The sequence below is a fragment of the Rhinatrema bivittatum genome, chromosome 15 (assembly GCF_901001135.1).
Source record: "Rhinatrema bivittatum chromosome 15, aRhiBiv1.1, whole genome shotgun sequence".
NCBI lineage: Eukaryota > Metazoa > Chordata > Amphibia > Gymnophiona > Rhinatrematidae > Rhinatrema > Rhinatrema bivittatum.
In genome coordinates, this window is record NC_042629.1 from 64,109,544 (window position 1) to 65,099,658 (window position 990,115).

Here is a 990,115-nt window from a genome sequence, read left to right on the forward strand (position 1 = left end):
TTATGCCAAGGTTGTAACTAAAGGTGGGTAAGAGGTGCAGCTGCCCAGGGCACAAAGCCCCTTGGGATGGGGAAAACCGTCTGAAATGCAAGCATGGGCTGGCAGTGGATGAAAGGTCAGGGAGGGGAGGAAGGGAAAGCAGAATGGAGGGGCGAGGGGCAGGAATTAGAAGGGGAGGCACAAATGCACTTGCCTGCCCCAGGCACTAACAGACCTAGTTATGCCTCTCTCCTAGAAAACGGCCAGTGGGGCATCTACGAAGACTCGGCCGTCTTCCTTGCACACTAACATGACGCATGGAGTAAGCGCTGGTATTTTAGGTTCCCGTATCACAGCAACAGAGAACATTTTGCTGGTTATTTTTTGGGAACAGTTCACTCAAATGGGTGCTTTTCAATCCTGTGCATCATGATGAAGCATCAGCCAATCGGAAAATGTCATTGTTCTTACAGATCCTGAGAGGCAAACTACTTTCAGCGCAGTGCTTATTAAGTTGTCAGGAGAAATGGTTCCATCTTCTGAGGATTTTACTTTTTCCCCCCAATCAGGAACAGTCAGGCCAATACAGTAAAGCACGTCCGCGGTTACCCTGCTTCTAACCCGCTTTGTACCCACAATTTGGCCGCATAAGTCCAACCCACGATTCACTATCCCTTTTAACCCATCCTTACCGCTTCTTGAAATCAACGGGTAACCCTTTCCGCCCGCGGCAGAACTCTCGGAACGATCGGATTAGCTATTCCCTCCCATACAGTAACGTGCGCCCCGATTATCGCTTTTTTAACCTGCAGTTTTGCCGCGTGTTTAACCTGCTAATTTACCGCCTACCCTTACCCAGGCGTTAGTGTGGAGCGTCAGGCAAGCCCCAACAGAGAGAGACGAAATTTCTCGGGCAAACTTTCCTGTGGGGCTTCAGCAGCCCGGGGCGGATCGGGCGCTCCCCATGCGAGGCGGCTTCCAGCAGCCCCCGCCAGCGAAGGTGCATGAGCGCATGCAAATGATTGCTTCACTGCCTGACCCCCTCACCCCCCCCGGGACAAGACCTTTAGAGGAGCCAGGATCGGGCAAACTTTCCCCCAGCCCCCGCTCACCTGCCCTGGCCGCGTCCATGGGTGCCGGTCTCCCGTGCGGGCGCGCTGGTAGCTCCGGAGCAGCCCCAGTCCTCTCTCCCCTCCTCCCGAGCGGCTTCAGCAGCAGCCCGGGGCGGATCGGGCGCTCCCCATGCGAGGCGCGGCTTCCAACAGCCCCCGCCGGTGAAGGTGCGTGAGCGCATGCCGTGACCTCAGCGCCGTGACCTCAGCGCCCGGCTGGACGTCCGAGGTCACGGCGTGCACTCATGCACGTACAGGCGGGCGCTGAGGTCACGGCGTGCGCTCATGCACGTACAGGCGGGCGTTCATGCGCCTTCGCCGGCGGGGGCTGCTGGAAGCCGCGCCTCGCATGGGGAGCGCCCGATCCGCCCCGGGCTGCTGCTGAAGCCGCTCGGGAGGAGGGGAGAGAGGACTGGGGCTGCTCCGGAGTTGCCCGCACGGGAGACCGGCACCCATGGACGCGGCCAGGGCAGGTGAGCGGGGGCTGGGGGAAAGTTTGCCCGATCCTGGCTCCTCTAAAGGTCTTGTCCCGGGGGGGGGGGGGGGTGAGGGGGTCAGGCAGTGAAGCAATCATTTTGCACAGGACAACAAAACAAACTGCACCAGCCCTTCTCCTGTATCCACTTCCTGCTACCTGTCATTTCAAATATCATTTGAAGTGACAGGTACCAGCGCACCCAGGATACTGTATAGGCACTGTATAGCCACTGTATAGCTCTCTATACAGTAAAATGGGTTGCACTTCATGGACGCAGCTTGCATTTGCATGCCATTTAAATACTGTATCGAGCGGTATGTGATCCGGACTGTGCGTGCGGCAAACGAGAGTGCGCCCGGCACTACCGCACTCTTTCTTCCGCGTCCTTACTGTATCGGCCTGAATGTTCCATATGACCCTCTTGTATGATCATAGGAGTGTTCTCCATTTCAGAATGGCCGAGCTTCACTGCGTGATTCTGCAGAGACCGGCACCGGGCAAGAGCAATCTTGTAATCCAGAAGAGAGAGGTGGGGATGTCTGACAGAATTCCAGTGATCACCTGCCGGCATTCTCCTCAAGTCTGGTCATACAACCTGAGGCCCTTTTCCATGCTCCCTTTGCACTACATGGAAGTTCTGACCAGCACAATACGTGGTGGCTGTTTCCTTCATGTGGCAGGTAGGCATTATAAAAGGGATTATCTGACACATGTATTGCAGGAGTGGATGGAATAAGGTACCTAGGCCAAATGCACATTTCCTGTCTTATCCATGATGAACTGATAAGAAACCAGCTAGGTTGCAACTCAAAGTGAACTTAAGTTAGCTGGCTACCTGGATTTTGGAAATAACTTGCTCTTCCAAATCAAAGCCCAAGGTGAGGGCGTAGAAGCTTTCTACCTGAGGCAATGGAGGGTGAAGCAACTTGCCCCAGGTCCCAAGGAGCAGCAGTGGGATTTGATCCCTGGCTTCCCTGGTTCTCAGCCTGCTGCTCTAACCACGAGGCCACTCTTGCACTCTGCCGGGTGCTGAATATCAGCCCCATTATTATTTTCCCCTGGTCCTTTTTGGAAACCCAGATTCATGCTGTCAGACCATGAATATTTATTTTAGAAGTGTTGAATGATAAAATACACTGGATGAAAAGAAAGAACATAAGAAATTACATGCTAGGTCAGACCAAGGTCCATCGAGCCCAACATCCTGTCTCCAATAGTGGCCAATTTTGGGAACAAGAACCTGGCAGATATCAAAAAAGTAGATCTATTTTGTGTTGCTCACACTCAAGGATAGCAGTAGCTTTCTCCAATCTATCTGGCTAATAATGTTTTATAGACTTTTTCTCCAGGAACTTGTCCAAATCGCTTTAAAACCACGATGCTAACTGCTTGACCAAGTTCTCTGGCAACAGATTCCACAGCTTGATTGTGCGCTGAGTAAAAAAGTACTTTCTATGATTTGTTTTGAATCTGCTGGTTATTAGTTTCATGTAGTATCCCTTGTTTTAGTATTAAATGAAAGGGTAAATAAGTCTTATTTACTCATTCCACCCCACCCACTCATGATTTTATAAACTTCTATCATGTTCCCTCTCAGCCATCTTTTTTACAAGCTGAAGTGTCCTAGCCTGCTGTAATAGCCAGGGAGAGGTTAAAGTTGCTAGGTGGGTCTTTCTTAATTCCCACAGAAAAACATAAAATATCTTCACACTATACTTAGCTGATTTTCACATTTATTGTTCCAGTAAATTATTATATATACTCAATCTAGGACTAATAAAAATTGCAGTGCACATAAGAATAAAATATGTAAACAAGGAAAAATACTAATAATCAATAGATAAAATATATGCATAGAATAAGTAAATCAAAACCAGGGAATGAATCTATATATATTGCACTGCAATTTTTATTAGTCCTAGATTATTATATATACTCAATTTACTGGGACAATAAATGTGAATATATGTGTATATACTTAGCAGATATAGATAAGAGATAGATAGATAGAAATTGGGCAAAAGTTTAAAGTGCTTAATTGTTAAATACAAATTAAACAGAAAAAAAGCACTTGAGCTTATCTAAAAAGCTTTTTTATTTTATTTAAATATGCAAAAGTTGTGGTTCCTGACCGGATGTTCAGGACAGGAGGAAGGATAAATTAGTGCTTTGATATGTAATTACAGTGAGTCAACACCTTCTCAAGCAGTTAAGCCCAAGCGTAGCTTGAAGCCAGCACAGCCCATCCGGGACTTAAAAACAATTCTGGTAGTAAATACAGGTCGCAAGAGTTTTTTTTTTTCTCTCCTATATATAAAGCACAGAGAATACCATGTTAATGGGGCCAATCTTAGAACTATTCCCCCATGTAACAGGACTTCTTTCTCTTCTTTGAATTATTATAAAAGCTCGATGATTTGAACGGTGGCGAGTTTCCTCAAGCAACAAGATAGATGTAATTCCAACATACTATATTGCCAGATCACGCATAGTGGGGTAGATTTTCAAAGTGTTACGGGCGTATGTCCCGGGGCTTTAAAAAATGGACAGAGGTTCCTGAGCTGGCAGGCGTAACTTTGACAACAAAAGGTAGGGGGGGGGATTTAGGTAGGGCTGGGGGGGAACGTTAGATAGGGGAAGGGAGGGGGTGGTGTTGGGGGGGGGGGGGGGGGAGCAGAAAAAAAGTTCCTTCCGAGGCCGCTCCGATTTCGGTCCACATTTACGGGCAGCAACCATTTTATCATTCATCCCATTTAATTGATAGCAAACATAGGGGGTTCTTTTCCAAGCTGCGTTATGGGCTTTTCACATGCGTTAAGGCATTTTCTCTCAACCTAGCTTGATGTTACCCAGGTAGAGAGTCCATCAAGCTAGGTTGAGAGAACACTGTACAAATCTCATCTTTGTGTGAGTTTCCTCACTCCGCAAGTCATCAAATCTTCACAAGAGTGCACTGTTCTGTTCATACCTCGCACTCTGGATGTCAAAGTGGCCCCCAACCCCTACACTACTACCTAAACCTCACCTCGAGTAACTAGGTGGGCCTCATATAGAGGTATAAATACCTCTATATGAGGCCCACCTAGTTACTCGAGAGACTAGCTATAAGGGCCTTATAGCTAGTCTCTCTCTCTCTCTCTTCTCCCCCCCCCCCCCCCCCCCCCAGTAGTTGTAGGTAGGAACTGCAACAATTGTGGCACTTACCGCAAAGTGCGAAAAAGTAATCGCACTCTGCGGTAATACCTATGCTAAGAGCCTATTTATTGCAAAGTGCGCTATTACCATAAAACATGCCCCTCGTCCTATCGCATGCGATAGTTTGATGAATCCTGGCCATAGCATGGAGACTGGGGCAGGTTTTATCAGAGTTATGCTCTACTGTAGTCATTGTTCCAGTTGAAAAGATAAGAATATTTTCTTCGACAAATCTGGAGCAGTGTTTTCACACATTCATCCAAAACTATGCAGCTGATGGCAAATTGCATAAACAGAAGTGTGAGGTATGAGCTTTTCATTCCATGCAAACAAAAAAGATAACTGTAAACAAGATGTTAAAAAAAATCACATTGAACTCTACAATATTTTAAAATAAGCTTTATTTAGATTTTTTATATATTTTTTTTTTTTTAAATCTGCATCCATGCCTTCAGGATTCTTTTCCCGGTCTTCCGGGGAAGTTAAAACTAAACGTTACCAATAATTTTATGCTATTTCGTGTAGTTCACTTAAATAAATCATTTTCTTAGTAACTTTTAGATTTGCTAATTTACAAAACATGAAATGAAAAGGAATTACTAAATAACCATGTTTTTTTTTTCCTTTAAAAAATAAGCACAAAAAAAAAAAGACATTAAAATCTTTGTCTGCAGGGAAAGGCATCATTTGCCTCATGACAGACAGATCCCTTTATAATGCAGCGCAGGCAGACAAGTGTCCCTCCAGAGAGAGAGAGAGCACACTGATGAGACCTTTGGATGACCTTACCATGCTGGCCCCCTGTAAAGCTGCAGGTGGCCGCAGGGAGTCTTTGGGATGTCCATAACTGGCTGCAAGTTACTTCACACACTGCTCCACCGATTCTGGCGAAGCTGTCGTTTTTCTTTCCCCCCAGGTGGCCAAGATCAACCCAAGGATTCCCCCCTTGACTGTTTGCAGCTTTTCAGCACACATGCACTATGGGGCCGATGCAATATTTATGCGCAGAAAGCGGGCGCTGGACGGTCAGCGCCCGCTTTCCTAATGCGCCCCTCGAACAATTTCCAGGTCATACCTGCCAAGGTTTCTGGATAAAATATCGATTATATCTATTTTTTTTATTTTTTTTTACATTTCTTTACTTCACAGTGGATATGGAATTCCAACATCTCTTCTGAACCAATGTACAGTCATTATCTATTGATCCAGTTGTCAGATGACACCGGCTCAGAAGAGAAACACATCCTGAGCTTTTTGTACTCCACTTTCACTATGCAGGAAATGAGTGCAGAAAAAGTAACTAGGTTTGAAACTAAGCAAACACTGTACTAACAGTCACAGAAAAGCCACGTACTGTAGAGCCACCAAAAGATTTCATTTCTGCAAAAGTAAACTTCCCTTACTGATCAGATACAATCATTTTCTGGATACTCCCAGCTACTAAACATCGTGACCTTTGATGGAAATTTACCAGCTTTTTAGTTTTACAATTTAAGACAACATATCCCTTCGAACAGGGTGCACGTAATTAAAAATACCTTCTATTATCATCAAATTAATTACTAAATTCAGAGAGCTCAGCATTTTTTATTCTACATATGAAACATACTGCACTGATATTTGTGATGTAGAGGTTATCCATACTGGTTAGCTGAAAGGGAAAATCACAGTAAAAAACGTTAACATGAATTCTAAGTAACACAAACACCCCTGGTACCAGCTGCCTGCAAATTTCATGCATGCCTTCCACTTTTCGCTTAGCTCCAGGATAGATTTTTCAGGAGATCTGCTATTTTTTTGCTGGAAGACCCTGTGCACTTTGAACAGAGCCTCAAGAGCTGAAAATGCTGGAGGACTCCAGCAAGACATCAGAACCCAAGGGGGGGGGGGGAAAGAATTGGGAGAGTCCAGGCAAGTGTCTGAGACTTGGGGGGGGGGAGGGAGGGTATTAATGTAACTCATAGGAAAACAAGGAAACAACTATATACCCAAAAGAGTGAAAGTGATGCCCCTGCATGCTTTGCTTACCTGAAGCTGCCAATACATATGGGACTAATGCCCTGTGAAGGACAGGATCAGGTCACGCAACACAGGACAGTTTGGGCGGGGGGAGGTGGGGGTTTTCAGCCATTAAACACCAGCCATCAGCCAGCATGGTGGGATCAGCATGGTGTCAAAAACACAGCAGACTACCAGTAATTTAGGCCGGCTTGCACCATGCTCCTGGCTAGAGAGGAAGATCGCGGGACCCTGGTTCAGTTTCCTGCTGGTGCCATCTCCCTGGGATGAAGGGGACTGCCTACTGGAATACAACGGGGCTGGTCTGACATTTCAGAACTGAGAACCCTTTCAAAACCAGAGATGTAAAAAGTAAGCAGCTTTCAAATCTCTCTCGGGCATGCAGAAATCAGACTCCCCTCCCCCGCCTTAATTTTGACTTCTGGGAAAGTATGTACATGCTTCCGGGGTGGGTGCACACAAGACATATTTTTTTGACTGCTGACCATGGAAGTTTAATTGGACCCTGTGGGGGGGGGGGGGGGGGGGGACCGGACCCAAGTCGCTGTTCCAGGCTGGCAGCTCGCAAAGCACAAAACTCCGGTTCCCTGCTCCCCACCTCGCTGCCAGCTAATCTCCCCAAATATTTCTCTCCCCATCACTTTACAATTAAGGCTAAAGTCAGACAGCATTTCCTAAATTTTATTAAGATATTTTAAGGAAAAACAAAATCAACCACATGTTTAGGATTTGGTGGGAAGGTTAAATGGCTCAGTCAATTTTTTCTTTTCTTCCCTCACCTCTTTCTTTTTAGGAGCTAAATGGTTTCAGCCACAATGCTGCTTAGGAGTGGAGAATACAAGAATATGTTTCTTCTGGTCTTACTTATAATTGGATGTGTAGATGAGAAAAGTTTTGTATTTATTTTTTACAGTGAATTAAACCCTAGCCTGTAGGAGGATACAATTTCTGCTGGGAAACCTGAACAAATGAGGAGGGAGATAGATTTGTCCAAGTTTTCCTTGCCCTCTGTGCCCTTGAGAAGCAGCTGTGATAAATCATGCTCGAAACTGTATATATACCACATCCACGAGCTATGGAATAACCAGTGAAAGCTGATCAATGAAACCTGGGTAGTTATTTGATCACTCTCCTCACTCACACACACACACACACACTCCTCCTACACTTCTCCCGAAGAAAAGTATTAGATTAGCCTATCAGATAAAACATTAAAAATATATTCCCATTAAATCCTGGAAAATCTAGTCAATGGTTCCACTGATTTTTCAGGTCCTTTGTATCTGTACACAACTCACTTCTTTGCATATCTTTATTTAGAAATACTATACATCACCACAGACCCAGATAAACAGTGAAACCTGTTAATTAAGATCACCATGAGGTGATGGCTGGTGGCCATATTACATAGGTTTCACAAGGTACATATCCACTAATAAATATTTTGGAAGTTGATCTTGGATAGATATTCTATTGATAAGTTTTAAAATGTGATCTGCAAACAATTCATTTAAAAAGTCATGAGCACATGTGATATTTTACATATAATATTCTGTAAAAGGGTGCTCAGGTCCTATGCATTTTGGGGGTGGGAAGGTCCTCAGCTTTAGTGGATTAATAGCTGGGGACTCTGCTGCTGTGCAGTGACCCTGCTGCTGCTCCATTGTTTTTTCCCAGACAAGCATCCTTAGACTGAGAGTGGAGCATGAACCCTGCTAGATTAATTCAATTCCCTTTCTAATTTGAGATGGGACCAGCGTAATTTTTTTTTTTGTTTACTAAAAATGATTTGCAGATCAGCTTTAAAGTATGGGCTACCTTGTACTTTAGATGTGGAAGTACAGGCGTGCTAATATGGATTAAATGAAAGCAAAACAAAAAAATATATATACGGTAAGCTGGGGCACAGCGAGCAGCAAAAACAGTGGTGTCCTCTTGGCTTCACTGAGCTTGTGCTGGCCCTGTTGAATTTCGGCAGCAGCCTAACAGAACGTACAATATAAACATCCCCCACCCCTTGTGGAAAAATATAACTTCAAAATGTACTTTTATAATTTAGATATATCATCTTTCCTCATCTCTGCAAATAAATTAACAAGCAATTAAAACAAAAACCCTTTCAAACTGGCAGGCGTTAAAAAGAGCCTATGCAGCCTCCTATGACTGTGGCTCTAAAGGCGGTTTTGACATTTTTTTGTGTCTTTCTGGATCCTATATTTTTACCCAAATCAGGTGCTCCCTGTGAACAGAATACTGTCCCTCAAACCACCTTGAAAATATACAGATACAGAACGCACCACACCATGGGCCAAGAAAACAGCGTTTGGACAACAGACATTACAAGCACAAATTGTACAATATTTGTTATTTACAAAAACACAGCAGTCCTTCAAGTTTCAAGTTTCATAGAAGAAAAATAAAAACAAAAAAAAAAAAATTCAATAAGTGACAAGATTACAACACAACTGCATCTCTCCAAGGACAACAGTAAACACGTTCGCACACGCGCCAGAGTCTTGTAAGTATGTACAGCAGTTACAGAGGTGGCGATGCAGAGAAAGGAGCTTGCTCAGGGCTTTCTTGGTTGCACACACTCACGCACGCACACAGTGGCAGAAGAAGCAGGTCACCAGTCTGCATCCTCCTCTATGTAATAATCAGGAGTAGTACCATCAAAGAGTCCTGGGTCTAGAGATTTCCGCTGCTTCCCTCTGGCAAAGACCCTGGAGATGGAGCCAAATCCCATCTTCTCTTTCTTCTTTTTCCTCTTTTGGTCTTCAAGATCCTCTAGGGACTACAGAAGGGGGGGGCGAAGGTAAAGAGAAGGAAATAGATATGACCAGATGCAGCAACATAAGCCCAAGAACACAACTGAAACGAATGTATACGAATTAACTATCATTACACATGGGAATCTAAACAGGTGATGTACATGCAATGTAATTTTCTGTGGCAAAAAAAAAGATACTGGGTTGGGACCAATTGTGATTTCCACCTTCCCATTTTTCCCACTGGGGAAAAGGAAGCAAGTTGAGAGAGGTTCTGGGTCAGCAACTTGACATGGCCTGACAGAAAAATCACCATTGCACATGGGGGGAAAAAAAAAGGACTATAAAAATGGAGGACATTTAACCAAGCATTCTATGACCTCACCTCATTTCATATTCCAGAGAAAAGCAAAACCTGAACACTTCGCCCTTAAACTTATACTGTGGGGTTATAAGCACAAGTAAAGCTTTAAAAGCAAACCAACAGGTGAAGGCAATACGGGCTAGGTACTGCCATATGCAACCTGCTATAGCCTTAACTAGGGTAACGTGTTCTAGTAAGCACTAAGCTGAGCTGCCACGTGGTACTTTATAATACCTGCTCACTAATGCAGCTGTTATGTACGTCACTGCAACAAACATTTTAAGAATGATACCCTACAACAAAGACCTTCTGTTTCAGCTCTTTGATCAGGAGGACATTTAAAGGAGATGGACAGTGCAGGCAGCTAAAATACTGCACACTCCTATCTACTTAACCATTCTGGTTACAAAGTCAGCCATCACATGACCTTCCAGTAAGGACAAGCATATTTTAAATTAATTTGGAGGGGAGACCATTTAAATATGGCCACCACTGCACCTCTCTATCTGTTCACGATTTGTAGCTTATTCTGTTGCTTGTAACTAAAGGAATACAAAATTATGAGTGGCTGAAGAAGAGATCCCAGGAGCTGCCTAAGAGCGTCACTGCTCAAATAAAAGGTCACCGCAGCCAATCTGATCTTTCAAGATGGCGGCTTACTTCCCTTCAGGGAGTTCAGTGCTGCAGAGGCCCATCATGTGGGCTGGGAAAAGCAGGATTTGTAAGGTGGGAAGGTTAAGACTCAAACTTATTCCTGCACTCTCAGGAATTTTTTTTTTTTTTAAGTAGGGAAACAATTTTCTGCAAGTTATAAATGTTGGTAGTCTGTATAAATACCAATTTTTTTTTATTTTGTTTTTAATGAAGATGGCCCATTGTTCACGACTACTTTTTCTCTTTCGATTCTGATCTAGCACAATTTGTTTTTTTTTTCTTTGTACATCTGAGACATTTAAACTCTGTGGAGCTCTGTTAATTGGTTTCTGAAAACAAAGTACAATATGCCTGAGATGTGCAAAGGTCTGCTATAATTCTAGAAAATTAGTATACTTGTCTGAGACCATAATAGATGCTTTAACAAATGCACAGTCCTATTATAGATATCCCTCACTTTCTTTCAACTGACTTCACTAATTTTTCCCAGCATGTCTCCAAATTCAACTTCATTACTGATTAGGGGTTTCTACTTTTTCTCCAGAGTATTTCCCAAATTTAAGAAAACTTGTTAAAACGTCTGTAATATTAAACTTCATAATGTGCTGTCCCAGACTGAATGAACATGGCTGAAAGTTTTGACCGAAGCCCAGATGGTGCTGAAAAGATTATTAGAAAGCTTGGTGGCATTAAATGGGAGTGGAGAGGTACGGGTGTTGGATTATGTTTCAGAACTTGTATACTTATCTATCCAGAATGGCAGAAAATCACGGAGGAAAAACAAGATTACCCCATGGAGCGCTCATTCCCAAAGGCAGTCTTTACACTGAGCACAAATTTCTAAAATAAATTTGTAGGAGAAATGGGGAGGCTGTGGTTGTTTGTAAGCAAAGTGCATTTTCTAAAACTCTTTATTTATACATTTCAAACATACAAGTGCCAAGCAAAAAGAGCTTGACACAAAATAGGGTGTTACACAGAAGATAAAGAATAAAAACCATCAGGTAGAAAAAAAAACAAACCCACCACTACAAGACTGCTATATCAGGTCCCCATTTGAAGAGGATCATATAAGAAAACTAAAAGGGCACCAAATCAAGAGAAATATATATTAATAGGCTAGGGAGAGAAAAAAAACCCCACAATCAGTCACAAAAAAAAAAAAAAAAAAAAAGCAGCTCTGGAGTAGAGGCAGGAACCTCAACAATCCTACTCTCTAAAAAGGCCTTCAATTGACTAGGCTCAAAAAAAGAAAGCCTGACGGACAGGCCTGGATTTAGGAATAGCCAGATTTTAATAGGTGCCAGAGCACTGCCACTGCTATCCAGGCCTGTTTACGAACTGCTCATCTATAGTGGCGCTGGCAGCGGCCTAAAACATTAAATTCAGCAGGGGGCCTGCAGCCGGCCGCTGCACGCTCAAGGCTCTTGCCTCTCTCACAGGTTTCCACAGTAACAGGAAGCCCGGTGGGAATAGGATAAGCAGCTGGGAGTGGGTTATCCCCTTCCACCCTGCAACTCTAGGGGGTGCCCCCCACCCAGTCCCCACCCCCCCTTCTTCCCTGCGCTTAACCTGTGGGCGCTAGCAACACAAATCCGGCCCTGCTCCCAGATAACGAGATATTTCAGCAGGATATCTTAAGAAAAATCCCTCCTCCCCAAAACCTAACAGTTTCACGCAAGCGAAGAGAGGATTTCCTGCTAATCTGAGTTTGCCTGCACACATCTGGGAAAATGCAGACCTCCTGACCCATAAAGGACAAATCTTTATTACCAAAAAATAAAAAAAAGTCTCATTATAAGATTTTTATCTAACTCAAAAGTACATGTAATCAGCAGTGCGGCACGATCTTTCACATCTTCAGTTGACCGTTCAAGAAAGCCAGTTAAATTCAAACTTTTAGACAATACAGGAGAAGATTCCAAAATTCTGCCTTTTTCTGAAAGGGTAGGTAAAAAAAAACCCCCCGAAAAAAAAAAAAAAATGGTTAGGAAGGGCAATAAAAAAAAAAAAAAAATGAAAAGTTGTGTGTAAGAAACTCTGATCCAATTAATGGAGATTTAGGAAAGTTAAGGATATGAAAATTAAGAGCCCTTCTTCTCAGAAATTTCCAACCTTCAGTAAATTGCAGCACTGTCTACTATGGTGCCATGCTACTGTATTACAAGATAAGAAAGAGCTTCATTTGGTTTGTTTAAGCGTTTTGGGGTTTTGTTTTTTTTTGCTTCCTGTGATTTCTATCTTCACCTGCTGCACATTTACCTCTACCTATCCAGAAGCACTACAGAACCCACCATTGGCTCACCCTTGACAGGAAACCATACTAGGGAAAGGGGCTCTGAGGATAAAGCAGCAATTTGCTGGAAAGAAGCCCGATATGAATTTAGTGAGGTGGAAGGGGGACCTGGGGGACACAAACTTCAGACATGATCATATTACATTGCCCCCTCTCCCTTGCTCCGTAGTCTGACTTTTAACACCGAGGCCATCAAAGTGTCCTGCACAGAAAAGCAAGCAATGCTGGAGGGGAGAATCATAGAGTTAGAAGTAATGGAAAGATTTCTTTACACAAGAGTGCAGGATGCATGAAGGGGATGACGAGTGATAATGGAACTTAGAGTGGCTGTCAGTGGAGCCCTAGCATTGAGGTCCTAAGGGTAAAGATGGGCACGAAGTAGGGTATGAAGCATTGATGAAGATAGAAACAACGAGAGGCTAGATGGGCCCCTTCAGTCCTTATGATTCTAAAATATAGTCAGTCACAAAGCTGTGATAATACCAGTCTGAGAAGACTCTCCCTGAGCTTTCCTTTTCCCCTTTAAGAACAAAATGTTAACCGGTGATGCACTTAGGAGGGTCTAGGAATATAGTTTTATAAATAAGCGCTTGGTCAGAGACGGGAGAATAATAGTCACTGAGAGATCAGTAGCACAGACATTCTTTTTCAACAAGTGAGCTTTAAAGATGGCATCAAGGCAAAAAGGAAGACTCTTTTACTACCGTCTTACATTGCAGAGAGAGTGCGTTCGATGTCTTGGAGAGTTGATGTCACTTGGCGTTGATGACCTATCTCCTTCTGCCGCTGATGCATCGGAAATTATAGAAGGCTGTCGCGAATGACAAGGGCTCACTCTGACAGCTGGAAAATGAGGAACACCAGAAAACAGTTAGCTCAACATTCAATATCTCCCACTTGACTTCCACTGGCTTGCAAATGCTAGCAAAGGCAGCTTTCTGGGTCTGGTCTCCACCCTCTATTTCCTTAGCTGTCTCCTTAGTATATTAACTTACAATTTACCCAAAGTCAGAAAAACATTTCTACAATCACCAGAGAGCATCGTGGGGGAAATTTTCAAAAGGATTTACACGTGTAAATGTAACTACTATTGTAGCAATTTTCAAAAGCCCACTTAATCAAGTAAAGCGCATTTAAGGAGTAAAACCCGGTTTTACACATGTAAATGTTTTTGGTTTTTTTTAAATCAGGCCCTGAATGTTTATTTTCTAAGCAGCGAGTCAGATTCTCAAAGCAGATGATTTGGCTTGCATAGAAGAAAAAAAAATAAAAAGAGCAGCCCTGTTTTCAGCATCAGGGTGTGCTGACCTCAGAGCAAGCACCAATGGGCAAAGGACTGCACACGGCACCTTCCTATTCCTCACAGCAAAATCCAGCTGAAAGTAAAGACCTGTGTCAGATTCACAGGAAGTGGAAGCAAAGAGCCCATCCTAATGGAGGAAAAAGCAGGGAATTTGCACCCATGCAAATTATGTCTGCGTTCAGCTTTTCCTATCATATTTTCAGTATATTCAAGGATCAGCTTACAATGTGCCTAGCCGTAGTTTCAAAACAATTGAAATGAAATGTGGAAACAAAAAAAAAAAAAGTTAAAGACAAACTATACCGTGTGTGTAGGGAGAGGGTTTTTCTGAGTTCACTTATGGACATAATGTCGGGCATGTTGCCTTTAAAAATTGATAAATAAATAAAAGGCAGAGTGGACACAGTGCAAAATAAATGCACTGCACCAACAGGGATGTAAAGTACATGACCCTTGCATTAAATGCCCTCTATCCATTCTTGGGACCATAATCTGGAGAGAGGGAGCCCCGCAAGGGACTCTGGACTGTGAAGACAAGACTGCACATGAGTGATCATTTATAAGTTAGACTTTCTCCTTATCTTCAAATCAGTAGGAAAGTTCAAGCTTCTGAGCCCCACAAATGCAGTGAAAAGCAGCTAACAATACCTGGAACTGGTGCGGCACTCCTGTCCATGTTTACACTTTTTTTTTGTTTACACGTAAAGTTACAATACTTTATTCCCTGGTCAACGCTGACAAAAAAAAGATCCATTGCTTGAGAAGAGAATATTTGGTTTTCTGAAGTGTGTGAGTGAGTGTGTGAGTGTGTGTGTTTAGGATAGAAACCCGACCTGGTAGCTCACCTTGTCGGTCTGCCGAGTGCTGCGGGTGCCCGTGATAAAGCGTTTGCTGGCTCTGCCGGATTGCTGCGGTAAGCGGGAGGTCTGGGTGCATCACCCACTCCTGGTTCCCGTTTAAGACTGTCTCCCCCGGCATGGCTAATGAGTGACGCTTGGGAACATCCTTGGTTAGGGTGGCTAAGGACTGCTTTGCCTGGAAAGACAAAAAAACATTAAAAAAAAAAAAAAAAAAAAAGAGAGAGAGACAATAAGGTGGCACCTTCCTGAATGCCTGGCACGTTATTTTACTCATGCAGACGCAGAGCAGCTGCAGCAGGGTTAAGGGAACGTCTTCTGGAGTGCAGCTACGTGTCTAGTCTAGAATCACTAAACTGTGCCAATTGTTCAGTACCTAAGCTTTGCAGGAACTAAAGGTGAGCCCCCAAAGCACCAGTAAAAACATCGAAAATCCCTTCAGTCCTATTTAATGCACAGACTGCTATTCACAGCTGAACCCTGGAGTGTCAGTTGTTATAGTGCACAACAGAACACCTGACTTTTTTTTTTTTTTTTTTACTAAATCTGGCAGGGACATCTTATGACATTTGCGTTACTATGGGGTTTGCAATGTCACCATCAGGAATCATGACTGCCACCACCCCAGGCCTGATCCGCAAAGGCCCAGGTTATTAAAGCGAACTGTGAACGGATGCCGAGCAGTGGCTGCAAAATTTTACCAGTGCTTACTTTCCCTTTCAATTCCCGTGTCTTATTCAACAAAACTTTCTGTAACGAAGCCCCTGTGGACGAGCTTCTGATGTCACAATTATGCCTGAGCCTCCTTACAGGCCCCAACTGGACCAAGCCAGCGTCTGGGCTTTCAACGGGCTCCCCCACAAAGGGAAGTCTAATTTAGGGGAGATAATATAATATTGAAAACTCCAAAAGAATCAATCACGCTCAAAAATACTCATTTCTGTCAAAACCGACATATGGAATATTAACCACTGCTTTAGAAAGGGAACCTAATTACAGGTGCACCAGGTTCTCTTATTTTCAATGAGAACCTACGCTTAAAGGTGTAAAGCTAACATCTGGAATTTAAAAAGGTTAAAAGTCGGCGCCTCCAGGAGCTCGGTTGGAGAATAAGTGGCGATTTTACTATTTCTTACTTAGAATGAAACCGGATAGTATTTTTTTTTTTAATTGTTTCCAAGTGTTGTATATCTTATCTCACAAAAAAAAAAGAAATGGTATAGAAAAGCCATGGAGAAAGGTGTAAGTCTGGGAAGAGATGATCACTCTTTTTTTTTTTCTTTCTTCCTATTTGTGCCAAGTGTGACAGACCCGCTAGTTAAAAATTAGACTTGTGAAAAACAAACAAAAGGGAACAGCTCAGTTTTTCCTTAGCGCAACATGCTACAATGGAGCTGCTGACGAGGAAATCGGGCAGAGAAAGAAATCAAGTTACTATAAATACAGAGAGGGAAAAAGTACCCTGAACTGCCACAGGAAAAAAAAAATCAGTATTCAGCCCCGATAAGTCCTATAAGATTAGCATGCCAGCTGTCCCCGTGATATGCCCATCATCAGGGCAGGCGCGCCTGGCACACAATTCCCAAAAGAGTGAAGGACGAAGGATGGAGCACTGTGCTGTAGAAAATACTCAAAAGGCATTTCTGTTTACCACAATTATTTTTATTGGGGGGGGGGGGGAATGTGGTTTTTAGTTATCTTTAGGCATAAGCACAGGGCTAGGTAGCATGCAGCACACATTTTTGGCACCATACTGGCATGGAGCAGTACACAGGGCTGGCATCCTAACCGCTCTGTAGCTGGTTCACTAAGGTCATCTTTAATTTACTGTTTAAAATTTCTCATGTGAGCTTTCGGTCTGTGAGTGAGCAATATGAGGGTTGTTGTATGCGAAACCCCTCCACGTCCCAACTCCCCCCACCCAATAAAATGTGTATTAAAAAAAAAAATGTTCTGCAGGAGATATGGTTGTTGGTTACTCCTAATCCATTATTGCGTGTTTAGGCTCATTTCTATTTGGGAAGAGATCTGAGATGACTCTGACTCCGGCATATAAAATGTCCCCCTTTTGCACGTCACGCTCCTTTCCACAGACCCTGAGGAAGATTGTGCCGCTCTATGTGGTCAGCTCAAGGAAAAAAAAAAACCCCTGCCATCTCACGCAGCCTGACTCTCCTTTACTAAGTCTGAAATGAAACCGTCCTTGAGAGCTCAACAGGGAACCAGCATGAGGCTCTTTCTGCAATAAGTGTGACATGAAAATGTAAGGGTCCTTGAATCACACACTACAGCCAGCACCCAGATCAAGAGGGAAGAAAGAGACAGCCTTTCACCTGGGTGAACATTATTTTTTTTTTTGCACTCCTTGTCCAGGACTGACAGATTTTAGTTAATTAAAAAAAAAAAAAGGCTAACCGACTGCAGGTTGAATTACTTATTTTAAAGAGCAGCACGTTTTTTTAAATGCTTCTGTGAAATGATTTTTTCTTTGAGCTCTCCATACTCACTTGGTGCAGCTACAATTTTCCTTTTTTTTTTTTTTGACTGGATGTCTAAAGGAGAAAAAAATTGTTGGGACATGCTACTTGTATTTGCTAACCTTTAATAAAATGAGTAGTGCAAAGTATATATGGGGAAATAAAAGTCTGAAAATAGACAATATAGTCCAGTTATATTTAGCACAGAGAGAAAAATATTTTTTTTAAAAATCACCTACCATTTATGTAAAAAATTTAAAAGGCCATCTTAAATCTTCCTTCCGAGTTTCACGTCAAGTGGGATTTAACATCTTTGGGTCAGGGAAATTTCCTCTATCCACTAAGCCTGCCTTTCTGAGATGGTTTGCTTACAATTTTTTCTCTGCATCCAGGGCTAAATATATTTGACCCCCCATATGTGTATTAATATCAATAGGCATTAATATATATGTATACATATTTACCTCTATATCATATATATGTATATTTGATCATGAAGAGGAGGAGCAGCATTTTGAAATGGATTTCACGATGGGCAAAGGCAACAGCATGGAAGAAATTATTTTCGAAACAGGAGACACAAAAGTCATTGAAATCAGACGGTGCTTTCATGAAACTCATTTTAGCCTTGGAGCAAATTCGTACACTCACAGTTTCTCAGCATGGGGGACGGGAGCCATGAACCAGGGCACCCTCTAGCACCCTGCAATCACGGGTCCTGAATTCAGCCACCAGGTGTGGCCGCTGCACAAGGACTATGGATCCCTTCCAGGCTAAATGCGCTCCCCCCCCTCCCCCCGGAAGACTGAAGGCAAGAAGCAGAGCCGGGTCCGTGGCACTGCAGCTGAGCTGGCCCCATTTTTAACTCTATAGTTCTTTTCTTGGTAGGAAACAGTTTTAAGGCTGAGTGCTTAGCCCCTTCTAATGAAAACAAATCTGGAGGGGGGGGGGGGGGGGGGGAGACAGCAAAGGTGGTGCAGGCCAGCACTAATCCATAATTTGTACATGCTTGGGATGGAAAATGGAAGAGAATGGTAAAAAGGTTGGGAGCCTGGTAAGAGACATGGATCTGGTTTAAAATAAGGGAATTTATACGCTAGAGAACCACAGAGAAAGGCAACTGGGCAGACTGAATGGGCCAACTGGTATTATCTGCTGTCACTATGTTTCTGTGCTCTGACCTCCTCTTTCACTGTGCTCAGTTTAACAGCATGAGTGGCTTCTCAATGCTACTGGGGTGCTCTCATTGCAGGAATAAACCACAAGTGGTAAAGAGATGTGCTTGACTAACTGAAGGCGTACAGTAATGCCACTGTGTGCAGAAAGACAAGACCATACATAATCTGTTGACGCATAATGAAGAAGGGACTCTGCTACAAATCATTCACAGTCTATGCAAGTGAAACATGGCTATAGGTGTGCAAAACCAACCACATTCCTCTTTAAACCAATATGATCATATGCACCCAGCATGAGACCCAAGAAGCATGCATAAATGCCAACAGTTGACGAGATTAGTCGGCTTCTGTAACATCTACGTCCAGAAACGCTCTCATTCTCCAACACTTCCCCCAACCCCAAGCTCATTCTGTCTACCATAGATTTGAGAAACAGCTAGGCCTGGTAACATTTTGGTTATCAGGCCACTTCCATCAGACTCTATCTAACAGTACAATTAGCAAGCAAACAAAATCGTTGCAGCCGGGTCGGAGCCAGGTCTTCAAATGCACACTAATCATATCTGTGTGAGGTGAATAATAGAGAAGCAGCCAGTGCAGCTATGACTTTGTTATGCATGCGAGTACTTCTGTCAAACTGCAGAAAACACTTGATGAAAACATTCAGGACTGCTCCCTATTAACTCCAGCTCCTGATGAATGTTCCTGTTGGCAGCTATGAATGCCCCTATGTACAGCAAATCTTTTAGCTCCCAATGCCATTATCAGCGGTGTTACAAGCCTGATTACCACCCAGATGTTAGGAAATCATTGGCATTATTTCTTTAGAGTGAGTTACTGTGTTAGCAGTAAAGATGTGCATTCCAGCCCAAGATTGCTTCTACCAAGATAATTTTTAAAAAATGCGAATCAACCAACAACAACAACAAAAAAAAAAGTGTCAGGACAGCACTTGTTCCTTGAGATCTTCAATCTTACCGCCATCCCTCTTGAGGAGGGCTCCTTCTCAGTTAGATGTTCAAAAATACGATATTCCTTTCTCTGGCCAACACATTTTGTTATCTGGAGAGACAGGTCACAAGCATGATAGTCTAACTAGGGTGTTCCCAGACCTGACCCCCACCTAAGGAATCTGTAGCTTTTAACCACTAGATCGCCATTGCAAGGCACTGATAATGTAAAAAGCATGTGATATCTGCATAAACCCCATCCTAATTAATGCTGTACACTAGCTATTAAGATATAGAATTCAGTATTAGCAGGAACAAAAATTCAACATAAAATAAAAAAAAGCATTCATCAAAAACAGAGAAAAGGTAAATAAAGCAAAAATGTGATATTTTATCATGTTATACAGCTGAGGTGAAACAATGCAAAGCAGAAATTTATATACATCTATTTAAAGACTATAGAAAAAAGGTTAAGTATACCTCTCTCCTTTAACGGGTCATCTTTTTTTCTATTAGGATAAAGGAAGGGCTGAGGTATCCCTAAGCATGGGTCACATTTTTTTAAAATGTCTCTTTTTTTAAAAAATGTTAAGAGTTTGTGCTGATGCATTCCAAAATGCTCTTATTCAGTCGATGGATGCACGAAGCTGAGCCGGACTATTAAATTATGGAGTAATATTCAACCAAAAAAAAAAAAATGCATTTACAGGCTCCCTGGGACTCTGGGCAAGTCCACAGTACAGGCGGAGGCCTGCAGAGCTCTTATGCCAGCATGGGGATTTTTTTTTTTTTTTTTCAGTTTCCCTTTCCTAGCAATTTGAAACCACAGCAAACCTAAAAACCAGCTAAATAAAAATGGCTTTGTGTGTCCAGAGGATTGTAAACACCAGACAGAGAAATAATGTAAAGCAATGACAGCACAACTTAACCTGCCTCCGAAGAACCTCCTTTTCTGGTAATCATCTGTCTCAGAGGTGCAAGGGGAAATGGTAACGTTTACTAACCCAGGGACCAGATGATCTCTGGTCTGTGAAATCACCAGCAAGCCAGTGCTGGGCATTTCGGCTAGTCTGGTGTCCAGCAGTTATCTTCTATCCCACTGCTTTCCGTTTTAAGATAGTTTCCTTTTTTGTAAGTTATGGTGTTTTGGGGTTTATCTGTCTACTTGTATGGATATTGTTTATGCTGAGTTTCTATTCTGGTTCCACCCTGTTTAGAGACTATTTGCATACATGTAATGATAATTCCATGACAGGCCTCTTCTTCAGCCCCATTTACTTTGCATACAGAAATCTGGTTCAAGCACTAATTGAAAACCCCAGTAGCTTTTCATGTCCTCCTCGGATAAGTGCAATTAATTAATTGGTCCCCGTGGAGCTCCATACTTCCATCGCCGTTACACTTTTTTGCACATCTGTTACCTCCAGCATATGGCTCCTATTTTAAATGGTTGCCTCGATAGGTTTCCAGTCAGCATACATCTGAAACCATCTATTTGACTGAATTTGTTTCACTGGCAGACACGCCCAGCAGAAGGCACCATCAGCCCAGGAGCCAGTGGCCACTCACACTGTGGGAGGCTGAAAGGAGTGGGGGGTGCAGCTAGTCATCGGCTGTGATCAATTAGAAGAAGAATAAAATGGTATAAAAATAATTCAGGGCTATTGGAAGGGCCTTGGAAAACCTGGCAAGAAGTCAGAGGAACTATTTTAATGCACTGAACTTCTGTCCTTAAATATAAGCTGCATACCAGATGGCTAAGTGTTTCATGACCTTTACAGGTTCTGCAAAAGGATGAAGTTATGAGTGAAACCTACAGCAGATGAAATTAAACAGGTAATGGCCAAGCAGTCATGGGCACCCAAAGAGATGATTTACAACTATAGGAAACGTTGCACTTACAGGACATGCCCTAAAACCAAACACTGAGAGCTTTCCCACCCTCTGCTCCTTAATGCACTTTTCCGGAGCCGAAGGCTAGCGACCATGCTGTTTTCTAGGGCAGGCTGAACTTCTGCTTTGAACAGTCCCCTCAGAATGAAGCTTAAGAGGTTAAAACATAAAAGAGAAGGAGGGGGTAAGTTAGTTCCCGTGTCTCACCATGGCCAGCTCAGCTTCCAGCTCCTTGATCCGGTTGTCTTTCAGGTCCAGTTGAGACCGCAGAGAACTGGCATGGTCTGTTGCCTCTTTGGCTTGATGGCGCAACTCCCATTTTTCTCGCTCTAGAAGGTCCTTTTCCTTTGCCAGAGCCTTGACTGCGTCTTCACTCTCCTACAGAGAGATCACATAAAGAAAGATATTTGTTTGGGGCAGGCAATCAAAAAACACTTTTGCTCATTCTCTCTCTCCCCCCCCCCCCCCCCTCCAGATGGCTCCTTTGGAGGGGGCAGGACCTATAAGGAGCAGCTTCTCTGAGGCACATCCTCAACACTGCTCTTTTGGTTAGACGGGACTTGCCCACATCTCCTCTCACACCTGAGCACCCCCCACCTCCGTGCTGTATTCTTACAGAATCTCTCTCGCACATCACAAGTCTCTCTGTATCCAATGTATTGTTTTCCCGGCAGACTGTGAGATGTCTTGTGATTATAACCCATAATGAATGGGAAGCATAATGAATGTCAGATCTGCATGTAGGCTAAGAACTGCAGAGACCTCCAGAGCTGAGGAAACAGAATATTTGCCCTCATGATAATTAGGACAGAATTTGGCTTGGATTCACCTGGAGCTGTAATTGCTATTTCAGCAGGACTAAGAGCTCCTTGCGTAGGCTTTTCCCACAGACAATATCTGAAGGCAAGCTTGGCCATTCAGTGTTTATAAAAGGTCACTGAAGGCATTTGAAGGACTGTGCAAGGAGTAACCCCACACACACACACCTCCTGCTGTTAGGGAAGCAGATATCAATGCTCACATTTTTCACACATTTAGTGCCTTTTATTTAATTCATATGTGAAAGCGCTTTACGACCATGTTTCCATCTTTGGGGGTCGTGGGGACTGGATGATGGTGCAGGAGCTATGAACAGGATGTCACAGAGCCTCTCACCTCTAGGGCCACTGCTTCAAATCCCAGCTCAGGCGGCCTGCGTGAAACAGGGCAGGGGACTCAATCCAGCACCAGAGGCTGTAGCAGAATATATATGAATCTAAACTCTGCTGCACACCTTGTCGCTGACTTGAAGCAAGGAGACGAGGAGAGAGACCTCCAGGAGTGGAACATGTGGGGGTACCAATTCTGCTGGCAGTCCACACGAGAGCTTTGAATTGTGGGGGCACTGACAAAAGCTATTTAACACCCAATCGCTGCCAATTAAAGGTGCACATTTGGAGACAGCATGGCTTGGCCAAGCGCACAGGTAAATTCATAGACAGGAACTGAACAACCATGAAAGATGAATATAAGAAATATGAATCAGACTTGATGTATACAAATAGACAAGCTGCACCTTGTATCTGTGTAAAAACACTGTGCATAAATTGGTGATGTAGATAAATTGTATATCTGCACTTCTGCATACAATACAAACACAGAAATATAGCCAGAAAGAGAGAGATCCCCTGCAGTACAACTAATTTTGACTTTGGTATGACAGGTTCGATATCAAGCACTTAAAGATTCATGGATCTAGCGCCAGATGAAATCAAGAAAAACTGAATCTTACTGTCACTTCAGAGCGCCATTAAGACTGAGTACTGGGGGTCTAAGGTGCCTTCTCCAAGTGCTAATTATCCAGGCACTAAGACAGCTTCCAAATGAAGGATTCCTGGCAGCAGCAGCAGCAGCCAAAATAAGTGGCAAGTCAGCCAATGCTGCAGCTTTCGGAAGTAATTACAAAGTTCAAGAGAAAAAACAGGGCCGTGATACGACACACCCAATAAATGGGAAGGGGAATGTTAACAGCTGCCTCCTCTCTAATGGCAAAATGAAGCTCGAGAGCGCAGTCTCTTAAGTTGTTACAGTTTAGTGCTTCCGAGAGTGGCTGCAAAGCTATTACGAAAAAGGAACAGGCACTGCAGGACAACGTTATTTCTCACTGTTGCATTTAGGGGCGCTCCTCCTTAGCAGCACGACATTTTAAAATAACACTGAGGCAGCAAGCTAATTCTCATGATTCCCATGCTCCATCCCCAAAATGGCTATAACATAAAATTTCAACTCGGGGAGATTACACGTCCTGCCTATGGTCACATAGGAGGAGGAGGATTGGCTGAACTAAGGTTTTCATGTGCCAATACCACTAAACATGGGCGAAATGTTTTGCAGCAAAAGCATTTGCCAAAACTGCAGTGCCCACTCCTTGCAAATTATTTTCAAAAATACCCCTTTTTTTTTTACCCCAAACTCAAACATATGATAAATAACTGGTCTCACATTATTTTTCTTCCTTATTTCTTTGTTTTCCAATTTCTCCTACACAGAAATAAAGGTCAACACCCAAGCTGTAATTCAACCTACAACTTACTCGTGTAGTCGTCACTCATTCTGCATTGTACTCAAGTATAACTTCTGAAAGCTAGTCATAATTGAATCAAGTTAGTCCACTAAAAAGCTACCACCTACAACTTGTTTGTTGACCTTTATTTTGAAGTACCTGCCCTCCATCTTTTCCCATGATGCTCTTCACTTCATGTTTAATTCAACTACTCTATTAAACCATCTACTATGTGACCCAATGTGATAAGGTAAGTGATACTGTATAGCCGTTAGCATAAAGGGATGTCTTCTCGCAGATACTACTAAAATCTGCAACAGAGTGGGCGATTCTGATGGAGCAGTCAAAATGAGGAGTGAGCTAGAAAGGGTGGGAAGTAGTGAAGCGCTTGGCAGCTACGACCCAGTGGAATAAATTGTATAGTTGGGATACATTAATTCATGGGAATAGTACACAACTGGATCTACTGATGTGCGAACGAAAGATATTTCAGGGTGATCATATTTGATTATCTCAAAGTTGCAAATGAGTGCAACAAGGTAGTGACCAGAGCCAGAGGAATACCAGGTTGCATAAGGAGAAGTATTACCTGTAGAAAAAAGGTGGCACAATACTTCTGTAAAAATCATTAGTGACTCTTCACCTGGAGAATTGTGTCCAATTCCCGGTGGCCATATATCAAAAAGGACAGAAACAGTAGAGGCAGTCCAGAGACAAGCTCTCCAGGAAAAGGTCTATGAAATGAGACTTAAGGATCTAAATAAATATAACTTAGTAGAAAAGGAGAGAGAGGAGGGGGGCTATGAGACATTCAAATACCCTAAAAAGGTATAAATGATATTCAAGAGGCAAGCATTTTTCAGCTAAAAGGATCTTCTAGAATAACAGAGATCGTGCTATGAGGCTCAAAAATGGGCACACTCAGGAGTGACATTAAGAAATATTTCTTCACGGAAAGGGTGGTGGATGCATGGATCACCCTCCCAGTGAAGGTGGTAGAAGATAAAAACAAAATGATAAACTCAAGAAAGTCTGGGATAAGCAGAATGGATCCTTAGTTGCCAGGAAGCAAATGGGATCTATGGTATTGCAACTGGATGGAAATTGGGCAGAATGGACGGGCTTCACAGTCCTTATCTGCCATCACGGTCCATGCTTTTATGTTCAGTTCTGACAAAACCCCAAAAGGGCTGTGCAAGCTGCTGTTAAGAAAGTTTAAATCACTTTAAAGTGCTAACCTTAGAAAGTACTTTAATCTGGTTTATACTCAGAGGAAAGAAGGGAAAGGGGGTTATGGATAGGAACATTCAAACATGTGACAGGGATTAATAAATGATAGGAAGGAAAAGGTTTCTATAGAAAAATAATTTCAAGGATACAGGGGGTCGTGATATGAAGCTGAGAGAGGGGAGGACAATTCAGAGAAACATGAGAAGGTACTTGAGGATGCTAGATGCCTGGATTTACCTAACCTAAGAAGTAGTGGAAACTAGTAGTGACAGAATTTAAGCAATTTTTGGGACAGAGAGAGAAGAGAGGGAGGTTGCAGTATTTCAAACACCGCACCTTTCATTCCCTCAAAAGCAGAGGCAAGGGGAAGAGGTGGGCAGAGAACAAGCAGCACATAAAGGAAGCATGACCTAGCGATACCGTGGGTTATGGGGTAGCCAGGTTGAAAACAGCAGCCTACAACTCTTAAGAAACCAATTGGGTCAACAGTGGCAGGCTGGTGGTGGGGTCAGGTACCATCAAGCAAGGCCAAAGCAACCCAGCTGACCAAAGGTTCAGGCAACAGGCTCACTAGTTTTGGTAGCTGTTTACCTTATTACAAGGTTTCGTGGGAAGACATGGGGCATGCTCATCTACCCAGGTGAATCCATGAAGAAAACAAACTAACTTGAATTAGGATCCCACAAGCAATCAAGTTTCTATAGCTGGCAGCTGGATGTATCCTTAGCAGCGTGGCCTGGAATAACTTGGCAAACTGGATGGGTTACTTGGTCTTTATCTGCTGTCATCTACTATAGTACTCAAAACAGATTAAAAGATTATTTGAAATGTTCTCCAATAGAATGCAAAACAATTTTTGACATGTTTAAACTGGTGAGTATGGGAGTCTTAGTAAGTGAGGCTGCTAACTCTTATGCATATTTAATCCTAACAGTCCAGGCACAACAGATCCTGCTGTGCACTCAACATTAAATGTAACATGTATAGTAAACGTTTCTTTTGAACCTCAGGAGATTATCCATTTATAATGTGAAGGGTCATGGGAGGAGAGGCATTTTTCCCCAACACTAATTGAGGCTTTTATATAAATCCCATTCAAATTCCAGTTCAGGGGTCACTAGGGCATCAAATTTTTCTACTGAAACAGCAGCAAAATGTGCATGCAGCCTGTCCATTCAATGAATCAATACCCCAGGGGTAAATACGGTACACTCAGCATTTAAATAATATATCTCTGGCAAGTGTGCAGGCTTTCTTAAAAAAAAAAAAAAAATCCATATGCTTTGTAGCAGACTGTAAAGCATATATTTACAGCATAAATCCCTCTCTATAATGGTATGTGATTCAGAAACCTTTTATGCCTGGAATATATGTGCCCCCTTAACCCACCGACAAAACTAATACTGGTGATTTCTACTCAATACTCGTCAAAACTAGCTTGAGAGTTTTCAGTTTGAACAAACATAGTAACATAGTAATGATGGCAGAAAAAGGGCCAAATGGTCCATCCAGTCTGCCCAGCAAGCTTAAGGTAGTAAGTGCCACTGTGTGCAGGTTACTCCCATGTTTTTCTTAAGGGCAGTAACTGTTACTCTGTGCAGTTATCCCCAAACCTTATGATACCATAAAAATTTCAGCTAGTAACATTTCTTTACTGAGTGTTGAGCTTTCTTGAAAATTCAGACGGTGCTGCTTGACGTGCTTTGCTTATGGACTTGGCCGTAGAAGCAGTCCTGTGCTTTTTCCCTTATGTCTGTGTATCAGTACCACAGACCATAGAAGTCAAGGCCCTCGGTTGTTGTCTGAATCCAATTCCTCTTCCCCCCTCCCCCCCCCCCCCCGCCATCTAAGCGGGGAGTATCTACACCAGCAAGTTACCCCCCTGCACGCTTTTCTCATGTCTGTCCTCTTGCTATCTAAGTGGGGAGCAATGTTGCATTTGCATTAAAAGCATCAAGGCTTATTGGTTAAGGTTAGCAATCTCCATGCCTTCTGCTAAGAGTAGAAACTTCCACAGCAGCGAGTTACCTCCCTGCACGCTTGTCTCATTTCTGTCCTCTAGCCTTTACAGATCCACAGTGTTTCTCCCATGCCCCTTTGAATTCTTTGACTGCGTTTGTCTTCACCACCTCCTCCAGAAAACATTCCAGTCATCCACCACCCTTTCTGTGAAGAAATATTTCCTGATCTTGGTTCCGAGTCGTACTCCCCTGGAGTTTTATTTCTTGACCCCTAGTTCTATTGTTTTCTTTCTAACGGAAAAGGTTCGAAGTTCGAGTATCATTAAAACCTTTTCAGGTATCTCACGATACAGACCCTACACCATTTTGGTTGCCCTTCTCTGGACCGCCTCCAGCACTGAACGCAGTACAGGTGAGGCCTCACCAAGGATCTGTACAAGGACATCATCACCTCTTTTTTTTTTTTTCCTGCTGGTTATTCCTCTCTCTATGCAGCCCAGCGTTCTTCTGGCTTTAGCTATCACCTTGTCACATTGTTTCTCCGTCTTCAGATCTCCAGACACCATCACCCCAAGATCCCTCTCTTGGTCCGTGCACATCAGTCTTTCACCCCCCATCACAAACAGCTCTTTTGGATTGCCGCACCCCAGATGCACGACTCTGCACTTGGCATTGAAGCCCAGCTGCCAAATCTTCGACCGAGCTTTCTTAAATCCCTTTTCATTCTCTCTAGTCTTTCAGGCATGTCCGCTCTGTTGCAGATTTTAGTATCATCTGCAAACAGACAAACCCTTACCTTCTATCCCCCTTCCACAATGTTGCTCACAAGATTCTGTTTGCATGGAAGAAAGCCCAGAATCCACAGGAAATGCTACAGATACTGCAGATCTTAGACATTCTGTTGCTATTTAAACAAAACAGGAAACTGCTGAAACTTTGCAAATGTGAAGCATTCCAAATGTTCATGAGGCCTAAGACCTTCTTTTTGTTATTTCTGGAAGGTGAGCCCTGGGCATAGCAGAATGTGCCTTTTTCTGCCCTCTCAGACTTCTGTCTGCATACTTATTTCACCATGGTAGGTCTTCATGATCTCAATACCAAATAATGTCTATGAGAAGGAAATCAAAATTCAATAAATGAAAATATTTCCCTCAGTGAAATAGTTATCTTATGTCATACAGATTTAATTATAGAATTGTGATCATCATAATAGGCACTGCAAGTTTAAAAACCTTCATTGCCTTTACTAATAATCATAGGTCATAGAGCATTGTCCATATTATAAATACAGGTTGTGACCCCAAAGTTTTAGGTTCATTGTAGAGGGGAGGAATAGAGCGAGGACTCAAACTTTCAAGTATCATTTTGCCATGTAATCCTGTATAACTTTGTACCAAAATTAAACTGCCTCTCCTCTGGTTTGCTCTATGTGCGTTGAAGAAGGTAAAGAGAATGGGCAGGTTAACAAGGGCAGAAGGTTATAATACACTTGGCACTTGACAGACGGAAGGTATTTTCCAATTAAAATTAGTTTGCCTACATCTCAAATACCACACGGTCAGCACAGAGAGGCATTAGTGAAGATGTGCAGGGTCCTGGTAGTGGAATCACAAGGGGGTCATGCAGTGCAGGATTGGTGTGTGCTGGTAAAGCGATGCTGGGTCTCAAAACTAGAACGGGAGAGCAATGCAAATCAGGAATGAACCTTAGAAAATGACGATAAGGATAATAAGGCCAATCTAGTGTATCCAATTCCTGACGCAATATTACAAAGCCTACCCAATCTTAGACTTTAACGTCCCATCCCCATATCTAAGGATCTTCTGTGCTATGCCAGGCTTTCTTGAATTCATTTTCTGGTCGGCTCTTCAATGTATCCTTCACCACTGTGAAGAAATATTTCCAAATACTACTTTTGAGTCTACCACCTTTGAGCTGCACAGCATGACCCCTTGCTCTAGAATTTCCTTTCCACTGGAAAATGTACATTCATACCTTTGAGGTATGTGAATGTCTCTATCATAATGAGGTGCATTAGCATAGTTGTGGAATCAGTACTGGGCTTGGCGGAAGACTTGCACGTCAGATGCACTGGCAGCAGAGTACGTACAGATCAGGCCTGATCAGGGGCCCAATATTCGAAAAGCAAGGGAACTGCAGGTTACAACTATAAACGGTGCAGGCAGTCTGAGCTGGGCACCATTATCAATTTTCTTCCAAACAAGAAAAGGGTGCTGGCCTGGCTCAGGCGTGAAGAAAGAAAACTCGGGAGTAAGAAGAGCCAGGGAGCCTGGGAAATCGAGGGAGTGCCTGGTGGTTTGTTTGGTTTTTTTTTTGCAGCGGAAATGACCCAACATTTTTTTTTTCCATTTATTTATTTATTTATTTTTTGTTTTGCTTCAAACAAAACAAACAACGAAATGGGAAGAAAAACAAAAAAAAAGTGCATGTGCAGACCCATAGCAAGGTGATTTTCTTCTCTAAATTCTACCCCTGTCCTTTCCCAAGCCATTCTCTGGAGCTTGCTGCTTGGGAATTACAGTACAGTGTACAACAAACTGCATGAGCATTCAGGGCCCTTTACTAGATGGCCAGAGAAGGAACAATCTCAGCTTATGTGTGGGCGAAGTGCACATGGACTGAATCTCATTTGCTACCGCGTCTGTCTGGGTCTCCAGAATTCCTGATCCCTTTTTGTAAGCCAACTGTTACCCTGAATAGTGTTTGCAACTTGGCTGACCTTATTGTTATTCAGGAAAGTGGCATAGGTGTTTTTTTACTCTTTAATTTTTTTTTTGGGGGGGGGGGGGGGCAAGTGGTAGGGCAACCGGATTGGCAGGGGAGGGGAAGAGTGCACAAACTTCCACGCCTCTCTTCCCCCCCACCTGCCTTGAAATCCTGTCTCACTCTTCTCCACATCCCATGGCCACCATCTCTAGACACTGCACCCCCTCCCCTCCAGCATCTCTGGGGTGGGCTTGGAATATTCACTGGAACCTGCCACTGTGGTCAGTTTATCATGCAATGAGAAATGAATAAACCTTTGTATGAGAGAGGTTTCCATGGGGCACTGCAGGAAAGATCTAGGCAAAGTGCAAATACATTATAAATGTGCCTGGTCTCTCTTGTCTACGAATTTGCTCATAAAGTTAAAGAAATTTCCGAGGTTGACTTGACATGATGCATTATTGCTCTTGAATCTATGTTGCCTGTTGATCACTATCTCCAGGCACATAATCATCTCTTTCTCTTACGTCTTTCCTGAAACAGAAATTAAACTTGCTAGTCTATAGTTACATAGGGGTGTGGAACAAAAAGATCTATTTTCAGTTTCTTCTGAATGGCCTGAACATTATTTGATATTTTCAGTTCATGTCTGAAAAAATATAAAATAAAAAGGGCCCCCCCCAGGCCCTTTCCTCAGGTCCCAGGGAGCTCCCCCCCCCCCAATCCCCTCACTATTAAGCCAGGGCCTCCCCGGGCACCCCCACTTAGGGGCACCACCCTGGACCCTCTTAATCACCTTCTCATCCTCCACAGCCCCCATTTAACTTTTCCATGGGGGGGGAGGGGGGTGGCTTGGTCTGCAGTAAAGACAAGAGCAGGAACGATCCCCCCCCCAGCTCTTCCTGCCCCCGCGACAGGGTCTCTCTGAAAACGATACCAGCCAGGCCCAAGGTCGGCACCATTGTGTAACATCAAAATCTAGTGCTGTCCCTGTGACCGGGGATCGCTCCTGCGCCTTTCCTTTCTGCAGACCAGACCCCTACAGAAAGGGTAAGTGGGGGCCAGGGAGGTCCCTAGCCCCGACTTCTTTGTGGGAAAGTCCTGGCTGAGCTTGGCTCCGGCTTATTGGGATAGGGGAGCCCTCGGGACCTGAGGAAGCAGCAGAGAAGGCCTGGGGAAGCTCCTTTTTCTATATTTTTTTTTTTCAGATCAGCAAATGAACCAAAAGAAACATTAAACAAACCAAAACATGAAAAACACCACTTCCGAAATGAAAAAGTGAACCGAAACATTTTTTTTTTCGCCTGCACATCCCTTATCGTCACCCAATTCTGTTTTAGAATCACCTTTATAAATATGTCCCATGTGACCTTTATGTCAATCTTCCACTAGCTTACTTACAGTTACTCTATTTCACCTCCAAGCATCTTAAGCAAAACCCTATGGAAAAAAACCTCAGACCATTCTGAAGTTAACAGCTTCCAGGAAGTTATACCTGCGAGTCAGATGCTTTACGTTGCACTAAACTGCAGCATAACTCATGCCATGGTGGTACACTTTCAAGAGGCTTGACCTCGTTCTCTGCAGCCTGCCAGCGATTCCTAGCAGCCAGCACTGTCTTTTGGTTTTCTGCACTGGTTTTTTTTAGAAAGTTAATCACACAGGGAGTCATCAGTAACATATAATTAGCTTGCCTGTACCGCGAGGGAACTGATGTTTGATGCTGGAATGTTAAGGCTCCTTTCAAACTTAATATATTAATTTTACATATTTGATTTTAGTGGGAAATACACAGAGCAGATTTTTTTCCCCCATACGCAGGCCACCTCTGGCGTATGACAGAAGCACAATATCTTAGAGAGTACAGTATCTCGCTAAGATGATGCTTATTAAGCAAGGTAATCTGGACATAGCTTTTTTCTCCAGCATCATTCAAGGTGGTTTCAGAGTCAGAAGAGCATATTTTTGCTTAGGTTCTGTTTCACAGTCTAAGCAGCTCAGCATTTGCTTCCTTAAGGCTCTTTATACTCAAACATAAAACTGTTCACTGTCTAAATTGTTATCTAAAAATGGAGAAATGATTCAACGTCAGTAGAGCTTAAAGTCTAAATGATTCTTTTCTTCCCTCTCACTGGTATCTGGCTTTCTACAAATGTTTACCAGATTTTGTCTGACAGCACAGACCACATCCTTTCCACCACACAGGTCACCATCCCTTTTGTGTAAGGCCGATGGCCAAAGTATTCTATACAGCAGTGCACGTCTTTCTGTCTAGGAGGAAGGACTATGTAAGGGTAACTCAAGTCATCATACTGCAAAGCAGTAGGCAATATTTATGTTTGTTTCTTAACTACTGTGCAGATTTGAATAGTTTTTCTGCTGGACTACTGACCAATGCAATTCAGACCCTTCTTAAGGGTCCAAGCCCTTCAGTAATCTCTTATTCCAAAACTGGGTCACCCTTGTGGTGTATGATCTGTCCTAAAAGGGAAGGGGGGGGTAAGTGCATCTGTGATGTCTTAGAACCTATCAAACTTAGGTGAGCGTAAAAAAATGCTACAAATCTCCGGGCAACTTACACAATTAATGTCTTAGAATCTTTACAGAAATTTGCAGACCGGAAACATGCCTTATAAAATATATCACTACAGGGCAATATGAAGACAGTAAAAGGAGAACAGAGAACAAAATACACTGTAAAACATTGTTTCAAGAATATAAAATAAATGCCTGGGTGAACAATGTATGTGGACAAATTAATACACTGTATCAGTATAAGGCTTTAAAAACCCTGTCTGCAAATAAACATTGCAAAGTATTTGCTGATACAGTATGTTACATTGACCTGCAGTTGGCATCCAATACAAGCAAGACCCTGCAGCCTATTAACTGAAATCGGAAGCACATTTACAATTTTTTTCTTTTGATCGGAAACATGCCGCTGATACAGATAGTAAACTTTAAAGTATCTTCTAACCCACGGTTTATGTTTTCAACAGACTGGATAATTACACAACTTGCACAGCTTCCACGAACAGGGTGACAGCTCAAGTTTTCCAACACGTACGACAAAGTAATCTTTAAGACCACAAGTGAAATTGTAAAATGGGATTATATGCTAGAAATTCTGCCAGTCCCACAAATCTGTTAAAATGTTTTGAGAAAAATTACAAATCTTAAGACAATGGGAAGTAATGCTGGTGAAGCGCGCTTACAGTTTCCCCAAAGCATCTGATTCTGTTCCCTTAGGAAGCTGCTGAAAAATCCTATCATCATAGGATTGTGGCAAAATACGCCAAGAGCTGAATTTTGCCTGTATGGGCAGGCAGCGAGTGACTACTGCAAGCAGTAATTGACTAGGTAGATGAAACAAATGACCGAACACTGGATCCATCACTATTAACATTACTGAGGAATGATTTCAGAATACATATGGAGAGTAACCCTGCTACATTTACAAATGATACAAAAATAAGCTGCAGGTCCATGGATGAGGAGGGTATGAAAAGTCAGGGCACAGGAAGGTCTTTGGAAAAGTTAGCCCAATGACAAATATTTGCATGAAAAGGCTGCAATTACCCAGCTGATTAGACATTGAGGGTAGGGTGGGGGAAGGGCTGGGAGGACAGAGAACTAAGGGGTGTGTGTTGGCATGGCATAGGGTATGGAGGAGGGAGAGAGAGCTGGGTTGAGAGGGGAGGAAACTGAGGGGTGGGCTTTTGAGCCTGGGATGGGGGATAATGGGGGGGGAGGGAAATTGCTGGGGGGGGGGAAGGGTTGAATATGGGGTGAGGGAGGGAGCAGGAGGGCTTAGCCTGGTGGGAGAGATCGCGGGGTAAAGGGCTAAATCTTATGATGTACTTTTATAGCACTCCAGGGAAATTCTAATAAAAAAAATGTAAAATTCTGTATCTGAGTAGTATCATTTTTTTCCATATGGCATTTTAAATCAATACTCACAGTGATTATATTGTGTTTTTCTAAACAAATGCACACAGAAATTTTAAATATTGTGCAAAATATTTTAAAATACTCAATGCAGAATTCCCCAGGAGTAAGACTGAAAGAAGCACCTTTATTTCTGACCATTATGTTCGAGGGATATTATGCACCATTAAAGTTAAGTGAAATTTCACCTTTAAGGCAAAATTCTTTCCTTCCCTAAAGACCTCCAAGCATCCTGCATTAAGAGACAAATGTTTAGAAATAAAAGATTGTAATATCCTTATATTGACAAATTCCCAGCCTCTTCTGTGATAGCAAAGCACTGACCTTCCTTAAGATTTCTAGGTCATTTAGGGGGCTCACTCTGCAGTGCTACAGACATTAGTCAAACCTCACTGTCACGCAATCTGAGCAAGTGTCTGGACGGTGCGATGAAGCCCATAAATCATTTTAGCTGTTTTCCCTGGGAATGCAGAGGAAAGCTGATCAGTAAAATCGGAGTGTCACATGCTGCCTTCCCTAAATTCCATGTCTGTGCCCAAATTCAAAGGCATTTATTTGGATAGCCTTGGAGCTGTCCGGATAAATGCTGAGGTTTGAATAATCGTCATCGCCACTTATCCGGATAAATGAGAGGTGTTTCATGGTGGAGGTGGCCAACAGTAGGGTTGCGGATCCCCCGATAACTTTAACCTTAACTGGCTATGTTCAAAGAATAAAGCTGATTAAATACAGATTCTAACAAAAAAAAAAAAAAAAAGAAGGAGGTGGCCTGCCAGCCTAATCCTCCTACCCCAGTGAAATAAAGGTTTTGTTTATTATTTATTTAAAGCATTGATATTCTGCTTATAATGAGGCAATGCTAGGCAGATTACAGATTATGTTTGCCCTTTGCACACATTGCATGCCTATAAGCCCTAAGTGTCTTCCGTCCCTTCCCCCCCTTTCCGTCCCTTTCCCCCCAAATTGGCCAAATATGATTACAACAAGGGCCTCCCCCCCCCCCCCAACAATTTACCCAACCTGACCTTTCTGTCCCATCCGGAACCCTCTCAAACGCCTCCCATGGCAGGGAACCTGGGTTTAGGAGGTTCCAGATGGGACGGGAGGGGGGGTCTTGTTGGGTCGATGGGGGAGGGGGCTTTCATTACGATTCTGTTTGGCCAATTCAGCAGGGTGGGGGGGGGAGGGAGTCTTTTCAGGCCTATACGCCAACAACCTGTTGTAAGTATTTTGAAGGTCTCAGGAGGGGCTGACATTTGTTACACTGGGGTGGGATGGGGTACGGTGCATGGACCCAGATAACTTTGAAACCCACATGGTAATAATCAAACACAGCCAGTTAAGTTTCAAAGCTATCTAGGTAGGATTACCAGGATAATTTTATTCCAGGATATTCAGCGGGGCATTTTATCCTGCTGAATATTCACACTAACTTATCCAGCTAACTTTAATCAGGTAAGTTATATCCATTTTAGGTTTTCTTTTCTTTATATTGATCTCCTTATTTTTCAAACTGCTTATGTATATGCATATGAAATATATCCAGTCAACTGAGAAATCATGTACAAATCTCTTTACAGAGTTTAAAGACATTATTTTATAGTTCTGAAGTCACATTGATGCATTGCAGATTGCCCAGCATCACTGAAGCCTCTCCGCTTCCCCAGCCTCCAGCATTATTTGAAAAGAGGGAGGTTGTTTTTGTTTTTGACTTCCCCTTCTCTTGATTCTGAAAGGGTGGGGGGAGCTTCAAGGCTGGGAGAGTTCCTGGAGGATTTGAAACTAAATTTCTCTACCTTAGAGCCTCTGAAAAGGTCTGTAAAGAAGGACCTCTGAGGCCTCTTTTATGATCTTTAACTAGATGCCAGCCAACCAAAGGCTTATCTTCAAAAGATAATCCGCCCTGCCTTAGCTGACATTGTATTGGAGGAATATGCCCAAAAAAGAAAGGGGGGAGGCAGGCGGGAGGGCTGCCTGGTGCTCTGGACGGATCGATGACCCGGGGCGGGGAAAACGCCAGACGGGCGCCCCGCCTTCCTCTCCGCTCTGTCACACACAGGACATAGAGCCGTACGATCAAGCACCGTTCCTTCTCTGAGTCCCAGGTACTTAATGTGTCTTCTCCACCTCCCAAGCCAGGGGAGAGAAGGTGGAGGCCTGAATACTCGAGCGGCTCGACGCAGCTGGGGCGAGGGGCGATGAAGAGCCCAGGCGCCGTAGGTGCCCGCGAGAGAGAGGCCTGCCTCTCCCGCCTCTGTGACCTGACCCAGCATGCCAGACGTGCCATGTTAGTTCAAACCCAAGGTCCATCAAGCCCAGCATTTTGTCCATGACAGCAGCCAGTCTTGGTCAGATCCCAAAAAAAAAAGAGTGGATCCATTCCTTATTGCTCATTTCCAGGGCTCCCCGGTGGCTCTCTCCATGTCACTGAATGCAGCACAGAGAAAGACAAGGCAGGACTCAGCAGCAAACGAAATCCCTGTTTGCACTGAGCAGCAATTTGCGTCATCCCCCATGAAGAAGAATCTACGGAAACGTGGTCTGCGTCAAGTGGTTTGGGATTATATTCATTACAAAGGCAAGTCAAGTTGAATTTCATTCGTTAGCGTTGATGAAACAGCTAAAACCAAGGCTTTGTTCTAAAGTGACCAGAGGTGAAAGAGAGAGATTGGAAAGCGTGGGAGAGTGCCCTGCGGAACCCCACAGGCGAGGAGCCGAGGTTGAGGAATTCCAAGCTGCTTGATAGGATCTCGTCTCTAGGAATGATCCGAATCAGTTTTGCGGGGAAGTGCGAATCCCAGTGTCAATCAGGTGATGGTCTACGGTATCAAAGGCTGCGCTCATGTCAGGAAAGATACTGAGAATGTCCAGACCTTTCCGGTTGAATGAAATACATAACATTTACGCAGCTGAGGAGTCGTTAATGTGGAAAAGGCACAAAAACAAAGCTGAGGATCCAGAGTAGGCACAGGAGGGGGTGAGAAAATACCAGGGGAAGTGTTTTTCCAGTGTTTGTCTCATAAACACCTTTTTTTTTGCACCGGGGTGTTTTATTGGAGTTTATCAGTTAAAACCTGAAATCAGAAGTCCTCCGCATAAAGCTTCCCAGTTCCTAGGAAATCTAAAATCCTCTTCCCTGCACTGTCTCATGCAAACACATGCAAAGGACTCGGGTTCTGTGCATGGAACGGGGAGCATTTCTGAGGTTCTAAATTCAAATCGCCTACCTAAAAGCCTAAATTTTGTTTCTAGAAATTGTCCCTGCACCTATGTCGTTGGTACCCATATACCATGACAGCTGGCAACTCTCCACCGCTCTCTAAAATCCTATTTAGGTGACCTGTGAGGTTTGCTACCTTTGCACCAGGCGAGTCAAGTTTCCAAGTGATGCTCATAGTTACCGACCGGCTAACTACATTCCTAATGATCGAATCGCCAACTACAACAGCGGTCCTAATATTACACTCCTGACACACGACACATTCTCGGTGTATGATCCCTTAACCCAAATCCTCCTATTTGTGTTCGTTGTGTCTTGTCTGTCTTGAGTGCATTATAAACGCCAAGGAGCGTTTATAATGCACTTCTGTACAGCGCTGAGTACATTTGCAAAATGTTATGCAAATCATAATCAGTTCCTCTCTTTCCAGCTGCTCAGCCTATTTCACAATAGCTCTAGGCATACATAACAAGGACACTACAATCTGTAACATAGCTCCATTAAGCTCACAAGTCCTTTTTATAGGCAGTTTCTCTGTGCTTGTCCATGCTGTTTTACAGGGCTAGTGCTCTTTCTGCAAGAACAGTTGTACCCTTTGACAGACCAAGTCCCACTAGACTATTGGGTAGTCTAATCTGCCTTACTACAGACTGAAAAGCAAAACATCACTAGAAAGAGCTGCCTGCTTCTCCTCTCCCAGCTTTAGTGCCTTCTAGCACTAGGACTGATGTCCCCCATCTAGTTAACAGCTTTAGCTTTGCTCTTCCTCATCTTCTGAGTCACAGGCCAGCTCTTCCAAGGATACTGGAGAACCCTCCCTGAATGGAGTCTGGGTTTTGAGGACTAGAGAAGAGGGCTAAGAGGCCTGGCAACCCCACCCTCCTCTTCTTGTGGGGGGAAGGCACCTTACGACCTGCAGCATTTTTTTTTATTTTCAAAGTTCTGAATTGGTTTTTAAATGCTCATTAACCCAGTCCACAGAAAAGAGGTCCAAGATCTCTCTCAATATCGCTCCTGTGGTCTAACTCTCGCCCTCTGGCATCTGAGGGTCACTCTTCAAGTCTACAGAGCGGGGGATACATGCTCCCTTCTGCCCCCTAGACAGGAGAGAGACACCCCAGGGTGACCCAGCCAGCCAATCAGCCCGTCAACATTTCCACTTGGTAACATAACTGCGACAGACCTGAAGGCTGAAGTGACTATGGGTCAGACTCTTGGTTCTGGACCTCAGTCCAGTATGGCTCTCTGTTGCAGTCCCCTCTTTCAGACACTCATCGCACAGTCGGCATAGCTCTTCAGACCGCTACAGCACAGGGAGCACTCGCCTTCCAAGTGCAGAAGAGAGGACCACGGCACGGGGATCCTGCTTCTGCACAGCAGCAAAGCAGCGCAAAGACTGCAGAAGGAGCAGCAGAACGGGTCCTAGCAGGAAGAAGGTGTCACGAGAACTCTTCCTGAAAAGACCGGGAAACTCCTACCAAGCCGGCACGTGCAGTACCTCACCTGCTCCAGACTGCTGGCGGCCTTAACAGAATAAGGGACTGTCCGGCCAGTCTTCTCCCATTTATTACCTATCCTGTGGTGCATCGCCCAATCAAGTAATGCTCTGCAAGTGGCAGGGAGCTGAGGCACGGCCTGAATTCTTTGCAGACGGGTTCTGCTCGGCTTACTTTTCTGTGTTGCTCATAGTTCCTGATGAAGTCCCGCAGCTGCTCCTCGCGGCTCTCCAACGTGGCATAGAGCTGTTGCATTTGGCTTACCAAGTCAGTCTTCTCTGCCTTTAAACGCTTTCGATCTGCCTTCATGGCTGCATAAAAGAATAAAACAATACATATATTTATATATAGATACATATCTTACGTTAAAGCCAAACGCAGTGGATATTATATTTCATATTTTGTTCAGCTTCATACTCATCTTAAACTATTTACTTTAGGATTCCTTTTAGCCCCGCTCCTCCCCCCTTGCTGACCTTCCCTAATGATGGCACACCTCCTTTACTGTTGGGGAAAGCAAGGGCTTCCGTCTGCAATTGTAAATGTCTTTTCTCTCCCTTGGACTCCAAAACAATCTTAACTACCCAGTTCTACAAGATTCTTCATCTTGTGAGCTATCTCTAGCACAACCACAAACAAAAAAAAAAATCTCAGCGCGCATTTTTTTCATAGATAAAACTCTCTCATCTTACTAAAAACAGAATAACTACATTCATCATTCATGGGACAGTTTTTCCACACAAACCAAAGTTTCAGGGGCCATGCCTTGACATAAGGGGTCCCCCTCCTGCTGAAATGCTGCTCCCTATGGAAGATCTGACTATTGATCAATGAGCTAGGGGGTTGGCACTGAATAATATTTTATCACAAGAGTCTCATACAAGGCAAGTGGCTTGCTAAGATACTGCACTGGTCATTTTTTCCATGTTATTTATCCTGGTGTACTATAGTAAGTGTGTTTTACTTTTCATATTACATCTAAATAGGATTACAGCTTTTATCATTATTCATTTTGGCTTTAAAAACAGTGCAAATTTAATAGCCCATTTTTTTATGGATGTAAAACTATAAGGAATTGTAGATAAGTGGGCTATATGTATTTTAAATGAATAAACAAAAAAACATAACTAACCTATGAAAGCTGGGATTATGATATTAAATACTGAAGCCTTTGCTTCAAAATAAATATATAGCATAAACCAAAGGTTTGGGTGCTTAACCTCCAAGAGGATAGAAAACATATCTTTTTCCCTTTTAAAGATCAGAGTATTTTATTTTGACTAATAAACACATTCAAATGCATATAAAAAGTCATGCATGCCATTGTTTTTCTTCCAAATGTGAAAATCTAGTTACACTATAAACATGAAAGATCAGAACTAATTTGGTACAACCTACACAAGACTGTACTGTACTTCCAGCTGCAGACAGCAGGGGGCCCTATTTCATTTTCTAGCCTGGACAATTCAATATTCCTCTCTCTTTGAAGTTAGTTTCTTATCCTTGAAAGGACTACAGTACCATAACAAATTTTATTAATTCCGCATATCCCATCAGCATGCAATCCACAGCAAAGTGAAACAAAATAAGTTTTGAGTCCCCTTTCATCTGTGCATATGGTTTACAGTTAAATGCTCCAGGCCTGTCATAAAACTTTTCAGTCACTTTACATTCCTAACGGGGCTATGGAAGAACTAGTAGGAGAACATTTTATTATTTATGAGAATTAAGACACTGGTAAATTTCAGTGCCGCTTAAACCCATTCTGAAAAGCGATTAAAAATTGACGAACCTCTGATTACTTTCGTACTGCAATTTTCTAGCTCGCAGAAGATGAGAGGTTACACATGGCGTGCAGCTATTTAAAAACATGAGAAAATAATAGAGTGAAATGGATATGGCACGCAGATTGCTGAGCAGGGTGTGATGAATGCTGGGCCCGGTACATAGTACCCGCCGGCACACACGAGTTAACGCCTCGGGTCACCAACATGACCCACAGAGGTCACCTTATTAGACTAACAGATTTATAGAGGCTTAGGTATTCCATTTACATAAACCAAACGTAACGCATGTTTCAGGGACTGGGCTGCTATTTGAACACACACAGAGGACCCTACTGCTTATGAAAATTATTTTTATCCCACTGTAGAAAGCACCATTTAAGGGCCCAGAACTTATGAGATGTTATTTGAAAGTAGCAGTAATATTTGATTTTTTTTTGGGGGGTGGGGAACGAGGAGGCAGCAGTCAAGGCTACGGGCAACAGGCATACACATGCCAGCTACTGAAAGCTGCTAGCCCTTTCCTTTCTGCCCTGAATATCTAGCTTAATTAGGAAGAGGGGATTCTAAAATAAAACCAAACTAAATATCTTGAGTTCATGAACACTAAGATAAACGTTGCACAACTTTGTTTACACTTTAAAGTCATTTGTGTGGGTGAATTCCTGTAATCTTAACAAGGGGGCCTTAAACTTGAAGTAGGCAACTCCAGCCCAGAGTGGTTTTTTTTTTGGCCAATCAAAACATACTGCTTCCAGAGGAGTGGCTGGATTCCTCTGCAGAAGCGAAAACAACACAGAGGCTGGTGGCATCTCTTATAAACTTAACAGATTTATAGGGTCATAAGCTTTTGAAGACAGGGGTCCCTTTCTTCTGGTGCACTTCAAAGCATCTGATAAAGTGAGCTCTTGTTCTGGAAAGCCTATTGCCTCTATAAATCTGTTAGTCTAATAAGGTGCCACCAGCCTCTATGTCCTCAAAACATAGGCATTAACCAGGTTCTTAGATTAGATGTATGCTAATGCATCTGATGAATGAGGGATATCCTACCAAACCAACCAGTTTGTGGCTCCCTAAGACTAGAGTTGCTTATCCTTACTGTAGACGTCCATTTTTTCATCCAAGTTCTTGAAACAACCTACAGCCTAATCTCTTAACTTAAATCACAAGAGAGGAAACTTAAGAGCCTCTAACTAGGGATGTGCATTTCTTTAAATCAGATATGTAAAATGCATATGAGCCCCATTTTTGGTTTGTTCTGAATGAAACAAACTGAAAACAGTATTTTCATTTTCGTACATTTTTAAAAAAAATGGGACTCCAGAGGGATCAGGCCTCAACCCCCCACCCCCACCCCAAAAAAAAAAAAAGAAACTAAGGAACCTCTGTGCTCGCCCAAGTCTTTACCTTTTACTCATCCCCCAGCTAAGGATCCTCTGTGTCTCTTTAATTTAGTTTATTACGTCTTTCTTCTTGGATCACCAAAAACCTGATTGCTATCCCCTGGAAGGACAGACCACAGTGACACCTTCCTCCCGAGCGGATGAATTCATATTGATTACGGTCTCTGTGATGGGCCATGGTGAGTACATGGAAAAGCCTCACAGTGAATGTGGTGGAGGCCAAAGCACTTACAATTCAAGAAAGCCTGGGATATGCACAGAGGATCCTTAGCTGTGGGGCAGTGAGAGGTAAAGCCTGGGATAAGCACAGAGGATCCTTAGCTGTGGGGGAGTGAGGGGTAAAGCCTGGGATAAGCACAGAGGATCCTTAGCTGTGAGGGAGTGAGGGGTAAAGCCTGGGATAAGCACAGAGGATCCTTAGCTGTGGGGGAGTGAGGGGTAAAGCCTGGGGATAAGCACAGAGGATCCTTAGCTGTGGGGGAGTGAGGGGTAAAGCCTGGGGATAAGCACAGAGGATCCTTAGCTGTGAGGGAGTGAGGGGTAAAGCCTGGGATAAGCACAGAGGATCCTTAGCTGTGGGGGAGTGAGAGGTAAAGCCTGGGATAAGCACAGAGGATCCTTAGCTGTGGGGGAGTGAGAGGTAAAGCCTGGGATAAGCACAGAGGATCCTTAGCTGTGGGGGAGTGAGAGGTAAAGCCTGGGATAAGCACAGAGGATCCTTAGCTGTGGGGGAGGGGTAAAGCCTGGGATAAGCACAGAGGATCCTTAGCTGTGAGGGAGTGAGGGGTAAAGCCTGGGATAAGCACAGAGGATCCTTAGCTGTGAGGGAGTGAGGGGTAAAGCCTGGGATAAGCACAGAGGATCCTTAGCTGTGGGGGAGTGAGGGGTAAAGCCTGGGATAAGCACAGAGGATCCTTAGCTGTGGGGGAGTGAGAGGTAAAGCCTGGGATAAGCACAGAGGATCCTTAGCTGTGGGGGAGTGAGAGGTAAAGCCTGGGATAAGCACAGAGGATCCTTAGCTGTGGGGGAATGAGAGGTAAAGCCTGGGATAAGCACAGAGGATCCTTAGCTGTGGGGGAGTGAGGGGTAGAGCCTGCGATAAGCACAGAGGATCCTTAGCTGTGGGGGAGTGAGGGGTAAAGCCTGGGATAAGCACAGAGGATCCTTAGCTGTGGGGGAGTGAGGGGTAAAGCCTGGGATAAGCACAGAGGATCCTTAGCTGTGGGGGAGTGAGAGGTAAAGCCTGGGATAAGCACAGAGGATCCTTAGCTGTGGGGGAGTGAGAGGTAAAGCCTGGGATAAGCACAGAGGATCCTTAGCTGTGGGGGAGTGAGAGGTAAAGCCTGGGATAAGCACAGAGGATCCTTAGCTGTGGGGGAGTGAGAGGTAAAGCCTGGGATAAGCACAGAGGATCCTTAGCTGTGGGGGAGTGAGGGGTAAAGCCTGGGATAAGCACAGAGGATCCTTAGCTGTGAGGGAGTGAGAGGTAAAGCCTGGGATAAGCACAGAGGATCCTTAGCTGTGGGGGAGGGGTAAAGCCTGGGATAAGCACAGAGGATCCTTAGCTGTGAGGGAGTGAGGGGTAAAGCCTGGGATAAGCACAGAGGATCCTTAGCTGTGAGGGAGTGAGGGGTAAAGCCTGGGATAAGCACAGAGGATCCTTAGCTGTGGGGGAGTGAGGGGTAAAGCCTGGGATAAGCACAGAGGATCCTTAGCTGTGGGGGAGTGAGAGGTAAAGCCTGGGATAAGCACAGAGGATCCTTAGCTGTGGGGGAGTGAGGGGTAAAGCCTGGGATAAGCACAGAGGATCCTTAGCTGTGAGGGAGTGAGAGGTAAAGCCTGGGATAAGCACAGAGGATCCTTAGCTGTGGGGGAGGGGTAAAGCCTGGGATAAGCACAGAGGATCCTTAGCTGTGAGGGAGTGAGGGGTAAAGCCTGGGATAAGCACAGAGGATCCTTAGCTGTGAGGGAGTGAGGGGTAAAGCCTGGGATAAGCACAGAGGATCCTTAGCTGTGGGGGAGTGAGGGGTAAAGCCTGGGATAAGCACAGAGGATCCTTAGCTGTGAGGGAGTGAGGGGTAAAGCCTGGGATAAGCACAGAGGATCCTTAGCTGTGGGGGAGGGGTAAAGCCTGGGATAAGCACAGAGGATCCTTAGCTGTGGGGGAGTGAGAGGTAAAGCCTGGGATAAGCACAGAGGATCCTTAGCTGTGAGGGAGTGAGAGGTAAAGCCTGGGATAAGCACAGAGGATCCTTAGCTGTGGGGGAGTGAGGGGTAAAGCCTGGGATAAGCACAGAGGATCCTAAGCTATGAGGGAGTGAGGGGTAAAGCCTGGGATAAGCACAGAGGATCCTTAGCTGTGGGGGAGTGAGAGGTAAAGCCTGGGATAAGCACAGAGGATCCTTAGCTGTGAGGGAGTGAGAGGTAAAGCCTGGGATAAGCACAGAGGATCCTTAGCTGTGGGGGAGTGAGGGGTAAAGCCTGGGATAAGCACAGAGGATCCTTAGCTGTGGGGGGAGTGAGAGGTAAAGCCTGGGATAAGCACAGAGGATCCTTAGCTGTGAGGGAGTGAGGGATAAAGCCTGGGATAAGCACAGAGGATCCTTAGCTGTGAGGGAGTGAGGGGTAAAGCCTGGGATAAGCACAGAGGATCCTTAGCTGTGAGGGAGTGAGAGGTAAAGCCTGGGATAAGCACAGAGGATCCTTAGCTGTGGGGGAGTGAGAGGTAAAGCCTGGGATAAGCACAGAGGATCCTTAGCTGTGGGGGAGTGAGGGGTAAAGCCTGGGATAAGCACAGAGGATCCTTAGCTGTGGGGGAGTGAGGGGTAAAGCCTGGGATAAGCACAGAGGATCCTTAGCTGTGGGGGAGTGAGGGGTAAAGCCTGGGATAAGCACAGAGGATCCTTAGCTGTGGGGGGAGTGAGGGGTAAAGCCTGGGATAAGCACAGAGGATCCTTAGCTGTGGGGGAGTGAGAGGTAAAGCCTGCGATAAGCACAGAGGATCCTTAGCTGTGAGGGAGTGAGGGGTAGAGCCTGGGATAAGCACAGAGGATCCTTAGCTGTGGGGGAGTGAGAGGTAAAGCCTGGGATAAGCACAGAGGATCCTTAGCTGTGGGGGAGTGAGGGGTAAAGCCTGGAATAAGCACAGAGGATCCTTAGCTGTGGGGGAGTGAGGGGTAAAACCTGGGATAAGCTCTAGGGAAGTGCATCATTTTTCTGATGGATGAAAATATCGTATGATATTTTCTAATCCGTTAAGTATCGGGGGGGGGGGGGGGGGGGGGGGGGGGTCCCCGAAAGCAATAGGAAAACCCCACGAAATGTTTGTGTGGTTTTCTTATCATTTTTTTGGGGGGGGGGGGGGGGGGAGAAAGGCACACAGAAAAAAAAAAACACCCCGACCCTTTAAATCTAATTATTTAGAATCCCCCACCCTCCCGACCCCCCCCAAAACTTTCCTAAAGTACCTGGTGGTCCAGCGGGGGTCCCAGGAGCGATCTCCCACTCTCAGGCTGTCGGCTGCTACTAATCAAAATGGCGCCGATGGCCCTTTGCTCTTACCATGTGACGGGGCTATCGGTGCCATTGGCCGGCCCCTATCACATCGTAGGAGCAATGGATGGCCTGCGCCATTTTTTAAGATGGCAAGACTTGCCAAAAGTCCCTGGTGGTCCAGCGGGGGGTCCTGGAGCGATCTCCTGCACTAGGGCTGTCAGCTGCCAGTAATCAAAATGGCGCAGATAGCCTTTGCCCTTACTATGTCACAGGGGCTACTGGTGCCATTGGTCGGCCCTTATCACATGGTAGGAGCACAAGATGGCGCCGGCCGTCCATTGCTCCTACCATGTGACAGGAGCCGACCAATGGCACTGGTAGCCCCGTGACATCGTAAGGGCAAAGGGCCATCGGCGCCATTTTGATTCGTAGCAGGCCCCACAGGCCGGAGGGAGAGATCGCTCGCAGGACCCCGCTGGACCACCAGGGCTTTTAGTAAGTCTTGGAGAGGGATCGGGATGGTGGGGGGTTGTAAGAAAGTATAATTGAAGGGTTGGGGTGTTTTGGTTTTTTTTTAATGTGCCCCTTCCCGCACTAACTCGAAAAACAAATTTTCCCCGAAGTTCGGGAAAATCCGTTTCATGGTTCAGGTTCCCCAAACCACTATGAATTAGGCAATTTCATTGAAATTGCCTAGTTCGTGATAAACGAATGCACATCTCTAATAATTACACCAATAATCAAAATAAAACAAGTATTTCCCTCACATAGGAAAAGCGGGGGGAGTAGATACAAAGTTAAAGCATTACTTCAAATTTAGTATTAAACAAATGAGACAATTTTTTTCTGACCGAAACTCTTCACTTAACCACCATATTAACCTGGAGAACCAGCACCGGTACTCTTATCAGAAATAAAAGTTTCTAAATGCACAGGATCCATGAAAATAAATTTCTTTTGATACTCGACTAAGCATTTACATGGGAACTTGAGGTAGAAGGCTCCTCCCAAGTCAAGATTCTTCTGTTTAACAAAAGAAAAGGTTTTCTTCTCAACTGTGTAGACCTAGCTACATCCGAGAAAATCTGGATCCACTGACCGCAAAGGGAAAATTTCTGCAAGAAAAATATTTTTGAAACACCAGATCTCTATCCTTCTCAGAACAGAATGAGACTAAGAGAAGCCCTAGTAGGAACATCATCCATGGAGGCCTTTAGAAAGGTAGATAAATTTGGGCTAACAAGAAACAAAACATCCACTCCTCTCTCAACACTAGTATCTTTATTATATTTAGATACGTATAGGCATTGCTTTATCTGAGGGATAACAAAATATCATGTATTTTTTTTAACAATTCAATCAGTGACAACTTTGTAACCAGAACATTTTTAGGAAACCTACGTTTTCTGCCCTCTGAGCATTATCTAAACAACCTCAATCTGATTATGAAGTGAAAGATTTATCTTTGATGAAGGAAACACTGGGTATTTGCAATGAAGAAACCTGATTAGATAAGAGTATTGGAATTAGCCTCCAGGGAATTTAGTCGCACCTCACAGTTTTCAATTTTCCCATAAATTTAGAAAACTGCTGGACTGAGTTTGATAAGGTCTTGTCTATTCAGTCCTGCCCTCCAGAGATCCATTAATGTCATTTGAGGGGGTTCATCTAAGTTTTCCAAAGAGGGTAGTACAGACTGTTATAAAACGTATGTTTTTATTTCAGTCATATGTAATTCAGGGGCTGGAATAGGCTGCCCCATTGGCTGAGGAATTACTATTTATAAAAAGGTTAAACAATTGTTTTTGTAATGTACCTCACAATTAAAACTAGATCCATTTTACATTTGTCGGGGAACCAGCCGGCAAACTGCTATAGATATAACATCTGGCTGATGTACAGTTCCATAGGCTGAAATGCCTTCAGTTTTTTTTTGAGAACCTTGACCAATCACAAACCACAGATTGAAATAGCTAACACAATACCAGAGTGGGTACACTCACTGACTGCTCCTGACAGCAGGCTTCTGATTGGTTTTACAGTTGTACCACCAGGGGGTAATTTTGTAACAGCCTGTATAATTATTAAAGCCAATTAGCTGTGGACCTTACATCAATTATAAAAGGGAATGTACGTACATACTTTCACACTGAAAATTATCCCACAAAGATTACCCACACTATTTACAACTGCTCATTTGTGGTGAGAGTTTTTTTTTCAAGAAAAAATATAAGCATACTTTTGAAAATGCAAAAAAGCATTCATGTAAGTGTAAATCTCTCCTCAACTTGCCCCAGGAATGCCTCCATTCAGTCCGGGTATACTTGTGCGTCTACAGGACTTGCGTGCATAAATTTAGCCACGCACCGAACAGGCAATTTTGTTAAAGTCCATTTCTGTGAGTAAGGCACTGTTTTATCGCAGAAATGCCTTTGAAAAATTACCCTCTTAATGTTCAAATATCAATGCCATGTCAGTAGCAGCCGATTTCAGAAAGCAATAGCAGAACTTTTACACTTAGTAGATCTCCTACATAAGAAGAAGCTCGGGGTTGGTATCTGGAAAATACTTACACTACAGTTTTAACCAGACAGACTTATGCTAGAAAGATAGACCCTCTACTTCCATCAAATCCAGCGTACGTCATGATACCCCAAATCCACACAAGGGTTGAAATCTTACCTACATTTTCCCATACAGTGAAATTAGAGCTCATTAGGGATATTTTCCCTATCCTAATGTGTAGCACTTTTCTTACAAATGTCTTTGGTTATAAAATCAACACACAAAACAAAAATCTGAAATTATGGTTTTGAATGAAGTTAAAAATCAGGTCAACATTGATTTTGTTGATCCTTGTACAAAATTAAAGCTCTAGATCCTGAAAGTCGCCTTTTTTTTTTTTTTTTTTAAAGAACCAGTTAATGCTGCTGCTGGGGAGAATTGGAGAACTTACTATTGATCCCTATTTAGGAGGAGTCATAAAGCTGCCCATTTACCTCTAACCTGGATAAAGTCGACTGCATAAGGAAGAATCCCAACCCTGCAACATACATTTAGAAAATAAAATGGGAATTTATTGCCCAAAACCCCATCCACACCAAACATATTGTATATCATCACCTAGTGTATAGTCATGGTGGTCAATTGTATATCATCACCTAGTGTATAGTCATGGTGGTCAATTGTATATCATCACCTAGTGTATAGTCATGGTGGTCAATATCAAAATGAACTTAGAAAATTAGACAGAAGAACAAACTGATCATTTACTTCCTAAGGATGAAATTAGGCTTCCTGCTTTCAAAGGCATATTTTAGGTGAGCAATTTATGATGGGGGCATAACAATGTATCTTTAACATAAAGAAAAATAGAGTAAGTCATATTGCAGACAATTTCCTTTAAATCTCTATTCTGGGCAGAGGCTCCACAGAAGCTAATTTTAATATGGTGTGGGGTTTTTTTTTTAAATTCTTTATGAAAGTTCCCAGTACCTAAAGGATTTGTCATGTTGGTGACTTGACGTGATGTTTTATAATTAAACCGGTGCGATATGTATTCTTTACAGGAACATCGGTATATAAAAATAAAAAATAAATAAATAATTAATGCAAGGAGAACATCAGTCAACTGATGAACCTTTCCATAAACTAAGTGAAGTTTTCTTTCAAAACGGTAGTTTATTTCACAATTTCTATACCACACATACAGCAAGCTGATCAAGGTGGTTTACAACATAGGTTTAAAATACAATAAAAACAACACAAACACTTTTTAAAATAAACAACATTACTCCAGAACTAACCTTCACTAATTATAATGTGAAAACAACCATGCCTTTACTTACTTTCTAAAAGTTAAATAATTAGCCTCCAATCTAATATCCAAATTAGCTGAATTCCAAAGCACCGGGCCATATACTGAAAACATTCTCTTTTGAAACACCTCTCTTGTAACCCCCTTCACACCAGGCATCTCAAACAGCGGTCCCTCAGTCTAACACAAATTCTGTCATGGTAGTTGACGAGAGTACTACATAGCACTGCATGGTCCAGACCCACTGCAAGGGGCTTTACTAGTGAAATGCTGGAGTACAGGGCAACTCTTGTCCTAGAGTGCCACAAGATGGTCAGGTTTTCAAAGTATTCACATTGAATATGCATGAAATGCATTTGCATGCACTGCCTCCACTGCATACAAATGTATTTCATGCTTATTTACTGTGGATATTCTGAAAACCCAACCAGCTTGAGGCACTTGAAGACCAGAATTGCTTCCCCCCAAGTTAAATGGGAATACCTCTGAAGGTAAATGCATGACTTGCAAATTACATATTGATCAGTTCATAGTAAAGTTATAGAATACTATGTATCTGTTTGGACTCTTCAACAACCATGCCAATTCCCCTTGAGTCAAAGATAGTTCATGGTAAATCAAAACAAGTTTGCACATCCTTGATGTGTCTAATTTAACTAAGATAGATAAATGTCCATTTATTCATTACATCTGTTAACCAATTCCAATCTCACTCACAGGGATCATTTTAAGACTCTTCCAATCATGTTTTCCTCTCCCTTCCTATTCAATCCCATCATCCTTCCTAATTCTCCTCAATCTTTGCTCTCTCCTGCAGGAGAGCAGTGCTTCACACAGCATCTGCCTCTTCCTGTTGCCCAGGGCAGACATGTGGTTTGAACGTAGGACGCTGTGTGCTTCAAACTGCAATTTGGAAGCAGGAGGCAGAAGAGGCTGCATCGAGCCCCACTTTCGTCCTCCTGCCAGCAATAGCAAGGGTCCGATCTGACAGCACGGATACTGCAAGATGAGGACTGACCAGCAAGTGGGAGAAGGGGCAGTATAGAGGAGCGGCACAGCTTGAAATAATGAGTTATGGGCAGGGGGAGGAGGAAAGAGGTGACTTGTGTTTACTCCCACAGCCCAGTTTGGACAGCTCCCTGATTAAATGGTTTTCTACCAGTTTTGTGAGAAATGTCGAATCCTGCGGCAAGGGCCAGATTTTGTGGCCCTTGCCACAGCATCATGGGAAAACGGGTTCTGTAATTATACATCAGTAGATTTTTGTCATCCATAGAAATCTTCAGTAATAAAAAGAGATTAAAAATTAAGTAAAGTGTCAAAACAATGCATTATGGGCGGGAAAGAGATCTCACATTGGACTTGTTCAAGTTCTCAGAGCTGTGAAAGTTAGGTTGCCCACCACTAAAGAAATCATAGGTAAGAACATAAGAACATGCCATACTGGGTCAGAGCAAGGGTCCATCAAGTCCAGCATTCTGTTTCCAACAGAGGCCAATCCAGGCCATAAGAACCTGGTAAGTACCCAAAAACCTAAGTCTATTAACCCAAAAACTAACAGAATATAACTGGCGCTGCAGCAAGAAACCCTCCAACAACAAAACAAGGGCCTTGCACTACAACAAGAGCCACCAAAGGTCAAGCACAGCGTTCTGCAGCACGCCCACGCCAATACAACACATATCAAATGAAATCGCAAGCAGATTTCTCTTTCTGTATGGAAAATAGTTCCAAGCCATACCAGGAAAGCTGGAAGTGATGAAGTTTGTTAATTAGTATCCAGCGGTTAGCTGTATAAGAAGCTTGAAGGTCAAACAAAATTGCTTCACACATTTCCCTTCATTTAAAAAAGCAGTGAGCAATGTCAGAGAATTCTAGGACTGTAGCAACTGCGGAATTTAATGGCCTAAGGCTCTGGCAGCTTAGAGTTTAATAGCCTGTTGTGTTGTATATAGTTGGAGATACAAATGTGACCTGCAAATCCTACAGTTGTGCAAAGGACAAGGGGGGCTGTAGTCATCTGCTTTATTAGTTTTTGCACATCTGTGGACTGGAATAACGTGACAGAGGCTTTGGGATGAAGACCAGCTGATGAGATGCGACTGTTTAAGAAGAGTTTGTTTCTGTACAGTAAAAGCTAACCGAAATAAGGTTATGGGTTGTTTTGTGTTTTTTTTAAAGATATTTTGAAAAGAGCTGACTCAGTTTTTCAGCAGAGGCATGAATGCTGTTTCATGAGCGTACACAGTGCTTTCCTGCGCTATTACTGTAAGATTACGCTGCACAGCTCGTTCTTCTAACAATCTGTGCATGTGGACTTGCCGGGATTGCCCACGAACACCTCAAGTCTGGACACAAAGGATTAGAGGCTGAAGTAAGTAATGTCTGGCAGCAGAATCGCTGCTGCCAGACATTCCTTCTGCAAAGCAAACTCATTTATGGTCTAACAAATGGGTCAGGTTAGTTTGCCCTTGAGCTGGAGTTGTCAATGATATATGTGTGTGTGTGTGTGTATATGTGAGAAAGTGAGAGAAAGTGAATGAATGAGAGAGTGTGAGTATGTGAGAGTGTTTGAGAGAGAGATTGTGTGTGAGAGAGAGATTGTGAGAGAGAGATTGTGTGTGAGAGTGTATGTGAGAGAGAGTGAGTGTGTGCGAGAATGTGAGAGTGAGAATGTGTGTGACACAGAATGTGAGTGTGAGGGAGAGTGGGACAGGGTATGTGAGAGAGAGTGTGAGTGTGTAAGGAGAAGGTTGGGAATAGAAGCAGAGGAACTGTGCTTTTGTTTCTAAAGGTAATGGGATTGGGGATGACCTCAAGGCTGGGCTTCGTTCTAACAAGTATTCATTGTATTTATTTATATTTAGTCCCAGCCTTTTCATTGGTAGCTCAAGGCGAATCACATTCAGGAACAGTAAGCATTTTCCCTGTTCCCAGGGGGGGGGGCTCAAAATCTAAGAAGCCTATTTACTAAATATTTTCTCCCATTCTGTGTTTATGAGAAAAATGCTTAGTAAACAGGGCCCTAAAAGTTTGTACCTCAAGCAATAGAGGGTGAAATGACTTGCCCAAGGAGGGCAGCAGGATATGAACCATGGCTTCCCTGGTTCTTAGTCCACAGCCCTGACACTGGGCCAGGTGTTCTCATCCCAGTCCTTGGGACACACCTAAGCCAGTCAGGGTTGCAATGAATATACATGAGATAGATCTGCATACAGTGGAAGCAATGCAGGCAAGTTCTATCTCCTGCAAATTCATGGTGGATTTCCTGAAATCCTGACTGGCCAGGAATGTCCCAAGGACTGGGTTGAGAGCAACTGCACTAGGCTCCTCCTCCACTCCCCTCTTTTAAAAAGACTTAGCACGACTAAGATTCCTTCTTCTGAGATCCCTTCCCCTCCTTCCCTCTCAGCCTCAATCACTAAGATCCCTTTGCCTCGAATAAAGAACCACCAAATAAATTAATCTGACATAGAAAGGTTAGAAAACTATTTAATTTTTCTAAAGTGAAAAAAAACATTTCAATTGCAAATATATTCAAAATTATGGAAACTCACCATATAATGGTCACAGAATTTTGTAAAATCTGCCACATAATCTTGAAAAATCTGCCGCAGGAAACCAGGAGCTCTGACTATAACCTAATTATAAATTAATATATTCAGTAAAAACTATCTCATAGCATAAATGACATTCTGTGCAGTTTTGATGAGAGGAGGGCAATAAATAAGCACATTATTTGGCTCCCTTAATCAATGCATTACATTGCAAATCTTCCCTATTTTTTATTTTTTGTAATTTGGTTAGGAAATGCCAATTTCAGCGAAGCATTCTGAGTAACTAGTCAGCCACAGACCTCGCTTAGTCATTCACTTCTCACACTTGCCCAATTGTTTGTCCACCTGGTTTTGACGCATCGTGGCATCTCTGGACTGCGTCAAATTGCTTTTGGACAGGAATAGTATCATTGTGCAGCTCATCTTTTTAAATGGGGCCAGGTTAATGATCCAAATTGTAGTTGTGGGTAACTCCAAATGATATCTCACATTGCAAACTATGTCCAATATTTCATTTTAACGGTGCAATGCCTTGTTGATTACAATGCTATTAAATGGCTCAGCACATTTTGCACATGCTAGAAGACTTATTATTTGTGTATACACAGCAGAGTTGTTTATAGGAAATCGATCAAAAGGTTTGATTTACAACTTACGTGGCCAAACAAAAAGCCACTATGTCGAAAAAGACAGGATCAGGTAACCTGACTGGCAGATTTAAGCTTTTCTGGAGCACGAAACATAGCTTTTAAATTTTGGGCTTATACAGCTGCAAACGGATCTGTTTTACAGGGTAACCAACTATGCAAACTGACCTAGCTCTTCCAACAAATATAGTACATGTAAAGATCTCTCATGAATATTGCCAGTGAATAACATGAAAACCACATCATTTTAGTCCTCAAGAACCATAGCTGAAGGGCCCTAGTGTAAATCCTTTTCAAGTCAGTAGTACTCTGGGCTGAATTTAAGATTTTAGTGCCCATAGGCAGGAGGGGTCAGAGTGCCATGCTGGCACTCTGACCCCTGGCACGTGGCCTTAAAAAGCAAGCAGAAGATGGCACCTCTTCGACCCAGGTGTTTGGCACCTCCAAAATTTGCCACCCTAGGCAATTGCCTATGTCTAATTCCAGGCCTAGTTGATTGGATTGTTGCTCTGATTTTCAAAGAATCCCTAAAGAATATGCATGGATATACATCTGAATGGTGTTTATAAACCATACTGAAGCATCAACTATATCTCGTGTATATTTGTTAAGGATAGCCTGAAAAACAGCCCTGTGAGGAGAGCCAAAGGAATGCTGATGCTCTATGGAGGTGCTGTATCAACCGAGCCCAATGTTCCCCATAAACATAGTGTGTTCTGTGATTATAATTTACAGATTTATAATTAATGGACTTAAGAGTTAAATTTAGCTGCCTGCCTCCCTCGTGTAGCAGTTAATTGGAAATATAAATTGTGTTCTTACACTCCTGAAACTCCGAGGAAGATCAAAGTCACCTTTAGATTCCAATCAGTGCTTTGCTGGTATAAAGAGAATACACAAAACAGCAAACACTCAAAAGCACCGATGGGGGATATTTTAAAGGGAAATGAAGGGTAAGTCACAGAGATGTATTTGACGGGAGAAACTGTAACACGAGACAGGGCTGAAAGCTGATGGACAGTTGTCCACCCTGAATGCACTCATAGCCTCCCATGCACCACCAGATCTTGCTAACACTTCAACAAGTGTTAAGTCCGCCCAAGACCTCACTTGCCAAGGGGTTTATCATCTGTTTTGGGTGTATGTGAAACACCTTTGATAAACCAGGTCCCTTATCAGCATTCTGACTGGCAGATTTACGGGGCTGAAGCGGTGGCAGAAGCTTAACGATGGAGTGGTGGGTAATGAGGGGAGAGCTGGGTTTGATTACTGCTGAAGGACTGCATCCATTGATTCTCGCTTGGCTGGACACCACCAGTGGGGGAACTGCACTGATGTAACCGGATGTTCGGAAACTGATGTTCCATTTTCCACCGGCAGTATTACCTCAGGACTTTGGCATCTCCTGTAATTAGTAACCAGCAACAGGGTAGAACCTAATGCTTTGAACCCACCCTTGATCACTAGTTACACGAATAATGTCCGACTGGTAGCTGGAAGAAAAATTGTGAACAGATTGAAAAGCTGGTTTGAGCAAGAAGACCTAATGGGTTAGAGCAGCAAGCCAGGATTCAAATCCTCCTGACCCTCCTTGTGACCTCGGGCAGGTCACTTCGCCCTCTCTCTACTGCCTCAAGTATAAAGTTAGGGCCTCATTTGCTAAGTGTTTTTCCCTTAAGACTGAAAGCCTTCTGGGGACATTGAAGCAGCTACAGTGCTACCAATGAAAAGGCATGAGCTAAATCTAAACAGTAAATAAAAGGCCGGTAGTGAGTGGGAGCCCGCCTGCTGACAGAAAAGTGACCAGCAAGGCGCCACAAGCATCCATGCTAGGTTCAGTCCTCTTCAGTGCCGTTAAAGGTCACATTGGGGAAGAGCTGAAAGGGAACATATGCCTGCTTGCAGTTAATATGAAAATGTGCAATTAAAGTAGAGACATACCAGACATACAAAGATGTAAAAAAAAACCCAACTGGAATTTGGTTAAAGTATGGAATCTATGCTTCAATTAAAAAAAAAAAAAGCAACAAAATCATTCATATACTGGGGGCCTCCTCTTCTATATTCATTTCTTTCTTGCATGTTTATTGTGATTATCCTGATTACCCGACTGGCTGTGGGATCATCAGGATAGGTTTGTAAACCCCTGACCTATGTTTTCTAAATTGGCCTCCCACTATGCCAGTATCACCCAACTCAGTCCTGTGCCTCACTTACATCTCATCTGGGTCCCCAAATTATGCAAGTGTAATCTCATGCGTATTCATTGTGACTACTCTGAAAATGAGCTCTGTTGGCTGAGGCTCCTGAATAGGTGAGGAAATATCCAGGGAGGAGCAGCATCTCAGGTGGGCATGCATGCAGCAGATTTTCAATGGAGGTAGGATTTTGTTGGCAGGAAGGTAGGTTTCCCCCTGCTGCAGGACATTATTGGCAACATGGCATGTTTTGTTTTTTTTTGGAGGGGGGGCGGGGGGGGGGGGGTTGGTCGTGGGGGAATGTTGGATTAAGTAGGAGGAACTGAAAGCTGAACTACCCAGGATGACAGAGAACTAATGAAGAAGTCAACAAGAATTTGGAGAAGGAAGAGCGATATCCTACAAGTACTCAAGTGTCCATGGTTGGCAGCTGGGGTATATCTAACTGCATGGACTGGAATAACTAGATAAGTCAGTGTTGTGTCCGTCGGTGCCCGACACCCTCTCTCTGCCCTCCTTACCTCTCTGGCGCCTCCCTCTCCGTCCGCGGGAAGACTGGCTACAGCGGCGTTCTCCTGCCACTTGTCCTCAGGCGTTCCCGGACCTGCTCGATGCTGTAATCACCATGTTTCCTGGAGGCCTAGGGGCACGTACGCGCGGCGCGGTCCCGATTTGAAGTACCGGCATTGGCGTGAACCTCGGGGGCGTCCCCCGAAGATGACGTCACCCGCGACGGATATTTAAGGTCTTGGATTTTGCTAACACAGCGAGTTAGCAAAGGGTTTCGCTACCTAAGCAATTCTGCCTCTTCGGACTTACCAGAGGTACCCGCTCTTCGGGGGCCTCGCTCTCTCTTTGTTTTTTCAGGTGACAGTCTGGAACCGGTACTCGCTCCTCGAGGGCCCTGATCCCAGACTCGCTTCGTATACTCTTCTGCCTGGAAGTCTTCACTACCAACTATATCAGTTACATCAGTGAGTTACCATCATTCTCTCTGAGCTTTCCCTGGAACCAGGTACTCGCTCCTCGAGGGCCTATACTTTCCAGCTCCTGGGCTTCATTGGGACATTGTGTGAGTGTTACCATCTGCATACCCTGCCTACTCACTATATCTCAGTCTCTCTTCAGCTCAGCCTCCAGGGATCGCTGTTCCAGTATCTGAGGGACTACAGCCCAGCCAGGCTTTCCAGCTCACTACTGCCACCTCTGGTGGTTCCATATACTGTTTAATAAAAGAACTAGTGTGTGTCTGTCTCCTAACTCTGAGCCTAACCGGTGGTCCCTCTCAGGATCATTCCCCGGGGGCGGGGTCATCTGCCACTGGTCCAAGAATCCATCCTCAACTCTCATATATAACAACAGATTGCTAACACTATCTGATTGCTCCTCCCATCAGGCATCAGATCAATAACAGTCAGTTGGTCTTCCCCTACCAGCATCTACATGGTGCCTAACATCTACTGCAATACTATGTTTAAAGCCTACAAGATGAATATTGTGTGCAGTGACATTCTTAAATAGTAAACCACATTATCAGCAACACCTACTAACTTATTATAAAACAGCTATAAATTTTATATTAGGAGTTGGTCAGTCGAATTTGATTAGCTTCCTGGTGGCTTTATAATTAAAAAAAAAAAAAAATGGGTGTTCCATTAAATCACTCCCAGACTTTTCTTCTATAAAGAAATAGCAGAGGTTCATTTCTGGGAGAAGCAAACTTTAAATATACTAAGATACTGAAAATGAAACTCAATTAGATTGCGCTCTTTTTTTTAGTTGGTGTGAGAAACGCCTATTTAAGATATGGCATTATGGAATTTGCAGTCAGTTCAGTTCACAAATTCTTTATAAAAGAGCCATATGCTGGGACAGGTCTGTACTGACCTGTACGCTTTTCTATCTTGAAGTTGTTTCTTTTGACACCTTTCAGAGTACACAGTGTTAAGCACAGCTATACGCTTTACCACCAAAATGAGCAAGCTTGCTTCGGCTGCCATGTGCAGTCAATGGTAAAGGTATTCTGAGTGACAGATCCCAGCTACCACCAGTCAACAGACTGCATTATGAGCTTTCAGCAGTCTGCACTCAGCCAGCAGTGAAGTGCATGCTGTTTATTACCTGCCATCCAGTGCACCAATCACTTGTGATGTTGCTGCTAAGAATGAAAATCCACTTGATTTTAAAAATAAAAAGTTAAAATATAGGTTGTTTTTTTTCCTTCAGGCATTTAAGCATTAGTGCCTAGCTGGCATGTACTAATAGAAACAGAAATGTAATAGTAGCAAATATGGTATGAACAGGTGCAGAATTCAACAGCTCAATAAAAATGAGGGGGAAAAATGATTATCAGTCCTATGCTTGTAAATGTTCCCACACCATAAAGAAATACATTTGACATTTATGGCATATGTGAGCACTTTCTTATAACAACTATGTTGCTCTACTATCAACTTCAGTCCTGAATGGTTTTTAACTTTCTTTAGGTGGAGAAGGCTAGAAACTTAACTTCAGGTCTCACTAGCAATGTACTCTACTGCCACAGAGGTTGAAAATACTGAAGTAGTATCTTTTTTTGTTATTGCTCACTGTGGTTGAAAGAAGACAGCATAGTAGATATCCACAAAGCACCAGAAATGAATGGGCTGTATACGTACAGCAGGTCTCCAACACATCAACCTACTATGGAAGCTGTGGCCCTTTCATTAGCACAAATACCCTTCTGCATGAGGTGTTTGCAGCAGATGGTGGGGACTCACTGGGAGTCAAAAGCACTGCACCTTTCCCTATGAAGGTCCTGTAACATTGGTAATAACTGAGAAGCAAATCAGGTTGAAGAGGAGATCAATTGAAATTCCAACAATCCTAATGCTGCTGGCAGGAATCTTGATATAGCTAAGAAAGTCTGCAGTATATTGGCGCCTGAATAAACTCCAGGGCACGATAACAATGCAAGAGTATAAGATACTCAAAGAGCTCACATTACAGACTGCTGTAAATATTATAGATCTTTGTCCTTGGAACCTCTCTTTCTTCATTCTAGCTGTATAAGTTAGCAATATATGAGCTTAGCGTCATCGTCTCCGATTCTACTATGGTTCTCTTGATGCTCATGGTTGGGAGCATTCCAGTTTGACCCAAAGCTTCCTGCCTCAACGTCTGATCACTGGCAGGAGGTGCCAGCATTTCCGAGGAGGCAGATAAAAGTGCTGAAGTAAAGCAGCAGACACCTCTGGTATCTATAGGACGCATTCTACTTGATCCCCTGCTTGCATGCCTTTTCAAATGAGCGAAGTCCAAGAAGGTTGCAGGCGGTCTTATGAAGGAGGTGACATTCCACGAATATGTCCTCTATGCTATAATCATGCTAACCCTGACCTGTAAAGGCTGGTGGATGCCTGCAGCCAATGATTGGTCTTCCAGGACACAAATCCTTTTATTTCATTTGAGGGTTGGTTGGGGAGGCAGAGGAGAGAGAAAAAGAAAAAGGAGCAGATGATGGCACAAAATGATAAAATAATAAAATGAAAAATTAGCCGAGTAAAAGAAGGAAGGAAAGAAGAACAGAGAGAAGGGAAGGATGAAAGAAGGGAACAGAGGGAATAAAGAGGAGACTGGAAAGGCTGCATACTAGATGAAAGGAAAAAAGTAGAAGTTGAGGGAGAGAAAGTTAAGTGGGAAGATAAAGACTAAAAGAAAGGAAGAAAACAGAAGAAAAGAGACATGAAGAGAAGAAATATAGGAAATAAGAGAATCCTGCTCCCTTCTGAAAACAAGTCTTTTGTGAGCTACAAATGTTTTTTAATAAATAAAAATAAAAGGGAAGAGAAAAATGGGAGGAGATGGTAAAATGGTGTCAAAGAAAAAAACTCAAGGAAAGGAGAGAGGCAGCTCGTGGAAAAGAGCTAATAAATAAACTGGAGACAATAATAAAAGTTAGGAAACTTTACTTAATGAAAACAAGGTTGAGTTACTATTATAGAAATATAGAAACGTGACAGCAGAAGTAGACCATAGGGCTGATCTAGGCTGCCCATCCACACCAACTATTCAGCTCTACAATTCCTACCACTCCCTCACATCCCTTGTGCTTATACCATACTTTCTTGAATTCAGATTTGATTCCTTGTCTCCACTTCCTCCAAGGGGAGGTTGCTCCATTTATCCAACACCCTCTCTCTCCTTAGATTACTCTTCAGCCTACATCCTTTCACCTCATCCCATGATCCCACATTACAAGCCTCCTTTCCTTTGAAAAAGACTTACTGCATGGAAACTTTGGCAGTATTTAAATGTCTATCATATCTCCCCTGTCTTGCCTTTCCTGTAGGACATTCATGTTTAGATCTTCATGTCCCTAATATGATTTAGAACAAATACCCCCGACTATTTAAGTAGCCACTCTCAAATATTCAAGTTTGTTTGGGATTCACAATAATCTCCCTAGACTGTAGAAAACCACATGATATGTAAAAAAAACCAAAACCACCTGCCTCTCTTTAAAGCTGCTTGACTTTAGGAGCAGCCAAAATCTAAAGTCCCCAGATATAGTGCTCTTCTTGGAAGCCCCATGTCTCAGGCTGGTGAGGAACTATTGCCAAACAGACTGATGACAAACTGTCTGGTCTGACTTGACTGATGCTAGTTTCACCCAAAAGGCAGGCCCTTCTCTTCTGAGCCGCCAGCTAGGTTCCTCCCTGGCACCACAGGACCTCAAAAACGCCTCAACCTAATAACCAAGAGTTACATCGTTCTGTGTTTAAGGGTGTGTTAGAGGACAGGGTGAGGACAGCATCTCGACAGTCACAGGCAGTCATTAAATACAGCTGTACAAAATGGGGTTTTAGCAGGAGATGTCTGGGAAGGCGAGGGAGGTATCCATCTCCCAATGAGAATGCATTAGAGTGTTCTGGAGTGAAAAAGTGGTAAATTATTATTTTTTGGACAAATGAGAGGAAATCTCCTGCCTAGAGAGGGGGCGACAGCACATCTTGGCTGGCAAGGGAGGTTCAGCCCTTGATAGCTGGGAAGTCAGAAGCTACTGTATATAGCATATCTGACTCTCTTAATTGATGTCTTGCGTTGTAATCCTTTCCCATTCATTATCCTGCTCTTTATATGCATAGCATAATTATAGGATAAACCACAGGAGACTGACACTTTGAAACCTTACTGAACTAACCGGCATTTCCGCCAAGGGAAAGGCCAGGTGATAAGATAGTGAAGAAAGAATAATGAACGGTCTTGCTGCAGTTCATTACTGCCACTGCTAAGAGCAACAGCTGGAACACTTAAATGAATTGGGTTGTCAGTGCAGGAGAAGTTCCTGGTTCCCTGCTGGAGCTTTAGCTGCAGCGATATCACTGTCCGGCTGAAGAATTCATAAAACTGGGAGATGTCTTAGGAAAAAAAACCTCCAAAAAAAAAACAGTTCAAAGGCTAATTAAAGGAGATCTATCTTTCACCTAGGTTGCAATCAACTGTGTTATTGCAAACTAACAAAGAAACACAGAAATGATGGCAGAAAAGGACCATCCAGTCTGCCTAGCAAGCTTATGGTAGTCTCTGCTGCGCCGTATAAGTCACCTCCATACTTTTCAGTTTCCCAAACCATCAAAGTCAGGGCCATTGTTGGTTGCTGTTTGAGTCCAATTCCCCTTTACCTCCTATTGCTGAAGCAGAGAGCAATGCTGGAGTTGCATCAAGAGTTTCAGGCTTTTTGGTTAAGGGTAATTTTACATTTTAAAGATTTGATGTTACATTTTAACATCACATCTGGCTCACAAAGAATCAATAGCTTACTTGCAGTATATATCGTAACTCGTTTCATACCAACATTTTTCTTTCTTGCTCACATTGATCTCTTTGAAATGTAAACATGCATTAAACGTGCACCAAAATAAACAGGGAGTTGAATCAAGGCAGAATGTCAGTGACATTCAACAAAATGACTCTCCGTGACAATCAGAACCAGGAGGTAAAACCAGAATATACTCATTGCAGAAAGGACAGGTTAGGGGAAGGAGCAGCAGCAGCTTTATTTGCCAAGGACAAAATAAAAGCCATTCTGAGCAAGAAGCAGATGAGTTTCTGTGGGCTGTCTTGAAGAAACATAAGGAGTCTAATATTTACGAGCATCTATATTCCTAACCCACGCACAGCCACGAGTTAGGAATTCCTTACCTGACCACCGTCAAGACTTATTTTTCTTGATGCTGCTTTCTGTGGTTCCTCCTACTTAGTATCGCGATGATATTAAGTCGGAGGTACCCCAGAAAAGCAGTATTTTTTGCTGTTTTGTTGAGGCTTGGGGCACATCAAGACTTAACGCCAGCTGCGGGGATGGCAATAATTTTTGTGGGTTGAAACGTGCGTACCCGGTGCACAGTGATGTTTTGCATCGGGGTAATAGCCTCATCAACATGGCATTTATATATGATGAGTGCTATTAGCTCTGGTTTGGACACGTATTTTGGATGTGCTAATCCCATTATTGCATCAGGAGTTATTCTAGAGCATCCAAAATGCACGTCCAACCGCATTACAAGCTGTGCACTAGGCTGAGTGCACTAAATTGCATCGGCCTAAAAGGCAGTAAGGAAGGGCAATTAGAAAGACAAAGGCTCAGACAAAAGTACTTTTACCAGTCTGTAAAGGCAAGGGATAACACTCTCGTTTTGTTATATATTTATTTAAAAACAATTTATATTCTGCTGATCCACAAATCTCAGCAGATTACAAGTAACATTCAAAAATATTTAATGACAGCAATCAATTACCAAAACAAGTAAGAGAAAAAAGGAATATCAAAACAGGGATAGTAAGAATTAGATGGGGAATATGGATTTAGTAAAGAAGAGGATCAGAAGAAAGACGACACCTTAAACACATAATTTTGCTATATCTTTATAAGAGAAGAAAACGTGATGGATTAGAAGGCAGGTACATAAGGCATAAGGATCAATAGAGTGAACGCATTACTGCCGACCAAGGAGGAAGTATTCAAGGTACTGGGCACAATTGAAGGTAGACAAAATCACAAATAACTGTGAACCTAAATATAGATAATCTCTAAAACGTGATTCATCCTCAACCAACACGGTATCGTATTTCGAGCAATTCTTTTGTCTCAAGGGAACTCACCATTATATAGGTCCGTCATCTACTGAAAGCAGACAAGAAGAGCTGCCTTGGGTCCATTTAGGAGAGGGCAACATCTAAATTGAAAAATGAAATTAAACAAGGCTGAGGGACTTAATGGAAGGCCATGCCAGAATACTGAAGGAACTAAAGGTAATGCTGACTGTACCCTTTACAATTCTGTTTAACTTAGCACTTGAAAGGTTTCAAGAAACCGGAGAAGAGCAGGGGTACTAAGCCTCCACAAAGACGGGAACGGAGGAGGGAGTGATGCAGTAGATGTGGCCTCTGTGGATTTCAGTGCAGCCTTTGACCCTGCTCCACATAGAATAGCTTGGTCAGCAAGATAGACGGCTTGGGAGTTGGAGGAAAAATGATAAAACTGGAGTCCATGCTGGCTGAAGGGAAAACGTGACCAGTAGAGTGCTGCATGGATCAATTCTAGGCTCAGTCCTCCCTGATGTCTTGTTACGTGACACTGAACCTTTCCCTAAAGGGAAAATGTGCCTGGTTTGCAGACGATATGAAAATCTGCAACATACTAGAAATGCCAAAGCAGTAAAACAAGGTGAAAGATGACTTTAAAAAAATAGAGAAAATAGCCAAAGATATGACATTGTATTTTGATTTAAAAAAAATACAAAGTCATGCAATTGGGCTGCAGAAATTCCAGTGCCAAATACGTTTTGGAAGGGAAGGACTAGCAATTACCAAAGAAGAGTGAATGGTGATGCAAGGAGCAAAGGCGAGGGTCATCATCTCTGTTGATCTTTAAGAAGCCATTCAGCGTGACAGAGCAGCTGGGACAGCCAATGGTGTACCTGGGTGTACAAACTCCGCCTTGAGTACCGTGCTCTGTTCTAGAGAACACATCTACACAAAGACATTCACAAGTTACAGGCAATTCAAAGGAGGGTCACCAAAAGCACTGTACCCTCTAAGCTGCGCGCGTGTGCACGCACACTCATGAAAACATAGTATGCGCAAGAAATCCCAATATTAATTACATTATATACTGGCTCGTGGTGCACAAATTTGAACTCAGCTCATAAAAAGTTACACAAAAGAAAATGTTTGCACACATAGTCTTTAAAAAAATTAGAAGGAACACTGACCAATAGGAGCCAAAGATGTACTCTTTCTGGAGCAGGGGTTCTCTACCTTTCTAAGATCTCCCTTGGCCTCCTCGTATTAATGGCACAGGCATTTTTCTGCATAAAAATTAGCTCAGCGTGTACACTGCAGGCCTTCATTAGTTTTTGCTCAGCTTGGCAGACCTCTGGAAACCCTCTCAAAGGCCCAGACCCCTGGTTAAGAATCCGGTTCTAAAGCAAAGGAAAGGGGAGATACAAATACAAGCATTCAAATAATTTATTTAGCAGACTTTTAAGTACCAGGAGGCAGCACGAATGAAAAGTTATGGGATAAGGGGGCCGTCGTATGAAGCTGAGGGGGGGACGTCAGAGAGAATGGAATGTGAAAAATACTTTTTCACTGAAAGGGTGATGGACACCTGGAATACATTTCCAGTGGAGGCTACAGGAGTCAAAAATGTCAGAACTGAAGCCTGCCTGAGACAAGAGAGGAAGGCGCTCTGGTGGGAGAGGAGAACAAGAACGTAAGAAATGCTGGGTCAGATCAGGGTCCATCAATGTCAACATCCTCTCTCTCAGACAGTGCCCGGTCCCGGTCACAAGCAGCCGTCAGATCCCAAATCTACCTGGCTAAAAACCGTTTATGGACTTTTCCTTCGGGAACTTGGTCCAATCCTCTTTTGAACTCCCCACTGTGTTAGCTGTCTTAATCTCATCCTCCAGCAACTAACTCCATCGCCTGACTGTACTCTGAGTGACAAAATACTTCCTATGATTTCTTGTAAGTAAGACTTGTGACAGAAAGCAGAAATGGGAAGATTGCTGGGTAGATGGAGCCCACCCAATCTACCACCACCCTGCTCATCTCCAAACCCCCCCCCCCCCCCAACTGCTCTGCCCCCAACTTCCCGAGGCCAAAAAATACCTGGGAGTGGGATTCAGCACTTACCTGCTCCCGGCGCGGGCCTAGTGCATCTTCTGTCAAAGCTGCACTAGAAGTTTAAACAATTCCAGGTTTACGCTTCCAGCGCTAGAGGTACCCACCCTTCTAGCTGGACCTTGCTCTATTCAAACATAGCTACATGTAGCCGGATAACTTTAAGCAAGCAAGTATATTTAGCGGGATATTTATTCTGCTGTATATGCAGGGCAAGTTATCCTGATAACCGTAGCAAGATAACTTGTCCACTAATCGGCCTACTGAATATTGGCCTCATAGTGCTAGCTATTCCTTATTAACCTTAGCCTCAATGCTGCATAATTCCAGAGCTGCATAAACAGTCGAATATCTAGAGCTATTTGGTTTGAAGCACATTCTGTCACGCTGCAAAAAAAAATCCATTTTCAGGCCACCTGGAAGGAGGCTGTCCAGTGTATGATATTTTGCACACATCTGAATCTTATAGGATGGAGATAACTGTTTTCTAGCAACATAACATATTCTAAAGTTGTTTTCCTTCCAAAGATTAAAAAAAAAAAAAAAAAGGGGATGGAACAGCTCCCCTATGAGGAAAGGCTGAAGAGGTTAGGGCTGTTCAGCTTGGGGAAGAGACAGTTGAGAGGGGGGGGGGGAATATGATGGAGGTCTTTAAGATCATGAATGAGTAGATGTGAATCAGTTATTTACTCTTTCAAATAATAGAAAGACTAGGGGGTATTGTATAAAGTTAGCAAGTAGCATATTTAAGACTAATCGGAGAAAATTCTTTTTCACTCAACGTACAATTAAGCTCTGGAATTTGTTGCCAGAGGATGTGGTTAGTGCAGTTAGTGTAGCTGGGTTCAAAAAAGGTTTGGATAAGTTCTTGGAGGAGAAGTCCATTAACGGCTATTAATCAAGTTTACTTAGGGAATAGCCATTGCTATTAATTGCATCAGTAGCATGGGCTCTTCTTAGTGTTGGGTAATTGCCAGGTTCTTGTGGCCTGGTTTGGCCTCTGTTGGAAACAGGATGCTGGGCTTGATGGACCCTTGGTCTGACCCAGCATGGCAATTTCTTATGTTCTTAACAAAAAACACAATAATATAAAGTAAGACCTTTTCATTGGACCAATATATTTCTTGACTAGTTTTTTGGAGCTAACACACCCTTTCCTATGCCTAAAACAGAAAGAGCAGGTCAGAGCAGGTCAGAGCAAGAGACGATACTGCCAGAAAATACAAGTGAATCAAACAGAATGCTGTTCCTGGAAATTGCTGTAGGCTTTTGGAAAGTCAAGCTCACTACTTCTTTACATTTTAACAACTGTGTCAGGAGATGTTGTCGCTAACATAAAAGGAGAATCATGAAGCACATTTTGCACCTAATGGAGGCAGCATTCACAGCCTCTGGCTGGGATTGACTGATCTGAAAACTGGAATTTCACTGTGCTGACGCAGCTACCGACAGCAGAGGAAGCAGTCCGAAGCCTCACGCACGCTCCAAAGCCTTGCAAAATAAAAACTGATGAAAATCCTAAGCCCTGGCAGTAAGTCGCCTAGGAGGGAAGAATGAAGAATCTAAGAAAAGCTGCAGCATTCAAGAGCCTCCGCCTAAAACAATTTTTAAAAAAAATTCTAGCCAAACTCTCGCAGAGCTGGCAGTATTGTTTGTTTTCAATAGATAATTAAAAAAACTCCTCTGACATCTCAGATGTAATCATCTCTATAATTATTGGCTCCACTATTTGGAACCAAATTTTAATAGTGCAGTTTTATTTTCCAAATACAAGTACAGGAGACCATGCCAGCACAGAGAGCTCGGAAGGGCACGGATAAGGAAATACAGATCATTAGAGAAAGAGCGAACTAAACTGAGGGCTGGAAAATGCAAGCTCAAATAGACAAGGAACTGTAGCAGTTCCACTAGGTAGGTCTCCAGAATTACCTCTATACGACAAGCAGAATAAGGCTCCTGAGCATACCCCGATTTCTGGATAATCGCTATGAAGAGGATTTTATACCCCCAGCTATTCAACCTCTGTGAGACTTTGGTTGATGGTGGTCCATCCAACCCACCGAGTTTAACCGTCTTCAAACTGTCGAGGTTTTTCTATAATCTTTTGAAAATAAAAGTCAACCAAAAGGATGAGGCTTTCTTTGACCTGATAATGAAGCATAGGTCTTGTTAGATGTGTGTATATAGTCCAATAAGGAGATATCACCTACAACTCCAATAAATTATTCTACATATCCAAGCAAGACTAATTTTATTCAAAACATTACTTATTTGCACGTATTCAGGAAGAAAGCATGACAAGTTTTGCTGAACTTCAGTCAATTAAGTTTCTCCGAGAGTTTATTAAAAAAAATGTAATCTTCCTACTTCCGGGTGTGTGATTAGAAAACCCATCTGGCCTCTTGCCAACCAGAATTCCAACAAGTCTCTGCATCCCATGACACCATTAATATTCGGCAATGCATCAACTTTAATTCAAAAACTAACTTACTGCTCTGCCATGCTTTCTTCTAGTCATCCTGGAGTTTAATCTTTATTACCTATATTACTGTGTGCACATGATTAAACACCACAGGACCAGAAAATTACTTGCCATTTAGAAATTTTAAAATTGGATCTAAAACGCCCAATGAGTTTTATGTAAGCAATGGTTCATCACCCTCAGAAGCAATACTGTATAGCAACATAGTTCTCTTTTTCAGACAGCTCCTTCAAGGTTGTAGCTACTAGCTAAGGCTATGGAAAACCTCAGTATGGCTTTTTATTTTAACTCTTTTGGTCATCCTCAGATCATTTTCAGTACTAAAAGATCTTATTTGTCCATACCTTTTGGAATAAAGAGGATAAACTGCTCCCATCCCTAACCTCAAATTCTAAAACCTGTACCCTGTGTGCACTGTTCAGCGGTTTGTGCTATCATCATACCTATGCACTGTGTGTATTACATGATGTGGCCATGAAATTCTAATAACGAGCAGCTCTCTGACTTTCTGAGATTGGCTAAGGACGATGAGCTTTCCAACTTTTATACATTAAAGTCTCTAAAATAATTAAAAACAAGTTAGAATCAAGCTAAATTATCTGGAAAAAAAAAAGATGTTTCAACCATTGCAGCCTTAATTTAAATTTATGACTGATGAAAGGGACTTGGCAAATATCCCACATATATATTTATTTTACTGCAAACCCCCCTTCCCACTGAAAATGCCAATGAACTGAAAAGTCAAAGACAGAAAAACAAACAAACAGCAAATCTGGGCAAAGTGAAGATTGAGGAGAAGAAGAAATTAAGTTCCTCAGAGTATTACTTAAAACTAAGTTTTTGAAAAACTTGTACAAGAAAATGGGTCCCTCCTTGTAGTAAGAACCGTTTATCGGAAGCCCTCCAGAATCTAGAGATGAGGAGCTGAGCACAGAGGGTTTGTTTTGTGCTGGGGGGAGGAGGAGGAACACGTAACAATGAAATGAAATTTTAAACTTAAATCCAATGTTCCCAGCTGGCTTGAAATTGTAGCAATGCATGTTAATGTCCTTTTTACTAGGTAAAGCCTTTGATGCATGTGCCTGGAAAAACTATGTCAAAGTTTCTAGAACTTTGACTGAGCATCTCTGGGGTCCCCCCTTCAGTCTCTTATGGAGAAACCACAGCCACGGGGAGGTGGGCCGGTTTCGTAAAGACTGCCATCCTGATGTCCTCAGAGAACACCTGATGAAGGTAAGCAACTCTTCTTTCTCCCAGGACAAGCAGGCTGGCAGTCGTCCCACATGGGGAATCCCTAGCTACAGGCTGCCCCTAATGAAGAAAAGGGGCAACAAACAGGCACACCAACGTTTTTGTGGGCAATGAGCCTTTTTTTGTATTTTATACTGAACGTATGAGGGGCAGCCTGGGACAAAAGCAACAGGCCCTAGGAGGGAGAAGAATTGGGTTCTACACCTCAAATTCAGAAGGACAGGCTGGCTAATCCTACTGTTGTGTCAGCCATCCCTATCCAAAGAGTAGTGAGATGTGAATGCATGGAGAGAAGGGGATTAAGATGCCCAGGGAAACCATCTTGAATGTTTCTGTTGATAAAGTCTAGGATGGGACGGAGTCCCCCTGTTTTCTTTGGAATCAGGAAATTCTTGGAGTAGAATTCCTGACCTCTTTGCCTTGGTGGAACAGGCTTGACCGCTTTGGCCAGTAAGAGGGAGGACAGCTCCTTTAGAAGCATTTTCTGAAGCAGCAACTGACCCCAGATGGGGGCAGGAGACCCAACAGGTTTAATTCTATGCCCTCACCTGAAGATGAGGATCCACACAGCCAAGGTCACACGGGGCCACCGGTTTACATGAAACTAGCATTCCCCTGACCAGAAGATGTTCTGGCACAGGTACCGGGATCCTGGCTATTTTCTCTGTGATCCAGTCAAAACCCCATTCCAGGTGTTGACTGGGTTGCTATCTGAGGCTTAGGTGCCCTCTACTGCCTCAGACGGGCATGAGTAGTATGCTGTGGACAGGAGCAAGGGAGAATAAGTGCCTTCTCTGCCCTGGCTTAGAATACCTCCTGGAAGAGGAGGCCGGGTGTGGAGCGCCAGCAGAGAGTTGCTGGAGCACAGCACAATGATCTTGGATCTGTGCGACTGCATCCTTGACTATCTCCGAAGAGATTCTCTCCTGAGCATGGCATGCCGGCAAGCCTTTCCTACGCTTCCGAACAGAGATCCAAGGCATGCAGCCAGGTGAGTCTGTGCCCCTGTCCCACTAGAAGACTGTCAATGCCATCTCACAATCATCAAAGGGCAAACGGACCACGTTTTCCATGCGCCAACCTTTTATCCAACAGTGACTGGAAGGAGTTTGGTCTCCACTTCCTCACCCCCCCCCCCCCCCACATTCTCAACAGATTGATCCTACTGTTTATCTCCCTCCCCCCCCCCCCCCCCCGGTTCAATGATCACCCCTGAACTCCTATGAGAGCTACAGGAGGTGATCACTGGGCTGCTTTTGGAGATGGAAAAACCATGACCGACTGGGGAAAGTAGAGGTGGCTGATTTCATTGAGGCCACTGGCGTTCAAGAGTAATAGCTGTGCTGGTGAGGAGGGCTGAAGGAAGGGTTTCTTCCAGGCAGATCTTTTATTTTTTTATAATGATCTACCCTACCTAAATTAAGGAGTTAGGTGGGAACTCTTCTGTAACAACTCAAAAGTCTACTCTGAAAAATCACTGAGCACTTGACTTAATTGGCTAAAATCTCTCTGGTTAAATGAAATCCAGGTGGATTTACAGCCATCATCTAGCTAAAAATTATCTTAAATTTAGCTGACTAAAATGAATCTGATTAAGTCGAGCCCTCAGGGGATTTTGAAAACAATCCCTTACGTATTATCTTTGAAATTCATTATTGCGTTCAAACACAGGGCCTTAAACTGACGCACAACCAATCAGGACAGCGAAGTTTCCTCCTGATAAGAACAAAAAAATCCCCAAGACATGGAGAGGATCTTGAGTATTTTTAATCCACTCACATTTCTCGTTTGCCAACACTACCAATGAGAGTCTGACCTTTCCAAGGAACAAAAAGCAGGGTGCACGTCACTGCTGACTTAGCAAAAGGAAAGGCTGTAACTACGCAGAGAGTTACAGGCAGAATAAAAGTAATGTGCATATATTTATACCTTATATGTTATGTTTTGTAAATAAATAAATATTATTGCAATGTCTGCATTTAGTGCCATGTGGTGGGGGAAGGTTTTTTTTTTTAAGTGGTGTGAGCACCTGTCCATTGGGAACTGGACTGAGACCCCCAGCTCATGTCACCTACACCACCAGACATCTTTCAGAGAGCAAAGAAAATCTGGCCACTACTGACCTGAATGGGATGTGAGCCTGGTGGTGTTAAACTGAGAAGCGAAAGGCTCCAGAAACGTCTGTGAATCCCTGGAGCCCCTTAAGCCTCCTCCAGCGTATGTTTCTGTTTTGTTTGCTCACAGTGGGGCAGATGTAATAAGCTGAGCATTCAGACAATGTGCTGAAATTCAGCACGCAGCGTAACGCACACGCTAAAAAATGTTTTTAACTCCTGACGCAGTAAGCTAATAGCATGCTAATAATGCAAATGCACTGGAGGTTATATCACACAAACCAGAAAATGCTTCGGGGGGAAGGCTAAATGCAGCTAAACCACATTTTCTGAGCATAAAGCATGACTTGTGAGCACAAAAAATGTTTTCAGCACAGAAGATCCCGATTACAGTTCGCAGCACCAGCACTCCAGCTTCCGCCCATGGACTAACATTAGCCCTGGAAACTTTACTCCATCTCGGACCGGCGCTAAGAAACCATGGGGTAAGCTACGCGCCTCTCTGCATTGGGGAGGCAACAGCTGATGCCTTCATTAGCATGGGATTTACATTGTTGCTCGCATAATTCTTTTTTTTTCACGAAACACCTTGCTGTGTGACAAAGTTTGCGCACAAAGATTGTGCACCCAAAGGCAGGTTAAACCGTGCTCTTTGCAGAGCGCAACTTATTGCATAGTCCCCACTGAAAGCTAATGATAATTGGGGTGCTTGTCTCATGACCTCCTACTTCATTCCTCGCCACCGTCACCTCAATTTTCTCAGCTTGTGGTCCCCACCACCCCTTAACAAGATTTAATGTCTGCATGCTGTAAATCAAAGGTCAGATATCAGAGATTTGTCTGAATGCAGTTGTGTAGTTTTCTGAAGCTGGAATTTTCACGTACTGTATGACCAGGGCCGGTGCTTCCATCAGGCAAACTAGGCAGCTGACTAGAGCGTCAACATTTTCAGGGCAGCAAAATCCTGCCAGTGCGAGGCCCAGAGGGGTGCTGTGCCAGGGCCATTGCCTTTGGTAGAAGGAAGCGCTGTGCTGGAGCTGCCATCAGTAGATGTTAGGGAAGGGCGATGCATGACTGAAGGTTCACCTAGGGCATTGAATACTCTTGCACCAGCCCTGACTATGCAATTCTTGAAAAATAAAATATACTTCAAAGCAGGAGTTAAATCCTGAGGGTCATCTCTTTCAGGCCTGTAAAATAAAGCCAAAGTAGCACAAAGCCTCCAGTCACAAAGCCAGCTAGCAAAGAAAAATTGACACTCTGCTACCACAGAGAACTAGAATTAGCTGGCTGCTTCCTAGCCCACCAGAAGCAGCATTGCTTCATTTACTTACAGCATCACAATTTGTAAAACCTCATTTTATTTCCTCTCAGGACTATGCTCAAGACGACAGCAGTTGCACAAACACCTAAAGCAAAGGCTGGTGACAGAGGCAGATAGAAAGTCTATCCAGACTGCTTAGATAAACAGCTACTGGCAGTGTCAGTTTGCAATTAGTGTGATTCTGAGATCACAGACAAACCTGGCATGCCAAGAAAACTGCAAAGCAAACAGGCACGGAGGCCAAGCAAAGCTGTAGCAGAGTGAGCAGCAGCATCTTCCTCTGTTATTTTGTGCCGGCTCAGTTAAATTGTCAGCTGAATAAACGGGTGCCATTTAAAAGTATGTGTGCCTGTGTTTAACAGCCTAACAATTGCCTGGGAAGAAAACAGCCAGAGAAAGGTCACTACACTTTGGTGTAAAATTACCACCTCCTTGACCCAAACATTTAGTCTTGTGCATTGTGCACTTTGTCAAAAGCAGGCCCTGAATGACAGTGATGGCTTGCAGGTGTCTTGTCTCAATTCCTTTATTTTACTGTCCACCATTAAACATGCCGGCTTCAAGAAATTGCTGTCACAAACACCCCTGACCAGGGCTGTGCCGCTCTGAAGTCTTCGAGAGGCTGCGGAAACAGCTGGCTATCCACTTGTGCTCTCACTCCAGGATCTGTGGATTCACACTAGTTAGTCCTCATGGGAATAATGCAAGCTTTGAATGCCCAGTGAGCACACACTTCGTTCACCCTCAGTGGCGGTGCTGATTTAACAGATGCACTGACTTTGTACAGTGAATGAAAATGTGCCATTCATTAAAAAAAAAAAAAAAATAAACACATCAGGAGGGTAGGAAGAACCAAAATCTAATACAGCGATAGCGGGATATAAATTCACAAAAGACCCAACAGTGCACATTAATTTATTTGTAGGGAATTTAATTAAGTGCAGATAGTCTTAATGCAAGCGCATCAACCTCAGGCTCATAGCAATGCCTCTGTTCTTAACGTAGCAGGGTCCTAACTGGACATGACACTACTGACCTTCAGGAAGTTCTGGGGGTGGGTGGGAGGGAGGGGGGTATTTCCTGGGCCTTTCCTGGGGGGTTTTGGTGATGGTTGTTGAGTATTGGGGGGAGGGTAGAGTGCCTCAACGTGAGAAATGCCTTGTAGAGAATTCCTGTAGATATTTCTGAGAGTCTGACTGAAGAGGTTTGGCTTTAAGTGTGATTTTGATAAATAAAATGAGGAATTTTGCAAAATTGTTAAATATTGTGTGCAGAAATTTTTAAAAATGTTTTTGCTGCAAAATTCCTCCAGCAGTATCTAAACAAAGATTATCTTGAAATGCACTTGTGTATAATAGCTCATCGTTAACACAGCATTGCACCCACAGGAGCTGAAATCTTAAAACTATTAGCTCTGTAGACAGCTAGGCATCCTGCTCCAAGAACTTATTTTTGTTTTACCTGACCCTGCTCGAACCTCATCAGGGAGCCCAGTTTCTCTTAACAGCTCCCTGACTAGGGGTACAGGAGGCCAACTGGGAGACTACAATATCCAGAGCTTGGTAAAACTTTGAGGAGCAAGCACCTGATATTAGTAATATGCACTCAAAATGAAATGTTTTAGCATTGGTTGGCTCTGCTGAACTGCTGCTTTGAGAAGAGGATTTAACCATACTGGACAAATAACAACAAGCAGTTCCTTAATCAGCTGAGGTAGTTCACCAGTGCCAAGTAGGACTTCAGGTTCATATAAGGCTGAAACTTTAAGAGCAGTGCAACTCAAGAGCGCATCTACATTAAGAAGCATAGTGTCACTGTAACACAAACATAGAATCCAACATCAGATAAGGACCACAAGGGCCCATCTGCTGTATTGTGCTCAATTTCATTGCTAGTGCAATGCCATAAACCCCTGCTGATCTCTGGTTTTCCTCTCACTTCCCTGCAATTAAGGGATCCTCTGTGCTTCTCCCAGGCTTTCCTGAATTCCGTTACTGCTATAGACTCCACCATCTCTTTTGAGAGGCTGTTCCATGCATCCACCACCCTTTCAGTAAAGGAATATTTTCAATGTTTCTTCTGAGCCTACACTCTCCCCCCAGAACCTCAAACCATGACCTCTTGGTTCTGGAGCATTCAAAAGGTTGAAAGATTCACAGAAAGAGCGCTGGGAAGAATATCTGAAAGAGACAAAGAATATCTGAAAGAGACAAAGAAATCAGGAAGGCACAGCATAAGCAAAAAAAAAAAAAAAAAAAAGAAGATGGCTTAAGAAGAAAAGCGAGGTGACGCCATGTTTCTGGTATGTTGGAGAAAGGAGGAAGGCCAAAGGTGGAACAGTAAGGTTGAAACGTGACAAGCAGCAATGCGGGGAGAAAAGGACAAAGCAGAAATGGCAAACAGATATTTCTATTCAATAGTCACTGCAGACGATTCTGGAGGAGGCCCACGGATACGATACAATTTACGGAAGAGTGCAACTAGCAAATTAAGTGGACAAAGCCATGGAGCCTGATAGGGTGCATCACAGAGGTCCTGGTGGCTCCATAGAAAGGCCTAGTCAATACATCTTTGGAGATGGAAGTGGTTCCACAGGACTGGAGGACAACTGATATAGACCCTCTTCAAAAAAAAACAAAACCAAAAAACAAAAAAACAGTGGTAGCGGAGAGGAGGTTGGAAACTACAGGCTGGTTAGCCTTAACTCAGTGCTGGGAAAATTAATGGAGACTCTCTCCTGGTGGAAAGGGTACTGAATTATCTACCAGACTCCACTCCCCCCTGTGAAGCAGGCACTGTAAACCCAACTTGTTTCCACAGTGTTAGATGCAAGTGGTGACACGGAGTGCAAATATGCACAAAGTGACAAGCACAGATATTTAAATTCCGCATAAACACGGTTCACCTAACTCTATGCAAGAAAACCGCAAGCTATATTTTTGCTCTGAGGAACAGCCGAACAAAATGTTCAGAAAACAAGCCAATTATGAGCTTCTGCACATCCATACTCTTTGAAAACAATATATACTGTTAAAAAAAAAAAAAAAGCAAAAAAAAAAAAAAAACCTGACACCTTAAGAGGCTGCAATTTCAGATACTAAGTGGAAGCATCTTCCTGTCAATGAAATTGCCCCGACAATGACCCCAGGAGATCTTGAAGGGCAGCAAATGCATGCTGAAATGGAAGAAAGGAGTCTAAGACAATTTACTCACAGGAAGACACTTCAGAAAAATGACAAAGTATGCTTCAGATGATACAAACTGGACTGCAGGGAAAGGGTTGTCAGGGAAAAAAAAAATCACTCTAGTAGCAACACACACACACACACACACACACACTCAGAGCACTATTTAAACCTTTTTCAGACCCATACTGTGTACAGAGAAAGCTGTGTGCGACAGGAAATATTGAACTAACTAATCACATTCCAGAAGCATGCACTGGGCGATGGTGTTTGTATCCACAGAATTATGGTTCTATCTGGTAAAAAAAAAAAAAAAGGATAAAATGAAGAGTCAAAAGAGAAACACTAAAAAAACAAACAAACACCACCACACAGTTTTCAGGAAAAATAGTTACGGAACATCTCTAGCTAACCAGTCCCATAAACGTAAATGCTGTAAAGTACTCATCCGTTTCTGCAGTCACCTTGCTTAAGTAAGCACCCCGTGGTTGTTTAATAAAACTATATTCAAAACCATTTCAAAAAATCAGAGCTGGCGCATTCTTGTCCCTCACACTCCTGGAGTTTGGTGGACATACTGCTATGTTTCGGCCAGGGGGTATTTTGAGCTCAGGAGAGAGCCACAGGGTTTGCCCTCTATGTTCGGAAGGAGAAAGGCGTGCCCTCCGGGAGCGCTGAGACAGTGGAAACCGAAGAAGTTGGCCTTCACAGGGGGAGACTCTTAATTCAACACAAAACGCAATTGCTCTAAATGTGCCTACTTAGCAAGAGGCAGGGAAGAGCCTAACAAGCTTGCCCTCCTGAGCATCCCAACAGCAAAATCTCTCTGCACTCCCTGTCCACCCTTTGGGAATTTCACCTGCAGGCAGTGCGGGATCTGCTGAAATCACGATCCTGTCTTGGCGCAGACGGAACGGGATGCGTTTTCATGCAACTTTTGGACGTGAGGATTATGAAGACCTCAGCCTTCCCCGATTTATTCTGAATCAATTATATAAAGCAGCTTGGCTGATATACTTTTGCTATATCTGCACCAAGCATTCTGTTTTATGAGGACCATCTATGAACTTTGGGCCACGGATGCTGTCATCGACGTTTGTGCATACTGTCAGAGAGTCATCGTACAACTGATACGAGAATAAAAATCCTTGGGAAGAAACTGCTGGTCTGATGTGAATGCAGAGGATTAGCAGAGAGTAGTACTAACACCGGCCACCTTCCCCCCCCACCTCACATTGAGCTCCAAGGGACAAACTGAGCTAAAAATTTAAAAATGTGAATATTTTTTTAAAAATTGCAAAAATCTCCTAATGCAGTTGATTGTCAACAGCAAAATGTCGACTCACTGGAAGTTTAATGAAAATAAAATCTATAGTGAGCATAAGAGTAATAGCATTTATATATTCACCGGATCACAAATGGGAACAACTGTGTCCTTACATCAAGCCTGGTCTAAAGGCAGATACACTGAGGTGGGGGAGGGGAGAGGGGGAGGGGTTCACAATTATTTTGTTTTTTTCTTTTTTTTCCACACTCTGATCATCAACTTCTCTTTGTCTTGTACTCTGAGACAATTATCCTATTGGGGAGTGGTAAAGCCAGGAAGGTAGGACGACTTCTTCTAAAAACTGGTTGTAGGGCATTTTCCTTTGGTCATTTCTCCCTTTGTTCGATTCCTCCTCCCTGGATGGCGCAGCCACGGTGGTCGCGGGAACCTTCACCGGGCTGATACTCAGCTGAAAGGTATGACTTGGGTTTTCAGAGGAAAGGCAAGACACCAGGGAGAAGGATGTGAGGCTCGTGATATGCACACTCACACATACCAAGCTCTGAACTGCAGTTGCTCTACACGCTTCCAGCCCCAAATATCTTCCACAGTGTACAAATAGTTACTTTTTCCCAGTGCTGACAACAATGCCTCAAATTATATTATAAGCGTTGGTGCCTTGAGTACCGTGTGCATAGTTCTGGTCACCACATCTCAAGAAAGATATAGCAGAATTAGAAAAGGTACGGAGAAGGGGGACCAAGATGATAAAAGGGGATGGAACAATTCTCCTATGAGGAAATTCTAAAGAGGTTAGGCCTGAAGAAGAGACTGCTGAAGGGAGATATGATAGAGGTCTACAAAATAATGAGTAGAGTGGCATGATTAAATGTTAATTGGTTGTTTACTCTTTCAAAGAGTACAAAGACCAGGGGACAAACAAAGTTACTACGTGATATATTTAAAGGTAATAAGAGAAAAAATATATATTTTTTTTACTCAATGCATAATTAAGCTCTGGAATTCGTTGCCAGAGGATGTGGTGAAAGCTATTAGTGTAGCTGCATTTAAAAAAGTTTTGGACAAGTTCCTGGAGGAAAACTCCATAAACAATTATTAAGGTGGACTTGGGGAAATCCACTGCTTATTCTTAGGATAAGCAGCTTGGAATCTGTCTACACCTTGGGATCCTGCCAGGTACTTGTGATCTGGATTGGCCACTGTTGGAAACAGGATACTGGGCTTGATGGACATACCTGGGAACGCTCCAGATTTGAGTCCTGCTGCAGAAGCAGAGCCTGGAAAAATAAAGGTCACCAGGCTTGCGGCCGGAGGTAGATCTATCCCGGCTGCACAGTCAGGAGGAGGAGTGTGGGCCCCGTGCCGGAAGGAAGAGACCAGTCAAGCCATGTGCACAAGGAGGAGAAGCAGGGGCTGCACGCCAGAATGAAGACGGGCTGCGAGTGCGCACGTGCAGAAGAAAAAGGAGCATCTCGCCTCCCCCCACCCCTGAAAAAGGAAGAGATCCATTGCCCGTGCAGGTGCAAGGGGGCGGCGTGTAGGAAAGAGGAGGAGCTATACTGGGCCCATGCAAGGGAAGTCGCTTGAAGGAGATCTGCCCACCCTGGAAGAGGAGGCTGCTGTCATTGTTAAGTTTGGGGTGAAGACTGTGTGTGGAAGGAGGAGAGAAGTTAGTGTGCATGTGTGTGTGGAAGGAGGAGAGAAGTTAGTGTGCATGTGTGTGTGGAAGAAGAGAGAAGTTAGTGTGCATGTGTTTGAGAGTGCATGTGTATGAGAGAGTGCATGTGTGTGAGAGTGCATGTGTATGAGAAAGTGCATGTGTGTGAGAGTGCATGTGTATGAGAAAGTGCATATGTGTGTGTGTGTGTGTGGATGAGCGAGAGAAGCGAGTGTGTGAAAATGAGCATGTATGTTGAAGTGAACATGTGAGTGTGCTATTGTGAGATAGTTTGTGCGCATGCTGCTACCGTGCCCCACCCCCCGACAATCTTAGGGTGACAAGAAATCAAAAGTTCCCAGGTATGTCGATGGACCTTCGGTCTGACCCAGTATGGCAAGTCTTATAAAATTGTTAGGACTATTTTTAAACTGCTTACTGATCAATCTTGTCCACAGGCGAATGCTCTCTTGAAATTTTACCAACCCTCAAGAAATCTATAGTCTTTGCAGTGGGGCTTATTAGATGTTCCATCCTTTAAAGTTGTGTGCTTTCATATCATCTGAGAATGCTCTTTTTCAATTGCTGGCCCATCCCTCTGGAATTCTCTACCAATGGAGTTAAGTCAGTGAGATTCGGTTAAAAGCTTTAGAGAGCGTTTAAAAACCTTTCTGTTTAAGGCAGCGTATTTTTAATGTATTATGATTTTTTTTTAATCTAATTTTTTTAATTTGATTGTTTTTTAATATAATGTGTTTATTGTGAATTTATTTATATTGTTTTTGGGTTTTTTTTGCTATTTTTATTATGTTTTATGTACATATTGTTGTTCATCACTTAGACCTAATTTTTGGCGTTAGGCGATTCATAAATTTTAATAAATGTAAATGTTAATGTTCTTATGCCTGCTTGATAATTACTGTGCATTTCTCTATCTATAATACAAATATATATTTCATAGGTGCTGTATCTCAAATAGGTGTTGCTGTTAATCTTTCCTGATGCTCAAGCCCATCACACCAAGCAAATTTGGTTCATGCAGTTAACACAGTAAAATGGCAGCCAGAAATTGCTCTCCCAGGATGTCAGTGGTAGGTGTGTGAAATTCTGTCTCCCCGATGGCCACACTGCCATGCTACCCAGAGAGGCATAACCGTGTATATGGCTTCTGTGCTCACATGGGTAACACAATACATGAAAGTACTGTGTAGATATACAGGTACAACTTACGCAATGCAATGATAACTTGCACTCTAACTATTGATTTCTCTTTGTTTCTCTCCATAATAAATTATACTGCAGGTAATTATTTGACGCATGCCCCACTCTGATGGATTCTGTGCCGGCCTCTGTCGCTGGCAGTTTATGTTTTCCGGGGATTGGATTCCTCTGCCAGACAGACTATTTACCTTGAACACGCTGGTAACATTTGTACTTTTCTGTCCCCATTTCTGTGGGTTTGAGCGGGACTTTTGTTGTTTTGTATTTTTCATGCTAGCTACCAGCACATTTACAGCTGGGAAATCAAGGTCACCAGGTAGTAAATCTCTTCTGTATGCGTGCCAACATCTGAAAGCTCACAAAAAGGAGATCTGGGAAGAGAGACTGCAATCTCAGTCTCCTGCTGAAATACGCAGAGGGAGAGCATGTAAGAGCTAGCATTGCCTTCCTGAAGGCAGTGAGCTGGGGGCTATCATTTATTCCCAGGCTTCTTACTATTGCTATCTGTGGTCTATTGGTTGCAATTATTTTTTGGCTGTGCTCTGCTTCCATTCCTCTTTTGCAGTGTGCCATTGTATTTATGTATCCCATGACACAATTGGAGAGAGTGCTATGCCCTCTCCAAAGCTCTTAGTGGTCCGAAGGAAAAAAAAAAAAAAAGGTAGCACTGGAATTAGTAAATGGTAAAGGAATGCCACACAGATAACCCAAAAGTTGAACAGCATGAAATCTGGTGTCCGCAGAGCTAAAATGAACATCTGACTTTAATGCAGGCGTCTTGAATTGTACCTACAGCATACATTTCGTAATGCAACTTTCTGAAGCAATAACCTCAAAATAATATCCTGTGCTGTGAATTGAAAAGGCCTGGAGCACTTTCCTGCAATATTTGAGAGGCCGGGTAAAATTATTATGGAGCACACTAGTGAGCCAGATACCATGCCTACACAGAGCAGTTAAGAAAGGGAACTCATTAAACAGGAGTGCGTCTGCTGCTCATGAAAGAGGACTATAAATTATAAGAGAATGGTGAAAAAGTACTGAAAATGGAAGTATATTTTAGCACAAGATCTACCTTGCATTTAAATCTGGTTTGTAAAGCTGCTTTCGACAATAAAAGTTAACAGCTAAGACATTGCTTCTGAGTCAAAACAATTTTGAAGCAATTTGGGTATCTCTCAACAGTAACAAGTCACTGCTACCATACATGTTGAGAGTTGATTGAACACTTTCAAGGGTTTCCAAGCTTTTACAATGAACTTTGGATGTTGAGAGAAGGCAGCACTGCCTCTAAGCAAAGGGGCTCGCTGCATTATTATCTCCCTTAGATTAACACTGGTATTCCATGATGAATCAAAGGGTTAGCTAGAGCAAAAGGCTCCTTCTCCTGGTGTGGTGTGCAGTGTCCCTTCAAAGCAGCAAATATTCTAAGACTAAAAAAGATATAGTATAATTACTTAATGGCATGTTTCGGGGACGGGCTTTCCCTAACTAGCAGCTTTCTGATCTCTAGCCAATCACGCCCTTGTGCCTTGGAAGAAGCTTCCTGACTTAACCCGACCCAGAAACACTAAACCCAGACGTGACCTGCACATTATGGAGTTAATTTGTAAAAGATTTTTTACCTTTAAAGAGCATATACCAGGTGTGGCCAACTGCAGGCCTCAAGAGCCACAAACAGGCCGGGTTTTCAGGATCTCCACCATGAATATGCATGAGATAGATTTGTATACAATGGAGATGATGCATGCAGATCTATCTCATGCATATTTCATGGTGGTGATCTGAAAAACCTGGTCCGTTTGTGGCTCTTGAGGACTGGCGTTGGCCACCCCTGGTATATACAATTATATTTCTGGGCTATGCACCCACAAAGCAGAATTTCAATCTACCCTGACACCTGCCATATTTGAGATCTAAAAGTGATTTAGCTATTTTCTCCATCAAGCTAGTCTACACTAAGAACATACTGAGATTCATGAAGCTAGTCTGTGCCAAGAAAGGGAAAATGCGTAAAAGTGTTTTTATGATTATTTATGTCACAGAGCTGACAAGCAACAGATTGCTCTAGTTAGAACATGACATGCAAATTAGAAACAACCCACAGAGACCTACCCAGGAACTGGATGGCTGAAGGGAACTGTCAGGGTTACACAGCCACTCGCCACTAAGTCAACCAGTTCACAGGCAGCTCAGGTCGACAAGGACCTTGGCAAGGTGCCTCCTGTCCAATGAATTGGTGCTTCTCAGGCTAATTCCAGGGGTCACAGCAGAAGCATTCACATCACAGGCCCTGTCAGAAAGCCATGAATCTGTGAATTCTGCTGCAGCACACCTCATCACTCATCTGTGACAAGGACGGGAGAGCAAGGAACTTAGCTCTGCTAAAATACCTATAAACGTTTTACAAGTCGGCCTTCAAGAAAGGCGAATGCTCTGCTTGTAGTATGCACAGAGGCCTCTGAATTTCTGAAGCACCATGCATGCTGTAAATGCAGAGGAGAGATGAAGGCTTACTCATTGCTAATAACTGCAATATATTCAGTGGTGCAAAACACACGTGCAAGAAATACACAAACTCTGGCATTTTAATTCAACAGCCTCCACCTAAAATAACAAACCCCTGACACAGTCAACGAATGCATCAGTTCAGGGGACAATGCACGCTCTGTGTACTCCCATAGCTCCCTGACTGAATCACATACTCTTCTGTGAGAGAGAGAATTAGAAAGGTCTTCATGAGAGAGCTGCACAGAAAAACAATAAAGATTAACGATGGGAAAAAAATGTGGTACACGTAAAATTCAAGAACGGTGAACCAACCATCTCGGAACCAACTTCCTCACCTACAGGCCGATGCAGTATCTGCGGGGGAAAAACGGACGCTCGCGACTGCGCGCCCATCCACCTCTTCTGGGCCCACAATGCAATAGGCTAATGCGCTGCGGCGTTGAAAAGGAAGCACATGGGGAAGCTGTGCGTCCCTAGCAGCTCCTCGGCATTGGGCGCTCAGAAGAGGTGGCCATGCGTGGGTTAGGAAAAACAAACACTCGTAAATTGAGCATTTTTTCCTAACATGACCACTGGCAAGACTTTATTTATTTATATATTTCACGTTGCTGCTTTCCGTGGCTCCTTCACCTTAACATCGCCACAATATTAAGTTGGAGGAACCACAGAAAAGCAGCATTATCTGCTTCTCTTAAACTTTTGGGGCTCCTCAAGGCTTAACGCCAGCTCCGGGGGTCTGGCATTAATTTTTGAGGGTAGATATGTGCACGTCGGGCGCGCATTTATTTTCTTTTTTTTTTTTTGCATCGGGGGAACTAGCTAATAGCCTCATCCACATGGCATTCACCTGTGATGAGCGCTATTAGCTACGAGCTGGTTTGGACACGCTAATCCCCTTATTGCATAAGGGGTTTCAGACGCGTGTCCAACCGCGGGTTAACCTGTGCGCTAGCCTGAGCGCAAGGTCTTGCATTGGCCTGCTAATGTCTGATCTAAGGAGGGGGAGCTTACAGATGAGAGTTTATGGCAAATAAAAGCACAAAGCTGATCATCCTGGAGCTCCAGATTCTAATTCCACCCCTCCCCTCAGATAGTTCTTCTTGTATATGCAGTATAAACTGCTTGCCCATGGATCATTTGACCCATTTACACCATTTTTGGCCTCAAGCATTTCAACTGCACATCACTTTTATTTATTTATTTATTTGTAGAGTTTTATATACAGTTATTCGGTAGAGCCATCATAACGGTTTACAGAGTATGCAATTATCATACAATAAAATGCAATTATCATAGTAGTTGGGAACAGTAGAGCTTTGTGAACAATATACATTTTTCTTAGTAGATGAATAACAGTAGAGTGAGGAGAACATTTTCATAAAATTTAACGTATCAAGTCAGAGAGCAGGGAGGGGTGAAAAGGGGGGCTACATCAGGAGAGCAGGAAGAAAGAGGATTATGTATACGAGTTCGGTTGAGAGCTGGGATGATCAGGTGTCTGATAGTTAGAATAGAATTTGCGGAATAAAAATGTTTTTAGGTCTTTTTTTAAATGTTTTCAGGTTGGGCTGGGCTCTCTTTTGATTGGGTAGTTTCCTCCTGCTCCTTTATACATCTAGTTCACTTGGAACCAGGGCTGCCATCTGGCTCCAAGAGCTGGCAACCACCTGGGGATTTTTCTCCTAATTCTGTATCCCCTCCCAGCTTGCATTCAGTGCAGTCGTGGACCGGGGCTCTTTGGAGGAAGCCTGCAGTCACGAACCCTGAGATTTAGCCACTTAAAGAATGGCCATGGCGTCCCCACCCTCTGATGGTTGTGAACGCTGCCACGGCTGCATCCCCAGCCAACCCGGGAAGAGGAAGACCCACCCGGGGGGATCGAAATGGGGACCCTTCTGCCCACAATCTTTCCTGCTCCATCATTTACTTCAGCACCGGGCGCTATTGCGTAACATATACTGCTGTTTCCTGCGCTTTTATAGCTGTCTTCAAATGTGCACAAACAGTGCCGTTTTATAAAGATCCTTTCTGTTCCTGTGCTCATAGGGGAGTTAAAAAGTACCAATGGGACAACATCAAAGTAGTGCACTTCAAAAAAACTGCCTAAAAAAACTCGTGTTATTCTAGCAAAAAGTAATCAAATATAGTCAAAGGCAAGATTTTTTTCCAAATTTTTTTTTTTTTTGGAAAATATCAGAGTCCCACAGCAAATATTCACAAACAAAACAGAGCAATAAAAAACCCTTTTCTTTTTTTTTTTGCAATGATCTGAAAAGGGATGGAGAATATGAGCTTTGGGACTGCAGGGCTATTACCACACTGTTTCTTAATATATCTTTTTTCTTTTCTCCCCCTTCAGTTTGATGTATTTTACTTCATTCACGTTTCTGGAATTATTACATGCTACTTTGTTTGTGTTACCATATAAAGTTTTGTGCTTTGTTTAAACGTTTAATTGCATAAAAATAAAAGTTTAAAAATAAAAGGGATGAGAATAAAACGGAAAGTATTATATTGCCTCTGTTATCGAGCCACAGTACGACTGCACCTGGAGTACCGAGTGCACTTCAGGTCACCCCCCCCCCATCTTAAAAAAAAAAAAGGCAGAGCAGAACTAGAAAAGGTTCAGAGGAGGGTGATAAAAACGATAAAGGGGATGGAGCATCTCTCCTGTGACGAGACTATGCGCAGGCGAGGGCTCTTCAGCTTGGAAAAGAGACGGCTGAGAGGGGACGTGTTAGAAGTTTATAAAATCACGAGCGGGGTGGGACAGGTGAATAAAGGATAATTATTTACCCTTTCAAACAATACTAAAACAAGGGGACACTCCATGAACCTAACCACCAGCAGATTCAAAACTGTCCACACTCAGCGCACTGTCCAGCTTGTGGAATCCGCTGCCAGAGGACGTGGTCAGGGTGACGAGCACCGCGGGGTTTAAAAGAGGTTTGGACAGGTTCCCGGAGGAAACATCTACAAGACGTTATTAGCCAGGCAGGCTAAAGAAAGCTACTGCTCTCCCTGGGAGCGAGTAACAAGAAATAGATCTATTTTGTGGAATCTGCTGGGCACCCGTGGCCCAGACTGGCCACCGACGGATGCAGGGGCTCCATGGCCCTTGCTATGACCTGCCATGGCATTTCTTATGTTCTAGAGTAACCCGCAGAGCTGGGTGATCTGTCAAATTCTTTAACCTGAAAATAGAAAACCCCGCAAAGCTGTCCTAGAAATACAAAATCAACACCACAAAGAAAGGCAGGGTACCAAACAGAGAAGCGATCAGTGCATACACCAGCCTTCTGTGATTATTAGAATCAAGAGGTGGTACGTCAACAAGTGTAAGACCTCCCTTAGAAAGGAAATTACCCGGACAACCCAATCACCCACCCCCGGCCCACAGAGGGAGCCACAGATCAAACAGAGTTGTATTAAAATTTTTTAAGCATGGATTTTAACTGCAAATAAAAGACGCTTATAGACACAGTTAAACACATTGGTTCTCTCATATTAATGTGCTTAACTGTGCCTATAGGAATTTTATTTGCAGTTAAAAAAAAACATTAATACTTAAAAAAAATATTAATGTGACTGTTTTCAATCTACGGCACCCTCTGTGGGCCGGGGGTGTATGACTGAGTAGCCCGGGTAACCTCCTTTTTAAGGGATATTCTTTAACCATACAAGCTGGCCACATGGTTGGTATGGTCCTTCCCACACGGCCAACGGGGCAGCGGCACTGGTGGTTGGTGCTCCTGCCCCCCCCCCCCTCGCCTAACCACCACCCAGGGGTGCCATTTAGGCCTGCGCTGATCTTGGATCTGGTTAAGATATCCCTAAAACGGTGCTCAGTTGCCAATGGCCTTTTTTGGTGGTACGAGTTCTAGGGACGGCCAAAAATTCATCAGCATTAAGATTAACATAATCAAATTATCACAACAAAAGTGACATTCACTTACCAGCTCAAAGAAAGAAAACTGATTATTTTTCTTAAATAAAGCTGCATATTTACACTGTTGAGTTTAGACTCCCACACTCTGTAACAACAGTGGTGGGCTGTTTAGACAAAATAATCATTCACTGAAGGGGGGAAAAAAAAAAGGCGAGAGAGACAAAAGAATGATTTGTCTTGCTTAGCAAATAAATTATTTTTTCCACATCATGAGACATTGATCGCTCAGCACAAGGCTTTATAGTACTTGCTGGCAAGGGAACGCTGATCTTTCCAGAAACTTGATGTGGTTTGCTCTTTGGAATTCAGATGGTGGAATCTGGATTTTTGTGCTTTCAGCTCTGCGGCAGCTGACTCACGATAAAGCACGAGTCCTAGCTGAGATCCTGAAAACATCAGCGTGTCCTGCCTAACTCTTTCTTCCTATGCCGACTGCATTCTTAAGCTGCCTTTTTTTCTTTTCTTTTTACTTTTATCCAATGACATTTTGTTTCCTAAACGTTTACATTAAAAGGTGTGCGCCTTTTATTATTGCCATACGCTGCCTTTAAAAGTCACTCCCAGGCTTCCGGAAGCCGTATCTATACTCTGCATGTACACGCGTGCGCACGCGCCGGTTTCATACACAGACCGGAATTATTCAGGACACGCGAGTCACTAAAATGAATCTTACTACCCTAAGAGGCATCAGAAGTTGGCATCTCCTCTCCGACCCCCTCCAGATCACCACCACCACTGCCTCTTGTCTCCTAAAGCAGTAGGGGCAGCCGCTTTTCCTGGAGAGCCACATCAGTCCTTCCCCGCGCCCTGTGAGGGCACTCACCATCCCAGTGGCACCCCTACCTCCTCCTGTGCAGTTTCTTTTTCAAACAGCAAGCCCACGTGGGAGGAGGGGGGGGGGGGACGGACTGCGAGAGCTCACAGGCCCCACAACTCACCCCCCCACCACAGGCTGCTGGCGCCTGGGCGTTGCCCCGTTATTTTGGAAGACAGGCGGCATGGGGTGTGGAAGAATTCTTGGGGGGGGGGGGGGGCTAGGAGAGGCAGGAATGCGAGGCAGGGTACCGCCGGTGGAGGCCCGGGGAGGTGTTTTTATAGCCTCCTACACTGCCATCCCGGTCAGTCACACGCGCTGCTTAGTAGGCAGGGCCGGCCCTGGACGACAGGCACCAACCATGCCGCTCTGACTGGTTAGGAACCCCGTGCATGGCTATTATGAGTCATAAAAGAACCGTAAAACATGACACAGGTAGGGACAAATATGCATTCACTTTCGGATAGTACCATTATCAAAACAGATGTAAAAAAGAATTTTAGAATGTGAAGTACTTTTCTTTTTTTTTTTTCCCTCAAGAATGAAATAAAAATCCCGGTATAAAAAGGTCAATCTTAATATCATTCTATGAACTCAGTCTTTTAAAAAAGTTATTTACTGCTTTTGAGTAGTTATAATGATATATTTTAATGCTGTCGGAGAACATTTCAATCAAATTAGATTTTGCAGCTGACTAAACCGAAATGCCTGGTTAACGTCTTTTCACGGTAAGCACTTTCACAGTTCTTTCTACAGTTGCATTACCTTTCCCCGTCAGTCGTCAGAATTACAGAACACGACTGCAGGTAAAGAGCAAAAGGCTAATCTCGTCTGCAAAGCTAAAGCCCCTGCTTGATCTCCTTCGGGTACACATCCTCTCTGCTTTATCCCGCGCACAGGTGTACTAGTCCCGTGTCCGGGGCAGCAGATGGTGGCATATACAGGGCCAAAGATGTGCCGGGTCCTGCGGCCCCCACAGGGGCTGAAGAGCTCAGCCACCTGTGCTGCCCATATCCCCCCCTCCAGCCAGATGTGGCCCTGGTGGCTGAGGATCTTAAATAGGGCCACACCCTCCACAATACTGTATTTGTGATAATTTGATTATGTTAATCCAACAAGCCTACCCCATGACACCTCCCCCTACATAAAAATTCCCCTGTGAATCTTCCACCGATTTCTGACTAAGAATGCTTTATGACCGATGATTCTTGTACATTGTTATTTATGTTATAGTTGTTGTATTTATTTATTGATTTCGTTATGCCTTTTCAGTATTATCCACTCTTCCTCTTAATTGTATTCTTCGGTTACTTGTAAGGGCTCCGCCCAAAAGTTTTTGTTTTTTGTGAACCGATACGATGTGCGAACGGCTATCGGTATAGAAGAGACTTTAAATAAATAAATAAATACATAAATTCTCCCACTGATAACTTCCTCACTGCTGCCTATTTGGGCCGGCAGGAATAGGATGGCGGCAGTGGGGGGGATAGGGGAGGACTCAAAAGTAGTTATGAAGGAAGGTTCATGGCATTGTGTGTCTGAACACATTCCGGTTCCCAATGAGTTGGAAACCCAAAGGAGCTGGAAGAAACTGCAGGGCCAGATTTAAAAAAAATAAAAAATAAAAATATATATATATACCATGTTTATACAGTCATAGATCAGCATCTTCTAAAACAGCCATTAAACCGAAGAATGTGCATCCCTGTCTGACATAGTAATGTAGCACAGTAAATAATGGCAGGAAAAAAAAACAAAACACATCCAACCCCACCCTATCCGCCCAGTTATTCTATCTACAGTGCTATCTATTCTATCTATCCCAGCCCTGGGCCACAGAGCGTGACAGCCTGCGAGATTTCTTCTTATCCAGGACAGTCTGGTTTTTTTTTTTTTTTGTCCTTCTGATGGGGGCACTACTATACTCAGAAAAATATCTTTATAAAAATAAGAAAAACTTCCAGCCCCTACCCGCCACCCCCAAATGGATCAGAGTAAAAAGCTCTACAATTTCAAAATTCATTAAATATTTTTTTTTTAAAGCAAGCTTCTTTGATCGCAGTTTCAGGCGTGGCATCACAAACACTGCACGAACAAATCAAGACTGCAGCGTTTGTGAGGTAATGCGCGAGACCAGAAACTGCTTTATAGATTTAAGAAAACGACTTTTCAGTACTTCTTGCTTTCGAGTGAAAAGTCCTATGCACCTCTGAAATGCACGATGCGTCATGTCCAGTTTCCCTTATATAAAGGCTCATTAAGACTGCATTGCTGATCTATTCGGTACAGCTTGGTCACAGCTTGTACAGTCTGAAGTCCTGGCCTCAGGGCTTGAATGCACTTTAAAACTTGAGAGGCCACTTCTGGATAGTGCAGCAAGTTTATGACGTCACCAGGAAGTGATGTGCGAGCATGAGAATTCCTCCTGCCTTGTGGGGAAAGTTTCCCACCCGTCTAATATTTATGTATACTGTCTATATACACAATCCAATGCTAACGCTTTCCAGCAAATGATCAGAAGCTGGGATCTTTCATAAGCATAAATATTTGTCTTTAAAAGAATGTTCTTCTTCTTTTCAGTCTTTAGATATTAATCTTCTTTCTTGACATGGCCTCTCTCTCTCTCTCACACTTCTCAGCAGTTGGTTAACATGTTGCTACAGAGTCTTCTGGTAAGAGATCTCACACCGAGATGGTGCTGAACTTCAAAACTATTTCCCTGTAAACAATTCTCTTCACTGCCGCATTTCATTCCTCTACCACTCCATCCTGAGAGCCAGGGATTTTCCCAGCATGAAACCCATCATCAGTGGGGACTTAACCATGACCACTAGCAACAAAGCAAATGAACAACCTTGTGTGTGTAAGCAAAAGCAGATGGCAGGGCTGTTGTGTTTAACGCTGGAGGGACTCTAAACCCACAGACTCCACAAAAACAAGACGGTGGGACAGACCTGCACAACTTGATGAAAACTAGGGGTCATGAAATGAAACTCCAGGGGGCACAACTCAGAACCAATGTCAGGAAATATTTCTTCAAAGAGAGGAATGCCTGGAATGCCCTTCTGGAGGTGGTGAAGACGAAAACAGTCAACAAATTCAAAGGGACATGGGATAAACATTGTGGATCCCTAAAGGGTACAGGACAGAAATGAAGAAAAAAGGTGCATGGGGGTAACTTGCTGGTGCAGCGCTTACTACCCTTAACAGAAGGCATGGGGTTTACTTCAAAAGAACATAAGAACATGCTATACAGGGTCAGACCAAGGGTCCATCAAGCCCAGCATCCTGTTTCCAACAGTGGCCAATCCAGGCTATAAGTACCTGGCAAGGACCCAAACATTAAGTAGATCCCATGCTACTGATGCTAGTAAAGGCAGTGGCTATTCCCCAAGTCAACTTGATTAATAGCAGTTGATGGACTTCTCCTCCAAGAACTTATCCAAACCATTTTTAAACCCAACTATACTAACTTCCCTAACCACATCCCCTGGCAACAAATTCCAGAGTTTAAGTGTGCATTAAGAGAAAAATAATTTTCTCAGATTAGTTTTAAATGTGCTGCATGCTAACTTCATGGAGTGCTCCCTAGTCCTATTGTCCGAAAGAGTAAATAACCAATTCACATCTACTCATTCTAGCCCTCTCATGATTTTAAACACCTCTATCATATTCCCCCTCAGACGTCTCTTCTCCAAGCTTAACAGCCCTAACCTCTTCAGCCTTTCCTCATAGGGGAGCTGTTCCATCCCCTTTATCATTTTGGTAGCCCTTCTCTGTACCTTCTCCATCGCAATTATTATCTTTTTTGAGATGCAGCGACCAGAATTGTACACAGTACTCAAAGTGTGGTCTCACCATGGGAACAATACAGAGGTATTATGACATTTTCTGTTTTATTCACCATTCCCTTCCTAATAATTCCTAACATTCTGTTTGCCTCCCTCAATCAATAGCCTTGATGCTTTTGACGGCGGGTAGGGGGAGGAAGGGGAACTGAATACAAACATGGGCCTTGACTTTTATGGTCTGGGATACTACACGCAAACACAAGGGGAAAAGCACAGGATGGCTTTTCCCCAAAGCAAAGAACTTCAAGCAGCATTATCTGCATTATCAAGGCAGTTTCTCACACAGTAAAAATGTTGCTAGCAGTAATGTATGGCTTTGACAGTTGCTTGGTTTTATTTATTTATTTAGGCAATTTTACATACCAACATTCATATTGATTTCATGTCGGTTTACAATACAATGCAATTAAACATGAATACAGCATATAAAATCATAATTCTTCAATTTAAAACATGATAAAATAGTTAACTAATCGAGATGAAATAAATAGTACCTTAAAATCCAATAAAACAAATTACAGATAAAAACTGATAGTTAAAATAACCACTAATTTAGTTTAACTAAAGCCACACCAGACTGGTTTAAGGTGAATATTAATAATGAATTAGTAATAATTAATGACAATTTAGTAAACGTTAGTAAAGTTAGTAAAGTTTCTTATTATTTTTGATGTTGAATTGGGAAATGTTCTACCATGTTACTCTCTGCAGTTATTCACATTGTTAATTGTAAACCGGGTTGATGTGATTCATATCATGAAACTCGGTATAATAAAAATAATAAATTAAATAAATAATAAATAAATAAATAAATAAAGGTTAGACTAGGGAGGGACCTGGACCTAGGGATTAATTTGCTTGAATAAAAGCCTTTTCAAATAATCAAGTCTTTAAAAGTTTCTTAAATCTATGTATGTTCTGGTTGTAAATATTACTACCCTTATCATAAGGCTTGGGGGTAACTGCACGGAGTGGCAGATATTACCACAGGAAGCTTTCTAGGCAGACTGGATGGGCCATCTGGTCCATTCCTGCCCTCATTACTAGGTTACTAGCGGGCCGATACAGTAAAGTCCGTGGGAGAGCGGGTGAACGCTCGCTCTCCCAGCGCGCGCGATACAGTATGCAAATTAGGTCCGGCGGTAGAAACAGGTAAAAAGAGGCACTAGGGACACTAGTGCGTCCCTAGCGTCTCTTTAGGGACAGGAGCAGCAGCTGTCAGCGGGTTTGACAGCCGATGCTCAATTTTGCCAGCGTCGGTTCTCGAGCCTGCTGACAGCCACGGGTTCGGAAACCGGATGCCGGCAAAATTGACCATCCGGTTTTCGAGCCGCGGGCCTACTTCGAAATTTTTTTTTCACCCTTCGGGACCTCCGACTTAATATCGCCATGATATTAAGTCGGAGGGTGCACAGAAAAGCAATTTTTACTGCTTTTCTGTGCACTTCCCCGGCACCGGCAGAAATTAGCGCCTACCTTAGGCGCTAATTTCTTAAAGTAAAATGTGCGGCTTGGAATCGCGCGGGAATACCTAATAGGGCCATCAACATGCATTTGCATGTTGCGGGTGCTATTAGGTTCGGGGGGGAGTTGGACGCGCGTTTTCGACCCCTTACTGAATAAGGGGTAACGCTAGTGCATCGAAAACGCGCGTCCAATCAAGGGTTAACAGTGCGCACTGTACTGTATCGGCCCCTATGTTAGCGACTCTAGATCTGCAGCATCTTCCTGGCTGGCCGTTATTTTAGAAAAACCTAACAAGGGCCAGTGGAAGTGCTCTGCATTGCCTTGTGCTGGGATGGGTTTTGATTTATTATGGGTCAGGCTTCCCATTCTCTGGGATGCTGCAAAGGCAGCATTCACACACCCTGGGCCAAGGGTAAAGGGGAGGGAGAAACCTAGTCTCTGTCGACATGCAACGGCAACACCTAACAGCCAGCCTTAGGGCTGGATGCGTACCGGGGCTGCAGAGGGAGGCCAGGTCTATGGCCACTGGCCCAAGAGAGGGGAAGGGAGCGGGATCATAAAAATTGGGGGAAAACCTTGGGTGGCTATAAAAGCTCGATCCAACTTTACTGAAAGCCCAACGGAGCAAGAGGAAACCACAAAGGTTTAAAAAAAACAAAGAAAAAATGTTTGCCTTTACACTGATTTAAATGTAATATTTCTATTCCGCCTTTCACAGCCGGTCACAGTCACTTCAAGGCAGTTTAATGTGAAGTAGATTAGGACAACAATCCTCATCCTCGTGTCCCGTGAGTGTAGCAGTGATGGCTCACGCTTCTCCCTTCGGTAGAAGAATGAGGATCAATGATGCTGCAGCTGAATGCAAAGAGTCACAGCCAGCAGTCATGGGATAAATGGCTTTTTAAAGTCAGTTTATCGGAAAATTTCTTTAAACACACTTCGAAATCAGAGAGTATGGATGTTTTCTTCCTCAGGCTTCTGGAAGCCAAAATGTAAAGCCGAGCTCTAATGCTGACGTTAACACAAACAAAATGCATTCTGTGCTTGAAGACAGTTTACACTTCTGCACTGGGATGTCATCAGCCTTTTGATTGTGTTTTATTACTACTATTATTTACAAAATCACCATAGGATTTCAAACCGTGAGGAAGAAACAACCAGATGATCCATATTTCAGGGAAAAGCAACAACCCATATTCTGTAGGATCTTCATTCGTAAAACAATTTAAGTGTAGTCACATGGCCGAGGCTATCAATACTTAACTTTATTGCAGGATGAACCCTGGGTGTAGGCTGTTATGTTGTATCCCGCCAGCAGACATCAGATACCAGCCAAAAAAATCTAATACACTGTCCACACCTCGTGAAATTATGCAAGGCATACGCTCTGGCAGAGTATTTTGTCACTTCAGGAAAATAATTATTTAAACTGAGAACTAAGGAGTTTTGGATACATTTATTCTTGTATCATCACGATTCAGATTTTTTTTGGCACATATTTTTGTTTTGCTCGGCACATAGTCTGTCAAAGGAAACAGATAATCTCTCATTTAAACTATACCACACAAACTCTCAACCCAACCTTACTCGGAGAAGGGCATTCCGAGAGCAAGACAACCAGCCTCTCCCGGTCGTGCCTTCTACCTCTTATAACTTACTCCACTGTATATACGGAAATATAAATATCACAGCAAAAGGAATGCAAACTGCCCCACAAAAGTTTCAATTAACATATTCTCCCAAACTTGATCAGGTGGCTTCATTAGCACTAGGACCTCATTGTCCATTTTTGTTTTTTTGTTTGTTTTTTTTGTTTTTTTTAATGTGCATCATAAAATACTTTGTCTGGTCAAGTCCTGTTAGGATAAACAGGGCCCTACATCATAAAGAGGATTTTGAAAAATGCTTCCTAATGATGCCGGTTTTACATCAGACAAGGAAGGACCTGCACTGCCACAAAGAAAGGTAACCTTAAAAACCTCTTCCATTATATAACAGCGTTCGATCGCTTTTTAAGATTTTGCTGTTGACCTTATGGTGAAACATTCACCAGTGCAAAGTGCCAGCATCAGAAGGAATTTAAAACACACAACCTTTGTCCATCCATACTGCAGACACTGTACAAAGAATGCCGCTGCAGGTTTTGCCCCATACTTCTCCAACAACTGGATTGAAAAATGAGATGGGCTGAAACTGTGTGAGCAAATCTACTTAATAAACAAATGGAAAGCAAACAATGGATTGTCCACAGCTCTCAAAGTTTCCATATGCTGTTCCAATGCTTTGCATTTCTGTGGTTTTCAGGGATTTGGGGTTTTCCCAACAATAAATACAGTAAGTATCCCAAAGGAAATTATTAAATATCATGCCCATATATAAACAATGAGCTAATGTGTCATCATATTTAGGAGTACTACTCCCACAATGTTGTCATTCTCTAAATACACTGGCAATGCTGGATTAGAATCATCTGATTTTCCAGGATTACTAAATATTGTTAAACATACACCAGAATCATTATGCCACGTACATCTGTCCAGAGGTTTAAGCATTTACCAAAATTTGCTCACTGACTGCATGCATATACTTATACTGTACGATAGCTGAACCTCAACGGCAGGCTTTTCAATTCTCCAGGTATTAGTTATTCAATTATTATCAGCTAGAACAGCACACACTATTTACTCCCAGTTCTGGAGAGACATAAATGGATCAGGTTTTCCCTAATGGATATACAAGATAGATTTGCATACAAGTGAGGCAGTGTGCATGCAAATCCTTCATATATATTTATTAGGGACATCCTATAAATTCGTTTGGAAGGGAATATCGCTGAACTACACAGTCAAAATTCTGCTTCGAGAGACAGGCTTTGTAGAGAGCAGCATTCTCCAAAAACATGCCTCAATGATACTCTATTTTATAGTTCAACAAAGCCACAATCCTTGTGTATCAAAGGCAACTAACCATAACTTGGTGAGCACAAACCTTCTCAAAATGGTTAGTCAATAGGCCAACATGCTAGTTTTTGCCAAACACCAAAAAAAGGTTTGCTGTTACATAGACATGAGCATGATTCATTTCTAATAAAAATGTATTTTTCATAGATGAGAACATAGATTAGGTAGGTGCTTCGAAAACCTGATTATTCTTAAATGTATGATGGGAACCTTTAAGCATTATGGAATTATGTATAATGAAATTCTGTATTCACTCCACAAAGCTTTTAAGTTCTCGTCATGACTTATAGTCCTAACCTTAAAGGAATATATGAAGATGGACTTCCTGTGGGTGTACATCACTAGAATAAAACAATGCCCTTACGTAGGACAAAAAAAAAGCCCTTTATAATAAAGAAAAGCAATTTGTTCTGGAATATTAAGGCTCTCTCAACAGTGTTAAATACCAAATTTTTCTCCAAAGACTTGATTCACTTTTTGGCTTCTGGAAATCAAGAATAAAAAACTTGAATTTCAATTATTTTAAAAGCAAACCAGCAAAAGAAGAAAACATTTCTCATGACCTGAACAAAAATACTTAGCATATGCAGGAGGAGAAACCATCATAGATGATCTATTAATGTCCTCTGCTCTGCCCACAAATATCGATTTACCAAAATAAAAACACACATTTTATTAATCACTGGCAGTCCCTGAATCCAAATATATTTACTTGTGACTTGTAGCTGGCATGTCTGAGCTGGAGCACTGCAGCTGTCACACACAGCTCTCATTACTTCCGATAGAAGTCATTATAATTCTTTGGAAAAATACAAGGCAACAAGCCGAAACAAACCCTCTCTTTAATTCTGTCAATTAACACTTCTAAAAAGTCATTACCACCTTTCCACTGGCTTAATTTTCTCAAGCAAAAGTAGCTTTTGAAAGATGGGCACCACTTTTGGCATAGGCTAATCAGAGACTTTCAAAAGATTTGCCCACCTCTGCCCTAATGGCTGGAATCTTATAACATAAATACCATCCTGCCCATCCTAATCTAGGTCCACTTTTTCTCTCTCTCATATATACTTGCATTCTACCTACTTTATAAATGTCTGCTCATCCTTTTGCGACATATCAAAATGTGCTCAATTGAAACACATGGGCATAGATCGATGGTACGATGAATCCACTGGACGTCTGGGATGCAGCACGTTCACATGATCACTCGTGACATAGCCACAAGGAAAACTCATAGCACACTGTGGCATACAGTAATTTTTCTCTTACACAAGATACTGTAGGAATGGATCACTCACACTTCTCCAAGTCACATATACAAAACCTGGCGACATGTTTTCCATGAGCATTAGCATACTGTCAGACTGATACAGTAAAGTCCGCGGGAGAGTGCACAGGCCACTCTCCTGTGTGCGTGATTCTGTATGCAAATTAGGCCTGGCGGTAAAAACAGGTAAAAGGAGGCGCTAGAGACACTAGTGCGTCCCTAGCGCCTCCTTCTGGACTGGAGCGGCAGCTGTCGGCGGGTTTGACAGCAGACGCTCAATTTTGCCGGCGTCGGTTCTCGAGCCCGCTGACAGCCACGGGTTCGGAAACCGGACGCCGGCAAAATTGAGCGTCCGGTTTTCGACCCACGGGCCGACTTCAAATTTTTTTTTTTTTTTTTACTTTTTTAAACTTTTGGGACCTTCGACTTAATATCGCCATGATATTAAGTCGGAGGGTGCACAGAAAAGTAGTTTTTACTGCTTTTCTGTGCACTTTCCCGGTGCCCGAAGAAATGAGCGCCTACCTTTGGGTAGGCGCTAATTTCTGAAAGTAAAATGTGCGGCTTGGCTGCACATTTTACTTTCTGAATCGCGCGGGAATACCTAATAGGTTGGGGGGGGGGGGGGGGGGTTGGACATGCATTTTCGGCCCCTTACCCCTTATTCAGTAATGCTAGCGCGTCAAAAACGTGAGTCCAATGGAGGGTTAACAGTGCGCTCCATCGTAGCGCACTGTACTGTATCGGCCCGTGTGTTATTATAATGCCCCTACAAACTGTGTATTTTCAAGTGCTTTATAATAAATTAGATTATCTTAAAATAATGCTGGAAAGAAAAGTTCCTTGAAATGGCTTAATTGTCAGCATGAAAATCACAAGCAGGGGTTAAGTCAATCAAGAAACCTGATTAACTGAATGCCCTCCATTTCTTTATAGTAAAGCATGCAGTTCATTAAATGCTGAGCTTACCAGCAAAAGACATGGAAATACAGAAAGGAGCCAGAATCAGCAGAGGCCACCAGGCTATGTTGAATTCCTGGCAAACGCACAGACGCTTTTGCCTCTTTCCACCCATAAAAAAAAAAAAAAAAAGCGACCCTGTCTGCAGAAAAAAAACATGGTTTATCTAAAAAGATCATGCAGCAATTTTGTAAAACAAGAACAGAACCCTCCAGGAAGGTGAATCACTGGTGCATCCTGGCTGCAGACTACAGCAGGGGCTTCTGAAGGGCTTCAGATTATCAGCAGGCTTCAGTCTCCCTTATAACAGTGCCTGAGATAGAAGGCAAATTTCAAATAAAACTCTTAACAGCCGCACAAAGCGATGAAGCATCCCTTGCTATACCTACCAAATAACAATTACTCAAAAGATAAACACTGGACTTATTTATATTACAAAAGCTTCAGCAAGGCTAAGGAAATGTTCGCTGAGCATAGGAAGCACCACTAATTTTGTCAACAGGAAGAGAATGAGAGGCTGAAGATGATGACCATTTGTTTCAGTAGCAAATGGTAGGTAAAATCCAGCATCTTGCCCCAGCTCTGTACCCGGCGTGTTTAAATCACTGCCACACAATTGTTTTAGTCCAATCAGAATGGTGACCCTACAGTCACCTTCTTCCTCTCTGGCCAATGTAATCCCAACTGATCCATCCTCTCCCATCATTCTCAATATTAATAAAAATACTTTTAAGAATAATTTAAAAGGACCCCATTTAAATAAAGGCTGCCAGCGCACTTCTTGGGATTTTGGCAATTTGCGATCAAACCTCTCCTCCTATATTGAGTGCGGGTAGCTGAACAGTAAAGGATGGCGAGAAAGTTCCCGGGGTTTTTTCCAGAAAGCAGCTTAGCAGCCCCAGAGCTTGGTGAATAGTGGAAACGTGAAACAGCTGATATGCAAATGGTTTGCTGATCAAGAGCAGTCTAGCACACAATGCAACCTTCTTGGGAGCTATTTCAACCCACCCCCTACCTCTCTCCCCCTCCCAAAAAAAACCTAAAACAAAAAATGCAACCAAAAATCATGTTTAGAAAATTAAACATCCCCACCCATGAAAGAGCTTTAGATTACAGGCATGGGGGGGGGGGTGGGGGGAGGGGGGCCAGGGGTCTGACTCTGAGAAACACCAAACAGCCCCACGCGACATGGCCTGCGCACTCTGCAGAGCCAACATTTTGCCCACGCAGCCAGGAGTTTCACGTTCATAAAACGTGTGATCTGCTTAGCGCCCGCACAGGGAAAGCCCGTGCAAATGAGGGCATTAAGCAGCACTTCCCCGGCGCAGAGAGCTGCGCAGGCTTAACCCGCATTTCCTTGGCGCTGGAAATTTTATTCCTGGTCAGGGAGATCTGGGTAAGAAGTGGCTGGAACGCAGTGTCGGTAACCCGGAGATGAGCCTGCGGGCTGCCATTTAAGAGGTTTTGGGGAGTCGTTCCCAACTGCTTCACTTACAAAGCGTCCTTCACAGCGCCGGCCCCATCTCGCTTAGCCTTAGTGGCGCTGAGGTTTTTTTTCGGGGTTTTTTTTTTAGGGACCTGCCCCCCCCCCACACCCCTGCAGTTCTCGCCTCCTCCTCCAGATCTGGGATCATACTTTTGCCGAAGCTCCTCCCACCCGTCCCCACTCTGCTGCTAAATGCAGGGGCCACAGAAAGCAAGCAGTAAGAGGCCAGCGGCATGTTTACTGAAGGCTCCCGACCCAGTGACAGCCAACTACTACCTTAGCGTGCGCAGAGGGCACTTTTTTTCAGTCTGCGCACTATTTTTTCTTTTTGGTTTTTTTTTAAACTCCTGATGCATTAGCTTACTGCATCCGGGGTTTAAAAAACAAAACAAAACATGTTTAACCTGTGTTACGAAACGGTGCGCTGAATTCCAGGACGGCGTTTTAAAGCGCAGCTTACTGCATCAGCCTGAAAACATGGCTTGCCTTCTGTGCAAATGTTCTTGGCAAAGGCAACAATTGGGAAACCTAAGACTGGCTGCCTAATTAAGATTCTTTTTATTTAATGTATTTATGGAACAAAACCACATTTAATTCTATCTGTTTTATGCACCATTCTGATTAGATTTCAACTGAATTTTCTGTTGATTTGTGATCCGCTTTCAGCCCAAGTCTTTGCAGGCAAAAAAAAAAAAAAAAAATCAAATATGAAGGAAGTCGCATCATCCTCTCTGTATGGCCAACTGCCATGGGGACAAACTGCTGAGGCCAGCAATGCTCTATAGAGCAGCAGTGCCTCCTACCTGCTCAACATTGAAGCTGGACATGAAAACAAATAGCATGAATATTTGTTACGGTTGGAATTACATTTCCTCCCAATCAATATTTATCAGTAATGATGCCTTTTATTGGACCTCCATAAAAATTATCCACAGACGATGATACACATGAGCATCCAAGGCCTCAAAGACCTCTTTCTCCAGATGTGATCACCAATTTTTTATTTTTATTTTTTAAAGGTAGTCCGGCAATTAAAACTAGATATACGGTTAGATTCCCCCAGAAAGCTGGGTAGAGACATTCTGCATCCTCTCCTCTCCCCCTCAGGTTGGTTTATGAGCTTGGTCTTTTCTCGAAAGCCAGTTAATTCTAATAGCTGGAGCTCTGATTTTAACTTTGCTAAAATAATAATAATAATAATAATAATAATAAAATTAGCAGACAACTTGCTTTCCTCAGCTGCTGGGCTTAATCCATCTTGTACCCAAAAAGAAGAGGGCAGAAAATTAGAAGGTGTCAAACTGAAGTCAAAGGTTGCCACTTGCTGCTGAGTGCAAGACGGATGAACCCATCCACTAAGGAACAAGAAAATTTGTCAATACCCATTTCAAGCTGCCTTTTCATTTTTTCGCTTTTGCAAGTCAGGAAGGAGCAAGGGACACACTCATTTGGCCACATTCTAGGGCTACGTGCCAAAAGCTGCCATGCATCTTAGCTGATGCTGATAGCTGCCTTTTAATTACACCGGGGCCCAAAACAGACAAGCTCCACCGTACTTCTTTTGCAACACATGGGATGACACAAAGCAGCTCTGAAAGGGTCATTGTGCACTTAACCCCTCTAGTGTACCCAGTTCCTGAAGAGAATACATGAAGAGTGGGTTAATTATCTACCAGGATGCTATCTCCTGAATGCTCTGACACCACTTGGTAAGCAGCACAGAAGGCTCACTGTGAGAGAGACAGATCACACATCCAGCAGGTGAGTGTGCTGGGATTTACTGACTATGAAGTTAGAGTACAATTTAGTGGCTATGACTGTGATGCACCAGGAATAGTAAGAGAAACGGCTGCGAGACATCAGACTGTATAAAAACACCAGCACTAAAAGGTTTCTTGTTCATGGAAGCACAGCTATACTGAAAGAGCCTGGAGCAGTTCAGTGCTTCTGGCTGCTAAAGCTACTGCTTTGCATGCAATTATGATGAGTACTGTCTCAAAAGTTGGCAAATTTATGTGATCCTTTTTATTCCTGCCTAATGCAAGAAGCAGAAAGCTTCTCGTTAGGCCAGAGAACAGCTTACTGCATTACACACAGCCTGGAAAAAGCAGTTTTCCTGTTACTGAAGGTTAGGATTTTTCATAATCAGTAAAGCATATTTTTCTTCCATTGAAGCCCACCTCCTATGTCCTCCCCCCCCCCCCCCCCAAAACCCAGACAGCATGACTAAGAAGCTCGGCGAATTCTCCCCAGCCCAAGGACTACAGAGGTGCCGCCAATGAGGTGCACCTTCAGAGTTGCTCATTGGCAGGCAGTGACCACGCCAGAAGCAGCGCATTCACTGTGGATGTTATGAAAACTAGGACCCGTCTGTGGAATTCAGGACTGGTGTTGACTACCCCAGGTGAGGAGGACGTTTACTGCTGTGAGCTTGGAGAGAGACAGCAAAAGGTGTAGTGGGGGGGTGAGCGCATGGCTAAGTTTCACTTAGGATATCTTGTACCAGCCCTGTCTATTCTAAGGGAGAGCTGGACTTTAAAAAAAAAAAAAATACAAGAAGTTAAGCCTGACCCTGTATTACATTTAGCCGCTTGGCATTATGTATTAACACTTTGGAAATTCAGCAGGAAGCCAAACGAACAGGGTAAGGAGTTATATACCTCCTTGTGACTGCTAAGGCTCATCTTCCCCTGCTGCTTGGTAAAATATTACAGGTCCTGTTATTACCAAGGTAGATGAAAAAAACCTGAGTTTTTCCAACGATGACATGTTTTTAATAATGCTATCAAAGAAGAATTACATTATTTAATTAGACTGTACCGTGTTACTGTCTGACCAGCTTCTGCTGCTGTGTAATTAATGGATTCATATATGCGTTGTCATTACTCATTTGTCAGCAGACAGACTGAAATCTGATGTGGTTTCTGCTTGAGGTGTGGCTAGGTGCAAAAAGCAATCTCCCCTTACTATTTCGGGAAAAAAAAAACTGCAAATTGGGTTATTTTAGGTTTTTTGTTTTTTTTTCGGTGGTGGGGTGGAGGAAAGCAGAGAAGAAACTTAATGAATTTTGTTCATCAAGGCTCATACATGGAGGAAAGCAATAGAACATGGGTGTGCAATCAAATTAAAATGATTTTCTCTTTCACAGATTGTGACAACTGAATATGCAAACGAGTCGGCATAGACAGAGCTATTAAATTTAATACAGATTCAAGCAATGGTGCACATTGTCACATTTTTTCAGTTCAAATGCAGCAAAATGAAGAGTGAAGAGCAGAGCAGCACCTGAATGAGCTCCTCATCACTGATGACATCACTAGGAAGACATGTCTTCCTCCATATCAGCCGGATTATATATGATTAAAATAATTGGGTTTGACTGCTTGGTTAGGTTCAAATCGTGCTCCCCAATCGAGCCTGAGCAGCTGGCTAAGGGAAATCGCTAGCATCCTATTCAAAAGCAGGCAGATGCGAGGACGGATTTACATTTGGGGAACGCAGCAGAAAGCCCGAAATCTTACCGAATGAAAAAGTTTTCAATTAATCCGTCTCAGAACAAAGTTTTTCCAAAAATCATCCATTAAGTAAATTGTCATCCTAGCGAATCATCTTAATGAGTGAAGTAACTGAAGAGCTTTATTCCTCTGCTGTGACCATCAGCATCTTGGCATAATAAGCTGTCCGTAGGGTTTCATTTGCCCTTACACAGCAAGTGCCTTAACTGAAAAAAAAAAATACTCTACCAGGAAGATATCCAGTTAACCTAAAATGAGTTCCACTTTTTTTTTTTTATGCTCTTTATTACTGATGAATTCATCACTCATTTAATTCCTCTCTTGCGAATTTAACATAGCGGCAGTGCTGCACTTGGTTGGTATTTAACACGAACAGGCCGCAGATCCCTACCTCCCCCTTAGCTTGATCTCCCTCTCCCCACAAAATAAATTCAACACCATATTTATAGCAAACAAGGCTGCGGCGCATTAAAATGATGATTAATACTAGCATTTGGCGCTGTAAGATCGTAATCTAGGCTTTATCCGGGGGGGGGGGGGGGGGGGGGGGAGAGATAGGCTGTAATTCTTTTGCTTTAGCAGCCGCAAAGAATGTAGCACCGTCGTCAGCATTCGGAAAGACTGCTGAATGTGGCAGATCTTCCGTCACGCGCTGAATTCCATCCTTATTTTGGGACAACACAGCACTGTTTACCCGCTCCGAGCTAATCAGGCTCTCTCTCATTATTCTAGGAAGGCCGTCAAGAGTCGGCTGCTGCTCCCCTGCTTCCTCTGTCAGTCCTTCAGGGCCCGAGCCATCCTCCTTAAGCTGGCACGGTGTGAAATCACGCCTATGCTACGACCATTATATATTAAGGAGCAGCTGTGGCAGGATCACATAACCCATTCACTTCACTGGATGCCTTTTCATCCACGCCTCTTGTGTTTGCATCGTCTTAATATTTGCTGCATACCCAGCGGTGGAAGGCGGCAGAGGAGGAAGGGGAAGGGGGGGGCAGAAGGACGGGTACTTGTCTACCAGCCACTCTGCATCCTTGCCACCCTTCCCATTGCCTCCTAGGTCCACCTGCTACTCTTGATCAATACCAACCATCTTGTCTTTTTTTTTTTTTTTTCCTGTTCCAACAGGCTCCAGATACAGCACACCTTTCTTCCCGGCTCTACGTAGTGAGGGGAATTATATAGCTCCATGTTCGGTGGGGCAAGCCCGAGCCTCTCCGGGTTGTATTCCCATTGCCTGCAGGGAGAAGCAGTCCGGCTTTTCTTAGGGAACTCAGAACTACATCCACCTGCATGCAACAGAGAAACCGGGATGGGCTTCGCTTATGCCCCTTGGCATGGAGTTATATGGCCACCCTAGATATATAATACAAGACGTACTGCAGAACGCTTCAGCATTGCTGAACAAACGCACAATATTTATTTCATTTATTTTGATTTATATTCCGCCTTTCAGCCACTTCACAGTGGATTACATTCAGGTACTGTGAGTGCAAACTGGACAAAAGTCTAGTCTACAGGCTTTTCGATTTCTTCTCATCAAAGCAATAAAGAAGGTTCTCTTGGATTAACAGTTTTCAGAATCCATTACATACAGGAGGAAGAACGTGTAAGGGCCCCCATTCTCAGGCATCTGGCTGGGGATCTACCTTTGAGCTACTGAGTGGCTTTGATATGGAAAAACTCCCCTATGAGGAAAGACTAAAGAGGTTAGGACTTTTCAGCTTGGAGAAGAGACGACTGAGGGGGGATATGATAGAGGTGTTTAAAATCATGAGAGGTCTAGAACGGGTAGATGTGAATCGGTTATTTACTCTTTCGGATAGTAGAAAGACTAGGGGACACTCCATGAAGTTAGCATGGGGCACATTTAAAACTAATCGGAGAAAGTTCTTTTTTACTCAACGCACAATTAAACTCTGGAATTTGTTGCCAGAGAATGTGGTTCGTGCAGTTAGTATAGCTGTGTTTAAAAAAGGATTGGATAAGTTCTTGGAGGAGAAGTCCATTACCTGCTATTAAGTTCACTTAGAGAATAGCCACTGCCATTAGCAATGGTTACATGGAATAGACTTAGTTTTTGGGTACTTGCCAGGTTCTTATGGCCTGGATTGGCCACTGTTGGAAACAGGATGCTGGGCTTGATGGACCCTTGGTCTGACCCAGTATGGCATGTTCTTATGTTCTTATGTTCTTATGATAGGTAGAAGCTGATCAAACCAAAATGGGTTTGTAGATGGCCTGAGGGCAAGACTGGTAAAGTTAAGTCACTAGCAGATTCCTTAAATAAGTCAGCCGGCAGTTAAGATCATTACGATTTTGAGCACATTCCTGATGAAGTTGCCGATAGCTCCGTTTTTCTAGCCTCGCCCACCACTCTAAATCAAATAAAACTGGATTATTATTATTTTTTTACACTAGTCTTTACCTGAAATCTCCTGTGGGCATTATGCTGATATCCGGACAGCTGAAGAACAAACTCAGGGAAGACGAAAGTAGGAGGGGAGGGCTGGCCCGGTGGCGCTGCCATGAGGAAGGATTGGAGTTTAATTCCTGATTCAGTTCCTTCCACTTCCCGGGCCAGGCAGAGCTGCAAAAGCCACTGGCGGGGGCAGGGAGGGAGGGGCCAGGTCATGGTTACTGCGCAGTGGTGACACCGGGTTTAGGGCCCACGATTGCAGGGGGTTCTGCAAAGATGACCCAGTGCGCGGCTCCTAGCCGCGGTCATGGCTGGCAAGGGACGCAAAACAGAGGAGAAAACTCCCCTGGACATTTGTGAATGAAGGCTCATCAGGGTATCAGATCCTGAGGAGGAGGAGGAGGAAACTGCTGGGTAAAAAAAACCCCCCAACATCATATGAGAAGAGCACAGGATCGTGACCACAAGAGGAAGCAACAGTCAAGTGACAGCCAAGCTGGTGATTAGAACAAGGCAGAGAACACGCTTACTTTACATTAAAGTCACTTCACGCCGAGACCAAACGTAGACCGATCAATACAGGTTTGGTTTTCCACGTCATTTTAAGAACCCTATACTCTTGGCCGGCGTCTGACCTGCCTTCCATTCCTGCTGCGCCCTTTCAGAAGGCACGGACGCCTTGATGAAGCTCAGCAGGGAACCACTAGGGAGGCAGGTTGCTCCCACCTCCAAGGCAAAGTACGGCGCTATTCACCGCAGCCACCTACTCGTGATCACAGCTAACCTTCTGGCTGGTCGCTTTGCAACGCGGGCCGAAATGCGCTGGATCTCGATTTGGCAAGTTCCGCTGCAGTTGCGTTCCCAAATTTATTAGGCCTCCGGGGAGAAAGCTGTTCCACGAGATGGCATCTCTGAACAAGTAATATGCCACCTCAGTAAGCAAACATTTAGCATGTAAGGAAAACAAGCGAAAAGAAACCACTAATGACATGATCTGTTTTGCTCTGCCACATGGAATCAGGTCTGTATGTTTACAATTATTACTCAAAATTTAGTGGTCTAAGTCTTTGTTTACCTGCAATGGGAATATTCCGCATGAACCCTCAGCTCCCACCACAGGCATATGTTGTTAGTGTGATTCATGCACGCCGGATGTAACCACTGCAAGGGCTGTCATTAATCCAAGAGGCAGAAAATGGAATGCACCGATATTGATATTCATTCATCTTTCAGAACAAAACATAACCTTTAGACTCCAATTTAAAACATCAATATTTTGGGGGGAGATTTAAACACCACAATAGTAACTAAAGGAAAAAAAAGTCCCATACTGTTTATCTTAATTATGGCCCATGCTGACTAAAGCACAGCAAATGACCAGGACATTCTATTGCAGTTTTCAGTGCATTTTTTAGCCTTGATTAGGAGTTGCCTTAAGTGCTTTGGGGACACATTAGGCAACTCTCTCCCTCCACCAGAGCTGACCTTGACTTCTCTGCCACCCCCACCCTCAAGGCAGCTCCCTCCGTGCCACCTGCCTTCCTTTCCCACAACTAGGGGAGCGCAGCAGTGGCGGCGATCATGACATAAAAGTCAGCACAGTGCACTCACAGGCACCACCCCCCCCCCCCAACAGCTCTGCCCCCTCCTCCTTGCATGGATTTAACTGCATGAAACGAGGGCAGAGCTACTGTGAGGCCTCTCTGCACACACTGGGTTCACAGGGCCTGTGCCGAATAAAGATCCCAAGCCTGATGGGGGTGGGACCTGGGCACGGGTGATGCTGGAGCAGTGTCTGCCGCCTTTAGGGAGGCCCCTGGCTGACAGATTGGGGGTTCCAAGGTCCCGCTGCCATCCTCCCTTAAGCAAACTTGGTCAAATGCTAACAGGCTGACAACCCTGCTTTTACTATGCTAAGGGAAGAGAGCCACACAGAACCACTTCTTATGATCCAATACTACGTTATGGCTAAAATATCATGAAGCAGTCCAGAAAATGGCCACCGGGGTCTCCGCCTTCTTAGGCTATTATTAAGCTCTTGATCACAAATTAGGTTCTTTTAAAGAGGTGCCTAACTTGGTGCTAGAGTCATGACATCTAAAAGAAGAGACGCAGGAAGAAGTGAGCAAAATGAGGTTACCCCAGATATTTGCTCTTCTCTCAGGTCACTGAATTTTAACATAAGAAGCGCCATACTGAGTCAGACAAAAGATCCATCAAGCCCAGCAGCTTATCTCTGACAGTGGTCAATCCAGGTGACTGCCCAGCAGATCCCACCAAGCAGATCGGCTTCTTGTTGCTCTTTGCTAGGAATCAGTGATGGCTTTCCCAAGTCTACCTGGTTAATGATGGTTTATGGACTTTTCCTCCAGGAGCTTATCCAAACCCCTTTTAAACCCCACTATGATAGATGCCTTGACCACATCCTTCAATTTGTTTTAAATCTGTTAATTATCACTACTCAAAAGGGTAAATAATCATTCCCTATTTAGCTGTTCCATCCCACTCATTTTTATAAATCTGCAACATATCCCCAATAAAAGCAGGATTCGGGGGGGGGGGGGGGGGGGGGGGGAGGCTTGATCATACCTGATAATCTTAAAGTGCCCACACTGGTAGATAAGGTGGCAGCAAAAGCCAAAAGGGTGCTTGGTTGCACAGTGAGAGTTACAGTCAGCAGGAAGAAGTGCCTCTGTATAAGTCTCTGGTGAGACCTCATTTAGAATACTGTGTAAAATTTTGGAGAATGCAGCTTCAAAAGGATATAAACTCAGAAGATATTAATAAAAAGATTGCTGACTATTTTACACACCCCACTGGGTCTGGAAGAGCCAGTCATAGAAGATTTTTTTAAAATTTTTTTTGCAGTCCTTGGGTTTACCTCATCTGGCTCCGGAGGATGCAGATATTTTAACTGCCCCTATTGGGGAAGATGAGGTATGCCGGGCAATGAAAAAACTGGCTGGGGGGAAAAGCCCAGGACCCGATGGGTTTCATATAGAATTTTATAAAAAATTTGCAGATCTGTTGGCTCCTCAATTGAGCATGTGGTTAGTGCAGTTAGTGTAGCTGGGTTCAAAAAAGGTTTGGATAAGTTCTTGGAGGAGAAGTCCATTAATGGCTATTAATCAAGTTTACTTAGGGAATAGCCACTGCTATTAATTGCATCAGTAGCATGGGATCTTCTTAGTGTTTGGGTAATTGCCAGGTTCTTGTGGCCTGGTTTTGGCCTCTGTTGGAAACAGGATGCTGGGCTTGATGGACCCTTGGTTTGACCCAGCATGGCAATTTCTTATGTTCTTATGTGTGGGCGTGGAGAGGATGGTATATTGTACTTCCAGGCCCCGCCATATGATTTCAGTACTTTACATCTCTCTTAGAAAAACCTGGGGGGGGGGGTTCAGGGACCTCTCCCTCTTCTGATGGTACAATGGAATGTAGATTTGAATGAAGCCTGAGATGGTAGGGATTGGAAGTCTATTTGGAAACACTCTCGTTGAATTACAATTGATTGTAAAGGCCAAGAGTTGCTTTATAAGTTGACCTGCAGACTGTATTGCACGCCTGTTTTTCTTTTTTCTAAATTCAGTGAGTGAGACAGAGTGTTGGAGGGGGTGTGGGCAAGAAGGAACATATTTCAACATGTGGTGGGGGTGTCGGAAGCTACAGGCTTTCTGGGCAGGCGTTACAAACTTCATATCAACCATATGTTCTCAGTCGTTGATTCCTGATCCAGCATTATATTTACTGGGCCGTTGGCCGAACCGGTTCAGCATGCGAGGTCATTGAAAAGTGGTGGGACATCTCCTCCAAGCGGCACGTTTGACGGTGGCTCAGATGTAGAAGCCGAGGCAAGGTTACGGAAATTGCTTGGATGGAAAAGCTGACGTTCCAGTTAAAAGACAAAGCGGACCTTTATAAAAGAGACTGGGAGCCTTACTGGGAATGAAGAGAGCTCAAGGAGAGTTCGTAAGTATAATGAGTTGGGGATGCACAGTCTATCCTTATATAATAGGGGAGTTTTGCTGCGTTTTGGGATGCTGGTCTTTACTGCGAAGCAGGTAACAATGTTAAGAGGTATGTTGTATTGATCACATTTTGTTCTGTGTGGTTTAAAATAAACAGTTAAAAAAAAAGGATATAAACTGAATAGAGTCGGCCCAGATGGCAGCCCATAAAAGGGTCAACAGTCTTTCTAGCAAACATGCATACCCTGGAAATATGATAAAGACATTTAAATACCTCTTTTCAATGGAAAGGAAGTTCTGGAACAAGAATGAAATGGGGTAGACTCAGGAATATTCTAAGGAAATATTTCTTTACAGAAAGGGTAGTGGATGCATGGAACGGCCTCCATGTGTTGGTGGAGGAGATGAGGACCAGATCAGGTTTCAAGAAAATATAGGAGAAGCACAGATGATCTGTGAGGCAGAGGGGATTATAAAGCTGAGCAGGGGACCAGACAGGCTTTATTCTCTTCATCTGCCTTAGGTTTCTATAAAGAGGGACTTCATGAGAGAAGCTTTTGAAGAACAAGAGGAGAAATCCTAATAGAGCAAATGTAAAAACATAAAGATCAAAAAGAACAGAGATAGCAAAAATTACCCACAGAAGGAAAGTACAGAGCTACAAGCTAAGTAGATAATGTAGAAAATATAATAACAAGGTAGATGAAGTCAGAAAAACTGACTCACCCATCATGTCCATACAACCAAGGATAAACTCCAGCTACCACAGTAGGTGATATCTCTTCTTATTCAATATGAATCTAGGTCAAGACAGTTATTCAATGAAGCAAAAGGCCAGTGTGCAAATACAAAATGGGGAAAAAATTTTGCTTTACTTGTATCTAACAATCAAACATCACAAGTCAAACATTTTGCATTAACTCAAATCTCCAATTAGTGAGGCCAAACCACACCTGTGGATGATTTCGGAGCACTTTTCAACTTTGACCCTACTGAAAATAGCTCTATTGATTCAAGGTCATTTTCATAAGGGTAGAATCCAGGCCCATGGTTCACCTTCCCTCACCCTCACCCCCTATCCCCAAACTGCAGCCCAGTCGTTCCATTGGCAGGCAAGTTACATTGCCTGCAGACAAATTCCACCAGCGCATTAGCACTCTCTAGCCTTAGTTGAAAAGCGATAAAAACCAGTTAATAAACATAGCAGTCAAACAGGTTCGAAATGTATTTCAAATGAGATACATAATTAAGTATGACAGGGAAGAGAGAATTCACCCATGCAAAGCCTTTACTCTATTACAGGAGTGATCGCCAACATCTGGCCCAGTAAATGGGAGAATTCACTGGTCTCACTGCTAACATCTGTTCCAAGACTAATGCACACATTTCACAGCAGACATTATTCCACAATGGAACACTTAAAATCTAGTGATCATGTCTCTGCAAGGCATGAGCTGGTGTTAACAACTTGCGTCCCCATTAGCAGAATGGTCTTCTTACTACCCAACTCTTTGTTAATGCAAAACTCTAAAAACACTTATTTATGCTGAAAAAAATAAGCTTGTTCACTGCTCAGCAAAAATGTGCTTGCAGTTTGTTAAACTTAATTTTAAATTACAGTAAACCTAGGACCAGAGTGCAAAGTTAATTTTATTGCATGAGCACAACAAAAAGCATACACATTTTTTTTCAAATAGCTTACGCATTTATTTCTTATCAAATCGAAGTATAACACATTTCTTACTCACAATCCCTCCCCCCCCCCCCAATGTACACAGAACTATAAATGATCATTCCCAGGGTTGCATGGCCCTGTCCTAAATAGCTGACCATCTAAACTGGAGTTCAGGGAGGTTACATGAGTTCCTCTATGTCACACAGTGAGTGTTGGATAGAGGAAATGAACCAAGATCTTCAGGTTCACAGCTCAGTGCCCTATCCACCATGCTCCGCTAGAAGTTTTAAGGTACAAGGGAGAAAAAATACCCTTTCAATAGCCTTAGAAACTGTTTCACCAACATCTCTTCAACTGAATATTAAATTGTGCGCTACTGAAAAGATCTCTCACCTTTATTATGTGCAGCACATTCTTATCTCAGTGAATTGGCTTGTGATCCAGTGATGCCATTCAGACAGGTTTGTACTGCTTTTTAACTTTTGTTAGCTCAAATACATACAGTAATTCAGTAAATTCTACAGGGTTTGACAGTGCTGCTGGCACAACACTGCAGGGGATGGACGGCAGCAACAGAGACTGTTCCATGGCATATCCAGTGCTGCTGGCATAACACTGCAGGGGACGGACGGGCAACAGCAGAGACTGTTCCATGGCATATCCAGTGCTGCTGGCATAACACTGCAGGGGACGGACGGCAGCAACAGAGACTGTTCCATGGCATATCCAGTGCTGCTGGCATAACAGTGCAGGGGACGGACGGGCAACAGCAGAGACTGTTCCATGGCATATCCAGTGCTGCTGGCATAACACTGCAGGGGACGGACGGCAGCAACAGAGACTGTTCCATGGCATATCCAGTGCTGCTGGCATAACACTGCAGGGGACGGACGGGCAACAGCAGAGACTGTTCCATGGCATATCCAGTGCTGCTGGCATAACACTGCAGGGGACGGACGGCAGCAACAGAGACTGTTCCATGGCATATCCAGTGCTGCTGGCATAACACTGCAGGGGACGGACGGCAGCAACAGAGACTGTTCCATGGCATATCCAGTGCTGCTGGCATAACAGTGCAGGGGACGGACGGCAGCAACAGAGACTGTTCCATGGCATATCCAGTGCTGCTGGCATAACACTGCAGGGGACGGACGGCAGCAACAGAGACTGTTCCATGGCATATCCAGTGCTGCTGGCATAACAGTGCAGGGGACGGACGGCAGCAACAGAGACTGTTCCATGGCATATCCAGTGCTGCTGGCATAACACTGCAGGGGACGGACGGGCAACAGCAGAGACTGTTCCATGGCATATCCAGTGCTGCTGGCATAACACTGCAGGGGACGGACGGCAGCAACAGAGACTGTTCCATGGCATATCCAGTGCTGCTGGCATAACACTGCAGGGGACGGACGGCAGCAACAGAGACTGTTCCATGGCATATCCAGTGCTGCTGGCATAACAGTGCAGGGGACGGACGGCAGCAACAGAGACTGTTCCATGGCATATCCAGTGCTGCTGGCATAACACTGCAGGGGACGGACGGCAGCAACAGAGACTGTTCCATGGCATATCCAGTGCTGCTGGCACAAGCAGCTGTGGAAGTGCGGCTCTCAATCCCAGTTACTTACTGGGCCGCTTCTGCAGCCAATCAGGACTGGACCACCAACATTCAAATGCCAATCTAAATAAATCTAAGCTCAAGTACCAGTTCTGCTGTCCTGAAAATTCTGCGCTTTGTGTGCGGCACACTGAGGGCCCTGGAAAGGCACGCCTGGGTTTGTAGCAGAGGGTCACTGCAGCCCATATATTAACCCTACCTATGGAAAGGGAAAGTGAGAAACAGGATGAAAACACCGGAGATTTTCTGGTAATAGCTTCTATTCGAGAACCAGATAAAAAGGATGCACGAAGAGAAGGGCTTAGCGGGGGGGGGGGGAGGGGGGGAACTCAGACGACTTCTGCCTAGCAAAGCATGGAGTTAGCAAGTAGCACATTTAAGACTAATCGGAGAAAATTCTTTTTCACTCAACGCACAATTAAGCTCTGGAATTTGTTGCCAGAGGATGTGGTTAGTGCAGTTAGTGTAGCTGGGTTCAAAAAAGGTTTGGATAAGTTCTTGGAGGAGAAGTCCATTAACTGCTATTAATCAAGTTGACTTAGGGAATAGCCACTGCTATTAATTGCATCAGTAGCATGGGATCTTCTTAGTGTTTGGGTAATTGCCAGGTTCTTGTGGCCTGGTTTGGCCTCTGTTGGAAACAGGATGCTGGGCTTGATGGACCCTTGGTCTGACCCAGAGTGGCAATTTCTTATGTTCTTATGAGATATTTCTCACTGAACACTTTCCTAGAAAGTTACATGAAACGTACAGTCCTGAGAGAAAGTTTATTACAAACAGCAGCAGCAGCAGCTCCTTGCTAATTTGATGGCTAAACTCATTCCTGGGACCCAGCTGATATTCGTAAGCCATGAGAGCACTTACGATTTTACAAATTCAATTAACACAAGCTCTTGATATAATTTAGCTCAATAATATTGGATTTTCCAATACAACGTAAGACAGATCGCAGGACTAATTGCAAATGTTTTCTATACGCTTGTGCTAAATGTGCAGTCCAGTATTTAATTAGAATTCCCTCTGCCAGTGCAATACTGCCAGGAGGCAATGAATTCGCTAGATATAGTAAATTTCACAAGGCAAAGCAGTTTCCCTAATAAAACACATTTCATATTAAAGGTGGATCTAAATGTACAATAGCTGGGGGGCAAGGATAGGTGGGGGATTTAATTTTCAAGGGGAAACTACCCCAGATGGGAGGGGGTGGAGAGAGTTGGCGAATAGGGTGTGTGCAGATGTGGGCGAGGAACGTGCAAGGGGGCTGTGTGGGTGGGGAGGGGGTGCCGGCGCCTTCCATAGAAAAATCAATGGAGAGTTTTTTTGGGGAGGGTCCAAATATACTGAGCAGTTTTCAAATGTGTTTGAGATGTTCCTGCAGGCCATTCCCCCCCCCCCCCCGGGTATTATTCACATTTCCACATAATTCTTCCCAACATTCCATATGTTGGGAAGCATAAAATCGAAGAACTGGAGCACAGTTTAAAAAAAACAGACAAGAAAAGTGAAAAAAAAAATAAAAAAAGCAACAGCAAGAGACACCGAATCTGCCAGATTCCTGCCACCAGAACTCAGATGCAATTCTAAAGGAGGAAAAAAAATATAACATTCAAAGCCAATTTATGCTAAGGGAGGAGAGGAGGGGGCAGGTAAACAGAGGCCACAGTAATCAGGAGAGAAGTCCCGAAACCGGGGCCAAACTAACATCTCCCTCCAGCTCTGCTACCAGTTTTCTTATAAGAGAGCCTCCCGCCCTTACGCCTCTCCCTAACATAAGAGGTACAATATTCGCAAAGGCGTAGGTGTGCGGGTGCTAGCACAGTCACTCTGATTGCCAGGGCCCGGTGCAAGCATATTTGGAGCCCATATTTGGAAATTCACTCCCCTTCCCCCCCCCCCCCCCACTTAACTACCAGCGACAGTGGCTCCCACATAACACTTCCTTCTTTGACAGTACTGGCTGTAGTATAACACCCCTAGTCATTACACTGGCAGGATTCTGCCGCCCCCGTAATCTTGACACTCTAGGTGACTGCCTAGTTTGCTTAATGGAAGCACCGGCCCCAATAACTCTATGCCTTCCAAGACAGCTAAGTGCACAGCATCTGCTTTGCATGCTCATAGATTAATCAGGTCCTGCATTAATCGGTGTAAACCGATTCTCACCCTGATTTCAAAAACATAACCGCAGGGCCGTGACGCCTTCCAGCATGTCCTCCCCCAGGTCCTGCGCATGCTCCCCCAGAAAACAGACAGTGGAGCATGCGCAGGAACTGGGGCCCAAGTCATATATGCAGCAGCAACAACAAAAAAAAAAAAAGTGTCTGAACGCATATCAGGAGAAAGAAAGAAGTCGCTAGTGGAGGAGGGGGAGTGGATCCATGCACTAGAGGAGGGAGGCCAGCTGCCACTGGAGGGGCCGCTGAGGAGGGGGAAGCACAAGGAACTGCGTCCTGCTCAGAGGAGGGGAGAAGACAGAAGGGGACACGGGGAGGGAAGTGAAAGGGGAAGGCTTAAGAGGAGATGGGAGCGTGGAGGAAGAGAGAAGATCTGCTAGGGGAAGAGGTCATTAAAATGTTCCTCGAGCCCTGTCAATGATTTAGATTAGAAAACCTAGTTTAGACATCCCTGCTCTAGAGATCCTAATCTTATATATATATATATACACATACTGTATATAGCATGTGCCTTTTCCATTGTTAGCTCAATGCAAGTAACTTTCAGGAACTGAAGGCATTTTTCCTGTCCCTAGAGGGTTTACAATCCAAGTTTGTACTTGAGGAAATGGAAGGCGCTGCTCTAACCACTATGGGACTCTTCCACTATGGATGGCTTCTGTCCAGCAAAATAAACTATTTATCTAAAAAAAAAAACAAAAAACGATGAGTCATTTACTCCACCGATTTTTCTGTTCTTGTTATAATAAACTATCATACATTTCCAGGAAAAATAAAATAAAAACTGAAAACGAAATCACTATAGATAAAACGCTCAGAGAATTGGTAAATTAAAGCTCTTATTTTGAGCTCTATTATTCTTCAGAAGCCTTTAATTTAGTAACATGTACAGTGGGTAGCCAGACCTCACAAAATTCATTTTCTGTTGCTTATGGGATCAAGTTCAAACATTTCTGAAAATTCCGCTTTAGCAATGTAAAAAACGTTCTATGCCACAGCTATGTCCCTGCCAGCTCCCTTTCTGCAACATTTTGTGGGCTGCGGCGAGATCACAAGCCTCCATGCTTCCTCCACACGTGGGAGGCCCTCCTTGAGTTCTTTCACCTGCCAATCACTGAGAAACCTCAAACAAGTCACTTAACCTCCCTTTTGCTGAAAATGAGCACCGATGACCTAGCCACTGTAACCATGTGGATAATCTTGCAGAATACTGTGTATGCAGACAGGCTAATGCACGGTTATTACATCTCAGCCTATGTGTTTCTACATGTCCCCAAAAAATGGTCACTTGCAATTACTGCTAAAATTCATTCTTGCACGAGTGTGGCAGAAGGGTTAAGGGTCAGCCATATCTGGCCTGTTTAATATCCCCGAACTGGTCCCAGATTTGGCAAATATGGGGAAGCCTGCATGCGTGCTATAAGGGACTACGTGAAATCTGAAAAGGTTGCAGGGTCTCCTGGTTTGGAAGTGTGCTCTGTGTATGATCCATACTCCCGCATCCTAAATGATCTCTCTCCCGGTCACTCTGTTAAAGCTCATGGCACTCTGCACCCACTTCTGGGAACTGCAGCACAGCCCACCAAAATCTATTCTTTACTGGCATCGTCTTATAGTGAAATCCATTATAGTAAAGCCACTGGATAATTAACATTTTCTAAAGTCTCCTTTGTTTTAAAGGCATTTTACTGGAAAAACACACCTCGTTATAGCGAGCTGACCTGCTACAAGGACCATCCACTGGGAAGAACTGATTTACAGAAGCATTATTTTTATATGCACAGTTCTAGTTGTCTTTTCTGTTCTTAGCTTAAAATGCAAAAAAAACCCTCAAAAAAAAACCCCCTAAGCCACCACTGGATTTCAGAAAGAGAGACTTGATATAAACAAACGAACAGATAATATTTTTTCCATAACAGGTGTGTGCAAAATGTTTTCCTCATGTTTCAGTCAAAATTTAGGGAGAAACCCCACCTCGTCTATTACAACCATTTGAGTTTACAAACACGATTTTTGTGCGCACTGAATTCCAACATTTACAGCCGTATCTGGAGTGGAAAGACAGACCATCCATGTTGATGTCTGAGCAGTACAACCAGCCTCCAAAGGGGTGAAGAAACATTACCACCACACAGGCACAGTTAGGTCGTTTGGAGGGGGGGGGGGGGCTAGGGAGACGAGATTTGCCAAAATTCGGTTAGCCAAAAAATCAAAACCGAAAGTATCAGAGCTCTCCATCACACCACAGCTCTGCCTGATATACTGAATCTCCATCAGAAATGCACTTGTTAATATAAAGGGTTTCACACCAGGACTAGAGAGAGCCTTAAACCTTCAGCATTCACATTTACAAAACGTTCTGCTGTTTGGTTTTATTTTACATCAGTTTACTGTGTAATCGTATTTTTCCATCACCGAGCATCAAACAAAGCTGTAAGAATTCTTAACAGAGCAGGCGCTGGGGGACGCTGAGCTGGGGGTCAGGTAATGTTCAGAGCCTGTGCACGTTTCCTCTCCCTTCCTGCTACCAGGAGGGAACATTTCTATACATAGATTTCCTCCTGCGCCTGTTTGTGCTCCTGCTAAGTATCTTCCAAAGACATGAAAACAGGTCATCACGGGGCTGGACACGGGAAACAGAGGTATTCAGGCTTGGAAGGGAAGGATTTCGGGAAGGCCGGCTCCCTGAGAGAGGAAGGGAAGGGGTTAGGCAGTAACACAGAAATAAAGCTAAGGAGAAAGATTTAAACCTACAAATCTCAGGCACGCTCGTGAGAGGACTTAGAGCTCTGACTCTTGAGGCCTCACATTCTCCTGTGCACGTAGTGCTCCCGTGCTAGGAGCTTTCCTCTCGGTATATCCTCGCATGTGCTATCTTGTTATGTATGTGCAGACTTTGATGCTCTTCTCTATCTCATAATGGAAACTCTGCCAGAGCAGACTTAATTAAAAATCTTTTTTTTTTTTTTTTTCTTAAGTCTCAGGCTTTTATGTTTCTCTTCATGGCATTACATTCTTCTCTTAGGTGTAGGTGCTGCTTTCCGCATTTCTTTTTCATATTTACTGAACTCCGGAAATCCCTTTTATTCTCCGGTTGGAGGGGTGGTCTAAGTCCGTGAGAGTGTTCAAACCCCCGCTTTTTTCAGTGACACTTCTAACCCTAAGGTACCCCACTTAGATTGTTAAACTCTTTTAGAGGCAGGAAATTACCACATCTGCTAGAACAATCATTCCAGGAGCACTGTACAATATATATAAGAGGCAGTCCCTGCTCAAGGCAAATAAGCTCTTCTGGGGGGATTTGTTTACTTTGAAAATGGTTAAAACAAGGCGTCCATGGTTAGAAAGAACCAGAGCTCAAGGTTCAAAAGCAGCCTCAAAAAGGTGAGTTTTTCGGCAGGATTTGAATCTGACAGAAGAGGGAGCACGAAGCACCAGTTTTGGAAAGCTATTCCAGGAATTTGGTGCAGCAAGGTGGAAAATGCAGAAAGAAAATGTGTTGGAGAGGGTCTCACCATTGTACAGTACTATGAACATCTGGAGGCGCTGTAAAAATGACATTTCCACCTGATATTACTAACTCCCCGTTCCTATGATCTCCCCTATGTTTGTATTAATCTGCGAATACATCTGTTCTCCCTTTACGCCTTCTCCCCTATGTGCAACATTTATGACTTGACATTAACTCGACATTGGAATAGGCCTTTAACAGGTTAATTACATATTTGCTCTCCTGCTTCGTTATTGAATTAGAATATACATTTGTTATTTATAGTTAAGGAGTTATATTATGTTCTTCTGAAAACAGTTATTTATGTAAAGCATGTTGCTTTCATTTGTTTACACTCTGTAAATCCTGTTATATGTAAAGCCTTTTGCTAATTTATTGTTTTACTGTAAACCGAGGTGATGTATATCTATACGTGCCACGGTATATAAAAATCACTAAATAAATAAATAAGGCACAAAGCGGATTATAAAGAAAGATGTGAATTGCAGTTCATTTGCTGGGGCGAGGTGGGAGGAGACAAAGATCATATAAACTGGAGAATGCTAAACTCTACAGGTAGCAATACACAGTGTACACCGATTTCATAGCGTAGGGAGCATACCCAACAAGAAAAAAAGCAAACATTATTATCCTGTTACATTCTATTTATATTTATCCTAAGCCTGATCAACAGAACAGAAAAAAAAGCAAAAACATCTAACTGATCTTGGACAAAAGTCACTTCTACCAGCAAGCAAAATAACAAATTTGAGTAAAAATAACTATAATAAGAGCCACCTGTGGCCAAAATATGCACTGAGGACACATTACCGGGAAATCTAAGATTTCCATGCACAAGGGAAAATTTAAAGATTTATCAATGGATGTCAGCAGGACTGAACATTTTGGCCCTGGTCTAGGATTCTGATGAAAGTCCCTTCCAAACGGGGTTACCAACTCTCGATTTTTTTTTCTTTTTTTAAGCACGCAGATGTCTTGCCGTCACCATTTTGTGCACATTTGGCCCTATTATGCTGAGATTCGCACCCCTGTGTGTACCCAGATGTAGTCGCCGACTCTAGAGCCTGAGCCCAGCACCTGAAGCAGGCTCAGTCAATTATAATACATTAAACAATATGAAATTATTCTTACAGACATTTTTTTTTTTAAACCGACAGTTGGAAAGCCTGCTTCCAAAACCACAACATTCTTCATTATGTTGCACCAACAGAATATTAATATGCATTATTTATACAGCATAATCAGCGTGCGCCGATACCCCATGCGTATTACAATCTCTATGCCCTAAAACAGCTTGCGATTTACATTGGATCACAGGGACTTTACAGTGCTGCAGAGAAATGGAGGGGGGCACGGGACGTGGGATTGAATCCTACTCATTATATAACCACAACACCTACTGGCCTGACTCAAGAATTCAAAGTCTTTGAGCTTTACAAAGAGTTGCAGTTAAGTGGCCCCTGGCCAAGAAGAATTGGTGCTGAGGTGACTAGGCTAGACGTGTGTGGCTGGGGAAGAGAGAACGTCGCCGCAGCGGCTGGATTAGACGTGCGTCTGTCTGCGTAGGCCGGGGAGAGGAGGGGCAGGAAATGGGAGAAAAAAAAAAACCAAAACAAAACACCGGGTAGTTGTGAAGGAGGGGCGCATGTCACCACAGCTTCAACAGGGGACCAACGCTCTCCATACAACTGCTATCAGCACTAATTAGGAGAAAGGACAAGCTTGATTTTACTCAGCACCGTATCATTGCAGGCTCCGTCACAAATAAATACAGATTTCTGAGCAGCCCTTAAACTTGGGAAAATAAACCTCTGCCGCCCTTAGGAGACTGAAATGAAATGATTCTATGTTTGTGGAGGACCACAAAACCATCTGGTCCTTCAGGTTATCCGCATTAAATATTCATCAGATAATATCTGCTCACATTTGGTCTGTGAACAAGGTAACTCTTAGGAGAGAAGGACGGTGACTTCAGGGGCTGGTTCTAGTCAATAGCATTCAAGTGATATTGCAGAGGAGTTAATAAAGAAAAGTTTGGTACAGATCTCGTCAACCAAAAAAAGGCAGAGAGGGTGCTCCTGAGAGAGTCAAGAAAATGAAAAGTAATCTATGAGAATCTGTGGTGGTCAAGTGATTGGCAGTTAAGATTCAATGCAAAAAAAAAATAAAATGTAGCAGTGGTACCCGGATTGTACGGTAATCCAAGGAGGCGCTACATGCTGAAAGGTGAAAAACTGATGTGCACAGGCCGGAGGGCATAGTATGATGATTTCAACACAGTGGGACAATGTGAAAAGGTAGTGGCCCGAGCAGAGGTAAGCCACGTGTAGGGCAAAGCATTACCAGCAGAAAAAGGTGGCAGCGATGCCTTTGCACATGTTGTAGGCAAGGCCTCACCTAGAATATTGTGATCATTTCCGGACCTGCCAAAGGATATATAGACAAGCTGGAGCCGGTCCAGAGAAAGGTATCTTACTTCATTTTCCAAGTTGTACGGTTCAGCCAATCAATATTGATTGAATATCCAGTTTTACAGCAAACACAGGAACTGCTTATAGTGACAGTGATCCCTACGATGCCATGTTAAATTAGCTTCTTTTGGTGAAAATGACTGCCCTGCCATTGCCCATCAGAAATGTGAACTTCAATGATTAGAGGCAATCAGTTTTCTGCCTAATGGGTTTTTTCAGCAAACTTTATGCAACTGGCATTTTCACCACCAAAAGTGTAATATCCTGTGAATTGAAAAGAAAATAAGGCAAGAATGTGTAATGACTTAACAGGGATTCTGAAGAACAGAGGTCCTTTTCCTGCCCATTCCATGGGCTCAGAGTAGGCAACAGGAGATTAAAGGAAAACCCTTGCAGACTGCACTTAGACTCCACAAGGGTTTAAATAATACTACTAATATAATATCTAGCTGTACTCTAACCAGAGAGTCATAAACCACGGCAGCAAGGAAGTCTGAAGACAACTAACTATGACAGTGATACCACATGAAGACTTTCCATGGGCACAGCGTGGGAGAAAACCCATGGTAAGTTAGAGCAAACATCCACCCATGGATGGTAGCAGCATGGGTGACGGTAATGGTGGAGTCGCTGCAGTACCACCCACACGTTCACTTACAGGGGCTCCTGGAATCTGTCACTACCTCAGTTCCTGGACCACCACTGCAGCATGTTGGACCTCAGCAGGGGCAGGAGACAATCACTGGTTTCTCTTTTTACTAATGCTGTTCGATGTGCCTACCATGGAGACTCCTGCAGGAGCTTGCAGCTCTTCTTGAAGCATATCTATGTCTGCTGTGTGGCAGAAGGTACTGTGCAGGAAAGCAAAAAAAAAAAAATCATCTTGTCCTGCACCTTAATGTGATCGTTTCCCCTTCCCTCCTGACCAGTGATCACGGCAGATCATTTTGAGAAAAGGTGTGGCAGAGGTGGGAACTATAGTTGAAAGAAACCCCTTTCTATCTCTCATCCTCCTGCTGGCTGGTGACAGATCATGGAACAACATTACCACAGGTTATGAACAACATTACCACAGGTTATGAGCGATGATGCTCTGGGTCCAGGGACAGACCCAGGCCAGGGAACGCCTTCTGAAGGTGCAGGCTTCCCCTCCCCTACCTTCCCCCATCTTCAGCCTCCTCTTCATCTCTTGGGATTACCGGGTCCCCAGGGGCCCAGCGGAGATCTTCAGGCAGTGGCAGCAACAAAAGGGCAAGATGGGACACACGGGCCACTTGCAAGACCCTGTGGTGGCTCCACCCCCATCCTCTCTCGGCGTGGGCTCCCTCTTAAGCAAGGGAATGCACGCGAGGGGCAGGGCCCGCGGGCAGGGGGTCTGCGAGAGCACCTGCCGTCTCACAAAGCCCCGTGCGGATTTTTCCTTTTATTGCCGCCACCGCCCGCTAGCTCCAATTTCGGCGGCGCCGGTCCTGCCGGCGCCCCGTGGCGGGTGCACAGGTCGAACACCCTAAATGCCAGCCTGCCTGGGCCTATTCTCTGTTTTCAAGTAAAGGGAAACATTAGAAAAGGGATGTCAATCACTCAGCACCAATGAAGCAACCCAATCAAGGCACTTAGATCTTAACGGAGAGGTAGTGGAATGAAAGAGAAGAGAGAGAGAAAAAAAAAAAAGACTCTAAAAGCAGAAAAAAAGTGGAGATGATAAAAAAAAATCTTAAGAAATACAGAATTAATAAATAAAAGTGGAAAAAATCTTGAATGTTTAACAAAAGAAGAAAAATGAATTTCTAGCTAACTTCACCTAATAAAACCTATGTTAAAAAGTAAAATTACTGTGTACATATAAAACACACATGTATGCATTCAAACACATGAGCTGAATGGGGGTTTGTAAGGAAGACACGAATGCCTTTCCCTGGGCCTTTCTGAAGTGTCTCCGGTTGCGTGAGCAGGTAGGGGGTTCGGCGATAAGCAGAGCTGACGGGGAGAGCCGTCGAGTATAAAATGAAACTTGCAGGACGAGGGGGGCACAGGTTAAAATTAAGAAGGGATAAAAGCCCAACTTGAAATCCAGGGAAACATCTTTACAGCCCCGCCTGGTAAGCCTCTGGCACAGGCTGCCATTAGAAATAATTGAAGCATTTCTGGACATATTCTCAGCGGCTAATGAGCGCCCAACGCTGGGGTTGTCTAGAGCGCCTCAGGAGGAAGGCTGGACCTGCCTGCAAACTGCCTCTCGAAGATTAAGTGCAACATTTCCGTGTTAAGCCAGCACGTCCTTATGTAGTGCTCTAAGCTTAGCAAGGTTTGGGGTTTTTTTTAAATTTTTTAATATTCTTTTCGCTAGCCTGCGATCCCATTCTAATCTCCCACTCACCCTGCAGTGCTTCTTTGGCCCGTGCCAGGTCTTCCTCCTTCTGTGCCAGTTCGACTTTCAATTCGGTGACGGTGAGGACCTCAGCTGACTTGCAACCGTGTGACTCTTCCAGGTCCTTGGTTAACATTTCCTTCATTTGCCGGAGCAGGTGAACCTCCTCTTGTAACTGACACACTTCATCTCGTAGTAACACTGCAGGAAAAAGGTGGCACAATGTAAGGAAACTATTTGCTTTTTCTCTCTCTGGCAGATTTTCAGCAGTATGTGAGATTACATGCAAGATGTTCAAACAGCAAACCCTATTCTAAAATGTAGTAGACACTATTTTAAACTTCTGAACCAAGCATCCTTTTTGTAAAACTGAACTTTATGTCACAGCAGAAGAAAAAAATGGCACCAAAAATCCCAGTAAACAAGAATGGGTTTTTTGGGGGGTTTTTTGTAAGTGGTCATAAGAACTATTTATTTATTTATTTATTTAACACTTTTTTTATACCGACCTTCATAGTAATAACCATATCGGATCGGTTTACATTTAACAAGGGTATAACTGAAAGCGTAACTAGAGTAAATTAAACAATAGAGGTGAATAAGGCAAAAAGTTACATTCAACAAGGAGTAAGAACTTGGAAGCTTACGTAACTAGAAAGAAAGTAAAGGCAGGTAACTAGGTACAAAATAGACAGCAGACTACACAGAAGATAGGATGGACATATACCAACTTTGAAAACTAAGAGGGAGCCAGCCATGACCCAAACAAGGCCACACACACTCTCAGTTTCAGCATCATGGAGGCACTGTTATGAGTTTTTCTGTTTTTTTAAATCTTCTAACACAACATACAGTTTGAGCGGAAGGAGGTGAGAGAAGCAGGTGGAAGAGAGTTGTTAATTCTGCAACTTCTGGAATGAAAAACGCTGCTAACAATAAATCATGCAAGCTAACGACTGTGCCAATAGCCCTCTGTGGCTTTTGCCCAAGAGGACTGAATGTAAGAATCAGCCAAAAGCCCCACCGTGCTACTGCCCCATGTATTTGCTTGTGTGTATTTTTGCCAACGGAATCCCCTCTAGTTCTGCGGGAAATTAAGTTATTGTGCAAAAGATGCACGGTTTCAAAATTATGCAAGGAAACTGACTTGGAGATTTTCAATTTTATCCCAAATTTAAACCTGGCCTTAAAGCACTTCCATATATTTCTCTGTTTCCAGCTCACCCCAGCTATCAGCCAGAGAAACCCATCAGCTCACAAACTGGACCCTCGAGAGCCACTACAAAAAGTTCAGCTTTAGCTCAAACAAAGATCATTCCCCCCCCCCCTTTCAAGGTTTGTTTTTTTTTAGTCATTCGTACATTTTGCACAACAGTAGCTCACCATAGCTGTAAATCAGAGATGTAAACTTAAATGTGTCCCAACTGCCAAAAGGGACAAGCCCCTCTTACATAGTCACAATCTTAAGAACATAAGACGTGCCCTACTGGGTCAGACCAAGGTGCATCGGGCCCAGCGTTCTGTCTCTGACAGCGGCCAGTCCGGCTCACAAGTACCCAGCAGATAATCTGCCAGCAACATATCTCGCTCACATGGATATGTGCTGGCTTTCCCAAGTCTATCTGGCTAATAGTTTGTGGATTTATCCTTCAGGAACCTGTCCAGCTCTCTTTTGAACCCTACAATGTTAATTACCTTGACCAAATCCTATAACAGATTCCATAGCTTGAGTGCACACTGAGTGGAAAGAACACTTCCTTTGATTTGTTTGAAATCTGCCAGTTGCTAGTTTCATGGAGTGTCCATTAGTCTTGATCAAGTTCTACTTTTTCACACTTTTAAAAGTCTTTTAGACTCACTGCATTTCAGTGGGAAATGACTACGTTTCTCAATTTCTAGACTACTCCTCTCCAGAGAGAGTTTTCAGATGGTTAGTACGTGTATAAACTATGGTTTCAAATTACTGCATGTTCTGGAAATTTGGAAATAGATTTATGTGAACTTCGAACCAACAAAAACAAATGCTAATTACTTTTCTGCATTAAATTCTATTTTTAAAAAATCATGAAGTATTTCCTTCTGCTGTATATTTTTATAAACACAGCGAGGGCAATCAAATGTACAGGAAGTGTTTTCAACATAGCAAACACAAGAAATCTTTAGAATGAAAAAGCCATTTGACAGTGCAAAAAAAAATCAGCAGCTAAAAGCTTTCTAACAAGGCTCTTAATTAGTGAAGAAGAGATGTGAAATACCTGCTGCAGCCATTCACTCACTTAACTCAAACAGATAAATGATATTGCGCTTTCACCAACAGCTGTTAAGTGATGTGCTTTGGATCTTGCAGTACAACAATAACAAATACGCCTCTAATAGTGCCACCCACCAACATACATACGTCAAGTTGACTAACCTGCTTTTAAAACTTAACACTTACACATACATAAACACACACACACACACACTGTAGGTGAAGCACATCAGTAAGAGCAGAACACACGTCCTCATTTAGGACCCCTAAGTTTTAAGTCAATCACTGTCCTCATTCCATCAACTGTCTCCAGAGTGTTTAATATCATTCTTGTCATCTTGATCATTCTATTAAAACTCAGCAATTGCATTATTAAATCTACTTTTCAGCTGCAAAAGAAAAGGCCAATATGATTTAATCATCTGTTAGATAATGGATATGCCTTATCCCCATTGTACAGGCCTCAGTTGGAGTAGCAGCCTGGTTGTTAGAGGAACAGGCTTTGTAACCTTGGCCGAGTCACTTCACCCTCCATTGCCTCAAGTACAATTTTGCATTGTAAGCCCTCTGGGAACAGGGATACATCTACAGTGCCTGAATGCAACTCACCTTCGGCTACCATTATAAACATATTTAAACAAATTTCATGAATTGCAAGCACCATGCTGGAAAGTCTAAAGATCATTAAACATACCAGTTATATAGAAAGCAAACACACATTTTTGTAATCTCTATATTTATATACTAATTCATGAGGTTAAAATATTGGGATGGGTCCTGTTCCTTACAAAGATGATTGAGGTGTTGACTAAAAAATGTAAATGCTGTAGTTTTATCAAAAACTGTTTTTCACAAAACAGTTTACTCTTAAAAATACAAAATAAAACTAGGTATGTGTGGTGACTTTTGCAGCCACTACTTGCAAAATGGCCATTATAGTCGGTAATGAGGGTTTCTGCCACAGGGCTGAGATGGGGAAGAATTCAACATAGGGATCTCTCTGCTCCTGGGCTCATGAGGAAAAGGTCAGCAGGTTAGGGCCCAGTTATTCCATCCCCAAAAGGAACAAGAAGACTTGATCTGGACCCGTGAAGCTCTTCCATTAGACCCAGAAGAGCAGACGTGAGCATACCCTCTATAATTATTGGCAGGTATCAGAGCAAGCAGTGTGTTTCAGCCGGTCTTCTTCCAGGGCTTGCTCGACTTGGAGCTGGTCCGCTGTATGTAAGAGCCATAGAACTGGCTTTGAAGATTACTGGTAGCCTGGGTGTATGGACCTGCACCTGAGGATCCGGACGGGTCTTCAGAAGGTGCAAAAGGTATGCTGGGATGCCAGGAGGGCGTCCCAGCATACCTTTTGCACCTCTCCTCTCTGCGGAGTACCCATAAACTCTTAATCTTGTGTACACTGATGTAATATGATGTGAAAGTACTGAAATTCTGCCTTAATCTTGTAAGATGTTATGTCTCAAGCATTTACTGTCTGTGTCCATGGAAAGGAATTGCTATGGAAACTAATCTGGATTGGATAAGCAGACTGGATTTGAGCTTTGCCCCAGTCATATTTATCTATTTATTTATTTCCTAGTTTTATAGACCACATTTACTTCCAAAGTTCATTCATAATAAAACATAAGAACACAAAAGATCAAAACATTAAACAAATACTCTAATAGAGCTTCTAGGACTGAGCCTGTTCTTCATTTGGGCTAGATCCAAAAAGTTAAAGAACAGGACAAGACCTGAGCGAATGCTTGCTGAAACAAATAGGCCTTACGCAGTTTCTTAAATGTTTTTGTGCACATGATCAAGTGAAGCTGTTCCGGCAAAGAGTTCCAAAGGACTGGACCCGCAACAGAAAAAGCTCTTTCGTGTGTTTGCAACCTTCACTAAAGTAACCTATCTATTCATGCCTGCAGTACACAGTAAGTCAGGGAATGTTTATGCTTTCATCTTGTTTATTAATAAACCAGCATTGAGCCACCATCCTCAGTGTGGTTTGTACCGCAGGGTCTTCCAACCTAACAATAGGCTGTTATGTGTATCTATATCTACAAAAGGACCTCAAGAGGTCATCTAATACATCTTATTGCCTCCAGGTGGAACTCAATGTACCTAAATACATTCCAGACAGACAGTCTAATTTGTTCTTAAAAACCTTCAATGATTGAGATCCCACTACCTCCCTAGGCAACTTGTTCCAGTGCTCAACTCTCTTTACAGTTAAAAAGTTCTTCCTGACATCTAACCTATATCGCTCCCCAATTCAGTCTGTGGTCATTAATTCATGTCCTATATCCAGTGAAGACGTGGCGTCACTAATCACCATCCTTCTTTATAACTCCTCTCTATGTATTTGAAGGATTTTGCAATCATATCTCAGTCCTCTTCTTTTCTCTAGGGTAAATAAAACCAACTCCTTCAATCATTACTAATAGCATATCTTATCCAGACCTCATTATTTTTGTTTCTTCTCTCTGCATGGCTTTTCTCCAATTTATCCACGTCACTCTTAGTGTATGGGATCCAAAACAGGCTACAGTATTACAACAAAAGCCTTACCAACAGCGAATAGTGAGGGAATTAGTTCATTTGTCTTACATATGATATTTCCCATAATACATCCCTCCTATGATAATAATGTCGTATTCTGAAAAAAGTTAGCTTGTTCCATTTATGACATGTTTTAAACTCTAGATCCTCTTTTGCAATACCAGTGCCCTAATTAATTTATATACTTGTTTTTTCCTTCTTTTGTATAATACCTTATCTATATACTGGTTGAATTTTATCTTATTACGTTTTTGTTTTTTTTTTAATCTTAATCATTTTGAAGTCTTGTCCTGTCTTCCAAGGTGCTTACAACTCCTTCCAGCTTAATATCATCTGTGAATTTTATATCTATTTTCTAGACCATCATTTGAGTTACTAATGAAAACTAAAACATGCTAATCCCAGGACTAAGTGCCTGTGTCGCCCCACTATGACAATATACTTAATTATTAAATCCAAACATTATACATATTCATACAATATGAATACATCTATAGTAAAGATACTGGTAACTCCATATTATCCTCTTAGTACTAGTATTTTTCAGGTGCAGTCTTTCATAAGATTAACACTAGAAATGATTTCACTATTTCTCAGTTTATTCTTATTTGCAGATTTCATGCTGCTCTCAAGACTACTCCAGAACCCCTCAGAGTTCCACACCAACTGGGGATCCTTTCCTGGCTAGCATCCAGTATGATAAAGCATCATTCACTAAAACTGTTCTAGCATTTCCTGCATTTCATGGAAGCCTTTTGAACCACAGCACAAAAGCTCAGATGGCAAGGTAAAGGGCAAACCTTCCATCAGCCAACAGTACCGATACTAGGGAAGGGTTTCATGACAAGTAAAATGAAGTGCAGGAGGGCACTGATAGAGGGCAAGTTAAAAATATTAAAAGACTTGTCACTGAGCAGCAAGTCCCTTGGATAAACATGTGACAGCCTGAACCTCTTCATGCACTACTACTCTTCTTAGACTCCTTCAGTTTTGAGAAACCATGAATGGGATGTTTTTAAAAATCCTGCATGCTCTCTCTTCTTGCTGGATCCATGCCAGTCTTCTCATATTTTCGAAGACCTTATGTGAAGTTCATGTTTCCAACAACTGCAGTCCTGAGCAGATGTTTCCCCATGTACTAATTTCAAGGTAAAGAGCTTGTAGACACCCTTGAATTGCAGGAGAGGACAGTAACTGGTCTTTTGCCGGAGTCTAGCTCTCCACATCACATGAGATATCTTTAGGAATTCTGTCATTGTCCATATGATGAATGTGTCCAAGCCATTGGAGACATCTGTTTGAGCCAGGATCTCAGGACTTGAGTTTCAAGGAAATGTTAAGGATGTGTCATAGGCTGCCCATATGTAGGGACCTTCATTTTCAGTTTTTATTTTAGCCCAGAAATTTCAATATTATAACAAAAAAAAAAAATTTGTAGAAACAGCACAGGGGAAAAATCAATAGAAAAGTCAGTTTTCCAGTGATTTTCTTTTTGCTCTAGCATTGAAATTCCAAGGCAAAATAAAATAAAAATTGAAAACAAAGATCCCGCCCCATATGGAAACTGTTCAGCTTTTTCCCCATGTGAGTACAGTGTCCATGTGCATTACCAGAGAGGAGAGTACCACCACCATGTTTTATATATACTGATTTTAGTGTGATCCATAAATTTGCTGTTCTTCCAGATTCTTTTTTGACGGAGTCATAACAGCTTTTCCAATTTGCAGATTTAACTCAGCGTTGGTGGATCCCAAGTATGTGAACTTATTGAAGACCTCTAGTACGTCGTTATTGATATGGATGGAGGGAGGCTTGTCAACATCTTGTCCCATCACATTTATCTTCTTCAGACTAATGGTGAGCCAGAAGTTCTGGCATGATTGGGAGAAGTGGTCCATGACGCATTGGGGATGTTTTTCAGTGCGAGTAGTCACATCATCAGCAAATAGCAGTTCTCAAATGAGAACTTTTATGCTCCTTGGGATTTTGCTCTGAGTAGAGATAGACTGAATAGTTTGTCTAAAACATAAACCTATAAACTGCAAATGCTTCTAATTCAAAACCCGTTATACAATTCAGAGACATGGAAAAGATGAAGTACACTTAGCCCAGACATCCCCTCTCCAAAAATCACCTAGAAACATCACAATAAGTGGAAAATCATAGCGACTATGATGAATAATATTTTGATCTAGCTCCAAACCCCAGAGCCCTTACATTTTACCTCTGTCTAAGTGCTCAGAAGAGGGGGGGGGAAAAGAATGTCAGTGGCTAGCTGTTTGTATTATAAAAACATTGTAGAAATGTCTCAGAATTTTACTGAATGCTTGCTCTCTGATAGCTGGGAGTGATGACCTCTCCAAGGCACAACTCCATTTTCCTTTGTGAAATTCAGTATGGAATGTAGGCGATGCTACACGAGAAACTGCATTGGTTTAAAAGCTTCTGCTCCAAAGAAGTTATAATCTAAGACTGAGCCCAGGAAAATTACGTGATTTGCTGCTTAAAGTTCCACAAACGAGTGATGGAAGTGGAGGAGGAAGCTAGGACTCCAGGTTTCATCGCCCCTTTATTGTTCTAATGCTAGCCCTGTCTCGCACTCTGCCAGTCCTATGTAGAGAAACAGGAATTATTGCACTGAACACCATCAAATTCTCTGGCTCCCCCTGCTATGCTTTCAGTGGAGAGTCAAGAATTTTCAAAAATAATGTGTGAGAGAGAGAGAGAAATGGATTTAGTACCTAACCGAAATCTTCATAGGCTCCAGCTGGGAATTAAAACTATGGCATGCGTCCAAAAAAAGGTTCCCTTCCCTGGCAGGTTCTCACAAAGACATTTCTTAATCTAATTAAAGGTCAATTATAAAGAGGCAAGTTGTAAACTGAGAAACACCACACATCCTGCCAGGAATTACCCTGGCAGTTAACAAAGGGTCCTTCTCATCCCTGTAGGTAGAGTCAGGGATCCAGTGCTCGCAGAAGTACTCCATCAATAAACAGGGGACTCTCTTCTAAGCTATTAAAAACACTTTCAAGCAATCTGGTTTATAAAAGGGTTTTCTGACAGGTATACAACAGAGCACAAGTCTTTTATACATCAAGCTCCTGTTCCTATTACAGTCTGCAATAGTACACGACATTAAATTCAGCTATTATCCAAAAGTGATAATAACCCCACCTAGAACACACAACATTCTATCTCCACCAACTGCTAATCAATCAAGACAATTTCAAAAGGAAAAGCGATATATCAAGATAGCACAGAAGAAGTGAAGTGGCTGCTAAATCTTTATTTTGTATTAATACCAAAGTGAGGATTTCAGACTAAGAAGTTTCTAGAACCAGTCATGGAACTATGGGCATTTCTCTTTATTGATTCTAGACTATCCAATAAATTGGTTAAGTCTATAAGGTGCTAGCTGCCTCTTGACTTGGAAATTGGAGGACCTTCCGCATGTTACTGGCCTAATAATAGTCATCTTATTCCCCAAATCTGTTAAAACCCTCTTAAGCATTCTCAGATTTTGTATTTCTCTGATGTGCTTGCTCTTCAGTGGCCTATGTCCCCTTTCATCTGTTTAGATCTGCCTCATAGCAATTAGTCTACCTCCCCCTAACTGCATTTAAGACTCTTACTGTTTTCCAAAGTAATGCCGATGACTATCAGTTCTCACTCATAAGTAAAGCGGGGTCACTATAAATTCAGCATGTGAATATTTTTCTGTAGGTTCTGGGAATGACAGAACTCCGATAACAAATGTTCTCACACACAAGCGTGACTTTCCCTGCTTCAGACAGAGCTGTCCACAGTTTTTACCACCTCACAAAATTTTCAACTTAGAAAATTTTCAACCCACCAAAGTATACTGAAGAGTATCTAGAGTCAAATGCACATAGAATGAAAAGTGTTCTTATAAACACATACAGCTTGATCAACTGTAATAGCAGTAATATAGGAAGTATTATAAAACAAACATATTGGTTTGTTTTGATTCATCCTAACCCAGTCAGTTGATTAAGACTGCGCTACAAGCCCAATAAAATGAGATTTAAAGACCTATTAGTATACCCTAGAGGAGAAGAGAAGGGAGAGATATGATAGAGACATTAAAATACTTCAAGCAATTTTCAGTGGAAAGATAGTCCTAGATTGAGAGATCATGATATGAGGCTAAAAGGGGTTACAGACTAACAAGGAAACATTTATTCACAGAAAGGAGGGTGGACGCATAGAAAAGCCTTCCAGGAAAGGCATCAGAATTCAAGAAAGCATGGGATAAGTTCAAGAGATCCTTCACTGTGAGAAAGAGAAGGGAAAAGCTGGAGATCAAGTGGCATCTACAGTATCACAAGAGGAAAGGAAACCAGGCCGACCAGGGTCTGCATCTGTTGTCACATTGTAAAATGGTCAGAGGTCTTCAGGGAATGCGCATTGTCCAGGAGTCTCAATGGCAGCAGCATTCTGTAGGCAATTAACAAAGCTTCATGACATCACAAAAGGTGCCATACATCATCCGGAGAGCAGCCAAACGTGAAACAGACTTGGTTTAAACAGGAAAGCATTGTTATGGTCTTTTTTTGCTGCTGTTTCATTTTTATGACAGTAACATAGGTCACAACTATTTACATACCCAAATGTGTGTTCAATACCGAACTTACAAGTACATTTTCAAAGGCCCGCGAGCACAAATACCGGGGTTTATGCGTGTGGCTAGGCCTTGTGTGCGCAGCACGCATTTTACAACAGGCCCAGTCACGCACATAGACCCTGACATGTGCCGAGGTGCCGGGCCTCTCCAAAGGGATGGGCCGGGACAGCACCATTTGATGCTGTCCCAGGGAAGCACGCGCCATGCGCAGATTACTTCTACTCCAGAGGAGCAGTAAGTACTGAAATAAAAGATTTGGGGTTAGGTTAGGTTTAGAGAGCGGGGAGGAAAGGGGGAGGAAGGTTAGGTAGGGGGTAGGGAACTGGGAGAGGCTCAATTGCATCATCCCGCCTACTTAGCGAAAATCCCCCCCACCCCCGCGATCGCCGCCCACACGTGCACACAGATTTTAAAATCCAGCAAGCATATGCGCGCGACCATCGGATTTTATAACAGGTGTATGCATGTTATAAAATCTGCACGGCCATGAGCGCACGCCGGGAGCCACGCTCACATGGATGGACGCGCGTTGCTTTTAAAATCGACCCCTTAATACAGCCTCAACAATTACACAGATAAGTGTGTTACTGCAGTTCACTGGACCTGTCTAGTTAATATGAACAGATATGGTGTGCAGAGTGCTTATGATAAAGTTTATCTGGTAAGCTCAGGTAAAAAAAAGGTGGTGTCAGTATCAAGCTGCCACAAACTAGGGAGCAATCCTTGAAATCAATCTACAGCAATTAATGTGACATGGAGTAATTTCATTTTTGCCTTAATATGCCTTCCCCATTTAGACTATAGCTAATGTGCCTGTGGAACCAAGAGGAGACAGCATGCATCCCTTATACGTCAGTGTCAAGAACCAAGACAGCGTTACAGAGCCGGTTCAGATCTCATTCAGATTGGCTCCGTCTGCAAGGAGAGAGACAGTGATGGACAAGATAGTGTAATGGAGGAAGAGGAGGGCTCACAGGTTGAGATGGAGGGTGAAGAGGCTGAAATGGGGAGAAGTTTGAATGGGAAAGATGTAAGGGTGAGAGGAGAAATAAAAGGGAACTGGAGGAGTGAAAGATGATGAAACAGCCAAAGAAAGCGATAGCTGGGTGAAAGATGGGAGGCGGGATATGAAGGAAACCAAGGCACATTGCAAAAACCTCACTCACTGGTGATTCAGTACCTTGAGAGCTTTGCTCTTCACTAGCTGTGAGATCTGTGGAAGAGGAGAGCACCGAATACTGCAAGCCCCGTGCCTGCTCTGTGGATAAATGGAAGACTTCAGTTTTTAGCGCTATCAGCACAGTCTTTTTCTCACGCACTAAATTCATGAGACTTTTTTTTTTTTAAACAAACAGATCCTGCAGAAAACCTAATTCCCCAAGATTGATTACATATTTATAAACTGACACTAATGCCTGAGCATTTCTAGAGTGTTTTCAGATTAAGGGAAGGGACGATAGACATAGTTGCCAGATCTGATTAAGACCCATCATATTCTTAACTACCAACAGCACTGAAGGACAGAAAATTGGCAACAAAATCAGTGAATGTATAGAATATTCAAAAGGAGCCTGAGCATGATGGATTTATAGCCAATCTAGAAGCTCCCATACAACATAAGAAATGCCAGGCTGGGTCAGACGAAAGGTCCATTGAGCTTTTAACATCCTGTCTCCAACAATGGCCCATCCAAACCATTAGTAATTACACTCCCAGGCAGAAGCGGTGACCTTCTCCAAGTCCACTTGGCTAATAATTGTTTATAGACTTTTCCTCCAAGATCTTGATCGAACCTCTTAAACCCAGCTATGCTAGATGCCTTGACCACATTCTCTGGCGACAAATTCCACAGCTTAATTGTACATACAAAATACTTTCTCCAATTTGTTTTATATCCAGTACCTGCCAATTTTATGGCATGTCCCCTAGTCCTGTCTGAAAGGATAGATAACTGTTCCCTATTTACCTGTTCCACACCACTCATGATTTTATAAACTTCTATCAAATGCCTTCTCTCAGTCGTCTCTTCTCTGAGTTGACCAGTTTCCATCCCCTTTATCATTTTTTGTTGCACTTCTCTATACTTTTTCTAGTTCTGCTTAATCTTTCTTGAGATAAGGCAACTGGAACTGCATACAATGCTCAAGGTGCAGTGGCATCATAGATTTACACAGAGACATCATGATATTCACAGTTGTATTCTCTTTTCCTCTCCAAATAATTCCTAACATTCGACTGACCACACAATGAGCTGAGGATATCAGTGTGTTGACTCCAAGATCCCTTTCATGGCTGGTGACTCCAAATATAGAACTCAGTACTGAATAACTAAAGTTTTGATTATTTTACCCTATACGCATCATTTTACACGTATCCACATTAAAGATAATCTGCTTGCAAGGTCCTTCTGCAGTTCCACAGTCTCCTTGTGTTTGAACTGCTTTGAATATTTTTGAGTCACCTGCAAATCTGATTACTTCATTCATTGCTCCCTTTACCAGATCATTTATCAATAAGTTAAACAACACCAGTCACAGAATCCTGGGGCACTCTACTATTTTGCCTATCTCCACTTGGAAACCGACCAGTTAGTCCTACTCTGTGTTTCTTATCGTTTAAGCAGTTGCCAATCCACAGCAAGATATCACCTCCTATTCTATGACTGTTTAGTTTTCTGAGGGATTTTATCAAACACTTTCTGAAGATCCAAAAACACTAAATGATTGGTTTACCTTTATCCATGTCTTTATTCATCCCTTTAAAGAAATTTAACAGGTGGGTATTGCATGAAGTCCCTTTCCCAAGTGCATTTTTTTTTTTTTGTATTTTATCTACACCTAATTACTGCACATTTTAACAAAAGCCATCAAGATGCAGCATAATTACTACAAGAATAATCCAAATACATAAAATAAATGCATCATCCTCATCCCCCATCCTATCATCAGCTCCAATCCAATGCAATCCTACCTGGTAAACCACACTATCCCCTACTGGCTCCTCACACTGCTCCTCAGATGGGAAATGCCAGGCTATAAAGCCATGCTTTCAACAACTTTCAGAATCTCCGCATTAAATCAGGTTTATCCAGCAATTCTGTTCTTTACGGTTTTCATCATTTTACCTGGTACCGACATCAGGCTCACTGGTTTGTAATTACCTGGGTCTCCCCTGGAGCTTTTTTTTTTTTTTAAACTGGTGTTACATTTGCTACCCCTCCAGTCCTGTATTTTTATAATGCATAACTGACATGGGTGGGCTGCATCGGTCAAGCTTCCCATTAAATCTCCTGTTCCCCAGCTTTAAATAAATATACCAAAAGAACCTGACCAGCTAGGCAAGATTTACATTAATCGCCAGGTTTTACAACGGATGCTCATTCACCCCGAAAACCTATCGGCAATTATGAAATGCAGCACAAAGAGTTTGAAGACGGGATGAAAACCTCAGTGAAAAACTGTGAACCCCACCCTCTCCTTTCAGACAAGCACAGACGGCTTAGTTCTTCTGAATTCTAGCAGCTTCCTTTCTTCTCGGTTTTCAAAAGGGTCATGAGACTCTGTAGACAAAGACGCTATAAGCTACACCGTGCTGAGCTCCTGGACTGCTTCCTTCCCTCCCCCAACCTCTGAGAGCATACAAGGAAAATTAGAATTAAAAAAACAACCAAAAAACCCAACAACCCTAAACCACCGCACGAAGGAGCAACCAGGAATAGCCAGGCAAAGCCCACGTGCGTCTCTCCGCTCCAGGTCAGACCACCCCTTGGGCCAGAACTTGGCAGACGAGCCCACGAAGGAGAGAACCAAGATGTTTTCCTTTTGAATTTCTAAACCAGGATCAACTCGGCGCTGGCCCTCTTGCTCGCGAGCCACTTGAGAGCTGACATGGGTGCAAAGTGTCCGCAGGCAGGGCCATTCCGAGGAGACCTTTCCCAGGGTAGGTCCTCCTGTGAGAAGTCACCTCAGAATGCCAGAGAGTCAAACTGCTCCACCTGCTGGAGTGCGGCCGACTGGGGTTGGAATTAGAATGGAAGGTCGCAGAAGAAAGCTCAGTGTCTTAACTCCGTATAGCCTGCAACAGCCATTTGCCGCCTCTTTTAAAGCCTCTTTTAAATGGCTAACACCTAGGCAAAGAGCGGCACCTCAAATGCACATTCAGTCAAACAGTACAAACCAAACTATGACGAAATGGCCCAGGAAATCATTCATTTCCCCCCCTTTGCCTCTGTAGCTGAAAAGCATCCAAATAAGAGCTAAATTAAAAAAGCAAAAGACTCCATCCAAAGTAGAATAACTGACCCCTTGGCAGTGGCACAAAAACAATCAGTGACGGCAGTAATCTGAACTAACCAGTTGCTCAATTTTATCTTATTTTATGAGAATAATTTGATCTGTGACCTGCCCATTACCCAGCATGCATTTCCCTGCCCTTCAGACAGACTTTGATCTTGGCAGGATTAAATTTAAATGTCAGCATGGGTAAACAATGCATACGGTTCAAAATGATATGGAACGTGGTTCACGCAGGCAAAAATCGTTCTGGTTTAAGGAGAAGAGCCAATAAATTAAGAGTTTAGTTCCCAGGACTGGCCCGAGACATGGCCCCTGAAAGAGAAAGGGTGTTTTATCTTGCCAAATAAAGTTTAAGGCAGATCCATATTCTCAGACATTATTATGGATATAAAAATAAGATAAAAAATAAAAATGCACTTTTACAAGCGTCATGCTGCTTTTCCTATTTCTTCACCACCAGCCTCTGAGTCTAGTAGGTCCTTTGAGGAGATGACAACAGAGCACAAGCACCCTGTAATGGCCCAGCATGGATCAGAGATACTGAGAGCGAATATCTTTCTGGGACATATATCATAAAGTAATCTTTATTATTATTACCACCAAGTTATTTTAACCTCCAAACTAGCTCACAAAACCTAGGCTGCGAGACTCTTGTTTAAATCTCTTGTTTTATCCCTCAAAATGTTTTTCCCTCACTTGGCCCAAATATTTATCTGTTTTAGAACACTCTTTAGCGTATATGGTTACCCGATCTCTGTAAATCTGAAGGGCTGAAGCCAGTTGAAACGCTTGGAGGCTCTCAAATACATTTTGTAACCAGAGATCCAAGCAGGAAATATTTAGTTATGTGCATATGCCCACTGTTGAGCATTTTCACCATGCTGTACCTTACTGCTCAGGCAGCTGTGCTGCAGTGCTGCCGTGAATACAAAACTATTTGTGCTTATAATCACTTCACAAAATCATGTAGCTATGGAAACACTCTATGCCGATGCCGAAAGCAGAGAAGTATTCAGAGCAAAACCTTCATTCTGCATATAGCATGGTGCTAATACTCATTTTAAACATTAACTTTCACACAGAATGCAACCTCCCAAATGACCCAATGTTCCTGGAAGAAATAAAATTACATGTTTTGCATGCTTTACGTTTTTCAGATCAAAACTGGCAAGTGTGTGCGTGTGTGTGTTTGTAAACAGTTTAGCAATAAATTGACTAACCAGAACCGTTTGGTTTAAGCTGAGAAATTCCCAGAAGCCCGAGATACTCTCGGAAGGCCCAGGCCCGTTGTTATGGAGTCTTCTAACCCCCAACAGCTGGAGCTTTCCAGTCCCACAGACTCTTAGCGTGGTGGAAATCGGAGATCAAATCATTTTAGACCTTTCCATCCGGCTCTCCCCGAGTCGCTCTGAATGCTTTACTCAGGGACTTTCATTTTCAATTTTTATTTTAATTTCCCTGGGAATTTATCAGTGCTTATAACCACCATAAAAAAAAAAAGTCAACAGAAGTCAGTGGGGGTTCCTAGGGAAGATGAAACAAACTAAAAACCAAGGTCCCTTGCTATACACTCCTGGACAGGCCATGTGATGATGTGGCCCAGGCCAGCAAACATTTCAGCATGAAGACAAACCCCTCCCACTCAGGAGACTCTGGCTGAGCAGGGGATGGCCTTCGGGAAGTTGTCATACATACGTTAGTAAAGTCAAAAACCTTGCAAGCTCTTAGGAGGAATGTTTCCCTGAAGTGAAAAAGGAATGTTAGGAGGGGAAAAAAAAAGAGAAGTTTTTTTTGTTTTTTTTTGCCAAATAAGGAAACTTAGTAAGAGAGAGAGGCTGGCAACATTGAATTTATTCTTTTCTGTTCAAACTTTCTATTAATAAAGCAAGAATATTTAAACAGGAAAAGAAGACGAGTCAGATAGGGTATAACACTGCCAAATCTATTTAGAAAGAAAACAGAAAATATAATTTTCAACATCACTTAACACAATAACTCACAGGTTCCTAACAGCCTGAGCCAATCTATGCCTATCAAACCTCTCTGCCACAGTCGAAACTCGCATACGTTTAGCACATCATGTTCCAGCGCACATTCCCCCTCTGCCGCTGATACATTTTTCCAATTGCTAATGACTAACTGGGTAACCAGGAATGGCAGTCCATCTTGCAGATTTTGCTCATTTACAGAAACTGCTAAAGCAAGTGACTTCGCCACAGCTAAACCGAAAGAAATGTGTCCCTCAACTCTCCCTACAGCTTTTATTTTTAAGCCAACATCTTCCCAGGAGTTTGGCACACAGGAACAATGAAACATGTGAGAGGCAATTCTAACATCAGACAAACAGTACCAGCATTTCTAATCTTCTGTGGCTGAACTTATTATTTAAAAGTGGTTCCTGAGTGAATCAGAACAGTTTGCGGAAAGATTTGTTATTTCCATCAAAGCAGAATAATGCCTGAGCCTGAGCAATATTTGGTTAAACAGTGATGACGGTCCCAAGAGTCTGAGAACACTTGGGGTTCCTTTCTTCAGACTTGCACAACAGGCAACCCTACATGGTCACAAAAGGTCATGGGTACCAGTGCCATAGGGGGTAATAATGCTGGTCCAATACAAGGTATTGCCATCAAAATCCGCAACAAATCCTGGAACAAGGAGAGAATTTTTAGGTGTAAATTGAAGGGAAATTGTAATATTTCTGGCCAAAAATGAGGCCATCACAAAGACGAAGAGGGAGAATTGATGGCGCTGCGTATCGCTTACTTTCTACACCTCGGAGGACAAACCGCTACGGAGAGTGGAAGAAGAGCATAAGAAGTGCCATACTGGATCAGACCGATGGGCCATCGAGCAAAGCATCCTACCTCTGACTTGCTGACGACAGTCCAGGTCAACAGTAAGTATTTGGCAGATGCTAACTGAGAAGTCCATTTCTTATTGCTCATTTCCAAAATTAAGAGATAGCAATTTCCAAGTCTCCCTAACTGATTACTGTTAACGGATATGTCCTCCCCAGAAATTTGGCCAAACTTTTTCTTTTTTTTTTTTTTATTTAAACCCAACTGTGCTATTAACCTCAACCACATCTACGGGCAACAAATTCCACAGCTTGATTACGTGTCAACTGAAAAAATACTCTTTATCTGTATTCTAAATCTGCTACCAGCTGGTTTCACGCAATGTCCCCCAGCCTACTGCCATTTCAAAAGGTAACAAACCATTTCCTATTAACTTGTTCCACACCACCGATGATTTTAAAACCCTGGATCCCATCCCCTCCAAGCTGGAGAGCCCTAGCATGGAGCTTCCATCCCCTGTTTCATTTTTATTCCTCTTCTCTGTACTTAGCTCTGTTATTTCTTTTTGGACGGGAGCGACCAAACCTTCACGCAATACTCAGTAATCAGGATGCGATCGCACTACAGATCTGTACAGAGGCATTATGATATTCTCGGTTTTATTCTCCATTCCTTTCTGGATAACTCCTTAGGTTGGATTTACTTTATTGACTCTGCTGCACACTCAGCAGAGGATTTCAGCGTATTGTCCATAAAATATATATTTTTACTGTCAGGCTACAGCTAAAGAGGATTCTTTACACAATCACATTGCTTGTGGCTGTTTAGCACAAGTAAACTTAATTTTGTTAATAAAAACCACAGCGATCTGAGCCAATCAGCCTCTGTTACAAGGTACAAAACTGGCCCAGAGGACACCATATTATACACAGTAAAAGTGACATAAGTTAAGTTACATCATACAGGGGGGCAAGGAGACCCTGTTCCCTCTCCCAGACAGCCATATTAAATGAAAGCCGCTACAGTGAACTCTGAATTGCATAAAACATATCCATTATCTGATTGGCCTCAAGGTGTAGATGTAAGATTTCTTGTCTGGAGATCTACCGGACTGAAAATTAAGTATATAAATCTAGCTTGCCATTCAAGCAGAGAGCACAAACTTCCTTCGCCTGAGTGCTCACTCCTAACGTGATGCACACAGTTAGGACTACGGGTGCCACTTTGCACCTGTCCACGCTGAATCTCATCTGCCATTTAGATGCCCAATTCTCCAGTTTGCTCCAGGAAATGATGGTAAAAATGCACATTAAGGAATAGAGTTTGAAGGGGCCCCGTGCATTTTACAATATAATGTGGATGCAACTTTTTTTTTAATCATGACATTTAGATTTTGGAAATGACATCTGCGTAGTTATGCACAGTGTGCAACCCCCCACCCCCTTTATGTGCGAAAGCATGTGCATGTTGTGAGGGGAGGGGGTGGGGTGTGACATCACGTGACAAACGCAGAATGCAAGGGAAAGGCCTTGCACACCCATATTCTTTACCACCTGCAGTGATAAGCAGCTGCAGCCAGTTTGAGTTGGGACTTGTTGGTCAGTCTCCAGAAGACTATTGATCAGCACACGCACAGGAGAGCCCCGGGAGAGGAGCAGCAGCTTTCACTCCATCAATAACACAACTCCAGACTGTGCCTTGGATAGGAAGGAATTAATACCGGCAGCGTGCAAGATCCGGATTCACGTTCCCTTTCCCACCACTCGGCTGGAGTAAGACGTTTAACTTCCCTGAGCACGATGATGGAGCTAAAGCTTTTTTTAGGGGGGGGGGGGGGGGGGGGGGGAAACCACCTTACAGCCATGAGAATGATATTGGTCCCGGACAGCATTATGCAAAGGTTTTGCTTTCTTCGGGATTGCAGGGCACCTTGCAGTCATTTCTCTTTTACAGCAAGATCCACATGTTATAAGGGCAGTTTTTCAAGGAGAACTACCCAGGGTAAATCCCTGGGGGTGAAAACTGCCCTCAGCAGCTAAATCTAGCCATCAAGTTCTAGCCCTGGGGAAAAGGTTTCTTCTGGGGGATGGGGGTAAAGTCAGGGGAGGCTAAATACATGCAGAGGTTTTACTTTAAAATCCCTGTGCAGACTTTGCCTGCAGCAGAGTCAGGTGCAAAGTCCACCAGTACAAAAATTACCTTGCAGAAGTGACTTTTCAAATGGAAATTATCTGAAACGTTTCCCTTTAAAAATTAGCTTCAAGGTTTGCAGGCATAAAAGTAGCCAGAGATCTTCAAACTACTTGCCCTTGCTAAAAATTGCCCCCATATGGAAAATATGCATGACGTGGCTCCCCCTAGGCAACTTATAAATGCAACCCCCAGATAGGGCACATAAAAGAGGTCTGAAGCTCTGTTTTTGGGGTCCTGGCATCAGCTTCTGTAAGTTTAAAAATATAATCAAAACAGCTAACACACAGATACCAATATTTATCATTTCATAATTTTTTATTTTTAATATTTTGTGGTTTTTTATTTTTATTAAATGTTAAATTGCAATATCGCACACTGTGTAGGTTTGACTGGTGTTGTTTAAACATATTCACATGGGTTGGGCAGATATTGGACTGGACCTGGCTCGAGAATAGGGACAATATTTCTTCATGCTGCAGTGGGAAAATACCAAATATCAGCCTTTTTCTCTCTGTGACCATCCTACTTCTACACTGGAAATCTTCAAAGCTTTTCCTTAAGTTGGCAGACTTGCAAATGGAGCCTCACTCAATGGATTATATTTCAAAATCAAAAACCTTTTTATTTTTTCTAGGGTACTAACATTCAATTTGGAATAAAAGCACTAAAAAGGACAAGTCACAGGTTGCAGAGCAGAGATGAGCAGCATCACAAAAAATGCAACACTTTATAGTTCCTCTTCCTCTGGCATTTTAGATCTTAAATTTCCTTCTTCAAACAATCCTATTACATCAATCTGAATTCTTCCATACTATCTTCGTCAGTACTCATATCCCATCCATGAAATCTTTTCCAGAATCGCCCATGATGTGGTTGTAATCCACAGCCTCCCTAGGTGCCTTAATGCCTAGGAGCCAATAATGCACGTATACGGGTTTTGGTAACTGTCCAGTATCCATGATGGCACAGTCCTGTTGGACTGGATAAACCAGCAGGGCCCATGGGATTCCCTCAGACTCTCTCATACAACCCCTGCAGAATCCCAATGCTGAATACACTCAGATCTCATATATAGCAGCTTCACTCCCACTCAGCGCTCTGACACAGGGCACACTGGCTCTAGAGATCCTGCTTAAACCCATTCTTAAAGAGATAAGCAAACAAAAAAACAGTGTTATACTCTTTTGTAGCAGCACAACTCACCAGTAACAAAAGCAGAGGTCAAGCGGCAATGCGGAACCAGGTCAAAGGCATATTAGTGGCATAGGACTAGAATGTGGGGCCTGAATCTCATAAACAGAGGTAAGGGCCATAAAGTAACTGACCTAGTTAGAAACTGACTGAGTCGGAGGTGACAAAGGGCAGGGGTAAACAGAACGCACACAGAGGAGACAGGGGTTACCAGTGCTGTACCACAGGGAACTGGTCATCGGTCTGGTTCCGTTCAATATTTCTGCCAGTGATATTGGGGAAAGTCTCCTTTATTTTTTCTTCTTTTAAATATTTATAGTCCACCTAAAATGAGACTACGCGAAGTAGAGTACAGAATATCATATAGTCCAGGGCTAAAACAAAACCATTCTATCATATTTATTTATTTATTTATTTATTTTTGGGTTTTATATACCGGAAGTTCCTGTATACAATACATATCACTCCGGTTCACATTTAACAGAAATAACTATCGCCGGGGAGGCGGTTTACATGGAACATATCGAATATAATGAACGGATAATAATCATATCATGATAATAATCATATCACACTGAAGGTAAAATAAAATAAATAAAACAAAATAAAACCAGTCAGTTTCTCTCAAAAAAATTTCAAATGAGTTTCTGTTTTTAGGTCCTCTGTCAATAAGTTTCACAGAGTAGGGCCACTGATGGAAAAAGCACAATTATAAGTTTCTTTAAAATAGGCCTGTGTTTCAAGTAAATATTGTGACGCAGATCGCAATGATCGAGCAGGGAGATTTTTTTTTTACAAGCCTAGATAGGTATTCCGGCACATTTTTTTGTAAAGCCTTAAATACCAGGATTATGGTTTTTAATTTTATGTGCTGAGTGACAAGTAACCAGTGCAGAGTTTGCAGAACTGGGGCAATATGTTCATGTTTTGATGTGTTCATGATTAATCTTGCAGAAAAATTTAGTAAAAGTTGTAATGCACGTATACGGATTTGGGGCAATCCCGTATACAAAAAATTGCAATAATCAATCGCAAACCCCTGAGCAATCGTGTGAAATGTATTTTCTTCTAAGAGTGGTTTAAGGAGATGCAACTGTTTTAGTATAAAACATCCAAAAGAGAGAACTGATCTGATTTGAGGTATATAACTCAAATTAGAATCAAAGTGAATCCTTAAATTATGAACTTGCTTAGAACATTTAATTTGAACACCTTGGAATGATAGTTCTGCATAGTCTGACACTCTTTGTTTTCTTGATATCCATAAAAACTGTTTTAGTTAAATTTAATACCATAGCATTTACAGACATCCATTCACTGACTTCTGTTAAACAAGAAGATATCAATTGTTTGGTGGTTTGGGAGTCAGCAGTAACTGGGAAATATAATTGAATATCGTCAGCATAGAACTTAAACTGAATATTGTAAGTACCCAGTATCAAACATAACAGCAGATTTCCTGTTTACAATTTCGGATGCTGTAATTTTTCTGGAAAATGAAAATAAAGAATGTAAAAAAAAAAATAGATTAAACAGACCCTTGAGGTACTCTAAATTCAAGTGGAAGCCATCTAGAGAACTGACCTCCAACTCTGACCTCCTATGTCGATTGGTGACATAGGATTCAAACCATACTACTTTTCCCCCAAGCACTGTCTGTCTTAGTCTGGTGAGTAAAATAGAACGGCTGATAAAATCAAATGCTGAGGCTTCACTGAGATAGATGACAATCAGAGAGTGACCTTCATCCAAGGTATGCGAGACCAATAAGGTGCCTGTGCTATTAAGAGACTGAAATCCACATTGCTTGAATTGTAAGAGTTTCTGTTTTTGCAAAACTTCTTTTAACTGTACATGGGCTGCTTTTTCAATTTACCCAACATCAATAAATTAGAAACTGGCCTGAAGTTTTAATATAGGTAATCTAGCTCCAGAACTTTCTTTTTTATTGGTCTCACTGAGGAGTTTTTAAGAATGTCAGGAAGGCAACCTTCCGTGAAAGACAGGTTGATTAAGTCTCTGAGAATGGTAATAAAGTTTTCTTGCAGTGTAGAAAATATCCAAAAGGGACATGGCTCAAGATGGCAATGAAAATTTGTTTTTAAATCTGACACTTAAGACTCAATATCTGCAGTGGATTCAGGATCAAAGAAGTTGAGAGACCTACAGCTGGGTTTTCACATAACTTACGTGCTAGAATAATGAGTCAAAGTTATTTGATAACAACGCATCAATTTTATCTTGAAAAACATCTGTAAAATCTTGGGAAGATGGATTTATAGTCCCAAGTTCTTGTTGTGCAGGCCTTACAATTCTATTTATGATATTAAAAAGCTCATAGGGACAATTCAAAGAATTCTTTAGACAAAATATGAAGATTTTCTAGTGGTAATCCTTTGTTGTCGATACCAAAATCCTCAACAGGGTAGACATCCTCCCTGGAAAGTTAGGAAAACAAGGATGGACCTAGAGTTTGGCAGCTCACACTTGATGCTAAAAGAATGAGGGTTATGCATTTGGGTTAGAAAAATCCAAGGAATAGTATAGAGGAAGGGTAGGCAAATGCAGTCCACGAGTACCACAACAGGTCTGGTTTTCAGGATATCCACAATGAATATGCATGAGATACTGGCATGCAATGAGTACAGTGCATGCATAGATATTCATTGTGGATATCCTGAAAACCAGACATATTTATGGCACTCCGGAACCAGAGTGGCCTTCCCCTGATATAAGCGATGAAGGTCTTCTATGCACAAAACAAGAGCAGGATCTAAAGAGGACTATATATGATGATCTCAAGGTGGTCAAATAGGAAGATAAAGCAACAACAAAAGTCAGGAGGATACTTGGGTGCACAGAGAAAGAACAGCCAGCAGGAAAAGGGAGGTCATAATACCTCTAAGACTCTGCTGAAGCCTCATTCTTATGATACAAACCAAATAGAGTCAGTTCAGAAAGCAGCTTCTAAAAGAGTTAATGGTCTTCATCATCAACTCTAACCTCTGAACTATGAAATCCATCCTCAGGAAGATGGAAAAAGAATGGCATAAAGCCAAATGCCCAGCCACCCTACAAAGATACCGCACGCAACTCGCCGACTATAAGAAAATGATTCTGAACTCCAAACGTGACTATTATAGTCAAAAGATAAAAAACTCCACAAATAAATCCAACTCCCTCTTCAACATTGTGAGAAACCTCATAGACGAGAATAACAACAACATCCCCACAGCCGAAACACATAATCTAAGCCAAGACCTTGCCATGTTCTTTAAGAACAAAATAAGCAAAATAACTGACACCATCAACAAACCCTCAATCACTGAAGCGCAATTTGACACAGCAACTATAACACCTTGGTCGAACTTCGACCCAATCTCAAATACAGAAACGGAAAAGATGCTAAGGAGAATAAACCCAGCCCGGCACGATCTCGATATAATCCCAACCCGCGAGTTAAAGGAAATGGCACATATTATTGCTCCAACCATAGCAGCTATAATAAACAAATCTCTCGAAGAAGGTGAACTACCATCTAAACTAAAAATCGCAACTATCACTCCAATATTGAAAAAAAGAATCTGGATCCAAAAGACTTGAATAATTACCGTCCTATCTCTAACCTTCCCTTACTCGCAAAGATGACCGAGAAAGCAGCTCTGATTCAACTCAATGAACACCTAGAGAACAACAATATTCTTCATCCCTCACAACACAGTTTCAGAAAGAACCACAGCACAGAAACCTTGCTACTCAACCTATCCTCTCCCTTCATCACACACCAAACCATTGCAAATGGTCCAAAATGCCTCCGCCCGCATACTCACTAACACCAGGAGAAGAGAACACATAACATCTATCCTGATGGGCCTCCACTGGCTGCCTATCCACTTCAGAATAATCTACAAGGCCATTCTCACCATTTTCAAAAACATCCATCAATTAGCCCCAATCGATCTCCATATCCCCCTCCGATTACACTACTCAACAAGACCGACAAGAGATGCTTACAAAGGATCACTTCAAGTACCTCCAGCCAAAACTACCAGACACATCACGCTTAGAGATCGGGCCTTCTCCACAGCTGGTCCAACTTTATGGAACTCCATTCCCCCAGATCTTAGAATGGAACCCAGCATCTCAACATTCAAGAAAAGACTCAAGACGTGGCTGTTCACGCAGGCCTTTGCTACCTCCAACATTACTTAACTCCCTTTAATCAACATACTTCGCTAGTAATAGCATTAATAGCCACCCCTTATAATGTTATTATATATATTTATAATTATCTGATCTTCATTTTCCTTCTTACTCCAAGTTATTGATGATTCCCTGTTACATGTAACTGCTTTTCTGCACTATTGTTCAAATTGTAAAGTTTATTTTAATTGCACCCCTGTTTCTTGTGAACCAGCATGATGGGACTATCGTCTTGAATGTTGGTATATAAAAAAAACAAATTAAAAAAAAAAAAAAAATCCAATAAAATAATAAGAGGTTTCGACAACAAATTAAGCCACTTACTAATCTTACTCGATCTCTCTGCGGCTTTCGACACCATAGACCACAAAAGCCTGATATCAAGACTTACAAGCATAGGCCTATCAAGCAAAACTCTGGAATGGTTCACCTCATTCCTTAATGACAGGTTCTTCAAAGTCACCATTAATAACAAATCCTCTGATCCCTTCCCCCTTGAAACAGGTGTACCACAAGGGTCCGCCCTCTTGGCTACCCTCTTCAATATCTACCTACTCCCACTCTGCCAACTCATCTCAAGTCTAGGCGTCACATACTTTATGTACGCTGATGACATACAACTCCTCATCCCAATAACCTCAACAATCGAAGATGCACTCTGCCTTACAGCAAAACACCTTATCTCAATTAGAAACATGCTGAACCACCTAAAGTTATGCCTCAACATGAACAAAACAGAATGCATCCTCATTGAAAGAAACAACTCAGTTCAATCAACCCCAATGCTGTCCTTAAAAATTGGCAGCACGAACATCCAACTGAAGAACAATGCAAAGGACCTCGGTATTTGGATTGACAACGAACTGAACTACAAAAGAACATCGCAGCAAAAATGAAAGAAGGATTTCTCAAACTTCACATACTCAAACACCTTAAACCGTTTCTACACCAACAAGAATTCAGAACCGTCCTGCAATCACTCATTTTCTCCAGCCTCGATTACTGCAACTCGCTCCTGATTGGCCTTCCTAAATCTACCTTAAAACCACTCCAATTGTTACAGAATGCCGCAGCCAGAGTACTTACCGGCAAGAAGAAATCAGACCACATCACCCCTGTTCTGAAGAGTCTCCACTGGCTACCAGTCGAACAAAGAATCGAATACAAAACTTTAACAATCCTACACAATGCAATCTACAAAGCAGATAACATCGCCCTCGATAACATGATTCAAAAACACAAATCTCAACGCACGACAAGAACCACCAGCAAACTGCACCTAGTCATACCCTCTCTTCCCTCAGCTAAACTGTCCAACACTAGGAATAGAGCCTTCTCAATTGCAGGACCAAAGGTATGGAACTCATTACCATACTATCTAAGCATGATCAGAGACACCAACTCATTCAAAAAGGAACTCAAAACATGGATATTTAGACAAACATTCACAGATGGCGTTGGATAAACTAAACGCATCTTCTCCAACACATTTTCCCCCCGGCTCTGCTTGAACTAATTCCTTGTATGATCTCCTCACTTACCTCACTTACTCACCATCTATTAACTTATGTTCTCCTTGATTAATTTTAGTGTGTTTCTCACCGACTACCGAGAATCCATCCTCCCCCTCAACCCCTATGTTACATACTCAAGAGAATTATAAACTTTCCAGTTGCTCTTTAATTCATTTAAATTACTACGTTATATGTTTATCTTGACCTGTCTTTTCACTGCTTATACACAGTTAATCCCGCTTTTGGTTGTACACTATAATACCCACTTGTACACTATTGCCTTATGCTCTAACTGTAATAAGATGTTAAACTGCAATAAGTTGCTTAAACTGTAATAAGTTGTTCGTTCTCGTTCACATTATGCTTTACCTGTAACAAGTTGTTAAAACTGTAAACCGGAGTGAAGGCAACTTGCTATACTTCGGTATACAAAAGAGTCCAAATAAATAAATAAATAAATAAATAAAGCATATGTGGACAGACTTAAAGGTCTAAATATGCATACCCTGGAGGAAAGAAAAGATATAAGACAGACATTAAAATACCTCCAAGGATTAAATGCACAGGAAGTAGGCCTCTCTAGAATGAAGGGTTATGGGATGAGGGTGAAAAGGAGTAGACTCAGGAATAAATCTGAGGAAATACATGGGACAACCTCCCTGTAGAGGTGGTGAAGACAGTATCAGAATTTAAGAAAATACAAGACAATGATCACTAAAAAGAAGAAACTAAAAAACAGAAACTAAAAAACATAGGAGGAGATGTGGATGAGCCATATGTTCTGTATCTCAGTGGCAGAAATATGCGGTCACATTCAGTACAGTTTCCACGTTGTTTCTTGAAAAGCTGATATATTTATAAAAAATGAGTGTATCTAACAAATGCCTTTTTTTTCTTAAAGCAACAGCTCAGTTTTACTGGAATAGCATACAGCAGGGGTGGCCAACTCCAGTCCTCAAGAACCACGGACATGCCGGGTTTTCAGGATATTGACAGTGAATATGTATGAGATTGTTGATATCTTGAAAACCTGGTCTGTTTGTGGCTCTTGAGGACCAGAGTTGGCCATCCCTGGCATAAAGTCTACAACTGGGTTCACTAAATAACCTATGACATATATATATCTCCATGAACACAGAATTTTATTTTTTTTTAAGGAAGAGATTATCATAGCTAAATGATGTCATGGATCAACATGTTTTTCTCCTCTCTTTCCCATATCTTACAACATAGAAACAGAGCGTAATGAGGCAGAATATCCTACATGAACTGTTCTCACCTACTTTCATTTTCTTCCATATTTCATCCCATGTAGAGGGAATGGGAACTGTTTTAGCACAGAACCACTCACCATGCTCCTTTCCTTCCTAACTTATACCCACACCCTTCTGTAAAGCACACATAATTCAGTGGCACCCGATATTATCTCTGACTTGGCTTCCACCTGGAAATCCATGTCTAGGCTATATTCAAAGCAATTCCTATGTGACTTGGACTTCCACCATGGATGGCTCGATCTGCATTCAGGAACTAAGGAAATTTTGTACAGTGTGCAGATACGGCTCTACCATAGGATTTAACTAAGTCACACTTGACAGAGATACAAAAGGAGGAACAAATCCATCTTAGGTTCTTGCAGTGCTAATGGGTATTGGTACAAGAGAATATTAACCATAGAAGCCATAGTAGTCCAGAACACTTGACAGAAGACTGAACCCAATGAATACAAGTTTGGGGTTTTTTTTCAGTCTTTGGATGTTAGAGCACTAAAAATTTTCATGTTGACTGGCACTGTCCACCACCAACTGAAAGTTTTAGCATGTCACTCCATCATCTAAATGTATTTTATGGTTGTTTCCTGCTTAGAATGATTTCTTCTTATAGAATGAACACAGCAACCTGCATGAAGGGTTCTTCACAGACCAGCTTTCCAACACTGCTTTTCTATGACACTCGATCGGCTGAAATCTGTAGCATGATGTTCTTATTTATTTCAGTCAAGGCCACTGAGAGTCACTTAGGCTCATATTGTTACAGTACAAAACAAGGAGCTTTAGTAAACAGGTTTGTATCTGACCAGCTGTGTTTTACAGTAAAGCAGCTGCCAGCAGTAAATATAATTTATTTTTAAAAAAAATTACAGCCTGCACTCATACAAGTCATATTTCAGGTGGATTACAGTTCTGTTACATACATAAAATAACTGCAACGAGTAAAAAATCTCTCACAGGACAGAAGATAAATGACAGAATTTGCATAAGATATTAAGCACTGTTTCAGTTAGAGACACAAACTCCAAAGGCTTGTGGAAAAAAAGGCAAGTCTTTAACACCTTCTTGAATGATTTGGGGCATGAAATTGTGCAAAGCTGCTCCAGCAGGGAATTCCAGAATCTAAGCCAAGCCACACCCCTGAAAAAACCCTTTGCCTGGTTACATCAAGCACGCAAATCTAGGATAAGGAATTTTCAATAAATTCTTATTGCAATACTGCACTGAACCAGGGTATGGAACTTGTTCTGAAGAGGTCTATGTATTAGTGATAATACTTTGTATTGAATCCGCCACTGGACTGGTGGCAAGTGCAAGTAGAGTAAGACATGTGATATGGTTGTGCACCCTTGCACCAGTTAGCAGTCATTCTGTACAATTTGTATTGCTCGAATGGTGTTAACCAGAAACCCAAGATACAGGGTGTTGCAGTAGTCAAGACCTGTCAAAATAATTGCCTGCAAAACCATTTGAAAGTCTTGGGTCAAGAAGTGGAGGAAGCCACCTTAACATGCCTAGCTTGAAAAAAAGTTTCCTGCCCATATTCTTGATATGTGGCTTCATGGATAAATTGGTATCAATAGTAACTCCCAAATTCTTAACATGGTACCTGATTTGGGATGCTCTGAACATTGAAGGTAAATACCAAAGGAGCATCAGATGGAAAATCTTTTTAAGGTAGTAAGCATAATCACTTCAGTTTTGTCAATATTCAACATTACTTTATTGTGAAAAAGCCATCTAGTCACACAGCTCGAGCACAATGTAATGTGACCAAATTTGTAAGACCAAGATGAAGGAAACAGAACAAAGAAATGAATGTCAATAACGTACGTTCTGTAATTCACACCGAGATATGCCGGAACTTTGCATGAAGGAATAAGATAAATATTGAATAGTGTCTTAAGATGGAGGTATAAAGGGTACTTGGTCAAAGATGGCATATAAGAGTGTGTGCTTTTGCGTTATAATGCAAGTTAATATAACATCATTAGATTGGGGTGGGGATATTTGCACATGACATGTGATTGGTACTGGAGCCTAGCAACCAGCATAATAAAATGATTCAAATGAAATGCGTAATCAAGATAGAAGCTGCTTACTGGATCTGTATCCTCACAATGTTTAATGAAGAAAGATATTGATGACTAACTATGCTGATGACAAGCAGAACAGCTTCAATCAAGGATGATTCCAGATATTCCAAGAGACTGTAAACACAGTAGAAGGATCTTATGGTCAAGTGTATTGAATGCTGTAGATATATCTAAAAGGACTCCTTTATTAAAGCCTCTGAGAATAGTATCAATATTATATATGAGCAAGGTCTCAGTACTGAAGCACTTTCTAAATCTTTCCAAATTCTACAGCAGGGGGAAAAAGGGAATTGGATTCAGACACAGACCAATGAGGGCCCCCGATTTTTGTGATCTGGGGAACTGATGTGCAGACATGGGAGGGAAAAAACCCCACAGGATTGCTTTTGTGGCCAAGTCCATAAGTAAAGCATGTGAAACAACAATGTCTGAATTTTCAGGAAGGCTCATCACCTAGCTAGCAGTAAATTTGTATTGGTTATCATAAGGCTCAGGGATAACTGAAGAGAGCAGCAGTTGCTTTCCTTAAGAGAAACATGGGTAACCTGCACAGTGCGGCAGATACTACCGTGGAAGGCTTGCTGGGCAGACTGGATGGACCATTTTGGTCTTTTTCTGCCGTCATTTCTATGTTCCTATGTAGAATGGATCAACGAGGGCATTATCTTCCAGGAAATCATACAATTGAGATAATACTGCAGATTCAATTATCTTCACTAAGAATGGTAAGGAAGATATATGATAATTAGTCAGCAAGGAAGGATCAACATTGGCTTTTTTAAAGATCAGTTGCACAGATGCCTGTTTAAGGGATAAGGGTAACACATAAGATTACAATGAAAGATTAATATCAGTAACAGATTTGGTGACATCATACCTAATTACCTGCAATAAAGCTGCTGAGCAGGGGTTAAAGGGGACATGAGGAGGAGTTCATTTTTGCAATTATTCAAGAGAGGGTATATTCATTCAGTAATAATTGCAAAAGAGTTCCAAATTAGCAAATCCACAGACTGTGCCAATTTTATTGCTGATTCTATATCCAGTGTTGGTGATCAAAAATTGGAAATTTTAATTGAAAAATAAGTTGCAAACTGGTTGCATCTAGATACGTCATTTGCAGCCACCGTTAAGACTTTCACGGTACGGAGAAGTTCTTATTAACCTGACTTCTATAAGATGCCAGTTTGGCTGAATAGATCTGTTTATTGATTACAGAGTTATTTATGCCATTTGTGTTCATACTTATGTAACTTCTGCTTTCTTATCCTTACAGTGGGAGTATATCACTTTGCAGCCTTAGAGTATCTGATTCTTACTAGTTTTAATGAGGCAACTTTGTCAGAAACTTCTAAGATAGTTGAATGTCATTAATAAATTGCATGATCAAGATCTCTAGGTTAAACTCTACAAGTCTTGAAAAAGTCAACATTGATTTAGCCACATTTCAAAACATATTGAGAAGGGTTAATAGACAAATGGCATTGTTTCAGTTAACAATGGCAGGAGATTAAATAATGATCTGACCATGGAACTTTCAAAGTCATAATCACTGGAGATTAATTAGTTAAGAAACCAGGACAGATGAAAATTAAATCTAGGGCAAGGCCTTACCTGTATGTGGGAATATGAACAAATCGCTCCCAGTCAAGCTCGTATATTGCTGTAAGTACCACTCCACCAGCTGGGGGCAAAGAATCTTGATCAAGATGGAAATTAAAATCTCCAAGGACTATTGTCGCCTTTAGTTAAAAGCTTAAGGCAGACAACATTTCAAACAGGAGGGGGGAGGGGGCAATATACCAAGTAAATATTTACAAGTGTGGATGTAATTTCATAAAAGGGAATAACATCTAGCTTTAATTGTATAGATTTAAATTTATTTTGTATGATTACCATCAGGCCACCATTATATGCCTGTTTGGTCTAGGTTGTGAAAATAAAAAACAGAATAACCTGGTGGGGAGATCTGGTTTACCAGAGCCGAGTCAGTATCCAGTAACCAAGTCTCAGTGAAGAGCTAGAATTTAAAAGATCATATAAAACAGGGATCTTCTTTTTAACAGCCTGCACACTGACAAGCATGAATGTTAAATAGGTAATAATAATCCTTCCCTATCATAGCATATACCTAGGCTGTGACTCCTAGAGGAATTTTGCACTGATTATTACTCTGAGTTGTTTTGCTAAGATCACAAATTCATGCCAAGGCTCAGTGCACTCACGAGGAACAAACCTGCACATCTGTGGTTACCTGAAAACTCTCGAGAGGGAGATTCTTTACCCTGAAATGCATGGGAACAAAGGAATTTTTGTAGGGAGAAAATAGAAAAATTGGCTATTTATTTTTAGACAAGAGGAAGTAGTCTTCCTGTAGAACAAAAGACAACAACTTAAGGAGCTGGAAAAATTACAGTTAGAAAGAAAGCATTATTTGAAAGCATTCTTATAAAGAGCACATTGTTGCTTTTAAGACATCTGTGGGCCAACAACTTTCAAAGTACTGTTTACTTTCTCTATTTGAGCTCATGACGATTAGAAAAGTTTGACATAACAATCACCTCCAAGCCCTATACCAGGAGGCCCAGTCCCTCCTCCCTGTCTCCACCCACCTTTTGCGACACTAGGCCAATGCCCACTGCTCCCCACCCGCTTTACAGCAGAGTGATGCGGATGTCAACACGGCAATGGCCGAGGAAGTGGAGGCGCTGCCGGTGGAGAACTTCTGCTGGGAAGATGGACCTGGCAGAAGCTCTGGAGACAGGAGGCTGTGACCTTCATAAGAACATAAGAAAATGCCATACTGGGTCAGACCAAGGGTCCATCAAGCCCAGCATCCTGTTTCCAACAGTGGCCAATCCAGGCCATAAGAACCTGGCAAGTACCCAAAAACTTCAAACAATAAGAAACACAATTCAAGGGCAAGAACTGCCTGCTGACCTCCGTCTGAATGGTGTTGGGAAAGGGGACAGCTCAGCAGTTTGGGACAGTTGCTTGGGTCTGCCAGAATAGACCGCAATTCACAAGGACAGCCAAAATCTGACTGATCTGCTCTCAGACCCAAAATATATTTTTTAAATGATCAACAGTCTTCATCATAAAGCAAATGGGCCAGACGTAAACATGTATATACTCTAGAGGAAAGGAGAGATATGATGGACACACGTGAATACTTCCAAGGAATAAATACTCAGGAGGTAGGCTTCTTTCAACAGAAAGGAGGCTCTGAAACAAGGGGTCATGGGAGGAGGGTGAATAGGCGTAGACTGAGGAGTAATCGAAGGAAATATTTCTTTGCAGAAAGGGTGGTGAAGCATGAACCAGTCTCCCTGTGAAGGGTAGTGTAGATGAGGAGCTCTGAGGGATAGGAAGGGTCTATATAAAGCTGAACAGGATGTGTGGCTGGGCAGAATGGATGGACCTATGGTCTTCTGTTTCTGTTTAGCTATTGAAACATTTCCTTTCTTTGCTCTCTAGGTAAATGTCTAATCGGTCTCAAAATCAGCCTATGGCCCACGCACACACACACACTTCCAGGTATTCAAATCCTCAAATGATGAAAAAGCATTGTGCGTAAACAGCAAGTCTCCCCCGTGAAGGTCTTTATATTATTTTTTTTCTCCTCCTCTTACCAGAAATAAATCTGGATACAAAATGCTACTGATGAGGAAAGCGACAAAAATATAATCATCAAAAATCAGTCCCACGTAATTAACATGACAAGGCTGATAGCTTTAGTTTTGTAATTCATACACTACATGCGAACAATTACATTGTTGACAGTTAACCATGCAGCCACGAACTATATTAAACCTGGCGTGCTGGGACAGAGTTGATGCACACCTCCGGGATGGCGCTGTTATGCCTCGAAAGGAGGCAGCAGTAGCCAGATTAAATGTGGGATGAATACCAGGACAGCATTACGAGATTAGGCCATTAGGTTTCACACTGAAGTTATTTTATTCAAAGAACCCATCTGTACAGGTACCTTTGTTATGACCATGTATTCATTTTCACTGTCTATGCTTTCCCTCTGCTATATCTACGTCCATCGTGCTGAGACTCACACATGTAAACATATTGAAAATTCAAAAACCATGTAATACAAATGCAAGCCATTGTGATTTTTTATAGCACATATTTGTTTATTCATTTAGTGATGTTTGCAAATTTAGTCATCTATTCACATTTGTTTGTACGTTTCAGTCTATATGTTGTCAAATTATGTGCACACAATTGAGTGTATTTAATTTCCATACACGTAAGTTACAGTTTTTACATACATTTATCTTAATTTGTCTCATATATATGTGTGTTCTGATTTTAATTTTATTTTGTCCGTAGTAGCCCCTGAGGCAGCTCTTACATGAGCGAAACTCGGCCAGAGTTGGGCAAGTTCGAATAAAGAATCCCTTGTTACACCGATCTTTTTTTCGTTTCTAGCACTGGATTATCCACAGCGGAATTGAATTGACTTATTTTCATGGGAATCCAACTATGTTTTAAAAACCTTCTTTATGGAGTAATATTTGAAATTAACCATTAAAGTGAACATCGCACCATTTTCATTTGCTGTTCATTTCCAGAAACTGAGTAGATTTATCAGCAGTCCTGTCCTAATATTTCACAAGTACAGAGAAAGGAACCAAAATAAGGGTATGGAACAGTTCCCCCTATGAGGAAAGGCTATAGAGGTTAGGGCCCTTCATGAAGGAGATATGATAGAGGACTATAAAATAATTAGTGGAGTGGAATGGGTAAATGCAAATCTGTTTACTCTTCAAAAGAGTACAAAGACTAGGGGACATTCAATGAAGTTACTAGGTGATACAATTAAGACAAATACTGTAGGAGAAAACAAATTGTACTTGCCAGGTTCTTGTGGTCTGGTTTGGCCTCTGTTGGAAACAGGATGCTGGGCTTGATGGACCCTTGGCCTGACCCAGCATGGTAAATCCTTATTTCCTAGCGTGATACGTATATGAATGAAGGAGGTGGTGGAGCCAGCAGCCTCATGAGGTAATGCCTCCAAGTAAGGTGGTTTGTGGTGACATCATTACGTCCATCTAAGCAAGGGAGGAGACTACGAAGGGCTCACGGAGTTCAACTATAAAGGCGACGCACTGCACCATTCAGTTCATGTTGATGAACTTTCCAGTTTAGAGGCTGAAACATCTGTGAAAGTTATTTATATGTTTCATTAAAAAGCGGTTTTGCTGTTTCTTTTGGAGATCCTTATTGATTTTTATTTTGTCATCTGCTCTGTGACAGTTTTCCCCACTTTAATTAGGATTGTCTGTACACGATAAGCCTCCTTTTCTGCCACACACTCGGTTTACTTTATGTGACTTTGCAGCATTTATGCTGTAGCAGTCATCAGCCACCTGTTCACTTTAGGGAGAACTTGTACATTTTTTTCTCAGTATATTTCTGACTATGCATACACATTCACATCTATCTAGATCAGCATTTCCCTACCCTGTCCTGCAGGCACACCTAACCGGTTTGGTTTCCTGGATAGCCACAATGAATATTCATAACATATTTGAATATATCCAGTGTATGCAGATATCATTCCTATTTTCATGTATATCCTGGCAACCAGGCCGGTTGGGCGTGCCTCTAGGGTAGGGCTGGGAAAAACTGATTTAGACAGATGTGCATGTATCATTTTAGTAGATTTGGGAAGGCTGCATTTAGATAAAACATAGATTTAAAAGGCAAACTCTCATGCTATCATAATGAACCAACCAAACTGTCCTTTTCAAACGTTTTCTAAAGATGTTCTGAGAACACAATTTATAAAAAGCTTTATTTTTCTAGACATATTTTAGTCTTCATATTCACATGAATTGTTTTACAGTGCTGATGGCACTTTACAAATGACTGCGTACTGTTGTATGATTATCCATCTTTAAGTATCTATTACAACCTTTTCAATAGATTAGAGGTTGAAAGCTCATACCAGCATTTTGTGAAGTCAGATTAGGCCGAAATGTTTGCCTGATCAAGCACAGTCTATGCAAGGAAGCTGTAAAAGAACACACGTGACTTACCACCTCTTTGAACTCCTACAACTACAAGTCTATTACACTGAGTCTCTTTCTCATCGTGTCCTTGTCACAAGTTAGTAATGAAGTCCCCGCATGTTAATTGCTAGATTCTTCACTTGAAACCATGTTATCATTCACGTTAATTAGCACTATGTTTATAGTTATTAGTTATTACTATGTTTATAGTTACTACTATGCTTATAGTTATGTACCATATCTTATCATATTATGCAACCAATTATTCCATATAACTGTTCTCATTATTATTTAACTACACTGTTCCATGTAAACTGACACGATGTGCAAACGGCTATCGGTATATAAAAACCTTTAAATAAAATAAAAATAAGTGTGCAACAGAAATGACATGCTGATAGCAGTCTGACAGGAGCCATGGTGTGAACACTTCTGCTATGGCCCCTATAACTGGATGAGACCACCATCTCATTTTACTTAGCTGCGACCCCCTCCAGACCCATCCAGTACCTACATACCCTGGGATATGATAGTGAAGCTGAATAAGCGGTGGCCTAATCACTATACAAGTGGCTTCACTAACATTCTCCAGCTTGCCATTTCAAGTATTACACAGCATTTAAAAGCATTAGATCCACGTTCCGAGAATGAACTTCAGTCTTTTCCAAAGGATAACAAATGAAACGATCAGTTTTAATTCTAAGGAATGGAAAAACCTAAGAAAATGTTTCTCTGTTAGTACACAGGATCCCATACAAGGATTCCCCTCTCACTTCTCCACCTCTGCTCCCACCTGGAAGCGGGGACTTGTCAGTCACAATCCGGACAATAACTCACACCCCAATCTGGCAGGCCTCATGAAAGTTTTTTTTTTTTGATAAGTGGCTGGGCAAGCAAATTCAGAAGAAGCAGAGAAAGACTCTCAACCTTTTTTTTTCTTTTTTTTCATCCAGTAGTTTCTTCCCCTATCTCTGAGCTTCTGGCTCAATCGGACTTGATCTCCCTTTGGCTACGGCACCATGAACCTTCATTTGCAACTAAGTCAGGGATTTCCTCTTATTTATAGTCCTCAACTGAGGGTCATTCATTAGGGCTTCCTCCTAAGGCTGGCCACTCCGTGACACCAGGTAAGGACTGCGACTTCCTCCCTCCACTAGGGTTCTATGAGCACTGCCTGCCTATGCAACTGGCCCAGGAATCGAACCCGGATCCACTGCACAGCAGTACTTGCCAGCGGGCTACTAGACAAGTACGGCTCAGCTCCCAACATCCTATTCACTCCGGATCCAGATAACTAGATTAGGAAATTCTAAAACATCTTTCTCATCTAGAAAATTAAAAATGGATAATATGATTTGCTAGTAATCACCAACACCCACAACATATCCAGCGCAAATTTGACCTCGGTGTAGCTACTGCTTTCATGAGTAAATTAAAGGCAACATTGTACACTAAGATAGTTGTATTTCTTTATTTGTAACAGATTTAACTCTGCTTTGGTAATAGTCCTAAAGTAGTTATGGTCCTACTAGGGGGTCAGGTGGCAGAGCACTAACTCCTAATCTCAGCGAAAAGGCCAAAAAGACACTGACCACTGCTTATGGCTCCAGACTTGTACTTGATATTAGAGAAAAAGCAGTCAAGTTACGCCATCAGATAATTGTAGGTGTAGTTTTCAACTCTTTTCTATTCATCAGTTACCAGCTTAATTAATGAAAGATGTACTTTGAGAACAGAAAATAGAAAATGTTGCATTTAACATCGCTTCTGCTGCTCTCAGTAGTAACAATCACTTTGCTTAATTAAAAATAATCTTTTCAGTTTTAATTGCAGATAAATGCATCAATTTCTTTTTTTTTTGGTGGCTGTGGTGGGGGTGTTAGGGAGGATTAATAGGAAAAAATGTGTTCAAAATGCAGTACTATACAGCTTCAACAAAAAAAAAAAACTCAGAGCAAGAAAATTATTGCATTCTTCAAACCGAACCCTGCAAAATCCATTACGGAGATAATGGAAATTTGCATTTAAATAACACCTTCCATTACCCAGGACTGCAGAGAACTATGCAAACAGCAAAATCACTGGACACCTAAACCATGCAGCCACTGCTGAGGTAGAATGGGAACTATTTCATGCATCAGCATGTTGGCTCGAGAGGACATTTTAATTACATGACTGAGGGTTTGGACAGGACAGCATGTCTATACCGCATTGGAATTATTTCCCTTGAGAAGACCCCCAAACATTGAGTTCATTACCCAAGATTTCAGCCATTCTTGCTAACGAGTGGTAATCCAGTAAACTGCATAAAAACCAAACCTTGTATCAATTACGTTCCATAGGTAAAAAGATTACATTTTCCACCCCAAGAAACTGATCAAAGAAACCAGACTAAATCAGAAGAAACACAGTTACCCATTATACAAGGTGGAAAAATAAAATATTGAGAACTACTATTAATGCAGCTGTGCAGCTCTATACTTCAGGTCGGTGCGTAAGACAATCATTCCATCTCATGGTGCACTGTGCCCCTCTCATTTGATGCTACACTGGAAGGAACACACCATACCATTCCATCCCCTGGTGCGCTCTCTCTCTCTCATCTGATACCACTATAAACAGCACATCATTCTATCACCTGATGCATTTTGCCTTCTCAACTAATACTTAGTAAACAGTTAACATGGTAGATGACAGCAGAAAAAGACCAACTGTCTCATCAAATCTGCCCAATTATTTTTGTCCACACTCCCAAGGATATATACCAGCTGCCAGACATAGTACATAACCACTGAGATATCTCGCCATCTCCAAGACAGTTTCTACCATCTTCCTTCAACACATTTTATGCTTTTGGATAGGTGAGCATGCAAGATCTGTTATTTAGTTCTTACTCAGCACCCCTTCCCATGCCTAAATATAAAGCCCTACAAGAATCTAAACAGCTACCATGGCCCAAACGTTCAGCCTCCTAGGTCCCCCGAGCAGTTTCCTATACAGACTTGGCTATATGAGCACTTGCATTTCCATTCAAACTTCTAGTTATTATTTTACTTGCAGCCTGCAAGACAGATGCAGCTGAAAATACTTTTGTCAGAGAGAACACCAGAAAAACATTTATTGAAAAAATCTGTGAACTTGCGCAGTTTTCACAAAGCTAGAACTTTACAAAGTATAGCTTGGATCAATTTTCACAACTCATATTTTAGAGTAATCCCATTTGTGGATCCTGAAATAAGGCTGGGACACTGGACAATTTGGTACCGTCTGTCCACAATGAATGTAAATCAATGGTTTCACAATTCCAAGTTACGCAAGTCAGTGTGACAAAGTTTCTGCTTCAGCTTATTCATGGCAGCTGGAGAAGTTTCAGCAGTGCTCACCTATTAAAAGCAGCAGTACTAGGAAAGCCTTTTAGGATAGTTCAGTTGGCAAATGCCATAGTGGATGAAACAGCCAGGCCCAAAAATAAGTAAACCAATAAAACCCCACACTCACAGTACAGTGCCTGAGTGATCAATCCAGGGGCCACTATTTCATCTTTTGGGCACAGGTAGATTTCTTCCCCAAAGCACAAGACGCACAGGTTTCCTCTGGGTCCTTATGGCTTGGCCTTCAGCCCTTGAATGGCCGGAACACTGTGGTGTTCCCAGCCATCTCTTAAGTCCCTGAGGGACCTATCCAGATCCTCAGGGGCTGGGTTACAGATCTCGGCTAGGAGAGCAGGGTAGCCCTGTTTGCTCTCACCCTAGCAAGACTCCGATGTGAAACCAGCTCAAGCTCTTTCGCCTTGATAATATCCCGGGGCTAAACCTAAAGCTCCGCAACTAATTTCTTCCTTCTGGATGGCGGATGAGCTTCTGAAACCACATGGATCTCTGACGAAGGGCCTATGCGGCCTCAAAAGCTCACATACCACAACACCTTTATATCGTTAGTCCAACAAAAGGTATCACAACCTACAAAGATTTTAAATTTTCTCCAGGACCCGCACAAGTAAGAGAATTCCCCTCTGGATGCCATTATTGTCCCTCTCTGGATAATATCCTGCCTCGTGTCAACCTTTACTAGCAAACAGCAGCACAGGCCACCATCATTATTTATTACTTTTTTTCTCTATTAAAAGGTCTTCAAGTCTGTCAAGTTAGGAACAATGCCTGTATTTAAGTCACTTGCTTGTTTTCTTCTAGTGCTTGTGAATTACAAGTTAGATTAGTGTTATGTCTGTTTCTGAAAGTGCGTTCTGATTGTACAGATCTGCCTCTTCAACTCAGATATTTAATGTTTCATAGCATGCCCACTCAACGAGTAAACATTAAAGATGGATAAATAGGTCAAGATCAGACCTATATGGTGTAAAACATCTGAATGCATAGTAAATTCCATTCACAGCACAACATCTACACACACGACACACCATATTAAATATGTTGAGTACAGAAAAACAAATCTTCTAAAACAAGTGAGTCTCTTCAACTAACAGTTCCAAACTATTGAGAGATTTCTCAGATCGAAGGCCAGCTAATAGCTTCTAATAAGCAAAATACTTTGAGAATCAACCACAGAAGAGCCTATAAAATGAAGGAGGCTTCTGTGGGCAACAAGCAATGCCCCAAAATACAAAAAAAAAAAAATATATTAAAAGAACTAATAAACCTATTTCCCAGTTTACAAACGAGTTCCATGTGGATGGAAACGGGCCCTAGCGACAGCAGCTACTCTGCCTGGTGCCAATTCCTCGCCAGATGGGATTTCTTGCTTTTCAAAGCCTTTTGCTGATTTCCGTTTCTGTCTGTCGTGTTGTGCTGGACATATAATCTTTTCTCACAGGATCTTTCTCCCTGCCCTCCTTCCCATGCTGTTCTATGCACGCTACTCATTGTTTAACCAGAGAAAAGCAGCGCAGGTGAACCATTGTAAACACAGCAAGCATCATGGTAAAAGTACAAGATGGTGTGTGCTCAGTTTTCCAGTCTACCTCCAAGGAAACATGACCCCAGTATGTGGGAAATCCTGTTTTGAGACTGAGAATGTGCGGAGGATTTCAACAGCGATATACGGAGGTGGGAAAAGCAGGACAGGTGTAAAAAAAAAAAAAAAGAAAATAGATGGAAGGGAGGTAAGCATGACTTCTGAGGAGACTGACCCTTCTTCTCTCTCCCCTCGCTGCTCGGGTCTTATCAGCATCATCAGCCTTTTACCCTCCCTCCCCCTCACACACAGTGATGGCATTAGTACTTGGGTTGAATTTTCTAACAGATACACCGAATTATGATGTCTCGACATTGCACTCTGGCAGTTTTCGGAATAAACTGGTCAAATTTTCAAACACTTAAAGAGTTGCGCTTCTAAGCATTCTCAAGGTTTAACTCGATCCAGTGGCACACATTTCCTTTACATTTATTTATTTATTTATAATTTTTATATACCGACATTCTTGATAAAAAATATCAAATCAAATCGGTTTACATTGAAACAGAACAGTCGCAGCTGTGGCGTTACATTGAAACAAGTCGTCTAATCATTAAATAACAGGTGAATATAGAAAAAAATAATTATAAATAAGCACTTATAAATAAGCATTTATAAATAAAACCATTATAGATAACAGCTGAATATAAATAAACAGGTCATCAAAAAAAAACGAATGACAAATATAATGGGGCAGCATAAACAGTGGAAAGCGATAGATAAAGTAAGGCATCTAATAAATAAATATTGCTATGGGTAAGCGGAATAGAAAGGGCGTGGTGGGGCCCAGAGGAATCGGGTGGCCATGAGGAAGGAGAGGGTTGAGAAGCTCAGGCTTAAAGATGGATTGAGAAGATCTGGTTGAAGGATGGTGGAGAGGAAGAGCGAGGAGGGGGTGGGATGAGTGGCATTAAATCAGGATCGGGGAATCCTGATTTAATGTCCAGATATACATCTTGTCCAGATGTAATCCTGATTTAATGTCCAGATATAAATGTCCAGATATAATCTTTAAACTGTGGAATACCTGAAGAAAATGCTATTTCTGTGTCTAATCCGGCACCAAATATTAAGGCTTCTAAGCAGAAAGGTGTTTTGGCTAGAGGGGCTTTTCAAACAAAATTTCTAACAAATTTCTAACTCATATTAGATAAAGTACATTGATGTTGCTTGACTGTGCAGTCTATGTTACTGCTGGCATTATGCTGACAAATCAGAACCAGGAACTAAAATATTCCCTCCTTTTTGCTAAGGTGTGAAGATGGATTTAGGCCCGAGTAAGGTGAGAAATATTGCAAGTCAAAGGGCAGGCTAAGCAACTGGAGGATAAGAGACAAATTAAACATGAGAACACAATGATGATGATAATGATACCTGGGAATTTTTGAGCTGTGGTCATCCAGAGGTTTAATGTGATGGATTAGCAGTGGTGGAGGGGAGGGGTACACATTAACTTTCTTTCTTCTACTACCCCCCCCCCCCCCCACCACACACTGAAACCTACACACACTCTCTCTCTCCCCCCTCCCCCCCCCCCCCCCCTGCTTCTAGGGATAGACCTAGAACTCTCCCCTCTATCCCTAAGTCCCACCCCACATTGTCCCTCTTCCTGATCCCAGTACTCGCCCTCGCTAACATGGGCACAAAGGGCTCACGGCCAGCTCTAACGGCCGGTTTTCTGGAAACTCATTAAAGAAGAGCACAGTCCTTTGCTTCCTGTTCCAGCTCCTTTCCTCCCAGGCATCATGCAGTGAGAACAGGAGGAAAAGGGGCAAGGCTAGAGCAGACAACGCAGAACAAGGAGGAATCGCTCTGTTCTCTAAATCCGGCTCCTCCCCTCCTGCTGTTTCTGCCCCCTCCAAAGCAGACAAGAAAAAGGAGGACCAGCGTTCAGAGAGTCCTCTGGTGTCTCCAGAGGCTTCGCTGAAATCCCTGAGTCTCTGGGCCAAACGCAGAGAGCTGCCAAGTATGATAGTGGTAGCATCACTGAAACAACAGGCTAATGGATGTGAAAATGTCATTAAAAAAGCTTTTCCTTTGCTTGTTCTTAATTCAAGAACATCGAGTCAATCCAATGCCAAGCAATCACTTCGAGCCCTAGTTTTAGGTACATGGTGTTAGGAAACGAACCTGTACTCCCGCACTATCGCTGGGCAATTACCGCGATCGGGGCCGTCCCCGGCGTGGTCCTGCGCCACGAGCCGACGCAGCCTTGCTCCTCCCTCTTTCACTGGCGTCCCTCCCGGCAGCCCCCGCGTGGGAAACTACGGTATTTAATCTGACAGTCCAGCACAAGTTCCTTGCCCAGCTACCGGCTTGCTTGTGCTGCCTTCGGAGTTCGTGCCTTGCCACTGTTTGATTGTGTTTTGCTTTACCCTTGTCTGCTGCCTGCCTACTACGTGGACTGTCTTTGGATTACTCTTGTCTGCTGCCTGCCTTCTGGGTGCAACCACCCTAGGGTGTTTTACCCGTGCCTCTTCCTCTGAGCACATCGACTTGTAGCCGGGTACGCCAGCGCTACCTTCCCTCCCAGGCCACTGCAGGTAAGGCTGTTGCACTATCATTAGCTCACAAAATCGTAACTCATGGTAACAGAGAAAACAGGCTAATTCTACCATTATTCAGCTTTCAGAAATGCATATTCTTGACACCAGATTTCACCTAAGCAATCTTCCAGATATATATGTAGAGACCTCATCAAAAGAAGCAAATCATCCAATCCACAAAAAAAGCCCAAGATACCACATAAATACTTAGTGGTTTCATACACTGTATTAGAGCATTGTCAAACATTCCTGTCATAAAATCGGGAGCATGTGGGTCTGATTTCCTACAGACTGCGAGACAGATATCCAGCTGCAATTATGGTATGACCGCATGAGATGGTGGCAACGTCAACGTTTGAGCATTTGGTTTGATAAACTTTCTAGATATTTCTATTGATTTATATTTTAGAGCTACACCCAGTGAAGATCCCTGAAGCAGACAATCTATGTCGAAACATCAATGTTGGGTTGATCTGTGGGAGTTTATGAATATCCGCGCTGGAGCATTTTCAAGATTGTGTTCCCATAAACACCATTTCAGAGCTAAGTGCACTTTAACAAACTGTTGCGAGTTGGAAGAAGATCTTGGAGTTCAATTTTTTGAAGTGATATATATATTGAAAGAAATTGAAAAGCAAAAAGAAACTGAACATTGCAGAGGACTTTTAGTGAACGATTAAAGAGTGCTTTGAATAAAAAGATGAGTCAAGATTGACAATGCTTTAGCACATGTATGATAGTAGAAAATATTTAATCCATCCTGTTTATATGCTATGTTGTCTATAACACCATGGGGATCTCCATCAGAGATGTGGCCCGGTGTTAGCAGCCCCAGTGGAAGCTGTTGTAGTGGAAGGCTCCTCCCTTTTCAAGAGCAGTCAACGCCTGGGTTGGGTTGGCATTTCTGTGCTGGATTCGGGAGGAGAAGATATGATTTTGTAGTTCCCCTATTACTTTTCAGTATTGGCTAAAAATACCATTGCTGAGAAGTATAGGAAACAACTGCATCAACATGCTGGACAATATTATTCAGTGGGTGCTGGCTGTGGTCAGATTGATTTTTGAGTATTTGGAGGGATTGTGATTTTTACTTTGGGAAGAAATTTTGTTGCCCATCCTTCCTGCCCAAGAGAGAAATGAGGAAGGAGGATTTTTCCCATGTTTCTGTTATTTTGGATTCTTATTGCTGAAAGATCCCAGTAACATCTGAGCAGATATTTGGGAGAATAAAGGATACATCTGAAGAAAGGGAAAGAGAAACCAAGGGACATGGCCTCAGACCAATTTTTGGATTTAAACTATTGGAAGATTATGGACGTAATCAGAAAAAAAGTGTGTATCGTGCCAACTGATTACCACTGACCAATTTGCATAGCAAAACTTACTTTGGAACGCTCAGACAGGCTGAAGAAGTAAGACGCGCGTTAAAATGGGCACTCGCATTGAGCGTCCATGCCCCACCTCCCCTGGGTGCCTGATGCAATATGTAAATGAGGGGCTGCGTGAAAAAGGACGCGCTAGGGGAGAATTGTGCATCCCTAGCACTCAAACGCATCAGGCCCCACATTTGCAATGGGCGCTCAATACGAGCGCCCGTTTTTATCCCAATTCTTCTGGCCGAATTGGCTGAGGTTGCTGGATGTCCACAGAGGACTGTATTTTTTAAATTTCTTATGAGCCCTTGACTCACAGATTGACTTAACACCACCTCTGGGGCTGGAGTTAAATTCTCCATGTTAAGAAGCGTGCATTGGGAGCCCAGCGATGTTTGGCACCAGGCAGTAGTAGCTGATAGCCTCATCTCCCTGGAATTTACATGTGATGAGCGCTATCACAGCTACATATTTGTCTGAGTGCACATTTTGAACAAGATAATCTCCTTATTGCATCAGGTGCTAGTCTATCACGTTCAAAATGTGCATCCAACTGCGCGTAAACCAGTGTGCTAGGCTGAGCGCACTTTATTGCATTGGCCCCTGGGTGTCCAGTCTGTCCATTTGGCACAGGTAATCTTTAGAAAATGAAAGACTGAACGTACACCTCTAGAGGGGCCTGTTCCTCAATGCCTTAGGACCTAGAGGCATAGCCTCCCCCCACATTCGGAGAATCCACCCCAAGGCTGGGAGAGACTGCCTTGGTAGTGAATATGGACCCCTTCCTTCATAACCACAAGAACTGGTGGGTTGGAGCAAGACCAAATAGGGAGGAAGATGGAGAAAGAAGGCCTTGTAGGTCTTTTTTCTTAGTCACAGTTCATAAAATGTTGTTAACAGCAGTTTTCTTTGAATGGGGACCAGCTTAGGAAAAACGGTCTTTGCAGTTCTGCCTCTCTGGCAGTGTCGTCCTGCTTCTAGCACATTTTTATCTTGCTTTGAACAGAAGGCATGTTGCTTTAACCTCCCTATACTGAAATGCAACCATAAGCACCTGATTTATCCTAAAGACCAAAAGTATGCGAATCACAACTGATTGTTCAGCAGCAAGACCAGCAAATAAAATCTCTATGTCAATGTCCATTTAAACCAAGTCACTGATCACTCCCCCTTTTAGTAATATTTTTTTAAGAAGTCACAGTGATTAGGTTTTTTGAAAGCTTTAGAACAGCTACTTCCACCCTTATACATCCGGATGCTGCTGCTGCGCTGTGTGCTGACCTTTAGCCGAATGCCACGCAGAAAACACGCTAACTACATGAGAAGCATGGGCATAGTTTGAAGAAGAATACTGGCACACAGAATGCAATGCCTGCCAACATGATAAAATATAACAAGATCAATGTGTTACAATATTAAAAGAGCTTCATGCTAAGATTTAAAAGAGAAGTTGCATTTTCCAGTGCTGTCTTGTTTGATGGGATTGTTGTATCATCATCAGAGCATAAAATATAATTAAAATCTAATTATGAACAATCCCTCTTCCCTCAGTGTGAATAACTGAAGAGTGAGCTCCAAAAATGAGATTTTCTTAAATGGTGTGTGGCCATGACAGAAATGTGCATACCTTTTGTTCCAAACAAAAAAAGTAAAAAAAAACACAAGAAATAAAATATATATAAAATATATTAGGACAAAATCACTCAACAGGTCTATAAAATAAGACAAAAAATACACAAGCAGAAGGTGCAGCATTCGAGTTAGGCTCAGTTCAACCCCCGTGCGTTTATGGCAAAATTGTCAATCTGGCCGCCCTCCCAAACCCTGCCTCTACCCCCCAAACTAATAACCAGCTCTGAAAACCCCAAGTCTGGTAACCCTACATCCAGCCATTCCCAAGTTATAAGGGGGTGGAAGGGGCGTAGAAACATACAAACATAGAAATCGCATCACTCAGACATACAAGACGTCTCTTCATATGAACCAAGGAGGAATGACAGGCGAGCACCAAAGGCAGAGCTGGATGGCTCTGCGCTGCTGCGCTTCCTTGCACGTTTCTGGAACTCTGAAACTTGCAAAAAAAAAAAACCCACAGCAAGTTTCTGTTTCCAGCATCGGACTGTCAAGAATCACTTTTTGGCTTCTCCACCCTTGTAGTGATATCCCCAACTGTTTTTCACAAGCTACCAAGATTGCCAACTGTCATGAAATTTAATGACCAGTCCATAAAAAATAATTTTATGTCGGCAAAAAGATCATGAGGTATTGGGGGGAGGCCCTGCCTCGGGTGCTGAGCACTCAGGTTACGTGAGATTGCGCTACTCGGAATTTTGGGACCACTCAGTGTGCAGAGGGATGAACCTCAGTCTAGTAAGTCCAGCTGTGCACAAAATGGCTTACGGTAAAACATATCCATCAAAAAAGGTTAGGGTATCAGTAGAAAAGTCTGGTAGAGCTGCAGGTGTAAAAAAAAAAAAAGTCAAGCATTGGCAATCCTGCTAATTACTGAGCTGCTGAACCAAAAATGCAGGCAGGTACTGAGATGTTTCAAAATTTAGAGAGGTTTAGCCCTTACTGTAAAGTGTCCAGTTTCTAACTATTTATATACAACTTTCCTGATATGAAAATATATGCCTGAAAAACACAGGTTTCCCCACGATTCACAAGGAGCTGCCATACTGCTAAATGTGAGTAAAACAGGCATGAGCCATGCACTAAACATTTAATACTTGGATTTGAAAGGCTGCCGCTGCTATTGCACTGTACTCTGACAGACTATGTAACAGAGGTCCCCAAGTGCAGCTCAGAACCAGCTGTGGCACTTCAGGCCACTTCACGCACCTCTTTTTACAATATAGAATTATGTTTTGGGGTTTGGGTTTTTTTTTTAAACTTGCAAAAGATAAACTAGAACCAAAAATTGTAAAGGAAATTTAATAAAGCGAAAAATGCTGTAATTTGAAACAGTAACATCTGAACATGGCCCTTTAAGATCTGATGTGCTCAAGACAGCTAACAAGTCTCAAAAAATGATAACGCCAGCACCACAACACAAGGCAGGCTAGTAGGTAAAATGGACCACTGAACAGCAAAGACTGCTTGTTACTGGTTTAGTTTTGGAAATCATTGAAGTTTAGCACAACTTTTATCAATGTTGCATTGTTTGGAGACATACATTTCTAACATTAAAGCATTTTGTGTTCTTTAGCGTATAAATTACTTTCCTTCACTCATCACCTTGTTTAACTTGTGTCATTTAATTACTCATTAATGCAAAATATGACAAAAGCAAAAATACAAATGGTTAAGGTTTTCAGTACATGCTATGGAAGTGTAAAGGTCATCTCCATGGCTCACAAACAGTTAACACACTATTTGCTTTTTTTGCAATGAAGGTAAAAAATAAATAAATTTCCACTACAGCTCCCACAGACCATCAGCTTGCTCCTGCTTGCCTTTGGCAGAGGCCACTGTCGCAGACTTCACTCAGAAAGCACCACAGCACCGAGGAGGATTACACACTGGGCAGAAATTTAGAGGATTTGTTTCAATCAACCTAACAACCAGCTTTGCCAAGCTCCGAGTGTAGTGACCCACACGATAAGGCAAGGCCTGAACAGAGCACTCCCCGAATCATTTAGTTTCCTGCCTAGTGATCAAACCTCTTCCTATGTACCTTTCAGTTTCTCAATCCATGCCCCCCCCCCCCGGGGGCAACTTAACCAAGGAAAGGAGAACATTACCAGGTTTACTCTCCTCTCTGTCCGATTTCATGTTGAAGGCTCTGGCTGGAGACTGCTCTGTCACGGTCTATCTCCGGCCTCCTCCCAGCAATGCAGGAAGTACTGTTTGTTTTACCTGTGCTGCCAGGAATGTGACCCTTTCACAGGTTTGCTGAGTCTGCCAGCGTGATGTCACAAGGAAGAGGCAACCAGGCGGGGCTTGGCTGCAGAGGCAAGGCTGAGTGCTAGAGAGATCCAGGAGCCACCTTCAGCTGCAACAGCCCCGTGGAAGTTTCTTTCCAATCTCTTCCATCGGTGTCGGGTGTCTCAAACCCTCCATTAACAAAAAAAAAAAAAAAAAAAGGAGGGAGTCACTTTCTGAATTGTTTGATTTACTAAACTGTTTCCTTTGTTTCTCTCTCATAATGCTGAGGAAACTTAGACAAACAAAACATAAAGGCAAAGTGTTGTGAGAAGACAATTATAAGCAAGAGTCCTTGTAAAAGCTCACAGAGTGGTGCAAAAAGGAAATTGGCCTTAGGTTTTGTACTTGGAAAGGGGTTTCTTCCTTTTCCGACAGCATAAAAAAAAAATAAATCTCAGTAATAAAAAAAATAAAGCATGTCTACTTGATGTGAGTCTCCCTCCAGCACTCTTATGTACACCTAACTCGATTTTAGTGGCACCTAACTTGATTTTAGTATCAGCAGACGCATAAACTTAGGTATCACAACTGGAATTAAGAACATAAGAAGGGTTATGTTGAGTTGGATCAAAGGTCCGTCAAGCCCAGCATCCTGCCTTGGACAGTGGCCAGTCTGGGTCACTAGAAAGTACCTGGCAGATCCCAAAGAGCAGAACCATTTCTTGTTGCTCGCTCCCAAGAATAAGCAACAGCTTTCCTCAAGTCTACCTGGCTAATAATTGTTTGTGGACTTTTCTTTCTAAGAACCTGCCCAAACCCTTTATAAACCCATTTATAGTAGATGCCTTGATCACTTCCTCCAGCAACAAATTCCACAGCTTGACTGTGCTCAATTCACTGACCCATCAGGTTATTTAATACTTAATTTGAAACCCTCTAGTAGCTCCGATGGGAATAAATGACCCTTATATTAGTGAATGAAGAGGTGCAGCTGATGTGAATATGGAGGAAACATTCCACTCTGAAGTATGGTGTTTAATAGTAAACACTTCACCTTTGCCAGCCACTACAGACTTTTTTATTCACTGTCAAATTAGATCCTTGTGCCTGGACTGCTGTCAAAGTAGCGTGCTTGCCATGTTAGTCAACTTAAATGCACAGAAAAAAAAGATTGAAGAAAAAAAAAAAAAAAAAGTAAGGGGATACCTTTTTCTTGGACTGATTGTTTTGACTAGTTTTTGGGAGCAAATATTCCCGTCCTCGGGTCAGAATAGAATGCGCAAGAGACGGCATTATCAGTAAATATATGTGAAACACAAAAGGCATGCCAATGACAGTGTAAAGAAGAAGAAGGGGTTAGAAGACAGCTTCGATGAGGGATTGGTTAGGGCGGCAGGCTAAGAACCAGGGAAGCCAGAGTTCAAATCCTACCGATACTCACCGTGGCTTTGGGCAAGACACAATCAACCCTTCATTGCCTCGGGTACAAAATTAGGACCTGATTTACGAGGGCTTTTCACCTATTCGGTCTCTGTGGGAAAAATGCTTAGTAAATGAGGCCTTTAGATCGTAAGCTCTCTAATGACAGGAAAACACCTACTATACTTGAATGTAACTTGCCTTAAGCTGCCAATGAAAAGGCATGAGCTACATTCAAACAAAACTTTGTGACAGGCAGTATAATTTTAGGGCTCATAATGGGTTAAGAAACCTGGGTCTTTGTTGAGTCCTTTTTGGTCGGTTGCTACATTGGTGAGGCAGGGCCAGATCTTAAGACACTCAGACATTACAAAGGTGACTAAAACGGCACCTCCATGGGGCAACACGTTTCAAAACCAGACCACTGCATCAGTGGCTTTAGGATCAGGTAAATTTAAATACATCCAGGAATCTAAAACTTTTGAAGTTAGAATTGTCAGTCACTTCAGAACTAATGCAAAAAGAACTCAAAGTCCCAGGTGTCTTAGCCTATAACGAGCCATAAAATTATGGTGCCTACCCCCTTCTGATCACACATCAAACCCTTCCACCTCCAATCCTCCTCACACACTATAACTGGAATGCCTTTAGATTTTCTGGCAATTGGTGGTTCAATTCTGACCCAAGAAAGGGAGTAATAGCTCCTGAAAGCTAGTCAAGAAATGTATTAAGTTAGTTGTTTGAAAGGTAACCCCTTATTATTTTTACTTTTTTGTTAACTTTTATTTCCTTGGTAAGCACAGTAAAATGGCTCTAACCAATCCGTAAGGACCAACATTTAGAAAGTATAAGCAATTCTCATAATCTCATACTGAACACAGCTAGTAAACTTCCATCACTATCAGTTGGTCTAGGCTCTCTAATTACAACAAATAATTCTTAATACTCTGATTTCTGTAGGGACCGCAAGTTTAATATCAGTTCCTAGAAAGCCAAACAATGCTAACGCTGCCATAGACTTCCAAGTTTTGTTTTAGCATTTGAAAGAAAGAAAAACAAATGCAAACCAGGATAATATGTCGAACACCAACATTTCCAATGCCTTAGGGAGTCTGTCCCACGCAAGCACATTCCATTGAATCATCAGGTGCTTTCTGCATGGTTTTTCCCATCATTTATGAAAAACTGCACATGTTACAGGGTCCCTTTCCCACACACTGGGCTGTCATCATGCCCAGTTCAAATCCCTAGTGATAAAACAGCCTTTTTTTCCATTTTAAGTGGAAGGACAGCAAAGAGAAAAACATTTATTTATTTACAACATATTCTCCCTCTTCTGATACAATCATTCAGTGTGGATTACAGGATAAAGCACACATAAACTAACAGAATTATACAATGCAAGTGCAAAGTATGCCATGAGGTTTTACGTAATTGTGCTCTATGCATGCACAAAAATGACCATATTTATTTGTCTTCAAACTATCAGAACTTACAAGCACTGAATTATAATATGCATGAGGTGGTTTGAAGCTTCATTTTAATAATGTAACTCATTAACAGAAATTAACAAGATAAGATTTATTAGTGGAGACAGTTTTTGATAACCAGTATCCTTTGTACATCAAACGTCCTACACACCTTTAATATCGAATTGTTGATCCATTCCATCCAGTTTCAGTATAACAGTGCTGGCTTTAAAGGATTTTATGCTGTACAGACAATGCTATGGGGCTACTTTAATGAAAACTGTTGAAATTGGGATATATGCAATGGATTTAAGACCATTTGTGAACATGTGCAATAAACTGCATCAAAGATCATAGGATGTTTTTTTGAGATCTCTTGTTGCCTATAGATCCATGAAAGATGCAAGTAAGCCTGGAGTTAAAGCCATTTGTTTAAAAAATATTTTCATATTACATATTGCTTTATTATTGGAAGATGAATCTCAATTTTATTTGTTAATTGCTGTGTACTAGTGGAGAAGTAGCCTGGTGGTTGACAGTATTGGGCTATGAACCAGTGAAACCAGGGTTCAAATCCCACAAGTCACTTCACCCTCCATTGCCTTGGGTAAAAAATGTAGATTGTGAGCCATTTGGAGGCTAAGGGAAATATCTACAGTATCTGAACATAATCTGCTTCCCAGTTTTTCACTTCAGCTGGTTCTTTAAATCCAGCATTCTAAATTTTTATTCCAAGCCTCCTATGTGGGACCGCATCAAAGGTTTGCTGAAATACAAGTGGATCACACATTGAGGGCAACTTCATTGATCCAATTCTCTAGTCACCCCTGGTGAATCCATGCCGCCTCAGGTCCAGCAACCCGCTGAATTGTAGTTAATTCACTGTCTCCATTAATTTTCCCACCACTGAGGTGAGGCTAACCGGCCTGTAGTTTCTGGTCTCCTCTCTGCTACCATCTTTGTTCTAGCAGAAACACCACTGCTCTTCTCCAATTCCACACCACCACTCGCCTGTTTCCAGGGATCTACTGAACAGGTCCTTCAGCGGACCCACCAGCACATCTCCGAGCTCCCTCAGTATCCTAAGGTGTGCATCTCATCCGACCCCCATGACCTTGTCCACTTTCCGTTTGCCTAGCTCCTCCCATACATTCTCTTCTCTAAACAGAGTTTCTTCTACTCCATCCCCCTTATGATAGCAGACGGCAAACCCTCCCCATGCCTCCACTAAGCTCCTGCTTTTGCCGCTGCCAGGGATAAGATGTTGGGCTACATGAACCTTTGCTCTGACCCAGTCTGGTTCCTCATATGTTCGTGCGTATCTCTGATTATGAACTGTATATGCACGTATGCAAATGTGGCCGCATGTGCTTGTGCCTGACTGAGGGTATGCAAATTTTGTACTAGGTATGCTCCTCACATCACATTTCTAGTTTTGTTCGTGACTGGGGAAAAATAATGAGCCAAATGCAATGCACATATTTATTGTGAGGGAAAAAAAAATCCAAAGCCCTAATGCAATTTATTAATTCCCATGGAAACTATGCTCTGCTTATTACATATGAAAATGATCTGTAAACAACCAAAACATAAAACAACTATTATAATCGCATTGAGGATTAGTAAAAGCAGCTAAGGCACTAACAGTTCACGTGCAACCTTTTCACATTCTATTTAAAAGCCATCCTAGTGCAGAAAATCTCTCCTCCCATCACATAGGAATAGGGACCTTCATATTCAGCTTTTACTGTTCTTAATTTTTCCAGGAATTTATCAGGGTTAGTTATGTCAAGAACAAAGACAGGAGAAAAATCAGTTGAAAAAATGGACTAATTTTCCCGAGTAAATATATGAGTTTTCTTTTGTGGACAGAAGTCAGCACAATACAATATTATTAAGTAGATTCTCCCACTCACCCAACTCAGTAGCATCCCTATCTCTTTCTCTACCCCCATCCACAGCATGTCATAACATAAGAACATGCCTTACTGGGTCAGACCAAGGGTCCATCAAGCCCAGCATCCTGTTTCCAATAGTGGCCAATCCAGGCCATAAGAACCTGGCAAGTACCCAAAAACTAAGCCTATTCCATGTTACTGTTGCTAGTAATAGCAGTGGCTATTTTCTAAGTCAACTTAATTAATAGCAGGTAATGGACTTCTCCTCCAAGAACTTATTCAATCCTTTTTTAAACACACTAACTGCACTAACCACATCCTCTGGCAACAAATTCCAGACTTTAATTGTGCGTTGAGTGAAGAGGAACTTTCTCCGATTAGTTTTAAATGTGCCCCATGCTAACTTCATGGAGTGCCCCCTAGTCTTTCTATTATCTGAAAGAGTAAATAACAGATTCACATTAACCCGTCCCTCTCTCTGTCTCCCCCATGCCCTCTTTAGTGCTGGTAGCTCTAGGCTTCTCCTCTCTCCTTTAGCAGCATGCTTACTGACGTTCCCGTGCTCTGCAGCACTGCACATCAGCTTTTGTGCAGGGCCAGGGAACCTGCCGAACCTTGATCACACTGACTTCCAGAAGTGATTGGAGGCCTTGAAACGCTGAATCTATAGTTCTGAGGCAGTTTTTTTTTGTTTTTGTTTTTTTAAATCAGCCTAAAATTAGGGTGAATATCAGTTTAAACCGACAGTCACCTTTGGAAAAATCCAGGAATTTATGGGTGAAAATCGATTTAAACTGAAAACGAAGAACCCCACATATGAAAAAATCTTGCTTTGGAGAAATGTGCTTCCAAAGGCCTTAGTGTGAACTTGCTATGAAGCTGACATGTTTCTGGTAGCTCCAGGTCATGAGGAAAAAAAACTATGACCGGTAAATCACAATGGATCACAGGCTGGAGCATTACTTTGAAATTAATACAGAAGTGGGAGCAGAGCAAGATGGCCACTCTTGACCATTCACAGTTTGTAGCAGCTGCCACAAATGATCTATCTACAGACTCAAATCTGGGAAAAACCTTCCCAGCTGTTTTGGATGCCGACTCCGTTCTCCATCAGATGTTCTCTGGCGAAGGAGCATTTGGGAAGCTGTAGTGTCAGCAGTCCTAGACCTTCTTCATATGGGCTTCTTGCAGACAAGTCTGGATGTATAGGACACCTACCCTTTTGCTGGTAAGAGGGACAGTGATCCACGCAGTACCATGTGGCGCGAAGTATGGAGCTGATCCTGTTTGGCTTGGCTCAGTGGGAATGGAGGACGGCCTTGAAATCTGTGCCAGTGTGTTTAGCTATATGGCGGGCATCACTTATAGATTTGCCTCTTCTTTTGAAATAGGAGGCGTATAGCATATTTCTTGGCATTGGGATACATTTGGTGAGATTAATCTGCACACACTGCTGAGGCCTATACAAACTTAAGAGAGAAAAAGGAAAGATCTACATGAGATTAAACTGAAAGATGTTTTAGACTCCTTTGAAACCTAGCAGTTATCTTGGGTTTTTATCCCATCATACTAAATGATGCTCAAGGCAGCTTGGAGCATTATTAAAATTCAGGTACAATATCATCTGTTAAGGCTCATCAAGTGACATCCATGACAACTTCAGAGGTTCATGTGAGGGCCGCTTTCATTGAAGACATATGTCTTCAACAGAAGCGGCGCTTCAAAGTCTTCAGAGCTGCTATTTGGTAGTCAATTATTCTGTTTATTTAAAGATTTTATAAACCGTAAATTACTAAATATTGATCTAAGCAGTGTACAATTAAAACATAAATCATTATAATATCAAGTAAATGTAAAGAAACATAAAACAAATTATTTGCTGATAAAGCTTCATTAAATAAAAATGCTTTCAATTGCTTATGGAAACATAACTTAGCACTTAAATGAATAAATTATTATGGGGCCGATATTCAAAAACCATTTAGACTGATAACTCAAAAGTTATTCATCTAAATGGCAAAACAGGCATATTCAGCCATTTATCTGTCTGATAGCAGCACTGCCCATAGAGCAGCACCTCCAGCACATGGAGTGAAACAGAGGGCCCCTCGCTCCTGGCGTTAAAAACTAGAGATGTGAATCGGTTCCGAAATCTTTCCAGTATCGTGTTCGTAGAACCACGGGAAATCTTTGTTTCCTGTGGTTCTGACCGCTTTTCTTTTTGGCTGTCCTGAGCCGAAAAAAAAACAACCACCGACCTCGACCCTTTAAATCTAATTATTTAGAATCCCCTACCCTCCCGACCCCCCCCCCAAAACTTTCTAAAGTACCTGGTGGTCCAGCGGGGGTCCCGGGAGCGATCTCCTGCTCTCGGGCCGTCGGCTGCCAGTAAACAAAATGGCGCTGATGGCCCTTTGCCCTTATCATGTGACAGGGGCTATCGGTGCCATTGGCCGGCCCCTGTCACATGGTAGGAGCAATGGACAGCTGGCGCTATCTTAAAAAATTGCGCAGGCCATCCATTGCTCCCTCCATGTAACAGGGGCCGGCCAATGGCACCGATAGCCCCTGTCACATGGTAAGGGCAAAGGGCCATCGGCGCCATTTTGATTAATGGCAGCCGACAGCGGGAGATCGCTCCCAGGACCCCCGTTGGACCACCAGGTACTTCAGCAAAGTTTTTTTTGGGGGGGGGGGGGTCGGGAGGGTGGGGGATTCTAAATAATTAGATTTAAAGGGTCAGGGTGGGTTTGGGGTTTTTTTTTCTGTGTGCCCTTTCTTCCTCCCCCAAAATAAGAAAACCACATGAAACTTTTGTGGGGTTTTCCTATCGCTTTCGAGGACCCCCCCCGATACTTGACAGATTAGAAAATATCATACGATATTGTCATCAGTCAGAAAAACGATGCACATCCCTATTAAAAATGAAGATATCGGGGAGGATCAGGAAAGGGGGGAGGTCTGTATGATTTATAACCCTCGTGGGCGGGTGGGTGGGAGGGAGGAAAAGTAGGAGGCAGGCCGCTCTTTTCATTTATTAAAACAAAAACGGGACAGGGGGCCTCTCTTTTGATTAAGAGAGGTTTAGGGGGGTAAGGTGAACATGGTCTATGGAAAATATTCTGAGAGGTGGGAGGGAATTGGACCATTGGCCCCTGTTATTTACTTGATTTTGCTTCCTAATGGCAGCACTACATAGCTGGGTATCTTTTAAAGAAATCCAATTAAGTAGCACTTTATCCAGCCACACAAGGCTGGACAGCTAAAAAGTCTACCCAGATATTTTCAAATATAGCCAGTTACAACATAAGAAAATGCCATACTGGGTCAGACCAAGGGTCCATCAAGCCCAGCATCCTGTCTCCAATCCAGGCCATAAGAACCTGGCAAATACCTAAAAACTAAGTCTATTCCATGTTACCATTGCTAGTAATAGCAGTGGCTATTTTCAAAGTCAACTTAATTAATAGCAGGTAATGGGACTTCTCCTCCAATAACTTAACCAATCCTTTTTTAAACACAGCTATACTAACTGCACTAACCACATCCTCTGGCAACAAATTCCAGAGTTTAATTGTGCATTGAGTAAAAAAGAACTTTCTCCGATTAGTTTTAAATGTGCCACATGCTAACTTCATGGAGTGCCCCCTAGCCCTTCTATTATCCAAAAGAATAAATAACTGATTCACATTTCCCCGTTCTAGACCTCTCATGATCTTAAAGACCTCTATCATATCCCCCCTCAGCAGTCTCTTCTCCAAGCTGAACAGCCCTAATCTCTTTAGTCTTTCCTCATAGGGGAGCTGTTCCATCCCCTTTATCATTTTGTTTTATAGTTGGCTGCTTAGATATAGCTGGATAACTTTAAGATAGAATATTCAGCGGAATGTTTATCACACTGAATATAAGGGACAAGTTTTCTGGCTAACTTAGCTGGATAACTTGTCCACTAAACGCCTACTGAATATTGGCCTCTAAGTTTAGTTATTACTGTTAATTTCAAGTTTTAACCCTTATTTCCACCTTATTCAGACCAGAATTGTAGGCTGCTACTGACCTTTGATTGTATGTTACCATTCTAATATGCTGCATCCCATGTTGGGTGAATCTACTATTCAACAAATACAAATATAAAAAGTCTCTATTGAAAATGCAATGGAACACTAATAATGTTTTGACGTCCTGCTTAATTTGAGATATTACGAAGACAGAATGATTTTTTAAGTAAACAAGTTTAAGAGTAAAAAATGTTAAAAGCTTAACTGGGTGGATTGATCAGCTTTATGGATTCTAGGAAATTTGTACAGTACATCACAGGGATTCTAGGTTTATTCACAGGCAAAAATATTAAACTCCTGAGGATTCCATGATTAAAACAGTTCTAACAAATAATTCTGAGTGATCCACATGGTTTGCATGTAAAATCTGATCTGTGATATATCATTTTAACAAGGGGTTAATAGATCACCTTTAAAGAAGCTTTACGGATGACAGGGAGACTGAAATTAAATCTGCAGATAGAAAGGAACTATTGTATATTAAATCAGGCCACCCGTGTGGCTGCAGTTCACAGACCATTGTTTTCCAACCCCCTTTTATTGTAAGTTTGCCCCAAAATTCCACTTTGCTATTACAACGTGAGATCAGATCTGCTCTTCTGGGTCTTAGGCACAAGGTTTTCATAACCGAGAAAGAATTTGTTTACCCCCAAAAGTTTTCCAGAAAAAAAGTTTATATAGAACCAATTATTATTATTATTTTTTTTACATAAATTAAGGGTGGCTTCAGAATTATGGGTGTGATGGTTCACCAGAGTATCTGTAGCACTTTAAAGCGTTCGCATGATACCTTATTAAATTATTAGCTGCTATTATTTTTTTTGTAAGCTATTTGGTCGCTCTTTATGATTCAACGTTTTTCTGAGCAGCAATCGGCTTTCTCTTTTGATCATCTCAAACCTAAAATCGCTACATATAAAGGGGAGGGCAAAAAGTAGAACAAAGTTAAGCATAAATAATATTTTATAACTGATCCATTTTCCAGTGCGCCATTCAAAAACTAAATCCAGGCAACTTAAGTCATTAAAACTCAGTTTTTCTTAGCAAGGGAACATGACTATATCAACCTCTCCGACCCGTTTCACAGATATTAGAAGCTTCCTCAGAGGCGAGCGCATGAGAAACAGGTTGAGGAAGTTGTCATAGTCTTAAGGCAATACTTTAGTTTTAATGCTGGCAATAAAAGTTACATTTTTAATGACTACTCCACAGCATCTGGTTTCTGTGTGCCTCTGCCCCAGGGGAGTTCAGGAGTACTGGAGCTTGTGCTCCCTTTTTGTGGTGAGCAGGCTAGTTTGCAGACACAAAACAAAATTAAATTATATGGCGTAAGGTAGTTAATTATACATATCAATAATCAAAAGCTCTTAACAGGCAACTCTGATTTAGAAAGTAAAGTATTTGTTTCACACTGGTACTGTCTTACCAATGATGAAAATGAACGCTTTGTCGATTCATTACTGCTTGTTATTTTAAATCAAAAGACTGGCTTGATGGTTTGGCTGTGTTGACCGGAGGTATTCAACAGGCGGGGCCATCTTCCTGCCTTGAGGCCACCCCTCTGTCCTCATCTTCCTCTCCCCACCCCACCCCACCCCCCAAGAGATGCTGGGCTTTGCAACAGCAGTAGCAAGCTGTTCATGTAGACAGGAAAACCCAGACAGAACCGTGGTGAGAAGCAGTACTTAGGGCTGGGCTGTGACAGTCGTGAAGGCAACGCAATTTAAAGTGCTGATGCCTCTGAGTTTGCGTGGTTGCCCAGACCTGTTGTGCCCTACACTGACTCCCCCCCCCTCCCCCGAAATCCCTGCCCTGTGCAAATGTGCATTTTGTACCTCATGGGTCAAAACCTAAAGTGCAGAGGGGAGATGTAATGGGGGAAAAGTAAGAGTTGAATGTACATCAATTCCAGCTCTGTTCCCAAGATATTCGGGTTAGTTAAGCTGTACTCCTGCAACCAAACGTTCCATAAAAGCAAGTCTGTGACTATGTCTAATCCCCAGTTACATATCTTATGATTAATATTTTGACTATTCTAGTTAGATCTGAAAATCATCAGCTTGCTGTGCTACAGCGAGGAGGCGCGTGTCTGTACTAGCGCTGAGCAGGGGCAACAGTAAACAACGCGCTGGCCTGTCTCAGCCCACATAACACATGATTGTTTTAGTCTGCTAAAGGAGATGAAATACGGAAGAAAGCAAATTCAATACAAACATGATAATGTCTCCATTAAATAAACCATTCTTCAGCTTGAAACTTGGCTTAAAAACAGAAAGCTACTCTCAAAAGGTTTGATATTGACGGGCTCTGTGCTGTACACTATTGGCTTATTTGCTTTGGTCTTTCAGCATCCCCCCCCCCCCCCCCAACAATAACATTTGATAAAATAATCGCTGTATAATAAATTGATGGCACAGAGTAAGGACAGGAGCATTAGTTTCAAACTGAATCTGGTTTCCTTCCTCCCAGCTCGATGGATTCAGTCTGGTGCGGTTCCAGAGCTGACACTTAGCTGTAAACTCATCTGCCAGTTTTCACAGTCTGACCATGCGATCATCTGGTTTCTGTGCTGATTACAGGGCCACAGGAGTACAAACGCTAAGCTTGAAGCCTCATTTTTCTAAATGTTTCCGAGACTCGTTGGGGCTGAGTGGGGGGGGGGGGGGGGGGGGGGAACAAGCAGGCAGATTTCACCACGATCCTCTCGACCTAAAAGCTCCAGCATCCAGATTCATTCAGTTTTACATTTTTCTTTCCACCCCATCCCCTCCCCCTTGACACTTGTGAAAATGTTTCTCATTCCAGCCGGGGGCCTATCACTACATCTGCATCCTGGTCTCTGCTGGTGGACCATTGTGGGCTTGCTGTATTCCGAGGCCTAGCCAGGCCCTTTTCGTCTCTTTAAGAGTTGGCCAAGCTGCACATGCACTGGAAGTTCTGTCTCCTAATGTCAAACTTCCATCTGCGCACAAAACAGCAGGAGAATGATTTCCAACACAGGAGAATCCGGTGACGTGTAAGAGTCTTGCCCTCTATATTTAAGGGGATCCCAAAATCTGCCCCTCGTCGGCAGTGTTGCCATTTATTTTTTTTATGGCAGAAGAGGCCTCAATAGGTCCTACTTGCCAGCAGTACATTTCAGAGAGCTGAAAAGATCTTGCCACTGTGTGTGATGCCAGGGAAATGTCCTGGCACACTGAGGTTTACCACTTCCCACTGGGCAGAGGGATTTTTGGACAGCTAACCTTAGCATAGGACAGAGAGAGTGTGCCTCTCCGTGTGGAGGATATTTGTTGGGTCTATAGGGTTATTTAGGACCAGGAGACATGAGCGCTCCTGCGGGCAAAGCGGTGCCTAAAGACAGAAATATATTTAGGAGTCCAGGAGGGTAGAGTCCTGGGTCTCCAGAGAAGAGCTCCTGGGAAAGAAATTCAGAGTGAAGAGTCCAACAAAGCAAGGGATTTTACAGAAACTGCTGGGATGAGCGTATCAAGTAGAATTCAGCCTACCTGAGAAAATCCACAGAACTGAAGACTGGTAAGTAATTCAGCCAAAAGCTCTGGAAAGAAACAGATCATCATCTTCTACCAACAAGGGTGGAGGGGTGCCTGCCCATAAGAGGGAAAGATTTGTGGCGGGTTTTGTTTCACTGCACTGGATCACGGCTCCTGGTGGCTCCAGACCTTTGGATTGCGTTTTCCTGCTACTAGCTTCATTTTGAAGAACAGTTTTGGAGTGGAATGTAATTTTTGGGTGTGACAAGGGTGCAGAAGAGCCCCCAAAGCCTGAAGAACGTCTCTTCAAGGCCCTTAGGGTTCTTCTTACCGTCCCCTGCCCTCTCCCCCATGTGGGAACCCCAGGAGGTCATGGGGCTCTGCATGGCTCATGACCCTCTCTGTGTGTCCCCGTGCTCAAGAGCTGACAGGGATGGGGGGCTACATATGCATAAGACACTGGCCGCCTTTCCTTGCCTGCAGCCCAGAGATGTAGACTGGGGATCCTGAAGTTGTATTCTGGATTTACAGATGGAAAAAAAAAAATGTCATACTGACATGCAATGACATTATACACAATTCATTATTGCAGGTGATGTTATCTGCTGACATTTTGCACAAAATGTCCTTACATTGTACTAATACCATGACATTACAATTATTACTGAAGCAGAAGCAGAGAGAGAGAGATATCTATTTCTCTTCAGGACAAATACCATCCCCATTTCTATGGCATATATTGGATATACACAGCGCTGTACAGAGACACATGGGGGTATGTATAGTCAGACACTGGCCAGCTTGCAAAGATAGCTAGATATTTAGTGACACAGCCTCACCACTGAATATACCCGACTATCTTAAAGCTAATTGAATAACCTTATCCGGCTTAACTACCAGAGTTAGCTGGATAATTTATCTGGCTAATTTAACTCTGCCGTGGAACATCCATAAGTTATCTGACTAAATTGTAGCTGGATAAGCAGTGGAAATATTCAAAACTCGGCATTTAGCTGGATAACTTGCTAGTTATCTGAATATGGATGCCATAATGGAGAGAGCCTACCCCTTGGAGCAGACAATCTGGTCAAGACTGAGAGAAAGGATACACAATGAAAAACAAAGAGAAAACTCTTTCCAGATAGCAAGGCCATGACTGAGAAGAATTAAGATGGGGGTGGGGGGTTAACTGAGGAGAGGCATCTTTTAGGGTCTGGAAATGTTTTAAGGAGAACTCTGGTAATGCAAGTTATTGTTAACCATTCTTTTCTTGTATAGGCTGAAGTAGAGATGGAATATCAGCTCCAGTTCTGTCTAAAAAAACAAAAAAACCAGAGAAATGCACTCACAGTCTACAGCCTGGCTTGGTAAATCTGTTACATGAACAGGAAGAATTGGGGTTCAGTTAGTAATCAAGCCTTGAAGAAGTGAGTTTTCCACCTTGATTTGAATCTGCTAAGGCAAAGGGCCCGGTGCACGCGTTCAGGAAGGCTATTCCAGGCATTTGATGCCGCCAGGTGGAAAGCGCAGAGACTAAATTTGGCAACAGAGGAAAAAGGGTACAGCTAAGACCTCTTACTTAGCTACTGAAGTTTGCAAAGAGAGGAGCATGGGAAAACAAGAAGAGAGGTCCTGAGAAGCGGCAGAGCGAATGCACTTATAGGCAAGTACAAGAAGCCTGGATTTAATGCAGAAGCAGAAAAGAGGGGGTTACGTGACCCTAATGGCATTAACGGTAGAAAAGTTGTGCTGCTGAATTTCGTACAGACTAATGGAGAAAGATAATTCAGCGGCAGACTGGTGAGGAGCAGGCTGAAACAGCCTAGGTGGGAGGTGATGAGAGAGTGAATAAGAGTTCTGGCAGTGTGCTCAGAAAGGAAGGGAAGGATTTTGCAGATATCACATAGAAAGGAAAAGGAGGAGCCCGAGGTTATGGGGGGTGTTGGGACGGGGAGGATCAAGAAGGGGAGGTGATTTTAGCAGGGGGGAGATTAAGAAGTTCTGCTTTGGTTCTGTTGGTGGAAGACCCAAGCAGCAATGCTGGATACGCAGGCTGAGATTTGCGACTGAATTCTCAACGAGAGTTCTGGTACAGAAAGGTAGATCACCTGCCTAAAGATGGGGCATCTGCCTCAGTCATGCAACAGCTTTAACATTTTGGCTGGCACAAAGCTCTGGTCTGCATTTCATTTCAGGTTAGGGTTTAGCGAGACCATTCTGCTGTATTCTGCTCTCTCTTCCATTTTATTATAATTAATGATTACTGTGGTAACGTGGCCAACCGATGTGTAGGAATCAGCCACGAGAAATAAGGAGGCAGATTCTGGCTGTTCCTTAGGTGGAGTTTATTTACAGTGCACAAACCAAAAACAAACAGTGCAGCTCACCTGAACTTCAGGTAATTCGCAGTCCTAAAATGTAGCAGGTCTTAGCATAAGATCTCTGCCTGCTCCCCGGGGCCTGTTTAACCCTTCCAGGCCCTGAGTACTTGAACTCTGGAGAGGGGCTCCTCCCTTCACCCAGGATTCCCTATGGATCTGGATCTTAAGGAGGACCGGGTGAGACAGCTATGCCCAGTCCCTTAAGGTAGTCTGAGGGAGTTTTCCATAGACTCCCTCACAATTGCCTCTTGGGGTTCAGACTGTCCACGCTGTACTGTGTTGATGTCTCAGTTCTAGAAGACCTAATTTGGATTGCAGCCTGCACTTCTCTCACTGGACACCTGTGGCTTGGAAGTCAAGGCTTCTTTTGGCTACCAGATCCCCTTCTTTGTGAGAAATGCACAAAAATGTGAAATGGGAGTTTCTGAGTGTAGACCAGATTTCTATACAGCTGGAAGAAGAAATGCAATTACTTTGAATACTATACTTAATGCAATTATCTTTAAACAAGAACGTATGGTATATCCCCAATGTATTATTTCTTTTAAAGAATGGTAATGTAGTACACCTGTAACATGTCTTTCCTATTATGCTGAACATGTCTACTAGTATTTTGAAGTATTCATCTGTTTCAGATTTATACTGTTACTATCAGCTTAAAGAGGATACATGAAAGCTAAAAGCTGAAAGCTGCCAGAAGTGGTCCACAAATATACGCTTCATCTCAGCACATTGAGTCTTATTCAAATCATTTGGCTGACATGTTGGTGCAGAACAGGAACAGAGGATCATTAAAGGGTGGGAAAGCAAAAGCAAAGCTGGCTTGCAGTTTTAACTTGAATTTGTTGTACTACGGAGAATAAAAAAAGCTATCAAGCTATGCTGCCAGTCCTAGTAACAAGTTACAAATATAGCATCTGCTAGAACCTACAACATGTCGTATCGGGAGTGCAATGCAAAGCCAAGTACTAGACCTGAGATGCAATGTGTTCACTGCATTTTGGGACTGCTCATCTCATTAAAGCTATTGGCAAAAAAACTGAGCCGCTATTCCATGGACTGATTAGCAGGAAGGGACAACATGAAAGCCAACTGCTTTACAAAGCCATTATACCAATGGACATGACTAATTTTTTTGGTAACACAGACTGCTAATTTCTACCGTATCATGCGTTACTGCTGCTCAAGAATTTTCATTCAAAAAAAGTATTAGAGATTCATCCCAAGTGAAAGAGAAGACACGCTTCAGAAATATTAAATCATAAAAATGTGTTGCAATAATCCTGTCTGTGGCTGGTGTTCACACCTGTTCCCCTCCCCATGGACCGTGCAATCCCTTTTCTTGGATACAGAAAATGAGGACTATCTGAACAGTCTGCAATCGGAATATTAGATCTGCAACGCTACATGTTAAAAACTGCAGAAAATGATAATCACGGAATATCTCCAACACTACAATTGTACACACAGATCATCATCATCATCATCTTTTATTTATGACGTGCCCTTCCAGCCAGGGAGTGCAAAGAGCTTTACATATAGTGGTGTTCTATATATATAATGCAACTTTCCCCTTTACGATCCAGGGTCCTCTGAGATGGCAACTCCTGTGTAAATGGAAAGGATGTGGTTAAAAGAGTGGTGAATGGTACACATGGTACTGATCCCCTGGAATCTATAGCTATTGTCATTCCTGTCGGCAATCTGTTCAATGATCATAGCAGGCGTTTGGAGACTCCAGGATAAACAGATATCAGGACATCTATGGCTTCTTTCAGCTCACCGGTTCTTGAAATTCTTAAGGTTTGTGTACATAACTCTTTCCATACAGGTTTGAAGCCTCACAGATTGTGACGTTGTGCCTTTGCTGCCCCAGCACTACAGGGTGCATTGATGGAGGTTGCTGGATTGATACTTTCCCCAAATCAGGGCTGTCAGATTCCTCACAGATGTCACTGGAACAGATCTAACTGAGGCTTTTTCCACACTCTCCAGACTGGATGTCCTCAGAGAGAATGGATTTGGCATCCACGATGTGCATGGCTCCTGGATGAAGCCCTGCTCTGATTCCTTTCTCTCAGCAGCAGCAGCTGTGGGCCAGTGAAGCCCATTCGGGAATTTGGCAAGCTTTTGGCAAAGCCACTGGACCTCAAAGAGACAGAGATGAATATTTTGTGTACTGCTAGTGCACACGCATCCCTTTTGTTGCTAGCAGAAAAATGAAGCTCCTCTAAGCAAGGCCATTTCCTTGCAATTCCCCCAGGCCTGTAATCTGCAAGTGATTCACCATGGCCCCCAACTTTTCTAAAATATCCAGGCCTAGTTTTCTATCACCCCTCCCAAAGGAACTCAAGCCAGCCCAAAGCTCATTCACCTGCTCGGCTCATATCCTCCTACGGCACCCACAGACAGGTTAGGGCCAGGACGACAACCACAAAGGAATATTAAAGGCCTGCTGTGTTCCATGGACTCTGGGAGGCAGATGACGACATCCAAACCCAACCTTTTAGCAAGGCATTGCTCCAGGATCATGAAGCAAATGGGATAGACATGGCCAACTCTAGTCTTCTTCTGATGGTCACAGAAGCCACCTTTAACGTTCTGATAGTCCTGGGAGCAATTTCTTCCCAGATGCGATCCTTTGTCACTAGGAGATTTCCTTGTGGAGTCTCTGCCATCGAACATCCTGAAGTTCTCAAAGACCAGCTCCAAAATGTGATTGTTTTCTTTCTGAGTGAAGCACCACATCTGTTTGCGTGGCTGTACCCCTGCTTCTGAAATCTGTGATGCAGCCTGCTGCACGTCCTCCTCTCCTGCCATCTAATCTCTTACGTGCTCTACCTCCTTGACAGACTTAGGAGATGAATGCTTTGTGAAGTGCATAACCTTGTTTACAGCCCTCTCCTTTCTTTTCTCCAGTATCTGTCTCCCTGTTCTGTACTGTTGTGTGTTTTTCCACATCATGTATTATAGGGCTGATCTGTAGGCTCTCTACTGGACCCCTTCTGGTCTAAGTGTTCTGGCTACTTTGTTGCCCTGGCATTCCTTCCTCCCTCTCCCTGCACTGTTGTAGGCCTCCTTCCTGTGACCAACACTCAAATCCTGATACTCCCACCCATCTCTCTCTTTCCTGGCTAGACCTTCCAAAATGTTCATCTCTCTAATGCACCTTCTATCCATGCACAATCGCTTGACCCATTTCACATGTCTATCTTCCCAACTACATACTCTCACTCTTACTTTTCCAAAACTCAAAACTTACACAGAAGGCAGTCAGATAGAAACATGTATCTACTCCCTCACCCACTATCTATAATAGTAGGGTATGACACAAAAGGTGTAACAAGCCATTCAATATTTTTTTGCCTTTTCAACTCCTTTCCTGAGGTCCTCTCCTGCTTCACCAAGCTACACTGACAACCAGCCCCATGTGATAGGCTTCCTTTTATACTGTTTTAAAATAAGGAGGAGCAACATGGAAAAGGGGACTGAGCATGCTCCATTTAGTGGTTAGCACACTTCCACATGCTATTTAGCACTTAAGCAGTTAAAGCGCTACGATGACCTCTTTTATTGGGTTTACATGTATGTTTTAAAGGTAATTTGTAAGTAGATGCTAACATTTAGTGCATGGTCCTTTAAGGCCATTTTAGCCTGTTAAATTTGTAGCAACGTGGAGGCTAAAACATTTTTAGTGCAAGTTTTAGTGCATAGACCCCTAAGTGGCCAGACTCAAGACACACATGTGCTGGGTTCTGGAGGGATCCATGGTCCATGTTCCTTGGCAGCTGACACTGCGATGACTGAGCTAAACGGGGAGAGGTGAGAAGCCTTGAAAATGGAAAGAAACTCCAGGTGTTTGCAAACTATAATCCCAGTAACAAGCAAGTTCTGTTTGAGCTGAAAGTCCAAAAGGAGAAGGAAAACTATTAATGCAAAATAAGTGTCAGAGGCGTGCAATATTTTTGAAAATTTCAGTAGTTCTTTTCTAGCAACAAAGGGCATGCTTGTGTTACATGTCATGACACTGGCTTTCACTTGAGACAAGTGTAGACTTAAAAGCATGGGAAAACTGCTAATGCATCTCTCTGGTTGGTAATTTGTGTCTGCCAATCAATGGCACAGGACCAAAAATGGTCTCAGGCAAGGCTATACAACCCATCCTCCTAAATGGGGGCCAGAGCTGCTGTGACAGAGGTCATTATAAATGGAAGGCAGGTCAACAGCTATGCGGAGAATAATGAGTTTTTGCAAGCTAAAAAAAAGCATCCTGTCTCCGGTTTTGTTTCCTTTTTCTAATGATTTTTCTCATTTCATCATTTGACTGTAAAGCTTCTTCAAACTTGATGGCCATTTCTAATATACTGTACATGAGAGCTACAAGACTACCCAGAGAAAAAGTCGTTTAATGCCGTCTGCAGCATACCATGGCTTTATAAGCAGGTTTCCAAATGAGTATCAAAATAATTGTGAGAACACGGCTATTAGCAATGCCACTTATTCCACTCTAATACTTATGGTGAAGTATTGAATTTAAGGATGTATGAAAGAGTATAGCTTACGCACATAGAAATGTACTAAAGATTAACACTATAAAAGCACCCAACATGTGTCTTCCAGGACAAAATAAAGGAGTGATCATACACATTTTAAAAACCCAACAAAACTTTAGCTAATTTATGTAATTAAACAATGGTATGCACTGTACATCTCATAATACAATTAAGGAATTTAAATCAAAGACCTTTTTTGTTCACCTAACTACTAGGGTTTTTAACACCTTTACAAAAGCCTGCTAGCTCGGGTTCCCAGGTGGCAGGCTGCAGAGTACTTTCACTTGGCGCACACATCAACTACAGATCATCATCCTACACTGGGGAGAGCGATATTTCTGAGAGAGACGAGGGCTAGTACCTGAAGATAAATGATAATTGCAAACCATGACGCATTGGTGGCAGGGGAAGAGGTTCTGCAACACTAGAGAAGCGCTGGTCATAATATGATTATCTCCGGAATAAAAATGCAATCGCATTAGGAAACAGGGTTATATGACAAATATATTTCATTTTACGGAAGCAGACTTCAAAACAGCAGTCTATTTACATGGAAGTATCCCTGGTTAGCAGAGTTTGATGATGATGATGATAATTTCAAGGGCAACACTTATATTTTGAAGGACCGTAACATAACTTTATTTTCTTACTCCAAATAGCAACTACTCATGCATACAACACCATCCAGGAACTCTCAAAATGTCTCCAACTAACACACAACACCAGAAATGAATCCAAACCCACAGCAAGTGTCCTTCCTTATTTTTAGTTTAAGCACCAGTGGAAGGCAAGCGGCAATCATTCACAGAACTACAAGAATACAAAGACATCTGTATGTAAACAACGTCAAAAATACACTAAGTCACGGTACTGGAATGCCCTTTTCAGACAAGCTGTTAGGGGACTAGTATTCAATTGTAATCTTGAATCTGATCAAGGTAGAGGAAAACCAAATTCATAGGAATTTGATAGGAAAGCCAAATTCACAGTGGCCCACTCTCTAGGTGCTTGGGCATCTCCAGTATTTGCTCCTGCACTTAGCGGAGAGCTGAAAGCTATCCTGTTGCACGGCTGGGCAGACAGGACTCTACTGAACATTACCAGTTACTATTACTATTTATTTTTAAATTGGTACTTGACATACACAGCGTGCACAAATACACATAAAAGACAGTCTCTACCCCATGGAGCTTACAATCCAGTCAAGACAAATATACATGACAAACTGGAGTCTGTGGGAAGTATATATCGTGGAGAAATGTTTAGGATTCAAAAACTGTCTCGAAAAGGTGAGTTTATAGACTAGACAGAAAGGGAGTATATAATGCGACAGGAAGCCTATTCCATGCACACGGTGTTAGCAAGGTAGAAAGCATGGAGTCTGGAGCTGGCGGTGGAGCATGTTTTATTCAGCACGTTTAAGCAGGTGCTGCCACAGTCCAGTACAAATTAAGAGCTGCATTGCAAGAGGCAAACTACTCATCAAAAGCTAGTTTTTAGAAATGTATTGGAGAAAGAAAGCTCCTGGTGTACAACTCTCTCCGTGATCTTAGTACCTTCGGTTTAGCCACCTACAGTTTGCTTTAAAAAAAAACAAAAAAAACCTGCAGCATACCTTTTACAATGTTTTCTGCAAACCACCCTGCACGTTACCTTCCAAACTTTGTTGCCAAGCTATTCGCCTTATACGTGTTTCTGAAGGTGATTCACACCGTCACAAGTTAAGATTCTGATTTGCTAAAAAGGTAGTAAAAAGGCCTAATTATGGTTTCTCTCTCTGTCTTAGCACAATCCTATTCAACATGTTGACCCTCTTTTAATTTAAAAATTCTGAATGATTTTAGTAACTCAAAGACACCAGTGACCAGTAGCGATCCTCACTTTAAACGCATTGCATCCGCAGATCATCATTACAGGGAGAAGGGACAGGACGTTCTGTTCTTACGGTGAGTGCCCCTGAGAACTTTAGTCATTGTGTGTCTGTCTGCCTTTAAGCTGTAGGTTATAGGAACACATTAAGTGACAGTATTTGTCAGTTCATACTGTGTATGTCATGACGTAAATCGTTGTGATCTTCATTTCGAGCGACGGTATATAAAAATGGCTAAATTAATTAAATAAATACATTGCAGGTTCAGCGCAGTTTAATTGACTGCTCCGGCAAATCACAAGGCATCCTGAAGCCCACTGTCACTTTCCTTATTGCACCACACGGTTAACAAGAAGCCCAGGAGCCTCTGACCTCCTATTAAAACAGCTGATAAATATCGGAATTAGCTGCTCTAATTGATCACAGCAGTGAGAATGATAAATTGCTCTAGAGCCTTTAGACATATCAGGAAGCTCTCATTACAGCTGCCACTGGGCCAGATGCACTTAGCATTTTTGTTCCTCGACACAAACAGGAGAGTTTTCCCAAGTCTTTCTTTTTTAAAGTAGTCTCTCTGTATATGCAGCAAACAAGTCACGTCGCGGTGAAAGGAAGCAGGGGTTAGATAGCCAGGCACCTGCCTCGGGAAGATTCCCTTTGAAAATGAGCTTGCAGGTAAGCGGCACTCATCACGGGCCTGCGAGCTACCCAGGGACTTTAAAGATTGCCTCAAAAGACGAGAGAAACCCTTTAGTACATCTGGAGCATTCAGGGGCGGATTGGCCTATCGGGGGATCGGGCATCCTCCGGTGGGCCAGTCGCTCTGGTCACGTGGTCTGCCGAGCGCGGCCGTGACAGAGCCGCGCTCGGCAGACCACATGGTATCTCCTGGGCTGGCCAGGGCAGCGAATCCACGGGCCGGTCGTCATCGGGAATCCGCCCCTGGGAGCATTGTGAGTTTTCCATTGTTTTCTTCCCAAGTTGACTCTCAAGGAAAGGGTCAAGGTCAGAAGTTTCGTCGTCGCGATTTCAATTTTCTGTGGTGTGTTATGTGCACCACCCTGAGCCCTGCTGAACTGGCGGGTTAATAAGTTTGATTAAATTAATAATAAAATAAGAACTGCTTCGGCAGAGAGATGGGGAGGGAATCAGCTGAGTTGCCAGGGAGGATTAACACAAGAAACCCTCTGGAAGCTAAAGTTTCAAAATACTGAGGAAAACGACTCTTTCAAAGGCTTACTTTTACTTGGATATATAGCACCTAGGTTAACGTGTTCCCTTCTCTGACAGGAGTACAGTAATACCTTTCTCTTGGAAAAATAACACTGTCAGGGCAAAAAACAGCAAAGTGGACTTTGAACTAGGGTCTGCTGATCAGAACTGTGAGCCTCAAGTGTGACTTAAATTGAGGCAGCCTGAGACCATTATTAGCCTGGGACACGGCCCCAGCTCTGAGGATCCATATTCGTCTTCAGGGGTATGCTGGGAAAGGCTAAGCATCCTGGAAGCTTAATGGTTGATGGCTGCACTTCAGAAGCTGCGCTGCTGCAAGGAATATCTGGATTCTGGACTGAAATACTGGCTAAGTAACCTGTTATATGTCTAGGCCTGGACTAATGTCGCCGAGCATGAAGGAATGCTGACCCTGGTTTCAGCACTGTTCTTATGGAAATCTCTGAGTCTTGTGAATAAATCTGCAGATGACACAAAATTATGCAGAGTAGTTAAATCTCAAGCGGATTGTGATAAACTGCAGGAAGACCTTGTGAGGCTGGAAGATTGGGCGTCCAAATGGCAGATGAAATTTAATGTGCACAAGCGCAAAGTGATGCATATAGGGAAAAATAACCCATGCTATAATTTCACGATGTTAGGTTCCATATTGAATTACCATCCAGGAAAGATCCAGGCGTCATAGTGGATAATCTTTTTAAATTGTCGGCTCAGTGTGCTGTGGCAGTCAAAAAAGCAAACAGAATGTTGGGAATTATTAGAAAGAGAATGGTGAATAAAATGGAAAATGTCATAATGCCTCTATCGCTCCATGGTGAGAGCGCATCTTGAATACTGTGTGCAGTTCTAGTTGCTGCACCTCAAAAAAAAAAAAAAAAGAAATAGTTGCACTGGAGAAGGTACAGAGAAGGGCGACCAAAATGAGAAAGGGGATGGAACAGATCCCCTATGAGGAAAGGCTAAAGAGGCTAGGGTTGTTCAGCTTGGAGAAGAGATGGCTGAGGAGGATATGATAGAGGTCTACAAATTCATGAAAACAGGTAAATGTAAATTGGTTATTTATTTTCTCAGACAATAAAAGGCCTAGGGCGCTCTCCATGAAGTTAAAAAGTAGCTCATTTAAAACAAATTGGGGCAAATTATTTTTCACTCAATGTATAATTAAGTTCTGCAAATTCATTGCCAGAGGATGTGGTTACAGCAGTTAGTATAACTGGGTTTAAAAATAGTTTGGATAGGTTCCTAGAGGAGAAGTGCATAAACTGTTATTAATGAATAAGCAATAGTAGCTTGTGAATTATTTAATGTTTGGGTACTTGCCAGGTACTTGTGACTTGGATTGGTCACTGTTGGAAACAGGATGCTGGGCTTGATGGACCCTTGGTCTGACCCAGTATGGCAATTTTTTATGTTCTTATGATCTTACAGCTTAAAGGAGAACTGTGTCGTATGTCTGGGAATGGCCATAACCCAAAAGTATCTCTTGAATCTAAGAATTGACAGAAGCCTCCATCCTCCTCTCAATCTTAAAGCAAAAGAAGTAGAAAGTTCAACCTTCTAAATAGCCTCAGTTCAATGCCCCATGGGTCTATTTTGAAAGGCGACAATTTTGCCCCGCTCCTGTGTCCCCCCCAGAATCAGTCACAGGCTTGGAAAAATGGAAATGTCTGATGCCCGCCCCACCTCAAGGACTTACTCAGTCAGACCATTGATTTCGAAGTTAGGGGGGAAGGCCCCCATCCAAACTGCATGCATTTCTTATGAGAAAACTGCCAATTTGCTTCCCCCTTCGTATATCCATTCAAATCATTCACCATCTCTGTAGTGGAAAAGTAAGCTTCCCCCCCCAGCGATCACAAGGACCCTAAGCTGCACCAATGTTATAGGGGGGGGGGGGGCCACCTACATAAAAATGCACACAGTCACTTTGTCATCTGATAAGTCGCTCAGTGGTTCTATTGAACCAAGGCTGTACCAGCTGACATTTCATTTTAATTACAAAACTTTTTTTTTTTTTGGCATTGGGTGTTGTTTAGTAAGCGGTTTCTTTTTCCTAATTGTACATGATGGAAAACAACTTTAAAGAGTTTTGTTTTCCATTCTTTTGACGGGAGGAATCCTTTTTCTACCAAGTTCCTACCCACTTAGGGAAGAAGAGGATTTTGACTTTTCCTGTTACTAGGAAGGCTCGAGGCACTTGGATTTTTTTCTTCTTCTTCCTGTATCAAGACATTGTTGCACTTCTTTTGTGATTTGGACTTTGATCAAGTTTTTCCTGAGTTGCAGTATATATTTATTTTTGAACCCCCACCTCCAAGTGTCCAGCCTGCTTCTTCCAAGTCTACTGACGAAGTTCCTAGCAAGACGTCAACAAGCGAGTACAGTTGTGAGAATGACTGAGCAGAACTGGCGACACTGTTCAAAGGTTTTCCACCTGGAGAGCCCAGGGCCTTGGAAAAACTGCAGAATCCAAGTGGCCCACTGCTGGCCCAGAGGCCCTGGGGACTGCTGTGTGCCCCTGCAGTCTGTGAGTCACCTGAAGAGGGGGTGATAGCTACATTATAAACGGGGGTTACACAAAACCATGACGGCATTCTTTACCCAAAGCTCTGGGTTGTAGCGGAAGACTCACTTTATATTCTGAGAGCATACTGCTACTCCCGCCCTCTGCTGCCTCCTTTACTGTTCTGTCTGATGAATCCAGAGGTGCTTCCTGATTTGAAATCAATTTTAGCTCTATATGAATTTCAATCTTTTAATGTTCATGTGTCAAAATGTTTCTGTTCTCGAAATGATAAATGTGTATATGCTGGATCTAAACAGAAGCAGACTGAGTTGCATGAAAATTTCCCAATGTAGCAACACCGCTTGGGACTGGTCAACAGTATATTTGACATCTTCAAGAACTACCATTGTTTGAAAGAAGCAAATGCATAGAAGTCTTTCTGTCATATTTACCTGCACTGGGTCTGCAGATACCACTGTCCCTATGTAGAAGAAAGTCCATCTATTTGTTAAAACATTTTTTTAAAAATCTTTTTCTAATGCTGTAAAAAGCCTTTATTCTACTGTATTTCACTGAAAGGTCAAACATGTTGACCCTGTCTTTCTCTCTCAAGAGCTTTGAAATATGTATACATAACTATGTTGTGATTATAAATGTAATTGGTTTGAACCTCGTTTTAAAACAAAATACTAATGGCTTACTAGTCTTGAAGAGCCTCAACACAGCAGCATCGCCCATGTTAAATCCGTCTGTTTAACAATTAACACCATTCTTGCTTTTTTAAGGCACACAAATTTGACCATACTTTATGTTACAGATGACTTTAACCTCCTTCCTTAGGACTTTAGCTCTCAAGTAATTGCTCTTCAGTAGCCTGCAAGTCAGCATCAGCAAATTCTGATCAGTAATGTATCTTTTTAGGATATGCCTCTCCGTTCTCTATATACAGCAATTCACTAGTAAAATGATAGTAATGCTTCTTTATATCATGTTGGGAACAGTGAGATCACCAGTAACCAGAACAAGAATACAAAGTTGAATCCCGTTAATACACCCAGGTACGTCAGCCTCCAGGACTATTCAATTCTTGGCCGCTTTGCTGAGATGGCCCGGAGTGTTACTTAAGAACATAAGAACATGCCTTACTGGGTCAGACCAAGGGTCCATCAAGCCCAGCATCCTGTCTCCAACAGTGGCCAAACTTAAGCAGCATCTTTGAACATGGCTACATGCTGCTTAAGTTAAATATATCCCCTGAAGAAGGAATTTGTTTCTGAAATGCAGCCATGTTGGGATTTTGATGTCATTTATCTGTTGGATGCCGATATTGGGGCTGATGCAATACAGTGCGCTCAGCCAAGCGCACTGTATAATCCACAGTCTGACGCGGGTTAAATTGGTGCTAATCCACCTCCTAATGCAATAGGGGGATTAGCGCCTATTTAACATGCATCCGACGCAGAGTGAATGAGATAGCGCTCATCACATAAGGCTCATTCACTCCAAATGCCTGCCTGGAGCATTTAAGATTGCATCGACCCCATTGTTAGGCTGTGTCTTCTTAAGCTATGTGTGATAGGTCGACATAAAATCAATACAGTAATATAACTGAATGGATTACTTTTAAATGCAATATAAAAAAAATTTACTTTAAAAAAAAATTAGTTAGGACATTATAGGTGGGTGGAGGGTTGGTGGCAGTTAATGATTAAATGAATGCCACAGTAACCTGCTATATATGAAATTTCCAACTTCCATTTAAAAACATTTTCTTTTCAGCAGTTAATATTTTGAAATACAATAGTATCTTGATACATAGCAGCAGACATATAGTTCATTAAAGGAGCATTTGATTGGTTAGGGTGATTTTGGATCATTTCCTGTCTAGAAAAGATGGCAACAGAAGACAGACATAGCCTACATACAATCTGACTGTGACTAGTAAATAGATGAAGAAAATTGGCCATCTCTCTGAGGGTCTTTCTAAGGTAAAGGAATGGTTAGTTGTAAATGCATGAAACAAATATTCATTAAAACACTTGATATGTATGTATAACTTAAGAGAAAAAATAAGCACCCCCTTTTTAAAATGCAAAAGTATGCGCATAAGTGCAAGTCCCACCCTGCCCCCCAGGAATGCCTCCACTCACTACAGGTAAGAGTACACATATACAGGCAATGAATGTTTTGGTATTATAATGATATGAAGGTCTTTTTATTTTTGTTTTATCTGTATATTTGTATGTTTATATTTTATTGCTATTTGTTTTATATGTTTTTTGTGTTATTTGTTTGATTTGGAATCCAGTTAGCATAACAGAGTCACTATAGGCAGAATACAAATGTTTTAAATAAATAAATAAAATACAGGCCCCATGCATGCACTTTTACCTGCATATAGGGTGGGTGGTTTTGTAAAAGCCAGTTTCTGCAGATAAAGCACTATTTTACCTGTGATAATGGCTTTGAAAATTGCCCTCCATGGGTTTTGTACATTTATTTGTTTTACTTTCTACAATACCCCAAATTTCTCAATGCATATGGAGAATGCTGCAGACTAGAAGTCTTTATGATTTTATATATTTTGCCTTCCTCTTCATACAGAAGGTGAAGGAAGACTTGTATAGCATTTAAATAACAAATGAGACACTATGAGTGTAACTTTCAAACAACTCCACGAGGCAGAGATCTACGATAGAATTTTATAATCAATATTTATTTATTTAAAAGTTTTTTATATACCGCACAATAAGGCATTTATATGTCCGTCTAGGCGCTTTACAAGAATACAAACATAATTTAAAATAAAAAGCAAGATTAACACAATTAAAATTAAAATACATATATTATGATTTATCTCGTGTGGCTGAACGCCACTTGTACCTCTAAGAAGTTGGACGCTGACCACTGGGGATCGCGTAACTAGCTAGTTAGATACGTGTGTTTTATAAAATCCCTGTATCTCTACTTTGAATATATGCACATATGTATGCTTATGCGCAAATATATGCAAATATATGCAATGCATTGAAAACAAGTATTTCAATGCACTGAATGCACACACTTTTCCTACCAATTTAAAAAATATATGTGCTTGTATTAGATGTGCAAAAATAAAGTAGGATTTAGGTATATAAGTTGGTATATTTTCAAACATGCAGGTGGAATTGAAATTATCAGTTTTCCCAATTCTTCCACCAGTTCACACCCAGACCCACCTGGTACTTCAGCCTGAACACCCTCCAGTTCACCCAGTAGACAAGTCTGATATCAATTACTCAAGTTACCAAATGTATACATACTGTAACAACTGGTCCTGCCTAGATTGCCTCTTTTTGCACATATAAGTGCACACAAAACCTAAAGTACATGTGTACTTTCAAAGGTTATAAAACAGCGATTACATGAGTACAAGCTACTTATGTGTGTATATGCTAATTTTATGAGTGCGAGTGCTTTGAAAAGTCACCTTTAAGTTCATAATTACTTTAAAACTCGATAAAGAGCATTCCAATAGGGCTGTCAAAAGATTTTCCCATTCTCCCTGCATCCGTAACAAAAGAATAAATGTTTATTTTCTAGTCTCCTGAGAGCCTAGAAATTGTTAGGTTCAGTGCCTTTGCATATTCTTCTCACATTTTTTCTCAGGAATACGGTGCATTATTGAAATATTTTATGCATGATGAGTTTCTGTTCTCATTATATACTCTCATCCACAAGGTAAAAGATTGTAATGAGAGAAGAAAATGGCACAAAATTAATTCCGTCTAATGATATAGATTATAATGAGGACAGGAAATTTGGTTAAATCAATCACTGGTAATTACAATCTTAAACAGCACGGACAGGAGACAGTGAAAACGGATGCATTCTTAGGTCAATTCTGAGAAGCTTATCTCCAAATATAAAAGGAACAGCAAACTGCAGCTAAAACAAAATAGGTATATAAAAAAAGCATAATTTCTCATGTCATTTAAAGGCTTGATCTGTCATATGATTTCCTTTACTAGGCACCGGTCTCCTGCATATTTACCATGCTTCTCACAGATGAAAATGCAGCAGTTTGCTACTGGATAAAAGCTGAACTGTAATTTGATTAAGCTGAAGCAACTGTTGTACTATGCCATATCTGCTCTAACACATTTTCTGAATTGTTTTGCAATAAATATTTGCATTGACTTTTGCCCGCTCCAGGTAAAATTGCAATGCACTATCCATTAGGTTAATCTTTCATACATTATTCTCCCATAGTTTAGGCTATGGTGGACAAAGACTGTAATCAGAACTGAATATTCCCCCATAGTTTAGGCTATGATGAACAAAGACTGTAATGAGAACTGAAAAAGTTTCCCAATTTTATTACACAGCAATAAAGATTAGCAAATAAATACTTAACTGGATTAACAGGAAGACCTTGTGAGACTGGAAAATTGGGCATCCAAATGGCAGATGAAATTTAATGTGGATAAGTGCAAGGTGATGCATATAGGGAAAAATAACCCATGCTATAATTACACAATGTTGGGTTCCATATTAGGTGCTACAACCCAAGAAAGAGATCTAGGTGTCATAGTGGATAACACACTGAAATCGTCGGTGCAGTGTGCTGCGGCAGTCAAAAAAGCAAACAGAATGTTGGGAATTATTAGAAAAGGAATGGTGAATAAAACGGAAAATGTCATAATGCCTCTGTATCGCTCCATGGTGAGACCGCACCTTGAATACTGTGTACAATTCTGGTCGCCGCATCTCAAAAAAGATATAATTGCGATGGAGAAGGTACAGAGAAGGGCTACCAAAATGATAAGGGGAATGGAACAACTCCCCTATGAGGAAAGACTAAAGAGGTTAGGACTTTTCAGCTTGGAGAAGAGACGACTGAGGGGGGATATGATAGAGGTGTTTAAAATCATGAGAGGTCTAGAACGGGTAGATGTGAATCGGTTATTTACTCTTTCGGATAGTAGAAAGACTAGGGGGCACTCCATGAAGTTAGCATGGGGCACATTTAAAACTAATCGGAGAAAGTTCTTTTTTACTCAACGCACAATTAAACTCTGGAATTTGTTGCCAGAGAATGTGGTTAGTGCAGTTAGTATAGCTGTGTTTAAAAAAGGACTGGATAAGTTCTTGGAGGAGAAATCCATTACCTGCTATTAAGTTCACTTAGAGAATAGCCACTGCCATTAGCAATGGTTACATGGAATAGACTTAGTTTTTGGGTACTTGCCAGGTTCTTATGGCCTGGATTGGCCACTGTTGGAAACAGGATGCTGGGCTTGATGGACCCTTGGTCTGACCCAGTATGGCATTTTCTTATGTTCTTATGTTCAGTCAGTCACTGACTTTATTGAACCAAATTTTTTTTAAGTTATCTGAAACCAGATCATATGGACTGCTACACAACTCAAAAAGGCCTATGTGACTTTGTGCTTCTTCAGAGCGCATAACATTGGCCTTTAGAGAATACGACAGCTACAGTGACCTCATAACAGACGGATCTGTCCCTAGGATCATTGACAGCAGTTGCTGTAGTGAAGCATAGGGTACAGTTTTACTGTTGACCTTCAACTATAACCAACCATGAGGAGTGCATTTGTGGAAAAAATGTTAAAAATAGGGGAGGGGGGTTACCATAATTTATGCAACAGATTATACAAAAAATACAGTTCTATAAACATCTTGAAAAAAGTGCCACACTTTTCGATTTACAACTCCTCTCTTCTCCTCCCCCAATCTTTCATGAAGTGCCACGGCTGAAGCATTAAGCCACTCCATCAGCATCAATCAATATTCAATCAACTGTAACATTCCCAGCAGATTCTATCAAAGAATAGCATCAGACTAGCAGTGTACAGAAAAGGCAGAGATAAGAGAAAAATATTTCACAGGAATTATGTACAAAAGACAAAGCAGAATCAAACTCCCCATCAAAAAAGATAAAAATCAGAGCTTGGCTGCGTAAGTAGAGGTATCACCTGCAGGAAAAGAGGAGGAAATATTGTCCCTGTGCAGGTTACTAGTAACGAGACCCCACCACGAGCACCGTGTTTAATTCTGGAAGAGGTTCAGAGGTGGGCTACAAGAATGATACTGGGCCTGGAAAACATTTGACACACCTAAAACGTACTTGCTGGATGAAGGGAGGGACAGGAAGAATTCGATGGAGACATTCAAATGTTGGACCAGCTTTGATAAATAAGAGGAAGGGGGCATTCGACAGAAAAGGAATTTCAAGGACAAGGGGCCATGGCATGGCGTTGGGGGCAGGAAAGCTCAGAAGCAATGCTCCTTTGCTGAAAGGATGGTACATGCGGGAAATAACCTAACAGAGGTAGCAGGAACCGGTAATGTGACAGAATTCAAGCAGACTTGGGACAGCATTAGGAGGCTGCAATATTGCAAACAACCCAAACTTAACTTTCCTTCAAGGGCAGAAGCACGGGGAGAGGAAATAAGGAATAAATAAGAAGCAGATAAATGAAGCATGGCCTCATGATGCTGCAGACCAGGAGTTACCTGGACTATAGATGACCAGCTCCTTAGAAACCAAACGGATCAATAAGGGCAGGTTGACTGACAGGCTGCTGGCAGTTGGATATTGTCCAGCAAAGTGATGAGAAAATAAGGGGCAGACAAATAAAACATAACCAAGCGATACAGCAGGCCATGAGGAGGCCTGGCAGATACCAGCAACTACAAACCAACCAGGTTAGTGTTGACCTGGTAGGATTCAGCAAGGCCACGAGGACCTAGGAGAGAGGATGTTTAGGGAACAACCATGCTAGTTCTGGTAGCTGCCTAGATGGGCCTTTTTCTACCACCGAGGATAGAGATCTCAGTTCGCGCTTTTCCCCCTTACATTCCCAAGTAGAGTGTGCTTAGTTGTTGAACACTGTAGGCCTCACTGCTATCAAAAGTTTTGGGGTTTTTTTGTTGTTGATTTTAATTTTCGATTTGGTGTTCTCATCCTGGGAAGATAAGCCTACAAGATCCCATACTTTAATCCAACCTTTTAACCCTACCCCCCCCCATTCCCCCCCCACATCCCTAAAACTTCCCAGGATGAGAACACCAATAAGGAAGAAAACAGACTTTAGATACTGAGCGATATCCCACACGCAATCAAACTACTATGGCCTGCTATCTGGGATATATCCCAGTAGTGCAGATGAGAATTACTCAGCAAACTGGATGGGCCAATTGTTTTTTTTCCTGTTGTCATCTATAGTAGTATTTTTGCTTTAGCAGGCTACCGTTATGATGTGACCTTGTGCTGGGCTGGACTCTAACACAACAGACAGATTATAAATATATTAAAATACATAAAACCTAGCATATTTATGTCTTTTCTGAGCACTCAGCTATTATTTCATAGCTTTTGTGTCCCAGGGCATTTATAGATAGTGGGTGACTCCACAATGGCATTCTGATTCAAGGTATCCAGTGTCTCACTAGGCAGTAAATCTAAAGTTAAAATCAACAAAAAAAAAACCAAACAAAAACCTTTTGATGGCAGTGAGGCCTACAGTTCAACAACTAAGCACACTCTACTTGGGGATATAAGGGGAAAAAGCGTGAACTGAGATCTCTATCCTCAGTGGTAGAAAAAGGCCCATGGTCAAGTTTGCTTGCCTGCGAAATATTGTGTCTCCCATGCCGCCTCCATCAGCAGAAATATCTGTTGGTCTACTGAAGAAAAGTCTTACATTGTTACAGTGAGTTACAAGGACCCCATTTCATTTTGTACATACCATAATCCACAGTACACAGCAGGATTTCCAACAGAGGAAAGAATTTCAACAAATTTCCTGATTTTTACTGATAATCCTTTTTTTTTTATATCCAACACGTTTTACTATCGCTGTTTTGTACACATCTGGACTTACTATAGTGAGATTCACTCCTTTATGGACCAAGACAATCCCCAACTCCTGAAAACTACAACTTTGCAGAGTCTGAGCTCTGTTCATGAAGTTTTAACTGAAATTAATTTTTTTTTTAAAACACAAGTTGCCAATCCTGGTGCAGTCACAGTATTTTAAATAAAAATATACATACATTGAAACCATATAGTGCAACATGACCCAGGCCAATGTATGCTGACTTTGAAAGAATCCCTTCACCGTGAATACTAATTCTACAGTCTTGTCTGTGGGGTGATAGGCTTTTGCCTGAGCTATTTCTAGCACAGCTCCAATGAAATAAAGTTGAAGTTATGGGCTGCATTTAATTTATAATTGCCCAGTGCTCAGGTTCTAAGCAACATACAATAAAAATATTCTTACAATATCCATAAAAATAATAAAGACTAATAAAACAGAGCAATACCACAAAGCATATCAGATTTAATAAACCACAACAAAAACAAAAAAAAGATTGGCTAGTCATCCAATTAGGAAAATACACAAACTCATTTGCATAGAAATGCTGCAATGACCAATCATTTCATAAACACACATGGAACCCACGCCAGACAAAAGATAATACATGATAGTGGACGTATTGGAGGTAAGGCTCTCTATTATAAATCTAATATACTTCTTATAACTGGGATGTATCTCTAAATAGGTATAAGTAGAGCCCCTTAGCTCCCATGATCCTGCTGCCAGTGGGAAAAGCCACATAATTTAGTTGCTGCATAATTGATAGCCCAGATACACATTCAACAAACTTCTAATATCCTCTGCTGTGTGAATTAATTACCTAAACAAAGCCCAACAATGCCTATAGAGTTGCTTCAAGGTCCTTCCTTTTCAGAATGCAAGATAGAACTACAAGGTAATTGGCTCTCTCTAACAGCCAATCGGCCTAGCCAGCAAGCTGTTCAAGGTCCCTAGAGCCCAAGCTGGTTACAGGCCTAGGATTCATATGATGCTGCCATCTTCTGATGATGGTATAGAATTGCCTGCTCTCACTGCTATACTTACTACTGCTGTTGCCCTGAATCCAACTGAGAGGTTATCTATTACAGTTTGAAAATTCTTTTTGCTTTATTTTTTATTTATATAAATAAATGTAATTTTATTTGGAGTATTTTTATCCCATGTCCCTTTTTATTTTTTTTATCTATTTATAAATGTATAGCAATAGCAATTTTATTTCTATGTACCAGTTTTCAAGAACAATTCAAACTGTATACCATAAAAAAATATACACAGCAATAAAAATACATAATTATGTAGCATGATGAATTCTACTAATTCTAAGCATAGCTTCAGCATATAGAAGCTTATATAGTCAGAAAGATGATGAGGTCTTTTCTCAGGAAAATATAAAAAGAATGGTTGCATATATTTCAGTTCAATACAAAAGTTAACTTTGAAACATGTTTACTTCATGAATAGTTAATTTTTGTAAATGAGTTTTGTATTTGTATAGCAAATACTGTTTAAAAATGTGAACGTTTTTAAAAAATCTATTTTTCCATAGTCAGAGCTATGAAGCTTTATGCAAAATTATGCAAATTTGTGACAATTTTGAAAAACCTGCTGCAGAATTTGCTAACCTTTGCCACAGAATCTTGAAAAATCTGCCACAGGAGACCAGGGTAAAAGTAGTCAACTAAGAACAGATCATGAAGAGGTCAAATGTCCTCATTGTGTGAAGCGCCCTGCAGAAATGTGTCCCACTACCTACTGGAATGGAGGAGTAGCCTATGGTTAAAGCATTGGAACTAGGGAAGCCAGGGTTTAAATCCCACTTTTCCCCACTGATGCTCCTTGTGATCTTGGGCAAGTCATCCTCCATTATCTTGAGTACAAACTTAGCCTGTAAGCCCTCTGGAGCAAAGAAATACCTGTGGAACCTAAACCGTAATTCACCCTGAGCTTGGGTTTTGAAAGGTGATAATTAAATTAAAATCCAAACTACGGTCAAAAAATAAATGAGGGGCTCTGAGAGTGCATTCTGTGCATGGGAATTCCTGTGCATGCCAGGGAAAGCCTCATTAACTTCTTACGAAATTCTCTGGGAGACCATTCGTGTTGGCCTCATCGGATGATGTCATCCACGTTTGTGGTTGACTCATTCTGCTGGACTTCTGAGAAGAGGCAGGCCAGGATATTCCCATGTCCAGATTGATGCTATGAATAAGCAGCTCAGGGGACTGTCGTGGGGTGGAGGGTCAGCTCAGACTCCACTGGCTGGAGCCAGCAGACTCTAATTGTTGACGATGGCTTTTTATGAACACTTAACTTTTATTCTATTACAGATTAAATTAACAAGCAATATAGAGAGTAAACAGGTTAAACATTCATGGCAATTCATAAAAGCTCTTTCTAATGGCTTCATCGGATGTAGTCTAGTTAAAGAAATTACGCTGAGATATGATTTCATGGGCACAGGATAAATGCAATAAAGAGGCACATCTTTGCAGAGCAGATGTTTCTTACGACCTAAACATGAAATAATTCCCAAACTGTTTGCTTCACACGAGTTTATATGCAATACCATACAAAACTGAACTCTCATATCATCACAGAGGAACATTATCCAAAACCCTTTGTTTGTCTGCATTAATTTTCATAAAGCAGATAATCATCAGTGTGGGATGTTTTGTTGTGTTTGGGTTGGGGAACAGAGATGGCTTAATAGGACAGTTTTATTATTTTCAAGATTGAAACAGCACTTTAAAACTGCGAGACATAAGCGGACAGAATTGCGCTCAGTGAAAAGGATATTTTCCTTTAAACAGCTATTGCCAAATTTAAAAAAAATTGTCTTTTAGAAACCCTAATGGATATTTAATGGAAATAATATTGGAATGTTATAAACAATTTCAGTACTCAACAATCTGGATTATGAAAACACACTGGGGTAGATTTTATAAATTTTTGCTTCGCACATCAGGCGCGAACAAAAGTACGCTGGATTTTATAAGATACGCGCGTAAATCCAGCCGGATTTACGCGCGCAGGGCTTTTAAAATCCAGCCCACTGTGTAATAGTAGCTCCCTATTTTTAAAAAGTATAGGTACTCTAGTAATATCCGGCCTTCGTAACAGAGTCCTCGCCATGGCTGAAATGAGTTAATGTAACATTAGCAGTGCAATCAAAGAGACCACAGCTAATGGAACACCAGATGTGTCTGAATAGCTCAATGGACATCATCTTGTGCCAAGCCAAGTCTAATCAAGTTGGGATTTCTTATGTGTACTGATGATAAAATACAAAGGTTTCTGCATTTTTCTCCTATGTTTTCCAATTGTGCCACTGACAACCTGAACAGTTACGGCCTCATGCAGAAAGAAAGCTTCCCTCAAGCAAATTAGCAGTGCAAAAAGGGGGCACAAAGGGAGGATAACTTTCAAACAGCTGCACATGCCCCCATCTCCGCATGCATATGGGCGTGCAAAAATCTACTCTGTTTTATAACCTGCACGTATTTAAGCAGGTTTTAAAATATGCAAAAATGTTAAAAAAAAAAAAAAAAAGGAGTGAATACATATTGCACTTATCCAGATAAGTTCCAATGTATCCAGCTAAGTAGCAGCAAAGCCACTATTTAGATAGATAAATCTCAAATAGAGATAATTATCCAGCTAAGTAACATAACCAGATAATCCTTAAATAGAGCTACTTATCCAGATAAGTAGCTCTATTTGAAACTATCTTTCTTATCTGGAGAAGTAGCTCCATTTGAGTCTTATTTGGATACCAGACTTATCGTATAAGAAGTGCTTTAATGACTTATCTGGCTATGTAGCAGCTTAGCCAGATAATTCTCAGAGATACTTATCCAGCTAACGGGCCGATTCAGTAAAAGTTGCGGGAGAGCGGGTGAGCGCACAGGCCACTCTCCTGTGCGCGCGATTCAGGGGGGAAGAGGACGCAAATTAGGGCCCGCGGTAAAAGGAGGCGCTAGGGACACTAGCGCGTCCCTAGTGCCTTCTTTTTGACAGAAGCGACGGCTATCAGCGGGTTTGACAGCCGACGCTCAATTTTTCCCGGCATCAGTCTCAAACCCGCTGACAGCCACAGGTTCAGAAAATGGACACCGGCTAAATTGAGCATCCATCTTCCGACCCACGGGCAGATTAAAAATTTATTTTTTTTAAATTTTGGGGCCTCCGACTTATTATCGCTATGATATTAAGTCGGAGGGTGTACAGAAAAGCAGTTTTTTCTGCTTTTCTGTGCACTTTCCCGGTGCTGGCAGAAATTAATGCCAGCCTTTGGCAGGCGTTAATTTCCGAAAGTAAAATGTGCGGCTTGGCTGCACATTTTGCTTTCTGTAGCGCATGGGAATAACTAATAGGGCCATCAACATGCATTTGCATGTTGCTGGCGTTATTAGTTTCGGGGGAGTTGGATGCGCGTTTTCGACGCGCTATTTACCCCTTACTGTATACGGGGTAAAGCTAGTGTGTCGAAAACGTGCATCCAAACCAGAGCGCACTGTACTGTATCAGCCCATAACAAAGATAGGCAGATAATTCTTAAATAGTGCTACTTATCCGGATAAGTAGCTCTATTTGAGACTTTCTTATCTGGATAAGTAGCTACTTTCAAGTCTTATTCGACTAACTGACTTATCTGGCTAAGTACTTTCATGACTTATCTGGCTATGTAGCAGCTTTGCTGATGTTTAGTCAGATAAATCAGAAATTATCCAGATAAGTGTCATGCAATTACTATGCCTGTGATTTTTACATATAACTTTAAAAATAAATGCATGAAGATTTTATCTGCGTAATTTACATTCATTTAATCCCTATAAGACTGATTTTATGCTTGTAAATTGGGAAGTTTCCTAACATTTATTTATTTATTTAGCATTTTTCTATACCGAACTTCATGGTTAAATACCATATCAGATCGGTTTACATCGAACGGGGGATAGAGAAACTTGTAACAGAAATGGAACAGTACAAAATAATCAGAAGAGAGCAGTAAGTTACATTAAACAAGGACTATAAACTTGGAGGCTTTACAGCTTAGAAGTAAGAAGAATAAAAGGCCCAAGAAGGGCAATAACTTAAACACAAAAGTTGTAATGGATTCAGATTAAACAGGAAAAAATATTATCTGAGGAGTTAGGAGTTTCATTGCCATACACATTGCATGTGTATGGCAATGAAATTGCCAGTTTTGCCAATTAGTCTACCAGTTTGCTCAGTCCATCACAGATCATGAAGACTTTCTTGGTGGTTCAGCCTCAACTCCATCCCATTTCATCTAGACCCCTCCACTCCATCAGTAATTCACTTTTTAAGACGTTTACTATCTCTTACTCCAGATATACTCAGATCCAATCCCTCATACTATCGAAGCTTGACTACTGTAATTCACTCTTCCTCGGTCTTCCCACCTCCACCACCAAACCACTTCAGCTACTCCAAAACGCCGCAGCCAGATCACTCACAAACACCAACCGAACATCACACATCACCCCCACTCTAAAAGCCCTACACTGGCTCCCCATTTCACACAGATCTCAATACAAAACCCTCACCATATTACACAAAACCATCAACAACCAAAAAACCAAATGGACAAAACACCCTCCCCAACTACATTATAGTCAAAAATGCCTACGTTCCCAAAACACAGGTCTCCTGGTCATCCCACACACAAAACTTGCTCACCTGACTTCCACTAGGCAACGCTCCTTCTCAGTAGCCGGTCCAACCCTCTGGAACCAACTACCCTCTCACCTCAGACTGGAACCCTCTATCCCAACTTTCAAAAAACATCTAAAAACATGGCTGTTCCAGAAAGCCTACCAACTAGCGACCTAACACCTTCAAAGGTTGCGATGTATACAAGTAAGGCATAATAAGCCACTATATATAAACCTCCCCTCAATTGATTATCTGTTACTATGTATAAATCCTATCTCTTTGTTCCACTGAATCTCACTGTTAAACTGTTCCTACGCATGTATTAAAGTTACAATCCCCTAATGTTTTAATGTTACTATGTTCCTAATGTTACAATGTAAAAACAGCGTGACCTCGTCACGCTTTTAACCTGTTATTATGTGAACCGATGTGATGTACCCCAACGAATGTTGGTATAAAAAAAAGCAAATAAATAAATAAATAAATATAGAGCAGGAGTAATTATATGCGAGCAAGCTGCCAATTCTGCAGACTTATAAAATAGAAACTTTCACGCGTGTTGGCCCCACCCAGGAATGCCCCTAGCCCACCCGCCCGCTTTTATTTTTTACATGCGCAAATTTATTCATAAACCCTCACTTATACGTGTATGTTAGAGGTTTCTAAAATAGTAAATATGTGAGTACATGCTATTTACATGCATATATCCTGATTTTTATGCATGCAAGTTTTGTAAATTCACCTTATAAGCAAAATGAGTTGGCTGGAAGAGTTACTGTTGTGGCTATGATAGCGTTTCTTTGAAGCAATTCAAGCTACAGTGTAAATTATCAAATGTATTTCTTTTTTTTTTTCTTTTTTTTAATTATTCCTCTAACGCAGCCAGTTCACACATTAATGAAGACAAGGTGGCTATCCACAAAGTCTTCTAAAGTGCCCATCTGCATTTGTATTTTTTTTTTTTTTTAGAAGAATTAACATCTGTATCAGAAGAACCACAGGGAGGAAAATGTGTCTGGCAAACAAATCTATTCCACCAAGCAATCTCAAACTATTATTTGGTATTTTTACATAGAGTCACAACAGCAGCATCCTAATGAGATAACATCTGCTAAAATTACATTCTGTATTTCCGCTCACAATTTTTATCACCCAGAAAACATTTAACTGTGCCAGCCAAACAGAAACAATTTTAATGTGCTTGTCTTAGGGATGCTGGATAATCAATATTCTTTGTAACTGTTCATTTTAAAGATGGAGCATCTCTCAATGAACTTGAAGGACTTTTCTTCTGCAGCTTTTTAACAAAGGGAAAACGTAAGTGCTATTTCCTTTGTGAAACTGCAAAACTGAGATGGACAACTTGTAGATTTTTTGGGGCGTCTCTTGAGGCTTGGAAGTGTCAGGTTTCTCTCCTCTGTACCTAGACCCAAGTCTGCTCTTAAAAGAACAAGTAAAGGAGTGTGCCCAGGGAGCAAGGAGCTGGGAGTTATTTTTTTGTATCCTTTTAATAGATATTTTTTTTGTTTTTAATGAGCCCCAGGATGCGTCACTTTGCTGAAGGCAATTAGCAAGAAATCCAACAAGCGGAACAGCAGGCGTAGTCACTTGGGCAATGCTTCTGGGGGGGGGACGGGGACGGACGGGTGCACTGATCTGTGTGTGATTCAGAGCTCTCTCGGTGCTTCTGGAGACAAGCTGGTGGCAGCAGTGCAGAAGCAGACCCCAAACGTGGGGGAAGGGGAGAAGAGTTCAATCCCCATTCCTGTTACCTGGTCTCTTCATAGGAACCTTCATTTTCAGTTATTTTATTTTTCCTGGGAATTTCGATATTATAACGAAACAAAATCAGGGGGAATGATGACTTTTTCACAGATTTTTCTTCTGTTATTTTTTTTAAACTCTTTATTCATTTTCCAAAAATATATAACAGAAATATATGCTTTACAGAACTTAATAGGTTAATTGCCATCAGATTGTTACATAAGACAAAAAAAAATTTAATAGCAAATAAACCAACATATCACCAGAGAGGAGAGAGAGTTGGAGATATCACCTGGGGAAATGGTAAACAAAAAAAAAAGTACTGATCAAATGGTACAGAAAACTAATTATTGTCTAATCAAGTACTTCAGAAGTAGAAGTCAAAGACTGGACATCCCCACTAGTATCTAAATAAGCTTCAATTGATGAGGTTCAAAGAAAGCACAACTGTGACCGAGATCTTAACCATACATTTTGCGGGGTATTTAAGAGAAAAAGTATCCCCTTTTGCCATCACAGTATCCCTTAGCTGCAGGAAAGCCTTCCATCTAACCTGGGTCTGCTTACAGATATCCGGGAAAACCAAGACTTGCTGACCCATAAAAGAATAATTCCTATTACAGAAGAAAAGCCTCATAATAAAATTGTTTCTCCCTCTCTGAAGCACAAGTAATAAGTAATGTGGCTCTATCTGGAAAAACATCAGAGGACTGTTCAATAAAATTTGTAAGGTTTAAACTATCTGACCTGGGAGAAGAAATAGCTTGTGCTGTAACATCTTGTTTAACCTTAAACGCCAAACTGCGCCTACTACACAGACTGAAACCATTGCCGACTCACTCAGATTTCCGCACGGTCCTGCAGACTACTCTTACTCACTTCTAGTTCCCCAACTACTCTTACTCACTCTGAGTTCCCAACTGTCTTCTAAAAAAAAACCTTTCAACTATTATAAACTGCTGCAGCTAGACTCTTAACTGGTTCAAGGAAATTCGATCACACATCACATTCACTGATAGCTCTTCATTGGCTACCTGTACAATCCCGCATCAACTGCAAAGTCCTAATATTAATACACTCCACCATCCATTCTAATAACTCTGATTTGGTAGATGTAGCTCTACAATCATACAGAGCTCATTAAGATCTCAAAGGACTACTAGCTGTGCCATCATTACAGAAAAATACTCACCTAACAAAAATAAGAGGCTGCATGTTCTCAATAGCTGGCCCAATGCTATGGAACTCTCTACTTGAGTATCTAAGACTGACCCCCGAAACAAAGAAATTCAAACATGACCTAAAAACATGGTTATTTCAAAATGCCTATAACCTAACTTAAAATCACCTGAACACAGAGCATTCACCCTCAAAGACAAAGTCATTAAGAACCTATCTTCTGAACTAAATACCTTATCCCAAGTATGTGTCAATTTTTAATATGTATATTGTTTGACCTCATTAAGTCAATATAATTGTTGATGTATATTCTGTACATCATGTTGTAAACTGTTGTGATCTTTATTTGGAACAACAGTATATAAAATGTCTAAATAAATAAATACATGGTAATTAATAAACCTTAATCAGAGAAGGAAGAGATTCCTCAGCAATTCCTAAACACCCTTTCATATATTTTTGGATGAACTCAAAAGGCGAAAGAGGCCGCATTTTATGAAAATTAAGAACGCATAAATAAAAAAATAAAATAAAATAAAGGAAATGAGATTTATTCCCACAGATCTCCAAACATCTATGGATCACAGCACAATCTTTAAACGTTGCGATTTTAAATTCTTGAAGACGAGAAGTAATCTGCTTAGTAAGGGTTCCTGTATAGGCAGAATAGAAATTGTTAAAACTAATAAGTGAGATTCAAGAGTTTGAATTTTTTCACCATTTTCAATAGTCCCAGTCTGCACAGCAAGTTGACCTTTACCAAATCCAATGAGGAATTAGTATCGTACAATCTTTTATTCACAATTTTTTCCAAACATTTGTTGCAAGTCTATCGAAATCTGACTTCCACACGTCTCCTGGTGGACAAATATTAAAAGGTTGTGGGGAAGCAATAACAGGCAGTGAAGAAACCGAAGCTGCTACTCATATTTGTCAACAAAGGAGGTGGAGGACCATCATCGGGGCAAAGTGTGGTCTCAAACTCTGGCAGGCGCACAGCTATCTCCTTAGCAGGGTCTGCAGCGAGCAATGCTCCTGACTAAAGCTGCTCCATATCTCCAAAAAACCTGAGGCAGAGAGAGCTGAGAAGACTGAGAGGGAGGGTCAGAAGAACAAAGCCGCCCCCTTCTTTTGACCATAATGATGGAAAAAGGAGCAAGTACCCTAAATCAACAAAAACGCTCCCAAAAAAATAAATAAATAAATAAAAAGCACCTAGGGGCATGTCCCTTAGGCGCCCGGCTCTGGCGTGCCGCAGGGCGACTCCTTATGATCCTCCCATTGGCATCTTGCCACGGACAGGGCCTCTGGCTGCAGAGATGGACCGGGCAACACACAGAGAGCAAGATGGATGCAACTCCTCCTCCACCCGGGTAAGCAGAGCGCTTCCTTAATGAGCCAGGAGTTGGCTCCTCCCACTGGCATTGTGCCATGACCAGGGCCTCTGGCTGCACAGCTGGACCAGGGAATGCACTGAGAGCAAGATGGACACTCTCCTCCCTCCCCTCCTGTGTGTTATAACAGTCATTTTTCCACGGATTTTCTTTTGTTATATTGAAACTTCCAGGAAAAATACAATAGGGAGCTTGTTTTTCAGTCTTTATCTATTAAACACAGAGGGTAAGCCTGCTTATAGTGCAAGGATAGAAACCCTTGTCTTTTCAGCAGTGTTTTCCCTCAGTGGTGTCTTGCTGCTCTCACTGCCGCCGCCCCCTACCTCACTGTGCTTGTAAAGGGAGATGCTTTGGGGGGGGGGGGGCCAGCCTGAGGCCTGGCAGAGGCACAGTATGGTCTGAGGACGTGGAGTCCAGGCCCTCCCATGTCACCTCCTCACACAGGCTCTTTTCCTTTCCACCGGAAAGGGGGAAGGCAGGGCCTGCAATGCATGCAAGATTCAGGTCCTGCGTTCAGATTATTAAGCGTCACGGGGGCCCAGACAAGGCAGACCAAAACCGCATGACCTGCTTCGAAAACTAGGAGGTGAGGGAATGTGGCAGGAAAGGAGGGCAGGACCGCGATAGAAGGGAGAAAAGAAATTATGAGGACCCATGAGGGGGAGAGGAATGAGCGAGCAGGGTCGCGGGTACAAGATCATCCAGTTATGCCACTGGTTTCACTTGAAGTAAAGTAGGCGACACGGTCTAGTTCTTAGATTATGGTTCAGTTGGTGTTTTCCTTTACTTCTCTTCACATTCAGACAACGCTGCACACCTTCAGTCTCTATACATAGCTCAGCTGGGTAAGACCCGAAAAACAGAGTTTTGCCAAAAGTTTACTAAAAAATTAGTTTTAATGTAGCTGGTTTGGCCTCTGTTGGAAACAGGATGCTGGGCTTGATGGACCCTTGGTCTGACCCACCATGGCAATTTCTTACATTCTTAGCTACTGTAAGCACTGTTGAATAATTTTGGGATATAAAACTTCTGTTACACCCAAAATAAAGGGGATTTGTAATAAAGAAGTATTTATTTTATTTATCCATAGGTCATTACTCGCCATATCAGAATATTCATCATAGTGAGATACAATAAAAATTTACAGTATTCATGAACTAAAAACACTTAAAAGAAATGAAATATCCTGAATATGTTAGATTGATGTTATTATGGTAGAATCAGCACCAGTTCATTAAGTAAGATATGGCATATGGCACACCTTCTGCTACTGCTTATATATTAGCTGATTTAATTTGGATTTGGATGTAATTATTCACTTTTCCTAACATGTATTCAAAACAAATTACAATTAAGGTACAGTGAGATGGTTCCTTCCCCAGAGGGTTTACATTCTTGGTTGATACCTGAAGCAGTGGAGGGTGAAGCGGCACGCTGTCAGGCTACGCCTGGTTGCTGGTAAATGGTACATTAGGACAAGATGTACCTGAAGAAGCTGGATGGCCAGATGATGGCGGCGGGATGAGCAGGGAGTCATCCAGCGGGGCAGACAAGGCCAGTAAAACTAGGCCTAGCTTGGAAGGCGTCGAGGCACGCAGCAGGGCTGGATGTGGAACAGGAACCAGCCCAGATAAGCAGAAGTACCAGAGGCTGGATATCCCAGGAAAGGTGCGCACAAGCGAAAAGGTGAGCTTCCGAGGCTCTCCCCTGTGTACCTGCAGCTGGAGTTTGGTTAGACTGGCCAGACGAGAAATTCTCATCAGTCTGACATGGAAGGGTTTTTAGGAATTAGGATGCTGATAGGTAGTGGGGGTGAGTGGGCAATAGAGCTAGGGGAAAATTGTCGGGTGGTAGCTGGAGGGTAGAGCAGCAAGTGAAGGAAGAGAAATGGGTTGGTGAGAATGATGGATTTTTTTTTAAGGATCTTTGCAAAGGGGATGGGTGGGGTGTGGGGGAGTGAAGCAGGCTTTTCTTTTGTCATGTATGGGCTTTTAGGGGTGGATTACAGAGTATTATTGGTGGCTATTGTTTAAATTGTTCACTCGCTGTTTAAATCAATATCTGCCTTGAGGTTTCCTGTGCGAAATGGGAAGTCATGTTTTAGTTTTAGGAAGTAAATAAATACAAGCAACTTGCCCTGTGCTGAACCCATATGACCTTCTGAGCGTGCGTCTAACTGGCTGGCAAAGCAGAGGATAAATATCCCCTGGCCTTTTCCTCCTCGCTCTATGCAGCCTCCTGGCCTCTGCTCTCCATTTGCACACCAACGCTTGCCCAAGATCACAGAGAGCCCATCTTTAATGGGGAACGGAGGGTCTGAACCCTGGCTTCCCTGGTTCTCAGTCCACTACTCTGATCACTAGACCATAAGTCCAACTCAATGTTTTGTAATTCGGGAGGTACAGATATGAGGAAAAGAAAAAGATCAAACAAGATGCAGGTGATACCTTTTTATTGGACTAGCTGAATTCAATAAGGTAGAAATTCAATTTAAGAAAATACACTAATTAGTCAGGTCTGATTAGCATAACCTGGTGTGTGTGTGTGTGTGTGTGTGTGAGCATATTCTGAAGACTCTGAAGTCAATATTCAAAACTTAGCCAGATATAATTTATTCAACTAAGTTTCGAGGTCTATTCAGTGGCACGGTGAAGCTGCTGAATATATGCGTATATGTAGGCACTTAGCTGGATAAGGCAACCCTGCGAAGTTTAGAGCTGCTCTATGGGGCGTCTAAACAGACGTATATTTATACGGCTAACTCCAAATATCAGTAATGATGAGTATAAGATATACATCCAACTCACTCCACCCCTGATCCACCCAGTACACGCCTACTTATCATGCACGTACATTTTTGAGCCATATAAGGGACTCATACGGATAAGTGGCAGCCGCTGAGCATAAGCGCATAATCAGAAGCTGCTACTTAGCCACATAAGTCCTGCTTAACCAGCTAAATAGCGCTGAATGTGCTTTGAATATTGACCTCTCTAGGTCTGAGCTCTCTCTCTCTCTGGCTTCTTCTGCCCGAGTCAGTCTCTGTTCTGGGGCTCAGGCAGCCGGCAGAGATTTTACAGCAGGAGGATGCCTTCTCTCTGCAGAAGCTGATAATCAAACATTCTCCAGCAGCATTTGCTAATTATGGTGCTCTTTGAGTCAATAAAAAAAAAAAAGGTTACAGTACCTTAAAGCCTGCAAATTGCACACTTACAGGGGATTAACAAATGAGGCTCAAACATTACTAGAAAGTGGTAAGTTCAGACATCGATTAGGTGCTCGGAGAACGTAGAGAGGTAGAACAAACCATGGTACAACAGGATCAGTCAATATTTTCTTAAAAGAGCTTCCCTCCCCAGGGCTGGCTTTACCACCACCTCATCTCCCCTTTCCTTCCTGCATGGGGGAGGAAGGCACTGAAGATCCTGAGCTACATCTGGCCCTCCCCCCTCCGCTTTAGTTTTCTTTGGACTTCGCGTTATTTAGGGTTACACAAGGAACTCTATCATATAACGGTGGTGGTGGTGTGTACTGCTATTGACTTTGCTAATGTGATTTCTGGCAGCAATGTATTCTCTCATGATACGGACATTTTAACAAATAAGGCGCTCGTCTTTGGTCTTCAGGTTTTGTGCAAACATTAACAGCAACTGAAAGAGAAATATGAAGGGTGAGGCCCAGGGGCCAGAGAGCTGACCTGGGCTCAATCAGCAGGCCATGCCACTGCTCTCCGGGCTGGCTGGATTCATAGACCCCTCACAGCCATCGCAAGACGACATCTAGTGGCCAGACCGAGGGCACAAATTAGCCACAATACCAAAGATTTGTGGGGCCCGCCCCCGGCTGAGACTGTTGCTGTGATGGACAAGTTGGGAAGAGGATATAAACAACACCTGGGAACATTTCAGTTCTGCTCCTCTTGAGATTAGAGTGGATTAATAGGGGAGGGGGAAGGAATAAACTGTGGATTTCTTTTCCTCATAAATCATTCCCACTCTCTTTGATCTGATCAGCCCCAGTTCTCTCCCTCCCTGCTCAAGTTCCAGTATTTCCCCTTCTCCCCTCTCCCACCTCAAGGGCCTTCACCCAGCCCACCTCCCTCTTGGCCGCCATTATGTGCTGCCGTCTTCTCTCCCTCCCCCAATAAATTATGAGATTCCTACTTCTCCTGCTCCTAGCCCACCGATTCTCTCCTCTCTTTCATCTGCACCTGGAGGCCTGGGCTGTGTGTTGTTGCCTCCCTTACCCCATGTGGTGCCTATCGGAAATACAACGGCCCACGCTGCCCAGGCTTCCTCTCCCACGGCTCCAGCACGCGACGCACCTGTGCAGAATCACTGCAGGCCTGACGCCTGCTGCTGCTGCTGTTTCTACTCTTCCTAGCGGCCATTCCAGTGCATGCCCCACATGCGACATCAGAGAGCCTGGCAAGAGAGGCACCAGGAGATTGCAGGCCCAGCAATTTGCTACATAACTCGGAGTCTCTGGACCAAATCTGGACCACTTCCCAAGTAAGGATATATAAAACAGTGGATTAACAACACCCCCTCCTCCTGATCACTACAAACGAAGGACCATGGCACCACAGTCCAGAGGTAGCCAGTTCTGATTGAGCTGGAAGCCCGCCAGAGGAAACCGATGAGGTAAAAAAAACCCAAAATTACATTTTTAGCAAAGACTCTGAAGGAAGAAGTTCTTAAGACCTCAGTTTTTCCAAGGTGTAGTGTCTGCTAATGATTTCATTTTGCTAACAGAGAGGACATTAGGGCAGTAACTTTACAACTTATTGGAAGCATAATTGTAATTTTCTAGATATCTCATTTGCCTTTTAAGCTCTGCTGAAGTTCATCTGAAATGCAGATTCATCATTAGAATCACTGGTCAACCATTAAATATTCACATAACTGTTCTTAAACACCACAGCCACTTACAATGGAATAAATGGTCGTAAAAGTATTACTTTTCTTAGCGTGCACTGAGAAAAACAATCCAAGGTTCACCGAGTATTAGAGCACCAAGAAGAGTGTTTCTGCCAAAAACAAATATGGCAATCTCTACCAGATTTGGTTGAACACAAAACTGAAGCAAGCTTGTACAAAAGAGTTTCCTTTCCCCTATTTTACAAACTCACTATTGCTGCAAATTACTATTGTAACAACAGATGGCACTAGAGGTCAGAGGAAGTACACAGAATCACATGATCACAAATTCAATATTTGGTGGCAACTTAAAGTTACCAAGGTCTTCTGAAAATACTATAACATTTTAATGCATCCTTGGATTTCAAAATTCCTAAGAGAAAATACCTTCCAATTCCCAACTGTGGCCCCGATGTGCATTTCGCTTATGCTTTTTTTGAGGGCTCATCAAGTTCAAATCAAGCATGCATCACAAATCAACTTAGGAACTTTCAACAATCCATTTTCCCTCCATGAGTGTTTGGATGCTGTTTTTTCTACAGTGCAAATGGGGTTTTTTAATGCTATACTGAACACCTTTAGTCTTCTCATGAAACATAGCAACATAGTAATGACTGAAGAAAAGGACCAAATAGTCCATCCAGTCTGCCCAACAAGCTTCATATGGCAGTATCTGCTGCACTGTGCAGGTTACCCCATGTTTCTCTTAAGGGTAGCAATTGCCACTCCCGTGCAGTTGATAACTCATAAAAATGTACTGCTAGCAACATTTTTACTGAGTGACAAGTCTTCTTGAAAATTCAGACGGTGCTGCTTGACATGCTTTGCTTATGGACTTGGCCTTAGAAGCAGTCCTGTGCTTTTCCCCTTAGGTCTGCATATAATTTATTATTATTTATTTGTGGTTTTTATATACCGCTCATCGTTTGGAACATCTGATCGGTTTACATTATAACAGTCAAATTCAGCAACAAGCTTTACATGTAACTTTGTGGAAACATAGAAGGGAGAAGGTAGGATAAACAACATTAACAAAACAATATAAGCCCCTCTCCCCCAGACTGTAAAGGTCAGGGCCTGTGTTGGCTGTTGTTGTCTGAAACCAATTCCTCTTCCACCCCCCTCCCCCATCAAAATGGACAGCAATGTTGCAGCTGCATAAAAACCATCAAGGCTTTTTGGTTAAGAGTAGTAATCCCATGCCTTCTGTTAAGGGTAGTAGCTGCCGTTCCGTGCAGGGTACCCCCATGCTTAGCAATTCCCCAGACCGTAAAAGATGGGGCCCTCCCCCTGCCCATTGAAGCAGAGAGCAATATTTCAGTTGCATCAAAAGCATCAAGGCTTACTGGTTAGGGGGAGCTAGTAACCTCTACGCTAGCAAGTTACCCCCATGCACTCTTTTCTTCATTTCCATCCTCTAGCCTGTAGGGATCCACAGTGTTTATTCCATGCCCCTTTGAATCCTTTGACTGTTTTCATCTTCACCACCTCCTTCAGAAGGACATTCAAGGCATCCACTACTCTCTTCATAAAGGAATAATTCCTGATGTTGATTCTGAATCATCTCTCCTGGGGATCTACTGATTTCTTTCCAACGGAAAAGGTTCAAAGTTTGTGCATCATTAAAACCTTTCAGGTAGATAAAATATGTATCCTATCTCCCCTGCACTTCCTCTCTTCCAGGGTATACATATTTAGATCCTTCAGCCTCTCCTCATAAGCCTTCCGATACTGACCCCACACCATTTTGTTCACCCTTCTCTGGACTACCTCCATCCTTTATGAGATACGGGCTCCAGAACTGAACACAGTACTCCAGGACTCACCAAGGACCTGTACAAGGGCATTATGATCTTTTTCTTACTGGTTATTCCTCTTTTTATGCAGCCCAGCATTCTTATGGCTTTAGCTATCGCCTTGTCAAATTGCTTTGCCATCTTCAGGTTGCCAGACGCTTATCTCAAGATCCCTCTTTTGGTCTGTGCACATCAGTCTTTCGCCCCACGTCATATACAGCTCTTTTGGATTATTGCACCCCAGATGCAGGACTCTGCACTCCTTTGTATTTAATCCCAGCTGCCAAATCTTCAACCATTCTTCAAGCTTTCTTAAATCACTTTTCATTCTCTTTACTTGTTCAGGCTTGTCCATTCTGTTGCAGATCTTAGAATTATCCGCAAATAGACAAACAACCTTCTATCCTTTCCGCAATATCTCTCACAAAGATATTGAACAGAGCCGGTCCCAAAACTGAACACTGTGGCGCTGGGTTTACAAAAGGCTTGGATAAGTTCCTAGAGGATAAATCCATAAACTGCTATTAATGAATATGCAATAGTAGCTTGAGATTTATTTAATGTCTGAGTACTTGTGACTTGGATTGGCCACTGTTGATGGACCCTTGGTCTGACCCAGTATGGCATTTCTTATGTTCAGAGTAGGTTACATTTACCATTACACTCCGCCTCCTGTTTGTAATGTACTCCATTGTCTTGGTGCCCACTGCCATGAAGGTTGTAGTTTCCTGGAGTTCTGACTTGCTGTGGCTTGCTTTGACAGAACAGCTGAATATTTTTTTCCAATCTTGGTACGTATGAACAGACATTTATCGCCTGTCAGCATTCAGCTGTTGGCAACAGATAACATCCAGTTCTTGAAATTCACAGCCTTAGATATTTTATATTTTTGCTCTTGGTTGTAATATTGCAAAACATTATTAAAAGATACCTCTTCTTGTAATTCAGAATATGGATAATTTCACTAATGCCTAGTGTAAAGATTTATTTAAGGAATAAAATGAACAAATATCTATTTAAAAACAAAAAAATTATGTATTGCGCAACACACAAAAGCAATCTGCATTGTTTCTATGAAAGTGTAAACACTTCAAGTCTGCTACTGTATATTGCTTTCAGGCCACAGTTGAAACCACTGGTATTCATTTATCAAATGTAGAAGCAACTGTAGCATTTTGAAACGAAGCAGTGTTGCAGTTTATAGCATTTGCTCTCTTGGCAAACATTGCTTATAAGATTTTTTTTGTTACACTGTTTGAATACAGCACTTGGCAAAGTATATAAAAGGTGGAGTGAATGTATGAATGATCTTGAATAGTAATGGAGTTATAAATATTTATTGAGAATAACTGAATACTACAAATACCATAGTTGAAGCCTTGATGACTGACTGGTTGTGGCTGCAAGTCACAGGTTTCAAACATCTCCTAATGTAACCATTTTTCCATGTGTACTACCATATGCCCAATGTGTGTGTGGGTGTGGATATGGGTGGGTGGGTGTTTAATTTTCTGAGCAATATAGCACTTGCAAAATAGTTCTGTAAATGTGGTGATCAAACCACAGTCCTTGGCACCCTCCCCCTCAGTCAGGTTTTCAGGATATCCCTGAATATGCATGAGATGTGTTTGCATACATTAGAGTTAGTGAATGCAAATCTCTCTTAAGTATATTCATCAGGGATATCCTGAAAATCCAAATGGCTGGGACGGGGAGGGGGGGGGAGGGGAATGAGGCAGGGTAAAGACCAGTTTGAGCACCAGTACTCTAGAAATGTAGAAATGGCTAAAAATATTGAAGCTAGATTATATAAAAATATACAGCGTTAGATGTAGAATGTATTCTGCCAAGTAATTTCCACATATACTACACGTCTGTCCCCACTTAAGTCTCATATTCGTTAATGTAAAGCATTGATGTGATGCGAGATGGTCTCTTTTTCCAAGCTACTGTCACCTGACAATCTTGCACAGGTCTATATGGAAAATGCATTTGACACATACCAAACATTTGACTCAGCTTACTCTAGACACGTTAGCAGGCGAGTAAGACCACTTTGTGCAACTCCTAATGAAAGGCATGACACGCACACACACAAAAAAAAGGAATTTTATAGAAGTGGTAAACTTGTAGCCCATATTAGCTGGAAATAGCTTTTTTTCATCTAAACAGAGCAATGTGGCCATTTATTAGTTCACTTTAACACACAAAAATGCAAAGGTCAACAATCAAAATGCAGGCAATACCATTCCACTGGACTAAATTAATACATTTGTGTCTAAGTTTCAAGAGATTTTACCCTCTTCATCAAGCCTTGCAAAGATCAGATGAAGGGACTATCATCCTTGAAAGCTAATCACAGATCTTTAACCCAATAAAAATGCATAACCTGCACCATTTTCTGATTATTATTTTACTTCAAATAAAATGATCTGTCTGTGTGCCCAACAGTAAACAGTGAGATCCGCTTTTGTATTGAAAACTAATACTGAAACATTTCTCAGTGGGGAGATTGTAAAGCCGTTTTCCTTATTGCTTCCAGCTATATGTTTCAATTTTAAATCAACCAATCAGAAATTGCAGCTGGGCTCAACCACTTGGAAAGCGACTTCCTCTGGCATCAGTTTCTGAGTTGGTTGCCAACATTGCTCAAAAAAGGAACAGAGGGAATCCGAAAGTGAATTTTTTTTTTCCTTTTCCATAGCTTATTTTCTGTGCTTGGCATGCTGGGTAATGCAGCAAAACAGACAATCAGGTTCTTAAAAACATAAGATCCACTGGGCCAAGCATCCTGTCTCTAATGGTGTTGAGTCTGGGTCACAAATAGCTGGCAGATCCCAAAAAGAAGATCTTTTTCACATTACTCACGGCTTTCCCTAATCTACTTGGTTAAGTTTTACGGACTTTTCCACCTCTCCAAATCTCTTCTGAATCCAGCTATGACAGCTGCCCTGATCTCATCCTCTGGAAACAGATTCCACAGCTTGATCGTACGCAGAGTGAAAGTGCTTTCTACAATTTGTTTTATAACGGCTGATTGTTAGCTTCATGGAGCGTCCCCTTGTTTTAGTATTATTTGAAAGGGTAAACAACCGTCCATTGGTTACGCGTTTCACGCCACTGATGTCCCCTTTTCCAAGCTGAAGAGCTTGAAGCTGCATAGCTGCATCACATGGCAACCGTTCCAGTCCTTTTATCATTTCGGTTGCCCTCCTCTGCCCATTTTCTACGGGTTTCCTGTCTGATTTTCTGTCAAAGTCCCCGCACATTTCTACTTTTAAAGATTACCGTAAATGTAATCAGTTACCATAGGCAGCCGTGATTTTGGAAAATTCCTCTCCCTCTACACATACGCATATAAGCATGATACAGAAACAGTGGAAATGGTGCCTAGAGCCTATAGGAATGCTCTTATGAAACACCACCGATGTCACTGTACAACTTCAAGCCACTGCAGTAATTACATTAAAATGCAATAAATGATTTTATATTATTGTATATTATATATATATTGTATATTATTGTAAACCGCTTTGGTCAGTATCGATACTGGTAAAACAGTATATAAATATGCTAAATAAATAAATCCAGTGCTGTTTGCAGTGTTCATGTCAGTGTCCTCTCAAGAGCTCAATTTCCAGGTTAAAAATACTTTCTGGCGTTTGGTGATTGGCATACAGGCTGATTCTGTAAAGTGCGCTCGGCCGTGTGCACTGTAACACAGGTTTGGCTGCGTGTTTTTGAGAGGCATCTATTACCCCTTATACTGTACAGGATTTAGCGCCTCGAAAATGCACAGCCAAACCCCCAGAAAACTAACAGCGCACATCATATGCAAAAGCATGTTGATGAGGTTATTAGTCACCCGGGATTCAGAAAGTAAAATATGCGGCCAATCCGCACAATCCAGCCCGGAAAAGCGTACAGAAAATCAGAAAATACTGGTTTTCTGTACACCTTCCGACTTAATATCCTAGTGATATTAAGTCGGATTTTATACCTTTTTTTTTATACCTTCAAAAAGGTATAAAAACTTGGCTTTTCAGAAAGGCCTATCCTGAAACCAACCAAACCTAGATGCACCCCTAGTACCCCTCTCCTTGTCTACTCCCCCCCTCCCCCCTTATCCTAAGGCAATATCTCATTGCCATCCCCCCTCCGCCCCTCCCTTTATCGTACTGCAATTTACAAAATTATACACTTAAACTGAGGTAAACAATCTTACTTTAGTTGCAACCACTGTAAATAGATCCTTCTGTAAATAAGTTCCTGCTATTTTAACAGTTGTTCTTTTATTCTCCATTCCATGCTACCTATCTTTTCCCTCCTCTCCTGTCTCCCTCACCCCTCTCCTCTTTCTCGCCTGCTCCCACCCCCCTTCCCCTGTTCATTGTAATTTCCTCCTTTTGAGTTAATTGTAAACCGGCGTGATGTGCCATACGAACGTCGGTATATTAATAAGTTGTTAAATAAATAAATAAATAAATTATTTCATTTTTCATGAACTGAAAGTTTAGGGCTATAATTTCTTGTGGGCAGAACTATTTTGCTTCCACCTCACTGTGTTTGCAAGACTTCGTGGAACACCAAGCTACTGAGTTGTGATATTATATGATACCTTAAGTGATTGTAATTTTGGCTTACTTAAAGAACTCATATAACTTACCTAGCTCACATAAAATATTTTTATTCTAATTTTCACATAATTATATTATGTGAAATATATTTACTCACATTTATTTGTACAAGATTAGTTTAATCACATGATATTTTTTAAATATATTCATCTATAGTTATTACATTTAACTGGTCATATTACATTGAAACTTAATCAATAGAAATAGTCTCGCTACTCTATTGTTTTTCACTGACCATTTTATCACTCTCCAGTTATCGTTTAAAATCTTTCCTGTCTTCCAACTCCCATGTTTTCGCTCCCTGTTTAATGTAACTTTACCTTCTATATAGTTGTTAATTGGTTTCCCCCTGTTCTATTGTAAACCGGTACGATAAGACCTCGTCTTGAGTATCGGTATAGTAAAAGAATTTAAATAAATAAATAAATAAATAAATAAATAAATAAAGTCGGAGGAACCAAAAAATGTAAAAAAAAAAAAAAAAGTGTTGGCCGGTCCGGTTAGGACAACAGATGCTCAATTTTACCAGTGTCTGTTTTCCTAACCAATCGCTGTCAGCGGGTGCTGAACACGGAGCTTGTTATTGCAATGTGGCTTTTAGCAGAGGGGCAGATTAAAACACAGTCAACAAGGAAAAGAATGTGAGAATACAGCAAACATTCAACAACTAGAAAGCACAGCCATAAGTTCACATGCAAGAGCCTGAAAAAAAAAGCAGACTGAAGACTCATTAAAAGTGGTGCGACTGTAATACGACAGCCAGTTTTTCTGTCCGTCTCATAGATAGAACCACACGCTACTTGAGAGGTAGGACTTGAGAGCCTTAATGAGTACTTGGGGCACAATGGAATAAAGCAAAGTCAACTTTTTCAAAAACTCACCTAATTAGAAACAAGAAAGCCCAGCGACACAGACATGATTGGATCAATTTGTAGAACATTAAAATGTCTAAAAATGAGGCTGACTCGAGATCTACAGCTTCAAGTGCTCCTGATAAGTGGGCAGCTAATTTCAGCACTTTCTGAGAATCACAATGGTATGAAATAAAGACATTCCATTTAACAAAACCTCATCTGTAACAGCAAAGCACTTTATAGGGCAATCTTACACAGAAATGTAGAAAGTTAACTGTTAATGCACTATTTTATTCTGATATCATCAGGCCATTTTTTTTTTTTTTTTGCAGTGGGGGCAGGGTGGGGTGCGCCTGGCAGTTCCCTCCTGATCCTGTAGGTTTCCAGGTCAATCAGAAATAGCCTTCGTTGGCCTGGGCACTATGAACGTTCATTCGCAGCTAACTGCACCCATATCTCCCTTTTAACTCAGCAGGTCATTGCAGCAAGTCATGGACCAATGGCCATAAACTGTGGAATCTGGCCAATCTGGCCACTGAACATGGCTGACTCCAATCCCCCTAGGGGATGGGGGGGGCGGGAGAGGGGAGAATGGCATCTGGAGTACTTTTTACTTCCAAATATATTAAAATTACAAATTTGCTAAGATGGGATTTGTTCTAATAATTACATTTAACTGAAACACAAGTTACAATACAAGGAGTGGCAGAGCAATTACTGTTTGGGCCCTAGCATAGATCTCTTCTTTATCAAAGAGAGTTCCAGGAAGCGAAATCCTCACTCCAATCTCAGATGACGACTGCTGAGGCAGGGGGAACCCTAGGAACTCCAACTGGAGACTGGAGGGGTGAATATTAAACGGGGGGAAAAAAATCTCCAGCTAATTATGAATGAAGGCTCATGGTGTCAGAATCCAGATCTTGAGCTGGAAGAAGCAGGAGGAAACTGCCAAGTCAAGAAAGAAAAATTGCTTGCATTGGAATACTTCAGGGATGGAAAAAAAAACCTGGGTACCAGATTGCCATCTGCTGCTGGGCCTTGATCAAGGAACCTCTAATGGGGATCAGGCCCGGGCTGAGAAGCCGTTGTTAGGGGACAGAGTGGAGAAGTCATCATTTGAGAATAGGGCCTGGAAGGAAGAGCTGCTGTTGGGAATCAGGCCTGGACCATTTGAGGACAGTTTTGTGTACCTATCACAAGGTCTATCACAATATACCTAGGAGTGTCCAATTTCTTGGTGGTGGTTAGAGCTGTGGCACCACTAGAGGGAAAAGAGGGGCCCTGACATATCTGACCAGGTACGTCAAGCCATTAAAGACTAAAACCTACCTGCCTGTCACTGTGCGACAAAGCAAAACCGTGACAAAATTTAAATATGCTTGGGACAGACACAGAGCGCTATGTAACAGGTAGAAGAAATGAAGAAAGGAGCTTGTTTGTTCAGTCACAGGGAACTTTGGAGGGGCAATGAGGGAAAGCAACAAGTCAATAATGCTTGACTGTATCAAGCTTCCAAAAAGGCTGAGAAACCCTGCACAGAACCACCAAGGTTTTTATTTATTTGATTTATATTCCACCTTTCAGCACATCAAAGTGGATTCTATTCAGGTAATCTAGGTATTTAGTCCAGTACTGTTTTTTTCTAACTTCTATCCAAAAGCAGCTTAATGCAAAAAGGTGGCTGGTAAAAGAAAAATAAATATTAGTTGAGATTTATATTTCTGCAATGAAACAATGATTAGTTAATATGAAATTGGTTTTGAACCTGAATAAAACTGAGATCATATTATTAAATAGAAAGCTGAGTTTAAATAACTTACTTTTCAAATGGACTCTACTGAAATTGAATTAGTCACCCACACATGAGACCTGGGAATAATAATAGATAGCGATCCGAATATGAGAAAGCATATCAGTAGATAAATTAGAGATAATATAATAAACTTCTTACATTAAGACGATTAAAACCTTTTCTCACTCTTGATAATTTGTGTACTGTACTTCTGTCCTCATTTTCAAACTTGGATTATTTTAACTCCCTTTTACTCGGTCTTCCGGGAAATACCATAAGACCATTGCAATATTTGCAGAATACTACAGCTAGAGTCTTAACTGGAAGGAAAAGGTTCGATCACATCACACCAATTTTGATTTCCCTGCATTGGTTACCAGTTACATTTAGAATTGATTTTAAAGTTCCCTGTCTTTTACATAAATTTATTCATGGTGAAAAAACAGAATGGTTTAATGCTGCATTGTATCTTTATACCCCACAAAGAAATCTAAGATCATCTAATAAAGGTCTTCTGGTGGTACCCTCCATGCGTTCAGCCCATCTTAGTGAAGTTAGGGAGACAGCTATATCAATTGCAGGTCCCAAATTATGGAATTCCTTGCCAATAGACTTGAGGCTGCAGGCAGATTTTATGATTTTTAAAAAACATTTAAAAGCATGGTTATTTAAAAAAGCTTTTGAAGCTAATGAATAATCTGATAATGTGGCATGAATGGGGTTTTTTTTAAATTGAATCTGACAAAAGGAATAATCTGATTTCAAGGTGGCATGGTTGCTTTTCATTGAATTTGACAAATGAAGCATTTTTTTTTTTTTTATAATACTTTCATGTCTTTTAGTTTTACCTATTACTCCAATAATTGTTTTATGATGATATTTTATTGTATTTTTTTATTTTAGAATTACTTGATTTTTTTCTATTTATTGTAAAGTTGTGATAGAATATGGAACAATGGTATATAAAAAGTTTTAAATAAATAAATATATTGGACTAGACTAATAATAATTCTCACTCAAGTACCATGAACCAAAATAGCCACCAAAACCTAGCAGCATTCAAAATATTATACACAGTGGGACATTCTATAAACTGCCAAACTAAAAAAAAAAAAAAAGCTCTGTAAACAAGGGAGATAAAGTTGGCTTACTCTGATCTTTAATACATAAAAAAAATCAATATGATTTCTGGGAATTTATCCTTGATGTTTAACAAACCAATTGCAAAAATCCCTAAATACTTTACACTGCATATTGCTTTTCACCTTTTCAGATTACACTCTTCTGAAATGTTCTATGAGAAACAAAAAAAAATCAAATAATAAAAATTAAGTTATAAGCAAAAGGAGATGGTTCAAAATATGTTTATGAAGCAAACGAGAAGGCTGGCAGATCTAATATATTTACTGTTTTATAAATCTGTATGGTTTCAAGCTATCTACAGAATACATATTTAGTTCATCTCTTCAGTATTAAAATGGGCTTTCAAGCAATATATATCTGAAGAATAGAGTATCTCTACAGGTTGTCAAAAGGTCCATTCTCTCAAACTTCTGTGCACACAACAGATGAAGTATAGTATCTTGCAAAGAGTACATCTTAAGTACCATTTTACCTTACACATTTCAGTTTAGTTTGTCTTTTTCTAACTGTGAATACATAATATAGAACCTCCCCAAAACAATCTAATATATTCTATACTATACATCATGGCAGTATGTTATTTCATTAAACTTCCAATCAGAAAAAAAAAATTTCAATAAAAATGATTTCTCTGGAATTTTTTTTCTAACTTTTTAATTCCTGTATGAAGGCAAGTGAAAGTGGATCCACCCTTTGCAGCTTCATCCTGAAACGTTCAGCAGAGTAAATGGCGGCCTCTTCCAAACCACTGTCAGTGGAGGAAGTTTTGCCCTTCCCCTTGATGACTTCATTCTCCTATTTGGGAAAGGTGGGGACCTCTCAGACATCATTAACAGTAGTGGTGAGGAAAGTTAAGTTGGGGGTCATCCAACTCTACAGCTGTTCAGCTGGCAGACGTATCATTTGTAGAGGCAGCGAGGGGCGAAGATCCTTCAATCTGTCCCTTATTGATCTTCTAAAAGCAAGGACTGTGCATGGTATTAAAGACTCGTTCATTGTCAAGGTTTGGCTCCAGTGTCCCTGGAGGGAAAAACCTGCCACAAGAGATCACTTGCAGACTTTGTGGGTGGTTATAGCTAAAGTTGAAGATATATTGCTTGAGAGCCCTTGGCACTTAAAGGTAGGCTGCAAAGTCATGAGGTATATTCTCATGATCTTTTGGTCAGAGTCTCTGGGACTGAAAGATCTTTGGAAGAAATTGATTCCTGAAAGAAAAAAATCTAACTAAGCAACATGATATTGTTAGATGTGGCCATGTTGATAGTGACAAATGCCTTGAACATCTCCAACCTCTCCTGTCTCATTCGGATTCAGGTGATTTGCAAACAAAACATGATAAATGAAATGCATCAGTAATCTCAGCTATTGACATGACAGCACCTTTACAAACGTAAGATTCACCACTCAAAATCTGTTCCCTGGTTTAATGCTAGTCTAGCTGCTGTCAAACAAAAACTTCACAGAATGGAAAGCTCATGGAAGCACTCACCCTCCGTTGCCAACCATGATGCCTTTAAAAACCAGTTAAACATATATCGTTCCTTAATCAGTAATACAAAGAAAATTTATATCACCTTACGTATTTAGTCCTCTCTGAGTAATACATGAGAATGATTTTTTTTTTTTACAGTGCGTCAATTAACTGTCTTGCTCCCTCAGGCTTTACTGCTGACATGCAGCCGAGTGGTCTAGTATGTGATAAATTTGCTACTTTCTCTAAAGAGAAGGTCAAAACAATTTGTGATCATCTAGGACAGACTACTAATGTTAACCTTCTAACTTGTACCGAGATACTAAAATGGAATGACTTTTTCAACGTATCTGTGTACGAGTCTATTGAAATTATTGGCAAAACTAATCCCTCATTTTGCCCACTAAATATTTGTTCTGGTTCCTCTGCTTAAAGAAGTAAGAAATGACATTGGGTCCACCATTTCAAATCTCATCTGTCATTTCCCTGAAACAGGCTTCTATTTGTCCCTTATTTAAAAAAAACAACCCCAAAAATTAGACAAATGTATTTTTAAAGTACAATTTCCTCACTTTCATTCATCGTTAAGATTGAGACCGCTGTTTTCAAGCAACTATCCAATTTTAGTGACGAAAGTGCTATTCTCGACAACCAGCACTCTGGTTTCAGAACAAATTACAGCACTGAAACTTTATGATACCATGCTATGTAGTTTTGATATAGGCACGAAATATCTCATGGTCTTACTTGATTTCAGTGTTGCATTCGACACTGTTAACGCACCTTGTGGAAACAAGGGTAAGAGGAACAGTGCTAGGTTGGTTCAAATCACACTTACCGATATAACTCAGCAGATAGGCATTGGCAATTTCACTTCAAGTTGGTACTCAGTTTCAGGGATCTGCCCTTTTGGCTATTCTTCAATTTACAACTTCTTCTGTTATGCAAACTTTTGGCAACCTTGGGTGTTAGCTATAAATTGATATCCAATGACATACAATTGTTTTTCCCATTAAGATCATACTGGAAATATACTTTTGATTTTCTAACCATCTGCTTTACACCTATCAAATGCTGACTTTCCCATAATAAATTTTCATTTAACATTAGTAAAACTGAACTGTTCCTTCTCTCAAGACAAATCCACGGGACTACCCTTTAACATTTGTGTTGATTGACCCTCTCTACCAATAAAAAAACATAGTATATAATCTAGGTGTTGATTCCTCATTTTCTATGGAGATCACATTAAAACTGTTGTAAAGTCTTCCTTCTTTAAACTATGACTTCTACACAGGTTAAAGTCATGTGGCATGACAGCATAACACAATCCAACAGGTGTGTAGCAAAATCAATTGCAAAGGTCCATGTAAAACAAACCAGAAAAAACAATTTAAACAGGAAAAATTCAATAATTCCAAAATGCCAAATCTTTACTGAAATGTCAGTCCCCCGACACGGACCGTGTTTCGCAAAGGCTGCATCGGGAGGGACCAATTACATGTGGTAAAATAAAGCAGCATTATGTTCTTGTTGTCTGCGAAAACAAAATCGATTGAACAATTGTTAGGATCACCTGTTGGATTGTGTTCATATTAGTGTGTTTGCCCATCGTTCCATACTTCATTGTGGGTTTATGACAGTATATAAAACATTTAAATAAATCATAAGTCATTATTAGAGCATAATATTTTTCACACCACAGTACAAGCACTAATATTTCCCTCAATTGATTACTGTAACACTCTGTTCATTGGTATTCCTAATAGCTTACTCAGATTGGTACAGATTATCCAGAATTCAGCAGCACATATTCTGACCAGTGTTAGTTACTCCCATCCTCCAATCTTTACATTTGGTTACCGAGTCATTGGCGCAGGAAATATAAGACAGCTTAAGTGATACATATGCTCCTATACAATGCAGAGAACCTATGGCGAAGCTCTCTTTTACACATTTATCAACCATCCCACTGAGGTCAGCAAATAAAGGTTTACTCGAAATTCCATCAGTAAAGCTAGTGCACTTAGCTGAGACCCTCAATCGGGTGTACTTGGTCACTAGGCCACTGCTGTGGAACTCACTCCCTGAGGAAATCAGACTAACACTGGACAAACCAAGATTTTAAAAACTATTAAAACCTTCTTATTTAAAGAAGCATTTAATTTCCGGTCAGACTCTGCTTGATGAAATCTGGACTGTGCTGGCCAGGTACTACTCCATACTCTGTTAAATGACACTGAAGCTATGAGCTGTGTCACTCCCATCCAAGTTTTATGTTTTTGGTTTAATTTTTGGTTTAACTGTGAATTTTATGAATGTAAATTTGTAACCTACTTCGAACTTTGTAGAAGCAGGATATAAATCTTTCGAACCATTTACCTAAGATATGTTTTCACATAATCACCTTGAAAATTTGCAAAATAAAATGGAGAAAGGAATTCGAGACAGAAACTTTCCCAAGTTATCATCTACGGAATGAGATTTTTTCCATCATTACTTATTAGAAGTATTTAAATTTTCTAAGAGTTCTTCACCCCCTCTGTCAAAACCATTTTATGTTCCCTTTCTGGGAAATAAACCATCTCCTCAAGACAGAGAGACCAATGAAACAATTAGTCACAAATAAGAACATAAGAAATTGCCATGGTGGGTCAGACCAAGGGTCCATCAAGCCCAGCATCCTGTTTCCAACAGAGGCCAAAACCAGGCCACAAGAACCTGGCAATTACCCAAACACTAAGAAGATCCCATGCTACTGATGCGATTAATAGCAGTGGCTATTCCCTAAGTAAACTTGATTAATAGCCGTTAATGGACTTCTCCTCCAAGAACTTATCCAAACCTTTTTTGAACCCAACTACACTAACTGCACTAACCATATCCTCTGGCAACAAATTCCAGAGCTTTATTGTGCATTGAGTGAAAAAGAATTTTCTCAGATTAATCTTAAATGTGCTTCTTGTTAACTTCATGGAATGCCCCCTAGTCCTTCTATTATTTGAAAGTGTAAATAACCGATTCACATCTACTCATTCAAGACCTCTCATGTTCTTAAAGCCCTCTATCTTATCCCCCCTCAGCCGTCTCTTCTCCAAGCTGAACAGCCCTAACCTCTTTCCTCATAAGGGAGCTGTTCCATCCCCTTTATCATTTTGGTTGCCCTTCTCAGTACCTTCTCCATTGCAACTATATCTTTTTTGAGTTAAGGCCAATTTGGTTGTTGGGTTTGTATTCTCCTTAGATAGAGATCTGGTGTTAAGAACCTTTTTTTTTTTTTTTTTTAAAGGAGGATAACATCTTTCTTCCTTTAAAAATTAGTATTTTTCCTGACATCTTCAGGCCCCCACAACTGTGTGCGAAGAATTTTTTTTCATTACGCTCTACTGTGCAAAAATTAAGTGCTAGTGTTACTTTACATTTTCCTGCTAAATGCAAGATGACCTTCAAGGGTACAGTCTATGTACTATATGAGCCTGAAAAGTTATCTACTTTGGTTAAGTCTCATGAGGGTGAAGTGGTTAAGGAGTTATGAACCTAGAACCAAGCGATATTATTAACTTGGAAGTGGGGATGAAGGACGTTACTGCTAAAGGGCATGAGGAGGATAAGTCTGCTACAGATGTGATTATATCTTCTAATGTATCTGAGGTTACTAAGGATGTTATTTGGGCTGCTATAAAGTCTCTTGAAAATGCTATACTAAAGTTAACAAAAACCCATACTGATAGTCAGCATAAGGTTATAGCAATAGAAAAGGATGTTATCAGATAGTCTCAATGAAAAAAGATTTGAATATATGGAGAATAACTTAAGATACTCAAATTTAAGAATATTAAATTTCCCTTTTCAAAGAGCTATTGCCCCAAAGGAAATGTTTAAGGAATATTTAAAGCAAATATTAAAGATGCCAGAACAGGCTATACCTGCTCTTGCAAAAATCTATTATATTCCAAGTAAAATAATTAAAAGAGATAAGCAGCCAGAAAAATCTATGAATTTAACAGAAAATTTAGAAATGTCAATTGACACAGATATTAGAGAGGGAAACTTTATTTGTCTCCTTCATATTTCCAACAGAAAGGGATACAGTACTGCGTTTATTTTTACGCAACAGAAATCAGAAATATCACGGTCAGCAAATTTGGATGTATCCTGATCTAGCAAGAACAACACAATTGAGGCGTAGAGAGTTTCTTAAATTGAAAAGTGATTGTTTGTCAAGAGGAGCAAAGTATTTTTTGCGCTACCCATGTAAATGTGAAATATGGTATGAAGACAAAAAATTCCTTTTTTATGAAGTTGCATCGTTGCAAACATTTCTAGATACACACCCTTTAAGAAGCAGTTAAATGTTTGAGAGCAATTAGTATAAACTGTTGCATTGATTTCCTAATGTGAGTGTGATGCTCTATTTCTTTTGTAATATTCGCTCAAAAATTAACTCAATGTCTTACGATTTCTTATGGAATGAGTTACTATATACTGATTGTAACGATAATATTTCAGTATGTTATATGTATTGTTATTTAAATCAGTAAAAATTGATAAATAAAGAATTATAAAAAAAAGGAGTTATGGACCAAGAAAATTCTCTCCCTTCCTTGGAGCCCATTGCTAGCTTTCTTTGACTCCTCCCAGTTTCCTTTTTAACATAGTGATATAATAATTATATTTTACCTAAACTTGTTAATTTATTTTTCCTGTATTGGCTTCTTATTGCCGCTCTCTTGGACTCTTTTGGAACTAAAAATGCATCCATTACTCTTTCTGTGAAGAAATATTTCCTGTTGTTGGTTCTGAGTTGTCCCCCCCTGGAGTTTCATTTCTTGACCCTAGATGTTCTTACCATAGATCTCTATGGCAGGAAAGCTGTACATTAACATTAATTCTGCAGTGCTTCATACATGGAAATTTGAGTTGGAGGCTGACTTATGATAAACCTACGCTTCTCCCCATCAGTTTAATTTCAGCCCAATAGCAGAGTTAAAAATGGAAGTCTGGTTATAGAAACATTTGGGGGCTGTGTCAAAAACACTGGTTAATAACTCACCTTTCCTCTTGTAAGTTCCTTGTGGCTGGTCACTGGCCATGATTCCAACTGGATGATGATGATTATATCAATCTTCAAAAGTGAATTTTGCAATAACATTTTTTTCTTCTTAAAAGCTTTCTCTCTCAGTATTTGGCATGTTATAAGATATATTATCTCTGTTAATTTTGTTAAATTTAATGTAATTAAAAAATGATTTGCCCTGTAATTTTCAGGGCCCATTTTAGGTTCTTCCAGCCTTCTGATTGTTGCCTATCTCCCCCCACTGTTTTCCATCAAAGACTTCTTGGGCACAACAGCTATGAGTGTGCCCTCCCTCCTCTCCACCCAAGGGGGAAATAGAGCATAGCCAAGCAAGAAACAAATTCTGAGCACATTCAAGCCCCAAAGTTACTAAGAAATTCTCTTTCTTTCAAGAATATTTTTCTCTTTGATAAAGATAGAAAGCAGTCATGCATCACATTGCTATACACCCTCAGGGAAGCATTTGAACAGAGCCAATTTTCACCTAGTTGAAAAGATGTTTTAAAACAAAAATTTCTCCAGTTTCATTTTGCTTCTGGTTCACAAAAGTCCAATGAAAAACCACCATGAGGCCACGTCGAATCCGTTTTGAGAAGGCAGGGATACAAATGTAAACAGTATTGCATTATGGTTCTTGGTGACCTGGAGATCAGGGAGGGGCACGTGCTTTCCTAACCTTCATAGACCTCTGTACTTGGACAGTTACATTGCTGGCAATTAGTGTCTCTATTTTCAATAAGGAAATCAGAATGATCTAAGTCATACTTTTGAAATATGATATAATCATCATCCAGTTGGAATCATGGCCAGTGACCAGCCACAAGGAACTTACAAGAGGAAAGGTGAGTTATTAACCAGTGTTTTTGACACAGCCCCCAAATGTTTATAAAACCAGACTTCCATTTTTAACTCTGCTAGTGGGCTGAAAGTAAACTGATGGGGAGAAGCGTAGGTTTATCATAAGCCAGCCTCCCTCTCAAATTTCCATGTATAAAGCACTGCAGTATTAATGTTAATGTGCAGCTTTCCTGCCATAGAGGTCTATGGTAAGAACAACTAGGGTCAAGAAATGAAACTCCAGGGGGGACAACTCAGAACCAACAACAGGAAATATTTCTTCACAGAAGGCATAGTGGATGCATGGAACGATCTCCCAGAAATGGTGACGAGAACAAAATCAGTAAATGACTTCAAAAGGGCATGGGAGAGATATTGTGGATTGCTAAATACTAAACATTGGAAAAGACGAAAAGGGGAGATTGGGGGTAACCTGTACAGAGTTGCAGTTACCACCCTTAACAGAAGGCAAGGGGTAACCTGCATGGAGCAGCAGTTACTCCCAATAGCAGCTTGCTGGGCAGACTGGATGGACCATTTGGTCTTTATCTGTGGTCTTTACTATGTTATGTTTGAAATTTCTAACAATTCCAGAATTTGAGTGTTTTCATAGCGCAGAGAGGATGCATATGCAAAACAAGATAAGCTGTTTATTAATCAAAAGCACTGGTATTTTCATAACACTGCAACCCTAGAAGGATATAGCTCATTTATAATTTGGATTTAAGTATGGTTTTCAGATGTCATTTACAAGTCTATAAGAACATTTTGAGACTTTAAAATGAGAAATAAATGATGTGTTTGGAAGACATTTATTTATTTATTTTTATATACAGATGTTTAGAACATGTTCATACTGTAAACCAAAAGCAGAAACACTGGAAGAAAAAAAGCCAACGCATTCACATTTTAGCTATAAATGTAAACATCTTCCAGTACAAGAACATCAAGATGTCCATCATCAAGAAAAACTTCATCTCAACTAAAGGGTGGCCAACTTTCATTATCCAATAAAGTGAAACAAGAATAAGGTGCGCCACCCTGTACACAGAAATGCACTACATACACAAGCAGACAAAAACAAAGAATGAAAACGTGTTAAGTGTTCCAGCTCTGAATGCCTGTGGATACTCCGCTATGTCATCTTCAGCTTCTGAGGTTTGTAGGGTATTTTATATGCCTTATCCTTCCTCTATTACAGTTACATAGGAATAATTTGTAGGTAATGCCATTTTGTGGGACTAACTTAGTAGATTTGTAACAAGTCTTCAAGAGCTAGGCTGCCTTCTTCATTTCGGTACATGAGCAATGGATGCCGTTGCCAGAATACACAAGTAAATTACATTGCATGACAGACTGCATTACAATGGTGGTGTTTGTTTTCAAAACTGTAAAGTTCTGTAAAGTAAAATGATTGTGGGTGAGGGAGAGAGGTTGCGATGTGTTTGAAAAGGGGCACCATCCTCAGCTGATTTTGTACTGATCTAATGAAGTATAATTCTCAAAAGCTAGTTACACATATATTGAATTAGTTCAATAAAGGGGTATCAACTGTAACTTGTTTGTATACCTCTTTTTTCCCCCCTTTAAAACTCAGCAGGGTCCTTGTGTTCCTTCTTTCAGTTATAAACACCAGAGGCCTTTCCCCCCTATTTTTTCTCCCCTTCTGATGAACTTTAACCCAGCCGTGGCAAAGATCGCCCTTGTAGCAGAGTTCCTCACAGAGCTCTGCAACCACGGAACCTAAATGTGGCCACTGGGTGCCGCATTCCCTCCCCAGTCCCAGGGCTGCAAGCGCTACGTCTGCAGCATCCACAGCCAACCCAGGGATGGGAAGACCCTGAGCTGGGAATGAAATAAGTACTACTTATACTACTTCCTCCAAAGCCAATTTCTAATAATATCCCTTCAAGTTTGATATTTGTTAAATCCCTGTTCACATTTAAATGAGTGAAAACCAGAAAAGGTCTTGGATAAGTCCAGCTCTGGAATGATTAAAAAAAAGCATAGGCAACAGGGACAGAGGACAATGAGCAGAGTATTCTTAGCTACTAAGAACATGGAAAGCTATCAGTATATAATTGATGCTGCTGCAATTTCTTATGAGCAGTAAAAGATAAAGAGTGTAGAAGGTGATTAAGAACTTAAGAGGTGCCATGCTGGGTCACACCAAAAGTCCATCAAGTCCAACATCCTTTCTCTGACGGCGGTCAAGCCATGACATTAGGAATTACCCAGCAGATCCCAAACAGGAGTAATAAAAAATATATATATATTTAGCTTCAACTCCTTGTTGCTCTCTCCCAGGGATAAATGGTGGATTTCCCCAAAGTCCACCTTCTAATAATTGTTTATGGATTTTTCCTCCAGGAACTTAACCAAACTCCTTTTAAACTTAGCTATGCTAGATGCCTTGACCACATCCTCTGGCAGCAAATTCCACAGCTTGATTGTGTGCCAAGTGAAAAAGTACTTTCTCCATTTCGTTTTAAATCTGCAACCTACCCTAATCCTACCAGAAAGGATAAATAACTAATCCTTATTTACCTGTTCCACACCACTCATGTGTAGAGGGGGCTTAGTTTTTTCTCTTTTGATTTTACTGAGAAATACCCCAGTAACGGAAGATTCATAGGACTGTAGTGGGTTTGGTGATCGATAGGAAGGTCCATCCCCAAAGGATGGGTCAGTGGTCCAAAGTTATAAAAGGGGTGGCTCATCAATAAGGAAGCTGGACAAAGGTAGCAAGAGGCTGCTTGCTCTCTAGGATCCAGGGTTGGAGAGTGGCCTGCACTCCTGTCTACTGAAAGCTTGCCTTGCTGTCTAAAGCTGGTTGGAGGAGAATTCCAAGAGAAAGTCAACCAAAAGGATGAAGGGAGGCAACAAGAGACTTGTCCGGTTGACTTAGTACACACCAGATATTTTCCACTGTTTCTAATGGAAAGAGGATTCCAAAATTCTGAGAGGATACCTGAGGAGGAGACTCTTAGAAGTCACTGGGAGACATACCTTCCAGTTATTTTTGCTTTTTGTGCTGTATTTTCTGTCTTTTCACAAGTTACCAAGCCACAGTAAGACAACTTGAAAAAGAAAGGATTTATCAAAGTGCTTGAAGGGAAGCAACAGTTATGTCTCATGAGAAACATCAGCAGCAACTGAAGGTAAAATATTTTTAAAAGTATCCTCGGCGACCATCTTTTGTTTTCAGGGTTTTGTGTTTCTTCACAAAGTGTCTGATAACAGAAGAGGTTTGTCACTGTTACTGAGGTGACAACAGACTTTGACATTTCCTGTTATGGTGAATAGTAAGGGGAAACATCCTAGACTGGTCCAGCCAGTCACTTCGGAGAATATCTTTAGCCAAAGTAGTATGGATTCCTTGATTTTATTTGCAGTCTAACCAAAAATCATAGATGTTGCATTCAGCAGTCGATGTGTAGATTCCCACACACAGAACATAAATGTTTCAAAAACCATGTCACCCCCACACACAAAAGTCAGCGCATTTTCCCGAGGCAGGGCTGATCTAGTGGAACCCCCTGCTCAAGCAATTACTTCTATATCATATCCGAAAGCATTAAAAATTTAAAAAAGCAATGAAGACCTACCTTTTTCATTTATACCTTGGGAGGCGGGGGGAGGGGGTTCCTAGGACCCTGACAATTAATTGGGGGAGAAAGGAATGCTGAAGATTTGCCTGGGGTGCCTAATACCATTGCAATGGCTCTGTTCCTTTTAGTTTCTAACTAGTTTCCTCGTCTTATTATAGTCTCCCTTTTTAACAATGTTATTGCAGTATTTTTTTCTCACATTTGACTGCATAATGATCATCACTTCTGCCAAGCACCTTCACCAGTGTTATCCCTTGTACCAGATCCTGCATTCCACTAAAATCTATTCTCGTTAGTTCTAGGACCAGTTGTTCCATGAAGCAGTAATCGATGGTGTCTAGAAACTTAAAATCCCTGACATGCTCCAATGAGACATTTACCCAATCAATATTGGGGAATCTAAATCTCCCATTATTATTGTTTCCATTTCACATGGTGTTTCACCACCCTTGTCAGGTGGACAGTAGTAAACCCCCACTGCTATACTCTTCCCTATCATGCATGGAGTTTCTATCCAGAGAGATTCTAGAATGCAATTAGTTTCCTGTAGAATCTGTATCCTGGCTCGATTCTATAGAATCAACATAGTACCAGGCCACCACCACTTCTATCTGCTTTGTCATTTCAATATATTTTGTACCCCATATCACTGTGCCGCATAGGTTTTCCTTTTTCCACCATACGCTAACTCTCCCATCTTATTTATTTATTTTTTTTACTTTTGGGCATTTGCATACAGGCATCTAAATGTATTCCTTTTATTCTTTTTCAGAACTTGCTTACTAGCAGTTGATTCAGGTAATTTGGAATCAGCTTTTTCCACATTCCCCACTGTCAGGATAATCTAATTTCCCTTTTTTTAATGGTATCCTTTGTGGCTACCCTGCTCCAAAGCACTGAATAATTCATAAACAAAATGACTCATCATAAAATGGACATCTAATGTATTAGAATAATGACTTCTATATATTTATGTACATATTTAAAAAATATGCTCTCAAATGACAAATGCCTTTTCCGATTATTTTCCTCATTTTTTAAACTAGGTTTTGTTTTCCAGCAAAAAGGCCTCAAACATGAACTTAATACATTTTTTTTTTAATTTGCTGAAATTAAGAGGAAGGCTTACTAATTGCCAATTTATGTACATTTTATTATTTATTTATTTATTTATTTATTTAAAGTCTCTTTTATACCGACGTCCGTTCACACATCGCATCGGTTTACAATTAAACAGGAACAGTTGGGCAGAGCCCTTACATATAACATAGAAATACAAGTTAACTTTTGGGCAGGGCCCTTACATGTAACTGAGAGCAATGAGGCTAAAACAGGGATACGGGAAAGAACTGACTATGCCGGGCAAAGTCCATAAAATCAATAAATAGATATAGCAAATCACTATATACGTACAATCAAACTATATACATAGCTAACAACATTAATAGCAGAGTCAAAGTACGAAATCGATAGGCGTAAGGCGACTTCTGAGAAATAGATTCTTAGGCATATAGGCGATTCTTAGTCAAGCAGTGGGGAGTTATGTAATGGAAGGTGACATGGGGTAAGCTTGCTGGAAGAGCCATGTTTACATCAAGCCAAATTAATGTTTCAAAAGGTTTAAAAGCAGGGACAGACTGTTGAAGCTTGGAAACCTGGCCTTGGTGGTTCTACGACTTGAAATAATGCATTACTTGAGAGAAAGAGAAAAAAAAAAAGATTTTAAAATCAGGAAGTGTTTAAAAGTGAGGTTATTTCTTGATGGTGTTCTTCCTACATGCATCTCATGCTTTTTCACACTGTATTTTAGCACCTCAGAACTATCCCTGCCATGTGTTATTGCTTATTCATTCAGTATCACTGCTTGCCAGGTGTCAGCACATCTGCAAAAGCCAACTACTGTTATTACTTGTCCTGTTCATTATGCAAGTTGTAACAGGGGAAAATTATCTCACCCAAAACAGCAGACATTTATTCCAACCTCATGTTTCTAAAACAAAGGGTTATGCAGTGATTAGAATATGACCTTAAACATTATTATCTGCCCCTGGAGTGCCCTGCAGTATCAAGCTAGAGGACACGCATATCCCCCACCAGATGTGCTCTGTACATCATTTAACGCTGATAAAAACTGACAATGCCTGGATAGTGTGGGGCCCCCCTCATCTGGGAATGGATGGGGAGGGAGGATTGTAATAATTACCTAATCACATTTTCACACTGCAGCTCAGAGTTCATCTAGCAGCTTTCATATAAAGAATTCTATTCTGTGCCCCAAAATTTCTTCCATCAAACAGCCTTTGACGTGACATTTACTCATGCTACAAGTCTGTATAAAAACACAGGCAGTACCAGTGAGGCATGCAAGCCCTTGTCCGAAAACAGATCGGAGAAACACTATTTTTATTCAGATCTTGATTAAGTGCCAACTGAATGATCTGATGTATGAGGAGTGGTATAGATACAGACATTCCAATCACTCAAACTGACAGAGGACTGCCGGTTAATGGAAGCGTCAATCTTACTCTCAGCCAACATCCATACACCAAGACTCTAAAGGGGCGAACTCAGCATTGCCCCTCAACAAAACTCCAGCACAACCCCCAAAACAAAGACTGCTCTATCATGTATACCTAGGTATGAATCGTCTGTTGGTTTCTGCGGCAGTAAAGGAAAAAGGAGTTTCCTTAACAAAGATACAGTATTGGAGGTGAAATTCTTCTAAACACAAAGAAAGACTAGGATCTGGGGATAATTGTGTCTGATGATCTTAAGGTGGATAAACAGGTGGATAAAGCGATAGGAAAAGCCAGAAAGATGCTTGGCTGCATTGTGAGAGGAATGGCCAGCAGAAAAAGGTTGGTGATATTGCTTCTGTGTAGGTCCCTGGTGAGACCCCACTTGGAATACTGTGCACAGTTCTGGAGACTGAACATTCAAAGGATATAAACAGGGTGGATTCGGTCCAGAGGGTCACTACTGTGAGTATGGTGAATGGTCAGTGGTCATCATTCTAAAGCATTTGGGGATAGATAAAGATCTAAACATGTATACCCTAGAGAAAAGACGACATAAGATAGATATGATAGAGATATTCAAATATCTCCAAGATTTCCATGCACAGGAGGTGAGCCTTTTGCAATTGAAAGGAGGCTCTAGAATGATGGGTCATGAGATGAGGGTGACAGGGAGCAAAATCTTAGGAAAATTTCTTTAAAGTGAAGGTGGTGGATGCATGGAACAGCCTCCAAGTGGACGTGGTGGAGACAAAAATAGTATCTGAATTCAAGGCGGCATGGGATAAATACAGTAGATCTCTAAGGAAATGATGCTAAATTAATTGGACGGATGGGCAGACTGGATGGGCCATATGGTCTTATTCTGCCATGTTTCTATGTAAATATGCATGCGCCAATATTTGGTTTGACACATAAGAACTTAAGAACATGCTATACTGGGTCAGACCAAGGGTCCATCAAGCCCAGCATCCTGTTTCCAACAGTGGCCAATCCAGGCCATAAGAACCTGGCAAGTACCCAAAAACTAAGTCTATTCCATGTTACCGTTGCTAGTAATAGCAGTGGCTATTTTCTAAGTCAACTTAATTAATAGCAGGTAATGGACTTCTCCTCCAAGAACTTATCCAATCCTTTTTTAAACACAGCTATACTAACTGCACTAACCACATCCTCTGGCAACAAATTCCAGAGTTTAATTGTGCGTTGAGTAAGAAAGAACTTTCTCCAATTAGTTTTAAATGTGCCACATGCTAACTTCATGGAGTGCCCCCTAGTCCTTCTATTATCCGAAAGAGTAAATAACCGATTCACATCTACCCGTTCTAGACCTCTCATGATTTATTTACAGGTGGGAAGAGCAGTATTAAATGAACACATTCCCAAGTGCACTGGTACATTTGAAAGTTCAGTCAGCTTATCAGCAAGATAGTCCATTCCTTTTCCCCATGCTACTCCCATGTTAGAAAAAGAAAGAAAATCTTAAAAAAAAAAAAAAATCAAGACGGTTCCTGCGCAGATGTATATGCCTGAGCTCCCCTGAATTTCTTCTATTTTATCTTCAATATACCCTTATCTTTAATTATGGGGAAGAGGACGGGAGCTGTTAGGAGGTTCCCCGCCATCAGAAGAAGACAACTATGCCAAAGTATTCACAAAGCCTACGTGCTTCGACTCCAGAGTCTGATTTGGCTAGCGTTGGGGCAGCCAGCCCGTCAGCAGCTGAAGTGTCACTCAGCCACGAGGATTGTTTGACAATGCGGCCCCCGGGTAGCGCTGCCTGTGTGATGGAGGAAACGCTGGTGTGAGTGGAGAGCTCCAGTGTCCCCATCACATCATCAGTCAGCATCGCTTCAGGCTGTAGGAAGACTGCAGCCGGTTGATGTGGAGAGATTTCTATTCTCCCATGGATCAGAAGGAAATGCTGCTGTTGCTGAGATCTCAGCATCTGGTGACAGTTCTTCAATGGCGGGGAGATCAGTGGTCGGCTCATAGGAGGTCCAGGAATCAATTTCAGGACTCCAAGAAAGTTTATGGTTAGCTGCAGAAGCCATTAAAAATTCTGTTGCTTCCCTCGCTGTTGTAACTTTGGATATTCACACTAAATTTCAAAATCAAAATGTTCATAAGAACTGCCACACTGGGTCAAGACCAAGGGTCCATCAAGCCCTGTATCCTGTTTCCAACAGGGCCCAATCCAAGTCACAAGTAACTGGCAAGTACCCAAACATTAAATAAATCTCAAGCTACTATTGTTTATTAATTAACAGCAGTTTATGGATTTTTCCTCTAGGCACTTATCCAAACCTTTTTTAAACCCAGTTACACTAACTGCTGTAACCACATCCTCTGGCAATGAATTCCAGAGCTTAAATATGTACTGAGTGAAAATGAATTTTCCCAATTTATTTAATGTGAAAAGAAAATATTAAACTTGGAGGTATCAATGACTCGGGCCAAAGATACCCACATTCAACAAATTAAGGATTTAACTTTATCATCATGAAGGACTGAACATTTGGTGAACTTCTCAGAGGCTTTGAATCTGCACATTCTTAATTTTCCTCAAATTTCACTTATTTCTCCTGAGCTTTTCAAATCCTATATGGAACAGGTTCTACAGATTCCAGATGCAGCTCTTCCTCCAATTGCAAACATTTTTTATTTGCCAAAGAAACAACTGGATAGAGACATTTCCCCCAATTTGCTTGATTTCCTGGTAGATTCTGGAGAGACTATTTCTACCAGAGTTACTTTGTTAGTTACATTTGTGTTTTTGCAAGATCGTAATCATATTCTATGTTTGTTTTTTCATCATCCAGATGCTTTATTCAAAGGACAAAAACTTTGGATTTTTTTCCTGATTTAGCTAAGTCGACGCAAGATCGTAGGAGGAAGTTCTTGTCCATGAGACCCAAGGTACTGTCTCTGAGTACCAGCTGCGTAGTTTGACACTCATGAAAACATCTGGTTATTTTGCATGCTGTTAAATATTTGTTTTATGATCCTGCCCAGCTGGAGAGATTTTACAGATACCAGATGCGATCATGCTCCTAATTTGTAACAATTCCATGGCATTATTATTACTTTGGATGACAATATATTTCTGATCAGTAGCATTGTCTTTTTGCTTTTCTTTTTTGGGTTGGTCCATGCTCAAGGGCCTTTTCTTCCTTCATCGCTGTATAACCGCAGTTAGCATTTTGGAGTGTGTTAACACTAGCATCTCCTGTATTTAACAGGTAAATAGTGGGATCCAGGACTTAGCGTGGACCAAGAACCTCAGGTGCAAGTTCAATCCCCCACCCCCCCTCCAACACACAAGCTCTCTTGTGATCGTGGATGAGGCACTTAATGTCTCACCTTGCCTCAGGTTATCTAATGGAAGCTAATAGTTACTAATTTTTCCTCCTTGCCTTCGGCCGCTTGCATGTAGCCCAGGTACCACAAAATGTACTGCCGGGACATTTACTCCGGATGCGGCTACAGGCATGTTTCCAAAACCTCGTGAAGCATACAGCCATCGATTTGGATGGCAGGCATGATTAGCAGCCCTTGTTATACTGTGGGCTCCGGATGAAATTCAGCATTCACCCCTCCCCCCCAGTGTTCAGAAAATCCACTTTTTGTAGCCTCCGCTGCAGAGATCGCGACTGAACTCTTTCAATAGCTAGTTATGAAATGAACAAAACAACAAACTCAAAGCCAGTATCAAAAATTTCAAAATGCTGTCTCCATAGTAACTGCCAGTTCAGCTACCAGTGCTGCAGATCTAGAAGAAGATATTAAAACCTTTAAATGAGGCAGCCAACATGACATCAGAAACGGGAAGGACTAAAAGCCAAACCTCTGCAGCGTGAGCCTGAATGATTTTACCTGGGATAAACCTGCTAAAATTAAAATCTGCAGCAGGGAGCACGTTTACCACAAATGTACTTATGGACTACTGGGGTCATTTTACCAGCAGGCTCCTGGAAAAAAAAGGAGCCCTTACATTAATGTCATCTAGAAAGGGACCTGGGACAAGAGACCAGCAGCTACGCTCCCCCCTTCTCCATTTCCTGCAACTTTAGACGTGGTAAAGATTCCCCCAAAAACAGCCTTACAGGTGCTGAAAACTTCAACTGCCCAACCAGCAGGAAAGTCCTGTTGCTCAAAGCCTGAAAACTGCTTGCCTTTTGGTTTCTTTTTTAAACTGGGTCAAAAGCACATTGGATCCTAAACGGGTAAAAAATGGGAAAAGCTTTTTGAACACATGACCTTGCTGATTAAATTACTAATCTCAAAAGAGCGGGTAAAGGAACACAGAAGCGACACAGAGATATCTCCTCGCCCGCTTTTGGAAAGCGGGCGAGGAGATATCAAATGCAACTCCAGTCATTTGCCTCTTCATGAGAGATTTTTCTATTGAGCAGTAAACACCCAGTCTGTAATATCAAAGCAAACTGCAAAGCTAAGTCCATCATCTGTACAGACCAGGGTGGCCAACCAGCCCTCCAGAACCACAGACAGACCTGATTTTCAGGATATCCACAATGAATACGTAGGAGAGATACTTTCACACAGCGGAGGCAGGGCATACAAATCTCTCTCATGCATCTTCATTGTGGATATCCTGAAAACCAGACGTGTTTGTGGCTCTTGAGGACCGGAGTTGGACACCCCTGTTATAGGTACAGCGGACATAACATTTACAAGGTTCTGTTACCTGCAGCTGTTAATGAACATAGTAAGATATGTTTAAGTGAACATGTACCTAAGTCAAGTGTTGTGCGAAACCCACTTTATTATTCATAGGGGCTGATATTGCACTATAATACAGATACCAAATCTAATGATTTTTTGGAGATTCTTTGGAATTTAGAATTTATAACATTCATGTACAGCTATCAATCATGTGAAGACTGCACATATATCACCTCCATACATTGAATCTTTCATTACTTTATGTGCATAATTTATGTAAAATCGTATTTACATGCATAAAATTGATTTATGAATGCACACAAATGCGTACATGCATAACAATCATTTTACACAAGAAACGAAAGCAAAACAAACAAACAAAAAAAGTGAAATGAGCACAATTTTTCCTGAGCACCCTCCTAGAAATTAATATAGGAAGTGGCAGATCAGTTCACTCCCTCCTCCCAACAATGAACCTCCTTCATTTGCATTTCATACCTCTTCCCCACTTTCCAGCTCACAGGCAAAAAAACCCTCTACAAGCTAAGATGGAAATATTAGGACAGGAGCTTTCTTACAATAAATAACAATGGAACATGGCTAGTAATTAAATAATTTGCTAGTTCTACAGAAAGACACACACAGTAAAGAAACATTTATACTAGTAGTCACGTGTATGCTCTTATAGCTCCTTAAGAAAAGTAGTGATGGGGGGAGGGGGACTTATTCGTCTTCTCCATCCATTCTGCAATGCTGGCCAGGCATCTGACCAGACATGCACAGAGGTGGATTTAGCTGCTGCCAACACAGCTAACCCGGGGGAAGTCATCCAGGACGCCTTATCAGCCAGCCACACAACTAATGATGCAGCTGTTGGAGGGAATTCTAGTCTGCCCGTAGGCAGCTGTCAAAGTCTGCTTATTTGGAAATCTACCCCTGGCCATGCTGGACTTGTTCCTTCTAGCAACCTGCCATGCTCTGTCTGTTCGCGGTGGCCTGAAAAGATCCTAGCTCCAGGAATAAAACTCCACTGGATAGACTTGTGGGCCACAGCTTGCAATTTTAGGCCAAAGGAGTCAAATACATCCCCCACTATGCCTATGATTAAGCGAGCTCTGCTCACAGTGTGCACGCACAACCCCGACAACCTGCAACCTGTCTGTAGATTTATTAATCCAAGGGAGGGAGGGGATGATTCCAATTTTAGAACACATCCCTATAAACAACCGTGTTACATAAAAATATAAGAACATAAGATATGCCATATTGGGTCAGGCCAAGGGTCCATCAAGCCCAGTATCCTGTTTCCAATAGTAACCAATCCAAGTCACAAGTACCTGGCAAGCACGTAAACATTAAATAGATTCCCCATGCTACTAATGCTAGCAACAAGCAGTGGCTAGTCCCTATTGATTAATAGCAATTTATGGACTTCTCCTCCAAGAACTTATCCAATCCTTTTTTTAAACCCAGCTACACTAACTGCTTTAACCACGTCCTCTGGCAATGAATTCCAGAATTTAATTGTGCGCTGAGTGAAAACATTTCTCCAATTTGTTTTAAATGTGCTACTTGCTAACTTCATAGAGTGCCTCTTAGTCCTTGTATTATCCAAAAAAGTAAATAACATTCACTTTTATCCACTGTGTGCCCACCATCCTCTCGCCCTCATTTCCTGCATTGCCTTTCTCCTTTAAGTGGGCATTTCCTTAAATGGAGAAAGTAAAGTTAAGAAGAGATACACAACATGGCGATTGCCTGTGTGACCCCGGTCCCGTGGTGACTGCTGGGAGCACATTCTTTATTGCCTTTGCTAAACCTTCAGAGATACTTTGACCACCTATTTTGTGAGTGTAAGAAGAAAATTGGAGGATCCTAAAAAACTAAGAGCTATAAAATGCCTATTATAGAATCTGGATATGAATACCGATAAATTAGTCCCAAAAGTATCCTTGTGAAACAAAAAGTCCTAATTATGATTCATTTTATTTGATGTACACTTATACAATGTCCATATTTGAACCTATAATTCATATAAAAGCATAGATACGGGACCAGAAAAATCCTAGAAGCCAGGGCACCCATATGCCTAAAATTAAGCAACTGGTTCCTAAAATTCAGAAAAGGAAAACATTTTAAAAACAGCAAAATAAGTTTAAAAGATGTCAAATAAAACAAGTAAAATGGTCACCAGCACAAAATAATGAAAACGGGAAAAAAAGTGTCTCTAGCTCTAAAAATTTCACGAATGCCTAAGTTTTCTAAATATACAGTATTTCCACCCAGCTATAAAAAATAATTTTTGCACAAAGTTTAGAGGCCAAGAAAGTTTCTTCTGCAATAGAATGCTATACTGAAGAGACCAGTATATGGAGAATATAATGCTCCAAAGTACTACTTGCACGTTTATCTGAAATTTCATTAACTCCTCCTTACTCTATTTGTTCTGTACTCTGAATGTTAAATAATTCCTTTGCATTGCCCACCTATTTTTATGACATTTTCCTAGCTGGCATTCAAATCAGTACTCACTTTCGCAGACCTCGACATACCTCGAGCACATTCAGCCTGGGGAAGCTTGAAAATCAATTTAACATTATCTTCTCTAATCTCGCTTCTACAGAAAGGATTACTTTTTTTTTTTTTTTTATAGTACATTACTGATGAAATTAAAATTCACACATTTTTCCATCTGGCGGAATTCTTATCCCAAGCTACAAAAGAGGAAATTACAGAGAGAATTGAACCCAGTAGTTCAACCGGTCATTCCACATTCAATGTGGCCAGTACTTCTGCATACTAATTGCTTCCTGATCAGGGTGACCGGGAGTGAAGGCGAGGGACAAAAGGCGGCTTCCTTCCAGACACGTCTGGAAGATGCCATTCAGTTTTTGGCAGAAATCCACAAAATGTATTTTATTATTTGGTTTACTCACTGTTTTGAAAAAAAATCCACCCAAGGTGTGTGTGTGGGGGGAGGGGTGGGCAGTGCAATACAATAAAGTGCCCACATGTAATCCAGGATTATTAGCAGTTTGACACAGAACAGGGTGCACATTACTACTAGATTTTAAACCAGTATATTAATTCCTCTAACACAATAAACAATTTGAATTAAATACCCAAGCATATCAATCAAAAACTGAGGCCAATATTGAAAGGATATTTAAATATTAGGAAAAAAATACAAGAAGGGCCAAGAAGCTAGAAAGGGATATGCCGGGGCAATTATTTTAAAAACAAAAAACTTGGGGGTGGAATGAAATTACATGTATGTATTTAATTAAGAAATATGGTTTGAATTATTTACAATGTTTTAATTGGAGGCTTTGATTTGTACAATGTGATTTACATTGTTTACACCAAAATCACTTTTGAAAATGATTATAGTTGCTCGCCACGTAGAACAGACTGCTAAAATGACATTTACGTTTACCTGATGATTTCCTTTCCTTGCATCCTGCTAAACCAATATTACTTGTGGAAACTCCCTCCTCCAAGGCTACCAAGACCCTCCAAATCTCCCTGTCCCTGGTCTGTCAGGAACGGGGATAATTGCTTGAAGGTCTTGCAATCTTGTCAGTTTGGCCTCTCTTTTGCCCGGTGAAAGACATGGAGAGACCATAAAGGCCTGCGGGATTGGGGGACAGTGTCTCAGGAACAGACCCTTAGAATGGTGTCCAGTACCTGTTGATCTGATGTGCTGTGGGTTCCTTCCAGGTTGAACTGCTTGAAACGCCCGCCTACTGGCACTGCCGAGAAAGGGATGGCCTCTGTATCATTGGGATAAGCAAAGCATAACCTGTGGCTGCTGCCGCATCTCCCTTGGCCTTTTTGGCCCCTTGAAAGAGCTGGGCCTTGGAGTTTTTGATCTGCTGGGGTAGGGATTTAACCGAACAGAACCTCTGGCAATCCTTGAGGCGCTAGTGCCTTGGGCCCCATGGGCTTACTCAAGGCTTATCCTCAGGGAGCCTCTGTGGTTTGAACTCTTCAAGGTCCTTAGCCAGCTTCTCCAATTCTTCACAAAAAAAGCAAACCTCATTTAAAGAGCAGCTTTGAGAGATGAGCCTTGGACATGGCATCAGCCGCCCTGTTGCGGAATGACAACAGTCTCCTTGCTGCCACACCTGAAGCTGTTACTTACGAGGCCATCCTGATGAGATCATAAAGGGTGTCAGCCAAGGTGGCTACCCCCAACTCAATTGTTCTCTTTGGATTCTGGTAGTTGCTGAACCCAGCAGACTTTCACGCATGCATATATCCACCACAGACTGCTGCCTGTAAGGCCAAGGTATTGGTGAAGAATGCCTGTTTAAGCATGGCCTCAAATCTTCTGTCCTGAGAGTCCCTTAATGCTGTCCCACCTTCAACTGGAATAATTGTTTTCCCGGTCGCAGTGGAAACTAGAGCATTTACCCTGCGAACTCTCAAGAGTATATTTTCTCTCCTTAAGCTTAGTCAAATCTAGCCCCCCTTCAATCCCTCTCCGATAAGACTATACTGCAAGGGGAAGGCCTAGGGGGCTTCCGGACTCCTAGCAGGATTGGGTCTCCCTCTATTTGTTCTACCCTATAGCACAGGAGATCTTGAAGGTGGCCATAACATTAGATATTAATGCTGGTAATTCCCCTATATGGAAGAGGCAAACCACCGAGGAAACCTCCTTCTCTGATGAACATTCCCCTTCTTCTAAGTCTGCCAGTCCAGAGGGGTCAGAGTCCAACTCTGACAAGCATTCTTCTCTGGACCCTTGTGTTAGGGTCTGACCAGTGGAAGCTGAATCCTTGCCCACTGTCCTACCTCGCTTCAGCGATAGGCCTACAACGCATGAGAGGGCTGGGGTAGAGATGAAGTGTGCCTTTACCGATTTCTGCATTGTGGAGAAGGCTAGTACAAGGGGACAACGTACTCTGGTGAGAAAGATTCCAGTGGCCTCCCTCGAAGGGAGGCCACTGGAATCTTTCTTGTGGGTCCAAAACCCCCACTGCTCAAGCCTTTATGTCCACCTTCCAATAGAGGAAGCCTGAGAGGAAGAACCTTCTATCTGCAAGCCCAGCAGAACTTGCAGGGCCCTCGGAGTCAGTCCCAGTCAGCCCCATGGGTCCTGGGGTTTCCACCCCTGTAAGCATTGCAGCCTGAAAGGTTATTAGATCCCCCTGCTCTCCCCGGGGTGAAGGAGGGGAAGATATAGGGTCCACCATTCCCTGGGAAGCTTGCTCTATGCCCTTGACACAGACCAGGCACAAGGAGCCAGCAACAGTGGACACATTGCACACCTGTGGTTGCTATTCTCCCTTTATTATTTTATATATATATATATAATATATGTATGTATGTGATATATTTTATCAAAAAGGGCAGCCGCAGCTCCCTTCTCAGTTTCCCAGCAAACATAGAACAACTGCAGCCTTCCTCAGTGTGCATTAGTGCTTGGATTATCTGCCAGTAACACAGCCATCCTCCATGTTGCCACGGCTGTTCAGTTATGGCCACTGGGATCCTTCAGTAATGATGCAGCTTTCCTGAGCCTGCTTTTGTTGTGTCTGTGAGCTGCTGCTGATGCCGCGATACACCCCCACAATCCGTCCCCAGATCTCTAGGTACTCCTTAGGCTTGTCTTGCCTACCACAACACTACTTTCTCCTGCCAATGAGGTGAGGCCAATACTGCCGGTGCTGCAATTGTGATGCTCATTCTTATAGAAAAAAAAATGCAGATGCAATGGATCTGCTGAAGAATAAAGCACAACTTTGCACCTCCATAGAAATCTGCTTTTTCATATTAAACATGGAATCGATCCAGACTCACATGAAGTGGACTGAATCAGATACTAATAAGACTGCATCCTAAATGTAAAGAACAAAGACCTTAATGAAAGGAAACAGTCTCCTGACCCACAGCAATTTACATTTGCTGAGGTTTAACTTTAGACCATTTTTGGGTAAATCTAAATGAATATCAAGTCAGCAATCACTGCCAGAAAGCAATTTAAATGATCTACAGCCTTTTCTCTCTCTTCCCCAGTTGGAACACCCAAGTTGAATGTCATCAGCATAGAGCATAACCTTGATACCCAGCTTCCATACTAACTTTGCTAGAGGAAGACGGTAAAAATTGAATAAAGGAGAAAGAAGGGAATCCTAAGCAACAGCACAGGGAACGATTCTTCAAAAAACACCCTCTCTTTCCTATTCTCCAAGTATGACACAAACCACTTGAGACAATCGTCAAGAAAATCAACATTCTGAAGTCGCTCCCTAAAGAGCAGATGGTCTGCGGTATCAAATTCAGTAGAGGTATATGAACATACAGATGTTATAACACTACTGTACATACATAGTAACATAGTACAAAAACAAATAAAATTTAAAAAAGCCCTACATCTCTAAAGGGGCATGCATCGCCTCTACTGATGGAACAAAATGTCAGGAACAGCATCAAATATTCCCTTAAGAGAAATATGTTTTTGTAAACATAAGATTAAACAAATTACATACATTGCATAGAAAACCTAGGATGACAGATTTTTCTACCCTGCAACAGCAGACATCTTCCGTCTGAAACACAGCATACTCTAACAATGCCCCAGGAAAGCCTCAATCCAAAGTAGCAAACTGGAGAATAAACTGGGGAAAGTTAAATCCAGAATCTCAGTTTAAAAGCTCTTAAAGGCAGGGACTAGCAACCAAGGATTATTTGACAGCCCACATTCAGAAATGTGTCCTTTAGTAATAACCAAAGGATAGTATGTGGGTTCTGTAAGATTAGGCTTCTCATTGGACATTTATATAAACCACTTGGTGAGGATGAAGCAACTTCCTCTGCAGTCTGATTTAAGAGTGAGAACTTTGGCAGACTGTTAGAGCTTTCATTTATACAAGAAACAGAAGGGTATTACTCACAATCTTAAGACTCTTTCTCTTGCTTCAATACCACTCATCAGGCAGTTAATTAAAGATTCAGAGTGCATTTCATACATAATAAAGACATAACAATTCAGTCAGAAGAGCATCTAAGCCTTCTGATTTCCCTCTGTACAAGATTTTATTGGTTATAATGACTTCCCTCCAGCACATAAATAATTTAATCTTGTATTTTTCTACAACTTCCACCATTTAAAAGAAGAGGCAAAAGTATTTCAGCAGTGGCTTCTTTCCACTGTACCAGCTGACAAAATACAGGATATGAAAAGTCCCCAATTAATCTGCTCAAGCAAATCTGCTAGAAAACAACTTATTCTATTTTGTAAGCTTAAAATTGCATTAATTTATAATTAGATAAGGATTCCCCCCCATTCAGTCACCATGTTCACAGGTATTTGTTTGTTTCTAAATGACAATATAACATTTTCACTTGCTTCGTATTTATTGTCATGAGTGGGACAGACGGAGCAGGGACCTTGGTTGGCCCGGATAGTATGAGCGCTAGGCCCTGTCTCATCTGTACTGGCTGGATCGTGGGGGTGGCTTGATCTCCCATTGCTCTTCTGTGGGTTTGAACCTAACAGTTTCATGTGGATTCTGCTTGATCTGGGGATCGCAAGGGAATGGCAGGAGCCACTGGGATTAAAAGCGGGTGTTTGTTATTTCTTGCCACTCTTTTCCCGCTCTCTGGAAGGTTGCATCCCACTCACCTTTGCTCTACTGCTGCAAATTCTCGTTTGTTTTTGTGGCTATCGCAGCTGTTGTGGGGGAAAGGGGATGGGGGGCCGGGTTATCCTGGTTTGGTAAATTTTATTGGGTCATGTTGAAGGGCCAGTCATGCTGGCAGGATGGTCAGCAATGGGAACCCTGATTTGCTGGGAGTGATTAGGTGCAGTCGCTCTGGAGGTGGGCTCCTAGCTGGGCTGTGGCAGGGGCTGAGGTGGCATGCTACTCCCGGACGCCTGCAGGCTGAGGGCCTGGGGGGTGGGCACATCTTGCTGGAGCATGGCAGATGTCCACTGGGTAATGATGGCTATGTTGTATGTTAATAAAGCTGTAGCCAGTCAATTCCCCAAGAATGGTGCTGGTCTGTTATTGGGTTTGGACTGATCTGTGGTATTACAGGAACGAAAATTAGCAGGTAAGAACCAATTTTCCTTTATTTAAAGATATTAATGAATCTTAATTCATCTATGTTCTGTTTTGGGGGTTTTTTTTTGTCTATTTTATGCCTTATTAGTTATGAATGTGCTTTGTAAACTGCGGTATATAAGAAATTTTAAATAAAATAAATAAATACATTTGTAAAGAGGGCAGCTAAGGAGAGAGGCTAAGGTCCTTGTTGTTCACGTTACATTTAAGATTGGGCTTGAAACAATTTCCAGTCTGACAAAATCTACTCAAAGTATTCAGTCACTTTAGCCTACATTATCTATTTTTTGAAATTATACTTCACATTTTTTTGTATGGTTTTTCAAGTCAAAGAATAATTGATACAGATATCCATGTAAAAAATGTTAGTCTATAATTAATACAGATATCCATGTAAAAAATCCATAGACTAACATTCTAACATTATTTAAGTTCCGGAATGTCACACCACTGCCCTTTCTCCCATTATCTCCTAAAAAAAAAAAATACCTGTAACATAATACTCAATAAAGCCCTCTGTCAATATTTCAACTTAACCCCATGAAGGGGTGAATGGATTGAAGTAAAATTACAAACAGCAACTCACTTGGAAAAGTTCTGTGAATCTGTCTATGAAATGATTGCAGGTAACTTATGTAACTTTAGCATAAATGTAATTCTTTCTGCTTTCACGATAAAAATCTAGATTCTGTCTGAACAGACAATGCCCAACAAGACGATACCAAAAATCTCATCGGGTTTTAGGTTTGGTGAATGGAGCATGTCTGCTTCTGCTGCCTTGAGCCAGGGATGCGGTGGAAGGCAGCATTCACAGCCCTTGGGGGATGGTGGGCGTAACGGACTCCAAGTCATCAGACAATGGTGACAATTAATGGCCGGACCTAGAACCCACTGCAGCGTTCTGGAGGGAGCCCTGGTCTGTGGGCCCAGCTAAGGACGGTCACAACAATGACTCCGACTGGTGAGTGGGGAAGCGTATAGAAAATAGGGTTAAATGAAAATCCGGGTAGCTGCCAATGAAGGCTGGAAATCCATAAAGAGCAGGAGGAAGCTGCCAAGCCGCCCCCCCTCCCCCACCATACATGGAAATAGATAATTTCTCGAGCTACTGCATTATCTGCATAGTATAACTTGCTGAAAAAATTCAGATATATTTCTGCTAATAAAAGCATTATAAAAATAATGTGCTAGGACTCAATGATGCCAGAAATTCATACAAAATTGACTTTTTTATATTCATAGGTTAATGTACTACCCACACAACAGGACTGTTATCAAAATATTCCAGTGTGGCTAGATTAAAATATCTGATCAACCCAAGGGCTTCTGAAACTATAATAAATACATAAATCTTTAATAGAATTCATTGCTGTCCTTAGCTGATTAATATAAACTTGTTATATTTTTGAACAGGGAGAAGAAGAGGGGGAAGTTGTGTTAATGAGAAGGGGAGACTGAAGGTTGTAGGGTAGATTTTAAAAGCCCTGCGCGCCGGCAGCCTATTTTGCATAGGCTGCCGGCGCGCGCAAAGCCCCGGGACGCGCGCAAGTCCCGGGGCTTGCGCGCGTCCCGGGGCTTTGCTCCCTGCCCCGGCACAGCAGCCTGTGCCGGGGCAGGGAGCCGGCGAGGCGTAACTCAACGAAATAAGGTAGGGGAGGGGGATTTAGATAGGGCTGGGGAGGTGGGTTAGATAGGGGAAGGGAGGGAACGGAGGCAGGCTGCGCGGCTCGGCGTGCACAGGCTGCCGATTTTGCGCAGCCTTGCGCGCGCCAACCCCGGATTTTAAAAGACACGCGCGGCTACGTGCGTATCTTTTAAAATCCAGCGTACTTTTGTTTGTGCCTCGTGCGGGTACTTTTTAAAAATCTGCCCCTGTGTGTTTCAACAGGTAAAATTTCAGTTATTACTTCATTCTCTTTCGTAAACCATCTGTACAAAACATCCAATGGATATTGCTAGCAGAGAAGACTACGTATGATAATTGATGAATCTGATAATAATGTAACAGGTACCACTCTGCAAAAAGGAGGAGGTATATAAGCTTCTGAAACCCATGTCACACGAGGTAGATTTCTGGGATCAAATTTGTTGATGATACAAAATTATTCAAAGTTGTTAAATCAAAAGAGGACTGTGAGAAATTGCAGGAGGACCTTGCGAGACTGGGCATTCAAATGGCAAATGACATTTAAAGTGGTCAAGTGCCAAAAGTGATTCATGTAGGGAAAAGCAACCCAAATTATGGCTTCACAATTCAAGGTTGCACACTGGGAGTCACCACTCTGGAAAAGGATCTCGGCATCGTCATGGATAATATGTTGAAGTTCTCTTCTCAGTGTGCTGCGGCGGCCAAGAAAGCAAACAGAATGCTAGGAATTCTTAGAAAAGGAATGGAGAATAAGACAGAGAATATCATAATGCCCCTGTATCGCTCCATGAGATCGCACACAGGGCTGGTGCTTCCATTAGGCGAACTAGGCAGTTGCCTAGAGCACCAAAAGTTTGGGAGTGGCAAAATCCCACCCGCATGAGGCCAAGAGAGGGAAAGCCAATACTGCCAAAAAAGGAAGTGCTGAGCTGGAGCTGCTGCCAGGGGGTAAGTTGTGGTGAGGGGTGCCTGACTGAAGGCTTGCCTAGGGCACCAAATATTCTTGGCACCAGCCCTGACCGCACCTCGAGTATTGTGTGCAACTCTCGTCATCGCATCTCAAAAAAGATACAGCAGAATTAGAAACGTTACAGAGAAGGGTGACCAAAATGGTTATGGGGTTGGAAAAGCTCCCTTATGAGAAAAGGCTAAAATATTTAGGGCTCTTCAGCTTGGAGAAGTGACGGCTGAGGGGAGATATGATAGCCTATAAAATAACTGAAGTGGAACGGTAAATGCAAATTGGTTGTTTATGCTTTCAAAATATACAAAAACTAGAGGACAAACAAAGTTACTAGGTATTACATTTAAGATAAATAAGAGAAAATATTTTTTTACACAATGCATAATTAAACTCTGAAATTCATTGCCGGAGGATATGATAAAAGCTGTCGGTGAGGCTCGGTTTAAAAAAGGTTTGGACAAGTTCCTGGAGAAAATGCGCATAAACTATTATTAAGGTGGACTTGGGGAAACTCACTTCTTATCCCTGGGATAAGCAACACAGAGAATCAACCTGTTGGGATCCTGCTAGATACTTGTGACCTGGATTAGCCACTGTTGGAAACAGGATACTGGGCTTGATGGCCCTTTGGTCTGACTCATTATAGCAAATCTTATGTTCTTATATTCTTGGATCCTAACCATCAGGGACTTTTTTTTTTTTTTTTTTTTAACTTTCTGTAAGATAGTTTGAGTCATTTCCGCTTTTTATCTGTAAAAGCAAGAAGCTCCCTCTATGCTGGCACCGGCAAGAAGCCTTTGTATGCTTAATTAAGCTTAATCACAAAGATGGAACAGTAGAAACTGTTCACAGTGGGGGTCAGACCCTTTTCCCCTTGGCTTGTCATTCTGATTGCGACCAACTTGTAGCACATGAAATCTTCACAAGGTTACCCTAACACTATGAAAACTGCTGTACGTATTAAGTATTTATAAACTGCGACTGATCTAACTGCTCTGATTTTATTTTTACTGTATAGTTTACTCATGAACCCATTTTCAATTTTTCTTTCAACAATAAAGTCAGCTTAAATGATCAGTATGATGAAATAATTCACATCTCAGCTTGAGCTCTATTAATTTTTTTTAAGCCTCCAAAAAATTCAAGTTCTACAAATATGATACAAACTTCCCTCTATTATATCACATTGTGACCCAACCTGAATACGAGACCAAATCGTAAACTCACAAGAACCCTACAGGTGACAGACAGCCTCTCAATCACAGAACTATATTTATTTGCAATTGTTTAATGTCTTATTAATGGGAGACTTCCATAACATGGCAATGAGCAGAGAATATATGCAAGGAGAAAAAAGTCTAAATTCAATACTCCTGATCACTTTCTTTTTGACATGTTTAGTCCTCATGCTGGCAAATATCAGATGTTCAAATGAATGAGATATTTCATGTTTTCAGGTCAATTATCCAGTTTAGCCATATCACTCACCCTAAGTTCAGTTCGAAGTGACCAGATAAAGGTAAGGTGGAACCTGCAACTTGTGTGTTCATCTTTAAATTTTTGGTCCAACAGTTTCCTCCTTCTCTTTATTTTGTATTCCGGGTTGACCAAACCCAGCCTCTTTGAGGCTATGGTGCAATAAGCCTTCATTCACAAATTTCTGGTGGCTTTCTCCTATTTTTGTATCCTTCTCCCAATGTGAGGATCCATTGCCATAACCACCTCCGGCCTGCAGGTGGTGCTGTAAGCAGCTTAGGCTATTATATACAGTCCTCCAGTGCCATTCACCTGCCCTCAGCTACCATCTTGTTTCCTTTCTAAATCTGTATTTAGGCTTTTTGTCAGTCAGTTGCCAGAGCTTAGTCCTATTTCCTAGTTCTCATACTCCAGCTCTGTCCCTTGTTGCTTTGGCTCAACAGCTAGAACAAATACTCCCATGTGTCAACATAAGATGTTTGAAAGCTTTTCACATAAAAAGACATGGCTTATGGCATCATGTGACTCACCCCCCCCCCCCCCCCCCCGGGACTGACAAACACACCTTGCCCATGCAAGCATTTTGCTTTTAGACATGGTTTATTGATGAAAATAAGCACATGAAATATTACACACACGCAATCAAATTTAGCAAAGCCAGCATGAACAAGTAGGATAAATAATGACCACGATTAACCCTAGCTCAGATACTTAATACTGTCAAGGGTTTATTGCATGCATGAAAATTGGAAATTTTTATGACTGTTACGGTGTATTTGAACACTATTTCCCTTTACAAAGGCGAAGAGCTTTGCCTGCAAACAGACTTTTCTTTTTTTTTTTTTATAAACCCTACTCCGACCTCAAGAATACTGAGACTAGTCAAATGAGCTCAAAATGAATTTTTACAAAATGTTAGCAGACTTCATACATAATACCTCTGTTAAACATTCCAACTAGTGCCCTCGAATATCATCGGTCTCATGCAGAAAGGTTCATAATCTCTTTAATAATTTTTTTAATGCAATATAAAATCTAAATCTGCCAAGCAGTACTTATCTCAGTCACTACAAAAACAACCTGACACAGCTCCGTGTTTCGAACAATCCTTCTCGCATGCTGCTCGCATACCTTTAGCTACGCTTAAACCTTTTTTTTAAAGGTGCATGCAAGGAGAGATAGATTTGCTTGATTTAATGTTAGTGCTGTCGTGCGGGGAAGTGTTTTTTAAACCAGTCCTGGAGTACTCTCCTCCATGACCGGCAGTGAAGTCAGATTATTGGCAGCACTGTATTCTGATCATGAGGTTCTTCAATACAAGGTTTCCAACACTGCATAGGGGAACACCTGTGTCCAACATACTAACCAGTCATGACCGCATCCCTGATTTATAACAACTGGATTAAGCCTTTTCAAGAGGTCTTTAAAGAACCTCTGTTAATAGCATTTATGCATGGGCAAAACATCAAGGACTGTCTGGTGATCTATATTAAAAGATGAGAATGATGGGCAACAAGACCTTATGGGGATATGAAAGTCGCTGCCTGTATCAGTTATGTTTTCAGACACTAACGGGGACAAATTGGAGCCATCCAGTCAAACAATATTCTGCAAGGTTTCAATATTGTATGAAATGCTTCAGTTACAGTATTTGTGCCTGTTGATGTATGTGGGCCGCACTAAGCATATGATTCAGACTAGGTTAACTGAACATTAAGTTGCCTTTTCACAAAAAAAGGCACAAGCTCCTATAGACCATTGTGTGAACGTACATTCCAACAACTGAGATGACCTATAACAGACCAAGTATCCACCCTCCTGGCATGGCTTAATAAGCAGGAACACATTTTGGATTTTCACTCTTTAATCAATATCACCTAATGGCTTAAACAAAGCAATAGCATGTCACACTTTATATTAAGAGCATGCTTATTATAGTGGTTTGTAGTCTGCTTACTTGTTGATAGGCTTTTAAATTGCCTACAGTTTTCTTTTTTTTTTTAATGAATGGTCCATGTTTTATACAAAGAGGACTTTTTTTTTTCACTTTGTCGGAGATATTGTAACAGCAGCATGCCAGTGGAAAACAGAACCCCGGAAGCAGGCGGCTTGTTTGAAGCACAGAGCTGTGTTGGATTGTTATTGTAGTGATTGAGGTAAGTACCGCTTGACAGATTTAGTTTAAATTGCATTGAAAAATTATTTAAAATATAAGATTATGGTCTTTTCTGCATAAGACCAATGATTTTATTGGAGGGCACTAAGTGTCATACGTTGGAATATTTCACAGTGACTCTTATGTAACATGTCGTCTAACATTTTGCCTAAAGTTGTTTTAAGCCAGCTTGACTAGTCTCAGCATTATTCAATGTCGTCATATCCTCAATGAAACATCCTATACATCATAATAAAGTTTATTGAGTAGTAAGTGAACACACATCAAATGACCTTAGCAATTAAGCAAGCAGATATGACCAGATTATTATAAATTAGTCACAGGCATGAAGTTTACAGTTCTTTTTGAGAAATGACATCATTGGAAGGCTGGTTATTTTTATTTTTTTTTATTTTGACCCTGCAGCTTCTTCCTGCTCCTTTGGGCTACCAGCTCAATCACAGCCTGACCTGAATGAGCTAAGGCACCATGAACCTTCGTTTGCAGCTACCAGAGGCCTTCCCTCATTTTAATCCCTGCCCAGACACAGCAGCAGTCCTCTGGGTGAATGGCAGACGGTGTAGTTCCCTCCAGAACCCAGCACAAGGGTGCTCTTAAGCTAGCCAGGAGGTCTGCTGCCGCACGCACGACAGCTGGGACTCGTTTCCTGCCAGGGGGTCGTGAATGTTACCTCCACAGCATGCTTTGCCCTGGCTGGCTGAACGAGCAGGAAAATAGGAACGGATCCTGGATCTCCTGCATGACGGCGCACAGCACTGCCACTGGACCATTAAGCTGTCATGTAGCATCAAACGTTTACTTTCTTTCTTAAAGTGACTAAAAGGTTTTCCCCAAGGCATTGCTTTTTTCAATTTGTATTAACTGTAAACCAAAAGGAGCTCATGTTTTACCCTTTCCTTCAGTAGCGGGCTCGCAACAACATAGCAGGATGAGCCTCTTTTCCCCGAGTGGCTTCTCAGATTTTATCATACAGTCACGGTTAGAATAGAATGCAACATTCTCCTCTAATCTATCATAACCATTTGCTTTTACTTCCATGACAAGCCAGAGTGGTCTCCCTGAGGATCTACACTTTTCCTCATTTTAAGTGTTATTTAGAAATGCACCTTAACTAGGTCTACCTTTGACTAAAAGGTACATTTGCATATCAAACCAGAGTATTAAGGAATTTAGCTGGGGATTTTAAGTTTGGTGCATACGAAGTTTTACATTTGCTCTAAGCCTTAACAACAAGTTGGTGAACGATGTGTACTATATTAAAGTTTCTAATTTAATCGCCATTTTTTTTTTAAAGCAGGTTTCCAATAATGCATAAGGAACCAGCACTTTTCAGTAGCCACACCTACCACTCTAGTGAAAATACCATGAAGCTTTCCAAAATGCGTACCCCGCCCTGGGCAGGTAATAAATCCAAATAAAAGGAATTTCTAGAATAAAGGTATTAAGTCATGATGTGTAATGTGCATTTATTTTTATGAATGTTTTTATATTGTTCGCCACCTACAGCTGGAGATGTAGGTGGCATATAAATTTGTTACACAAATAATATTATTGGGATCCAGGGTTAATTGATCACTCATGTTTTCCTAAAATGCTACACATCTTACAAATTCTGCCAGGGGTTATGTAAAATTATGAGCACAACTACATAATGGCAACATATGAGATGTGCTTAGGTGCTCCTTTTAATCAGGCTAATGGCATGTAAGGCAACAGAGACTTTGTTGGCATCGTGCTCTCTGTCCCATCGTCGCTACAAACACAATCGCAAACTAATAGCAATATCTGTCAGCAAAGACTGAATCAGTATGGAATCTCCAATAATCTCCCAAAACCCAAAAGAGGGTGGAGGCACATTAGGACAGCCCGGGTAAACCTTGGGAGGACTTTGATTTTTCAGTGCCATTAAAATCTGACTTTTCAATAACATTCACTAAAAGATTTCCCCCTGCCATACAAGGAGACACAAATGTAATGGTAGGTTCAGGAAGAAACTTAAGACATTCCTTTCTAATCAAGTTTTTATTAATTGAGCTGTATCTATCTGTATCTGATTATGTAAAATGTTTAAGTAGCAGTATGTTTTTTAAATGTTTATGGCTGGTGTATGTTATATTGTTTATGCCTGATTATGTACATTAGTTGAAATCCACATAGAAAAGAGATCGTGGAGAGCGCAGAACAGCCTAGTGAGTAAAGCAGAGAGCTACGAACCAGGGTTCAAATGCCACTGCTGCTCCTTGTGACCTTGGGCAAGTCACTTTACCCTCCATTGCCTCAGATACAAACTTAAGCTCAATTACTGAGCATTTTTCCCATAGGAAGAGAATGGGAGAAAAGCCTTAGTAAATCAGGCCCTTGGGACTGTAAGGCCTCTGGGGACCGTACCTGAACGTAATCCGCTCTGAAGTGCTGAAAAGCGGAATATAAATAAATAAATAAAGATTCGCAGAACACAAACAAAAATAAAGAAACCAATACTTTTTTTTTAAAGTTAGTAACAGGATTTAAATGAAGGATTCAATTTAAGTCAGTCTGTCAAGAATAAGAGATCTGTATAATGAGAAACAAGGACAGCGGGTCACTTCTTTCAGTTTCCATAAACAGAATATTTGTTACCTACTACTGCATTTTACTTCTAGAACAAGTAGGTCAGGAACTCGTGTAGGCTCTATACGGCAAGCCATATGAGATGAGACTGAAGGAGCTCAATATGTACGCCCTGGAAGACAGGAGACAGGGGAGATACGATGCAGACTTTCAAATACCTGGGCAAAAAATCAAACCTTTCTCAACGGAAAGGAAACTGCAAAACTAGGGGTCACGATATGAAACTCCAAGGGGCAAGACTCAGGAGCAAGTTCAGGAAATATCATGGAAAGGGTGGAACGCCCTCCTGGAAGAGGTGGTGAAGATGAGAACAGTAATGGAATTCAAAAGGGTGTGAGACAGAGAGAGGACCCCTGCTGGCTAGAGACTGGAACTGAAGAAATGGGGTAACTTCTATTATACCTTGGGTGTTGCCTGCACAGAGCGGCAGTTACTACCACCCTTAACAGAAGACTTGAGGGAAGCCTGCACTGAACGAAATTGCTACTTTGCTTAACAAAATAATGTCGTTCAGTGCAGGCTACCCCCAAGTCTTCTGTTAAGGGTAGTAGTAAATATATATATATATATATATATATATATATTCATTCTTGCTGGACAGACTTGCTGGACCGTATTGGTCTTTATCTGCTGTCTTTCACTATGTAACTGCCTCTCCCTACTTCCACATAGCTCCCCAAACTGCTATAGTGCTTATAAAATAGTCCTTAATTGCCTATGGGAAGGAACTATCTCATAGTTTTGTATCTGCATATTTGCTGTAGGTCAAGTAGACTCATTAGATGTGCAATATGAGGCAAATCGTCAGAGAAACAACAAAACAAGGGAAATTGGAATGATTTTCCAAGCATGTTTTATCAACAATTATTTTTCTCCTCTGGCTTTAATTTTACAACAGTCTTAATAGTTTTGATGGCTCCAAGTGCAACAAACAGTGGAACAACTGACTTCTGCAACAAAATATGCTGTGGTTAAAAATAATAATACAAAAAAAAAAATCCATAATCACTGTGCTTCTGCTCTTCTGGATGTGGTCAAGACTCAAAAGCAAAATTACTTTTTCAGCCCTAGACAATCACAGAAACAAAAATTTAAAACCAATTAGATTTAGGAGGTAAGAGGTTTTAAATTAGGTTATTTGATACAGAATAGGAGTTTCAGCAATTGAAAACGAAAAAGGGACAATTGACAGCCCCATTGGAGTCTTAACCTGTTATAGTCATCTTGCTGGCAAAGAGTGTCATTAAGGATCAATGAATAGGGAAATGTAGTCAGGAGGTTAGGACCTACGCTAATGTACTGAAGAAAAAGCAATTTCATTCCTTCAACATATCAGACAACATTTACAGTAATTACATGCTGACTCCAATTCCATCAACCCTAATTTGGCCATATTTAAGATCTCTCTCTCACTTGCACCCACAGACATCATACTTTTGAATGGCTCACCCTTCAGTCAAGCGCAGGTAATTTCTCCCATATCTACATTCTTTTGAGCAGATAACTTGTATCGTACGTTAAAAGAACACAGCCTGCCCAGATGAAAAGCAGAAATAAAAATGATTTAATATATCTGGAGCCCACTTAATAAGCACTTAAAAAGGAACTATTTCTTCATGGAAAGGGTGGAGAACAGTAATAAATTCGAAAGGGTGTGGGATAAACAAGGAGGATCCCTAGGTAGAGAAATGGAAATGAAGAAATGGGGTAACCTGTGTTAACTGCTGCAAGTCATATATTGTGGTGTGTTGCAGAATTAGTGCTACTAAGCTGTTGAGATGGACCATTTACTGATCGCCATGCTGTGAATGTCATACTGTGATTGCTTTACAATATAAACTTTCTTACAATTTAAGAGTGCCATTGAATGCGATATTATACTATTGATAGTGATGAATGGATAGTAAATGTTGGGTGTAATTGGTCTATTTTGACACACCTCTCTCCAATCGGTCCTAAGAATTTAAGGAGGGACTTAAAAGGTTGCCTGCTCTGTGAGCAGCCGGTAAGACCTACTAAGGAATTTGGATGAAGCCGTGCGGCACGAAAGTAATTTGCCCTGAAGCAGCATTAGCAAACTGTAGCCTACGTTGGCATCTTTTCTTCAGATAGGTACTGCATATAGTGCTTTTAGTTTAATATTATTGTTCTCACAGACTCTCTGCTTTGATTTAGCTTTAGGTGTAACATTTCTGCATGGGGGTAACCTGTACAGAGTAGCAGTTACAATCTTTAACAGAAGGCAAGGGAGTAACCTTCATGGAGCATCAGTTACTACCCTAACAACTTGCCAGGCAGAGTGGACGGACTATTTGGGTCTTTATCTGTCATCTATGTTACCCTCAGGCCCAGAATGGGAGAAAACCTTGACAACATGAAAAGGCCCTTTGTTCTCTGATGGGGCTGTTTATTGCCAATTACAATTTACAGATTACAACTGTACGAGGGTTTTTGGGGATGCATGGAAAAAGAAAGGCCAAAGAAATAACTCACATAAATCATGTATGTCTTAAGAACTGGCCGTTCTATTTCTCCATATTCTACAATGAATGTCAATGCAAATAAGTGAAAAAGATCCCACACAGGAAACTGGGCCAATCCTTGTAATCATCAGGTGGTACAACAAGAACCTTACTGGAACTAAGGAAAGTCTCTAGAAACAAAAGTGTCTATGTTGTAGAAACCCCCTCACATTAAATGTTCCTCTATTCCTTTAGGTAATACTTGTAGAAAAGTCCCACACTTATGTTAAATCATATGCTCCAAGTAACGTTCAGAAGAAAACTTCCGTCTAAGTGTAATTCTTCAAAAGTACAACCCTGCTACATGGTCCATGCTTCGTCTTCATCAGGGGAAGGGTCAGCGTAACTACTAAGGCTGAACAAGCAAGAACGCTGGCGGATATCCCATGCGAATTCGAAAGATCTTCTTAACAAACAGTATCAAAATTGTGGGTCCTGAATTGACAAACCCTCACCGTTAGTAGGGGGAATCAAAACATGCAGTCATAAAACAACAGTAAATCTTTAAATAATACGCTACACAACAAACATCTAATGAATAAATGCATTAAATAAACTGGATGGTCCCACTTAGGACAGTGGCACAGGAGAAAAAGTGCTACATACACACATCACAGAATGCAGTACCTACATCTAAACATCACTATAGTATTTTTGCCCATTTAATATTTGTGTATACTGTGGAAAGATAAAGGAATAAACCTACTGAAGAATTTCTTGATATCATGCCTATGGGAACAGATACAAAGTATAATCTGCTGCGAATGGCTGGGCCGAGCTGGAAGATGGATAACAAAACAGGGACAAGTCTTTGGGTAACTGTGACTGAAGGCACATGGTGCCATAGCCCAGTAGAAGCCCTAAGGTGCAGAAGGAAAATACCAGGCCCCAAAACAAAATGGCCATTGCTGTCAACACTTTGGGAATTCCAGTAAACTCTGTTTATCATCCCTGGTGGATAAAGGAATCAATCCTTAGAGAATTCATAGTGGATTTATCATGTGTACAAAAGGTTGGCTCAGGATGAGAGAAGCATTCAAAGTCACAAGGGCTTCATAAGTCAGATCCACCGCAGTACAAGCAGCACGTGATTTTTAGAAAACATAAATGCCTTAGCCTAGGCTTTGGGATACTGGCAAGCATCTCAAAAAATGTATCACGTTTGCCTTGGAGGTGAAGATGGCGGCATATGTGTATGGAGAGCGACAACTCCCAAGAAACCCTAAACATTCAGAAAACTGATTGAGATGCCGGTGTAAAAACATAAGAATAAAAGAATCCAGAAAATAAGAGGGGTCTTCTGTGCATACCTTGCTGATTCGTATTTGGCAGAAAATGTCTGCAAAATTAAAAAAAAAAAAAAAACTACTTGCACGGCTTCATTTTTGGTATTCTTGCATTTCCAGCAGCACAGGACGAGAAGCAGCAAATCTCTCGACTAAGGTCAGCCCGAAAACGACCGTGTACGGAACCTTTACTTCGTAAGCTCTGCCATTTCTTTTGACGGTGACATCTGTGCTCCGAGAGACATGCGGGAAATCGCTCGTTTCCTCCTCAAACACAAGCCAGAGCTGGTCACTGCATGGCACCCCTGGTGCAAGGCTGCAGACCAGCTGCTCTGCCTTCTACCTTCTCCACCAGCTGCTGAAGAGTCGCCAATGACACCTGTAAAGAGGCGGCTGCAAGTTCTCAAATCATAAAATAGTATTGCTGTGTCATGCTTTTTGTTCATCAATATACGGCTCTATATTTATTTTATTAACCTTTGATTATCATTGTGGCATATCAATGGTATACTTAAGTTACTATATAATTTTATTGTATACCAGTTCAGATATTTATTTATTTTTATCGGCCGCTGGGAGTGTCTCTTCATCAAAGAGGATAAAAACTGAATTAATAAAAACGTAGAAAATGATCCTCACCCATCTCCACCACTAACCATTACCAGCAGAAGAAAATTCTAGGATGGGGGGGGGGGGCAAAATATATTTATTGGCCCACGTGTTCCAATGTATTTGCTATTTAAGGATAAGTGCTCGACATTTTTTACACACACATATTTCGGGCTATGATTTTCACCCCAACATTCCAAAAGATAATCTATGGCAACTGATATCTAACACACAACGGCCATACAATTACTGCCATAATTTATCTTTTGGAACAGGTAAGATTTTCTTGGGAGCAGAACATTCTCCTGATGTCGGGGAATGCAAAAGTGGCACCGTGAGACTCAGAGGTAAATACAGAGAGGTCGATGAGGAAAAAGAGGAATTGCTATTCAGTATTCATGGAGGAAGGACCAGGAGTAGGACCACAGAAAACTGACACATGGAAGAGAGGTAAACCCCCAATAATTTTCAGGAGGAACGGCAATGGGGGACAGACAGATTACATCTGAGGGTATTAAGGGAAGTGCTGGCAGGTCCGCTGGCTCACCTTTCTAATGCTTCTTTCAAGTCGGAAGTAGTTGTGGAGACAGGGAGAGTTGTGACTCCTCTTCACAAAGGCAGGAGTAAGGAGGAGGCTGGGAACTTCAGGCCAGTTAGTCTGACCTCCCTGGTGAACACATTAATGGAAATGCTGCTAATAGTGCAGTTTCTGGAATCCCTAAGGATTGCAAGATCCGAGGCAGCATGGTTTTACAAGGGGTAGGCCTTGTCAGACGAATCTGATCCATTTTTTTTTTCCCACTGGATGACCAGAGAGTTGGATCAAGGGAGGAAGATAGCTGTAGCGTATTTGGATTTCAGTAAGGCCTGTGATGATAAAGCTTCTAAAAAAAAGGCAACTTATAAATAAACTGAGCACCTTTGATAGGGTCCCTAAAGTGATGACTGGGTTAGAAACTGGGAGGCGATGATGGGAAGCGGTAAATGGAGCTCACTCTGAGGAGGTGGCAATTACTAGTGGTGTGCTGCAGGGATCTATCCTTGGACTGGTTCTTTTAAACTTTTTTGTACATGATACTGCAGGAGGACTATCGAGAAAGATTTGTCTTTTTGCAGATACCAAAATCTGCAACAGGGTAGAGACCCAGGAAGGTGTGGCTAACATGAGAAGGGATCTAGTGAAGCTTGAGGAATGGTCTAGAATTGGCAGCTAAGATTGAATGCTAAAAATGCAGAGTCATGCATTTGGGCTGCAGAATCTCAAGGAAGCAGTGCAAATATAGGAGGTGAAATTCTTCTACTATGCACAATGCATAGTAGAAGGGGTGATCATAGGGTGATCAGTGCATAGGGTGATCATATCCGATGAACTCAAGGTGGCCAAACAGATGGAGAAGGCAACAGCAAAATGCTTACATGCACAGGGAGAGGAATCATCAGCAGAAACAAAAGAGAGGCAATAATGCTCCTGCATTAGACCTTGGAGAAACCTCATTTGGAGTACAATGTATAATTCTGGAGACCGCATCTTCAAAAGGATATAAACCAGATGAAGTTGGTCCAGAGGGTGCCTACAAAAATTGTCAGTGGACTTCATTGTAACCATCTGGGGGACAGACTTAAAGACCTAAACACCTACACCCTAGAGAAAAGGCAGGATAAGAGGGATATAAGGGAGACACTTAAATACCTTTGAGTTATTAATCCACAGGAGGTGGGTCTCTTTCAATGAAAAGGTGGCTCTGGAACAAAGGGTCATCGGTTAAGGCTATTAATCAAGTTTACTTAGGGAATAGCCACTGCTATTAATTGCATCAGTAGCATGGGATCTTCTTAGTGTTTGGGTACTTGCCAGGTTCTTATGGCCTGGTTTGGCCTCTGTTGGAAACAGGATGCTGGGCTTGATGGACCCTTGGTCTGACCCAGCATGGCAGTTTCTTATGTTCTTAAGGATGAAAGGGTGGTGGATGCATGGAACGGCCTCCTAGCGAAGGTGGTAAAGACAAAGACAGTGTCTGAATCCAAGGAAGCATAGGGCAATCACAGGGGATCTCCGCGGGAGTGGTAGGGATCATAGAGCTGTGCAGTTCTAAGGGTGGACAGACTACATAGGCCATATGGTCCTCCTCTGCTGTCATTTTTCTGTGTTTCTAAAAAATTAAGAACTATGCTTCAAGATCAAATTTCCTGTAGCAATATCTTACCACTACCGCTGTTCCCTACCCCATGTGAAAGAATTGCAGCACTTGATCTATATATTTTCAGAAAGGTATTCAAGCAAAAAAAAACAAAAACCCAACCTAAATATATATTTTATCTATATATATGTGCGCACACACACACATATATATGGTCAATGAACTAAAATAAAATTAATTAATATAGGAATATAAGGAATTACTCTGATGAGAAAGAGTGCCCTACAAGTTAGAGAGGATACTGCCACAAGAATAGTGCAAGAAATGGAGTTCATTATATTGAATATACACAGTTCTATCACTGCGGCAAAAACAAACTACACAGAGACATGTGGCCTAAGCTAGATACATTTCCAAAGGGAATTTCATACAATGACACAAACTGTGTGTCATATTTAATCACCGCATGGTTGCACTTACACAACAGCAGCTGGCATCAGGCACCTAGGGGACAGAAAAATACGAGCTGTAAAGAATGACATGGAAGACACAGAAGTGCCAACGAGAAATGACTGATTCGTTCCTTGTCATTCATGCCTGTCAGTGAAATCACAGTGAAATAAGAGAATAAATAAAATATTTTCAAAAAAAAACCGGGAATACTGTCAGAAAAAATCTGCGGCACCAACCATGTATATCTGTGCAAAGTTTGTACCTTATTTACACTTTTGCAATTTCATAACTATTAATATTGAAAATAAGCCATCCCCTTAAATACCTACCAACAGGCTTCCAATAAGCAGATCAAATGGTGGGAAACATTTTTCTGGTTTACAACAGAGCATGGTGATATATATTTTTCTAAATTTTTCAATAGCTAAAAGGCAATGAGGGCTGAGACGGGTGCTGAAATGTGACCATAAGATCAAGGTTTACATTTCCATAGACCTGTGGGGGGAATGTATATGAGCAAACTTTTTTTTTTTTTTTTTAGGGAATCTGTGCCTGCATAGTACTTTTCACATAAAATTTTGCTATTGCTTGCGTTTCAAACTTAGGCTAATTCAACCCCCTTTTTGCGACTGTTACATTTCCAACGTATGTGCATGGATTTTAAAACATAAAATTTTGGAAATATACTCTTCATTTTTTAGAGTGCAAAACTGATTAAGGCTACACCAGCATGCTCGGGTGCATTTCTGTGCATGACAGTACATAAATAATCGACTCCCTCTGGGGCTCTGTATACTTGTACATATTGATGTCAATGTCAAATTTTATCAAGATGATGCATATTTTTTTATGAGATACAGAGCATGTATACTTCAAGCTTGAAATTTTAGAGTTTCATTTAATTTGAGTGTGTATGAATGAAACTGAACACAAAATTCAAGACAATTTTAGAACTTCACTGGGTCAAAACAGGTTTTGAAACCCTTTGTTCTCATTCTGCATTGAAGAAAAATATTTAGAAAACAAAATGTCAAGGTCGTCTTTAGTGGTATTTATCTTTTGGGTATTTTTGACTGTTTTAGTGATGTTTCTTGGCTTGTTTCTCTAAGGCCAAACCTTTGATTACAAACTGAAAAAGACATTCAGACACTGGTATGAGGCTGCTTAAGCTTGCCTGACACAGGAACCCCAATACCAGATTTGTGGCATCAGTACAGTCAAAACCTCTGCATTCCACACGCTCACTGACACCAAAGCGAGACGAGCTCAGTGGCTTTGGTTACATCTTACTGTGGCTAATCATGCATGTTATCACTATGATAGCACTACACAGCAAGGCCTTGACAAATTTTCTTTCAAACTAGGAGTCAGCCCAAGAAACTTAGGAGTCATCAGTTGAGACCTCTCTCAGATGAGACCACCCCCATCTCACTGTCCCCACCAAATCTGAAGGGTGGGGGAGATTGAGGAAGGATACCCCGCTCACAAGGTCTGCCGCAGCTTTTTTTTTTAGAGCCTGATTTACTTAAGGGCTGTTTTCCCATTCTATGTCAATGGGAAAAGAAAGCTTTGTAATGTAAACCAGGCCTTTGGTGTGCGCCATCGCACACAGTCAGCAGCCTCCCTGCCAACATGCTGTCAGCAGCAATGTAATCAGCAGAGTGTGAGCATCCCCCCTCACTTAAGGCTACTGCCTCACTAATCAGTGTGGCATGGGTCTCCCTCTCCCTCACCCTGTCCTCCTCCCTCAATCCCCCCCCCCCCCCCCCAATTCCTGTCTAAAATTTCTCTCCCTCAAAATCCCCCCCCTGCCAACCCACCATCTAGTCAGCCACTTTTCACCCCATAAAATGCCATCATCAATTATTCCTGCGTCTACTTCATATCCCTCCCCTCCCCACCCCCACTCATCTGAAGGTTAGCTATACTAAAAAGCTTCTTTACAGACCTACAAATCAAAACGATTTGGTTCTGTATACTGGGTGTGTAGCATGTACTGGAAACTCCGTTTTCCTTTTTCAGGCAGTGCTGGTGTCATAATTAGAGCTCAGATGTAGAATTACATATAAGATTAGTGATAAGAAGTTAGGATAAGCTCCTGAAGGCGGCCATATTTGTCTCTAGAAAGTCTCTCATATAAACATTGTTTATTTTAAGTCTACCATACAAGCCTCTTAGAATACAAGGAATAAAGGACATTTAAACTCAGTTTACTTTTCTGCATGGGCATACTATGAACATTTTAAAATGATGGACATTTAAATATCTAACCAGAGAAACTGGGCCTAGAGGCCTTTTCCAGCATTTGGGCTTTTTGCTAAAAGAAATATTTTGCAACGTTTAAAAGTAAGAACTGTAACTAACAGCCAGTTGAAGAGCAAGTGGACCCTGCACCAGCAAGAAGTCTTTTTGGAACCTGGCAAGTATTGACGAAAATGAAGACCCGATTGGAGGTGAGCCTGAATGGCTCACCTTGCCAGATATCGATCAACTGATGAGTGTTGCAGAATAAGAAGTAACATATAAGCATCATATGTATTTTGAGAGAAGAAACAACCAATGAGGAAAGGCCTCATATTCCGAAGCTTCTTCCACCCTTGTTCATATGGGAGAAGAGGTAAGCAGCATGTGATGTTGCAATGAACCATTTTGGCCTCTTTTGACCCAAATAACCCAGACGTCCTGACTTTTAAGGGGCTGTAGATTTGTTTTCAGGCTCCAACCAATGAAACAAGACACACATATTCCTTGCTGATCATTGCATGAAAGCCATGTAATCAGATCCAACCAATGAGATGAAAGATTGAGACTGGAGACCTGATTTTTGGCAAACGCTCAGCCTCACTGTATCCAGGCAACGCGTACGACCAGATAGCCAGATCCAGCCCAAAGCAGATGTAAGCAGCCCAGCTGCAGATGTGACCAGAGGGAGACAGACCAAAACATGCTGAGGTGGGCCAAAGACCAGCATGAGACATGCAGAGGCGATATGGACTCCTGGGCTATGTTACAAGGAGGGACACCGGGTAATTAGAAGCACCATTTGCATATCATATAGCATAGAGAATTGAAAAATAAACAATGAAATATAAATTTACCTGTGCATATTTATCATCAATAAATTAAATTAAAAAAAATGTATCTCAGAGTCTTAGAATCTGTGCCAGACAGAGTCAGAACGGATGTATGTAGCACGGCTACTGACATACATTGCCTGTCATTCCATTTTCCAATTGGGCTTAAATCACACGGGTACATGATCTATACATTAAGTACTCAAACATGCCATCATTAAAACTTCCTTAACAATGGGACCTATCAAGAGGAGAAAATTGTTGTGCTTAATCAGAGTGGAGGAGACTTATGTGCATTTAAGGCCAAATTTTCAAGGGTTTATGTGCGTGGCCGGGCCTTGCACGCGCAGCGCACATTTTATAACAGGCCCGGCCTCGCGCCTAATGCCCAGTACGTGCACGAGTGTCAGGCCCTGAAAAAGGGCCAGGCCGGGAAGCGTGATCTGGGCGGGACGGGGGTCGGCCGGGGCAGCAGCCATTAACCACTGTAACGGGGCAGTGTGTGCCAGCAGCTGGTTTATGGTCCGGAGGAGCAATAAGTAATAAAATAAAAAATTTAGGGAAAGGCAGGTTAGGGTTTAGGGGGTGGAGAGGAGAGGGGAAGGGGGAGGAAGTGTAGGTAGGGGGGGGGTAGGGAATTTCCCTCCCAGTCTGCTTCTTAATTGGAGCGGACTGGGAGGGAACTGGGGAAGGCATGATTGAGTCGCCGTGCGTACTTTACAAAAATTTGTCTGTCCCCTCCCCCCCCCCCCGCATGAGCCCCCCACACATTCGTGCGGCCATTCAATTTTATAACTTGCATGTGGATGTTATAAAAAAATCGGCGCGTCCAGGAACCGCGTGTCCTGCTTTGGAAATCTACCCCTTAATGTTGCTACAGTGCAGGATTAAACAGGTACTCACTATAAGCTAGAATCCTAAATACTGTGTTATTAGATCCCCTCCTCCACCCTTAGCTTATCCTTCTCTGTCCCTCCCCCCCCCCCCCCCCCCTTCTATCCCTTTCGCTGACATCAATGGTCTGGTACCTACCAGCCCACCTGTACATAAATTGTCTATTGTTAATGTATATTTTTTCAAATATCCACCTGTACATACATTGTTTATTGTTAACGTATATTTCGAATGTTCCTATAAAATCTCTCTCTTTCTCTATCCTTCCTACTGCTGTCCTCTCTCCTCTCCTTCATTGCTGCTCCCCCCTTCCCCGTTTATTGTATTTCACTCTCTTGTTAGTTTGTTACAATGTAAACCGGCAGGATGTTCCGACCAATGTCGGTATATAAAAATCAACAAATAATAATAATAATAATAGAATCTCTTCAGTCTAGACAGCTAAATTATGCCTCCTGAATTTCTCCAAGTCAGCTTCTTTCTCTCCTGTAGATATCTAGAAATTATCAGTGAAGGCATTGAAGATTCTAGTGGAAGCAGTCAATAAATTGTACTATTGCCTGTGTGGGGGGAGGGGGGATGCAAGTATAAGCAAGGGGAATTTTCAGAGGAAGCCTTAGTTTGGGGGAAGGACATAGAATAGGGAGCAGAGTGGGGGTGGGGAGCTGAGGGCGCCCTATTCGGCAGGAGCACAGGCTAATATTTGGAGGAGTCGTCACCTCCATTCCCTCCCCCAAACCCAAACCCATGCATATGCTGGAAACCCAGCAGTTTAGATGTTACCAGATTAGAAAAATTCCCCTCAAGGACAGTCACAGCGGGTACTTTTTTTTGATAGCCTTTGGGGTCCATGCAATATCAAGTGGGGGAAAAAACGTGCATCCAACCCGGGCGCAGATTTCTTCAATCCGCGCACATCCCTTTCTCCTGGCTGCCCAGTGCAATAGGCAAATGAACTGCTGTGCTAAAAAGGATGTGCTAGGGGTAACCTGACCGCTGTCAACGCTTTTTTCCCCCCCATGCTGCTTCCTATGGTTTTGGGGCGATATTTAAGTAGGAGGAACCAAATAAAAGCAGTAATTTTTGCTTTTTTTTTTTTAAGCCCTTGATGCGCGTCAAGACTCGATGCCAGCTCTGGGGCTGGCGTTAATTCTTGCGTGTAAAAAAATGTGTGCGTCAGGTGCACAGTTTTTTGTTTTGTTTTTTTTTACATCAGGGGCAATAACTAGTAGCCTCATCTATATGGTATTGACATGTGATGAGCGTTATTAGCTTCGAGCATGTTTGGATGCGCTAATCCCCTTTTTTTGCATCAGGTGTAGGCCTAGGGTGTTCAAAACGCGCATCCAATCACGGCTAACCTGTGCGCTAGCCTGAGCGCAAGATATTGCATCAACCCCTTTGTCTTCACACAAGATTGCAACACTGGTTTGCACCTGTTCTTTCACAGCGAGCCTCGCAGGAGAGAAAAGAAATACATTTTCTTGCTATGCCCCAAGAGGTGATCACCCCTGCACGCAGAAATGTATTTGTTGTCTTAAGTTGGAAAACAGATTTGCTTTCTTTGATTCCTCGACTCTAGAAAGACAGTAGGGTCTAGGGTAGGCAATGTGAGGTAACATATGATCCCTAATTTGTTTTGAATGTTGTTCTTGCTGTAACTGGTTAATTAACTACTGTATATGCTGGCTGCATGCTAATTATTTTGGATAGTTTTCTCTTTGTTTTGCCTTAAAACTCCTGGCTCTTCTTACGTGGATTCTCCTGTAGTTTTGTGGACTAAATGTTGCTTGACATATATAAATTCTTTTTTTTTTAAATTTAACTAGTTTATCTCTTAAATTTGATAAAAGAAGCCAAGTAATCTTGCTGTTTCAATTTATAAATGTAGCATAACTGAAAAGTAAAAAAATGAACTGTGCAGCTCAAAATGTTACATTTTGAATGCATTAGCTTCTTCCTTAACTTTAGAAGAAAATATGGCAAACAATGTCCATTATTACTATTTCAGAGTGTTAAATTAGTCCATATTGCACCATTCTATTGAAGTAAGAATAAGGTTATAGCACTGCTCCAGTCATATTTGCTACCATTTAGAAATGGGATAATGATCCTCAAATCCATTAAAAGAATAAAAACAGCAAAATGAAAATAAAGCTGCCCCATCTAAACTCTACATCTCCTCTAGAGGACAGATCAAGCCATTATTGACGATTTCATTTTGCAGAGAAGACCAAAAGCCGTTAAGATGCAAGATATACAGAATTTCTTTGGGTTTTCTCCAGAATATTCCTTTGGTAACTGAGGCACTAAACACCACCATCTCATCCGACATGCCAGAAAGATCTGCAAGCCTGGAAGGCATTTTGTAGGAGAATGATTGGCATTCAGCATAATTCTTTATTCTGTCAAGCGTTTGGCATGACAGTCGATGGAAAAAAAAAAAAAAGATAATTAACATCAACAAAGTATACATGGGCTCACATTGACTGATGTGTCAGATTACTCACAGAATAATGCCTTGAACTCCGTGAAGTTGCTGCTTTTGCTGTCACTCTACCGTGCATTATTAGTTTACAGCACTACATTTGGAAGAGAGCAGCAAGGAATTAAACCATAGAAGCACAGTGGAAGAGGAATGTTTGGATTCTGTTCCATTTCAGAAATTTGATACTTAGCTCTCAGATATAGGGGATTTCCAAAATGCAATGAAATGAATTAGGAAAATCTGACTGGCTGATTCAGTCTTTTCCAGCATGTTGGTTTCTGCTATGGAACAGCTTAAGGGTACCCTGGCCATGAAATATCCCCCCTCCCCCCACCTCAGCAATACACATACATATATATAGCCATTTATACCCATTGTCCTTAAATCTGATCCTGCATGGGACCCCCCTCTCGGCTTAGGCCCCAGACGACTCCCCATCTGACCTCCCTTAATTCATCACTGATTTTAGCCAGTGAATGGCACACCAATAGCAAAGGTTAGAATTGCATTCCTAATGACTACAGTCTTTTGAGCAGCAATTCTGCAGACGAAGAAATCAGACAAGTTACTTTGGACTGTACTCTGTTGGGTTTATGTAGTGCCACCACAGCAAGGACATGCATAATTAATCACAGTATGATGTTACTGGTGCCAATTCATTGCATTAAATGCCAAACGTTGTGATAATGGGTACTGGATGCTGTAATAATCTAATTTTAAGCCAGTAATGAGTAACACAGCATCATGTACACTGCAGGAAAAAGAACAGAATATTTAAAATTGTGATTGGTTTAGAAAAAGGCAGTTTGAATTTCTGCAGTGATTATGTGGATATGCAGTTATAAACAAGTGGCAAACTGTTTAAAAAAAAAAATTTGCAAAGGGAAATCCATGCTGACTATGTGACACTTCATCTTACATGCACCATGCAGCTGCCACTGTAAGCCATCACCAAAGACTTTAGGCGAGTGTCATAATGAATGAAAATACCTATAGGCTTCAAAACTTTGTCCATCTACAGCCATGTTATGCCACTCTCTGCTTCCACAGATCTGCATCGATTTGTGTAAGATAAACCATTAGGGAACTGGGAAACCAAACTGAGACTAATTTATATCCTATAAAGGGGGTGGCCTGAGGAAGAGGTCCAGCGATGAACACTCACCTGAGTGATTATATCTTAATATTAGATATTTGTAAATCGCCTTGAGATTATTTTAGAGAGGTGACCTATAAATTGTAATAAACAAAAATAAAGCAATGATAACCAGTGTCTGTTATTACTGAAAATCTTTGCAGTAAAAGTCACATGATCATCTTTCTTCTCCTTGATCGCATTTGCATAACAGGCATGTGCTGACCGGCCATTTAATAACTTTTTGGAAACCATGGAGAAAGCATCTAACAAATAGCAGGAACACTTATTAGCTTCCCGTACTAAACAATCGCACCATGACAACTTAGTTTGTCTATGGCAGTGTTAAAGACTAAAAGTTTTAGCATCTAAATGTCAGTTTAAAAAAAAAAAAAGAGTCTTTTCTGCTTTATACAATACAACAAAGGTTTGTTCTGATCTTTCTGCAGAGTAAATAACAGCTTAACCATGGATTCAGATTCATTTTTACCCGTTTTAGCAAATGTCACCGTTTAATCACAGTGGAGCAAAGGTTAAGTTCCCTAGTGCTACTTCTGATTAAGCTCAAAACCAATCTGGTATTTTCTCCTGAAAATACAGTCTAGCTTTTATCCTCTAAAATGTCATCTTCAGAATCATGCTTGGTTTCTCTTTTTTTTTTTTCAGCATCTTGTCTTCATAAGAAACTGCACAACTATAAATCTTCATTTGTCTTGACGTTCCGCCATTTATAATAAAACAGATTCTAACAGCACCCATGGATTTGTCATAACAGTCAAATGGTTTAGTTATCATTCAAGATGTTTGAAAGAAACACAAACACAGAGAAAACATTACATTAAATCTGCTTTTTATCTTACCATTCTTTTATATCTTGAAGCAACCATGTTGGCAAGCACAAGGGCTCACTCTATCACACATTGGATCAGACCAATCCATGCAAAACACATAAAGCTATTGGTAATATCACTAGTGGTAGGCCCCAGTTGGGAACTTGGTGCACATGAGGTCATTCGTGATATTCTGGCCAAATTGGCTGCTCATGGGCATTCAGAAAAATTCCTTAAGAAAATTAAAATAAATCACTTAAAAAGTTACATTTTCAATTTTATGTAGGGTGGCTATAGTATTTGTCAAAATTGGGTACTCTATTTACTTCTTATCCATCAAGTGCTATCTTTGATAAGGCTGACACCTTTGCTCTGCTCAGATTTTCTCTTTGCCTTGCCCGTTTCCAGATCTTTGTTGATGTTATTGCCCCAAACTGCTCTTTTGTCTTCTATTATGCACGCTGGAAGTAAATTAGCTAATTCACCACTAGAACCTGATTACATGGCCAGCAAATCTCATTTTCTTTTTGGCCAGGGTCCTTTCTGCTAATCTCAAGCTAACAAAGTTCTGTGGCCAGAGCTAGAGGTGAGCTAGGGTACAAAAGCAGAGGCATAACCAGTGAGAAAAAGCATTAGGTGATTGTGCCTCCACACAGGTGTTTAGGGAGACCTCATCCGGAATATTGGGGCAGATTTTATAAAACTACGCGTGCGCGTACTTTTGTTCGCACACCAGGAACAAACAAAAGTACGCCGGATTTCAATAGATTCGCGCGTAGCCGCGCGTATCTGTTAAAATCCGGGGTCGGCGTGCGCAAGGCTGCCCAAATTTGGCAGCCTTGCGCGCGCCGAGCCGCGCAGCCTGCCTCCGTTCCCTCCAAGGCCGCTCCGAAATCGGAGTGGCCTCGGAGGGAACTTTCCTACCACCCCCCCGGTTCCTTCCCCTCGGCCCTATCTAAACCCCCCCCCTACCTTTGTTGCGCAAGTTACGCCTGCCTTGGGCAGGCGTAACTTGCGCACGTCGGGCCAGCCATGGTCCGGTCCAGGGGGGTTGGTCCGGAGGCCGCGGCCACGCCCCCGGAATGCCGCCCCGGGACTTAGGCTTGTGCACAGGGGGGGTTTGGGGTAGGTTTTCGGGGGTTACGCGCATAACCCTTTGAAATTCTACCCCATTGTGTCCAATTCTGAAGGCTGTACCTCTAGATATAGACAGTTGGAGGCAGTCTTGGGAAATGTTACCAAAATGGTGCAGGGTCTACACCACAAGCTACATGAGATGAGCGTTAAGGACCTAAAAATGTATAACCTGGAGAAAAGAAGAGAGGCAGGGAGTTATGCTAGAGATATTCAAAATACATTGACAGAGATATTCAAATACATCAAAGGTATAGGTAACGCACAAGAAGCAAACCTTTTTCAAAAGAAAGAATGATCTAGAACAAAAGGTTACAATATGGAGGCTCCAAGGGGGGTAACACTCAGAAGCAATATAAGGAAATATTTCTTGGCAGAAAGGATGGTGGGTGAATGCATGGGATGGCAACCCCAGTGGAGGGGGTGGAGTCAAAAATGGTAAAGTTTAAGAAAGCAAGGGAAAAATTACAAAGTCCTGTTTCTTTCATCTCATGCACTCTTTCAGTTTAGATCGTGTCATTCTAGCTAAATTTTCTGATTTTTTTTCCATCATGCCACATTTCAATTGCACATAGCTCTGATCAGAAAATGGGATTTTAGAACTGATCGTTGACTGGGTAGCCATTAGCTTTAGTCATGCATCTGTAGTACTATGATTATGTAGCAATCACATGATAAGCCTGCCATCCCTTTAGCATTACCATCAAATGCAGAATACAGACACAAAAATGGCACTTTAATACCAATCACTTTATTTAACAAGAAAGCACGGTTATTTTACAGAGATACTTCACATGTGGTTAAAATAAATCATCCCTTTTCTTCAAACCACAACACAATGGAGCAGGAGTGGGAAAGAAGAGGTGGTAGTAATTGCTGGAGATCACAATGTACCTTGAACTGTTTAATAAAATACAAAACAATGTCAAACTGAATGCATTATGCAATAACTAATCTGTGATTTGGAGAATGAAAAGGTTGCAAACCACAGATTATTCTATCCTAATAGTGTCCTCATGTAGTCTTTTTTTTGTGAAAACCAGGCTTACCTGCATTTAAGCGCCCAAACAATGCAAATAAAGATGTTTTTAGCTAATAAAATGAGCACAGTGCAGTCACACAAACTGTATCATTTTAACCATGTGACCTTTGCCAATAGAGATTTTAATGAAAACATACATCAATAATACATAGTACATCTTTATATAAAAAAAATAGTTAAATAATAGATCTGCCCAATACCTCAGTGGCAAGCTGCACATTGCCACGTGCAGGACCTGGGTTTGATTCCTGGGCCAACCAAGAATGACAATGCTAGAGGATGTGTTCACAGCCCCTCTGGGGGTAGATGAAGGTCCTCAGCTATTGCTCAACTGTGATACCTGGTGGCGAAATTTAGGGTCCATATTAGCCAGGTTCCAGAGGGAACTGCTAAAGTCAATTATCTACAATCCAAAGGATTATAGGATTTGAGACAACATGGTTTTACAAGAGGAAAGTTGTGTCAGATGACTCTGGTTCACTAGAAAATTATATCAAGCACAAGCACTCAATGCGATTTATCTGGATTTCAGCAAAGTTTCTGACACTGTCCCGGCACAGGAGGCTCATGAACAAAATGAAAAGCCTGGGAATGGGTCCCAAGCAGATAAATGGATTACAAACTGGTTGACTGAAAGAATGGTGGTAAATGGATCCTACTCTGGGGAGAGGAGCGTCTCAAGGATTGGTTCTGGGGCTGATTCCGTTCAATATCTTGGCAAGCGACATAGCATAAAGATTAGCAGGGAAAAGTTTGTCTTTTGCGGATGACACTAAAATCTGCAGCAGAGTGGCCTCACCTGAAGGTGTACAGAGAATGAAAAGTGATCTAAGAAAGCGAAAGTCGTCAAAGATTTGGCAGCTGAGACTCCACGCCAAGAAGTACAGAGACATGCATTTGGGATGCAGAAACAAAAAGGCACTCTAAGCGATGGGAAGGTGACAAGCTTTGCGTGCATGGCCTGGTAAAGAGACCTCGGAGTGACCGTCTCTGGTGATCTGAAGGCGGCAAAGCAAAGTGACAAGGCAGTGGCTAAGGCCAGAAGGATGCTGGGTTGCATAAAAGGAGGCACAACCAGCAGGAAAAGGAGGTGATAATGTCCTTGCAGAGATCTTTTCTGAGGCCTCATCTGGAATACTGTGCTCAGTTCTGGAGACCGTATCTTAAAAAGGATAGAGACAGGACGGAAGCGGTCCAGAGAAAACTAACTAAAATGGTATGGGGGCTGCACCAGAAGACATGAGATGATACTGAAGGACCCTGGAGGAGAGGAGGGGCAGGGGAGATAGGATGCATTCTTTTAAACACCTACAGGGTATTAATGATGCATGGGAATCAAGCCTCTTCCAGTGGAAAGAAAGTTGTAGAACTAGGGGTCATAATATGAAACTCCAAGAGAGTAGACTCCGGAACATCTTAAGAAATATTTCTTCACGGAAAGGGTGGTGGATGCATGAAATGCCCTCCTGGAAGAGGTAGAGAAGGCAAGAACGGTAATGGAATTCAAAAGAGAGAGGGATAAACTCAGAGGATCCCAAATGGCTAAAGGATGGAAATGAAAAAAAAGGGGGCAACCTGTGTTAATGGGGGTAAAACAAATCTTGCTGGGCAGACTGGATGGGCCATTTGGGTCTTTTTCTGCCATCATTTACCTTGTTACTATGCAGCCACAGTTTGTGGTCCCTAGCTGAGAGCTGTGGCTGCCGTGGCTGGGCTGAGTTGGGAGGGAGATACAAAAACAGGGGAGAAAACACCAGGTAGTTGTGACTGAAGACTCATCATACTGTACCCCAATAGAAATGTGTTCCAATTGAACCAGAAGCCCAAAGGAACAGGAGCAAGTGTTGGGCCAAAAAAAACCAAAAAAAACCCACAACAGTAAAAAAAAAAAAAATATATAAAGCAATAAATATTATTAGTAACCAAGGAATATAGCAAAAATGAAAAACAATGAAGAGCTCATCATAATAATGATTTGAGTAATCTAGATATGACTATAAATGTGAGCATACTACATCTTAATGAAGATGACAATGTGCAAGCTGTAAAGTATGCTTTTATTAATAAGCAGAAAAACAAATAAGTGCCAGTTTTTCTTCTGTTACAAACCGTGAAACCAATATTTTATCATGATGCAAAAAAAGTTTTGCAGCTTGATTCGAGCAGTTATGCTAATGGATAAAAAGCTTTACTACTTCAGTAGGTCAAGAATTTTTGACATTTCACTCTTAAAACATGCATGGACTGTTTCACAAGGTAAACACCAGCAGGAAAGCAGGACCCCTTCCCCCGCCTTCTCCTCAAAGGAGGAGGAAACCCTCCTTGCTCGAATTTGACTGTGCAAATGTTTTGCTCAGCTCCTGCACAGAAGAGGAGCCATGACTTCAGAACCCTTTAAGATGTTCTTAGGCTCAATTCTACATTAGAATTTAGAATTTCTATATCTTTGTACTGTTATTCTTTTATGGATTTCATTTTACATGGAGTAAATTTTTATCTGTATAATTTATTACTGCTTTTTTTATTTTGTTGAAAATGTGTTTAAGTTTACTGCTATGTTATTATGTTATTTTTAACATTACTAGCTGTACCTTGCTTTGAGCAATATGGTAGAAAGGAGAGTAAAACTGAAAAATTAAAAAATTAAAAAGAGTGAAAACATGCTCATTTCCACATAGGTCAATATTTTATTTCTAGGCAATGTGAAATAGACTTATTTGAGCTAAGAGCAGTGTTATTTTTAGCCATTTGCAGACATTTGTTAATATTATAGCTTACAAATGAAGTGATTATACGTAAAGTTGTAAGAGCCAATGAGAGCCTCTTGTGTCATTGAATAATAAGAGAACACAAGGCTACAGGTTCCTGTCGTCCCATAAAACTGTTTCTTCCTGTCTCCACCAACTGCATAAGTATTACGGGGTTGGAAGTATCAGCACTTATTCTGGTTCCGATGCAATAAGGAACGTTCAGCAGAGGACACAAGCTTTACCCGCAGCTATACACACATTTTTGGTAAGCAAATGTTACTTCCAACGCAGCAAGGAGGTTTGCGCATAAAAGAAAAATGTACATGGTGCTCTACTTAGCGCCCTCACCTGCCAATGAAGGCATTAACTATTACTCCCCAATTCAGAGAGGTGCGCTGGCTTAACTCAGGCTCTCTTAGCACTGGAAATGTTACTCCTGGTCAAGGATGGAGAATATTTTCCAGCGCTTGTGTCAGTCTACCGCAGAAGACAAAATTCTGACTCCGGGACGCGTAATCGGGATTTATGTGCAGAAAACCTGCTTCGCACACACAAAGCTTGTTCTCTGCGCATAAATATGATTTATGCACACAAAAAAAAATCCTGTGATGAAAGCATTTTTGCGCGCATAAATATTTTATGCGCACAAACTGTGTTTTGCAAGCAAAAAAAAAAGACTTTCCTATGCAGAACAGATGAGTTTTGTGCCCATAAATCAGTTATGAGAGACTTCCCCTGCTTCCAAGTTTAAAATGTGCGCTCAGTCTGTGCTGAATGCACATTTTAACCAGGGTCTGTGCACTCATGCTTTAGCATACCATTAGCTTGCTGCAACAGGTGTTTAAAAAAAAAAATTCTAACCTGTGCATTAAGAAACTGTGCGCCGAGTTTCAATGCACAATTCTAGCCCACGGGTTATTGCATCAGCCCCCTCTGTTTGCGCTCCATCTGCCACTAGCTCTGGTCTCTCTTTCACCAACACTGACATCACTGCCAAAACTGAATTAATTACAGTGTCCAGTACTTAGGGATCAACGTAATTCTCTTAAGAAGTAGTCTCAATGGATTCACACAGAGAGGGTGACGCAACCTGGTGCCAACTGAAGCTGCCCCCCCTAACCTGACAGATCTGGAAAAATGTGATACTTTTCAGCACGTTGCCAAGCAGCCAGGCAACTACGGTGCTTGCTAGCCATCCAACGCCCCAGTTTCCTCTTTTCTGAAGCTCAAAAAACGAGTATGAAAGCAAGCGGATGTGGAAAGATTTGGAGAATCGTTTATAGTGGCTCTTATCGACAGGTACATAATATCTCTTTGCTGGTCAAAACCGTCCCAATGTGCTGTCACATTACTACTGAACTGTAATAATGCTCCAGTTTTCTACTCTTTGCATGATCTACATTTAAAATAAAAATAAACAATTTATAGTGGCTTCTGAACTTCCCTTACCCTATTAGACATCATGTCATCTACTACTAATGGTACTATTTCTAGTGGCTGTCACATCTCTGGAGGAGAAGTCACAGATTATTACCAACAAAATACTCTTTTTACTTTCCATGTTACAAAAACAAAAAATAAATAATCTCTTAACTAGATAGTTTTAGAAGCCCAGCATCATTACAGATTTAATTATTTTTTTAAAAATAGCGTGCAGAGTTCTGAGTTCATGGCCAACGGTACAAAACAAAAACAAGTCTTTTGCAATCAGCGACTGTGAAGTTGCCATTTAAATGAAGGTGCAAGACTAGGTTTGGATAACAACATCTGGGCTGTTTTCACTATATCTGCGCAATCTGGGCTTGATGTAATAAGATAGGAGTAAAACAAATAACTTGCTCACTAAAAACAAGATAATTCCAGATACTGTAAGCTAACAGCATACAAATACATTGGGAGGTTTTTATTTTTATTTTTTTTAAAAGCTATTAAACCTACACATATGCACAAAAAAAACTAAATAGCACATAAATCACATTTAATACATACAAACAATGATTCAGGGGCACAAACATGGTTTCTGCACATAAACCATGATTTGCGCACATAAATCATGGTTAAATGCGTACAAAAAATGTTTCAGAATCATAAGCACAAGCAGTTCTGACTCATCTACAGATAGCCTTAGACTTGTTTTGGTCTTTGGCCAGGGAAGGTAGCTGCTATGCCTGATGCATGATAAGCAGGGACACGCTTTCATTTGAAACAAAAATTTCCTATTTCATTCTGAAAACAAAAGAAAAAAAAAAAAAAAGACAACAAAATTTCTTTCACATTCATTTACAAAATCCCAGGTTGCCAACCCCTGCTCCCTAACCTCCCCCCCCCCCTGAAAAATCCTGTGCTGTAAAATTTTACGAAAAAAATAATAATAAAGCCCCATGCCCTCTGGGCTTCAGACAATCCCCTCCCCCCCCCCCCCAATCTCCAGGGGCTCCTGCCCTGCTGCAGCCATACTGACGCCAGCGGACACTAAAAAATATAATAATATGGATTCCATAAGGGTGCCAGTGTGCAGTGGTATAGCCCCGGCAGGGCAGCCACCTCTGGGGATCACTCCTGCTCGCTTTTCACCCACAGACGGGCTAAGACTTGGGGAGGGAGCTAAAAAGGAGGGGAAAGCTTATTTTTCAGGGGAGGTAAGCGATGCCCAAGTTTTTAAACTTTCATTTTGGGGTTTTTTGTTTTTTTTTACTTCATTTTAAACAAACATAACTGGGGGAGAAAAAAAAAAAAAGAGACAGGACAAAATGTTCCCCTAATTAAGAGGGGAATGCATAATGAAAACATTTTAAACCTAAGCAGTAAATGCAATCAATGACTTTGCAGAGTCAATTCATAGCCCAATTTAAATCTCGAGAACTGAACAGGAACACTGACCACGTATGCAGTAGCTGTAAATTTCTTTTCTTGGAGGAAAGGAGCTCAAACCTCAACTTTCTATAAATGTGAGAATGTGAAGCTGGCATTTTGCTGGCAGTAATGTGCAAATCTTTCTACCTGCTGGTATTCTGCTATGGCTTCTACCGTTAACCTTTACAACTAAAGGCTCTGAACCCTTTCACACCAGCATAACTATCTGTTGTCTTTGCTGCCAAGTTACAGGAAGGGTTACCCCCTACGTCAGACCCTTAATAAGTAAGAGAAAGGGAATGTGTACGAGTAAATCCCTTGTCCCCCAAGGATCACAGATCCTGGATAGGAAGGAAAAACAAATTCACTTTCTTCACTGGCACAATTAGATGCGCCTCCAATTTTAATTCAGAGGCCATAATGAAAGGAAATGCATTGCTGTCATTTTCAGTGGTGGATCACAAAAGGTCAGTTTTAGCTGCATGAAACTGGTACAAAATTAAAAGAGGGCAAAGCAGTTAAATTAAATAGTGCAAAACACATTATCCTGCCCTCAGATCACTTGATGAAAGATGGACTTGCAGCTGACCATTGTAACTTGTACAAAGTCCTCTAGCAAGCTAATTAAACGTCATAGTTAAGACTTCAGCAACCATTATGCCTCCTCTCCACATGATCTCTCTTCTCCTCTTAAAAATAAGAAAATAAATATCTTATGTTGATCATGTTTCTATCCATAAAACCTTCAGGAAACATTTATCTCCCATTGATACATTGCAAGTATATTGCACACATTATTTAAGGGCAGCAAATTTAAATCCATACATGAGCAAAATCCTGGCTTTTGAATGTCAAGCAGGAAAATAATTGCAAACCTCTCCCCCATGAGGCAGTAAGAAATATTAAGCTTTCTGTTATGCAATCAAATGTGTGGCATTAGCCTTTAAAATGACTGACAATGTTTACTGTAAATGCAACCAAATTAACAGAGGAAGCTTTAATCGCAAGATGTCTATTTTTTTCCTGCATGGATGAACAGAATCCGTATTTACAGATTCACCCCCCGTGCTCTCACGGGAGATTCGTTTATTTAACAGGCGTTAAAATTAAAATGCTTACACTTTTAAGGAGGTTATCTGTTGAGTTAGAAAGGCTTCATCTACAGTGCAGGACCCCACAGATCTTCCTCTGTCTGTGGCACCCAGCGGTTTTAGCACACATCACCGTGGCAACATGCGATTAAGCACCACTGAAGTCGAACGGTGCTGCAGCAGTCTGTCGCGGCGTTGCACAGAAGCTCAGGAGCTTGCTGGAGTGCTGCAGAGGCTGGCACTGTGGTTTGCCCGCTCGACATACTCGGGAGTCTGATAACAATCCCGGTCCTAGGTTTGCGGACTATGAAAGAAACCACTCATCGCCCTCTCATAGCACAAGAAGCTGGACAGACGTGGTTTGTGTTTCACATATGGTAAGCCACAGAAGTGGAGAATAATCCACGAAACGCAGTTCAAGAAAAAGGTGCATCATGCCACATAACATCCTTCTTAAATGAGGCATTTAGTTTTTTCCCACCCATTTTCTTAAACTCTCAAATGCCCCCCCCCCCCCCACCAAAAAAAAATTATTGATAATAAAAGCTAGAACTGTAGCAACTGGGGTAGGCCCGGTGGCTGACGGGCAGCCTTGCACACACTGCCATGAGGACCACTCGGGCATGATTTCTAGGTCAGATCTTCCATTTCCTGGGTCAATGGGGGCTGGGAATGCTTCAAGGACCGTGCTCACAGTCCCACAGGGCGCGGGAATCCCAGGCATCCTGCAACGGCTCCGCCCAACAGCTGGACAGGGCCCATGGTGTCAAGGAGGCCTCTCATGAAGGACTCGTGCTGCAATGACTGGGCTATTGGGAGGGGGTTACAAAACGGGGGAGAAATCCCCAAGTGATTGCAAATTAAGGCTCATGGCACCAGATTTTTGCCTTAGTTTAAAACGAAGAAGCTATCACTTTTCATGATCTGCAGGAAACCAAGCAGCTGATACAATGCCATCTTGCTAAAATAAAAACAAGATATATTTTTATTAGGGGACATGATACAGACTCTAATTTAGTTGTTATATCTGTGGAGACAGCCTGGCTGTAGCAAGAAAAATCTCTATGATATTAGAGAATAAGACTAAAATGCATAGCAGATCAGGTTAAATTGTCAACACCACACAAGTAAACATTAAGGAGGATTGCATTAGAGAGCTTGTTTATTAATTCCTGGACTAAACTGATAAATACTAGGTTATGTAAGCATGAGCTGGCCAGGCGGCTCAGTGCATCGCTGTGCACAAGACCCAGCTTTGATTCCTGGGTTGACAGGGCTGCTGCAGAAGCAGAATCCACAGCCCCTCTGAAGGGGGCGGAGGAGAGAGACTCAGCCACTGCTAAATATCGATACCTACGGGTCAGACATAGGGCTCCAGAGGGGGCCCTGCTCTTTGACTCCTGGCAAAGGACTATTACTTCTGGGCTAGTGGGCGGGGACAGACAAAGAGTTATAAAAATAAGAGAAAAATCAAGCGCAGCTGTGAAGAAAGGCTCTTGGTGCCATAGCGCAATGGAGCCCAGTTTGACTGACTGAACGCCCGAAAGGAGCAGGAATCCACTACCAAGCCAAAAAAAAAAATGCATGTAATGTATTAAATACCAGCATAATTTAAGGAGTCAATTGACTGGATTGTCCGACTTGCACGCCAGCTTACAAGTCTGGTAAAAGTGTAGCAAGCACAGTAGGAATAAAAGTGTTTGCACCATAGGCTGCGGAGCGGCTTTTGCCTTCCGTGCAATGTACAGTTCCGTAGGTGCTCCACAGCAACAGAACACAGGCAGGTGACACAGTGACCCTACACAAGAGAGCTGCACACATGGCCTCACAGAAATACCGCCGACTGCATGCACTTGTTTGTGCAATAACATCCTGCTTGGCAGCAGTCACGCCGGGTGAGGAAGGAAGCAGAAAATTACAGTATCATTGGCATCAAACGAGAGAACAAACTCAAGCGGAAAGCCGAGATCTCAAATGCAAAAAATTGCAGATGGTAAATTGAATAAGATATTTGTTATTTTTTTTTTCCCTTACCCCAAATCACATAACATTGTTTTGCTAAATTATTTGTGTGTTAAACTTCTCTCTGTGTGTGATGAGTCAGCCCTACCTTATGAACGTAAAACTCACCGGTAATCTGTCACGCACTGAGCAAGACGATTTGGGCTGCCTAATACGGGTGTTTAAACACTACTGGCCACAACCTCATGAAGAGGCACAGTTTGACAATATGCAGTCATTCCAGAGCAAAATGTCTGAAGATTTCTATTCCATGTGTTTCGCATGGTAAATTGACTTCACAGCACCAGTGAGAATGTAACGTACTTCAAGCAGCACTAATGTGGGTGGTTATCTGGTGGCAGTGAAGGAGTGAGCAAGGCCGTGCCAATTCCTGGTAGGCCGAGGGGGGAAAGTACTCTTCCAGTCGAGAATCCTTTTATGACAGCAACAAACTTTTAAAAGATCCTGTTCATTACTAAGTGCATCGCTTCATGTTCCAGCTGTTGTAAATGAATGGTCCCCCAGGTGCTGCTAAGAATACCAGCTTTGCATAACCTTCATTTGGAGACTCCAAAACCCTTCAAAAAATAAATGGGCAGAAGTACTCATTTGTTAGAAACCAATTTTCTAAGTCTTATTACATCTATCCACTTATTCCTGAAGGTTTTTGGACATAGACACCATGAACTTGCACTTTCTGACCAGATGTGCTAATACGTTCCGTGAAAGGATAAACAACACAAGGATGTCGTCTTAATGTCTGCCCTCGGGTCTATCACGGGGGGATGGAAGTATTTAAGTAGAACAGATAGCTCTCTGCAAGAACCCCCCCTCCCCCCCAAAATGTTCCATGACAGGGCCCTGATGCCCCCCTCCCCCCCTTTACCAGAACTCCTCCATCCTTCACAACGTGCTTCTCACACCCACAGTCCACTTCCAGTCAGCTGGGCATAGAAACAAAGATTTTAAAAGTCCTTCGTGCAATTTTAGGATTTATTTTTAAAACCACTAACGTATCCTGGCACTGCTGCTCGTTTCTCGACTTGGCAAATATTTGGCACATGGCTGGAGAAGCCATTTGAGAGAGTAATAAGCCCCTAAGTCAGTAATGTGGTCAAGCAAGCATACTAGAGATGTTTGCATAAGGATTACACCAGGATACCAGATGAGGTGAGTGCTCTCCTCCAACACAAACACCTTGTGCATCTGGTTAAAAGCTGCCTTACTCGACTGTCACAGGGTTGGAAAGGCATTTCACCGTGATTGGATCACATTGACTCAAGACAGCAGTGGCCCAATGTTATTGCCATCTGAAAGTCATTTGGTAGCCTATAACCGAGGATTTGGAGGTCTCTGTTCCTCTGTCATTTACACGAGTATCCACATCACATAAAACACCCCACAATTTAGCAGATTATTGTTGGCAGACATGAAGACCGTCACCCTGCCACCCCTAGAGGTGGTCCCTCCAGCACTGGGCAGAGGTATCTCGGGGAACTTTAAAGCTGCCATTGCCCACCCTTACTGTATCTCTTCTGTGGATAAGCAGAGGACTTTGTTTTCTCCAGTGCCATTAATCTGGCACCTTTCACAAGCACTAGATTCAGTACAAAAAAGAATTATAAAAAGTAAAGCAATATGCCTCATACAACTTTTTAAATCATAGCACCATGGCTATTAAATTTATTTGATTTCTTTCTTTCACTGCAGCGATAACTTGTAGAGAGAGATAAATGCAGAATCCATTAAACAGACCTGGAAACTGTCATGCACCTCACTGCTGAGCGTGACACGCTGATGTCAGAAGGCCCGCATTCAGAAAGGCATTCGCTAGCACTGCTCATCCACTAGAAAGGGTACAAGCACTAAACATCGCCGTGCCAGGAAAGCACCTGGAATAAAGTTACGATTACCTATGGCAGGGCTTCCCAAACCTGTCCTGGGGACCACACAGCCAGGCAGGTTTTCAGGATATCCCCAATGAATAGGCAGGAAATAAATCTGCACATGCTAAGTCTCCACGATACGCAAATTCATCTCCTGCGTATTCATTGGGGATATCCTAAAAACCCAACTGGCTGTGGGGGTCCCCCAGGACAGGTTTGGGAAGCCCTGCCCTAGGACAGTCCCATCCTAAGCAATAAAAAAACAAAAAAAAAACTTGATGCAAGAAAACCAGACATTGGGGTAAAGGAGAAAAATACAAAAATAGCATCGCGAATAGAAGCGTCAGTACCAAATGACTATTCTGTACTACATACGAAAAGAGAAGAACCTCAGGTATCAAAAGATGCAATCAGAGACCAAGAAAATGTGGCAGAAAGACACAGAGATAGTCCATTGTATTGGGCTTCGCTGGCCTGATGAAAGGAAGCTGTTTTTGGCACAATGCAAGGTGAGCATTAGCAGTAAACTTGAGATGGAGCACATAGCATAGCCAGACTCATCAGTGAGGGTTGTTCTTGGCATGGTATGCACAAAGCAAACCCATTTGGATGCACTACCCCCTGCGAGCTTCAATAAAAACCTAAAAATAATATAAATTAGCACAATTACACAGCAAACAAACATTCACAGAATGCAAAGCATACAATACTAAACTATAAAACACCACCACAATAAAACAAGTGAAATACAGCAAATTCTCACTTTAAATAAAGGTACCAAACTTCAAGGGACAGCACTTACAGACATGAAATTCAAACATTAAAACATCTGGCAACTAAAATACAATAAACACATGTTGGGGTATGATACCGTACCCTCCAGACTATTAAAAAGAATGTCTCAAAGCACAAAGCTTTAAAACCAAAAATTAAATTAGGTTTCGGTTCTTTCTGGTATTTAGTCATTTTCTAGAGCCATATATGATAAAACTTTTAATATATTCAAGAACAGTGAAATAATGCACACGAATGTCCGCTCCCACGATGCACTGAATGCGATTACTTCATTCTGTACAAAGTTGGAAGAGGCTTCCATGAATGTCAAGTGGAAAAGTGTGTATTGGAGAGCCTGAACTTTCTGGTATTAAATCCAAGCTACAGAAAGTATAAAGTAAATGATTTACTTCCCTACAGAGAAAGGACGTGGTCTGCAAAGCTGAGAAAAGCTGGGATTTTGTACAAGATTATTCACCACGGCATCATTAAAAGGGAGTCTAACTACCAGCGATGCCCTAGGGGAGACAAAAGTTGCTCTGTATCAAACAGTCCGGTGTAGTCACAACAAAGCAGGAAAAAAAAAGGGGGATGAATGCAGAAAAAAAAAAACCAACCCAAAGATCCTATTTAGATACAAGCTAGAAAAAAAAAAAAAGAAAGATCTCCTTGTTGACATTATGGTCCCACACGTATTATATATTAAAGCAACCCAGAAACAACATTGCATTTTCTTATGCCCCTACAGTGGAGCCGAACTGCTGCGCAAAATTCAAATCGGCAAACTTGCAGTCCATAGCCATAATTACAAAAAACCACTGCCCCCATCTATTTTGCTGTCATTTTCTAATATTTATATATTAATGCCAGGGATGTCACATCCGGTTGAAGAGCGTAACTGCTGGAAACTTGGAAGGCTAAGACAGGGGGATGGAGCACCCTGCCTATGTCCTGTCCATGCACTTCCTCTAAGGACCCTCTACTTGCTACTGCTGGAGACAAAATGCTGAGAGGGATGGACCTCTGGCCCAAGTTTGGAAACTCTTTAATGTTCGTACTGCTGAGCTGACAAGGGTCAGGTCTTACGACTCTAAAAAGTACTTCAATTATGCAGAATATAAATCAAAAAATAAAAATAAACACACACTTGGGTGATCAAGTCCTGTCATAAAATAGTTTAATCTAAAAAAGTTCTTGTAATAATCAAATGAAAGTGTATGCAGCAGACAGGCAAAGATTAATTATCTATTGTGTTCTGTTTCCAGAATTCCTCTGAGGAGGAAATTATTTATATAACTAATAAATGCAAATCTAATTCTAGCTTGATGCCATAAATACAAAAGTACAGTACAGAGTACCCAGTGCACTTATTTCTATTTCACATAGCAATCCCTTCATTCCTTTGATTCATGGTCTTAACTTCTTCTGTATTGGCTATGCAGTTCTTAGTAGTTTTATTATAAAGCAACAGAAAATGCTGCAGAGCCAGGATCAGACATTCAGAAAAAAATCTACTGACGCCCATTAGTGCACAGTTCAGCACAACCAAGAATCTGCAGATTTCTGAGGAAATCTATGGACAGCTCCACATAAAAGGCAAGGTCAGCCTGCGGGAAACATGCAGGTTTGACCATGAGAATATGAAACTTTTTTTAAACGGTCTGAATCTTGTTTCAGCCTGCTTTCAACGAACATACCTGAAAACACAACAAGAAAAAGGTGAGCGATTGCAACACTTAATCATTCTCTGCTTTCTTAAGCCCCCATCTAAATATGTAAAGGCTAATGTGATTCCAAGGAAGCTGGGATAAAGGTCTCCTTTCCCATCACACAGAGGAGTCTGGAAACCAGGAAGTGTGCCGGAAGCTGGAACTGCATTTGAAGCACAGGAAATCTTAAAATCGCATGTGCGTTATTCACATACATGAGAAACAAGCAGAAAACTGGTAGTTCATCATGAGAACTGTACAATTAAAAACATGTAGCTTCAGGAAGAGAAATATATTAGAAGGACAGAAGAAAAACTGAATCAGCTTCTGCCTTCCTTTATATTCTGCCTTCATTTATACCCATTATCATTTTTTATTTTAATAACTTGGCACTTAAATTTCCATGGACATAAATCTGATGAAGCACTGATCCATAAACGGATTCTGATCTCTTGCCTGAGAGGATGAAGATTTTTTTTTTTTTTAGCCTGAGAAATATCTGGCTAACATTGCACAAGGTTATATTTTGCCTTCCTCCGGATAATCCTAAATCAGATACAAGTACAGTAACTGTCCATGTATACAATTGTTTGAAAAATGATGACTCCAATGGAGTGATGCCTTCTTTCAATCAAACTAATTTAACTACAATTAGGGCTCCACTGAAAACTGTGGGATGAACTTCAAATTGTTGTGGCTGACAGGTAGACAAGTCCGACAAAATTGGGTCAAACAGCCGACTGGCGACTTGCCGCCAGAAAACTAATAAAATCATGGTCTTGCAAAAATTGTGAATCCCGTAAATATTAACCCTCTACCCCAATTTATGTTAAAATATATTTTATTTTTCAACTCAGAAAATACAAACAGATTTTCCTTACCCCCAATTTAAGGAGGGGCCTCAGCTATGATGCTATTAAGTGTTAAATACCATCTCTTCATTTTATTTATTTATTTATTTATTTATTGTTTTTGTTATACCGAGTTTCATGATAGGCATCACATCAACCCGGTTTACAAATAACAAGGAGTGTAAAGCGTAACGTAAAAAAACAATATTTTCAATAAGAACCTTGAACTTTAAATACAGTGAATCAGAAAAAGGGAGAGGGAAAGTTACAATAAAACCAGGAAAATAAACTTGGGATGGAAGGGAAGAAATTGAACAGCACAATATTTACATTTCAGCCTATTGATACATTAGAATAGCAAATGAAAAAATAAGACTATGAAACGGTACATAGGTAATCGGTACATAGGTAATCAAATGAATAAATATGACACAGTTGTGAATGGTAATAGTATGATATATATTCAGCAGGAATTAGTGAGAGAGGGTTTGAGGTTGGTTGATTCGTGTTTACATTCCGTTATTTTAAAGGCTACCCACGATACGTGCTACTGCTGAAAACGTGTATATACGCCTCTCATTAATCAGGTTGACTGTATATGCAACCTGGTGGAATGTGTCACGGTTAGTTAAGCTACATCCTCTGCAAATAAATTCAAAAGGCACCGATGATACATATCAGGCTGTCCAGAGTACAACAATGCCATGTAAAAATGAACTGGCTGAATTTATACTGATGATGTGTGTATACTGTATCCCTTACCTGTCTGAGAAAAGCTGCTTTATTTTCACTTGGCAGAATGCACATCAAAAGGAAGAGATGAGTTTTCCTTTATTTCTCTCCCTGCCCCCCATCTTCAAATTGAACCTGGAGGGGGAGGACAGGCGCGCCCAGAGGAGCTGCAAGGCCCCCGTCCTACTACTCCTGTTTTATGATCGGAGCGGGTGAGTGAAGGGATTGAGGGGGGGAGATAGGGCAGAGGGGAAAGATTGTACTATATATATACACCGTGACGTCAGCTTGCTCTGTCTCCATCTGCTGGTAGAGGTGCATAACCCACCGGTCATGAATCCGTCTATCCACGTTAGGAACGGGCCAAATTTTGTGGCCCTTACAAGCAGCATCGCAGGAGACCAGGGCCCCAGCTCTTAAATGCCAGTTTTTAGGTATTCCACAGACAAGCTGCCCAAGTATTTTTCAATCCTAGGTACAACTACTAAGTCCCTAGTCCACAATGGGTGAAAAAAAAAATGCAGAACCAATGCAATTCCTCAGCCGGGTAGCTCAAGTGGCATGCGCTGCACATTGCCAGGCAGAAGACTTGAACTTGATTCTCTGACCGGGCCATCTGCACCCCATGCTGCCGAGTCAGCATTCACCGCCCCTAGAGGGAGGGAGTCACAGACATCGCACAACGGCGACACCACGTTAGCCAGATTCTGGAGAAAGGCATGGGTCGTGACCCCTGGTCAAAGACTTTTCAAGCAACGGCTGAGCCGAGTTGGAAGGCAAATATAAAACATGAACCGGGGGGGGGGGGGGAATCCCTGGTATTTATGGAGATTAATGGTTAATAATGAATTCTGGCTCTCTGATTGCAGGGGAAATCCAAAGGAGACGGCCATTGCTGGGCCAAAAGAAAAAAAAAACACACAACCCCCCCCCACACACACACTATGCCAGCAGAGTCTGACAGTTTACAGTTCACAATGACACTCCCCTTTCACTCCCTCACGCCAGTCTAACAGAACCATTCCCTTCCTAACGACAAGCAACTGTACGTTCCAACCTTACAATTACCCCCAACTTCTGCGATACCAATACTAATATGTGAAATTCTCCATGCTCAACCAATTTGCCACACCATTGTTATTTCATGAACTGCACCGTGGTTACACCTATTTTTATTATATGCCTATATTTCATGTTATATGTTTATACCCTATGTTATATTTGAGAGTTTACATTTATATTTTATGTTCTACTAACCTTATTATAGGAACCGCATTCTCTTACACATTTCACACCACACCATTCGTATCACATGAACTAACCCATTTCCTCAATATGACCACATTACCTGTACAAAATCTTTAAGCATGTTAACCAAATGAAAAAAAAAAAAAATAAAAAAATTTGTGAACAGTTGTGATGGCAAAACCGGACGGTATATAAAACTACAAATAAATAAATAAAAAAAAAAATTAAAAAAATAAAAAAAAAAAGCCAAACTTGATGCCAAACTATTGCCTCTTGGTTTTTCTTCCCTCCTGGCAGTTTTCTTGTGATCATTAAGTTGAGGTAATAAAGGTCAGACTGGGTCATATTTTTGCCTATTGGCTATTTCTCTGGCTGATTCCTCATTAGTTTTTTATTATCTGGATTTAGCTCACGCCTTTTCATTGGTGGTTCAAGGTAGTATTTGGGTAGAATTTTTTTTTTTTGACCCAGCAGTTTCCTCCTGCCCTTTTGGGTTTTCATCTTAATTGGAACCAGGGCTGGGATTCTGACACCACGAGCCTTTATTCTCAAAAACCCAAGGCGTTTCCCATTTTGTATTGCCTCTTCCAATTCACTTAGCCTACTTGTTACTTGGCTGGAGGCCATGCACAAGGGCTCCCTCCGGAATCCTGCAATCTGACCACTAGGTGTCATCCATGAGCGACGATCACTAGGTGTCATCCATGAGCGACGATCACTACCCCCCCCCCCCCCCCCCCCTACTGGGAGCTATGAGCGCTGCCTCTGCAGCATCCCAAACCGAAGCAAGGCGCACAGCCACCAGGCCAGCCCAAAAACAGGTTATGCTGGGCTAACTGGGGAATGAAGGGGCACTATTTTTCCCTTAATTGGCTGACGGGGGAAGCCCGATTAAGATAAATACCTTGTTTTCAAATGGATCCCGGAGACAGTGGCTCGTGAAGTGACCTGCCCAAGCCTACACTGTCCGTTAAAGAGGCAGTCTTGAACTATTGCCCCAGGAATTCTCCCGACTCAACACTGCAATCACTAGACCACTCCTCCTCCCAATCCGAGTGGCATCAGTTACTCTGGGAGGGAAAGGAAGAAAATCCTCAAGAGAAGTTAAAACTCATTATGCAAAGATCAGAGGGAGGGAGAGGAGTATAGAAGCATTTTTTTTTTTTTTTTTTAAAGAGGGGATATATTTCCTTCCTATTCCCAGAAATACAATTGTCTGGCTCAGCCATGTAGTGAGCTTTGTCTGCTTGTACTCTTTCACAGAGAGAATACATCTGTATAAACTTGAGGTTCACAGGTTGGAATCTCAGCATGCACGATTCAGCCATTTATCCTTTCAAGGCAGATGCAATGAGCACAAATTGTACTTGGACATTGTGCACTGTAATTATAGTGTACTTTTGATAAAGACGTATAAGTATGGTGATTTTTCCCGACCACACACACACTCACACACCAAGTATCATATACATTTTAAGATCAAATGTCTGAGTCTGATCCAGGTTTTAATAATCAAAAGAAAAGCTTACACTACACTTGTAAACTGTGCAGTGGTCCCAAATGCTGTCCTATTTAAATAAATCCCAGTAATTCAAAAGGAGATTTTAAACAAAATGTGCAAACTTCAGTTCCTTCATTTAAAATAATGAACAATGCCATAGTACTGGCTGTGAACCCAGTAAACTACACAGATTTTAAACAAGTCTAGCAGGCTCACCTGCATGATAGAGATGAGAAATTTACAGGCTATGGCATAGCCTTGCAAGAAAAGGAAGGCTACCTTCCACCAGTCACCATTACAGAAGGATAGTATGATAAAATATTTCAGTTACCTATAAGCCTTATGACCTGAAGCGAGCTGGGTAGGAGAATCTAGGGAAGACCTGACTAAATACTATAAAATAGAGAAGCTGGACACCCATCCATTTTCAGACCAAAATTAGCCTTATCATTTGCATAAATGAAATTAATATGATCTTCCCAAAACAGTCTGCCAAATGAGACAGATGTCAATCTTTTATTCTTTTTAATGGCGGGCATCTGCCCTTCTGTTTACCAATAACCAGCTTGATGTTCCATTTTCAAACGTTAATTGGAAAACAGCGCTGCGCCGTAGCTGACCGGCATTTGTTAACATTTTTAACCTTGGTCTATGTGCTCTGTACATGTACGGCACTAAATTAAATTCCAGAATTAAACTACGTAGGAACAGGCGGAAGAGCAAGGGGTGCAACCTAAAGATATAATTATACTTTCTTTCCAAGAAGAGCATTCACTCCAGATGTTAAGAAACTGCCGAGTCCCACTTTAATTAAATTTCTAATCTCCAGCCAACCTTCAGAATGCTGAACTAGATTTCTGCAGCCATCTGAACAGCAATAACCTATTGTGATCCCACTGTATGATAAAAAGATTAGTTTGAATATAGAAGCATCTGAAAGGAGTACCTTTTGACCAAGGAAGGGGGGGGGGGGTGTGATTATTAGCACCCCTGCATCGTGCATCTCTCGATACCTTTTCAAACTCTAATGAACTTACTACTGTCGCTTACTATGTTTCAATTACTATGTAGTCACAGGATAATCCGAATACAGATTCAACGGGCTCAAAGTGAAACACTTACAATGAGACATATACAACATCTGTTGGAATATCATCATATGGACAAAAAAAAACCCAAAAAAACTAAAAAGGTCTGTGAATTGGATGACCAAGAATAGTAAAGGCCAAGGAGCCTTTAACCTCTAGGTAACAGGTTCATGTTTGGTTCAGATCGGTAATGCCTGATAACTACCGTCTAAAATGCTACGGTATTTGGTGCCCTACGTCAAATTAGTGTTCTCTAGGGATTTGTATTTGTTCAACATGAAATGGTAAATTAATGACATTTCCTAGTTCATTCAATTTGGTTTTAAGAAGAAAGTTCATTTGTTTTAATTCCTTTCATTTTTTTTTTTTTAATTAAACACCGTCACCACCGCCCCAAAGAAAAGAACAAGCACCCAGAGTCCCACCCTCAGCCTGACCGATGCCATTCTGTATGCTATAAAAAAGATGGCACCAGTGGCAGGCCAGGAGTGATTGAGGATTGTTCTTACCCTGTGAAAACATTTTCAATTATAAGGTAAGAGGATCTGGGAGTGGAGTTTTATTTTTTTTGGCTGCAGACTCAGATTTTTTTTTTTTTTTGTATTGGGTTTTTTGTATTTTTAGTTTAGTTTTTCATTTTTTAATTTTTTTTCCAGTTTAAAGAAAAAAAAAAAAGTCCGTGCATGTCCCTGCATACTACTAGTATTCTCAGTTCCAAATCAATGTGTCCAGAACTCTTCAAACCATCACTAGTTGGCAGTCTTAATAGGACTAAGTGACCAATGACAACAAATGGTCATATTACCTCTACATTTGGATCCATCTGTTGAAGGATTTAAAGCTTTAGTACAGGGGGGTCACAAATGTGGCAGGTTTTCAGGATATCCCTAATAGAGGAGTAGGCAACTCTGATCCTGGGGTGCCACAAACAGGTCTGGTTGTCAGGATATACACAATAATTTATGCATGAGATATATTTGCATACATTGTGGATATCCTGAAAACCAGAGCTATTTAAGGAACTCCAGAACAAAGTTGCCTACCCCTGCTCTAATGAATAGGTATTAAAGATCTGCGTGCACATTGCCATGATTATATGCCAATATCATGCATATTCATTAGGAATACCCTGAAAACCCAATCTGTTTTTGGTTCCCCACTCCTGCTTCAGCAGGACAGCACAGAGGAAGGTTTGTAATGATAGCAATTGTAATTACTTGTAATGATAGCAATTGTAACTGACAAGGGATTAACTGAGGTTTGTGATTGGGTGACTAGAAAATTAGATCACGGATGAGCACTTGATGTGATTTCAGCAAAACATTTAATACAGTCCCATATAAGAGGCTCATGAACAAAATGAAAAGCCTTGGATTGGGTCCCAAGCTGGTGGAATGGATTACAAATTAATTGGCAGACAGACAACAGCAAGTGGTGGAAAATCGAACCTACTCTGTGGAGAGCAGAATGATAAATGGAGCGCCTCAGGGACTGGTTCTGGGGCTAGTTCTGTTCAATGTCTTTTTGAGCAATACTACGGAAGAGGTAGAAGGAAAAAAAGTTTGCCTTTTTTGTGAATGACACTAAGATCTGCAACACAGTAGATACTTGAAGGAGTATAGAGAATGGGAAGCAATTTAAGAAAAACTCGAGGAGTGGTCGAGGGTTTAGCAGCTGGGATTCAATGCCAAGATATGCAGTCATGCGTTTGGGGTGCAGGCATCTAAAGGAGCTGCATGTGATGGAGGTGAAAGACTGATCTGCACAGACAAGGAAAGGGACCTTAGCGAAATAGTGTCTGATGATCTGAAGGAGGTGAAGCAATGTGACAAGGCGGTGGCTAAGGCCAGAGGGATGCTGTGTTGATTAAGAGAGGCATAACCAGGATGGAAGTGGTCCAGATAAAGGTGACCAAAATAGTATGGAGTCTGCATCAAAAGCCGTATGAGATGAGACAAATACCAGCATATATACCCTGGAGGAGATAAGAGACAGGGGAGATACGATACAGACATTTAAATACCTGAAAAGAATTAATGATGCATAAGAACCAAATATTTTCCACTGGAAAGAAAGTTGTAGAACTAAGGGACATAAATAACATGAAGCTCCAAGGGATAGACTCAGGAACAACAGGAAATATTTCTTCATGGAAAGGTTGGTGGATGCATGGAATGCCCTTCTGGAAGAAGTAGTAAAGACAAGAACGGTGATGGTATTGAAAAGGGCATGAGATAAACAAGATCCCTTGTGGCTAAAGTATGGACATGAAAAAAAGGGGTAACCTATGTTAACTAATCTGCATGGAGTGGCAGTTACAATCCATCAGGTTTTCAGGATATTTAGGGTCAATGTGCCTGAGAAACTAGCATACATTGGATCTCATTGATCTCACAGATATGGAGAACATGATGGAAGATAAATATTGTACAGCTCATTCAATCTGCCCATCCATACCTCCTATTCAGCTTTATAGCCCCTTCCTCTCCCTCAGAGATCCTCTGTGCTTGTCCATTGCCTCAAAAGTGAGGTGAAAAATCAAACATTTGGGGATAGGCAAGCTCTTTGAGCCTGGTTTGGACCATGGAATTGTTTCTAACTTATAGCAGCACTTCCTAACTTCTCCAGTTAGAAACCATCCAATAGTCCAAAACAGGATTTATTTATTTTTTTTATGGATAGTACAGATGGTGGCAATTTGAAAAAAAAGTCAGCAACTCTACCAGAGAGAGAAGCAGAGTTGAAAATAGGATAAAGAGGTATAACTCTATAATTGGGAGCCACCAGATTTAACAGGTAATAAAGTTCCGATGTTTTTTCACCACTGACTTTTATTGCAGAATATAAAATGTTTAATGAGTATCAAATTGATACTAAATGCATTACTAGGAAGAAGCATGTTCTGATAATGTGAAGACTGCATTATCAAGTATTACAGTGTATAATGGAAACAATTCAAAGGACAAAAGCTTGTAGTAAATGATAAACTTGGTCAAATGACTGAAAAACCGAAATCCTAAACTCCACCCTTAATGAAGGCATTTTCCATTTCCTTGTGGGCGTGGTCTATTGGCTCACAGTAACATAGCATGAGCCCAGGTCATCAGAACGCAAACACTGGAATCTGAGGGTGGGGGGGGGGGGGGAAGAGGAGGGGACAAATGGACAATCAAATATTTACTTCTCCTCATAGGGTTTGTTTATTCAAACCAGATTCATTTTTGTATACTTTGGAGTGCAATTCCACCCTATATGCTGTTGCTCGAGCTACTCTCACCACCCTTTCCTTCTCACCCTTCAGTAGTTACCTGAATTCCCTGATGGGTCAAATAACAACCTGAAGGTATTCCATGGGGTTCAAGTAGATCCATTATTTATACCCCAACACGAATGCTACTCAACTTAGTCTTCATACCTGTGATCCCTATTATTGACTCAACCTAAGAATTATCCAGCAATGTTGCTAAACATGAACATTTGAAACCACAGTTTCTCATTCAGAACCTTGTTCAGGTCTCCAAAATTCAGGTACAAAATGAATCTTTCATTAATTTTTAAGATGGGCCAACAAAATATAGGAGGAAGTGTTAACAGTTTATTTTCATCCTTTCACATTACCTTAATATGCAACTGGGCATGAACATATACTGCTCTCTGTCCAGTAGAATCTAGAAACTAGTGACAATTACTACTAACATACATAATTATTTAGTTTTCAATAACTAACTATACAGCAAGTTATTAATGTCCAAAGATAGTTTTAACCAATTAAATAGTCAAAATAAAATACTCATTTTCCCTTGAGCTTAAAATTACTTTTAAATTACCTTCAGGCCTTTATAGTGATAGGTGCTGAACAGAAAATATAAATAAAACAGTTGTACCAAAAAAATTACAAGCCATCCAGTACTGCAGAGATGGGTAAATAAATCTTTCGCTTCAGTTTCTTTTGATGGAAAAGTTGTTCCAGTAACACTTGCTAATGTTCTAATCCTTTTCCTTTGCACACACCGTGGAACTGAATAAAGCAATAACAACTGTTAAGGACTGTCCAAATCATATCCAGCAGGGCACTGAAGTGATAGGGTCAAACTGGATTTGGGATCATCAACTGGGCCCTGAACTGGCTAAAATCTAAGATTTGATAAGGCAATTTAAAGTATCCTTTTTTTTTTTTCCCAAAAGAAATCTGGTTAAGGTCCATAGATCTAGGATGAGACTGTAGCCTCCAATTTTCTTGGGTACCAGAAAATACTTGGGAAGAGAATCCCCGTCCTCTCTTCTGTGGTGGGACTGGTTCAGTTGTTCTGGTCAGCAAGAAGATGGAGAGCTCCTACTGTAGCATTTTCTGTTGAAAAGGGATATAAGAAACTCTTCCGAAGGGAATTTGGTTGGATACTCGAATATGTGGCCCATCTTTTATGATCCAAAAAAGCACAACAGTCTCAAGAGTGCATGGACCAACAAAAGTGAAAAATCTCTGGCTTCTCCAAACAAATCCTCCAACAGAGAGACTCGGATTCTGGCTATGCGCTCTGGAACCAATCAAAAATCTGTCCCCAGTTTTGACTGCGATCCTTTATGGGTGTTAGAGTTTCTATGATCATGTGGGCAAGACCTCAAGCTTTGCTGCAGATGGAGGAAGCGTATAGAAGAAAATGTTATTTCAGAAAAAATGTGTTCCCTTGCTAATTCACTCATGTAACTTCTGAATGTGTAGGGTGGATTGCAGGTGGGAGGACAGAAGGTATGAAGCATTAAGCAGTGATCTTTCCTCAGATCTACCACTTCCTTAACTTCATCGCCAAAGAGATTCTCTCCACTGCTTAGCAAGTCAGCGATCCTGTCATGCCATCTTTTCTGAGGCTCATAACCATGAGTGTCTGCAGGCTCCAAAAGCCATAGCAGAGACTCTCCATGTAATATCACACACATCATAGGTTGAATGGATCAAACACTTTCCACACTCCTCCCCCTAGGATTCACTGAGCTAGTAAAGTCATCTTGATTCTCTGGAGGAAGAAACTCGGCAGACTTCAATATCCATTACAGAATGTTATATATACACCTGATCAAGAAGATCTGGTAGGGTGCAATGTGGGAGCAAAACATAACATTCTAGAAGAAGTTTTCAAATGAAGGTCTAAGGTCCTTGCCTTATGCCCTGGGAGGACAAAGATTTAACTGCCACAGATTGGTTGGTAACTAAACTTTGTTGCATCTGGGAACCTCCTGGAGATGGCTGGAAGAGTAGCTTAGTGGTTAGAGCAGTGGGTTACGACCCAGGGAAACCAGGGTTCAAATCACGCTATCGCTCCATGTGACCTTGGGCAAGTCACTTTACCCTCCGTTGCCTCAGGTACAAAATTAGATTGTAAGTTCTGTTGGGATAGCAAAATACCTATAATACCAGAATGTAAATAAATACTTAACGTCTGGAAGTGCAGGAAGGACAATGTCCCATATCCTTTTCTGTAGATCCCAATACCAGCTTCTTAGGATCAAGGTAGTTAAGAAAACCAAAAAGAGGTGACCCGTGATGGAAGAACTACCAGCAATCAGTGCAAATACTAGGTCCTTCAATACCAATGGCTTTGGCATTGATGAAAGTGCATTGGGATTCAAGACTGGAGCTACTCACCATCTTTGGTTCAATCTTTGAAGAGATGTCACACTTGAGGACATCACACTCTAAGCCCAAACTGTATGTGAAGTCCTGTGATGGTCAGTTATGAACATCTTTTGACTAAGTTGGACACCATTTGAAGCTGTTAGCTTTTCTTTTCTGCCACTGTGAGGAATATAGATACAGTGAAATAAGAAGATGGAATTGCTCCAAAAAATGGAGCTGACAAAAGGAGCAGAATAGCCTCATCGGCAGAAAAAGCTCTAGAGACTAGCAGCGGTCATGAAAAATAAAGTAAATTTACTCATTGAGTCAACTTTTCAAAATCATTGGGGGTACTAACCACAGTGAAGGAGCTGCGAGTTTCCACTGCACCAACAGAGCTAGCACCTATGAATTTACTTAAAGGTGGAAAGGACAAGAGGTGACTGAGGAGGCCCAGAATCACAAGAGAAATTCTTTTTATCATAGAATGAAAAGAAATGCACCTAACAAGATTAATGGGTGAACAAAACAAGATTAATGGGTGTGCCACGGAGTGTCAGGGGAAGGTGGAAAGTACAATATTTCACTATTTTTAAACAGCTGTTGAAGCTGTTGGTGCCGAAGAACGACATCATCCACTTGTGTGATCAATTCAATCTACTTCTCCACAGAGCTAGTGACTTGTCCAAGGCAACAGCAAGTGCCAGTGGCAGAATTTTAACTTGGGTCTCCTACTTCTTAACCTGCTACTCAAGCTACTCGGTCATTTTTCCCCTCAATATAGTAAGTGAAAATTCATAACCAGCTATTGATCTTAGACAAAGATTAAATCTGGCTAAACAAGATATATAAAGATTGTATTATGCTGCTTCAAGTTATCACTAATTGTATTTTCACTTATGATTACAGTAAATGAAGAAAAATTATTTAGAAGCACACAAAGGATGGTCAAGCATTCTTTCTAAAGGAAAGCACTCAATTTGAAAGACTTATAAAACAGGCTCTTCTGTGCATTTCAAGTGGTATTAAACTGTACGTAAATGTAGGAAAATGTTCTGGAGAATAAATTAGGAATCAAACTGTTCCACAAAACTGTCTGATTCTTGTCACAGAAATAAAGAGAACACAGGGACGATAACTTTGAAAATTGGCACGCGGGTACACACGTGCACTCATTCAGAGGCCCGCGTCCAGGGACAAGTTCAGTTTTATAACATATGCACGAAAATGCACGCATGTTATAAAACAGCTCAATTTTAAACGGATATGCACATGAGCACGCAAATTTGTCTATGTAGGGAAGTTTTACAAAGGATGCGCGCTGCCATTCATCCACTTAAGGGATAGGGTTTCCAAACCTCCCCTCTCCTGTTAGCCACGACCCTTAAAACCCCACTGACTTGCCTACATTTTTTTTTTTTAATGTAAAACGTGCACATCATCCATAGTAAAAGTAAAATTACCCGGCAGGGAACCCCGATGTGCGCACAAGTATTTACACGTACATCTCTCTTGGCCAGGCCCAGACATGGCCACATCCTGCCCCTTTTTTTAGTATTTGTGAGCACAACTGGAGATACTTAGGCAGCTTTTAAAAATCCGCTCGGTGCTCGCGCCAAGCTTTTAAAATTCACTTAGAAACGTATGATAGCATGAGACATCTGGGGTAGAGAGTTTCCATGCAGGCACCTCTTTACTTGGGATGCAGTAAATTGCCACCTGAAAAAAATGCTGCTGCATATTGTGTGAACAGAATCCCTTTCGACACATGAATGCTTCGTTGCCATGTATAAAAGACCCGCATTCCCACTAACTGAAAATCACTGCACATTTTCAATCACCAGCTCTAAGGGAAGGCAAACGACAGGTTAAAGCTTTTCAACCATTTGGCTAGTGATATAACCCCAGATTCGTTCAAAAGCAGGATTTGCCAGTAGTTCTGGGTCCCAATAAACAGATTTCACTAAGCCCCTAGACAGATGCATTGATTTTAAGTTCATTTAGTTCAGCTTGAAGGTGGTGCAATGGCTCAGCAGCAGTTCATGCAAGTCAGTTCCTAAGTCCAACTCCTGCTCCTCAGATTGGCTATTTTGGGATGCTGCAGAGGCAACCCCGGGAGAGTGTCCCGGTGGTCATTCAACAGCAAGAACTACTAGCTGACTTAAGAAATACAGTTATGCCAAGATCTGGAGAGAACTGCAGATTACTGTTTCTATTGATGGGAGCAGAATTAAAAATGGAGGAATAGAAACCCTGAACAGATGAAAATAAAGGTTTATGACACCACAGATCTACATACGGGCCATTTCAACCGAGTTTAAAGCTCAAAAGGAAGAAAATGAAAGATGTTGGCTTCTACTTGTCCCCACCCCTCCTCTGCCCACCCCAAAAAACCCAAATGTTTGCTCTGCTTGATCATGAAGTTCATATGGTTTGGATTCCTTGATCCCAGAGAAAAAGACAATCGACCAGTGAAGCCCCTATGAAAGAACAAGCCAGAGATTTGTGAAATACCTCACTGTAACAGCTTTGTCCCGTGATAGAACATTTTTGGCCCTGAAAGGTGTGGGCATATGGTGTGTTGATGAGTAGGGAAAAACAACCTCATTTAAATACATGCGAGTCTGTATTTGTCTGTATTTGTTTGAAGTATGCAGATTTGTAAAAAAAATAAAAAAGAAAAGCGTATGTCTATTGTTGCTTGGTATGCTGAAGGAACAACTGTATTTGTTGAGTATTTTATTCAATAAAAAAAAGATAAAATATTAAATGCATAACAAGTCTGATGTACTAATATAACAAAATATGAAAAAATGCTCAAGGGGGTGTAGACTTTTCTATTTAAAGAAAGCTGCTAAAATGTATTCAGCACACATTGCACAACAGCAAGAATATGCATACTAATCAGAATGCAGACAAAGACATCAAACATAGTATTTAACTTTAATTAGGAAATGCAGCTTCAGTTCAAGCCAACATACTTGAACTGAAGCTGCATTTCAGTTCAACGAGTCTTCCACTGTCGAGGACAACTTGTCTGGGGCTCAGTTTTGGGTTTTTTTAATCTAAATTCTGATGCAACTGTAAAAGACCTCCCATCGCATATATTAGTGCAGAAACCATTTTTCATATTTAACTTAAATGGTAATTCAGTGTTACCTGCAGAGATGTCACAGGCAGTTCCGTGCATTTTAATTTCATTCCAATGCGGCTACCTGCACATGGCAACAGATGCAAGTCACTGACAATCGCCATCAACCATTTTTATTAGTTAGACCTTCAGACCATAAAGAGTTCTGCAACTGTTACATGGCACACCAACATCTGGCCACTGCTGGAGAGTACAGTAAAGTGTTGAAAGGATAGGATCTTTATCTTCTTTTTATGACAATATATTCCTTGTAGTCTGTCTGTTGCACTAAGGAGTCATGCTTCAAGGTATCAGTCTGACTCATGCTCGAAAACAAAAAATGTAAACCCATTTGCCTTTATTGGATGCTGCATAGATTTCAAAATGTCCTATCATATGTTATTGAGTCAAGTTATGGATACAAAAGCCATAATATTATTTTTTGTTAACACAAACCCGTGCCCTTCACACAGCATTATCAGACACCTTTTCCAGAAAAATACATTATACTAATAGTGAATCAATCTTCCTTCCATCAGACACAACAAACAAACAGAAATCAAGATTTGCAACAATATCTGGGACTACTTATGGAATTTACTGAGGCAGAATGTCACCATTTGACAGTTTAACAGCACAGCGACTGGAATAATGCTGAATCAAACTGCGGCAAACTGGATTTCTCAGCTGGGTCAACCATGACTGAGGATCCGAGCCAGGTCACCATGGATTCTACCCCCTCATATACCATACCAATAGCTTCCAGGTGTAAACAGTACATTCAATTAACTGAATGCGGAAAAATTGCAGATACTGGTAGTATCACAATGGTACTATACTTTAATTTTTATGAAGCTTCAGTATCCATTAGATAAGTAGTCATGACATTCAAACTGAAAACAGTGAAACAAATTGGGTTTATTTTTTCTTAGGATGAAACAGGACACTTTTTTAGAAACAAACCACGATGGAGAAATTACAAGAGCTTCACATGCATTTCTGCCCAAAAATGATTAACTGTATAATGGGAAGATGTTTCTGAATGCAGCTCACAAATGAAACTAGATAAAACAAAAGGAGATAAAAGAAAAATAAGATATATAGTTTGACACAATTCATAACAAAAAATGCCTGATTTTAAGCCCTGCACAGTTCATAAATCATGCTGCTACAGAAAGAACCGTTACAATCTGAAGAAAGGAGCTGCCTTAATTACAAATGAATAATTTACAATTCCACCATCAGAAAAAACCTTTACTGAAAACTATGCGCTGATATAGAATTCCTAATATAAGGAGCCATGACTTCCAGCTTTCAACAACTTGCATGTCCATTTTCCTGAGCTTTGGGTAATGCTTATAAAAGGTACGTAAAGTGCTGATAAATAGAGCCTTTAAAATGATGGTCCAGTGTATTACGGATATTATGTTAATTTAATGGCTAAAAGTGTAATGCATGGGGTAAAGCAGCTGTGACAATGACAATAAAATAAGGCACTAGGCTGAGTGATGGGTGATGCTGAGGACATTAGGCCTCAGGGCTGAGAAAGAGCAACGGATGCAACTGGCAGCAATTTAAATCCTTCTACCAGAGCCTCCATCCAAGTTGAAAGAATAGTTCAGTCGAAGCCACTCTCCTTTTTCAATTTCAAATATCCCAAAATATACTTCTAACTGTAAGAGAGACTGTTACTAGCGGCTGTTAGACCGTTATCTAAGCAATGACAGAACGAAACCCTTTTGTAAAGATATATGGTAATTAAAAAAAAACAAACCAATCCCGCACAGAACTCACTGGTGCATTCTATTTCCTGAAACTCTACAATCAGTAAATACTAATTTAGATAAACTCTGTTCCATGCTACGGGAACACCAAAGGTTCTTCATTTCTTTCTACCTAGTCTAATCTGGATCTTGCACAAAATTTCTTTCTTCAACACGTACCGGGGGGTCAGAGTGACAAAGGGGCAACCTTTCGCAATCTGATTTTTCTGTTGTTGGCAGATAAAGATCAATATTTTTCCATACTTGTATAAATATAACCCCTTTCCCATCCACAGGCCTCCAAATTTCATGCCACTGGCAAATATGCTATTGTTTCTTTCCTTGGTCTTTTGGTTAAGATCAAACGAAACCCACTGGGGACATAAAACCGTTTGGACCCTGGCCAAACCAGGTGGATTAAATATCTGTTTAAAAAAAAAAAGAAATAAATAATTGCTCCCTTTTACCCTTTTCTGTCTTTTGGCTAAGGTCATAGTGACCTAAGTAGAGGATGGTCCCTTCTTGTCTTTTTGGCTGAAATTCAGAACTAGTGGTAATAGGAAATGTTAGAACCCAGCCCACCACAACTCCTCTGGGAATATTTGTAAACATTTGATTTCTGCTTTTTCCGAAAAAATAGGCACAATTTAAGAAGACTTACCTGGGTATAGAAAATGCATATATATAGTTAAGTGGTAAGTTAAGAACTGGAGGTGCAAGAGATATTAAAAAGTAGTTGGGTGAAAATGGCCTAGAAGTAGGTGAATATCAAGACTTGTAATGAGAAAATGTTTGGGTAGGTAGGTAGGTAATAAAGAGATGAGTCTTCACTGTGGAGCTTAAGGAGAAGGCTTGCCTAAGCATAACCAATAGGAAAACTGGCTGGATGCTGCTCAAACTAGGAGGTTGAACCTTCCACAAAAATAATTGTTCTCTAGCCAATATCAAAATAAAATTTAACCCAGCATTTAATTTTCAGATACTGTAATTGTCAAACTAGAAAATCTATTCCATGCTACCAACTAGCTCAGGGGTAGGCAACTCCCAACCCCGAGTGATGGAAACAGGTCTGGTTTTTAAGAATATCTATCATTAATATGAATGCGACATCTGCATGCAATGGGCAAAGTTGCCTACCCTGATCTAGTTTTTAACAAATCTGACAGCATCTTATTTAACAGACAATATTAAATCCTATGTCTACATTTCTGAGGTTTTGAAGCAACTTGTTATTGGTGCACTTTTAAAAGACCTTGGCAAAACCTAGTTATATTAGATACGCTATGTCATTCTTATCACCCCATTGAGACATCTTATTAAAAACTAATCAGATTTGTCTGACAAGCTCTATGTGCACCCATGTAGACCTTTTATTTACTGTATAAAGCTTGCCTTTTTCAAGGTGACCCAGAGTATAGTTCCAAATTATGCCCTTTCATAGTTTTCATGTTACTGATGTTAAGATTAGCATACAATTTGTTTTACAGAATTTTCTTTCCTGAGCATTAATCTCGGCCTTACTTCCTTTCATGTATTACATGAGTACTATCCCAAGGAACTGGAAATTTTATTTATTTGATTGATATTTCGTTTTTCAGGCACTTCAAAGGGGATTGGACTCACAGTCTAAGTCTGTACCTGAGGCATGAAAGGTAAAGTTGGCAGACTGAACTATTTTTGCATAGGTATGTTTTATAGTCTTTGGATCAGCTTGTTTTTTGGTTTGTTTGGGGTTTGTTTGTTTTTTTGCTTCCTATCATCCTATATTGGACTGTATTTTGAGCCTGTATGAAGTCTACCTCATTTATTCTCTGATTTTTGTTTTTTCTTTATGCCAACCAGGTTAGTTGATTCTCTGGTCAATACACTTGCATCCCATACACTCTGCAGACAGGCTACTATCCTAACTTCTCTAGTTTCTACTGCAGCTGCTAGGCTGCTGATATCAAGACCAATTCCCATTAATCGCCAACAAATACTTCTCTCTCTTTAGAGGTGAAAGCGTGTGAAGAGATGCCTGAAAATTGCTGTTTGATTGCATCAACATATTTCCACAAGCTCTAAACAACAAAATGTATTTTGGTCAAAACATTTTTCCCTCCTTTAAGTGAAATTACAGTTTGCAGATAGGGCTAATTCTGACAAATGTGCTCTGCTTGAAAGTACCAATCAATACAATATTAAATAAAATGTAAAGTAAGTGATACATATATTCACAGACAACAAGTGGCATTTTCTTTTCATAAAGTGACATCTTTATGACCTCTATTTACACTGGGCAATGAAAGCAATGAGTCAGTTCAATCAGCCAGAACATATTGTACAACAAGGCCTTAAATTACATGCATATATGAAAATACACACTAACATAGTAAAAAGACAACAAAGAGCAAAAAGGCCCATTTAGTCTACCCAGAGTTGATTTTATGCACACCTACCCAAATTAGGTCAAATTCCTACCTGGAACCCAAATCTCAATCCCACTCTCTCCCCTTTGGCAACTGCCGCTCTGTGCTGGTTACCCCATGCCTTCCCGGAAGTAAGTACACCTAGCTTGTTTGCATAGCAGAAACCTAGAAAGTCCCAGTAAAACAAGGTGTGGTATTTCTCACTTTACGGAGCTCTTGGAGAATAGGAAGAACCAAAAGTTAGATGTTAAGATGTTAAAAGATTTACTTAAAAAAAAAAACTTTAAAAATCATCAAAATGAAAGAAAAAAACATTAAATGAAGGGAGAAAACTGTATCTGCAAACCCTGATGTACATGTTCAGTAGCAGGTTTCTCAAAGATAAAGAAAAAATATATAGTTCTCATAACTATAATAATATTTGGTAAGGACAAGTCATTTTCTCACACTGTATCTCACTGTACATATGATTATATTCAACAGACTTTTAGGGAGCAAGTGAGATCCATTGGGCTATATGTTATCGTAAATGAGAGAAAATAGCAAAAGTGTAGCTTTTGTCCTTTTGAAGAAGGAACTGTCCTTCTCAAACTGATATGCTGTAATAAATGTTACTGCACGGCCCTAGGATAAAAAGGAGAGCACAAAAGGACTCCAGGTCTACTGTGCTGAAGCCTCAGGAATAAAGCTCATGGCACTAATTTTAACTTAAATACGAGCCCTTATCCCAAAGAAGCTTACAATTAAAATATTTCAGAAACACACATATACCAAAGCAGGCTCTGAAGAACATTGTTTTTAATTCATATATACCTAGCATGGTATATTACAAATCATTTCAGCATTCTGCTTTGCTCAAGATTACAGCCTATGCCCGATAAATGCAATCTGACAAAATGTTGATTTACAGTAAACTATACTATATTTGTATTAATTACAGTATGCACTAAAGCTGGCAGCTTGATGAGTCAAGCTTGTTACTTTGTTTCTCTTAATTAGAGTAGCAGGTTTTATTCACCATTGTATTCAACAGTTATAATCTAGGCCTGGGTTTTCAACACTGCACACGCATGCAGCACAATTAAACTCTGGAATTTGTGTCAGAGGATGTGGTTAGTGCAGTTGGTGTAGCTGTGTTTAAAAAAGGATTGGATAAGTTCTTGGAGGAGAAGTCCATTACCTGCTAATAATTAAGTTGACTTAGAAAATAGCCACTGCTATTACTAGCAACGGTAACATGGAATTGGCTTGGTTTTTGGGTACTTGCCAGGTTCTTATGGCCTGGATTGGCCACTGTTGGAAACAGGATGCTGGGCTTGATGGACCCTCGGTCTGACCCAGTATGGCATGTTCTTATGTTCTAACCTGCTGGATTTTGTGTCAGGCAGCACAGTCCTAGCACCTGGACTTGCGCGAAAGTTTCCAAAAGAAATAAAGTTATTAGCTCCAGCTGTTACAATATGGCGATGGTAGGATAACGAAACTTTATATGAGGACTGGTTCAGTGGCCATGCTGCTTACTGCCCTGCAGAATGACCTCAGCTAGGGGTCAAACACCAGGGCTCCTTCTGGAATCCATCAATCACAGGACACAATCTGGCCTTTAAGCATGCCATGACTGGGATTCCTTCCCTCCTCAATGGATGTGAAACTGCCAACGTAGCATCCCTAGATGCAGCCAACCCAGGTAAAAGGTACTGCAAGTATTTCCCCAGACAGGGGGCCTATTTACTAACAGTGTTCTCCCACTCTGTCTCTTTGGGGAAAATGCTTAGTAAACAGGGCCCTAGGCTTGTATCTGAGGCAATGGAGAATGAGGTGATTTGCCCAAGGTCACTAAGAAACATCAGCGAAACATCAGGGATTTGAATCCTGGCTTCCTTGGTTCTCAGGGCAACAAAACAGGATTAGCAGCCAGATGTCCAAAATGGATTTCTTTATTGAGCAGAAACATGAATATGTGAACAAGCCCGACTCTGGCCGAGTTTCGCCCACTTTCAATGGGGCTACATCAGGGGCTCAATTTATGTCGTGTTTTGATTAATAAATATCCAGGTCTTAAACAAGACTCTATAACAGCTGATTATTGAACAGACTTTGGAAATCATGTACAGGCAGTGGTGCCCTTGTCTCTCACTCATTCACAAACGTTCAAAGTGCTGATATTATTGGAGTGCTTGCGATATCAAGCTTTTCATCAAAAAGTATGTCTTATTTTACAAAAATAACTCTTACATATTTTTGTAAAGACAAACATGAACCTCATTTTTAAATATTTAAACACAAACATTTATATATATTATTTACAAAAAATTCAAATGAGAATTATTTTGCAAATAGGAGTGGAGGTCCCTATAACCTACAGAACTTAGCCATAACATAGTACATGCTGCATCTTATATCCTATAAAATCATTTGATTTGTCTTTAAATAACTGATTTATTTATTTATTTATTTATTTATTTAACAACTTTTAATATACCGACGTTCGTGAGGCACATCACGCCGGTTTACAAGTAACTCAGTTAAAGGAGGAAATTACAATGAACAGGGGGCCGGGGGATGGGAGCAGGCCATATATAATATATATATATAATTATATATATATATATATATAATAATATAATATATTATAATAATATATAATAATATATAATAATAGTATAAAATAATATAATATAATATAAAATAATTTTATAGTATAAAATAATATAATATAAAATAATATAGTATAAAAATATTATAGTATAAAATAGTATAAAAATAAACTGATATTTTGGTGATAATGATCATCTTGCAGCTTAACCTAAAAAATTAGCTATTTGTTAGAGAGAGAATGTTATGATTAAACGTGATATTATACCAGTTTCCTCCGATTTGCCAGCTCTCCTCCCTTTAGGAAGTACAGAGTTCCAGAGAAAACCGGATTATTTGCAGGTTACTGGACCTATTTAAGAATAATCCAAAGATGTCTGATGCAGGGCATTAAAGCTTTCTCAACCACACAGGTCCCTTCTTCAGATGTTTGATCAGTGTGGACCTGAAATCGCTACAAGATATTTTTTCTTAATCCTATAATAAATATCACAATCTCCAAAGACTATCTTTTAGGCAGGAGACCCTATTCTTATTCTTCTAGGTTTCATGCCCTTTAAGAGCATTGGTGATCATGATCTTGTAGGGAATAGCCAGTCATTCTGAAAAGGAGTGTGTGCAATTTTGAACCCAACTAAAATGGAAGCCAAGTAACACATGATGGTCCCTGCCATTTTAAAATGAATGTCAATGAGACTTCACCGAGATGAAATCTGCTACTGTTCTGGTCCGCTTCTATGGAACTCTCTACCCTCCAGTCTAAGACTTCAAAGCAATGCCAAAGTATTCAAAAAACTCCTCAAAACCTGGTTCTTCAAACAAGCCTATAAGGATGGAATAGGCTAAACCAAACCAATAAAAGGACAGCACCCCTTTCGCACACTCCCTCCTACCCACTTCCCACCTTCCCCCCCCCCCCCCACCTTTTAACTCTATCTAATCTCTCCTAGCCTCACCCTCCAAACATTCCTCATCCAATTACCCTCATACAAACATCGGAACACATGTCGCAGGAGCATCCCACTTCAACTGTTATACTAATGCACTATATCATATCATATGGTTATCCTAAAGTTCGTATGTTATTCCCTGTTAAATCTGCACCTTGTTTAATGTTTTTAATGTATTGACCTCTGTTTTAATGTATCAAGTTGTTTTTAATTGTAAACAGGAGTGAAGGCCAACACTAATACTTCGGTATAAAAAAAAACCAATAAATAAAAAAAATAATAAACATGCAGAACAATCTGTCTTCACTTTACAATTCAGCTGTCGCAGCTGGACAAAAGACTTGCTGAGTTCTGTTGTTCTGACAAACTTTATATCTGGTTGAGATGTCCATTTCAGCTGACCAGTTATCTTTCCGCACGTCATGAACCACGTAAAATCTGCAAGAATACACCAGATAGGGAGCAGCAGCTTTGGATACCCACCAATCGTACACCAGTGGATTGTAGTTTTATCCAATTACAATATCTATATCCTGGCAAGTTGCCTCTCTGACAACCATCCCATTCCTCTCACTCAATTCTTTGTTAAATAGAGAGAGACGTAAGGACGAGATGGCACCTCAATCTCCCTATTCTCAAAACTCCTGCTTTTCAGAGAGTTTATTTTCTGAAACTAAACTTTCATCATTCAAACACAGAGTGTGGCCCCCTTGCTTAGACGGGAGACCTTGAAGATGGTACTGATAGGTCATATCATTTCTTATACAAGCCATCTGAAAAGGACAAGATATCAAAGACAGCAACATTTAATTTTAAAAATTTGGAAACTGGAATTAAAAAAACAAAATACTGGTTCTCCGAAAGCTCTCCAAGCATTAACCTTGGCCCAAGAAGAACTTCACACTTTATAGATAGGTTGATCAGATTGAAAAATCTATGCAGTTTGCCAGACAACGAAAAGGGCAATAAATCTGGGTCCCTGTTGGTGAAAATGACCAGACAACAAATCTGTCATTAATAGGGTGCAGGATACCACAAGGTTTATGCATTATATTCCATCTGAGATTGCTTGCTTGTTTTGGGCACATTTTCAATATTTGTATATAGAACCTGGGATAGGGAATGGTATAAGTATAGACAAATTTCTGAATTCGCTTGTCCTTCCTTCAATTCCCCTGGAAACTCAGGAAACCTTAACAGTCCCTATTAAAGAGGTAGAAATCTTGCAAGCTATCAGGGAATTGGCATCAGGAAAGAACACAGGGCCAGATGGCTCTTTTATATAATCACTTTATTTTCTGAGCTATTTAATTTGGTTAAAGTGGATAGTACTGCCTCAGGCTCTCTTTTAGACATTCTCCTAACTTTGATCCATAAAAAAGGGAAAGAGCCCACGGACTACAATTCATATAGGCCAATATTTCTTGTAAAGTCTTGATGTTAAAATTCTAGCGAAGTTCCTGCAATTGTGATTGGGTAATCTGATGCTGACTCTGTTCCAGAAGGTTTTATCAGTGAACAGCAATATCTACTTTTGGATCCTACGCATATTTATGCAGTCCTGATGAGAGCCTTAAAAATGGTTCAATATAAAGGACTGCTCAGCCCTACTCTACTAACTTTGGCGATTCTGTTTGAAGCTCCTGCTTGCAACCTTCTGAATCACTCTTGCCTATTGCCTTTGCAGGCCAAACATTCCTGTTTCCTGCCTACCTAGAATTTGCAGAGCCATCTACAAATGCTCCAGGATTGCTACCTTGGGACTGTAATAACGTGTCATCATATCATTTGTTAGCTGGGGTTATATAGCCAGCTGCCCCTTCGTGCTGGATGGGACCCTGACCAGACCTTTGGGACAAATGACTGGACATGCAACAGAGAGAGGCCATCCAGAGGCCTTCAACATTCCAGGTTATATAAGAATGGCTACTTACTACTCTTATACAGGGTACTGAGCTTCCAAATATATTTGAGAAGTTCAAATTGGGATTAAACAGACACTGGAGAAAGTGCAGAGAAGGTACGACCAAAATGATAAGGGGCATTGAACAGCTGCCCTATGAAGTCAGGCTAAGGAAGTTAGGGCTGTTCAGATTGGAGAAGAGATGACTTAGGGGGGGATATGATAGAGGTCTACACAATCATGAAAGGACTTGAAAGAGTTAATGTAAATCCATTATTTACTCTCTCAGATAATAGAAGGACTAGGGGGCACTCCATGAAGTTAGCAAGTAGCTCATTTAAAACAAATCAAAGAAAATTATTTTTCACTCAGTGCACAGTTTAGGTCTGGAATTCATTGCCAGAGGATGTGGTTACAGCAGTTAGTGTAACTGGGTTTAAAAAAGGTTTGGATAAGTTCCTAGAGGAAAAATCCATAAACTGCTACTAATTAATAAGCAATAGTAGCTTGTGATTTATCTAATGTTTTGGTACTTGCCAGGTACTTGTGACTTTGATTGGCCACTGTTGGAAACAGGATACTGGGCTTGTTGGACCCTTGGTCTGACCCAGTATGGCGAGTCTTAGGTTCTTAATGTTTTAAGTCTTCCTGCTATGTCCAGTTTTGTTTTATACTTGCATTTCACACCATGTCTTCCCCTGTGGACAGTCTGTTCAATTGCAAACCGGCTCACTTTCATTACAATTACTGCACCCTATTTTGACTCTTTCATCTAGTTTTGTTTTATCTGCCAGCTTAAGAAACTAGTAGTTTGAGTCATTTGATTACTTAAAGCAGCAAACATCTCTGTCAAATTACAATACTGCACTCACATATAAAAACACCACCTGGGCTCTTAGTACTCAATCACGGCAGGTCCACACTAATGCCGTTACTTATTTGGCATCACTTCTCTTATGATGTTGCTTTATGTTGTTTTTTTATTACACTTTTATTGAACTGTTATTTCATTCCATTTACATAATTTAGTGGACAGAAGTCAAGACTCAAATATAGCACATGAATAATTTCCAATCTACCAACAAAATATTAAATATTTACTAAGTTGAGCATGAACTTCTATACTTTAGCGAGGGCTTCTTGGTCCAGATACAGAATAAAATATGCATTGCTGCCATTAAACGTCTACTGTAACTTTCCTCAACAAAGTCATGTAGGATTTTTTACATTAGGTTGGAATTCTCCCGCAATAAGATCTGTTGAGTCAGAGAAACTAAGAACATAAGGTTTTCTAACTCTTTATCTTTATGCATTCTGAGGCATGTAACCCTGCTTTTATCAATGTGAAATACAGGACTATAAATCTTAGGGTACTTACAAATGGAAGTTACAGAATAGGTCAGGATCAAAGTGTCTGTAATTCCTTGAAGTTACAGGAGTAGAACAAGTGGATTTTTTTTTTTTGTGGCCCAGCAGTTTCCTTCTGTTCTTTTAGGTTTCTCATGCAAACCAGACATGGCTTCTGTTGATCTACAATGTCATGAGCCTTCATTCACAAGTGTCCAGAGGTTTATCTCCTTATCCCCCTTTCTCCCAGCTCAGCCCGGCCATCGCAGCACTAGCTCTTGGCCAGGGACCACAAATTTGTAGCTCCCTACAGAACCCGGGTAACAGACTACCAATATAGCCATTAGGTGTCGCTGTCGGACAATGGCTAAGGCTCCCCATCTCACGAACGCTGTGAGCATTACATCTGTGGCATCCCCAGCCGACCCGGGAAACAGAAGCCCAGCCTACAAACCCTGTTCTTCCACGCTGTAACGTGCAGCATTTGCCACCGAGCCACCAGGTCAGTCCTGCGAACTGATCCTGCACACTACTCGACGTAATCACCTTAAAATTGGAAGTTATTATTCTCGCAATCCTGTTGCGTGCTAGTGCAGAACCCTGTCAGAGAACATAAGCTGTAATTAATCTGTGTCAACTACGTAGCTGTCAGATCTGCTCTACATCTTTGGCAATCCAATTTGCTTCTCTCTCAAACCACTACTTTAAAACACCTGTATTTAACATTAAAAATGTTAGTGACAAACTATCCTACACGAGGACTGCTAAGAAACTTACGCCGTTTCTCCGACATTTAAAAAAAAAACCAAAAAAAACACAAACAGGATGGGTTTATTTTAGTCAGTATGCCATGGTATCAAAATTCCGATGCCTTACATAGGAAAACCACTTGATTGGCAGATGTCTTTTAATATTAAATGGGCATAAACAGATTTCTATGCAGCATGTTCATGTTTTTACTTCACTTACATTAAAACAGTAGCTGTGGGCTAAAATAATAGAGGAAATAATAGAATCCAGGGATCAGCATAACATGCTTACTGCCAACTCAGACCTATAGACAGAAGGATGCATTATTACTTCATCTTGTACGGCATGACTTTCACCAGGCACACGCATTACTATTTCTGCTTACCATGCTGTCACTCTCCGTCAGGTAAAAGGCACTTAAGTAACACACTATCAAACTGTGGTTAGATCAAAATGAAACTGCCGGCACTGCTGTTCATGGCCTCTAGTTACCTGCTCTACCAATGACTCACCACGCGATCTTGCACAAATTTTATCTGCACTTACTTCACTTTAACCACTTGTAATTTGCTTGAATGATACATTAATAACAAGTTAATTTTCAGAGTCATTCCTGCCATAAAATAAAAGCTGTACATAGAGAGGCTTGCAAAACTCAAAATGCAATCTTTGGATGAAGCAAACGAAAGGGGAGGGGAGGTGGATGGGCGGGTAAATATGGCAGGAACCTTCAGATATCTAGCACAGCGTTTCCCAACCTTTTCAAGCCCATTAACAAAAATGTTGTGTGGAACATTAACCTCCATGGAGCAGGCAATGTGGACAGAGAAAAGACTCAGATGGTCAAAAGAAGAGGTACTGAAAGCCCCAAATATGCCTGCTTACCCCAGAATGTTAGAGGGCCAAAAGGGAGACCTGACAAAGCCTACTTGAGCTGAGCAGAAATATGGCTGTCGTGCTCAAAGGAAGAGGTGGGCAAGGTTAACCTGCACAGAGCAGCAGTAGGGTTTTGGTACGCTCTCAAACTAAAAATGGGGGAAGTGGCAGGTTGCTTAGTATAGGCAACTAACAGCAAACAAAAATAAAGAGCAGCCTCCTGCAAGTGGTCAACCTTGTAGAGAGGATAGATCTCATTAGCACAGAGGGTGATGGAAGGGCAAAGGTGGGTAAAAACAACAGCAGCAAAGGCAAATTGACAAAGTAAAGAATAGCAAATCACTTGGACCAGACAGTATACATCCCAGGGTGCTGAAAGAACTGAAAATGAAATTACAGACCCATTTTTAGTAATTTGTAATCCTTCAATAAAATCAGCTATTGTACCTGAAGATTGGAGAGTGGCCAACATAAAGCCAATTTTTTAGGAAGAGTTCCAGGGGTGATCCAGGAATCCACAGACCAGTAGGCCTGCTGTCGGTGCCAGGAAAATGGTTGAAACTATTCTAAAAACAAAATTACTGAGCATATAGATAAGACCTAGTTTAATGGGACAAATCCAACATGGATTCGACCAAGAGAAGTATTGTTTCACCAATCTGCTACATTTTTTGAAGGGATGAATAAACATGTGGATAAAGGTGAGCCAGCTGATAAGTATACCTGAATTTTCAGAAAGCATTTGACAAAGTACCTCATGAGAGACTCTTGTGGAAATTAAAAAGTCATGGGATAGGGGGCAATGCTCTACTGTGGATTGAGAACTAATTAAAAGATAAAAAACAGAGTAGGGCTAAATAGTCAATTTTCTCAATGGAAATAGGTGAATAATGGCGTGCCCCAGGGATCTGTACTGGGACCAATGCTTTTTAACATCTTTAAATGACCTGGAAATGGAAACAAGTCAGGTGTTTAAATTTGCTAATAATACTAAATTATTCAAAATTGTTAAATCACAAGAGTATTGGGAGAAATTGCAAGAGGACCTTGAGAATCTAGGAGATGGCAAATGACATTTAATGTAGACCAGAGGTTCCCAAACCTGTACTGGGGGTCTCCCAGCCAGTCAAGTTTTCAGGATATCCATAATGAATATGCATGAGATAAAATTTGCATGTTTTGGAGGCAGTACATGCAAATTTATCTCATGCATATTCAGTGTGGATATTTTGAAAACCTGACTGGCTGGGGGTCCCATGCACACAGAGAAGCACAAGCCAAATTATAGCTATTGCAATGCAAGGTTCCACATTGGGAGTTACCACCCATGGAAAGGATGGAGGCATCAATATAGATAATATGTTGAATTCCTCTGCTCAGTGTGCGGCGGCAAACAAGAAAGCAACTAGAATGCACAGAATGGAGAAAAAAACATTCAATATCATAATGCCTCTATCACTCTATGATGCAACTGTACCTTGAAATATAGCGCAATTAGAAAAGATACAGAGAAGGGAGACCAAATTGATAAAGGTGATATACTGATTCCTCAGGAAAGGCTAAAGAGGTTAGATCTCTTCAGCTCAGAGAAGAGATGGCCGAGAGAAGATATGATAGAGATCTACAAAATGAGTGGAATGGAACAAGTAAATGAAAATTGGTTGTTTGCTTTTTCAAAAAGTATAAAGACTAGGGAATATCACTAGGTAATATATTTTAAAAATGTAGGAGAAAATGGTTTTTTTTTTACTTAACACATTAAGCTCTGGAAATCATTGCCTGAGGATGTGGTAAAAGCTGTTACTGCAGCCGATTTAAAAAAGATTTAGCCAAGTTAATGGAAGAAAAAAAAAGAATCAAACCATTATTAAGGTGGACTTGGAGAAATCCATTGCTTATTCCTAGGATAAACAGCATGGAATCTACTGACCTTTGGAATCCTGCCAGGTTTATAAAAATGTGGATAAAGGTGAACCGGTAGATGTAGTGTATTTGGATTTTCAAAAGGTGTTTGACAAAGTTCCTCATGAGAGGCTTCTAAGAAAATTAAAAAGTCACGGGATAGGAGGCAATGTCCTTTCATGGATTACAAACTGGTTAAAAGACACGAACCAGAGAGTAGGATTAAATGGACAATTTTCTCAGTGGAAAAGGGTACACAGTGGAGTGCCTCAGGGATCTGTACTTGGACCAGTGCTGCTTTTCAATATATATATAAATGATATGGAAAGGAATATGACGAGTGAGGTTATCAAATTTGCGGATGATACAAAATTATTCAGAGTTAAGTCGCAAGCGGATTGTGATATATTACAGGAGAACCTTGCAAGACTGGAAGATTGGGCATCCTAATGGCAGATGAAATCTAATGTGGACAAGTGCAAAGTGTTGCATATAAGGAAAAATAACCCTTGCTGTAGTTACACGATGTTAGCTTCCATATTAGGAGCTATCACCCAGGAAAAAGATCTAGGCATCATTGGATAATACTTTAAAATCGTCAGCTCAGTGTGCTGCAGCAATCAAAAAAGCAAACATAATGTTAGGAATTATTAGGTCGGGAATGGTTAATAAAATTGAAAGTGTCATAATGCCTCTATATTGCTCCATGGTGAGACCGCACCTTGAATACTGTGTACAATTCTTGTCACCACATCTCAAAAAAGATATAGTTGCGATGGAGAAGGTACAGAGAAGGGCAAACAAAATGATAAAGGGGATGGAACAGCTCCCCTATGAGGAAAGGCTGAGAGGGGATATGATAGAGGTATTTAAGATCATGAGAGATCTTGAACGAGTAGATGTGAATCGGTTATTTACACTTTCGAATAATAGAAGGACTAGGGGGCATTCCATGAAGTTAGCAAGTAACACATTTAAGACTAATCGGAGAAAATTCTTTTTCACTCAATGTACAATAAAGCTCTGGAAGTTGTTGCCAGAGGATGTGGTTGGTGCAGTTAGTGTAGCTGGGTTCAAAAAAGGTTTGGATGAGTTCTTGGAGGAGAAGTCCATTAACGGCTATTAATCAAGTTTACTTAGGGAATAGCCACTGCTATTAATTGCATCAGTAGCATGGGATCTTCTTAGTGTTTGGGTAATTGCCAGGTTCTTGTGGCCTGGTTTGGCCTCTGTTGGAAACAGGATGTTGGACTTGATGGACCCTTGGTCTGACCCAGCACGGCAATTTCTTATGTTCTTACTTGTGATCTGGATTGGTCACTGTTGGAAACAGGATACTGGGCTTGATGGACCTTTGGCCTGACCCAGTATGGCAAGTCTTAGGTTATGTCGATAAGGGCTACTGGGAAAACTGATTGGCCAAAATAGTCTCTTCCTTGTCAGCATCCACTATACCACCATATTATAAACCTTATATTCAAATCTGTTGTGCTTAGATATTCCAGAAAAGATACAACTATAAACTTAAGTGGGGTCTTATTTGGATATCATGTGCTGTACTACAGAAAAAAAGAAAACGGAATTACAGGTAGATTAAACTGTGAAATGACAAAAATACATGAGTATTAACCTTGCAAACACATACAGTAGACATCAGAAAGACAAATTGGCCCATCGTGTTTGCCTAGTTATTCCTACAGCTTAAATAGCTTCATGAGCGTGTACAGTGCTATGCTCAGAAGCAGAAAATTACTTTTAAAATTAGAAACGGTTATCTCAATGATCCTCTGATAATATTAACTGGCCCACATTGTCCATACCTCTCAGTGACTCAGGAATGTATAAGAGTGTAGCTGGGTGATGGGCTCTCTGAAGAAAGCACCAAACCACAGAAAATAAAATACTTTGGAGGTATAGCCTATAAGCACATTACCAAAGGCAAACTTCCCACTGAATTTCTTTTTAGAAAATGCAAGCCTGCCCTGCACCAAGGGCCATTCAATGGAGCTGGACTTTGCATCTGCTCTATAGAAGATTGAAAAATCTACATAACAACTCATTCCCCCTTTTCCAAAAGGACGGGCTCTACCTTACCCAGAGTGGAACCAGGCTGCTGGCACTAACCTTAAGAAAGAGAGGAAAGCCGAGAGTCGCTCAGCAGCGCATGGTTCAGAAGGTAGCAGCTTTGAAGGATACCAACGAAGCAGGAGAGTTACTTGTAGCCTGATGCTGGGCTTGATGGATCCCCAGTATGGCAACTTATGTTCTTATTTCAAAATGAAATCCAGATGTATTGCCTTTGGCTCCACCCTCCTCCCACCTCATTTACTGTAGTGGGGGAGGGAAATTTTCAGTCCCCAATTTTACATGGATAACTACTTAGTTACCTGGGTAAAAACATTTTAAAACTTCCCTCTTAAGAGCTAAGCTACTGAAAAGATCTGTGCAATGAAGCCTTGGGCTCCATATTTTTACAACAATTTACCTATTGACTCTTCATGAAATCCTGTTATTGAAATCATCCCCTCATCGGAACTAAGGCACATAGTTAAACTGTTTTTTGTTTTTTTTTTCATTTAAAAAAACCCCTCTTGTTTTATCACTCTCCCACAGAAATCGATATAAACCGTGTTTAATCATTTATATTAACCATTGTTATACTTGCCATACCAAGTGAAGGCATGCGCCATTACACTCTGTTACCAAATTATTAATCAGTTACCAATGTTACCATGTATAGCTTGTATCTATATTATCTAACAGTTTTCAATGTTACCTAGCAGTTATCTCTGTTATCAATGTATTTATATTTTGATTTTTCATGTAAACCATTGTTATACCTGTAAACCGAAGTGAAGGCCAGCACCAAACTTCGGTATATAAAAACATACAAATAGATAAACATAAAAAAAAAAAATATTTTTAAGATAGTTCATCCCAAATCCATTTTTAAACAGAAAGTATTTCTGAGTGATCTAACTTATTCCTGACAAACTGTTACTAACCAATTGTGTCTTTATTATGCATGCAGTCCGAGATCACTTAGAATAGCACATCATCACTTTTAAAGTGTCAGGGCACTGTGCATAGGAGAGTGGAAGGTTTGATGGGTGAGTAGAAGGCGACAGGGCAGTGTAATTGATGCATAGTAATGGCGCGTAATTGGTTGAGAGACCAGCGTCTTTGTTGAGTCCTTTCTTGTCAGATCCAAAGTATCCGATCATTTTAACTATATTAAGTTCCTGGATTGATTGTTTCCCTTTAAATTATCCTGATCATAAAGATCAATGATCCCTCGCTCGTCTCCGTTACCCGCCCCAAGTCAGGTATTCAAGTGGACAAAGGACATCAACCACACCACTTTAAAGCCTCAAGGTCAGGCTTAAGTATTGCTGCTACTAAATTTGTTGACATCTCCATACTAGAAGGAATTTTTCCTTCTAAGCTGAAGTCTGTGCCTATTCGCCCTTTATTGAAGGCAGCAAATTTGAATCCTCAGTTTAGTAATTACAATCTGTTGGCAACTGTTTGCTATTCGGATAAACTGACTGAGAAAGATGTAGCTTCCTAAATGTTGCACTCTCTCAAGGATGGAGATTCCTTTTGACCCATTTAAATCAGGATTTAGAGGAGGTTATGGTATGGAAACTATATTAATAGGTTTATTTGATGACCTGCATAGAGACAGAGGAAATGACAACCTACTACTTCTATTTGACCTTTCCTCAGCCTTTGCCATGCTTGATCAGAGGTGGGCAAACTTCTTTTATGCAGGGGACCATTTGGGACTCTCACTGGCACAAGGGGACAGGGTCCCTCAAGGAACTTCAGAGAGGAAGGATGAGGGGTTACCTTTCAGAGCTCCGGTCAGGGAGCCGGGGAAGGTCTCTTTCACCCCTTAAGAAAAGCACAACATATGCTTACATTCCTAGGAAAGCACAACTCCCAGGTTACATAAGCAAAAATGCAAAGCTGTAGTAGCATTTGTTTTGTTTTTTTTTATTAAGTAGCCTGGGAGTATCATAAACATTAAAAAGCCAGGACCGCCATTCTCCGCAGCCAAACCCCCAGCATCCCCCTTCCTACCAGTGAGGCTCTCTTCCTCCCTCCTCCAGCCCATGCAGTTCCTCTGCAGCGGTGCCTCCTCTGCCTTCACCTCCTTTGCTCGCCATCGTAGGCGGTGATGAACGGCTCCCCACTTTGGTCGCACATTATGGCAGCAGTGGAGTCTCCTCCTTCTTCCACCCAAGCATAGTGGCAGTGTCCGTTGGCTCCTCTTTTGCCAAGTAGCGGCAAACGTCTCCTTCGCTGCACGATGGTGGCTGCTTCTTCTACTGGAGCAGCGTAGCGACGGCTCATCCTGTTTGGTGGCGTCATTAGCAAAGGCACGCTTTGTTCGCACAGAGTGCATTCCCTTAAACCTTTGATGAAGATGTCTCCAGGGATACATGCAGCACGTCAGCAGTGGCAGGCTGCTAAATAAGCATTTTCTTTTTTTTTTCAAACAGTCCTGTGGGCCAGTTTTGGCAAACAGGCTGTAGTCTATCCACTCCTGAGCTTGATTACTAAGTTTTGCTTTGCCATTTGTCTTCTTTGGGAATTGGTGGAAAACAGACATCAGCTTGTGGTGGCAGGCAGGTATCTAAATCTCATCCTGTTAGTTATGGAGTTCCTCAAAGATCTATTATTTCTCTCCTTTCCTTGCTAAGTTCCTACAATCATTTGGCATACACTATCTGTTTTACACTGATGATCTCCAGTCTTACTTCCCTTTGGGAAAAGCACGTGTTCCTGTTCTGGAGAGATTAGAAAATTGCATGTCAACCATATATCACTGGTTTTCGAAGAATATGTTTCAGCTGAACTCTTCAAAACCTGAAGTGATTTGGATTAGCTGGGGTAAATCACAGATGCCAGAACAATTTCTCAGACTGTTAATGGCCAGATTAGGGATTTTGGTGTCCTCACTGGGATCCACGATGCCACAGATTAAATCTGTAAAACAATATGTATCTCCTTCTGGTTAGACAGGCTTGGCAATTTCTGATAAGAAGTCAAGCTGTTGCTACAACCCAGGCTCTTATTTAACACACCTGCATTATTGCAATAATATATTAATTGGACTTCAAAAAATATATCTCCATTGCTTACAGTTAGTCCATCATACAGCAGTGCATTATCACTGCTACTAAGACAGCAGCACTGGCTTCCAGTTAGCTACTGCATTCATTTTAAAATGAGGTAAGGAGCCTGATATCTTAAAAGCTATCTGCATCCTTATTGTCCTAGTAGAGTGCTGCTTTCCTTCTAAAAGTGCTCTCGACAATATTTTCTCTATGAAAAAGTACATTTATGATGCACCCGTGAGCATGCTTTCTTTCCATTACATCAATCCACAGTTGGGGAACAGACTTGCAAGACATCAGGGAGACATGAGATTATTTGGCCTGTCTCAAATCAGTGAAAGCTTTTTATTCTCTTTAGCATTTGAGGAGATATGACCCTCACTTTTTTATTTTGAATTTCTTTTGGGAGCATTTTGTCCCATGGAATAGTTTTGATTTCATAAATTGGTTGATAGGGGTTGGGGTGTATTTTGATGATGACAATTTTATACTTATTTTTTTCTAGGGTTGTAATTATGCTCTTGGGTTTTATTTCTCTATTTTTAGGTTGTGTCTTCTGTGGGTTAAGTTTTATGTTAAATTAACATAACAAATAAATGTATCTTTTGCTGTACTGTAATACATTGTACTATGTATTTCTATATCTGTTGTCCCTTACTTAGGGTGATTTTGCAAATAAGCAGATTTCAAGTTTAACAAATAAATACTATTATTTTTGAGTACCTTAGTGAAGTCTGTTAGATATTTGAATTCTGAATTCTCCTATTATATCTGCTTACTCCTGCCTTCCTTCTGTACGATGCATTCCTGACCAGCTAAACCATAACATTCAATTTTCTACATGTACATCTGAAGATGGGATTTGTGTGGTCTTGAAAATTCATGTACTTAACTTTTTATAGGACAGAAGTAAAAAGATATCTATAAAGAACCCAGTGTATGAACGTGCAGTTCTAACAACCATATGGATCCTGTATGCACCTCTCAAATTTATTTTTTTACATAATGGATACTGTATCCTTCTAAATCAATTAGGAAAAAATGATGAAAAATGTTAGCCCATCTCTGCCATTTGAGAGTTATCACCACCACTACTGCTGGCCAGCAGCACGTGATGTTAACAGGACTCCACTCTAACATTCCCATTTTGACAACTCTACTTCGTAAATCTGTAGTCTTGTTTGCAACCTGATTTTAATCCGTCGTCCAATTACTTTTTTTGCATTGCAAGGCAAAAAAATGATAGTTGGCAGCCTGTTTCCTCTCAAATTTCTTCATGTTCAACAGAGCATAACATTTCTACCAACTCTACAATATATCAAACATATTCTTTCCATTCGGATGTAATTTTATACTTTGAACACAAAGACAAGGTCTGTAACGCACAAATCTTTAGCAGAACTGAAATGTATCGCATTTGCTTACATCATTGGTATTAGAAAATCATCACGATAATGCTTCTGTATGTAACATAACAGGCCATTCCAGTGTTAGCAATTTTAAAAAAAAGTATATATATATACATACACACACACACACAGAAGCACAGGTACTATTTTGCACAATCTGGTCCATTTTTTAACCAGTTCACAAATCAAGGATGGGTAACATGCTCAATTTCTATAGAATTAAATTTTCACTCCTGGTTTTGAAAGATAAAAATGTAAAAAATACGTTTTTTTAATAAATGTAGAGCCAATATATCCGCTGCATTCCCACATTACCATATGCACTTGCGCCCTGATGGAAAAATCTTTTTCTTTTAACTTTGGTTTTATTTGAACCTTGTTAAAAAAAACAACTCAGTGTGTATGGGCTCAGTAACAATAGACATATCACTAAGGTGATAAAATATATTTATAAACGAGCATATCATAGTTACATTAAAAATCATCACATGTGCTTTTAAATTCTGAGAACCCTAAAGAAGAGAAAATAGGAGAAAAAAAAAAATTAAGATCCAGTGTCTGCGATGATGTGGTACTCCATGTTATCTATAAATATAATACAAAAGGTATATACTTTGGTTCAGACAATTCTAACACAAATCAGCTCAGTAGCAGCATCCCTTTTATCCATTCTGATGGACATTTTTGCAAGCCATATTGCAGTAAAGGTAATATTTTGCAGTCTGTTCTACACTTACTATATAGTCAACCAGCCCCATACTATGAAGAACCAGTTGTAGCAAGGAGGAGACCAAACCTTTAAAAAGAAATCATTATTTAGCCTTTGTTAAAGTAGTGAGTTTTTCTAAGGACGCCATTTTTCCTACCTTATCATGGCAGCCAGGTCTGCTTATCAGTAACAATTGTAATAAAAAAGTCTTGCGTGGCCTGGAAAGAGGTTGCTCATTCAGGGATCCCGATTAAGATACAGCAAAAGATCTGAATATATATTCCCCTTATATTTCTAATCATTAGCAAAAAGTTCCTTACTTCTTGGCAGTCCCACTACATTTGGAAAATATTATCCTCTTCAACACAGTTCCTTCAAAATAGTGGAGAAGTATGACTTAGCCATGTGAAATATTTTAAAGCAATTAGATATAATCTACACAAGATTTTATATTGTGATGTTTTATAAGTGAAAACTGATGAGCATTTGTAAACATCGTAAATTAACTTTATTCCCTGTAAGGATATCCAAGGGAGAACACAACACAACACAACTATTCCATGCTTTCACGTGAGGAGAAATATTTATACACCACCCTCACACGGTAACATTCTATATATCCTGGACAGGAGACCCTTATATTATGAGATTTTTGAACATCGCTAACTCAATAGGTATCTTTCTGTGCTCATCCATTAACTCTATGAGCTAGTATAAGTTGGTATTTGCAAATGTTAAGAATTGGCCAGTCAGTATCTAAACGAGAGAAAACGGTTCTCAGAGTGTTCATCCTGAACCTTCCTTTCTTCAGGTTTTGTTGAAATCTCTGATGTTTTAGATAAAATGGAGACTACTCATTTTTTTTTATTTTTCCAGAATGAGGAAATGCTTGGATTAGAAACCTGCATTTCTTAGTGGTACCGGGACTGGTTCCGTTGCCATAACTACTGTGGTTTATAATTACACTGCTCCAACCACAATAACTTCTTATAATCATTTGTATTTCAAATTTTCATCCATTCAGACAGGTCTTATGTTCAAAGAATACCCTTACATTTTGCACTGGTACGACAATGTCAATCATTTGTTACAGTCATGGGCTGATCTGTTTATTTAGCATACCAAGATGCGCATAGTCAAACAGAATGCAGAAAAATATTAATATATAAGATCAGCAATGAGCCCATGATATCAAGCTCCTGAGGTTTCCAGTTTCATGTCTCTGAACTAATGGGTATCTCGTGAGCTATTTAGGTCTGGGATGTAGAATGCAAAAGCAAAGCAAAGTTGTTCTGTGTGAATAATTAACAATATAATTAATAATCCAATTTAAAGGAAACCCGGTGGAACTTTATGAAAAGAGTATAAACATTAAAAAAAAAAAAAAAAAATTTTCCTCCATGTAACAGTTCTATTGTTGGAATTGAGTTCTACAAAATCTTGAGCTCTAGATGCAGAGGAAAGACGTTATTGATACTGTTCCTATAGCTCCATTTGGAGACTTGGAAAGGAGAGGTAGAGGACAAAATATACACAAACTCACATGTTGGCATTAACAATCCCCCCCCCACCTTACTTCCTGCAGCTGATTCCCTTATCAGTACCCTCTCATTTCTCTAAGAAGTACATACAACAGTTCTTCAGGTGGAAGAGGTACACCATTTACATTCTGCTCTGCTATAAATAACTGGTAGTGCCTGTTCCCCTATTGGACCATATTGCTTAATTAGAAAACAGAGAATACTTAAACGTGCTGGCCTAATAGCTCAGTGGCAATGCTGACATACAGAGGAGCTGCATTTGATTCCCGAATTAGCTCTTCTATTTGCCAGGCAGTCCCATAGATTCTGCAGATGCAGTGTTCACAGGCCCTGGGTGTGGGATTTGGGGGAGGGGGGGCACGGCCACTGTGAAATGGTGACACTTGGTGGCTGGATGTAAGGCCCACAGTTCTAAGATTGTAGAAGGCACCATGGTGCATAGTATCCTGTTGAGGACTGCACTGCAACGTCTAGAGTTTAAGTGTCTTGGGGGGGGAAGGGAAAAATGAAAAAAAAAAAAAAAGATTTACTAGAAAATGGCAAATAAATATTCATGGCATCATCACTCAACAGAGATTGGTTCTAACTAACCTGGAGACCCAAAGGAGCAGGAATAAACTGCTGTTAAAAAAAAAAAATATATATATATATCCTCCAAATTTACCTAATGCCACTCAAACTGCTAAACTCAAACTGTGCTCAAAATATCAAAGCTATAAACTCATACACAACACTGTGACCCACCCTGCAACCATAAGCTTGCAGCAGAAATCAAACAAATAGTTTCAATAGGATTTTGGCAAAACTCCCTTTTCCTCTAATGCCTGAACCCCAGGAAAGCCAAATCAATACCATATAATAGCAATAATCTTCCAACACTCGCCCACTCTCTGGTCAGAGGTGATTACTGCTTAAATTCAAAAATACACACCAACCCTTTACACACCACAGGCAGTAATAGAAAGAAGCTGAACTCAGCGACAGTGCCACTCCTGCGAACTGACACTCATTAATACAACTGTCACCCCACAAGACGTCAGCGTTGGCACAAAATGACAATATGATTGGAAGACAAATTACTTTTTCAGCATGATTGACCATCTAAGCAAATGAAACGCAGTGGGTAGTCCTCCAATATCCCAAGATAATTATATTCCTCTTGAGAGCTCATTCTCAGAGACATTTACAAAAATTACCTCCATGAACAGGTCCACTACTACAACTAAATGTAAGAGGCTATTGTAATTAAAAATATCAACTTGCCCGATGATAGCCATCATTTCAAAAATAGCACCATATCATCAGTTTTATGCTTTTGCCCCATCACATGACAGGGGCAAGAAAACCGTATGTGGTCAGCAGCCTTTTAATAACGGCAGTACTGGACCTGGAGCCCTAAGGGGAGCTCCAGGCCCCACTAGACTATGAGGAAGATGAAATAAGGGTCAGGGAGAAGAGTCAGGGTGAGAAAACGGTCTGAGCATTGTTAACTTTATGACTAACGCAAAGGGGGGTTGAGGGATGGGGCAAGGGTGAGGCCCAGAATGGGATGCTGATCTCTTAAGATATCGTAACCACTGGGGCCACCTCAAGGAGAGGTGGAGTAGAAGGGGTTCTCACTAGTCCCCCAGGGATTTTAATGCACCAGAGTAAGCAATAAATTGAGCCATTCAGGCCCTTTAAAAAGATGGTGGCCCCAAGGCTACCATCACACTGTACACACGTGGGGCACCTAAGCCACAGTATTTTTCTCAGGGCTATTTTGCTAGGAAAAATACCACATTTTATCAAATGATTCCCTAAATTTGCTACAAAAGATAAATTTACTGTTAGAAGTAAAGTAGATTAAGTGCCAAAATATACAGCTAGAAAAGAATGTGAACACCCTTGGATTCAAAATAAGAAATGTTTACAAGCTGTTGTATGCTAGAGCAGTCCTTCCAGCACAAAGCATATGGCAAAGTGAGTATGAAACAATTAAAACAAAACAAATCATAGACATTACTAAATGATAATCTCATAAAATGTCACTTAAAACATACTGAATAATGGAGTTAATTACAAAGAGCTCTTATCAGAAAATAAAACCATTGATAGCCTTCAGGAGCAGCAGGAGGATGGAGAAAACAGTTTAACCAGAGTCCGGTGTATTTTACATTCCCGGATAAGAAAAACCATAGGAGTGTCAGAGGATCCAACACCTTAAAAGACTCGCAGGTCAAACAAAACTTGTATATTGAGAGTCCCAACAGCCAACAAGTCCCTGGCAGAGGCTGAACTGCCCCAATTTCCAATCATTTTAAAGCAGAGCAGAAGTTGGTTGGCATTTCGTGTTTACTGTAGAGATTGGTTTATCTATCTTTGACTTTCTATTGTGCCATTGCAATATTAGCTCAAAGCAGATTTCAACATCCATAATCTAAACAAAAAAAAATGAAAATAAACACAAACAAAATATATGGTACTAAATTACAACCTAGAAATAAATACTACAGGAAAAATGTGAAATATGACTGAGTATGAGAAGCATATTGGAAGTTCCTGGAGACCAGAGCGCTCGAGCTGTCTCATTATTGTAGGGGAGAAACATGTACTGGTCACTCAGTTTATGGTACGTTTGAAGGGGTTTGAGATGGAATTTTGATATCTGGTATAGATATTTGTGCTATGAAGCACATTGGATGCCTGCCTGTTTTAAAAAGAGTTTTAAAAAAATAATAAAAATTAAAGAATTAAAAAAAAAAATCAAGCCTTGATAGAATTTACAAAAAAACAAAGTACATCATTGAAATTTAAAAATGTCATTAAAACTAACCAAACCCACAATCAATAATGAAATGTGTAAAAAAAATAACCAATTAAATATACATAAAAGCATCAGGCAGAGGGGCCAGGAGGTTCAGATGACATAAAAACAAAACCTAAAATCAAAGGAAAGCCCAGGCAAAGAAAACAGTCTCTACACTTGTCCTAAATTTTAGTAAATCGGTTGTAAAACAAATCTCTGGAATTCTAGAGAATGGGACCAAACATACAAAAAGACTTATTTCTAGTTGAAACCAATCTCATATTTATAGGAAGGAGAAGGGCCACTTGCGAAGAGCGCAGATATCTGGTCGGAATGTATACCAAACGTCTGGCATGAAGATAAGCTGGTCAAAGATTATGCAGCACTTTAAACACAATGTACAAGCACTGAGTAGGTCAATCAATACACATTGGCTATACAACTTCCAGGTATGCCACAGATAGATAGATATACACACACACACACACATATATATACACACCACACAGTCAGACATATATATACACACACTTTTCAGGAGCTATACTGAAAAAACAATCAGTCTAGGATAAAATCCCAAAATAGAAGAAGATCTACTGAGGAAACTTAACATATTTGGTCTTCAAATTAAAAATCTGTTTCATTCTACCTCTGAATAGGACTTTAGACTTAACACTTAGGAGTGCCAACTGCATATTATATATTAGAGCACCTCTGTATGACAAACTAATATTGATAATGCCAATTATCTTTTCATAGCCATGGAGGGAAGCCTATTCCTCAACTTCTCCCTCTTAAAAGGTACTGGGACATAGCAGAATGTTTAGCGAAGTCTCATGTTTGTGCCTTTGAAATTTCGTCCCATCAACATGAAGATTTTCCATCTACCTCGCACGTCAACCAGGAATGGCCGTATAACATCAATAACTAAAACTCACCCTGACATTAACCCCACTACTGTCCTCGTATACTGTATTGCATGGGGAGGTGGATGAGTCAGTAACAGGACGCCTTAGCTAACGCACCACAAACAATGACAAAGGTGACCTTCTGAGCTTGAGAAGTCCATGGATCTAGATCTCTGCCCATTATACACAAAAAAAACCACACCAATTCTCACTGAATTTCTGCTGCTGTAGGGGTAAGCAGTCCAAAGTGACACAAGGGCGGCAGTGTTCCTCATCAGAAGACAGAAATGAACAGCAGCATTTTTCTCCGAACCCTACATGCTCTGGCTGTAGACCTGTTTCTTTTTCCTCCTCACTCAAGGATCCTAACAATTTCTAAATTAGACTGGAGCCTACACCCAAATCTTCTTTTAGCTATTTAGTGCTTTTATTTCAGAATGAAATTCCATTAGAGCTCTGATTGGAGCAAAACTTTCTAAAATTTCAGAAAGTTTTAAAAACCTGGTTATTTAAACAAGGCTTCTAATTACTGAAAACCTGCAAATGATTGCTTTCTATTGATCCCTGAGGTATGATCAATCAATCAAATACTTCAATTTGGTGGTTTTATTGTTATTGTGTTATGTTTATTGTTATAATGCTCTTGCAAAACTGCTATTTAAAATTTTCAAAATCACAGCACTTTGATATAATCACGAACTGCGCCATATTAAATAAATTACCATAGCCTCCCAAACTGACTTCCTTTTACGAAAATTACACAAATGCTGTAGCTCTGTAACTTGATGCTCGACACTGCGTGGCTGCTTTACATGAGATTCAGCCTTTAAAAATATTGCATTTCTTCCGACAGGTTTTCTACAAAGTCACATTAAAGAGCAGAGCTTGAATGCTTTGGCCTCCAAACTGAGTCGCTGCTGACAACATCCGAGCAGAAGAGTCTTCAGAGGATGAGAAGCAAGTGGAATAAAACCATAATTTCGAATATGATCTCAAGAGGCAAAGGTGTCCCTTTTATGCATCTTCCTTTAAGCCTATGTCTTGTAGCGACGTAAAAACTATTACGAGCCCTTCCCATACAGTACATCTCGTACATGGATTTCATGAAAGGCCACTCTCCCTTATTAAAATGCATGCATTATAAATCACAGTAATCAATGGCCGTGCGTTTATCGTGCAGTGCTTTACTTCAGAATACGACACTTCTGTGGTAAATCCAGAGTAAATTAAATTTTGTAACAGATGCTTAGCATTACATACAAGCCAATTACCTTGACCCAAGAGGAATTACTTTTTTAAAAGAGCAAAATGATTTACATAAAACCCTCAACTCTTATGGTTTGAAATTTATTCTTTGGTTTTCCTCCCGCTTCACCATTTTTGAGAACATGAAGTTTGTTGGGGGGGAGGGGGAAGAGGGGGGGTTTATGCCATCCAAACACCCATGATGACTTTCATACAGCATCTCTCCTGTGGCTAGGAAAAGAGGCAGTGACAAGGGGCATCTGAAAACATCTCTTTAGGTAATTAACCTGGACAGTAAGTCACATTTTTCTTTTTTTTTTTTGGGGGGGGGGGGGGGAGAAGAGATTATTTTCTACAACGTCTCTTCAGAGTGGTTTGAGTAACAACTATTTTGCATGAACAAGTCATCCCAATAATAGGTGCATTTTCCCTGCCACGCAGGTTCAGGCATAAGGATCTATTGCCATGCTGGGTCAGACCAAGGGTCCCATCAAGCCCAGCATCCTGTTTCCAACAGAAGCCAATCCAGGCTACAAGAACCTGGCAATTACCCAAACACTAAGAAGATCCCATGCTACTGATGCAATTAATAGCAGTGGCTATTCCCTAAGTAAAATTGATTAATAGCAGTTAATAGACTTCTCCTCCAAGAACTTATCCACACCTTTTTTGAACTCAGCTACACTAACTGCACTAACCACATCCTCTGGCAACAAATTCCAGAGCTTCATTGTGCATTGAGTGAAAAAGAATTTTCTCCGATTAGTCTTAAATGTGCTATTTGCTAACTTCATGGATGCCCCCTAGTCCTTCTATTATCCGAAAGTGTAAATAAACAATTCACATCTACTCATGCAAAACCTCTCATTATTTTAAATACCTCTACTCAAAGTATCAGAATGAAGCGCACTGTACTGAGCTGCAGTTTTCTACTTGCACCTTAAGAATTCTGCAGGAGGCTGTGAGAAAACCGTGGTGTATTACGTAAACAATTCTGAGCTCTTGGAATTTCCACCATTAAAACAGCTTGCAGTGTGAGAAGGATCTTTAATTCAAATAATGACTCAAGTCATAAGCTCCTGATTGATTGGTGCTGGTATAGTCAGGGAGTAATCAGATCTTAGTTTAGTTTACTGAGTTTGATTAATCGCCTTTCTTAATAACAAATCATAGCTATTTACAATAAAATAATAAAAGGATAAATTAAAAATAAAGCAATACAAGAAAATATTAAATAAAAGGAAAAAAACAGGTAAATCAAAATAATAGCAGCAGACAGACAATTAAAATGTCAATACATCACTCTTTAAGGCATAACGTGTAACAAAATACTGGAAAAATGTTTGGGAGAAGTACAGTCAAGTATATTAATAGGCAGAAGTCTTGCAAAAAGAATTATAGAGGCAGCGTTAGTCACTTTTAAAAGCTTTTGAAAATAGCCAGGATTAAAGACCCTTCCTGAATTTACGAAAGTCCTTTTCTAACCAGAAGGAAAGTAGAAGGGGATTCCACAAGCTAGGGGCCAAATAGGAAAAGCTAGTTTCATAAGTATATTCCAAGCAGATTTCCTTGGGAGATGGTAGCTTAAGTAATTCAAGATGTGAAGAGTCCAACACTCATGCTGGTTGAAATGGGATGAGAAGATTAGCAAGATACTGGGGAATACCCCAGCACAGTGCCTTTAAAAGGTAAGGCAAGCAATCAAACTGAAGGCAATATGAAACAGGTAGCCAGTGAATATCCTGTAAAAAGAAGCATAACAAGGTCAAATTTCTTTTTACCAAAAATCAGCTTAACAGTGGTATTCTGTACAATCTGAAATCTATGAATTAAGCTAGATGGAAGACCATGATACAAGGCATTACAGTAATCGAAATGACTCAGAATTAAAGCATGTGTTAAAGATTTGATATCATGTAGGTCCAAGAATGGCTTAAGCCACTAAGTAAGCCTCAAAAAGTAATGGAATTGTTTAACAAGAAAGAAAAGCATGAAGAAACACTGAGCACAGAATCCAATTTCACTCCTAAGTAGTTACCATCCTTAACTGGGATAGAACCAGCCATGATAGGCAGAGGAAGGGTCATAGAATCAATGTTCCTAGAAAAGCACATGGCTTTATATTTATCTGGGTTGACTTTCAGTTTAAAGGTATGAAGCCACTCAGCAACCTTAGTTAGAAAGCAGTCAAACAGATCTAGAGAGTTAGGAAACATTAGATCTATGCTGGCAACAACCTGAATATTGTCAGTGAAGAAAAAAAAGAGCCAACGCCAAGACATTGAATTAAGGTACCAAGAGGTGAGAGGTACAGATTAAGTGTTGAAGGCAAAACAGAGCTCTAAGGGTCACAAAGCAAGAGAACAAGATTGAGAGGAACCGGAGTTACAGTCAACCTACAAAATCCGATTTACAAGAAAAGATTTGAACCAGTCCAGAGGAGAACCAAAAATACCAATGTTGATCAAATGTGTGATCAGTAAATGATGGTCAACAGAATGAAAAGCAGAGCTCATGACAAGTAGCACCACCTTTCCTTTGTCAAGGTTTAAAATGATCTCTGAGAAAGGTGTGACCAATGCAGTTTCAGTATTAAAACCTCTTCTGTTGTGAGACAATTTTGGGTGAAGAACCAGGGTTTGCTCTAAAAAATAAACAAATAAATAAATAATAATATGCTAAGAGTTGTGTGAAAATCATTCTCTTGATTTTAGAGAGGGAAGGTAACATTAGAAACTGGCCTATAATTCTTGGGAATGATTGAGTCAAGATGAGGTTTTTATGGAACTCAGTGGATCTTGGCTGCCTTCAGCTCAGCTGGTAGAAAGCCTCCTGGTCAAGCAAGGATTGATGATGATGATGGTTACAAATGGACAGAGGTCCAAAGATGGATGTTTAAAGAGCAGATGATCCTTCATGGAAGAAGAGGATTTAATTTGTTTCAGTATAAAGGAAGAAGCCGATAGATGATACTTTGTTAAAAGCCGAGAGTTTGCTAACAGAGATACAAGTATTAGGGAAAGAAAGTTTTTCAGGAAGCTCCAAAATGGTCAGAGTCAAATTCTGCTTGAATATCCTTAACTTTCTTCTCAAATGCTAATGCAAAATCCTGTGCTTTAAGGTTTTAGAGTCATCGAGAATTCGGTCCCTGAAATTTGAGACACTAGTTTGAAAAGCGATTTATGTAGATTATATTCTATTTAATTCATTTATATACCGTTGTTCTGTTATATTCAATCATAGCGGTTCACAACAAACAATAGGAAACGCCATCAATTATTACATATTTAACTCATACAAAATATAAATAAAATCAGACCAAATGTATGTTGAACAGAACAAAATTTGCATATTCCCCTTCTCTTTAGATTAATTACTTCACTCTCAAATGCTTGTGTAAAAAGCCATGTTCTTAGATCCGTTTTGAAAGTTTTAAAATCTGTTTTGTGTCCTCAACTTTGATGACATGGTGTTCCACAGTTTTGGACCTCCTATCAGTGCCCTGTCTCTTACCTCACTTAAATGAGCGCTCTGAAGGGAGGGTACATGCAATAAAACGTTGTTAGCAGATCTCAGGTTACATTGCGGGGTATGAAAGTGCTCTGAAGCACTCAGCCACTCTGTACCTTTTGGTTTATGATTTTATGAATAATGTTATTTAGTGAATTTGAAATTTTATGGGTAGTCAATGTAAAGATTTCAAAACTGGAGTTATGTGATTGTATTTCTTACTTCCTGTAAGCACCCTTGCGGTAGCATTTTGTAACATCTGTAGAGATCTGATAGTGGATGCTGGAAGTCTGAGCAAGAGAGAATTACAGTAATTGAGATTTGAGAATATTAGTGTTTGTAAAATCGTATGAAAGACTTCTTGGGATAAAGGTTTTAAGCGTTTTAGCAACCGGAGTTTATTGTAACCTGCTCTGATCACACTGTTAATATGCTTTTTCATTGTTGGAATCATTTCTCCTAAATCGAGTAAATTCAACAATCTTAATATTCTGTGCTTGTATAGGAAAAGACAATGAGGTATTTATTGTCTTCTTCCTATCTAACCACAGAATCTCTGTTTTTCATACGTTAAGAACCAGTCTTGTATGCAACAATAGTTTTTCTATGGCTGCAAGATAAATTTTTAATGTATTGAGAGTATGCTTGTTTGAGGTATCAACTGGAATTAAAAATTGAATGTCATGAGCATAAACATAAAAGTTTATCTGCACAGTGGAAGTAGATATATGTTAAATAATGTTGCCAATAGTGAAGACCCTATGGAACACCAGCTTTCATGGGAATGTTATTTGATACACTGTTACTAATCTTCTCTTTGAAGGTTCTATTTTCAAGAAAAAAGGTAAACCAGTTTAGTGCACAAGCCAATTTCAAATCGCTGAGAGAGAATAAGATGGTTTACAGTGTCAAATGCAGCCAACAGATCTAATAAGATTAGCAGATAAGCTTGACCTGAATCAAATCCTCACAGGATAAAATCTGTCACAGATAAAAATAAAGTTTCCGTGTTATGATTTTTTTGAAATCCAAATTGATTTCGGAATAGAATATTATCCTCTAAGAAATCTGACAGTTGCGTATGTACCACTTTTTCTATAATTTTTGTAATTAATGGTAAGGTGGATATTGGCCTATAACTATTTAAATTATGCATGTCATTGCTGTTTGCTTTTAAAATAGGTTTAACTGATGCACAATTGAGAGGGGGGGGGGGAGTTCTCCCACAGATAGCGATAGATTCACAATGTTTGTGATGTAAAGGAGTGAGGGGTCTCAGACTGATTTTATTGTTTGGGTGGGGATAGCATCATCTGGATGCTTTGCTGGATTCATTTTATCTATAATTTGTTGAATTTCCAGATGTGATACTAATTCAAATTCTGACCATTCAGTGGTGCCAAATGTGTGTGAAGGGTTATTCATTAGACAGGGAGGTAGAAAACTCTGTTAGTTTCACGATCTTTTCTTAAAGAAGTTTGCAAAATCATTGCAAGTTAATGGAGGTGTAGAAATGTTTATTTCATGAGATATCGAGTGATCTTTAGTTAGAGGAGTCACCTTAAATAGTAATTTCAGACTGAATTTGATAGTGTATTTTTTTGGTAAAATAGTCTTTTTTGGCTTTGTTCATAGTCATTCTGTATTTACTAAGATGTGCTCTATTTGATCCTAGCGTAATAGGAGATGATGTTTTTCTCCATAGTTTTCCTTTATTTCTTAATATGCTTTTTAATTCTTTTAAAAATTATACTAGGGATTACTGTTTTTATTGTTACATACATTTTTGGTAATAACAGGACTAATTTTGTTTGCCACCAATGTGGTTATTTGCTTCCAAGAATCAACTACAATATGAATGTTATCATATGAAATATTTATATCAATTGCTCAGATAGTTTCTTGTTTTGATAATCTATATTCTTGGGTTTGCGGTATAAAAAAGGATGTGTGTTCATCTTTTACTGGGCTGATTTTTACTATGAATAGATAGGTTAGCAATAATTCTATGATCTGACCATGGGCTAGATTATCAGCCTTAAGGATTTTGCTATAAAAGGTAGGTAGTATCTAATACTGCTTTTTAGGGTCAGTTCAAATTCTGTGGATTATTTTTGCGCCATTCTCATTCTAAATGTTTGTTTTGCCATTAAAAGGTTTGGAGACCAGAATGAAACCAAGCAGAGCCTGGTGAGACTCTCTAGGTGCGGAAAGAGAGGGAAAGCCACTTTGTCATATGCCACTTTCAATGTTTTATTCCAAAATGAATTCTGGCCATCAGGAGAAAGATCATTGAAATCAACTGGGAAATTCGGGCATTCAGCCAGTTTAGAATTCTCTGCCTCCTCTCCAAAAGGGTCAGGCTCTCACTTTCCATCGGCTAATTAAAATGAGGATGGAAAAACAGACTCTGTTACAAAGGTCAAGAGTGGTTATGGTCATGTCTTCAGACTTTTTTTTTTGTTTTGTTTTCATTATTTTTCTACTAAACAGAATTCTTGTAAAAAGATTGTCACTCAGAAAACACTGAAAGAGTCCATTTATCCAGAAATCAGGTGCAGCATGGGCGTGGGCAGTGTAAGCTTCCTCACATCAGCCTGTTAAACACGCCTCAGCCCTGTTCTGAAGGAAATGCCTTCGATGGGCAAAAGGTTAGCGTCCATGCCTGCACAAACTTTGCTGAGACAGCCAGCGAGGGTGCCAATCAGTGCCACATGGCAACATGGACACCTGTCTACTGGACTCAAGATTAAACAGTTTTCAGATGGTAATGACTTTTAGCCACTCCCAGTCTCAGTGAGAAGTGAACCTCTGACCTAGAGGTCAAAGGCTCTGAAATCTGGGCCAGTTCCCTTGAGCCATTCATACCCTTCTGTTTTTCAATTTTATTTTTAGATTGAACTTTGAAACACAAAATACTGGACGCAAGAAAGAAAACTACACTGACAATTCAGTATGTGAAGTTAAAGCCAGCCTATGTTATGTACCACTACTACTTATCACTTCTATAAATGCTGCTCGACGTACGCAGTGTGGTACAAAAATAAATGAGACAACCCCTGCTCAGTAGAGCTTACAGTCTAATCAAGACAAACATACAGTGCAAAAAAGACTTTGGGATTTTTTTATATTTTTTTACTAAAAATAAATGGTGAAAAATGAATAAGGCTGTAAAGAATAATCAGGGCTAAGATTTAAAAGCAGCCTCAAAAAAGGTGAGTGTTTAAGACTGTATTTCAATAAGAAAGAGAGGGAAGCATGACGCAACAACTCAGGAAGTCTATTCCAAGCATACGGTGCAGACAGGTCTAGCTCGAACAGCTACAGTGATTTCTCTTCTTCATCGGAGTACCTGCTTACCCTTACCATCAAGCAAAAACGTAAAGAAAATATTTGACTGTCTACATCAGAGTAGGTTTAAGCTTTAGGTTGCTGCTCCTGATAAAATGATTTGAGGGTAAGGCCAATATTTTCTAAAAGTTTTGAAATAAACTTTGCAGCCTCAGCATAGTTCTTGCTTCCACTGTGAAGCCAATAAACAAAGACCCAATAGCCTAACAAGATTGAAATATGAAGGTATTCAAAGAGTGTCAGAAGGATTAATAGCCCATCTCCTTCCAGCTCAATGCTAAAGCCATACTATTGCCTAGAGTTAAAATCCTTCTTAGCCTGCATGTTACATTTTCAATCTTCTCCATTAAGTGCAAGCTATCAGCATCTCTGCGTGTGGCAAACTTTCTCTGCCTCTTGCATGATAGTGAAATTTTGCTGCTTTGACTTTAGTCGGTATTAGGATGGGCTGCAGTTTATTTCATTAGCATGTAAAGTCAGTAAACCCAAAACCATGCTGTGTGCTCTTGCTGTTCTAGGTCTTACCTTGCAACACCCAAGAAATGTATGAGCTGTGATCATGAAGATAAAAATGTTAAGCATAATTCAAATGTCAATGAAAAACTGAAGACAAATAAAAAATAAAATACAATCAGTTTTGATCATAATACAACAGAAAAAGTCAACAACAACAAAAAAACAGAGTGTCATCAAGTGGCTTAAATTTAAATCAAGGGTTCACCCCCCCCCCCCCCCCCACACGCAACATTTTCAGAAAGAGCCTCCAGAGTGATGGAAGGGGGAAGAGAGTTCAAGTGAGACGATCCAGAAGCAATAGGGTAAAATCTATACCACCGATGACACCTTTTTATTAACCCAATACATTTCTCCACTAGTTTTCAGAAACTAAACTCTTTTCATCAAGTCAAAACACATATACACATACATACACACACACACACACACATATATATATACATATATATATATATATATATATATATATATATATATATATATATATATATAGTAGCCCACCTAACAAGCACAGGGCTCAGTACAAAACACCAGCACTGCAAGCATTTTTCACAGCTGGCAGACAAGCTCTGGAATGCTCGAGAGAAGCCTAGCCAGGCTGCAAATTCTGAAAATGCTCATAGTGCTGGTAGCTTTTGGTTTGTTTGTTGTTTTTTTTTGTAAAACGAGCAACCACACTTAGGGTGCAACGGAAACTGAGAGTACAGGAGGAAGACCCTCACAGCAGCGAAGAATGGAGGGTCCCCATCCAGCACTAAAGTTTGGAAAAGGAATCCCATCTCATCTCAGTAGGATTTTATGCAATGATCTGCTGAATGGCTGTGGTTGGTCCAATAGTCAAGCTTTGGAGTACATCAAGCTTCAATCTCAGAACAAGTTCAACATTAGCCATCAGAAATGCATAGTTAATTTTCAAGAACTGATTCACCTTAGAAAAGGTCAAAGTTACAGAGAATAACAGCACTTCAAGGTTAGGGGATAATTTAATGCCAAAACAAGGGGGAATTTATGAGTATTTGGAATGGAATATTCAACACAAGAGTTGCTAAAATAGATGAAAGCTTAAAAACTCTGTAAAGATACAGCTAAAAAATGTAATGATTACTCTGCCAACCGAAATGATACAAAACATATTTAGCACTACTTGTACACTGCTGCAAACAATGAATTATTTACATATACAACAGTCAATAAGGGATATTTCTGACCCTGAGGGAAAATGGAGCGAAATCAAATCTTAATCAAAAGAGCCTCTCAGTTATTTGGAGCATGCTAGGCAAATAAAGAATACATACAATTATCTGGCCTTATATAATGCCTTTCATCCAAAAAGATCCTATTGCACTTTATCACTGCAATGTTTCAGACACAGATATGCCAATGCCTCCGGGGGCAGTACATCACTGGAACACTTTGACTAGGAGAAATACAGGAAACCAAGCCAAGAAACCGGCCTGCTTAGAGTAAAATGAGTCAGAGATGGAAGTTATCTAAACTTACATTCTAACATTTCTCCTGACTGGCAGCTCAGTGCTTTGGGGCACTGAAAAATAAAAACCCATTTTCCTATGGTACTATAGCCTCGAAATTCCATTTATGAAGTGTCTGGGACAAGCACAGACTTGTTTTCAAAACCTTGGAGTAAGGCAAAAAAAAAAAAAAAAAAAAAAATATATATATATATGCCTAGCGCATTTTATTTTGTCAAGTAGTTGTACGTTGTTATTCTACAAATGTAGCCTCATATGCAGAGAATCTCATAGTTAAAATAAATTTAGAACTAAGAGCAGAAAAGGCAGAGCAATTAGCCTTGACGTGATGCAGCATGAGAAGAAAAGCATTTGGTATTATTTATTAGCTGTCAAGCAGAATTAATGGCATCTTTCACATTATAGCCCAGCAGATTCTAAGCACACTTCCAAAACATTTAGGCATACATCTGCCACAAAAAGGGGGGGTGTTAAATAAGAAAAAAAACATAGTCAAACATTAGCAAATTAAACAGAATGCTTCCATATACGGATGAGTAGATATTTTGAATATGTAGCTTAAATAACTGGAAAGAAAAATACCAGATCCAAACCGCAATGAACTAGTGGGGGTCTCCTAATATTGCAGAGTATGTTCACCAATGATATGGGAGGTAATGGATTTTAGTCTAAAATGAAATGTCTCCTTCGCTTGTTTTTGTATCCAGTGAAAAACTATTTTCTATACTGTCACTGGGCAGCAACGAATGACTATAGTTTTCTGCAGTTACATATTTTTTTTGAAAGGCTTCCACAAAACAAACTGATCCAAGCAGGTGCAAGGGGAATAGACCGTTCCTCCCTGAAATCGGTATTTATTCCTCACCTTCATGCACTCAATCATACTGAAGATTGCCACTTAAAAAAAAAAAAAAAGCGTTTTCCAACATCTGTGACTGATTATAATTCTAAATACTTTAAAACCTACACCAATACCCTAATTCTTTTAAATAAGAGTCCTGATTGCACAAAATGGCCAACTTCATTGGACTCTGGCAAGGAAACTGTGCCCAGTGTTGCATGAGTAAAGGATTGTTATTTATATTTGTGTAATATGCTGCAATTCTCTATTTTGGCTGTTGTATTTTGCTTTGAGTGATTTTTATCTGGAAAGCGATTGATAAATATCAATAAATGGAATGAAATAAATGAAAGTTTCTAAACATGACATATGAAGGAGCTGATCTAGCAAGAACACTGCACTTTTTTTTTTTTTTTTAATCTCCTCTCATTTTTATTTACCTATTTGATCTATATTCCACCTTTCAGGCACTTCAAAGCAGATTACATTCCCTTATCCTCAGAGGGCTTGAAATCACAATATTTTATTAAATAGTTCACAGGTTGTGATACTTTTTACTATGTCAATATAAGAATTATTTTAAAGTTCTAGATATGGATTTTTCAGATCACATCCAGAATACTGTGTCCAATACTGAAGACTATATCTCAGAAAGGATACAGACAGAGGTGGTGAGGAGAAAGGCTGCTACCAAAAAGCCCTATGTGATTAGACTTAAAACACCTACGTATGTATATCCTAGAAAACTGGGCCAGAGGGGGTAATAACAGAGGGATTCAAATACCCCAAGGTACAAGCAATGCACAAGAAGTAAACCTTTTTTCAGTGGACAGACGTTCTACAAGAGGTCATATGAGACAGCCCCAAGGTGGTAGGACTCAAAAGTACCATCAGAAAAGATATCTTCATAGAGAGGGTGGTGAATGCATGAGCAATAGTGGAATATAAGAAAGGAGGGAATAAGCACAAGCGGTCCCTAGTCACAAAGAAGTGAAGGAATTCCAAAATCAACCAGTGTCTACGGCATGCAAAAGGAGATTGTTTGAACAAATTAGATGGGTCCTACAGCCCTATGTTTCTACGGCCTCTTCAAGTCACCTGTGGAGTCTTATCTATGGATAATTCTTAGGCTGGCCCAATATAAAAAAAAAGAAAAAAAAAAGAGACCAACAGCAAATAATCCAGTTTTCTCCAGAAATAACAATGTTAAATGATACAAGCCACAAAATTTTGCATTTATAGTTTTATTTCTTCCGAGACGCGAATAGCTGGTACCCTGCTGTTTGTGGTCATTCTGTATGTGCTCTTTGCTGCCTAACATCTACTTCTTTCTCAGGTTAAAGCTTCTGGACATCACCGACAGATAAGGCCTGCTCGCTCCTGCCTCCCCCTCCTCCAAATCCCTAGAGGAACAGGCTTCAGTACTTGCCAACTGCTTAGCAGGAAAGGTTAGAGATGAATTTTACAGGTCTGATGCGCACATTCATTCAGAGGATGTGCGAAGAAGTTGGGCCTGCGCACGCCGAGCGGATTTTAAAAGAAGCAGAGATATGTGCTAATCTCGAAAGTTTAAAAAAAAATTGCTTCATCAAATTGCTAATATTTTTATTGTATTCATATTACCAAGTTGGGGAAGGGGGGTGGGTCAATATTCAAAAGATGCTCAGGTAGTCTAATTTTGGCCACGGTAATCTGACTTGTTTAAATTAGATAAGACAAGAGCCCAATTAATAAGGGATCAGAGAATGTTACAGCTTTTGAGGTATTTAGACTGCAATGTGTCTTTAAAAAGCAAGTTGAACAAAGGGCAAACACGTGATGGGTCTCTAAAGCATTGCAACAAAGGTGACTTATTATTCTGCTAAATTACAAAGTTAAAAGAGCTACCGTATCTAAAACTACCACGTATTTAAAGCTGCTATAATAAAATGATCTAAAGAAATATATATACACATATATATTGCCCCATCTTTCAGGCACTGCAAAGCAGATTATACTCAGGCATTTTCCCCAGAGGGTTCACGATCTAAGTCTGTACCTGAGGCAATGGAGGCTGAAGTGACTTGCCCAAGGTCACAAGGGGCAGCAATGGGATTTGAACCCTGGCTTCCCTGGATCGCAGCCCGCTGATCTAACCACGAGCCTACTCCTCCGCGTGGTGGAACTAGGCATGGCCCAGTTCATGTTTTGAAATGTGCCAGTTTAGCTGCCTAAGTTAAGAGGTTAAACCCTTTGAAAATGAACGCCTTAATCATTTTTCTTGTATTATATATCTTGTGGCAAGTTTAGGGCCTGTGAAGAATTTTAGATGGGCAGCACTGAATATCCAGGTTTCCTCATGTCTGCACAGAAAAGGTATGCTGGAAGCAACATCTGTGCAAGCTGCCCAGTCACTGCCTCACCAGCCATGTCCTAGCTAAGTGTGGGCAAGGAGTGCCCTAAGCAATCAGAGGGCAGATTGGTTTCTGTGCATATGGGCTCTCTGCAGAGACTGAGAATATGGGGGGTGCCAATTACTGAACCATCCAGACATGTGTCCCACTTCGAATTAAATTAAGATTGCTAATTCAATTCCCATAGGCAGCTAAAACAAGGTTGGTCTCATCTGTAAGGCATGTCAGGTTTTGTAATTTTGTTTTCTTTTGCCATAAAACAAAAAGGATACACAGTGCAGCGCAGTTAAAGTGAACTTGCTACTATAGTAAGCCTGCCCCCGAGTCTTATTTCAGTTCAATATATTTCAGCAGAGGGGGGAAAAAAACAAACCTACGAGACAAGACAATGCTTTAAAAGTATTAAAACAAAACAACAACAAAAGTGTCTATCGTATTTGGAGTGATTCGAAAATATAAATATTCATAACAAAAAAAAAAATTCCCTATAGGTGGCTAATGGCTCTGTCAAGAACTGGAAAGTGGTCTTTTTTCAAGCCTCTCTTATAGAATTCAACCCGTTCAGCTGAATGTTGGCTAGTTTTACCCTTGTTATCCCATCCTTGGCTCCTGTACAGTCCCTGCCACCGTAAACTGCGCTGCCATTATTCTGGAATGTAATTTTGTATGGACGAGGCTTCACCTGACTGCAGACTGAATTTGAACCTGGCTCTAGGGGGTTATGGCCACGGAGTAGTCCCCACTCATTTCATGCAAAAAAACTTTTCATGCAACAAATTTTTGTTACGGCCTTCACATTAAAAAAAAAAAAAAAGCAAAAGCTAAACACTTTTTGTAATCTTGGCAAACCACTGCTGTAATATATGATATGCTCATTTCGAATTTTAATTTGAAATAGCTGTGGAGGCAGGAGGAAAGCTTGAAGGGTAAAATTGTTATTGCGCTATGTCATAGATTAATAAACAGACACACCCAGGGCATACATAACTTAGAGCCTTTCCAGAGAACTGGGGATAACAAAATTAATAGAAAGTAAAAACATTAACACATTGCTCTAGCCATTAATGATGTGAATAGAATCCCTCGACTGGAATTCAGAACTTGCCATGCAAAACTCTGCACACACAGACATATTACATAGCAGAAGATTAAATCTTATTATTTAGCATTTTAAAGGTTTGGGGCAGGGTCCACCCTGAGGGATTTAGATTTGAATCTTTAATGCCTTCTCCCATCAACGTTTTGGGGGGGAGAGAGGGAATCATGGAGGAGGTCAATGGAGCAGCCCTTGCTGCCACGAGTCCTGGGCCAGCCAGTAACGGAACCAGAGTCTCACTGGGTCAGCTATCTGGGAAGGAGGTTATATTCAGGGGAGGGAAGATTTTTCGGACAATTACAGAGAGTCTCAGTGCTGCAGGGAGTGACAGCTGGTCTAGGCAGGTGCAGTGCAAGCTTTCACAGACCCACTGAATTTCTGCCCTGGCTTTTTACCACTCCCCTTCACAGGCAGGATTTCATTTTAGGCAACACATCAGGCATGCGTAACAACTGCCTTAAAAAAAACAAACCACACACATGCACACAAAAGTAATCAGGGAACTGCTCCCTCTGGAGACTCATCCGGCACTCCTAAGGGCGGTGGATTACATGGATGGCAGAGTGCTCAAGAAACTACTGCAAAAACTAGTGCTGCCCTTCTTGTGTGCTTTAAGGTGGTCTGGCACAGAGGTTTGCTGTTAGCATGTAGCCACACCCTGTAGCTCCTACATTTCTGGGTCGCTCAATACGCGGTTTCCACAGTAGCTTCGGACCGCTGTAAATCCTACAGCTACACATTTAGTAATTTGCTTAGGACCATGAACAAATATATTAAACAGTTTTAGACCTAAGAACCAGCTAGGATCTATTCAATAATGGGATAGGGGGGGGGGGGGGGTTCTGACCCTGCAGTTTTTTTCCCCGTTCCTGTGCACTTCCAGCTGAGATCTGGCATCACAATGCCTTCATTCACAACTGCACGGGCAATCCTCTTCTATTTTGCATCTCGCCCACCCCTCTTGTCATTGCAGCAATGGTTTTGGACCCAGAGGCCACGCGCCATGGCTGCTTCTGGAACCCTGCAATCATGGGCTCTGAATCTGGCCAGTAAGTAAAGATCACGACCATCTCCCCCTCCCCCCCTCCGGGGGCTGTGAACGCTGCATGCCCAGACCCTTGCTGACCTAGGGAGTGGAAGAGACAATTTGGGGACTGGGCCAGGGACCTGGCGCATGGCAGTGCACAGAAGTGACACCAAGCCACCGGGATGGCCAGATATTAAAACATCGGGCAGCGTGCAGACTGTTTATCTGTTATCACCCACATGTGCAATGAAATCAAGTTCAGAAAACCTACATTGCCCTTTTCTTCAGTTTTAGCTTTTATATGCTTATGCAACAGTATGCTAGCAACAGACTTCCTCAGTACTGAGGTTGGGTTCACTGGTTTTCCATTTCACATTAGCAGAACAGCCTTTATCCTTTCTGCTGTTTTATTCTTCAGCCCATACTGGTAACTCATCAAGTTCCCTTCCTGCTCTTTTACAAATCTTAGCTGGATATCATCTGACCACTGTATCCAACACAATGAAAGGGAGCACGATGCCAGAGCCTTTGTAATTGAAGAGTAAGTGAACAGAGGGCTGTGGTGAGCACCTGCCAAATTTTTCTGCTTCAGAAACAAGTATAGTTTTACTTTAACCACTTTCTCAGCAACTGTCAGGGCTCTGGACGGTACGTGCATTTACAGACCAAGGCTGGGAGTACTGACACAAACGAAGTTTCCCCACTGCATCATGGGGTGATGTTTTCTGTTGGCTCCCAGAAGAATCTAGGAGGTAGACACCTTTCACAACCTGCGGCATCTCTAAAGATTTCAGCTTTTATCAGTTACTCCTTAGCGCTGATTCTGTGACAGCTTACATGAGGTGTCTGTATAACATCACTGTAACTAGATTGAAAAATAAACAAAACAAAAAAAACCCAAAAACATTCATTCATTTCTGTTCTGCGATATTTGGTAAAGGCCCCGATTTAAATGGAAGTTCCTGATCATGTTCTTGGCATAAATCAGTAAAAAAAAAAAAAAAAAAAAGGTGTGCAGTAGGATCTTGCAGATTTGAAAGACTATGAAAGAGGCAGCAATGTGACCACTTCTGCTGTAGTCCCTGGAACTAGGCTGAGCACCACTACCTCATTTCCCAAGTCCCTACTGACTTGAGCTGGATTGGAACCGGTGAGACAAGAGGACAAATGGGTCAAGAAACTTGCCACAGGATTACAACTTATCTGTTGAACAAGAAAACAAAATCTTCACCTTTTAAAAGTACATATTATTGTTCCATTTTTTCACAACCTTGAGCAATATTTTTGTAAAGTGGTATAAAATGTAATACGATAAATTCTTTTGTCATATCTCACCTGAAGGCTCTGTAAGGTCCCAAAAATTCATGCCAAATCAGGTATATACACATTGTTTTTTTGTGCATCTAATAAAAGATATCACACCTCCACAGTAAAATAATTTTTCTGGGACCATTACAACAACAGAAACCCAGTATAAAATATAACATTCAATTATTCTTCCCTGATAATTTTCTTACATTGACTACTGCTAGACCAGTTTTCACTATTGGGTATTCCCTTTCCGTTTCCAGTGGAGACAGAGACCACACCTCCTCAAACTTGCGGGCGCTGTCATGTCTACCACAAGAGGGGTGTGGCTGTAGACAGAATCCAGTAGCCTAATGCCAGAACTGACCCCCACCGGCTGCTCTGGAAACTGCAGACTCAAAACAAAGAAATAAGCATATCGACGCAAGAGGACTTACTCAAATCTCCAAACTGACTCAGGATTTCTCCTGGTTGAGTTTAACTAGTGTTATGATAAATCATTTGTTGTTTGTTTGTTTTAGAAAGACAAAAAGAAATAAAGAAGCTTATGGTCTTACCTACCCCCTCGGGAATAAGACAGGTAAAGGAAATATTTCCATGAAAGTACACACATGCTCGGCCTGTGGAGTGGGAACTAGACTGCTCTAGCAGTAGTCAAGGAAAGAAAATTATCACAAAAGAATAATTTAACGTTTCCTATCCTACTGCTAGACCAGTCTTCCCTACTGAGACGTAACAAAGCTCTTAATCTGATGGGTGGGAGACTGCGAGTGCTGCTTTCGATACCCCGACTCCAAAAGACATGTCCACATTAGCTAGCACGTCTGGTCCATAGCGCCTTGTAAAAGAGTGCAAAGATAACCAAGTGGCAGCCCTGCAGATTTCCTCTGGGGAGACTTGACACTTCTGCCCAGGTGGCTGCGTGGGCTCTCGTAGAGTGTGCCCATAGCCCTGGCGAAACAGGTTTACCTTCTAGCAGGTATGCTGACCCAATGGCCTCTTTGATCCATCTTGCTATAGTTGCTTTAGTGGCTGCTTCTCCTTTCTGTGGGCCAGCAAACAGAAGAGTCTCTCTGACGTCCTAAAGGTATTTGTGCTCTTCAGGTATCTTAAAGTTCACCTGACATCCAGGCAATGTAGGTTGCAAACCTTCCTTTCCTGACCCGTCTTTTCCTAATGCTGGTAAGGTAATAGTCTGTAAATGTAGATACTACTTTTGGTAGGAAGGAGGGAACAGGTCTAATGTTGACTGCATTTTCTGAAATAACCAAGAAAGGATCTCTACAAGAAAGAGCCTGAAGTTCAGGGATTCACCTTGCTGAACACATTAATTTATACTAGATGATTTTGTTGTGTATTTTTATTCCTTTTTCAATGTTTTTATTCCAAGTGTTACTTTGTAAACCGTGGAGATAGAATTTTTTTATGTGCGCAATGGTATAAAAAAACTGTATAAATGAATGAATGGCCACTAGAAATGCAGCCTTTAGGGACAGGTCCTTAATAGAAGCCCACCTCAAGGGCTCAAAAGGTGGTTTTGTTAATGCTCTAAGGACTAAATTAAGATCCCATAAAGGAACCAGAGGGCAAAAGGGTGGCCTGGATTCCATCTACAGCCACACCCCCTCTTTTAGTAGACCTGCCGGCGCACACAAGTTTGAGGAGGTGTGGTTTGTCTCCAGCGGAAATGAAAAGAGAATACCCAATAGTGAAGACTAGTCTAGCAGTAGGAGAAGGAACATTCTAGTTCACCTCTGGACAATCCCCATCAGTAGCTTATGGAAAAATTAGCAACTTGGCCATCCTCCACCCAGTTTTACAAGGCAAGAGACGTCTGTGCATTTGGATATCTTTTGTCCAGAAATTAATTCAAAAAGGGCTATATCTTCCCTTACTGGTGATGATGTCAAAGTCCACTTATTAAACCTCTTCAAGCTGCATTGGAGGCTCTGCCTCATAGTTAGAAATTCTCACATATCCTGAAGCTTATATTGGGACTCATGAAGGGGTTCACTAAAAAGTGCAACCTTCAGCACTGAACCACCATCCCGGGGGTAGGCCACTTCTTCAACCCTACTCTGGCAGATTATGTCACCAGTGGAGGGGGTCATCAGCACTGAACCACAGCTGGGGCTGAGCGGGTTACTTGGGCCTTCCAGGAACAGCAGGCAAGTCTCCAAGCTGGAAAGCCTGTGCCTACTTATGTGTCTTGCTGGATTGCAAGTTTATCTCTCTATGCCCGTCCTCCTCAAGCCTGCTCCAATAGATGGCACTATGGATAAGCAGGATTCATTAGTGCTGGACTAATAAGTCTCTTTTCATATCAGCCAAGGCTAAAAACGAATCCAACTTTGATGCTGCTAAATTATTTTCCTCTTCGTTGCAGGTTGAGGGGGCCTGTCCTGGCTAAACGGAAACACTCTTAGCACTTAAACATTTTTTTTGCAACACTCTCTGGGATCACGATGCAAGTCAGCTGCACAACGACAACAAAAGACACAAAACAGGAACAAACAACGTTTGTCTCTTGTATTATGCCAGTGGCAAATCACACGACTGGAAAACCCTGAAACGTTCACATAAAATTAGGAACAGTAGAATGGAGATAAAGCATGGATGCCCTCCTAAGGAACAGCTTTATATTTCTTGAAAACTAAAATGGTGATAACTAATCTAATGATAAATTAAAAGAAGTCTAACCATTAACAAAGGCAAAGCAAGTGTCCCTTGCCATTATAATGTGCAATCACTGGCAAAAGCAGAAGCTGCCTGCTTTTTCAAGCTGAAATATTTGAACATTCCTGGCATTCACAGTAAATATCATCCAAGAATCTGTCATGGCATTCAGATGTCCAAACAAAACCCAGTAACAAAAAGATTCCAATAGTTTCAAATGCTATTAAGCACAATGGATGGAAGCAGTCAAACAATTAGAGGCTTAACCGACCACAGAACTCTATTTTTCACCTACACTCACAAACAGACCTGCTGTCTTACTGGTCAGTTCCCTTTTCCATTAACCCAACACCAGTGTGGACTGACAGGGTAGCTCTACTTCAGTCAAGCTCAAAACCGATAACATTAAAGTCTACACTCTCCATATTTCAATAGCTTTACCTCCATTTATCAAAATTCACCTCTAGCAAATTGACTGTCTGCTTTCTCCATTCTGGCTTGTTGCAACAGCTGTAATTAATATAAATGTTTTAAAAAGCTTATAAAATGTTATTTCCTTTCACAATTTATACAAGCCCAAATAATATCAAGAATTAAAAACCAAGAATATAATTTAATACTTTGGTTGTATTACAAGTCCTAAAAATGACTGCAGACTGCTAAAATGGAAGAGTAACAGTAATAAAATTGGAATTTTACAAAAATGGACTATGAAATGTTTCCAGTTGTTTAACAATCACAGCTCGGTGCAGCATAAATTTACTAGAAAAAATTGACTAATATGACAAAGTTCCTCTTCAGTTATACCCAGTTTGTAGCAATAGCGGAGGGAGTAGAACACACAACCTAGCAGCACTTGTTTAAGCGTTCAAAGCAACGTACCAACCAGATTCAACAACGAGTGCTGGGGCTCCTGGAATATATGGCAAATCATTTTATATGAGATATCCAAAGTCCTAGCGGTAATACAAGCAACCACATGGCCAGGTTTGTCTACGTAGGCTGTGATGGTACAGTCAACTAGCAGCTGGGTTCGTCTGACAGACCGCATGTTCCTTAACTAGAAGACCTAGTATAAACACAGGTTCTCACATAGCTGAGTCTAGTCAAGCATGCCATACAGGAGGCCTCGGAGGCTATTGCTGGCTATTTAAAATACAGAGCTTTGAGGTTAGGCACAGGAAAGGTAGGCGCTGGAAGGAACAAAATGAGGAGATTGAAAGCTAACCAAGATGGAGGAGTAGAAAGGAGGAAGGACTATAAAGAATTTTGTGGATGGTCATATTCAGACTGGCAGCTGGGTTGTATCCTTAGCAGCATGGGTCAGCTTAACTATACAGACAGGATGGGCAAGATGACCTTTTTCTGCCGTCATTTACTTTGTTATAATGCATTACACAAAGCAGCATATTATAGCGGGTTGCAGAATTCTTCTCCCAAAAGCCACATCAGTTGATGGCCACTTAGCAATTCAGTAGCATTTTGTAAAAAGTACAATGAAAACTCCATGAAGTTGTTTCACAAAATATACAAAGCTATAACTTGAGCTTTTCACACAAATGTAGATACTGCTCTGGCTGAATGTGCTTTTGTAGACAGAGGAACAGATTTGCTTAGTGATTGTGTATAGTTTAATACAGGTCTTTAGCTGATATCTTAACTGTACTATCACAGTTTACCCTTTCTTTAAAAAAAAAGAAAAAAAAAGCTTTTCTGATTTATGAAAACTTTTTATCTTCCCCAAATAACAACTGTAATGTTCTCTTAACACACAGAGAGCAGCCATTCTTCTCTTCATCATTCTTAGGATATGGACACAGGAAGGGTCATTTATTTTCAAACGGGACCTCTGAAGGTGAACGAGTGCTTTACCAGCAGAAATGGCCCTTTATAAAATTGCATGGCTGATACACATATAAAATTGGGTGCATATATACCATATGTGCTTACTGTTACGTGCATAGGCTAGAGGGGCATTTCAGGAAATGGAGTCTGGGCTGGGCTGGGATGGGATATAGGCACACACTTTGGATTTTAAAAATTATGCACATAAATTCTCTCTGAAAAACTTTGTACATCGAATAGCAGGTATAATTGTGTGTGTGTGTATTTTTGCCCGAATAATTTTCAAAACAGACTTGTGCTTTGAAAACTGGTCTAATTTACAGGGCTTATTTGCTGGCTAATTTATAAACAATGCTATAAAGTTACCCCCAAAATAAATAAAATGATCTCTTTACATAAAAAAGTTAACTTTAGGAATGAAACTATGAACACTTTCTAAAACCAATTTATTAAAAAAAAAAAATGAAAAAAGTAACCACTGCTAATGCTGAAAATTTGCCCCCTAAGAAAAGCAATTTATACCAACCCATAAGTTCAAAAGGAAAATTCCTGAGTACCTTTACAACTAAGTTAAGACTCCAGCTCTCTGACGGGCTGATACAGTAAGGAGCGGTAGGAAGAGCTGCGTTAGTGCCGGGCGCACCCGCGTTTGCCGCACGCACAGTCCGGCTCACCTACCGCTCGATACTGTATTTAAATAGCTTGCAAATGCAAGCCGCATCCAAGAAGCGTCCGTGAAGCGTTAGGCCCGCGTAACCCATTTTACTGTATAGGCGCTTTATACAGCGCCTATACAGTATCCTGGGTGCACTGGTACATGTCATTTCAAATGACAGGTACCAGGAAGTGGATGGTCCTCTCTCCCTCCCTCCCGAAGCAAGGCGCAGGGCAAAAGTTAAAACAAAAGGGAATAAAGAGTAATAAAAGTAAAATTACTGGCGGGAGCACATTCATCGAGGGAGGTGGGAGCCGGCGGGTGCGCGTTCATCGAGCCGGAGGGAGCCGGCGACGAAAGCAGCCTCCAACAGCCCCAGCCGGCGGCAAATGAATGCACGCCTGTATACGCCTGTGCAATTTGGGTGCTCAAGGCGTGACGTCACACATGACGCCAAACGTCGTGACGTCACGCCTTGAGCGCCCAAATTGCACAGGCGTATACAGGCGTGCATTCATTCGCCGCCGGCGGGGGCTGTTGGAGGCCGCTTTTGCCGCCAGCTCCCGCCGGCTCCCGCCTCCCTCAATGAACGCGCGCCCGCCGGCTCCCGCCAGTAAGTTTACTTTTATTTTAACTTTTGCCCTGCGCCTTGCCTCCTTTTTCGCTTTCGTTGCTTCGGGAGGAGGGTAGAGAGGACTGGGCTGCCCCTTTTTCGCTCACCAGCCAGGGTAAGTGAGCGAGGGCTGGGGGAAAGTTTGCTGCCTACCCTTACCTCTGCCTCTAACGCAGGGGTAAGGGTAGGCGGTAAGTTAGCAGGTTAAACGCGCGGCTAAACTGCAGGTTAAAAAGGTGATAGTCGGGACGCGCGTTCCTGAATGGGGGGGAATAGCTAATCCGATCGTTTACATCTCATATACATGCCGCGGGCGGAAAGGGTACCCAGTGATTTAAAGAGGCGGTAAGAATGGGTTAAAGGGGATAGTGGATCGCGGGTTGGGCTAACGTGGCCAAATTGTGAGTAAAAGGCAGGTTAGAAACAGGGTAACCGCGGCTGCACTTTACCTTATTGACCTGTGAATATCCCCCTATGCCTTTCACATTCTCCTCCAATTACGTTGATCAGACTGAAGCAGCTTGAGCAACCTCCCCGTGTCTTCAGGGGTTTGAACTCTCTGCCAGTCTCTTGAGAGAAGCAATCATCTCTAGTCCCCAAACAAAAGGTTGGTTACTGATTTCCCTCATTTTGACTACCTTCTCTCCCTAGATCTAGGGGGCAATGTCCCATTCTTGAGGGGTTTTTTCTATAAGAATTCTATTTGAATCAGCTGCTGTGAACTCAGAAGAATGCGCTTGCTATGAACTCAGAAGTCTTATTGCTTGAGAAAGTACAGCTTAGAAAGAGCTTTTGGGGGGAAAAAACACAAAACTTTTTATCATTTCTTTGCTGGTTTTTGTGTACAAAGCTCTTTTACCTATGAGGCAAACAAAAAAAAATCCCTCAAATCTGGAACCAAAAAAGTTGCCTTCCTAACATAAGATAGAGATTTAAAAAAAAAAAAAAAAAAGATGAAGAGAAGTTCACAAGCTATTGTTTGAGCCAAAGAAGACCTGATGCCCTTAATACAAAAAAAAAAAAAAAAAAAGAGAGAGAGAGAGAAATGATTCTATAGAGAAGTACACAATAAGCATTAGAAACATTTAGAAAATTTACAGGGGTTTCAGCATGGTGTGTGTTCAAGATAAAAGATGGGATGTGAGCCGTAAGGTTGATCCTGCCACATTCTGAGCAGTTTTCCCATTGCTAAATACAATTTTCCCTGCTAAATACAATGTGGAGAGATTGTATGTTATGCTTTCTGATCCCATGAGTGTGGGGAAACATTCCCATAGTGAGAGCAAATTTAAGCAACAAACAAATCGACAAAAAAAAAAAAATAATAATAATCTGAATTTGGTATTAAAATTGTGCTACTGTATTAAAAAGAGCCAGAGAGAAAAACTTCCGTTCCTTTCCCCATTTTAAAGCAGCTCAAAATATGTTCCACTTATTACCGTAAAAGCTTAGCCAGCGAGACACATCTAACATAGGTAAAGAAGTCCTTGGCTATATGTGCACAAGGCAGAAAAACCAAATGTGTCTAACAGAACAGAAGAGGGGGAAAGCTAGCTTTGTTCAAATGGCTATGTTGAGGAAGCTTGATGGTGTTCACACATACGGATTCTCCCATATAAATGGGAGAGAGAAGAATCTGACTGCCTATCAGAGCCAGGACAGAAAACACAAAAGGAGCTCCATAAGAAAAAAAAAAAGTTAAGTTTGTAGAACACCTGTAAAGAAAAATAGATTTAAAAAATAAAAAAAAATATGACTATGGTGGAAAACAGTATGTTTTTTCGTCTCTCTCCACACATTGATCTTTGTCACCTATCAATTACACTATACCACTTCGGACCTTTTTCCTTTCTCTGATGTATCTGAAAAAATGTTTTGTCATCTTGCTTTACTTCGTCGGCAATCCTTTCTTCCACCTGACTTTTTGCTTTCTTGATTTCTTTCTTCATCTCCCTCAGTTTCACCAGATATTCTTCCCTGTGGTCCTCTTTTTGGGATCCTTTATAAATTCTTGAACACTGTTTTGTTTTTTGCTTTTACTTTATAAGAACATAAGAACATAAATTGCTATGCTGGGTCAGACCAAGGGTCCATCAAGCCCAGCATCCTGTTTCCAACAGAGGCCAAACCAGGCCACAAGAACCTGGCAATTACCCAAACACTAAGAAGATCCCATACTACTTATGCAATTAATAGCAGTGGCTATTCCCTAAGTAAACTTGATTAACAGCAGTTAATGGACTTCTCCTCCAAGAACTTATCCAAACCTTTTTTGAACCCAGCTACACTAACTGCACTAACCACATCCTCTGGTAACAAATTCCAGAGCTTTATTGTGCATTGAGTGAAAAAGAATTTTCTCTGATTAGTCTTAAATGTGCTACTTGCTAACTTCATGGAATGCCCCCTAGTCCTTCTATTATTCGAAAGTGTAAATAACAGATTCACATCTACTCATTCAAGACCTCTCATGATCTTACAGACCTCTATCATATCCCCCCCCCCCCTCCCCTCAGCCGTCTCTTCTCTAAGCTGAACAGCCCTAACCTCTTCAGCCTTTCCTCATAGGGGAGCTGTTCCATCCCCTTTATCATATAATCTGCCACCTCCTTTGAGAACCAGATCAGTTTCTTATTTCTCATACTTTTGTTTACTTTTCTAACATATAGATTTGTTGTCTTTCCAATTGCTCCTTGTAGTTTGGCCCACTGTTCTTCCACCTCTCTCATTTTTTTCCAGTCTTCTAATTCTACCTCCAGGTAGTCCCCATTTCGACAAAGTCCATATTTTTGAAATTCAAGACTCAAGATCTTAGTCAAGAAGAGGTAGAAAGGATGCTAGCATATGGCACTATGCATTTACTTGATGGTGCTCCAACTGTTGTGGAAAAGATAAACCAGCAACAGTAGTCAGAAGAGAAGAATTAGGTAGACTATCTTCCTGCAGAATGCTTAAGTACAGATATCATACAAGATTAAATCTTCAAAAGAGGGTTACTAACAAGATTGTCCTCTAGAGAAGATACCCAACAAACAAGATTATCCACAATGAGATTATCCTTGATCAAAATGTTCTCCTGTATGAGAAGAGAGTTCTGGATGCCAATGAAACAGAGTCTGGATGATGAGTCATTTTTAGAGTTCTTCATATTGAATGCTTAGATCAATTAGTAATGTAATCTGAATATACTTGCCTGCAGCCTAATGTAAATTTGCATGGTAACCTCTACAAGGATTTAATCATTTTCTGTTATTCTTCTAATGTATCTTAATCATGTACTTGTGTTTTCATAGAATTTTTGTAGAAGACTGAATACAGTAAAATATGACTTTATAAAAGTTTTTAAAAATTCAATATGGTAGATCAATATAAAAATATACTTTACATTTATAAAATGGAAATTAGAGATTTTTTTTCTAGGCAGACCCGCCCCTCCTTATTACACTGCTCACATCTTTAGTTCTTCTGTCTGCTCATATCTATACTGCTACTAGATGTAGACAAAGCTCTACAGATACACAGAAAAGATGGTCTCTGCGCTGTGGACCTTGCAAACTAGTTAACCTGTATCCTTCAAAATTTAAAAGAAACGATAAAAAAAGCATGCACACTAGTTAGAGTACGCTCTGCTACACAGCCCTTCCATTTCAATGAGGCTTTCAATGTGGAGACAGCTGTGCAATATTCCACTGTTCACAGGCACCACACAATTATACCATAAAGACCACTAGAGAAGTAAAATTTCAACCTTAATTTAAAAAAAAGAAAGTTTTTACATGGCTGTCAACCTATCCAACCACATTAAAATAGAAAATAAAAGGGTGCCAGGACACGTGCAAAATCCAAACTAAGCACTGGTTTGTGCTAATTTATTCTTTTTCTACAATAAATATGAGAAATCAAACTGCATGATTGGTAATCCAAACAGGACCATGCTTGCTACATTTCTGATCTTGAAAGCACTTTTTAACATGCAATGACACGCAGCCCTATATCGTGCATTAAGCTAAATATAAACACATTTCCCAGGCAACGTACAGCCAAGTGCAGTAATTTAATTTAATGGGATAGCTCCGCCATGATTTACTGCGCATAAAATGATTTGCTTCTCGCAGCTGCAATTCAACTTACATTACTCAATCATCAACCTGCCTGTTTCTTGACGCCATACTTTACTCTACTGTTTTCTTTATTGGTCAAAAGATAGCAAATTTTATGTACAGTTTCATTTTTGCTCTGAATGAAAGTGTTATGTCATGACACCTGTTTTTGTTTTGATATCTTCTTCCCTAAAGGTTACCGTACATCCCATACATTGTATTTGTTCTTTGAATGCACCAGGGTAAAGACGCTAACACTGGTCTTTAATCATGGCCAGTGCCTTAGCAACCCTGCCAACTCATATCCTTAATTGTAGGGTATATTAAGTCTAATGAGCTTTGAGAAAAACTTAGCACATTCTCACATTAGGGACACAGGTGACGGCTGTTATCACCCACTGATAAGGGGGAACTCTTGGCTCAGCCACTTGGAAACAGAAAATAAAAAGGAATACGATTATGAAGATTGTAAAGAATCAGATAATAAGGCTAGATAGGTAAACCGTTAAGGTAGAGGCAGCTATTTCACTAATTGTACCACTTACTATGCTAACACCCAGGGTTGTTTTATTTCTATGTGAAGAGGTGTATAACAAAAATTAACTGACCGACATAAAGAGGTCGCCACAATTATGGGACATCCATAGCTGCATTACTGTCAGACGAGAATTATAAAACAATGTGGAACGACTGCTGGATTTCAGAATTCAGTTTTATATGCATCAATTGGAACTTCAGAATGGCAGTGAATTTTGACTAGTCATATAATAAGTATTAAAATACAAATGACCACAGCAACATTCAACATAGTAAATTAATTGTACTAAATGGTGTTTTCCATTTTGTGTGTCTATGGGAAAAATTCTTAGTACACAGGCCCCTAAAGAACATTTAAAAAAAAAAAAAAAAGAAACCCCTTCCTGTAACTAAGAGGGTTTATGTTAAGACTGAATTTGTTACTGCAAACACAGATTAAAACAGTTGCTGACAAACCTCTTCTCCGGACCCCCACACCAGTCAGGTTTTCAGGATATCTACAATGAATATTTTTGCATCTGATAAAGCAAAGTTGTCCACAAAAGCTTATGCTTCAATAAATCTGTTAAGTCTATAAAAGTGCTAGCAATCTGTGTGACATTTTTGCTACTGTAGACTAACACAGCTACACTTTGGAAGTTTTATCAGAATGATTATGCCTAAGATAAAGTTCCATATATGCCAGTATCTCTCCTATGCCTATTTATTGTGGATACTGTGAAAATCTTGGTTAGGGAGCCACTGATTTAGGAACAGAATAGTAAGACAGATTTTTAAATAACCAAGGTTTGCTAGAGCAGGAGCAACTTATTATATATTTAAATTCACTCAGTGATAAGAGTACCGGGAATTATTTCTGGTATCCCTATCATCCCAAACACTAACTTCTGTGCACTTACAAGTCAGGTTAAAAAAAATGCTCTGACTTTATTCTACCTGACATTTTAACTACCACCGAGGGCTTTATAAGTAATGAAACTGCAGGTGCATTTTTGGCAGAGAATACATGTTTTAATTTTGAATAATTGATATAATTTATTTTGATGGTAATTAAATCATTGCATAACTTATCCATCAACCATTGATTTCAGCAGAGAGAGAGAGTGAGAGAGAGAGAGAGAAATAGAAGTGGGCTCTGACATTCAAAGGACATCAAGCTGACATAAGAGGTAACTGAAAGGCCAAACGTAGTAACATTTTCAAAAGGTATAAAAAGAAATGCCCAAAATATTTTTCAACATTTGCCATGTGTTATTTTGAATGTAAATCTTATTTTATGGATGTTGTTGGGTTATAACTGCCCAGAAGTTGTCGATGGTACAGTTTATAAATTTTATAAAATGAACAAAACAAACTGATTAACTGGGATGAAACGTTCAACGTAATCTTGGCCGTCGATGAATAGGCTACAATGTCATGTTTGCAAACTCTAGAGACACACTGCAGCAAGCGCATTATCTCCAGCGGAAGAAGGGAGTAGCAGATTTGTGGAGCATGCTTCCAGACAAGAGGAGGTTAGTTAATCTGGCTACATATCTGATTATATATCCAGAGAACAGACAGCAGTAGGTACGACATGCTGAGAAATTATCCTGCTGGTCCAGGAGGGGAGGGAAGTCACAGAAGGCTTCTTAAAATTATTATTTATATTCTTCTTCAAAGCAGATTACATGCAGGTATTGTACTTACACACCGCATTTGTACCCGAGGCAATGAAGGGTAAAGTGACTTGCCAAAGACCACAAGGAGTGTCAGCGGGATTTGAACTAGGCTGCTACTGCTCCACTCCATTTTTTTTTCTCAAAATCTGGCTGTGAAGGTCTTTGCTTGCTTGCTTGCCTGTGGATCATTTATTAATCACTGCCAGGGATGCAGCAGAAAAGATGATTCTCTGCCTAAGACTTCAATCTCCATCTACCATACAGGGTATAAATTTATTTCAGAATCTATGCTGCATGTTTAGCCAAAAAAAGCGCAGTATAGCACAAAGCAAGGAATTGAGAGTGCCCCTAGAAAGAGCAAAAAGACTTGCCGAACCGTTTAACACAAAGCAGCCCAAGGTGTTCAACTCAAACCAGACTCGAAAAATCGTTCCCCCGATTATGAGAGTGACAATAACTAAATAATTTAAAAAAAAATAGAAAATCTTTTGAAAATAACAAATCTATGACCACAAAAAAACAAATGGGAGACTAATCATTCTCTGCAGTTTTTCCATAAGAACATGCCATACTGGGTCAGACCAAGGGTCCATCAAGCCCAGCATCCTGTTTCCAACAGTGGCCAATCTAGGCCATAAGAACCTGGCAAGTACCCAAAAACTAAGTCTATTTCATGTTATCGTTGCTAGTAATATAGCAGTGGCTATTTTCTAAGTCAACTTAATTAATAGCAGGTAATGGACTTCTCCTCCAAGAAGTTATCCAATCCTTTTTTAAACACAGCTATACTAATTGAACCAACCACGTCCTCTGGCAACAAATTCCAGAGTTTAATTGTGCGTTGAGTGAAAAAGAACTTTCTCCGATTAGTTTTAAATGTGCCACATGCTAACTTCATGAAGTGCCCCCTAGTCTTTCTATTATCCGAAAGAGTAAATAACCGATTCACATCTACCCGTTCTAGACCTCTCATGATTTTAAACATCTCTATCATATCCCCCCTCAGCCGTCTCTTCTCCAAGCTGAAAAGTCCTAACCTCTTTAGTCTTTCCTGATAGGGGAGCTGTTCCATTCCCCTTATCATTTTGGTAGCCCTTCTCTGTACCTTCTCCATCGCAATTATATCTTTTTTGAGATGCGGCGACCAGAATTGTACACAGTATTCAAGGTGCGGTCTTCACCATGGAGCGATACAAAGGCATTATGATATGTTCCGTTTCATTCACCATTCCCTTTCTAATAATGCCCAACATTCTGTTTGCTTTTTTGACTGCCGCAGCACACTGAACCGATGATTTCAATGTGTTATCCACTATGACGCCTAGATCTCTTTCTTGGGTTGTAGCACCTAATATGGAACCCAATATTGTGTAATTATAGCATGGGTTATTTTTCCCTATATGCATCACCTTGCACTTATCCACATTAAATTTTATCTGCCATTTGGATGCCCAATTTTCCAGTCTCACAAGGTCTTCCTGCAATTTATCACAATCTGCTTGTGATTTAACTACTCTGAACAATTTTGTGTCATCTGCAAATTTGATTATCTCACTCGTCGTATTTCTTTCCAGATCATTTATAAATATATTGTAAAATAAGGGTCCCAATACAGATCCCTGAGGCGCTCCACTGTCCACTCCCTTCCACTGAGAAAATTGTCCTTTCGTGGATTGCAAACTGGCTAAAAGACAGGAAACAGAGAGTAGGATTAAATGGACATCGCCACCTATTCCATGACTTTTTCCTTTTCCTAGAAGCCTCTCATGCCATGCCAGCAAGCTGCTTTTTTGTGAAAAACCCAAATTTTGAATCACTTTGGGCTTTCATTATTGGGGAAAGTGAAGGCCAAGCACATTCCAGAGACAATCGCAAGTACCCTGGCAGGAAGGGAGCTGGCTGGCTCTGTCCTTAGTCAGCCAATAAGAGAGCAGCCGAGCAGCTTCCTCTAAGCCTGCATGATTGTCTATCAAAGAAACAGACAGGATAATTTATGAAAGGGCTGAAACAGTCATCTGAATGAAAATGGAAAGACAGGCATGCAAGAAGGACTGGACAGACCAGAGAGCCACTTCTTCCTAGACAAGTACCTCCTAGTCACATCTTTAAAAGAGGAGGTGCACCAACAAGAGAATATCCAAAAGTCCAAAAAAGGAAAGTAACGGGAAACATCATAAACCAATGCAGATGAGAACAGGAAATCCTGGACATTATAACAGATTAATTTACCAATTTGTAAAAAATAATATCATTAACTGAGAAAGTCCTTGTATAATACACGCACCATCCTTCACTGTAGCTTCCTAGTGAAACTATGGCAAAATAAGACTCCCTTGTCATAAATGAGAAAAGCCACCAACAGCAATGATCTCACAAATAAAGAATCCAGAAGTCAACTAGATGGGACTCTTCACCATACCCAAAACTTCAACTAACCTGAGACTGGAAGATTTCCACTTCCAAAAGCATCCAGCAATGAAGGCAACAACAGATGGACCTCCCAAGAGGTAAAAGAAAAATTTCGGGGAGGATCCTATTTATAAATCTGAATTTTTAAAATTTCAGAATTTTTAAAATTTTGGGTGAATGGAATTTATTTTGATTTAGTGGACTCAAGAGCTAAATGGTGCCCTGTTGGAATCACTCCCTGTCCAAAACTAAAAACATTTAAAATGCCTTTCAAAGAACCAAGAGAGCTCTGCCTTCTGGACTCCACAAGCAACACCTTCAACAAAATTACACTACACAGAGTATCCAGCTATTTAGAAAATAAATATTGTTCGTAGAATACCTTTAGACAAGGGACCATATTCTGATTTTTCTAAGTTATTTTCTCCATAATTTAGGGCTTGACACACCAAGAATTATAATCTTTCTTCCCAGAAGCATCCCAAGCTCTGCGTATCCCTTCAGGCAGCGCAAAGGATTATAGGAAAGTCAGGTGTTGGAAGAAAGCCAGAAAGTTACAGAGAAAATAACTTTTTACTCAAAAGCTATTGTCTTGTGATAGTGTATAGATCAGTATTTTATTGCTATACGCACCCCTTGGGTAGCATTTCAACTAAGATGACTTTCTGAGTCCGCTAGGCTGAAGTGCCTCTTTAAATAATGAATATTATAGCAATAAAAATTCCTCTTCAGGGGATGGACCGATGGCTCAGCGGCAGAGGCTCAGAAAATATAGGTTTATTCACAAGCTCAGCCTGCTCAGAGAGCAGGGCCAGGGATACTGCAAATGCAACATTCACATCCCCAAGTGGTCAGGGGACAGACCCAGGCATCTCATAACAGAGACACCCACTGGCTGGCCGAAGGGAATACATCAGCCGGAATCCAGAAGAAACTGCAGCTATGTCTCCGAACAAGAGGATAGTTACTATGGTGGCTGAATTCAACACAAGAGGGCTTGGGGGAAGAGGCAAGCTAAAAAATGAAGACTAAAGACGTTAGGGCTGTTTAGTTTGGAGAAGAGAAGACTGAGGGGGGACATGATAGAGGTCTACAAAATCATGAAAGGACTTGAACAAGAATGTAAATTGGTTATTTACTCTCTCAGATAATAGAAGGACCAGGGGGCACTCCATGAAGTTAGCAAGTAGCTCATTTAAAACAAATTGAAGAAAATTCTTTTTCACTCAGCGAATAGTTAAGTTTTAGAATTCATAGCCAGGGGATGTGGTTTTGGCAGATAGTGTAACAAAGGTTTGGAAAAGTTCCTAGAGAATAAATCCATAAACTACTATTAATTAATAAGCAATAGTAGCTTGAGATCTCTCTAATGTTTGGGTACTTGCCGGGTACTTGTGACTTGGAGACAGGATGCTGGGCTTGATGGACCCTTGGGCTGACCCAGATTAGCATATCTTATGTACTAAGTCAGAGGCAGGGAGAAGATGCTGCGTTATATGAAAGGAAAAGTCTCGCCTCTCGGTTTTGTACCTGTCTCCTTACGTATTGAATTCTACATAAGAGATCTCCTTAATATTCATTAACCTTTATTATAGCTCAAATATCCATTGTGACAGTGCTTCTAAAACCCAGTTTATGAAATCCTGAAATTCATAATTCCTGTACCCAATAAATAAGTGGCTTGCATCTAACCAGCTAAACAAAGTCCAAAATCATCCTACTCACCCATTTTCCTGTTCCCGAGGTGCCTTCAACGATATCGTTCAACAACATGCAGATTCCGATTACCTATCAGTGTAGAAATTTGGGTATTTTTTTCTGACTTGGCATTGACGTTTTGCTCCCACATGAAGAATGTAATTTAAAAAAATATATATGTATATATATTCCTTTTGGAAAGTTTGACAAATCGTAAATTTGAAAACTTTTCTAGAGAAGTCAAACCTCAGAACTGTCGTTCAGGCCCTAAATTCCTGACACCGATGGATTTTTGCAATGCCTTATTGCCTGGCCTGCCACAAGCCACATACTACGATACTCTTTTCATAATCCGTTGGATGTTCCAATTGTAAAGCTGATTAGATTGGGGGGGGGGGGGGGGGAGTCCCACAAGCACATGTTTGGGGAGGTGGGCCTTGCGCTCTGGAATTACCGGAGGAGCTTAAAAAACGAGGCCTCGCTAACTCGCTTCAGGAAAAGGTCAAGCAGGTGTTCAAGTCACTAACAGCGCGGTATTGTGAATGCCGCCAATAAGTACAACTCTAGCAGCTTCTTGATGTCTGATAAAGCTGGGGTTTCTTGCAGAGCTTTAAGTCTAATTCTAACATTACAGCGGATGCTGTGGGTCAATCAAGCGGGTGGAAACCATGTCATGAACGTGAATGTGTCTGTTTTACGTACTGGAACGTTATGAATGCAATTTGTAAACGGGTATACATTTAAAAAAAAAAAAAAAAAAAAGCAATTAAACTTTACAATTTAACCTTTACACTACCAAATGTATTGTTCTCCTGTTTTGATACAGTAAAGCAAACACAGAGCTTGGATATCCTGACAATGTAACGAGCTAGCTGTGCCTCCAGAAGAAGGCTGGGAAACACTGTTCTCGGAAATAGTAAGGAAAGCCTGCAGCGGTGATTAATTAAAACAAAAAAAAATCACTAAGGGACCGACAGTCAAAGAAAGCTCTAAGCCTGACCTAGAGGCCTAAAGTTTGGTGAAATTTTACCTCAACCTAGGAACCTAACCTTTCGGCTGAAAATTCACCCAGCTTTAGGCTCCTACATTTTAGGACTTTTTTCTTTTCTGCCTACGTTTGGCACTTAAATTAGGTACCTAGCACTGAAAATCAGCAATAGGCACCCAAATTACTTCCCCTTGACCTGCCCTCACCCCCATGCCCAGCCCACTTTTTAGGAGGCTATTGACAGGTGAGTAAAATTAAGGTGCTCAGTGGGGTAGATTTTCAGTTAGGGAGATCTGTGCATCTAGCTCCTTAGACGCCTAGATCTTCTGAATAAATCTGCCACCGAGCATACCTTGAGTTTATTCTCTCCTTCGATAAATAGAATGCAAGACATTTCTTACAACGAGCCACCGGGTCATCTGCCACGGATGCGGCTGCTTTAGTACTGTAATTTGTAAAAAGAACACCAGAAATCTATAAATCTTATGTTATAACGAAGGCTCCATATATCTCCAAATTACTATGAATAATCAACCCTCCATTACAAAAAATAAAAGAATAAATTAAAAATGAGCTTTAAACTGACCCTGGAAAACTTGCATCATAAGACGACATTGCAGCATTTAATTCAGACACCTTTTACAGGACCATAAAAGTTGGTAACACCAAACAATTTCTTTGTCGGCATTTGTGCAGGGCACTCCAGTTGCTCTCATGATACCCTCACTTGGAGTATTGATTGACTCAAAGTTGTCTGTAGTTCTTTTTATTTCCAATACTATTCAAAAATCATTTTACTATCTTCAATACATTCGTCTTCATGCACTCCTCGATATTTGTGATCTGAAGATGCTTGTACACACTTTTATCCCTTCACAGCTTGATTATTTTAGTTTTCTGCTTTTGGGCTTGCCACCTCTTCAAGTCCTTCAGACTACATCAGCACCAAACATTGTTTACGGTCTGAAGTCTGCCCGTGTCACACCAATATGTCAGTCTCTCCACTGGCTTCCTATATCCTGTCGAATAAAGTTAAAAACTCTTCTTCTTAACATTCCACTCTTTATGGTCTGGATTTCCGCTTTCCCACTCAAAGCTTCTGGCTCCGTATCATCCCTCGGGGTCTCTGCATTCCTCTTAAAAGGGCCTCCCTCCAGCTCCCCTCTGCTATTGGACTACTAGTTGCTGATATTCCCTTGCGCTTTATTGTATGCAGATGGCTTCTAATGTTTTATTTTAACTTTTGCTCATATTATGTAGGTTTTATTGTGTAAACTGCCTGCATAACTTGTTTCACAAGTAGTATATAAAGTCCAATTAATGCTAATATTTTCACAATGTTTACAGAGACAGGATAGAGAATTACCAAACCTGGGATCAGTTCTATAGGTAATAGCAAAAAAAGATACGATGCACACCATGAGAACTGATCATCAACAGGCCGTATATGCTTTTACATTGCTTGCTTTTTTTTTTTAAAGTGAGAAAAGAACGAATGAAGCCTGAATTCAACACTGTCTGTCAAAATTGTTCTCTTTGCTGAAGATGACATGAATAAGAGGCGAGAAATTAGATTCACAGACTGAATTAAATCACTGAAGAAAAAAAAAAACATGTAACAATAAGCTGTTACAAATAAATGAGAATAATGCAGAAGGAAAACAGTGCAAAATGTGTCAGTCACTTCCTAGAGTAAACAATGAACCGTGTGGCTGATCGCATATGGTGCTTACTAAAAATTCTGTAATAAGGAGGCGCAGACAATTTGCACTGAAAGGGCATTTTAAAATCAAATCGTTAACACAGTTAATAGGCCCACCCTAGTTAGCTAAATAACCACCACCCACGAGATCATTTGAACAAAATGTGGAGCTGCAAATTATGCAAGCAGAGACAAAAAAAAAACAACAACAAAACACAGCCTGTGTTTCATAATCCATGTCCACTAAGCAGTTTTGAGAATTTCAAGAGAACTGTAGATCAGTGGAATATAAATGTATTAAATAAAGAGCTATTGCAAGGAGTAGGTACAAACAAACAGTTATTCCTCATAAAGATGCCATGATCTCCATCTCATTACGATTATTGTAGGAATAAAAATGTGCAGAAATAAGAGTCAAACAAGTCGTAGGTGATAGTCCATTAAAAAGTAAGTCCATACATCTGTGATGAGCTTTCAAGTGCAGAGCCCTCAAAAGTTAGTCGCAGATGTACTGAGTTAGTCTAATAATAAAAAGGTCTCACCTAACATTTTTTGGCCCTTATTTCTTCATATTCAAGTGAACTAACCTTGCAACCTCAATACTTTTATTAGAAGGCAACGAAACGTTAACTGCCTCAGATAAATTCCATAAAGTAAAATCAGCATATCATTACCATAACAAATATGGCCAAGATAACAGACTGCTATGAACTGCTGCAAATGCTCTGTTTTACAAAGGTTATTTTGATGGAAGACAGATGTCCTTGTTTAATTTTTCTAAACATATAAGTATGTTTAGAGAAATCAAATAATGGTATCAAAGTATACTGTTTTAATAATTCAGAAAATGACAGGAAAATGGCTCAACTACACTATTTTACACCGATCTTAAAAGGGCAATAATTAATGTAATAAATAAGTCACTTTATCTTCTATTCCACAAGAGCTACAAGACTCGATGGAAAAAAGATCCACCAAATACAAGTTTCACTGCTTTATTTCCTTAAAGTTAAGGATTTTCAACTCTAGTCCTTGAAAGGCTGCAAAAATAAGCCTGGTTTTCAGAGTAACCCAGTTCTGGGAACAAGTAACCTCATCTGAGGACGACTCATTGTCAATGACCTAAAAAACAGGCCCATTTACAGCTCTCAAGGACTGGAGCGGAGAATCCCTGCCTTAAGCTCTGGGCAATACGTCTTCAACATGCCCCTTTTCTACCCATTATGGTCTGTGCTGGGAGCAAAGAGATGGTGAAAATCAGATTCCACAAGCCACATTCACATTTTAAGGTAAACAAACCAACAAAAAAAAAGTTTATATAAAACGTGATACCTTTTCTTTTTACTAAACTAATATAATAGATCTGACTCTCAAAGCTAGTCAAGAAATGTATTTAATCCAAGAAAACGTTATCACCTTACGTAAGATTTTGTTTGTTGACTTATTTACATACAGTCAAGTGTACTAACATGACAACCAAGACATTTAAAAAAAAATGGAGAAAGATAAATTAATTTATAGATGAGTCAGACTTCTGCATAAAAGTATGTGAAACTGAGCATGAAAACTAAAGGAAGGCTTGTGTAGGGATGGGAAATAATTGTCTCCTTGGGTTTTGTTTTGTTTTTTAACTTGTGTCATTTGATGTTTATTTCATTCCAAATAAACATGAAATGAAAAACACCAAGGTGAAAAAAAAAACAAAAAACAAAACAAAGATCAGGCTCCCCCTTCCCCAACCAGCCCCACCCAAAAAAAAAAAAAATTATCCCTCTCAGCTTTCTCCTATTCCCCCACCCTCTCTGGACCCATTTTACCCCAATCCATGGGTCACAAGAACATGAAACTGGGCAGGAGTGATACCCAGTCACTCCCGCCCCACTGGGTCCCATTTCCAAAATGGCGCCAGCCAGCCCTGAGAGCCCCAGACGGGCAGAAGCTGTTGTGACGCACAGACGGGGTTAATTTAACTCTAAGGCGCTGGGGGGAGGAAAGAGGTTCGGGAAGCAGTGGGAAACCAGACAAGGGCTGCATTGCAAAAATAAAATAATGTTTTAAAAACCCCTAACTCAGTTTTTGGGGGTTTTTTTGACTTGACATGTAAATGAAAGTTTTGGTTTTTTTAATTCAAAATGAACGCACACCCCTACACTTTTCCCTTTGTCGTACACACTGATGGGCACAATTTGTTAAGATGATGTGTATCTCAGATGCTTGTGACATGGTGTCGGTGGCTGTTTGGATTATTGTGCGACCTTTGTGGTTGGAAATGAGAGGGAAGGGTGCTGGTGTTGGAGGAAGAATCCTGCATGCTCACATATCCAAGCTGACAAAATATCCAATAGGCAGTCATGTTCTACAGCTGGCAGATATTCTTGTTTATACTGACAAGGCTAACTAGGAAGACTGAACGGGCAGTTGGCCTTTTTCTGTCATTATTTACCCATTACTTCCGTATCATACTCTTTAAGGAGACACTCGATCCTTAAGGATCTTTAAAGAGACACTTGATCACCCATTACTTCCGTATTATATCCCTCCAATCTTGATTCAACGCCTCACATCCTTCCCTTCTACATACTCCTCCTTCCCTCCACCACTCAGCCAGATTCTCATTGCTACCCTATGCCTTGTGCCCCCGCTACAACTTATCCATTATGCAGCCGCATAATGATACTCCATTAAACGTATTTTGATGTTACGCCCACAGCCGCCCCAGTTGTTATTGCTCTATATATTATGTTATTCACTGATGAATCATTTCACTACTTGTTATTGTTGAATTGTTGACTTGTTCTATGTTTCAATGCTCAATGTTCTATGTTACGCCATAACCGCGACTGTTCTGTTTAATTGTAAACCGATATGATTTGATATTTTTGTTCAAGAATGTCGGTATAGAAAAATTCTAAATAAATACATTTACTACATTAGAGGTAGATAACTGCAATCCTCGAGTGCCAGAAGCTAGTCCGGTTTTCAAGGTATCCACACTGAATGTTCATGAGATACATTCGCATGCACTGCCTTTATTGTATGCAAAAGCCTACACGCATATTCTTTATGGATATCCTGAAAACACAAACTGCTTGCACTCAAGGACTGGAATTGCCTAGTCCTGTACAATGTCATATGTGTCACTATATTTATAAATAGGTACCTTGTGGAAATGACTCACATGGTTTAAAAAGGATAAGGAATAATCCTACCATAAAGAGAATTTGATTCCAAGATCAGATTAAAAATTGGAATTCATTGATGGATGTGGAGAAAGCTGAAAGCTGTTAGTGCAGCTGGATTTAAAAAGGGCTTGGACAAGTTTCTGGAAGAAAAGTCTATAAACCATTATTACAATGGACTTGGGGAAATCCTTGGGATAAGCAACATGGAATCTACTGACCTTTTGGGATCCTGCCAGGTACTTGTGACCTAGACTACCCAGTGTTAGAAATAGGATACTGGGTTTGATGGACCTCTGGTCTCACCCAGTATGGCAAATCTTATGTTTTTAGGTAATGGCATGATCACAACAAATGGCTTTGACTATCGGCACACTTGTAAAGTGAGATCCTTTAAGCCTACCTCATTACCAGAGCAACCATGCACATGGATCAACAATTTGATGAGATTTGTGCTGCTGATCTTGCATTGAAATACAAAACACTTGCACCACGTGTATCTCCAAAGACTATACCTTGGACAGGTGTGCAAAAGGAAACCCACCTACGGCGCTAGCCAGGGGCTCAACCATAGTGCTGCCACTGCTATGCAGAAGATCTCCAAGTCAAGCCTTGTGCACCCTGGGCCAGCTGTGGAGGCAGCGTTCACAACTCCCCAAGGAGAACATCTCATAGCCACATTCAGGGCCCAGGACCATCATTACAATGACCAGGCTAGGTACGTTGACAGGGGCCGAAAAGCGGAATATAAATCAAATAAAAAAATTCTTTGGGTAGTTACGAATGAAAGATCTTGGTAACAGGATCTCAGCCCTGGTTCCAAACCGAGTGGAATGTGCAAAGGAGCAGGAGGTAAGCACCAGGTGAGGAAAAAAAGGTGATTATATGGTAAATGGCTAAAAGTGTCCTCCACTTGAACAGATTTAGTAATGAACTTGACTTCGCAGATGCTACATATTGGGCTTCAAAAGACGTCATAAAAACGCTAAGAAAAATATTTTTTAAAACCCATCCTTATATCTGCCAGGCCAACATGGGATATTATATAATGGACAAAATGGTGCAAATTAACAAAACTTCACTCATTACAGAATAAAGTCTAGAAAAATAATTATTTCTATTGTCCCAGCAAGAGTCACCTTTTCTCCCTGGTTTTTATTTCACATCTTTTATATACTGAGACAGAAAAGGACTGAGCATCTGTGATTTTTTTATTTTGCAAGTTCAGTGTCTCACAAAAATCAATTTACCTCCAAACCGGTAGACCAAACTCAAACTCTTAAATAAAAAAAATACAAATATCCTTCAAATTGATTGAAAATAATTTGCTAAGAGTTTGGAAACTGCAGTTCTGGATTCTGATTCAAATCAGACACCATCAATAGTGACAGAGGTAAATGCTTTTTGGTTGCTGGTGTGTCTCTCAGTTTAGTTCACACTGGTCAGGTTTCCACATTACAAATAGTACCACAACCAGCAGTCTTAGCAGAAAAGCCAAGGATACTCCTTATCTAGAACTTCTTCCATTGCCCACACTGTACATGTCCCTCAAATCAATGAAGGATTTTAATGTAATCCATTTAGAAGCATTAACTAAACTAGAATGCTTGTTTTTTTAGGGGCAATAAAGTAGATTTTTAGTGACTATGCAATTAGTATAATTCATACTGTTTGTCACACTGTCTAGTCATGTTACCAAAAGCTATATTTTCTTGTTGGTGTTTACCAATATTAACTGTTAGCAAACTGGTTGATTTGGGGGTACTTTATGTACGCTAAACCCTGAGCTGGTTAATTTAAGATTGGCCAATGTAAGATCTTCAATATCCAACAGAACAAGGGCTTCCAATTCCAGTCCATCCAAGCTCTGGCTGCCCTGAAACATCAGTCTGGTTTTCATGGTAAGCCAGCTATGTGCTGTTCTTTATACCATATTTCACAAATACATCTGATGACTATTTAGCGTGGACATCCTGAAAGTCAGGCTGTCATTAAGAATCCCTGCCAGAGGGCATGGCTGAAGGCTGCTGCCAGGGTTAGGATATAATCGCCAAAAAATTCCATTTTCTCAAAATGAAGGACCTTCCTTTCTCTTAAGCAAGGGGAAAATGCACTTCTATTGCCTGTTACTGTATTCTGGCTTTCAATATGTTGCAGCCTTTTGTGCAAAACCAATTCCCTATTGTCTGCAGGATCTACACTCGCCTTGCTCTGCCCTTTTTCATAGCACTCAGGTTCTGTAAGGCCTCGGTTGCTCTGAACTCTGCATTCAGAGAAGGCCCTGCTGTATCCCGTTGTATAGGGGAGTTCAGAACCATGCACACTACAACAAAGGCCGACAAGGAGAAAAGAACACAAAAGTACAAGCTGGGAAGAAGAGACATTCAGTTGTTGATGTGAAGAAAAAACATATTTCTATTTATTTCCCCTCAAGGATACTAGCAGCAAAAAAATAAAAATTAAAAAAAAAATTATCTGTAATTTTGCTGTACAGGAAGTATCAAGACATGGCTATGCACTAGTTGCCAGATGTGATTTCTTCTATGATGAACTGATTTAGGAAAATGTGCACTGAGTATCTAAGCACAGTATATCATAAAAAAAAGAACAGAGATTTTGTGTGAACTTTAAGATTTGATAATGATAGTCAAATTCCTATTAACACCTGAATTCTTTTCACTGAGAAATAAACATCAAAACATTCTAAAGGATTTTATTTATTTATTTAAAAATATTTCTATACCGGACTTCATGAATGGTATTCATATCAGGCCGGTTTACATGGAACATGGGGATAAACCAAAGTAACCAAAATAAGAAGGTTGAAATAGCAAAGTTACAATATAACAGGTTAATTCATGCTCAAATAGGAGAGTGCTTAATTCAGGGGTGGCCAACTCCGGTCCTCGAGAGCCACAAACAGGCTTGGTTTTCAGGATATCCACAAGGAATATGCATGCGAGGGATTTGCATACAGTGGAGGCGGGGCATGCAAGCCTCTCTCATGCATATTCCTTGTGGATAACCTGACAACCCTGGTGGCCTGTGCGTGGCTCTCGAGGACTGGAGTTGGCCACCCCTGGCCTAATTCATTCCACTGATCTTGTTACTCCGTAAGGCTCTGTTTCCCAAAGGGGATAAGTGAAACCTAATGGTCAATCTAAGAAGAAAAGGCCAAGGTAACAAAAACAGCGTTGGAGCTTTGCTGTTCTTTGGGGTTTAATCTAGTAGAAGAGCAGAGGAGAGCACGCAGATCAGAAAAGGTGGCTGAGGAATTTCCCTGTTGATTAAAGACAGTTTCTCAAGATTTTCCCTGACAAACCTATATTAATCAAAACAGAGAAGAAGTTGGAAGCCGAAGCTTCATGAATAACTAATATCATGCGTCTTAGTTCTGGACCATGAATATGCTCTGTGATTCTATCTTGGAAATCTCAATAGTGTAAAATGTTTATGCGAGTCCAATAAAAGCTATCAAAAAGACGTTGTAGCATATTGAGTTTTGTAGACCACATAGGTCCATCCCTCACATGTATTGTAATAATCATTTGATTAACCTTATTTTGGTCCACCAGATGTTATCACAGCCTATTAAGGTTTCATTTTTCTCCAAGGTCAACAACATTACCAGGATTCTGCAGTACAAGATGCTGCTTCTTAGGCTCAGCTTGGTCCAAGATGATATTTTTAGAAAAAGTTGGAGTCAATTCTCAACCAAATCAACTTTCTACCTTAGAAAACATTCACCTCTATAATATACTTCCCTAGGACTCCAACAGATTCTTTAGCGATTATAGGGGTAGATCTTAAAAAAATACGCGATCGCCTACTTTTGTTCGCGCACCAGGCACGAACAAAAGTACGCTGAATTCTATAAGATATGCGTGTAGCCGCGTGTATCTTATAAAATCCGGGGTCGGCGCGCGCAAGGGGGTGCACATTTGTGCAACCTGCGCGCACGGAGCCCAGCACATGCTGCCTGTTCTCTCCAAGGCCGCTCCAATTTCGGAGTGGCCTCGGAGGGAACTTTCCTTCACCCTCCCCCCACCTTCCCCTCCCTTCCCCTACCTAACCCCCCCCCCCCATCTAAACCCCCCCCCCCTACCTGTGTTGGCAAAGTTACGCCTGCTTTCAGCAGGCGTAACTTTGCACGCGTCGGCCGGCAGCCCCGCTCTGGGTTCCGGGGGCTGGTCCGGAAGCCTCGACCACACCCCCGGGCCGGCGCCATGCCCCCGAAACGCAGCGGCACGCCCCCGAAACGCCGCATCGTTTCGGGAACGCCCCCGACATGCCCCCTCCCCTTTTCCAAAGCCCCGGGACTTATGCGCATCCCGGGGCTTTACGCGCGCCGGCGGCCTATGCAAAATAGGCGCGCGAGGGCCCTGCGCGCGTAAATCCAGAAGGATTTACGCGAGCAGGCCTTATAAAATCCGCCCCATAGTGTTCACTTATAGTAATAATCACTTACCACATGAAGTTTAAAAAAGTTCCAATTTAATTATTTTATATAAATGTAATACTACAAAAGTATAAATTGGGTTTTTGATGTTACTACAAGGCTAGCCCACTAAACAGCACACCCTTTAAAGCAATAATACTCTCATTCTTTAACCAATCTCCTCTCTGTATTCCCCATCAAGTCTACTTAATCGATCACAGATATTTTAATTCTCTACATTTTTATAATCCAAATGAGGGGGTGCACAAGATATAATAGCGCCAAACACTCTATGATGAAATAGCTCCATCTCTGAAGCCTCTTTAGTTCTGTATGCCGTATTCATAGTCTGGCTGCAACAGAACACCATCAGTACACGTTTCTGATACTGATCACCCCAATGTATCTGCAGCTGTGGAAGCACCAGAATAAAAAGGACTTAAAAAAAACAAAACACTTCACACACATTTCTCTTAAGAAATTAAATAAAATGTTCATGAAGATAAACCCCCTTCTGAATCTGGTTGCATAATATAAATGTAAGAAAATCACAAACTGGTCATACTTAATATCTAAGCCACTACCCCAGAAATAGTACAGTATTAATACAAATAAAGGTAGACTCATTCAAAAGCATCTCTACACATACTAAAATTAACTCTGCAAATATTAAAATTTCCCTTTCATGTCTCTTCCTACCAGGTAGCAAAAAGATGAGATCACTTTTATATTCCCTCACTTAACCGACCAGCAAAGACAGTAGGAAGCTTAGTTTACATTTTTCTTTTCTCTGCTCATGTCGTCATTGGATGATTCATTACCAACCCACAGTTCTGTGTGATAAGTGGACAAAACGCAGCATGACCTTCTGCATTCTTTCATTAAGTTTTCCAACCAATGAAATAAAAGTGTTGATTCTAATCCAGAGTATCTAAGCCCTGAAAAGTCACACAGAGGACAAGCAAAAAATCTAAACATACCATTTTTCAATAACTGACTTTTACCAATGATATAGAGATGCTTTAAGCAAGACATTCTTTGATACCTTAACAACTAAAAGTTTTCAAGACTTGAAATGGAAAATCCTGAGGTAAATGAAATGAGGGTTTGCTTCTTTTGACAGACAGATGCATAACTGCTTAATTAAAAAGGTAATATTGAGATAACTTAGTTTATTTGAATTTCTTGACCGCTTTATCACGCAGTATGAGTGGAAAGCAAATGGCTTTTTTTCAACAAAAGCCAATGGAATTCTGTGTGTATGCCAGGGGTTGACAGTTCCTGGGTGCTGGGTCACCCAAGCACCTAAAAATTGGTGCCCAGCACTTGCCATTGGTCTGAGAGCAGCTACTGCAGTTGTATCCAAGGAGGAGCCAGACCAGAACATCGACTTCCACAGGCTCAGGGGAGGAGATACTGCTGCTATGGTTGGGCCTCAACACCCAGGAGGAGCCACCACTGCTGACAGAACCAAAAGAGAAACTAGAAGACAAAAAAAAAAAAAATACAACAAAAAAAATATAAAAATTGAAAAAAATAAAAATTTAAACTACAGATAAGAAAGACCAAAAGGCAATAAAACATCCAAACCTGAAAAAACGAGCATAAAAAAAATAAAATAAAAATTTTGCCCTAGCTCCTAAAAACATTTTGGCTGGTGCACAAGTTTAAAGTATCCATACTCTGAGATCACTGAAGGTATGTTGACTTTGAGTACAGTGAGATGTAAGAGGAGCTGTCATTCGACCTGTGGAAATGCATGATCGATGTTCGATCAAACGGGTCTTAAGTGCCCGTTGTGTTTTGCCAATGTATAGGAGATTACAAGGACATTGTATGATGTAAATTACCCCTGTAGAGGTAGAGTATGCATACTTGAACAACTTTCTCCCAATTGGAGAGGTGGGGATTTCAACACTCGATTATTGCGTGCAGAACAGCGGTGGATTCATCGCCTTGGCACAGTGGAACCTCAAGGATTGAATTCATCTTTAGAACTTCAAGTGTTTCTGTGAGCAGATGGCTATTTAACACCTTAAATCAATTTTGTATATAAGTTCATCGAGGTAACGTTTGTTCATTGACACAAGCGTCAAAATGATGTGGATCTGTAACCATGGTAACATCTTGACAGTGATGCACACAACGTTGTGACGTCATTACGCGCACAAAGCGCGGGCTTTTTTAAAGGTAAAGAGTTTGACGGCGTCCTCTGTCCCGTTTTCATTGAAACAGCGCTTGAGACATGCGGGTCCAGTATGAAGGTTTGCATTGCTGTGTCACTTTAAGTTAAGTACATTAACACGCTGAATTTTTGGTTAAAATATTGAATTTATGTTTTTTGATTTATCAGCACCTTCTTTAACCATTTACCTATAAATCACTCCTGAAGAAGCGATAAACTTATCGCGAAACTCCGGCCGTTGTCAGGGGATCTAGTCTTCAATTTGATCTTCGGGGAACAGATGCTATTGAACATTCTTATAACCTGCTAAATTTGAGAACTTTAAATCTGAATACCCTTGATATACAACAACGAACAACTCACCGCAAATGACGAGTGGTCCGGACGGCAAGTGATTACCACTGCCGTTGTCTGGCTTGCTGATGCGGTATCAACATTTTTTTGAATACATTAGTGAACATCACAGCATTGAAATTTGGTCTACTTTGTCTTTTTGTTGCGTGGCTTTTTGATTCACAAGACTAGAGCTTGGGTTCTTTGTTTTGCTTGTCTATAATAATCCATGCCATGGCTGGGGCGGGGAGTTATACAACAGTGATGAGAACCTTCAGTTACAAAGATGTGACCTATCAGGGCATCCACAAACCCTGTGGGGTACACTACAGCTTAAAATGAAGGTGCAAACAACAAAACATAAAAACAAACAAACAAAAAAAAACCCAGCAATTGGAATGAGCAAGTGAAAAGGCTAGAATAGTGCAGCCCTAGGACCAGGGATCTGCCCAGGACTATTTGTCCTTGCCCTCTTATAATTCCCATGAAATATGGGCAATTGACAGCTTTCAAAAGTTACTGCAGGCTTCAATATTAAAAAGAAAAAATAAATAGAAAATAAAATTGCCGGATCCCTTTTTTCAAAAGCTAGTAAAAAAAAGTACATTACTTACCACAGGGCACAGCGCACTGCTGGCAATTATGAATGAAGTGCCCAGTGTTTCCTGCTCTGGCAGCGGTGTATCGTATCGTCACTGGTGGCGGCAGCAGCAGCTGTGCCTGCTGCTATAATGTTTTCATGGACCCCATCCAAGGCTCGAGAAGGAAAAAAAAGGCTGGCAGTTGCCAAATATGAGAAACAGAGAACTCAAGAAACTCTGCTATAAGCTGTGAAGACTAAATCAATACAACTTGTGTCGCGCTGTGCTCTTTTTTTTTTGCCTATAATGATATGGAATTTCCATCCGGTGCAGGCAAAACCAGGTAAGCACACCTGTCTTTTTAGAAGTGAAAGAAGCTCTGTGTGTATTTCTTTGCCGTGGTATATTTGATGCCGGCATTGCTATGAAAGGATTTCTTAGGCCCCGGGAAAGAGCAATACCCCTGGAAATCAACGTGGAAAGGAATGGCGGCGGAATAAGGAAAAGCAAGAGAGAGAGTTTGCCTGGTTCACAGTTCCCAGCCCTCCTGAAGGACTTGCAACTCCTTCCTTGCAAACAAATGGGCCGTTCCTTCCTTTTCTTCCTTCCAAGTGTTCCCCCTTTGTTTCAGTGCACTTCAACGGGAGATAAAAAACTGGCTCCCAAAACTTTCTATCAAAAGCATTGGGGGTCGATTTTAAAAGAAGCGCGCGGTTCCTGGCACACACACGCGGCTATTTTATCACACGCGAGCGTCGGCGCGTGCACGTTATAAAATATGGTTCCCGCGAGCACGTGCGTGCCGGATTTTAAAATCCGCGTGTGCTGGGGGGGGGGGGGGGGATTTTATAAACCAACGCGCAGAGACGCGAGTAGGCCTTCCCAGTTCCCCTATCTAATCTTCCTACCTTTTTCCCTCTCCTCTCCGACCCCTACCTATCCTAGAATTTTTTTTTTTTAAACTTACCTGCTCCTCCAAGCTGGTTTAACTTACGCGCGCTGGCCGGCTGCCGGCATGCGCTTCCCAAAGACAGGGCCTGCCCAGACCCCCACCCTTTTTTGATGGCCCGGCACTTCTGGGTGTATCATGGGGGGTCACGCGTGTGGCCGGGCCCTTTCGAAAATGTGCTCGGCGCACGTAACCCCCGGATTTTACACGCACAGGCCATCGAAAAGTCGGGCTATTATGCGTAATATGCTCCTCTCCAACACACAAGCCTGGAGCCACCCTTTCATGGTCTGCTCCACTAATCTGCTTTTCAAGAATTTACTTCCCCCATCCGTTTGTACTTTCAACCACTTTTCAAAAATAAAATTTTGGGGAAAACGTTTACCACGACATTGCAAATTCAAAGTTCTACTGGGATTTAATCACCCGCCTTTCCAAATACACAATTCACTCAAAGCAGGTTTACAACAACTTAGAACAGCAGCACGTAAAGGGAGGTCAGAGTCAGCTTTACAATAAGAAAGCGTATCACAGTACTCGAACAGGGTACCCATGATGAAGCAACAGTTATATCTCATGAGACATCAAGTAGAAACTGAATAAAAAAAACAAGTACAATTTGTCAAATATATCTTCAGTGACCATGTATTGTAAGGGGTGCATATCTGTTTCCGCATTTTCAAACATTTTTCAGGATTAGGTAGTTCTGGGGTGACCACCAGAACAGGACGCTTATGCTGGGGGAATCAAGTTAGGCACAGAGAGCCTTTTGCTTTTGCAGGATGCAGCAAGGAAATACTTTAGTTAAGGAAGAACATAAAAGCCTTAGGTGCTTTCCTGCTGTTCTGCAGGTTTATTGCCTCTGAAAACAGAATTAGATCATGAAATATGGTGAAAGGATTTTTCTGCCTAAATGTGCCTTTAGGTTTCCGCAGTTTACCCTAAATTGGAAGTGTCTCATGGAATATGAAATTATGTATTGCTGTACGCCTTGGCAGATCAACTCTGGCATTCACTGTGACAAAAAGGGGAATTTTTTAAGGATTCTTGAAAATGGGCTTTGCAATGACAGAAGAATCAAGATATCAAAAGATGAAAATAACTGTAGTTAAATCTATAAATGCAAAACAGAAATGTTCTGAATTTTTAAGGTCAGAACTCTAATAAGCAACTCGGAAGTTTTGATGCACGTTATACATTCCAATATTTATTTATTTATTTATTTTTCTATACCGATCTTCTTGCATGGGATACAAATCAAACCGGTTTACAGTGAAACTATAACCTCGCATGAAAGCGTTACATAGAACATGAAACATTGAATAAACTTTGAATAAAACATTAGGAATATAGAACATTAGATAACATTAAATTAAATTAAGCATAATATAGTATTAGACAATGGATAGCATTGAGCAGTTGGGGCTAGATTGGGCCAAATAAAGCAGATGCAGAAAGAACGAAATACATAGTACTTGCTAAGTGAGGTGCAGTAATATAGAGCAGGACTTGAAGAGATGTGTGAAACTGATCAAGAAAGGTTGATGAGAGCCTTGCTTAAAAACTTAAGAACTGAATATACTACTTGCTGGATACCATAAAAGCTGTACTTGCTGAATGGCATAAAAGTTATATATACTACCATGTCAAACAGTAATGATTAACCTTTTGCTATATAGGGCTCTATTTGTTATGGAATTTGGCCAACATCAGAGCACTTCAACCATGCTATGTGAATAATTTTGCAGCAACTAACGGCAGGAAAAAAAAAAAAGTTGTTCATGTTACTGTGCCCTAATATACTGAATAGGGAACAGGAAGGATTTTCTCTTTACAATGCTTCTCAGCATTAAATGTTTAAAAGGTTTGAGCCTATGAATAATGTCTTTTTAAGCTTTCTACTGTTAACTCTACAGTTTCACCCAAAACAGTCTGTATACTTTCTACTCACAGACAGCAACCAATAGTATTGGCCTATGCTACTGTACTGTTTTTAACAGTTAAAAACCTCTCCACGACCAAAAACATTGTCAACTACAGGGTTTCCTGGTAATAAGGTTAATTCTCCTCTCTAATTTCCATAAGCATACATTTTAAGAGTCATTAATTTTCCCAAATGAACTACAGTAAAATAATTCTAATCATTTTTTCCTATAAAACAGGGAATCTATTAAATCTTCCACTGCGCTGCATTTTGAACCACGCCAGTTTTCACTATGAGCTCATGGGTTATACCTTTATAGCAAGAATGGAAAACCTTACTGGTCCCCCTTCAGGATATCCCTAATGAAAATGTATGTACAGTCATCGGGGATATCCTAGCAACCCAACCGGTGTGCGGTACTCAAAGATCTGAGCAGATCCATCTCCACCCCCACTCCCAGTTTAACATATTTAAAAAAAAATTTAAAAAAATTGATGGCATAAGACCGTAGGTCTGGCTGAAGTGCACAGCAACTGCAGTTATTTTAATAGTTATTTCAGAACACTGGAGGAGGAGTGGAACCTTAAGTTTTCCATTAAAACAAGAGGGCAGTAAAATTGGTTTCCTCACAAATTAAAAAAATATGCCAAGCAGTTAAAATGTGCATGTTTTCAATTTAGATTTTTTTTTTCCACTGAACTCACAAGGAGTGTTTAAAGGCTCACAGTGCAAGGCAACTTGACCCATGGCAGCCTTTTCTCCAAAATCACTTAGGCACACCTGTAAAAGTGGGAAGTTTATAGCTATACTTTTACAGGCATGTATAGCAATACAGCCCAACAGGGCTTAAAAAAAAAACCATTGGAATTAGTTCAAACTGCTGTCAACTGAAGCCTTAAAATATCATCTAAGCTCAACACCATCAGCTGCTTTTCCAGAGAATATTCAAGGTAATTACAGATCAAGCCAAACAATGCAACCAGAAATATTTCCAATCCACGCTGAAACCGAGCACCACATTTACTACAGATCACAGTTATAAAAAGGCATAAAGAATAACGTAATGCTTGTCTGACTAGTACTGACTGTACTCCAAACTGTTATGCAACACTGAGGATGCATCACAAAGTGATTTCCCACTGCAGCATTACACAGCAAACATTTGAAAAGCAAAGGGAATTTCACAGAAGAAAAAAAACAAAACAAAACATGAAACTAGGTTCTTTTGTAATACAACAGCACAGATGTCCAGCTTATTGGAAAACTATAATATTATAGTTTTTTTGTCTGGTACCACATTGCTTTCTCTAAATATAAAATGTATAAGTATATAGTAATAATTGTCTATTTTATTTTAAGAGCTTCCACTTTGGAATCAACACAAACTCAAAGCCATTTTAAAAAATTGATATTCAGAGGTTAAACATACGATGTCATTGCAATTAAACTATATCATATAGTTCTATTAATCTTAGCCATTATTTGTCCCCTGTGGAATCTGCAGAGTGTTCTCCGAATTCCAAAATGGATTATTTATTCACTGCCTCTTGTCCCAGTCTAGTCGAGTTCACTTTAATTGCACGGCCAACCGCTTTACTTCAGCGATGAGATTTCATATGCTATGAAATAATTTCATGTGCTCTATTTGATATTTACTTTTTGCCCTGGGCACCACTGAGCCCAAACTCCAACCATCACCTTTGTCCCTCCTCTTCCCAAGATATCAGAATACACTTCATGGCCTAGTAGATGAAGAATGCAGGTCTCTATAGACACCTGTAGGTGCAAATCCAGAACACGTGAGTTTTACAGCAACTGCTCTCCAGAATTTATTCACCGTCAGCTCAATTTTGTAAATGATGCTACACCATTTTATTATATTTGCTTCATCTACTGTTTGTAAGTCTTGTCATTTTATACGGCTTTTCGGTGGTGTACTACTACACTCTGTGAATTAAGCAACATTTGTTTACCGTAAACTGTGTTTTCCATAGACAGCAGGGGAAAAAAAAAAAAAAAGAGTATTGAATTCTGAAGACAGCCAACTCTAGGCTCCAACGTTTATGGTCTGGGGTATTGATACACTGACATTAGGGATAAAGCTTCTGTCGAAAAGCAAAGAACGTTAAAGCAGTAATGTCAGAATTATCAGGAAGGCTGCTCACCAAGTGAAAATATTGCAATAATATTGCTATGGGTTTGACAGCTGCTTGGTCTTGCTTTTAAGTATACTATCCTTAATATAAGACATGGGGGGTAACCTGTACAGAGCAGCAGTTACTGCTCTTGGCGGACACTTGGGGGTAACCTGCATGGCGCAACAGTTGATGCCATGGGCAGCTTGCTGGGCAGACTGGATGGACCACTTGATCTTTTTCTGCAGACAATACTATGTTACTTTGAATTAGCCACGACATGTGGGCAATTGTCATCTAGTGGCACCAATCAGACCTCTCAGCTAGCAGGAGCTTTTGCTTTACTGAGCATGTACAGAAATTCCTGCTCAGGCGTTTCCTTGTGAGTTTCCTCAGTCAATCTGAGAGCTAATTCTAGCTAGGTAGTTGACTCTCCAGGGCGGCGGGCAGGTATTTAGCATGGCTAACTCCTCCCATCTATAGAAAAAAAACCCACATTTACTGTAAGCAAACTTGGTTTTTCCATTGATAAGCAGGGCTGAATTAGCCATGAGATACGGGGGAAGTACTAGCCAATTAGGCAATGTCCATTTGGCCACTGCTATGCCTAATTGGTTAGGATCATAAGAGACAAAGAGCTGGGAAGCTTGGCTATGTGGCAGAGTTCTTCTGTAATAAGCCAAGGCCCTCCTTCAGTCTAAGCCAAGGTGTGGAAAGCTTTTTCATTTTCATGTGCATGCAGCCTTGGAAAGAATGTAGGGGGTACAATGGCTTGATGAACATAGAAAGCCAATACTGCTTTTGGTAAGAATTGAGTGGGTGCAGAGCGCCACCCTATTTGTGGAAGGACAGCACAAAGGGAGAGTAATGAACCAGAGCTTGTTCAAGGACCCTCCCTGGTTGATGTTACTGCCACCAAGAACAGTACTTTCATGTCAGGAATTTGAGAAGCTGGTTTCAATGGCTCAAACAGCAGTTTCATGAGTTCTACAAGGACCACATTTAGATCCTAAGGTACAGGAGGTTTTGCCTGAAAGTTGGACACTAACGGACGAACGGAGATAGCTGCTTATCATACTCAAATGGAGAGCAAGTTCATTGCCACTGACATGTACTCTCATTGATAAAGTGCAGAGTCCCAAAGCAGGCAGAAAAAAAACAAGCAGTTAAGCAAGTTTTTTGAGACCGCATGAGAATGGGTGCAAGGAATTTTGTTGATAGCAGGTGGAACATCTCCTAGTTGATGGCAAACAATCAGCAGGCAGGTTTGAAGAGTCCTCAATGAAGCCCTGCTTAACTCCAGACAGATACTGCACTGTAGAGTGCACCACTTGCTCACTATTTTTAGAACGCCTAGTATTATAGCGCACCCTCCAGAGACTACTGCTAAAAATCATGCCCTTTCTATCCATTTATTTAAACTGAAAATTTAGGTTCCTCACAAAAACTAATGCATTATGCAAGAAAGGTCGGGGCAGGCAACTTCCACTGCCCGTGGATACCAATCCACTTGGGATTTCAGGATATCCCTAATAGAATACAGAAAGGTATGTTCTAAGACAGAAACTATACAAGTCTAGAAGCTAGGAGTTCTCCTTTATCGTATGGCCTCTTTAATGTCCCCTGACTTATTCCTGGAACTCTGCACCACCATTAAAATTTAGAGAGCGATGAGTATAGTAATTTTTAAAAAGCTCTCTTGTAACAAAATATTGGTAGTTTCCGCACCGACCTGAAAGCACAACACAAAATCTAGCTAACGGTATCGTTACAATCTGATTAAAAAAGGAAATGCTGCACAGTTGTCATCACAACTGGAGATTTTCTGACGTGTGCAAGTTCCTTCTATTTGCTGCACTGTGTATCTTGCTGTTGCTCTCTCTGTGGTTGTTTTAACGACATGGTAAGTTTTCATTAATTTACGGAAATGTGTGTAAAAGACCTTGGCAATTGCTTGACGCAACAGGTGCATGATGAACTGTATTCAAGGTTGCCTACCTGTCCACACTGCCCGAGGTAACTGAAGGACTACTGTCTGTACCCCATTTCACAGCTGAAAAATTTTCAGTGACAATTGAAAAGAAGGTTATTATGCGTCCAGCACAGCCAGGGGAACCAAGCTAGGGACTTCTCATGCTCCCTCCAGTTCTTGTTGGAGCAGCTGAAGATTATGTATGAACATTGGATGTGCTTCTGGAACATTGGTTTATACTGTCACCAGGCTTTATAACAGACTGCAAACCCAGGAGCATTGCTTAAAATCCACAATCCAATTTTTCAGCCCATTCTGAAGATATAGCAGCATGACATGAGACAGAATGTTTCCCTGGACAGACTTCACCTCTTTGCTCTATTTTGTGACCGAGTGCCATGCATGCATTCACCAATGATAAAGTAGCAGCATCGTTTCACTGGTCCATCTAACGCATGTTCCATCAATATCACATGCCCAAACGTACCATCTACTTACCAGCCCTATGCCATGAGAACTGCAAATGAAAACTATTTATATCCCTGAAAAAAATACACATTGAAAACTTTTTCCCAGAGATTTGTTTACTCTGGCACTTTACAATCAAGTGATTTCTTCCTTGCTTTACAAGACAACATAAAACAGAACAGGCTAAAATTGCCTGCAAAAAAAGCATTTACAAGCTCGTAAGTCTCCAACTGGAGATGCTTTACATGCCCCGCAGCCCAAAGGGCACATATCAATCCACTTGAACTGCAGTATCTGAAACCAATGGTCTTCTACAGCATGTGTCAACCTTCCCAGTGCTGGTCCACTTGGGCTCAGTGGCTGAAAAATGGAGCACACGCTGCTTCCTTCCACCCTCACCCCCCACCACCAGTATTCAAGATATGCGCCAGCTAACTCAGGACACATAGCTCAACGCCGCTGGTATCACAACAGCTACACACAACAGCACCATGAAGATTTTCTGACAGGTAAAAGAGAGAGATTTATGACAAATCACTTGCTGCCAAAACAAGATCATTGCAGCTTTTATTTGTGGGGGAGGGGGGGGGGAGCATACCCCGCTAAGATCCTATGTTAAGAAGCCACATGATTCAGTCTGTCCCCTCCAGGTTCTCGATGGTGTTATAACCCAAATCAATACCAAGAAATTAATCATGGGGGGTAATGATGCTCAAGGAAGGAATACAATAAAGACCTTTCCCCTCGCTATTAAATACAAAAAAACAAATCCATCCACCACCAAGTTCAGTGCTTCATTCACATCCGAAGGACAGAAAATGAGACAGTTTCCCCAGTGGAAGTGGGGGAGACCGAAACAGTGTTTAAATTCAGGAAAACATGGGATAAATACAGGGAATCTCTAAGGAAGCGATGAGAATTATAAGGTAATGCTAAATTAACTGGATGCATGGGTAGACTGGATGGGCCATACAGTCTTTTTCTGCCCTCATGCTTCTATGTTTCTAAATGCATACATATGAAGGATATAAGAATGCATTTAGAAAAGTTTTCAGAGCACTAAAAAGCTTCCAATAGCAAAAAATGACAGCTAATGAATCATTTTTAAACCTCATGCTAACAAGAGAAAAACACTGACAGTTAAACACACACACACACAAAAAAGACCCAAACAAAAACCTCACAGATGCCTGTTGTTATTTCAAAACAAATGAAGCAATTTGCAGACTGTTTGTAAACCTCTCTCACAGGGCTCCAACACTTATATTCTACCTGAAAAATGTAATGCTAGGTTTCTCACCAATATTTATAATCAGTGAACAGCTATTTCCACAGTAACATCAATGACCACTGCTGGAGCATATGCTATAACCTAGACCAGATTTACAAAAAACAAAAAGGCTGCTATTGATGATGTACAAGGTAGTAACATCAGTAGTCCATCAGTAGCAGAAAAGGCATTACAGGGGTATTTTAAAGTTAGTTAAAAGAAACAAAAAAAGCAGCAGGAAAGTGCCTGCACTAATGAAAATGAATGCCTAGCCATAGAAACTTTCAGAAATTAAAAAAAAAAAGTTTCCTCATGCATTTCTTTAACATTACTTTATTTCTATTTTAAATCACATTCTTTTAAGTCAAACAAAACCTTTTTTTTTTAGTATTTGCTTCCAAACACCTGTGTATTACCCATGTAAAAGTATCTAACACAGGACTGCTATTGGCCTGTAAATTTGAAACAAGGGTTCTAAGCAGAATGCTCTCAACAAGGAAAATGATAAGATTAGCATTCTTTGAATCCCATCATAAATACTTTTGTAAGAGGAGTATGTGGTACTACAATCTTTGATATTTTAAATGAATGAAACAAAGCTGTAGTCCAGCTACCTACAATTCCTATGGTTATCAGCAATTTAAGATAAATTTCTATTAAAAAACAGCAAACCAAACAGTATAGTCACTGATCAGTCTGTGAGACTAAAGAATTAAAACAATTTATCAGAACAAATATTAGCAACACTATAATTCAGGACAAAATTATGCTATCTGCCAAAACCCAGCATTAAGAAAGTATGCATTAAACAGCAGGACTATAAACGCATTAATTACAATTGTAGCATGGCTGCTTTGTTACCAAATTACAGAGCTGTGTCTTAGACCCTTGTGATACTGTCAGCACAATGGGACGATTCTGCAACCCATTTCAACCTGAAACTGCTAATGTTTAGGTTAGGTTAAGCATTTGTTTATTCTTCTCAACAGAAAGCTGAATTAAGAAATTAGAAAAAAAAGATGGCAATGGTAAACACTAGCTAAGAATGTTTTATAATCAGAAAAGACTACAATTGAATTTGATACTAATGTGTGCTCTGTTTGCAAATACAGTCCTTGTTTTTAGTTTCGGTAGCTTTAGCAAGCAGAAACGACAGTCTACATGTTAACTACAAGCTTCCTAGTAGAGGTGTTATGTTTGCAACTCATTGAGACCCAACACAATTTTCAGGATTAGGTCCCCCATCCACTGCAAAACTTAAGATTTCTATTTTCGGTTCTCGCCACTGTGACTGTAACGCAGCTGCCCACTTCAAATCCATGTGAAAAATGCCATTTCACGGCAAGGCTTCATTTGCTCTCTGACACTGCCATTAAGACATTTATACCAGCACAATATCTCAGTCCTGGTGCACAATTCACCATTTTCCCCTCAAAACACAAACACACAAAATCCTCTGTGCGTTTTAAGAAGTGAAAGGAATGTAAAGCTCAGGGCTATGCAGCAGCATTGCATAAGCTTACAAATCGTTGTTAGTCAACATTAAATCAGCAAGTGCAGCCAGCTGGTCCGAGACAGGGCTGCCGGTACGTGTTTACTCATACTGGGAGCGGGGAAAGGCAGCTCGGCGCAGGGCGAAGACGTGTCCGATCGTTTGCATTTGAAAGAGAATATTGGATCGCAGCTTAGCGTTACAAGGAAAGGCTGAAAACTGTTGCACTTCCCATGTTCTTAGCATGATAAGGAACCGTATGCAGGGCAGGCTGCGCAGGGACTCAAACTTTGCAGAAGGACTGATTCGGATAAACATAACCCCCGCCCCCCCCCCCAAAAAAGAGAGATTCGCTAATACAACTATCCAACTTTTTTTTTTATATGTATATATTAAGGCTTATTCTGTATTGAGCATGCGATGGAAACAGATTGCAGGTTCACTTAAGTCTAAAGGCAGAAACGCAAATATAAACTTTTAAACTACTGTATTGTGATATTGTGAATGGTCAACATCACCACCACCCCCTCCCCCCCTGTTTTCAAAGCCCACGGCAATTAGTCTAATACCTTAATTATGACAATCACCATTTCTGGGGAGGACTTTGTACACGTTTGCTCTATGCATTTTTTTTTCTTATTACTTCTCACCCTTTAATGGGGGGGGGGGTCAGGGTCTTATAAATAAATCGCCCCTCCCTTTCCTTTAAGATAAATGAAACCCTAGTAACGCTATAGATAGGTCTATAAACAGCATCGAGTCCCGAATGGGTTAAAGCCATCGCACCCGCAGCAGAACAAGCGAATTTGGAGCGATCACTAATTAACCCCGGCAGCCTGCAGTTGTAATTCGGTTTGACGCCGGTTTCGTGAGCACCCACCCCCCCAGCCTTTTTTTTTTTGTGTGTGGTGGAGAGAGGGGGGGGGTTACGGTACCTTGGGTGTTGTGCTGGTTGTTCTCCATGATGGTGGGGTTGGTGTTGGCGGTGCCGCTCAGCTCGGCCAGTCTGCGGTTGGTGGCCGTCAGCTCGGAGCGCAGGTTGCTCACCTCCTGGCCGGCGGACTGGAGCGCCCCATCGATCCTCAGGGCCAGCTGCTTGTTGTCCTCCATCATCCCGAGGATTTTGGCCTGAGGAGAGAGGCAAGAGAGAGCCGCATGATGCCCAGGTGCCGGCTGTGCTTCCAGGGAGGGGGGAGAGAAGGAGGAGGAGGAGGAGAGGTCCCGTCCTCGCTCCCCTCCCCTAACCTGTTGTAGCGCCCCCACCCGCACGCGCTTTCCTCTCTCTCTCACACGCGCGCGCGCTCGCTCTCCCTAGCTCGCTCGCCGGATCCCTCGCGGCGGCCGCCCGCGTGAAGGAATGACGGGACGGGCACGGCGCGCGCCGCGAGCGGGGCCGGCACTCTTTAAATGGAACGTACCACCGCGCGCGGCCGAGGTAGGGGGGTGATGCGCTGAGCTTCGCAGAAAGCTCCCCACACGCGCACCCTTTTCTCTTCCTTCCAAAACGCAGCGCGTTTGAATAAGGCACCGTTATGATTTCTCTGCAGCATGCGCGACAAGTTATTCTTTTCATTCCGAAACACACATCCCTCCCCCCCCCCCCCCCCACCGCCTTTAGCTCGTCCCAACAGTTCTCTCCTCCTCCGAGGGAGTAAGTAGCGGTCCCCCCGGCTTTGGCTCAGCTGTTTGCTAAGGAAGGAACTTTTTTTCTGTCCGCCTTTCTTTTTTGCTTTTTAGTTCGCACGGTGAAGTCCGAGGCGGTTAGTATTCGGGTCTCCGGCAGGAGGGCTAGAACACTTCCCCCCCCAGCACAAATGTTTCAACACACGGCGGGCTCTAGGACGGGCGCGGAGCACGTAAGCGGGGTGGCGGGCAGGAGGAGATGCTTGAAACTTTAAAGGGGCAGCAAGCAGGGCTGGGCTGCTGCTCTTTCGGGTAGAGGGGCTCCTCGGGTGTCTGCAGGGAGGTAGTAGACTGGCTACCATGTTGCTTCACTCAAATGCACGGCTTTATTTGTTTTATAGTCCGCTTTTTGGCTCTTCAATGCGGATTACATTCAGGTGTTGGAGGTATTGCCCTGTCCCAGGGTTCACAATCAACTTGAGGCAACGGAGGGTAACGTGAGCTGCCCAAAATAACAGGGTGTGGCAGGGGGATTTGAACCCTGGTTTGTAGCCCACTGCTCTAACCACTAGGTTACTCCTCACTGAGCCGAAGTTTGCAAAGAAAAACAAACTATATATAAGGTAACACCTTTTTGGTAGACTAATTTAATACTTGACTATCTTTCCAGGATAAATGCTGACCTGAAGAAGCGAATCTCAGGGAGTAGGACTGCCAGTTAACTTGAAGAGGCTGATCTAGTCCTGTTTTTTTTGTTTGCCCCATAGTATATATGAAGTTGTAATTCTGTTTTTTCCCATTGCTTTTCCTAAGAAAAGCAGAAATATGTATTTTTATTTATTACTTTGATTTATTACCTGATTTTTTAAATAAAGAATTCACTCAGTAACAGCATGCTAGATAGATTATTACCTTACAAACAGGTGATTTGCGGTTTCACATTAAAAAGACCTAAACAAACATGAACAGCAGGAAAATCACAATACAAAATAAGGTGTGCCTCAAGGTTTAACTCTAAATCAATCAACAATCATGTGAAAGTGGTTTAATTCCAAAAATAAATAGCTCCATGACAAAACGCCATGTGTGCAACGAAGCAAAACCAGGGCTAGATGTGCCTGTTATGTTTACATGGAGTAAAGTGGCAACTCTTGAAGGTATATCCACCAAAATTGCAATGCAACCCTTTCCAATTACCACCACCACTACTTCATGTTGCTTTGTCTCCCATAATTCTGGTCAAGTATGTCTGTAAATCTGAACTTATCCTTCTTCCCAGACCCTTTTCTCCTTACACACTGGTTCTGTACTTGCTACTACCTCCCACAGCTCCTGTTCTGCAGCCACCTATTTTCTCTCATCCTCATCTCTTATCTTTAACTAATTTCCTCCCATTTGTGTTCTGTTCTTCTTTCCCCTTTCTCTCCCATTCATTCTTCATCTTCTCTCCATGTCCTGATTCTTTCCCTATTAGCTTTATAGATTCTATGGTTCCAGTAGGTGGTCTTCGTCATTCTGTATCTTGTTGCCAGTTTAGTCTAATGACTGAATCTCTGGCGGAATGCCTACGAGTGTATCTTGAAACCATTTGGAGAACTATTTTTAATGCCACAAAATCACTGTGTCCTTGACTTTCACTAGATGTAAAAAGGAGAGATATTTAGAAATTAAAGACTTGGAAAATAATGGCTGAAGCATACGACATACTTTAAACTCTTAGGTACTAGTGCATAGTTGATTTGCACTCACAAAGACGGGAGTAGCTGGCTTGTTACGGCGGTTACTACCCCAAACCAAATATCCAAATTACTACCTCCACCTTCCTCTATTCCTGATGCCTTTCAACTAGCTTGATCACTCCATTCTTATACTTCACTTTCAATGCATATCCAGCATAGTTCTCTGCTTCAACAGCAGGGGAAAAGAAAAACTGTTACTTCACACATCCAGCAGAGCTCTCTGCTTAAACGGCAGGGGAGAAGAAAAAAGGGTTCGCACTCACAAAGCGGGGAGTAGCTGGCTTGTTACGGCGGTTACTACCCCAAACCAAATGTACCTGATACTTCACTCTCGACGCATATCCAGCATGGCTCTCTGCTTCAACGGCATGGGAGAAAGACTGATACATCACGAATTTCCAGCATAGCTCTCTGCTTCAACGGCAGGGGAAAAGAAAAACTGATACTTCACGCATATCCAGCATAACTTCAACGGCAGGGGAGAAGAAAAAAGGATTCACACTTACAAAGCGGGGAGTAACTGGCTTGTTACGGCGGTTACTACCCCAAACCAAATGTGCCTGATACTTCACTTTCGATGCATATCCAGCATAGCTCTCTGCTTCAACGGCAGGGGAGAAGAAAAAAACTGATACCTCACGCATATCCAGCATAGCTCCCTGCTTCAACGGCAGGGGAGAAGATAAACAACCAATAAGGGCTGTATAACATAATCTGGGTAAAAACAAATAAGCATGGGTGTGGCTTGCTTATTGCGGCGGTTACTACCCCTACTACCTCTAACTAATCAAGCTAGATATTTCACTTGGATGCAGCTCCATCACCGCTCTCTACATTAATGGCGGGGGTGGAAGGGAATTAGAACCAAGAGCTAAGAGAAACAGATAAGTATGGGAGAGGAGGTGGGGGAAGCTTGCTGGGCAGACTGGATGGGCCATTTGGTCGTCTTCTGCCGTCATTTCTATGTTTCTATGTTTCTATATCTGCTTTTACGTCTTTGACCACTAAACTAAATGCAGTTATTTATTTATTTATTTTTATATACCGACGTTTGATCTCAGTCGAGATATCACACCAGTTTACAGTAATAGGAAACAATTCCAGCAAGTTCTCTTAGAGATGTACATATTTTACATATGACGGTGTTTCACATTTCTTCATGCTCTTATGCTAATGCACAAGGGAATGGCAATGGGGCTCATTCTGCTGATGGTCAGCTGGGATGGCATTCCCCAAATTTATTTGTAAATAAATAACCTGTATTAATAGGCTCCCGATTGAACTAAAAACAGTAGCAGAATTCCAGAAATCATGGAATGAGCACAGGATCCTTGGATGCAAGGAAGTGAGGGTAAAACCTGAGAAGTTTCTGCGGTCTTGCACTGGGAATGTGCAGACTAGAAGGTACTTATCCAAGGTCATTTTCTATCTTCCTAGAGTGTGTAATATAAAGCACCAACAATTTTTATACATTTTCCCTCTGCTTTTAATACGTCTCCTTAGATTGTTTTTTGCAATCCTTTACATTTATAAACCTAGGCAGTATTTTAATGTCTGCAGATTTTTTTTTTCTTAAGTTTTATCTTCAGAGATGGGCTGACTGAATGGACTTTATGGCCTTTATCTGCTGCTATATTCTGTTTCTATATGTTATAAATAGTTGTACTTACCTATTTTATGGTTTTATGGCAACCTTGGATTTACACTTACTATGATTACTATTTTAGGATAATTTGTTTTGGACTGCTATTCTGTGATTCAGTTGTCTGTTACTTTGAGGACTATATTAGAATTTCATGTGGATTTATTGAATGTTCTCTTGTGTTTTCATTATTTTAAATCATCTTATTGTACTGTATTTATTTTTGTTAAACTGGCTTGAACATCCCTGGAAAGGCATGTTATTTATCAAAATAAACATTTCCTGTATTTACCATGGCTAAAGTATAATCTTATGCTGGTAGAGAGAACTACAGAAGAGTCCCTTTATCTAGATTGGCTGAGAACAAGACCATTCTGGATAACGAATATTTCCACAAAATGCAAGTTCTACCCCCAATCCGCTCCTGCCCAATCCAGCCTTTCTGCGGCCTGACCTGGTGCTTTGTTAACCTGCTTCTCCTGTTGCCTCACTCACATGAGATTCAGCCTTAGCTTGACTAAATGAAGCACATGGTGCTTTTTAATTGAGCTGAGTTTATGAACCCCCCCCAGGAAGAGAAAGGTGGCAAATGCAATGGGTTGGCAAAGTGGGACAGGCCTCAGAGCAGGGTGTCAAGTTGGGCTGCTTTATTATTTGATTTGACCGACAGCTAATAAATATAAAACAAAGCGGTTTACAGTATCAAAACACTACATAAAACAGGTCAGAGTACAGGTGGTTTAGGTGGCATTGAGCCATGATGTGGGGCTTGATTGGGCTATAGAGGTGCCCCTCATTCCAAATGAAAAGTTGTTTGTTTTTTTTCAGATAATGGAACACAGCCTGGGGTCCAAATTGATTTATGTATTTATTATACTAGATAATGACTCTTCAGCTAAGTTGACCTATAGTAAGAACATAACATAAGAAATTGCCATACTGGGTCAGACCAAGGGGATTTGGAGGACCTATCCCTTAACGGGGTGAACTGGGAACAAACTGGTAAAACTGGAAACAGCGTCAGCACACGCCCTTTTAAAATCCACCGATTTACATGGAAGAAGCGGGATTTGCGTGCCTGCTTAAAAGTTGGCGCACATGTACATGCAGCCAGGTTATCTTATAATGTGTACATATACACATGCAAGCTATAAAATAGCTGCATCCCTGGGTGTGGGCCGACGCAGGCATGTGTGCCTGTGCAGTGGTTTGAAAGTAACCATCCCTACATCCAGTTTTATGAATGGAAATGATTTTGGAAAGTTATCCCATTGAATACAGAGTAGCTAGCAAAGTGCAAACTGTATTGCATAACTGCAGGTGAGGATCAGAAGCTAACCTGCAGCTGGAGGACTAAAATCAGGACATTTCCAAACATTTTAGCTGTTGCTCTTTTTTCCATACAGTACCCCAAAAATTTGTATAGCCAAGGAAAAATCAGGACAGTTGGCCAACCCCATTTGAGTGATAAAATCAATGCTTCTTTTTTGGCAATTTGTTTATTTTATGTTATGTTGGTGATTGTAATTTTGCATTGTAATGTACAGCTAATGTGATTCAATTTTATTATCCTTTGAGAGCATTTGTTATGATCCAGCAGGCTAAAATCAAAATAAATAAAATAAATTGACCACTGACATATAAAACCCTTGACCTTCTGTTTGTTTCTTAGCCAATGCAAGATAACATTGAGGCCAATCTACTAACTTATGAATTTATTTTTCAAACAGGGCTTTATGCAAAAAAATGCACACAACACTCCCAAACATATAAAAATGCCAAAATTTGTGTGTGTGTGTGGGGGGGTTTGCACGTTTTTTCTTACAATTGCAGAAAAATTTAGAAGTTGCTGCACTGCAAAGTAAAATTTCACACACAGTCTACTATGCGTGCAATTTTATGTTCAAAATTAATGAACTACTTTGTTACTATATCATGCACAGTAGCTCATTTTTTTTACTTTTGTGAAAACATCTTTGAGGTCCATGTTTTGTCAAAATTATAATTACACCTAAATTAAGTTTGCTATGGATGTAAATAAGCTACATAAGGAAACTTGAATGAGAACTTAGCCAAGTAGCCCAGCAGAAAAAGATAACTACACCTCACTGAGCAGCCATAGCAAACTTACCCCTAGATTTTTTAAAATGCTATAAATAAAGAGGAAATAGTGCCCGCGCATAGGTTGCGGATACATTTATTGCACCTGCTCAATTTTTTGCTTCTTGTGTTACTGATTTTTATGGTATATGACTGAGAGCGAGAGCCTTTGCATAGGTTTCAATATGTCGCACTCTATTTATACCACTGTAAGAGGGGGCACTTTTCACTCGGATGGGGTAGTTTTGGGGATGATTTTACATTCACAGTAGGAGGTACAAACAGGAAAGTACACATCACTGAAGATTTTCTGCCATTTCAATTCATGAAAGGTTCAAGGGGAGTTGATTTGTACAATGCATTGTCTACCTTGTACCTTTCATGAATTGAAATGGCAGAAAATCTTCAGTGATGTGTACTTTCCTGTCCGTACCTCCTACTGTGTATGTAAAACCATCTCCAAAACTACCCCATCCGGAGTGAAAAGTGCCCCCTCTTACAGTGGTACAAATAGAGTGCGATACATTGACCCCTATGCAAAGGCGCTCTCTCTCGCTCTCCAGCCCTAATTAATTGAGCTCAAATCCCACAGGTTAGTACATTAGTGTCATTGTATGTAACTGGTGCAAAACTGCAATTTTCTGGACATATTATTCTCCTCCACGTGCTGGCCCGTTAAGAGTGTTCTGGAGATTAAAAGGAGGCTATCACTGGCACTTACAGCAATAAGTTCAACTGTGAACTGGCCGTCTCCAGTTAAAGTAAAAAAGAGTGAAAGGAAAATTGAATTAATGTCCATTTAAGGAGGCCCATGATAAAGTTTTGGATCCCACTATTTAGTCCTTACTGTTCAGCAGCCCCCAAATCTGTTTCTACTTTTCTGGCTCTATAGTAGGGCCTCAACTACAGCACTGTCCATACAATTATTGGAAAGACTGTATCCATCATTTCAGATCCAATACATTTTTCCTTTCCAGCAATCTCTCAAACCCTGCTTTGACCAGTCAGGGTGCTTGTGCTTTATCTGCTGTTTTCTGATTGACAGTTCTGTTCATGTTAAAATAGAAAGTATCCAGCTGTTAACTTGCCTTTTATTTTAGATGTCTATTAAAAGCTAGCTCAACTACATTAAAGGCAATGAGCAGACCAGCAAAACAGCTGCACTTTATAAATATGTTTTCAAACTGCATTCTTCGTATATATTCATCACAGAATTTATCTATCATCTGGATTTATATAACAAAAATCCTGGTTTCTTGCCAAAAACAGATGGGGTTCCAATGGTGTTTCGATTATTTTTGTTTAGTCTGTCACAATGATGCATGTTTTTCTATGCTGGACTTGTGAACATAATAAATTGCCTTAGGACCACGGTGATATGTCAGGTCAGTGGGGGCAGGGGGATTTGACCCAGCGGTTTTCTCCTGCTCCTTTGAACCTTCAGCTCAGTCAGAACCAAGGATGGGATCCTGGTGCCATGAGCCTTCCTTTGCACTTACCTGGGGATTTTTCCTCTCTTTTATTAAACAACCTTCCCCCTCCCCATATACTAAATCTGGTCACTACAGTGAGGGTCCTGGGCCAGGGGACATTTCACAAGAATTCCTTCTGGAATTCTTTAATCCTTGGCTCTGAATCCAGTCACTAGGTGGCACCCTTGAGCGATGTTGGTAACTTCCTCTCACACTTCCCTCCTCCCCCATCATGAGCTGTGCTACCTCCGCAGCATACTATAACCTCCTGTTGACCAGGACAAGGAAGACCCAGTTAGGGATGAAAACATGGCAATGCAAAGCTATTTTTGATAGTGAGTAGCTAATGAAAAGTTAATCTGGTAAATGTTTAACTTTTTTTAAAACTCCCTTTGAGATATATTGAAAGGCATTACATTTAAATCGATGAGAACATTATTTTTTTCGTTCTACTCTATTATTTGCAAATTGTGATTACATTTTATTGGGACAGTCACAATATCAGACTTTTGCTATGATGATAGAACACTTAAGTGTTAAAGATCATAGAAGTCTCTTGTTTAGATGCCACAGTAAGCTCATGTACTACATCATCTTTGGATGTCCGCTGTTAGCCTAATAAAAGGTATCAAAGCCAGCAAAGAATCCTGTTTGCTTCAGGACAAATATGGTTATGACAGCTATTATTTTCATTATGTTTTAACACAGCATAAAACGTGCTATGCTGAAACAGCAACCTATTAATCATTTTATTTTATTAGAAAGTTGATATTTATTAATCCTTTCATTTATTTCAGTTTAACTGTAAATGCAGAAATATAATTCATAGTTGCAAGATGCAAAGAAAGACAGGAACTGTAGAAATTTTAAAAGGTTTGTAACCTTCCAAGGTTTGTAACCTTCCTATGTTTGTAAACCGTTATGATGGCTTTATATTGAAGCCGAATGACGGTATATAAAACCTGATAAATAAATAAATAAAATGCACGTAAGTGCTTTGCTATTCAGTGGGGTTTTTTTTTTGGTTTTTTTAATGTTTGACAGTAGCAGAGAGGTTCTTTTGTTGTATGTAATACATTTCCTGAGATGATACATTCCCCCGTCTCCCCCATGAAATAGTTCGCTGTGTAGTTTTACAATAAATGGATAATGTGCTGTACTCCTACACTTCATAGGAAATTAATTTACAACCAGTACAGCAGGTTTCACTCCCTGTAGCACTCAAAAGTGCTGCAGCCTAATTTTCCAAATGGGAATCCTCGAATCTGAGCTACCTCCCTGAGCTAAAGAGCAATTGTCTTATCTTGGCTAACAGCACATCTCTCTCTAGTCTCATTTTTCATTTTCCTCCCCTTTTACGATACCAGCAATTGGAAGACATCCCCTTCTCTTCACCAAATTTCAGTAAACTTTCAGGAAAAAAGTGTTTTCACTCAGTCCATATTCAAGAATTGGTTCAGCTTTATTTTAGTTCACTCTTGTATAAATCTGTTGCATTTGTAATGCATCAGCTGCTTCATAAGAATTCTTCTTGCTGTAAGTTCAAAGGTCCTTGTGCTGACATACCAACTGAGTAGAGTTGTTCAGTCCAGCTCTAATCCTACTCTGTATGCCATCATTTAAAAATCTGGATAGTTTATTTCTAAAGAAACACATATTTTTAGATTGAATTCCACATATCTGCAAGTCATTTTTACCCCATTTTTCTTATCCAGTATGCTCATTCCAGACTCACTGAAACAGTCTTATTTTATAGAAAGCGAGATGGCAATGTCCACTTAAAGGTGGCAGAAACCATTTTTCATAACTTGAAATGTTTTTCTGCCTGTTACCCTCCTAATCTATCCAAAGAGGTAAATTTTAAGACCTATGCACGCGTTTGCCAACTCGCGCACATGGACACGGTGATTTAAAAACATTCACGCTTAGATGCAGGTATATGTGCGTGTGTTTTAAAATCAGCAATTCGTATATCTGTGCAGGATTTCTTATTGACATGTGCGTGCAAATGCCGCCTTGCTCGCATAAGTGGAGGGAGCTTATTAGACAAGTTCTCCCCAGTAAAGGAAAGGACTTTCTAACCCTCCTAGCTAACTCACCTCCCTTTTACTCTATTAGCCCCAACCCTTAAAACCCTGCTGACTACCCTATTTTTTTTTTTTTATTTCACAACTTACATGCCATCCATAGCAGAAGTAAAGTTACACAGTAGGGGATCCCGGCACATGCTTGTGTGCATAAAGACTTACACTCAGAATTCATGGTACAGACATGGCTCGCCCATTACCCACCCAGACCATGCCCACACCCTGCTCCTTTTAGCGAAAAAAATGTTGTGTGCGTACTGGGAGATGTGAGTACTCGCGCTTTTTAAAAAATAATCCGTATATGCCAGGCCAAGTCACGCGCATATCTCCTGGCTTTGGTGTGCGTAGGGCTTTTCTATTCGACCAGTAAGTGCACAAACCTCAACCTGCAAGATTTTGTATGCATAGAGGCAAATGTACTAAAATACGCTAATGCTTTTGCAAGAATTAACATGTGTTAAAAGCACTGTTAGTATTCACAATCTAGTTTACATGTGTTAGCAGCACTTTTAATATCTGTTAATTAGTTCTCAAGAGTTTTAATGCAAAAACCTATGCTAATGAGGTACTGAGATGCAAAACAACTTATTCCCTAATAGTGCATAGAAGAGAAAAATAACACATATTAAAAGGCACAAACGTGAACACAGACACGTTAATGCAAAAAACGTAACTACACCTACGGCAGGTGTAGTTAAGTTTTTGCAATAATGTCCACATTAATGTGCCATTTTTAACACTAGAATATTAATGCAGAACTCATTTGCTTTTCATTAACATGGGTTGTTAACGTGAGCTGATTACCATGTGTTAACAGACAATGTTAACAGACTTTAGTACATTGGCCGCCTCACTGAATGGAAAAAAAGAAACAAGTTTAAAAATAAAAAATTCACACTAAGATTGTAATCTGTTGCTGGAAGACATGGTCAAGGCATCTAGCATAACTTTAACAGGAATTTGGACAAATTCCTGGAGGAAACGTCCATAAACCATTACTAGGCAGGTAGACTTGGGGAAAAACACTGCTCATCCCTGGGCATGAGCATCAAGGAATTAATCTTCTCTTTTTGGGATCTGCAGAGTAGTTGCAGATGATCTGGATTGGCCACTCTCATGGGCAGAAGGCTGAGCTCGATGGACCTTTGGTCTGACTTAGAGTGGCACAACTTATATTCGTATTGTAGGCCCCATCCAGGTACACCTTTTTAAGCAGGGGGCACCCTAAATACCAGAGCTTAGTCCGACTCAGTCCTATAAAACTCTGGTGTGGATCCTCTGAAGGGGAAAGGGTTATCTTTTAAATGGCAATGGTACTCAACATATAGTTAAGCTCTGGAATTCATTGCCAGTGGATGTGGTTAAGGCAGTTAGTGTAGCTAGGTATAAAAAAGATTTGGATAAGTTCCTGAAGGAGAAGTCCATAAATTAATAGGGAATAGCCACCTCTTGTTGCTGGCATTAGTAGCATGGAATCTATATAATGTTTGGGTATTTGCCAGGTACTTATGATTTGGATTGGCCACTGTTGCAAATTATACTGGGCTCGATGCACCCTTGATCCAACCTAGTATGGCATATTATGTAGATAAGAACTGCATTTGATAAAGCTGTCACAGCAGCTACTAACCACTTTTAAGTGATGCAACTTATCAGCTCATTTGTAGCAAGAACTTCAGTTATCTTAATTTTGAAATTCTCTCCTTTCTCCACCACACATACTTCCAGAACTGCAAAGTCCTCCTCAAATTATCTAGGTGCAAATAGTTAACTTCCTTTATTTTTTGGTAGATCAGGTACAGTACATATTTTAAATTGAGGATTGATTATTTTACCTTTCAAAATCATGAAAACTTTAAAATTTGAACATATGGATTTTGTTTTTGAGATCTTAATTTTATATTGATTCTCTGCACAGAGAACACAAGACATTTAAATAACGGTTGAGTATTTTTAAGAACAAAGTTGATGGAAATGAGCCTGCTCAAACATGCAGCTTGCCCTTGTGGCCTTTGTGCTGGACTTGGTATTGTATGGGTTTATGTGGGTTTGCATACCTTGATAAATCAGGTATGTTATATGTATATTTATTGCATACAGTATATTGCAAGTTAATATGTAAATTACTATTATGTTGGCATTGATTTAACATTTGATTTCATCTACTTTAACTTGCATTAACATAATTTAATTTTGCTAGAACCATTAACATTCTAACCTTGTCCCCATAGATTTGCTTGGTGTTGGCTGTCTTTCTTCATACACTAATATCATCTAAACAGACATGTAATTATACCAATTGTTTTGACATTTTATCAACGCCACCTTAGACATGCACTGATATTTTGTCACAACATTAAGGCTTAAGAATTTTTTAAAGATGAAAAGGCATCACCAATAAGATTTAGAAACAGTAAATGATTAATGTAATGCTCAGTAACTAAGTCCCATGATCTTTCTGTATAGACTAAAAAACAGTACTGATTTTTATACTAAACATTTTTTCTCATGTGTTCTATTTAAATAAATTCAGGAGCTTTTTCCACCATGTTGGTATTTAATCAAGTTTTAGGACATTAAGATTCCAGAAGAGAACACATAGGCCGACAGAATCCCATCCAACAAGGCTGGTTTCCTTGCGCAGTATCATCACTGACTATATTGACATCACTTCAGAGACGAGCAGACTCTGACAAACAGCATGGATAGTTTTAAGTGCTCTCTGCACTGAAACAAAATAAAATAAACTGACGGAGAGTACTATGTGCCTAGGATTTATCTATACCGCTCACACAGGCTTCTGTCTTACAAAATTTCTGAACTAAACCATGGTTGAATATCAAGAGATACTGCCTGCAGCATATTTTTATATGCTATGAAACAAAAAACCCATACAGGCTCACTCAGAGTATTCAACTCTGTCTGTTGGAGATATACTCCTCTGCCTAGTTTATTAGAACACCTACAAATTTTGTAGAATGCAGACTGTAGGGCTTGGAGCTTTAGTTGCACCTACTAACACTTTGGTTCTTCTTAGCTTTATAAAAAATAATCATGACCATGATTTTGTCATATCCAGTATATCTAAGAGACAAGGAGGAGGAGCATGATAACTTCCTATGACCTACTACACTTTTTTTCCTTTCGTCTTTCTGAGAAACAAGTAGTAGGATTCACCTTTTACTAGCCTTTCACCACTAGGGCCTGACTTCCTAAGACTTGTCTCCCATTCTGTGTCTATGAGGAAAAAACGTTTAGCAAATCAGGCCGTAAATCTATGAATTTCCTTTTATCTTATAGTCATCTAGATCAAGGACGTTTTGAGCAAATGAGGTAGCCTTTCCCACTAACCATTCTAATCGACAGTCAAAATGCTAGATTCTTTGTATTTATCCCATGCCCTTCATGGCATAGGATCAACACCAAGGATCTCTAGTGGCTAGAGGATGACAATGAAGAAACGGGGTAACATGCAGTAAATTAAGTGCAACATTTCTGTAAGGAGTGGCAGTTAAAACCCTAAATATTTTGCTGGGCAGACTGGATGGACCATTAGGTCTTTATCTGCCATCATTTAATACGTTACTATGTTGATACTATATGTAAATTATCTATACAATATTTTTTCATAGATACAAGATGTGTAAAATCTATATATTTATTTTTTTTTTAATAAAATCAGGAATTTATTTTACAGTCCTGTCTGGTCTGAATCGCCATCTTGGAAGTTCTTGGAACTTGCAGAAGGTTGCCAGTTGGCTTCATTTTTTTTTTTTTTTTTTTTGAGCAGGTTGATCCAATCTTGCTTTTTCTCCATTGTATGCATATACTGGAAGTCCTGCTTAACTTTGGGATATCAATAGGGGAAATAAAAAGTACAAGTCCATGCTTGCAGGGGGATAAAACCAGAGTGGATCAATCCATTCTTAAAAACAGGAGCCAGTTGACAAACCTAGACTTAGACTGCTGGCGCCTTTATCCAGATATCTGGATATGCATCATATCCCTCTCTAATCTCTTCCCATTAAAGGACTACTATGAGAAATAAATCCAGTACAAAAGTACACAGTAAAGTCTCTACAGCTCCTCCTTGGCACCAAGTATCGCTGCCAAGGACCCCTTTAGGTCATTTTCAATCTTTCTATAAGAGAACTACTTAAAAACTTCAGGTTATTCTAACAACCCACAAGAGAACTATATAAGAACGAGACAAGTTCAACTCTAAACATTACTCGAACCCCAAAGAATACCCCAATGAATAACACAAATAATACCCCAAAGAACTCATCAATTCAACTTCAAATCCTTGGCAGTTCAAAAATCATTACCCAAGCCTACTGACAGTCCTAAATTCGATACCCAACCCCACGCCTATGTTTTATGCCTACATTAGGCTTTATATATTGTATTTATATGTTATAAACCCCATATATTATTTCCAAGTTATTTCTACCTGTTCATTGTAAGACAATTACTTGTCACTGTTAAAGTTCAAAATGTAAACCGAATTGATCAGTAATTCTGTTATTGGAAAGTCGGTATAGAAAAGCTATAAATAAATAAATAAGTAAGCAGGCTAAGCACTGCATTCTTTCTCACTGGCACTGCTCATGATGCTGTGATGCACTTCAGAGAGTTCCTGTTTTCTCTACTTTTCTGGTAATATTCTGAGTACAAATCACCCATCCTTGGTCACTAACACACCTAGATATCAGACTATTGCAAGACTTCTCTCATGGACCAAAGTTCTGTTTTAATTTCCAGGCCCACCTCAATTTCTGCTAACCAGCATGAGGTGCAGGGAAGGGCTGGGGTGTAGCAGAATCTAATACTCTGAAGCCAAATTTCAAAACTGAATTTATCTTGGAAGGACATGGATAGCAAATGAAGGAAATCAAAGAGAAAAAAGGGCTGAAATAAACGACTGCTTCATGGAGCAGCTGATATAAAAACCAACAAAAGGGGAAACTATTTCAGACCAAGTAGAACACAGGATTTGGTGCAAGAAGTAATAGTTTTAGAGCCACTTGGCAATAGTGATCATAACATAATCAAATTTGATTTAATAATTGGAGAGAGGACATTAAAGAAATATACCACGACAGCATTTAACTTTCAGAAGGGTGATTATGATAAGTTGAGAGAATTGATTAGGAAAAAAACTTAAAGGAGCAGCTGCAAAAGTTAAGAGTTTACATCAGGCATGGACACTGTTCAAAAATATCATCTTGGAAGCCCAGACCAAATGTATTCCATGCATTAGAAAAGGTGGAAGGATGGCTAAATGATTATTGGCAAGATTAAAAGGTGAGATGAGAGAGGTAATAATAGCTAAAAGAACATTTCCTAGCATGTAGACAGATGGACTCGGGACCCTGCCAGCAGATGGAGACAGAACAAACTGACATTACAGTATATATACTCCTTTAGTGACCCCAGCCTGCCAGTATTCTCAGTCTCCAGCAGATGGTGGATGTACATCTCCCTATGGGGATTGCTTCAGATTTTGGAAGGAGAATTAAAAAAAAAAAAAAAAAAAAAGCCCCGCTCTCCTGTGGTGATACCAGATGGTCCCTGCCCCAGTTGAGAATTCCTGAGTGATTTTCTTGGTCCCTCAGATGTGTGTCTTGGTCTGGTAGCTGGTTTTTCCAGTGTGGGCTTAGCTGATTGTACAGTTTAAAGGCAGTGGGTGCAGGAGGCTGAGTGCAGCGGTGAGGGCACATGCCCCCCCCCCCCCCCCTGCAGCCAGAAACCGTCTCTGTACTTACCGGTAAGGGCTGAGCTTCTCGGGCTGTGGTTCCAGTACCTACATCTCAGGAAAGTACGGGACGATATTCCATTTATTTTTTGTGCCAAAGAAGGGAGGACTCCTTTCGTCCTATCTTGGATCTCAAGGGAGTCGACCATCATTTGTGGGTGACTCATTTTCACATGGAAACCTTGCACTCAGTGACAATGGCCATACAGTGGGGGAAATTTCTGACCTCCTTGGATCTGACTGAGGCCTACCTTCATATTCCTATCTGCTTGCAGCACCAATATTTTCTGCATTTTGCAGTGTTGGGGCACCATTATCATTTTCAGGCGCTGCCTTTTAGTCTAGCTCCAGCTCCCAGAACCTTTTCCAAGGTTATGATAGTGTAGCAGCAGAGTTGAGAAGAGATGGAATCCTAGAACACCTGTATTTCGACAACTGGCTGATTTGAGCCAAGTGTCTGGAAGAGAGTTGTCTGGTGATGACCCACAAGGTGATTTCCTTATTGCAGGGGCTCAGTTGAATGGTGAACCTGGCCAAGAGCAGTCTTCAGCCATCTCAGTCACTGGAGTATCTAGGTGTGTGGTTCGACATGAGGCAGGCCAAAGTTTTCCTGCCAGAGGTTCAGATTCAGAAATTGATGTCACATGTACATCTTTTGGTGAACACTGCACCCGTCATTGTGGTCCTATCTGTTTAATGGCAGCAACCCTGGAAGTGGTGCCAATGGTGAGGGGGGCACATATGCATCCTCTTCAATGCTCCCTGCTGTCTTGTTGGAGCCCGCAGTCTTGGGATTATTTGGGTCAGCTCCACTTGTCAATGGAAATCTGCTCTCACCTCCAGTGGAGGTTGCAGGAAGATCATCTGAGAGAGGGTGTTTCCTTGATCTCACTGAACTGGTTGATTCTCATGACAGATACAAGTCTCTCCAGGTTTGGGGAGCTCACTGTTAGGAGCTAATGGTGCAAGGACACTGGAATGCCGAAGACTCCCTCTGGAGCATCAATCACCTGGAAGTCAGAGTGGCCCAGTTGGCATGCTTGCAGTTCGGCCACAGACTGCAGACTGAAGTGGTCCGAGTGATATCAGACAATGCAACAACGGTGGCTTATATCAATCAGACGGGATGAAAAAAGAGCCAGCAAGTGTCACAAGAAATAGACCATCTTATGGTATGGGCGGAAGGACATCTCCAGATCTTGGCCTCTCACATTTCAGGAAAAGACAATATAAGAGCTGACTTTCTCAAAAGGGAAAGTCTGGATCCAGGAGAATAGATATTTTTGAATGAGGTTTTTCAGCTGATAGTGGATTGCTGGGGCCTTCCGTTCTTAGACCTGCTAGTAACTTCTCGCAATGTGAAGGTTCCTTGATTCTTCAGTTGCAGAAAAGGCCTGTGGTTCCTGGTTATAGACACTCTCATTCAGTTTTGCTGGAAGACAAGTTGCTGTATGCCTTTCCCCCATGGCCCTTGCTGAGCAGAATGGGTTGCAGGATCGAAGACCACAGGGGGATGGAACTCCTGGTGGCACTGGATTGGTCCAGATGACCATGGTATGCAGATCTACGAAGTCTCCTGGTGGAGACCCCCCAACGACTTCCACCACACAAGAATCTGTTGCATCAGGGACCTGTTCTTCATGAAGATCCAACTCAGTTTTGTCTTATAGTTTGGTCCTTGAGAGGGCTGTTTTGAAGCATGGATATTCTTTTGCAGTGATTTTACCTTGCTCCATGCTAGAAAGTTTCTACTTCTTAGCCTATGTGTGGGTTTGGAGAGTATTTGAGGCCTGGTGTGAGGATCATGGTATTCTTCCTTATTTGGTTAGGATCCCGCTCATTTTGAAATTTTTGCAGGATGGGTTAAATAAAGGCTTGGCCTTTAATTCCTTGAAAGTACAGGTTGTGGTTCCTGCCTGTTTCAGAGGGCAGGTGAATCCTTATTGTCTCATCCTGATGTGGCCTGTTTCTTGAAGGGAGTGAAGCATCTTTGACCTCCCTTGAGGTTGCTGGTTCCATTGTGGAGTCTTAACCTGGTGTTGGAATTCTTGGTGGACCCTACGTACCGACTGCTGAATAGCCTTTCCTTGCGGTTATTGACCTTGAAAATAGTGTTCCTGGTGGCTGTATGTTCTGTGTCAAATTTCCAAGCTGCAGGCCTTGTCTTGTTGGTAGCCATTCCTTTGGGTGACTCCCGGGCATTACAACTGCATACTGTTCCACCCTTCTTACGTAAGGTGGTCTCGGAATTTCATTTGAATCAGTCCATTTCCTTGCTGTCCTTGGATAAGGTCAGAGATGCGGAGGATATGTCAAGAGACATGTTGTGTGGTATCTAGAGGTTTCTGAAACTTTCCAAAAGATCACTTGTTTGTCCTTCATGGTGGAAGGAAGCAGGGCAAACCAGCTTCGCACGCTACTATAGCTCACTGGATTAAGGAGGTAGTCACGGCTGCACATGTTAATGCTGAAAAAGCCGTTGCCTACTCAGGTTAAGGCTCATTCCACTAGGTCTCAGGCAGTCTAAAGCAGTCTAAACATTTTTTTTTATATGTATCATTTCTAACTTGTTTGTAATCACACCTGTCTCTAGTTCTGGATGCCATTTGGATTAACATGATTACCAGCCACTGTACTGCATAACTTTAGGCATTCTTACTTTGCATGCATTTTCTTCAGCACATTCTTCAACAGGCACAATGCATTGTAAATCTACAAGATCTCTAGTATAAAGCAGAGCATCCTTGGGCTTACAGTGAAAGGCAGAAACAAGACGGGGTCATTTTCTAGCAGTTTTCTACCTTCACATTTTCCTTCCTCAGAAACCCCTAGGTATTGGACTAAGAAAATAGGAGATGGCTCTTTTCAAAGTAGAGATATGACTTAGATTTGCATCCTTTGCAGTTCATGCTTATTCCTAGGCAGGAGGGAAGGAAAGTTGATGGCAAAATACTGAATCTAAGTGGTGCAGAAGAGAAGGTTTTGTGAGGACAATAGCATTATTATGAGGATGGGCATCTGGCTTTATTCTTGATGTGGCCCTTCACTAGTCAGTACATCCAGTCTTTCTGATAAGCTGCCTGGTAACCCCTCCCTTCTCAGCCTTAGTTTATACTGAGCTTTGTGGTTGGGACCGAGTGCCTTCAGGATCCCAAACTGGTTCCCTTCCTTGGCAGCGTACAGCTGTGACTTGTAGGCTCATTCCTCCTTGTTTTTAAATGTGCCAATATAATAATCACTCGATGCTTTAAAAATAGCAGTTCCAGAATGGTTTGCTTTTTGCTACTGACCTATTCTATAGGCATTTCACATTTAAAACAGAGCTTGTATGGCAAGTAAAGCCTAGGCCTATACAGTATTTAAATGCGATATTGAAAGCCATACAAGAAATACATCTTACTCCTGTGATTAGGTCAAAAAACTAGTTTAACCAAAGGAAACTCTGTTTTGCTTTAAGATTAATCATATTCTAATGTGCCTCCTGGACTTCATCTAATTAAATTCTTTGTTCCTCAATTGGAAAAAAAAATCACCCAGAATTTAATGTGATGAGTTTCAATACCTCCTCTCGCAAGCTGATGACCTTTCAGATCAGGAAGGCTTATGCAAATGCTTTTGATTGCTTTTTATCAGCCTGCTTGTCACCTTTGTAAAATTTGCTGTCAGTATATTCTAGCATCTTTTTTTTTTTTCTCATCATGTCATTGCATCACTGTTTGTATTAATAATTCCTAGCTGAAAGGACTTGAAATCTCACCAGCTTCTTTTGACATCTGCCAACATTGATTCTTTATGATTAGACGATCATCAAAATCAGCAGACTACATGGCGGGGTCACTTTTTCTACTTCTTCATTGCTGATCACTTCTAAACCATTGCAAACAATGGAAGAATATTCCACAGTCCTGCATGCTTAAAATTAATTGAAGCCAATAAGTCAAGCAACACAGTCAGAATATTTAAATCAAATTATACATGGAACACCTAAAAAAGAAAAAAATGTACTGCTTCCCCATGTAAATGTATTGATCTTATGACATAGTCTGTGATCATTGTTTTAGGAATATAGTCTTTTATAGATGTCTAAAATCTGCCATAGAGTATGAAAACCATCCCTTTCTCAATTATCAGTTCTTCTGGCCCTTCTTTCCTTGCCAGGTATAGTAACAAACACCTTATTTTTAGCAGTTCATAATGTAGCCAAATTGAAACTCGTAGGAGGGTAACCTTGTACAATTTATTTGAAAAAGATGGAACAAAAGGACTTCCAAAACCTGTACAAGTGAGCACACAGCCAGTCAAGTTTCTAGGATACCCACGATGAATTCACATGAGATAAATTTTGCATTCATTGAAGACCCACTGTATGCAAATTTGTATCATGCATATTCATTGTGGATATCCCGATTTGCTATGGGGGTTACCAGGACAGGTTTCGGAAGCCAAAGTCTCTGCAACTCCAGACTTTACAGAATATAAGGACAAAACTGAATTAAAACCAGCTTATGGCAACCTACTAAGGACTCAAAGATATGCGTTTTAGTGTTTGGTCATGCCTCTAGAAATAGTCATTGTGAAAATATCAAGCAGCATTCTCCTATTAACTTACTTTTATCATCCTTGGGAAGACATGAAATCTACAGTAAAGAACCACTAACTCTCTATTTCTGCAGAATAAAACCCTCCATCAGAATGTGTATTCTCAAATAGCCTGGCCCTCTTAGAGGTGTAATAGATTCCTAATATATCCCTACGCTTACCATCATGGCCACATAGATCAGGGGGGAGCAAACGTTTTGAGCCGTGCCCCTCCTTCCAACCATACAATTTGTTCCCCCCCCCCCCCCCACCAAAGTTGGGTTACATCATATACACATATGTATGTAGATATATATGTATGTATGTGTGTGTATTACACACACAAAGGTGTCCTGGATTCCTGGCCTGATGTCAGTCTCTCACCAACCAATCAGCTGTTGAACCATTTGCCAAATAGCAGGCAATTTTCATTCTCTTCAGGTTGCTGAAAGGAGCAAATAGATACACACAAAGAGAGGGCAGATACCACACCAAATCCAGACAGACACTGGAGAGAGATACAGGCATACTATGCTCAGAGATAGGTAGAGACACACCAGGCACACCCAGACAAATAGAGAGACACATACATCCCACATCCATGCACAGATACTGCACACCCAGAGGCAGAGAGAGAGACAGAAAAAACACCACACCCAAACAGAGACAGATACTCCATACCTACTCATAGACAGATAAGCCATATCTATCCACACAAACACACAACAGAGATACAGACACTGCACAACCAAATAAAAATACACACCACGCCCAAATAGACCACACTTTACACAGAGAAATACACATTACAACTACGCCATACCCAGATAAGACACACACCAAGTGGCAGATACACAAAACCATGCCTACACAGAGAGACTGCCACATAACGTCACAGCCACACATATTCAGAGACACAGGCAAACAGATCACTCTACAGTCAGACATCCCAGACCCAGACAGCCCTAAGAGAAACACTCCGTACCACCAAACACAGAGCAAACCTTCTATAACAAGATTACACATACAGAACAAAGAGAGACCATAAAGTATAAATAGAAACGCAGGATAAAAACAGAAGTGGAGCCCACAGCAAGCCAAACTCTGTATGCAGTGCAACAATGGAAAAGCAAAAATCAAAAACCATTCTTCAAAAAACAATACAATCAAGAAACATAAAACACCAATCAGAACAGTAAATCCATACCGTATACAATGTTTCTTACTAGTCTAAGTGAAATTTTCATGCTTTAATTTATGGCATATTTGAACGTGGACTGCTTTCTGCCATGGAATTTTTGTCCATGCAATATCAAATTAATGAATTGCAGCAAACAAATGAGGTTACTTTCTATGCTCCTATTTAACTTTAATCTGGTAACTCTGACAGATCTAAGAAATAAGTTTGAAAAAAATAAAAATATAATGTATTATATTCAAAGGATTAATTTGGTTTTTGTTTTGCATCCTTTGTACTATACTGAGATGTCAGTATTTTCATGAAAACAACTTTATAAACACTAATGAGATAGTGACAAATCTTTGTGAAATGCCATAATATTGGTTCCATTTATTCTACTTCTCCATCTGGCTTGTTTGAATCTTGGTAGTCAATTTCAATTCACTAACGATGATGCCATTGGTTAGTTTTTTCTTTTCATTTGCCATTATGCCCACTGTGGGCAGGCAATTTTCGTGGGTTTTTTTTTTTTTTCAATTCTGTTTATTCATTGTTAGAAATTATTGCCAAGACCCAAAGTCTTGACAAGGAAAATATTAAAAGAAAGCATTTGCATAAGGGAACAAAATAATTAAAAGGAAAAAAAAAGAAATAAAATACTGTTAGCGATCCTAGTCTCTAAGAAGGGAAGTTAAGAAGGAAAATAGATAAAGTAATTCCAATAATCAAACAGCATTGCCTAATTGGAAAACAAATCATAGAGTAAAAAGTTTTATATTAACATCCCATAGGTGCATGTCAACCTCAAGTAGAGGATTTACCAACAGATGATCTGACAGTACCTATGACTCATTCTTCCACAAATCACTCCAACTGCACAGCGTCAAAAAAGGAAAAATGTACTTCCTTGTACTTATATATTTTGCTGGAAACTTTAGAAAGAAATTATGCTGTTGTGGCATAGCCAGAAAAGCCTTACACTTATTCTGACAATAGGGAACAACAACAAAAAATATCTATTTAATTAAAAAAAAACAAAAAACATCAAACTAGTAACTACCTCAATACCCACTCGCCCAGGTCCTGTCAGGTTCTAGAGCCAATTCCGATCCTCGAGGGCAGCAAAGAAGTCTGTTTTTCAGGATATAGCAAATGAAGATGCTTGAGATACGATTTGCATGTAACTGAGGCTGTGTGTATGTACATTTGCATCATGCATATATTCATTAGGGTTATCCTGAAACCCTGACTGGTGCATTACCCTTGAGCTTGAATAGGAGTTGGACCCCCCCCCCCCCCCCCCCCCCCTTGTTCTAGAGGAAGTATTATTAGGAGAACAGCTCTTGTAATCCTCATCTCTTGAGAAGGTACCGGCCAAACTCTTCATGGAAAGTAAAATAGCACAAGGACCTCCCTCCACAGTCACTCTTCATCTGAAGAGGGATAAATAATGTTTGAAAATGTTGCATTGTCCCAGGAGGATATTTAAATATTTCAGTAAGATAAGTTTTTTTTTTAGACATATCAGTTAAAGATTCAGTTTAAATATTAAAGATCAGTTAAATATTCCTCAAAGCTGGACTACTGTAATGCCCTCTTCCTTGGCCTACCCTCCTCCACCACCAAGCCCTTACAAATGCTCCAGAATGCCATCGCCAGGGTCATCACCAACTCAAGGAAAGCTGATCACATTACCCCAATACTCAAAGAACTCCACTGGCTCCCCATCGCATCCCGAATTCTCTTCAAAATTCTAACCATAGTGCACAAGTCCATCCACTCGCACAATTCCAATTGGTTGGATGAACCCTTTCGTCCTATACGCACTGAACGACCCACTCGCACTGTCAACAAAGGCACCCTCTCCATTCCCCCTTTGAAAAAAGCCCACCTCTCCTCTACTAGGGACCGTGCACTATCCATTGCAGGCCCTAAACAATGGAACACCCTCCCTACCACTCTCAGGCTAGAGCCATGTTACGCCAAGTTCAGAAAAAAACTTAAAACATGGCTCTTCCGACAAGCCTACCCTGATTAAGTACACAGACTTCTGCAAGTATCTTGCCTACGCCTTGTATATTCCTGTAAATAGTCCGTTGCAGTTTTTATTTATTGCTTTAATTCCTCCACCTCCTGCTCTTTGTATACTCCTCCTTGTTCGCCCTCCCTGTTCATTGTAATTTCTACCTTTAAAGTTACATTGTAAACCGGTATGATGTATGCATACTAATACCGGTATATAAAAGTTTTTAAATAAATAAATAAATAAAGAAATAAAAAAAAAAAGTCCTAGGAAAATTTACAAATTTTTTTCTCCTACTTGTATTCTCACGGATCTGAAGCTTATTTCCTAGTGAAAGGTGGTATTTAATGAGAACATTATTAATTGCTTACCAGGTGGAAATCTTACTTTCGGAACTCTGCAGGCAAATGTTATGACCCTCGCAATGCTGCATCTTGATGAACCAACTTAGTAACAGTTTCAGCAGAAAAAAGCACATGGTTGACTTGCACACTCTTGTCAGGGAGGATTCTGTGAGAGAGACTGCTACCCAAAATCTCTCCGAAAGAGACAGTTTGAGGCACAACAGGCAGTGAGGAAAGAACAAACTTCACTGGTGTTGGCATCAAACCTGTGATACGGGGAACCAGAATTATCCCTGGTTCTCCCAAAGGGACGGCAATTCCCCCCCCCCCCCCCCCCCCATGGCTCACCTTCATCGACTCTCCTCCCTCTGGCCCCCGGCATAGTCTGAGGCCTGCACATCCCATTGCACTTTATCGGGGAGGACCTGCAGCCTGCTCTGTAATTGGGCCACTACTCCGTTCTCCAGGTGTTGCAGCAATACCACTTTCTATGCAGACTGACCTGGGAGAATCTCTGCAGCACACAATATGGGCAGCTTCTGGGATGGGGGCTGAATTAAAAACCCTTCCACCTGTGACTCCTACCACCATCACTGTCAGAGGATCCAGACAATGCTGCCTACTGCTCAAAAGTATCCACAGGGCCCAAATGCAGTGCTGATGATTTATTAGAGCAAGTTTGTGTTTTCTCTTTCTTCTTCACTACTTCCAAGTCTGCCCACAAACGGAACTCCTGCAGTGTGTGGTTATCTTGTCTCGCTGAACAAGTAATTTTCTTAACAAGTAAACATAATTTGGGGGAAGGCTGTACAATGCATTAGAACGTCACTATCATTTCCATTGATGTATCTCCATATGTTGATTAGATCATCTGAAGTAAGTCTGAAGCATGGACATAAGCATGCATAGAAGCACAGCCTCCGGTTTCTTGTGGCACTTTTTCAAGATTTGGCAGCCAGAGTTAGCAAATTCTGTAGCAATTATGTGGGAAAATTGAATAATTTTGCATAAAATTTCACATCTTTCACTATGCAAAAAACCTCAAATTTTTATTGAAACTGTCTACATTGAGGGAGGGCGTAATATTAAAAAGCGTTTATGTGCATAAATAAGATGTTTGGAAATTTCCCCAGGGTTGTACACGGAGAAATGTGCGTGGAAGCAGTCTTACGTGTTCTTTTATGTGTTCTGCAAAGAGGCTCAGTCGTGGCGGGGGGAAATAATTAACATGCGTAAGTTTTTATTTTGGAAGGTATGCGCATCCACCTTTACGTTTACATATGCACCCGCTCTCTAGCAGGGTGTAAATAAGCACACGAAGATTCGCATGTACCCACTAATTTTCTAAGCGCCAGTGTCCACATGAAAAATTAGGGCTGAGGTCCATGCATACCTTGTATATGCAGACTTCAGCTCTATGCAGTCGGCTATGAAATTGCCTCCATGTTTTAAAGCCGATTTAGTATTAGTAGTTATATTGGACTTCTACCATGGCAATAGTGTGGTAAGGGTGCATGTAAGGGACAATACAATCCATGGTAGCTACCTCACCTGCCATATGATGACAAACAACTGTACAATGGAAATGTGCACGGAGCTGTCGTACACGACTTCATGGGAGTCCTATCCATTGTTATACCAGTGAGGGGAGGAAAAACAATACTGGAAGAAACCCTAATAATTCACGGCTCCCAATCTATTTATTATTAATTTTTTGTATGCTACCAGGCTTTTGTTGTGGTCTACATTAAATTATATAATCTTTCAGCTTTCACTTTGTTGTTCTTGAATAATTTGTCCAAACTAGTTAATGTATGTGCACTGTACTTGAGGTTTGAATCCTTTTATTTCTTGATTAATAAGAATGTAACAAAGATTCAAGGACATTGGAGGGGGGGGGGAGGATATGCCTTATTTCTTTATATTCTGTATAAAATCTCTATTTTGTTTAACTCTAAACCAAGTGTTAATCTACAATACTTTGTCAGGTATTATTTATTACTGTCTAAATATTGGCATTTTTCCTTTTTGTACATTTTTGCTGGGCTGAGCTAGGCTGGGCTGCCTCCCTCACCAATAGAGGAGGTCTCAAATAGATAAATATAAATTAATTGCATATACTTTCACTGTTCTTCAAGAAATCCTATTTTGTAAGAAGGTGCTTTCTACCCATGTGGTATAAAACATGTTTTTAACTTGTTACTTTTTGTTGAAACTACTTACCATTATTATTAATACTGTAAAGCACCAGGAAGGAAAGGTTCAAATATTGAAAAAAAAAAACACCTTTATTTGCTGAACTTGACTCCATTTTGAACTTCTATTAAATTCCTGTATTGAACTCATATCTGACCGCAGTACTAACATCATCCATTAGGGGACAGATAAGTTCATTTCTAGTTATTGAAAAGCTTATCTAAAAATTAATATTTTTTCACGTACCCCTAGCAGATGATGTCTGCTATTAAGTTGACTTAGAGAATAGCCACTGCTATTACCAGTAACAGTAGCATGGGATCTTCTTAGTTTTTGAGTAATTGCCAGGTTCTTATGTCCGGGATTAGCCACTGTTGGAAACAGGATGCTGGGCTTGATGGACACTTGGTCTGACCCAGTATGGCATTTTCTTATGTTCTTAAGGGTTTTTATAAATTTATATTTTCAAAGCATTTTTCTTTCCTTAATCAGTCCTGCTTAAATCTGGAGCTGCCATGCTTATTTTTGTGTTTATACCCAGTGCACCTACAATATTCCTAGCCATTTCTACTCCTCTTTTTGTAGCCAATAAGAACTCACATTACAAACTACAGAAGGAAGGGAATGGGTATAAAGCAGAGGAAGGGAAGGCTTGCCCCAGTGCAAATAAAAAAAAAAAAAAAAAAAAAAAATGTACATATGTATATAATCCACGTATTATCTCCACCACCCCCTGTTTACCGACTCCTTGTTAAAAAATTTATATTATTGTAAAGCTTGTTGCTAGGTTATGTTACATTGTGAACCGAGGTGATGTTTTGCAAACGTGCCTCGGTATATAAAAAACCCTTAAATAAATAAATAAATAAATATGAATGCTGTGCCTTCTCAGTTCAGATGTTTGGTTGGACATTGTCATGGAATAACATGCAAGAACATCAACCAAGAATATCCACAGTATGATAAGTAAATATATTGGCTTGGTGAATTTGCCAGTCAGCAGCATTGGCCTGGGAGCACCTGTAGTTGTTGGAAGCTAAGCAGCTTTGGGTCCTGCTCAATACTTGAATAGGGCCGGGGGAGATCAGGTGCTGTGAGGTGCAGAAGGCAATAGCAAACCTCTGCAATAATATTCTACCAAGAAAAGGTCGCATCCACCATGGTAAGGTTGTGATCATCCAATCTTCAGCCACTATAAATGTGTAGAAAGAAGATAGGAAAAAATAACCCAATAAATAAGGATTGTTATGATACTAAGTGATAATCTATGTGATAGCTACTCTATTGATTTATAATTAACATTGGTGTCCTAAAGTGAAGTTGCTCACAAAGGTGTTCTTGATATCAGTGTTTTGTTTTGTTTTTTTTAACTGCAACCTCATTGTTTGGTTTTTGACGATTTCAGGTTTTGTTGTCTCAGACCCATCACATCTGGAAACAGCATTCAGCTATCGATGGCTGCTGAAGGAGACAGCTGCAGGTTGGGGGCCCTGATTTGCTGCTGTCGGCATTAATCTTTTGTTCACTCATGGTCCATCTTCATCTGGCTTGAAGAGACTGCAGTTAATCAAGTTTCTTTTTAGGACTAATCTTCCAAGTGAAGAAGTAAGTTAATTTCTGTGCCATTATCTTTTTTTTTTTGTACTCCCTACCCATTAAAAACAGTTATGCTAGAATATCTCTGCTGGAGGGACTCGTTTCCATCCTGCTACTGGAACCTCTGACATTGTATCACTTGATTTACTTTCTTTTGTACGGAGTCTGCCATTGATTTTTTCTGGCACTGTTTTGTCTTGACTTAGGGCCTGAATCAGATTATATTTAATTGAAGGCAGGCATATTTGCAGCTTTACCTTGTTATTCTCAGTGCCCCTCAAGACCTTGGATCCTAGTTTAATTGTTTTTTTTTGTTTTTTTTCTTAATTTCTTTAGAGAGTTTATTCCCTCTTTGGGTTTGCAGGATCATATGCACAAATCAGGAAACAGTCAATTTTGGGGGTCTCTGTAGACCTCATGAAGAACCTTGATGTCCCATTGCATACACAATTCTGACACATTCATCAGACATGACATCGTGGTGTTTACGTAACACAAAATCCATTAGCTAAAAAAGGAACAGACCAAGGGCAGGCAGAGCACGATTGATACACTGGCATCATGTGTCAAACGTGTTCATTTTTTTCCCCCATTGTAGAACTATTGTTGTTCAGCACTTTTACCGCCCATTTTGTATCGGCTACAAATAACCATAAACAAGGCCCACAGTATCTTCTGGCAACTCGGGAGTAGGTTCTGAAGCAAGGGTTGGAAAATTCAGCCGCAGTTCTGCAGTAGATCTTCATAAACTTGCCTATATTTGTAGAAGCAAAAATAAATTAAATAAATACATCGCTGTGATGAAATTGTCTTGTTCTTAAATTTGCTCCAATTCGATGTGTCCTGCTTGGATTGCCTGAGTTTGAGGGTGGGATCCACCAAATGGGATGGACAAAAAAACTCTGATAGCAAACAGCCTCAGCTTATAATTCCAACTGCACCTTTCTCCTACTGTTCACCTGCACATTAGGTGGCGTTGATAGACATATAGAGGAAAAGATGTTAGCATGGGTGAATCAAACAGGACCGTATCGTAATGAGGATTTGTAATGTATTACTTTCATCATAGCCACATTCTCTTAGTCATATAAGCTAACACAGTCTTTTGAAAATTTCTCATAAAATTGCATATTAATTAAGGGAAGAATTTGATAAACAATCTCCATGCCTTATCTACGTTAACATTAATGAGTTTTTGCTATGAGCCTCATTTGAAGGAGATAGTGTGATCAAAGGGAGAGCTATACATAGTGTCTTATAAATTGAGACACGCAAACGGGAGGGAAGTTGTTGGGGTGGAGAGGCACTCGGCAATGTGATGAGCAAAATCTAAAACATCCAGCAAGGGCCTTTTACTTGCTGCAGGCATTCGGTTCTGACATATGATGTGACATGTAATCATGTGTTAATCTTTGTTTAGTGGCACGTTCAGACCATGCCTTCTGAGTGGTTTAGTTTATTATATCTGTTTATTTATGTGTGCTTACTGGAGGTTTTCTTATTTTGTTTTTATTTGATTTGGAATTGGTTTGGACGTACTTTTTTATGTTTTGACATATTTCATTTTGTGTAGACTTCTATTATATGAACAGATAATCATTATTAGAGTTCATAGTAATAGATTAGAAGATTTGCGCTATGATAGTTTGGATAACATCTTAGATAAAGGGGAGCTCCCTTGTAGGATTTTAGGCGGTACTATTAATTTCTGATTGTATTACAAAACTGTACAGGGGACTATTAAGATGTTATCCTTTGATTTTTGTGTAAATTGTTTTGATTTAACTTGGAAACGGCAGTCTGATAAGATAATAAACTATTACTGTGCTCTGCCAAAAAATGTTGGATTTGTGGGATATAAATTTTTAAATAAATAAATTCTACTCAGGTGATATCAAGGAGATGACAGAGACCACTGACTGGGTTTAGGATATGAAGGCTCTCTCTTTTAGTCATACAAAATCGTAAGGCATATAACTGCAATCAGGGAGCCAATGTAGAGGACTGGAAAAAAAAAATGCTCCCCTTAACCCTGCCTCCTACATATATTTCTCCAGATGCTTCCTCTGGGAACCCATAATGTTTGTTTTGGATCATGTTCCTGTTATTTTGAAAATCTGTTAAAAGCAGGGGATGTACACCGCGTGTGAGCATCCCTCTCGGCGACCTTTGCTGAGAAGGGTTTAGGGCAGTTTAAAGAGGCCTGGCTGTCGCTGCAGTAACACAGCGCATGTAATGAAGTTTTTGCCTAAGCCCCTAGTGGCTATTTTGTCCAATCACACCCTTATTTACAGCTCAGTGCAGATGGATGGTCAGGGAAACTCAGCTGCATGCAGCTACTCCTAGTTGTTTCCTGCATTGCTAGAAGCAGATACAAACTGATTACCTGGCTACAAAATCATTTGCTTCTCTGGGCTACTGTACTACTAGCCAAATGTGAAACTAAAATACTATTCCTACAGTATCTCTTTTAATAGAATTTTTATGGATTATGATGTAACCCTGTAAGTTGCCTAGAGTTTGTCACAGGCAACTAATAAATAATTCTAATAAATGATAGATGACCTTGAGGTGGTCTAGGTGAGCGATCCCTCTAGTTGTATAAGTGTCTTGAAGTCTGTTGGTCGTAGTGGTTGTAGAAAAGGGTGCAGTTCTTCACCAAGCAGAGGTGCCAGAAGGCTTTTATTTTTGTTACTTATGATATTTGGTTGATTAAAGTCAAGGCAGTGACCAGGATGAATCCTAAGCTTTTAATATTGAGGCTGGGGGATGATGTCCCGAATAGGTCTGAGAGGTAGGAAAAACTGTATATCATCAGTATAGATGAACACTTTGAGTGCAGAGCTTCTAATGATAGCGGCAAGGGGTTGGGAGGTAGACGTTGAAGATAAGAATTGTGCACCTGAATGGGAATTTAGAAGTATAAGCTTTTGCAAGCACAAACACAAGGAATATTTTCAATCAGTGTTAAACACAGAAAATAATTTCATCTGAAAATTGGATTGACATCTTAATAGGGTGAACAGTTAGTTATCTGAATATCCCGTACAGTAGTGATTTAGGTAATTTATACCCCTAACATACTGATTATTAGCTTAGTGCAACCAGCTTTTATGGATGCCTGACTTTTTTTTTTTTTTTTTGTAAATTTACCAAACATTTATGGCTCGATTTTTAAAAGGGCCAGGTGCTTACATTTCGGGAGTTATGCACATGCACTGGCCTTGCGTGCGCTGCATGCCTTTTATAACAGGCCCGGCCACACATATAACCCCTGTTTATGCACCGAAGTGCCGGGGGTAGGGGTGGGCCGGGACAGTGCAATTAGCCATCATCCTGGGGAAGCGCGCGCCGGCAGCCAGCCGGCGTGTGGAAGATACTTTTGCTCCCGAGGAGCAGTAAGTATTAAAATAAAAAAATTAGGGGCTAGGTAGGGTTAGGTTAGGGGTCGAGGAGGAGAGGGGAAAATGTAGGAAGGGCAGGCTTAGGGAAATTCCCTCCCAGTCCGCTCCTTAACTGTATTTTAAAATCTGGCGCGCATGTGTGTGCCGCCATCGGATTTTGTAACATGCGCGTGTTATAAAATTGGTGTGTCCATGTGAGTGCGCCGGAAACTGTGTGCACATGAGCGTGCATGCATGGGTCTTAAAATAGACCCCTTAATTTGCCTTAATTTGGTAATCTGTCTTGCAATTTTAGATATTTAATTGTGGTACAAGCTCTTGAAAATATAGCTCATGGTGCCCAATTCAAATCGTTTTGGATGGCCTGTATCTTCCATACAGAGCTGATAGACTGATTAGAAAAGATCAAACCATGTAGCCTTTCTGAACACGAAAAGTTCTTAATGTGCATGGCAGGAAACGTCTAAGCAGTACTGGGCCCATAGTCCTTAGACTGAAAAGTGCCTTGCTTCTTCAGAGTGAGCTTTCTTTTGTTTGTCCTGGCCTTGGCTAGTTAATGCTTGCAACTTGGTATCCATGCAAGCTGTCTTGTCCCTGAGCTTGTGCTTTGAGTTTGTATGAGAATCCAATGGATTCTAATGTCGGTCTAAGGCCTCAGTGAATTCTACTGCCTGCTGAAACTAAAGCTAAGTAGAGCAGTAAAATCAGAGCAATTTAGCAGGCCTAACCTTGATAGTGTAGGAAATGTAAACAAACAATAAAACACTCAAGGGCATTTCTCACTTGCTTGTTTTTTGGGTTTTTTTAGTATCATATCAAAGGCCCTGTTGAAAAAACAAAACAACTTATTCCCTTTCATGTCTACAGCAAACTTCTTTTGAAAGTTGCCCAGGTCTTTCTTCTGTTAGGTCTCTATGGTTTTAAGCATTTTCCTCATAGAAACAAAATAGAAAAACTGTAGTGTGCTGGCTGTTTAACATTAAAACAACCAGAACCTGTTGAGCACAGCAGAATTAAGGGGCCTGTGCACTAAAAGATTACTTGTTCTACCAGTAACTACTGTGGTAATAAAATGCAAATACTTGGGAAACAGCTGGCAAAAAAAAAAGAGAATAGTTTGTGTGCCTTAGAAAAAGCTGCTATAAGATCTTTTTTATTTTAATCCCACAAAGAATTCAACAAAATCTATTTATTTATTTAATTCATCTTTTTGTAAACTGGCTCAGCAGCCAATTAAGCTGCCCAAAGCAGTGTACAATAACATTTCATAATATCAACAACATATAAATAATATAAACATATATTCCTTTTATTAGCCTCCTGCAGCACTGAGACACAAATATATTTACTCCTGCTCCAAACTGATGTAAGTCATTGCAGGGTGCTACTGCAACCACATAACTCGCCTCCCATTACTTTGTGGGAGTAGTTTTGACACGGTTATAAAGTTATGTTCTTTCCTCAGTCTTTCCTGTTGACACACTGCGTTCTTCCAGAGAGGAAAAGTAGCTTTAAAAAAACAAACAAAAAAAAAAACTTCACTGGCACTTTACCCAAGTGAGCTCTTGGCATCCCCTTATTATTAAAAGTGATAAATCTGCAACAGAAAGCTGCTTCAGATTTATTTATTTTTTAAATAAAAATACAAATTGGAAGATATTTTACTGTGGGTGATGTGTTTCTGAAATTTGTCACCATGTAAAATAGATGCACTTATAATCCCTGAACCTGATGGGAACGTAACCAGAAGGCAGACATAAATCCATAAAATAATGTGACTAAGACTGCTATAGAGTGTAACTATTACTTTAGAAAAGAAAAACCCATTTACGTATATTATTGGCTGTCACTTTGTAGAAAAAGTTTAGCTGCTTGTTAATGTTGGGGACAACTTTCAAAGCCACTTCTGTGAATAGCTAAGATATTTCACGCATAAAATCAGCTGTCAGAAATGTCCTCCCTCGGCAAGGCTAAAAGTAGGCGGGAGTCCTAACAACGCATGCACATTTAACTGCATTTGGCACAGGCATTCCTGGGTGTGGCGTGTGTCAGGCGGGATTGGAAAATAACGTGCAAAATTGTCACTTTCAACTTTACACATCTTTTTTTTTTTTTCTATGAAAATCAAAAAGTACCCATGCATAAAGTAGCTCCAAACATCTGGAAGGTACTCTGTTCCTGTGGCGTGTTTCAAAGCGAAAATATATACACTATTCCGCTTTGAAGACGGGGAGAAAATTCCTGTGTGTAAAATGGAGCCACAAACATTGTTCCAAAACACATAGCTTTAAAATTGCTCCCATTATGCTAAATGTTTTACTTAAAAAAAGAAATACGCTTGTTTTCTAAATTATAATGCTGCACACGACATAAAGTAGATCTGCATAGAACATTATAGCACACTCAGCTTTATTCTGTGCCACACTGCACACCGACCATTAGTGGCCACACACACACACACACACACACACACACACACACACACACACACACACACATGATCTCGCACATTCACACACACTCTCACTCTCTCTCATGGTGAATCTGCAGTTCATTGCCACAGAGCCAATGTGCATATTTGTTCTTGAGATTGTTTTTATGTGCTCCTGTGAGCCAATATCGCAAGCAAAAACCCTCTGTCACTATAGTATGATTTGGAGGTAGGATATGCTTAGGAACTTCAGCTGAACAAGTTGCCAATAGCATTTTCCCTACCCCATCCCTTTTGGTGTTTTTATAGTAGCCCAAATAAGAACTCCAGATATTGCAGACAGATGCACTGTTCCAACGTTCTCTGTTATCTAGGTCTGTGTCCACGTTGCCATACAGGATTATGATGATCTTCCTTAGTTTCTGTGATATATCCAATAGAGAGCTTACTGACCTTATACGTTTTTGCATGAGAGTGAAATTTTTATCAGTCATTTATGGACTTGGGACAGTAATGTCATTGGACAGGCAGGCTGGGATGGGATCTCCCCTAGCAGGAGTAGGGCCAGACTAGGTCTTCTGCCTATACCAGTCTCCTCCCTCTCAGGTTGAGCCCTTGGGTTCTGGTGGGACCCAGGACTTATCTGGGACAAGACAGGCTGAGTCTAGGAGCATGGCTGGCAGCTTGGACATATCACAGGCTGGGAGCCGGAAACAAGGTAAGGGCTGGGGCTGAGGACAGGCAGGAGTGTATTCAGACAGGGCTTGAAGCCATAGACTGCAAATCGAGGACAAGGGTAAAGCCTGGGAAACAGATAAGGGACTGGACTGGGCTGGGCAGGACAAGGACAGGACTAGACCAAGCAACAATAAACAAGACGGCTCAAACAGGCCCCCCAGGGTAGGCCACAAGGCAAGGAAGCATGTCAAGGGTGGCCAGGTCATGGAGCTGAGACGACTCGAAGAGGCAAGGAGAGAATGGACAGGCTGGGTTAAGTAGGGCTGGAACTGCATTGTCATGTGATCAGCGAGGAGGTAACCAAGAGCGGCTGCGAACAAGGCTCATTGATGACCTCTGCTGGCAGAGAGGCTGCGTAGCAGGTGGAGCCGTGACCTTTAGGAAGTCTTTTGTATTGAAGTTTTGTCCATGTTTGTTGTTTGTATACTGTTTTATATTATAAGATTGCATGTGAATATAACTCCTGATACAGATGATTTGCCGAAACACGGTTTATTGGGCATGTAATACTAGTTTTGAAGCTTGTCTTGTAACTACGGTCTTTTGCTTTGTTTTGAGTATCCTTTTTAGTGAATTGGTTATTTTTAATATTTCTTTACTTGCCTTTACTTTTAGTCTATCATTCCCTTCCTCCCCCCCTTTTTTTCTCTTCCCCCTTTACTATATCACACTACAATCTCCTTCCTCCAGTTGAAACATAGCAAATCAAATTTCTAAATTTTTACTGTTAAAAAGTTTTTTTTATAAATTAAGTTTATTGATCTTATAGTTTCTTATAATTAATTTTGTTTAAACTGTTGTACTGTATTTTGTCTTTAAAAAGCTTGCCTTGAGACTTTACCTTTATGTAAACCAATGTGATATTCTGAATCTGTCGGTATAGAAAAACAAATAAACAGTTTGTGGTATACCCTCTTATGTTCTGAAGGGTTTTAGACTGTGCCTTTTGGCACCCCCAACATCGCTGTGCTTTTTTTTTTTCCCCCATCTGGTTTTTCTGCAAGTGCTTTGCCTCTGGTGGATTTTAGGTGAGCCTTTTTTTTTTAAACCCAGCTGTACTACGGGCCTTGCCTATATCCTCCGGCAACAAATTTAAGAGCTTGATTGTGTGCTGTGAAAACCACTTTCTCCAATTACTTTTAAATCTGCTACTGTTAGTTTCACGCAGCGTCCCCCAGTCCTAGTCCTGTTTGAAAGGAAAAATAAACTGAACCCTATTCACCTGTTCCACCCCACTCATTGTTTTATAAGACCTCTATCATATCCCCTCTGCCATCTCTTCTCCAGGCTGAAGAGCCCTAATCTGCTTAGCCTTTCTTCTTAAAAGAGCCCTTCCATCTCTACCTTCTCTAGTTCTGCTGTGTCTTTTTATTTTATTTTATTTTTTTTTAGATGGGGCAACCAGAATTGCACACACAACTCAAAGTGTGGTCACACTGTGGATTGATACAGAGGCATTATAATGATATCTGTTTTATTCTCCATTCTTTTCAAATAATTACTAATACTCTATCTGCTTTTTTGACATCCACCGCACACTGAGCCGAGGATTTCAATGTATTGTCCACAATGGCTCTAAGATCTTTTCCTGGCTAGTGGCTCCTGAAGTAGAGCCCAGCTTTGTATACCTGTGGTGCCACATTAAAGTTTATCTGGCGTTTAGATTCCCGGTCCCTGCATAGAAATGTAGAACATGACAGCAGATCTGGACTGCAAAGCCCATCCAATCTGCAGTTCCCTGCAGTTTCTCACAATCTGCTTGTGATTTAACTACTTTCAAAAACTTTCTCATCTGCAGATTTGATCATCTCTCTTTACTTCCTTTTCCAAATCATTAGGAGCAAATTTCCAAAGAGGTTTTGTGGGTAAAATTAGTATATATGCGCGTAAGTAGTATGTGCGTGTGTGTATATGCTATTTTTATAAATCTTGAGCATGTGCACGTACTTGCAGTATGGTACAATCGGTACATTTTACTGTGGGTGGGGGGGAGGGGTGGTCTAGAAGCGTGCCTAGCTGGGGTTCAGAAGTTTGCACGTAAGTTGCTATTTTGTAAGAGATAATATGTGCCTATATTACTGAATTTGTTTGAATATTTATGCACCTGCTAATGGACTTGCACAACTGAAATTGGACTGATCTTTTGGGTGGGATGTCTAGCTGAACTGGAGAAGGACTGGGTGAACTAGTGGAGGTATCGGCAAACCAGTGAGTCCAAGCACACAATAAGTCAGTATTCTCATGAGCATGATTTATAAATTACCTGACTCTGCATTTAAATCAGTGTTATTGGGCAAACATGTTATATATATTTTTATGCACATAGGGGTAGATTTTATAAATTTGCGCGAACAAAAGTACGCTGGATTTTATAAGATACGCTCGGCTACGCGCGTATCTTATAAAATCCGGGGTCGGTGCGTGCAAGGGGGTGCACATTTGTGCAACTTGCGCGCGCCAAGCCCTGCGAGCTGCCTGTTCCCTCCAAGGCCGCTCCAAAATCGGAGCGGCCTCGGAGGGAACTTTCCTTCCACCTCCCCTCACCTTCCCCTCCCTTCCCCTACCTAACCGACACCCCCCCCCCCTACCTTTGGCAGATTTACGCCTGCCGAAAGCAGGCGTAAATCTGCGCACCAGCAGGCTGCTGGCGCACCATCACCTGACCCGGGGGCTGGTCCAGAGGCCTCGACCAAGCCCCCGGGCTGGAGCCACGCCCCCATACACGCCCCATACATGCCCCCTCCCCACCCCTTTTATGAAGCCCCGGGACTTGCGCGTGTCCCGGGGCTGTGCACGCGCCGGCGGCCTATGCAAAATAGGCGCGCTGGCACGCGAGTGCCCTGCGCGCATAAATCCGGCTGGATTTATGCGCGCAGGGCTTTTAAAATCCGGCCCATACATAGGTACACCAAGTAAACCTTTTCTGGCTTTGTGTGTGTTACAATATGTGCATACTGTCAGAGCAGAATTAAGCTGCAGGTGCCACACAGTTTTATATAAAATACTTACATAAATCTTCATGGAGCAATTGTGCACCGTAGACAGTTTTTAAAATTGGGCTTCCCATGAATGTAAAATTCTGGTCCATGTACAGATTCCTAGAGTACTCCACTATTCACCTCTGCCTATTGAGAAAACTGACCAGTTTGTCCTACTTCTTTGTTTCCTATCTTAAACCAGTTACCAGTCCACAGTAGGACATTAAGTCCTTTTCTATGGCTTTTTTTAATTTCCTGTGGAGTCTCTCAGGAGGGACTCTATCAAAATGCTCTACTTAACCTTTTGCAATCACAGTAAAAGACAAGATAGTCCTACAAACTACAGAATAATGCAATATTAAGATTTCACTGTAGTACCATCATTCACTGAATATTTTATGCATATAAATGTTGTGATTATTCCTTTAGGGTACAGACATTATAAAAATGAAGGCAAATGAGAGAAACTTAAGCTTTTTATGATTATATGCAACAAGAAAAGGTGATAATATTCCAATTAACCTATTGGTAGAGCCTAAGCCAGTAATCTGATGGTCTGTGCTAGGAAGAATTTTCAGGGTTGGATGAGCAGAGTTATTTTTTAATGCATTTTAAAAGTGTATTATTCTCGCTCCTCCCCTCCCTGTGATTAGCGCAAATCAAAGCATTGGGGATATGCTGCTTTCTACAGGGGCATTTTCTACAGTTGGCATGCAGTGTGTGATGAATGTCTAGAGACAAAGGGGAAATACTTATGTGATAGTATTCCATTAGCTACTGCTTCCCACGCCTGTGTCTCTAGGCAAAACTGATCAATGCCAAGTCTATGGACAGAGACCATTTTTCAATATAACCGCTTGTGGCTGAGACTACACAAGCAGTGTTATCTTTTAAACAGTGCATGGTGCAGAAAGAGAAAATGGTGGGGAATATACATTATTTGCTTCTTTGTAGGTTAGCAAAAAAAAGCTACAAAAATTAAGGGAGAAATTTTAAAACTTCCCTCCTACATGCAAATTAAGTCCTTGAAAACTGCCAGTAGTGTAAAGCACTCATGGGCGTTGGCACCTGCTCTTCTTGTGGGTAGAATTTCTCTGGAAAACATTGCACCTAAAATTGAAAATACAATCTTAGGAGGTAATTTTCAAAGGAGTTAAATACATAAATGTAATATACTATCGTAGCAATTTTAAAAAGCCATTTATGTGTGTAAAGTGCACTTACATGGGTAAATCCTATGGACAGTTCAATGGCATATATTATCAATTTTAAAAAGCCCATTTACATGGGTAAAACACAATTTTAAGCATGTAAATGCTTTTGTAAAATTACCCGCTGAATGTGCTTAAAACCTACTGACAATTCAATAGCATATATCATAGCAATTTTTAAAAGCCCACTCGTGTACACACTATCCAGATTTAAGCCCATAAATTCTTTTGAAAATTATCTCTTAAGCATGTTTGTTTTCCCACTGTCTGGGACATCCCATGTGGCCCGAGGCGGGAACTTCTCTTAGAATGTTCAGAGCTGTGCGGCCGTTCCCGGGTGCCTGCCTGTATCGCCTCAGTTCTGTTTTTTCCGGCACAGTTACTGGATGCAGGTCTTCTCTCTATCTCACGCCTCTCGAGTTTTATTCGAAATTTTTCTCTGCTTTCTCTCTTGTCATCTTGGTGAACCCCCAAAAAGCACTTTTTTCAGTGCCACCATGGCTCCAAAAACCCCAGGCTTCAAATTTTGTCAATGTGGCAAAATTGTTAATCACCGACAGGCATAATTGCTGCTACTTATGCCTGGGGCTGGACCATGACCAGGCATCCTGCCGTGACTGTAGCAGGATGTTTCAACGGGCCCAGTGACAGTGGGCCACCAAGATAGCCAGGCTCCAGGAGATGGAGGGAGCCTCATCAGGCTCTTATGCCCCTGATCACTGTTCCACGTAGTCTTCTCTGGGCAGGGAATCCAAAAAACCGGAAGAGCAAAGACTAGCATCATCGTTGGAGCTGTCCTCCAAAAAGACCCAGGGAGTGAACCCCCCCCCCCCCAAGGAGTCGGGAGGTAAGGGCACGGGTGACAAACCCAGACCAAGACCCTAATGTGTTGCTTGCCATGGTGCAGTCAAAAGACCCATTCATCTAAGCAGAAGCAGCAGGATGACTGGCTCAAAGACTGTGCACGGCGTGGACCTGTTCACGATTTCTGACGCAGAGCATCTATCGCATCATGAGAAGCACCCGAAGCAGGCATCGACTGATGCAACATCAACACAGTCGACATTGAAGCATGCGTCGCTGGAAAAGCCCACACAGGGATGCAAGGCTAAAGATATAATTTATATAATTATAAATTATACTTATAATTTATATAAGGTTATCCACAGTGGATAAGTTTACCATTGTCCCTATTTGAGTATATAATTTGCAATGCTACTTATTATGTTTCCTCTGTTTTCCATTAGATACTGTTCCTTTTCTCTTCTTCCTGTTTTTCCCTCTCTTCTCTCACCCCTTCTCTCTTCCTATCTGCTCCCTTCCCCCCCCCCCCCACCCTGGTTTTTTGTAATTTCCTCCATCAGATATATTCTAAACCGGCATGATGTACCCACAAATGTCGATATATAAAAGCAAATAAATAAATAAATAAATAAACAATAAAATAAAGACAAATCCCACCATGTTCAATCAATGTGCTCGACTCAAAAGTGCAAGGCATCACAAGTCTCAGGCACTGGGGGCTCCCAGGACATCCCAAGTGACTTGGAGGACTCAGGGGCTTCAACGATAGATGTTCTTCACATCTCTGGACATTCCTCTTCCTCCTTGAATAGGATCAGTGTTCACATGGGACTCTCCGCCGTCTCAAGACAGAAGGGGTTTGCCGATGTTCCAAGAGCTGTTAGTAAAACCTTGCAAATCCCATGATGGGGATATGAAGCACCTGAACCCTTTCATCCTCCAACCAGTGGTTCCTACCTCTAGGGCTAAGAGGATCGGCATTCTGGAGACAGTCCGGGTCCGGGGTGTCTCACTACTGGCACAGAAGAAGAAGAGAATTTTGTGCCCCCCCCCCCCCCCCAATCACATGAAGGGTGTGACCTCACAGACCATGTCACAAATAACAGGAATCCTCCAAACTTTCTTCAACACTTGGAAGTTAGATCAACAGCTGGGATAGCCCTCTAGCCCATCAGAAGAGGCCTCGGCCCATTCCATTCCTTCTTCCCCCTCCCCGGGAGGTATCTGGAAATGACAATGCCACTGGTGAGCTGAGTCCAGTAGGCTCCAGACTGGACTGTGAACAGGCATACTCCTCTCCGCCATTTCTGGGTTCATCTATGGGTATAACATCGGACCCCCCCAGAGGCCCCACCAGAACCATCTTCCCCTGCCGAGGACCTTTCTTATTCTAGGTTCATTGAAAAGATGGGAACCTTCTTGTAAACTGAGACTAAAAAATTGCCAGATCCTAGATCGGAGGTGCATGGGATCCTAAACATTTTTAATGTCCTTCCGAGCCAACTGCACTCCCTTTGCACTCTGTCCTAGATGTGGTCATGGACAAGGCGTGGGAGGGACCTTTTTCTGCACCCTCCATGTCTAGAAAATCAGACCAGAAGTTTAGAATGATAAAGTCCCTGCATTATGGACCAGTCCAGTTAACCCTGCAAGTCTGTGGTAGTGGAATCTGCCATGAAACAGGTCAAAAGGACCAGGCTGTACTCCAACATGGGTCCAGGCAAAGATGGCTGGTACCTTGATGATTTTGGTAAGAAGGTATTTCAAGGTATGATGCTTAATGCAAAAGTTCAGTAGCATCAATTTTTTATATTATAATATGCAGTACCTTTATGAATGCCTTCAGGGACTGGAAGGGGACCAGGCCACAGGTGATCAGCCATGAAATCAAGTAATAGCAGACATGGGCCTATGTCATTTTCTCCGCACCATCTATGAGGCCTTCGAGATGCCTGCTCAGACATTGGTGGCATCCTTTGTGGCCAGGAGAATAGCCTGGCTGAGAGTGAGTGCAATTCATGATGATGTACACGAGAAGCTAGCAGATCTCCCGTGCAAAGGTGACAACCTATTCGGGGACAAGCTTCGTTAAACTATTTCCCAACTCAAGGAGCAAAGTGCCACAGTTTCCTCACTCACGTCATTCTCGGAGCAAGCGTCCGCCAGACATTTCTATCCAACATACAAAAAGCCCTTCTATCTAAGATGTATGTACAGACCTTTCTCTTCCTACTGGTCTTCCCTCTACCAACAGTAGTAGAGGCAGCAACCTTAGCAGACTCAATCACATGGATGTGGCAGAACCAGGCGCACTCCAAAGCTGGCTCAAAATATCAATCAGAAATCACAGCAGCCTTTTTGAACTTGACTCGGCCACAGCTGCAAGAGATGGATGGTGGCTGCCTTGCTTCTTTTTCACAAGCTTAGCCCCCCCCCCCCCCCCCCAACAAAAGATTATTGGGACCAGAAGGCTCATCTGCATACTGCTCCCAGCATCTCCCGGGAGAGGACTTTAGAGGTCATAGCCAGTGATCCAGGGTTTGAACTCCAGCCCCAGCTGACACACCCCCAGAGACACGAGATAGGGGGGCATCTCCATCTCTTTTATCAGAAGTGGATCGAAATCACTTCGGATGTGTGGGTCCTGGAGGTGATACGAGAAGGATATGCGTTGGAATTTCACAGCGTTCCTCGGGACATGTTCATAGTGTCCTTCTTGCCAGTCTCAACAGAAGAAGCAGGCAGTGGAATCTACCCTGTCAAGGCTCCTCAGTCTGAGGGCTGTGGTTCCAGTGCCTAAGTCTCTGGAAAGAATGGGACGATATTCCATTAATTTTGTTGTGCCCTTCAGATTGCATTCAGTTAATTCCCAATTTAACATCTTTTAACAATGTGGTGTTAGCATAGATGAACAACTAAGTCATGAAACACACGAGAGTTTTGGTGGTTTCTAACATTTCTTTTTACTGATAGTGTGTAATAGATGAGAGAAAGTTCTTTATAGCTGATGGTACAAGTGTTTCCAAATAACTTTCTGTTCATCATATAGTCTTTTATAAAGCCTATGATGTTAAAGCGAATTGATTTCAGTTCTTTGCTATTGATTTCTCCCCTCCCGATGGATACAGGGCAAGTTAATGACTTTCCTTCCCAATGCTGGTGAAGTATTAAAGATGGAAATCATTTTATGCAGTCATGTATCTCTTACCACCTCCATGTTCTCTTTTTCCCTCTTTACGTTCCTCACTGCACCTGAATGGGACAAGTCGTCCTCCTCCTCCTTTCCTTTTCAGTTTCAGGGTGATAACCTTATTGCTCTTCTTCAGATTCCCAGTACATGGGTCCAGGATGGCTGGAAGTCGTCCTTCTCCTTGGATCTCGATGATCTCAGATTCCTCTTGCATTTAGGGAACCTCTCCCATTGGACTGTAGAGCAGAAATTAAATTAGCTTAGCAGAGTGCCAAGTTACTGGGTACTCCCATCTTAAATAAAATAAATAAAAGTGTAAAGAATGGATTAGGAGGGTGGAAGGAAACCTCCATCCAAATAAAAAGTTCCATGGAGACATAAAGTCAAACAATTCAGAGGACAGCCAAGGCAGCTACCTCAATAACTGAAAACCCAGGAATCCACAAGGTAAAATGGGGTTCTGGCTTTATAAACCAGAGAGAGGCAGCCATTGGGAGCTGCAAACCCCCAAGGTTACCGTTATGCCTCTGCCCTCATTAATGGTATTTCCTGACTACACTCTAGAAGGAAGTTGACAAGATCCCTACATATGTGCATCTTTCCCCCTGCCTAGTCCCCTCTGCAGGTAAAGCACGGGCGAAGTGCACAGCTACTTTTGTGGCCGCTTAAGAATGTAGCTTTTTTTTTGAAAAGGAAAATGACGCGGTTGGATTTCCCTTTTGAGAATTCGCTAAAAGTTACATGTGTTACTTCTGTAGCTGCAACTTTCGCCGCTAAGCAGTTTAGGGAAAACTTTTTCCCGGCTGGCATTGCTAGATTAGTAAATAAATAAAGGGGCAAATGGCAGGCTGAACAATTAACGCAGATATCCTTATTGGTGGTGCAACCCGACTTCTTCCCAGACCACAGAGAAATGAACCCGGGCACACACTGGTGGGGGGATGTACTGCATGCTGTTTTATTTTGCTGAGAACATTCCAGGGTATATTTAAGCTAGTTTCTATAACCCTGAAAAGTTTTGTTTTTTTAAATGAACATTATTTTTGTATATCTTTTTTTTTTCCCTATGTAACCGTCTTAAAATTTTAATTCATTCTGCACTGTATATTTATTGACTCACGCTGTGCCATTGTGCTTATTCCACAAATGTTAATGACTTCATAACTCAGTGAACACTGCCACGGGCAAGTTTTGTATTACTAAGCCTTCCATGATGCATGCAAATGTGAAAGCCGTAAGGTAATAAGCCACAATTAAAATACTTAATTCTTATACTTCCTAAGATGGTTCGGCTGGAATTTTATTTTTTTACTTTCCCATAACTTTTTAACTGGAGAAAATGTTTTAAGGCCTTAGAGTAGAAACATCAAACGGTGTGATACCACACTTACTGAAGTCTGTAGGAGTCATTCTCATCTTTGCATTTCTTCTGGCCTCTGTGAGCCGTCCGATTCCTTGCTTCTTTTTCATTCTGCTCTGCTATTTCTCTGTCTACCAATCCCTTTAGTATTTCTGCTTCCTTCCTTCATTGGGAACGCAGTAGTGTCCGGTATGCGTTGCACAAGGTGAACAGTGAAGAGTCTGGGCAAAGATTGCCCAGGAAGAAGAGAAGAAAAAATGGCCTGGATAAAGGAGTGATATCTTTCAGGCAGCTGTGCGGCAGGATGAATAAGCCGATAGTTTGTTGTTGGTTTTTTTTTCTCTGTTGTCATCTACTATGTTCATCCTATTATTGCTTAGGAGCCCCTTAAAATATCAATTTGCCACAAGGGTTATAACAGAATATAATATGAGAGTTTCCCTACACTGGTTACCAATTCCGTTTAAGATTTACATCTCCATCCATAAGTCCAGATATGCGGAGGATGTCTGTTGTCTCTCAAGTTTATTCACCAGATGCAAGTTTATTTACTGTTACAACTGTATGAGAAGTGAAATTGCAGGGAGTACGATCAAGGGCCTCTGGCTTTGGGGAACCTTTGAATTGAGAATGATCATTTAGCATTTCAAAAGCTGATAAAAATCATACTTCTTAAAGAAGCATTTGATAATATATAGTGGATTCACTTCATACTGGGTTTTATTTAGACAGAGATGAACTGCATAGTGTAAATGTCATTATTATTTAATCATATGTACAGTATGTTATCTGTATTGTACATTTTTTAATTTTGAGTGCATCTCTGTGATCCATATTGAACATGAATGTGAATTTTGCAGAATATAAAAACAATTAACATGTCCTGGTTTTCCCTGCCGTGCAGCCTCACCGTGCCCTGATCCTGTCCGCTATGAAACTCGCCACCAGCAGAGGCCTCCAAAGAACTCTGTTCCTAGCTACGCGAGCCATCTCACTGGCCAGCTGGTTCCTCTCCTGCAGGGGTCCTCAGTGAGCTTCACCCTCCTGCCTTGCCAAGCTCTGTCTCACTGCTCACACCACACCAAAGCTCCAGCCCCATTTAACCCTGCCTTGCCAGAATCTAGATGCCTGTTCATGGAGTCACTCTTAGCTCTCTGGCCTGGCCGCTCTTACCTTGCTCCATGCCTTGTGTGGCCCCTGGGCCTTCTGTCTCCTGTACCTTGCTCTGTGGCCTCTGGGTCTGCTCTTACCTCAGACCTTGCTCTGTGGCTTGCTCAGGCCTCTCGTCACCTAGTGACCTCCGTGCTTTATGCTTACCAGCATAAGGGCTTCAGTGTTCTTTGTGCTATGTTATCTTGTCTAGCTCTGCCCATGTCTGTTTTTTTTCTAGGCCTGCCCAGTCCAGTTCCTAGTATCCATTCCCTACCTTGCTATTGCCTTGCCTTTCCCCAGTCTATATCCAGTCCCAGTCTCTACTCAGTATCCTGCCCAAACCCGTGTCTGTATCCAGTTTCAGTCCCTGCTCAGTGTCCTGTCCAACCTGTTCTAGTATCCAATCCCCAGCTCCGTGCCTGTTCCATACACAGATCTCTGCTTCCAGTCTGTCTTTGCCCACAACGTCCAGCCTGTGCCAGACCTCAGTTCCAGCCTGTGCCTGCCCTGCCTTGCCCAGCCTCGTCCAGCAAGGCTCTACCAGTCCTCAGAACCCTGGGCCTCAACCTGCACGGGAGGGGGCTGTCTGGGCAGAAGACCAGCTCTTGTTCAGCCCTGCAGTCCCTGTACCACACCTGTGGGAGTGTATCTTAATCCCAGCCAAGCACCCCCATGACATAATAAAATAATGTTATTGTTGCACTGCTTCCACTGTTACAGTACAAAACCGTGGTTGTGCAGTTCTGTTGCAATGCTTAAATGCTCCGGCCTGGGTTGTGAACATGGAACGCACGCATGTGATTTTCCACATGCCTCCAGTTTGACAGAACTCTGTACATAAATTTAAAAAAATGTATAAACAGAACACAAAATGACGTTCTAAGATTTAAAAAAAAAAAAAATAAGGATTTCAGTGGCTTACTCCTTTAAGACTCGCTACCATTTAATATTTACATTTAAGTATATAATAGCCGGAGTTAGCTGTGCTTTCTAACCAAAAGTTCAAACACTGATGACCCCTGAACGTGATGATAACGTTTCGGACCTTTCAAGGATCTCATGGTTTAAAAGGGTCATTTTGTGGTGGTAGGTTTCAGTGCATAATTAATTGGATTAATCGCCTTGGAGCTGCACCGTTTCGGCATTTTAGTAACCCTGTCTATCAGCTGCATGCTTGTGCTCAAACCTTTAGAGCGGCAGCAACAGATCTGAAGACAATAATCAGCCTGTCCCTTGTGTCAAATTAAACCAGCAATTGTTCTATTTACAGATGTCTTAGCATGTAAAACATACAATTTTGTGGTTTGTGAGTACTGTATTCAGATGCGATGCCTCCAACAGGGCATTAATCAGTTGCCGAGTCCAATCATAGTCGGAATTAAATAATTAAGGATATAACTCTGGAAGTCCCTTTCTATAAGAATCAATGCCAATGATTTGGTGCGTTATAAAGAGAGCCTGCTATGGCAGAATTTTGTTAGAAGAAGTAAATTACAGCAAATTACAGTACTCGGAGGGATATGGTTACAGCCTATTACAGGCTAAATTTGTTAGAAGTGGATTTATTTCAGGTTTTACAGAAATTGCTTTAATATTATACGATGAGGGTTCATCAACATTTCGCTGAAGGTGATATGTCCTGCCAGATGAGTCTGGCATCAAGGCAAGGATGGACTGAAGATTCTAGGGTTGGGATATTTGGAGTAGAGTTTTTGTATATTTTTCTCGTAGGGATGCACATTTATTTGAAATAAATAAGGAATCTGAACGAAAAAGCCCTTTTTTCAGTATGGTTTGTTTCAAACAAAATGAATGCCTGGTGGCTCAGAAAACCCCAAAACTGTCAGTGATTTTCCATTTTGAATAGTGTCTATTTGCAGATGCTAATTAGGTTTTAAAAGTTTGAACATTGGTAGCGATAGGTGCATCACTCAGGGAAGGATGAATAAAGATATAATTGACGGTTGTGGCACGGTGAAGCTTTTGGTGAGCTTCTAGTGAGCTACCCAGTGCTTCAGCATTAGAAGAAATGTGACCCAGAGGGCATCATTATAAAACAGATACAAGCATTAGAACCCAGGGAAACTTGGTATATTTTATTGTGGCTTCTGACATAAAATGTGATGTGACGGGATAACGTGGTAGGGCACTGACGACCCAAGGAGGTTAAGACAGAATGTCTTTGTTACTTTCAGACTGTGCATAATGGATTATTAGGAAAATACACTTAACCCCAAGACCGTTCTCAACAGAAATACCCTAAGGGTTTCATTGCGCCCTAAGCAAAACTCTGGAACTGAAGGGAAATACAATCTTACATCTGGGGAATTATGGTAGTTTAGTCACATCTGGGGAAAGATAGCTAAATTCAATAGAGCTAACCCCTCCAGCAGTGACTGCCTGCTCAGACAGGCTCCTTCCAGTGGTGAGGGTCTTGAGTAAGTAATGGATTATGATCCAAGATGACCCTGGTATAACATAATTACCGGGTACTGAAAGAGGATGTAGCATGGGCTGATTCAATTAAAACCATCTACTCTGAAGCAGTTTGACATTTAGCCTACACTACAACATCCTGGTTCAAATATCTATGTTGAGATTTCCCAACCAGCTGGCATTTTCACATATACAACTGAATCATAAAAAAAATACTGCTTGACTGAAAGGTACTTCATAAATTCGCACATAATTTTTATGAGGATGCTTTTTTTTCTAATTTGCAAAGATCTTTTTTTTGTTTTGTTTTAATGACTGAGTAGACTAGTGGTTTTCAACCCAGCCCTTGGGGACCACCTGGCCACTCCATTTTTTTTTTTTTTTTTTTTGCAGCATGTCCGCAATGAATATGCATGAGAGATAGTTGCATCTATTGCCGTCATTCTCCTATGTGGTTTTTTTTTTTGTTTTGGTTTTTTTTTAAGATTGGCGCACAGTACTGTAGATGCAGTCTCACCAAGGTTCAGTACAGAGGCATTAGGATAGCCTCAGGTTTATTTTCCATGCCTTTCCTAATCATATCTAACATTCTGTTTGCTTTTTTGACTGCTGCTGCACACTGGGCTGAGGACTTCAAAGTGTTAGCCACAAAGAGGCCGATGCAATATTTGTGCACAGAAAATGGGTGAACTCAAGCCACCTCTCCTGGGCACGTGAGCGATAATTTAAATTAGGGGCTGAGCAAAAAAGGAGGCCCTTGGGGAAAATGTGTGTGTCAGGCACCCAGGAGAGAGTTGGCTGTCAAGCGGTTTGGGAAATCAGAAGCTCAATCTACAAGCATCCATTTTCTCCACTACCGGCATAGACACAAGATACACAGACCAGGCCATGTATCTTGTGTGTGTCCATTTGGTATCCAAAAACTTTTTTTTTTTTTTTTCAAAAACTTTTTTTTTTTTCAACTAAATCTGCTTTATTTGATTCCTCCTACTTAGTATCGCTATGATACTATTAGAACTCACAGAAAGCAGGACTTTTCTTTTTCAATGCCAGCACTGAGCTGGCATAAAACTTTCTGCATTGCAATGGGCGCATTGGCCGCACGGGAAATGTTTTTTGCATTGTGGGGATTAGCTAATAGCCTCATCTGCATGGAATTTGCATGTGATGAGCGCTATTAGCTGCATGGTGATTTGGACAGGCTAATCCCTGTATTGCATCGGGAGTTATGGACTCGCGTCCACAACACGCGTCAAACCATCCACTAGCTGCTGTGCATGGTATTGCATTGGCCATAATGACCTCACAGTCCTTTTGATGGGTGATGCTTAATATGGAAGCCAGTGGCGTGTACTTATAATTTTGGATTTTGTAAATCAAGCCCATAGTTTCGATTGGAAAAAGATATGCAGAAAAAAAGAAGATGCAGATTTCAGCAGGTAGTTTTCTCTAGGACGGTTTTCAAAATATAAGTATTTACGTATTTTTATTGTGAAAATTGGTGCAAATACCATGGGCAAAAAGTAGCAGTGGACTGTGCAGCTGTGCACGTAGTAAGATGATTTCTCCCTATACTTTTACTTTGTATTGTATATTGCTGCATCTCTGCCCTGAGCCGTGAGGGAAGGCAGTGTCTAAATGTAATAAATACCACAAGGGTCCATTCTTCAGATCAGCTTCCAGTTTGTTCTAGCTAATTACACATTTTTAAAAAATTACTATTATTTCTTAAGGTGGGGGGTAGAAGAGTAGGGGAGGGGTAGCTATGAAGAATGAAGGCTGTACTTGAAGCTATTGGCTTTCCTTGATCTTGTTTTATTGTTCTGGAGACTGCCTAAAATCAAGATAGCAACAAATGTGTGTGTTTTATAATATTCCACATGGACTGTAGAAGAATGAAATTTGCTTAAATTCCATTCTCACTCCAACTTCACAGTACCCCTTGACATGTGTTTTGTGTCAAATGAATGTACATTACTCTCCTGTCCCTATATAAGCCATAACATTCCAGTAATATAGTTGTGAAAGGGGATAGAAACATAGGGCCTTATTTACTAAGCGTTTTTCCCATAGGCACAAAATGGGAGAGAGACTTTAGTAAATAACCCCCATGGTTTGGAAGACCCAGCAAATATATATACTGCACGGGACTGAGTGTTATGGAATACACAAGACTGCGTTGTTTGTGAAAAGGAATCTGGCATCTTGCAAGGACAAAGAGAATCCTTTGCTCGGGGATAAGATGGGGGCGAAGTTGCAGAGGTTGGGAGCAGGATCATCATTAGCAGAGTGGGAGTTGAAATGACAGGGCACCTGGCATAATGAATGTTATACTCAGTGCCTGACAAGAGGTGGGCGCGTACTCCATGCCGTGCTGCAAACAGAAGCAAAGACTTTTGGACACAACTCAACCCTCCTTCCTTGCTGCTGAGCCGTCCTGCGCATCAGTTTACCCAACTGTAACTAACACGAAGAGAAGAGACCATATTACCCCCATCTTGAGCAACCTCCACTGGCTAACCATCAAACAGAGAATCCTATATAAAACATTAACCATCATTCATAAAGCAATTCATAACGTCGCACCTATATCTCTACAAACCCAACTTCGTCCACACTTATCTTCCAGACCCATCAGAAGCGCCTACAAAGGCACGTTAGCCGCAGCTCCTGCCAAATCAACACTAAGAAAAAGAGCACTCTCCACTGCGGGACCACACCAATGGAATGCGCTCCCACCAGACCTTCGACTCGAACCCAATCTACTAGAGTTCAAAAAAAGGTTAAAAACCTGGCTCTTCAGGCAAGCTTTCCAATAGGCACCCCCTCCTGACTTTCAGATCCAACCATTGCAGGGTGTCACCAACACCTTGCCACTTAATTTTCATACCGTACTTGCTTATTCGCAATTCTAACAGTCATTATTCACCTTTATATAACCGTCTACCTTTATATAACCGTCTATAACCGTCTACCTTTATATAACCGTCTATAACCGTCCATATTCGCTACTAAAGTTCTTTGTAAAAAAGGTTAAATCTGTTAAATGCTATTGTTACATTCTATGTTACTTGTAATAATGTTCAATGGTTTATTGTTATTGTTCCATGTTCTATGTAAAAAAAACCCAGGTCTAACTTCCCAGACCAGGGCAACCTCTTTCGTTACTTGTAAACCGGACTGATTTGTATTGCATACAGGAATTCCGGTATATAAAAATTTAAAATAAATAAATAAATAACCAAGATGTATATGGGGGGGGGGTTCTCTTCTTTCTTTTCCCCTTTGATAATTGTTGTACAGATCAGGCATCAGCGTCTGTAGCCCGACTTTCCAGGCCAGCAGCGGTTGTATGCATGCTTCTGAGGCGTTATGCCTGTAAAGCACACTGGGATCCTCTGGATGCCAAGTGTTGTACAAGGTCAAAGTGTCATAAGCCTGAAGGGAGAATATGGCAGGGAGGGCTGATGTACCGATGGCCTGTTGAGTAGAACCGAAGGGGTTTCAGCTTCAGGACAATCTTTGTTTCTACTGCTGTGTCAACTGAGGACGCTGGGTTTCCCAGCATCTCCCTTAGGCAGTAATGGTATAAACTTGACCAAAAACTAGAAAAAAAAAAAAAAATATATATATATATATATACACACACACACATATCACAATCCATAGATATAAGTAGTGAAGGAAATGTGTATCACATACAAAGGGAAGAGTTTGGCTGTTTTCATATATGTGGTGTCATTTGTCATAAGGAATAGGCTATTGCATAGTTTATTTCTTTGATTTATTTTCTGCTTTTCAGGCACTTCAAAGCTTATTACCTTCAGGTACTTTAGGTATAGTTGAGGATATACTTTACTCACCGGTATTTTTTTTTCATACTTCAGACAAAATAATTTTGCCATCGGGTACGTGATAGTTTCTTTTTGAGGACAAGTCTTTTTGGTGCAGTTTTATTATGATTTATTACAAACATATAAGTAACATTTTGCAGCTGCATGAGGGATATGTAATCAGAATGCACTTAAAGGGAATGCCCAGATTTCTTTTTTTAAGTCGTGACACTTCAGACAGAATAGCTCATTGGACGGAAAGGGGGTAGAGGACATTCTGCAAGTGGACCATATGTCCTGTTGTCCTTTCCATTCAAGTCAAAAAGCAGAACTCAGACCATCAACCTATCTCAACTGAGGATCCAACTAGAGCTGGGGAACTTCCATAGGGGCAGTATAGGACTTCAAGACAGGGCAGAGAGGATTTTCTGTCTGGATCAGCCACCTCCCCTGCAGCTTGAGCCCTTGGGTTCTGGCAGCTGGCAGGACTTGGGCTGTGGCTGGCAAAGAAGGTACTTGAAGCAATAGGTAAGCAGAAGTCCTTGTCTAGAGTTAATAGCTTCCATTAAAATCATAAAATTAGGAAGGTTTTTCATTCGCCACAGTGAATTGAACAGCGAAGGAACAGAGTTGGAAGGGTTACAATCTTCGGTATCTTTTTCCTTCTTGGTCTCTAATAGCTTGAGTGTTAAGAAGATAGAGAGAGAAAGAGTGTTGGTGGTGCTAGTAGTATCCGATTTGCCAAGAAGACAATGGTATACAGGCCTAAATAGATTATTAGAAGATCAACCCCTTCTCCTGCCACAGGTGAAGGGTCTTCTACATCAAGGTCCTGTAGAGATGTAGAGTTTAGCACATATTTGAGGAATTTTGTAGGAAAAGGAACTTATCTCCATGAAAGACACAAATAAGGGATATTCTAACGTTTTTGCAGTGTCCTTTGGATAAAGGTTTAACTTTAAACACTTTTTGAAAGTTCAGATAGCTGCCATTTTGTATTTTTGGGAAAAAAAATAATGGTAGTTTGATTTCTTCCCATAAGGATATTTCCTGTTTTCTATGTGGGCTTAAACATTTACATCCTCCAGCTGGATCTGTATTTCCTCATTGGAGCTTAAATTTAGTTTTGCAAGCGTTAACTAAACCTCTTTTTGAGCCTTTAGGTGAATCTTCAATTAAAGACTTAACCCTTAAAGCAGTCTTTTTGGTTGGGTTTTCAGGATATCCTCTATTATGGGTGGGGTCCCCAGGACAGGTTTGGGAAATCCTGCTCCAGGGTTGAGGCTCCAGCTGGTTCCTTCCCTCATTCCTCCCCTGCCTTGTTCCCTGAGGAAGCTTAATGAAGCGCTCATCTTATGTGGCTTCCATGGGCCTGTGGTTCCATGCATGCAGTGGGATTAAACAGGAACAAGAAAGAGAAGTGAAGCCAGCTGGAAACTTTGTCTAGGATGATCTTCTTAAATACAGACGGTTCCCCCACTCCTTCCTCCACTGAACAAGCAAAACAACTGAAAACCTTCTTGAACATTGCTCTTACTGCATTGTAGCTTTGGGCTGGTTTTAGTCTATGGGAAACAAACATTTTTTTTTTTTTTTTTTTTTTTGCTTCTTACTGAATAAATGAGTGTCCTGTTTGAATGGGAAAATTAATGACACTGAACCTTGCAAGAGAAAATTAAAAACACTAAATGCACCCCAAACAATGTTGCCTAATTGTAGCAGCCGGCCACATTAAAGCTGGAAAAACTAATTTAGAATTCAGTTATTTAATGGCAAACCATTACCACAACTTTTATGGCTTTATACTCCTCTAACAAATTTATTATGTAATTACTCTGTATAAGAATGTCAGTTTAGCATATAAAGTTGAAATAAGAGGTCTGTTTGAAATTCTTATTGCTACCTGTTTTTAATGTTTAATTTGTTTAAAATATGAAACAATGGAAGGCAGAATTCTTTGGATGGGTTTCATTTGGCCGAGGAGACTTTTGTGAAGGTGCAAATACAACTTTTTGCTAATTCAAGACAGTAAATCCTCCACTAACCTTAATGTTCCAAATAGGTTAACTGCATTTTTGTATCTGGCCTAGGAAGTCTCATGCTCTCTTTCCATCCTCTATGTATTATTAATGTGATTATTCAGTGATTGAAATCACTTTCTTTGCCCAGGATGAGTGCTTGCTCTTTTCCCGTCCTGTTCACGTCTTTTTTCGGTTTTCCTCTTAGAACTACAGGTTTACAGTACTTGTATGGAATTAAGGGTCAACCAACAATTTGTAGGTTGACCCTTGTTGGTTGACCCGTAATTCCACGTATCCTAGTTAGCCTGAAAAGAGTTGGGAAGAACTGTTCTAAAACCGCTAATTTCCAAAACTATTGTACTAAGCGGCATACAATTAATACATAAATCATCCATTTTCGCAAACTAAAACATAACAATCCATTAAAACAAACTAATAAATTATCATATTAAAATAATATAAAATGCACTCTTCAATTCTTAAGTCTAATCTGCTGGAATGCTCCTTTTAAGTTGTCAAATTTGTGCACATTATGAAAGTCTGTGTGTGCTTTCTGATAACTGAATCCCGCTGCTATGCACATTATTTCTATTTTTATCCACTTAAATTTTGACTTAAGGCAGCAGGAAGCAAACTTTTCAGGCCATAATCGCATGGTAACATACTAGATCAGGGGTGGCCAACTCCAGTTCTCAAGAGTCAGAAATAGGTCTAGTTTTCAGGATATCTATAATTGATATGTATGAGATTTACATTGATTATCTTCATTGTACACAAATTTCTCATGCACATTCATTGTGGCGATCCTAATAACCAGACCTGTCTGTGACTCTGGAGGACCAGAGTTAGCCACCTCTGTACCTTTATAGTGACAGAAAAAGCCCGATTGGCCTATCCAGTATCCTCTGTTACTCCTGTGTAGCTTGATAGCTCTCGGGGACCTTTGGTGTGGGCTCCTTTTCTTCAAGGAGGGAAGCACATGCTTGAAGTCCCTGTGGGCGGGGAACACTGCAAATCCAATTCTGGCTCTTTGATCAAGACATAAAATCAACAGAAGAAGTGTGGGTCAATGCATGCAATAATATACAACAAAAATGAATGGAGCAGATATTTTATGTTGGTGTATCTCAAAATATCAAAAATAAAAAGCGTGCATGGATAGTACAGAAAGAAGACGGAGCACCACCGCATTCATGCAATTGGTTGGACCCTCCAATTTAATCCAAAATTTGTTTCATTTTCGGCAATGTAGCCAGGCTCGATGGCCTCAGTGCTGTTCTTTTCTTTCATAGATATAAAAGTCCATTTTCTCTACCTCTGCATTATAATAGAATCTACTTGATCTCTGGCTTTGCCCCTGCTTCTCCACCATTAAGGATCCCCTGTGCTTGCTTAAGGCTTTTATTGTTGTTGTTTTCGTTGCTGCATTCTAACAACTGTTTCTATCCCCAGTTCCTCCACTGGGAGGCCATTCCAGGGATCTGTGAAGAGAGGCTAAAAAAAAAAGGCTTTCTCAGATTACTCTTCAGTCTATGCCCTTTCTCCATTCTTATATCATAAACCATCATATATACTGCTTCAGCATGCTGAATTCCATAGGTTCCCTGAGAAGAAGGCTAGCTGTTCATTACAATTACCCTGGATCCTGTTAATGAGATTTATCTCCTACTCTGGCAACCTCACTAATAAATTAGATTAGAAAAACCGTAGCCATGGCTTCCCTTGTAAGGTCCATGCCAGTTACTCCTAATGAATATCAAGAGCATTCGTGTGTTTTTCTGTTTTCTGATTACCCATGGTTTCCACCCTAACTACAGGATGCCAAGGATTGAGGGAAGGAGGGGAGGAAGGTTGGGGGCAGCAAAGGGGGAAGTATTAGATTCATCCAGCTGATGGAATGAGAACGAATGAGCTTCCATTCACCCAAAGCAGCAACAAAGGGCAATATTTCTCAATGTGCGTTCCCTTCGAAAAGTTGGCTCCCGGCCAATGCTGCAGGTACCTCCTTACTGTTCTGTTACCTTGGGATCATCATCATCAGATACGATCACCACGATGTCTTTCACCTGCTTGGCTGTGCACATCAATATCTTCTCCCTCCCCCCTGGCCCCCCCCCCCCCCCCCCCATCACTGTAAAGAGACTTTAATTTAAGAGATTTCAAGGTTTTTACTGTTCGAGTGCTGGCAGTTAGTGCATTTTTAGTATGGGGGGGGGGGGTTTGCTATATTGTAATTCAGTTTATTCTGAGCTTTCTGAGGGCAAAACCCACACCCAACATCATTACAATAGGCCCAATATCATATGTGCTTCAAGAATTGCTTTTTGCAGGGTTGTGAGAGTTTTACTTAAGAACACTATTTCCATGTCCTTTTTTCCTGTAAAATTGATTATTATAAGTGCTGAATTTTTAATTGTGTGTGGTGAGGGCACAGGCACAAGGCTGGGGTGCCTAATGCCCTTGCACCGGCCCAGAGGGAAGTGCGCCACACAAAGACCCCCACCATTTACCCATTATTATTTTTATATTCCAATATTTTCTTGTTGTCTCGTTAGATATACGCAAAAACTTCAAGTTTCATTACGGTGCATTGTTAAAAATGTTTCACTGTAAGAAATAAGTACCCCCCTGCTTATTTCATTTTCATTATCTGTAAACCGATGTGACATCATCGATCTAATGTCTGTATATAAAAATGTATAAATAAATAATAGGGGGAAGCTGGCAGGCAGATCTCGTGGCTCCTGGGCGTGTGGCAGGGTTGCCAGCTTCCTAGAAACATTATCACTGCCACTCTGCCCACTCCTCTGGGAAGCTCTGATCCCTGTTCCCCCGCCCACAGCATTTCAAATCACTGAAAGAGCCAGACTACAAAGAGACCCCTTCCCCCTGGATGACCATATCTTGGGGGATGGGAATGCTATCTCATCCCTTGCCTCAGGCAGCGGATTGCCTTGAGCCGCTCCCGGGTGCTGTACATTAAAACTTGTTCATCAAAGCCGCAGGAATAGCCAGCAAGGTTGCAGACTGCTATTACATGGGTAAGTTACAGTTTATTGTAGGAGAACCCTCACTTTATTTTTTTGTCAAAGGGATTTTTATTTAATACTCAGTTCATTATTGAGGCTGTCAGTTTATTTCGTCAGAGGAGCACAACCGTGGGCCTGGATGGCTGCAGACTGGTCTGTTTGTTTTTTTCAGAATATCCCCAATGATGGTTCATTCAAGCTTATCTGTATACATTTGATCTGAGAGCCAGGTTAATTTGCAGAATTGATTTATTACTTGGAAAATCAGGCTGGTTTACAGCCCTCTAGGACTAGAGGTGTGCATTTTGGTGTTAAATTGCTAGCCTTGCAAAAAGAAATTCCTCAGTTTTTGTTCCACACATGGTCAGCTTACAAGATTTCTCGGTCTGGATGAACTCTGGCTGGCTCACATTACGTTGTGACAGAGGTGTAGCCTAGACAGCAGAGAAAGGTGCAGCCTAGTGGTTGGAGCAGAGGGCTAAGAACTAGGGAATCCAAAGATCAAATCCTACTTCTCCCTCTGATTATACTAGCAACCGCCGCTGGAAAGAAATCAGTAGAACTAGGGGCCATGGAATGAAACTCCAGTGGGGGACGACTCGGAACCAACGTCGGGGAAATATTTCTTCACGGAGAGGGTGATGGACAGGGGTGGATTGGCCTATCGGGGGGAATCGGGCATCCCCCGGTGGGCCGATTGCTCCAGTCATGTGGTCTGCAGTGCTCGGCCGTGACAGAGCTGCGCTCGGCAGACCACGTGATGCGTCCTGGGCCGGCCTGATTTCGGAGTGGCCTTGGAGGGAACGGCAGTTGCTACCCTCAAAAAGAAACATGGGGGTAACCTGCACAGCGCGGCAGATACTACCAAAAGAAGCTTGCTGGTGGGCAGTCTGGATGGACCATTTGGTCCTTTTCTGCCGTTATTACTAAATTACTATGTTAAGTCGCTTTATTCAGCACATAGTTTTATAACTCTGGATGCAAATGCACTGGGAGCTAAAAAGAATGTGTGCAAACCTGAAAACATAAGCAAAGGATAGGTTTAGCACATAGCAGAACCTGATTTATAGGCATAAATTATATTATATGCACAAAAAACATGGTTTATGTGCACAAATCATGTTTCCTGTGTATAAAAATACCAACTACAGGTCCTGGCTCCCAGAACTCTTGCCTTTGCCCATAGATGAACAATAGTGCTAGAAACGTTACTCTACCTCAGACTGGCAGTAAAACTTCCAGCGTTAAGAAAAGCTGAGTTAAGCCAGCGCTCCTCTCTGCATTAGGGTTTCCATGTGAGGGCACTCATCGGTGCATACAGTTCTATGCACACCTTTTTTGTGTGCAAGGTTCTTTGCTGCATCGGGAGTAAAGTTTGTGCACACAAAAAAAAAAGTGCATGCTGCTGAGTGCACTTTATCACATTGGGCCTTTAGATTGTAAGCCCTTTGGAGAAGGGAGCTATTGCACCTGAATTTGAAAGCTGCAAGCCATCTTGAGCATCATTTGGAAAGGTGGGTCGAAATGAATAATTATGTATTATTATTATTTGGCAGACTCAAAACACAGTTTGTTAAAGTAAGGATAATGTTCCTCTGCTGAATATAAGCCATTCCTTTAAAGCCTTAAGAACTACATACGTTTGCTTTATTATTGTGCTCCTTGAAGAAGTTTCTTGTCTTCTGTGCAGAGTTCAGTAAGTACCATGGATGCTGAAGTTACCATGGTAACTATAGTGAGGCTGGGTTTTTTTTCTCCCCTCTCAGTTCCAGGGTAATTCTTTTTGCAGGAAGCTTTAAGCACCAGATGTAGATCCTGGAGCGTTCTTGAGCCTCTCATGCCTTTGTGCATTTTGAGCCTCCAGTAGGAACTTCTGCACCTAATACTAAGTATCCAAGTAAGCCATTTATTTACTCATTTACATACTGTCGGCTCATTCATTACTGTTTTCTCCTGGGCTGAGATTTTTTATTTATTTTCTTTTTAAAGTAAAAAATGTTGTGGGTTTTTTTTTTTCTTGCTCTGTAGTTTTCTACTGCTCTTTTGGGCTTCCAGCAAAATCAGAATCAGCTGCTATTGGGCTGTAATGCTATGAGCTTTCAATTTCAAGTCACCAAGGGATTTTCTCCCCCTATATATATCTCCTATCATCTTAGCCTGGCCATTGTGGTAACAGCCTTAGCGCTAGGGGCCGCAGATACTGGCTCCCTCTGAAACCCAATAAGGGTGGGACCTGAGCCGGTGTCACCAGCATGCAATGGATGAGACTCCCTCCCCTCAGGGATTGCGAACGCTGCAGCTGGAGCAGCCTCAGCTGGTCCAGGTAGGGGGGGAGGGGCGCTAGCATTACATGACAGTGGGTAGCACTACCATTGAGCCACTGATGATCACTCAGCTGTGTGGACTAGGGTGTATTTTCCATGGCCATAAATAAGTGAATGAACTTTCAGACTGCAACTTCTGTTTGTAGCAACCATACAATTTCATGCATTTTAGCTATTCATACTGTAAATGTACCTTCACATTTTGTGCTGCATGTAGCAGTAAGGCATGGCAGCGAGTACTTTTCCTGATCATTACCGCATGCCTAGTTCTTAAATTGCACAAATATTTGCTTACGCTATGTTTTTCTATAGACTTTTTTTTTTTTCCTCTTTCAGAAAGAAATTGAAACCTTAGGCAGAAGATGCATCTTTTCAAAACTGTGCAGCAAACTGACCTGCAGGCTTTGTGCACATTTTTGTTTTGGCCTCATTTTGATCCATAAATCTGATCCCTCACTTTCTTGGCAAAAGTTCTTTAATTTTAGCTTGCAATACTCTTTGCTACGTGCCCTCTGCTGCACTTACAGTCAGCAGCTGGATATGGATGATAAAAACCACAGCCATCACATGGTTTTCCCCACTGCAGCACCTGGATTAGAAAACCTTTCCCCATTTCCTTTGAGTTGTCCATCTGGGAACAGCATAGGTTTCACAACCTGGATTTTAGAAGACAAGACACATGCAAAACCATCATGCTTTGCAAGTGAGAAAACTGTGATTTTTTTTTTTTTGGGGGGGGGGGTGTGACAAAAATTTTGAGATGTACTTAGGAAGAATCTTGGTTTACATATCACAAAAATTAAGTCTTCTGGTAAAACACTTTGGCAAATTGTTTTGATAGCTGCTCATCTGCATGTAAAATATCTGCTCCAATCCAGCCGGGGTGGTATCTGAATGGGAGAAATTCCAAGGAGGCCCTGAGTTGCACAGGAAGCGGGATTGGCAGTTCAGTCCTGGGCAGTGGGGAGGAAGGGGCAGTTTCCCCGCCGAGGACCCTGTACCCCATTGGTCGAGCATGGGGATAGGTAAGCATCATGCTGCCAGGGCTTGCAGTTGCTTGGGCAATGCATTACACCCAGATCGTGGCAGCAGCTGGTGGGCATTAAAATCCAATGGGGTTTTTCCACAAGAACAGGGGATTGCTAACTCAACAGTCCTAGCCAAATTCTATCTTAACTTATATATTCTGCACCTACTGAAATTTGTCCTCTAAATAAAAGAACATGATTTGACTTTGGAAAAAAAATATAAATTCATGCCCCCTTTTCTAATATGTAATATCTGTTATTAAATAGATTGCACATCATTTTGTCTAAAATTGTTATATAAATGCAGAAATAATAATAGTCCACATCACAAATTGCTGGCTAATGGACAGAACCACATATTCCATTTCCTCTGCTGAGTGCTTCTTATTATTCTTTGATTTGTTGAAGTCCTTGTTACCTAAAAACTCTTCCACAAGTACATATAATTTCAGCAAATCTAGCTTTTCACTCTGAATTAGGTTAAAAAAAAAAAAAAGATTCAGTCTTGTGGATCAGGAAGGATAGTACTTCCTCTGTTCACCAGTTGTGGGAGGCTGGGCTGGGCAAGCATCTCTCAGGCCAGATGCATCAAACTAACTGGCCAATACAGTAAAACCCGCGGGAGAGCTGGCACTCCGAGGCGAGCCCCCGCTCTCCCAACGCACGCCCAGGCCACTCTTCTGGGCGCGCGATCAAGTATTTCAATGAGGGCCTGTGGTAAAAGGAGACGCTAGGGACACTAGTGCATCCCTAGCGCCTTCTTTTTGACAGAAGTGGTGGCTGTCAGCGGGTTTGACAGCCGACGCTCAATTTTATTGGCGTCTGTTCTCAAACCCACTGACAAGCCACAGGTTTGGAAAACGGACGCCGGCAAAATTGAGCGTCCATCTTCCGACCTGCGGGCCATGGGCCGATTTTTAATTTTTTTTTTTTTTTAATTTTGGGGCCTCCGACTTAATATCTCTTAATATTAAGTCAGAGGGTGTACAGAAAAGCAGTTTTTTCTGCTTTTCTGTACGCTTTCCCGGTGCCGGCAGAAATTAAAATGTGCGGCTTGGCTGCACATTTTACTTTCTGTATGGCGTGGGAATAACTAATAGGCCCATCACATGCATTTGCATGTTGCAGGCGCTATTAGTTTTGGGGGGGTTGGCTGTGCATTTTTGATGCGCTATTACCCCTTACTGTAAAAGGGGTAAAAATAGCGCGTCGAAAACGTGCGGCCAATCGCGGGCTTACAGTGCGCTCCACCGGCCTGTATGTAGGCCCAGCAATATTTAGGTGGAACTTGTTGCAGCAAACAGAAGCTTTCCCTCTTCTTTTGCGTAAACACAGCCCTTCAGTCAGCAGGAGAAAGCACGAATTAAAATGCTTAGCTCCAGGCCAGCATTTACCCAGGTCCCTTTAAATTAGCCCTTCCTTCGGGGCTGCCGGGGTCAAGCTCATCAGCCAGCCCCCCCCCCCTGGCATCCAGCGTTTCCTGAAGGGGACAGTGTTTTGGACTCGTCTCTTGTGGGAATCAGCTCCCGAACACCTTCCCAGGGACTGACATGCAGCAGGGCACCCGGAGGAGTTTTAAGATCACACGTTTGTTACATGCACAATGCAGCAAAAATAATAATAAAAAAACAAAAACAGTGGGGCTGTTTCGACACTAAAGAGATTTTCTGTGCAAGGTTTTTATTTATTCCTCGACTGATCTTTGAGATTCCGGAAGAAGGTCGAGGCTTGGATGTTTCCATTGGATTATCTGGCGGTGGTGGCAATATTTAGAACGGCTGGTTATTTGAATTTTAATGGATGTATTGTAGTATTAGCGTTTTTATTTCCTGTTTTATAGGAAGTAGGTGGCATAAGAGGGTCTGGGGGGTCTTGAAGCCTTCCCTAGCTTGGGGTGTGGCTGTTAGCTTGCTTTAGCATCATGTTTGTATTATGTGGTTCTTGTCTTTGTTGGTGTGTTGTAAATTTGTGCTGGGTTTTTTTTTTTTTTTTTAATGCTTTATGTATGATAGTCAGGTATTTTGTGTTTCACATTCCATGCGACTTCTGTACGCCACTTTGGGTGGCTAATTATAGACAGCAAATTGAACAGACCAGATGGGCCTTACGATCATTATCTGCCACCATAGTCTTATGTTTTTATAACCCTCTAACTTGTCACATGTCTTAAAAGTGTCACTTAAAGGAGCTTTGTGAAAGTTGGCCACTCTTCTGAGCAAGTTCTCCAAAATTTAGTCACAAACAGATTTTTTTTATTTTTTTTTTTTAAATAAGATCAAAAACATCTTAAATATCTTTCTGGTTTGCTGTGATTTGAATTTATAGCGGACATGTGTAAGGAAACTCCCCCATCTCTTACCACATGGGAAACCCACAGCAAACACATTTCCATCTGCAACTAAAACGAGCTGATTTCCCAATGCAGCACAAAAACTGCAATTATTTCTAAGTTCCCTAGGAAGTTTGGAATTCTTTAAACAGACCTCCCCGTCAAGAAAATGAGTCTGTCCCAGCATTTCCATGTAAGAAAATGTCTGTGAAAGTCGTTTTTGGCACAGGACCCAGGGCAATTGCTGATCAAAACAGCATTGCTTTCGCCTCCCCCTTTCGTTTGACACTGGCTCCATTGGCTCCTAACCTCTCTTCCAGGCCCGTACGCTTGCGAACTGGCAGACAATGACTCAAAAGGGGCAGCATGGGTGCCCCAGACGATTGCTCATCCTGTCCACCCCTTGCAACCACCCGATGTGGGACTGAATAATTCTTTCACACTCAGAAACCTAGCTAGATCAAATAAGATTCATGTAAGTGTAAAAAAAACCAAAAAAAAACCACGCACTAATTTTTTTCAGTTTCTTGAGGACTGCAGTGAAACGGTGGTTGCTTTTCATTTGCACTGAAAACAAACATGTTAAATAAATTAAAGCTCTATGCTTCTAACACCAACGTATTGTGGATACATCAGCCCTCTGAGTGCTTGGCTGCAGCTGATTCTTGAATATACTGCTCTCTTGGTTAAGTCTGAGGTGTGAAGGCTTTGAGCAGAGTCATAAACAATAATCTCAACAAGCAAGCCTAGATTTCCAGTGCAGTTAAATCATCTTTCCTTCAGTTGCATTTAACTTGCAATTTAAAACCATACCTGGAGTTTAAGGATCTGGACACTGACGCCTGTGTCAATATCTATCAGTCCAGATTACTGTAATTCTTTTGTATTCTGGCCTTACCAAGGTTCAGCTGAATAGCCGCAATTCATCCAGATTATCACTGCTCAGATTCTTTTAGGACTGAAATATTGCACTAGCTCTGATGCAATTACATTGCCTCCTGCTGATGTTTAGAATCCAGTGTAAGATCTGTTTTGTTTTTGTTTTTAAAATGTTGTCATTTGATTGTAAGATGTTCTCTTAGTACTCCTAATAAGGATGCTAGCTTGGTGGACATGGAGAGAAAAATCCTTTGATTGTAGGCCCTAATATTTAGAACAACATCCCAAAGAATTGAGATTTATAGGAAGTTATCTGGATTTTAGGAAGCACCTTAAGGCTGCTTTCTTTTTTTTTTTTTTTTTTTAATCTTTGATTTTAAAACTATTACTGATACTGCTATTTACCTGCATGCCTGTGCTGATTATAGTATTGGAACCTATCTGGTTAATATATGTTAGAATTGTTTGTGAACTGTATAGCCTGCAGTTAGTATAGCTGTGTTTAAAAAAGGATTGGATAAGTTCTTGGAGGAGAAGTCCATTACCTGCTATTAAGTTCACTTAGAGAATAGCCACTGCCATTAGCAATGGTAACATGGAATAGACTTAGTTTTTGGGTACTTGCCAGGTTCTTGTGGCCTGGATTGGCCACTGTTGGAAACAGGCTACTGGGCTTGATGGACCCTTGGTCTGACCCAGTGTGGCATTTTCTTATGTTCTTATGTTCTTATGTTGGTCTGTCATATTTTAACTTATTACTTAGATTATTGTGTTGAAATGTTTATTTTTTTGTGCTCTGCTCCAAGCCTATGAGATGGATGGACAATACACCCAACAAATAAATAGACTGCTGTGTACTTTGCCATTCTTATCGTCTTCCTGAGAGGAAACATCCTGGTCAGTCCGTATCATGCTTACTTTCTATTACTCGCGGTTACACCCAGCATCACATTGCAAAGATGGCAAGACTATTAGAAAAAGAGAAAAGATAATAAATATGTGGTGAAAAATCACCACCACCAAAATAAATGTTCTGGAAACCAGGAGCCCCTGGATCCTGGGGGCAGGAAACTTGAGTGTAAAGAACTAAGATTGCTGAGGACTATTAATTCAATTCTATAGAGAGCAACAGAAAAGATCTAAAAAATTGCAAGAAGTCCAAATAGGGTCAACTTGAACTCCTTATATAGCCAAGAGCCTATTATTGTGAGCCGCCTTCCTCTGGGGAGGAGCCAACTTGCAATAAAAACCTGAAAACTGAACAGTGAGTCAGTCAGCCCCTGAACTGGAAAGCACAAGAAGACCTGGAGCTTGATAGCAAATATTTATTGTGGACAGCAGTTTACATACTTAATGGTGATTTCATGGAAAGGAAATGGGGAAAAGTGAGAACCAATGAAAATAAGCAGGAATATGACCTGTTTTAATGACTTATAAAGCACTGTTGATTTCTACTAAAAGTAATCATTATTCACCTTTAATAAACAAGTTTCATAATAAACCTTTAGAATTGTTTTCTATCATTCAGTGCTTGTTACATCGTCCAACAGGCAAAACTGATAATTTGCCCACCAGTAATGAGCTTGCTTGCTTATTTTTATGAAAAGGTTCAGAATCTAGGTGCCTCTTCAACAGTTATTATAGATAATGAACTAGAGCTATGTCCTTTACAGGAAAGTAGGGTTATGAGATGGGACACTTTTATACCTTTATCAACTAGAAGGTTGACAGATGCAATCTCCTTGGTCAAATCGAAACATTGCAAACTGGACCCATGCCCATTTGGATTATTGAGGTCTTTTACATCTATCATTGGTGACATTTGGATTAATATTGCCAAGCAGTCTTTACAGTCAGATGATGTGCCTTCTATACTAAAGCAGGCCATTATAAGACCAGACTAGTTTTGAAAAAGGACTCTGATTCCTGTGTAGCTCTGGCAAGCTATCGTCCAGTGTCCAATTTATATTCCCTATCCAAGATATTGGAAAAATGAGTTTTAATGCAACTGGAAGATTTATTAGAAGATAATAAGGTTTTGTACAAAGATCAATATGGTTTTTGCAGAGCTTATGAAACAGACATTATTAGTATCTCTTTTGGATGACATCTATAAGGAATTGGATTTTAAAAAAATCTGGCATTCTTGTTGAATTGGACATCAGTGCTGCATTTAATACCATTCCTCATGTCAAGTTATTGTCAGAATTACGTAAATTTGACCTTGATTGAGTGATATTGCAATGGTTCCAGTCATTTTTGTCTGGATGACAGCAGCAAGTGATTTTCAACAATACTAGTTCATATTGGTATCTCATGTTAAGGGTTGTACCGCAGGGATTTTGTTTATCATCTGTCTTATTTAATATTTACATTTCATCCTTGGTGGACGGGATGGATTCTTTTGGACATCTGTTTAAATTTTATGCTGATGATGTCCAATTTTTATACCTAGTACAGTAGATGTTTTCCCATGCTGAGCTTGCCTGCGGTATGGCCAACATTAATAACTGGATGAGTGTTCATGGATTAGTTTTAAATCATAGCAAAACAATGATTTTGTGGTTGGGTAAAAGTACATCACCTTCACTGCCTGCTGATTTTAAATTATATGATCATTCAGTGGTGTTAAATTCAAATTTGTCTCTAAAAGCTCAAATTAGCAATGTAGCAAAAACTGCTTTTGGTAAGCTGAAAATGATTTCCCCCCTTGAGTTTATCTGCTGATGACTTCCAAGGCCCTTGCAATGAGTCATCTGGACTATTGTAATTCCCTTTATCTGGGGCTGCCAAAGTATTTGTTGACAATTTTAGACCTGATACAGAATGCTGCCATTCGTATGATTTTTGGTTTCCCCTAGGGAACTAGCCGGACACTAGGGGTGTGCATTCGGATTGACCGCATTAGTAAAACGCAACTCATATTTTTTTTTTACTTAAAAAATTGATTCGACATAAACGATCGGATTTCCCACATATCGAACATAGATATGTTCGATATGTGGGAAATCGCGATTGTTGAGCCAAAATAAAAATATAAACCCCCTCACCCTCTTTAATCCCCCCCCCCCCCCGACTTACCACAACTCCCTGGTGATGGAGCAAGGAGTGAGGACGCCATTTCTGCAATCCTTGGCGAGAAGCATGTGACGTCGGCGGCACGTCGAGTGACGCCGGCGTCACGTGATTCCCGGCAAGTTCGCGCCGGACGGCTCGTTCGGCCCAAAAAGAACTTTTGGCCAGCTTGAGGGGGTCAGGAGGCCCCCCCAAGCTGGCCAAAAGTTCTTTTTGGGCCGAACGAGCTGTCCGGCGCGAACTTGCCGGGAATCACGTGACGTCGCGTCTGAGTGACGCGGCGCCACGTGATTCCCGGCGAGTTCGCGCCGGACGGCTCGTTCGGCCCAAAAAGAACTTTTGGCCAGCTTGGGGGGGTCAGGAGGCCCCCCCAAGCTGGCCAAAAGTTCTTTTTGGGCCGAACGAGCCGTCCGGCGCGAACGAGCCGGGAATCACGTGACGCCGCGTCACTCGACGTGCCACCGACGTCACATGCTTCTCGCCAAGGATTGCAGAAATGACGTCCTCACTCCTCGCTCGATCACCAGGGAGTTGTGGTAAGTCTGGGGGGGGGATTAAGGAGGGTGAGGGGGTTTAAATTTTTTTTTTGCACATATGTACATATACCCAACTCATTGGATTTTTTTTATGTCCATATTGGCCGCAAGTGGGACCCCCTTTCGGACATAAAAAATATGAACATAAAATTTTGCTCTGCACATCCCTACCGGACACCTTATAAAGAAAGAGCTACACTGGCAACCTATGACTGAAAATTCAGTTTGAGGTATTAACTATGGTGCATAAGGCATTTTATTCAAAAGAATATTGCCTTTTTAGTAGATTTAGATTTAGGGAAGTGCGCGCCGACAGCTGGCCAGTGCGCATAACTTCTGCTCATCAGAGCAGGTAATTTACAAAACAAAAAAAAAAAGTTAGGCTGGAGAGGAGAAAGGGAAGGAAGGTTAGGCAGGGGGGTAGGGAAGTTCCCTCCCAGTCCACTTCTTAATTGGAACGGACTGGGAGGGAACTGGGGGAGGCCCGATGGCGTCGCCGCGTGTATCAATAGAAAATTTGGCCCCCCAGGGCGTGCCACCCACACATGTGCGAGCCGGCGTGTGAATGTTATAAAATCGGCACGTCTGTGTGAGCGTGCCGGGAACTACATGGGCGCATGTGCACTTCTTTGAAAATCAACTCCAAGGTATACGTCCATCATGTCAGTAATGAAGGGATCCACGGAGGTAGCAGGGTAAATCCTCTCTTGCCTTTAGCTTTTGGAAATTTAAAAAATTATCAGAGCTGCACGCCGTGAGCACTGTGGCTGCCATCTTGGATCTGCACCTGCTGTTTTGGCTGTTCCAGTTATATGGAACTCTTTACTGATGCATGTGCATCAGGAGAAGGATTATTTATGCTCTACAAAGTGAAAGCTTTTATTTTTACATAGGTGTAAATGGACTAGCTAGCATAATATTTTTTTCAAGTGCATGATTTATTAGTGCAGGGTATTTATTATCTGTTTTTATTGTAATTTTATGGCTGTTTTATTTTGAATAATCTTTTAGGTTATATTTTATATTGATATGTTTTAAATGATGTAATCTACATTGAATATAAGAAATTGTGGAATATAAAAATGGACTAAATAAATACATTGAATGTGAAAGTATTCAACCTGCATGCACAAAATACATGTGAACTTGAGCTCTAATTTTCAAAGTGGACTTACACATGCAAATCTGCTTTGAAAATTAGCAGGACACTGTGTGCCTGAGTGCAGCAAAGGTATGTACATTTATACCTGCTAGGGTTCATGTGCATATTTTACATGCATACATTTGAAAATCGAAAGCATGCATGTAAATGATTTCTCCACCCTTAGGAATGCCTCTTTGCAATACGCATAAAAATACATGCAAAATCACTTCTGTGTGTACTTTCATGTGTACAACCCTGGGATAATTTTCAAAAAGCTCATTTACAGGCTTAAAATTGCATGCTTTTGAAAATAACCCCTGTATGTTCATTTGTTATTTTGTAAAAAAAATTTGCTTTTTTTGAAATAAAGTACCCTAGATTTTGAAGTTTAGAGTTTGGGGAAATTAATTTGATTGTCATTGTAAAAGAGGAATGGCGGAGTAGCCTAATGATTAGCGCAGCAGACCACAAACCAACAGGATCATTCTTTATTGTGCGATATGCCGGCATCGGGGCGGTATTATTCTAATTAGGGGAAGGGGAGGAGTGTGGGCGGGGTTATGTCCCAGCAACACTACTGGCAATAATGTTTTTCACATTATCGCAGGCAGCAGCACAGGAAATAACTACACCTTTTCCCGTGGCACTATGGGGGCGATGGTGTGCACCGCTGCAGGCGGCCGACTGCCATAATGCGGCCGACTGCCCACTATCAACCCTCCCTCCCCTTCTTTTTTCACGAAACATTCTGCTGTAAATATAGCAGAATGATGAATCTAGAGGCTAGGAAGCTAGGGTTCAAATCCCACTTGTGACCTTGTAGAAGTCACTTCATCCTCCATTGCCTCATGTACAAACTTACACTGTAAGCCCTCTGGGGACAGGGAAGTACTTAAAAGTAATTTATCTTGCACTACCAATGAAAAGGTGTGAGCTAAATCAATCTTCAGCGTGGTAGTTTGCAGTTCATTAAATACATTTTCTCAGTGCATGGTCAAAGTCCAGTGTCAAGTCCACCAGAAGAGATGATTCAGTCAACAGAAAGACAGAGCATTTAGGATTAAAAAAAAATTGCATAAATCGTCAAGGTTCTGGTACTATTCAATATATCTCTGTCTGCATTCTACAGTATGTGCACTTTAGGCTACCTACATTTCAGCTTTTTTTGCAGATTGCTAGAGGGTGGATGGTCTTTTGGGAAATAGAATCGTCTTTTATGGCTCTGCTAAGCATAACATTACTCAAGCACTCATCACTGATATAAAACAGTAAATGGAAAAACTGGATGGACTGGACTTCTGATACAATGCAAACTAAATACATTTTGCAGCAGAGGTACACAACCCTGGTCCTCAAGGGCTATGGACAGGCCTAGTTTTTAGAACTTTCACCATGATTATTTATTCATGAAGTTTGGTTCAAGCACCATATTCATTTGTGTAACTTAGTTGCCTAGAAAACTAGACCCATTTGCAGTCCTTGAGGACCAGTATTTTGTACTTCTGATTTGTAGTTTTGTGGTTTGTTTTTTTTTCAAGAGATCAGGACCATGACTGACTCAGCTGTGGTCTGCAGCTGACGATGCTGGATGGCAGATTTGAGGTATGGCTGAAATTGCATTCTCTTTTTAGTCCGTTCATAGAAAGCTGTGAGGAGTAAGGATTGGAGTCATCCTTGCCACTCTCACTGACTCATCATGTGCCTCATTCTCCCTGTTCCTCTTTTTTGTTCTTGTGCCCTAGGACATATGTTGCACTTATCAAATATCTCCTTACAATGACTTGGTTTAAATGCACACATTCAATGCTCCAATAGGTGACACCATTATACTAAGAGTTTACTAGTGGTTGTTTGAGCCACATGCTTACATGTTTGACCCTAGAATGGTGGTGACAGGGAGGGGAGAACAAGTTGTAAAGGAGTCATGTAATTTTGTGGCAACTTATTGCTGCTTTTTTGCATTGAGTGATGTGAAGTGTGTATTGTAGTCATGATCTCTGTAATGTTTTCGAATGTGAGACCCATTCACGAGTGAATCCAGCAAAGTTCTTAATATTAAAGGAAGGAAGGGCCTGTTATGCTGGATTAATTACAAAAACTGTCCATTCGGTTGATCAAGGAAAAACCACTATGTTTCTTTGTCTCGTTGTCTATTCATCAGAAGCTGGCAATTGCACACAGTGAGGGCCCGATTTTTGAAACACCAGCGCACGCAAATTCCAGGAGGATACGCGTGTGGCCAGGCCATGCACATGCAGAGCGCATTTTAAATTTTAAAAATGGCCCGGCCTCGCTTGTATCTCCTGGTACACGCAGAAGTGCCGGGCTTTGTCAAAGGATCTGGGCGGGGCAGACTGGGAGGGAACTGGGGGTAGGCCTACTTGTGTTTCTGTGCATTTTTTAAAAAAATCACCCACCCCCCTCCCTCCAGGCGCACGACTGCTGCACAGTTTTTAAAATTTACCTGTAAGTTTTTGTACCATTTTGAAATATGAATACAAATATTTAAACTATCTATCCCTTGGGATCCTGCCAAGTACTCATGACCTGGATTGGTTACTGCTGGAAAATAGGATGTTGGGCTTGTTAAGACCCTCAGTCTGACCTAAAATGGCAAATCTTACGGCTGGTTTTAAAAACCTGATGCACTTTAAAACCAGGAGGGTAACGCATAGGGCTGGGCCGCGCGCTCGCCCCAGGGGTTTTAAAAGGCCCGTGGCCACATGCGTATCTCCCAGTACGTGCCGAAGAGCCGGATGACAAAAAAGGGGGCGGGGCTATGGGCAGGCTGGGATAGCGTCATTAGGCACTGCCCCGCTGAAGCACGTGCAGGCAACCGGCCGGCCTGCACAACCTGCCACTGCTCCAGGGGGCAGGTAAGTATGAAAACGAAAAAACAGAAGTTAGGGAGCAGGGTTTTAGGGGTTGGGAGGGAGCAGTACAACTCCCAGTCTACTCAGGTTAAACTGAAATACACTGACCTGGGGAAAACTGAAAACAAGACATTTTAAATTACAACATAAAAGGAACAGTTGAATAGCATGCCTTCCTTGTATCTAATTCTCAAAGGGAAGCTACCCAGGTCATAACCCTGTCATTAAGAAGGATGTTGAGACTGTTGATGAGATGCTGGATCCATTTTGCTTTTGTGTGTGTTAGTGTTAGGCCAGAACATGCCTCAGCTCACCTTGGTTGAGAAGGTAATAATTTTCTCATTGGAAGGCAGTTGGACTCTTCCTCACATAAGAACATGCCATACTTGGTCAGACCAAGGGTCCATCAAGCCCAGCATCCTGTTTCCAACAGTGGCCAATCCAGGCTATAAGAACCTGGCAAGTACCCAAAAACTAAGTCTATTCCATATTATCATTGCTAATGACAGTGGCTATTCTCTAAGTGAACTTAATAGCAGGTAATGGACTTCTCCTCCAAGAACTTATCCAATCCTTTTTTAAACACAGCTATACTAACTGCACTAACCACATCCTCTGGCAACAAATTCCAGAGTTTAATTGTGCGTTGAGTAAAAAAGAACTTTCTCCGATTAATTTTAAATGTGCCCCATGCTAACTTCATGGAGTGCCCCCCTAGTCTTTCTATTATCCGAAAGAGTAAATAACCGATTCACATCTACCCGTTCTAGACCTCTCATGATTTTAAACATCTCTATCATATCCCCCCTCAGCCGTCTCTTCTCCAAGCTGAAAAGTCCTAACCTCTTTAGTCTTTCCTCATAGGGAAGCTGTTCCATCCCCTTATCATTTTGGTAGCCCTTCTCTATACCTTCTCCATTGCAATTATATCTTTTTTGAGATGCGGCGACCAGAATTGTACACAGTATTCAAGGTGCGGTCTCACCATGGAGCGATACAGAGGCATTATGACATTTTCCGTTTTATTCACCATTCCCTTTCTAATAATTCCCAACATTCTGTTTGCTTTTTTTGACTGCCGCAGCACACTGAACAGACGATTTCAATGTGTTATCTACTATGATGCCTAGATCTTTCTTGGGTTGTAGCACCTAATATGGAACCCAACATTGTGTAATTATAGCATGGGTTATTTTTCCCTATATGCATCACCTTGCACTTATCCACATTAAATTTCATCTGCCATTTGGATGCCCAATTTTCCAGTCTCACAAGGTCTTCCTGCAGTTTATCACAATCTGCTTGTGATTTAACTACTCTGAACAATTTTGTGTCATCTGCAAATTTGATTATCTCACTCCTTGTATTTCTTTCCAGATCATTTATAAATATATTGAAAAGTAAGGGTCCCAATACAGATCCCTGAGGCACTCCACTGTCCACTCCCTTCCACTCAGAAAATTGTCCATTTAATCCTACTCTCTGTTTCCTGTCTTTTAGCCAGTTTGCAATCCACGAAAGGACATCGCCACCTTTCCCATGACTTTTTACTTTTCCTAGAAGCCTCTCATGAGGAACTTTGTCAAACGCCTTCTGAAAATCCAAGTATACTATATCTACCGGTTCACCTTTATCCATATGTTTATTAACTCCTTCAAAAAAGTGAAGCAGATTTGTGAGGCAAGACTTGCCTTGGGTAAAGCCATGCTGACTTTGTTCCATCATTCACCTCAATGGACTTGTGTGTAAATTACAACCTTGGTAATAGCACCCAAAAAAAAAAAGTCCATAAATGTGAATGGAAATGGGCCTGCTTGGTAGTTCTGTGACAGTGCTGATCACTGCCATGCAAAGGGACACGGCATCAGTTGCCAGCTCAGGGCTTCCAATCCCAGGGTTGGCTGGGGATTCTGTGCTGCAACTTTCACATTGTTTGTGGGGGTGGGGGGAGGGGGTTAGTCATCCTACAATGGCAGTAGCTGAATTTAAGGCCCATGATTGCAGGATTCCAGAAGGAGCCCCTAGTCCATGGTCCCTAGCCAAGGGGCTGAACTTGCAAAGATCAGATGAAAATAAGCTGGGAGAGTGTATATAAAATAGAGAAAAAAGTCCCTGGGAATAGTGAGAAATGAAGGTTTAGAATGTCAGAACCCAGCCCTGCTTCCAATTGAGCTCAAAGACCAAAGCAGTAGAAGGAAACTGCTGGACATGGAAAAAAATATTTTAATGAGCAGGTCCTGGAAACGTTCCCTATGTTCTAGAAGGCTAGTTGCCATGCCGGCATATCCCACTGCTTCCACCATTATAATGCTGGACATACAGACAGTACTGCTGAGGCAAAGCAGTGATATTCTTTGATCCTAAGAGAGTCCAACTGAAATAATTTAAAAAGCAAATGTCACTGGAAATGAAAATGTTATTCATTATACAAAACCAAAACAATCAGCAATAGTTTTTAGGAGGTTCAGGAATGTGTTAAAAAGCACGTTTTCATGTTGTAAATTTTTACACATCAAAACACTCGATAGATTTTGAAATAAAATAGCTAAAGCTAAGACATCACATTGCATTACATAATACTTGAAAAATACCATCATGCTACACTCTGTCCTGATTTTCCCTTTCATTTTCCGATTTTTGCTTTCGCTTATGAAACACTTGTAACCCTTGTCTCTATTTTGACCTACAGATTGAAACCCCCTGTTCTAGATTTTTGATTCTTAAAGGAGTGAAGTTAAGCTTTGCAAAAAAGCTTTTCTACATTTGAATGTGCAAAAATTAACTATGCAACATCACTAATGTGCAGATTTGCATAATTCTTCAGCTCATTAGTGTGTTTGCATAATTTTAAATTTGCATGCACAAAATGCTTGGAAAACAAGTACATAGTGTGTGTTAGATATCACAAATTTGGTTTGTGCATATTATTTGTATTTGTAAATGCACATTAGTACATCTGCATGACCATTATATGTGGTGGCACACATGCCTGTGGAGGTTTAACAATCGCAGCCTATTTTTCACATCTGGGAATTTTGGGATTTGAACCTTCAGCTTCCTGGCTCCAGACAAGAGACTCTCACCACTGAGCTAAGGAGCAGCTCTACTAATTGAGCTGATAGGAGAATTCTGTCTACTTAGCCAAGTTACTTATATCCATCCCATTATTGCTCTGCTCTGTCAAGATGTTTTTGACAAGACAGCTTATCTAACACCGAACTGAAGGTACAAACCATTAGTTTAAAACAAGTTGACAAGAGCTAAAATAAAATGGTACACTGTGTTAGTAATAAAAAGTAAGTTTATAGCAAAGCCCACAGTCAGACTGTTCATTTAACAGCTTTCCTGTTCATGTTAGAATATGCTGGTTCAGATTTCTGCTTCAGTGAATTTTCTTAGCATGGGAAGAGGTTATAACTTATAATTATCTCTTGAAAGCATTAAAGTAGCAGCTCAGATATCTTCTGAGTATACTGTACAATATATACTGGGGTGGAAACCTATGCATTCAGCAGCTGTATGGCAGACTGAGGTGTAATTAAATAAATCAGTACACTAATTCTGCTGTATGGGATTCTGCTTTAGTGCACTTTTTAGTTGGCTGGGACGGGGGATACTGTAGCTAATCTCCTGCTTGCATTACTGATAAAACAGGGAGCAGAATGGTCACCTTTTTATTGGTGGAGCATATGTTAGGCATGGCTGCTGGGCACCGTGATGCAAGCATCACACCTGCCCTTATCAGCCTCGCTCAATCTATTATTTATTTATTTATTTTTAACTTTTATATACCGATATTCCTGTATAGAATACAAATCACACCAGTTTACAATGAACAGAAACAGATTTAGCATTTGAATGTGATTTGATTTGAATGTGATTTGAAACAGATTTAGTATTTCCAGACAAGATGGGTAAGGAAAGCATTGCAATGACATATTACAATCCCGTTTTCTTTTAGAGATATTAAAGTAGGACAGTTGGAGTTGTGCCAAAAAGCGCAGGGAGAAAAGGACAATGCAATAGGGCACTGGCTACCAAGCTTCCAGAAATCACCCATGGGTATAATGGTTGCAATGACAAGAAAGCAGGAAAAGGAGAATTGAACTTAAAAGGCTGAAATTCAACTATAGGAGACCTTTCTGCATCAGATGTGACAGTTTTGTTTTTTTGATATTATAATTCTGGGCTCTCATCATTAGGGCTCCACTGTTATCCCTGTCTCCAGCCTCTACTGAGCATACATCTTCCTTGGCATGGCTGCATTTTTCATTCTGCTACCATGGGTTCCTTCGGGATTCCACAGCGGATTAGTTTTCAGGGTTAATACAGTACGGATATGACCAGGTTTTGTGTCTGCCCTAATACTCTGAGGTATTACTGCTGCTGTACCTCTGGTTTGTTTCCACTTGTTATTGCTTCAGGTTAACCAAATCAGATTAGAAAGAGAGTAGAGAACCTGGCAGCTGTCCTCACTGCCTTACTTACCTGGCAGCTGTGCTCACTGCCTTACTTACCTGGCAACTGTGCTCACTGCCTTACTTACCTGGCAGCTGTCCTCACTGCCTTACTTACCTGGCAACTGTCCTCACTGCCTTACTTACCTGGCAGCTGTCCTCACTGCCTTACTTACCTGGCAACTGTGCTCACTGCCTTACTTACCTGGCAGCTGTCCTCACTGCCTTACTTTGTTTCCACCATATCCTTCACCTACATCAAACTGATAACTTCTCTGCACTATCTGTGGTTGATACAGATCAAGGACAAACACAAAAGGCCCCTGTTAACCTCCCACTGCTATTAATTGTTAGTATTCATACAATTTATGGTTTGCTTTACTGTGATGTACCTTGCCTTGAATGCAAACAGCTAAACACAACAGTAATATGACTTAAACAATACAATCAAATTGCCCCCAATGCTGATTAGCCCAAGGAGAAGGAGTTTTCAAAGAGAGCAAGAGATGCAGTTCATTAATATCCATAATCATTAATATAGGGCTAAAGACACACATGGGATACAATCCCTGCTCTCTGGAGTTTAATGACAGAGCAAGAGGTTTCAGTGAGGCAGTATCATTATGAAGCAAAAAGAAGAAAAGGTGTTGAGTTAAAGTGGTCTCATGATGTTTGTAATCTCTCCAAATTCATCAGGAACCAATTTATCTAATTCTCTGCCTTCTAAAAGCCTATATAAGAAAAATGACTAGGGGTGTGCGTGGGTCAGAATCTAAATCAGACTAATCTACATTTCTAAGCTACCTATCAGTTCTCTGCAATTTCAAACAAACCTCTAGAAAGAGAATATATAAACACATTCAAGAATATTGGGGTGGGTGAAAACCTATTAACCCGGCAAATAGAAATAGAGGTAATAATTATCCCAAACTTAAAACAAGTGTTTCCAAAGAAATAGAAGCCAGCAATGGCAACAAAATTAAAAAGTTCTTATCTGAAAGCTAAGAAGATTTGCTGATGAGCGGAAGGCTTCTGCAGACAATGACATCTAATCATAGTTTGCTCTTCAATTTCAAACATCTTACTCCATAATAAAGTGAATAGGCAGATACAAAGCAATGTAAAGGAAAATACTACAAGAGGTTTTGCATTATGGTTAAAGTGAATATTATTCTTATATTTATTAATTACACACTTTTCCAACAAGAGAGCTCAAAGAGTCTCATCAAGGAGCATACATTAGACCAGAGGTTCCCAATCTGGGGTCCATGGACCCCTAAGTGACCGCATGATCATCACAGGGGGTCTGCTGGAAGTGAGGCAATAATAATGCAGCTGCCGAGACAAAGAGGAGGCTGATCTCTGGTTTAAGGTTGCTGCTAGCTGATCACACACTGCCCAGGCTGAGAAGAGAATGTCATGGCCTCAAGGAGCCCAAATCCTTGCGGAGGGGAAGAGTGGAGCTAATTTGCCATCATGAGGAGCCTGAACTGGTGCAATGAGACTTAGAGAGCATATTGGGAAGAATGGTCCTGATTGCCATTCTGAGGAACCCGAAGCAGCGCCGAGGGGGAAGGCAAGCAAGCAGCCAGCAGCACCTTCAGAAGCCACTGCTCCACATGCACTCTAAGCGTGGCAGAGCATTTTCTTTGTCTTAAACGCTGTGAGACTGCACGTCCAATAGGGAAGAGCGCATTACAAACCCTGAGGCAGGCACTGAAATGCTGAAACACCACAGTGTCGGGCAAGGAGCATATGAGGATATTTTGAGTGACGAGCATACAAGCAGAGTTTTGTACAAACATGGATAAGTACTACCCCTGTTGATGATGTACATGAATTTAAGGACAATTTTTAAATGCACTTAGAAAAGTAACAAAAAAGGCTGAAAGTAGGTTTAGATATATTTGAGAGTGGTAAATGATTTGATAGTAGTGCTTATGACTAATCCTGTCTATAGCCTGTCTATAGCCTGTCTATAGCCTATATCCTGTCTATAGCCTGTCTATAGCCTGTCTATAAATTATCTAAAAAACCCTGGTATACCCAGACACTCAAAACCCAAAAAATCCAACTTAGAACAGCAGAAAGACACTGGTGCAAACATCCCACTACTGCCACAAAAACCATCTATTACCAACTCATGCATGCATATAGAAACGCCATTCAAACAACAAAAAAGGAATACTATGCCAAGAAAATTCACCACCTCCAATTCAATCCAAAGGCACTTTTTTCCCTAGTCTCAAATCTTACCAAATCCAACGTGTCTACACCCCAAGTCCCCTCCACACAGACCCGATGCAATGAAATTGCCCTCTTCTTTAAGAACAAAATATCTAACATCACCGCCAAGTTTACCCCTAATACCAAAAATTCCCCCAACACAAATAGTATAACCCCCCCCACCCCTTACACACCCAACATCCTCTCTTCCTTTGAACCCTCCTCAACACTAGAAATAGAAAACATCTTAAAAAAGATGAGACCCTCTTCCCACCCCTCAGAAACCATCCCTACTAAACTACTACTCGCTATTCCTAAAACAATAGCCACTTCACTCTCCAAAATCGTGAACTGCTCCCTAGAACACGGTCAGGTACCTAACTCCCTGAAACAAGCCGTGGTCAAACCCATCCTAAAAAAACCCTCCCTTGACCCTTCCAACCTATCCAACCTCCGTCCTATCTCCAATCTCCCTTTCCTCTCCAAAATCATTGAGAAACTAGTAAACTCCCGCCTCTCTGACCACCTAGAACAATCCAACATACTCCCACCAACACAACATGGTTTCCGTAAACACCTCAGCACGGAATCCCTACTCCTCTCCCTTACCGATACCATCATCAAAGGAATGGATGCCGGAAACTCCTATCTCATTGCCATGCTAGATATATCCGCCGCCTTCGATACCGTAAATCATAACATCCTCATCAACACTCTCACCAGTATAGGTATCTCAGGTACTGCCCTCTCCTGGATAAAGTCCTTCCTCCAAAACCGCACCTACACAGTCCTCACCGACAACTTCACATCCCCCCCTGTTAATCTCGACTGTGGCGTCCCCCAAGGATCCTCCCTCTCTTCCACCCTATTTAACATTTACATGCTCCCCCTCACAAACCTCCTCTCCAACCTTGGTATTACACACTTCATCTACGCAGATGATGTACAAATCCTCATTCCCTTCACAAACACTGTACTCACTGCACTCCATACATGGAACACCATTCTCGCCTCCATAAACCAACTACTCACCGACATGCACCTTGCCCTTAACCCGCAAAAAACTGAACTCCTCCTCATCTCCTCTAGACATGCACCCATACCCTGTCCCTCCACTCTCCAGCCTCCTAACTTTCTCTCTAACACAAGAAACCTGGGTGTTATACTTGACAACCAACTAACCTTCAAACCATATATCAAATCTATCCTTAGCAGCTGCTACTTCAAACTACAATCCCTTAAAAAACTCAAACCCCTCCTCTACTTCCATGATTTCCGCACAGTACTTCAATCCTTAATTTTTTCAAAAATTGATTATTGCAACGCACTCCTACTTGGACTCCCTGCTACCCACATCAGACCTCTCCAACTCCTTCAAAACGCTACTGCACGCATCCTCACCAATGTCAATAAGAAAGATCACATTACTCCCACCCTCATTAATCTCCATTGGCTTCCCATCCACTCACGAATTATATACAAGACCCTTACCCTCATCCACAAAAGTATTATTAACGAACATTACAACCGGCTAAACCCACCTTTTCTACCTCGTATCTCCACAAGACCCACCCGCTCCTCTCTTCGTGGAACCCTTATTCCCCCCTCCATAAAATCCACAAGACTCATCTCCACCACCAATAGGGCCCTTTCTCTCGCAGGCCCATCCCTGTGGAACTCCATGCCTCCTGACCTACGCACAGAAACCTCCACACCCACCTTCAAAAAGAAACTCAAAACCTGGCTCTTCCTCCAAGCCTACCCCCAATCATCACCTACTAGCACTCAAACCCAACCTCCCTCTCGTATCAACACCCCCACTACAGGACCCCCACCCACCCTCTCGAAGGAACTACAAACCCCACACTTAACCTCCTGCACATAATAAATTGCCACCTAGCAGAACCGCACACATCTTCTCACTTCTTTCACTGTTGGCCATGCGCTTAGACAAATTTTGTATATAGCCTATGTACATATCATTTCCCCATTGATTCCCTGTACATATTTTTTCCTCATGTATCTGTTCTCACCCCCCCCTACCCCCTCCTTTGTCGCAATCACCCCCCACCCCTCCCTCCCTTAGTTATCAACTTATTTACTCTGTTACTATTGTTTGTTACACACTGTTCCTTGTAAAGGCTTTGCCTATATATTTTTTGGTTTGTAAGTTATCTGTAAACCGGCACGATGTGCAAACGGCTGTCGGTATATAAAATTAAATAAAATAAATAAAATAAATAAATAGCCCATTGCTACTGGCATAAGAGCAAAAAAATTTTTTGAAACATCTTCTTTATCTGATACAACCCTCATTGTCATTCTAAAAAATTTTCAAAAATCATTTTTTAATACTTTGGGGAATTTACATTGCACCTCATTGATTTTGTACTGAATTTTCTATGGGGTGCTGTGCTTTATTGCGTGTAGTTTAAAAGCGTGCCAGTTTAGCTACTGCTAGGACTTAAGTTTCCACAGAGTTTAAACTCCAACATAACACCCAAGCTGTCAACTTAGTGGCTGAGACAAAATGACATTAGGCCTGATTTATGTAGAATTATACCCATGGGAAAAAAGAAAAAAAAATCCATAACAAATCAGCTCAGAGTATCCATTTGTCATAAGACACCCAGCCCTGCCCAGCTTGGTCCCCCTCATCAATAAAATCATCGAAAGACTGTTTTTGGAGGTTTTTTTTTCCTTCTGTCTACTGATCCAACTACTGCAAGCTAAGAATCTTTCAGGGAGCTGAAATGTACCATCCTTCTCTCTCTGCTTGTTATAAAAATTCATACTGTTATCCAAGCTGAGAAACATATGCCTCTATGCAGCTCCCTGCCTCCTGGAATATGAAAACTGTCAAATTTACAATATGGAGCATGGTTTGCAAACTGCGAGGACCCAGTGAACGAAAATCTTGTAAATGACTGTCTCTGTACAACCATAAAGCAAATTTCCAGGATATTTTAAGAGATCCAGTGAGGTACATCTCTGCTCTATCTCACTGGATTGTATTAGCAGGAAGTGTGCTTTCACTATTATTATTAGTTAGCTTTTTTTTTTTTTTTTTTTTTTTTTACAGATGGCCTGGTTCGTAACAGATGGTTGACTTCAGGTTTGGTCATGTTAAGATAAAAATGGCAAAAGGTGAATTTTACTCCTTCAGCGCCATAACTCCGTGGCAGCGCCTTTTAAAATTACCCTCCAAATGACATTTTGGGATCAAAATGCAAAACTATAGGGGTTTGACCCAAAGTCTCTCTTTTCAGTATCTGAGGATGAATGGTAGGGGAAAAACCCAAGACTTAAAATCAAGCTATTTACAGTATGCAGACGCTGCTGGACTCTGTTAATGCCCTACAGTCTGCCGACAACCAAGCTCACACATTTCTACAGGTCCATCATGCATTGGGGAAAAATCAGACCTGGATCATCCTTGTTGGGGTTGGCCTGTGCAGCTTTCATTACTTCCTACAGGAGTGACTTTTTACGCATTTTATCTCACAAACAAATCTGTACTTAGGAAATGGATGTTACTACAATGCGCTGACCTTGCACGCACATGGAGGTATCAATAGTATAACAATCACATGTCAATGTGCGCATGTTATATAAAATCAGCCTCCCGCGTGCCTGGATTTATATCAGCACACACGTGTGCGTGCGGGTGCCAACTCGCGCGCAAGGAAGGATTTTATGTAGAAGTACGCGGTAATGCGATCGGGCCTTCCCCAGTTCCCTCCCAGTCTTAAGTAGAAAAAGGACCTTGACGATTGGTGCCCTAAAAGTAGAACTGTCTTTGTTAATCCAGGGCAGATGGCCTGCCTGATGCAGCTCATCATGACAGACAAACATAATAAGAGCAGCAAGGCCTGGGGGAGAACGAGCCTGCCGAGCACACCTCAGCAAGAGGCCATCAGTTTCCTGTGCACAGGGCAATACAACATAATGAATATGTAGAAATAAAGATCAAACAAGTTTGTAGGTGAAATATTTTTAAGAGATTTATGCAATACATCTGTGACTTTTTGAGTGCTCTGCTCCCTGTGTATCAGGTCAGTGAAAACCCAGTGCAGTCACACTGAATTTAATAGTACAGCGTCAGCTAGGCATGGGGTTGGCTGTGTATGCCAGGAAGATGCAGATTACCTCACCCCCGGTCGCAGCTCAGTAAAGAGATGGGGTGGAGTAGGGGAAGGACTTGACAGGTAAGTAAAAATTTACAGTTCCAAGGGCCTTATGTCTGATAATCGGTGAGAAAGACAGTGTCTTAAGTACTTTGGTGTTTATTCCAAAGTATTTGATCATCCTAATTTCAAAAGTTTTAGTTCTAAATTGCCTTTAAGTACCCTGATTGTGAGATCATTAAGGGCGTGATTTTCAATGTTCATCGATTGAATGTGTAACTCTTGTCTTCTCTGTAATATTATTTCATGCCTGTGAAAGTTTATTCTTGACTTTAATTTTTGGCTCATTTCACCAATATAGCATCCCCCTCACTTTTTTTTTTAATTAGATTAACTAAGCTAAATGAATTGAAGAGCATGAATGTGAACGCTTTCATGCTGAATGTCTTTGCCGTGGGTTAATGCTGGTGTCCTGTGAAATGTGATAGCATAGTTTGAGTGATGCTGTCTTGCAAGGGTTTGTTCCAATTTTTCCTTTTTCAATTTGTTAGAAGCTTGCTCCTTATTAGTTTTTTGTTTTTGGTTCAGTGGTTGCTGGCAGCTCCCACGAGGGCTGAGATCTTCAAAAGGGATAGCCACGTTAGTCTGGTGAGCAAAAAATGACAAGAGGCAGGAGGCACCTTAGAGACTATCCAAGCTCGTACCTTTATGGAGGCACCAGCTTTCCAGCACAGGGTCCACTTCGTTTCATTTTCACAAGAGTCTGCAGTGATTGGAGCCATTGTTTAAAGGATTCTGGTGGGTAGTAGTGAGTGGGGATCGCTCCTGTCCCTTTCCCAGGCTCAAATCAATGTATAATATAAAATAGATAGGCTTGTGATCAATTGTATCACATAGAATGAACAGCACAAAATTAAAGCAATGAAAACCAAGCCCCCCAGTAAGGGACAACTCCTCATCCGTCATCTCCACTGATAATACAAATGGTTTTGTGCTTTTCTAATCCTGACTGAATATCTATATTGTTCAAATGTTCCTCATCCATCTGGTCTCTTTGCATCCCATTGAAATGGTCCATTTGGATGTCCTTTTCCTTCCTTTATTATTTAGCCATGGCCATCTCCTGAAGCCAGAGTTACTGCATCTGAAATTCTCCATGCTAATCTTTTTATTCATTGGAAGGCTAGAGAATAGGACTAAACATCCACAGTCTGAATGTAAATAAGTACCAGAATGTGTGTTCATTTTTGGCATAATTATGGCAGACATAACCATAGCAGAGCAATTGATATCAGGTTAGCTGTGTGCTAAGGATCACTCAGTGGATGATGCATTTGCCGGTGCTGGTGACATGTCTCATAAATTGTTTCTTTTCTACTGTAAGTGCCTTTTAATTAAGGGTGCAGCTCTCTTGTTCAGTGGCAGCTGTCAGGACAGGCAAGGTAGACAAAGTCTACCCTGTCACTCACTGCTCAGCTACCATGTTTTTTAAATTTGTTTTCACTTCTAGAGCCAAGAAATGCTGCTACAAATCTTTAAAAGCCTTCTAGTTATACAACTGGTCTTCCTGAACATCCAGTAGGGTAAATGCTTTTAATTTTTAACTGATTCCCATCTCCTTGATGCTTTTGCCCCAATCACAGAGTTGGGTTGTTGTGAAAGTCAGTTATTTAAACAAGCCCAGGGTAGGTGACTCAGTCTTCTTGTGCCTCTGTCACACATCCACTCGGAGGCAGACCTACTGCTGTGCCTGCTGGCACAGGAAGAGCTTGGGACCCAACAAAACCCTCAAATATCTAAAAACACTTTCAGAACACTGAACATTGTTTCATTGCTGATGTTACAATGTTCATTGAGAGTGGGATACTATGTTTCCCTGTTAATGACAGAATGTTTCATTGTTGATGAGAGTGCATGTGAATATATGGAAGTGAAAGTGTTTTTAGATATTTCAGAGTTTTGTTGCAATATTTATTTGAAGTATTGTGTTGATATATTAAACGATTAAAGCTTTTTGAGTATATTATAGTTTTTTAGATGATGCTTTATTAATACAATAATAACTTTTGAAATAAGGAATTTGGGGATCTCTGTATAAATATATAAATATATAATATAAATATATATAAATATATAAAGTCCCTTTCCATAGTTGAAGTGGATTGCCTTCCTCCTTTTTAACTATATATATATATATATATATATTCTCCAAAAAGCTTTATATTTGATATTAATATACAATGTATTGCAACATAATCCATGACAGTATAAAACTGTTTATGAAAAATTGAACATACTGAATACTAACCATAAATAACACTACTCAAATCTACAAGACCAATTGTCTGATACAAGAGATTTATATTTATATTCCCCCCGAGGAAGCTGCTACTGATGAAACAAGGGCCTTGTCGGGCACTTGACACCATACCCAGAAGGAACACCACACCGGTTCAGTTCTATATCTAGTTTATGAATAAATATAAATCTCTTGTATCAGACAATTGGTCTTGCCCTGTGTCCAATATATGTGCACATAGACGGTAACTTTCATAGTGGCACATGGGCACATATGTGCACACGTTTGTCAGCCCGCACCCAGGGACGTGGCCATTTTATAACATACGTGCATATATACGTGTATGTTATAAAATAGCCTGACCATGTGCATGCAATTTTAAGTGGATGCATGCCTATGCATACAAATGCTGCTTCTGCGTAACAGGGGAGATTTTAAGATAGGCGTGCCGCCATTGCCAGTTTTCCCAATTTGTTCCCAGTTCATCCAGTTAAGGGATAGGACTTCCAAGCCCTCTAGTTTAAAACTCTTCCTTTCCCCCCTGTTAGACCTGACCCTTAAAACCCCGCTGATTTGTCTAGATACTTTTGTTTTATAAGTTACTCGTCATTCATAGCGCAAGTCGTTACGCGGCAGGGCGCCCTGGCACGCCAGAGTGTGTAGTTATGTGCAGATTTCAACTTTAAATCCAGGAGTGCCTATGCCCCGCCCAGACCATGAGCGTGCCCTGCCTCTTTTTATTTTAACTTTTCGGTGGTGCGTGGAGCAGCAAGTACGCGTGTAGTATCCGGGCGGCTTTTAAAGTCTGCTCGGAGCACGCCAGCCCATCTTATTTGCCCATCCCCCTAATTTCGGCACGCGTCAAGCTTTTAAAATTCGCCTTATATTTTTCTGTGGAAACTTGAACCAGAGAACCTGATGAATGCATTTGGATTGAAATAATATAAAGAAAACAAAACCATGAGCGGAAATCTCATTAGGACATGGGAGTAGGTTAAGCAATCCTGTCACTCCCTCAGCCTTACCCCTGTCACAATAAGGTCATTTCTTTAAGGACCATTTGACAACAAGGGGGCCTCCCCCTCCCTCTTTCTAACAGACTTTTCAGTAACTCATCTTAATTATAGCAAGTGGTTGCCATGATCCCCAAAACAATTTTTACACGGTATTTTCTGCCGCAGTCAAATTCTGCTGCAGACCCTCATGAACGGGGTCCGTAGTTCCAGAAAAGTGCTGGTCTTTGCTCCTCAGCTCCAAGATGGCTAAAAGGAGCCTCAAGCATCAGAAATGAATCAAAATTAAGACCATATTTGTCTCTTTAATTTTTTTTTTGACCCAGCATTTTTTTCTCCTGCTCCTTTATTAAATATTTTATTTTCAAAAAAAGCAACCTTTGTGTACCACTTTCCTGATGATACCGTCCAAAGTGGGGAAAAACCTCACGGAAAAGTTTGGATTAAAACATTACTACATAAAACATGAAATCTGAATATTGACTACGCATTAAACAAACACATAGAAGACCAGAACAAATAACAACATATTATAATCCTGCCACCAATCAAGGACTCGTCACTTCTCTCCTTCTCTTCCAGGAACGCACTGCAAACAGCTCAATCCACTCATCAGCCATCCTGTACTAAAGATGAATTCCCACATAATGGGGAAAATGTAATGGCTGCCTCCCGACAGATCACCCGCCTTTGGGCCTGCAGCTCAACTGGAACCACTTGCATTCTGGGATTTGGCACCCTGAGGGCTTCATTCACAATTAGCTTCCCTTTTTGGATATCCCCCTCCCACACGTTAGTCCAGTCATTACGAGGACAGCCCCAGGGTGGCCCCATGCATCGAGGTTCCTTCCACATTCTGCAGTCAGGGGCCCATATCCGGTAGCAGGAATTTATTTATTTATTGGTTTTATAAATAATGTCGTCCAGTATTCTATCACAACGGTTAACAAAGCATAAAACATTAAACCACGTTGTACAGGTGACCCTGCCTCTGTAGCGTCGGCAGCCCCAGATGAGCCTGGGAGCAATAGTCCCGAGCCAGGAATCAAGCCTAGGTCCCGCCTCATGGCGGTGCCCAGCGCTGCCATCGAGCTATCAAGACGGCTCCCACCACAGCACTCTTCCTTCAGCAAGCACAATTTGTCATTTAGAGATGCTTCACAAATTTGTGTTCTTCATCCCACCACCAGCTTTTATTACCGCTTTCCGATTCTCGTATGAATGATCTCAGGAGAGTTAACCCCTGCAGTTTGCACAGCTTTCAGCCGAAGCCGTAACGCCGCACGCTCGCATGGAAGGATCTGCATTTCTGATCTCTCGGTTTGTTGTTATGGCAACAGAGTCTGCATATGCTCCCCACGTTGGCGTTTTCCAGTCCTGCGCTCCAGGATGCTAGCCCAGCTTTCTCTTAGATACTGATGAACAGGAGAAGAAAACCTCCCTGTCTCCTGAAGCCAAACTTTGGTTCTTGGCTAGTTTGGCAAGAGGTAAAACACCGAGAACAAAGTTGAGCACAAAAGATATGTCCAGAAACCCGGACACTAGGTTGTAATTCAGTAAGAATTTAGAAATATTGATTCACATTGAAGGAACTTACTGTAACCCAAAATGAAGAGACCTTCTGCCCAGGTTAGGGGGGGGGGGGGGTTCTGTTTTGCAAAACGGTTGCCATTACCCTACTTCTATGGCAAAAAGATTTAGAAAAATACAGACCTCGCAAATGAAATGGGAGACCGCTAGCCTCGTGACTTGGGTACAGTAGAAGGGGCCGTCAGAGGCTGGGGGTGTCATGAGGCCAGTGCTGGAGCTCCAGGTGGAGAAAGGGTGGCTGTCACCATAGGAGCGACCTCTGCTGGCACATGAGATGCACGGAACAATTTAATCTTCAAGAAAGATTCCCTCCCCGCCCCCCCCCCCCCCCAAGTTAACCATTTGGGGAAAGAGGTAGAAAAAGGAGTGGGTGGGGCCAAGAAAAAAAGATGAAATGCTGTACTTTGGTGAATGCAAATATTCCATCTCTGTTTTGGGAATGCCAGTAGATTAAATGTGCCGAAGAGCATTTGGTTTTGAAGCAACACATCATCACACGGCTCTAAACTACTACTCTGCCACGTTCTAGGCTGCTGGGAATGCAGAGAACTCATGAACTACTTACCTGGCTGAGGCTGGTGCTGTGCTTTTCCCTTTAAGTGTATTCACATCCTAGGCTGAATGCAAATCACTCCTGCAATAACAGTTTTTCATCTTCACTTGCCGTAAATACCATCGGCTTAGAATGGGTTGATTAATTGGTTTACATTACTGCATTTAAATGTGATTTTCTGATCTATTGAGAGTTCGCTTGCCCATTAATAACAATGCTGGGAGAACAGGCTGGATAAGGAACTTGCAACAAATGCTGTCTCATAACATCTATAGATTGTGATGGCAGATAAGGAAGGTAAGGCCATCTAGTCTGCCCAATTTCACTCCTGGTGGAATGCCGCAGACCCCAGCTGATCTTTATCTTCCTCTTACTATTTAATCCAAATCTATAGGCTTTAAAATAAATAGAGATATCTCTTGTATTCAGTGTCCACCCATCTTCCCCAGCAGACAATGCTTGCAGAGCAATTACCTTTTGACCATAGCAAGTGCAAAATGTGTTCAGAGAGGCTCATTTTGAAAGCCATTTCCCCAGCTAAAACAGGGGAAACCTGTGACAATAGGTTTTTAAAAAAAAAATTGCCCACCCTATGTGTGGACAAAACGTTTGTGCATAGTTTTGCAACAACTGCGTACATTTACCTGCACTAAGGTGAGGCGTTTCTGGGTGCAAGGTTGCAGTGGGGTTTGGAACTTTCAAAAGGATGTGCACAGGGATTTCCGCCAGGGGAAGTGCCTGCGCAAATCGGCAGCTATTAATGCGTGCGGGTATTTTCCCTCTGGCAATTTTCCAAGGGAAAGGTCGCACGTGCTTTCACTTTGAACATTTAGTGCAAATGCCACGGGTAAAAAGTACCTCCAGAATCTGCACTTAAGTGACTAGTCTTTAAAATTACTCCTTCCTGTGGTATGGACATTCATGGTGAGAGAGCCCAATATTTGCAAGAGACAGATCCTAACAGCGCAGCACAATGCATGATAGCAAGCTCGCAAGCGTAGGCTGCCCGAAACGAGAAGACAAAAGCTCAGCTGGCAAAAACCCAAGGTGGTCTCTCGTAGGATTACATAGAAATGACGGCAGAAAAGGACCAAATGGTCATTCCAATCTGCCCAGCAAGCTGATGGTAGCACCAGCCTCGCCATACAGGTCTCCCCTATAATGGGAGCATCAGGGGGTGGCATTCAAGCTACCTAGTTTCCCAAACCGTTAAAGTCAGGGCCCTTGTTGGTTGCAGTCCAATTCCCCGTTCTCTCTTCCCGTTGAAGCAGAGAGTAATGTTGGAGTTGCATCACAAGTAACAGACTTATTGGTTAAGGGTAGTAACCGCCGCATCAGAAAATTACCCCCATGCTTATTTGTTTTCCCAGACCGTAAAAATGGTTGTCTGACACTAATTCCCCTTTTCCTCTTTTCCCCCTGCCATTAAAGCACAGAGCAATAATGAATTGCATCAACAAGTATGAAGGCTTATTGGTTAAGGATAGTGACTGCCACACCAGAAGATTATGTGTAGCACTGTCTCATCAGCTTTCAAGTTGCTATGTATCAGTTCAGCGTAAGAACTGCACATGAAGGATTCCAGGAGGATGAACAAATATTTATTTCCATCTCTTGTTAAATAACAGGCGCTTGTATTGGCAGGGAGGAGAAGCTGTATTTGCTGACAGTTGCCCAAATCATGAGCTCATGAGGGTGCACAGAACAAAGATCAAGTCAATTAGCAACAGCTGACTGCAAAGGGATGGTTTGCACTAAAGCAAATGTTAAACTGAGTGGTGGTCATTTTTTTTTTTTTTTTTTGCCCTCTTCAACTCCTGTAGTCTGAACTTCCACGGTCCAGTGGCATGATAACTTTGCACAAAATGGACCAGTTGCATCCCAACTTGAGATGAGGGAACAGGTGGAAGGGAGGGAAAGGTGGAGCATTGTCCTGAAAAGGACCTCCATCCAGGGGCGGTTCTATAATGAGGCAGGGACAGGCGGTGGCAAAATTTTGGAGTGGCAAAAAGTGACCCCCAAAATGCCTGGCAGCCGCCTCACCTTGCAGCTGAAAAAGGATGAGGCCCTATGCCTTGCCAGTAGCAGAATAGAGGGCTCAGGTGAGGCCATCGGAGCCCACCCACTAGCAGCAGAAGGACGAGTCGCGCACTTCCCAGAGAAGGACAGGAAGAGTCGCGCGCCACAGGCTGAGCACAACCCGCTGAAGGTCAAAAAAACTGAGGAAGCCTCAGGCGGAGCCTGACCCACTGGCAGGGAGACGGGCCACTCTCAGGAGGACATCAGCTGACACGGAGACTGGGCCTCGCTAAGACCTGGCAGCCTCACAGGACGTTGGCTGGTGGGGACGCCGGGCCCCACCAGCAAAAGAAGACGTAGTGGTTGTGTCGGGGAGTACAATGGCTGCTGGGCAGAACAAACTCTGACAGCCAACAAAGAGCCAGAGCTGCCGAAAGAAGAGGGATGTGTGAATAGAGGAGAAGAGGGGAGAGTGCAGGGACAGACTGGCTTACTGGGGCTTCAGGCATGCCCCTTTGGGCTGATCTGGCCAATCACATGGCTTGGTGTTGGTCAGAGCAGACCCATATTCACGGAGCCGCTGCAACCAATACCAGCTGAGCAGTAGCTCTTCTTTGAGAGCTGCAAACTCCCCCTATGCTTGCCATTGTCTGCTTTTCATTTTCGCGGCAGCAGCAGCATGGGACCATCTGCTTCCTGCTCCCCTCAGGTGCCCCTCCCCCTAACTGGCATCGAGGCCACATGGGCCTGGGTCCTGCTCCCTACTCTCCTCAGGTGCCTCCTCCCCTGGTTCACTGCGGCGGTGGGAAGTACCTTCGCAGCTTCCTCATGCTTCTCTGCCGTTGTCTCTTCCTCTGCCAGCAGATCTCCAGCTCCACTGCCTCACTGCCAGCTGAAGGTCTTGCACTGCTGTCTGCTCCTAGGCCCCCATTAAGCTTAGCAATGGCAAAAAAAAATAAATAAATAACCCTTACCCCAACTCCGCCTCCTCCCTCCCAACATTGAGGCCTTTCAGCCCATACAATGGGCCACTTTCAGGACTATCAACAGGCAACCCAGTCTGGATCCTCCGATCAGTGTAAGTAAAAGCATTTTCTTTTTAATTCAGATGCCCAGGGGGTGAAAAGTGAGTGGGTGAAAGTGTGAGAGTAAGCATGCCTATGTGTGAGTATGCAAGAGTGTGAACCAGCACGCAGGTGTGTGAGCATTACAGAGTGCATGGGAGCCAGTATGTATGCATGAGAGCATGTGTTGCCAGTGTGCACGTGTGGGAGCTTGAGAAAGTATTATATGTCAGAGAATGTGTGGGCCATTAGTAAGCTAGATAATGAGACCTCATATATACTATGGCAGGGTACTAGTGGATTAGTCCCTGAATGCCAATAGTTCAATAATGCGGTGATAAATTCTGCATACACCGTCACAAAATTATAATCATAGGTCTCACAGAACGATCAGAGTACCGGCAACGTGTTGTCAGTTACTGGAAATTATAGACAGTAGAAAGGATAAACACTTATCGTAGCTTATGTGTGGTTGCAGTCAGGGACTGGCGTATTGGCCAATACGCCAGTCCCTGACTGCAACCACACATAAGCTACGATAAGTGTTTATCCTTTCTACTGTCTATAATTTCCAGTAACTGACAACACGTTGCCGGTACTCTGATCGTTCTGTGAGACCTATGATTATAATTTTGTGACGGTGTATGCAGAATTTATCACCGCATTATTGAACTATTGGCATTCAGGGACTAATCCACTAGTACCCTGCCATAGTATATATGAGGTCTCATTATCTAGCTTACTAATGGGCTACAGCAAACATTGATGGTATAAGATGATGTTACTTTGAAGAATTGTCATAGATTGCATCATACATTCAACAGTCCTTATTTATATTAGAGAATGTGTGGGAGCATGAAAGCGTGGGTATATATGTGTGTGAGAGCCCGTGAGCAAGTGAGTGTGAAAGAGCCAGCGTGCATGTGTCTGAATGTGTGGGATTGTATGTATCGGTGTTTGTGAGCACATGAGAGGGAGGAGAATGTTTGTGTGCTGCCTCCTCCCCATCACTAACTAATCCACAACAATCTCTTGGTGACTGGAATCAAAATTGAGACCTGAAGAATTTTTTAAAACCTTATTCGTTTTAATTAATAATTAATTAGTTTTATTATTAGTTTTAATTATTAATTATTAATTATTATTAATTATTATATTATATTATATTTATTATATTATATTATATTTTATTATATAATATAATATAATAATTATATTATATAATTATATTATATATTAATTATATTATATTATATATTAATTATATTATATAATTATATAATAATAATTATAATAATATTATAATATAATTTATTATATTATTAATTATTAATTAATAACTAAATATTATTAGTTTTAATAATATAACTTGCCTAATATTACACACAATGTAATTTTGTATATAATGCTTACCATGTAAGCACTTACGTTTCTGATTATTTGCTTTGTTCTCCAGTTAGAAATTGTTTAACCTATCCTTTTCTCTAACAACCAAGTTCCACATTCCCTGTTATAATGTAATTTCTTGCTTCCATTGTTAACTGGTTTTTTCCCCCTAGTTCATTGTAAACCGGTATGATAAGACCTGGTCTTGAGCATCAGTATATTAAAAGAATTTAAATAAATAAAATAAATAATTATTGAGTGTTATTGATATTATAAAATGTTACTGAAGTAAAATTATTTTATTGGTGTTCTGGAAATATTTAACAAATTACATATATATATATATATATATATATATATATATATATATATATATATATATATATATATATATATATATATATATTTATTTATTTATTTATTTTACAGAAAATTTTTAATTGTACTCCAGAGAAAAAAACTATTCTATTCAGCTTTTTTGACATTTTTTTTTTAATTAATATGGATTTAGTATTATTGGTAATTTGTTTCTTGATTTTATTTTTTGATGTTTCTGTTTTTCCATTGTTGTCAGTTTTTGTCTGCATGTTTCTATTTATACAGTTTATGGACTCTTGATTCTGCATTTGTGAGGGTCTTTCCGTATTTTGCCTGTGTGGCTGAGATGGGGTATTCTGCTATTGTGTAGTCTGTTCAAGGATCTATAACAGCCTGGCTTGTTTGTTTTTTTTGTATTAAGAGATGTATTGGTGTTTTAGAGCCTGATGTAATATTTGCAGTGTTGCCTTTTTCATAGGTAGGGTTGTCACTGTTTAAGTGCCGGCAGTTAATGCTGTTTTGGTATGGGAGGTTTACTATATTGTAACTGTAATTCAGTTTACTCATGGCTTTCTGAGGGTCAAACCCACACCCAACATGCATTACAATACATCTAATGCCATATGGATTCCAAGTGTCTTTTTTGCAGAGATTTCTGGTTGGCAGCACTGCAGTGCATAGAAATATAATATGCTTGTTATGATATTTTTAACTAAAAAAATTGTTCTTTGAATGTCCTTTTCCATGTAAAAACTTTTGTTATAAATTCATAACTTTTAATTGTGTGTGTGAGGGGGAGGAAGGTTGGGGGGAAGGGTACAAGGCTGTAAGGTTCACTTAGGTCACTTAATACCCTTGCACCAGCCCTGCTGCACTGGCTCCATGTGGGAAAGCAGGTTTCTTTCGGGAGCTGTGGTTTCTCCCCTGTCTTGGCCGGGGCTTAATTTTTCACCTTTTAAAACCCTGGAGGAACAGCATGGATCGCTTCCAGTCCTCTCTCCACTGGAGTAGGTAGGCAGAAGAGAGCCTGGGGAATCGTAAAAGCAGCAGCCATGCAACACGCAATCAGTGGGAAAGCCCTGGAGTGGGGCTGGTGGTGGCAAAAGGGACAGGGTGAGCCAGAAGAAAGAGCCGCTGCAGGGTGGGAGAGACTTCTGACTGAGGTGGCTGGGATGAGCTCTGAGAGGGGGGAGGGGGGCAGCTGGCTGTGGAACCAGGGAGCCTCCTGGAGGGTGGGGGTGGCAGGGAAGGTTGGAATGGGAGAGAGAGAGGGGGGATGCTGCAGGGTAAAAGGGGGGGAGAGTGCCATCTCATTCCTCGCCTCGGGCAGCAGATTGCCTTGAGCCGCCCCTGCCTCAATCTGATAAGGGTCTGGTCATTTTCCATAGGATCAGAGTTGAACAGCCTAGAAAAATCCATGATTTTAACGTTTACTCTGAATGGTACACTGAAAATAAAAAATAACCCCATGAAATTAAACCACAGAGAGCTGCAGGTGGGCATTTACTGTGAGATATCTGCCCCACCTGTTAAACTACTCTACCTAATTCTCTGGCCCATCTCTACCATCGAAGATGCTCCATGAATGGAGGCGAGAGGATAAGGGACTTTTGTAAGCAGGAGAGAGAGCAGGCTTTGGGGAAACTCAGGGCTATGGAGCGGGCAATGGAGTGAAAGAAAAAAAAATCACTAAGACGCGCGCTAGCAATCTCACAATGCCACTGCATGCTTATCTAGCTCCTACTGTGTCTCAAAACATGGCAATTCTATAGACATGCCGGTGACTACTCTGTCATTCCTCAAAAATGGATCTTCGCTTTATTAATGTTATTCATTATTCTTTCAGCTGCCTAAGAGAACAATTTACCAGATAACTGCATGATTACTTAGCATGCTCAGTCCCCTGCATAAGCAATGCATTTTAGAACGGAAAGACCCTATATTTAGCATGTTCCAGTGGTACATGCTGTATTATATTATATTATGAAATGAAATGCAACAGATGCAAAGTAATTGTGTATTTATTGAGGCAAATGCAGCTGAAATGACTGAGCACCTGCATATAATTTAGAATCTCTGTACAAACTGTCCATTTGAAAAACCACTAATTATTTTACAAACCACGGAGCTGTGATACAAAAACATTTGGAGCTATTTGCATTATCTATGAAACCTGAATGGTCTTGCTCAGTATAAATGCTTCCTTCGGTTCTCAGCTCTGGCATATTGTTTATTATTGTGTCAGATACCTAAGAGCCAGATTCATTAAGGCTTTTCTCCCATTTTGGGTCTATGGGAAAACCCCTTATTTGTGAAATTTTTAAAAACCCGGCACACGTCAAAACTGGAAGATATGTGCACAGGCTGGGCTGGCGCACGCCAAGCAAATTTTAAAAGAAAGGCACCTTAGTGCACGCTTACCTCCCACTATGAGCACAAACATTTTTTTTCAAAAACGGGGCAGGGCGTGGTCTGGGTAGGGCATTGGCGTTCCTGGATTGCTCAGTGAAGCCAGCGCATAAATACTTGCACGCGCCGGGGACCTTCTGCTATGGGTGGCATGTAAGTCATAAAATAAAAAACAAATCTAGGCTGGTCAGCAGGGTTTTAAGGGTCGGGGCTAACGGGGGAAAGGGAGACTATTAGACTAGGGGGTTTGGAAGTCCTATCCCTTGCCTGGGTGAACTGGGAAAACTGGTAATGGTGTCAGCGCGCGTCTGCTAAAATCCCCTCACTTAAGTGGAAGCAGCAGCATTTGCATGCACACATGCGCGCCCTCTTAAAACTGCGTGCACACGTGAGTGTGTTCAGCCTATTTTATACCACGTGCGCACGTATGTTTTAAAACGGACGCGAGCCGGCAAATGTGCGTATATGAGCGCCCGCAGGGCTGTTTCAAAGTAACTGTCCGTGAATCAGGCACTAGGACTGTAATATTTTTATGGTACATTGAGAAAAATGTAACTGTACCACAAGCAATAAAAAATTTTAAATATATATATATATATATATATATATATATATATATATATATAAGAAATCCTGACACTTTTTTTTCTTCACATGTTTCTGACTTGAGTGTGTGACAAAATGGCTGCTTAGTGAGGAGGACTGGAGGGTGCATTATCTTCCTTATGCCAGGGTTGGCGTCTCCTCCTGGAATAGCCGGGTTGACTTCATTTCGGGGGGGGGGGGGGGGGCCTTTGAAGCAGGTACCAGTCACTCCGTGATATCGGTTTTATTAACAGAACGGTGTAAGAAATGTGGGTTTTCACATCCCGTGAGGCTGGGCTTTTCTCTGGGCAGGTTTTTGGTTAATTGTTTTATCTGGTTTAACTTATTTTCCCTCTTTCTCCTTGCCTCCCCCCCAGTCTTGTGCTCTTGCAGAGAAGCAACAATTTATATAAAATTAAAATTATTTTATACAAATATGAATATCAAACAATAAATGAAAGAGTAATACAAAACTCAAAACTAAACATGCAGAGAAGCAACAATTTATATCAAAAGAAACAATAATTTAAATGTGTTGACACCTCCTGACAGAGTGTACAGCTCCTGGACATCTTTTCTTCTCTGTTCTTGTAGAAAACTCTCTCTTTGTTCATTTTTCAACATTCAGATACAAATATGAATATCAAACAATGAATGAAATATCAGAGCGATACAAAACCCCAAATTAAACATGCATGCTTCTCTGCTTGCTTCTCTGCATGTTTAATTTGGGGTTTTGTATCGCTCTGATATTCGTATTTGTATCTGAATGTTGAGAAATGAACAAAGAGAGAGTTTTCTACAAGAACAGAGAAGAAAAGATGTCCAGGAGCCGTACACTCTGTCAGGCTTCACTTATAAAACATTAGCTATGAAGTGCCATTGAACAAACCTGAAATTTTGCACCCGGATATAAACGGCGTCCTAATGGTTATGAATTCATATGCTTTAACTACATTTTTCTTGGTGCTGCAAATCCTACTTTTGCGATGCTCCTAGAACCTCCACTTCTCCCCTCACACCAGCCAGACATGAGAGACACACATGACCTTGTGGTGGGAAAAGTAATGGAGTCTCTGCTGAAAGAGAGAATAGTGAACTATCTACAGTCCGGAGAATTGATGGACCAGAGGCAACATGGATTCACCAGGGGAAGATCCTGTCAGACAAATCTGATTGACTTTTTTGACTGGGTAACCAAGGAATTGGACCAAGGAAGAGCGCTCGATGTCATATACTTGGATTTCAGCAAAGCTTTTGATACGGTTCCGCACAGGAGACTGGTGAATAAAACGAGAAGCTTGGGAGTGAGTGACAAGGTGGTGACCTGGATTGCAAATTGGTTGACGGACAGAAGACAATGTGTGACGGTAAACGGAACCTTCTCTGAAGAGAGAGCGGTTTTAAGTGGTGTACCGCAAGGATCGGTGTTGGGACCGGTCCTGTTCAATATCTTTGTGAGCGACATTGCGGACGGGATAGAAGGTAAGGTTTGTCTTTTTGCGGATGACACTAAGATCTGCAACAGAGTGGACACGCCGGAAGGAGTGGAGAGAATGAGACGGGATCTAAGGAAACTGGAAGAGTGGTCGAAGATATGGCAGCTGAGATTCAATGCCAAGAAGTGCAAAGTCATGCATATGGGGAGCGGAAATCCGAATGAACTGTATTCGATGGGGGGGGGAAAGGCTGACGTGCACGGAGCAGGAGAGGGACCTTGGGGGTGATAGTGTCTAATGATATGAAGTCTGCGAAACAATGCGACAAGGCGATAGCAAAAGCCAGAAGAATGCTGGGCTGCATAGAGAGAGGAATATCGAGTAAGAAAAGGGAAGTGATTATTCCCTTGTACAGGTCCTTGGTGAGGGCCTCACCTGGAGTACTGTGTTCAGTTCTGGAGACCGTATCTACAAAAAGACAAAGACAAGATGGAAGTGGTACAGAGAAGGGCGACCAGGAAGGTGGAGGATCTTCATCGCATGACGTACGAGGAGAGATTGAAGAATCTAAATATGTACACCCTGGAGGAAAGGAGGAGCAGAGGTGATATGATACAGACTTTCAGATACTTGAAAGGTTTTAATGATCCAAAGGCAACGACAAACCTTTACCATAAGAAAAAAATCAGCAGAACCAGGGGTCACGATTTGAAGCTCCAGGGAGGAAGATTCAGAACCAATGTCAGGAAGTATTTCTTCACGGAGAGGGTGGTGGATGCCTGGAATGCCCTTCCGGAGGAAGTGGTGAAGACCAGAACTGTGAAGGACTTCAAAGGGGCGTGGGATAAACACTGTGGATCCATAAAGTCAAGAGGCCACCAATGAAGAGTGGGTGACTCGCCAGAATGATGGCTACTGCCTGGAGACAATACCCTTATTCAATAAACATACACATGGTTACTGTGACTCCAACATCACTCTAAGCTTCAACAGCAAGAGGAAATGTGGAAAAAAGGATTTGCACTCACAAAGACGGGAGTAGCTGGCTTGTTACGGCGGTTACTACCCCAAACCAAATATCCAAATTACTACCTCCACCTTCCTCTATTCCTGATGCCTTTCAACTAGCTTGATCACTCCATTCTTATACTTCACTTCAATGCATATCCAGCATAGTTCTCTGCTTCAACAGCAGGGGAAAAGAAAAACTGTTACTTCACACATCCAGCAGAGCTCTCTGCTTAAACGGCAGGGGAGAAGAAAAAAGGATTCACACTCACAAAGCGGGGAGTAGCTGGCTTGTTACGGCGGTTACTACCCCAAACCAAATGTGCCTGATACTTCACTTTCAATGCATATCCAGCATAGCTCTCTGCTTCAATGGCAGGGGAGAAGAAAAAAACTGATACCTCACGCATATCCAGCATAGCTCCCTGCTTCAACGGCAGGGGAGAAGATAAACAACCAATAAGGGCTGTATAACATAATCTGGGTAAAAACAAATAAGCATGGGTGTAGCTTGCTTATTGCGGCGGTTACTACCCCTACTACCTCTAACTACTCAAGCTAGATATTTCACTTGGATGCAGCTCCATCACCGCTCTCTACATTAATGGTGGGGGTGGAAGGGAATTAGAACCAAGAGCTAAGAGAAACAGATAAGTATGAGAGAAGAAATGAGGGAAGCTTGCTGGGCAGACTGGATGGGCCATTTGGTCTTCTTCTGCTGTCATTTCTATGTTTCTATGTTTCTATGTTTCTATAAGTTTACTAAACGTTTTGGTGGGTGGATCTGTTATGCCTGATCCCATGATGCTTGTGGAGGGTGAATTGGTTTATACTGAGTCTGGTGCAGAGGCCGTGTACAAGAAAATGTGGGTATGTATGAGAGGCTGTGTGTGAGGCCAAGAGAGTATGCATGAGTGTGTGTGGCTGCATGTAGAGGCCCAGAGCAGAGGGCATGTGTACATATCACAATTTTGATAGCTTTCTTTATCCATTGGAATCAGACGGTAACTACTGAAGAGCATAACTTACGTATTGTGAAGTAAGATAATGACTTTTGTTAATAATTTGTTTTTAGTTTTAGATGGGATACTCAGGAAAAGGAAATCACTGATTAATACCCTGTTAGTTTTAAGTTTACCTGGATAGCTTTAAGCCTGCTCCCCACCACTAAACTTGTCTGGAGAGTGCTGAATATTGGCATTGCCTGGCTACATTTAAGCCCTGCCTCCAGAATGCCTTCTATACCACCTCTATTTTTTTATTCAGGATAAGTTGCAACTGGGTAATGGCTTCCAACTTCAAGTCCCAAGCTTAGCCGCACAAACCCCTTTTGAATATGGACTCCTAGATTCTGGGTAAAATAAATAAAATGCCCTTTTGCATTAAGTTTTCACATTGCATGTTTTTGTTGGCCTGGCGGTTTCCTCCTGCTCCTTTGGGTTTTCCAGCTACAACACCTGGAGCCTTCATTCACAAGCACCTGGTATTCTACTCCATTCTTTAACCCCTTACTTCTGCCTAGTCCTCCAGCCTACTGCAGCAGTAGTCCTTGACCAGAGACCAGCTTCCTCTGGACACCCAAATCATGTGCCTCCTGAATCTGGCCACTAGGTGTCACCATTATGCAATGGCAGGTAATTCCCTCTCCGCAGGGGCTAGGCATACCAGCTCTGCAGCATCCTCAGCTGGCCTGAGATGCGAAAGGTAGACTTGGGATTTGAACCTGGGTCTCCCTCACAGCAGCATACAGTACTGCCAGTGCATCAATGTGCTGGCTCCCATTTGCACTTTTAATTACATTAATGGTGTACTAAAAGGATACTTGGTCACTCACAACACATGCCTAGTTCAATGAGCACAGATAGCAAATTGCTAATCAGCTGTAAATGAGTTACTAGTCAGATGTAAATAAGCCCTGATGACTTATTATTGAACTAGAACATATATTGCTCATGGATTGGACAAGTTTTCTGAAAGACGGCCTGAAATATCTGAAACACTTATATAATCTGATTAACAACCCAGCACCTTTGTACCTCTCTTTGTGGATTGCCAATGCATTAACAGCATATTGCAGGGAAACGAATAAGCATCAAACTCTGTATGCTTGAACGTGCATTTTGGTCTTAACATTTTGGTGCTGGTGATGGTGGAGTGAAGGGAGAATAAATAAAGGTTTAGCTATGTAGTTCTCAAATACAGTGGAAATCAAGACAGCTTTTATGCACAGCTGTTTACTTCTGCACCCGATCCATTCCTTACTAAACTGCCAGATCCCATTTCTGCTCTAGGTAATTTGCATTACAAGCTACAACTCAGTTACAGCATAGACTAACCATAAAGCAATGGCCTCCAGACAAGTGCATTCGTTTCTTTATCTGGAGAGAGCTATGATAATAGCAATTTTGCAGTACCTTGCCTATGTCAGTAGCTGAATGCCTACTGTTTGCTCCCACCTGCTGTTCCAGCAAAATATCTGCTGCCCTCAGGCATTGTCTGCTTCTGCCAGCTTCTGAAAAGTAAAATAGCCTTTTATTTTCCAAAAAAAAAAACAGTGGGGCAATTTATGTGCATCATTTTGCATTGGCAAGTTGCGTGTTGAAATACAATCTGACATTTTACAGTCTGTTTTCTTCCTTTGTGGGAATATAGTGTTGGTCAGAAGCTGTTACTTGGTGTCTTGCGCAGAAAGCCGCACCCAAGCTTATCCTTCTGGGGATTAAACTGTTCTCTGACTGCTGCTTCCTGGTGCCCCAAAAACATTGTGGGGCGGATTTTCAGAGCCCTGCTCGCGTAAATCCGCCCAAAACCGGGCGGATTTACGCGAGCAGGGCCCTGCGCGCCGGGAAGCCTATTTTACATAGGCCTCCCGGCGCACGCAGAGCCCCAGGACTCGCGTAAGTCCCGGGGTTCTCCGAGGGGGGCGTGTCAGGGGGCGGGCCCAGTCGTCGCGGTGTTTCGGGGGCGTGTTGGCAGCGTTTTGGGGGCGGGTACGGGGGCGTGGCTACGGCCCGGGGCGGTCCGGGGGCGTGGCCGCGCCCTCCGTACCCGCCCCCAGGTCGCGGCCCGGCGCGCAGGAGGCCCGCTGGCGCGCGGGGATTTACGCCTCCCTCTGGGAGGCGTAAATCCCCTGACAAAGGTAAGGTGGGGGTTTAGACAGGGCCGGGCAGGTGGGTTAGGTAGGGGAAGGGAGGGGAGGGCAAAGGAAAGTTCCCTCCGAGGCCGCTCCGATTTCGGAGCGGCCTTGGAGGGAACGGGGGTAGGCTGCGCGGCTCGGCGCGTGCCGGCTACACAAAATCCATAGCCTTGCGCGCGCCGATCCAGGTTTTTAGCAGATACGCGCGGCTCCGCGCATATCTACTAAAATCCAGCGTACTTTTGTTTGCGCCTGGAGCGCAAACAAAAGTAGGCTATTCGCGCACCTTTTAAAATCCGCCCTTGTATGTAGAAGTTGTGTATGTGATTTAAAAAGGGAAGTGAGACCTTGTTTAGCCTTCAAGATTAGATTAGCAATTTTCAGACAGAGGAATTTACCCAGGTACATTGGTCTTCACCTGGATAAATGGTTCTGAAGCTTGCCCTCCTGTGTTATCGGGCAGGTGCATAAGCCAAAAAAGAAACAAACGTATACTTCTAAGGACCAGATTTAAAATGCAAGTCTGTTTATTTGCCCCGTTTTGAATTGGTCTGTCTTTAGCTCAAGGCTTTAATTTCCTTCATGCTGTTCTGTGCAAATACATCCGGGACAGCATTTGAATTTTTCAGACATTCCTAACTGCAAAGTGCCCCCCTCCCCTTTCCATCACCAACGCCGCCACCACCACTAAACAAACAAAAAAATCCCCACACCCACCACACTCCTCTCTTTATAAGCAATATTGAATTCAGCCAGTTTAGATCAATCCACTCGCCCATGCAGATTTGTAGTTACTTTAGGTAGAAATTATTTCTCTGCTTTCAGTAAGGACTGACCTTTTCTATCCTACGGAATAGTCAAATACCTTAAAAGAGTTTGATTTCTCTTCCCTATTTCAGGGGAGAGGATTACACTGCTTCAAGAGAAAGATCCTGCACCTCCCTTATTTCCCCTAAGAAGCTTTCTATTGAATCTCTCCTTTTACAAGTGAGACTCAGAAGCAGAATCTTCCTTTTCCGAGACAGGCTCCAATCTTCCACTAACTCTAGTCCTAGAGAGGCATCTGCACTCCCTCTCCCAGCAGATTTAACGCACACACAGATGCACACACACACACACACACACACCGTTGTACCATTATTTGTGCTAAAGAATGAAGTCTAATGCATGTGATAAGGCCAAAGGAGCCTTACTCTTCTAATTATAAAAGTGTTTGTATTTTCATTATCCAATTTTTTCGGTTCTCCCTGTGGAATAAGGCCATGTAAATGCTTTTGCCCAGATTAAAAATGAGACTTTGGGATGACTGAAGCACGGGCATGCACTGAGGTTTTCTTGACCTTATCATGAATTGGCATCACAGCACGAGTATGCTCTTTTCTGGATATTGGACATGTCAGGAAAGAGAGAATAAAGGCCACACATATTGTCATGAAGCTGAGAATATATTGCAGAATTTGGAGTTGGGGGCCAGTCTAGGAAGCTGCATAAAGTGAGCTTACACAACTTTCCAGATACATTTGGGCCATGGAGGATGCAATCAATTCTCATCCACCAAATTTGGCAACTAATTTTGCTGTAAATTTTTCTAACCTGGATGTGAGTGAATAGAGTCCCATAATTAACCAGCATCTGGCAATCTGTAATAAATTTAGTGAAACATTTACCAGTTTCCAATAGGCAAACATAAATATTTTATATTTTAATCTAATATTAATGGGTTTAAGAATCTCTTCGGTAATAAAAAAAAATAAAATAAAATAAGGCATGTGGTGAAATTGAGACTCATATTTTCAGGGCATTTCAATACATTTTGCAGTATGGAAGCTAATGGGTTTGATTTGTGCTTGATGCAGGCATAATTGCATGGCTTTGCAACCAAACTATAAATAGCTCTACAGTAATTACAGTAGCATGGGGTGAACCTCCCTATGTGGAATTAGAATCAGAATTAAGAATTTTCTCTGTGCAGGTCTGCAACAGCATACAAGGAAATCTTAACAAAGGAGCAGGATTTCGATAGTCATAATCTAAGGCTGATAAGTGAGCCTAAAATTATTTGTCATGGTTCAAAAAAAAAAAAAATTAATGCTGCATAGGAAGCATAACCACCAGAAACGCTCCACCGATAACCCTCAGCTGCACGAATGAAACCACACTGGAGTTACTGGTGGATCGTTTATGGTGGCCATGATTTCTCTTCAGTATAAACCGTGGGCGGTTTCCCTTATTTCCTCGCCTCCCTCATGGTGAGAAGGGAATAGAGAACTGTGCAGCCGCAGCAGCATCTCTCTCTGCCAGTCTTGCCACCCAGCACCGCCATGTAGATCTGATCAGGGCCCTATCTGAGAGCAAGAGTCTGATGATTGCAGGAGTCCGACTGCCTGCCCTGGGGAGCTCTCGGCACCTAAGGCGAACTCCAGTGGCGGTGAGGGTGGAGGAGAAGGTGACCTCGGGAGTGATGGCAGCACACATCTCCCGCCGCTGGCACATAGCCACTTAGGGATATCCTCACCTCAGTGTGCTGGGAGCATGAAGGAGATGGTAAAAAAAAAAAAAGTCTGCTCGCTCTGCTGTCACCAGTCCCTACCTCTGCTGGCATGCATCTATCTGGGGAGGCACCAGCCCTGATGTTAGCATCTGTAAGGCACTGCAGCATTGGGATGCACCAAAGGGGAAAGGGAGCAGACCCGCTTTCTCTCCCACTTGTCCATCAAGCTTTATTTAGTGCTGCTGAGGGGAAGCTGGGAAGAAACCCTGCCGACAGGAGTTGTCTGTCTGTGTCTCTCTTTCTCCCTATGTGCCCGCTAAGAGCTGTTTCTCTTACTCCGAGAGGGAGTTTTGGAACGACTGCCAACATGCTTTTTGTGGTGCCAGAAGCTGCTCCCGCAGAGCTGCCGTTTCAGCTGGGCCACTAGAAGCATCAGCAGGCCAGATACAATGAAGGTCTTTGCAATGTAGACGGGAGACATACCTGGTAACAAAGTAATGATGGCAGATAAAAACCAAGTGGTCCATTCAGTCTGCCCAGGAAATTGTTCGTGATAGTAACTGCTGCTCCATGCAGGTTACCTCCATGCTTTCTATTATGGGTTGTAACTGTCACTTCATGAAGGTTTTGGCCCATGGGCCATAGTTTGTCCACACTTATCTCTAAAGGGATGTTGCGTTGGCTCTAGATTAGAGAGGAGTGAAGACCTCTGAGATACTGAAGAGTTGCAGAACCTTGTTTCAGTGGAGAGCAAGAGTTAAGTAATCTTATTCTCTTTTAAGAACATAAGAGCACAAGATTTGCTGGATCAGACCAAAAGTCCATCAAACCCAGTATCCTGTTTCCATCAGTGACCAATCCAGGTCACAAGTACCTGGCAGGATCCCAAAAAGTCAATAGATTCCATGCTGCTTATCCCAGGGATAAGCAGCAGATTTCCCCATGTCAACCTTAATAATTATTTATGGACTTTTCTTCCAGGAACTTCTCCAAACCTTTTTTAAGCCCAACTACACTAGCAGCTTTCACCACACCCTCTGACAACGAATTCCAGAGTTTAATTATACATTGAGTAAAAAAGTCTTTTCTCTTATTTGTCTTAAATGTATCACCTAGTAACTTCATTGTGTGTCCCCTGGTCATAAGAAATAAGATATGCCATACTGGGTTAGACCAAGGGTCCTTCAAGCCCAGCATCCTGTGTCCAACAGTGGCCAGTCCAAGTCACAAGTACCTGGCTAGTACCCAAACTTTAAATAGATCCCAAGCTACTATTCCTTATTAATAGCAGTTTATGGACTTCTCTAGGAACTTATCCAAAACCTTTTAAAACCCAGTTACACTAAGTGCCATTACCACATCTTCTGGCAATGAATTCCAGAGCTTAATGATCTGTTGAGTGAAAGAATTTTCTCCAATTTGTTTTAAATGAGCTACTTGCTAACTTCATGGTGTGCCCCCTAGTCCTTCTATCTGAGAGAGTAAATAATTGATTTACATTAACCTGTTCAAGACCTTTCATGATTTTGTAGACCTCTATCATATCTCCCCTCAGCCGTCTCTTCTCCAAGCTAAAGAGTCCTAACCTCTTCAGCCTTTCCTCATAGGGGAATCATTCCATCCCCTTTATCATTTTGGTCGCCCTTCTCTATGCCTTTTCTAATTCTGCTGTACTTTTTTTTTTTTTTTTCTTCAAGATTGACAGTGGGGGTGGGGGAGTTGTACCTGCAATTCTGGTGGGGTAAACCCAGTCTGTTGGCATAAGATCACTAGACTACAGGATATATGGGAAATTTCCTACTTGAATCTGAAAATCTTGATAGTCCAGCAGTTGTGTTTATTTGGGGTCAGCTAACCGCCTTACTGAATTAACATCTTTGGACTGGAAAGGGATGGAAACTGTTCGGTACCAGCAGATCTCTGTACTTTTGTCTTGACTGTATCTAGCCCTCCGGGGCTGAGAGCAGGAATAACACTAGCTCTGTTCGCTCAGCAATCTGTAAGAAGTGACTTTTATTGAATAATTTCTGCTATTGCTTTTAAATGGCATGTCTAAAGACTGATTTTGTTTGGCGTTTATGATCCTCTGACTTAATTTTGAAAATAAAGAAACATGTTGGGAATCTCAATTTTTATATAGAGAGAGAGCAGAGTGCAACTGCAGTTTCCCCTACCAGCAGGGCCTTGAAACATTTTTCCCCTAAGGATAATAGCACTCAAGCGCATCTCATGACAGCCAGAGCAAAAGAGCTACATATAGATTTATTTTTTTTCAAGAGTTACTAGAAAATTATCCCAAAATGGAAAGCTCCATTAATATTATACTCTATACACACATTTATATTCCCAAACTAAAAAAAACAAAACAGTAATATATCAAACTCATCAATAATATAAATCTGTCTGTTAGCATGAATGAAAAGAAATCTCAAAAGAAACATAACCTTGGTAAAATGTCCAGGAGTTTCTACTATTAATAGTTGGTTTATGAAGCAATATGGTCCCCAAGAGTGCTAGTGACCCCAGGGGACTGGGCCCCTGATCTGCTCTCATTCCCCTTTATCCCTCTGTTGATCATTGCCATCTCAAGATGATAATTCAACACAAAGAAGCAAGAATATTACCATACTTAAAATTATTTTTTTTTTATTTTCTGCTTTTTGAAACTTTTTTTTTTTATTTGATTTATGTTCTGCCTTTCAGACACTTCAAAGCGTATTGCGTTCAGGTGCTGACGGTAATATTCCCCTGTCCCCAGAGGGCGCCCAATCTAAATTTGGACCTGGCTTCCCTGGTTCATAGCCCAATGCTCTAATCACTGGACTACTCCTTTCCAATTAAATATGGTAACATTAGTGTAAATTGTTTGCAAATAGAATTAGGCATAGATTATAGCCTAAACAAAGTGGCTTTTATTAGTTTTTTCCATGTAATAGAAAACTGTCACATACTGTATTACTCTTTGAGGTCACTGGTAGATGGTGCAGGGATAATGAGCAATCCATTTCTGTTTTATTGTGCCTCAAAAAAACGTTTTCATTTCTTAACCTCCAGGAAAGGCTCTCCCAATTTCTTTTTGCAACTAAATAGCTGTCTGTTCTGCCCAGTTAATTCAAGGTTTTAGAGTTGGAGTCAACGGGGCTGGCCTGGTGACTCGGTGGTAGGTGGCTACACATTGCCACGCAGAGGGTAGCTGGGTTCAATCCCCACAGGGTCCTCAGTACCTGCGGGCACAGGCATCTCTGTCATCGTTCAATGGCAACACCTAGTGGCGAGACTCGAGGTCCTCGTCAGCCAGGAGCTTAGACGGGGTTTTGGTCCCTTTTCCAAGGACTGTTGCTGTGATGGCCAGGTTGAGTTGGGAGGGAATATGAAATAGAGGCGAGGAAACCTCTCTGCATATTTACAATTAAAGACTCATGGGGCTGCTGCCCAGTACACCCTGGTTCCGATTCAGCTGGAAGCCCAGAAAAGTGCAGGAGGAAACTGCTGATCCAATAAAACAGAACTGAAGACAATTGACTGCTGACCACCTATGGAGAAATAAATATTCACAAGTAATCTGATGTTCTGTCCTGGGATTGCCCTACATTAGACTGTAAGTGAGGTATGTATTCTGTTCACATAGAAAACTTGCTTTTCATAAGTAAAGCTTACTAATATTATATTCAGCTTAAGGGAATCTTTACAATGTTTATCATCAAATGTCACCTTTGAAAGAGAGACTGGCAACCATGACCCGTCACTTTTGTCTAGTCTCAGCTTTCCTCTTTCGTTTTGCCCACATTTCCAGATCTTGACCATTTTTTATACCATTGCAACAAATTGATTTCTGTTTTCCTCTCCATCTTTTATCCTTTATCATGCACCCCGTGATTAGACTTTGCTAATTTGCCACTAAACCTTCCAAGAACATTTATTTGTTGATTTTGTACGCCGTCATTCGATGGGACTATCACAACAGTTCACAATATGATAAATTAATACAATAAATTGTGAACATAAAGTACAATGCGTAATAAAAAAAAGGCTGCAGAGTAATTTGAAAATATTCAAAACCAATCTGAAAACCTGGCTTTTTAAACGAGCTTTTTATAAAGATAAAGAGAAGGAGAAAAAGTTGATTGATAAGGATGCACCAAACTAGAAATTGTTACTTGTAACCTACAAATACATATTAATGTTAAACATTCCCCCTAATATGTTCCTAACATACAAGCTTAACTTACACGCATAGTTTATTGTATTAAATTGTTACCATACTATGATGGCACATGATTAATTTGTAATCTATACCACTCATATTTTTCATTATTGTGCCTTGCTTAAACTGTTGTGATGGTTATCCAACTCAACGACGGTATAGAAGAGTTTTTTTTAAATAAAATAAATAGACAATAGTAAAAATAGTAAAGTTGTTATTAGTAGCAGTTAATAATAAATAATAAAACAAAAACCGTAATAAATTAAAATCATTAAAAGACATCATAAAGGATAAAAATAGAATAAGGCAAGCATGATAAACTGCATAATGTGTTATTTGGGGTCTTGGTATGCCTTCATGAATAACCAGGTCTTAACTTCCTTTCTGAAAATGTTTAAATTTGATTGTAATCGTATTTCAGCTGGGAGAGAATTCCATATCTTTGAGCCTGCTAATGAAATTGCACGATTTCTTACTTGGCAGAGGTGTGCAGATCGGACGGAGGGAATACTCAGTAAACCTTTATTTGCTGATCGTAAGTTTCGTTGGGGGAGGTGAAGTCTGATAGTTGCGTTTAACTAACCAGTCTGATCCTCAAGGATGATTTTATGTAAAATACATAAAATTTTGTACTCAGTTCAAAATTTTATGGGTAGCTAGCTAATGTAGGGATGTTAAAATCGGGGTGATGTGTTCCTGTTTCGTAGTACCTATTAAAATTCTAGCAGCTGAATTCTGTAGAATCTGTAAAGGCTGAATTGTAGATAACGGAAGGCCAAGTAAAAGCAACCATGACCTACAAATCTCTCTTCCTCTTGACCAGGCCCTCTGCCAGGTCTCTCTTCCTCCTGTCATCTCAAGCACTTTTTCATTTGAGATCCTGTCCTTCCAGCAGATCTTCAGAATTCTTCTGTAGCACCACATTTCAAATACCCGTATGTTGTTCATGCTGCTTTTACTCTAAGTCTGTGTTTCACTTCTGTATCAGTAGACAAGTCTTAAGCTTAAAATGTAAGTCATTTTTTGCATTACCAATTTTTTTTCCCTCCATTAGATCATAGAAGATGAAAAATGTCTATCTAGATATTTATATTCTTTAATTTGTTCGTTTTGTTCTATCAGCAAAAATTTCTATAGCATTGGTATTCATTTTGCTGATTATTATTATTTTTGTGTTCTGAGTCTTACAGTTCATTCCATAGAGTTCATGGGTTACACATAATCTATTTATCATTTTATGCAGGTCTTCTTTTCTAGATGCCAGTAGTACTTTATCATCAGCATATTTATTGCATGTTCCATCAAGCTTCAGAATTTATTGTAAGAGCATCTAGGAGTTAGGAGCGGTACACCACTATTGGTTCAACAAGCCTGGCATACAGGATCTCATCACTAACCGGCCCACGTGTTTCTCTAGATCTCTCTACAGAATCTTTCAGAAGAATATAAACAATAAAAACCATAAGGGGAAAAAAAGACGCTTAACCTTTGAAAAATACTTCCTCCGCATATTTAATGGATCCTTTAAAATAATAAATGCCAAATGAACTTTCTTAAAAAAAAACAACAAACAAAAAACTCTTGCCTCTGGATGTAATATATATTATGCTCAGAGTATTCTGCCTGAAAAGTATATCATAATAGGCTATTAGAAGCAATGATTCTATCTACAAATGTTTGGCAGGATATAGCGATCTTACAGCCACTGGCGGGCATGTGCATGAAAGTATATGTGGAGCACCATTTCGTGTATATTAGATGGACATTCTGGCTGGGGGGCCCAATTGGGGACAGATTCAGGATTTTACATGCATGCTTTTTATTTTTTGAAAGTGTACATGTAGATCCACATACACAAAGCTACCCCCTACTCTTAAGCAGCTGTAACTTTGTGGGCATCATGTTGCACCAGGTTCCGTGCATGCTCACAAGTTTGCAAAGTGGATTTACGCGCATAAATCTGCTTTAAATATTCAGACTAACGTTTGCAGGCAAAATAGTACCCTCTGAAATTATTCAAGTACTTATGAACAGTATAATTTAGATGATTTAAATAAAAATCTCTAAGGTGGATAGAATTTTATTGGCAGTTAATGTCCTGCCTAGAACGACCTGAGGTGAAGCCAAGGGCAGTTAACTCAAACAAGGCATTAATCGGGATTATATACCCAGTTTGAAAGGAACAATTTTTGTTATAAGCTGACTGTGTTGGTCCTAAGAGGTTTTTTTTTTTTAATTAAATATCTCAAAAAGAAGGAATAAATACACAGTTCTGAACAGTTGTTAATATAATGCAGGCATTCTGAAATGACTGATGCCTAGTCCAATTAATCACACAGCCCGATGAGCAGAAAGGGAGAACCAGGTTAGCTCACTGAGAATACAATGAAATTAGTTACAAGAAAAACAATGAAGTAATTGAGTGTATATATTATCTTTTATGGAGTGATTTTTGAAAGCAACTTCTGCACATAAAACTAGGTTTTATGCATTTAAAAAGTTGTACTAAAATAGCCCAGGGATCAGATTTCTTAAGAGTGCGCACATAACTCAGATTCTCTCTGACTTGTGTCAACTGGTGAAAGGCATTCCGGGGCGGAACCGGGGCAAGAGTCCAAATTTTGCGTGCCCCTGTTTGATTAAAAAAAAAAAAAAAGTATGCATGTTAAGTTCACTGGCAAAAGCGTCACCCTCTATAAGGACTACCAAGATCTCTTTAGGGATTTTCCTGGAACAGAAATGAATATTAAATATAGCCTATAGTTAGTAATACAAGAACTACTGTACCTAACAGTACAAAACACAAATATTAAGCTGGTACAGCAAATGTTTCATTGCATTATTCTAAAAGCATTCCAAAGTGGGCTTATATTTTTTTAATGAAAAAAAAATGCAAAAGTGTCCTTAAGATTGGTCCAATAAGCCTACAAGTGGTCTCTCTTCACAATGATTTGTATGACTAATCTTGATCTTCATTTTATCAAACTGAAATCTCATCTACCAAAGTAATTACTATAGAGTAGTACTTATAACAGTACCATTTTGCTTTGACAAATCCCCTTCATGATCGACGATAGCTTTGCCTGCCAGCCTGTTTGCTATAATGAGGGACCATTGGCTTTAGGAAATGAGTCCATCACAGGAGGTTTAATCCTTCTGCTTAGACAATAATCATTACTTGGGTTCTGCGCAGACATGTTTTTCGTTTTGGGTTTGTTTGTTTTTATATTTCTTTACATTTTATATTCTGCAACCTCCGCTGGCAAGTTCAGTGCGGATTACAGTAAAACATTCATAAAAAAAAAAAATCAATAAACAAAATTTAGACTAAAGTCATCCCTGGCATCAAAATCTCCTCTGCTCCCAGGCCGTTCCCCAATCCTCCAGAGAACCCCCCCCCCCCCCCCCCCACCCAGGTCTTCTTATCCTCTTTTCACCAACTTCTCATGGGGCAGGAGTGACTGAAGTTGCTCCTGCCACGATTGCAAATGGCGGAGGCGGACAGAGACCGGCGCTATGGTAAAGTTTTTTGCCACACAAAATGGCGCCAGTCTGCGCCCAGCCAGTACCGTTTTGGACAGCAAAAACTGACCATGGTGCTTGCCTTGGGTTTGCTGACGCCATTCCCAGTAGCAGCGTTTGTGATCCCTGATCACTCCTGCCCTGTGGAGAAACTGTCAACATGAGGGTAAGAAGGTCTGGGAGGGCCTAGGAATGAGGGGTTTGGCAGCGGAGACTTTTTTTTTTTTTTTTTTAACAAAATGAATGAAAACAGGAAATTTTATTACGGTTTCCCATTTTTTTTTTAATCAACAAAAGCATATTTATGTCATTATATCCATAATGGGTAGGGAGTTCTCCTCTCCCCATCCCCCACCCCTTATTGTCCAGGTTCTCAATCTCAGCTCAAAAGGCCACAAAGGGGCTCCTCTCTGCTCATAGCTCAGACCCTGTGCTTTGATCTTGATCAAAGAGGAGATCCAGAGGGAAATGACTGAGGCGTCAGTGCTGCTGCGTTGTCCTCACCCCGCACATCAGAATCAGAAAGGAAGCAGTAAGAGAAGACACAAGGAATATGGAGGAGCTTTTTCGGAGAAAAGATTGGAAGTGGGGGGGTGGGCAGGAGGAGTTATATAATATGGAGTTTCGCCATAGGCAAATCAATTAATGCTTTCCCCTAGTGGAAAAGGGATGCTTAGAAACAGAGAATGCAGTTAAGCAAGGGATTGTCAGCATTGATCCAAAAAGGAAGAGAAGTCCAGATATATTTACCAAGATCCTTCAGGCATGTTAACTAATTCAGTGCTAGATGGGGCAGGCAATGGAAGAGCAGATAAATATTTCTGAAGCTTAGTAAGGTGGTGTGGAGAGTATGCAGGTGACCTGTAGAGTCCTGAAGTTGAGTGGAATACCAGAAGGAACCGCGACAATGGATTCCAAACTGATTTAAGGATGGACTATTTACTCATAATGATTTATAGAGACCGTTTCCCCGACCCAAAACGAGGATCCAGGGGAAGCCTCTATTCTGAAAAGGATTTTTTTTTTTTCTGTCTTGCGGCTGTGAAAAAAAACCTTTTCTAAATACAAACTGAAGAGGTACGCCAGAATACGTATCGAGAGTTTCTCTTTATTCACTTTAAAGGTAGATTTTCAGAACCCGGCGCGTGCAAGAACCGGGAGATACGCACGTGGCCAGGCCGACCATGCGCCGAGCACGTTTTGAAAATGGCCTGGCCAGGCGCGTATCTCCCGGGTACATGCGGAAGTGCCGGGCTCTGTGAAAGGGGCAGGGTCTGGGCGAGGCGGTGGCCGGCCGGGACAGAACGCAAAACTTCGTCTCTTCGGCCAGGCAGGCGCACCTGTACTTGCGTATAGTGGCTCGTGGCAAAGGACATGGCCACAGGTTAACCTTTTCGCGCCGGCCCGACTCCTGCATGTAACGCCTGGCTTTGGCACACGCCGGGCCTTTAAAGTTCACCTCTTAGATTATACCACCCATCCTGACATTTCGGTCCTTGGCAGGATGCTGGCCTCGATGCACCTCTGGGTCTGACCAGCATGGGACATCTTGCAAATTGCAATAAGGGCAAAAGTACCCTCAGTCACTTGCAACTGCAGATACATTTTATTTTTTTCTGGAAAAGCAGGCACATGGATTTGAAAAACACCATCTACATGTATACGTTTCCTCCCCAGGAATGAAGCGTCTCAATACGGCTAAAAGAGCACGCATTATTTCACACTTTTAGCTGCACTGAGGGGGGTCATTTTCAGACATCCGATTAACACAGGTTAAACACTTTTTTTATTTTTTTTTTTTTACTCGTAATCAGTTTGAAAACTGACTCCAGAAAGACTTTCATTTCAAACTTGAGCTAGCGCGTCAATGTGCGGGCGCTACACAGCGCACGCACATGGACACGCGATTTTATAACATGTGCAGGCGCCTGCACATGTTATAAAATCAGGGGTCGGTGCGCACAAGGGGGTGCACTATTCGCGCGGGCCGAGCCCACACTGAGCCACGCTACCTTTCCCTATTCCCTACTCTCACCTTCCCATCCCTTCCCCTTCCTTTTTCTTTGTTTTTCTTTGTTTTTCTTCTGTTTTAAAACTTACTTCAGCCCTGGGGCTGAAGTAAGTTGCACGCACCAGGCAACTGCTGGCACATGATCCCTGGCACAGCGGCAAATGGCCACTGTGCCGGGAGCCTCTGACCCCGCCCCCACCCCCTCTCTGGGACTTACATGCGTCCCGGGGCCTTTCGAAAATCTGCCCCTTAATAAGAATGTGCATCGACATTAGCTACTTTTCTTATTAATCCAAATTAAAAGTGATACAACAAAGTGAAAAGATCTATATTTTCATGAAGCAGGTTTATGGACAACTAGATTGATTTATTTTTATTTAAACAACCAAGCAATAATAAAGATCAGGTGTTTAAAAAAAAAAAAAAGCATTATCCATACTAATCGCACAAACACAAAAGTTATTGGTTTTTCTAATGTTAACAGAACTGCAGGTTTCCGCAAAAAAAAAAAAAAAGAGATGCCAATGTTTTGTGCTGTATTTCGACATCGAAGTATTAGATATTGTCACTGGGTGTTCATTATTAAAATGAGCTGTAATCACGAATCTCAGAATAAATGATTAACAGGAATGAAATACAGCTCCTGCCACCTGCCATCTACAATCTTTGGCGCCTTGTACGCCTGAATCATAACTGTCTGGGTTTCAGTGTTAATCTAGAGTGAATGCTGCTTTTATGATCCATAATGATCATTTTCTGATAAAGCAGATGCAAATAGCTACTGCAGTGAGCTGGCAAGCATCTACTTCATTTGTTACATATAAACCCAGTGCCGTCCCAGATAACATCATCTAGGTCATTATAGCAGAGTCATTGAGTTCCGTTCTCTGACTAATCAGGATTTTGCCTGTGTTTTGGACTGAGAAGTTGGCATCTCCATCTTAGAACAGTAGTGGAATTGGATTCATAGTTTTAGGTCAACATGACCTGTTGCCTAAGACAGGCTAAACAGGGAAACTCGTTTTGGGTGTTTTTTTAGCATTTTATCATCAGATTAATACCTTCAGGTTGATACAATCCAACTTTCTAAGTCTGAAAGTTCAGCAGTACAAAATTATTAGAGTTTTTTCTTATCCAGGTGGACGAAATGTTTAAAGTTCCCAGCACATAAGCTGTTTTGGCCCCGGCCACAGAGAGGATGCAAGTGGATACATTTAGTCTGTACGTTGGCAGTCTCCTGAATTTGGAGGTTAGCGTTTGTGAAATATTTGTCAATTCTCATAGAATCTGTGAACGGGTGAGCTAAGAAAAAAAAAAAGTCAGCTATTCATAGCCTTGTTAGTAATCCAACTGGAAATACAGCAAGAGACAGAATCTTAGACAATTAACAAGAGCAGCAGCTGCACAAGAAAAAAAAATACTATTAAGGAGTGATCTGTAGATGTTGCTAACTGGAAGCTACTTGAGTTGCTATTGCAAATATAAGATGCTGCCTGTGTGCAGTTGATATAAGCCTTAAAATAGGCTCCGGAGGAATCTTTCTACCACTCAAGTGTTATCTAGTCAGCATGAGAACTGAGTGATGTGGGAAATAAAAACTAGAGTTTATGTTCTGAAGACTTGCAGAGTCCTAGTTGAGTCTACATCAACTAGAAACAGCATTTTTGTGCATTCTCTGGCAGTTTCCTTTTTGTGGGTTTCATTGAAAATAGTTGTGGATGGTTTATTCAAGTTTGTCAATTAACGCACATTTTAAATACTCTCTATGTATGTTTGGAGTTAAAATGTTTTTAGATGTTACAAGTGTAAACAGAAGACAGATCTGTAAACAGACCTGTAAACAGATAAGACAAACCTTTTCCATTGGAAAAAAAAGTCAGCAGAACCAGGGGTCACGGTTTAAAACTCCAGGGAGGAAGACTCAGAACCAATGTCAGGAAGTATTTCTTCATGGAGAGGGGGGTGGATGCCTGGAATGCCCTTCCGGAGGAAGTGGTGAAGACCAGAACTGTGAAGGATTTCAAAGGGGCGTGGGATAAACACTGTGGATCCATAAAGTCTAGAGGATGTGAATGAAGAGTGGGTGGCTCACTGGAATGATGGCTACTGCCTGGAGATAATACCCTTATTCAATAAACATACACACGGTTAATGCGACTCCAACATTGCTCTAAGCTTCAACAGCAAGAGGAAATGTGGAAAAAAGGATTTGCATTCACAAAGAAGCGGGGAGTAGCTTGCTATACGGTGGTTACTACCCCAAACCAAATAAGCCTGATACTTCACTTTCAATGCATATCCAGCGTAGCTCTCTGCTTCAACGGCAGGGGGGAATAAAGTAAAGGGGATCTATACAGACAACAACCAAGGACTGAATTACATAGTCTGGGTAAACAAATAAGCATGGCTGTAGCTTGCTTATTGCGGCGGTTACTACCCCTAACTAATTAAGCTAGATATTTCACTTAGATGCAGTTCCAACACTGCTCTCTACATTAATGGCAGGGGTGGAAGGGAAATAGAACCAAAAGGTTACTAAGGGCCAAGATTAACAGATAAGTATAAGAAAAAAAAAGTGTGAAAGCTTTCTGGGCAGACTGGATGGGCCATTTGGTCGTCTTCTGCCGTCATTTCTATGTTTCTATATATGTTTCATTACCTAGACAAAAAATTAGAGCGACACATTGGTGTCTATGCTCTAAAGTGCATTAACATTAATGCTCATTAAACTTACGAGTTGCATTAACACTGGTGTTATTTAATGCACTTAAGTATATTAATCAGTTAATGTGATCTTAACACGGCCTAATGCATAAAAAATGTTAACTAACTGCATCATATAGAGATGCATGCAAAGCAGCTCATTAATATTAAAATGAGTTACTGCATTTCACAATAAGCAGGAACCCACCAGCTAATACAGAAACTTAACTATACCTCAACAGATGTAGTTAAATTTTTCTGAGAGTACTGGCAGGCTAACATGCCTTTCAGTGTCCTGGTTCTGACCCCTCTGTGGCCTGAACAATTCTCTCTCTTCAATTTCCAATGCACTAAAAATATGTGATAGTTTTTAGTACATCAGGCATTAAATGGGGTACTAACGTGCATGTTAAAATCAGCACATTAAAACATGCTAATGATCAATCTTAACATGGCTTAGACTATGGATCCCTACTGTGTGGGGTTTTTCCTTAACCTGAAAACACATTTCTGCAACAGGTTCTCAGTTGTTGATCATTCACACATGTTCACAGTAAACTCTCTAAAGGTAACACTTTATATCATTTCCAAGCTTTATTTCAAGATGAGTTTTCTGCACCTGAGTGTGTAATGTTGCACAGCCTTTAACTCAGAAATATGAAATTGAATAACAGAAATAAGTAACATTAAGAGAAAATGTCAAACTGACCTTTACTCTCATGTCTACATGTTAAGTTTATGGCTTTTTCATTTTTCAAGACTATAGAAAACATTTCTTAGGAGATTGAAAATCTCTCAAGATTAAAAGGACCTGGATGCCAACCCACCATTAGTTCTGAAGGAAATCATTTTTACTTTTCTCTCCTGACTCTCCACTTAAATGGTAGGACAGCTGCCAATTTAATATTGGCTCGATGCAACTCTCTGTAGTTGTTCTAAAGGTTGCCTTTTGTATGCCTCCTGTAAGGCCTGTATCAGTGTCTTTCAATGACAGGACCATTGAAGTGGTGGCGGAGAGTATCCAAAAGTTATTACCATCTGAAAGCCTATTTAGTGACCTGTCTAGAAGGGATTGGTAATCTCAGTCCAGTACCATAACCATCGGCATTAAATTGATACACTTCCTGACAGCTACTTTCCATACATGCCAAGAAATTAAATCGATACAGAAACTGAATTACCCTTTCACCCCCATCTCTCTGTGTGGCTGAATGGAAGATTGTGGTTTCCCATGCTGTCAGTCCACCTATCTAATTTAAGCATTATCCACCTTTCCAAAGGCTGAGAAACCCCCTCAACGTGGAGTACACGTTTACAGTAATATTAACAACAGAGTACAAAACTTGTACAGAGGAACAAAAGTAATGCTTAAGAACAGTAAGCACAGTTCACACAAGAATGCAGAGGATTAAAAAAAAACCAAACAAACCATAACCGGTATGACAGTTATCCCCAAAAACTAAGGCGTTAATGAAATAAGCATCAGGAACCCCGGTGATCAGGAAATGGGTGATACCAAAACTTGTCCTAACTAGGATATAACTCCATGGAGCAGGAGATGAATGACGCAGGGAGGTTTGTTGGAGCCTGTTCTTGAGGTCACTGTTACACAAAGTTCTTCTTCCTACAAAAGACAGTAGGAATAACAAAGAACTCCTAGAGGAAGAAAATCAGAAAAAACTAAATTCATCATCAAAAAGGCGTTAAAAACAAAAAAAAACCCAACTACCACCAGGGAGGACGTGTGCTCAAAGAATATACAAGTGCCCCATTTTACAAACACCGAACATAGCGGTACCTAAATATTTACTCGCAGACGCACTTGTTCTTATCTCTTGCTTGCTTGGCCTGCCTTAATCATACCTGTTCTGGGCTCTCAGATATTGGAGGGCGTGCAGACGTTCATAGTAATCATGCAGTTAAATAAGCAGTGCAAGGAAGAAGCAGCAGAATAATTTTAAATCATCTATAGAAACAAATGAATGTGATTGTCCTACAAATGCATTTTTGGTGCGGCAATACAGGTAGCAGCAGCAGGAATTTGGGGCCGAAATCATCGGTAAATATTCTGTTGCTTCCACGATCTTATTCACACACTTCACCAGCCAGGTTGTGGAGTAGCAAAGTAACTGTCTGCTTCCTATCCTGTGCAGCCAGGTTATATGAGGTCTAGCCCATCAGGAGTAAGGGAAACCAGCAGAAGAGGTCCTCTCTCCTCTAATTGTAAATAAAAATGCCACACTGATCCCACCCCCACCCTGCCATGCATTTAGTAATCGGGAATCTACCACTGCAGCCACCACAGTGGTGTTCTAGCAAATTTCTACACTCTCTATTCCAGGTCTTAGACTAGGGCCAACTAGCGGAGAACCCATAGGGGTCTCCACAATTACAGTTATAGATCTGCTATCTTAAACTTTGAGTTGGAACACCTGTCCAGGGTGTCTCATCTGATGATCTGACACCTACATTAATCAAACATTCATTTTGAGGTAACACCCCCTGAAAAGGTTTTTTTTTCACCCTGCACTTGAGTCTTGGAGGTCTCTCTCTATCGGAGAATCCACCCCGAGATTTTTGAGACTGTGTGACCCCTGCTTTCTCAATACTACTTAGAAGAGGGTCTACATAAGATTTAATGCAAGAAAGTGCGGAGTCATTTACTTGAGAGCAGTATATGATTGTTGCACATCAATATCTAACCTCTAACACAAGAGGAGTTGGGGGTGCTATGATCACAAGGTTGGCAAACAGTATGAAAAGGCAGTAAAGATCAGAGGAATGCTATGGTTAGGGTTGCTAGATGACTTCAGGTCATTAGGAGCAAGCTGAGATGGTTTTATCTCTGTTGAATATAATGAGGCAAAACCTAATGAATAGGCATAAAACATATTTGCATACAATGGAGGTGGTGTGCTTGCAAATCTATCTCATGCATATTTATTAGGGATATCCTGAAAACCCAACCTATACCTGGCCCTCGAAGGCTGGGAATGAATATCGCTGGGCTAGGGCACTGGTTCTCAATTCAGTCCTCTGGGCACACCTAGCCAATCAGACTTTCAGGATATGCACAACTGTGTTCAATTTAAAATATATGCTGATGATATTTAGTTTTTTGTTCCATACTCAAGTTCCTGGTCCAGCACGTTATCTTTAGTTTCCCTATATATCTCGCACAACTGCTTGAAATTCAATACCGCAAAAACTGAAATAATTCACCTATCCTCCATTCCTCTATCTGAACTCAATGGCACATCATTATCTATTATCTCTAAAGCCTGTAATCTTGGAGTTATAATTGACTCCATCTTGTCTATGATCCACCATATATCGTTAATAGTAAAAAAACCCCCAAAACTCTTCAAGTTGCACATGTTAAAACGCCTACGGCCATTACTACACTTGGAAGACTTCAAAACTATTGTGCAATCTCTATTCTTCAGCAGGCTCGATTATTGTAATGCTCTTTATCTTGGTTTACACTATAACACAATATGCCCTTTACAATTAATCCAGAATGCGGCAGTTCGCTTCCTCACAAGCGCACCCCATAGAAACCACATCTCACCAATACTTTATTCACTACATTGGTTAAAATATAAAACTTTTCTCACAATCCATAATCTGCTAAATGATGACACTTCAAGCTGGCTCAGCTCACAACTCCGCATTTACAGACCCTCTAAAAGCCTATGATCAGCACATAAAAATCTACTGCAAATACCTACTATAACAATCGCTTGACTTGACATCACAAGATGACGTGCTTTTTCTTTGGCCGGCCCTCGGCTCTGGAATTCCATCCCAGACTACATAAGACAAGACATATAGATAACAGAAATGAATTTAAAGAGTATAAAAACCTACCTTTTAAAATGCACTTTCAACATCGATGACATTATTTAGTTCCGCCCTCGTGTCAGACCTTTTAATTTTATTCTCTTGTACTTATTCTTTACCTTTTATTGAATGCATTTCTAATTTTTAACTTCTATAAACTTTTGTTTGTGACATGTTATGTATTTTTACTATGTAAACCGGTTTGATTACACCTGTATAAAAAACAGTATATAAAACATTTTAAATAAATATGTATGAGATAGATTTGCGTACAGTGGAGGCAATGCATGCAACTCTATCTCATGCATATTTATTGTAGATAACCTGAAAAATTGACTAACTAGGAGAGCCCTGAGAGGACAGGGCTAAGAAATATTTCAGGGCCGGCTTGAGAACCATTGAACTGTAGCGCAGACCACCAGAGTAGGGCTTCCAAAACCTGCCCTATGGACCCCCTAGCAAGTTGAGTTTTCAGAATATCCACAATAAATATGCATTTAGTTAAATTTTGGAGCTCTATCCTGAAAATCTAATTGGCTGTGAGGTCCCCAGGACAGGTTTGGGAAGCCTTGCAGTAGAAGCATTCAGATTTCTGCAAAACATCCTTAAATCATGCAAAGTAATGCAGTATCCAGCAGGTGGTTGCAAATTGCCCACACTATTTTGTGCTATCTTACTATATGCTCTGCCCCCTCTCACCATTGACTTCCATGTGCAGTGGAGGGGGGGGAGAGTGGAAACAGAATGACCTGGTAGCTCTGTATGCTATCTGGCAAATTTTGAGCCATTTCAGGTTTTTTTTCCCCTTGAAATGTAACTCAAAACATTCTGGAATTCGTAGTTTTGCTTGTCTAAAGATGAAACGAAAGACCACAGCTCCCAGAATACTAAGTGGTAGGAATTATGTTTAAAACAAAAACTGGAACTTGGAGATGACTGGCAGATCAGAGTATGGGCTATCATCGACCTGTAAAAATGGTTAATCAGCTGCAAGGAGCACTCCTCCCCCACACCCAAGAACTCCGATTATACAGCAATGATTTTCTTTTCTTATTCCAAAAACGTCTGCTTTACTTAAGCTAAAATATCACAAACTGTTGCACAGCTGAAGAGAAACTCGGTAGGGAGTGGGAGAATACGCTTCCTGGCCAAATGATACAAATGTCAGTCCGAAACCCACAAACCCAGGTCAGCTGTGTCAAATTAGATTCACCCACAGGTGCTTAACAGCTCATAGTATGGAGCCAGCAGCTTGGTTTGGAAGGATCCAGGGCAGAGGGGAGTTTGAAATTCATTTCCTGACCTGTATGAGGCCACTGCAGCTGTAACAAGTGTTCCTGGATTTCATTTACACTTGAGTCGATGATGAGCTGGATTTTTACTGAGGTGACCTGAAATAATTTCTCCTCTCCTGAATGTCCCTCAGCTAAGGTAAATTCTGCTTTTTTTTTCTTTTCTCTGAGACATTTCTTTGAATTTTATTTTCCAAAAGGACGAAGAAGGTTCATGACTCTCATTCTCACCAATTTTTCAGTACATGTCAGAGTCCAGCAGGATCCTGAGGGGGGGAGTTTTATTTCGGATTCACATTGATGAGCAGCCACACCTATGTCTTGGAAAGTAGTCTACATTAGTTCTGTTTGGACTTTTTGTCTGAGCCCTGCATTCAGCCTCTAAAACTCAATGAATGATGAGAGGACTTCAGCACAAGTGTGAATTGCTGTTTTGTGTGTTTAAAAATAGATTTGGCACTATCCACATCTTAATCGCCCCTATATAGATCAATAGCATTACAGAGAAATAAAAGTTATCTTCCGTACAAAAATCTAATGTCCCACATCCAGGAACTTATTTTGCAATGTTAATTATATGCTCCATAGACAGCAAAACAGCACCAATGTACAATTTAACAGTCACCAGCAAAAAGGCAACCGTATAAAGATGTAAAGTTCGATTTTAAGACTCGCACGTGGGCGTCCATGTTATAACGTACACATGTTATAACATCCGCTACCCGCATGCACGATTTTATATCAGCGTGCGCAAGTGGGGGGGAATTTAATAGATGTTTGCGGCGACGCAATAGGCCTTTTCCCCAATTCCTCCCCAGTCTGCTCCAGTAAAGGAGCAGACTGGGAGGGAACTTCCTAAACCCCCTAGCTAACTTGCCTCCTTTTTACTCTATCTGCCCCGAATCCTAATGCCCCGCTGACTACCCTTGCGTTTTTTTGGTTTTTTTTTTTACTTACCCGCAGTCTGGAGCAGCAGCGAGGTGCGCGGGTCCGTCGCTCCCGGGGCGCACTTCAGCCAGACCAGTGCCTTAATGGTGCTGCCCCTGCCTGCCCATGTCCCCGCCCATACCCCACCTCCGGCCTGCCCCTTTTTCAGAAACCTGCGCATACCAGGGGCTAGTACATGGCCGCGGGCATTTGAAAATCCGCACGGCGCGCAAGGGCACGTCCCAGCCACGCCCATATCTCCCAGTATAGGCGCGCGTAGGCCTTTGAAAATTCGGCCTTTAGGTTTCGACTGTCTGAATAGAATCTGCTTTCAAAATCAGCAGATACAATCTGTGATATCACTGATGAAAAGGTCTGCTTTGAAGGTTCATTTCTAAATACTTTCCTGTCCAGTGACAGTGAGCAATTTTTAATACGTGTTCAGTCTTAGGCCAGTTTGTTTTATTAGCCAACTATGCCATTACAGCAACCCCTCTAGATGACAGGTCTCGTCTGTAAGGAAGCAAGCAGCATGATGGGTCAGGATAATGAAAAATGTTATGCTGGATATAAACATGTTTTAATGAAGTTTTGTTTTGGGTTTTTTTTTGTTTTGTTTTGTTAAAGAAACCCTGGGTTCTTGCCGCGTGGTAAAATGTGTAGTAATTTATCCAGGGTTCCCTACCACTACACCTGAAGAAAGAGCACAGTAACGTTTATTTTCTACTAGTACTAAAAGCCCAGTCGAGGACAGGGATATACTGTGAAGTGTAGGAAGCGCATAATTGAGATGTGTGGTAGTAGTGAGTGCACGCTGAGATCGTGTGTATTGTGTGGCAGCAGAGAGGGGATTGATTATTCCGAGAGAGAGAGACTGAGCTGGAGAGGAGCAGAGCTAAAATTCTATATGTGATAGAGAGTGAATTTCACATTACAGATGGGTGGGGCAGAGCTGAAGGAATAAGAGGGGTGGAGCTCCATTGCCCATAGAGAGAAAAAGGTGGAGCTGAAGATAAGAGGGGTGGAGCTCAATTTGCATAACAGCAATGCAGGTGCAGTCAATATTCCTCTTTATTATAGTTAGATGTTAAGCCTGGAAAGAGTGTAGGATAGACCTTATGAGCTCATACATAACTTTTTTTTTAATTCATATAACTTTGCAGGTGTGCAAAAGTAGTGTGATTGAATATTCTTTAACTTCTGGTAATAAGCTATGTGGTTCTATGCAGGTCTTGATTACTTCAGAGAATTCAGCAGTGAAAAATTTGCATTCATGTAAGCTCTATAAAACAAATACAGAAATAAAATACTGACATCTTAATTTAAACAATTCCCTCAGGCAGTCGAACTAAACATTTTATGTTGTCTGCAAGATGAAAAAACTAATTTAAACTATATAACTTTTAGTGCATGCAATTAACAGCTTCTTGGTTACCTTTTCAATTTTAAGACAAAGTATATATTACTCAACATTGTCTCTGAGATTATAAAAGCCAGTCTTTGGTTAGCTGATAGGCCTAAAATAGTTTTTGTAAGTTTCAAGGACATTGTCTGCTATCATCACAGTGCTCAGCAACTTTTCACCGCTTCCCCTTCCATCTCCTCCCCACCGCCAGACGTCCCCCCAACTACTCCCATCCATTAACAGTACTACTGTTTATTAGGGATGTGCAGCCAAAGCATTTTTGGTTTTTTTTATTTTTCATTTTGTTTGAGGGTTTTTTTTTTGTGTATTTGTATTTTTTATTTGTTTGTTTTCAATGTGCACTAATTGAAACAAAACAAATCGCAGCACAACTTTTATCATTTCTAAAGCACAGCTAGATATACACAGCATGTACAGACGCATATAATAGTCTGTCCTTGCTCCATGGAGCTTACAAATCTAATTGACAAACATACATGACAAATGAGCCTATGGGAAGGGCACATATTGTACAGAAGTGGATAGAATTGGAAAGCAGCTTAAAAAGGTTGGGTTTTAGGATTTGATCTGAATATGACTAGAGAAGGAGCATGAAGCACCAAGGTCACAGTGGATAAGGGACTTGCCTGATGTACTAAGCAGCAACAGTACCACAAGCATGACATGTCACATGCGTGACATGAGTCCTGCCTCACCAGCACAGCCATCTCTCCTCTCACAAAACAAGTGGCCTCAGAGTGCACAAGCAGATCTCGTTTATGGCATTAATAAGGGAATTCCTTTAATGAACTTGTTGGTCCTCTCCAGTTCCCGTTCATAGCATTTCAATCTCTCTCTCTCTCGCTGAAATCTGGACTGTCAGGGTAACGGTCACTAAATCCAACTGAGGATGTCCCACGATTCCTTTATCGTTTATGAACATAGTTGCATAGTGAATGATGTCAGGTAGAGACCAAAATCATCTGCCGCTCTGTGCAGACTACCCCCAAGCCTTCTGACAAGGGTAATAGCATTCACTCTTTTTTGCTTGCTCTATCTATAGGTATATTCATGGTCTTTTCACCATATTATCCTGTCAGTCACTTTGTGAGGCCGAAGCATTTTCTGCATTGTCTGTGCCTGAGATTCTGCCTTCCTAGCAGCAGCTTGCCCAGCAGGCTAATTGTCATAGAGAGAAGACAGAAAAGTCGCAGTCTCCTGTCCCAATTCCTTCCTCCTGCCTGTCGCCTGAGTCTCTCTGCTGGCAGTGGTTCATACGTAGGCTGCAATGAAAGGGTCTTCTGCTTTTGTTCTCCCTTCAGAGGTGGCATAGCACACCTCTGCTTCCTGCATACGCCTCCCATGTCCTGCAGCGGTCGCTATCTGCAGCTGCTGCCGCTCTACGGATTGGCTGCTGGCTGCAGCCCAGATACTGATGCCAACGGTCATGAGCAGGGAAGAAAGTGGCACTGGCATTTTGGTGCCCTTTCAAACCAGAAGAGCAGCTGCTTTGCTGGGTGCTAAAAAGACAGGGGATCTTAGCTGTAGCTGATGGCAACATCTATAAAGAGCAAATCATGGCTGCTGGTAATGTTCCTACCTGTCTTAAATATGCATCTGTTAAACTATTATTGAAAAAGCCTCTGAATACTGCAAACTATAAGCCCATATCATCATTACCTTTTTTGTCTAAATGTTTTGAAGCTGTGGTTCTGAAACAACTGAGTGTCTTGGTGAGACTGCACCTTATCAGATTACTATCAGTTTGGTTTTTAAAGTTCCATAGCACTGAGGTATTTCCTCTTTCAACACGTGATGTTAACTGCAGAGGCTTTGATCAGGGAATGGAATGTGTTTTGGTTTCCTTAGACACCTCTGCAGCATTTGATACTATAAATCACAAGCTCCTATTGACACGTTTAACTGATCCTAGAATAGAAGGGGGCCGTGTTATTGTGGTCTGAGTGCATGAAGGCTCCCAGCTCTTACTGTGGGGTTGCAGTGGAAGCAGGGGGCGTCACGGGGCTCAGCCACATTATTTAATGTGGAATGTAAAGTCTTGGCCATTCTGGGTTGCTGGTTACCAGGTATATGCTGATGATAAGAACATAAGAAAATGCCATACTGGGTCAGACCAAGGGTCCATCAAGCCCAGCATCCTGTTTCCAACAGTGGCCAATCCAGGCCATAAGAACCTGGCAAGTCCCCAAAAACTAAGTCTATTCCATGTAACCATTGCTAATGGCAGTGGCTATTCTCTAAGTGAACTTAATAGCAGGTAATGGACTTCTCCTCCAAGAACTTATCCAATCCTTTTTTAAACACAGCTATACTAACTGCACGAACCACATTCTCTGGCAACAAATTCCAGAGTTTAATTGTGCGTTGAGTAAAAAAGAACTTTCTCCGATTAGTTTTAAATGTGCCCCATGCTAACTTCATGGAGTGCCCCCTAGTCTTTCTACTATCCGAAAGAGTAAATAACCGATTCACATCTACCCATTCTAGACCTCTCATGATTTTAAACACCTCTATCATATCCCCCCTCAGTCGTCTCTTCTCCAAGCTGAAAAGTCCTAACCTCTTTAGTCTTTCCTCATAGGGGAGTTGTTCCATTCCCCTTATCATTTTGGTAGCCCTTCTCTGTACCTTCTCCATCGCAATTATATCTTTTTTGAGATGCGGCGACCAGAATTGTACACAGTATTCAAGGTGCGGTCTCACCATGGAGCGATACAGAGGCATTATGACATTTTCCGTTTTATTCATCATTCCTTTTCTAATAATTCCCAACATTCTGTTTGCTTTTTTGACTGCCGCAGCACACTGAGCCGACGATTTCAATGTGTTATCCACTATGATACCTAGATCTCTTTCTTGGGTTGTAGCACCTAATATGGAACCCAACATTGTGTAATTATTGCATGGGTTATTTTTCCCTATATGCATCACCTTGCACTTATCCACATTAAATTTCATCTGCCATTTCGATGCCCAATTTTCCAGTCTTACAAGGTCTTCCTGCAATTTATCACAATCTGCTTGTGATTTAACTACTCTGAACAATTTTGTGTCATCTGCAAATTTGATTATCTCACTCGTCGTATTTCTTTCCAGATCATTTATAAATATATTGAACAGTAATGGTAATAGTAGTGAGCCCCCCTCTTGCTGCTGGACTGCTGCCTTCATCTCAATTTTGATCAGTTCCTAGTTAAGTTTTAGGTTGCTATGGGAGTAGGAATGTGTCTAACTTCCTTTAAATGTATTAGTGAATTCACTATGTGTCTGGTAGTGATCTCCTGGCTAAATGCTTTACAGCATGTATCTTGTTGTTTATCTGAAATCAAGAATTGGATGCTGTGTAATAGACTGGCTTTAAATATTAAGAAGACTGAAGCAATTATCTTGAATGGTGCATGAATACTTACAAAGGCACGGTTGTGTGATCATATTACACCTCTTCTGGAGTCATTTAACTGGCTCACTTAAGGCGGATAAAAGTTTAAGCTATCATCGTTTACAAGACTTTAAATAATCAAGCCCCATCTCATTGTAAAGAAGATCTACCATGCTTTTTGTGCTTTGAGATGAAGAGGGTTAGGCCTTTTAGATGTTCCATCTGCAAAGTTTAGTTGAGTCAAATGAAAGAGTGGCCAGACCTAGTTTATGGAATATACTGCCTGCTTAACTCTGATCAATTCCATGTTTTAATACATTAAAAAAAAACAATTAAAAGCATTTTTTTTAATGCAGGAATTTGTCTCTTGATGTTATAAGTAAATAAAATGCTGTTGCTGGTCCTGATCATTACTATGTTTGTTTTTTATGGTTTTATGATTTGTGTTTGTATTATTGTATGTATGTTTTGTTACTTGCCTCAGATAGATGAGTGCAAGAAATAAACATTTTATTATTCCAGATGATGATACTCCCTAAATGGCCATATATGCTTCAGACTAAGTCCAAACACCTGACGAAAAAATATTTGACATGGATAGAAGATCTAATTTGGAAGAATTTATAGAAACAAAGTAAACCAAGAATTGTCCTGAGTAAATTGATGAATAAGTGGAATAGAGGTAGTATAGCAAATGTGAAATTGTATCTCTTAGCCTGCAATATACGCCATTCAGATGGCTGGCTGATGGGTACTAAGTTCTGCACTCTTCTGCTCTGCTTTGCTTTTGCCCTGAGATTCATATTATATTCTACATGCATTGTCTCCATTACCTGCAAATATTCTTGGTAGTCCGCTTATGCCATAAAGTATTCTCAATATTTGCCTAAACAAGGAAACAGATTTCAGTCTGTGGTATTCACTATATGGGAGAACAATGAGCTTCAAATCATCTTTCATTTGACAAAGGCCAGATATTATCTTTTCAGGAATTTAGGCAGGTATTTGACTTTGACCAAAAACAGTTCTGTGCTTATTTGCAGATTAGACACTATGAGGGTAATTTTCAAAAGGATTTACATGTGTAATTGTAGCTACTATTGTAGCAATTTTAAAAAGCCAGTTACCCATGTAAAGTGCACTTATGCGAGTAAATCCTATGGACAATTCAACAGCATAAATTGTAGCAATTTTCAAAAACCCACCTACTTGGGTGAAGTGCATTACATGTGCAAATCCATTTTTAAATGTGTAAACACTTTTTTGAAAATCGGGCCCTATGTGCACTCACTTGATTTGAGATCTGCATCACAAAAATGAACTCTGACTGATCTTTTTGACTGAGATGATCTGACATGACATACAAGCTCCTCATCGCACACTACCTCAATGGGGAAAGAAGCAACACAAGCATATGACAAATTTCTGCTGTTGTGGAAATAGGAATTAGTAGCTTTCAGTATGCTAAATGTTTTAAGAGGATAAGCTCTGTTCCTAGCAAGGTCTCTCTGAAAGAAATTCAATATACATTTTTCATGATATTATTTTTTCCCCAAAAGTAAGCTTTTTTGACCAAAATTTCTTCAACTGATAAGGGTACCAAGTATAAGACTGCAATAGGGACACTCAAATGTCAATTTTGGATCTGCCCACATATACAAAAGTTCTGGAGGAAAATACTACAGTGCATGCAGTATGTGATTTTCAAATTGCATTCAAAATTACACCCCTAAATCAATCAGTCACTCTTCATACATTAATCATAGTACAATCACCTTATTAGTACTATTATTATTCATTTTTAATAATTATGGTTTTGTTTTAAGTGTTTATATTTTTATATTTTGTATTTTATATTTTGAATGATATATTGTACACCGTTTTGACTAAACTTTGTTTGTAAAAGCGGTATATAAACATTTTTAAATAAAAATAAATAAAATGTGACAGATTTCTCAATATGGATGGATGTGAAGATAATTCTTTTTTATGAAGTGCTGATGCACTCTTTTAGAGCTATATATACTAACTTATGGGTGCAGAAAGCTATCTTATTAGCAAAAAAATCTATCTTGCAATACTGGCTGATAGTGGGAATCCCTAACACACACTAACACTATAACATAGCCAGAGTGTCCAAGTGTCGTCTTCTGGTCAGCCACCAACCGCACACACTACCACATATGGTGGCATCAGTGGAATCACTTGCCTAAAGCGCCAAGCACAGCCAAGGACCCACAGCTGCAGCAAGATAGCAGAGGGGGGAAAACCCTTTGCAGAGTCCCCCCCCCCCCCCCCTGATTTCCTGGTGCCCTCCCAGCTCTGATCCAGCTTGTGCACAGGCCAAGGGGGCTATCCCGCCTGGTTAGTTAGGGGTCAAGGAGTAAGGAAGGGCCGGAGTGGCCAGCAGATTTTAAAAAAACTTTCTTCTGCTCTCCTATCCCCGGAGAGAGACGTAAAAATGGAGCAGGTAATCCAAGTTCTTGCCACTGTCCAGCAGCAGCAGCTGCAGAACACCCTGTAAGTGCAAATCGCACAGCAGGAAGCATTGCAAGCACAGGGGATGCAGCAGCGTACCAGGCTTATGCAGACCGCCCAGGCAGTGCAAGCCACTGTGACCCACCAACCATCGTTGTCACTGACACTTCTGAAGGAAATCCCTGGGGAGGACCCAGACCCGGTTCTTGAAGAGCTCCGAGGGCACCGCAAGACTGCAAGTATTGAACGTTCTCTGTTCAATACTCTGTCTATTGTTTAATGTAACGCCTTACCGGCGACAGTTTTGTTATATGGAAACCGACTTGATTTGATATGTATATCGAGAATGTCGGTATATAAAAACCCTAAATAAATAAATAAGACTGGCAGGGTGGCCAGAGGACAGATGGGCTACATATCTGGGAAATTTACTTACTGGACCAAGTCAAGAGGCCTATCAAGCAGCCGACCCAGAAGGGATGGCCACGTATTCTAAAGTCAAGACAGCGACCCTGAATTACTTGTATGAAAGATCGGGTGGACCCTGGCATTTAACTTGAGGGCTGGTGGCTATTTTGTGTTGAACCCATTCTGTCCAGGTGTCTTCCTCTGGCTGTGACCTAGCCGCCAATCGCACTCTAGCACCCCCCCCCCCCCCCCCCACTAGTTTACTAGCCTCCTTTCTCCCCTGTTAGACACGACCATTAAAATGCCACTGATCTGTCGAGATTTCTTTGTTTTACAACTTGCACGTTCTCCATCGCAGAAGTAAAGTTATGCGGCAGGGGACCTGACCTGCGCTTGTGCGCATAAGTATACGCGCGCTCATTTCAAGTTGAAATTCAGGCACTCCCGAGCCCCGCACAGACCACACCCACATCTCACCCCTTTTTTTGGAACTTTTCATTTGTGCGTGTAGTGAGAGAGGTTTGTGTACACGGGCAGCTTTTAAAATCCACTAGGCTTGTGTCAGCCCGACTTGTGTGTGTATCTCCTGGTTTTGGTGCGTGCCAGGCTTTTAAAAATCACCTTTATGTATTGTAGGTTACTGCCGTCATCTTCAGGGGATCCATTGTTTACTGTCAATTCCTATGGGGGGAGGGGGTTGGAAGCTCTGTAGTTTATGGTGATGTTTTCCTGGTTTTTCCATGATGTTGGTTAAGAGTCAACCAACCATCATGTATTGTATTCTCTCTCTTTAAATAAAAAAACCAGTGAACTTAAAAACAAATCCTGTTCTCTGTGGTATATTCTTTTAGAATAGTGACCTGAGAATTACTTCCAAAGCTATTGGGTCTTGGGCTCAATATTACAGAACTTCAGAGTGGAGGAGTAGCCTAATGGTTAGATCAGTGGGCTACAACCCAGGGAAACCAGACTTCAAATCCTTCTACTGCTCCTTGTGACTTTGGGCAAGTTACTTAACTCTCTATCGCCTCGGCTACTGCAATTCCTCTGGGGCATGGAAATACCTATTTTGCCTGAATGCAATTTGCCTTGAACTATCAATGAAAAGACTTGAGCTGAATCTAAATAAATAAAATAAACTGAATAGCAGGTAGGATGAGGTGGGTGATGGCTGGTTCCAGGACAGAAGGGAAACCAGTTCCTGTTAGCACCTGCTGAGCTTGGTAAAGCAATTAGAAAGAAATGGCTTTCATTCCCTCTTAGTGTCGTGTAAGGGATTTTACAGTTATGGGTTATCTGACATTAAAATCAGATAACAATTGTCACGAGTTCAGGTAAAAGATCTGAATATCTATACCTTTTTAGAGGTAGATAATGAGATTTCTGTGGTAGCAGCATAAAATATACAATTGTTTTGTATACAGTAGATATTGTTTTAGGTCCTGGTTTAGCCGAGCAAAGAACAAATGCAATGCCAATTAAACTACCCCAGCTTAAAGTAGTAATTTAGTCAGTTAGCTGATTCTATCCAAGTGTGCATGAAAAAGTCCTGGGGATAGTTTCAGGCTCGGGCCATCCTTCTAGAGAATAAGGATCCTGTCTTAGCATGGAAGGTAGCTAGCAGCTGGACCTCCAATGGGCATATGATAGGTTAATACTATCATCTCAGGGTGGCAGATTCAGAGCTTACCGGTGCCTTCGTAAGTTACACAGCAAGGACGGGTCAAAGATGCCTTAGCTTTCCAGGACTTAGGCAATGATGAGGTCAGCAAGCACTCCAAAGTTAGTAGAGTAGAGCTGAGCTGATCAGAGAGCCAGTCCTGAAGCTTAGCTTGAATTTTTGAAAAATCTCAGGAGCCAAGTTCACGGATATGGAGTTTGTGTGAATGGTAGCAAGCAACACAGTGCGATGTGGCAGTGCGGTCTGGAAACTATAAACCCAAAGTCGTTTTCCTTCTTTAGGACCTCATACATATCCATATGATCCAAAAGTTAATATCGATTTGATGCTACTGCAATCTATTGGTATATGGGATCTGTGGGCTTCTGACATGACTTCTTCTTAGCTGTTTCATATATGCAGATTCTCACAGAAATGCTGGCATGAGTCAGAAGACATACGGCAAATACTAGGTCTCATAACTAAATGTAAAGTTGGTAAAGCTCACAGTCTCAACAAGTTAGTGTCTGGTGGTACCAACAAAATGATAAGATGAAGATTGATCGATACGAAGAATAATAGTAACTTCATTGCAGTGTAGTTCCTCAGGGGCCGTCACAATGCGGCTGGACTTCCATCTTGTGTTGCTCAAACGTGCAGAGTTTGGTTCAGTTGAACACTCTTTTTATAGGGTGACTTGCTTGTCCCTACAGTCCTCAACATCTTGCCACTGTTTATAGCTATGATTTTGTGATGGAGGTTGTGGGTGTTGCGGAAACTGTGATTTTTGTCAACTGTTTCATGAAAGTTAAATGAGCATTTTTGCCCAGTAATAGTCTTAAATTAAAGTTTTTTTTCCAAGACATTTTGTTCTGGCAGAAATGACAGATGAGCAACATAAAGCAGCAATGAGTGAAAGAAATGTTATTCCTACAAATAAGTGCAGAGAGATGCATGAAGTAGCAAGCTATAATGGACATTTTGCATTAAATAGCAAGTTTTCATATGTAAGAAACAGTTAAGCTGAAAAGGATATGCAAATTACATGCTATTGCGCTTATTTTATGTGGTTTTCATGATTTTGTTGTTCCTGCTTTTTTTTTTTTTTTTTTTTTAACAAATTGCAGTGACAAAATCTTAGTTCTGCTTATTTATTTCCTTGTTTTTATCATAAGTAGGGTAAAACATCTTCAGTAAAGTGCTAAAAGTAAAAACAGCTCAAACAGTAATAGAAAACACTTTACATTTATTTATCACATATATATGCCTCCGCTTCTCTTATTCAAAGTGGCCCACAATAAAAACATGCATAATTATACAAAAAGCAGACACTTCCTATCACAAACTGTTTTAAATCAGAATAATACCCAGGACCCCTAATTCAACAGGCATATTACCGTATTTTTCAGGGTATAGGTTGCGGGTTTTTTTACATCCAGCTTGAGGGGTGCGACCTATACAAAGAGGTGACCTATTTATGAAACTTACAATAAAAAATAATTGCTAAATTTGTTTAAGAATTTTTGGTGAATGGCAGATGGTAGTCTAAAGCATTGACTGGTGAGCACTGCCTGGGATGTATTAGGCGTGTACTAGCCATGGTGCCATTTGAGGACCCATGGGTGCCATGTTTAAACGTGCAGGTGGCGAGTGCTTTAAAGAGGATTCCTGACCGTAGCAGAGGCATTGGATTGTAAGTAGATTTTATGCACTGTCAGGGGAGCGAGGCTGATAAATGCTTTTTCATTAACGGTTAGGGATGTGAATCGGGCTTCGGGTGATTGAAAATATCGTTGATATTTTCAAAATCGTCAGAAATCAGGGGCTCCCCGAAACGATAGGAAAACCCCACGATATTGATCGTGGGGGTTCTCATCATTTTGGGGGAGGGCGGGGAAAACGGCACACAAAAATAACCCCTAAACCCACCCCGACCCTTTAAAACTAATCCCTTTGCTACCCACCCCCCCAAAAAAAACATTTTACAGGTACCTGGTGGTCCAGTGGGGGTCCCGGGAGCGATCTCCTGCTCCCGGGCCATCTGCTGCCACTAATCAAAATGGCGCCGATGGCCTTTGCCCGTACCATGTGACAGGGTATCCGTGCCATTGGCCGGCCCCCTGTCCGTAGGACAGCCATTCCATGCCCCTTATCATTTTGGTCGCCCTTCTCTGCACTTTCTCTAGTGCAACTAAATCTTTTTTGGAAATTTACGCACATATGCATGCAAGTTGAAATCTGCCACTAAGAGCATTCACTCTGAGTAAACTTATATGTGAACATGACATATGTGCATAATTGTACCCACATATCAGGCAGGCAATTTTGTAAAAGGCCAAGTCTGCATCTAAAACACTGTTTTACTTGCAGAGGTTACTTTGGATTGTGACTTATTTATTAACTTTACAAGATTTTTGCCATTTTTTTCACTAATGCGACTTATTCTCAGCAGCGACTTCTAATGTGAAAAATACAGTAACTGCTTTTCCAGAGAAGTTTTTAAAGGTTTTTTTCTTAAGTTTATTAAAACACTGATCTAGGCAAAGCGAGTAAGCGACTTGTTAATTTTTATACTCAGTTTTTAACACAGTTCCTATCAATTTCTCTCTATCCTAGCACTTCACTACCTTTCTCCTTCCCGCAACTTCTGCGCTTGCTGTCACCTGGCCCCCATCCTCTCCTTTTTCCTTTCCTGCTCCACCTCCCCCCTCCCTGTTATTTGTAATTTCCTCTTCCGCCTTTCCAATGTTGATTGTGAACCGGCATGATATGTCCTATGAATGTCGGTATATTTTAAAAGCATTTAAATAAATAAAATAAAAATAAATAAACTGGTTTCAGAGAATCGGGCCAGCTGCGGCAAACAGCCTCTCTTTCGATTCGGCTAACTTCATGACATTAACGCTAGGGTCATCTTAGACAAAAAAAAAAAATGTTGACCTGCACGGTGGAGGAGATGTGGAGGCCTGTAAATTTGTAGTTACTTGATGATGCATAGCAAAGTTTCATTATTCGGCACTTGATGGATCAATGTAAGGACTTTAAACCTGATCCTCCTTTCAGCTGGAAGCCAGTATAAAACATTACAGCATGGAAGAGATATGTTCAGGCTTAGCAGAACCCATGAGGATATGCGCAGCCGAATTACTACAATAACATCAGTATAAAGCAATAAAAGGTGCTTTTACAACTCTCCACTGACCGCAGTGAAGCATTTGAATCTGGAGGTTAGTATTAAACTTTGGTGTCCATGCTTGCTTACTAGCTCATCTGTTAGCTTTTCAGTTCGTTTACCTTTTGTGAATTTTTTTATTTTTTAGATATTTGAAGGTTAGAAGTGCCAGGGTAGGTGAAAAGGGAAAATTTGCATTCCATGGCTAACCAGAGATACTAATTGCAGTAGGTACAAGAGGAAGTTCCAATGTATGTGGCCAGGAATTTTTTTTTTCTTTTTTGACATGAGCAAAAGCAAAAGATGGAACAGCTGATTTTTCTCATTAGACCATATGGGATCACAACATGGAATTCTGTTTATTTACAAGAAATTACAATCACCTGTTACATGTTTTGACTACCTATCTTTACTAACTCTGTTATTTAAGGATTTTATGTCAATACGAGATAATTGTTCTATATCCCAGTTCTTATCTCCTGTTCTCTGTAAGACTCTCATCAGTCATTTCAACTGTTGTCTGTAAACCGAAGTGCTTAGTGATTTTGTCTCTAGAACCTCGGTATATAAAAAAATGTTAAATAATAATAAATAAATAACTGAGAGAGGTTATGGGGGCAAGGGAGCAACCTTGTCTCAGAAGAGATAAGGTTCCTGAAGGAAAAGTACCTGGGAGAGAGATAACAAGAAATAGATCAGCTACCGGGGGATCAACTGGGTATTTTGTAACCCAGATTGGCTACTGTCAGAGGCAGGCTGTTGGGTTTGATGGATTTTGGTCTGACCCAACATAAGAACATGCCATACTGGGTCAGACCAAGGGTCCATCAAGCCCAGCGTCCTGTTTCCAACAGTGGCCAATCCAGGCCATGAGAACCTGGCAAGTACCCAAAAACTAAGTCTATTCCATGTAACCATTGCTAATGGCAGTGGCTATTTTCTAAGTCAACTTAATTAATAGCAGGTAATGGACTTCTTCTCCAAGAACTTATCCTATCCTTTTTTAAACCCAGCTACATGGCACTTCTTCTGTTATGTTCTTTCTTACTTTATTTATTTAATAATATTTCTGTACTCTTCACTGATTAAAAATTTGCTTAAAGCAATTTTCCACATATTAAAAATAATTCCAATAAAAATTTTAAAAATTAATAATAAAGCATCAAAATTAAAAATAGAACAATATTAAACACTCAAATAAAAAATAGCATACACATCAGACCCACGGATCTCTCTTCTTCAGTTCTACATCAGTTATTTATCTCTGAATTCCTACTCAATTGTAGCCACATCAAATATTGAATGATTGGGACATAAACCAAGTTTTAAGTAGGGATGTGAATCGTTTTTCAACGATTAAAATTATCGTCCGATAATGTTTATATCGTCTTAAATCGTTATAGAACACGATACAATAGAAATTCTAACGATTTATCGTTAAAAATCGTTAAATCGTGTTAGTGCGCACTAACTCCCCGTTAGTGCGCACTAACTCGATTTAGTGCGCACTAACTGAAAATGATACAAATAAACACTTTCCAGGTCACTGAAGGTCAGTTAGGAATGAATATGTGTTCCTATTGGCTGGCTGCCCTCTTATCTATTGATGTTACCAAGGTTACCACTGAGGTGATGGTTGGGGGGATGGGAAATGGAACTGGAAACTAACGAACACCAACAGAAAATGAAACAAAGTGTTCACACTTCCCAGGTCAGTAAAGGTCACTTAGGAATGAATATGTATGTATGTATTCCTATTGGCTGGCTGTGCTCTTATCTATTGATGTTACCAAGGCTAATACTGAGGTAATGGTTGGGGGGATGTGAAATGGAAACAGTTGGAAGCTTGACAAAAAAAGTAATGTAATGATCAGCACTCACGTGACTAGAACTTGTTTGTTTATTATTTTTGTTAGCAGGCACCTGAAATGCTAGTGCATGTTGAATTTGCCAATCACTGTGCATTTTAGAAAGGTGGTCCTGGCTGGAACTGTACACAGTTCAAATATATGTAATTGATTGTTGGTAAGTGTATTTTTTAAGTAGCCACACTGGCACAAGTATGTTTACTTTTCCTCCTACTTAACTCACTAGCTCAGCTTTGTAAGAAGGGCTTCTCTGCTTGTGTGTTGTTTTTGTTTGGTGTGAGGAGAGCAGAAACATCAGATCTTTATTCAATCTACTACAGTCATCTCTTACAGTGCCCTATCCCTATTAATACCAGGAGTGTTGTGATCTTCCTGCACACAGTGCCCTAACCCTGATACCAGTCTGAGACAGCTCCCTCCCTGCATTACTAGTGAGAGGCTGGCTTCACAGACAGGGGGGAGCTGCCTGACCCTCACTCCTGACTTCCCCCATGTCCCAGCTAGTGAATGGTGTGTGGGTGAGGGGGGGGGGGGAGGATGGTGAAGTCTGAGACAGCTCCCTCCCTGCATTACTAGTGAGAGGCTGGCTTCACAGACAGGGGGGAGCTGCCTGACCCTCACTCCTGACTTCCCCCATGTCCCAGCTAGTGAATGGTGTGTGGGTGAGGGGGGGGGGGGGAGGATGGTGAAGTCTGAGACAGCTCCCTCCCTGCATTACTAGTGAGAGGCTGGCTTCACAGACAGGGGGGAGCTGCCTGACCCTCACTCCTGACTTCCCCCATGTCCCAGCTAGTGAATGGTGTGTGGGTGAGGGGGGGGGGGAGGATGGTGAAGTCTGAGACAGCTCCCTCCCTGCATTACTAGTGAGAGGCTGGCTTCACAGACAGGGGGGAGCTGCCTGACCCTCACTCCTGACTTCCCCCATGTCCCAGCTAGTGAATGGTGTGTGGGTGAGGGGGGGGGGGAGGATGGTGAAGTCTGAGACAGCTCCCTCCCTGCATTACTAGTGAGAGGCTGGCTTCACAGACAGGGGGGAGCTGCCTGACCCTCACTCCTCCGGGGTATTGTGATCTTCCTGCACACAGTGCCCTATCCCTGATACCAGGGGTGTTGTGATCTTCCTGCATGCAGTGCCCTATCCCTATTAATACCAGGAGTGTTGTGATCTTCCTGCATGCAGTGCCCTATCCCTATTAATACCAGGAGTGTTGTGATCTTCCTGCACGCAGTGCCCTATCCCTGATACCGGGATGTGTGCAAGAAGATCACAACACCCCCGGTATCAGGAATAGGGCACTGTGTGCAGGAAGATCACAACACCCCTGGTATTAGGGATAGGGCACTGTGTGCAGGAAGATCACAACACTCCTGGTATTAATAGGGATAGGGCACTGTGTGCAGGAAGATCACAATACCCCTGGTATCAGGGTTAGGGCACAAGTTCTAGTCACATTGACTGATCACATTACTTGTTTTGTCAAGCTACCAACTGTTTCCATTTCCCATCCCCCATATACTGTCAGTAGGAAACTTGGTAACATGAATAAATAAGAGGGCAGCCAATAGGAATACATATTCATTCCTAAACTGACCTTAACTGACCTGAAAAGTGTCAAATTGTATCATTTTCAGTTAGTGCGCACTAACTCCCAGTTAGTGCGCACTAACTCGAGTTAGTGCGCACTAATCGGAAAAAAACGATTTTTAACGATTTTTTAACTAAAAAATCGTGCCTAAGACGATTTTCTTGCCCTGCCACACGATTTCTATCGTTAAGACGATATGGAAAACGATTCACATCCCTAGTTTTAAGCATTCTTCTGAATGCTTAAAACTTTTCCTCCCTTAATTCAAGGGGAAGATCATTCTAGAGACACTGCGTACAGATGACATTTTCAACAATCTTTGTTGTCGAAAGCATTTCACAGATGGAATTTGTAACCTTAAGGGGTAAGGTTCAAAAAGAATGTTGGCCAACAAAATGGTAATGGGTGAGAACATTTTTCATAGAAATGAAATGACCTAGAATGACCAGGATAATCACTACAGGGCAAGATGTACCACAAGGCTCCACCTCCACCTCCCCTCCAGTTCTTTGTCTGGGGTGGGGGGGGGAAGAAACATTGGTATATTTGTTCCAAAGCAATGTTTTGGAATAATGGCTATGTCTTAAGTTTATTTATTGACACTTTTTAATATTGTTCATTGCTTCTTTATCTAATGCTAATCAGCAGCACCTTTCCAATATAGTTTGATTTTGTTATCCTCTCCTGACCATTTCTAGATGTCATAAATTATCTGATCATAGTTCTAGCACGGTGGCTGTGACTTTATTTTTTCAGGGGTATAATTCTGCAGAGGTTTCCTCTTGGCTTCTACAGCTCTCAACAATTATTTATTTTTTTTATATACCAACATTCGATCTGAGATATCACACCGGTTTACATTCAGGCACTGTAGGTATTTCCCTATCCCCAGAGGGCTTACAATCTAAGTTTTGTACCTGAGGCAATGGAGGGTAAAGTGACTTGCCCAAGGTCACAAGGAATGACAGCGGGACTCGAACCCTGGTCTCCTGGTTCATAGCCCACTGCTCTAACCACTAGGCTATTCCTCCTCAACATCCTGGTGAACCTCCCGATCTAGGTATGAGCCAAGCCTGACGCTGTTTAGCTTTACCAAATCTAACAAGTTAAGGGATGCTGGGTTCTGAGTGTGGTACTTAGGGATTTTGAATGGCTGCTCCTATAGAAAAAGCTTTACAATTTTATGGTTGGTCAGAATTGGAAGGCAGCAAGATTATGATGCCATTCTCTTTTTTTTTTTTTTTTTGTTTCAGTTGGAAGTATGTAGAGGAGCTGAACTACCTAATAACATACTTTTATATTTTTAGTGTAATAATGTCACAACAATCTACAGGTCATCTAGAGGAGGGTTTTCCAAACCTGCCCTGAATCTGCAGAGTATGCAAATTTATCCCATACATATTCATTGTGTGGGTATCTTGAAACCTGGACAGATTTGAGAAGCCCTGAACCAGGGTAATAAGGTAGGATGCCCTTTTTTTTTTTTTTTTTTTTTTTTAATAGGGAGTGTGGATTCTTGGGTCTATAGATGTAGACTGAAATGTCAACTGTATAAAGCAGTACTAGATGGAATACAGTAATCTTTTGTGCTGTGATGAAAAATAAGTGGGAATACCGTCCTGGTAGCATAAAATGCCAGGGCAAATTAGAGCAGCATAGGACATGTGCATAATTTACCAGTTCATAGACAGACAAAAAAAAAAAAAGTAAAACTAGGTAAAACACGTACACATGCACACATGTACACACCACTCTTCTCCGGGGCATTTTACAACATATTTCATACAGCCACAATATGTTCCTGCCTTAAAAAGCTTACATTGTGGGTACTTGGGGTGAAGTGACTTTCTCCAAAGTCAAAAGAAGTGCCAGTGGCAGAAGTAGGGCTTGAATGCTGGACCCATCGAAATATAGAATATGACAACAGATAAGGCCTTGTTAAGTTTTCTGGTTTGTGCTCAATTACTTCCTGATCCTTAATGCCCTAGGTCCCAGTTGGTCTCTGCCTTTCTCTTTGCAGCTAGCGATCCTCTGCGCTTAGCCCAGGCTTTCTTGAGTTCTGTTACTGTGTTTGCCTTCACCACTGGGAAGCCGTTCCAAGCATCTACTACCCTTTCCGTGAAGACGTTTTGTTTTCTGATGTTACCCCTTTGGAGCTCCATTGCCCTGGTCACTACCTCTCCTCCTCGCTCGCTTGCTCCAGGCCTGCCTTCCTTACCGTTGCATCAGAATGAAGTTCCACCATAAACCGTTCAACGCGAGGAGTCCATGCGGAGTTCTTCTGTGTTTGGTGCCGTGTATGAAGTTAGTCTCTGGACTGGCTGTGTGCTTAGACGCAGTTAAAACGTTTACGGACTTCTGAGCATGCGAGAAGCGTCCGTATCGTGTCCTCTCCCTTTCCTCCAATGTGCTGCCAAAAACTGACAGAAGGATCTGAACGTTGATGGGGCCCATAGTCTGAAAACGCCTCCTACCTGCAGCACGGAGGGGGAGCTGCTTTCCTGTGATCTTTTTTACTGAGATTTTATTTTGCAAATCAAATGCCCAACCCTTTGTGGGGGGGCAAGTGCCATCCCAAAAGCGGGGAGTAATGGGAGAGGAGAGATTACAAATGGCAAACTTTGTACTATTTTCTTGCCTAAAGAAACATAAGCCTTAAAAGTTTGCCCCTCTTGAGATCAGAATATACAACTCAAAATGGGGCTAGCTTGCCTAGATGGCAGTCTCCGGTACCATATATCGTGTTGTACGGCGCTGAGGATGCTGTATAAACCACCTGAGCATAATCCTATGCCTTTATGGAGGTTTTTCCGGGTTGTTTAAATTTATAATAATTTTTTGTTTTATCTTTGTAAAATCACGTAAAAGTCACTCTCCGTTCAATAATCACCAGGGAACTAGTGAATTATAAAAAAAAAAAACCCAAGTCACTTAACTTATCGGTCTGTAGAAAGTTCTTTCCTCAAAAAAGTTAATTCCAGAATGCCATGTTCTTGCTGATCTAGCTGATGAAATTAGTTACAAGCTCCTGGTACTGTTCCCACTGTGGATGTTGCCCGACACTGCTAGTGTTTCGACGGATGCCATCTGCTTCAGGGGTCAGGGAGAGCTATGCACATTTCATGTCATTCAATTTTATCCACTTTTTAAGTGATTTTTACGTGCAAAGAAAAAACAAAAACATATTATAAATTCAACCCAGAAAAGCCTTCACAAAGGTATAGGATTAACTCAGGTGGTTTATACAGCCTCCTCAGCGGCGTACAACACGATATATGGTACCGGAGACTGCCATCTAGGCAAGTTAGCTCCATTTTGAATTGTATATTCGGCTATTTTCTTGCCTGCCTTGGCTTATTGTAGTTTAAAAAAAAAAAAGACCTGACAAGCACAGTATATTTGTGTCACAATAATCTGGTTTTATATTGATAGTGGAACAGATCAAATCAGGTAAATGCTATATCATAATAAACAGGCATTCTACAGAGGTGTCTTAATTAAATTAGACTATGACAGATGCATCTCTGTTCTTCTGACATTTCCTTGTGTTCCATGTAACTGTGATGAGCTGATACTCTTTTTTTTGTTTTGTTTTTTAATTTAAAGTTGGATCTGGGAGACAGAGGTATAAGAGGTTGCGTGTTAACACAATAATTGTTTTAATGAGCTGGTAATTATATCAGCTAAGAATTATCTTCTCATCTTTTGCTAAAACAAGTTTACAATTAATGAAATCAAGCTAAACCAATTATTTTATTCCCCCTTTCTGGCCAGCAGGTGTTAACCTCCTGGAGTTCCTCTAAGGTGTTCAGCAATTTCTTCCCTCTAAAGCCCTGGAATCCCACAAGTAATTTTCACTATTTTAAATGACATCTTATTTTGTCAACACTTTTTTTAAATTTAATCTGTTTGTTGTTTTGTTAATTTTGTACCACATCTGGGGATTTTCTTTTTTTTATTGTTAAGCATGTAAAACCAAAAGTTCTGATAATCTTATAAATTCTGGACCAGAAATTAAGACCTGGGTGTTTTGGAGCAGGAGCCTCTCTTTAAAAATAAGTAAATAGGAGAAACTGAAAGTGGTGAGTTAGAAACAAGACTAAAAATTTATGGCAAAGAATTAGAAGAAAAAAGTATCTGAACAGAGGGCATGAGCGTGGCAAGGACAGATAAACTACACTAATTAAACCAAACTGTTATGGGAAAGAGAATAAGGTTAACAAGCTAGGGACATAGCAACTAAAAGAAAAAAAATAATTGGTGACAGCTATAAAAATAGTCTAGAAAAGTAATTCAGATAAGGCATTCACATAACACCACCTAATGAACCTTTTTAGAGGCACTTTAAGGCTTGTATTTTTATTTATTTATTTATTTTCATTGTTAAGAAAATGTCTTGCCTCTGTAAACTCTTGTCAGGGCTCTAAATCTGAGGTTTTGGTACCCCTTTCTTAAAAAAAAAAAGCCCTAATAACTGGCGAGAGCTTATATCAAGGCCAGGCAGCTCTGGCCTTCGGGCTACCTGCAAGGAATATGCACGGGATTCTCGCGTTCAATGCAGGCGGTGCATGCAGATATCTCTCATGCAAATTCATGGTGGATATCCTGAAAACCAGAGCCGCCGGCGGCAGGAGGACCCGAGTGGCCCACCCCTGGTTTATACACAGAGTGCCACAGATATTATGGAAATTAACAGGGACATAAATCAGGACCACATGCATTAGATTTTCTCTGGGATTTTCCCCCTAAAAAAAAAAAAAATGACCCTCCCTGTAATTTTATATTTAAAGCTGTTTATTAAAAGAAAACATTTGCAAACATTTGCCATACATGATGACTCTGAAGCATGTCAAACAGAGTATATTACACAGTCATCCGGTCAAGTACACCGCTTTTGTTTCTGTGTTTTCCCCCTTGTATTAACAATAAAAACCGGTTCCAAAACCTGTAAAAAAACAAAAAAAAAAAACAAAAAAAACCCCAACCATCACCATCCCTCCACATCCGATAGATAACAAGGAAGTTGTGTATCCTTGTTATCTAGTTTGTTCAGGGGTAGTTAGCTAGGCCAGTTAATAAAAAAAAAAATAATATATATATATATATTTTTTTTTTTATTTTTTTTAAAGAGTTCATGCTAGCTTTGGATGCAGTCATGACATGTAGCATTCCAAAATATTCTATGGAAGACCTATTTTGTGGAGATGGCTCTTTTAACATAGATGTTTTGCACTAATAATGCAGTTTGCCCTTTTTTGGTGCATGTATATAATCTTCTTGTGTATGGAATCAGAAAATGTTTGTTTGTAACATATAGTCACAGGCTCAACCCGCAGGGGACAGGGCAGCTAAAGGTGAAGCTCCAGTCCCAGTCCCAGTAAGGGTGTGTCTACCAGCTGTTGACGTGGACCTAGTAGGTTTGCCCACTAGGCTGCGTCAGCCACACCGCATTCTAAGTGCTCAAATCTGTGACAGACCATAGCAGATGCAAATCAGAATCAGTGGAATAATAAGTCGAACACAAACATATCATGCAGTGCTTCTTAGAGAGTGAAGAGGCAGTATTTACAGAGCATCACTGCAAGGGATTGCCATATACTATTCCTTACGGAATATGATCAGATTAATATGATCAGTTTTAATCTGTTATTTGTATGTTCTTAATGTTCCTTATTTAATTATGCAATAATTGTAAAGCCTGTTGCTAAGTTCTGTTATATGTAAACCGGCGAGATGTTCCCAACGTTCGTCGGTATATAAAAGTTATTAAATAAATAAAATAAATAAATAAATAAATAAATATAGTTGAATGGGACATGTAGCATGTACAAGAAAAGCCTCAGAACATATTTTTCTTTCTAAAGGATCACCTTAAACAAACAGGACTGCATTTGTAATTGCTTATTTTGTGAAAAAAACGATGCAGGTATACGAAATTCAGCTATTTTCAATGTATGAGGGGAATTAAGAATAATAGTGGTAGCAATGCCAAAACAAACAAGACTTACAAATAAAATCAAATAATTATCGGCGACCAGAAAATTACACAAATATACTAATATTTTATTATAATGACTACAATTACAGTACCCTTCAGATTACAGTGTGTCTGTATATACCTGAGATCTTGATGAGAATTTGTAAATGGATTAAGGTTCTGTTAGATTAGCATTACAAGAGTAATGCAATAGGACTTAGGATGTTTTGGCCCAAACTGACCTCTACATAGTGACCAATTTGGTTAATCATACAGTAGTGGATGTTTGAAAGTATATGTGGACATCTAATATCAATTTTCAGAATTTAAAATCAATCACCGATCACTAGGGGGCATTGTAGGGAGAAGATGTGATTCCTTCTCTCTCCGCGCCAGGCCTCTAAATCGGACCCCATCCAACCTCGGATTGGCGCAAAAAAAAAGTCCCAACTATACAGAATCAGTTTGCTAACGCTGAGAGAATCTTTGCTGGTATGTCAAGTCGAGTGATCCGTAAGGATAAAGACAAGGGAAAAGAAAAACTGAAGCCTGCTTTCTCTCCTGCCATGGCCTCAGCTGGTGAGAACTCAGTACCCCCGGTGGCACCCATTGCAGATATAAAATGTGCAGTGCTGGAAGCTTTGGGTCCAGAGTTGCAAAATCTCTCTTCCAAAATTACAGAGTTGTCTGCTAATCTGGGGAAATTTGAAGCCAGATTTGAGGAGATTGAGGCTCGCGTTTCGGAAACACAAGATGGCCTCCACGTGGCCCAATCTGAACTTGGTGACCTGAAAAAACTTGTGACAACTCAGGCAGCACGGCTGGAAGACCTGGAAAATAGATCGAGAAGATCGAACCTGCGGTTTATTGGAATACCAGAGTCTATTGAGGAAAGAGCGCTGGCCCCGAGGTTGGAGGCATGGCTAGAAAAAGACTTGGGGATTTCGACAACGCATGGCAGGCTCCATATTGAGAGGGCCCACCGGCTGGGCCAGAAGAATGCAAATACAACAAGGCCCCGGGTTGTGATAGCAAAAATATTAAATTATGCTCATAAGCAAGAAATACTGCAGGCAGCGCGGGGAAAGAAAGAGCTTACCTTCGACGATTCAAAGATTATGGTGTTTCAAGATTTTTCTGCAGCGGTGTCTGCACAGCGAAGGCTAATGGCGCCGGTTTGCACACAGCTTATCTCGCAGGGAATTCGAGCAACTTTGGTATACCCGGCACGATTGAGAGCAGTCCTGAATTCGGGGGTGAAGTGGTGCGATACTGCTGAGGAGGCACGCCGGTTGCTAGTGGAGAAGGAAGGGCCGGCGACAGCAGATTAATTGGACGGAGCTTCAATTAAAGTTAATTGATCACGTGGTTTATGGCCGACACCCTTAAAGCAGCACTGCACGGGACTAGAGATTTACTCCGTTACAAGCCTGGAGGAGGACTTGGTAGCTATACACAGCTGGTAGTGTACCCGGACTGGGGGAAGTTGAGTAGAAAAACATTATAATCGTTTAATTGTTGATAGTGGGTGTAGCGGCTAAGCTTCGAGTTAAGCAGAGGGAGGGGGGGTGGGGAAGTAGGGAAGTGGTTAGCATGGGGGAGGTTGTGACGAATATAAATTAAACAGATTGATGTTTCAGGGTTGGGATTTTCTTATAATGACTGGTGGGGCTATGTTATTGTACCACATTGCTGATGCATATTTTTTGCTATGGTTCACCTACTGTACATGGATTTTGATTGCATGCATTTGATGTAAAGCGAGGCAGTGGGGAGCTGGAAAATAAGAGGTAACCCCTTTGCATTGAAATGAACACGGATTCGTCAGAACCGCAATTTCCCTAGTTTAATAGTATTTGGGGTCCGATGGTGCAGTTTTTTAGGAACTAGGGTTATGGATTTAGGGACTTCTAGAGCGCTAATTCACTGTGGGGAGCCGTGCGGGGGCGGGGGAGCAGGGCTGGTTTAGAATGTAAGGTGTACTGGGATACAAGCTATTTGTTTTATACTTCGTAACGCAGCGGGAATGGAAGGGGGGGGGGGGAAGGGTAGGGTGTTATGAGTGGTTTATAGCAGAGAGCTGTGTATCCTGCCTAGGCTGGGCTGGAATAGTAGTCGCAGCTAAGTTGAATAAGTGTTAAAAGGGTGCTGGAGGGACATATTCAGTAGTTTAAGGAGGGCTGGATGGGGTCCAGAGGTGGGGTTGGGGTTGTTTAGAGGTCAGTGATCTTGATCTGTGTTAAGATCAGTAGGATATGCAAGGAGCTGGTGTTAACGGGAATGGGGGGGTGGGAGAGGGGAGGAGAAGGGGCTTTAAGGGGACTGTTCTCTTTGCCATCTTTGGTAGTTTGGTTTTGTTAAAAGAGGCCAGGAGGATGAGGGATTTGGGAATCCTTTGGCAAACAGTTGGAGATTTTGGCTGGGAGGGTCTCCACTGTGGTCTATTAAAATGCTGGTTTTTCACTGTGTTTAAACTTTTAGTAAATCTCTAATTCAGCCACTAATGTGATAACCTGGAATGTCTGTGGTATTAATTCACCGGTTAAGAGGAGGAAGATTTTATCATTGTTGAAAAGAAGGAGGGCTCAAGTGGCTTTCCTGCAAGAGACACACCTGACTGATCTGGAGCATGCTAAATTGGGGCGTTTATGGGGGGGAGACATTTATTATGCATCCGCTTCCACGAAATCGGCGGGGGTGGCCATTCTTATTCAGCGCTCGCTAGCATATACTTTATGTAATGAAATTAAAGATCCGTTGGGACGGTACCTCATTTTGGTAGTGGAAATTGCGAATACAAAAGTAATTTTTTGTAATGTGTATGCGCACAATAATTATAAGCCCAGCTTTTACAAAGAGTTGCATAAGCACATGATCCCCTATTTGGGGGATTTTCTGATAGTAGGCGGAGATTTTAATGCAATCCGGGACCCCATCTTGGATAGGTCCCCGCCACTAAAACAACGCCTGGATCCAGGCAGAGGCCCATCATTTTTAGAATCCTCTTTACAATTGATGGATACATGGAGAGTCTTTCACCCGGGCGAAAAAGACTTCACCCACATATCGAGAGCGCACGGGACTCTAACCAGGATTGACTATTTTCTGACAAGTGTGCATGGCTGTGCGAAGATTCGGGGTATTGAAATAGCTGATATTGTGATTTCGGACCATGCCCTGGTGAAGTTAGAGGTCGAATTAAATCCTTTTGTGCCAAATTCTACTCACTGGAAGTTTCCCTTTTTTTTGGAGGCCGATGAGAAGTTCCGAGAGCTTTTGCTAAATAGTTGGGCAGATTATGCGGAATTTAATGAGGAACAGACTACCTCCCCGGCTCTCTACTGGTATACGGCTAAGGCAGTATTAAGAGGGAATATCATCTCCTATATGTCGCACAGGAAAAAAGTCATGGCACATCAACTCCTGTCTTTGACCGCACAGCTTAAGCGGGCACGCATTCGTTTACTTCGCTATAATACTGCAGAAAACAGAGCGTACTATCACACAACTCAGGGAGAACTAAATACCTTATTACATCAAAAAGCACGTAAAAGCATTCTGTTCTATCAACATAAGCTGTATCAGCACAGCAATAAAGCTGGGCGGTTAATGGCTAATCTAGTAAAGTCGGCACGGGGCTCGCGACATATACCTGCTATACGATCACGGACGGGGCTCTTGCTCACAGAGCGTAAAGACATACTGCAACGTTTTCGGGATTTTTTTAGGGACTTGTATACAGCCGAGAGCTGGAGTGGAGAGGCGTGTGAAAAATTTTGCTCTCAATTTCAGTTCCCGCGGTTAACAGTGGAACAGAAAATTTTTTTAAACAGGCCTGTTTCAGAGGACGAAGTACGAGGGGCCATTCGGTTCGCGAAAAAGCTCAAGGCACCGGGGCCAGATGGCTATGGGGCGGAATTTTATAAATGTTTAATAGAACAGGTAACTGGACCGCTGACACGTGCTTATGAAGCCATGTTGGCAACGAGTTCTTTTCCAAAAAATGAAAATCGCGCGCATATCACGCTTATTCCCAAACAGGGGAAAGACCCATTAGATCCTGAATCTTATCGGCCGATCTCCTTGTTAAATTTCGATCAAAAGATATTTGCCAAGGTCATGGCAGATAGGTTGGCAACCGTGATTCCTTTTTTGATTGGGGAAGATCAAGTAGGTTTTGTGCGGCGACGTTATGCGCTTGCTAATATTCGAAAAATCCTAGCAGCTATGTCCATGTGTCAATGCTCGGGCACACCCTTTTTGGCAATAAGCTTTGACGCAGAGAAAGCCTTTGATAGGGTGGAGTGGCCTTATTTATTTCATGTACTGGAGTTGATGGGATTTGAAGGTTTCTTTGTCCAGGCGATACAGTTATTATATAACAGTCCGGAGGCGATCATTTTGGCGAATGGGTCACAATCGGAAGTATTTTCAGTCTCTCGAGGCACACGACAGGGATGTCCGCTGTCCCCGTTATTATTCATATTGCAATTAGAGCCGTTATTGTTAGCAATACAGCTCACAAAGGAGATAAGAGGGGTGCGGTTTAACTCGTCCCTTTTTAAGTATGCAGCGTTTGCTGATGATATGCTGGTTTTTTTAACGGAACCGCGTGAGTCCTTGCGGAGGCTCTTACAACTTATTCAGACTTTTGGGGCATTTTCCGGGTTGCGGCTGAATATGAGTAAATCTAAGGCTTTGGCCGGCGAAGTTTCGTTGCAACAACAGTGGATGGGAGACTTTCCTCTGCAATGGGCATTGGACTCTTTTAAATACCTCGGAATACATATTCCCAGGGATCTCACAAAGTTGTATAATTTAAATGTGCCTCCATTGATGCAACACACCAGTGAACGATTGAAAGCCTGGATGGACCTACCCCTTTCCTTAGGAGGCAGAGTGCAGTTGTTTAAGATGGTGATTTTGCCTAAATGGCTTTATCTGTTCCAAAATCTGCCTCTTATCTTGCGTCGGGCAGACCTGGCCCAGTTGGACAAGTTACAGAGGCGGTTTTACTGGAAGGGGGGGAAAGCGCGCATCCCGCTGGAGTGGATGCGCAGCCCCTGGGGGAAGGGAGGACTGGGAGTTCCAGATCTGGCATCATATAATTTGGCCGGGAATCTCCGCTTAGTTAAAGACTGGATCATGGGCACATCCACATATTCCCCGCTGCGGGTGGATCAGGCCTGGGCTCACCCGTATGGGCTACTAGCTGTGTTACAAGCCTCTCCTGCAAGCTTAAATACTTACTTAGTTTCTAGTGTGCTGGTTAAGCCTCTTCGTCAAACCTGGGTTAAATTTATGCGCTTGCTAAAGGTGGACAAGGTGAACCCCTTGCTGTTACCTGTTCAAGGGAATCCAGAATTTCTTCCGGGATTACATACGGCTCCATTTCAAAGGTGGGGCAAGCTGGGAATAACCTATGTGGGACACGTGGTAAAGCCGGAGGGCACATTCTTTTCTTTGAAAGAATTGCAGGACACATATGGAGTTTCCACTAAGGAGGTATTCCCATATTTGCAGCTTAAACATTATATTGCGTCTCTGTCATTGGGAGGGGAACAGGTGACCTCCCTTGAGAAGATTAAAACCCACTTGCTATTAGAGCAGGAAAAGCCGTCGTCATTGTCTCAGCATTATCGATTGCTTAAGCAATTACAGCTAAAAGATAACAGGGCCATATTGGTGGAAAGATGGAATAGGGATGGGGTAATTGTGTTAAATGCTGCTATTCTTGAAATGTGTTTTAGACGAATCCCGCAGCTCTCCACTAACATGTACTACCGCGAAATGCAGTACAAATTTCTCCGCCGCAGCTATGTGGCTGCCCAAGAGGCATTTTATTGTAAAATAGCGCCTTCGTCTCAATGTCTGCGTTGTGGCTCAGCGCGGGGCTCGTTATCCCATGCATTTTGGGCTTGCCCGCAGGTCCAACAATTTTGGCAGAAGGTGGTGCAGTACTTGGAGTCAGTACTGGGGTTCCATATTCATTTCTCCTATTATTGGCTACTTTTTGGCTGCATTTCGCATTTGAAGGTGAAAGCTCTGGGAGCCCGTCTGTTTATACAAAAAGCGTGCCTAGTAGCCAAGAAGACGATCCTTCTATATTGGAGGGAGCCTGCGAGGCCATCTTATTGGGCGTGGCGCAATAATTTACATCATATGATGCAGATGGAATCCTCTATAACACGCCTAGATCTACGGCGGAGGAAACGCTTCTTGGAAATATGGGAGCCATACTTACAAAGACTTCCACACCGAGTGCGTAGCTTAATTGTAAATTGGTGACTGAACTTCGGTGATTCCCACACTTAACATCAACGACCTGAATAAAGACCTGGTTTCCGGATGGCAAAGAGACATTGGAGAGGGGGGGGGGGCAGAGGGGGTCAGGGAAGGGTCGGGGGTTTTATTGTTAAGGCAAACCTGTCTGTATTGGGAAGTTCTTTTTGGCTTTAATTGTTGTTATCTACTGAAAACTCAATAAAATTGTTTATTAAAAAAAAAAAAAAAAAATCAATCACCATGATTTAAAATGGGAGCTAAGTGGTGGCAGGCATGTCGAGGACTTGTCTGCTTCCAAAATATCCTAGCCAGAGGTACTGAATTCCAGTCCTCATGGACAACTAGTAGGTTGGTTTCAGGATGTCGCCATTGAACTTTCATGAGGTTTATTTCATGCAGTGGCTCAAGTTTATGGTTCATTTATATATCTTTCTCATTTTTGAAAACTCGGTCTGTTAATGAACCTTAAGACCCGGAACTTGTCACTCCTGATCTAAAACTCAACTTACATAATATCCAATAGGGTTTATGAAATATGATGTAATATAATGTGGGATATAGTGCATGACTGAGAGAATTCGCATTATATCTGTACCTGTTTGTAGAACGATAGTCACCTCTATTGTTTTCTAATATATTGAACTAGCTGAGAGAAAAGTACATTAAAATCACTTCTCACTTGTTTTTGATGTGCTGGCATAACTGATTTTATACTTTTATGAATGTAACTGCACCAGGCTGTTTCACTGCTTTCTCCCTCATAATCGTTATATTAAAACAATCGCCATCATTATACTTTGTCCAGCTTTGTAGGAACGAGACAAGCCTTTGAATGATCAGATTCAAGGCTAATGGTAAATAGCAACAGGAAATGTTGTTGCCCATACTGCTGACTTTAAAAAAAAAAAAAATTTTTTTTTTTTTTTTTTGCTCCCATTAGCCAAAGTAAGGGTTCTGCACTAAGTTTGATGCATGTGCTCTGGAATATTGCTACTTTGTAGACTGACATTGCCTTCTTATCAAGTAATATAAAATCAAGAATGCTACACTGTTGCTTGCATAAACTACTGTAGCAGAATGTTCACAATACCTTTATTTTCCTCACTTCTCTGCTAACAATATATCAAATGCAACATTTTTCAGTGAAATGTCCTTTGTTGCCAAGGAAACCAACAATTCCTGTTTCTCTGCATCATTAACATCTGCAGCATCTATTTCCTGGCCAGTTGATCTACCTGACATGCCAAAAAAAACATCAAAATTCATGAGCTTTGGGATAAGGATATATATATATATATATGACCTTCATTTAACATTTATTCTACATGAAACTGTCATTTTGAATGTGCAAGATTTCTGCTGTGCTGCCTTTCAACTAAAGTAGTTTATGTTGGGGGAGGGGGAAGATATACACTTAAAGCCCTTTTCCAGTACTGATAAAAAATCTTTGTTCTTCATTAATATTTAAACCCAGAAGAGAAGATGATAAACACAAATATATCTTTGTCCACCATGGTTTCCTGAAACTAGTCCTATATTATTCTATAGAGATCATTTTAACCTCAATAAGTTGATCTGAGTGATTATTTTATCAGCATACACTGCTATTAAGTTTGTATGTTATCCTGTGTTTTGTTTGTTTGTTTTGTTGTTGTTTGTTTTTGACCCAGCAGTTTTTCCTCTTGCTTCTGTGGGTTTCCAGTTTAGTTGGAATCATAAATGAGATCTGGCAACTTCAGCCTTCATTCACAACTGTACAGGGATTTTTTTTTTCTATTTTATATCCCCTCACTGTAATTGGGTCCTTAAAGTGCCAGGCGTCTGCTGCAGACCATGCAATCATGGGCTCTAAATCAGGCCACCGGATGTTGCTGTTTTTGCCATGACTATCACTCCCTCACTATGAGAGAAGCCTCTGCGGGCTACCCCAGTGCTGACCAACTTGGGAAATGGAAGACCAGAGCTGGGAATCGAACCCAGGTCTCGCATGGCAACAGGTAGCACTGCCACCAAACCACTGGGCTAGCCCTTATTTCTTCCTTATATGCGTGTGATATATTATATAATCTGTAGAGAGGGATGGTAATGCTCAAAAGGCGCGCAGGTGCACCCATACGTATGTGTGTCGGCGTGTGCCCAAAGACGCAGCAATTTTCTAACATGCACACACACACATGCATTGCATGTAATAAAGTAGCCTAGGCATGCGTATATATGCACCTAATTTTAAGCTTGTGTATGCCCAGCAGTGAAAGTTGGGTTTGAGCCACGTAAGTGAGGGAATTTTATAATAAGCATGTGTCCACACCATGACCAGTTTCACCAGTTTCTCCACCAGTTCACCCAGTCTAGAGCATTCCCTCCAGTTACCCCAGACCCCTTAAACCCCTCACAGATGCCTGGAAATAGGCATGTTAGGTACTTGTGCACACACATCTTGGCCCTGCCCTGGAATGCCCACACCATGCCCCCTTTTTTTGGACGATACGAAATGTCACTTGTATTGGCACTTGCGCGTGCATCTGGGCATCTTATAGAATTGAGTAGATGTGCACAAATACCAGATGCGCACCCATCTCACAATTTTGGCATGCTCCCAGCTTTTAAAATTCACCTTTAAATTGTATGTGTGCGTGATTATATTACATAGTTTGTAGATTTATAGTATCTGTATGTTCATAAGTCATTTTAAATCTTTTATAGGAGCTGCAGAGTTAAGAGACAAAACTAGTAATCAATTAGTGGGTTGGACAAACCTTCTGATTTATTTCTGAAGATTGTAATGGACTAATTAGGTAACCACATTACCCGATCTTTATTAAAATTTGTTAATCGCTTATGCTGAAGCACTAAGCGATGTACAAAAATGACATATATAATCTAAGAATCCATTCAAGATCCCTGATTCACTAATGAAAGTGATCTTGTAACTTGTTCCAGCTAACAAGATATCAGAATTCATAAAATATGAAATTCTCAAAAGATGCCCCTTAAATTTGTGGGGCCAAATGATGTAGGAAGCTGGTGCTTCATTGCCATTAAAATGAGTGGATCAATGTATGATGATGACGTGGCTGAAGGCATGAACTACTATTGACAATTTGATCTTGAAATCATTCATTAATGTTACAGATTTTATTGTTCACCAGTTCAAATGCATTTTGAGTTGGTCATGTTGGAAAATCAGTATCATCTGGCAGTCTCGGTGAAATGAAGCTGCCAGATGACCACCCCCGGCTGAGCAGCGTCCATAATCTCTAAAACCACATCCCGGTTGGTGCCGCCCAACACAGAAGAGAAGCTCATGGAGGCGAGCAGTCGAAGGCCTTGCCTATTTGTAGATAAACAAATAGTTTGGGCTTTATGTGCTTTCAATGCAGCACCTATTACAGGCTTTGAATTTACCATAAAAAGGAAGAAAAAAATATAAGGTATACTTCTCCCCTTCAGGACTGTAAGAAATTCAGTTCTATGTCTGTGGGCTCTCTCATGTTGGCAAATGTTTAATCTTATGAACTGGCCCATGAGAGAATCTCTTCGAGGATGCTAGATAGTAAATGACCAAGTTATTTCTGATGCTTTTCTTCATCTGCTGCATTTTAAGTTGGTTTCCTACTTGTAATACAGTAATTCTAGCAACTGATAGCACCAGCAAAATGAGAAACTGACGATGGATTGATTTTTGTGATTTGTGTCATTGTATTATTCCTATACATTTTGTCCAGTACATGCAAGTTCTTCCTTCTAAAAACAAACAAAAAAAAAATAATCGTCGATAGGAAAACCATAACTGCAGCACCTAAACAAAATTCAGGATCAATAATTTTTTAAAATTTAGATTCAAAGTAGCCCATGCTAGCATTTCCTGTAACATGGCCACCCAGTTTTTATGTTGTTGTGCCGTTCTTGTTCAAGGAAAGATTATTTTCAAAATGATCATAGCTTATATAGCTACACATTTTCAATCAGTCTCAGGGAGAAGCAATTGTTAAATATATTGATTGCAGTCTGACTTCTGAGATCTCCTTATGTGGCAATAAAATGATGCTGAGACTTGGCAGCACATCTGTTGCCCTGGAATGCAGAATGCTGCTATTGCAGATTCTTATTTATTGCAGCTAACAATGGAGCCTATAATAGCAGAACAAATTATTATAAAATATTGTAAAAGATATTTGTGTTTATGGTTACTCTAGGTAAAAAAAAATCCATGAGAATGTATCTCTTATAACCATGAGCCAGAAGGGTCAGGGGATTCTGGGTAAAGAGTGGAGCTGTTTCATCAGTAGTGCAGGGCTAGTGGTGGGGGAGTGGGATAAGGAATAGAAGGGAGATGCTGACTAAATTTAACTCTTTTTGGCTTTGCAATGTCTTCTCTGTCAGAGCCAATCTTTTCTAGGCTTCATTGGCATGAATCTTCATTTATAGCTCTTCTGGGTTTTTTACCCTTTTTAAAATAAACCTCCCTTCCTATCTATTGAGTTAAGAGGTGGTTCTTGGCCAAAAACGAGACAATGGCTTCTCCTGAACCTGTCAAATGTGCACTTTAAACTCCTACATTAAGTGTCAGTGTTGTGCAATATAGGACTCTCCCTCTCCTGCATGATAGTGCCAAGCACTACCACTGAGCCACTGACCAATAAAGGTTATTGGTAGTATAGAGAAATTGAAAATTCCCATATTGTTGGAAGCTGAATAGTAATTTAAAAAAAAAAAAATGTTTTGGATGTGAAGCTGCCCCCCCCCCCCAAACAGGTGATCTGAATCGCTAGCTGACACTGCACAAGGGAAACCTGTATCTTGTTTTCCATATGGAGTTGCTCGTGTTTCACTGTTCCTCCGTTCTGGCCACTAGGCAGAAGCTAAGCTGAATACATACCGAAGGCAACCGCCTGTTCTTATGTCAGTCTGCGTTGGCCTTGATGATGTGTACATTTCAAGTCCTTTTCATCACTTATAAGGAGTCTCTGTCTATCAGGCCGATACAGGAAAAACGCACGGGATAGCCAGCGAGCGCCCGCTCAGGCCACTCTCCTGGGCGCGCGATTCAGGAGGGTGGCCTATGCAAATTAGGGCCCGCGGTAAAAAGAGGCACTAGGGACACTAGCACGTCCCTAGCGCCTCTATTTTGACAGGAGCGGCGGCTGTCAGCGAATTTGACAGCCAACGCTCAATTTTGCCAGCATCTGTTCTCAAACCCGCTGACAGCCATGGGTTCAGAAAATGGATGCCGGCATAATTGAGCGTCCGTCTTCTGACCCGCGGGCCAATTAAAAATTTTTTTTTTTTAATTTAAAATTTTTATTTTTTTTTGGGCCTCTGACTTAATATCGCTATGATATTAAGTCGGAGGGTGTACAGAAAAGCAGTTTTTTTCTGCTTTTCTGTGCACTTCCCTGGCGCCGGCTTTAGCAGGAAACACTTTAGTGAAAATTTTGATTAGTGGTGAGCAGTCTTTCTGGAGTGTTCCAGGTGGACAATAGACCAAAGCAATATTTAAATGTGTTTATTTTAGTATTGCCACTGTGGGGAGGGTTAATTTCAACTTTATAGGATTTAAGTTCTTTTTGTTTTACAGATTATTAATAGACCCCCACCTTTACCTTTGTGCCTGGGGAAGTGAAAGATATCATAGCTGGGGTGATCAATTTGATTTAAGAGAACATTATCATTGTCTCTTAGCCTTGTTTCTGTAGTGCAGAAGATAGTGGGGTTTAGTTCCTCCAGCAGATCATTTGTCAGTGGGATTTTCTTTGACAGCGGGCCAGGGGAGGGATTGTCCCCTTGGGGCCGGCTTCCCTCTGTGCCCCTTCCTTGTTCTGTCGGGGGCGGGGGGAGGGGCTCCTTCAGCGAGCTCTCTGCACTGTCCCCCCCGAGTGCCGGCCGCTGCGGACGCCTCGACCTGGCAGACCACTCTCACCTTTCGCGGCCTTGCAGCCGCTCCCAAGATAACACCGGTGATGGTGCTGGTGGACGGGCATTGGTCGGTGGACGTACTCATGTTCTGCAAGGTGGCCTTATTGAGATCTGTAAATGATTGTATCCTAATACGCTTGTATGATCCAGTTTAAAGCCCATTCCAGGCACAAGACTGCAGATTGAGAGCTACATTAAAGACTGATACAGTTCTCAAGGCTCCTTGTTAGCTAATTGAACAATTTTGAAGTATTGTACAATTCCTTATTTGGCACTTTGTGTGGTGGTTGAAAAGTATTGGTGTGATATGCCAAATCCTTTCTTTTCAAATAATAAGTCAGTAAAACGCCATACTAATCTGTTATGGATAAAGATCCTTTTTTTTTTTTTTTTTTTTTTGAAATGAATCTTTATTGCCATTGGCTTTTACTATTCACAGTTCACATGAATAAAGGTAGTGCAAGATGATTCTGCCTTTGTTATTACATTGTCAGGAAAGTACACGTTGATTCTCTCCTGTGTGCCTTGCATTGTGCTGCTCGAGCTGTCTGGTGGCTTGTTCTGCCTCTGTGAAGTGGCATTAACATACTGCACCTGTGACGATACAGTCACACCATTTTTTTTTTTATTGTAAATAGTCACCTATATAACCCGAGGGGAGAACGAGAAAATGGAGAGCGAGGAGAAAATACGAAGTCTGGCTGATTTTAAATTGTTTGCACTGAACTTCAAGACATTTCTTTAAAAAAAAAAAAAAAAAAAAGAGCCCTGAAATATCATGGCTTGTCATGTGTAAGAATGTCTTAATGGTCCGGTGGGGCAGAGCAGGCTGGCTTGTAGAAATGGCAATAATGAGATGAAAGCCTAGGGAGCACATACACTATTCCACTTCATAAGCCAGCCTGTCACAGCTTGCTTGCATATGAAAAGTACATTGTAATAAGCAGTTTTAAAAGTAGAAGTTCATTGGTAATTAAAATTGGCTGGCCTGGTTGAAAATGTTTTTTTTCATTTAATTGAATTTTTTTTTTTTTAACAAACATCTAAAACAATTTTTTGGTTTTTAATTGGGAAGTTTTCACTGCCCGAACCAGGATTTCACTAAATATCGCAAATCCTGTTTTGGGCAGGAGGGGGTTAGGGGAGAGGAAGGGGAAGGGAGAGGAGTGTAGTGGAATAGGGAGAGAGACTGACTCTGGGGAGGTACACATATTAGTCAATTTTTTATACCACTGTAGGAGGGTCAACTATTAACTTGAGGTGAGGTTTTGATGGTGGTCTAGGGTTTGGGGGGGCAGTTTCACAGTACACATCAGTGAAGATTTGATGTGATTGGGAGCGAGGAAAGGTACACAAAGATGAGATTGCTACATTTACTCTCAACCTGGATTGATGCACTCTCTACCTAGCTGCTATTAAGATAGGATGAGAGTACACTGTACAAATCTCATCTTTGTGTACCTTTCCTCGCTCCAAATCACAACAAATCTTCACTGTGCTGTTCATTCCTCTGACTGTGCATGTAAAACTGTCCCCCAAACTCTAGCCCACCACTAAAAGCTCACCTCGAGTTGACCCTCCTACAGTGGTATAAATAGTTTACTTATATGAGAGCCTTATAAAGAGGTTCTCTCTCTCTCTCTCTCTCTCTCCACACCCTTTTTTTTTTTTTTTTTTTAAATCATGGGTACTATTCATGCTAAATTTATAGCAAAATGATGAATCTAGGTCTTAGTTGGGTTTAGATTTGAAAAACTATTGGCAAAATGGCATATTAATACAACTATGGTGAGGAACTCCATGTTGATTATAGTACAGGCATGAGTTAAAGGACAGTCTGTAAGACATGCAATATTGTGTCAAATATAGTTTAATTTAATAAGAATTTATTAATTGCTAATGCTTAGGCACTAGGCAATTTACATAATAGTGCATTCATAATAACAATGTCAATAGAAAACCAACAAAACCATGAGGACCGTTTTTGATAAGTCTTGGTCCATCCAATTTGCCTGATTATGGTTACAGGCAGAGTATTCCATAAATTCAGAGCCACCACTGAGGATGAACATTCCCTGGTTTCAGTGATGCGAGCTTGCTTTGCAGACAGGACATCGAATAACCCTAGCTGAGATGACCTTAAATTCCTGGTTGGCTGGTAAATTCAAAGTAGGCACATTAATCCATGGAAAAGTTAATTTCAACGATTTTTGAACTATGGAAAGGACTCTGAAGTGGATAGGTGTTAAATATAATCCACTGGACTTCCCAGCAACAATGCCCTCTGGGCATCTTGTGGCATGTTGTAGTGCAACTTATCTAGTAACTAAATGCAATCCATTTACATCTAACTAGTATCTCCATGTGTTGAAATATGTAGAACAAATAACCTTGAGTACTATACTGTAAACATGTTTTAGATTGAAGTGATCAAAATATATTTATTGGTCTCTATTTATAATCATCCCATTGCAACTTTGGTCTTAATCTGAATATGGACAGGCTCTTGGTAATGAACAGGCTTTCTTGTTGGAAACAATTGTCCAACTTGGATAAAATTTGGAAAAATATTTTGACCACAATAAATCCTATCCTTTCAAAGCCTGGACTTAGTCCAGGCTTAGACCTATCAGTCATGTAGTGGTTTTAACACCGATTTTTGTTGAGCAGGTGGTTATCAAGGTCCTTGGCATGCAGTTTCTACTTGAATATGATATCCCTTGTGCCCATTATATTCGTTCCAGCTCTTACTATACATTTTTCTTGGGTCTTATCACATCTCTTGCTAAAGTTATCTTCCTTAGTATCTGTGCTCAGCACTGCCTAGTCAAGAGCTTGAACTCACATCTTCCTCCCTACATTCTCTTAGCATGACTTTTAATGAGGGAGATCAGTCAAGCTGTAGATAATGAGCAAAAGCTGTAGGCAAAACAAAAGAGAGAACGAGATGAACAAATCCTGACTTGCACTGGGATGCTATTTTGGAACTGCAATTTCATATGTTGTTCTTGGGTTTGTGCTGTGACTGAAGAATTCTCTTCTGATCATTATAGTGCTTTCGGATGCTACACAAGGAGAGAAATTGTATATATATATTTTTTTTTAAGGAGGACGACACTCACATGTGATCAAGAGACAGCAAGATTTTACATCATGAAAATTTATCATAGAGACCGAATGATGCAAAATAGATACAGATCAAAGAAAAGCACAGGCAAAACATACCAATATTCCCAAAAACATATAAAATGAATGGAGATAACTGGATTCTTAAGTGTAAAGATCTGACATCATAGGGAGAGTAATGATTTATAGGAGTGTATCCAGCTGTAAGTGCCTGCCTTATTCTGCACATCAAGCCATGCTATGCATGGAATTGGCTACTGCTGTGGTTGACTGATCCCTATAAAATTGATTTTCCAAAGACCACCGGGCTGAAAAAATAAAAACACTCATTTTGATTTAATTATCTTTGGTAACTTCTTAGTGATGTCATATGCACATAAAGGTATTCTGTGTGCTTTTTCTCATGAACTGTGATGGACAATGGTATGTGTGACCACAGGACATGTTCATGATAATCTAACAGATGTACTGAGCATTTTTCCCCATAAGACACTAACTGGTGGATTTTAAAAGCCTTACATGTGCCAAAGCCAGGAGGATATGTGCGTGTCTGGAGCCGGCACATGCCGCGTGGATTTTAAGAAGCGCCCATGTATACGCACAAATCCAAAAGCTGAAAAAAGGGGCAGGGCCTGGTCTGCGCACGGGCGGGTCGGAGGAAAGACCAAGAGATGTGCATGCAAATACTTCTGTGCACACTCCTGGGGTCTCCACTGCGTAACTTCACTTCTGCTATTGCTGGCGTGTAAGTCAAAAAATAAAAAAAAAATCAGGGCTATTCCTACACTGGTAAAAGGGTAAAAGGGTAAGTAGCCTCTGTGTGCGTCCTCTTATAAAATTCCCCCTACTAGCGCGATAGACGCGGCATTTGCACCCGCATGTGCACGCCTATACGAAATTGAGCGCACATGTATGCGCATATGTTATAAAATCGCCACGTGCACCTGCGTGAGCCAGCATATGCACGCGGGTCTTAAAATTCACCACAAAATGGGGAAAGTTCCTGTTGCGCATCTGGCCCAAACGGAGCCATACTTGAGTTCACAAGAATGATGCAGCTCGATAGCAGATTTATTACATTTTGTCAGGATTTGATAAATATCCTGATAAGGCTTTTCTTTTAAAGTAATCTTGTGAATAAATTATACTGTAGGACATTCACTTGCCAAAGGCTGCATAGCAAACATTTTTAATTACTTCCGCCATTCTGTAATTAAACTGAATTCCCTTTCCAATCTTTATCAAACGGGGCCCCATAAATTGATTGTTTTTTTCTCATCTGTAGCTGTGATGCACACACGAGATCTGATATGGATCAGAAATTGTATTTCTAAGAGGAAAGTTACTAAACATTAGTTACAGCTGATTGGTTGCTTCAAGAGCATTTAATTATTTACTCAGGCTGGATTATACTGTAGTCATAAAAAAAGCAACAAAGTAGCTAACAAGTAGGCTACCAAACTGTAGGAATGGGGAGAAAGTTTATTTTGCAGGTAGGAGGGGAAGTTATACGGCGGACTTGTATATAAAAAAGGGATGCATTCATGCGGAAAATCAGAACTTTTGCAATTGTGTGTGGGAGATAAATTTTTATTTTTTTTTAAATTAAATTTTAGTGTCAGAGAGGCAGGTTCCTCTGAGGCCAGAGAACTGCTGCATTGCACCAGCGTTCCTGATCCCCCTGCGATTGTCGCTTCTGCCAGAATCTTTGTGGAAACTGCCACAGCTTCATCAGATAAGGAGTATCAATGAGCCCACCAAGAGAGATGGTTCCTGCCAATACAAATTATTACACATAGAGGTGTTTGGAAAAAAAAAGGGGGGGGTTTAAAGTACTCTCCTAAATAGGCTACACATTTTCGCCCAAATTTTCAAAACCTTGCGCGTGTAAAAATCAGCAGATACGCGCATGGTTGGGCCAAGAGCATTTTTAAAATGGCCCAGCCATGCGCGTATCTACCAATAGATGGAGAAGTGGCAGGGTTCACAAAAGGGAGCGAGCTGGGGGTGGGGCGGGGGCTGGCCAGGACAGCGCCATTTTGCGCTGTCCCGGTGACTCACGCCGGCAGCCGGCCAGTGCGCGCAACTTACTTCTACTCGGAGGAGGAAATAAGTTATAAAGCAAAATAAAAAGGGATAGCTCGGGTAGATTTAGGGGTCTGGATAGAGAGGGGAAAAGGGAGGAAGGTTAGGTAGCGTGGTAGGGAAAAAGGTCGACCACGTTACCATGCGTAATTGAAAAACTCCCCCCTGCGCATGCGAGTGGGGCACCTGCATGCGCCTGCCGATACAAAATCGGGCAGGTGTGTGCATGCAGGCATCGGATTTAATAACATGCACGCAGCGACACGCGCATGTTATAAAATTGGCACATCCACGTGCAGGCACGTGGATGCGTGCTCGTTGGTTTTAAAATCGACCCCTTTAGGTTAATCGTAATAAAATGTATTTATAAATGAAAGTAAGTATGTCCTTCCCCTTGATGTGTTTGCACTTTCCTGGGAAGGACCTGAATAAGAGAGACTAGGAAAAGGGAATTGTTACTAATGTTAACATTTGCAATTTTATTTACCCATTCTGCACTTTCTATTGAGGAACCTGGAATAAAAGGGAAAAATTGTTATAAGAGGAACTCAAGTGATGGAATTGTTAAGCCTTATTATCATTTTTAAAAATACTTATCTTTTTGGTTAACAAAGGAACCTTCTTTCAACCTAGGTACAGAAGTATTCCCTGAAAATAATAAAACAAAGAAACTTTATTTCAGTTGGTGCAAGTGTTACATCCTTAACTTTTTAGACCATTGTAATTTAGTTTAATATCAGATAAACCCAACCTACCTAGGTTTGTATCTCCTCCTTATCCGTGTCTCAGCCCCTGCTCTCTACCTTGGGGAGCTGCATTGGCTATGTAGAATATCCCATTTTATCTAAAAAAAAAAAAAAAAAATTAAAAAAAAATTGCAGACTAGAGGGGGAGACTATAGAAAGATGATCCCTTCCACCCCCCCATGTCAGAGGCAACCTTCAGTTTCCTCATGGAGCTGTACATAAAATGCTTGGAAAATATATGTATTTATTCCGCCACATCCAACAACATTTTGACCAGTGTGGAGTACAATGTGACATTCATAATGAAACAGAAAACAAAAATTAAAATAAAACACTTTAAAACTTACATCTCATACACTGGTTTAAAAATCACAGCTTTAAGCTTCTTTCTTAAAAAAAAAAACTAAAAAAAAAACAAAACCCTGTATTCGTCCTTCTTTCTAAGTTGACAATCCAGAGCATTCCACATACCTGGACCAGCCAAGAAAAATGCTCTGCTTCTTGTTTCTTGTGTACGACAATCCCGAACACTTGGTGCATTCAAAAATTTCTGATCCGCAGATCGCAAAGAGTGAGTACAGCTGTATTCCTTAACAAAGTTTGCCAAAAACAGTCCCTTCATGTAAATAACTCTGTGCAACAGTATTGGCACTTTAAATTGAGTTCTTTATGCACGGGCAACCAATGCAACGTTTTCAGTACAGGCGTAATGTGCTTGTGCTCTTTAGGCCCATTATAAGCCCCACTGCACTATTCTGAATGAGTTGTAACACCCTGAATAACAACTTAGGGAAACCTAAATATAATCAAGGTTACTTAAGACGAGTGCCTGAACAACAATGCGGAAATCAGATTTGGATAACCACAAAGAATTTCCTTCTAAATCCCCAGAGAATAACCAAGACCCATTAGGATAATCACTTGTTTTTTACATTAGTAATGCTCTTTCTCCCTCCCCCCTCCAGAAAAGAAAAAGGCCACTGCAAGTGGAGGAGTAAGTGTTTTTTGTGAATTTGGGTGGTATACAGTAGCTTTTAGCTTCCTAAAGAACATGACATGATTAGAAATAATGAAAGTGTCACAACTTGCAGATAATATATTCTTGCCTAATACACACACAAAAACAATATCCCTCGATGAGACTTTTCGCTGTACCTGACTGACAAGCCATTACTATAACATCCATCAGCTTTATGCAAGAAAAAAAAATAAGGAAGAAACTTTGTAATAAATCAATTTGCTAGCAATGCAGCTTTCTTCCAGTTTTTCATTGTTGAGCAGGAGACTAGAGGCAAGATTGATTGCTTGAATGCTGATTTATTACAGGGGAAGGCAGCCAAATAAAAAGATTTTGTTTGACAACAGGATCTTGGTCTGGTAAGTCTCTGACGCTATCCCTTTCCCCTGTAGGAAGTGAGGATGAATGGGTCTGTGAAAAGAAGACTGACAAGGCATGGGTGTAGCAGATCAATGTTGGGACAGAAGAAATGGTGTGGCTTTTCATCCCTGGGGAATTTTATTTTTACTTCCTCTTCCTCCATACATTTTGGGGCAGGTTTTCAAAGGGGTATGCGTGTAAGAAATGTGCGTACCCCCCAAAAACCTGCCCCAAGCTCCCCCTGCGTGCGCCGAGCCTATGTTGAATAGGCTCGGCAGCGCACGCAAGTCCCGGGGCTTTCCTGGGGGCATGTCAGGGCATTCTGGGGTGGGGCCGCGGGCGTGGTTCCGGCCTGGGAGCATAGCCGTGGCCTCCAGACCAACTCCTGGACCGGAGCATGGTGCGCCGGCAGCTGGCCCGGCAGGCATAACTTTTGGAATAAAGATAGGGGGGAATTAGTTAGGGTCGGGGGGTGGGTTAGGTAGGGGGAGGTGGAAGGAAAGTTCCCTCCGAGGCCGCTCCGATTTCAGAGCGGCCTCGGAGGGAACGGAGGCAGGCTGCGCGGCTCGGCGCACACAGGCTGCCGATTTTGCGCAGCCTTGCATGCGCCAACCTTGGATTTTAAAAGATATGCATGTCTATGTGTGTATTTATTAAAATCCGGCGTACTTTTGTTTGCGCCGGTCACGCGAACAAAAGTACGCGCGGGCGTAGTTTTTTTTAAATCTGCCCCTTTGGATGCAAACTATTATGCAAACTTTTTTTTTTTTTTTTTGGAAGGGTGAGAGGTGTCTTTTAATGAAGAGTGAGCAAGGTATAAAACATCCATGTAAATGTTTTGGTGATATAGAACTCATACAGATATGGATGGGGTAAAAGATTGTGCAATAAAGATGACTCATGGCTGCTCTCTGAGCAGTTATAATGGTAGATTATGGTTTATGACTACACCATCTCTCTCAACATCAACTTCGCTTTCTCTATGGTAGCTAAAGCTTCAGACTTCTCAAGGTTCAATTTAAATCCTGAAAATTCTCCAAATTCACCAATAATTCTCATTAGGGATTTCAATGATTGCTTGGGGTTGATCCAGATGACCGAGCTATCATCAGCAAATGCTGCAATTTTTAAGTGCTTCCTGCCCAACTTAATACCTCGCACCTCTGCCATATTCTGAACCCTCAGAAGCAAAGGCTCTTAAAAAAGCATGGACAGTTGGGGGGGGGGGGGGGTGACAGCCCTGTTTGACTTCTGTAGGGCAAATTCTTAGAAGTAGCCCCCATTCACCAGTACTACCACTACTGTGTTCATATATAGCAACTGTAAAATCTTCAGAAAATTGTCCTCTGTCTCAAATCTTTGCAATACCTGAAATGAATATCCTCATTCAAAGCCATCAAATACCTTTTCATCATCAAAACTAACCAATGAAGATGGAATCGCTAGTCTCTTACTCTTTCGTACAGTGGCTAAAATTGCCCTCATGTTAGATATTGAGTATTGCCACTGAACAAAACCCACTTGGCTCTCTGATATTAGCCCTGGAAGAATGAAAGCTAACCTGTTTGCCATCATGAATCACTTAGCACTCTAGATGACCCACTATGTCTTATCAAACTCTGTCACGTAAAATAAATGCCAAACAATACAAAATCTCAACAAACAATTGCTGCAGCAGAAGTCAAGTATATCCATCTAATCCATATTCTTGACTGCAAATGTGCAACCAGTTGCATTTTCCTAATGTTTAAGTGCCTGCTCGGCTTTATCCCAGACATCATAACATTGAGGTCTTTTGTACTTATTCACAGACAATCTGCATCACTCTGCCTCTTTGGTTAATGTGCCTTCTAAGTTCACCATGAATGTGTGGGCTTGGACAGCAAGTTCAGACAAATTATTTTCCCATAATAAGTCACTGGCAACCACGCTAGGTATAGCATGCTGTGAGTTTCCATTTTGTGCAGTTGAGAGTAGGGAGGTGAAACGTGTGCCCGATCGTTATAACGATCTGGATCGGCTGGGGGGAGAAAAAAATCTGATCGGCATGATTTTTTTGCAAAAAAATCGTTTTTCTGAATAGTGCGCATTAACGAGAGTTAGTGCGCACTATCAAAAAATTGTTACTTATAGAAACATAGAAATGACGGCAGAAGAAGACCAAATGGCCCATCCAGTCTGCCCAGCAAGCTTCACACATATTTTCTCTCATACTTATCTGTTTCTCTTAGCTCTTGGTTCTATTTCCCTTCCACCCCCACCTTTAATGTAGAGAGCAGTGATGGAGCTGCATCCAAGTGAAATATCTAGCTTGATTCGTTAGGGGTAGTAGCCGCCGCAATAAGCAAGCTGCACCCATGCTTATTTGTTTTACCCAGACTATGTTATTAGCCCTTATTGGTTGTTTTTCTTCTCCCCTGCCGTTGAAGCAGGGAGCTATGCTGGATATGTGTGACATATAAGTCTTCTCCCATGCCGTTGAAGCAGAGAGCCATGCTGGATGTGCATCGAAAGTGAAGTATCAGGCACATTTGGTTTGGGGTAGTAACCGCCGTAACAAGCCAGCTACTCCCCGCTTTGTGAGTGCGAACCCTCTTTTCTTCTCCCCTGCCGTTGAAGCAGAGAGCTCTGCTGGATGTGTGAAGAATCAGTTTTTCTTCTCCCCTGCCGTTGAATCGGAGAACTTTGCTGTATATGCATTGAAAGTGAAGTATCAGGCTTATTTGATTTGGGGTAGTAACCGCCGTAACAAGCCAGCTACTCCCCTCTTTGTGAGTGTGAATCCTTTTTTCCACATTTCCTCTTGCTGTTGAAGCTTAGAGCGATGTTGGAGTCACCGTAAGCCTGTGTATGTTTATTTAATAAGGGTATTGACTCCAGGCAGTAGCCATCATTCTGGCGAGTCACCCACTCTTCATTGGCAGCCTCTTGACTTTATGGATCCACAGTGTTTATCCCACGCCCCTTTGAAGTCCTTCACAGTTCTGGTCTTCACCACATCCTCCGGAAGGGCATTCCAGGCATCCACCACCCTCTCCGTGAAGAAATACTTCCTGACATTGGTTCTGAATCTTCCTCCCTGGAGCTTCAAATCGTGACCCCTGGTTCTGCTGATTTTTTTCCTTCGGAAAAGGTTTGTCGTTGTCTTTTGATCATTAACACCTTTCAAGTATCTGAAAGTCTGTATCATATCACCTCTGCTCCTCCTTTCCTCCAGGGTGTACATATTTAGATTCTTCAATCTCTCCTCGTACGTCATCCGATGAAGATCCTCCACCTTCCTGGTCGCCCTTCTCTGTACCGCCTCCATCTTGTCTTTGTCTTTTTGAAGGTACGGTCTCCAGAACTGAACACAGTACTCCAGGTGAGGCCTCACCAAGGACCTGTACAAGGGAATAATCACTTCCCTTTTCTTACTCGATATTCCTCTCTCTATGCAGCCCAGCATTCTTCTGGCTTTAGCTATCGCCTTGTCGCATTGTTTCGCCGACTTCAGATCATTAGACACCATCACCCCCAAGGTCCCTCTCCTGCTCCGTGCACATCAGCCTTTCCCCCCCCATCGAATACAGTTCATTCGGATTTCCACTCCCCATATGCATGACTTTGCACTTCTTGGCATTGAATCTCAGCTGCCATATCTTCGACCACTCTTCCAGTTTCCTTAGATCCCGTCTCATTCTCTCCACTCCTTCCGGCGTGTCCACTCTGTTGCAGATCTTAGTGTCATCCGCAAAAAGACAAACCTTACCTTCTATCCCGTCCGCAATGTCGCTCACAAAGATATTGAACAGGACCGGTCCCAACACCGATCCTTGCGGTACACCACTTAAAACCGCTCTCTCTTCAGAGAAGGTTCCATTTACCATTTACCATTTACTTAATGGTTTAAAAGTAACATTTGAGGAAATGTTCATTAGCTAGAGGTGCACACTAAGCCACGCATGCTTGATGCTGTCCCCATGGCCATTTTGCTACCAGATATAGCATGCACTAGCCAGAAAGAGAAAAAAGTGCCAGCAGGCTGCAGCAGTGACAGTGCTGCCAGTCGCCAGTCTAGCCTCAGCCTGCTCTTTAAATTTAACCACTGTAAATATAATAAATTAATCAAAGTTTTTTGTTTAGTTTTTCTATTGTATGTTAATGTTTTGAAGCTCAGGTTGCAAGTTTCTTTATTAAATGTTTTGTTTCACTAAAGTAGAATATAGAGAAGTACTTAATTTCATGTTATGTAAAGTTTCTTTAGTTTAATACACAAAGTACTTAATTTTATTTTATTCTACTCTAGTGAAAAAAAGAAGTTTAGTTTAACACAGGAACTGCAAACTTGAGCACAGTGAATGGGGGGGGGGGGAGAAAGAGGGATGTGAAGGGGGAGAGACAGCCCCTGCATTCAGCAGCTCTGATTTTCTGGAGATCTGTCCTTCAGAGACCAGGGAGTGGGACTGCTTGGCCCTTCATCTCCCCCTTTCCCTTCCCTTTGTCAAGCTACCAACCATTTCCATTTCCCATCCCCCATATATTAAACCATCACCTCAGTGGGAACCTTGGTAACATCAATAAATAAGAGGGCAGCCAATAGGAATACATATTCATTCCTAACTGACCTTAACTAACCTGAAAAGTGTCAAATTGTATCATTTTCTGTTAGTGCACACTAACTCCCGTTAGTGCGCACTAAACAGATTAATGATTTTTTAATGATAAATCGGGGTAATTTCTATTGTATCGCACTCTTTAACGATTAATGACGATATTAAAAATATCGGATGATAATTTAAATCGTTAAACGATTCACATCCCTAGTTGAGAGTAGATTGCTGCAAATTCCTGGTGTTGACCTGCCACTTTAGCCAAATAATCATGAATCACCAGTACTTTTTTTAGATCTTCAGAGAGAGAGAGAGCCATGTTAGTCTAGTGTAGCAAAAATGACAAAAGGTGAGTGGCACCAGACATGCGCTTTCGAGGACAGAGTCTGGGAATGCCTCTGCTCAGTTCGGGTAAAATTGCACACATGCAGGGCATACAAAAGAAAACTTATCTGCATTATTGGGCGGGCAATTTTTATATATGGGCCATTTCCAGGACCTTCAGAAATGGCTTTGAAAATTTCCCTGGATAAGTTACCTGCGAGAAAAGCAGTTGCAAAATGTGCATAGCAGCTCCTCCATGGGGAATGGTACCTGCAACCTTTGCATGTGGTGTGGTATAGGTTGGATCTGGGAGGGGAGTAGGGGTGGAGTGACCGTGAACTATGCATGTTACATTCACTTCCCTGGCCCTTGGAAGCCGACGATTAATACATGGCATGCACTTGTCCCACTGGCTAAAAACAGACCTGTTGCATAGTGCACATACTGTCCCACACTCAAAGGCTCGGCAATGTTCAGAAGCCCAGTTTTCCCCGCACACAAGCATATGTTTACTCATGTGAAACACGTGAAAATTTGCCATCTTTCAGTACCACGAGAAAATTTAAAAAATAAATTGCTCATCAAAATCTCCCTAAAAGGCAGCGCAAATAATGGATTTTGGAGCATGACTGACAGAATGACAACATAACAAATGTAGCAGATTATATGGAGAGACTACTGTGTGCAAATCCATGTGCAACATGGAGGGAATATATAACAAAAACATTTCCTAACACTATGCCAAGTGTTTATTTATTTTTATGTTTCTATTGTGAATGTCATTTTGTTATCTGCCTTCAGTTTTAGATATGAGTGGAAGACACATTATTGAAATAAATAAACTCAGTAGCTTATAATAAGTTACACAGCCATACATGTCCCTGTTATCTGACTTTGAACGTTCCACTCTTTTCTTTTTTTCCTTCTTCCAAAACTGTATACTATCGAGCTGTGTTAAAAAAAAAAAATAAAAAAATCCTATTTTAGAATTTTTCGCTTGAGTCCATATGGCCTCTGCTTTGGTATCCAACCTGCATGTATCATTGCTTTCAGCAGACAGCAATTACATCCCCTTCCTCGATCCATGCGCTGTAATACAAACTGTCAATATTAGCAATTTTCTCTGTGCTTTGGGTAACAAATTAATGCATTCCTCAAATCTGTTCTTCTATAAAAATGCTTCATTTGAAAGGATGGCTACTCTTTTTTTTTTTCATGAAAATTAAAAATCTTCCCCCTAGATCATCTATTGCCAATCCAATTCTCTGTACCACTGGGCTTCGTTACCCTGTATGTAAAGGGTATTTTTTAGTTATTTACAGAAAGTGGAGAACACCTTGCGTCTACACTGATTTCTGTCCGTATCCCTTTTTTTTCCAACTTGCGCACGTCATTTTCCTTTCCTGGGAAAATTATATGTGTAAATTGACTCAACAGAAAGCGCTGCAGTCCTGTGTGGGATTTACATTTTTTTTTTTTTTTTGCCAACTCGCAGCAAAGGCAGGTGTAGACTGTCGCTTCCACAAAGTGGATGGTGTGTTTCCTGCTGCTTCTCTCTCTCTCTTGCCACTGCCCCGGGGGAACCCATAGCAGTTGGAAAAGGGGGGTGGCAGAATTAAAAAAATAATATAGTTTGTGGACAGTGAGGTGACTGAAGGGAGGAGGGAGAGTGAGGGAAAAAAAGTGGCTTGATGATTTTCTCTCTCTCTCCTTCATAGACTCACAGGCTCACAAAATTGTCCAACCCTTTCACATCACATACAAATACATTTTTTACATTTGCATTCAAAGAATGCCTTTGAAATTTTGTGTACTCCATGGAGTACATCTTTCCAATCTTGTTATACCTAAAACCTTTTAAAAATAATATAATGGAAGCCGTTCACTTTAGTCTTTTAAAATTGACATACTGTTATTTTAACTTTCTGGCATGAAAGAATGCTTCCAGATTTGGATACATGTAAATTATTATTATTTTACTTTTAGAAATTAAAACTTGGCTTGCCCTAATCACTCCTTTGATCACCAGTCTGCAAGAGCCAAAGCACAGTATTGCTCTATCACAAAATATATCTTTTAAATGCATGGCTACGTCACAAAGAACTGAAAAGTTGAAGGTTCGGAACAGGGAGGTTAAGTAACTTCCTGAAGCTCACACAGCGAAAGACAGAGGGCAGTCAAAATGGGAGCTGTGGTTCTTACACTTCAGTTCTTTAACCACTGGGCTAATTTGCCAGCTTAAGATCCTGAAAATATTTTAAAGTATATTTTTATATTCATATGATGTGTGCAATGTCCTAATAACTATAATGGTCCTAGACAAATAAACTGACTTATTTTGCATATTTTTATTAGACCAGCCCAGTGGCTTTGTGGTAGTGCTGCAAGCTGCCTCATGGCATGACCTGGCTCAGGTCTTCCACACCCTGGTTTGGTCAAGGCTGGAGGAAGCTGCAGAGGCAAGCCCTCACAATCTCTGGAGGGCAGGGCAAAAGAGCAATTGTGCAATGGCGACACCTAGTGGTCAGATTTTAGGGCCACCTGCTGCAAGGTTCCAGAAGGAGCCCCGGTACATGGTCCCCAGCTGAAGACAGTCACTGCAATAACTAGGCTAAGTGAGTTGGGAGGAAATACAAATGGGGGGGGGGGGGGGGGGGAATTCCCAGATAGTCGTGAATGAAGAGCTTCCCTTAGTCTTTATGTAAAGGATATTTTAGGTATTCTTTACATTAGGAGGGTAGATTTTAAAATCCCGGTGCGCATAAATCCCGGGGTTTACGCGTGCCGGGCCAATTTTCAAACGGGCCTGGCCAAGCACACAAGCCCCGGGACGCGTGTAAGTGCCGGGGCTTTAAAAGGGGGTGGTCCAGGGGTGGGGTGGTTCAGGGGGTGGGGCGGGGCTAGAGGCACCTGGTACAGAGGCCATTTGCCGCTGTGCCGAAGGATCGCGCGCCAGCAGGGTGCCAGCGTGCGCAACTTGCTTCTTCTCCTTTGCAGGAGCAAAAGGCAAAATAAAAAAAAATAGGGGTAGCTAGGACAGGGATAAGGGGGAGGGTAGGATAGGGGAAGGGAGGTTAGGGTAGGGGGTTGGGAAATTCTCTCCCAGTCCGCTCCTTAATTGTGCGTGCCGACCTGGAATTTTATAACGTGCGCGCGCATGTTATAAAATCATGCGTCCATGTGTGCACGCCAGGTAGCGCACGCACATGGACGTGCGCATATTTTTTTGAAAATCTACCCCTAAGTGGGGAACACCTTATGTCAAAGCCAATTTCTGTCCATGTCCCTTTTCAACTTATGTACATAATTCTCCTTTGCTGGGAAAATGACAAATGTAAATTGACAGTTCTGGTCCTTTTCCATTTTTTTCTTTTTTTGCAAAGGTGGGAGGAGGGATCCTCCTGAAAAGCAGGCTGTACATTTCCTGCTGCTTCTCCCTCTCTCTGATGAAGCTGGAAGGAGCAGGAGAAAAATGCCAGGTCAAGAATCCCTCCCCAATAACCTTTTATTGGCCAGCATGAGAATTATTCAAAGATGCTGATGCACAGGAGATTGCAGGACTTTATGGGTCTCTCTCTCTCTCTCTCTCTCTCTCTCAAGCAAGGAATCTGGAGACAAATAGTCTATGATGGAACCAAGAATTTTAGAAACAAAACAGATCGGGGTTTCCAAAACACATATATTTTTTTAAAACCATGGAGCTAACTTGCAAATTAAAAATAACCCAAAACATTTAAATCTTCAAATCTGTGCATATTGTCTGAATTGCATAAAATCAAAACAGATCATGGGCCAGCACTAATACAGTAAAAGGTAAATTTTTTTAAAAGGGATGCACCAATTTTATAACGCGTGTGTCGATGCGCGCAGGTGCATGCGGGTGTCGATTGGTGTGCAGAAGAGAGGGAATTTTGTTTGGCGTGCTGGCGACGAGATCGGGCCTTCCCCGGTTTCCTCCCAATAAAGGAGTGGACTGGGAGGGAACTTCCCTAACCCCCCTACCTATCCTTCTTCCCTCTCCTCCCTGACCTTTAAACTCCTCTCCAACTACCTTTTATTATATTTGTTGGCTATTTTACTTGCTCTCCGGAGCAGTAGTAGCTTCCACGTGCTAGCCGGCTGCTGGCGTGTGCTTCAGTGGGACAGCGCCTAATGACGCTGTCCCGGCCGTCCCTCGCCCCCGGTCCACCCCTTTTTTTTAAAAGCCTGGCACTTCCGCACATACTGGGAGATAAGCGCGAGGCCGGGCCGCTTGGAAAATGTGGATTTGCGTACGCTGGGCTTTTAAAATTGGCCCCTTTATTATTTGTTTGCTTATGGGGAGGTGCTGCTTTTCCTGCCTGCTACATGCTGCCAAAAGCTTACAAATAAAATCATCATTATTCTTGACAGCTTTTCTTTTTTTGCTTTTGCTTGGATTTTGTTTTTACTTGAGAATCTGGAGCAATGCTACAAATCTTGCTGGAAATGGCAGCTGCTATTATGACTAATGTAGGATATTACGTTAGAGCTTAAAGTTAACTTATGTGGAGCTTGAAATGATGATGGGGGAAAATGCAGGTCTATGTATGTTATTTCTTTGTGAGATTGATGCACTCATGAAAACTGATCTTTAAAAAAAAGTGCTCCCCCCCTCTTCCAAAAGACCTTTATGCCTATTATGGAATTTACAGAAGTCAACCTGAGGAAAAATGACTAAGAAAAAGCCGTTTAAAGTTGGCCTGGATATTTCTTTTCAAATAGCATTAATTTAAGCTTGGGGACGGTAACTTTGAAAAGGCTATGTGTGCACCCAGGGACGCATTGATTTTATAACATACTCGCACATGCATGCGTACGTTATAAAATCATCTAGGTGCACATATGTGTGCACCTAATTTTGTTTATAGGTGCACCCAACCGTGCATATTGGGTTTTGGCTGTGTAAGCCGGAGAATTTTATAATTGACATGTGTCCACGCCAAGACCAGTTTCACCAGTTTGTCCACCAGTTTGCCCAGTGTAGAGCTAGGTCCTCCAACCCCCCCACCCCAAGTTTAATAGCCTGCTCTCCCCCCCCCCCCCATTACCCCAGATCCTTTAAACCCCTTAGGAGTAGCTGGGGGGTTTCTTTTGGGGGGGGGGGGTTTAAAATTATACCTCCTCCATAGCCGAAGTAAAGTTATGCGGCACTAGACCTGGGCATGCACCCAGGCACATAAATACTTGCCCGCACATCTCTTGGCTCCGCCTCGAAATGCCCATGCTCCACCCACAACATGGCCCCCCTCACGCCCCTTTAAGATTCTGAGGGAGATGTACACGCAGCGGGAGATAGCGCATGTAGGCGGCTTTTGAAATACAGCAAGCGAATAGAAGCCCTACACGCATGTGCATCTCCCGATTTATTTATTTATTTATTTATTTATTTTATAACTTTTATATACCGGCATTCGTAAAAAACATCATGTCGGTTTACATGTAACTGAGAAAGGAAATTACAATGATAGGTGGAGGAAAGATAAATAGTTAAAAGGTAGGTTAACTTTACTGTGGTGCCAACATGCATCACAGTTAAAACGCGATTATATATGATAAACCATATTAGAGAAGAATTATATGATAAACCATATTAGAATTATATGATAAACCATATTAGAGAAGAATTAGATAATATTATACAAAGTTAGACAAAATTAATTAATTACAGGGGGAGGTGGTGCGGGGGGCGGGGGGTGGAAGGTGAGGCGTGGGGGGGAGGGGGAGGGGGAGGAGGAGGGGCTGGGGAGGCGGAGGGTGACAGGGGAAGCAGGGGCAATAAAAGGGAGGGGGGGAAGATTTCTGGCATGTGCCAGGCTTTTAAAATACATCTTTTTTTTCCCCTGATCTTTTGATTTGTACAATAAAAAGAAACACTTTGCCAAATTTCTGAGCCATGTAAATGGTGATATCTGTCCTACAGTAAATATTTAGACTCGGCAGTTTCCTCCTGTAATTTTTCGGATGTCCAGCACAGTTGGAACTGGAGGTGGGAATCTAATACCACAAGCCTTCATTTTGTAGCTATTTTATGCTTAAATCAGTTTTATTAACACATTTACAAAATAGCACAACAATCGCCATGAGCTGGTGCACACTTCCCAGGCCATGCAAATACCATATTGATTAATCGCAAACTATCAGACTTTGCCCTAAGCCCGCCTCCCCTTGCCTTCCATCCCATCCCCAATTGATTCAAAGACTAATTTTTCTTTATGGTGAACTGATCGTACCCCTTGTTAGCATATATCTCGTTGAATCTACATTCCATCCAAGATGATACTGAGCGATGTCATTTACAATCAAACTGCTGGCACGAAGCGATAAAAACTGCGGATACAAGTTCCAAATTTTCAGAAAAGTCCGGTGTCTCTTCGTTATATACATTTGTTCAATATACTTTTCTAACTGACATGTCTGGAAAACCCATGCACTTAAGTTGTCCTAGGTTAGGCACCTCTACCACTATCCATTTCTGTGGAATATGTTTCCTAGCCAGTAGCAACATTTTCTTACACCATAACTGGGCATAACCAGAAGCAGCTGGGACTGCTACCCTCCACTGTAGCCGCAAACTAGGAATCAAACCCAGGTCCCGCTGCACTGCAGTGCCCAGCCCTGCCACTGAGCTTGGACCACAGTGGGGGTTTTTTCGTGATTCAAAATGGATATATGAACAGTCCTGGGAGGGATAGTCCATTCCCTCCCATAGAGATTCACTCCCAAGCATAGTATCTTACCCCACCACAGATGGGACTGACCCATGCTGCTGCATATTTCTAAATTAAATTAATTCTGGATAAGAAGAGAAAGTAGATTATATCAGGATAGGCTGTGCTCGTTACTGGACCACATTTAGGTAGGGCAACCAACTGCAGAGTGATAACATTAAGAAAAATGCATTTGAGGCAAAAGAATGAATAGTCCATTCTGAAATACAACTGGTCAACGTTTTCCGTTGGTCTGACCCTGCAGGGCACTTCTTATCTTAATATACATTCAGTGACAAATATGAGCTGACAGTGAGGCTCATACTGCGTGAATATTGACCCTGAGGAGGACATGAGTGGCAGAGGATTTTAATTTTCTCAACCACTCAAGCAAATATTGTCACCTTGGTGCCACTATGTCCTCTCAAGGAAAGCAGCATTTTTTCCACTTTTAAAGGAAAATTCTATATTCTCTTTCAAAAACTGTTCTCAAACCATAGGAAAATAATTGAAATGTCTGACCGTTGTCTATTCATGAGCTGTTGCCTTTTTAAAAGGCAATAGTTCATTCTATTTTCAGTCATTTTTCTCTTTACAAGAAACTGTTACACATTTGTGTGTGTGTGGAGGGGAGGGGAAATGTATGTATTTGTAGCTCTCTAATATATTTTAAATACATTTGCTAGCAATCTTTTCCAGCAGTCATTTAACCCTCTGGTATGGACCAGGGAACTGCTTAAGCAGTCTATTTTACCCTCTTTGATAGGTCCGTATGGATTAAAACATAGAAATGTAACAGCAGGAAAAGACCCGCAGGCCTATCTAGTCTGCCCACCTACTTTAAATTAATTCGGTTAGAGGTGAGTTTTAAAAGCCCCACGCATGCCAGAGCCGGGAGATACAAGCAGAAGTCGAGCCGGCACATGCCGCGCAGGTTTTAAAAGACGCCCGCGTACGCACGTTGTATCTCCTGCTGCGCGCACAAATAAGTTGAAAAAAGGGGCATGGATGGGCAGGGTCTGGGTGGGGCATGTGGGACATGGGCATTCTAGGACTTTAACATGAAATGTGCGCATAAATATTTACGCGCACGAGCACGTGCCAGGGTCCCTTGCCATGTAACTTTATTACCGCTACGGATGGCGTGTCAGTGGGGTTTTAAGGGTTAGTACAAACAGGGTACTAACTGGGGAGGGGGGGTTTAGGAAGTCCTATCCACTACCTGGATGAACTGGGAACAAACTGGGGAAACTGGTAATTGCACCAGCGTGTGTCCCTTATAAAATTCCCCTCCCCCCTCCCCCCGCAACTTATGTGGCAGAAGCGGCTTTGGTGCGCACGTGCGCAGCCATATAAAATTGTGCACACATGTGTGCACATTCAGCCTATTTTATACCATGCGTATGTTACAAAATGTCCATGCCCTTTGGTGTGCATACATGGGCACCCACGCGCCAGTATCAAAGTTACTGTCTTAGGGGTAGATTTTAATAGATGCGTGTGTGTGTGCGTCGTGCATTCATTTGCTACCCAGCGTGCGCACATGGACGCGACAATTTTGTAACATGCACGCACCGGCGCACACGTGTTATAAAATCGGCACGCTGCACGCGCTGGATTTTGTAATCCGTGTGCAGTGCATGCAAGGGGGTAGATTTCTGCAACTTTCACGCGACGACGCATTGCAGCCTTCCCCAGTTCCCTCCCAGTCCGCTCCAATTAAGGAGCGAACTGGGAGGGAACTTTCCTACCCCTTACCCTAACCTCCTTTTCCCTTCCCTTCCCTTCTTCTCTCCTCCCCAACCCCTAATTCCTACCTTTCTCCTGGCTGTGAGGTTTAAAGGCCAGTTTTGGGAATCGCAGCATTAATGTTTTCCATTCCTTAGATCTTAGAATGCAGCTCAAGAACGTCCCATGTCTCTCTGTGCTGCCTGGTCCCGCTATTAATCTTGATGGCAAGTTACTTTTCAATTTACAGACTAGGAGAATGGTGCTGGTATTGCAGCTGGACTATCCATGCAGCTGCAAGAAGATTCTGTTGCATTTTCATTCCAAAATACATCTTTAAAGTGTGTGGAATTTAAATTGTAAAATGCCTTTTAAAAAAATATAATGTTTACGGTGCTTGAATCCAATCCATACCAAGATATCAATACAGGGAGGGAACCTTAGCGGCCAGTTGTGAATTAGGTGCTCTGCCTTGTCAGTATGTGGTGACCACAGTAGCAGGTCATTTGAGTAAAACATATCCCTCATTTTTGTCAGGGCATTCATTTGGGCAAATGTTGCTTTTTCAGGAGCCTTCCTGCTGGACAGTTCTGAAGTAACAGCAAAAGTATTTAATCTGCGATGTCATCCTATCTTTCTGAATGCAGGAGGAGGACGCATACATCGTGATTTTCAAAACCTGTTGTGATTTTTTTTTTTTTTTTTTTTTTTTTTTAAAGCCGGGCCTGAGTGTGCCAGGGGAGGCTTGGTGAATCAGGCCCTCCCCATCAGTATAAAGGTGCACAGAGAGAAACTCCGTTCGCCTGCTGCGTGGCTATGCAGTCGCTGTGTAGAGGGGTGTGCTGTACAACCATAATGAGCCTTCTCTCACATGATACGCTCAGAAGATGATGCTCATTACCAGGAGCAAGACAAATCTCTCCCCCCCCCCCCCCCAACCGCCCCACCACCACCACAAAACCAGATCTGTCTTTAAAAAAAAAAAAAAAGGCAAAAACATTGCTGAGCTAATGTCTAGCAGCACAGATGTAACAGCAACTAGATGTTACCTTAAAAGGGAATTGTTACATTGTATTTTGTGTAAACATACTCCCTGTTTACTTCTCCCCATATGGCTGTAAAATCATGCATTTTAATTTGAGAACAGCAATGAGACAGCAACATGAAAAAGCTTAGTGCTCGTTCCCTCTCCGGGGGCAGATTGATCTATGGACTGGTAATGGAGCCTAAGCCCGCACAGAGCTGTGAAACCTGCACCCCCCCACGTTCAGTGGTAGCTTGTGGGCCATAAAGCAGATGGTACACTGGTGCTCCATTGCTCCTTCCTCTGTCTGGCTGACTCCGTTACTCCCTGCTTCCCTAACCTGCCACCCCGTGAACGGTTGCTGGAATGGCTCTTTCAGTCTCGTCTTGCATGCATCGCTTCCTGCTGCACTTAAGTGACAGCAGAACACAGGAACATTTATTTATTTATTTATTTATTTATTTAGAGTTTTTATATACTGACCTTCTCGATATACATAATCGAATCAGGTCGGTTTACATAGAACAAAACTTTCGCAAGTAAGGCGATACATTAAACAATAAAACAGAGTATTGAACTAAAGAGTACAGCATAACATTAAACAATAAACGGCGAATAGAACAATAAAACGTAAATCAATAAATATTAAATCTTATGTATAGATATATATATATATAAATGTATATATATAAATAAATATATAAAATAAAAATGACTATACATTTGTCAAATATCATGAGTAAGAGGTATTATTAATTGCAAATTATTGGTGGAAGAATTGTGCTGGTAAAGGTAAACAGGGGACAGTGGGCATTTTAAAATGGCATAACTATGAGACGAGCACCAGCTGAAGCTGAAGTAACAAGAAAGGGTCTTTCATAATAAGATAACATCACAGGAGAGGCTGCTGATTTGAACTAGGTCTTTATAGATGACAAGCTTGGTGTTTTCTTAGGGTTCAAAGTGCACAGACATCCATTTGTGGGCCTTTGCAGGAAGTGTGAAGTTTTTGGAGGAGAATAACTTGTGCATGACTGGTTCAGGTTAGAATGGCGAAGGCATAACAGATTCCGGGTGCACTATTCTTTCTTCTCCAAAGCAATAAATCCTGACTCGAAAAGCATCAGAGAAGGAGCCCTACCAGACTGTGAAATCCTGCCTTGGAGGATTATAAACCAGTGTGCCAAGAACAAACACACCTTCCAGCTGAAATAGAATATGCCAGGGATGATTGACAGCAGCGACAATCGCTCATAGACCCCAGAATGTGCGAGTTAACAACGTGTAATAGGCACTCCGGCAGATCTGAAGGAATAGCTTTAGATTGTGAGCCCTTTCTTGGTGTGTTCTGGAAATGTGGCACTCGCTAAATGCTGCAAATGGAAATGGAGGACGTCCCAAGGGATCCATTGTGATGCCACAAACTTGTTGAGCTGTGTGAAATGAAAGCACAATTCTGTGCACATTAGAACCAAAACAATAATGAGAGGTGAATCTCCGTTTGTTGCTGGACAGAATTCTCCTTCATTTAACGAATTCCATTGATGAACTGTACTTAGAGAAAAGTGGAGCATGTCCTGTTCATTTTATCTTGTAATAAAGAATATCAAATAATCTGCCATCACATACTTCCCTTTGTAATGTGTTCAGAGCCCTCTAACCATAAATAGCAAAAAAAATATCTGGGCCGTGAATGATCTTAAATCTTTGTTTCAGAGATAGCTATACTTACTTGTTCTAAGCAATACTGCAAAACCACATATGGTACATAAATATCCCTAGTCTGTCAATAAAAAAAAAAAAGCGAATGTGTCTGACTTTGACTCTGATCTGCGCTAATTAAGAACACAATGCACCAGTTCGACTCACAATAAGTATTAATCCCAAAGTTCTGACTGGGGTACATCCTCACTTTCTAGCCCATTGCTGGACTTGATTTTAAGAGCCATAAACGAGGGAGGCATGATAGACAGTATGTGAGAGGCTTTCCAAGGTTTGGCTGAGCAGAGCAGGAATCTATGGACTTTCCCCAAGACTGACTTGAGGAAATTGGGATTTTCCCATTTAAAATATGAATCGAAGTCCAAATCAGGCTGCTGTTTTGATCCACCATATGGATACCCTCATTTGAACCCGGTTGGAGGCAGCCCTAGGTCAACATCTGGGGGTTCAAACACAAAAATGAGGTAGAATGAAACTGATGCTACTGCTCAAGCATTTCCAACATGCGCTGTTTCAACCCCTTTTGGTGTGGGTTTAGATAAATTGAGGCAAATGTGATGCTTAAAATCTATTTTAGACCATGGTGATTTTAGATCTGTGGTCCAAGCCGTTGTGCTCATTATGATTGATTATTGTAATGCCTTGTATGTAGGTTTCCCAAGTGCTGTCTGACTGCTGTACAATGTCCTATCAATACAGCAGCACGTTTGGTTTCTGGTTGTGCCCTACATGATCATATTACGCCAGTATTAAAATCATCACATTGGCTTCCTGTTGAGTATAGGATAAGATTTTGACTGTAACTTTTAAAGTTTTACCGGAAGGTAATCCCCTTTATTTGAAAGATTGTTTGAACTGGTGCTGTCCCTCAATATTTTTACCAGAAACTCCTGATATTAAGAAGGTTCGATTGAAGAAATAACTGCATTTTTTCCAGAGCTGCTCCTAGCTTATGGAACAGTCTGCCCTTGGCGTTACATCAGGAGGTCTACTATAGAGTCTTCAGAAAACAGCTAAAAACATACCTCTTTAGTGAGGCATTCTCAGCCTGTGATTGATATATTTTTAGATGCACGATGCATAGGTTTGTATCAGTGATGCTTATGTGCATTTTTATTCTATTGTATTGATTTATCAAGTTTATTGTATTTGGTGATTGTTATGAATTGATGTCTGTTACTTGGCATCCGCTTAGAACAGGTCCTGAAAATATGCAGAATACAAATGAATGTAAATAAATAATAATAAAAATTCTTTTGGCTCCAGCATAGCCATCTATAGATGTGTGAGGGGCTTTATGATTTTGTATCTGTTTACATAGATTATTTGGGGTGCACTGCCTCCATAGCATGCAAACTTTATCTCATGCATATTCATTGTGGATATCCTACAAACCTGACTGGCTGGAGTAACTCCAGGACAGGTTTGGGAACCACTGTTTCAGCATATCACTTTATTTGTTATTGTGTGTATTCAATTACTTTTATCTTCTTATCGCTGCTATTACTGATAAATGCGGATATATTTTCACCCAAAGAATATATCTATATTGCTAGTTTTAAGGTAAGAATTGCATGCTGCTTTCTCTCACGTAGGTTGGGTATGAAGGAGCAAAAATGGTTTTATTCACTCTCCTCTCATTCCATGACTTTGGAAAAAAGACTTTGATAAATCAGGTTAAAAGTGAAACTGAGTGATTCCTTATGCTCCAGCCAGTCAAAGATGATTAAAATGGTGTATTTAAACATATTGTTAATCAGAAAACTAATAATATTCATAACCACTAAGGGGAACTTAGATCAGGACAAGCTTTAGTTTAGTTTTGGACTTATGTGGCTAAGTGGCACTGTTTTAATATTTGGCAGCATTGACTGACCACTACTTAACCAAAAAAACTATTTAGCTGGGCAGGATGGGGGCATTCCAGTGCATGGCCACTTATCCTGCTAACTTACCAGGTCATTCATCAAACCGCGATGTGCCGCTATCGCGGCGGTACAATGCAAATTAGAGGAAGGGGAGGGGTATCAGCGGGATCTGGGCGGAGTTATGTCCCGGCAGCCCTGCGGGCGATAATGTTTTCTACATTATTGCCGGCAGCACAGAGGGAAATAACTACACCTTTTCCCGGGCCGCAACCACGACGGGTGAAACCACACCGCCACGATGCTGCTGGCTGCACAGTTTTTCTCTTAACGAGAATCTAGGCCTTAGCTGGATAAGTGCCATTATTCATCCTTCTCCGGCTAACTTAGCAAGATATTGAGCAGATCTAAAGTCAGTCATACAAATGTATTCTGCTTTTTTTTTTTTTTTACATAGCTGGGTATATTCAGTGGCATGTTGTGCCACTGAATATCCCAGCTAAGTTAGTCAAGGTTTATCTGGCTAACTTTCTTAGCCAGATAGCATCTGAATATCTACCTCTAAATTGCAAATATGAAGAGTTACTTCCCATGCCAGACAAGTCCCTGCAAGCATACCAGCTATGCCAGGCCATGGAAATCCTACTGACATAGGCAAATGAGGTCAGACTGTGTCAGGAAAGGAGATAATTCATTTTGCAGACTAGCCCAAACTTTAAAGAAAGGAGCATGTCTCTTTTAATATCTGCGAGATTTATGTGTTGGTTTTTCTTGTACTTCCTTCATGAGATGGCTTGTCTTCACGGTCTGTGATGGAAGCAGAGAGCAGTGTGCTTGCCCATCCCATGTTCCCCAGGCAGATCCTTATTCATAGTTTTTCAAAGGTACACTACATCTGTCATTGAATAATTAGGTGACCTTGTTGACTCTTATTATTGATTCTGGAAACCGACTGTATCCACATTGTTTTGTCCAAAGCATGTAAACAATAATGCATTTATTAAGTATGCTAAGCAAACCTATCACACTTTAAATTGAAAACAGTATGCAGTGGGTAATCTCAAAGTATCGGTGTTTTAGAATTGCTGCAGGTTTATACAGAGGTATAATTTATTCAGCTCTGTAATCCCTAATAAACTCCTGGAGCTTGTGATGAGGGTTATAGTAAGTGATGTGGATTTAATGTAAGCACTAGGAGTTGCTAAGGTTAGTGTTCAGTGCTTAACATTAGAAAGGCTTTAATCTTGGTGGCTATCAGGCACCTCCTCCTTTAATTTATCAGCTTCTGCCTAATAATGTTTTCTTGTTGCCCCTGTTGGAGCAGGTTCTTCCTGTCCATTCACACACTTGCCAGGTTAAAGCCACAGCAGCAGAACAGTTTAAAAATGATATGGGGGTGGAAGGCAAAGGGAGAAAAAGTTAAGATAAAGGATCTATTTTCATTCATAGCTTGAGTGAATGAAATTATTAGACCATTTCCTGGTCCTAATTCTGGACTAGGAAATGCAAAACCCAGCTGCTTGGGATCTTGCTTACATTGGATCTTAAAAACCCCTTCTTCACCTAGAAAGAATCCATCTTTCAAGCTGCAGGTAAGATCTGGGTACGCGGAGAAAGGGAACATGCAAATTGTTTATATGGGGTTTAGTCATTTAAAAAGCAACACGTTTGCATTCAAGTTGTGTATTTCCACTGGTAGTGGTAACCATGTCCTCTCCTATTGCTGCATTATATGTAAAGTATCTCTGCAAAATACACTATAATCCTAAAACAAGCAATCATACCTCTAAATTGGATATCTCCCTTGACGAAACAAGAAAATAAAATTTGCATTAATTTCACCCTAAAAACTTATTTCACATACGTTTCTTTTCAGATGGAATACTGCATTAAAATAAAAACCGAATTCCCTTTCAGGTAAGTGGATTCATTTCTGAATTCATCTTTTTTTAAATTTTTTTTATCCCAGGTTCATTTACAAATGAAGTATTTCACCTGCTTCTAATGCGCTCAAATCACTAATATATGACAGCAGCCATTATGAGCCAGACGATCATTTTTGTATAGGAGGTAATGAGGGGAACAGCTTGTGTCCCTGTGCGGTATAATAATCACAGGCGCTTCCAGCATTAGCACTCCGCTTTCTGATATTATTCTGCCAAAGCAGCTCTCTGTGCATACTATAATGTGATCTATGAGCGAAATTCTGTGCCTAAGGACCTCTATTTTGATCGTACATTGACCAAGTAGAGTGGAGTATAGCTCTAAATCTGTTTCCCGTGTGTATTAGGCTGGAATAGGCTTGACATTTTTTAGATAAGGAAACACATTTAGCATGGCTGCATAGCCGAACAAGCCCAAGTCATGCTGGCACGTATACAATTCCAGGACTGGGTCAGAGAGTTCCAAGGAGAGTTTGATTTACATTCTAGGAAATGCTGGAGGGGTAAAGATACTGATTTCTTGTACTTCATTATTTACTTTTTGTGAGATTTTTGGTTTTTGGGGGGTTTTTTTCATTTTTTGCTTACCCATCTGTTACTCTTTTTATGTCTTGCTTGACAGGTCCATGGGTCACTTACTGAAACTTATTCTCAAGGGCAATTGCCAATTACTTTTTAAAAGAAATACAAAAAAAAAAAAGGTTTAGTATTCCTTTTTTTTCACTCTGTGAAAGTGCAAGTGGCATATCTATTGTATTAAATTAAGCAAAGAGCTGGTGGAAGCAAAAACAGCGATAGAATTCAAGGAAGCAGAGGATAAGCACAGAGGTTTCCTCGTTGCAAGAGAGTGAGAGGAAAACCAGAGATAACTGGGGGTCTGTCTGTGGCATTGTACCAGGATTACAATTCGGCAGACTAGATGGGCCTTATCTGTCATGTTAGACTGTTTCAGTGTAAGACTCCTTTTTCCATATGTTGCCAGTTTGACACTAATGTTGCTTAAGAATTAAAGCATTTCAAACTTTATACAAGTGTGATGGGTAACCCTTCAGCAGCCTGTGTGCCTTTTCAGATAGATGCTCAGACAGAGAAACATAAACATAGAAATGACGGCAGAAAAGGACCAAATGGTCCATCCAGTCTGCCCAGCAAGCTTTTGGTGGTATCTGCCGCACAGGTTACCCCCATGCTTATCAATTTCCCAAACCGTAAAAGTCAGGGTCCTCGTTGATTGCTGTCTGAATCCAATTCCCTGTTAGCCCGTGCCGTTGAAGCAGAGAGCACTGATGGAGTTGCATCAACAGTATCAAGGCTTATTGGTTAAAGGGTAGTAACTCTCTCACACCAGCAAGTTACCCCCATGCACTCTTTACCCCATTTCCATCCTCTAGTTGTAGGAATGCACAATGTTTATCCCATGCCCCTTCAGTTTCCTAAGGCTCTTTGGTTTCTACTTGTATGGTCTTCCAGGCCAGCTCTCCTTCCACCTTCTGGTGCGTTCAGAAATACTTTCGATGGGAACCACTCATTCAAAGAGAAACTGGAGCGGGTGTTCCCCAGTTTTGCATTGATGAAAAACAAAATGCTTTACTGCAGCCAACTCAGTATGTTTTTGGATTATAAAAAAATACCAGAATCTTGCTAGTCTGTGTGACAATTAAATGTGATCCCAGAGTTGGGCCTTCAGCATCCCAGATCAGCCGGGGCTGTGGCGGGTGGGAGGGAGTCGTCCTCATTAAAAAGAGCTCATGATATGGGACTCTGGAAGAGGAGCCCCTGGTGCATCGCTGCAATGACCAGATGAGGGAGGGGAAAAAATCCCTGGATAGATGGAAATGAAGGCACCAGAATCTCAGCCCTGATCCCAATTGAGCCGGAAAAAAAAAAAAAGGAAGAACTAACAGAAAATACATAATCATATTTCAATCTGCAAAAGTAAAAAACACAAAACCAAAATCTGATCTAGTTATGACTTCTGGACTTAGTACTGTAAAATACATGTGCGATAACTGTGCATAGTGAGAATCTACTGCAGCAAGGAAGGACTAGTTGCTTAAAAGCAGAACTTGAAATAGCATGATATAACGCAACCAATTGTATAGATTCATTCTGGTATTCTGACCATCAGAACGTATTTCTGCAGAGCTTATGGGGATAAAAATCTGCAGTGTAGACAGGGAAAGGACTGAAGAGCAGAGCAAGCAGCATGTGTAGGTGTGTCATTTGTCTCTCTCATTGTTTAATGTTGGTTTTTTATTATTAATACTGTGCCATTCATAACCACCTGTTGGATATCATCTTGTATGTAGAACATCATTGTGAACTTGGCAGAGATGCTTTTTTCATGGTTTCGTTTGGTTTGGTTTGTTTTTTTGTCATCTCTTATGTAGACTGACTAACTTCACCAGTAGTGCAAGAGTAGCCTTTTTCTTTTAAGGAAGAGGGAAGGGAAATACCACTGCTTTTGGCATGCCAGACATTTTGACAAGGGTCCAAATTGAGGTCTGCAGGTGTCTGAGGCCTTCGTTTGTATAACCCAATGCCAGTAAAATAATTTAGCCCAAGAAATCTGAGGCTTTCCATGTCTTTTTTTTTCAGCCTCCATGCCAGATTTAATTAAATAAACTCATTCAGGGTACAGGGAACTGCTCCTAGGAGGCTAATAAAGTAATCATGCCATTGAATTAATCAAGTTGGCCCTGTTCTGACACACTGAATGGGCTTGATTGTTCAGGAGGTTCTGCAAATAGTCTGCGTAAGCCTTCCAGAATAGTCCATGGTCCTATGTTTTGTATATTGTTCTAAATTTGTGCTTTGTTAACTTTGGTTTATATCGGGCAATGGGATTCAGAATACATTTTTCAAGTCCTAGGCAGTATCACAATACAGTGTAGGGGTTTTTACAGAAGAATGTAGGTATCTTTAGGCCAATGATCATATAGATGGCCAATGAGCTTTAACGTGAAGGGCGGTGTCTGCTTGCTTTGGCTCAGAGAACAAAAAAGGAGTCTTGGATATATTTGCTGCACAAGATCTTGCAAAGCAGCAATCAAAGCTGGGAAGCATACATGGTGCGCATTAAATCAGTAAATCTCAAATCGGTCCCGGATTACCCCCTTGCAAATGAAGCTGGGCAAATACTGGTGTGCATAAGTAGATGAAAACTAGGAATTAAGATATTGTTCATCCACTATATAAGGACATTTATCAAGCCATGTTTGGAGTAAGGGGTTCAGTACTGGGCACTCAGCCTCAAAATGGACAATCATAAGAACATAAGAAATTGCCATACTGGGTCAGACCAAGGGTCCATCAAGCCCAGCATCCTGTTTCCAACAGTGGCCAATCCAGGCCATAAGAACCTGGCAATTACCCAAACACCAAGAAGATCCCATGCTACTGATGCAATTAATAGCAGTGGCTATTCCCTAAGTCAACTTGATTAATAGCAGTTAATGGACTTCTCCTCCAAGAACTTATCCAAACCTTTTTTGAACCCAGCTACACTAACTGCACTAACCACATCCTCTGGCAACAAATTCTAGAGCTTAATTGTGCGTTGAGTGAAAAATAATTTTCTCCGATTAGTCTTAAATGTGCCCCATGCTAACTTCATGGAATGCCCCCTAGTCCTTCTATTATCCGAAAGTGTAACTAACAGATTCACATCTACCCGTTCTAGCCCTCTCATGATTTTAAACATCTCTATCATATCTCCCCTCAGCCGTCTCTTCTCCAAGCTGAACAGGCCTAACCTCTTCAGCCTTTCCTCATAGTACTCCAGGCAGGTGTCCATCTTGCCTACCCCTTGTAAGCACACTTATTTTATCCGCATAAAAAAGTGGGAGGGGTTCAGTTGGTGGTGGGAGAAGTATGTTTGGTTACATTTTCAAAATAATTGTACATGCTTTCAGGTGCATAATGTGTACCTATTTCAATGCAGGTAGCAAAAGTCACAGATACAGTAGTACCTACGGTATGCAACCTGCATTTTCAAAAGCAAATTCCACATGGAGTTTTTTGTTTTGTTTTTTTTTTAAATTAGCTTTTGGGACCCCATAGGTACAACGTACCCGCCAGCAGTGTTTAAAATTACCCCCTCAATACCTAAAATCTTCAGATGGAAACCAGGCAGTTTAAAGCAAGAGATGCTGGAGCATTAATGACATTTACAGTGTATTGATAGAAATAATATCATACTGTAGCATTCAGATCTATTGATGAATCATGAATCAGTCTCTGGAGCCTCAAAAGAAGGAAACATTTTACATGCATATTCTCTCCACATATGCTGTATGTTCTTAATATCTTTTTTGCTGGAGAAAAATATATTTTACTCGCACATTGGATAAATCTGATCCATGTCGGCTCTTAATATTAGAGTTAAAATGACCTGATATTGTCTATATAAGATGTACTCTTCCTATTAACCATTTTCCATGCATGATGAACAGTTCTTTTAAGATACAAAATCACATATCATATGATCAAAAATCTCTTCGCTGTTCCAGAATTGTCATTTCATGGTTGCATGTTCCAATGATATGGATAGTTTCACACGAGGTTGGAAACTGACGCATTGTATAGCTTTTAAGCCTGTTCAATAAATGCAATTCTAGTGCCAAGTCACTGAAATGTGCGCATTACATATATTTCATCCATGATTCAACAACTGAAATTGTATTGATTTCACCTGTGCGTCTGCCAGAAGATGTCTCATCAATGTCATGGACTTCTTCAGAGATTCTCCTTCGTTTGGCAGAAACGCCCTTTCATTTTCTTCCACTGCTGTTGACTTGGTCACAATGAAGTGTGAAATCTGGTCACTTAAGGTGTGCAAGGATTGCACAGCTACAGGGGAGAAAAACACAAATTGCATTAGAGGATTGTCTTCTTAGACTAAGATATCGCAGTATTTAGTCAGATATTACTGTGTTATCTATTGAGGCAGCTTTGGTTTAAAGATTTAGGGTCACATTTAGGTTTTTGGGGCAAAATTCTATGCAGCAAGTCTGCAAGTCAGTTTGCTTACCCCATTTTGGAATAGGTTATTGCAGCGGAGTGACTCTGTTTTCCCCCTTGCTGTCTGTGCCGGGACCAGGCTCGAGGCCTGGTCCACCTTAAATCCCACAGAGGGTGAGAGCTCTGTGGGCGGGGATCCTGCGGAGCAGGGGAGAGTCCGGAGGGCGGGACCAGCTATCCTGCTTTAGGGCTTTCAAAAGCTGTAAAAATCTTACAAGCAAAAGTGCTCCCTGGAAGTTTTACCCTCTTCCCCCCTCCCAGTGCAACATTCCAAGGGGTCAGGCAAAATTCTCACATAGCTCTTGACTTGTACAATTGTTTCCACTTTCAGAAGCTATAGGAATTAAGATCCTTGGGCAAAAGATAGTCCATTTCAAAATAACAAATAATCTCCTTCTCCTCCTTAACCCCCACTCTAATTTTGCTTGATCTGGCCTTTTAAGCATGAGTGCATATCTCTTAGGTTATATAAAGACTACTGTTCTACTCCATTGGCTAGACTTTTAGGTCTTTCAGCAGGTCTCAGCTTTAAGACAAACTGCTCTTTAAAAGCCAGCCCGGCCAAGTCTGACACTATATTGCTTGTTCAGATGAGTTTCTCTAGAAGGTTTTTTTCACAATCTATTGTGGGATTTGCCAAGTTATTTTGCATTATTCATGTTCACTGGAGAATGGTTAAAAAAAAAAAAAAAAAGTTAATAAAAAACAATTGAGCCAAAGCTTGCCAAGATCTGCAAGATGAGATTTACAAAGATTTGAATGTGGAAAATAATTTAGTTTATTAGCTCATATTCAGTATTTGTTTCTTAAGCCTTAAAATTGCTTTTTCCTTAAAAAAATAAAAAATTGATAAAAAATAAATTTGACTACTTATGCCTTCATCTCACCTGCAGAAATGCATGCTTGCCATGTGTGATGCACATTTAACACATTGCTAAGCATGTGATAAGTATGCTGTGGGCACACAAGGTTCTGCAGGGGGTCATTTTGATAATTTTATTTGTATTATTTATTGCACTTATTTTTGCTACATCCAAATAAACTGATCACTGCACATAAGAAGAGATGTTTATAAAACTTTAAAACATACTATCACATATGCAACACAAAATAAATAATATAACCACATAAAACAATCAAAATAGCAAACAATTTAAATAATATAAAAATACAATTTTCAGAGATCCTAAGAAAGCCCACACAAAAGGTTGGTAAATCAGCCAGAATACATCTGCCTAAAAATGTGGACCTTAAGTTGCCACCTAAATTTATAATAGCCTAGTAATTGTAGCTCAGAATCTATTGCATTGCACAATACTGGGTCCAATCTCTGAAAAGGCCCTGAATCACATTTCCTGAGTTCAACAGCTTTCCAAATTAGGCAAAGCCAACAAACATTGACCATCAGAGTGAAGCGATTGATCAAGAATGTAGGGCTTAACCAAATTAACCGATGGATAACCATCAGCCTTTACAGATTTAAAAAGCAATGTTAACATTCTTTCTGTTGCAGGTAGCCAGTCTAAAAAGTCTAATGATGGTGTTATATGCTCATGGTATTGGTATCTAATGTCAGTAATCACGTGTTGCCCATTCTGAACCAATTGTAATACCCAAAGTAAAAACTTAGGAGAGCCTAAAAATAAAGTATTACAGTAATCAAGTTTACTAATAGCAAGGGCTTGCACAACAACTGTGTGAAAATGTGATGGTATTAACAAAAGCATCAATGACCTAATCATCTGCAATTTATAAAAGGCAGCCTTAGCCACAGATCAAACATATGGTTTCATCAATAATTTAATATCCAACTGTAACTCCCTAAATTCCTGCCTTCTGTAACAATTGAGATAATGACATATCCAAATTTAATTTCCTGAATAATATCCCCATAGGACTGACCAACTTTTAATATCGCTGTCGTCTTTATATTTAATACCAGCCTATGCCAGCCCAACCAAGTCTGTATCTCCGTCAATCCAGTCTGTAAATCTCTGAACCGGTATTGTACCATCTCTATTATAAGGTAGACAAAACTGTACATCAGCATATATATGATAACATCCAAAGTACCGAACAAATCTCCAATAGGCTGTAGCACATATTGAATAATGCTGAAGATAATGATGATCCCTGCGGGGGATGCCTGCCAAAATAGTCCACCAGGAGGAAGACTGATCACCTATTGCAAATTGCTGTTTACGACCCGATTAAAAAAGAAAAAGAAAAAAAGCCAAACCATGCTAAGATTGAGACCAAAATCCCAGAAGCCCGCAATTGTGCTAACAGAAGCTCATGATCAACCGAATCAAATGCCGCTGTAACATCAAGGTGCACCAGCAACAACGATTGACCCTTATCCATTTCTTGTAACAGATAAGATCAATAAGGTCTCTGTGCAACAATTTTTCCAGACCTCCATTCGATAATAGTCTAATATATTATTATCTTTCAAACACTTGTGCTAACTCAGTGGACACCCATTTTTTCCAATATTTTTCTGACCAATTGGAAATCGGGCAATTATTGTTTAACTCTGACTCTGGCAGGCGGCCCTTAGTAATAAAACTGTTCCATCAAACTCCAGTCCCCCGCTGCACTCCAAAAAGGGGGGCGGGAGGGAGCCAAATAGTTACATCTTTGAGTGCATGAAAACCAGTGGAGAGCACGTTGGCACTTTCCATGCCACCTGCATACCTGCAGTGTCTGCTTGCGCTTTCTACCCCGTGGGCCTTTGCGCCAATTTTCAAAGTAAAAGTTCTCGCCTGTTCTTACTTTTCTCGTTGGGTAATTTTCAAGGTTCCTGCAGAAATTTGCACCTGCTTTTTCCGCAGGTTCTTTTTCTGATCTAAACCGTGCACAGAGTTTTTGAAGATCAAAACCGCCTGCAGTTTTCTCCCCGGGCCTAACCCCACCCAAGGCCCACATACATGAAAACTTCAGGCGCAACATTTCCACAGCAGTTTTAGACCAGACCTACAACTTTATTTTCAGACTTTATTTTTCAGATAAATGCTGGGATTTTTATGATCCATAATGAAATGCACTAATTGCCATTCCGCATAATGACTTCTTAGCTTTTCTTAGGCTTTGAAAATTCCACAGTGCAGTTTAAATTTTAACTACAGCTTCCATCAAGTGTTCAGTGGGCCCATTAGATACAGTAAATGAACCTGAAAGAATTATTTCATTCTGTGCTAGATCATTCTAATAAAATCCTTTGATGTCATACAGTCTTGTCAGATAGCTCACATCGCATACTTCAGCAAATCGATCTTTTCAAGGTTACTATGAGTTAGAGGTTTTTTTTTAAATTTGCACTCCTTTTGAACTGTTGTAGTTTTTGTGAATTTTTAAATGCTACCCAATGACTTTGAGAAAGTTCTCACTTCCAGTTTGTACGTACTATGAAGTATTATTTCCACTAGAAATGATCTCGTAATTAGCCAAAGTATTGCAGGTGAAATTCTTCTAAGCATGAAAGAGGAGTGGGATCTGGTGATAATTGTATCTGATGATCTTAAGGTGGTCAGACAGGTGCATAAAGCGATGGTAAAAGCCAGAAAGATGCTTGGCTGCATAGGGAGAGGAATGGTTGGCAGAAAAAGGAAGGTGATATTACGCCTGTATAGATCCCTGGTGAGACCTCAGAATATTGTGTACAATTCTGGAGGTCACACCTTCAAAAGGATATAAACCCGCAGGGTTAGACTTAGAGCTCTAAACATATATACCCTAGAGGAAAGGCGAGCTAGAGCAGATATGATAGAGACATTCAAATTTCTCAAAGGTTTCCATGCACAGGAGGTAAACCTCTTTCAATAGAAAGAAGGTTCTAGAACAAGTACTCATGGGATGAGGGTGAAAAGGGAGGGTAGACTCAGGAGTAATCTTAGGAAATATTTCTGTACGGGGAAGAAGGGTATTGGATGCATGGAACAGCCTCCCAGTGAAGGCAAAAATGGTATCTGAATTCAAGAAAGCTTGGAATAAATACAGGGGATCTGTGACAGAGTGACCCTATTTCCCCCTTTAAACTTGCGTGGGACCAGGCATGGGGCCTTGTCCACCTTAAATCCCACAGAGGGAAAGGGCTGTATGGGTGGGACCCAGCGGGCCTCCAGGAGGAAGGCAGCTCTCTGTCCAAATCAGAAGGGAGTGAAGGTACACTGGCCTTAAGCAAGGCAGTCTACAGCCCATGTTTGTGTAATTGACTACTGCTAAGGTAGGAAGTCCATTGTGAAGTATTGTGTTTGTCTAATAAAGTTTTATCTGCACCAGAAAGCCTGGAGTCAATGTGACTTTCTGTCCACAGGATCTTTGAGAGAGAAAGAGACAGAGAGAGAGAGAGAGAGAGAACCTCTGGGGAGACCTTCACAGTATTCAACTATTTATGTTGCTATAAGAGGGCCAGCTAATAGCTCACAGTGAGGTGGTGGTGGTTTAGGGTTTAGGGGCCAGTTTTAGATGCAGAGTGAGATGTATGAACAGCACTGTACACACCGAGGTGAAGATTTGACGTCATTTGAAGCAGGGGCGAATCGGCCTATCGTGGGATCGGGCATCCCCCGGTGGGCTGGTTGCGCTAGTCACTTGGTTTGCCGAGCGCAGCCGTGACAGAGCCATGCTCGGCAGACCACGTGGTATTTCCTGGGCCAGCCTGGGCGGCGAATCCCTGGGCCGGTCTTCATCGGGAATCCGCCGCTGATTCGAAGTAAGGAAAGTCTCGCAAAGATGAGATTTCTACTGTGTTATCTCGCCCTAGCTTGATGGTACCTTCCAGTGCATAATAATCACCAGCAAGATAATATAAATCAGCCAACAAATAAATTGGGTGCACACCGTTTTGGAGATGTGTGCAGTATTTAAGGTTCCAGGGTCTGTGCATGCAGTAGGAATCCTCTGGAGATAGGTGAGCTCGTTTGGACTGGATATACGGCTAGAAGCTCCCCTCCGTGTGTGTGCATCTTCATATATAAATAAACCACTAAGATCTATCCTCTCCACAAGTTATTATTTAGTAGATAGTTTTGAATATTAGGGAATTTCATTTTATATGTACTGTCCCATGCTCATTGTATGGTATATATGTTGGGGGGGGGGGGAGGGATTGCCATGGTGACATTCATAAAGCTTAGGCTGTGATGTCACTAAGTAATGTTGCTCTTACTTTAACTAAAGTATGCAGCAGTGCAATATAGATAGGGAATCTTGTATCTTGGAGAAGCGTGGTCGTGTGAGGTTGAGAGGTTAAAAGAAGAATTAGAAAATGTACAGCCCACAAATTTTGACATTGCCATTACCATTTGGAATTCAATAAATCTAAGTGTCCTTGATAAGTTGGGTCCTTTAAGAAAAGTCAATGTAAGTACTAACAAAGTAGGTAAACATTCATCTTGGTACATTGAGGAATTGAGAACTTGCAAAAGGGAATTAAGAAAAAAGGAAAAACTTGGAGAAAATAAAAATCAGTCTCCACATTAGAAAGTTATGGAATACACCTAACTAAATATAGAAACATGATTAAGGAAGCGAAAAAGCAGTTTTCTCAAGGAAAATTCATGTGACTGGGTTCGATAGTAGATTATTATTCAGGACGGTAAAAAACCTTACAAGCAGTAACATGGACAGACAATCACAGCCTTCACATAGCTTGTAAAGAGTTTGCCCAGTATTTAAAACATAAAGTAGATAATGCATGTGATTAATTCCCTCTGCTAGCGGATTCTGTCATTACTCCAATTACAGTCATTGACTCTTAAGTGGGATAATTTCTCCACTGTAAATTCCACAGAAATACGGCAGATAATCTCGCAATTAAATCCTTCTTTTTGTAAGCTTAATTCAATTTCTATTGGATTACTTAAAATTGTAAAAAAACGACATTATCAATTTTTCACCTAGGAGGCTCCAAAATGGCCCTAGCATTGCTCATTACCATAGAAACAAAATCATTCAAAGTAGTCTAATTCAGTGTAACAGTTTATAGCATGGTAGATATGAAGTCATGTTTACATAGTTGACTCTCAGCAGTGGAGATGGCATGCTCCAGCCTGGGAATGGAGAATGGCTGCCCCTGTAGTAGTAATAGTAATAGTAAGGGAGAACTGAGGAGGAGGGACCCCTCCAGACCTTAGGCTAGCGAGATTTCCTTCATATTGTCCCAGGGAGGGGTTGAGAATTGCAGACAAAGGGTCTATGAACAGGTGAAAAAGATGAAACGGAAATAGCTCAATTCTATGGGAAACCAACCGACCACTTCTGTGATGAGCTCCACATTCACACAACTGACTTGGGAGTACACCCCTTTCTGCTCCACCTTTCTTATTTGTTGTCTGATGTGTGTTTTACTTTTAGTGTATAACATTAAAGGTTCAGCTTTGCTGAGTCTACTTGTCTATTTCAAATTACCCATAATGATGTCAATTTCTTTCTTTCTTTTTTTTTTTTAAGAAAAGAAAGTTCCACCACGATCCATTTTCTCGGAAATGCTAATTCCTTCACCCTGGGATGTCTGTAAAGTGCTATTGACTTAGTTTATTCATTTCAAACATAGTGTGTGTGTGTGTAATTATTACAGCAGTCAGATTATAATTGCCTCTGGCCTCTCTGTCCCTGTCATTGTGCGAGGGGTGCCAGCCCTGTCGATGATGTTGATAAAGCCGTTTGCAAGAGCTCTCGGTATCCATCCACCTCATTGTGGTTTTGACAATGATTATGAAGGTGATGTGCTACAGAGTTGCCACAGAGCTGAGTATTCCATTCCTTTGTGTAGCAACAATGGAAAAGCGCAGGGTGAGAGAAACGTAATAGTCAGTATATTGAGTGTTCCGAATGCTTTTGTTCAGCCACTGCTGTTACGGAAGGATTTCTTCGTTGGTCAATTATCTAGAAGTTATACAAAGTCTCATCTTATATGCCTGGGCAAGAAATAATCTGGTACTGAACAAATTGATCTTGTCTAATTCTGGGGACCATGTATTTCAGAAGCTGGCCTTGGACTCTTTCAATCCCATTATGAACTTGTGTTACAAAGGTAGCTATGCAGAGTTGCTATGCTAATGACATTTATGGCAGAATTGTGAATCCAGACTTTACGCTGTTAATTATGTGGGTATCCTGTGGGATGGATTATTGTGCGGCGTAGGAAGCATGATAAAAGGATTCTGAAATACATCAAACTGATCATTTCTTTTGCCCTATTTAGGAAAGCAAGATAAGATGATAAACCAGTATGATAGGACACATGGGGCTACGGAGGGAAGGGCCTAACCGCTCTAGTGATGCTCTAGCTTCCTAGTGCAGTACTATTGAGCATTCCCATATTGTCTCAGAATCTTGTTTTAACGTAGTCTGCATTATTTTCTTCTTGCTATTCAGCAAAGGAAATTCATTGTATGCGTTTTTACCCTGACTAGGTATCCCCCAAATGGCATATGAATGAAGAAGGCTGTGAACTTAGACTGATGGGATACAATGTAGAAGGGCAGGGGGAGGAGGTCAAAATGCACTGAGCAGGAAGTAAGAGTGTGGTCAAGCTGAGGTGGAGTGGAGTTGGGGGAAAAAAAAGTAAGTTTGACGAACCAGATGCTAGTTTTCAGGTGGAATCTTGGAAGACACAAACATCTTTCATAAGTAGGAGGGCGTGTGATTTGTTGAGATGACGGTGAAACAAAATTTTGATTCAGATTTTTTATTTAGATTTTTGATTCAGGTTCTAGAACTGAGGCCCCCAAACCTGTCCGGGGGGGGGGGGGGGGGCCCTGGCTAGTTGGTGTTTCAAGATATCCCCAATGAATATGCACGAGATAAAACGTGCATTCTCTGGAGTCAGTGCATGCAAATTTACCTCCCAAAAATCCAACTGGATTGGGGGGGGGGGGGGGGGGGTCCTCCAGGACAGATTTGGGTACCACTGACCTAGAAGATGCCCATGCAAGGAAATGGTGGCAGCACGATTAGATCTTCAGCTGATATTCTCTGTGGTCGATGCTTTCTCCGCCCTGCTTTTCCTTTTCATGGTTTGCTGGAAGGAGACACTTAATTGTTTAGAGTGCTCATTTCAGAGGTGTGTATACCAGTGTTGAAACAAAATGCGAGGGAAAAGCAGATACAGCTAAGTGAGACTGAGACACTAACTAATATGTCGTACTGCAGTCAGAGAATCATAAATTCCAGTGATTTTTCTCTGAATGTAAAGCAAACTCCATAATGTTGCAATGGATGCAGCTGGTCGCACTGTGATAAATATTGGAATCGCCATAGAGCTGATACCATTTTTCCTAATTATGTACTAGGAGGCATATAGATTAATGCAAGGTTTGGGGGTTTGTTTGTTGTTTTGTTTCATCTACAGGGGAAGTTTGAATTTCTTCTAAGCAGCTTATTAAAAGTTGGATCTTAATTAGCGTTCCTTAAAATGTATTTATTCATTTATTTTTAGAAGAATGCTGAGAATAAATCACTCTTGTGCTACTGATGGAGCCCATCATACGGCATGGGCTAGCATAGATAGCAGTAACCCCTACCCAGAAATCAAGGGAACTTGTCCAGACAGATATAGCCATCAATATTAGTAAATGGCTTTGATTTTCAGGATTACCAAAATCATGTATATGAAGCACAGACTAGAGTCGCTGCATGCAAACAGATCTCATGAATATTCATTGCAGAGGTCCATCTGTACTTATCTGTGCCCTTGAAAACAAGTGTTTGAGGCACGGAGCTTCATGGAACATTATTTTATGGCCAATGCAGTGCTGTCAGTTTAGCAGAACAACAGAAAGCTAATTCCTAGCTGTGATGCTTGATGGGATTTGAACCCATGAACCCGCCACAAGACCGAGGGGCCTGCTGGCTTTTCCTGGGAGTCTTGGAAATTTATCTTTGCTTCCTGGGAAAGTCAGATACGTCCGTGCTGTCTTCCGATTGGACCAGCATTAGGTGCGTCCCAAACAGAGAGCTTAGATATAAGCAGCTGTAGACTGATACACCTTTGCTGCCCTGTGGAAGAGCTGCCCCTTCGGGACCTGGTTTCCTGTTCCCTGTTCCGGCATTCCTGCTGATGTATCCTCTTCCGGCATATAAACTTTCCTGTTTTCCAAGTTCAGCCTCGGGTTGTGTCCTGCTCCAGTGTTCCTGTGCCGAGTGCCTCTCTTGGCTCTTCTCCAATCCCTGGTTTCCACCTCATGATCTCCACCTTGCCTGTCAGGTTGGCCCTTGCTCACCCAGCCCAGAACCTCTTGAAACCAGTAGAAAAGAAACCAATTGCCTGGCAATGGACTGCACAGTGGTAATGTGCAACAGGTAGGTGGCAATAACTTGCCAGTATAATAAGGTTGGATCTTTCTTTCCCCTTTCCCCCTCTCTCCCCTACCAAAAAAAAAAAAAAAACTTTAAAAAATTCTTACAGTAGCTGGCTTGTTACGGCGGTTACTACCCCAAACCAAATAAGCCTGATACTTCACTTTCAATGCATATCCTGCTTCAACCGCAGGGGAGAAGAAAAACTGATACTTCACGCATATCCAGCATAGCTCTCTGCTTCAACGGCAGGGGAGAAGAAAAACTGATACTACACGCATATCCAGCATAGCTCCCTGCTTCAACGGCAGGGGAGAAGAAAAACAACCAATAAGGGCTGAATAACACAGTCTGGGTAAAACAAATAAACATGGGTGTAGCTTGCTTATTGCGGCGGTTACTACCCCTACTACCCCTAACTAATCAAGCTTGATATTTCACTTGGTTGCAGCTCCATCACTGCTCTCTACATTAATGGTGGGGGTGGAAGAGAAATAGAACCAAAGAGCTAAGAGAAACAGATAAGTATGAGAAAAAAATGTGAAGCTTGCTGGGCAGACTGGATGGGCCGTTTGGTCTTCTTCTGCCGTCATTTCTATGTTTCTATATGTTTCTATGTCTTGGCTTTATGACTATAAATTATCATTCAGATTTATTTTTGGCTATCACTTACAGCAGTGGTCCCCAACCCTGTCCTGGGGGCCCACCAGCCAGTCGGGTTTTCAGGAAATCCGCAATGAATATGCATGAGAGAAAAGTTGCATGTTATGGAGGTAGTGCATGCAAATTTTCTCTCATGCATATTCATTGCGGATGTCCTGAAAACCCGACTGGCTGGTGGGGCTCCCAGGACAGGGTTGGGGACCACTGACTTACAGAATATGCTCATTATTACACTACTTTAGTGCAATGTATTGCAACCTTTTGCTGTCTTAGGTTGGCAAAGAGAGAGATTTTAAACAAACGTTTTTATCCAACTTTCCTACAGGGAAAATGGCATCACATCAGTCTCTTTCATCCCATAACATTTGGACCACTCATCCAATTTCATTCAAATTTGCACCATAGTGACCCCTAGCTCCCACTTTTTTTTCTTGTGCCCATGATTCCTCTTCCTCCCCCCGCCCCCCATATTCTTGATTTTTCTAAAGAGAACCGGGGTAATTAAGTCAGGGCAGCAGGAAGCTCAGAGCACACTGTGATGTCACTGAGCATTTTGAAAGCTGCCCTGCCATTGGATAGTCATAAACATAGGCATCAGGAAATGTCAAACACATCCTCCTCTTTAAATTATGCTTTGCCCTTTACTGTTATTTACATATCACAAATAAACAGTCTTCACTTAATATCAACATCCCACTCTTTAGTTCTGTACAAATATTGTCTCATCCTCTTTGCTCTGTGATACTGCAAGAAGTAATCCCTTCCTGCATGTCTTGGTTATTACTGAAGAATATGAGTGCAGCGCCCTGCTGAAAATGCTAGCTTTTTTTTTTAGTACTTTATGTTAGATTTTAGTTTCCAATCCAGTTGTCAGAGACAGAGAGAGAGAGATTTTGCGGTTGACTTGATGTCAGCAGTAAAATGCTACCTTCGGTACAATCCCACCTGAAATTATTATTTTTTTTTTTTACCTATTTTATACTTTATTTTTTATTATTGAGTTTTGTGTCTATTGCTAGGTATGTACAGTTTAAAAAGCCATTGAGGCAAAATTACAATAATTATGTAGTCTAGGAAGATAGATGTTGTACCATGCAGAAAAGATGGCAATATGTAACAAAAGACAGACGGATACATTGAGAGAGAAATGGAAAGAGGACTATTTATTACTCCTTGCACAGTCTTCCCACAAAATACATTGGTTGTATGTTGATATAACATGAGATAAACCTTTGGAGCATCCAAATCTAAGGAGAGGGCTGAAAGGAACGATATCCCATGGTCCTTGCCTCCTTTTTGAGCCCTTTGGCTAACGCTGTTTCTCTCGCGCGATGGGCCACATTCATGGAAACCCAATGCGCTCTCATCGTTTGCTGTGAAAGCCTCCGGGGTTGCCATCAGCCTTTGCTTTTATATATATATATTTTTTGTTTGTTTGTTTTTCTTAGTTTGTTAAAATCCAAGCACTGTTGGCTGTGAGAGTCGCCTGTTCTCTCTTTCACAGTCATTCCTGCCAGTGGCTTTCAAAACAAATTCACAGCAGATAAATACAGAACACGTCACAGCAAGGCGCGAAATATGCATGTGTTATTCCCGGGAATTATACGTGAGCCGCCGCGGTTACAAGTTTTGCTCCATTCGTGCGAAACAGAGTGCGGCAAGGGCTAAAGGTAGAGGCGACATGTGTGTGGTCTGAAGGCAAGGCACATTTACAAACCAGAAACTTCAGCTGCGGTTATTTATTTATTTAATATTTAATGTTATATTTCTATTATATTATATACCTTCAGTACTTTAATATTAATCTTTATCATTTATTCACGCGATGTTCCTTAAGGCATTAAATTGTTACTTTTGTGCGTTCCATGTAAAGGTTGTGCCTATTTCCTCCTGTGGCCTTCCTCCTGTTCTTTGTAAACCGGTACCAGTATATAAAAATGTTAAAATAAAATTTTAAAATGTATTTATTTATTTAACCATCTGTCATCTTGGAAGTTTTCCTTAAGGCGATATTAAAATCTCCTCACACACCGTGTCGCTTAATTTCCTCCTCCTCCTCCTAAATACCGTGCGAAGCTGCGCCATGCCAATGGACCAGAGGGGAAATAGAACACAGAGAAATCTTTTTTTTTTTTTTTCCTACCTTCCAAGCCTTTTGCCCATTTGAAGAGCTTAACCATTTTCCATTTTCTTTTAATTTACTGCACCGCACACCCTGCTCCCCCTTTTTTTTTTTTTTTTCTTGTTAAAGGCACTTCACAAACTTCCAGACAGAAGTAATTTTCTGTGCTGCGAATCTCGGTGATGAATGTGCCCACCTGTACCTTGACTCTGGCAAAGCCTTTTAAACGTAATAACCCCCCATGCAAGAAACTGGAGTAAATTAAAGTGAGTAAAGTCAGGGTTATGGCTGCCGCAAGAAATGTGAGTACAGGCTGTTGGGAGAGTGGCAACAAGTTACAGTTCAGAAATGTACATTTCCAAACTATTTGTGCCAACTGTTGTCATTGCACTTGAAAAATAAATAGACCCAATTGTCAGTGGTTACAGCTACATTACGTTTCCAGGAAGCCTGCATGGAGAGCCCATGGTTATAAATGCCAGCATCCATGGGCATGGGCTGGCCTCACCAGTTCTGCTGGCTGTTTAGATCCATGCAGGACTCTGTGGTGGGCACAGGGGGAGTTGGCCTGGGTGTTGGATTGGGAACAGGACCTGTAGGAGCCTGGGAGGAGGAGGAGGAGGACAGGGAGTGGTTCGGCTTCTGTGGCTAGCAGTTGGGGCTATGTCACCAGCAAGGGTATGACAGGGCAGGCTGGACAGACTGGATGATGGGCCAGTCACTCCTCATCAGCCAGCAGGTTCACCAACTATAAGTTGGGCTCAGAGGAAATAGAGTGGTGGCAGGGGACTGGATACCCGGAGGGGCCTTACTAGCGGAGGTGTTGGAAGCTGGTGCTGTGCTGGAGTTTGTGCATGTTTAGGCCAGATATAGAGGTCGGTGGTGGGAACAGGGATGGGAGCTTGAGTAAAAGGGATGATGAGGGTGGTTATAAGTATGAGAATTTATATGCTCACCTACCCAAGAGGAAGGAGATTGGTCAGACTGGGTGGCCAAATCAGGCCTCTTCTGCCTTTATCTATGATGATGTTATGTTAAATCAGCAAGAAATAATTAAAATGCCAGTGAGAAACAGCAGAAAAATATATTTTAGGATGTACCTTAAACATGAGAAGGAGTTTGTCCAAACAAAACAGTTGAATTGTCATTGCAAAGAATAGAATATGCAAATAAATTATCTTTAATAAACTATTTCTTTGCTGTAGCTAACATGCATGCCATAGAGCTAGGTATTCCCTTCTTTGTAAACTACTAATGTTGGCGTTGTTTAGTTGTCTCATTCTCTATTGTGAAACACATACTGAGATATTTTAAAAGGAATGCGCATATCTTGCACGAGAGAGCGAGCACCTCTGTATAGGGTCAGTCTGATACTCTCTATATAGGTACCACTGTAGCGAGGCACTTAGAATTGGGGTGGGTTTCAGGAGGGGTGTTGGGCTTAGGTGGGCTGTTTACAGACACATTCAGAGGTATTCATAATAAAATTAACATCAGTAAAGAATTGTAGTCCTTATAAGTGATGAAAAGTCTAACAAGTGGAGTTAATTTGTACACTGCAGTGCTAACTGCGTTGTACAAATCTACACCTTTTCATCACTTATAAGGACTAAAATTCTTTACTGATGTTAATTTTATTATGAATACCTCTGAATGTGTCTCTGTAACAAAACCCCCTTAACACTCCAACCCACCTCCCGAAAATCCACCCCGATTGAAAGTGCCCCTCTACAGTGGTACCTATATATAGAATATCAGACTGACCCTATACAGAGTCTCTGTCTCTCTCCCCCCCCTTGCCCTCCCCCTTATTCTGGATGTGCAGATGTACAGTGGTACCTATATAGAGAGTATCAGACTGACCCTATACAGAGTCTCTGTCTCTCTCTCCCCCCCCCCCTTATTCTGGATGTGCAGATGTACAGTGGTACCTATATAGAGAGTATCAGACTGACCCTATACAGAGTCTCTGTCTCTCTCTTCCCCCCCCCCCCCCCCCCCCCTTTATTCTGGATGTGCAGATGTACAGTGGTACCTATATAGAGAGTATCAGACTGACCCTATACAGAGTCTCTGTCTCTCTCTTCCCCCCCCCCCTCCCTCCCCTTTATTCTGGATGTGCAGATGTACAGTGGTACCTATATAGAGAGTATCAGACTGACCCTATACAGAGTCTCTGTCTCTCTCTTCCCCCCCCCTCCCTCCCCTTTATTCTGGATGTGCAGATGTACAGTGGTACCTATATAGAGAGTATCAGACTGACCCTATACAGAGTCTCTGTCTCTCTCTTCCCCCCCCCCCCTCCCTCCCCTTTATTCTGGATGTGCAGATGTACAGTGGTACCTATATAGAGAGTATCAGACTGACCCTATACAGAGTCTCTGTCTCTCTCTCCCCCCCCCCTCCCTCCCCTTTATTCTGGATGTGCAGATGTACAGTGGTACCTATATAGAGAGTATCAGACTGACCCTATACAGAGTCTCTGTCTCTCTCTTCCCCCCCCCTCCCTCCCCTTTATTCTGGATGTGCAGATGTACAGTGGTACCTATATAGAGAGTATCAGACTGACCCTATACAGAGTCTCTGTCTCTCTCCCCCCCCCTCCCCCTTATTCTGGATGTGCAGATGTACAGTGGTTCCTATATAGAGAGTATCAGACTGACCCTATACAGAGTCTCTGTCTCTCTCCCCCCCCCCCTCCCTCCCCTTTATTCTGGATGTGCAGATGTACAGTGGTTCCTATATAGAGAGTATCAGACTGACCTTATACAGAGTCTCTGTCTCTCTCTTCCCCCCCCCTCCCTCCCCTTTATTCTGGATGTGCAGATGTACAGTGGTACCTATATAGAGAGTATCAGACTGACCCTATACAGAGTCTCTGTCTCTCTCCCCCCCCCCCTCCCCCTTATTCTGGATGTGCAGATGTACAGTGGTTCCTATATAGAGAGTATCAGACTGACCCTATACAGAGTCTCTGTCTCTCTCCCCCCCCCCCCCCTCCCTCCCCTTTATTCTGGATGTGCAGATGTACAGTGGTTCCTATATAGAGAGTATCAGACTGACCCTATACAGAGTCTCTGTCTCTCTCCCTCCCCCTTATTCTGGATGTGCAGATGTACATGTGTCCTTCCTGGCTGCTTATAATTTGCGTTGCTCGCGCTCGGCCCGCATTTGTGGCCGTTTTTGCGCAAGCAGCGCTTTTAAAATCTACCTCATAGATTTGATTTTTCCAGTTTCTTATATTCATCAACTTTAGGTTTTATTTCCCTCTCCGTTCTGCCTCTGGCTTTTAGTTTTTCAAGATTTCAGCAGCAGCTTCTTAATCACCAGTAACACGCGGCCCGCCCCTATCTGTAACAGCTCTGCTCTGCTCATTTCCTCTAAAAAGCACGGCGTGCACCTAGACCAGGAGATGCATGCGCCTGCCGTGTTTAGAAGCCGCCCTCATGCATGCGTACTTCCCGCAGTGCGCACGTCTCACTTAATTTTAAAAAGGGGGCGTGGTTGGGCGGGGCATGGGCATTCCAGGGCGGGGCCAAGAGGCGTGCACGTGCCCGGGTCCAGTGCCACATAGGTGGACTTCTCCCATGGAGGGGGTGCAACTTAAACCCCCCCCCAACCATTTCTAATGGATTTAAAGAGCCTTGGGTAACGGGGGGGGGGGGGGAGTGCAGGCTATCAAACCAGGGAGGTCTTGAGGACCTAACTCTCGAGTGGGCGAACTGTGGACAAACTGGTGAAACTGGCAATGGCATGGACACGCGCCGGTTCTAAAATACGCTGACTTGCGCGGTAGGTAGAAACCTGATTTGCACGGGTAGGTGCACGCGCACACTTAAAATTGTGCACACGTGCCCGCGGCCAGGCTATTTTATAACATGCGTGTATACGGTATGTGCACCCGCGCGCCGGTTTGAAATTTACCGTTCCTATTTATTTATTTATTTAACATTTTTATATACCGCAATTCATGTAGCAAAGTTACATATCATTTCGGTTTACATTATTTATTTATTTTTATTTATTTATAACTTTTATATACCGGCATTCGTAAAAAAAACATCATGTCGGTTTACAGACAACTGAGAAAGGAAATTACAATGATAGATGGAGGAAGGATAGGAAGTTAAAAGGTGACAACTTTACTGTAGAGCCAACGGGCGCCACAGTTATTAAATGAGATTACATGTGGTTAACCAGGTTGGACATAAATTAATTATATACAAGAGACGACAAAGTGGGGGGTAGCGCGGGGGTGGGGGATGAAGCGCATAGGGGAGGCGGGGTGGGGTAGGAACTGTACAAGGGGGCAGGGGGTGGCGATGGGAAGGAGAGGTGGTGACTGAATATCAGGAAGACATAAAATGGATGGGGTGGTGAGGGAGGGAGGGTGTGTAGGGGGGGCGGGGGGACACTGTACTAGGGAGAGGGAAATAATGAGTGTTGTGGAGAAGTCAAATGCTAGTGTTGAGAGGCGTTGGGATAGGCCTGTTTAAATAACCAGGTCTTGATTCCTTTTTTGAATTGATTAAGTGAGGGTTCTAGTCGGAGCTCGGTGGTTATAACAATAACGAGCATGTAAGAATGCGATTACATTAAAACAGGGGAATAAACTAGGATAATAGTGAACAGGGTAATACAACCATAACGTATAAAATAATAACAATACTGCGATTCTTTTGAAAGTTTGGCTATAGCTCTGGGTGTGAATTAGGTTAATATAATATACGGACTATGGATCATTTATTTGTGAAGAAGGAATGTAGAGCTGGAGTGTTAATCTACTGTATAATCTGATCGGTAATCTAGTGGAGAGTCTGAAGAATGGTAAAGTAAGGGAAGAGTAATTAGTTGGCATTAATTAAATGCTTGCGCGAATAACCAGGTTTTGAGTCTCTTTTTGAAAGTGATCGGGCATAGTTCTTGCCTGAGTTCTGGAGGTAAAGGGTTCCATTCTGCGGGGCCCGCTGTGGATAGAGCTCGTTTGTTTAGAGAGGTTTTGATGGGTGGAGCGAGGAGAGAGTCTCTCTAGGCTGCTCTTACCGGTCTGGATGGTATGGGCTAGATAGATGAGTAGATGGTTTCCTCAATATTCTTTATTTTTCCTTTTACCTTTGGGCTGTACTCTTCCTGCCTACCAAAAGATTGTTTAGCTAATTAGGAAACACTGACATTTACCTGAGTACAAGGTGAGTCTTAGCAAGAGCATAATTAACTCATATTTGTGCTCTCCCAATGGAGTCTAATGTGATTCTTAAAAAAAAAAAAAAAAAAAGCAACCTTGATAAGACAGCAGAGTAATCTCTTAATGCAGATTTTTTAAATTTGAAAGAGATTGCAGCTCAATTAGCTATTTATTCACTTTGTTTCCTAATCAGCAGTAATGTGCATGAAGGAAATTCTTAATGAGTGAAAATGTTACTGTTAATTTACTTCAAGAAATCAGAAAATCTCTACAGCAAGAGCGTCCCACAACCAGTCGGGTTTTCAGGATATCCACAATGAATATGCATGCAATAAATTTGCATTCATTGGACACTCCGTATATGCAAATATCTCATTCATATTTATTGTGGATATTCTGAAAACCTAGCTGGCGTCACTGGGACAAGTTTTGGAAGCCTTGATCTGGATTTGATACGTTTTGCATTAAAATGATATATTTTGTGTTTCGTTTCTTCTTCCTACTTTATATTTTGCATTTTGATAGGGCTCGTAACCTTCCCTTTGTGCCTTCTTGTGCCTGGACTCCAGAGCTATGATGCTGTGTTTCTTTTTAGGGTCTGTCGCTGTTCTTTTAGATGCCTGCTCTACATAAGCAAAGTAACTAGATGTAAAATTGGTTGACTTTTGGAGGGAAATTTTTCCTTAACTAGGATTCCTGGGGCTGCAGTTGTAACATTGCTTTGACTGTGCTCCATGGCTACAGAAGTGCTTTGCCAGTTGGTCCTCGAGGAAATCACTGGGGGCGGGATGGTGGGGGTTCTCATCACCCAGGACATCGTTACACCCATAGGTGAACAAACTGGAACAGACACTGCAAGTATCCTCTCATCGGATCCATACAGGACAGTACTGTCCATAACACCCAGTAACAGTGGGAATAGGGGCCTTAGTGTATATTTATTTATTTATTTATTTAGCAGTTTTCTATACCGACCTTCATAGTAGATAACCATATCGGATCGGTTTACATTTTAACAAAGGGTAAAACTGAGGTAACAATTCTGGTAAATAATAGATAACAAAGGAAAAGGAATAAGTCAAAGTTACAATCAACAAGGTATGGAAAACTTGGAGGCTTAAAGACAAGCTGGAAGGAAGATAGAGGCAGGTAGAATAAATATAACATGATACGAATAATTTAACGGGTTAGAGCATATGCTTTAACCAGGAAATGCCAGTGTCCATTGTTCAGGAGGAAGTGTGTCAAGGTCCTTGTAAGAAGTGAGGCTCAAACTAGTGATATATGAAAATATCTATATGTCTATGTGACAAGAATGGATCTTTCAACTGTATACAACAAGAAAATTCTGGGTTTTGTTTTTTGTTTTTTTTAACTTTTGTCTGGTATTATGAAATGAACTTTTTTTTTTACACTTTTGATATTGGTTTCACTTTTGTTTATTTGAGATATGCATTTATTTAAACCATGTACTGCTAGCGTTTGCACTGCTAGCGTTTGCACTGGAATAAATTCAAAGCAAGTTACAATACAGTTCCATTCAACAGCAGTGTGATAGACTGCTAAAGCACTACAGGGCCTCATTCATCAAAATCACTCATCAAAATCAAAAACATAGCATCATAAAATTCAAAGCTATCAAACCAGATACAGTATTGGACCAATACAGCAATTAAGGAAAATGGCATAAGATTGAACAGAAAAATAAAATACAAATTCAACCGCAGAACCCAATCCCCTCAGATATTTATATGGTTTTTATATAGATGACCCCAGTGCAGGCAGTACTACTAAAACATGGCCATGATTTCAATTTATAGAAATGGTTCTTGTTGCTTATATATTTGATAAGTTTGGGTGGAAGCCTTGACACCTGGTGCTGTTGCTTACAAGTTTGAAATTTGTGCTAATTCATATCCTTTTTGTCTTTGATTAGATGTTGTTTAATTTGTTATAATTTGTTTACTTTGTTTTTATAACACTGTTGGATGATGTTATGTATCCTGCACATAATTTCCGCCACTTTTTGCAGTGCTATTTGTTTGGGGTGGATTAGTCTCTCGCACATCTTTGACTGGTGACCCAACAGCCAGTTGGGTTTTCAAGACATCTACAAGGAATATGCATGAGATAAATTTGAATTCAAGGGACATCCGATTTTTGCAAGTATCCTGAAAACCCACCTGGCCGTGAGGTTACCAGAACAGGTTTATGAAGTCCTTCTCTAGGTTTTACAGGTGAATTTTCAAAGGAGTTGCGCATGTAAAATCTAACATACTATCGTAGCAATTTTCAAAAACCATTTCTTGCACGTAAAGAGCACTTATGCAGGTAAATACTTTGGACAATTCAATGGCATATATTGTTGCAATTTTCAAAAGCCCACTTACACGGGTAAAGTGCATTTGCATGCATAAAACCCAGTTTTACACGCATAAATGCGTTTGAAAATCAGGTCCTAAGAACTGATCTAATCGAAGCTTTTATTCTATGCAGTTTCACTACATATTTTTTCTACTCTGTCTCTCTGTCCACACCCTTTCTCATGAACTCCACTGCCAACTCGTGATGCTGCGCCAAATGCATGGAATCTACATCCAGATTCGGCAGGTGATGCTCGCTCTCTGGTTATATTCAAGTCCAGTCTGAAGACTCAGGGCAGCCTTAGCTGCTCTTCTCTTCAGGTGTTTCTGGAAGATCAAGGTTCTGGCTGGAGACACTCTAACATACTTTTGGGCAGGAATCATGCTTTAGTTTCTAGCCACCCACGTGGATGTTAAGTTCCTTTACATGATACAGTTTTGCCACGGCTTAATGTGTGCCACCACGTGGTGCAGCAGCCTGTCAGCCTGGTCACGATGTTTGCTTTGGGTCCGTCCCTGAGAGAGTAGTAAAACGAAGCTTGAGCTATGCAGCAAATGTCATTGAAGATGAAGCTGTTAATAGGTCATTTGTGTACAGATTGAACAAAGCTGGGGCCCTCACAGAGCCTCATGGGAATTTCCTTCAGACTTGGGCACCGACTATGAAACGTCGTCTGTATTAGGGAGTTCAATTTGTTTAAAATGCTGTTTGCGTAACAAAACCCTATTTTTTTGGCTTGTTCCAAATGGATATTTTTATTTGTTTGTTTAAAACAGAAAGGAGAAAAAGGGAGGGCCTTAACAGATCCAAGATCAAATCCCCACTCTGCCCCCCCACACACACACACAAATAAGCCTGGCTGGGCCTCCCTGGCTCCTACATACCCCTCCCAGCCCCACCAGATCCTCTTGAAAGAGAGCACTGGTCTCGTGCCCCCCCCCCCCCCCCCCCCCCCCAATAAAGCAGCATGGACGGAGGGAAATACATTCCAAAATGCATTTCTGACGCGGTCTTGCTATCCACATAACCTTAAATTATTATTTCTGTAATCCAAGGCGGCACAGGAGAGCCTGCCAATATTCAATATGCCAGTCCCTTTGCCTTGTTTCCCTTTGACATTGACAGTGCCCCCAAACTAGTGTTTTGGGATTCATTTCACAGCCTGCAGCATTAAGAAAAGGGTTTGAGCGCATTCGTTCCAGATCTTCTGGAGTTCAAAAAAAAAGGAAAAAAGGTAAATTCTGGCTCTAAATTGCTTTAGTCCTCGCCCCAAAAATCTCAAAGCGGAAAGCTTACACTTCACTCTCATTGATATAAATTCTGGAGATTTTTTTTTTTTTTTTTTAAAGAAACTCCCCTCACCACCACACACTCACAAAGCACATCAAAGCTTTAATTTCCAAAGTTTATGGCAGCATATCATTTATTTAAGAGAAAAAAAAAAAAGCATTTTCTTAAACAGATTCTAAAAACACATTTCAACCGGATAAATATCCAGTCCTCTCTGGACTCCGTAACCCCATGGGCTCTTAGCTTTGGACAGCCCATTAGTCTGTGATGCAAGGTAATCAAGTCACAGAGTAATTTCTTATCTGATAATTGTTTTTCTGTGACTTGACTGCTCCATCACAGGCACCTCTCTCATCAGTAGGTTTCTAACATCCACTCACAAGCCAGTAAAGGACATATTTGCTTTTCTTCTTAGCTACAAGCCATGGAGCTCTGGTGGAAGGAAGGAGGAACTTGACCAAGCAACTAATCATGAAAAAGGCTTTCTTCTCTTCCGTTCCTCCGAGGCTAGTGGGTGCTGTGGAGCTGGCGTTCACAGACCCTGTGGGGGAGGGGGAGGACCAGTCATTGCATAATGGTGACACCTAGTGGTCAGAATGAGGGCCCATGTTGCAGGGTTCCAGAAGGAGCCCTGGTGCACGGAACCCGGCCGACAGTCATTGTTGTAACTCCAATCCTCGAGGGCCACAAACAGGCCAGGTTTTCAGTTTAAATAGTATGATTATTTAGTTTATTATTTTATTTTGTTTAATACTTTATTTTATGTTATTTATATCATAAAACTATATATTTACTTTCTTTTCTCTTTTGGAAATGCAACTATTTTTAAATGAGTATTTGTTAGCTATTGTAAACCAGTTTGATATGTTCGCATGAAAAATTCGGTATATAAAAATTATTAAATAAAAATAAATAAATATACATGAGAGATTTCTATGCACTGCGTCCATTGTATGCAAATCTATCTCATGCATAGTCGTCGTGGATATACTGAAAACTTGGCCTGTTTGTGACTCTGGAGGACTGGAGTTCGCCATCACTGGAACAGATGAAATGAGTCATGAGGGAATATCAAATAGGTAGGGGCCTTCATTTTCAGTTTTTATTTCATTTTCCCTGGGAATTTTTTCATCTTTATAATAACCAACCCACTGGCAGAAAACTAGTTGAAATTAAAGGACTCTCTTCCAACCCCCAATGATTTTCTTCTGTTTTTCTTGGTTGCAATAAATACTGATAAATTCTTGGGGGGAACAAAAATTGAAAAAGATGATGCCTACAAATAGGGGGGGGGAGGTGTTTGCGAATAAAGGCTCATGGTGCCAGACCCCCAGGCCCATTTCCGATTTTAGCTGGAACTCGGAAAGCTGGCTTGCCAAAAAACAAAAAAAAAGGGAGCTTTCTTCTGGTGAAAACTTCTCTGCCTGCCAGGTTGAAGAATGCAACGAAAAAAATCAAGTCACGGACTACAATCGGCAGGCAAAAAAGTGACTGTCCCGTGTAGGGAATGTGGAAAGATAGAAGAAGGAAGACAAATAAAAGGAATTTACATCAAATAGCAACAAAAGGCGCAGAAGGCTGTTTGATACTTTTACAAAGGGCTCATAATCTAAGAATGCTTCCAACGTTTCATAAAAGGGGAATTATTTGTAATGAGAAGGTGCAGATGAGATCTCTCCCTATGAGTGCATTTGTTTTTTTTTTTGCTTCCCGCTGCTCTCCTCGCTCCGACTCCAAGGCTCGTACAAGCCCTCGCACTGTTCTCCGTCCCCAGCTGCCTGCCTGCGAGCACTTTTGGAAGCCGGAGCGGGTGGCACTGGACGCAGCTCACTAACGAGCAGCCGGGGGCATTTGGAAGATCCCAAAAGACTGAATTCATAGAGGAACAAGGTGGTGTTGTTCAGATGGAAAGCAGGCTCTGCCGTTGTGCGCTGACACCAGGCTGCACCGGGGACGCTGCACTGGGGCTGTGCCCCTGCCGAGCCGCTTTCTCCGCGGGCAGGGGGACATTTTCACATTCAAACAAAGAATCATAAAAGCCCAGCTGCTAAATTTAGGCTCCTAAGCAGAATCTGGGGGTCTTTCAGCTGAAAATTCACCTAAATTTAGGAGCTTAAAACTCAGGATCCTAACTTTAGGCTTGCTAAGCATTGTCCTAGATTAAAGATCCTAAGTGCTGAAAATCAGTGCTAAACTACCAACTTTTTTTCTCCTTCCTAACTCTGCCCCTGTAGCCACCCATATTTTATACTTAGAAATTTTCTAAAGGGTCCAGTCCTAAAAGTTAAAATCCTAAATCTAAACCCTTTGAAAATCGGCCTCATTGTGAACTATTTCTGCTAGGAAGGTCAGATAGGTCACAAGAAGTTTGAGATGCACAGTGAAGAGAGTCTTCTAATGCGCTCTGTATTCTAGGGGGCCGATGTAATAAGACCCGTTGTGAAATCGCTGCTAGTTGTATGCGCGTAATTTTTTTTTTTTTTTTTGAGCGTGCGAGGCAAAAGTAGGGATGTAATAAAGGATGGGTAAGCAACTGAGATGCGTGCAGAAAATCCGTGCTAAGGTAAAACACAACGTGGAACCACTCGCAAATACACTGCGCTCGAGGCCTTAATGTAATAAACCGCGCAGAAACCCACATTAATGTGGTGACCCCCACGAGTGACTCTTGGGGCAAAAGCTTTTCCCCTTTCATAAAACAGTGAAGTAGTTAGTGGTCCAGGAAGTGGGACTGAAGTTGGGTTAGAGTCATTTCCGACCACACGGCAGCTGTACTGGCGGACAGACACTGGTAAGCGCTGGAAATGCAGCAGAGATTTCTTCAGCCGACCCACAAAATGTACCAATAGCGCCCAGAAAAAATAAGGTGCTTCATGATTAACCCAGAGCTGCACGGACACACGACCACACTAGTGCCAGCGATGGCGTAAACCAGCCTCCAGATACGTGCTTTAACTTAACTCCTCCCTGACCCAGGCACTAAAAAAAAACCCCACGTTAACCGACACCTGGTTCCTTGCTTAGCTCATGAATAGTTAATTGCCTCTTTTGCATTCCATTTGCATACACTCGCGCAAAACCAGCTGCGGGTTTATGCACGTGCTGAACCCGTTATTACATACACGCTTAAGACTAGCACGGGAAAAGCACTCGCAGACACTCTCTAGCAAGTATGCGCAAAAACCTGCGGTAGCTTTAGTGCAGCTTATCACATCGGCCCCTAGAAATGCTACAAGTATCCTGCCAGCGTTAGATGTATTGTAATAGCGTCCATTAGATCTATTAGGAAAAATATTTAAAAGCAACTGTTGTGGCATTCATTTTGATCTGATAAAAAGTAAGAATTATTATTTTTAGCTTTTGCAGTGTGCCAAAGCAGTAACAGTACTTGTTTTGTTTTTTTTGTGTCTGCGTGTAAAGAATAAGCTTCTGTTCTTTATCAGGATCCAGCTGTAAAGTTTGAACTTGCAGGGATTACTAAGCGGGGTATAGGTTGTGTGAGGATAAAACCTTTGAGTCCATTCTCCTGTGGGGTCCTGAGTCACCAAACGTTTTATCTCTTGTGCACAGTTTGTGACAGTAAATAAGCCAAATCTTATGGGAGTCTTCCCTATGACAGAATTTTCACTTCGATTTCCCATTTGGTGTATGCACATTTTATTCTGTCCAAAAATCCCTATTGCTCTGTTTCTTTCCATCTCCTGTGATAGAAACGTCTCTCCCTCTACTGACAAGCACAAGGGATCTGTGAGGGAGTGGTTGTGATTGTCGAGCTGAGCTGTGGCATGGATGATCAGACTTAGATAGGCAGCATGTTAGGTGTTTGTGTCCGCCCATCCACAGCTTCCCATACTGTGAACACCACCTCGAAATAATGTTTTTGATGACTCCTTCTGCTCCTGGTTAAGTCATTTATGCTCAACATCTGAATTGTCTTCCCCATTCCTGCTCTTTGCTAAGCCCTCGCTGCGTTCTCGGCATCAGGCTGTGCGTGCACTAGCGTTCAGGCTCTAAGCATTAAAATCCTGAGAAGTTACTGACTCATCCTCCGTAGATTTAGCATGACTTTTAAATCAAGTCCTGGGGTTGTCTGCGGCCTTCCATATTGACGATGCCATTGAAGTACGTCAATACTTTCAGAAATGACCTGAAAAATAGGTCAAGTCCATAAAGGCTTTGGGATAAAATTTGGAAGTGTTTCAGTTCTGAAGGGCTGAATGGAGTGGGCAGGATCGGAATCTAATCCAAACCGTTAACCTGTCCTTCGACCAATTAAATTTCCACAGGCCTGGCTTTAACTACTACAGAGCCCTTCTACTTTTATTTGAATACGTTATATTCAGAGTTGCATGTTTATTTTAAATTTTTTTTTTTATTTGTGAAAGGCGTGATGAGAAATCCCCGTCGTGTTTCAGAAATCAGGACTGAGCTTTGTGACTGAACTAAGCACGTTTACCGTATTAGCACAGGAACCTGATGGTCAGCGCAGTCGCTCCCAGGCTCGCTCAGTCCGCTTGGGAGCGGGCACCCCCTGACCTCTTGGTGATGCCTAACCCCAAAACCTGGGGTGGAGTAGGATCAGAACTGAACTGGTAGGAAGCAGAAACAGATCCTGGTCAGGATTACCTGGATGTTTCTCACCAGGGCATTACAACCGTAACACACTGCAACATATTTTCTTTCCGACATGGGATAAAAACAAAACCCTGCAAATACAGACTAAAGTTTGTTTTTTGTTTTGTTTTTTTTTTATTTCTCTACCTAGAATCTGTGCCAGAATTGACACATGTCTATGTTCAGAAATCATCACTAGATTATGAGGACTGAAGTGAATAAAGGCATGAGAGACGCACCTCATTGAAACACCGTTGCTATGGTTGCCATCTGTCCTCTCTTTTATATTAGAGGAATGGAAATGCAAAGAAGATGCTGGCTGAGAAAACCAGCAAAGCCACAGCATGCGGTGGTAATCCAATATCCCTTTCAGAGCAAGGAAAGGTATAGGATGTGCTTCATTCAAGAATAACGTACCAATTTACTGAAAGTACATTAGCATGCCTGCGCATGCCAGCGATCATAAAAGTTGGTAAGAGGGGCCAGAGGTCTTAATCTTCCATTTGAAATGCATTGCAGTAAAGATGTTTGTTTTTTAAAGTGAAAAGGGTATCCGAAGATAAGAGGTTTAAGCTTGGTCTGCAAGCCTCCTATGGATGTATTTAAATAAAGCAATTCACCTTAAACTTCTGGCTTAAAATGTGAGCTCTCCTGCCGTTTCGTTTTGTAAGAAGGGAAGAGGTCGTCGAAAATACATAAATAAAAAGGGTAGAATTTTTTTGTGGTCAAAAAAATCTAATTCCTACAGAAAGAAAGTTTGGCAGCTCTGAGATCAGATCTGAAGATGGGGACGTATGTGGTCTGAACATTTCCCATGCAGCAAATCTTCAGATAGCTCTTCTTATCCAAATAATCCAATTGTTTGCTCATAAACCCTTTCCTATTGATTTTAGGAACATTTTACACCCTTCAGAATGTGGCCTGGCAATTCTTGACGCAATAAAAAGTCTTGAACGCTGTCTTCATAAATTGACATTGGTTAAGAGTTGAGCATGGCCATCAATATCTTTTTGAGTCATCAAGCTACAGTGCGAAATTTTAACTTCAGTTAAGTTTTTCTCACAGAACCACCTGTGCCTCTTTGGGTACGATGCGAATATAGATCCCAGTATTTTTAATTGATGCCAGTTCTACCCCACACTACAGGCCTCATAAGCAGGGCTGACCTTAGAGGGAGGGTGGGGCCCCAAAATGCTGACGAGTGTGGCTTCTTTCCCATGCTGACAGGAAATGATAGTGCAGGGCCCCCTTAAAGCATAGGACAAGGGGCAATTGCTCCAATTTCCCCCAACCCTTCGCCCCTCAGGGCAGCCCTGTTCATAGATGAAAGTGCTATAGTTTGGCATTAGATACAGTATATGAATTCAGTTCTTATGATAAATCTCTGTTCTCTTCCTTGAGCTCTTCTTTGGTTATTCCCCTCTTTCTTAAATCCTAGAATAACTGCTCAAGTTCGTGTTCTGGGTACTGTTAGCCATTAGCTTGCCCTCTTAACCAATTTATTATCAGAGAAGTATAGAGTTCCATTGGGGGAGGGGAGGTTGGGTAGGAGGCATGAGTAGAAGGATGCCCACAAGTACAAGCAGGGGGTATCCCTGCTGTATTTGCTAGCAGAAAGTACTTGTATGGAATATTAGAGTATACCAGCTCAATTTCATCTTTGTCTAATTCTAAAGTTTACGGTGATCTTTCCCTTAGGAAACAGGCTGTATGGTGTTCAGCTTGAATAAACTCACTGTACTGTGATAAATCAATTGAAGTCTCAGACCAGGCAGTCCCAATCTTACCGAACCGTTAATGTATGCTTGCACGTCTACTGCAACATGTACCTAACTTTATCTGTACACATGCGTTTAATGTGTTTGGGAAGTATAGAAATCACTGTTGAGAAGCTATTTCTGCTCTGAAAGGCCCTACAGAAAATAATATATCTGTGCATTGGAAGAGGACTCACTTACTTCTCTCCCCACAATGTTTTTCCTACATGGAAATAGAGCATCTCGGTGACTGCATCCTCTAGGTTGACTGTAGGACATAAAGACAACTTTTGGATGCGTGCAAAGCATTCTCCATAAAATAATTGAAAACATACCAAGAACAGTCTAAATAAATGACCCATCTACAGGAAAACTGATTCCTTTCCATATATTCTCGATCAGCTCTTGGGAAGCTCTTAGCTAATCAATTTCCTATGTAGAAATGTCTATCTGCTAGATCAGCATTTGTAATCCATGGGTAAGACGAAGAAGAGGAGGAGCTGAATAGATCAAAGAGAATTGTCATTTGGACAGCCTACATTTAAAATTTAGTTTAGAATATTCACCAACAAGGCCAAAGGAAAACATTACCTTTTTTTAAAAACATTTTTTCTTTGAGGGTCATATTTGATTCTGATAGTAGATATTATCCCAATGCATGGTCTTGAGGATTTAGAATTCCTGAGGCCTCTCTCCAGTCTACATGACCTTGAATAAACCAATTCAGTTCACTCAACTGTAGTGACTTAGTAATATTACTACTGGTAATAATAATGTGAAGGGCAATGTTGAGTGCTTTGAGGTCCTATTTGCTTCCAAGGTGCTATGTAAGTCTTAAATTAATATTCTGGTCACTAGCAGCATCTTCTTATTTATAGATTGCTAGCTCAGTATGGCTAGACAGGAAGCATTAGTTCCAGTATGATTGTGTTTTGTTTATGTAACATTTTCTTATTTTATTGATTGCTATGTTGTAACCTCAATGACATGATTAAAAAAAAAAACAAAAAAACCCCGCCCCCCTCCCTCTCAAACACAGTTCAGCCTTCCACAGTCCAAAGCAGTTTCCTCTGAATTTCTGTACAGCCAACTCCTGTGGAAGCTTAGCCAATAAATGTATTAAGTTATTCCCTGCCCTGTAATGTTTTTCATGTGTTAATATTTATTTCCATGCATCTTCGTGAGCTAGCCCAGCGACCACACTACTCTACATGGCTAGTGAAACACAAATGGATTAGATGCTTATACTACCTGTGCTAGTAAAACATGTAATGAGGACACACACCTGACGCAAATACATTTGAATGTCTGAGGTGATTCTCCTAGAAGGAATAGCGTACATTGAGAAATCTCCCCGTTCTTTATGAAAACGGCATTGGAGTCTGTTTACTGTTTGCATGTAAGCCTCGCATGTTAAACTGACCTAAAATACAAGTAAATAACATTTCATAAAGAAGTAAATCATTTCCAACTCTACTATTTTGATCTATACTTTTGTTGACGGGGGGAAAATAAACCCAGTGAGGGTAACTTTAAAATAAGTGCACGCGTGCCCGTATTATACGTGTATATGGATGCACGGAAACACGATAATCTTAGAAGCAGGCTTCTTAAAGGTTTTCAAATCCACAGGAGCTGATTTTTATTGTGGTGCTGTCTCTTTGGGAGAGAGCACCCAATGAGATGTGTGAGCATCTTTTAAAACTCACCTTAACTTGTGCATAATCAGATGTCAAGATAGGCCATCCTTTCCTATTGTGCAGATGTTTGTGTTTAGCTGAACGTCAGAGCAAATGGGGGGTGAATCCATAAAGGAGTGGATCAGGACAGAAACGAATGTAACAAAGTTGGTATATTTTTACACACCAGAAAGGCTTCAATCAGCTGTATGTGTGTGTATATATATATATATATATATATATATATATATACACACACAAGTATATATATACTTGTGTGTATGTATATATAATATACTTGTGTATGTGTGTGTATATATATATATATATATATATATATATATACACACATATACATATACACATACACACAGTGAGGTAGATATTTAAATGGCATATCTGGCTATATTCAGCTCTTATCTGGCTAATTTTTAACTGGGTAATTAGTTATCTGGTTAGAATTTAGCTGGATAAGGCAGGAGGCATTTTGGGGAGGAGTGCAGTTAGCCACATACGTTGACCGGCTAACTCTGACTCCTCCCCCCAGTAACATCTCCCTGGGTTCAGTATTAAAAGGTCCAATCAGTCCCTGCAGTGACATAAGAAAATGGGTTCACGTCTGGGCTCTCTATTGCACCCCCCGACTGCCAAAATCCATCCCTTCCTGGAGCGAGGGTGCAGGGCTGGAGCCTCCGGGAGCGGGTAGGACCCTCGCTCCCGGCAGGTGAGAGAGGGAGTCTGGGGTCAGCCCATTGTCTTGTGTCACTGTGGGGGGTGGGGCAGGGGAAACGATTGGACCTTTAATATTGAAACCGGGGAAAGGTTGCCGGGGCTAGGATAGGGGGGAGGTATCGGGCATGTTTTGGAACTGAGGGATGCTGGGCTTGACAGAAACGTTTATTTAGTCTCACATTCGGACCCTTTGATTTATGTTTTTTTGGTTTTTTTCTTACACTGACAGCGCTACTTAACCGGATATCTCTGAGGATAACCAGTGAATTAGAAAGTTATCCGGCCAGACAATTTTAAAACCTAACCGGCTGTATTCAAACATAGCCGGATAACTTGCCCACTATACGAGCCACTGAATATTGGCCTCCTCATTTCCATCTCCATTGGGCCCTTTTTTTTTAACATCACTTCCTCCGTATTCTTACAATTTTCATTGAAGAATTAACGTCTCTAAACGCTGTTTCCTTACAGAAAGCAAACCGTTTTTGGGCTAAGACCGTTCTCTGGAAGGAGGTGATCTCAGAACTGTGCTTCTCTTTGTTAGCTTCAAAAGAGTTAACTTTTTCATTTTAAAACAAGCGTTGGGAGATTTCACATCTTGCATCTTCACAACTGTCCTTTACCTTGTTACTCTCTGTGATAATGAGGTGCAGAATCTGCTCTTCTAAGTGGTACAGGTCATACCTCATCGCAGTTTTAAGTGTGTGTGTGTGTGTAAATGTGCTATTTGCAGAAAAATAATTGTGCTTACCAAATCCGTTGCTCTTGGTGTGAACCAGTGCAGATCTGGATTTGAAAGTTAATAATATCCATTAGTTCATACATCTTCTCATGAGTAATTTTAACTACCGCACGGTTAGCCATTCTCTTTTTGCTTTCCTCTGTATGTTGCTTTTTTTCCTTGCATTCATGTGTTTCTTATTGGCTTATGACTTGTTCTGCTCCCATTGTGCATTTTAAGGACTGCGTGTAAGCACTAGTGAAAGGCAGCAGGAAACCAAAGGGAAGGGAGAGATTGAGGATGTTGACTTCCTTTGCAAGCAATATTTGTCATGTCGCCTGTGGCTCCGGCCAGGTCTCTGACCTGGTCCTCCCTTGGCTTTATGTGCTCTTGGCCTGGCGTCCAGTGATGCTCTCAAACACCATACTGGCTAAACAAAAGAAAGCCAGCATAGTGCTGTGGCTTTCTCGGGGCGACACCTGCACTGTCACTTTTAAAATTTGGGTACAAAGCTCCTGTAGATTTTGCACAGAGGTGAACAGCTTGAAAATTGCCTCCTGAAAATCCAGTATCGGACAATAAAATAGCTTCCAACCTTGGGGGTGTCTGGCTTGATTTTCTGACTCAATGTCTCTCGCTTTCTTTGATTTTTATTTTTATCATTCTTTGCTCTTGCCTCTGTTCTTATTTTTTGTGTTCTGTTTCTGGTGTCCTGCCTTTTTTTCTGTGTCCGTCCTGTCTCTTCCTTTTTGTCTCTACTTCAGCAGCTATTCTCTTGTCCTGCGCTTCCTGCCTGTTCATCTTCCTGGTCTAAGACTTTCAAGTTGGTCTCCTTATGTTGGCAATCTGTTAGCCTCTGGTTATTCCACAACAAATTAATGCTGAACATCAAAATAATGGTCCTTAGTATGTTTCCGTTGTGTACTATTCCATCATCATTTGATTTTAATCATCACAGCGTTCCAGTTAGTGAACAAGTATGGAGTTTGTGGTGGTCACTGACCCCCAACTCGTCATTAATATCTCAGATCAAAGTTGTTAAATCTTTTTTTTTTTTTTTTGCAAACTGCTCACGATTATTTATTTATTTATTTCCACATTTTATATACAGTAGTTCCATGTATAGGAGATTGCAGCCGCACGATTTTCAAACTGTTTTGCAGGCTTTGATACTGACCAGGCCGCTCTACACTGGGCTTCCAGCAAATGTCCATTACAATTAGTAGAGAACTCTGCAGTCCGCCTTTTGATGGTTATTCCAATGCATGACCATATAACTCAAGGTACCATGCTCGCCGCACTGCTCACCTGTTAAATGGAGAATCCAATATAAATTATTGTCCTGATACATAGAATTCTCATGGGGACTCTGACTGCTGAGTTAATAAATTCCTGAGGGCTTATAAATCTTCCCGTTCATTAAGATCTGAAGGGAAGAGCTTAACTGAAGTTCCTTCTGTAAAGATAGATCACACATTTGAACATCACCAGGGTTATTGCGGCACCGATTATCTGGAACTCTCGAGCGGGACCAAATTCAGAAAACTGAAAGCGACAGCTCTTGTAAAAAGGCTCTGAAGACGCATTTGTTTAAGAAAGTATATAACCAAGAGTTATCCGTGTAGGCGATGTTTTGGTAGGCAAGGATGGGACATAAGTTTTTACTAATTACCTGGCTCAGCTAGCAGATGAGGAACTGATGTAGGCCATTTTGTATTGGGTCCATTTTGATTATTTCTCTGTTTGTTCACTGATTTTATGCCTTGAACCTCTTTGTGACGAGCACTGAAAAACTGTAATAAAATTCTACTTTCCCCATTCCCCTTCATTCCTTATCCTTTTTCTCCTGGATACCTTCCTTTTCCCAATCCAGGGTCTCCCTCTAAAAAACAAAAACAAAAAAAACCCCCATTCCCAGTCCTCTCTCGTGCTCTCTGTTGGGTCCTTTCTCCATCTTCTTGTCTTCCCCTGCCCCCATCTTTGCTCTCTCTTCTTCCTTACCCCCTCTCTTTCCTCTTGCTATCTTGCCCTCCCTCCTCTCTTCCAACCCTTGGCCACTGCCATGCTGCAGGAGAAAGTGCTTCCTCACCTTTCACCCCTGATTGATTCATTCTGTTCACCTGATCTAATTTGCAGGTTATCCACAGGCCTAGTAGGCCTTTGCCTAGCATCTTGGAACCCTCCCCTCTCCCTGCCAGTGCCAACTCCACCCCACCCTCACAGCATTACATCCTCCAAACTTTAGGAGAGTATATTCTGACCACAGTGAATTCAGGTGGGGATCAAGTCAGAGAGCACTCCTAGGCCCCACCCCTTCAGTCTTCCATGCAGGGATGGGAACCTGTGAGCGCAGGCTGACTTAGTCTCCACCCAGACTCACTGTAGTTGGAGGTCACATCAGTGGGGCAGAGCTCCTGAGGTCTGTGGGTAGTGGCAGCAGGCCCAGAAACTCTTCCTCCCAGCTTCTGCCTCCAGAGAAGTCCCAGGGCCCACCCAGTGCTGGCTTCTCAAAAATACTCAGCTGACACTTGAGGAAAAAGAGGCAGCCATGCTGATCAGAAGGGAAAGGGAGTGCAACAGGGGCTCCCTCCGTGCCACAGAGCCTAGAAATCCTGGGTTTTCACTTGGAGGTCTGGAGCCCGTTCTCTAAAAAAAACAACCCAGTTAAACACAGAGTTCCCAAGTATGCAGATGCCATTGTCCTACAATGGGACAACCATTGTTTAATTATCTTAGTTTCTGAAAAAAATCCTGCCAAGACCCATTGCATTTCTAGTGAGTGGTCAACAGGGGCCTTGTGGAAGCTCTGTTCCACCTGGTAAGATGCTCTTGGTTTTACGAAACAACCTAAAGAGGGATTCCTGGGACAATATCACCAGCAGTCACTGTACATCTAAAAACTGATTGTTTTTTTCCACCAATAAATGGTAGGACCTGCAAATCCTAACATAGTGCAGTCATAGCAGAGTTGTACAGAAGACAACAAATTACTCCTATTTACAAAGATGTTTTTCTTTCCCCAAAAGCCTACTGTTATGTTTAAACCATTTTTTTATTACTTTTGCCAAACAGAAATTAAACGTAACCCATACCAATGAATACTCTCTTTCTCTCACCAAGGTGGCCACTATCCATGTTCCACAAAGAACCTAACAAAATTACTCAAGGCAAACATGGACACTGCCCAATAATTAAGAAGCAGTAACCTTGATTCCCAAAGCTTGCATTGTATAATCAATACCAACAGATCTTGGGTACTTTATGATTACATTTTTAGCTCTAGGTGAAAGATGCTTTTAGATGTTTTTCTTTTTTTTTTATTTTAATTTAAGTTTTCAGTATAGCTGGATAATTCCAAACCTATGGAAATGTGCAATGCTATCACAGAAAATGGAAAGACAACTAGCGACCCAGAGTAAATTGTTTTGTAACCCAACAACTTTTGTTTGAACATACAAGGCCAGGAGAGATGATCATTCATGTTACTCCTGGCGTTCTGTTGATAAGGACTGAGAAGAACGTACGAAGTTTCTGCAATTGAAATGCCCTTCACTAGCTCCCCTTCACATTCTCTACGCATCTCACTTAATAAATGCAAATTATGATGATGATGAAGTAAGAGGAGAAAAAAAGACAGCCCCCCCTGCGTGACTCTTCAGATAGTGATAAATCCGAGGACGCTTCCTTATGCCCCCCATCTCGCCGAACATGAAAAGAGTCAACATCAAGGAAAATAAATCACAAATTAGCATATACTTCACTGAACTTGCACTAGCCAAGCCAGCAACAATACAGATCCGTTGTTAATACTCCATCTGAAAGTTCTGCTGTTTGCTTCTATTAAATTGTTCCACTCTGCTTGAGAATGTGCTTTTAGGGCAATGCTTGCCATTTCAGGGATTACTGGAATTTCAATCCCAGCAAAATAGATGATGTCTGCAGACCCACCACACACCTGCACCGCTCTCTTTCAGAAGTTTTGTGGCTAATCCTTAGGCCAGATTTGTTGTTTGATATTTTTTTCTGTAGACATCAGATGGAATAAACCCCTTTGCAAATCTAAGCCAATACCTTCTGGTTATTTATTTGCTAATAAAAAATCATGATACCTTTATACGTTCCAGCTGGATTTAAAATAGTGTGTGTGTGCATCTTTCTTGCTCTCTGTTGGGAAGGATCAGCCAGTGCCATTAATTCAAAGTGATGCATCTTGCTTATGAAATCAAGGCAAAACACGTTTATCTAAAGCAAAGAGAATAAATTTACATTCAAATCTCCTTTTGCATGTGCCTGATAGTTCAGTTGAGTTACCGGAGATGTATAATGTAGCAGAGTGTCTCTGTATGTCATTTAGCTCTAGGTCTTTTTTTATTTTAACCAATATAACTTCTGAGGTTTTATGCTCTGATGAAAAAATGGAAATACGCTCAAACGTTTAAAAAAAAATAAAATAAAATAAAAAAACAGTAGGTATAAGGGGAGAACATAAGAACATAACATAAATACCATGCTGGTTCAGACTAAGGTCCACTGAGCTCGGCACCCCATCTCCGAAAGTAGGCTGTCCAGGTCACAAGTACCCATCAGATCCCAAAAAGTAAATCTAGTCCTGTTCACTCCAAGGGATAACAATTGCTTTCTTTAGCCCACTGGCTGCTAATGTTTTATGGACTTTTCCTCCAGGAACTTGTCCAAACCTGTGAAGTTTTAAATTCATGGAGCTAACCCAGTGTCTTCCTTATAAGTTATTAGCCATCATAATAGGCACTCCCGGCAGTGGACTACCTTAATTTGCCTTTTATCTAATCATAGGCCAAAAGTTATTTCTTTTGGTTTTGTTTTTTTCAATATTTTGCAGATAAAATGCACTTATCTTGTTTCTCTTTGAAGAACAAACCTCCCTACACGGAACCGTGTTTCCAGAGTCTGCGACAGGGGATACTCTTTTGTAATATGATTTGCTTCTTTTATATTTTGTAGAAGAAATAGTTTTTTGCCATTGTTGCCATGGTTTACTTTCAGTGCCAAAATGTCTACCAGAAGCTCCTATTATGCCTATTATGATGGCTACATTGATGGTTAATAACGTATAAGGGAGACACTGGTTTAGTTCTTTGATAGAGTTGCGTTCTTCGGTTATCACACCACAGTTGCACGTGATCATCTTATATGGGAAGGGTGGGGGGATAAAAACCATAAGAGGGACAAGCAAAAAAAATAGTTAAGAACATACGAACATGCCATACTGGGTCAGACCAAGGGTCCATCAAGCCTAGCATCCTGTTTCCAACAGTGGCCAATCCAGGCCATAAGAACCTGGCAAGTACCCAAAAACTAAGTCTATTCCATGTTACCGTTGCTAGTAATAGCAGTGGCTATTTTCTAAGTCAACTTAATTAATAGCAGGTAATGGACTTCTCCAATAACTTATCCAATCCTTTTTAAACACAGCTACACTAACTGCACTAACCACATCCTCTGGCAACAAATTCCAGAGTTTAATTGTGCGTTGAGTAAAAAAGAACTTTCTCCGATTAGTTTTAAATGTGCCCCATGCTAACTTCATGAAGTGCCCCCTAGTCTTTCTACTATCCGAAAGAGTAAATAACCAATTCACATCTACCCGTTCTAGACCTCTCATGATTTTAAACACCTCTATCATATCCCCCCCCCCCCCCCCCCTCAGCCGTCTCTTCTCCAAACTGAAAAGTCCTAACCTCTTTAGTCTTTCCTCATAGGGGAGCTGTTCCATTCCACTTATAATTTTGGTAGCCCTTCTCTGTACCTTGGATGCATTATCCTATTAAGACAGAAAACAAAGTTCCCATTTAAGGTCTGCCATTTATGGTGGCATTTTTGCAATACGTACTAGGTTTTCAAATTTCCTTTTCGATTTTTTTTTTTTCAAATTTTATTTCATTTATAAACTGCACCCTCTAATAAAAACTGTGGGTGGAGTACATTGTAAATAGTGTCATATAAAAAAATTCACAAACAACAACAACTTAATAATAAAACCAATAAACCTGCACAAATAAACATTAAATAAAACCAGAAATATATAAAACAAACATTGAATCCCTCAAAAAGTATAGGTAATGTAAAACAAGGAAACTTTTCTCAATGGAGAGAACGCTCTAGAAAAGGAGTTTGAGGTATGAATGGGAGTAGCATCAGCCAACACTTCTCAGAGAGGGTGGCTGCATGGAAATGCCTCCAACGGAGGTGGTGGAGAGGACCATAACAGGGTTCAAGAAAGCCTGGGATAAGCACAGAGGATTACTAGTTGCAAAGATGTGACAGGGAAGATAGATCAGCTGTGATCATCTGGGATCTAAGGCTTCCTACCAGAGGGAAAAAAGTAAGTGGGTAGGCTAGAGAGGCCTTACGGTCCTCATCTGCCATCATTTTCTGTTCCTTCCATATTGTAGAGTGACAACATTGTGAAAAGTTCGAGGCCTTGCAGTCGATTCCCTGCCCTTCCCCCTCCACCCATGTTTTCTTTGGAAGGAATTTTCAGACTTACGCAATGGCCATGTGGTTTAAACAGCATATATGTGCGTAAGTAGCATGCATGGGCATGTGTAAGTTAACAGTGGAACGAAGGGTTGTTGGTTTAGGGGATTTCCAGGGTGGGGTTCTGGAGTACTATTACTATTTTGTAAGTCGCATAAAGTTGCCGAACTTGTCCAAAAATATTTTCACACCTGCTACTTGAATCGTGCAATTGAAAAAAAATTGGATGTCGTCTTGTCTGCAATTTTTGGGTAGCCAGAATAAGAAAATAAGACTTGCCACACTGGGTCCAACCAAATGTCCATCAAGCCCAGTATCCTGTTTCCAACAGAGGCCAAGCCAGGTCAGCAGTACTTGGCAGGATCCCAAGGGGTAGATAAATTCTAAGTTGCTTATCCCAAGAATAAGCAGTGGATTTCTGCAGCGCTACCTTAATAACGGTTAAAGCACTTTTCCTCCAGGAAACTTTTTTTTTAAATGTAGATACACTAATAGTTTTCACCACATCCTCTGGCAATGAATTTCAGAGTTTAATTATATGTTGAGTAAAAAAAAATTTCTCTTATTAATTTTAAATGTATCACTTAGTAACTTCATTGTGTGTCCAATGGTCCTTGTACTTTTTGAAAGAGTAAACAACTGATTAACGTTTAGTTGTTCCATTCCACTCATGACTTTATAGATCTCTATCTTATCTCCACTCAGCAGTCTCTTCTCCATGCTGAAGAGTCCTAACCTCTTTACCCTTTCTTGATAGGGGAATTGTTCCATCCCCTTTATCATTTTGGTTGCCCTTCTCTGTACCTTTTCTAATTCTGCTATATCCTTTTTGAGATGAGGTGACCAGAACTACACACAGTACTTAAGATGAGCTTGCACCATGGAGCGATATAGAGGCATTAAGATATTCTCTGTTTTATTCTCCATTCCTTTCCTAATAATCCCCAGCATTTTATTTGCTTTCTTGGCTGCTGCTGCTACATGCTGAGCAGAAGTTTTCAATGCATTATCAACGATGAGGCCTAGATCTTTTTCCTGAATGGTAACCCCTAATGTAGAACCTTGCTTTGTGTAGCTATACTTTGGGTTACTCTTCCCTAATGCATCACTTTGCATGTGTCCACAAAGAGATCTGAGTAAACTGGTGGGGGTTAATGGTGGGGGTCTGGTGAAGGTTTGGGTAACTAAGTGGAGGTATCTGCGAACTGCAATTCCAAGTAAATTATTTTTAGACCAGTGTACGTGCATACTTTACAATATATACCTGCTTCCATGTTTAAATGCTGTTATTACATGTGAATTGTTGCAGTCATTTTTTTATATGGGTAGAGAAAATACATGTATTTATTAACTGCACAGCTCCCTCCACACAGCTTATAAATTGATAACATAAATCTCTGTGGGCCCACCTACATGAGCCAATTGTCTAGTGTGGACAGTTTTGAAAGTGGGCTCCTTATCAGGATGATTATCCTAATCGTCTCAGAAAGGGATCAAAATGTTAGTATTTTATGGGATATTAAATGAAGGACTTTTTATACAAAAATGTGGCAGGAGGTGCCTGCATTTATTGATCGTTAAGGCATGAAGTCCTTTCCTCCTGGCTAAGAGCATCTGTTTAATGGGCAATCACTTTTTAAATAGGATCCAGTTAGCATCAACCCCACATTACAAGCTGGCAACTCATCTAGGCAAGCAAAGTGCCTGGTTCAAGATTTCTTGGCCCGCACTTATGTCCCACATACAGTATAGGGTAAAAAAAAACAAACCAGAGGCTGGAAATAGCTGTACTGACCACTGCATGTGGCATAATTTAAATTCTGGCTGAAAAATATTGCACAACCTATAGTAAATGTATCTTAGAAATAATTGGAGTGAGCAAGTATATGTGTGTGTGTGTGAGATCCTCAGACAGTTTCACTGACACAAATATGGCAGGCAGACAGACACAGCCGTGATCCATTAAAATATGTCCCCCCCTGTTTCCTCCTACACAGAAAAAATATAGTACTCATGGGCCAAAGACTACCATTAACTAGTCTAAAATCCCTATGCCTGGGATGTTTTGCACAGTGTTTATGGGCTTTCATGATGATGGCTGGTAAACTACAAAGAAAATAATAGTAATAAAAAAAGAGTGCAGATAAAACCAATATGTACCAAGCAAGATGTAACATTTAATTATGTGTTTTTTAGATCTCAGAATTTTTTTTTTCCCTGTAGCTTGGGAATCTGACACCGCGGCTCACTGCAAAGTTCTAAGAACACAATTATTTTGAGGTTGATTAGAACATAGGTACAGAACATTGTGCGGACTGGCAACACCCACCGAGGCTCTCGTGAAATGGGTAATAATATCTTTTGGAATTTAAATCAGTGCTTGGAGATCCCCAGGCTCAATGAATAATTGATATGGCATATAAAGTAACTTAAAGTACTTCACTTAAATACCATTAATTTATTAAAACAAAATCAAGTTTAGATGGAGAAAGCTTAAGTTAGAGTAGACTGATGAGACAACTCTGTCAGCTGAAGTACTTAACCCTAACAACAAACTGGAACAAAAGCAAAATGAGTGAAGAACGAGAGATACTGTTCAATAAACCCTAGTGTTGGAGAGAGACGCTTTGCTACAAATAGGTCTTTTTTGTGAGGTAAGAAATATAAGTAAAAAGCAAACTCATGTAGCTGGAGGCGGGAGGAAAGGGTTTTTGGAGTAGGATGCGCAGTTAGTTTACATCCCGGAGCATGCATGGGTACAGGGAATTCCTCCCCCGTCAGACGTGCTCAGCAGCAGGAGATGGAAACCAATATGGCAGATTGATTTGGAATTCATATTCCCTACATTCTTAAAAACTAGTATGCTGAATACCTCCTGATCTCTCTGGACCAAAGGGGTCCAGATTATTAATGCAAAAAACAACCTTTTTTATTATGGCAGTTCCTTTCTTCATCTCTATTGGCTTCCAGCTGGATTGGAACTATCCTTCCCTCGGCTATGGTGCCACGAGCCGCCATTTACCAACTACATGGGATTTTTCATCCCCATTTTATAACCCTCTCCCCCACCCCCAGCTCAGCAGTGTCAGCTCTTGGCCACAGACCACGGCTTTATCTAGACTCCAGTATGCGTGCATCCTAACTCCAGCCATTGGGTGTCACCATTGATCAACTGCTAGGGCTCCCCTTACCTCTGGAAAATGTGAATGTCGCCTCCACAGCATTCCCCTTCCTGGCCCACAAGAAAACATTTCTGCTAGAGAGCAGATGACAGCACAGTATGATTCCCTACTTCTAACTAATAGAGCAATTGCCTTGTAGCATTTGACCTACTGATTCACGTCTCAAAACGTTGCTTCACACTGTTACATGACCCACAATTTGATGCTGTCTTTATCAGGGGGCCAGTACTTATTTAAATCAGTGTGGTTTTACTCCCATGCAATTAATCACTTCTCAATGGTTCTTATTTATTAAGATATAAATATATTGTCTTTCTGTTCTAACCCTGGGGCAAGATTTAGCTCGACCCTGGCATATTTGTTATCTGCACGACCATCCATGCGAAAGAGAAAAATCCTCAGCTCCGATTTCCCCCCCCCCCCCCCCCCCCCAGCACCATCAGAATCTGGCAGATCAGATAAGAAAGCCAGTCGGTTTCCCTCAAGCGTTAGCTTAATAAACGGAAAAACACAATTGCCACCTGGAAAGGAAAGAGAATGGGGAAAAAAACCCCCAGGTAATTTGCAACGAGCTGCCCTCTGCTCATTGCGTTGGTTGCAATGGATCCCAGGCGGCAAAGAAATGGAATCCGATACCTGCTAGAGCAGCATTTCCTTTCCCCAACTAGTGTGCCACTAGAAGGTGATGTTGCTAGAGGGTGCAGGATAGTGGTGGAAAGAGAGGGAAGGTGATGACTATGTAAGGGTGGGGGAAGAGGTGGTAGGAGAGGGAAGGTGATGATGTCAGGGAGTGGGGGAGAGGGGTGGAAGGAAAGGGAAGGTGGTGATGATGATGCCAGGAGTGAGGAGGTAAAGAGAGAAGGTGATGTTGATGCCAGGGAGTGAGGGAGGAGGAAGAGATGGTGGGAGAGGGAAGGTGGTGATGCTGATGATGCCCGAGGGGTAGGGGATAGGGAAGATGATGATGCCAGGGGCATTGATTACGATGCTGGGGGAAGAGGGAAGGGAGAAGGTGATGATGTCAAGGGGTAGGGGGGAGAGAGGGAAGAGAAGAGGAAGTGATGATGGGGAAGAGGGTGGTGTGCCACAACAAAGTGACCCCTGGATCAGGGGTGCCACAAAACAAAAAAGGTTGTGAACCACTGTGCTAGAGGATTTACCCATGCAAGCTCCCTCCCTCGCCCGTCCGTGCACTGGCAGGGATCTCACTCACTCACCCTCGCATCCCTCCTCCCCCGCCTCCCCTTCCCAGCGGGCTGGCTGTGCAGGCCCTGTGACCCGTCCCAGGTTGGGCTAGCCGGGGCCGCATCCTCTGGACATCTTGTATACCCTGTGTGGTGCACCTTTCTGATCTCGCTTCCTTCTGATTTGTAGCTTTCTGTGTAGAAATCATTCTTTGTGCGAAATAATCATAGTTTATATGCAGAAAAGAAGATGTGTGCACAAACCATGCTTCCTGCAAACAAAATATTAGTTTTAAACCCGATTTTAAAAGACCTGTGTGTGGGGGGGGGGGGGGGGGGAAAGGGTTATGCATGCGGCCTGGCCCTGTGCGCGCCGCACGCGTTTTACAAAGGGCCCAGCCACGCACGTAACCCCTGTTACGCGCAGAAGTGCGGGGGTGTGGTCTGGGCGAGGCAGGGGGGCGGGCGGGTGGGCCGGGACACCACCATTAGATGCTGTCCTGGGGAAGCGCTCGCCAGCCAGCACGCGGAGTTCACTTCTGCTCCCGAGGAGCAGTAAGTATAGAAATAAAAAAGAAATGTGGGGTACTAGGGAGGGGTAGAGAGGGGAAAAGGGAGGAAGGTTAGGTAGGTGGGTAGGGAACTGAGAAAAAGGCCGATCGCGTCACCACATGTGATTTACAAAATCCGCCCCCCCTCACCGCGTGAAGAAGAGCCCACACATGCACGCGCAGATGTTGAAATCCGCGTGCATGTTATAAAATAGCCGCGTCGGTGTGCGTGCGCCGGGAGCCACGCACACGGACGCGCGCCCGGGGGGGGGGGGGGTGTCTTAAAATCGACCCCGATGTGCATTAATCATGTTTTGCTAGGGGCTAAGCCTTTTCTTTGAGCTCTTTCTTTTTTTTTTTTTAACTCCCAGTATATTCGCGTACTGATAGCTTAGTGCATCAGGAGTTTAAAAAATGAGCTTGCATTGGCTCCCAGATTTGTCCTTGAGGCATCGCAGGGTGATGTGACCAAGGTCACAGGGAGTGGCCGCAGGATTTGAACTCCCACTGCTCTAACCAGGGGGCTCCTCTCTGAGATTTTCTATTTCTCTTCTCTAAATTGCTGGCAGCAAGAGGAAACCTTAAAACATTTTCTATTTGTTTGCATTTTTTGGTTTTTTTTTTGTATGCCAGGGATCACTTAGCTGCCTTCCCTAAGTTAGGTGGACCAGTTTCAGCGGTGATTAGTGGGGAGTGGGGGAAGGATATATTCCCTCCCCCAACCAGTCTTTAATCTCATGGGTCTGCCCTGCAGGTAAGCGGTCACTTTAAGAAAAATGTTTTCTAAAACACATTTGCTTTTATGAAAATATTTAAAAGCCCTCCCTCTCTCTCTCTCTCTCCCTTCCTTCCCTCTCCCAGCCAGACACCAGTTGATCATTGACCAACAATCCCTCCCTCTCTCTTTCCCCTCTTCCCAGTCAGACATCAGATCATCATTAAAAAAAGATAAGAATAAAATAAGAATTTCCCCCCACTCTCTCCCTTCCCCTTGCCAGCCTGCAGCACTACTACAATTACTATCCCCACCCTGTGGGATTTATTTTCCCCATTTGGGGCCAGTCCCAAGGCCCAATCTCTGGGAGTGGAGCGACTGCAGCTGAATGTTAATGAGCCGGCATGAGACCCAGTCAGGGTCTGCTCCACTCTCAGTCCCACAGGGGGCCCTGTCCTTCCCTGGCTTCGGTATGGGAGGTGGGGCCTGAGACCTGGCATAGTCTCCTGCTGGCTCATTAACATGCAGCTGCTGCCCCCCTCCCCCCCAGATATGGGGCCTCAGGACCACCTCCAACTGGGGGGGGGGGGGAAATAGTCTGTAGGGCATGGCTTAGGGGAGAGTCTGGCTGTCGTGCAGGGTGCAGTGCAGTGCTTGCAACTCCAGAGTGAGCGTTACTTCCTCCTGATCCTCTTGTACCAGCTGGCATGCTGCCGGGGGACTGGTGGTTGACTATCGCTGATCTAGAGTCAAGAAGGAAGCCCCCTCTGATGGAAGATCCTATCCTCTCACTGTATGGAAGAGGCAGGCCGGAAGCTGGAGTCCCACGCTCTCTTAATATTCATTAAGCATGCATTTGTTACATAAATGGCTTCATAACTGCAGACTCTTAGCCACGTCTTGTTTGTGTAGATCAGCTGCAGGATGGCTCCTATATAGATTCTATAATCCTCTCTCGGCATTAAATACAGGATGTCTGTTCCTCTCACTCCTAGCTCCCCCTATGCCGTAGACGGGCGATGCCTACCTAAACTTATTTCGTACGCTTTGCTCTTTATCCGTTAAAGAAAAAGAAATAGTTTTGCTGTACCTTCCAGAAAAATATAACTAGAATCTATGACTGTAACTTTTAAACTGGTGCGCGGGCGCTCATGTGCCTGTGTGTGTTTGGCCCGTGCCCTGGGACACGGCCATTTTATAACATACGAGCACGTGTGACCACAATGCTAAGTGGACATGCCCCCTCTTGCCGCTTCGACCGCGTAAGTGGGGGGATTTTATAAGCCACGAGCGCCAATGCCAGTGACAGTTTTCCCAGTTCGTTCCCAGTTTTCCCAGTTAAGGGATAGGACTTCCAACCCCTCCCCCCCCCCCCCCCAGTTTAATAGCCTCCCTTCTCTCTCGATAGCCCCGAACTTTAAAACTCCGCCGATCCACCTCGATTTCTTTTTGTTTTATAAGGTAAAGTTACGCGGCAGTGCTCGTTAAGTATTTATGGCAGTGCTCGTTAAGTGTTTACACGCGGATTTCAAGGTAAAATCCTGGAACGTCCATGCCCCGCCCCAGACCACGCCCCCATCCCTTTTGGAAACTTTTTATTTGCAGGCGCGGCGGCAAATTACGGGCGAATCCGTGCAGCTTTTAAAATCCGCTCGGCACGCGCCAGCCCAACACCTTCGCGCATCCCCTAATTTCGATGCGGGTCGGGCCTTATAAAAATCGCCTTTATGTGATCCACGAAGGAACAGAGAGATGGATTAAAGGAACGAGACGGTCAAAATAATTGTTTTGTCTTCCTTCACTACTTAGTGGAGTGGTTGGATTCGGATTATCTTCACGTGAAGTCAATTACTGGCACTGGTTCTGCTGGGAGCAGTTAAAAGGAAGAGAAGATTGAAGGGTCACCAAAACAGCTTCCCAATGGTGTTCCATGGAAGGCAGATCATTAGGCTTCCCGGATCCCTGTGATAAACTCTCAGAAGATGCCTGTTTGTGGTTTAGTTTCCACCTGCGAAGATCAGTAACCACAGGTAGGTTAATTAAAAGGGAGAAGGAAAAAAAAAATCCATCAAAATGCAGGTAGGAGCAGAGAAGAGTTCCTGTGATAGCCAGGCTGCCGTGCGCTTATATTTACACGTCTCGCAGTCAACGGAGGTGGGGGAAAGCTAGCGCCAACTCGTAAAGATCACTGAGGGAGCAGTAAAAACAAAGCAGGCTCCAGGAGAAATTAATTGGATGACAAACTGGAAATCCTCCCGTATATATTTCTTCAGACTCTACCAAGCTACATTTAATGAACTCACCTGAACTGAACACGCGCGCCTAATCCAATAGCACAAAAAATGTGGTCTTAAATAGGAAATTCTTTTTTTTTTTTTTTTTATTTTGGAAAGAGGAATGGGAATAATAAAAGAAATACTGCATTTTGTACCAGAGAGAAATGTTCATAGGAGGCTTCTCCATGTTAAGATTACTTCCAAGGCCAGAGAAATGACAAAGGAATTGAAAAATGTCTTTGTACTCCAACTTGCTCAGTCGATTCGGTACAGAGTGCTTTTGCTAAGTATATATTTTTTTTTATTAGACTGATCCAACTTTGATTAAGTTTCTTCTTAAAGGGCTGAGGGATGAATGCAAATAGTCATAATACTGATCTCATTTGTGAAAAATGGTTTGACCTTATAGTAGTTTTGAGTCTCTCATCTATTTCAAATCATAATCCAAACTGGGTGACTTAAATTAGTCTAAAATCCCTGGACTAGAGGATCTGTGTGTGTGTGTGCGCGTGTCTATATGCTGGAACCATTTCTGATATATGAAAACGTTTCACAGTGCTTTCAAGCCGATGTACAGACACATGCATTTGGTATAAGAAGAGCTATTAAGAGAGAGCACACATGACTTTTCCTAAATTTCAGACAGCCAGCCACCAGAGGGAGCTCCAAAGGAGTTATCGGAAACCAGAAATGCGATGATAGTAAGATAGCAAATTACAGCAGATAAACACCAAAATGGTCCATCTAGTCTCGCCAACAAGTTTTTGTTTTCTTTTTTCTTTTGGGTTATTACTGCTGCTCTGTGCAGGTTACCCTCAAGCAGAAATGTAAACTGCAGGTATAACAGAAGTTACCCTATTGCTTCATTTCCATGCCGTAGGGATCTCCTTCTTGTCCTTGGGCAAAGCTTGCTGGGAGCTGTAGTTTTAAGGGAACCTGGGAGGAGGGGAGGCAGAATTATGGAAATTTGAGGAATGGATTAAAAAAAAAAAAGTTCAAAGGCGCATCTTGCAAAAAGCCCCTTCTGATTTCCTTCCCTATGCAGTACAGCCTTTCAAGGGTCTTATAAGCACATGCCAGCCCACTTCTACGCAACTCAGCCTCACATCTGCAGGCAGTCAAAAGAAAGGTGGACAGGCCAAAATAGCATCCAAAGTAAAAGACACCACCAGAGAATCAACAGAAGTAAAAGAGCCTTGAGAATAAAGAGCCTTATCTGTGCAGGCTCCTGTTATAAACGAAGCATCGTTCCCTATTCTTTCCAGAAGGGTAGTTAAGCCACGCAGCTTCTTAAAGATTTTCCACCACTTCTTTCGGTCCCAGACCCTTTTCCTTCAGAAGGAGGAAGCAGCCTCTCGCCTCAGATATTTCTCTTCATCTCTGCCACCTTGACAACAGGGGCCATTGTACTGCCTCAACCAGGCTGCAGGTGCTCTCTTCCTGATTAAGAGGCACTGGCAAACAGCCAAAATCCTGGCCTAAGCGTTGACGTATTGGCATGCAGCCTTCTCCATCCTGTGGCTGAGGTATTGCTCCAAGATATGGACCTCCCTCACAGGTTGAAAGAAAACTACATCCATCTTATTTTTATTTATTTATTTATTTATTTATTTAGCATTTTTATATACCGACTTTCCAATAACAGAATTACTGATCAATTCGGTTTACATTTTAACAGAACAATAACATTGACAAGTAAATGTCTTACAAAGAACAGGTCGATATAACTTGGATAAGTAAATATGGGGTTAACCAGTAAAGATACATTGCCTAATATAGGTATAAGTAAAAGATACAGTGCCTAATGTAGGTTAAATAAACAGTTGCTAATTATAAGACTAGGTTATGTCTTCGACTGCCATAGATTAAGTGAGTTCTATAGATGATCTAAATAGCTCTTTATTTAAACCGTTTATAGCATGCCTTATCGAAACATACGTTCGGGGCATGCTGCAGCAGTCATTAATAACCCACACACACAGCATCACCAGTTAAAACATAAAGCATTGAACATTGCTATTAGTAATGAATTTCCTAACATACATCTGACCAGGGTCGATAAAATGGGCCATTAAAACAAAACAGCTAAATTAGAGGTGGAGAAGAAGAGCGGTACGCATAGTGGTGGAGCCGCTGTGTCCGTTTCCAGCCGCCCCTCTCCTCACACGTCTCCCCGATAATTACTCTTTACCCGGCATTGCTGCGTCCTCGCTCTGTGATAAATTCCGTGCCCGTTTTTAGCCGCCCTATTCACACCACTCTGTCAATGGACTTCTGTATCTGCGCCGCCACGCCCGGGTATTCATCCTCGTGTACATCCGGCCGCCACTCCCCTTCAATAAGGCTTCACTCTCTCCCCGGCTTAGCTCTTGTAGCAGCTGGCCTTTTATATTCTCATTTGCTAATTTCGGCCTGGATTCTCTAATATCGCCGGGCTCTTTAAATTGTGTGGGGCGGGGCCGGCTTTCGCACCCAATAGCGCCATCATAAAAGGTGGCGCTATTGGGCGTGAAATAGGCAGCGAAAAGGGTTCTTACCTTTTCGCTGTCCGCCATGTCTTCGCGGCGTCCGCCCTGACTCCACCTGTTCTGCTCTTGACGTCGCCCCAACTCTGCCCCCATTTAGTGATCGCATGTGAAAAGGGACTTTTCGTGTGCAATCGCTTTGGAAAATGACCCCCTCTGTTGCGTTGTCATTAGTCTGGTAGGACCTTAAGCTGTACACTTTGTAGCCTTACGTTGTCCTGGATCCCTCTTTGTTTGGGGGACCGACTTTTGTCTCTCTTATGTACAACTGATATGAAAAGATGGCATTGCGTGGCACCTATTGCACTGACTGAATCCTTTATCTGAACGGAAGGATCCTCACGTGCCTTGCGCTACACCTTATTATTGGATATGGCTCCACTATTAAAACAAAATGCATCTGTAACCGATTCAGTTGCAGATGTATAAACTGCCTGGGCTGGCAGTGAGCAGAGGTGCAAAGGTCGGCAGTTTCTGCACAATTGCATGCAGCAGTCTCATTAAGAACATAAGAACATGCCATACTGGGTCAGACCAAGGGTCCATCAAGCCCAGCATCCTGTTTCCAACAGTGGCCAATCCAGGCCACAAGCACCTGGCAAGTACCCAAAAACTAAGTCTATTCCATGTTATTGTTGCTAGTAATAGCAGTGGCTATTCTCTAAGTGAACTTAATCGCAGGTAATGGACTTCTCCTCCAAGAACTTATCCAATCCTTTTTTAAACACAGCTATACTAACTGCACTAACCACATCCTCTGGCAACAAATTCCAGAGTTTAATTGTGCGTTGAGTAAAAAAGAACTTTCTCCGATTAATTTTAAATGTGCCCCATGCTAACTTCATGGAGTGCCCCCTAGTCTTTCTATTATTCGAAAGAGTTAATAACCGATTCACATCTACCCGTTCTAGACCTCTCATGATTTTAAACACCTCTATCATATCCCCCCTCAGCCGTCTCTTCTCCAAGCTGAAAAGTCCTAACCTCTTTAGTCTTTCCTCGTAGGGGAGCTGTTCCATTCCCCTTATCATTTTGGTAGCCCTTCTCTGTACCTATGAATGTTAATGCGAGGCAGCCGAAGCATCGGCCTGTTCCCGTCTCTTCCCATCTCTGCTGCATCGTCTGCTGTTACAGGTGGAAAGCAACCATCAGAGAACTTTGCCCAGGTAACTAAGCAACTACCCAGGTTACTTCCCCCAAGATGAAAAGCACCCTCCCCTTAAAAGCCGAAAGTACCTGCGCGCTTTTACCTGCGGCACAAAGGAGTGGGGGTGGGGGGGGAAGTGTGCCTGGGGGTCTCATTATGAAATCCATGTGAATAAGTTACCATGGGCAAGGATGGAGGGGCTGGACTCATGGGAGATGCTGCTGTGTATGCAAATTACCAGGGACAAATCAATGCAGACTGAACTCTCAGTGGGTAGCCATTTGTCCTGCGGCGTGCACACCCCTTGTCTTTGGAAGAGTCTCAGGCTGACCACCCTGTTTGGCTAATTTGGGGGTTGTGTGTGCCTAAGGCATCTCAGGACCACTTATGGAGATGAGGCCCTAGCCACGAGTCACTCTTGTTTGGATACATCCCTCTAGTAAAAGATATTTAAATAATTTTTTTTCCTGTTTATCACATATTCCATTTTTGAGCAACGGTAATGGTGCAAAAATACTTTCCCTCAGAATGATTTGGCAAAATAACAAAAAAAAACCAAACCCCTAAAACAAAAACAATTTCGTAGCCAATCGTGCGAGAGACAGATTCTAAAATACATCCTGTCTCTTTCTTCCCACCGAGAACAAGAATAAGTCAAAGTCAAAATCTTGCCATATGTTTTGTTGTTGTTGTTGCAAAAGGCAGGGATTTTTCTTCCCTTTCATTCTAAGCTTCCTAGAAGTGGCATTCTGATTTCCATAAATAACGCGGGTTTTCTCAGAGAGTCGTTTCATGAGGAATAAACCAACTTATTTAAATCATTTGGAAACACAGTAAATAACAGCGGATAAAGCCCAATGGGATCACCCAGGCTGTCCCGTTGTCTTCCACTCTGGTTCTCTCCCATTTGGGCTGCTGAGCACTCACAGTCCTTTACTTACATCCAACACCAGATCTTACCCACCCTGACTCCCTACCAATGCCCTCCACAACTGACCACCACCACCACCATTACCTCTGCTGGTAGGCCAACACTGGTCTTGTCTGTCTTTTTGGTTTTTGACAAGTTTCATAAACGATGCAGTGCCCAAGCCCTCTCCCATGATTTACCACTAAGCTTTTGTAATACTCTAAACAACCTCCAATAATAAAAAAAAAAAACAACAACAACAACAAACTAGCAAGACGGAACTATCTTGCCGCCCTGTGCTTAAAGCTGATAGTTTTCTAAACATGGCTGCTCCATGCAGGTAGTGGCCTGGCTTCCCATTGGTTTGTATTCTCACATGATTAAACAAATGTACATTTTTTCCCCCTCTGCCTGTTACTCCTGCATTTAGCACTGCACTGTCTGCCCCAAGAAGGTTTACATTCTCTCGCCAGTTGGGTTGGCATGACCTCTGCCGGCAGATTATTCCAAGCATCTACCAAACGCTCAGTAAGTCTGTGAGCCTTTCTCCCCACGACTCTTCGGAAAAGGTCATCTTCCTAGACTTTATTGAAGCCTGCCCAATAAGTGAATGTTCCCATCACATCCCTCTCTTTCCCCCTTTTTTTCCTCCAGCGAGTGGGTCTTCAGTGTCTTAAGTCTCTTCGTGTTGCAGGCCTTGTACCATTTTTGCAGCCCTGTTCTACACCGCTTCCAGCCTCTCACAATATCCTTACGAAGGGGGACGGCCTCCAGAAATGAACACAGTACTCCAGACGGCCTATACAAGGGCAATTTTACTTTCGTTTTCTTGCTAATACCTCTGCTTATGCAATCAAGCGTGTTGTTACCTTTCCCAATTGTTTTCTTAAAAATAAATAGGAAGAAAAATTATTTATTTATTTATTTATTTTTGGTTTTTATATACCGGAAGTTCCTGTATACAATACATATCACTCCGGTTCACATTTAACAGAAATAACTATCGCCGGGGAGGCGGTTTACATGGAACATATCGAATATAATGAACGGATAATAATCAAGGTAAAATCTATTATGAAACAGCTAAGATCAACTTAGAGAACAACTTAAAAAACAACTTGAAACATATAACTGACACAATATGAACATTACAATAATGCTGTAAGACAAGGCTGAAAGTTTGTTCTTCTTGCTTTTAGCTCTCTGGGAAAGCTTGATGAAAAAGCCAAGTCTTGAGTTAGACTTTTTAAAAAAAAAAAGTAATTTCCCAGTACAATGCCAGCTGACGAAAAGAGGAAAATGCTTTTAGTGCATCAGTATACGTGTATAATATAATATTCTTAATGTAGTATAATAATATAAAAGCTAGGGATGTACATTAAACAATACATTCTTTTTTTGCAGGGGTTTTATTTGTTTATTTCTGTTTTGTTTATTTCAAGCTAAATATAAAATAGGAACAGTTTAAAAAAAAAAACAAAAACCCAAAAGAAAAACAAGAAAACGAAAGTGCCGGGTTCCCCCTCCCCCTGCCAAAACAAAACTTGGAGCTGCCAAAATTTAAAAACCTAAGTCCCCTCCCAAATCTAAACGGAGCAGGAGCCGATTCCCAGTTGCTTCTGCCCTGCCGCGTCGGTGCTGACAAGATTTGGAGCGGTTACACGTGACTGGGGATGGTTTTTTAGCCCCTGCTAAATGTGCTAGATGTGGCCCTGGTGTGGAGGTTGGGAGCACTGGAGACAGGCCCGAGAGATGGGTTTTATTCCTCTCCTCCCCTCCCCCGCAGGGGAATTGTCAATAGGGGGGGTGGGGGGGTTAGTGTTTTTGTTTTTTTAATTTTTATTTTTATTATTTTGTTTCAAATAAACGGAAAAGTAAAAGGAAAAAGAAATGTCTATGCACACCCCTGTGTGTCCTTCGGAAGGCAGCTGCCCTGGCTCTGCCAGAGACCAGTGAAAAGATTGTAGGATTGATCATGCTATGAGGACTTTATTAATTTAAGGGACTTCTACTGGGAGGCAAACTTGTAGAGTGGCAGCAGAGCTGTGCGCGCTCCGAAAGCTTCATTTACGGCATTAAAAAAAAACAAATATCCTCAGAGGGCAGACTGGGAGACAGGAGCAAGGGATGGCTTGTGCTGGAGCCTGATGAATCACTAATAAATCTACATCTAAACGGTAACCTTAAAAGCGAACCTTAATGTGGAAAAAAAGTCACTAGGTCAGGCCTGATTTTCCATGCAGAAACTATTTCTGTTCTTGCATTCAGGGACCCATTCAGTACTGAACTGTCGGGAACCTGTATAAATCTAAATTTATTACTTTTTACTTGTTTATTTTCCTGGAGAGGTCTCTCGGACCAAAGGGACCATGGAGGACCCACTTCCATCTGGCTTTGCTTTGCTTCGGGCCGATCCTCACTACCACCAAGGGGGGGGGGGGGGGGATATTAAGTAACTTCAGGCCCTGTTCTTGTTAGGCCGCAGCATGGCTGATGCCAGATGTTTAATGGTGCAGTTAAAATTGTTGCACTGTAACAGATTAATGGGTGGGTCGAGTGTGTTTAGAGCGGACTCCTGCACATTCTTATAGGCCGAAGGCAGGAAATAAAGCCATGGTCGTCACAGTTCGTGAATGAGCATCCCCCAGCCCCATCCCATTTAAGCAACATGCGAATGGGAGTGAGGGGGGGTGGGTGATAGATGTGTCCCCAGCGCCTTCAGGCAGTTTTAATAAAAGGACCAGGCTTTTTAAACCTGCTTCCATTGCAAAACGCCGATCCTTTTACTGAGCTCTCCTGCCCGCTGGTTGCACCCGCAGCACTATCGTCTTCCCCGGTCCCCTGCAACTGCCAGCAAGCTGCCCGGGAACGCCGCTATAAAATAAGAAACTAAAAACGTAGCTTGCAAAGGAAAGAATGCAGGCAGCATTCGATATTCTGCTACGGCTTGTGCTATATCCCGCGTTGCTTCCCAACCGGGCCGACCGACAGTGCTGCTGTCTGCAGATCGTCCGCCGGAGTTTGGAGGCCTTCCAAGGGGAAGGGGATAGGAGAATCATCGGCGTTGCCACAGTTCCTTGGGAGAAAGGAGGATGCATTAGGAAAAAGTACAATCTGTGTCCAAGCACTGTTGTGCTACCTTTAATGCTTGCTGGCCTGTGTAAAACAAAAAAAAAAACAAACCCCAAAGCAATGCTATCAAATGTTGTACTTTTAGGGTGCAGACGCACTGGCGTCTCTAGTCAGAATTATTTGGGGGAGGGGGGAGGTCAAGCCAAAAATTGACACTTCCACAAGTCGTGCCCATCCCCACAGCACAGCCCCCTGGCCTATAAAAGACGCAATAAGAAAAAATCCCAAGCGCCTTACTGCGCAATTTAAACAGGCTAACTTCATCTTCCCAGTAAAACTAGGATGAAAATTATTTCAGAGCCTCATTCAACCAGTTCTTTAAATTTCTCCAACAATGGACCTTGAATATTTTCCCTTACAACTCATCATACAAAATACAATTTTCAAAATTCGGATGTCACCTCCCTAACAGCAACACCAACACCTTCCACTGCAAGACACTTTGTGAAGTAACACAAAACCCTGCTTAAAAGGCCCATAGGACCTGTGCAGCAACCCTGCCATACTGCAACAGTACTAACTCCCAGAATTCAAACAGCAACAACCCTACCTAGGAAAAGACAGCGCTGTGATATTACACCAGGTCTGGAACAACAATACATCTCCTGTGTGGCAAATACAAGCAGCTGTACGGCATCGGATGCTTACAGAAGCTACACACTAGTAAAATCCCGCACTTCGGTAACACACACAACACAGACAGAGCCTCACCAAATGCAGGCTTTTCAGCCTGTGTAGATTTATTCATATTATTATTTCATTCTTGTTTTATTCCCTGTTTTAGCTTGTTTGTTTGTTTGGTTTTATTACTGAGCATATGTTCATATTTTATTTGCTTGATTTAGATTCTGCTTTTCAGGAACTTCAAAGCGGATTACACGCAGGTATTATAGATATTGTTTTATTTTTGTATTATTTTATCAATGTTTTATATTGTAACCTGCTAGAACAGATGTGCTGGTAATTAGATGGGTTATAAATTACTGTAAATAAATACAGAATAGTGGCCATAAAATATAAACAGAAACATGCAAACAAAGTGAACTGGAAACTGTAACAAGTCAGGCTCTGAATGCAGTGCAAGAGTAGAAAAACAGAAATATCACCATTCCTCATAACTCAAAACAATAAAATAATAATAAAGCCATCTTTATAAAAAGAATAAATATTTCTAAACAGCTAATGAACAGAAAATCCAAAATTTCCCAAACACCAATAAAATATTTCAAAACAAAAGACACATCAAACACCACGCAATAATTATAACAAACTAGGAACTTCTGATTTCCAGGTGTCCTGAGGATGTTGTGGATTAATGGGGAGGGGAAGGGAGGGGACGGAATACAAACTCTCTCTCTTTCTCCACCCATTCTCTTCTCCCCACACACACACACAGGCTCTCTCCCACCTCCCTGCTTTCACTCACTCACTCTCAGGACCTCCCCTTCTCTTCAGGGCCTCTTTCTCATTTGCCACCAGGGATGGGCTCTGCTGGAAACCTGCCAGGTCCTCTTGTTTGACGGAGCAAAGCTCTCCCTGACCTCAAACTCCACTCGTGGTCGTGGCATGGGCGGGCGGCAGCAGGAGTCACATTTAAGCAGTGTCATCTCCCGCTATCGCAGGGGCCAATCTCGCAGTAAGAGCTGCGAGATGGGCCCCTGCAGCAGCAGGAGATGATGTTCACATAAACGCGACTCCTGCTGCTGACTGCGGGGGGGGGGGGGGGGTGAGAAGAGAGGAAAGTAGATTTTTTCAAAAATTGCGTGGCTGAAGGCACTCCTCTGTATCAGAACAGGCGGGAGTTGGTTTATTCCTGCTCAATCTGCTGTATAAAACTGAGGTGGCAAGCCATTTTTCCGAGGGTGGCACCTGCCGCAGCAATGCCTATGTGCAGATGCCTTGATTTGACAATGGTGCCGTCTCGCATGAAACTTCCAGAGGACAGCTGCAGAGGCAGTGCCTCTGCAGCTGCCCTCTCACCTAAAACTCTCAAACCGAGCTTCTCAGCAGAGAAGGCGGCTCTTAAAGTCCCATGCGCACACTTATCACAAATCCTTCAAATTTCTTTTTACAAACTGCTAAGAGGATTAATGAGCATGACGGAATTCACCGAACAAACATTTTATTTAACAAATTTTTTGTTTGTACTTTGCTGCGTGAGTTAACTATATTTAACTAAAGGTTTATGCAAGGAGAGAAATAGAGCACATCCAATGAATTTAATAAAACAGAGTTAATATTGACTCCACAATGCTAACATAGAGAAAGAATGCTAGGGAAACTAAAGAATGCAGCACCATCAAGCTTATTCTACTGCCATTTAAAAAGAAAAAAACTGCAGACTTTTCCATGTCACTGGAACTAAGAGAGAGCCTTTAAGCAAATATTTAGTATATATTATTTTTGTTCATAGAACGCAATTGATCCAGGTGAGCAGCTTGCGCCTTCTTGTAGCCTAAGACTTTTCATTTTTTCTCCTCGTCTAGGCTTTGTTTTCCTTTTGGGTGGTTTCTCTTCTCCCTAACTATGTCATACTCATGGCATCTGAAACTAGTGATGTTACCTGTATGAATTTCCAGTTATTCTTTTTCTTCTTTAATGTTTAAAAAAAAAAAAAATGCTGGTTCTTGTTGGTGCTCATGAAAGCTGCCAGACTGATCATACAGCAGAGACTGAAGTTCAGTATCTATCCACAGAGCAGGAGCAGTAGCAGTGAATCTTTCATCGCATTTTCCGCGACATATGTGCCCTGGTCTTGTTTGGAGGGATCACGTCTTAGGATTCAGTCTCCAACCTCTGAGACTGGCAGCAAGGGTACAAATTTGTATCAGATTGCGTTGGCAGACACTTGTCCACTGGGGATTGGAGCAAAGCCACCTATTCATTTCTCAAAGGGTATGATTTTTTGGACACTACCAACCCAAGCAGTGATCTACATCCAAATGATTCTAAGCTTCAGAAAATCCACTCAACCATCAAGTCCCTTTATATGGATTTCAGACTTTAGATCTCACATCTGTAGCTCAGAGACTGTGAATGATGTCCTGCCTTATCACAAATTATTATAATGGTACATCAATAGAGAGAAAAATAATACACACTTCCAAAGAGCCAATGTGAACAATACAGCTTATATTTCCCACAGTTCTTGAAGCTGTTGTTACAGGTTAGTGTGTAAGTCCTATACCTCTGGGTCTTACCTCCCTGAGAGAGCTGAAGAGGTAAAAGAGCAAAGTAGAAAAGGTGTACCCAGAGGTACATATAGTGTTCTTTTTGTACAGGGATGAGTATAGTATATTAGGAACCACATGCTGATGTGTACTTAGTATTTAATTTAATTTAATTAAAAATGTATGTCGCACAATACAAAGGTCTAGGCGGTTTACACTTCAAAATACACAATATCATATAAAACATAAGACATATGAAAAAAATTTCAGACTGATGAATAAAATAACACAAAAAGACTAAATAACTCCAAGAACTACTATAAGAACTCTAAAACTAATAAATAACTAAAATAAAACTAAAACGCATTAAAAGCTATCCTATTACAGCAAATTCACTTCGTGCCCCCAGGTCAGTTCTCAGCTGATGTATTCCACACTTAAAATTACCACAAAAATTAATAAAAAGCCTTCTTAATTAGGTTTAAGCTGTTTTTAAAAGGTTTTTGTACAAGATTGTTCATGAAATTCCATTGGTAGGAGATTCCAAAGTGTAACACTTCCACTGAAAAAAAGCCTCTCTCTACAAGTAACTAAACAAATTAGTTTATAGCTTGGGACGTCTAACAAGCATTGGCCTTCAGATCTTACTGGATGATAGATTTTTAAGAGTAATTATACAAGGTGGAGAGCTTTCACTTAATGCTAAATGAATCATCATCAATATTTTGTACTGAATTATAAAATTAACTGGTAACCAGTGTAGTACATGGAAAACTGGAGTTATATGCTCACTACGTAAAGTTCCTGTCAAAATGTGAGCTGCTGAATTCTGTATCCTCTGTATGGCTCTAATAGTATAAGCCCAAAACCCAAAGAGTTGCAATAATCCAAACATGGTAAAACTAGCACCTGCATCACTGTTCTAAAATCTGATGCATCTAAATAAATCTACGAAGCACTAATAATTACCAGTAACACTTCCAAACTAAAGATTTATTACGAACTTTTAAGATTAAATCAGAATCAATGACGACTCCTAAATTCTTTGCGTCTCTCCCTGTTAGTACTAATCTACTTGTCAGATGGTTCAGGAACTAACAAGAGAGGGAGCTATTTTAGATTTAATTTTTAGTGGATCGCAGAATTTAGTGAGAGAGGTAACTGTGGTGGGACCACTTGGCAACAGTGATCATAACATGATCAAATTTAAACTAATAACTGGAAAGGGGGACAATAAGTAAATCTGCAGCACTAACACTAAACTTTCAAAAGAGAAACCTTGATAAAATGAGGAAAATAGTTAGAAAAAAACTGAAAGGTGCAGCTGCAAAGGTTAAAAGTGTTCAACAGGCATGGACATTGTTTAATAATACAATCCTAGAGGCGCAGTCCATACATATTCCACACATTATGAAAGGTGGAAGGAAGGCAAAACAATTTCCATCATGGTTAAAAGGTGAGGTGAAAGAGGCTATTTTAGCCAAAAAAACATCCTTCAAAAATTGGAAGAAGGATCCATCTGAAGAAAATAGGATAAAACATAAGCATTGTCAAGTTACGTGTAAAACATTGATAAGCAGGCGAAGAGAGAATTTGAAATGAAGTTGGCCATAGAGGCAAAAACTCATAATAAAAACTTTTTTTAAATATATCTGAAGCAAAAAACCTGTGAGGGAGTCGGTTGGACCATTAGATGACCGAGGGGTTAAAGGGGCTCTTAGGGGAAGATAAGGCCATTGCAGAAAGACTAAATGAATTCTTTCCTTCCGTGTTTACTAATGAAGATGTTGGGGAGATACCAGTTCCTGAGATGGTTTTCAGGGGTGATGAGTCAGACAAACTGAAAAAAATCACTGTGAACCTGGAATGTAGTAGGCCAGATTGAAAAACTAAAGAGTGGCAAATCACCTGGACCGGATGGTATGTATCCTAGGGTACTGAAGGAACTAAAAAATGAAATTTCTGATCTATTAGTTAAAATTTGTAACCTATCATTAAAATCATCCATTGTACCTGAAGACTGGAGGGTGGCCATTGGCCAATATAACCCCAATATTTAAAAAAGCACCAGGGGCGATCCGGGTAACCATAGACCAGTGAGTCTGACTTCAGTGCTGGGAAAAATAGTGGGAACTATTCTCAAGTTCAAAATCGTAGAGCATATAGAAAGACATGGTTTAATGGAATGCAGTCAACATGCATTTACCCAAGGGAAGTCTTGCCTAACAAATCCCCTTCATTTTTTTGAAGGGGTTAATAAACATGTGGATAAAGGTGAACCTGTAGATGTAGTGTATTTGGATTTTCAGAAGGTATTTGACAAAGTCCCTCATGAGAGGCTTCTAAGAAAACTAAAAAGTCATGGGATAGGAGGCGATGTTCTTTCATAGATTACAAACTGGTTAAAAGACAGGAAACAGAGAGTAGGATTAAATGGTCAATTTTTTCAGTGGAAAAGGGTAAACAGTGGAGTGCCTCAGGGATCTGTACTTGGACCAGTGCTTTTCAATATATATATAAATGATCTGGAAAGGAATACGAAGAGTGAAATTATCAAATTTGCGGATGATACAAAATTATTCAGAGTAGTTAAATCACAAGTGGATTGTGATACATTACAGGAGGACCTTGCAAGTGACGGAAACCTCGAATTTGGGCAGTGTTTGTTTTCTGATTGTCTTTTTAAAATTTCATTAGAAAACCAATGGACATCGCTATAGAAGTGAGTCATTCATCCATTGACTCTGTATTGCATTAAAGCTAAAATTCACCGTCCGTTCACCACTTTTTGTTTTTATGCGAGAAAGTTTTTGTGTAAAAAAAAAAAAAATAAAGAAGGTAACAAGCAATGGATGTGAACTCGCATTGCGTCTACATCTGTGGGAGCAGCATTCATGTACCCAGTAATTGTACATCCCACATATACAGCCTTCTGTTCCAGAAACCACAGGCAAATTCATTTTAGTTTAAAGGAATATGGTCTAACACGTCCAGGAGCACATTAATGCACATTAAATCTGTGTCCTGTGCGCCAGTGCTGGCAGAAAGGCCCTGATGCCAAAAGCAATCCCCCCAAAAGGTTTTAACCTTTCATATTCCCCTAACCAACCTGCCCAACTCTTGCATCCCTGTTTTCAGGGCACTGGTTTTATCTGTTGTAAGATGTCACGAGCTCCCCATTAGGTGTTCTTTTTGGTAAACAAACACCTAAAAAAAAGTTATTTTTCCTTAAATTACTTTCAAAATGGGAAAAAAAAAAAAGATACTTTTCACACATCCTTAGGGGAATAAACTCATTTATCCTCATGAAGATGTGTGAACAATTTGAAGATCAGTTCCAACTGGATGAAATTCTGTCTGGTGTAAATTCAGTGGAATTTTTGGATTTTCCCCTGGATGTGCTGGGAAAAAAAAATCACAGAATTTTCCACTTGTGGAACGGAGGAAATTTTTAAAGAAATCTGAAGTGCTCTCAAAAAATGTGCTTTGGTTGTTCAGCAAAAGAAAAACCAAAATTTGAACTGGACTTGCAACCAAACAAAATCCATTTCGGAATATTTTGAAAATTGGGAGTTTTTTCACATTGGTTTTGGATTTCAATGAATCGATTCCCAGTGTATTTAAAACTTGGCCAGGGTCCGTCAAACTGCCCAATAAGCTGGTCATGAAGAAGCCCTTATATCTCTCAATGGCGAAGGCCTTGCAAGTCATCACTCAACTTTTAGAATATTCAGGAACATTTCAGAATAGTGTTCTATCCATTGAAACATAAATATATGTCATGCTCGCCAAATCTCCCACCCACCAACCTACCACCTTACTGCAGGACTCAAGTCAGACTTAACATTACAGGCCCATTTGTTCCTGCAATGAGCCGATCATATATTAATTTCATTGATAGGTGGGTGCAGTGCACGAGGCACCTCCTATGGTAGCTCTGATTCAGTCTTGCAGACGTTAATAGGCGCTTTATTTTAGTGCGTTGTCATTTTACCAGGAAAGTGCATAATGACTTTTAAAAGGAAACAAAATCCAATCAGATTGGCATCCAGGGACCGCAGCATGCAGTATGATATTTTTTTAAAAAAATATATATAATGGCATTCTTATGAGGATTTCTGCAGGGAACAATTCATAGGAGAATTATGTGCCTCCTTTGTGATTACATTACCATATGGAGTAATTTTTCTTGACATTTAGGTCATTCCCTCTGATGAGCTTTTGGAGCAGAGTAATAGAAGCTTTGCTTCTCTGACAGCAGAGGACGGGCTGACTTATTAAAAACGTTACCATTATGGATTTTTACGAGTCAGATTCTCTTCACTTCTCCGGGAGATCGGGGCGTGAATACGTCTGGGGGAAAAGTCCCTCAGGAAAGATCAGAAAAGTTAGATTGAACAGTGGTTTGTTCCTGAAAGGAAGAATGAAATTCTAAAGCAGAAAGCCAAGGCTGGTTTTTTTGGGTTTTTTTCTTCCTCTCTCCCACCCCATCACATAGTTGGTAATATTATTGAAAAATACCCAAATCTGAAAAGTTCTTCTCTATTGGGGGGAAAAATGAACTGGGCTTGAAAGAAATGGCCCAGACGGCTGTTGCTCGACATGGTGCGCACTCACCTGGGGGGGGGGGGGGGACAGGGCCGGTGCTTCCTTTAGGCAAAGTAGGCAGTCGCCCTAGAGCGCCAACCTTTTGGGGGGTGTTAAAATACAGCCAGTGCGCTTCTGTGCCAGAGCCGAAGAAGGGAGCGCTGTGCTGCAGCTTCCGCCCAATTTGGGGGAAGAGGGTGCACGACCAAAGGGTTTACCTAGGGCGCCAAATATTCTTGCACCGGCCCTGCAGGGGGGTGGTGAATCCTAGATCAAGCACGACTGTGCTGAGCTGCTGCTTCTCGGGCCATTGGGGACTGAGACCGCTATATATATTAAAAAAAAAAAGGCAGTGCTCATGATGAGGGGACAGCAAGGCATGCCAGAGCGATGACACCTGCTGGCAGGTAATGCACGCAGCGCCAGAAGCATCTGAAGGGCGAGCTGGGAAAATTCCACAGGAAACAAGAAATGCTTCCACGGCCATCAAGGATGGAATCAACTTCTCTTTAGCGTTGAACCTCCATCAAGCTGGATGAAGCAGTTAAGCTGTAAGGAAATCGTGCTGAAGCAAACACAATCTCTCTTGTTTGGGGATGGAGGAGGAAGAGAGGTCACCTATTAAAAAAAAAATAACCCTGTCTATGTCCCTCCCTCCCTTCCTCCAGTCCCCTCTTGGTTATAAAATGCCCTCGGTACATGGCCCTTGTCAAACCCCCTGACCTCCTCCCACTGCCTCTGAGCTATTCTCGGGACTGCTCCTTCATGCCGTTTCCATGGTTTCCTGTTCTCCCGCCTGACATTCTTACATACCGAGAGCTCTGCTGCTTGGAAGACGAGCAGCCTTGCAAAGGAAGGCGCACGCCGCTTTCCACTTTTCAACAATTTCTAAACTCTGCTGAGTTGCTTATTGCTGAAGCTCAGCCCTATTAAACATTAACCAGTTGTCTTGGGTAGTACAGCACCCATAAACTGTTGTACAGCATTACTGGAAAGGCATCACATTTTGAAGCTGGGGAGCAGAGTCTAACAGCCTCATGAAACTCAACGATTACGTTGAAGATGTAGTATATAATGTTATCCTCTGACAGCAGACGCTTCCTTGTCTCTAGCCTTTCTTGCATCTGGTCTCATTGCTGTTATATTGTCTGCATGTGAACCATGCAGCTTTAGCTGGGGCCAGCAACTCCACAACAGCTCTGGTTTTTTCAGGAGATCCATAATGAAGTTGACTACACCTGCCCTGCCTTCCTTGTATGCAAATGTACCTCATGCATGTGTTTACTGTGGGTGTCCGGAATGCCTGGCCTCCTGTTTTGCGGCTCTCTACAGCCAAAGTTCCCTACCCCGGACCTAGAGATTCCAAATCTAATTTTGAAATTGCTCTCTGATAAGTCACTTTAAAAAGGAGAACTTTTGTGTTTGACTTGTGCAGATATTCTGCGAGTTTCAGGACCTCACATCCTATAGACTTGTCATCAGGCCCTCTCTTGCTTTTTCAGAAAGCTGTCACATGCATTCTCTCCCACATACCTTGCCGCTCCCTGCCATGGCTACCCACTTACATTCCCTGCTCAGTTCAAACCCTCAGTTTCTCGCGAGCGTGCACGCTCAGCTAGGCTACCCTCCCTGGTCTTGTCCGCTGCCCTATTCTCTCTCTCCCCCTTGCTCTCTCTCATTCTACTCTGACCTCCCCACAGGAGACGATACAGCCTCATTTCTGGGTTGCCTCACTAAATCGCACCCTCCCTCTGGAATAAGCCATCACCCAAAGACCCAAAGCCTCAGATTCCACATGACTCTGTTTTCTGCACTCACGCCTTGAGTATTGTGTGCGGTTCTGGTTGCCACACCTCAAAAAAAAGATGTAAAAGAACTAAGAAATATGTCTAGAAGGACAAGAAGCATGATAAAAGCTTCTGTATGAAGAAAGATTAAGCAGGTTAGGGCCTCCCTCGGTTGAGAAGAGACACAAGAGGAGACATGATAGAGGCTTATAAAATCATGAGTGGTGAGGAGCAAGTTGATAGGGAATGGTTATTTAGTCTTTCCGATAATATAAGTTTCATGGAGTGCCCCCAGTCCTAACTTGTAGCAGATTTAAAATGAATTCTAGAAAGTCTTTTTTTTTTTTTTCCCCCAGTCAATATTATGCTATGGAATTTGCTGCCAGAAAATGCAGCCAAGGCTGGTAATTTTAGCTGGGTTTTAAAAATGGTTTGGATGCATTTCTAGAATGACAGGTTCCTTATCGATTACTTAGCTGGAAAGCCTCACTGACTCTTTGTCCCGCTTCTGAGAATGCGCCAAATGGAATGGGCTTTCCTATTTGGGATGTGGCCACTGAAAGACGGGATGCTGGGCTCGATGGACCATCGGTCTGACCCAGCGTGGCACTTCTTATCTTCTGTTCTGCACTCACCTTTTAGCAGCTGCTTCATTCCGAGGCCTAGATCGGGGCTTCTCCCACCTGCCCCTCAGCGATTAGGCCACACATGGGAATTTGCGCCCTGCTTATTCACTGTGGAGATCCTGAGAACCCGATTTGACTGCGGGTCCTCCAGGACAGGTTTGGGAAATCCTGGTCTAAAGCTTCAGTTCGTCGCTCTGTCGCAGATTCATTTTCCATTTCATTTTTCTCGCTGGTTATTTTGTTTTGTTTAATCCACTGTTCATTTCCTCAACTGCACTCTGGGAACAGTAACATAAAAAATTGCCCTAAAGGGCTTCAGTGCACTGAAAGTTTGTCAAAACTCGAGTTATTTTCTTCAGAAAAAGAGACGATGAACTGTAGCTGGAAACACCACTGTGCGAATGGACTGTTTTTTTGCCTTGTGTTTCATTTATTTTCAAGTTTATTCATTTATTTAAAATGAACCAAAGAAGAAAAAAAAACATCAGGCCCGTCCCGCCCAACCACCTACCACCTACACCACCTTTTGGGTCTCAGGGGCAGGAACCAGGCCTTGAGGCTGGCATCATTTTGTTGGCGCTGGTGTCGGGCTCTTGTCAGCACCATAGAGAAACAGGGGCAGGAGCGTCTGGGGCCCTTTGTACCGGAGGATCGTGTAAGTGGTTTGTCGACCTGACAGGGGTCTCCTGATATTGCTTCAGCTGTGTTACTGAAGGACGGGCCTGTGCGATTGAGTCAGGCATGTAACATCTTTTTTTTTTCATTATCTTCAGCTGCAGGATGGAACCATGCAACAGGCAATACTATGCAAACTCAAATGGGGAAGAAAAACAACACCCCCACGCGTATTTTCCTGTCCTTTTAAATTATCAATAAGAGAATCAAGAAAACAGAAGCGAATGTAAATTTTCCTCTGGTCTTGACTCTATACGTTAGCTGGGAATTTCTGGGTAAAAATCAGTGACGACGAAGCTTATCAATCCTGGTTTCTAAATCCCTTAGGGGCCTATTTATTAATCGGTGCTAACGTGACAACATGTGTTAAACACCAAATTTAGCTAATGCGTATTAGAAACACATCAAAGTGCATTTGGTAATGCCAAAAAAATGCGTAGCATAAATCAATGCATCTCATCAATATTAAAAAAAAGCTCAACACTGACTATGATTAAACTTTACAATCCATGATAAGCCTTGGAATGCTATCTACACTTACAGGCCGATGCAATATCGTGCGCCCAAGCTACCGCGCCGCTTAACCCGTGTGTTTTGCATGCATGAAATGGACGCCCTATGCAATAAAAAGGTATTAGAGGTGCAGATGACTTTGACAAGGAATCCTTAAAAGGGCAAGAAGGCAGTAATGCCCTCTCCACTGTACTCAAAACCTCCCTCCTAAATCACAGCCCCCTTTGGCACCCTGCTCCCAGGCACTCCTGCCTCCAACATAGGTAACTTGCCTGGGGCCCTCCCCCCCTCCTTATCCATTTATGGGAGGCTCTAGCTCCTCCTGGGGCAGGAGTGATCCTGACATGGTCCTGCCCCACCGGCACTGTAATTGGCAATGGGGCTGGCTGATCTGAGGCTCCCTTTTTCCGCCATGTGTGGAGGAGCAAAGAGGCGCCTAGAGTCAGCCAACACCATTTTGAATTATGGCGCCAGGAGGGTGAGGGGATCATTCATACCCTGGGGGATGCCCAAAAGGTTCCTGCATATGGGGAAATTTTGGGCAATTGGGTGGTGGAGGGTAGTGATATGGGGGGGGGGGGGGGGAGGGCTAAGCGAGTTACCCATATTTAAGGGGTATCGGGCAGGGATGTGGTTTGGGAGGCAGTCTGAGTGCAGGGATGGGGGGTTTCTAATTTGGGGGAGAGTACAGATGTTAGCAGCACTGGTTATATGCATGCTTGCTAGTGTTTTGTAAAGCTTTCAGTCACTGAGGGGAAGGGAGAGGCACATGTTTAATATTCTCTAGTAAATGGGCCCCATATTGCAGTATACTAATAGAATAATATAAATAACTAATGCGGCACTCTCAATTCTACAGAGCTTTATAGTTTCTGGCCCCGATGAAATCAATAGATTAATAGCAGGAAAACTGTAAATTTTCCTCAGGGCAAAAAAGCAATGAGAAGGACGCGTTGTATTTATTGCCTTAGCTATAGGGTGCAGTACAGTATCATTAGAGGATTATAGACCGATGTATACGCCTCATTACTTATCCTTCCCTTGAATCTGTACTTAGCACATCCTAAAGGAGAAGGATTTTTCACGCTTGTTGAGGCCGAATAATTACTGACATTTCTTTTTGCTGTTTCCAAAAAAAAAAAAAAAAGGTTGTCGCCTTGACAGAACAGAGTGATTTGATATCGGATGCACAAAGCCTCAGGCTTTCTACGGGAACTCATTTTAAAGGGACCCTGCGATCGTGCGGCGCTGTCGGCACCACAGGCTTACGGTTCCGAGGCTTTGTCTGTGACGCGGTACTCTTTGGCTGGTTTCAGACCCACCTCGAAGCCCTTTTAAAAAGTTGAAACCGCCTCCCCATCCCAAGCTGGCTTGCTGTCTGTATGGCTGGAGCGGTTCTAGGGCAGAGAATCTCAGCCGGCGTGTCGCGTGCCACCCCCGTCGCTCGCTGCTCTTCTCTCTCCTTCCTCCACCCAGCGAGAGGCAGGCGTTCTTCCACTGTTGCTGCCGCCCAGGCTGTCGGAACGTTCCAACCTGGCCGAGCGGGAACGGCAGCAGGGTCCGTTGAAGCCGGCAACTGCAGCGTGGCCTTTTCTTCTTCCTGCCCGGAAGAGGAAGTGATGTGTAGCGGCAGTCGAGGCAGCACTGGCCTGGAGCAAACTCAGAAGCAGCCGGCGATCAGCAAGGGGAGACGGCAGCTTTATCCCCCATGGTCAATGGGATTCTTCTTTCTTGGCCGTGGGGGTTGGAGGAGGCTGCTGCAGCTACCATTTGTGCTCCGAGGGAGGGAGGGAGTGGGTGTGAGAGACAGGCAGACAGCCAGTGTATAAGTGAGAGAGAGCATGTGTGTGTTTAAGAACTGGTGTGAGATTGAGATCCTTGTATTAATGAGATAAAGCATACGTGTGTTTGAGAGCTTGTGTGTAACTGAGAAAGCGAGAGCATGTGCGTGATTAAGAGCCTGTGGCTGAGATAGAACTTGTGTGGTTGACAGCCTGTGACTGAGATAGAACATGTGTGTGATTGAAAGCCTGTGTGTAAGTGAGAGAGAGAGAACATTGTGTGATGGAGAGAGACTGGTCAGAGAGGTGACGTGTGTATGTGTGAGAGAGACTGATCAGGGAGGTGACTGGTGTATGTGTGTGAGAGAGAGAGAGAGACTGGTCGGGGAGATGATTGGTGTGTGGAGACAGAAACTGGTCTTGACCTGAAGGTATGACTATTGTGTATGTGTGAGAGAGACTGGTTGTGGTCCCTAAGGAAAAGGACAGTGAGAACAGCTACTGCTGCTTCTGATGTGTGCTACTGGCCTGCAAGGGAAAGGAGTAGGAGAATTGCTGAAGAGGATAAGTAAAGGTGGCTTTTTAAGTTCATTTTTCTTGATTGACTGCCATTTTAATTATTAGGTATTATGTGATGTCTGCTGTTTTGAAATATTTTATTGGTGTTTGGAGAATTTTTAATTGTTTTAAGTTTTTAATTGTTAGATATTGCTCTGTTCAACAGCTGTTTTGAAACATTTATTCATATAGTTTTACAATTATTTCTGTGTGGGAATCTATAACAGCTTGGCTTTTTCTGTTGACCTAATTGGAGGTATATTGGTGTTTAGGGCCTGGTTTCATATTTATGGTGCTGCATTTTTATAGGTAGGGTTGTTCCATTTGAGTGCATGTAAACACCAAACCAACAAAAAAGGGTGCAAATGTTTTTGTTGCTATAGATTTTGTCTGGTATCTAATTAGAGAGACATAATGCACCTATAAGGCTATGTCTTCACTCGAGATGTATTCAGTTTTTAATTTTTTTAGGGATTTTTTTGATGCAATTTAAAAAAAGCAGTTTTATGGAGATACAAATAAATTCTTAAGCTTTCTTCCACTTTGTGAATCAATTTAAAGTCCGATTAAAGTGCAGAAAAGTCCTTAAAACCCTCTCCAGGATCTGTATTACTGCCGGCTAGGGAGCATTAATCAAAGAATTTAACTTCAAGACAGCCCAAGCAGCTTGAAATGATGTGAAAGTTCCCTGCTGATCACAATTTCATGTCCTTTGCATCATTTGAGTGTGTGCCATAATGCAGGTGTAACTTTGTGCGGGTTAGTGTGTGTGCATTATTGCAGATCCTAGGACTATGTTAGGTGCTATATGTTTCCATTTCTCCAGGTTTGCACTGCATGCAGAGTGGCTTTTTTGGGTTTCCATTCCAGTTTGTCTCCATATTTATATTTTGTGGTCTTTCTGCCCTTGGTGAAGGTCAATCTTGTGTGTGTGACCAAGGTGAGATACTTAAACAGCATGTAGGCTAGTAAAATACTTACCTTATTTGTTGTGTTTTCTCAATAGGACATGCATTGGCGGTAAACTGCTCTCTTTTTATAAGTAGGGCTATTGAGCCCGGTAGTAGAGGGAGTTTGTGATGCTGTTATTGATATAACATCAGAAGATCTTTTGTGTATGGTGAGTTGTATAGGGAATGTTCTGACTCTGCCTTATACCCATTGCTAAGGGTCAGGGCGGGAGGAAGGGGTTCCTGTGGTTGCAAAGTATACATTAACATTTAGCCTTATGACTGTCATGTGTTCGTGTCACACATGTGAGAACCATCTAACAGGTGTGTCCCAACTGAAAAAAAGGTTGAGAACCACTGTTTTAGGGAGCTACAAGGTACAGGAAGCTCACAGCCTGCAGGGTTTTCAGTAAACTAACAGCCCTCTCATCTGGTGGATTTTGGCTCCCTCTAGTGGACTCTCAAGAGAATTTATTTATTTTTTTACATTTCTATATCTTGGCAACAAATATCCTTCACATTTATTTGCACAGCCAGTGAGCCTGCTATTTAAATCACCTACAACTCTTTTGCTGATTTTTCCAATGAATGTGATTAAATTGGGAACTTCTACAACATATGCAGCTGCATTTCTTATCTGTAGGCTTGGAATGGAGTCATGAATACAAAAATCAAGAGTAAAAAGCCAGAACAACCCCACTGCAATCTGTGAATGTTAATAATAAAAAAAAATATTTTTTAGATAAAGTAAATAGACCAGGGAGAAACAAATTGTGGTTTTTATAACCTTCCCAGGAGGAAAAAAGTTCACTACTTGGAGGCCTAATTTATACCACCTCTATTAACTTCTCCTCCCTATGTTTCAGGCATCTGAAGGGTGATTATGTGTCTATGGAAGTAAAGTGCTACTATTTTATTTTTTTTTTTAACTTCAAGTCTGACAGAAAGGAGCCAGATGGAGATGGAACAAGGAAAGAGCATGTTTCAACATTTTCTCAACCAGCCTTTCCCAGCTGGCAGCTGTACAGATTGACATCTTTTTTTTTTTTTTTTTTTTAGATGAAATAGAAATTTGGAGCACTTTCGAGCAGACAGTGACCATTTTGTTCAGTCATTCCTCTGTTGGATCCCAGAGAGGGAAAATAGATGCTCAAGCTTCTTGCTTGAAAAGAGTGAAAGATTAGAAAAAAAAAGATAAAAGATTTAATTTACAGAAGAAAGCAATGTTTACTTTTAGAGTCGCTGATAACTTGTTTATCTATGGTTTGGGGGAGGCTGCTACCTAGCAGAAGGATAATCATATGTTATCTCTGTGAGAGGGTTACAGTGTGTATCAGCAAGGCAGGGCTACCACTGTGTGAGTGGCTGCAGGCAAGATCCAGACTGAGATTTGCCAAGCTTTCCCTCTGAGTCCGCATGACAGTGTGGTGTACCAATTCTTGTGTGTGCACTCTATGCCTTGGGAGTTTCATGCTTCTGTGCTTGTGCCATATCCCTTACTCTGTGCCACTTTGCCTTTCTCCCATTTCCAAATATAAATACTGCTTTAAAACAAATATAGGGACACCCACATTTCTAATGTATTTGTGACCCCCAGCACATGCGAGAGTGGTCTTCATTTGTCTATAAGGTATCAGCTCTTGGGGGAGTAGCAGCAGTTTTGCAAGACAGGTTATGATGGAGGCAAAATCAGTGCTGTCCTGCTTTCTGGAGGTGTTCTACAGTGGGAAGGGCACACATCTTTCCAAATAGACAGTATGCCTAGTCCTTTGTTTTGACTAAAGTTTGGGAGTAGACAAGAGTTATCCTTTTTCCCTGAAGGGAAGAAAGCTCAACCCCTTTGCAAATCTTTTTTGTGATCAGGCTCTCTATGCCATAGCCTTTGGCTGCATTCCAGTTTTTGTGAAGGAGACATTTTCCTGTCTGCATTTGCTGTGTAGTCTGCCTAGGTTCCAGTCCTATGATAGGAGAGGTGAGCCCTCCTGAGAGACAGCAAAGATGACAGCAGGTATCAAGCTAGAAAGTGTAATAACAGGGGAGCCCGTGTTTGTTGTAGGAAAGATGAAGGGGCAAGTTGAATATTTGACACCGATTGATAGATGTATATTGTGCTGGATTGTGTTCCTTGAGTTGACTAACTCTGAAGGGTCTTGGGTTATCTTTTATACCGTTTCTTACTTCAATAAAACATTTATTGAGTCAACACTCAAGATGGAAAGATCTTTTATTTGAGTGATAGTGATACTGATCCTTTTGGGAACCTAGAAATAATTACTTCCTTCACCCCTTCCTTCTAATCAGGAAGAACTGCTGGGACTGTAGCAAGTTGACTTATCCTCAGCACAGGCTGAAGGTAGGCCACTCTATCTAGGAAGACACCAAAAACGGGGTTACACAAAATCCCTATTTTGATTTAAAAAAATCTATTTCTGTTCACTTCCAAAATGCTCAACAGTAGGATAATGAACTTCTAAACATAAACAAGTATCAGCCAATCGGAATTTAGGATTTGCCATTCCTCATTATAATCATGTTCCTTAGGGTTTCCAATGGTAATGCATAGCTCTCAAATCTGATCAGGCGGCATTGCTCAGAAGAGCACAGTCTTACAACGAAAGGGCCAAAGCTAATTCCCCTTTTTGGAAACCATTTCTTTAGACTTTGCATTTCATACCTTGAAATAAAAAATCAAAATAGAACTCTCAGCTGGGCAGACTGGCTGAGACTTTTTGGTCTTAATGAGCCATTTACTGTGTTACTCATGTCCCAGTGAGGACATGAGTTTAACGGTTTCCCAGCCACACTGTCAGGAGAAACCCAAGTACAACATGGTTCACTGGATGTCTCTGGTAAGGCTGCAGCAAGCTCTGCAAGTTGACTTCACAGACAAACATTTATAACCTCTGCCGAGAATACCCTCCTGACTTGGATTTATTGACCCCAGAAAGCCATTCTGCAAATTAAAAGAACAAGTGAAAAGTGTGTAATAAATAAGAAGAGAGAACTCCTCTGCTATTGGATATGGCAGCTGCCTTAAGATTTGTGGTTTAGAGGGAGTTTGTTTTGGAGGGTCCCTACCAGTTTCAAAATACATCCAATTCATCATTTATAGTAGAATGCCTTCCACTAGGAGAAGCATTACAGTTGCATGTAAACTATTTTTATTTTATTTATTTAGAACTTTTATATACAGTCATTCCATGTGTAGATCACAATGGTTTACAAAGTGACATTCATAATTATAACTCAACAAACAAACAAAGATGGGTTACAGAGTTGGTATTCATAGGCAAGCATTAATATTTATCAAGTGAAATTTTCTAGTACTTATTAAAATTGATCTAGTATGTAAGGCAAAGAATACGAATAACTAAAATGAAATGATAGTTTTCATATCTTAATCAGTGAGTTGTTTTGAGAATCTTGCATTCTCTCGTTTGATTTATTCTTCATGATTCGATTATTTTCTTTTGTCCTTCTTGATTGTGTAGTTCTATCTATTCTGATGTTTTTATGTTAAGTTATATGCATTTTTGAATAGGCATGTGTTTTTAATTCACATTTAAATCTCTTTCTGTCTGGTAAAATACGTAATGTCTCATGTAGTGAATTCCAGAGCTATGGAAAGCACACGATCTCTTGTTTGCGTCAGATGTGTGCACCAATTTGTGGGAATAGACAATAATCCTTTATTTTGAGATCACAGTGTTCGCTGAGGACTGTAGGGTTGTATAGACACTTCCTAATAAGTGGGTTGGAGTGAATGATGTTAATATTATCGTTAACACTTTATAGTAGATTCTGGATTGTACTGGTAACCAATGCAATGACATCAGTGAGGGTGTAATGGGATCATGTTTCCTAGATCCTAATAATAGTCTTGCTGCAGCATTTTGTAATAGTTGTAGTGGTTTTAAGTGGCTTGCTGGAAGACCTAGTAATAAAGAGTTACAGTAGTCAAGATTTGAGAAGATTAGATTTTGCAATGCAGTACGGAAGTCCACAAAAGTTAATAGTAGTTTCAACTTATGCAATATATGCAACCTGTCTTAATTAATTAACCAATGTGCCTTTTCATTGTAAGATTCTCATCTAGCTGTACACAAATCCTGTACTTGATTTGAGGGATTAATTTGAAAGTTACCCAGGTCTAGGGCAGGTGATTTAACTATCGATGACTTTCTACTCGCCAAATGATTGCAGTCTTTTTAGGGTTTAATGTCAGTTTAAGTTGCGATAGTTTTTGTTGTATTGCTTTCATATAGGTAGGTAATATAGTAACTATTATCAGATAAGCATATATATCATCACTCTTATTAAATGATTTTTGGGCCAGAAAACCTTATACATTTTTGCTTTTAAAGATTTAAAAATAATATGGTTTAGTTCAATGTAATATTTATTTAAGCATGATTATTAACCATATTCTCAGCTGAACCAACTATCCAGTGCAGTGCACAAAAATAAAAGTACAAATCCACAAACATGCATAAAAATATGAGTCATGGTTCTTTTTGGATTACCAGCTAGCTCCAAATAATGGGGGATGATCCAAGCCAGTCTGAATTTATTCCCATGGCCTGGCGTAGCCTACCCCCAATAACCTGGAGTCAGCTGGAATTTTGGAGTCACTGGGACACACTGGGATGTCCTCAGGCATTGTTAAAGGGGTCTTGGCATTGGTTTGGTGGCTCTGCAGCCTGGACAGTGCCCTGAAGGATTTCAAGGCATGGTCATACACAATGCTGCCCAACCAGTCCCAGTGCCTAATCTTTCTCAGATGTTTTGTGAAACAGTGCTAGTCAAATTTTAATTATAAGGTATCTGTAACTCGCTTTTCCACACAGTTCAAAGTGGAGAACAAGACAAAGGTAACAAACAAAATTATTAATCCTTTTAGAAGCAGGTGGGATGACGGTGGACCTGAGCAATTCGAAAGCAAATGCACGTAGCTGGGACAATCTGCCAGCCGTCTCACTTCACATCGTTATAGATACTGGCAAGATTTCCCCCTTTCCCAGATCTCGCCTCCAGCACCAAAGGAATTCAGATTAGTTTGTTGGTGTTTTCCTGGTTGTTTCTTTACATCCTTACAGAAGCTATTTTAGTTTAGTTTTGTTGCTTATCTGTTCTGGGACACCACTATTTGGTAACCACGGGATGAATGTGCTTCAAATAAAAATAAAATATCAGGCATCGGAACATAACGTGATTTTTATGTACTTACCAGAGTCGTAAGTTGATTTCTATCTACTCCCCAAGACATAACTTAGACAATCAGCAGTTGGTTATTGAAAATAGTACATACATACATACATAATTTTGTTATGGCCCCCTATACATATGGCCCCTGTACATTGAGGCTGTGAGGTACGTTGTGCCAAACATTGTGAAAGTTTTTGATGTTTGAACTTTGTGAATCTCTCCAAGCCTTTTATATTCAGCTTCATCCCTCACCCCATCCCAGCCCCACACCAGTTCATGAAATCCTTTAGGATTTCCCAGCCAGCACATTACAACCCATGATTTGTGCCTTCTCTGAGCTGTGAGTCCACCAGCAAAGCACAACCCTTCTTGTGTAGCATATCCAAGCAGCAACAGCTTCATCATTAAAAGACGGAGACTTGATTAGCGTAATCTTAGGAAATATTTCTTTACAGAGAGGGTAGTGGAAGTGGATGGAGACAGAAACAGTAACTGAATTCAAGAAAGCATGGGATAAATACAGGGGCTCTCTGAGGAAGCGATGGGAATTAGAATGCTAAACTAATTGGATGGCTGGGCAGAGAAGATGAGCCACATGGTCCTTTTCTGCTGTCATGTTTCTATATGCATGCATGCCATTAGTGGTGAAGGCAGTCACAATGTGGCGCATTGCCGAGGCGAAAGATGCTGGCTTTACTCATAGGAAACCATGTTGTGGCTCTGCAAGTCTTCATGCTACAGATCAGCACGGAGGCACTGCCTGTATTCTGACATCATGGCAAGTTGCTGTATTGATGGCTTCCCTTCAGAGACAGGACACCTAAGCTCTCCTAGTACAATGCATGGATGCATTAAAATACTCCTGCTCCTAAAATGCAATTTACTTGATGGAAATTGGCTCCTGCTTTGTCTCCTTGAAGCAGACACTTCAGTACATGAGTCAGTTAAGGCAGGCTTTCTCAATCTGATGTCACAGTAAAATGCATTAACTAATTGAATAGAAAACTAAAGCTCCTAAAATGTATGTGCAGAGCTTTAAGTGATGCTCCTTTCTTTCCCTTTCAAATTCTTGTTTTAAAAATGTATGTGTGAGGTTGTCAATCTGAATCTATAATCTGTTCAGAGTATATCTCTGAAGGCACAAACTGGAGTTTCCAAAATGTCATTAGAGATGATACAGATTTCCTGGATGCCTTGTCCAAAAAGGTTATTTAGACTGCAGGGAGAAGGCCTGCAGCAAAAAAAGCCAAAGGAGGGTGGTAGATGCATAGAATAGCCTTCTAGGAGAGGTGGTGGATGCAAAAAATTAAAAAAACTAATAAAAAATCTAACAAAGCCTGGGATAAACAGAGAGATCTGGATTTATACACAGGCCTACGCAGCCCGTGCCTAGGATGGCAAAACTTCCGCTGCAGACCTCCGATCAAATCTGTCCGTCCCTTGCGCAAATCCCTACCCCAACACTTCGGATCAATATCTCATCCGCCATTTGGACCTCTGCTCTCTCCCGCTGTTCCAGAACCTGCTGGCTCTGGCAATATCAACAGCATGAAGGCTGAGCTAGCTGTACTCATAGGGCATCCGTGCGGACGGGCAGGGCCTGGGTGGAGGATGATCTGGCGTAGGCCCCAGGATCACTCCATCCATTATTGAAACTGTCAGGACTGGCTGAGCCAGCTGCTCTGTAGGACGGGAGAGGAGTGGTGGGATGGGGAGCAATCCAATGTCTGTGAAAGGGGGAGGGGAGGTGATGATCCATGGAGAGGAAAGGGAGGAGGAATAATCCAAGGGAGCAGAAAAGGTGTGATCTGAGGTCTGCCTGGGGGGGCAGCAGTGCTTAGGACCTGTCAAAATCCTAAATCCACCACTCAGTGCAGGGAATGCCTAGCTGCCAAGTGAAGGAAAAGCCAGAGATCCGTTAGGGGATAGGACATTTGCAAAAGGAAGCAGAGTGGGTCTTCCAGCCCTTGTATGTCAGAAGGACAGATGTCCCAAGGCATGCTAAGTTTAGTGCACACTTTTGCTCGGGTTTTATTTATTACATTGGCCCATATTCTGTTTCTAAAGACATAGCCTGATTGGAAGATGAAGCCAGGAGGCTAAATAATTTTGTTATTCTTTGACTTGTTGCAGACCCATAGAAGCAGCGCGACGAGCAATCTATAAATTCTGTCATAAGCTTCTCACTGCCTGGTGAGATCACGAGAGAGATTCCGTTCGTGATTTGTCTCCAGAGGCACCAGCTCTCTAGTCCCTCTTGCATGTTTGTTTTCAGCTTCTGAATGTTGCAATGCACCGTAAGCTGCTTTCTCTCGAGTTACAGAAAAAGATTTATTTTTTTTTATAAAGAGTATGTCTGATCTTCATTTACGCACTGTTACAGCCAGCAGGAAGGCCCAGTCAGATCCTGCCCTGAGAATCTTAATAGCTTTGCTATGAAGAAATTGAAGATTAATCATCCCACCCTGGAGAACGAGGGTCCGAGAGTCCTTTCACTGCTTAGGTCAAGCAGAAATGCCGCTGCAGTTATGCTGACACCGTGAACTCCTTCTGTTGCTGGCAATCTTACGGTTTCCTGACAGGAAAAGCAATTGCAGTAAGGAACATTTGCATTTCCCATGAAATTCCCCCTGGACATTTCCTCTTGTTGTGGAAAATGTCAGCCCAGAACCTAATTTCAGGAGCGGGGAGGGTCTGTGTGTATAGTGAGTCAAGCCTCTGTTCTTATGGATAGTACAGAAGTAGGATTTGTGTACTAACTTTTGGGATATGGAGATGAACTGTTTGGGCTCTGGACTTGGGCTTGCTTGCTTGTCCAGTCTTCGCATTATGCAAGGAGAGTGGATATTGCCACTACATCAGGCTGTTCAATTGTCTGTCTCTCTTTTTGATCCAAATTTCCCCTGGAGATGAAAAATGTTAAATAGAATTCAAGAAAACCTGGGTTCGGCCCAGGAGAAACCTAGCTGCAAAGCAGTGAGGGGGAAGGCAGATATCAACTGGTGGTCTATGGCACTGCACTGAGAATTAAATGTGGCAGACTAATGGTCTTTATTTGTTGTCATGGTCTAGGTTTCTATGACGTTTTAAAATAGAAATAAGACAAGAGAAAGAGACCATCTACACATTCAGCTTTACAATCCCTACCATTCCTCTGTGCTTATCCCATGCTTTCTTGACTTCAGATACCATTCTAGTCTCCACCACCTTCATGGGGAGGCTGTTTCATGCATCCACCATCCTCCCTGTAAAAAAGATATATTTCCTTATATTATTCCTGAATCTACTCCCTTTCATTCCTATCCCATGACCTCTTGTTCTAGTGCCTCCTTTCCATTGAAGGTGATCCACTTCCTGTGAGTGAAAACCTGGACGGTATTTAAATATCTGTATCATATCTCCCCTATCTTCTATGGGATGCATGTTCAAATCTCTCTGTCCCCATATGCTTTAGAATGAAAAACACTGATCATTGCAGTAGCCACCCTCTGGCCTGACTCACACCGGTTTATAATCCTTTTGAAGGAGCGATCTTCAGAACGGTGCACAGTATTCCAAATGAGGTCTCACCAGGGACCTATACATCTGATGCATTTGTCTATAGACCAAGTATTTTACTCCAGCAAACTTCTTAAGTGTGTGATACTAATTCCACACTACCTCAGTGCTGTATGAAAGTCTTTCTGAAACCATGCTGCGGAGACTTGGTAGAACAAGCAAGAAAAGTTGATCAAATCAAAGCATGTAAAATATACGAGTTTGTACAGAGTTGAACTGTGAATTCAGTGGCACACTGAATGGTTCTAAGGCACATGATGGCATGGATCACACCTAGGTGTATATTTTATTTCATTTATTTATATTACATTAAGGTACCGTAGGTATTATACCATTGCTTGGGTGATTGTTGGATTCATTTTGTTATATTCCCAAACAATTTAAAATATGGTCCCTGATTTACTGAACTTTTGCTCAGACACAGAATGGGGAACAAACCCTTATTAAATCAGGTCCGCGGTAAGTTACAAAAAAGATTTCTGACGCTGAGAGAAGTTTTAGGAAAGAATATTCGAGTTAAAGTAACACTGTGTGTTGAAGTGAGCCAGTAACGTTATAACTTAAACCTACAAGTTCCAACAAATAACAAGGAACACAGAACAGCACAGTGAGCTATAATCCTAGTCAATAATGCAACGTGATTGTACTGAATGTCTTATTCATGTGCTCTGGTTTGCCCGCTTTCATACTTCACAAACACTAGGAGCACTTAAGCTGCTGCTTTAGTGATGTTTGTGTTAAAATAAAATCACACATGGCTCTCAGCATCAGCAGCAAAAGTCTATATTAAGAAACCCTCTATTGATTGCTCATGAGCAGACTCCACTAATGAGTAATTGATAAGATTAGCTCTTGCTTACCATCCCCTGAGAATGGACACAGTTTTCTTACGATTAAAGCTTTTCATTAATTTAGAAATATTGTAATTGTTTAGGAGAAGTGTTTTCTGTCTTGCAATGATTATTCTACTCACTTATGTGATGTTCTCCTCTTTACAGTAGGTAAATACATTGATCGCTGCAAGAAAAAGAAACTGCCCGTTTTCCTTTTAAACACATTTTTAGGCAAAATCCGCAAAGTGAAAATGTATTGCCAAAACATATTGGGGTAGATATTCAAAGCTGGCCGTGTAAGTAACTTACCTCTAGATTCATCAAAATGCATTAGTAATGCATGGATAATGCCCACGATAAGAAAAAGGGGTGTGTTTATGGGGAAAAAAAAAATCACATGGTGCAGTAAAATCACAGAGAAGACAGACTATCTACAAAGCCTACATACTAGTGAAGTATTTATATTTCTATAAGAGGCCCATCTAATAGCTCGAGGTGAGGTGTTGGTGGTGGTTTAGGGGCCAGTTTTACATGCAGTGGGACGTATGAACAGCACAGTGCACATCGGTGAAGATTTGACATCATTTGGAATGAGGAAAGTCAAAGATGAAATTTTGTACTATGTTATCTCGCCCTAGCTTGGCCATTAGAGACATATGGAGGAGAGCTGCTGAGATATACCATTTATTTTTAAATGAATGCAGGTCCCTACTGTTGAATGGGTGTGGATGATCCAGATGTCAACAGCCATGAGAGATTACTTGAATCGGCTTTGGTCTGGACAAAATAGGTAATTGGATGACTACTAAATATATTAAAACTTATCTCTAGCACTGAGCTGCTCTGGATTACAAATCCTTCCATTAAGGCTATGGCGCATGATTTAGCAAATGAAGGAAAAGTGATTCCTCTTAGTAAATATTTATTTATTTAAAGTTTTTCTTTACCGACATTCGTCAGGGACATCATGCCGGTTTACATGGAACAAGGGAAAAACAAGGGCATAGTAAACTGGGAGTTGCGACAAAGTATATAACTATAGATAGAATGAATTGAATTGGAACAGTAAAGATAATTGATGATGAGGGATATATTAGTGGGAAAAAATTAGGTAAAATTATGTACATGATGTTTCTAAATCTAAGGTAGCAAAGAGACAGGGGCTTATCAGAGTAGCAAGTTTTCTACAAGAAAGAGCAAGTTTCCTAGGGGTTAGGAAGGGAAGCTAAAGGCAAGAAGGAAAAATGGGGAGATAGCGGGGAGTGCTAGGTGAAAAACGGACAGAGATCCTTGGTGGTTAATGTGTACAGAGGTTAGGGTAGGCTTGCTTAAATAGCCATGTTTTGAGTTTTATTTTAAATTTATGTGCGCACTGCTCTAGTCTGAGTTCGGGTGGCATGGTGTTCCAAGCATAAGGGCCAGCAATGGATATGGCACGCTCTTTTGTGGAGGAAAGGTGTATATGTTTTGGAGAGGGAGTGTGGAGAGTGCCTTTGGATGATGATCTGGTGGGTCTATTGGATGTGTGGAAGTGTATCGAGTCGTTCAACCATTGCATATTCTGGTTGTGGAGGGCTTTGTGGATGAGGGTGAGTGTTTTGTAAGTTATACGGTGGTGGATAGGGAGCCAATGCAGATCTTTGAGTATGGGGGTGATGTGGTCAAATTTGCGTGAATTAGTGAGTATTCTGGCTGCAGCATTCTGAAGCAGTTGAAGCGGTTTAATCGTGGCATTGGGTAAACCAAGTAGGAGGGAGTTGCAATAGTCAGTTTTGGACAGGATAGTGGCTTGCAAGACTGTACGGAAGTCACCAAGGTGGAGGAGCGGTCTGAGTTTTTTTTTAAAGTATTGAGTTTGTATTAGCAGTCTTTCCTAGTTGAGCAAATGAATTTTTGGAAGTTGAGACGATTATCTATTATGACGCCTAGATCTCTTGCTTGGAGTGAGAAAGGGATTTTTTGGGTGGGCGTAATGATGGAGTGATGCAGGGATGCGATTATGAGAAGTTCCGTTTTGGAGGAGTTAAGGGCTAGGTTTAGGGAGCTGAGGAGGCTGTTTATAGAAGATAGTGCGTTTTCCCATCTTTCAATGGTGGCGGTGAGTGAATCAGTAATGGGGATAAGTATCTGAACGTCATCCGCATAAATGAAGTGGGGGAGGTTGAGGTCAGCAAGGAGTTTGCAGAGGGGTGGAGGACAGTGATGATCTAAAATTCTGGGCATAATTGTACCTCTGCAATTGACAGTGCAATATCAGATTTTGGTGGGCATAATCGTACATCTGCAATTGATATAATCGTACATCTGCAATTGACACTGCAATATCAGATTTTGGTGGTAATAAAACCTTGTTTCATCTTCATGCAACTAGGAATCCAAGGTCTTACCTTTTACAGGAAAATCTGGCCACAGTGATACATGCAATTATAACAATTTGATTACATTATTGCAATTCATGATATGATGGATTGCCTAAGGAGCATCTTCTCTGATTGCAACTTGTCCAGGACATAACCGTTCATCTTCACGTTTTGCTTATATTGCATGACCATGTTACACCGGCACTGGAAAAATTACACTGGGCTCCCTATTTTAAATTATTTCTTTGCAGGCAGATTTTCAAAGCGTCGCTCGCACAAAAACGGGCCCCCATGCACGCGTGAGCGGGCCGCACGTGAGCAATGCGAATTTTAAGAAGCCAGAAGTTTGCGCATCGAGAATAAAGAGTTAGAGAAGGGTCGGAGGAATAGGTGTATCGGGGGGGGGGGGGGGCCAAGACAAATGCGCGTAACCCCTGAATTTTGTAAGGCTGACCATGGCAACGCGCACCAAGTTACGCAGATAACTTTATTACTGGTCCTGATGAGGTGCAAGTCTGGGCCAGAGGGACCCCGAACACGAGAGAGAGAGAGAGAGAGAGAGAGAGACTGACACTCTATACATCTCCACTGTAAGAGAGGGGAACTTTCAACGTGATCACGCACAACACTAGAGATCCTGCAGTGAATCAATAAAGCCCAAGTTGCACCGAGAAGGCCCTAAGGCTTCAGAAGTCTGCCTAGGCTCCTCTCATCAGTTTTGGCTGCACTGGCTGTTAGGCAGGTGCATTATGAAAGGGCAGAGCTTTCTTATGCATCCTATTGTGTGCAGGAAAGCGTGGTGGCCCCGCTGGAAAGAATGATCAGCACTCTAAATGTCAGCATTCAGCTGATAAGCAGGGCTAAAGACTTTGGAGCCGAGCCCACGCCAATTAAAGCGCTGTGTGCTGGGCAGCTCTTAAAATCTTTGTTTTTGCATTATATGTTTAAAGCGCATTAAACAGTCTATTCAAACACAGGTAAAATAAATCAAAAGCGTCTGGAAGCATTGTTAGGAAAGCTCATGCAGCTTACAAATCTCTCGTGTGCGCAAAACAATTCAGAAATCTCCCCGTGTCTCGCCTGATGCTCTGCTGCTGCAGTGAGGACCATGATACGCCACCTGTTGCTCTTTGTACCCTCATGCCCCTATAAAGCTGGGGGGTCACCTTCCACGTGCCTGGGACCGGCCAGAGCGCTCCATGTGCCCAAGAGGATTGCCTCATCACGAAAGTCAATTGCCATCAGGCTGAGTACCCCCACTGCATGCAGGGAGATGTAGTCCTGTTTGTTCTTGGAGAAATCGAAAATGGAATGCACACACAGTGAGACTAAACCAGGGCTGGATCAGCTCCTTTGGGTTCACCAAGGGTGGCGATGACAGCCCCTACTGCAGTGTTTACAATTATCTATAATTGCAAAGTGCATAATCATGTACACAGTTATCTTCTTTAGAGGACAGGAAAAAAGAAGACAACAGAGTTCCAAACTCTTAGGCACTGACTGATTTTAACTTGCCAAGATAATGTGTTTTCGGTTTTTTTCTTAGAAATGGCAGGAACTGGTGAAAACAATGCTATTGTTATTTTAGTTGTACAATAGCAGATAACTTTTGATTATTGATGACGAGTTAAATAGAACAGGAAAAAACATGCCATCTGCCTGATATTTGAGTCATCTGGTTGCCAGGTTTATGATATTCAGAAGTTATTATTTATCGTATATGATGCAAAACAAATTGAAAATAGATAATTCCATAAGCAGACCTGGGGCAGTCTTCATTTGGAATCCATGACTAAGACCTAACAATCATCTAAACACAGTGGTTCTCAACAGGTGTGTTGGGACGCACTAGTGTGTGGCGAGGTCACAGAAGGGGTGTTGCAGACCCAGCAGAAGGCTGCTCTTTCCTCATCAGGCTGGACAGGAGTTGGCGGATTTCTCCTTTATTGAGTATGACAGGAAGCTGCTAGTGCTTTCTTCTCTTCCTGGCCTAGTGCGAGGTAGTTCCCTCCTCCACCCAGATCAGAGTGAGATACCACCCACTCCTGTTCATATGGGCCTAGCAGGACACCAACTTTATCTTCCTCTGCCTGGCAGTGAGGCTGCTGATGCTCCCTTTACCCCCATGGGGCCTGGATGTGAAAGCAGGAGCATAAGTGAGAGAGGTGCGTGCTCTATGGATCCACTGCTGACTTCTGCTGCCTCATCTTCCTCTCCTCATCTGCTGCTGGTAAAGCTGGAGGGAGTCTCTAGATTGGACTGAAGCTTATGCTGGCAGGGAACCAGGAGGAGGGGGAAATGTGCTGGGCAGGAAGGCCTTGGGAGAGAGGCAGCACAGGGGTCTGCTGGGTAGGAAGGGGTGGGAGAGAGGAGGCTGGGGGTTGCTGGGTAAGGAGAGGTGGAGGAAAGAGGGGTTGGGGGCTGCTGGGCAGGAAGGAGAGATGGAAGTGGGTCTGCTGGGTTGGGGGAGAGGGGGAGAGGGGAGGTCAGAGGATGTTGAGCAGGAAGGGGTAGGAAAGAGGTGGTCAGAGGTATGGCTAGGGAGGGAAGGGGAGAGAGAATGCAGGGAGAGTTGAGCAGGGGAGAGAGGCAGCACAGGGAAGAGGATGTAGGGATGGGGCGTCAGGACTATTGGAGGGGGATATGAGCATGAGAAAGGATGATCGAGTGGTTGGGAGAAGCGATGGGGGCATGGAGGGGATTACAAGAGTCATACTGTGCCAGTTCTGAGAACATTCATTTCTTCTCTCTTTGAACTTTGCTTAGTGTAGGAGGAAATATATTTCTCTTTCTAGCTCTCCAGTTTTGCACTGCATGCAGAAGGTCTTGGTGTTTCCAGTTTTTGTTTCCGCATTTGTAATTTGTGGTATTTTATTCTGTATTAGGTGAAGGTAGCTCTGTCTGTATTATGTATGTGTGACACTGAGATGCAGCATGTAGGGATTTGTATCAGTCTTATTTGTTGTATTTTCTCAATATTATATTGCACAAGGGGTGAACTGCTCCCATTTCATGGGTAGGGCTAGTGCTGTTTCATTTCTTGGAGTTAGTGCTGCTGAGGTATGGCAGGTTTGATAGACGGGTACAGAGCGGGGTTTGTTTGTTTTATTTTACAATGCACCTGGTAGCAGAGGGTGTTTGGGATACTGTTAGTGAGATGACACCAGAATATCTTTCTTGTATGGTGAGTTGTACAGGGAAATGTCTTGGTTCTGCTCTGCACCCATTGTTAGACAGCGGGAGAGTCCTGTGGATGCAGAGTATGTGTTTACATTTAGTCCCATGATGGTCACGTGTTGAGTGTGTCACGCATGTGAGCGTCGTCTCAGAGGTGTGCTCTGATAGAAAAAAGGTTGAGAACCACTGGTCTAACACAACCTTTTTGTCTATAATTGTCATTCAAAAAGAACTATAAATAGGTATTTAACAAGAAAAATGACTAAGATGGGACGGGAGTGGTAGGGCTGGGCTCTGCCAGGCAGAGGGCTTGGGTGTCATTCTCAAGCCATTGACCGGGGCTGGGGATGCTGCAGAAGCAGTGCTCACAGCCGCTGGGGGTGGGGATCCTAGACTTTGCAGCACCACATGGCTAGATTTAGGATCCATCACTGCAGGGTTCTGGTGAGTTGCTCCCCACCCTACCCCCCCCCCCCCCCCTTCTCAGAGGTCAGTTGCTGCACTGGCTAAGTTAAAGTGAGTCAGGAGAAGATATAAATTAGGGGCATAATCCCCAGGCACTTGTGAATGGAGGCTCACGGTGCCAGATATCAGCCCTAGGTCAGACGGACATGGAAGGCCAAAGAGAGCAGGAAAAAAACCAACCAGGTCAAAAAAAAAAAAAAAAGTCACAGAAGGCAGCTTTTTTTCCATATTGATAGGCACCCAATCCAGATGCCTGGGATATCAGGACAAAGATTATTTAAACGCGCAGTTGTAAGATTCATGGATGAAAAAATTAAGCAATTCTCTGCTGACAAGAAGCTGCACTTTCTCCATCCCTGCTGCTGTAAGCACTGTGAATAATAACCTCTCGGATTCTCTACAGGCTCTATTCATCAGCTTCTCTACCCATCACTTACACTGCTGTTTTCCCGTAGACAATAATGATGAGGGCACAGCCACGTGACTGGCACATGAAGTGCCAATGTTAAGGGCCCTGATGAATGTAACCCACTGTGGCTCTTTTTATGGTGCTCACAAACCTGAGAAAGGAATGAAAAAAAATACCATGGGTTTGATCCTATTAAAATGGAAAACCTTCAGCGATTCAAATCAACACACACATCAGCAGCAATGCTGCAAGGGCTGAATGTTTTAAGCTGCTGCATCAGCTCTCAAGACACAGCCATAGTTACACTCAGCTCAGGGCATGCTCCTTGTTAGCTGAATCGGTAACAATTCAGGGATGAGGCAATGGAGCTGAATGCCAATAAGCAATTGTCATTAGTAGGGCCAGGGGCAGCACTAGGCTAATTAGAGGGCTGCTAGGAGTGCCACAGTTTTGGCATTGGGGGGGGGGGGGGGGGGGGGGGGAGTAGGGAAGGAAAGCAGCAGGATTAGATTAGGCTGGCATCGACTGGGCTCTGAGCTTTTCCATAGCAGTGGGAGCTTGCCAACATGCTCCCACTTCCCCCTTACTTCTCTTGCTCCGTTTCATGGCTCTGCTGCCATGACCCACCCTTCACATCCAGGTTTGTGGCAGAGAGGAGCATTTGCTTAGCGAAGATCTAACACCAATTTGCACAGCTGGTCTTATCCTGGGCTCAGCCTTTGATCTTTTTGGAAATGCTAAGCAAGTCTTAAGTAACATTAGTTCATTTCTCATCAAAGAACCTGGAACACTAACCTGTCACTGTTAAATGTGTGGTATTTTGGAGGCTTCCAAAAATGAAACCATCATTAGTTTCTTGTTTTAGAATTCCTCCCAATATCCCACACATTTGGGCTTTTTTGGAAGTTAGATAAGCAGCTTGAGAATAATGCACTGGTTTTAAAAGCAAACATTCCACCCGCCCAGTCAATTTTGGGTGTAGATATCACCCCATGCCCCCCATTAGTTCAGTCTGTGAATCCCTGGATGGGGCCACAACACTGGGAGAGGTGGCCATCGCTAATGTTGGTCCTAAATAGCTGAAATAGAACCTAGACTCAAAAACAATATTTCCAGTTACTTCTCTTCTCTCTTCCCCCTGCCCAATGTGCATCTACTGCTCTACAGGTCTGCTTCATGTCAAAAAGCCTGCTGCTCAGGAAACGTCACACAAAAGTCGCCAAAATTATTTGCAAATCACAAACTATGAACATAGATCATCACAACCCAAATGAACGGCAGGCTTTGCAGTTGGGGAGGACGATGCACCAATCACAGTTTGAGTGGAAGGATCTCACAAATTTCAGATTCACTTATTTGTACTTTTTAGACGTCACTGGGTTTTATCTTCTTAAATTTGGGGAAATAAGAAAAAAAAATGAATTAAAATGGGGCAATCTAAAATCCTGCTATTCAGAAAGATTTCTTAATTTTTATGTTTACAACAGAAGCCCGTATGGTTCTCCAATTTTCACCCAAAATTTCAAAACAAGCTCTGCAAATAATCTCTAACCATGCAAATCACTTCCAGGGTCAAATACAGCAGCAGCTTTTTGGTCGCTGCATACCATGCAAATTTTGCAACAGAAAGCCTGGAATTGCAAAGCAAACACCTTATCAGAAAACCTCATTGTAACATCTGGAAGACTGTACTGTCCTGGCCGAAAAGACATTCTTCCAGAAGCCAAGGTAAAATGGAAATATATAATGGGGGGTCTTTTTGTTACTGCTGGCATTGATGCAAAGTTTATGGTTATCTTACCTGGGGGACGTTGCACTCATTTTCAGACTGAAATTATGGGAGTACACTTTGAAGATCACATAGGAAAGCTGCCCACATACGTTTAACATGTGCACATTTTTGAAAATTCAAAAGTATACATGTAAGTGCAAACTCCTCTCTACAGAATGCCTCCCCGTACTGCGGGTGAAGTTGTGCATGTTTTGGCACTACCTGTGCAACAGTACTAGTACATGGGCTGGAAAATTTTCAAAACAAAGAAAATCATTTCCGCGGGTAAAAAAGTGGCAGGAGGGAGATTACAGAAACCAAGTTCGATCCGGAATTCACCACCGATCAATGTCGGACTCTCATCCCAAGTTAATATATTTGGCACAGACCAATCCGAGATATTCACAAAGCCCCATGCACATTATTTTTTTAGCTCCAGAAACACAATTGCATCTTCCATACTGGATACACTCCTGCCAGGGTAGTAGTTTACAATTTTTTGTCTTATCATTTTGGTACCACATTCTGGCAAATGTTATAGACAGAACAGAATCTTGCAATGCATCTAAATTAAGCGCAGTCTCTTGGCCACAATGTTAAGCGGAAGTAGGAGATTGTGGCATTTCACTGGATGGTCTTAGCACAGAAAAGCAGAAAAGAGATTCACTCATGCCCTAGATTGCACCAATTTGTTGCAATCAAGAATGGTTGAGGGATGCATCTTCAGATAAAGCATAAACATGTGGTTAGATAGCGTAGGCCAGATGGATCAATGAGTTTTTTTCTGCTGCTATATAAGAATAATAAAGTAACAAGTGAGGGGATAAAATAGAGTTTATATTATTTACTCTTTCAGATAGTACAAGAACTAGGGGACCTTCCACAAAACTAACAGGTAGAAGATATAAAGATATAAAACAATTTAGAAAGGTGAAAAAAAATTTGTAAAAAAAAAAAAAAAAAAAAAAGAATCTAAGTCCAAATGGAGAGAGTTTTTTTTCCCCCCACTCAATGCACAATGAAGCTGTGGAATTTGTGGCCAGAGGATGTGGTCAAATCACCTAGCATAGCTGGGGGGGGGATGATTTAGACACGTTCCTGGAGGAAAAGTCCATGAGCCATTATTAGCCAGATAGATTTGTGAAAGCCTCTTAATCCCTGGGAGTGAGCGACAAGAAATGGGATCTGCCAGTTTCTTCCCGGAGATCTGGACTGGCTCTATAGATCACATACCTCCTATGCTCTTCAGATGATAAATTAACTATAGAAAGCTGGAATGCATTTAATAGTGATTGAAGATTTTTCTTACCAGCTAGTTTTTTGCCCCTTCCCCCCCCCCCCCCCCCCCCCCCGTCCCATTTTGCCCGTTTACTGTGTGAAGTTAGAGACAGTCCAGTGAGTCATTGACGTTGTATAACTGATAATGTCAATATGTACAGAACCATTGGGCTGTCCTGCAGTGAAACCTTTAAAAAGCAGCTAAAAACTTATTTATTCAAACAAGCTCCCTCATTATATTTCTACAGGACTATCTAGGCAGATCTAATCAGTGCTTAGAATTTTTTTTTTTAAAGGAGATTTGATGTTTAAGACATTTGCTGGCCAATATTTGTATTGCATTGTCTTTGTTGTTTAAACCTTTATTGTGAGTGTTTTATTGAAAGCCGCTTAAGAACTTGGATAATGCGGCCTACCAATTTTTTTGGAACAAATACTGTGGCTTGATATGTAGTCCTATATCTATTGTATACTGTAAGGCACTCGAGCAATCCAGAGACTATTTGCTGTTGATTACCAATGTATATATACAGTGTATAGTCTTCAGCTTAGAAATCTAGTTGCTTTTTAGTAACATAGTGCCATAGTAGTGCCTATTTATTTATTCAAAATCATTTATTTATCGCACATTACGAAGATCATGGCGGTTTACAAAATAAAAAACATACACAGTTACATAAAAATACAACAAAGGACACACGTGAATAACACTGCTCTCATGGAGAGTCCCTTGAAATGTTCCTGCTCCGACACTTTCCCTGCATTGCTGTGCAGATCTTGTGGCTGTCAGCAGATCAAGATTTTGTTCAGTTTGCTTCTGCGTGACATTGCCAACACGGACCCGACTTGCTCTCTGGCCATCTTTCTCCCACCGCGACCTTCTGCTATCTGTCCCAAGCATACTTGAATTCTGTCCCTGTTGTGGTGCCACCTCTGCTGGTAAGTTATTCCAGGCATCCACCACCCTCTCAAGAAGGCAATATCCCCCTCACATTTCCTCTTTAGGACTCCCCCCCCCCCCCCCCCCCCCCCCGTTACAACTTCACATTGCGACTTCCCCCTCCCTGTTCTGGACTTCCTTTTTTTCCCATGGAAAATGCCCTTTACAAGAGATTTGTTTCTGAATCTCCTTCCTCTTAACAGGAGAACATTTTAAGCCGGAGGCCTCTACAGAGCACTTGTGTTGCAGGCCGTACACCATTTTGATAGGTCTGTTCTGAACTACTTCCATTGTATCCATGTCCTCACAAAAGATGAGGCCTTGTATACTTGAACATAAATCTTAACGTTTTCCTTCTGCCTCTATCGCACTAGTCAGCAAACTTCAGGCTGTCCTCTGCGTCTCTCTCCTCTTCCGCACTTGCAGGATTTTGCCCTTCTGATTGAAGTGTGGTTAGTAGATTGAGTGTCCCAAATGTATGATTTTACCTTTTTTTTTTTTTTGTACAAAATGCCTTGACCATGTCCCTGGGTATTTTTTGTCATCTGTTTTTCCTTCCTGGTATATCTACTATTACCGATTTCTGTATAATCTGCATGTTGGCATATTGCTAACAGAAATATTGAAAAGTAATGCATGCCATAACGCTGGATGCCAATTGTCAGACTAAACACAGGAAAATCACTTTCTTTCCTGCTTTCCTAGCTTTGAGGGCTCTCACAAATTTTTGGAAAGATACCAAATAAGCCAAGAGTCTAGACAACTACTGTTTAAAGAAGAGCTGTATGTAAGAGCACTAGCTGGCAGAGATATATAATACCCAGTAACATCACTTCTGGAAGCTTGGAAAAGATTTTTGGTTTTACCATGTCACGGTTAGAAAGTGGGACAGACTCTCATGGGATTGGTTCAGGTCCCCCATCCACCACCACCTCTGTGGCCCTAACTCATTTAATGAACTCACGGTTCTCAAATATAAATGTGGAGGTCGGCGCCAGTATGTGAATTATGGACAGACCCGATTTCTCTAGTGATGCCAATTTAAAAAAAAAAAAAAATGCGCACAAGTTCAGAACTTGAACTGATCCATGGGCGTGCAGGATCAGCTGCATTTTACATAGTATTTAGCAGTCCTGTACTCGGCTTGACTTTTTTTTTTTTAAATCCCTGAGAAGAATACATGTACATGAGAACATAAGTTAACTGGTACCCCAGGACAACTGAAATTGGTTTTATAGTTGATACTTTGTCCCACTGTCACAGTTTAAGAATGGGACAAAGTCCACAGGTACTTTTAACCCACAAAGTTCACGCTGATTTTTAAAGTGGAAGAATGCGAGTGCCTTGATTTTGAAACTTGCCAGAAGTACAAAGTACCCAAGGATGCTTGCACTAGTTGCGGGTACAGATAGATTTTGCTGGAGAAATATACACGCAGAGTTGAAAACTCAATTTGCATACTTATCCCACCCCGACCCAAACATTGGGAATTATTTTATTTATTTATTTTTAATTTTTATATACCGGAATTCCTGTATGCAATACAAATCAATCCGGTTTACAAGTAACAAAAAGGTTGCCCTGGTCTGGGAGGTTAGACCAGGGTTTTTTACATAGAACATTGAACAATAACAATCAACCAATGAACATTATTACAAGGAACAGTGAAATATCAATAATATTTAACAAATAATAAATAACCTTGTTCGTGTTTTGAATAGTATGTGTGTGTTCCCCTTTTTACAATGGACTTTAGTAGCGTAGGGAATGTCTCGTCCTCTCATAAATGACTTTCAAAATTGCCCTGTATTTATTTATTACCAACTGTCACTTCTCAGGTTATACACACAAAAATAAAAATGCAGACTATATATAAAAAGTGGCATTGCAGATACACACCTTAAATCAAACCGTGCACACGTTAGGAGTAGAAGCAAATGGACCTCTCTCCATGCATTGCGCTTACCTGCTTCCATGAGCTGACACTGCTGGCCAAAGACCTGGGAGAAGGTGACGGGCACGCTTCCAGAGTTGGAGGTTTCTGACGAGTCCATGGCTCTCTTGGGGTCTTTTGTGTTAGTCATGTGTCAGACGAGATTACAGATTTGCGTGTTTGCACGGTTCCTGAGCTTTAAAGGTGAATCAGGGTCCCTCTGATTACAGTCCTTCTACCGGTGTATTTTTTTTTTTGGGGGGGGGGGTGGCGGAGAAGGGGGACACAGCTTCTGGTCTCTCCTGTGACAGCTCCAGCTCAATGAGCAAGCTTCACCATGTCTTCGCCCCAGTGCTGCTGACAATTTTACAAGGTAAAAGAGGAGCAGACGGTGGTGCCTTGGAAGCCCGCTGACTGGTCTCGCAGGAAGTCTCTGTATCCCAATAATTTTCAGTCTGATAGCTGCTGCACAACTCGTACACTGCTCCTTGCACCGACTTCGGGCTGCGTAACCCAGGGCTGCTTTCCCACGAATCTGTCCTTCAGCCTTCAAGCCTGTTTGGTCCGTACAGGAAACTGAATTCCTTTGCAGCTGGCAAAATATTATTGAGTGTACATCGGACCTCCAGGGAGCCCCACCTGCAGCAATCAGTAGCTGTTATTATTGCTCTCCAATTGGTCTGGATCCTTGGTTTTCTCTGCCTACCTCTCTCCCTCCCTCCCCTCTCTCTCTATCCCCCTCCACCCCCTCTGTCTCTAAATCCGGCAGCACTCTGCAGTGCTGCCTCCGTTCTCTTAGACAGCGACTATACTGATTTTTTTTGGGGGGGGCACTCTTTCATCCTTGATCTCTCATTACAAATCTTTGTTTTTTTTCTCTTTTCTTTCAGTAGAGGAAGCAAGCAGGAAGCCTGTGCAGGCTCTGTTAAACAATGTCTTCTCCCTGACCCGCTGCAGTGGTCTCCTTCAGTGATGCATCGGCTTTTACTTCACAAGGAAATGCTAACTCAGCCAGGCTGGCAGAGAGAGCTGGCTTTTTAACTCCTTCAGACCTGTAGAGGGGATATCCCTAGGCCCTACCATAATAACAAAAAACAAACATGGTTCCTCTCTGTACACTAGATATAATGAAAGTGGTCCTTCCCCAAAACGAAAACATTCTGCTCTGTCAGCTCACTTGCTGGAAAATGTTTATATCCTAGAAGAAAAGTAAAGCATCGGGTTGCTCAGGATCCAGGGATTAAAATGGTTTGCAGAATGCCATTCATCTTATCAAAGCCGTGTGTCAATATTTGACACCTAGAGGCTACCAAGTGACAAAGGTCTACAAAATCATGAAAGGACTTGAACGGGTAAATGTGAATCTGTTATTTACTCTCTCAGATTAATAGAAGGACTAGGGGGCACTTCATGAAGTTAGCAAGAAGCTCATTTAAAACAAATGGCAGAAAATTCTTTTTCACTCAGCGCATAATTAAGATCTGGAATTCATTGCCAGAGGATGTGGTTACAGCAGTTAATGTAGCTGGGTTTAAAAAAAGGTTTGGATAAGTTCCTAGTGCAGAAATCCATAAACTGCTATATATCAATAATGATTAGTAGGTTGGGATCTATTCATTTAATGTTTGGGTACATGCCAGGTTCTTGTGAGTTAGATTGGCCACTATTGGAGAAAAGATACTGGACTTGATAGACCCTTGGTCTGACCCAGTATGGCATATCTTATGTTCAATTGCTGCTTCATTTTGTGTTTCACCTCTCAACGTGTTTTCAGGTGTTCAATTTTGTCAACTAATTGCATACTAAAAATATAATAGTCGTTATTCATACGTAATAGCCTAAAATATGTTTTGTTTTATAGATGCTGATTTCAAGCCCTTGAGAAAGAATGCTGGTTCGAAACATGGTCCCATGTGAAGGTCCATGTTGCCACAGCCCCCTTAGAGGATGAGATGATTTGATAGGGTAAAGGAGGAAATGGGCAAATTCTCCCCCCACCCCCCAATTGGCAAGTAGAATATTAAATTATAATTCTATAACACAGAGAAGGATGGGAGCACAGATCCACCCAGATAAGTAAAACCTACAATTGTTACATTAAGTGGAGACACAATGGGAGAAAACAATTTCTCACCAATATTGTGGCTTGGGATTTTTCTATATTTATCCTGCATCCTTACCTCCAAATTGTGAGACGTAGATACGGTTGTAAATATTTGGGATATTTAAAGCTGGTGAAAATATGGCAAATAATTATTTATACAGGGCAGACACACTTTTAATTTTTGTGCCAAACGGTAGTGCCGAAAAGGGATGAAACACAGCAATAAGCGGGGACGGCCTTGGCTGGTGCCAGAGAGAAGGCTACAAGGACAAGCTTCACCAACAAGGGGAAGGTCATGTTACAGAACCCCCCTCCCCCAAATCCAGTCTAAACATCTACCCTCATGTCTCTCCCATGGTATAAAATTTATAAAAGGACATGGTAAAGAAAAGCACTGAATGTAAAACTCGATCGCTGAGTGAAAGTAGACCACTGAAGGATGCTGAGAGGGTATTTATTTATTTAAAGGCTTTTATATACCGGAGTTCATGCACTTGTGCATACCACTTCGGTTTACACAGAACAAGGAACAGAAAATTACATCAAACAGATTGAACAATTAAACAAATATACAATTACATCAAACAATTGGGTATAAATAACATGGCTAACTTAGTAGGAACTTAGAGTTTGAGGTAAAGGAGAGAAATAGTACCAAGTGGTAACAGAACAATGTTAATGGCTAAATAATAAATATAAATAGTAAATACAAATTCTTATAATAAATACAGGTGTTTACAGAGGTTTACAGGGTAGCAGAGAGCGTGGTTGGATGATTAGATTTGTAGCCTCTGGCAAAACCTCTTTGGTCCAAGTCGATTAATTTAGGTGACAGCTGATCTAGCCCAGTGGTCAATAACTTTGGTAATGTTATTAAATCTACATTTAACAGATAAGAAGCAAATGTTTGGTTCTGGCCCTGATGGGACCATTACCGTATGAGTTATTAAAAATAATATATATTTTTTTTTAATTCAAGTCTGGTTATTCCAGTAATAGCCTCAGTCAAGGGAAATTAAGAATTTTAAATAGTCAAAATAGCATGCGTGGGGCGGCTCGGCTATAAGCCATGCCAGTGCACATTTTGGGCATCATTAAATAAAGGGCGTTTTCAACCACCGATTCTCTTTGTTTCTACTGCTATACAGCCAACTGGATCGGCTTCCGCTTTGCTTTTTGGGACATTTTGATCTTACTGGTGGAGGCCTGGATGTGCCTACTGGGCTGCTTGGAATTATTTGTATTTTTAAATTAACCAGAAGACTTGACATTTTTTTCCCCCAAAGCCAGGAGGGGTTTCTCGAGATCTTGTGCCACATGTTACTGGCCCCTTCAGTGGCTCGTAATGTTGTCTTATCCTCTCTCTCTCAGACACACTTAGAAAGAGAGAGAGACAAACACATTCTTAATCCTCTGTCTCTCAGACACACTTACTTAGAGAGCGAGAGAAAGAGAGACACTCTTATCCACTCTCTCACACAGAGAGAGACATGCACACATGTTTATCCTCTTTCTCTCTCACACATTTAGAGAGAGACAGGATTAGAGTCTAAGTGTGAGAGAGAGCGGATAAGAATGTGTCTCTCTCACAACTTACTTAGAGAGACACACTTATCCTCTCTCTCTCTCACAAACTTACTTAGAGAGAGCGAGACACTTGTCCTCTCTCTCACACACATTTACTTAGAGAAATACTCTTATCCTCTCTCTTTTACACACCTAGAGACACTTATACACACATACACAACATTCTCTCTAATACACACTTAGGGAGGATAAGTGTGTATTAGAGTGAAAGTTAGTGTATCTCAGAGAGAGGTGAGCATGTCTCTAAGTGTGTATGAGAGAGAGAGAGACGCGCACGCTCATCCTTTCTTCCTCTCCCACTAAGCATGTATGTGAGAGAGCGAGAGGATGAGCTTGTCTCTCTGTTAAGTATGTATTAGCGAGACAGAATGAGGGTCTCTCTAACGGGCCGATATAGTACATTTTGTTTTCGGAATCGCGCGGGAATACCTAATAGGGCCCTCAACATGCATTTGCATGTTGAGGGCCCTATTAGGTTCGGCGGGTTGGACACGCATTTTCGGCCCCTTACTGAATAAGGGGTAAGGGAAAACGAGCATCCAATGGCAGGTTAACAGTAAGGGGCCGAAAACGTGCGTCCAACCCGCCGAACCTAATAGCACCCTCAACATGCAAATGCATGTTGAGGGCCCTACTAGGTATTCCCGCGTGATTCAGAAAACAAAATGTGCAGCCAAGCCACACATTTTGCTTTCAGAAATTAGCACCTACCCAAAAGGTAGGTGCTAATTTCTTCGGGGCACCGGGAAAGTGCACAGAAAAGCAGTAAAAATTGCTTTTCTGAGCACCCTCCGACTTAATATCATGGTGATATTAAATCTGAGGTCCCGAAGGGTAAAAAAAATATAAATAAATAAATAAAATTTGAAGTTGGCCCATGGCTATCGGGTCGAAAACAGGACGCTCAATCCCGCTGACAGCCGCTGCTCCGGGCCTGTTTCTACCGCCGGGCCTCATTTAAATACAGAATCGCGCGCACAGGCGAGTGGCCTGTGTGCGTGCCGGGAGAGCCCGTAAGTGTATATGAGAAAGAGGAGAGGATGATCATGCCTCTAAGTGTGTATGTGAGAGGATGTGTGTATAAGAGAGAGATGAGAGTTTCTCTCTAAACGTGCTTCTCTCTATGCATGTATGTGAGAGACAGGAGAGGATGAGCATGCCTCTCTCTGCCTGTATGTGAGAGAGGATGTGTATATAAGAGAGAGAAGGAGGATGAGCGTGTGCCTCTCTCTAAGCATGTATAAGTGTGTATCTCTCTCTGTGTATAAGAGGGAGAGGATGAGCATGTCCCACGGACTTTACTGAATCAGCCCGTAAGTGTATATGAGAAAGAGGAGAGGATGATCATGCCTCTAAGTGTGTATGTGAGAGGATGTGTGTATAAGAGAGAGATGAGAGTTTCTCTCTAAACGTGCTTCTCTCTATGCATGTATGTGAGAGACAGGAGAGGATGAGCATGCCTCTCTCTGCCTGTATGTGAGAGAGGATGTGTATATAAGAGAGAGAAGGAGGATGAGCGTGTGCCTCTCTCTAAGCATGTATAAGTGTGTATCTCTCTCTGTGTATAAGAGGGAGAGGATGAGCATGTCTGCGTGTATCCGAGAGAGAGTGAGACGTTGTACAAATGTACAAAAAGACAGTCCCTTCTCAATAGAGCTTACAATCTAATAAGACAGACATACAGGACAAGAGACTTGGTTAAAAGAAAAGAAAGTTAGCTAACAAGACTAAAAGCAGACAATCAGGCATAAGATTTAAAAGTGGTTTCAAAAAGATGGGTCTTTAGATGGAATTTAAACATGGCAAGAGAGGGAGCATGACGCACCAGTTCAGGAAGACTATTTCAAGCACACGGTACAGACAGGTGGAAAGCACGGAGTCTGGAACTGGCAGAAGAGGAGAAGGGCATGGATAGGAATGACTTATCAGACGAGCGGAGCGCACGAGGAGGGGTGCAGAGAGAGATGAGAGGTAGTGAGGAGCTGCAGAGTGAAGGCATTTGTAGGTGAGAAAGAAGAGCTTGAATGGTAGAGGGGAGAAAAGGTTTTATGTTTGGGTCGCGGCTGTGATGGTTGTTATCGCGAGCAATAAAATGAGGACTTCTCACCCACACCTACACAACCCTGCTGGACAAACAAAAAATATCTGTTTTTCACCTGCCCTGCCTTCCTTAAACTTCCGTAAGGGAGAAGTGTAATGCTAGTGGGATACTGACTAGTGCACGGAACCAGTTACAGGATGGAAGTGGGATTTGCGTGCACATGTACGCATATGGTACAAATAGGGCACACATGTAGGCGCTTCCAACCTATGTTATACCATGCACGCATGTACACGCCTATGTTATAAAGGCGGCCGTTGTATCATATAGGCACGTATATGCATGCACGGTATAAGATAAGCTGAAAGCGCCTACGTGTGCGACCCATTTGAAATGCACAGGCACATGCGTGTGCAAATCCTGCCTCTGCCACTTAAGTGAGGGGGATTTTAAGAATGGAGTAGGGGTTCATGTGGATTTGTTCTGGGCTGCAAGGAGGAAACAAGGTGAAAATGGAAAATTTTTTTTTTCCTTTGGCGTGCATAAGGGACACTGCACTCTGAAAGTTTGGGTCTCCCCCATACGCCTACGCCCCGCCCCTTTTACGATATTTTTCACATGTGCGCATAGCTGGAGATAAGCGCCTACTCGGGCGGCTTTTAACGCCCATTCTGTGCGTATTGGCCCGACTTGTGCATCTATCTCCCGGTTTGGACGCACGATGCACTAGTGCGCTGCACACCGTGATACTGGCTTTGGTGGGGGTGAATCAAGTCTTCTGGTTAATTTAAAAATAAAAATAATTCCGAGCAGCACTGAAGAAGTCCGGCGACGTTATATGCTGCAAATGCCTTTATAACATGCCCTCGCCGCTACGCACGTTATAAAACCTGATACCCACTCACACATGAGCGCCCAGGTACCCACCAGCTAAACACATTCCTGTTCAGTTTACCTGTTTTGGCAATTGTGTTTGGGGTTGTGTCTACTGGGCTGGTGCTATTGGTTTGTGACAAATAAATATTGGTTGTTTTTTGGGGGGCCATTCCCATTTTTTACCCTACTTGTAGCTTGGATTTTTTTTTCTTCTCTCTTGCATTGTGGAGACTCCTGCTGTTAATGTTTGTCCTTTCTATGTCCTTTGGAGAAAGAGCTCCTTTATAGGAACAGTTTGCGGTGCTCTTTACTTACATAAAGCTCAGTCTAACAGTGCACCTGGGACTCCAGTTATGGCATTAACTCCTCTTCTCTCTTCCAATCTAAGGACAGAGATATAGAGAGCGAGAGATTGCTTTCTAAGAAGAGAACTTTCTATTTGCAGACAGCACTGGTGAGGAGAGGGTGGGAATGAGAAGAGGTGCGTCTCTAATGCAAGTCAGCAGCTGCACTTTGAGCTGGCAGCAGAGTGCTGTGCTGCCAGCAGTGGGGGGCAGACAGCATGGCAGGTCTTAGTGCTCTGTGTAAAGGTGGACTCCGCACCAGTGGCACGCACAACTTGTCAGGCACATTCCTGACCGCCATTCTGCGTCGGGGTTTGAAAAGCCGGGTGTTGGCTGGAGTAGCCTACCCCTGTTCTACTTCAAGCCAGCCAGCCAGCCATTTCCTGACCATTTCAGCCAATGTCATATGCATTTCTTGAAAAAAATTTTTTTTTTTTTTTTTTTTTTGCAATCTACTCCCAAAAATCACAGATAATACAGGAGTTCAGAGATCAGTGTCTGAATCTGTGTGTATATATACATATGTATAGCTATAGATAGATATATACACACATAAATTCAGACATTGTCAAGCAGATATATCTATCTCCCTCTATGCTTGACTAGCAGGCCCAAACTCTCCAAGATCTACGCCTTCCAGGATATTCATTGGACGTAGATGGGAGGGAGGGAGAGCTGAAAGAGCACTGGTAGGAGAAGAGAGCGAGGAGTTCTATGAAATATGGCAGAGGGGGAGAGGAAGATACACACACAAAGTTTAATATGTAAAAGTTATAGGAGGCAATTTTCAAAACTGTACATTTAGGTGCAGTCACCCTGCTCCACTCTAGCCCCGCTTTCACTATGATTGTCCTTGGCTAGGGGTTGCAGATCACGTTTTCTCCTGAATCAGATGCGTCGGTGCACACTTGCGCTATAGCACGCCGCCCCCCAAAAAAATTTAAAATGCTGACTCCACAGCATCCTGAAGCCCAGCTGACCCGGAGCAGCGGCTCTGGGACTGAACCCAGCTCTGTCCTGCACGGCAGAGATTCAGGCTGGCACCTCTTGAACCAGTCTTAACAGGCCAGCTGCAGGTAGTTTGTTGTGTGTGTTTTTCCTATATTTGCACACATTACCGAGGCTGTGGGATGCCTTTACCATCTTTTCCTTTTAATCCGAAACAGATTTTTGAAGATTCTCTAGAGCATTTGACTTGTCAGAGAAAAGCACTCACACAAAAGACATAAACCAATGTTAAAAAGACAGATCTGCCTCAGCATCTACTCTCACAGGCTTCTTGTTCGCGGGCACGCAGGGCCATCTAGAGGCAGCATGGTTGCCTTTTGAGGCAGCAGAAAATATTTCCTCTGAATCTAAACTAAACTGTAAAAACTCATCTTTTACATGTTCTCCGGAAGTTTGATTCGGGCTTTTAAATTTAGATTTGAATTGGCTGAAAACTAACTACAGATACATTATGAGCAGGTAAACCTTAGTCTACTGAATGGCATCTTCATTTCTTCTCTCTATGTGGGTCGCCGTGAGATATTCTGGGTGGCAATCTTCCCTTCTCTCTGCACTTAGCATTTCTTTTGTTATTAGATCGTATTCTTGCATCCATAGAATTCAGCTCATCCTGGGTGCAGGGGTGACCGTCCTCCTGTTATCCCCTCTTCACTTGACTTAGCTGGCAACCCAAGTCCCATGGATCTGCTCGTGGCCTTCTGGGGGAGGAGGAGGGAGGGAAAGGGGAATGAGAGCACTGAGAGGAAGAGGAGGTGCTATGGGATGAGGCTAGGGAGAGAGGAGTGCTAGCAGTAATGTTATGTAAATGTCCTTTTGCAGAATCCTCTGCCGGAAAGCTCCTGCTAGAGCATTTCCCACTGGTTTCATTTCCAGAATTTTCGTGTGTAGCTTTTTCTTTTCCTAGTGCTTGCTTTGAAAGTCCTAACATAGTGGTATGCCGTCTGAGTGAGCATCCCATCTAAAAGGGGCCCAGTCTGGCCGGCCGCACCCCCCCTCGAAGCATATAAGAGCAGCCCCAGCTGAACCTGCTGTGGCAGCGGAGAAGGAAGGGGTGAGAACTATCGGCCAAAACAGCCTGCAAGGCTAAGGGAAGGGGAGGAAAATAAAATCCGATGCAGCAGCCTGTGACTCAGGGAGGGAGATTTTATAAACTATGTGCGGCGAAGCAATCAGGCCTCTCCCAGTCCGCTCCAATTAAGAAGCCATATATGGCTTCCCCGGGACAGCGGTGAATAGTGCTGTCCCAGCCCGCCCCTCTCTTTCAACCCAGCACGTTGGCACATTACAGGGTTACGCACGTGGTTGGGCCTTTTGTAAAATGTGCGCAGCGCACACAAGGCCCAGCTACGCAAGTAATTTTTTTTTTTTTTTTTTTTTTACACGTACAGCAGGCTTTTAAAATTTATTTGTGAGGTGTTAACTCAAGAGTTGGCCAACATCAGTCTTCAAGAGCCAGGCCTGAATTTCAAGCTATCCACATTGCATATGCATGAGATAAGATTTGCACACAATAGAAGCAGTGCATACAAATCACTCATATGCATATTCAATGAGGATATCCTAAAATCCAGGCCTGTTTGTGGCTCTTGAGGACCTGAGTTGGCCACCCCTGTGCTAACAGGTTTGTGTAGTGCCTTTGCTCCCTAATGCAAAACTGTAAACACATTTACATTGTAAAACTTATGTAATAAGGCTACAGCAATATTTCTTATCTAGATGAATCTTCCTGAGCAGTTGGAGAATACATTCATTATGGAGCTGGGGAGGGAGCGAGAAAGATATTCTTCCTCTCTCTCAGTTGTTTCACCAAATCAGAATCTGTTCAACGTAAGTACTGAATCCTCTTTGTGGCTTTAGCAACAGCAGTATGTAGTGCTTTCATATTAGAAATGGTACCATGAGTAAAGTTTATCACTGCCACAACAGCGACACTGTTCTCCTAGCCCAGCTTTTTCATTGGTTACATTTCTGGTATTTTCAGGAGGTGGTACCATATCATTTGGAGTGATAAATCTTACTTCCACATGATACAAACACAAAGACCCTACCAGTACTCAGCCCTTCGTTGTCTTTGACCTTCTGGCAGAATTTGATACTTTTTTTTTTTTTTTTAATAGTTTTTTGATTGCATAAGAACATGCCATGCTGGATCAGACCAAGGATCCATCAAGCCCAGCATCCTATTTCCAACAGAGGCCAAACCAGGTCACAAGAACCTGGCAAGTACCCAAACACTAAGAAGATCCCATGCTTCACATGCAATTAATAGCAGGTAATGGACTTCTCCTCCAAGAACTTATCCAAACCTTTTTTGAACCCAGCTGAGTTTGATAATTAGAACACTTTCCACTATTTTTATAAAAACTTAACTCCAAGAATACGTATCCCATCCCAAAACGGTCTGCATTTCGAAACAAATGTTTCTGCATCAGGGGCTAATTTCTTTCATATGAAATATATCTTGCAATTCTGTGTATAATATATATATAGATATTATTATCTAAATGAATACCAATCACGTGTGTTTTCTTACTAACTACTCACATGTTGCATGACAACGATCACCGAAAATGGTGCCAAATTCAACCAGAAATAACGGAGACATGAATGACAGATAAATAAAAGAGCTTCCTGAAACAAACTAATAACTTAAAAGTGTTTGATGATAATTGATGTCACCTATTAAATAATGAAATACCATTCAATCTCCAAATTTAAACCTTGAGGAGCTACTGAATTCAAATAAAAAATCCAGAATTGTTCATGTAGGTTCAGTCTTTTGATACGATCTCAAGTTGATGCATGGATTTGTTCGATAACATCCCACCGCAGGTCCGCAAATGTATGATGGAAATCCTCACAATGAGAAACAAGAGGAGCTTGTTCCTTTCTGGTAGACAAACAACTGTGATGCTTTGTAAAATAAGTCCAATCATTCTCTTTGTTCTGCCTGCCAGATCTTGGAACAAGGGAATATAAAATAAACTAGAAATTTCTATCTTCAGTTGGTAGCTGTAGAAAAATGTATAATGCGACCCAACTGTGGATCACGCCATTGAGTATCCATGATAGTGATGGAACAAAAGGAACAGTTGCCACAGGGTTGATGTCCCACAGGGCAATGTAGCATGAACTAAATAGTCCTTAAGATTTTTAACCCGAGTGTATGCAATCAATGACGGCAATGAAAACGTAGAATATAGTCTAAAGATTTTCCAATGGTGTAGAAGAATTGCTTTAATATTAGATGATACATGAGAGAATCACAGCACACATACCAGTCCTTCATTAGGTACTTCAACCTGCTCACAAAGGAGCCATTGTCGTTCAGCATTGAAGGCTCATTTAAAGGTTCTTTTTATAACTGCAAAAGGATAACCTCTGGCCTAAAATTGGGCACTTAAAATGTGCCTGATCAATGAAATCCTTTTTATCTGAACAAATGTGCCTTAATCTTAAGAACTTTTCTCACAGGAAGATGACATCTTGGGAGTCTTGCTACCCTTCAGCCTTGCTGCCATGTCCTGATGCACAAGGCTTTAGGAGATTTACAAAACATACACAAAATATAACATCTATTCAAGTCATAAAATTCTCTGAATAAAAAATAGAGACTATAGAATAGGCACAAAAAGAACACAACCTACCAGAAAGGAAAATATTGATGTAGCATCTGGGGGGGGATATGTCTTGCTGCCACTGACCTTGCTGCCCTACTCAATACTACACCTTGGGCATTTTGCTGCCATTCTGCCTTGCTGCCCTACTCCTGCCACTATACCTCGAGGGTCTTGCTGCTATCTATGCTCCTGATGCTGCACCTTGGGAATCTTGCTGCCACTCTTCTTTGAAATATATTCCTTATGTTACCCATTGGGGTTCTTTCTGCCACTTGCCTTGGGACGTTCTTGCCACACTGGGTGGGCTGCTTTACACCTCATGGTGCTTTGGGGGTCTTAATGCCACTATTTGTACTGCTTTGACCATTAGTGGCTGGGGGATTTTTTTAATGCAACTTTTCTGCTTTGTTCTCCCTTCAGGGTGCTTTAGACGTTCATGCCACTCTTGCTTTGTTGCCCCTTTCGGGCTGCCTTTGGGGGTTTATGCCCACTGTTATTGGTGCCCTCTTTTGAAGCATTGGGGTGTTCATGACCCTTGCTGCTGCTTTGCTCCTTGATTGTGCCTTAGAGAACTCCTGCCACTGCTGGTACCCTTTTGCCTCCTTACGGTGCCTTAAGCTATTCATGCCAATTTTGATGCTACTTTGCATAGTCTTGGTGCCTTGGAGTTTTCCTCTCCCTTCTGTTGTCAATCCACAAGTTTCTTTAGAATTTATTAGAAAACTCAAAATAGGCTGCACTGCATTGACTTTAATGGGAAACAAATAAACAAAGTTGTTAGAAACGAATGGAAGTGACCTACAAAACAAATGAACAAACCAAAATGAAAATTTTGCCTCTGCATAACCCTAGTAACCAGCGTTTTTGTGAACATATTTGAAGCAGGTGTCAAGTCAAATGCAAAGGGTCTGTAACGAAAATGCTGACCCATCAACCATAAGAGAAGTACTGCTGCTGCTATTGAGCAAAGGGAATGTGGAGGTAAGCATCCTCTAGAACCAAAGAGCAAAGAAAAATTCAGTCAGATTGCCTGAATGATAGAAGACAAAGATTCCAAACAAGAATTCTTCTGTATCATGGATTTTCTCAATCCCTTGCCATCCAACACTGGGTAACAACTCCTCCCCAACCCCATGCTAATGTTTTCAGCACCACCAAATCTATGGATACAGGAATCGCTGCTCTTAGGGCTAAAATATTCCTTATTCTCTCTCTCTCTCGCATGGAACCTCTCCTTTTCCCTTGTCTCTTGGGATTTGGGAGCAAAACATCCTTTTGTTTAAATATGGATCAAAGTCTGATACTATTTAGAAACATGATGGCAGAAAGAGACCATATGGCCCATCTTGTCTGCCACTCCACACAACTGCTCAGCAATACAATCCCTATCGCTCTCTCAGAGATTCCATGCACCTGTCTCTGATCAGCACATCCCAGATTTCCTGATAGCATGGCTGCTGTTCCCTCTAAGTTGTGTACATGTGCACACACACTGTGAACCTACACACATGGCAAATCACAGAGTGCACAAGAAATCTCTATTTTCTTTTTAAAGTATTATTTATATATTTTAACAAATAATACACTTTGCTCAGAAAGCATAAGAGAAACATCAATACAAATAAATGAAATCTAATACCGTTGAAATTAACCTTTCAATCTTGATTAAATCACAAACAAAAAGGTGATATTGGAGGCAGAAACGAGGAGAAATCAAAAGGAAAAGAAAGAATTCTCAGGAAACCACATCATCATGACAGAGAACACAGTGATCAAAACCATGCTCATTCTGATGCAACTAGGGGACTAGAGACCAAGCTTTCCTAGAGTTTACAAAAACTTGCAGTTCAGCGAAAAATATATAGCCAACATTATTCAATTTTATGAAACATTTATAAGGGGATATCTTAACAAAAACTCTAGCGCCTAGTGCAATAACCTCTTGACGAAGGGCTAAAAAAGACCTGCTTCTCTCTCTCGTGACACGAGAGATCAGGGAAGATTCGAACAACAGAGCCCATAAAAAGGATCATTAATATTTTTAAAGAAACTTTTCATAATGAAACTAAATCAGTCTCTGTGAAAAAGGAAACCAATAAAGTAGATCTTTCAATGATCTCTGAATTTGAAGCCTCAAGAAAAGCCATAAGATCTAAAGCCTCTGCTTGTAGTTGCATGTTCAAAAGGGAAGGAAATAAACTTTGTTTAACGCGGGAACCGTCTCAGGAGAAATCTTCAGAATATCCAGAAAATGCCGCCTCAGAGTCCCTCTGGGGGGGGTTCACCAACCACCCTAGGAAAGTTAGTAAATCTCAAATTGAGATGTCGTGATCTATCTTCCAAGAATTCCACTCATCTTTGAAGAGTGCTTCACCCTTCAATTAACATAGTCTGAGTGTTTACAAGAGAGGAAACATCCTGCTCAAAGGACGAAAATCTCCCCCGAGATTGATTTTGGAAAATATCACATGCAGAAATGTATATCTCCCAAGATCATAAGCGACACTATTAGCTGTGGAAGATCAGTTAGCACATGCCTGGCTGATGGACACTAAGTCCCATGGCACGTCCACTGTTACCACCGCTGGCTTAGGAGAGATCACAAGCACCAAGATATTAATGGGGACCTGATCAGACTCACCATCCGGTGCCAAAACATCTCTCAGACAGCGCGCTATAAGTGACAAAATGGCAACTTCTCCCAATGTACTCAAATCAGCAGCAGCGAACACAGCATATCCAGGATCTCCCTCCGAAGCAGCTCCAGCGTGACAACTTCACTCGGCGACGCTGCAATATCTGGGGGTAGTGTCGCGCTGAGCCAGCAGTGGACAAACGTGGAGGGGGACAGAGGTAAACCTCCTGCTTGGCCAATACGAGCTCCCCTCCACCCAGACCAGCAACAGGAGACCCCCCCCCCCCCCACTTGTAAATCGCAGAGGCCATATATTCAGAAATCAAACGTTGTCCGACCAGCAAGGCAGGCTCCGGAGGGTAAGCACAAACCTTGCCTTTACGTTTTGGAGGCATTTTGTTTTAGGAAATCAAGTTTAACTGAAGAAAGAAACTCGGACAGCTGATCATGACCTTCCCATGTCGCCATCTTGCCCCCAGCACTGCAGGTCAGAAACCCCACGAAATCTCCATTTATTTTATTTGCTTCTTTTCCGCAATTCCTTAAATATCAATGCGGATTCTATGTCACATACATATTAATATGATTCAAACAAATCCACATATAACAAACAATTAAAAACATCTAAAGATAAAATTTAGCTAAAAGGTGAAAACAAATATTCAACCTCACTGCACAGCTCCCAAGGCAAAGATTTCCAAAGATCAGGTCCTAAAATTGAGAATGCTTAGGCTCTAGCATTCTACTGGCTCAGTGCACAAATTTGAACTCAGCTTATAAAATGTTCACAAAAGAAGTTTTTTGCACATGTAGCCTTTTAAAAATTAGAAGAATATTGACCCTGGCCATGCCTGTATTAGGGTAGGAATACTATTTGAATGCTTGTTTAATTCCTGCTTGCTTTTCTTTGACTTTGAAAGGACAGGACTCTAGGCCCCTCACAGAAATTAAAGGGAAGCCTTTTTCTGCAGTTTTTCTGAAGGGGTCTCAGGCTCTCTCTCTCTCTCTCCTGCTAGATCTTATATGTTTCTAGGTGCAAGTCAGATGTTTGCTTTCAAAGGGTAATCCTATCAAGTGCATATTAGATGAAAAAAGTTAAATTCATCATTTCTTTAGGCAGAGGTTCCTTTTGGTAGAAACCTCATGCTTGCCATTACTGTTGACAATGCTACAAAGCATAGGAACTTAGCTGCTAGTATTATTAGAACCACAAGTGACCTCAACCCATACCTGAGTTTCCCTGCCATCAGGCCCTCTTGCCAGGTTTATTATTATTATTATTATTATTATTATTAATAAAAGAAACAAACTCAGGATCTGCCTTGAAATGCTTGAGGCAATCTATACTAATGAGGTTTGAAGATCTCTATCACCCCCCCAATGCTCCTGGAGTCTCATCTGCTCTTGCGCCCACTCATTGTCCCTTTCAAGATGTGATAGTTACCCTTTGTCAGAATCAGTGTGGTCTCACCTCAGCTCTTTACAAGCGTGAGCAGCACTAGGAGAATCTCACCAGCCCACCCGCGTGAACAACAGAAGCATGCAGCATGAGACTCCTTCTTTGCCTGCCACAAATACTAAGGGAGAAGAGGTAGCAGAAAGGATTCAGGGAGGAAGGAGAATTCATAGAAACGTTTCCTAAGTAGGACTGGCATCAGTCTGCTACATGGGCCAGACTAACGATATAAAAACATGACATTTGCTTGAAATATGGGACAGATTCCTCATAAGAGGCAGTACATTTGATTGCATTGGGTTGAAATGCTGCTCGAAGAAGCCTATTACAATCTTTAAAATACATGAGAATAAGGATGGAGCCTGCAGGTGGTGGTTACGAACACTGACATGTTACTATGCAACCCAGTTCCAGGACAGCACACTCAAGTATCCCATAAAAGACTTCAGTTGAACCGGCTCACCCACACTTGGAGCATCAGATAGGAAGCTACTTCATGTATCAAGCGGACAGGGTTAAATATTAAATAATATAAATTTAAGCCATGTTGATAAGACAAATTCTAGGCTGCAAAGACATTGTCAACTAGCAACCTACCATGTTGAACAAATCAATGCAAGTTAATAAACAAGGTTAATAAGAAATGTTTTTACCCAGTGTACATGCATGCGTATCTCTCCCAAACTTAAAAGGGGGCTTTAGTAGTTTATTAACCAAGGGGAGCTTTAAGAATCTATTAATCATAAGATTTCATTTGTACTTTGAAGCTGAAACTTGGTCACAAACTAGCTAATTAGTAAATTTCCTTACCTGTATCCAGTCATGGCCAACGGTAAGCATATTCCTCTTGGTTCCTTAGCTTACTATCTAAAATAAAACTTCAGAGAAAGTTAGAAATGGCCTTTAAATTGCTTTAATGTCAGACATTAGAACCTTAGCCAGGAAAGTAAGTTAGACAGGGACAGTATTTTTCAGACAAGCATGCAGGGGCACATTGCTGTGTCTGCGTCTGTATAACACCAATATATATTTATAAATTAAAAGGTATGAGAGCTTCAGGGATTCATGTCAGTTAACATTTGTCAAAATTATTATGCTGTTAATTTAGGATGCTCAGATTAAAACTATACCATCAACGTAAACATCAGCTCTATTTTTATACTGGCTCCAAAGCAAAGAATGCATACACAATAGCCAGAGAAAGTCTACACATCCTTCCAATACACCTTTTGTTGCCTTATAGCCTTGAAGTAAAACCAGTGCTTGTTCCATGCATTCACACATCCTACCCCCATTTACTGCCAAGTGAAAAATATATTCCAGAATTCCTTAGAAAATGAAGTAGAAATAAAAACATGGGATAGTTTGGTTGGATAAGTATCCTCTCCCCTTGTACTTCTGAGCAATCCTAAATGCTTAATGCTCCAGTGTAACCAGTCGCCTTCAAAAGCACACACCAAGAGAATAGGCCCTACCTGTATTAAAGTGTACTGATTCACATGACAGAATAAATTGAGCTGTTCCTATTGGTCCTCTCTGCTGGTGTCATGGGAAGTGAGCCCTTCTGACTGTGGCGTGGTTGACGCAGCCTTACAGACAAACTTGCTAGGCTCACACAGACAGCGGGCAGACACTTAGACTGGGATTATGTCGAGCTTCAGCTATATCAACCCAGTTCTCCTAAGGTTGAGTCTTTGGGTTTGAGGGTCGGCAGGACTTAGGCATGGGTCCCGTAAGGAGCGGTCAGATTAGGTTACAGCAGGCAGAGATCAGGCAGTATCAAGGTCCAGGCAATAGTCAGGGCAGGTGGAGATCAGGCAGCATCAGAATCTAGGCTGGGATCAGATACCAAGAATTAGTCAGAGAGCTACAGGCAGGAAAGACAAGGGCAAGATCAGGCAAGGCACAGATTGGGACAAACAAGACAAGGACAGGCAAGACAAGGTCAGGAAGAAGGAACAGCAAGGAGCAAGACTGGAGGCAGGTGAGGCAAGGCAAGGAAAAAAGAGCAGGTCATGAAGCAAGGCAAGGAAAAGTAGCAGCAACACTAACTGCAGGCAAGGCAGGACCACCTGTTGCTGAGGGGGCTGGATAGTTGTGCTGAGCTTAGCGAAGTTGCTCACCTGTAACAGGTGTTTTCCATAGACAGCTGGGCAATCAACAGATGGGATGTGTCCTCCAATGGCGTCCAGTCAGGCCTGATCAATAAACTTCTGGAAGTACCTCACACCTGTGCAGTAGGTCAGCATTCAGTGCTGTTAATCACATATTCCTCCTTCCTCAGTCCATATGATAGCTGAGAAGAAAGCACAAAAGACACACCCAGCAAGGAGCCAGAGCAGAAAAAAGTGCTGGGGAGTAGGGCAGGAAAATGTGACTGATTGTCCCACTGTCCACAGAAAACACATGTAACAGGCGAGCAACTTCGCTTTTTCCATGGACAAATGAGACATCAGTCACCGATGAAACTCCCAAGCTGAGAAGCACAGGAGATAGCAAATGTTGCTTACCTGATGTAACAGTTGTTCTCACAGGACAGCAGGATGTTAGTCCTCACAAATGGGGTGACATCGAGGATGGAGCCCACCACGGAAAACTTCTGTCAAAGTTTAAACAGAACTTTGACTGGCCCCTACTGGGCATGCCCAGCAAGGCACTGACCCTGCAGCCAGCAGGGGTCTCCCTTCAGTCTGATTTTCAAAGCTACAGGCAGTGCCTAGAAAGTAAGAATAAAACGAACCCAACACCGCGGGGAGGCGGGCGGGTTTCGTGAGGACTAACATCCTGCTGTCCTGTGAGAACACCTGTTACATCAGGTAAGCAACATTTGCTTTCTCACAGGACAAGCAGGATGGTTGTCCTCACAAATGGGTGAGTACCGAGCTGAGGATGTCCCGACTTGTACCAAATGTACCCAACGATGTGCAGCAGGCACAATAAGTGAGGAGAAATTTGGGAAAGGGCATCCGCACCCAACTGGGTAGGTGGAAGGGTGTTGGTACATCAGGTTGGAAAAAGGTTACGCAAGACAGACTGGCCGAAGATGGAGTCCTGTCTTCCAGCCTTGTCCAAACAATAATGGGCTGCAAAGGTATGGAGAGAACTCCAGGTTGCAGCTTTGCAGATGTCAGGAAGCGGCACCGATCGAAGGTGTGCCACTGACGTCGCCATGGCCCTCACAGAGTGTGCTTTAACACGGTCTTGAAAAGGAATGCCAGCTTGCTCATAGCAAAAAGAAATGCAGTCCGCCAACCAGGAAGAAAGAGCCTGCTTACCCACAGGTTGTCCCAACTTATTAGGATGGAAAGAGACGAATAATTGAGTGCTCTTCCTATGGGAAACTGTACGGTCTAGGTAAAAAGCTAGAGCTCGTTTACAGTCTAGGGTATGCAGGGTCTGCTCTCCAGAGTTGGAGTGGGGCCTGGGAAAAAAGATAGGTAGTATGATGGATTGATTGATATGAAACTCAGAAACTACCTTAGGTAAAAATTTAGGGTGAGTGCGGAGTACTGCGCGGTCCTGCAGGAGCTTAGTGTAAGGCGGATAGGTAACTAGGGCCTGTAATTCACTAATCCTGCGAGCTGAAGTAATAGCCAAAAGGAATAACACTTTCCAAGTGAGATATTTAAAGTCACAGGAGTGCAGAGGTTCGAAAGGAGGTTTCATAAGACGACCAAGAACCAGGTTAAGGTCCCAGCATGGGGCCGGAGGACGCAAGGGCGGCTTTAGATGGAGCAAGCCCTTAAGAAAGCATGTTACTAGGGGTTGTACTGAAATAGGATTACCCCCAATACCCTTATGGAAGGCGGCTACCGCACTGACATGCATTCTGATAGAAGAGGTTTTAAGACCTGATTCAGAGAGATGCCATAAATAGTCCAAGAATTTGGAGATTGGACAGGAAAGGGGATCAAGGGACTGAGAAGTGCACCATGATGTGTACCTTTTCCATTTGTATGAGTAAGACTTTCTTGTGGAAGGCTTTCGTGAAGCTATCAGGACCCGAGAAACGGAATCTGAAAGGTTGAAAGGTTTGAAGGACTAACCTTTCAACATCCATGCCGTCAGGGACAAGACTTGGAGGTTGGGATGGAGGAGGCATCCGTCGTTTTGAGTGAGCAGATGCGGGGTCCTTTCCCAGAGAATGTGCCTGTGGATGGAGAGATCCTGGAGTATTGGAAACCATACTTGGCGTGGCCAGTAAGGTGCTATCAGGATCATGGTTCCTCCGTCCTGGCGTAGCTTCACGAGAGTCTTGACACAAGAGGGAGTGGAGGGAATGCATAGAGCAGACCGGTTGTCCACTTGAGGGAGAATGCATCCCTCGGCCGAGAGTGCTGGCTCCGAATGAGGGAGCAGTAATCGTCCACTTTGTGGTTCTGAGGGGACGCAAAGAGGTCTATGCGGGGAGAACCCCACTTGTGAAACAGAGAGGTCGCTACCAGAGGATCGAGTGACCACTCGTGTGGTTGGAAGACACGGCTCAGCTGGTCTGCCAATACATTGTCTACTCCCGGCAGGTAAGTGGCCCTGAGGTACATGGAGTGGGAGAGGGCTTCCGCCCAGATCTGCGCAGCTTCCTGACACAGAAGGAAGGAGCCTGTGCCTCCCTGCTTGTTTATGTACCACATGGCCACTTGGTTGTCCGTCTGGATTAAGATTATCTGATGAAAGAGATGATCTTTGAAAGTGCGGAGCACATAGCGGATTGCTCGAAGTTCCAGGAAATTGATCTGGTGTTCGGCTTCCTCTTTGGACCATAACCCTTGGGTTTGAAAGTCGTCCACATGGGCTCCCCAACCGATGTGAGAAGCATCGGTGGTTAGGATTACTTGCGGATCCGGTGGAAGAAAGTGTAAGTCCTGAAGGAGGCTGACCCGAGTCGTCCACCAGGTTAAGGATAGGCGCAGCGCTTGTGTGACTGTAACTATGGAGGACAGAGGCTGAAAAGCTTGAATCCATTGGTGTCGTAGAGTCCATTGTGTTACTCTCATGGCTAGTCGGGTCATGGGAGTGACTTGAACCGAGGATGCCATGTGCCCTAGGAGAATGAGGAACTGGCGAGCCGTGGCAGTGTTCTGAGACTGGAGCTGGCGAGCCAGGGACATTAGGGTGTGGACCCTCTGAAGAGGAAGGTAGCCTTTGCCTGTAAGGTGTCCAAGTCTGCCCCAATGAAGGATAAGGTTTGAGACGGGACTAAGCAAGATTTCTCGTAATTGACGAGAAACCCTAAGGAAAGGAGTGTTTGAATTGTCAATTTTAGGGAGGATTGAGCTATCTGTTGGGTGGAGGCCCTGATTAGCCAATCATCCAGGTATGGGTAGACGTGGACACCTTCCTTCCTTAGGAATGCTGCTACCACTACGAGACATTTGGTAAAGACTCGTGGGGCAGAAGCTAGACCGAAAGGGAGGACACGGTATTGATAATGGTCGTGGCCTACTAGAAACCGCAGATATTTGCGATGGGATTGTGTGATCGCAATGTGGGTATAAGCGTCCTTGAGGTCGAGAGAGCACAGCCAATCCCCTCTTTGTAGCAGAGGGAGCAGCGCGCCTAGGGTTACTATTTTGAACTTCTCTTTTTGAAGGTATTTGTTGAGGGCTCGAAGGTCCAAAATGGGACGTAGTCCCCCTGATTTCTTTGGTATTAGGAAGTATCTGGAATAGAATCCCTTGCCTCGTTGAGAGGGAGGAACCGGTTCTATAGCATTTGATTGCAGAAGAAGGGATACTTCCTGTTGTAATTGAGCCAAATGGGTGGATAGACTCCACGCTTGAAGAGGCGGGGAGTCTGCCGGAAGAGTTATGAAGTTGAGGTGGTAACCCTGTGCGATAATTGTTAGCACCCACTGATCTGAGGTGATCTGCAACCAAGGTTGTAGAAAATGGTACAGTCGACCTCCTACAGGGATGTCCGGAAGAGGGGTTTGGCATGTGTTCCCTACAGGGGAGTCAAAGGCCAGCCGCAGGCCCAGGAGGAGGGGCTACAGTAGGCCTTTGTTTCCTAGGCTGACGCGGCTGAGGCCTAGTAGAGGATCGAGCTGGACGAGGCCTGGCCGATGGAGGGTAATAACGGCATGGTCGAAAGAATGACTTCTTAAGAGTCTTTCTTTTGCGGTTGCTTGGAGGTCAGCTCAGGTGGGACAGATGAGAGTTGTTTCAACGTCTCATGGTGGTCTTTTAACTCCGCCACAATCTGCTGAATTTGTTCTCCAAACAAATTATCGCCTAAGCAGGGTAAATCAGCAAGACGATCCTGAACCTCTGGGCGAAGGTTGGATGATTTTAACCAAGCCCAACGTCTGGCTGAGATGGCTGTGGCTGAAACTTTTGTGGAAGCATCGAATATGTCGTAGGCAGTCCTAATCTCGTGCTTCCCTGCCTCAAATCCTTGTGAAGAAGGGCTTGAAGCTGCGGTTGGTATTGGTCTGGCAACATGTCAGCATAGTCTTGCATCTGCTTAAGGATGGCTCTGTTGTACTGAGTCATGTAAAGTTGATATGAAGCTATGCGTGAAATCAACATAGCTCCATGATAGACTTTCCGTCCAACACTATCTAGGAACTTGTTGTCCCTGGTAGGTGGGGTAGAAGAGTGTGGCTTAAGACGCTTGGCCTTCTTCTGCGCGGACTCAACCACAACAGAGCGATGATCCAGTTGAGGTTTTGGAAACCTGGTGCTGACTGGACAAGGTAGGTGGAGTCAGCTTTTTTGTTAACTGGTGACACTGATGAAGGAGATTCCCAGTTTTTCTTGAGCAAATCCAAAAACACCTGGTGTATAGGGATGGAAGCGATGATTTTTGGAGCATCCAGAAATTGAAGGAGTTCCATCATCTGGTGTCTGTCATCAGCTTCAGATTGTAGTTGAAAAGGTACAACTTCTGACATCTCTTTCACAAAATTAATGAAAGATAGATCCTCAGGAGGAGATCTTTTTCTACTCTCTGTAGGAGATGGTGGCGAAGGCAAATCTGTGTCAGAAGATGTATCATCATCATCACCCCAGGTATCGTAGGGATCAAGTGGGGCTTGTAGCCCTGATGGACCTGGCTGAGGCTCTGAAGGCATCGATGGAAACCGAGGTGGAATCGGTGCCGTAGGTGGAACCAGAAATGGCATCGATGGCTTCGGTGCTGCCGATGGAATCGGTGCCTGGCGTGGAATGGATGGAACCGAAGGATATATCGGTGGAGATATACCAGAAGGCACCGATGGAACCACCCCGGAAGGGGGAATCCGGAACGGTGTTTCTCCTGCCGATGAAAATCCAGTCGGAGACGGTGGTGTTGTCGATGGTACTGGAATCACCGATGGAAGGGCCGTCATGAGCGCCTCCATGCGGCTCAGTAGCGGTGCTAGTGCTTGTATCAACGGCTCGGTGGTCGGTTCCCTCCTCGGTGGCGAAACCGGTGCCGGTGCCGATGGAGGTTGCAATTTCTTCATCGCTTTCTCGATGGCCTCCTGGACCAGCCGGTCCAGTTCTGCCCGGAGACCAGGGGTAACCATACCCGGCTCGACGGGAGAGGGAGGCTGAGGCAGGGCCGGAGGGACCACCGTAACCGGGGGGGATCACGGCCCCCGAACCCCCGGGAGGGTGAGGGTTTCCTCGATGCCGGCGAACGAGACGTGGAGGGTGTCTGGTCTGTTCGCGGCTTCTTTGTCGGTGGCTCGGCTTGAGCAGAGGTCGATGGCTGTGGATCCTCGACAGGCCGAGACTTGTGCCGTCGATGGCGGTGCTTTTCCTTCCGATCCCCTCGCCCATCCGGGGAAGGGACGGGAGTCGACGGCCGAGAAGCGATCGATGGCGGACGGTCACCGGAGGGTTGACGATGATGGTACAACTTCGACGGTGCCGGTTCCGATGACGTCGATGCTATCGATGGCGTTGGGGTGGGTGCATGGAAGAGGAGCCCCATCTTCTCCATCCTGGCTTTGCGACCCTTGGGTGTCATTAAGGCACATTTGGTGCAAGTCAGGACATCATGCTCACTACCCAAACACATTACACAAACCCTGTGGGGGTCTGTGATGGACATAGTCCGGGTACAATCCGGACAACGGCGGACCCCCGTTGCCATGGCCTGAAGCCAAAATTTAGGCTGGGGATCGGTAAGTGCCAACAGGCCTCAAGGGCCAAAATAGACGGTAGTCGATGGAAAAAGGCAAAAAACTTACCGGGTTCCGTAAGATGACTAAAAATTTGTCGAAGGGAGACCCCTGAGGGGCAAATTTTCTTAGGAAATTAACTTCCAAATTCCTGTCAGGAACGTGGTTAGAGAGCTCCTTTCACCGCGTGGCAACTGCTGCGCGGAAAAAAGAAGACTGAAGGGAGACCCCTGCTGGCTGCAGGGTCAGTGCCTTGCTGGGCATGCCCAGTAGGGGCCAGTCAAAGTTCTGTTTAAACTTTGACAGAAGTTTTCCGTGGTGGGCTCCATCCTCGATGTCACCCCATTTGTGAGGACAACCATCCTGCTTGTCCTGTGAGAAAGTAGAGTCCCTTCAAGGAAATGCATAGAACAGAGTCCAGAGCCCTTTAAGGAAGGGTGCAGAGAGCAGTAGAAGCAAATGAGGAGTCAGAAACAGAAACCACATGGAGGCAAGTGTTTGGCGAACGTGTGGAAGCAAGAACACATTGCCACCTTACAGATATCAAGGATAGGAACAGAGCCTAGAAAAGCAGTAGTGGCCCAAGCATGGACCTGGAGGGCCATGTAACGACCAGAAGAGTGAGCAAAAGCAGAATAGCAGAAGTGATTGCAAGAATTAAGCCAACAAGACAGTCTGTTTGAGAACAGGAGAACCAGGCCTGTTAGGGGCATAGATCAGAAACAGTTGAGAATACTGCCTTGATGCCTGGGTGTGTTGAAGATTGTGTTCTAAAAATCTAACAGTCTTAACGTGTGCAGGCGTGCCTCCTCTGAAGTAGTACGTGGTGGAGGTGCAAAGGCAGGCAAAGAAATGGACTGCTGGAGGTGAAACTTGGAGACCACTTTGGGCAGGAAACTAGGATGAGTTCGTAAAATAACTTTGTCCAGAAAAACCTGCAGATATGTAGGACAGACAACCAACTCTTGCAGTTCGCTGATGAGGTGAGCAGAAGTAACTGCACTGAGGAAGGTTACATTCCATCCAGGAATTTAGATGAAGCAGTGTCCCGAGTTCAAACAGAGGATGAGTAAAGCAGTCCAGAAAAAGAGAGCTCCCACTGAACGAGGACACGGGGACAGGGAGGCTTGATATTGAAAAGGCCTTTCATGAATTGGGACACAACAGGATGCTTGGAAACGACTGGAATGGCTGCCAAGTACAAGGGGCATCCACCAATTTTTGATGAACGTCCTCCCGCAAGCCAGACACTCTAAGCCACATCAAGCATCACTGGGCAATCGCCATATCAGAGATGTGGAACACCAAATCAAACATCATAAGATGACCTCGTGAGATATTTTGTGCAGTTCTTAGCATCCGCCAGCAACTGCTGGGCCTCGGCGGACACAGGCTCCAGAAACTGAGAGGCAACATTTTTGATGTGGCACAAGAAGCCCGGTGAGAAGTGATGCGGACAATTAGGGTCACCGACTGGAATACCCATCTGCCCATTGAGTCGAAAAACAGAGGCTCCTTCCCCAGTGGAGCAGAGGCCCAGGACCAGGATCTATTCACCTTAAGCAACGCTGTTTCCACAATGATGTAATTGGGAGGGGTGAAACACCAGTAGGATTTGGAGGAGCTGGAGAGGAGATATCCAATAAGGATGGAGCTGGAGAACAAACTGGAGATTAGACAAAGTCCAAACAGTCCAGTGATCTGGATCTTAGTCTAGGCTTAGGTGGAGGTGCAAGGGAAGAAGGATGAGGCCTATCCCTGCCTGGAAGCCTCAAAGAAAGTAGCAGAGGCAACGAAGGAGATGGAGTAGGCACAGGAGAGAAGTGCAAAGGCAGTATGCGAGATACAGGAGATGCAGCAGCAGGAGGAGGATCCGGGGCATCTAGGAAAAAGTGCCAGAAGATCTGCCAACAATCTCTAATGACAGGATCCAACAGGTCACGGTAGCTACTGTTCCACATCAGGATTATGCTGAGAAGAGGATGAATCAGAGAGATGTTCCGATGGGGCAAACCAATCGCATGCTGACTCAAGAACAGGCTTCACTGGGAACATCGGCTGGAATCCCAGAAGAGGTGCATGAGGCAGATCAGGGTGAGATGCCCCAGGTGCATCCCATACCAGCACTGTTTTGACATCAACCAAGAAGGAACAGATGCCCAGGAAGGACCAGCAAGATGTGACGGCATCACCTCTCTCAGCACCTTCTGCAGCACCATGCCTGCTGAGTTCCCGATGGTGATTTCTTCTGTGCTTTAGTCAGCACCTTGTGCCTCAGTGCCAAAGATGGCATGGTCTCCTTCAGCGCCTTGACAGTATGGATCCAGTCAGCACCTTGAAAGGCACAGAGCTTCAACGCTTTCGTCGGCATAGAACCAGAAGGCGTTTTGAGACAGCTTATTGTCTTTTGGCACCTTAGACAGTGTGGTAACTTTGAGCACTTTGGACAGTGCTAATGCATCTGGCGCCTTAGGCAGCGCTGAAGACTGCAGTGCCTTGGACTGTGTGGGTACCTTCTTTGCCTTGTGTTTTGTGCACCTGAGTATATGCAGTATCCTTGGATACCATAAGAGGCTCGGAGGCTTTAGCTTGAGTACCAGCCGAAGACGCAGAGGGTGAATGAGTTCCATGATGGGAGCTTGGGAGCCCTTGGAAGATACTGTGTCCCTGTGCCTAGAGGAAGACATGGAGGCATGGGTAGAGGTGGAAGCTCTCGGCACATAAAAAAAAAAGCGAGAAGCAAGCCATGGTCACGCTTATTGGTGAAAGGTTGACTGAGTGGGGAACGATGAGACTTGCAAGGGCTATGGTTGAGGTCCACTAATGGAGAGAGGACCGGAGGCTCCCTGGAAATCACTGTGGGAGTCGTGGAATGGAGAAGGATCCAATGGAGTGGAGAAGGATCCAGCTTCTGCTTTGAGGACTTTGCACAGAGGGATTATTTGACTTTCAGGCCCCTGTAGCAACATGCTCTTGGAGACATACAGCCACATGCCTTATAACTGGAAGAATCATGAGGAGGCCCTAAACAAAAAGACAAACATTGTGAAATTTCTCAATGACATCTTCTTATTACATTGAGGACAAAGATGAAAAGGGCAAAGCCCCTTGGAAAGCTTGCTTCAGACATGTTAAAACATGGGAAAAGATCATACCCAACTGTTCACGCAAGCTGACAACGAAACTGAGGAGGGATGAGTATGCAGTGCCTAACAGCACTAGATGCTGACCTCCTGTGCAGGGTACTTCAAGAAGTTTCAGCTATTGATCAGGCCCAACTTGATACCATCAGATGACATAGCCCATCTGTGACTGATGACCCACTTGTCTACAGAAAACCTTTTATATTAGAGCAGGGATGGCACTCAGCACCCACAGGGAGTGTTAGCTGCCTGATCTATAAAAGAGCTTCAGAAAGTGCAGGTGGTTCTTATCAAACCCTAGGACACAGCCCACTGCAGAAATCTATGAAGGAGTGCTTGGAGTTAAGGGATAATACAGCTAGGAAGTGCATTTCAAAGCAAAGATCCAACCATGAGCACTAAGAAGTTGTCAAAGAACTTTGGGACAAGTTGTGGAAAGGTACAGATCAATAGTTATTAATGAATTGTAAAGTCCTTGAATATCCCTTGGAGCACAGTCAAGACACTTAAGAAGTGGAAGATCTATTGTTACTACTAAGACCCTGACTAGATCAGACCGTCCATCCAAACAGCATGGCTGAACAAGGAGTCTTTATGCAAAGTAATCAAACGGTTTCACTTAAACAGTATCAGAACTTCAAGGAAGCTAAATCAACCTACTTTTGGTAAATACACGTATGGGGATGGTCCTGTGGTTCAGGCCATTGCTTGGTGTGTTGTGGCATAGCAGACTTACATTCAGGTCTTCTAACTGGGGTCAAGTACATCAGAGAGACAACACACTTCAGGGATGGGAGGAAGATAGTTGCTACAATTTTGGCAGCACCTGCTAGCCAGTGTCAAAGTATGCCCCATACAGGATGCCAAAAAACGTGTTCATATTTCATTGCAACTTGCGTGGCTGTGAATCAAGTTTTCCTCTTACAAAAAATATAATTGCACTTCTAAACATCAGTCCTCCAATACAAAAAAGGAACAAGTTCTTATACAGCTGCTACTGCTGGTAATTTGCTGTCATGCCATGAGAGCATTCTTAGAAATCCATGCAACTTTTGCCATTGACTGACTAAACTTTGCTGCTTGCAGTTTATTTGTACCAGTTTGAAGAGGAGACATCACTGCATTACAGTTTTGTTTGCAGAGCTACTGAGAAACAGGGGGGAATTAGTTACATTCTTCAGCTTTTTCTGGATTTCCAACGTTTGCTTACATTTTTTAACTGTGTGCGCAAACATTTTTTGTGCAACATTTTATATGCGAAGTTCAAATTTGTGCGCTACAAACAAACCAGTAAAATGCAAACAATGGGATTTCTTGTGTGCAATTTTGCTGTATGCAGGGGTTCACGACTTCTCTGGGCATACACACGCGCAAAACTTAAGAGGGAACAGTGCTGGTTTCGCTGAAATATGCTGCTTCATGCTCTGTTTGTGTACAAATTAAAACAAGAACACTTTCTAGTTGATTTGCCAGGAGATACGTACATGAATCGGCATGGCACGTGCCATGTGGATTTTAAACCTGCATGGATATGCGCATATTTTCCACTACATGCAGAAATCATAAAAATAAAAGGGGAGGGGGGTGTGGGTGGGCATGGGCAGGCTTAAGTGTCTAAAATGAAGTCAGAGCATAAGCATTTACATGCACAAGCGCGCGCCGGGTCCCCTACCACGTAACTTTACTTCTGCTAAGGCCGTAAGTCATGTAACAAAAAAAAAAAAATAGGCTAGTCAGCAGGATTTCAAGGGTTGGGCTAGTAGGGTAAAAGGGAAGCCCATTAACTAGGGGGATTAGGAAATCCTCTCCTTTACTGGGGCGAACGCAGCCACTAAAATTCCCCCACTTATGCACTGGAGGTGGCATTTGTGTGCCCACGTGCGTCAACATGAAATTGTGCACACTTGTACGCGCATAAAGCCTATTGTATACACGCATGTTATAAAATCACCTCTTTATCATGCCTGCCCATCGGTGACCCAATAGCAGGAAGAGAAACCAGAATGAGCTCCGATACATGGGCATTTAGCAGACATGAATAATATGATAGCAAACTTTGTCAACAATATTATTTGCTCTGTTTTAAGCATTCATGCAGGATGCAAGAACGCAACTTTCACATGCGTACACTTAGTGAGAGTACTTTCTTATAGTATTTTTTTTTTGCTCTGCTATTGCCTCGTTTTGGCTATATATTTGACCAGTTTCCATGTCAATATGTTGTCTTAAATCTGAACATGCAGGGGGGGAGGAAACTATCAAAACCACAAACTTGTAAGGGAATCCAGGCAGAGCGAGTCCATTCCTCGGTTTCAGAAATTCCAGTGAAATCCGGCAGGAAAGAGACAAATTTTCTAAAATGTTTCTGCACTCAGCACTCCCAAATACACAAGAGCACACGACTGTTTCATGTGAAGTTTGAATGTTTTATTTGAAAGCAAACTGACCACAGAAACGCAGTTAGGGCAAATATTCAGTAGCTCATGTCTGCAACGTATGAGAGCACGGGAACACTGGCACTTGACCAGGTGACGTGGGCATAAATTTTACTTCCCACACCCTGGGCCTGTCTGTTTTTAGAATACGGGTACTTTCAAGCAGGGCAAAGCATAAATGGCTTTTAAAAAATGCCTTCAGTATATTTAAACAATTCACAAAAAAATTCACAAAAAAAAAAGCAAGCTGGTCAAAGGTTTTTATAAAGTTTATTTTATTGGTTACAATTATATAAAATGTATCATGGTAGCGTCATCTACCTGGTCATTAAGTGCTCGCAACGCCATAAAAGATCTTTTTACATATATGACAGGTTCACATAGTTGATTTCATGCTAGAAGAAAATTAGCACTAATTGTTCTTCAGTTGCAGACCTGTACTTAAAATATATATATATGTCAATGCTGTAATGTTTAAAAAGCAGTGACAACCTTATTTGTAGTCAAATTTCAATATTTTCATAAGAATTCTCTTTTTAAATCACTCTCCAACAAAAGAAGCAATAAGAAAGCTAACAGAACTTCAATACAGGAAAAAAACAAACACTCTTCAGATTAACAATCTAAAACGACCTTCCGCTCAAAAAAAAACAAAACAATCATAAAAAGAAAAATCACATAGTACAATTGAAGTGTCCAAAACAATTTAAATAATTTTAAATATTTTATTTTTTTGTACTTTACTACAAATGCTTTTTACAATATTTCAACATAAAAGTGCCCCCCCCCACCCCACCCCACAGAAGAGAAATGTAACACAATGGGAATGATAGTGAAACGTGAAAGTGTTAAGGTGGCACAAATTCACCAAACAAGTATTAAGCTACAAATTGTAAGAGGTAGATTACTGTTTAAATCGAGAACAAAAAATAAGGGGGATGTGTGAATAAAAATTAGCCATGACCCACTAACGAACATAAATCCCTTCAGGGCACAGAACCGCTTGAGAAATAATAGCTGGAGGAAAGTAAGTTAGTGGACAGTAGATTGAACTTGTTGCTTTCAGCTAAACTAAGAGAAAGGTGCAAGGGACCTTCTAACGTAACTTTTTACTGTATACAATTACAGCATCTGTGGTCTGGCTTTTCCATTCGTTCAGACGCGAAACAATCGTTTATCTGTTTTAATTCATGCCAGAAATGCATCTAGCAAGCACTGGAGCATCTGGATAAAAAAAACAAACAAACAAAAACTGGGAACAGGTGTTAACCTTTTTTTTCCCCCTTTACATTCCATGCTGGTCTGCAGAAAATCTGCAACACAGCCACTGAATTTTGTCCTGTTGGGTATCTGTTGTCTCCTGATGGATTTGTAATTAAAACAAACGCTAGAACATACTCAATGTATTTTAGCTGAATGCAGCTACTTTTTTAGTCTTCCCAACTCATGAAATATGTAATAACTTATTTGTAAAACTTCCAAAGAACCTGCATTGCGAGGACAACTTGAAAGCATATATCCTTTTTTTTTTTTTTTCCCACATGGCACCCATCAGGGCCCAGGAGAATCTAAAATCCAACTATGCCTGATGGCAGAAAATCATCTCCGAGCCAGCCTGTTTTACAGAACTTGTCTTTTTTCCCCCCCTAAATAACCTTGGAGCTCAGCATGAATTGGGCCGTGCTGAAGAAAACATTCAGGCCAATGTGAACCGAGAGTCTTCCAAAAGAAGCCTGCAGGCATGAACTCTGCTGTGGTTCAGAGTGGGCTCAAACTGTTGTTCCAAGCTTGGCTCATCGGTATATCCATTACTGTAGTGTTTATGCTAAGCTGAGCATGCAAACAGCTTGATATTGTCTTTTGTTCTCAAACACTTTCTTTCTTCATAGGAGGTTCCTTTGAATAATGAAACCAAGATGATTAGTGGCAAAGCAATACAATTTTTAAAAAATAAAAGCCACAACGATTTACAGATACATGACAGGAAAGAACAAACTAGGCTTCTGGCAAGTCACCTGCAAGGTTACTGGTATCCTCTGATTCCAGGGTAATATACCATAGTCTGTGAATATATTCCACAGAATCTTTTACATTTATTTAGCACTGTCACACGGTGATGAGAAGTGAAGTCATGTTAGGTTCTGAATCAGCATTTCTTCTGCCATTAGCTGCCTTGTTCTGTTGATTGAGTTTGTAATGAGGAATCTTAGTAGGAGCATATAGATGCCAATTTAGTATCTCCCTAGCAGGTTTCAGGGTTTACAGTAGTGTTTCTCTAGCTAGTTTGATTTACACTATGAATGTGCATGAAACAGATCTGCATACCATGGTGTCAGAGCATTCCCGAAAACAGGCCTAGCACTACCAGGTGTGCAAACCATGCAATTACACAGGGCGGCGACTACTGCAGTGGAAGGGGCCCGTCAAAGGGAGCAGCCCCCCCCATTCCACCAGCATCAGAATAAGGGAGAGGCCCACATTCAGGGCACCGTGACCCAACCCAGCAGCTGAAGAAGAGGGAAGCCATTCCACGACCTCATGCGCTGGACCCCATACTGCTTCAACGGCAGGGGGGGGAAAGGGGAATTGGACTCGGACAGCATCCAATGACGGCCCCAACTTTTACGGTTTGGGAAACAACAAACATGCCTGGTGATTAAGGGCAGTAAACGCCGCATCAGCCTGATACTTTTGAGGAGCTCCATCATTGCTCTCTACTTCCACGGCAATGGTTAAGGGAAACTGGATTCAAACAGCACCCGAGGGCCCTGACTTTTACGGTCGGGGAAAGTGATAAGCATGGGGATAACCTGCCCAGTGTAGCAGATACTGGCATAATAAGCTTCCTGGGCAGACCGAGTGGCTCATTTGGTCCTTTTCTGCCGTCACTTCTGTGTTTCTCTAGAACTCGCGGTGCTGGCACTTCCTCTGTCCTCTTCTTGTGCATCGCGAGATGAGGACAGAGGAAGTGCCTAGCACCACGAGTGTTGAATATCATGGGGCCGGCACATGAGGAGGTTCCCACAGCTGGGAAACAAATCCTGACCTCCTTCCCCGATGAATGAGGCACTGCGTGGCAGCCACATTTCTCTTGATTTTGTTTGATTTGGGAGGACTGGTGAGGTTTCTATTTTTCCATTGCTTCGCTGCATACAGAGTCTGGCTTGTACAATTTCCAGTTCAGGTTCTGTCTACACATTTCTGTTCTTTCTGGTGTCTCTAGTCTGCATTTGGTGAGAGTCTGTGTTCTGCATGTGTAAGTGAGGTGAAAGTATGCTAGCATGTAACTTCTGTGTAGGGATTTATAGCAGACTGCTTTGTTCTGCTTTACTAACAGTGTTCTAGCTCCTTTTCATAGACAGAGCAGTTAGTACCGTTTTGGTATGGGAAGTTTACTATATTCTTGTCATTCAGTTTACTCAAGGCTGTCCAAAGGCCAAACCCATACCTAACATGTGTTACGGGTTCCAAGTGTCTTTTTTTTTTGCAGGGTTGTCTGTGTGGCACCACACAACACACATTTTTCTGCACAACAACCTGGTACCGGCTACAGGGCCCAGCCTGCACCAATGTTATGTAGCAGAGGCTGGGGCAAGAGCACTTGGAGTTCACTCCATCACAATTTAGGAATTTTGGACCTGTTGTTGGGGTAAAATGGGTTCGGGGGGGGGGGGGGGGGGGGGGGGGGGGGGGGGGGGTGCCATTTTTGACAGTTTAGATTGCCGAAGGGAGGAAGGCTTTTGGAGATGGCAAAAAGGGGGCCTGGGACAAAGCAAGAGTGACTTTTTATTGTGTGTTGGTTATTGGGGGGGGGGGAACATTTTGTGTTTAAAAAAAAAAAGAAGGGGGCACAGCACAGTAAATCTTTTACACAGGGCAGCAAAAATGCTCGGACCAGCCCTGCCTGAAAAGTAGCTGTGGAGGAGGGAAGTCAGGTTTAAATCCTAATTCTTCTACCGACACTCCTTGGGCAAGCCACTTAAATTTTAAGTTCTTTGCAGACGGGACTTGTACCCTGAACACTTATCACCATCGTATAGTGCTACGTATGTCCAACAGCACTATAAAAATAAGTACCGAGGCGAGGAGTATTGATTTCTGGCTTTAAAAGTGATATGTGACAGTAACACAGTGAAGTTTGCACCTAAACATTTAGAAGTAGCTCATCAATGCCAGGCACGCACTTGCTTCTGCATACCTATGACCACCGATCTCTCTCGGGCCATAAGAACCTGGCAAGTACCCAACATCTAAGTCTATTCCATGTTACCGTTGCTAATGGCAGTGGCTATTCTCTAAGTGAACTTAATAGCAGGTAATGGACTTCTCCTCCAAGAACTTATCCAATCCTTTTTTAAACCCAGCTACTCTAACTGCACTAACCACATCCTCTGGCAACAAATTCCAGAGCATTATTGTGCGTTGACTGAAAAAGAATTTTCTCCGATTAGTTTTAAATGTGCCACATGCTAACTTCATGGAGTGACTCCTAGTCTATTATCTGAAAGAGTAAATAACCGATTCACATCTACCCGTTCTAGACCTCTCATGGTGACCAGGATTTTTCTACCCCTGAAGTATAATATATTTTAAGTAATTGTTTAAATTTTGCTTGTTTCAATTTTTATTGACCATTGTTTTATTGTTATGATGTATTTTTGTGTGATGGCTTAATGGTCAAATTAAAAATCACATTGGGCTAGGATTGCAGTCCAGAAATTAAATTAATGAATACCTAATTTGGGGGGGGGGGGGGGGGGGTCATGGGTTAATACCAGATCTCAGGATCTGGGAGGCATTTCTAATTCCATCTACTGTACATGTAGCGTTCAGTCTGTCATATAATCTACTTGACTGAAGTTCTGAAAAAATTCAGAACATATGAAAAAATTATGCAAGGAAGTACAGTTTTGTGGGACAGAATAAAAATCCCTGAAGCAGCCCAAAAATCTTTGGAGCTTAAGAAAATGTTGCAGACCAATAAGATCTAGACATTTGGCCATTTACATAGTACCTGAATTTTGCATAACTGAACAAATGACCTTGTAATTTTAGGCATTACCTTGTATAGTGCTATACCGGAACTACAAACCTGTATTCAAAAACAGGTGCACACATGTGACGAGTATTCATTGCACTGTGACTGAGAGCACCATAGGTACCAGATACTGAGTTATACTCAAACTTCTGATAAATGTAGTCAAAAATAAACCAATTTGTTTAATTTTTCAGACCTATTTGTAAATATTTAAACAATCACAAAAATGTATAAATCAAAGCCAATTTTGCCTGTTGGAATCTTCTGTACATAATTTTGCAGACAACTGTGTTATGAGAAAACCTTTCTGTGTGCATATGAGCATCAAGAGCTTGAGTCTCGAAACTGGTAAAACTAGAGCAATGAAAATCTTTGCTTACTCTATAAAGTTCTCTTATGAACCAGATTTTCAGGGAATTTTACAGTAAAATTAATAACTGATCTCAACTTGTAATATGGGAACACTTTTCAAATAGGCCACGTAGCTGCAAACTGTGTGGATGGTTTGGTTTTTGGTTTTTTTTTAACGCACGTGCTTTACACAATTTTTCAAGGTGAAACTAACCCCATGGTTTGTTTTTGAAAATTAACATTAACTACGTGCGCTGAAAGCATCTAGGTAGCACGTATCTGCTGGTTTGTGCAAGTGGCAAGAGGTGGCAACACGGCACACATACCTTTCAAATTTGTCACTTACGCATGCCCCCCAACCTAAACCTGCCTCCGGGAATACCACCTCACAGTCTGGCTAAATGTATGTGTGGTATGCGAGCCAACACATACTATTAGCTGGGCGGGGATGGGCCTGGGGGGGAAACAGATCAATGGCTTTGGAAAATTATCTTCTGTTATACAGTGACATCTTACACTATGCTGTTAAAAGTTATACATCGAGATCAAGTGGAATATATTGGAGCAAGCCTAAATATTTCCTGCAATGATTTTATAAGTTAACGTGCATTATAGGTTATATAAAACCATGGTATGTTTACTAGTTATAGTAAATATACAATAGGTCATTTCTTTAACAAATGATGCTTAAAAAAAGTTGAGGCAAAAGGACAGGTTCACAAGAGACTTAAATGGTTCATCAAACTTTATTTCACCTGAATCCACAATAATATAAACTTGAATTACTATGATGCATTTCAGAATTCTAATACTTAAAAACTCGCATGAACTGTGGAAGAAAGGTATTACAGTGCAGGTTCCTGAACTGCAATGAAAGACTTCAGAGAAAACAAGGATTACCACCCAAGCACAGACGCAGTAGATGAAGCCATGGAAATAAAGTGACTTCTCCGAGGCCTCACCGACTAGCTCATACCCCCCCCTACTGACTCGCATTTCACACCACCTCAGAATTCAACAGAAAAGTGCAACAGAGGAGCGAGATTTGACAAAACATCTGAGTTAGACTTTCATTGCTTCCAGTTTTAACTCATTTTCTAGGCTCTCTTGTTCTATATTTAAAAATTGCCTTCCTTGAGCATCTCCTTTAGAGCAGTGTTATACTCCTGCTTTAAATATATGTGTACCAAACCAGTTTATGAGACTGATAATCGGCAGAGCTGCATGCTGACAGAACGGTGAGAACAGCTAGGGAGCTTTAACATTTCTGCAAGCTTCTGTCTCTAAAGAAGTTAAAGAAACACATGAATGAAAAGCAGCCTATGTACTGACTATTTGGCTTAGCTACCAGCTCCTTCATTTAAAGCATGTTTGTTTACCTGAACTCTCTCACTTCTTGCCTTCCATTCTCCTCTTTCCTGCTCTCAGAGGAGTCCACAGTTGCTGCTAGCTGGGAGCTTCGTGTTATAGGTCCACCAGTCCTTTCCCTGGATTTGACAGAAAACCTTTCCAATCGTTTCTTGTTAGCCAATGTAGATTTACTCTGCAGGATTGCTTTATTTTTTTGAACCCTGACATGCAGCTTCCGGGGCGGTTTGCGCAAGGCTTGGGAAGCATGGCTCTGGGCCATTGCTTTCGATTTTTTCACCTCACCTGGTGTCATCTTGACCATTCTTAAAAGACTTGGGTGCTTTGCGGCAGAAATCTTTTTTTTAGATCTAACATGTAAGTATTTTGCACTTTGCTTGGATTTGAGGGAGGTGCAGGGCAAATGCATTTGCACTGGTCTAGAGCTTCGAGCTCTTGTCTTCCCTAACTGAGTCTGGGTGCCTTGCATTTTGATCTCTGCATCTGCTGTTCGCCTTCTCTGGCTGCTCCCTTTCTCACGGTTTGCAGAATAGGAAATGTTTCCACCTTTCTTGGATGAACTGGAAATATTTTTTTTAGAGGTGGGTGACATGGGCTTTTTTGGACAGCTGTAAGCTGCATGTTTGTTTAGACTACCAACATAAGTGAATTCTCTGTTACAAAACGGACAGATGTGAGATTCCGAATCAGAGGCATTTTTTAGATCTGCTTTCTGTTTTGCAGATTTTTTTTTTTGCAAGATTGCTTTGTGAACAATCTGGTTCTTTTTCTTCAATGCAGTTAGCTTTAATTTGTTTGAGGACAGTTTGCTTATCTCAATGCTGAAATTCAGTTTTTTAGGCTGTCCTATGCGCCTGAAAGCATTTTTTCCAGAGTTGTCTAGAACCATCAACCCATTTTTGGGATACACAGTCTGTTTCAATGGTACTGGATTCTTTTGGGGAGTATATCTTTTCTTATCACTGGCAGAAGCACATACCAAAATGTGTTTGTGTAATTCAGGCATATTATCAACACTTTTTCCACATTTAGTACAACGAATGGCTGTTGTAAAAGTCTGTGGAATATTGTGAGTTGTAAAGTTTGTAGCAGTGGTTCCAATACCCAATGGATTTCTATTGTGATACTGAAATGGAGGGGGTTTAAAACTTGGATAATGTTGATTGAGGCCCATACGTACATCTGGATCCTTTGTCTTTTCTCCAGAGGCCATTATTTTTATGGTTGTATAAAGCTCTTCTGACGAGTCATTTAGATCTCCATCTTCCTCTTGAGAGGGTGGCAAGGAATCTACTGGCAAGTTCTGTATATGGTCCATGTTCGCCTTGCTAGGATCAGTAAAATTCTGAGGTCTCAATGTTCCACCTTCTAACTCATGATGTGTGTATTCTTTATCTGGGTGTAGATCCTGTTGATGCTGATGCAAGTTGCACAGAAAAGCAAATTCTTTCTTACAGACTGAGCAAACAAATATCTTTCCAACTCCATGCAATAAAAAACGATGTTCTGATAAACCTGGTGCATCTCTGAATAGCTGAACACAGAATTCACATTTAAAGGGCCAGTCTTCAGCATGCACTGATAAATGTTTGGTAAGGTCTTTAATGGACAAGAAGGGCGATTCACAGACATTGCACACAAAGTTTTTATTGAAGGTTTCAGGAACTTTATCCTGTTCGTTTCCCATTTTTGGCTTTTCTATTGACGTTATTTCCTCCTCGACAGCCTCCTCCTTGAAAAGTTTTGCAGGGAGAGGTTCTAGATTTACATGAGGAGAAATTACTGAAAGAGGTGGAGGAGAAGAGGAACAAGATGAAGACGATGATGTAATGGAGGTAGAGGAGGAAGACGAGGAAGAGGAGGATGAAGAGAGAGTGGGAGGACCAAGTGACGTAATGGAGTTGGATCGATCATCATCAGAAGGAATAGGTGATGGAGAAAGAGATCCTGTAGGTGACAGAACTGGAAGAGGAGACTGTGAACTAACAGAGAGTGGTGAGGAGCATGAAGGAATGGGACTGGAACTAGAAGAGGAGTCAGGAATTGGAGAAGGCACCGAAGGAAGGAGAGGTGGTGGTGATGTAGCAACACTTAAGACAGGAGGACATTGTTGAGGGGAAGGTACATTTGTTAGAGTCAGATGTGGAGGAGACGAATGTGAGAGTTCCTCAGAAGGCTGTAGTAAAGGTGAAGAAGGAGAATTAAGAGAAGAAGTCACAGCAGGTGGCGGGGAGCAAGAACCAAGGTCAGGCTGCACAGCAGACTCTTCTGTACCACATGGACTTGGACTTCGGTTCAAATATGATGCATTTTCTAGCGTTACATCCATTCCATTGTATTCATTCAATAAAACTTTTTGTAGCATGCTAGTGGTAGGTTTCTTCTTTTTAATGCCACTGCATGTTGCCTGCACTGAATTATTTCCTTTCAACTCCTTTGACTCAGTGATACTGCAAGATTTCTTCTGCACACTAAGGTCTAGAACAGACTCCCAAGGAACTTGAGTCTTGCTATTATTCTCTGACCTTTGCTTTACACCACTGGATAAATCCAGTGGTTGCTGGTTGCATACATTACCAAAAGTGATGTTTGCTGTCCAGTCTTTACATAGTTTATATTCATCAGCGCATAAAGGGCTCATGTTTTCCCTTTCATCTCTCCCAGACAAGCTCCATGCTGGGGAACTTTCATGACTTTCCAATTTAGGGATTTTTGGACCAAGTCCATCATTCCAAACCATTTTTCCATCACTTTGTTTTCCAAAATCTCGAAGTGCTGGGCTGTGCTGCGGAGAACTAGGTGGTGTGCTGGTTCTCCTCTTAAATCTATTAGAGGCTGTAGGTAAAATGGAGGGTGAGGAAGAGGAAGAGGATGTAGCAGGTCCTAATTTAGCAACTTCGGTCAATAGTGTTGGATTTATTTTATTATTGTCTTGAGTCTGAAGGAGTTGTTTAAGTTTTGAAGATAGATAAATATTTTTCTCTTTATGAAAGGGCAAACTATCAGTCACTGAAATATTGAGAGGAAGGTTATGTGAACATGATGCTGTTATAGGTTCAGTTTCAACTTCAGTTTTAATTTTGGGTAAAAGGGGGGGGCTAGCTGTCCTCCGTTTTTTGGGATCATTTTTTCCACTGCTGGAGGATTCCTTTTGAAGGTTATCAGTCATAGTTGGTTGTGAGGTCTTTATATTTTGAGAAATTTCCACAGTAACAGGGGTAAGCAAACAGTTCAGTCCATATATATCAGCAGAGTTGGATTCCACTTCAATTACTTCACAATTACTAGTACTATTGTTGGACTGTATTTTACCATCAATATAGTAATTTAAGTTTTCTGAGATATTGTTAGAAATGTCCATTATATATATATCATCTGCTTCACCATCTTCTTCCGTTTCTGTATTTGTTATATATACATTTTGGGTTTTCTGTGTCTGCTCTGTTTGAAGCCGCGGTTCTTCAAGTAGGCATCCTTTTCTCCGTACACCTTTAGGGATAAGGTGACGTTCATGAACTCTACGCTGGTGTCTACGCACATTCGTATGAGTTCCAAAAACCTTTTTGCAGTATTTGCATGGATGCAATTCTTTAGATCCACCATTCTCTTCGGCCAGACAATTTGATATTTCTTGGGTACCTTTCTCAGAATCTAAGGTTCTGAAATCTTGCAGAACGCCAGCAGCATTCTGCTCATCTGCAGATTTGTGAGACGCATCATCCATAGTTGTTTGACTGTCCTCAGAAGTCATCAGCGTTGAAGGTTTTTTTTTTGGCCCTGCCTCATGCCGCCGCTCATGCCGCCGCCGGTTGATCTGTGTACCAAAAGCTTTCCCACAGTATCTGCATTTAAAAGCATGGTTAATAGCTGAAACATGAATATGCATGTGGCGTTCAAGTCCTTGCTTAGTGGTAAACTTTCTCTCACAATGCTGGCAAGGAAACATGAAGGCTTCCGACAAGTCACCATACAATTCTCCTTTTGTTTTTGGTGGTTTTACAACAGGTTTTTTCTTAGGCGAGCTTTCAGAATTTTCTTCATTAGTGCATTTTTGTTCAGCCACAGTTTCTGGGGGGGTTTCACACACACTTGTAGAATCTCTCTCTGAATTTCCTTTAGGATCATCATCACCATCAATATTTTTATCTGCTTTACATGTTGCTATTCTTTCTGGTCTGTCTTCAGATAGGTTTTGAGGCTTACAAGAAGGAATGGAGGCCATGAATTTAGGGAGTGCATCTTGATTTACCATTTCTTGAATCACAACTGTCTGTTCCACTGACAGAATTGCTGAAACAGAAGGTTTTTCATCTTCCTCTTTAGGACCTAGGAAAACAAGAAAGGTGTTTATAAAATCATTTCACTACTTCCTATATTACTACTAAACATTTCTATAGTGCTACTTGACATATGCAGCGCTGTACAACACAAACAAAAGACAGTACCTGCTTATTAGAACTTACAATCCAATAAGACAAACATACAGGACAAGAGAGCTAAGGCATTTCATAAAACAAGACAATGGTTAAAAAAAAAAAAAAGTCAGTTAATGCAGTAAGGAAAGAGATCTCTAGGATTTCCAAAATACAGATGTTGACATACAGGCACACCTGTAACTCTTTAAACATGTACTGAACTTGCATTGTTTTCACTTACGGACACCCTAAGAAGAGGTATTGATAGTGGCCATCAATACATACTTATCTCTTGATCTCTCTTCAGTGTTTGATATTGTTGATCATGCCACACTCCTGCACAGATTGCGTGTGAGGCATGACAGGTGTTGTCTTAAGATGGTTTACTTCCTACTTTCAAAATCGCTCTCGGCAGATTAAGATTGAACTTTCATCACCCTCATTTATTAAAACTGGAGTCCCACAGGGCTCTCTCGCTTTCTTCAGTATTTAACTTTTACCTTGCTCCCATTTGTAAATTCCTTGCCAGTTTCAGCAACTGTTATAAAATCTATTCGGATGACATCTAGTTTGTAATTTATCTACCTATTACTTGGTAAGACATTCGAACATTTAAAAATTTGTATGTCAACAGTTAAAACATGGCTGCATTACAAAAAAATTCTCTTAACATGGAGAAAACGGAACTTCTTTCAATCCATATTGCCCACTCTGCTTTCCTGCACTCATCCGTTAGCATTGACAACTATGTATTCCCTATCCAAAAACGTGTCAAACGTCTAGGGGTTATGTTAGATAGTACTCTGTCGTTTCATTTATAGATTAAAACGCTCATTAAACTTTTTTTTTTCTTTGTTTTTTTAAATTACGCGTAGACTCTGGTTTAAAGAAAATTCTTCATGAATCTGATTTTCGCACTAGCATCCATTTTTCCACTTATTGACTATTGTAATAGCCTCTACCTAGGCTTACCTGATGATTCTTTACAGCCCTTACGGGTTTTGCTTAATTCTGTTGCGCACCTCATCACCGGAATCAAATGCCCCAATCACATCACTCCCATTTTGATGAGCCTTCACTGGCTTCCTATATGCCAGCAAATTAAATATAAAATTGGGAAGACTGTGTTCAAACTGATTAATAGTGATTCTTGCCCATGGTCCAATGCCCTCCTTAAACTACATTGGCCACTACGACAGTTGAGCTCCTCACAGAGAAGCTTGCTTGACATCCCCTCGGTGAAATCTGCTCAGCTCTGTAACCAGAGAATGTGCTTCCTCTGTGGCAGCCCCAGTCTTATAGAATTCCTTTTCACTGGACCTACGGTTGTGCAATTGCCTAAAGATGTTCAGAGGGCTGTAAGAGACCCTTCTTTGGGAAGGTTTACTTTAAATCACATACTCCAGCTGCCTAATGTTCTCTATGCATTAGTTCCATGTTAATTTGATTATTGTAATGTCTTAATATTTGGGTTGCCTTAAAAAAACACAACAAATTAGGATTGTTGCAGCAAGATTAGCAGTGGGTGGTAGATTTAGGGATCATATTACCCATGTTTTGGATGAGCTGCACTGGCCTCCTTTAAGTAGCAGAATACAATTTAAAATCTTGCCTAAAAAATTTTTAAAGATGAAATTTAAGCTTACCCATTAATTTCCTTTAGTCCTGCCAGACAAGTCAAAATAAGTGGGTTATGTCCTCCCTGCCAGCAGATGGCGACAGAGGAAAAAAAGCTCCCCTATAAGGGTTTGGTGCTGCCTTCAGCTCTTTCGTATCCTATGTCAAAGTTAAGACAAGTGAAGGCAATTGTTTTGGTTTCCAAATCACCACCACAACCAAAACCTGATGCAGACAAGACACTTCACTCCATGGGCACCAGATAGCAAGTTGAGCATTTTCAAGAAAACCACTGAACACAGCCTAGCGTTGGGTTAAGTAGTTGAAGGCAATTTAATTCAACACTTGACAAGTTTGGAAACTGACACCATCTTGAAAACTCTGGTCTAACAATCAGATAAGTAGTTATATTCCTGTTACATTATACAGGTCAGCCACCACCAAATTAACTGACCTATGTGTTAGAGGAGGAAACAAACTAGTCAAGTTTCTAAAACTAAGTTTTCATTCTTCAAAAAAAAAAAAAAAAAAAAATTTTTTTTTATTCCAACCAGTATTTCCTCCATCAACCTCTACTTATAGCCCAGATATATTTTGGCATGCACTGCAGATAACTCCATTCATTTTACTTTACAAAATTCATTACTAAATTTCTTAGTCTAAAAGAGGTTTACAATAGAAGGGACCTGGAGTGAGTTCAAGAGTGCTAGATGGTCCAATCAAAGACTCCCCAAAGGTCTCCACCATACAGCCATGCATTAGGACATCCTCCTTTATCCAAACTTTCACAATGTAAGCCTCAAAACCTACAGGAATATATTGTTTCAGCAAGACTAAGTTTGTTTAGTAAACTTTATGTAGATAAGTGTCTGTAATCCCTATATGCATATCATACTATGGAGGCCTGGACTATGCAGCATGTGAGATACTGGTTCTAGTGAAACCGTGAGGGGATAGGACAGAGGTTTATTAAATCATAAGTGGTGTGGGACAAGTTAATAAGGCACGATTATCTTGCCTTTCAGGTAGTGGACATGCAATGAAACAAATGTTTTAGATTTCCTACCATTTTTAAAGGGTTTTTTTCAGTCAAAGCACAATTAAGTTGTGGAATTTGCTACCAAAGGATGAGGTTAAGGCAACATTTTATTTTATGATTTTACTGTATAATGTTTACATACTGCATATTATTGCATTGACTATATTTTACCTTATTTTGTTGACTACATTGAATGTTATGCAATTTTGCATTCTAGAAATGTGAATAAATAGCAAACAGCAATTTTGCTAGCCTGGGTCAACTGGATTCAGCATGAAGATCTTTATGTGCAATATTTTTACTAACATGATTTTTCCCAGGTGAACTTGAACTTTTTTCTAACAACTCATCTGCCTGTAAAAATGTTTTCATTTGAATATGAAGCTATAACACCAACTGTAAATAACATGCTTTTTTTGCATTCAAAACAAAGCTTTGTATCGTTAACTACAAAATAGTTTGTACTATTAGTTTGTGCAATTATGATATTTGATGTTTTATAGTCTTTAATGCATTGGTTTGTAATGACTCTAGAAAGGTTTTGCATGCAACACTTGGGTAGACATGTGTTATGTCATGTTGGGATCCATTTTGTTCTGGCCTTGCTTAACAAAAGGCAGAAAAAAAATATCTCCACCTTTTACTGTTTAAAAAACACATGGAAACAAAGTGTGAACATTTACCAAAAATGGATGTTGATCTTAGAACAAGTGAACCTGTTATTCAGCAATGTACAACACTGATGAGTTAGGAGAAAGAAACCTTACCCTGATCAAAGTCCTTCATAGCTGCAGAAAAGATATCAGATTCAGGCCTCCTCTGTTTGCTGTCTAGTTTTTTGTTTCCTCTTTTTCTACTCTCCAAGTGTTTCTTCTTCCCTGAAATATAAAGTTCCCCTGACCATGAGTTATTTGTCTTCTGCAATAGTTTTCTGATGCAGTAAAACTCCAACACAGAAAGTGCAGTTAAAAAAACCCAACCCTTCTATAAATTGTAAGGTACAATTGTTAGCAAAGTTTTAACTTGATGGTGGTGAAAGGAGGCATAGCCTAGTGGTTAAAGCAGGGGGCTGAGAACCAGGGACGTCCGGGTTCAAATCCCACTGTCAATCCTTGTAACCTTGAGCAAGTCACTTCATCTCAGATACTTAAATAGTAAGCTCTCTGGGGAAGGGAAACACCTACGTTACCAGATTCAAAATCTGAGCTCAAGGCAAGTAATTAAATCCAAATCCAAAATCTGTAGTTCACCAATAAAAGCTTCTATACATCAATTCTTGCACTGGCATAATGATCTTGGTCTCTCATGTACTGCAAAGATAATGCTTTTCCTTGAAAACGTTTTGAAGTCAGTTTGATTAGTGTCCAAACCAGACATTGGAATTCAGATTTGAGACCCCAGGTCTTGGCACATTTCTTAATGGAAAGAGATTTGAATAAGCAAAGCCTAAACAGATTGACTTGCTTCTCAGAACAGCTATCAGTAAAACCTCTGCAACTCAGAGGTTTAGCATGCTGACATTTGGCTCTCTAACACCACTCTTCTCTAAAGTGCTTGTACCAAATGCAAGACCTAGCCACATTCAAGAACAGATTTATTATTGTCCAAAAATACTCAATCTAGCATCCAATACCACTTTAAACTGTTCCACAGAACTACACTGTTCACACAAACGTGTATTGAAAAATTAAGTTGCATTTTTTCAGTAGTCTCTTATTTCATGACCACATTTGACTATTTCAGAACTAGAGAACAAACAGATTAACAGATATTAAATTTTCTGGGGGTTTTTTTTTCACTTTTACATGCCTGAAGAAAAAGGAGTTACATGATAGCTTATTACATGATGAACGTATTCCATCCATTACAAAATGTTTCGTTTTCAAGCAGCGGATGTTCAGAAGATGGGTGCCGCCTTTACAGCACATCATGTGAATCCAGCAGGGTTAGCCTTTACCTTTCTGCACTGTTCTAGGGCGTCACAAGTCATTTCCATTATGCTCTTGAAACCATCAATGAGGCTTTGACCCTTCCCTCAAATCTCTCTCATGCATAAACAAAAATTCAAAGAATACAAAAGGTATGTGTGTGTACGAATGGCAAATGCTTTCATGTTATTTTAATCTGAAAGAGCCAGAAGGTGACTGTGAGGGATGTAACAGGAAGACAAGTTTCTTCTTGTCGACATTCTTGTAATAGAGAGAGAGGAAGAAAGCAATTGCTAACAGTCTTGGTCTAAACACTTTGTAGTCCAAAGGTTTATTAAGGTAGGGAATAAGTAAGTAAGTTGACAATACAAAATACGGAAACATTCTCTCCCACTCACCAAGGGGCCGATGCAATACAGTGCACTCTGCCCAGCGCACTGTATAACCCGCAGTTGGATGTGCGTTGTAGAGGCGTTAATCCCCTTATTGCATAAGGGAATTAGTTAGCGCCTCTACAACCCACGTCCAACGCGGAGTGAAACTAATTGCGCTCATCACATGCAAATTCACTCCCTATGCAAAAAAAATAAATAAATAAATAAAAGATATATATATATATGTCAGTGAAAAGGACCAATCGCCTTTCAGGACAGCCTTCTGAAAGGAGACTGGTCCTTTCACTGACATGCGACAGTAAAGGGACCAAATCGGCAATAAGCGAAGGAGTGAATAAATTAATATTAAGTGCCCGACACTTTAATAATGATTTATTAAATCCATCTAGTGCCTGTAATCAGGTTGGGAGAATGGAAGCTGAATTTATCAGTGTCCTTTTTTTCCTAACTCCTGTATGTGCGCTGGTTAGGAAAATAGGATGCTGATAAATTCAGCATCCTTTTTTTTTTTTTTTTTTAACCGGCGCACAGCCACCGACAGCGTGGCCTCTCTCTGGCTTGCGCTGTCAAGGAGGCCCTAGGGGCACGCAATCGCTCCTAGTGCCTCCGACAGCGCAAGCCCTAATTTAAATATTGCATCGCGCCCCCAGGAGAGGTGCCTGGGGGCGCGTTATGAAAACGGGCGCTCAATACACAGTGCCCGCTTTCAGCGCAAGTTTTTTTGCATTGGCCCCCAAGTTACAGCTATATTGTATGTATTTGTCTATTTTATCTGTGATTCAGGCAATGACTAGTTTTGTCTTTTACCATGTTCCTGCTTTCCTTCAAACTATGCATATTTCTTTCCAGTTTCAGCATCTTCCCTTAATTCACATTATTACCTACTCACTTTTCTTGCAATAAAGAATCTGTGGACACATCCATTTTGATATCTGAGAAAATGACAGGTGTTAAGAGATTTCACTAGATACAACTAATATACAGCGTGTAAAGCTGCTGCTACTGATGAGAAAAGCAATTTAGCAAAGTAGATATGATTTACTCTAAGCTATATTTCTTCTCACTTAACATCTCCAATTCTGGAAATAGTTGAAAAATAATCAAAAGCAAGCTTGTTTAAACTGTACCTGAGTATTCAACTAAAGAGGTTCAGTTTAACAAGAGACATCAAAAGGAAAACAATCTTCCTCCTTAGACAGATGCATTCGGTTTACATATTTTAATGAAGGAGGGACTCCACTTCTTTGCAACTCCTTTTTCCTTATTCTGGAAGCACAGATTAGCAGTTGCAACAGGATAATGGCACCACACATGTTCAAACAAGTACTCTGATAAATCAGCAGCTAGACACGGATCCTTAACAAAATGGCTTTCCATCATGTGCATGAGTAAGGGAGACTAATTCTAGTATTGGCAAATAGTTCTCTAACCGGCTCTCTACTCACTTTCCGGCCGCGTTAGCCCTTCCTGCGATCCCGAATCCCCTTTAACCTACTCCTACCGCGTCCTAAATTCCCCAGGCAACCCCTTCCGCATGCGGCATGTATATTGCATGCAAACGAGCGAATTAGCTATTCCCTAGCATCCCGTAACCCGCGCCCCGACTATCGCTAGTTTTCCCTGCCGTTTTGTCGCGCGTTTAACCTGCAAGCTTACCGCCTACCCTGACCCCTGCGGTAGAGGCAGGGGTCAGGGTAGGTGGCAAGCTTTCCCCCAGCCCCCGCTCACCTGCCCCGGCCGCGATCATGGGTGCCGGTCTCCGTGGCAGCCCCAGTCCTCTCCCCTCCTCCCGAAGCCAATTGGCCGCTGAAAACGTGACTCACGACGTTTGGCGTCACGGGATGTGACGCCACGTCTTGAGCGGCCAATTGTACGCTTTCCCCCGTGCAGGCGGCCATCTTCGTCGGAAGGAGCTACGATCATGTTCCTGCTGATGGCTGCAAAAAAGTAAGTTGTGCAGGCGTCCAAAAGCGACTTACTTTTGGGATCTTGACAGATCCCAAAAGTAAGTCGCTTTTGGAAAAAAACCAAAATTGTCGCTTTTGGAAAAAAAAAAACCAAAATTGCTTTTGGTTTTTTTTTTGCTTCGCCGCCGTCAGTGTCTCTCCTCCTCCCGGAGCAAGGCTGCTTTTCGCGCCCTGCTTCGGGAGGAGGGGAGGGGGGACTGGCAGTCCCGACTTCCTGGTATCTGTCATTTCAAATGACATTTGAAATGACAGATACCAGCGTGGCGTGAAGCCTTAGGCCCACGCACCCAGGATACTGTATAGGCGCTCTATCCAGTAAAATGGGTTGGGCGGGCCTAAGGCTTCATGGACGCAGTTTACATTTAAATAAAATTAGTGTTCAGGATCGAGCGGTAGGTGAGCTGCACTGTGCGTGCGGCAACCGCGGGTGCCGCAGGCACTAACGCAGCTCTTCCTACCGCTCGGTACTGGATAGACCTGTTAATATTTTATTTTTGTACTTGGCAAATTTTGTATTTGTATATAATTTAAATATTTTAAAACAATGTGAAAGGTTTTCAATAAATTGACTTTTTTTGCATAGTGAGAGATGTGAAACTTTATACAAAATTATGCAAATTTGCCACATAAATGCCACAGAATCCTGAAAAATCTGAAGGCAACTGTGGGCTCTGGTCATCATACTGGTATGTACCACATATTTATTTATTTTTAATATTTCACCTATACGGAAGCCAGCCATCCTACTAGGCGGATCGCAAATTAAACATCAACCACCACGATGTATAATTTCAAAGCAGAAACAGCTCCAACATTTCTCTTAGGTCACTCGGCTAGCAGAACAAAAAAAAAAAAAAAGCTTACCGAATGTTACTGTCCCCCCTCAGGCAAAGTGTGTGTTTTAGGTCTGAACTCTCCTCCCAATTAGTCACTATCATATTATGAAGCAAGTCTGTCAGGGTGCTACTGCGTTACTCATCACCATACATTTAGGGTAGAACCAGGGACGGGCTAACCTCCTCTGACATAGTCTGAATAAGCAACACTCTGTTCTGGATTAGTCAGCTTTAACTTGCGCCAACTTCCAGCGCTGTTTTTATTTCAGCACACCTCGGATTTACTCAGACTGGATTTATGAGAACATTGACAGATTTCATATATACAAACACGAAGTTTCAAATATATTGACTGCATTGCAAATCTGAGAACGTCAACATCTGCAGCCAAACAGAATAAATCCGGAGTCAAGCTATGAATGGCCCGAATGGATCCAAAACTGATTGACTACCTGCCTTCTTCTCTAAAGCTACCCCCCCCCCCCCACCCCTTCATTTGGAGGGAGTTTGGATTTATTCCAAAGCAAGAATACATATAAGAGCCAAGAACTGACTTCAGGAGAATGTGACCACTGCAATAAGGGGTACATCATTCGTTCTAAAGTATGTTCAAGAGAAAATATGTTTAAGCAAGGAGAGGAAACTTCAAAATTAGAACAGAGGGATGAACAAGCACACAGTTGTTCAAAAGGCAATGACTGAAACGTGGTGAAACTGCTACGCTGCTTCATTGCCTATGGGAACTCGCCCTGATTCAGGTGTTCTGCAAAGTGATTATCCAATACTTGGCGGCCATTACAGGTCATGCTGTAATTTGCCCTGTACAGTTCTGCATTTTGAATGTTGTAAGCCATACACTCTTATTGGCTAAGGTTTTTCTACTGGCAAAGAAGTGTATTTTGTATAATTGGCTTAAGGTCATTCCTCCTACCTTTCCCGAATGGAAAGGGCGTATGATTAACATGGTATGTATTGAATTTGATACTGCACTCTCTCGGAAGGCAAAGGATTATGCAACACTCAGGCAAACATGGACGTCACTCATAGACAACCTGGAACCTGCCCTGCAGGCCCGACTGCAACCACGCAGATCTCTGAAGTGAAGAATTCTGCCTGCTTTGGTGGAGGAGATGTGTGGAGGGTTCTAAGTCTGTTGGCCCATGCTCTCCTATTTGATACTCATTCATGTGCTAGACTCCAATGAGGGTATGTTTCCAGGGGCTTAAAGGAGGGAAATGATTAGCTTTGAATTATGGTAATATAAATGGCTATGAATGTTGCCAATAAGAAATGTTAATACTAACAAAAAAAAAACCAAATTTGAACCTAAGAGCAAAACACAATGTAACCTAATATCAAGAAAATTGCTCTAAACACTATAACCATAGAAAGCTAAATCTAAACTGAGTGGGGTTTTTTTGCGTTACAGTATTTAGAGTCATTTTCTTAATACTAAATGTTAAACATAAAAAGACAATAATTGGTGGCTAGATTTGTCTGTCAAGTTGCAATGGTTAAATTGACTGGTAATTGGGTCTGGCTTCTGCAATAACTAGAAGTCCGAGCAGAAACGCCAGCGCCCATGCAGTCATGTGTCTGGAAGTCTGTACGAGTGACTGGGCACCTCACTACTAACAGCAGCCTTAAATCAGGCCATGACGACAGTATCAGCTTAGGCTGTCTGATGGGCTGCAAGTTTTATAATAACCAGGGGGAGTGCAGCTACAAAAATGTTCATTTGTTGTATTTTTTGGGGGGGAGGGGGAGGGGGCTTGTTTAATTTTGTCATTTCATTTTAGCATGCGCTAAATATTTTTTTTAATGAATACTAAAATCCATTTAGTTCGTGCTAATTCGATTTTGTGCATTCTAAAAAAATGTCTATGGGGAAATGCTTAAATAATGAGGCCTGAGGTTTGTGCTTAAGGTACTGGAGGGTGAAGTGACTCATCCATGCTCCCAAGGAGCAGCAGGCAGATTTGAGCCATGGCTTCCATGGTTCTCAACCTATGGCTCTAACTCCTAGGCTGCAGCTCTACTGCAAGCATATCTTCCTTGAGCTTATTCACTGTGCATATCCTGGAAACCAGACTGGCAGGGAGAGACACCAGGATTGGCTTGAGGACCGCTGCCTGACTAGTAAACCTATGGGATGAGTATTTAGTATGATTTAAAAAAAAAAAAAAAAAAGAGTGCATTAAACAAATTATACTAGGCACAGCAGGGCAGGTAAAAATATAATCTTTTAATGTGCATACCTGCACATGATTTACTTTTGGTTCCAGGAAGTTTTCATGCATTTCTGTGCTGAATGGTGACCTACTTTTCAAAGGTCAGCCAGCTAATGAGTCATATCAGCTTATTTTCTGATGACACGAGTTCTATGGTTTGCATGAAACAAAATCCTTATGAATGAATGCGCCATACTGTATCCAGTTGGCAGTATTCAATGGACCGACATTACTAGTTATCAATTATCAACTTATCACCTATCTGACACCGGTAGAACTACATGGCTGTTAAGTTCCCCCGTTGGCCCGAACGGAAGACAAACCTCTTACAGTCATGCTAACATGGCAGAAAAGACCTGGGTGCAGCCAACAGCTGCCATCTCTTCTGCTGCCCCAGCAGACTGGGGCGACCACTGAGTATTGAGCTGCGCTCTCTTCCACCAGCATCAGGCAGGATGCTTCCCCCTCTCTTGCCAGGTGCCTTTTCAGAAGGGACAATTCCTTTTTCCTTGCCAGGCCCAGCAGGACAGCTCTGCCTGACTGGGCTACACTATGAGTATGAGACGAGGTAGATTTTAGAAAGAACCGTTTACCCAAATTATGCTCCTCCTCCATTTTATTCAGGCCAATACTTTCCATAAGTAAAAACCCACAAAAAAAAAAAGTCACTCAATTGTTCTATTTGATTTGAACATGCTGCCTTTTCTTTTAATGATTTCATTCAGATTTTTGTTAATGGTGAGGTTTTATTTGGAATCAAGGAAGCTCTCTTTTGAAACGCATTCCTCCATGTAAATGACTAACGTTCAGATTCACTGTAGTTACAACTAACGGGACTGAAGAACCACAGACTAAGCCCACCTAAACGTACACAGAACATAATCCTCTTGTTTGTCCCCTTGCAGGATGATAAAACTGCCCCAACAGCCAAACAGGACTGAGATTTGCATCATTAGACCAAATGAAGGGAGTAAATCGGAAATGAAAAACAATACAAGAAATCAGATCACCACCGAAAGCACTGTGCATGAGAAGTGCGAGGGATGACTCATAGTATCTTGCTGTCACCGACAGAAACAAGTAACTGGACAAAAATCAGCACTGCAACTCAAGCAGAAACTTCTAGGAACCCAGGCAAGAAGAAAACGTGTTACAGCTTAGTGAATATCATCTCGATCTTATGAAAAAAAATGTGGTGGGTAAACCTATGTAAGAATGTGTCATAATAAAATTCCTTTATTATTATACAATTTTAGATATTGCATATTGTGGTTACACAGGTTTGAGAGAGCTCTCCACCCAGCAAACACCTCCTCAAAGTTCCTTCTGCAAAGCTGGCAAACTTCAGGATAACCAGGGACAGTTTTTTCTCTGTGGAGAGGGGGCGTGGCCACCGCGGAAGATGGCTGCTTGAACGTGGCGCTCCGTCCTCCCCCGAGCTGCAATTAAGACAGACAGCTAGCTAACCCCGCAAAACTCCACAAAAAATAGTGCTCTGTAATTCGGATGCCATCATGTCTCAGATCGCTAAAAAAAGAGACTCCCGATCTCAGGCAGTTCTCCTACAAACCCGGGGAGGAGGATCCAGGGCCCAGTGCAGCACATGGCGTCTGGTGCAGCTGTGGAGGCGGCTGGCATTCCCTCTCGGGAGGAGTTTAGAACATGATTTAGAGAAATAAGAAAAGGGTTCTCTCGGTGGCTGGCCCATGCATATGGAGCTTGTTGCCAGATTCATTGCGTGCAACCTCTTGCCCAAAGGCTTTCAAAAAACATTAAAGATTCATTTATTCACCCAGGGATTTAAGGCCTAGTAACTGTTACACCTGGATCAGGACACTAATGTACCATGCGGACAGTCTGCAAAGGCTGAGTCTGTTCCGTTTTAGTCTGTTTATTGTAATATTGTTTCATAAATTTATGAAGAACAGAAAACTATAAATTATCTTATTAGTGGTGTAAAAAAAAAAAAAAAAAAGCATATGTACTCTCAGTGTGAAGCAGAGAGTACGAGGGCCCCTCTGCTCCATGTTCTCTGTACCCTCTCAGGTTTTGCTTTGATTTGTGAACACACACCTCCTGCTGCCATGGTATCTTTTGTGAGGTTCATTTCTCTGTACCTTTGATAGGGATCATTACACTTTACTTTTGCCTTTCTTTTCATCTTCTACTGCTCTATAAGCAATGGTACAGTGGGAACCAAGGAATAAGAAAACTGTTTTAGGGATTAAGGAAATATATTCGGTGAGAACAAGTGTCATCCAAACTGCATTTAAAAAAAAAAGGTTTGGTTTTCATCGAGTGTCTATTTTAGCTTTTTAAGTACATTAATGCTGTTCAACAGAAAGTGACTACAAAATATGTGAAAGACAGATAGACTCCAATGATATCGTTTAGTAAAAATAAAGCAATATGTGACATTTAATCCGTGAAATGAAATTCTGTAATCTTTGCATGCACTTTCAAGATGCAGATGTGACTGCAAGCTTGCAAGAAGGAAGAATTGATATCTAGAGACTGCCGAAAGGCAGGAACTCCCACACCAGAGGCTGGCAGACAGTATCAAGAAGAGATTAACACTAATTAATGCTAATTCAATCAGCCAAAAATTAATTACTAATTTTAGGAATATAGTGTTAATGTCATACCTCACCAGGACTTTGAGCAGGTGATATTTAAAACTACCATTACAAGTCACAAATACAATGTATTGGATCAGTCCATTCATTTTTTTAATTGACTGTTGCTACTTGTGTATGTTGGTCACTGTCGGTCACACTCCATAAGCCATATCTGCACTGCCTTTTTTGGGACACTCCTGACTGAAGAAAGCAATATTTCTTGATTCATTTCGTTTCTTAAAGGTATACTTTCAACATCTCAGCAAAAACTGTGCTGTATCTTTAACTGAAGACAAAATACAACGAAAATAGTTTTCTCTAGAGAAGCATTTCACGTGGGTAAACACGTGCTTATGCAGGTAACAGCACTCTGTTCATGTTACAAAGCACACGTACTTCTAACCACTGGATGAGCGGTATGCACTCATCTATCTGCTGGACAGAGCCCAGGCACTGTATAACAACGCACATACTGACAAAAGGAGCATTCGGGGGGGGGGGGGGGGGGGGAGGGTGGGGGCGCAGAGGAAGGTCAGGGGAGTGAATGCACATGCGGGCACGTCTTCCCCCCTCATCATTTCTGAATGGCCCCTGCACTAGTAGATTGATTTTTTTTTCCAATACTTCCTTCAGCCTTGCAGTCGCATATGAAGACAGCGTTTCGTCATCTCAAAAGCTCATGAACTACTATTTCTTTCTACGTTGAGCAATAAAACTTAGCACAACCTGCAAAGTTTCCAGTTTTCTTCAGGATCAATATGGCTTCTAGAACTCTGCCCCGCATTCCTTACATATTTTCATCTCTATGTTGCATTCACCACTTCTCCTTTCAATTGTTTTAACATGCTGCATGAAAAAAGGCAAGAATTCCTCTGTGTCTTCTTGTAAATTATGTTTGAAGTTCAGCTTGAATGAAAACAAGGTGAAACAGTCTACAGCAATGCTGCTCAAGGTCCTCACTGTGCCATGGCAGCGGCAGCACTAGCTCGATGCTCTTCGTGCACTGTCTGCCTCTTCTGCCCTAAGCCGTGCATTCAAACCTCAGCGTGAAATCGGCAAAGGATGACATGCTGCTCTCCCTCCTGCCAGCAGGCGATGAAAGAGAATGCCCAGGGAAAAACAGGATCATGCAGGGGGTGGGGAAGAGGATACTTACCCCTCATATCAATGCTGCCACTGTGGCCCAGTTCCCTGAGTCCCAATGCCTAACATGCAGTCTTCCCACCGTAACCTGCCGCTGTGGCTCGCACTACCTGCTGAGCAAGTGGTCATCACACCATCTGCTCTTAAAGGGGCAGCACTCCCAACAAAAGTAACACACAAACCAACTTCATACATATTTTGAGCCGTGATTCACAAAAAGATCACGGGAGAGGGGGAAGGCAAGGATGAGAATTGTGGGTGGGTGGAGGGAGGCAGAAAGGATCATGCAGTTGGGGGTGGGACGAGGATCGTTTGAAATGTGGATGGTGTGCTACGAGCACTGAGCAAACTGGAAAGTGTTATACAATATATATGTAAGGCTGAAAAGTACTGGTCTAAAAGTACTATTTTTGGTTACATTGTTTGCCTCTGCAGGTATTTATCCAACCTATGCTTCTCAACCTATAGACGAGAACAGAAAAAAAAAAAACAAACCTAAATTTCTGATCCTCAATCAAGCCGAAATAATAAATATGAACTGCAAGCATTTTTGCCTCAGGATTCTTGTACTCTCCTAGAAGCCTACTACTCTAGGCCAACAGGGATCCTTCAAAGAGGACAGTAATTCTCCCTCCTTCCATACCATCAGTCAATATTTTGTTCCTTGTGAGGCACAAGATACATCTAGAAGCACTAAGCCAGGGCTTCCCACACCTGCCCTGGGGACCCCACAGCCAGGCGGGTTTTCAGGATATCCGCAATGAATATGCATGAGATAAGTTTACATAACATGGAAACTTAGTGTATGCAAATTATATCATGCATATTCATTGGAGATATCCTGAAAACCCAACTGGCTGTGGGTTCCCCAGGACAGGTTTGGGAAGCCCTGCACTAGCAATTCAACTGGCCTGAAGAATGGGAGGCAAGATAGGTCCAAGGAAGACCTTGTGAGATGAAAATTGGGCATCGAAATGGCAGAAGAAATTTAATGTGGATAAGTGCAACGTGATGCATATAGGGAAAAATAACCCATGCTATAGTTACACAATGTTAGGTTCCATATTAGGTGCTACAACCCAAGAAAGATCTAGGCGTCATAGTGGATAACGCATTGAAATCATCGGCTCAGTGTGCTGCGGCAGTCAAAAAAGCAAACAATGTTGGGAATTATTAGGAAGGGAATGGTGAATAAAACGGAAAATGTCATAATGCCTCTGTATCGCTCCATGGTGAGATCGTACCTTGAATACTGTGTACAATTCTGGTCGCTGCATCTCAAAAAAGATATAATTGCGATGGAGAAGGTACAGAGAAGGGCGACCAAAATGATAAAGGGGATGGAACAGCTCCCCTATGAGGAAAGACTAAAGAGGTTAGGACTTTTCAGCTTGGAGAAGAGACGGCTGAGGGGGGATATGATAGAGGTGTTTAAAATCATGAAAGGTCTAGAATGGGTAAATGTGAATCAGTTATTTATTCTTTCGGATAATAGAAGGACTAGGGGGCTCTCCATGAAGTTAGCATGTGGCACATCTAAAACCAATCGGAGAAAGTTCTTTTTCACTGAACGCACAATTAAACTCTGGAATTTGTTGCCAGAGGATGTGGTTAGTGCAGTTAGTGTAGTTGTGTTTAAAAAGGGATTGGATAAGTTCTTGGAGGAGAAGTCCATTACCTGCTATTAAGTTCACTTAGAGAATAGCCACTGTTATTACTAGCAACGATAACATGGAATAGACTTAGTTTTTAGGTATTTGCCAGGTTCTTATAACCTGGATTGGCCACTGTTGGAAACAGGATGCTGGGCTTGATGGACCCTTGGTCTGACCCAGTATGGCAATTTCTTATGCATCATCTGTGTGCTCTCCCACACTTCATTTACAGACTTTAGATTCACCTTAGGCTTCCTACACACTGGAGACACAATTAACCAGTTGGGTTTCCAGGATATCCATAAAGAATATGCACAAGACAGATCTGCAAACACTGGAGACTCAGCTTTTATTGTGGTAGTCATAAAACCCAGACTGGATAGGTGTGCCTCCTGAAGAGCATTGGTAAGGCTGGGTTCAAAAAAGGTATGGATAAGTTCTTGGATGAGAAGTCCATTAACGGCTATTAATCAAGTTTACTTAGGGAATAGCCACTGCTATTAATTGCATCAGTAGCATGGGATCTTCTTAGTGTTTGGGTAATTGCCAGGTTCTTGTGGCCTGGTTTGGACTCTGTTGGAAACAGGATGCTGGGCTTGATGGCCCCTTGGTCTGACCCAGCATGGCAATCTCTATAGCACCTAATATGGAACCTAACATTGTGTAACTATAGCATGGGTTATTTTTCCTATACTGAAGCAGGATCCAACAGCTGAATCTGCACTCCAAGTTTTACACTTCCATTGGATACTTTGATGGGTCAGAAGTAGGATAGAAAATTAATGAAGAAAATGCCATTTTTTTCTTTAAGTGATTTTCTATGTAAAATTTTCTGAAATAAGCATTGAATAAGCCAAATACCATTTGATATTTAAATTACAGCTACACACACGAATGTTAAAGTTAAATTATTTTAACTTGCTAAAATCCTTAGGTTACACTGCTGAACTGTTAATATAATAATTTGCTTGCACGTCTTTCCAAGGTGTGCTCAAAGCATTGTACAATCAATTAAAAATTCTGGATTAGGCTGAACATTCCAATTTTTGGTCCTCATTATTCTCTAAAGTACATTTTTAAGCTACCACCTCAAACAAGGCTACCGTAATAGTCTGTGCATGGGGTTCCCAGTGAAAGTATTGCATAGGCTTCAAGTGGTCCAAAACGCTGCAGCAACCTAAGCAAACTTCCTCCCTACCCTTGTGGCCTCTGGTAAAGGCATGTATACAGTTTAAGGTATTGCCTATTTTTCAGGTGCAATGAGGCAAGGGGCTCCATTTACTTAAGCAAAATAACTGTCCTGATACCGTCCCAAACGAACTGTGGTCTGACCAGGAAGCACTGTTGAAAATTCCAGCAGTTGGAGGAGGAAAGTCAGAGCTAAATCCTTTCTAGTTAAGGTTCCCTACAGAACAAACTCCCTACACAGGTTTGGGTGGAAAACAACTAGAATTTAGTTTTAATGTAATTTCAGATTTATATTTCTGTGACTTGTCAGCCACTCCAACACCAATTACAATCAGATACCACAGGTATTTCCCTGTCCCCAGATTGCTTACAATCTAAGGCTTTCCTCCCCATCCTGTGTCCATGGGAAAATGCTTAATAAACGAGGCCCTAAGTTTATAGCCGAGACAATGTAAGGTGAAGCGACTCGCCCAAGGCCAGGATCTGAATCTTGCTTTCCTGCTTCACCGCCAGCGAATCTGACCACCAGGCTACCTCCCCTTGGCCTTCAGCAAGAGGGTCAAGACTTGCATCGTCCCACATTTGAATGGTGGTACTCCGTGTTCCAGCTGTGGCCTTCTGGGTTTACTTTCTCTATATCTATTAGTGCATTTGGTTTATCTTTGATTTGTATTTTATACTATTGAGGGAGAAATTTTGGTTGGTAACAAGCGCAGAAGCTGAGGAAATGCAATCAGTAAACATCCCGAAAATTCAACACAAATATGGTTTTTGGAGCATGATAGCGTAACAGACACAAAGAAGACTGCATAGATACATTTTCCTTCCCTCTTTTCTTATTTTATATTCTTTAAGTTAACAGAAAGGATTTTTCCCTCTTTAAAAAAAAAAAAATCTATTAAAGAACTAGAAGAGGCTCTTGTATGCATGCTCCTTGTAAAAAAAAAAAAATATATATATATATATATATATATATATATATATATATATTTTAGGAAAAAGGAAAAAAGCCTGCAGGGGCAAAGTAATATGATGGAAGGTAAAGCAGAGGAAAGAGCAAAGGTGATGTGGCCAATATAAACTATTAACTAAACAGAGTCTATTGCTGGACCTACCACTAGTATGCTTTGTCCGAGAGGAAAGGAATTGGATTCAGTGACAGGTGGGGAAGTTTGGCCGTGAGTGTGTGTGAGTGTGTGTAGGGGTGTGTGTCCAGGGCAGACTGTGCACAGGCACGAACCAGGATCTCCACAGCACTGTGAAATGAGCTGGTAGCAGTGTCAGGCAGGGACCTCCCACCCAAACGAGTAGCTGAGTGGGTAAGATACCGCTCAAAGTAATGGGTTTTTCCCTGCGTACATTTTGTAGATTATTACAGTACTGAATACCATTACCTTTGTTGGCAAAACTACTCGTGCTCTAAAAACGCGCGTTTTTGAACACTTGAGCTGCATTTGCAACACCCGTGAAGAAGCTCCACAGGTTTCACATTGGTCTAGTTTCCATCATCAGCCTGACCTATTTGCGGTTTTTCGACACTGAGGTCCCTAACTCCACGCATTCGGGGAGGTGACTTCAATGCCTGGTTATTGAAACGTGGATTTTCACTCGTAACACGTCCCACCCTGCTGGCTTCAACCGCGATATTCAATGGTCTGTATTCTTTTAGTTTTTTCAGGCGGTACCTAATTTAGACTCTCCGTTTTGTCTTCTTCCCCCTCTCCTTTCCTCCATCCCTCCAACCTTTATCTCCTTCCCCTCTATCCTTTTCTCCCTTTTTCCCCTCCCCCCGGTCCCTCTTCCGTCTTTCTTTTATTTTATTTCCTCTGATTTTTCCCTAGGCATGGAAACCATAGGATTAACAAGTGACAGGATTACATCATCTGCATAAAGCTTAAGCTTGTGTTGCTGCCCTCCCACCCTGAACCCCTGGACTTCCCTTGTACGTCTAATCTTCTAAGCTAGTGGTTCCAGGCTAAGAGCAAAGAGGAGCGGGAAGAGTGGACAACCCTGCCATGTTCCCCGCCTGATCGGAAATGGCCCTGTATAACTATGATTGATCTTAATACATGCGGAGGGGCACAGTAAAGTGTCTTAATCCAGACTGTAAAGAAACCCCCTAAGCCCACTTTTTGCAGTGCCGCAAAGAGATATGGCCAGTAAACTCTATCAAACGCTTTTTCAGCGTCTAGCATCATAAACACTGCGGGGATGGGGGTAGAATTAACTATATGAATTAAGTCTTATCTTTTGAATATTATCTGGGGTCGCTCTGCCCGGCATAAAGCCAACTTGGTCAGAGTGAATGAGATTCCCGATGAGACCACGCAGGCGCAATGCAAGTATCTTGGCCAAAGTTTTCAGGTCTATATTAATGAGGGAGATGGGTCGGTAAGATGTACAACTGGTAGGGTCTTTCCCTGGTTTGGGTATGAGAATGATTCCCGCCATGTTCCCATGTGGGAAGAGCGGTGCCCCCTCTCGGAGCTGATTAAACATAGCAGCTAAAGAGCCCCGTATTATAGTTCTATTTTTTTTTTTTTTTTTTAATAAAAGAGGGGCGTGAATCCATCCAATTCAGGGGATTTCCCAGATTTTAGGTCCTTAATTGCTCAATCTATCTCAAATGGAGTAATCTGTTTTCGACCAGGTTCTGGTCTGCCGGTGACAGCTCAGGAAGGGGAACAGATCTCAAGAAAAGTGGTAATGTCCTCTTCAGGGGATCCTGTTCCGGCCTATAGAGCTCCTCATAAAACTCCAGAAATCGGGATCGTATTTCTGGTTGTTGCAAGAGCATGGAACCTGAGTTATGTTTAATATGGTACACCATTTCTTTAATCTTCTTTTTCTGAAGGCACCTAGCAAGTAGCTTACTATTTTATCGCCAAATTCATAATGGCGCTGTTTCAGGAGATTGAGCGAGAAGGCTATATCTGCCGCGTCCAAGGCTGCAAGCGCCTCACGTTTTTGAGTGACTAAGTGAACGGAAAAACGGACTTGGATGACATTTGTGTTTCCATTCTATATCTCGCAATTCTTGCATTAAGGTTTCCCTCTGAGCCCATTTTTGTTTCTTGTGGTATGATGCTATACTAATAAGATGGCCCCGGATAACTGCTTTCATTCCCTCCCAAATAGCCATTGGGGAGACCTCATCTATCGTATTCTGCAGAAAGTAATCTTCTATCACCGTCGATACTCGGTCCTAAGTCCCTTATGTCCTGGTGTAAGCCCTCCATGTTGCTATTTACCTCGTCTTTAAGAGATCTTATCTCATTTTTTATATCCGTGAACTAATGATCAAAGCCCTTCTTAGTGAGGGAGCATAGGGCCGCAGCTCCGGGCTCCTCAGCCATGGTATGAGGATTCGGCTGGGCCTCCTCATTTTGCACAGCCATTTCTCTACCCAAGGTCGCATATCTGGATCCACCAGCATCATAGGAATACTGTGCTAGATCCACGGGCTTTTTTTTTTTTGTTTGCCATGACCCCTGGATTTTGACACACCAGGTGCTGCGTTTCTTAGAGTTGCAGAGTACAGATTGCTGTATTGGCGCTGGAAATTGCTGCGATGTGAGGAAGAGCAACAGGGCTAGAAGTCCATGCTGTTTGGTGATGTCACTTCCTCCTTCTCTGAACATTTGTCATTTGAGAAGCTCCCTTTCTCTTCCCTTCTCCCCTGTTCTTTCTTGTTTCTTGCTCCTTTTCCTTCCACTCCCTCCTCCCTCTTTCCCTTTTCTTTCCCTCCTTCCCCTTCTCTTCCCCCCTCCCTGCTCCTTTCCCCTCCACTTCCGGTTTCTGATTTTCCTTCCCTTCCTGTCCCGTTGTTCCTTGAATATATACAATGTATTATGTGTTTATATGCACCACCACATTTGTATGTTTTGGTTTTTATGTTCTATGATCCTTTTCGAATAGATGCCAGGTTTTGGTCCTTTTAAGTTATTATTTTTATTTTAGTTTTATTAAGTTTCAATTTAGAATTGTCTGCTATTTGGTGTCTTTTTTTGTCATGTGGATTCTTGATCATATTTGTTTTATGTTCATTGGTTTGTTTCTTTAATTATTTCTTTTGGATTTTGCTGTGTCCTCTGGGCCCCTGTCCTTCCAGAAGCAGCCCATGTGGCGAAACACGGCCCGTGTTGGAAGACTGAAACTCTACTCTAAGTATCCTTGAATAAATGTTGAAATTTTTGCCTTATGTCTTCATTTTCTAATTTACCATAAGAATCCGTGATCCTTCAGAGCTGTACCATTTCTACTGGTTAATTACCACTAACGTACCCCTCTCATCATCTCCACCTCCTGTTGGCTGTTAAATAAGGAGGCAAACACTCCCATTCATAGCCGAACTTGGGAAAGAAATGTTGGTGAAACTATTTCAGGAGAGGAGTGGGATCTGTCCTCTCTCATTATTACTGGAAAAAGTCATAAATGAAATAGCTGATACCCTATGCCCATTCTATGAAAAAACGTTCAAGAATGAAGGCAATAAAGCTAAACAAAAGACACCATGGTATAATGAAGAATTAAGACACACAAAACAGACCCTGAGAAAATCTGAAAAGCAATGGCGCAAATGCCAAACTACGGAATCCCTAGAAAAATACAAAATCACTATTAACAAAATACTGTGAACAAATCAATGGCAAAAAAAAAAAAGAGACTACTATGCAAAAAACAGATTTATGGTGTAATATTTAATTCCAAATTACTCTCTGAAACAGTTAAAAACTTAAGACCCATTTTCCACCATCTCAAATAACTATGAATTTTCAAGGAACTCCTGCAAGGAATATGCAATATATCTGTTAAATAAAATTAACAAGCTAAAAACACAATTCTCAACCTGCTTACCAATAAAAGAGCCTGAAGAAAAACTTGGACAAGTAAAACAGAATACATTTGAACCAGTATCTAAACTTGAAATAAACCAAATAATTACAAAAAGTAAGCCTGCTACCCACCCACTGGACCCAATCCCTGCAAATGCACTGAAAACCATACACAGCATAAAAACTCCAATAATCACATCCATAATAAAAACCACTCACTAGCAGAAGGATGAGTCCCTGCTAGGGCAAAACAAGCCGTGATTAAACCAACCCTAAAAAATAAAACTGGCAGAATCCATGATTGGGACAATTATCAACCTATATCCAACCTGCCTTTCATTGCTAAAGTCCTAGAAAAAGCTGTGTTATCACAATTGGATAACTACCTCAAAGATAATATACTATACACAAATCAATTCAGAAAAAAATAAAGAATCGCTCAACAGAAATTCTACTTGTTTCTTTAACCGACCCTGTACTGCAGGGATTTGACAAAAATTAATCCTATATCCTGGTATCAATTGATCTAACAGCAGCATATGACACAGTTGGCCATACCCTATGTCATCAGCTGAGAAAAATTGGAATAGATGGAAATGTTAACAAATGGTTCTCTTCCTTCCTAGAAGATTCTTTTTCATATCCACCTTCACGTTCTTTTTATGCCAGCAATCCCCTCCTTCTGTCTTTCGTCCTATCTTGCAGAAACCTTTTCTTCTCATTAACGGTATCAACCGTCAACTTCAAGTGCTGCTTACACTCATATCTATTGTTCAATGTATTGTTCAATATATTTATTGTCTTTATTAAATTAATGTTCTGATTCATTTCTCTGTTACACTGTTATGAATTTAAATGTAACTGGTTTGTTATAATGTAAACTGGAGTGAAGGCTATGTCAGCTGTACCTCGGTATATAAACAAATGCTAAATAAATAAAAATAAATAAGATAGGACTTTCCAGGTCAAACTGGGAATTCAACATTGACACCTTCACAATTAATACAGGTGTACTCCAGGGTTCAGCACTCTCGGCTACATTATTGTAGTTTTTTCCAAATGTTTGGTCGAAAGGGATGTAGAATTGTATGTGATTCTCATATGGGAAGAAGCTGATTCCTAGGTTTGCTAGTAAAGTACATTGAGGCAGTAAATAAATGTTGATTAACGCTGACAACATATATGAAGGCAATACAATAAAAATTGAAACTAACACTAAATCAAAAAAAAAAAACAACCCTGAAATCATGTGATTATGGAGAAATGCCTCGATAATTAAACCGCCAACCCTAGACCTGGGAACTTTTAACATTACTCCCTCTGATCAAGTACGAGACCTGGGAATTCAGATTGATGAGAACTTCACAATGAAAAAGCATAAGTAAATTGATTAAAACAGGATACTCCAAACTGAGATTACAGCGACTGAAATAATTACTAACAATACAAAACTTCTGCACTGTCTTACAAACACTAATATTCTCAAACTTAAGACTACTGTAACTCTCTATTACTAGGCCAACCCTCAGGTCTACTAACACCATTACAGTTACTTCAAAATGCCTCTACTAGACTCTTACTAGGGTCAAGGAAATTTGACTCATCACCCCCCTCACTGATAGCACTGCACTGGCTTCCTGTACAATCCAGAATTCTCTATAAAGTATTAATTCTAATGTTCAATATAATCAACAATATTAACCCATGAGTGATACTTCAACTGTACACTCCGCAGAGAGCCCTAAGACTTCTAAAAGTGCCTTCCACACAGAACATACACCTAACGCAAATTAAGGGACCGAATGCTCTCCATAGGTGACCTCAAGTTGTGAACTCCCTCCCAGAGTCACCGCATCAGATAACAGAAAGCAAGAGCTTCAAGCGTGAACTGAAAACATGGCTCTTTAGAAATGCATACGACTTAACGTAAAATATCTATACGACGATAACTCCACTGCCAATACCACAGACGTTGTCAGTGAAGCAATAAATAAGAACTTAACAATGTAATGCATACCTCTAGGAGATTTAGCATTTGTAACTGCTGTTGTGCTGCCCTAGAAATGTATGAGTAGGACTTAAGATTATTTATTGCCTTTATGCTAACCTAGAAATTGTATGAATAGGAACTTGGATATATATTTACTGTTGTGCTGACCCAGAATATGAATGCTGTCCCAGTATGTGAATGTTGACCTCGAATATGCAAACAGATTTTGTAAACCGTTGTGATCTTCCTTTGGAATGACGGTATATAAAACGCCTAAATAAAATAAATACATTTTAAAAGTCTTTGCTTTAGGGAAAGAAAAAAAAAAGTTAAGATGACTTTTCTCTAGAAATAATTGACTAAATGTGGATTAACTACATTTGTTAATGTACTTTATTTTTATTTTAACATACCTTTATTAGTTTTCCAATAAATAACTAAACTTTAAAGTAACCCCCCTATTCACCCCCTCTTTGGCATAAAGCAAGCATATAGGAAGTATCCACATCCAGTAGTATCTCCTTTATTTTATGGAGAGCTTTATAATTTTTATGTGGTACAGAGATAGGGCATTGGTTGTCGTTTAAGTTGTTTTAAGATACTGCAGCGTAGTTAGCTCCTAAATTATGGTATTTGATGCACTGTGGAATATGTATTCTGCAGGTGTGTTTTTTGTTGATGTTATATTATACATATTTAGTGCTGTAAACAGACAAGACAACTTTTCTGAGCCAGGGAAGCGGTCAATTAGAAATTTTAAATAAATAGCGTGTGCCAGATCGGAAATGTTTACCAGAAGAAGTATTTTGATGAGATGGTGTGACCTTGTTTTTTTTGCTGTGATCTATTTCTTGTTTTCAACCTGTTCTCTATATGGATTTTTTTTTTTTTTAAATAGGTATGGCAGACGGATGTGCTAAAGAACCTATCATTTGCTAGGCAGTATGCGCTCTACAGTAGCATGTCTATTTGCTCAAATGGTAGACATGATCATCAATGTAAACAGCACAAAAATGGCCCAACTATTGTTCAGGCTCCTTTCAACTTAACACCTGCCCAGCCTTGAAAACGGATGTTGGCACATGCTACAAAAGATGTAGGTGCAATGCTAAGAAGCTAATTTCCATTTGATCCTATGCTATAGAGCATGAATCAGTGGCTTCTAGCACAGGTATTATAGCACGGAATGCACTACACACAGGGCATGAGTAGTATAAAAAGGCGTGGATGAGACTGGCACTTAAAAACCAGCTATTTTTAAATATTGGGCCCCAAGTTATCTAAGTTGCCCAAGATAACGCCCCCAAGATAACAGGCTAGCTACTTAGCCAGATAAATACTTAGCCGGCTAAGTGGCGGCCACTGAACATAGCTGGATATTCAGCTGCTGCCACTTATTCAGATAAGTAAATTTGCATTTCAATATTGGCCCCCAAATGCGCACTGAGATGATGCCATGCTACATGTGAACAGCATTTCTCAAAGTAGGAAGCTAGTAGAAATTCAAACTCCTTCTAGGGAGGCCCAGATACCCTGTACATACTTTTAGAAATGTCTACTGCAAGCAAAGGAATAGAGAAGAGAAAGAGGCAGCATAAAAGGTAAGGGGAATTATTCTATAAGCCCTTATTGTAGCTTTTTGCTTAATAAACATCTGTGTGTGAAAAATGTAAAGAGTTCTGAGGAGTGAGCCTTTGATCTTGAAAGCTGACACTACAATATTTTTTGGCTACTCCTTTTAAAAGGAATCAAGCTAGCAAAAAAAAAACCAAACAAACAAAAACCTCCAATTTCCTTCAAGATCAGTGCAGCTAACAGAACTGTACACTACTGTGTTAAAAATGAAAACATGAACTCCATAATATTTATATTTTTCTCTCTCAATGACAGTCACCATTTAAACTATTTTTACAAAACTATCTATAGCAGGGGTAGGCAACTTCAGTTCTGGAATTCCACACAAAGATCTAGTTTTCAGGGCATCCATAATGAATATACATGAGATATATTTGCATACAAGGGAAGTAGTACATACATACCTCATGCATATTCATTATGGATATCCTGAAAACCAGACCTGTTTGTGGCACTCCAGAAATGAAGTTGCCTACCCCACTGTCAGCTCTGTGCTGTGGTATTATATGTACAGATATGCAAACTCATTATGGAAACCACCTTACTGTAAATACAGGAACACCTTACTGTAAATACAGGAACTTTCTTTCCTCTCAAAATCCCCATTTAGAAACTTTTAAAAGTTCTTGCGCACACAAAAAAGTGTTTCATTTTTTATTGACGCAGCCTCCAATCATGATGTAATATAGCCTGTCCAGACCTGAAGAGTAACCCATTAAGCAAGATTGTACAACAATTGGGAGTGAAAATTTGGTCAAGACTTTCCAACAGATGCATTACTACAAATTAACCCCATGGACCCAAACAGCAGCAGCCTATTAAAAAAATATATTGTAGGCTTTATGTGCCCGATTCTTTACCAACTATTTAAATAATAAATGGAAACAAGCAAACAAAAAACTACTAAATACACAGAGTACTGGCAAGGCAAAATGTCTTAGCTGCCCTTTAAAATCACGTTTAGGAATGATACTATTGCCTTTTACATTAACTGTGTTCCTGCGTTTTGTACTACTAGATTTCTGCTGGCTTGTCCCTGGTAATTACAGTTGTGATGGACAGATTTCAGTCTCTTTCTACAAAACCGTACCTGAGGAACGCAGCATTTTGCTTTACTAACCTTTAGAGAGACAATCTTGAAAAAAAAATGGCTACAGATAAAGCAAAACACCATCAAAGAAAAAAAACCAAACAGTCTGTACCCGGAGATTTAGAAACTGGCTTAGGGTTTTCAGAATACACTAAAAACTTTCCTCAGAGTACCACAGAAAAGTAAAAAGTCCAGAACTGTTGAAGGCGAAAGCCTGCAGCGCTGGCACATACCCATCCTATGATTCAGCAGCGGGGGAGCGGGTCCCTTTAAGGCAGAAATGCTTAGCTGGGCAGACGGTCTCGGCTGGAAAAGGTCACTCCGACATACTTACTGCTGCCGCGGCGGCGGCGGCGCCGCACGGATTGCTAGGCAGGGCAGCCTTTGTAAAAAAAAAAGTTTCCAAGTTTTAGAAACCCACACCGCCGCCACTCAAGTTTCGCCTGCAACTTCTCCTTCATCTTGTACGTCTGGTGAACAAAAACAAACCAGGGGAGGGGAAGGGGGGGGGGGGCTGGGGTTTTTGTTGTTTTGTTTTTTTATTATTATTATTTTACCTTTCTTGGCTTTAGGCGAGTTCTTCTTGCTGCGGTTGCTGGCTCGCTCTTCCTCAATAGCAGCTGCTATCTCGGGGTTGTCTTCCCCATTGTACCAGACGAGCAGCTCTTCCCCCGGCTCAATTGGCTGCAAGGGAGGAGAGAGAGCAGGGCGACACCAATCAGACGAGGGCTTGTTCGTCAAAAGGGAGACGAGCAGCGGGCGGAGGGCCAGAGGGCGTGAGGCTGGCTGCGGGGATTGCAAACAGCTGTACTCTGCACTGGGAACATATTTCCTAAGTGACTGACGAACCAAACAGGAAGGACTCTTTAACCCTTCAGTGCTTATGTCAGCAGCTTGAACTGAACAGCACAGAGACGGAGAGGCAAGAAAGAGAACACGGGAACGTGGTTGCTGCAAACCCCTCTGCTGGAGGGAGGACCGCATTTCTTCCCCCCCCCCCCCCCGTCTGCAAAGAATAAAAAACTTTAAAACGTCTCTCCGCAGGACTGTAACCTCCACCGGCAGGCTGGGGAATTTTACTGGAGACTTGAGCTATGTTAGCTCGATTCTCAAATGCTGAAAAAGCTAAGCTCCAACATGGTATTAACACACACACCCCCCCCCCCCTCCAAAAAAAAAAAGGCTGACCACATACTCGGTGGGCAAGTGGAATAGAGGGAACATTTTGGAAAAAAAAAAGGTTTTAAGTAATTTCTAGTTTTGTGGGCAGAAGGGGGTTGCAATTTTCTGTGCTCGCTTTTCTGCCACCTGACAGAAGTGGGGGGGGGGGGGTCACATTTTTTCAGCAATCCTGAAAAAGAAATCACATTAGGCATTCACAAACTGCTCCCAGAATAAATCATTTGGCTGAAAGCAAGGTTTATTGAGTCAAAATCAAAATTCAAGAAATAGGGGTAAAAGTGGCAAAGCTCTTAACACAATTCGGACTTTTTTTCTTCATTTTTGTCCTGATTTCCTCGGTTTCTTGTGAATAACCATAATACAATAAACCCCACCACGGGCAAATGACCAGATTATGGCAAGGGTTTGCAATCACCACACCCACTGTAAACTTTTGGCTCATTTTTACCTTAGATCTTCTCTATTCCTTTATTTTGAAAGGGGGATGAATATCAGATGATGCTCACTTAGCAGGTTATGTCCCCATTCCAGATTATACCCACAATGGAGGATATCCCTCTGTTATCGCCCGGATGACATCTGTTAGAACCTTTACAAGCAAATTTTATAACAACCCACAAACGTATGCCTTGCTAAAATGCTCAAGTTATGCCACTTTTCATATGGAACTTATGCACACAAGCAGGTCAATGCAATAAAGGGCGTGCAAAAACCGCATGTCCAAACTGGGCGCCCGTTTTTTGGGGGTTTTTTTTTACCGCACACACATTTACCTCTCTTGGGCACCCGATGCAATAGGCAAATGAGCCACCGCGCTAGGGATAAATTATGCGTCCCTAGCGCATCCATGGAATCAGGTGCCCAGGAGACATGGCTGTGCACAGGTTAGGAAAACGGATGCTCAGTTTTATGAGCATCTATTTTCTTAACCCATGCACAGCCATGGGTTAGGAAAATGAACGATCGTAAATTGAGCTTCCGTTTTCCCAACCTGACTGCCGTCAAGACTCTCCCCCCCCCGTTGCGATGATATTAAGTTGGAAGAACCACTATCTTGTTTTTCTGTTCAGGGCTTGGGACGCCTCCAGCCAATGCCAGCTCTGGGGCTGACGTTAATTTTTGAGACTTAAAACATGACCGTCGTGCGCACAGTGATATTTTACAGTCGGGGGTACTAGCCTATAACCTCATCAACATGGCACTTACGTGTGATGAGCGTTATTAGCTACGCGCTGGTTTGGACACACTGATCCCCTTATTATATTAGGGGTTATGGACAAGCATCCAAAACGCACGTTAACCTGTGCACTAGCCTGAGCGCATGATATTGCATCGGCCTGAAGGTTGCTTTAAAAATTATCCCAAACACCAGACACAAAGGTGTACTTGCTATCTGCAGCATGTATCTTCTGCGGGGTAAATTTCCCTCCATACTTTCTAAAATCAAAAGTGCACAAATCCCAACTCTGCATCCCACCCCCCGAATTATTTTTTGTGTACACAAGTGTGTGTAAAATCAGGTTATTTGCACACTTATGTGCACAAAACTACAGCGATTTTTATAAAGGAATCATTTATGTGCACAGACCAGTGTTTTATGTACGTAAACGGCTTTGAAAATTATTCCCTTAACGTTCTGAAGGGTAATTTTGTAATTCCCTGCATTGCAATAAAGTCCATGTGTACTCCAAAGCAAACTTAAGCACAAAAGTTCACTCTGAAAAGTTGGCAGGAGAGCATGTACGCAAGTTGTATCCCTGACCCAACTCCACTCTCCAGAATGCCTACTCCCAGTACACGAGAAAGTGCACACACAAATCGGGTTGTGTGTATTTTTATGCACACAGTCACCTGATTAACAGTTAAGCCAATTATGTGTATTAAAAGGGTCTCATGCACGAAGTCACTTTGGAAATCCGGCCCAAAATGAGTTGAAGAACAAACAAGTACTGTAACCTTGATGAGTAACAGACAAGATGCTTTATAAGTCACCTATGAAAACTTTTTTTTTTCCTGCATTTGGAAGATGATCACACACTATATCTCAGCAGTGTTACTCCATGCTTTGTGGTGTGTCACACTGCAGTAGCTGATAATTGTCAAAAGTGTTAGAGCTTTATTTAAATTAAAAAAAAAAGGGGGAGGGCACCTTTTCTTGTTCTATGCTTATGTATCAAAAATCTTTACCCAATAAGGTACCCCCAGGTATTAGTGGAACCCAACAGTTAGCACCAAAGCTTGTTGCTTCAACTTGAATATCTTTGCTGTTACATTACAGAGGAAGATTAATGTAGAAAAGTCTGCAAACTAATTACACTGTTACCGTTTCAATTACATTTCTGAACATTCGCCAAGAAAAAAACCAGAGGAAACTTTCCTGTTTTATGCTTCAGGTGTTTTAAGAAAAAAAACAAAACAAAACACGTTCTTCATCTTGCAAAAGAAAGCCCTTAAAATATCTAAAGGGATCCAAAATGGAGTTAAAAAAAAACAAACAAGTGATCTAATCAAGTTAAAAAAAAAAAAAAAAGGCATGCAAAAGCAAAATACTTATTTATAAATTATTCTGGCTAATAGAAGAAGCTTCTAAAAAATGCATCAACAGGATGAGCTTCCCCTCATATGTACATAGAAAAGCATTAGGGTATGAATCAAAACAAATTTGAGCCTTTCTACATTATCTTCTACTTGGCAAGGAATCCTAAAGAAAAACTTGCACCAATATCTACAGTTGTGTGCAAAAGTTTAAGCATCCCTGATCAAACTATATGTTTCAATGAATCTCTAAATGGACAGAAGATGACCAAACTTCTACATGGTACAAAGTTAATCACAAAACACATCACGGGGATTATAAACAATTTTCAATAAACGTACGCAAAAAATTATTTGTTTTTACAGAGCAACACTGGAAGTTGCTCCCAGCCGGGTGGGGGTTAGGGTTGGGGTGGCAGGGACCAGAGGTAAATAATTTTGCATAAACAGCAGGGGGGGGGGATGAGGAAGAACCACGGTCAGGCCCATAGGTCTTACCCTGGCACAATCTTTTGAGGAGGGTTTGGGGAGAAGGGGGAATCAGGCCAGCAGGCCCCATGTTTCTCTCACTGGGGTGGGGGAAATCTGGCCAGGAGACCCGCTTGGTTGCTTTTATTTTTTTTTTCTTGCTCACCATTTAACCTGCTAAATTAACCGGTTAAGCTTAAAGTTATCCGGGAGCATATATCCAGTTAACTCTGAAACCTAACCAGCAATATTTAAACATAGCCGGTTAGGTTTCAGAGTTATCTGCCTACATATAGCCCAAAACTATATTCAAGGATAATTAACCCAGTGAATATCCCTGATAATTTATTTGGCTAACTTTATCTGGATACGTTTCCCAATTAATGTTTTTTATTTATTTTTTTTTTTAAATATTGACTTAAAAAAACAAACAAACAGGAGACCGGGAAGAAGAGAGGTGTGAGTGTCCTGAGAGGGTGTCCTGTGGAGGAGACTGGAGACCTGTCGGGGCCGGAGAAAGCCCGGAACGCTGATGAGGCGGGCCGAGGACACCCGCCCCTGAGTGACATCACCAGCGTGCGACGACTGAGGCGGCATAAAAACCGCCTCCTTGCGGTGGCGCAGCTTTGGTTAACATCTTGGATTTGCTACATCAAAGAAACTCCCCCAACCTTCTAGTCTCCGCCGGGGGAAATTCGAGGAGAGGCGATCCACTCAGCTAAGTATTTTTTTTTATTTTCCTCTGACATTTGTCTTTTGCTATGCCTCACTCAGTCCGCAACGTAGGGCAAGAGAGAGGCCTATGATAGAAAGTACAATAGCGAGTCCGGTGTTGGGCGCCATGGACGCCCACATCAGAAGGGAAGACGTAATACCGGATGAAGTATCACTTGAAGGAGTGCAGGAAGGCACGGTACCCCTTCGTGACTGGGAGATCTCATTATCCCCGGATCAGAGGACACTGCAGTGATAAGATCGGAACCATTCAAGGACACTCCGTCGCCTCTTGAAAAGAGCGGCGAACAGGGTGGTGGACTGGGAACAACTTTGGCTCAATCTGCAGGAGTGACCAGTATGGTTAATTTTCCAGAGGGGAAGGTTATAGAGGGTTCGCTGTTGTCACAAGAAAATATTATATGTTGTGATGAAGCTGAAATATTACCAATTGTAAGACCGCCAGTATTCTCTTTAGAGGTTATTTGGGAAACGTTAGTAGTTTTAAATAAAAATGTTACATTGCAATTAAAACCTATAGTCAACAACATAGAAAGATTGGAAGCTAAGGTCAATAAGGTAATTTTTGATGATAAAAAGAGAGATCAGGCAATTGAGAATAACAGTAGAGAATTGAAAAAGTTAAGTATTCAAAATGAGTTAATAATAAAAGAAAATCAATATTGGTCTAGGAAAATGGAAAGCCTAGAAAATCAATTTTGAAGTAAAAACTTAAGACTGGTAAACTTCCCGAAGTTGCCAGCTCTATCAGCAAAAGAAATGTGGAATAAATTTGCTCTAGAATTTCTTAAATTTCCTCAGCAAGCATTTCCTCCTCTAACTCATACATATTACATTCCAGCTTGGAAAATCCTGCCTGAGAAGGAACAAGAATTTCAGTCTATAGCACCTCTAAATGTTACTGAAATTCTTGTAGAAATGGCCCAACCAGCCACTATGATTATCTCCTTCCTACTCAATTCAGATAAAGAGTGGGTCCAGAAATTGGTTTTTTACAAATATAAGAGAAATTTTGTGAATTGGATGTTACTAAGGACACACAAAGGAAGAGAAAATAATTTCTTAATTTAAAGCCTAAATTGCTTCAAAATGGGTGCATTGCTTAAATTAAACTTTCCATGCAAATGTTGTAGCACATTTAAGAATGTAAAGTATTGGATTTTTTCAGCAGTCACAACTGATAAACGTATAGAACTAAATTCAGGAGACACAACTCCTCAGTAACATAACAATAAGTGCTCTGAAAGATGGAAGTAGGCAACCCTAGTGTGATCATCCGTTTATTTCCTAAGACTTTATTGTGAATATGATGCCTTGAAATGTTTCCAGCTCGAATTCCCCCTTGTTGAGGACTTAGAAAAATATGTTTTTTCTAATTGTTCTACATTGTAAACTATTATGGTTTTTTGTAAGGCCATACATTTGTATCAACGTATTCTTGATTGTATTTTGAAAAAATTTGAGAAATAAAAAATTTAAAAAACAAAAAAAAAACAGACCCAGTAATAGTATCCCATTTAGGACATTGCTTGCTTTTTTCCATATTCTTGGGGTTTTGTCTTACACTTCATCATCTTTAATTACCGACTCTCAGAGTACGGCAACTCATCCATTTATTCTCACTGGAATCCGATAAAAAAATCAAAGTCCTTACATCTTGTGAGAGACTCATTCCCCAGTTACTAGTTTCCAAATATTAAATGGCATGCTATAAGATCTCCAGAGTAATCTCTTTAGGGAGAAAGGTCTTTAGATGTCTCTTAAAACCAGAAAAGATGAAACAAAGATCTTCCAAAGCAGAGGGTGGAAAATGCTCCTCTCACAGCCATTGCCTCCTCTTGCTGCTATCTCCGTTATGCCAGTTCTGTAAGGGAGATCCGGGGATCATTAAGGTGGGAGGCCTCTTTCCGCTGCCATCAAACGAGATCTTTCCAGATAGAAGCCTTTTGGAGATTGAGTTTATGAGCCTCAGGTCAGCTGCTGCAGAGTTGGAAGGGTCTACAGTCAGGCGGGAGTGCTAGGCCAGCTGCAGCACTTTCAGACGGGGATATGGCCAATACAACGGTGTCAATGCAAATGGTAGGTCTGCAGCTACAGCATCACAGATCACAAAGTGCACCACTGCTCTTGGAGATATCACGTCTGAAGAAGGAGAAGTACAGGGCTTGCTCTTATGTTCACTCACAAATAAAAACTAAATAAATAAATGGCTGAAAATCGATAGAGAACCCTGAAAACTGGAACACTAAAGGAGTCTGTGGTGCATTGGATAAGTCACCACCTTGAATCTCCCATGCCTCAGTTGTGGGGTTTTTTTTAATTTTCTCCATAATGCAGCAAGAAAGACAGGCAAATCCAGGTATAGGGCTTGAAATTAGCCAAACTTTTAAATGCTGACTTGCTACATGCAAAAGGCACAATTTCAACTGATGTTCACACCTAAGAACCTTCTAATCTTAAAATCATTCCAAAAGGGCTCTCAATCTCTTGTTCAACACAGATGCTTACCGATAGGCAGCAGTTGCAAGATTGCTCTTATGAAGAGCAAAGCTATAGTGCGTTCTCACTGTTAAAAGGTGAACAGCAGCAGGATCAGCCTCCTTACCAGAGCTGGGACGAGCTCTTGATACCCAGTAGCAGAAGGGTAAAAGGAAATCCCTTACTGGGGACAGCTTTGCTTCTGGGCACTGGCACTAACAGAAGGAAAGTTTTGGCTGACATGGGCACCTCAATACAGTTGGTGGCAAGAGCTTTGTAGGAAGGGGAAACCTCATCCCCCTTCCTATAGGAAATGTCCAGGTCAACATCCCACTCCATTCACATTTGCAAGCAGTCCAAGAGAGCTGGAACACAAAAACCACTGGCCACTACCAGTTAGTTCCCAGCTAGAATTTTAAACGACAGTTAAATCTCAACATGCGTTTATAGCATCTTGAAACTGGTAAAGTTTGAGCCCTACTGAATCAAGCATGTTGGCTTGTCCTATTGAGCCACTTTATGATAACTCTACAGTTGAGGTCAGGTTTCAGCCTGAATCGATTTTCTGCTGTACGACCAATTATAAAAACATTAGTCATTTTACCAACCCTGCTAACCTGCACATGGAGTTGCATCTGCCATTCATGTAACTACTAAATGTTTCCAATCTGTCTAGGGATCTTTGAACACTATTGCACTGCCTCTGTCCCTCTTGGCGATTCTGACACTTGCCATAATGGGTATATTTTTCTTTCAGGTTTTAAATGCTCAAGATGGTTCCCCATTCTAGTGTAATATTGTCAGAAATTATATAACATTTGATCTGACTCCTCCATAACCGCTAAGATGTCAAAATTGCATTACATGCATGACCTGAACCAAAAATCAGACTTTGTGAAGTCATTTCTAATATTGTCCTGAATATAACACACAGCAAAAATGGGCAAGGCCTATTTGGCCTAGTCTGCCTACTGTTCGAAGCACACTTGAATTCTGTCCTAGGAACTACCATAATGATAATAAACTATTCCAGGTATATACTACCCTCTCAGTTAATAAGCACTTCCTTTGAACCTGGCTGCTTCTAGAAGACAAAGAAATATATAAACTAGAAGTAAAATGTTCACCAAATCTTACAAGGTGATCTTGTAGGTTTTCTTCCTCACTTATAATTAAATGGAATTTTTTTTTTATTGCCATCTTAACTGTCTTCAAATTGCAATGAGCAGTGAAAAAGGCTTCTGTGCTTGGAGTGCAACTCCAGTTAATTTGCGGTCCCCTCCTGGGAATGAGAAGTGATTTGGAACAGTAGCAGTACGTTCTGCCTACTAGCTTCTGTTGACAAATGCATCAAGATATCAACAAGGGTAAATCACTATTAGCAATGGGTTTCATATTAGTCACCCTCAGTCCAGAAACATGCAAATAAACATGGAATTCCCAGATATTCAGGTTTTCAACAAGTCAAAGTGTAATACTTTGGTTGTTCAAGAGCAAGTATATAGTTACATTTCTTTACTCAACATCTATTTCCTTCCTCCAAAAGTTTCTTTAAAATAAAATTAGACACACACAGGAAAAAAGGAACCCAAATAGATCCCAGGCTCTTTTATACTGTATCAAGGCCACTGCTACCTTTAGGGTTTTGTAGTAAATGGCCCTGTTGATCTCCAATGGACACAGATTTTGCTCCTTTTCCGAGCGAGCCCAGTTCACATATCGTAGCCAGTTCCCCTTCTTTGGATCAGTAGCATCGACGCACATCCATCCCAAATTGGGATAATATACCTATAGATGAAGAAATAACTATTTCAGAGATACTACTATATCAAAATCATATATGCACTCTATTAAACTGGAAGGCAAATATGAAATGCACATTTCATAGCATTAATTAATGCATCTATAAAGCACTCAGGGATGTTCAATCAGATGATTATTACATTTAAAACAAATTCAAACAATTTACAGCTAATTCCCAGAAAAAAAAAGTTATAAGCCAATACATAATTGGTTGTAATCTGCTGTATCAACACAATTTGCAAATTAAGGCTAGTGCATAAATACATATGTTGGTTTTCTAACACTTCATTCAAGGAGCTTGACAAAATGTTAAAGAAGGGATAAGATGTGGCCTTCAATTAAAAAAAAAACAAAACAAATATCAAATTTCTGTTTCCAAATACTATACATATATAAAATTTCATGTAAGAGGAAAAAAAACTATTTTGATGCTGCACTGAAATGCCTACAGTACCTGAATGTAATCCTCTTTGAAGTGCCTGAAAAGGTGGAATATATCTCAAATAAATAAGTGTACTGTCAAGCTACTTTATGCTCCCTTTGCTATTAGGCTTAACGAACAGAATTCACACAACTATGGCAAGCTATCAATACTTAAACTTGTCCCAATAGAGGCCAATGTCACAAGCCAGAAGACTTGCCAGTGATAACAGAAAAGTATAGAGTAGTACATCTGCCAAAAGGTGTTTCTTAAAAGGTCTTCAGGCAAAATTATTTTCTGAGAAGCTTAGGCAAAGAGTTCCAGCGTGTTGGGCCGGAAGCTGCAAATATTCTGTCTCAGGACTCTTGTCAAACATAAAATTCAAACTATTCTGATACAGGATAGAATGTCATTACTTAAAGCTTTATGAATTAAGGTGAGTATTTAAGGATTGCATGATGGTCTGGAACTCAGGGGAATTCAAATAAAGGCTTAAGTTTTCAAAGAACAGATAATTTATCATATGAACTTCAAATTAGGAAAAATCTGTTTACTGAGCAGAAGGTTTTTCAAAGTGTAAACAGTACGGACAAATACAACTCTCCCACGATGAGCATTATCATCATAATACTGAACGAGAGTTACACGTGAACACAACTGATCTTCCTATGAAAAAGCATCTCAGGTCAGCTTCAGCCCTTCCCCCTCATTCCCACCCTAACCACCCCCTCCTGATGGCCTTCATATTCTTAATACATTTACAATCATGCTGCAGATTCTAACAGAAAATGATGATCGGTATGGATCCCACATTTTTAGAAATGTTTTGCATCTTTGTATAGTACTTTTAAGCACAGTTAATCTTTCCATAAGTAGCAAATTATGTATACGGTTACGCCAAATCTCCAGAGAAGGAGAATTATCACATATCCATTGTAATATACACTTTTTTTTTATCATGCAACTTGAACTTCAAATGAATGATGTAATTTAGACACAAAGAGAGAAGATCTGACTCAAACATGACTCAGAAATACGCATCAGGTTAATGATCCCAATATATACTATAAATTAGACTTCAGCGTGTCAAAAGGTTATACACATGGGTCTATAAATATTATTCTGCAAGATGAAAGCAGTGAAGCTCATCAGCAATACCAGGGCTGACCCTAAAGGGTTATGGGGCCCAGGGCAAATCAGCTATAGTAAGGCTCCCCCACCCTCCCCCTGAGATCAAAGAGCTAGGGACGGGCTGGAGGAGCTGTCCCTACCATCTGCTGCAGCTCCTACCCCACTGCTGATATTTGTGCCATGCAAGCCGCAGCAGCTCTCCGGAACAAGGCGTGATCTCTGAGAGCTAGAGGCAGGAACCCACAAAGCAGACATCTCAATCGTGTTCCAGCCCCGAACAGTGGGCAAAGGGTTTGGTTTTTTTTTTGTTTTATACTATAGTTATGGTGAGAACCTCTAGCACTAGCAGTGAATAGCCCTGCTATTATAGAGGCCTAATTCTCAAATATAGATATATGAAGTCTCACCGACACTGGAACCTACCAACCCGGTATTTCCAGTTTGGCACTTCATGGCACCAGAGCTCAAAATTGTTCCACATCACTATGGGATGGAATCACTCCCATTCAGAACTTGGATACATGTTCCCGGAAAAGCTTACAACACTGGCCAGGAGCAAGTTTTAAAAAACCTAAACCAGAGCTGCAGAAATGCCATGCGTAACTTGACAATCCCTATTTATTTATTTCAACAATTTATATTCTGCAATTCTCAAGCTCCACAGTGGATCACAACAAACATACATAAATAGGTACAAACAAAACAAAATAAAATACATCACTAAAATCAATATCAGAAAAGAAAGTTTAATTAATTTCATATCATTAGATATTTTATGAATTTCGATAGGGATAGAGATTCAAAGTTCAGGCCCCAATATAGAAAAAGCCTTAGTTCTAGTGTCAATCAATCTTGCTGAAGAAATTGAAGGGACCACCAACAAACACTGAGCAGATGAACATAGTGAACAAGTAGGCACATAGAGAGAGAGCATATTGTTCAAACAGAAAGACTCAGAACACAATGACTGATGAACCAAAGTTAACAAAATTTCACTATGAGCTACTGGAAGCCGATGTAATTCTTTCATGTATGGAGAAATACGTCATCATACTTTAATACAAAGATTACCCTAACCACCACGTTTTTAATAAGTTGTAATACATGCAGCAAATATTTAGGCAATCCACCATACAATGAATTACAATAGTCAAGGTGAGCACAAACTATAGCTTTACACCTGCCCTCATTTTCCAGCCTGAACTATTGATTTCATTATAAAATACTGTATATGGGGCTCTTTTTATTCTGACATGCAGATTTTCTCCAACCACCAGTAATACCTGGATTTGGGCAGAGGAAACACACAACAGCAGACCACTGAACAGAGCTTTTAAATTCCATTTTTAAACCATAACATAAGGTCACCGATGGAATGAGCTGGAATGTGGAAATGCTCTCCCATAACATAAGTCTCATAAAAATATAAGAATTTGTCATAACTAGGTCAGACTGAGGGTCCATCAAGCCCAGTATCCTGTTTCCAACAGTGGCCAATCCAGGTCACAAGAACCCGGCAAGTACCCAAAGAATAAAATAGATCCCATGCTGCTATTGCACAGTTATAAGTAATAGCTATTCATGAGTCTACTTTGTTAATAACAGTTTATGAACTTGTCCAAATCTTTTTTAAACCCAGCTATGCTAACCACCTTAACCACATCCTCCAGCAGTGGCTACCTGGACTTAGTTGTACGTTGAGTGAAAAATAATTTTCTACGATTTGTTTTGAATGTGTTACTTACTAATTCATGGAGTGTCCCCTACTCTTTGTATTTTTTGAGAGAGTAAATCTCATTTGCTATCTGTAAAGCTTCTCTTTATTGTACGGCCTTTTTTCATAATTATACCCCATCCAATTCAGCAAATGAGGCAAATACAGCAGTAGAAAGGTGGGAAGATGATTCTTTTATGTGCAAAGTCTCTGACACAAATAACTGCTAAACCATAAAAACATGGCTGCTGCTCACACATGGATCAGCAGAGTGAATTATTTTTTTATTTTAAGAGTAGATCATTTGTTAAAAGCTAGAAACAGAAACCTGACAAGAAACTTGCCCTATTGCTATCTGCATATGAATCAACTTTTCAAAGGGCTTGAAATCCATAATTGTGTATGATGTATATGCTCACAGTCAAAAGCTCAAACACTGTATTAAATCTGTTAAAGTCAAAGCACAATGATGAATCATCTCCCTGAGTTTGACATAATCACAATAATAAATGTCAAAAGAGGGTGAGGGCAACCCTATCAAACTGGATGATGGACACCACATTAGTAGAGTAGCATGAATAAGATTCATTTCTCTCACGCAACTGCAGGGCCTTGAGATGCAGACCTACACAGTTTGCAGCATGGCTTCGTGCAAGAGAGGTTTTGTGCCTAGTTTTTTTTAATTACATTAAAAAAAAAATTCCAAGCAAACAATATTGAAATATACATAATGATTTGTATTAGCCCATAACATAAGGAAGGCCCTTAATTCAGAAAGAAAAGAACAAGCAAAAAAAAAAAAAAAAAACGAACTCCACAGACTGCTAACAATTTATAATTAAAACACCACCATCTCAAAACTTCCATTCGTTTCTATGTCATATAAAAGACAATGAATCACATTATCAAATCATTTCATTGCAAAGGATCACTAGTAGGAGATATCTCACATAAGAAGTTTTCTACCTGTGTGAAAAGTGGAGCCTAAACATAGCACTTTAAATTCAGCTCTGCACAAAGGTTCGTAGGTCCAGAGTCTAAGAATTTCAAGTTCTTATCATGATACCCTTGCGTAATTGAACCCAGTCTTTTCTTATACAATAAAAAGGGTATACAGTAAACAATTCCCTGTTTGACACACAATAATGTACAAAGTAGGATAAGACTAATTCAGAAATGTGTGTGAAATAGTATGTAAATCCCTGGTTTCCTTAGCACAATTGATTAATTATAATCAGATGCTTAAATACTTGGGTAACAAGTAAACCTGCCCAAACTGAGTGTAAGCATCATGTCTTATAGAAATGTTCAAAAGGTTTTAGAATTTGGTCTTCACCATAAAAATTAGTGGGAACTCATTGTGCCATGATCAAAAGAAATGTCAAAGGACCTAGAAAAGGGTAGTTGATGCTTATCTGTCTGGATAGGAATACAAGACCATTTCTAAACATCTGGGGTGTCATCATGCATCCACTATCCACTACAACGGAATAAGCTGAAGACTTTTCAAGAGCGGTCAGCCTGCCAAGATCACCAAAAGCAAACCGTAAAATCATCCACGAAGTCACAAAGAACCTCAGACTAACATCTAAAAAGCTGCAGGCCTCTTTCACTGCTGCGAGCGTTCATGCCTCAACGGTCAGGAAAAAACTGAACGGAAATGGAGTTCATGACAGGATAGCAAGGAAGAAACAGTTGCTCTCTAAAAAGAAAACTACTGATGTCGCAGGCTTGGCAAAGAACATCTGGATGACCCGCAAGACTTCTTGAATGCTCTCTACCCAGATGAGTCAAAAACTGAACTATTCGCAATACCAAAATTTTGTTTGGTAAAAATCAAACATTGCCTTCCAAAGAAAGAACCTGAGCCTGTCAAGCATGGTGCGGGAATGCTTTACTGTATCAGGACTTGGCTAGCTTGCCATCATTGATGAAACCATGAATTTCTGCTTTATATCATAAAATTCTAGAGGAGAACGTCAGGCCATCCATCCATGAGCTGTGATCAAGTGAAAGTGGGTCATGCAGTAAAACACCACCCTAAACATTCAAGCAAATCTACTGCACAACGACTGAAGAGATTTGTGTTTTGAATTGGCCAAGTCAAAGTCCTGACCCACACCCTATTGAAATGTTGTGGCAAGACCTGAAGTGAGCTGTTCAGGCAAGGAAGCCCTCCGTGTTACAGAGCTGAAACAGTTTTGTGTGGAAGAATGGAGAGGTCATGGAATGAAGATGAAAAGGGGTAGACTCAGGAGTAATATAAGGAAACATTTCTTTCTGGGAAAAAAAAAACACTTGTAAAGAGAGCCTATTAACAGTCTTGACTATAAACCACTTTATCAAATATAAAAAAAAATGTATATCACCCATGTCAACTTACAAAAAAAATATATCAAATACTAAACAGGTCTTCATTTATGGCTATCACTATCTTCTCAACTCTTAGCAGTGCCCCAATAGAAACATTGACCTCTTAACATTAGTCTTTTTTTTTTTTTAATTTGTATGCTAATAAAAATGCCTTACCTTAATGCTGTGCAACTTTGCTGATAGTAAGTTCCTATGTGCGTAATTTTTACTGATATGAATTTCAACATCCCTTTATAGAACGGATGCAAGGAACTGCCTCCCTTTGGAGGTGGTGGGAATGAGGACAGTATCAGAACTCATGCGTGCATGGGACAAGCACAGGGGATCTCTGAGGGAGAGGAAGGGACTATTAAGCTGAGGAGGGGATGTGGAAGGGCTGTAGACTGGAAGGGACTATAGAGCGGAGCAGCAGACTGGGTTGTATGGTCTTTATCTGCCATCACATTCTACCTGTCTTACTCAGTCCCACAATGCCAGAAATTTCTTCCTCCTGGCCTAGTTAATTTTATATACGTCAGAAAAACCAGGACTTGGTAGGATATTTGAACATTATCACAAATGAGCCCTAAAGACTGTTAGAGGACAGCATGGCTACTAGCTAAAGATAAAAAAATTAATAATTTTTCAAAATAAAGATTCTCTTTTCCTTCTAGAGTATGCAACCCTGAAAGAAAACATAGCCATGAACATCATTATGAAATAATCGATTCTGGCATCTGCTTTTAAAACAAAATCATTCACGGAAATGTAATTCTGAATGAGTTCCTATCCTACCTCTATACGCACCTAGTGGGCTCTCAGATAAACCACACATGGGTGACGTTGTCAGACAGCACTCAGCTGTAGATAATTTGACAAAATCTTTACTGGGTGTATTTAATTTCATCCAGCAAAAAGCAGCTGGACTCAAATTATTTGAAAGGCTACAGATGCTAGAAAGCTCATTGGAAGATGTGGCTCTGTCAACATGAAGTAAAATATCGAGAATGACCTTCCTTAGCATATGACCCGAATATTCAGAATAGCAGAAGACGCAATTCCACTCTCTAGAAATCCAGTGCACAGGATCTGCTTTTCAGTAGAAACTCTGGGCTAACTCATTTCCTGAGAGAAATAAGACACGACGAATTGGGTTTTCTGCGGTGGTTTTAGTGTAGTACCCCCCAGGGGCAGCTCAAGGCAATCAGCTGCCTGAGGCGAGGGATGAGATGGTGCCCGCCCCCCCCGGCTTGCAATCTCTCTCACACACACACACTCCCTCTTCTACACACACTAACTCATTCTCACCGGGACTGCCTCCATCTTTGCCATTCTCTGCGCAGAAAATGGCAAAGATGGAGGCAGTCCCGGCTGTGCAGGGGAGGGGGGAATACTGCAGAAATTCTAAGCTTCGCGGTAGCAGGGAATTGCCCCAGGACTTATCCACCGGAGGCCCGCGAGTCCTTTGTTGTTTCGGCGGCCGCTATAGGGTGGGGCAGTTTTTTGCCGTTTCCAAAGCTTGCCGCCTCACCCTGCCTCGTTATAGAACCGCCCCCGGTACCCCCTCACAAGCTGTTTGTGCACCACTCTCTGAAGACCTTTACGTGCAGCTCAGCCGACAGATTAATCCAGCTCTCAGACCTCTCTAAAGGGTGGTCTCACCTTTGTTGCCTACCGCTGAAGGGAAAGAACCCATCCATCTACAAGGATGACCACATCCTCTGACATTAAAAAAGTTACATTTGGAAGCTACTGCATTTTATGGCCGTCGTGCAACATTGTAAAATGCAGTATATAATATTCCTCACTGAAGTAGAGAGAGGAGAAAGTCATGTGAACTATAATTTTCTAAAATGCAGCACAATATAAATATAATTATTTAGACCAATATTCTGTTCCTGTAAGCTACAAGCCCCATATTTACTGCAATGGACTGTGTTAAGACAATTTGATGAAATAGACAGCCATATATTTGTATATGTTATGCTGTACAGAAGTCATGGTTGAAATCTTTCATAAATCCACAATCTAAAATTATTCAAGCTTCCATGACAGATGATTTTTCTTTTAAGAAACAATCTTACTTCTCTCATGCCGATTCTTTCGAATGAATAGCCATCTTTTCGTAAGTCCATTAACAAAGGTACAAAAAAAAAAGTAAATGCACACAACTTTAGTAACACAAACTAAATTCATTCACAGGTTTATATTCAGAATCTACAAATGACTCCAAGTTATTTAAAGAGTTCTTCTTAGGGTTGCAAAATATTAAGCTATTACATGTAATTAATACAAAATATTTTCCTATTTGCAGCAGATACTGTAGTAATAACATTAGCATGTATTTTAATTTTACAGTACTGGTATGTGAAAATAGGATTTTGTCTCTTAACTCATTCTACTCCTTTTGACCGTTTAAATCAAACGTCTGTTACTTAACTCATAGCCCTGCTGAACAAGCCTTTTCCCTCCCCCCATCCTGGACCTGATTTACTAAAGGTTTTTCTCCCATTCTGGGTCCATGGGAAAAATGCTTAGTAAACGAGGGTTTATGAGAACTTAGACACACATGGCACAAAACTGGAGTGCGAGTCAGGTTCTTAATAGCTCAGATTTGAAGGATATTTGATCTGCTCTTAAAGATGTACCACAGAGGCTTCCTGTTAAATGCTATAAGGAGCTAGGGATAATTTACAAGTCAATGGTGACCCAGCAGTAGCAAGAGTTGAAGCCTTGACAATTGGCACTACTGCTAACAGGTTTCAAACCTCATCAACCCCTTTTAGCTTCTTGGGTGGCCTGAAATTTGAAACAATCTTCAGGCAATAATGTGACATTAAAAAGCAATTTAATTCAAATTTTGCATGAAAGAGTGTTACCATTTTGTTCACTAATCCTACTGCAACCAATAAGATTATAAGTTCCCCAGCTCAGATGTTTATTAAGTTCTCTTATTAATTTGTATATTACCTGCTTGAAAATGAACAATTCTTTTTTTCAGAGGCCTCTTAAATTTCCTTAGAAAGTTCACTTCCACCAACCAATTAACTCATTCTATAATTCAGCAAGGATTAGAGCCCAGAGTATCTGATCTTAAACTGAACAGGTCATGTAATCGCCAAATCAACTGCAAACAAGATACAACTTTTGTCCTCATCTTCTTGTACAATTTATGACTTAATGTTCAGGAAATATTTCCCCCACCTTATTTGAGGAAAAGAGGAGACAAAATCTCATATTTTGCCATTTTAGCCCAGTTCCTCATCTAAACTATTAAAAATGCTGGGTGAAATGGCAAAAGTAGAGGTTCGGACTTTGGAGCCCAAAGTTTTATATTTGATACTCAAACAAACAATTTGGAGATGGGAAGGCACATTTTGTAGTCTTCTTGCATTTTATGCTGTGCATCCTGCCCACTTCTTCCAGTTCACAGATGGCCTTCCTTTCCTGTCACATCTAAATCAGGAGCCTTCCCCCTTGATGGATGTGACAGGAAAGCTGGCACTTGAGTAAGAGGCTCCCCTACCAAGGTTCATCCATAACTGTCCATGGAGAGAGCACCCAGTACACGTGTAGGATGGTCAAACAGATGAACAGACAAGGCGACACTAATAGGCACTTTGCACCGATGAAACACACCTACAAACTTAGAAACAGATCATGAAGGCCAAAAAGGACCATAAGACATCTAGTCTACCCTATTTAATTCCTGTTGCATTGACACAGGCTCTGGGTTAATCTGTTTTCCTCTTCACTCTGTCACAACTAAGGACTCTTCATGCTTGAATCTACCCTCCACCACTTAATTTTATGATCTCTTGTTCTAGAATTTCCTTTCCACTGAAAAATGTTTGCTTCACAAATATCATACATATTCATTATGGAGATCCTAAAAACTAGAACCATTTGTGACACTTGAAGTAAAGAGTTGCTTACCCCCTTGCATTATTTATACCTTTGTGTGTCTGTTATATTTTGACTTTGTAAAGCTTTTATCCAAACCCGAACGCAATGCACTTCAAAATTTAACACATCACAAAAAAATCACACAGACATGAGCAGGCTGAATAGCCTTCCTGCACTTTCCTATTATTTAAACTTCATGAAGGCTTCCAAAGAAGAGTGGGAACAATGTTAGCATGATCACCAAATTACAGCGGAATAAACCACAGCCCACGCTTAAAATGAATGTCACTGGTAAAGGGAATTTGAACCAGTATTCTAAGGTCTTCCTTTGATTTGTAGTTCAATGTTAGGCTTGCTGGAATACAACTCCCTAAATAACTAGTTGTTCACGTCTGTGTTTATTTTATGATAAAGGATGGAGAGGAACTATGAATGCTTGTAAAAATGCAATGAAAGAGTCCAGAGGAAAAGCTCAATTAAACATGGCAGACTTGCAATAGTTTCTAGAACATTTCTACTTATCATACATCCTCTTTCATTTCCATTGTTGTACTGTGACAAGAGTATTCACAAAAGCTAATGACAAATTATAAGAAAATCAACTTCCATAGACATTATCGCTTCACTTGAGAAGATTAGTCTCGTACATTCAGAAAGCGTGACACCAGTAACAAAACAGATAATTAAGATATTACTATGGTAGTCAAACTGAAATGACAATGGATGCCATGAGATTTTTGTCGTCAGTATTATCCTAGCAATTTAGGAGGCCAGCCCATCGTTAATTAATCTGTTGCAAATAATAATTTGAATTTTACTCTTCAGGCTCTCCCCTTCCTTGTGCTCCAGATTGTTTGGTTGTGTCAAATTCAAAAAGTATTATTGCCTCTTACATTATAATAATAATTAAAAAAAAAGTTATAACCCAAATGAAATTTAGCAAGTCAATCAACCTCTAGAAAAATATGCAGACATAGATGGGCATATCTACATCTAATTAACAGCTTGGTTCCCGGCTTCTTACCATCCACATCAACCTCTAGAAAAATATGCAGACGTAGATGGGCATATCTACATCTAATTAACAGCTTGGTTCCCGGCTTCTTACCATCCACATCAACCTCTAGAAAAATATGCAAACGTAGATGGGCATATCTATATCTAATTAACAGCTTGGTTCCCGGCTTCTTACCTCCCACATCATCCTCTAGAAAAATATGCAAACGTAGATGGGCATATCTATATCTAATTAACAGCTTGGTTCCCAGCTTCTTACCTCCCACATATACACATTGTTCTTTACTTGGGATCTTTTCTTCTTGTCACCAACAAAAGGTCCAAACTTTCTTCCTCTTGAAATAGCCTTTGTGGCCCAGACACCTGAAGAATAATTAAGTGTGTGCTCATACTTTATGCAATAGCTTTAAAACAGAAGGGATTTTATTAGAAGCAGGGGAGAATTCCACGGTCCATAACTAGAAGATGGCACTATAATTATTCTATTTATCACATGGTTTAGTAATGTACATGCAAGTGTACAAAAGGCTGTAATTCCAGAGAGCAGACTTAGTTCCATCACTAACCACCCACATTCCAGGCTAAACATGTCAAACATGACATTTGACTACATCCTTATTATGTGAAGCCATCATTTAGCATGGAAATACTACAGTAAATGATTAACAGAATGTGGCGTTCACTTCATGATCTAAAGATCACGAATCTTGATATATAATATAAAATATTTTTATGCTGAAATACTAGCAAATTGCAGTGCAAGCTTTTAGTACTGGGTCATTAATCCTAGAAAGCTACTGTTTTAAAGAATTATGAGTTTGAAAATTAAATTACGTGAGGATTTCCCCAAGTATCTTTTTAAAACTTACTGATCTATGGGAATTTTACTTTATTTAGAAACCACACTGAATGGATTTTTTTTAAAAAACAAAGTATAGTGTTAGCCATAAAACTGTGTCAAATAAAACCAGAAGTAACTGGGTAGAAATAATATCCTTTATAATGGGGATTTAGCAATGCAAGCTTTTGGGATTACTCTTCAGGCAATGTAATGAAAATGAAAACAGGTGGAATGTGAAACGTCTTATTCTCACCAACTACAGAACCAAATGATTACCACATTTAATGCACAATTTGAATTGGGCTAATGTGCTAAACTGGATTTCCCTTACAAAATAATCCGTTTGGATGCTGTGTATCCGATCGGTCGCAGCAAAGAGAAATCAATTTCTGGCTGCAAGCATCATCGCCTTGCACAGGCTCCGATTTTTTTCCCTTTTCGTGCTGCAATTAATTGGTTGGTTAGCAGGCACCTACCTTCTCTCCCTCCCAACCCATCCAAACTATTTGAAGCTTTTTCCCCACTATCAGACTGCCCCAAAGCCAGGGCATCTTTTTTTCCTAAAATGGTTTCATTTTAAGGGGAAAAAAATTTGGTTAAATTACACAGGAGACAAAATCTCTCTTTTTGTCCTGGCCCAGATCACAGCTTGGGTGCTTCTCAAACCCAAGTAAGGGTTTACTCTACTGCACATTCATACGATGTGATGTGCCCCCCCAGGTATTAATGTCTGCCTAGCGATGTAATTCATAGCGATTACTATTTTCTTAGCCTAGCTTTTTTGGCTTTTAGTTTCACATCCACGTTCCCACTCTTCCTTCACCATTTCTTCCGGCTTATTTTCGTCCTTCGTCCACGACTAAAAGACTTTCGTATTATGAAAACAAGCCACCGATTGTAGCTTGCCCTTAGGCACCGCTGTGTGCTGACGCTTTTATTAATGCTAGTCCACTTACCCGAATGCAGCGACACCAGGAGGGGGGGGGGGGCGCGTGGGGGATCCAAGACCTACAGTGGTCTAAGTTTCCCCCAAGTCTCTTTTCATGCCTGCACTACATACCAAGTCTTGTCTCGTCGACGGCGGATGGAAAGAGTCTCAGTTCTTCGGGAAGCCCCTTGGGCACATGTTCGGGTACATCGTTCAGCGACTCCGTTTCTCCTGGTGACTTTGTGATGTCCTGCAAGAGAGAGAAAGAGACAGCTCAGCTACAAAATGACAATCAAAACTTAAGAACTGCTTCCAAAAATAAAACTTTCTGAAATGAACAACCCAAATAATTTTTTTTAAAGAGATGTCACATAATCACTGACACTCAACTATGCACTCCTAGACCTTAATGAATACCACCATCTCTCCCTCCCCAAAGGGGTTTTGTCTTCCCTATTGATTCTTGGGCGAGGGTCGATCAAGCTGTAAAGGCTAAAGAAAACAGAAACCACAGAGAATTATTTAAGAGAGAAATCAATGGTAGAAAAGAAATTAATGCCTTCAGCAACTCAACTGCTACTTTTGTACAATAATATTTATTATTTGCATTTAACTGTCTCCATTAAACAGGGGGGGGGGGGGGGAGTGAGGAAATGACTTGCCCTAGATCACAAGGCATGTTAACAGGATTTGAACCCTGCCCTCCCTGCTTTTCAGGGGTTAGTGCTGTGTCTCTAGCATCCCAGGCCCCAGCCACCCTCGACTGGGAATCATACGCAGGAAACCTCTGCATGGTCGTGGCCAGCACATCATTGTTTTAAGCTCTTACCCACTTTTCCCCCCCTGGGAGGGGGGAAAAGCTATACAAACCACAAACTATTGTTTTCACTAGCAGATGTCCTAGGAAGTTAATCCTGCAAACAATCTTTTATTGGAAAGAAATAGTTTGTTAATTCGCCACACCATATTAAGTTGAAAACATACATTAGGACTTACTTCTTTAGTATTAGGAGATATTTAAATGCATTAATATACATTTACCAAGACATTTAAGCAAGACCTGAAATCTTGGCTTTTCAACAATGCCTTCTCGATTACTTTGTAATTAAAAGTTGATCCTTAATTCTAAGATTTGTTGATTGAATGACTGTCTCTGTCTTCCTCGCACTCAACCTTTGTATTTTTCATCTAACCTTATACACCGTTGTCATCTAGTGATTCTCATGTGGAATGAAGGTATATAAAAATCTCAAATAAATAAATTTAATATTTTGGATTCAGACTGCAGTAAATGTTGGTTTAGGTGTAGTTATGATTTTTTTTTTTTTTAAGGTAATTTGTTTCCTTTTTTCCATACATAAAATAATTCTGTGTCAACTCTAGCCTTGTTAAATCTACAAGAAAATCTATGGGGCTCCTAGGATTGAAACGTTGATCCAATACATTCCTAACCACAGTAAGGAATATATTGAAGGATGCTTCTACCAACGGCTCCACGGTACGGCGATAGGGGCCACAATGGCCTCCATCATCTGTCTATATGTGGCTAAATTTGAGTCACTATGGTTAATGGATTCTCCTTTTTCATCCTTCATTCAAGTGGCTTCATTTTATTGATGACTTTTTTGGTCTGGTGCGGCACTTTGATTCAATTCTATTTTTAGACTGACTGAACATCTGTGATCCTTGTCTAAAATTTGTGCACTGAATTCACAGGTTATATATTTTCCACACTTCCATCTTTAGAAAAAAAAAAAAACACCATTAGCCCACAATAAACCTGTGCTTTGCTGGCTATAAAGCCATCATTGGATTGACTATTTGGATCATGTGACTAGTTCCCGCAGTTTTTGACTGCTTATATCCTTCAGTGGTAGAAGCATCCTTACTTCAGTATCGTTCTCATTGCATAGCACAAGGCAGTTTATAAATCTTCTAACAAAAGGTACAAGGGGTTTTTTTGTTTTTGTTTTTTTACTTATCTCCACTTATTCGAGGTGTGTCTTTGTAAGAGGTTTTTAAAAAATATATATGTTTTAATGGCTATGGATTGTACTCTTTTCTGTTTGTGATTGTAGTGTTTTATCCCTCCCCAAGAAGCAGTCTGACGATACATATTCGTGTCGGGGGATACACTCGCTTGCACAATTACTTGTCCTTAAAATGTCCATACTGGAATGATATATTGATGGAATAAAGGTCACAATGAAAATGACTTTGTGGTTCAAGGCTTTTAACATAACCGTAATACATGTATGTTAAATTAGATGCCATCTCACTTTTATTCATTGATTAAACTGAATATTGTACAATCAAGTTTGTGTGTTCAGTATAGTAGTGTGTTGTTATATAATATGTACATTGCTATGTAGCTGGAGGTTGTGCATTACTTGCTGAATAAAAATGATTTAAAACATAAATATATATATTTTTTTTAGAGCTATGGTTCATTCTCAGGTCTTAAATTACATTTGGAAAAATCTGAAGCTTTAAACATACTAGATAACTTGGAAAAAAGACTAAATTAGTTTCCCCTTGAAGTAGACTGGGGAAACCATAAAGTATCTTGGACTAGTGATTCACAGAGACCCGGGTAAATGGTATGCTTGCAATGTTTGCTTGATTAGACATGATTGCATTAAAAAGAAGTCCATTTGGAAGGATTTTCTCTTATCATTGCTGGGTAGAATTGCTTTAATCAAGATGGTTCTTTTACCTAAGCTATTATATGTACTACAAATGCTTCCTATAGTTCTGTTAAAAAGGGATATTAATATATATAATCTGTTAAATGTATAATCTGTTAAATGTATAACGCTCCGGCGTAAGTTAAATCTGTTAAATCTGTTAAATGTATAACGCTCCGGCGTAAGTTCCTGTCCATTGTACACCGACGTGATATCTTTGATGAGCGGCGGTATATAAAAAATTATAAATAAATTATAAATAAATAAAATAATAGTCTTAATAAAGCCTCTGTCAGGTTTGTGTGAAGAAGAAAGTGAAGTTGCACTTTGGTAAGTTGGTAGCTCCTAGAGATGAGGGTGTGATGGCTTTTCCAGACATTAGGTTATATAATATTCTGTCTTTGTTAAGATCTCTGGGTGACAGGTTGTCGGGGGAAAAAATAATTATTCTAATTATGAGTTAGAAAGCTTAATGGGTGTGCCTTTATCCTTAAAATTAATTTTGCAACCCAACAGGGATCAGATTACATTAGTTAATTCACAATGTTTACTGATGAAGTCTGAGATATTCCTAATAAAATCACCAAACATATGATGGGGCTATCTTGTGACACTTCTAACTTTTTGCCCACGCTAATCTAACATTCCCACCAGTTAGAAGTGTCACAAGATAGCCCCATCATATGTTTGGTGATTTTATTAGGAATATCTCAGACTTGATCAGTAAAAAAAAAAAAAAAAAAAAAAACCACCATCCTGGTTTTATCCAGTGCCACTCTAGGACTTCTCAGGGAAATCAGAATTACTAGTCCAAATATGGACTGGGCTAATTCAGCACTCATCTGGCGACCATTACTAAGCATAAAATATAGCCCAGAGAAAGCCTTTCCTCCAGATTTAAGTAAATCAAAAGTGTCCGGGGGGGGAGAGATACATCACTGGAATGGATCACAAATAAAGAAAAATTAAAATGTCAGAACACGACGGTCCATATTCAGTGGGGCAATGAGCAGAAAAGTTACCTGGACAGTCAATGGGTAAATTCACTGGAAAAATCACTCAGAGGTGATTTATCTGTACAGAAACAAATTACAATAGAGGAGAAATTTACCACAAGGCTCTCTGTCCAACTTCGGGGGGTGGGGAAGACATTTCTACATTCAACAGGTCAGAAGTGGACCAGTTCCGGTCCTTGATATCCACAAACAGGCCAGGTTTTCAGGATATCCACAATGAATATGCATGAGATAGATTTGCATACAATGGAGGCAGTGCACTCCTGCTTATTCCCCGTGGATATCCTGAAAACTTGGCCTGTTTATGGCTCTCAAGGGCCGGAACTGGCCACCCCTGCAATGGCTGACACACTTCAGTGCAGGACAACGACTAACAATGAAGCTGGGAATGCTGGCACTTCTGTACTCCTGGCCAAAAGATAATGGCTACCAGGTACAGGTCTGAGGTGCAATACAACCAGGGATGTCATATGAAAAGCTTAGAAAACAGTATTGCAATTTCTTGGCTCAACTTACATATAAAAAAAATATATCAAAATACCCCTTTCACACATTTTAAATCAATTAATAGTTAAAAATCAACTACTGTATCAAAATACTCATAGCTGAATCAGTAAAATTATACATTTATTAAAAGAAACACCACCACCACTTGGTGACAGAAGCAGATTACTGCTTCTGACAACACTAAGAGGCAAGAGGAACAGCAGTAGAGGAAATAACTCTACATAAGCTATATCCTCTTGTCCAGAGGAGACTGAAATTCTTGGCACACAGCAGGAGACGTGAAAGTAAAACTGGAAAATACCAGAGGGCCGCACAATGAGTTTTTGATTAGACCTGGATGATAGAATAAGGAGGGCACCATCATGTAGAAGGAAATTTTTTTTAAAATAAACAAAGAAACAGAGGATGATGGTGAGATTATTAAATGTGAAAAGCACCCAGGCACTAATCACATTAGGCTAGTTAACTGTTCCCTTGAACATGTGATGTTTGTTGAACACTTGCCCACTGGCACAATAAAAAGTAAACTATTTGTGTTATTAAATCCCTCGTATGTGCCAGTACTTTAGAAAGAATAGTCTGGAGGAAAGAGACAGAAAACCAGAAACAGGACACAAAGCTTGCATGTTTGCAAACATTTCCATGGAATACAAAGATTTTCAACTATTACTAAAGCAGAGATATTGGGAATCAATCTATAAACTGCATCACTGAAGGGTAGTATAGAGGATAAGCGTAGAAACAGAAAAGCTTTAGTAATCAGCATTCTGGTGGTGAAACAGACTCACACGTTTGGGACACTATCTACCAACTAAATAATCTTTATTACCTTGGGCCTCTAACTTGCTTATATGGTTGAATAAATGACTTCCCAAACGGAGAACAGAGGTTCAAAAGTTTATTTTGGTGCCTACTTTCCAAGACATGCACACGTATACATGGATCTCCCTGAAAAATACATGTGAATTTGTGGAGTGGTTTCCACACACAGTCACCGAAGGGTAGGAGGGACACTAAATTGTAAAAGAATGTAGCACTCAAGTCTGTTTCCATACTTGAAAATATGAGTTAGTTTTAGTTATTTAAGGTTTTCTATACTGCTTCACTGAACATGACATTCAAATCAGTGTAAAAGAAAAGCAAACAATGCAAAATTATAAAACAAAATGCAAGTTATATTAATTTAAAAAAATATAAAAATAGTGCATCAGCAACAGCATACACCAACTTTATTAAAATTGTACAAAAAGTTGATTGTGAATGTTTTCTTCTTTATGTTAGAATTTCTCTCAGCTCTTAAGATGATGCTTGGTTTTTATGCAACCCACAAATGAGAAAATGGTCTCCTGTTTGTGGAACGCTCATTTAATATAAATCACAATAGACTATGCAAAATAATAAACTATACCAACACACAAGCAGAGAAACCTTCCAATTTACTTGAATGTTTTAGAGATATGTACATCCAAAAGGAGAATTTTTTTTACAAGAACCACAATGCAAAGCTTAAAAGCTGTAGCAGGGTCATATTCTAGAAGCAAAGAATCTTTAAGATTTTATACATTTTGTTTTTTGTTGATGAGGTTCAGGTACAGTCTCTGAGAAGCTGAGTTATCCGGATGTTGTCCCAGAGATCTTGAGTGGCCTGCAGCCACTGAGACCACAAGGTCCATTGGGCTTTTCTCAGGTACAGACATGCCATGGGAGCTACATGCACGGTTGGTGCCATGAGGCCCAACAACCTCAACATGTTCCAGGGACACATGTGCTGACTCATCTGCATCTCCTCCACTACAGCCATCAAAAGTGGTGGTCCTTTACTGAGAGAGGAAGGCTTTTGTCTAAATTGTGTCTAGCACAGCTACAATAAACTCCAAGTGAGATGATGGGCCAAGGTGAGACAGAGTAGTTGATGACAAACCCTAGAAACCAATACCCAAACAGTCACGCGCATCGATTCCTCAGCTCCTGCCCAAGATGTGCTCTTGACCAGCCAATTGCCCAGGTAAGGAAATAGATGCACCCCCAGCTTGCGTATGTGCTAGGCATTTTGTGAAAACACATGGGGCAGATGCTTGCCCAAGCAGCAGAATGCGATACTGGAGATGCTGGTTTCCTACCACAAATCGGAGATATTTTCCTGTGATCTAGAAAAATCTCTATACAAGTGTAAGTCCCCTTTAGATTGAGAGAGCATAGCCAGAACCCATTTTGCAGAAAAGGAATCAAGATGCCCATCTTGAACCTGTCTCTTCTGATGAATTTGTTCGCCCTTAGGTCTAGGATGGGATGGAGTTCCCCTGTTTTTTTATGGAATCAGGAAATATTTGCAGGCTGATGCAATATGGACACACTAAAAACGTACGTCCAAACTGGGCACTGTGTGTGTGTGTTAAAAAAAAAACCCAAAATCATCTCTCCTGGGTGCCCGATGCAATAAGCAAATGACCAGCCACACTAAAAAGGATGTGCTGGGCATAAATTGTGCGTCCCTAGCATGTCCACTGCATGGGGCGCCCAGGAGGACATGGCTGTGCATGGGTTAGTACCAATGCTCAATTTACGAGCATCCATTTTTCCTGCGGCAGCTATTAACCGGCACAATACACATAGCCCAGAGCGTGTATATTGTGTGCCCCCCAATTTTTATTTTTTTTTTTGCATGGTACAGCTTTCTGTGGTTCTTCCTACTTGGCATCGCGACAATACCAAGTAGGAGGAACCACAGAAAAGCAGTTTTTGTATTTTTAAGTTGAGCCCTTGACGTGTAGGAAGACTAAGCCTGCTCCAGGCAGGCATAAAATGTTCAGATTAAAAAATTCACCTCAGACACACGGGGATTTTTTCAATTGTGGAGTAATAGCTGATAGCCTCATCTACATGGCATTAACATGTGATAAGCGCTTTTATCTATGCCTTTGTTTGGATGCACATTTTGGACACACTGATCCCTTATTGCATCAGGTGTCCAACCGCTCATTAAGCTGCGCGCTAGGTTGGGTGCAATTTATTGCATCGGCCTGTTGGAGTAGAATCCCTATCCTCTCTGCCTTGGTGGGACAGGCTTGACTGCTTTGGCCACCAAGAGGGAGGAGAGCTCCTGAAAAAGTACTTCCTAATGCAACAGCTGACCTCAAGACTGATCTGGGGGCAGATTTAGCAGGAGACACAATAGGTTTAATTTCTACCCTCTTCTGATGTTGCTGAGGACCCACACATCTGAGGTTATACTGAGCTAGTTTTACGTTAAACTTCATCTTTCTCCCAACTTGGAGGTCCTGTGGCACAGGTACTGGAATCCTGGCCATGCTCTCTGCAATCCAGTCAAACCCCCATCCTAGGTGTTGACTGGGCTGCCTTCAGGGGCTTAGGGGTGCTCTGCTGCGTCGGATGGGTACGAGGAGCCTTCTATGACCAGGATCGAGTAGCTGGAGGATGCTGCCTCCTCGGTCGGAAGAAATTTCTCCTCTGCCCTAGCCTCGGGTACCTTCTGGATGAGGATGCCAGGTCTGGAGTAGCTGTAGAGAGCTGCTGGAGCTTCACACAATGATCACAGATCTATGCCACCGCATCCTTGACTATATCTCTGAAGAGACTCTCTCCAGTGCACGGCACATCAGCAAGCCTTTCCTGCACCTCTAGGCAGAAATCTGAGGCCCACAGCCAGATGAGTCTGCACATTCTGATCCTTATGGCAGGCAGACACTCTCGATGCCACTTCAAACACATCATAGGCCGAACGAACTCCATGTTTTCCACACGCCAACCTCTTGTTTAACCAGTGACAGAAGGGTTTCCTGCTGATTCTGAGGCTGCATGGCTACCTCCTGCACCTGTGCTTGGGGGCATTTCTGTTATCTCTTAATATGCTGCTTTTTGACACTTCAAAGCAGATTACATTCAGGTACTGCAGGTATTTCTCTATCCCCATAGGATTTGCTCAAAGTCACAAGGAGTAGCAATGAGATATAAACCCCTTTTTCCTGGTTTGTAGTCTACATTGATGCTTCGACTCCCAGGCCTTGCATCTCCTTTTCTACCGCCTGCCTGATTTGTTTCTCCAATTCCTCTTCAAACATCGCCAATACCAAAAACCGACTGGTAGGCAGGAAGCATGGCCAGATCCTCTTCAGAACCAAGAGGAGGGTCGATGGCTGATGTCAGTACCAGTGGAGACTGTTGCAAGTACCTGGTATGTCTAGAGGATGAACTCTCCTCAGCATGAGGCCACTTGGGATGGGATATTCTTCAGCTTCCCTTGATGATCAGCATGGGACTTCCTCGATGCTGAAGTCAAAGAGGTGGAACCAGCCACCTTATTTGATCTTGAGGATATAGATGATGGTCTTTCTCTGGGTTTCCTACTAGCTATCAACGTTGAGGAAACAGATTGTCCCCCCGGAAGCCAATGGCTCTCCTACCATTGGTGCAGCTCTAAGGTTCTTCGGTGCTGATATCTCCAATTACGAAGCATCAGATTTCCAGTGCCCAAACAGACATTCCATGAGATCTAACCTGGACCAGAGTCCTTTTGTGGTCATTTCACTGCACTAGCAGCACCCCTGGACATTGTGTGATGCCCCCATCATGGAGGTCCATGATAGATATGGTCCTACTGCACCGAGGGCACTGCTGGAATCCGATAGACATATCGAAGCAAAACAAAAACGGATGCAAAATTGAACTTTATGGCAGAGGAGGGTCGCTGACCAGCAGGCACTGAAAGTTCCTCCGCACCAGGGAACAATAGCGAACAGAAACTTATGAAAAATGACAAAAGAATGCACCTAGGCAACCAAATGGGATGAGACCACAGGGTCCTGTGGCGGAAGCCAGTAAAATAGCAAAATGCATGAAAACTTGAAAAAAACTTGAGAAAAAAAAATGAGAGCAGCTCACTAACCGTGACCTACAGGTCCACAGAAAGAGAGAGACAGAAGGAACCCTGCGTGGACACGTCATATAATGGAATGCTGTGGGCATGCTCAGTAGACTCAGTTAAAGTTCTGGAAACGTTTACATAGTTTTTCTGTGCCAGGCTCCATCAGATGATGTCACCCATATGTGAGGACTGCCATCCTGCGTGTTCTCAGAGAATGCCGGATGCACCAGGTAAGTGTGATGAAAGCAGGGATTAAAAAAAAAAAAAGGTTGATTTCAGAGAAAGAAAACAGTGCAAAGACCAAAATTACTAAACTGAATACCCCTATAACTGCTATAAAAGGACACCATTAAGAACAATTGATATCACTCTATATTTTGTTTCGCTCATGTATGGTCACATTATATTAAGATCTAGGAAAAGTACTTTGATAAAGTCTTAAATGTAAGACTCACCTGATTCATTTTGAATTCCTGTTGTGTTCTGTAGAGATACACACAAAAACTCCTGTGATTACATGAGCCCTAAAAAGAAAAAAAGAACAGACAATTATAATAGGTACTCACAAGTTCACAGAGATTTAAAAACACACACACAAAGCTGCTAAATTACCCGAGGACTAGAAAAGGGGGAAAAAAATGCATCCTCGGGTTATGAAAAGGGTATACACTTGCGAAATGTTATTACAGTACTAGACATGAGGTGGTCAATTTTCCAAAAAAAAAAAAACCAAAACAAAACACCCCAAAACATAAAACAGATAACTTATTCAGCTAAAGTTACCCAGATAAATTATCAGGGATATTCAACAGAATAAATGTATACCTACCCGGATAACTTTGAAACCTAACCAGCTTTGTTTGAATAGCACCAGTTAAGTTCAAAGTTATCAGGGAACAAGTTCGAACAATATAGCCGGTTAATAGCAATGGAAATTAAAAAAAAAACAAAAAAAACCTGAAACAAGTGGGCCTGCCAGCCCAATCCCCCAACCTCATGAGACAAAATGTTAACCCTTTGGGGTCGATTTCCCTTCCCTCCCTCTCCAAAAAAAACCCCCAAAACTCTCCTTCCCTTTGCCCCCTACCAAACTGACAAAATTTAATAAGGAAGCCCCCCATCCAGAAACCCCCAAATTCCTTCCCCAGCTGGGAGCTCAGAAGGATCATCTTTCTCCTGGCACATCCAGAGGTGCTTTGATAGCGATGCAGGTAGAGTAATATCAGCGATGCTGTCAGAAAGCAACCAACACATGCTGTGAGCTGGACAGCTGCTCCAAGCTCCTGGCTGTAAGGCAAGGCATTCGGGAGGTTCTGGCTGGGGCCGGAAGGGGAGGGAGGGCAAGAGGGGAGGGAGCCTTTTCAAAACTATAGGCCCACCCACAAGGGTTTTGAACTATTTTGGTAGAAAAGCGGGGAGGGGTCGGCCACAAAGAGGCAATGTGTTTTACGGAGGTGGGGGGACTATGCCTGTAGGTCCACATGCTTTTTAAGTTTCCATCGCTATTTAACCAGCTCTATTAAAAGATTAGACTGGTTAAAGGTAAAGTTGTTATCCGGGAACCCATTCCCGGATAACTTTAACCTTTCTCTTGGCTTCATCTTGCTTTAGTCGAATACCTTTTCCAACTCTGTCCCGAAACATGCCTGAAACACCTCTCACGTCTCCGGATAACATTTATCTGGATAAATGCCGTTGATATTCAAAACAATATTAAACCAAAAAAAGTTCCCTTGAGGATTACTGCTAATCAACAGACAACTGTGTTGTTATTTTATTCAACAAAAACTTGCTGGAAATGGTATCAGATTATAAGGTGCTTGCAGTCTCATGGGCTCTTGCCCTATACAGGGCTACAACCCTTCTCGTGTTTAAGCACTGTGTGATTACATCAACTACCATTCCCACATAAGCTTTTTTTGTTTTTTCTTATTTCTTTAACCGTGAAAAAATCCACCACACTCTCCCAATAAAAATAATTCAATAAAAATTCACACCCAACTAAACTCATATGTGAAATCCTTTCGGTATAATTATTTATGCATTTATCTCCTTTCGGTATAATTATTTATGCACTTATCTCTTTACGTTCGCTTTCTTGCTTAAACACGAGAAGGGTTGTAGCCCTGTATAGGGCAAGAGCCCATGAGACTGCAAGCATTTTATAATCTGATACCATTTCCAGCAAGTTTTTGTTGAATAAAAATAATAACACAGTTGTCTGTTGTTTAGCAGTAATCCTCAAGGGAACTTTTTTTGGTTTAATATTGAGTTGACAAATTTGAGGAAGAGAGCCATTAGTTTATAAACTTTTGTTGATATTCAAAACACAGCATTTATTCTGATAACTCAAAAGTTGCCTGATAAGTAACCTTATTGCTAACATAGGGGCAGTCAATTTAAAAAGACAAGGTAAGAATACATTGGAACAAAATATAGTTTGCTTTATACATCATTTTCCTGCAAAGTACAAGGATTACATCATCTCCCTACTGGTTTCTCCAGATGGTTTATAAGAAGTCTAAAGGAAAATACAACAAGGCTAACTATGAATACGACCTCCTCCTTTACTAGTCAACACATAAGAACATAAGAACATAAGAAAATGCCATACTGGGTCAGACCAAGGGTCCATCAAGCCCAGCATCCTGTTCCCAACAGTGGCCAATCCAGGCCATAAGAACCTGGCAATTACCCAAAAACTAAGTCTATTCCATGTTACCATTGCTAATGGCAGTGGCTATTCTCTAAGTGAACTTAATAGCAGGTAATGGACTTCTCCTCCATGGTCTTTCCTTTTGGATAAGCTGCAGTCATTTATATTAAGCCAGATCTCGATTCATCAACTTTTCTTTCCCTGTATTCCTCTCTGCTCAGCAGTTACTGTTCAGCCTTTTCCTAATGCCAAATATTATTCTGAACTTTACTATAGCTGGGTTATTTTTGTTTCAGTCTTCTTAATTTTGCCCTAATAAATAAAGAAATGAACTCCCACAACATTCTTGGTTTGTTTTTTTTTAATAATCCAGAGTTAAAAAGAAAAAATTGCTATGCCCCTACTTTTCTTCCTTTTATTTAAAATTACTGTAGTGCGCAGTCCTAATACGTTTACTGGTCCTGGAGAAAACTGGGTTCTTTGCAAACCGTGATGTCTGAAACAACATAAGAATTATCCAAAGAGGGAGCTTTTTCTGTTAGCACTGGTCTAGTTTACTGATGCCATCTAACAAGATGCTCAAAATGCTGTAAACCACCTTGAGAATCATTTGGAAAAGTGGGCTACCAATCCAAATTAATTAAATTAAAATGCTCATGTACAGCACCTGAATAAATATTGAATTAGCCCAACAAAATGAATCACTACCTGCAAAGCTTCCAATTTAATGTCTGGGCAGATATTCAAGTTAAAAGCTGCTTCTCCTTAGTCATTCTCAACATCATAAAGTACATTTCAGGAGTGTGACTGGGCTTCTCCTTGTTAAGAGAGCATGCAGACATCAGAGGGATGTCACCCCCCCCCCCCCCCCCCCAAAAAAAAACCAACAATGGTGCAGTCAGAATTATACAATTTGTCTGAAATACCTACAGTACCTGAATGTAACCTGCACTGAAATGCCAAAAATGCAGACTATAAAAATCAAATCAAATCAAAATAGTTGAAAAATTCAAGAACAAAAAAAAGAAGAGAGACCTAGGAATAAGACAAAGAAAAGTAAGCTAAAGAACCAGGAAACAAGCAAGTTAAGAATTTTGAAGCCTCTTCTTAGCACTGTTGCTTTAAAACTGGATGAATGTACACAGTTTTTAGAATAATCCAGGCAAAGATAACTACATTGATTAAGTTACTATTTTGTGACCCGTTCTGAGGATTTATAGAGCACTTGAATACTCGTCAGTAAACAACTTCACTCTACATAAATTTATGATAAGTGTTTAATCCTAAACCTGCCACCTCTATTCCAAATCCAGATTTACCTGGGGGAAAGGGATGCAAGCCTGGTATTGGGATATGCATGCTTCTGGCTGGGACGTCTCCGATTAAAGTGGTATAAATCAAACATTAAGCTGTAACATGCCCATACAACCGCCCAATGAGTCTTAGGAAAGACTCGGAATTTGAGGGATTTATTTCTTGTTGATTACTATTTGTGGAACATTTCATCGTACATCTGACAGTTCCTGTTGATTTAACAACTTTTGCATTCATGGCCTGAATCCAGTAAATCCCATCGTGGTCACTGCCAAAGACAGTCCTGGGCCAAGGGCTATGCGGCACGGCTCCTTCACTAGGGTTAAGTAATTATCACACCACCACCACCACGTCCCCAGCCAACTTGCGGATAAAACCGGGGAACCTTCCACATGGCACTGAACAGCACTACTACTGAGTCACCAGGCCAACACTATGCAGCCTTTTACCATTTTAAGTTGCACTATTTTTGTCCAAAACTAAAAACGGGCCCACAGTACTTTTCAACAGAAAGAAGGGACAGTATGTGAGTGCCTTTCACTTGCATAATTAATTCAAATTCTAATAACCTAAGCACACTACATTGGCATTTTCCCATTATGAAATTCTATCCCATGAGAACAATATTCTCTGTTCATTAACCAGTAAACACAATTCTGACCAAACTATAATTAAAAACAATGCTTCGCAGCACTATACTGCGTTTTTTGTGGTTTCACACTCTGAGGTGGCCTATATTCATGTTTTCTCATTACAAGTGTTATTTTTTCTCAAATATGGGTTATCTTAATAATTGAATTAGTAGTCAATTAAGGAACAGAAGAGCCATTTCTTAAGGTCTTTTTTCACATGTAAACATACTGTAGAAAGATAATGATATTTACAAATGGAAAGTTATTAAATCAAGTAGCAATGGGCCAGCCACATAATTAAAACCATAGCACTGTGGCACAGTGGATCCAGGTTTGAATCACCCATCCAAGCATGCTGGGCTTCAGTGTGCTACAGCAATGCTGCATTCAATGTGGTGCTGGGAGCCAAAGAGCTGGTGAAGGCTCCCCAAAGCCACCTGGGCACGTCATCTGAGGAGGGAGGTGTTCACGGGAGAGTGAAAAAAAAGAGTAGAGGGAGAGGTAAGACAAAAAAAAAAAATGTAGCAATATCCAGCAGAGATGAGATAGTACTTGGGTAAGCAGATCAATCAGATTATATGGGAAATGCAGGAAAGGAGCAACAAGGAGACGTTGGAAGCTCTGAATACAATGTGCAAGGATCTGAGAATTTGCTGCCAGCACCAATGTGTTTTAATTCTACATTAGACACAAAACCCAGCAGAATAACTTTATTACGGGCAATACATCTTACGTTTATCTGGACTTTTGTACTTTTCAATGGAGTCTCTTGTGATTTTTCTCATTGACCGAGCTGGTTACATACAACAAAAGGTTGAGAACTGCTAGTAAAACAAATTACAGCTTTCATTTCTTGGCATCACGGTGCTGTAAATACAGAAAGGCGGATTTTTCAAAGCCCTATGTGCGCCAAAGCCAGGAGATAAACATTTCCAGCCAGCATGCGCTTCACAGATTTTAAGAGGTACCCGAGTATGTGCATACCTCCCAGTGCCCGCACAAATCAGGAAGTCAAAAGCTGGGGAGGGGTAGGAGTGGAGTCTGGGTGGGGTCCCCTACTGTGTAATTTTACTTCTGCAGTGGATGACATGTACGTTTTAAAATTAAAAAATAAAATCAAGGCTAGTCAGCAGGGTTTGAAGGGTAGGGGGTAAAAGGGAGACTATCTAGCTAGGGGGCTTCAGAAGTCCTATCCTTTACCGGGACGATCTGGGAATGAACTGGGGAAATGGGTAATTGCGTCAGCACACGTCCACTAAAAAATCCCCCCATTTACGCGAGAGACAGCACGTGCGCGTCCATATAAAACTGCACACGCGTGTACGTGCGTACGGCCTATTGCCTACCACGCGCGCATGTTATAAAACGCCTGCATCCCTTCGCGCGAGCCTGCACACCAGGATGAAAGTTATCCCTCAGAGTGCGTGACTTGTGCCTTCTGGAAATATCGTGGAAAGCCAGGAATTAGCTGCATCTTTTGCTCGAGAAAGACTATTTCCTTTTACATTTCAATTTTTGTTAGACCAATTGTAGCTTTATTTCAAAGAACTCGCAGCAAAGTAACTGCAAGCTAAGGAAATCATTTTCAGAAGAATTTACATGCCTAAAAGCAGTATCTTGCAGCAATTTCGGAGAGTCCATTTACACGTGTAAAACCTTTTGATAATTCATTGAAATTTCAAAGGAGTTGCACGCATTAAAGTAGGAATTTTCGAACATCCATTTATACATGTAAATCCTTTTGAAAATGACTTCCTAAGCTTCCTTCCCCCCCTACACTAATGCATTTTAATTCACAGTAGTGAGCACCATAAAACTGCTTCTGCTCCACAGAACCTTAAGGGAATTGTACTTTCTATTCTTGGCAGAGCCATTCCAGCTGGAGGAATTAAATACCTTTCTCCCCCCACGCCATAACATTTTTTTTTAACTACAATATTTTATGAAAAATGTTTGGTTTTAATATTCTCATATAAATTCTGTCCAGCCACAAAAATACATTTCCATATGAATTGTTATTTTTACTTATTCATATGGACAGAGGGAGCATTCTAAAGGTTCCAACTGGAAGTAGGGTGTATAAAGCAGTAATGACACCCATAGGGCTGGAAGAAAGAAACCTCCATTTATAAGCTGCACTACTTTTCTCTGGGATACAACTGCAGAGAACGGGTTGCAGAGAAAAGCAATCAATCAATCTACTCTTCCTGGCAGTGTGACCACGGCACTGAGTTATACAATAAATTTAAAAGAGCAACAACTTATTTTTAAGCCTTATTGCATTGTTATAGATTTACAATCTTATTACTACAGTTAAAGAGAAAACATGCAACATGATTAGTGTGTGGTTTTTCTAGACCAAGCCGAGGAATGAACTGTCCATCAGAATCAGTTTTGACCTATTAGCAAATTCATCAAGTCAAAATATAATGGAAAATCTAATATTTTGTTAATTTGATGTCTACCTACATATAGGTACCATTCTTTTGAAAGACCGGGAAAAGGGGATTATGCCTATCTAAGTTTCCTGCAGATCTGAGTGGTGGCCATGGAACATGGCAAGAAGAAGCTGCACTAGTGTCCTGTGTAACCTTCCTTATTTTTAAACAGCAGCCCTGATCACATCACACGTCAAAGTGTCTGACTCTTTGCCTCGTTAGACCGAGTGGTAAAATATAATATAGTTAGCAGTTTTTGGCCCAGCAGTTTCCTTTAACACCACTGGGCTTTCCTCTCAATCAGAACCAGCCTCTACTGGGCTACAGTGCCATGAGCCTTTGATCACAGCTACCTGGAGATTATTTTTCTTATTTTATCTCTCTCTAGCAACTTACTTATCTCAGCTGTTGCAGACAATGGTCCTGGATCAGGGCTCCTTCTGGAGCCTTGCAAACAGGTACCCTAAATCCAGCTACTATACTGGGACGCCCACCCTCCCAAAGCTGTAAATCAGCCCAAAATATAATATAAAATGTTGAAAACCACAAAGAAATTATTTTAGATTTGTGAAAATGTATTACATTCAGCTGAGAGCAAATGTATCAACGTTAAAAAAAATTAATTAATTAAAGCAAAATCAAAACATCTTGAAAAATTGTATAAATAAAAGACTTTTGGCTCCTGTGAGCCATGCCACTAACTGAAAAGCAACAAAGCAAAATATGGACTGCTTTCGTTTGGTAAAGTCAGTATTGGATCAAAACATTTTCAAGATGTTTTATTTGGGGGACAGAGGTGAAAAAGTTTGCTTACTGTTATACATGAATACAACTCTCAACTGGCTTTTCAAAATCAAAGTGAAAAAAAAAAAAAATACCCGACATGCAGAAACATAACATAGTAACATAGTAATGATGGCAGATAAAAGACCAAACGGTCCATCCATTCTGCTCAGCAAGTTATGGTGGTAACTGCCATTCCATGCAGGTTACCCGCATGCCTTCTGTTAAGGGCAGAACCAACACAGATGTAAAAGACATAGACAGATATTATTTGTATGCCAACTGCATGTGGAAACAACAATCAGAGCCAGGATTTTGCAATCTGGAGCACTGTCAAACACCGTCGATGAAACATTTTTCCCACAATCTCCAATTAAACTGCAGCGGCAGGTAAAGACCATACGGGCACATCCACACTTCCTGCTCAGCTCTGTAGCCTTTTCCTCTCCCTCAGAGATCATCTGTGCTTGTCCCTTATTTTCCTGAATCCACCACCCTTTCTGTAAGGAAATATTTCCTTGGATTACTCCTGAGTCTATCCCCTTTTTTCTCCAGGGTACACATGTTTAGATCTTTAAGTTTATCCCCATATGCTTTATGACAAAGACTGTTGACCATTTTAGTAGCCGCCCTCTGGATCAACTCCATCCAGTTCATACATCTTTTGAAGTTGCAGTCTCCAGAATTGTATACAGTACTCCATACGAGGTCTCACTTATACTGACACGATATCAACTCTTTTTTCCTGCTGGCTATTCCGCTGTCTCTGCACCCAGCATCCTTCTGGCTATTGCCTTATCTACCTGTTTGGACACCTTAAGATCATCATTCGTTTTGTGCACAGAACTTTACTGCTCCCTTGGGTTTTTGCAACCCAATGCATGACCCTGCATCTTTTTTTTTTTTTTTAGCATTAAACCTTAGCTGCCAGACGCTAGAACATTCCTAATGCTTCCATAGCTCCCCTCATGTTTTCTACATCTTCCAGGGTATCTATCCTGTTGCAGATTTTGGTATCATTGGTAACCAGGCACCCTTTCCTGACAGTACAGCTGCCAGAACCTCCTCAAGTTCCCTTAAATCTCCTCAGATGTATCCCCTTCAGGCCCTATTGCTTTACCAACTTTTAGTTTTACGAGCTCCTGATGAACACAGTGATCTGAAAATTAATTTGATGTTTATCTCATTTCCATTTGGGGCAGTATTCTGTGATCCTACTCAAAGTCCTCTCTCAGTGAATACTGAAAAGAAATATTTGTTTAGTAATTCCATTTTCTTATTCAGCCTCTCCCTAATCCCCATTCACCTCCGAATCCACTTTTGCACTTCCTCCTGTCAAAGAAAGGTACGTTTAAGAAACTATTAATATTCATAAGCTGATATAGTAAATGGCAGAACATTTGTCAAAAGTAAATAAAAATCTGGCTTACTATTATCAAAGCACAAGAAATCAACTCAATAAAGGCACGTATTTCTTAGAACGTATAATCACCAAGTCGTTCACTAGACAAACAAGATTCAAGATGTATCTGCTTCTTTCCTCAAGAATCACACCATAACCAGTAGTAGTAGGCAGGGATGGAAATATCTTGGTCACACTGGCGCTAAATTGTTAATCATGGCACCTGCCGGCTGTCTTTCAACTGCAGCCCGGTGGAGACTCAGCCACTGGGCCACTGAATGAGAGGGGGGGGGCAACAGTGGCCAATGAAGTCAGGTTAGGTGGAAAATTAAGCAGGGATCTAGAAGGGGTAGGAAATGGGTGAAAAAACTGAGAGGAAAAGGGTTGGATGAAGGACGGAACAAGGACGTGATTGATGGAAAGGTAACACAGACTTGCCAAAAAAAAAACAAAAAAAACCCGCAAACATAAAGGAAAGACACCTAAAAGCAAAGTCCCTTCACTTGCTTCCTCCCATCTAAAAACCAAACTAAAAAAACCCAAAAACCCCAAGAGGATAAAATAGAAGCTGAAAATGCAAAAATAAAAATGCAAGTAAATAAGGAACACTCATATTTCCCCCAGCTCCTACCTAATAAGTATTTTTCCAACCTCGAGTACAGAATTTATAGCTCTGTATCTGGTGGCAATCACATGCAATATGCAAAAAGAGAAACAGATATTATTTAGCAGGACCTGTGAAGCTAATAATGTAATCATACAGCTATGAGAAATTATATGGTTGGTACAAAAAAAAAAAAAACCCCCAAACCTGGATTGTGACCAGGTCAGTTTCTAGACTACAAAATATTCTAGCTACGTATTTATTCATGCATACATAACCATTCATTATACAGGTAAGCTAAACATGGTTGCTTTAATTAGCATGGAAATAAGGTCACCTTTCAAGTCATGAGCTTAAGGAATAATTTCACCATGTCTATTTCTTTGCCAAGTTAGCAGTTGCTAAAGGTACACTGGTTACTACTGTTGTGTAACATTTCATCACAAGGCGCAATGTTCAGTTTTTAGGGGGAACACTGTATAAGCAGTTAAGCCAAAGATGGCTAAATTTAAAAAAAAAAACAAAAAACCCCGAGCAACAGCCGGCTATGTTTAGGATAATTTTCAGCCAGAACCTAGCCAGACAAGTCAGGCACTTAGGGGTTTTTAAAAATAACTGTTTTTCTTCTCAATTGCTTACAGTGTTCCCCCTGAAAACTCATTGTTCCATGTGATAAAAGGATTTCATAGCAATAGTCCCATGGCCTTCTAATCCATCTTTTTCCTGCAGTGTTTGCATACACTCAGATAATGATTTCATCAGGTCGGTTATTAGGGGGAGGAATTACGTTTGGTGGTAGAGGATTTTAAAACCATCAGAACCACTGAGTTAACTCAGAGCCTCATTTACAAAGCTATATTAGACTGTTTAAAACGTGGCAAATGGCTAACAAGAGAGAACACACTGTATATAAAATACCGTGCATTATTCTGGCCCCGGCACCATTAATATGCTAATGAGATAATTAGCATGCCGATGCATACTAATCAGCTCATTACCACCCTATTAGATGCAAATCAAATAATGCAGCTTACCTTAAAAATCGCTAACCATGTTATTTGATTCAAAGTTACCTACCACTCAACCTTAACCCCCAACCTCAAGAATGCCAGACCCAGGAGTCTCCAGAGACCCTCTATCCCACCCCCACTCCTGCCGCATCTAAATGCAGTCAAAGCTGTAAAAAAAAAAAAAGTCTTTTGTAAAACCCCCAGGCACAGGCTCCAACCCAAACCCCTGCCCTTTGATCAAAAATTGCCCACCCTGAGGCCTCAACCCCACCTTCCCAACCACCAGGAGGGTTGGAAGGGTGGGGGTCCAGCCCTACCTCTTCTAGGTCCTACCCTTTTTAGGACCCTGCTTACCTTTCCACCTAACCTACTGGGCCCTGGTAGTTTAGTAGGGGCCCGAGTCATCTCCTAGGCTCCAGACTACGTGAGTCATTTTCCAAAATGGTGCCTGCTGGGTGGCAGCTTGCCTTTGCCCCATTACGTGATAAGTGCAGATGACACCTATTCTCAAAGATTGACTATTGTAATGCGCTGTTGCTTGGTCTCCCGGCCTCTTCTACCAAACCTCTTCAAATGCTGCAAAACGCTGCGGCCAGGATCCTCACAAATTCTCGCCGCATAGACCACATCGCCCCGATTCTAAAAATACTCCACTGGCTACCCATTTGCTACAGAATTCTCTTCAAGACACTTACTATTATCCACGTTCAAATTCTGGCAATGAAGAGCAACTCCTCCCGATACAAAAAAAAACTGGCTAACAGATAAACCAGCTTTAAAACGAAGTTGGATGATGGCTGTGAAAATGCAATAAGTTGTTTTTGTCCGTGGGTTTGGGGTGTACGGTAGTTTGAAAAATCCCCTGCCCTAAGGTGACTGATACATCTAAAAACACAACTGTCAAATTATCCCATATGCCATCTAAACTGTTCAACCAAGAAATACTTTTTTGTAAATCAGATTCCGTAGAAGACCACAGACTAAAAATATTTTACCAATACATCGACACCATTTAAAATATATTTATACCAACAAGAAGTGCAAATTTGCTGTTCTTCAAAACTAGCCACATTTAGATTTGCCACAGAAGAACCCATGGGAATACCATGATAGCAAGGGTCTCCAAACAAAACAATTGCTAAACAGCACAATGCGTGCCAGAGCACAAAGAAATTCAGCGGGTATCTGTGTGGGAGGTGTACGCTGTGACAATACTTTATTAACAACATCCCAAGCTGCCTGTTGGAGGACATTCATAAACAAAGCTTGAAAGTCCATGGTGACTAACAATAAAGGCTGTGCTGGCAATTGGATAGATTGCAATATTGTCAAAAAAAAATTGGATGTATCTTTAATATAAGAAGGTATCTGTGCTACTGCTGGTTGCAAAAACTGATCTACATAAAACAGCCAAAAGTTCTAACACAGATCCCTTCAATGATACTATAGGCCGAATTGGTAAAGATTTCACACTTTTATAAAATTTTAGGTATTGCATAAATCACAGGTGTAAGAGGAAGTTCAAGCGTCAAAAACTTTTTCTATTTGGTAGATAGAAACTTCACAGGTTCAACCAAAGAAAAAATTTCTTGCTGTAATTTCACTGTCAGATCTTCTTGTAACACTTAGTAAAATTTATCATTTAAATGTCCCAACATTGCTTCTTCATGTGTTTCATGATCCTGAACTCCTCCTCCACCATCTTTATCAGCTGGTTTAGTTACCAACTGGGTAGATAAAGCTGATAAAGCATCTCTCTGGTCCCGTGTTAAATTGTGATAATGTTTATTCATTGTCTGTTCTAAATCTACCAAGCTGTTCAATACCAATTGCCTAAATGTCACCAAATGCGGGTCCATAGGACCCAGAGTCATCCATGTAAATCGAGATTTTATCACGGACGTAGCTTCAGACTGCTAAGATTCATTACTAAAAACTAACCGTAGACTCAGAATTTTCAGAAAACGGTGGATATTAATCCTACTCTGAAATGCATTGTGAAATGTGGTAAGAACAAAAGATAAATCGAAATCTAAAATCTCAATTTGTGCAGGTGTAAGTGCAGTACTCGATAAATTAACTACTGCTGAACTCTCCTGTACTGCTGCCTGGTCACTCTTTGTTGAGGATGAGGGTTGTCCCGAAAATCCTTTTGATACCTTCTTCTGTACATGCAGTGAACACAATTTAAAAAAAATACATTTTTTATCATTTTTAGTAAGGTTGGTTTGTTTTTTTTACTGTATGTACAGACATCCAGAAATGTTATTAAGTACAGGTCTTTAAAAAGTTCCCAATTTCTCCACTTGCCACTTCATCTATCCACAGAGAGAACAACTTTCTAACCAATAAACCCAGAAGACTGCTGCAAAACTCCATGATCTAGTACAATACACTAAATTACCTGCCAAAGCACAGATGGTTGTAAAATCATGAAATTAGTGTTTCAGGTCAGAATTTAAAACAAATTTGCAAGGCAGTAAACATACAAATAGGCTTAAATCAGCCAAATTTGTGGGTGTATGAAAATATATGCCAGATATATGGTAAAGGGATGCTTGTGAATAAAAATGAATTATGGGATGCTGTGCAACACAGCACGTTTGTATCTATTACCCCAAATCTTGGCTGGCAAAAGGAACCACAGAATATGCTCCAGCGATTTTACAGCACAGAGTCAAAACATCTGCCCATATTACAAAGAAAAATAGAGAAATTGTACGCAGGGCAGAACTATCAACCAAGTCAAATCAAATATCTTCTTCAGCACAAGAAAACAAAAAAAGGGTGCAAGTCAAATATTCCCAGATACTCAGCTATTTCCACAGCTCATGAATTTGTCAGAATCAAGTAAAATGTAAACAAAAAGTAATAATTTTACTTAAAAAATTCCAAACACTAGTTTGCGTGTTTACAAAATAGTTACAGCAGAGCTCCACTTACACCCCTGTGTAAATATTTGCACTGTGTAACCAACAGTAAATTAATTTCTGTATCAACAGCAGAACTATGAGTAAACTGGCTTTGGCAATAAAGGCACTGGGAATCTGAAATTTTTGCTCTGTAGCATTTGCAGTACTCTTTACAGCTGGGGTTTGGATATATTCTGGTAAATCACCACAGACTACGCCAAAAATCATCCCTTAATATTTGAGCAACTAACACAGGCTTCAAGAACCAGATCAAGTGGCAATTAACAAATACCCTTCACACCAGCTTATGAATCCTGAAAAGTCTGAACTCATTTCATTGAAGTTCTTCATTTACAGAAGCTGAAATTGCGATGCAACACAAAAGGAAAGTGGCATTTAAAACACAGATGGGTGCAGCAGTTCAAGAGCAGAATTAAGGTTTATTTTTCCATAGAAATGGAGAAAAAATATGGCAGATAAAGAGCACCAGTCTATTCATTATGATTTCCTGTTGCGTGACCTCAGATTCTATGAGAGCTTTGGCTTTATTTTTCAAAGAATTTTCTATACCACTTCCCCAACCTACAAGGTTACTCAAAGCGGCAGAGTCACATCATCAGTTAAAACCAATGGGCAGGAAATAGTCCGTGTGCCAGAGCTCTAACAAATACAAAACAAATCAGACACGTTACCCCAGGTCCCTTTCCAAGTCATGTTCATGACCTCTTGTTCTAGGACTTCCTTGCTACCGAAAAATTCTTGCTTTTTGTGGATTATGTATACTTTTGAGATGATAAAATACTCAAATACATTTCTCCTTTCCTTAGTGCAGCTTCTATTTACCCATTCTGGCAGCTCTTCTCTAGAATGTCTCTTTTCTTTAGGACAGGGAACAGTTCTGTACTCCTCACCAATGAGATGTACAGGGGCCAGGCCGTATTTAAGATGTCTGTGCCCACAGGCAGGGCTCTCCTCTGACAGCGACACTATTGCCTCTCTTTTCTACAGGTATTATCTCACTCTATGCCCCTAGATTTTTTTTTCAGCTTTTGCCATTCACTTGTTGCACTGTTTTATCATCTTGAGATCATCTGATATGATCAACCACTTAGTGTTGTGGATAAGCTGAATATACATTTTATAAATAAATAAATATTTCCTATTTGTTGCACATCAGTTTCTGGCTCCTTATATACTGCTATTTTAGATAGAAAACTGCTATATTATTTGCCATTGAATTGCCCATAGGATTTACTCAAGTAAATGGCTTTCGAAAATTTCTACAAAAGTTGTTACATTTATGCACGTAACTCCTTTTGAAAATTACCCCTTAAATGCATGACCCTACATTCTTTTTTGCATTAAATCTTCGCTGTCACCCTTTTGACCAGTCCTCAAACTGGTTTGGATCACTCAGTTTCTTCTGTTCCATCTGGAGAATTCACGTGTTTCAAATATTAACATCATCTGCAAAAAGACAGACTTGTCCTAATTCCTTTATAATAATATCACTTATGAAAATATTGAACTGAACTGGACCAAGGCTGACCCTTAAATCACTCCAGAGAAGGGTGGGGGTTAAACTCAATTTACCACTACCCTCTGTTGCCAACCAGTCTATCAATAGACAGGAAAGTACCTGCATCCAACTGCTTACCAAAGCTGTCCTGTTAGGATAAGCAGGGAAAAATGAAATTTTAGAAAGGATTGGGGGGGGAGGGGGGGGGAAACAAATATTTTAAAACCCCAGTGCATTCAGGGACACATGTACGTCATGCATCTTTGTTGTGGAGCAGAAATGTAACCTGGTTGAATTTGGTGTATTTCATAAACTACTTTGTATAGATCAGATTTCTTAAATCCGCATTTATTTTTTTAAAATGTAAAAGCTCCTCAAAACATTTTGACTTCAGAATGCAGTACTCTTAATTTTCTCTGACACTAAAAGTGCTAGAAAACTTATTTCAGGAGCTCGTACTAAAAATCCTGTGTGCGTTAAAACTGCCATCCAAAAATGACTTTTCTAAACATGTGAAGAAATTAGTAATTTTTTTAAATTTTAAGGTAGAGAAAGTAAATTTTTAAAATGTCAATCTGTAGTAAAATAATAGAAAGAAATAAAGTTTTGAGGGCTTACAGCAAATTTGGGACTAAGTAGCCTTGTTCTTAGGCATAAAATGTAGCCAATATATTGTTGAGCAGCTATAAATATGATGAATACAGCTCATTAAATGGAAAAAAATGTAAAAAAAAAAAAAGAGGGAATTAAGGAATACAACAAATTGATGCCAATAGTTTCAGCCTCAAATATGTTAGATATCATACATACTAATATATGCAAAAAGGCTAGAAGGAGAATAGATCTACTGCAGATGTGTTGCCATAAGTGTGACCCAAAACCTAGTTGAGAATTTGGTACCATACCTTTCACCTTCCCAAACATTTCTTAAGATAAAAAGAAAAACTGAAGCAAACATCAACCACATATTAATTTGTATAAATACAACAAAAAGCAGGTAAATAAAATATTAATTTTTTTTTAAAGAATCTTAGTATATTTTTATTTGGTAACATAAGAGCATGTAAAGATTGAGCTGTCACATTAGAGCCCGCCACACTTAGATATAATCATATTCCAAATATCCCAACACATATAATAAATTTGGATTTATAATAGATATAATCATATGTCAAAAGTTCTAAGTGTGATCTACTGTGATGTGAGCGCACTTCCTTATGTGATACAAATAAGAAATAACAAAAAAAGGACACTAACATTCATTTTAAAAATATTTATATTCTAAATACCTGCTTTGCTGTGTTTAGAAAAGTTATTAAAACATTGAATTCTTTCCCATTTATGAATCGTTCTTCCAAACTCAGAGTGATGTACAATGAATAAAGCAATTTATTATAAAAACATAAGAACAATAAACAATGTTAATCTGGCAGCAGGCAGGTGGTGTGCCACTGCTGCATGAAGGGGCCAATGCAATAAAGTGCATCCAGCCTACTGCACAGGTTTACACGCGACTGGGCATACGTGTTGGGCGTGCTAGACTAGCACCTGATGCAATAAGATTGGGCGCGTGTTTTGGATGTGCTAAACAAGTGCATAATCGATAGCGCCCATAACATGTAAATTCCATTTAGATGAGGCTATTTTAGCTACATTTTTTAACGTGGCAAATTTAACTCCAGCCCCGGAGGTGGCATAAAGTCAAGGACTCATGAGAAATTAAGAGATATGATCCTCTGTGGTTCTCCTGCTTAGTATCGTTGACACACAAATTTACTGTTTGCAGTGTTAAAAAATAAATGTATATTGTCTTGATTTAAAAAAAAATCAATTAATTCTCCTGGACGCACAATTTAGACGCCCGTAGCAAGAGGCGCTTAGCTATGGGAGTCTTCAGCAACCTCAGCAAAATAGGCCAGAAGCAGCGGGATAAATACGGACGCTTATATCGAGTGCTGCTTGCAAATTGTGGGCGCCCAATGATTTTGAGCGCTAGGGACGCACAATTCTCCCCTAGCGTGTCCTTTTTCACGCAGCCCCCTCATTTAAATGCCGCGTCGGGCGCCAAGGGGATGTGGCTGCGTGCGCATTATGAATATGGGGGCTCAATACAAGCGCCTATTTTCAACACACTTCTTCTTGCATCGGCCCTGCAAAAAGCAAACGCCCAATGACAGAGGTAGCACAAAATCTTTCAAAAAGACTACAATTCCCTCTTTACTCCAAGAGAATAAAGGTTAAAAATAAAATCATAATATAAAGTGATACTTTTTTTTAATAGATCAGCTCAATACCAGCTTCTCAGTTACAGGAAGTCTCCAGAGACTAATATCTCCAACACATTTTGCCAGTGTTTATTAAACTGTTCTTCTAACCTGTAAAATATATGAATATAAACGTGAGGGAAATACAATTCTCTATTAATTTCATGGCAAACCTAAATTTCCAGTTAGGCTGCGGGCAACCTTACTTGGCTACATTTGGAAGCATTTTGATTTACAATGAGGCACAACATAAATCCAGCCCCTTCTCCATCACTTATTTTTTGTTGGTTTTTTTTTAATCAATGGGTGCCTTTCCAAATTCTTTATACAGTAGCCACTAGAGACTTAATTTAACTAAATTTCTTTTTTAGTTGAATTAAGGCAAATATTGGAAAAAGACAAACAGCAACGGTTGTGAAAAAATACACACACATGCACAAAACAAGAAAACAAAACAATTTGGGGGATATATTCAGCCCAAAAGACACCCCCCCCCCCCCCCTAAAAAATTTTTTAAAAATCCAGTCAAGTCCGGAAATAAAAAGACATTGAGCATGCAAGATACTCCATTAAAGCTTTGCACAGAGAAGCTGACAAAACATTTCTTTCTCCCACCTTTCATTCGGGGCCGGCCCTACGGCTGCGCGACTTGTCCCCCAGCCCAGGGCGCCGGTCCTCCTCCTCCTCCTCCGCCGTGCCACCGGACTTCTCTCCCTTCTGCCCCGCCCTCCTTCCTTCTTTCCTTCCCTCCCTCCGAGCGCCGCTCCGGCCTGGGCCTGGCCTGCTCGAACCTTCCCCCCACCCCCTCGAAGCCGGCAGGAGGAGGAGCGACGTTGGCGAGATATCGCGCGAGCGTCCCGCGCGACTCGTCTCGCGAGATTTAGCCCTCTCTCGCTTGCCTTGGGGCGGGGGGGGGCGGGGCGTGTGAGGAGGAGAGTGACGTGCTCACGTCAAGCGTCTGTCCTGCCGGCCTGGGTGGGAGGCTGGTAGGGAGGGGCAGACATGGGAAGGGAAGCCGGACTATGGATAACGAGGGTTGCGGGAAAGGAGAGATTGCATCTAGCATGCGGGGGAAAGCGGAGAGAGGAAGAAGCAAGGAGAAGGAGAGAGTGAGGGTCCAAAATAGAGGGGGTGGGACGATTGTGGGCGAGGAAGGGGATGGAGGAAAGAGCTAGTAATGGAAGGTGGAACGGGGAAAGAGAAGGCAGGAAGCAAAGAAAGGAAAGAAGCAGGAGAAGGACTGGAGGAAGAGAAAGTTGTATTAAAATATCCCCTCCGAAGGGAAGAGACAGAACTGAAACAGAAAAGCAAAAGGATTAAGGAGGAGGATCTTGGAGAGACAGACATCAGAAAAAAAGAGAGAGATGCTGAGCCAGAACAATCAAGCCAGAGAACCAAAAGAGTTGGCAATTTGATTTTGCCTGATAGAGAATATTAATAACTCATTAGTGTAAAATACCCTGTTGTATTTGGAAAGGAATGAAGGATAAAACTGAGAATATCATTTTGCCAATGAAAAACTATGGTATGATTGACTCCACGTTGAGAACTGAGCGCAGTTCTGGTTATCCCATCTCAAGAAAGACCTAGCAGAACTAGAAAAGGTACAAGAAGAAATCAAGAACGATAAAGGGGATGGAACAGCTCTCTTATGAAGAAAGGTTTGGGTGCTTCAGCTTGCAGAACAGAAAACTGAAAAGTGTTTTGGTGGAGTTTTATAAAATCATGAGAGGTGTGGAACAAGGTGATAGAGAACTGTTATCTATAAAACAAAGTGGCAGTTTAAAACAAGTTTAAGATAATTTTTTTTATTTTTTTCAGTCAGCATTCAAGGTTTGCAATGTGTTGCCAGAAGATATAGTCAAGGTTAATAGTGTAGCTGGGTTTGGACAAGTTTCTGGGGGATAGATTCATTAACAGTTATTAGCTAGGTAGACGTGAGGATCGTCATCTTATACTTCTGGAGGTGAACAATGGGGAATGAATCTTCCCATTAGGATCTGCTGGATACTTCCTATTCTTCTGGATTGGAAACAAGATGTTGGCTTTGCCGGACCATTGGTCTGACCTAGCATAACACTTCTTAAATTCTTATAACTATCTAGAATGGCAATTGCCTTTGTTGTAACTGCCCATCTAGTGTATGCAACCAGTGTTTCTTTTGCCTTTTCTTGTGGCTAACCTGCTACCAGAGATTGTGAGATTGGAGGACCAATAGCAAAGAAAACCAAATCCCTAAAGCAAATGGCCACCTTGGTACTTGAGGGCAATTATAATGTTGTAGCTGACCTAAATACAGATTGCGAACCAGCCCAGGTCAACTGAACTAGATATTAATTTTCTTATAAAAGAGCTAGTGCTTCTGGAAAATTCTAAAGCCAAATGAATCAGATTTCACATTTTCAATTCCTCATCATTCTTATTTCATGGATTGATTTATTTTCTAGTATCTCAATCATTGTTCCGCAAGAGTATACCCACCAAGTGTATGGTTTTATATTGGGTTCTAAATATTGTATGGAAATAAAACTTAAAGCATGTACGCTTGAATAGATTTTGAAAGTAGATTACTACAGTTACCTTCCACCACCACCACCCTCCCTTTCTCCCTCCTTTCCCCACTTGCTCACTTCAGGTGAGACAGGGAACAAACAACCCAACTGTTATCTAGCAAAAATCTGATAATCATAGGCTTGGGTCACGAGTGGCAGTGACCATAGCCCCACAGACTCTCCTCCTTTGTTGTGCTGTGTGGACTGAACGCGAGGATGCATGCAGCACATCACAACATCCCAGGGTTTCTGGCACGCCGACATCATGCAACATCTTTTTTGTCAGAAAAACAAATGGGTTTAGTTGGGTTTTTTTTCCCTTATCCAGGCAGTCCAGGTTGTGCTGTTATAGATCTCTAGGGAAAAAAAAGTTCTTCACACCGCTTTCCAGAAAACGAGAATCCACTCAATGCGGCTGCTGTTGCTTCTACAATGGGTGTAATTATGGCGAATTTCTCACAGGCAATGCAGCCTTTGGGATTGTTTGCATTATGCACTTTCATGTGACTGTAACAAAGAGTAGCATGGACATAGTACCTCTATGTTTGTGAGATTGGAGGACCAATAGCAAAGAAAACCAAATCCCTAAAGCAAATGGCCACAAAATTGGGAGGGGCAAACTGTACGTCCCCCTCCCCTCGCTATTTATTAAAGCAAATCTGATCAATGCAATTTTTGGAAAGGATACGGTTGGTGGGAAATGGTTATCAGTTACAGTAATTAAAAGCAATGCACTGACAATGGGATCCACTCTTAAAGGACAGGAGCCTGTCCAGTAGGGGATTAGCTGAGAGCAGTGTGGATAAATGCACCAGACAGAAGAGCACAAGGCCCAAGTAACAGGCCAGCACAGAGAAAAGCATGGGTAAAAAAAAGCTCGAAATAAAAGACACACCAGAATGTTCAAAAGGGAGACTACATTTAATACTTGAAAAGGGAAGTTAAAATCAAAACTGAAATATGAATGGGAAGGAGTCTGAAAAAAAACAAAACCAGAATGGACATGAATCTAATGAACAGCTTATCTCAACCTAACATGGGATGTCTGAAAGAAAGCCCAGTGTGGCCTCTATGTAAAGCTAAGGAGAGAGCGAGGGTGGCGAAGCTATGCTTTTCCACCCTGGTTTCTGTGTAAACATAGACTTTAAATATAGTGTTAAAGCATCCTATAAACACAAAAGAACAAACATCAAATGAGGAGCTCTCAAAAATCTGCCCAAATAAAGAAATACCATAAAAAGAGTGGAAGAAACAGCCACAAAGTTGCATCTCAGGATTATATGCAAAATGTATAAGCATCTAGAAGGAATACGGTAACGTACCCAAGATACTGGCCGCTTGTGGCTTAGGATCTGCCTTGGCGTCTGTGTTACTCCCAGGATATTTGGGAGCAATCTGCTACTGGCTATTATGTCAGATTCTAAAGACTTCCCGTGTACAAACTGACTTCCATTTGCTAGCCAAAAAACAAATAAGGTTGACAAAACTCCTGCTGTGTCATGAAATGGAGGCTGTGTGAATAAGGTCAGGTCTGGGGGGTGGGGGGCTGAAATCAGCCAAATAAGGTTACTGAAAAACACTCAGATCCAGTTCCTGATTTAAACCACTGGTGTTCAAATGAAAAATTGGACCTTGTTTCCCATTGAACAGAAGGCTACGTGGGTCACCACCACACCGTGCCAGAAAAAGTTCAGCTTACGACCAAATTCAAATGTGTTACTGTAAAAGAATTAAATAAATCTATGCTTTAACATGTTGGCGTATTACACACCAAGCCATTCTATGTAGAACCAGTGGACTCGTCTCCTTGGACTTCTGCAAGCCTGCGCATGTGGATGGTTAAAACTAAAATATTCCTGCCCCCGGATGTGTTCTGCAAATTTGGTGTGGATAGGACATCAAATACAAAAGTTATTATGGTGGGAAGGGGAAACACAGACGTGGTGATCCTATTAGCATTTTTGTCCAGCGGAAAGTACCATAAAAGTAGCTTTTTAAGTAGACTGCAATAGATAATTTCAGTGGAGAACGCAGACTAAAAACTCAATTTGATGCATTCATTTTACTGGCAAAAGTTGATCAAATACCTTTTGACCGCACCATATATTGCAGAAGAGGACAACCGAAAGCTGAAAAGCCAGTGCTGGTGAAACAGATATGAAATGTGTAAGCCTGCATTACTGATGTTAGAAAATTTCAGAGATTGTTTGATTTCTCGAGGGAGCTGTTCAGCTACAATACTGGATATAGGTTTAGTCTAACACTATAAATTCTTGACAAGCTAAACAATCTGTCTTATGACAAATATGATCTTTATATCCTAAATAAGATGGGTTTCTTACATGCCATTAAAACAACTCAAAATTGCATTACGCCTACAATATTTGTTATTCTGACATTCAGTATTTTGTAACAGTATAAATCAGACCAATATTTTGCTTCTACATTCAACAAAACTATCATTTTTGCAACACAGATCTCATAACTAATAAGTGTATTTAAAAAATGTAACTGAAATAAATACATTTTCCAGGATGTGTAAGTTAATATTAATATTGATTGTGATGCATGTAAACCATGAATGATTTACAAATATCACCGACCTCAACAAACTGTAAGGGTGGTGTATACATCTGCAAAAAAACACAGCCTTTTCCCTTCCTCTGTCCATATGATCAAAACGGAGTTCTGAAAAATAAATCCTAGACAAAACCAATGTTGTTCCTCTTACAGAGAGTGTAATTAGGGAGAATGCCTCACACAGTACATCCTGTGCAGGATTTTATGGGATTGATTTTTTTTGCATTATGCATTTTATGGGACTGTAGCAAAGAGTAGAATGGACTCAGCGTTTCTGTCTTTTTGAGAGTGGAGGACCATTAACGAAGAAAAATTAACCCCAAGAACAAATTTCCATTACACTGAAGAATATACGCTACCAAATCCCGCTTCATAAAAAGCCAACATTTAAGAGCAATTAACATGAACATTGTACTCTTTTTTTTTTTATGTTATTTTTATTGAGTTTTAACAAAACTAGATAGCAAACAAGCTTGTCACTGAAATCAGGGTCATATAGAATATCGGAAGTTACGTTACAAAGGAAAAATGATTTACAACAAAATCATCAAATAGAAACCATACATTCAAATACAAGGAAATAGGGGAGAACCAAGGATCATTACGTGCAAATTTAGGCTATAAAGAAAAAAGCAATAAAAGAGAAGGAACAACAGGATTTCCTATGTTATACCATAACCAAGGTAGCAAGTGATATCAGATGGAGTATGCAAATCAAGAAAAAGCCGCAGTTGAGATGGTTCAAAGTAGACATATCTGGCGTTATTAAATTTCACACACATTTTACAAGGATAACAAATTATTATCTGCGTTCCCAACTGATGAACCTCTTGCCACATTACTAAGAATCTCTTCCTATGCTGTTGAGTAGACCTATCAGAGTAAACCCATATCTTTTGGCCATAGAATTGCTTATCTCTATTACATAGAAAAAGCCTTAAAATTAAATCACGATCAGATGGAAAAACAAAACTGACAAAGTCCCACAATATTCAACATGGTCATCTCCAGATGTTTCCAAAAAAGTAGAGAGATCAGTAATAGCAGTAGCCGGCGTTTGGGTTCCCATAGAAGTATTTTCTTTCCTCGCCAAAGAAGTATAATAAATCCTGGAAATAGGTGGAAATGTGTCAGCTGAGGTTTTCAAGATATTTTTTAAATTGGTCACATGGTGATATTAAATTTATATGAGAGAAATTCAATACTCAGATTTAAATATCTAAGAGAGTTTTCCATATTCTCCAACCTTTTAGCATTAATCACATCTGTTTTTAACAGTCCACTTTGGATTGACTGAATTTGATTAACCTGTTGATTCAAATCCTCGATCTTTGAGGTATGAGAGGAAATTAAGGGTTCCATTGTATGTATAGTGTGCTGTGTATCAGTCGTTACTAAAGTTAAAGAAAAATAGAATTTTCCAGTGATACTAAAGCAGTCCAAACAGAATCCAGAGTAATCACTAAAGGCTTGTCCAAATTCGACTTGTGGATAGTGCTTACCAAACTTTCCCGGCAGAGAATCACCATATCCTCATGGGACCTAGCCGGTTCCTCTCAAACAACCAGAGTAGAAGCTAGGACTGAACGTACTGGATGTTCTGCTTCTTCTGCCGAAATTAGCTGTTCCTGTGGCAGTGTTGAAATATCTGCAAAGCCTCCAGATTCGGCATACACGGTACCAACTAAGAGATCCTCCCCAGCAGCCACCGGCAATTCTGATGCCTTCCATCGTGTTGGCGGCCCCAGAGTCAGGTCATGTAAAGGAGGAGAGGGAGTTACAGGTGCTCCGGGACTCAAGGAGGTTTGCATGTCCAGCGGTGCTGGTATGCGCTTTTTACCAGCAACCGCAGTGGACCCACCTGGAGGTAAACAATCTGTTGGGGTGAAGAAGCTCTCTATATTCTGCTGAACAGATCCAGGTAAGGGGGGAATCGAGGAAGCCTCCCTTATCCATCATTTTCTCTTAGTATGTGTCATAGGAAGCAATTCATAAGGAAATTGTAAACAGAGAGCAGAGCTTCAAACACTACGTCCTTCCCTCAAGACATCATCTTGGCTCTCCCCCTTGTGTCTTTTTTTAACTTTATAACATAGTGAAAGATGGAAGATAAAGACCAAAATGGTCCATCTAGTTTGCGCAACAAGATTTTTGAGTAGTAGTAATTGGCTGGAGGGGGTAAACAACACCTTCCTCCCACCACCCCCCACTGGCTATTAAAGCAAATTTGATCAATGAAATTTTACGAAAGAATAAGATTGCTGGAAAATGCTTGTTATAAATTACCATCATAATAAAGTAGTCTGTATTAACATGGCCACTTTATTTAGATGGCCTTCCGGATGTGCATAGTTACTATTTGGCAGGCTCACCTGACTGGCTTCGATACTCGCATACATCAACGTGGTTGCAATTGGAGCAGGCACAGGCTGAGAGAATAGATTTATCTCTGTTATTGACTTTGCCTGGCAATTCTCTAGTGGCAAGATGAATTCTTAGAACCAGTCCTATCTTGGCTAATACAGTCCGTATCTGTAGAGCAGTTTGTCAATTTTTAGAGATTTCCAGGGAAGTGCTGTCAGCAATTTCACTGTTAGCTAAGAATCCTAGGATATCATACTGTACTTTCTTTCCAGACATGGGTTTGTGGCAAAATTGCGAGTTAAGATATGTGTGGCAGCTTTGGACAGGTAATTCAGCTACCCCTTTTATAGAACTAGTGGATAAATATCTTCTAGACCCCCATACTCACTCATATCTTCAGATTCAGACTGCCCTGGAAAGGTTGGTGGGCAGAGGATGGACATGCATCCAATCTGGTGGAGAGGTTTCTTAGCAAGCTTACTGTGACGGGCAAGAATATTTCTCAACTGTATATATGAATTATGGATAGGGAGGAGGCAAAACATAGGACGCAAGTCCTTGTTTCAGAATGGAATGAAGAGTGTCAGGATTCTTTAGACAGGGTGACTGGTATTTCATCTGGCAGGAGGCGCATTCAGTCTCTATGTGCATGAAAAGAATGGAATTAATGGTGCAGCTTTTGCATCACATGTATTGCTACCCAACCATTTTAGAAATTTTTCTCTGTATTCTCCTGTGCAGTGCTGGAGGGGGAGTGGTATGGAAGGGACTCATATACATATATGATGGTCTTGTCCATTAGGGCACTCTTGTTGGGAGGTGGTGGAAGGTGAGATCCAACATCTTTCTGGAAGGGGCATTTCTTTTATGCCAACTCTTTGTCTGTTGGGGTACTGGAAGGGAGGCTGTGTAGATAATCCTGGTTAAGAATAGAATTTTAATTAAACGGAATTTACGCCGCCAGGCACACTATGGCTTTGTTTTGGAAACGCACATCTGTCCTGGCACAGTGGAAGTCTCAGATGATAGAGATGGCATTAGTTGAAAAGATCACATTGTCTTTGAGAAGGAAAGTTGATTAATAAAATCTGGGGACGGTATTGGGACAATGTGAAAGCAAAGGGAACCTGAGGTGGGTGCTTGGACGGGGTTTTACATCTCGTTTATCTCAGACCTGCTTCTTGGAGTCTCTCGTATGATTTCTTATTGTCTCAGTGCATTCGTTCCTACAGTATTGTAAACTAATGCTGCTTCTATGAATATCAACTTTGGTGGTTGTTATAAATAAAAAGTAAAAACAAAATAATAATAACCATCATGACAGAGGGCCCACCCCTAAAGGAAAGGAGCCCTTTGTTATTTAAAAAAAATAACTCTGGTAAGGAAGGTTCCAGTGGCCAAAAAGAAAAGTGTTAGGAAAACAGAGCCTGGAGGGGTTGAGGTGGGAGCAGACTCCAGCTTGCATTTTCTTCAGTCTCGTTTTACTCTATCATATCTTCTATTCTGCTCCCTGCTTTTCAGTCTCTACTCCCTATAGCTCATTCTCTTCTTGTCTGTAAATTCCCCCAAGTCCTCATTGTTTCTCGTATTCCTCCTCCCTCTCAGTCTCTCTGCTTATCCTTTTTCTTCCTTTTGCTCTTCCTCAGTTTCACTATCTCAGCTTCTCTCATGGTCTCCCGATTTCAGTTTCCCCTTCTCAATCACATTTGACCCCCCTATTCCTTGGTCTCACTGTAGAGATTACCTTTCCCTCTCTTATTTTATTTATTTGAAAACGGGGCGGGGTACATTATAACATCCAAAATCAGCTACATTAAAACAAACCACATTAAAAACAGCATACATCATAATAATAAACAAACAATATAAAATAACATATTTCATAACACAATGACATGAAATTAAAGAGTGGAGACTGCATAACATATTTTAACATTTCAAATGCCTGCCTTGTTCTGATCTCACTCTCATTCAGTTTCTGCTTTCACCATATCTTCCCCAGGGCTTCAGTTAACCTCCTTTCAGAGATTTGTACTTAAAGAAAAAAAAATGAATGGGTAGAACTGGAAGTGAGTATCACTTAGACATGAATGTATTACATTTGGATGTCTCACAATTACCAAGAGGAACTGAAAAGCAAAGCATATTTGACCAATCCTGAACAAAAATAAAAATCTCATAAAAAATAAAACTCCATCTTTTTATTGCACAAAATTCCATGGAAAATAATATCATATAATAGGGGGAAATCGTGCCATCGTATTTAGCACAATTGACACCACAATACTAAAAATGCAGCAAGCCAAAATGATATGAAAAACTTTAATGGCACGCCCAGACCATTGTCTCATCAACTGGTCAGACCGGATGGGTCAGTTGGTCTTTTTCAGCTGTCGTCCACTATGTTAGAGTGAAGCTATAGAAGTCCAGAACAATCCTAGCACTGATATTCTAAGGGCTCATGGAGTATCTGAACTGTTGTGGAAAGGATGCAGAAATCTGTCCAAACAGTATTCCAGTCTTCTTCAGGAATCAGGAAAACTCTGCTTCATCATCAGATAAAAAGCGCCAGTAGGTTGAAACACGTCAGCACATTGATATCCTTACATACATCAGACACACATTTCCAAGAGCTCCACAGTTTCTTGTATTGTTATGAGAGATAATTGAATTCCGTGCAGGTGGTGAGACTTTTTAATTGAACCCATGGAAGAATAATCCCCAACGATGACCTAGTACTTCAGCCTCAGAGGCCACAAAAGTTCCTGCTTCGTCAGACGTTGAAGGAGGTAGAAAGAAAATTTTTACCTCCATGGTGAGCTCTTCAATCCAGAAATTTCTAGCTGGTCTTTATTATAGATTCAAGTTCTACGAGTCATAAATACTTTCAAACTCATTTTTTTTTTTTTTTTTTAAATCATGCCATTTTGAAATGGTCCACAGGCCTATTCTTTGTCAAAGGGTAGCTCCTTTCCAATTTGATACTTGGATGGGGTCTTGAAAGTTCATGAATTATCTCTGGACAATTCTTATACTGCTGTCACAACTTACAAAAAAAAATCCATTTCTTTTCAGGACCAGTATGGCTACTACGACAGGAATCTGAGCCACTATAAATGTATGCAAGGGTTATAAAAAAAACACAGGCTTGTGTCTCAGAATATTCATAAAATGTATTTGCATACATTTGGTCTAAGAAACAAGTTAATTTGCATATTTTGGTTGCCATGAAAACGAGACGGATTTGTAGCCCCTGAGGCCTGGAGTTGCGCCTTATTGCCTCTTGATTGCTCCGAGGGCAGGAAGCAGGTGGAGCACTGCTGCAGGAGCAGGGTGTCAGCCAGCAGCAACTGAGGATCCAGGACAGAAGAATCTGCAGAAGGAAAATGTCCATTCCTGTTTTCTTTTTAACACCGTGGATGATTTGAAACGCACAGGATTGCACCAGAGTCAAGGAGAGAGTGTTGCAGACTGTGCACACAGAGAAGAATTGTTACCGTACCAGAAAAGATTTGGGAACATTCCCTTTTCCTTTTTGCCCGTGATTCACGTGGAAGACCATTTCTAAAATTATAGTGACAGGAGTAGCGTGCAAAAGGACTGAAAGGGAAATGGAGCAGTGTGAAAAACTGGAATCTCTTCCCAAGTTTTTCAATCAACACCTTGTTTGAAGCTTCTCCGATAACTCTGCAGAGCCTGTTGGAGAACTGATTAATTAATGCAAAACTCATTTGTATTTACATGGGCTGTTAACATGAGCTAATTAACACACGGTAATGGCCGACAATGCATTTTAGAGCATTGGCCTCCTAGACAGAAAAGAGAACCACCGTTTATTTTGTTTTCTTTTATGCAAGTAACACTTCTGTATCTCTGAGATGAAAGTGATTTTTTTAAATTGTGTACGCTTGAGATTTTCAAATTATTCTGCACATCATTCATCCACAACCCAGAGCAGCTCGAAAGGTTTCAGATGAGGACATATAACGGTCGATATAAGACACTGCAGCCGCCAGAATAAAGAAAAACAAGAGCACTGGTTAAAACAGATCCACCTTACAAAGACTCTGCTCCAGGGATGCATTGGGAGCCTTTGATTCTGGTTTTGGACTTTGATAAGCTGCACACTTACAAAGAGAGTGATATCACTGAAGGGGCCACAACTCTACTACAACCTTGAGTGGTGGCATTCATGATCTCTGCTGTAGGTTCTTCTGGGGATAGCAAGTAAAGAGCCAGGCGTTTGGTTTGGACAGAAACTCCCAAAACATCTGGCCGGCCTGGTGGAGGGTGCTGGTATTCTTCAGGCGGGGTCTGGGTGGACTGAATAGATCACGCAACATGACATCTTTGTGTTATTCTTTCAGAGGGGCATTAAAAGGGATCACAGCCTACCAAGAAACATCCATGGCTGTTTACAAAGCCATCTGCTGCCTGTTCTATCCCGGCATGGAGGTCATTAATCTATTAAGACAGAATACAGGGCTATATTATGCTCCTGCCAGTGGGAATATAAGCTTTATTTCCCCAAGAACATAAGCAAATCTATTACAAGTTAGATATAATTTACAGCCTATTTATCTAGCCCTTGACGATTACTTCTTGCATAAAGGACAATCAATGCTTTTCTTATTAAATAGTTTGTTACAGTAAAATGAATATTTAAACCTCATCTATAAAACAAATACGATTTTGTAAGTTCAGAGTATTCATTTGCTTTCATTGCTTTGAATAATCTTACAAATTGCATATTCAAGCTTTAGAACTCAGTAAGAACATTTCAGATGCCACCAAGATTTTAACTCTAGTGAGCTGCAACTATTTAGCCTTTATTGCTTTCTTTTTGTCATTTCATCGTGTTTGTGTTCAGAGATAAAGGTCAACCCCCCCCCCCCAAAAAAAAAAAAAGAAGGTGACACCTTTTAATTGGCCTAACTTTAATACACTTGAGTAGCTTTTGGGAGATACCCTCCCTTCATCAGGTCAAAACAGCAGGAGCCTCATTCTGATTTGACCTCATAAAGGGAGTAGAGATCACCGAGCATATTATTTTATTTATGGAACTTACAGATTCTAGATTGCTGGGCAGGGCAACTTAAATAGTTGGAATGCAAATCTGTGAAATCTGGATTCTCAGGGTCATATCTTGCCTCCACAACTCAGTCCCTGATTTTCAGCAAGTGGCTTTTCCTCCCTGTGCTCAAATCACCCTATTTACTAAGCTGGTGTTTTTTTTCCTCATAAACTCAAAATGTGCTAAAAACGTTAGTGAAGAGGTCCCTGATCCTATGTGTAATATGCCTAGGTGTGGTATGATGGCATCCATCTGCTGGTGACCAGTGGCATGCACATGCAAATCCTGTGTGAGCTGGGCAGAGGCTCAGACATTGGCCTCCAGCCCATGCGGCCAGAAAAGCGAGGAGACGTGGTGACACAATCACAGGACAGTGGCGCATGTAGGCCACCGGATGGAGCAACCGGCCGGAATGGCCGGATCGCCCGCCTGGGCCAAAGGAGGGATATGGGACGCAGGTGTGGCTGGGTTGGGGGAGCAACTGCTGGGGCTGGACAGGGAGGGGGGTGGGTGTACAAATACTCACTGCCCTGCTAATGTTTTACAGACTTCAGCTAGTTCATAAATACTGTTACAGTCTCATCCATAGAGAATGTGGCTTCTGCAGGCTGAACCTTGACTTTTTCATTTTGACCTTGGTAGTACCTTAAGAACAAAATTACACCTTAAGCTAAAAGATTCAATTTCAGATCCTACCACTGCCTCGTTCTCACTGTGGGTCGGATTCCATAAAATCCAATTGTGTGATAAAAGTGTCTTGGGGATATTAGGTGCCCTAGCAAATAAAGACATAAGAATATTTGTAGCCCATTATAAAATCTGCTATGTATCTTCAATTTTTGCCACTGGCAGTGCACAATAATAGTAACAGATAGTATTGTAAAGTACCACTCCAAGGATAAAAGAAATTTATGCATGTAAAATCTTATTTATTTGTCCATATGACACTGACAGTGCTTCTCTGTAAACATACCTCCTTCCATAGCTGAAAATAGCATTTGGGTAATAACTGCCTAAGAAAGTGTGTATTGTGACAATTAAGAATATTAGCAATTTATTGACTTCTCCTCCAGGAATGTATCCAAACCTTTTTTATACCCAGCTATACTAACTGCCCTAACCGCTTCTTCCTGTAACGAATTCCAGAATTTAGTTGTGTTGAGTGAAAAATAATGTTCTCCGATTTGTTTTAAATGTGCTACTTGCTAACGTCATGGTGTGCCCCCTAGTCGTTCTATTATTTGAAAGAGTAAATAATTGATTTACATTTACCTGTTCAAGACCTCTCATGATCTTAAAGACCTCTATCATATCCCCCCTCAGCCGTCTCTTCTCCAAGATGAACAGCCCTAACCTCTTCAGCCTTTCCTCATATGGGATTCGTTCCATCCCCTTTATAATTTTGGTCGCTTTTCTCTGCACTTTCTCCAGTGCAACTATATCTTTTTTGAGTTGCGGCGACCAGAATTGTACACAGTACTCAAGGTGCAGTCTCACCATGGAGCGATAGAGGCATTATGACATTTTCCATTTTATTCACCATTCCCTTCCTAATAATTCCTAACATTCTGTTTGCTTTTTTTGACACCCGCAGCACACTGAGCTGACAATTTCAATGTATTATCCACTATGAAGCCTAGATCTTTTTCCTAGGTGGTAACTCGCTTCCTGTTAGAAGCTCTGAATATAATTAAGTCAAAATGATTGTCAGCACATTTGGGATATTTCCTGTGGAGTGGAACAACAGGATAACTAAATTATATGCCCCAAACATTTTCTGCATTTTCCTCGATGTGCTGCTTTGTAATACAATCCCATTTTTCTATATTGCATGCTTCTCCACAGGGAGGTCAGATTGATTGCTATCAGTCCAAATGTACTTTCTGAACTCCTTAGCAAATAAGACATTTGCACAGTCAGATCCACTGCACTGAGGTACAGCATGCCATGTCGCCTCTCAACATCTGGGATGACAGACAGCAGGTCTGATAAAACAAGTGCCTAGCTGAGGCCTACTCTCTGCCAATAAAGACGACCAAACCTGTAACAAATTTTTCATTACCTGAAAGGATCAACATCTAGAGCCTGCAGTCAAGAGTTTGCTGTATAGTTTCATAAATCAATTGAAAGAAAATTCACTCTTCTTTTAGTTACTCACTTTAGGCTAATTACCTCTTTGTGATTATTCTTAGGAAGTTGGAGACTCTGGAATGAGTAAAATAATTCATCCAGATTTGTGCTCTGCTCTTTCTTGTATTTTTACCTTATTAACTTTCTGTTTTGCATTTGTTAGCACATAAAATTTGCAAACGACAAATAAAACACAACTTGAAAACATTCACCCAGATGGCTGGAGCAGATCCTTGGATTTTTTCCCCCATGAGTTGCTCAGCAAGCCTGAATAACCAGCACTGTCTGGCTACTCATCCAAATCCGCAAACTGTTTACTGAAGTGGCTAAACCACCACACCCTGTTGGCAGGTTTTTTTTTTGTTTTTTTTTATTCCAAAGCATAACCACAGCCGTCAGACAGCAAGTTCTCCTCTGAATCGGTTTCTAACCTCCTTTTTCTTGTCAACAAAATCCCCCATTTGCCTCCAGGATCATCCTCTAATCTTTCATTTAATCTTCTGAAAAGGCTTTTGTAAAAACTGCATCACATCGTGTTACGAAGACAGGGAAAGCACAAAAAAAAACTGCAACATTGCTACAGGCACTGTGCGTCATAAGATGCTGTCCATGCCATGGCCAGCTCTAATAACAGACAGGACCTGGCATTGGACTAACATGAGAATGATCAAATAGTCCACTTTTTTCCCAGCACAGAAAGAGCTGCTACCTGTACTCAAATCTGTTTAGAAATTCAGTTTGGTTTTTGTTCACAAGGAGCTGAACAGGCTGTGCGAAAAAAAAAAAAAAAAAGACCCCTTGCAGTATTTTCAGCCATCTAAACTCTTTATTTTCCTGTTCCCAAAATAGCCTAACAAATTGTTTCACTGAATGAGAAACCTTTGTGCTCTCCAACCTGAGCGCATTTTGCTGAGGAAGGGGCATCGACTTGGGCCACAGCCCTACGTCCACAGACACGAAACAGAGAGGCAGGTGGGCCAGTGTGAGGCAGAGCTGATTTACACTGACGACTCTGGGGACGGTCATTCACTTTTCTGTGAGAGGCTGCGATGAAGCAAAGCACTGGGCTTGAGCCAGTGTAAGTACGATCTCTCCCCTCTGTAACATCACACCCATGATCCCACCAGATCTGAGCCGCGAAAGATAAACTTGCTACAACGTCTGCGCAGATTTCCTGTGAAACTCTGCACGCGCACTTTTCACAATCCAGACGTATGCACACAAGTTAATCCCTCCCCAACTCTACCCCCCAGAACGCCCCCACTCAGCCCTCGTAAGCCTCCATGCAAACAGGACAAGTTCACATAAGTTTGTCCGCATAGCAGGTGGGACTTTTTTTTTTTTTTAAATGCTTCGTTTCTACATTTCTTTACTCATGGAAATAGTTTGGCAAATTTTACCCTCAAGGACGATAACTTTGATACCTGCGCGCGAGCACTCACGTACGCGCGTACGCCAGCTCACGCCAAAGGATGAAGCCGTTTTACAACCTGCACGCGTAGAGGCACGCATGGATTAAATAGAGTGCACGCGCACGTGACTGCGCAATTTCACATGGGCGCCCGCGTGCCGCCTCTACCGCGCAAGTGGGAGGATTTTAGTAGACCCGCACGCCGGCGCAATTCCCAGTTTCCACAGTTCGTTCCCTGCTTACCCGGGTAACGGACAGGACTTCCTAATTCCCCTTAGTTAATTAGCCTCCCTTTTAACCTTTTATCCCCCTGACCTTAAAACCCTGCGGACTAGCCTAGTTTCTTTTGCTTAAGGACTTGCGCACCATCCACGGCAGAAGAAAATTTAAGGGGGTAGGGGACCCCCAGCGCACTCTTATGTGGGCAAGTGTGAAGGTGCTGGTTTCATTCACAAATCCTGGAACGCCCGCGCCATGCCCCTTTCTCGTGAAAACGTTGCTCACGTGCGGGCGCCTCTTAAAATCCGGCCTGACTTCTGCACATATCTCCCAGTTTTGGCCCGTGCTGGGTTTTTTTTTTTAAATTCACCCCTGAAAGATTTTTCGTAATGTTGCCTCCTCCCACTAAGCTCTGACGCTCTGTTTGGGGTTCAGTCATTTTGTTTGGCATCCCTTATTGGGTTGAATATATATAATTATTACAGATATATACAACTCAGTTTATATTTACACATGCACATGTACAAGGCCGGAAAAATCCCAAGTGGCTACGGTTTGGGCCAGGGGGGTGGGCGAGGAGCCACCGCCTGCCACTGGGACGGACACCCAAAGGGAGAGGCTGGAGAGAATGGAAAATGAGGGGAAGAAAGGCCAGAGGTAGAAAATAGAAAAAATAAAAAATAAAAAAAAACTGGACAACAGCAGAGTAAAATAAAGGACCACGAATTGAGACGAAAGCAATAAAGAACGTTTCCTCGGATTCTAGATGTTTTTCCACTCCCACATGTACAGATAGATAAATATGAAACGAGTGCAAATATCTACCGAAATAAATAGCAGTTATTGATCACTGGGCGCCGCTGTTGCTCTATTTAACGTAGGTTGCATGGCCCTGGAGTCACATTATTTACCGAGGCAATGAGTAACAGTCTGACTCCAGTGCTGGGCAGCTGCAAGATGGGTCCCTTAGGAAGCTGGGGAAACAGCCTGCCGTTTCTCAAAGCAGATTTTGTTTGGTGCCTATTAGGGAAGGAATTTATAAAAGGGCCTTAATGAGCATTTTGAACCTGAATGAAAAGCCTCTTGTGGCTGTTTAAAGGGCAGAAGTCTTATTGTGCTTTCAAAGACATTTTTTTTTTTTTTTTTTTAATGGCAGATTCAAGATCTATAAAAATATCTCTCTCTGACATGGTTATGGAGGTGCTGTGTGATATTTCATCGCTTCCATTCATAAAGAACATATTTTAAGAGCTGGCACATTCGGCTAATATTGCAGGCTGTTTCCTACCCTAAAAGGTGGATTTGGTTAAATATTAGACGACCATGTTTAGGTAGGTGGGGGCCCTCAGACAGCTGTTTAAAAGGGCCCTTGAGGGTGGGACTGCAGCAGTTGCGGGAAGCTGGGCTGGGTTGGGCCCCACCCTGCTGTATCCCAAAATGGGGGTAAGTTGCTAAGGCCATTCGCAGACCCAGCTGTTAGTCGATGATGATGGCGGGCAGGTTTCAGCGATGGCGGAGCCTACGGAGAAGCCCCTCATCAGCGCACCAGGCCCTATTACAGCCTAAAGGCTGCCCTGGGAATTAGTATTTGATTCATGTTAAAATATCTTTAACCTGCAAGTCTGAAATCCATACTTCCTGCGGGGCAAAATATAACATCAATCCTACTCAAATTAAAAATAAAAAATATATGTTAAGGAAATAAAAACATATAGGACACAACTCTTCCTAATTAAAGGTCCCAAAAGCATGTTAAAAAAAAAAAAAGAACTTAGGGGCGGATTTTAAGAGCCCTGCTCGCGTAAATCCGCCCGGATTTACGCGAGCAGGGCCCTGCGCGCCGGTAAGCCTATTTTACATAGGCCTACCGGCGCGCGCAGACCCCGGGACTCGCGTACGTCCCGGGGTTTTCGGAGGGGGGCGTGTCGGGGGCGTGTCGGGGGGGGCGGGCCCGGTCGTCGCGGCGTTTCGGGGGCGTGTCGGGAGCGTTTTGGGGGCGGGTACGGGGGCGTGGCTACGGCCCGGGGCGGTCCGGGGGCGTGGCCGCGCCCTCCGTACCCGCCCCCAGGTCGCGGCCCGGCGCGCAGGAGGCCCGCTGGCGCGCGGGGATTTACGTCTCCCTCCGGGAGGCGTAAATCCCCCGACAAAGGTAAGGGGGGGGTTTAGACAGGGCCGGGCGGGTGGGTTAGGTAGGGGAAGGGAGGGGAAGGTGAGGGGAGGGCAAAGGAAAGTTCCCTCCGAGGCCGCTCCGATTTCGGAGCGGCCTTGGAGGGAACGGGTTAGGCAGCGCGGCTCGGCGCGCGCCGGCTATACAAAATCAATAGCCTTGCGCGCGCCGATCCAGGGATTTTAGTGGATACGCGCGGCTCCGCGCGTATCTACTAAAATCCAGCGTACTTTTGCTTGAGTCTGATGCGCAAGCAAAAGTAGGCTGATCGCGCTTCTTTTAAAATCTACCCCTTAATTTTTTCCTAATGTCAGATAATCGGTTTCTGACCTCAGATCTTCCGGGAGTGCATTCTGCAAGGAAGGTTCTACAACGGAAAATGATCGAGCCCTCGGAGCGCTCATACGTGCCTGACGTAAAAAAAAGGATCTTGTGATCTCATCTGGAACATAAACCCAGATTAGATCGCGTAAAAGCTCAGGACCACGATCATGAACTGCCCAATGAACTGTACTTTGACTTTTAGCCGACAAGTAATGGGCAAACAATTACAGAGGTGGTTTGCAGAATTAATGAACATTTGATGTTCCGCCTTCGACAAGGCAGCACGTGGCAATCCATTAATACAGATAACATTCAGTTATCACAGCTAAGGACAGGAGCAGGAAATGAATGTCAGCAAATTCCGATTCAGCGTCGGGAATTAATTCCAGAGATCACTTGGTTAACGTGATCGCTGCTTGATCTGCCAAACCTGAAACCCAGTTCCGCTCCCTCTCTCATGGGGGCCTTCAGTCTGCAAAACGTCCTCGGTATCAGGAGCTGATTGCTCTGCAGTAATTTTCCTTGTGGCTCATAAAAGATATTCAGTTTTACTGGGGGGATATCTGGCTGCATCGGGTGGTGATTTACTCTTGTGCATATATTTTGCGCACCTCCAAATTTTGCTCAGTAGAGGCCAACGTTCCCTTCCGGAGTAATTCATTTTGTTCTTTTGATTAATTCATTCTAGCGTGTGCTCAAAGTGATTACATTTCTAAGTGGTTCAATTACATCCATCAGCTCTAAGTGCAGAGCCTCTTGCTGATAAATGTTAAGAACAGTTTTGTCAGAAGCCCACATAACTGCCATCACTTATAAAATTAGCAATGTTCAAACACCAGAAAGATATTGCGTACTATTTCAAAATGGGAATAAAAGGGGTTCAGCAAATAAGCTGTAGGTGAAACCTTTATATTGAACTGACTTACATAAAACTCCCTTTTCCTCTTTCCTTTGGCTTTCTATTCCTCTCTTCACGCTCCTGTCATTTTTTCCCTTTTTCTAGTCTTCTCCCGTCAAGGGAATTCCCCTGCTCTAGGGTGAGAGGAGGACATTCCTGACTCTGCAATTTTTTTTCACAGGAAGGGAATGCCAAGCTGGACTGCTTCCAGGGCGTGAGGACAGACATCTCCAGCCCCCACCTCTGTTGGTTGCAAATGATCCTCAGTTTTACTCTTGTCAAGTCTTCGGGGTGTGGGAAGGAGAAACCCATTCCACTTGGGTTTCTTCTTCGGGGTGCAATCTGTGTTGTATCTTTGGATGCAGGGAAGGTAAGTGTTCGGTCCAGCGAAGGTTACCTCTTGGGGAGATAGGACAAGGAATTCTCAGTCCCACTTCTTTTGTTTCTTCAAAATGTGCGAAACAAGGCATCCCCGGTGCCAGCTGTGTGGCTTCTTTGGGAGCTGGGAAGAGACCCTCCCACTTCTGCTGCTTTTTTTTTTGGGGGGGGGGGGAGTTGGGAGAGGGGAATCCCCCAGCGCCACTTCTGTCACCTGTTTGGATGCGGAGAACAAACTCCTCGTGCCCGGCTGTGCTGCTCCTAAGGCCTAGCGCTACAGCTTCCCCAGGCCACAGGAGTTGATTCTTTAGATGCAGGAAATGGGAATCTCCAACCTTTTCATGGAGGTAAGATGGTTCAGAACAACATCCTGTAAATCCATTCTGGGCAGGTCCTGAGAATAGTTCTCAGAAAAACATTTTCACTGTTTTATGAGCTTATCAAATTGGTTTAACTTTATACCCAAACTATTTAAAGCCCCAGTCTGCTTTTATCATGCATGCTTTTTGGTTTCTATTCACATTTCTGAATTGCACGGTGCCAAATAACCGTGATTTTCTGTTTTTCCTCCCCATTTCTAGGTGACAAGGCAATCACAGCCCCGCTAAGCTGTGGTGCCTGTGACCCTTTTTTTTTTGCCTTCCGCTGCCCACAGCACCCAGTCTCCTCTGGTAGATCCTGAGTCAGGTACTACCCAGGCCTCATCCTGCTTAGCTTCTGAGATCTAAGGCGTTCAGACGCTCTCAGGCCAGTTAGAATCTCTTCAAACATCATGCAGATTAGAAAACGGCTATAATTAGAAGGTGCAGAGACTAAAGGGCAGGCTGGGTTGTATTACAAAAGGAAGCCACCCACTAATCTTCTGGCTTATCTCTTTCCTCTTAACTCACCAAGCAGGCCTCAGAGTGAAAAAGCCATATAAAACACTAGCAGTGATATTGCCTTCCAAGCAAAAGGATCTGTCATGAGCAAAGAATATGCTTATTTTAACCCTGTATGTACTAAATAAAATACATCTTTAGTTCAAGGGTAAACTGTATGACAAATACAATCTTTATAACAGACTTGAAAAATTAATAGAATTTGACATACTATATTCCTGGCACTCTTCTGCTGTCTGTCTCCCTCCAGGCATTTCCTTCATCTGTTCCTCGTGACAGATGAGTGTAATTCTTCCAAAAGGACACAGGTGCACACACCTTGCAGTTCAGCTTCTCTTGATCCTACTTGCGCTGCTGCGTAATTTCTCTGTGGCACCCATGCAGATGTTCTTCCATGCTCTATATGGCCACCCCAAGAAACTTGTAACTGGATGCTGCACCGAACAGCCGGCTCTTAAGGTCTCTGGCCTGCAAGATGAAGTTTAACTAGCTTTTCCCGGGAGAATCTGACTTTGCTCTCTCCTCTCCTTCAGCAGTAGAACTACTATCTTCAAAGAAATGCCAAAAAAATGTTTTAAATCAGATAACAAAGCTCCTTTTCAAAAATATGCCACCAACAGCCAAGAAGCAGGAAGTGGGTAATTTTTTTTTTTTTATAACTCACCTTTTATTGAATTTTGAAACAGGAAGCTTGGTCTTTTTTTTTTTATTACATTGCAACCGTGCATATACAACACAAAACACATATGCACAAAGACGATTTCAAACTGTCTGCATCTCCCAGAAAGGATAAAGTGCTCACAGCATGATCGCATCACTGGAACTCAGCAGCCAGCAAATGAAATGCATCATACAAAAAAAAAAAAAAAACCTAGATTAGGCTCTGGGTTACTTAGGGGCAGATTTTAAAAACCCTGCGCGCGTAAATGCGGCTGGATTTACACGCGCAGGAGGGTTACGCGCGCCGAGCCTATTTTGCATAGGCCCGGCAACGCGCGCAAGCCCCAGGATGCGCGTATGACCCAGGGCTTTGAAAAAGGGGCGGGAAGGGGCGTGGGTGTGGCGCCGGTCCGGGGGCGGTACCGAGGCCTCTGGCACAGCGGCTGTAAATAGCAAAATAAAGGTAGGGGGGGGGGGATTTAGGTAGGGCTGGGGGGCGGGTTAGATAGGGGAAGGGAGGGGAAGGTGGGGCGGAGCGGCCTTGGAGGGAACAGGTAAAGCCATTCCCCCTTGCGCACGCCGACCCCGGATTTTATAATATGCGCGCGGCTGCGCATTGTTGCATGTTATAAAATCGAGGGTAGCTATTAAAATCCGACCCAAAGTATGATAACCCAGCAAATCCTTCAGGTGAAGATGTGTTAATACCGATTATAACATAGAGCTCAGCACCAAGTGATAAGACAGCCATTTTCACATGAAATTTGTTTTCAGGTTTGAGTAGAGAAACCCTGATTTTCATTTTAGTTGATCTAGATCAGACATTAAGAAACCGGCTTAAAATGTGCTTGAGACATAGAATCTGGTCCCTTACACGTTCTTAGTGTTCAAGTACCCAGATGTGATGGCACAAACATTTATATAATGCAAAACTGTGCTTGAGCAAACTTGGCTTGAATACTGCCCCCTCTCCCTTTACTGGGGGTAAATGTACTGTATGTGCGCTGCGAACCAGAGCACATACTTTATACCTGCAGTGAAAAGCGACGGGGGTCAGACTGGGGAGGGGGAGGGAATACATTTTTTAATGCCCGCGGGTCCTAGCATGCATAATTTGCCCCTGCCGTCCCATATTTTCAAAGGGAAACTCTGCAGGGAGTTTTCTTTTGAAAATCGGCTTGCAAGCCCGATGGGTGCAAACTCCAAAGTACCCACATGCCCGCGGGCACCGCGGGCAGTTAGAAAATGATTCCTCCCTCACCAGGCGTCACTGTCCCTGAAACCAGTTTCATGGGAATTACAAAGAGGGAATGTAATTTTCAATGTAGTGTCTTACCCCCACAGAAATGGCTTTTACACCTCTGCGCAGCCAATACATGCATCAAATTACACGCATAGACTTTAATGCGCTGATGGGACGGAGTCTGAGCAGGGCTGAGACTTGAGCAGGCACCTTTTGATTTTAGAAGCAGGCGCATACATCTCTCAGCAAAACTATGCACACAGCAGGTGGAATTGCGTGCATCTAGTTTTCCTGGGAGAATTTTCAAAGCAGACTGAACATGCATAAATTTCCCTTGGGGAGCTGGTGTAATTTGGGCATATAACAGCCTGCAATGTATGTGACTTGTTATACAATTACCTGCCCCAAATGGTCTTCTCTGTTTTCTACCACTTCTTTATTTTCTGTAGTTACGAGAGCTACTGTGTCCTATTTGGAGTTTTTCAAGGCCTGCAGATTACGATTAAATATTGTAAACACGGAACTTACTTTTAGTTTAATGAACCTTTGGAGTATAGTAGATTAGGTCCGATTTAAAAAAAATATGAAAGAATAAAGATTCTGAGAGCAAAAACAGTTAAGTGCTTTTGAATTTATAAAATTATTAAAAGCAAGATCAACCTGGTTATCTTAATCACTCAAAATAAAAAAAAAAAAATATATATATATATAAGGCTCAGGTTTGGGCACAGAAATTTTAGAGCCAGCTGGCACGTACAGCGTAAAATACGTTAAGTCCTAAAACAGATTGCATTCCATTGCTGCAGTGATGGCTAGATTTGTAGGCAGTGTTACATTACATCAGACAAACTATGCCAGCAGAATTACCAAATGCCCAGATATGATGTTCCTGGTCAGCATTTTTCTCCAGCCTTCATCCTACGGCAGACACACGCCTACCCCAGTCCCTTTATCATTTTTATTTACAAAGCAGGCCAAGCACGCGTTTAACAGGCTGTGTTCTAAAAGAAAAAAAAAGTGTCCAATTCTTTGTGATTACTTGGAGGGGCATCCCTGTAATCTTTCTTGCTGTGTTTCCATGTCTCTTCATGTAAGGCTCAAATGTAGATTAGAGGAGTGTCTGGAAAAGATAATTTTAATACTGGCGCCTCCGCGCTCTAACCTGCTCACCTTCCCAGGAAGAAGCAGCAAGCAAACAAGCAGGCCGATTCAGTACGGTGCGTCGGGACAGCGGGCGCCCAACGCGGAGCGCCGGCTCTCCCGCACTTTATATCGAATCGGCCTGAAAGCCAGGCCCCTCTGAAGTGATTTCTCAAGGATTATGCTGTTATGGTAACTGTGCCTTCTGGCAAACAAATTCTGTTCTGTCAGCTCGTGAGGAAATGGGAACTTATCTCCCAGGCGGTGCTGAGATTATATATTGCAAGTCTACACATTGGCATCCCACAAATGCCAGCCTGGTGGCTGCGTGGCGTTGCTGGGCAGTGCCACGCGGAGGATGTGGGTTCAGTTTCCACATGCCAGCCGGGGGCCGGGGGATGCTGCGAGGGATGGAGACTCGTGACACTGAAGATTAATCAGGGTTTGTTCCGTCTGAACTGGAAATCCAAAGGAGCAGGAGGAAACTACTGAGCCAGGAAAATAATAATTTAAAAAAAAAAAAAAATTCCAGCTTGCGACACCACCTGTTGGCACGTGAGATCTTGGTAGTAAGACGTATCCTGGGAAATCCCACATCTAGGCACAGGGAAGGTTATCTTCAAAGCCCTTACCCTCAGAAACGGGCTTCTGGGAAATTGCCCCTCTATGTGTGTTCTTGTACCCTCGACGAGCAGAGAGCCTCGGGTGGGGGGTGGAGCAGGGCTTTTGCTCTCACAACGCAGACTTTCGCCACAGGAAAAAAAAAATACCTGCGCAAGTTAGCAGGTGTAAATGAGTGCGGGTATTTTTTTCTGGGATAACTTTCAAAGGGATATCCCACGTGTACTTTACGAACTGGGGAAAAATCAGCAGGTCACCGATTTTGCAACAATGTGGGCAGTTACAAAAAAAGTCTGAAACCCCCCCCCCCCCCCCCTCCATTCCATTTAAGAGGACCTAGAAAACAATTTCAGAAAGTCACAATTTCCAAAGTTTTCTTTTTGTGCGGTTGCATGCACAAAGAAATCAGCTCTAAGACCAGGTAGGCCTCGTTCTGTGCTATTGTTTTTGTTTCGGGTCACCTTTGGTTTATCAGCACCGAGCGGATTGTGCTTCTGTAAAACTTTCTTTGGAGAGCCGTCGTTTCCCCGTGGACACTTCAGCGCTGTCGGGTCTCCGTGCGTCACCGTCTTCCCGCTGACACAGAAACCTTCCCTCGGCAGGTGGGCGTAGGAAGCATGGCAGACGCTGGTTACGCTGCATCAGTAGGGCCTGACAAAACAAGAAGAAAAAAAAAGTCACCGTCCTCATTCATTTAACTCGTGGCTCTCAAAAGGTGCGTAGTATAATGCCGATGGCTGTGTGATGCGTTCCACGTCTTCTCTTCCACGTGCCCTGAGCAAAGGAAACAGATTTTGGCCTTTTGTGCAACTGATACGCCAGAGCTGAATATATAAAAACAAAGACAGGCCAGAAGCTTCAGAGGGGTAGGGCTAATGCAGCCCATCGTACCGGTTTGAGAAGCAATGTAAAAATGATTGAGGAAAGCAGAGCTGGGGAGGCTAAGTGCATGATGGCCAAATGATTGAAGTTTTAAAATAAAACTGTACCCTTTACCTATTCTGCAGCATTTCAGAAAAACACATGGCAAGAGATCCTCCGTATTGACAGGTTCCTCTTAAAACAATATCTGAACTGTGCTGCCTCAGAATTAAGCTGGGCTGAAATGATTTCCCTAAGGGGTTTTACTATCATATCAAAAAGGCAGTTGTAACAGTGTAGGAGGAATTGCACTAGTCCCCGTGCAAGAAAGAAAGTATAAAAGTATAACACAGCAGATTCTGGGAGTAAAACAGGGCATATAAAGGCTAAGATGGTCTCTGTTGGGAACTACGATTCCCAGCTACCCCTGCAGCTAGGGTGGAGAGAAGTTGTGTGCATGGAGGACCTGAATCACAGTGGCAAAACACCAATCGGATGACAGGACCTAGAAGAGGGGTGGAGCTGAAGTAAGGCATCCTGAAAACAGAGTACCTCAAACTTGCAGACCTTTATTCCAGGCAAACGCAGTATACATGGTTACTCTGTTGCACTTAAGGTGGCTATAGGGAGAATGGAGAGGCATTAACATAGGGTCACATCTAAAGCGGGAAGACAGATCACCATTAGCAGTGAGAGAGATATTGAGAGTAAAGAGGTTGAGTTAAGAGGGAGTAAGTGAGAGCCCTGGTATCTTAGAGAGGTAGAGATCCTAGTTAGTAATTGACCGATAGACTAGAATGCACCCTAGCCCTTGGAACCACACCTCCCTGGTGCTATACAACCTTGAAAAAACTTAAAAATAATTTTAAAAGCATATATATGTTATGACACCATATCGATAAATATGGATAAATATTTATAGTGTTATACATCCTTAGGATAAAATAATTTAAATTACCATCCTCCTGGGCAAAGTCCTAGCCCTCTGTTGGCAAATGAAGGAGCCCCAGTCCCAAAGGGAGAGCTAAAGGCCATTTAAAGAATTGTGCCTCATGCACAGGATAGTTCATTGCTTTACTGTTTTAAATTGCACGTTTACAAATTTTTAGTTTAGTTTGAACCGCTTGTGCATGTTTACAAACGCGCCCTGGGGTTAGTCGTCCTATTCTTGTGCAACATGTCAGATCCATGGTGGTTGGAGCTCCCTTTTTATCTACAGACCAAATCATGGATCAAGCCAAAAAGGTATCTTTGCCTGTGGAGGGATTTTCTGATTTGCATGTACAGGTGCTTGGTGGCAGGGCCAGCAGACACACTGGGGCTCAAGGCAGAAACGAAGGTGTGGTCCAGCCGGGACCAGGAACCCTGAAGCTCTGCCTCCGTGACATCACTGGACTTTGCCAAGTGGACCTCTGGTCCTGGAGCTCCGGCCAATGTCCCTGCTTGCACTCCCACTCCCCCCCTCCCCCCAAGCCGACCCTGCTAGTTGTGACTGGAGATTTGCCCTGACTTGCAAACCTTTTTTTTTCTTTTATTTTATGCACATTGGGGAATTATGAATTGGGCTTCACCAATCTTCTGATGGGAAATTTCTGTTTTAAATCACATGGATGGGGATTCAAAAAGAGATTTTATCAGGCAAGTCCACTCCAATTCAAACAGTTCCGCCCCGCAGCGTTCCCGAAACCTCATTGTCTTTTCCTGCCAGAAAAATCTTCCCTTCTGGCCTTTGGCAACCACCTTGTTGAAAATCCATTCCTCCAGCAGAGAGCATTCTCTGTTTTGTCTTGAGTACCGTATTTTCTGTCTTGAGAGTCTGTTGTTTTCCATTGACTTCCTGCAGACTGTTGGCACCTCGCCTAATGAGAGTTCCACGTCTTTAGTCCCTGACCAAGAGTAAAAAACCTGTTTAAAATACTAATGAACTAGGCCTGCTGTGTGGGTTTCAGACTAGCCAGGTTACCAAGCGCCTTTTGGCTATTATGCTCACTAAACACGCAATTGCAAAACTGTTAACACTGGAAAATAGTTATTTTCGTAAACATCATCAGATATCGTTTTCACGTGGTACGAATGATCCATGTTTACGTTAAATCCTTTAAGGTTCAAGCCAAACTCGTAGATACTATACTGGAGTCAATATATGTAAGGAAGAGGCATGAAGCCTGCATCGGAGCATGCACTGCATTTCACTGAGCTCTACTCTTCTTGGGTCTAGATGCATTTCATACTTTCCTATTGTCAGGGGAGTTTCTAGGCATTTACTGGAGTCCTAAACGCCATTGTCCTTGCACTGGTCCACCACCTGCTGTACTTTGAAGGGTGACTTGGACAGGACAAGTGTTTTACAGTTAAGTGGGGGTGCAGGAGAGGGGAGAAGAGCCCGTATCTTCATGGCAGGAAGGGAATCTCCTCTATTCCTTCTTCTTCCTCCCCCCACCCCCAACAAATCTTCTGGTTATATCCAACAGCCGGGTTTAGGTAACCTCCAGTCCTCTTGGACACCAGTCCACCCAGATTGTCAGGATATACAGTATCTCATGAATATGCATGAGGTAGATTTACATATAGTTGAAGCAGTGTGCCTGCAAATCTCTCTCATGCACGTTCACTAGGGGTATCCTGAGAACCCACGAGGACTGGAAGTTGTCTACCCCTGTCAGCATTGCCTTTGCCTGTAATGTTTGTATTGAAACCTTTAAGGTAATGAATGGATTGTTACAGCTCCGATAAGTTCTACTCTGTTTTCACCAAGAATATATCGTTCTGTGCTTGCTGCAGTTCACAGTTCCTGTAAGGGGGAGTAAGCAAACTGTTGACTGATCTTTTCAGTAAATGCTCTCTTTTGGTATTCTCCACTGAGTGCCTGTTCTGGTGGTTTTTGTTGGCGCCTCTAGTCTTGTGTGGCTGGCAGTGTTTCAGCGACGCTGTCCAAGAGGGTGGGGCTTACTAATGTGCATCCAGAGGTGCAAAGAGTGAAAGAAAAGACTGGGAACCTACGCTGCTTTGTTCCTATTTCATTTCTTTCTTCGGCTGTTTCAGAAGCAGGAGGGAGAGAGGCTGATCTAGAGGGAGGGGATGAGATAAGGGAGGCAGAAGGGATCCTGATTTTAATTTTAAAAAAATGGGGAAGGAGTAGGTGCCAGCCTTGGAGCACTCGCCACTGTTAATTGGGGTTTTTTTTATTTGGTGGGTTTCGGGGGGGGGGGGGGGGGGGGAGGTGGATAGGATGTTGCTACAGCTATTATTGGTCCTTGTTTTCAGGGAAGGGAGGGCTGGAGAATCAGGGCTAAAAGCCCTGAAGTTTTTTTTTATTTTTGGTTCCAGGTCACTGCCACATAAACGGATATCTTTTCTGAATATAAACCCGGTTAAGTGGCAAATTATCTGGCCACACCTGGCCAGATGACTTTAAAACCCTAACCAGTTATACTCAGACACAACCGATTAGGTGTTAAGGTTTTCCAGCTACAAGTAGCCAATTTAACTTCTGGCAGCTAATAGTCAGAGGGAAGTTTATCCCATTGAATATCCGGGCCTGCAGCAGGATAACACGTCTGCTTACCAGCTCGGTCTGGTTCAGAGGATATGTAAACGAGGCAGTGAAGTGACTGATGCGTAGGCACCTGTTTGGGGCTTTTCCCCTTTGTAAGCGCTGTCCCACTGCCTCCTCCACTTTATTCTGGGTATTTACGATGGCTGGAGAGGGATCCTGCATAGCCAAAAGAAGCTGACACAATGCGGTGTCCGATTCAGAGTAAACAAAAATTGTGGAAGTAGGGTTTGCTAAAATATGCAGGGCCTCTGAGCGATGTTTCATTAACATAAGATTTAAATACTTTTATTTGCCACGCTCGATGAGTAACTTTCTGTGGGGGATTTTTTCTAAGCCCCCTGGACCTGGGTTTGGATGAATGATTACTTTATAGATCAGTGTTCTTTGTCAATGCTTTTTGCATATAATCAGTGAGACATCATTATGCAATTCAGTGCTCTTAGAAGCAAAGGACATCAGTGGCAAGTGAATTCATTATAAAGTAGTTGCATGACACCTTATAATATGCCATAATGTTTCACACTGAAAGCCATTTCTCAACTTAACTATTTATTTTAATGATACTGTGGAATGTCGCAATACACGACATGGAATCTTTTAAAACTAACTCTCGACACACACACACACCCCGGAGGTAACAACGAAATGCACCCAAGGGTGGAGACTCGAAGACACCTCAAGCCACGCGATAGGAGTGAGTTTAGCATTTCACTTACGTGTACCTGCCCGACATTTTCCTCACAACGATAATGATGACGACAGCAAGTATTCCAACGGCGACGATAATTACGACTATTATCCCAGCCAGCACGCCCGTCTCCAGGGCTCCTGCAGAGGAAAAGAAATAAAAAGCAGGACGAGAGCCACTGAAAACGCCATGAATGGAAAAGCAGGACGCCTGCAGGGTAATTCCGCCGAATAGCACTGTGAAATATAATTAAACTCATTTATTCGCTTCCATTTGATATGGCGCTTTTTCCTAGGAAACGCGTGAGGTGCATCACAAAGAGAGATGTGTGAGTGAGGGAAGGGGGGGGAACATACTGTAAGACCATAAAACTGGGAAATGGAGCCATGCCAACCTGCGTAGGCCGCAGTACGCGGCGTACACTGATTTCATAGGACGGGAGGATACCCAGCAATAAAATAAGCATGACACGTAAAAGCAGAAGACCATTTTCACAGCAGCGAGGTGGGTGGATGGGCAGAGCTGAATAGCCAAGTTTTGATCCTTTTTCAAAAGGAAGAGTAAGAGGTTTCCTGGCACAGGTGCAAAGCAGCTGAATGCAGGAAGCCTCGTGCAAGCTAGCCCTGTTGTAGCTCGTGAAGGGGAGGTCAAAAGGGCCCGTTGGTAGTTCCCTCCTTGAGGTGTACGTGGGCAGGAGATGAGAATTGTATTCTGGTGCTGTTTGGTTCAGGCATTTGAGCACCATACAAGCAGGCCGATACAGTACAGTGTGCTCCGGTGGAGCGCAATGTTAGCCCAGGTTTGGACGCGCGTTTTCGACACGCTAGCTTTACCCCTTATACAGTAAGGGGTAATAGCGCGTCGAAAACGCGCGTCCAACCCCCCCCCCCCCCCCCCCCCGAAACTAATAGCCCCTGCAACATGCAAATGCACGTTGATGCCCTATTAGTTATTCCCGCACGATACAGAAAGTAAAATGTGCAGCCAAGCCGCACATTTTACTTTCAGAAATTAACGCCTGCCCAAAGGATGGCGTTAATTTCGGCCGGCACCAGGGAAGTGTACAGAAAAGCAGAAAAAACTGCTTTTCTGTACACCCTCCGACTTGATATCATAGCGATATCAAGTCGGAGGCCCCAAAAGTAAAAAAAAAAGTAAAAATTAAAAAAAATAAAATAGAAAATCGGCCCACGGGTCAGAAGACGGACGCTCAATTATGCTGGCGTCTGTTTTCCGAACCCGTGGCTGTCAGTGGGTTTGAGAACCGACGCCGGCAAAATTGAGCGTCGGCTGTCAAACCCACTGACAGACGCCGTTCTTTTTACAGCGGGCCCTAATTTGCATAGGCCACCCTCCTGAATCGCGCGCCCAGGAGAGTGGCCTGTCCGCGCACCGGGAGAGTGGGCGCTCGCCAGCTCTCCCGCACGTTTTTCTGTATCGGCCTGAAAGTGCTTTAAATTTGTAGGTTGGTAGAGTTGGAGGAGTAACCGACAGGAGATGGGCAGCAGTAGAACATAGGGAAGTTAAGAATTTGTTTAGTTAAATGGGATATTGAAGGACACGGAGCAGGAGCTAAGAGTTGAGGATTTTTTTTTTTCACTGTTAAATTGTCTGAGTCATAAGATGTTCAGCTTTAAATGGATCTTAGTGGTTTGTTGATTTTATTGTTTACATTATATTTTTATTTGTCTATGGCTTGCATCCTTTTTTTTAATTGTGTGTAAAATTTCCTTGCTTTAAATGTAGATAAGGCAATTCAGAAATGACATAAATACGTAACATTAGTCTATAATCATTGAAAAATGTGTAGCTGCTTTACTTTATGCTTAATTATTGAAGTTAGATGTGAGCGGGTCGACCAAGTACCTGGCTCATATTCACTTGGTCAGTTTGGATTTCCAAATGCCGTAATCAGTTTGGGGAGGGGGATGAAAGGAAAACCGATAACGTTTTAAGACAGACAACCAGACTCTGACGTTCAGCAGGCAAGAGGTCAGATTTTTGACTTTGTTCTGCCCTGAAGAACTGGAATCAGAATTTGCAAAACTCCCATTTGCATTGTGCAGTGCTTGGCTGCAGCGTCTGCGAGGGAGCACGACAGTGAAACCCTTGTAACATGAATCTTGAAAGTGGTTCAACTCTGGTGATTCACAGTAAAGCCGGAGCCAAGAAAACAGGGAGACGGGGCTTGACTCCTCTGGAGCAAGCTGAAGCTCTCTCCCTTCTAAGTTTACTCAGAACACATTAGGCTACACCTAAATCCAGATGGTAGGGCAGAGCAGTTTTTATCCAGTTCTGCCAAGGGAGCTCTTAAAAGCCACTTCTGCAGATATAATCAGGCTTTTTAAAAATCGCCTTCCCTACGGGTGGGTAAATTCAGGTGCTTAGGGTCTCCGTGCCCATAAGTTTAGCCACAGTGATAAGGGGTGTTGCCGGGCACGGGGAAGGGTTTGGAACTACCCACATACTTTTTTTTTAATTTTCAAAAATGTGCACGTATCTATTTTTTTTTTCCTCAGAAAAAAACAAAACAAAAACTACCTGTGGATTAGCAGGTGTAAAATGCATGCCGGCAGTCTTTCTGGATTAATTTTCAAAGGGAAAGGATGTACAGGCTGCAGTCTGCAGGGTAAAAAGTATCCACGGACTTTGAATTTACACAGCCAGCCTTAACATTACCCCTTCAGACTGCCCCGTGTCTGCAAGAATAACTAAACACATTGCTGTATGCATGTCTATAGCTACAACTCAAGAGATATTTCTAGCTAGCTGGATATAAGACAGGGCACCACATATTTTAAGAGCATAAAGCTCTTTACATTGAAGTCATAACTAATTATTGTTTTATTGTATATGTTATGTGTGTTGTGGGTTTTGGGTTTTTTTTTTGTTTTATCTAATTTATCTAATTTTATTTATATTTACTTTTATTATAATTAACCACTATGATTTTATTGAACATGTGGTATATCAAATCAGAATAAACTAAACCAAAACATCTCTCTTGATTGAAGCATTTCGTGTACATTCCGTTCACATGACCAGAAATGTAATTTCTCCTCCTATAGTTACACCATTTTGTTTTACGCCCTGCGTCCAAAGAGCTTTGCTTTGGATGCAGAACAGGAGAAACCCTTTTGAAAAGGGAATACATTGCATTTCAATGCCTATCAAATACCCCACATAATGTTTGTACCTTTGGGGTCTTCCATCACGACTCCATTGTCGGTGGAATTCACGTGAGTTGGCTTTGTTAACTCGTCACTTTCCGTGGTTGCAAGCTTCTCTGTGACAACAGTGCGTCCACGCTCTGTCTCGTCTTCTGTGGTTGGTAACTTGAATGTAAAAGCACAATAAACATGTAAACTCGGGAAGATAAAAGTTCGTACTCTGCAAATTTTTTACGTTAGGATGAGGATAGTTTATTTTTTTTTGTGTCTGTGTTAAAAAAAAAAAAAGAAAAAGAGGATCCTTTCGTAACTACTCATATTTCCTCTGGAATATGTTAAAGCATCCACCCAGAAAGACAATGGACAGATCATTCTGGAAATGGTTGCTGGCAAGAATGAGAAGGTGACTTGTTAAAGAATCACACCGTATCTGCATAGGCAGACTATTGTAACGCCGACAAGTCATGGCTGATGACTTCTTAGCATCTGGGACGCCCAACGCAGCCCACACGAGAGCAATCATCAGCAGCACTCCTAGATGCCCCCTTTCATCTCACGTCTCTTCTGCACAGTAAAGGAAAACTGAATGCACTGAGGGAACGTCGCCTACCATAGAAGTTGTTTTTTCTTTTGTTTCATTGATTTGAAACAAAAACAAACCCTGAATTTTTAAAAACAGAACCCACAGAGGACAGGGGTAAGAGGCCCAGTCATCACGAGTTGATGACGGCTCGTGGACAAACACAGGGTGCCTATGTGTCATGTTCCAGAGGAATCTGGAAACAGACCGTTGTTATGACGACGGCGCTAGATGGGGGGGGGGAGTGGAGCTAAAAATGCACAGATGATTGCAAATGAAGGTTTATTGCACCATAACCCCCTGCCAGGCTGCGTCTGCCTGAGCTAATCTCAAAGGAGCAAGAGGAAACGGCTGAGCCCCCTAACCCCACCACCATCATTTCAAAACGTTGCAAGCCAAATAGCTTGTAGACCTTTGGACATTTTGTCCCATACTTTTCCCTCAAAGTATAAATCCGTTTCCTAGCAGCGGGAGTAGGTAGTTATAAAACATTTAAAAAGTACAAACTCTTATTTCACATCAGGGATGGGACAGAGAAGTAAGTAGGAAAAAGCCATGGTTTCAGGATAGTACTTTTTCAGCTGCTATGTAATTACAGTACTACATATTGCTTGATATCTACCTGAGTGGGCAGTTTATCTGACATTGAGGCATCTTCCAGCCTGGGATCAGATGTTAATGTTTCTTCTGTTACTGTGCCTGTCAAATAAAACACAACGTTTATTAATAGCAGGGCTATTAATGTGCCTTGTAAGTCTCTCTTTTGCTTCTGTTTACGTGGGATTGACACCACTTGACCTTGTTCTAATTCAGAGGTCGAAGCATGTGGGAGTCCTTTCCCCTAAACTCTGCCAGTCTCTCTCTCTCTCTCCTTTACGCCTTCCCCTCTCATTCTTTCCCCTCACCTGTCTCTCAGTCCTTGCTCTTCTCCCCAGCATATCTCTTCTCTTCCTTCTCGCTCACACCCTCTCCCCGTCTGTCGTGCTTTCCCGCCTGATCCAGTCCTATGTTTGCCATACTGCGTCTACAGACTCATAATCCCCTTTTTTTCTTCGGGAAATTAGAACTAAGGTCATTGACTAAACTCCAGGACTATTTCTGCGTATTTTAGATGCCCTGAAATCATCTGGTCAACTTTCCCTGAGGACAACGATCTCCATAAAACTCCAGAAATCGCATTCAGATGGACACAGCTTGCCATTGTTATCCCTGGCATCTAAGCCCTCACACTGCATCTCATCTATCCATCTTCAGCAGAGTAAGCAGAGTTTACCGATGGTCTGCTGCAGGTGTCGGTCTTTTTTGCAGATGATACCAAAATCTGCAGCAGGGCAGGCACCCCTGCAGGAGCAGCGCCTGAAATCCTGGGAGCACGTCAGTGTGAAAAGGGAAACTCTTCGAAGTGTTCCCTTTGAAACTGAGCTCGCTTTCTTATGGCCAATTTCAAAATTGCCCTCCCAAAGACCATTTCAGAGGGCAATAATCAGAAGCGTACTCTGGAAGAAAGTCCGAGTCATTTTTTTCAGATATTCCAGTTTGTGCTTTACCTGGATGTTACAACTCATTCCAGTAAGCTTGAGCTACCAGGAAGTCTTCTGCCCTTCACTGCCATCCAGACTTGTAATCTCCAGGAAATAACTCTGCCTTTCGTGTCTTGTGGCCCATCTACTAAGATGCAACAATATGGGCCATTATCACACATTAACTAACATGTGATAATGGCCCGTGCAAATTAGGTTTTGGCTAAATATAGTGCATTAAATTTGGCAAGTTTGCACAGCTATTGCAAAAGAAAAGTATCTGCACATCCTTATACTTTCTCGTGATAATGGCTGTGTGTTGAAATTAATGTTCTTTGACTATGTGAACATAGGTAATGAGCTAATTTTATGGACTTGTTCAGCCCATTATCTGGCTTTGCATAGGTGTTGCGGTGAGCTCAATAGCTAAACAGCATGTGAAAAAATGTCAAATAGCACGAGTAAAAGTTCACAGATGGAAAAGAGAAAGTTATTTACCATATTTCGGGGTATTCATGTTTTTGCAAAGAACACTACTCCTCAGTACTTCGGCCTCACTGTATGTGATATACATTGCAGACAAAGAGGCTAAAATCAAAGCTGGTTTGGATGGCTAAATTCTAATTCTACACGCATAGCATTTGCTAAATTTCCAACGCTATCAGATTCCATGACATCTAAAGCTGGATATTTAGAGAGGTTGGATATTTAAGAGACGTTGTTATTTGTCTAAAGTGTTTTGAATGTTCAAACATCCTGTGGTTCATTGGCAGTTATACTCAGAGCTATGTGCTTAAGTCGACCCATTCATAAGCACAAGCTTGGCTTAAAGTAACCCCACTGTGCAGGTCAGGCAAAATGAGTGGAACCTTCTGAGTGGTATGAAAATTAAAAATCCCTTAGCTGTCTCCAACTAAAATAAATCTTCAGACAGAGAGAGAGAACCTCAGAGCATGCTTTCCTGAACAGCGTGCCTTTTTTTTTTTTTTTTTTTTTAATTCACAGATATTTGTGACTATGATTTAACAATTCACTTGCAAAAATGTTGACGGCCTTTTTTCACTACAGAACCGCTTCTTAGCTAAAGAGAGGCTACTACACTATAGGGTTACCCAAGGGCTGTAAGTCATATAGGTCAGACTGTGCGAGCCTTAGTTTTATCTTGTTTAAATTTAATACAGAATCTGGCTCTGCTAGGAAAGCAGTTTACAAGCTAAAAGAAGGAAACATTTGTAAGAGTCCTTTGCCCTTAAAAAGGATAAACATTCTTTAGCACAGAGAGTGGAACATCCCTGTATATCCCACTGGAAGGGAACTGGGTGGCTCCTATCAGTACAAGGAGCGTAGAGACCTCTGTAGGAAAAGTTCCAATCACGTCTTGATCCTTCCCGGGAAAGGAGTAGGAGTAGCGGAGTCTTAGGCCAGGCCTTTTCCCAATGCTGCCCCAGCCAAATCAGAGCGAGGTGAGTAATTCAGCAACACGCTTGCGGAATTCAGATGCTGCCAAATATGCCTCTGGACTTAGCACAACAAAGTGGTTGATCTGTTCAGCTCAAAACCTGCGAATAAATTTCACGTGAGGATACCAAACTCTGAGCACCCAGTAATCAAACCAGCTTGGGAATGGAGTAAAGAGTAAAGACCTGTGAGTATTGCAGGGTTAATTGGAGGCCTGTATTCCACTAGAAATAGAGACGACTACTTTGGAAGAAAGGAAGAACATTCTTATTGAAGTAATATCTTCATTTGCATTTCTAAAACCTGCCTTCTAACTCAGAAGAGCAGAATAACTGTACTGGATGTGTGAATATTTACCTACTCTCCACCTTAAGTAAAAGGAGACTTCTTTGGGAATAAATCCAGCATGTGGTGTTGAGGGGGAGGGAGATTTGTGAACGAATGTAGTTGACTTTGAGTGTTTCTCCCACTGGAGGACCCTAGAGACTACTGAAAATATCCAACTGAAAATCGTAATGCCACTAATAATTCTAAATTTGATTTAATTTTGATTGTAACCCGCCTTCAGACCATCTTGGAAAATGGTGGAACATCCAATGTTAATAAATAAATAAGAAACAAATATTCTTTCCCTACTGGACAAGAAACCGTGTGCCTGTCTTATGCCAAATGGCAAGACAGAACTGCTTAAAATTGGTATTCAATGTGGGGATTACCAATTGGCAAATTTTAGGATGTTTGGCAAATTTTTTTTAGTCTTTTTCTCTTTTCTGCAATGCTGGCATTTTGCATTTTGTCAAGCTCAACATGGCCACCGCTCTTGCCTTTTCTCAGCAAAGTTTATGTGCAGCATGCCAAAACATGAACTCTTTTGAGCATGCTCCCAATGAAGTTGATTGCGTATTCAAGATGCAGCTAACTAGCTTCATGGAATATCATCAGAAGCACAAGGTGAGTTCATGCACCAAAGAGAAGGGTGCTGGCATTTCAGAGAGCAATAGAGTTCATAATAGAGCATGGAGTAAAGAACCAAGAGTGTAGATGGAGAACATGGGCCAAAGTACATCATTATGATCCTGGAACAGAGATGGACTGTCAAGTTTTTGTGTGACACTGGCTAATTCAAAAGCAGACCCATCCCAGTGGATATATGTTGCCAAGAATGCAAACTCCATTCTTTTGACCTGTATGGACAGCTGCCAAGCTACAGACTCTAGAAGACATTGGAGGCCTCAGCAAATGCAACTATGACACCTTTATTGGAAAGGAAAAATCTGTGACCACAGAGTCACCTTCATCACCAGCTGGTAGATTAGAAGGAACCCTCAAAGCAACTTTGCTTGAAGTCATGGAGAAGAAACTGCAGGATTGTTACCTATTAGTGAAAGGAGAAGCTAAAGGAGTCATCAAAGCCAACAAGGACCTCAACACTATGGACAGCACTGTTCCTGAGGTAGCGATAGTTAAACCCCTTTAGCTACAGAGAAAATGCTGATTGGAGACCCTCCCGAAATAGCCTCTGGTAAAGGTAGAGGGGTAAGCACAGAGAGGCACTGGTCTGAGTTTGAGATGGCTGCCTTTAAGAAAGACATTCAGTCTTCTAGTTCTGCTGGGCAATATTTGTCACCTGCCAAAATAAAACTCAGAAAGAAAATTACGAGCTCTGGAGAATCTTATGTGACTTCAGCCAATTGCAAAGCTGATATTTGGCACCTCCCAGATTCCCTCAACATGTTTTCACCTGTACTTTAGAAATTAATGGTGAATGGAGGAAAACTCAGTGAAGAGTAGTTTCTGAAGGTCCTCCTGATTTCACCCATTCTACAGCAGTAGCAGATAATTTTATGCCTTGGGTAGAACCCAGATGGCCTGGGCATTTTCTCTTAACTTGCCTTTGTAGAGTGATCTGATTGTCTAACTGAAAGTATATGATGAATTTGAAAATTACATCTCCATTTGTGCCTCTAATGAACACGGTGAAAGTGAACCACTGCATGATCAGTAGATCAGCAATGCTGGTCCACTAGACCGAAAGAAGATCCTACCTATAGCGACTGATCCCATATTCCACAGATGTCTGGCCAAGACATGTTTTGATCTGGAAAATAGGTTGAAGTGTACCAAAACAAAATGTGGTATAATCCTTTGAGAGAGGAAGAAAGAAAGAAATGCAAAGCCCATTAAAATCCCCCTCCCCCCACATGTTTTAAAAACTTGGCTCCTTGCGTTATGCTCACTCTGAATTGCCTCCTCAATAAAAATATTTGCAGGCTGATGCTATATGGCAGTCACACCCCGCAGCTAGTCTGTGGTTTCAGGGCGAAGGCCCGGCGTCTCTCTGCCTCTGAGCCCGATCCCTGCTGGATTGGGGTAAGGGCAAGGCTGCTGCTCACAAGGAAGGCATGCAGACGCTGGCATGAGCTCTGACCGTCTTCACCACAGCACAGAAGTATCTTTAGCGGGCATGAAAGCAAACAATGGCAGGCAGAGCTGAGCAAAGTGACGGGGGGGCAGGGAAGTGAACTTAATATAATTCAAAGATTTCCAACAACTATAATTTGCAGGAAAAAATATATAGAGCAAATAACAGAGCTACTAGGAAAGGCAGGGAGTGGACATTTTCTTAAATAGCTCCTTCATATGGTGCCGTCATCGCCCCCTTTCTAGATCAGATGAGAAACTGGCTAAAGGTCTGACTATTTTTTTACACTCGGTTTCTTAAACGCTTCCTTACTTTATTAAGCTTTGAGTGGGACGTACAGACTTCTCCCTTCTCCTCTTGTACCTTGGCTTGGGTGATTAATCTGGCACAGGAATGCACAATGATGCATGCCAGTCCTTGGAGCAACCCTTCAACACTCCTTTTGCATTCTTGCCCGGGGTCAAGCATTAGATCCCGCTATGTTCAGTAGCTACCACGACATTCGGAAGATGAGTGTGCAATCAGCAGAATGGCCTGCAGTTGGCAGAAGTGACCAAAATGTCTTTTAAATATCAGACGTTTTCAGTCTCTCTTATATGTGCCTACTCCAAAAAAGTAGTACAAGTTACAAATGTATTTATTTAAAAGTTTTTATATACAGACATACACTGTGAGTATCACATCGGTTTACATTAAACATGAAAGATGTTTTTAGTGGGGGTAATCATGTACATTCATATCTTTTGAAAGTAACCCAAATATCAGCAAGGGTTACGTGTGAATAGCTGCCAGGAAACCAGAGAACATCGACTATCACCGGAAAACAATCTTCTAATAGAGAAGAAAGCAGGAAAAACTTCTTCTAGAACCAGGGGCGTAGGGTGACTGCTGAAGTTGGTGGTGCACCACAGAATTTACTGCTGCCATGTGACCTACCCTCTGAGCTGCCTCCCCGGCCTGACATTATCCACAGAGGCTGGGCCCAAAATGCCCCCTTTGACATTGCATTGAGCCAGCCATTGATGACGACGATGATGATGATGTTATGCTGGGGAAGGCAGTTCAGCTGTTGGCAGCCTGGAGCGGTAGCAGAGCTTTACTTTATCAGTAGCTGGTGTCGGCAGTGAGGGCCAGCTCAAGGCAATCTGCTGCCTGAGGTAAGGGATGACCCTCTCCCACCACCGAGGTACTCAAAAGGGATGCACGCTCCAAGATACAGATCCTCACTAACTTACCATACCAAAAAAAATGTCAACTTCTGCTGTCACCTCAGTAACACCTCTTCCCCTGCTCTCCAAGTTCCCTCTACACTCCTCTTCCCCTGCACTGTCCCTTCTCTCCCTCTGCCCCAACTGGCACCTCTAAGCCAGTCAGGCTGCAACTTCAACTCTGGCCCCTCCTCCCCTCCGCAGCCGGTGGTGAATCATCCCCCTTGGAACCAGGGGGCTCCTCTGCATCTATGGAGCCCCACGTGGTTCAAACATCTGCTGTCGGAACTGCATGGGGGCCACAGAGTTCTAACGGCTGAGACTCGCGGTACAAACACAGGACGTTTCACCGCGGGACTGCAGGAGGAAGAGGCCGCTGGTGTTTAAGCAGGGGAAGAATGGGAGTAAGGGGAATGGGAGGGAGGGACTGGTGGGGGGATTGACTTGGGTTGCCAACGTTCAACTGTGAAACTTCTGAACACTTGGAGCAGAGGAGTAACATTTTTGCATATATCTTTCCACATAACTCTTTATTTCAAACAGCTTCTTCAGGCTAGTTACGAGATGCGCGTAGCTGCTCACTGGACAGGAGGGTTAAAATTTTCAGACATTTTAGCTCTCCATCTGGCTAGTGACAGCGTGGAAAGTCAGTGGTGCACAGCGCACCCTTTTTTTAAAGTTGGTGGTGCCTGTACACCACTGTGCACTACGGACGCTGCGCCCCTGTATAGAACATAAGTCTCAGATTCCTATTATTCAGGGTCAGCAAAGATCAGCAGTTCTGCTGGGCACGAGCAATGACAATTGATATAGCGAAACTAGAAATGGTACAGAGATGCGCAACGAAAATGATAAAGCTGATGAAGCGACTCCCCTTTGAGGATAGCTGAGAGGAGATATGATAGAGGTCTATAAAATCATGAGTGGGGTGGAACAGGTAAATAGGGAATGGTTATTTACCTTTTCCAGTACTATAGAAGTAGGGGACATTCCATGAAGCTAACAGGTAGCAGAATTAAAACAAATCAGAGGTTTTTTTTTTTTACTTGGCATAGAAATAACCTGTGGAATATGTTGCCAGAGGATGTGATGAAAGTAGTTAGTGCAGCTGGATTCAAAAAGGATCTAAGCAAGTTCCTAGCGGAAAAGTCCATAAACCACTATTAGCCATTTTTGTCTTGGAAAAGCACTGCTTATCCTGGTTATAAGCAAGAAGGAATGACGTTATTCTTTGGGATCCTGCTTTATTTCTGCTAATGAAAAAATAAAATGAACAGGATAGCATGTTACTAAATCACATGCCCTGGAGCATTGGAAATATGAATTCCCAAAGCTGACTCAGAACATGCAACAGGGCAAGGGTGATGTGCTCATTCTTCTTTTCTAATCAATTTTCAAAATATATTGCTTTAAGAAAACATTTTGTAGAACACAGTGAATGTAGCCAACAATACTTTAAAAATGTATTTATTTGGTATTTATATGGCAAGGCCAAGTAGCAAACAGACAGCTGGTACAAAGCCAAGTGAAGATAAATGGAGCGAGAGTTAGAGGTCATTAAAGGTGAGTTTGAAATAATACATTTTTAAGAGAGACTAGAAAACAGTTAAGGCAGGAGTTTCTTGCAAAGTTGCCAGATAATCTGTGTTGAAGAAAGGGTTCTGTGGAGAGTGAGAGACTGAGAAAAAGGGTATGGATGGGAAAGCAGCAAGGGGGTAATCGATGAAAGATAGGAACGTACCAGACCATGAATGACAAGAAGTTTAAAAAGGCAGTGGGAGAGGTCAGGGAGCCAATGAAGAGAAGGTAGGAGAGGAGACGCATGTGAATTTCAGGGTAGCCAAAAAAGGTACCCCCAGTGGATGAAAGTGAGGAACTGGATAGGCCCAACCCAAAGAAAATTACCCTAATCAAAGCAGGTCGATACAGTAAGGCCGTGTTAGAAAGAGTGCGGCAGTGCCGGGCGCACCCTCGTTCCCCGCACGCACAGTCCTGCTCACATACCACCCGATACTCTATTTAAATTGCTTGCAAATGCAAGCCGCGTCTGCGAAGCGTTAGGCGAAGCGTTAGGCCCGTGCAACCCATTCTACTGTATAGGCGCTTAATACAGCACCCATACAGTATCCTGGGTGCACTGGTACCTGTCATTTCAAATGTCATTTGAAATGACATTTGAAATGACAGGTACCAGGAAGTGGATGGTTCCCCCCCTCCCGAAGCAAGGCGCAGGGCGAAAATTAAAACAAAAGGGAATAAAGTGTAAAAAAAGTAAACTTACTGGGGGGAGCCGGCGGGCGCGAGTTCGAGGCGGGAGCAAATTCATCGAGGCGGGAGCCGGCGGGCGGGTGGGCGCGCGTTCATCCAGGCGGCGGCGGGAGCCGGCGGGCGCGCGTTCATCCAGGCGGCGGGAGCTGGCGGGCGCGCGTTCATCCAGGTGCGGCGGGAGCCGGCGGGCGTGCGTTCATCCAGGCGGCGGCGGGAGCCGGTAGGCGGGCGGGCGTGCGTTCATCCAGGCGGAGGGAGCCGGCGGCGAAAGCGGCCTCCAGCAGCCCCCGCCGGCAGTGAATGAATGCACGCCTGTGTACGCCCGTGCAATTTCGGCGCTCAAGGCAGGGCATTAGAGAACGCCGACGTCACATGCTGTGACGTCAAACGTCGTGACGTCACGCCTTGAGCGCCGAAATTGCACGGGTGTACACAGGTGTGCATTCATTCACTGCCGGCGGGGGCTGCTGGAGGCCGCTTTCGCCGCCGGCTCCCTCCGCCTGGATGAACGCACGCCCTCCCGCCTACCGGCTCCCGCCGCCGCCTGGATGAACGCACGCCTGCCCGCCGGTTCCCGCCGCCGCCTGGATGAACGCACGCCCGCCGCCGCCTGGATGAACGTGCGCCCGCCGGCTCCCGCCGCCGCCTGGATGAACGCGCGCCCGCCGGCTCCTGCCACGATGACCGCACGCCCGCCCGCCCGCCCGCGTGGAGATGGGGGATTCGGAAAGTGACATCCAAGGTATTTATACCTATTTTAGGTTTTCTTTTGTGGGAAAGTTTGCCGTCTACCCTTAACCCTTGCCTCTAACGCAGGGTAGGCGGTAAGTTAGCAGGTTAAACGCGGGGCAAAATGGCAGGGTAAAATAGCGATAGTCGGGGCGCGCGTTACTGTATGGGAGGGATTAGCTAGCTAATTCGCTCGTTTACATCTCATATACATGCCGCGTGCGGAAGGGGTTACCCGGGGATTTAAGGAGGCGGTAAGAATCGGTTAAAGGGGATTGTGTATCGCAGGAAGGGCTAACGCGGCCGGAAAGTGAGTAGAAAGCAGGTTAGGAGCAGGGTAACCGCCGCCGCACTGTACAGTATTGAGCTGCAAGCTGGGAGAGGAAAAGAGCCTGGCAGAAAACTGATTGCCATTGAAGGAAGCCCTGGCCAAATTTTGCAGCTACTAAAAGCTTCAAGTGGCAGGAGGAGCTGAGGTATGGAAGCAACTTAACACCAAGGCTCTCGGCAGCGCAGCATTATTCAAATACCTTAGGTTATGGTGTGAAATTTCAAAACGCCGATCGTACCTTCCTATTGCTTCCATTGATCATTCTGGCACACTACTACTCACTGGCTTTATGCTATATTCCGTCTGTCCCAAATTCACTTACAAGAGAACGACTGTGGGTGTTAAAGAAGGCAATACCAACAAAGCTATGAAAGCAAGCTATTTTTTACATTTTACGTGACACTTAACGTGGAAAGAGCCATTTTGTTATGTCGTCACTGGCAGGTCATACAGCTCACCAGTATAAACCCAGTGACGTAATAACCTTACTTTTCATTCAAGCTCCTGCTGAGCCCCTTGAATTGCAAATACGTTTCAGATTTAGCACACTAGCCACAAGTCATCTGTGCCAAATATTGTTTCATCAAATGGCTCTCTCCATGCTGGACTATATTGTCGTGCTATATAATCTCACAACCAGAAGGCATTTCTTTTTTTTTTAGCTTGATTGCATAGTTACGCTCCTCTGGACTCCCACAGCCCCACCGTGATGATAGATTTTGCAGACAGTAAATTCCCTTTAAGAAAAGTCATTAAGTTTACACAGTGAGAAAATCTTGGCAGAAATCTTTTCTGAGAGCGGGGAGATGTTACTTACTCTACATAGCAGAGCGTCCTGACTTTTGCAAACTTTTTTTGTTGCAGGTAACTCTGGAAACGTGAAATATTCTGCACTATATACATACACACATATAACACATATTGGTATCTATTAGCAGAGAGCAGCACTGCAGAGTTCTACATTATTTAGCTTGAATAAACGTTTGGATTTTCTTACCTTCTTCAGCTAGTGCAAAAAACAGTTGGCTTACTAGGAGGAAAGTCAAGACATGAAGTTTAAACATCGTCCAATGCCTCGTTCCACTTGGGTGATCCCCAAACAGTTCAGCTTCGATTTGCAAAAACCTTTTTTTTTTTTTTTCCCGGATGGAACCTTTGATTCTCGTCGCTTAGGATTGCAAATCGTCAGCGAGTGGCAAGGAAAGGACGAATTCTGGACGTGCAGTGGGAAGGTTTCTTAGCCGGGGTGGGTGGGAGGTGGTCCGAGAACCCGCCCCCTGCTCGGTCAGCCCTAAAAATGTGATCCCAGCGCAAGCTTAAAGTTACAGGGCTGAACCTGTAAGGGTTTCTGGGGTGATGTGACGGGCCAGCTATGTTTAGCTAAGGGATTTTAGGAGTTCCCTCATTTTCTGCAGTATTGCCTGGCTCTTACAACATATTTGCCAGGGAGATAACCATTACCCTTGCTAAGTATTTTGATGAATTTTGCAGTAAACTCGTCTTTGGATGTCCTGAGCTATAGAATGACTTATATGTGTGACCATTTCCTAGACCTGAGTGTGCACGGACAATAAGTGTCTGTAAGCAAGCTTTATTTTTATAAAACTAAATAGCATCCCATTGGTAATTCAGCCTGCTTGCCTTGTCTGTGTGCATATGTTTCTGTACACATACAGCATACACATAGGGTGTCAGGTACGTTGATTGGCTGACGTATGTAACAGTGGTCATTACTCCCATCCAGCCCCCCAGTATGGGGAAATGTATGCACGGAAAGAGCATTTTATTTATTTATTTATTTAAAAGTTATTATATACCGTCATTAAGTTATTTACCATCATAACGGTTTACAATAGGGCACATATATAAAAAAAAAATAGATTACTTTACATAGAGGGTGCCAATATTATCCGGTAACAAATACACATTAAGTACTATTTGGTTTATGACATGGAATTTACTCTGATGAAATTCTCATGGGACAGTATATGTTTTGCTATTCAACCTGCCGGTTTGTTGACTACAATTATCTGAGGGATAAAATAATTTCCAGGTAATATCTGGAGGTTGTGTGCTGGGTGCTCTATATCCGCTTATCCTTATTTATTTGCTTGCGTCGTTTTCTTTATCGAAGGCTTGTTTGAAGAGCCAGGGTTTGAGGTTTGTTTTGAAAAGTTTATGATTTCTCTGAAGTCTTAGATCAAGGGGCATAGTGTTCCATAATATGGGACTGGCCAGAGACAGTGCACATTCCCTAACCTGTGCAGAGTTTCCGACACCTACTTCGCTTCTGAAGGTGAAAAGCACAGGGGTACTTTTTGTTTCGCGCCTTGTGTGCACCTGGGGGATTTTCAAACTCCACGGACCCTTCTCTAAACTCTTCTTCGGTGAATACCAAACAGTAGCATTTGTTTAGCATGTCTGCTTGGGTTGGGGGGGACGGTGATGAGTCGAGGAAGGGGTGAATACTGGGAAGGAGGGGGTAAGGCTGAGAGGGTGCAGCTGGAGCTGGGAGCGAGGCGAGAAGGGTGGGAATAAGTGAAGACAGGACATGCAGGTGGCAGGAGGTTCCCCTCAGAGTTGGCAGCTCTTATCCCACCAGAGCTCATGGTAACCCAGATGCTCTCCTAACCCAACTGGTGTGTGACCGTCAAGGACCCAGAGGTCTCCCACGACTGCAATATGCAATGAATGTTCATCTGCTACAAAAATATTAAAAAAAAAAATTGGACTTCCATGTTAAACTAATGAAGCTTCATTTCTGGAGCATGTGTGTTTGCACATATGCATGGATCCCCCCCAAAATACCCCTTGGACCCCCTGACATGTCCTGAAAATTGGGTGTGGATAGGACATTAAATCCCAAAGTTTTTAGGACACACTCAGACATAACCTTCAGAAATGAGGCTGCACACACAGGCCGATACAGTACAGTGCGCTCCGGCGGAGCGCACTGTTAACCCGCGTTTGGACGCGCTAGCTTTGCCCCTTATTCAGGTGTCTGGACGCGCATCCAACTATTAGTTGCCGGGGGGCGGCAACTAATAGTGCCCACAACATGCAAATGCATGTTGATGGCCCTATTAGTTATTCCCACGTGATTCAGTAAGTAAAATGTGCAGCCAAGCCACTCATTTTACTTTCAGAAATTAGCGCCTACCCAAAGGTCGGCGTTAATTTCTGCCGGCATCAGGAAAGTGCACAGAAAAGCAGTAAAAACTGCTTTTCTGTACACCCTCCGACTTAATATCATGGCGATATTAAGTCGGAGGCCCCAAAAGTTAAAAATAATTAAAAATAAAAACATTTTAAATTTAAAATCGGCCTGCGGCTCGCGGGTTGAAAACCGGACGCTCAGTTTTGTCCCTAGCGCCTCTTTTTACCGCGGGCCCTAATTTGAATATTTTTTTTTTTTACTGAATTGCGCGCACAGGAGAGCGGGGGCACTCGCCCGCTCTCCCGCGACTTTTACTGTATCGGCCCGTCAGCACAGTAACAACGCTCACCTTTGTATGGCATAGCATTCAATGTCACCAAATGGCTCCCTATCAGCCGGGCCAGGCTGAACCAGTCCTCCGGGTTTTATCCCAGTGCATCCAGGGATTTGTATTTCCCACCCGTTCTTAGAAATCACGTGCATGAACTGCGAGTCCATGCACGTGATTTAACTGATCCGTAGGCCTCTAGAGGGGGCTGCAGCTTCACTGATGTATTCTGTTTTACAAGCCAGACTAATATATATATATATTTTTTTTTTCTTCCATCCTCCTGACAATCCAAAAATGGCCCCTTCTTTAATTATGAGGAATGACTTCATTACGCAGAGCAAGGCTTTCATGCCTGACGGTCCTCCTCTTCTTTTGTATGCACTGCCTACCGAGAAACCTCTGCAACGTAACAGCAGGCGGCAGCCGAGAGACTTTCTGCTGTAGGAGGACCTGCACGCAGGATGGCCCGGCTGACCCAGTCCCGGTTCTACCCATCGTGCAGAAAATTCACAGAAAGAACCCCAAGAGTTCTGCTGGGCCCCGCAAGTAAAGATGTGATATTGCATTTCCCCAAGCAGACCCTGGACATCTGCCGAAACACAATTGCATCGGGATGCGTTTTGGTTTGAGAAACGGCTCAGTGAATGCCGACTGGACCTTTTAATAATCAGCACCTCACATTACGGGTCTATGACTTAAGAAAGGAGTGCAAACCGGAGTGGACTGAGAATGGCTTGAAATAAAAGAGGTCAATACTGCGTTGGAGTAGCTTGGGGCAGGTAGGGTCCAGTGAGGGTGTCTTGAGATATGATCACAGCAAGTTGGAAGGCAGTGAGAATAGTTGCTATGGAAAGTGATTGCTAGATTGAGGATGTGACAAATGAAAGAAATAGTTACAGGGGAAACTGAACTAAGGATCGGTTAGGAATGGGGTCAGAAGAACAAGTAGTGAGTCTAAAGGAGAAGAGAAGATGTACAGTTTCCTCCACTGTGGTTTCAGAAAAGAGAGGATGACAGGGGCTGGAGGAATGGATGGAGGAGAAGGTAGAGGTGATCTGGCTGAGAATCCAGACTAAGTTTTGTGAACTACGTCATAGAAGTAGTCCTGAGCCTCCATAGTCTGGGCAGAGAGTGAAGATGGGTGGTGGAAGGTGAAGGCAGCTTGAGGAGGGAACTGAGCGTGGCAAAGAAACGATGAGGGTTGAAAGCAAGAGAGTTTGTCAGATGGACAGTAATATTCTTGCTTGGGAAGTGCAATAGCAGACTGGAAGGAGGTCAGCATGAATTTGAAATGTATAAAGTTGGCATGGGTACAGGATGCTCTGCAGAACAAGCAGAAGCGTGTAAGATGCAAATTCTGGGGTAAGTCAAGGCTGGGGTTTGATGCACCTACAGGACAGGTAAAGAGAGAGGCAGGAGTGTCTAATGCGGAGGGAAGTATAGTGTTGTAAGAATAAACTAACTCAGACAATGTAGTGGAGGAGAGGAAAGGAGAGAGTAGTGGAGAGGATGCAATGGCCAATAGGCATGGGATTTTTGAAGGTGTTGGTGGTGATTGGATGAAATTGTGAGGGAAGGTGATTTAGCATGAAAGTTATCAGATGATGGTCTGAGAAGGGAAGAGCTGAGGTGGAGATGCAGCATTGGTAAGAAAGGACTAAGTCAAAATAATGGCCATGCTGGTGAGTAAGGGCAGTAGAGCAGAGTTGAAGATCAAATGAGGAGGTTAAAGGAGTCAGGGGGTTTATCAATGTGGAGGATGAGTCCCCAAGAATAAATAAATGGGAAAATGATTCAAGAAAGAAGGAAAGCCAGGAGTCAAAGTCAGTGACAAAGGAGGAGGAAGAGGATTTATCAGGTGGTTGATAAATGATAGTGACCTGGAAGAGGACCCTTCGCTGCCACCATATAAATTTGGCCATTAACCTATGCATTTCTACAAAGACCTGGGTTGGGACTGCACATGGAAGATGCTGAAAAGAAATATAGCAATTTGGGTAAAATGTTCATTTTAAATAGACTAATTCTTCCTGCCTAAGAGATCTACAAATGTTCCCAATTAAGCAGATCTTGCATTATTTTATTCAATATTGTCCCAAAATTCTTATCATACAAATTTTTTAAATTCTTAGTTATGGAAATCCCAAGGAAAATAGATAAGCAATCTGGAAGGGGAACACAGACACAAAGAAATAACATCTCCGATTTATCAAAATTAGTTTTGTATCCTGATAATTGTCCAAACTCACGGGCCAATTCAGTAAAGTCCGCGGGAGAGCGGGCGAGAGCGGGCACAGGCTACTTGCCTGTGCGCGCGTTTCAGTATTTAAATTAGGTCCAGCGGTAGAAAACGGGCAAAAGGAGGCGCTAGGGACACTAGCGCATCCCTAGTGCCTCCTTTTGGCCCGGAGCGGTGGCTGTCAGCAGGTTTGACAGCCGACGCTCAATTTTGCCGGCGTCGGTTCTCGAGCCCGCTGACAGCCACGGGCTCGGAAACCGGACACCAGCAAAATTGAGTGTCTGGTTTTCGACCCGACAGCCGCTGGCCAACTTCAAAATTTTTTTTTCTTTTTTTTTTTTTACTTTTTTTACCCTTCGGGACCTCAGACTTAATGTCACCATGAATTTAAATCAGAGGGTGCACAGAAAAGCAGTTTTTACTGCTTTTCCGTGCACTTTCCCGGTGCCCGAAGAAATTAGCGCCTACCTTTGGGTAGGCGCTAATTTCTGAAAGTAAAATGTGCAGCTTGGCTGCACATTTTGCTTACTGAATTGCGTGGGAATACCTAATAGGGCCATCAACATGCATTGGCGCCATGTCCTGAAAGAACTATTTGAAGAAGTCTATAGAATATCCATCAGGATCTGGACACTTGCCACCAGGCAGCACCTTAACGGCCTCCTGCATCTCCAACATGGTTAACGGCTTTGAGAGCATCTCAACCTGGTTTTGGGAAAGTGTAGGCATATTAAGGTCATTTAAAAAAACGCTGCGACTCTTCCTTAGTCACCTCATTAAAGCATGCGTATGACTTTGTGTAAAAGTGCACAAAAGACTGTTCTATCTCCTTAAGGCTTGAGGTAAGGGTACCATCAGATTTTCGCACCTTAAAAATGTAAGCCTTACCAACACTCCTTCTCGCAGCTCTGGCCAGAAATGCCCCAAGTTTATTTCCGTGCTCATAGAAATTTAACCTGGTAAATTTAAGGGCTCTACTTATCTTTACAATTTCCAAAGACTGCAATTTTCTTCCAGTACTTTTCAGTAATTTAAATGTTCGGGGTGAACGGGTCTGTTTTTTGCACTTTCTCCAACGCCTGAATTTTAGTAATAAGAGCCTCAGCTTGCTTTTTCCTCTCTTTTTGATGAAAGCTAGTAAAACTAATGATTCTCCTCCTTAAAGTAAGCCTTGAATGCTTCCCAGTGCAGTGCTGGATCATAGTCAGCTGCAGGACTCTAAGTTTCATATTCAGCAATTGCCTCCTTAACTACATTTTGAAATTGCCTATCACCCAGAAATGAGGTATTAAGTTTCCATATGAATGACCTGCCCTGGTTAATCTGCAAAAGAAGCTTCAGTTGAACCGGGTGGTGATCAGAAATAATATCACTACTTTGTGTCAGAAGCAGGAAATTTGGGGGAACATAGATAGTAATCTATCCGCCTGTACATGTCATGCATATAATCTTCCTCCGTTGGATGATAATGCCTCCATATATCAACCAGATGCAGAGTACTCATAAGGTCTCTAACATGCCCAGGTGGAATATATTTATCTCTGGGCACAGAGGTTTTGTCTATGGCAGGATCGGAGCAGGAATTCCAAGCTCCCCCAATACACAATCTCGTGTATCCAAAACCGAGTTAGTTTATCAGTGAGGTCTCTATAGAAAGTAGTTTGACCCACATTAGGCCCATAAACATTCACTAATGTGAAATTAACAGAATACTTCCTGAAGCTGGCAGGGTACAATTTTACCTTTGCCAAGATTAAAGTTGTCCAATAGCAGTAAAATATTTTGTTTCTCTATCAAATATGAACTATCTAGTCTCACCTAGAGGGCATCTGTGAACGAATCCAGACTATGTTATTCAATGAACCTGAAATAATGGATTGAGAAGACAAATACTCCAGCGAGAAGTGAAATTGCAATGTCATATTATCAACATGATTTTTTTTATTCCCCTGGTTACCTGTCCTTAAGATTCTGGCTTGACTGGCTCTCTATTAGCTCTTCTATTCTGCACTTATAGCTCATAAAGCAGCAACTTCCACATAAAGTATTCTCTTCCAATGGCTTTCAAATTGATGCATGGTTTTTATATCCTTGCAGATTGGAAAATAGTTTACAGTCATTGTCTTTTAAGATTAAACATTAATTCCTGTGTGTGTGTCCCTGTGAACAATATGTTGAAATCCTCAGCTCAGTGTGTGGTGGTGGCAGCCAAGGAAGTAGAGTGTTAGGACTGATTCGAAAAGGAATGGAGAATAAAAGGGAAAATATAATAGTGTGACTGCACCTTGAGCATTGTGTGCAGTTCTCATTGCCTCATGTCAAAAAAAAGATATAGCAGAACTAGAAAAGATACAGACAATGATGACAAAAAAATGACACAAGGGATGGAACAGCCCCCTCGTAAAATGAAGCTAAACAGATACGGGCTCTTCAGCTTGGAAAAGAGATGACAGAGATTTATAAACTCTTGAGTGGGGAGGAATGGGTAAATAAAGAATGGTTATTTACCCTTTCAAATATTAAAACAAAGGGGCACGCCATGAAGCTAACAATCAGCAGGTTTTTAAAAACCACTTAATGAAAAATCAAGTCGTGGAATCCACGGTGCACGACATAAAGTAACAAGACACTGAGCATATAAGTAATGGATGCATACAGATATGAGACATCGTAGATTGCGAGTATAAAGGTAAGACGTTGAGTGCATTAGTAGGAATAAGGAAGTGGGTGCATTGGGTACAAACTGCATCTTTTATAAGTAAGACGTAAGTTAAACACTAGCAGTGTAAGAGCAGTTCAGAAACAGTTGGGTAGAGGTAGCCTGGAAGTGGGCAAACCTACAGTAAGGAAGGCTTCCGCTGTTGTAGGGTTAAACAGCCAAGCTTTAAATTTAAGGGAGTGAAATTTTATATTTTTGCGACCCCCGCCAGCGGATCACTTTTCTTGGTGAATTCCTCTCTGCTCTTGGTTCCGGGAGCCACTTCGTCCCTGACTTAGGACTGACGAAATATAGAAATGGAAGGGCCCTCTCGGAGGCCGATACAATAAAGTGCGTCCAACCTTAAAGTTGGACATTTTTTTTGTACACGCACCCATAACCCCCAATCAATAAGGGGATCAGCGCATCCAAAACGTGCATCCAAACTAAGGAGTAGCTAATGGCGCTCATCACATGTAAGTGCCATGTGGATGAGGCTATCAGCTATTACCCTGCAATGCAAAACTCCCCGTTCACCCAAAGGCGCACTTTTTAACATGTAAAATTGTATGCTTGCCCTGGAGCAGGCGTAAAGTCTTTCTGCACGTCAAGGACTCAACTTAAAAGCAAAAAAAAAAAAAAAAAAAAGCTTTTCTGTGGTTCCTCCTACTTAGTATCATCAAATAGGAAGAACCACAGAAAGCAGCACCATGCAAAAAAAATAAAATAAAAAAATCTTGACATAAAATTTTTTTTTTTCGGGACATACAATACACACGCTCCGGACCATGTATATTGTGTGTGCACATTGTGCCGGCAAAATAGTTGCTCGCAAATTAACCCATGCACAGCCACGTCTCCTGGTCACCCAATGCCATGGATGCGCTAGGAACGCACAATTTATCCCCAGCGCATATATTTCTTAATACTTATTTTCTTCTGCTATGGGGGCTGGTTTCTCCTCCCCCTCCTAACATGAGAGTTTCTCCTCCCCCTGTCCTAACTTGAGAGTTTATCCTTTCTCTTCGTAGTGGTTGCTTGTTCTAACTTCTTCACAAGTTTGTAAACTTGTAAGCGTTGAAAAAGATTAGAAAATCAAAAGTAAAAAAGAAAAAAAACGGCCCGCTCCAATTCTATTTTAGTTTTAAAGGTTTGTGGTGTTAGGTTTTGCCATGGACAAGTAAAACACTGGAGCAACATTGGCCAATCACAATATTTCCATTCATCTGCATCCAAGGACCACGTAAGCATTAAGATCCAGCTCCTTTGTTATTTTTACTCGATTAAGTGATAGGAGAAAACGCAAGGGAGCAGGTGCATACATTTTCTTTCTCGCAGAGTATCTGTGATTTTTAAACTGTTGCACTATTGGGCATGATAATTAAGTCAGATGAACCAAAGTGCAAAGAGCCATCTGGTATAGCATGAGGTATACAGTCACCAGCAGATGAAGGAACAACCTCAATTATTCCTACTCAGGAGAGTTTTTGCCCAAGAAAAAAAAAAGTGTGATTTTTATTTTTTTTTTAAACAGGGATAACATTAGCATTTTTAACTTCCATCCATTCAAAAAATGTATTAATTAGAAATGCTCTAGCAGTTATTTCAGTATCCTGAAATATACAGAGAACACGTATACTTTTTTTTTTTTTTTTTGCAAACTTGAACAAAAAATTATAACCTGAGTGACTGTGCATTATTTAGTTGAATACATTTCTAATCTACCTTTTGGGATTTCCACAACGAACGTGGTGCAGAGCAATAAAAGAAATGCGAAGCTGCACATCGATCCCAGCCCCTTAACGTTCTTTTTTTTTTGTTTGTTTTTCCTGGCGGTAAAATGCAATCAGTTCCGTCCCTCTGCCCTCCCCGTGCTCTGCTGCTATCTGATCTATGATATGTGATCTCCTGGATACAGCCACATGCAGGGCACGTACCAAGCGCTCTCTCGGGCTTGGCACCTCCGCCGAGCAAAATGTCTGTCTCCTAGCAGCGCTTTCGGCTTCCACGTCCTCTACAATGCTGGCATGCTTTTCTCTTTGCCTGCTACCTTCTTACTGCCTGTACTGCCTGCTCCTCCTGCCCCGGGGGCAGCTGTGCCCCCCTGCCTGCACCTGCATCGACTACTACACCGTAGACTGCACGGGCCGGGGGCTCCGGCGCCTGCCCAGCCCCTTCCCCCTGGACATGCGGAAGCTGCTGGCGGCCGACAACGACATTCGGGGCGTCCCGGCGGATCTCTTCCTCTTCCACGGCGACCTGGTGTACCTGGACCTGAGGAACAACTGCCTGACCCGGCTGGAGGCGGGGACCTTCGGCGGCTCCAGCAGGCTGGTGTTCCTGGACCTCAGCCACAACGCCCTGACCCAGCTGGAGGCCGGCGCCTTCCGGGCGGCGGAGAAGCTGGTGAGGCTGAGCCTGGCCGGCAACAACCTTTCCGAGGTGAGCCCGGCGGCCTTCCAGAGCCTGGGGGCCCTGCAGGTGCTGGAGCTGCAGGGCAACGGCTTGCGGAGGCTCCCGGTGGCCGCGCTGGAGGCGCTGCCCTCCCTGCGGACCGTGCGCCTGGAGGGGAACCCCTGGCTCTGCGACTGTGACTTCGCCAAGCTCTTCCTCTGGCTGCAGGAGAATGCCAGTAAGCTTCAGAAAGGTAAACCTTAGCGTCTATAGCCTTTAACTATTAACAGCACTTCGGATTTCTTACCCCCCTCCCCCCCCCCGATACGTGGGCTGCTGGGGGAAAAAAGAAATAGAACGAAAGCTATTTCAAATGAGAGAGAGAAAAAAAAAGAATGTCCTGCAACTTGAAATTAAATTGCATCCCGGTTAATTTTTCAATTGCTCGACCGTCTGTCACCTGCTATTATTACACATAAGCTGTTATTGCCTCGCGGCTTACAGGGCGCAGAGGTGCCTTTCACAGATGGTTCAGCTGTCCTGCACTGTAGTTCACTTCTAGAGAATGGGGGTTGCTGACCCCCCCACTCAAGCCCCCAAAGGTTAGATTTTACTCTCATTACAAACGATAAAGATGCTTTAGTACATGTTTGGGAAATTGCTAACTTCTTGTGCACAGATGTACTGTTAAAAGTGTTAACAGATCTCACTGTGTGCCAGACTGTCAAAAGTCTGACCCACCATGGCTTTCTGTGTACCATGTGTAGGAGCTCCTACTACAACCTGTATTCCAGCATGAATAAGAACATAAGAAATTGCCATGCTGGGTCAGACCAAGGGTCCATCAAGCCCAGCATCCTGTTTCCAACAGAGGCCAAACCAGGCCACAAGAACCTGGCAATTACCCAAACACCAAGAAGATCCCATGATACTGATGCAATTTATAGCAGTGGCTATTCCCTAAGTAAACTTGATTAATAGCAATTAATGAATGGACTTCTCTTCCAAGAACTTATCCAAACCTTTTTTGAACCCAGCTACACTAACTGCCCTAACCACATCCTCTGGCAAAAAATTCCAGAGCTTTATTGTGCGTTGAGTGAAAAAGAATTTTCTCCGATTAGTCTTAAATGTGCTACTTGCTAACTTCATGGAATGCCCACTAGTCCTTCTATTATCCAAAAGTGTAAATAACCGATTATGTCTGAATGCCATTTCCTTCTCTTTACATTTCAGGGAATGAATGGTTGTGTACATACACACTTCCTGAAATTTAAAGACAAATGACAAGAAAAATAATTTCTATCTAAGATTTAAATAGACACACAAAGAGGCCATATGTATGTATATTTGGTACACACACACTAATATATATATATATATATATATATATATATATATATATTACAGTATGGTTTTGCTGTGAGCTTAAGACCGTGTGTGCTTGACAGAACACAACAATATTTCACACTAACATACAACTGTCATGCACTTACTATTAGCAATGACACATGATGCTAAACAAAGTGTGTAGCTTCCTATTTTAAAATATCTTTTAATAGCAATAACGATTGTTAGACAAGGCCTAGCCCATCCTATATTGGGCAGTTTGGGTCCCAGAGTCTCTCTAGTGATGTTTTGTTGTAGAAATAGGCCAGGGTCCTTATCCTTTAATAGCTCTTTTACTGTGCTGTGCGGTAAATATGGCTTGTGCAGTCCCTTCTGGATCCCTTCTGAGAGCGTGACCTCCTCAGACAAACTTCCAGTGCGTTATCTAATGACGGTCATACGAGACGGAGTCTAGTTTGATCCAGAGGCAGTTATGAGGGCCTGCAAAGGAAATGTGCCTCGGACGTCATAGAGCATAGATGTGATTCCCTAAACAAGGTGTTCTCAGCCGGGGGAGGGGTTGGGATGCAGTTCAGGTCCCCCTTAGGGGTCTTCCAAATCTGGAAAAAAAAAAATGTGCATGTGTAACTGTTTTTAGCTAATTTACACGCAGAATAAATACCCACGTTGGGATAAGTGGAGAGGTGACCACACAAAAAAGTTTGCAGTAGAGGGAGGCCTGAGAAGCACAAAGATTTAGAGCCTTTCCCTAGTCTCTCTTTTCCCAGAAGGACCTTCACTGCTAGAGAAATCTCTGCCGCTTGTCTTGTGTTTGCGCCTGTAACAGCGCCAGTTGCGAGTGCCCAGGGGTGCCCTGCCGGGCATTATTTGTAGATGCTGATTTGCATATTATATTTTGAATACAAGTACTTAGTATTATTTTGTAATCTCCAGCTCTCAAAAACAGACACATCAGGCACTGTATTTAAAAAAAAAATTTCCATCCGGCTCCAATAACGTCTTTTAGGATTACAAATTATGAAAAGTGAGTGAATTTTAAAGAGGCTCGCAGAATCTGGCTTATTTCGGAAGCTAATCCAATAGGTAAACAGAATAATGTGGTATGCACAAAAACTCCCACTAAGGCCTGGATTTCACCGTTCTATCGCAGAAGGGTGAATCCAGCGAAAACGGGGGGCAAGGGGCGGTGGGGGGGGGCAGGTCTATGAAAGCCGGCAGCCTTCGCACCACCGTGGAGTTTTCGCTGCCGGCTTTCGCACCCAATTAGTGCTACCGAGAAAGGTGGTGATATTGGGCGCGCTACTGGCGACGATAATGTTACTAACCTTATCGCCGCCAGCGAAGACATCGCAGAGTCTGCCCCCTCGCCGCCCCGACTCCTCCCCTCACCGCCAACAACGCCCCCAGCATGCTATCGCAAGCGATAAGCCTTTGAAAATGACCCTCTAAGTTAGTACATATGTAAGCCAAGAAAGTCAATATAACAAAAAAAATCAATATACAAAACAGACAAATGTATTACATGCATGTATTTATTACACTAAATGTAAAACAGGTGCTATAACTCATGAATAATATAATCTTAGTAGTATGAAGGAAAGGAGCTCTTCCAGTGTGGTGGTATCGTTTTTGTTTGGATACATCCTCAGCGTTGACGTTTTCAACAATTGAAGTCCTCTGTGAGTGAATATTGCTCTAATCTGGGGATTTCATTTGAATTTTGGTGTGAACATATTTTTCAATGTGGAGAAGTTATAGTTATCTACAGTCACCTATAAAGACATTCTGCGTAATTTATTGGAGTTGAGCTCCTTGGCTATAAAGTAGTTATCGTCAAGTTTGTCTCTACAGTTCGGATTTTTGGAGTTGGATATGCAAGGTGAGTGTGTGTGTGTGAATGTTGTGGTGAATTATTAAGGGTATGATTTTATGGATGTGGGGTTGTTATTGTGATATTCGAAGTGTTTTAATTCATTAGGTTAATGATATTGTATACAAACCATTTATGTATGTTTTTTGTATTAAGAATGTATATTGTTCATGAGTTATAGCACCTGTTTTACATTTATTGTAATAAGTACATGCATGTAATACATTTGTCTGTTTTGTATATTGAGTTTTTTTGTTATATTAACTCTCTTAGCTTATATATGTACTTATTTCGGAAGTTAGCCAGATACATCTAACTTGGGTAATACCCCAGCCAGTTAAATTTGTGCACCTTAAATCACAAGACACAAATTTATCTGGTCTAAAAAGGGACCGGGGTCAGAAGCACTACTGCAGCAGGTTTTTAATGTAGCAGGTCGGGATGGATTTGCAGTGCTAACCAGGCAAATTTCACCACAAAACTGGTTGCATAGATGACTGTCCTAAATCTGGCAAAACAAAATTTATGGATATTTCAAGCCACAAATCTAGCTGGTTAGATGCAGTTGACAACCTGGATAAAGATGACAGGTTAAAACGAGCAGGTTATCTTACTGCTGGTTTATGGATGTTTATTGAATTGAGTGGTGTTGATTTACATTAATTTTGTTGTATTATGTTCAAGGTGTTTGTTACAATTAAGCAGATGATAAATGTCAGAATTAAAATAATAATCCCCACTGAGCAGGACTGTGAAAACTGACCACAATACACTTGGGAATTCTGCTTTTGTTCTGGCATTTTTTTTATCAAGTCCTTGGATTAGGCACAAATTACAAGTCAAAAAAATGAGTTGTCAGATTTTGGATGATATGCAGAAAAGTACTTGTTATCCATAATTTCATTGTACAGAAATTCCCAAAACCTGGGCAGCTCAGCTCTGGCCACCACCGCCTCTTCTTTCGATGTGGTTCAGAGACCACCGATCTGAAACTGAACTGAAGGTAAGGGAGAGGCACTGGCGGCCAGAAGAGCAGTTACAGAAAAGCTGGGTCAGACCGTGGGATGAGGGCTGTGAAAGGGGCTACGGGCGTCAGATCAGACCATGGGAGAGGGGGAAGCGAGAGAGGCACCAGCAAAGGGGGAGCTTCTGTTATCTGAAACTGACTTGGTGCCAACCCTTCCAGAGAAAAGATGCTCTACTGTGTATAACTTTTAAATATAGTTTTCCTGATGTTCCAAAAACACATAATTAAGAACAGTTAAACATACCTGCTCCCCGGTGAGATTAATAATAATCTCTAATTCCAACTACAGTGGATTAGTCACTAGTTCCATGTCAAGTGGCTTTCATGTAGCTTTACAAGCCCAGGACTGGGGATACTGCAGAAACAGACTTCACAGGCTCCCAGGAGGGCTGGAGGGTGGGAGTTATGACCCTTGCTTAAGGGTGACATCTATTTACTGGATTCAGGGACCATGAGCACAGACTCTTGGAAGGACCTGTAATGTCCCCTCTCTTCTCCGGGCCACATGGGGTCCCACCAATCCCCTGATGGCGGGGCAATTGGCCAAAAAGGTTTTCCCATTCTGCACCTACTTATATAATCCAAGGCCTAAGAACGCAGACATAATCATGTCTTTCATTTTCTTTTCAATAAAAAAAAGGCAGTACAGGCACAATAATAGTGCAATACATCCTGAAAGGCTAAGAAATGCAGTTATATATGTAAAATGTAACACATCAAGGTGGACCTAACCATAAAGCCTGCTAAACTGAATGAAATTGTGAGAAAGCAATGTGCTTGCACAAAGCTTGACGTTTTCAGGCATCACTGACGAAACCATTGCTAGGAGGGGCTTTTTGATTTTTTTTGGCATTCTGCTGCATATTTGTTTAGTGAGTCCAAAAAGTGTTTTCTAGACGACACAATAGCTGGCACCAGGGCAAGAGGTTTCATGTTTCCAAAGTTCCCAACAGGGCTTTTAACACCCTGGTACCAGCTGTCACGTCATGTTTAGTCTTCATGCCGGAGCAAAGTGCCAATTGATTATAGTAGAATGCAGGTTATACTATAGGCATATGGGCTAATAATTTATTTTGTGTTGTGTGGGTCAGAAAACCCCTGTCCCCTTCTTGTGGGCATTTTATATTTCTGCCATGTCTAGGAACTGCAGCGTCTTGTGAGCACGGGCATGTCCTCCGTGCATCTCACTGTAGAAGATAATAGGCGCAGAGTGATGATTTATAATGAGAAGGATGCTTCCAATGCACTTAGATTGAAAACCATCTTTCACTTTCAGCCAAACTGCTTACTAACACGGCATTGAAAAGGAGCCATAAAACATTTAAATGGAGCGTGGAAAGAGAGAACAAAAAAAGGAAACCATTAATCAGACATTAAATCAGTGACAGAGTGTCACATCATCCTAATTAATAAGCAGGGCTGCTGAGGATCTGTCAGCAGTCTTTGAAAAAGCCTGCACTTGGTAGGGATTGGCAGATAAGGGCATTACAGTTACCCTACCTGCCAGCTACGCTTCTCCCAGTAACCTTTACAGAAAAAGGACACTGCTATCTGCTATGATAGCACTTATTACCCAGTTCACCCGCTAAATAATGAAAATTCCAAAATAAACCACATATCTAGTTTTTTTGCAGTGTCAAATTCGGTGATATAATGAAATGCTGTTAACCTTGGTGCAGAGAAATGCCCTTTGATAATGCTACCCCTTTATCACGTCCTTATGCATGAACAGAGCCTCCATGCTGTCACCAGAGCCCTGCACTACCATCCACGAGGCCTGACCTTTTGTTTTGTCTGCGATGTATAAGAGCAGACCAGGAGCTGAATTTGCATTCAAGTCAACTGAGAAAGAGGAGCAGCATCTGGCCCTGCAATACTCCAAACGGCCACTAGTATCAGCGAGGCTGTTGTCCACCCCCCAATTCGGTCCATGTAGGTCCTCGAGGTCTGACCAGACCATATCCCACCACCACTAACCTGCCAGACTGACCCAGCTACATGAGCACCTCCCTTTCTGCTCAGACTTCTAAATATTACTGCACTTGTAGCTTGTCGGACAAATCCAGCTGCTAGTTAGTTCTATCATCAATATGTAATGGTTTTAATGTGTTCCCCTACTAAAATAGTTATTCCATGCTGGGTTCCATGTTAGGAGTCATCACCCAGGAAAAGGATCTTGGGAGTTATTGTGGACATTATGTTGAAATCTTCAGCCCACTAAAGGGCAGCTGCCAAAAATGCAAATAGAACGTGAGGTATTATTAGGAAAAGAATGGAGAATAAAATGGTGAATATTACAATGCCTCTGCATTGATTCATTATGCAAATGCACGTGGAGTTCTGGTTGCCCCACCTAAAAAAAAAAAGACAAAGATATAGCGGAACTGGAAAATGTGCAGAGAAGGGCAACAAAATTGCTGAAGGGGATGGAACGGCTTCCTTATGAAGAAAGGATAAACAGGTTAGTGCTCTTCAGCTTGGAGAAGAGATGACTGAGAGGAGACTTGATAGAGGTTTATAAAACCATGAGTGGGGTAGAACAGGCAAATAGGTGACAATTATTTACTTCTGTAATTAGTACTAAGGGTGGTAACTGCCGCTCTGAGCAGGTTACCCCCATGTTTCTCTTAAGGGTAGTTACTGCCGCTCCGTGCAGGTTACCCCCATGTTTCTGTTAAGGGTAGTAACTGCCACTCCATGCAGATTACCTCCATGTTTCTCTTAAGGGTGGTAACTGCCGCTCCGTGCAGGTTACCCCCATGTTTCTCTTAAGGGTAGTAACTGCTGCTCTGTGCAGGTTACCCCAACGTTTCTCTTAAGGGTAGTTACTGCTACTCCGTGCAGGTTACCCCCATGTTTCTCTTAGATTTAGCTTATTTATTCCCATCCTCTAGCCTATAATCTAAAAGACAGAAAATCATAGGTTCTGGAAAATACTGGTATCTTAGGCTGTGATACTGTATAAAATAACCAACCAAAAAGATGTTGCAGTGCACTAATTTTCAAAACTGCTTTTGAGAGTACATAGGAAATGACCGATGTATTCTTAAAAGCTCATGTTGGCCTTTAAAAGGCATTACAATGTAAAACTTCCCTTAAACTACAAGTCAGGCTTACTGTCAGGGTCCCCTATCTGGGGGATTATGGTCGGAACGTAGGTGGCCAGCAGGGACTGGAAACAAATCCAAGGTAACTTGCAAAATGCTATTTGTTGCTAGACAAACCATTTCATATTTCTTTAGCAAAACAAGGCAAGTCCATTAGGCAAGAGCAAGGTGGAATCCAGACCAGGCCAAGCTCAGAAATCAGAGAGTCCAAACCAGACCGGGAAAAGGAAGAAACAAGGCACAATCCACGACAGGTCACACCTGAACAAGGCAAGATCTCAAAGGAACAGATACAGGAGCAGGGGCCGGTGTAGGATTACAATTCAGCACCGCAGCAATTGCATTGACCCAGCAAAGAGCAAAGTCATAGGAAGGCGTGAAATAGGGTCAGGGCTGGGCTCTTCCCGGACCAAGTGGGAAACAGGAGACCAGAAAGAGAAGAACACACAGAGAAGTCAGACCCCCCTGCAGCAAATCGGGCAGTAAGAGGCAAGACAGAAGGCAAGCACCTATACCTAGAAATGCAGGTGAGCCAGCTGAAAGACAGCCCACACTAGCTAGCAGATAGCTCACACAGAAAAGGGGGTGCCTTGCACGTCTCAGGGCCCTCCCCTGACATCCCTGTAAACATGGTATAAAGTGACGTACTGTATCACTTTCCCCTGTGCGCTGTGAGGAGCCTCCCGCAATGAGCTCATATGTCTGGTGTAGGGTAACCTCCACCCACCCCCAACCTCCTCCCTCATCCCGCTCCAAGCACAGTCAGGAGTTACGCATTTAAAATGATGTTTTATATGAAAATATCAAAGTATAGTATTCTGTGGTAAAAATATCACATACGTTATATTTACAGCCAGAAGTCCCTGCTAAAACACACTTGGAACCCATATGGTATTAGGCTTATTGAAACGTGTGTTGTGTGTGGGCTTATGTAGAACATAAACAGACCAAACACAGAATAAAGCAACCATATCGTAGAAATATAAATGTGACAAAACCTGAATTGGAAACCACAAGAAACCAGACTCTCTATGCAGCGCAACAATAAAAAAAAAACAACCCAGAACCAGCACCATTCCTCAAACAATAAAATCAAGAAATAAAATAGATACATAATCAAAATAGTAAAAACATACTAATAATAATATTCCAAAAACAAATGACAAATAAAAAAGACTGAATAATTAAAAACTCACAATTTTTTACAAATATTCCAAACACCAATAAAATATTTCAAAACAGCAGCCACATTAAATGACACCCAACAAATAAAACTAAAAAGGATTTTAAAAATTCATGCTCTCCATATCTGGGAACTTTTGATTTCCAGTCACCCTGAGATTGTCATGGATTAGTGGGTGTATATACCATCTCATTCATGCACATCCACCCATCCCAGGCAGCCTCCCATTCACTCACACACACAAGCAGACCAGGCAGTCAGGGTCCACGGGTGATTCTTCCTCTGCTGCTGCTGCCACCAGCCTATATCTTCTTCATTGGGGAGAGCAGCCATTCTGCACCTCCTCCTGCATGCTTGCCCCGCGGTAATTCAACATGCGCGGTGCTAGCATTTCCTGTATTCTCATCTAGCCATACCTGAGATGAGGATACAGGAAGTAGTAGCACCACGAGTGTTGAATTACTGTGGGGCCAGCACATAAAGAGGAGGAGCAGCAGGACGGATTTTGTTCTCTGCTCTGGCTGCCACCCGTGGGATGGAACCTACCGGCGGCTGCACTGACCTTCTGTTTCTTCTGCCACCAGTGGAATTGGGTCCATCAGCAGTAGCATGGGCCTCTCCCTGCTCCCACCGCCACCCCCCTGGGTGTGCGCCCTGTGCAACTGCATGGTTTGCACAGCCGGTGGCGCCCCCTTCCCTCACCCCCGAAAGCAAGTAGCACAAGGCTTTTATTCTAAACCTTCCTCTACCTGAACTGCCCTGTAGGGAATGTGGTTCTGCAGAGATAAGGTCTTCAATATTATTACTCTGGACACCACTGACATGACTTCTCTATATCTCCTTCCCTTCCTTAAAAAAAAAAAAATCCATGTAGTACATTATAAGGTGGTAAATAAGATCTAGAACAGTGAAAGAAACATTTGGGAACATAGATAGAAACATAGAAACATAGAAATGACGGCAGAAGAAGACCAAACGGCCCATCCAGTCTGCCCAGCAAGCTTCACACTTCTTTTTTCTCTCATACTTATCTGTTTCTCTTGGCTCTTAGTAACCTTTGGTTCTATTTCCCTTCCACCCCCACCATTAATGTAGAGAGCAGTGATGGAGCTGCATCCAAGTGAAATATCAAGCTTGATTAGTTAGGGGTAGTAACTGCCGCAATAAGCAAGCTACACCCATGCTTATTTGTTTTACCCAGACTATGTTATTCAGCCCTTATTGGTTGTTTTTCTTCTCCCCTGCTGTTGAAGCAGAGAGCTATGCTGGATATGCGTGAAGTATCAGTTTTTCTTCTCCCCTGCCGTTGAAGCAGAGAGCTATGCTGGATATGCGTGAAGTATCAGTTTTTCTTCTCCCCTGCCGTTGAAGCAGAGAGCTATGCTGGATATGCGTGAAGTATCAGTTTTTCTTCTCCCCTGCCGTTGAAGCAGAGAGCTATGCTGGATATGCGTGAAGTATCAGTTTTTCTTCTCCCCTGCCGTTGAAGCAGAGAGCTATGCTGGATATGCGTGAAGTATCAGTTTTTCTTCTCCCCTGCCGTTGAAGCAGAGAGCTATGCTGGATATGCGTGAAGTATCAGTTTTTCTTCTCCCCTGCCGTTGAAGCAGAGAGCTATGCTGGATATGCGTGAAATATCAGTTTTACTTCTCCCCTGAAATATCATATACAGATATGATATTTACAGAGGTCCATAAAGAGAAGACCTGGTAGACTCTGGACGCTAACGACTCTAAATCCCAAAGACCATATCAGAGTAAAGCAGCATGATGGCACTACAGTTTTGTCCTTCAGCATGTCCTTTGAGCAGCTGGAGATTGTTAGGTTTAACTGGCAAAAATTCCATACATTACATAACATATAGAGACAGTCCTAACTTTAGAGATGTCTGCTGAATGTAGAACATTTGGTATGGTGACGGATTACAAGGCTGTCAACACTTGCCTTGTGATAAGAAATGTTAGTCATCTGGGCAAACTCAAATTGCAAGGGGTTTTGTGGCTTTTTTGTTATCTGTACGATATCTAGGAAGCTACCATGGACCCACAGGCAATCTTAATGGTCTCAGTTTGAAAAATATTTCAGCACCAACTGAAAATATGGTTTATCTTTAGTTCAGCAAGCTCTGGGTATAGCAGAGCTTCTGATCAGTCTATGATGGCAATTCCCAAACCTGCCTGTTGCGTTTTCAAGATATTCATAGTGAATATGCAAATGTGCACATTCTGGGTTGGTAATGTCCTTGCAGATAACCTCAAAACTTGTTCTGGGATCCTTACTGTAAGCCAGTGGCCTACAAGACCAAGTTCTTTTATAATGTAACGATGTGGTTTGGAGGCTTGCAGGCTAGGGTTAAGGAAATAAACAATCTGCCCTGAAATTGTAGCTGCTACGTATGATCGAGAGGTTTCAGTAGGTCCAGAAGAACCCACAGACCTGACTAGTGATGTGTGAACTTTTACAACAGAGGCATGCAAACTCATTCAAGAAACTCACTCAGCATCTTTGGGTTTGTCCAACTGGTTTGCAAACCTTTTTGATACCGAAAAGTATGCTACAGGTATGATCTGCAGAACTCTTTCAAATTTATGGCCGACTTCTTCGAACTGATGGATTTCTGCACATATCAAATTCTTTTAGAGTGCACTACCTGGAAATAGTGTCTGCTATTTCAAAAAATGAAATGAAACCCCAATAAAATGAAAAAAAAAAAAAAGACCATGCCCACCCCTAATAAACAGGAGGCAGAGCTCAACACCTCCTCCTTCTGTGAGTAAGGAGAGACTGCACTGTGTCTGAGCACAAGGTTTATTTAATATTTTTCGTTTATCTTTTAGCTTTGCCTTCCTCTGCCTCAGCACATACTGCGCTTCGGAAACAGATTGCATATCCTCAGCAGACAAACTTTGAGGCCAATGTACTTTTGCAATAAAATGGGCTGTTTTCACACATTAATTATCGTGCAACAATAGCCCATGTTAATCACATGGAAATCAGATAGGAGATAAATAATGCACAATAAATGTCTTGTGTTAAGACTGTTATAGCAAAAATAAAAAACACTTAACCATACCTCCTTCAGATGTAGTTAAGTTTGCATTGTCATTGGCATGATTTAATACAAGTTATTTTGTTATGCGAACGTAGGTAATGAGTTACTTTACATAATTATACAACTATTTTTGCATAGACTTTGTGGCAATATTTACAATAGCTAAACAGCACATGGTAAATCAGCAAATAACATGGGCAAAATTGTGCAAACAGGATAGCATGCTTTATTTGCAGATTTAGTGTGCATTAATGCATTTGCAAAGATTCATACACCTTGAGGTACACTGGCCTCTTACTGTCTTGTTTCAGTCCCCTCCGTGCTACCGTGTGGAGTTTAAGGCAGAGATGCTTTATCCTAATCTTCAGGCTACTGGCAATCAAGAATATTCATCCGGCATATTTACCTACGTTTGATCTGAGAATCAGGTTCATGTACATAGCTTGGTTACATGGAATAGCACCTTTGGTTTAGCCTTCTGCTGCTGGTCTCTCCTTATGTGAAGTATATTAGTTGGAGAAGGTAGCTGAGTATCAGTATTCAACACACAGGTCAGGAAAAATACACATTTCTCGTATTTCCCCATTCCACTTCGGACAGCTACGTTGCATGTTTCATTCATGTCCTCGGTCAGTAATTGGGTGCAGCCTAGCAAGGCCTTTTCCATCAGTGTATTCGATATCCTTCCCCTTGAAGCCCCTGTCCCCCACTGTGCTCCAGTCTGCATGAGGCCATGATTGCTTTCCTTGGGGGCTAAACTACTCAGCACGAGGGTAGTTCCACGCTAATTCTTTCGATGTCCTCCTTCTGGGATGGAGAACCGAAGTTTTATCACCGAGCTCTGGCTTTCATCAATAATTCATGGATAAATAATATAAACTGGTTTGCATATTTTATAACAAGGTGCAGGGGAAAGGGAAAGCAGGGCAGTACTTTAAAAGACATAGGACAGACCGATCTGTGGTTTTAAACCACCAAGGGTACCGATAAGATTAGAAGGTGAGAAATGTTTACTAACCAGTTCAGGCTGCAAAGGAGAACTGCCACGTGCTAAGGCCATAACCGCGCTCGTAACCGTGGAAGGCAGCAGCAATGGAACCATGCCAGCAAGCCCTAAAAAAAAATAAATAAATCACATGGGGCTTGATTCTGCAAAATTCAGGGAGGCATTCAATAAATAAGCGGATAAGTGCCAAGAAATGAGAGAAGGTGCCTAAAATTGTGCCTGACGATTTGCAAGTGCAATCACTGGGTGGACTTTATCACGCTCTCCCCACCCCCCTGACTTTTTTATGTGGATAAACAAACAGGGGTGAGGCATTTATTAAACCGCATTTTTACACGGGCATGCATGCATTTACCCACGTAAAATCTTTCGAGTATTGCCTCCAGAACGATAACTTTCAAACGGGCGCGAGGGCACACGTATACACGTTCGTGTGGGCGTGCGGCCAGATGCGCTGCAATATTATATCATGCACGCACACATCTCCGCATGTTATAAAATAGCCCTGGCATGTGCCTACCCAATACGGAGGAGGAATAGCCTAGTGGTTAGAGCAGTGGCCCATGAACCAGGAGACCAGGGTTCAACTCCTGCTGTCACTCCTTGTGACCTTGGGCAAGTCACTTTACTCTCCATTGCCTCAGGTACAAACTTAGATTGTGAGCCCTCTGGGGATAGAGAAATACCTACAGTACCTGAATGTAAACCAGTGTGATATCTTGATTGAGATCAAATGTTGGTATATAAAAAAAATTAATAAATACATTTTAAGGTTGTGTGCATAAGGCAGCACAATGGCAGGTTTGAGCCGCGTAAGTGAAGGAATTTTATAACAGGTGTGTGTGTCCAGGCCAGGACCAGTTTTCACCAGTTTGCCCAGTCTATAGCTGGGGCCTGCACTCCCCCAAGTTAGCCCAGTCCCCTCAAGCGCTTCAGAGAAGGCTGGAAATAGTTTTCTGCGGACTTGCACGCCATCCATAGCAGAAGGAACGTTGTGCTGAACGGGATGTGGGTGCCCGTCCAGGCACGTAGCTGGCTACGTGTGCACATATTTCTTAGCCCCCGGTCCACATTCCACCCTTTCCCCCCCCTGTGCAAGATATTTGTGCGTCGGTACTTACGCATGTATGTGGGCAGCTTATAAAATCAGGTGTACCCATGCATTTTTAGATTTTATATTCCGCATTCATGTGCTAGAGGCTACTCCTCTGCTCCTCCATGCATGTGCTAGATGCGGGCCACCTCCCGGTTTTGGCGCATATCCAGCTTTTAAATTTCAACTTTAAATGCACAGTTTGTCAGATTTACTTAATGAGTGTGCATTCGCTTCACTGGTTTTTTTAATAACACGTATTGCCCATTGGGGGAATTTTTCTACAGCAAATCTTCTCTGTCACTATCTACATCAACATGACGTGAAATTTCCAAGAACATTACAATAAGCACATTTTTTTAGGGCAGTGTTGCCTTGAACAAGATTGAATTTTATTCTCCCCAATGTTCTTTCAGCCAGGATTACCAGATGGTTCCAAGTCAGTAAGGACAGACCAAGCCAGTCCTGGTTTTATCCACACTAGGGGCAAAATCAGGAATGGAATAGCCTGCCCTTGATGACATCCAGTAACTCTATTTTCATCCAAACTTTTGACAGGTGAAATTCTGCACAATAAAATGTACCTCCCCACATACGGGCCGATACAGTAAAATTCGCGGGAGAGCGCCCAGGCCACTCTCCTGTGCGCGCGATTTAGTATTCAAAAGAGGGCCCACGGTAAAAAGAGGCACTAGGGACACTAGCATGTCCCTAGCGCCTCTTTTTTGACAGGAGCAGCAGCTGTCAGCGAGTTTGACAGCCAACGCTCAATTTTGCCGGCGTCGGTTCTCAAACCCGCTGACAGCCACGGGTTCGGAAACCGGATGCCGACAAAATTGAGCGTCTGGTTTTCAACCCGCGAGCTGTGGGCTGATTTAAAAATTTTTTTTTTTAATTTTTAATTATTTTTTACTTTTGGGACCTCCGACTTAATATCGCCATATAAAGTCGGAGGGTGAACAGAAAAGCAGTTTTTACTGCTTTTCTGTACACTTTCCCGGTGCCGGCAGAAATTAGCGCCTACCTTTGGGTAGGCGCTAATTTCTGAAAGTAAAATGTGCGGCTTGGCTGCACATTTTACTTTCTGTATCACACGGGAATAACTAATAGGGCCATCAACATGCATTTGCATGTTTCAGGTGCTATTAGTTTCGGGGGGGGGGTTGGCCGCACGTTTTTGACGCGCTATTACCTCTTACTGAATAAGGGGTAAGGGGTAAAGCTAGCGCGTCGAAAACGCGTGTCCAAACGTGGGTTACTGTACTGTATCAGCTCGATAATAATTTATGCTGCAATAAACTAACTGGAAGGGAGGTGGGGAAGAGGCAGCAAGCCATGGCAGGCTTCTAGGCCATGGAGTAACAAATATATAGCAGTGGTTCCTAAACCTGTCCTGATAATGCCACAGCTAATCGGATTTTCATGATATCTACAATGAATATATATGAGAGATTTATGTATTAGCTAATACATAAATCTCTCATACATAAATTGATCTCATACATATTTATTGTGGATATCCTGAAAACCTGACTGGCTGTGAGGTTCCCAGGGCAGGTTTGGGAAGCCCAGGGCTACAGGGATCAGATTTAAGGACTAAATAAAAGTCCCACAGTGCCACCTGCACATCTTTTATGAGCCTTGGGCAACAGCGTTTGCTTGACTTGCTTTATTTTATGGGCAACAGCGTTTGCTTGACTTGCTTTATTTTACGGATCTGTTTGTGCACCATTCTCTTTGCAAAGGTGTAGGAAGGGTGTAAAATTTGATATGAAAGCAAAACGAAATGCGTACTCAAAATATTTGCCATTTTGCAGAGTGTGGGGAGGGGGCACAAGTTTGCGATTTTTTTTTTTTTTTTTAATTTTGTCCAGATCTTCCATCTGACCCACAGTAATTTCTGGAACTTATAGACTAACACCCTTTTGTCCCCACGCCTCTGCAGGTGTAGAAGAAATCCACTGCTCCTTAGAAGACAGAAGGATCCTGCTGCACGAGCTCTCGGAAATCAGCTTCAGTGAATGCAAGTTCACCTTGTCGGTGCTGGACTTCCTGATCATCATCTTCTCGGGGGTGGCCGTCTCTGTCGCCGCCATCTTCTCCAGCTTCTTCCTGGCGACTGCCGTGCACTGCTTCCAAAAATGCGCTCCGAGCAAGAGTGATGACGATGAGGATGAAGGCGAGGACTGAGACTCCGCATTCTTATGAACAGAAAAAAAAAAAAAAAAGAAACATTTTTTATTTATTTTTTTTTTATAAAGTTTGCACACTCATCACCATACTGAACATAAGTCAAGTCTTTAAAAGAAACAAACTTTCGGAAGCAGCCTAAGGAAGTTTATCCAGCTGTGTTTATAGTAAGTGACCTCCAAAATGTAGCGTTTGCCCTCTGGCTCCAGATTATCAGGACGGGCTGATCCTGTCCTGGCTTTACCCCACTGCCTACATGGCCTTGTAGTTCTTAACTTTTCTTAGGGAAATCAATAGGGGGCACTGGAACTTCAAGACCAGGCAGGCAATGGGGTAAAGCCAGGACTGGATCATCTGTCGTGAAAATCTGGAGCCAGTGGGCAACCCTACACCAAAATCTCCATCTGCAGGGGCAGGCAGAGATCTGCAGGATATCTACAGTAAATGCAGCTGGTACAAACAGGATAGTTAGTACTGAAATTATATATGTATATATATAGTAAGGAGATGCAAATACATTCATAGCAGAAACCTATGAAAACTACACCAGACACTTGCAGAGGAACTGGCAGAAAATGTGACTTGCTGCCATTTTTTTAATATATACAATTTAAAGAGGTGGTTTTGTGATGGAACTGGGGAAAAATAAGTTGTGAAATGCACTCGTTCTGCTCCTTTTGCAAACCCCTTTCCTCTTCTTTCTTTTTAATGGAAAGAAAGTGCTGAAATAGTACAGTGTGTGAGCAAATTTCGCCATTTCCACCGTCTCTGCAACGAAATTCTCCCATGGAATCCTCTGCCTTATGAATTATGAATTTTGCAGAATATTGGTGAGAATATTCGCTAAAGGAAAATTTTAACTTCCTACACATCATTACTGACGCGCACTCTTACTGAATTACTAAATAGCCGGGATTTCAGTGCAATAGCTAACCTAATTACACTTAATTGGTTACACTCAGATAAATCACATGTATTGCGTTAAATTTTAGTGCTACACTTTCCCTGCTGAATTGTATAATATTTTTTATTGCAAAAAAAAACCACACACTGAAAAGGCTTAATTTTATGTGGTCTCAGCTGAGTCCTGCTGTACCCGAGGTTAAGTCCAGTTGAAATTGCTGGAAACTTCCCATTGGCTGCCACTGGAGGTCACAGGTCAGATTTCAACCTGTTCCGCTTATTCATGAACTCACCGCCCTGTCAGTGAAGATGAATCTTCGAGCCTTTCTTTTGAGCTTTGTCCTTGAACTTCTCATTCTGCTGATTCCAGTTTGAGCGCGTTTCCAAAATTAGAAAAGTTAAGCTACCTCGAAACCTTTGACTAGATGGCATCCTCCAGTTGGTTCGGTCTGGGGCTTAGGGAACAATTGTGCAAACTGAGAAGAGTACTGAAGGTGAAAAAGTGATTCCTCCTCCCATCCCGTCGAGTGCTGAAGAGAGGACATAAAAGCTTGAGAACAGGAGGAGCAAACGGAAGCCATCAGCGAGGCCTGCATTACCAAGAAAAATGAGGCAGCTTTTCACCAGGGATTCTGCCAGCCCAAATCTGAGACTTTTGAATGCTTTCTGGCAGATAGATGTTCTCTGATCTCAGCGAATAAAAATATTCAAATCCAATGTTTAAAAAAAAAAAAAAAAATATGAGACTCGGACACCCCTGGTTTTTAAACCAGCCCCTGCTCTGCCTCATGTTTTACGTCATCACCTTAATTACAATATGCACGAGCCTCAATATTCCTTTCCTGATGTCGCCATCTAGAGCAGGGCAGAGAAAGTGCTCTGAGCATGCCCTGAACCAATGATGTCAGCTCGGACTAATTGCAAGAAGCTAAAAATGTTTTCCTACGCTTCAGTCACAAATAGGCTCAAAAAAATGTACATGGCCAAGTTCCATTGGAGTTAATAATGGCACAAGGATAAAGAAACAAAAACCAGAAAACCTTTCATTTATTGTAGAAAAGAACCCTTTTACATTTCTAAGGAAATAGTAACAAAATATTATGCAGGAGCTAGAGATGTATCTTCTATTTGTTAAAATCCGAAAAGTGTCTTACATCCATTGCAAATTTTAGCAGAAGTTAGTAGCAGTATGGTTCATAGTAGATAATGACAGAGAAAAACCAATTGGCCTATCCAGTCTAGCTAGTTTTACTTGTCTACATTGCTAAGGATATATCCCAGCTGCCAACTATAGAAGTTTCATCAACCACCAATCACTCTTAGGTAACTTATCAATGTGCGGTAGCTATATATGTGATCACCACTGCATGATTATCACTTTCTATAGCATACCGTCTTTATTCTCAAAGAAACATTTTTATTTTTTATTTAATTAATTTTAATTTTCCACGCTCCCTGATGGCCAACTATAGAAGTTTGACAACTAGAAGGAGATCGCTCTTTATCTCAGTGAGAAGTTGTCTTCCTCATTGGTCTTCTACCATTCCAGATAGATGAGCATACAAATTCCCATGCTTAGTCCTCCGGCTCTCCCAGGTCTTACCACCAAGTTTTGTAATAATTTAAACAGCTACCAAAACTAGTGAGGCTGTTGCCTTAATATCTGGCTGCCTACAGCCTCAATGGATGATGCCTGCCACCAACGACCTACTAGCATCAACCCTGTTGGTTCTGGGGAGTTGTAGCCTTCTGATTCCCACCCTGGCTACCCCATGGCCTGCAGTGTCACTTGCTCATACTTCCTTTACCCATGCCTTGTTTTCTCCTTATTGCCTGTCCTCTTGAGGAAGTATAGGCAGGTTATTTACAATATTGCTATCTCCTAACCTTACTCCAATTGCTGCTCACTATAACTGTTCCAAGCATGCTTGAATTCTGACATGGTTTTGGTAGCCACTACCTCTGCCAGTAGGCTATTCCACCCTCTCAGTAGAAATTTTTTCTCCCTGAAACTTCGGACTGTGACCCTTTGTATTTTTTTATGTAATTTCACCTTCGTGTATTTTGCAGAAGCCTGTCCAATGTTTGAATGTTTTATCATATCCCCCTTTTCCTTCTTTCCTCCAGCGAGTACACATCCTGAAACTGAGTTTTCAAAACATTAAAAAAGAACTGTAACACTCTTATGAGCCAGCAGATATGTATAGGAACAGATTTAACAGTCAGGAAAGAAAGGCTACTCATTATCACCTACAGACACACAACAAGGAAGATACAATATCATATCACACTTCCCTCACAACATTACACACATCCACATCTATCCAGCAGCTTTCAATCCTGATGATCCCAACCATACATACTCATATAGTAGGCTCTTCCTTAATATATTGTCATCATGCAGGATACTGAAAAGTTGGACACCACATCTTTAGGTGTTTTGTGTGTGTTGTAAAGGAATGTGAAGTTTGTACATGTAAATTAGCTTGTTTGATTCAGAAAAGACTGTAACAGTAGTGCCAGCTAGTGCTATAAGTATTTAGTATGTCCTGCTTGCTAATCGTGCTGCACAATATGCCACCATTGTATCTATGTTTCAACGTCCCTGGAATCTTTGGGATGCAAAAGCTCATGGTGGCGTATTGTGTGTTAAGACATATTCAGAATCTACCGTAAAAGGATTTCTATGTATGTAGGAAACGTGTGGCATGAAAGAGTCAATGTGCAAGTGTGATTATATAGAAGCATAACAGTCCATCTCATCTGCCCATCCAGCATATGAAATGTGTGAAAGTAAAATTAAGCTTTGAGTAGAATCACAGAGATTGTATGGGTGAATCATAGACCAATGTTTGTAGTACAATAGGCCAAAGAGGTTTTTAAAAGGTGTGCCATGATCTTTGCTAGTAAAAGGAGCACTGGCCCCTTAAAGGGGGTTTTTGCTCAGAAAACATGGGGCATGGTTAAAAAAAAGGGGAAGTTTGATAAAATATATTATGAGGTGTTAATATGTAACAGAGTAAAAGAAAAGGCTTTGCTCAATCTAGTTTTCCTATTGTCCCCTACCATGGAAAGGCCTTTAAGACAGTGTGATTTGGCAAGTAATAAATTTTGTAATTAAAATTTTAAAAAACTACGTAAATACAGAACATTAAACTAGTCCCCATAGAACGTATTGGCAGTGCTCTGACTTGGACTTATACCATCTTTGAGTAGGAGAAATTATATTGGGGTCCTTGTGCTCTGGGATGCAAAAGGAGGGTGTATGTGTATCTGAGTGAAAAGATGTTCCTGGCCATGTCTGTGGGTGGAGTGATGGGTTCTAATGGATCATCTACAGGCAAGCGCCTCTTCCTCCTACTTGCTCCCACTATCTTCTTTTTCAGGCTGTAAAAAATGCCTTTTTTTGTGTCGAACAGCTGATGAACACCTCCATTTACTACAGTTGCTATAGAGCAAAATCAAAAACATTTTAATGCTTTTCATCCCCCAGAGACCAAAATGAATCTGGATGAAAAACCTAAATTGATGAAAAAACTTTTTTTTTTTTTTTGTTGCTTAAATCTCTGAAGCATTGCCTCGTAATTCAGTTGCGTTCACAGTAGCCGGCAGCAATATTCTGACATCACCTGCAGTGCGTGGTGAAATCACTCCTACCATCACCATCAAACGAATCAATCAGCTTTATTGTCTGCAATGCATAATTCAGGACACTGAGCCACACAAGTCCTCCCAAAGGAGCAAAGATCACCAGGATGCATTTCTGCATTTCAGAAGTAAATACTTAAGAGACATTGTGCTTGGAAGAAAGAAATGCACAGGACATAAATACCTCCAAATCAATATAGCGACATAGTAGACGATGCCAGAAAAAGATGAACTGGTCCATCCAGCCTGCCCAGCTGTTCCTGTCCACACTGCTAAGAGGATATCCTAGCTGCCAGCCATTCAATGGGAACACTCATATGACTCCACTCTTTTATATCCAGGACACGTGAACTGCGTTTTGTAAAAACCATATAGAAAAGTCGCTTTCTGAAACAGGTTGAAAAAAAAAACCCCTTTTCCTGTCTCTTAGAGCAATGCTTCTCAACCTAGTCCTGGGGGCTCACCTAGCTAGTCAGGTGTTCAGGATATCCACAATGAATATGCATGCATTCATGCATACACTGTATGCAAATCTTTTTTCATGCATATTCATTGTGGATATCCTGAAAACCTGACTGGCTAGGTGAGCCCCCAGGAATGGGTTGAGAAGAGCTGTCTTAGGGAGACAATTTCTAAATGCATTCCCAAGGGGAAAACAGTGCTTTACCCGTGGAAATGGGGTCTTTGAAATTTGTCCACCCTGCCTGCAGATAAAAGTGCAAGCGTTCCAGGGAGGCGGAGCCTGCAGTTACCTTTTGATGCTGGAAAGCAGGCACCTAAATCTCCCAGGAGAAAGTGCCCACGCAAACAGCAGGCGCGGGGCCATGCGTGCCCTTTGTTCGACTCGGTTTTCAAAGGGGACCGTTTCCCCCTCTGAAAATCGGAGTGCAGTCTGCGGGTAAAACGCCCCTGCCGACTTTGCACTTCGCTTTGAAAGTTGCACTCCTGATGTTCTGGTGACAGATTCAAATGATGCAGTTCTCATTCTATTGTGCCATGTACTGTAGAAAGAAACAATAAAGGTATATTTGTAAATCTTTTATTAGCAAGGGGTCATTTCCAGTGGTTAAGTTATGTTATCGCTGCTGCGGGTCACGCGAGCTTTCTCTGCTACATATGTCACAGTCGTGTTCCATCCACGTTCATCCTTTGCCTTTGCAGTTACCCCAGTGTTCCACCTTCTGTTTAACGCAGCAGAACTAACGCTATCTTGCCTCCAGTGCTATTTTTTTTCCCTCAAACTCCTAAGCCTCCTTTATTGTATGTCCTAATATGCTTTGGGCCTTTAAAATAAAAAAAAATTGTTCTCATGAGCCCAGAACATAAGAGGATTTTTCTGATATTTTCTGATATTTTTTTTAAATCAACAATTATGCTCACTGTTTTTTTATTTATTTATTTATAACTTTTCTATACCGAAGTTCAAATAACAGAGTTAATTATCACTCCGGTTTACATTGCAACCATAAAAACAGTGACAAAGTTGTCTTACATAGAACAGGGGGAGAGTCAAATTGCAATGTTTATGCAAAAATATTGTCAAAGCTGAAATCGCAGGGGCTGGCCTTGTGGCCCCCCTGCTGGTCATAAAGAGCAGCAGAGGGAAAACATCTCAGAGCAGAGTCCTTCAACCTTTTTTAAATTTTGTGACACGCTTGCGTTTGCTCAGTCCTCCTGGCACACCAAACCACATTTTGCAGAATTCTCCCCCCGCTTGAGCATAATTGTTGATTTAAAAAAAATATCAGAAAAATCCTCTTATGTTCTGGGCTCATGAGAACAATTTTTTTTTTTTAAAGGCCCAAAGCATATTAGGACGTACAATAAAGGAGGCTTAGGAGTTTGAGGGGAAAAAAAATAGCACTGGAGCCAAGATAGCGTTAGTGCCGGCAGCACCCTATGCAGGAACTAGGAACGTGCCCTCCCCCAGAGCGCTGCAGTTAGCAGCACCCTCTATAACGGGGGGGGGGAGGGGGGGGGGCGCCTCCTGCCACGGGTCCTGTTGTGGTGTGGCCAGAGAGCAGCACGTTTTACCTGGCGCACCTCATTCTGACGTCTGTACATGCAGGTCCTGCAACATTACAAGCCCCCCCCCCCCCATTCCGCTGCCATCAGACTGAAGCCAATCGAGGAGGCACCCAGAGGTAAGAACAGGGGAGAGGAGGGTAAGGGTTCCTTCTCTGACTCTCTCTCTTTCACACACTTTCCCCATCACCTCTTCTGGTTCTCACCCCCCCCCCCCCCCACACACACACACACACACACTCCATCAAGTGTGTGTCTGTCTGTCTGTCTCTCAAACCTTCCCCCCCACCTCCCCACACACACTTTTCCCACTACACCTCAACATCTCTGCCCCACCCCTCCCCCATCACCATGGCTGGCTTTCTTTGATAGTCGTCGTCCCCCCCCTCACACCCCCCTCCCCAGCTCCTGTGCCCCACCCCTTCCCCACCACATTCTTTTATACCCCGCCCCCTTCCCATATAATTACCAGGCACCTCCTATCCTGGCTCTCTCCCCCCCCCAGTGCCTTGATATTAACATGACATTGTAAGACAGAAAGAATCCAAACAAACATAAACCACCCTAGCCCTGGTCCCCTCACTCCTGCTGCAGAACCATGGATCCTGAGGAGGGAAAAGCTGGGATGTAGAAAGGAGATGGCGTTCACCGACCCTCCTGTGGCCCCCCCAGCACTCAAACCCCTCCTCACCTCTTCCCCAGCATTCAGCTCTATATCCTTGCCTCCCCAACATTTAACCCTTTCTGTGCCACCTCTACAAACATTCACACACACCCGCCCCCCCCCCCTCACACCAACCCCCAGGAATTAATTTCCCTCTTCTCACTCCACTTCCCCAGCATTCATCTCCTCCACCTCCCCACAGTTCCCGGCTGTGACGCCCTCCACCTCCCATCCCTGCAGGCAGCTCTTGGGAGAAAGGAGAGGAGGGGCTAGAACTGATATAGCAGGACAGAAAAAGAGCCCCTTAGCTCTCTGCTCCAGCCTCTCCCCTCCTATCACTCTCCCATCATCTGCTGCCTTTTTTTTTTTTTACCAGAGGTAAGAATCAGGTCCTGGACATGGAGAGTAGAGGCCTCTTCTTTGCTCGGCTGTGTCTGCTCTCGCCCCTTCCCTCCTCTCCTGTCCCTGTTTGACAAGAGGGGAAGGGGAAATGACAGGAGGGGAGGGGCTGCATTAGTGTTCACAGGTGCTCTTCTTTGCTTTGCTCATTCCAGTCTCATCCCCTCCCCTCCTGTTTCCCGCATGCTGCCTGGGAAGGGAGGGGCTGGAGTAAGAAGTGGAGGGCTGTTCTCTGCTGCCTGAGATTTGGGGGCTCTAGCCAATAAACAGGCCGATACAGTAAAGTTCGCAGGAGAGCGGGCAAGCGCCCAGGCCAGTGTCCTGTGCGCGCAATACAGTAAAACAAAATATTTAAATTAGGGCCCGTGGTAAAAAGAGGCGCTAGGGACACTAGCGCGTCCCTAGTGCCTCTCTTTGGACAGGAGCGGCGGCTGTCAGCGGATTTGACAGCCGACGCTCAATTTTGCTGGTGTCGGTTCTCAAGCCCGCTGACAGCCACGTGCTCGGAAACCGGACGCCGGCAAAATTGAGCGTCCGGTTTTCAACCCGCGAGCCGCGGGCTGATTTAAAATTTTTATTTTTTATTTTTTTTAACTTTTGGGACCTCTGACTTAATATCGCCATGATATTAAGTCAGAGGGTGCACAGAAAAGCAGTTTTTACTGCTTTTCTGTACACTTCCCTGGTGCCGGCAGAAATTAACGCCTACCTTTGGGTAGGCGCTAATTTCTTAAAGTAAAATGTGCGGCTTGGCTGCACATTTTACTTACTGTGTCGCGCGGGAATGACTAATAGCACCCGCAACATGCATTTGCATGTTGCGGGCGCTATTAGTCTCGGGGGGGTTGGACGCGCGTTTTCGACCCGCTATTACCCCTTACTGAATAAGGGGTAAAGCTAGCGTGTTGAAAACGCGCGTCCAAATGCAGGTTACAGTGCGCTCCACCCGCCTGAAACTGAGGGCACATGCCCCTGGCTGCCAACACCACAGCAAAGGAAGGAGTTTCTCAGGGCATACCAGTGTGCTGGGGCTGACCAGCTGAGAGGAACTGCCTGAGAAAAGATGTCATTCAAGCTCTCTGCACTTGCGAGGGTTCCCACTCGTGCTGTCTAGGGTACAGTTGGAAAGGAGAGGATATGGAGAAGTCAATCTTGTCATGCTTCTGTCTGCAATTCAATAATTTGTAAAATTGATTATATTTTGTCTCCTTGCTCTTCCAATGCTTCTCTTGGATGTGTGTAAAACCACCCTGGATCAGAGATTCCATCACTGCCTGAGCCAACATCCTCTCTTTTCCTGAAATAACCCATTCTGACGGCTCCAAAGCTGATCAAATGCTGCCAGTTTTAATTTAATGTGTCTTGTGTCCTATTGTTTGACTTTTTTATGCTAGTTAATCTGACTCAATATTACAAGTCATCAGAAATTAGAATGTAATCTAATCTACAGAAGACTTGGTCTTTACCTAAGCTCCCTCTGATTGGTCAAAAATAAAATCAAGGTGGCATTCAAAAATGTTCCCAGGCAATGTTAGCCCATCATCACTTGTTCAGCTTATAATGAGCAAGTAAAAAAAAAATTAAGAAACTAATGCGCATTGGTATCGCAAATATATATTGAAATCTAGAAAATGCAGACGTTATTGTAGAGGTCTCTACTAGATGGCCCTAGTTCCACCCTAGGTTAGAGAATTTAGGAGAAGGGGTGTATCATCCTTGAGGATGGTTGTAATGGTGAGTTCCTTCAGGATGAGTTTAGGTAGAGTTGTGGCAATCTGGAATTCTAGTTCTGAAACACAGGAGGCTCTTGCTGTTCTCTCCAATTTTTGGCTCCAGCCTAGAACAGAAAGGGAGAGGCACTGCCCTGCCAGTTTCTTTAGGGCTGGAAGGGAGACTTGATAGTGTGAGAGTGTTTTTGCCTTTTTTCCAGAGTTTGGAGAGTTTTCTGTCTAAAACCTGTGCCTTGCTGGGAGGTTGATGTCCCTTCTTAAGGAGGCCGGTTTGAATCTGATACCCCTTCACCTACATCAAGAGGGGCTTGCAGTGAACCCAAGGAGAAGGAAGAAGTTTGTTTTGATTTTGTCTACCTGAGTTTAGGGAAGGAAGATTTTCTTATGCCATCCTTCCTTACCCTACAGCTAGGAAATAGTAAGAACCATCTTCTCAGCATGAGGCCTTTCCTCTAGGTCTACTGCAATCTGGTTTGGAGAGGAGATCAAGAGTGAGAGACAAGAGGAAATTTGACATCTGGTGCCCCCCCCCCCCCCCAAGGAGTCTTCACCTCAGGGAACAGGACATTGAAGGGTTTGAAGATCTGGAATACCCTTGGACCTCACGTACTGTGGAGAAGGGCATCCCATCCATCTACAGCTAGGACCCCCAGCCAACTTAGGACACTTATTCTACCCCCAGGAGGGAAAGCCAGTCTCAGGACCCAACACTGAGGGACACTTCCACAGAGATTGAAACCTCAAATCTGTTCTCCCATGAGAACATTGTTTATGCAACTTAATTATTTTTGCGCCAAATAACAGTATAGTGAATCTAACCTGTTCTGTCAGTGTACTTGCTCTAGAAAGCATAACACACAGGGAAGGGATTCCAGTCACGCACCCTGGATCTAGAAAGACATATCCTCCCCCCCCCCCCCTCCACCAAAGAGAACAAGAACCCACACATTGGGGCAAAGAGGACCGGTAACAGTAACACTGGCACTCAGCCCTGGGATTTTTATGGCCTCAGTGCAATTCAGCACACCCCCTATTATTATAAGCAGGAATGGCACGTAACCAAGGATTCCTTCCACTTTGTCAATTATGCATTTGGTACAACTTGTCACCGGGCTTCGAAAGCCATGTTGACATACCTTAAGGATTCTATCTGCATAGGCAGCCCTTTGAATTACTTCACCTCCTGTTCCCGTGGACAACCTAAGCAACAGCATTGCCATGGCAGCCGCTGTAAGATTCCATCCCTTGACACAGACTTCCTGTGTCAATGAGAGGGCGAACAGGAAGTAATGTAACACCCACTCGGGCGAACTGTCTATGAATAATTTCTGCAAAGGGTTGCATTTCAGATTAATTGTCTGTGTAACATTACCACACATCCAGCCTTTCCTGGTGTTATTGTCTTTAAAGCAAATTAGAGTTAATTATAACTATTTAATTTGCTAATAAAGTAATTGAAGCAGTGCCAGAATGGTGTTTATGGTCAAAAATTGCTGAGTAGAGGTAACATCTGCAAAACTAGAAAAAGAAATAAGGCTAAAACGGTAACACAATGGCAAAGTTTGACTTATTAAAACACCAGTAAGCCTGACATCACCTTTACGTCACCTATCCGTACTAGTGGACAGGCCAGCACAAATTTAGGTTTTACATTTTGTAACTACAATCCCGGGTAGAAAATTTTAACTATTCCTTTAAAAAAAACAGATTTTGTTTGCATAAATAGACAACGTTCTGTGGCGATGATGATACTGTCTCTTTAAAAGTGTCAAGAAATGGATCTGAAACTGAACCATTTCCAAATTCTTGCCGACGCTTGTTTCCTGTAGAAGGAGGAAACAAAACCAAAACGGCATTTTTTTTCCCCTGCCCACAGAAAGTAATAGTAGCTCTGTGGGCCACAAAGGAGGCCAACCAGACACACTTTTGCTCTGAGATTATTTTGAGTCACTTCACATCAATTTGGGCTAAACAACCTAATCAAAATGAGAATTTCCACTTAGGACTAACGGAGCCTACTTTCTGGAAGACGTAGATCAAGAGGAAACAAAAAGCCCTGTTAGGATCCCCTTGAACGACCTTGACATGTCCTGAAAATTTGGTGTGGATAAGCACACACACAATGATCTCATTAGCTGCCTTCACTTCAGAAAGTAGGTGTCGTGCTTTTTCTGATCAGGATACACCACCCCAGGAGAGATGCAAGACTGCGAGGCAAGGCCAACCCCACCTCCCCTGCACGTTGAGCCCTTGGGTTCTGGGGGCAGTAGGGTTTGCTGTGGCAGCAGTGTAACATGATGAGTCTATGCAGGCTGGGTGGGGTGGTCAGCGAGGAGCAAGGCTGGACAGGCTAGGCAGACTGGAATAAGGCTGGATGGGCTGGACAGGCTAGGTAGTCTGGAGCAAGGTTGGACAGGCTGGATTTTCACCCCCATATAATACCAATGTTATGAGAAGGTCAGTGAAAGGAGATGAGAACCCTTATTCATACTGTTCCCTTGGTTTTCAGGCACATTAGCCTGCCAGGGCAAGGCCAAAACTTAGCTATACCTCCATGGATATAATGAGCTGTTGTGCATGCATTTGCAGCTCATTTAAATATTTCTTGTGTTATGCCATGAAAATTTGCCTTAATATTAAGGAGTTATGCCATTAAATTTTGCCTAATATTAAGGGGTTATGCCATTACATTTTGCCTAATATTAAGGGGTTAAAGTCTAACTGTGTCTCTATGTGTCAACTGCTCACTCCAGAGACAAGCAATCAAAAGTAAATAAACAAAAGGTACAAAGAAAAGAGCAAGCCAAATGGGCAAAGGACAGAAAACAAATTGTAAAGTGCATAACTCAAGTATAAAAGTGGAAACAAACTATCTGGAAGCTGAGGGTGAGGGTCAGAGCCTTTTCTCCCTCAGGTCTCACTCTGGACCCACACCTTCTCCACTCTCTCCCCCCCCCCCCCCCCCTACAATCTCCCTGCTACACTCAGCAGTGCTGGCCATGGGGAGAGGGGGCGGTACCTCCCTGGTTGACATGATTGGCGGGCTGAGCCTCCTATCACACTGATTAGCCTCTGTCACCTGACCATGACACTTGGAATGCTGTCAAGGAATTGAGTTGACCACACAACCCAAAGACTTTGCAAAGCCCCCATCCCGCACTAGAATCTTGATTCACTGACCTTTCACTGTGTGGTCAACCCAATTCCTTGACAGCATCCCAAGTGTCATGGTCAGGTGACAGAGGCTATTTCCTTCTGGGACTTGTGTGCAGGAGTAAATTTTGCTCAGTTCATAAATGTAACCAACCCTTTATAGGTGAATGTCCCAAAGCATTTTTTTTTGCTGAATTTACTTCCACATGTTTGGTCCTTCCTGAAACTGCAGGAAGTTACATCCTTGCCCCAAAACGGCTCGGGTTCAAAATGAACCAAGCAAAGTGGTTTACAAATGTTTTGTACTTTCTTGCCTGAAGCTTAAATCTAATCTGATGAACTATAGCACTGCATTCTCCCAAATAGTCTGAAGGTCTTTCTAACACAGATTGGTCTCTCGGACATTGTACTTTGCCTCACAAACTTTGGCATCTGTTCACATTTGAAACCAATATAAGGGCAAGAAACTCTTTCTGCTTGCAGTAACGGGACAGAGATCAGCACAACTCTTTCATTCCCTTCATATAAGAGGGCAATTTTATAAGCGCTATCAAACCCATTATTCAACGTTCTCTAGCATTTAGCAATGGGTTCAGGTTTGTTTTTCTGCCTCATCTTAACGTGTGCAGCACATGAACTTCTGGCTTTTAATTGCACAGAGTGTGACAAAAGTAAGTGCCCTCCCAGACCCATTTCCTGCCCTGGACGCACAGCAACCGATCCATGTGGATGCTGCAATCATTGCGCCAAACAAATGTGGGAGCCCTGTGGGGGTGAGAACTGGGAACTGGGATACTGTGACCTACGCTACAGGTGTGCAGCTGTGAACGGGACGGGAAATGTTGAAATTCCAGACATCGGAATCTGCAAATATGGAGGTAGGTGCCTCTTGTATAAGTGAACATAGCATAATAGGGTCCATCAAGCCCAGTATCCTGTGTCCAACAGTGGCCAATCCAAGTCACAGGTACCTGCAAGTACCCAAACATTAAGTAGATCCCAAGCTACTAATGCCAGTAATAGCAGTGGCTATTCCCTGGAGCATGCGCCGATAAAAACAACACAAAACATTACAAATTCCACCCGGGGTACTTGGGAAGCATTTTAGCTAGTAACCATGGATTAAACTTACATAATGTGCATACTTCCAATCACTTACTGTCCTGTGCATTTACCTCATGCTCCTTAAGGTGCTTTGCACACTGTAATAAGATCCTTAGTATGAATGCTTTTATTCAAACAGAGGTGTCTTTTAACTACTGGATGGACGATGATGAAAACTGCCCCCCAGTTCATGGCTGTGTCGTTCGGATGAGTTTCTGTGAATGTACGACCATCCGAACCTGCGTCGACTACTTCTCGTATTCAGACGAACCAACCTGCAGGAAATCCAGACCCTATGATTGGGGTAGGATTAAAAAATTCATTTATAGTCTAAAAAAAATGTACTGTAATTCTTATTTGTGACTGTAACCCTCTCTTCATGTGGGCATCCCTAATGCAGGGGCTACAGCAAAGTCTCAGGGCCCATTAGTTTTCACCTCCGGATCTCCCGACATTGTTTACCAACACCAGACTTCATCCCTGGGTGCCAGGTCCAGGTCTCCAGGGCCCTAGGTAGTATGGTGGTCTCTATTACACTCTGCAATTAGTACTGGCTGATAGCAGTTAGCAGCGGCCAGGAACCATATGGAGGAACGCACACAGCAGACCTGAGTGGTGTTCAACAACAACAACAACAAAAAATCAGGTTTACTTTAACTTAAGGAAAGGAATCCATACTAAAATGCCAAACACCATCATTACCAACAACAAAAGAATTACAATCTCCAACGCTGTGGTTTCTTTATCTATTGTCTTTCTCCTTTCTATTATTCTCTTTTGCTCTGTAGCAGTGTGCAATCATCCTTCCCCACAGAGGAAGGGAAATTCTCCTCCTCAATTGGAACAAGCTGGGAGATAAGAAAATATCCCAGAAAAACTTTCTGTTATCCGAAACGTGGGTGTTTCAACTTGCTTAGTCCCATTGTTGACTGGGCATAGAGACCAACAGCTGCAAACCAGTTCCTTAAGAGCGGGAGGGTTTGCCCTACTGAGATGACAGCAGATCAACGTTCTGGGGGCCATGAGGGCTCCTTAAGACACTGTGGGCTGTGGAGCCTGCTGGGACAACCCCAAATACCAACTGGGAACATTCAAACAAAACCCAGCTGAAGCAAAAACTTAACCAACAGAGAAAACTGGCTCGGAGCATGCCCTGCCCAATATGTGTAGGGGAGCAGGAGCAATCCCAAAATAGCCAAATATCTAGGGAGAGATTAGAAACGCAAAAACTCCCTGAAACTACTGCATCAGAGGAAAGTTTAGTGAGGTCTGGGCAGCTACAGTCACATGAATGTAGCGGGTATTTGTCCTTTTCCTGGGGATGCTGACATGAGGTTGAATGCTCCATTTCCACAGGAACAGTACGACATCGTAAGGCTTGCACAGCCATGTAAGGATTTTTTTCTTTTTTTTTTTTTGCGCGCGCGATCATGTTAAAAAAAGAACATTCATCTCTGGCTTTTAAAAGTTTTATCGTATCTAAAGTTAAACTGGTGACTGGAACATAGTTTAACAACACTCATCCTCTCAATCCTGTTGCACCACTGACCTGCCTGCGGCAGGGACAGACGCACTTCCTCAAATGACGCAAATAGGAGAGCAGAATTGTGCAAACTAACCTGGGCTAAATGCGTGCAAATCTATCTCCAGCATACTCGTTGTGAAGATCATGAAGATCCGGCCTGTTCCCTGGCCTGGAGGATGAGAGGGCACCATCGCTTTGGCCTAAAGGTTTATCTGAGTTTTCATCTGTGCAGCTTCCATTCTGATTATTAAAATTAATTGGGGAATTTGTTTTTTGTGAGCAAAAAAAAACTCAGGGTGCGATGGTCGGAGCAGAAGAATGGCTTTGGTACAAATAAGATCCCCTTAATGAAGTAAGCGGAGCAGATTTGGGTTCCCCCATTGCTGGTCAAGGATGTGGAAGCTGTGCACACATGATCCTGAGGTAGTGATAGGGTTAAACAAAGCTGAAGCTGTGCAATGGACAGGCACCGAGGGCTGGAAGGGACCTAGGCATGGGTACATGGGGCCCTTAATCCTATGATTTCTCTCTCACGCATCCCCCCCCCCCACCAGCCTCTTTCCATCATCTCCACCCTGCAGCCCACTCCCATCCCAGCATCCCCCTCATTCTCCCTTCCCCCAAGCCCTGCACATCATTGCTCTCCCCAACTGCAGTACCCCAACGCAATATTCAATCCCTTCCTCTCTCTCATCCCCCTCCCTCACTCCTTCCCTACTCAGTAACCCCTCTCTTTCTCCACCTTCCACCCAGCAGTGTCCATCCCTCCTCCCATGGTTTCTTCCCATGTCCTCCCGGCTCTCACTTTGCCAATTCGGAGACCCAAAGATTTTCATGCCCCGTTGAGAAAAGCAGTACAGATCACACCGACTCACAGGCTAGGTAGGGGCGTGGAGGGTGAGGAGGCTGTGGGCGCTGATAAAAAGAGGGCAGAGAGATTGGGGGAAGGGGGGGGATGCTGCTGTGCTGAGCAGGGAGAGAAGGGGAGAATGAGGAAGGAAAGAGAGAAGGGATGCTGGGCACTGTGCCGGGGGGGGGGGCAAGCGTAGGAGGATGCAGGACTTGACAGAAGGCGAGAGGAGAGTGAGAGGTGGATGCAGAACAGGGCAGGAGAGGAGGGCACCGTGCCAGGGCGTTTATGGGGAGAGCCTGAGATGGAAAGTTTGCCTAGGCCCTTTTTTTTTAACTCTTATTCCTGTGGTATCACAGAGCATTCATACAATTAAGAAACACAGGAAATGTTAAAGCCTCTCTTTGTGTCTCTTTTTGAAGAATATTTTGAAAACCCCTCTGCGTTTGAGACCGACATCCAATACTGTTTCAATGCTGGATGCAACCTGGTAGAAGGACGATGCGAATGCGGATCCGGCAATTGCGAAGCTAAATACATGTTCAGAGACCAGAAAGAGTGCAACGCCGTCCTGGGTAAGTAGGAAACATCTGAGCAGTCGGTAGGTGACTTATTTGCTTCCTCCCGTCTTTGCTGGTACAAAACTATGGCTTTAGCAGAAGACAGAGAGTGAAATCAGCGCATGGAGGTCATCACCTTCTGACCTCTCACCTTCTATGCTTTCTTAACTGTTACTGTTCACGCTGATAGGAAATATAAAGTCTATTTTTAAAAGAGCTTTGTACAGGAACTCATCCAGGGATACAACAAGTTTAATTGTCATCATCATACATTTATCCCGTTTTCTGCGCACTGTACAGTCATTCCGTGATACAGGCCGACTTTCCAGCTCTTAGCTGAGGGATTCCTATTTAGAACTGTGCTCTCCCATGTGTCGCTGACCCTCCCCCTTTCTCCTGTCCTCAGGCAGCATGGCTACCTCTTCCCCCGAAACCCTAGAGCTGCACTTCTTGCCCTACCCACAAGCCAGTGGACAATGGGGCCAGCAAACGAATTCCCTGACCTATAGATGATACAGAGTTCAGAGATTGTGGACAGGAGTAATCTATGCACCTTCTGGGAGCGACTTCCTAATTTAGATTCAGGGAAAGGGGGATGCCCCACACTACTGCTGTCCCAGAGCTGCTGCTCAACTCAACTCAACTGAAGAGTCGAGCTTCTACAAGCCACTGCTGCCTTAGAACCCGCGCCCAACTTCTTCCTAGGCTAAGTCTAGGCCCTGTAGTCGCTGCTACCACCCGTCTCCCCATTGCTGAGTAGGCAGGGAACAGAAGGCAAGCGAGACGAGGAGAGACCAGGAGTTGGAGACTGACTCCTCCACTGTTGGCTTGCACCTCCCATGCTGTGCACTGTTATGCATTCTACATTGTTCAGAGCGATCCTTTCTCTGTCTGCACAATCTACAGCCTTCCCAAGCTGCGTGCGCGCATTTATTCCATGCCATATAGAGCAAACATTTATCTTACGGTTTGCAAGTTATGCATTCATCCCATCAAAGAAATTGTGCTGTAATGCTAAATTAACTAATTATGGTAACTAATAAGAGAGTTTGATTATTTTCTATCTAACAGACTACAGTAGAAGATTACATTTTGAAAATGTAATCAGATTATTTTAAAGACAAAAATAATACAGACTAGGGGCCTGATCTTAAAAAGCATTAACATGCCTAAAACTAGGACTTAGGCATGTAAATTCATGTATAAATCCATTTTACCTGTGTAGGTGGCTTTTGAAAATTGCTACAACATATACCATTGAATTGTCCATAGGTTATACACATGTAAGCACATTTTACACGAGTAAGAACATGCCATACTGGGTCAGACCAAGGGTCCATCAAGCCCAGCATCCTGTTTCCAACAGAGGCCAAAACCAGGCCACAAGAACCTGGCAATTACCCAAACACAAAGAAGATCCCATGCTACTGATGCAATTAATAGCAGTGGCTATTCCCTAAGTAAACTTGATTAATAGCCGTTAATGGACTTCTCCTCCAAGAACTTATCCAAAACTTTTTTAAACACAGCTATACTAATTCCACTAACCACATCCTCTGGCAACAAATTCCAGAGTTTAATTGTGCATTGAATGAAAAAGAACTTTCTCCGATTAGTTTTAAATGTGCCACATGCTAACTTCATGGAGTGCCCCCTAGTCTTTCTATTATCCAAAAGAGTAAATAACCGATTCACATCTACCCGTTCAAGACCTCTCATGATTTTAAACACCTCTATCATATCCCCCCTCAGCCGTCTCTTCTCCAAGCTGAAAAGTCCTAACCTCTTTAGTCTTTCCTCATAGGGGAGCTGTTCCATTCCCCTTATCATTTTGGTCGCCCTTCTCTGTACCTTCTCCATCGCAATTATATCTTTTTTGACATGCGGCGCCCAGAATTGTACACAGTATTCAAGGTGCAGTCTCACCATGTAGCGATACATTCTGTTTGCTTTTTTGACTGCCGCAGCACACTGAACTGACAATTTCAATGTGTTAACCACTATGACGCCTAGATCTCTTTCTTGGGTAGTAGCACCTAATATGGAACCTAACATTGTGTAACTATAGCATGGGTTATTTTTCCCTATATGCATCACCTTGCACTTGTCCACATTAAATTTCATCTGCCATTTTGATGCCCAATTTTTCAACCTCACAAGGTCTTCCTGCAATTTATCACAATCTGCTTGTGATTTAACTACTCTGAACAATTTTGTATCATCTGCAAATTTGATTACCTCATTGGTCGTATTTCTTTCCAGATCATTTATAAATATATTGAAAAGTAAGGGTCTCAATACAGATCCCTGAGGCACTCCACTGCCCACTCCCTTCCACTGAGAAAATTGTCCATTTAATTCTACTCTCTGTTTCCTGTCTTTTAGCCAGTTTGTAATCCACGAAAGGACATCGCCACCTATACCATGACTTTTTATATTTCCTAGAAGCCTCTCATGAGGACCTTTGTCAAATGCCTTCTGAAAATCCAAGTACACTACATCTACCGGTTCACCTTTATCCACATGTTTATTAACTCCTTCAAAAAAGTGAAGCAGATTTGTGAGGCAAGACTTGCCTTGGGTAAAGCCATGCTGACTTTGTTCCATTAAACCATGTCTTTCTATATGTTCTGTGATTTTGATGTTTAGAATACTTTCCACTATTTTTCCTGGCACTGAAGTCAGGCTAACCAGTCTGTAGTTTCCCGGATCGCCCCTGGAGCCCTTTTTAAATATTGGGGTTACATTTGCTATCCTCCAGTCTTCAGGTACAATGGATGATTTTAATGATAAGTTACAAATTTTTACTAATAGGTCTGAAATTTCATTTTTTAGTTCCTTCAGAACTCTGGGGTGTATATCATCTGGTCCAGGTGATTTACTACTCTTCAGTTTGTCAATCAGGCCTACCACATCTTCTAGGTTCACCGTGATTTGATTCAGTCCATCTGAATTCTCATCCTCTGGGGCTCGAATGGAATGCCGGTGTGGTCTTTAAATGAATTTAACAATTACGTCACCACGTTACAGCAACGAGCGTTGTGATTGGTAGTTGAACTATCTGTGTGTGCAGTTCAAAAGCAGAGAGGGTTAGTTGATAGCGCTGATATAGGTGTTTGAACTGGTTACACATTTTTTCAAAAATCGGATGGAGGAGGTCCGGTTTATGATTATATTTACAAAAATTGAGTTCACCCTGGCTGGGGTTTTCAACTCATATATATGAAACCCGTCCTCCATCTTTCAAAATTTTTTTCAATTCAAATAGTGAGGCGAGTTTGGGTCAGAATATAGATCCGGCAGCCTCTTTAGTGAATAGCTGTGGTATTTTGAATGAAAGGATTCATGGTTTATGAGCCATTTAGTGTTTAGAGAACTCATTTAAAAATAATCTATAAGTGCTGCAAGACTAATGTGACATTTCTGTGCTTTTCTCATCAGTAAGCCTGAAATGCGCCAATGTCACTTGTCCAGAGCTGCCAGAGGTGAAGTGTTCCAATGACTCTGTCATTACCCCAACATATACCCCATTCGGGGAGTGCTGCCCCACTGTCCCCAGGTTCTGCACCTGTGACTTTGATAAATGCCCCAAGTGCTTATATGCAGAGAGAAAAATAACCTACCGGAATGCAACAGGATTTCCAGGAGATTGCTGTGATCTGTTTTATTGTGTTCCAAAGCAGTAAACCAGGTAAAGTTTATTCTCTTTTCTTCACTTCTCTACAGAAGTTCAAAAAGGATGATGCCTTGAAATTGGACTGACTTAATCCATTTCTTGACAAGGTTTTGATGCTCCTTTAATTGGGTCAAAGTACCTTTTTCTCAGCAATGGTTTTGACCTGAAGAAGGGAGTTCAGCTCCCGTAGGCTAGTCAAGAAATGGATTGTTACTCCTTTAAAAAGGTATCATGTTGTACATATCTGGTAACCTTTATTCCTATGAACTCAAGTAGAGTATCCCAACAATCCCATTACTTTACTGACACAGGGCATGGCCCAGGGGAAGAGGGATCCATTGATAGCTCTTGAGGCTGGATCCTGGGGGGAGAGAGTTGAGCTGAGCACTGCTCCTACAGTGACGCCTAGTGCCAGGTCAGACACAGACACTGGGCTAAGCTAAGCTTTGCTGTAGACCAGAGTTTTCCAAACCTATCCTGGGGACCTCACAGCCAGTCGGGTTGTCAGGATATCCGTAATACAGATTTATCTCATGCATATTTATGGTGGATATCCTGAAAACCCGACTAGCTGTGGGTCCCCAAAAGGTTTGGGAAGTCTTGCTGTAGACCCAGAGGTCTGTAAAGTACCTTGCATGTGCTGTATTTATTTATTTTATTTATATTCCACTTTTCCCAGTGCTTCAAAGTGGATTGCATCAGGTATTTCCCTATCCCCAGAGTCAGGGAACCATAGAAGGCTTTGACACAAGACTTGCCACCAGAGATGGAAGGGAAGGAGGAAAGAAAAAAAGTCTTGTAGATGATAGGAATAGAAGCACACTGGAAATGTATTTATAAGCGATTTCATGTTTAATATTAGTTTCCAATCCAAGTAGCTATCACTTGCAGACTGAGGGCTTTATAAAACAACAAAAAACCTCAGGCCATTCTAAACTTCTGGCTTGAAGACTATCTTCCTCCTATATGTGCAGTTCTTTCACCGACTAGCAAAAGGTGATAACGTCTCAGAATGTCCCTGCAGGTTAACAGATTCCAAAAGACTATTATTATTATTATTATTATTATTAATCACTTCTTTAGCATATACCAGAATTTCGCAGCCCCATACAGACACACATAATGGACAGGCCCTACTCCTTGGAGCTCACAGTCTGATCAAAATGGACAGACAACAAACCGGAGCCTATGGGCTAAAATAGCACGGCTGTGAGAGAGAAGAATTAAAGCAGGCGGTTACAGCTGTAATAAATTGAAGATATTAATTTACTATGAGTAGATATGATGTTTCAAGGAGAATTCCAGTTACAGGGGTTTATTTTTTAACCTGGCAATTTTTCTTCATAGAATATTTACCCCAATTCTTTGTAAGAAACTGAGAAATGGGCTCCTGGTCTAGAGCTCAGATAGACGGATGGCTTGCATGAGCACTTTCAAGGAGTTAGGCTCCATGCTGATTATCTGAAAATGCAGGGGGATAGGTCACTTAGCTAAAGGGTTAAAACTGCAAGAATCAGGCCGTTTGTATAAGAACAGCAGGAAATGGGGTGGGTGGGTGATGGGCAAGATGGGCACAGCGCTGCCTTCTTTCCCAGATCCAGCATTCTTACTGGTATTTAGCAAATGCAAATCAAAGAGAACAGCAATCACACAAAGTGTTACCTACACAGAAATTTAGAAAAACAAGTTTCAGCTTATCGGGAAAAGCCACTGTGCATCCCAGGAAAGGCCACAGGTTCAAACTCTTTCCAGAAATGATGTAATGTAATATAATGTTAGACCCTCTCAAAGAGGAGAGAATAACTATCAGAATTATTTTCTCAGGTCTCGCTTCTGTGAAATGGAGGGATATTAAATAATTATGCACAAGAGTAATTTAATAGTTTTACACCCTTAAATTAGGAGTCAAAAATCAATATTCCTAAAGCATTATGAATATCTCCAGGTATTTGGCTATTTGTGTAACAGACATTTTGCAGCATTCAGGCTTCTGTGGGGTGAATCTTGGTTATTCCAAGACAACCCTCATTCCTTTCACAGCAGAGTTCCAAATATCTTTTGCTCCAAAGGAGGGGATAGAAGCCATGTAGATGTATAGCAGCTAACACAGGCCCCCAAACACTAAGGGTGGTTCCTCTATGAAAACTATCAGCTGCACCTCGGATAAAAAGTGCCAGTATACATTGCAAACAATTCAGACAATCAAAACTACCCCGTTAAAGATATTCTGCCAGCAGACTTACTCATCCTGTTTCAAACTGGAAGCTCCACTCTCCTGGGGTGAATTCCAGGGCAGTAAATTCCCAGCATGCTTTGGGAGCTCCCACAATGCTTTGGGATAGCGGATAACCAATCTGAACTGAGTGACAAGCTCTAAAGTCATGGATCCACCTATCTAGGAAACATCTGAGGTAGGAGTTTATGTAAAGGTAGACACACGGTTGGATTCCCACAAGAGCCCTCTACAACGTCTTCGTTAACCATTGAAAAATGTTTGTCCGTGGTAACATTCTCTCGTTCTCTTTTCCAAAGGCGAGAGGACATGTTATTCTGCACCCATGTGAAGAAGAGAATGGCTTTCACACTTCTCATTGATGGACGCAGACCAGCAGGATCTCCCAACCCACTGCCTCAATGAATCAGATGGAACAAATGAGACCTCACTTAGAGAAAATAAGGGTGGACAGTCCTGACTGCTTAAAAGTGGTGGTCAGTGGTCAGCCTAAGGAAAGCTTGCTTTTCACGGGATGAGCTATGCAACAGTAGCTACCTAGGCCTCTGCCTGGGGTTTATGCACCACATTTAGCTGCGCAGGACAGCATAATCATTTATTGTTTAATGATCTAATTAATTTCACTCTCTGCTTCTATGTCAAATTTTAATGTGAAGTTATAAATTCTTAAGAACATAAGAACGTCTTTCCACATTAAAGTGTTCTGTTCATACCCATGTATGGAATGGTGAAGTCTTGAATGAAAGAATCTATAATTGAACTTTTAATTACTATAAAACTGTTAAAATCAGCCTTGATGTAGGGGGTTGATAAATGTTGTATTGAGAATAAAGCCAGACTTGTATTTCAGGGTTTTCTGTGATTTGGAACTGAGAATAAAACTCTATTTATATGACCTCCCCAAACAAATGATGCTATAGTTATAATTCTGAGTGGAGGCAGGTGGTGGGCTGTAGGGAAACTAAAGAAAATGACAGATTAGGGACCACGAAGCCCACCTGGTAGTTTTCATTGCCCAGTGCAATATTGTAGAAGGTGCCACCCTCACATCTAACCCAGTACCTGGAGTGCCTAACTTCAGACAGGACCTGTGTAAGTAACATGAAGCAAACTCTACAAGGAGTTTCCCCTTTGAAAATAAAATTACAGGGGCCTGGGTATTTAATACCCTCAGGGTTTAAACATTTCCCCTGTATGGTTACTGTGTACATGCTAACTTCTCTTCCCTTTAGTGTAAGCCGCGGGGAATGAAACTACAGGCTAGCAGAATACCTCTCCTCAGTCAAATATACAGAACACAGGCACACCCTCATCAAATACAGAATAAAGACACTAGAAACTATAAATAGAAACATGTAAACAAAAACTGAATGGGGAAAACCACAAGAAGCCAGACTCTGTATGCAGTGTAACAATGGAACAACGGAAATGTTGCGCCCGGTCGCAAATGGCTGCGACCTCTCATGCTCACCTTTTTTTTTCCCTGCACCAGCTATCCTCGGAAGAGTGGCAGTCTCCGCCTGCAAACTCCGCCTTCCCTGGCGTCGCTGGGATGGCGTGGGCACTGCCGACCACCATCTTGGATCCGGCAAAACTTAGGGTGCACGTCAGGGCCTCCTATGTACACGTGATGGCGGGAACCTCGGGGGCATCCCCACCGCATGACGTCATCCCGCTGGTGTACTTAAACCACTCGGCCCTCTCCTTCTACGAGTTAGCAAGGAGATTCATCGTTGCTCAATTCTACACTTCGTTGGGACTTGTTTCTGTGTCTCCTGTACTTAGACGCTCTAGGTACCAGCTTCTCTGGGGCCTTTTCGCATCCTGGCTATCAGCTCCTCGGAGGGCCTTCCTGCCTGGAAAATCTACTACTCACTTCTCGGGACTCTACCTAGAACTTCCTTGTGAGTACATCTTTTATGCTCCTACTTCCATTGTCCTGGAGAATCCCTACGGCGTACCCCATGCCTCGGGCCACTACTGTTCTTCCTTCAGCCCACTCTGCGCTGCAGAGTGCACCTTCACCATCCAGCAGTTCCTCAGGACTCCTGCATTGCTAGTACCATCTACAGCACAGGATCCTCGGCGTACCCCGTTCCGCGGGCCACTACCAGATCTTGACTGCGGGTTTACCACCATATCTCAGAACTGTGTTTACATCCCCGCTCTGTGGGTTCTGCTTTTCTTTCCAGCCTAATAAAGTCTACTTTACAGCTGTGTCCGACGCTGCTAAGACCACGCCTATCGTTGTGAGTCCCCACAGGGCTCCTCCCTTTGGGCGGAGTCATCACTCACCTCGACTCAGGGTTCACAACCATACCAATTCATAACAGGAAACATCACCATTCCTCATAAAACAATAACATCAAGAAATATATATTATCAATAGTATAAAACTATACTAATAAAAGATATTTCAAAACAGATGACAAATAGAATTTTAAATTACTGGATGTTCTTACTAATTTTACAAATACAAATAAATTATTTTAGAACAGCAGATACATCATACAGCTCCCAATAATTACAATTAATTAAAATAAAAATCCCTTGCTGGCCATACCTGGGATCTTTTTATTTCCAGATGCCCTGAGATTGTCGTGGATTAGCAGAGGGAGAGGAGAGGGCTGCTGCTTACAAATGCTCTGCTATCTCTCATAAAAACACACATGCCCTCTCTCTCATATATACATGCCCTCTCTCTCATACATATGCAGATATCCTCTCTCTCTCTCATAGATACACTGACATGCCCTCTCTCTCATACATACACAGATATCCTCTCTCTCTCATAGATACACTGACATGCTCTCTCTCTCATACATACACAGATATCCTCTCTCTTTCATAGATACACTGACATGCCGTCTCTCTCATACATACACAGATATCCTCTCTCTCTCATAAATACACTGACATGCCCTCTCTCTCATACAAATGCAGATATCCTCTCTCTCTCATAAATACACTGACATACCCTCTCTCTCATACAAACGCAGATATCCTCTCTCTCTCATAGATGCACTGACCTGCCCTCTCTCTCATACATAGATGCCCTCTCTCTCATACATACGCAGATATCCTCTCTCTCTCATAGACACACTGACATGCCGTCTCATACTTTCATACACACACACATACATGTGCTCTCATACATATACACACACTCAGACATGCTCTTTCTGTCATACATATACAGATATTCCCTGTTTATTACACATATACACACACTCAGACATGCTCTCTCATTCATACACACAGACATGCGCTTTCTTTCATACATATACAGATATTCCCTCTTTATCATACATACACACACAAGACATGCTGTCTCTCATACATACAGACACAGACATGCCCTCTCTCTCTCTCTCCTTACACACACCTACACAGACATGTTCTATCATATATATAAATATATATATACACACACACATAGACATGCCCTCTCTCTCATATACACACACAGAGACATGCCTATTCTCTCATACATACACACTCAGGCTGTCTCTCACTGCCCCTTCCCCAGAAGCACAAGCCCAGTAGTAACAACCTTCTTCAGTCCCTGCTGTCCCCCGGTACCGTCTCTTTCTCTTTCCGAAGGCCTGCGGAGGCTGACGCTCCTCTTCCTAGAGCTGATCAGGTAGAGGTCTGGTGTTATTTCTTCTGGAGTGGGCTGCTCAGCTGTGCTGCTTGTTCCGGTCCCCAGGCCACGCTGCTCCTGCTGCTATTTCTGCTACTACTGCTCTCACCTCTGCTGGGAATGGCATGGTCTCTCCTACACCACGGCGCTTTCTCTTCCAGGCTGCACAGACAGGAAGGAGAAAGATGCTATTGCCGCCCCAGACCAGTGGTGCTCTAGGCAGCCACCTATTCTACTCAGTGATTCCACTGGCCTTGAAGCTTGCACACGTTCCCGAAGGCAAATAGGGACTTGGGACTGATTTTTCAATCTGAGAAGATACTGCCGATAGATGATAAAAGCCTCTCTGTCCTCCAGAGGTCAGTGTTGGACTTCTCAGGGTAGCCTAAATTTATCCCGTTCAGTTAAACAAAAAATGCAAATGAGAACTGGTGCCGAGAAGGCTGCCACCTCACCCAGGTCAGCCAGAACAGGCTGATCCAGTCCTTCTTTTGCTTCATCACAGACATGGAGATGCAATCCTAGAATTTTTAGGGAAATAAAAAATATGGGATCAAGAAACAAGTTGTAGGTGATTCTTCTTTACTGGGCTAACTCAATACATCTGTGACTAGCTATTTGCAAGCTAGTTGTAGATATATTCGGTTAGTTCAATAATAAGATATGACTTCTAGTTTGTTTCTTGACCCTTATTACTACAGAAGGAAGTGGATGCATGTACTGGGACTGGATAATACTGGGAGATGTGACAACACCCAGGTTAGTGGTTCAATCCCTAATATGACTTCAAAGTCCTCCACCCAATAGGCTTTCCAGGATCTCCACTATGAGTATTTGCATGAGATATTTGCTACCAACTGTGGATAATCCTGAAAACCTGACCCGGCTGGGGACTCCGAGGACACGTTTGGGAACCAAATTACAAGTAGTCACTGAGTCTCGTGGGCCATTAGGTTGCTCCAGGCATGTCCTTTCATAGAAACCTCCATTTCCTCAGGAACAGACATAGATTGTAAGCTCTCTGGGGACAGGGAAGTACCTACTGTGCCTAAATGTAACACCTTGAACTAGCAAGGACAGTTATAAGCTAAATATATACATATATGCGTAAATGTTTGATAAATCATGAGGTTCATATTCAGCCATTGAGCAGCTCGGCTAGTTAACTGGCTAACTTTAGTCACGTCATAGGGCTGCCCTAAAGTCAGCCTGATAAACCCTGCTAAATATAACCGTGTACACCATTTAGACTGATACGTTATCCATCTGAATGGCTTTTGAATATGGAACTTTAAATATATATATATATATATATAGAGAGAGAGAGAGCTGGGGTACATTTGGAGCCCTCAGTAACGGGACTAGTTCATTTTAATTGCTAATTTACTATAGGGGAGGAGCCTGAGGAGAGGAGAGGTTTCCACCTACAAAGGACTGACCACAGCCAAGTGGAGAGGCAGCTGTCCCCACCCATTGATGAATAAGGCCTGGAGAGCGGGAATCCGGGGCGATTCTGAAATGAAGGTTCATTGTGTGGAGGATGCCGGGGAACGCCCTAACACTATGGGACTGGAGGTATGGAATTCGAATAGCAGGTCGGAGAACGAGAAGTCGTAAGTCGTGCCGAGAACAGGAGGACATGCAGAAAAATTGCAGAAAAAATAAAAGCAGTGCAACCATATGGTCTAAATGCAGAAACAGAATGGAATTCAATTATTTGATTGTCGAATTTAAAAGGATTATTTTCATAGAATCCACCATTGTTTTCATCCCTATTAGTATTTTATCATAAAGAACGAATAATCGGAGTGATAAAACAGGTTTATTCCTAGATATGATATGACAATCGTGTAGCACAGCTGTATGACAAAGGAGGAAGCAAGGTTGGTGTCGACTTCCAGAAAGATGCAGATCATGGCGAATCTACATGCGGACTGGAAGGACGCCGAAGGTTCGGTAGATCAAGTAACGAGGGAGAGAAAGATTTCACTTTCTAGTTAGAATAGTGGGAACTGATGCCGGTGTCTACTTTCTTTTTCAGATATGAGTTGATCTGAAAGGAATTTAGAGAAATGCTGAAGAAGAGTAATGGGAAACATGGCTCTCTGTCTGGGAAAGGAAGGGGAAGGTTTTAGGATGAAAGATAAGAGCCATGAGAAATCTTAGGTTCATACAACAAACAAAAAAAGCAAAAATAAGAGAAAATAGTAGATCGGACCTATGCAGTGGAGGCTTAATAAAATATTAGTCTAGCAAGCCCAGTATGATGGTTCTGAATAACAGGGAAAGCAGAACGAGGGTATGTACCCCATTCCTTCTGGGACTTGTGTGCAGGAGTAAATTTTGCTCAATTCATAAATGTAACCAACCCTTTATAGGTGAATGTCCCAAAGCATTTTTTGCTGAGTTTACTTCCACATGTTTGATCCTTCCTGAAACTGCAGGAAGTTACATCCTTGCCCCAAAACAGCTCGGGTTCAAAATGAACCAAGCAAACTGGTTTACAAATGTTTTGGACTTTCTTGCCTGAAGCTTAAATCTAATCTGATGTCCTATAGCACTGCAATAGTCTGAAGGTCTTTCTAACACAGATTGGTCTCTTGGACATTGTACTTTGCCTCACAAACTTTGGCATCTGTTCACATTTGAAACCAATATAAGGGCAAGCAACTCTTTCTGTTCGCAGTAACGGGACAGAGATCAGCACAACTCTTTCATTCCCTTCATATAAGAGGGCAATTTTATAAGCGCTATCAAACCCATTATTCAACGTTCTCTAGCATTTAGCAATGGGTTCAGGTTTGTTTTTCTGCCTCATCTTAACGTGTGCAGCACATGAACTTCTGGCTTTTAATTGCACAGAGTGTGACAAAAGTAAGTGCCCTCCCAGACCCATTTCCTGCCCTGGACGCGCAGCAACCGATCCATGTGGATGCTGCAGACAATGCGCCAAACAAATGTGGGAGCCCTGTGGGGGTGAGAACTGGGAACTGGGATACTGTGACTTTCGCTACAGGTGTGCAGCTGTGAACGGGACGGGAAATGTTGAAATTCCAGACATCGGAATCTGCAAATATGGAGGTAGGTGCCTCTTGTATTTATTTAAACATTTTAGATACCATCATTCCATATTTAGATCACAACAAGTTACAGATAACCTTCATCATATCAATATAAAAGAAAAAACATTTATAAAATAAGATGATAAACATCAACTAAAATAATCAATACACTACAAATTGTCTATTTAATCCCTCTCATTTCCAACATATACATAACATCAAATTTTCCCATCATTAATAATTCTATTCATAGCTCTACAAATGATATTCTCTATCTCTCTCAAGTAAGCTTATGTGTCTTTTTAAACAACCATGTTTTCAACTCACATTTGAATCTCTTCATATTGGTTAAAGTACGTAACATATCAGGCATTGACTTCCATAATTTAGGACCTGCTATGGAAAATGCACGGTCTCTTACTTCAGTCGAATGTGCACTCTACGCATTTAAAAAAGTGGAACGAAAGCAAAACGATTACCGGCATGGTTAAAAGGTGAGGTGAAAGAGGCTATTTTAGCCAAACAAAATCCTTCAAAAATTGGAAGAAGGATCCATCTGAAGAAAATAGGATAAAGCATAAGCATTGTCAAGTTAAGTGTAAAACATTGATAAGACAGGCGAAGAGAGAATTTGAAATGAAGTTGGCCATAGAGGCAAAAACTCATAATAAAAACTTTTTAAAATATATCCAAAGCAAGAAACTTGTGAGGGAGTTGGTTGGTTTTATTTTAGGAGATGCATGAGAGCATGGAGGGTGGAAGGGACAACAATGCCTACCCACTGCACTGTGTCTCATAATCAGCAGGGGTTTTCCAAGGTGGGTAGCCATTGGTTGTCCCTTCCACCCTCCATGCTCTCATGCATCTCCTAAAATAAAACCACGGAATCCATTTGAGAAGCAACCATCCAGTTTATTTTCTTGCAAGAACTGTATATGACACAGCAAGCAAAAGCTCTAGTTCAATAAGATCCCAAAACTGTCAGTTCATCAATGCATAATCCTGATGTCTGATGCAATGCTGATCATACCTGAGGTCTCACTATACAGAGGAGTGATGCAACTCCATGGGACTCCCATAAGGAGGGCTTGCCCCATGCGTCAGCGAGAGGAATCCCAATAAAACACTTGGCATTTCCCTCCCTAGAGCTCCTCTAGGAAGCTGGGTCCTCTAGAGCTGCTTGCTGAAGAAGGAGATGTTGTTCTCTGTAAGACATTATTCTATATACTGTCAATTTTACTGTTGTAATGTAAACCGAATTGATTAGTAACTTTGTTACTAGAACTTCGGTATATAAAACTGTTAAATAAATAAATAAATAAATGTTGCCTGTTGCAATGCTCTCCAAGAAGTGACTCATGTAAAACTGACGCATGCTCCGATAAGAACAACACAAAACATTACAAATTCCACTTGAAAAGCATTTTAGCTAGCAATCATGGGTTATACTTGCATAAATCTGAATACTTCCAATCACTTATTGTCATGTACATTTGCTATGTGCCCTTGAAGGAGTGTGACATTTAATAAGATCTTTGGTATGTGTGCTTTTATTCAAAAAGCTGCATCTGGTAACTACTGGATGGACGATGATGAAAACTGCCCCCCAGTGTATGGTTGTCTGATTCGGATGGGTGGCTGCGACTGTACGACCATCCGTACCTGCGTCGACTACTTCTCGTATTCAGACGAACCAACCTGCAGGAAATCCACACTCTCCGATTGGGGTAGGATTTATTTTATAGACATTTATAGTCTAACAACGTTTATTGTAATTCTTATTTCTTATAACAATTGCCAGTCACAGGGCAGGCCCCCAACCAGCAGCACTCACCCAGCAGCAGCCATGTGACATTCGTGCCAACTCAGCGTATCAATCTGGGTTGATGCCGCCATCTCATTGCTGCCCGCCATCAGGCCCCCTAGATGCACGCACGCATGCATGTACACCTTATCTGGGCCCTGCGGTAGGAACCCTCGGTGCCGTCCGACGATGTCAGCCCTGCCGGGCCGTTTAAGCATGGGCCTCACAGCATCTCATCGCCTCAGCAACAGGTCTGCAATTTGGCGTAACCCTCATAAATTAACTTATAAATGATTTTTCATACGGTAGAAAGACTCTCATCTACGTACTTGATCTGATATAATAATATTAGAAATGCCAGGTTTCCCATTTTAATATGTTTGCCCAGGGAGAACAAAGTTATGCTCTGTCTTCTTGCAGTCTCAGCCTGTGCTTGGGTCTTTGCCAATAGTCTCTCTACTTTCTGCTGGACTGTAGTCTGTTCTGGTGACCCGTGGCCAGATGACCTTTAACCTGGTAGATCTGCGGACACAAGAGAGAACCTCTCAGTTCCTTGTGTAATCTGCCACTGCACTGTGTCTCATAATCAGCAGGGGTTTTCCCAAGGTGGGTAGGCATTGGTTGTCCCTTCCACCCTCCATCATCTCCCAAAATAAAACCACGGCATCCATTTGAGAAACAACCATCCAGTTTATTTTCTTGCAACTATATGACACAGCAAAACTGGGAATAGGCAGGATACACATTTTTTAAATGAATTCATTTTTAGTATTTATGAGGTTAATGAGCACAGTCCTGGTTATTTATTTATTTATTTATTTAAAGGGTCTTTTATACCGATATTAGTCGAAACATCATATCGGTTCACATAGAACTATAGGAAGGAAATTACAAAAAAACAGGGGAGTGGGTAGGGGGTACAACAAACTAATAGGAAAGCGCAGGAACAAATCAACAGGCGAACTTGAGAACCTAGGACAAAAACAGTGTCAGTTCAAAGCATTATAACGTTACAGTTCACGGGGGGTGGTTATTATGTAAAGGTCAAGTGTGTCCCCAGAAGCTATCACCATCTTGGTATATCCAGGGGTAAACAAGCAACCAAACAATGCACATAGAAGAAGAAACAATGCAATCAAACTGCACGGGGATAGGTTTTTTTCATCCCATATTATATGCTTTCTTGCGATCATTAGGTAAGTGGCAAAAGTATCTGCATAGCCAAATCATACTTCAGTCTTGTTAAGCAGGACCGGTTCCTTCCATTGGCAAACTATGTAGTCACCTAGGTGCCAAATTAGTTGGGGGGGGGGGGCGGCAAAAACCTCCGGGGGCTGCCTGGCCCCTTCTCAGGATTGGCCCCTGAAGAGCGAAGCGAGTGGATGCTGGGTAGATGTTGGGGGTAGAGACAGAAAGGAAGCTGGGGAGCGGGGGGCGGGGACAGAGATGGAAGGTGCTGGGCAGGTAAGGCTGACATAGAGACAGAGAGAAGATGCTGGTCAGACAGGGTTTGGAGGGAGGATGCTGGGCACTGCAAAACGGGGCCGAGAGATTGAGGCTGATGCTGCTGTGCTGAGCAGGGAGTGAAGAGGAGAATGAGGATACTGGGGTAGGGGGAGAAGGCGATAGAGAGAAGGGATGCCGGCCACTTTGGATAGGGGGCAATGGTATGGGAATGCAGAGCTTGGCAGAGAACGAGAAGAGAGCAAGCGATAGACGTTGAGCAGGATGAAAGCGGGGGGGATGCTGGGCCAGAGCTGCTGGCAATAGGCAGGTGTGTAAGAAGAGGGCCTGAGACCGAAAGTTTGCCTAGGGTGCCTAACAGCCTTGCTCCAGCCCTGGGTTAAGCCTCTGACTCCTTTGGGGTTATGTGCGTAGGCTACGGAAAGGAGAGCACTCCCAGCAATGCAGGCAGTAAATGGAAGCAGCGTCTCACATCTGAAGAAAGGGAGCGCCTTGGTCTTGAAACTCATACAGTGTTATTACTGGGTTAATCCTTACATCGCTCCAGTATCACAGGCCAGGAAGCTCCTGAAATTCTGCACTCTGCAAGCCCTTCCAACATCTTAACTCATTTGGCATTGCAGCAGAGCATTCATACTTTTAAAGAGAGGAGCAGGAGATCTGAAAGCCTCTCTTTGTGTCTTTTTGAAGCCTATTATGAAAGCTCCTCTGAGACTGAGACTGAGACTGAGACCAAGCCCAAATTCTGCTTCAATGCTGGATGCAACCTAGTAGAAGGACGATGCATATGCGAATCCGGCAATTGCGAAGCTAAATACATGTTCAGAGACCAGAAAGAGTGCGACGCCGTCCTGGGTAAGTAGGAAACATCAGAGCAGTTGGTAGGTGACTTATTTGCTTCCTCCCGTCTTTGCTGGTACAAAACTATGGCTTTAGCAGAAGAGAGAATTGTATTGAGTCCAGTGGATTATCGTAACTCATTGTTCATAGGTTTACCAAAATGACTATTTAAAGTTTTGCAACTTGTCCAGAATACAGCTGTAAAAATGATTTGTGGTTTAAAATGAGGGGATGATGTGAACCTTCATACACAAACCCGGCATGGGCTTCCAATTATGTAGCGTTCTCAATTTAAGCTACTTTAGCACATAAAGCGATTTATAGTGACTGAGCGTGGCAGTTTATCCAACAAGGTCTCATTGTATATACACACCCGTTCTTTACATTCGGAAGGCTATTGGGTATTCCCTCCAGTCAAGATCTGAGATTCCAACATACGAGATGAAGAGCATTCTCCATTGGAGATCGCACACAGTGAATATACCGTACTTCCTTTAGAGCTATCTAGAAACTAAAAAATTAAAATCTTATTACTCATTATTTACTCAGCCTTACTCTTCTTGAAGTTTACTTGATTAGTCCCACTGATATGATTATCTTGTATGATGGTAATTGTAATTTTATGTTTTTATTGTTGTAATTGTCTGTGTTTTATTATTTGAATGTACTATGTGTAATGCTCATTGAACAATATAGGATTTGCGGATAATACGATTTTTAAAATAAATAATTAAATCAGTGCATGACCTTGTATACTTTCTTAACTGTTACTCTTCATGCTGATAGCAAAAATAATGTCTGTTTCTAAAAGAGCTCCCTGTAGAAATTCATCCTAGGGCTATGCGAGGGCTGTGATCATCATTCTGTATTTGTCTGTTTTCTCATACATTTATCCCGTTTTCTGCGCACTGTACAGTCATTCCGTGATACAGGCCGACTTTCCAGCTCTTAGCTGAGGGATTCCTGATTTAGAACTGTGCTCTCCCATGTGTCACTGACCCTCCCCCCTTCTCCTGTCCTCAGGCAGCATGGCTACTTCCTCCCCCGAAACCCTAGAGCTGCACTTCTTGCCCCACCCTCAAGCCAGTGGAAAACGAGACCAGAAAAGTAATGCAATGACTTATAGATGATACAGAGTTCAGAGATCATGGACAGGAGTAATCTATGCACTTTCTGGGAGCAACTTAAGAACATAAGAACATAAGAACATGCCATACTGGGTCAGACCAAGGGTCCACGAAGCCCAGCATCCTGTTTCCAACAGTGGCCAATCCGGGCCATAAGAACCTGGCAAGTACCCAAAAACTAAGTCTATTCCATGTTACCGTTGCTCGGGGCAGATTGGCCTATCAGGGGATTGGGCATCCCTCAGTGGGCCGGTCGCACTAATCACATGGTCTGCCAAGCGCGGCCGTGACAGAGCCGAGCTCGGCAGACCACGTGGTATCTCCTGGGCTGGCCTGGCCCGCAAATCCCCGGGCCGGTCTTCATCGGGAATCTGCCACTGCCATTGCTAGTAATAGCAGTGGCTATTTTCTAAGTCAACTTAATTAATAGCAGGTAATGGACTTCTCCTCCAAGAACTTATCCAATCCTTTTTTAAACCCAGCTACACTAACTGCACTAACCACATCCTCTGGCAACAAATTCCAGAGTTTAATTGTGCGTTGAGTAAAAAAGAACTTTCTCCGATTAGTTTTAAATGTGCCCCATGCTAACTTCATGGAGTGTCCCCTAGTCTTTCTACTATCCGAAAGAGTAAATAACCGATTCACGTCTACCCGTTCTAGACCTCTCATGATTTTAAACACCTCTATCATATCCCCCCTCAGCCGTCTCTTCTCCAAGCTGAAAAGTCCTAACCTCTTTAGTCTTTCCTCATAGGGGAGCTGTTCCATTCCCCTTATCATTTTGGTGCCCTTCTCTGTACCTTCTCCATCGCAATTATATCTTTTTTTAAGATGCGGCGACCAGGATTGTACACAGTATTCTAGGTGCGGTCTCACCATGGAGCGACACTGAGGCATTATGACATTTTCTGTTTTATTCTCCATTCCCTTCCTAATAATTCCCAACATTTTGAATGTTCTCCCTACACGTTCTTTGTCAACCTGTTCCAATGTATTCCGCCCCTGAGGCGACAGTTCAGTTCCATGTAAACCGGTGCGATATGTATTGTATACAGGAACATCGGTATATAAAAATTAAAAATAAATAAATAAATAAACATTCTGTTTGCTTTTTTGACTGCTGCAGCACACTGAACCGACGATTTCAATGTGTTATCCACTATGACGCCTAGATCTCTTTCTTGGGTTGTAGCACCTAATAAGGAACCTAACATTGTGTAACTATAGCATGGGTTATTTTTCCCTATATGCATCACCTTGCACTTATCCACATTAAATTTCACCTGCCATTTGGATGCCCAATTTTCCAGCCTCACAGGGTCTTCCTGCAATTTATCACAATCTGCTTGTGATTTAACTACTCTGAACAATTTTGTATCATCTGCAAATTTGATTACCTCACTCGTAGTATTTCTTTCCAGATAATTTATAAATATATTGAAAAGTAAGGGTCTCAATACAGATCCCTGAGGCACTCCACTGCCCACTCCCTTCCACTGAGAAAATTGTCCATTTAATCCTACTCTCTGTTTCCTGTCTTTTAGTCAGTTTGTAATGCACGAAAGGACATCGCCACCTATACCATGACATTTTACTTTGCCTAGAAGCCTCTCATGTGGAAATATATCAAACGCCTTCTGAAAATCCAAGTACAGTACATCTACCGGTTCACCTTTATCCACATGTTTATTAACTCCTTCAAAAAAGTGAAGCAGATTTGTGAGGCAAGACTTGCCTTGAGTAAAGCCATGCTGACTTTGTTCCATTAAACCATGTCTTTCTATATGTTCTGTGATTTTGATGCTTAGAACACTTTCCACTATTTTTCCTGGCACTGAAGTCAGGCTAACTGGTCTGTAGTTTCCCATATTGCCCCTGGAGCCCTTTTTAAATATTGGTGCTACATTAGCTATCCTCCAGTCTTCAGGTACAATGGATGATTTTAATGATAGGTTACAAATTTTTACTAATAGGTCTGAAATTTCATTTTTTAGTTCCTTTAGAACCCTGGGGTGTATACCATCCAGTCCAGGTGATTTACTACTCTTCAATTTGTCAATCAGGCCTACTACATCTTCTAGGTTCACCGTGATTTGGTTCTGTCCATCTGAAGCATTACCCATGAAAACCTTCTCCGGAACGGGTATCTCCCCAACATACTCTTTAGTAAACAACGAAGCAAAGAAATCATTTAATCTTTCCACGGTGGCCTTATCTTCTCTAAGTGCCCCTTTAACCCCTCGATCATCTAATGGTTCAACTGACTCCCTCACAGGCTTTCTGCTTCGGATATATTTTTAAACGTTTTTATTCTGAGTTTTTGCCTTTACGGCCAACTTCTTTTCAAATTCTCTCTTAGCCTGTCTTATCAATGTCTTACATTTAATTTGCCAACGCTTATGCTTTATCCTATTTTCTTCTGTTGGATCTTTCTTCCAAGTTTTGAATGAAGATCTTTTGGCTAAAATAGCTTCTTTCACCTCCCCTTTTAACCATGCCGGTAATCGTTTTGCCTTCTTTCCACCTTTTTTAATGTGTGGAATACATCTGGACTGTGCTTCTAGGATGGTATTTTTTAACAAGGGGGATGCCCCACACTACTGCTGTCCCAGAGCTGCTGCTCAATTCAGCTGAAGAGATAAGGTTCTACAAGCCACTGCTGCCTGGGAACCAGTGCCCAACCTGACCCAGGGTAAGATGATGCTGCAACCACCCCTCCAGCCTCTCTCCCCATTCATTGCTAAGTCAGCAGGGAATAAGAGGCAAGCAAGATGAGCTGAAGACTGACTTCCAAAACTGGACTCTTTCACTGTTGGCTTGTACCTCCCATGCTGTGCGTACTGTATGCATCCCTCCAGCTCCGTGTGCATTCTACATTACTCCGAGCGATCATTTCACTATCTGCACAACCTACTGCCTTCCCAAGCTGCGTGCGCGCATTTATTCCATTCCATTTATCTCATCGCGTGCAAGGAATGCATTCATCCCATCAAAGAAAGTGTGCTGTTATGGTAAATTAATTATGGTAACTAATAACAGGTTATTACATTTTATTTATTTATTTATTTAGCATTTTTATATACCGACTTTCCAATAACAGAATTACTGATCAATTCGGTTTACATTTTAACAGAACAATAACATTGACAAGTAAATGTCTTACAAAGAACAGGTCGATATAACTTGGATAAGTAAATATGGGGTTAACCAGTAAAGATATATTTTGAACATTTAATCAGATTATTTGAAAGACCAAAATAATGCAGATTATGGGCCTGATCTTAAAAAGTATGGATACTCTTAAAACTGGGTTTTACGTGTATAAATGCATTTTACCTGTGTAGGTGGCTTTTGAAAATTGCTACAACATATACCATTGAATTGTCCAGAGGTTATACACATGTAAGCATATTTTACACTAGTAAATGGCATTTGAAAATTGCTACGATAGTATGTTGCATTTATGTGTATAACTCTTTTAAAATGACTTCCTATGTCCATTATTCCAGTATCTTTTTGGCCAGTAATATCAAAACATACCAAAACATATCATAATGTAAATAATGTAAATATTTTAATCTCTTCCGTTCGTCTCTCTTATTCTAATTTCTCTTCCCAGTTTTAAGACCCTGTTGTAATGTAACTTTTGTTCTCCTTGCACATGTTTTTCGTTTCTTGTTCTCACCCCTTGTTTTATGTAAACCGGCATGATGTGGTTTCTAATCATGAATGCCGGTATAGAAAAACGCTAAATAAATAAAAATAAATAAATAATATATCCTCTATTTTCCTACAAATGGGCCGATACAGTAAAGTGTGCTCCAGTGGAGCGCACTGTTAGCCCGCGTTTGGCCACACGTTTTCGATGCGCTACTTTTACCCCTTATACAGTAAGGAGTAATAGCGCGTCGAAAACGCACGGCCACCCCCCTCCCCCCCCCACGAAACTAATAGCGCCTGCAACATGCAAATGCATGTTTATGGGCCTATTAGTCATTCCCGCACGATACAGAAAGCAAAATGTGCAGCGAAGCCGCACTTTTTAATTTCGGCCGGCACCAGGAAAGTGTAGAGAAAAGCAGAAAAAACTGCTTTTCTGTACACCCGCCGACTTAATATCATAGCGATATTAAGTTGGAGGCCCCAAAAATTTAAAAAAATTAAAAATAAAAAAAATAAATTAAATAAATTAAAAAATCTGCCCGCGGTCCGCAGGTTGGAAGACGGACGCTCAATTTTGCCGGCATCCATTTACCGAACCCGTGGCTGTCAGAAGGTTCGAGAACAGACGACGGTAAAATTGAGCGTCGGCTGTCAAACCCGCTGACAGCCGACGCTCCTGTCACAAAGAAGGCGCTAGGGACGCGCTAGTGTCCCTAGCGCCTTCTTTTACAGCGGGCCCTCATTTGCATACGGGCGATACTGAATCGCGCGCCCAGGACACTGGCCTGTGCGCGCGTCGGCAGAGCAGGCGCTCGCCGGCTCTCCAGCACTTCTTTCTGTATCAGCCCGAAACTGAGGGAGGTCAGGAATCCGGAGGTCAGAGACCACGCAAAAGGTTTTCCCAAACTGTTTTTAGCAAAAAGGGTGGTGGGAAGGGGCAAATATATTTGGCCCTTCATAATCTAAAATTAGTTAGCAACAACTTGAAATGGATTCCTCGTGTATCCAAAAGCAGGCCTGGCCCAAGTACCCTGGGGCCCCGTTACTCCACGTTCACTGGGGCCCCCTCCCTTCCAGGTAATAAGTTGAGTTTTATTCCCCAGACCTGATCCAGCTGGGCCTTTGTATTTACACAGAGCTCGCCATACAGTAAAAACCTATAACCAAACAATACAAATGTTACTTTTCTTTTCTTCGTTGCAATAATTAATTTTTTGCTTTGGGCTTTGCTTCTCATTGCTGATATTTAGCTTGTGCCTATGAGACCTGCAAGGACCCTGCAATTATTATTTCACCACGCTATCACTGATTTTACTAAATGTGTTACTGGCATTTGCGAGGTCCGGTACAGCTGGGCCTTATTATGTGCTCACTGGAAAGTGCAGTGCACTGCTGAAGGAAGCCATTGCTTGATTATTATAAATTACTGCAAATTTCAGAATAGCATAACTGGACCCGGACATACTGTGCCTCAGACTGACCAATTCCACCTTCCTTGTGAATAAACCACAAGCCCGAATAGTTTGATTCTACCCCAGTGCTGCAAGACTAATGTGACATTTCTGTGCTTTTGTCATCAGTAAGCCTGAAATGCGCCAATGTCACTTGTCCAGAGCTGCCAGAGGTGAAGTGTTCCAATGACTCTGTCATCACCCCAACATATACCCCATTCGGGGAGTGCTGCCCCACTGTCCCCAGGTTCTGCACCTGTGACTTTGATAAATGCCCCGACTGCTCATATAGAGAGAGAAAAATAACCTACCGGAATGCAACAGGATTTCCAGGAGATTGCTGTGATCTGTTTTATTGTGTTCCAAAGCAGTAAACCAGGTAAAGTTTTTTTCTCTTTTCTTCACTTCTCTACAGAAGTTCAAAAAAGATGATGCCTTGAAATTGGACTGACTTAATCCATTTCTTGACAAGCTTTTGATGCTCCTTTAATTGGGTCAAAGTACCTTTTTCTCAGCAATGGTTTTGACCTGAAGAAGGGAGTTCAGCTCCCGTAGGCTAGACAAGAAATGGATTGCTAGTCCTTTAAAAAGATATCATGTTGTACATATCTGGTAACCTTTATTCCTATAAACTCAAGTGGAGTATCCCAACAATCCCATTACTTTACTGACACAGGGCATGGCCCAGGGGAAGAGGGATCCATTGATAGCTCTTGAGGCTGGATCCTGGGGGGAGAGAGTTGAGCTCCGATTTTGGAGCGGCCTCGGAGGGAACGGAGGAAGGCTACGCAGCTCGGCGCACGCAAGTTGCACAATTGTGCACCCCCTTGCGTGCGCAGACCCCGGATTTTCTAACATGTGCGCAGCAGCAAGCGTATGTTATAAAATCGGGCACAGATTTGTTCATGCCGGATTGCGTGAACAAATCTACGCCCGCGCGCAAGTTTAAAGATCTGCCCCATTATGAATATCTCCAGGTATTCGGCTATTTTTGTAACATAGACATTTTACAGCATTCAGGCTTCTGTGGGGTGAATCTTGGTTATTCCAAGACAACCCTCATTCCTTTCACAGCAGAGTTCCAAATATATTTTGCTCCAAAGGAGGGGATAGAAGCCATGCAGATGTATAGCAGCTAACACAGGACCCCAAACACTAAGGGTGGTTCCTTTATGAAAACTCTCAGCAGCACCACGAATAAAAAGTGCCAGTTTACATTGCAAACAATTCAGACAATTCAAAACTACCCCGTTAAAGATATTCTGCCAGCAGACTTACTCATCCTGTTTCAAACTGGAAGCTCCACTCTCCTGGGGTGAATTCCAGGGCAGTAAATTCCCAGCATGCTTTGGGAACTCCCACAATGCTTTGGGATAGCGGCTAACCAATCTGAACTGAGTGACAAGCTCTAAAGTCATGGATCCACCTATCTAGGAAACATCTGAGGTAGGAGTTTATGTAAAGGTAGACACACGGTTGGATTCCCACAAGAGCCCTCTACAACGTCTTCGTTAACCATTGTAAAATGATTGCCTGTGGTAACATTCTCTCGTTCTCTTTCCCAAAGGCGAGAGGACATGTTATTCTGCACCCATGTGAAGAAGAGAATGGCTTTCACACTTCTCATTGATGGACGCTGACCAGCAGGATCTCCCAACCCACTGCCTCAATGAATCAGATGGAACAAATGAGACCTCACTTAGAGAAAATAAGGGTGGACAGTCCTGACTGCTCAAAAGTGGTGGTCAGTGGTCAGCCTATGGAAAGCTTGCTTTTCACGGGATGAGCTATGCAACAGTAGCTACCTAGGCCTCTGCCTGGGGTTTATGCGCCACATTTAGCTGCGCAGGACAGCATAATCATTTATTGTTTAATGATCTAATTAATTTCACCCTCTGCTTCTATGTCAAATTTTAATGTGAAGTTATAAATTCTTAAGAACATAAGAACATTCTTTCCACATTAAAGTGTTCTGTTCATACCCATGTATGGAATGGTGAAATTTTGCATGAAAGAATCTATAATTGAACTTGTAATTACTATAAAACTGTTAAAATCAGTCTTGATGTAGGGGGTTGATAAATGTTGTATTGAGAATAAAACCAGACTTGTATTTTAGGGTTTTCTGTGATTTGGAACCGAGAATAAAACTCCATTTACATGACCTCCCCAAACAAATGATGCTATAGTTATAATCCCATGAGGAGACAAGCGCTGGGCTGTAGAGAAACTTAGATAATGATGGCAGATTAGAGACGACAAACCCACTTGGGTTTGCCCATTGCCTGGTGCAATATTGCGGAGGATTGGCGAGTCAGGCTTTACGCTCACATCTACCCAAGTCTAGGTTACTCTAGTCTGTTACTGTTTGGCCTCCATCACCTACTCTATTGCTGCAGGCTGCTCCCTCTATCTGATATCATGACCCTTTGACTTAGAACTACCTTTCCATTGAAAACTGTTCGCTAAGAGGTATTTGAATGTTTCATATTTATACTTTCTCTTACAGAGTATCCATAGTTAGGTCCTGAAGTCTTATTTCAAAGGATTTTTGATCCAGATAGTGCATCATTTTGGTTCCCTGCATCCAAAACTGGACACAATACTCCAGATATTCAAAAGGATGTTCTGGGTGACTTCTGAGTTCCCTGGACACACCCAGAGTTTTGAATCTCTTGCCCAGCCAAACAAATTTTAGCCGATCAAGTCATTACCCAGATAAAATGTAAGCAGATAAATAGATGCAGGGTGGAGGGCGTTCCGAGGTCATGGATAAAATGTACCCAGTTGGCGCCAGAGTTCGGTGCTTGCTGGTTAAACATAGCTGGGTTAGCGTGGTCGAAAGTGTGAGCAGCTCCAGAGGTGGGGGGAGGGGGGAGTAGGCATGGAGACTGACTACACAACCTGTGCGTGTAATTTCCTTCCCTGACCTAACACTGCCCGTTATTTTGAGCGGGTAAAAGGGTGCATGATGTGAACGCGTGCATAGAGAGGAAGGTAATAATCCAGGTACATTGCTTTCATTATTGCCCCAAGGCACGCATGCTGACAAATCACTTAACAGCTTAGGGACTACATTTTAGCTCGCCCAGGCAAAAAAGCAATCACATGTGATTAGTGTGCATGCAAAGTCACAGTTTAGTGTGCATGCAATGGATCGTAACATCCTCCATGCCAAAAGGCTTGAAGTTAAAGGGCTGGTTAAGCATGGAGAATATCATTCTTACACCCCCCCACCACCCGCGTACAAATAGTAATGGGCTTGGCAACCCCATTACCCCTGATTCTGCCCCCCTCCCCCCAAGAATCATGATGAGGGCTCGGCGGCCTTCAACAGCACCCCTGATCTATTGCGCTGACACCCAAACACACATACGTAAAAAGACACAAACGTGTATCAAGGCTTCCCCCTGAGGCCTGCCTATAAAGGCAAACTGCTCCTATAGGCTTGGCCCTTCTCCCCCCCCCCCCCCCCAAATAAAGGTACCTACCCCTCTCCATGATGAATGAAGGATCCCCTACCCCTTTTATCCTCATTTCAGAGGGTCCCCAATGAGAGATCTCCTGCTGGCACTGCTTTAGCCACCGAATGACACCATCTACTGCTTTAGCATGCTAACGTGATAAATATGGTAGTTTTAGCCTGGTCCTAGTAAGGTTACTCAGGACCCATTTCAGTCCCTGCACACAGGAAAGGGGGTGATGCTACCGCTCCAACATGAATAGCGGTAGGGCCCAGGCTATCCAGATGATTTGGAAGAGAGAGGAAGTGTGGCGTGGCAATTGAAGAAGGCGAGGCCTTCCAAACTTTGAAGTCACTAGGGTGACAAAATAGCTTGCACCAGCCCTGCATAAATCACTTCTTGTTTGTTACAGTTAGAGCAAGATCTTTAATTGAAGGCTTTTGGTAGCAATACAGGAAAGGAAAGCCATGTGTATATTATGTGAGAATTAACACATTGCTTACTTTAGGACTTCACTCTGGTCTCGTATGAATATTATCACATTTTTCATTGTGTACAACGATTCTTCCCATAAGCCATGCATGAGACACAATGGAAACCATTCAAGGATTTAAAAAAAAAAAAAAATGTATCACTGAAATGGAGCCATTCTTCATAGCCAAACATCATCGCCCAGTAAGGACATTGCAGAGTCATCCGATGGGTAATCATCTCCCTTTGACACGTCCAGTTACAAGATAATAAGAAGGCACCTGGAGCAAGTTGGGCTGTTCCACTACTTTATGTGACTGTTAACATTTTACAAGAATACGTTTCGCTACAAGGTCGCCAACTCATGGCCATAATCAGGAGAGAGCGGCCAAGACGGCATGCAGTTACATGAGATATTTCCACTTATTAGTTCCAGCAAATCACCAGGGCAAATCGGCAGAGTGGTCAGCCCTCACTGATTCTTCTCCACGATGCATCTGGAACCAGTTTCAAAGCAGCCTGAGGTGCATTCCAAGAGGGGCAGAGAGAGCAATTCCCTTCTGCAGCACTCAACTGCTTTGAAACTCGTTTTCCCCCAGACGCCCTTGGTGAAGGAGATCAAATGAGGAGCGTGACTGTGATTTTACGGCGGGGTGACCACCACTAGCGATGCCATGGTGGCGCTTACTCTTGGGTCAGGGACCTGCAGGTGTCTCTGGTCTTTGAGGCTCAGATTCTTGTTTAGGTTGTTCTGCTGGTGCATGCTGCTGGAGAGTGCCCGAGGAGCGACCGCGTAGCGGATGGCAGCAAATGCCGAAGGAGGGTGCTGCACGTAGGAAACAGTGTAAACGCTTCGTGGGTCTACTGCGGTTTCATCTTGCCACATTTTCTTTTTTTCTTCCAGGAGGCCAAAGTTGGTAGGCGGCTCTGTGAAAGGAAATCATTACATTCGGCATTATTCGCGTGCAAAAGTGCCCTGCAAACAGTGGGACTTTCTCTACTTTCCTGGCTCCTCTGCTGTTCCTTTCCATTGGCTCGGTCCATCCCACATTTGGGCTCTGCCAAAGGTTTTTTGGGGGGGGGGGGGGGCGGTCACCATCACCTTGTCCCTCTCCTCCTCTCTCTCTGTACCTTCATTAATCCTTTCTACAGATTTCTTCTGCTATCAGCATCTATAAAATACACTTTCCTCCGTCTTTATACTTATCTTCCTCTGCTGGCTGGTCTGTCGACACGTTATTTCACAAAACCAAAATACCACAAGTACTGTACAGTACTTGTGGTATTTTGGTTTTGTCAGACCTGCATTTCACCTTGGTACCAATATTCACTAATATTGGGTTTCACGTGAGTCATTGTTGACGCGTTATTTCACACATGGTGACATTTACAGAACTCAGCTCTTTGTTTACACTTCCACCACCACCACTCTTGCTAACTCTTGCGCCACAACTTTGCAGGGCTGTCCTGTGTCGGGGGAGGGGGGGGGGGTTGGATGGGAGATGAATAAGGGCAACTACTCCAGGCCCTGCTTTATATAAGAGGACCCCCCCGCACTGATGTGGTAGCCCCGCCCCCAGCACTGTAATGGGGGGGTGGCAGCACACGCGCCAGTGTTCTGAAGCCCTGTTGCCACTGATGCATCCTGGGCTCTACATTCCCCTAGGCGCAGGCCTCTTCCATTTTTCTACTCTCTGCACCGGCTTCCTGGTAAATAGTGGGTAAATGTTAAAATTTAACAGAAGGAAGGCATGGGTGGGTGTGTGTGTGTGTGTTGGGGGTAACCTGCATTGAGGGATTGTTACCGCCCTTAACAGGAGGCACGGTGGGGTTAGCCTGCGAAGATCAGCAATTTCCGCCCAAGCAAGATGGAGATTTTGGGCCTTTATCTGCCGTTCTTAGTATGTTACTATGTTCCTCTAAACCGTTAACCTTTACCTTTGAATGTTTCAATGCCTCGCACCCTCCCGTCGCTTGCCATTTTCGGTCAGAGATCCGTGGTTGCATTCTCCACATTGGGGGGTAATTTTGTAACAGCCCACAGAAATTTTGAATCAGATTATGCACACATTCTTTGAAAAATTACCCCTGCAAAAGCCACCCGCACGCACTTACACCTGCAAATCTGCGTGCAGATGTTTTTCCCCAAGGAACCATGCGCCTGTGATTCTGAAAGCGGAAAGGTTATGTGCGTAGGTGCGAGCCCTTCCCCAGCGCCACCCGAGGAACTCATATACACACAGGTTATCTGGAGGCTGGGAGGGCAATTTTATAAGCACTTTTTTTTTTAACCTGCAGAAGCGCCTTCGAAAGTTACCCTCTCGGCAGGCCACTTCTCATTTCATTGCGTACTCGTTTTTGGGATCCCCTCCTCCGCAGACGTGCAGGATGCTTCCTTCCAGTCTCAGCAAAAAAATGCGTGTATTTCAGTTTGTCCATCCTGAACTTTTACTTCTGTCTCTCTCTTATACCTTTACACTGTTTTTGGTTTTTTTGAGCCCTGGGTATTTCTGTCATTGTAAGATGTCCTCATCAGGAGGCCTCCTAAAAACGGAAACAGTAAACTATAAAATGGTCCCAGTACTGGCACTTAACGAGGCATTATGAGACTCAGAGGTGAAAGGGGAGAGTATGCAGAGGCTGAGGAAAAACAGAAATTGCTTAACAAATATTTCTGTTTAGTGTGGAAGGGCCCGGAGCAGGACCACATAAAACAAACACAAATAAGATTGGCAGTGAGGTAAACCTCAGTCGGTTTTCAGAACAGTGTGTTGGTGAGGAGATAACTAAACTTAAAGTAGATAAGGGGATGGGATACATCCGAGGGTAGTGAGGGAACTTAGAGATGTCCTAGCAGCTCTGCTGGCTGCTGATCTTTTCCATGATTCTTTAGTCTGGAGTAGTCCTGGAGGACTGGGAAGGGCAGATGTGATTCCTGTTCATAAAAGCGGAAGTAAGGAGGAGGCTGGGAACCACAGGCCATTAGTCTGACCTCTGTGGTGAGCAAACTCATGCAATCGCTGCTCAAACAGAGGACGGTGCAGTTCCTGGAAGCCAAGGGATTGCAAGATCCAAGGCAGCCTGGTTTTACTAGAGGTAAATCCTGTCAGACGAATCTGATCAATTTCTTTGATTGGGTGACCAGAGAGTTGGATCAAGGGAGAGCGCTAGACATAGTGTATTTATTAGTTAAACATATTTATATTCTGCCGCCTTCATAGAATGTATGGGGTGGATTACAATCTCAACATTCGTAATATAAAACAAAGAATGCAATAAAACAAAACAGACTTATAAATAAATTGTGTGCCATTGGTATGGATCCTAGAGTGACTGAGTGGGAGGCAACAAAGAGTAGTGGTAAATGGAGTTTTCTCTGAGGAGGGGGCACATACTAGTGCTGTGCCTCAGGGATCGGTCCTTGGACCGGTCCTTTTCAACATTTTTGTAACATAGCGAAAAGATAATCAGGAAAGGTTTGCCTTTTTGCCAATGATACCAAAATCTGTAACAGGGTGGACAGCCAGGAAGGTGGGGAAAACATGAGGAAGAATCTAGTGAAGCTCGAGGAATGGCCTAACGTCTGGCAGCTAAGATTTAATGCTAAAAAAATGCAGAGTAATGCATTTAGGGTGCAAAAAAACCAAGAGAAGGGTACAGTACTGAAGGTGAAATTCTTCAGTGCCCAAAGGAAGAGCAGGATCTGGGGGTAATTGTGTCTGATGATCTTAAGGTGGCCAAAAAGATGCTTGGCTGCATAGGGAGAGGAATGGTCAGCAGACAAAGGGAGCTGATATTGCCCCCGTATAGATCCCCGGAGAGACCTCAGAATACTGTGTACAAGAACACTGTACAAAAACCTTAAAAAAAAAACCTAAAAACTTGGCTATTTAAACGGGCCTACACATAACAGCACCCCCGCCTTTTTTTTCTCCCAAAAAGCATCCTCGCCCCTTCCCCTCCCCCACCCTGAAGCCTAATCTAGTTAACATTCAGTTGATTTGGAATTTAATTTAATACAGATTTGTGTACATAGTTAACCAATCAATCTCTTCTACCTACCCTTCTCTGGTCCACTGGTCCCTTTCACTTCCTCCCCTCTCCCACCTTGTTCCTTCATCTCCCTCTTACATGTAACTCTATTTTCCTTTTCTAATCCATGTTTAATTAACCCTGTTAATTGTAAACCGATGTGATATACAAATGAATGTCGGTATATACAACTTTTCAAATAAATAAAATAAATTCTGGAGGTCACACCTTCAAAACTATATAAAGCAGCTGGAGTCAGTCCAGAGGGTAATCCACTAAAGTAATCAGTCCAGAGGGTGTCCACTAAAGTAATCAGTGGTCTTTCTTCTAAAGCCTTAATCTATACATACAGAGAAGGTGAGCTGGGGAGATATGACAGAGACATTTAAATAGCTGAAAAGTTTCCATGGACCGGAGGCGAGCTTCTTTCAATGGAAAGGAAGCTCTAGAACGAGGCTTCATGAAACCCAATCCTTATAAAGGAGCAGCCAGTCTCCATCAGGCCTTAATGATTATAGTAACATGATGACGGAGTCTCCCGTCAATGGCAACATATGAGTTTTCAGCAAATCCCTTTGACTAAGTTTATTTCTGTGTCTGTTGAAGTGATTTAAACCCAGTCCTTGACCTGCAAGTGGAACAGCAGTTGGTGAAGTTGCAGGGTTGGGTTTTTTCTTCTCCCATTCTTTTCCTCTTGTGTTTGTGGTTCCCTTGATGTCCAAGCTCGGGACAGCAGAGTGACCAAGCTGCCTCCCTCTGACCTGGTCCAGGGTGTTGTTCTCTTAACTGTTGAGGTCTGCTTTGCAGATTTTATGATTGTACTGGAAGGCGTCCCTGAATCTGAGAGGTAGTCATCCCTGTAATGTAAGCCGATTTTTCACTTGGCCATAGAGCGTGAGTTTGGGAATTCCGGTGTCCTCCATTTTTACAATATGACCTGAACTTTCACTACCGTTCCCTCCACACAGGAACGCTAGCACTTTTCAAGGATCTCTCTATTGGAGATCCTGTCTTGTCACCTTATATTACAGATGGATCTCAGAGAGCCCTGATAGAATTATAGTAACATAGTAAATGAGGGCAGATAAAAACCAAACTGGTCTATCTATCTGCTCTGTTGAAATTCTTTCAATTTGAGTAGATCCAAGTTTTGCAATAATCCTCCTCATAGCCATCAAGGTTAGTTATGCCGTAGTAAAAACACATAAATGCTCATTTAAGTTTAGGTTTCACCATGGTCCCTTTATGCAGGTCACCCCAGCCTTCTGGAAGCCTGATGCTGTTGTATGAATAATATGATTGTAACCACCACTCCTTGTAGATTTACTCCAATGCTTTCTTGGAGGTCCGATCTAATCATAGCACTGCTGTTTAGGGCTATAATTGCTGCTCGGTGCAGGTTACCCCCAGTACGTGCTGTTTAGAGTTGTAACTGCCACCCCCAAATTGTCTGTGCTTATTACCATAGACAGTCTGGGACTATTTTTATCACAAGCCTGAAACATTAATGTGGGTCTTCTTAAATAAAGAGGTTTTTTCCATAGGCACATGTAAAAATAAGGGTCATCAAACGAGTAGTAGGCATTAGGCAATACCTTTTATTGGACTCTAAATGCATCTGTGATTAACTTTCGAGAGCTTTGCTCCCTTCATCAGGGGACTCTACTCTTTAAACCCAGAGTAACTGGTCTGTTTCTTCCTTGACCTGTTGAAGGAAGCATAGCTCTTGAAAGCTAGATCCCCATCTGTCCAATCCCTACCACTCCTTCAGGGGATCGCGGAAGGAGTGGCAGGGATTGTAGAAATGGGCACTGACGTACTTCTCACTGCTCCTTCTAGCTTCCGAGACAAATAAGAAATACATGCAACAGGGCAGAACTAAGGATTGGATCAGCCTGCTACACATGACATGTCCTTTAGTTTAAGCCCCAAGGGCAGGTCCAGTGCAAGAACATTTTGCATCCTTAGGCAAACCTTTGGTCATTCTTCCCTGCCCAATTTGGCAGCAGCTCCAGCATAGTGCTCTCTGGCCATGAGTCTTCATTTGCAACTATCTGGGCAACTTTACCCCCTATATTTATTTATATCGCTCTCCTCGGCAACAATCCTTGGCTGGGGGCCAGAGATTACAGCTTTCTTTCCTGAACCCCGTGATGTTGGATCTAAAGTCTGCCAGCCCTACTAGGCGTTGGCACTGAGCAATGGCCGAGATTCCCTCCCCCAGGGGACAGCGAGCCCTGCCTACAGAGCATTCCCAGCCTTGCCCAGCCCAGGGAGCAGAGTCCTGGCCTGGAAATCTAATCCACATTTTCCTCCCGGCAGCACAAGGCACCCGCCATCAAGCCACCAGACCAGACTGAAAGATTTTCACTTTTTGTACGAAAGGGCCCTTTTTATTTTCAAGCGCAAAGAACGTTACTGTACCTTGAATAGGATAATCCGATTTCTCAGGTAGCCAGGCTAATTTGTTGCCGCTAAATTTGCGAAGAGGAGGGAGTGAGGAATTCCCATGTCTCATATAATGGTCGTCGTATACTGACACTAAGTTTTTGTGTTTGGGTTCCCCATGGTGTGAAAGCAGGATATGTTTCGGAAGGCCCTGGAATAAAATACATACAAAAGAGAGCAGAGCATCAAAGTCATAGCAAAGATTCAGAGCTGCTCACAAATCCAACAAGACGTTTCACAGCACTGCAACTCGGCACAGGAGCACCGACCCCATACAACACAAATTACACGGGCTTTTGTCCAGAATAAAATCCACTTAAAATAAAGAAGAAAGTATTCTTCCACCTGCACACGTTACCCAAGGCAAATAAGGACCTGGGACTGAGCTTTCAGTCTGAGAAGATATTACATCCGTGCGCCCGCCCGCGTGCCGGTTTGAAGGTTACCGTCTCTTTATAAGATCCTCATTCATCACGTAGGTCACGGGTAGGATACGGTATTTCAGCTCCGCCTCTTCAACCCATTCCCTAGATCAAATGGTTTATGAGAACCCTTTCTGCTTCAGTTATAGGGAACCCGTCTTTAGATTGACCTCCTCATTGCTATGAAGGATCCGTGTAGTCTAGAGTGGTTTCATCCTATGAGGGCCTTCGATAACCAGGGGCACCTGATGGGATGACCTTGGTATAAGGTATTATCAGGTAACTCACAGTGCACCCGTTACCACCTCCCCTCCCATTCTCCTTCACTCATTCCACTTTTGGGACATCTAATCTTAAGTTCACTGGTAGGAAAATGTGAGTTCTTAATACTCCTAAACCTTACGGAGCCGTTGTCAGTTGCAATACCTTTGTGAGGACCAGCCAAAAAAAACGTTGTCGTGCATGAGAATTCAAGATCACAAAGGTCTATTCTGCGATTGCAGATCCTGTGGCTACAACAGCCCCTGTGATACATCTTTTTTTTTTCCTGTTGGTCCTTTCAGAGTCAACACAACACACAAAATCTCCAGTGTCTTTCAGGATTACTTTGGCTTCTGGAACTCTGCACTACTAAATTTTCTTGGAGTGAAGGCCTCCAAATAGCTTAATTCTTAATGCCCAGCGCACGGAGGGAAGGGTTTTGAGACAGACAGTGGGGCACATGCCACAAAGAGAGAGAAATACGGGGTGAGAGAGCACGGTCTGGGGCCAGGATCACCTCTGACCTCATTCTTCTTCTTAAACGCTCTTCCCAATATTGGATCTGGTCTGCCGTCTGCGTAGGGGACGAAGTCTATCCTCTGACAGCTTTTGCTGGTGGGGTAGATGCTTCTTATGAACTGAAGGGAAAATAGTAAAAAATAAATAAAATAAAAAGACGCACGTCATTCAGCAATACATTTGCAATATTCTAGAACTGAGCAGAATACACTGGGAAATTACCATGGCACGCAAGCCTTGTAAAGTGTCTGAGGAAGGCAGGCAGGGGGAGGAAGGCAGGCTAGCTCAGGCCAGATGGCCTTCAAAGCCGCCAACACAGTTTATTTGCGGTGTAGGTCACATGCAAAAGAAGGCTTATGTGCCACAAGTATTCAGAATAGAACAAGTGAGCTGCTATTGACAGCTGGAGACTGGAGGCTGCAGGGCACCGAGATACCAGCGGATCTGTAACAGCATCTCCACGCGCTCCCGTCCTCGAGGCTCTCCAGCAGGATTCCCATAGGCCGACCCAAGTGAAGCCGGCTGGGGGATCCGGCTTTATTCCAAAACCTCAGAGATGATCAATCCTTGCACTGTTGACCAGTAAAGCTGGGCTCTCCTAAGCCAGCTTCAGCTCCTGAAAACCCTGGTCCGGTTCACATAGAAGCAGCTTGTTAGAAAGGCCACTGTAAGAATCACTGTTGAGTACTAATCCATGATTTTCATAATCCCCAGCTAAGTCTATAAAAAAAAAAAAAAAAGTTTCCCCTTGTATTTTTTTTAAAAATGGCCTTGCAAGAATTAAAAATGGATGCTTCTTTAGAACCCATAGACTTTGTCAAAGTTAATTTTTGAAGATAAATTACTTGGGTACTATTCCTTTTAAAATTTAGCTTGAGGGAAACCTTCAAACTAGCCACAGCAGCCAAAATTGTCTTGTAAGCTATCAACTGGTCAACATATACTTGGCAGGCTCAGCCATTCCTTGGGTCCTGCACAAGGTGACAAGTGAGCACCCATCGTGGGGCAGGTTTCTGATCTTAACCTGTGAACCCTCGGGGGGGGGGGGGGGGTGTCGTTTACCTTTTTCCTCTCTTCTAGCCAGTTTCCTATGAGAACTCTGTTGGAGTATCTCTTCTCTACTCTCCAGCAGGGGTCAAGGAAGGCCTGGGCGTTGTACATGTTTCTCTGCGTCGGGTGGGCGTCTCCTGTGGTGTACTCAGCGTCCCCCTTCCCTGATGGGATGTGAAGGGTGCTCACTCTGTGCTCATAGCTGTGGGTTACGGGTGGAATGATTTGCCTTACTACTACCACATCCCTGAGACTGCAGGCAGGGAAAAGTGGCCAGCAGTGCACGCCTCAGAATGCCCCATTGTTACTGTCGCCATAGAAATGGACTGTGGGCTGTCAACACACACACACCAGGCAACCGCAGGCTCTACTGCACAATCAGCAAAACGAAGCCCCCAGCCTCTTCTTTCTACCTTCAAGCTTCGAAAAGAAATGCCTTTTACGTGTTTGTGAAGTTTAAGGGACAGACAGCAGCAAAATAAAGGAGAAAATAATTTAAGGGTCTTGTTTGTTTTACTTTTCCTGCCTAAGGGCAGTACAGTTACTCCTGGAGCAGTGGAGGCTCCTTTGCTCTGAGCAGGGCCTAAGACATGAAACCCAACTCCAGAGGTAAGAGAGAGTTCTGTGCTAGTTGATTCTTTTGGTGGAGAGGGGTCAAGCGAGAGACATGTGTAGACAGAGGCAGTGGCGTAGCCAGAACTGAATTTTGGTTTGGTTTTTTTTGGGGGGGGGGTGGGGGCATGGTTAACATGGGAGGACAGTAGACATACAAATCTAGGCCTCGGTACTCATCGATAAACAATGCCTTGGCAGGCCCGCTACAATGGATTGCTGAGTAGTCTGCAACAGCCATCATGCATGAGTGACATTTTAAAATATTTTAATTCAAGCACTTACCAACATTAAAAATGCCTTATTAATCTATACTAATTTATTTTATATTTACTCCGAGATTCCAAATCTTTCAAAAAAGAATTAAAAACATGGTTATTTAGACAATCATTCACAGACTGATTCGAATAACCTCAATACTCATCTTGAACGCTAATACTTCTGTAATAATTATCTCCTAAATTAAGATGTAAATTGCATACTGATAACACGTTATACTCTGCCTCTGCTGAGTTGTTATATTCATATTTTTATGTACTTACGTTACAAGTTAAAACTATGTTTCTTGTATGAATTTGTTTCAATGTAAACCGGGGTGAAGGCTTTCAGCTATACTTCGGTATATAAAAGAATTTAAATAAATAAACAAATAAATAAATAAGTACACATAGAAACATAGAAATGACGGCAGAAGAAGACCAATCGGTCCATCCAGTCTGCCCAGCAAGCTTCACTCTTCTTTTTTCTCATACTTATCGGTTTCTCTTGGCTCTTAGTAACCTTAGGTTCTATTTCCCTTTCACCCCCACTATTAATGTAGAGAGCAGTGATGGAGCTGCTTCCAAGTGAAATATTAAGTTTGATTAGTAGGGTAAGCGGCAGCAAGGCTCTCTGCCGTTGAAGCAGAGAGCAATGCTGGATATGCGTGAAGTATTAGTTTTTCTTCTCCCCTGCCGTTGAAGCAGGGAGCTATGCTGGATATGCATTGAAAGTGAAGTATGCCTTGAAAGTCACATTAACTATCATCAAATATTGAAAAGCCTAATAATTGGTAATTGAATAAGCCTAATAATTGGTAATACCTATAGCCCATGAACCCATCCCTGTTTTGTTTTTTTGTTTTTTGTTTGTTTTTTTTCTTTTTTTAATTGGGAGATGGCAGCCCTCCATCCTTCCGCTCCGTGAAGGTGGAACACCAACCACTGGCCACTGGCATCCCGCTCCGTGAATGCCTCTGTGGCTACTGCCGCTCCGTGCAGTGTTTTGCTGCCTCCTCTTCATTCACATCCTCTAGACTTGATGGATCCACAGTGTTTATCCCATGCCCCTTTGAAGTGCTTCACAGTTTTGGACTTCACCACTTCCTCCGGAAGGGCATTCCAGGCATCCACCACTCTCTCCGTGAAGAAATACTTCCTGACATTGGTTCTTAGTCTTCCTACTTGGAGCCTCAGCTCGTGACCCCTGGTTCTGCTGATTTTTTTCTTATGGTAAAGGTTTGTCGTTGCCTTTGGATCATTAAAACCTTTCAAGTATCTGAAAGTCTGAATCATATCACCCCTGCTCCTCCTTTCCTCCAGGGTGTACATATTTAGATTCTTCAATCTCTCCTCGTATGACATCAGATGAAGACCCTCCACCTTTCTGGTCGCCCTTCTCTGGACCGCTTCCATCCTGTCTCTGTCTCTTTGGAGATACGGTCTCCAGAACTGAACACAGTCCTCCAGGTGAGGCCTCACCAAGGCCCTGTACAAGGGAATAATCACTTCCCTTTTCTTACTCGATATTCCGCTCTCTATGCAGCCCAGCATTCTTCTGGCTTTTGCTATCGCCTTGTCGCATTGTTTCGCAGACTTCATATCATTAGACACTATAACCCCAAGGTCTCTCTCCTGCTCCATGCACATCAGCCTTCCCCCCCCCCCCCCCCATCGAATACAGTTCATTTGGATTTCCACTCCCCATATGCATGACTTTGCACTTCTTGGCATTGAATCTCAGCTGCCATATCTTTGACCACTCTTCCAGTTTCCTTAAATCTCGTCTCATTCTCTCCACTCCTTCCGGCGTGTCCACTCTGTTGCAGATCTTAGTGTCGTCCGCAAAAAGACAAATCTTACCTTCTATCCCGTCCGCAATGTCGCTCACAAAGATATTGAACAGGACCGGTCCCAACACCGATCCTTGCGGTACACCGCTTAAAACCGCTCTCTCTTCAGAGAAAGTTCCATTTACCATTACACAATATCATGTAAACAGTAAACAAAGAACACTTCAGAAACATCAGATCCAACCATGTAATAAAACAAATATCAATATATTTGTATTAATCCTCTTTCCAAAAATGCATAAAACTAAAATAAAACAGCAATAATCATAATAATCATCATAAAAAGAATTGTAACAGGTGCATAACAGAACTAGGACATGCAAAAAAAACAAATTCAAATTCCGGAGTAACCTCAAAGACAGCAAAACAAATTTCCTTCACTGCCAAACACTTTGTGAAATAACAAACCCTGCAAATGAATAAATAAATATCTAGAACCTTACCATAACAGCCGTAACTCTCAGGACTCAAACAGTAGCAACCTTATCTATGAAAAGGCAGCAAGGCAAACATTATACCAGGCCCTAGAACACTAATACACCACCTAATGGGCAAACAGAACAAATCAAACTGCTACAAATCCCTACAGAGAAACTAGATGCTAGCCAAAATACTGCATCTCTGTCACTCAGGTGAAACACAGACAGACCCTTATCTAAGACAGAATAAGGGTCTGCCAATTAGAAACAAATGTGCAGACGAAACTGAAATGGAAAGCCTGAGAAGCCAGCCTCCGTGAATACTGAAGAACAAGCAAACTACAAATGTATAAGAAATGCACATTCCCATAGATGGCATATTCCAATCGCTGAAAGGCAAATTAATTTTTTTTTACCTTTGTTGTCTGATCTTATTTGTCTAATCAGTTTGTCCCAGTCTCTTTTTCCCCCGTGTCTGTCTTTGTCCCTGTTCCTTTTTCAGGGTCTCTTTTATTCTGTCTGTCTTTCCTTCCTCCTTAATACACACACAGACTCTCTCTCGCATGTTCTTTCACACACACACACACACACACACTTTCTCTCACATAGGATCTCAATCTTCCATGCTCTATCACATTCACACAGGTTCCCACTGTCATACACACACTTATAGGCTCTCACTCTTATATGCTCTCTATCACACAGGATCTCTCTCCCACAAACACGCTCCCATTCCCACATACAACCACACAGGCTCTCACTCTCACATGTTCTCTCTCAACTGCAGGCTCCTGCTCCCACCTCCATACATACATAAACACATAGGCTCTCACTCTCATAAGCAGGCTACCACTCTCATGCAAACACACAGGCTCACACTCTCACACGCTCTCTCTCACATGCAGGCTCTCACTCCCATATATACAAGTTCTCACTATCACATGTTCTCTCTCACACACCCCCCCCTCAGGTAGGTTCTCATTCACATCCCCCCAAAGCAGGCTCCCAATCATATGCCTCAGCCTCCCAGGCAGGTTACCATTCACACACACACACACACCCAGGCAGGCTACCATTCACACACACACATACACAGAGACTACCATTTACATTCACACCCCCCCACCCCCAGGCAGGCTCCCATTCATACACACACACATATCCAGGCAGGCTACCATTCACACACACATACACACACAGACTACCATTTACATTCACACACCCCCACCCCGGCTCCCATTCACACACACACACACACACACACACACACACAGGCTACCATTCACACACACATAGACTACCATTCATACACACACACACAGACTACCATTCATACACACACACACACACACACACACACACTACCATTTACATTCACACACCCCCACCCCCAGGCAGGCTACCATTCACATTCACACCCCCCACCCAGGCTCCCATTCACACACACACACACATCCAGGCAGGCTACCATTCACACACACATATACACACACACAGACAGACTACTATTTACATTCACACACCCCCAGAGACAGGCTACCATTCACACACACACACACACACACACACACACACCCAGGCAGGCTACCATTCACACACACACACAGGCTACCATTCACACACACACACACACACACACACCCAGGCAGGCTACCATTCACACACACACACACACAGGCTACCATTCACACACACACACACACACACACACAGATAGGCTACCATTCACACACACACACCCAGGCAGGCTACCATTCACACACACACACACACACACACACACACACACACACAGGCTACCATTCACATTCACACACACACAAACTCCCAGGCAGGTTCCCATTCACACACACCCAGGCAAGGTACTATTCACACACATACACACACAAACACAAATACAGGCAGGCTCATCGGTAGCAAAAGTGGGAGCCTGTTCTGCTGCTCCTCGTGTGCCTGCCTGCAGCATTCCAAGCCCGTGCGGCCAGCACTCCTTTATCTTGTGATGCACGAGATCAGCATAGAGCACTTATTGGCCGCACAGGTTTTAAATGCACAGGTCTGGCACACATGGAGGAGCAGGAGAACGGGTGCCTTCTGGTGAGGGGTTTTAGTTTTTCTTTGACTGCCGGCCGCCCGATCCTACTCCTCTTCTTGGCAGCGTTGGGATGGGGTCCACAGGCGACCTCGTGGACCTCTTTCTCTTCTGCCCGGCATGTCCACTGCGGCCTTGTGACAAGGACTCTCCTCTTGGGCCGCTGGGTGACACTGATTGGGTGGGCCTGAGCCCACCCAGGCCCAGCCGTGACTCCACCACTGGATAGAGGGCGGAGGATCTTAATTCCATTCCTGGTGCTCCCTCCCCCCCCAGAGAACAGGTCTGGTATTTCAGGTCAGCCAATGGGGAGACAGAGAGTGAAAACCAGAGGCAAGCGGCAATGCTCTGAAGGTTTGCTTTATTTGACTTTCATTGATCTGTTTGGATTTCTCCCCCACCCCTTGGTTTGCTATCTTATTTGGCAACCTTTGTCTTCATGTTTGGTTTTCAGGACAATCAAAGCAGGCTAATTAAATTGGTTCTTTCAGCAAATCTATGTAAAGATATCTCAGGCAAGCTGGATTGGTCTTTATCTGCCATCACTTACTATGTTTTTTGTTTTTTTTATTTAGCCAGAGGTTTAATGGCACTGCTTTGGCAATGGTCTGGTAGATCATAGTAACCCCCTGGTGGGGGGGGGGGCAAGTGTTAACTCCTCCTTCCCCCCCCCCTCCCTATATTCAACAGGATTTCAATCTAAAAGGCCAAGAAGGGACCATTCTTGACTCGTAGCACAAAGCCTGTGCTTTAACTGCACCAAGATCTTAAGCCAAAAGGCCGAAAAGCGGCATGTTACACTGGGGGGCAAATCCCAAACCGCTCCTCTCTGCTGCTTTCCATCTAACTTCAAAGGGAACGTGCGAGGGTCCCTCTCCCCCACCCACGACCTTTGGAGCTGAGTTTCGGGCAGGTGGCGTTTTTATGGAAGGTGACGTGGCCTCGGTTTGATCTACACACGCCGTATTTTCCAATTCCACCCAAAACACGCTTCCAGGAATGCCTCGCTCTCCCCCACAAATGCGGATAAATGATGCATTTAGTTTTAGCAGGATCGGGGGTGTGTGTGTGTGTGTGTGTGTGTGCACGTAATCTTCAGAGAGGCCGTTTACTACGAACGCATCCTGGGAGCCACAAAGACTTGGAGCTGAATTCGCTTAGGGCAAGGTCTACGAGCCGAGGGTGGTGGGCTCCAGGACACCCAGGCTGAGACCTTCTAATTCATTTCGTTTGTGATCAGGAACACTAAAGCGACCAAAACGCAGAGATAATTCCCGGGAGCAATCCAAACAAACCACGTCATCAAAATTGCCCTTTTGGCATTCTCGTTTTGAACTTTTTCCCCAAAGGCTGGTGGCTTCTTATCTTTCACAAGTGCTCAGCTAACCTTGCACAACCAGAAAGAGCAATGGCTCCGTTTTGCTCAGACGTATTTAAGGGAAACATCTGGTTTGGCCCACTTGGGGGTCCCAGCTCTGTGAACGGGGGGGTGCACTCCCTCTCTCTATTGGAAATTTATGGCTTGCCTGACACATGGGAAAAACGTGGCGTGCCAGTAAAATGCGAGAAGAGCATTTTCAAACCCCATCAGCAGCCAAACAAGTAACAGTAACTCACAACAAAATAATAATGCAATACTGATCAAAGACATCAACATTTCTTTATTACAAATGATCTTTATTGTGGATTTGTACACAGAATCTGAATCTAGCAGGGGCATAGTTTAAATAAGCTGATCTTAAATTAGCAAATTATACCACTTCTCATCAGCTTCAAATAAATATATTTAAAAAGTTCTTATAATTTATAATAAGAAACAAAAATGCACTAGATGTAAAACTCTATATTGGACATAATTTAGCAAAAAAAAAATAAATCTTGTTTTTTGCATCGAGACGGAGAAGTTGTGCGACGCCATGTGCGGTGAGGAAGAAGAGTTTTTGTGCAGACTAGAAAAGGCCCACGTTTCCAACTCAGTTATCAGCATTGCGAGCACTGGCAATTTCAGCACATACATGTGATGCCCCTCTGCAGCCTTAAAGAGCTCTCCAAAGGAACGGAAAGGCATCAGTTCATCTCCCTCTGAAATGCATTCCCGTAGAAGAAAGGGGAGGAAGGGGTGGGCTGGGTTTAAATGTGGAAGAGCCGGCAGGACTGCAATGGCAGTGGTGATACATAGAGGCACCGTGGCACACACACTGTCCCCACGGAGACGATGGCGAGATCAGCAACCACGGTGTTTCTTCTTATAAATATAAATATCTCTTTGCTGCACAGGTACATTTATTTGTGTTATGTGCTTGGTCACGGAGGGAAAGGTATGACTTCTGGGTCAATGTATTTTAAGGCATTTAGCTTATTTCTATAGCCTCTTGGCATGCTCAAAATATACAATTTTTTGGTCCACAGTAGTAAAATTTACAAATATAGGGCCGGATTTTACTAAGGCTTTTCTCCCATTCTGTGTCTATGGGAGAAACGCTTAGTAAATCAGGCCCATAGATTGATACCTACATGCAAGCATATCTTGGAGATCAAAGTCCTATTGGTCCAGGTCAAATATGGTCATAATTATCCCTACAGAAGGATTTTTTTGATAGTCAAAAAGGTGATTCTGAAATTTGTGTTTATCAGAGGAGACTCCAGATCCAACCAACTGGAGAGCTCAAATGCACAAACTCTTGGTCATGGAATGCCAATCGGAGAAGGCTTCAAACCATCTTAGTTATGACCAACTCCTAAGGATCTGGGAAAGCCTTTTGCTAGTGTTACTGAGCTCTCCTCTTGCCAAGTCTCTGAGCTATTGAACAGTCATCAGGACGTTTGCCTCCTGGAGGATAACAAGTGAGAGATAAATAATACTTCAGATGCTGACACTAATGATGAGTTCTGAGCATTTTAAGGTGAAATGACGTATAATGTAACTCTTTGCATAAGGAGGGTTATTTTCAAAGCCATGTCCTTGGGTATAACAGGGCTTTACCTCTGGAAATTTCTTTTTTTTCTTTTAAATTGCCCTTCCTATCTGCAGGTAGACTTATGCACTATGAGTGTAAGTTTACCTGCGGAGCCAAGAAGCGTTACTGGGAACCAGGATTGGGAAGGGATTGGCATTGATGCACATACTTTTGTAAATTTTCGAACCTACAAGACTTTTTTTCCCCCTCTGAAAAAAAGTTTTGTGCAAAGTCTAAGGGTAAAAAGAAGCCACCGACTTTGCACTTAGGCAGCCAGTCTTAAAATTAACCCCTAAGAAGGGTGGTGGATCTTCGTTTTAGCTTGAAGGAGAAGGGAGAATAATAGAACATTACACATGTTGAATGACATCAGTCTTAACTTTAAGTGTGATCAAATCTGGTAAGTAACAGGAACAATTATGTAGCAGGCTTTTTCTGTTTTCTCTAATCATTAATAAACAGATTTAAACTGAAGGTATGTAAAAATGATTGTTTGTGTTGTGCCCAGGAAGGATTGAGGTTCAGGAATAACATATGCCTCCTTGACTACTTGGGAACCATACTAGGCAAGTTTCAGCCCTATGCCTCCAACAACACATCTTGAAGCTAGATTTATAAGCTAAGACCTGATCTGTTGCTTACTGCACACTAAATTGGGTGTTAAATTATATAATTTTAGCATTTAAGGATTATGCTTGCTTTATGAAGCTTACAATGTCATCAACTGCTGCTTTTCCAGATGGGAAATGCAAAAACCCTTTGTTGAAGAAGGTTACCACTCCGTGGAAGCCATCTTTGACATGGTGCCAAGTCACGGGGATACTATGGTCCTCCAGCCTCTTCTTGTACAGCAGTCCATCATCCCGAAGCACATCAAATTCGCAGGTCAAAATGTAAGCCTTTGGCAGACAACGAATTGTGGCATCTTCAGCAAGGAGTGGGGAAAAGGAGGGCTCAAAACATTTTTGGACCTCCTCATAGACCTCATCTATGTGTGATATGGCCACCTGAGGTTTAAACCCTCTCCTCTTAAACTCCTCAGGGATATTGTCTGGGCTCAGCCACTTCCTAAACTTCAGTCTCATTTCAGCAGGCACATGCTTGCCTTCCAGCACCTCCTCCATTACCGACATATCACCGTTGAGATAATTCAGACCATAGAAAATCACACGTTCCCGGTACAAGATGGGGACCGAGTGGTTCTGCTGATACGAGGGCAAACCGAAATCCAGCATCTGGAGGATCGGGTAGATCAGGACCTGAGCGCATGGCTTGGGAAGGTCAGTTCTGCTCGCCAGGGTTTGGCAAACAGCTGCGGCGAGGCTGCCTCCGGCATTGTCCCCGCCAACGATAACAGAGGCAGGATCCACGCCATACTCTGTAGCTGCCTTCAGAAAGTGCACCGTGGCATGAAGACAGTCCTCAAAATGGGCCGGATACCTATACTCAGGAGACAAGCGATACCTAAACCATTAAATAAAGGGTGATTAGAAGAGGAGTGACAGTAATTACAAAATGATTTATTTCCGATATCCCCCGCGCTATACTTCTAATGAGGCCTTTTTAATGTCCTCTCTGGGCCAACCTGATGGGCATGTCGTTAGCCGTTTGTGTGGCCCGGAAAAAATTTGAGAACCAGTTATCAGCACAGGTTCATGATTCTCTGGTGGGCTGAGACTGGATGTGCTGCTGACACAGTTTCAGGAGGAAAGGGATGAGCTGCCCACAGTGAGGGGGGGGGATCAGCACTGGAGACAGCTGCATCCTGCCCGTTCAGCCACAGGAAAATGAGGAACCACTTGTAATATTACCTGGAGAGGGGATGAACGCAAGGCCCAAACTAGTGAGCAGCGAGAAAAGAGACAGTCTCTTAAAGAGAGTAAAGAGCTAGCCCTTCCATGTACAGCGACGAATTTAAACATCTGTAAGATCTTGTCGAGCTTATATTTTAAACTCTGCCTAAAAACATAGCCTTGGTTCGTCATTGCTGCTCATCTTAAGTTGGCCAGCTGTCCCCCAATTCTCCTTGTTTGATTGCTCTATCCCACAAAAAATGAGTTAACGCCATCTTACTGAAATCACTCAAGGCTTGTCCACTCAGCAACGCATACGCTACAATGCCCATGACTATTTATTCCCAGCGACGTTATGAGGCAGAACGGGAAGGGGGTGGGGATCCAACTTACGCAACCGACACAACCACCGAGTCCGATTCTCTCGCGAGGTAACAGCACAGGCTGTCGTAGGTCTCTGAGTAAACAAGCAGAGAGACAGATAGATTTTCAATGACAGGCTTGAATTTCAGCCACCAAGGGCTTTTCACTTCTAATTGAAATTAAAGAATCTTTCCGTATCCCTTCATAAAAAATAGAGACCATTTTTCACGCCATTCCTCTCTCCCTCCTATACATCAGGGTCTCTATGATGTATGAAGTCAGCGTGAAAACAGGGATTGCAAAGCAATATTTAGCAGAGTGGGGGAATTTTTACTGCAAAATGCCTTATGCTGAAGATTGAAATATTTAAAAAATAACCCCAAAACCCCACAATGAGGGCAGAGAGAACTAATTTACCACTCTCAATTTTGCTTTTCTGGAGAGGCCATGTCCACTTTCTGAATTAAAGAATTGCCTTTTTGGGGATTATAATTGGAAATTAACTGTGTCCTGTGGAACAGTACATCTGATTTCTACACAAAATGTATTTGTTTGCATGAAGTCTCACTCCAAATTAGGATGATCCATCCAGTGTCCCTGTGATGAATGTGACCCATGATTGCAAATAAATAAATAAATAAATAAATAAATAATCTCCCATGTTCACAACTTAAAAGCAACTTATTGCAGGACCGAGGGGCGAGTTCTCTCCCTTCCCTTCCCTCCACCCACTCAGAAATCAGAGGGTGGGGGAGAGGTGTGTCTAGGTATTTGGTGCCATAAATAGTTGCCTATTCCTAAATGTAGCCCTGGCTTATTGGTCAGGCAGCCAGACTTCACCAGTCTGTAGGCTGCGGAAATGTCAAATCTCTGACTATTATTGCACCTTTGCATGCCGAACCTTTCATCGTCACTTTCCATTCCAAGTCTTACTTATGCTTCCAAACATGAAGGCCCCTCCGTGGAAGTAGGCCACGCCTCTTCTCCCACCAGAAGATGGAGATTTGGGCTGATAGATTCTCACTGGCACCTCGTCAAAGGTCAGGTCCTTGATGAAGAGTTTAGGGTCCTCCTCTGTCTTCCTGCTTAGCCACTGATTCCTCATGTAGCGGGTGAAAACAACCTGACTGCAGATTCCTAGGTTCTCGACAATCTTTCCCTGTTTTATACAGAAAAAATAAATAAATAAATAATCAGACATCTTACATATTGCAGGTCATTATTTACAAGCCTGGTTTGCATGCCAGTATCCAAAAGAAGGAGCAAGACATTATACCAATATACCAGTGTTACCAATCTGTATCAAGTTGTTATCTTGCTCACTGTTTATTAATTCGTTCCAGTGTTACCAAACTGTATTAAGTTGTTATCTTGTAAACCGGAGTGAAGGCATCCCGCTATACTTCGGTATATGAAAACCTCGAAATAAATAAATAAATAAATAAATAAATAAATATAAATCTCCCACTGAAACAGATTTTAGGGGGAAATAAGTGAAAACAAAATGTAGATTCTTGTTTTGATAGAGGACAGAATGGCATTTCTGGAGAAAGGATAAGCTTTAATCTTCTGTTGAAGTAATGGCCACTTTGAGCAGAAAAGGCTGCCTGAGATTTGGTGAGAATGAAAGAAAAACATATTTTAGCTTTGATACAAAAGAGATGGTGGAGACAGAAACCGTATCTGGATTCAAGAAAGCACGGGATAAATACAGGGGATCTCTGAGGAAGCGATGGGAATTAGAATGCTAAATTAATTGGACGGATGGGCAGATTGCATTGGGCCAAAGGGTCTTTTCCTGCCGTCATGGTTCTATGTTTTTATAGATGCAATGGGAGTAAAAGCAGGGTCAGTTCAGTCTCTTCCTGTGGAGCCAGGCGGTACAGCCCCACCTCCAGCTCCACCACCCTCTCTGTAAAGAAAAATTTCCAAAGATTACTCTGTCTCCTTTCAACCTCATCGCATGACCCCTGGTTCTAGAGCCTCCTTTCCGTTGAAGGAGGTTCACCTCCTGTGAGATATTTGAATGTCTCTATCATATCTCCCCTATCTCGCCTTTCCTCCAGGGTGTACATGTTAAGACCTCTGAGTCCATCTCCATATGCTGTAGAACGAAGACCACTGACCATTTTAGTAGGCACCATCTGGACTGACTCCATGGAGTTGTAGATCCAGGTAATCATGAAAACCAGCACTAGAAGTCCGTAGGTGTGGGGAAGGAAGTCAAAGAGGACCCTAACCAGCACTACATGCTGAAGGGTGAAGGGGCTCCATGAGCAGAGGACTGACACAGCCTGCCCTTATGCCATGGAAATGTACAGTTGCCTTATCCTGAAATGCACAGCCAGTTTATTTATCGCCATAATCAATCCTAGGTGATTTAAAGAACTATCAGATCATATTAGGGTAAACCCATCTTGAGGTTATTCATAAATATACAATTAACCTGATAACACACACTGGTAACATTTTTTATACTATAAGGCATAAACAGTCACCAAAATATTAAGACTCGGGGCCACTGGAAGAAATGGCAAGACGGCGGAGGTAAGCTCCTGTGCGCCCTTTCCCTGCACATCCACGGTCTCCCTCATCGGAAGGAGGATCCTGCTCCCTCAGGTACCTCTAGCCCCGCCACAGAATCTTGATCAGAGCTGACTTCAGAGGTGTTGCGAGCCGTGCAGTAGCACAGGGTGCCGCTGCTTCAGGGGGCGTGGCCAATGGCAGTTCTGAAGGAGCGCCACCAACTGCAGCGATAAGGAGGGGGAGGAGCTCTGTCTTGGAGCCATGGATGGCACTGTTCCTGGTGTTTGCATGGGGCGATAAAGCTAGCTCCGATCCTGATTAAGCTCATCAGCTTCTCCGAAAACAAGCAGAACAATGCACTGGCAACTCTTTTCTGGGGTTCTAGGCCGCAACAAAGAAGGGGCCAATAGCAACACACTGGAAGCAACAATTGTCTTATTTTGGGGTTTTTTTTTACTGAGAAAGCGATCTGAAGGTTTTATGTTACCTTGACCCCAAAATAATAATAGTAAAGAATATTGTTGATTTGTAACAATGCAGGTCTTATTTGTCAAGGTGCAATTGTAGGAATAGATAGAAAGTCTTTTAAGAGCCCAGGTTAGAGATACACTGCACCCAGAACACAATCTGCGCTCTCGGCTTTTAACATTAGTACTTTGAACCCAAATACACCCACTCACCCCCACCCCCCTCCAGCATGTTGATATTAGACACACCTCTCAGCAGACTTTCTGAAGGTCATTTTTTTAGTACAAACCAGAGCTATTCACTAAGCAGAGGGAAAAGACAATCCTGTAAGTCCCCAGGAGGCAGCTCCAGCTGTGTGAGAACCCATATCTCAGCCCGGTCTCTTCCACAGAAGACTCCTTCCAGGGCTGGTAAAAAAAAAACCCCCAACTCACCAGAACAGCCACGGCAATCAGCATGCCGTGGAGGAGTCTGAGTTTCCAAGGGTGGGCAAGTCCAGGAGGGATTTCAGAGTTTGAGAGCTCAAAATAGATCACCCCGACAACCAGCAGAAGAGTCAGCGCGAGGAGGAGGGCAGCGACAAAGACCAGCAGAGCAATCCCCAGCCCCATTGCACTCCAGCCTGGCCCCGACTCTGCTGCGACTCTGGAGAGCAATCTTACCTGTCTAGTGAGAAACTGTGCATGGTCACGCGGTGCAATCGGAGGCCGGAACCCGCCCGCAGGCATAAAGGCGGCCCGATGCACGCCTCTCACTGCCATGTTCTCGTCTCACTTCATCTGCAGACTTTCTCAGCTCACTGCAAAAAAAAAAAGAGATTCCCTCTAGGCCCTTTCTAACTACAATTTTCTCGGGAGTGGACCTATATTGAGCTCTGGTGCCATGAGCTTTCATCTGCTCCTACCTGTTGGGGGGAGGGGGAGGGGAGGGAGTTTGGTGCTCCCCTATATTAGGACCTCCTCCTCCCCCCCCCCTCAACCCCTAACTCAGCCCATCTGTTGCAGCAACAATCGTCCCTCCGGAGCCCAAGTCTGGTCAGCAGGTGCCACTGTTAAGAACAGGCCGTGCCCCTCGCACCACCCCAGGGGCTGCGAAAGCTGCTTCCGCAGTGGTTCCAGGGAGCCAACGTCAGGGCCTTGGAAGCGAGCGCAGATCTTCTGCACGGCAGCGCCCAGGACTTGCCAGTGAGCCGCAGGGCTGGCAGGTCACAGTGCCCCCGCCTTCTCGTAGCGGCGAGCAGAGGCGTGCAAATTCTTTCAGACAAACTCACAAATCAGGGAGATTTAAGTCGGATTCAAGATTTTCCAAAATCCAAGGGTGCTCACCATAATGTGAGCCGCAGGGTGTATTGTCCAGGCTGAAACCACCATCCCTTCATGCCCCTCTCAGAAGCATTTGAAATTCAGTTACCTTAAAGAATAAAGAAGTCTATCAAAAGTAAAAAAAATATATATATCTTTCATTCTCTCACCTCGTGCTTCGATCAAGAGTCAGCACAGGGCATGCTGGCTCTTGACTCCAGTTGGTTAATTTTAATAGCAATTGGGAAAGTAGGTTTGCAAGGGACTGTGATTGTCCAGGAGGGTGGAGAGAAGCACATTAATTAAAAAAAAAAAAAAAAGAAGCTAGGAAGCTGACCATCTACATGGCATTTACATGTGATTAGCGCTATTAGCTACGCATTGGTTTGGACGCGCTAATTGCATTATTGCATGGGGAGTTATTGTAGCGCATTCAAAACATGCATCCAATCCCGCAGCAAGCTGTGTGCTAGGCTGAGCGCACTGAATTGCATAGGCCTGAGAGTATTTTTGGTGCATATAAAAAGCACAATCAAGTATAATAATACACAGAAATACACGTGCATGTCTGGTGGTGGCATCAGATCATAAGAACATAAGAAAGTGCCATACTGGGTCAGACCAAGGGTCCATCAAGCCCAGCATCTTGTTTCCAACAGTGGCCAATCCAGTCTACAAGTACCCAAAAACTAAGTATATCCCATGCTACTGATGCTAGTAATAGGAGTGGCTATTATCTAAGTCAACTTGATTGATAGCAGGTATGGACTTCTCCAAGAACTTATCCAAACCTTTTTTAAACCCAGCTACACTAACTGAACTAACCACATCCTCTGGCAACAAATTCCAGAGCTTAATTGTGCGTTGAGTGAAAAAGAGCTTTCTCTGATTAGTTTTAAATGTGCCACATTCTAACTTCATAGAGTGCCGCCTAGTCCTTCTATTATCCGAAAGAGTAAATAACCAATTCACATTTACCAGTTCTAGACCTCTCATGATTTTAAACACCTCTATCATATCCCCCCTCAGTCGTCTCTTCTCCAAGCTGAAAAGTCCTAACCTCTTTAGTCTTTCCTCATAGGGGAGCTGTTCCATCCCCTTTATCATTTTGGTCGCCCTTCTCTGTACCTTCTCCATTGCAACTATATGTTTTTGAGATGCAGTAACAAAACTTGGATCCCCGTACAGAGAACTAGAGAGCTCAACTAAAATTCAGCATAAACTGATAATATTGTGCCTGTAACTCAAATGAAATATAGTGTTCAAATGCTGAAAATAATCTGAGGGGGACACAGGGTGAGCAGAGCACAGTATTCGGTGCCCATTGGCTGGCGAAGGCATCCACCAGGCTAGTAGATACCACGTCATAGTGCTCTGCTCAGAGGTGGGAGAGCACCAGTGCCTGGAACAGGATCTCACAGTCCACGGGTGATTCTCCATTCAGTTGTGGCCTCCTGCTTTTGGTGAAGGCCATTTTTGCAAGAGCCAAGAGGAGGTTGATGAGGAAATCCCTTGCTTTACAAGCTGGAGCCTTGGACATGTTGCGCCCAAAAATAAACGTGGGGGGGGGGGGGGGGGGGGGAATGGCGCCATAACTGCAGGAGCAGATTGTTAAGTAAAATAAAAAGGGGCTGTAGTCTGTCAGAAAAGAAAAATGTGATACATTGACTCCGTTCTCCCATAGAAGGGAGAGGACGGTGAGGAGTTCATGAAACGGGGTGCACGTTCACCAATGCTGAGAACATCATGCAGGATTCTCCGGCTTTGGGTCCCGGAATTTGCTGGGAGTAGAAGGATGGCCTACCGGGAGATCTTGTCCTCTGATGTTGGAAGAGCTTCCTGCCAGATGGGGTCTGGGTGGGAGATGAAGGCGAGGAAGTGCATGGCGTGCAGCTCAAACAAGCTGATTTGTTTTCTTTGACACAGTGCAGAAACATGTCGGGGCGAAATCTGATCATCTGGATGGGTTATCGGGGTGAGGAGGCTGAGGGGATTTGAGGGGCTTGGAGCTCAGCAGATCTGGACACGTGGGGCTCTGAGTTGGGTGGGGGATGTCCAATTTGCAAACCCCCTGAAGGAAGGAGGGCTGATTGAGTGTCATAGTGTTCCTGATTTCCTGGAATAGAAAACGGGTGAACAGGGGGTTGCAAGACTCATGAAACGAGCTAGGGTTTCTGGGGTCACCCACACATGTCTATCATAGTCCAGAAGACCCCTGACTTTTGTGATCCCAACCAAGATTAGCCAATCACAAAATATGGGGTGAAGAGCGGAGGCTCAGATAGAAATTTCACACTCATGACCACTGGGGCTTCTCTGGTCACAGAGATCATGTTCCAGGCTTTTCTCAGATCTTGATAGAAGACTGGCAGCCTCAAAAGCTTCCTGCCAAAACATCTCCGACGAGAAAACAAAGATGCCATTTGTACTCTAGGTTGCACAACTAGCAAAATTAGTAACATGCTAGTGTGCACCACCTCAGAGGTGGGTCTGCCTAAAGGAGCCTCTGCAAGATCTGGAAGGAGAAGGTTCGGACCTGGCTTTGGATATATACCAGGATACATGCCAGGGTTTCACGTGCGGGTTACGTCAGCCGCTCCACACTTGAGAGGCTCAGAATACATGCAGAGACTCAATGCTTCCTGGCCCAAGAGAAATCTAGCAACTTCCTCTGGGCTTGCGTTAAGGACTCTGCGATCAACCGGTGCCAGAGCCTACTTGCCACCAGCTGGTTGATTACCAAGGCCTTTCTCCTGAGGGACAGCAACTTGAGCAGACCCATTTATGATCTCAAACGTGCAGCCACTTTGTCTTCCAGCTCACACCAGTTGACGTGGCCTCTGCTGTTGACCGGTGCTATTTTTATGTCTTTCTGCTCCAAGCTAGATTGCAGAAAGCATCAGGGAGCATAGTCACCTGGCATCCTATTAAAAGCCCGTAACATCTGGCCCAGTGGATCTTTGCTGGCATGTCTGCACCCTCTCCAGATCAACTGGGCTTGGGGGTCATAAGGAGGCATAATCTGAGATTGTCACTCACATCACCAGTCCGGTCAGCTTCCTGCATAGAAGGTGCGGGAAAGGCTCAATGGCTAGTTCCAACGAGGGGCATCATTGCCTGAATGCCAGAGACACCGCCAGGGACCAGTTGATCTTCATGAGGCACTCTGCAGTGTTGCACAGTAGTTGGAGAAGATCCACGAAGTGGGGGTCGAAACCAAAAGCCTGCAGGGTTTCCATGAGGTGCCTGTGATCCAAGCTGTCGAACATCTTCTCCTGATCTAGAGGAAGAAGAGCGACTGACAGACCAGTCCTGCGACAGAGATGGATCAGATCCTGGGCCAGAAAGATGTCAGTCTGGTCCGGAATTGTGCAGGATTGGTTGGGGTGGATCATATCAGGAAGCACAGACTAATAAAAGCAGGACTAGGGGTTCTGCAGGCCATGCAGTAAAACCAGGACAGAATCAGCCTTCTCCTACCAAAATAGCTGGGTCACCCTCAGAAGGAAGGGAGGCTGAAGACTGGCCTTGTCTTCCTCTGCACCTGAGCATCTTGCCAGTCACACTAAGTGAACTGAATAGGCTGATTAAGCCCTAGTTTTGGCCCTTTTCATGCACAGAGTTTTAGGCTCTGACTTTCCCCACTGATTTCCCAAAGCAAAGTTAGACCTCCACACAATGAAAGGGTCAAACCCCGGACTGGATCTGCCTATTTGGTTTATCTGGTGAGAGGTGGCCAGCGGCCGGTGAAATGCAGCCCTGGGTCTGCCAGGGTTTCACATGTGCGGGTTACGTCAGCCGCTCCACACCTGAGCTGTCGATGGCTGCACCATTTAACATGGTCTCCAAGTCTGGCCCTCGGGATATGAAGAAGCTCATTAGGAGGAGCTCAGTGGAAGCTCAGCAGCAGGCTGGGCGGCAGGTGCATGTTGCAGGGACTCTGGTATTGCTCACATCACCAGTCTCCTCTCTTGTGAGATGAGTGCATCTGTCTCGTTCTCAGCCAGCCAAGGTGCATCGGGAGCCTGGGTGTCACCAGTAACGTCACATTACACCAGTCCTTAAAGACCTACACTGGTTACCAATCCACTACAGAATAATTCATAAATCCCTCACCACAATCTACAAGAATATTCATGGACTGGCTCCACTCCATTTACAAATAGCTCTTAAAAAACACTCCTCCAACAGACCCATCAGGGAAGCATATAGAGAATATCTACAGGTACCACACAACAATACCACCCAACATATAACATTGAGAGATCGGGCCTTCTCCACAGCAGGTCCCCCACTGTGGAACTCCATCCCCCTAGAACTAAGACAGGAACCATGTCTTCAAACCTTCAGGAAAAGACTGAAAACATGGCTGTTCTTGAAAGCATTTCCGGACCCTTAAAGATTCTCTACCATCAAATGCAGCATTACTGATCATTTCCTATTAAACTGAAACAGTCTCTATCTACCAATCATTACAATGTTTTACTTCTCGTTAAACTGTTTATCTTTCCTCTAACTCTAATCCCAGTTAGAATGACCCCGTTTTATTGTAACTTTTTTTTCTTCCATGCACTTGTTTTACCTTTTAATGTATACTCTTATGTTATTAGTTATTTACGTTATAATGTATTTCTCACCCCTTGTTTTATGTAAACCGACATGATACGAACTCCGTGAATGCCGGTATAGAAAAATACAAATAAATAAAATAAATAAATAAATAACGTGGCTCAAGGCACCTTCTTCAGACATTTGATTAGTTCTGCCCTCCGTCAAACCCACTTTAGGGCTGACTGCAATAGCTGCTGTGAAGATTATTATTACTTTCAGCCTGCCTTTCCAAGTAATGCTCAAGGTGGCTTACATCATTTTTAGAATTTGGGTGCAATAGTACAATCTAAGTAGGTACCTGAGATAAAGTGACTTGCCCAAGATCACAAGGAGCGTGGGAGGGACTTGAGCCCTGACTTTCCTCCAAATCTAGAGCCCACTCACTCTGCATAGGCGCAAACACAGAGTCGCAGCAGAAGCAAATCCTGAGGAAGAGCGACGTCCCCAGCTTGAGATGGTGGAAATGTGCAACCAGTCCCAGGAGGCCCAAGGCTGTGGATTGCTCAGCTTTATTCTCCTCTGTTGCCTGTCAGTTCTCTGACACCGAACCCTAACCTCCCTCTGTCTTCCCACCACCACCATTCCCAACCTCCGGGCTCAATCTCATCTCATTCGGAGATAAATCAATCTCACTGGCCTGAAAGTCTGCTCGTTTAATTGCTCGCCACGGGTATATAATGCAAACACGACGGCACTGTACATTCCTTGCAGGTATAAATAACATTTTAGAAATATGCTTTGAGACGTAGTTCCAGCCAGGTGCCTGCCAGCCCCCCGCTACTCCTATCAGGGAGGTAGTCCTGAGGCTTGACCTCTCTGCCACACATGGAGGTTCGAGAACCATTGGGAAGGGACCTTAGAGTTCCTGCTATGAGCGAACCTAAATTCAGAGACAAAGTCCTTTTTTTTTTTTTTTAGCTTATTCTCTTCTGTGTAACGTGAATAGCGCTGTATTTTTCTGCACAATACATCTAAGTGGGGAGCATTATGACCTAACCAACTTTCAGATGAGTTGAAACAAAGGTTAGATTTAATGAGACCGCAAAGTAACCGACCTAAAAAAAAACCAACTCTATTCAAAATCAGAAGTATTTGGCAAAGAACTGAATAATGTGCACTCTTTGCCACTAGGCGGCTTCCTAGTCCAACAGATGATCTGCTCAAATGACGAATTCAGTCTTTTTGGTACTAATTTACACAAAAAACAGGCTGCCTGAAATTGATGGATCACAGATTTCCACTGGTGATGCCGACGCCCGTTGAGGAGGGTGGGTTAGACAGGTGCCAGCGAGGCCTCATGAACATACATGATTAGGGCACAGGTATAGCGGCACCAGCGATCAGCAGAATCGGTCTGTGCTGCAAACACAACGAATCCCGCCCCCCCCCCCCCGGACGAGCAACGATACCCCCCCACCAGCCACGGTACTGAATGTGACAAAAACCAGGGAACTGAAGCCAAAGCTGGAGAAAGCGAGCCCCACACACGGCGCGATTCTGCGGCGTCGGTTTTGGAACGTAACTAAGAGCGATTGAAGGCCTCTGGGTAAAGAAAAGGAAGGTCACCGTCGGATTAAAAAAAAAAAACCAGGCTGAAAACAGGACGGCTGGGAGACAAATGAGGAGGCCATGAGGCCGCAGTTCCATGAAAACCCATCAACCCCCGAATCTCTTGTGCTTATCAAGATGTACAATATATTTATTGCATAAAATTCTTACAAAAGAAGATAAGGCGAAAAACCCCCCAAAATAAATGAGTGTCGGAAAAAGAACAGAGATTCGTTAGGACCTGACCTAGATCAGGCCAAGATAACACGGACAGATCTGAAACGGGAAGGGACGGAAGGTTTTCACGGTGCTGTCTGGGTCCCAAAACACTGCACCGGAGCAGAGCTAACGAGGATTCTCAAGGCTAACTGGAGCAGCCTCCCAGCGGACGTGGCGAGCACAAAAATGGTAATGAAATTCAAGAAAGCATGGGATCCCCACATAGAGGATCTTTAGTGGCAGGGAATTGAGGTTAAAGGTAGAGCCTGCATTGAACACGGGCATAGTAGGGTCTGGTGGGCTTTACCTGCTGCCATATTCTCTGTTTCTGTGCTCCCCTGTCTTTTGCTTTCCTATGATTTCCACCTGAATGCATGAAAGAGAGAAGGATCAGATTAGTCTGAGCCCAGAGGCAGCAATCTCTGTTTACCGGTAAACTTGAGGGCTTTTGGGTGGAGGAAGAGCTTGGGGGCAGATTCATCAGTGAAGGAAACAGTGTTAATAGCCCTTGGCCACTTCACTGAAACCCTGGCCAGGCTCTATTATTCTATGGAGAAGTTTCCTAACCAAAGGGACCCCTGGCATCTATTCAGATTACAAAGTCTCTTTCAACACAGTCTGCCCAGAATGCACTGGGGCCAACCACATATGTTAACAAGGGTTGATCAACTCAACAGTTTTCCAAGTCAACATTTAGCCATGACAAAGGGGGTTATCATGCCAGCTTGAGGATAAAATGTCCAGACATGCACGTTATCTCTGCAGAAGTCTGAGCTGAGTCTACAGATGCTGTAATGTATTACACTATGCCATAAATCATTATCCAACAGCTGCCCTGATCTCATGAGAGCTGTGCCAAGGTCATAAGAACATAAGAAGTTGCCATACTGGGTCAGACCGAGGGTCCAATAATCCCAGCATCCTGTTTCCAACATTGGCCAAACCAGGTTACAAGTACCTGACTAGTACCCAAACATTAAATACATCCCATGCTACTAATGCCAGTAATAGCAGTGGCTATTCCCTAAGTCAACTTGATTAATAGTAGTTTATGGACTTCTCCTCCACGAACTTATCCAAACCTTTTTTAAACTCAGCTACACTAACTTCTCTAACCACATCCTCCAGCAACCAATTCCAGAGCTTAATTGTGCATTGAATGAAAAAGCATTTTATCTGATTAGTTTTAAATTTGCTACTTGCTAACTTCATGGAGTGCCCCCTAGTCCTTCTATTATCTGAAAGAGTAAATAGCTGATTCACATTAACCCGGTCTAGTTCTCTCATGATTTTATAGACCTCTGTCATATCCTCCTTCATCCGTCTCTTCTCCAGGCTGAACAGCCCTAACCTCTTTAGCCTTTCCTCATAGGGGAGCTGTTCCATCCCATTTATCATTTTGGTCGCCCTTCTCTGTACTTTCTCCAGTGCAACTATATATTTTTTGAGATGCAGCAACCAGAATTGTACACAGTACTCAAGGTGCGGTCTCACCATGGAGTGATACAGAGGCATAATGACATTTTCCATTTTATTCACCATTCCCTTTCTAATAATTCCCAACATTCTGTTTGCTTTTTTGACTGCCATAGGACACTGAGCCGAAGATTTCAATGTTTTATCCACTATGATGCCTAGATCTTTTTCCTGGGTGTTAACTCTTAATATGGAACCTAACCATGCAACTATAGCATGAGTTATTTTTCCCTACATGCATCACCTTGCACTTGTCCACATTAAATTTCATCTGCCATTTAGATGCCCAATCTTCCAGTCTCACAAGGTCCTCTTGCAATTTATCACAATCCGCATGCTATTTAACTACTCTGAATAATTTGTGTCATCTGCAAATTTGATCACTTCACTTATATTACTTCCCAGATCATTTAGAAATATATTGAAAAACACTGGTCCAACTACAGATCCCCGAGGCACTCCACTGTTTACCCTTTTCCACTGAGAAAATTGACCATTTAATCTTACTCTCTGTTTCCTGTCTTTTAATCAGTTTGCAATCCATGAAAGGATAGCGCCTCTTTTTAGTTTTTTTTAGAAGCCTCTCATGAGAAACTGTCAAATGCTTTCTAAAAATCCAAATACACTACATCTACTGGTTCACCTTTATCCATATGTTTATTCACCCCTTCAAAAAATGTAGATTTGTGAGGCGAGACTTCTCTTGGATAAATCCATGCTGGCTGTGTCCCATAAACCATGTCTATCTAAATGTTTTGTGATTTTATTCTTTATAACAATTTCCACTATTTTTCCTGGCAGTGAAGTCAGGCTCACCGGTCTATAATTTCCTGGATCGCCCCCTGGAGCCCTTTTTAAATATTGGGATTAAATTGACCCCCCCCCCCCCCCTCCCTCCAATCTTCAGGTACAATGGGTGATTTTAATGATAGGTTACACATTTTTAGTAATAGATCTGGAATTTAATTTTTTAGTTCTTTCAGAACACTGGGGTATATACCATCTGGTCCAGGTGATTTGCTACTCTTTAGTTTGTTAATCTGGCCTACCACATCTTCCAGGTTCACAGTGATTTCGTTCAGTTCATCTTAATCATCACCTTTGAAAACCATCTCTGGAACCATCCCCAACATCCTCCTTAGTAAACACAGAAGCAAAGAATTAATTTATTCTTTCTGCAATTGCCTTATCTTCCCTAAGAGCCCCTTTAACCCCTCAATCATCTAATGATCCAACAGACTCCCTTATAGGTTTCCTGCTTTGGATATATTAAAAAAAAAAAAAAGATTATGAATTTTTGCCTCTATAGCCAACTTCGTTTCAAATTCTCTCTTAGCCTGTCTTATCAATGTTTTACATTTTTCCTATTTTCTTCAGATGGATCCTTCTTAAAATGTTTGAAGAACTTTTTTTTTTTTCTTTTTTTAGCTAAAATAGTCTCTTTCACCTCGCCTTTTATCCATGCCAGTAATAGTCTGGCCTTCCTTCCACCATTCTTAATGCGTGGAACACGTCTGGACTGCACGTCTCAGCTGGTATATTTTAACAACATCCACGCCCGTTACACACTCTTAACCTTTGTAGCTGCACCTTTCATTTTTTTTTCTATTTTCCTCATTTTATCAAAGTTTCCCTTTCTGAAAGTTTAGTGTTAGAGCTGCAGATTTACTTATTGTCCCCCTTCCAGTCGTTCGTTCACATTTGATCGTGTTATGATCACTGTTGCCAAGCGGCCCCACCGCCGTTACCTCTCTCACCAAATCCCGCGCTCCACTGAGAATTAGATCTAAAACAGCTCCCCTCTCTCGTCAGGCTCCTGAACCAATCTCTCCATGAAGCAGCCAAAATGGCTGTTAGCTCCCCAGGCTTGGTGACAAACGTTTGAGCTGCAGCAATTGCCAGTGCCGTATCCCAACGCACCACTGTCCCAACAGCCGACGTACATTCAAAGTACGCCATACGCAAGATCAAACATCTGGCAGGACTTAGGGTTAGACGTAGTTACCATAACAAGCCACCCCCTTCCTTCCACGTCACATGAGGAATGACCTGCTGTTGCCTGCTACAATTTTGCAAAATTGTTCCCCGTGCTCACCAATTTTTGGGTTTACAGAAGAAGGCTGTATGCTGTGCAGGGCAATATTTCTTTTTTTTTTTTTTTTTTTGACCCTGCAGTTTTCCCCTGCTCCTTTGTAAATCCAGCTCGATCAGGACTGGAAACTGGCACCGTGAGCCTTAATTCATAACCACCCAGGGTTCCCTCCCCCCTATTTGCATCTGCTCCAAACTTAATTTAAGTGCAATCGTTGTAGCCGCAAGTCCTTGGCCAGAGGTCCTGCGGCAGGACTCTTTCTGGAGCCCCTGCAACCATGAGCCCTACCACTCTTTCTGGAGCCCCTGCAACCATGAGCCCTACCACTCTTTCTGGAACCCCTGCAACCATGAGCCCTACCACTCTTTCTGGAACCCCTGCAACCATGAGCCCTACCACTCTTTCTGGAGCCCTGCAACCATGAGCCCTACCACTCTTTCTGGAGCCCTGCAACCATGAGCCCTACCACTCTTTCTGGAGCCCCTGCAACCATGAGCCCTACCACTCTTTCTGGAGCCCCTGCAACCATGAGTCCTACCATCCGACCATTAGGTGCCACTGTGACCGAGGACTCCCTCCCTCACCAGGGGCTGTGAACACTGCCCTCCATAGCTTCCCTAAGCCCCGACCTGAGAACGAAACCCAAGGTGCCCCGGGCCGGCCCTGTGCTGGGCAATCGTTTTTTAAAGTGCACATGGTGACAAAGCAGTGGTCAACCCTGGCTAAATCGGAAGGCGGCCGCTGAGTCATTGGTACCCCCTGCGGGGCATCACCCCGAGGAGCAACCGTTTTAAACAAGGAAATTAAAGACGACATCGCGCGGGCGCGTTTCCTTCCGACTGGTTCACACGTCGCGTGTGATTGTATGGGGGTGTCCACCATTCCCCTTTAACCCCCTCCACCTACGCAATGATCTGGTAGTCAGAAAGCGTTGCCACACGCCACACCTCCTTCAGAACCAGCGGCAAAGGTAAGGGGGAAATCAGATTTTGTTTAATGCAGGGATGCACCAACCCTTCCAAGCCATTCCAAAAGAAATTCCAGCCTCTGTTTGAAAAACATTTTTGTTTTCTTCGACCACCTAGATTTCTCTGAGTTAGCCTAGAGGTGGCACTGGTAAGCTTACGTACAAGCACCCTTCAGCTCATGAAGGTCATCTCAGTAGATATGATTTATCCCTCAAAATGCTGATTTCCCTTTCTCTGGCACGCCCCTGCTGTTTCTGTGACACAACTCCAGTGAAGGTTCCCCAAGCGTGGAAGATCAGCCCAGTCGAACTGCTGCACCCTCCGTCCTCCTTTTAGGTGTTTTTATGAAAATGAGCCACCAGGATCCACCCCAGAGGTGGCTTTTTTATTTTTTTTAAATTGTAATTTTATGACCTGGCAATTTTCCTCTTGCTCCTTTGGGCTTTTAGCTGATTCAGAAGCAGCCCCTCTGTTGGGCTATTTCAATCATGAGTCTTCTTTTATAACCGCCAGGGGATATTTCCGCCCCTTCTCTAGCACAGCCATCGCAATGACGATCCTTGACCAAAAGCCACAGGCCACAGCGGCCTCTGGAACACGATTGCTTGTGTACCACCAGCTCCAGCCAATAGGGGTCTCCACCGAGCAATGGCCGGGAACACCGCCCTCCCCGCCGCAGTATTCCCATCCCCGGCCTGCCCGGTCAGCATAAGGCAGGGCCAGGAATCGAACCTGGGTCTTCCGTAGAGCAACACACAGCTTTTACGACTGATCCACCAGGTCCACTCAAAATGGCTAAGTTGGGGGTTTTTTTATCTGTTTGATTAGGCCTGGCACTTTCCTCCTGCTCAGCTAGAACCAGGCCTGGGATTCAGCACCATAAACCATAAATCATTCACGACTACCCAGGGATTTTCTCCTTATCTCCCATCCCCTTCCAACTCACTTAGCCTAGGCACGCAATCATGAGCCCTGAGCCCAGCCACTAGGTGTCACTGTTGTGCGATGACTGAGAATCACATTTAGGATGATGGGAATTTTGTAAAACCAAATTCTTTTAAATTCTCTAGCTCACATTTTCTCATTTGGATCCAATTCCTGTTTTTTCCCCCCCTTTTTTTTCATCCCCTGGTAGAAAATTGTTTTATACTGCTGGCAGTACTCTAATATAAAGGTCTTTCTCCTGAATTTTGTAAACACAATGCATGTTCCGAATTGGCTATGAGGATGGCACCAAACAGGAATAAATGCTGCCTTGTTTGCACATCAATGCTTTGCACTGTTTACAAACCAAAGGCCGATGCAGTGCTGAGCGCTCAGGCTAGCGCACAGGTTAACCCGCGATTGGACGCACGTCCATAACCCCTGATGCAATAAGGAGATCAGCATGTTCGAAATGCGCATCCAAACCAGCGCGTAGCTAGTAGCGCTCATCACATGTAAATGCCACGTTGACCAGGCTGTTAGCCAGTACCCCTGATGTAAAAAGTTCACTGTGCGCCTGACATACACATTTTAACCCTCAAAAATTAACACGTTAAGCCTTGAGGAGCCCCAAACGTTTAACAGCGAAGCAGAAAATGCTGTTCGTCTGTGGTTCCTCCGACTTAATATTGTCGCGATATTAAGTTGGAGGAACCACGGGAAGCAGCAACATGTAAAAAAAATAACAATTAAAAAAAAAGAAAACGTCTCGATGGCGGTCAGGTTCGGAAAACGGACGCTCAATTTACGAGCGCCCATTTTCCTAATCCGGATGCTCGTCAAATTGAGCGTCTTTTTGCCTAAACCCCGCTCAGCCATTTCTCCTGGGTGCCCGATGCCGAGGAGGCCCTAGGGACGCACAATTTCCTCCAGCGCCCCCTTTTAAGCGCAGCAGCTCATTAGCATACTGCATCGCGCGCCCGAGAGAGTTGGACGAGCGTGCGTTAGGACATAGAGCGCTCAACCATGAGCTCCCCCGTCTTTCACGTGCCCCCTATTGCATGGGCCTGCAAAGGGGGTTCCCTCGCCCATCCGTGCCACAGTGCTGCTTTCGGAATATATTATTGAATTAGCAGGCAGGGCAAGGCCCCAGTGACGGAAGAATACTATCAAAACAAACAAACAAATAAATAGATGTCCTCACTCATTAGCAGGTCATGCTAAATTCTTTGGGGAACACCCCCCTCACACTTTCTTTCGGCTAATTTTTTTTCCTGCAAAAATATCAACGTTCAAAGTCTTTGCAACTCCCACTCCTCCCCCCCCCCTCTCACCGCTGCGAATTTAAGCACCCAGGAAAAGTAAATTACACCGCCCAGGAGCTCACTCGCTTCCTCCTTGAGGCACACTCCACCCAAACGCAATTACAACTCGGGAGGAGTGAGATCCCAGCTTAGCTCTGGTGCACGGACCCAGTGAGCCCTCCCCCCCTACCTCCCACTGTACAAGCTCCCTCCGATAATGCGCAGGGCTCGCTTACAGGGCTGGAGGAACAGCTGCAAAGGGAAACGTGGCGCAGCAGCAGCAGCAAGTACTGGCCTGCACGGCAGCCCCGGGGGCGAGGGAGGGAGGGAGGATGGCTCTGTCACTCTCCCCATCGCCTGCATGCGCCCGGGGGCTTCTTTGTTGTGCTCGGTGGCACAGAGATAGCGCTGGGGAGGGGAGGCAGCGGCGGCGGCGGCAGCAGCCAGTCACAGAAACAGTAGTGAAATATTCCTCAAACACTTTAACTGTCAATCAAGCTTAATGGCGTATAAAAGCGTCCTCCCCCCCTGCACCGGGCAAGCAGAGAGCGACGGACGGAGCCCGAGGACGGCATAAGCGAGCCACGGGGAGGTTGATTTTTTTTTTTTTTTTGGGAAATCCAGAAAATCCACTTTATAAAAAAAACCCAAAAAGCTACCCGAGGCTGGGGACAGGCAGTAAATCAGCCCGGGCTCTGCCGGAGGCGCACTGCAGGCTTTCCGTGCATCCGTCCCTTCAGACCCCCCCCCCCGACGCAAACTGCATGGGACCGCTTTTTCCAAAAAAAAAAAAAAAAAACTGCTGGCAGTCGCCTATCTCTCGTTTGAGCGATTTCCTGAAGCTAAGAATAGACGCGAGCCGTGAGCCACTGCAGAGGGAAACGTGCTGGGCTCGGGCACTACATCTGACATCTGCAGCCAGTCCTTTTTTTTTTATTATTATTTTCTTTGCTATATAGATTTAAAAACCGAACCGAAGCGTCAGGGCAACTTTTGACCTGCTCGGGAAATCATCCCAGACCGAAACCGCTCGGCCTGAGCGTATTTTTTTTTTTTTTTTTGTTATTTTGGGGGGGGGGGCTGCTGCACGTTAACAGATTTTGCTAGGTCGATCTGCTGGGGGTTTTTTTTTGTGTTTTTTTTGCAATCGTGCAGGGTGCCGGCGGGGGGGGGAGGATGGAGTGGCGATCGCTGGGCGCCCTGCTGCTCTTCCCCCTGCAGATGCTCTTCTACGTGCTGAAGGCGGCCGCGCGCCTGGTGCTGCCCGCCCGGCCCAAGGAGCTGAGCGGCGACGCCGTGCTGATCACCGGCGGGGGCAGAGGCATCGGCAGGCACCTGGCCCTGGAGTTCTGCAAACGGGGGGCCAAAAAGGTAACGGGGGGAGGGGGGGGGAGGGAGTTAAGGGAAGAGCCCCCTGCAGGCAACCCACCTGCACCTTCTACCTCTGACAGATCACTCTCCCCCTACTCCCAGCCCTAACCGGGGGGGGGGATTGCAAGGCGCTGGGAAGCCTGGGTTCTGTTATTATTATTATTTTTTTTTGGTGGTTGTTCTTGCTTATTTGCTTAGCTCGGCGTGTGCCAGTTTCATCTTGTGATGCATCTCGGGGTCACCACCATTGCATGGCTCCTTAAAACTGCCGGCTCTGTCTTCTCCACCCCTCGCCTTCCGCTGTGCAAACCTCGTTGCATGTGTGTGACTTGTGTGTGTGGGGGGGGGGGGGGTGTTTGTATATTTTAATGAGCCCGATCCCGCTTCCGGACCGAGCCCCCTTCGCATGTGCCGCTGTTTACGCTGTTCCTCTTTCCGCTGCCCGAGCCTCTCCCGCCCCCATTAAACCAGCCCGCAGTATTGCATGGATCCCCGGCCGTAAACTCAATGCAGGCGGGGGTGCAAAAAAAAAAAACAAAACCCAAACAACCCGGAGAGCTGGGAGTAAGAGACGCTGCCCCGCACGGCCATGTGCAGCGCCAGGGCGGGCCTGCATCTGACAGGAAGTGAAAGGGAACGAGCATGGTTTGTTGTTAAAGGTCTGTCAGACGGGGGGGAGGGGGAGGGGTGCGTGTAAAACAGCCCAGGTTTGACGGCGAGGGACCCCGGGCAAGCGCTGTGTTTATGCCTAAACCAAACGGGGGGGGGGGCATCTGGCGGCTCTGGAAATATCGGGGGGTGGATCGCAGTCCGCAGATGGCTTTACAGGGACTCAAGCAAACCTGTCCGACCTGAAAAAGTGAGTTTTTTTCTTTGGGCAATATAGGGTTTGTTTGTTTTTTGTTGTTTTTTTTTCAGTTCCAACAGGAGTGGAACAGAAAAGTGAAATGGACTTTGCACTAAGGATCAGCAGTCAAAGTGCAAATGTTGTAACCTGTGTGGCAGAGCGGGGGATTGCAGTTCTAGAGAGAGAGACATTTTTAGGTAGCTTGGCTAGCAGACCAGCAAACAAAAAATGATGAATGCCCTAATTCGGATTTGATATGTCGTTCTTGAGGCAATAAGAAGGGGTTTCCCCCTTTTATATCTGGAGAAAAATGCTTAGTCCATCTGCTGTAGACAACGTGAAAATAGACGGAATTAAAATCTTAAGAAGGAAAGGTGATGTGTGAATAAGACCCAAAAGGCACGCAGTAGAGGTGAGCAAGTAGAAGTGTTGAGGTACTGCTGCGGTTTGGGTTCGGCTTACATGAACTCTCAATGGACAGGAAACCGTGCGCTGTATCTTTTCGTGGTGGGGTGGGAGCGTGGCTCAGATTTTAGGCAGAAGATTCCTCCCGGAGTTTGGAGAGAGGAAATCAGCCCCAGTGCACTTCTCTCTTTCCCCCACAACTTTGTGCTAGCTCAGAATCAATTCATTCCAGCTTTGCTTCCTTAGCTGCTTCTGGTGGTTGCAAACCCTGTCTACATGTGGTACAGGGGATGCCGCGAGCATGGGCACCACCCAAAAACAGTGAATCAGAAAGTTTTATAGTCTTTCTGGTTTGGTTTGGTTTTATTTTATGGCCTGGATCCTTGGAACTTTCAACAGCAGTGGAACCAGCCTTTCCCTGCCCCCACCCCCCACCCCGGCCTGGGCATACAAAGCACAGGCACCTGCCTGCCCAAGAGGATCCTGCTTCTGCTTGCATCAGGGCTGTGTGCCAGCGCTGCTTCCAAGGGGCACTGCCCCGGCACTCTCTGACACCCCCCCGGTGGCTGCCTACGAGTACCAACAACTTAAATCCAGCCCTGCCCCGGGGACTGTGACCGCTGCCTCCCTAGCCTGTCCTGCGTGGCAGCGCCCGCAGGTCCTGCGGAGCGTCGGGCCGGGCCCAGCTGTTATCCCTTGGTGAGCCTTGGTGCAGCTCAGTAACTCATCCCACGAGGCACGACGAGCTGGTCTGCCCCGTTGAGGGTTGTGAGCTCCTGCACTGGGCAGGGAATATTTTCCTTCCAGGATCCCGGCAGCATGTTTTTATCCTCCTGCTCAGGGAATAGTTGTAATCCATTATACTCCCATTGGGGTTGAATGACAGGTCACTAACTCCTCCTCCCCCCTCCCCCCACTCTAAATTCTGCAGGTTCTCAGCCCAAAGGCCAGGAACAGACTAGTGCGGCTTGTACTTTGAGACTGAGCGAGCAGTTTTGCCTCCAGCCTGACGCTTCTCACCTGTTCAGAAGTGGCTCCTTGAGCTCATGGTCAAGGCTTAAATTCTGAGAGCGTCCCTGGGTTCAGGAGCGATCAGCAGGGGCTGGCCCGGGTCCTTTTCCAGGCACTGCCGCGCAGTTAAATCAGTTTTGGGTGGGTGGCATAATTTGCCATCGGCTCTAATTTGCTTTTTTTTTTTTTTTTTATTTCCAGTACCCTCCTGACTTTTGTTTTGCTTGTGTGTGGGCTGTTAGGCAAGCTTTATTAAAGGAAACCGAATGTGCATTCTTTGGCATTAGTCTTTCTACATCTGCTGAAAAAGTAGCTGGAGGCAGTGTATGGCATGGGAAATTGAAAGCATTTTAAAAACATCTCTCCGCCACCACACCCCCCCTCCCCCAGCTCAAAAAAAGCTAAAAACCAGAGCTGGGGGTTGAACAATTAATGGAGTCCCCCAAAAATGTCAGGCTGCAAGCCATCTCCTGCCCTCTCCTCTGTGGCTTTTCAGAGGAGGACCCACCAGTTAGGCACATTTGGGGCAGCACCGCTAGCGATGGAAGAGCTGAGAGCGGGGATGCCCGCAGGGTCCTGCCCAGTGCATCCTCTGAGTTCAGATATTTGGCCCGTGCTCTAATTTCTTTCTTTCCTTATTTTATTTAATCAGACTGGGAAATGTGGTTTTTTTCCCCCCGTGTTCCCATTCTCTGTTTCTGCAGGATTTTCTCCCAAGGATAAATGCAAAGTGACGCATGTAGGGAAGAGAAACCCAAATTACAGTTACGCAATGCAAGGATCCACTTTGGGAGTCACCACCCAGGAAAAGGATGTAGGCAGCGTCGTCGATAAAACGTTGAAATTCTCTGCTCGGTGTGCAGCGGCGGCCAAGAAAGCAAATAGAATGCTGGGGATTATTAGGAAAGGAATGGAGGAGAATAAAACAGAGAATATCATAATGTCTCTGTGTCGCTGCATGGTGCGACCTCATCTTGAGTGCTGTGTGCAGTTCTGGTCACCGCATCTCAAGAAAGATAATGCAGAATTAGAAAAGGTACAGAGTAGGGTGATCAAAATGATAAAGGGGATGGAACAATCACCTTATAAAGAAAGGCTAACAGGGTTAGGACTCTTCAGCTTGGAGAAGAGACGGCTGAGGGGAGATATGATAGAGGTCTATAAAGTAATGAGTGGCGTGGAACAGGTAAATGCAAATCGGTTGTTTACTCCTTTGAAAAGTACAAAGACTAGCAGACATGTAATGAAGTTACTAGGTAATAATAACTAAGACAAATGAGTAAAAAAAATATTTCCCCCTAACGCATAATTAAACTCTGGAATTCTTTGCCGGAGGATGTGGTGAAAGCTGCTAGTGTAGCTGCATTTAAAAAGGGTTTAGACAAGTTCCTGGAGGAAAGGTCCATAAACCATTGTTAAGGTGGACTTGGGATAAGCAGTGTGTGGAATCTATGTACCGTTTGGGATCCTGTCAGGTACTTGTAACCTGGATTGGCCGTTGTTGGAAACAGGATACTGGGCTTGAAGGATCTTTGGCCTGACCCAGTATGCTAAATCCTGTGCTCTTAAGGAATGAATTCCCGTTGGCATGGGTCTTTCATTCTGGCGTAGTTTCAGACATGGTTTTGCAGCTGCCTGGAGTTCCTCACCCCATGTCTGACCCTTGCTGAATGGCTTTCATTTGAATTGTGCAAAGAGCCATTGTCATAGGTGCTGGGGGGAGGAGCGGGCGGGTTGATAGTGTGATCGTACCCTCTGGCTTGAAGGGCAGAAATGCTGACATCCATTGTGCACAGGGTCCAAAAGTGTTTTTTTTTCTGCATTGCCTGTAAAAATTGAATTGGCGCCCCCAGCCACTGCTGCCCTAACGCTAAAAGTTATTTCTGTGTGATAAACACGAGACTTTGCATACATTAGATCGGGGGTGCTCAAAACTGGTCCATGCACTGCCTCCTGTGTATGCAAATATTTCTCATGCATATTCATTAGGAATATCCTGAAAACCCAACTGGCTGGGGGGGCCTGTAAGACTGGTTTGAGCACCCATGCATTAGATTAATACTTGTATAAGTAGCCTATCTTTCCAAGCAATATTAGACCACCTTCAGTATTATTACATTCAGATACAGTAAACCCCCACACCAAGAGGTTAAATCATAGTAGGCACCTTAGGCAATGGGAGATTAAATGGGATTTGAACCCTGGTTTCTGTGGTTCTCAGCTCATGGCTGTAACACCACATGAAGTCTGGTCTTTGAGTCAGCTCTAACCTGATTTATATCAAGAGCCAAAATGTTGTGGCTTGGTGTGATCTCATTGGTGAAATCAGGAGGACAGGGGGGGGGGATCGGAGGCACAAGAAAACTTTTTCAGGACTCTCTAACCAGTCCCCACTATCCTCCCCCACACACAGTTTTGGATACGTTTGTTGAAAACTCTCTAAAGGATTTTATGATACGGATTTAACTGGAGCAGGGCATTCTGGGTAGGATAGGACAGTGGATAATGAAGGCCAGCGCTTTCTAGTAATTAATCCAAGATACACAGTCATTTTATTTGAGCAGGCTTGACCTTTTTCCTGAAATAGATGTACATGTTCAAACTAATCTGTTTTTATATTAAATTTTGGCGCCTTTGTTCCTTTAAAAAAATAAATAAATAAAAATCCGAACAAACCCAATTACCTTTGTTTTAAACCCCTCCTCACCCAAGATGGGATGCTCAGACAGCTCAGGTGCCTTTCCCAGCCTTTTGGATGCTTCTGGTTCTAGACAACCCTATACGTAGATTATCAGAAGCTTGTGTGAGCAGTCTCTTGCAGGAATAATACATTCGTTCTTACGAACGAATCAAATCAGAAACTTGATTTTATAACGGGGTGAATACATGCTCGTGGGTAGAAGAGTCCGTGACAATTAAACCTGACCAAGAGGGGCCATTTCATCTCTTGTTGAGATATCGGCAAGTGCCATTCATCTGTATGTATATTTTTGTAAACCGTTATGATGGCTCTACCGAATGACGGTATATAAAACGCAACAAATAAATAAATAAATAAATCAATCTGCCGTAGCCAAAGCCCGCCCCTTGGTCCCTGATACACCACAAGGAGGAGACTACTCAGACATCCCATCCACCAAGGGCACACGTGGGAGGTGCTGCCCCGTTTGCTTCCTATATTCTCAGATAAACCCGTAAGCAGAGACATGTGGCGGGAGTCTCTCCAGGAACCTGACTTTTCGCCATTGTGGAAAACTTGCACTCTCTGCAGATTTATTCACCGTGTACAGAAAAGTGCGCAAAAGTGTGGACTTCAGCGGTTTGTGCGAGGAGGTGGAGCAGAGGTGGGAAGAGGGCGGCTTATGCCGAAAGTCGTTCCCCCCCCCCCCCCCACTGAAGAACGCGCTGCTCAGTTTTGCAAATTTTTAAGGACCATTTGTGAAATGCAAAACGGGCTCGTTGTGCACCCTTTGCTTTTAAGCTTGATAAACCTTCCTCTATCTGGAATCGGAAGCTCCTGGCCTGACCTTTCCTAGAGGCGCTGCATAGGAGACGGCCTTTGATAAATGAGTCAGGTCCTGAGTACACTAGGTAGATCACTTTTAGATCGTACATGTGGTGCATGCTTTAGTCTGCTCGGTAATATTTTTTTTTTTGCCATGGAAGAGCTACAGAAAGTTAATTAGGCACTTGCACACGTGCCGCGTTGTTCAGGGTGGGTTGGGGGGGGGGGGGGATGTGTCTTCATGCGCGGCCATTGGCGGGATCGGAGTGGAAAGCACCGGGCAGCCACGCGCCACACGCTTTACTGTAAGAAGTCACTGTGGATTCAACCCCGGGTTTGAGTCCCTCGCCTGGATTTTTGCTTCCTGGGGAGGCTGCAGAGCTGGATCGAGCTGTCATTTGTGACCTGGAGCTATTTGATCTCCGGTCTTGAGGTCGGCCCTCTTTTTTGAAGACTGCATATGATACAACGGGACACAGAGGAGGGCTGGGCCAGGAGTACATGGGCAAGAGTCATCTCCTCTATCCCGACAGGGCTCCATTCTGGTTTTGCAGAATTAATGGTATTAAAAGGGCTTGTGAGAGCTGCCGGTGGTCTCGTGGTTAGAAGGATGAACGGAGCTCAGGTGACCTGCTTTCAAACTCCAGCTTCTGTCACTACCACTTGCGCAAGTCACTTTATCTCCTGCCTCCTAGTGCCTAATTACATTGGACGCAGTTTTTGGGAAAGGGCTCTGCCTGCCTAGCTATAATTTTAAATGTCGAAATAACATACCCCAATTGTACATCTTTTTTTTTGGGGTGGTGGGGGGAGATTTAGGAGGACGGCCGTCTTCTGATTCGCCTCACTGAGCAGCCTGCAGAGATGCAGACAGAATGCCAGGATTCTCGTTTTGGTAATTACCGTGGTTGCTGATCCGTTTTTATCTTTAAACGAGCAGTAAAAGCTGGTCCAGGAGCCAGAAGCTTCTGTGAAGTGTAAGAAGTGCCCAGAGGAGACGTGTGGCAGCGGGGCAGGGGGTCCATCATACTTTGGAGGACCACACAGGATGTTTCCGAGGGGGCCCTCTGGGATTTTGTAGAGGGGGGGGGGACGGGTCTGGCCCTTTCATTGATTCGAAATGCTAGGAAGAGGGAAAAGCAGAGGGGTAAGGTCCCCGTGCAGGGCAATAAGAGTCCTGGAGTTCTCTGAAGGTGGCAACTGTGCCACATCCCTGAGCTGCAGCGATGGGGGGGGGGGGTGCGTGTGGCACAGTCTCTCTCACACCCCATCCTCTCCCTGCTTACCCAACTCCCTCCCTCCCACTCTTCACTTACTCTCGTCCAGTCTCTTCCCATCTCTCTCCACCCCCTTCCTTCTCCCCTCCCCTTACTCTCACATTCCCCTTTCACTTCATCCCTCCTCTTATTCACATCATCTCTCCCTTCACTTGCTCTCACCCCACTCCCTCCCTTTACTCTCAAACCTCTTCCCATTCTTCACTTACTCTCACCAGCCCCACTCCCACCCATCCCCTCCCTGCCCTTTCCTTCACTCCCATTGCCACCTCTTCATCCTCCCCCGTCTGCGGCAGCGCGGTCCTTGGGCCTGTCCTCCGGCTCTTGGGAAGTGGGCATCTGGTCCCCCCTCTACCGAACTTCCCGGCACAGCGAATGTTTCAAAGAGAGCAAATGTTTCTGTTACAGTGAACCCAGCTTTTTTTTTTTTTTTTAAGAGCGATGGAGTTGGTTTGTAAAGTGTGAGAGTTTCTGGCATGGTGGCTATTTATATTTCTCTGATTAGCGCAGTAACAGGCAGCTATGGACCATAATTCCCTACCTGCTTTTTGTCACTGGAGGAGGCCTTGCTGCCTTCCCTCTGTCTCGGGCCCATGCATGCTCTGAGTTCGGTCAGTATTTTGGATGCAGTTCCAGGCATCCCCAACCCTTCTGGCGTGAAAGATCCACGTCTTCATTCTTAGCCTGGTCTCTGCTCCTTGGGCCAGCCGGCGTTCACAGCCCAGGAAAGGGGAAGGGAAATCTTAGCCGTCGGCTGATGAGCAACACCTACCGGCTCGATTCAGGGCGCACTCCTCCCTCCCCAGCTTCCAGCGTGAGCTGCACTCTCTGGTTTCCCGGCCAAGGATCAGCACTGGGTAAAGTGTGTGCGAGAGGAAGGGTCCCTGGTCGTCGTGGTGCGAATGAAGGCTCATGGCGCCATAGTGCCTCAGTTTACGCTGGAAGCTGACAGGAGCAGGAGGAAGCTACTGGGCCATACCTCTTTCCTCCCCTCCCCCCCCCCCCCAATTCTTTGGGGGATTACAGGTCAGGACGGATGGATTGCACAGACAGCTTTGCATGCCTTTGTGCAGTAGCAGAGTCCGTTCTGCAGAACAGATCTGTTGGGGGAGACCAGGCCCTGAATTTAAGATTTAATCTGGGGATGGCAGCTTTCTGATGGATGTTCCCGATGAGCCTCTGTGTTGGCCGGCCAAAACCTCCTGACCGCTCTGAGGAGACGACCACGCTGACAGTTCAAACACCCTCCCCCCCACCCCCCCCCCAGGCTGTGCCAGATCCATTGACTGATTAGCTCCGACGCCAGCAGAGAGAGGCCAAAGCTACGTGAAAGCTGACCTCCGACCCAGCAGGGATTAAAATGAGCCTTAATAAATTGTTCAGTGTTGCTTTGGCAGATCAGACCCTCCTGAAATTTGCTGTCTGTAAATGATGCGTCATTGTTTCAGGGTCCCCTGCATGTGTTGCATCTTAGTGCATTAAATGTTGGTGAGAGACATGTTTAAGAGAGGAATTTGGCATCAAAATAGGCTCTTACCCTTAGATGTGTCACCTTCACATTCGGGCACCTCCACGTTTCGTTTGCAATTCGGTGAATGCTGCACCAGTTTTCGGCACTAAATGTTGATGAGAAAAAAAAATATTAAATATTGTTTAAGGAAAGAAATTACAGTGTCAGCGCCTAAAAGGGGCATTTTTATCCTTTTTATTTATTTATTTTTTTAAGAAGGAAAACCGAACACCTTATTGGAGGTTGGGGGTGGGTTGTTTGTGTCTGTCTGTCTGTCACCCAGTATCGTCCAGAGAAACCAGCAAGCGTATTTGGATGAACTTTTGATATTTGAGAGATATACGTGAAGAGTGGAAAATGATGATACTTTGAAAATGTCCTTCCAAAAAAAAAAAGAAAAAAAGCAGCTGGTTTATATGAAGCTTGACTGACGAGGGCCAAAGTACTCATGTACTCGTAGCATTGATTGTATATCTAAGGCAGCAGTGAGATGGTGGAGGGGGAGGAGGAATCATGAGAAAGGGAAGGAGAGAATGGGGAGGCAGTACATGGCGATAATAGCCTGAAGAGTGCTGTAGGTAAAGAATATCTTTGAAAATATCCTGTACTCCTCAGGGCAATAGCTTTCCAATATATATTATATACTTTGTTTTCTGTAAAAAAAAAAAAAAAAAAAAAGTTCCTTCCCCCCTTTTTTTTATTTTGGGAAATCAAGCTTCCACTTGTGAGTTGATTCTGTGGCGTCTATACATCGTCTGTTAAGTGTTTAGTGCCATTCTTCTCTGGGATTATTTAGTAATCCTGTGGTATAAGAAAGCTCCATTGTGACTCCAGATGAGCCGGAAGTTGAGCGACGCGAATGTCTGTCCAAGGGATTATAGCGGAGCTGGCAGTCTAGCCCGACTGTTCCAAGTCCATGCTCTTTAGTCACTGATGACCTTGGCCAAGTTCCTTGGTTTCAGTCTGCTCAAATGTCAGAGCTAGGTGTCAAAGAGTATTCTTTGTGGATCTCCAGAGCTTTCTTTGCACACTGTCGGCCTTATTCAATAGTTTTTATTTCCATGGGCACTAACTAAGGGTGAGGGGCAGGGGCGGATTCCGGGTAAAGATCGGCCCGGGGATTTTCCCCAAAACCGGCCCAGAAAATACCCCGTGGTCTGCCAAGCGAGGCTCTGTCGCGGCCGTGCTCGACAGACCACGTGACCAGAGCCACGTGATTCCCGCGATAGGCCAGTCCGCCCCTGGTGAGGGGGTGGGAGGAGGGAGTCTACTTTGAAGAAGGCCCAATGGTTCTTGTTTATGGGTCGATTTTTATGGTTTAGTGATTGTACCTGGTATTCCCCTAATATATTTGCAAGAAAATGTAAACTAAAAAAGAAGAAAATAAAGGGACCATTTGCGATTTTGTTTGTTTTAAAATGTAACTGACCTATCCAATAAAGAACATTTAAAACAAATAAGATACTATTCATAACTTGTCATGATGGCGAGTCTTCTCATCTTACTCCATTGTCAGGAGATGGATGAAATAAAACCTTAACGAAGTACAGGAGAACTCAGTTTATAACAGGCCTCAGATCCATGGCTTTGAAATAATCATGTCCAAGTGCTGAGATTAGATTGCTTTCTTTCAAGCCACGAGTTGTGCTTTTGAATGGGGGCTGGGAATTTGGAAGTATTTTACATCTTGTTTTTTACTCCTTGTTGATACAAGCTCTTTATGTTTGTATTGAGTTTGGTAAAGGCAATCCAACCTTGATTTACACTGAAACGATATGGGAAGATAGCATGGGTTTTTATGGAAATTCTCTGTAGAATCCTAAACTAATGCATGATTTCCATAGGGAAATGGCCAACAATCTTCTAGTATTTATAGGGATGCTATAGATCCAAGTAGACTTCTACAGATGTATGTAGAATACCCCATAGGTCTACTAGAGAATTTTATTTTAAGTTTTTATTGAACCTAGAGTTCAAGAGGCACTAAAGTCTTTCGTCAAAAGTTATAGGTATTCTTAGGACTGCTTACTAAGACATCATTCTTAGGACATGATAAGATTTTCTCATCGATACAGCACAGGAGGATAGGCTTGGTGCAATGGTTCCCAGACCTGTCGTCTTAACTCTACAACCAGTTGGGTTTTCAGGACATCCACAAAGACCTCAGTGCACTTGTTTACCAGCAGCAGGGAAGAAGTGCTGCACTCCTGCCTCGGTGAGCACCCGTCACTTAGTTCCAGGCTCATCATTCACTAGTGCAGTCAGGAAGCGGCTGGATGCTCAAGAGGTTTTAATGGCTTCCTAACTGAAAACAAAAGAGAATTCCCTGCGGCTGCTAGTTCCTTTGCCATGCCATAGTCTTGAGAGCATTTGTACCAATCACTAACAGGCCGATACAGTACAGGCCACCCTCCTGAATCGCGAGCCCAGGAGAGTGGCCTGTGCACGCGCCGGGAGAGCAGGCGTTTGCCGGCTCTCCCGCGCGTTTTTCTGAATCGGCCTGTAAGAGTAATTTTAGAACGGTCTGTGCTGGAGTAAAGTCTGCCTATTCCTTATATGCGCAGACTTTACCCCAAATTTTCACAGCAAACTTGTACGCTTAAGTTCGTTTTGAGAAGGTCTGTGTTTAAGTGCACAAAGTTACCCCTGTTCTATCAAGGCTCGTGCAGATTAACTCGCGCACACATCCGTTTTATATTTTTAAAAAGTACGCGCCCAACGCCTCTCCCCAAGTTTTCATGAAGGTGTACGAAAAATTGGGTTACGTGCACATAGCCCCAGGCAGTTTCTTTATTCTGTTGGCCATTTACTTTCATACAATTTTCCAACTCTGCTTCTTTTTGCCATTTCCAACAAGCTCGTAAACATATTTCGATAATTCAAAGTTGCATCTGAAGAAAGCCAAGTAAAAACCCATCGTTGGCAGCGCTGCCAAGAGTCTTAACATGAACAGTGCAAACGAGCCGAGGGTCCATCTAGTGCACCAACTTTTATTTATTTTTTTTAAGTCTAGTTTTACCTTTTTCTTCCTCTGCTTCTGTGAAGAGGAATCGCAGCGTGCAGAGAATGCGGCTTCTTCCCAGACCAGTGTGGAGAGCAGAACCCTGTAATGTTCACGGATTTTAAAAGCCTTTCACTTGAATAAAACCTGCATGCCACAGTGAATGAAGGGGCAGCGGGTGGCTTACACAGAGCGGCAGTAGCCACCACCCTCAACTGAAGGCTTGCTGGGCAGACTGGATGGACCATTTTGGTGTTTATCTGCCGTCATTCACTGGGGGAGTATGTTTTATACCACCATTCTCTTATTTTACGGCACTGTGAATTATGCATTCAGAAAGTGCATCATCGGAAGTTTAAAATATTTAGCTGAAATTCTTTGTTCAAAAAAAACAAACCCCAAAACTTAAGAGGCTACTTTCATAAAGTAGCCCTGCGATGCCAATTGGACCTAGCTAGCTCCTGAGGCAGTGCCCTCAGTAGCAGGCGATTAATCATTTAAACAAGCTGCAGGAACTTGAGAAATTAAATTGTTGAAGGGAGGTGCTGTGGTATTGTACATCGCTCCTCGGCCTTCTTTTGCTGAGATCAAAGCATAGGGCTGAGGGCTGCCCCTCCTTGGATGAGATTGAGAACCTGTATAATATTTCAGGGGGGTGGGGAGTTGTTAATGTCCTGCCACTCACTGGAAACACAATGTTATGATCACTGCTAAACATAGGAACATAAGAAGTTGCCATACTGGGTCAGACCAAGGGTCCATCAAGCCCAGCATCCTGTTTCCAACAGAGGCCAAAACCAGGCCACAAGAATCTGGCAATTACCCAAACATTAAATGAATAGATCCCAAGCTCCTAATCCTTATTGATTAACAGCAGTTTATGGACTTCTGCTCTAGGAACTTATCCAAACCTTTTTTAAACCCAACTACACTAACTGCTAACACTTAACCACATCTTCTGACGAATTCCAGAGCTTAATTGTGCGTTGAGTGAAAAAGATTTTTCCCCAATTTGTTTTAAATGTGCCACATGCTAACTTCATGGAGTGCCCCCTAGTCCTTCTATTATCCGAAAAAGTAAATAACCATTTCCCATTTCCCCGTTCTAGTCCTCTCTTGATTTTATAGACCTCTATCGTATCCCCCCTCAGCCATCTCTTCTCCAAGCTCTACAGCCCTAACCTCTTCAGCCTTTCCTCGGGACTAGTGGCCGGATCTAGCAGACTGCAGTTGCATGGTGTGGCAGAGCGGGGCTTTGATGCTTTCATTCAGATTGGAGGAGGGCAGAGGTGGGGGGACAGCTTTTGGCCACTTGGTGCTTTTGTTCCCTAGTGTACTTTCGGTGACCCTGCGCGGGCATTAATAGGATTGCAAAGGCTGACCCTTGGTAGACCTTTCCATTACAAAGCAGCCCCCTTTTTCCTCCCCTCTCTTTTAAGTTATTGTGCCACAGAGCTGCTGTTAATCTCACTCCCAATTCTAAAGAAAGAAATCTGCATACAAATTAACTTTACCCTGGGCCCCCCATTGAGAGCAATGGCTGCATCGTTTGTATGCTCTGATATTCACATGTGCAAGTGAAAATCTCAAGTGGCTTTGTCATAGTTCAATACAGAACTTTTATATATTTTTTGTTTGATCTTTCTTTTAGCTTTTTCCATTGCTTCTTTTCACCCTCTGTTTTCTCTTCTTTTGATGATGCAGATATAGTCTGGTTTTTTTCCCTCTTGCAATATGGGATAAGACGGCTCCATGAATACTGTAATATTTTATTATGGTCATGGGTATTTTTTTTTTATCATCTTGCTGTTTCTGTGGCAGCACACAGAATACTTCAGAATGTGAATTATAAGCATTTGGGCTGGATTAAAATGTCTTGGTGTTCTGGAAGTCTTCCATTATTTGAGGCGATAAGACAGCTGTGCAGGTCCTGGCTTTGCTCTTCACGTGAGGGTCTTCCCATGTCTCTGTAAAGCTCACTGATAATTTTGCTCCTCCTCTGTACCCTCCTGATCATGTCTCGTGGACTCTGGTTCCCGGTTCCATTGGACCCTGCATTTTCTCCTGGACTAAGTCTCCAAGTTTACTGGATTCTGGTGTTAGCTCCGGACTGCTCTAGCCCTATGGGGAGGAAGGCACAGCATGACTTGGCAGCTCAACCAGCTAGCTCAGAGGGGAAAATAAACCATGCCCACCTTGTCAGCAGTACCATCTGAGCAAGGCGCGCCATCGCCTTTTGGAAGATGTTGGAACCTGCAAGGAATCCAGTTTTCTCTGGGACCAATACAAACACCAGAAGACTAGAGTGCAACACATTGGTACGATGTCCTATTAATGTCTCGCTATCTAGCAATTTTAGAACCAGACACTCAGTCCAGATTCTTATCCCCTCCCCCCTGACTTCCTTTCATGTTGTTTGGGGGGGGGGGAGGGGGGGTAACCTTCTGTCTGTCTGTCTTTGCCAGAAGGCTGACTGGGGGAACTGGTCCAAGTAGCTGTTTTGATGGGTTCTAGGCATCAAAGGCTTTATTGCTTCAGATAAGGGTGACAGATCTTGTGACAGCAGCAGCAGCTACTGCTGATCTCATCAGCCCACTTCTTGTTTTGGATACATTGCGAAATGAATTAAGGTTTTAGTGAAGAAAAATATGGCAAATACATGGTTTTTTTTGGGTTGTTTTTTTTTTAAAGAACTACTCGTCAAGCGCAAGTTTGCATTGCTGGGGTAAGACTCTTATAATGCAACCATTAGTAAGATTTTTGCTGAGTAAGATGAGCCATGTGGGCCACTATGTGGACTCATGCTTTCCAGAACTGGGGAAGCTTGATGCAGGGCCAGTGCTTCCATTAGGCAAACTGGGTGGTCGCCCAGTGCAGGGAGGGGCTAGCAAAATCCTGCCAGCAGGAGGACCCGAGGGGTGCAGTAGGAGGGAGCGCTATGCAGGAGCTGCCGTCAATAGGTAAGTTGAGGGATGGGGGTGCACGACCGAAGATTGACCTAGGGTGCCAAACACTCTTTCACCGGCCTTGGCCTGTGGAAACACTGCCCACTTCCTAGAAGGATTCAGTTTTCAGATTATTCCAGTCAAGCATTCCATGTTTCTTCACGACACAGGAGTGCTAACTTACTGTACACCAAGCTGCTCCATCCAGTTTATATATGTACATGCACTGAATTAACACTGCATTAGTGCACATAAATCACCAATTGTCATTGCTTTGATGCGGATGCTATCCAGCTAAAGCATGCATTGCCCTGGGTCTGGCTAACAAAGACCCCGAGGGCTGTAGTAACCGCCTGCTGGAGGAATCAGTTTGATGGTTGCTGGCGTTGACACATTAGTCTGAGAACGTCTTCCCCAGGAGTGCTATAAGTCAAATGTAGGCCAAGGAATTCCAAAATGTGTTCTCCCTTTTCCCAGCTCTAGAGGGCAGTGTTTCAGTGGCTGTGTTGGTCTTGGAGAAAACATGGAATCTTAGTAGATCGTGATACCTTTTAGTTGCACCAACAAGAAGACAGATGATGTAGGCCATGAGCTTCTGAGACTACCCAAGTCCTTTCTTCTGAAGGGGAGACCTAATACGGTCTCGAAAGCTCAAGTTACCTACAATATCTTGTTGGTGGTAATAAAGAGCATTGTGGCCTGCCAAGCTTCCAGCCCCTCCCCAGTGAGCCGTCTTTCGTATTTACATGGTTGCATGCAGACTTTGAACAGGAACCATCGGGCAGGCTCTCGTGAGAAAATGGTGGTAGGCTAGATCCATCGTGGCCACAGAAGATGAAAAACGAAAGACACTTCCAACTTTGTACACTCTCAAAAGGGGAGAGGGGGCAATTTTTCAAACCGCCTACGTAAGTGCAAGACCTTGTACCCAACTTTTAAAGGGACAATGTATGCAACTGAAAGATGCTGAGAGTACAGAGAACCCGTGCATTTCTACACCTGCTTTTGAAGTGGCTAAAATCTCTGGAAAATACACTCTACGTGCGTTATTTTCTGATTCTTACTGAAACCCCCACCCTCCCGGGAATGCTTCCCCTTAATGTGGCTAAATTTCTGCATACTTCTAGCCACATTTCGAGGAGGGGATGAGGGTGGGGAATGTGCACTTTTCAGACAGCCAGTTTACCTGGGTAGATCGTTTTGAAATTGTTCCTTCCATCTCAACAAAGTCTTGAATGCTCACCAAGGGTGTAATGTTTTTAGGCTTCAATATCCTTTTTCTCTGAGATTTTATGGTTTGGTGCTCGTCCTTTCCCTGTGGGCCTGAGACAGAAAGTGGGAATGAAGCCCTGCAGCTGTGGTGGTGGAGAGGGGAAAATAACCTTTTTAATCCTAACGTTATCTTCTTCACTTAAGAGTGTGCAGAAATAGATTGCACTGCTGTGCGCGCTGGGAGAACATTTTAACTGCACCATCTCTTTGAGTCATCCAGGTTGATATGTCTTTTTTTTAAATGGCTTTGCCCATGCCTCATCCTTAAAACGGAAAGCAAAAAGCTAAACTCGGGGGTAGAGCGTTGAACATGAGAGAGACGAACACGGCAGCACTAAAATGGATACCCTCCATCCATTGGTCGTTTATTTTTATTTTTTCTTTCTTCCTTCCTTCCTTCATTTCTCAGCCATTCTTCACTTAAGAGCCAGGATGAGCAGCAAGTTGTGATCCTGTTGTAGATCCATGCAGGGAGGCCCAAAATCTTGCTGTCACCTAGTCCCTGCTGTTCTAGATAACCTGCGCCTACTAGAAATTTGTCCAAAATTCAGCTAATTGTCTGGCTTTTCCTGACCCTCCAAAGAAGTTGTTCTGTTTCTTTTCACTGGATTTTCGTTTCATTTCAAGTTTGGCACGTTAGTTTTTTCCCCCCAAGGCGAGTCTAGCAGGGGAAAGGCAGCCGCCATATTTCTTCCTCCAGTTCTGCCCATATAGGTGTAATACTCCTAGCCTGCTCTCCTCAGCCCAGTTGATTAGCCACTTGTAGGAAGTAACATTGCATAACATGAAAAGGCTTGCATGTCTAAAAATGGAAAACTCTGGAGAAATGCACTCAGATTTAAATCTAGTCCTCAAAACGTCTTAAATTATTTTTTTTGGCTTAATCCACGAGGTATGAGAGCGGACGCATTGACTGAATTACTTACCTGATGGACAATTGCACAACTGACTCAGAGTGATCAGGAGCAACTGCTTTTTTTTTTTTTGCTGGGGCTGTGATGAAGTTAATCCTCTTGCCATCCGAAATGAACAAAACGGAGCAGCTGAGCTGCTGTTCAGGTTAATTTTAAAGAGCCAAATCATGAGGGTTTTAATTTTGCTGTCATAAATCAGCCAATATTTCATAGCCAGGAAATCCCCTCCAGACACCGCTCCCCCCGGCAGTGGCAGCCTTCAGCTGAAGCAACTGCAGTGAAGTGCCACCTGCCACTGAGGTCACCCAGAGGTAACAAGGCAAGAAGCCTCCGGGAGCGGCCCTGACTCAGCAGGGATTAACTGCCTCACTGGGCCCCTGCCCCCAGCAATTTTCTGCTCCGTAAGTTCTTGAAAAGAAAGTGTGTCTGGTGGTAGGAGTGGAGGGGGGGGGGGGGGGGGGGGGGATGCAGAGACGTTTCCTGGACATTTTCCAAGATGAAAAACTATCTGTCCCAGAACTGAATTTTGAGGCATAACATTTTGGGGTGGTTTTAATTACCTAATTAGGACTCGTTAACGCAACAGTGGTAGGGCTGCTAATCTCCCTTGTAGGCAGGTTGATTTCAGTCTCTCTCTCTGACTTTGGCCATGATACCCTCATCCACAAATATATATATTTTTTTAAAAGCCCCTCGTAAAGCTTTTGAATGCAGGCCGGCTATCTGGGCTACTCATGTGGCAGGCTAACCAGTTGGTCGAGCCATTCCAGAATTTCTAGCCCTGGCCCTCCAGTCGCTCCTTGCTATGGGGGAACCTCCGGTGGCTTTCAGCTCATACTGTACCAGTGCACGGCACCTCCAGAAGTCCTGTGCAGGACGGCGATGGAGAATCTTTATGGGCACAGGGGCTGGCAGGTGGGGGGTTGGGCGCCAGTGCCACTGGGACTTGCTCACGTGGGGCGGACCAATGGGGAGTTTGGTTGGAATAAGATGGTGGGCTGTAGGGCTTCTGTCTCTCTTCTCTTGGAGGCGCGTCAGCAGGCGCTGAGCGGCCCTGTCTTGTCGCCTTGTTGCTGTCGCTGTTCTTCCTCTATACTTGCAGGATTGCATTAATGCCCCTTACGTCATTTGGCCTCCCCACCTATCGCCCCCGTCCCTTTTAGCATCACAGTACTGAAAAGTCGGAGGAGTATAAAAACTCCGGCAAGTTGTGCACAGTTCTATGGACCATGCGGCTTTCATTACTGACAGCAAACCAGTCCGACCAGCCTCCTGTACATGGGGGCAGTACCTGTGCTTATCCAGTGTTTCGTTGTCGATTAGTACCTCTGAGCTGAACAAGAAGGTCTGTTAGGCAGTTTATTTTATTTAGGGGTCTCTGTTTTAAACTGCTTACTCCCATCTTTCCGTTCTAAGCATCCCCCCATCCCATTTCCAAATCCAGTTTGATCCCTTAACAATTGTAGTGACACATATCACTGTAAATATTTAGCTTCAGATTAAGTCAGTCCTAAACCTGTGCAACATCAGCACCGTAGGCTACAGATGTGCTGTCATTTTAAGTAACGTGAAAACATTAACAATATCTGTCATATTGTTGTCATTTCCATCCAAAAAAATTACCATTTCTCGTTCACATTTTAGTGTATGCCAAATCGTTTTAGCACATACTATCCGAAACGAAATGAAACTACTTCCTACCTTAGGCCTGGAACCACTCCATTAATTGAAGTGTCATACTTGAATGCTTTGGGTTTTCTCCGAGGCTGTGATCAAGAGAGTTAGTGGAGGGGGGAGTTTAACATGCAGAAAGTAACCGTAGAGATGGGGTTTTTAGACTGGACTAGACTATGGCCAGAGAGGGAGCAAAAACATCCCAGCTCAGGAAGTGTATTCCAGGCGTAGGGTGCGCTTTCCAGCTTGCTGTGCTGTAGGCCTGGAATAGTCCCCCTAAGCTGGTGCATGATGCCCTCGCTTTCTCTCTCTAATCCAGCCTTCAAGCCCTTCTTTCTCGGGCTGCTTTAACATCTTAAACCCCACTTTCTCCTGATCACAGCCTGGTTGGTTTTAACCGTTTTCTGAATCAGTGAAACTCCCAGAGTCTCTCTTGTCTTGACTAGACCGTAAGCTCTACAGAGAACGGGCCTCTCTCTCTCTCTCTTGCGTGCTCGTACAGTGTTGTGTACATCCAGTAGCTATAGAAATTAGCCGTGATATAAAAGAATGCTTCTAAGTTTTTCTTTTGTTTCTCCTGTCTTTGATGCAGATCATTCTGTGGGGTCGAACGGAGAAGTGCCTGAAAGAGACCGCGGAGGAGATTAAGCTGTTGGGGACAGAGTGCCACTACTTCATCTGCGACGTAGGGAACCGGGAAGAAGTCTACCGGCAGGCCAAAGCTGTGCGAGAAAAGGTTGGTCGTGTGAGGTTTTGCGTGTGCTATGAAGACCTTGCTGCGGCATGGCGGTCATCGTAGCTATAAAGTCCGGATGTTTTTATTTCATCCCGGCTGAGGCCCACAGAAATTAACAACAGACCTAATTAGCTGCAGAAGTACATATGTCCATCCCGTATGGGCAGCACGGGCCCACTGCACTTTTTGGCCAAAATGGGTGGCCAGCAGTAGGGAGACACCCGTTGGTAGAGCTTGGCCAAAAGACTGCTTGCTTTGCAAGAAGCTGACAATAAGTTATTTTAAAGTTATTCAGAAGGCAGCATAACTGATAATTTGTCTGAAGATTCAAAATGTATATTTTTGTGCTACTAGGGAAGATCTGAATTATGTCTTTTATATAACGGCCACTTTTCTTTTCTTTTAGTTAAGATATTATTGAAAGGGCGAATTTCTAATTTATTTTCAGATAAAATACCTGTTTGTTTATTCCTATATCACTGCAAGCACTTTATACCAGGGCTGTTCTTTTCTGACTAGAAAGCCGAATAGCCTGCTTGTAATATTACGTTGATCCAACTGACAGGCGCTGCATTGCCGATGAATTTAATATGCTGCCATCAGTTTATCACTTCGTGCTGTTCAAAATGTAATGCGCTCTCAAAATATTGACTGAAGATGTCAGCGAAGTCCATATTGGACACGAAATCATATTGCCCAGACCCGGGGGTGGGGGGGGCGAGGGCGTGGCCTGGGACAGTACCATTGGCCGCTGTCCCGGCGAAGCGCCCGCCGGCAGTCGGCTGGCATGCGTAAGTTGCTTCTGCTCCCGAGGAGCAGTAATTAAAAAAAAATAAAAAAATTTGGGGTAGCTAATTGGGATTAGGGGTCGGAGTGGAGAGGGGAAAGGGAAGGAAGGCTAGGTAGGGGGGGTAGGGAATTGAGGAAAGCCCGATTGCGTCACCGCGCGTACTCTTGCAAATATTCGGCCCCCCTGTGCGCGCTGCCCGCTCATGCACACGTGGATTATAATATCTGGCGCCTGTGCATGCGGCCCACGGATTTTATAGCATGCACACGCCGGCAAGCGCATGTTATAAAATCCGTACGTCCATGCACACTCACCTTTCAAAATCTACCCCTTTGTGTTTCTACCCCATCCTTCTAAACATTTTCTCAGGGTGATTTGCGAAATAAGGCATAACACAGCACATTTATAAACAGGTCCATGATATGAACACAGAACACCACCATTACTAACCTCTGTCCTTGGCTCGCTGGTGGGCTGGCCAAATGTCAGCCACCTTACATAGGATGACACATCGGATGCAAAATGCTTTCTTCACTGAGAAATCTGCCTGTCCTCTTCTCTGCAAGTTACCAAGACAGACCTGAAATATAAAGAAGAGAGCGATGTGGGAAAAACTGCGGTAAAAGTATTAGTTACTGAAGAGGAGAACCAGTTCCTAGGGCTGTGCACTGGGGTTTTATTATTTCTTTTTTTGTGTGTCTTTTTCATTTCTTGTTGGGTTTTTTTTTTTTTTTTGCTTGATTTTGTTTTTAAAATGGTTTGCTGTTTGTTTTGTTTTTTTCCCCCCTAAATCCAAGTCAGTGCACACTAAGGGGGTCATTTTCTATCCCTATCGCACGCGAAAAGTCCCTTTTCGCGTGCGATAGCTATATAGGGGCGGAGTCGGGGGCGGCATCGGGACCGGAAGAGGAGGAGTCGGGGCGGACGCCGCTGAAACTTCGCTGGTGGCGAAAAGGGAAGATTCCTTATCGCCGCCAGTAGCGCGCCCAATAGCACCACCTTTCACGGTGGCGCTATTGGGTGCGAAAGCCGGCAGCGATAACACTGCGGTGGTGCGATCGCTGCCGGCTTTCGCAGGCCCGCCCCTCCGCCCCGTTACCGAAGAATTCACAAACCTGTGCGAAGATAGAAAATCCAGGCCTAAATCCAGTAGGCGCACCTTAACATGAAACAAAAAATAACAAGCTTTTGCTGCTTTTTTTCTTTTGTTTCAGGTTTCCAAGAAAATGAAATGAACTAGACGAGGTCATTGTCCTTGTCTATTTCTATGTTAAACAAATGCACATCCCTACAAGTACCGCTCTGCTATTATTTTCTATGTGAAATATCAGTGCTGTATGTGCCAGATTAGACTTTTGAGGGTGCTATTATATAAAATTGGCATTAAATACATGCTCTGGGGGTGGAGGTGGGAGTGAAGAGTACACCACTACCTACCACAGTAACCGAATTCAAGAAGCACGGGATAAGAGGATCCTTAATTGCGAAGAAGTGAGAGAAAATGGGTGATCACCTGTGGCTTTATGGCATTGGAAAAGAAAGTTCAATATGGCCAGACTAGATGGGCTTTATGGCCTGGTCCTTATCTGTCATCCTATTTTTTGTTCTAAATTGGCTTTATTATTTTTATTTTTGCTTTCTCCTTTCTCATTTGGGCCATGCCAGAGGGACCGTAGTCTGTTATCTGCTTCCAAATGGAAACCAGCAGAACTCGCGTTCAGAAGGCAGGCAGGAGCTCTGGACCTTAAAACGTCCCTAATAACCATTGTGGGGAAATAGCTGCTAAACCTTTGGGGCATATATTAAAAAATGCCTTAGACTCCACAAATCGTTTGCATAAAAAAGGAGGAATTCAGAACTGAAAACATAGTTTTTGTAGTCTAGAAGGGCCTATTTTATTTTTTTTAAAGAATCTCTGACTCACCAGGGCCTACAGCAATAGATCTGAGGTGTCAAATCACTCAGTGGGCGTGACAGGGACAGCATTACAAATGCAGACCGGTTATGATGCTTATTGCCTTTTTTTTTTTTTAACCAATCAGCTTTGATTTTGTCCACAGGTGGGTGATGTCACCATCTTAGTAAACAACGCCGCAGTGGTTCATGGGAAGAGCCTGATGGAAAGCGACGACGATGCTCTCTTGAAATCCCAGCACATAAACACTCTCGGGCAGTTCTGGGTAAGAAATGATGCCAAGAACTGGTAGTGTGACTGGATGAGTGTCTGTCATGGAGGACCGACTTGAACCAGGTTCTGTTTTGTTATTTTTTTCTTCCCCCATGGAGATGTAGTTCTGATTTCTGTAAGACTACAAACCAATGGATACAAGGGGGCAAAACAGTGGTTGACAGTGTGTTCAGATGGCATCTTGCATCTGAATGTATTACTGTCGTTGCTAGGTATGGTGTATGCTAGACAGCTAGGCCCTATTTTAAGACGAGTCAGGTAAGGTCACAATGGCAAAAAAAAGGATAAATAAATTCCTAACTGGGGCAAACTAGCAGATTGAAAATAAAACCAGTTCCCCTGCTTTCAGACTTGTTGCCTCTCATTTTCATATCGTACATTTTACAAAAGGTGCACCATGGTTAATGGTGCAAAAACCCTTATCAATAGTGATAGCATGAACAATAAGGAAAATAATCCCTTAATATCTGCCATGACACACAAACTGAGAGACAGAGGCACAAAAGATGTTCGGCATGGTGTCTATAGACTATCCTTTGATCACATCCTGCTACTTGCAACAGCAGCTGACTTGATTGTAAGTCCCTGGGAGTCTGAGATGTGTCTTGTGCTGGGACAGGAAGTGTTCTTGGAGATATAGTTCATAGCAACAGCAGGAGCTATCCAAGATGAGGCAGGAAGGTTCCCTGGAGTAGAGCAGCACTTCAGCACGGAGCTTCTTAAGCCTGTCTCTGTGACCCCCCCACAACAAATTGGGTTCTTAAAATATCCTCTTTGAATATGCATGAGGCAAAATTTGCATATACTTGTCCACTGGTGCATGCAAATTTCTCATGCATATTTATTTTGGATCTCCTGAAAATCTGACTGATTGTGGAGTCACCAGGACAGGTTGGGAAGCCCAGCTCTAACTACTGGCTGCCATTCCTTCTCATATGGGAAGGAATAGCATGGGGATAACTTGAATTTGGAATATCAGTCAGGATTCCATGAGTTCTAATTACAGCTTTATCATTGATTCTCTTTGTCCTTGGCTGAGCCACTCCATCATGCCAGGCCTCCACCACCCACTCATAATAGGGTAATAATTAATCTTGACTCTTTGAGCTCTCCTTTTTGGAAGCCATGATACCAATTTAGAAACCAAGCATATGTATCCCAGTTATGACTCAAAGGATGCATATAAAGTGTGGTGGTATATGAAAAAATAACGATAGTTATAGGAATGGGCCTCCATGGTGTTGAGATTAGTTTTTGAATATTCTATAAGCACAAAACAATGTGGTGCCCGGAAAACTTTGTAAAAATAAAGATGCCCCAATATTTATTTATTTTCAATTGCCACCCTGTTTATGTTCCAAATGTCTCTTTCCGTTCAGACTACCAAAGCGTTCCTGCCACGGATGCTGGAGCTACAGAATGGTCACATCGTGTGCTTGAACTCCGTGCTGGCCCTGTCGGCTATCCCCGGAGCCATTGACTACTGTACTTCGAAAGCGTCCTCCTTTGCCTTCATGGAGAGCCTGACGTTGGGACTGTTAGACTGCCCGGGTGTCCACGCCACCACGGTCCTGCCATTCCACACCAGCACTGAGATGTTTCAGGGTATGAGGGTCAGGTCAGTAAACAGGACGTAGTGCAGAGTGTGACAGAAAGTGAATCACCCCAACCATCAGGGCCAGCCTGGGCTGGAGAACCCTGCTGTACTCTTGATGTAGCTTTGCCGTGGTCATCAAATTTTTACTTAACACTGCCTTTGATCTGTCTGTTCTTTGTACCTTATCACAGATCTGTTTGTTTCTTTAACTATTGCATCCCATTGTGTTCTGATGGACTTAGCAGTACTGTGCTTAATTACAGTGTTTGCTTACAATACTGGGCCTACTTTGCATTGAAGTAGGGGTAATTTCACTTAATTGTCCTCCAGCAGAAGGTAAAAAAGTGTAATACAAATGCACACTCCAGAAGGTGGGGGGAAAAGAGTAACAAATGACAGCTGGGCGAAGGCAAATAGAATTTTGAGGGGAGGGAAACTACAACTTAGACCCAGCCTCTTACACTGGTAGAAATTAATCTTTTAATGGAGCAGTGTAGTTGACCTCAAAAACAAATTTTTTTTTTTTTTTTTGGCAGCAATGTTGCTGCCACTGCTCAAGTAGATTTAGACTCCCCCATTCTATTGTTCTGTGTACTTTTTAAGTGCAACTCCCAAATGGTCATAGTTGACTCCAACATGATTTAATATAATCTGCTTGAGAGGTGGCAGGGAAAGTTATTTTTGAGTAAAATGCTGAGAAGGAAACAAAAAAAAAACTGAAAAGGTATTAAGTGTTCGTCCTTATTAAATGTGAAAATTGGTGAGGTTGGTATTGAATAAGTGGAAGGTCTGAGTGTTTTTTCAAATTGTTTTTTTTTTTTTTTTTGGAATAACGATTTGAATAACTGCATCCTTTTAGGTACTGGAAATTGAACCTCAGGTTTTGTTTTTTTTTTTTTTTAAATGGGGATGGGAGGAGAAACTAATCGAGACATGGTACTAAACTGCAAAGTCTGTTCTTGGCATGGAGAGGCATAAACTTAGTTATTTGGTGTCTTCCTTCAGGTTTCCTAACCTGTTTCCTCCTCTAAAACCGGAGACAGTGGCCCGGAAGACGGTGGAAGCTGTTCAGTTGAATCGGGCTCTCCTTCTCCTGCCTTGGACGATGCATGCACTTGTCATTTTGAAAAGGTAAGTATCTGAGGAAAGCTATGCAAAGCTGTCAGAATGGACCAGAGCTGGTGCTGAACAAGTATGCACAGCCAGGCCGTGCAGCAGGTTTATTAATGTTTCTCTGTGTTAGGAGACAAAGCAGGCTGCTGCCCACTGTTTGACTGATCCTCCTAATATAACCTGCCCTCCCTTACAGCTCTTCCCCCCCCCCCCCCCCCCCCCCAGTTGAAGGTCTGGGCTGAAGCAGGACAACTGTTTTATTAGATATGAGAGAAAGCATTAGGTAAAGGATGAACTGCTGTAAAGCTCTCTCATGTCTGATTGTAGTGGGACTTTTCTAACAGAAGGCAGTTGGGAACAGCTCCTCTGCTTATTTGCTCCTGCAGCTGCCAGCTCCGCTAGCCTCCCGTTTCCTTGAATGCATGGGACCTTTTACATGTACGGAGTTTGGCAACAGCGGTTTACTTATCCCTGTTTTTTGTTTTGTTTGTGCTTTCTTCCACTCCTGACAGCATCCTCCCTCAGTCGGCACTTGAAGAAATCCACAAGTTTGCAGGCAGCTACACCTGCATGAATACCTTCAAAGGGAGAACATAGAGGGAGAGGTGAAAGACACCGCGCTGCAGAAACTAATAGAAGGACCACTCTGCCAGGACTCGACTGTGCCTCCTTGGCTTTCAGCGTGTCCTAGTCATGTGGCTAGTGCTCTTCTGAGGCAAAAAAAAAAAAAAAAATAGTTCTTCCGTGTCACATCCGTAGCATTAAGACCGTTCTCTCGGAGCCGAAAGGCAGCTGTGGCTAATTGGAAGAAGAGTGACATTGAAAGTTTTTTTTTAAATAATTCCTTTTAGAGTTTTATTCTTAACAGTAAATCTGCATGTAGCATTAAGGTTCAATTGTTTTAAAATTACCTTTTGGCTTCAGCGACAGTTTTGTTTGGGGTTTTTTTTTCTTGATCGTTTTTGAGATGTACTACAAATCTTTGGCCGCAGCTCGGAAATTTTATTATCCGTTAACTTTGGCGACAGGAATGGAAATTGAAAAAAAAAAAGAAACCGCAGTTTGCGGACAGGCTCAAGTCTGTTGTGTAATTTGAGTTGCTCTGTGGGGTGACGGTGCGATCCAGGGCACTCTTACCTGCTGTTGGGGCGTGACTGTGTACCAGCGGCTAGATCAGTCACAGTAGGACATGCCGCACCTGGGACTGCTGCGTTAGACCTGGACAACATATAAAATGTTCACGGCAATGTTTGGATGTGAACTGCCTTCAAGCACGAAGGGTACAGCGTTTGGGTGTAGAGGAGTCGCTGCGAGATGGACCCCAAAACACTGTTTCCTGGCCTAGAGTTGTGTGGTTTCTGCCTGTTCTCAAGCGCCTGGACTGGCCGCCGCCTAACGCCTGTTTTAACAGCGTAAAGACTCCAGCAATGAATAATCTGAAATGCCTCATCCATTACTGACTTTATCAATATCTGTAGAGAAATATGTTTTCATTTGTAGAAAGGAGGCTTGTACTGAGTTGATCATGAGTGGGAATGAAAATAAAGATGGATGAATCTGTTCATGGGAAAAGATTTGGGTGCTGCATTTTGCTGGTAGCTTTTTTTTTGTAAGCTGTAGTTTGCCCTTGTGTTTTTTTTGTTTTGTTTTTTTTTAGCATAAAACGAATTGCCACTGCAGCTCCTTCTATTGTATTTCATTTGACAAAGCCACCACTGTGCTCTCGTGCCTTCTGCCCCAGTGAAAGGGTGAAAGCTGTATTTATTGCTCATTTTACTTGTGCATGCTTTTTCGTTCTGTTAATATTTTTAACACCTCCTTAATTCCCTCTCTCTCCCATATAGTTGACAGATAAGGACACTACTGTTGCTAGAAATTGTCAGCCAACTCCAATACCGTTTAAAGCTGATCATGAACATGTAATTATTTCAAAGGTTCCTACTACCTCTGAAACAGATCACTGCCGTAACCTGAAGGTTAAGTGGAGCATCAGCCCGGGCCTGCGAGATTCCAGTTTTGCATTCTAGAATATTCTCCATAATTAGGCTTGTAAGAGCATAATTAAGATAAAGGATGCTTACAAAGCACTGAAAATGCTGTGCAGGAATTCCAAGCAGTTAAAGGTTATATTTGCTTCTGGTAGGCATGCAAATAATATGGGGTAGATTTTCAAATGCGTGCGTGTGGTTCCCGGTGCGCGCAGGCGTGCTGGATTTTAATAATCGGCAGGCACATGTATGGACGGGTGGCGTCTTGCCCGCGCAAGGGGGGTGGGGTTTAAAAAATAACGTGCAGCGACACGATTGGTCCTTCACCAGTTCCCTCCCAGTCTGCTCCAATTAAGGAGAGGACTAGGAGGGAATTTTCCTAACCCCCTACCTAGCCTTCCTCCCTGGCCCCTAAATCTACTCTAACTTATTGCAATTTTTTTTTTTGTTTGTTTTAGAACTTACCCGCCCCTCTGAGCAGGAGTAAGTTCCACCCACCTGCCGGCTGCTGGCACGCACTTCCTCGGGACAAGGCTTAATGCCTGCTGTCCCGGTCATCCCCCACCCCCTCTTTCAAGGAGCCTGGCATTTCCGCGCGTGGCTGGACTGTTTTTAAAATGCGCTTGGCGCACGGCCCAGCCATGCGCATATCCCCTGGTTTTTGCGTGTGCCGGGCTTTGGAAATTTGGGCTCATGAGGATAACTTTCAAACCTACGCGAGGTACTGCATTTGTGGGTGTATGTGGACAGGTGGAGCTTTATACTAGTAGTTTAGGTTGCTGCATGGTTTATAAAATACAGCACAGTTCTGCTCTGAAAGTACACGTGTGTGTTTCAGTATGCACGAATATCTGCAATGCAGTGGAAGCACAAATGTTCTCTCTTTTAGGTGTGTAAAAAAAAATGTTACAGGTATGTGTAAAAACGGGTATTTTATAACGCACATGTGCATTACATACTTCCTTCGCTGACACCTCCATCAGTTCACGCAGTCTGGCTCCAGTTCAGGTAAACCCTCTTTAACAATATCAATTGTCTGCAATTCTTTTTTGAGGGAGAGATCTGGCTGAAGTGCTAGAGGGACCTAGGGGAATTGCGGACAGACTGGATCGCCAATTGCACTAGTCAATTAGCAGCTGTAAAATTGTGCAAATAAGTTAGCTAGTTTCTATGCAAATCTGTCTTATAAAAGAGCAACATCCACAAGCCCTCTTCAACCTGCCCTGGATTGCCCCTTTTTTTGTTCCAGTAAATATGTGCGCAGAATAAAAAATACACGTGTACATTTGATGTTTATAAAATAACGTGTACATGAATACGGGCTGTTAGCTTGTGCGTGTGCTAATTTTCTACACGTAACCCCTTAGAAAATATGCTCATATATGCAAGTGGCAAATGTATTTCAGCATGGCTCAGCTCTTTACGATGTTGGCAGTACTGAGAAACAGCTGTAAGATGAATATGTGTGATGTAGTAGAAAATAACAGACAGTCTCTGTTTTGATTTTTTAATTGGGTTACTTTTGTAAAGCCATCATATTGCTGTACAAGCATAATAGCTTCAGTATAAATACAGTCACTGTCTCTAACACTATTTTTCAGTCACAGGGTTGTGACCCAGTAGTGGGTCATAAGAACAGAAGACAAAAGGTCCATCAATTCCAGTATCCTGTTTCCAACAGTGGCCATTCCAGATCACAAGCACCTAGTAGGATCCCAAAAGGTCAATATATTCCCCCAAGTCCACCTTAATAACGGGTAATGGACCTTTCCTCTAGGAGCTTGTCCAAACCTTTTTTTATATCCAGCTACCCTAACAGTTTTCATCACATCCTCTGGCAACGAATTGCAGAGCTTAATTATGAGTTGAGCAAAAAAAAAAATATATATTTTCTCCTATTTGTTTTAAATATACCACCTAGTATTTGTACTTTTTGAAAGAGTAAACAAATAATTTGTATTCATCCATTCCATTTTGCTCATTATTGTATGTATAGATCTCTATCATATCCCACCTCAGCGGTCTCTTTTCCGAGCTGAAGAGCCCTAACCGCTTTAACCTTTCCATCCCATTTATCATTTTAGTCGCCCTTCTCTGTACCTTTTTTAATTCTGTTATATCTTTTTTTGAGATAGAGGGACCAAAATTGCACACAATACTTAAGCTTTGGTCGCACCATGGAGCGCCATAGAGGCATTATATTATTCTCTATAGCAAGGTAGATCAGTGACTGTGCCACAGGCTCTCGCCCAACCTGTACCTATTCTGACTGTTCTGGAGAGATGGGGAGGAGAGTATTAAGGGCAGTGTTGCACTGCTAACTCTCGGCTCCGTGCACCTCTTAGGAAGTTGGATCTCCATGACACCCATGCCCCCATGCTGTTTTCACGCTTGTCAAGAAGCAGAGGAGTACTAGCATTGTGTGGCCGATGACCGAGAGCCGCCCGGAACAACGGAAAGGGTAGACGACTTACGGAAGGTGGGAAAAAGAGTGAACAATGGGGGGGGGGGGGGGGGGGGGAGGGGGGGGAGGAGGAGGATTTTCTTCCACTGGATCCTGAAAAAAAAAGTTGGAAAACCGCTGGCCTATAACATCAAATCTGTCACTTCAGAAAGTAATCCTAGCAATGGATGAGGGAAGAAGCAAGGGCAGAGATGCTGCAGGGGACAGTAAACTGAAAGAGAAAAATCGAGGGAAGAGTGCCAGCTATTTTCCACACAGTAAGGGCCTTCGGTCTCTTCCAAATGAATAGACGTGAAGTGAACGCCAGCCAAGCCTTTCCTCCATCTACCCCCTTCCTCAGGTCTCTCAGCGGACAACAGGTCAAATAGCAGTCACAGTGGGAGAGAGGTATGCACTATGCAGCGCACAGAATATAATGAGGAAAACATTGCCTTTTCCTCTCTTGGACAGCAAGAAGGAATTCTTGCAATGTTTGCTGTGTGCTGAGAAATGGGAAAGCTGCATAACCTATTCCCTTTTTGGTCAATGATTTTTCCATGGAAGCCTGCGTGGTGGGATGTTCTGGAGGCACTGTCCACAGCTTGTGGTGGTGGTGATAATGAAGAATCTTAATTTTCATGGCAAAAACCACTTTTTTTTTTTTTTTTAAATCCTAATTTTAATTGTATTTTCGAGCTGGCCAGTTTTTTCTCCAGTTCTTGTTGGGTCAGATAAATGATCCATTGGGCCTGGCAATCCTGTCTCCGATGGTAGCCAGTCCAGGTCACTTGGAAGTAAGTAACCTGAAAGGAAAGTTCAGTGCACGCTGCTCGCTCGCAGAAGAGGGAGGTGGAGACACTAAAGCCTATCTGGTTAAATAATGGTTAATTATTTGGGATCCAAGCTCAACTGGAGCCGGCTTCTACTGAAAGCTATTGCACCATGACTCTGCCTTTGCAGCTAGCTGGAGTATTTCCCCCCCCCCCCACACACACGCCCTGCTACACTTTATTTTTTTTTTTGGAAATAAGAACTTTCTCTCGTGTCGCTATTGCAGGGACGGTCCTCGACCTGGAGCCACGAACCGCAATTCCCGGTTGTGCACCCTATACTTCCCATCAATGGCTGTCACCGCCGCGCGATGGCTGGAGCTCCTCTGCCCCCGCCCAGGAATTGTGGGCACTGCCTCTGCGGCACCTCCAGCTGGCCCCAGGGGATGGACCTGGGCCTTTCGTGTGACAATGCACGGCCTAGCGGCAGAGCCGATGGGCTCCCAACGCCCCCACAAACCTTAGGGGCGCCTCAGCTCAGAACCGCAGCAGGGCTTGGTGTCATCGCTTGCTTTATGTTAGGACTTTTCTGCTCCACCATCTTGTAGCCAGATGTTTAACCAGACAGCCTGGGATGAATGGAATCAAAAAGCAGTGGGTATTTTCTTTCTTTTTTTTTTTTTTTAAACATGTCAAACAGATACGAGACAAGCCTTGGATGCAGAACGAAGCCACAAAGACATTCTGCATGCAAAACCCCCTCCCTCCCCAAAAAAGCAAAAACATGGAAGAAAACGATGCCATTAGTTCACTATCCTTTAAAGTGGTGGATCCCAAAACTGGTTGTGGCAGACTTATAAAAGGGTCCAAGATGCAGTATAATTGCTGAAAAGCTGAACAAGGGGGGGAAAAAAGAAAAAGGCAGGGTAGCCAGACCACAGCCTGATTGGGGTTTTTTTTTTTTTTTAAGTAAAGGCATATTTTCAGCTCTAGCTATGGTGTCATGAGGCATGCAGAGGCCATGCTGTTTATAACTAAGCTAAATGTATTTATGCCCTTGAAATTAAGGGACGAGTAACCCTGACCAAAGTTTGGCAATTAAAAGGTAAGCGTCATTTGAGTTTATGGTATTGGCTGTTCCAGAATCCCAGCTCCCGAGAGGATTTCAGTACGGGCAGGCCCCATATTGTTCGCCTGATATCCTCCAATGTTAGCCTAAGATACTTTTCGGTAGGGGTGTGCAGGGGAAAATATATATATATATATATATATATATATATATCTATCTTTTAATTTGTTTTTGTTTAGTGCACATTAAACACTGTTAATGGTTTCCACTGTAAATTTATTATTTAGTGATAATGTGTATTCTGTTTATTTTTATTGGAAACTACTTTGTTTAATCTTTGGGAAAGTGGGATACACATTTTTCCATTAAAATGGCATGTTTTAGCATATGTTAAACAAGACAAATGAAAGCACATCTCTATCTTTCTGCTCTTTCAAATCTGAGCACCCATACAACTCTGCCACTACACCTCAGTTGTTAAGCCTTACGTCCTATACAGCTCTGCCAGTGCACCTCAGTTCTGGTCCATGACACCTTCTTCCATTTTTAGTAGTAAGCTCTAGCAGCACAGCTCAGTTGCTTACCTGTAACAGGTGTTCTCCAAGGATAGCAGGATGTTAAGTCCTCACATGTGGGTGACATCATCAGATGGAGCCCAGCAAGGAGCATGCCCAGCATGGCACTATCCACGCGTCCATGCAGGATAGCGGGTGGGTTTTCTGTGGGCTAACATCCTGCTGTCCTAGGAGAACGCCTGTTACAGGTAAGCAATTTCACTTTCTCCTACGACAAGCAGGATAGTAGTCCTCACATGTGGGTGAATCCCTAGCTACCAGTCTGGTCCCGAAAATAATGGGACCAACAGACACCAAACAGGTGCCAACAGGCACAACAACAACAGAGGTGCTGTTGATAACGGCAGAGACAGCCTGAACTCTAAACCAGGAGGGCCTTAGGAGAAAGGGTTGGATTCACAGCTGAAAGAGGTTTCTGAGGAAAGACTGGTCGAATCTGCTATCCCAGCAGCCATCCCTGTCCAGACAATAATGAGCTGTGAGGTGTGGCGAGAACTCCATGTCGCAGCCTTGCAGATCTCTCCCATTGGAACTGCCACAGAAGTCACCATAGCTCTGACAGAATGACCCGTGACGTGGTCGCCCAGCTGCAGTCCTGCCTAGTAGTAGCAGACAGAAATGCAGTCCGCTAGCCAGGTGGAGACAGTCTGCTTAGCCACAGCCACTTGCAGCCTATTAAGAGTCAAAAGAGATGAAGAGCTGGGTGGACTGTCTGTGGCCTGCTGTCCGGTCCAGGTAGAAGGCTAAGGCCCTCTTACAATCGAGTGTGTGCAGCGCCTCTTCCCCTTGGTTAGAATGAGGCCTAGGGAAGAAAGGCAGGACAATGGATTGGTTAAGATGGAAATCTGTCACCACCTTCGGCAGGAACTTAGGGTGCGTGCGCAGAACCACCTGGTCATAGAAAAATCTTGTGTAGGGTGGACAAGTAACCAAGGCATGTAAATTCACTGACCCTGCATGCCGACGTGATCACTTCCAAGAATATGACCTTCCAGGTGAAATACTTGACGGTGGAGGAGCGCAGCGGTTCAAACGGTGGTTTCAAAAGACCAGCCGACTCCATTTTGGCAGCTCCAGTCCTGGTTTTACCTCCCCGCACCCCCTTCCCCTCATCCCCCACTTGTAACTCTGCTTTCCCTCAGAAAAGCAAGGCTACACACCTCCGTGCACGCGATGGTGGGGGAGGGAGACGGGAGGCGTGGATCTGCCCACGTCGCTGAAATGGAGCCAGCTTTAGTCACTCTTCTGCAGAGCTTCTTGTGACGCACAGAGAACCATCTGGTAACACCCCGAATCAGGCAGAAGCAAAGCAAGACTCAACTTGTACCTTGTTTAATTATTGGGGCCTATCTACTGTGACTGGGCGGTGCCCACTGATTATGTGCATAAAATAATAATAGTTTTTCAGCCTTTTTTTTTTTTTTTTTTTATCATGGCACGCCATCTATGTCATCGTTTTAATATGCAGAATCAAGTGGACCCAGATAAGGAATCAAACTAATGTTTTTCATATACATTAAACACCAAGGCCTTATCTCTGTGAAATCTGGAGGCATGTGATACAAACGGGCACAGGCGTAATAAATTACCACTGGACAAAGACTGCCAACCGAACAGCCTAATCCAGATGATCTGGGTTTGCCCCACTGCATCTACATGGTTCCACTTTCTCTGGGAAGGGTAAACTCCATTTTCAATGTCAGCAGACAAACGTACCCTTTTTATTTCAGCCATCAAAGTACTGCACTGATAGCAGGGCAAGACTCATGCTCTGACCTGACAGTTTTCGTCCTGTTCCTTTGTGTTTCTGGGTCAATCAGAACTGGTCTCTGTTAGGCTCCTGGGCCATGAGCCTGTATTCATAACAACTAAATATAGACATCAGACTGAGCGATGAGCACTATGGCTCCGCACATGCCCGTCTGACCTCAGGTTGGAAGACTGTGCTGTGCTGTATATAACTCTCCTCGGAAGCAAAGACAGTATCAATATGTTTGATTTCTAATTTGGGGGAGCACTTTTCCATTTTCCACCATTGGTTGTCTTCTAGTGCCGTGGTTCTCAACCCGGTCATCAGGGCCCACTTGGTTAGTTGGGATTTTAGAATGAAAATCACGAGGTACATTTGCACGCAATACCTCCATTATACCTCAGACTATCAAACCTTGTCCCCTCGTTTGTTCAGAAGCATTGGCTGAGACCACGGGGCCAAGCAAAGAAGAGATCCAATACAGGGATGCCCGACAACGTCAACCAAAGAGAGTCCATTAGTCTCTTTCATTAGTCACTGCTCCTGCTGCTTCTTTCTGACTGGGTGGATCAGAGACCATTCGAGCACCTTGAGAGCAAGTCCATTTCCAGAGCAGGTGCATTTCCATAGACTTCACGCACAGAGCATCCAAACGACCTTTCTGTATACACGTTCTCCACAGCTGCCTAAAAATAATTCGAGCGAAGGGTCCCAGGGACTGGAGCTATCATTGAGGAAGTAATCTCAGTAGTCCTGAAAGCCTAGCATTTCCACCCAACTACTTTTTATCGATCTTCTTTGAGTAAGGATTTTGTTGTGGGGCCCAACACTTGCCACCCTCTAAAATCAATTCCCGAGTCTATTTTGCAGTTTTAAGCCTCCAGCATTAGATGGGTTGCAAGATTTGCAACAAGTCCATGCCATAACAAAATGAAAGGTGGAGCAAAATAATTGCTGACTCCTGACGTATCTTTTTCTTTACCTTGGAGGTCAAAAATCTGTGGGAGCCAAGAATATTAAGAACAGAACTATAACGCAAGAAATGTGCCAGATAAAGTACGGAGGTTAAGAACTGGAATTTCCCTACCTTACCATCCCTAAAAAGTAATTCAGTTCACAGTTTGAACTAAAAAAATATCAGTATAATAATAGATTGGAGAACTGGGCAGACTTGGTGGGTCAGGAGGCTCTCATCTGCTGAAAACTATAATATGACTGTCTTTATTTCTTTTTCCTTAGTTTCAATGCAACTTTTAACTGGAACAAAATGGTATTTTCAAAGCTCCTTCCAGTTAGCCACTCCTCTACTAATTTGGACCTAAGTGAAACTGTATCTCACTGTACTGTTCATCATCAAACACAAATCCTAAAAATACCGACACACCCTCTCAAGGATCTCTTGGATAAAAGAAGGGGCCTCTTTAAGCAGGAAGGGAGGAAGGTGGGTCAATTTGGAAATAAGGCAAAATATCTAAAATATGAATATTTCATCCAGAAAGAAAGAGAAATTTAAATAGAGTGAGAAATGTCCTCAATCATAATTTTGTGAGGGAGGATAGAACTGTGTCTCAAAGTGTGGTTTTTTTTTTCCTTTTTAAGCACATCCTTGGTGGTTCCTCGATCTTTCTGAGGAAAGATGATGTTTCCTTAAACATACTACTATGGCAGAAGACTTTGAAAACAAGACTTGGTTAGTTCATCTGCGACTGGGCTATTCCCTTCCACTCTTGTCCTACCTCCAAACCCTACTTTCTCTCTTTTTGGCATGCATACTTGCCCCGAGCAATAGACTCGGTCTGAGCGAGGGCAGGAAACCAGGAGGCCCCCCCCCCCAGTCTGCTGGAACAAAGCTTCCCTTTCCATAAGGCTCCATGGCGCTTTTTGGCGATCTCCACCTGCTCCACTGGCAAGAGACGCACCGCATGCACCTTCAGACTTTTTTTTTCTTTTTGTGTTGCTGCTGTGTTACAGCTGTAGAGTCAAGGAAAGGTAGGTCATATTTTCAATATGTACATTTTGTTTTAAGTTGGGATTTCAAACCATAAAGAAGAATGAAAATTGAAGGCATTGAAAAAAAAATCCATTGATGGATGGACGTTTGGTATCTGACTTAGTTTTCTAGAAGGACAAATAATACATTTTAGCTTGGTTTTCAAAACATAGGATCAAGCCTGCTCAAGTTATCTGGATGATTTGAATAAACTGAATAAAATGTTTGTCACTGACTGTGATCAGTCACCCTGGATCAGGGGATTTGCAAACTCCTGTCCCCAAGAGCTGCGTGCAGACATGCAAATTTGCCTTGGCCTTAAAATCTGCATAGGCAGATACATCTAATGATCATGGTGAACAAACCTGTTTGTGGCTCTCACCCTGAACCTCTGCCCTAAGTACTAAGAGGCCTGAGTGTACCTGTCAAACCTAACTTTCAAAATACAGGTTGACCTATTGGTGACAATTTTAAGTGCCCTCTTGTCTATAGAGAAGGCAGTTGCCTGTAAACCTCAGAGGAGGTCATATACTTTGCTTCTCCTCTGCTCATTATGTTTTCTGGCTGTAGACTGCCCTGTCAGTTTTTATTATCCCTGAGTCCAGCAGGAAGACACAGTGATTTTCCTCTGCCAAACAGCCATCGATGTTCTCGTGATAGTGTTGGGAAATTCTCTCTTTTCACTGGAGCATTAACACCCTCTTCTAGAGGACTCCAGGTAATTACTGACGGTGGGGTTTGAACCCACAGCCTTAGAGGTAACTAACCCGACTCCCAACCCTTGGTCCAATGAGGCTTTCCTGCCCTGCTGTTGAAGCAGCGAGCAACATTGCTGGCCGCTTCGATGGCAAGGGGAAAAAGTGGAATTGGATTCAGCTAACAACCAACGCGCTCCTCGACTTTTACAGACTGGGGTACTGATAAGCATTGGGGTAACCTGCACGGTACGGCACTTACTACTCTTAACAGAAGGCCCGGGATTACTACCCTTAACCAATAAGCCTTGATGCTTTTGATGCAACATCGGAGGAAAAAGACAGGAGTGAAAAAAAGGGAATTGGATTCTGACAACAACCAACAATGGCCCCGACTTTTACAGTCTGGGATACTGATACGAGGACATAAGGGAAAAAGCACAGGACTGCTGCTATGGCCAAGTCCATAATGAAAAGCACATTCAAGTAGCAGCATCATATGAATTGTCAAGAAGGGAGCTCACTCAGTAAAAATGTTTTTAGCTGTAATTTTTTATGGGTTTGACAGTTGCTTGGCTTTGATTGTAAATATTACTGCCCTTAACATAAGGCTTGGGGGTAACCTGCACAAAGCAGCAGTCACTACCACAAGAAGCTTGCTGGGCAGACTGGATGGACCATTTGATCCTTTTCTGCTGTCATTACTATGTTACTATGTAAACAAGAACTGACCAATCAGCAGGGCAAAACCTGTAAAGGAAAAAAGCATAGCAGGAAACTTTATTTAGGAACGGCTTTGTCTTCCAGTAGCAGTCAATTCCTAAGAGCTTCGAGATGCCAACTCTGTGGCATGTTGATAAATTTGGGGCCGAGTGGGATGGTGTTTGAATAATTTGGGCGCTGCTGATTCAGAATAGGCAGGATAACAACAACATAAATTCAATTCAGACACTGAAAATTGGGAAACGGAAGTTCTTTTGAGTTTTCTAATTTTTATTTATTTATTTTTTTTGCTAGCAAGTCCTTGACCAGAGGTCCTGTTTTCATCTAATGCAAAAAACCAATGTTAGTGGATTATATAAATGAAACTATCCATACTTTGAATGAAATTGCCATTCGCTCATCATTTTTTGGTTTTGTTTGTGAGGTTCACAAGGAGTTAACGGAAGCAAAAACAGTATCAGAACAAAAGAAAGCCTGGGCCTTGCATTGGCACAGAGGATCGATCCTTGGACGGTAAAATCTGAGATCAAATAAGGTCTTAGGCAGTACAGAAGGAAAGAAAATTGGGCAGTTTTGATGAGACTTGTGGTCTACATTTCAAAATAATTCCCTAAAAGATCATTTATGGTCAACCTTTAATAGATTTGCACAATACTGAGCCTTTCCCCTCCACCTCAGTCTCCCTCTCTATAGATTTCTAATCAAGGGCCATGGTTTTCTGCAATTCGGCAAATTTGCCAGCGCTGCACAATCTGCCGATTGCTGCAGAATGTTCTTCTTTTGAATCTTTTCATAGCAAAACCATCACTATTTTAACAATATTGTAGCAAAAAGACTGAAAGAAGTCCAAACTGTGTGCTTTCGTCTGCAGAATTAAGCCCGCAACTCTTAGATGCTGCTTTAGAAGGATTTAACAGAACATTGGCATAAAACAAGGGCAGGCAACTGTTGTCTTCAAATACTGCAAGGCAGTTGAGTTTTCAGGATATCCACAACGAATATGCATAAAGATGCATTTACATAAAGTGGAGGCAGTGCATGCAAATACAGCTCATGCATATTCAGTGTGGAAAACATGAGCGGCTTTCCGGCACTTGAAGACCAGAGCTGTCTACCCTTGGCATAAACATTAACACATCAGTCAGGCAGAACAATCATGATTGCTTTAACATGGTACAAAACTCTTTTTTTTTGCCCTTTGTGGAAAAAACAGTGACTATTTATTTAATTATTTGTCTTTTCTATACCGACATTCGATTTGGCATATCCCATCGGTTTACAGTAAACTCATGGTATAATAAGTCAACGGTGTGTTATTATTATTACAACGTAACATGGAACTTAAATAACAAATTGGAACTTATGTTTGATAGATATTGTTGCTATGTAACTTAATTAAACAACTGGAATTTTGATTGAGAAACTAGAGGAAGTAGCAGAGGGAAAATCATATATAAAATTAAACACTGGAAGTTGTAAATTCCATGTGATTGTTGAACTTTAAACACAGAACGTGTTTGATTAGGATCGAAATGATTGGCTCTTATTGGGCATCTGCAGAGCATAGTAAGTTACCTTCCCTCCTCACCTCACCAAATCCGCTATGACGATCACAAGGCGCTCCGGTGAGGTTAGATTGAGGTTCTTTTCAGTGAGAGAATAAACGTTAACAACAAGGTTTGCGAGATCTAATTAGTGAAGGAGAAAACCTTCCTTCCACGTGGAGTCATTTTCACTATTGGAATGGAAACCCTGACATATTTGGGTAATGCAGTCAGAATGCAGACTCTGTAAACAGCTTTTTTAAAATTTGGGATTAGAGAGCCCAGACAACTTGCAGCAGAACCTATCCTTGGGCTTCTGCACAGAACTGGTTTACAAGTTTCCTTTACCTGGCTCTTCCATAAGCATTTTATTTATTTATTTATTTTTTGGTTTGTTTTGCATTTTTTGCAGCGATATTGCACTACCAGACTCCTGCAATCCCCCGAAGGCAAGAAGAAATGCAACTTTGTGGTGGTCTGAGAATTTCTTTTTAAAGAGAAGGAAGGCGTCAGTGGCACAAGGAGAGCACCCAGTCATTTAACACTGATTAACCGTTATAAATTCTTGGACCCTTAACAAAAAAGAGAAAAATATATTGCCAATTGCTACACTTTTTATTTTTTTTTTTTTGTTGCCAGGAGAGGACTTCAAGGCTTGAAACATAAATAATCTTGCAGTGTAAAACAAGCTTTTCTGAAGTCCTTGGCTCCTGGTTCACCCTTGCTTCTTCAATCCCCACCTTGTTCAGCAGGGTCACAAGAGTATCCTGCTGAAGTGCCTGCGAGGGGTGGAGGGTGAATTCAGAGATGGGTGGGGGGGGGGGGGGGGTTGCGAGTGGTGGAGGGAGAAGGGGTCTGGAGGGCTGGGTTCAGAGCAAGGTTAGCTAAATATCAGATGAATTAAGAAGTAACAGACAGCTCTCACCTCATGTTGAACTTTTCACCCACCTAACCTGCTCCTCACCCGGGCCCCGCACAGGTGGAGGGCAAAGGAAAAAGAACCCGATCCTTGCTCCCAACAAGACATGACCTTGTCTAAAGAGAAAGAGAAATCAGAGCTACACGGCAAAGAGTTTCTCAAATCACTATTTTTTTATTTTTTTTTTCCCTTCAGGGATGGACTTTCTCCATGGTGCTGCCACCTCTGCCCGGGACCTGGCTCCCATCAGATTCCGAGTGGAATGGAAAGCTGTTGAAGCTGGGAAGGAGAAAAGGGAAGCAGTCAGTATCCACAGGCTGATGCCCCGCAGTCACTTAAAGGGTATCATTTTATCTTTCTGCTGATTAGAAATGTCCATGCTCGACAGCCAGGGCTATGTGCTAGATCCTACCAATGGCTGACGTCAAGCAAAGATGCATCGCTCACCATTGGGCAAGGACAACCAATGGGTTTGTTTTTCTTAAGCACGAGCAAAATATGCCAGGGTGCCTGGTTCACAGACCTGGCACATGCAAATGTATCTCATGGATATTTATTGTGGGCATCCGGAAAACCGGACCTGTGAGGAGGCTGCCGTTCAAGTGCCACCTTTGAAAACCACTGGTGCAGGCAAAATTAGCATATTCAAAATTCAGTACCCCAGTGATTCCCGACTCAGTCCTGGAGCCGAGAGCCCAGCTGCTCCCCAGAAATGCAATCTTATGAAAAAGAACTCTTAAGGATTCATCCAAAACCTTTTACAAAGATGGACAGGCCTCATGTAGTGGAAAACAACCCACAGGCTAACCTGACAGATCAGCTCAGCCTTCTCCTCCAAATACATACAAGTTAGTGATCTTAAAAGTTTGAAATGGCCCCTTGTTTTGTTTTCTTTGAGTCTGAAGTTCATGCTTCAGCTGCTAAATTCTAGGCTGTCCCTCTTTTGTAAAGCAGATTAACAAGGATATGTAATTTTCTAAAATTCATTTAAACTACTGGTAAGATGTTTCCCAACCTTGCCCAGCCTTGGCCTGGTTTTCAGGCTAATGAATATGCATGAGACAGATTTGCACACACTGGGTCCCACTGTATGCAAATCGATCTCATATGCATTCATTGTGGCTATCCAGGTTAGGCCTGGGAAACAATCTACTGGTAATCAACCAGCTGGATTCTGCTGTACTAGAGTCGAAGGAAATGTTCTGGAAGATTAACCTAGAATAAGCCAATGGCTCTACTAAGAACTCCTGTTGAATGTATGACAATGCAGAAGGCAGCAGAATTCATTCGATATGCTACAACTCAGTCCTCCAGTACTCTCTGGACCCTAGCCAGTTGGGATTCCAGGGTATTTTCAATGGATAGGATTTGTGTAGGGAAAGGGAGAGAGATCAAGTTGAATGGATAAGATGGAGGGAGAGGTTTCGCTCTCCAAAGAGACCATGATTTCCCTGAAATCAGCAAAGCAAACCTGGGCGTTCTATACATACCGCATGTCATAAAGAATGGACATGAGAATTTATCACAACCAGATCATATTTCCAGTTGTATTATAACAAGCTTTGCATGTAGAAGTAGATAAAACGTCTCTCTTAAAAGTTATGCTGTCGTTAAAATAACCTGCGCTTCCCAGATGTTTTGCAGTATAAAATTACACCTGCATCTAAACAAATCTTCAGAACTAAGTCATCAGATACAATGGATGGTAGGGTGGCACTTGTCCCAAAGAGCTTACAGCCAAAGTTGTGACATTTGAGAGAGAACTGGACAGGATGGAAAATAATGGTCCTGCAAGTACTTCATGACATCGTATTTGTCTTAATTTATATGTTTTAATATAAGTTTCAAATTGAGTTACTCCTTTATTGAAATGGTAAATTGTTAGTTAAATTTATAGGGGGGAAAAAAAACTGATCTGTAAACCATAAAATCTCAAACGCATATGTTTTTCTTGCAAATCACACACACACACAAAAATGCCAGCGCAGCTGCTACCTTTGTCCCACGAATTCTAAATAACTCTGAAAAGCAGCCGTTAAAATTTACACTTCATCTTGTGTGCAGCAACGCTGGCACAGCTTCGGCCATATATCCAGCTCTGGGACGGCTGGGAAAGAAGTAGGAGGGGGGGGGGGGGGGGGGGGAAAGGACTCCGAGTAACCTTTGCGGGGTTATTTATTAGCACTTCCCAGCGCCATGGAAAATGAACTTTAGAAACTTCAGTGCCGCTGGTAACGGTGACCACTGAGAAAACCCGGGGATCAGCAAATCCATTGTGCTGTGCTGACAGAAAGATTCTATTACAACGCACTTCAGCTGCCAACTTGCTGCAGTCACTCAATCCATCACGCCGGGCCCCTCGGATCGCAAGCCAAGCGAGGCCCGGCTTGGCCTGCTATTTTAGTCTTTGGAGGACAGTGAGATAAACGGGGCATGAACCGGCCCCCTGGCAGGGGGTCGACCCCCGGTGCCCTCATTAAAGTGCCAATCAAAGAGAGTAATGGGTGAAAGGCAATGGAGGCCTGACAGTTTCCAGGGCCCTGGCGCTGCTTCTCCGTCCCAGCAACGTTCAGGCACCAAAAGAGAGAGGGGAAGGCTGCGTTTTCCACTCTTCCGTTACCCCCCCCCCCCCCCCCCTTGTCTCCCCCACCAAAGTCAGATAAGCTCCCATGGCCTTAAAAAGTGGGCGGCTGGAGGACAGTTCTTTCCTGGCTAGGTGCTGGTAAGCAGAACAAAAATAAAATAAAATAAAAACTTTGTTGGAAATCTTTCTCCTGAGCTGCAGCGCAATGTTTCAGTGGTCACCTTAGACCAGAAGAAAGCTGTGTTTAGCCCACGAAAGGATGATCCAAAGACGATCGTGAGGTTTTCACAACGGCAGAGGTACCTGAGCTGCAGGCCCATCTCTGGTGTGCTGAGTAGTGTGCACCTTCCATGGAGAAGGTAGATCAGTATAACGCCACCGTCCCTATTACTAAGGAACACGAAGTGGATTCCCTGAGTTGCCCAGAAACATAATTTTCGAGTCAAAGTACTGGCAAACTTCTAATTTTTTGGGGGGAAGGTTGTGTGGGTGGCAGTTTCCTCCCTATTCCTTCAGGTTTCCATCTTAGTCAGCACCAGGGCTGTGCTCTAGCAGCCCAAACCTTCCTTCACAGCTACCCGTGGATTCCCCTCCCCCCCCCCAAAAAAAAACAAACGCATTTTAGTCCAGATCATTGCTGCGAGTGTTTTAAGCTGTTTTAAGCCTCACAGAGCCCAGCCATGAGGCCAAAAAAGCGTTCTCAAATGGCTGAATGCTACTGCTGTTTGTTTTGCGTTCATAAAAAAGTTTCTTCTGTAAAATCAGTTCCCTTTTAGCTGAAATTTGTTTTCCTTTTGTTTCATAAGAAATAGCAATGAAAGCCCCTCCACCCCCAAGACTCAGAAAACAAGGCCTCCGTTCTCTGGGGTGGGGAAATGAATGGGGCTCTTCTGATGGCCGGACCGAGTATTTGTTTAGCTATTTGGTAGGGAACGTGTTGTTTGATTTGCATGGCAGCTTGGGCAAGCATCATAGGGCCCCCCCCCCCCAACCGCCACTACCAACTCAAGAGACTGCTCGCTCGATGCCGCAGACCTCCCCGGACAATCCGTGCAAGATCCCAGGAGCGTTCCACAGCTCTGAAACGGGTTTTACTTAAAAACAGTTATAACCCGCGGATCTGAAATGCGTAGAGGCCTGCCTGCGAGCGGCTGGAATTGCTAACGACACAGATGTGGCTTATTGATCTGTCCTTTTTTTTTTAGAGCGAGGATGCCCAAGTCAGATAGTTGTGACATACAGGCAGGTGGGAGCAAAGAAAGTGCTGGGAGGGAGGGGAGGGAAGAATGCTGGAGGTCAGCCATGGGGGGAGGGGGGGGAGTGGTGGCAGGGGCAGAGGGAGAGCGGGTGGGGTGGGACAGAGAAAGCGGACGTGCATTATTCCTTACTAACCAACAGCAATCTTAAGGTAACCACAGCGCTGACGTTCCCGGGTTATGTACGGGACTCAGTCGGCTGGTTCAGTTGATCTGGGGTGAGCTGGAAACCCTAAGATCCCAGGCATTAAGCAAAGCCTTACGTTACTCCTCTTTCACTAGGACATCAGCAGGCAAGTGCCAAAATACTGTCTGACCATGTCACAACAAGGCAGAACACAGCTTGAAGACCCTCCATAAACTGCTGTCCCCACAGATTAACAGAGACTGTAAAATATATATTTTAAAAAAAGAAAAAAAAAAGATTTGTCAGTTTGATTCACTGAGCAGCTAGAACTTATCAGTTACAAAGCAGGACATTAACATGAACCAGAGTTCTTTATTTTATTTCTTTTTTTTACAACTGGACTTTCATCATACTTTAAAATTTTGCAGATGTAGCCTTTTGGTTTCAGTCGACACTGGAACGGATCAAAGACCGCGCTAGCATTCTGTAGACCCCCCGGTCACAGCAGAGAGCCTTTTTCTGTTCTTCAGTGTATAAAATGCTTCCCCCCTTCCCCCAGCAGCTGAACGTTTAAGTCCATGGGCCTCTAACCAAATGCCCTTTTCCTTCCTGGTATTCACACCAATACGTGTTTACAGTCAGGTCATTGTTGGTCCCTACCGAGTGACGGCTTTTGCTATTTCCTCACACAAAGAACAAAGATCTCTTTTCTCCTACCTTTGCTGTGTGTGTGGCCTCAGGGACTGCGTTTATTCACTGCTGAGAGGAGGGCGTCTGGACTCCAGTTCAGCTTTTTCGCTTCCACGGTCTCCCCCCCTTGCCCCTACAAATGCTGGACATTCAAAACTTCACGGTTGAGTTCTGTTTCCTATGTGAACAGGGTCACCTATTAATGCACAAAAAAACAACAAACAAGTTCATTTTTTTCATGCGCGCCATGTTCACAAACCTCAAATGAACATTCCGGTTACCAAATTTCACCTCAACATTGTCCCCCCTTCTTCAAAACCTACTAATTCTTGGAATGTTGAAACTGCATAAGCATTTAGGGGTTAATCTCCCCCCCCCCAAAAAAAAATGTCTAAGTTTTAAGTACCCAAATTCAGGAGGACTTTCATCCGCAAATATAGGCACCAAAGTTTTCAACTGAAAATTCTCCCAAATTTAGATCTGCAACGCGTTTGCTCAGATTTAGGCCCTGAAAATCAATGGTAGGAGCCTTACTTTTTGCCCCCTACGTCCCTATGGCTGTCCATTTTTTAAGCATCTAAATTTAGGTTCCTCCTGAATGTAGGCCCCTATAATTACAGGGCTCAACCATAGTCACTTTCCAAAAAGGCCGATTTCGGTGCTTCTTTCTGAAAGTTAGGCACCTTTGAGAATTGACCCCTTATTGTCTGGCTGGGGTTGTACAGATACCCATTCACATAGATAGTCTATGAATCAGAACTAGACATGGACAAGTCAGTTCAGCTTTAACGAACCGGGGAGGCTTGGATTTTCAATACCACCGTTGAAACTGGCCAGATGTGACTCGGATCAGATGCCCATGAAGTTTGACAAATTCCCAGTCAAGCTTGATGTGCTTAAGGACTTCCAATTTTGTCCCAGGCTTGTCAAAATGAGTCAAGGGCGATTCTCAGAAAGATCCTCACTTGACATCTGGCTACTCAAAGTAGCAATTCATGTATGATGAACTGCTTGAGGTGGAAAGAAATCTTCCTGTCAATCTGAGCAAAACTGACTTCGCTTGCATTAACCATCCAAGTCAGCATGCGTTAAAATTCAAGATAGCTTGCTAAAAGTAAGTGAAGTGAACTAGGCCGATTCAGACTGGACCCCTGTATAAAAATCCAGACCAGCCTAAGGCAGCTATAACTGAAGATCGATTTGGGTCAAATTGAATTATCCAGTTCTGCTTAGAACAGAACTGTGATGGCCTCTACCAACTCCACTGATAGGAAGATAAAGGCTTGATAATGGCCTTTTTCATTGTTGCAAAAGAGTTCGGTCACCCCCATATTATCTCCTCCCTTTGTCTTCTCAAAAATAGAAAAACCAAAGAAGAGAATACTCACTCAACCCTAACTATATACCCAAATCTGTACTGAATAAACCCCTTAGATATTTAAGTTTCAGTCTTTATAGGATAGGATTTATTTGTATTCTTTTAGTTCGTACTACTGTAGAAAAGACAAACAACTATGTAAAACTCACATGTACAGGATCTCCGCTTTAAAAAAAAAATTAAAAAAAATCAGGATTTCTGTTTCCATGAAAGTCAGAGATGGCAGAACGTGAAGTTCATTAGTAGCTCAGTGTACGAAAAATGGCTGTGGATGAATAATTCAGGAAGGCATATTTACATTTTAATTATATAGTTCAGCATGTGCAGTGCTATGCAAACAGATGATTCTCTACAGTAAATATATCATTATTAAAAACAGGATCTTGCCTTCCAAAAGCCGGGTCCCCTTTGTAATACAGAGGAGAGTGGATAGAAAAAGTCCACTGCATTTTCTCCTTTTCTTCTAAAAACGTGACCAGTTTTCTTTTGACATAGTCATGACCTCCATTGGTAAAACGTTCCACGATTTATTTCACCAGTCTTTACGGCAAATTTTAAAAGTGCAATGCACGCTGAAATTAGAGGATACGTGTAAATGTTTAGTGGGCTGTACGAATGGCTGTTTCTGCCTTGTAGTCTGGATCAACTTTCACATATGCTGTAATCAGGGTCAATGTGTTTTTTATGATCCAGACTACAAGGCAAAAGCTGTCATTCATTCAACCCACTATAACAGGTCAGGCTGGCATGCGGCGAGTGGATTTTAAAAGCTACCCTGATCCGCTCAGTTTTCCTTAAATTAAATCTCCTAGTGGATTACAGCTTAAAATTATGTTGATACTAAGTACTTATTTCTTACATAGAAACATAGAAATGACGGCAGAAGAAGACCAAATGGCCCATCTAGTCTGCCCAGCAAGCTTCACACATTTTTTTCTCTCATACTTATCTTTTTCTCTTAACTCTTGGTTCTATTTCCCTTCCACCCCCACCATTAATGTAGAGAGCAGTGATGGAGCTGCATCCAAGTGAAATACCTAGCTTGATTAGTTAGGGGTAGTAGGGGTAGTAACCGCTGCAAATGTTCTTAATGTTATGGAGATTGTTATCTGTATACGATTTATTAATGTATCTTTAATTTGTTTTCTTATTGTTATTGAAATATGGCATAAATAAAAAATTAAAAAAAAAAAAAAAAGCTACCCTGATACGCATGTACTTGCCACTGCGCGCATAAATGGGAAGTCTGGAGCATGGGCGGGGTCTAGACGTTTCTGGATTGTAAATTCTTCCCCGCACAGGCGCGCGCTGAGGATCCCCCTGCCGCGTAACTTTACTCCTGCTACGGATGATGAGAAGGTGTAAAACAGAAAAATCTAGGCAGATCAGCGGAGTTTTAATGGTCAGGTGCTAACAGGGGAGAAGGGAGGCAATTAAACTAGAGGGGGTCTGGAAGTCCTATCCCTTACCTGGGCGAACTGGAAAAACTAATAATGGCGCCGGTGCGCGACTTTTAAAAGTCCCCCACTTACGCAGTAGAAGTGGCATTTGCACGCACAGGCACACATCCATTTAAAATTGTGTGCACGGTCAGACTATTTAATAACATGCACACACATACACACGTATGTTAAAAAAAGATGGCTGCATCCCTGGGAGCGGGCTGATGAACGTGCACACATGTGCGTCCGCGCGCCGCTATGAAAGTTACTGTCCCCGAGTGAAGAATCTCTTCCTCTGAAAATGGTGAAATCTATTCACCATTAGCATGATCCTGCACTTTGGCTCTCCTTAGGATAAACGTCAACTTATGCAGAATTTTCTTTCATAACCTTTAAGAAACCTCAATAAGTCTTCCCTCTTTTGCCAAGGTTTATAACGAAGGTCCCACTGCAGCTTTACAGGCAAATTAAAAGCCCTGTGAATGCCAAAACCAGGAGAGACGCGTACAAGTCGGGCCAGCGCATGGTGAGCAGATTTTATAAGCCACCCAACGGCAGGCACATCTCTTGCTGTGTGCACAATGAAAAGGTTTTGAAAAGGGGGCATGTCGGGGGAAGACCAAGAGATGTGCACGTAAACACTTACGTGCACAGGTGCACGACGGGATCCCCTGCCATGTAATTTTACTACTGCTATGGATAGTGTAGAATTAATAAAATACGAAAAGTTAGGCTAGTCAGCAGGGTTTTAAGGGTTGGAACTAATAGGGGTTAAGGCAGACTATTAGACTAGGGGGTTTGGGAAGTCCTACGCCTTAACTGGGTGAACTGGGAAAACTACCTATGACGTAGGCACGCATACATTGTAAAATTCCACTTACGCAGTAGATGGCAGCATTTGTGTGTTCATACGTGTCCATTTAAAACTGTGCGCACATGTACGCGCGTCCAGGCTATTTTATAACATGCATAACACGTATGCATGGATGTTATAAAATGGATGCATCTCTGGACGCGAGCCAACAAATGTGTGCACATGTACTCCCACGCGGCTGTTTTCAAAGTTACACCATCATACTGCCTAATTTTAAGAGGCCGGCGCGCACCAATACCAGGAGATATGCGTGTGACTGGGCTGCATGGGCGCCGCGTGCATTTTCAAAGCACCACAGCCACGCGTGTATCTCCCGGTATGCATGGAAGAGCCGGCTTTGAAAAGGGGATGGGCGGGGTCTGAGCAAGGCGCGGATGGACCAGGTCAGTGCCATTAGGTGTGGTCCTGCTGCAGTGCGAACCGGCAGCCGGCCAGCCCGTGCAACTTACTACTGCTCCGGAGAGCAGGCATGTTGAGAGACAAAACAAAAAAAAGGGTAGTTGGGGGGGGGGGGTTAGGGGTCGGGGAGGATAGGGGAAGAGGTAGGTAGAGTAGGTAGGGGGTTTAAGAAGTTCCCTCCCAGTCCGCTCCTTTATTGGAGTGGACTGGGAGGGAAGTGGAGAAAGGCCCTATCACATTACTGCAGGCTTTTTAGAAAAATCCCCCCCCCCTTGCATGTGCGAGTCGGCACCCGCAAGCGCCGATATAAAATTGGGTGCGCGGGTAGTGGATTTTATAACGCGCCCGTCGGTGAGCGCATGTTATAAAATCAGCCCATCCATGTGTGTGCGCTGGTTTAAAAATTCACCTTATAATGTTTGGGGGGGGGAGGGGTGTGAGACCTTGGACCTGTAATAGGTTTGGCAATGAAGTAGAGAGATTAAAAAAAAAAATTCTTTCCATGCAAAGTTGAACCAACTCTTCACATTCCAGGATGGCTGGACATTGCTCTCTTGGCCATGTCATTGGCTTTTTTTTTTTTCTTTGCTCAACTGACTATATTTCAACTTCCAATTCAAGGCACTCTGATTTGCAATTGCACTTTTCATATTTAAAAACAAATGAACAGAACCACAAATCCCAGAATACATTGGGATGGGACTTAACAGAGTCAGGAATGGATACTGAGGACAAGGTTCCATCTTCACAATTCAAAACCTTGGTGGAAGAATCATTGCCTGAAATTTTTAGCTCCGCAGAATATTACACACGTACCAACTTCTTCTCTCTGTGAAAGCCATGACCCATTGTATTAACAGTTCTGTTCCGCAGCCGATGAGGCCTTGTAAGTAGGATAGAGGATAGGTAACCCCCTTTGGGCCCGCAACAAGGTTGAATATTGAGTTACGCAAGACGACTCAATATTCTGCAGTTGTTCTTGCAGGGGGGAATATATAGAGGGTTATCTATGACCTTCAAGGGCACAGAAAGATAAGAAGCAAAATATTAACAAATACACTGCCTCTGCCAGACTTCATGTGTGGAATTCAAGGATTTCACTACATTCCAAGGTGGACATTTTGTCTCAGCTTTTCAGCCTGTAGAAAGCACGAGCTTACGGCGTCCCAAACACAATCGCTGTCCTTTTGGTGACCCACAGGATAGAGCAAAGTAAAAACATTCCCGGGAACTGTTTCCTGCTTTCTTATTCCGCAGTTCTGAACACTGAAAGTCATCAGGTGTACGAGACTCAGTCCATCGTGTTGAGCTGCTTCAAGAAAGAACTAAGTCACTCATGTATTTTTATTTGTTTTTATTCACGTTTTGTAAACAGATCCAGTTAGTTGATTTCCTGTCAACATGTGCTTAGCAAGAAGATTAAAAAACAACACGTGGGCAGCTCTTTCCTTTATATTGCAGGTTGCTACTCTGCAGTTTTTGGGGGGTTTTTTGAGAGATGCCTGTGATTTTACCTCATAATATGATCGGGTTGGTTGGCTGACTGCCTTCTGGTGATTTTTAGTGCTGCTGAGGTGCGAGTGGGTGTTCGTTCATCTGGTACACAGGGCTGTAACCAGTAGGCGAGGAGAAGGGGTTATTTTACTCGGTCCCCTGGATTTTAATGACCAGTTCTTTGGATCCACAATGAATATGGATCAGATAGATTTGCAGACAGTGGTGTTTGGGGCCAGCGCACCCTACTAGGCGGTTGCCTCGGGCGCAGACCCTTAGGGGGCACCGAAGAGCAGTCATACGGAGCCACGAGCGAAGCCTATCCCACTCGTGGCAGAGTAGAGATTCGGCGGGCTCCGAGCAGTGCCCATCCTGCTCGCGGCCCAGAAAAACATACACTCGGTGGGCGCGAATGCCATAGGAGCTGGGGCTGAGACCAGGAGGGGGCAGCGTGATGGGGGGGGGGGGGGGGGGGTCGGGCACAAGGCTCGCCTACAGCACCTAATCCCCTTGCACCGGCCCTGGTGATGCTTGGCCCATGCACATTTCTCCAATGTGCATTTACAATGGCTAAGAGGTATCCGAGTAAACTTGGTAGAGAATTATGATGAAATTCAGAATAAAGCCCTGATTTTGAACGAGATATCTTTTTTGTTTTTAATTGATTTGATTTATATTCTGTCTTTCAGGCACTTCAAAGTGGATTGCACTCATGAACTTTAGGCATTTTGCTGTCCCCAGAGGGCTTCCCATCTAACAGGCTGATGCAATAATCTGAGCCTTCAGAGACCGTGCGTTGGTTTTCAGCACACATTTGTAATGCTCGGTAAGCTAATGCTACACAAATGCAGCGGGAGTTAAAAAAATAATTTACATTTTAACTCGGGAAGGCGGGGAAGTCATCCCTGACAGGCAAATTGCGAGGGCGGTAGCTGCTGCCACTTACCCGGAGAAGCCAGTACTTATCCATGGACTGATTTTCACATTTCTCCCCCCGTTTTAAGTGCTGGAAAATTAACTGCAGCTCTTTGGTGGTTAAGTTTCCAGGGCTAAGAGAGGTGTGCTGGCCAAATGCAGCCTTCTCTGCGTTGGGGAGTGCCGTTTAAGGCCCTCATTTGCATTCAGGAATGGTCATTTTCTGCACACAAAGCTCCTTGCTGCACCGGCAGTAAGTGTTCCGCAAAGAAAATGTGCATCGAAGCGCTGAACGGCCCTTTCTGCATCAGCCTGTCAGTTTCAACCCCAGGCAATAGGAGGTGAAGTGACCTCCCCAAGGTCACAAGAAGTGTCACTGGGGTTTGAACCCTGGTTTGCAGCCTGCTGCTCTAACCACTAGGCTACTCCTCCAATAAATATGTAAACTTGTAAGGGAAAATGTTACTAACTCTGTTAATAAAACTTGTATCAGAAATTTGTATTCTTTATCTTTATTTATAAACTCTTCAGAAAACATATTCCAGGGGCTGAGGAGTGGAGGAGCTGCCTAGTGGTTAGAGCAGTGGGCTGAAGACCAGGGTTCAAATTCTGCTGCCACTCCTTGTGACCTTGCTTCAGATTGTACTATCATTGCAGTGGCTGAATTTGGGGCAGGGAGGTCCTCAAACAGGGGAACATATTTATTTATTTACACTTGATCAGATGCTCATCCTTTCAGCCCAGAGCTGAAAGGGCGAGCCATATCACAAAGGCTCATGGCATCGTAGCCCAGTACAGGCCAGTTCCAAATGTGTTGAAAACTCAAAGGAGCAGAATAGTGCACTTTTCTGCAAACAGTCACATCCCAAGTGGCTGAAGGCACTTACCTCCTCCTGCCATGTTTCTTTTGCTTAGCCTGCCCGCAGCACGATATTATCTCCAACAAGCCTCTGCTTGCCAGGGCTTAATGGAAGTGCCTGTAGAAAAGCATACGCAAAGTGGACTTTTCTAAGAATCTAAAGCAACAAAGCCAAACTAATAATGTTTTACAACACACACAAAAAAAGTGTTTCCACTGATGAACTGAAATTGTGCGCACATCACCCCTTTGAAAGCTCTTAGGGATTTAGATGACTTGTGAGAGTGAGTTTTATGTTTTGCTATTATAGGATTTGCCATGTTTAATTGATTTTATGATGTATTATGATATATTGTGGATTTATATTTATTCTGTTGTATTTATTTTTGATCTTATGATGGTAATGGTCTAAAGTTTATGCTGTAACATGTTTTGAGGATATTTGTTGTAGAAAGGCATGTGATTAAGTCTAAAGATTAGATTTTTATCACAGTTGCTTTCCTTCCTAAGGTAACTAATCATGTGGGGTCCCATACATTTTTGCCTTTGGAAATGTTTATCTGTTGACATGAATATCTGCAGAACTCTGCTTATTCTCAAAGGCTTTCACCCTTTTCTTTTTTCCTTTATCGAGTTTTATATACCGTCGTTCAGTTTCACCATCAGAATGGTTTACATTTATATTTTATTGAATTCTTAAGTTTCATAAACAATGAAATAAAAGAAAAGCAAAAAAAAAAACCAAACAAAAAACTGGAGTACCAAGAAAATCCTAAACTGGCTATTTTACAAGCAAATATCTACCTAATACAATTACACAGTATTCCAATAAGTCCAGTCCATATTTAAAGATGAGAAGCCAAGAAGGAAAAAAAATATAAAAAGAACTCACAAAAAAGGAAAATTCAGTGTATCCCTACACTATTATATGAGAGAATAAATATTTTGTACTAGTATCCAATCTCCTATACCAGGCTATTACCAAGTTCTTTATCCACAAGAAAAACTTCCAGATGAGCAGGATCAGAAAATATAAACTTATTTTCCTGAAATGTTACCAGACATTTACAGGGAAATTTGAGAAAAAAGGTGGCGCCAAGGACCATCACCCTTTGTCTCAACTGCAAAAACTGTTTCCTCCTAAGTTGGGTATTCCTGGAGACATCGGGAAAACATCTACGGCCACAAAAAAGAAATTATTTTAAAAATATTTTGTAGTACTAAATTTGTATCTTGCTCCAGAATAAAGGAAATTATCAAAGTGGCCCTAGTTTGTATATCGTCTATGGATGCTTCTAAAAAAGATGTTAAACTGGGGCTATCTGCCTGCAAAACATCCATAGCTTCATCAGATTTCCTTTCTTAAATCGAGAAACATAATACATTAATATCACTTCACTAGGAATACTCAAAAGTTCCTGCACATATTTTTAAAATAGCTCACTAGCTGAAAGCAATCTAGATATTGGAAAATTCAAAAAACACACATTTTTCCCCCTCAAAACATTTTCCAGCCCTTCGAGATATTTATGTATAAGCAAAGTGTCCTTAATAAAGGAAGTTCCACATAACTTAAATTGTATATTGTTTAACTATTTCTATTCTCTCCTATTTCTTCCTCTCCAAGTTCGGCTACCCTTGTTAAATGTAACTGTACCTTCCACAGTTCTAGTTTTTATGTATATAATGCACCCCTGTTTTATGTAAACCAGCAAGATATGTTTTCATGATTGCCGGTATATAAAAATTCTAAATAAATAAATAAAATAAATAACTGGATAGTTGTAACTTGAGAACTTAAAGCAGACACTGAAGATGCTAATTGCATTAAACAACTTCCTTGGTCTTCAAGAGTTTTCCTGGTCTCCAAAGAAAAATTACCAAATTGGGATATTGACTGGAACAATGATTTCTCCATCTTGGTAACAGCTCTCCGTACATCGGCTAAGGTGACCTTTTCAGGCTCGTTAACTTCAATGCCCACCTCTAGAGGTAGCACAAGACTGTGAGCCACATATAACTAGGGTATTAATCACAGTCTGTAGTGACTGGATACCCACTCTATCTGTAGCGATCGGTGTAGGCATTGCCCCCACTGGACCAGAGTTATTTGCTGTTGGACCATCTTCGGTAAGTCAAGAGGGGGTAGAAGAGGGCTGGCTTTGGGAAGGACTGAGGCCCCAGATGAAAAAGAAATAGCGGGTATAGACGCTCTCAGTGATTGACTCACTCTTCGGGTCAAATGGTTGTCCATCGGTCCCTTCACCCCACCCACTGCAGGCCTGGACTTAATGACTCTAGCTTTCCTTTTCCTTCCCATCCAAAGGAGAGGAGCAGGAGCCGTCCAAATTCTTACCAAAGGGGCATGCCCCTTTGGTGTGTGACTTTGGCTGTGTGCCGCTGCCTCCTTGTTTAAATACAGGCTGATGTTGACGAAGTCACGGGGAATGACCCAAGAGGCCGATATTCCAGAGCCTCCAGCACACAGTCCCCTTGGCCCAGCAAACTTTCATGGCTCTCTCACTGTAAGGCTTCCACCCGTTTGCCGTTGCCTCCTTGTTTAAATACAGGCTGATGTTGTTGATGTCACGGCGAGCGACTCAAGAGGCCGATATTCCAGGTCTCCAGCACACAGTCCCTCAGGCCAGCAAGCTTGCACAGCTGCACGGCTCTCTCCCAGTAAAGTTTCCTGGGCTTTCACCCTTTTAATTTAAAAGCTTCCTTATTAATACAGAACCTAAGTCAATTCTCCCATTCTGTGTGAATAGGAAAAAAATGACTAAATCTGGTCCTTAATGCTTTATATTCTTAACAGTCAACACTAATGTCATGATGCATAATTCAGTGTTCAATTTCTTATACTTCTCATAAAAAAAACTTTTGAAATACATTTTTTTCTAGGGCATGGATTTCTCTTCCATTGCTTTTTGAGGTCTTGCCAGCTATAGGTTTTCTATTTGCCTGTATTTCTTATAAGTTGCAATTCCAAAATAGGTGGTTAGCGCAGAACAATACATGGAAATTTCAAAATATAAAAATGATATAAATAATTACATACTCAAATAATAACACAAATACATAACAATACATCTTTTAAAACAAAATACAAAATAATCAACCAAACAACAAAATTAAAAATACAAAATAATGCTTGTGTAATATTTAAACAACACATTCTCTCAAACATAATAAAAAGCAAACACTAGAGAAGACAATCATCTGTAGCCTACCAAATAGATAACCAAGTAACATGCAAAATGCAATATAAAATCATTCCTTATAGTAATTTTTGAAATTCAATCTTTTCACATGAAAGAGTTTACTATGACCTTTCTACAGTATTTTGAAATGACATCTAAAAGAAAGATATTCCAATTGTAGGTGCAGCGCCACAGTAACGGGTTAATTTTCAAAACCCCGCACGCAGACATCCTGGGAGATATGAGCGAGGCCACGCTAAGCGCATTTTCAAAACAGCCAGGCTATGCACATATCTCCTGGTATGCGTGGAAGAGCCAGGGTTTTGAAAAGGGGCGGGCTGGGGGGGCAGGGTGTGGGGGCCGGCCAGGACAGAGCCAATCCTGAAAACATGAACATAGAATATTTTTATTTAAAAAAATCCCTCAGGTTGGTTAATTTCCCACTACAGAAGTCAGGGAATATGGTATCACCTTATTTAAAAACAACTTTACCCAGTCTTGATAACCCCATGCTAAGATATCT

The 990,115-nt window shown here is 42.1% G+C and overlaps 8 protein-coding genes across 18 annotated transcripts; 4 read left to right on the top strand and 4 right to left on the bottom strand.

Moving 5' to 3' along the window:
• Positions 1–5,836: 5,836 nt before the first annotated feature.
• Positions 5,837–669,498, bottom strand: KAZN (kazrin, periplakin interacting protein). 7 transcript variants are annotated; one of them, XM_029579165.1, is made up of 11 exons: positions 668,844–669,498; positions 579,338–579,495; positions 392,429–392,621; positions 122,238–122,429; positions 38,822–38,958; positions 21,731–21,901; positions 19,659–19,742; positions 15,014–15,203; positions 13,578–13,708; positions 11,360–11,409; positions 9,442–9,577 (listed from the first exon to the last, which is right to left on the bottom strand). In XM_029579165.1, exons 1-11 carry the CDS (start codon positions 668,959–668,961, stop codon positions 9,571–9,573), a joined length of 1,431 nt encoding a protein of 476 aa, XP_029435025.1. In that variant the 5' UTR covers positions 668,962–669,498; the 3' UTR covers positions 9,442–9,570. The 7 variants fall into 7 exon arrangements, with proteins under 7 accessions (XP_029435021.1, XP_029435022.1, XP_029435023.1 ...); XM_029579161.1 differs by lacking the exon at positions 11,360–11,409 and having other exon boundaries at positions 5,837–9,577; positions 668,844–669,495; XM_029579162.1 differs by lacking the exons at positions 11,360–11,409; positions 668,844–669,498 and adding an exon at positions 614,206–614,222 and having other exon boundaries at positions 5,837–9,577.
• Positions 669,499–698,425: 28,927 nt separating this feature from the next.
• On the bottom strand, positions 698,426–784,435 carry PRDM2 (PR/SET domain 2). 2 transcript variants are annotated; one of them, XM_029578120.1, is made up of 9 exons: positions 784,261–784,435; positions 766,567–766,635; positions 757,152–757,269; positions 755,510–755,613; positions 744,542–744,694; positions 736,066–736,192; positions 712,765–712,875; positions 704,938–709,252; positions 698,426–700,065 (listed from the first exon to the last, which is right to left on the bottom strand). In XM_029578120.1, the coding sequence occupies exons 2-9, from the start codon at positions 766,573–766,575 to the stop codon at positions 700,053–700,055; spliced, it is 4,950 nt and encodes a 1,649-aa protein (XP_029433980.1). In that variant the 5' UTR covers positions 766,576–766,635; positions 784,261–784,435; the 3' UTR covers positions 698,426–700,052. The 2 variants fall into 2 exon arrangements, with proteins under 2 accessions (XP_029433980.1, XP_029433981.1); XM_029578121.1 differs by lacking the exon at positions 755,510–755,613.
• Positions 784,436–837,424: 52,989 nt separating this feature from the next.
• On the top strand, positions 837,425–859,368 carry LRRC38 (leucine rich repeat containing 38). Its single transcript, XM_029578202.1, has 2 exons — positions 837,425–838,150; positions 853,531–859,368. Exons 1-2 carry the CDS (start codon positions 837,523–837,525, stop codon positions 853,773–853,775), a joined length of 873 nt encoding a protein of 290 aa, XP_029434062.1. The 5' UTR covers positions 837,425–837,522; the 3' UTR covers positions 853,776–859,368.
• A 7,421-nt stretch (positions 859,369–866,789) lies between these two features.
• Positions 866,790–877,094, top strand: LOC115076781 (cysteine-rich motor neuron 1 protein-like). The gene is made up of 5 exons (XM_029578652.1): positions 866,790–867,175; positions 867,541–867,705; positions 870,199–870,351; positions 873,778–874,027; positions 876,545–877,094. Exons 1-4 carry the CDS (start codon positions 866,884–866,886, stop codon positions 874,020–874,022), a joined length of 855 nt encoding a protein of 284 aa, XP_029434512.1. The 5' UTR covers positions 866,790–866,883; the 3' UTR covers positions 874,023–874,027; positions 876,545–877,094.
• Positions 877,095–882,578: 5,484 nt separating this feature from the next.
• Positions 882,579–895,361, top strand: LOC115076770 (cysteine-rich motor neuron 1 protein-like). The gene is made up of 5 exons (XM_029578632.1): positions 882,579–882,969; positions 884,513–884,677; positions 886,909–887,073; positions 893,432–893,681; positions 894,870–895,361. Exons 1-4 carry the CDS (start codon positions 882,678–882,680, stop codon positions 893,674–893,676), a joined length of 867 nt encoding a protein of 288 aa, XP_029434492.1. The 5' UTR covers positions 882,579–882,677; the 3' UTR covers positions 893,677–893,681; positions 894,870–895,361.
• A 1,977-nt stretch (positions 895,362–897,338) lies between these two features.
• C15H1orf158 (chromosome 15 C1orf158 homolog) lies at positions 897,339–906,252 on the bottom strand. The gene is made up of 4 exons (XM_029578864.1): positions 905,982–906,252; positions 904,925–905,038; positions 903,694–903,868; positions 897,339–898,164 (listed from the first exon to the last, which is right to left on the bottom strand). Exons 1-4 carry the CDS (start codon positions 906,078–906,080, stop codon positions 897,881–897,883), a joined length of 672 nt encoding a protein of 223 aa, XP_029434724.1. The 5' UTR covers positions 906,081–906,252; the 3' UTR covers positions 897,339–897,880.
• Positions 906,253–912,859: 6,607 nt separating this feature from the next.
• Positions 912,860–934,356, bottom strand: AADACL4 (arylacetamide deacetylase like 4). Of its 4 annotated transcripts, XM_029578860.1 has the most exons (5): positions 920,635–920,727; positions 919,972–920,108; positions 917,249–917,474; positions 916,346–916,409; positions 912,860–915,623 (listed from the first exon to the last, which is right to left on the bottom strand). In XM_029578860.1, the coding sequence occupies exons 2-5, from the start codon at positions 920,068–920,070 to the stop codon at positions 914,849–914,851; spliced, it is 1,164 nt and encodes a 387-aa protein (XP_029434720.1). In that variant the 5' UTR covers positions 920,071–920,108; positions 920,635–920,727; the 3' UTR covers positions 912,860–914,848. The 4 variants fall into 4 exon arrangements, with proteins under 4 accessions (XP_029434720.1, XP_029434722.1, XP_029434721.1 ...); XM_029578862.1 differs by lacking the exons at positions 919,972–920,108; positions 920,635–920,727 and adding an exon at positions 933,989–934,356; XM_029578861.1 differs by lacking the exon at positions 920,635–920,727 and having other exon boundaries at positions 919,972–920,610.
• Positions 934,351–960,700, top strand: DHRS3 (dehydrogenase/reductase 3). Its single transcript, XM_029578863.1, has 6 exons — positions 934,351–935,123; positions 954,077–954,220; positions 957,071–957,190; positions 958,578–958,816; positions 959,801–959,926; positions 960,421–960,700. The coding sequence occupies exons 1-6, from the start codon at positions 934,929–934,931 to the stop codon at positions 960,503–960,505; spliced, it is 909 nt and encodes a 302-aa protein (XP_029434723.1). The 5' UTR covers positions 934,351–934,928; the 3' UTR covers positions 960,506–960,700.
• Positions 960,701–990,115: the final 29,415 nt, after the last annotated feature.

Coding starts and splice junctions, on each gene's coding strand:
- KAZN (XM_029579161.1), bottom strand. CDS start 668,961: ATGACTAACACAAAAGACCCCAAGAGAGCCATGGACTCGTCAGAAACC. Junction 21,902..38,821: donor ACTATGAGCAACACAGAAAA/GTAAGCCGAGCA, acceptor ATCTCTCTGTAG/GAGAGTGAAGACGCAGTCAA. Junction 9,578..13,577: donor GAACGCACTCTCTCTGCAAT/GTAAGACGGTAG, acceptor CCCCTTCTGTAG/TCCCTAGAGGATCTTGAAGA.
- PRDM2 (XM_029578120.1), bottom strand. Junction 736,193..744,541: donor TTTACTACAAAACCCTAAAG/GTAGCAGTGGCC, acceptor CCTCCCTTGCAG/CCAATTGAGCCGGGGGAAGA. Junction 709,253..712,764: donor TATGAAGGACTTTGATCAGG/GTAAGGTTTCTT, acceptor TTGTTTTCCTAG/GTCCTAAAGAGGAAGATGAA.
- LRRC38 (XM_029578202.1), top strand. CDS start 837,523: ATGCTGGCATGCTTTTCTCTTTGCCTGCTACCTTCTTACTGCCTGTAC. Junction 838,151..853,530: donor TGCCAGTAAGCTTCAGAAAG/GTAAACCTTAGC, acceptor ACGCCTCTGCAG/GTGTAGAAGAAATCCACTGC.
- LOC115076781 (XM_029578652.1), top strand. CDS start 866,884: ATGGGTTCAGGTTTGTTTTTCTGCCTCATCTTAACGTGTGCAGCACAT. Junction 867,176..867,540: donor CGGAATCTGCAAATATGGAG/GTAGGTGCCTCT, acceptor TTATTCAAACAG/AGGTGTCTTTTAACTACTGG. Junction 870,352..873,777: donor AGAGTGCAACGCCGTCCTGG/GTAAGTAGGAAA, acceptor TTTTCTCATCAG/TAAGCCTGAAATGCGCCAAT.
- LOC115076770 (XM_029578632.1), top strand. CDS start 882,678: ATGGGTTCAGGTTTGTTTTTCTGCCTCATCTTAACGTGTGCAGCACAT. Junction 882,970..884,512: donor CGGAATCTGCAAATATGGAG/GTAGGTGCCTCT, acceptor TTATTCAAAAAG/CTGCATCTGGTAACTACTGG. Junction 884,678..886,908: donor ATCCACACTCTCCGATTGGG/GTAGGATTTATT, acceptor GTCTTTTTGAAG/CCTATTATGAAAGCTCCTCT.
- C15H1orf158 (XM_029578864.1), bottom strand. CDS start 906,080: ATGTACAACGCCCAGGCCTTCCTTGACCCCTGCTGGAGAGTAGAGAAG. Junction 905,039..905,981: donor GGCTAGAAGAGAGGAAAAAG/GTAAACGACACC, acceptor TTTTCCCTTCAG/TTCATAAGAAGCATCTACCC. Junction 898,165..903,693: donor ATCGGATTATCCTATTCAAG/GTACAGTAACGT, acceptor TTCCTTTCACAG/AGCCGCCTACCAACTTTGGC.
- AADACL4 (XM_029578859.1), bottom strand. CDS start 919,920: ATGGGGCTGGGGATTGCTCTGCTGGTCTTTGTCGCTGCCCTCCTCCTC. Junction 916,410..917,248: donor CTTCATGTTTGGAAGCATAA/GTAAGACTTGGA, acceptor TTGTTTACTCAG/AGACCTACGACAGCCTGTGC. Junction 915,624..916,345: donor TCGGTGGTTGTGTCGGTTGC/GTAAGTTGGATC, acceptor TTAATGGTTTAG/GTATCGCTTGTCTCCTGAGT.
- DHRS3 (XM_029578863.1), top strand. CDS start 934,929: ATGGAGTGGCGATCGCTGGGCGCCCTGCTGCTCTTCCCCCTGCAGATG. Junction 954,221..957,070: donor CCAAAGCTGTGCGAGAAAAG/GTTGGTCGTGTG, acceptor TTTTGTCCACAG/GTGGGTGATGTCACCATCTT. Junction 957,191..958,577: donor ACACTCTCGGGCAGTTCTGG/GTAAGAAATGAT, acceptor CTTTCCGTTCAG/ACTACCAAAGCGTTCCTGCC.